This window comes from Pezoporus occidentalis, unplaced genomic scaffold (assembly GCF_034315485.1).
Source record: "Pezoporus occidentalis ecotype Australia unplaced genomic scaffold, CSIRO_AGI_Poc_V1 ctg44, whole genome shotgun sequence".
In the NCBI taxonomy this organism is placed as follows: Eukaryota; Metazoa; Chordata; class Aves; order Psittaciformes; family Psittacidae; genus Pezoporus; species Pezoporus occidentalis.
In genome coordinates, this window is record NW_026915769.1 from 4,128,944 (window position 1) to 5,079,322 (window position 950,379).

The 950,379-nt window shown below is 41.3% G+C and overlaps 11 protein-coding genes and 5 long non-coding RNA genes across 35 annotated transcripts; 8 read left to right on the plus strand and 8 right to left on the minus strand.

Annotated features, from left to right (window-relative positions):
* Window positions 1-119,555: 119,555 nt before the first annotated feature.
* On the minus strand, window positions 119,556-121,253 carry LOC134172125 (uncharacterized). The gene is made up of 3 exons (XR_009967842.1): window positions 120,546-121,253; window positions 120,118-120,455; window positions 119,556-119,697 (listed from the first exon to the last, which is right to left on the minus strand). It is a non-coding gene; the product is annotated as an uncharacterized LOC134172125 (long non-coding RNA).
* Window positions 121,254-261,425: 140,172 nt separating this feature from the next.
* On the plus strand, window positions 261,426-295,504 carry PPARA (peroxisome proliferator activated receptor alpha). 2 transcript variants are annotated; one of them, XM_062634943.1, is made up of 8 exons: window positions 261,426-261,643; window positions 263,929-264,051; window positions 280,173-280,417; window positions 283,273-283,433; window positions 284,811-284,949; window positions 287,285-287,487; window positions 290,377-290,824; window positions 293,081-295,504. In XM_062634943.1, exons 3-8 carry the CDS (start codon window positions 280,210-280,212, stop codon window positions 293,326-293,328), a joined length of 1,407 nt encoding a protein of 468 aa, XP_062490927.1. In that variant the 5' UTR covers window positions 261,426-261,643; window positions 263,929-264,051; window positions 280,173-280,209; the 3' UTR covers window positions 293,329-295,504. The 2 variants fall into 2 exon arrangements, with proteins under 2 accessions (XP_062490927.1, XP_062490928.1); XM_062634944.1 differs by lacking the exons at window positions 261,426-261,643; window positions 263,929-264,051 and adding an exon at window positions 277,182-277,396.
* Window positions 295,505-303,657: 8,153 nt separating this feature from the next.
* CDPF1 (cysteine rich DPF motif domain containing 1) lies at window positions 303,658-323,520 on the minus strand. Of its 3 annotated transcripts, none has more exons than XM_062634946.1 (4): window positions 323,498-323,520; window positions 312,563-312,686; window positions 310,225-310,336; window positions 303,658-304,570 (listed from the first exon to the last, which is right to left on the minus strand). In XM_062634946.1, the coding sequence occupies exons 2-4, from the start codon at window positions 312,673-312,675 to the stop codon at window positions 304,424-304,426; spliced, it is 372 nt and encodes a 123-aa protein (XP_062490930.1). In that variant the 5' UTR covers window positions 312,676-312,686; window positions 323,498-323,520; the 3' UTR covers window positions 303,658-304,423. The 3 variants fall into 3 exon arrangements, with proteins under 3 accessions (XP_062490930.1, XP_062490931.1, XP_062490929.1); XM_062634947.1 differs by lacking the exon at window positions 323,498-323,520 and adding an exon at window positions 323,052-323,168; XM_062634945.1 differs by lacking the exon at window positions 323,498-323,520 and adding an exon at window positions 316,427-316,984.
* Window positions 323,521-324,806: 1,286 nt separating this feature from the next.
* On the minus strand, window positions 324,807-332,986 carry PKDREJ (polycystin family receptor for egg jelly). The gene has a single exon (XM_062634949.1). The coding sequence runs from the start codon at window positions 332,834-332,836 to the stop codon at window positions 324,899-324,901; it is 7,938 nt and encodes a 2,645-aa protein (XP_062490933.1). The 5' UTR covers window positions 332,837-332,986; the 3' UTR covers window positions 324,807-324,898.
* TTC38 (tetratricopeptide repeat domain 38) lies at window positions 332,943-366,558 on the plus strand. 3 transcript variants are annotated; one of them, XM_062634950.1, is made up of 15 exons: window positions 332,943-332,992; window positions 347,432-347,459; window positions 351,297-351,374; window positions 351,844-351,925; window positions 352,252-352,423; window positions 353,405-353,578; window positions 354,826-354,901; window positions 356,027-356,146; window positions 357,695-357,754; window positions 358,832-358,870; window positions 359,680-359,761; window positions 361,198-361,363; window positions 363,512-363,671; window positions 363,945-364,018; window positions 364,961-366,558. In XM_062634950.1, the coding sequence occupies exons 2-15, from the start codon at window positions 347,436-347,438 to the stop codon at window positions 365,052-365,054; spliced, it is 1,401 nt and encodes a 466-aa protein (XP_062490934.1). In that variant the 5' UTR covers window positions 332,943-332,992; window positions 347,432-347,435; the 3' UTR covers window positions 365,055-366,558. The 3 variants fall into 3 exon arrangements, with proteins under 3 accessions (XP_062490934.1, XP_062490936.1, XP_062490935.1); XM_062634952.1 differs by lacking the exon at window positions 358,832-358,870; XM_062634951.1 differs by lacking the exon at window positions 347,432-347,459 and having other exon boundaries at window positions 332,955-333,020.
* A 2,274-nt stretch (window positions 366,559-368,832) lies between these two features.
* On the minus strand, window positions 368,833-390,859 carry LOC134172117 (zinc finger CCCH-type antiviral protein 1-like). The gene is made up of 14 exons (XM_062634953.1): window positions 390,447-390,859; window positions 387,686-387,818; window positions 385,268-385,520; window positions 385,098-385,166; window positions 384,435-384,596; window positions 383,226-383,324; window positions 380,838-380,961; window positions 379,471-379,636; window positions 378,847-378,967; window positions 378,195-378,291; window positions 377,665-377,743; window positions 372,622-372,752; window positions 370,039-370,190; window positions 368,833-369,185 (listed from the first exon to the last, which is right to left on the minus strand). The coding sequence occupies exons 1-14, from the start codon at window positions 390,731-390,733 to the stop codon at window positions 368,902-368,904; spliced, it is 2,157 nt and encodes a 718-aa protein (XP_062490937.1). The 5' UTR covers window positions 390,734-390,859; the 3' UTR covers window positions 368,833-368,901.
* Window positions 390,860-395,773: 4,914 nt separating this feature from the next.
* LOC134172039 (uncharacterized) lies at window positions 395,774-400,958 on the plus strand. Its single transcript, XR_009967809.1, has 2 exons — window positions 395,774-397,491; window positions 400,803-400,958. It is a non-coding gene; the product is annotated as an uncharacterized LOC134172039 (long non-coding RNA).
* Window positions 400,959-422,220: 21,262 nt separating this feature from the next.
* LOC134172126 (uncharacterized) lies at window positions 422,221-869,507 on the plus strand. Its single transcript, XR_009967843.1, has 3 exons — window positions 422,221-422,231; window positions 859,987-865,750; window positions 869,234-869,507. It is a non-coding gene; the product is annotated as an uncharacterized LOC134172126 (long non-coding RNA).
* Window positions 422,599-431,637, minus strand: LOC134172119 (uncharacterized). 4 transcript variants are annotated; one of them, XR_009967839.1, is made up of 3 exons: window positions 431,500-431,637; window positions 424,588-424,722; window positions 422,599-422,924 (listed from the first exon to the last, which is right to left on the minus strand). It is a non-coding gene; the product is annotated as an uncharacterized LOC134172119 (long non-coding RNA). The 4 variants fall into 4 exon arrangements; XR_009967837.1 differs by having other exon boundaries at window positions 424,588-424,727; XR_009967838.1 differs by lacking the exon at window positions 431,500-431,637 and adding an exon at window positions 425,714-426,770.
* On the plus strand, window positions 431,790-565,116 carry ETV6 (ETS variant transcription factor 6). Of its 3 annotated transcripts, none has more exons than XM_062634954.1 (8): window positions 431,791-432,307; window positions 475,257-475,386; window positions 531,822-531,986; window positions 535,578-535,712; window positions 540,474-541,016; window positions 558,547-558,689; window positions 560,590-560,690; window positions 564,283-565,116. In XM_062634954.1, the coding sequence occupies exons 1-8, from the start codon at window positions 432,275-432,277 to the stop codon at window positions 564,386-564,388; spliced, it is 1,356 nt and encodes a 451-aa protein (XP_062490938.1). In that variant the 5' UTR covers window positions 431,791-432,274; the 3' UTR covers window positions 564,389-565,116. The 3 variants fall into 3 exon arrangements, with proteins under 3 accessions (XP_062490940.1, XP_062490938.1, XP_062490939.1); XM_062634955.1 differs by having other exon boundaries at window positions 475,260-475,386; XM_062634956.1 differs by lacking the exon at window positions 475,257-475,386 and having other exon boundaries at window positions 431,790-432,307.
* On the plus strand, window positions 616,899-630,154 carry BCL2L14 (BCL2 like 14). The gene is made up of 6 exons (XM_062634958.1): window positions 616,899-617,162; window positions 622,794-623,228; window positions 625,747-625,878; window positions 626,764-626,831; window positions 627,836-628,108; window positions 628,854-630,154. The coding sequence occupies exons 2-6, from the start codon at window positions 622,802-622,804 to the stop codon at window positions 628,893-628,895; spliced, it is 942 nt and encodes a 313-aa protein (XP_062490942.1). The 5' UTR covers window positions 616,899-617,162; window positions 622,794-622,801; the 3' UTR covers window positions 628,896-630,154.
* LRP6 (LDL receptor related protein 6) lies at window positions 642,523-770,541 on the minus strand. Of its 2 annotated transcripts, XM_062634960.1 has the most exons (23): window positions 770,094-770,541; window positions 755,120-755,513; window positions 717,795-717,992; window positions 706,252-706,448; window positions 705,386-705,517; window positions 696,338-696,734; window positions 695,299-695,470; window positions 680,885-681,101; window positions 678,403-678,692; window positions 675,418-675,644; window positions 672,746-672,930; window positions 670,663-670,989; window positions 666,913-667,115; window positions 664,894-665,105; window positions 664,517-664,707; window positions 659,936-660,145; window positions 658,491-658,616; window positions 656,948-657,184; window positions 655,146-655,256; window positions 653,081-653,311; window positions 651,388-651,524; window positions 650,131-650,228; window positions 642,523-648,367 (listed from the first exon to the last, which is right to left on the minus strand). In XM_062634960.1, exons 1-23 carry the CDS (start codon window positions 770,146-770,148, stop codon window positions 648,076-648,078), a joined length of 4,839 nt encoding a protein of 1,612 aa, XP_062490944.1. In that variant the 5' UTR covers window positions 770,149-770,541; the 3' UTR covers window positions 642,523-648,075. The 2 variants fall into 2 exon arrangements, with proteins under 2 accessions (XP_062490944.1, XP_062490945.1); XM_062634961.1 differs by lacking the exon at window positions 655,146-655,256.
* Window positions 783,919-790,064, minus strand: MANSC1 (MANSC domain containing 1). The gene is made up of 3 exons (XM_062634959.1): window positions 789,732-790,064; window positions 788,739-788,879; window positions 783,919-785,259 (listed from the first exon to the last, which is right to left on the minus strand). The coding sequence occupies exons 1-3, from the start codon at window positions 789,949-789,951 to the stop codon at window positions 784,259-784,261; spliced, it is 1,362 nt and encodes a 453-aa protein (XP_062490943.1). The 5' UTR covers window positions 789,952-790,064; the 3' UTR covers window positions 783,919-784,258.
* On the plus strand, window positions 794,679-861,915 carry BORCS5 (BLOC-1 related complex subunit 5). 2 transcript variants are annotated; one of them, XR_009967841.1, is made up of 5 exons: window positions 794,679-794,836; window positions 795,429-795,572; window positions 840,179-840,336; window positions 855,545-855,726; window positions 857,779-857,916. XR_009967841.1 is itself a non-coding variant. In XM_062634971.1 (4 exons), the coding sequence occupies exons 1-4, from the start codon at window positions 794,779-794,781 to the stop codon at window positions 858,007-858,009; spliced, it is 591 nt and encodes a 196-aa protein (XP_062490955.1). In that variant the 5' UTR covers window positions 794,683-794,778; the 3' UTR covers window positions 858,010-861,915. The 2 variants fall into 2 exon arrangements, 1 of the variants encoding a protein (XP_062490955.1); XM_062634971.1 differs by lacking the exon at window positions 855,545-855,726 and having other exon boundaries at window positions 794,683-794,836; window positions 857,779-861,915.
* On the minus strand, window positions 864,221-931,727 carry DUSP16 (dual specificity phosphatase 16). 8 transcript variants are annotated; one of them, XM_062634962.1, is made up of 10 exons: window positions 931,280-931,387; window positions 917,659-917,780; window positions 916,612-916,666; window positions 901,183-901,260; window positions 894,217-894,817; window positions 892,928-893,066; window positions 879,704-879,867; window positions 872,864-873,023; window positions 872,046-872,169; window positions 864,221-868,303 (listed from the first exon to the last, which is right to left on the minus strand). In XM_062634962.1, exons 5-10 carry the CDS (start codon window positions 894,445-894,447, stop codon window positions 867,136-867,138), a joined length of 1,986 nt encoding a protein of 661 aa, XP_062490946.1. In that variant the 5' UTR covers window positions 894,448-894,817; window positions 901,183-901,260; window positions 916,612-916,666; window positions 917,659-917,780; window positions 931,280-931,387; the 3' UTR covers window positions 864,221-867,135. The 8 variants fall into 8 exon arrangements, with proteins under 8 accessions (XP_062490946.1, XP_062490950.1, XP_062490949.1 ...); XM_062634966.1 differs by lacking the exon at window positions 901,183-901,260; XM_062634965.1 differs by lacking the exon at window positions 917,659-917,780 and having other exon boundaries at window positions 931,280-931,371.
* A 658-nt stretch (window positions 931,728-932,385) lies between these two features.
* LOC134172127 (uncharacterized) lies at window positions 932,386-935,108 on the plus strand. The gene is made up of 2 exons (XR_009967844.1): window positions 932,386-932,488; window positions 933,966-935,108. It is a non-coding gene; the product is annotated as an uncharacterized LOC134172127 (long non-coding RNA).
* Window positions 935,109-950,379: the final 15,271 nt, after the last annotated feature.

Here is a 950,379-nt window from a genome sequence, read left to right on the forward strand (position 1 = left end):
TTGTCAGGCCACACCAGGAATACTGTGCTCAGTTTTGCTCCTCACTATACAAAAATCTGTGGACAGGCTGGAGGGGGTCCACAGAAGGGCCACAAAGATGAGCAAAGGACTGGGAAGCCTGCCTATGAGGAAAGGCTGGGAGAGCTGGGTTTGTTCAGCTGGGAGAAAAGAAGGTTCAGGGGAGACCTTACCACCATGTTTCAATATTTAAGGGCTGGCTACAAAGGTGGAGTCTCTCTTTCCACAAGGAGCTGCATGGAAACGATGAGGGGTGATGGGCACAAGTTTCTCCTGGGGAGATTCCAACTGGACTCAAGGAAAATTTTTCACAATGAGAACAGCCAGCCCCTGGAATAATATCCCCAGGGAAGCAGTGGATTCCCCAGCACTGGACGTTTTTTAAGATTCAGCTGGACAGGGTGCTGGGACATCTAGTCTAGGTCATGCTTTGCCTAGAAGGGTTGGACCACGTGACCCTCAAAGTCCCTTCTAACCTGGTAGTTTATGATTCTGTGACAAATCTTTTGCTTCATTCTTCTTGTCCACCCAGAAAATTTCAGTGGCTTTTTGGGTTGCAATGATTTGACACTGACCACTCTAGGTCCTCAGGGAAAAGTCAGACTTTTTCTCAAGTCTGAGACTTTGGCATCTTTTTCTTTCTTTTTTATGCTACAGGCTATCGCGTGCTGCATTTCCCATACTCCCTCCTGTTTCACCTGCACTCTGCAGCCATTCTTCAGTTGAACAGTCTGTGCAACTCTCAGAAAATGAGAGGCACCTACCTTGCTGTTATTATGCCTGCTGCACAATTTGTGATTCTGTAAGTCATGAAACAGAAAGAAGAAAGATGACAGCTCTATGAGATATTGTGTAGATTTAGCCTGGCTTTTGTTTTTTCCTTTAGAGATGGTTCTCTGCCACGTTCTGGTTGCCTTTGTTAAAGACAATTTTTATTTATTTTTTTGGCAGTGTCAGCACTGTCAGTTCAAAAACTGACCTACCAGTAAATCAAGATGCTTTATATTTGAATGCTCTGCTGTCTTAAAAAAAAAACAAAACAGGAAGACTTCTTTCTCTTGAAAGAAGTCTCTTCTTTCTCTAATCTTACAAAGAACATTGGTGATCTTACTGAAGTAGCTCCAGTAAAAGGAAGTAGCACCACCTTTGTGCAGACAGACTTTGGTCAAGACGATTGCCTGTTCAAAAAGCAGAGGTGCCAATCATGCTGAGCTCTGCTGATTTACAGTCTGACAGAAGGGGCATGCCAAGCAGATAACTAGTAGTGCTGGTTTTTGCTCCTGCTAGAAACAAAATATTGTCAGATAAAGGCATATAAAGCTGGCTTGTACAGCACATGGACCTGCTTTTTTTTTTTTTCTGAATTCAGGTATAGGTTGGATGCAAGAAGATCTATGTTGTGTGATAGTAATGGATTCAGTGTTTACCCAGCAGTTTTGAGGCAAGAAGGCCAAAGTAGATATTTCCTTAGGGAAAAGGAGATTCTGTGTGTGTGTATGTACACATGAGAGAGAGTGCATCTGCAGTAACTATGTACTTTGATAAGCCCTCTTCTAACAGAAAGCATAAGACAGTTTCACTTGTTGCATTTGCCCTATTTCTTTCCCTGGTATCTTATGGGATATCTCTGTTACACACGATATTTTCTTCTGGTAGCATAAGTGGTCCAATAAATAAGAGGGCTGGGTATCTTGTCTGTGCTGTGATGTTCTTCAAGAGATGTATATGTTATGGGTTGCTGAGATGTGGCTTGAAGGATGTGATGATATGGGTTGTGGGATATGGATTTTTATGAGAATTCCAGGAATGGATATAGGAAACTCTACAAAGATGTTCCTGGTTTTTAGGTCACCGGAAAGGTCTTGGCAATTAGGTTAATCCTGTAACATCTTTTAAAGCCCAGTCCAAGAACTGGCGCTGATGGGATTGCAGGGGGTAGCTATTACTCTATTTGTAAGGCTGAACTAGTATGTAAGTTGCAGAGAGAAGAGCTGAATGAGTTTGGGGAAGTTGGTTCAGAGTCCTCAGGCTACAGAGCTCTGAAAATGTAAGGAGACAATGGATCTTATGGCAAAAAGTAATTAAAATTTTCCCAGGACAACAGTAGCTTTATGGCTTGTCTTAGAGGAGAATCTTTTTTACTAGGGCTTATCTACAATAGACATTGAGCTTAACATTTGGATAATATAATAGTTCTGAAACTAGATGCTAAACATCTGCTCTACACATCCATATGACTTAAAAGGTGAAGGATTATTTTAATTGATTAGGTGGGATTGTGAATTTCGTAAGAAGATATCTGCTTTTTTTTTGTTGTTTGTTTTTTTGTTTTGTTTTATTTGTTTGTCATGGCTGTTGACATTGATTAACCAACAGCTGGTCAATCTAAAGCTGCATTTAAAAATCCTTATTCATTATTAATAGATATTGTTAAATACTCACATTCAGTATTAAATTCAGTATTAGCTTTTATTTGACACTAAAACCCAACATCACATTTTCTTGCATATTTCAATGACTGATTTATCATGAATGAAATACAGTGTGGTTCTACATACATGCCACCAGTGGCAGCAGCTAGAGATCTTCTGAGCTGTGAGGTTATCTTGCAGAAGACAGAATGGTGACAACTCTGGCAAATATGTGGCACTAAGGAGAACTGCAAACTGAAGCCACTTTATTTCCTGTCATGTCACCTGATACAGCAGAATTATAAGTAGTTAATACTTCTGTCACAAAAGAGACACAATAGTCATTCAGTCAAAGTGAAACTAGTTTAGTTACATTAAACAATTAAAAACTTTATATATCCATTTTTTTATTTTTGGAGTGATACAAATATAGTTCTGATACAATTTATGAGCTGTGATACAGAAGAATAAATGTCAGTTTTGTAATGTTTCATTTTTATTTAGAAAGTTTAAAATATTAATGTTTCTAGGTTCATTTAAGGTTCCTAACTTCGTATAAAGACACAGTATATGAAGATCAAACAGCTAAGCCCTAAAGCTGAGAGCAAAACAAATGTAGCAGTTTACTTGTCCTAGAATGCAGCACAATGAATTAGAATTTCAAATGAAAGGAGAAACTGTAATGGGACAGAAAGAGTATATGGTTAATACATCTAAGGCCACGCAACTGAACTAACTAAATTAGGGTATTTAACATCTTGTCTTGGCATAATTCTAATGCCTGTTATGTGTTTTTGTGCAAATTGTTCATGTATATTAACTTTAAGTCTATTCTCCACTGTTGGAATATTCTGTAACTCTTCTGTTTAACCAAAGTTACATGTAAACACTAAACACAAAACTTGGAAAGACAGTTGTAATGGTATTTCTGGTGATTTAATAGACAGCACAACTATCAAATACTGATGCCCAAGGCTAGAATTTGCAACTAAATCTGCTAATTAGTTTAAGAGCTAAAATACCAGTAGGTGTCTATCTGCATCTTTAGGCACGTAAGTACTTTTAAAATATAGCCCCTTAGTCTCTCTTTCATTTGTAGAATGGCAATTATAATAATTCCTCACTTTGCAATTATAGTATGAAGTCAAAGATTGTGAGGTGCCTAAATACTGCTATAAAAAGGGGCCAACAAACAAGAGGATCCTTCCTAAGTCTCAATCTCTTTTATTCTTCATTAAGCCAGCCTGTCTTGCTGACATGATGGTGTTTGTACTAACAGCTCCATTACCAGTAAAAGACCACTTTTATCTTTTTTAAAGTATAATCCTTAAAGCAAGAAGTGTTGAAATTCAAACAAGGTGTACAGGGGAGTACACTGTATTCTGTGTTGCTTGTTCTTAAAACAGGATTTCTTACTGTCTCATAAGGCAACATTTTTAAATGAGGGGGAAAAATTTGCTCTTAAAACAGCTGTTGCTAGAAGTGGTTTTGGACTGTGCTGGTTGTCTAAGCAGATTTGGTATGGACATTCATTGGGATTTCATTGTGCTCTTAGTAATTCCACGATATCAGTGCTGGCTAGCATTGTGTTTTTTCTGCCGCATTACTTTTCACTGTCAAGAGATATAGGTTACATACATATAATAACTATTTGCATAAAGAAAGCTGTAAGGAATATCTCCTTTACATTTAACTCTTCTTTCGGAATGGCAGGATCTTTTCCACAGCAACTCATAAGCCTGTATGAAAGAAGTAAATAAACTAAGTGGATAAGTTCATGTAAATGTAGTAATAAGCAAAAAATGAGAGTAATCTCAAACGATGTCCTGAAGGATTTGTGTTTTCCAGTCTGTGGCTGATACTGGAGGATTGTTTTTATAAAAGAAATAAACTGCAGATTTTTATAATGACTGTATGAAATGAATGGGTTTTTTAAGGGGAAGTTAAATCAAATTCTCCTTGTTACACTGTTATAGATCTAGAATGATTAATGTAGAAGTATTGTTTCAAAGGTAGTATTTACCTCAGATTAATTCTAACATAATTAATCTATATCTGGAAACAAAATGTGGACAGTTGTTTCCACTATAGTAAATAATTCCATCACACACATGACGTGCCTACCCCTACCCCCCCAGTCATGGGGCATTTTCTCAAAGAAAGAAGTTATTTTCAGGATGCTACATTGTATCCTACATTTAATCAAACCATTTGAAGGTAGTCATTAGGTCCTGGCCATTTTATATACTGAAGGAACCAGTACAGACTCAGATAACTTTATGGAAGAACTAGTACTTATTTTAATTACAGCAGCTGCATTATAAGTTACAGTAAAGAGTTAGTGCACATTCCCTCACAGATTTACGTGCCCACATCTGCATTTTAGAACATATTTCTGCAAATGAATAGTTTGGCTATTAAAGGAATAAAAAAACAGACTCAAGATTTTAAAAGCTGATTTTAAGCTTCAGAGCAGAAGTTCTATGGTTGAAAGAAATACAAAGATTTTTAGTTTTGCAAAGTCCAAATGAAACTCTTAAATAAAAGAATTCTCCTATGTGGAAAAGTCACCATGATGACTTTTGTCTCCTTACATGCCCAGATAGAAAACTATTTCCCAAAGTTTTGCAGGTTTGGAAACTATTTGTGTTTGACATCTTCGTTGTACACGATGAACATGAAAAGTAGGATGGATTCCTGCATGATAGGCTCTACCTTTGAAATATGAAACAAGAAATCATTAAACTGATTAGCTGGTACAGCCTGGGAAGTGAATTAAAAAGTGCAAGTAAAGAAAAAAATGCAGTCTAGAAGTTATCCAAATAGGTTCTGAACTCAAGAGGTTTGATAGAGGGGGCAGTAGGCTAAGTAGAATTTAAACAATGAGATTATTCCCAAACACTGAAAAAGGAGGCAGATATGGAGAGTTGGGGCTGAGGCAGAAATAAGAAAAAACATAATTTTTTTTCATCAGGATTTTAAAGAAACATTCTAATATTGTTCTGTATGTTATTTCATTCATCTGATATGTGGTACTCTGTTATAGTACTTACTTTGTCAGAAAAGCTGCCTAGAAAAAGAAAATATTCATTTTGCAAACATAAAAATTAATTGGAAGTGCAGAGAAACTCATAAGTGAAGATATATAGGAAGGAAAGATAAAGGCTACATGAGAGAGGACATAACTGAGGAGATCCATAAGAATATAGAAAGTAGTGGTGTACAGATGATGGACTGGGAGTTTTTTTTCACCTGTCTTTGGTATACGAAGCAACATTCATACCACAATAAAATGTTATAGACAAACTATTGGGTTTTTCCTTTTTTCCGTTTAAACATAGTCTGCAGTTAAACTGATGATATTTTTGAATTTGGTGTGCAGACAGTATTGTTGAAACACAATGCAATTACAAAAATGTTGGTGGTTCACTGGGGTGCAATGTTATTTCTCTGTTTTCTGCAGCTTAAGGTCTGTCTCAGTGCTTAAACATGGAATTACTTAAGAAAACAAAGGCAACTGTATAGGATGCAGGCAGTATAAAAGTTCTGTACTGTAGGATTAAATCAGATTTAAAATCTCAAAGAAAAAAAAAATCTACTAATGGTAACAGATTATACCCTGTTTGGATATTGCTCTTTGCTCCAAAACAGTGTGTGACCAGTGTTGGAGATGACATTGGAATAGTAAGACAGTGCTACCCTTCCGTAACACAGTGCTGAGGCTGGTGACAGTTGCCTACACAGGGCTACGAAGTGTCAGGCTGTGGCCATGTCACAGGGGTGATGTGGCTGTGTAACATGCCTGCACCAGCCTGCCATGCCCCGTGGGACAATGGAGAGCAGTAGGTCACATCTGCTGCTCTGTTTGCAGCCCGCACCTTGCAGAAATAGCAGCTGCAGCTGAACGGAAGCCAGTTCCTACAGGGCAGGGTGAGCCTTTTGAATACATTTGTCTAATCATGCAGTCCATTTACTCGGGCTGTGAGCTTCTTCCCAGGATTGGATTCTGAGAGAAGTTTTGCCCTTTTGTTTTCACATGCAGTGTTTCACAGCCAATTCAGCTTTGGCTACTTCAAGGCCTCTAAAAAATCACTTGAATCTAACAATGGCCCTGGCAGAAAACCTCTCTCAGTCCACTTTTCCCCTCTGGTTCATGCAGTGTGAGGCTGCATGAGCCCCGCCTCTCAGTCTGTATTTGAGTTGTTCTTTGAGTTTTTTTGTTCTCACTAAAACGGAGGGAAGCAGGGCTTAAAATAAAAATTTCAAGGAGTATATGTCAGAATCAAGATCACAGTCAGCCTTCATGGAAATTACTATAACTCCATCGATTTCAGTGAGCAAGAGGCTCTCCTGGCTTGATCCTCTCTCTTCTTTGCTATGATGTGAAGCATATTTGCTATAATCTGTCTCTTTCTCCCCAGAGAGGATTTTCCCATACATACACACATGTGCCTGTACATAAATAAAATTAGTACTGATATCTTAAGTATCAAGTGACAGTATATATCTACCCGGTTCAAGATGTAACTACTTACAGCAGTGATTAAAGGTCAGTGTTTATAAAAAGTATTACCTGACTGTAACAAAATTGTTCTGGGAGATTTGCAGGGTGATGTCTGGTGGGTGACAGATCAGTGCAGGCTTGCTACATATTCTGAAATATGTGCTTGTTTCTGTGTGTGAATATCCTTAGAGAGAATAAAGGAACTTCCTTTGCAGGTAAAATGAAAAATAAAATAATTAAAAAAAAAATCAGTTAAAAAAATTGTAGCTTCCAGAGAATTCAGGGTGGGAAGAAATTTAAATCTGTCAGCACTGGTTGTGTTTGAAGATTTAACAAGCAATCCATAAAATAATGTTCATTAAGCTAGGGAGCAGCAATATCTGGTAAAGAACTTCCAGCTTGAGCTTTTAGAACTTTCACTGCCCTGCTTTTCTTTTCAAAGCATGCTTCTTAACACTGTGGCAAAACTTGAATATTATTCTAAAAGTATTTTTCCATTCTCCCTTTGCAGAGTATAGCAAAGTAGGAATATACAGAAAGTAGGAATGAAAGAGAGACCCCCAGATGTTATGTTGGCCACTCCTTTGCCCGGAGAGAGGATAAACTGTACTTACTTCATTCTCAACAGATGCCTGTCTAACCTGTTCATAAAAACTTCTAATGAGTGAGATCCTACAATCTCCCTGGAAAATCTATGACAATGCTTCACTCTGTTAATCCTTAATTTTACTTTTTTTCCTCCCCCTGAAGTAGCCTAAATCTCCATACATCATTCGTTTTATGTGATGATCTGGAAGGCAGTGCTATTTGCTTTTAGAAAACTGTATGAGCAACTTGGCTGCTAGATAATTGTTCAGTTACTTTGGCAGTCTCATACTTCAATTCTGCAATAGGAAAATCTTGCCAGTTCTTTGTGATTTTCATGTCTGTCTCATGATTCTTGGTGTTTTTCCTGAAGCTACAGTTACTGAGTCACGGATCTTCACTTTAATTTTGGAAAAAAAAAGTTCACGTTCCTCCCACCCTCTCCCCAAATCATGGCGAAGTCTTAAAAGAAAAAAATAAAAGGGGGGAGGGGGGAAAAGGGGAAGAGGATGCAAGCAAAGGAGTTGGCGTCCAATTTTTTCAAGTTTGCTGTATAAATTTTTAGGCTTCTTTAATGCATGGGCTGCTCATTATTAGGGGTTTTGATCCCACACTTACGTGAAGTTCTCCTAACTTGCTTAGGTTCTGTGCAAGAGCAGAAATAAGCTCACAGAAGTGAATCCTAAACCTTTGTAATTTATAAATGCAAAAATATCTTTGTGCTGCATGCAGAACCAGCATCGAGTTGAGCACTACACTGAATACTGCACTGTCCTATACAGCCTAAGATTAACAGTGAATAAACTGCATTTTATAAAAGTACGGGAAATGGTGTTTGCAATCAGTACCATAACAATATCAAATCATGATAGAGAGTGTAGTGTTTACTTTAAAAGGATTGAAGGTTGAAGTGGTTCAGAAAGTTTGGTAAACAGGGAAGGAAAAGAAAACAACTGAGATAAAGTGTTCAGGTGTGGCAGATCAATATGTCATTGTGTATTCACAATGTCATTGTGTATTCATTGTGTATTCATCAATATGTCAGTTTGTGTATTATTAACATATACCAGGTATCTCTTTTATAGGATAGGTTATGAGTTGCAACCAAATTAATTACAATAAAAAACTGGAACTTTTCAAGTTAAGTGAAATATTAAATGGTCTATGTATTTTGTCTGTATATCACTTGTGGGTTGCTATGATGCTCAAAATAGGTTTGGGTTGTTTTCTTCCTTTCTCTTTTACCCTTCTCCTGCCCCAAACTAAAATACATCTGGTGTTTGTTGGCTTTCTGCAGATGATGGCGGGGCTTAGTGGCTTTGACCCTATTTCATTGTGATTAAGCTTGTTCAGATTTTATGGTTTTAGTATCTGTTTTACGACATTTTCATTACTGTGTATTTTATTAAGGTTCAAGTGGTTTGTATTTTTATGGTTGCATCTGGTCTATATAAACCCTGCTTCAGTTTAAAAAGCTACTTGTCTCAATATGGACATGAGGGAATTTTGAAGTATAGTGGGATGTGTATGTGTCAATCGTATGTTAATTCCAAGAAAACCTTCTCATGGACTAGCTCGTAATAGTCTTACTACCTAAAGTATGGAAAAGGGGCTGTATCTGTGTTGTCTTTGTGTTTGTTCATGCTTGTGTGTCTAGGTCTTATGTTTCCACTTTTATATATTTTGCAATGTTTGCCTTGAAAGCAAGAATTGTTATTCTTGAAAGGTGGTTCAGAATGCCATTGGGTAAGTTATATAATACAAATATGCTGTTGGATTAATATATGCATTTTTAACAAGTATTTAACAAGAAATCCTGTCTATATCAAAGTCAAGGACTCTAAAGTTTAGTTTCCCATGGAGATAATACAGTGTTTTCCTCTTGGTAATCATATAAGTTACTGATTTGCTTTGGTATTCAACTGGCCACATGTTGTATAAGCTTCTCTTACGTACACTGATTTGATTTATGTTTAAAGGGGGGCGGGGGGGGCGGGGGGGAAGGGGGAGGTAGGGGAAGAAGATGCTCTCTTTAGTTCCACAGGTTATATTTCCAAAAAGTAAAATAGGAGAACTACAAATGTAAATTTATATAATACTGTATTAAATAACTAGTCTCTGAGACTGTAAATGCACTTTTCCCAAGCCTGTTTTGTTTTTATTATCATATCCTTTTTCAAGTGTTCATTCTAGAGCCCTGGGAATTTGACAGCAGTCTTTATCTTAACCAAGACCTGACTTTCTTCAGAGGTATTTGCTCTGTTAAGTGTTTGCTGAAGTACTGAAATACTTCTGATGCACCAGGATGGCAGTTTGCAGAAGTACACGCACGTTGAACAATATGAAACATTCGGCATACCTTCTTTAAACTCTTTTCTCTAAAATCTTGTAGCATACCTGAGGATGCAATCAAGACTTTGCTATGAGTTCTGATGTAGGCTCCTCATTAACTGCTGTTAACCTGAATTCTGCATCCTTAGTTGGCTCTACCCTGGCTGTTATCCATCAAAAATAGCCATTCTGCATTAGCTTTTCAAAAAGCAGACTGTTGAGATCTTGTTGCTGTTAAGTACTATTGAAAATTATAACTCTTGCTTTTAGCATACCTCACATCTCCGCCACAGTTTTTAGTTTAGTATATCATTGCCTTTTCGTTTTGCTTTTCTAGCACTAACTACCTGTCCATACAATTAGTCCTTCTCACTTTCTCCTACAAGACAAATTTTGTTAATGACTCCAGAGTAATCCAGGATGTCTTACATGTATAAACACATATGCAGGAACATATATTTTTTTGTGCATGCAGATGATCACACAAAGTTTTCACAAACTGTAAGATGGGAGCAAAATGTGTTCACTGGTGCTGGTGAAATTAGACTGACAAGGATCTGGTGTTTTTTTCTTTTTATTTTATTTTTGTAGGTCAGTCAATGCAGTCAAGGTTTGGAGGTAGCCTTTGTCACCAAAGTCTCTATCAGCCTCACAACTCAAAAAAGGCCCTTTGCCTTTTCTTTGTGTTTCTAGTGTTGAGGTGGCACAAACAATTCCATGAAGTCATATTGGTGTAGTTCAGCATGTATTAGGGGAAGAACTGATAGAATGGATAAATTTGAAAAAGTCACAGAATGTGTGTCTTGCTTTGGATATAGAGCTGTACAGATGCTCCATTTGTGTTAAGCTATTTTTGCATTGTTTCAGTTCTTTTGCATGAGAAGGTAAAACATAAGTAACAAAAGCTTTTGTGGATTTTAGACAGACAAAATTATACCTTAAGTACTGATGTGGTCCTTGGATTATGAGAGAGCTCAGTTTCTCATGTGCTTAGCCAAGTCACACTTAAAAAAGAGTAGTCCGGTGCCTTGAAACTGTGAGATTATTTTCACAGTACAAAGCATGGCTGTTCATTTATGTGCACTGCCATTTGTAAAGAGCAAGTTTATGTCTGCAAAGTTTAGAACTTGTTGTTGCAGGACACACCTAACAATAAAAAACCTAAATGAAAGCTAAATGAACACATGCAGGCTCCTGGAAGAACTCTGTCAGTGACAGATGTGCATACATTGAACTTAAGTTAGTGGTTATTGAAAAGGATATGGAAAAAGGGAACTACAACCCCTGTTTTCAAGAAGGGGAAAAATGGGAGACCCAAGAAACTCCAGACCAGTCAGTCTCACCTCTGTGCCTGGCAGGACCATGGAACAGATTCTCCTGGAAACCACAAGAAAAACAACGAAGTGGTTGTGACAGCCAATATGGCTTTACTAAGGGCAAATCATGCCTGACCATCTTGGTGGCCTCCTATGGTGGGGCTACAGAAACTGATGGACAGGGACAAAGCAGTTGATGTCATCTGCCTGGACTTGTGCAAAGTGTTCGACACTGTCCTGCACAACATCCTTGTCTCTAAATAGGAGAGACATCAATTTGATGGATGGACCACTCGGTGGATAAGGAATTGGCTGGATGGCGGCACACAAAGAGTTGTGGTCAACAGCTCAATGTCCCACCAGAGACATGTAATAAATGGTATCCCTCAGTGGTCGGTGTTGGGACTGATCCTGTTCAACATCTTTGTCGGTGACATGGACAGTGGGATTGAGTGCGCCCTCAGCAAGTTTGCCGATGACACCAAGCTGTGTGGTTCGGTTGATACCCTGGAGGGAAGGAATGCCATCCAGAGGGACCTTGACACACTTGTGAGGTGGGCTGATGCCAACCTCATGAAGTCCAGCAAAGTGAAGTGCAAGGTCCTACACCTGGACTGGGGCAATTCCAAGCACAGCTACAGGCTGGGCAGAGAAGAGATTCAGAGCAGCCCTGTGGAGAAGGGCTTGCGGGCATTGGCTGATGAGAAGATGAACATGAGCTGGCTTCAGTGTGTGCTTGCAGCCCAGAAAGCCAACCGTATCCTGGGCTGTATCAAAAGGAGTGTGACCAGCAGGTTGAAGGAGGTGATCCTGCCCCTCTACTCTGCTCTCGTAAGACTCCACATGCAGTACTCTGTGCAGTTATGGTATCCCCAACATAAGAAGGACATGGAACTGTTGGAACAAGTCCAGAGGAGGGCCATGAGGATGATCAGGGGGCTGGAGCACCTCCCGTATGAAGACAGGCTGAGAAAGTTGGGGCTGTTCAGCCTGGAGAAGAGGAGCTGTGAAGAGACCTCATAGCAGCCTTCCAATATCTGAAGGAAGCCTACAAGGGTGCCAGAAAGGGTCTCTTCATCAGAGACTGTAGCAATGGCAAAAGGCGTAATGGGTTTAAACGTAAACAGGAGAGATTCAGGTTAGGTATAAGGAAGAAGTTCTTTATGGTGAGGATGGTGAGGCACTGGAGCAGGTTGCCCAAAGAAATGGTGAATGCTCCATCCCTGGCAGTGTTCAAGGCCAGGTTGGACAGAGCCTTGGGTGACATGGTCTAGGGTGAGGTGGCCCTGCCCATGGCAGGGTGGTTGGAACTAGATGATCTTAAGGTCCTTTTCCAACCCAAACCATTCTATGATTCTATGAATATCTTGCTTTTATAGAAAAATTTAATATGTACGTCTGCAGGCAAGGGGACAAAACAAAGGCTGCCTGCATAAAACTTGAAGATATTCTTTATAATTTGTTTTGGTTTGTGATTATGAATGGAACTTGGGGAAAACCAGTCATGTCATGCCTTAGACTAGTGAGCTACATACAGCTGTAACCCAGAGGCTAGCCAGCATAACTTTTTGGTTTAAGATCAGTTAATTTTTCTTCTTAGAAAGTGCTTCTCTTAGTTTTAGAATGCAATTACTGTTTCAAAGAATTTGCCTACATACAACCATTTTCCTTTTTTTGCATTGCTTTATGCCTTACTTATTATATAAGTGTGGTATTTTATACTTCAGTGGACTGTAATGAGGCACTCATATTGCTTTCTTAAAGTAGAATGTTAATGAAAAACTAGTAAGCATAAAAGTACTGCACTTTGTGAACTTAACTTACTTTTTAAAAAAAAATTACATTATGCTGACTTTTATTTATTATGCTCTTAGGTCATGGGATAACATTTTACTGCTCTAGTGAATTTTATCAGAAAATGCACAAAAACCTCAAGAGGAAGTGGTTGCACATAAACTTCATGATACAGCATTGTACTTTGACAAGAAAGAATAAGAGATTCAGAAAGTTTTACTAGTGCTTGAAATGTTTTTATAGTTTCAATGATCTGGAAGAAATTGTACTTTTTAAAAGGATAGAGATATTCAATGCTGTATTGTTATGGACAGAATTTTAGAGGCACAATTTTTCCGGGCCGGCAAAAATCATGTTGATCAGTAACTACAGGCCGTTGATGCTGAAAATTTTTGACTTGGAAGTGTAACACTACCTGATTGGCTGGCCAAGATACATGGAAAATAAGGTTCATATTGTAACAGTGGTAAATGATGCAACAGTCAAATGCAGAATAAATTCGCTGCCAGCAGATGGCAGCAGAATGGAAAAAAAAAAAAAAAAAAAGGCACATAAATATGAGGTAGTGGACAAAAGAACTTAGATTTCTAACAGCTTACTTTCACTAGCTGATTTTGACTATGCAAGGTAAGTTAAGGTTTAATTAGAAAGGGGAAATGTCCAAGGCATGCCTACTTTTGAGATATAACCTTGGACTGCAAAGTATTGTACTGTACTTCTATAAACACTAATTTCTGGTAGAAGTTTTAAGGAAAGGTTATATCTGAATATATTTGCAGTAGTGTTTTTTTCTAAAACTTCTGATGTTTTGCTAGTCATATAATGTGAAGAATTAATTCTGATGTCCTGTTGAAAAAAAAACCTCATAGCAAAGTGGAGCGGTATTAGTTTTAACTGGGACTGTCAACTTACGTCCAGTTGAGAAAAGAAAGCCTTTAAACTGGTTCTCTCTGCACATATCTTAGTTAACATTTGATCACCCAGTGTGAGATATTACAAATAATTTGCAAGCTGTGAATATGTTGGTATTTCTTTTTCTTTGGTGATGTGTGTAGGGGGTTGTGTGTTCCCAGAAGAAGAACAAGGAGGAGTAAATGAGGTTTAATTTTCATTTTTATCTTAAAATCTGCTTTGGTACCATCTGCACTTTAGGGAGAATATGCAGCACTGTCCTTGTTCTGAGTGCTTTATGGTGTTCGCTACTACAAACTTTTATGCTTATTGAAGAAGACACAGGATTGAAACCATAAGTATGTGGCTTCTCATGGTGTGTGTATACAGTTATTTCTACTATATTTGTGATGTAAAGTGTTGCCAAGCATACCATTCTGAACTTACATTTAAGAAATGGTTTGTAAATAGGATTTGAGGCATAGACAAAAAATTAGCAGTGACCCATCAAAGGTGGAAAAGGTAAGGGGGAATGTTATTGCTTCTATTTTCTTTCTGAATTTGTTTTTTTTTTTGAATTTGTTCTGGGCTTGTTTGGGGTTTTGGTTTGGACTTTTTTTTTTTTAAAAAAACAAGAAGTATGCATTTAAAATTAAAAGAACTTTGTCAAAGGTAAACTGAAGATTCAGGAATTATTTTAAACCTCAACGTCTGCATTGTGTAGTTAGCTGGTGATTTATGTGTATTGCTTTGTGCAAAGAAACAGAGTAGGAAATTTTATATAGCTATTTATCTGTGTATATCTATAGCTCTGTGCAAGTTGTTTATGGATATCATGATTAATATGGCACAAGTTTATACCCTCTTGAATTTTTGCTAACTGAGAGTTCAGTTTTATGGCATTTTAGAAGCTTAGCGTAATATATTTGTGGGGTAAATAGTTTGAGGTAGATACCAAACCCACTCTGTTTTGCTCATCTTTTGCATGTGTTATATTAGCACTTGCATTGATTGTTCCACTGTTATTCTAATTATTTTAAAATGCGAGATTTTCTTTTTGACCGGTCAATTTCTATAGGACATATTTTTTCACAACTTCAGTTCTAAAGGTGTGCAATGAAGTTGCTTCATTTTGACTGACCCCAGAATCATTTTAAACAAGTTATTATCCTGTGTTTCAGACAGATTTTATTGTTTAAAGCACTTTTTAAAGGGAATAGCACTTGGTAATTAAAGACATTACTTGCAATCGTGCATCTGTCTTACTGATGTGGTGAAGCAGTAATGGCCTACCCTTACCATAATACAGTAAGCAAGGCACAAAGGGTATCGCACTGCAGTTTACCAGCCGTGGTGTAGATGAGCAGCACAAATCTGTGTTGCCTACAGTTTTTGTAGTGTTAATTTGAAATACTATCTATTAGTGTATTATCTATATGGAACTGGCACACTTTAAATCTAGAAGCAAAGACGCAAGTAATGGAAGTTGAGAAATTCCATCGACACAGTTAAATATAATTACAAGGTTAGAACTGGGGCCAGAATATTTGAGTCCTGCATGTAACATTTCACTGCTCAGCCCCTTTTGAATGGCATTACCTCATCTTGCATCCATTCAGGAAAAGAGTTGCAAATCCCACAAGAACAGATCTAAGTTATCCAAGGTCATTGTATGAACAGAATGTGGAGAATTCTTTTCATGTTTTCACTTATAAGGGGATGCTTGAAAATACATATGATGCACCATTTTACCTATTAATATTACTTTGGTTTAGGAAAAATGTATCTGTCAGATTTAATCCTTTTGCATTGTCTTTTCCACTTGTTTCATGTGTCAGGTGTGAGTCTGATCAGACTGTTAGGAGGAAGGAAAGTATAAATATACTAAGGTGCTTTGTAAAATAATGGCTTTATGTGAGCAAATGACATCAGTTGGAACAAATTACATACTGCTTCCAATGATGTAATCCAGAAAGTCTGAATTGCTTTTAATGCTCTCAGTCTGAATAAATTCCTTTTCTTTTGAGTTCTTCACAGTAATCAGCTTTTATATCGCAAGCAGCAGGCTCATTCTCTGTTTATTCCTTCAGTTTGAAAATTTTGTGATAGAAAAGGCAGGTAGAACACCCCCCCTATTCCACTGTATAGAAGTATTAGAAATCCAAAGTATTTGAAGGTTTAGATGTTTTTTTAGAACATTGCTGACTGAGGTGAAGCGGTGCTTGTAAATAGTCTGATAGTAAGCAAAATATACAATTGAGAAATTCAAGCCAGGAGAATATTTTGTTTTTTTTTTTAAATATGTTTTCATTTTTTTTCTGTATATAGATGTAAATATCAATGTAATGAAATGAGGTGCTGAAATAACATATTATGTAAAAATACAAATGAATGTACAAACACAGATTTTTAGTGTATGTAACAGGTGACAGCGTGATAAGAAATACAAAACAGAATTTTAAAGTGCTTGCTAAATATTAAACGGAAGCTTTGATCTTTCGTGGATATTTTTTAATGCTTGGAACAGTATTCATTGTCATTAACAAAATTTCATAACTGTGAGATCAGCATTTGGAAGACTCTGTTTCATTTAAGGCTTTTCTGAAAACCGTTACATTCTCCTGTTTATAAGTTTATTCCTGTAAAAGTCAACTACATCTGAGGCATTGTATCAATTTCTGGCACAACAGCTCTGTCTTTTGAACTGTTTTTATCTAGTAAGGGGGTTGAATGTAAGTGTTGATGAACTTTGTAATTTCTTGACATACACAGTAGAAAAGTATTGTTAAATTGCATCTAATTATTTAGATTGAAATAAAGTAAAATTCCCTATAAAGGCTGCTATTAACATTCCAAGGGCTTTTCCCTCACATCCAGAGAATCAGATAATTTACACATACTCATCTTGAGCAACATCTCACCTTAGAAGGCATTCCATTGACTCCACTAGAATATTTTGTGAAGAAGCTGGCGGAGTATTTACTACTTCAGAGATAGTATGTACTTTTAGAATTCAAAAGGAGAAGCTGTCACAACTTTCTTGTTATTTAATCTTAATTAATAAATATCTATATTTTAAACTAATTGAACCCTGTAATTTTTAAGGACTCAGTCAACTATTTTATTATTATTTTTTGTGTGTAATAGTCTCTGATGGCTTTTCCTAAAACTTGCTAATATTTTCATGGGTGTAACTGCTTGCTGAAATATAAAAGGTCTGTGAAATGTTTTCATTATACTTCTCATACCAAATATATATCCACTGAACATTCTCAATAGCTTCATTTTTCCTTGAGTGAGCTGAAGATGCATTTTCATTATTTTTATTGAGATAGAATGAGAAATTAAGTTGTTTATTCCTTTGTGTTTATCTTGAAGGCAATAAATAATAAAAAAACCATAAGCAATAAAAAAATACCTGTGTTTCTGCAGGTAGGTGTTATGAAGCGTATTTCTGAAATTACTTAAGCAGATAATGCTTTCCAGAGTATGTTCTATTCATATGGCTTATGAAGAAATTTATCTCGAACTTTTTTTCTGCAGACTATAGAAAAGCCTTCCAGTTTTTATTTTTTCAATATTTAGACAACTAGACTACTGGAAAAAGACAGGACTGATTGATGATACATACTGTTTAATGCCATTTAGATTTCCAATACAAGACCTTTTGTGGTAAAAGAGATAAAATGATTTGCTAGAAGACACTGGAAGACTCTTACATTTTTATCAGAGAGAAAGAGTGTTCCCTTGTACCCTAAAGAATGAAGTTGAGATTGAAAAGAGAGAACATTATCTTTAAAAGAAAATCAGCCTAAGGGTTGAATCCTGAAATTGAATTCCTGCTGACAGACCCTTTTTCCTGAATGGATACTTTTACAGGACTCTAATTTCTCAGTGTAATTGTGGCACTCAGGTGCTTAAGCTGGAGATGTCCCAGGGAAAGCAGACACTAAAAAGGTACTGCTTGATGTGGTGGTAGGACAGTAGTTTTGCAGAATTCTGTGTCTGTCAGTGAAGGCATGCACACATACATATGCATAGATAAAATCAAGCTGAATAAAGTTGTATTTCACCTTCTCGTTTTCTGTGAATTACAATTCATCACCCTAATATTTACTTTAAGATTTCAACTGTGAGTTTCAAACAGCTGCCACTGCAGAAGGGGTGGAAAGGGAAAAAACAATACTGAAATGTTTTATCCTCAGTGTAATGTGGAATTTCCTGCATTGTTCTTTGTGTGTCCATGGTCTGGGACAGGCAAAACTTGCATGTAGTTCAGTAACACCTTTTGCATAACTATTTATGTCAGAGTGTTAAAACCTTTTTCCCCTCCTCCTATTTCATTGATAGAAACAAATAAGAGCTTTGTATCACTGAAAAAAAACTACCATTGCTCAGTTCTCTTTGGTTAAAAAACCCACTTAGTATATTTTTATGTTATGTTTCAGCATAAAACATGACATTGTGTATCTCTATAACTTGTTTTTACATGTTACTAATTTTAATGTTTCTCCCTTCTGATCTGTGTTTGATCAAATCAGTTGTCCAAATTGCTCTGCTGTTGTCAGCAGAAACATTGGTATCTGCTATAATACACGTGGCTAGATAGGTGAAATGGCAAGTTCAAGTGAGCTACAGGGCTCGTTGCTTTAAATGTTGTAAGAATAGGCACACTTAAAAATCTAGTTATGCCATTTTAACTGCTTGTATTTGGCTACCAGTTCTGTAAACCAGCCTTTATCTGATTGGTAGTAGAAGTGGAGGTGTGGTAATGAACCGGTTTTCTGTGTCAGTAACATGCTCTTGTTAGTGTGCTGTTCCAGGTGGCAGGTATTATAATTATCATTTGATTTTCTGCACTGATTTGAATATGTCTCTCTCAGATAGAAAGTCTATAAGGATTGATTGTTTCCATTGTTCTGGTTTTCTGTGCTACTTCTGCTTTGTTTTGACTTTCCCCTTCTAGAAAGTTGTGGGGGAAACACTAAATGAAGGAAGTTGGTTATAGTTGTTTGGTAACTTCTTGCTGCCTAAATCTCAGTGACTTAGGCAATTGTTAATTACTGTTATCTATTAAAAAGGGGGGGTTTAAACTATATGGGCAAGACAATTTTGCAGAAAGAAGCTGAGCATACTTGGATTGAATTTAGGCCATGTTGTTATTCTAAGTTTTATGTTTCGGACCTAAACAAAACCAGATTAAAAAAATCTGAACATTTTTCAGGCTATTTCTGCCCCTTATTGCTCCCTGAGCAGTGTTTTCCTCTTTCTTCAAGTCTGTACTACATCTCAAGTAATATTGATCTCCTATCTATCTTTTCCTTCTACTTTGTTTCAGGCTGGCTCAGATACTTTGGCAATACTTTTCAAAGCTAGTAGCCAGTTACCATGTGTATGAATTTTCATTCAAATATAGTATTTGGGATTTGGTGTTACCTGATTCTTAGGCAGGATTCTTTTCCTCTCCATCAGTCTCCTAAGAGGTGCTACGGAAGGATACCTTATTCCTCAGCAATACACACACACAAATGCAATTGGAAATGTAGGCATAAAAGAATTTTCTTTGACTTACAGGTTTGTGCTCTTCCTAAGTCTCCAATTAGCTGTTCTTATTTGTAGTGTAGTCTTTATTTCTGATCCTTTCAATTTCCACATCTGGCAGTGAGGCCTGGTCAGCAAAGTAGATGACCTGGTTCTGATTCTGGCATTGTTGCTACCTCATTGAGTCACTTCTGTCTGCTTCCTTTTCCTCTTCCTTGTAATGGCATAATGATAATAACTTCCCATACTGAGTCTATGAATGAAATACCTGTCTATTAAGGATTTCTTTATTAAAAATTCGTAGTTTTGAAAACAAAATTTTTCAAAACACAAGAAGTCAAAACACAGAAAAAAATACTCTTTGTAAAACCTCACTTAATAGGACATGCCTCTGGTCACCTGGCAGCCTGTTTTATTTACCTACCAGATATGATTCTGGGTGATGGCCCACAGTTTCAGACGTAGAAATTTTTTTGCCTGGAGCTTTTCAGTCTACAGATGTTTACACTGCACTTCTGCCTCAGTGTCTCTAGTCTGGATGTAATCAGTGATCTCATTTGCACTTGAAGTCTCCAGAGAGGGGATAAACCATACTTTATGTCCTCATCCATCTGTGTCCTCAATGATGTAATCAAATTATTGGTTGAGTGCAGTCAAGTTCCACTGGTTGACTTGCATGGCATCAATATCAGTGCTAAATATGCTTCATTGCCACTGGTACGTTGGCATACCCCTATGGAAAGGTTTTGCAATGTATCCTGCGTTTTGTCAAGGGACCTGTGGATTGCACTTATGTCAGTTGTCAAGCTTACAGACATAGCCTCTGTGTTTTCCTCTACTTTCTGAAGATTATGGTTCTGTTTCGTAAACCATCTAATCTCTCTGTTACTGGCAATATGGTTTTTGATGTGCTGAAGTGTAGCTCTTAGTGGACAGTGTCTTGAGTAACTAGAAACTTCAATAAGTAGTGACTCAAATAACTAGTAAATACAGTTTCTGACAGGCAGATCTGTGTCCCCAAATCAGTCTTCCATAGCTGAATAGTCAGTATTGATGTCTGTCAACAGGCTTACACAATTTTTTGATGCAAAACTTCTCAATATAAACTGTGCATTCTGCTTCATAGTCTAGTCATATGAAGGTAATTTTTCATAACCATTCACTTTTACTATGTGGGAGAATTAAATGCTATAGAAGATCCATAACAGTGCATCATAGTACAATACACTGTTTTTAAAGTTCAGGAGTGGGAGATCATTTGGACAGAGAACTGTTCAGAATGCACCTGTGCCCTGATTGCCCTATTCAGGATTTACCTGAAGATCATAGATATTTCAAGGTAAAGTATCTGATCTTGTTGTGAGACAGCTAATAGTTATTAAAGACAAGCGATGGTCCATAGTCACACTGTCTTTTGTTCTCCTCTATTCAGGTAATGATTTCTGAGCTGGAACTTGCTGGTTTAGAAACACTTTTGAACTTCAGAGCAGGTATATTGTAGTTACTGCAGACAGCATGGCCAGGAAGGAAGGCATGCTGGCAAGTGTTCTTTTTCTCTTGACTCTTTGCTCAACCCCTGAAATGGCCATGTCAGTCTGGTACAAAGCAAGTAGGAAATACTGAAACAGTTTGAGTATATTAGAAAATGATAGACTATTAGTGGAACAGTATCTATTGAGTATGTATGTCAAAGTAATGTCAGCATAAAAGAACACCAAAAGGAACATTAAGGGAGAGATTAGCATTCAGTATCTCTCTAGATCTTGGGAGAACTTAGAAAGGTGGTCATGGGCTGGGGCCTCAGAATTAGGAGGTAAAAGCATAAATACTAATCTCGCGCTTATACTGCTTAAGTGGCTGTCATGTGGACGTGACTCCTAAACACAAATTGGAAATTTTGCCAAAACTTGGGAGGTGCCTCAATGCAATATTCACTCAGTCCTTTTATGCTTTAATAGCAACATTGCAAAATCTGCTCAGCTTTCTCATGGATTCATCAAGGTTGCAAACATCAGCCAGGTGTGGGACACCACAAAATTGTGTTACATTCTGTACTTTCATAAAGCAGACACAGTAAAATTCTCAGTTACATTAACTGTTTCAAGGTAGCAGCAGTTTGAAGACCTCTGTCCTAGTCTCTTATCATACTGTCAAGACTTTATCATAGTCGTATATAGGGAGATAATTTTCAGTTCGCTCAGCCAATTCATGTTACCATGTAAGATCTGTAGTGCTCAAATGAAAAAAGAAGTATGAAACTGGCAAGTTACGATCTTTGGTCAAAAGAAACATGTAATACAGAGAAAGGTTCCATGCAAAAAATGCAATAAATTATCTACTTTATGGGAGTATTGAGGACAAGATACTGAGATTGATATCTTCTACCCCCTCTCTAGAGAATTTTTATTAAAAAAACTCCCCAAAACCAAAAAATACCCACAGAGAAGAATTATTAACTGATTTAAAAGTACCTCTAAAAATATTAAACAGTTGAGTTTTGTGTGTTGTGGGGCAGGAGGCACAAAGTGGATGTGGGTTGTTCGGGGAGGGGGAAGTTGGTGAAACTTTGCCTTCACAAAGACTAAGGTAAATGCTGCCTTCTCCATATGGGAGAAGAACAGAAATTAGAGTTCTGCTCAGAATGCACCTGTGTAAATTCAGACACCAAATGAAGGGACTACCAGAGGCAAGAGTAGTAATTCTGAGATAGGGATTTTCCCATGATAGAATGTACCTTCTGTTTTATGGCATAGTCCTGGTTCAGAAAGACATGATGATATGTCAAGATTTTATCAACAGTGGTTTGAAATAACCTGTATGACTGCCTATGATTTTATCATTTGTGGGTAATATGAAAAGCCTGTTCTCATGCCAGGAAAACTTGTGTGGCACCACACAATGTCTTTTCTTCCTAATGCCTTGTTTCTAGAAAAGTAGTATTTAGTGATGTGCTGTGACTCAGCTTGATGACCTGAGATGGTGAGTGTCTGATGATAATGCTCTGTTTTCCTCCAAATACTGTGAAAACCCAAAGAAGCCAAAAGTTCCTAAAATCTCCAGGAAAAGAACAGCTTCCTTAAGAATTAGAAAAGATTTGTTAGAGCTTTTTTTCCTCCTTTTTATTCTCACCTTCTGTGTGTTACAACCACATGAGCACATTAGAAGTGTAGTTGGGGAAAGGAAGGAATGTGTTCCTATGGAGTATGTATCCATGGGGATATGCCAGTCAGCACATTTTCAAATTCTAGTGTAGATGAGGCATGTTGTCATTTAAACATCTTTTGTCATATGTCATTTAAACTATAGTTGGTGAAGATGAGGTAGAACGTAGCATACTTCCTACCTAGGTAATACTTCCTACCTAGGTAGAGGCACTTAAGCTAGAACTTGCTTGTATCATCAATGACAAGGAGTAAGCCCTATTAGGAGTTTACTCAGCTATTAAAAAGTGTGTCTTTGACTGTAGGGAATCATAGGGAGCCCACTGGGAATTATGCTCTTAGTTCAGAGGCCTTCTTTAGGTGGGATGATTGTGGGGTCCAAGGTTTGCTTTCTTCCTATTAATGCTTCTTAGACGCAAACTGTCTTGTTTGTGTTGAATTCTGATGCACCAGTTAACATGTTACTAAAAAGCATCCCTTTTTTTTTGGTATAGATGTGTTATTAAAAGTGCACCGGTTTATTTCTGCCGGCTATCCTCCACTCTTACTTGAACACAGAAAAGAAACTAACAATAGTTTGTAATACGTCCTCATGGAAACAGGAATTAGGTTTTTTTCTTGTTTTAATTTTCTGCTGATCCATAAATACAGTATATAATAGTTTAGCAGACAAAACATCAGCAATTTTAGGACTGCGTTTTCTTTTAAGTGAGTTAATCCAATCCATGTCTGTCTCAGACAGTAAACTACTTTCTTCTCTATTAGTATGGATTAAATGCAAACTAATGTCATTAAATTCATCAGAGTGGAGCAGAGGAGAAAAATTAACTGCGACATATTCTGTTTTTTTTCTCAGTCTTCCTAACTTACATAAATTTTAATATTTTCTGAACATCTAAATATGTGATTATACCATAAAATACTGATGGGTCATAATTTGGCAGCTGTGAGTTTGAAAATTTGCAAAGCAAGTTTTGGTTTGGGGAGTTTTTCCTAATATCTAGCAGGTTTACAGTGTGTTTGAGACACACTGTTTACTTGTGCAAGCTCCACATCCAGGAAGCAAATCAATCTTCTCTAACAGGCTTTAATAATTCAGCTCAGCAAAGTTGAGCAGAACTAGAGTGTTTAATAGAAGAAGTGTTTCTTGATTTTCTTCTTTAAATTGTACACTGTCTACAAACCATTGACACTGGGAATCCCATAGTATAGTGTGATACTCTGCCTTTTCAAAAATTTTACGGTCGCTATGTGACTTTGCACAGTATTCCTATGCTTATTTCAAACTCGTGGCAAGGGTATTGTAAGGATACAGAACATGCAAAATTAATAATTACATTTACAGTACCTTTTTCCTATTTGCTCAGAAGGTTCTTAGAATACTTTAAAAACCTCTCATTAGTGTCTTTAGAAAACTATAGTATATCACTTGTACATACAATTAGATTGAAGTGCACAATTCCTTTCACCTGCCGCTGAAACACAATGAATCTACAGTGATGTGGATCAGCTGTTTAAAATCACACAGCCTGTCTGCACAAACGGCACTCTCTGGGACAGAAGCCGAGCAGTGCAATATCCAGCTGAAATTGGATGGGAAGGGTTGGGGGATTTTACACTGGTACTTGGCCACAGCGCCACAGTGACTCATATACTCACTGGATCAAAGAGGATTGGAGGACTCCGCATTATCCAGCATATGAGTTTTCTAGATAGAAGAGCTATTGCCTAATGCCACCTTTTGGAGCCTCTCCAAGAATGAAAACAATTGATCCAGTGTTATATCCTTAATAGTCTGTAGCCATGACAGCTGCAGCACCTTGTGATTACCTGAGGCCAAGCACTGTGTTTTAAGAAGTAACTTCCCCTGAAGTGATTTGTTTAACAGTTTTCTAAAGTGCTGGCGTATATTCTTGGCAAAATCTGCATTAAAAGAGAATTAAAGTTGAGAATAGGTATCAATGCCTCCAGGCCACAAAATACTACAAAACTATTTTAAGTACAGAGCAGGATTTACACAACTGAGGGATTTTAGAATTGCAATGAAACTCCTGGGAAATCTGAGCAAAACAAAAAATAGATTAGTCGGTGAGATAGCCTCCTCTATCTCATATTGTTCTGTACATGTTCTTCTGAACACTGCACACAAGTTTCACAGCACAAGTACTTCAAAACCTTTATCCTTCCACTTTTCTTGACATATGTCGAGAAATGTTCTTTCCTCTGCACCATGGATTACTTTTCCACCTGTTGGCCGTATCCTCTTTTATTCTTTCTCTGTACTAGCGCTCCTATGTTTGAAGAATTGGTTTTCTTATTAAAGAACTTGGAATTGGAGTTATTTTGTCTTGATGATTTTTTTTTTTGTTTTGCTGGGGTTTGCCTTTGCTTAGAATGAAGCGCTTGAAATAATCCCTGAAATTCTTTGTACAAACAGTGATCTAAAATGCTGTCCATGTCATTTGACTGACTGGTGAGGTGGAGAGGGACACGGGGGACAAGTGATTGTTTATGGTCAGTTTGCCCCCCATTTCTGTTGTGACTAGGGAACTTAGCTTTAAAAAAATAATTTAATTGAAGGTAATTTCTTGATATCCTGGAAGTCCATAGAAGTAGCAGCTATTTCAATGGCTAGACAGTTTTAAAGGAAAGTCTCTAGGGAAGAAGAGTTCAGTTAAATGAGAAAAAAGACAGTTATTTTTAAAGAATAGTGTCAAAACTCACAAAGCCTGCGCATATAATTAGAGTAAAGCTTGTATATAAAATTTCAATGAGTTTTTACTTCAAAATAAGTCTAAAGAGTCTGCTTTGTTCTGCCAAGGGTCTTAGGACCAAGCATTGGATTTCTTCAAGTACCAATTTTATATTTACTTTAGTTTGTAGACAAATTAATTTACTTCTGAGAGGAAAAAATAAATGGCCTGGGGACATCAGTATTGCTTTCCTGTTCTAAGAGGGAAACTTAATTTAGTCATGGTTGGTGTTTTTAAATTCCTGAACTCTACAAAAAAAAAGCCCAAACAACGAGGTGCACCAGGGAAAAGGAAAAAACAGCCCTCTGAAGGAAATAATATCTAGAAATATCATCTTGACTCCTCCCACCTTCTGCTTTCACTGGGCATTAAGTATACATATACCTTACTCCTTGGAGATGTTATTAATCCTGTTTTATAAAAAAATCAATAATGTGAAAAATAATTATAAGCATAATATAGAAACATAATAATAGAATCATAGAATAGTTAGGGTTGGAAAGGACCTTAAGATCATCTAGTTCCAACCCCCCTGCCATGGGCAGGGACACCTCACACTAAACCATCTCACCCAAGGCTCTGTCCAACCTGGCCTTGAACACTGCCAGGGATGGAGCATTCACAACTTCTCTGGCCAACGCATTCCAGTGCCTCACCACTCTCACAGCAAAGAACTTCTTCCTTATATCCAATCTAAACTTCCCCTGTTTAACTTTTAATCTGTTACCTCTTGTCCTGTCACTACAGTCCCTAATGAATAGTCCAACCCAGCATCCCTATAAGGCCCCCTTCAGATACTGAAAGGCTGCTATGAGGTCTCCATGCAGCCTTCTCTTCTGCAGGCTGGACATCCCCAATAATTCCAAAATTCCACCACTTTATTAGGTAACTTGTTTTAGTGCATACCTTTTGTTATACTGAGCAAGTTTTCATACGAACTAACCAACCAAACATTCCTTTCCTGTAAATTAATACCATTAACCCCATAGTGTACAACCCTGTCATGTCCTGCCATACAGACGTGATAAAGTTGGACAACCACCATCTTAATACCCATTTTCAAATGTGTATGCGGTTGTGATAATGTCTGCTCAATCTTTTTTTCATAGAATTAAGATGCCCAGGTCACGGAATTTCACTTATTAAATCCTGTTTTGTCAAGTGCTTCTCATTCGTGTAATCTTTTGGATTCTCTTATTTGTCTCAATCTGTCACTGTATGCATTACCAGGCACAGCATTTCAGCTGAACTTTGCCAGCTTGGTTGAAGGAACCCTCCCAGTTTGATGAAGACAAAGTCTACTCAAGTTAAATTTGTTGTTTAAGAAACAGAACAGCAGCTCTCAATGTGGTTACTTAATTGCATCCATGCTCTACGTGATGAATAACATTTCCCATGTACAGAGCAAAATTAGTAGACAAATGCCCTTCTTCCTCCCAGTGTGGGGGTGGGGGAGAATGTAAAGATGTTATATCTGTAAAAACAGATGTGTTATTTATTTAAATGGTGCAAGCTAAACAAGGAACAGTTAAGGTTAGCTTGCTGCCATTTGACTTCTTAAAACCACATAAGAGAGCAAATGTCTTAGGCAGAAGGAACTGATTTAAGTTGTTACTTGCTAAGCTTGCCTGACTTAATGGAAAATAATTTGGTTGGTAGTTCCTTAAGGTGGTAGGTTTAAATAGATACCATGTCTTTTTTTATGCCATCTGTTGCTGTTTCTGTTTTCAGTGCAGCTCTTTTAAAATACAGATTCTTATTTGTATAAATACTGAAACAATCTACTAGAATCGCAAATGATCAAATCCTCTGAAAACTAGGCGCCATAAATAATGCCTTTTCTAGAAGAATCTCATCCAGTTGCAAGTCTTAATCCTGTTTACTTCCTGTAAGCTACAGGGTCTTCATTATCAAAGGGGGTTCTAGGATATGAACTCTTCCTGAATGTAGTATACCTGTAAATGTTAAAGCTTGAGTTTCAGAAGTTGTTCTTCCATTGGGGCAAAAATGACTGACAAGTATAACAAACAGTCTGCAAATTTATACTGATCTGCAAATCTTGTTCTTGAGGCATCCCCTCTGATTTTAAAGAAGTTAATAAGCTGGATGTCTTAGTGAAAATGCTTTTCATGTAAGTTATTGTCCACTAAATTCATGTGCCTCAGATGAATTACATTGGAGTTGAATGAGAAATGAGACATAAACTAACTTACCTTACTGGGCACTTCATATGGCAAAGAGTAGAAATTATTTTTGTTGCTACATTGTGCAAGGCTCTTCTGATGATGTGAATGTCTCTTTCCCTTCCATACCTCTGCTAAACTAATCAGCAAGAGACGTGTGGATGTAGAAGTTTGTTTTATGCAGAAAGGTGGTTTGCTGTGTTTGGGTTTGTTTTTTTTCTTCTGTGTATGGGAGATCCATTTCATATGTATGCACAGATGTGAAGATAACAAGTAATACGAACAAAGCTACTTGTTTACTTAAATGCTTACAAAATACCTTATCTGGTATATTGCTGTACATTTATGTATGTAGAAATGTTGTACTATCTTATAGAAGTAGTCCACATTCCAAGTTTCATGCTGCAAAGGCAAAATTGAGATGTGGAATTGAAACAACTGTGAAGCAAGGTCATTCAGTATGACAGCAGCATATAGGAACAGACCTAAAGTTATCCTGTCCATTGCTGTTCACTAAGAATAGCTACTTGTTCACCTTTAGCTTATGATACAGGGATTTAGCCTTGAAACAAATTTCCTAATAGTGCAATAAACTGCATGTAAAGTATTTATCTGTTTTTCTCCTTCAAGACTGGAACTTTACCTAGCAAAATTCTTTCCTTTATTTGTAGCAAAATACTATTTCACTATATGAATTTTACATTTCCCCCTTCTATTTAGCATATGAGAGATTTAAATGCATAATAAATACTTTGGTTGTTTTTTTTTTGTTTCAGTTCAACTCCAGTTTTCATGGAATACAGATAATAGATGTTTTTATTACAATACAGTAGCACGGGAAAAACGGTGGGGAAATCAACCACCAGAGAGAGCTTATTAAGTGTTCTGGAAAATATGGGAAATGTTTATAAATAAAGCTACAATTTAAAGCTAGAACTGTGAGTACATGTGTTAGTTGGTTTGTGAATAATGTTTGACAAACAGCTTTAGTTATACACAATTCCACAGAAGTAAAAAAGAGAAGAAGACAGAAGCTGCTAGGAAAAAGAAAAAACAAAAAAAAAACAATCCCAAAACCTGTTGATATTTTTATTTCATTCTGTATTTGACTCCCGGATTGCGAGGACCCTTAGATACCTGAGTTTTCAATTCATTTCCCAGGCAAAATTCTTGTCTATTTTACACTGACTTTTTATGATATAGTTAAGTGCCAAATTTTGAACATTGATAATACAGATGCACACTTGTATAGCCAGCATCTAGATTCATTCAATGAATATACAGTTCTCTCTTTTCCTTAGAAATACCTGTATATATTGGTATTCATTTTCTGTTTGAAAGATAAGCTTGAATACATAAACCAGCTAAAAATATTTTTCAAAAATTTCAAAAATGTTTTCAAAAATTTCAAAAATTAGTAAATTCCCTCTTACCTGCTGACAGCCCTGAAGCAGAAATTCTGAGAGTCATGAACCTAAATTTGTATCAAAATTGAGTTTAAAACCATGGGGCAAGTATTAAAAGCAAAATGTCTTAGCCCACCTAGCCATCATCTGACAGACAAAAGGAACCCAAAGATCTTTCTTAGTTTTCCTTTTCATGGATGAGGAAAAAGCTAGGAAATTGGTGAATTTCTGGCCTCAACCTTGAGGAGATATAAGAGGGAATTGATCTACTAGGTGGAAGGAGAAAGAAAAACTTATGTCCCTGTTGTTCCAGGTGGGTTTCTAGAGCTGTGGAGATTTGTTAGACCAAATGCGTGATGTGCCAAAGATTTGAGATTCCTTAATCTTGTGTGTTCTGCCTTGAATTAGGTCTCTGAAAGTGAGATTGCATGAGGCTTTGCTGTTCCAAAGTGGTGGTGCTGTGCAGTGTTTTGTGTGGCACCAGAGTGCAGAGGAGACTTCTATCCAAATTAAGCTTCAAGTTTTGGCATTTGAATTGTCTGAATACCTGTGTGTAAGAAGAAATTTCTGACAAAAATCTGAAGGAAGAGAAAATGTGGGATCTATCCATAAAGAGCTTGTTGGCCAAAGCATTCTGGCAGGTAAAGCCACATCTCTCACAGTGCAGATGAGTATACTAATGGCTGCCTTAGTTTTTGGTCTTGGGAATTACTCACTCTAGCTAGAAATTTTACCTGGTACATGAAAACCCTTCAGAGTGGCCTAGTATTTCCAACTGAGATAACATCACCAGAAAATTCCCGATCTTGTAGACTTCTGAATTGCATGAATGCACATGCCCTGAGACCCTTCATAATAAAATAGGTGGTATGCATTGTAAGATACTGTATTATCATATTAAGTTAAATCCTTAAAGTCCTTGTTCATGCTGAGTTCTCCTCAAGTCACTTCAACTTTACCTTAGAAATGACAAAGCTTTATGAGAGCACAAACTTCAGGTTATGGTCCATTATGTAGTCTGATTATAGTTTTATATTAAGTGTTTTGCACATACCAGAACTCAGTTTAATGCAATTTAACATTTTCTTTAGATTTATGGGAATCATGGCAAAGGAGTGGAACACTGAGTTCCTTGGCAAGTCTGCCAGCTTGTGCACTGAGGGAGAGAGCAGGGAAAAAGTTATATTTACTCCAGTGAGTATCATCCCTTGCCTTTTGTGATCTGGAAGAGAGGAGTGAAAATTCTTTTCCATGCAGTAGATTCTGCCTGAAGCAGCTTTAGTGACTTCAGCAATAGTTGGTTGTTTCGTTCAAATAACGCATCACATCAAATATTTCGGAGGGACTTTCCCTACCTGCTATTTTATTTGTATTCAGGAATCAGGGTTTCCTGACTGAGAAGTAGTCTCTTTCCTTCTCACTCCCTCTCACTTTCTTTCTCTTCCTCCCTTCTCCTCCCTGCAAAACTTTTCTGATTTTTCCCATCATGTACTTTGAAATAACTTCTGCCATAAAAGTTAGGTGATTTTGTGTGACAACTTTTAGTGTTTGACTATGATAATGCATGTTGTGCACGATGTCCCCTTTGAAGGGAGGAAGCCTTTAGTAAAATCATTGATGAGACCTTTGATAAAGAAAAGGCACTAGCAAGAAAGTATTCATTAAGGTCACTTATCTCTTAATCAATACTAATTGCATAATTGAAATCGGGGTTATGTTGTCAATGATTTGTCTTCCTGACTCTGAGTGTACATGAACCCTGAAAGACTGGTAAAATGAAGATGGACTGGACTTCATTCAGTATGCAGAAATATATTTTTCATCTTTACTTTCCTGTATATCGATGTAGTGTTGCATTTTGTCAGTGTGTGTTCTGTGAACTCAAAAGGTTTTCTTAGGAGGTAATCTCTCAATATGAGGAAAAGGCAGTAAGTCCTAGAATCATAGAATGGTTAGGGTTGGAAAGGACCTTAAGATCATCTAGTTCCAACCCCCCTGCCATGGGCAGGGACACCTCACATTAAACAAGGCCTCGTCCAACCTGGCCTTCAACACTGCCAGGGATGGAGCATTCACAACCTCCCTTGGCAACCCATTCCAGTGCCTCACCACCTTTACTGTAAAGAATTTCCTCCTTATATCCAATCTAAACTTCCTCTGTTTAAATTTTAACCCATCACCCCTTATCCTGTCACTACAGTCCCTAATGACAAGTCCCTCCCCAGCATCCCTATAGGCCCCCTTCAGATACTGGAAGGCTGCTATGAGGTCTCCACACAGCCTTCTCTTCTCCAGGCTGAACAGCCCCAACTTTCTCAGCCTGTCTTCATACGGGAGGTGCTCCAGTCCCCTGATCATCCTCGTGGCACTTCTCTGGCCTTGTTCCAAAAGTTCCATGTCCTTTTTATGCTGAGGACACCAGAACTGCACACAACACTCCAGGGGAGGTCTCACAAGAGCAGAGTAGAGGGGCAGGATCACCTCCTTCGACCTGCTGGTCACGCTCCTTTTGATGCAGCCCAGGATACGGTTGGCTTTCTGGGCTGCAAGCGCACACTGCCGCCTGCTCATGCTCATTTTCTCATCCACCAGCACCCCCAAGTCCTTCTCCGCAGGGCTGCTCTGAATCTCTTCTCTGCCCAACCTGTAGCTGTGCCTTGGATTGCTCCGACCCAGGTGTAGGACCTTGCACTTGGCATGGTTAAACTTCATGAGGTTGGCATCAGCCCACCTCACAAGTGTGTCAAGGTCCCTCTGGATGGCATTCCTTCCCTCCACGGTATCAACCGAACCACACAGCTTGGTGTCATCGGCAAACTTGCTGAGGGCGCACTCGATCCCACTGTCCATGTCAGCAATGAAGATGTTGAACAAGACCGGTCCCAACACGGATCCCTGAGGGACACCACTCATTACTGGTCTCCAGGTGGACATTAAGCCATTGACCACAACTCTTTGTGTACGGCCATCCAGCCAGTTCTTTATCCACCGAGTGGTCCATCCATCAAATTGATGTCTCTCCAATTTAGAGACAAGGATGTCATGTGGGACAGTGTCGAGCGCTTTACACAAGTCCAGGTAGATGACATCAACTGCTCTACCCCTGTCCATCAGTTCTGTAGCCCCATCATAGAAGGCCACCAAACCAGTCAGTCAGGAACTTCACCTGAATGCCATGATTTTTCAAATATGATGGCTAGATAATACTACTTTGTGTGGAATTCATGCAAAATGGCATCAGTCTTTCAGAGGCAGGGAAGATTATAAGTTTAAAAACTTGATGTGATAAATCTTGGACCACCAACACTAGGTTTATGGAATGCTTTAGAAAGAAGTTTGAAATGAGTCATTAGGTTAGCTTGCAGGTGAAACGAGCTTCAGCTTGTTTCACCCTCTTTCTTAATTTTCTTAAAGGAAATCTAAGGTGACTCATATTTGTCAGACTAAGCAAGAGATTGACGCAGTATACAATATCACTGTACTATCTGGAGGTCACAATCGTCGCAATCCTGCTGGCCAGTACAAGGGCAGGAGGTCAGAACTTTTTACAAGCTGGAAGTCAAAACACAGCACTGCACCAGTTAACACAAAGGAAAAACATGACTGCTACTGCTGAACCCAGGACAAGCCTCCTACATATAAACATGTTGATTATTGTGAAATGTTACTAGGCATAATTTGAAATATACTAAAAAGGATCAAGTAGAAGTGATCTAGCAAGTCCTTCTAATCAAATGAGATTATTTCCTACTTCATGTTCTAGATTTGTTCTTGGAAGAGATTTGATGTTTCTAACATGTATATATAGGAGAAAAGGAATCTGCATGTAGACTTAGATCATCCCAGTAGAGTAAGGCAAAAGTTGTTCAAAGAATACAGGGAAGGGAATTGCAAAATCACTTTTATTGCTTTGTCAGAGTGCTGAAATTTCTTGGCCTTTTGGGTGCTGTGAAAATTAGAAACAATTAGTTTCTACCTACTTATGGCAGTGGGTATGCAAGGAACCATATGGGTGTGAATGGACAGATTTCTGAGATATTTTGAGTACATAGGACTTGTGACAGGTGACATTTTGCACAGTTTTGTGTGGAGCCAGGCTTAATAATTTCATTTAATATGTATGAAGTCACTTAACTTCTTGGATAACTGAACTGAGCTAGAACAGGAAGAACAATATTGACTTGAAGTCAGACTCTGAATGGATCATTCTCATTAGTGCTGGAGTATTCTAGCTGATGGGTTGAATTTACAAAATGCTGGGAAAGCTGAAAGAAACTGGTAGCAACTCTGGCAACTCTCCACAAGTCATGTGCAGTTTTCAGTAAAAGGAAATTGTGTGATTTGTGTTTTAAAATAGTTGGCAATGTACCCCAAGAATACTCATGTCCTATACTACTTAAGGTATCTCACAGAAAATAGAGGTGAAGCAGATAGGAATGGTGAAGGGAAAGAGAAGAAGGACAAAGAATTAGGGGTATTTAAGGCTGGAGAAGTGCATGATAATAGCACGTAAAATGGCTATCTCCATGTAGCTTGTCACACTCGTATCTTGAAAATCCTGGTTTTCCTTTCCCCTGCTTTAAGAAAGAGGCATTATAAGTCTGAATGTGTATTATCTGATTAAACATTCATCAAAGGTTTTGTCAGTACTAATTTACTTATGTGTTCCCCCCTCAAAAACAAAAAACAAAAACCAACAAAAACCCCAAACACACAACAGGTAATTCCAAGACTTCTGTAACTGAACTCCTTAAAAACATTCCACATGAAATTTTCATTATATATATATATATAAATAAATATAACAAATGCTTTGCTAGAATCATTTTATGTCAGCTTATCTTATGTGAAAACAAAAGCTGTTATTACTGTGAGGTCATTGTGAAAGAGAGATTATGAGTGCAGCAAACTAGACATCAGCATCACATGGTATATCTAATGCTACTTGGTAGACAGAAGGCCTATTTATATGACAAGCAAAAGATAGGACAAAATGAAGGCATTCACTGAGTCTGATGGCAAAATAGATCACCAGACCACTAAATAGCTAAACTGTCTGATTCCTGAACAATTACGGTAATTCAGTAAGTTTGTGAGTTTTTGCATTTGCTTTGTAGAAAGCCGAAGTCGGGAGAGGACAAACAGATTTGTTTGTCTGACTCAAGAGGAGGAAGTTGAGCATCTGCCCAGGAATTTTTTGTTCTTATTCCTGAAAATGCTTTGGGGGGTTTCTTTACTGATAACTAATACCAAAACTATCTGCTTACAAATCTGTAAGTAGTAAGTAGCATTAGAAGAGAAATAGCAGTAGAACACTGAGTGCCATAATCCAGTGCCTATTTCAGATTTTTTATTTGGGTTTAAAATTTCATTTCAGTGGACTTGCCCCTTGTACTGTTACAATGCAGGTAAGGGACAGCAGAAAGCTAAACAATATTTGAAAGGATACCCACAGTTTGAGGAAAAATTTTCAAAGCATTTAGGCTCTTAAACCTTGATTTTAGCTCACTCCATGTGACAGCTTTTCAAGAGTATTGATCCTGATTTTCAAGAGTGCAGAGTGAAGTCCTTGTTCTTGATTAAATATGTATGTGTATTTACAGGATAGTAAAAGCCACAAAACAGTAAAGCATTTCTGCACAAAGATGATTTTTTTTTCCCTTTTTGAATATTAAACTTGAGAAGTCAGATAAGCTTTGTAAATAAATTGTTGGCTTCTGTTCCTTTTGCACCTTGGGTTTTCTTTCAGGGGCACTACTGCAGTGACACAGACAATTCAAGATACTGGCTAGGAAGTCACATATATGTGTTTACTTATAGACCAGCAGCATTTCTTCTGAAATGTAATTGTTCTATTATACTATACTCTGTTCCATAAGAAGATTCTTTTCTTGCCCGAAGCCAGGGAAGGTCTCAAGGCACTTTCTTCCTTTTCCATTCTTATTCCTCAGATGGAACTTGGGTGAAAATCAAATCCTTTGTACTAGGAATAATAAACTGCTGTGCTAGTGTCAGCAAATATTGTTGTGCTCTTCATTTTCGAACAACCTCTGGTTTGTTGAGTCATTATGGCTTTCTATTATGGCTTTTTTGTCAGTAACAGTTGGCATATTTAGCTGGTTTAGTCAAACTTCATATGGTGTTCGGGGGTGAAACTACTCTTTCAATTTTAGACTAACCTCTTTCATTCTGGCCTAAATATGATTCTGAGGTCTTATCCACAAAAGTGTGCTTGCCAGAATTGCTATACCAGTATAATTATATGACAATACAAAACAAATAGTTTAATGCTCTGTGTGTTCAATCTTAGATTAAAGGGCACCTTTTTGATACAGCTGAGTTCACTTACTTGATATAATCTAATCATAATAAGCGCAATTTTAACTATAACAAGACTATCCAGACAGATATTTGCAGGAATTTTACTACCAATGTTCAGAACAAACCTGAAGGAGTTAGTAGAATTGGAAGCATTGACAAACCTGCTTCCCTTTCCTTCTAGTCCCCGTGAATGGAAAGGCAAATCATCTGCTAACTTCAACAGGAGCTGGATTGAGTTTTGCATTGTATTTACTGACAGTAAGTGGGCATCCCACTTTGGTTATATTTCTGTCATTTTAATTTAACATTGAAGTAAGTGAATTTAAAGGACCAATCACAGCTAATTGTTTCAAGCTCTCTGATCTTTCTGTATGTTAATACTGATTTTCTGTGAATTTACTAAATACGGACTGTAAGGTAACAGTGAAAAATAGACACTGGTAAAGAAGGTGTATGTATTTGGGACACACTATCACCTAGACTTAAGACTTAGATCTCATGTTTCTGTTAGATTTTGTTTTCCTGTGCTTCTATTTACTATCTTTACAGCCTTGAATTGCAAAGAAGACTTGGTTTCATATTGAAAAATGAAGTACATTCTTAGGAGAACCACTTATATCTTTCCTTAACAAGAAGCAGAAATGTGCTGGATTAGAGACTGTGAAAAACACGAAAGCGCTTGCATCATATAATGTAGCTGAATAATTTTATGGCAACACATCATCAAACAGTTTAATTATAGGTCAAATGATAGTCATCTGTGGTAAGCTACCAAAAAGAGAAAAAAGGGAAGTGGGTAAGGAGAACTGTCAGCATTTTCTAAAACATTCAGCTAAGAAAACAGGCAAACTGGAAAAGAGAGTGAGTATTTTTTATTATGCTGGCCTGAATGTAATGTATACACATGTTCTTTTGGTTTATCCTTGTCTTTGTATCTCATGCAATGATGCTTTCATAATTCAGTACCAATAAATGAATTACTTGTTTAGATAGGAGAGACTCCACCTATTGGATGAAAAGGAAAGGCTGGGAGCAGGTAGTATGGCTGTGAGTTTTCATTTTAGATGTCACTGCTATTCTGACTTTTTTTAAATAGCTTTTGAAGGGGGTCAAAATAACTACTTTTTTCATATAAAAGTTTTAGTGAATGTGTTGTATACTTCCTGTTTCTTCTGTGCAAGCATTTGGACTGCAAAAATCCTCACAAAATCAGTATGACTCTGTCTATTTGTTGGCAGCCTAACAGCAGCTGAGCAGATACAGAGATTATATAAACCTATATAAACAACTTTGTGGTATTAAGCAACGAGTTCCATACTTCTGGATGAGTTGAGAGATGCTTCCCGATGGTCAGGTTTAAGAGATATAAATCAAAATATATTAATAGAATGGCTCTAGTATTACTCATATTTGAAATGGTTTAAGACTAGAACAGTTCTACTCACAAAATTCAGTACTAAATCCTGTTAGGGTTTTCTTTTTAAAAGAGAGGGAGGGAAAACTCCCTGTTTATATCTGTTTGAAAAGGTCCAAAAGGGAAAAAAATGTCTCAACTAGTATGGATACTTCTGTTTTCCACAGGCAAAATCTCTCTATTCAGGAGAGAGCAGTAAGAACAATGGCAAAGCCCCTCTCTCCACTGAGTTTAGAAAGTCTGGTGACTCTCAAGACTGTAGTTACTGTAGTAAACCGTGATGACAAGTACTGTCGTACCCAAGGCTGCATGGCTGTGATCTCTTGTTATGGCAACTAAGTACTACTGCCAGATAAATTGTAAACCACAACATTCCCCCACAGTCTCATTGTTTTTGCGCGTGTGGGTAAAACTTCCATTCTGGTTATTCCTTGGTTTTAGAATTTCCCATTCTAAAGTCAACATGAATATGCAAGAATTTTACTTTAGCCTTTGTCTTATGTGCAACTTTTGTACATCTTGATAGACCTAGTAAGATTCAGCAATGCAGTGGTTCAGTTCCTACTACAGTGCAGCCCCTGTAATACTTCACAGTTTATCTTCGTAATTATTTTTTCTTCTAGTAAAGCAACAGCTTAAGATCTGACATGTACTTCCTTTTCTCTGAGACTTCAGTGAGCTGCTATTCTCCAGAAAGGCAGTAACTATAAGGCTATTTCCCTGCCATGCGTATGAGTACTAATTCTTTCCAAAGTGTGTTAATAGTTGAAAGAATGACTAAACATGGCATCCTGGGAATTTTGTGTTTAATTCATTCCTTTCCCTGTGTCTTTGTTTCTTTCTCTCAATGACTTACAGATTCACTTTCTTGCAGGTCAGAGAAGGGTTCAATTTGAAAACCACTCTATGTGCTTTCAGTGCTGCATTCACTAACCCTAAGATTCCCCAGTTGGAATTTAGCTGACTGCGTGTGGGGAATGCACACATCAGAATACACTTCAAGTGCTTTCACAGTCTTACTGTTGATACTGTGTTAATGAATGAAATTTCAGGATTTATTAATTTTTTTTTTTTAGTTTTAAAATAAGCAGCTGTGCCTCAGAAATGCTTTAGGATTGTAAAGGCTAATTAGAAATATACCAATTTTATATACTCAGTCATCACATCTGAACAGGCATAGGTAGATCCTTCATAGGAAAATAGAGGCTCTTCTTTACTGCCCAGCTAACCAGGAGTATCCTTGAGACTTTTCTTGGAGGTGACAAGTCCCAAGTTCTTATGAAGCACCTATTCAAATAACCTTGTAATACAGATAGGAGGACATAAGTTTACACCTTTAGGTGGCATTGGGCTGTCTCAGTTTTTAGGAGATTGCAGAAGTGACTTCTCAAAAGCTCTGTTTTTACTTCAATAACCTCCCTTACTTACCCTCCTTCCATCTTCATGGCTCTGAGAGAGAGAGATGGTATTTGCTCTGTGTGAGGCACTTGTACATCCCCTGTAAGCCCTTCACTTTCTGCACAACAACCTCTGTTTTCACCTGAGAAAACCTGTTGGGTGTCTTGTGCATCTCAGAATATATAACTCAGGCAAGAACAGGGTAGCAGCCATACCCAAGTCATTTTCTCTTGAAAATGGGTCTACAGAGAGGTATTGTCCCTTGAACTGCGTTGGGTTTCCCTAAAGAAATACTTTTATTTTTTTTACCATTTCCCCTCTGAGACTTCATGGACCCTGTGAACCTCAGGATCTTAGTACGGATGACTCTGCACAATTCCCTGAGGGGCCTGTTTAGTATTCTGCTGGGCTGCTGTCACTGAACTCCCCACACTGCTGGTTCTCCAACACCAGCTTCCTCTCCTGTGCTGAGAAGCCAGGCACCGATATCCAATTGCATATGGAAAACAATGCTTACAGCTATCCTTGCAACCTAAATGGGGTCAAGATGTGGGTGACTCAGACACTGGATATTTATCCCATGCTTTTAGATTTTTTGTGTGCTCCCTGGCACAATTTTAGTCCATGCAATCTCTCTCCTAAACAATACTTGAGAACATTTATCCTTCTAAAGTTCAATCTGCTAGCTTTAAAACCATCTTGACTTTATGTAGGAGCTCACTGGAGCTCTTCTGCTGGCTGTTTTACAGAGTTCAGATCTGAAGGGCAACCTCATTTTCCCCATCCAGCAGGCCTTGTTGCTGCAGTTCTGAGTCTGTTTTTCTCTGAATTACAAAGCCTGTGGAAGATGGTGTTGGGGAAGGTACTGTTCCTCCCACCACTGGTATATCATGTCAGTCTTATTGCTGTCCACTTTACTTATTGCAAGCCTTCTGTTTAAGAAAAAAATTAATATTGTCAAGTATTTTGCATATAGTACTAGTACACAAAAGAAAGGGGAGAATTGCTGCCTATTTGCTTTTCATTCAGCTCTGCTTGGCCAATATGAATTATTGGGTTTAACTTCGGGGTTTTTTGTTCTTGTTGACTTTTGAGACCTTGGAAAATATTTGGGGCATACTAAAATTGCTTGAGATATGCTGAATTTGTCCTTAAGAACTAGCCCTCAAGAACCAGCATTATGCTCTAGTGTTATCTCTGAGTTTAGAAAACTCCGTCTTTGATACATGCTTGGTAAGTCTCCTAGTAGAGGTCAATCAGCAAGTGGCAATGACACCTATCACTAAGAAGTCCATTGAAGATGTTATCTGGGAAAACTAAGGGACTTTGCTGTTCCTTGCCTCTTTTGTTTTAAAGTATTATAAAATTTATAGGGAAGAAAATGAGTATGTCTTGTGGGACTGTTGCTTTATTAAATTTGGTGGTGTTTTTTCATTGTCTTTACAGGCAAAGTATTTAGGTTCACTCAGATCAGTTACGGTGCATTGGCTTAACCCCTAAAATAAGAATAGGAATGGTCAGCTGTCACACTTCATTTTTTGTGAGTTAATTCTCAAACTCAGAGAAATTCTTTCTTTGTCAAAGGCATTTAAATTTTTCTATATGCTTTTCCTTAGCTTGCATTTAGTCTTGGTCACTGCAGGAAAGTAAATTGCTTTCTGTATTTGTAGAAACTTTGGGGGAAAGAAGAGTTTTTAGCAAGGCAGCTCACAGTTTCTGTATGACTGCCTTCACAACTTAGCAGCAATAAAGCTTCAGTTTGTGTTTTCCAGTGATACAATTGGATTTAAAATGTATTCATGTAAATGGCAGCACAGCAAGTTTTAACAGGTGTTTTTCAGATGTCCTAGTCTTTATCCTCCTCTTCCTTTTACTTATATGCTACACTGGGAATAGTAAAAACAAACCTGGAAAGAATTGTCCACAGGTTGGATTTGAGGAATCCACTCAATGTTGAACATGTTGAAATCAGGTTAAATCTGATGAAGGACATCAGAGGGCCAATAAATTTCAGCAGTATATATAAGTATAATAAAAATACAAGACACACATCCCTATAGATACATGTGTAAAATAGAGCTTCCTGCAGGGCTTTGCAATATTAGTTTCACATCTCTGGGAACTGGTTTCAAATTCCTGTCCAAACTAGAATATATGCTTTTAACGAACCAAAACATAGTATTCCAGGCAGTGTGTGGAATAGTTGTAAAAGCTCGACTAGATACACAGGTGGAATTGAAATTCAGATCTAGTCATGGCCCAGCTCTTAGTTGAGAAAAATGCAAGAACCCATGACCACTTGCTACTAATGAAGTAATTTAAGAGAGCCCCTATTGATATTTTGAAAGCAAAGGTGTTATTTTTTTCCAGTATTCACATATATATAGCATCTTTGTATTGTGAACCCATTAGATAGCACGATATGGGCATATTATGATTGGGACAATAATTGAATGAAGGAGTTCTACATATATCAGCAGAGGATCATAGAATTAACTAGGTTGGAAAAGACCTTTAAGATCACCAAGTCCAACCATTACCCCAGGACTGCCAAGACCACCACTAAACCATGTCACAAAGGGCTTCATCTACACAGGTTTTGAACACTTTCAGGAACGGTGATTCCCTCACTTCCCTGGGCAGCCTGTTCCAATGCCTGAGCACCCTTTCAGTGAAGAAATGTTTCCTAACAGCCAATCTAAGCCTCCCGTTGAGCTTGAGGCCGTTACCTCTTGTCCTATTGCTTGTTACTTGGGAGAAAAGACAAACCCTCACCTCACTACAACCTCCTTTCAGGTAGCTGTAGAGAGTGATAAGGTCCCCCCTGAGCCTTGTCTTCTCCAGATTTGGCTGCTTGGCACAAGCTGGCTCATGTTCAGTGGCTGTCAGTCAGCACCCCCAGGTCCTTTTACACTGAGCAGCTTTCCTGTCACTCTTCTCCAAGCCTGGAGCATTGCGTGGGGTTGTTGTGGCCCAGGTGCAGGACCTGGCACTTTGCCTTGTTGAACCTTATGTCACTGTTCACAGCCCATTGACCCAGCCTGTGCAGATTCCTCTGCAGATCACTTCCTATCCTCCAATCCTCCAGCAGATCAACACTACCAGCCAACTTGGTGTTATCTGTGAATTTATGGAGGGTGCACTTAATCCTCTGACCCAAATCATCAATGAAGATATTAAACAACACTGTCCCTAACACAGCCCTGAGGGACACCACTAGTAACTGGTTGCCAACTGGATGTGATGCCATTTACCATCACTCTTTGGGCTCGACTATCCAGCCAGTTTCCCACCAGACAAAGAATCCTTCTATCCAGCATGTTTTTCATTATGTTGATGAGCATCTTACCATTATTTTAACCATATCAGTGGTGCTTTATCACATAAGCATGGTGATGGGGCATCTCATGACATGTGGAGCTCCTTGATATTTCTGTAGTTTAATAGCATGTGGATAAGTAAAGCTACAAAAGCAAGACTATTGCTACTGCAATAACCATCATCTTCTTTCTGCTTCTTGTTGCAGTCAAACTTGAATGGTTTCTGTGACATAAACTGTCTAACACCAAAGCAAATGTTACATATCACTTAGAATTTAACAGCATGAAGTGTGAGTTCAGAGACACCAAACTCACACCTACTAAAAACACAAATTATGTTAAGAACATAGATATTCATTCATCTGGTGTGACTGTATGAGCATATCTCACATGTATGTGTACTAATTTTTGAAAATTAGCATTTGTTATGTCAGATCTCAGTTTTTCTTTGATCTTAGTTGGACATTTGCTACTTGTTTTCAATGTGTCAGTACAGATGTTTGAGCGAAACAAATTTGTAACAGGAACTCTAATCGTGAATGCTGCTTCAGTATAGCTAAGACTGCTTGTCCATAGTTTCCACATCTGTCAAACCAGACGTAGGCCCTATCAAATTGTCTGTTTGGGCTCTGCTGTATATACATGAAGATGTGTTGAGAAAGAAGACCTCTGTGACTGCTTTCCAGTAGAGGCTGTATGGGTGATTCTTATATGTACAAGATTTCTGAAAGTTTAAATTCTTGGCTAACACTGGTAACGACTGCATGCTAATTCAGACAGAGGAGAGTGCTGGAAAAATGGAGAAACAATGATACCCTGGGGTTGCAGAGAGATGAGATCACTCATGGATATGTTGAATGCTAATATTATGTGACTGCCGATGACCACACCTTCCCAGGGGCAGAATCACTCACTCAGCTAAAGGGAAAAGTTTCTGGATACAACTTCTAAAGTTGCAAGAATAATTTGTCCAGGGACGGGTTCTTTCTTGTTTGACAGATTTTGTCAGTGCTCGGCTTGAAGAACAGGAGAATCAAGGAGGTTCAGTATTTAATAAAACAAAAGAATAAAAGTACATAAAAATGGAAAAAAAAACCAAACCCATCAAAACCAACAACAAAACAAAAACCAACCAAACCATGAAACTAAAGAAGACTGAGAACAGAACACAACTTAGTAGGCTTGTGAAACAGATGCTCCCCATACTTCACCTTTTTGCATTACGAGATACTTGCCTATACAGCGCTTCTTTTCTCCCCCTCCAAGACTGTAAGTTTATATACTGTTTTGTGACTTAGAGGCTATTTGAGATTTGCTTTTCCCAAATCACTGCAGGTGAAGTACAGAAATGGAGACTTCGGAAATCCTGTGGAACACTTCCCTGGTCATCAGTGGTAGAATGTCTGAACAAAAAGTGTTAGCTCCATGGGTGCTCCTAAAATCTCTTTTCTGTCATTTGCTGTAACATGTATTTTCTTCTTTGAGGATCCTCACTGTGCACAGAGAGATACACAATTGTTCCAGTTTAGTCTTCCTGGACAGCATTTCCCTCTTTTGTTTCCAGCATTAACTGTGTAGCTAGTAGCTCAGCACTTTGGATAGCTTAAAAGACTAAAAGAATTCTTAGTCTACAGCTTTCTTCTATGGATGACTTCTAGTCTCTTTTCTCTCTTAGATACAATATGATTGATTTGATTGAAAATGATGCTAAAATGCTAATAAATAAAGAGTGGATGACTGCTTATCAGTCTGGGCAGAGATTATGCTGTATTTGCTTTTAGTTTTAAAAGGATATTTCTTTCTAGATAAACCTTAATGGTCTTGTAGAGATGCAAATTGCAATGTATTATAGTTGCAAGTAGAAATGTCAGTAAAAAAATACCTTATATATAAATATCGCAAAAGGGATATTTGTAGGGAAAAGGATACATAATTTTGTCTTCCATTTACATGAGTAGCATAATAAAACACAAGCAAAAATTCCAATGTAGTTTTAAGAATTGAGACTTTGATTAAAGAGATGCCCTTATTTGACCCTCTGCTGAAGTTACTCAATGACTTGAACTCAAAACTAAATGTACATTGGGTCAGAAGATTGTGTAGAAAGCACTGAAATCTGAGTTGAGTGAAGGAAAAAAACCCTTTCACTGCTGTGTGCAAAGGGACTGCAATGCAGAAGCTGAGACACTATGTCATGATTTCCTAAAGGGCAATTTGATAAAACAGAAGCATGCATTGTTTAGCTTGTATTGATGCAGGTGAACTCACCACACTGAGTCATCCTTTACTGTATAGCAGTTACATGAGCATCCAGGGCGATATGGTGGAAAGACATTAAGTAATACACTATATCAGTAATATAGAAGGGAATGAAGACTGTAGGGGGAAGGTACGGAAAGCTACTGAAACAGAAAAATAAATATTAACAGGAATTGGGGCAGGAGATGTGAGTAGCTGAGGTATAAAGAAGGAAGAATGAAGTTAAGCATGTTGCTTAAATTTCATCATTATCAGAAGAGAAAGTTCAATGCAGAAATACAGGGAGAAAAATCTTTTTAGACATTCAAACAAAAAAATCTTTCAGATACCAAATAAGCGATTTTTAAATTATAAGAACAAATTGCTATTTGCTTTACTCTATTTAAAACCAAACTGCAGTAGCAGTTACATAAAGAGTGTAGGATATATTTCCTATAGATGCTAGTTCATCAAATTACCCTTATCTTTCAGCTGATGTGCAGAGACTCTTTGTTCCAACTAGTTTAGTTTTTAGTCATTTCTGAGGCATAAGCAGTAAAGGTTTTTCCCAAATGAATACATTCCTGCTTTGTACCAGTCCTTTAATATTTATTTAAAGAGCTATAGGCAGTACTTTTCTTGCATTAAATACAATTTATTGACTAGCTTGAAGAAAAAGTCCAACTTAGTCCCATGAAATGCGTTATTTGCCAGTTTCTGTCTCATTAAATACTCTGGCTTGTTTCATGGTAGCTTTAGCTGCTGAACTTTTGAAAGATAACATGAAAAATAACAGGAAGAAAGACTTTGCCCTTTCCCCCCCCCCCTTTTTTTTTCTTTTTTCTCAGAAGTGGAGTTTGTACTTCTCTTGCTCTGGTAAAGCGGTGTTTGCATGCGGAAATATAGGATTTAATGAACACAAAAGTCTATCCAGCTTCTTGTCCTCATGCAGTCTATGGGACTTGAATAACCACTCAGTTAAATACCATACTTAAGGAAAAGACAAGTGGGTATGTTTTTAAAAACAGAATATCTTTCATTTATTCCATGATTTTTTTTGCCAGATAATATAACATGTTTAGGGTAAGAAATGAAAAGATAACCTTATGGTTCATGTTTCACAAGAGTTTAGAACTCATTCTTATTCTGTACATTCTGCAATCCCAAACACATTTCCTATTTCATTTTCATTTTCTTAAGTTCTTGAATGATGGAATTAAACACCTACGTATGCAGAGAAGAGGTAAAGGTAGGAATGAGGACAAGAACTGCTAGGAGAATATCCGGTTGGAGTGCTTCTTATTCACTGTGCAGCAATCTCATGTTTTCATAGTAATCTCTTTACGTTTTTTTTTCCATGGATCTCGCTTCTCTCTCTGTATAGCAGGATGACCTCAATAACCTTCTCTTGGTATCATCCTGGTTAAAGCTTCTGTACTGGTAGGTACAATGTAGCCCAGTTAAAGCTGGGGAAGAGGACAGAAACTGCTTTGCAACTTTGTGTGCACATAGTTGCTAACAGAAAGATGCGTGGCACCACAGACCGTATTTGCTAGTGGTAATAAATACTCTACTCCTAGGTCTGAACCTCTAAATAATACCAAAAAGGAACTTTACACCCTGAGTGCTCTTTGTGGAATTGATATAAGTTATTCATAAAGATGTGAAGAAAACATCATACCAAAGGGTGAGAGAAAAAAATTGATCAATTCTACTCTCACATTATTGTAGGTATAGGTAATTCTGTAATACTTGCAGAAAATTAGTATGAATTTCTGAGACAGAAAATTGCTTCCGATATGGGATAACGTTCAAAATACATACTTTAACTGAGGTTTTAGAACTAATGCTATGGCTGAAGTTCCTTACATTGGCTGCCTGAAAACGTTTGAATATAGCAACGTAGAATAAAAACACTTCTGAAAAGACAAATGTAAAGCTCTTCACTTTTTACTTTTTGAAACAGTCCCTCTTGTTACTGAGGAAGTGACACTAAGAGGACCTAAGTGTGCAGAATTCTGGCGTGGAGTTAAAAAGCACTATTACTTTCAGCTGAACACATACTTTGCTGAAATACATAGTCCCTTCCTCCTAGATAATTGCATCCTGGCAGAATAGAATATTATATCTTTTGGAAATACACGAGTTGCTGGATAGGTATTACCAAAACTTGCTAGTGAAAACTTTCTGTGCAGGGCACTTAAAGTTTCCCTGCTCACTTGTGACAAATCTATGTGATTAGTAGTTCTGGTTCAAAGAGATGCAGAAGACTGCCAGTGGGGGAAGATACATGTTAAAGTATCTATCTGTACAGCATATATGGCATGTTGGAAACCAGCAATGGACTTAAACTCAGTTTATGTCAAACTCAGTGCTGTGATATTTTCAAATATTCTGTACTTTAAAATACTGAGATTGTAAATATGTATATTAGAATGTTCTTCAGTTTCACATTCAGACTTCATGCTGCATGTCATTAATTGTACATGATTACACTCAGAGCAGGCCTGAATTCTGATCAGTGAGAAGTTAGTTGAACTGCAGTCTCTTCTTTGTATACTGACACACTTTTTCTCCCATATTCAAAATTTTAGAGTTCCAGTTTTCAAAAATATTCAATCTATTCTTTATGCTGGCCGTTTCCACGTGAGAGACACAAGGGAAGCCACTATTTGAGCTGTCTCAAAAGGGGGAAGATTGTTTAATAACTAGTTTATATCCACTTGAACCTTGTGGCTGGATGTTCCTGGACAGTTTAGGATGAAGTTGCAGTATTAGATGGTGGTGCTATGTCTCTCCATGTCTCATTTGAATTCTCCATGAACAAAAAGGACTTTCACTGGACTTGCACTCTCTTCAACATTTACTCTACTGTTTCTAGGTATACGCAGGCAGTTTTCAGGATTTTATAATTAATTTACCTTCTGTTTTTTAAACTGTTAAATCCTACATGTAATTTTAATCTGGAATGTGTGTCCACATCTTTTGTGCTAAAACATATATTAGCATTTAAGGGGAAACGAAGTATTTGTTGTGTTAGAAAATATGAATTCACTTTAGGATATGATATAGTTGGAAGAGTAGGAGATGGACTATGACGTGTTAGAAGGTTTTAAAGCAGCGCTGGTAATTAATAAAGGCATGAAGCAAATTACTGCTTGTGAAAAATGTGAAATTTGGAATTTCATTTGGAATTGTAAGAATACTGACTATATTCAGTTGACGTAAATGTGGCCTGTGCATGATCCTTTCTTTATGGTAGATGGCTAAGAAGAATAGGCCTTCTAGTTGAGGGTGACTGAAGCCTACCTTAGGTTTCAAGCCTCTCACAATTAAATGTAATGGTATCTTAAGGCTAATATAAATTGTGCTTTGTCAACCTCATTAACCTCTTGTATGAGGCTAAAGCCAATTCTTAATCCAAAATCACTGCTGATCTCAAAACAGAATCCATTCAATAGCTTCATACTGTTTTCTTCAAAAAATGTGGTCTTGTCAAGACAAGCAGGGGGTTCTGCAAGGTCCCAGGAGTTGAACAGTATCTTGGCTTTCCCGGTGTGTGAGATTCCCATATAGCCATGGTTAAAAGGTTTGAAAACTCACTTAAGTGTGTTTCCTTCTCAGTGATCCTCTTATGACTCTGGTCAGTAAGCATACAGAGTCACTGAAATTGAGTTTCACAGGGATAAGGCATGATTTGAGCTATAAATAGATAAGCTCTCTTTAACCGAAGAATTCTACTGCATGCCAGTAAGTAAAAGTGAAGATCAGTACATCAGAAAGAGAAATTACAGTTCTAAGAGAGTGACAACATATTTCTTAATCTTGCACTATGTAATTGTAGTTACTTAATGGATACAGGTTTGGGTACTGTTGTAGCTGTCTGTAGTATTGTTCTCAGTCTTTCTGTTCTTCCTATGCATTGTTTTTCTTCACTGTTGCTCTTCTGTTGCTAATCCTTCTTTCTATCTCTTTATTCTATCACAGTGAAGTTTGTATTGTGCCTTTCACATACCTGTTTTATAGACTTATCTCTTCTGGCCAGATTACTTAAGACTTAAGAAAAGAGTAAAAATACCAGTTACTCAAAAACTCTGCTGGAAATAAGAAGTGTGCCTAAAAGCAGGGTTTCATTTTTTAAGAGATGTTTGACTTCAGAAAAGAAATATTTTTATGTAATAAGGCCTTGGCCATACTGCATGCTTTTAAAATTGAGAGCTGTGAGAATAGGCAACTAACTTTAGTGTGATACATTGCTCTGGAAGATGGCCAGGGAAGGGGGGTTAGAACTAGGTGATCTTAAGATCCCTTCCAACCCTAACTGTTCTATGATTCTATGGTCTTTTATAGCCATTTTAGACCTTCTCCTTTATTCTCAGCAAAGGGTGGGAGATGTTACTACAGGTTTCTGAAATTTTAATCAGGAAGGCTATCTGTGGAGACACTTGAGCAATTTGGGATCTCACAGACTGCCTCCACATTGGAATGCATGGCTTTTTTTTTTTTTTGGGGGGGGGGGGGGGGGGGGTTGGGGAGGTACGTAAGAAACTAATAAAAAATACTGATTGTTGAAATCGCATTATTTCATGAAAATAGAAGGATTCCAATTGAATCAGTTTTGAGCTTGTGTCATTTGAACTGTATTTTTAAAAAGAACCTAAATCCCATTTTCTTTCCCATTTTGAAGTTTCTCAAACATGACAAATGTTTTTAAAGCTTACAAACTGAAATACTTGATGTCATTTTTGAAGTAAAACTTTTTACTAGGGTCTGTTAACAATCAAGCTTCTCAAAGGCATTCTTGTCAAATCACAGTATTAAAAGTTTTCCTTAAAGTTATAGACAGAAAATACTGCTCCGTGATTTTTTTTTTCCTTCCAGATCTTCCTATCACAATTTTCTATGAAGTTAATGTCAACAGTAAAGGAGGGCTTCTGATAACAGAGTATGTTTAAATTGTACCCATTTTTCTAAATGCAGCTTTGTCTGGAGATAAGTTCTGAGTGATATAAGTGGAATTTAATAACATTTTATATATGAAAAAAAACGCAGCTGGAGAAACTGAGCAAATAACTGTTTATACTGCTATGTCTTATTCAGGTTCTGCATTAACTCTTTCAACCACTTCATATAAATTCCTTTATATCAACAGTGAACTATTTATTCTTTTAAGTGCAAAGGCAAACTAAAATTCGAAAATCAAACCACAGCCATTCATTAGGATGTAGCCAATGTCACCAGTGTATTTTAAATAAGGTAATACATGGTAGAAAAGGTAAAGTAGAAAGGTACAGTAAATTTCAGATCAGTCTTTTATAGGTTTGCAGCATCAAAAGTAATTAACATTTGTCTGTTTATCAATAGCTGCATTACTATAACTTGAGACAATTCGATCTCAGATATATTTTCCTTCAAGTCAGTAGAGCAGAAACTGTGGTCAAAGTCTCACGGAAATGCTTCTAATTTCCCCAGTATTTAAAGGTGCAAAATTTTGGATTTTCACAATTGTGATACAGTTATGAGAACGAATCATGTCAGTTATTTTTTCATCAATGCTACAGTGATTTTATAAAAAGGCAACCCAAACCCTACTGATAATATCAGACATTTGGAAGAACTTTGTGTGCCTAGTAAGGTGTTTTTCTCTTGCTTCATACTACATTTCTCATAGTATGGTCAGTTTATCACTTTTGGCAGCAGTTCTTATATCCTACTCAGATGTGGAATAGGGTCCTGCAGAGTTTTATGCTTCTGCCTAAGATTTCCATTATGTTTATGCTACTTCTAGATACTTCTCTGTACTTGTAAGCATGGTTTTCAATTACCATCTTTATGCTGTGACATCCAGGTGCTGGAAATTTATTTCTGCTCATGTGAAAGTAGCAGTCTTGGAAAACGCTTATCAGATGGTCTGTATTACAAATTTATGTAACACCTACCAGCGGAAACAAGAATGTAGTCTCAAAAGCATGCAGGTATGAGACTTGCTAAAAGAAAGTTGAACGTGTTATTTTTCATCTCAGGCAATATTCCTCTGTGGAAAAGGGCTGTAGAAATTCATTGTTATATTGAATAAATATGTGCTTTTCTACAGAAATTATTCTAAAAGCATATAACTTTCATTGCCATGCTTTTTTATTTCTGAGAGATCTAATTAATCTGTAATTCTGCAGCAGGACCACCACATCTAACTGCTGGTTGTTAACATCATATTAAATGCTGTAGAATATTTATGTGTTGCAATATGCAATTTTTTGAGTTGCAGTATGTATTGTAGTACATAGTATGCTACATGTTAGACTCAGTTATTAGTTTTTATTATTTTGGAAGCAATAAGAAATGGTTTATTTGCCTTACTTTTTTTTCAGTTAGGTTTCATAATGCAGGATTATTTTTAAGATACCTCAGCTAATCAGAGTTGACCAGCAGTATAAAAGGGACAAGAATCAATACTGAATCATGACAACTGAGGCTGAAAAATTACTGCTTTATCTTTATATACATCTCTATAAATACATGCATATACATATGTACATATGCATGCAAACGCATGCACACTCTTAGTTATGACTGAAGTTGAATGCTGTAGCAAACGGTGTGCAGCAAAGCTTTGTATGGTTCAAATGAACAGGCTTTGTTCACAATGTGTACAGGAGTAATAACATTTCTTGAAGAAACGTCTCTGCTGCTAGTTCCAGTGACAAAGCATGTGGGCTGGTAGCTTCTACATACCTATAGCTTATAGACAGTACTTTGGGGCACTGAGTAGATAATAAACATCAATGCATCATTTGGAGGGAAATGATAATGACTGGAAACAATCAGCATGGATTTACCAAGGTTTTACGGATTGCCTTCTATGATAAAACAGCTGGATGAGGCTGTGGATGAGGGAGAGCAGTAGATGTAATTTATCTTAACTTCAGCAAGATTTTTTGGATCATGCCTCCAAATATTCTTATGTACAATTTAGAATGTTATGATCTAGATGGGTGGACAAATAAGTGAATAAAAATGGTTGGATGATTGGGTTCAGAGGGTAGTGATTAATGGGTTGTACTCTAGTAGGAGATAGTGACAAGGAAAGCACCACAGGATTTCTGCTGGGACTTGTGCCATTGAACACTTTCAGTGATTGCATAAACATGCAGTCAGTCACTGAAGGAAGTGATTGATTGAATGTTTACAAAGTTTGCAGATGACATCAAACTGTGGGGATCAGTCTTGAGGGAGAAATATCATCCAGAATGACCTAGACAGGCTGGAGGAATGGGCCAACAGGAACCCTACGAAATTCAACAGCAATAAATGCAAAGTTGTGTACTTTGGAAGGAAGAATCCCCCTGCAGTGATACAGGCTGGGGGAGCAGCTCTGCTCAGGGGGTCTTGGCAGGCAGCAATGAGCATGAGCCAGTCCCTGTGCCCTGGTGGTGATGATGGCTAATGGCATCCTTGGCTATAGTAGCAGAAACACAGACCCAACAGTAGGTTGGGGGAAGAGATTGTTCCCTTTACATAATATTCTTTAGACCTCACTTAGAAAATTCCATCCAGTTTAGGGCCCTTCTCTGCGAGGAAGGCACTGAGGCACTGAGTCACTGTAGAGAGGTCAGTGAAGGGCCACCAGGATAGTCAGGGGCTACAGCTTTGTCTTTGAAGGGGAGGCTGAGGAAGCAGAGTCTGTTAAGTTCAGACAAGAGAAAGCTTCAAGAGGCAGAGGGCTCTAATAACAATCTTGCGGTATCCGCAGGGGAGATTATTGAGATGATGGAGTCCCAGCAATGATGAAGAGAGGACACAGATACAACAAATATAAATTGAAAAGAGAGGTTCAAGCTGGATGTAAGGAAAAAATTTTTCACTATGAGGTCATTCAAGGAATGGAACAGGTTGCTCAGACTAGTTGTGGAGTCCTCACATTTGGAGGAGTTCAAGACCCAGCTGAATGAAGCCCTGAGTAACTGGGTGCCTACATAGAGCAGGAGGTGGGACTTGAGACCTCCTGAGGTCGCTTGCAAACTTCTTAATTCTGTAATAACTGGTTGAAATATGCACAGCTGTGCACAGCTGGAGAGGAATTCTACTTTAACATTTCTTCTATGTGCTGGGGAGATGTTGCTTCTGAAGCCTTCTGAGTTGCTGCTTAATATGTGACCTTACTAAGAATGCCTTAACAATGAGGTTAAATATGGTAGAGAGTTAAAACCTGGAGCCTAGTTCTACACTGCCTTGCAAATTCAGTACAAATCCATGTCTCATCTTGGCGGCACACTTCAGCTTCTTTCTGATGGGGAAGGAAAATTGAGCCCATCTTACCATGAGGCAAAAGTGTAACCTTCCTTCCAGTAAGGGGATTGTGATCCAGTCTATCCTCAGCTATTCCATCTGTCCTCAGAACACTGTAAAATGCCTGAAACTGGGTTGAAGAGATAGGTTTTTTGAAGAGAGCTGACACTGTAAAAAGCACCAGCTAAGGCTGCATTTTCATGCTACCATGTTGTGATACAATCATAAGGAGCTGGGTCAAAGAGCATGTCAGCTTTTAAGTCATATCCTGTCAGGTTTTGATACCCGTATTGCTCTTCTGATTTGTATATTTTGACTCATGCTTCTTTTTCTAAATAAGCCTCTTCTAATAATGTTAAATTTTTCTAAATTTAGAAATTTGTATATATATATTTTGATGGCTAGAAAAATGTAGCAAGAAAGTGCCCTTTTGCCACAAAGAATGGAAAATGGCAGCATGTTTGGCATGTGAAATTGCTGTATCGATTCCAAAATCTAGTAATGTGTATAGAATTTGTTTTAGTTCAGATGTAGTTTCCTTAATTTTAAGTATATTTTTCCTGTATCTCTTTAAAATTGAAGGTACGCAGCTCTTCTGGGGTTCAGCTTCCACCTTTTTATTTGTTCAAGTGCATTGTTAAAGTGGCTTTCTGTAATGAAAAGTTTTTAGTGTGTTATTTAACACAGCTTCTCTTCTTTACAAGAAAAATACACCTCATATGTTTCTGGTTTGAAATGCCACTTTGGAAGGTTTCTAGCTCCTGATCCAAGGCTCACTGAAACCTCTGGAATTTATTTTTTTTTTATTGGCTTCAGTGACTATAAGCTCAGCAACCCAAGAATGAAGCACCTTCAATTTTTCTTCTGTGGGAAGAAACACAAAGTATTTTGTAGACATAAATCAGGATAGTTTTCATTTTTGTTACCTCAGAAAATGAAAGCAGCAGAAAGCAATCTGGTTGGGTTACTCAGGACAGTGTTGCCAAATGCTTAGCAGTCTTATGCTAGAGAATGGAAGTGGAACCGTGTCCAGGTGACTCATCACAGGCTCATCGCAAGCTGTAGGTGGCTGTCCAGGAAAGCATCTGATTGACTCTTTGGCAACACTGAGAGACTATTAAGCCCCATTTAGCATTTCTCCAGGTATCTGTATTATGGTTAGAAGAAGCCATGATCCCACCACAGTATCCATGTCATCTTTTCATCTGTGTGAGTCAGCCATTTAGAAGGGAATGGAAAGTGTGTGGAAATTTGTGGCAGTAAAAAAAGGAGATCTTTATTTTTTCCATATGTACAGCACTAGAGTACCTAAACATATGGCATAGGGTCATGAGAGAATATGTGATATATTGTAACTTCCTAGGTAGCAGACATGAAGCTGTTAATATTATGATTTGACCAATGGATTTTTTTTTCATTGCTTTTACTGAATTTACAGTAAAGCTCATACAATGCCAATTGCTTGTAATTTGGTTTCGGTCTGATTTCCTTTGCTTAAGAGCTTTTCCGAATGAGTCAATACAGTAGCACATATGTGAAGTTGTAAAGAAGGAGCAATTTTCACATTTTTATTGAACCTCTTTTTCTGTGTTGAACAGCAACTGTGATTTTCTGTCATAGGATTACTGGTTCTGTGCAAGCTTCTAGGTGACAGTGTTTGCTGATTCGAAAACATAATATTACATGTTCCTGCCTACTATTTTATTCTTTGTGCCAGGAATATTCAGGGTGAATTTCTAACATCTTAAGCATTAAAAGTTTGCCTTTTACAGTAGAAAGAGTCTTAAAAGTTCTTTTTACGCCATGTCTGTGAGCTACAACAGCAGAAATGCACCAAATCATACCCGAGGGTGCATTTTGAAGGAGTTACACACATTTAGGTAAACCCTAACACTGGTCTTTGAGAGACTTTGATGACTGAAGGACCAAAGTTTAAGGCAGTAAGACAAGGTAATTGCTTTCCCAGCTTTGTCACAGACCTCTGTGAGCATAACACTGATGAAATTACTTATCTGTTGATCACTTTCCTCATCTGTAAAACATGTATGAAGCCCTTGGTAACACATATAAGTATTTCGATGCAGAACTAAATCCTGTTCTGGAATCTGGGGGGCAGGGGTGTGGGGAGATGGGGAAGCCCTGTGAACTGCCATAGACTGATGAGGAGCTCTGGAGATTGGTACAGTCTCCATCACTACTCCCCAGTGTGGTTCATGCAGTCCCATACCTGCTGTCTCATACTCAGAGTGGGGCTAATCTACTTTTTGAAAGTGTATTACTTGCTTTGGTAAATACTTCCTCCAAATGAACACTGTTGAACATAAGCAGGACTTGGATGGTACCTGGCAAGGAAGAAGTAAGAATGGACAGAAATACTGTTAATGCTAATGCCAGTCTGCATTTGACCAGCATTTTCATAATGGTGATTTGTGAGATTTATAAGTCTTTGGCAACTAAAATACTTGTCAGGCAGAAGTAATTGTTGTTTTTTTTTTTGTGGGACTTCACATCTTGAATTAGGTTGTGACAGTCTCTTCTGGCTGCACTTAGTAAAAACAGTTGTGTCACAACATGTTTATGGACTTGAGATCAGTACCTATATCTAAGAAGAAAACCATATTCATATTTTAAAAGAGACTGGGTAGTATTTTGGTTGGAAACCTGTTTCTGATGTGTCTTTTCTAGTAATTTGAAGTAGAAATGAATGTAGTGTGATTCTTTAACACATGAAACATTTAAAGAAAATAAAAAGATGTGTTTAATTTGGAAGTATTTTGATACTTCAAGATAATGACAACAAACACATCCCTCTTGCAATGGAGTACAATGGTGAGATTTCAACACGGGAAAATCAAAACACCTATCTCAGCAGAGGGTGCTCAGGTTGTCTAGGAAATTGGGTGATAGAAAGAGTGAGGAAAAAGGAACCGGAAAGGAATTCTTCATTCTGTCCAGCCAACCTCCTCCCCTTACTCTCCCAGCAGTCCAGCTCCGTGAGTCTGCAACGGGGGAAAGCTGAGGTCTGTTGGAAGAACGCTTGACTTCTGCAGGCACTCAATCAGCTTGTTACGATTTTCCTGTTTCACCTGGCCAGCAGATTTCCCCAGGAAAGCCTGGCAGCACAGACTTCCATGTAACAGGCAGTGGAGGAAAAATCTGCTCTGGGCCTGTAGCAGTCCCTGGAAAGAGACTCTCTCTTGGAATGTGGGATCACCCTTACGCAAGGATTTAGAATCAAAATGTTAACATCCTGCATTAATGGAAGGTAGCAGGTTGCCAGGAAGAACTCTTAAAATGTCCTGATACTTTGCCTGCCTGTGTGACTTGGCTTGTGAGCATTTCTAAGCAGTAAACTGAACTGAAGAATCTCAAAAATGGGTGGGTCACACTTGTGAAAAATTTAAAATACTTCATATAATCAATTGCACTGAAGATATTTAAGAGAGACTGCTCTAATTTTTAGGATTTAGGGTTTTTTCCACCATTCTGTATGAAAAATGTTTCAGTGAAATAAAGACAAAAGAATAAAATGCCAAAATTTCTGAATTTTTAAAAGAAGAATTTTGTAGTTCACCTTCTGAAGTTTTCATTGCTAAAAGCATAGAGAGGTCTTATTTGCAAGATCCACAAATCAGTTTTACCTTTTGCTGGTAACTTCGTAACTTCGAAAATTAGTCCAAGAACCCCCTTCTGTGTATGCTTCCTTACACAGCAATGCCCTGTACTTAATCTGAGATTACAAATAACACGTGCTGAGTGTATGCAAAGGCTGGCTCAGGGACTGTTGCAGAAATGGGGTTTCTCTGAAGCCCATAAGGCTCACACTGAAATCAGCAGGAGCTCTGTATCTTTGGCCTCTTTTATGGTAATGAAATTGCTTCTTTTGTAGCTTTATGAATTTAGGAATTTATGCTTTTAATCCTCCCCACTTAATAGTTTAGAAGCAGGATGTGTTGTAGCTGCAAAACTAAATAGATGAAGTCATGAAACTGAACCTGTCAAGAAGCAGAGCTTTTGCAGTTTGATTCAGTTTCTTGAAAGAAAAATGTGCTTGTTATGAGTGTTAGGCTAGGTTTAAAAAGTATGTTTCAATATGTACCTCTTGTAAAAAGCTGTTCATCAGAAGGAAGAGGACAAGTGTGCTCCTTCCATTTTAATGCTTCCTTTGGGATTCAAAATGGGAAAAGAATCCTGTGTAAATCTTTCCAATAGACCTGTTTATTGTGAAACACAGGTTTAGCTCAAAATTTAAATTTGGATCAGATTTTTCTATATTTTATGCCTTTTTAAGCATTTGTGGTGATTTATTCTGTGCTCCAATTTGCATCTGCTTTCAGATGGCAAAGGAGGAACTTACTACAGCATCTGGAGGTCCATTTGAAAAAGGAATGTCCTTACCAGTCTAATTACTAGTGTACTATGTGGGACTAATTCATTTTCCTTTACTGTTTGGTCCAAGTACTAATAACGCCTTTGTCATTGAACAGCTAAAGAGTTCAAAGTTACTCAAGCAGTACGAGACAGCAGGTTCAGGCTCTGCTGACAGTTTTAGTCCTGATAAGTGTGTCATACCATGTTATTTTAACTTTCAAGTTGCTGTTGTAGGACTTGCAGGGAGTTCCAATATGGAACTTTTGTGCAGGGTGAAATGGAAGCTCTGGTAAATTATCTTTTTTCTTCCAGGGTTAGCTGGCTCTTTCAGTGCTTATGTTGGCACTGTCTGGTTAGGAAAGCTTCCAGTCAGAAAATTTTGTCTTTTTGCCTGCAAAAGTGAAGTTCATTTCAAGGTTAATTGAATCCTGTGTATGGATTGCTAAGGAAGGTATTTCACCTATTGTTACATAGAACTATGTTCCAGTTTGTGCTTTGTCTGTGTACTGCACATGACAGTAGCTATAGTACGTTCTCATGACATACATTTTTAATACGAAGAAACTAATAGAATGAAAGCTATTAAATATGGTAAAAACTCCAGTATGTATGCTAATGTTATAGAAGACTCTGAAACGTTTTATTTTTAAGGAGTCTAACATTATGTAATTGCACTTTCTTGAAAAAAGTCTTTAATCTTGCTCTCATCTTTTAAATGGACACCTTTTGTTGCTATAATAGTTAATACAGTTAATGCCAATTTTTGTAATGTCTGAGTTTTATCACTCATTGTAATAAAGATTATATCACAGTCTTAAAGAAGAGGGTGGGTTTTGTTTCGGTGCTAAAATACTCCTGGTAAATAAGAACACTGTGGTTCGAAGAATTTTTTTGTAAATGTGGATATAAAATTTTGTTTCCCCTACTTTTCAAATTGGAAACAAAAAATATCTACTAAGTAAGTATCTGGGGTGTTTCCTTGTCCCAGTATTAAACTCACTATTTCACTTTAGGGACACAATTTTTTTATTTTATGTCAGAGAATTTTCTGAAGCCTTTCAAGATTTTAAGAGGTATTTTTGTACTATCTGGCTTTCCAGAAAGTCATAATTTTCAACTTTAAACTTTGGATTCTATGCCTCCCCCCTCTTCATCACCCTCCTGATGTACCTTTTAATACTCCAATCTGTGGTAAATTCGTCAGAGCCTGTTTTGCGGAGATTGAAATCCTGACAAGCCTGGTGACACTGGATGTGCAATTGTCCCTGGGAGCTTACATCCAAGTTTGTTGTACTGAGCAGAGAATAGAACGTGGGAGAAGTTATTCTGAGTGTGTGTGCATGTGATTGCAGTTTCCAAGGAGACCACCTTCTTTGTCTGAACATGTCCAAAATGATTGCCTAATTGATCTCATCATGTGGGACACTCTGTCTGTCTTTCTGTCTGCTTCTCTTGTGCATTCTTTCCTCCACATTGTTAATCAAAAAGTAAAAAATGAAAAGTTAACGTTCTCAAAAAGAGCCAAACAAAGCCATTAGCCTGCCCAAACAACGAGTTCGGACTGTCCTTTAGTGAAACGCAATTGCTAGTGTGTCACCAGTATGGATGTGAAACATGTTGTTGCTAGTATTTCTCCCCAGTCTGTGCTATAACTCGTGCATAGATGATGCTAAGCGCTTCTTTGAAAGAGACAGCTGTTAATGCCACTACTGAATTTCCACTAATTATAAAATGAAAGGACTGGCTCTCTTTTCCTTCTCAAAGCTCAATAGTCTAGTTTCACTGATTAAAGAACCAACAACAAAAAATCCCCCAAAACACAAAAAGCTCAGGGAAGGAGAAGATGTCAGTTAGCGACAGTGCTGAAAAGCATGCTGATGTGCTTTTTTTGTTGCTTGTGGTTTTGTTGGTACTGATGATTTGCTAATGAAAGCTGAAGCTCTTTCAAATTTAGTCCCTCAACACTGGAACTGGAAATGAAGAGCTCAAGTTTAAAAACATTCTTGCTAAAGGGAGGAGAAGATTGCAGAAGGCAGTAAGAATAAGGTACTGAGGCAAAACTGGAGGTCACTGAATACTGCTGTTCATATCGCTCAGGAGTACAGGGGCTTAGGCCAATCCTCACTTTCTCGATAAGAATCCTACTAGCCTCAAGAAATTTAACCAGAACTATGGACACAGAACATTATTGAGACAGAAAGCAAAATTACATCACAATTCAGTATTTAAAAAGGCATATTAAAAAATCATTGAATAAATTTAGTAACTACTGAAAGAAATAATTTTTTAAAAATATTTTGTATCAGTCCTTTTCCCTGCAAATGTAGTCCCTAAAAAAGATGAACATCAGTTGCATAGCATGGTTCTGTTTGTTTATTTGTAATAAGTGTCTGTAATCAGTGTAAAACTGGGGAGAGGCCATAGTCTGTGTCAGTTTATCTATGATGTGTCACACTGGGGGTAAATACCAGCTGGTACATGAAAAAGGTCCAGGCAAATGTAAGCCAACAGAATTAAGCATGGACAGCTTGAGGAGCAGAGTCTGAGAAAATAAATGGATTTTGTGGCAGCCACAGCTCTCAACTTTGCTGGTGGCATTTGCTGGGTAGAATATGATTAATCTGCCTCTTCAAGAAAAGATCTCAATGAAAGTTAGAAGCCAGTCCCTCTATCCCTTTACTATAAACTAGAAAGAAGAGAATAGTTTCACAGGCCTTTGATCTTGCCAACTCTTACTCCTGCCTCACTTTACTCATATGAGTAGTCCTCTAGGGCTGCTGTGCACAGTTAAACAGGAATGAGCATCATCTGAGTCTTGGCAATTATACATGACCTTAGCATATGAGGATTTCAAAGTAGTAATTTGCAGGGTTTATAAATGGTTTTGATAGAGAATGTTTTCTCTGTGTTTCATAAAGATGAAAATTTGGGCAGTAAGCAGTTTGAGGACAACTAAAAGTACTAGGAAGTCCAGGGCAGTTATGGTCAGCACATGGCTTAATTTAAAGTAGCCTGTTTACAGAATATTGTGCTGATAGGAAGATACAGACTGTGGCTACAAGTCCTAAATGTCTCTTACAAGCTCTGTGGTCCTCCTCCCTCTACAACTCTGGGGAAATTCCTGAGCTGTATTTAATTAAAGCATGATAAATGGTGCATTTGAACAAATAAGTCCCTTTTCCCTCCTTCTGTCTCTCTCCTCAAGTTCTGGCCAAAGCCTGAGGCCACTTTGTATCTCTTGTGTTCTGGAAAAATTATATGAAGAGCTAGGAGAACTCACAACCTTTTAAATTTAATGTCTTATGTTTTAGCTAAGAGGGAAAACAAATTTGTAGCTACATTGGATTTTATTTTTTTTAACAATTCTTGTTTAACCTACTGTGTTTCGTGTAAACATGGTACTGCTGAACATGGTTCATCTGATAAAGGCTGAGCTGTGAGGCAGCACTTTAAGAAGTTTTTCAGGAAGAGCTGTTCCTTCTGTGAATCTGACAGCATGCAGCACAGCAGCTAAAAGGAGAGAACTTGCAGAGGAGCAGAGGTACTGCTCCCTCCTGAGAATGAAGCAAAGAAATAGCTCTCACATCCAGTGCATGCACCTGCACCTGCCTGACCTGAATGAACAAGCCTCCCAAATGACGCGTGCCTTTATTTGGAACATGGCACATTTGGAGAGCTGCACAAACAGAGCTGCTTTTATTTGACGTGATGGCAATTAAAGAAACATGCAAAATAAACTTTTCTGACTCGCTTGATATAATACATCTTTCTGAGTAAAAGGTTGAGAACCAACAATTGTCTTTTTAGTGCACTTTTGAAGAAACCTGGTTTAGTCTGTATGAGATTCACTTGGTTTTGAAACATGAAGGTAGTGTGTCACTGTATTATACAGACAACTGAGAAGTCACAGCAGCACATTGGCACAGCTACCCTGTTGCACAAAAATACTGAGCTCTCCAAACGTACCTGCCTGTCTTCTGCTCTTGTTTAGTAGCTACCAGAACAGACAGGCTTAAATTTTTCTTTTCTCCCATGCCCTCACCTTCCAGTCATTATCATCCTTTTCTTAGCTCCTTATGCAGCAAACTACAAAAAGATGTTGCACAAGGTCAAGCTCTGCAAGGGAGGTTCTGACTCATAGAAAATGTATTTATTCAACCAGAGTTCCCAATGAAATATCTTTACTTAATCTACCTCCTGGTGTTTCTATGCTTTCTGTCTTCCAGGTTCTTCAGCACAATATTCTATGCCAAACTTAGTCAGATCCAGTCTGGTAAAGCCTTTCCTGTGTGAGTGGTTATTAAACTGATGTTACTGAGAATAATCATCTAAATAAGAACTTTCACTGAAGGCAAATTATTTTTTATTGATACTTTTTAAGTTAACTATATTCTATAGGACTTTGACAAGCAAAAACATTTTAGGAATCTATTTAAAGTAAATAAAAGATTACAAAAGCTCCTTTTTTAACTTATGTAGAGCTTCTATATATATTTTGTATTTGGCACATATTTAACCTTTGCAGAGCATGATTTCTGTTGTGATGATAATCAAAAAGAGTCAATATATTTATTTTTCTTTCAGTATTAGGAAATGTTCTTTAATTTGATTATGACAGAAGAACAATTTATCACGGTATCAGGCAAGTCAGGAAATAAAAGCATTCACTTTTTCCATGATCTGATGCCTTCTAGAAGTAAAGCAAGCTGTGCACAAGCATATAATAAACACAAGACAGGAAGGCACAGAGGATTGTCACTTTTCCTTGTATACTTGTAACAGCGAATGCAGTGAATTCAGTTTAAATATGTAGTCCTAAGAGTATGTGGAGCTGAGAGAACATAGCAAATGCATTAGTTATTTTACTCTGTTTAAGTATTTTATCCACTTTTTGTCTCGTGTGTACCACCTTGTGTAGAATGTTGCTATTTTATTATATTTGACTATTAAAGGACTGCATTTTCAGACTCAGACAATATCACATATGTGCATTTAGACCTTTTTGGCCCTTCTTAAAGCTGTCTTCCACTGTTCTGAGTGTGTAAGTCCTAGGGCTAGGATGTTTTAAGCCACACTACTCAGGCACAGACAAGAATCAGTACATTAAGGCAGCTTTTTCTCACTCTGTTCTTAGTATATAAACTTTTCCAATCTCAAAATGGAGTCAAAGGGTATAACTTTTGCAAAACCAGAACTGTGTAAACTCTTTATAACAATAGAAGAATTCGGTTAGCCTTGTAGAGTATTAGGAGCCAGGGATGGGTTTTCTGAGACCTACTTGGAAAAAGAATTAGCACTGTATGATCTGTTCGTCTAACAAAAACCTACCATCCCTGACAGTGTTGATGAAAATTAATTTAACATCACCTACGGCATCATTTGTTAGACTGCCTTTGAAAATTAGGTGACAGTCATGCTATTTCATCGACATTTAAAAGTTAAAGTAAAAAATTATCAAAATTATTCCTTCTCCATTTCCCTCATGTTTTTCTACTTTAAAGATTTCTAAAAAAAAAACATAGGAAACAAAACCATTCATGCTGTTACCTGCATTCTCGATTTGCTACTCTGGTGATACTGCAGCCAAAGGTTCAGAAACAGGACTTTCTGTCTTAGTCCAATAGATGTTTCAGAGCTATTTCTATATTTGTCATACTGATAACTAGTCTTTATTTTATTGTGTTAGGCAGTGTACAAACTGAAAAATAGGTGATCACTGCTTTAAAACGTTTACATCTTTTTTTTCCTCTGATACTTGTCTAAATTTTGCAACAGATATGATGCTTATGGCAAATTCACATGGTATTCTGTGGCGATCATGATTTTGTCTCAATCTTCTTCTCATGTGTATAGGAGAAGAAACAAATTAGGTTGGTCTGACTAGCTCATTCAATCCTATGTGGAAGCAGTAGGTATGGGCATGGAGATGGTAAGAGTTAAGAAGTAAGTTGGAGATGTCTAGCACCACTGCAAACCGAGTCTGTTGTCAGATGCTGCCAACAGATCTCTGCAGGTTGTCTATTTAAGGGCAGATGTCCTTTGCCTTCTATCCCAGATTCTTAGTTCCCAGATGTATATTTTGCAAGCGTATTGATTGCTATAACCATAATACTGGCAGACACTGCCTTCCTTCTGGCATATAAAACCCTGGGCATGTAAGTGGAGAGGAAGCTGCACAGCACATCAGCAGTGTCCCTCAGGCTTGGATGATCAGAAAACTGGGGTTGTCCCTCACTATGGACTGAGTTTATGAAACTGACCAACTACATCTAGGAGTATTGCTCATGCTTTTAAATCTCAGCACTGCTGCTTTTTGGCAGCTAAAGCTCTTGGAGGATAACTCTCTTACTGAGTATCATCAGGCTTGCTTTGCCTCATAGTTAAGGCTTTCACTGTCAGGATAAGGAAGCACTTATTTCCTGAGCCATAGTGAAGGGATCGTCTATTTTTATTCAGTAGTTCTGGAATAATGGTGTATTCTCATGTGTGGGCATGTAATGTTCTCATGTACGTATGTACACATCTTTGGACAATACCCATAAATAAATCGTAATTTGTCATGGACCTTAGACTTTGTACCTGGTTCATCAATACATAATCTCCGGGAAGAGCTTTCATAATCTCTTCTAGTAACTCAAAGCTACTCTTAGCAAGACATGCACACACATATACCTTTACCAGGGAGCTATTTCATTTTTTCCCCCTTTGCATATGTGGAATTTCTCCCCAGAATTATTTTGGCCTTGTGCCCAGGAGTCCGCAACAGTCAATGGCTCAGTGGCATGTTTAAAATCTCCATGAAAAAAGTCTTTATGCTGTTGGAAAGGAGCAAGTCACAGTTTTTGGGACACATGGCACTTGTTATTAGTAATCTCTGGAGAAAAGGTCTTAAAATAATGAGTTTTGCACATTAAAAAAAAGCTATACTGGGTTATATTTAGTGATTTTTTAATATATTATTTCCATTTTTCCTTACACCTCTGAGGGTTTTAGAGGCAGACACATCATAATGTAGGAAACCAGAAAAAATAACAACTCTCTTGGTATTTTCATTGTACATGCACAAGATACAGTGATGTTGTGTGTGGTGTTAATGTTATATCAGCATTCATTTCTGATGATCTTTATTGCTCTTGGCTTTACAGTTTAGGGGTCTTGTGGTTAGGAGGATAATAGAGATAAAGCTGCTATACCGCAGCATTTCCATTCTGTGTAACTTCTGCAGTATATTTACAGTGTGTGGATAAAACTTCCTGTATAAATTATCTCTCTTCCATCTTTAAGCACAAAGAGCAATGAAAAAGATTTATTTATAAACTGGATTATAAATATGCACAACATTTTTCATGAAGGCAGCTTTTTTACCCACTTACTTGGAAGTAAGAGGATAAAAATTAATAACTGAAATATGGATGACAATTAACTGCAGATGGCAATTGTTTTCCTAAAAGCCCTAAGAAGTCAATTGTATGTGGAGTTTTGTACTAAGAAGGCAGGATTGAGAAAGCTTTTCTTGTAAGCATCTGTGTCTTGTAGCAGTTTTTCTTTGTGCTACACAGCAGAGGATTTTGACCCATGGAACTCTTTTTAGAAATGCTCTGGAAACTATTCCAAAGTTTTAATGGACAGTAAAGCACTCTGAAGTCTCTACCTTGAAAGGACAATTGTACAGTGCAAGGACTGCACAAATGTTACCTATATGAACAGAACTGCCACTAGAAAAGTAACAAACTTGGCATTTTATATTCAGCGAACTCTGTAGTGAAATAATCCTGTATTAAACTAGGAAGACTGTGAAACTAACTTTTCATTAAAGATAATGTGAAACAATGTTTTCCCCCATCCTCAGATGTCTGCATTTTAGAACTAGTGAGGGCAGCCTAAGAAGTGTGAGTGAAGGGACACTCATGAGGTGATACCTAAGAAGTGGCTGCTCAAGTGAAGGATCAGTATACAAATGTTGTTATATAAACACCAGAGTACATATACTGTGCCAGATAAGCTTGATACTTTTTGTTTTGTATATGAATTAGTTTAGAAGAGGCAATTTCAGAGGAATAAATATAAGGATTTTATCTTTTCTCATAAGAGTAAGTCATCTTCTTCTGAGATCCCACAAGTACTTGTACTACCTGAATTTTGTTATGCTTCTGTAAGGAAAGTAATGGACAGTAATGAACAGAAAGCCTGAATAGAAATTTCATATTAATACTCAATAACCCACCATGCACCAAATGTTTTTGGCATTTGATGGTGTCTTTTGCAAAACATTTTAAATGTTAAAAGTGTTTCAGTCATGAGATTTCTTTTCCAAGACAGAACAAATTTCAGTACATTCCAGTGACGTTAAATATGTTAATGATTGTTTCTTAAATATAGTGCAGGTATTTCTTGTGGTATCTCACAATAACTGGAACAGAAGTCACAGATTAATATAAATCCTTGAAACCTGCTTTATGACTTATGAAAAAAATAGTCTTTGTGTTAGAGTAATAAATCAAAAGAAGGATGCTGCTATATTTAATACAGTGCTCCCCTTTTCATCAGGCAAGGCAGAAGTTGCTCTTGGAGGATTTCACAGAAGCTGTAAATAATTTGTGCCACAACTATAGCTCATGGAGCATGTTAGTCTCTGTCTTTCAATGTGATATACCTGTATTCTTTAAACAAATGTGGGATGTATGCTCATCTGATAGTAATAGCTATACTCTTGACACTTTAGCTCACCATAGGGCTCAGTTCCTCAGGCTTTTTTCCACTAACGTGTATAGTCTCACATGATTGGTGCTCATCTACATTACGGCTTTCTGAACTTTGATGGCATTTGTATGCTAAAGCCAGAAATCTAGAGCTAAGTACCTAGTTTTCAGAACTGGGAGCTGGAGCAAGATTTGCAAAGCAGATCAGCACCCAGAAGCTCAGTGCTTTTAAAAACGTGGCCACTCTTCTTTGTATGTGCAAGAGCTGGCTGCTTCTGCAAAGCAGGCCTTGAGTAAGAAAGATGATCTCTTTCAAAAAATGTGACCCTAAAGGGCTTGGCAATATCTATTCCACTCATAGTGTAGAGCTACAAATTCTTGAGTTGTCTGTTCTTATGTTGGGAAACAGCCCCTCCTACCCAAGGGAGTGTGGCCTGACAGAAAGAGCATTCAGATAATAAAAATAGTGCATTCCATGATACAAAAAAGGGCAGATAGAAATATTTCTAGCATAAAGTAATGCTGTTCTTTGCTGGAAAAAATCATGCTGTAGAAGGATGTTAGACATCTACCTTGTTTGTGTTGCTTTTTCTCATCTGATTTAGAGCAAAGAATGAAGTTTACAAGTAGCATGATGTATATATATATATGTATGGAATATAGGGCTGTTACAATGCCTCCAGATAGAACCTGTAATTCACTAACAGAATATAATGAAACCATATTTGCCCTGTGACACACTTACTGTAATATTCTTATATGAGGTAAAGCTATCCATCCTCTTTCTCTCAGATCAATACCATGTGCATTTCAACACAAAGGATACTGCTGTGCATGAATGAAGGTAGAATATCGTGGCAGCTTATTATAAACACTCACACTTTCACAGTGAACAGAATTAGTTTTCCTTTCTGTAGGTTTTCGCTATTAAAATATTCTTATCAGTCTGTCTGATATGCACTCTAGATAAGTGAGAGAGACTACATCTGGAAAAATCTTACCAGTATGCATGGATCCAATATCTAGATGCAGTGATTTCAGATATATAAATAAAGAATCTGGTCCAAGGCCCATTTTGATGTTCCTGAAGCACAACTTTGAATAATCTCATATATCCTTGTGGTTTTTTATTTGTGCTACAAATGAAAACACGAGAAAACATAGAAGTAGTTGTATGAAATCAACACACAAAAAGCAGAATGGATAGTTAAAATAATCAGACCTCAGAGACATGCAATGCTGTGTTGCTATTATGTTACACAAAAATTAAGCAAGAAAGGATGAATAAACTTTCAAGAATAGAAAGTTGTTGGAGAGGATATGTTCACGTCAATGTAGAATGATTTTTGAGACTACTGCAGTTTTTGAGAGTATTTAACATAGAAGATCTCTGATATGAAGATAGGCTGAAAAAGTTGGAGATGTTCAGCCTGCAGAAGAGAAGGCTGTGTGGAGAACTCATAGCAACCTTCCAGTATCTGAAGAGGGCCTACAAGGATGCTGGAGAGGGACTCTTCATCAGGGACTGTAATGATAGGACAAGGAGTAATGGGTTCAAAATTAAACAGGGGAAGTTCAGGTTAGATATAAGGAAGAAGTTCTTTACTGTGAGGATGGTGAGGCACTAGAGCAGGTTGCCCAAAGAAGTGTTAAATGCTCCATTCCTGGCAGTGTTCAAGGCCAGGTTGGACACAGTCTCATACAACATGGTCTAGGGTGATGTGTCCCTGCCCATGGCAGTGCGGTTGGAGCTAGATGACGTTCAGGTCCTCTCCAACCCAAACCATTCTATGATTCTATGATCATTCCTGTGGTTCCCAGTTTAGATTTTTGGTTTTTTTTTAATGGTCTTAGTGCAGTATAGAGAAATAACAATTTAAAAGGCAGGCAGAAGTCATCAGTTAAAACTATGCAGAAGATTGTCTACAGCATGACCATATTAATTTCCCAAATAAAGGAAATAGATAGTAGGTAGATTCATTATTTGAATAACTAAGGGTATGAATGTCTGCAAGTCTGAATGTAAAACAATCAGGAAGTTTGTCTGGAGCATGAGCACATTATTGTGTTAGCTTCTTCCAGTGAAGGCAATAACTAAATAAATTAATTCTTGGAATAATTAAGGGTGTAACTCCATGTATTTACACAGGGATTCATTTTGAGACAGTATGTGAATTCTTTTTCTTTTCTACTGATTCAGTTGTTTATAGTGTGGTCTGCCATAGCCTCAGAGAAAGTGACTTAATTTATTCTGTATCACCACCTGCGAGTGAACAGCCTAAAAATGAAAATGCTTCTCTTAAATGTGAGATTAATTTACAGTATTTTGTTAAGGGACATCTCTGTCAGGGAAATGAGGCATATCCAGTGCACGTTCTCTGCCCCCTCTCCAGTAATGACATCTACAGTACACTGGGACAAACTGTAAGCTCAGAAGGATGGGGGACAACCTGGGTGATTTACCGCGGCCTAAAGCAGGCGTGGGAAATGCCTCCCACTTCACAGGCCTGCTGCAGACTGCCTCAGTGCAGAACAATTGATGTAATTGTATTGCTTGGCGGTTCAATTCAGCATTTGGAGACTTCCTAATGGCCCATTCCAAATGTTTTGGCCAGGCAACCCTTTTGTATAACTAGGTATATAACCTTGTGTGGCATCCTATTTTGTGGTGTTACAGATAGTATTCTTGTTTCACTGGTTTTAAATGTTGTTTCTATAATTAAGAGGGAGCAGTATTTTACTTCAATCATGAACTTACTTATGGGAATATTAGAGAAAGTGTCTGAACAGAAGAAAGCATCTTAAATTAAGAAAATGAATAATCAGAAAGACTTGTCTCCCTAGTCACACATATGCGAGTCTCATGCTAATTGCACAAACCTCTTAACATTTACCCATCAGTTCCTAAAGCTCTGTTCTATAATTCATAGCAAGCTGATTTACAGCAAAGACCAGAAATTAAGAGGATGGATCCTACTTTCATTGAAAGCAACAGCAAAACTTGAACCAGCTTGATTGTGGTAGGACAACAGCCTTTTTATTCCTCAAGATCCATCAGTATTTTCAGCATAAGCCATTTTTCACAAGTAGTGAACTGTAGTACTGGTTAACACCAGTGTAATATTGACAGTTAAATTCATTTTGGTAAGTTATTGTAGTAGGTCTGGGGCCTGCATGGATCTAGGTCCATCACTCACCAGTCTACACTGTAACATCATACAAATTGACCTTTGGGTTGACTAATCAAAGGTGCTTATGTTATATTTAGAGCAGAAGAAAGTATAGTCAAGAGGAAGATTCTGTAAAACTTTGGTGATCTGATTGAAGTGACATAGGATTTCTGTGCTGCTGCCCATGCTGCTGTGTTGAAAAGAAGAAAATGAGCTATAAAGTTGTTCTGGGGAGATGCAGCAATTTGGTTTTCTGAAGAATTGCATTGTCCCCTTTGCCCTGCAGAATGAGGACAAACAGCCTGAGAGAAACACGGTGTGTAATACTATGAAGAATAGACATAATCATAGAAAAAAATTAGCAAATGTAACTGGGTCAAGCATTTCTTGGAAATTTCCTAAACTAAAAACTGACCAATTTAATTTTTGACTCAGCAAAAGCCACAGAAGTTGCATCAAATGTAAAACAAAAAGAAGTCAAAATCTGACTTTTTACTAAAGTAGTGTTAGAGCTATCAAAGGATTAAGTTTTGATGATACAATCAGGACTGTCACCATCATTCCCCCTGCCCCTCCCCGAGTTTTATTGTTTAAATTAATTGGAAATTACTGCTTTTTAGTGAGGTGCACCTGATAAACATCTGTTTTTTATATCTAGATCCATGTTTTTATGTCTATAACCATGTGTGAATTTATCTGACAGAACTTCATGGACATTGCTTGTTCAAGGATGCCTTCACATCCCAAATCCTGTATCAAAAGGCTTCTGTGGCACTCATCCTGAAAGAATACCTTCTCTCGCTATCCTTTTAAAATTAATCGGTCACCTCTTCTATCAGCTGTTTGTTTACAACATCCTGAAAACCATAGTGTCGATACGAATTGTCCCTTTCATGCAAAAGATTTACTAAATGTATACAATTTTGCATAGGGAGGTAACCACTCTCCAGGATGAAACCAAACCAACTCAGTGCTAACAACCCAATCAAAAGCATCCTCTGCAAATTCTGGTTGATTTCTGGGGCTGAGTTTGGATGAAATTCTCTCTGCAGTCCTTGTTTATTTGTTTTACTTGTTCTTTATACCTTGTCTCAACAAGCTTGTCTGCATAGACTTAGATGCAGGATTCAAATCTTGCTTGAATTTATCTTACTATTTGAACATTTAATCTTGGAGCAAAATATTGCGTTAAGAGCAAGATTTGCTCTTTCTTTCCCGATGTGGGATAATGCTCCTCTGTTCAAACAAGGATGAGTTAAACTGAAACTGATCAGTGTATGAGAAAATTTGCAGCTCACAGGAATACAAGTACAGGGATATTTTCTCGTGTTATCTAATCAGGCATACTAAAGTTGTCTAGCAGTGATAACTTTCTTTATAAAGAAAGGATGCTTCCAAACCTACAGCACAGAAAATTCTAAAAGGAAATATCAGCACATACCTACCACGTATCAGGTATTACTTTAATGATGTAAGAAAGGCTAGATAAAAAAATACAAAGTAAGGGATGAGGAGGTGGGCTGTTTAAAACAAGTTTGTGTTTTATCTGTCTTAATCCTGGTTATACTAAGGCACAAAACCTAGTGCTCAATAAAATGCATAATAAGGGCTAAATTCTGCAGGTATTTTATGGAGATTACAGTGAAACATTTTGCCATCATCTTGCTTATGTGTAATCTGCCTTGGCAACAGAGATCACACAGCATTCTTCAGCCTTACTGGTACAGACTGTGATTGCCTAGGAGAGGTTAAAGGCTATGGAGCCACAGAGATGTAAGTAGCCCCTGAAGTTATTCAGCTGTGCATGTGCTCCTCTTGCTTCAGAGTATCTGAAGAACCTCTCCCACTTAGCAGTACAGTTTGGAGGTCTAGCCCTCCAACTCTTTACTTTGAGCCTCTGACAAGTGGGTGTTTAACTGGTATATCTGGATCCACAGGAACATCATTGCACCTCTAATTGCATAACGGCAGAGCCAGCTCTAGTCAGGACGCATTTTAGGTGGTACAACTGTCTATGCACTGAGAGACCATTATATACTGGAGTCAGTGTCAATGAACAAGCTTGGAAAATGGAAGCAGCAACACCCTCATTTCAGATTTTAGGAAGAGTTAACCTGGTTTTCAATGATCATGCACTTGATCTGAATCAAGGCTGTGAACTGAATGAAGGTCTTAGAGTCTGTTCTATTGTCTTTAACCAATAAATTGTAGTATCGCTGTAGCTGTGAAGCCAGGAAAAGAGCTTACATGCAAGAAAGCTTGTGGTTTTGTTTTTTTCCCTGTTAATTGTTTGGTATATTAGTCCCAATCAATCTTGCCCTGCCTTGCCAAGAACAAACTTCATTCTCCAGAGATTTTCTTATTCAAGCCTTTGTCCTTTAGCATTTATAACATGAAGTGCTTACCAGGAAAGCGGCAACTGGTGCTACTGTAATGATTCTGACCCGTTTCAGGGTTGGAGAACATTGCACTAGGGAGCTGGCTGAAGCAAACCCTGTGCCATTTTCATATACCTATGGGTGTAAAATCAGTGCTGCTTTTGTGATTGAAGAGGCAACAGCCTGCTACAAATAGAAGATCACTGACCAAAAATGTCAGGACATAAAAGGCAGGCTTTCTGAATTCATTCTTAAGCTTATAGGGTATGTAAGCTCACCTTTTACATGAGTATCCTTCTGCAAGTGCTCTATTTTTTTCTTTTGTCTCATCTGTGGGCTTCTCTGATTGCTAAGGTTTTAATAGCATTCAAAGTATCCCAATTAATACCTTTTGATATTATATCTAATCTCTGCTGTTGCTGATTTTTCCATCTGATATGAAGAAGTTTCTTTCAATAACTCCTGGGCTGAAAAGGCCATTTAGTCTGAATTCAAAGATGAGACATCTACTCAACTATTCTTCTTGCAGAAGGGCAAATGGGATCACTGAAAAAATCTGCTGTTTCCAAAACTGCTATGAAACTCTTTTTTTTCCCCTCTCTTAAGTTTCATGTAAGATGTGATGTATGTATGAACTGTCATGTAAGTTGTACTCCTCTGGCTGGAGGTTCTTAGTTCCACTGTGGGCTCACCAGTCATGAAAGCCCATATGGATGTGTCATATATTTCTTTACCAGCCGTAGGAATATACAGTGCTCTTTAAAAAGAACAAGCAAAAGAAAAATAGAGTGAAGAGAATTGTGTTGTTTACAACTACAAAATTAGCAGGTTTAGTTGTAATTAGCTGGGTGATGGAGCTCTTAAATGTAGCAGACCTTTTTGAAAATACATTGTATGCAACAGCCTATAGTAAACTATAAAATGAATAAACAGCTGGAGTTTATGTGAACCTAAAAGTAAGGCTGCATGTTACATTAACTGAGCAGTACCCTGAACTAAGGAAAACCAACACGGGCTTTTCTGTATCCGATTCGATTGTTTTAGCTAGAGAGTGTCTATGTATTTACAATAGGCATTTAACAAATGTGCGAGACATCATACAGCTCTTTGTACCAGGGCAATATCACAGGTAGAGACCAGAGTTGGAGCTCAGCTCTCAGTTATGTACATGATTTCCATCCTTTAACATTCTTAGAGTTTAACAGGATGAGATGGAGGTTTTAGAGAAGATTCAAAAACCCATCTGACCCTTTATATTCTTGAAGTTTAGCAGGAAAGGATTAAAAAAAACCCAAACCACTGTTGTTTTTCACATTGAAACAAGTCCATAATATTTGTCTCTGTGTGTCTTAATGTACACTTTAAAGGTAAACTTCTTTTACTCCATAGAACATATTTACTGCATTATACTAACTTTAAAAGAGACCTTTTATAGACCTTTATGATACTGCAGAACTGTCTGTTAGAAGTTTCTAAGCTAGAATATTGGTAATTTGGCTTCATTCTTCATTCTTGATTCTATCACAAGGCAGAATATTGCCGACCCTCTGCACCGCTAACACCTTTAGCAAACATTGATCTAAAAAAGCCGAAGGAAGATAGTCAGTGTCTTTCCAGTTCTCATGTTTGGGCTTCTACATGCTTTAGCCCCACAGTGACTATACACATGGCAAAGCCAGACACATTAAAATCACTACTAATGCCACTGGAAAAAAAGTGTTTAAAACAAAAATAAAATTAGAAGATACAAAATTTATGCAGAAGTGCAATGAAGAAGTGAATATCAGTGAGTTTTAATGAAATACCTTTTTGTATTAATGAAATACATGCTTTATTTAACCATTTTCAATTTCAGCATAGTGAAATTTAATTTACTTTTGGAATGCATTGTTGCTTTATAACAGAAGACTAAGGATAGAAAACTTCAGTCCCTAAATCTTAAATGTCTTGTCTCTTGAACTCATCAAGGATCCTCTTGTAGTAACTGTAGAGGTAGAGAATGCCCCTGTCACCTCAGAAGACAACTCCTGTCATCTTGCCTTGCTCTGCTGGCTGTACATGCAGCCCAAAAGGCAAATCACACTTGGTACTAACACAGGCAGCTGCAATATGTGGGATTAATTCCCTCCTAAATACCCTGTAGGCTGGTGCAGACCCAAATCTCCCAAATCTCCAAGAGAGTTGAGGGTATATTATCTCTTTTCTTAAAGAACATGGCATAATGGCAGATTTTTAGTTCATCACTGGGAATTCCTCACAGATATGTTGCTTTTTGGGGGCATTTTTTTTCCATCTGTCACTGCATATGAATCAGTTATTCTGAAGTGGTTCTACAGGTAGCTAAACCGCATTTTAAACCTCCTAGTATATGCTTACACAGCAATCTGGTCCAGAAGGGACTTGCCCCTTCCAGTTGAAATTCAGTAGCCTCTTACAAGGGTTATGCCTTACCTTTTGCTATTGGGTGGTAGAAATGCAGACTTGTCTTTTGCGCTCTCTTTTAAACTATTCCTGGTGCTGGTTGTCTCTGCATTTTTTATGAACATGGGGGAATGTTTATGAAATGGTTGTATATCATACACGCTTTAATGGAAACTTGAGACAAATCTTCTCAGCTTTCCTTGACACTGTTCTTAAAGGCCAGATGTTGAAAAGGTTTCAAAAATGTGTCTTTCTGCCATGCTTAGAATCTAAGAATTTACACACAATCCATTCTATACACACAAGAAGTTTGCTGAATGAAACAAGACTAATAGCAGCTGCTTGTAGGACTGGTGCTCTGGCCTGGATTCTTTCTGCTTTAGGGAGATTAGATCTGGGGACTAAATTAAAGTACCAGATTAGAAGTTTGCTCAGACTGGGCTTCCAACAGAGTCAGTAATCTGAATGCTCATCAGAAAGTGCCCCTTTTTCTTCACTGCTTACACACACAGCTTCAGAAAATTAGATGTCTGGCTACCTAAATTTAGGTGTGATAAATCAGATACCTGCATTTATCTGACAGTGTTAAAATGAAAATGATTTGGCTTACCTAATGAATGTTCAAGCATTGCAAGCACAGGATGAAGTGTAGGGTCAGACAATCACTAATGACTCTGCCTAGCAAACAGCAGGAGCACTGAGACAGCACCACAGTTTTCCCTATGTTGCTTTGCTCTTGTTCATCCCTTTCTTTCTGCACAGGGAGTGGGGCTGCTTTAATTGGTGTTTGATGGAAGGAGACCAAGGGATGGCTACCTGGGCCCATTCAGTCACAGGCCTATGCAGAGTCAAATAAAAGGATAGTGAGGGCATGCTCATACTCAAGAAAAGAGCCATCCACTTCACTATTTTAATTCCCTCACAAAAAACAAATACGTTTCACTGAATAAATGCTGTACAGCGGTGCCTTACTTTCTGTCTCTAATGGAAAAGGATTTTGCTGAATTACTATACGAGTTTGACCTTCCTCATCTGTAGCTATCTTTCAGGCCATATGAAAGCTGGAGAGGTCAGTACCTTCGGATACCTCCCTTTCCCAAGTAAAAATGCAAGAGTAGTGATCATTCAAAGAGAAATGTAATCCAGGGATTTCTGTAGTTGAGCATACCTTTTACTCTTAAACACTCTTTGAGAAAGCATTACTTAGGTCAGTGCTAGTGATCTGTTAGCACACAGCCATTTTTAAGATAGTGTTATTTACTGTAGGTTTGCTTTCATGGCATGAAATTTGATGGCTGAAACCCAATCTGACATGAGATGATGCAGTCCTCGAGTTTTTCAGTTGTTAATTCCTTGCCTGTTTTGAAAATGGTGCATTCTTCATTTTAATAGATGATTTTACTCCCAATTACTTGTTTATTATTGCTTTTTAGAGGAAGAAGTAGGAAGCAAGATGGCTTTTTTTTTTTTTTCTGGCGTGGTCTGCGTTTTATGTCTCCGTCAAGTGCTTTTCTAAAGCTGTTTTTCCCAGACTTTGTGTTTTGCATGGGTGGGACAGTGGGTTATTGTTAGCCTGTTAGACACAACTCGGTTTGAATACCCTTCAGTAGTTTGTGAGGCAAGTCAGCTCTATTTGCATTTGTTCCAGTCACAAAGGTTTATAGGTCAGCAAAGGCTGGCTGGAAAAATTCAACATGCCAATGCACTATTCTTCTATGGTTGTCAGGAATTCAAACGTGCTGGTTTTTATATTTCTTCTTGGTCATGAATATATGATAGCACAGTCTGAAGTCGCTTTGTTTCTTTGGAGCTTGGTACCAGCTGGGACTAAGATGGAGGACGTGACTTGATGCCAGGTTTTCCCACCCCCCCTCTTCTTCTGCCCATACTAATCAGCAGCAAATCAAATGTCAGTACATCTGGAGGCAGTGAGAGGGCAGTGCTCACCAGTGCACTGTATTGCTGCTATTTTTTTCTCTTCTATGAAAAAAGAGCCCAGCTGAATAAAAGATGGCATTTGTCCTTTCATAGAAAACATTGTGTTAGCTTAATCTCCCTTCTGGTTTGGGTTTGGGTTTTCTTTTTTTCCTGTTTTTATTTGGATATATTTGAGTTACACCCTGAAATGCTTCCTCCTTAGCTACATGCAAAGCTGTGTGGGTATCTTCCTTTATGCATGGACTGACAAAGAATAGGCATCTTTTAGAATTTAAGACTTCAGAAGCCATTCATATAGCTTTAACGGTCACACATAAAAATGTATCTAATAAAACCCATCTTGGGATATCCCCAATAACTTGATCTTTTGACAACTTGCATGTAAAGCTTAAAATATAAGAAAGAATGCCTTCCCCAAAGAAAGAACTTCCTTAGCTTTGTTTTACACCTTCCAGTTTGAGAAGCGGTTTGGCCTTTTGCAGTTCTTAAAATGAAATATAGATTTATCTGCTGTAATTTGATTCCTTGCAAATTGCATTTTGAATTTTAAATGGTGTGTCTGAATATATCGTGAGGGATCCTATTGCAGGTTTGTTAGGAGCTGACATCTCCATTCCAGGCTGGTTTACTGTACCCCATTACTCTGAAACCAGTAAGCCCTGCTTGAGTTTGATTTATTTAAAACTCAGTTAAAAAACTGTTTGTCCTTATAGTTGTACCTTGAGATCTGAGATTTTTTTGTATAAAAGTAATAAAATATGCCAGATCTCCTTTTAACATGCTCATTGAAATGCAAACTGTGACCTTTCTTGGTCTGTTTTAAAGAGACTTTCTGCAAAATATGGACGGTTTTGAGTAAAACGTGACATAGGCAAGGAAGGTTGCATCTGTAAACTAGAGAGGCAGCAGCTAAACCTCATATTGATGCCTCCATTTGAAGCAGCCAGGGAGACCCGTTTACTTTTGAATGCACGATTCGCTGCCAAGTTGGCACCATTTTTCATGTTTATAGATTTAAATTCAGCACATGGCTTTAACTCTTCAGCTGCACTAGCTGCAAACAATTACCCCAAAACAAATGCTTAGGTATAATCAGTTCATTGTCTTACCCATGCCAAGTTGCATCTGACCCTTAGAAATACAGTTGAGAATGTTATTTTAAAATGCCATATTGGGTAAGACACATGTAAATAGCAAAAGCATGTTTTAAATGGAAATGTTTACAAATATTAAACCTTACCGTGAAAAAGCACCTCATAAAATAAACATTTAAAGAATCACGTAATGTATTAATGGGAAGATACAGTGTTTAACAGATGAATCATTGAAAAAGGTTCCACAGTTAGAATACTAATAAGCACCAAAAAAGAAAGTTGTGTATGAACCTCCTTTCTTAGTCTATACAACTACTGATATGGTGCAAACAGCCTGAAATTTTCAGATGTTGGAAATGCATCTGAGAATAGCATTTCAGAATTTGATTTTTATTTTTAGCTCTTGAAAAATTCAGTTCTGTCACAAGATTGCTTTTTTAAATAAGTATTTCAGTCAGTTTGGATTATTTTAATGGGCAAAATCTTTTACCACACATAGAAATTATTTTTTAAAACACAATCATGATTGACTTATTAAGAATGTTTTCAGCAATTAGATATGTATTTCTTTGTGGTTTTAATATTTAGGAAAGGAGCAATAATAAACTAGCCACAAATGTAGTCATGCGCTGAAATCAGATTTGAATCTTGGCTTCAAAATGAACAAATAAACATTTAATACAGTTATGTGGGTGACTACCATCCACACAGTGAAAGCATAGGCTGAATCCCACCAACTCCAATCACTGCTAAAGTCTGGGTATGGACAAAGAATCAAGTGACTGCAGTTCGGAAGTTTTTATCTGCAGCTCCTTATCCTGGTCAAACATTTTTTCTAACTTGCTTGTATGCTTCATACTTACAAGAACCCAGTAATGCCTCTGTTGGATGCATAGATAGTATGTTTGTTGGTAGCTGTATTAAATCATATTGTAATTATAACAGTAATATTTTTTTTGTTAGTACACTTATCTCTTTTTTCCCAACAATCTGCAAGGCATAAAGCATTTTGCATGTGACAAAACAGTTCTTTCATTCACTAATTGTTTCATTTAGCATTAACTTCTGAACGCATGCAAGTAGTGACCTATCTGTAAAGCATTCAGTGTAATCAGAAGGCAATTTGAAAGTCAGAAAGCATGTCTGCACAGTCATATATCCTTTCTGTGGTTTTAAATATTTTCATAATCATGGATGCAGTTGAGCATGTGGTAAGCTCTTTGCAGCTACCTCTGAAAACAGAGGGAGATCAACAAAGCATCTAGACTACATTATGAACGTAAGAATATATTCTCCTTTTAGGTTAAGAAAAATGTACCTTCTATTTTTCTCTCAAATCCTGTTGAGTTGTACCAGTACAGAATACGCTTTCAGAGTCACTTTCTTTTCGGCAGTTATTTTACTCTCCAAACTCAGTAATTCTTTCATAGTGCATCAGGTTTACCAAACCAATTATTTCTTGGCATTATTTTTTTAATACACATGTGTGTGAGTGCACGTGTGTACACATACATATGTGCTCTTTCATTGTTTCTGGAATTTTAAGGAGGTGAGAAGCACACAGACTGAATAGTTTTATATTCCGCAATGGTTCACTCACTGTGGAATTGAGACTTGTTTTATGACAATTCGCACTGCTTTCTGACCTAATGTGAAAGGTACTTTATTTGTACAAACACTCATGTAGAAAAAGCAGCTGTTATGTTAGTTCATGCTTTTATTCAGGTCAGTTCCATCAGCTCCTATACTCCCTGGATTACTTGCAAGTGAAAGCAAAAGCTGCAGGCACATTTTGGATCCCATTGGGCAGCCTGGACTGAAGTGGATTCTTTGAGGGTTGCAGCCTTGACCAGTAAAGGGATATTTGTTTGTTTGTTTTTATGGACTTGGTTTTGAACAGGGAGGGAAAAGGCAGAAGGTGGTTATTGAGCTCTCTGTGCCGTGGAGAAAGGGCGACAAGAATACTGACATATCACAGTAATGTTGGATGAAAACAAAAACTTTAATTAAGGTGTGTGCAGTGTGAGGACATTTGTAGAGATCCCATAGCTAAAGCTGCTGTGAGCTTTCAGTTTTCCAGAGAGAAAAAAATAAATCTTAATAAGTCAACTTTTTAGAGTTGCTTTATACTGGGAGGGGGGCAGGGGGAAAGAAGAGATGATGGGATTTTCTAATCTGGTTCTTTGTTTTCTTCTACTTGCTCTCTTTCTTTTCCTTTTTTTTTTTTTTTCCTAATACTTATTTTATCTCTGAGAATCTCTCACCTTGTGGTTTGTTTGGTTTTTTCCTCCTGCTAGCTCTACAGTGAGATTGATGGCTGTGTTCAGACTCCGGAAATACACATACCCTTGCTTTGAAGAGGTAGGATGCTTTTAATATTTTACCATTAGAACAAATGGCTGTTTTCCTCATTGTGTCATAATGCAATTCATAGACATTAAGAAAAGCTCGTGAACATGACAAGTATTTACATGCCATGATACTGCCAACAGCCTACTGAGCTTCATTTTCTCCAGGCATGTTTCCCCTGTCTCAGGAGAGTTCCCCCATCACCAGCATAGCCTGCCCTGCTTCCTCAGCTGTTGTGCGACCCCTCCCCAGTTTCCCTATAGAGCTGTGACAGCCTGTCATTGTCTGCCTCTCTGGATATTACAGTGGCAATTTGCTCACACAGATGCTGACTGATCCCAAGATCTCTTTTTTACTCTGTTTTCTCTGCATTTCTTCCCCAGCACAAGCCCAAAACTGAACAGTATGGTATGGACCAGGAACTAGAGTTTGCAAAGGCTGGTCATGCTAGGATGTTTCTGTGGTGGATGGTAGAGGACCTAATGGCAGATTTTAGTGCTCAGTTCTTAGAGGAACTGTCAGGAAATCCCATCTTCTCTGTTCACTTCTCACTATGACTAAGGCACAGTGGGAAACTTAAAGGACAAATTCAGTTGACAAACAGAACTGTTATCCCTGCAAAGGAGACATATTCTCCTCCTGTCAAACCCTTGAAAGATCAGAAAAAACTCTTGCTCTGCTTAATTTTAGTGAACCTTCTTGCACCTCCTGCTTTGGGATACACTGAAAGTAATCCTTTTTAATCATACTAGGAAAATGATGTTGAGTAAGCAAGGAAGTTAAAGAAGATTCTAGGTTTGAAGGTGACCATTTTTCATGATGAAAAGTTGTGGTTATGCTTTCTGTGTATGTGGGCCTCAGCACAAAAAATGCACAGTACAGTTAAGCATAGTTTTACTCTTCATCCATACACTATTATTTTATCTCAGTATTTTTTTCCTTGAGCTATTAAAATAGGAAATACTCCTGAACACTTGCTCTCATTGAATTCAAATTCTCAAGGAAGTGGATATTAATTATATTTTTTTGCAATTAAAAGTTTTTAAGAAAATAATTATGTTAAAAATGGAACTATTTTTACAAAGCATTAATCTAAATATTTAGCAATCTAAGCCCTAAATTTTTGTAGAATTCTTTATAGTACTTTACATTTGGAGCATGTCTATGTGGCCCTCTTGCAGAATGAAATGCAGCCTCTAAGTAGATACAGTATTCTGCACAACTCAATGCTACTTTAAACATATTTAGTTACTTTAAAGCAGTAATCATGGCACTGCTTGATCACCCTTTTTTATTTCGCTACATACAGTAGAAGTTTAACAATATTTCTTGTGTATATACAAGTAATTAAATGCAAAGGTTCTTTGAGGAACTGTTGTGGAGAAGAGTCTCCTTTTGATTGCTCGTATGTGAAACCTCCATTTGTTTGTCCATTTTTATGAAGTTCAAGTCTAAAGCCATATATAATAACAGTTAAAAATCTGGAAAAGGGTATTTTGAATTACCTGGCTATAAAAGAGGTAATGAAACGCAGGAATTCTGAGCCTGTCCCATATAAGAAATTCTTCCCTTTATGGTATTACTTCACACCAAATTTCCTCCTGTAACAAGGAGATGTGTTACATAGTTAACATACAAAAAAGTTAAATATATTGCGTTTTAATCGTGAAGATGGTCCTCCTGTTCCAATGCACTGCTGGTAGCACTCAGATCTGAATGGGGGCAGGATTGTGTGCAAGAGCTGGAAGCCACTGCGGAGTGGATGGGCTCGCTTAGTCAATGCTAAGGCATGGAGAGGAACCCATGGTAGAAAATGGGTGAGGCAGAGTTAAAAATTGCTGCTTTCCTTGTATCAATGTCTGTATCAGCCTGATCCCTCCTTGTCCTTCCTGTTGTCACCATGTTAATACCAACTTCGATACTTTTAACTTGCCTGAGAGAAGGTGCAACCACAGACTAAGTAAATAAAAATGTGGTACAGAAGTAGGCTGAGAAGTCAGCGACGGCATTGTCAGCCATACACATTTAATTTCTTTTTCTTACAAAAAGAGGGATTTGCACTTGTTGCATTTATCACAGGCTTGTGTTTGCCAGACACAAAACTAAGTATTGTATATAGTACCTCTGGGATTTTGTTCGACATAACCAAAGGATTTTCACTTTACAGGGAATGTTGGCTTGGAATGTGGCCAGTTCTGACCGCTTTGTGTAAATTTTGGGTGTCTGTGAAAGGGAAGATGCAGTTCTTGGTTGGGGCTCCTTCTGGCAGGCCTTGCAAGGAGCGCTTTTCTTCCCTTGGTGGGGTAAGAGTGCTGTTGCTGGAAGGGAAGATCTAGCTATCCGCTTTTTATAATTTGGAGGGGCTATTAAGACAATAATTACCACTAAAGACTGAGTTTTCATTAATGATGGTGAGTTTAATTCTGCAGCCATTTTCTTTCTGTGTATGCATTAATTGCTAGAAAATCATAAATAGCACAAGAGATATAGGCAACCTTTTTATCCTCAAAGGCATTTTATAATATTTCACCTAAAATAGTGTACTTCTAAGCAGTGAGAAAATGAACAAAAAGACCCAGAAACAAATGCAGTTGGCTCCTTTCTGCTGAATGTGATATTTTATGTATAAAGTAGATAAGCTTCCAGGTATGTGTATTGGTGCTATATGCATGCCATGGATTCACTGTTACTGTCCTATCTAGCAATATGGTGACACTGAGCAGATAAACTGCTTTTCATGCATTTTTATCATTAATCTAGGTCTTTTGTGACTTTCCCTAACATGTAAAATTTTCTGTAACCTCAGTAAGGCAGAAATCTAACAGAAAAAAATCATTATCTATCACAGATATGTTATTTATTCCCTAAATAAAAAAGGTACCTCAAGAAAGAATTACAGTAGTTGCAGTATTCAGTCTCAGGTCAGCGGCACACTTTTAGGATACAGTTGTTTGGAAGAATAGAAACAGGGAGTTTTATTCCTCAAGTGGCATTTATTTGAGTGCAAATTAAGACTTCAAGCCCACAAAAGTCTCAAGATATCAGACTTTGGACAATTGTAGCATCCCACTGTATAAGAAACATTTAAAATATTCTTAGAGAGTTTAACACCAGCATTTTGGTCATTGCACAGCAAAACTTCTGGTAACTAAAGTAACTGGTTTTAAAATGCAGAGACTAACATAGTACCCAGTAAAAATGGTGGACGCCCTAATGGATTCTTAAAATAAGTTTCTTTCTGCATATAGGAAGATAGGGGTTTATGTTGGTTTGTATCTGCATGCCCATCAGCCTTCCACGACTTTCTTAAGGAAACTCATATCCATAAATTTGGTTATGCCACAAATGTCTTGTAGTTAAATATCCTGTGCTTTTAAGTATCTGAAAGATTATTTCACAGGTATAACTCCCACTGACAGTCATGAAGGGCAAGTTGCCTGGTGCTTCCTGGTTACACACCTGAAATTCCTCTGTTTAATTTGCATTCCTGGTATCAAGAAGGGAAAACTGTGAGGACTGTGCAATTCTACTTCTGCAAGGAAGTTCTTTGCCTGCCTCTACAGCCCAGCATTTCAATCTGATGCAGTTCCTGATTGCAGGGAAATACTGTCTAATCGTGCAGCATCGTCTGGTGATAGATGCTATCACACTTCACTTGAGCATGTCATATGTCCAAACATTTGTCTGAGTAATATTGTTAAAGATTCCATTGTTATTGTAGTTTTTTTCATTTCTTGAAAGGATTTTAAAACAGAAAAATGAATTTACTTGCTAACTGCTAACACATTCTCTGAGCACTTCTGAATAGCTGCTGGCTACTCTCTTTGTATATAATAATATATTGGAGTTCAGGCAAACTCACCAATGACTGTATTGGAAATGTCTGTACTATAAATCTTTATGGATTTATAAAGATCATCTTTATAGAAGGACTGGACTCTGCTTATGGTGTGTACTGGCCTTCGCAGCTTTCTAAAGGAAGAAGATACTCCAGTATGTCATTTCCCAGAAAATGCACACAATAAAACATCCTTTGGCACTTCAGAATTGGCAAATCACTCCGCTGTATGAAAAGTTATAAATAAGTGGTATGCTTTTAGCCTTCTGATGGGCCTTAAAACTCCTGTATCTTGGCTAATTTCTGCCTTCCAACTGGTAGCTGGCAGGGAGGACTCAGAGCCTAAGTCTCTTCAGATGGAATGCTTCACTAGCAGGATGCTCTGCAAAAACTTTCTGGCCATCCTTCAGTATGATTGAGTTCTGCTTAGTAAATGACAAGTGGAAAATCAGTTTAAAATGGCTCATCTATAGAGGCATCCCACCTTGTTCAGCCTCCAAATACAACAAAGAAACCTGCAGAACTCTGTTTTGTGGAGTTTAGGGCCATCTCAGCAGGGGCTCTTCTGTGGCAAAATTATGCAGATAAACACTGTAGGTAGGTTATAACCTAGATAAGACATAACACATGTTAGGCTAATGAGTGACAGTATTTGAACAGAAGGACCAGCATAAAATTTGACTTTAGTTCCATAGTTTTGAGTGCATCTGAGAGCAAAGAGAATGAGTCTCAACTGACCAAAAAGTGAAATGCGAGCAAAGCTTAACTAGTAGTCAGGTGGTGCAGGTGGAAATCAGACTTTTCCAGAGAGACATCATATAACATTATTATCAGGGTAAAGCATTTTATGCCAACAGCCTAGTTCTTCTGGCTGAAGATAGTCTTTGGCAAGGTCGCCTGAGCTGACATGGTCCTGAGGAAGTGGGGAAAGAGTCAGGATAGATCTTCTACATAACATATTTATAGGCAGAAGATGGAGATGTTTGCAGGTTCAACATCATCACTTTCTTGTGTGGAATACAACTTGTTTATTTACTGTCTTGTATTTTGGAGAGGGGATGCTTGAGGCACAATGCATTTCTTTCAGAGGCATTCTGTCACTTGGAAAATACTGTAATATCTTTCAAAAGCTATTTTTGTCCACTTATAAATTGTTATATTCAGCCCTTAAACATAACGAAATAGTCTGCCGGATGAAGGAAAACACTGTGCTGTATTTTCCTTTGTAAATAACAGATGAACATTCATAGATAAATAGCCCCTCTCATTAGTTAAATAATAAATAAAGAGTTGCATGAGTTTTCTTTCAAATGAAACATTTTTAGTTGCTCCTGATCATCCCAGACAAACTCAGTTGCTGTGGTGATGGTTGCGGATCTCAATATACATCCCTTGACCTCACACAATCAATATGAAAGGGCATTACTTGCCCAACTGATGTGGGCAAGCTGAAAGTGCCATATGTCATGGTCTCATGTTCTGAATTAAATTTCAATCAGAAGAGGCACCACTTGTTGGAGGAATACTCTTTTGATTAGCTGCATGTTTTTATAGCTCTGTTCTCCCTCCTCCCCCTTTTTTATTTATATTTATCAATATTTGGCTACCTCAAGGTTGATATAACAACAGATGACACTAAATCATTATGTGGAGACCTCATAGCAGCCTTCCAGTATCGGAAGGGAGCCTACAAGGATGCCAGAGAAGGGACTCTTCATCAGGGACTGTAGTGATAGGACAAGGGGAAAAGGGTTTAAACTTAAACACGGGAAGTTCAAGTTAGATATAAGGAAGAAGTTCTTTACTGTGAGGGTGGTGAGGCACTGGAGCAGGTTGCCCAAAGAGGTGTTAAATGCTCCATCCCTGTCAGTGCTCAAGGCCAGGCTGCACAGAGCCTTGGGTGACATGGTCTAGTGTGAGGTGTCCCTGCCCATGGCAAGGGGGTTGGAACTAGATGATCTTAAGGTCCTTTCCAACCCAAACCATTCTATGATTCTACGACTACATATGGGTCTGGAATTAAAGGGACCTCTGAAGCCAAAGATACTACTTCATTTCCATAATAAAGCATAAATAAAGCTGCTGAACTACTGAATTTAATTTTAAAAACAGCATTTTAATTTGTTTACTTCTTAGTCTCTCCTTTTTCCCCGTTTTGCTTGTGAAAGATGATTGAATCTGTATGATCACGCAGCCCTTAGTCACATCCCTAATTCAGTCTTGTCATCATTAATCAGGCTGTCATCCCTGGTATTAACTAGTGAGTGCATGAAAAAATATGGATGCAAAACTGCAGAAGTAACCCAGATGAAGAAATACAATAAATTGGATCTACGTGTAAACATCAACCCAACTGGACAGGTATCGCTCCATCACAGCAAAAGCAGTTGTACCCCTCTGCCCTATTATGTTCATTGGCACTTAATGTGCTCTGAGAAAAAAAGAGGTAAGATTACTAGCTGTCTGCAAAGCTTTACTGAACACATACACAGATGGGTAGCACTGGATGAACATGTTCTTGATCTCACAAACAGAACTACTGACAACAGTAGTGGGCAAGTAGATGGGTAAGTTTTCCAGTTTGACCTCCGCATACAGCTCCCCCACCTTCCCATCAGCTCCTACACAGAGGTGGTAAAGTCACAGCAAATTGTGACTGTGCTTTTTGGTATCTCTGCGAACACCTTTCATATGGGTCCTGCTTTGAGAATTAATGGATTACATTATTTGACCTAATGCACAATGACAATTCAGTTTTCCTCTCCTCTTTTCACTCCCACTCTGTACCCCTCAGGGACAGGGTTACAATCCCACATGCTGCTGTTAGTGCATCCTGGACCATGGACTGCGACACATCTCCAAAGCACTGTTCTTGCTCCCAGTCTTACCCTGCATTATATTCTCCTCATTACTATCTATATTAATCCCATCAGCTTTCCAAAGCATACGCTACCACAGCAGTGCCCTAAAATTAAGAAGGGATCTGAAATACTACCGTAGTGCTAATAAATATCAATAGTAAATTCTGGAGAGCAGGTAACAAATAATGCCAAGTAAACCCCAGTTTTTTAATGTGACTGAAAAGCTCTATAATGTACTGTACTTTACAGTCCTGTCATTCATACCTTGACCATACCTTGTTTTTTGTTTATAAACAGGTATACAATCTGAAAACATTTAACTTACAATTAATGCCCACAGATTTTTTTCATTAAATAGTTCCCCTTCTTTTGTGAAAGTCTGTGTAAGTGCACAGATACTCATCACAGAACTTAAATATAGGTATTAGCCAGAGATGATTTAGAAACAAGTATGATCTTGCATTCCTGAACCACATGCTCTGCTCTTCCATACCAGATGACTAAACTGAATGATATCTTGAGCCCAGATACCATCTTTCTCCAGCAAGGTAACTGAACCACATCAGAGCTGCCCTCACAGTGATATTTGCCTTCAGCCTTGTCCGTGCCTAGCCCAGGTCCCAGGCTGATGCGAACTGATCTTGTTCTGGTTTAGTTGCAGGTTTTTACACCAGCCAAGCAAAGGGTCTCCTCTGAAGTCTGGAAAGAAAAGAGTGGGAATGTTGTTTTCATAGAATCACAGAATATTTGGGTTGGAAGGGACCTTACAGCTCATCTAGGTCCACATCCCTGCCATGGGCAGGGGCACCTTCCACTGGACCAGGTTGCTCCAAACCCCATCCCCGACCTTGAACACTGCCAGGCATGGGACAGCCGCAGCCTCTCTGGGCAACCTGTGGCAGTGCCTCACCACCCTCACAGTAAAGAATTTCTTCATAATGTCTAATCTCAATCTCCCCTGTTTAATCTTAAAGCCATTCCCCTTTTCCTATCACTACATGGCCTTGTAAGAAGTCCCGCTCCAGTACCCCTTTAGGTACTGAAACACTGTTATAAGGTCTCTCTGGAGCCTTCTCTTCTCCAGTCTGAAGAAGCTCAATTCTCTCCACCTGACTCCATAGGAGAGGTGCTCCAGCCTTCTGATCATCTCTGTGGTCTCCTCTGGACCTGCTCCAACAGGTCCACATCCCTCTGGTGTTGTTGCCCCCCCAGAAATGGATGCAGAACTGCAAGTAGGGTTTCATGAGAGCAGAGGGGCAGGATCACCTCCTTCGACCTGCTGGTCACACTCCTGTTGATGCAGCCCAGGATACGGTTGGTTTCTGGGCTGCAAGCACACACTGAAGCCAGCTCATGTTCATCTTCTCATCAATCAACACCCCTAAATCCTCCTCCGCAGGGCTGCTCTGAATCTCTTCTCTGGCCAGCCTCTAGGTGTGCCTGGGATTACCCCGACCCAGGTGCAGGTCCTTGCACTTAGCTTGGTTGAATTTCATGAGGTTGGCACTGACCCACCTCTCCTCTCAAGCACGTCAAGGGCCCTCTGGATGGTACCTGCATTGGGGAACACCACTTGTCACTCATCTCCACTTGGACATTGAGCTGTTTTCGGTAGTTTGCTTCATATGGGTTCTGCTTTGTTGTCTTAGTTATCTTTCCCTTTACACTTGAACGAGTGTTTGAATGTGTGAAAACCTGTCATGGTTTAATATCAGCCAGCAACTAAGCACCACAAAGCTGCTTGCTCATTTCCCTCCAGTGAGATGGGGAGAGAATCAGAAGACTAAAAGTGAGAAAATTCATTGGTTTAGATAAAGGCAGTTTATTAGGTAAAGTGAAAGCCGCATGCCACAAGCAAATCAAAACAAGGAATTTGTAGAATTATAGAATGGTTTGGGTTGGAAAAGGACCTTAAGATCATCTACTTATAACCCCTCTGCCATGGGCAGGGAGGCCTCACACCAGATCATGTCACCCAAGACCTCATCCAACCTGGCCTTGAACACTGCCAAGGATGGAGCATTCACCACTTCTTTGGGCAACCTGTTCCAGTGCCTCAGCACCCTCACAATAAAGAACTTCCTTATATCTAACCTGAACTTCCCCTGTTTTAGTGTAAACCCATTGCCCCTTGTGCTGTCACACTTCCCATCACATGCAGCTGTTCAGCCATCCCCAGGACAGCAGGGCTCCATCATGTGTAACGGTTACTTGGGATGACAAATGCCATCACTATGAGCGTTCCTCTCTTGTGTTCTTCCCCCAGCTTTGTATGCTGAGCATGATGTGATATGGTGTGGGATATCCCTTGGGTCAGTTGGGGTCCAGCTGTCCCAGCTGTGTCCCCTTCCAGCTTCTTGTGCGCCCCCAGCCCATTAGCTGGTGGGGTGAGGTGAGGAAAGGCCTTGGCTCTGTGCAAGCACTGCTCAGCAGTAACTGAAACATCCCTGTGCTGTCAATACTGTTTCCAGTGCAAACCGAAAGCATGGCCTCATACAAGCTACTATGAAGAAAATTAATTCTATCCCAGTCCAAATCAGCACAAATGGTGAGTCCTTTCAAGTCCTGAGGTGTAAGGCCACTGACTGGAGAGGAGAATTGTACCTGTAATCCTGTGACAGTTACATAGTGATATACATTTGTTTGTATCCCATTTGCAACCTTCAGTATTCTCCTAAGCCTCAGCAGATAAATGGTCTGTGCTGTGTCCTCTAAGGTTAGCTACTTCTGGCTGAGTGTTTTGGCTGTTTTGGCAGGAGGCCTCCTCATGGAGAGCTCAGTGCCAGCACCTCTCTCCTCTGCTAGAAGACTGAGCTTTCACACCCCCACTCCCTGGTGCTGGCGTGGTGTGGCAGAGGGAGCAATTTCTCAAGGGCTGCTTAAGCCATTTAACTCACTTCAGGTGAAAGAAAATATTTTAAACGACATACATACACCATGCAGTAGCTAGTGCTGGTGAGAGAGAGAATCCCAGTGAGGCTTACAGTAGAAAAGGAAGCTATATGAAACTCCCATGTGGGTCATGCACTCATCATCTACATACGGTTTTCCCATGCATTTTACTGGGGAGGGTACTGGAGGAGAATGGAAAATGTTTTAGAGACATTTTTCATTTTGAATTTCTTTAAGGCTGTTTTTTTCCCATGTATAACTTTCCACCTTTTTGTAATAAAGCGTACATGAACAGCAGATCAGATGAAAAAGTGATTACGCTCTGTTGTAATGTTGAAAATATGCTTATTCAGCTAAACATGTTTTGAAATACTGGCAAAAAAGCAGCCTGCTAAGTTCAGGCTGGAAGCAGTTTACATAGTTTCTGAGACTATTTCCTCTACTGTTCAATACATCAAGAGCTTATAGTGCTGCAGCAGCTAATACTTTTTTCCTCTAAAATATATATCAAGAACAAAAGCTATTGTTTTAAAGTAACATGAACTTGTTCCCCATCTACACATACAAAGAATAACTTTGCAATAACTGGCTTGTATTCTTGTAAACAAACCTCTCACAAGGATTTTAATCTTGAACTTTTTCTGTTTAACGAATGCGAAACTAAATATGGTGTGAAAACACAAAATACGAGAACCAAACTGCAGTATCTTGTTCTTTTTAATTTTCTGCAGTTACTACGGTAAGAAAACATATTTTTAAATAATTTTAACTTTTAACATTTTTGTTGCAGAAAAAGCATATTTTTCATTAAAAAAGAGTCATGTCCTAACTCAGAATCTGGGGACTTTTTTCAGAGCAAACTACTATATATATATTAAAAATTGAAGATATTTAATTTAGCGAATAAGCAGTCAACACAGTCAGGCCAAAAGTTATAGTCCCTGTATAGTACTGCAACCTAAATATTCAGTATTTCTGATACCTTCAAAATGTACAATAGACTCCAGCTTCCTTAAATAACAACCAGAATAACTTCTTAAGAGTTTTTAAATGGGGAGTGGTGTTGTATATTAAGTGAACAGAAAGTACTGGATATAAAAGCTTCAACCGACTTTTTTGAAATAATTGCCCTGGTCTTTCCCAAATAATTACAATTTTCTGTTCATTTTCTGTTAATTGCATGTGCAGACAGATTCAGGCAAAACATCTGTGGTGGCTCTAAATAAGAGAATTTCCTACAAAGCAGTCAAGCTCTAGATGAGTTTTGTCCTGTTTTAAGCTCCCTTCCACTCTGAGATTTGAATCCCTGCTAGCACCTTTCTACAGAAACAATGCAGCATTTTGTAAGTTCTTCCCATAGTACAAGAATACATGAATGTAAGAAAGCTCTGAGGCTTTCTGCTGTGAAGTACAAGCTGAACATATATCAGTGTGTCTTCTATTATTTTTGCTCAGTGAAGAAAAAAAATCCCTCATATTTTGTAGCTTTAAATCTTGATCTGATAAAATTTAAAGGTGGGTAAGACATTTTTGTGTTATGCTGTGCTGTGGTTGGTTCATTCCCTCTGACTGCACCGTGAAAGATCCATAATTCTCACTAATCTTCACTCAATGAGATTTCACCATAGAAATTCTAAGTAGGTTTAGGTAGGATGGCAGATTTTGGATTAAAGATAATACATCTTAAAATAGCAAAGCGGAAATACAAAAGCAAATCTACAAAAGCCAATAAGGTGCAAAGCATTCAATGAAATAAGATCTAATGGCAGAAGTGTACTATGATAGAGTTAAAGTAATCTTTGATGTATTTTTTTTTCATCACCTGTTAGGTTTTGTGTATAAATTCAAGAAGTTACAGCTCCTGGAAACAGATTTTGATTTGCTAGATTTCTATCTGCATGTGAGAGCTTTAGTCACAAATATATTTAGATTGGGAGCAGACCAATCCAGATTTATTTTACAACACACACAATACTAGGAGTCCCATACAAGCTTGTGTGTGAATTTCTGACAGATGTATCTGTATAAAAACAAGCAGGCAGAATGTTTTTGGCCATTTTTTCAAATGTCAGAATATGCTTAAAAATGCAATTGAATTCACATTGATTGCATTACTCCACCCCATTTTTCATTATCTATTTTATTTTAAAAGAATTCCAAAATTAATCTATTTAGACTAAAAAAGTGGAAGTATCTTTTTGTGTCAGCACGCATAGTTAATGTGAAAGAAACTAATGACATATGACAAAATGCATAAACATTGCTTGTCAAGCAGTTCTATGCTAGAAGTAAATTCATAAACAAAAAGCAGTGTTTCAATAACACTGAACTCTGTGAGAAAAAGAAACACAAGCTAGGAAATAGCACTTAACTAGATTGCCTTAAATTCCTGGTTGGTTGATTTTGACTTTTTCATTTCATTGAACAGAGGACTGTTTGGGTTTGTTGTTTTTTTTTTTTCCATTTCTTCCACTGTTTTTCTACTTAGGTATCAGCCTTACTTCCCAGGAGTGTATGTCTTGCTCCAGAATATGTTGCACTTGTACTCTGAGTACAAACCACAGTTGAGTGTTGCGGAACCACATTAAGAAGGAAGCCCCAGTACTTTCTCATCTCTTACGCACTTTTTTTTCACTTGCCTTTTTACCTTTCCAAATTAATAGTGAGTATGGTAAGCATAGCAACTTTAACTCTTAGTTTTCCTATTTTTTCTTCATTAGACCAGATTAATTTTCCCCAGTTATGAGAGTGCAGTGAGGTAAGTTGTACCTTTTCCAAAGAAACATTTTTAAAAATGAAAAGTAACCTTTCTGTAAGAAATGCTCTGTAACATTCCACAAGTAAATGGAAGAGCTGCTCTCACATGCAAGCGGTTTGAGGATTTTTTCATTTAAAATGTTCACAGACTAGCCAACAATTCAAGTTAGTTTGGGACATTTCTTCCATGTAGATCATCTAGGATTCCAGAATGTGAGTGGATTTTTTGAGAAGTTGTAGAGAAGTCCTAGCATACAACAAGAATGAGCAAACTAATTTGTAAGGAAGAACATGAATTTTCATTTATCCAGATCATAGATCAGAAGAGTGCCTTCAAAATTATGCTTCAGTTCTTTAAAAATTCTGTTTGGACTATTTGAATTGTTTCTAGGAGTAATTTCTTCAGCCTTGGTCAAGCTTGCCCTGAGCAAGGTTGTTTTCACACTATAGCACCGTACTAAGAACATTTCACCCCAAATGGTCATTACTATTCCATTGAGAAGATGCTGCTCCTTCTACCGGAAATCATGTTACCAACATTTTGCCTATTGTCATCATGCTTGGAGAGTAATTTGAATCTAGCATATCCTTAGGCAACTGTTTGCTGCTTCCCTAAAGCATACCATGTCTCCTATTGGAAACTGTCATCTGACCACACTTCAGTTCAAAGATCTTTGCTGTCTGCATCTTTATGCTATGGATGATTATTATTATGATGTAGAAGCTTATTCTTCCAAAGACCCAGCCTGTCTTTTGGTGCTCAAGGTTTCCTGTTGCTACCAAGACGGTTAGATCTCTTTGCAATGAGTTCTTACAAAATCACTCACCTTGAAAACACATTTTTCTTTTCAAATGCTCTCACATTTAACTTCACAACTCATGTTTTCCATGATTTTTGGATTTGTCCCATTTTGAGTTTTGCTTCCATAGCTAGGTTAAAGCAGTACTGCAAGCAGAGTGTTTCAAAGATGCCTGTAAAAGTTAACGTTGGCATTCATGTTCATACAGGTTTCTTTGAGTAACGATTTTCAGCTCTAGGCACTCTTCAAAATGCTTAAAATATTCAAGAAAAAAGGATGAAAACTGAGAAGATGCAGAACAAATTGAGCAAAGTGCTGCTGGAATAATAGTCATCAAAAATAACCACAAACTCCGATATCAGCAGACTTTCCAGTAAGAGCACTATGGTCTTCCCCTGGCTGCTCTGACCATGCATCCTCCCACTTCTATTAATGGAAAAGAAATGTGCATTCTCTGTACTCTTCCAATCTTCTTTTTGTGAAAAATAAGGAGGGAAGTTGATGTCTTTTTGGCCTGGCAAATATTATTTGTGGGCACTTGGTGCTGTGAGTATTTGCCCTTGGTTCAGAACACCTGAGTCAGTCCATGTGGACCACTGAGCAGTCATCAGTTACAGCAACCATGAATCATAACCCATGTGTACTGCAATTCACTTGAACACAAAAAAGGAAAGGCTCAGCAACCCATTACACCTCCCCCTAAGGCATTACTTGTATTGCCAACTCCTCAACTTATGAGTCACTCCTCCCCCAAATCTCAATATTTGCCTAAAAAAAAGATATTAAAGGATAGAAAATAGTTTTTAAAACTTATTTTATATTGTGTTCCAACACCGTAATGCTGAGAAAACAAGTTTTATTGAACTGGGGTAATGGGAAATGTTACATAACCCCCTAACGCATGGTAGTACTTGCTTTAAAACTTTGCCTTGTAAAGGAGGTGTGTGGATTTGGCAGAAACACATTAGATCAAGTATTCTACTTTTGTTTTTTAACACTCTCAAATTATAAGTCTGTTAATTTTGGTTCCTTGTATTCTTATTTGGTTGTGAACTATGGCAAGCATTTGACACTGCCAGTGAAATCTAGGGGAAAGGTGCTTTCAACAAGCAGTGCCAATGTATGTATGTGGTACTTTATAAAAGCCAAATAACTTGAAAAGCCAAGTTCTTCATCTCTCAGTTTGGGCTTCCAGAATAGAGGGGCTACTTGTGCCAGATTCTTACTGTGAGGTGTGGGTAGTATCTCTCCTTAGTTCACAGAATCTCCATGAAGATCAATTAGTGGATCTCTGAGAAGCATTCAAGGACTACAGTGGTAAGAACTGCCACAGGAAAACCTTGTAATTCAGGTGCCAGTGGGTAGTTTGAGACGCATCCAGTAAGTAAAACATGGGGCTGCACCTTGTTCATAGGGGAGAATACAAAATAGAGTAGCTGGTAATATTGGCATTGTTTTGTTCCATTCACTTACTGAAGCTGTGACCCAGCACGAAACACGGCATCCAGGCTTGTGAGGGAGAACTGTATCATGCAAGGGCCGTATAGTAGAAATGCTGCTGCACAGTAGATTTTACTCCTCTTTTTTTTTTCATGATTCTATACTCCTTAATCCTGTGTGAACAAGATTAACAGTTGTTTTAAAACACGTATGCATATCTGTGTGTGTGTGTGAGGGCACGTGCTTGTGTATGTCATTACTCTTTTTTTTTTTCTTGATTCTATACTCCTTAATCCTGTGTGAACAAGATTAACAGTTGTTTTAAAACACGTATGCATATCTGTGTGTGTGTGTGAGGGCACGTGCTTGTGTATGTCATTTTTTTGCAGGATGGGGGAGTTTAAAAGCAAATTGTATCTACAGAGATATTATCTTGTAGCAGTCTACTAACATCCAAATGAGTCATTAGAAGGATTGGAATATTCTGAGCTGCCCCACAGTGCCCAGCTACTTGGGCCAACTGATGGCAATAAGCAGATAATTGCCTATTTAAAGCACATCTATAGAGAAACAACACAGAGTTGTTGGTGATTCCCTCTTTTCTCTTGACAACATCCTGGCTTCTAAGCACTGCCTTTTATTCTGCCTGCTCCCATTTGCTTCCCCAGCCAAGAAGTCCAATTTCTTTTGGAAAATAGTTTTAGCTTGCCTGCTCAGACTGAGAGCCTGCTCCCATCTTCTGCACCCAACCTGCTTCCTTCACCCTTCTTTTTATTCTATTTTGGTCTGATATCATTAATTCTTCCATACTGAAACCAAACAACTTCCACTAGACTGTCTGGATGCAAGCAGGAGAAATAAGAAAAGCCAAAAATGCTTGCTTTGTGGTACCTGCATTGGTTCTTCTGATTGAGCCTAGTTCAGCCATTACAGGGTTGAATTACACAGTTCCAGTGCAGAACACGTGGTAGGCTTATGTACCGTCTCATCAACCTGGACAGCTCTGAGGAAACAGCACGTTTAGTGAAAGTGGTGGGATCTTTGGGAATTTTTCCTATTGAACTTCAGCAAGGCCCTAGCAAATATACACAAAGCTTTCAAATGCTTAAAGCCTGGCTGGAGTGAGGCAGCAAAACTTACTTCCTTAACAGGTTACCTTCCATCCTAATCTCTACCCAAACACGACGGTGCAGGAGCTTCTCAAAGAAAAGGTTTCTGTAATTTGCCAGCATGGACCCAACAATCGATGCTTGGGTAGGCTTGTTCTTGGAAAGGTCTAAGCTGTTTGGCTGCAGATTTTCAAATAAGTTATCCCTGAGGCATACACCTGGTGAGGGAAATTTTCAGCCAAACAGTTTAGGTTTAGCAAAGTCTTTAAGCAACTGAAAATGCAGTCTTATAACAGGAGGTATGTGGCAATCATAACGGTTGGCAGTTGTGCTAGCTAGCCCCACCTATCATATTTTTGGATCATTTAATAATGTAGTGAAGATTTTTTAAGGGAGTATTTTTTCCATTAGAATTTAATAAGAGAAGGCTGTGCAGCTTCCCTATACTCCTTTCAACTACAAAGCACAGAGATCATTTTAAGCCAGCATGTTCGGTTTGGAATCACTAGCCAGTTCCCATATAAGCTTCATAATACTGGGAAGTCTGTAATTGAACATATATGTATGAAATGAGAAAAAAACTTACTAAAATTGTTACTGACTTTTCCAGTTTTAACACCCTCATTATACCTTTAATTCTTTTAAAAACACATTTTTACATGGTCTGAAAATTACTTTAAAAATAAGAAATCAAAGTCTTACTGATGTTTTATCCATGCATCTTTAACTATTTAGTTAATATTAGCTGCAACAGTATCATGCTACTTTAAACAGGAGAAAACTAGTAAATACACATGGACACTGAGAGCAGAGAACATTTTGGTATATGCAGCGTTTCACTTGCTGTAACAAAATATTTGGTATTTACTCTTGTGACTACATTTAGCAAACTTCCTAAGAAAGAATTGCAAGCTTTTTGTTCATTTCAGACCAAGTATTTATCAGCATTTTTATAGCTAAAAGATTATGTCCTCCAAAGAATTCTGTAGCCTCTAAAACCAAATACCTATCTCAATAGTTTGGCCCTGCCTTCCTAAGTCTAAATCTAAAGGCTAGGATTTTCTCAGCATGCATTGTGTTTGATTGTTTACTTTTGGATGCCAACTCAAATGCAAAACATTTGGGTATAGCAAGTTGCTCTTCATATTGCACAGCAGAATATACTTTATTCTGATCTGCAAACGGGAAGAAAATGTTCTTGGTAGTGGTAGTTACAGGTTTTGGTAAGCTGCTCAGTGTGGCTTCAGGTATTACAAAGATAAACAGATTACACCCAGTAACAACTTTCATAGAATGCTGTTAGCAGGAAGAAAACATAAAAATTTGCCATCCCTGATCAGACCACTGGTATCTCACCTCTCTCCTATTGTTGGAGCAGTTACCAAATGCATTAGAAGTAGTTCAGGTCTTCACTAGGCATGCATTTATGAATATGTAGAAGGGGAAAATTTCTTTCTAATACCAAGCATCTGTGGATTAGGGTCCTAAACTGGGGCCCTATAGGTGCATTTGTTTCACTTTGTAGCCTCTCCCTTTCATCTTTGTTAGAATGTTAATTTATATGCTGAATAATATCAATGGAATTACAGCTTCTCAGGACAAACTTGGTACTGAGCTGCAAACTGACCATACGAAGAAGATGAAGCGTAACTAGCTCCATCCAATACTTCATCCCATCCAATCATGCCTGGATAAACTCAGGTTGTTTGAAGCATAGAATCGTACACTATCAGGTTGGAAGGGACCTCAAGGATCATCTGGTCCAACCCTTCTAAGCAAAGCATGACCTAGACTAGATGCCCCAGCACCCTGTCCATCCAAAGCCTAGAAATGTACAGTGCTGGGGAATCCATCACTTCCCTGGAGAGATTATTCCAGTGGAATAATTGGAGCCACCTGGCAAGTAATAGCCACGATTTATATTCTGCAAAGGCTCTTAGTAAGTCATATAAATACGTCCTTGGCTTAACAAAAGAAGATGGCTTCAGTTTGGCGCACAGTTCATCTATTTTGCAAACCCTCCAGCCAAATTAAGTACTTGTCTGCTGTGCAGGACTAAACATTAACCAAGGAAATTAAAGGTTAAATGGGGATAAACCACTAAACAGTTACAGGTGAGATTCTGGAATAACTGGACATCAGAGTATGGAGAGATTGCAAAAATCAAACAGTTAAGATGCCAAGCATGGGGCAGTGAATAAGAGGCAAGGGCAGGTGCAGGGGTGGCAGCAGGAAGGTCAGAAATACAGCCTGCCTCTCCGAGGAATAAAAATAATAAAAAATAATAAAAAATAATAAAAATCTGGCATCTGTTACACTTAGATCTGAAAACCAAGTGCTTGGGGAAACAGAATAATCTGAAGTTTAAGCTCGCTGATAAATTATCATTAAATATTTTGATTACTGTATACAGCATCCTTATTACTCATCCTCATTTATGTCTGAGGAGCTGGGATCCTGCATACAAGCTAATCACAGCGTTTCGCCGTGAAGTATTTCCTTAGTTCGGAGCGCTCCAATGAGTTTAAATTACACATTTTACTGGATTTTAATTGCAGCATTTCTTTGTAGAAGTAACTTTGTAAATATTCCTTTAACCTCACTGAAAGAAAATACGCCCATTTACAACCGTGCTAAAATTCATAAACCATTTTTTTATTGTATTTCTCCCCCTTTTCTCCCCGATGAAAAGCCTAATGACAAGTGGATCTGCGGCGAATTCTCCTCATTAGTTCAAGGCTATTCAGAGCCTCACGTGGTCGCTCACCCACACAAAAATAGCGGAATTAATATTCCCCGCGAGTTCCCAGGCCGCGGCCGCGGCCGAGGCGGGGGTAGGGTATTGAGGGCGGCCTGCGCGCCCCTCACCGTGCCGCCCGGGCGGGAAGGAGTTAACGCGGGCGGGCCTTGCCTCCTGCGCCTTGTGGGGTTATTTTTCCTCTCTCCCCCCCCCCCTCCTCCCCCCCCTTAATTAATCATCCGCCGCTTCGCGATTTAAATATGGAGATGGCGAGCCGTTTGCAATTATTAATGAGCCCCGCGGCCGTCCCGCGGCGTTCACAGACGGGCCGCGTCCAGCCCGCGGAACGCAGCGCGGCGCCTCCCTTCTGATGTGCGTGAAGCCAGCGCGCACAAAGGCTCCTCCTCGGCCGTGCGCGGGCTCAAATACATAAATAAAGGCTTTTGTTCGCCCGGCTCCGCGCACATGCCTGTTTTGGCTAAAGCTCGCCGCGTTATTTGTACTTCACGGTGCCTAGAGAGAATGAAGCTGGGGGGGAGAGGAGGAGGAAAAAGGAGAGAAGGCTGCGGGGTGAGGGGCGAAGCCGGTGCTACCTGCTGCCGCGCGGGCGCTCCTCAGCCGTCGGACCCGGTCGCTGACAGGCTGAGATGGGGGGGGGGGGGGGGGCACCTCATAACAAGGGAAAATAAATAAGAAATAACAGGGCACCACCACCTCACGAGATACAAACGCCACCGCTGAACAATAAACTTTGCCCTCGCCTGACACCGGCCTGGCGACCGGCGGCTTGGCAAGCCGCCAGTTCCTTCTTCACCCGATAAGACTGGGCAGGAGGAGGCGGCGTGGACACAACATGGCCGATGTTTAGTCTCCGCTCCCCGGCCCGTGGCGGGATGGAGCGGAGAGGAGCGGCTCCCCTCGCCTCTCCTCTCCTCCGTAGTACCGGCTCTTAGCCGGAGGGGATGGCTCGGAGGATTCAAGCGGCAGCATCCCCCTCTATTTGTTGTTTTTTTTTTCATAACCCCCTCTTTTCATCTTTTTCTGCCGGTATGTCAACTGTCCATGCAATGCAGTGTACGGCTAGGTAACAACCAGTAACGGGCAACTAGTTTAATTAGCCTGGGTTTGTTTGGCTTTATATATTATTTTAGAGCCTTTATAAATGAGGAGCAGACCAAGGTGGGAGGAGGAAGCGAGGAGCGGAAGGGACAGGGAATGGGGATGGATGGTGAGGGATAACAAAGAGTCAGGTGCAGTGCTGTGCGTGCCTCCTTACGGCTGCTTGTCGATCCGATTTATCGTCTTAAACGCTCCCGTAGCAATTAAAATAAGAAATTGGGAAAGCTGTGGAAGCCGAAGGCAGCTCTGTGACGGGAGCGACAGGCTCTGAGAGAAGCGTGTGCATGGTGTCAAGAGGAGACCGTGCCTGTAGTGATGGAGAAGAGCGTACCCTCCAGTGCTGTGGGACAGCAGCACCTAAAGATACGCCTGACTTTGGTTTTTCCCGCTCCAAAATAGTCCGCAGCTTCACTGGGTGAAGGTAAAATCCCTGTAACGCGTTTTTGTAAGTTTGCCTTGTTAGATAAGAGTGTGACTTTGATGTCTTGATGGAGTTGCAAAGTGAAACCGGGGCAAAGGCAGGGATTTCAGCTACGGCGAGGGGGGAATGAAGGGGGGGTGGGGGAATAAAGAAGATCGGGTTATGATAGACACCACCGAAAAATGGCAGGAGAATGTTTACTTTTGAATATATGGCGTGCTGCCAGGTTGGCGCTGGTTTTTAGGTTAGCAGAGGTTGGAGGAAGGGCCAGACTGAGGCGTGGCTAGCTGCTGTCAAGGAAAAAAAAAGAGCTGCAAATTGCTGTTCTCAGCTTTTTTTCCTCTCCTCCACACCCCCCCTCCCCCGAAAAAAAGGCAGTGCTTTCTCTTAAGGCTATTAAAAATGATGCAGAATTTTAACCATCTGCTGAACTGGGTACTCTTCGCTGGTGCTGCAAAGCTTTATGTTTGCAAAGGGAGGAAGGAGGAAATTGCCAAACCTTCCAAATAGAAAACTAATGTATTTTTTTAGCATTTAAATATTTCAGGAAACAGGGTCTTTTAAAGAAAGATTCCTTTTATTTGCGAATTGAGAAATGGGTATTAACAGAATCAAAGGTTTTTAGCCTATTGTAATGGGTTGCTAGAAGAGACACAGGTGTACCGCTACAGCACAGTGCGCTACTGCTTTACAAATGCAGTGTGAGCAATATAATGCTCAAGAAATAGACGGTGATATTTTTTGTAGCATTGTGATTTTTCTTTTCTAAAGCTTGCAGTGGAAGTGTGTGAGATGTACCTGAAAGCAGCAGTTTCTTTATACTTGATGTGTATGTACATATTGGAGTAAAATTATTTAATAAGGAGCATGGGGACTGGCAAAGGAATCGTGTCGCTGATACACAGTCTCCTGAACTACAGTAGTATGTCCAGTGCACAGAGGAAGACTGTTTCTAAATAATAATAGATAGGAAAAATGCTTTTGAAGTGGTGAAGCTTAAAGGAGGAAATAGAAGGTATCTTTAATGTGGGATTCTTACTCCTCAGAAATTAGATTAACTGTTGAAGTGCCACGAACAGCAAATTAAATATTTCAGATATTCATAAATCAGAGTATAATGTCTGTCTCGAGTAAGAGGTAGGAAAATTGGAGGTTGTTGCCTCATAATTCACCTACGTATTTAAGATCAATTAGCAAATTATAGGAAAAAGAGATTATAGTGGAGTATCTAAGGCAGGCAGTTTCTTTGAAAATGCAGTTTGGCTTTTCTGTTTTAAGGTCTGTCAATACTACATTGTTACCTAAAGCCACTGGTTATTATTTGTAACTGGGAGGGCTGTATCTTCTTTTAATGAAACATTTACAAATTAATGTTAAGAAAGGCATTTACTTTCTGAAGCCAATTGTAGAGGCCCGGTTAGACCTCTTCATTCAATTTTAATTAAGTGCACACACACACACACACACACACAAACACACACACCCCGGTATATTATCTGTGTCTTGCAGATTAGGTGTATTTTCTCATTGTTAAAGTTGAAGATTGAGGGCTGTATTTTGTCACCTGTTGCTTACCACAGACAGCAAAGGGCGGGAGGGGGAGCATATAGGGATCATGCAAGGTTTTGCTCAGAACTTGCTGTTTGCCATTTCATTACCGTTTGGTACAAAAAATAGCTGGTTTTTTTCCCTCCGCTTTCAGGTGCCACATAAAATTATACAATATGGTTGCTTCAGGCAGTGCCAGAGAAGCATAATGAGGTGTTTAGTCACAGTTTGGATTTGGTATTGGTAGAAAACAGTGCAGGAACTGTGGGCTAGATTTTCAAGTAATCCAAGGCTGCCTAAATCCCAAACTGGTATCCAGGCAATACAGAGACACTAAATTCTCTGTTTGATTTTGTTAGGCTGTTATGTGATGAACATTTTCCTTTTCTTGCAAGGTCTCAGTATGGCTGGGGATATTGGTGGTGTGGTTTGTTGTTTTGTTTTGTTTTTCTCCTTCTGTTAACCCTTGGATTTCTGTTTGCTCCTTTTCTTGCAGAGCACCTTCGTAAATATGAATGCAGTCCTGAGTAAGTGTGCTTTTCTTATCTGGAATAGGTGGATGGGAGGATTTTGCAGGGTGAATCTTTATAGACCAGTAAAATACTAATGTGCTAACATTATTCCCTACTTTGGAGATCTGGATTTAAAAGTCAGTGCTGCTGTGTTTGGGAGCACTCGAGTATGATGAGAGGTGCACGTATCACCTAATATTCTGCAGTTCAGAGAAAAAAGATTTCTGCTTGAATAAACATGTCTACAAATACTGTAGTACTAATATAATTCTGTAAGTTAATTAGTTTTTACTGTTGTGCAAAATGCAGCATTATGCAGGCCTTGAGATTTCAATACTGTATATTGGAAGCCTGTTGGGACTATACGAACTATACGTAGGACTATATGAAACTGAACAATCTTTAGTCATAGAAAAGTGTATCATTTGTTTATAAAAATGTTCTTCTGTGGGTATGGAATTGTACACTAATAAATATGTCGTAGGTGCTGGGATTACAAATTTTGGACTTGCGTTATTTAATATGCTACCTGTAAGATGTGCTATCCCCTAACACACATTTCTATAACATTAACATTTTTATTTTAATACTGGTTTGCTCTTTCAGCAGACACAATAGCATGGAGCTGTGGATTCAGGTTACATATTTAGTTTTACATTTACATAAACAAGCAGCTTATTTTAATACTAATTTCACAGCCCTACTGATAGCTGAACAATAATTGTGCAGTTGTTTGTAAAAAAAAAAAAAAAAAAGCTTAAGCTGCTGAACCCTAAATACTGTATTTTTTCTTTGTTGTTGAATGCTGGAGCTGCTTATTTGAAAATAAGTGGGTGTTTTTTGAGATTCTGGAAAAACTTGCTTTTATCACTTTGTATTCATATTAAATATTCTCTGGTTAAATAGAATATGAAATGTAGTGCAATTACAGTGTCAATTAACTAATGGATTAAAGCCAGCAGATGATACAATATGCAAAACTGTTTATAGCAACAATCAATTTCCAAGTAGTTCTGTGCACTGCTGAATTACTGATAAAATAAATTGCATGAGATATAATAAGAGTAAGGACATGTTGGGTGATACTTGCTATGCAGTATCATTGTTAACTATGGTAAAGATACTATGATTCAAATAATATGATAACCTGGGTGAGTTTATAAGTGACGCATAACACAGGAAAGTTTTACTCAAATACTATTTAAAAAAAAATGTATTATTTTTTAAATAAAGTCAGAATTAACAGATTTGCCTGAGTTTCAAATCCATTGAATATAGTTTCAAATCCACAGAACAGGCTGAAGAGTCAACCTCTGGAAGGTCTTTCTAAGCTTGTCTGTTGCTATTACAAAATACATAGGCTTGCCTGGAGATACTCTGAAAAGCCTCTGATTTGAGAATATTTCCGTTACCAATAGAAAACATGTTATATTAAATTCTGAAAAGAGATAGAGGGCTTGATTCTGCTGTCAGCATAGAACACTAATTCTGTTTCCTGTGATAGGAACAGAGAGACAAATCGGGCCTACCAAATTTGTTTCAAATGAAACAGAAAATGCAAATGTATGTGCACAGATATATTGATTTGTTTCTAATCTGCCTAATTAAATCATCAATGTGGTATCTGGTGTCCATTAAAAATGTGTTGGGTTTGTGTTTTGTTTTTTTTTTCTTTCCAGGGCCTGGCTTAGAAAGTTATTCCATGGTCAGTGGAAAAAAATGAGGAAGAGGAGGGTGTGGCTGCTGCTCAGAGTATCTGGCCCTGCAAACGGGCACTAACTTGTGAAGACGCGGTCCTTCATCGTGACAAAGTGAGGCTTCTTCCAGGTAAAACAGAATTTATTTACACATTTTTTTAAATCAGAAATCAAGAAAGCACACAATCGTTTTATTTCTTAATGCATATTTCTGAAGGAATGTCAGCTGTCATCACCTGAGTTTGGTAGCTTTATTCGCATCTTGTTTTGCCCCGGATTTTTCAATTCTTTCACTAGTCATGACAAAACCCAACAAAAACTAGTTTGAACTTTTATAGAGTAATGAGGAAGGTGGTTTGATATGTTGTTTATTCTGGATATCCAACAAGGGACCGATCTGGTAGACTCTAGAATATATCTGTACCCATTTTAATTTTTATTTCCATGCAGCAGTATGCTGCACCATTAGCCCCTGAGCTGGCACATATACATACAGATAATTTTGTCTATAGTTCTTTATATTATGATGGCAATTACAGGATCACAAAAGTTTGGAATGAGACTTTGAGATTATTTTCAGGTAACAATTCCTGTGCAATGGGACTTTGACAGTGTTTCCAGTTTATTATATTTCTAAAGACATACTCCACACTTGTTACAAGGGCTATTTGTTAATAATTCTTATTTACCATTTGTGTTCTGTGTAATTGATGTAAAAGCAATTTTTTTGCAGTGGCATGGTTTTTTCACTCATTTTTTGTCTCTGCTGCTGCAAATGTTGTGCAGCAAATGTATTTTGAAAATGTGTGACTCTTAATGATGCCATGAAGATGGAGCTGAAGAAACTTCTTCAATAGCATAACCACTCACAGGTGTGGTTGCAGAATCTGCTCCCACATCTCTTGTCTTGAATTTGAGCTCATCATCTCATAATTACGTATCCTTGTTTTCCTTTGAAGAGCAGCAGTGTGTGGCTTGTGGTGAGGCTTTTTCACAGTTTGGGTGAATTGTTACCCACAAGACTGAAGGCTAAGTGTAGCAAACCACCATGCGAGTGGCAGTATCCCAGGATCTGACACACATCTTGGAATGTCTTGTAATTATTAAATGTTTTTTGCAAATAATTATGTGTGGATGGGGAAAAAGATAATAAAACAAACAAGGAAACATGTATAGTAAAACAATATCTTATAATTTAGGCTCTTACTGATTATTTGTGGTGAGGGGAGCAGCAGGTGGCAAAGTAAACGTACGTGTGTTGAAGTATTTTTGTGAAGTTTGAGCAATGCATTGATGGCATTGTTACCAGGCACACAGTAGCTAGCTCAGAGGATGAATAATCTCTCTTTAACAGTGAACTTGTCTATTTTTTTTTTTTGCCATTGCTTTTGGCCATAGGAAACAAAAGTAGAAATTACTGCTTTGGATCAGATCCACAGTCTAATTAATGCTAAGTCTACCCTGACAGTTCCTACAATAGGGTGATTGGTAAGAGAATGGAGAGTGAAGACAACCAACATTTGATCCTTTTGGAATACCCTCTCCTTGTCAGAAAGTGGGCCAGCTAGATCCCTTGGCCCATGGCTTTATCGTGGCGTTGCACAAAGGTCTTTATGGTCTTTCCAGCAAACAATCCCATTTAACACTATATTTTTCTAGGCCATGAATAGAACTGTATTTTTTCAGAGTCCCACTGATGTCCCTTAACGACTGATTGTGGTGCTGATTTTCACATTCTCAGCCTGCACTTTGTAAAATAATTTATTTCCATAGTTTGAATTTACTGCTTATTTAATTTAACTGAATAATCTCCCATTCTGGAAGACTGGAAGTAGGTGAGAAAGTCAGGCTACAATTCCTGACTTTCAAAGTGTGTATCTGTTGTTTATGCTGTTGCTCATGTGCTCACTAACATGAAGAGTTTAATAGCTTTATGTCTTCATATATGGCAGTCTTTTTGTAAATCAAATCATTTTAGTCATCTGCCATTGCACTTCTGTTACTTCTGTAGCTTTAATGAGGTAAGGTAAAAAGAACTGTAGATGGCATTCTCCATGAAGTTATTTCCCTGGCAGGCATATATTAGAAGGGTAATATTTTCAATACAGTATTCCATGCTTTTTTGTGTGCATCGTGAAACTTGGCTTATTTGACACTGTTTCATGTACATAAAAGCTTTTGTCAACCTGGTATGATGGCACCTGGTTCTTTTCTCTTTGTCAAGAATGTTGCAGTATGATTTCCTTAGCAATTATGAAAAACATATTTTCCGTGTTTCACATCCACTCAACTTTACTAAACCCTTCAGCAACCCAAAACCACTCCTGTCAGTTGTCAGTTTTGCCATTCTGTTTTACAGCTGATCTTCCCAGAGTGCTAACTAAAGTTAAAAGCTGGTACCAGTGTGGCCTCTTCATGCAACGACTATTAACCTTTCTTCTTCTTAAAATGTCTTTTTATTCCTACATTTTACCTTTGGCTTCTTAGCTCATTTTTAATCATGACTCCAACTTTCAGTCATGATTGCTTTGTTTTCTTTATGGTCTTTATGAGAAACATTATCAAAGCCCTTTTGAAAGGCCAAATACATAATAATTTCTTGTGCGGAAGCACTCCTAGGAAAGACATATTTTTCATTATGTTAGCAATGTTGTTTTTTCTCTCACTATGTAATCTTTGCTTAGGCATGAAAGTTATAATCTTTCAAATGTAGCCTTGCAGACAGTTTACCAAATGCTAAAACTCATTGGCATGTAATCTAGATCATCATTTGTGGCTTTTTTTTAAGGAATGCTACCCTTTCATTCCTGATAGGAGAGTGCATATTTTTGTTGGAAACCCTGCCTCCAACTTTGAGCTGCTTCAGACTCTAGTGTATATATCTAGTCCTGAGAATGGCTTGCCTTTTAATTTATCCAGTTATTTAGCACTTTCTGTTCTGGTATCTGCTGCTCCTTTACCCTTTACTTGCAAAAGAATTGATTAATGGGCTTTGCTGTCTGGAGGGAAAAGAGAAGAGAATTTGATCACTTGAACATCATAGGTTTTTCCACCTATATTAATACAAATAACTTCTTTCTAAGCTGAAAAATACCTTTGGGTCAGTCTGTATTTCTGGGCATCAGGAGAAGAAGAGCTGTATCCAGGAAGTTGAGGTAAGTTCAGTATTGCTCCACCTGCTCGAAAAATGGACTACGCAAGAATTTTGTGTTACAAAGTCATGTTTTTTCTGGTTTTCTGATCAAGAAAGGGGCACCTTATTTCTGTAACTTGTTAGAGTGTGGGTTTTACCATCTTGGAGGGACGGTGCTCTTGGCTGGTATGAAGGTTAAAGAGAACTGGAAAATGAAAGACTAGGAGGTATAATGTTGAGTTTGAACTGGAAGAAGTAGTGGGTGTACAGCTTTGGTTTTGCCCTTTTGTTTTTTTAAATACCTCAGATCAAGAACACAGCTAACAAGAAATGCTAGTATGGCCATACAGGGTGAGAAAGGGTGAGTTTACTTTTTTTGCATCACTAAATATCTCAAAGTCATAATCAGCTGTTATCTTTTCTGCAGTGTTTTGCCTCCTCTTTATTCACTCCCTTTGTTTCCCAGTACTATTTCAAACTTGCCAGACAACTGTTGTGCAGTAAATGTATGTCAGTAAATTGTCCTTATGTCTTTGGTTCAGTCCTTATGCTCCTAATCTCCATTTTTAAGTATTACTTTCTAAGTAAATTCTTTGTTCTAGTTCTTTCAGTTCAGTGCTTTTGTTTTTTGAAAAGCAGACCTCTCTGCCTCAACCTATTACAAAGCTTTGCTCACTACTCACATTGCCCTTGTCCACCTACTTCTTCTGCGGCTAGAGATTTTGTTACCCTTTGTTTTATTTTGGGTTGTTTTTTTTTTTTTTTTGTGGTGGTTATGCTATGCCTGCATAATCTTTCATGCATAAAAGCCAAGTGTTCCCATTGAAGTCAATGGCAAGATCTGGCAAACATTAAACATACGATGTGGCAATATGGTACTGTATTTCCAGGTAGTTTACTTTAAATACCTGCTATACATCTTTCTTTTTCACTATGTACTTGTTTTCTTCTGGCCACAAGCTTTTCCAACTTTGTTTTCTGTCAAGGCTTTCTGACTCTACCGTTATTTTTTCAACTCCTGGTATATAATAAAAAGCTCAAGACTTTTATATTAGATTTCAGGGAACAGCAATCACTGGAAACAGTATTATGTGGTTTCTCCAGGCACAGAAGTGGACAGGTCAGAAAACATAGAAGGGAGTCTTGAGTGCCAGTCTTTCACCTACCTGCAGTGGGAATACTGCCCATCATGGTTCAAACACATGGCTTGGAAGTTTCTTCTTTATGCTTGGCCATGTTGGAATCTGTTGTGAGCCATCTGGGCTAAACCCTGTGCTTCCCAGTGGGATGTGTATGCTAAGAAGGCTTTCTCCTTTTGGTTTTCCTCATGACAGTAAGTTACCCTCTCTTCCTGCTGGGGTGAGAAAAGATCTGAAACTATAAGAGCAAGGAACAGCAGTGGTGGGTGAAGAACGAAGTGATATTTTCACGAACAGAACATTATAAGGCAAACGTTATGTTACTTTTATTAGTTTCTTGATTTCCTTTATCTGTTCATATCCATTTAAAAACATTTTAAATGCACAGGTTCCTGCTATAAAGAAGCCTGCAAACAGGGAAAGTGACTAAATGTCTTGGAGAGGAGTGCAAAGAATCTTCCTTCCTCATCCTGTCTTGTGGTTGAGGATGCAGGGCTAAACAGAAAAGATGGGAAGGGGCAGAACATACCAGTGTGAATGCAGGCTGGGTATAATGAGACCCCAGCTTGCCACTCTTCATGCATTAATTCATGTTATGAGAGACTAGAAAGCTGCATGTATTATTGTGGGTTCAAAACCAGCTATTTTGCACAGAGTATCTGAGAACTGAAGGACATGCTCTCACCCCTTCCCCCATACAATCCAAGCAGCAGTACTGTGCTGCTCTTAGTTTTTGGAGGACCTTAGTTTTTGGAGTCTGGCACTCCTTGTTCTCCTTTTGAAGTTGCTGGCATAATGGGTGATCCAGTACTGATTTCAGCTGCATTTAGCCCCTGTGGGGTCTGTCTGTGGTGCTGAGCTCCCAGTGCCAAAGACTTTGATCAGCCTGGACCCCCTGCCAGGCCTTATTCCTATTATTTTCTTCTGGAACCTCTAGCAATGTTCAGCTTCATCAGAAGTGCTTCTGCCTGAGGGTAGAGAAGGGAAATATCTGATTCTAGACCACTCCTTTCCACATGCTCTTTTTCTCCCATTCTGGCGGAGTAACTGATAGTAACATCTGCAATCCCAGTGAGTGATACTGCCGCAGATGAGGGAACCAAAGCACAAAGCAAAGGTTGAGATCATCCAGCAGGCCAGTGGATTAGAGGGGAGAATGGAAAAGAGACAATGCAGCATGCTATCTAATTGGCCATGTTGCCTCCCATATGTTACCAATGCAGCGTTCATTTTGCTGTTTCAAGAGATGCTTCTGTTAATATATTTCGGATTAATAATAGTGTTCTAAGATACTATAAAAAAGTTGATAACAGAAAGCTTAACAGCCAAAAGAAGTGCTTCTTTAGCCTGATGAAGCCTAGCTATCGACATATGTGAATTCTCATAAGCAGCATATTTTCTATTTTCCTTGGTTTCTTCTTTTCAAGTGAACCACCCTGGAGTTTGCAATTGCCAACAGCTACAGGCAACTTTTCTGCCTATCCACATACTACGGGATGTTTTAAGATTCTCATTGATAATAGCTACAAAAGATTACACTTTTAAACAACCATTTTAAGACCCAAATAATTTTATAAATCAACTCAGAACTTTTTGAAAGGAAATATAAAAGACAAAAATAATTGCATTGAGGCGATGATAGTTTTCACTTAAAATGCTTCAGTAACTTTAAAAATAACTTAAACCAGCTGGCTAGCTGTGCAGAAATTAACCTGGTTTTGGAAGGAAGGCCACATGAAGTTTGTACAGACTTTTGCTCTGGAAATAATTGTCCCATTGAGCCTTGGCAGCTTAAGGTGTCTCTATTTTGAAGGGGGGGTTAAGGGGGAAGTCAAATGATTTAGTGACTGAAGAGAGTTGCCACTTGCCTGAGCTCCATCCCTAGGGATATGACCTTTTTAATCCTCTTTAGTTAATGTATTGGTGATCTTTACTTAGGCAGAGTAAACAGTGCTGTTCTGAACAAAGGGGAGGTCATGCTTCCTACATTACACTCTGACCCTGGGGTCACGGCCTTTGTTCCCTTCTCAATGGGAATTGCTCTCAGAGGGCCACCACAAAATGGAGAACTAATTTAGGCACGTGCTGGCAGAGAATGGCAGAGTATCAGGTTTGCCTCACCCGAACCTCCGAGTGTGCAGCAGCCACCGCGGGAGGAAAAAGTCAAACTATTTCAAAGAGGACGTATTAGCTCTTTAATTATCAATGGCCATGGCACTTAATCCCTCGTTGAGCTAAATATATTGCTTAGGTCTTCCCCCCTGTGCCAATGCAGTTTCACTGTTTTCAGCCTCTAAACTTCTCTTTTTTTTCTCCCCACTGGACTCTTCCAAATGAAGCAGCATAGACTAGTGAAAATTAGACTTTGTTTCTCTTAAAAGAAAGAGAGAAACTTCATGGTAGTTACAGCAATAAACTTGGGCCTCTGAGGTCTCAAAATCAGCGTTATTTCTCGTCCCTAAAAGAAATGTGATGCTGTGTCCCAGAAGATTGTATTCATCACCTTTTTCATAACGTTTTCTTTGTATTGCACCAAGTAAATACACACACATGTAATGCAGAGCTCTCTGAAGCTGACCATTGTAAGCATGGGGTACTAAGCCAAAGCGAGCTAGGACTTTGTCATATTTATCACTAATTTTATTCAAAATGCTGATTTTACTTTTTTCTTCTTTCAGAAGCAACTGGTGGCAGAATGCGATGCAGCTCATTTTTAGTTGTCGTGGCCAGGGAACATATATAAACATGGAAGCAGAGATAAATTATCTGGAAGGGTTGTATAGAGAAAACCATCACCTTTCACTGAAAGATGTTTATTATTTTTTATCTATATGCCGTTCTTTGCTCAACAATAAAATCTGTGAAATACAATGATAGATCATAAAATAATTAAACTGTAAACACATACAGTCAGTTAAAACTGCTTTTTCATACTTCTTCCTTCTAAGAAAGAAAAAAAGCTCATAATTTTCAATGACGGCTAAATTGTGTAAAACACAGCAGGGTTAGAACTGAGCACAAGAGATAAGTTTGTGTTGGGGGAGCTTATAATGTTACCATCACAAAAAAGTAAGTATTGCTACGATAGTATGTTTCAAGGCTTCTGTGGCTGTCAACATGAATAAAGTCAAGGTAAAAATGTGCATGACCAAATTTTAGTGCTCAGACTTGGATATTTCTGGGCTAACTTCATTTTTTTATTCTTTTTTTCCTTCTCTCCCTCATGTTTTATATTGCTGTAAATCCCTGGAAGACTACCATGTTGGCATAATGGAGTACAGGGTGGGTTCACCCAATGTTCCTAATGGTTTAAGGTACAATCCTGGAAATGCTAGTTTGCAGTTGTGTTTCTCTTTCTTGACTCCTTTTAGACTGTTCTAGTAGTAAGCAGTAAGCCATCCTATAGATACTTCTTGATCTGTCTTATGTTCAGTTGTGGGCACCTCTCGTGTTCAGTCCACCCTTGTGGAGCAGGAGGCTTAAACATGCTGGAAGTGGCTCAGTCCTGCTCAAAAGGCTGGGAGGAATTCACAGGCAGGAGGTCTACAGCACCTCTGCCTTGCCCACAGCATCCATTTCCCGAGGCTTTTCCCAGGCACAGGGCAGGGCTGGACAGAGAGCCTGAGGTGGTGCTGCTGCATTTGCTACACAGATTTGCCTTCCGTACGAGACTCTCCTTTCTAGAGAAGAGAGCATGCAACTTTTTCAGACTGTTGCAGACTTCCAAGTCTTCTTTTTCCTCCTTCAGATTATGTGCCATAACATGGATTTGCCCGATATACTGTAACTCTCTTTCATGCAAGATACCAAAATTTTATCTCAATTCTTTCTCTTCCCCTTTTAATTTGTTTTCTTTGCATTCAAGACATTTCAAATAGAACGTTTTGTCTTTCCTTTTGGTTTTCTTGAAGTTGTTTTATTTAAACAAACACTTCTCATAATCTACTCTTAGATTTAAAATTGAATTCTGTAATACAGCAAAATAAGCTCTTTAAACAAAAGAAGTGGCCAAGCACCTGAATCATGTTGCCCTTTTAATGGAAAGCTGCATTCAAAGAGAAGCCAAACGTGAACTGCAGAGTTATTACATGAGCAGCAAGTGACTCTGACTACAGCGCTACTGAAACTAAACATTCTGTATCCTTTATTCTTACTTGAAATTCCCAAAGTCCACTAGCTTTAGCTGTAACGGAAAGCAGAGGGGAAAGGAGGGAGAACTACCATATCCGTTATCCAAGAAAAATACTATTATCAGGTTAGCATGCATATATTCCTCACTTGTGTTACCTAGTTATAGTTAGTGTGTTTCCTAACGATAATACAAAGTCCATCCCCTTTCACCATGTATTTTTCAGTACTAATACTGCTTTTCTGTTATGTCCAGGATTTAAACACTAAAGAGAGTGTCAAGGCAATGTCAGTTGCATTTATTTTGGTTTTGTTTTTTTTTTCCTCTTAAAGTATTGATACGGTTGTGCTTTGTTTGGAGGTAATGAGCTGTAGAATTTTAAAATGTGGGTAGCTGCTTAGAGTAGAAAAAAAAAGAAAGATCAAATTTAAAAATACTTACTTTTCCTCAAAAAGATATTGCAACCTTACAATAACTATATAAAGTGCCCGGTTCGATGGAATACTGATTTTTCTCAGTGTGTATAACTATTTTGACATGCAATATGATAATCTGTCATAGTAAAAACGCTTTTTCCAAAAGCTTCTTACGGAGTGGAGCCTTTTGGAAATCTTTTGCTTTGAATGTTTTTGACCAAAACCTCTCAGGAGTTGAGGTTATTTTCCTAACTGTTTAAAAAAGAGCTTTATCCCTGGCAAAGTTTGGTTAATAGAATGGGCAGTGAATAGAACTTGATTCCTCAGCATTGTTCTTTCTGACAGTTGTTTCTCCAGCTAGTGTACCTCGTAAAGCTTAATGGTGGAGAAGACTTTTCTCATTTCCTAGACAAAGGTGTTACTGAAACTAGAAATACAAACTTTAAAATTATTTTTCTGAATATGCTTATCAAAGTTGTTTCCAAATCTGACCCCTGTAGTGAAAATTAAGTAAGAACCATTCACATGCAAAAGCTTCCTCTGTTAAGCACCTGTTGTACACTTGTCTATTCCACTTTTAATATTAAGCCATTTCTATTACTCCATTGATTTCCTTCATCCTTTGGACAATGATTTGCAATACATTAGTTCATGTGAGGAGAGAAAAAATAAAAAAAATGAAAGAAGGTCCTCTAGACCATGGGTTTGGTCAGGCTTCAATTGTACTATGGAAAATATTGAGTGTTACTTTTTGAAGATAAATGTTTTTCTGAACACTGGTCTGCCAGATATATATTTAGGCTCGCTATAACTCAGCAAAATTTATTTGCAGTAAATGCTTATTTGCCTGATTTGTGTTCCAGTGGAATCTCTTCTTCTGCATCTTTCCTTTGAATACTTGATTAAAAAGAAATGTGTGAAAGTTTCAAAATGCTACGTGGGTACAGATAGCTGCACATCTTACACTTGGGTGTGTGGTTTTTAGATCAGGAAGAGCAGAAAATCCAAGACAGACTTCAGCTGCACCTGTAAAAATAAAAATGTTACTTCCCTATGAAACTGCACTGCTGTATTTTTCTGTGGTAAGAGGATCCCATCCTCTTATGCTTTCCGCTGGCATTATCCACTCTGGAGAGAAAAATGCATGACAGCCTCAAAATGGCGTTCTCTGTGAGGGAAAGGCAAAGACGAAAGCCAGAACAACATAGCAGTTCCAGCACAAAATGGCCTTTTCCTATAAATTTCTTAGACTGATCAAGGTTTTGGCCATTAGCTGGCCAGTAAAAGCTGAACAGTAATACAGTAAATCTGATATTCCTATAAAATCTTTCCCTGTATGTATGGGATACCCATTTGACATATGAGCATGTGTATAAGTACAGTATTAAAGCAAAATTGTGTTTTGCAAGTCCCCACAATGCTTTCCGCTCTGTGCTGAAAACTCATAGCACTGCCAGCTGAATGCTGGAACAATGTTTTGGTCTGTGTGTGAAGTGCTTCATTAGAGGAAATCCCTAATCTTCATGTGAGTCTCCATACTTGTTTCAGGTCTAGTACAGAAACAAGCTCTTACACTCAGGTAGTCACAGAGCAGTTAGTTGTAGGTGTCCTCCGAATGTTACCGATGAGTTGTTACGATGCTGTTGAAGGGATAAATTACTGCTGATGTAGTGTTGTTATGATCAACTTCTTTCATTTAGTTTATGCTGTATTTTAGATATATTAATATTTTTAAAAGACATGTTTATTTGCATAGCTAGGGAAAAAAAAAGTCAGTCCTGAACCATGTCTTCAGTGATTTTCCTGTTAGGATTCAAATGTAACCCTTTGTTAGTAATCTTTAGGCTGCATTATTGTGATTTCTATTGAACAGTATTAATATAAAATTAAAATTAATTTACAGTCTTATAGTATTCATACTTAGCTGGCTGTTCTAACATGAGGCCATAAATGCATACATACACATACATATCTATCTTGAGTATAGGTCTAGCATATTGCACACAGCACACATGCAGAAGAGATGAAGTACGAGATTTTGTTAAAATGGTTGTTGAGGGAAGGGGGAATCGTTTTAATTTTATTACAAATAAATGGAGGAAGGCCTTGGATGACAACTCTGATTTTGGTATTTGGCTTCAAAAGTCAGGGAGGGTTCCCTATTTCAGCCCAAGTCTCACTGTCCTGTTGCCACGAGGAAAAAAAAATCTCTGTCTTTTTTCCCCTGCGCAGTTTTCTGATTAAGTTACTTGTTTGCACTAGAAAAAAACACTGTGCAGTTCTCTTGAAATTTTTGGTGAACCAATGAAAATTTATTGCATTACATTTCTGTTGATAACATTTTCTGGAATTACAAATTTAAGCGTTGACCTTTTAACATTTCAGTGTTTTGATCATCCATCTAACGTCTCCAGAAAAACACATTTATGCCCTAGGAAAAAATGGTTAAATTTGAAACTTGAAATTTCCATGGCTTAGTCACTGATATCCCCTGGGAATTTTTAGTATTCTGAAAAGGAAATGTTTTTAAACAACTGAAAACCATAGTTCACTGAATAAATCTTGAAGCAGTTTTTCATGACTCCCCCCCCCCCCCCGCCTTTTTTTTTGTGATGCCAGTGTTACCATTCACATTGTACTTTAATAAGTGTAGACAGCATAGTAAAAGCTCCTTTGAATGTTTTCTTTATAACAGTATTTGTATTGGTTTTGTCAGGTTGTAATAAATGTCATTAAAATAACCTTTATTAAATTACAGCATGCATTTTATCTGCATAGATGCTGATTCGTCTTTTGAAAAGCTGAACGGGAAATTATAAAAACAAGATTTTTGCAGTAGACTTATGATTTGCTAGCAACACTGAAATGACTCTGTCTTTAAAAACATTTTACATGCCATGTAATGTAAAGGCAATAAGACTCAAAGGTCTCTCCTTTCAGAAACGATTCCTTTCAGAGCACAATGCTCTGAGTTTCGGCCTTGCTGGTGCTGCTGCTTCTACTTCGGAATCCCAAAGCTTATCCCCACCACTGCAGCTGCTGGTATTGGAGTGAGTTTAAACTTCTGATGCATGCTACTTAATGCCGTGCCTAGTTTGCAGCCTGTATTTGGAAATGGGGCAGTTGTCCCTTCAAATTTGCTAGCATCCTTTCTGCGTATTCTGTCATTTCTGTCAAATGTGAAATGTGTATGTATAGAACATGGAATGCTTAAATATATCTCTCTGTAGGAATACATCTTTTTGGACAAAGGAAATGCGGAATCATGTGTGTGTGACATTTTGTTTACTAAAACTGAAAAGTAGCAGAATACTGTTAAAGCTGAATATGTAAATTTAGACATCCCTTCAAAATGTAAGAAATTTAATAATGCAAGTCTGACAACTTTAGTAAGTATGACAGACAGAAAGAAAAAACTCAAATGATTCCCTGGAAGACAGTTCATGGAACACAGATTCTTTGAAGTACTAAACTGAAGATGGTGTTCTTTTTTTCACAACTGCAACTGATACAAAGAATGTAGAAGCCTGTATTATCTGTCCAGATAAATAAATGTATACTTTCAGTAGGTTCGTTATTCTCTTGACATTATACTTTAGGATAATAAAAACGGTGTGTCAATATTGTTCATGTTAGGTTGGTTGGTTGTTTTGGGGATTTTTTTTTTCAGGAAGAGAGAGTTGAATTTGCCAATATACTCTGTGACAGGCTGAGATTCCAGTGATATTTTAGATAGCCAAGTTAGATTGACCAATCTAAGATGCACCTTATAAACTACGTATTTTAGCTTTAATGGGATAAAAATAAATACTAACTTGAACTGTAAAATGGAAGTTGGCAACATAAAATAGATATGATACTAATATTCAGCTCATAAACAGATTGTGTGTCTGTGAATTCTGTATCTATAACCATTTTGGGTTAAGTCTGAGTGTGTAATTGCAACTATGCTGCGACAGTTACTGTGATGGAGATCCCTTTTTGTTTTCTTAGAATTTATCCAAACTTTTTTTTTTGCCTTTACTAACATTTCACTACCAAAAAAAATCACTAAGGAATTTCTGTCGTATTCCCCCCCACACACACACCCCTTGAAATTAACTTTGTTCAGGATCATAGTGCTCTGCTGTAGTTAAAAAAATAGATGCTTTTAATACCAGAGAACTTGGCCACTGAACAACTCTTGACCAGTTTAAAAGCCTTTAAGTAATTCACAATATAAAGGTATTTTAGTCCCCTTTTAGACCTAAGAAATGTTAAGTTTTCATTACAGGTTTCATCGTGTATATTTGCTTGATTTTTGCAGCTTAGCATTCTCTAAAAATGCATTTTTTTTTTCCCAGTGTAGTATTTACCTTTTTAGATTATTTTTTTTTTACATCTTCCTCTTCTATAATTTTTCCCTTCCAGTAGCTATTTCTGCGAGGCATCCCATTTTAACTAGACGTGCACACTGAAATAAGGGGAGGGCTGTGTTTTAAAATCCAGTGGCTTGTTTTAACTCAGTGCTCTAGTGATACCCGGAGAAAAGTACTGCCAGAGGAGAGTATTTACAGCAGGAGAACTAGAAATGCCAGTCACTGCTGAAGGTACAGAAATACGGGATGGTAAAAATGTCTCTGATGTTTTAGCTTTAGTGAGCCTTGCCGGTAACTACCCAGCGTCTCCCCCGCTCCTAGGCAGGGGTGGACGTGCTGCTGAGGGGAAAGGCAGCAGCTTCTCCTCTTCTCTGGTCGTTATGAAACTGTTGCTGCCACTTTCCTGACTGTTCGGCGAGCTGGTGGCTGCCGCAGCCAAGAGCTGGCTCCAGCAGGGAGGACTGAGGCTGGTGGGGCCGCCGCTCACCTGCAGCTGGTAGGAGCGGGGCCGGGGCGAGGCCGAGACCGAGGCCGAGGCCGGGGCGGTGGCACCTGTGGCGGGCAGGGCCTGGCCGGTCCGGGCGGTGAAGGGGTAAGCGGCTTGTCGTGGGCTAGCAGGGAAGAACGAGAGACAGTGCTCCAGTGTGGAGCTGCATTGTCTGTTCTCAGCGTGAGAAATAAATTACAGTCTGTCAGAGCATGACTTAACAGTGCCAGGGGAAACTGGCTGCATGGTAAAGTTTAGTTGCGTTTTCACTAAAATGAAACGGTGGTGTTTTAGCAGCGGAGGAAAGATTGATTTTCATCTGGCCGTAAAACCAGACGTGAGTATTGCTTAGTTTCCAGCTTGCACCTCCTTCACAAATACGTATTTGCAGTTCAGTTATTCTCCAGGAACTTTGCAGTGTATTTGTGATAAATAAGTAAAGCCAGTAAATAAGATCCTGTCTTGGGCTTTGATTTGCTGCTGGTACTGATGCAAATTTTAATCAGTAAGCGTGGTACAGAAGCAAAATATTAATACCATCAGTTTGAAATGTACAGCTCTGTACAGTGAAAAAAGGGAAGAAAAACAGTTGCAAGATAAATAAAACAGTATCAGTGCACCCTTAAAAAGCCTGCTAATGCAGTGCACTGTTTAATCCTACTTTCTTAATAAAAAAAATAATTGTAAAACAAAACACTTATGCTACTGCAGTTTCATTTGTTGATGCCAGTTCAATGCCAAGTTTGCTATAAAGCATTACAGTTAAAATACAGTGTACTGAAGGAATTGGTTTTGAAAAATGCTTCATTATGTTTTCAGAGGAAGAATGTGGAAATATATCCTTGGTCAGCTTGCCTTTACAGTTCAAATCACTTCAAAATTGTCTTTATTTGATATTTAAATCTTCCCCCCCCCCCCCCCCCCCAATTTAATATGACACTGATCCATCAGAATTAATGTTATTCAACAGAATAGGACTTTTCCGAGTAAGCTGTGCAATGCGCAGTTACTATCCTTCCTATGAAATATACACCAGCTATAATCCCACAGAGCACCTTTGGTCCCTTTAGGGAACGACAGATGAGACTGCTTTGCTTTTTATATATATATATTATATATATATATATATATATATATATGTTTAATTATTACTATTTTTAATCCCTGGAGAGTGGCTTTAAAAAGAAATGCTCTCTATGTTAAGTAAAGCTATTCTTGGTGATCTTTCTTATAGCATATACTGGAATTATTTTAATGATACAATTAAAAAAAAAAATCCCAAAATATGATTTAAAACTTTTCTGGATACCTTAAACCCAAAAAAAAGAAATATAAATTATTGGATTATTTTTTAATTTTTTAAATCTGTACCAAATCTTTTTTCATTAAACATTTCTGGCTGATGTTAGATTAGAAACCATCCCTTATTGAAAACTTGTATTATTTAGACAGAAAAAAATTGCTATCTGTTTAGAGCTGACCTCAGTGTTGATGTCAGTACCGCACAAAACTGAGAGGAAAGAACAAGAGATACCACTTTGAGTTAAAATACAAGCAAATAAATTAGTGTATAGTAGGAGTATCTGTAATGAGTTTCCAATAGACAGAACTTGTGATAAGGGGAAAGAGAGAGGTTGTAAAATTATGTAATAGTGTAAACTGTGGTGTGAAAATATTGGCTTACTACTATGTACATGATTTGACTTATTCAGGCATGATGAATCTTAAAATAATTCCTCCACTTCCCTTTTTGGAATTCTATTTCTATTACATGAAGCTTACAAGTTGGGCTTCATGTAATTGTATTCCTCTTTCCTGAATCCGTATTTTTTAGTACTGTGGTAACCTAAAGTTAGATGACTTTAAATCTTATTTTACGAGTATGGTGACAGATATAATGCATTTATATATCTCTCCAAAGAAAGATAATTTTCATTGCATGAATCTAAGCCATTATTCTGTAAAGGCAATGCACTTTTAACCCTCCAAATGCACCAGAATTAGCCCACTTATGAAACAGGCAAAAGCAGAGTTGAGAGTCAGCTGCTTCCACATCTACACAAAAAGTGAGAAAGGAAAGGATAAGTATGGAGAGTAAAGAACAAGAAGGTCTGTATTTTTATATAGAAAGTACAAAAATAAATAAGGAGCTAAAAATAGTGGCTGAAAAAAAGGAGGGAAAGTCATTCAGAAAACAGATTAAATGCAAGTAAAACACTATCAACTAAACTATTCATATACTTGAATCTGATCCTTTCCTAAAAAAAACAGGTCTTTTATATTATATGGGCATTAAAGTTGTTGAATGCGTTACTGCATATAATCTTTTTTTTTTTTTTTTTTTTAATCTCCAGTGTAGGGTAAACATTCTCATCTGTGCATGTTCTGTTAAAATAAATACTATCGGGAATGTCATGCCATTATTTTTAAACAAAAATGGTGAGAGTTTTAACTGGACATTATGGCTGTCTGCTGCAAAGTATGTTATCCAGAAACTGCAAAATTGCTTTTACTTTTTAACCACCCACAATTTATGCACACACATCCTCTGCATCCAACAGTCTGTATGCAAGAGATACCAGAGTTATTAGAAGAGGTCAGAATTACTTGCTGTCATTTTACCGAAATAAAAATTTGTGGGAAAGATACAGTTTAAATATCTTGTCAGCTATGTCCTGGTAATCTCTAATGTGCTTTTACTACAACTCCCTAAAAATAAATATTAAAAACATTTTGTGGTTTCACACCATTAAAAAAAAAAAAAAAAGTTGGTAGGGGTAAACCATAAAACATATATTTGGCTTACACAAGAAATGTTTATTCTCCTCAGAATGCCAGTGGTTGAGCATTTTCTTGCGATTTGAGGCTGGGTAAAATGTGTAACAGAGGTTCCTTAAATATGCCACTGCAGCAGTCATTCACGATGTGGCACAGCCAGCCAGTTCTGAGAAACCCACATGTGCCGCCCTGTACTTTCTAGACTTGGCTAATATTGTGCATTTTAATAGAGCAAATGTGATTAAAGTCAGGCCTGAAAACGGAGATGGGTTTTCATATACTCGGTAGAAAGTATGTTCCATCCAGTACAGTATATACTATTCTTGATAGTGCTTGCTTTTGCCAGTCTTACCAGTTAGGCAGAGTACATACAGCTCCTGGAACAGCTGTACTACAAGCTATAATGTAAATAGTATGAAGTCTTTGTCACAATCATAACCACAGCAGATTGTTTAAATACTGCCTTCAAAAAATCGTGTGAGTTTGTGAGAGAAGGAAATACATCTTGGAAAAAAATCTGTGACTCTGAAGACCCCTGCTCCATTTTGCAGGATAGTGTATTTTTAAGCTGAAGGTTGGAGAGCAGCCTCTTTGGATGGGATCTGAGAGTTGCAAGGGATAGAAACTCACAAATACCAGTTTTCTTTTTCCATTGCAATTTTTTTCCTATCAGCCCATGATCAATATTTAGAGGAATAAGATATCAATTTGTATCCTTTTTTCTTTTATTTTTTTGTCCTGAAGAGTATTTTACAAAGTCTTAGAAACACACAGTGTTGACTTTTCCAGTTAGTTGAAACTGCCTAGCTGCTTTAAAAATACATCAGGAAAGCAGTGATAGCATAAGCAAAATAAATATTAAATGAGAGAGACAACTATCACTTTCCTTAAGTATCCACGTAATCCTTTTTTTCTTATGGTAACATATTTTCCACAAAGAAGACTCTTCAAGGTTGGATCCTGTACAGTCTCCTTCCCCCCCCCCCCCCCCCCTTCTCTTTCCCTTCCCTCCCCATGTAGGGCAAATCAAATGCTTGACAACGTTTTTTGTTAGGAAAGCACATTAAAAAAAAATTTTTGAATATACCAATAACAGAAAAAGTATATATATTTTTATTGCAAGAAGGAGATTTCATTGGTTGAATGAAATGGCGAGATGTGACGCAAAAGGACACTTGGACGGGTAGAAATGCTGATGTATGCCAAAGCAGGCGTACCAAGAAATGCTGTTGCTATGAGAGAAACAGAGGGAGAGAGAGGGAGAGGGAGAGAGAGATCGTGAGAGAGCAAGTTGTGGAGGCCTTATTTTTTTCCTCTTTAGCTTCTAGCAGTGAGACTGCAACATCTTCCCTTTCTAGCAGGGAGGGTTTAGAGCCTTTCAGTGGGTATTTTCATTAGACCAAGCATGTAGAAGAGGGGAGGAAGGCGAGAGAGATGCAGGTCACCTTAGAGTACAAAAGCAATTGGAAAGTAGGAGGCTGCATATACTAAGCCAATGATCTGTGCTATGATAGATATACAAATTAGTACGACAGATGAAGCGGCTTAGCTCATTATCCACCTGATGGTATTACGACTTACAGTTCAAAATTACAAAATTAAAATGCACATGCACACAGACACAGACAGACATATATTTATAATGACCCCACCTTTTCAGCTTATGAATTATCCAGCTGGGATACCGACGTCTCTTGTGTAACATTCTTAAAGAGCTGCAATAAATTCACCTTGTGAGTCCATTAGCCAGAGAATGGAGGGGGAAATAATTTGCAGGGATTTTTTTTTTTTTTGTCTCTCTTCTTCGGCAAGGGGGAAAAAAGTTTGTGCTATGAACTTAGCCTAGCAGCTTCTGGAACGTGAGCCAAAAGGGGCAGGAAGTTGTTTTACAATAGCGTTACAGTGATCTGCCACAAATGGAAAAAGCCAAATGTTAGAGTCGGCAAAGAGAAAAAACATCCTTCTCCCCCTCATTTCCCTCCTTTTGCCCCTGAAGAGAGAAAAAGAGAAAGGAGCATCGAGCTAGAAGTTCTTTTTCTTTTTTAATTACTTCTTGTAAGTAATGGAAAGATTATCTTACTTGCATATTCCATGGCAAGCATGAGAGAAAGAAGTATCAAAGGGACGTTTGAAAAAATGCACTTGGTAACTAGCAACGGGACTTTTGGCACAATTCCTTGAGTTTGCTTGAGGTTATGGAGGGGGATGGGAAGAAGAAAAGCAAGTCTACACAGTACGTTTTCTTTAAAAGAGGGGAGGGGGAACAGAGGAGAAACTATATAAAAACTTTTTTTTTTTTAAAAAAAAAGGAAATGTGTGTTGATCCTCTGAAGCTGAATCCTCAGGCATTTGTGGCCCGTCTTTGCAGCCCGATATGTTTTTTTGTGAGTGTGTGTAAGCGCTCTCAATCAAACAGCAATCATGGCAGCTGTTTTTCTTCCAGCACAGCAGTTGAGCTGTCTCGCCCAAATGCTTATCAGCTTTTGACTCGGTGCCAAGATAGTTATAAGGGCCAAGCAGCCTGAGCTTGGCTGTGCAGCTGGTTTAGAAGTAAGGGCATGAGAAAACAAAATCACCGAGGTTTTTTGTCACATGCAGTATTTACTTTTTCAAAGATCCATTTGCTGCTCTGTGGGTTTGGGGTTGTGTGGTTGGTTTGGGGTTTTGTGTGTGTGTGCACTGCAGTTCCGTGGTCCTTGTGGACTGCTTCACTACAGAGAGGGGTCTAGGTGCGTATACATATAAAGGGGAGCTCTTCTGTCTGTTTTAATCCCGGAAGATATTTCCGTTGGACGTGTCCGTCCCGTGTCCGTCCCCCCCCCCAGTTAAAAGTTCCATTAGCCGCACTGCGCTGTCAACCGTGCTGCCATTGCGTGGGTGCATTGACATTCCAGCGCAGCCCCTTTCCTCCCAGTTGCTCTTTTCCTCCCTGGGTCTCATCCTAAACTCCGGGGGAGGGAAGGGAGGTGGTGCCCCTGCATGGGCGCTCGGTTCCCTCCGCTGTGCTTGCCTCCCTCTGTGCCTGCTGCGTATGATGGAAACGAGCCTGCTCACGCAGGGCCGTGCCTCTCTTTCATCATCAGCTCTAGCCCTCTGCGTTTAGCTAGCTCACGTCCTCCTCCTCCTCTTCCTTAGCCAGATTGCTCCAGTCGCTCACAAGGGGGAGGCTGGGCTCTGGAAAGGGGAAAAAAAAAAAAGAAGGTTGCTGCTGCTGCTCGCATTCCTGCTGCAAGGGCCTCCCCTTCAGACGGCCTTTGCCAGAGCACAACTTTTGAAAACACTGCGAATAGGAGCGCCTTTTTTTTTTTTTTTTTATTTCCCCTCTTCTTTATTTAACCCTCCTCTTCCACCGTTTTAGAATGGAGCTCGTTTTCCGTCTCTCCTGCGCTGTGCTCGGCTCCACTGTATATCGCAATGCTGAGGTTAAAGCGCCAAGTATTTTCCCCTCCGCTGATCCTTTTTTCTGTTTCCCCTCTCTCTCTCTTCCCTCCGTTAAAGGAATTGATTTCTTTGACCGAGCAATGAATCGGGCTTTGCTAGTTTGTATGCTGCGAGAATGAAGGCTTTTATTTGTGATTTTCCTCCCCCGAGTATCAGTGCACAGTGCTGCTTATGGTACAAGCCTCTCACTGTGGCTGGCTTTCTCTTTAATACAAATATTTTTAATGGCTTTAGGTATCTGCGCCATGTGAAATAGTGTGGATGATATCCCTCCAAACCCCTTGTAATCTGACCATGTCTGAAATGGAAATGGGGGGGGGGGGGGGATAGGGTTGTTTCGTCCTTGCAAACCTCTCCCCCCTCTTTCTCTGCTGAGGAGGGAAAAGGGGATGTGCAGTAAAATGCCGTCTCTGGGACAGGTGCCAGCTCCTAGACAAAAGAAGTAAAATAGGCGGTAAAGGGGGAGTCGGGGGGGGGGGGGGGGGGGGGGGGGAATTAATAGCCAACGAAAATAGGAATTGAAAGTCTCCGAGAGGCTGCGCTGGCGAAAGTGATGGTGCCTGACTGGCCTTTTTGCTGAATATTTGCTTAGCGATGGGTGGAAAGGAGAAAGTTGCGGCATACTTTTTATTCTCGTCTTCTCTGCAGGCGTTCGGCAGCGTGAAGGAAGGGTGGAGGGTGCCTTCTTTCTTTCTTTCTTTTTTTTTTTTTCCTCCTCTCTTCTTCTTTTCCCTCCTTTCTACTGAATTATTCATAGTGTCAGTGGTGAAGCCAGGACTATTAGCATGCATCAGACATGCTGTTTGTCTGTTTGCTAACATTCTTCATTCAAGACTTGTTAACTACCAGACAAGCTTAACACGCTTCTTTTTTCCCCCTCCCCTCCTCTCCTCTCTTCCTCCGTCTCTCTCTCTTCGCCTTCCCTCCCTCCTTCCCTCCCTCCCCTCGCCCCTTCCCTTCCTTTCCTTTCCCTTCCCTTCCCTCGCAGCCGCCCATTGTTGCCGCCGGGCGCTGGCAGCCGGGGGCAGTTGCGGCCGGAGCGGGCGGAGGAGCGGCCGCCGGTTGCTAGGTAAGGACCGCCTTCCCCTCCTCTCCTAGGCCTGCGTGCACTTGCAAGGGCGAGAAATGCCACAGAGCTCGCTCAGTGCCTTCTGCCTGCTTTTCCAGGAGACTGCAGAGCTGCAAGGTGAACACCAGCACATCGGCGGCTCCCCGGGCTGGCTCCCCACCCTGCACAGGGTAAGCTGCTTTCCCACCGCTTCCCCGTTCCCCCCTTGACGGGTACCCACCAGCATTTCGTGGTTGTGTACCGCTACGATGGCATGAGCTGCCAGTACTTATCAAGTAGGGAAATTAAGTTTCAGAAACTACGTGGGTATCGGCAAATTGGCTCGTGAATGCCTATTAATTTCTGATTAACCAGTAGTACGTTACCAGCCCGGCAAGGTTTAGGCGCATGCAGGGTGATCGCTTGCTGGCTATTAGGGATGTGATATACTAATATTTGCTATTGTTGCTGTTTTTAAGGTTCTCTTCTCCCTCTCTATCAAGTCTGCCCCTCCCTTCGCTAGTCTGTTTAAAAGCAGCAAGCTTCATTTTCTTAGCAGACAAAGGTCGATCACAGCTTTTATTTCTGAATGCAAATGTTCTAGGACTTGTGCCAGTCTTGCCTTCATTGATTACAATATAGCTTCTTTCTTCAGTGGCATTTTCCCCTTCCTTCCCCCCCCCCCTTTTTCCCCCCTGTATTTTATTTTAAATAGAAGGAAGCTCAGGAAAAGAAAGTTGGGTGGTGCAAGTTTTTGTATTTATTTAATATTTCACTATGTTTGAAACATCCATGTGCAGAGCAGCTCTAATGCAGCTGGTATCAAGTACATAGGGATTTATGCAATTTGTGTGTGTATACGCAAGGGTATGTGTTCTCATTGCTCAACTAATATTTTTTAAGGTAACTATGTGATGATCTTTAGTAATTGTATCGCATTACACTTTCCTGATTGTATTAGCAATGTGAATTCGGGCATAAATATTTTCAGGGATCATATAGAAGAATTATAATACCTATCATTGCTCAGGATTACTTTATAATTAACATTTTTTTGTCATGTATTTTTAGAATACTATTTTTCATGGCCTTTAAAGGTCTTTAAGTGCCAAAAGCGCGTTTTCTTCTTTATCTTTTACGTGCGCGCACGGGCACATGCTCACACACACTCCCACTCTCTTTCTCTTGCTCTTTGGGTGTTAAGGAAGGAATTTATTTTAAGTATAATACTTAAATATTAGAATAATGCCATTTATAGATCAAAGTAGCATGTGGATGTAGATGTACTGAGTTAGGCACAATTTGGCAGTTAGTTGTACACTTAAGATTTATTACTACTATGAAATTGCCAGACCTATTACAATACTTACTTTGTATTCTTTATATAGACAAGTGCATGTGCAAATTAAAGTATCTGGAAATAAATAATTTTTGAAGACACTTTATGAGGAAGCTAGACTTTTCATATGTATTTGTAAAACAAAATGCTTTCCTCTACACTGAAAAAAGGGAATGTTTTTGTAAAATATTCTTTTCCCTTGAATTTTATTTATATCCAGGAATTAAATTAAATATCAAAACAAATCCAGATTAAGTTTGGTTGTTTGTGGTTGGTTTTTTGTTTTTTGTTTTTTGGGTTTTTTTTGGTTTGGTTGTTTGGGGTTTTTGTTTTTTTTTCTCCATTAAAAAAAAAAAACAACACAAAACCAAACCTTCAAAAATAATTAGGAAATACCTAGTGACTGGTACCAAAATAGTTTTTAAACTCGGGCCATTGACAGCATTGTATCAAACCCATCTCCGTATTGGCAATGCATTTGAACTGTTTTATGGCAACATAAACTGAAAAACAACTCATAACTTTAAGTAGTAAAGCAGTATTTATTGGCTGATCAAGCTCAAAGTAAGTAAAGAATGTTTTAGTGAACTCTGTAGATTAAGAAGGGACTTCAGGATCGTATGGCTTGGTGATAGCTGAAATTATTTTCTTCAAAGTGATTTTTGGAGGCCTTTAGTAGCTGCACAGTACAAGGCAAATAAACTATTAGTTGAGGATTCTAACTTGTAGTTACTGGTATAAAATCATAAACTGAGATTTCAGAGTATATTTTTTATTGGTATAAAATCACAGAGATTTTGGAGTACTCAGTGATACTGCTTCCCTAATGATGCTGTTTAGATAAAGAGGAGATATTCTTTTTTCTTAAGTTGCAGTGCTTGTTGGAGTTGTTTTGTTGCTGAGGACTAGCACTTAAAGGAATATAAAATTGCTTCAGGTGTATTAGTTCATTATCTTGTGGTGGCTTGCTGGAAATGGTCGCTGTGAAAGTAAAAGAAGCAGAATTACCTTATTATTGGTTTATTTCACAGTGAGGATTTCTGTAAGCATGTTGAAAATGAACATAGTGCATAAAGATCACGTGTGTGTTAATTGAGGAAGGAAGGATTAAAATCTGTTCATTAGATTGGTGAATTCCAGGTTTTAAATTTAGAATTAGTTTTAGTCTGTAACTTGAAATATAGCTGCTGATAGAAACATTCAGATGAATGCCTTCAGGAATTATGCACGTGAGCTCGAGCATTTACATTTTGAAAGTGTTTGGTGTGGGACTGCCAAGATTCTCATACAAAATGTTTGGTGCATGGAATGAAAAATTAAAAGCATAATCTTTCTCCCTCACCCACATCTTCCAAATGGATTTTTGTCCTCCAAAAGGATATTTAAGGTGTTGCTGAGAAATGAACAGTAGATTCTTAACCTCCCACCTATCTTGACTAAAAATATGGATTTTACCAAAAAATACTAACTCAGAGAAAGAGGGAAGCATGAGGGAAAGGTGCATATGTTCTAGGCCTGTGAGTAATACACAGTGCTCAACAGAGAGCAGCATCTTACACAAATAGGTGGGTTACGATGTGATAGTTACTTTCAGAAATAATAAATGGGATGCATGGCCTCCTTATTCAGGTTAAACTTTTTGAAAGTAATAGGAATTTTGCCTGGATGATGCATGGGTCAGGTTAAGGGAGATTTTATTGTGGGTAAAGGAGAGGGGAAAAAAAGAGGAGGTGAAGAGAAGAAAGGGAAAGGGGATGGAGCAGGAGTTACCACTTTCAGATGTGGGTGCAGTCTGGAGTTCTCATCTTCACTGAATATAGAAGGTAATTTAAGACTGTGAGGCTGGATTATATTTTGTATGTCTGTATTAGTACAGCGCTGCCTTCTTGTATGTGCAAAGTATTCATAAACATTTTGTAACAGGTAAAGAGAAAGGAGGAGTGGAAGGAATGCCTTGTTTCATCCAGTTTACTTTGGGGATTTTATTTTTTTTTACCTTTGGGAGGGGGGTGCTGGTGTAATTCAGTGTTTCAGCAGCTCTCTTGAAGGCAGAATGGTTTCACTGTAATCAGCCTTCACCCATGTGCCACATGGCATTACAAACCTCTGCAGGGCCTTGCACCTTGTACGGCAGCATTCAAAGTCTTCTATGCACATGGGTGCTCAGGGTATGGGCAGGCCTGTGATTGTGATACCTTCCCTCAAGCAAATGGAAATAGGCTTGAATTAGGAATTCCTCCTCAAACAGCATCAGTTGCACTCAGCTTGAAACTGGTGCAGGTAATCAGCCCTCCCACCCTCTCCCCCTGCAGTGGCAGGTATTGTGGAGGGCTAATACGTATATATAAATAACAAAGCAACACTGCCATGCAGTTTTGATTTTGATTTATGGCAGAATGTGTCTGAGAAGAAAAAAAAACTAATTTAGAAATATGACTGTGCGTCTTTGTTTCTCAGATAAGATATACTGTAGAACATGTTTCTTCATAGCTACATACGTGTTCATATAGCATGTTTGCTTTTACAATGCATTTGATTTTTGCAAAGATTGGTATTAATTTATTCAGTGTGTTTGCAGCTAGTTAGACTTCTGATTGCAGCCAGAAGACGGGAAGTTGAAATCCCTGTGGCCAGCACAATAGACGTTCATAAGTAGAGTGATCCCAGTAGATATAAAATGGCGGGGTAGATGTTTTCAGTGCACCTATACTTCTGCAGGTCCTGAGTTAATACTGCTGTAAATGGTGTTGTGTAAATCCGTACTTGTTTATTCATTTGACTCCATGCCTCATCCACAATAGGAAAAATTCTGTTGAGTTTGATGGACTTTGGAGCAATCCTCCCCTACTCGCATAGTCACTAACGTAGTGTGTATGCATATTTGTGGAACTGCTAATAAATGTGCCCTGTAACTTCTTGCTAGAGAGCAAACCAATCTGTGATTTTCCTAGGAATGATGCAGAAATATGTCCACAGGTATTCCAGCCCTCACGTAGAATGTGTTAAATCTGCTAGTAAGCCCAATAATAGTAGGATTTCATTAAAATTTTACTTATGATCTCCAAAATAGCACATAATTCTGTTTAAGATACCTTGATTTATAGGTAGGTATGAAGGAATAAAATGCCTGGAATCAGGCCCTTTGTAGCCTGTCTTTGTCAAATGTGAGGTCTCATCATTTTGAGTTGCCCTTTGTAAAAAGGTCTTTTTTCACAGAAGATTAGTGTTACCACTTATTTAGTAGTTGTGCACTCTTCCTTCTTGCATACATTTGAAATTTCCTATGCCATACCTCTGGAAACAAAGGATCTGATCCAAAGGCCTCTGAAGGCAATGGGGATTTTTCCATTGACTTCAAATGGGATTTGGATTAAGCTTATATACATGATAGTTTGCAATAATGATCTGACTGCTCTAGTGGTTTTCAGGGCCTGCCATTAAAACTTCATAAAACTCGCAGAAATTGTGCAGGCATAATACTCCAAAATACATGTCTAAGCATTGATCATGTTCTGCTGGTTTTTCTTTTTCTTCTGAATTTTTTTTTTTTTTAAAAAGGTGTATGGGGGAGGGCTCTAAAGAGCTTCATCTCACTGGTGCTCCAAATCAGTTTTATGAATAAAAAAAGAGTGAATGTGGCTTCCATATTTGATATGTAATTGACGCATTACCTTATACATTCTTTATTTAAATTAGGGCAGTCTTTTTAGAAGAAGTCTATAGATTTAGAATGGCAATGTACCACTTATTTATTTTTACGCACATAAGTTTAAATTAACCTCAATTGTCTTATCCTGTTATCTGCCAAGGAAAATATTTAACTCTCTCTGAAGTTTTGAAGTGATTTGCTCTTTTCAAACTTGTTAAAACACAAATAGAAAAGTAAATTGCTTTGGATACTGATTGAAGACTTTGAGAAAGGGAAGGAAGAGGAGCTAAAGAAAACTGAATGTATTATTATAATAGCCAATATACCTTTATTAAATATTAATTAACTAATCATTTTCTGTAGCTTTGATTGATTGTGTTTGAATTGCTGACTGATATTTTGCAACAATTTAAATCTGAGGTATACTTAGTATGTTGCCCATGTATTCAAATACCTGCATATAGATTTATTTCCTGTGGTGTTCATTCAGCTCCTGAAATTCTTTTGTCAGTGTAAGGAGACATTTTCAGTAGGAGAAGGCAGCTTCAATATTAAAAATAAAAGTGCTCACATGGTTTTATAACTACAGACACAAATATTTTTAGAGTGTCAAATTAGGAAAAAATAGCATTTTTTGAAACTGGTCTGGATGCCTTTTTTTTTTTTTTTAGGTAATTTAAAAAATAGGAAAGTGAACTGGAAACGGTTGCTCTCAGGAGCTAGAAAACAAGAATCAGCAGCAGCAAGTCTGTTTATTTTAAAGTTGTGGGGGCAGATGGTGGCACTGAGTAGCTTGGAGAAATACGTGACAGCATTTTTGTGTTTTACAACCATGGTAGGCCAAGATGCTTCACCCTGAAGTTGATTCATCAGAGAGATGTCAGTTTAGCGTTCCTGTAAAGGATATAGACATACAAGGGGTAATGGGTTAAAACTTAAACAGGGGAAGTTTAGGTTGGATATAAGAAGGAAATTCTTTCCTGTTAGGGTGGTGAGGCACTGGAATAGGTTGCCCAGGGAGGTTGTGAATGCTCCATCCCCCGCAGTGTTCAAGACCAGGTTGGACGAGGCCTTGGGTGATATGGTTTAGCGTAAGGGGTCCCTGCCCATGGCAGGGGGGTTGGAACTAGATGATTTTAAGGTCCTTTCCAACCCTAACGATTCTATGATTAATACTTATTTTTCAACACAAGTTACGTTATTCTTTCTAGTACATTGTTCATGGTAACTGGTCTTGCAGAGTCACAATAGAATAGGTGATAGAAAATACTTTGTTCAGCCAGAAGATAAAGCTGTAGAAGAAATTTGTATTTTCATCTGCAAGATGTATTAACCATAAAGAAGTTACAAATATCTGTAATGGTTTAGATGGGCTGTTGTTTCAGTTCAGGAAATACTGTGTGTTGGTGAACACAAAACTTTGACATGACTTTTAAATCATTTGCAGTTTTTCAGAATTAGTCTTGCTGTTTATTGTAATTCAGTGTGCAGAAGCATAGGAAAGCTATTTAATTGCATCTGAGAGATTTTGATCACTGTATTTATTTTGCTGCCCATACACAAAGAGCTCTGGTATATTTACTTCTACTTTTGTGTATATAGCAAGTATTATTTTCAAAAGATTTTGCTCTTTGATAAATATTTGTTTTTCTTTTTTCTGTTTTGATATTTATTCTTCTCTCTGGTTGCAGATTTTTATTATTTTTTTTCCCCCTTTCTTTTAAGAAAAAAGAATTCTTACAATATTTTTGTTACCTTTGGCAGATGAGATGCATTGTCTTATTTGCCTATAGGAAAGAAAACAGTACATCCAGACCTGAGTTAGAGGAAAATCTTCCACAGGTATCAGAGTTTTGTATTATACTCTCAACCAAAGTAACACTAATTTAAAAACCTGACACAGGAAGCCTGAACTCAAACGACTCTTAAAGTGCATTTAAAGAACACTGAATTCTGCATGACCTTATGTACTTACGAAGTTAGCTTTTTCATTCTTACTTTGTCTGATTTAATCCAAGGAGAGTCAGTCTTGCTTTCTTGTTTTAAGAAACACAACATTAGTATGATTCCTACTCCAGTATGCATATATGAATGATGGGGTGCATGGGAAGGAATTGATCACATTATCCCCAAATGAATGGAAACTTACAGGCCCAAAGGGCATGCACATATAAATTTTGCTGCAGGAGCTCATTGTGGGGTTTGGGTTTGTTTTTAATGCAGTGTGAAATACAGGGAGTTTTTGGTTGCTTAGTTATTATGTGAATAATCATTTACATTTTAAAATCTATTAGTAACTGCTTTTAAAAAATAGTTTTTCAACTCAGTCTGTTATGAAGGTAGTTACCAGTTTTTAATTGAAGGTTATACATTTCCCATTCTATAATTAATATAGGAGGAATTAACATGATCACATGGAAATTTTGTTTCTTAAATGGAGATTTACATTGATGGATTGAAGGTTTAAGGTGCAGATTTACATTTAAATTACATATTACATGACATTTACATTTTAAATGATACTAAAACAATTATTTCTACTGTCTCCTCTGTGCCTTCTGAATCTCTGTATAACATTATTTTATTTAAAGTATAACACACTCTATGTATATTTCACATGTGATCAGAGTATTTTTTTCTATGGATGCACTCCTATTTGACATAAATAAAAATGAAGCTGAACATGTAATATTCACGTTTAAGATGCTATTTAGTATTTTATTTAGAGTGGCAGTTACTTACTCCTCTGTAACACAAAATGCTCTCACAGGGTGCTGTTTAACAGGGTAAAAGTGGTATCTATCAGATACTTGTTTTTTTTTTTGCCCTAAAATGCTTTCAGGAGTCAGAACTCAGAGTGTTACTTAAGGCAAACAGCTAAGGAATAGCACTTGGCTGCATATTCAGCCAGCTGGCAACAAGGTGGTCTAGAGTTTGTAGAAGTGGAGAACTGATCTGAGAGAGAAAAGCAAACTGAAGAGTATTTGTACCTGTTGTACAGAGAAGGCCAGTTTGGAAGTCAGGAGCGACAGCAAAGTAATTGTAACTTGATGATGATACTTTCATGCTTATGGAAAGTACTGTATATACATACATGTATTATTTGCTGCTGAATATTTCTTCAGTCCACATCTTGCAATCAGTTTTAGCAAGTTCGAAGGAACTTTAAAGTATGAGCATAATTCTCTTCCCAAAATAGATTTCTTTACACTGTCAGTTGGATGTGGCTGATTTGTGCCCATATAAGGTTCTGGGTTGGACGCTAAAGCACTAAAATTCCATTATTATTAAAATAATTGCTTTAAGCCTTTTAACATCCGATGCCTGCCCAGCTGAATACATGAAAGGGTAAACACCTGCTTGGTGGTGGATTGAACTTGACATGGAAAACCGGGGGGGGGGGGGGTGTGGGGTGGGGTGCGTGACTGAGCCACTATCAAATCCCTGCATTTTGTAACTTTTCTTGTCATCTGTGTGTTCCTCCTGAGATACATTCTAACCTAAAATGAAGATTAGTTCAAGTTTCATCAGGAAGAGCTAATAAGCTTTCCCAAAGATCAGCCTGTGAAAAAAAACAGGCCTTAACTGTGTATCTTGGTTTTAAAGTAGCAAATAGTGGAAGAACAAATGGAAAAGTCTTACAACTCTATCAACATCAAGCGATCAAGCTGAAAAATTACTTTGCCAGCTCACTGTACTCATACAGGCTTTGTTACAGCTCTGTATGAGTATTTTTGAAAAATGCTTATAATGAAAAGGTTTATCTGGGCAATCAGTGCCTGTGTTTCACTTTGCTGTCTAGTGGGTATTACTTCTAATAACAGTTAAAGAAAGTAAACCATTCTTTACAAAAATTTCACCTCTGCAGAAGACTAGTTCAAGGCCTACACAGAGTTTAAGAACCATTCAGACCACTTCAGATAGCACTCAGCTTTTTTCTGTCCATTATGTACTTTTATGTACAGCTACTGCTGTAGAGACCACTGGGAGAAATATTGGGTACAAAGAATAGTTTTTATTGTGACATCTGCAGTCTCAAGAGTTTATTTAGTCACTCTTCTATCTTTTAATACAATATCCTTTAATTTGTAAAATATGCAACTTAGACACGCTATTGTCCAGAAATTGGGCCTTGATGAAGTATACATATGTGGGAGTCAGGGTGCCCATGTCTGGAAAAGTGAGAAGTTGAGGGATTCTTTTATGCTGAGCCGCAGGTGTAACAGTAAGAGCCTCTTCAAGTTTCCTCCCTTTTGAGTTTTGAGTTTTCCTCAACACCTCCCTGTGTAACCTGGTGATAACTCTTGATGTTGCCTGTGAGATTTCTTCCGTAAGAAACTGTTGATGTTTGAATAACCCATGCACATCGTATGTGTGGAGAACACTGAGCTGAGAAGGGAGAAGTCACAAACTGTTTTGAAATGCAGTGCCTGCAGAATTTGAGGGATTAAATACTGTTTTGCACAAGGCAGCATCTCATAGTCTAGGTCTGTGATGTACCTGCCATTCTAGTCTTTGACTTTCTTTGAATGGAGACTTTCATTCTTACCTCAAGGAGGTGATTCTCCTGCCTTCCCAAATTCAGTAGTATTCTCTACCAAAGTGGAAGGTGATGTGCTCCCTGCTTACTTGCCACGAGGTATCTTTCATCACCACCCTCTTGTAAATGTATTAGTCTGTTTTATGCCCCAATAGGAATATGCTGTGAAATTGCCTGGTCTTCCAGTTTGGGATTCTGCTGTCCAAATAATTAAAATCCAGTTTATTGACAGCATTTTAAGATTGTATGGGGAAGTTAATTAGATCATTGACTAAAAAAAAAAAAAAAAACAACAAAAAACAAAACAACCACAAACCCAAAACCAAACCAAAAGCCCCAAACATTTACAGGATACTAAACAACTAAAACTTTAGAAATCTTAACCTTTTATGTGCTCCCTGCAGAACAGAAAATTGGGAGAGAACTTCTGAAAATAAAGGCATTGACATATTTTGAATCTTTTGTTTGCTGTTGTTTTTGTTTTGTTTTATTGTTTTTTTTCTCTCTCTGGCAATTCTTTCTATACTACTGCTGGCCTGAATGAAATTGAGTTTAGGATTGATTTCTTTTTAGAGCAGCCTGTCCTCTGTACTGAGTTTAGTTTCTAGAAGACAGGCAAGTGTGCCTGGTTCATGCAGCACTTGCATTGTGTAGCAAATCACAGTCAGATCAAGCGAGCAGGCTTTCTCAGTCACCCTGTCTATAATTTTCACTCTCATCAAGGGCACAGCTACACTGGAGAGTGCCCCAGACACACACGTGATGCTCAGAGCTGGGAAGCAGACAAGGGTTTTACTGAGCTCAGAGAGCCACGCTGGTTCCACCATGTGGACAGCTTCAAGCCAGCTAAAGTTGTGCTGCTTCAGTTGCTGAGAAGGCCAACTGCGTTTTAATGAATACTGTAAAAACTGTGGGTTTTTTTTTTTTTTTTTTTGTTATTTTCATCGTCCACCCCCATGCCCCCCACCGCCCCATTTTTAGTAAGTGTGCCTGTGACAATCACATTCTGCAGATGCTTATGCATAGGACTTTTGTACCCACTGGTAGTCCCAGACTGTTGCTTCCATATCCTCCCTCCTCTCCTCTCATCTCCAGCTGGTAAAGGCTGTGTGAAAAACAGTGCTTTGAACCAAAAGTGAAAATACAGAAGACCTAAAGTGAGAGTTTTCTGAAATGTTTCCTAGTAATACTCTGCCTAATTTGAGAGCCTTATAGCCTGATTATTAATGGTGCTGAAAATCTTCACATGAGTGCTGCTGGGCCCCAAGTATGTTCTAGTGCTTGCATTTAGGTGTCAATTGGCTTGTGAGTGCTTCTGATAACCAGTCTTCTTATATTCTCATTACCTGCAGTGTGAGAAGAGTTCCAGTCCAAGCTGTGTGTAGGTGTCCTGAACACCAAGGTGTGTAAGCTAGCCAGCTAGACAGTTTCCATCTTCAGTTTAGAGTATCAGTTGAAGTCAAATGGGAGAAGTTTGTGCAATAAACCTGAAAAGAAAAAGGGACAAATGTTCTAGCTTGGATGGTGAATTTGGGCAGGGTTTGTAACTAGTACCTGTCTTTGGCTGATGCTCTGCTGAGAGAGGAAGATAAAACGAGGCATTCCCCTTTACTTCTGCTCAGTAAATGGTATGCTCAAAAAGATCAGCAAGTTTCAGCAAACTGAAGCAAAGACCTGGTATCATATTACGTCTTAGATGAACTGATGTGTTTTGAATGTACTTTTTGAGAAACAGAGGAGTTGATTGCTCTGGGAGTTCATTGTTGGAAAGAATGAGATCTGCAAGTACATTAGAAATCTTCATTAGAAAGAAAATCAATAGCAAAACAATGTTTCAACCTATAATCTCAGTAATTTGCATCTAAAAATCTAATTCTTCTCAGAGGTGAAGACTTTTCTGTTGGTTTTTTTATTGAAAGATAGGATTTGAATAGTAAGTCAGTGTTGGGAAGACTTTTGGTTTGTTTCTTTAAGAAGTCCTTCCAGTAACTCCCAAAACTCTTTACAGCTATTTCCTTTTTGTCTTTTTTTTTTTTTTTAAAAAAAAAAGGGGAGTAGGAGATTTTTGCAAGATACATTTTAATTTTACTTTGTATTCAGTAAAAGTTTCCTCTTTAATATGGAAAGTACACATTACTGACTGCCTTTAACTGGAAGCCAATTTTTATGTTAAACATATGTATTATGAATAAATTGCTATTATTGCATATTCTTACTGTGGATGCACTGCTGCAAATAATGTGGTGACTTGAACCTCTGTAGGAGTTTTGCTGAGAGTAATACTGTGAGGCATTAAACCTTGCTCTAAAAATATCTGGGGCACTGTAAACTAGTAATGACATAAGATTTATCTTTTTTTGAGAGACAGAGGGGAAAAAAAATAAAGACAGCTGGGTGAAACATGTCTTTCTGGTGATATAAGAGTTCAAATTTTATTTTGTCTAGCAATCAAGACGCATTTTTTTCTTTTTAGGAAATAAAAATGCATCATTTTGACTTCTATCTTGAAAAAGGAGAAGCCCTAAGTTGACATATTCCACACAATTCCATTTTTCATGAGAATTTTAATTTTGTATTTGCATGTCATAATTTACATTTAAATTCTGATGTTGAAATCAATTGTCTCTGTAAATTATCCATTAAAAATGAGAAAAAGACCCCTTTCTGTTCATACACGTAAAGTAGGGAATGTGACTTCATAGCTGCTTCTGGTGAGAGAAAAAGCATGATAGCTTCTGTAACTGCAGCATCAAACCCTGAGTAGCTGTCTCTGTAATAGTATTGCGATGGTGCAAACATTGCAATCGCTGTACTTTTTAGCAGGCTTCTGTTGTGTCAAAAGGTGAGAGAGGTTGCTATAAATAACTGTGATGGATTGTGTTGTAGCCAGTGATTCTTTTGGTGTTGCTACAGGAGTCTGTATGCTTTGGTTGCCTTTTTTTTCCCCCTCTTAAATAGCATGCAATGCTACACCATTTAGTATACCTTTATTTAATTTGTCTCATCTGTGACACAGTCTCTTTAAAGAGCTCAGGCTTTAGATTAAAATACAGTTCTCAGGCAGAAAGAAACTGCAGTAAAAGTAGTTGTACTACTAGTTCATCCCATGATTAATAGCAAGACTTGCTTAGAAGTTAGTCTTTGATTTCCTCTGTTTAATTGTAGCCGTAAGTGAAATGGGGTTTTGATTTATAGAAAATGCAAAATTGGGTACAGAAAGTTTTAAATTACAGCAACAGTAAAAAATTTCCCACAATAATCATCCCATATTGTTTCAATTCAAAAGAGCCAAGCCTTGATTTGTGTGGGAAAGAACTCATAGCAGCCAAGTTCCACATTTGAAACTGGGGAGAGGGGAGGATCAATTACCATCTTTTGAGGGTATAAAAATATGCCTGAACTTCACTGTGTAACACTTTCATCATACAGTCCCTCTCTGGAAGGGTGCTTGCTAATTAATTAATTTAGAATAGCTATTTTCTGACATGAATACTGTGTAAAAGTAGAAAAATTGTGTTAGGACATACAACAACATTGGCAAAAAAAGAAAAAAAAAGAATAGCAGACGCTTTAGGAAAAGCAATGGCTTGTAATCATGAGTGAAAATGAATCTTCTGTTTTAATATAATATTTTCATTGTACAGAACGGTTCAGTGTGCTGTTAAGTTTTAATAACTGCACTTTAATAGTAACTTTACTGACAGTAATTTAATTCTTAAACTACTCTTTGGAAATTCTGCATGGCTGATCTTGCTTTTGCTTCACCATGTTTATGTTGACTATTTCTTTCATGAGACCACAATCACTACGTGTGTTTACAGCCCCAATCCTAGAAGTTGATATTCTAGGTAGTTAAAATATGTTCTGTATCACTGAAGCTGTTCTGAGGAAATAACTTTGCTTTAACAGGGCAAGACCAAATTCTGCTCTATTTACAGGGGTAAATTCTGAAAACCACTATTCTGACCCATGGAGGTTTACATCTGTGTTCCTGAGAATATGAGTTCTGGAGCTTCATAGTTCATATTTGCTTTTTTTTGTGTACCAAAATGCAGTCAAAAATTATTTTGAAAATAATAATGCAGTTGTTACTCTCTTGGCCAACTTGCAGATTTTTAAAATCCTGCTTCACAGTCTCTCCTCACATAAAGTTTTTATTTCGAGCATACTGAGCTTACAGTTTGAATATAAAATGCTGCTTCTATTCCATTTGATTTGGCATGGCCAAAATTTAAAATCTAAACATGAAGTGTAGCATTGATCCACTTATAAGCACTTACAAATTGTACTGCACTTCTTGGATAATTTATTGTAGTAGCATTTTAAAGTCAGGTAAGCTCTGCTTTTGTGCTGTCAGTTGTGCTGTCAGTCTGACAGTTTAATCAAGATACAAATTTAGAAACAAATCGGCACTGTCTTTTATATAGTGCCTCTAAGTCCATGGTAATTGGTACCAGACTTTGGTAAAAGGAAAGGATTGCCGTTTCATGCTACGAATACCAGTGAGTGTTGCTCCACAGCTGCATCATGAGAAGATGCAAGAAAAATTAAAGGATCCCCACATACATTTTTCTGTAGTATACCTTTTCCAGAGTACGAGGTGGATGGAAAATTCCCTCAAATACAGTGTGTTAGCTTACTGTAAATAGTGTCATGTGTTCTGCATGCTTTAACTCTTACCTTTAGATTGCAGTAGTTTTTAAGCCCACTTTCTTTAACTTTGTAGTTTGGAAATATTTTTAAAAACCTAAAAGCCTGTAGTTAATAAAATCAGAGCAGGGATGGTGGAATACAAGTGCTTCTGGTGCGATTGGATCATACTGATGTAAACTGGCTCCCTTTGGATTCTCTACAAAGGCCTGTTTTGGGTAGTTTTGTCCTGTCAGAATTTACCTTACAATGTGAGCTGCAGTGCAGGTTCCATTCCTGCTCTCTCCACGTTTCAAGGATTCATGCTCAGCTAGAGCATATATGAGCTATAGACTGAGACTGTATGCTCTGGCAGCACAGATGGAGTATTCTGTCATTAGGACTGTTTGTTGCCTGTTGGAACACACAGCATATTTCTACCGTGGCATCAACAGTTTCTAAGAACTGAGGTCAAAATAAACAGGTTGCAGTTGGATTCAGGAACGGTCTGGGAAACAATTTAAAATTCCCTGCTTAGGCATAAGCATATTCCTAGATACGTGGATAAAAAGGCATTTTTATAGCAAGGGCTCGTGTTAATTTATGCTAGCATATACAGATTAGCATACATTTGCAGGGGAACAGTCAGTAAATTTTCCATGCATATTGGCACATGTATGCGAAATGGACCTTGTTTTAAATAAATAAGCAAATTTAAGCACAGTAATCTTGCACTGCTTCTCCCAGTGTTTGTAATACTTTAGCAAAGCAAAAGTGATGCACGTTAAAAAAACCCACATATTTTAATTAGGCTTCGGTCTTCTCTGCAAGTGTGGATGTCACTAATTGCACTGGTGCACGTGGTCCCTTTGAAGTCGACAGGACTCTTTGCAGGAGTAAAGCTCCAGTGCTGACAGACAAGCTCTGGCAAACCTCCTTGAAGTGGTTTAAGTTGCTACTGCCCCAGACTCCCTGCTCCGCCCTTTTACTGGGGATTAGTGCTTCCTCAGCGGAATTTGCAGAAGGGAACGTGCTCACACCTTAGCTGCTTTGTTGCAAAACCCACAGGTTCAGCTCAAACCCTTCAAAATGTATCGCTTTCTGCTAAGCTGCTGGAGGGTGCTTCAGGTCTGTGTTTGCGGATTCAGTATGGAGAGCTGTAATCTCCAGCAGCTAGGTGGAGCAGACCGCTGGGAAAAGGGACTTCTGTGTGTGACAGCAAGATTCACCAAAGCTCAAGTATCAGTGCCCCTTCCGTAATGGTAAGTATTTACAGAGTCAGCCCCTATATAGACTCAAATTCCGTGTGAAATCCTGGCCCCAAAGAGGTGAGCAGAGTTTTAGCCAGGCATATCAGTGAAACTGGGGGTTAATTTGTAGTGTTTAAAAAGCCATCAATTTTTACATAATAGGACAAGTACTTGTGGTGATTTTGGCTTGAATAGAGATGTAAATATGTTTGCTTCCTGGCAGAATCAGCAACAGTCACTTTGAAAGGTTTACTCATATCTACCTAGTCACAGTTCATTTATAGCTAATGTAACTATCTCCTGTTTACTGAACTGCAAACATGTAAGTGCACAGCAAACTGCTAGAAGTTAGAAAATGTTCTTATGGTTTTGTTTCTTTTTGGTGGGCAAGTTAAATGTAACTCAAGTTTCAGCGGTTAAAATAAAAAAATAGGTCATTTTTTCCTTTTCAGAAATGAAACATTACTGAGCTGTATGGCATGCATAATGGTAAATAGCTAATATGGGTATGTGTAGTGTCAGTAGTGAAAAGAGGTGTCATGAGAACTAAGAGATTTTTTTTAAGACTAATACGGAAAGATGTGTTTAGTTCTTTAAAAGAAAGAGTAAAAAAGAACGCCTCCCCAAACTCTTTGTGGCTGCCACTTTACAGCCATTGCTGTTCTTACCTTTCCATGTCACGAGGAGTTCAGTGGTCCATATTGCAACCAGGGTAATAATATTATCATCCCTTTTTACCTTCTGTATGCTCCTGCTACCACAGTGACAGGGAGAGATCTCTCCTAGAAACCTTTTTGATGGTCTGAATTTTCTGTCTTCACCAAGTTTGTTATGTTCTTGTTGCTCTTCCCTGTATACCCCAAAGACAGTATGTATGTTACAGCATTTTTTTCCATTCTTTACAATGACAAATCTTGTACATCCTTCATCCTAATCTACCATCTCTTTCCCACTCACAGCTTCTGAGTCTCAGGCTCTTCACTGCCTGTGAATGCAGCTGGGAACACTCCTCCCACCCCCCCTTCTTTTCAGTTGGCTCTTGGAGCCCACTGCAGATGGTCTGTACCTCATGCATAATAACGATTGCTTTTTTTCTTCTCAGGCAGGTTTCTGTGCCTGTAAGAGGCAGACACTCTGGCAAGCTTAGACCTGTGTTTTTATATTTTTTTCTAAGTGAGCCTTGGGGGACTTGTTTGCCATAGTTTAGAACCCCTTAATAGCTTATGTAGCTCAGTAATATCTTGGTGCCAGACATAGGAACCGGATTTGTCCACTTAATCTTTTGCTCAGGGAAAATTGTATATGTTAGGAAAATGAAGTTAGAGCACAGCTGGACAAGAAAAAGGAATTAAGTGAAAGCACTCCAGGAACTGATGAAAATCAGTTGCTTTAGGAAGGTGGTCTTCTAGTAAAAGTATAGCAGGTTTGTGCTAAATTCATTTTAGAAGTGCTCTGGGGTGGCCTCATGAAACTTGTATATTCCTTACTACTCCTAGTAAGTTGGTTTTGGTTGTTGTTTTCTTTTTTTTTTAATGAGTTCACTCTGCACCATTTTTAGACTTGCATAATAAAATCTGTGTACCAAAATGTGCCCAGGACCTCATGTAAGAGCCAAATGAGCATTTTCAATGTCAGATGGTTGAAGTTCTAGGTTGCTCAACATTGTTGCTTCCCAGTTCCTTCATATATTACTGTATTTCTGTTGTTACACTGTGTTATAGTAGTCTTAAAAACAGGTACATATGTGAAGATACATTTCAGGGGTCTTGCTGTGCATGTGCTTTGATTTCTCTGTTTTGTGTGGAAGCTGCCTGCCTGCACAGGGCTGTTCTTGATCTCAGCAGTATGCTTTGGGAGCTGAAAATGTAGAACATATGCAGGAGGAAAAAAAAATTAAATACATTTATACCAGCAGTTTTAGCATCTGATTTGACCCCCATAAGAAAGGAAATATCAAGGTCAGTTATAGGGCTGTATTTTTTAAAAGATCAGGGAAAAATGTCCTGAGCTAAGTTGGGTTTTGTTCATGATGAGGACTTTTGTTCCTTCTCTGTTCTGAATGTTGATAATATAGGAGAGTTGCTCATTAGTAACAATTACAGTTCAGAATCAACTCATGGATTTCAGAGTATTTGCTAAAATACTTTGGGGTTCAAGTGCCTGAAACTGTTGGCTCTTAGAGGAAAAAAAGGTACCCTTTTCTGAAGGGCATGAAGGGTGTCAGAGTAAGGGCTCTTAGGAATGAACAGAGCAAATAAAACCTTGTGAGAAGAGAGTAACTCCAGAAAACAAGCCAGTTAGGTAGCAAAGATCAACAGCAAAGAACGATCATGGAATCATTCTTCAGGTTGGAAGAGACCTCAGGAGGTCTCTACTCCAAGCGCCTGCTCAAAGCACGGTCAGCTCTGAGGTCGGACCAGGTTGCTCAGGGTTTCATCTGGTTGGGTCATGAAAGCCTCCAGGACTCACCACAGTCTTCTCCAGGCTGAGCAAGCTCAGTTCCCTCATTCTCTTCTCTGAGGGCTAATGCTCCTCCCCCCTGACCATCTTAGGGGTTCTCCTCCTTAACCTATCTACATTGCAATAGTGCTGAGCAACCTGATGTGTGACACAGGAGGCTTATCTGGATGTTTCTGGGCCTGTCACAGGCAAGTCCACTTGATGGTTGCAGCCAAGACCAGCTTGGTGGCTGGTTGTGAGACGTACTGCTCCCTCCAAGCTGATCTAAGGTATATGGATATTTTTGCTGACTACCAGCTAGAAGCAGTGCCAGGAGCTGATACTGTTGGTTAGCCTAGCCTTGGCCTTCACAGCAGATTCCTGGGTTAATAGTGTGGCATTACTAATTTCAGGTATTAATTTAGAAAAATATTAGCTTGGATTCAAGCTAATAGTTGAAATGCTATAAGATGTTAAAACAACGCAGAATTTCTTTTATTTTGCTGAGTATTCTTTTCAGCTGCTGAGATACACATTTTAAGCATGGAGCACGAAGGTTAGAGATATACTTAGTCTTAAAAAATTTTAAGTGTCATGTAATTGCATAATTGCAGGAGCCAAGGCTTTAAGAACAATGCTGAGTATCATGAAGTTTGTGATTTGATTTTAAAATCAAACAACATTGATAAGATCAAGAGTCTGTTGCTTTTGTAAAGGGAATGTTCATGTAACAGAGGTTTTTTCAAATAGTGAACCGTGTCTATAACGTTCTAAAATGATAGCTGCTATTATGTGCTCATCTGCTTGGCACAGTAATTAAAGTATATATTAATGCTTCAAGACATGTATTTAGACGTATGGATTGAAATTAGATATGCTTGCGGAGTACAGCAGCATATATGTTGCTATAGGAAATGCTGTGTTTGTGCATTCTTCATAGGTGCAGCTAAATTTAATGTAATATACTTAATCTTATTACATATAAGATTGCACTCAATTTTATTAAATATATGTGGGGTTTTATTCACGTATTTAACCTGTCTGGAACAAGCATTTTTAAAGGTAAACCTTGCACTGTAATAATCACTAAAGAGTAAATTGTTAAGATACTCAAATAGTGCTCAGGGGTCTTCGAGCTGTCCAGAAGCATCAGTGTGAGCAGGGCAACAAGAATTCCTGTCTCTGGAAGATTTGAATCATCTGAGATGCCTAGTTTCCATGTATACCCTGCAGATAGGGATGAGGCTTTCGCAGCACACCAGACTTCGCCCTTCTCTTGCAGAACGGATTTTTACTGAGAGGTGATGAGCTTTGGGGGGGAGGCCTTCTATAGTTAAAACCATGCTAATTCTTCAGCCATTAATTAGTTTTAACTTGGATGTAAGTTTGCGATGTTGATTCCACCTCTAGCTTCCTGAATGTTGCAGCGTGCCGTTAGGAAACCTCCAGTGTAAATTTACAGGCTATGCAGTTGCAAAGTGAGGTGCTGCCACTGTCTATGAAATTTTGTACTAGAAAACCTTTCTAATAAATAATCTGCCAGATGTTTGAGACACCATTAATGTTGCTCCTATACTGGACAATTCATCAGATCAGGTTTACTCTGTTATTTTACAGACTACGTGACTTGTAAGTCAAAAAGCAGGTGTCTGTCCTTTTCATGTCGCTGAAACGCATGCAGCGTACAGTTCAAAACAATGCTGCTCTCCTGCTTTACAATGCAGATAACTTCTTTTATTTTACAGTTTGTCTCACTGTATAGAAAGCAGTTGGCTATATATGTGCACACTGCTCGATCTGTTGCTTTTTCCTTGTGGTACAGTGCAGTCTCCTGACAAGGAATGTTGTTCTGTGCACTGCAATCATGAATCTAATGGATTAAAGATAGAGAAGTATCTAGTGGTGTGTTGATGAAAAGGACACAGAAAGAGTAAAATCATTGTATTGGGAATTGTTTGAGAATTGCTGCCCTTTTGAAGTCAAAATGTACACACTAAAAATCTCTTGTTCTTCCCTGCCTACACTTTGACATAGGACCTGATTTTTAGAAATGGATGTTTCTGTAAAACTTCAATTTTTTTTTTTTTTTTTTTTTGACTTGTACTTCAGTACATACCTCTTTGTATGTTTGAGATCTAAATGCAGTTGTTTAGGCATCCTTTCTTTTACAGCTAGTATTGATGATCCTGTCCAAGAGTTACAAAAGCAGAAAAAAGAAAGCCCTCACAGACATTTGCTGCTTCAGTTGATACATATTTGCATGTTTCTGCATGCTGAAAGTTTTTTTTTCTTTTTTTTTTAATTTTTTTTTCAGTGTATCAATCAGCCTGGATGTAGTCTCCCTGTTAAGGAGTGTGAAAGTTACAAGAGAAGAATTAGAGTCTGACACTGAAAAAGCTCTTCCTCATCTGAACCATCATTCAAAGCACAGAATGAAAGGAGACGAACAGGTTTTCTATCATGCTGTCTGCAGGACTCCTAGAAGATTCTTCTGAAACTTGGGGTAAGATTAAAAACAGGAACAAACAGCTTAGTTGTAAAGTAGGAGTTGACATGAAGCTTAAAGGTATAAAAGATACTGTTTGTGCATTTAGCTCTATGCTGTAATGTCTATAAGAGCAATACCATATAAGAAAATCTCTATGCAACATTTGTTCAAATAATGAAAACAGAAACAACAATAAATATATATATACAGACAAAGCAATTTTTCAAAATTCAAAAATGGAAGCATATGTTATGTTTTCTTTATTCTTTTGATAATATATGTCAACGTACAGAAATGTTTAATTATGAAAAATAAGTTGAAAGTATAAATTGCTGACTAGTACAATCACTTTTGTCTTACTTATCTCCTGAGAAATAGCTGAAATATTTGTGCTATGCATAGTTAATGTCATTGCCTTGTTCTTAGTTGTTTTGTTTTGTATTCAGTAGTGGTATCTGTTATCTTCCGTTTAGTGAATTAATTTTTTCCATTTTATTTTCTGATTGCTGTATCAATTTAGTACAGGTGGCTGGGGTGTCATCAGGGTACCTTCTCTGTGTCTGTAGTCATAGCATTGCATATAAACAGCATTTTCTGAGGGATATTGGTACTTTCTCATATACATGAAATATTTCTCTCCTGTTTCTTTTCAGGTTTTATATACAGCTAATATTCATGCCAAAGACCTTGTTGCCTAAATGTGTATTTGGTACAGTTCTTAGTATTACAGGCATTTACATTCATGGCAATACAAAATGCTTCTTAAATAATGGAGTGCTCACTTTATAGCCTTAGGAATTTGTCCAGGGCATACAAACAATCTATTTTTCATTTGTTTATAGTCAGACAAGTTTATAATTAAGACAGTAATGGGCATAAGAATTCTTGCAGCCTTTGCAGCTCATCTTTCTTTTTAACATCAAAGAGAATATTTGTGGTAGAAGACATAGCAGTCGGTTATAAGTGTGGGAGAATCAATAGCATGCAGATTTTTTTTGTCTTTTTTTTTAAAACCTGGTTATCCCCTATCCTCCTGTTGTCTGTGTATCTGCCGTAACAGAAAAACATGCATGCATACTTCTTTTTGTTATCATCCCAAATGCTGTAGATAAAAATGATAGTTATACACTGGTACCACTTTCTGTACACACCCCAACCGCCAGAGAGATTAATGAAAATGTGCAAGCACTTATACAACCATTATATCAGTGCCTTATTTCTACAAATGGCTAGTGTAAATTATCCTTTTGCTGATGAATCCATTGCATCTATAGCCTGCATGGTCCAACTATAGGTTAAATCAAGATCATGTTAAAGTTAAACAGGAATCCTTGAATAGACATTATTACTCTGGTTTGCACTGGAAGTATATATGTGGACACATATGTTTGCTCATGCAGACAAGTGTATAAATGGGTAAAGTGGGATTTATTGTGTTGGAGGACAAAGTACTATGTGTGATGGACCTTTTAACTTAAAGGGTTATGCCTCTTCTGTGTCAATTCTGAGTTGTGATCAGCTGAAATAGCAGTCGTGGAGGGTCACTGGTGTGTAAAAGCAACACAATTTCTCTAGGGGTCCTTTGAGTCTGTGATTTCATTCCTCTCACAGCTTGGTCCAAACCAGCATGTTTGTTGGCTGTGAAGCCCATTTATCTCTGTAACAACTAGGGACATTTGTTTGGGGCTGTGTGTATCTGCTGGAAATTTGTGCATTTCAAGGCCTTAAAATAATTACATAGAGTAATGACTTCCACTGATAAAATGTTACTGGCTTTCTGATTCTTGTCTTGGTTTATGTCTTTAATTATGTGCCAGTGGTGTTATAAAGCTGAGATTTGGGTGTGCCTATATTTTACACTGAATTTAAAATATAAATATCTCACCATAAGAATCTTTATTAAAAAAATGAAGATGCAGAAAAAATCAGTCTGGTTAAAAGACTGTTGTTCTTATTAAGAAAATAGTTGTTATTGCTACCTCTCATAGCATCATAGAATGGTTTGGGTTGGAAGGGACCTTAAAATCATCTAGTTCCAGCCCCCCTGACATGGGCTGGGACACCTCACCATAGACCGTATTGCCCAAGGCTCTGTCCAGCCTGGCCTTGAACACATCCAGGGATGGATCATTCACAACTTCCTTGGGCAACCTGTTCCAGTGCCTCACCTTCCTCACACTAAAGAACTTCTTCCTTGTAAGTAACCTGAACTTCTCCTATTTAAATTTAAGCCCATTTCCCCTTGTACTATCACTGCAGTCCCTGTTGAAGAGTCCCTCTTCCGTCCTTATAGGCCCCCTTTAGGTAGTGGAAGGCTGCTATGAGGTAGGTCTCCACGCAGCTTCTCTTCTGCAGGCTGAACAGCCCCAGCGTTCTCAGCCTGTCTCGTATACATAAGTTTAGTAATAAATCTACCTCTTTAGGGCTAGGCCACAGAATAAATTGCTAAGACTAAATAAAAATCTTCTAAAACTTGATCCTTATGAATTTTTAAACAAGTATTCTATTCCAAGAACTCTAATGTATTAAGGTTTAAGTTTTTGCAGGTTGAAGTTTATTTTTTGGGGGAAGAAACCTAGGTAACAGTAAAATCAGGTAATGCCCAATGATATTGTCGCAAATAGTTAGTTAAAGTACTTTTTTAGTAAAAACATCTTCAATTAATACAATAAGTGCTAGTCTTTCTTTTTGTTGCTATATTGTTCCACGATTTTCCCAGCAATAATGTAGTTCATCTTGGAAAAACTAACCTTTGTGTCTTGCACTAATATTCAATATTCTTCTTACTATTCTCTCATTCTGTTGGTTCTCACTTATGTATTCATAGAAGCATTTTTTAGAACGTAGCCTTGCATCAAGAATTACTCTAATAAAAAGAAGTTTTTTCTTTTCACTATCAGAAAAATGGCCTAGTTATTAGAAAGTGTTAAATACATAAAAGCAGAAAATCAAAATTAAACCTTATCAGTGAGGTTTTGCTGAAAATGTTGACATTGTAGGAAATAGTCATCATATACTCCAGATACATTTTCAGCGCTGAATTTTGAGGATTCTTGGTGTTGAAGCTTTGTATTTTTATTTACACCAGCAGCCTAATCACTACAGTGCAGAAGAGCATTAGCAACGTGTGGCTATTCTTGGCAGATACCACAATGGAAATCAAATCGCTTGGTTGCTTAATAGTGTTTTGTACCTGTATATGCGATGGATGGCAAAGCATCCTTAAGGATGCTTCCAACTAGTGGAAGCAGAGCTGTATAACTCAGAAACATAGAATCATTGTTGTATTTTGGGACCTAAAGTTCTTTCACCATGGACACATATATTATTTCTAAATTAGACACATTAGTGTTTCAGCTTATTCCTGTTGAAGCAGGTCTTGAAATAGCAGAGTGGCAGATTGCCTGTTACTGCTACTTTTTTTTAATTGTCTTTCTAAAAAAAGCTGATTGAAAACTGGAAGCCAGTTGTCTCTTTTTAGAAAGGATCATAATTTGTTAACCTCATTGTTTTTCTTTTCATGTGTTTGTGTATTTGTTTCTTTACAGAGAGTGTTCAAAATCAGGGTAGAAAGGGCATGTGAAAAAGGTGCCAGTATTCTCATTTGAAATGTTAGTATGAGATTACAGTTCATCAGCGATAGATGAACCTATTAATACAGTTCTGTCTTTTTATTGTATCAGACATTATGTTACTCAGGCTTTGGACTTCTGTGTGGTTTTGATACTTGCAGGGAAATGGATTTGAGAAGCATGCCTTTTTTTTTTAGTAAATGAAACACAACTCAGCGAATCAAGAAGTGGATCTTAAAGTCACCTGCTGTCTTCTTCCCTAAGAAGTAGGCCCAATTTTAAATAGCAGTCGTTCTGGACCTAGCTTTATGATGAGGAATACCTCTGTTTGGTATTTGATACAATGTGGGGATATGCTATCTTGTATCTCAACTTCTGTGCCTTGGTGTACTTGAGACATAGTATCGCGTTAGTGCTAAACTGACCTCAGGTACATCCCCTTGAACAGACTACACAACTTTAGCAGTTTAGCCTCTCAGCAAATTATTCTTATGGCTCCCTACATTTTTCCACCAATGCCCCAGTAGTTTATACGCATGTTCAGTGATATGGCTGGGTGATACTGTAAGTTTTCTTTTATGTGAACAAGTATCAGGTATGAAACCAGATCCCAACATTGGTGTTACTGCTGCAGAACACATATCAGGTGAACTATTAAAGCTGATATAAAACTCACCTTTGAATTTCACTGCTTCCTGGAGGTCTAAAATAATGCTCTTGGACAGTCCCTAAGTACTTAGAGCACCCACAGTCTAGTTGGAGTGTGGCTGTAACATCCAGACAGCCTGTAATAGTCACAGAGATTTTTGATTGGGAACTTTAACATTGCTCTCATTTACCAGCCAGTGCCTAGCACTGACACTTGCTTTAGACAGTCTGGCCCATTAGCAGTCCTTAGAGGCCAGTCTTTAACTTTACATTGGACCTTGAATGAAGGTCCTTTCTTCAGGTGGCCTGAGAGGAAGGACATTTTGGGCATGTGTTTTTAAGAAACCAGGTTTAGATGGTGGCTAAAACCCTATGCGTTTTGAGGCTGTTATCTCTCATCTCATGTTTTTTAAGACTTTAGGCAGTTCCAGCCTGATGCGTACTTGACTATAGCAATTTTTGAGATGGGTAGGTAGCACAATAGGAAAAGGTGGCATGTTAAAGATATTAAAGCCTGTTCACAGGTATATCTGGTATTCTTTGATTAAATCTAAGCATGTGATATTCAAGATATAATTCTTATATTGGGGGGGGTTAAATAAATTCTTTCTCTCCCCCCCCCCCCTTTTTTTCTTTTCATGGGAGACAACTGCTGCTGCTATATGAAAATTCCTAAGTGCACACTGTCGTTGAAAAGTAAATTTAAGGATGTTATCTCTAACGTAAATGTGGAACTGCTGGTCACAGGCCCACAGACTGCTCTGAATTCATAAGTTCATGCGGCACTGCTGCTCTGACTGCAAACACTGATTACAGGATAAGAGTATAAAAAAAGTGCAGTGTGCCATTTTCCCATTTTTAGATACGTTTTAACAGTTAGACATGAAACTAATCAATGCCATTTGACCGCTCAGCTCTCTGTGGAAGAGCTCCACAAATCACCAGTGAGTCTAGGGCTACCAAGATGGTTGACATAATCAGAAGGTGCATCTATAAAAGTGGCTTTATAAAACCTGGGCTCAAGCAATTATCTGGCCTCTCTGCTCAGTTTCAGTTCTCTTGAATATTATCAGAAAATAAAATTGTGTGTCCATAAAATTGAAATTTAGTAAACTGGCCACAATAAAAAAAAAAAAAAATTATATTAAAAAAAAAGAACAACAAAACCAAAAAACCCCCAAAAACCATGAAAGACTAAATATTTTTAAGTGTATATTAGATTTAATTGTAACAACTGTGCAATTCTCAGACTCTGGAATGAAGCACTGGGACTGACATAAGTTGCTTTGAGTATTCCCTGGATTAAAAATTCTTGCTGTCTGGATTCTGTCATGAAACGTTTGGCATCCCAACAATCGTGACAAGTGTATATGTTGGCAGGAAATTAAAAATGGTGGTGCCTCTGGTTTGCTGCATGGGCATGGTAGAGAGTTGTAGCTGTTACTAATGCCATTCTGTTGTCTGTGATTCAGCTAATTTTTAAAACAAAGCAAGATTGGTCACACACAAATGCATGTGTAGGAACTCCCATGTCTGGTTTTCTTTGAGCATTTTCTGATTTTGGGGTTTTCATGTACCTACAATTTTTTGTGGTTGTTGTTATTTTGCTAATAAATTAAATCCGAATACAAGCTCACTCTGCCTTTAAACCACAGTAAAGTCTGCTTGAAAAAGCATGATGTTCCTAAATTTTTTTCTAGAGGAAATACCTGATTTTTTCTTCATCTTTGATCTGGTGTCATCAATGCAATTTTACTACTTCAAACAATTGAGCCTGCAGTTCATTATATTGCAAGACTAGAAACCTTTTGATACCTTATTTTTAGCAACAATTACATTGAGCCTTAAAATCGCATTTGCAAAAAGAAAGGCCTGCAGCAATGCCAGGTCTTGGCCCTTAAAATTTGCTGTCACTTAAGCTTCCAAGAGGGGCACCAAAAGACTGAATTCAAGCACCTTTGTTCTCCTTGAGAGAAGACCAGTTGGTGTGGTGTGGCATGACAATATTTTGCAAAACTATTTCAATTCTCACATCTTTGTTTGCAGTATTTTCACTTCCTCTACTAAAGTACATTAAATGTTTTTTTTTTACTTCTTTGAAGTGTAGCATTGTTTGGCTCATGTACTTGGCCTGAGGATGCTCTGTCTGTTTTATTGTGCAAGTGCCTCTGTGTAAGTTTTGAAGTGTGACCTACTTTGAAACACTGGCTGTCATGCGGATGTTGATGGCGACCTCCATCTACTAATTGGGAGTCCATGGTCAGAGGGCACTTTGATGCTGTGCAGGTGCACCCTTGATGGTGACTCCACATCACCATCCGCATTCTCAGTCCAAGGCAGTGAGGTGCTTTGCACCTGCAGAGCAACTCAGTCCAGCAGGAAAGCCTGAAGAGGAGCTGGTTTTAGCATTTTCCCAGAGCATAGCCTCTGACTGTTTTTCAGAGCTTATGTATTTGACTAGAACATACCTTTCCTTCAGCTTATGGACCTGAGAAGCTCTTAGAGACATGAATTAATGGGTGACAGGTTGTGTCTGCTGCAGAGTCAAGGAGCTGTTCTGTAGAAGAGAAAAATCATTCTGGTAGATGATTTGTTAGGTTCGAGCAATGCCTCCACAAATCTTTAAGCAAAAATGTCTAGCTGCAGTTGGGACTGACTGACACTGTCACTTCTTAGGAAACTTTTCATTAGAGAATGTTGTATTTTTCTTAAGCACGGCCATTAGAAGCCTACGGAGAGAAATGTAATACTTAGGCAGGAGGGAGGTGAGGAAGAATACTTCAGAAGATTTGGAGGTGTCTGTCAAGCTTGTCAGAACAACCTCCTGTCAGACTGGCTGTGGCAGCCCAGCTGGAACTTGGAAAGAGGAGCATAGTTTGCCAGTTTGAAACACTGTATATTTTATTCTCATTGTACCTGACTGAAATACCCACATATTATATGTAGTAAAGCTCTCTGAATACCCATATTAAAATTGGCTGCAAAAATATTGAGCCTTCGTGTTATTTACCTAGGATACTGTGCACGGAAACATGGTTAACGTCAGGCGGATTGAGGGAGAGCCACATAGAGAAAAAGATCTGATTAACAGCACCTAGAAAGAGGCGATTAATCCCCTGCAAGTAAGCAGACTACTAGGAATTCAAAACTTCCATGCCAAGAAGATTTCACTGAGTATATGAAAGAATTGTGTCTGTATATGAACCCGATAAATATAAATTAAAAATATAAATGAATATAAATTAAAAAAAATGAAGGTACAGCTTTTTTACATTTTCATAGGACAAAATTAAAGAGTGAAATAAAATTGCTAGGAATGAATATGCAAACTCTGGCACAGCTGAGGAAAACATTTGAGGAAAATATACATGAGGTAGGAGAGGGATACTTTTTTTCTAAGTCCCGAAAGCAAGAAGCAGAGAAGGGGATAGATGCTTGTACTGTGTTGCTGAGAATTCTGGCATGCATATGTACATTAGAGACATAAAAGATCTCCTAATTAGAGACAGGATGATTTGTGGGACATGTGATTCCAGTTTATAGGAGGAATTGCTGAGAAAAAGACATCTAACCCTACATGAATGAATCAAAGAGCAAGAGCAGCTGAACTGTCCATGGAAAGAAGCAAAATGGTGGCCACTGTTACAATGCATTGGCTATGCTTAAAATGAATCCAGGAAACAGAGCAGAGACAGGCTTATGAAGGATGCTGCTGTGGTAGTGTGCTGGTATGCTCCTCTGAACTCGTGCTGGCAAGGGTGTGAAAATCCTCCTTATTAACTTTTTGGTGCTGCATGTAGCTTCTTTTGTGAAAAAGCAGCTATGCTTAGAGTTGTGGAGAAATTTCCAAGGTATGGGAGGAAATTACCAGCAAGACTTAAGCAAATTCAGCATTTTGTAGCACGTGTCCACTGCAGACAATGGCTGCCACGTATGTTTTCAGCTACTGATTGCTACAACTGCATTTGTGCTACACTCATGGATCAGCAGCCAGTTAAATGGCAGTGGGGATGGGGAGGCAGCCAGCAAGGCACTGCTGGGAAGCAGAGGGCAGGCAGGGCAAGTGCAATCAGACTGTGGGAGGCAGCCATGGAGGAGCAGAGGCGAAACAAAGACCAAGAGCAATACATGAAAGCAAAGCAATGTTAGGGCTGGTAGAAACAGAGTCACAAGTGTATAATTCAGTGGTGAGCAGCAGGACTGTGCAGTCCTGCTGTGTGTTGTCTGGTTGATGCCTCATAGGCTCTCCCATCCTCAACCACAGATAAAGGAGGCAGAAGGAAACCAGCAGGCAGTGTGACAGGGATTTGGCAAGGTGAAAGCAAGTTCTTTTTCAGCAGAACAGGAAACAAGAGGGTGTACTGGAGCTCAGCTATGAAGGAACATGATATAAAACTGGTCCAAGTGGGTTGGCGGTGAAGGCTAGCCTTTAGGTATCTTTGCATTAGTAACCTCTCCTTAGTTACCAAATGTTTGCATGAAAAGCACAACAGCTGTCAAAAGGAAAGTTGTGGTGACCCATCTGTGGTTCAGAGAGAGGAGAAGTAGGAAGATAATGTTTGAAAGAGACACCAGGAACTTCATCTATCTGAGCATGACCTGAATGTTACCCCCATTTTTTGTGTTTCTGTACATGGTTCTCCAAAGAAAAGCCAATTATATTTCAGAAGAATAGAGGCCTCTCGTGTTGTTATTCATCATGTGGTACCTGAAACACTAACACTAACTCAGAAATTGTAAGTTAACCTTGTCCTTTCATCACATGTGATCATCTCATCACTAGACTGGTGACTGCTCAAAGCTGCCTGAAAGTAGTTGGGCCCCAGACAACTAAACTTTGATACATCAATGCAAAAGCAGCAAAGAGGATGAGAAGGAAAACTGATTGTCCCAAGGGAGACAACACAGTGGTTTGGGTAGTTCTGCTTAGAAAGTCACTTGTGGCTTTTATAATGAGGAACTTACTGTTTGAATTTTCAGACTTATTAGCTGTATATTTGTTTGGGTTTTTATTAATACACTATGTGCCACATTTTCTTTGGGCTATTGAGTCAAGTGATGGATTCATCCAGTTTAGATCTAAATGCATAGGCTTTCTTTTTCATGAAACCTTGAAGAGATTTGAGTCTCAAAATTCCTGAATTATTTTATTTTATGCCTGTAGGTTTTTGGTACAGCAACTAATGGTTTCTGAGAATATGCATTTCTGGCTAGTGTAGAAAGGTAACATAGTGTTTGTTCTTATTCTTGACCTTTGAGAATTACAGTTGTCCTCTTATATGAGCAGACACAGCTGAACCACTTCAGTGTATGAAAGAATTGCTGGAAGTTTCCAATTCCTGGGTTCACTGGTCCAATAGAAAAGTAAAACAGGTTTTAAAAAGTCTGAAAAAGATATGGCTATTAAGCTAATACAGTATACTTCATCTAGCTGCTAAAAGTCTTGACTGTTAAAGTGATTAAGTATAATTGCATCAGTGAAGGTGGTGTGAAAAGCCCAAACCCCTGACTTTCATTAGAAGCTATCTTTAGGAAACCCTGATTCTTTAAGTTAAAAATTACATGTAATTTGCTTTTTATTTTGGGAGTACTTTTGAAGATTTCTTAAGCCCAGGAATATGCAGAAAGAATAAATAAACCATAGCAGAACAAATACACAGTTCTGAAGTATTCTGTTAGGTTTCATTATATATATCTGCAGTACATGTGGTTTATTCAAAAAGAAAATTGGGCATAAAATCGAAAAGTTAATGGAAACATTTGATTATCTTAAAGATCTAACCAAATAATAAAGATATTTGCAAGAAAAGAAAACAAAACAAAACAACGAAATAAAACAAAGAAATCAACAAAGCATCAGCTATGTGCCAGGTAAAATTTTCATTGAATGGAATGGAAGGACTCCCAGGAGTTTCAGCTAAAGCTATCAAATTAATTCCTTTTTTTCCTAATATTCAGTTTGGAAGGGAATTTATTCATTCTTTTAAGAGCTGAAAAACAAAGTTGCTGAACTTTTTACCTATTTTCATGTATTTTAAACCTGAGCTATGTAGTGTCCTTAACAGTACACAATCTTTATAAAGGCTTTAAAATTTCACCAAGCTATGTTACCTGAAAAGTTCTTCCTAGACAGTAAGGCGTTAATAAATTAAGCGTTCTTGGTATAATGCAGAGTACCACATGCTGTTCTGTATCCTTGGAGCTTAACTGGATAGTCAGATTTGGTTTTATTCTGTAGATTATGAGAAATGATGTAAACTTGAAAGAGGACTATAAAGCCTCCTTCAATGAAGCACTAAAAGTTACTAAATAATCTAATTCTTGCATAGATTTGTCACTGCCAATATTACAATTAAATATTACTGCAAGTATTTATTTCAAGAGCCTCAGTTACTACTAGAACAAAAGTGAGACCATTTTGTTTAAAGAAATCTTACATTCCAAATGTGTTCCAGAGGAATCATCATATATTTTTTTTCTGAGTACTTAAGAGAAGTGATAATTTTGAAGCAGAGCATGCTATTGATAATGTTTCCACAGGGAAATGCAGTAAAAACATATTTAGCTGTTCCTCTACACAAAATCTGAGAAAAGTTTAAATCCAGAACTTGAGATGGCTTGTGGTGAGATGCTGAACTAAAGTTAACGGAGTCTTCTCCACATATAGGCACTTTTTGCTATTAAGTTATTGAAGTTACTAAACCTGTGAAAATGTACTGATATTTGGGTGTTTAATGAAACACTCAAAGAATGTAAATTCATAGATACAAGGTAGATATGTATTATGCAAAAAAAAGTCTGTTGTGAATTATTTTTTTCTATTCTGCTAACTATTTGCCTTTTATTTTGAGAATTCCAATGCAGAAAAATATTTTTATAATCTGTGTTTGGCATTTTTGGCCCTCATGCAATTTTGATTCATGAGTTGAAATCATGTTTCCATGGAAATCATCTGAATTGTTGATCAGCTTTGAATTTCTCCCACAAATGAAGGCAGCTGGGGGACATCATCTAGACTGATTCTGTTGATAGTGTTGCCCATAGTATTTTACCTTTTATCCCACATGAATGGGAGCTGTAGTCTGGTGATGATTTAAGTCAAGATTCCCAAATGTTACTTTAAAAAATTCTTTTGTATTGAGAGAAACACAAATTCAAAAAAGAATCACTATGACATGTACGCATGTGCTTGACACTTTGGCAGCATACATGCTCAAAAAAACTTTAGGGACATCTGTAGTCATCATCATGATGACCTTTTTAAGCTTCTGCAATCAGCTCACCTCATTTATAGTGAGGCTGAGTTTCAGCTGTATAGCCTTCATTCATAGCCTGTTTCTCTTCCAGTTACTGCTGTGGTATTTGACAGACATGTTTGAGTTGAAATGGACTGAGTGTCATCCACATAAATACCAACTGGACATTTACCTCCCTCACTGCCTTCCTGACATACTGAGCAGGAGGAAAACCAACATGTGGTCAAGACTTACCAAAGAGAATAGCAGAGGGTTTTTTTCCAGATTTCTAGAAGAGGAAAAGCAGGTCAGCAATTCTTAAGATTTGTAGAGGACAGAACAGTGTCTGCAGTGTCTCCTGGTGACCATTGTCTAAAGGTCGTAGATGTGTTGCAATCACTTAATATGTGACCATCGCAAATGCTCAGGAGGGTACCAGAGTAATAATGGAGTGCTGTGATCTCTCCATGCAGGGGTCTAGAGCATGTGTCTTAGGAGGAGCTGGGCCTGTTTAGTCTAGAAAAGAGAAAACTGAGAGGGGATCTCATTAATGCATATAAATATCTCAAAGGCTAGTGCCAGACTCTTCAGTGGTGCCCAGCAACAGGATGAGGAGCAATGGCCATAAACTAAAACACCAGAATTTCCACCTTAACATGAGAAAGAACTTCATTACATTGAGGATGACAGAGCACTGGAACAGGCAGCCCAGGGAGCCTGTGGAGTCTCCCTCTCTGGAGCCATTCCAAACCTGCCTGGTTATGCTCCTGTGTAACCTGCCCTAGGTGACCATGCCTTGGCAGGGGATTTGGACTAGATGATCTCCAAAGGTCCCTTCCGACCCTAATGATTCTGTGAAATAGAGCTGCTCTGTTGGTATGCTTGAACCTGACAGCAATCCTCAACAATTTTGTCCAAAAGTAGAAGTTCAGCCTGTGGGCAGTTATTGTCCCTTGTCAGCATCAAGTGACTTCTTGCATGACAGCTGTCAACAACTTCCTCAGCAGGAGCCAGCAGATCTGCCCTTGCGCCATACTATCATGACTAGTAATGGGTGTAGTTTTTCTCTGATGACTCTGATGACTTTCAGCTGAAATAAAAAGAAACTTTACTTCTTAGAAAGTCCAAAGAAAAAGAAAAGGAAAACCAGTGCTTTATATGTAGCTTGGGAAGAGGGGCTTGAGCTAAACTTATTTTAATTAGAATAGCAAGGAGGGGGGAAGCTCACAATGTTTGCTCTGTTGTTTCCTTAGCTCTAACTCATAAGTCAAAGAAATGGATGCAGTAGGAATTAGCTACTGCGGGGAGGGTGGGACAAGAATATGATTGTTTGCTGCTTTGAAAGTGTTTGTTTGTCAGGCATTCGGGTGGGAGGGTGGTGGTGAAAACAGACCCTTCCCCGCACTGGAAATGCCAGGTGGTATACTTGAGCAATATGCAGATTCTGAGTGTATTTCTGGCTTTCCTAGACTTTGATCCTGCCATTGAATCCGCGGGGGTGCAAAAATCCACCCACACAGATCCGATTTCGAAATTCTGGCCTTAATTATTTATGGTTGGGTTTGGACAAATTACTGTTCTCTGTGCAATAACCGCAGTTATTACCAGAAATATGGGGTTATCTAAACCATACATAGATGTGTTATGTATGCATGTACATATATTTTAAGATGCTGCCTTTATTAATGTGTTTCGAGGCTTAACTGAAATTCTCGTTACTCAGTCTTGCCCTGTGCTGCTTTTGCCACACTGGCCCAGATCTATAGCAATTAATTTTCAGAAAAAAAACAGCTCACAATGTTTATAACCTGAAAGCAGTCGTAGAACTAAAAGGAAAACATCTAGCTTTATTCGCCTTGCAAAAAGATCCTAGGATTTTGTTAAACTGCAAATGGACTGAAGGTTTCTCTACACAAACCAGATCCCCCTTTTTTTAAGTTTCTGGGCCCTGTTTGTAAGATTAATCCATCTCAAGGTAGATAATTTTTATCTGCATATAGATAGAAGGTGAATCTCTTAGTAAAAAAAAACAAAACACTTTTAACCAAGGGTAATAAATTTCAGGAAACAAGAAGAAAATCAGAACTTTACAGCAAAATCAGACATGCCAGTGCCATTGCAGAGCCTGGAAATAGCAGCCAGGACCATTCTTTCATTAGAATAAGGTAAACTTGGTGACTTTCACGTTTCCCCAAGTTTTTGGTGTTTTTTTTTTCTCTATTTCACCTTACTTTTTCCTGAGGTTTTAGTCATTAATGCTGATGTATTTGCTGTCATAATGCTTACAAACAGATTCCTAGCACTTGAGTGTTTCTTTAAATTTGCATTCTTGTCTTCATTTTTGTCCTTTAATAGACCCAGGTCAAATTAGCATACTGTCTTCAAATGTTCATAGGTAGGATATGGCAAGTTACATCATTTCAGTTAACGTATGTTCTCAGTTGGAAGTCAACTGAAAAATTCTAGAAGCTTTCAGGTAATTACTGTGCCAGCTTGGACTTGTGTAAAACTGAATTTTACTTGAGGTTACCCCAGCTTTCAGTGAGGTGCCATCCAAGTCCTCTAAAACGTATTCCTGATTCTCAACCAGCTTGTCAAGTTTGAGATTAGCAGCCAAACCTGGTAAGAGCTGAATATGGTTTTCATGAGATTTCAAACAGCTGTTCTCCTAAAAGTGGGGTAGAAGACTTTTCTGTCACACCTCCCACATGCTTCTCCAACCAGGGAGATGGACTTTGTGCTTAAAGCAGAGGGCTTGGTCTGGGGCAGCGATGGCTTGGCTCTCCGCTGTGCCACAGCCTTCCTGCACAGCCTCTCTAGGTTTCTCTCCCGGTACCTTCCTTTCACCACCACGTAATATACTGTTATCTTTTGAAAGGTCTCTTCATTAGTGTTTGTTGAGCATGCAGACATTTCAGGTGGAAGATAAGAGAAATATAAAATACCGTTCCTAAGTGTTCTTTGCTGCCTGAAAAAAAAAGAAATCATGTTTGTATGAGTGACCTGTTTGAAAATTAGAGAAACTTGCAAAGCACTGGATATTTCTCTCATAGGAAATATTACACTTGCCTTTCAATAAATAGTATTTAGAATTAAAAAAAAAAACAAACAGAAAAAAACAGACCAAAAAACCAAAACCCAAACAAAACCCCCAGCATTAATATTTTGCCAGGTTAGTAGGCTATTAAGTAATGCAAAAGACTTTTTATAGTTTGGTACAGTTAGTTTGGATTTCTAAGTCATGGTTGTGTTTAGTGCCTCTTTAAAAAAAGGATCTCAAGCTTTCAGAATTGCATGTTCCAGAGCTTTGGTACTCTGCTACAGCCTGTGTTGGAACTGTTTTCTAAGCCTAAAATAAACCTCTTGAAGGGATCCTCAGTCTTCTCCTGGTGGAAAGTAATAGTAAGCTGAAGCAGAGGGTCTCTTTAAGGCCTTTAGTTAAGAGAAGCCAGTTATACAATGGAAAAGAATTTTGCTTTCAATATACGTGTACAATATTTTTTCCCTGCAGAATTACATTCTATCATGGAATGTATGGATATTACAAAGCCTTTTTTTAAACATAAGTTTTTTTTAAAGAGCCAAGGATTGGAAACTGCGAGTAATTCTGGAAATGTCGATGTTGGAGAACTAAACTGGATATGTTGCTAATACCCCTTATGAAGGTTTCAAAACATTCAGCCCTACGCAGGGATGCAAAAGTCCAAACTTGTCACCTTTCAGCCTTTGACCTTCTTTCATTTTTATAAGAAAATGCTATAGATATATACTTGCCCATTAATACAATGTGATGTCTTATGTATTTAATAGGTTCCCACAGTAAAAAATTGTCTGCACATATTTCTGCATGGGAAACGTGGTGAATGTTACACAAACAAGAAATGTGTTTCATCTTTGACACTACAAGTAGATTGCAGCTTTTCAAAATTTGCAGATTTTTTTCTGTAAATTAATATTCCACTATCTTTTGTTGGTGTCTTTCAAGTTCTATTGGCTTTCAGATAGAAACCTAATGATAACACATCAGAATGGCACCCTTTTAAAAGAACAAAAGCAGGGTACACATCTGTAATAATAGTCTAATGACATCAGATCTGTGCATATATGGTTTAGTATTATTTACCTAAATGCTCCTTCATTGGCATGTAGACAGTTTCTTCGATGCTTTCTCTTCATATTATGTTTTGCAACACCAGCCTGGCATTATTAGACATCCACCCGCAAGCATTTTAAAGATTTTTCCACACAGCCATAAAATTGCACCTTTCTCGTTGAATCTAAAATCAAGTACACCTGTAATAACAAAGCAGTGGAATAGTATGCATCTCTTCCTGGATGTTTTAACTGCATTGCAGTAGAGCTGTGCTGGTTTGCCTTCACAGACTCAGTGAAATTAAAGGTCGTGTCCTAATGTTATGTCTTCCTGTTTAAAATGAATAGCTTGTAAATGTTTATCTCAACTAGAAGTGAGAACATGGTCTACGTTTGTGCTCTCCAGTTCCCATTTTGAGAAACTGTTCAGCAAAACAGCTGCATATCCTTTCAAGTCCTCCTTTGCTGTTAAACGTTTACATCTTTGATTTCAGTTCTTTGCCAGGTTTCCCCCTCCTTGCATTTGGATTTCTGGTTGAAACTTGCAGTAGTGCCATCTAGATTTATAGTGGGTTACATTGTTTTCTGTGGAAAAGAGCAAGAGAAAGAAATAAATCCAGCAGCAGAAGTACTGAGAATTCATGTACAATGTCATACAGTATATAGTTTCTTTTTGTTCTGCCAATACGTATTTCAGTTTGAAATGTCTTGAGGCTGGTTGGGACTATTTCTATAGAGAGAAGACCAAAGTATACAGTATATTGGCTTCCATTTTGCTGTTTTTGGACAGTTGGGGCTGCTTTCCATTTCCTACAATGTTCCAATATAACTAAATCACATATATTCTGTAATGGAGGCTTCTGAGACCTGGGGCTTCTGTAAAATGTAAAACAGCAAAGTAGTATTTATACAGTATAATATTTTGATTCACTAATGAGCTGTGAGGTGGGTGTTATCATGAACTACTGTGCAGCAAGAAAGTTTCCTAAAACATGAATCGACTTACTCCATCTCCAAACCATTGCAGATAACACAGTGTTTAGTTTCTAATTAGACTTGTGTTGTGCTAATTCTCATGAGTAGTGTAAGTGATTGACATTCTGCATTTTAGTGGCAAGTACCAGAGCAGCTGACTTCAGTGCCGTGATGAAGCCAGCATACAGCTGCTGAGAAAACCAAGCCCTTCGGAGAAACTGATTTGCAAGATCAACACACAGTGATTGGTATGGCCTTGTTCTGAGGAGGAAGGAGGAAATAAAGCACATAGTCTTTAATTAGACTAATGATACTCAGTTCTAAAAGGATTAGGAAAGAAATATTTAACTGAAAAAAAAAATCCTATGCATAATAGTTCACAAATTTCTTATATAATTTGGATAGTCTTTTGCACTGTTTCTCAGGAGCAGAGAGCCATTATTATTCTCCCATGTCTCAGTCCCCTGTGTTTAAAATACTGAACATTCATCCTAAGTCCTGTTTTCTGTACATGTGAGCAATAAGTGTAACCTTCAAGGCAGAATCTTGTGAATTATTTCTTGATGGAACATGGCAGGGCAGCATAGGCATTTTGGGGGCTAAATTTATTTCTGAATAATTTTTTCTAGGATATTTTATTTGTGAGCATCTCATCAGTATATTTGGTAGTGCAGTTCACTGTGGAAATAGAAATAGCAATAAGGATTTGATATAGGCAGTCTCATTGAACTCAGTTGGGTCATTGAAAGGTACATCTTCTAACATAAACTCTCCAGTCAGGTCGTAAATCCCTTCAGTCAGATTGTAAATACTAAGTTTGGCTTTTTCAAATCATCATCATAATTGCATTCAGCATTAATAAGACTGTCCGTATGGCTCTTGGGTGTTATTCATGTAGCATTTGAGTTTTTCATAGCCTTTAAAGCCTTACTCATTTCAACCATTGCTCTACCCTGTGAGCTAAGACAGGACTGTTATTCTGTGTAATGCATTGGAAACAAATGGCAATAGCTGGTTCCTTGTATGTGTGATATTACAGGCAAGGGGCTGGATAAGGAGTGGTGTTTTCTCAGGATGATCAAGCTGTGGATTGCTGCAAATCCCATCTGCCCTCTCCCCATGCAGTGCTAGAGGCCCTTCCTGGAACAAGCTCCTCAGGTGATTTGTCTGCGTGAGGTTGCTGATACAGGATCACTGGAAAGGCAGATGGGACACATGATGGCAGACTTGGACCAGTTGGTTTTGGCAGAGAACAGATCTATGGTGTGTGATGGTCACTTCATGGGTCAGAATTTCCATCTAAATAGTATTTCTTGTGGATTTCATTACCCAGTCTAGTATAAATATCTGTGTTGGGTTTTCAGAGTGCACATAAGTGTGGACTAGAGGCTGCAAAGGTTTTGTACAAATCATGAAACAAATAAAGGTATTTGCTTTTGTCTCTGTGCTTCAGCCTTCCAGTCATACTTTTTTGCAAGCTATCTAAATAGATGCCTGATTTTGCTTTGTGAGTTGATCTTGGGGTGAACTGTTAGACATGAAAGCCTCAACAACTTCCCAGGTAATAAGTTGATCATGATTCTAAGTGAGAATAATGGTATTTGTCATCTGCTTGAGAAAGGAAGATGCAGAGTAACCCAAACCTCCCATTTATTTCCCCTCTGTCCTTGTTTCTTTTTTGTCTCTCTCAGAAAACACAAAACAAAGGCTCTGGACCTTGTGAGAGCTTTAGGAAACTTGGGAAAAGAGAAAAAAATCACGTGGCATAACCATTCACTTGACCATGGTCAATATGTTTTAACCATACAAAATTGCAAACTGCTTAAGCTTTATTATACTGAGTAAAGATCTGCTGCTGTTTTCTTTGCAGATGAAACTTGTTTTGGACTTCACTGGCAGTGGAATCAGGCTTGCTGCAGATCCATGTTGTAGATTAGGTCATTTGCTTATATTTCAGTTACAGTGTTTTTTCCAGTTTCTCTTCCACTGCTGTTCTATTAAAATAGTGCAGCTGACTGGAGGGCTGTGGGCACTGAACCGGCTGGGGCATTAAAAACAGAAGCTTTGGGTCCTTTTTCACAGTCAAACTTGGATTTTTATATCCCAAGTCCAGTATTTTATGCTGCCCAAGGAAAAAAGATACTGTTTGCTGCATTTCAAAATAACTTGAAAGCTGCTCCAGCTCTACTTGAAGCCAGTGACAAAATTCTACTTGCTTTCAATGGGAATTTGCAAAAGACCCGTGATGCAGTTTCTCACAGAGTAGAAAAAGCTGTGAGTCAGTAGCATACATTCCCTTTTGGTTTTAGTGTAAGTAATTCTTTGATCATTTTCTTCAGAGAATATAAAGTGGTTGGTCATTGCAAATAGCTGTAATAAGGATTGGATTGCTGAAACACCCCTAATTCCTCCAAAGAGTCAAAGGGATGGCCCATCAAACAAGAATTTGCTGTCTGTAGAAAACTGACCTGGTGGCTGCGCAAGACAATACAGTCAAGATTCATTGTTGAAGCATTTGCCCTACTTATTCAGCAAAACAGTGATGGAAAAGAGGAGCAACTGTGAACACTAGGAAGAAGCAATCTTATGTCTGTTCTGGTTACCACTACATTTTAAGATAGAAGGATAAAGAAACTCAGATTTTACAGATAGACATACATGATTCCTAGCAATCTGGTGCCATATAATTTGCACATTTCAGAGAGAAACCACCCCGGTTTTGGAAGAGGAGTCCTGTAAAGCTGTTACTTGGGCACTCACATGTCATCCTGAGAAACCAGATGAGCATGAAGTGTGTGACTGCATTCCTACCTGCTGGTATTTTGTGTGAGTTTGTATTAGAGCACAGGGAAGGAGACACACCACTTTTTTTTCCTGGGTGTTTCCAAACTTCAGTTTGGAAAGTGAAGTGTCAGCTCTAGTTTGAACATGCAATAATCACTGATAAATCTCAAAATCTAAATATTTGCGTTAGTGAGCTAAAGCACACTGAGTAAGTCTTGTGCAAGGCAAAAATGTAAGAACTTCAAGGAAGACATATTTGCCTTTGCAGTGAGTTTTCCCTTGGGCTTTCCCACCACAAAACAGCAGGAGTTTGACTGCCCCAGAGGCTGTTCTCTGTGCACCTACTGCTTGCTGTGCCTCAACAGCCATGTAAAGGGGAACCCAACAGTGAACCTTCAGCACTGTTGTGGCTTGTATGAAGGGAAAAGTCTGTGGGGAAATGTACCTTCCAGACACCCGCATCAGCAGCGTGGCAGGAAAAAGAAATTTCTCATGTTCTCCCCACATGTTCTCTCCTTAAAATCCTCCAGAACAATGAGGCTTCTCTGCAGCTGTGAGGGGCCATAGGGCCTTGTCAGGTATTCGTGCACTTCTCAGCTTATTCTGTTGCACCTTGATAGAGATATGACTAATTATTAGATCCTCAGCTTTAGACTCCCTGCAGTTATCCAGTGCACAGAGTTTTCTTTATCTTTTTCCACTCTAGCCTTACAGTTTACTTTAGTAAAATCATATTCTTGCTGCTAATGGCAGAATTTGGCTACCAGGAAAGGACATAGTTTTGAACTCTATGGGATCTTACTGATGTGGAAATCATCTGATCTCTTCCAAATACTTGCTACTTTATCATTTTTCACAGTATATCTTGCCTCAAGATTGGAAAATAATGAGTGATTTTGGGTGGTTAGTTTCAGCCATCTTCAAAGGGACCTAACATCTTCAGAAATTGCTGTTAGGGAAGACTGCATCTTCTAAAATCACATTGCCCCAAGTTTTGAAAATTTCAGGCTTGCATCAATATTCATGAGAGATCCAAGGTCAGCAGTATTTAATGAAAGAATACCTTTATGGGAAGTACTTTACATGCAGAGTAGATGCATGTTAGAACTCATTTGAAATGAACGTGTAGATTCTGACGTTACCAGGAAGGCAAAACTCAGCAAACAGAAGCATTTGAAACTGGGAACTAGCGTGTCAGTCTTCTGCTACTGGAACTGGATTTGAAGTAGACCTATATGCTGCTGTGTGACCTTTGACCACGTAACACATTAGTCTACCATGTGCTGTAATCATTATCTAACAATAAGGAGAAATAGAGACCTGAAGAAACAGAGGGTAGTTGAGGCTTGGACTTGTGCCTGTTACAGGCCTGTGACAGTGTCTAGTTGGTAGGCTGCTGTTGTTGATGACCACTGAAATTCATCGGGACGTTTTTGAAGGTAGAAGAAACTAAGTCTTGTGCACACTACTAATTGCAATTCAGAATATGTATCCTTTTTAACGATGTAATCACTTCCAGTAGATGGGAGAGTAAGGTGTGTTAAAACTCAGATCATACCGATTGTTACTTTTTAAGGCAAATGTGAACCTTAAATTGAGACAGTACCTCAGCAGTAACTACTGATTAGGTAAATTGACACAACCAGATTAGAAGCAGTTATGATACATGTGTGCTAACTGGGCTAGCCGGATGACCCCCAGTGACAGAGTTTCAGTCCTGCACCAGGTATGTCCACTGTGTACTCCGTACCATAGGCTAGCAGGATTTGGAAGAAGCAGTGAGGAGGAGAATGTGTCTTTTTTGGTGTTCAAAATTTTCTTTTACTTCAGCCAAAGAAAAGCTCACAGTGGCCTGAGGTCTAAGGATGCTAGAGGGGAAAGCAGCTTTTGGTTTGGGTTTTTGAAAGATGAGCAGAATGAAGGGAAATACTGAACTGAGTTGTACTTTGGACATTCTGTAACATTTTCATTCTCATCCAGATCCATGTGAAGCTGCAATATTTGTGTGTGTGTGTTGAGTTACCTTAATGACAGTGAACTGAGTCTCTCACAGAAATAGAGCAAACATTTTCTTACTGGCCTGGAGAGAAAAGGGTTCTCTGGTGTTTAGTCTGATGAATTTAGACATACTTCAGAGAGATTTTTTGCATACACAGTGACCAAATTTCTCTGCTTGTGTGAACTGGCCCAGCATCACTCTACTCAGTCAATGCAAGCTGTGCCAGTTTATGTGTCAGATAATCTGGCCTCGGTTTGTAACAAATGGTTTGCTTCTCATTCTCCCAATTCCTGAGCAACCAACAGAGGGAAAGTTTTCATTAGGTTTTGAGCGTAGTTTTGCTATAAAATGCATACTCTGGGTGAGTAGTCCCAAGCCAGTGAGGTGTCTATATTGTGATGGAGATATTGTACTCAAGCTAATAGTGTTTCTGGTTCAGCTGAAGAAGGCAAGAAAGAAGAGGTTGGCAAAGAAGCCACTAAATGCAGCAAAGCTTTGAGCACTGTCAATAGTCTAGAGTGTGGCTCAGTTCAGAAAGTTCAAAACCACTGCTTACAGGAATTTGCACCACACTGTAAATATTTTGCATCCTTTTGTGTGAAATGACTTGATTTGTTTACTGTTTCTTGTTTATCTGCTCTGCATGACATGTCACATTTATCAGTATAACAGACTGTGGGGGGTAGCAGTACTTAAATGTTTATTTTATGATGTTTGGGCATTTTCTAGCTAAATTCATGCTCAGATAGCCTTTTCTTCTGCTGTTGCAGTGTATCTGTCTCAGGCTGCCCCTAAAGAGATGAAGCATTAAACTCCAAAAGGAACTCAGAATACAAAGAGAAGACACTTGAGAGTAATCTGCAAGATGTTCAGGTATTTGTGCTTTTGTTATCTATACCAGTAATTGGTGCTCAGTGGGGGGTGCTCTCCAGTTAATTCGATTGAAGGAAAATGTTCTTGTTACCTCACACAAAGAGGTGAGAAAATGACATAAATGAAAAAGTCACAAGAAGGGTTAAAGCTGTTTTGTCAGAATGCCACCATGAAAATTAAAGATGAACTTAGGGTTAAAAAGGTAGTGTGTCAGAGTTGCACCTCAGAATTCAACACAATTGATGCTTCTGGATGTTCTATCACATGTTAGCTAAGTCAGATTTTACTGCCTGTTACTGCCCAGACTGTTGACAGCCATCTGAGGAACAGTGGAGAAAGTGAATTCTTCTTGATACAGAGCAAAGTGAATGGCCCTCCTCTACTGGAGGAGGCACTGTAAAGTTCCCAGTGGCCTCAGGAATTAGATCTGGGGAACTGTGTAAGCCCTCGGTTAGGCCTACAGTGAGGGTATAATTTTGGTTTCAAAACATGACAGAGGATCCTGTATACCTTTGCCAGGCCTCAGATTTTAGTGAGATTTAAATAATGTATATGTCCTGTATACAGATGAAAGAAAATAGGGCATTTGCAATTCTTCCCAGTGCAGAAATGGGACTTTCTAGTCTTATAGCAAGGCTAATCTAAAGAAAGGTTGTACATTTCTAAATTATAGGAAAATAGATTTTTGTTTTCTGAGTACATACAGGGAAAACTAATACAGGTCTCTTTAGTCTGTTATGTGTCTCTAAAGAGAGGAGAACAATTGTGTGGTTACTTTTCAAACCTCCTTGTGAGCAGATAGTGACAGACAGGCTATAGATGTGCAAACTGATAACTTAATACATTTTTGTATTTTGATAATAATGTAGAGATATTGACTATACACAAGTAAGACCCTTTATAGCTGATTAATTCAGTGAAGCAAATGGGATTACTAACAGGTGTAAAGAGTTTTGTTTGCAGAATGCATCAATACAAAGTGCATTCAGAGAAAACGTTTTACTTGTATAGTCATTGCAATCTTATGTTAATGTCGTTACAATGATTAAATTGTTATAATTAACATTGCAAACTATTGTTCATAACTAGGTATTTTGAACAAAAGCACAAAAGCAGAGGTACCTCCTCAGGGTATATATTTAACAGTTATGTCACTAATATGTGAAATATCACTCTTCTTGGATGTTATACCGTATGTGACTGAAAAGCTAGTATGAGTAAACAGCAAAGTCACTCAGAATGTTATTTTACTTCCACTGTATCAGCTTCCAGATATTTATTCAAGTTCATATTTTATTATGTGTGCATTGCCGTGATTTTGGCAGTGTGTTCATAGACAGTATTGATGTTTTGGGTTTTGCTTTTTTGGGGGTGGGTTGACTTTTGGGTTTTGCTACCAAACTGCTGCTTTGACTTCATGCAGTTTGCTTCATCTGAATGAACCTCAGATAACTCATATGCAAAATCGATATTAAATCCCACAGTACCACGTTTTACTACACATAATACAGATGTAACATCTGGGATCAGTGAATGATAGTGGAGCATTATTAGTACTTTTCAGTATTTTGTCTTCATTATCTGTTTTTTTTGGTAACATTAGTCCTTTAATGCATGTAGTTGTTAGAAGGAGCATCTCAAAGTGTAAAGTCAATGGTGAAAACACTTGGGGTTTTTTGAACCTTGAGTCAGATCATTTGTCTTCAAAACGGCTTCAGGCTCTCTTTGGAGTTTTCTCTGTAAGAACAGGAAACTGCTATCAGAATCTCCTAATGTAGATTTAGAAAAGGTTTCTCTTCAACTTTGAAGAATGATGCTGTTTTTTCCTGAAAAAGATTAATTATATCTAATGCATTTTAACTTTTAAGCCTTTTTGAAAATAAGTACACTCAAGATTAAAAGTGTTTAACTACTCCGTTATGCGGTTCCTTCAGAAGAATTAACTAAGATAGGAGAAATGAACCTTACACAAATTTTATTGACAGTAGATAGGAAGAATAGTGTCTGAGCACATTTTGTAACCTGAAATTAAGCACTAATTCTGTACTCCAAGGTGGTGGTCAAATGAAGCATCTAGTATTTTGGATATGAATTACTGACCTTACTTAATGTTCTAAAAACTCATAGTTATGGGAAAATAGGCTTAACTATGAATTTCAGGTTGTGATCATTCCAATACTTCTAATTCTCTCAAAATAAGAAAAATCTAGAAGTCAGATTTTCCTTAGAAATTTGAAACTATATGTGATTTGAATAATGATGAGTAACAAGCTACTTTAGAAAAGAAGATTTCTTTTCCTCTTTGCAGAAAAAATTACATTTAATACTCATTGCAAACCTTTCATGTTTCTAACACTAAACCCAATACACTATTTTGAAAATAAATTACAGTTATAATACCACAAAGCTACTTACAAGAGGTGCTGCATTTGAGAGATGCAGATATTAATCCACTTTGATTTTCAAAGGAGGAGAAAGAGTACTTCTATTTGACAAATTTTGTGCAATTTGAGGAATTGAAAAACTTCAAATCAGTATATTACCACAGTCTTTCTAGAATATGATGATATTTTAAGAGGAACTTTATCTAATGGGAAAACTTTGTGAAACCCTCAAACCCCTAGTCCTTCTCATTCTAAACCACTCTGCATTGAGTATAGGAAAAATTAGAATCAAAATACTACTAGAGAATGTGATAGAGGATTATTCCAGTTAATTGTGTTAACCAGTTAATTCCTGTTTGCTGTATTTTGTAACCAAGGCAATGGTTTCAGAATGTGCAGAAGTATCAGTTACTTTTTTTGGACATCGATTCAGGGTTGAGTGATGACAGTGATGTCTGGGTGCTGTTAAGGTAAGGGTGATGTTCGGATGCCTTTGTTTCAAAATTACGGCTTTGCAGCTGTTACACAGCCCAGGCATGAGCAGCTTCTACTGCAAAATACATACTAGGTAGCAGTGGTTAGTTGAATGACAGCTGTAATGTGTAAATGTAGTGAGACACTGAGGAGGAAGAAAATAGGACGTAAGACATGATGATGATTTAATTGACAGCCTTCATGTTGGAAGTTCCTGAACTTGTGGTCTAAAATTCCTTGATAATGTTTAAAAACATGAATAGATTCCCCTCCCCCCCCCCCTTTTTTTTTTCTGGAGACAGGGCATTGATTGGGTCTAAGTTGCATGTACTGAACAGTAATGTGGGGGGAGGGAAGAGGATTTCAGTAGTCAGTTAGGCCTGAGTTATAATGACTCATAACTGACAACAAAACACCCAAGAAGAGACACGAGACAGGATGAGATTAAATGAGACAAGCCATGAAAGAAGGGGCAGATTTATGAGTTATCAGTCTACAGATGGAATGTGAAGATATATGAGTGGAGAATGAGATCATCATGAAGAATTATGCTAGGGGAAAAGGAGGGGGTTCACTGGACAGATCCCAGTAGCCTCTTGTGGATAGTGGGAGGATTGATTTATGCCGCAGGAAAATTAGTATTCAAAATGATATAAAGATGGGTTATATCCCAGACCTCCAACGGGCTTGATTTTTCTCTCACTACACTTCAAAACTCCCCCCAAAGAAACTACATTTAGGATAACCCTGAGCCTCCAAAAGTGTGTGGAGATCACACACCTTGATGGTAATCGCACCTAGCTAAAATTGTGTGAACATGGTTTCAAGTTTGGTAATGCGAGGCAATTTTCAACATTTTAAGGAAACTGCTGCATTGCTTAGAATAAAGACAAGGAGGCAAAATTCTCACCTTCAATCTAAACAATGCAGTAGTTTTCTTAAAATATTAAAATCTGCCTTCCATTCCCAAAACTGAAAGCATGTGTCCAAGTAACTACGTCCTTTGTGCTACATTGCAGCCAACGCATTTCTTATGGATTGTAAGTAGTGGAATCGATTGCCACATCTATTTCAATGAAATTTCAGTTGGCACAATTATAATTGATTTCAAGATTCATCATCTTAATATTTCCACCTAAAAGATGAAAATAAATACTTGGCTGCTCACAAAGCATTAAATCGCAGATACATAACTGTGAAGTTTCTGCGTTACTTTAGTCGTGTCCCCCGCCCCTTTTTCTAATTCTATTCTCATATCCTGTAAAGAGTGAAAAGGAAGATCTGTTCAGAGAAGTGCACGGAAGTCTGTGATTTAGCTGAGTCCACAGAATCAGTTGGCAGTGAGATGAGAAAAACTTCTGGTAGAATTTCTTCTTACATCTGATTCCAATAGGAATAGATAGGAATCGGGTAAAGTCAAAAGGGTGTTTCTCACAGATTCAATCATTTTTGCTCCGTGTTGTAGCTAAGAATACCAGAGGATATCTATACCGCTGGTCAGGTTGAATTTGAAGTCATTAAAATTGGTAACTGGTGGGTAAAACTTGAGGTAATCCATAAAGCGGTTTTAGTTTTGTTGAATGTCATTAACTTTTTGTTTGAAATGTAATTTTGACTATAAAAGTGAATTGCCTTGAAAGCTCATGAAACCTCTATTATTCTAAAACTGTATCTGGAGCTATTCAGTTTTGGGTAGAACTCAAAAAAAAAAGATAGTTTTTTTTTCCATAAAACAGCAAAATTCAAAAATGCTGGAATATTTTTGCTCAATTTGAGCCAGTAGGCTGAAACAGGCTTTGCTTAAGCCTCAGTTTGTAATATTTAACATTTTGTTTAACTATTTCTGATCATTCATTTAAACATCAATGTGCAAGGAGTAGGAGTTCCCTTTAGGAAGAGCTGGAACATCTGAGCTTAAGGATGAGCACATGAGCTTAGACCCAGGACTTGTCTAGCAGCGGGTGGATTGTCCAGCTGCTTAGACTGTCACCTGTCTTCAGCACTGGCCAAAACTGAATGCCTAAGGAAGTGTGTAAGAACAAGGAAATTGTATATCATATTTCAGCTAAGTAATCTCTTGGTGTTCAGCTATCCCAGAGATGTATTCAGCCAGACATTGTCTCTTCCTATTTAATAACCACAGTGGGTTCCTATCCTGTAAACTTGCATGATCTCCCTCTGAGCCCGGCAAACTCCAAGCGTCACATTACTCTTTAGCAAGGAGTCCCAGGGTTTGACATGCATATTATGAAGAGCCACTTCCTTTTTGTCTGTTTTGAAACTACCTCCTGCTAGTTTGAGATGGAAGGATGCTTTATGGAATCTGACAGCAAAGCTGGTTAAGGAGTATTTTTGAAATGTGGTTCATTTTTAGAAGTTAGATTAGTGTGGTAGATAGAACACAGATAAGTAGTCCAGGACAGTATAGCCTCGTAAATGAAATAACTGCTAACCTAAAAGGTCTGTACTTCAAGAGAAATAATGTCAGTTATAAGCATGAGCATATCTGGTAACAGCAGAAAAACAATAGGTTCCAGTTAAAGGAAGCATTTAAGTATACGTTTAACACCACTGCCATGTTTCAGACTAAGTATATTCTGGGGTACTTGAATGCTGCTGGAACACAATTTTTCTTTTTCTTCTTCTTCTTTTTTTTTTTTTTAATATTTGCTGGATAAACACCATGTGCTTTTGACTTGCTGTCATTAGGTATGTGTTAGATATCATTTTGTGTAGAGCACTGATCCTAATTGGGAGCTCATTAATGTGTTCAGTGATTTTCAGCTTTACAGTGACAAGAGAGACGAATGGTAGAGAGAAGGGGGAAGAGGGGAGTAAAAGTGCATGAGGAACCCTGATATTTAAAAAAGACAGGAAGAACAGAAATTATTAGATTGTTACATATTGTGACATAAGATCTCCTTAGAATGGGCTAATAAGCGCTTAAATAATACTTAGAGAAAGGAGATCAGAAAGACTCTAAGAGTAAAATTGTGCAACTTTCCACCTTCCAAGAGTTTGATGGTACCTTTTCTTTCCTGGTAGAACCAGTGTTTTACAAACATACCTGTGATTAATGACAGGACATTGTCAGGAGTCACAAGGTGTGCTTAAGATTAGGCTGCTCTTAAACTCTTTTGAGCATAACAGTAGAACACATGTAGGTCCCATGTAGCCTCTGCCCGTCACCAAAACCTCAGGTTATGGGATGACAAGAGTGAGCAGATTTATCTATCCTTAAGAATAAGCATAGTGCAGAGCTGGAAATAAGCTAGTTGCAACTACCTGAGCTGCTCTTTGTCCTCAGACACATCTGTGGTCACCCCTTTGTAGTATCTTCTGTTAAATAAAAAGAAAAGCTCTTTGCTGTGTTTGTAAAACACATTAAAAGCTTCAAATGGAAAGCAATGGAAAGAGCAAAGTATTAAAATTACTGTTTACTCACCACGTTTTGCAGACTGCTAGGATTACTTCTGCAAAACCAAACGACCAGCTGAACAAACACACAAAATCATGATATTGAGAGACTGATTTTAACTAAATCACCATGAAGTCTTGCTGCCTGTGGGAGTTTTTCCTCACTAGGTTTCAATTGGAGAAGGTTACTTAATACAAACAGACTTTGCACGTTTTAGTCCTGAAACTGAGCTGTCTTAAATGTCAAACCTTCTTATGGACAAAATATTATAGGAAATAGAATGTATGACATTACATTACATAATAGTAGTATTCTGAAATGAGTCATATAGTAGAGTTCCAGGTTAAAATTAAAGACAAGCTGTGTGTAGTACAATATTTGATCATGTATATCCTAAATTCCTTTTATACAAAGATAAAGGTTGGGAGAAGACAAATACCTTTTTTCATTTCATATGACATACTGGGGCACTGAAAGATTAGGTCCAGAATGTCAAAAATTGTGAAGTCCTCTTTAGACAGTAGAACAGAAGGCTGGACTTCAAAAATGCTCAGTTTTACTGGCCCTGAGCGATTCAGAATAGAATAAGAATTGAAGCTCATAAGAATTGAAGCAGAAACTAGATGCTGCTGAGCTCACCTGAAAATCTGACATCAGTGATGGGCTTTTAAGCACTGGGAAATAGAGAAGCTGTTTTGAAAATCAGTTTCAGTGCAGGAAATAAACCTGGATGCCCATGTTTTTAAACAGAACAAGTTTCTGGGTTTTGGTAGGTCTTTTTAAGTGGCAGAACAGTAAAGAGGAAGGAAAACAAAAGGAATAAAAAGCCAGGCATAAAGACAACAGGAGAGAAGGTGTAGGTACAAAGATGCCATGGAGAGTACACTGCTGTCGGTGAAAGATGGAACCCATCAAAAGGGATGTCAAAAGTAGCTTGAAATGCCAGAAGAGGTAAAAAATAGGAATTATTTTTTGCACAATGTGTTCCTGTCAAGCAGAAATAGGAAGGAAACTCTGAGGATTGATAAATTCAGAAAATCATACTGCCCATCAAGGTAACATAAAAGGACACCATAAATCCCACCATTAGGGGATTGGTGTGGGCCGGCAGTGTACCAGCCTCCTTGTATTAGGAAGATCACTAAGAGGGTTTTTTTTTCAGATAAGGTAGGAATTCAGTTTATTTCTAAATTGAATTGTCAGAATGCTGTTTATAATCAAAATAAATGCAGTCTAAACAAGAAAAAAAATCAAATTCAGGCTTCTAAAATCAGTGACTTTATATCTCTTCCAGAGGGCAGATATGTCTTGTGTATACTCAAGGTTCGTACAGGTACAGTAGAAGTATCTTAACACAGAAGTAGTTCTGTCTGTTCGTTTTCTTCCTTGAAGCTGTTTGCTGCATTTCAGACAGGTTAGAATGGAGTATTTTTCTGACTCTTGGGACTGACATTCAGCTTCCCTATTATGTCTTATTAAAGGCTCTGTCAAGTTTGAAAATCCATAATGCTAAAATAAAAACCATGTCTAGAGAGAGGCACAGTATGTTTTATGCCTGTTAATAAGTGAAGAGTGGGAGGGAAAGCAGAGTTCACAACAGGGCTGAAAGCTACTTTAGTCCCTTCTTCAACTGAAAAGGGGGAAAAGGTGTTTGTTTTTCAGAGAGTATCCTGTATTTGTATGTACTCAAAATACTGATTGATTTGCTCATACTATTGACAGACATGGCATGCATTTCAAGTCCTTGAAGAACAATTTGCAGTAATTTTATTTTGCTTTGTGGACATAATTAAGCCACACAACAGCTGTCTGGCAAACCTAAGTGCTCTACTACCTGGTCTCAGGAGAGCAGAAACAAGGCAGAAGTGATTTGACCAAGTGACTGCAGATACTGGATGGCAGAACTGGGTGGGAATCAAATATTAACCAACCACTTTATTGATAAAGTGATGTATGTTATGGCTGAGGAGGACGGACTCATAGCAGTTATACTTAGATTATCTCATACCATGTGCTAAGCAAACACAGAAAAGGAAGTCATTTTATGTATAGAGAAAAAAGATACAGCTGTGCTAAATGCACTTCATAATAAGAGGAATCCTTATCTTGGCACTGCTCAGTCTAACAGAACTCTCCAGTAAATTTCTATTAAACCATAAAAAAAGGTGAGCCCTATCCCAACTGAACAAGATTTAAGCATGCATCTTGATTTTCTTCTTGAATGAAAATCATCTGATAGTTAAAGAGGACACCTCTCAGTTATAGGCATATTTTAATGCCATTTCTCAAAATCTGATGTACACTGCATTATTTCACAGAATCATTTAGGTTACAAGTACAAGCTCCCTAAAACCTCCTAGAGTTTGTGCAGTATCCTCCTTCTCTCCTTCTCTATAAATAAATAATATACGACCTTTGTGTTATAGAAGCCTAGTAAAGACCCTGGCAGGACATCACACAACCTCTTAATATAACTTCCCAGCTATTCGTGGAACTCTGCCTCCGTGTCACTGAGAAACAGAGTTGGAGGTGACAGTTCAGATTTTGCATCCTCCTTCCGGAAGCCGTTTCAATCACACAGCCAGTTACGCATCTTACTGTGCATTTATAGCATAAGGAGTCATTTGCAGTTGAAAATAGTCCTGGGCACAGTCAAGATGGACATTGAGTGCAGGCAAAGGTACAGCTCTGTTACTGCTTTCAGGTACTGAAATTAAATGTATGTTTAATAGGTTTCTGTTTCAGTGAAAATTATAATAATAAATGTGATTATGTACAGTTCAGTAAAGATGCAATTTAGAGCGTTAAAATATTTATGTGAACTCTCAAATGACATCCTAAGGAGGTGTTACATTAAAATTGCATGTTAAAACAAAATACAAATTTCCCTTCCCTACTTAATGTCAGTTACTTCATTTCAATTCTGAAAATATTTTTCAGTTATTTTTGTGTGATGATTTTTCTCGCTTAGATAAATAAACTTCCAAGTCAATGAATTTAAACTTAGAACCTTCACTACTTAAACCTCCTTGTGCTTTGATAATTAAAGTTTAAAAAACAAAATGTGTAAAATGCACATAGTCATACTGATTTCAGATGTTCATGCATGTTGCACTGTTCTGGAGTAATGTATAAATACTGGAAGAAAATATGCTTCCCACTGTAAGACAGCTTTCTTAAGGTTTTTTTTTGGGTGTCAGGGCTCAAGTAAGCTGTTTAACCTGGGAGTATGAACAAACCTGAGCATCCTGGCACATGCCAGTGGGTTAGCTTGTGTGTAAAGGAACGGTTTTCAGACTTTATAGGTTTGTGGCTGCTGAGCAAATTCCAAAAGAAGAGTAGATATTTAGATCTGCTTAGGTCTTTAGAAAGACTGTGTTTCTGTCCAGTGTGTATGAACATGCTGCTGCAGAGTTCATTTCTGTGTCGTCCTTGGGCCACACAGCGCAGCTCATGAGCTGCAGATCTCACACCACCCAGCTTTTTCAGCAGAGTGCTGATAATCTACAGCCTTTCAGAGAAACAGAGGCAAAGAGGATGCACTTTTCTAAGCTCTTAAATACAAACCAGTATATAGGCTAACACAGGTAGCTCTTCTTGTTGATGCAAGTGGAAACTGGATTTGAGCAGTAGATACACTCATTGCAAGGATGTTTGTTTTACTCTTAACTAGGCTTTGGTGGTTTTTTGGTAACTGGTCGGCATAGGCTTCTCTGAGATGTGGAGACCCACTCACATGCATCACATGCCTAAATTTCTCAAGCAATTCCCAAATTGTGTTGTTGGTGAAAAGTACAAAGTACATTGAATTTGTCACATGCATTCCACTTTTTCAGGGCAGGAGGACAGTTTAGAAGTAGAAATGAGAATACAAATTCTATTTGCATTGCAGTACTCCAGTGACACTTGATGAAATAAACTCGTTAGAGTGCATGTGGTAAAGGTGCCATCTAATTTAATGTAGGATTCTTGAAAGTGCATCAGTATTTCAGGTGAAAGGGGCGTATGCCACTAGCTAGCAAAAAGCAGAAATAATGATCTTCTGTGAATCTCCTGGATTTTAGACAGAATTAATGTTTTTTAAGGTTATACCTGCATTAGTGGTACATATTAGTTGGCACATCATTTAGTTTACATATTTCATCTACATCCTTGGAGCTAGGTACCAGGCTGTTGCTGTGTAGTGTCTACTCTGAGGACACTTTCATCAATGACTAGACAAAGAAAATTCAAATTAAAGATTACTTCCTAGGCCTAGTGGTTCATCCACTATTTTGCAGTTGAATTAATGAATGCTCAGTGCAAAACTGCAATTGAAAAAATAGATGACATTGAAAGGAAAACTCAAATATGTTTTATGGATAATTTATTTTTCTTGCTTGTACCTGTACTAGCACTGTACTTTTGGAAGAGTGAGAGAATGTTCTAAGGGCAAGTGTCTGAACCAGGACAGAGACTTGGTTTAGTCACCAGTCTTTGTGCACATTGGCTTCTCTTGACCTTCCTCCTTCCCTGCTGCTGGAACTAAAAATTAGTTTGCAGCATTTTGGATTCCCAGAGCTTGTGGCCTCAGTTGTGTGGGTATATTCTGTGATAATTAATTCTGCTGGTGGACTTGGGAGTTGATAAATGCTACTATTATTTTACAATTATATATTAAATGTTACCTGTATTACCCTCTCAGGATAACACAGTGCACTTCCAGGGAAGAAACACATAACATGACATGAAGAAAATGAGAACATATTTAAACGGAATGTGTCCATGATAGTCTAGGGAGAGATGAAACTGGAATTCAGCTGAAGTCTTTTGCAGGAACAAGCACTAGTGAAGAATGAGCAAAATGGGAAAGCTACAGGGCTCTGCTTAGCTTGTCATTTTTCCCCCAGCTGGTAAAATCTCATATATAATTTCTAATATAATATTGTTTGAATATTTTTCCCTGCTTTAGTTTGTTTTTTAGTTTCTTTGAGAAAGTAATTCCGAGCCTTCCTTTCTTTTCCTGTGGTTCTTCTACAAGGTTTCTTTCAGCACTATCTAATTGGTTGACTTATGATAGGAAAAAGTGCTGTGAAATGCAGTGTATAAATAAAACAAAACCAGAAAGGCTTTTTATGTGTTTGTTCCCTGCTAACTTCTTTCTGTCATGATAATCTCAGTGATTATTTATAACTGTATGAAAACAGTGTCTATCTGCACGAACATGGAGAAGGCACTCCTGATTTAGTTGTGTAGATGAAGAAATGGAGCTACATAAAATAGTTTTCATTCCTCTTGTTAATTCTTGATTGAAACCCATTGAGCACTGTTACTCTTTTGCTGGTAATGGACAAACAAAAGAACAAAGACAAATATCACCAAAGACAAATCCTTAATTTTTATTTCAGAGGAGAAAAACATAGAACATATTATTTTATGGATCTGTATGTGCATAGTTTAATGTACATTAATTATAATGGATAGCAATATAGTAAAGCAGAATGAAATCCCTAGTGGCATTGCAACGCATAGATTGTGGTTGCAATTAGAGAAAACCTGTTTAATCTGTGAAATTAGGACTTGCTGTGTGTAAGCATGAAAAATACGGGTAGCATCACTTTTTCTCAGAGAGGAATGAAGCTGTGGTACTTTGTGTGTTGTGGGACACATATGGCATGCAAAGGAGATAATCGAATGTAGCTGGCTTTGAGAGTCTGGAGCAAAGGCAAGGCATTTTATGTGCAAATGATCAGTCTTATATTGGATTCTCAGTACTGGTGGCATAAAACTTTAATTTCCTAATAGAAGCAGAGCAGTTTGAAGTGATAAGTGATAACGGTTGAGGCTGAGTATTGTTTTTCTTTTTAATTCATTATTTATAATTTAAGAAGTTGCTATTATTTATTTTATTTGACATTGTCTTTTTAAAATAGCTTTTATTATTTAAAAAATAAAGTAATGCTTGGAATATAGACTTACATAAATACGTATATCTACTGTAGGAAAAATCCACAAAGGAAATAAAATAGATTAGATTTTGATCAGTTCAATTTGCCAATGTATGTGTAAGAAAACAGTCTACTCTTGGGAGCCAAATTTGTACTGATGATCATAAAAATAATTTTAGGGTGGGAAAGCGTGTATCTGAAGCAGTTTCTGGAAAATGTCATTAGCAAGACTAAATACTACTCCTCCCTTTAAAATAAAATAACAGTAAAGTACCCTGCAGAGAGGTTTGCTCTTTGCAGCCAAACCATAACTGTTCATAGGCAACTGTCAGAGAACAGGCAAGGAATACACTAATCTCTCTCTGCATGGGGGCAAGCCTAGTTAGGCACACACACAATTTTATATGATTCTTTAATTCATATGTACATTTTCAGCACAGTGCTTTGAGGAATAACTAATGTGCCTATTCAGTACCTGGGGCAGCAGGTGTTTAATGAAAACAGTATATTGTATTATACCTTAGAATCATAGAATAGTTAGGGTTGGAAAGGATCTTAAGATCATCTAGTTCCAACCCCCCTGCTGTGGGCAGGGACACCTTACACTAAATCATATCACCCAAGGCCTCGTCCAACCTGGTCTTGAACACTGCTTCCTGCTTATTCTCTTTGCCTTGAAGGACACAACCAGTTGCGGATGGTTTTAATACATTTCAAGCTGTACCAGTTCTTTTTTTCCTTGGTGTTCTGGTGAATAATTACAGCAGCTACTGTTGAGAATAGTTCACAAATGCTACTCTATGTCTTTAGAAATGCAGAAGTATGAGAGAAGTTTTATTTTGTCACTGTAGTGCTATTTATAGAATTGTAGAATCATTTAGGTTGGAAAAAACCTTTAAGGTCATCAAGTCTAACCATTAACCCAGCACTGCCAAGTCCCCCACTAGATCATGTCCCGAAGTGCCACATCTACATATCTTTTAAACACCTGGAAGGATGGGGACTCAACTACTTCCCTGAGCAGTCTGTTCACCCTTTTGGTGAAGAAATGTTTCCTAATATCCAATCCAAACCTCCTCTGGCCCAACTTGAGTCCATTTCTTCTTGTTCTATTGCTTGGGAAACCACACAGACACCCATCTCACTACTACCAAGACCCCCGCCAACTTCTACTTAATGAGCTATATCTTGGGAAAGGTGAAAGAGTATGTAAATAACACAGCAACTGCCACTGGCTGATGATACATTAAAAAGCTGGTTCTTCCTTACCAAAATAGTAGCACATCACTACTTGGAATTAGTAAGTTGTGAAGTTTTAAAAGCAGTAAAACGCAAATCAGGTTCAATCATGGGTGTGCTTTGGTTCTTAATTAAAAGATATTTTGCCAATGACATTTACAGTCTTTTTCACTGTTGGATATGCTGCTGTTTGTGTCAGCAGCAGATTTTTGCACAGCTGTCACGCAGGAAGAATGAGGAAATGTATTTCTGTATGATGTTCAGAAAAGGTATAAAGTGAGAGTTCAGCTGCTGAAAAAGTAAGGCATTTTGTCCTGAATATAACTTAATCTGTACAGAAGATGGTTAGATGCTTACAGTGTAGATTTTGGCACCGAGTCTTCCTTAAAGCAAGGTTTGTGAAGGTTTTTTTTCCTAGCAAGTTACAGACATAAGAATGGCAGAAAAGGCCATGATTGCAGCATGTCCTACTTCACCAGAGTGGTCATAGTTTCCTAAAACTACTTCCCAACAACTTTCTAACAGAGGACAATGGTGTATTCTTGCTTTTGCTTACCAGGAAGCTTGCAGTAATTAAAACCAGCAGACATAATTATCTCCATGATTGGAATTTGCAGCTCAGTGATGTAATGTTTGCTGCACTGAAGAGCTCTGGTACAACCTTTGAAAAGTCCTGAGGGATCATTCCTAGGTAACAAAACATAGAGTAAAAGGTAGATGATTTTTTTTCCACCGGTTAGCTCCTCACGTTTGATGCAACAGGATTTCTGTGCTTCACATACTTTTCCTGGATCTTATGGTAACTGAGAAAACAGTTGATGATGAAAACCAGGTGGTGTAAGATAATTGTTGCAGAGATCATCAGAATACTGTACTCTTTCTATACAGTCTGAAGTTGCTGTGTAGCAACAGTGATTCCATTATTAACTCATATGGACTCTTTATTGATTTTAATAAAAATAGGGATGGGATTATTGATTATAAAATCAAGGCCATGGAGCTTAATTAGATCAATACTTTGGGATGCAGCATTGCATACTCACAAGATTCAGCGACAAGAAGTTAGAGCTTTTTGTTCTTATCAAAGTATTCCAATCAGTATGAAAGCGCATGAGCCATGCTGCTAAATACAAATGTGTCATTCTTCATAAGCAAGAGTTTTTGAAATGGAGGAGTGAAAATCTGAGACTCAGAAATAGTAAATTCTCCATTTTTTTTAAGCAATGGTCATATTTTGAACAGCACTAGCACTGGAAACAAATCCCCCCCCAAAAAATTAAGTGAGCTTCAGACTTATTCTTGAACATCAGCTAAACAAGAAGTGTTATGGGAAAGAAGCTTTTGTGGATGAGACCTTATTTTAAAATTGCCTTCGCTTAGATTCGTCTTGTATAGAATCATTTGGTACTGGCTTCTGATGAGTTGGGATGTTGTTGTCTTTGACAGCTCAGTGGAATTCTCAGAGCTGTCAGTACTAAAGTTTGACAGTGTTTGTGTTCCTTGAGGTATGGAGAAGAAAAGTAATTCTGAACAAAATTCTTTTCTTTATTTCAGATTCACTCGCAACTTGCAAACTGGAGTCTGCTTACTGTTCTCTGTTTCAGATAAGATGTCAAAGCAAACAAGGGAGACTTAGAAGTAATGTGACTCAGGAAAAAAGCATTTGGTAAGTCACCTAATGTGCATTAAGAAGTTGAGAAAGTGATAATTCATTTGCATGTATTTTTTTCTGCTCCTTTGTAGTTAAATTATGCTTTTTATCCTAAAAACACATTTTGCAAAGTGTTTATTCTGTCAGAAGGTTAACAAATCAAACCGGTACCTTCCTGCAAGGTGTGCCACAGCTTAAGCTTCTGCAATACTTTGCAGTCCCTCAGCACTGCATTCTGGTTTTGTTGAACTGTAACACAGTGCTCTTCTATCTGTGCAGCTTCCACATTTTTTTAAGGTTAATTATTCACATGTTTCAGTTAGAACATCTTTCTTGGTAATTCTACATTCCCTCAGCATGTCAGAAGGAATATTCTCATATTCAAACTCCATTGAATAACATCATCTGCTTGAGGAGTTTCTCATTCCCTTCCAAAATACATATTGATTTCAGTGGAATTTAAGTAAAACAATTCTTGTGTATTCACTGTCTAATTTTGCTTTACAGGCTTTTAAATCTCCTTCCTGAACTCTTAAAAGCTTGGGGTTTAATGTGGTGACCATATGGCTTTAATACTATTAGTTCTTGAGTTTACTGATACTTTCATTCTAGCATGCACAGTTCTTTTATACTGTGCGATGACTGTTTGGTTGTGCTAATATAGCTACAATATTGTTTAATTTTATGAAAGCCTACTAATGTGTTTAAATGGGATTGAGAGGTCATACAGTTTCACTTTGAACTAGTAGCACTCAGTTCTGATCTGTATTTTTACACCTACTTTTGTGTATATGATAGAATATCTGTGCAGGTGAATAAAAGAAAAAGCTGTGTAGCTCTTTTGTGTCACTGGAAAATATTGTACAGGTATGTACCCTATTCAGGTCAGGCTGCATATAAACACATAGGTATCTCCTAAAGATAAATTGCACATACATCTACAAGACGATTTCTGAAGAGAGGATTATTTTATATTGTCTTTGGCTCCTGTCCCATTTTTATTGATATCCCAAGTTTGAGAATCCTCACTGAAACAAAAGATAGTTTCTTACTATAATGTCTGGGTGTGACATGTGCATCCAAATGGATTTCTCTTATGCAAATGCAGAGCCTGGGACAGAATTAGAAACAGCTGTAACTCCTGACTCAGCAAGGTACAATACCACTCTATTTCTATAGGGATGCTATCCCAGCAAAATAAATCGAGCAACTCCTGATCAAAGGTATTAGTAATTTATTATCATGATGCTCTTCTGACACCCACACAAAAGCATTTACATTACAGTGCATAAAAAAAGGTCATAGTTGCTTAAATAAATAACATTGGTATTTTGCAATTAAGTTATGAAGGAAGTCTCTTTTCATATAGCTGCTGGCTTTGATCTTTCTTTACATTATTTAACACCTAAGACTCTAGAGTGAATTCCTTTTGTCAGATATGCAGTGTAGTTTTGCTGTGGTGACATCTTGCATGACCTCCTCGAGCAGGGTCAGAGCAGACTGCAAGTGGGTAGCAGTAGATTCTGCTCTTTTCCTATGGTGGAATTGCCTTGGTTGTCTTCCCAGCCCCTCTGGTTGCTTGCTCCTGCCCTTTCCTGTACCATTGCTTTAGTTCTGGTTTCCTCTGGATCCTAGCACAGAAGTCTGTGGTCTCAGTGCAGTACATATCCTCTGCAATACCTGATTTCTGCTTCAGTTGGCTTTTCCAAGGCTCTCAGCCTTACCCACACGTCCACATTTGTTTCTCCAAGTCAGAATACTGGCTGGATAAAACACTTGGCTTGACATAGATGCCCTTATATGTCACCAGAGAGAAGGGTGGTAAGCCTAACCTCTGAAGCTGTAAAAGCCAATCAACAAGATGTCCCTTTATATCACGGGGATTCCAGGAGGGAAAAAGTTAAAAAAAAATTGCTGTGAAATTCAGAATTACATTGGTTTGGGTTTGTTGGGGTTTTGCTGGTTTGTTTTGTTTTTTTTCTTTAATGAATTGTTTACTGTAAAGTTCTTTTTTGACTACAGACTGAACAAGGAAGGAAACAAAACATTTGAGTTCTCTCTGTAAGGCAGTTACTTTCTCTGTGCCTTTTTCTTTCCTCTGTTTAATTCCCAATACCCTAGAGAGGCAGTTTCCTCCCTTAGCAGGGCCTTTGACCTTAAAAATAGCCAACTCCAAAATAAACACAGAAAAAAAACCACTACAGTTGTTTCAGATACACGATAAGTAACCAAACCGAGTGCACGCTAAGGCTGAAATTCATAGTCTTTCAGAACTGCAACTGGGACTTTCATTTCTTTGTGAATTAGCATTCATTGTTTTGTGTTCATGCTGTATGCCTGCCTCTCTCTCCAGAGAAATTTGTCAAAACTTAGGATGCCATTTGTAAGTAATGTGCCACTACTTTTACCACTCTTGCAACATTTTTAGAGGGGACTCTTTCACTTTGGACAAGGGCCAGGCAGGGCACCAAACACCTAAGGAAGAGGTGATCCCAGAGTGTTTTCATGACGTTCTCGTGTTGTGCTCTTTTGGTTCTGGTAGACATCACAGCTGCATGGGGCCAGCTGGAAGAGTTGATGATTTATCAAACATAAGACTCGTTCTGCCTCTTTTGCTTCTAGTTTTGAGACTCTGTTCTTTGATTCAGCTGCACGAAGGAGGAGGTGGTCCAGCCTGGACCTCCCCTCTGCATTGAGTCATTCGTGTAATGCCATTCATAGGTTGTCTCATTATCACCATTGCTGCCTTCTTGTCTGTCTACAGACCAGAATTTTCAGTTTCTACAAAAGCTTTTTCCAGGAAAAGGACTTAGCATGAAACAGATTTAATGGGGGTGGGGAACTAAGCCTAGCCTAATGCATTAACGGAATGTGTCCATATGTTAAAGCAGTTGTTAACAGCTGTACTCTATATTTCACTGAGGAGCCCTTGGCCATATGTAACCGGTAAGGACAGAAGGACACAAGAAAGGACATTCAAGTCCACACATTAAATCCCTGCTGACAAGCAAGTATTGCAGTGGAATATTTTCAGAGTCTGGCCAGTGCCCTTGCATGGAAAAGTCAGTTAGGGCTCACAAATACCTCTCACTGGGCAGAATTGTATTCTGACCTTGTTTAAGAAGATTTAAAACTGGTACAGTTTCAGGAACAACAGTCCTTTGGGTCTTCAAACACATTTCAAACCCTTCTGCCACAAACAGACACCAAGTAGTGCTGACACAGACTGTCACAAAACAGAGGTATTCCCCCTGATTTACAAGGGCTGAGTTCATGTTGCAGAGGACAGTTTTCTACCTCTTCCTATATGAATATGCCAGCTATATCTGTGTGCTGTTGCAAACATTTAGACACTTGAGTGTCTTCCTCTGGATATAGCTAAAATCTTTTATTTATTTAGAAAAATATGTGCTACAGTGTTATGAAGTCTAAGAATAGGACTGAAACTTTTCTGATTAACACAAACAGTTTGGTCTTAGGTGTAGGGGAAAGAGGAACAGTTAGAAAATGAGCAAGGGGAAATAGCAAAAGAACATTTTGTGTACTTTTCCATTGAAGATATAGCAGGGTTTGGAAGGTTTTTTTTAATCTGTTGTGTTAGCTTAATCCACAGGGAACTCATTTTGAAATTAAATATACCAAAGCATTTATGATTTACAAAGAGGGAAAAAATAAAAGCCTCAAAAAATATCTTGTGTTTGATCTATTTGTTGCTATGAAAATATTGACAAAAGGCTGAAGAATGGCCTTCATTTAGCTTATTATTGTTGGCTTGCTTTAATGCTTTCTTATTAAGGGCAAACTCCCATAAGATGTGAGATTAACTCTTTCACAGTTGCGCAGGAGTAAAAGATGGGGACTTCAAACATAAAACTCCTCTAAACAATGATTCTAAACTAGGTAATCTGTGATTCCTACTCAGAAAAACGTAATGTGGCAGAGGGAAGCTTTTAGAAGTAAAAAAAAACTTATATGGAACGGTTTGTGCAGAATTTATATTTCAAAATAGCTTTAAAAAGCAGCCTCCAATACAAAAACAGAAACATGGTGTTAATTAAGCAGTTCTGAAAGTGTTTCAGAAAACAAATACTTTATGGGAAGGAAAAAAAAGAACATAAAAGTCTTACTCTTCAGTGTGCATGTGTAAAATAAGCATCTGTCTTCACTGAAGTGTGAACTACAGACCCAACTCAAGTGTTACTGGGCCCTTAACTTCATTCACCCACAAAAACCTCTAGTTTTGTGGAGTGGTTAGTGCTTTTCACTTGAGTCAGCTAGTCCTTCAGGAGCCTGTTTCGAAGAGCAAGTGCTACTGATGTTTAAATTGGTAATGCAATAGAGAAGTGGCAAGCGACTTCAAACTTGAGTTAACGCAGTGCATCAGCTGCTAATCCAGTCATGCTGTGCTGCTAATCAAATCATCCTGGTAGTCCAAGGGCTGATTTTCAGTGTAGTCACTGTCACACAAGAACTAGGCTGAAGCCCATGCTAGAACTGCACCTTAGCAGAACATACCCAAACCAGCTTCTGGCTGGTTGATCTGCACCCCAGGCACTGTCTGGATGTGGTAGTACAAGAGGTCAGCCTCTAAGGCAGATAAACCAGTCCCTTGTGAACCCCATGCTGCAGTGGCTACGCTGCTGCTGATGCTACCTGTGCTCATTAGCTTGAAGCCTGCTTAGGTAGCTGAAAACTCATTGAAATTGTCAGGAGAATCATTACCTAGCTCTGGGTTAGTATCATGATGCCTGGTGTTGCAGGGAAGGCAAACCTGAAGTTTAAGCTATCTGTTGTCGCTTGACAAAGAAACAGATGTTACTGTTGCCACCCCAGAATTCCTAAAAGAAATTGCTAATTTGAACTACTTATTCCATTCTATTCACATTGAATTAGCATTAATAATGAAGCTAATTGTACTGTTATCACTGTAGAATCTGAGGGAGCCTGTTGGGCAGAATGTCGCAGGAACAGGAATGTCTGTTGGGATATTTAATTTCATCTCCCTTGGCAGTGTTTGATTGTTCTCTTTTGTACATTTACTGTTAACCGTTAGTGGTCTGGATAACTTTGTGGAATAGGTAGAATTTGGTCCAGGCCAGCACAAAACATGCAGATGTCACTACCTTAAGAATGACAACATGCAGGGGAGAGAATCCAGGGAGTTAGCATTTCACTCCAGTGACCTAAGATATTCACCTTTTCCTTCCCAGAATTTCCCACCAGGCTATGGTTATTTATACTGACCAATACACTTCCATGTCTCTGTAATTAGAAGTAAATTTCAGGATTGCTACTTAGACTGCAAGGACCTGATCCTGCAAAGACATATCTCCTTTGGGCCATCTGTGTAGTCTTGTTTGAAGACTGTTTGCGCAGATGAGCAGGACCTGCTCTTCCTTGGCACGTCACGAGCCTTTCATCACCATCTCACATCAGATTTTGACTGATGCCTTGGTCTCAGTAGGTACAGAGCTCTTAGCATTAAAGACTGTACTCTTGCAATACTTGCACTGTGCATTGTGTTATGCTTATTTTATCAGAGTCAAATTAAGAGGCATGGGTTTTGATTGGCTTGCTATAGGGACACAAAAGGAAGTTATGGTATCGGTAATAAAGCTCCTAATAAGCAGTAAACTTGTGCTTGGAGTTGTGGACAAGAAATACCACTTCCATGCAAAACTCATTTGGTGTGAGGGTTCTTTTTTTTTTTCCTCAGTTTCTTTTTATGTTGTATTATTTTTTAGCTTTGGGGTTGTGGGGTGGATTTCTTTGTCTCAGGAACCTGTAGTTTTTAAAATCTAGGGCGACATTTGTTTATTAAAACAATTATTTGTCACTGCAATTGGTCTTACATAAATGATGAAGAGAAATGTATATAAAGAGTCATATTATACCATATACTGGTAAATCCAGTACTTTTAAACTAACAAGAAAGCACTCTGGGGGTTGTTATTGTTCTAGTTCATTTTATTCCAGATAATCTTTACAACTTTAGCTTTATCCAGGTTCACAATCAAAAATCACAGTGCTTATATGCTCACAATTGTATCAATTTGACTGTCTTGCTCATATAAAGCTCCTCCATTAGGAAATAGATTTGTAAAAAATAGACACAGAGCTATATATTAAAACCCCAGGTGTAGTATTTGTGATTCTCCGCAAAGTATTTTTCTGCTCTTCTTTTCCCAAACTTCACTCCAACAGGCAGAAACTGCAACTAGAGAAAATGTTGCAGTGACCCTGAGGTGACGTGATTAACCATTTAATGGAAATGTTGGGTTTTTTTTACAGTTTTGCTGTGTTAGAGTTTGAGGTGGGGCAGGGGATATTATTCTAGGATCAGCATATATAATTTCCAGAATTTACCAGTGGTTGAGGAATACTTCACCGAAGAAGGAAGCCCAATGACAGAAACTGTGCTGACAAAACTTAGGATTTTTTCTCTTTCTCTACCAATTTAATAGTAGAATCACAATTAAACTAAACTAATATTTCTTTACTGATTAAAAAGTTCTAAACTTTAGAAAAAAAAGTGTCAAAAAAAATGTGCCATAATTAACATGCTTAGTGTTTTTTATTCCTGTTACTTGATTTTCAGTATGATTTCTAAATGTTTCTGCCAATTTTGCTGGGATTTTTTTGACCTTTATTCTCATCTGTCTGTAATCATCTTGCTTTTACTTTCCTATTTTACCTTTCTTCTTTTGCTGCTTACTGTCCTTGCTTCCTGCATTCCTAAATTAATTGTCACTTTTTACCTTACAGTTTTATGCACAGCGTGTAGACTCTCCTGTTTTTAGCGCTATTAAGGAAAGCTCCTCAAAACATAAAATACTGTAGATTTCTTACAGAATACAATTATTCCAATTCTAACATACAACAAAACAAAGCTGCTAAGTTATATGGCTGTAGACCACTCGTGCCTATGCAGATGGTATTATTCCACATTGGTTTCCCTCTCTTACAAGCCGTTTGTGACCAGAAGACGGGGGATGCTTGAAGTATTCTGCATCAGCTTGCTAACAGGTGCCAAACAGCACAGAGATTCACACTGTCATGAACTAATATAATACCCCTCATGGAAGGGAGTCCAAGCCATTTGTTTCATCAGCTTTGAAAGCTGCAGTGTAGAGGAGATGACTGGAAAGTATTATTTGAAGGAAAATAACTGCTTCAAACCCTAAACCCAGATTGTGGGTTTTGTCTTTTTGTCACCAGTTTTGTCTTTTTAATTCCAGTTCTTCAAATTTAAGGGCTAGAACCAGCTTCTCTTTCAGTCCCTCCTGACTGTTGAAAGTAAGCCACGGTAGCTTTGGTTGCTCTAGAAAAGTAGTTGTGATGGAGCCAGTGGGGATGGCACTGCAAAACTTCTAGAGGTCAATGTGATTAGCTGCAAGAACAGCAATGGGCAGCAGTCTTAACAGGAACCCTGCAGTCCACCCACAGGTGCCTCACTTAGGTAATGTAACTGTGCCTCTGCCATACCTCCATAATATTTTTATTTAAATTGAAAAGTAGGATGTGTAGACCCTGATTCTTCAAATGTCGGCAGGTGAAACGCAGTGTATTCTTCCCAGGAGCTCATGCAAACATTTTTTTCCTTCATCTTTGTCTTGCCGCGTTTAAGTTTGCAGCTGCTGGATTCTGCTTTGAGTTTCAAGTTCAAAGGCACTCAGGCACTCTTTGTGAAATATCACAGAAACCACGGAACTTCACCTGGCTTTGCAAGGAAATCTTGTCAAACCACAAGTTTCCCACACTTCCAGTTTTAGCTCAGAGCGTTTTTTCTCCCAGCTCAGATTCAACTTAGCTTTAGTCTGAAGGATCACGACCCTTAGCGAACTTCTTCATGAACTTTGGCCTGCTTCCAAATTTGTGACAAAGCTCAGAATTCTTTCCACAATTTGGGGGTTTTGTAACGAAAGCAGAGGACAACTGTAATCAGCATTGCTTTTAACTCAGTGGGTTTGGAGATGGGTCGTAACCTTTGAATACAGCATCTGTGTAGTAGTAAGCTTGGCAGGCATTCGGGTTTTGACAGGTCTGTTCAAGTTCTGAAAGAGGAGTCCCACCTGTTGTCACAGCAGTGCGGCAGATTGCTAGCCCCGCCACAAAGACATGGGACGCTGCAAAACATGTCTCGGAGAAATAACATCTCCTGTGGAACACAGAGGGCTATATTGTGTTGTAAGAGACAGCCTTCATGCAAGCAGTGGAGGGGGTCATTTAGCAGCTGGACTCTTCAGACCTGTCTCTCTCAGGCCTTGCTGTAGCACAGTCTGGAGCGGGACCCCCACCATATGTTAACAGCATCGCACATGTGCCTGTCCTGGGCAGCTCTGGCTCCGCCAAGGGTACAGACTGTTCTAATAATTCTCCTCCTGTCCTTTTATATGTACACTAGAGGTCTAAATGGCTCAAACAAATCACCTTTCACTTGCTGTATCTCTTACTTGCTTGTAAGAGAATGGTCAGTATGTAGCTTGGAAATTTCTCACATGTAGAAAAGCACAGAGAGGTACAGTCTTACCAGCAAATGTGTCACAGTCATATGTAAACTATAGGCTAAATTCTTCCCTTTCCTGAGAACATTTTACCCTGCTCTGTCTGGGGAGCTCAGAGTAGTTTTCTTTCAGCATGGTAAGGCACACTGGCTTTCTCCCTTTTCCCACCAAGGGGTAAAGTTTCAAAAGAAACTTCTCCAGGCTGTTTTTCCAGGAAGCTGCTTCACTCTCCCACCTGTACTCTTGTACTCTGGGAAGGGTTACCTAACTTTGGCTTTTGAGGGCCAGTCATTTCTTCCATTCAGTTGCCTGTTTTGTGACCTGGTTCATTACATATCAAGTCGCAGCATCACACTGCATGCAAGTCTTTGTAAGAAAAGAGGAACAGAGATGCATTGCTTTAGCCCAATCTCTTCTAAGGTCAATGTAGCTGTATGCCTGTGTTTTCAGCATGCCTATCTATGTAATTAGTCCTTACCTGTTTTGTTGGTTTAAGCTCTATATTAAAAGACACTCAAATAGAAAGTTTCATTGAAATTAATAATTTTTTTATTATATAATTCAAGTGTTTCTTTAAAACCTATATTCCCCTTTTCAAATTTAACATTAGCCCAGCTGCTTTGCTTGTTTTGTATCATTAAAAATGTAAGCAAAAAATCCCCTCAGCCATTTTTTATTTATAGGAGGGTGACAAAAACATAGGTTTTCTGTATTAAAAGTTGGTGTAGGTTGGTTTGTGTAGGTTTTGTTTTGTTTTTTTTACAGTCAGGGAACAGTGCAGAAATGTCTGAATCTCTAAACCTGAAATTCAGCAGGTACTTAAATCTTTAATGAGTAGCATGTGCTTTGCAGTTTTTCCTGAAGATTTGCTCATTTGCTTCTTAGGATACATCAGTTGCTAATACTTCTATGAGCAGTCAGGTGGGCACACACACAAAAAAAAGGAAACAGGCTTATTCTTGGGGCTTTTTGCTTTCATCAGCTATGGTATTACTTTGTTCTGCATTTGCTGTCCCTAGCTTATTACACATTAGGTAGTTAAATTTGAATGAATTTTGAATTTGAATCTGCAGAGATGGAGGTAGGCTCCATTCTTTAAATGTTCATTTGCTGATTTTTGTTGCAAGTGCTTTAAAAGCTGTGCTGAAGACTGTGAAGTTGCTGGAGCTCTAATAGAAAACATTAATGTCTGGACTTTCAGGGGAAGAATGTGGTTAAGATTATAGAGACTGAGTCACTGTCAATGGGTGGTCTTTGAGTCCATATGGCACACAGTAGACAGGGGCACAGCAGAATCTGTGCTCAGATAGGTGACGAGCTGTGCTCTCCAAAGTGAAAATGTTTGAAAAGGGCTGCCCTACGCTATATTTTGCCTGCACAGGGGTAAAATACTGTCAGGTTGCTTCTTAGTGCAGCTTTGTTTTAACTTTGCTACAAAATAAGATAAAGGGTTTGCTTAGAAGCTCGGTCGTCATCGTGCTACATGCTCCTTTTGGCTCCTCGGATTGCTTCTTTTCATTCGGCACATTTTCATTGTTCTGTTAGGCTTTTAATGAGACAGTTACAAAATGTCTGCCTCACTCTGACCGCCATTTTGTAGCCTGATTTTTGGATAATGAAGACTGTGAGAAATAGAAAATAAACAGCGTGGCATGGAGGAGATTTCAAAAGGAGTAAAAAATCTGCATGTTTTATTTAGACGCTTAATTGTTGCTGACTGGCTGCGTTTAAACAAGCAACTTTACAGTGTCTGGAAGAAAACCAGCTCCCGAATTTGAGGAGCTGACCTTGGGTAGATGCCATTAACTGTTCTTTTCTATTGGCACGAACGTGCTGCTGGCAGGGTCTCCCTGTAGCTGCAGTCGCTCACCCAGCTCTGAATCAGAACCTGTTTACACTGTATTGGGCCACCAAATTACACCATTGTCATCATTTAACCCCAGCTGGCGAATAAACACCACACAGCCACTCACTCACACTTCCCTGGTGGGATGGGGGAGAGAAACTAAAAGTGAGAAAACTCCTGGGTTGAGATAAAGGCAGTTTAACAGGTAAAGCAAAAGCTGCATGCCACAAGCAAATCAAAACATTTGCCACTTCCCATCACAGGCAGGTGTTCAGCCATCCCCAGGACAGTGGGGTTTCATCATGTGGTTATTTGGGAAGGCAAACGCCATCATTCTGAGCGTTCCTCCTCTTTCTTCCCTCAGCTTTATATGCTGAGCATGGCGTGATATGGTGTGGGATATCCCTTGGGTCAGTTGGGGTCCAGCTGTCCCAGCTGTGTCCCCTTCCAGCTTCTTGTGCACCCCCAGTCCATTTGCTGGTGGGGTGAAGTGAGGAAATGCCTTGGCTCTGTGCAAGCACTGCTCAGCAGTAACTGAAACATCCCTGTGTTGTCAACACTGTTTCCAGCACAAATCCAAAGCACGGTCCCATACAAACTACTATGAAGAAAATTAACTCTATCTCACTCAAACCAGCAGAGCCTTTTATTCTTAATATTATTTGTAGCCCCTTCACTAACCACCATTTAATCTAGAATATGTAGGTTATTTAAAAAATAAGAATTTTCAAAATACCTATGCTTAAGCTTCTCCCATAGAGCAACACATAATGTTGTTCAGAAAAAAAAAGGAGGGGAGGCTATGAATTTCATGAAATCAAGCTAAAAATGCACAATGGGAGTCGAAAGGACACTATGGAGTTGTTACTGTGGTCCTATGGATACAGTACTCACTGTGTGAGGAATTAATTTAGTGGCATTTACTTGGTTCCTTTATGAAAACCTCTGGCTTTTGCATATAACATAGGCAAAGGGGGAATAAGGAAGGGCGCTTTACATTCACAGTAGGGTGCAGCTTCGGAGCTGTTTAAAATTCTGCCATATATTAGTGATAATAGTTAAACCCAGTATCAGAACAGTTCTTCTATTTTTAAAATGCAGTCAATCATTTTAATACATTGCACCCTTAGTGCCAAACACCTCAGAAAGTGGTGTGTACGGCAGTAAAGTTAAAGCATCTAAAACTCCTGTGGAGTCATTCTTCCTCTCTCACCCATACACATACAGTAAAATCTTAAAGCTGCAAAAGAAGTCTGAAATTACATGACAGAGAGTAAATCTTCCAAACAAGACCTATTTCTAGGTAGTTTGCTGTCATAGACTGAGCTAGGAAGGACAGAGATATTGCCTTACCTGACTCAAGTCTGTCTAGAAATACAGAATCTGCTTGTTCTTGGGTTTTGTTGGATACAACAGAAGTGTCTTGTACATTTGTTCTTCACCTACAAACTAAGGATTAATGCTTCCTTATCGTTAGCGCTTGTAAATTACTTGGATGTTCCTCCAATATGCTGCAGGTACACCTATCACTGTTATTAGTGATAAAATATGAATTACGTGACTCAGTAATGTTAATGGTGTATTAACTGGGAGAATTTTTAACACAATTTAAATAGAAAAGTAGCAGCACCGTATTTCAGCAAATAACCAACTACAGTGGTTATTTTTAACCAAATAACGGTAGCAGCACCGTATTTCAGCAAATAACCAACTACAGTGGTGTATGTTACCTATATTTACAGTTCCATGTGGACTTTCTCATGGGTGAGGTTTTTCTTGTGTCAGTCATATTTTGAGAGTCACTTTCAGCCATTGTATTGATGAAAGGCTTTTTTTAAAGGGTCAGCAAGAAACATTGATGTTTTCAGCCATCAAACTGGTAGGACCATCAATTTGGACCAAACATGCCCAAAATAATCTCACTTGAATTACTAGTTAATTTCAAACAATCTCGTTGTCCCAACAATAAATGAAGGGGGACATTCTGAAAGAGATTTTCAGTTTCAGTTGAACAGTAACCTCCACAAATGTAGTTTTTATTCCATTTGTGTAACAAAAAAATAACTCAATGCAAAACAAGTATAGCTGAGGTGAAATTGGAAACAAAGGAGCAAATTATCTGGGCTCAGATCATAGGTTACATAGATAAGGCATCTGGATTTCCAGTCAATTCTCTGAAGGTGTAACTAGGAGTTAATAAGGTTTGCTTTCCTCTTACATAAGAGAATTTTTTACTCAGCGTCTGAGATCTAGGTTCCTTGGGGGATTAATAAGTGTTTTTCCATGAATTCAAAATAAGCACCTTGGAACTACCAGGCAGCTGATGACAGTACTTCCTAGCCTTATGCATTCATAACTGTAGTCGTGTATTTTTGCAATTTTTACATCTAAATACATCCTTACTAGGGAAAGCTGCCTCAGCAAGCAGAATATAAACATTCACTCCGAGACTTCTTTAAAATGTTTACTGCTTTGATAAGCCATATATTAGGCAATATCTCAAAGGATTTCTTTTAAAGTAGCAATAACAAGGGCTTATATTTTGTGTTTGTCTACTCTGCTAGGTCCCTTTCCATTACCTGCTTCATTTTAACAGGCAGCAAGCATGTTCTGCTGCTTCCTTGAGATGCATTTGCAGTGCTGACATCTGGAAAGCAGCCATATGGGGTTCCACGCATAGTTTTTGGAAGCACCATTTGCTGGTGGTGCGATCCTGAGCAGACAGCTCCTTTGGCAGAACTTTATTGCCATCTATTTTTAGTTGAACTCTTGTACATCAGATTACTGTGTGTGAGCTGCAAGAGTGTAGCTTGTAGACAGACGCTCCAAGAAGAAAGGAAGACTTCTCTGTGTGGTCGTTAAAGCGCTTGGGAGTGAATTATCTGCATGTACTTTCTGTGACCTGCCTCTGTCTCATTAGTATAACATTCAGAGTTGACAAAGAAACTGAAAGGAAAGTGGGTCTTGCACTTTCCTTTCTGTTATCCTCATGGCACATGGCAGCATATAATGAACTTTGGAGGACAGTGCTGGCCAGAATACTCCAGTTCTAAAATAGCAGAAATGAGGTACTCCACCAGCAGTGCACATATGATCAATGCGTCCTACAACAGAATTAATAACTCTTTTATGGGATCTCTTAGCTGAAGTCTGCAGCTTTCCAGTAGTTCTAAGAAGAGGTCTTGACTGTTGTTTTGCTCAAAGCCAGGGAAAGGCCTAGTGTTTCCCTAACTCCTAGGCAGTGGAGAGAATGAAAAACTAGATTCCTTGCAAAATTTTCCAGTCTCTGTGTAAAAAACTGCCTTTTGCAGAGGCTTGCAGAAGCAGCTTGGTTTTAGTGGTGTTGGTACTCATGCTTTTGTAACTTATTGCACATTTCTATGTCAAATAAGTAAGTATATGTGTTTATAGTTCATCATACTTAAACACACAGGGTAAAAATGAAAGACTTAGGCCTCTTAGTAGGATATGTTAGTGTATGTTTTGGAATTTATCCTGCAGTTCCATGCATTGCTTGTTGAATGGTAGAGGACAGACTGTCATGGTGGAGTGTATCAAGTGCCTGATTCTTTTCTGAGCCTTTTCTGAAAAGGAGATTTTGGATATAGGAACAGCAGAGCCCTCAAAACCTAAAGTTGTATTTGAATTGCCATTTGTGAAAAATATGTTATATCTTTACTAAACAATTGTTTTAAGCTCATGGAGAATCTCCATGAAAAATGTAGTTTTCTTTTATGAAGATGCTTGGGCATATTTTTAATTGATTTTTTTTTAATTATTATTGCTATTTTTAAGTAAGACGTTTCTCTTCTAAATGCAGATTGCAAGTCTTTACAAGCAGGTTGCAAGCAATTAGTTTACACAGTGTTTGGACTCTGAAAAGGACTTTACAGATCAGCAGTGGTTAGGAATGTAAGCTAGTGCCAGGTGAATGGGCAGCTTTCATTCCTTTCCCATAGCTAAAGTGAAAGGGTCAGAAATGATCACATCGGGTTTTTAAACGAAATTGTAAAAATTGCAGTGTCCATGTTTCCAGAAGCAAAAAAGCTTGCTAACATTCAGCGTCAGCTGTGTTAGCCTTCTTGTCTTGATGACTGCTTACGTCAGTACTTTTTGTCTGATCATTGCTTCTTGACATTACTTTACCAAAGACATTCCGTTAAAAGATCTCAGGGAGAGGACCTCAGACAAATGCCAGTATTTAAAAGTCATTGCCATTGTTTCCCTTTGATGTTAGATACCTGTTTTCATGTAGCAAGGAGCTTTTCTTATGCCTACTTTATCAGGTCCCAGTTATGATAATGTGTAGCTTGTGTAGATACACTTAAGTATAGTCTGGTATATAGTATATATAGTCGAGTATCCGGACACAGCTATAAATCTTTAAAAATTACATTTCATACTATACCAGTCTTCCTATCTATATGTTGATTGTTTTTGAGTAACAGACCATTCTGAGAGACCTTCTGTTATTAAAGGAGATATAAATGAAGTATTTGTGTGTTCTCACATGCCTTATTAAACAGTCCTGTGTCTTGTGTTCACATCTTACTCTAGATATTGCAAAACACTTCGTTTACTTACTTCATCATTTATCATGCAGTGTGGATAGTTGAAGTCATGGCAATCCTATTCATCCTTTCTACTTTAATAATTGGTAGTAGGTTATGTTTATGTCAAAACGATCATAGTTTATCTTACATGAATTACCATGTAGGTGAGTGTTATATTGTTACGCAAAGCTTAGATGTTTCATTATTGATAGAAAGTGATGTTCCTTTCTTAATGGGCTGTTTATTTGGAACATTCAGCGTTACAGTTGTCTTTCCAAATACAATTATTTGGGGCTTGGTTTCTTTTTTAGAAACTAAAGATCAAACTAGCAAAACATATTGGCAATCCACCACCAAACTTGGATTACCAAATATATTGGTAATCCACCACCAAACTTTGCAGGTTCCTGGTTTTCTACCAGCCCAACACTTTGCATAGACAGTATCAGCTGTCTTTGGAGGAAGTAGACTAGCATGCCGCAAAAGACTGTAAGGCCATTAAGGAATTCAGCAAGTCTGAGAGACTTTTGTGCTGAGCCTTTGCATTTGCAAGTTCTCTTTCATGTGACAGTTTTCCGTGAAAGTTTGTTTACAATTATTGTTAAAGTATTGTGCATTCAAAATGTCTCCTACCGGACAGGCTCAGTCTGCCTTCACTGAAATCAGCCACACAGTCCAGCTGACAATGGAGCACTTTCAGTTTCCAGCATTGAGATTAGAGTGTGTTCTGGGATGATAGACCCAGTGCATATGTCCCAGTTTATCATCCTCATTTTATTTAAGATTGTTTGATTTTTTGGCTTGTTTCTGTAAAAGTTCTTTCTATGCACTGTCAATACTGCAAGACAAAGAAAGTAGGAAACTTGTATATTAACATTTACACAGCACCATAAAAGAGTGTGAAAAATGTGCATTTGACAACATAATTAGTATCCAAATTAAAATTATCAGAACTATGGATATGTACAATATATGGACAAGGAAATATTTATGTTAGTAGGGAACCAAGCTTTTAGATTTCTTAGGTGTTTTGTGTTTAAATATTCAACTCTGATGATTTATAAATTATGGATTTTTTTTTTGTTTTGCTTTTTTTTTTTTTTTTCCTTCCTTGCTTATGTATTTTACAGGGTCTGATTTTCTGGCCACAATAAAGCAGGCAGAATTACTTGATGTTGAGAACCTTGTTAATTTTATGGCCCATTTTCACATGGAGATCAGCTTTTATTTCCCTCTCACTCTTTATTCTTGATTCAGTTGTTAGTAAGGTTTACCAAGCAAAAACACTGGATGTATTATGGGAAGAAATCTAATCAATGCAGCACCAAGGGACAGTCCTTCAGAGTTTTCCCTAGTGGCTGTGAGCCAGACTAGAGGTTACTATGAGGTTACTCTGTCTGACTTTAACCAAAATACCCATCTACTTCTGAAAAGGCTGCCAGCAGCCTTGTGCATGTGTAACAGAAGCCTCATTAATACAAGCTTCCAATATATATACACCTGTTATACTAGCCCCCAGCACAGAGCCTATGTTTCCTATTTTAAACACCTCGCATGTTTGTCTGCATTCCCTTCTGTCTGCAGTTGCTCTAGTGTGGTACTGCAAGAACAACTCATATTCAGTACCTCCAGGGAATGTAGAAAGCTAAATAAAGTTGTGGCAGATGTCAGTGGACTTCGCCAAACACTGTTTTTCAAGTTAGATAGTTTGAGAGATTCATTAGTTAATCCAGACTTTGTGATACACAAGTAACCTCATTAGTAGTGTCTTCAATGGATTTCTTTAGTGCCTGCTCCTTCTTCAGTTGTTGTTGCAGAGAACTGCACTGACGTATGTGTGGAAAACACAAAACTCTGCTCCTCACCTTCCTCCCAGACCCTAATCTTCCTGTTCATGTACAGAGTTTAATAGAGTTGAATTATTTGAAAGATATAGCACTTCCTCAGGGCTTTTACCTGTTTTGACTCTCTGTTCTAATAAATCATTTGACAGCAACATGACCCTAAGATAAACTTTTCCCCTTGCATGAAATATTTGTTCAGCACATTCCAGAATACGGGTTTACCTGAAAAGTTACGTATCTTTTTTGCTAAAGACAAAAAAAGAAACTATCAAAAGCGGTATCAGATGCAACTGCTGATTCAGCACAGGAGCAAAACCTTAGCATATCCACTGAGCCGTGCACTTTCTGGCTACCTAGCTTTGTTTTCCAGACCAATGCACTGAAAATCATGTATGTCAGTACTTCTTGTAGACCCTTGCCGTATGTTGTGTGAGAGCAGTAAGTTTGCTTCATGTAGCTCTCAAGCAAAGTATACTGTTCCCCAGAGTAGGTTCAAAGATGATGCAGAGCTGGGATTTTCTCACCCAGAAGCTGGCAACATGTTCTTAGCTGCACACAGGTGGGTCCAGGGGACACCCTTCTGGTAATTGTGTGGCTCCTGCTACATCATGAAGTGGAGAGAAATTTCTGTAAGCAGGCACATCTGCTGTTGCTTTCACAGTTTTCATAATTGTTTTCACAATGCACAGTTAATAATGTCTGTGTGTAATCTTTGTTTCCAAAGCTTTTTCTGTGGAAATTTTCAGTAAGGAATGAATCCGAACACTAGATATTAGTGGCTAACAGTAGTCACTGTTAGCTACTAAATGTGAAATGTACTGCTCTGAATCAGAGAGATGCTGAAGAAACTGAATTAGCTGTACTTCTGTTTCAGCACCTCTCATCTGCGATGTTCTCCTTGTTCATACTGTGTGGCAGCATTTGGTTGTGAATTACAGCCTGAGAGGTGTAGGGCAATTTCAGTATACATGTGTATTAAAAAAAAAGCTTGAGAAACAGTCTCCTCAGTTAAAAATCTGAAGAACTTGAGAATTGACACTCTGGAGCAGACCAAGGGTCTGTCTGGCTTACTGTCTTGTTTCCAGCAGTGATTAGTAGACTGTTAATGTTATGGAAGAAATACAAGTGGTGATATGCATAAGGAATAAATAGGCAAAAGTGCTGTGGATATTCAGGTTAGTCACACTGCATGTGGAAAATCACCCTAGGCTATAGTTGCCATAGGCCAGAACATTCACACTAAAACCTGCAATTTGTATGATTGGGTTCACAGTAACATATTTTAGCATGCAGGCCTGCACAGTGTATCTTGTCAAACACCAGACATGTCTGGAGTTAAGTACATGTATTCCAGCCATTTGCTAATGATCTAATTGTGTGAACATTCATCTTCAGTGACAGTAAATGCAAGATTGTTCAAATACAATCAATAACTAACTTAGTCTTAATGCTTCTTTACATAACGGTTTTGATTTGACTTGATTGTTTCCATATTATTTCAGCATAAACCCCATTCTTTTAGTCTTTGCAGGTGTTTTAAGGACTTTGTTGTTGGTTGAAGTAGTATCATGTCACATAAATTTGCATTTTGCATAGAAGTGTTTTAATAAAGGTGCACAGTCAAGCTATAGAGCTTACAGATACATGAAACAGTGGTAGTTACCACACCTGGGATGTCTTATGGCAGTTACGAAATTATTCCAAAAAAATATTCATAGCAAACACTTTCCTAAAATAGGATTAGTGGTGCAACCTCATCGAGATCCTACTTCAACCCTATCCCTTGCATTTTAGTAAGTTTCACCTGTGAAACGGCAGCCCTGTAACTGCATTTGACCACAAATACTATTCTATGCTTTTCATACGTTCTACTTTCACCAAGATTATCTGAACAGGTGAAGCAGAAATGAGTTACAATTTTCCAAGGTCTATTTAGGAGATACTTCTTTTCTTTAAAGTTGAATAAAGTTCCTTGAAGTTAAAAAATAAAAGCATCAGACCCAGCAAGCTAGCACTGAAGACACTAGATTGTTCAATGACCATTTAGAGCTCAAATCAGGTTTTGTTAAATACAATTCCTGTTTCAAGAGAGCAAGTATTAACCATTTTAAAGGAATAAAACTAGCCTGGTCTTGATGCTAGAGGTTATAATTCTGTAATGGGCAGCATAGGCCTGTACTTCCAGTTGGTGTTAGGTTGCCTTTTAGCAGTCTATCTCTCTGAACAAATGCTTTAGTCCATGTGAAACAGAAATGAGCCTGTCAGCAGTGCTATTAGTTGGGTAAGTTCAGTAGGTTTTTTTAGCAGTAGTAGTAGAAACTCGGAGCAAGGCTTTTCCTGTGGGAAGACAAGAAAGTCACTTTTTGAAAGTTTCATGTGATACATTATTAAAACCTAGTTGCTATAAGCTGTGTTACTATTGTGACTATGTTTCTGAAAGGAAACATTTCACTAAAGAGAGCCGCTCAGCGAGTGCTTTTTACTCTTCATAGGAATTTGCTGCTAGTTTCAGTTCTCGGATTTTCCAATAGAAAAGCAAGTATTTTCAGTCCATGACTCAGGTGTCATACACAGGGATCTTTGGATATTGGAGAGGAAAAATGTTAAAACAACTCAAAAAAAGATTGGTCAGCAGCCTGACCAGTACAGGGAAGAGGAGGAGGAATGGAGAACCTGTAAGGCCTGTGAGAATTTGCACAATAGTCTAGTTAAGGCTAACTGTAAATTACAGCTTACTGCATGGAGGAAATAATTCTTGTAGAAATGGAGCAATGGGCTTCCACTTTCTGGAAGTCAGCTAAGAGGTAATGTAGGTTCAAACCTACTCCTCTTGATGGCAAGTCTTCAAGAAAATACTTGCATGCTATTGTTCAAGTGGTCAAAAACACCCCAGCAGCAGAATTCTGGTCAGTCATGTTGTTTTGGGAGTTTTAATTAATTAGACGGGTAATTTCTCCTTTCTTGCCATTAAGTAAACATCTTGCATTGCTTTACAGTGAACTGTGGCTTTTCCATTTTAGTGACCATTATGTGTCAGTTGTACTTTTGGTGTTTTGCATTGCACTACTGTCATTGTGTGTAAGAACTACTTTTAGGTAATCATGAGTTAAAACATCAATTCTGTTGTATTGAAACCTGCTATTTTAAAAGGGTGGCTTATCCTACTGGCCTTCAAAAATATATACTCAAGTTAAGCTAAAACAGGTAAATTGATTTGCTTATTAATCCTTGATGTTATCACTAGCACCTTTTTTGGTGCGTTGTATAGTGAGGAATGACTAGCTCTGTGACTTAGGCTAAAACTAGATGTACACTTGCTTAACTGTCTCAGTGTGTAGATACTGAGTGCAAAGGACAATTTTACTCTCTGTTCTAAATATGCATTATCATTAGTTCACTGACTCTCAGGCTGTAACACTTTGCTGTCTCAAATACTGTAGTTAACACACTCCTGCTGCTTGCCTTCTCTTTTTGCTTTTACTCACAATGTTAAAATACAGTTCTTGCTAAGAAAGGTCATATTTGTTGCTTGGGAAACAATATATCTGATGTTCAGTAATACCCAATTTCAGAATTATACATAACATCTTTAATTTGAATTCTGTATTCAAGTCCTTGAAACATGGGCATAGTGCATTTCAGAAAACAGGAACAAGTTTAATATGGTGCTTCTTGTACGTTCTCATGTTTCAGCATAAGTCATATCTGGGGAACTGCTGCTCTTCTGTGATAAATCTAAAAGTGAGGGTTTTCTTATTAACTCTCTGGAGGAGGAATTTAAGATCCAATCATGAAAACACTGACATGACTGAGTAAAGTTTTTCACATCTAAACACCTGCAGGGTTGTAGTCTACTGTAATAATGAAATAGTCTGAAAACCATGTCTATAAAGTCTCAGTGTAGCACTGTGTCAACACATATTCTTTATACAGCTTTAAAGTAGTCATGTTTGAACAGTTTCTTTATCTGTAGCTTTTCTGTCCCATCTTGTGTCTGGACTTTTTTCTGCCTGTGGGTTCCCATTGGCCGCATGTCTGACTGAAGCTGAAGATTATTTTTGTGTACAGTACCTATATTCTATTTTAAGGAAAAATACACATGTATATTTCTTCTTTATTAATAAACTGAGTGACAATTTAAAATAAATTATTTCAGCTGTTCAGAATGGTACACAGACGTACTAACACTTTCAGAGTAGGCTGAATTGTGAGCAAAGTATTTTGTCACCAAAGGAGCAGAAGAAGAGGAACTGGTCTCTGATCAATAAGGCAAAATAAAGCAGTACTGAGATGGTGGCTTTGAGAAAAATAAGCCAGACTATTCTGGTACTTGGGTGAATTATGGAAGCAGCCACAAAAGAGAGGGAAAAATCTTACCAAAGGAAAAATGTGGGGAAAGCATAAAGGTATACTGTGGAGTGCAAGAGCAATACTGAAATAGGTAGGGAAAAAAAAAATAGAAAATCAGTCTGGGACATAAATTAAAAAAAAAAGGGGGGGTGGGGCTTCTAAAAGCCATAACATAATTGATATCTTCACAGCTTCATAGAAAGAGAGGATAGGAATAAGAAGTGAATAGGCATTGGTATGAATTGGGAAATGCCAAAAGGGAGGTGTCTTTTTGTTGGAGGAAAGCAATATTCCAAGAATATTTGATGGGGTGTTGAATATATGCAAGTTTTGAGGTCATTATGGAGAAAAGTAACCTTTCTTCAAAAACCATCAGCAGAATTAGCTGTAAAAAACTAGAAGCATTAAGACGTGAATAGATTAAGTATTCAGTCTGCTGAATAGGCAGAGAACTGTCATAGCATCACTTCTGTGAGATTACCCAGAACAATTTATCAAGTGTTGTTTCACATTCCTCATAGTTCTATGACTATCACAATACAAGAAAACAGAAGTTATTTCACCAGATTATAAATACTTTTACATGTAATTAGTTGCTCCTGTATTTCACTGTAATCACAAAGGGCAGGCGGAGGTATTACTGACACAAACACATTATCAAAAAACATTAGTATCACTGGCTACTGAGACTAAACAGCTGAATACTACTATTTTATGATTAGTATGTATATATTGATACCTAATGTATTGATGTCCATGCTTTGTTGATTAGTGTGAGCACAGCTAATCTTTCTGCTGCCAATCGGTATAGCAGTTTTAAAGGACTGAAAACAAGGCTGATATGCAGGAGTAAAGGCTGAAATATTTTTATCTGGTAACTTTTCTTTAAAATTGCTTGGCTGTAAAAGTAGAGGAGACCTTTTTAACTCAAAGCTTTCAAGGTCTGCGGCAGCTAAATTGAGTAGTCTCCAAAATCTGAAGTCATAGTGCTTCCCTGAGGGTAAAGTCATCCCTCTACAAAGTGCCATTCATGCCCCATTTACCATCGATTAAGGCTTTCAAAGTAAGTTTGAAGTGGGACACTGGCCTTCTATTGAAGCATATTCCTCACCTGCAGAAAAGAATTTGGAAGGCCTGCATTTAATGTCTGTGTGTCTGTTTCTCACTTTTCTCCCCTCATAATGCTAACATATACATTTTATTATTTTTTCTCCTTTACTTTTTGAAACAGAAAGAATAACATAGTGGGGAACCAAGTTGGAAGATTAAATAAGTGAAGACTGGTCATCTATGCGGAGGAAATGACAAGGTATGCATAGCAATCACACTGGAGATTCATTTCTTGCTGGTGCTTAGGTCTTCATGGTAGATTACTTCTGGCAATAAAATTTAAAAATAGCCCTCAGAAACCTTGAAAAAAATGTTTTTAAAAGAGCTTTTTTCTTCTGTTTGATTGCCAGAGTAAGCAAAGTGAGTATTTATGTCTTTATAAATATCTTTAAGATACATCTTTAAACTCATTACTATGCTGAATTGGAGTTGTATTTCTACAAGTAAATGACAGTCACATTCATGAATTAAGGGCTTTTTTGGCAGAGGCCAATAAAAACAACCCTTCTCCCAACACCAAGCTGAAATCCCTCCAGATACTATCAATGGTCGTTCTTGAGACTTTAAAATGATCATTTCATGGATTCATTTAAATCACGGTACACTCAGTGCAGGAGTTGTACCATTTTCTCTTTCTTTGCCATTTATAACCATTACAAGAAGATGTGCTAGTACGCGTTTTGCACTGCAGTTAAAGAATATGTCTTTTACATTTGTCATCCTGTAGATTTGTAACTCAAAGAAAGCAAAATCAGCACTACTAACAACTCATGCCTCTCAAATATTTTCAGTAATGTGGATGTATAATATTTACACAGTGACTGCTAAGAGACTGGCACAAGCTATATGCCACTTGAGTTCTGAGGTTAAATGTTACTTCAGTGATGCATAAAATCTGTATTGACCATCTGCCTAGCATTGAATTGAACCCATTAATGAATGTGAGATAGGCAATTATGATCTCCATTTAAAAAGTGATAAAATTGAGCCCCAAAGGCCTCGTGTAATCATTTCAAGTCATATAGGTAGTGTGTAATAGAGCCAGCAATGAAAGCCAACTCACCCGACCTGCCATCCTTCCTATTTGGACATCCCTGCATTTGGTGTCCTTTTCACTATGTTCTGTCATGTCTGGAATGTGTACATCAAGAGCTATACATTCTTTATGCACTGTTTTAACCATCAAATTCTCTTGCAGAGTAACTTAAGGCATGCAGTTAATGTGGATCATGCTGGTCCATAAAGAACAACATGAGACGCAGTGCAAAAAGGCCAGCATAAATAGCACCAGATGGCCTTTATAAACTGAGCAAAGGCACAAAATGCCAAAAGGGAGAGTTGTTATTGTGACCTCTCTTTCTATTTTTTTGCATTTTGTTGAGAGGAAGACTACGCAGATCTTTCTGTAGTACAGAGCGGAACTGCTGGTATAGGACGATTTTCCTTTTGTAATCTTGCTGAACATCTCTTTGATTTTCTTTAGTAAATGTCAGGTCACATGTTGGCTGCTTGCATTCTAAAACTCAAGTATAAATCATTTTCTCAAGTGACAGAAACTGTCATTTTACCTTGCAAAATATTTTTCTAACTGTATCTTATGTAACTGTTACAGTTGTTGACATTTTCCTTAAAAGCCCTGTTCATTTGACACACAAGATTCAGTATAAATCTATAAACTGGAACACAGAATTCTTTTGCCTTTTCTTCTGTTTCCTTTACCATGAGTTGAAGAAAGCAATATTATGCATTTCTGAGTCACGCTGTAGAAAGGTATTTTATTTTTAATATCATTAGAATTTTAAAAGAAGGGGAAGGCTAAACCTTAGCATAGGTGAAACCAAGAGTTAATAGGCTTCAATTATAGAAAGTGGCTATTAAATTTTGATGGGATGCTATCACTGATACTTCAAATAAAATGTTGATATGGTGATGTGGGGAGTGTGGATAATGAGTTGAATGCTAGAGAAAGGTTGTTGATTTTTATGGAAAATGTGTATAAAAAATGCATGATCCTCCACCAGAGATGTTCATGTCAGTGCATAGACTCTCTCTTGGGTTGTGTTTACAAGAATACAGCCCTATATAGCTGTGTCTTAGCATAGAAAAAGACTGAAAGTATTTGTTCAAACCTTATGTTGTGTTGTGCTTGATTCCTGCCCAGTTTAAGGGTGATGATACTCTGCCATTAGTAATCTGCTTTCTGTCTACTCTTACATGTCTGCAGAAAACTATAGATACGTCCTCCTATGGGTCTTTTAAATCGATTTTACAAAAAATAATAATTTCTTAGAAAAATGGCTGCAGAATGTGGAGTCAATTGGTATGAAATTCCTGGTGGCAAGGCCTTTGACTTGCAGCTTCTGCTGGACCCAGCTGAGGGATGGTAGAGAAAATTTTTGCAGCTATTTCAGGTCATTACTTGTGCCAATCTCGCCCTAATGAGCAGTGAATTAAAGTGTTTCCCCATCGTTCTGCAAAAATAAATTCAAGAAACACTGTGTTCCTCATGAGGGAATGCTCCAAGGGTGGTCTGGGTGGCAGGAGTTTGGCCTTGAGCACGGGTGTATTAATCCCAATGCATCCAAATGTTTTAGTTAAATTTTAAGCAAGCTGGAGACCCTTATGGTAGAGGCAGAGTATTTTAAGACACCTTTAGGAGTTTGAAGACATATTAAGATGATGTGAACTGGAATCTGAATTGCTGGGTTAAGTATTCTGTTGCTGTTAAAGAATTGTGAAGTTTAGGAAAGGAAGTCAGATCTTGGTCTAAATATGTCTGCTTTATAATGAGGTGCTGTATACCCACATAGCAAATAGTTGAACTCAGACACATGTTAGAGGGGAGCTTTGTCTCAGTTAAAGAAAGAGTGAAAAGTGCCCTACTCAGTCCCATGACTGCCCTGAAGGCCAAGTTTCTCACAGAGCTTAGAGCAACCTACTCTGGCATCTGTGGCGTCTCATGATCATGAGTTTGGGCTTTGTAGAATCTCACTTCCTTTCTTCTCAAAATCGGAAGTAGGAGATGGGTGCCTAGGAAACAGATACCCTGTATCAGTCTACATGCTTACATGATCTGTACGTTGCCAAAGCTGGTTCATGGACATTACAAATCGTTCTCCTCAGCTCACAGAGTCAGGAACATAATACTTTACAGTTGTGGAAGTGAAGCACAGTTGTCAATACTTTAGGATGTATAGCCTCAAAGGTTGAGGACAGATATTTAAAAGCATTCAGCATGGGTCAGCTCATCTTGTAACATTTTCAGGGAGACCAACAACAAGGTTGTGGTTTGCCTTTGAAAGTCTGGATGGTTATTTCATCTAAAGAAGCCAGGAGAGCTGACTTTATTTTTCTGAAAACCTGACACAAGTATCTGCCCACGATCATGAAGGAAATTTGTGATACAGTTGTGAAATGAATCCTTCTCTCTCAAAGGACCTTCTTCCCTCCCTCCTTATGCTCTTTTTTTGTTTCAAAGACTTTTTTTGCTGAGTTTTTTGGAAGACAATATAGCTGTTCTGTGAAGCGCTCTCATTAAATCTCTCTTTCTCTTGCTGCAAGCTGTAATAGAGGGGGACTCCCAACAGTACTCTCAGGAAGACCTATAGTGCACATTAGAAAATACTGGGTCCTGAACCTAGAAGTCTCCAAAGGCTTACTGGATGATCTCCTTTTAAGATCTCTGTTGGTACCAGTTATCTCAAATTACAAACAACTGGCAGGTCTCAGAAATCTGCAAGAGTAGGTCTCCCCAGTTGTTATATGTCCCAGGAGATGTACAAAGAAAGGGAGGATGATTAAAGTTTATGATGTGAGCAAAAAGAAGTCAGAGGGACCATTTCTTAGTGTTCTTTTTATGAGTTTTTTAAAGGAAAAATACCATTCACTGACAGGCCTTTCTAGTGATTGAATGCACTGTGAGTTTTGCATTTGCAAGAAGGCCTAGAGGAACACGCTTTTTTCTACTGGAAGACTTCAGTCTTTAGCATTCTCAACATTAAGATCATTGGAGCCAGGGTTCCCTGCTGATGTTACTAAAATGAACTTTAATCAATCTTGAAAAAAAGACTTTAATAACCTGAATTATGGTCCCCAATGTTAGACCCTTGTTAGGTGAGGCAGCCTAGCAGTATTGATTTTCTAATGCTTAGCATTTCTTCTGAATAGTTTTGCCACTTGTTAGCAGCGTATATTTTAATAAAACCTCCATTTATAAAGGGCCTTTTCTCAGCAATCTTTCTGTGTTTAAGTGGAATGTTTTTACATCCTTCACATATATATTTCCTCATTTTGAAGAAAACCCACTTTTTGAAGAAGATTCTGGATTCCAAAAATAATCTAAAAATGAAAACTTCCTTCCCTTTCTAATTATGACACAGCTCTTGTCAGTGTCACCAGATGGGGAAGATAAGCAGAAAGTAGCATGGATACCCAACCAGTTTTATCCTTTCATTTTCACTTTTTCTTTGAAGAGGCAAATGCTTTTCTTTGACTCAGTACAGCATTTTAACTCCTGGCCTGTATGTATAGAAGAACTGAAGAGCTGGTTTTAATAAAAAAGCCTGGAGAGGTTTAGGAAATTCAGAGCCTCTCTGAGAGAACTGCAAATATCTGAAAGGGGCTGCCTTCATTTTTGGCCAGGAAGTCCAATGGGAATCCATAGGAGCAGTTTGCTGATCATATATAAAGAAAGAAGTGTGTGTGTGTGTGGGGGGGGAGCTGAAACTAATAATGCTGCTAATATTTCTCTAGGTTTGTGTTCTGTCAAAGTAAATTACAGCAAAGTCCACAGGTAGCATCTTGTATGTGGCCTGCAGCCTTCTGACCTCCTTCTGAAAGGTGACCTTGTGGTTTGATAGGTTGGCTCTCTGTGAGTAGGTTGTTACTGAACAGACCACTATGCTTCTGCACAGCACTACTGCTGTATCTTTATAGGGACTGCTAAATGATGTGGTATGTACCACAGAGACCACTGTCCAGAGAAAAGTGTTGACAAAGAGTGAGAGGGGGTTAACCACAAAATATTTACCATTTTATGTGCACTGAAAAAAAAAAACCAAAACAAAACCGTAGCTGAAAACAGGATTTTCCTTTAGTGCTCTTTGTGCATTGTGGTTTTACATTGGCTACAGAAAAGGCTCTGTACAGTGTTGATTCTCCAACTCAGATGGCAAACAATGATTAACCAGTTCCTTCCAAGTGCTCACTAATGAGCAGAAACCAAGTTGAATCACTTATTCATATTGAATTAAGCTTAAAAAGAAAGTCATGTAGTTATGAGCATTAACATTCTCATCTAAATCGAAACTTTCCCAGAATAGTGCACTTGGGGCTGGATGTCTTTCTTCAAGCTTATTTCTAGTGGCAGAGGATATGAAGAAGTAAATGATAGTAGAATATGATTATAGTTCTTAATGTAGTTTAAAATTACTCCATTTTAAGTGAAATTGATGCACAAGGGCAGGACCTCTTAACCACATACATTTAAAAGCCTGTCCTACACAAAAGTGTCTTGTGTGCTGCTCTTGAGACTTACTATCTTGTCTAAAGCTTCTTTAGGATATGAGTGGAAGCTCTGCTATAACAGCAGTATCAAGGATTTTGGATTTATGGCATTAAGAGCTAATGGGAAGCACATTTGCTGTACATTCACGTTCTTAAGCTGTTTTACTCATGGCACTTCAAGGCCAGATGAGGCCCAGGTTAGATAAGCTTTCAAATAAAAATTAAAACAAAAAAAAGAGGAAGGTTTTAATATTGATGATTTGAGAAATAGTGTATATACGTATATATTGCCATCAGTGAGATTATAATGAAGCAGGCTGGGGACCAACTGTCTAGGAAGCAGCTCTGTAGAAAAGGATCTAGGAGTCCTGGTGCACAAGTTGACTGTACCCTTTGGACAAAGAGCCAACTGCATCCACTGTGTTAGCAAAACTACAGCCAGCAGCTCTAGAGAAGTGATGCTCCTCAATTTATCACTTGTGAGACTATTTCTAAAGTATTACGTCCAGTTTTGGGCACCCTAGTGCAAGAAAGATACCACCGTACTTACATGAGCCCATGGAGGGTCACCAGTCTAGTCAGGGCTGGAGCATGTGGTAAGCAAGAAGCTGAGAGAGCTGGGTCTGTCCAGGCTGTAAAGAGAAAGGCAAAAGGGAGACTTTATTGCTGTCTGCAACTACCTGATCGCAGGCTAAGGAGAAGATGGAGCCCGACTCTTCTTGGAAACACACAACAATAGAACAAGGGCCAACAGCCGCAAGTTGGAACATGAGAAATTCCAGTCAGATACAAAGAAAAGATTTTTACCAAAGAACGGTCAAACACTGGGACAGGTGCCCAGGGAGACTGTGGATTCCCCATCCTTGGAGGTGTTCAAGATTCAGTTGGATATGTGCCTGAGCAACCTGACCTAATAAGACCTGGTTTGAGCAAGAGGTTGGGCCAGATGCTTCCAGAGGTCCCTTACAGCCTGAATTATTCTGTGATTCTTTGCTACCTTCATAACAAGAACTAAAACAAGAGCAATATTGCAGACTTGGACCACTGAAAGATTATAGTGAAAAGGAACAACCTGTTAAAAATCAGAATGGAATTAATAATACTGTGCATCTGATCAATTCACCTTCTGGCATCAAGTCAGGGCTTTATGCAATGAACAGTTACCTCAGCATTTCTTCTGTATGGTTCTGCCTGAAGTGAAATCACAGCTTCACTGAAGTCAGATAACAAAATTCTCATTGACTTCATGATGCTCTGAATTCTGTCAGCTTAAATTGACATCATAGGAGGGTTCTGTAAAGTCAGATAATGGTTTTGATATGGGGAGAACTTCAGAGAATAGTTTTCATTTTTTTCTGAAAGTATATTTCACAACCACCAGACTCCTTTATTATATACAGATAAAGTTATCCTAGTATTTGAAGCAAAAAACCCAGTGTTTCTCTTTCAGCTTTGTACTTGTGTTCCTGTAATCACAAATATTGAATTGAGTTGTTCATAAAAGGAGGGAAAATTGCAGGGAACAAAAGCGTCCTTCCTATGATCCCCAAATTAGACAGTATTTATTTCAAAGCTTTGGAAACTGTTGGCCAGCTCTGACATTTAGAAAAAACATCTTAGAAAAAAAGGACTATGTAAAAAGTCCAAACCTTATCATTTGAGCTTAATTATCCCCTGAAAATGCTTGCCTTTTACAATGGTGATAAAACATAGAAAATGCAGTATAAACAGACAGTGCAGTATTAAGGCTTATGTTCCTTACCTGCATTTCTGAAAAGGGGGAAGGGTTTTTTAACATTGCTTAGGCTGGCTTTATGAAATAGCACTTGTCAGCAGAGTTTATATAGCCTTGTTACTATTATGTTTATATAACAAAAAAAATATCCAGGGTCTGTTTCTTCCTCTTATCTAACCAGCTTATTTTATGTTACATATACTATTGATTACATTTTTTTTTTATTCTATAGATTACGTTGTCTATAAGGTCCCTTCCAACCCTAACCATTCGATGATTCTGTGTGTGAGTACAGATAATGATAAACTCACACTGGAGTGTACTTGGCTTGTAAAATTCTTATGCAACTCTGTGGAGTTACTGTTACTAAAAAACCATTCTGGAAACCAAAGGGCCTGTTTCAGCAGCCCAGTCTTGATCCTTTATTGCGGCCAGTGTCTTGGATGAGTGCAGGTGTACATGTGATTATGAACTTAGAATGGTCCAGGAATATTTAAGATCAAAAATACCTCCAATGTAGAGGTTAATTTCTCATGAATAATGGCTACGAAATAATTTGGTATTTTTCCACCCTAACCTTCATAATATACCCTTCTGTAAGAGCAGGCTGGATAATAAGAAGTGTCAGTCAGCATCTTGTTGTAAACTCCACTGTTTGGCATTTGTTGTGATTTTATAATAATATTAATAATTTTTTTTTTTGCTTCTTTTCATCATATATTTTAGCCTTCAGAACTTATTTTCTTTACAGCATTTTCCCTGTAGTTGTGAGGGATTTCCGTGTATTTGTAGAGAATCTAACATAATGCATTAGTTCTGTAGCTGGAGTATTAAAAAGCAAGAAGCATAAGACTTGTGATTCTGAGAACTGGTAATACTGCTTTTAGGATTTAAGAAGATTTTTTTATTTTTTTTTAATGGAACATTTATACGCTTGTATGTGAATTCGTTACATGACATACACCATGGTTAGCAACAGCTTTTGTGTATCATGGCTCAGGTTCCCATACACTCCTGACAGTATGTATATTCATGAGATTCATGACATTTTCCTGCATCTGCTCTTATAACAGATTTCGTTTCAAAGCAGCACTTCATTGATGTAGTACACTGACACATTTTAGGTATAATTGCTTTTCATCTGGTTGTGTGATTATTTTGTGACACCTAGTGGATAAATTGATAGTAGTGCTGATTTTAATTTCCTTGGGTTTGTTAGATTCTCTTGACAGACATTCTGGCCTGGAAACTCAATTCACATTACAAACACGTAGACTCTCTTCCTTTTTTACTTTCTCCCACCAGCTAACTTTGCTCATGGAATAACTTGCTTATAGCCAGGTGAACAAATACCCAACACCAGTCTTGAGGAGTCCCTAAATAATACAAGGTAGTAAACATTTGAAAATGTCGTTATATCATTTAGTCAGGATCCCTCCATCTGCAGAGTGTGATCTTCACACTCAACTTTTCCTACTGTATCAGCTTTTTTGTGATGTGCTTCAAACATGCAATTCCCTTAGGTATATGCTATATAAAGTTATAAAAGGTTACAAAGGAGTACTTATTAACCTATGAGGAGTCTTAGAAATAGCCATTCCTTTACTGTCCTTAGAAAATGAAATCTGATAAAAAAATTAAAATATTATTCTATACGCACAAGAATGTTTTCAGAATATTTACGTCCAGAAACAGTCTGGAAATGCCTTAAATGCATGACCTACTTTCACAACTATGATATATCTTGTGAAGTATATATTAATTTACACGTCATGGACTCTGTGCCTGAAGCTTAAAGTCATTTCTCCTGCAGGAGAATGTTGAAATACTGTCCAGTGTGTTTGGTATAAATATGTGTTTGCTATGTATACATGTTTGCTATAAATGCTGTGAGATAGAAAAGTAAGTATTTTTATATGCCTCTATTTTTTATGTTGATAAGGGAAGGGGAATTAATTATTTCAGTTGCACCGAATCTGCTTGCTGTATGGCTGGGTTGGTACTATTAGTGTGCATGTTACTATCATCAGAGAAGGTATAATATGCTACTTGCCAGACAATTTGTAAAGGCTGAAATCTTCCAGCATCCCACGGCAGGCATGGAACAATAGCTTACATGATAGCTAAGATAAGATTTTAGTAGTTTTTAAAAAGGAGCTAAAAGGAAAAGGAACTATAAGGCATATAAATTTGGAGATAAGAGGTTATGTATTTTTCATAGGTGGGGAATTGGAATGGAATTGTGCAGAGGACATGAAAAAATTGATTTTAAAGACCATTTTCAAGATTTTAGGTTTCAACTTGTCACTCTTCAGAGAAAATGTGTTGCATATTTCCACTCCCAAGAGGCTTTCAAAATCAGAAAATGTAATACTAAACTGTGCCTTTAATACTTAATACCGACTGACGAGGCGCTCTTTTCCTGTGCTCTTCCTAGCTGCTCGTCCTAACAGTTCTCTTGTGACTTTCATTTATGTAAAATTAGGGCCTGTAGCAACAGCATCATGAATAATGGACACAAAGTATCTAACACACTGTGGAGCTCTGGCAAAGATCGGCTCACTTTCTACCACCTGAAGCCTGCTTTAAGACCGTTAATGAATGTTTAACCAGTGAAAGCTTTAGTCTCAGGTAAAAAGACTTACACCACTGTAATTCTATGGAGAGCCCTGGTCACCTGAGAAAACATCAGGTTGTCTAGGGAGCCAAAACAGGCAGTGCTGTGTGTCTGGCCACCCGAGCTCCTCCCCTGTAATTCATGAGGAGCGCTTCCTGTGCCAGCACCGTACTGGGGTCACTGGCCCAGTACCCTGGGCACTCCAGAAAGTCTTCAACCCCCTTGGGGGTCAAATTGTACCATTGCAGTGAAAATGGCAATTTTTAGTGTATGTCATCATCCTCCCCCCCCCCCCCTTGCTTTTTTAAGGCTTGTGTTTAAGCTTGGTCTGAATCTTAGACTAGGCTCTGCGTTGGCTAATAAGGCTGTTAATCTCACAAGCTCATGCAGCAGGTGTGTGTGTAAGCCTTCTTTTAGGTGCCTTTGTTGCCACCTGCGGCATGGAGTACTCTGAATGGAAAATAACTGATCGGAGCAGAGGCAAAGCAATTGTGGCAAAAGCACATGTGTATATTTTTTTAATCATAACACAACTTCAGACAATATCAAAGGGTGGTAACAAAGCTGTTACTGTGCACAGAGATCATCTGCTGGTAACCAAAGAAAAAGAGTAACTAAAAGGAAAAGGGGATCTCGGTAATTAGCAGTGTTGTTAGCAGCAAATTCTTGGAGGTCCCTGGAAGTTAGAAGCATGCAAGAGGCAGGGCCCGGCTCAGACTCCAGAGGGACAGCAGAGGAAGAGGACACAGGGCAGGATGTGAATCAGAGAGCCACTGCACCTTCAAGAGGCAGGCACTGCAGGCTGTCCCTTGGCTGGAAGAAGCTTCTCACTGTCACCTGGTGTGCCATAGCCAGGGGCATGAAAATGTCTAACGGGGTCAATGAAAATACTTGCTCTTACAAATGGGCTTCTTTGATCAGCTCTATAGCCTCCCCTTCCCTGAAAAAAGTAACCAGAAATAAACAGCCTGCTTCAGGTTTTGGTTTGCTAAGCCTCTAGCAAACTTGTTAATGTATGTGAACTTCCAGGCTTCTGCTTCTTCACTGTCAGGTTTAACCAAGCCCAGTGGCTTGAGCCAAAATGCAGTCCAGACCTCAGAACATTGTTCTGAAATGGAAATGAATTTTAAGCTTTTAACAGTATTTTAAAACAAACATACCACATAGATTGGTGATTTCATGCCAGCTTTTCATATAATGCTATCCAGGATTTCAAATGCTATGGGTATAAAGTGATCATGACAAATGGAACAGTTTGTAAAGGATGGATTTTGCTTGCCTGCTGTAATACAAAGCTTATTGTTCATTAGCACTCAAGTAACTTTATCCTGGTTTTGGTGCTGGCAAATGTGAGTATGCATTGATGTAAATGCAAAATTTTAGACTAAAACCTTGTAATGCTGGGTTATTCACAACTTTGGTCTAATCCTGGTTCCCAGACTACTAATTTCCTCACTCCTACTTGTCAGCTGCTTGATCTCACTAAAGTCTAAAATTTAAAATGAAAGCTTTATGGGGCAAAGGGCAGAAGATGTTTTTTACCAACTAGAATTATTGGCAAAGCTACATTTCTGCAAAATGGATTTCAGTTTCTGGTTGAGGCTTAGAACATATCCTGACAGGCATTCCCTCTTGGTGGTTAATTAAGTTAGGACTTGCACATACTGGTTTATTGCATGTCTTTTAAAAAGAAAAAGAGTTTCCAGGGATTTAGATCCATTTCAGATTGAAAACTCAGTTTTCCCAAAAGGGAATTTGTGGTTTGAGATTGGGAATAGTAAGGAGGATGTCAGATGAATATTGTTTTCACAATCATCTTGTGAGTCTGTTTAATGTTATTTTCCTAGCTTACATAAGGAACTGAAATAAATAACACTTCCTGTCAGTGGTATCATATAGGTTAGATGTGATATGGTATGAATTGCATGTATTAAAAAAGAAAATCTGCTTGACTTAAAAGTCACATGGCTTACTTAAGATTCTTTATGTAGTAAATGTTTTTTCCATCCCAAAATGCTTATAAACATTTCTCAATTGCTTGTGGGATGGCTGAGTTGGAGAGACCAGCAGACTGTGATTCTGACTGTTCTCTACATCTGTGATTGTGCCCAGTTTTTACTTTCAAGGAGCTCAAGGAGAGGTGGGAAATGTGAAATTTTTAAGGAATGGACATCACATGAAATCAAAGATATGGGTGTTTGACTTAGATGTCCTATTTTGTGTTCAGAGATGTTAAGCAAATCCAGGTGATGTCAGCTGGGTTATGTGACTTCAGCTCTTCCAAAAATAGGGTCCAATATTCAACATCCTAAAATTTGTGAATATTTGTGAGGGAGGGAGGATGAAGGGAGGATGTGGTGTCATTAATATTTCATTTTTGTGTCATCTGCATGAATACAATCTGCGTTAGAGCATGGAGATAAATTATGAATGTTTAGGGAGTGCTTACTATAAGAAAGGTGTTCTATGCCCCTTTCATTCTTGCTATCTCTGACAAGAGAAGATAAAACTGACATTTTCTTAGCTGTTTCCTTAACAAGAAACAATCCCTAATTTGCCATAGCTTCATCTGCTCTTACTGCAGACACCTATCTCCCAGATAATCCATCCCTTGCGTTTTTACTTTTATGTATGGCAAGATAGCAAGGGTACTTCCCATGACGGGGGGGGGTAGAACTAGATGATCTTAAGGTCCTTTTCAACCCTAACCATTCTGTGATTCTATGATTTGTGTTTCATAAGACATACCTCACCCTCAGTGGATTTGCTATTTCCACACAGGTTTCATCTCCCCTGGACACTGGCCTCACCTGATTTCTGAGCATTAGGATCCAGTAATCATTTCTGCCCTGGAGAGCTCAGGAACACAGCCCTGCAGGGGTCCCTTGTGCCACCACCGCTGCTGCTCTTGCAGCCACCCATGTCACACCTCGCAGCCACCTTAGACCTGGACAGAAAGCCCAGTGGGGTGAACAAAACTCGACTGGGAAGTAAGTAGATGGAAAGATTATGCCTGGCTATACTAGCGCCTAGTTAAAAGATACTAAAAAGTCAGTGTACACAGGCTAATGTTCTTCTGCAGCCAACTGAGAAGGACAGACACTTGTACAGAGAGCTGTCTGAGCAGGACTCTGAATTGAATTCTAGAAAAACCTGTGCACCTCCATCAAATGTAGGAGGAGGCTGTGGAAGCTCAGTCCTGTGAGCATTTCCCATTGTGCCTGCCTAAAGTTCTGACAGAATCTGCCCTGTATTATTAAGTTACAGTAAATTTTCACAACTGGTGAAGGAGCTGTCCCTTGCCATTTTAGAAGCAGCTGTATTTAAGTAATGGGCAAGATCATGATATACATCATACTTTACAGGAGTCACAAAATCTGTATTTGTAGAATACTTTTTACTTCTTGAAGGATGAAGGCAGAGTATCATTTTTGTTATATTTAGTTAAAAATATATTTTAAAATATTGTATGTGAAGTTTGTCATACATAGATCCCAGGAAACTGAATCCTTCCCTCCACCAAATATTTTCTATCTGAAATCTCTAGGAAAGTTGCCTGCCATGGCGCTGCTCTGTCACAACTCTGCCTTGAAAGAATGATGTGGCAGTTCAGTTTCCTGCCCCATCCAGATCCTGTTGAATTCAGTCAGAAAGCTTCCCATAGCTGCAACATCCACCATAGCAGATCCTCAGCCATTTATCCCACAACCAGTCTTGCCAGCAAAGGTTTGTGACGTTTTTAATAATGAAGAGACTGTAAGAGCAGAACAGTGACTTTACATCACTTTGGAAGCCACAAGATAATTGTTTTATGGAGAGGTGTTAGAAACTGCTGGTTTGACCTGTATCCAGACCCTCAGCCTTCCTAGGGAACATCCCTAACTTGCTGCGGGCCTCCAAGCCATCTTTTTCCCTGGTGTACTCAGGGTGCACTACCTAGGACATACACCAGGTGCACTTATCGTCCTCCAGGGAGCCCAGTGAGGTTTTGTGTTTTCAGTCATCCTGAGGCTTTGGATGGAAGGTGCTCTGAAATTGCAAAATGCTTAATAAGTAAGGTTTTTAATTATATAACAATCCTACTTTAAAACTGTCTTCTTTCTATTGCATCATAGAAATAGCAGACTTGGACCTCTGCCTTTTTAAAAGTGACTGCTGAGGTATTTATTAACATTTTTCGGTGAGCAATGGAAGTTGGAATATGGAAATGTCATATTTTTCCTAATATTAAACAGTAATTAAACTAGAAACATGAGTCTTGCCAGATAGTTATTTTGTATGCATGTCTTCTTCATAGAAAGAAAATGAACATGCATTTTTCTTCCATTAAGTATTTTAAAGTTCATCCTTGTTTGGTGATCTAGTAAATTAAAATAAGTTTATAACAGCTTGTGAGAGCAGAAGACTAATTAATTTTGGGTGTTGGATATTCTCTTCCAATTTTGTCTGCTAAGGAGTACTACTAATGCCCATAATTCAGATCTTACAGAAAATAGTATTACACAAAGGTTATGGTACTTTACAAATAATTATTTTGATATCTTTCTGAATTAACAAATGACTCCTATTTTTGTGGGAAAATGCACACCAAGGCAACATTATGTCAGAACTGCACATAAAGAAAAAAATCTTGAGCATCATTATCATTGTAGAAAATAAGAGAATCCTTTCGAAATGGTTAATAAGAGCTCAAAAGTTTTTCAGCAATGTTGAACACTTTCCAATATCCCACCTAGCAGAGTACTTAAAAGTGAAAGTGAAGTCAAGCTATATTAAAGATAGGCAAGAAGTGTAAATCCCTAGAACTTATTCAGGCTTTCCAAAATGTTACCATTGTTTGGATCTGCATTTTTGCTTCTGTCTCTTAGGGTCACTGAAATCAACTGTAAGTGTAGGATTGTAATCCAAAATTTCCAGTTACTTGAGGTGTTTGAGTCTGTGGGGTTGTTTGGGCTTTTTACTACTGTGAATGCATCCTTTTAATGCCAGATTGGTCCTTCAAACTGTTTTCCACTGGACTGTTCAGCATAAAGAGTTGCTACACTGAAATATTTCATTGTTTTTATTCTTCCACTATAAAGCAAATGCTTGTACAAAACTCTCACTTTGAAGTAAATCACACAATGCACAGATTTCCTTCAGTTATGTTATGTAACACTGATATATTTATATAAGCATAGGGTTTATTTTATGCTGAAAGAACTTTCTGTGAGGGGACTGCACAATACACAGGTACCCGCCCTGCGTTGCTAAGATACCCTGATGGCATAGAATTTTAGCTGAAGCTCCAATACAAATTCTTGACTCTTAGGGAAAACACTGAGATCTCTGACCAAATGCATAAAGAATCGTAGAGTCACAAAATGGTTTGGTTTGGGAGGGACCTTAAAGCTCATCCAGTTCCAACCCCCTGCCACAGGCAGGGACACCTTCCACTAGACCAGGCTGCTCAAAGCCCAGTTCAACCTGGCCCTGAACGCTGCCAGGGATGGGGCAGCCACAGTTTCTCTGGGAAACCTGGGCCAGTGCCTCACCACCCTCATAGTGAAGAATTTCTTCCTAATGTCTAATCTAAATCTCCCCTCTGCCAGTTTAAATCCTTTACCCCTTGTCCTGTCACCACATGCCATTGTAAAAAGTCCAGATTTCTTGTAGGTCCCCTTTAGGTACTGGAAGCTGCTGTAAAGTGTCCCCGGCACCTTCTCTTCTCCAGGCTCAATAAGCCCAACTCTCAGCCTGTCTCTGTAACAGATGTGCTCCAGCCCTCTGATCATCTCCGTGGCTTCCTCTGGACTCGCTCCAACAGGTCCACATCCCTCTTCTGTTGTTGCCCCCCGAGCTGAATGCAGGACTGCAGATGGAGTCTCACAAGAGCTGAGCAGAGGGGCAGGATCCCCTCCCTCAACCTGCTGGTCACGCTCATTTTGATGCAGCTCAGTATACAGTTGGCTTTCTGGGTTGCGAGTGCACACTGAAGTCAACTCGTTCTCATCAACCAACACTCCCAAGTCCTTCTCCTCAGGGCTGCTCTCAGTCCATCCTCTGCCCAGCCTGTAGTTCTGTTTGGGATTGCCCCAGCACAGGTGCAGGACCTTGCAGAAGATGTTGGGGTTTAAATGTTTTACCTTAAAAAAAAGGGTTACAGGGTAGGATGTTTTTCAGAGGATTATTCAGAGATAATTGACCTTGCAAAAAACCTGACACTAAGAAAATTTAGGTATTTAAAACTCTTCAGTACACAGAGAAGATTAGCATGCTTTCTGCTACAGAGCTTTCCAAATTACTTTCTTTGGTAATGGTCACAAAGTGGCTTCTACTACCAGTTTTTACCAATTTACACTAATGAGACGTTGAAATCGCTCATGCTAGTCCTTCTGTGTAGTGCAAAAAGAATATTTTAATGTATATTCTTTTTGGCCTACAAAGGCATTGATGTCACAGGATGTGAAATCCAGGGTTGTGTGCTATCTCTTCCATTACAGTAGTCTCAGAATGGATGGAGTTGCACTGTTCTTGTTTAGTGCAACAAATAAGCACCGTGTACAGCTCGCAGCAGCCAGTAACGACTTTCTACATGTGGTCTTAGTTCACAGCTGAAGTGATCTTTGAAGCTTATGGTATAATATTGCCTTTTGTAGATTAACACAGATATCTAATTGGGTCAGACATCTGCATTCTCGTTCCTTATCTGTTTCTTTTAAAAGGGTGTTTGTTCCTTGAAGGTGAAGTAGCCAATACATCTGTCTGCCTGTCTCTGCAATGCTCTTAGCATTTAAGTAAATCTAAAAAAACACCTTTTCTATTTCTTCACTATGCTTTTTCTCTTGCCTATCTCTTTTGAACTGGGGGTCCCCATGAGCCATGGTGTAATTGTGGTAGTAACAACTGAATGGAAAAGCTGGTCCTAGGCATGGTTCTCCCAGAGAAAATGCACAGAGACGCTGCTCTGTTTTTGCATATGTTCTCACTCACCTTATAACTGTTTCAGTATGCAGTGAAATGAAACTGATATGTATGTGGTTTCTCTTACTCCTCTCTTTTTAGGTCCCCATATCAGTTATGCTGAAAGCAGTGGCAGATTACTTCAGTTACCCTGAAATGTGACCTACAACCTTTGGGGTGAGATCTGCTTTATAGTGAAACATCACTTTAATTTATCTGTGGATGATGTATGTATCATTTAGCAATTTCTTTAGCTAACTGCTAACAAAAAGTAAGTTAGCTTAATAAGTCAGGGTATTTGCTTTCAAAGTTCACTTATTTATTAAAGCAATATTTATATGACAGTGTGGACTGGTATGTCAGTTATTTTCACTTCTTTAGATCTGCCTCAAATGAGAAGTGCTGTGGACCATCAAACCAGCTGATGGGGAATAACAGCCCCCTCAAATTCTAGCATATGTGTGATGTTATACTATAGTGGCAATTTTACTAGTCATATTAACCAAAGTCTTTGTAGTACCATAGGGTACTACAGAGCTCAGTTACTGTTCATTGAGGAGTGGCATATTGTTTATTAGGCCATAACATTTCCACACAATCTTAACAAATTTTTTGTTGTCTTACGGGTTTGACCATGCAGAACTCGGGAAATTCAGTTAGAGAAGCACAGCCCTTCCATGTTAAGATAATAGAGAAATATCTGGAAGCATGTTAAACCATCCCTCTAAGTCAGCATCTGCGCTCTTAACTAATAGCAATGCCTTTCATGAAGTGACAAAACTGGCTTGATAAGATGCAGTCAAGTCAGAGCTGGAAGTACAAAAGTACATTTATTAAAAATGAATGCTGTATCCTCTTTTGCCTTGTGTGTCTTGTCACTGACATGACTTCACAAGTTGCAAATCTATTAAACATTTCAAACATGAAACTAGAGCTCATTAAGCAAAATGTTGACTGGTATATAACTGTTTCAGACTCAAGACTGTTAATATTTGTCTCCAGAGTTTTTTGTCTTCTAGGTTGTCACCAAGCAATCCAGCTGTCTGGGAGTACAGCTTTTGTTTCATCTGATCAGAGTCTGACTGTCCTTTGGGGTGAGGTAGTAGGTTGTATAGTTTTAGGGTTATGCCCTGCCTGTCAGATAACTATACAATCTACTGTCTTTCCTGAAGTGGCTGTGATATCATCGCTGGATATAAATTCAAAAGACAAAGCAAATATTTTTCAACTGTAACTTTCTCTGGCTTTGTCTACATGTTACATTTGGTTCTCATAGCAGGGTTATGAAAGTACACAAATTCCCTTATAGTGTTTAGATTCCTGTATTTCCCATTCAGGTTCAAAAACAATTTACTTTCTGTCATTTTCTCAGAGAAGGTGGGGTGTGACAGGGCACAGAGCTAAACCCAACCTGCGATGTACTCACTATGCTCAGCTTTCATGGACTGCCATGAGAGTGGTCATTTAGAAATAGCTGATGTATTTTCCTTACTTTGTGACATATGTGTTCATTTTCAACAGAAAATGCCACTCTTCATTCAGCAGCTATTTAAATCCACTTTGCATAGGATGTTTGAGGAAATATGAAGTGATGAGTTGGACAAAAAACAATGATGATGTCTTCCAGTTGCTTGCATCCTGCCATGGAACTGGTAAATACTTGAGCCCTAAGTGAAGAGTTTTCCTTTAATCAGTCTTTTGTACACTGATTTAACTTGCTTTTTTATTACACAATGCTAATTTGGAGGGACAGTGCTTGCCACTGCGGTTGTTATGTCTTTGTGGTCACCCTACCAATTCTGACTGACTTCCAGGTAGAACTGTGAGGAAGTTCCAACAGGGTATAATTATGATCTTTTTAAGGCTAAAATATGTGTGGGCTAAAAAGTGTATTACTTGCAAATGGTGAAATGTTACTTCCCTTCAGAAGACACACTTGATGCTCTAACAGGATGAGGTAGTAGGTTGTGTGGTTTCAGGGTAGTGATTTTGCCCCAATCAGGAGATAACTATACAACCTACTGCCTTCCCTGATAAGCAGCATAACAACATCACTGTCTTAAGTCACAGAAAAACAAGAGCTAAAATACACTTCTGAGGCCAGCAAAGTAAGTCTACGTATAATTGTTATTATCCTGTCCTTACTAGTTCTACATTTAGTGTCTCGTATTATTTTTAATAACTTCCAGCAAAATAATTATCTTTTTAAATTCTTTATTGTGCAAAATTGAATTAAAGACTTTTTGCTTATTTCAAAGTTTGTCTGCTCTTGATCTGTTCTGTTTCTGGTTCATATGAGTGGAATGAAGTTATCATGGGAAATGATTCCAAAACCACTGTGAACTTGCATTCAAGATGTTCATATTTCCTCGACATCTAAATTTGAATTAAACAACTTTTACTAGCAATGCACTGTTCTTGTTCAACCTTACCTCCCCCTCAGGAATCTTCCAGTGTTTTACAAATAATACCAGATTAAGTCACACTACATTCTTCAGCAGGTCAGCCTTATATTACAAATAGAAAGTAACAATGAAAATCAAGGACCAGATTTAAAAAAACAAAACCAGACATGGCTTTGGTCCCTCAGTTTCCCATAAGCAGGCTCATTTCATTTAAATGCCCGCAGAAGAGAATTCTCTGCTATCTAAGGTACAAATTGCATCTGGAGAACCATGGATAGAAAATATTAGGTCCATTATAGACATATGTTACATAAAATAAAGCCTTGCTCATGTAAAAAGCATTACCCTCCTATCTGTAGCTAGGCAAGCTGTGACATCCACTGTGAGAGCAAATGAAAAGAAAAAGATGTTATATTTGACAGGAAAACTGGGTATTTATTGCTCCTCTGGTCCAAGAATACCACATGTATCTGGACTCAAATGATATTTGGGGTCATTCAACACCTCGAAACAGGGCCTTTTGTTAATCCCTTTAATGAAAGGTTAGGAATGTTATTTGACTCGTGCTCATAGAGAGGGATAAAGGCCGTTGGTACGAGAGGGAAAATTGCTGCATGTCTGAAAAACAGGAGAATAGGCGATACTGCGGCTGGTTTTAATCTTCTCTATTCTTCTTGCTGTTTAAAGAGGATCTCTTAATTTAAAACTGCTGTAAGGATACTTACCACGCTGGCCTTGCTCAGGGGCTGCGGAACACACATTGCAGATTCTGAACTCTTTCTTCTGCTGAAAGTGCAGACTCACAGCTGCAGTGGAAACATCTTAGATGAGTATGAGTAGTGATCGTGTTGTGGGTAGCTTAAAACATCCTGCACCTCTCCAGGGTACAAAATTGTCTAGAAATTTCTAGCTTAGTCTTATATCCAGTAAATAGATAGCAAATGTTCTGTATGGGAGAAAGGGGTGAAAGGGGGGAAAACTCCTTCCGTGTTCTACAACAGCCTGTTAGATCTTGCCTCTGAAGTCATTTTGAAATCTTCCGGCTCTGCCTGGGTCAGCATTTTGTTATTGGTAATGAGCTGTGAGTTTTCAGATTCTAGTCATTCTGGCAATCCCATTAAAACAAAGGGCCAAAAAAATCCATAGTGTTCTCTTCTCTAGGGTCTACAATAAATGCCAAAACATGTGCCTATATTTAGCAGTGTGCAAGCCTGCAGTTAATCATGTCTGTCCTTAGCAGTAGGTGTCATTATAGCTAATGGGAACTCCAAAAGAAACTTTAAAGCACAACTCCATGGAACAAAGTATTTTCCAGAACTATATCCTGAAAATGTTTGTATCAAAACATAACTAGTAGCTTGGGCTGCTGGAATCATGACGAAAAACAAGCTGGTTTTTAAAATTCAAGTCAACATCACTTCTTGAAGTCACGCGCCACTGTGTTGCCCACACATAATTATGAGTACATATAACCTGATAAATATAACATACACTTCTATAATCTGTGCCATCTTAATCTTTTTATCTTTTTTTATCAGTGTAACAGCAGCAGTAATTGATGAACAGAAGTTTAATGCATCTTGCTGGAACGAAGCCTTTACATGTTGTTTATAACAGGCCAGGTGAAAAGTAGTGAGCACAAAGTCTTCTGTGAGGCCAGGATTACAGTTGTTAAGTTTCCCTTCTGTGCCTTGGAGAAAGTATGTGGTGTTTTGAGACAAGGTACAAAAAAGACATCAAGCAGATCCCTGTCATTAAAGCCTCTGTTGTGGAATTTTACATCTCTGCTGTGTGGATGCATGAAGCATTATACCTCTTCTTCTGTGATCCTGTTCAAGCTGTTAGGATTTTGCTGATTCTATTTTTAATGTGAGTAAACCTCCATATTCTCTAAACCCAGATGCCCAGCATGAAAATTTTGACTTTCTTTTGCAAAACACTAATGCAAAGGTAAATGTTTTTAGGCAGTTTTAGCAACAGGCTGTGCTGCCAGCCCCACTTGTGAAAATCCAGCATTGCAACTGTGCATAGGTACCGTGAAATGCCAGCTGCTGGGGCTGTTCCTCCATGGTTGCTTTTGAGAGCGCAAAGACCTTGAACACAGAAGTAGTTCCCAGGCACTCCACTGAAAGCACGAATTACAAAGCGGGATTTGTACTGGGAGAGAATCCAAAAATGCACTGAGACCGTAGCTGGCATGCCAGTTTGTGCTGGTACAGATTCAATATGATACACCACGTACTGCTAAACAGGGGTGGCACTTGTGGTTGCAGAGAGAGAGCTGGTGCTCCTCTGGAAGTAAAAAATGCCTGCTTTCCCTTGTGCTAAGAAAGGTTCCACACATCAGACCACGTCCCATACTGGAACACAAATACTAAATGAGAACAAAACAAAATGTGAGCAAAAGTCATCTGTGGTGAAACAACATGCGCCATTCAGAGAATCGGAGGTCTCAGCATATTGGTAATTACCATGAATGCGGTTGTGCACAACAGTTACCTAGAGATGGTGTAGCTAAAATGTCGTTGGGTTTGGAGGGGATTGTGTAACTAACACTGAGCAGTTCTCACAATATGAATGCATACCAATTCTGGGAATAATGGTTGATTACTGATGAAATACAGTCATTTCTGTCGTGAAATGCAACAGCAAATTGGAGGTGGGAAGGTAGGCTGGAGGATTTGATTAAAACTGGAAAAAGGACTGGTAAAAGCAAGGTGGTGCTCATACAAGCAGGAATTTGACCAGGACTCCATGGTGAAACTATAAATGCTTGGGGAAAAAAAACAAAACAAAACCCAGGAATACCATTAAGCAGGAAGGTGCTGCCTCTTGCACTGAATTGACTTTTCCACCAGGCAGGCAGATGGAAAGAAGCAGCTCCATGCACATGCTCCATCACTGCAGGCAAAGTCGAGTGACATCAAAATGCTACAAGAGTTACAGACACCAAGAAGTGGTGTAAATCTTCACATCTCTGTATGAGAGGTGTTGGCTCTTCTGGGCTGCTTCCCTGTAGCTGTCTGCATTGGTCTGAATTACTACACTAATTAATACATGTAATGGAAGTGCAAGAGCTGAAGTCCACCTACAGGGGCCAGTCAGTAGCAGGATGCACCAAATTGTGCCCCACTTGCTGGTTTTTGAAGCAAAAAGAATGGCCCTTACAAAAATTTACTACCCAGGATATGCTCCAGGGCCTTCAAGCGCAGCCTGTAGCTCTGATTAAATACAACCTCAGCTATCTTCCATAGTGCTTGAACTCAAAGTTGTATTCAGGTTTGGGCTGTAGCGCAGCCTCCTTTATTCTAGGTTGCAGATATACTTGCCTGTGGCAACGCTGAAGCACATAGCCATGTCTGCCTGGTTTATTCTCCTTGTGCATTGCAGGAGTTTCACCAAGACAACATCAAGGAAGCAAATCTGGGCTTCTGCTAAAAAGCCTCCAGGACCGTGGGCTTTGCAGAACAGGCAGAGCTGTGAGCAGCTGAGCTGCAGACATCTTTGTTGCTGCAATGCAGATGCAAGAAGTGGAATTGGTGGGAAGAAGTAGAACTTGGCCCAGTCCTAAGAGCAGCACACTGAACTTGAATGAGAGGAGTATTTACAAAACATTTTTCACGCTATATTTGCATTTGTGCACCATCCGTGAAGGTACCCAGGTACTAACTTCCATTACAAAAACTATGGGAGATGGGAGCCTGTGAAGATGTCTGCAAGGATCTGGGATTCAGTGACTTAGATGTCCAGATCTCACAAAAAAAATCAACGCCAGCGATGCTTAACAGAGCAAGACAAAGACATCAAAAAAAAAAACCAAGGCCTAAATACACACTGATTTTCAAATAGGTCTATGTTCCTAAGTCACTTTGGCACTTCTAATTATTTTACAATTAACAGTAATGATTACCAGTCATGCTAAGCATTTGGTGGTATAAAGGCTTTTGTCTGGCTGTGGAATACAGTTCATGTCTAGTCTCCAACACAAATCAAAACCACATGAGTAACCAGGTTAAGAGACAACCAAACTGTAACTAAGTTCCCTGATGTGGCATATGTTTGTATTCCAGCCAGGGCCTGAGGCTCTTACTTGAGATTTTCCCTGTCCAGCTTGCATATGCAAACGTAAACAATAATACTTCCATCCTCAAGGAGCCCAAGTGAGATTTTACAATGCAGACAAACGCATTAGTGTGTTAAAAAGGTCTCTCAATCAGCTGAAAGTGTGCAGTGGTTTACATATTAGTGTACGGTTTTAATTAACACTTGGAAGAGTGCAAGAAACCCTTGATGCCCTTAGAACTTACACAAATAAAAGTACCTTTCTTACGTGTTTCTCAATGTCAACATCTAAACTGCAAATAAAGGAATTCCTGATAAGGTAAATTGGCATATACCTGTCGTGAAAAATGGCAGCTTCATCCTTCCTTCTCACAGCAAGCCAGGTCTCAAACATCTCACTTGTGGTGATGAAAACATCTCGTTGTTTGTGAAACTGTTAAGAGTAAAACACAGTTTGCAGCACTTGAGGGCCTGGGAGGTTTCAACCTAATCTCAGTCTTTACAGGCCTTCCTGAGCAGGTTGCTCCCCTGTTGACACACACACGCTCTTCTCTCTGGATTTAACCTGAATCTGGTACCATCTGTCTTATGTCTGTTAAAAGCTACCCTGCAAGCTTCACAAATGGTGCTGGAGCAGTGACTGTTTGGAAATCAGGTGGGAAATCACACAGGTTCTATTTTATTTAAGGTTGGCTTGCTGGCTTGTTCTAGTGACTTCCACTGAGGTGTAGCATGTGATACGTACCCATGGTTACAGCATAAACCCTTTTTTCCCTCTGAAGTTTCAACATGTCCAAACCTCTGTTTTATATTTTCTTTTTTTCACCCCTTTTTTGCTATTTACTGTGGATGAAATAAAATTATTGATGGCCCGTGATTTCATGGTTTACCTTCTATTTCCCCATCTTATCAAAACAGAGAGGGAGTTTGGAAGTTTGATTGGACAAATTAGTTTCTGTTTTATGCCCCTCTGTGCTTCAGCAGCTTCTCCAAAGCTTAAGTTTTAACTGTAGCAAAAGGAATTCCCATAAACACATGGCATTTCAGACATTCATCATATTGTACTAGCTGACAGAAAATAAGAAATTTTCATTCCCAAATTTTATTAAAATTTGTGCAAAATGAGAAGTAGGAAAATCTCCCTCAGAAAGTTTCCATGCTTGGAAGATTTTTCACACTAGAGGCAAGGAAAAGAGATTGGATTATCGAGGTAGTGTATCCATAGCTCAAGCTGTTCCCAAATTTCTAACAGAGGAGCTACATCTACATGAGTTTGGTTAAGAATGTGAACACACAATAGGAAGTGGTCATTGCTCATGTAAAGCTTAAGGAGCTACAAAAGGAAACTGCTCTCAGCTGACGGTGATGTAATCCTGCCTCCTGCTACTTGAACCATACTCAGCATCTGCAGCTGGAAGACAAGAAGAGGTTTGACTATATAGAAACATGTGGTGACTTTGTTTTTCAGATGATGCCAAGTGGAGGCAAACACCTCGATACACGACATAGAATCATAGAATAGCTAGGGTTGGAAAGGATCTTAAGATCATCAAGTTCCAACCCCCCTGCCATGGGCAGTGCCAGGGCTTTGCTCCAACTTGCCAATACACAAACCTGCAGCTGTGCATCACATTCAGCAGGGTATTCCCCCAAAGGCAGCAATGTGAGCTTTTGCCCAAAACCAGCATTCTTATCACTGTCCAAGCCTGGAGAACCCTAGGAACATCTTTTGTGTGCTCTGGGCTAATTGCAGACCAAGCTTTTAATCATCAGGAGCACAGAGGATACATTACTCATTAGATGCTTACAATTTCTACCTTCATTTAGCTAGCCTGATGGCTGAGGGAGAGAGAGCACCAGGAGCCCAGGAGGAGCTGGAGCAGTCTGTGGGGATACATGCTGGCAGAGGGTGCAGGGTGCTGGGCACAGCTCTCTGCTAACAGGGAAGAGGGAAGGGGTGAGCCCCTCTTCTGCAGCATGGGAGGGAAAGGCTGTATCCCCCCAGCCCCAGTAAGGAAGCAAGCCCTAGTAAGGCAAGTGGGCTCACCTCAGCCTGAGCAAGGCTGGGGTCTGCTGGCTACCATGCTCAGGCAGAGGCCAGGCTGCTGCCGCCTTCCCAGCCTCGGCCCCTGCTTCTCCTGGCTAAAGCTTCACTGCGCTGATTTACGACTCTCTCCAAGCGCCTGGGATGGAGTTATAGCCCCTTGTATTACACGGTGCCTTCTCTGTTATTCTTAATGCACGCCACAGATTTATGACGACTTTTAAGCAAGGCAGCACATAAAGAAATATGATCTTAACTAAATAGAGAAGGGACCAAAGGAGGTCAAAGTGTGGGAGCTGAACACTACATGGTGATCCAGGATTTCCTTTTATTTACTGCTCACACCTTTTCAATCTCAAGTGGATTTTGGCTGTCTCGGGCAGCCCTATCCAATGGCCAGGGAGCAGCCTGTAATCCACTGAGCTGAGATGTTTCGCCATCAGCGGATGTCTTTTATTATGATTTAGCACGTGCAGGAAATCCCAAAATACCACAGGTGAATTAAATGAATTTTAGACACAAAGCCCCAGAAACACAGATTTCATCAGGGCAGGTAGGAATCCCACATTATCTGAACAGGCTTTCTATCTTGTGCCATCTCTTACTGTGGCACTGATCTGTGCTTTCCTAGGTTAACAATGTCCTGCAGAGCAACTCTGCTTTTGGTGCTGAAGGGGAATGATTTGTGATGGTCTTTCATAGAAAAGTGGAGCAAAAGCTAAGCCTGATCCCATTGATAGGATAGTGTGAGGAGGAAAGTAATGCTGTAAATAATTGCACTCCATAGCATTATTTACATATGTTCATCAATTATTCCAGACCTGTAGCACACAGCAAAAACACAGGCACTGCCCTTACTCTACAGATGGATAATGTGGGACCTTGCAGCACAAACAGGATGACACAAGCACAAGGGCAAATCTGCATAGAGTCACCTGCAGGACCATGGCCTTCATTAAATGCTCTGCATCAAGATGCAAAGCAAAGCAGCTGGCAAGAGGGAGGAAAGCTGTAATTACAGTCAACAAGTGATTCCTGTGCCAGCACCTACTGCTGAGGCTCTGGTCTTGAAACTGAAGCCAGGAAGAGGAGCTTTTACCCTCCTAGGTGAGTGCCATAATCTTCTCCAGCTACAGTATCATTCCCTTCATTAATAAGACAGGCTCTGGCATGCTCCCTTTTGCTCAGATTTATTGTCATTATTTTTCTATCTGAGGAAAGAAATTTGCTTTCCTTCTGGTTACAGCCCAGCGCTATAGCAAGGCTCCCACGGCATGTGGTTTTGGGTGGGTTTTCTGTTTGTTTGTTTGTTTTATTGAAAGGCACCCAGCAGTCCAAATAACAGCCTACCTGCTCTTCAGAGCTGCCAGAGCCACATACTCTCCAGCTGCTCGATGCTGGTCACACTGTAAGCCCTTTCCAAAGTAAAGAAGGTTAAAAAAGGCTGGACCATAGATGCTCTGAAGCACCATTTCTGAAAGTCTGAAGCACCTTTTCTTTGGAAGTCTGGACTCTCACAAGATGTAAAATAGACATCAGAACTGATGGTCAGCAGAAAACTGCCTCGCCGGGGTCTTCTGCAGGCAGGTCGGTTTACCCAAGTCCAGAGGTGTTTATAAAGTTAGCAGCACCTGTTTAGTTTTCAGCACAGAAGATCTTTCAAGGAAAATAATTGTTGGAAATAGTCTGCAGAAGGCTTGTCACACAGCTCCGCTGCTGCCATTCCTTCCCCAGGTGTTGGTCCTCAAAGCCTGGGGCTTTGCCCTAGGAGATCACAGCTGTGGGTCTTCTCCTGAGATATGTGGTCTACTCCAAAATGGCATCCAAATAAGAGTGGGTGATGTAACTTTGCTGTAAGGGGAGATGTGTGTTTTCCCGTTAGCCCTGGGATCCCTGTGCTCCCCAGCTCATTCTCTGGTTTTCAGCTGATTACTGAGTATGTGCTGTTTATCTTGATATCAAAACTGGTATCTTTTGGAAACATTAACATTATAGCACGTTTTAAGTCTAATATCTAAATTGGTCAGTTCTTGTGTGTTTTGAATATGTTATACATGCCATATGGCAAGACCTCGCGCAATATGAACATGCTACCTCCTTTTTTTTTTACCAGTGCTGTTTTGCTGTTTTAACTCATCAGAAGATCCTATGTATTTACTATGTGGTTATCCTCAGCTTAGTCTTTGATTATTGATATGGATAAAGGTGAGCAGGTGAGCAACAACTGCATCCTGTCATGCAGTAAGAGACCTAGCAATGGCAGATTCAAAATGATCAAACAGAGAGGCTTTATCTGTTATGATTAAAAAGTGGAAATATTTTCTGCTGAGTGTACCACAGTGCCCTTGGTAGCTCAAAGAGCAGTAAGAGTGAGAGGCGTATGCAGACGACCATAGCAGATGTGGCACTTCTGTCTCAGATAAGGATGGATCCTTGGGAGGACATAGTCTAATTTTATGAAGGGACTTTTTCACTTCGAAGTTGTAAAAGGCTTTTCTTATGGTAAGGAGCACTGGCTCAAGAAAATTACAGCAAGAAGCTGCCATAGTACTAAACTTGCTTTCATGTAGATGGCTTTGTCTTTGATATGCTTGCTATGCAGTAAGTGACGTAGCTTAAAGTGAACGTTGTGGAGAGAAACATGGTTAAGGCAAATCTCAAAGCTGCTGTGTTTTTGCGGGTCCCCCACTTTGGCTAAAGGTAGACTTCCAGCTGAAAGCAGTCTTGCTAGGGGTAATTAATTTACTTGCTAGTTAGTAATTTTTGCATTAGGTTTCACTACCTTTATAATATAATGCATTTGGCTTATGCGAGAATCCTAAGGATGTTCCTCGGGTTCTGTTCTTCCTGCCAGGATCCTCTTGCCTATGCACTTGATTTGTGTGCTCAATTATAACCATTCCAGTGGGATACATAACTCAGATTTTACTATAAAATGAAAAGATAAAGTCATAGCTTAAACTGTTTGGCACTTCTTGCTGGGCTGTGTTGTGCATATTTAAATAAAGGTCAAAATACTGCACCACTGCAGAAAATGGCACATGACTGTAGAACAGGGGTAATACTGTATGCTTATGTACCAAGCCTTACTACAAGTTGAAGGGCACAAAATCTGACGGTTTTATGACTTCCTGTAAGTTTACTGGCATAAACATAAAGTTTTATTTAGCATGACTGGGATATTTTGTCACAACTGTCAGATACTGCTTAACTCTCAAATGGTAGCCAAGGGGGCTGAACCTTTTACTCTTGCTGTTGCTTTAGATTTAACAGTTTCGGGTGAACACAGCCTCTTGATTCCTACACAGTCAAAGACTCAAATACAGACCACACTGCTCATAAGAGAGGCTGCTCATCAGCTCAAATGAACATCAGAAGAATGTTCATTCTTCTTTTGGTGGCAAATCTAGATCCACCTTATGTGGAAAACCGCAAAAACTCCTAAATATAGCTTTAGTTTTCTACTTCTTAGCTACAAGCAGAAAATACCCATGAATCAGTAACGAAGGCCTGTAAACATTCTTCTGGCTCTATAGAGTACTTAATCTCAACCAGGGGCTGTAGTAAGCCACAATTACCTAGCTGCAATAAATGCTGCCGACTCCAGAGCCAAGCAAAAAGTTTAATTAAAAGCAAACTGATATTTATAAATCTGCTGATGCAGTCTCTCACTCTTGCATCTGAAATATATATACGCCTCTTCCTAGAGACACTCCATGATTTAGACTTCAATTTCACTTAAGAAGCCTTTCAACTAATACTATCCAGCAAGTGTCTGTGCACACTCCACATAAAAAGTTTCTGTTAACTAAATGCACTGATCTCCCATTGCTTTACATGCCTAGTATATCAGCTTTTGAGTTATTTGCCTAATTGAAGAGACATTTCCCTGTGCTCTAAATAGCCAGGCATCACTGAACTTTTAGCAGGAACTACATTTGACAGTTAATGGATATGACAGCACTAATGCAATAGATTATATTTTGGCTTTAAGTAGCTTGGCAGCATCGAGGAAATGTCTCACTGATGCTTTAGAACCAGATGAGCTCTGCTCATGTTAGCAATGTTTGACACGCCGGTCTATAAACATTTAATGAAATGCAGTTTCCTGTTGATTTCTGTCCTGAGTCTATCCTAGCACTCCAGCCTGAGCTGGCCTCTTCCCCCTCTGCACCCCTGTGCACTGTAGCTGTTTGCTGGATGTGATGTTGTAAGCCCCCTGTCTAATTCACAGGAAAGTCTGGGTTAGAGGGTACCTCTGGAGATCATGTGGTCCAAACTGCTGTAGAAAACAGCTTCTGAAATGAAATAAACAGTTCTAGCTAGCTCTCGAAAGTTGGAGGTCGTGTATATTGGGGACCAAATCACCACACCTTATATCTTTGATCAAAAATTAATCTATTAATCTCATTTATTTACAGTGGTCTTTGATTTACATCCGTATGGTGCTTTGTCTCTCACGCACTCTACTGATGCATTGCTAAATGATGGTGTCTTCATAGCCAAAACTTTTCTTACATTCTTGTGTATGTTGCTGATGTATACCCAGCTAGATCAATAGAGAGAACTCTTGCATCCATAGCTGTATTAGGAGACCTCCAGAAGATTACTGAATTAGGAATATCCTAATCAGCTACTGTTAAACCAGAACAGACACCTGCATTTTGTACTGAGGGGAGGCTTTTAAAACAAACAAAAAAACAAACAAAAAGCCCCATCACAAAACAAAACCACCAGTATACCTGTTCATTAACTGAAGCTCTATTTACTGTAATAGTGATCACACAAATCAAAGTAAATGAAGAGACAGCCTACAGATAAAAGACATCTTTACTGCTACTTCAAGTTTGTTTTCATATGGGATAGTAAAATTCAAAATGTGTGAATTAAAAAAATAAAAGACTTCATCTTAAAACATCTGAAACTCAGCTTGGAAATACAGAATGAATTTTTTTTCTGTACCAGAACAAGTTCAGAACCATAGACTGACTCATCCCTCTTTCAAAATACTAGTCCAAAGATGAGACCTCAAAACAACCGAATCAAACCAAACCAAATGACAACAACAAAACTGATTGTTTCACCAAAATGTAGGCATTAAAACAAATTCTGTCTTTTTCATCTTACTTATTTTGCCCATTTCATCTTTTTCGTGGCGGTTGTCCTTCCATGAGCAGTGTGGCATGAAGACTAAAGCATGGTGAAATGACTCAAAACCATATAATATAAGAAATCCACAGCAATATGCTGTAACATACAAAATCTAATGGATTTTTTTAAAAAATAGAAATTAAAAAATAGAAAAATCTACCTGTCTCTTCCTGCATTCCTGCTGTGATTGAACAGCACAGTTAAAGTATTGAAGCCCTTTAGTTAGTTATTTTTAAGTTCATATTATCTAACATAACCTAACTAAATAACGAGCTCCTGAAGAGCAGAATAAGGTCTGGATATGCACCAATGGATTAATAATCCATTAATCCAATAATTAATGCTCTGAAATGTCAAGCTTGATCCTAAATCAAATGTTAAGTGGGCTAAAAGTACTGCAAGCCAAGATAAGCTTGAAAGCCAATATCATGATACTTGTCCTAGAGGAGGAGGGAATATAGAAAACGGAAAATTAGAAGCGTGAGGAAGGGAGGATGCAGGGAGTTACTCAAGCAGTGACGAAAATGCAACTGAGATTGCGTATGTGCAACATGATCAGGATGGAAAAATGGTTGGTTGAGCTGGGAAGATGCCAAAAGGAACCTGTAGTGGAAGAAGTTGGCTTCGTCAGGAGACAGAAATCTGATGCTACAGACAGTCTGAAGTTGAGCCTGATCAATCCAATTTGAGTTCTTCAAAATGCAGGCTCCTCCTGCTCAACAGAGCACCATCAGTGAAGGGGTATATGGTAACTTAAAACGTCTCCACTTGAGTTGGTCTTCAAACTGAGAGTTTGTCTCAAACAATATCTGAACTCTTGAGGGTGTGAGATTCTGCAAGCCAAGCAAGAGCCAGATGGATCTCCTGCAATTCAATCTTCAGCAGCTGTTGAAGCTTTTAAGTTCCTAATGTGCAAAGGGAGTCATGGAAAAAAGAGTCAGGGGAAAAGAGATTTTAGAAGCACTGTTACTCGCTTGCAGGTGTAAAAGTCCACTGAAGATTGAATCATGGGGGAACCAGTAGAGAGGACTTGGAGACACACAGGGGAGCTGCTGAGAAAGGTGATGTTTCAACACTGTCAAAATTGGCAGTATGAGTTTTGAAGGTGGCAAGGATGAAAAATGAAATACTGGATTAATATAGCACATCAAGTTGAAATAAACCAGATCTGAAGAGAGGCTGGAGAAAGATCAGACTGGGGCATCAGTGATCAGCAGGGATGTGGAAGCATTATACTGACGGATCAGAAATACAAAATAAGGTCTCTTCAACTTCCAGACACTGGGAGTCTGGGTTGGAGTTTCAGCTGCTAGGCTCATCTGGGATTCTGAGAAATGTACGTGGAGCTCCCTGGCAAAAGACAGAAACTGAACCACCTAAATCTTATTTAAGAAAATAGTTTAAAAGTTGTGAAATACTGGGATGAAAAGCATTGAAACTTCAGTTATGGCTCACAGCCCCCGGATACAAATCTGTCTTAACATCTTCTTTCTTCCCTTGGTATTTATTTAACATGTTTTCCATGTACAATATTGCCTTTATACAAAGTTTCAACCCTTTTGCAGCAAGTGTTACAGGCTTAATATAAAGCTGCTTTTTGAAGGAAGAGTTACTTTCCCTTTTGGCACTTCTAAATATTTCTGTTTCAACTTTGTGCTCCTCTCCCACCAAAATCTGAGTTGCAGAGCTGCTTTCTTCGCTCCCCGGTGGAGGCCTGTTTGTATTGGCTTTGATGTGAGCAGGAAGCTGCTTGGTTTAATTTTAACTTTTCAGGCGAAGAGTTTATTCACAAATGAATTACACAGCATGAAACCTTGAAAGCTGCAGTTAGATGCTCATGGAAAAATGAATAACGAGTTTGGCCAGGAAAAAAGTCACAGAACTGATGTTCTCATCTAAAAAGACAACGCACTTTCATGAAGAGAGGGAGGGCAAAATGGAAAAGACAGGCTTCGACAATGAGAAGGAAGGGGCTGCAGAGAGACACGTGGTGTGCTTGTTAGGTGGGTGACAGAAATGCTGCGCAGGGAGAACAAAAGTTCCTGATTTCCAAATAGCACATCCAGCATGCAGTCTGCTGAGCTGGGCACCTTGCTTCTGGGATGATGAGCAATGCGCAGTAAACTTCACAGTTAATTTTTGTCCTGTCTTTTAACTCTCTGGTTGTTTGCACACCAACAGCATGCATCGTATTTTAGAGCAGTAATGAATTGTTGTGCTTGAGGCTGGGCCGTTTCTACAAGTAGTGTGTCTTTGATCCTTAGGAAGCCCCCAGCCTCACTGAAACTTGTAGACACCACAGCTACTTTCATCCATTTTGCTTATGGAAAGCTGAAGTAGTAGATGCCACCATGTCCACTGCAAATCAGCGCGGCAGTACTGGGGTGGGTTGTGAGCTGAAGCCTCATTAATAGACCTCCTGCCTCAGAGAGCAGCTGTGGGAGCCAGGTCCTTATTTTGGTGAGGTTGAGTGTGTCCAAGGTAAAAGCCACAAGCAGAGAGGTGTTTTGGGGGAAACAGCACTTTGTGTATGTTCTTTGAAAATAAGCAGGTTTCTATTAAATAAATAAATAAGTGCAGGTTGTTTCTTTATCAGTCTTCCCAGTAGAAATAACATGAAAGGTTTGAAAGCTGATAAAGTGCTGGGGCTAAAGAGAACAAACTCTGACAGCTTCAGAAAACAAAACAATGCCAAAATAATCTTAAATGAGAGCTGGATGTTTCCTAAAAATACTTAAAGCCACAGCAGGTAGTTTCCCAAGATGAGCTTACAGGTGGCATAGGAGTGAGGAGATAAAACCTTTCAGGCAGCTACACAGTGTCTGGGCAAATCAGGAAGCCCAGCTGCAGTGCTGCCAGTTCAGAAAGACAAGATGGATGGGTAAAGCCACCAGACAGATTCCTGTCAGTGATCAGAAAATGTCCTAAGAATTATAGAAGAACAAAAAACTTCGACGGCTTTGGCTCATACTGGCAGAGAGAATCTGCAGCAGCAAGGAACTTGCAAAAGGAAATGAAAAGATTGGCAAGCAATTAAAAGCTGTCAAGATTCCATGACATAGAGGCATGGGTCCTTCCAGTATTCCAAATTATCTTTTACTTTGGAAATAGATGCTAGCATTTATAGACAAAAAAAAGAGTGCCATAAGAGAGAGTGAAGGTTATTACTGTAAAAGTCTAAATTTCCTACGGACACAGCATCAGTCAAAACTCTGTAGAATGATTCTGCTACTCCTGGTTTTGGGAACAATAAACTAGAATAGACTTAAAAGATAAGGAGTTGGAGAGGGGTTAGCAAGGATGGCAGCAATTGGTTTACCTTAAAATAACTAGAAAAGGGAAATATTAGCTGTAGAGGAAAGTGCCTTATTTCAGCACATAAGTAAAAACCTTCCCTGAAGCTATAATCCCTGTCTCACTATCTGCCAGATCTCCATAAAGGCAAACTCAGCAGCTGTTTGAGTATCACAGGTGTATGAAAAATGTCACCAATTTTATACTGGGTGATTATTTAAAAATCATTCCATAAAGTGACTGTAATTAAACTCATCAATGCTCTAAATGCCTGGGATGAGTAGGAGTACCGATGTCAGACAAAATCCAAGAAGGATGGCGACATTGCCTTTCTGTGCCTGCAAAGCCCAGCTGCAACTCACCAGGTGGTGGCAGGAGAAGCTTCTGTGGCTGGTCACTACATCGGATTTTACTCTCTCTTACGGTGTTTAGAGCAACAAGCAATGACGAATTAGTTTTAATTAGAAGCATTTATGAAGAAGAATTGCATTAGATCTGAATCTTACAATGAAAAAATCTCCATTGGTCACAAGAAAACATGGAAGAAAGTGCAACCTATGGAAGCAGCAATAATGCGTCAGCTTTTTCTGGAAGGGCTGCAAAGACTTGTATAATACAGTAATGCAAACAAGAAGGACAGTATAATTAATTTGCTTCCTAGACACCACAAAGCAACCCAAGATAAGCAAATAAGAGAGCTCAATGTGATGCAAGGACAGAGATTTGGCAGCCTGTGTAGTAAGACGAGTCTCTCAGATTGTGGTGGGTTTTTTGTGAGTTGCTGTGCTTGGAGGAGCTTCTCAGAAGTGCTTACATCAAAACATTAGACAATAAGTATGATTTAAAAATGAACTTGATTTGTGATCATAGAGCAGGGTTAATAATCTACTGCAGTTAGCTACAGCAGGGGAGGCAATGTATGTGCCCAGGCATTGGCCTTCAGACAAGCACATGAACTGTGGGGAGGGGTGGGCTTCTGCTAGAGGAGCTGTAGCCATGGTCTTAGCAAAGCACAAGGGGCTGGCTGTTTTGTCAGACTGCACAAGAGAAACCTGTGGTGTGGGCACCTAGCAAAAGGACTGCTTACCTCTTGGTCCCATCTGAGATTCTGAAGACTTCACTGAGACATAGGTACAATTCCAGCCACAGGCTGCCCAAGCACACATGTATGTGTTTTACCCACCACACAGATGTTTGGGTCTGCCAGTGATACAAGAGCTTAAAACTTTCTGGACTCATGGCCCTCATCTGATGCTGTCACCTCCACATGCTGTATCGCCTCTCTTTCTACATCCCTGAAAAAAACAGAACCAAATACATCTAAAGCTGCAAGGATTTCTCAATGTCACCCTGCCAATCACACACAAGGAGCATCCTCATCTGCCACAAACCGTGCTTGACCTAACCTAAATATTTGTCAATCTAGGGCCCTTTTAAGGCTGTGTTACAGCTTTACCTGTCGTTTTCATTGGTCAACGCTGCAGATTTTATCTGCAGTCACATCTAAACCAGTTGTTTTTCTGGAACATCTGTGTTCAGTTGGAGGAGGAGGGAGGGAGGGAGGTAAACAGTCTTACTGAGACAGCCATGCGGCTAAAGAATATTTCTGCCTCTGAAAGTTAGAGAAATTACAGTCCTCTGCCAGCCCATGACCTCTGGATTGGTGGGTATGGACTTCATCCTGTGGAACAGTTAGCTACAAATGAATAGGGAAGACATTAATTTTTGTCCTGTGAACTACAATAGGTGCAGAATTACACCATTATTTCTTTCTTCAGCTACTTTTCTGGTTCAATTCCAGTTCAGCTCTGCTGTGACATCATCCCAGACAGGCTGAATACAAATTGCACCTGAACCAAATCTCTACTGGTTCAATGCCTCTTTTTTTGTTGTGATACACATATTGTCTAGGAACCAGAACACAATTAAGATTGATGAGTATGAAGTTTATTTTCTGACTTCTTGTGACTCTCATAATTGCCTCTGTTCCAAATTCTGCACGGCTATTGGAAGCAAGAATGAGGGATGATTAGAATATGTATTCTACATCAGTATGATGCAACATCAGAAAAACACTAAACAACCCCTGCAGGCACTGCTTACAAACATGGAAGACGTATATTACCAACATCAGAAGCCTATACAGAGGCAAGAGCAGACACTGTCATCTTTGAGAGTTTAGAAGCCAAAACTGGACTGAAATTCTGTGTCTTGATCCTCCCCCTACCGAAGTCAGAACTCATTTTGAAATTCCAAGATAAGATGAACCCCAATTTCACCTTACAGAAACCAAATTTAATCTTTCAACCACCTTCTTGACATGTCAACAACACTGGGAACAAATAATCAAGCATGTAATGAAGTGTCTTTTCAACTGAAAGAGGCCAACTTGTGTTTGCTCAAGGACCATTATACAACTTTGCAGCACTAGGCTATATATAATATGAGCACTGTGTTTCTAAATGAAATCATTTTGAAGCACTTGTTTTTCATATGCATGTTTTGTGCAAGATAAAATGAACTGTAATGTTGATTTCCTCTTAGCTGTCTGTCAGTATCCCATATCTATATATATATATATATATATATACACACACATATGTAATGTTGATTTCCTCTTAACTGTCTGTCAGTATTCCATATCTATATATATATATATACACACATACACATATGTACACAGAGACATAGTGGGGCATAAATTCTTGGTATATTAATGAAATGCTTAAGTTGTAACAGGTTATAGATGTAAATTTGACTACCAAGTCTACAGCAGAAAGTCTCTTCCCATAACATTTCTTGGCATTTAACAGTACTTGCAAAGTTTTATCACAAAAATACTGTAGTGAAAAGGTAGGTGTTATTACTAATGTTGTTAACATGTTATACAGTGCAACAAGGCAGAAACAATTCAGTTCAACTGGCCTGTATTATAGGTGTCACAATGTAGAGAGAGATGACCCAAAATTCTTTCTCTCTCCCCCATTCTTTTGACCTTGGAGCCTTTCTGCATACAGTAATATTTAGCAAAGACTATGATTCTGTACTATCATCTGCTTCCTGGGTCTCCTATACTATCAACACGGGAAGCATCTAGCTGGACTGAGAAAAAAAACAGCCAGCAGTGCCAGGATATTTTTGGCGTAAATTGTTAGGAGGAGCATCGCCGTTGCTTTGGGTGGACTGCAGAGTATTTTGGACTTAGGTAAATTACAACCGTGAACCTTTCGTGTGCCAACTAAAACAGCACAAAAATGTATTCCCTCTGCGCCTCACAGTTGCAAGGCTTTCAGAGGGGAAAACGCAGCCATCTAACTATAAATAGAAACTTAACTAAAATTAGATAGAACTGGCAGGCTCTCGTCTATGAATGGGAGCACTGTTAATATGCTCATCAGGTACTGGAAGGGCTCCAAATCTGACAAGGCGTGCTATGGCGCAAACGGTCTGTGCCTGGAAAAATGAGCAGAAATGGCTGAATGAACAGGGCCGTGGATGTTTTCATAACTGGATAATAATGTCAGAGACTGCCTGATGATGCTGATTCAATTTAAAGGGAGTACTGCAAGTAGGGATAGTTCTCCATGTTCCTTATTGCATCGCTTTGTTTATGCTAACCGAAAATGCTGTTCGATGTAATAAATAATGAAATGTGGGAAAGCATTTAGGGGAAAATTAATACCAAGATACTCATTGGAGTTAAACCAAGCCAGGTTGAGAGTGTAAATTTAAAGTATGTAACTGGTTTTGGATGTTTTTGTTCAGAAACGGTTAAGGCTTCTCTACACTCATACGTGGTGGAGTAACTGAACAGTGAATAAAAATATGAATTGACAATACACAAGTTACCTGGCATGAATCTGCTGCCTGTTCCCCTCCCATAGAAACACCAAAAATGCTGTTTGGCTTGCTCCAGTTCAAAATGGACCCTGCAGCACAGCGAGTGCCATTATGGTCACAAAATAGTAGAAAAGCTTCAAGTGCTCAAATGATGCACGCTGACCTTCTTTCCACAAGTAGCACCATTGAAATATAATCATTCTGCACCCGCTATCAATCAGCCCACACTTCCATACATAGGACTTTATTCCCCTAAAAAAATTAAGTTACCTCATAGAATGGCACCTGGAGGGCACGCTGTATTTCCATAAGGGAAGTCAGAGCAAAGTAGCTGATGAATTGTGAATTTACACCGAGCTTATTGAACAGTGTCTCTTCCATGTTGATAAGCCATTAATTCTGTTCAGTTTAATTCACTTTGAGAATGAATTAAGTTAAGGTAATTATGGCCAGCTGACTCCTAAATGAGTGTCCATAGAGAAATTATATATGCTTGAGTTATATTCACTTTAAATTCACATCTTTTTTGGTGTTAATTCACTTTGACATCTAGTGTAGGACAAGACATTGGGTATCCTGTGTGTGTGCCAAAGCACCTTGAAGCTTGGGAAAGAGATTTGGAATTAGCCTCTACAGACAGAAGAAAAATCTGAAGAGAAGAGAATCTCAGAGGGTTCTGATGAAAAATATTAGAGAAATTTTTCTATTAAATAGAAAACATATGAGTGGCTCAAACACTGAGCAACCTGGTCTAGTAGAGGGTGACCCTGGCCATGGCAGGGAGGTTGGAACTATATAAGCTTTAAGGTCCCTTCCAACCCAAACCGTTCTGTGATTCTATGATTCTATATTCTATGATAACAGGATGTCTAAATTTAACCATGATAATTTGACTTTTTAATGAGAAACATTAGAATTAAACAATATAGTACTTGGTTATGCCCTTCTCAAATCACTGCTTGTCAGCCATAAGGAAAACACAAATTTATACCTATTATGTCCCAGTTATTCTGGTCACATAAACGGGCTAAAATATTTGCTATCACAGCTGTTTTTACAGAAACCCTATCTTCACATGGCTCTGTCGACTTGTTTTAATGTACAAAATTATTTAAGTTGTACCTAATTTCATTTTTATTCTGGTTTCAGGAAATAAGTGTATGTTATTGTAACTCCAGCTCAACTTTGAAGGTGCTATTGCTCCAGTCCTCCTGCAGATTTGCCACCATCATGTTAAAAAGACTAACAGTGGACTGAAGGCTTCAGAAGGCTGTAGCGAAAAGTGAGTTTAACCTCAGCTTGCAGATAATGTGTTTGGCTTAGGAGAAAGTTCGTGTAAATCAGCACTTTGAAATTTAATCCGGGGGGGGATAAAAACAAGACTGTTGTTTCTCATGGAGGGGATTTAATATTTGGATTAACCACTTGATTAGAAAGGTTATGACCTGTGTTTATGGAATAGATTCTGTATTTTTAGCCCAATAGGAATGAAAGCTTTGATGTACAGAGTGCTGATAGTGAAGTATATATTTTCATTGGAGAAATGTTATGTGTCAGTTGAGGAGAAGGAATGAAGTCTGAGGGACTAAATGTGCTTATTGAATACTATGTGGGCATGGCAGGGAGAACAACAAAAGCAACTTACCAAAACCTTCCTAAACGAAGATATAAAACCTGTTAGAATATTGCTGTATTGCTTTTTGGAAAACCTCCTTTTGGAAGGCCATTTACACACTTCTTATACATAGTAGTAAACTCTGACGATTCAAGAATGAAAGTTTCAGAAACAAAAAAAATATCCTGGCTTCTGAACCGGGACCTTGATACAAAAGATAATTAAAACCTAAAAAGGAACTAATGAAAGTTAAGGCTCCAATTCACAATTCCATCTTCTTCTATAACCACTTTTTTCCCCCTTTCCAAGCCCCTCGCTTCTTCCACGTCAGGTATGCTCTCCAGTCATTTGTGAGATAGCTGCCGCTAGAGGTCAGATGTTTATCATTCTCTTTAGGGTCATTAATAACCATTAAGTGCTGTACAGTTTGAAAATAACGTCGCTGCAAAGCGCCTTATGTATCTACAAGTAAACATAAATACAAATTAGAATTGAGAGCAAAGATGAATTGTGACTTTACACCAAGCTTATGTGCTCTTTAGGAATCAGAAGACTTAAAATGAGAATTTTGTGTAGGAAATTTGTAGATTTTAGTGTGCTATGTACAAAGACGAACTGTCCCAACATGCAATGAAATGCTCATTGATTTGAGTTATTGTATCAAAAATAATAGAGAAGCTATACTTTGCACATTAGTGATGGTGAAAACAATAGTTAGATGCAGTGCTTGCAATTTTTGAACCTTATACAGTCTTTTTTTACAACAATTTGTGCCAGCCCTAACTAGAAGAATATGCTTCTCATTTGGTGACGGATGTTCCTGTTTCTTGCATTTAGACTGGGTTCTGGCAGGTGAACAGTGACATGATGTAGCCTTAGCAACGTAGACCCCAATGTCTGACTTGACTTAAACCAAAGTTGCCAGAGGGATATTAGATTCAAACAAATCAAGTCATCACAAATTATGTAAAAATTGGCAACTGAATAGTCAAAACCAGCAGAGATCAGTGTTTGCCTAGTGATATGGTCTCTTACCATTGCAAAACGGAGTAGTCAGCTGGGCAGGCAGCATGAGCATAGGAACAGATCAGCTATTTTACCCAAAAATGATGGATGCTGGAAAAGTACTGTTCAGTATATGCCTGAAAACAAGGATATGGAGCTAAAGAAACTAGGGGAGAGGAGATGGCCAGCTGATGTTCCCATCACACAAAATGCATGGGAAATCAGTCTTTGTCTTCTGGCATGCACACAACGTGTATATGTATAGAAACAGTCCTACTAAAGTAAGTCCTTAATTTTCCCAGCTTGTTCCCAAGCTTTTCGTTAGCTACACAATCAGTAAACACTAGCTTGTATAAAAATACGAAGAATGTAGAAGTTTATTGGGTTTGGTCTTTCCCAGTGAATGCAGTGAATATTCATACAGACTAACACAAGTAAAACAACCATTCCAGGTCCAAATATGTCATCTTTTCACAGACCATGACCACTTATTTTTATACAGGATATATATTATACAATGATTTGCTGGGCAAGGCTCAAAACTGCCTAAGAAAAATCAAGAGCTTAACTTGTTAAAATAAGCTGTATTTAAATCAATTAACTAAACCAGCATGAGCCAGTGACACCACTGCAATACTATCTAGCTCTGCAGAACCCCACCTATGCTGTTGCACTCACAACACTTTGTCTCCATAGGAATACTCATTAAATGATCCTATGGTGATGCCTTCTATAGGCCAATGGCATGCGATAGCCTATGCAACAGGTATTTAGTAAGCAGCCTGACAAGTCACTTGAAAACACCACGAGATGATATCCAAATGATTAATAGTGGTTCTTAAAGGACCAAAACAGCTCAGGAGAAGGAAAGAAACTCCCCACTTAGCCTTCTCTTTCATGAGACTGTTCTCATGACATGCCTCTGTTCCATAGATCTAAGCAAGGATCTGTCATCCTTCCTTTGGTGAATGAAACAGCTGGGTTCAATATTTTGTCAGAAACCATTCAGTAGCAAAAAGAGAGCTCTCTGGATGCAGCCTTTGGATGCGTGCTAACCAGCCCCAAGCATTGCTGCCATTCCAGAAGTTTAAACTTCTGGTTTTGCTAGCTTTGCACTGGAGACACTTCTCCCCAGAAAAAAATCTGGAGAGAATCCAGCTTCTCTTTAAAATGTATTCCATCAAATATGCGGAATATGTTGTGTTAAATGCACAGAGACTCTCTACAAAGCTTACTCTTTCCTTCACTACCTCTTTCAGGAGGCAGTAAATTCTCTTACAAAGATTTCTGTGATGGAAACAGCAATCATGACACATGTCCCTGAGCACTCTTTTCTTCACTGTCATCACTGTGTTTTAAATATAGGAACTATTTTTTACGAAAAACTTTGAATTTGTGATTTAATCTGTAACTCAATGCAAAATTGCAGGGGACCTTCGGTGCAATGTTTTAGAACCCTGACAGGCTGAGGGCTGGCATAAATTTCATCATTGAAAAACTCCGTGGCAGCTCCAAGTTCCAGAGAGATTCAATTTATTATCAAACAGATAAACACAATAATTGATTGAACAGCCAGCTTTTAAAGGGCCTTACTCTCTTCTTGGGGCAGTTGCCCTCTTCTCTTCCCCAAACTTCCCTAGAATCTGTGCTCATTTTAATTAATAGAGAATCAAACTCCAGAACAGTAGAAGACATTGAAACTACTATGGAAAGCCATAGGCCACACATTAAACCAAACCTTTAGCATTTTCAAGACTGTAATTCCAAAAATTGCACTTTTCTTCTCAGAAATGCAGGCCACTGCCAAATCGGTCTGTAAACCCACTTTATATATATATGTGTGTGTGTGTGTGTGTATATATATGTATATATATATATTTATAAACTTCATCACCTCAGGGCTGGGTGATAAAGGGCAGCACCAGGAAGCTCTGCAATACCCTGTTTTGGTTACCAGTAGTTGAAAGTTAAACCTGTAATCATGCTGTTAGCTGCCATGACACAAAGGAACATACAGAAGCAGAATTCCATTTCTTTTGATGGCTCGAGTATCTTCTAAGTTAACCTGATTATATTTCAAAACTTGCCTTTCACTCAGTAAAAGGATTTCTGTAACTTCGCTAGTGTTTTAGAGAGAAGACAAAAGCATTCTAAGAGCAAAAAGACAAGGTCCACCACAAATATTTGGCTCACTACTGCATCTATAAGCAAGTCTGGCTTTTCTTTTTGAACTTTACATGGAGCTGCGCTCTTAGAAGAAGCAATACACTAAATACTCAGAGCACCTTGATATTCACCAGATCTCTGCAATCAGTGAGCTTTAGAGACAGCTGTAAAATCAACTGTATTCACAGGCAAATTGTGAATTTTGTTAGAGATTTTAAGCCTTTTTTGTTGGAAAAAAAAAAAGGCCACCTGGAGATGGTGATGTCCTGGAGTTACACTTCCAAAAAGGAATGTGAGAGTGGCTTTTAAATTGCAGAAATTGAATCAAGACATCAAACTCACATGGCTCCAACTTCAGGGTCTAAACATGGGGTGACTATACCCTACATTTCTTTGTGTTGGAGCGTGTTAGCCTCCCTTCTCATCCACAGACAGATATGCTCTATTTTTCTTCTAAGGGTTATGATTAAGGAAAGTGCATTGTAAGTTCAGGACATCTGCCAGGATCTGGTCTAATATGGAAAACTCCGTAATCCATCAGAGATATATTCTTGCTTTTTTTTTTATTTCTATAAAAAAAGATGATTTCAGAAGAACGAATAAAAATCACAAAGCTTGAAGAATGAGTCAGATGGATCAGGAATAGGAAAGAATGTGTTTATTTGGGATGGGGGGGTGGATTTTGGTTTTGTTTTTTTTTTTGTAGTAGAAATGTCTTTTTGTCTTTGTTCAAAGGACAAATGGGTATTCTTATTAGCAGTGGGGATGGGGAAAAGGCTGCAAGTCGGTTTATGTCTGGGGTGTTTCTAGTCTCTCCACCTTGTTTTCAACATGGCTTGATGCAATGTAATCACTGGTACAAAAGTCCACACTTACTCAATGTCCGTTTACTTCATGCAAATATTTTTGTTATGATAGAATCTTTATTTTAGAGGATGGCACAATTGTCCTGTTACTATTTTAAACCAGCTACTGGTAATACAGAACTATTCACAGAGCACTGTAGAACACTACTTTATAGTTTTTCTAAAACTGGATTTAGGGTTTACTTTAGTGACTTTGATGACTAAGTTGCTCAGATTCTGTTCCCTGTGCCATAAAGCTTTGTGTGCTTTTGAGAAAGTTCCCAGAAGAGGGTCCTGCAACATTTTGTTCCAACCAGGGAGTAAGTTCAGCAGAAAATATTTCATTTTTAGGTTAAAATTGTTTCCAGAAGGGTATTTTTTGTTACTGGTAGAGACAAAATCTTACATACTGCTTATTACTATTATGTTATGGGAAGTCACCTATTTGTGTTCTTGTAATGTTGTAAGACAAATGCAAGGAGAAATGTTTGTAAATGAGCGAAAACTGGTTCTATTAAATCTGAAAGTCAGGTGTGCTTTCCAGCAAATCTGAATATAATTTTGGTAGGTGGACACTCATCTTCATTTCATGTAGATGGTGCTTGCAGAAAAGTCATGCAAATATGTTGAATGTTAGAAAGTCATTCTAAAATATGATCTGTTATATCAAACTCCTGCCTTGTCATCATGCCTGAAGTCTCTACAATACTTACTGTGCATTAGTTTTAATGTTTGGGGGTTTTTTAATAGTAATTTTTTGTAGCTTCAGAAGCACCTTGGTGTGTCCTGAACTGCTAAAGCAAGACAACAACATCATGGACAACTTTTCCATTTGTTTCTTTTTAGTACCAACATCTTCTCTATCCCCTACAGATCTGTTTGGGCTTCAGTGTGCACCATCTCATGTGGGGTCAGAGGATGTGTTTTGCCTTGAGGTAAACGCAAAACATGTTTTATTTCCATACATACAGTCCTTGTAAACCCTGCAATAGCTAAGCTCACTTTGGCTAATACTTAGAGGAATGGCTTGAACAGCTCATGAGTACATCCTGTCAGCATTCTCGATGAGCTCTGCTGTCTTCTGCAGGACTGAATTCTTACAAGCAATTTTAAGATGATGACTAGACACTGACTATACATTTCTGAGTGTGAGCAGTGCAAGGTTTCTGTGCTTGCTGGCAAGTAGCTAACTTTGTTAATACTGAATGATTGCACTTCGTAAAGCTAAGGTAATAATTAGTTATTATTCCTTTGTTTCTGAAAAACAATACTTTTTAAATCCATTGAATGCTAGAAAGATTAGTATAAGGCAATGTGTTCTCTGCTTCTGCCTTTACCTCTCTATAAGTTCTGGCACAGCTTTTTAGAGGCATGTCAGTAAAAGGTGAATATATACAAGAAATACATGCATCCATGTATGTTACCTCTGAGACAGTGATTATAACTTTGTCTTTGTTATGCATGAGAACTGACCTCCCATCAACTGTCCCATAGGCTGTAGTTTTGCTGTGTTGACCACTAATGCTTTTTGGTAATGACATAAGAGGAAGACAAGAATGTAATTTTGATGTTTGTTGGGGATTTTTAAAAATAACTTTCTGTGGTTTTTCACTCTTCTTCACTAGTGAATGAGGAAAGGCAAAAATAATCCCAACAGTTTTATCTTAAAGAGCACCCCCACAAAAGAGATAAAACCTGCTCACAGGTTATGGATGGGCCAGTTGCTTAGTACTAATAGAGACAAAATGGCAGAAGTGTCGATAGCTGTCCTGCCTGCAATCTCCCTCAAAGTTCTTCACTGTCAACAAAGTACAAATGGAAGGTCTCAATTTCTTCCCTCCACGATGTCTCTGCATCTGGTACATCTTGGCAGTCCATTATTTTTCTTTTTAATGTACCAGATTCCAGTTCTTGAGCCTTCCAATTCTTAAGCCACAAAAATCGATGAAGCATGCCAAGTCCAAAGTGGTGTTAACAGAACATATGCGCCACATCAAGCTTTCATCATGACCTTTATAGTGACCTTTTTGTTCCCCAACTCTTCCTGGGTGTTATTTCCTACTGTATCACAAGCTTCTCTGTGAGGATCTGTCCCTTTATTTGCTGTAAAGCACCCTGCTCTCCCGTGACGAATAAAAAATAACAACAGTGGGTTACAGTATGCACGGCATGAAGGACGTGACTGCCAAGAGACAAGGCTTGATCCTCATGTTCCACAAAAAGAACAGCTCAGTGTATTTAGCACATTGCTCCAAGTGATTAATTCAGTGAACAAAGTTTGTTTTTTTTTTTATTTTTTTGCTAAATACTTTTTTAAAGAAAGTTTTAATTCTGCTGGAGCGACAAAGCCTTAGAATTAAATTACCTAATTCTCAGTAGTCCTAGGATGACTTGAGATCAGAAATGGAAAAACTATATAAGTTAGTAGACTGTTGTATCAAACGTATTTGCTCAATAATCTTTTTGGTACCCAGGAGCTTATCAGAAACCTTCTGTCAGGTACTAGTGCTCTAGGTACAGCCTGGAATGGTATCCAGTTCAGCTATCCAAATTCAGAAACCTGAAAGAGATGTGTACTGCAAGAAACATTCAGTATAGATTTTCATATGTTCATATTACCAAACATCTTTTTTAGCGTAGGCTTTGTCCCTTCACTAAGGAGTAACTCTACCTGGAAGCTGTTTAGTGATCAGCCTTGCTGGACTAGGGCCCGTTGGTCACTATTTAACTTATTTACGGAAGGCAAAAGCAGGGCCATGAGATTAGCAGCCAAAGCTAAAACTGATTTCAAAGTACATTCTCCTGTAGTACAATACACATCTTTCAAATTTATGGACATGAGTGGACATCTGAGAAAAGCGTGAAATCAGCCGTAATTTATCAAAAGGCAGCCTGACTTTCATGAACCACCAGGACAAATAAAATGTGAATACATTCCACAAGAAAACCCGTTAGCTAGGTCTCAAAGGTAGCTGAAATCTGACTAGATTAATTTAACATCTACAGATACATCTCTAAATCAGACATCATTAGTGTAAGATATATACCAGCTGTAAAGTTGCTGTTTATGGAGTGAAAAATAACCCACCAATGTAAGAGCTAGCTAGAAACAGAAAAAATAATGAAAACGGGTTAGTTGTTCCAGTGGGGCTCTTCTAGGAATTACAGATATTTTTAAAATGAGCATTGTTTTAGTATTCTATTTTTAATCAGAGATTAATTGAGTTTGGATTAAATACACTTTGACTCCAGCACTTCACTCTGATTTTTTACTATATAGTTCACCTTTATTTACTTAATAATACATACTTTCCTCTATATAGTTTATGGGATTGATAGTGGGATACTGATTCGAGTCTTTGTCTTCTCTCTAAAAGCACATGAAAATTGTTAAATTGTCTTCTCTCTAAAAGCATATGAAAGTTGTTAAACTGTTCAGCAAGGCTACGATCACTCTACAAAATTAAATGAATGCTAAGATTTTGCCCCAAATACTCAGGTAAACAGGAGCAAGAATTCCAGTATAATTATGTTGATGGCTGTCAACAGAGAGTTGACTAATTAAAAAATGTTTGCAAAATAAATAGGTTAACAGGCTTTAAGGACTTGTATAAAGATGATGGGAAAGGATAATGGGTGGATGTTAAGAGGGACACTGCCCCAGTCAAGGGGGTTGTAGATAGGGAGGAAGAAAAGTGGAATAATACTAATATTGATGCTGTGGGAAACCAAATATCCTGGTAGTCATTTCAACAGCTCCTTGGTCTACTTCTGAATATCCAAAGCAAGTGGCCTTTACCACCTCCTTCCAAAGTGTAGTTTAACAAACAACTGAACTGATGTAATACCTTGCAGCTGCAAGGGGGAAGCTCTTGCTTCCTCCTGCCCTCTTCTGAGGTCGTCTCCTCACCCTTGTGCGTGTTCTGGTGTTCAGTCGCTCCCATTTGAGTCAACTCAACTCACTAACCTACAGAAGTCTTCTTGGCAGGTTAGTGAGCCAGATTTTGACTCACTAAAGGGTTTGACAGATACCAAAGCCCAAAGAAGGTAAATTGTGGAGCCTGTGCCTCAAGGAAGGGGTAGGAAAAGAGAATGGGATTTTGTGTTTTCAGCAATGCTGAGCAGCTACATCAACATTACCCCAAAGGACTGCTCTGCTGCCATAATACCACAAAAAAACAGTTCTGTAGCCTGTGACACTTCCGTTTGAGGATTCCTTCCTGACTCAGTTTCCAGTCCTAAAACTACCCTATGACATTATCCTTAGCAAGAAAAAAGACACATTTTCACTTTGTGTTGTAATTAGACCTTTGCCCAGTCAGAAAAAAGGGCTTGTGTTTGTTTTTACTGACACCAAAACGCCTGTCTTAGAGCACAGCAATATGTAATAGTTAATCTAACTGTAAAATCTGAAGTGGAGAGACAGCACTTGTAATTCTACCACCAAGTAATTAGGTGATGTCAGCACACTCACACCCTTGGTTAATCCAGCCTCATTTACCCTATAATAACATAACAGTGCCTTGCCTTCACCCATTTTTCAGTGGCACAGGTAGCTTGTGCTATGTATGTTGCGTTAAAGGCCTTTTGAGTGTCTGTGTGTGTAATGACAAGCCTGCTGACATGCAGGAGAGTGACAGGGCACTTTATCTTTTACATAGGTTCAACAAGTAAACTCCAAGAATGTAAACATTTCAAGATGAGACATAGAGGGTAGGTATACAGACAAGCTTTTTTTTGTCTCCAGGTTTAATAGAAATAAATTGAGGGTATACTGAGCTATTGGGTGCATTTGAAAATCCCAGCCTGGAGATTAAACAAACGTTTGGAATGCTAAAACCTAGGATAAACAACAAATATTTTGTGTTCTTTAGCAAATATTTGCAGAGTTACACATGGATGAATTAGGTAACCAAAGCAACTGGAATCGGGTAACATGACTCAAAATGGATGCAAAACTTTGATACACCTCTAATTAAACACTCTTGTACAATGCTGTCGGAGAAGGTCCAGAGAAGGTCCACAAAAATGACCAAAGGGCTCGAGCACCTCTCCTATGACAAAAGGCTGAGAGAGTTGAGCTTCCTCAGCGTGGGGAAGAGAAGACTCTGGGGAAACTTTATTGTGGCCTTCCAGGTCTTAAAAGGGGCCTACGAGAAATATGGGGAGAAACTTTTTAGCAGAAGCTGTTGCAATAGGATGCGGGGTGATGGTTTTAAACTAAAAGGGGAGGTTTGGCTGGATTTGAGGAAGAAATTCTTTACAGTGAAGGCGGTAAAATACTGCTGCAGGTTGCCCAGAGAGAGGGTGGATGAGCCGCCCCGGAGACATTTAAGCCCAAGCTGGATGTGATTCTGGGTAGCCTGCTGTAATTGCAGATATCGCTACCCATTGCAGGGGGGCTGGACTAGATGAGCTTTGAAGGTCCCTTCCAACCCAAACTATTCTATGGTTCTTGTAATTAGCCTCTTCTTGAACAGCGTTGGTGACCCACCTGGTGCATTTGCTTGTGCTGTCATTGGCATTTCCCAGAGGCTTGGGAACATTTGAGGTCTCCAGCTTTGGCTGTCAAAACAGGGAACTCAGACAAGTGTATGTGAACCCTGAGTGGCTGGCAGCTGGCAGGAGACCAACTTTTGAGTATTTGCTGCTTTACGTTCAAACTTTATGAATTTTCCCTTTCAGTTTTCATAGCCAAGACCTACTGCTTAGAGAAGTCCTCACTGTTGCCTTTTTTAAACCATGTGTATCCAGATTTTTATTCTGACTCTTGTTGCATTTGGAGCAAGTGAAATGATCTGAGAAAAGAAGGTTTCTATGTGTACTTTTTTTTTTACCTAGCAAGACATAAGTTCAGGATTATTATGAGGAAAAAAAAGTTTGGAAAATACACCAAATATTGCGAATATTATAGGAAAGCTTTGGAAAACATGCCGGATTTGCATCCAGCTCTGTCTGAATAAAGTGTTTTTATATCTTGCAGGTTCAGTATCAAATTATTTCCATGAGGTTTCCAGAATTGAATGGAGCATTTCAGGCACAGTTTCACTGAAGATGGACAGGTCTAGCTACACAGGGATCTGTTCATGTGCAATTTTGTTTACTGCTGCCTGTTTGCTAACCTCCAACTTCAGTGAGTCACAGCATTTTTGCTACCATGCTATCCATTCCGTAGGCTTAAACATACTCCTCCACTTAATTATTAACGAAGTCCAAAGGTATCCACCCCTCTCCCACACAGATCTTCCAGCTAAACACAGCTCTGAAACCTCTTCTTATTTAAAATTGTTCTTTACGGTTTGGATAAGTATAGTGTTAGTGGCTGGTGTTTTCATGTTGCTGAAATGATATCCTTCCCCAGTTCTCCAAGCTCAGAAGCCCTAAGAAAGCCCATTCTATGGCTTCTGCTGCTGCTTGCATTCCTCATGTCCAAACAACTGGGACTTGTACACTTTCCAGTCCTACAGGCATATTCTGGCTTTGCTCCTCACAATACAGTTGAAAAATCACCACTTTTTCCAGGATTCCTTGTAGTTGCCTTGTAACGAAAATAAGCCCTTTACTCTCTTTTCTTATCCGATCACCCACTACAGTCATCTTCTCTGTTTCTTTGGTCAGGCTTGACTGTGGTTTGATGCCAGGCTGATTTCAGAGGCAGTGCAGATGGAAGGAATTCAGCCAGCATTCCTTCATCACAGCATGCCACCTCTCCAGGATGTGGAGACTGTGCCATGAAATAGATCAGGAAATCATTTTTATTTCCTGCTGTTCCTTTTTATTATTTTCAGTGGAACCTGATCTAGCTCACAACACAGCTCTGCAAAGAGCTGGGTTTGGGATAATTGAGGAGTGGTGCAGTACTGCATGAAGACAAAAAGTGTGGAACTGGGTGCTGGGGTGTTTCTGAGGCCAAAGGATCAGAAAACAGTGGCCTTTCTGCTAATGGCCTGAGATGAGCCTTGAGTCAATTTCTAGCAAGTAGTGAGCTTGTTAATATGTTAGTATGTCTTGCAGCACAGTAAATCTGCACGTTTTCAAACCTCATCTCACCTCACCTCTGTCTTATATGTTATTTAATGTCTTGTTTGAAAATTATTTTGTCAAAAACTTCAAACAAGTTTAGAAGTACAGTCTTGTTTTAAACAAATCTATATAGGACTTAGCTGTGAGCAGTTCCTATTCACACAGTAAAGCTGGCCAGTGTAAATAGTGAGAAATTCTTGAATGAGAACATGGATAGACAAAGTGTGAGGGAAAAACTGGTACCTCAAAATCGTCACTGCAACTATATGTGTATTACTTTTGCTAAAACATCTGACTTGTAACTATGCAATGATTGAGCAGAGTCCAGAAATGAAATCTATGATTGATCTCAATGAAAGGCAGTTCTAGCTTAGTGTATCAGTTGTGAATGCTGGAAAAGACTGGGTGTAGCGCAGTGTTAGTCATGGCCTGGAAACCCGGTAGGAAAACAATTTAAGGTGAATAGTTACTCAGCTAATTGCTTTAAGTCTCAGATTTACACACCCTAGAACACAAACTCAAATTTTTTACTTGACAGTAGGGGACATATACTTGTCCTTTTTCCAGGGCGGGGGGTTGGGGGGAATCTTGGGGCTTTCTAAACCTGCATTTGCAGTAGAACAAGCAGCAGGAAAAGAAACTGCTTGCATTAAGGATCTTGGAGGGCAGCAAAACTGTGATTAGATGAGCTGTAGAAAATGCACTGGAGCGGATACAAAGTACCAGTGCCACCTGGTGCGTATGCTACCTGCTTGCCACGTGCTACCACTCTTAAAGCATCATGCAACCTCTACTTTCCCTTTAATTGCCTTGGTTAAAAAGAAAACAAACTAAAAAAGAAAAAAAAAACAACAACCTAAACAGCTTAGCCTTAAACTCACCTTCAAAAGCCACAGGACTTTGCACCTGAACAAATATACGTGCACGTGATTCACACTGACTCCCCTTAGATGCTCTGGCAAAAATACAGCTCTTAAAAATCACTGCATCTGCTTGCTAAATAAACATGCTTATGCATTTGGTGCATAAAGAACTTGGTCTGAAGTGTACATGCACAGTATGGAGGCAAACATAAGTTCCATCTTCAGCTTTAATTTCTGCACTTGGACTGAATTATTTACAAAGAGATGAGAACATGGCAAGCTGACATTTACATGGCAATTCCTCCTGGAAATCTGCATAAAACACAAGCCAGAAACTACTGAAGCTTAGATTAAGGCTACAACTAAAGCCAGACAGGAATAAATAAGTATCTACTGAAGTATGCTGGGAGAATTTATCAGTTACACTGTAAGCTAGTCCAGGCATGCAAGAGAATACGCATGTACTGCAGAGGTTTATAGGAGGACACACTTAAAAGAAAACCAAGCAGAAGGTGCTAATAATTGTATTAAGAAACACGATCCACCACACATTCTTTCTTGCTTCTGTGTTCTGATATGTAGTGCTAACATGCAGGCTCTTCGGGGAAAGTGTAGATTTTCTGCATGACTGTTAAAGAATAGTAGAGAAAGCACAGGTTGTTACAGGAAGCAAGGGTTGGGAATTGGAAGCAGAGGTCAGAAAGGGGTACAGGGTTGTAAAGAGACTTGAGAGGGACAGTAAAAGATAGCTTTAGCTGGAGAGGAGGACGAATGAAGGCCAAAAGAGATGTTGCAATAGTCAGCTAATAAGATCTGAATCACAGTTACGGTGGTGATGGCAGGGAGAGATTTTAAAGATGTCATCCAAGAACAGAATCTCAGTGAGTCAGATCAAACACTGAATGTGAAACTGAGACTGGAGAAAAAAAAAGGGCAACAAAGGCTTCATTGAGTCAACAGAGCAAAAAGCAGAAGTGAGAACCTGGATAAGAAAAAACTCTTTATTTGAAATGGGAAACATTCAAATAGTATTCAGTTCAAAGGAGTGGAAAAACAGGGATCAATAAATTAAAATTCATTAAGCAATTAAATTAAGAATTAATTAAACTAAGATTACACCTATTTCCAAGAATAATAGGAAAAAATCTGTCATATAGGAGGTTACTGTTATCCCTTCAGCCACACATCATGTGCATCAAAGGAAGGCAGGAGCGAAAAACCCAGTAACAGAATAACAACTCCCTCTAGTTCAAGATATGGAGCAGTGATTTGTTTTCTAAAATGGTGTAATTTTATACTAAGTCTGACCTATTCTGACTTAGTCTTATAATTTTATTATACTAAGTCGGGGGGTTTAGCAGTTCTCAGAGACAAAAAAATCAGAGACAAAAAAAAAAAAGACACCAAACCCAAACCATAAATAAATCTGCTAAATCTTGCTGAATCTGGTAATTCACTGTCCCATACAAAAAGAAATGTATGGCAAAGGAATCTTACACTGGAGGAAGAAATGATTCAGGTGAGAAGGAAGGGAGATTTGGGAAAGAAAAGCACAGTTGGGTTTTAAGAGTAATTAGTTATTCCCACAAACTGTTTTCAAGTTGGTATCCTCCTCTATGGCTCCTCCACATCCTGCAGAAGGCTCAAGTATGGGCTGTCCTTTAGAAAAAAGCTTTGGGCTTTACTGTTTTCCTCCTCTCTTCCTGTTCATATTGTGTATGCTGCACGATTGGAAAACATAATGCTCACTGCTAACAGTTCCTCTTTAAAAAACTTTATTATTAAAATGGAGATATGAAACAGACTGACCATAATAATGACAGAGGAAGAAAGAACTGTCATGTTAAAAAAAAAATGTTAATTCAATAATTCTCAACATTGCTGCCAATCATATAGCTGCCCATAGCAATGATGACAGCACCACCATAAAAAGCACTGGTTATTAGAGAAAGTCTAAATGTTTTGGGTTAAGAAGGGTTAATTGATAAGTTTAAAGCACCATTATTTTCATGCAACTTGCTTAGCCTTTTTGACGTAGGAGACATACCTCTAGAATGTTTGTTCTTGACATTCTGACAAATGATGAATGAGTTCACTAGTAAGTAAAGAGTAATGAGCAAAGTAACTTTCAGATATGGATAGAAATTATCTAAATGGCAATCCATACCTTACATTGATGGGATAGCATGGTAAATGTGTCTGATGAAAATTAATATAAGTAACAACTTTAATTGCTTGTTTTGTTGGGAAATAAAAAGTCATATTTAAATGTATAGATATATATACAATGTCTAAATTGTTTTGTGGAACATAAAACTTGTGTAAACCTGTAATGTTCCATCCAGAACCTGTCACACTAAAATGAGACAGATGAGCATCATATGATTTATCTTAAAACATTTTCATTTATCACCTTCAGTCTTAGAGCTTTGTTCTAATTGAGGAGAGATGTGTATTTAAAAACAAGCAACCCTCAAAACCAACCTGCCCTAATACCAACAACAAAGCAAAGCAGCGCAGACATTTCCATAACAAGACTGATGTGCTGGGACAGAGCTTCATAATGAAAGGTCAGAATGGATAAACCTCACAGGTCTCCTCTGTTTCACCAGTTTTCTTGGTTGTTGTTTTTATTTTAAGGGGGTTCATTTGGTGAGCTCTTTTAACAATAATTTGCATACTGTATATGCATGTAACCCACATATTAACTTATATAATGAGATGTAATAATCTCCTTTTCATTATCACACGGGACTTTTGGCTTCAACTTACTTTGACCACAAATGAGCAGGATTCAGCATGCATAAAATTGCATTCAAAGAAGTCTTCAATTACTCTCCAATAGTTTTCTACCTCTGTTTATAAAACTTGTCGTCTTGTGATGATCCAGCCACTTCTGTTCTTTCAAGAAACGTAGCTCAATAATCTTAGAATAATTGTGTCATTTACTGCATGTTAGTTCAGTAAAACTTCAGTAGTCACACAAAGAGAAACAGAACCATACTTACGCTGTTTCAGCTTACAAAATGCTGGCTACAATGCTTAGTCTCTTCAGTTCCCAAATGGGAAAGCTCTATTTTGCTTATTATATTGACTTTGTCAAGAAAGTCTTTCATGATGACCCAGCAAAAAGGAGGCATGTTGTCTGCTAAGATCTCTATCATCAGATCAGCAAGAGAAACCACAGTAAATATTTGAGCATGGGGGTCAGCCCACTTCCTGCATTTTACCTGTGGTTGAAGAGGTGGCAAAGGCACTGCCAACTTTTGCTGGTATAATTCATTTCCCAGAGTTCTGAATGAGCCTGTGCTGACTTGGATCTGCTCTGCTTCCACAGAATTGTTACGAGAGACTCCGTATCTGGCCTTTATATAAACGGAAAGGAGTTCTTACTTTGCAAATGAAAACATTTTGCTATGGAAATGCTGTGCATGACCATGGAGACCTCTGACAAAGCCAGCTGGCTACTGGAAAGATGGAAAATCAACGACTGCACAAGTCTGGCTCCTTGTTTAACTGTTGAGCTGTAATATGGTTATTGCATATGGAAGGAATATAACACCAGTTACAGCTTGTTACAGCTTATTCCAGCTAAAAGCCTAGTAAACAATCTAATTTCTGATTTCTAAAAGCTTGCACATTTAAATAGCTAATGGAGCTTAGAATATTTAGTATGTTATTAAGATTTGAACTGTGATACAAATTTACACAATTCAGCCAGTAATCTACATTTAAAAAGCACTTTCGGTACAAAAGGAATCAGTATGGTCTCCTGGGTGAATTTTGTAAATGCGGAATACATTCTCCTCCTTCACTGCAGATGCATTCTGTGACACCAGCCATTTTTATGGGAAAAAATGTATGCAACTTCTTTAGAAGAAAACACTTCCAAAACAGGGATTAAACCAGAGGTCTTCTCCATGTCTGGATAACATGGTCCTCTGCTGACCATACTGTAGGCGGAGGTTGCTATGAGTTTGGTTATCAGGGAGTGTGGGATGGGAGCCCACAGCTCATAAACAGGAAACAGCATACAACTCATTTTAAATTCCAATAAATATTTTGCTATTTCACTGCCTTTGGGACAGCATCAGCGTCTGAGCTAGGACAAGATGTATGAAGCATTTGCCCTCAGAAAAGCTAGCTGCACTCAACAGCTAGAATAAAGTCTAGACAGCCTGGCATGCCTCTCACTAGCAACAGCAAAGTCCTGATGTGGTGAATCTTTCAAAATATGCATATTCCAAGGTAAAAAATCTCATAACCATACCATGATCTTAGAGAACTGTACTGCAGCGCTTGTACAATGTCACCTCAGGGACCAGCAACATGAGTATGCACGAAACAGACCTCCTAAATCCAGTCTGAAAGTTCAATATGGAAACTCAAACAGAACCTCACTCTCCGTAACTTCCTTGCCAAAAGGGGAGGGGAAACAGTTTTAAGATATGATTATACACCCAAAGAAAACCAATACATATTCATATATATATTTGGGGGGGTTGGTGGGAGGAAAGTGAGGAAGGAGGGAGGGAGGGAGGAAAGTGAGGAAGGGAGGGAGGAGAGTGAGGAAGGAAGGAGGGAGGGAGGAAGGAGGGAAGGGAGGAAGAGAGGAGGGAAGGAAGGAGGGAAGGAGGGAAGGAAGGAGGGAAGGAAGGAGGGAAGGAAGGAGGGAAGGAAGGAGGGAAGGAAGGAGGGAAGGGAGGAGGGAGGGAAGGAGGGAAGGGAGGAAGGGAGGGATGGAGGAAGGAGGGAAGGAAGGAGGGAGGGAAGGGAGGGAGGGAAGGGAGGGAGGGAAGGGAGGAAGGGAAGGGAGGAAGGAAGGGAGGGAAGGGAGGAAGGAAGGGAGGGAAGGGAGGAAGGAAGGAGGGAAGGAAGGAGGGAGGGAGGGGAGGGAGGGAAGGAGGGAAGGGAGAGAGGGAAGGAAGGGAGGGAGGAAGGAAAGAAGGAAGGAAGCTCAGATAACATCCTTTATGCATATAGTCCCTGATCCTTATCAGCTGAGCTCTGTTACGCTCTGTAGGGAAATACATAGGTGTTAAAATTGAGACTTAACTTACTAGATCAACTGATACTTGCAGCATTGGGTGTTGGCCCAGCTTGGGACAGACCTTGGAGCATCAGTAGTGGTTGAGAAGTTGGGGTGTAACCAGAACCATATTGAAATAGTCTGAAAATAGTCTTTAAATAAATGTGAGGGCTTTTGTAGCTTCCGTTTCACATGGTGAACACTGCCTTTTATTGTTTGTTATTGAGGCTTGTTTTCTGGTGTTTTTTCAGCCTGTTGCTGTTGTTCCACTAGTGAGTGCTCTGGTGTCCGGGTCCATGTGCTTAAACCAGATTTATGAGAAAGTTATGGAATAAAATATGGTGCTCACTGCAGCAGGGGCTAAGCCTCCAGGACAGTGCTCTCCTTCCTTCCCTTCTGGGCATGCATTTCTATTTTTTGAACTGCCACAAACTATATTTCTATCAAGTAAAAAAAAGAAGTAGAAGCTGCATGTGTCCTTGGTACCTCTGAAACAACTTCCCATTAGAAACAGGTGAACTGAGTCATGTTTTCTCCTCCTGGCACCCATCATATTGACTGCTCAGGTCAGTAATAAAGTGCTGAAGTGCCACCTTTTTTTTTTTTTTTTTTTTCCTTTAAATGGAGTGAGAACATGAAAGTGAAAATGCAATTATTGGATAGCTGCTCAGCTGAAAAGGACCAGGGGGTGCTGACTGACGGCTACTGAACATAAGCCAGCTTGTGCCCAGGCAGCCAAGAAGGCCAATGGCATCCTGGTTTGTATCAGCAGCAGCGTGGCCAGCAGGGCCAGGGCAGTGAGCATCCCCCTGTACTGCGCGCTGGTGAGGCCACACCTTGAATCCTGTGTTCAGTTCTGGGCTCCTCACTACAAGAGAGACATTGAGGTGCTGGAATGGGTCCAGAGAAGGGCAACAAAGCTGGTGAAGGGTCTGGAGCACAGGTGTGATGAGGAACAGCTGAGGGAACTGAGGGGGTCTATTCTGGAGAAGGTTCAGAGGGGACCTTATCACTCTCCACAACTGCCTGAAAGGAGGTTGCAGTGAGGTGGGGGCTGGTCTCTCATGTAACAAGTGATAGGAAAGACGAAATGGCCTCAAGCTGCATAAGGGGAGGTTTAGATTTGGTATTAGGAAAACACTTCTTCACAGAAAGGGTGCTCAGGCATTGGAACAGGCTGCCCAGGGCAGTGGTGGAGTCACTGTCCCTGGAAGTGTTCAAAAAACTGTGTAGATGAGGCCCTCAGGTGACATTGTTTGGTGGTGGGCTTGGCAGTGCTGGGTTGATGGCTGGACTCCATGATTTTTAAGGTCTTTTCCAGCCCAACTGATTCTATGATTCTACTAAATGGAATAGGAAAATGAAAGTGAAAATGCAATTATGTGATTAAAAACAGCTAGTGGTATTTTTTGTGATGACACAATCATGAGGGTCATCATGAGGTGTAATATAGATGAAACAGCCAAAAAGCAGGAGCTGGGGGAAGCTGACCCTCTTGTAAAACCGCTGTATTCATGCTTCTGGTTGTCCTCCCAACACTTAAGAACTTCAGGAAGGCGCAGTCCATTACAAAGCCTTGCTCAGGAGATTGCTGAATTTCATCCAGGATTTCAGGTTTGATTTCGGCGCGTCCCGCGGCCAATTTACAGACACGATAAAGCTGTTGCCAGCCAGCGGCACTCGAGGAGCCATCGGCACCTCCACACCCCGTTCCCTCAGGCCCTGGGCACCCCCCTCAGCCCGTTCGGAGGCCGGCGGCCGGGTCAGGGGAGGCGAGGGCAGGCTTTGCCCGCTCCTCCTCCTCCTCCCAGCGAGGCTTTATTCGCCCTTGACAACCAGTCTGCCCGCCTCATCCTCACCCTCCCATCGCTCCCTTCCCCTCCTCTCCCTCCGCCGGGCCCCGCTCCCCTCGCAGGCCCCGGTGACAGGAGCGGAGGGGCCGGGATCAGCAGGGGGCCGTTAGACTGAGGCGGATAGCGGCGGGAGGGGGGCGGATGAGGGCGAAGAGAGCGCGTGCCCCCGCTGCCTCCCCGCCCAGCCAATCGCGCGCGGCCATGGCGGGAGGTGTGTGCCACGACCTCACTTCCGGTACCTGTCACCCCGCCGCCGCCAGTCAGTCAGTCAGTCAGCCAGCCGCCAGCCAGCCGCCGGACCCGGGTACTTCTGCAACCCGCCCTCACCTCTTCCCCCGTTACCGACCCCCGCCCGCCGCGCTGACAGCGCCAGGGCCTGAGGCTGGCGGCGAGGAGGTGCTGGCGCGGTTGGACAGGCGTTGGGCGCGCGTGTGCTGTAACGCACGGTACTGCCTTAGCGGTATCCCCTTGTCAGCCGCCCCCTGCGGTGCAGGGGCTGCCCGTGCCCCGGCTGGGGCTCCGGCGGCCTAGTGGGGCTCGGGGAGGCGGTGGGAGAGCGGCTGGGTGACCTCCCGCTTCGGTAACACGGTGGCGGGTTTGGTGATGACCTCTCCTTTATTCTCCTCCCCCTCCCTTCTTTTGGTTTTATTTTATCGTGTATTTAGGTAGCTCGCCGCCGCGTTTTGAAAGCTCTGCGGAAGCCCGCCGGTGGCAAAGGCCAGGAGCAGGAGTTAGCTTGGGCTGGGGAGATGCTTTAGCTGCTGCCGCGCTCGGGCTCCGCGCCAGCTGCCTGCCGTGCGGGGACCGCGGTGGGCGGTAGCCCGTGCTCACCGCGGCCAAAGGCCGGGTGGGAGCCGGCCCTGGTGCAGGCTGGCGTTTGTAGGTAAAGAGCGATCTCGGGAACTTGGTGGGGAGACTTCAGTGTACCGAGGGGTGGAGAAAACAACGTCCTGTCATATAAGGTGCTGTTTTGGAACTGTCGTGTCTCTTAAGTGCAGGACGTTTGAATTGTCCTTAGCTGGTTTGAGAAAGGAACTTGGGCACGAGGCAAGAATACGTGCTTGCAGGTTGTATCTATTGGCTTGGCTTGATCAGGCAAGTTGTGCTTTCGCCAGTTGGTTGGTCAGAGGGGAGTCCTGTATCCTTGGAGGGAGGAGTGGGTCTTTGGGAGTTCCCCCTGTATTTGCTTTTGTAGTTCAATGAGAAAAACCTGTTCTTGATTATCCCTACGGGGCTGTCCACTTGCTTTCTGAAAAGCAAGTGACAAAAGGTAGCATTCAAAAAGTAATGGAAAAGAGTGCTAAAAGGAATTGCCTTATATTTAAGATTAGCACAGCCTCATTGACACGAGTAGCTGTTCCTAAGTTCTCTGATGGAAAAAGCATGAGTGTAGGATTCGTCAGACAGGATTATCCAGAATAATGATGTTTGGCAGTTTGGCATTGGATGTTATTACTACTGCACAAATAAAAACATTGCATAAGTTTTGTTGGGAATGAAAGTTTCAATCAAACTGTACTTGTATTATGGAACACACAGAGATTTTCTTAATCGTCATCTAACAGTGGTTACTGGGTTGCATGGTCTTTGCAGGTAGCAAAACTGATAGGCTATAAAAAGTGTTTATGAATTCTAAATCACTGACTTAAGACTGAGGCTACCTGGTCTCGTGCTGAAACTGACAGCAGTTGTGGTTCATGTGATGTGGTCACAAGTCTACCCAAAGCTAAACCAGTATCATAACCTTTGTTATTTGGCATGAACTATCAAGCAGCCATTGGCTCTTAGTTAGTTTTAGTGGCAACTTTCTTGATTTTAAGTAGTGTGATGTAGTGCTTCAGGATGAGAGTATGCGCAGTCCTTATCAGAGGTTTGTAGAACTGCACAGCCAGCACGCTCCCTTTCCTTTCCCATGTTTGGAAGGAACACTTGGCATAGTCAAAAAAAAAAAAGAGTTCTTATCAATCTGCTGATGCCTTATATTGACTGTCATCCTACAATCAGGTGACATGGGAGTTTTGTCTGCCTATTACAAACCTGTACATCCTGAAAACCTTGTGGTTATCTCATCTGCTTTTCAGTAGTTCTTTAATATCTTCATTTTCTATTCATGCCCCTCAATACTATAGTCTTCTTAAAGTGCATTATGATTTTTAAACCCTTAGAAAGGGTTGCATTTCAGTTGTGATTTTTGTATCCTTATACTTTTAATATTTTATGTGTGTTATAAAAATATTAAAGAAGATAATGGAGAGTAGGATACATGGCCTAGGATGTTCATCTTGTTCTAGAAAATAGATTATGATGCTCACTGTTGATCCAAAGTGGTCAAAGAGGGCGATGTAAATTTTCCTAGTGTTTTTTTAGAAGCAGCTCTTACTTCAGTTAGCACTTGTTTTCTCTACCTTGCTTTAGCTTGCCTACTGAGATTGGAGTTCTGAGTTCTGTTTCTCTTGCATATGGCATATTTTTTTGCAAGGGGAAAGAAGAGAACATTATACTTGGCTTGGAAAATAGTTGAATTTATATTTATTATAATTACAAACATTTTCTTACAGGATTTTGGAATTTTAACAATTAAATCTGACTGCTTCATCAATCTCTAAATCTTATTTGTTTTTAGTGGAGTAGACAGGGGAGTCAGTTTAAACAAATCATTATTTTTATAGCAATGTATGCTTTTTTTATTTAACAAATCTTATAAGGTATATGAAAATAAAATCTCTACTTTGCGGTGTAAATGGTACTTAAAAGGCCAATTGCAAAAGAAATCTTGTGGGACATGTATGTGTGCACTTTGAAAACTGTAACTACTCTAACAGTTTATCTATGAAAAGACTTTGACTCTTGTGAGAATAGTCCTTATAATGTGGTGGTTTTAGTTGAGTGGTTTTGAATTTTTCTAGTATGAAAAAAATAGATCAGAATGATACTGGGATATACCAGTCATATACCATAGTTAGCTAGATGTCAGTGTAGTCCTGCTGTAAAACTAATGTATTGAAAGCGTCAGTCATTTAAAAATAATTTTAGCTCAGGTGAAATGACAGTGACTTTTTTCTGAAAAAGCATAAATATAAAAAAAAGCATATTACATGTTATCAATATAAAATTAGAATAGTAAGCTTTGGGAAATTTTGTTAATTCTTTTTTTTTTTTTTTTTAAAGAATGTCAGCAGCTTCTTCTTAACGAAGAGCCACTAGTCATCACCAATGTGCACATGAAATGGAAAAGGAACAGATTCTGGAAAATAACTTCGATTTCAACCATGCAAGATGTTGCATGACTTGGTGAGTACATACACGGACTGGGAGCTATCTTGGAATTGTTTTTTAACAACTGAAGAAGGAAAAACATTGGAGGTAGAATCTGTAAAGAATGATTAATATATAGTCAACTGATAAGGAAAGAAGTACTGAGCAAGAACCGCCAACAGATAGTTGATAAATGGAAAGTAGTAGCACAATTGGAAGAACAGAGTAAATAAAATTTCCTTATGTTCTGATATCTATTGCTGTGTTAGACTGCTATGTGAAAGTTGTATAAATGTGTTATTCATCAGAATCCTGAATATTTCAGGAGTGCTCAGCATTTCAGAGGGACAGGTCTGTAAAATTAAATGTTGAAGGACTTTTTATGAAGTAGAATGCTGAGTATTCACTGAATGAAAAAGTACTTAACCAGTAAAGTTAGGCTCAAAGTCACTGATATCCTCAAAATTAAACTAAAATCTCTCAATTTTAAAAAGTGTGATATTTGGCATGTTTTAAAAACATTAAATTGGTACGAGGAGATTGTTATGTGACCAGATTGCATGTGGAATTGAAGTGTTGCCAAATCTGATTCCACTTCCTCATACCAGTTCTCATAGTTTCTGCTTATGAAACAATATTTATTTATAAGTGCATTGCATGTGCCTTTTAGTATCTAGGATGTCTTTTTAAGTACCTAGGAAATACAATTTCTGTGTCCAGTGGAGGGCTTCTTGTGCACAGGTTAATACAAATTACAGTTCATTGGTGTGCTAGTCCTGACTGGGGCCTGAATTGTTAACATGACTGGTTTGTGTGATTGTTTGCTGTGTTTTAAAATGCTGTAAGCATAAGCAGTAGATTTTCGTTTTACTTTGGAGATTGATAGATGAGAATTAACTAAACAGTGCCATAGAACAAAAATTGTCTATATTAATCTAAATTTATTGGTTTATGTTTGAGTTTTCTCATGCCTGTGGAAACACTAACAGTATAAGATAGAATTGCAGGCATTTGGTGAATTACCTCTCCCTTTCTAGAAATGCTGACATACTGTCATGGTTTTTTAAAAAAAATGTCAACTTATTAATGTTTCCAAATAGTAAAATGAACTTGTTAAAAAATGTCTCTTCCTTGAGGAACTCAGAGTAGCCACTGAAGTTGTAAGGTTCTTTGGCATTTGTTTCCAGGCAGCTGAAATACATGTGAAAGCAACTTAGTCCAGTGCTTTCATATCTTGTACTTTTTATCTTTTCAGTTTGTTGCTAAGTATATAAAAGGAAACCAGAACTGCTGTTCAATGTGCAAATTAACTGCTGGTTGAGTAACTTCTTACTCAGTTAAGTGTATAATATCCTAGAGCTGAGAACAATTGTTGTGAACAGTTTGTGAAGAGTTTGATTTATTTTGCATGGAAAAATGATACCACAATCTATCCTACTTTTATTTAGATTTAACAAAAATGGGGTCATTTGAAACTGTTCTACAGCCTATGATTAAGTATTGGGGGCAGGGCTTACTGCCTTGTTTTATGAACCTATGCATCCAGCAGACTTACTCTGAGTAAGTTCTCTTATCTGCATATAGGCCTGTATTGCCACTATATTTTTTTGTTACAGAAATAAAAGGGCAAGATGCCTGTTTTGTTTTGGCTTAAATAATTATTTACTGGAAATGCTTGGTGTAACAATTCACAGAAGAAAACACTGAATTTAAACCAGAATGTGAATATTCAGATGCAAAGAACAACTATTTTCTATTTTCAAAATCTGTTTGAAAGTGAAGACGTGAATTCCTGATGGTATTTCCTGGCCTCCCGTTAGTGTTACTGCTTCATCAGGAATGTCATGAAGTACATGGCATTGGAGTCATGGTGCTGGCTCATATTAAACAAAACAAATCCTTCCTGCATCTTTATTAAATATGGATGGTAAATGTTTCCTGGAGCAGTAAAGCTGAGAAATACAATATGGAACCATTTGGGTTTGAGGAGGAGGAAGAGGGAGAAGGTGGGTGTTGTGTCAGAAGACTACTTTGGTGACTCCTTGATTCATTAGCAGGCAGTGCTTAGCAGTACTCTACAATAGGGCTGATGAATGCTCCGTTACAATGGTTGAGGAATTCACCCGCTCTTATATTAAAATAAAATTAATTGCAGCCTTCAGGTTGTAATGAATATTGGTGGCTTGTTGGCAATTTTCAGGGGAAGATTACAAGAACTATTCGTAAAAATTATGTTTCTAATGGAGGATTCTTGATGGTTAGGAATTCTAATTCTAAAAACTAGCCAATGCAGGTATGCACAGAATATTGGTCACTGAAGTTTACTCAGCAGGGTTGGGAATGCTTAAGTGTGGTTTTCAAAACCTTTTTCTTACTCTAGGTTAATATTCAGTTTGCAGTAAGTATGCTGCATTGTGAGGGGGGGTTGAGTGGGGTTTTTATCAGTGGAAGATGCTGGATGGATACAGTTTTGTTGTAAGAGAGAGCTGTAAGGAGGAGAATGTTCTGGCTGTGGTTGTTTCTGACCAGCTGGTTGTTGGAAATTTTATTCTGTGAGCATAAGGAAGACTTATGTTGTTATACTGTATATATGGTATAATGTGTTTATTCATCTTGCACATAGTTGCCGACAGAGAAGAGCACATAAGAAATTAGAACTGCTTTTTTTACCTCTGAAATGAACTTGTATATATATATTTACAAACATACATAACTGTAATTTCTTTCTTCTTACCCACCTCAGGACACAAGACTGCTATGTGCACTTAAGCAGGCCACTCTGATTAGAAGCAAGTCAGGTAAAAGCTTAACTATACATGTAACTAAGAGACAATCAGCATGGGATAGTGGTTTTGAAAAATGGAGCAGCTGTACATTTTTGTGTACTGTGCTTCTCTTTGTGTACTGTACATCTCTTCTACAGAGATGTAACTATACATAAATAGGCCAGTGTTTTCAAACAGCTGTCAAATGTTCAACTTGCATATATGTTTTGGACACCTGATTTTTCTGCCTACTTAGCTGCCATAATTCTAACCAAATTTACATGGAGTTGCATTTTCTAAGGATTATAAATCCTGTGGAAATGTAATAGTGATTATCCTTTAAGAATGTAGAATTGTTCAGCTTGCAGCTATCATTCTTTTTCTCTTCTATATGACACACAGGTGTATTTGAATGAACACATAAATAGAAAAAAAAAATCCCAACGATTATTCCCCTCTCTGTGTTGTTCCTGACAGACCTGCATATCTGAGGCTTACAGCCAGAGGTGTGGTTATACAGCGTGGCCTGATCTGATCTAGCAACTGTTGTTAAAGATCAGCCAGGCTCCTTTATGTTTCTTTCCTTTGCTACCATTCATGTTTCTGTCCTTCCTCTTTGCTGCCCCTTAGTGAGTCTGTTCAGCTATTTCTAACTATTAATGTTATTTATCTCTGTTACACTTCTACCAGCTAAATGAGCTGAATTGTTTCACTAAGGCTGTTTCTACACTAGGGAATAAAATATGCCAGGGACTGTTCTCTGGACCTAGAACAAAGTAGCAAAATTGGATGCACCTAACAGTCTTCATTCTGAAAAGGAGTATGGTTGCATCCAGATACCAGTGGAGAGCAGTTTGCTGCTCTTCATTTGCTGTCCCCTTAACTGTGCCTGGGCATTTGTCTGGGAGAGTGCCAAGCTGCTATGGGCCAAAATGGTGTCAGAGAGGATGCCAACAGCATGGCTTGAGCCTGTGCTCTGGCCCTGTTTTATTTACTGTTACAGATGTGATCAGAGAGGTCAGGCAATGGAGAGAGCCAGCACAGGCAGGATGGAGCTGTGTGGCTGGAAATAAAGAAGGGAGAGGGAAGATGCAGGGCTGACAATGTCAGGGAGTTATAGAAGGGATATCCTTTTGATGTCAGGGAACTATTCCATTACTTAAGCTGGTTTGTCTAACTGTAGCTTAACATTATTTTGCAACCAGCTTTAGCTCAGCAGAAGGCTTCAGGTGCTGTGTGCCTATAACTACTTTATCTCAGTCAGCTGAAATGCATTACAAAGTGAATTAATACTGGTGTATGAAAGTGCATACATGACTTTTTAAACAGCTTATCTTATTCTGTCTGTTTTATTGGACTGCTGTTTTTCTTCCACTTTTCTGCAATTCAGGTGCTTCCTTAGTAAAAGCAAGTGGGAAGGAGAAGTGAAGTGGTAGGCAGACAGCAGTGGTGATGCTTTTAATATGGGGCTGTTAAAACCAGTAAGTAGACGCCCTTCATGTCATTTGAAGGGTGAGTAGAGAGGTTAGATGTCAGGAAAGTAATTGGTTATATTTTGACATTTTTTAATTGTGCAGGAGTGTGAGGCTTGTGATCTCTATACTGTAGTGAGTGACCTGATTTAGAAATGTGAAGTCATGTGTCCCAAGTATATCCTCTATCTGACATGTCAGTAGCTTGGAAGTACAAGTACTTGATGTCCATTTGCCAAATAATTGCATTCATACCTGTTGCCAAGACTCCTGTCAGCAGTGCTAATTCAGTGTGAATGTTGCTTTTGTGTGATAAATTTATCACAAAGAAAAACTTTTTAAGGTGGGAATTTCTAAATTACCAGAACAAAACTGAAGGTCTTTTTCGTAACAAAAAAAAAAGCCCCACCCCAAACCACCAGCAACAAAAAGGAAGAGAATTTTGTTTCACGTTCCAATCTGGGTGCTCTGAGTTGTGGCATGCCATTAAATCAAAGTTAGTTTATTTTTAGAAAGCTTTATTTATTTATTTATTTAAATGTACTAGCTGAGCAACAAGAGCCTGTAAAAATACTTTGAACGAATGAGTAAAATTGTACTACACCAAAAAATGAGTAAACTACACAACTCCAGGTGCTGTTTATAGGAGACATTAGACTTTGTCTACTAGTAGAAGACTGTGAAAGCTAGCCCACTGGGATTACTCAATTTTCAAAAAGACAGTTGCAAGTGGAAGGGGCCTAAGCCTGTAATATCTTACCTGAGGGTCATTCTCTTCACTAGGATATATATCCTCTGTTAAGCTGAATTTAGTTTATTTGAATACGACTTGTTATTATGTGCGGGCAAGGAAATAAAGTTCATCAGTGAAATAAAACCACTGCAAATACACAGTGGTGGTGTTCTCTACTAAGAAGGCTAATTCAGGGTTCTTGAATATCTTCCAGAAACAGATGTAAATTCCACTGTAGCTTTTCAGATAGTGAATAATCACGGTCTGTTGTGTTTGGTGATGAATCATGCAAGGGGGTGCAGATGGTGAGAAGAGTGCAGCTGTGCAGATACTAGAGGGCAGAGATAGAAGACTAGAAGACCCGAGGGGATGAAGGAGGTGATTTGAGGATGGGTTGACATGACTTATGAAAGAGAAGGGTAAGACAGCTGAAAGAGTATCGACGCTAAGTGTGCCAGGGTAAAGGCAAAACTGAACCGAGATTTGGGGATCTGGAGACTGAAAAGGAGGTATACTTGAGGCAGAAAAATATTTGTTGTTGTTGATCTTTGAAGCAGAAGTTGCAACGTCAGATGCCAAAGTAACTGGACTTTTGCCCCAAGCCAGGCAGCGATTAGATGTGGAAGTTTAAGCTGTAAATGAAAAGGGAAAACTATGAGACTTCATGTTCCTTTTAAAGGAATGCTTTTCCTAAGTAGGAAAGCTATTGTAGTAACAGATACAGATGCAGTGTTGTGGGGGGGTTATTTTGATTATTCTGAGCAGGACCTGTGCAGGACCTGTGCAGGGTGGCAAAATCTGGGCTTGGTCAGGTGGAAAGTTGTGCCTATGTGTTTTTAAAAAGGGGGCTTAGGTTATGATTGAAGGGCAGGTAAGATTCTAGTGAAACTTTTCTTAAATCAGCCTGCTAAAAAGTCCAGGTCATCTTTCAACTTTTTACATTAAGTAATTTTAACGTAAGATACCTTTTTTTCTCCCCCTCCCCCCCTTTTCAGATTAAAAGTATTGTTCCAAAACAATAGCTCTTCATTCAGAAAGAATGTTGCCATCAAGATGTCTGTAAGAACTTGCCCACAGGTCAGAAATCCTCAGCCAAAGTGAATATTTAACCAGTATTTCAAGGACAGCCAGTTACCTTTTTCTAAATAAAATATGTGATTAGGAGAAAAAGTGAGTGACCCTGGAAAACTGTAGAATACCCTGAGTACTGACATAATTTCAGGCACCCATTGTACTGTTTGTGTGTTCTACAAACCTTAGTAAATATAAAACAAATACTTAAAGTGAACTGAAAAAAGAAAAAGAAGGCGGGGGGAGGGGGAAGGAACTGGGGAAGGAAATGTCCAAATCTGTCTTGGAGGAAATTTATGCTCCAAAACTGCTATTCTGAAAACTGTTCTCAAGATTTTCTCATCTCTCTTAGTCTAGTTTCCTAAGAACGTCAGGTATATGCAGTATATCTGCTGTCCTCTCCTCCCACCAATAACTTTGAACCTGCAGGTCTTGTTGAATTTGACAGAAGAGTAGTGGTGGCAAAGGCATTAAAGCTCTTTAATTTTTATGGAAGTTGGTAACTGGGAAGAAGAAAGGAAAACACATTATTGACTCTCCTGAGGAAATGATGCAATATGAATTCAACAATTATATGTTCTGTTTGGCCTGTCAATTGCCAATCAGCATAGGAGCAGTAGGGAGCCAGTTGCAACATGCGGCTCTGAACCAGCTACAGCATGTTTGCTGTTTGCATAGTAAGTAGTTCAGGGACATTGTGTGGGGAGGGGGAACTGTATAGTGAGAAGGGGAAGGAACAGGGGGACGTGACACAACAATGTGGGGTGACAGTGCTATGAAAATTTTATGTTCATGGGAGCAAATGAATAGAAATTAAAGGTTTTTTTTTAATTTCTTCTCACCAAAGTTGCTCTTTTCCTGGTATTTTAATATCAGTAATAGTAAATACTGAATGAATTCTGCCTTTCAAATGTGTGTACTGTCACAATTTAATGCTCTCAAGCTTTTATCATGTTGTTTAAGATCACAAAATTATGTACAACTTAAAATAATGCTAGTTGGTTTCTGCATAATGTTAAATTATGTGGCTGAAAAATAATATTAATATTATATATAATATAATTTGAATTAGGTTGTATTCAGTTGAAGTACTGATGTCATAGGACTATTCCTCTTCAAGCAAGGTTGAAATCATACAGGAAGGATAAATATGCTCTCAGAACAAAAAATTAATTAGTTATATCTTATCCTTCATTTTACTATAAATTTAAACTCAAGACAGGTACTTTTATTTATAACACAGCAAGGATTCTAAATTGTAAAGAGTGTGTTACTACCAGTCCTGCCAATAATTATGCCAAGGGATTATTGGTAATATATAGCAATTGCTATATCACACATAAAATCTGTGGATATAAAACAAAAGGGATTTTTATATCGTAGTTTATAAGAACACATTTTAAATTATCTGTACATGTACATGAACCCTAAAGATTGTTGAAATATCAGTTTTAGAAAGTGCATCAGTCCTTAATTGACTGTTGGTGGCAATTGTTTTTTATTTCTTTTCATAAATGTAGTATGACTAAAATTTCACTTTTGTTAGTATGAGTTACTAAACAGCTTTGCTTATAGAAGGTATGATGTCTTTCTGGATAGAACAGTTGTTAGTCTTGATGGGTTTTTGTTTTGTTTCATTTTTATCAAGCATGTGAGCAAGTAAAGCTTTTGGCTTATAGAAGTTTATGTAACAGCACAGCCAGGATGTTTAATGGAAAATGGCCAATTTTGCCTGGCACTGCCTCTGTATGTATTAGATTATAATTTTAATTGACAATTTTAGTTGCACAGATGTCTTTAATTTGATACCCTCTGAAGTTTATTTTTACCATATGTAACAAAAATGGACTCTGCAGGAGACTTAGCAAGAGGCTGATGTTTTATTTACTTCAAAAATTGATTATATTGGAGATAATCGCTTAGTCACCACACTCAAATGCAATTTCTGCTTGCATTTTACCCTCAGGTATCTTTATCCTTCAACAAATGAAGTCTCTGTAGAGTATCAGGGTATAGTTAGAAAATTGCTGAGAAGCTGCTTTGCATAATCTGAGATGCCGTAATCACGTGTGTAAGGAAACAATTGCAGCATTCCAATTTAGTTTTAAGGATCTGGTTTCCAGTCAGTGGCATGTCAGGACAGATGCGTAGGCTGTTTGTAAATGCCGTACATGTCAGAATCAACTTGGAATTCACCACCCGAAGTTACTTTTACGTATTGTTTTTAGGAAAAATTTGGTAATGGTTTCAAACATGTACTAGTGCTTGGAGTTCACAAGACATAGTTTTTGTGGTGGTTTTGGTTTGTTCCTTTTAAAAAAAGAAAAAAAAAAGTCTTAATTTCAGGGATGCCAAGCAACTAGATTTAGCCTCAGCCTGAGCACTGGTTCCTGAAGTTGCAGTATCCCTAACTGTATCGCTAAATGTTAATCAGTTCAAAATCTTGGCATATATAATAAGCCTGTTAGACATTTCTACAGTATTGCAAACCTTAGGAAAACCAAATTACTTCCATATAAATAGGTAAGGAGTTTTGGGACACACAGGGAAACTGGGAGAGCTTTGAGTTCATTAGCTGGGTAATGAAAATACAGCAAATCTCAGTTGATACATCTGTGTGAACGTGATCTTGGATAAAATAGCAAATACATAAGTGCCATGTTTGTCCGAACATGACTTTGCATTGGTTCAAATATCAGTCATAAATCAAATCATAGCTTTTAATGTGCATATAAAAACCCTGGCCTCTTAAATGATGCATCAAATCTTCATTTCACAGTAGCTGTGGTCTTCACTATTCAGCAAACACACAGAGCATCAGTGTCTAAATGGTGTATTCTTTTAGCATCATTGCCTAGCTTTATCATGACAAGATATTGTCATGAAGGGTTTAGAATCTGTGAAAGATTGAAGCACAAATTGCTATGGCTGCTATGCTTAGCATGTAAACATTTGAATCTTGCTCAAGTATGAAATAATTTGAGTAAACAGAACAGTGACTTGAAGAGATATTGACATCAAAATGCATTGGATAAAACACAAAACCTGGAGATTCTTTGGAGAGAGAGGAAAAGGGAGAGTGTGTTGCAAGCATAAAGGTATACAAAACAGTGAAGTGGAGGTTTTATTAGAAACTGGTGAGCTGTAAGTAGTACTTGTGGAACTGTATTTCAACTTGAAAGAGAGCACATGTCAGAGAACAGAGTACTCTGTAACATAGTGGTTACTAAGATGTTGCCATGGCTTAGTTTCTTGCAGAAGGAAAAAATTACTGTTGTTCTTTTGAATCTCTTGCTGCAATGATCATGTCTCAAAAATACAGAATATAATTAACTTCAATCTGAATATTGTGCTTTATGTGCATTAATAACTAATGTAATAAATAGAAAAAACTCCCCTCATACTGTTATCCAGGCTGATTTTTCTTTTTTAATGTCATATTAATAATAGAATCTCTATTCTATAGATTAAGCTTGTAATCAATTCTCAACCATGTGTCAGAGCACATTATTTACTATAAAAGTGGAAACAGAGACAAGATAAATAGAAAAAAGTTACAAATAGCCAGTTTTTCACGATTTTTAGGCATCTCAACAATAAAAGTTGAAGCGACAATAAAGAATTTAACATGAAGTTTTCCACTTAAGTGTTTTTTGACAGTGCTTGCTTGGTTTAGAGTCAGGAATCATCTAAACATCAAACTGGAATATAATTTAGTTTAAAAGATATTATTTGATACGAAATATATTAATTGATACAGATTTGAGTAATATCACTTTTAATGCTTCTGATTCCATTCCATTCCTGTGGCAGAAAGCAAGCATAACTTCAGATAGATGTAACTCTGAGGTGATAGACTTGTAAGTCTTGTCTCTAGAGCCTGAAGGCAGAGGTCACAAAACCTTTATGTCGGTTGCTGATGAAGTCAAACCTCCTGTGTTAAAGGGGTTAGCAGGCTTAAAGGGAGACTCCTGATCTCATTGTACTGATAACCTAGAGCTGCGGTATTTCTTTACATCTTAAGTTGAGCTCTGTCTGCTAGAGGTTGACCAGTCTAATGTTTTGGATTATGTATGATAAAATATATTTTCTGGTCTAATATAAAGTCAGTGTAAAAGTAGTGTATTTAAATGTAAAGTGTTCTCAACTGGGTTCCTAGTTACCAAGTTCTTTAGGGGCTTGTTGAGTTTAAAATTTCCCATTAGAAACCCATTTGATGCCAAGATGTTGTTTTATTCTTTACAAGCAGCTGAAATCTGTCTTTAAGCTAGATTCTACTCTCAGCTTCAGCTTCCAGCATTGGAATTATTTATTTATTGGAGTATGTTGTTTCAACTCAGAGTAAATGTCTGCATCTTCCATTTACTGGATTTCTGTGGGAGTTCTACTGCTGGAAGGAAGGATGATGAATTAAGTGTAGGATGTGCATTATCTCTCCACCTATATGACAGTTCCATGGCCCTGTCAAAAGACGTTGCTGCTTGATGTAATAGAGATGCTGTCTGATCTGTAGAGCAGTTTTCAGCCCTCATCAGAGACTTAAGAGGCATGATTGCATTACTTCAGGCAATGCAAGTGGCTGGTTTACAGGGCCAGCCTGTTTATACAATTATTGGAATCTTCAGAGGGGATTAAGGCTGCACATACACATTTATTTGTTGGCCATGCAGCACATGTATCCCTCTCCCCAGCTGCTTATTTCTGCTCCCTCCATTGAGCCAGCACAAATATTTGTAAAGCTTTGAAGTGAACTGGATCAGGAAAGCAATCTTATCGGAAAGTACCACTTCTTAGTTTGTAATCGTGGCCTCAGAGATCAGTTGTGGCTCTGGAAAGCCCATTGAGTTCTACTCAACCCAAACGTGAGGTGCTTGACATGAGATGAATTACTGCTTTTATTTCTGTTTGCTGAAAACTAATTTCTGCTTTGTAATATTTTTTCTCCATTGTTAATTGTATCTGTTATCTGAAAGTGAGAGGGTATGATATTTGAGATAGATAGTGTAATCACTTCCTGAATAATTTTGTTCTGTCTTGCTATTAGCTATTTCTTAGACAGTAATCTTGGCAAACTGAACAATTTTTAGAACTCTTTGGAGTATAATGAACGTGTTACATGATTGAAAGAAAACGCTGGAGGAAATAGTGATTTTATAATCAGAGTGGTTTGTCTTGGGAGGGACCTTAAAGCTCATCCATTTCCAACGCCCCTGCCACAGGCAGGGACACCTTCCACTAGATGAGGTTGCTCAAAGCCAAGTCCAACCTGGCCTTGAACACTTCCAGGCATGGGGCAGCCACAGCTTCTCTGGGCAACCAATTCCATAATCATAATCATAGAATCATAGAACAGTTAGGGTTGGAAAGGAACTTAAGATCATCTAGTTCCAACCCCCCTGCCATGGGCAGGGCCACCTCACGCTAAATCATGTTACCCAAGGCCTCATCCAACCTGGTCTTGAACACTGCCAGGGGTGATCACAAAGGTATAGAAAGAAGCTGAACAGTTGTAAAGCAGAATTGTTGCATTTAAGAATGGAATGAGTGGTCCTGCTCAGAGACTTTTATCTTTAATATATTCTAGGCAATGAGTCTCCCACTTCCTGGAGTTGGAACCCATGATGTAGCTTTTACCCTGTGCCACTAAATCTTGGAAAGAAGCTACAGGGAGATGCCAACGGGGATTGAAGCTGGCTCAGGAGCTGCAAAGTAGTTGCGTAGTGATGTTAGTGATTATGGCATCATTCCCTAGTTTTTCAGTCCACCTTTCCACACCATCCTTGGCTGATTAGTTGCTTTCTTCCGGTCTTTTTCTGTCTGTTTCTGTGTAGGGTCTGCCCAAAGTTTTGAATTGTGCAGTGTTATGAAATCATTTCAGTAAGTATTTTGGGCTTTTTGGTCACAACCTAAAAAGGTTGTGATATTGGTGAAAGTGCTATTTTGTTGTTTTTTTTTCCTAACTGTATGTTTGTATGTACAGCAATCATAAGCAATTCAAAATTCTATTTCATGAGGAAATACAGTAGCATTTTGTCTAGTGATCCAAGATGACTTTGTATACCTTGCCTTTAACTGAGTTTTTTTTGTAGTAATATAGACTGAGGTTTTAGATTGTTACTTGGAAGGGACATAAATGTTAGACAGATGTTCCTAGACCCTTAAACTTTCATTAATGCAGATCCTGCATCATGGCTACTTTGCATGTAATATGTAAGGAGTCTTTCATGTTTAGTATGGCAACCCCATCTTTCACAACCCTTGTTTGTTTTCTCTACAGAATTTGTATCCTGATCTTACATTTTACTGTCCATAATACTCTTCTTGCCACATGACAGGTGTTGCTTATGTTAGTATTTCCTTACATATGTTTTTACTTTTTAAGAGAGGTTTGCACCAGGAAACTTGTGGATTTGTAGCACTGAGCAGTAAATTATATTTTGTAATTTTATTAAGTATTTTCCTTCGATTTTTTTCAAAGTAAAAATAACTGCCTAACAAAACAGTGACATTCTAAGAATTGAGATTTTTGTTAAATTTCATAGTTTTAAGAGTTTGCAATTTGAATATCATTTTTCAAAATCGGGGTATAGGAATTTTTATTTGTTTTAAGTGCAAGGATGCTTATAAGTTGCATAGGATATCTTGGAGTACAACTCTGTACTGGGGAGGGGTGCATCTGGCAGTCCTGAAGAGGTGGCTCATGAAGGTTTTTAATTCCATGTGTAGTAAATTCTCTTTGCCTTAACTTCTTAATACTTGGTGATATATAAAATGTTACTAGTCTGTAAGGTTACAAAGCATGAAAACTGAATCAGTTTAGGATAGAGGAGAAAACATGCATCCTTTCCCAGGTAGGAGACTGTACTTCGTATTTTAGGTGCCAGATTTTATTTTCAGTTGTTTTTTATGTATTGAATCAGGATACTGGAAATATCCTGTAGCTTACAAATTCACCTCTTCCTATTTACCTAAGTTTTCTAAGCCTGTCTACTGCAGCCACTAGTTTTAAATGTGCTGTGTTCAGCTACAGAATTCTCAAAGTGACCGAGAGGTAATGATTATTTCAACTTTAACCTTGATGTTTGCATGCAAGCCCTTTAAACGATCAATTTGTTTATGCAGTAAATCCAGACTTTGTTGCTGCTTCTCAGAGACCTTTGCATCTGGGCAACCCAAGGGATTATCCCTAGCGTGGCAAGTACTGAATGTGGAAGGGCCAGTGGTTCAGTCTCCCACTATCCCTTTCCAAAAATGAAGCAATTAACCGAATGCTGCATGATTAGGTATTTTTCTTTGATAGGCTGACCATGATTTCTTTAAGATCTGTTTCAAGATTATAGGTAAGTTACTCATTGGGTATCTGCAGTGTAGTGGTGGGAAAAGAAGACTTCTGAAAATAGACTTACTTCAGAGATAAAAGGCTGTGAGAGAGGGCTGTTTATTCTTAAAATCATAATTACATGAAATTGTGTTCTTATTTCTCAATGTCATGCTCTCTTGTTTTCAGTTTACTTTGTGCGTGTTTGTATGTGGGTATAGGAAAGGGGGTATGAAGACTAAAATATCACATGGGGAATGGAGAAAATCCTCTGTGAATGTCTGGCACAGGATTTTTCTAGAGTCTTAAGAGTTAGAAGTTACATAGATGCTTCAGTGGAATTATCGTGCTGCAGCTACCACATCTACTGTTGTAACATGTACAGCTTTTTTTGCAAAGCAGAATACGCTCTGGGAATATTACCTACATGAATTTCATACTCATTACCCTTTTTACTTTAGAAGTTTTACTTTCATAGAAGCAAGGATCAATGCATATTAAGTGAAACCTGCCAATAAAAGCATATGCATGTATAAACATGTACAGAATACAGAGAAGACAGAAGGCAAATGGTTTACTACATGAACTCATGACATTTCACCTAAAGGTTTTCTGTGCTTATGGAAAAAAATAAGTATAACCTTTTCAGTAAAGAAAAGATAAGTATAATTTGACAGTCTCCAGAAATGGTGAGTCTCAGAAATGGCTATGCTTCCTAAGGTAGCTAGTTAATCTTTGACAAGAACCATAATGATTAAGCAGCTGTAATTCACTAGTAGTGTTTGAAAGTACAAAAGGGTATGTAATTTAATAGTTAAAACAATAAGAACTCCATTTATGTTTCACTAGCTGTTAGGTTGTTCTTACATCAATTCAGCTAAGATGACTGCTGAATTTTAAATATTTACTGTAAACGTGGAAAAGTGTAATGCAAATTGGGGAATACCAGGCGTGCTGCTGGAAGAGCTGTTGCCATGTTATGTTCAGCTAGCTTTGCTTTCATGTCAAATAATGTCCATGTTGTTTCAAGGTAGACTTCAGCATTCACTTAATCTTTTAAAAATGCTCTTGCTAGATGAAGAAGTGATACTTGGAGAGATGTATGTCATTCAGTAGGGTACTTGAAGTAATTTGAGTACAAGGAGAGTAGTGTGTCCTGGAACCTCCCCAGCTATCCTGAGGCATACTACTCATGGAATCATAGAATGGTTTGGGTTGGAAAGGACCTTAAGAGCATTAAGTTCTAATCCCCTTGCATGGGCCGGGATGCCTCACACTAGACCTACATCACAGAGATAGCAATTTAACTTCATTTTCACAAATAAAATATAGAAGTGATTTCTCATTTCTCAGCTCAAGTATATTCCAATTATATCAGGGATATCAGGTGAATAATGTAATGTTTTGGACTCAGATCTAACAAACAGCAAACAGCACGTTAATTCCAGCTGTTACTGGGCTGGTTCATGCTGCCTCAACAGAGAAATTGTGCAAAGATATTCAATACTGAAAGTACTGGCAGAGAATAATAAATGGTGTCAACCAGAAATGTTTGCAGTTGATTCTTTTTCTCGTAAAAGTAATGTTTTGTAAAGGCACTCTTCATCTGCTAAGTTACTCAGTATGTTAGGGTTTCTTTTTCCAGAATAAATGACTGATTTTCCTAGGATGAATCCATCACAGATTATCAGAGAAAAGGATTGATTTCTTAATCTAAAATGTTCAGTGTCATATGAATCAAACTAGTTGGTATTTAAAACTTTAATAGCAAGGAAGTTTTGTTTGTTTTTTTAATCAGAACATCGCACTTTTATTTTAAAATCAGCATTTATATGTGTCCATATAGCCACTTATTGGTAGTTTCAAGCTTCACAATAAACTGCAGTGAACATGTGTTCTTTGGAAAGGCCAGCATTGAGTGGTAACCACAGTAACAGTCAGAGCTTCTCTAAATGCTCGTGCATATTCATTGCATGGACAAGACTTGCAGCACTATGTGTATGCACAAGTGTTAGTTACTCAGTGTGACAGTTTCTTTTAGCAGAAGTATATCTATGCAGCAGTAGTTAACATTCTGCAGTACATTTATTAATTCCTTATCTGAGAAGTCAACAAAAGAATAATTACAATTTGTGATGTTTTCTAAGGGATTTGTGCTGTTACTCAAAGTTGATGACAGTGGTGGCTAGCTTTGCAGGCAACTTTGAAAGCTTACTTCACTGTAGGAAATAGAACTAACTCTAGGAATTACTGATGTATTAGATTGCTGAAGATGTTATCTGACCAAAGTAGGTAAAAAAAGGTATTAGTTTTGGCCACTTCTACAAAGATTTTAGTGTAAGACAGTATTTTGTTCCCTACAGTGTCATAAGACCTGTTGAACAAATTTGAGAGATGAGAACAAAGGATAAAATCAACATATCTAAACCTGTTGGATGAAGTGAGAAAAGACTTGCCAAATGTATGTGTATTGATGTTTGTAATTTTTTTATATCAGTTTTCATGGGAGGTGTATAATGCACAATATGTAATTTTTATCAGCAAAGGAGAGAAAACAATGATCCACAGATTAATCTTGTCGTAACTCTCAGAATGAAATATTTTGGGCATGTTTTGGGTTTTTTTTCCCCTGTCCTGTTGACAATTCATGGTGCATAAAGCTTCTGGAGGAACAGAATGCTGTACAGTATTTCACTATTGGATTAAAAGTCATGTATTGTGTGCTGTGATTCAAATATGTATGAAAAAAATAAAATATTATGGTATTGTAAGTACAGGGTTTTTTATTCTTTCACCAGCATAAAGAAGTTTAAGTGACCGCTCTATTTGATCAACATGGTGGACACTGAAAACCAGCTCTATCCCCTTACTCCTTTGGAGGAGGATGATATAGGCAGCCCTTTATCTGGAGAGTTCCTACAAGATATGGAGAACATTCAAGACCTCTCTCAGTCTTTAGGTGATGATAGCTCTGGAGCTTTAAGTTTAACAGAGTTCCAGTCACTGGGAAATGGTCCAGGATCTGATGGATCAGTCATAACAGGTAAGAGAGTTTTGGTTTACCATAAAACTTTGTTTTATAAATACATGTAGTATTGCACAGTGACAGAAATTGAAAAACCTCTTAAATATAATAACCGTTGTTTATGACTAGGTGACACTGGAAATATATAAGCTGATTTTAGCGCAGTCATAAAATATTTAAGGCTGAAGTTAACTTAGACAAATGCCGTTGAAAAATGACTGTAAAGTCACTGTTTTAAATTATCGTTAGTATCAATGCCTTTTTCAACACAACTTGTAAAAATCACTGTGAAAGAAGTTACTATATATTGTAGTCATATAGGAATCCACAACATTGAACTGAAGGAATTCCTAATTTTTTTAAGTTTCTTCAAATCACATATATTCAAAAGGTGTTGTGAAATGTTTGCCAAAAACCTGACCCCTAAAAGCTCCCCTAGAATTCCCATGTATTTTGGTGTAGTGGTGTTCTGAACATGCTGTTTTCTCCCACTTCCAAAGAGGAATATTATTTAGTCAATGACTTCCTGGTTCAAGTAATACTCTGACTGCTAATACATTACATAGTCTTTAGTCAAAAGATCCTAGTGAGAGGCTTTGAGAGATCAAAATAGAATTCATTGAAGTGGTATGGGGCACTGCAATAATGTCAGTAAGGTATTCCTTTTGAAACTATGGGTTTACAAATCTTTTAGCAGTAGAGCCAGTTTATGATTAGCTTTCTGGTTGGTTTACATTATGTTTTGGTTTTTTTGGGGTTTCTTACTTTAAATCAATTTACTGGCTGCAATTGCTATTTTACCTTACAAAAACAGATCTGAGGTGTGCCTCTGTGCTGAAGTGGTTGAAAGGAATAGCGTGAGTTTTAAAGGCAGCAGGGAGAGCTGCCTCTTGGCACTACTGCCCAAAGAAATGTTTGTAGAACAACCATTTGTGTCCCTTTTGGTTGTAGACCTTTACATTAGAGAGATGCCTTCTGGAAAAAAAGTTTATATGGGTTTATAGCATCGTCCTGAAACATGAGGCTTTTAAATTAATTGTGTGTATGGGTGTACAAGTTTCTGGTGTCACCTTCTAATTTGACTATTCAGTGTTCATTGCAAAACGTTCTAGTTTTGCTGTTAGAGAAGATGGAAAGTGTAAACTTTCAAGGCTCAAATTCCATAAGGCAAGTAAAAAGAAATTAAAATCACACCTTAAAAAACCTCTTGGGTTTTAGGCTGTTCTTGATGACTCTAATGCCTGTGGGCTTGGCAGTGCTGGCAGTGCAGACTGAGTTCTATGCCAAGGTTTTTTTCCAACATAATACTTGCTGACCTACATTCATGAGTGTTTCTTAATCTTTCTTTTAAAATAACACACCCATTAATTTGCTTAAGTCATGTGGTGCAAGATGGAAGATAAAAGAAATTCTGGCCTCAGAAAATATTTTCCTTGAAGAAGGTGGAAAAATTAATTGAAATAATTAAAGTTGGAATGCGTTAGGTCTTTAGCATATTCATCTAGTAGTAAAATGTGTGGAGAGGTTTTTTTCATTGTACAACAATTCAGAAATGCTTTTCCCATTATAATCAAAACATAAAATACCTGAGCAAGACTTCTATTGCTAAATTATCTTGGAAGCAGACGTTTGCGTTACCTTCCATTTAATACGTGTTCAGCCTTTCTACTGATGTGCAGGATCAGGCTTTCAATTTGAGAAAATCTCTTTAGAAAAAGAAGTTGTGTAACTGTTTTTTAGACTTCAGTTTCGATTAGCATATAAAACTATGGGTACCTCTTCAAAAGTCAGGGGGACCTTAAGTGTATCTTAAGGATAACTTGCCATGAGCTAGGAATGTGTTTCTTGTCATAGCATAGCAATAGATCTTATGCTCCACACTAAGGCACAAGAGATGGAATATGTAATGGCAAGTTGAGATAATGGCAAGTTATAATGTTAATAACCTTTCTGGAAAGCGTGAATGACAGGTTAAATGGACATTATAATACAAACTTGAAGTCATGGGGGGTTTTAGTTCCTTGTGGGGTTTTTTGATAGGCTGGTTGGTTTTGGTTTTGCTTTGGGTTGGGGTGTTTCTTGTTTTGGGTTTGGTGGGTTTTTTAAATATATTTTGTATCTACTGCTCAAGACAAACAGTACATGGAATCACAGAATGGTTTGGATTGAAAGGGACCTTAAAGCTCATCTAGTTCCAACCGCTATGCCATGGGTAGGGATACCTTTCACTAGACCAGGTTGCTCCAAGCCCTGTCCAGCCTGGCCTGAACACTGCCCCAGGGATGGGGCAGCCACAAATTCTCTGGACATGTTGAATGCTGCTTTTTGGTTTCAAATTCATGTTATTTGTGAAAATGGTACATGTACATTCTTATGGTTAAGAAAATTTCCTTGATTTAAATGAAATAATAATTCGGGGCAGGGGGGCGGGGGAGTGTTACTTATTTTACATTGTGGGATAAAAAAAATCATGTTCACATCAAATTGAGAAACATTTGAAATATTCCAAATAAAAAATGGAATGTAGAAAAATCCAGAATAGCTTGGTTTTCTCATATTTTGTGTGCTGTGTGTTGAATCCTCAAGGACCATTATCAGCCTTCTAGCTCTTGTCAGAGTTACTTCAGCAAGGCTTTTTGTTTGTTGACATTGTATGTCTCATCAAAATTAGCAAGGCACACCCTGTGTTTTGTGTTTGTTTGCACTGTTAATATAAATATGAATTATTTTCAAACACGGCCAAATTATAGTATCACTTAATGACTATAAACTCATCATTTTTTAGCATAAGCTTTTTTTTCCTGTGGTTTTAGTATAGCAATGGTATCAGGTTTGATAGTATAGTGTTTATGAAGTGTTCCTTTTTCTTTTAGACACCCTTTCACCAGCATCCAGTCCTTCATCCATTAATTTTGCCACAGCTCCAGGTAGCATAGATGAATCACCCAGTGGAGCATTAAACATTGAATGTAGAATTTGTGGGGATAAAGCCTCAGGCTACCATTACGGAGTACATGCTTGTGAAGGTTGTAAGGTACAGTCATAATTTTCTTTTTAAGAACCTAAATCATGTTGCTTTATTTACAGGGTTATATGAAGATAAACATTTGTTACATAATTTTTTAATTAATATAATTCTAGCCATTAAAAATATTTAAATAGTAAACATATTGGTGATCTTTTCTCTGAAATAAATTGTTCAGATACATACCTGGATACCACAACTCAATATCAGACCTTCATCAAGCAGGGGCAATTCACAATGATATTTTTAATGCTGATTTTTCTGCATATAGATAGTTAATCACTAAAACAACTTAAAACACTAAACTGTGACCAAAAATCAAAGCCTACTTGCTCCACTAGTGTTTTATTTGTGTTGGGAGTATGGCTATGAGAAGCATGCCAGTTTGCTAGGTTTCCATTATAACAGTAACAAATGCTGAATTTCTCATCTTCACCACATTCTGCCTGAATCACTTAATATTGTACCTCTTTTAGTTCTGGGGCCAGTGCATGTCTCTGCAGCAAACTAATGTTATCAGTGTTATCGTCAGCTATTTTATCACAGATTGTTGGCCAATGAATTAGAAGATTCTTTTTCCTTCCAGTGTTTTAGTTTTCCATTTTTTTCTAAATTGTAATGTAAACTTAGATAAGTAATTATATACATGTACATTTTTCTTTCATGCACAATGTCAGAATATGATAATTCCAATATAAATCTTCCAGAATAATGCTACAATACCTATGAGAGGTGTGGGGCCAGTTCATAGTCAGTTGTGTCCCACAGTCTAAATGACTTCTTGTTATGCCATGTAATACAAAATGGTGCAGTGTCTCTAAATTTGCTAACCTTATGATTTTGTAGTATGAGACTAACCTTACATTGCAGTACCAAGACATCATGGTAAGAAGTTGACTTATAGGCTCTTCTGTAATGCTTTTTTTTGTGTCCTTGGCTTTTTCCATACACTGTGCTGTGCTGTCATACCCCTCACATTTGCTGGATGAAGAAAAGATGTGCTAAATCTGTGTGTTTGTGTGTCTTATACATATGAAAGATGAAGGTTATTTCTGACAGAGGATGCTTAGAGAATGTGTACAAACGCAGTATGTCACTGTTTTGCTTAATCCTTAAAGACAAATCTAGCCAGGTACTCTGGGCTCTCGGTCCTCTCCCAAGAAAGAGGGCTGGGAGTTACTCCTTCCTTTTGTGTTTTCTATTCTGTACATGCCTTCATACTTACCACTTCACTGCATAGATTCTTACCTTTGGAGAGGTTATACCTTGTGTATTTTTTTGCTAGTGACATCAATAAACAATGAAAGAAAAAAATCACCTGTATGACTGAAGCTTAGTAGTCAACTTTCTTTAACATTGCATGTTGTTTTCTCAAACTTTTTATAGGGTTTTTTTAGAAGAACAATTCGTTTAAAACTCATCTATGATAAATGTGATCGCAACTGCAAAATTCAGAAAAAAAATCGTAATAAGTGCCAATACTGTCGTTTTCAAAAGTGCCTTTCAGTTGGAATGTCACATAATGGTAGGTAAGAGTGCCCTTAATAATTTGTTTGGTCCTACCCAGAGTCTGCTTCTGGAAGCAGGCACTTGGATAGTGTTTTTACTTGTATATATGAGTTGAACCTCAGATTTTTACAGTCATGGGGGGGACACCATTTTCCCTAATGAGTAGTTAATGTAATTGATACATAGCTGCCAAATGTACTGTTATGAGCTTTACACTCAATTGTGCTGGATGTCTATTTGTCCATATGAGTGTTCATTTAGTTGCTTTCTTCACCCAGAACTTTGCACCATTACTCCCATTGAAACAAGTTTCAATACTGGAAGAATTCTGATCAAGAGCATTTTAGATGAGTAGGAGAACAACTAGCTCATTGTGAGAGGGAATGACGTAGGATAGAAATCTGTAGGAAACCAGACTTATGATTTTTCAGGTTACAGTGCAACAGCTCTTGGGCAGATGGTTCAGGGAGTGGTGAGGGAGGGCAAAGATCTGTGCTGACTGTAGAACAAAAATCTGGTAGGTTGATTGTTAAATGGAATGGTAAAAAATCAGAGTGATTAGATATTCAGTTTAAAAATTATGTTATTGTGTTAATGATTTAAGATAAGGCTGGTAAGCCTGTGGTTTACAGGCCAATTTCAACCCACAAGGCAGTTTTATGCACAGTAGGTAGCTTGCTAAGCAACTCTGGTAAACAGGGAGAGGCCCAGCCATGAGAAAGCACATTTTGTTCAGGCAGATGACAGTAGTTTGCTTTTCCTACCTAGGTCCAATAGTGTCAAGGCTGACCCTGAGAGCAGGTGCAATTTGGGAATGGGTGAAAAGTAGGTGAAAATGCTGAGCTGTGGGTTAGGAGACTTCCTAAGGAAAATATGCAGTCAAGATAGCTGGGTGGGAATGTGGTTGGGGAAGCTGCCTATGACATGGTAGTCTAGAGTCCTAGAATGACATTGGGAGAGTTGACTTTCTGGTTCTGGGGAAGTCTTGACTTCCTTGTGGTGAGCCTTGACTAAGTTCCACTGGGAGAGAGCTAATAGTCTTTACAAGACTGGTGGTAAGCTTCCTGAAGCAGCAGGCTTAGGGAGAATGCACCAGCCAACAAAGTAACAGCCCAGGGGCAGGAGTTGAACAGGGAGCTGTGCTGGTTGGCAGGAATTAACATTCAGTTGAAGCTTTAAGTTTCAGTTTAGAGCAGATATTCTTCCACTTTTCCAATAGATCCATGGCCAGATTCCAAACAGGCCTTCCATGTTGGGCTTCCATTGAAATCCAAAACCGTATTTCAGATCATGCCTAGAGATACCTCCTCAAGTCAGGAGAAGGTTGCTTGGGTATGTTGAAGGGCTAATTCTGCCTATGCTCTGAATTGCTCAGTCTAAGCAGTGAGGTTCTGTCCTCTCACTGGTGAGATGCTGAAACGTGGTAGAGTAACCATCTCTATTAGCCATTCTAAAACCTTGCACACCATCAGAGGGTAAGGCCCCTTTTAAAATAGAGCTGGGTTAGTTTTTGACTGAAACTAAAGAAGGATATTGATATGCCTGTTTTATTGTTAAATGGCAAGACCACTTGCCCAAGAACTAGGAGACCTCCATCCCAGTGGAGTTGCAAACTTACGTCTCCTTCTCAAAAGTATATCCTGATGACTAGATTGGATACTCAAACTCTGTTCTCATCCTCTCCAGTCATGAAGGACTAATTTATTGAAGAAAAAGAAGCATCAAATGCTGAGGCTAGGAAGAGGTTTTGTTGACAATAGCCTTTAAGCATAAATCAGTCTCTGGTCTGTTTTGTTCTCACTAGACAATACAGATATGTTGAACTGAAAATAGAGTGCATAAAGAACTTAATGCCCCAGCAGGTTCAAGATCAGCAGTGGGATTTGGGCCCAACCCTGCTGCAGTGTTCCCTGTGGAGTAACCTTCCAGGCAGGTCTCCAGCTGGCATGTGCACCCTCTGCCAAACTCCTGACAGGAGTTTACTCAGTTTTTAGAATTCCCAAGGCATACTTTGAATTTCTTACTGGGAGCTGTAGAACACAATAAGGAGAGAAAAAAAAAATAAATACAACTACTTAGGTAATGTAGAAGGAAAAAAAGCATGCGTTCTAGCTCATTGTAGATACCAGGTTGTGTGTTGAAACATCTGATTACCTTCAGATTTTGCATAAATACTTAATCACTGTGTTAGAAAGGATGAGATTTTTTCACTTGTGAATTTCTCATAATAAAGATGCTGCCTCTATCTCAGTTTTTCTAGTCACAAAGTCTTACTGCTCTAACCAGCAATGTTAAAAGGTACAGGTTTCTGTGTAACTAACATTTGTTTTATAACTGTGTCTTCCCATCAGCAATACGTTTTGGACGAATGCCAAGGTCTGAGAAGGCCAAGTTGAAGGCAGAAATTCTAACAGGTGAAAATTATGTAGAAGATTCAGAAATGGCAGATCTTAAATCACTTGCCAAAAGAATTCATGATGCTTACCTGAAAAACTTCAATATGAACAAGGTTAAAGCCAGAATCATCCTTGCAGGGAAAACTAGTAACAATCCTGTAAGTACTTTTGCAGTAGCTTTAAAATAAAGCTGTCAGGTATATAAGATAATTTGTTGAACTCCTAATCAGATCTACTAGAAAATAAGTATCATGTTAATATAGACAATAAATATGTAAAAAGAATGCCTGTAGTAAATACAGTTGCTTTTAGCCACCATCAGAAAAATAGGAAACTTAAGGAAAATCAGGTGATTAACTTGTAAATGGAAGCTTAAAATCTCAAATTATAGTAGACACACAAGGGAAAGATAATTAGTTCTTAATTAAAAGCAAAAAAAAAGACATCTAAATGTGAATACCTCTTGGTATGGGTGGGGGAAATGGTTCCAAAATAATTTCCTATTTGACAGCAGAAAAATAAATATTTTTTTTTCTGCCACAAATGCCAGGATAAATACTGTTATCTTTTAAGGCGTACAGGAGCTCTGCATGACTTCTGTTTTAATCACAACAATATTAATGGCAGGAGGGAAAAGAAAACTTGAGTTTGTAATTCTTTATTTACAGTTCTGGTCACTTCCTCACCTGGCCTTCCTGGTCTTTACTGTATGGTTACCTTGAAAGGGAGAAGCAAGCAAGGTTGTAAAGACACGTACGCTGTAGAGATTATTTTTCTCTCAGGATAATTTAGTCAAGGTCTACCTAATGCTATCACTTGCTTTTTGTTGTGTAGCACATGAGATTGTATAACCCTTGTAAGGACTGACTTCTTTCATTTATGCATATGTTTTTAAATTCTGTTGGGATTTATGTTAATTATATGGAGAAGATCAGTCTCTTATTTTACCAACAATTTTTAATTTCAGGAAAAATTTGCAGGGAAGAGGCTTTACATATGCCACAATAAAAAATCCCATGTAACTGTGGGGATGAGTGTTATAAAAATTGCAAGCAAGCTGTCTTCTAAATTATGGAACTTGGCATATTATAGTCTAGTCTAGCCAAGAATACAGGATTCTACATTAAAAGAGACATACGAGTAAACCCAGTCTTTTTCATTGGATTAAAGAGATGTCTAAAATTAAGCCCAGGCTTAAACTTTTTGGGGTGCAAGCTGACATAAGCCTACAGTAAATACTGTGCTTTAACACCTTACCAAGTAGGTATCTGCATAAAGTTCTTTTCACGCTTGTTGCCACATGTCAGAATCACCAGTTAAAATATGTATCATACATGTAGGGATCCCAGATCACTTCATCCTAATTGTTGAGTTTCTATTTATGCAATCAAGGCTCTTGGATTATAGTCATCTGATTGACTAGCTAATAGTGGCTGGCGTGTGTCTTGGTAAATTTACAAGTAAAAATTAATGAGGAATAAGGCCTAGTATGTTATCAACAGACTGGTTTCTCATTCTTCAATATGCAGGGAAGAGAAGAGGGTTTTTAAGCTATTTCATCATCTCTGGGGAAAACAAACATTTTAATTCTCTTGTGACTTTTTAACATAAAATTAAAGAAAAAAAGGGGGGATTTGTTGTTAGTAATCCACCTGCTTCTGAACAGTGCATTAACAGCTGATTTACTGAATCCTAATTCCTGTCACCACTATAATTCATTTGAGAATTAACTACTGTTTTTAACAATGGCAAGGTATCATTTTTAAATTTAGCTTCTAAGTCATTGGCCATACATATTTTCTGCATAGTGAAATGATGATAAATCCCCAAAAAGATATATGAGATAGTCTGCATCTTCAAAGGGTTTAGAAATGTGTTTACTGCTTTGCCACTTTCCATTCATATCCAGATGCACACAGAAATTTCCGTTCTGTGTGACACTAAGTATAGAAGTGAGCTGGAAAGTGCAGCTGCCATAAGCATTTGAAAGTGGACAGTTGTGGGAAACTATCATGCTTGGCAGCTTTCTAAGTGAAATAAGTGAATTCTGTAGGTTTTTAACAGAACACCAGGTGTTCCTCATGATATTTAATCTGAGATAACCAAAACAGCACAGGGAAGGTGCTTTGCTTAGCATGTATGGAACTAGATATATTTTCAATCGCCATGACTTTGGTAGGCCAGCGAGCACTGGGTTTCATTGTTTTCCTTTAGTGGATTGCCCTCTTCAGACATGTATCAAAATATTTTTGAATTCTAATTGTTCTTAAGAAAGTCTGAATACTTTTTCTTATATGATGTTTTAAGAGACTGGCTCATCAGTTTGTAATGCACATACCTCTTTAAGCTAAGGGGATTATTGAAAAGGCCATGATCAAGACTGGAATTTTGTGTTGTCTGATATTCTAGTGGGATTTTGGGTTTAGAGATGACTTAGCACTAATTGTAGCTAGAAAGATGAATTGAATTTCTGTGGAAGATCAGCTGGGACATGGTCTATGAAAATCTGATAATAAAACACAGGAGTAGTAGAAGATTCATGTTTGTGTACAAATATGCTGTCCTGTATTTAAATGACTGTCTGTATTCCCCCTAGGATACTTCAGGAAAGCATCATGATGTGCATCAAGTGTAGTTAGTTTAGGAATCGATAGGAGTGTAGGCAGAATAACCTGGACTTCTGGAGAAGGTAATACAAGTCTTTTGTGAACCTTCTGGGACTTGCTCTAAGATGGATATATGCATACTAAGCACAGTACTTCTGGATCTTCACTAAAACTGCTACACAGAAGTAGATTAAAGATATGTCATACATATTTATATTTTACTATTTGCATTGTTATTTGCAGAGCAGACTTAGATATTGCAGTTTGTAGTTCTATAATACTTGGTTTCTCTATGCAGAAATATGAAAGAACTCATGGTTTACTGATAGTTGAAGACTGATCAGCATGAAAGTTAGATTATCAAAATTCCTATTCCTTAGGAAAGCAGTGATTAATAACCATTATTTTGAAACTGAATTAGTTTTGGTTTTTCCTCTGTAGCCATTTGTAATACATGATATGGATACCTTGTGTATGGCAGAGAAGACCTTGGTGGCAAAATTGGTGGCCAATGGAATTCAGAACAAGGAAGCAGAGGTTCGAATCTTCCACTGCTGCCAGTGTACATCTGTAGAGACAGTCACTGAACTTACTGAATTTGCCAAATCTATACCTGGCTTCTCCAATCTCGACTTGAATGATCAAGTGACACTGTTAAAATACGGAGTTTATGAAGCCATATTTGCCATGTTAGCATCTGTGATGAACAAGGATGGGATGCTAGTCGCCTATGGAAATGGTTTTATAACCCGGGAGTTCCTGAAAAGCCTGAGAAAGCCATTCTGTGATATAATGGAGCCAAAATTTGATTTTGCAATGAAATTCAATGCACTGGAATTGGATGATAGTGATATATCCCTTTTTGTTGCTGCCATCATTTGCTGTGGAGGTAAGCATTGCATCTTTGGTCTTTAAGGTGGTAAATTTTAATATTCCTGTGAATCAATAATTTTAATGGAAAAGCTTATATATTTCTTGAAGATTCAGTTCTACCTCTAACAATGTCATTTTGCCTTTTAGCATGTTTCATGGAAGATACTGTGTAACCATTAGCAGTCTTGATGCTGTATTTGACTGTAGGCAGATAGGTACACTACAGCTTTTAAGCAGATAGGTACACTTACAGTTTTTTGGTGTGCCTAACATGAAAATGAAATTTCCAATTTTATATAAATGAAATTGTAGATGTGTTTGGAGTTACTGTTAAGCCTCATTAGAGAGGGGTCTAGTTACTCTCTGTTGTTAAAAGTGGGATGTGAAGAGTGTTGGTGGGTTTTTGTTTGGGGTTTGAAAGATTATTTTTCAATCATAGAATGTTTGCGTTGGGAGAGACCTCACAGCTCATCCCACTCCAATCCGCTGCCATTGGCAGGGACACCTTACACTAGACCAGGTTCCTCAAAGCCCTGTCCAAGCTGGCCTTGAACACTGCCAGGGATGGGGCAGCCACGAGTCCTCTGGGCAACCTGTGCCAGTGCCTCACTACCCTCTCTGCCAAAAAAACCCTCTTTCTAATGTCTAATCTAAATCTCCCTTCTGTCACTTTAAAGCCATTCCTCCTTGTCACTACATGCCCTTGTAAGAAGTCCCTCTCCAGATTTCTTGTAAGCCCCATTTAGGCACTGAGGGGCTGCTCTAAGATCTCCCCTAAGCCTTCTCTTCTCCAGGCTGAAAAAGCCCGGCTTTCTCAGACTGTCTCCATAGCAGAGGTGCTCCAGTCCCCTTTATCATCCTCATGGCCTCCTCTGGACTCGTTCCAACAGGTCCACGTCCCTCTTATGTTCAGGTCCCCAGAGCTGAACGCAGTACTCCAGGTGAGGTCTCACGAGAGCAGAGCAGAGGGGCAGGATCACCTCCTTCAACCTGCTGGTCACGCTCCTTTTGATGCAGCCCAGGTTACGGTTGACCTTCTGGGCTGCGAGCACACACTGAACCCCTCTCATGTTCAGTTTCTCATCAACCAAAACCCCCAACTCCTTCTCCACAGGGCTGCTCTCAATGCAGTTTCTGCCCAGCCTGTATTTGTGTTTAGAATTACCCTGACCCAGGTGTAGGACCTTGTACTTTGCTTTGTTGAACTTCATGAGGTTGGCACTGGCCACCTCTCAAGTGTGTCAAGGTCCATCTGCATGGCATCCCTTCCCTCCAGCTTGTTGACTGAACCACACAGTTTGGTGTCATCAGCAAACTTACTGAGGGTGCACTGAATCCCACTGTCATTGTTGCCAACAAAGATATTAAACAGAGAAAAAGAAAATAAGAAAGTTCTAACAACTGTTCCTGCCTGCCTTTTTTGCATTCTGCCAGACTCACAGGGTGTTTCACTGCTCTGGTTGCATCCTTAGCAATTACAAGGAGACATACAACCTGTGGACTTTCAGAAGCTTTATATGCTAGTTTAGATAGCAAATCAAGATTAAATCTTGAATTATTTTTGCATAATAAATTGGTATTTTCACATTTTCAGAAATGAAGAGAGTGAAGGCAAAATGTTTTGTTTTGCTTTACCCCTCTATCCTCCTCCTAGGAACTAGCTTAAGTTTTCAAGAAGCATATGTAGTCTGTTGTCCCAGACTTCTTACAGAGAAGTTTAATCTGGAGAGTGAAGGTATTACAGGACTAAGTGGCTGAAAAGAGATCATGTAATAGAAAGAGTGAAACACCCTTAATAGGGGTTCTCTACATCCTGTCAATAACTTGTGCTATGACAGTATACATACAGGAACCAAGAGTGAAAGCCTGCTACTTACGTCTTGCTACATTGCTACCAAACTTCAAGAACTCTCTAGAAATAGCCACATGCTTTTTCCATCTTTACTGTTTGAATTCTGTTATCATGCAGAATATAAAACTGGATACTTCTGGTTTTGGGGGTGAGAGAATGGGTGGGGTTTTGTACTTTTGTGACATGAGTTGTATTTAGTGGTATGAAATCTCTCCTCAAATAACTGTTGGCATTGATGAAAGTTAGGCAAAAGGGATGACTACTTTTTTTCTTGTCTTTCTTTTTCAGATTCATTTTAAGCCTCATTGCCCTCAGTGTATAATGTAACTGTAGCCTACAACATAAAACCTATAAAGTAGCTTACTTTAAGGAATAATTATAAAATTATGACATGCATTCTTTTGCTTGTGTTGAGAACAGATCGCCCTGGTCTTGTGAATGTAGGACACATTGAAAAAATGCAGGAGAGCATCGTGCATGTACTGAAACTTCACTTGCAAACCAACCATCCTGATGACGCCTTCCTCTTCCCGAAACTCCTCCAAAAAATGGCTGACCTCCGACAACTAGTCACAGAGCATGCTCAGCTTGTTCAGATAATTAAGAAGACTGAATCTGATGCACATTTACACCCTTTACTACAGGAAATCTACAGGGATATGTACTAAGGATTTTTAGTAATTTTTTCCACAATATTTGAAGACGAGCAATACTAATAACGGATGGGAGCAAAACTACTTGCACAGTTATCTGCTGTTCACTCAGCCCAGAAAAATCTAATGCTGGGTAGCTGGAGTGTTACACTTCTTTTGGTTTGGGATCTTCTGTCTTTTTTTGAAAGATTTCTGCAGAAAAGTACTGATCATAGTGCTCGTGAAGTGTCTTACAATGGTTCTTTTACTTGGAAATTTTAAGATTGGTAAGGAATACATATTTGTATAATAAATCAGAATGTTAAGTAACAGAAATGAACAAAATTGTATTTCCTCTTGGCTTAGTCATTTTAGAATTACTATAACAAATCCCACAAATTCTCTGCAGGTATATGCATAATCATAAAGGTTATGCACTTCTGGCTAATGGTAATTACTGAGAACCAGCTAACACTTTTCCTTACAGCAGTCAGTCTAGGTATATGAAATGCTTGGATATTACTGTACATACACATCTAAAAAATTTGAAAGACCTTTGATCCACTGCTGCTTTAATTCCATGAAATGCAGTACAGCTTCATATAGTATTACATTGGTATAATTTAGGATTAGCCTAGGTGTATCCTGGTAAGGTTAGACCTTAGGACTAGCATGTTTAAAAGATGGTTCTTTTATGAAATGGATTAAAGTCCAAACAGTTATCTAAAATACAGTAGAGATGTTCCATTCAGGTGTTTCTTGGAGAGTAAATGTGATAAAGCGATGGAACCCTTTTTTCAAGTGTTTTAAGGAAATATGAAAGTGTCCCTGAGTAAAAATGGTGTCATACCATGTGTATTTTTGAGAACTTGTAATAGCTCAAGCAATTTTGGCTTAAAAATGCTATCTTGTCTTAGCAAGAGTTTTGGAGAGACTGAAAACTCTGATCCTAGCCCAGAGAAAAGAATTTCAACTGCACAGCATTCTAGTGCCGTGATAGCTGACTCTGAAGATTTGATTGTATAGGAAAGGCACCTTCTTTCTTGACAAGTATCTTGGCAGTACAGAATTGTTTGGATCTGTTTACTTTTGTGATGAATATGGTGTTTCATTCTTTCCAATTGTCCACTCACCTGTATTTCTTTCTGTTCTGTCTTAGGCCTTGTCAATAGAAGTATTAGCTAGATTACTTCACCAAATTTTGTCCTTGTCCATACAGCCGCAGTGGATAAGGGGACAATATTATCAAGAACAGCATTTGTAGGTATTGTTTGTGCAATATTGTGAAAGAGAGCACAGTTGAGAGTAAGTTTATCACTGAGAGCAAACTCTGATTTTACAATAGTACATACTGCTAGTGCAAAATAAGCCGTAAGGAATGTGCTTGACTTTGCCATTTTACAGGATCTTTTATCAGAGAGTACTGCACAAAAGTGCTAACTGCATGCAAGACACTGTGCTATTTCTTTTTCTATTTTAATATGGTGACTTCACATTTTTTCCTTATTTTAGTGTTTGTTTCATAACACAAAGATCTCAGGAGCCAATCTTAGCATTTTCACAATAGTTAAGCTTTCAGTGGCAGTGGCACAGGAGAACACTTTGTACTTGTTTTATTGTAGCACATTTGAAGAGTTCAGAATCATACACCTTTACTAGACGAATTAAGTAAGATCATTGAAGTGCAGACATCACACTATGATTCTCATTTTAGTCACTTGTTTCTTTACAGGCCTGCTGGCATGGCTAGACACTGGATAAATTACAGGTTTAAAAGCAACTTGTCATTTATCCAGGCAGTGGTCATTAGCAGAGGTTTTGGTGTCAGATATATTTAGTATAAAATACTGAAGCATAGGAATCAAATTTGGTGACCATTGAGGTCAGGATAGAAGCAATGAAACACATGCACGAAAGTTTCTCCCCTTTCCTGCTGCCAGTGGGCAACAGGAAGAAATAGGCCTTACATTACAGCTACTTCTAACACTTCATTAAGAGAAGATTGTTGGTCTTACTAGGAAACAGCAGATGAGAAATGGGTTGTCTTTTGTGGTTTACAGCAGTACAAGGTACGCCCTCCGAAATAACATGAGTATTTTAGCAGTGATGCTGCTTTGTTCTTCCAGTCAGCTGTGTTTCACTAGAGGACTGCGGGGTTTAAGTGCAAGACATTCAACATTGCAATAATTGATCTGCAACATTGCTTACTCAATGCCATTCTGTGATGGCTCTAATACCCAAATGTTTTATCTTCTAAAAAAAAAAGTATAAGCTGAATTTTCTTCCCCCAGAGCTTAGATATTTGCAAAGAGGAGATCCCAAAGTCACGTTCCATAGTTTGGGAGTACAGAAGTTTCTCAAGAAACCCAGACACAGTCAGTGTGGACAAAACCTGGTTTTCCTGCTCTTGTTCTCAAAAGTGTCTAAACCAGTTTTCTGAAATTTTAAAAAAACCTGGAAAATTTAATAACAAATATATAAATTCTCAGCTAAACTATAAAGAATTGAAAACAGCAAAATGCAGTGGAAGGCATAATGTTTAGCTGTATTAGCAGCTGCTTGTAACAGGTTCCTATTACTGGCATTAGTAAAGGGTGTAATTTGCACTTCTCCTGTTCCAGATCCATTTTGTTTTGTTAGTTGAAAACCAGCAAGCATTTTTTGACTAGTTCCTTGGACACTGAAGTTTTATTTCTGTTTTAAAGTAAATTGCAGACCTTTAATGAAAAAAAAAAAGAAAAAATTACAGAATTACTGAATTACAGAAATATGAACAAGATGTTATTATAGCCTAAAATTCTGGATGGATTCCACTGCCCACACTGCTGCACTGTGCGCTTACCCACAGCCTCTTTAAAGAGTGGCACAGGGCAGATGATTCACTTCCCCAGCGTTAATGGCCAAAACAAGTTCTGAATTTCTACTTTCCACTTTTAATGAAGTACATTCACTACTTCAGTAGGTGACTGCAACAGGCTTTTGCCATTTCAAACTGACCCCATTTGTGTTCCTTTCTTGGAAGTTTGGAATCTGAACTAGTTTGAAATCTATTACAGGAGCCTTCAGCATCTCCATCTTATACAGGTCATCTAATACTTTGAAATGCCCCTTCTGTGGACGGAAATAAAGGGTTCAGATTTTAGAATTAAAAAAATATCAAAGATTTACTGACTTGTTAGGGATAGTTTTAGTCTGATTCTTACCAGTGTAACTGCTATCATAGCACCGAAGTGCTCTGTTTAGCAACCAGGTACCCACAACAGCTTGAGACAAGAGACAGGAGATGGATAGAGAAAAATCCTAGGAAACAATGGTACAACTTCAGTTCTCAACAAACGTACAGCTTGTTCATTTTTGACGGTTGTTTTGGGGGGGCTTATTTATTTATTGGGATGGCCTAGGTACTATGACAAGGGGAAAAAAAACAAAGTTTTCATGTCCAGTGTTAGGGAAATCTGATGTTCATTTGTATCTCCCTCTTAGATATTTTCTTTAAAGGTGTACTGTCTTCAGTGTAACAGCACACAACTGCTGCTTAAAAGCAAAAGTCAGTTGCTTTGTACCTTTTTAAATTTCAGAATCCCTCTTCTGTTTTAAACACTAACTGACAGACAATAGGTAAAAACGTCGAGAAATTGAATCTTTCTCTGCATTTATGGAAACTTTTTTATTTAATTGTCATTTCTATGTGCCTTTGTGCTTTGGTTCTAGCCAGCTGCTAGGAAGCTGAACTGTTGCCAAAGAGTGTATTTTTGCCTCATTTCTGGCCCGCACAGATTTAGGAAATACCAGCAGTTGCACTAAGTCTGTTCTCATGAGAGAGCTAGCACAAGTTTGCATATCAAAGAGCTTATAATAAGCATCTAAACATTTGTTTGTTTATTCAAACTGCTAAAACTTGGGGAGATTTATGCATCACGGGAGCTGGGTCACATACTATTGAATTGAATTTCCGCCTTAATTTCTAATGGAAAGCCTGGAAGACTTATGCACCATCTCAGACAAAGCAGTTGGAGATTACCCTGTAGCTGCCTGTACTGTGTTTGAAGAGGAACAATTTCAGCCCTGTCTCTCCTTAACAGCATCCCTCTTACTTGGTTGAAAACCTGCAACTACACTGAACAAATACATTTGCAGCTACTCTGATACTGCTTAGGCATGAGGTCTTTCTTACAAATAATGGTCCATCCCTGGAAGCCCTAATCCTTTAGTAAGTGTTGAAATGTAAGGTGTAGCACGGCATCTGGTGCTTGCTTGTATCTCAAGTGCTTTCTTGATAGTCCATTGCATATGTTGTTTTTTTTTTTAAATCTAGGTTTAATCAGCTTTATTATCCTCCTTTTACTAGAGATTTAAATTATATGTGGGTTTGATCTAAGGTTATTGATATTGTTATGTGTTGTGGGATTTATTGTTTAAATTAATGTAATACCATTTCTTCATGTTTCAATTTGTAAAATACAAGAAGATAATTGCAGGGTATAAACTTTCACTAAATTATATTACAGAGGTGCTTTAAGAAAAATATATAAATTATTTAATTTAAATATATGTTTCATACTTTATCTTGTGAACCCTTTTGTACAGTGAGGAAAGATGTACTTTATGAGGCAAAGATAATGGGCCTGAAGTCAAGGACACTGCTATTTATCCCTGTCTTTATTAATGTACCGTTTGTGAAGAAGTATGACAAATTCTGCAACCTATCAGTGTTTGGTATAATTGTAACAACATTTTAGAATATATTTTCACAGTTTTAATAAAAGTAAGCCTAGGTGAGGAAGAGCTGCAATCCCAAAATCAAGTTGGTATTCTTAATGATTTAAATCAAGTTGACTGATGGGAAAGAGAGTTTCTAGCACAAGTTGCTGAAATGCCATTACTGGCTTTTCTATACAGGAGCATTCCCTTGATGATTTTTAGTAGAGATGAAGTCAGAATCTGTTTGTAGGGATTCTGTGTCCTGTGATTCAAGTGTGACAGTCTGTGCCTACAGCTTTCCTGCTAACAAATCTTGGTACTGAAACACTTTTTAAGTTACCTTTTAAAGGTATGCCTCTTATTTTGCTGTCCTCGAAACATAGCATCTAGTACAAGCACAGTTTATTATGAATGTTCCAGCTGCGATTTATACTTAGTGCATTTTATTTGTAATAGATAGTATTTTATTTCCCCAAATCACTGCAACTTGCAATTTTCACTTGCTCGGTGTCACCATACAGGCATATTGCCTACTAAGATGTTTGTGTCATATTTGTGAAAGCTCTGCTGGACTTTCTTGTGGTAACCTACAGATACTTCTTTTCTGAATTTCATAGGCAGCAATGATAAAAACCCCTGTAAAAGGTACTAACAGATGTCACATTACACTGTAAATACCTGATACAAATTCATTGTTAACTAAACCCATCCTAGGGCAAGGGTGTTGCCTCTTTTGTTTTCTGTAATGTGCTTACAGGGGTTTTTAATCTTTTTCCTGCTTCTGAAGCCGTTCTGTTTTGTTTTTCTTAAACACCTTTATTGTCCTTGTCGATCTCGTCAGATTCCATTGCCAGGGTGTTTCAAAAGAGAATTTCTATTGCAAGGACCTCAATTTCAGATGAGTTGCCTCTGCCCAGGGGATAGGCTGCATACACAAAAGAGATTAATCTGATTACTGGTTGCGCCTTAAATAAGGACTGCAAGATCAAGCATGAGGTACTTAAAATTGGTTTTGAGTATTTTGGTATGTTTTCTTAGGCTGGATATGCAGGTACAATAATCCCCATTGTGGAAGAGACACCAGCCAGCCTTATGATTAATGCAAGACTTTTCCTGGCATTCTTTACACTTGAAAGGAAAAAAACCTGGTGGCATGGGAAAACACAAACCATCCGCACGGTTGGCAACGTGCGAATACTGCACCCTACACCTACTGCGTAGGAATGCAGTGTAATCATTCAAAACGTGTTTGTGCCGTGCAGCATCAGAAGGTTACCAAACCTTCTGGTGGCTGATTCATATGCAAATAACCATGCAGAGCGCTGTTCAAATCCACGCTTCGTTACCTCTGGCACATTGGGATACTCAAGGTGCAATTTGCCACGCGGTAGCGTAGGGTTGCCTTTGTGGAGGCAAGGTGCCTTTGCCATCCTGTTAGTAAGAGCTGTTTGTGGTGCCGTGCGTGTATTCAGGTATCTGCAGGTACTTGCCAGCAGCGCTGCTCGGCACAGGGTCACTGAGGAGCCTGCTGAGGCAGTTCTGCTGCTGGCGCTTCCGCAGACAGCGGCAGGGAGCTGCTTCTGATCAAATCACTCCCCTGGGAAATGAATCCTGGGGGTTAGGTGGGTATGTGAAACCATGGCTCCGGCTCAGTAGCCACAAGTACTTTCCTCTGGTTTCAGAAGTGGAGGAACACTTACGGCTTTAGTTGTTGCTTTAGTCTCAACAAATCTAATCAACGTTTTGATATTAGGGATTTGAACAAGAACACCCCTCGTGACTGTTCGACAAAGTGTGGTTTATCAGCTCCGAAGGTGAGCTGTTTCATGTTGCTATTTCACAGCTTTTGCAAACAATAGCTCTGAATTTTCTTTAGGAATGTAACACAGCAGTTTAATTACATCATGATGTTAACACCCTTTATCAGGTCTTAAATGGTCTGATATCTGATGTGACACAAAAAAGCACATTTTTGTTAAGGTTGCCAAACCCTAATTACTGCAGCTAACAAGTGTTTAATTAAAGCAAGAGATCAATATTAAAGACTAAAAAAAAACACAAAAAAAATAGATCACTGTTTCCAGTCACCTCTAGTTTTAGGCTTTGGGTACGTTTTATGACAATAAATATGGAACCTACAAAGAGCAGCCATTTCTTGCAGGGAGTAGTCAAACCTAATTCTCATGGAATGCTTGTTTCCCAGTAAAATACCACTAATTCAAGCCAAGTTAACAAGTTTCTTTCTGTCGGAACAATGCAAATGACATTTTCAAGAAAGAGTGGAAGCCCTGGTCTTGCAGGGATTTGTGGGAAAGACTTGCACTTGTGAATGTAAAAATGACACATGGTTAAATATGATGATGTGTTCTCAAATGTTACCAGCCTTCTGATCTAGGATGACACAAACTTGAACTAAACGTTCTTCTTCTTTTTTTACATTGATTTTTTTTCTGTCTCCTTTAAAAACAAGAGGTTGAATTCATAGTGTTGGCATAGAGACTGGTAGGAACCTATGTGCTTTAAAAAAGAGTAACCCTTTAAGACTGCAAACACAGTTAATTTGAAATACGGATTTGCCTTAATGGTTCAAGAAAAAAATAAAGTATTTTTAAAAGTGAATTTAATGACTTGTGCTGATCTTTTATTTCTAGGAAGGTAATTCACTGTAATGTCATGGGTTTGAGACAAACACGCTCGTTACCCTCTGATGGATACCTCTTGCACGTTATCCAGAGCAGCTGCCAAGTCTTAACTGAGTCCTTCATTCAGTGACCATGCCTGCATGAGTAACTTTTATGTACACAAATCTTTACCCTCGTATAACCACTTGTGATCTCGCCTGATAGCTTGTGTAAATGTTTGCAGTTGAGACCTGAGGACGGTGACACCCGTCACTCCTTCCACAACAGTACCAGTGGCAGGAATGTGTCTTTTGTGCTGCTCTGCTGCAGTTACAAACTTGAATGGTTTTGCCTTAACTTCATTTGCCTTCATTTGGTACACAAAGCCCTGCTTCAGAAAACTCTCAGCTGCTTAACTTTATACCAAGGAGTAATCAATCGTGCTCATTTTTGTACTTAACAAGAGTAGATAAGCAACCTTTGTTGGGATTGGTGCCAGCATTGTTTTGGGTTAGCATCAAGTATCTGTTAACAAATTGTATTAATTCTGTTTGCTACATAATGTGTGTATTGCAAGGACATTTTGAAGGCATCTTTAAAGTGCTGATGCTTACAGATTTACTGTTAGACACACCTTTTAAATTAGGAATGTGTGTGCAACATACATATATACATTGCATCCATAATATATTTATTATAATATATATATATTTCATCAGTTTTTCTGCTGACCCACAGTCCTGCTGTGTGCTTCCATTCTCGTTGACTGTATGACCGGTTTAAGGCATCTGGTCGAGTTTTTGCCCAGAGAAGCTGTGGCTGCCCCATCCCTGGCAGTGTTAAAGGCCAGGTTGAATGGAGCTTTGAGCAACCTGGTCTAATGGAAAGTGTCCCTGCCCATGGCAGGGGGTTGGAACTGGGTGAACTTTAAGGTCCTTTCCAACCCAAACCATTCTATGGTTCTGTAACTTCACAAACACTGAATCCACTTTTACATGTAGTGTAGCATGCTGACTAATTTGATGAGCATGGCTTCAATGTGTCGCAGATTATTGTTTTCCATCAAGAATCTGGGGATTTATTAAGGTGATAAAACAGTGATGAAGCAAAAACTGCAGCAAAGGATAAAGAATCACATTTCTTCCTCAGCTGTGCTCAGCACTGAAGTCCTTATTTTTGAGCAGTAGAAAGTACGCGGAGAACCTGATGAAACCAAACTGCAAAGGTCGGTCTCATCTTGAAGAGTAGGCCTTGTGGTAAGTTGGGCATGATGGCATTTGGCCCATGAAATCCCATATATACCAGAATTATGATACCGAGACCATAATGCTCATGTTCAGTGGGAATATGAGAACACGGAATACCTAAGTTTTAAAAGCTGGGCACAGATGATAGCCCTTTGTCATTCCAGGAAACAGTAAGTTGCATATGGGTCAGCCTTCTTTCCTGAAAACATGGACCAGAGGTAACAGAACGTATCTGATGGCCCTGGGCTACAAACTACTTTGTGGTACTTGCTGGAAGTGTGCTTTTCTTCACCTAAAAGGTATGCAGAACCACGCACTGTGAAGCAGAGGTATCCTTAACTTGGCTTTTTGTACTGTACTTGAGATAGATAATGAGTTGTACTGGGCCAAAGTAAAAATCCTGTAGTTACAGATTCTGTTACCTTTCAATACATGAGTCTACTCCCTCTCCACCATTAAGCTGTGGTTCAACTTAACAAGTACTTAAAGGCAGGGTCATTTCTGAGGGCTTAAAGTGACTCTTATATCTTAGCATGATGGTAAATATAATGATTAAGTTAACTGCATTTTTCTTAAAGGGCACAGATGAGGTTGAAGGAGAATAGCTCAGATACATGAAATACTTCCCAGCACATTAGTGGGTGCATTTCCCAGTGCCAAAACAGATTGGGCGTCATACAACCAAAAGGCACGTTCTCATTTAGATGGGAACTGTGCAAGCCAGGCTTTTAAAGCCTATTTTCAAGCTAAGAGTTAAGATGCAACCTGCTGCAAACATTGTGAAATACAGGAAATAAAATGTTTTAGAAAAACATTTGCTGGTATAAACATGTGATCTCATGTAACTGTTGCTTTCTGTCAGCTTGATTATAACACTAGAATTTTAAGATGGAAAAGTGCTGTGATTCTTTTTTGAGCATCTCTCATTCTCTTTACAGTTGATGTTTTAGCATGGGATGTCCTTCTGTTACTCATACAGGGCTGATAGGTACACTACAGCTTTTAAGCAGATGATAGGTACACTTACAGTTTTTTGGTGTGCCTAACATGAAAATGAAATTTCCAATTTCATATAAACTTAATATCACTTTCTTTAAAAGAATAGGCTCTTGTTGCTGCAAAAAAAAAACCCTGAAATACTGATTTTTTACATGTATCTTTTTCCCCACAATTAAAGATATATATATATTTTTTAGGTCTTAAGGCATCTACGAGCTTGAAAAGGGTATGAATAAGTCCATTATTGCTTCTCTAGTAACTGCAAGAAAATCCAGTCCTCGACAGAGGACACCAATATACTAGGTTCAGAAATTAAGACAATTTTAGGATGCCAAAATAGCTTAAAGATCTAAAAAAATCTCACTGAAATAATGTTGATTTCTTTTAACAGACACACAGTTCATTCTACTAAAATGATCAAGTTTAGATGCTGACATAACGATAGATGATGGGGATGGAAGAGTTGAGCAAAGAGATGTTAACCAAAACATTAACGGGTTCTGAACCACTGGCCAACAAAAGCTTGAGTAAACACATGATTTCATGGTTAGGGAGCATTCTAGACATATCCTTAAGGTGTGGGACTAAGTGGTTTTTACATAAATGCCACTTAATCTTCCCTGTAATTAAGACAAAGTCAGCATACATAATTGTGAACCTTATTTTTGAGCTAAACAAACTACTGCTTTCCCAACAGACTGAAACCCCTATTCTCACTGCAGTTTAATTGCCCAGTTCAGGAAAGAATTAAACTTATTAGCTGAACTTTTCTATTTCCAGATTAACTGATGTGACAGTGAAAAGGAAGTCATCTTCACTTGTAAAGTATAAACCAGGTATATTACGGATCCTCTCCTGTTGCTGTATTTATGTGGGCTTAGAAGATTGAGGGGAAAATTACTGCAGCTGCAAGCAACTTGTATCTTTCTTTTCTTTTATTATTATACTGGTATTCTATTACAAGAGCACCTACTTTCAGAAATCTAATGCTGTGATAGTATTGATGTTCTAATCTTGAAGAGTCTACATATTGCTATTGGTATCTGTGACATTTTCTTGTAACTATTTTATTTTAGACTTAAAAATAAAGCTTTGAATTCCATGCTTATTGTAATCTTATCAGGACAGCTCTGTCATGTTAACAATTGGTGTACACTGACATTCTTGGATGTGTACTGAATTAAGCCAGATAAATCTGTCCCAGATTTTCATAACACTGTAAGAGTGTCAAGAACAATACAAAACATTAAACTAACAAATACGAAAACTGGGACATGGTTCCTATCCTATGCACTGTTCAGTTTTTTACTACATGCGCTTTGCATGATGACAACAGGCTTGTCTGCCTTTCTTTCTGGCTCTTCAACACCTCCAGGCCATACTGCTGGCACTGCAATCGCTGCATGACAATGTTTGAAGCCAAGCCAATTGTAAGGAAATGTGTAACTGTGTTCTGTAGTAGTGAGATGATGAAGGTCACTTCTTTAAAAGGAGTAACATGATAGTCTCCAAAGGGAGAAAGGAGAACTGGCCAAAGAACTGTCTCTCTTGGTCGTTCAGTATTTACGTTCTTGTATCCGTTTTTTTGCAGGAGGATTTTTCCTGGGGCTTCCTTTTATCCATATCTTCTTGTATTTCCAAAGGAAATGCTTTTAGATTTTCATTCACACAAGGGAGGCAGAACCTCTTCGAGTAGAACAGACTACATTCCTGCAAAGAAAGTAACATTATTAGCAGGATAAACAAAATGGAACTGCTTCCGTTCCAGTCTCATTAAACCACATTTATATTTAGAATTATTCTAAATTAAATTCTTCTTCTAGGTTGAAATATCCCAGCAATTTTGCTTCTTCCTATTCAATGACTAACATCTGGTTAGAGGTAACTGATTGAAAAACAAAAATGTTGGGTCTGTAACACTGCTAACCAAACCAGTTGTGAATGAAACCTGTCAGATCACAGCGTTATTCCACTTCAAGAGCAGGGAAAATACCTTCTTTGTGTACAACGGCTTTTATACTTTGCCATCAAAAGTTCAGAGAAGAGACATCAGCTCAAGCTTTAGCACCATGTATGTTTTTAGTTTCTAATCAGTGAGTACCTTTACTTATTCAAGGTAAAGGTGGGTAATGGATGAAATCTCAGTTTAATTTTCTCAGCCAATTTACAGCACAGAGTTTGGGCAACTGGAAGAGAAGCTTATTAATGTATTATTCCTTTGCCCTGCAGCAAGACTGAATGAAGTCCATGGTTCTCCCGGCATGCTGATCACTAAATTCCAAATAGGATTTAATGGGTAAGCTGGTTCTGGTATTGCTGATGGATTATTCTTGGGGATTTAAGCATGAATAACGATATCAATTTAGATGGCTGAGGACATCTTTTGGGGAGTAATGGATTCCACTGCATTTTTCCTAAATAGCAAAGTTTTCTCTTGCCATGGTCATTTGTGGCTGGCCTTTCTCTGGGGGCTCGGCTTGGGTATTTCTTCTTTCCTTCCTTTTGTATCCCTTGTCACTAGTGAGACTTTAGCAGTAGATGATTTTATCACAATCTCTATCAGCCTGCTTCTGTGCAGCTTCCAAGCCCAAGGAACAACTCTTCTTCATCCATTGTCCGTTTCTGCGCTGACTGCCAGGCACCTTCGTATTGAGAGCTAGCATGAGGACTTGGGTCTCTGAAAAGCCCTGAAACTGGATTTCAGTTGCACAACCTCCAGAGCCTATTGTTTTTTGTCTCTTGGTGTCCCTAATACTTTAAGCTGCCAATTAAAAGTGAAGATTAGAGTTTAAGTTGGCTGTGCTATTTTTGTTTGTGTTGCAAAATGACACACAGCTCCCCCTGCCTCCAGGTTAAGTTCACGGCTCCACAGTGATGGCCGCTGTGCCACCACGCAATAGCAAAGCAGGGGAGAGGCTTTTCTTCTGTTCTGCAGATGTGGAACTCCGATGTCAAGGCACAGCTCCTCACAGATATACAGGTGCTCAACTTACATTCTTTTAGCTGAAATAAGCTGCCAACTTTGGCCAGTGGGACTTAGACAAATGATGAATATGAACCACTGCGTATCTGAGCGCTGGGCCCATCACTGTAGAGCCATGAACTCAACCTGGGGGCAGGCTGTGGAATCAGCGTGGTGAGGCACTGGAACAGGTTGCCCAAGGAAGTTGTGAATGCTCCATCCCTGGCAGTGTTCAAGGTCAGGTTGGACAGAGCCTTGGGCAACATGGTCTAGAGTGAGGTGTCCCTGCCCATGGCAGGTGGACTGAACTAGATGAGCTTTAAGGTCCTTTCCAATCCAAACCATTCTGTGATTCTATGATTATTCAGCCTAGCTGTTGTTTTAAAGCCTTACAAATTACCCTTACTATGTATAGACAAGACCTTCTTTGACCATTATCCTGATAGGCTTCAGTGCTTAACTGGAAAATTCTTTAATAGGTTTCACCTCTTCCATGACCAAGGCAGGATGAGGCCATTTCAATTTCAAATCTAACAATCTGGTTCAGGCAAAACTGTGCTGACAAAGCATACTGCCAGAGTTTATTTCTGTTGTGACATGGATCATGTCTGGAAGTAACATATACAGGGATAGTATCTTTATCACACTTGTCAAGGAAGTTGTATGTAAAGGAAAGGTTCTGCCTAACCGTGTCCAGGATTGACCCTGCATGACTGGAAGTCGAGTGGAAAGTAGCTGTAGTGTTACATTTATCACTTAATACCTACAGTCATGTCCAAGGTCAGTATCTAGTCACTGTCTGCTGAGGTGAGCAATAAGAGATGAAACTTGCTCCCTGTCCTCCTTTCTTCTCCAAAAGACACCTCTTTCTTTTCCTATGTTTAATGAGTGTTGCAATAAAAAAGAAGTAACTGTTTTAAATTACTAATATGGTGAGATGGTATCACTTCCTCTTCCATTTTCTGAAAGGGAAACAGGAAGAAGGGCACTCAAGCTTCCTAAGGACTTTTAAAAGCATTTTTGTTGTCTTCCTTTCTGTGGGGTTTTGACACGTTTTAAGACATTACAGATAATAATTAGAATTATTTCCAGTTGGACCACAAATAACAACACTTACCAATACACTGTGATAATGATTGGTTCTGTAGGGTGATGGACACTGCAAGCTGACTGGAGTAAATTAACTGAGTGGGGCTTAAGAGAACATTTGCAGAAGTGAGTTTATGAGCATTAAACAGAGCAGTTGTTAAGTCCTGACTTTCACTGGCAGAGCAGCTGTAAGGGAAGCCACTTCAGCTAACACAGGTTGTCTCATGAAAAGCCTAAAATCTGATCTGTATCTAAGCCTCCTTAGATACAAAAGCTACAGGTTAGTCCAGTACAATTTTGAGTCAACACAAAAATGAAAGCAACCTGCCACTGAAAACTTTCCATCACTTTGGTCCAGCTTCTTTGCCAAAGAGACCCAGGAAAGCACCATCTTCTTTAGTTTCAATTGTTATGTTACAACATGACGGACAGATTCGGAACAGGACTGAGTTGATCTACTTGGGTCAAGCACAAGCAGGAACCAAAACCAATCCACAGAGATATTATCCTAATTTCATCTCTCTCTACTGCCTTGGATGAGTCTTTGCTTCTCTGGACTTTTAATTTTCCTTACATGAAAGAGGAATAGTATGTGTTTACCTACTTTGTGGTGTGGGTGTTTAAAGCACTAATCTTCATTTCTGCAGGTCTCTTTCAATGTTACCTAAGCAGTATTGCTAAATACATTTTGAAACCATAGTCATAGATGTGATTCACTATCTGGTCTGGCCAGTTTGGTAAGAAATTTATTCTCAATTATTTGCAATCAAGGTTTTGCTTTGAGTGATACCATCAGGGGAATCTTGAAGACTCAGATAACAAGAAGTAAATGATTGATATATTTCCACAATGGGTGAAATAGGCAGGAATGTCAAAAAGATTAGAAGGGGCTTCTATTAGCTCATTGCTAACATCCTCTTTACATTACTATGCTCTAGAAGATTAACAGAAATAATTAATAAATCTTTTTAAAAGAAAAAGCCCCACCTTCATTCAGAAATGCACAGTGAGGAAAGATACTGAGAGGCTAAAAGGCTGTATTTCTGACAGATTCAACTGCCATACTTGGAAATACCAGTTGAATCCTTCCTAAATTCAAGAAATTCATTTGGGAATGAAGACAGCTAAATGTGCTCAAGTTTGCCCAAAATGTGCCAGAACTGCCAATCTTCTGCTGTAAAAAAAGAGGGCTAAACCTGACATGTCAGGGCAGGAATCAAGCTCAAAAGCCCAAACTATCTGACTAGTTGCATCTGCCTCTACAACTGGCTCTGTGGGGGAGTGAGTCAACTTCCAGCCAAGACAGTGACATTGTCACTAGGAGGATCTTGCTCACATGTGTGCTCTGCCTCCACGCAACTGCCTTAAGCTACTTGGCACTGGAAATTTGAGCCCAGCTATCAAAGACGTAACCAGAGAGCAGTGGTACTTCATCTGACTCCCACACAGTCCTCAGGTAGCTCCAGAATGGAAAAAAAATCATCTCAGTTGCAATCCCTAGTCTGACGTTCTGGTGATTCTCATTCATTTAAATGACAGAAGAGACTTCAGAAATAGGAAACAAATTTAATCAGGAGCAAGGTGCTATTCCACACTCCTCTTAGGACAGGGGGTCAAATCCATCCTTGGTGCTAACTCCCTGCAAATCAGAATAGCAGCTAAACTTGTCCAAGTGTGCCAATTTACTTTTGGCTGTGTTTGTCCAACCCTCTAAATTTTGCCCTGTAATCCGACCCTTTGTTTTGCTCAAGAGAATTTCCTCAAGTCCCCACACAGAAACTGTCTGGCATTGGCCTATGAGCTGTCTCAGTTGCCCAGATTACCTCACCTCGTGCTTTGAGGAGGCCAGCAGTGTTACTTTGTGAAGATGTAGATTTATTTACGTATTTATTTTTCATGTTTGGTGCCCAGTTATAGCTCTGGTGGGACAAAGTTTTTAGCAGGTCTGCTTGTTTTAAAACTCCCACTACTAGTTACCTGCAGTAAGGATCATACCGCTGGACCTGGCACCTAACCACTGCAATTACAGAGCAGGCTGAAAAGGTTGAATCTGAAAACTGCAAAAGCTGACACTGGAGACCCAGGTGTGCTCTTGCTAACAGCTCCTGCTACTAGCTGCACTCAGATTTAAGCATGTTACTCTAGGATAGCAAACAACCACTTTGAAAGAGGAAGCCGGGATCTGGCTGGCATTAGGGCAATGGTGTTTGGCATAACAGATACATGCCATTGTCCATGTAAACAAGGCAATGATGTCTCCTTGTGGGTTGAATCATACATGAATCCTGACTACTGCAGTCCCGACTCTCTTTCAACCACAGAACTGGCTTGTTGAGGGAAAGGAGTGGAGCCTAAGTTTTCTCAATTCATTTTACTGCCTCCAAGACGCACAGTACAGCCTCCAGACACTGATAACTGTGTAATAACTTGTCTTCATTTTTGCTTTGAACTCTCAGCAAACAAAGGGGCAAGTTCTGCACTGAGGAGAAGGAATTAAGACAACTGTAATTTTACACCACCCTTCTGGATCGCACTCAGATTTCATAGTTTTAAGGTTGCCTACCAGCTGCTACTCAAATGCATTCTTCTTCAGAGAGCTATCATGCCACTTCACAGCTCTCCTCCCTGCTCACTTTCTACATTAACTTTTGCAAATAGGATGGTAGCCCTGTGATCTGGACAAACCTAATAATCCATGGATAGAATCATAGACTGGTTTGGTTTGGAAAGGACGTTAAAGCCCATCTGGTTCCAAACCCCTTGCCATGCGCAGGGACACCTCACACTAGACCATGTTGCCCAAGGCTCTGTCCGACCTGACCTTGAACACTGCCAGGGATGGCGCATTTACCACTTCTTTGTACAACCTGTTCCAGTGCCTCACAGTAAAGAACTTCTTCCTTATATCCAACCTGAACTTCCTGTTTAAGTTTAAACCCATTGCCCCTTGTCCTGTCGCTACAGTCATTAGAGGCAAAAAAGAAAAATCTATTGTTGGGTGTAGTATGATCTACTGAAACTTTAAGGTCTTAAAGTGACATACAATCTGCCTTGCATTTCCTTGTGCTAGGAAAAGAAGTGGAAAAGAATACTCATTGTGAGGTTGGACTGTGCTCATCTGTATATAGGACACTCGAATTGCTGATCATTTTCCTTTAGTACAAAAAGCTTTATCTGTGGGAATCCACAAGAGCATACAATTAGCTTGCCTTACAAATAGGCTGTTTGTTTTTTATCTGTTTGGTCTTTCTCCAACAAGTCACCAGGACTGAAACAAAAAGAAGCGCAGCAGCTTGTTTTACTTGTTACTTACTGTACCAACACACACTGATCTGCCACACAAACTGCAATGAGACCCAAGGATGAGGAATTTGTCCTTGTCAGGGGTGAAAGGATCCTTCATGACGTAGCTTTCTTCCAAAAGCCTATAAAAAAAAAAGAAAAGAGTAATTTCAGGCTTTTAAGGGTACATTTCACAGTAGGGGAGAGTTGAAAGGCTGGGGCAATTGTGGAGGCTGAAAAGGTATCAGCCCTTTCTACCTGACTTCCTTGGCCTGGTGTTGCACATGAGGCAATGTAGCTCATATGCAGCTCCTTTCCTCTTCAAATACCAACATTGTGGCTGCCTTAAGTCCTATACTGCACTTCCTATGTGTCTTCTAAAACTAGGGGAATTGGTGATCATTTTAACATTGTCTTACCATGTTTTTCTCAGTGCTCTACCTTGAAGTATTTTCTTATCTTCCATATTTCTGACAGGCACACCTTAGCATGGCCAACTTCAGTACCTCGTCAAGTTAGCATTTCGATTTCACAGCTTTTTATTAGAAGTTCTATTCCAAAGCTGTGTGCATGACAGTATAGAAAGTTTTTACTGTTCTTAGTTATGTCACTGCTGTAAAGCTACAGTTCCCACCTCTTGAAAGCTGGAGCTACTGGCACAGAGCTTTGCAATGGCCTGGAATATGCTTACTTTATGTCACAGACTCCACTGTTTGCTTCAGGGTATTAAGGGAGTGTATTTATTAATAATTTGGCAATCTGCTTGAGAAAGACTAAGGCCTTATTCTTCCTGTGAGCTCCAGGCAAAGTATTACAGAAGTCACTTGGGTGCCTGTCTGCACACGGCATCCTGCAAGGCTGGCTTATTGTTGGACTTAAATCAAACTCGGATTCTGTAGTAACATGGAGTACAATATATATTTTAAAAGGTATTCTTTTAATTCATATTGCCTTCTCCTTGTCTACATACATACACACTTATGTGTGCATCTGTGAGTGCAGTCCTTTTTCTTTTTCATCTCCACCCAAACAAAAAATGGTATAGCTCAAGCCTTCCATAGGAAAGATCAGGCATTTTATCATTGGAAATCACCTTGTCAACAAGTCTCTCAATATACAAAGACTGGATTGCCGTTGCAAAGTTTCCCTTGCAAGATTCACAGTTAATGTTAGTCATCATCTGTGCAGAGACCTGGCCATTATACAAGCTTTTATGTCTGGCATATGTTTCCCACATCAATTGCATTTAGGACATATGAGTAGGCCAGAAAGAAAGCCAATCAAGGTAGTGTGTAAAGCTATTTCTTATATGCATGTATAGAATTATTATGCTTCAGCATTATTATTTTGCTTTTTGAATCTCAGTCACCTAAATAAAGCTGAGATGATAACAGAGAGCTTGGATAACCTAAAGTTAAGATTATGTTCAGCTTTGATTTAGACTCTTCAGGAATGGACCTGATCAAAGGTAGGCCATTGCTCTGCTGAGTAGAAGAGAGAAAACCAGTAGCAGTGTAGGGTTTGGAATGATAAAAATACAGCTGCCCAATAAGAACGGCCCAAGCATGTAGTGATCAACAGCTGTGTCCATTTTGTAAGAAATTAGCAGTCTTACTAGGGTGAAACACTGAGTACATGCCTGACTTCCAGTTCCAGTGAGTTCCTGGCCATGCTTGCCTGACGGGTTCGTTGACCAGGATGGACACAACAGAGCAATTCATACATTTAAAGCTAACTGCTTTGTGCAGTTTAATGCCTGCAGACAATATTGTAATGGCATAGTTTCTGGTCAAACTATCCTTACTTTGCAGAGATGGAAAAGGCTTTGGTCTCCTAAAATATAAATTTGCACTACATTTCCACACACTTAAATACCACACAATGGGCCAAAGAATTGTCTAATTCATGCAAAAAAAGCATGGCTGTTCAGAACTCCAAGTCACACAGCTCTTAAAAAGTGTTTTTACCATATGTATTTAATTGATTCTGTGTTTACATGTTCCCCCGCTGACACAGCTGAAAGGAGAGGGCTATTCCCAAAACTGATAGGCTGACAATCAACAGCATTCTAGTTAGAAAATAATGATATAGTTGTATTCTAGGGTGGTCAGTGGGGTTAGGAAGTAAGTTAAATGAAAATCTTAGCACGGTGTTGACGCAGATTTGGAAAGTTGATTTTTGTCTTTGCTATGAATGCTAACAATTTTTAATATTTCTTCCCGTTGGAAATAGGTCACTTTAAGTACCAAGCCCCATACTAAGGGGCAGTATGATATGTTACTGCATTCATGCACTCTATGTCATTCCATGGTACAAGGCTTCTAATGTTCATAACATAAATAACATCTGTAATATCAAAGACTACTTACACAATAAAGCGTGTGTGTGGTGGCTTCTGCCCATAGTATGTGTATGGAGCTGTTAAGTTACATAGCTGACATGTGAACTCTCCTGTAGGCTGAACTTCTTTGGGAGCATCCATCTTTAAGGTACCTACAAGCAACACAAACACCTTTTAGTGCCAAAATGCAATACTGGGAACATTCCTGCCTGCAAGAAGATTAAACTGATGTGGCACATCTGGCTATGCAGATTAAAATCCAATGGAAAATTGACTACTGCAAACCTTGATGAGTAAATCTCTTCTCCTAAATCAAGTTGGTTTCTCTGTCCCAGTTACACTTACAAATCCCTTAGATAGGTTTAGGCTTGACTATAAAGTTCACCTGTTAATTTGGAACTTCATCCATAAAAGAATTTAGGTAACAAAGCACATGGCTGTGATCTGGAAAACCCTTTGCTCAACCAAGGCCTACACTCACTCCCAGTTCTGCAGTGCCTGTCTCCTCCTCCCTGCAAATGGAGCCATGAAAGAGTTTGGGACCCTGCTCAGGAGGCAGGCACCAGAAAGGTGGCACTGTAATGATTTACTACATGTTTTTCTTTGCTTCTGGTTCACCTTTGAATGGTTTTGGAAGCTTAAACCTGGCTCCTTCTTCTTATCTGGCTTCCTATGGAAATGAGGCTGATGTAATCACCCTGTGCCTAGGGTGATTACTGTGATTACTGAGTGCTGGCCCATACAAGTCACAGAGGACAGAGGAGGAGGTGGTACCTTTACAAAAGTTTAGGTTCTATAACTTTCATGAAAATAGGCAGAAGAGTGATACTCTGCTTTCCCCTCATGGAGGATACCTATGTATTTCTATGAATCAGAGAATCTACACATAGGAAAGCTACTGTATCTATCTGAAATACTTCAGACACTAATTACAAAGTATAGCTATCTGTCAATGAGATATAAAACCTAGAAAGCCATGTTTCATCAGCTTTGATGCTTACAAGATGACTTATTTAACATCTTGGCCATTGGTTTACAGCTGGGAGCTCACCCTTCACTAGTACCACTTTAGTTGGGTGTCATACACCAAGCTTTTCAGAACGTGGTGTGGCAAGTATGCTTTTGGGGCTGATTTTGGTGTGCATGTATGATCAGATCAAACACAGCTAACCATGTTATTTGTCCCCAGATTTGCACTGTTCACACTTTTCATGGCATGCAGTTTGCTACTGCAAATCTGCCAGCTTTTTTAAGTGAAGCAGAGGTCGCATCAAGCTGTTAGGAAGGTGAGCAGTAGGAACTCGGATTTGAGCAGTATCTCAGCAGTGAGGTTGTGTGTGCTCGCAGCTGAGCAGACACACAGCCTGCCAGAGGACTGCAGCTGATTCCCACTCACCTAGCTTTGCAGTCATACCCTTCCCTTACAGAGCTGATTCAGTTCACTATGTGAACATCATGAAGCAGTCTTAAAGCACACAAACTGGACAGCTTCAGATGAAACTAAACTGAAAAATGTGCTCCAGAAGCACACCTAATACACTTCAACCTGAAGACCTAACTAATGGCCATACAGTCTACAGGCTAGCACTAGAGGTAATCTGAAACATCCTAAAATATAGAGTGAGCAGCTGGTATCCACCATCAAGCACCTTGGTTTACGGTTTCATTCTTACTGCATCTCACCAGTTATTATTGTAGTAACGAGTAAAAGAACTACCTCTTTTTTTTTTTTTTTCCTCCAATGTCTTTTTCACTCTTATTTTAGGGAACTAAACTGGCTTGCAGAGGAATCCAACAACTGTTAACAGCAGTTCAAGGTAGGTGGCAAAACTACACAGCCAGGAGAAAGGGAGGTCTGAGACGAGAGACCTGTATTTCCCTCTTTCAATGACAGTAAGCTGCTATTTCTGCTCACCCTATGTGGTGAAACTGAATCCTTAGGGACATATGCTGCTAAGGTGAATTAGGGGCAAGGTGAAGCAGAGTTGTGACTACTTGTCACCTAATGTTCCAGAAGAACAGGGAGCCCCAAGCTATTCAGAGGTTACAGAGGCTTCATAACAGACATCCAGTTCAGAAAGCCCTAGCCTTTTAAATTTTGGGAATAATCTCCCTAACCCCATAATTCTTTCACCATCGTCCTTTCTACTTCCATTCCTGTCATTTCAGTGGTACAGGAAATTCTTCAAATGTAACACAAATGGAGGTGGATACTGGTTTAATAAATAAATATGACATGAATACTTTTGGCAACTACATTTTTTCAAAAGTAATGTAACCCGCGGATATTGTGTATTTTCTCTACCTCATAGGGCTGCTTGAGAGAATTTAGTTAACTAAAGTGCTTTCAGACTTTTCAGTTAGATATAAGTCATGGACATCCTACCCATTTCTCCCTGTATATTAAAACTGGGATTCTTCAAACTATTCACAAACTTGACTAAGAATACGCTTTTTGAACCCTGCCTCTGCATTTTAGGATTACTAGGCAAGTCCCCTGAAATATATCTAAATTTACCTTTTCTGTAGGTAGTCAGTAGCATTATCAAAGACACCAACCTGTCTGAATGAGATTCAGTCCAGTACATTCTTTATAATTTTTTGTAATCAATCTTTTTTTTTAAATGGGAAATAATTAACCCCACAGAGATAGAGTATGGAAAGTCACTTGAATCAAACAGAAAAGAATATCATGGTGATATTTTCTTTAAAATAATGCAAAGACTCAGAACAACAACAACAAAAAGAAGTATTTATGGCAGTGAGGGTCATAGACCTTGGAATGAATGTGTGCTGATTCCAAGTCAAAATAACAGCCATGGGTTCAGAGCTGAAGTACGTTAGATATAGAAACACCTGCTCTCTTATAGTCCATTGGCATGTAGAACAGAATCTGTTCAGTGACTACCACTGGGAAGGAATGATATCTATGTACAAACAGATTTTTGGCTATGCCAGTTGAAAAGCATATGATCCTGCCTGCAAGGCACAGATGAATTTATGACGCTTTCCATTTTACTCCCAGCTTACAAGTCACTGGTATCAGCTGTATCACTTGGTATAAAATTGGTATCAGTTTTACTTCCCTGGGAACATCATTTGTCTACACAGCAGCACTTGGGAATGTTAGTTACCAACTCAAGGTGTAAAGTGAATGTATAGATTTCAGAGCGAATGCTTCAATTCAGAAGTTATATTTATTAGTTACATATATTGCTATTAACCAAGTAAAGCCATTTCCCTTCTTAAGAAAGATTCAATGGCAAATGTAACAAGCTTTTAGTCTATGCATGTGCTTCACACCTTTAGTCTAAACAACCAAGCAAACAAGTCCTAAGATGCACTCTCTCACACAAGGCTTCCAAAAACCTCGCATGCAATTAAAAGAACTGTATGTCAGATAGCAAACACACAGAAGCAAATCTGGGATAAAACCACAGTCGAGACAGACACTGGTTTATCACAGAGTAAGTTTGTTGGTTTGGCTCCATACACCATTTTAGTAAGATGCCTGATATGACAACTATGACAGGGTGTCTGCCTCCCCTCCACGCAGACATATGAAGCGTGAGTGAGAACTTCTTTCTTTCTAGTATGCCAACAACAGGATGAAGGATCTCTTGAGCAGATAAAAGTCTAGGGCACTAATCCCTTCATGACAATGACAGGCAAATTTCTGACCTCAAGTTACTCAAATCATCACCTGTGCTACCACTGGCTTTTTGTCCTTTCCCTGAAAATTTCTGAAGCAGCAACATGTCCCAGTAACATGTCGAATATCTGCCTGGCTGGTACTGAAGAAGTCTTTCAGAACAGCTTGTTTAGAACTAAACTCTGCCCAAGCATTTGCCATTTTGGCTGGAAGCTGCAAGGTACTTAAACGCATACTTACTTTAAGCACATGCAGAGCTCTCCTGAAAAGAACTCGGCTACCCACACATGCTTGATTACAAAGCAAACGCGGAACTAGCATGCTCAGCAGAAACTTGCCAAGTCAAGCCCAGAATGCTGTAGGACATGTGTGAGGTTGGCCCATGTGTCATGGCGAAAGGTAAAGAACACAGATTTGAATGCCGTACTATGGAAATAATCGCAATGAAAGAAAGGCGCAGGTTAGACAGTGATACAGGAGTGTTTCTCCATGCTGTCTGTGACTGATACATGATATGGATGTGGGGTAATGGCTCTCAGTGCTGTTCTCTAGGGACTCCTAAAAACTTCAGGGCAGTTCTGCTTAGAGTGTTCTGCTAACAGGCCTGGAAGGCATGCCAGAAATAATAAATCACCATTAAATTGTCAGGGTCAGTGGCAAAGTAGCAGCACAGATAAGTAACCTGATTTTCTTTGCTTCAAACCTCATTAGCACAAGTCTTTACAATGCATAGGTTAAGCCCTTCTTAATACTCCACAGGAGACTCATGTATTTCTAAGTCACTGATAAACTAGAGAAACTATACAAGAAACAAACTGCCTATAGACGCAGGCTTTGATTTGAAAGGGTGTCAGATAAAACCAACATTGACACACCTTTAATCCTCTCCAATTAAACCCTTGTTTCTTTTACTTGCCAAGATTTTCCTGCAGTATCCACTGTTGATGACAATGACCTACTATAATATTCACAGCTTGATTCTCTATGGGAAAGAGTGTTCTCTAATAGAAGGGCAGGAGCCAGTAAGTTCATAGCCTGGTAAATGCTAACTTATTTTGCAGTGTGTGGTGTGACATAAATTTAGAGACACTTTGGCACCAAGAATGCACTCGCCTCCTTCAGAAAATTGCCTAATTGCTTAGATAGTAAATGAAACAGCAGAACCTTCTTACTTGCTGGTTAATCCCCAAGTGAACAACTCTCTCTCTCCAGTTCCTCCATGTTACTGGCCTGAAGGCATGTTTAGGTCACCTGTTGGCTGCCTCCCTGCTCTTCCTTTGAGGTGGTTTACCTTGGGTTCAGCATAACAAATTAGCCCAGGAATGCAATTTCACCAAGCATGGCCACTTTTTACATCTTTTACCCTTATTACCTCTTACAAAGATCACTTGTTGAATTAAACATTGACTTGTTGAAGCAACTTCTCCCTTCAGGCTGCAGGGACTGTGCTGGTATTGCTATGCTTTCTCTGCTCTGAAGGAACTGAGATTGCTGCAGCACACAGGCTTCTCTCTAGGTATCACAGGGTCATATCACAGGCCCCAAGCCCTGCTTTTCAACAACAGCTTGTGCAGATTCCCTGTGGATATCCCCTAGGACAAATAACCTAGGTAGTCACAGATGTGAGCATGTTTTCTGAACAGTTGTAGGGACTGTAGGGTGTGTCAGATGAGCAATACGGACAAGCAAATCAAAACACAACCTTAGGTAAAAAGGCTTTATGAACACAAGATGAATCTCTAAAAGGTATCTATTGAGAAGACATACGATTTAACAAAGCTAAGAAAACAAAACTTAAAAAAAATCTAGACCAGGTACTCCTTACTTGGATATGGCAGGCAGCCAGCTCGTAATTAGCATTTAATAATCAAGGATCTCAAATTAGGCGAGAATGTAACAGCTTCACACAGGAACGCTGCTAACCAGCAGGTACCACTGTCCTCTAGTGGACACATAGGACCTGCACTGCCCTGGTGACTAGCGGTATCCCCGTTAGTAGCTGCAGGGAATACTCGCCTCAGCACCTCAGCTGTTGAGAGTAACTTAGTTGCAAAAGCCCAGCTAAGCGGATCACACAGTAGGAGTGAATGACAGAATAAAATAAAAGCAAGCTGCCTAAGCATGCCTGCTGGAGGCCATCTCCACGTTTGTTTGGAGAGGCACAGTGTGTGGTGGATCTCTTTTCCGTGTAACAGAACAATCAGTCCTGACAGAGGAGGGAGAACTATACTGCCATTAGTTCTTCCTTCTCCCAAGAATTAACCTCTCATCATACCAGGTTTTCTGCTTAATACCCCTCCTTCCTCTTCTCCTTCTCTTCCAACATGCCTTCCTAAGCAGAGTATAAAGCTTATCACGTCATCATCCATGATGCCATTCTAACATTCTATCAGTAAAATGGCCTAGAAATTAAAGAAAGGCAATGCAAGATTATTGCTCTTCTCACAGCACAGTTACAGGGACTTAGAAGAGAGGAGGTTAACTGCAGCTCCCTATTATAGCTTTGTTAGATTAATGTCCATAGTGGGGAAGAATAAGTCAGTAAGGCTCTATTAATATAAGTGATGATGATTCCTTTTAAGTTGTCCTTAAAGAATAATTAAGGACACTGTTCAACAGAGTCTAAAAATAGGAACTCCAAGAATTTGTGGAAATACATGAGGAGAGGCTAACATGCTGTTTCAGGAAATAAGACACTGCAACATGACATAATCCTGAAAGAAATAAATATAGCTTCACTGATTTATCTCCCTACAGAAAGCAAAGTTGGTACTGTAAGGAAACACTCAGCTCCCACTATGTGGGGTTGCAAGTTACAGTGTCCTCGCTGGGACAGCCACTGCCCACTTTCCCTTGTGTTCAGCATTAATACACCTGTGGAGATTTCTTTCCAGTAAAATGTGAATGAAGCTGTCAGTTTGTTAGGACTGGGCTCAAGCAGAAGACTTCATAATGAAGTAAAACAAAATCTTCAAAAAGAAAAGACAACACAAAACTATTGGTGGGGCAGGGGGCATGGGGTAGTGTCAGCTTCAAGAAAGCCTGAGAATAAAGAAAGATCTGTACCTACTACACTTAACAACTTTCTCATGCCCATAGTCACACACACACACCTTCATACAGGCATGCCCATTTCCTCCAAACAACATGTTCATCAAGTTTTGTTACCCTAGCTGTTGAGAAGAGCGAGCACAAGAAAACACCAGAATATTTCCAGTGTGTCTGACAAAGCAAAAGTCCATTGTCACTCAACCCTTAGAAAGTTTTCTTTTCCAGGGTACTTGCTGGGAGTTCTATTACAAGAACTTACAAACAGGTGCCTTGTTTCACACCTTCACACAGTGGTCATTTTGGTTTTGCCCCTTTGGTTACATTTTACATTGGAAATTAATCCTTCGTTCAGGGGCTAACAGCTTCAAGACTTCCTAACTTTCATCTGGTAAATTCATTTTTTTCTAGCCATGTAGCAACATGAAATAAAGTGAAACCAGACGGGTACAGACACTGAGTTTTTTGCATTTTTTCAGGTTAGTCTGTTTGCTCCTCTCAGACTTTGCTTCCCAACCAGTACTTGGATTACTGTGCCTAAAAAACAGGCAGGTACTAAGGCTGCACTTACTTCTTCCAACACCTGATACTCTCATCAAACAGGTATTGAGGCACATATACAAGAACCACTTCCACAATTTTCTGCAGGACACAGAGAAATTATGCTTATCGTTAGGCAAGTATGTGGAGACATTCTGCAATAGACAGCCAAGCCATTTTTGTGCATGCTCTGCAGTCTGCACAGCCTGTTCTCCAGAACACATGTGTTTATGTTCTTCCCTTCAAGAAGTTCTTCTGGACAAATTCGCTGCTCTGTTCATCACAGGTAAAAGAGGACAAAGGTGGGGTTTTGCCATGTGACAAATTTAATCATGGATAGAGAAGTGTGGACCCTGGAATTCTCTATAAGCAGAGTAAACTGCCCCTACTGGGTCATATGCTAGGAGGGCAGACGTTCAAAATCTTTGCAATTGTGTCTTTTTGCCCAAACAGCTCAAAATCCAGTGAGAATTAGCAGCATCCTCAATGTGTCACAGATACTTAAGGAACTTTCCTTTGTTTTAAGATCTTTGTCTGTTCAGCAAGCATAGATGTGTCTGACTAAGATTTCACTGAGTTCCAAGAGGAAAGTCTGGGCTGCAGAGTAGAGCTAATTAAGCAGGAGAGTTGATGGGGTCTTGACAGACATTTTATATGCTTACATCAAGAGTTTTTAAAAGTACTGGCCATAGCTAGATAGATAAGGCTTAAGAACGCTGTGATGTCTGTTACAGAATTAAACATGTTTTCTTTTTGCACATATGCACAACTCTAAGTGTGGTTAACTAGTAGTAACTTTACTCAGTGTTAGACAGAATAAATGAAAATGCGGGGAAGAAAGCTTAGTGGAAAATTGTTATGGCATGTAGTTATAAGGAGACTTTACAGGAGGCAGCACAGTTCATGTTAGCTGGCCAGTAAAAACAATAAAACATAAAGCAGGTGAAAAATGCTTTCATTTTTTACCTGCTCAATACCCAAGGTATTGAGAAAAGGAACATAACAAAACACTCTCTCTTGCTTTATCCTGGCCTAGAGCAAAAGCGAAACCTCAAACTGTCGCAACCACAGAGATAACTTATTAATCCAAATCTCAAGTTTTACTTATCTATTTTGAGTTTTGGGACTCTTTGCAGTTTTTTGGTTGACTGACTTTTGTGCCAGTAAAAGCACTGCTTTAGGAAATAGGCCAGTGCAAAGGTAATGCACAGGCTAGGAAGTTTAGCATCTCAACAAACCTAGGGAGTAGATCTCAATTCCAATTCAGGTTAACAGCAGAATCCAATCCACTGTTATTTATCACTAAATAAAAACCTTCTTTGGTCAGAATACCTCCAGGCAACCCCAGATTGCTGTATTTGTGCAGAGTAAAACTTGCAGGGGATCCTCCACTGTCTTGATGTAACCTTATCATATTTGTAGAGATCACAGATGTACATCTTGACTCTACTGGAGGCAAGACAAAGTGAGACAAGGTATAAAGTAACACCCTTGTAACAGCTACTTTGCCTGGCAAACTTCTCTGTTTACATGGAAATTAAGGCATAAGGAAAACCTTATTTTTTTTTTTTTTTGGCATGGAAGCATGAAGGTCTTACATTTTACATTTTGTTTTGTATAAAACATACAATTTCAATTATAAGCATATAGTTAAGGCAGTGTTATAATTAGTTACACTGACATAAAAGGGTTTGTATCAATACAACCTGTAAACTACACCAATTAAGGGAAATTAATCAGCACATGGTGTCTTTGCACCACTAACGTCCATCCAAGCTGATACACTGGTAACATCGCCAATCTGATCTCGTTGAAGATGTCCCTGCTCATTGCTGGGGGTTGGACTAGATGACCTTTGAAGAGCCCTTCCACCCAAAAATGTTCTATGATTCCGTGATTCTGTGACTACAGCAGGGGAAAAACCCTAACAGAAAAAGAAAATAAAAGCAAATGTAACCAGTGCACAAACCTGTGAGTACTAGTATAACTAGCCGCTAGACATAAATCCAATTCTTTGACTCATAGATGTGTAGAGATGGAAGACAGCTCAAGAGATTACTTAGGCCATCATGCCTAAGGCACGACTGGCTTTATTTTGATGGCATTTTGCAGTGTCTGTAGAGACTTCAACCAACCCAAGTGCCTTAGAGACAAGTAACAGGTCAGCAATCAAGCCTGGATTAAGTATGAAGGAAAGCCATGTGATTAACACCTCTCCTTAAGCAGAGACCATTTCTAGCATCACTGAGATACGGATATATTTATTACTATATAGGCTCTCAGAGCAGAGTCAGAGAGAAATTGTGGCACCCCATCTCTCATACATCTTGCAACCTCCCCTCATGTTGCAAGAGGAGTTGAGCACCCAATTGTTTACATAGCTCTACAGCCCTCTAAGCCTAAGATTGTAGTCCCAATACCACCTAACCTAAGTGCAACCTCAAACTGGAAATGCCTACATATGACAGGAAACAAGGGTTTCCCCTAAGATCTCTGGAGTCCTTCAAGCTCCACCTTTGTGTATATCCGAGAGCAGTACCCTCAGACAGCTCAGAATTTCCCTGGAATACTCTCCCCAGTCTCCTCTGAGGCTGCATCCTGTAGCTCCAACCTCAGCTCATGCAGTTCCTCAGAAAAAGCAATCTATGGCCACTACATTCTATTACACAAAGAATATACTTTATGCTAAAAGCCCTGTGTTGAAGAAAAGTCAGAATCAAGCTTTGGCTGTAGATCCAGAATCATGAGTGTCTCCCAGTAAGCAGTCAACCTGCTCAGCAGGCTACTCTCAAGAGGCTCATGCTCTCTCTTGACCTCAACGCTTTCCTCACTTGCTTCAGAAATCTGAAGGGAAGAGGCAGTTTAATTCATGCTCTAGCAAGTCAAGCACCCTGGAGGTGGGAGGTGCAGACTTTAAACCTTCCCCACTCCAAGCAAATCATAGAATGGTTTGGGTTGTAAAGGACTTTAAGATCACCTAGTTCCAACCCCCTGTCATGGGCAGGGGCATCTTCCACTAGATCATGTTGCCAAAGGCTCTGTCCAGCCTGGCCTTGAACACTGCCAGGGATGGAGCATTCACCACTTCTCTGGGCAACCCATTGCAGGGCCTCACCACCCTTACAGTAAAGAACTTCTTCCTTGTATCCAACCTGAACTTCCTCTGTTTTAAGTTTAAACCCATTACCCTTTGTCCTATTGCTACAGACCCTGATGAAGAGGCCCTCTCCAGCATCAAAGGGGAAAAAAATCCACGGTTTGAACTCTGCTCTCCCACCTCTGCAGGGATGCTTTGGCACTGCCGTTCGCTCCGATGGAGAAGCCTCCACAGCAACCGCTGAGCCAGCCCGGGTCCTGTCCGAAGGAGGGAGGTCGTCAGTAAGGGACCACGGCTGATAAGGAGCACAGAAAAACCTTTCTCAGATCCCAGCTGACGTGAGAATAAAAACTCGCTCCTTTCAATAATTCAGAATCATAGAATCACAGAACGGTTTGGGCTGGAAAGGACCTTAAGATCATCTACTTCCACCCCCCATGCCATGGGCAGGGACACCTCCTACTAAACCATGTCACCCAAGGCTCCGTCCAACCTGGCCTGTTGCCGGGGAGCTCAGGCTTCCCACGCGGCCAGTACATTGGGGCCCCTTTTCCCGGGGAGCCCCGGTTCTGTTCCGCTCCCTTCGGTGCACCCCCAGGCCAATCCCCGGGCACCGCGACACGCACCATACCCACCCGACCGCTACCAGCGCCCCCGCGCAAAGCCCCCACGTCAGCTCCCTGCGCCGCTCCTTCTTAAAGAGCCAGTGCCGCAGGGCGCGCGCGGTTGGGGTGCGCCTGCGCGGGTGTCGCCCGTCTTTCGTTCAGCACCGCGGCTGATGGCAGCCGGTGCCGGCGCCTTTCCTGGTAACCGATCCGCCGGGCCCACGCCGCGGTGCTTGAAGTTCCTGTAGCCTAAGGGAGAAAAGGGCTTTGGTTTTGGTCTCGGTCGTCCCTGCACCGCGAGGAGCAAGTGGCTGCGGGCCTATGGGCGACACCATCCCATCGCCTGGAGTGCTGCCTGTAAACTCGCTGCGCCGCGAGGAGCATGTAAGACTTAACTAAACAGTAATAATAAAAAAATCAGCGGGCTCTGTGCATTCGGAGGGAATTGCCTGGAGGACGCCCCCTGCTTTATAAATAAGGGTTTTCACCAAATTGCCCTGTCTTCCCAGTTGACTTGGTCAGTCCGTCCTTACTTACGGGGGGTTTCAGGGTGACCCGTGTGCAGGTACAGTTTTACAAGACAAAAAGTCTACTTCCCCCCAGGCCCTGGAACAGGATTTTACGGTCCACCGTTGATGCCTTCCAAAGGGACATCCTAACAAAGTCATCTGCATATAAATGCAATGCAGTATTGTGAAGCTCTATTTTTAATTGCCGGCTGGCACCCTGCTAACTCGTCCGGTCTTTTCCTATTCCTTATGCTCTGAGTGGGAGGGATTTATCACCATTTTCAGATGTCAGGCCACTTCTGCTCTTCTGGTAGCCTGTGCTCAGCCAGAGGGGAGGGTTCTGCGCACACTCCTGAGCCAACTCCTTATGCACCACCTCTGCGATACGGGCATCCCTTCCTGTGCAAACCGGGCCTGGCTGGCACGGAGTTAGTAAAACCATGAGATACAAGGTCACACTTCGCAAGAAAACTGGAGTTACTTTTTGAAAGTAACTTTGACTCAGAGGCTGGCAAGGCATCTGCCTGTCCGTGATGAGTGACTGCTTTTCATCGCTTGTGGGTTTGGGGTTTTTCTCCTCTTTGCTTCTTAAGCTGTCAGTACCTCAACACACAGTGTTTTTTTCCCCCCACGTTTTCCCTTCACTTCTCTCCCCATTGTGCTGCGAGGGGAGTGTGTGAGCAGCTGGGGGGGAAGGGGGGGGGGGGGTTACCTGCCAGCCAGTGGCACCATGACAGACAAGTGCCACTGAAATTGATGCAGAACAGTGTGGGGAGCATCTAAGCCCAAGCACTAGTAAGGGGATGAATGATAAAAAAGTCTTAAAAGTAAATAATTTATTCATGAACAATTATTTGAAATATGAATATTACAGAATAAAGTGGTCTTGAATACAAAACTAGTATCTCCTTTCTCATATGACCAGGTAAACCATTTTCTTTCCATGTATTTTTCTGCTCTTGAGTCCTAAATGTCGCCGACATCTTCTCTCAGACTGCCCATAGACTGCCCTGTGAAAAAGGTCGGTCTCACTGGTTTGGGATTTTTTACAGATCAGAAGATAAAACATCCTTCTGAGCCTTTGCAATACAAAAGTAACCATTTGTGTTTCATCAGATGGTTCTTCATATACAGGTTGTTTCATATCTAAATAGGCAGACATAATGACACCTTGGAACAGATTGATCAAGACACAAACCATCACCACCACAAAAGAGGCTAGGAAAAGGCCCCCCAGCAGCCTGTTGGATGAAAATTCGGTATCTCTGAAAGCTGAGACGCAGTAAGAGACTATGGTCTGAGCTGAGTGAATCATGTTATTGTAACTCTTTTCATGCTGACCAAACACAAGGTAGCCGAAAGCCAAAAATATAAAGAAGTACAACACTACTATGATGGCCATTGAGGAGATTCCAGGAAGGGCTGCCAAGAGTGATCTTTGTGCCAGGTGCATGTCATAAAAGAACTGAGAATATTTTAGAGTTTTCAAAATTACAAGAAATGCTAAAAAGCCCGTCGTACCCATTAATAACTGATCTAAAAGAGAAACTGCATGAAAATAAATGAAATCATTTGGGTGAAGTAAGTAAAAGTTCACTATATCTGCTCCCATCTTAAACTTTATGCCCTTTAAAAGAAAAAGAAGGAGGAATGCTAATTTTAAGGCAAAGTTGATTAGATTGGAAATTTTTTTCACATAGTCTTTTTTTTCTCGGCCTATGACATATAGCTCATCTGCAATGTAAATGATCAGAAAGGCAAAACCAATTGCAGACACAAACATCTGAGCTTTGGTTTGCTGATTAAAAATTGGGAGCGCAAAGGAGTGGACTGACAAACTTGGTTTGATGATCCCCAAATGAGACATTTCAAATATGACTGAGATGGTACAAAAGAGAGCTGCATCTGAGTTAAATGTAGTTAGTTCAACGATCACAGCCCATGTCTTTTCATCAAGCCAGTTGTTCTGCTGTAGAGCATCCAACCTTGTTGTTGAATTAGATCTTCCTTCTTCAGGGAAGAAGTAAAACGTGTATCCTGCAGGTCCATACGTGTACAAATCTCCATACGAATAATACATCCATGGAGTCTTGTTTGGCTCATATGTGAAACCACTGTAACTGCTGGCATATCTGGAAACAGACTGGTTGGCAACTCTTGTCCAGGTGCCGGCGTAGTCGCCTTTCTCTGGGATGTCGCTGCCGTACTTGTGAAGACAGTGGCTTTTCCTGATCACAGAGCTATTTAGAAAGCTCTGAGGGTGGAAACATTTTTTCTCAGTCCCTTTAGCCCGCACCTGCCTCATTCGGGGCAAGCCGATGATTTTGGACCAGCTCTCGGGAAGAAAGGTTGGCTGAATGTCATTGTGGATCAAAGGCAAGAACACATCTTTCACCCACATGTAGATATCTTCTAGCTTATCTGCACTGGAAAGTTGTGGAGAGAATTGGTGATGTATGAACTTGTTGTAGTGGAAACTGCTGGCTTTCTCAGCAGAATAGGCAAAATTTAATAGCAGTGTTAAAAAGACAAGGTGACTGATGAAACCTGTGGTGAAAATAAATGCCTTGACTTTAATTTTTGCTCTTTTACGCATTTTTGCTACATCATCAGCTTCTAAAGGCCTGTAGCGCTTGCTGCCTCTGACTTCAGCCAGTTTCAAGTGCGCCTCTCTCATCTCATCAACAGTCATTGTTTCCCCAGCCAACGTAAACTCACAACACTTGTCCTGAGTTAACCATGGGATGTCTTCGCAGTGTTTTGGGCGAATCGTCCTCGCTGCTGAGAAAAAAATGATTTTTAGAATTGAAAGGAAAAACACGCTCTCAATAAAGGAGGCTGCAGATGCTATAAGCCACTCCAGTGAAGTCTGATAGCCATAAGACAGACCATATAACACAATGAAAAATGATGATAGCCCAGTTACAGCTATAACTAGTGCCCACGAGACATAGACACACCAGCAAGGGAAAGCAATGGGTGTTGTCTTGCACAGGAGTGTAGAGTCAGTTCCTGGTGGTTTTCTTTCTTCCTGAGACTTGCTGCCTGCTTCTGCATAGTTCTTACTAAAACTGGAATGTGATGGTGGCCTTCTCTGGCAGGCTTCAGCCGCTGGAGGGGAACTTGCAGTTATCACCTGCTCTTCTGTTCCAATGATATTTGCATCTCTTTCAGGAACAGTGCAACTCCTCCAGTTTCGTGGAACTCCCTTGCTTCCTGTCCTCTTGGAATGTAGTGGGCTCTGTGAGTTGTTGGGACCAGGAAGGGTCTCTGAGGGACTGATACTCCTTGATTGTTCTGAGAGGTATGATTTTTGCAAGTGTTCCTTCGAATTCTTACAATTTCCAGATAGGAGGTGTGAGCTTCCCTTTGGGACTCTCTGAACCACACCATGAGGAGGAAGAGGTTCCTTCTGGGAATACTTAAAGAAGGCAGTTATCATCATTTCCACAGGTATGGTAAGCAAAGCACATTCAATTCCTAGTGTTACTGATCTCAAATACCTCAGGTGTACTGATGATTCTTCATTCTTCATAGCATTAAAGAACATGATGTTAACAAGCAGGTTAAATAACAGTATTGCTAAACATGAAGACAACCTTTGGAACCTGCTGTAAGTGCCAGTGAGATAATTAACAAAAATGGAGAGCCACAGATGCCCCTCTATTAGACTGTTGGCAAGTTTAATAAAAAAATAGTCAGTCCTGGGCAGCAGTGTTTTGTGGCTTGTGACAGAAAATGTCCTTTCTATTAAACCATCGCCCCTGTTGAGTGCAAGCCATTTCCTGCACATAAAGAACCAGGTCTTCCTAGTGGACATGTTCTCAACTTTGGCTCTGCTTAAGAACCAGCCTGGAGATGGGCCCTTGTTATTGTGCCAGACCCTGAGGGAACAAACATCTCCCAAGTCTTCCTTAGCAGTTAACAGAAAGCAGTCCATGCTTCCTGTTCGGAACGATGGAAAATGTGGGTGCCATAAACAATGGACATCGCTCATGCCATTTTGGCCGATGAGCTGAAGAAAGACATTGGCTGTGGTTCCAGCTCCCCAGCGACTGCCTGTGTATAAAGTGACCAAAAAGCTCACTTTGTCAAAGGGGTCATTGTCTGGCAGAACTACAATCTTGTTTTTGCTTACCCTGTCACCTTTATCCTTTCTTATGGCCCAGAGAGACAAAAGAAAGTAGATGGCAAAAATAAACAACACTGTTAAGAGAGTCACTGGGTTTTTATAGATGTCTGCTATCAGGATTTTCCCCAGATCTACTGTGTTGGGGGTAACTATTACTTTGGCTGCCAGGAACCTGATGTCGAATGTGGATGCATTTAATGCAGTGTGTACTGACAGGCTTCTGTGACGCCGCTTCATATTGCAGACACAGTGTATCGTCTGCCAGTTGGTCATGGAGCCAAGCCTACACGTGTCTTCTCTCCACAGACTTCGAACCCCCTCCAGAAACAAGCATTGATCACTAAAAACGTATATGCTCACCAGTCTCTGGCTTTGATACCTTACAAAATAGGGTGTCATCAAGACAACAGAGATGTTCTGAGTGTTGGTTCCGCTTTCTTGAGCTGTGGCTATCAGCAGTGACTCTGGGAGACAGATAATATAGGGAGCCTTGATGTTACAGTCAGCGCTGGCTGTCTTGGTTATGCTTGCAACCACTGGCATGTTATGAGAAACAGCAAACGAAGCTATGGGATGAGCATCAGTGATGTTGGAGCCTGTAAATACTAGCACCTTGAAAGTAACTTCTAATTTTGTCAGGATCTGGATGTATAAGCTCTTGGTGTTTCCATTGACTTCTAAAGTAAATCCTCCAGTTGTGTAAGTTTCTGTTTTATCAGGTCCCATTGTTAACTGAAAAGTTGAAGATTCCTTATCCTTTCTAGCAATTGTAATTTCTGCTCCTTCAGGCACTATCCCTAGCTGATCCCCATTAGCTTTTGTCTCTGCCATTTTGAACCCGAAGACCGTTGTTACAATTTCTGTTGTGTAACCTAACCAGGGGAAGGGATTCTCATCAAACTCAAAAAGGGCAGTGGAAATAACAGCATTATGGGGCAATTCAGAATAATTTCCCTTTTTCAGTGATGGGTAAAAGCAATTCCTGCAGGTGTTTGTTGTAGAAGAAGCATTTACACTGTTCAGGTTTTCATCTTTCTTCAGAGTGATGTTCCAGTGTTTTGTTTCCATTAGAGTAGTTGTTTCTCCAGGGACTTTGCCTTGGAGAACTATGTCCGTTAAATTTTCCATGATGGAGAAGACTTGTTTAACTGCACCTACATTGACATTTCTATGATGCAGAAGAGCAGCTCTCAGGATGTTGGACAAGCATGTTAGTATTCCACTACTCTGAATTTCTGCTTCTTCAGACCAGTGCTTCTTGTTCCTCTGTATCTTCAGCAATCCCGTAACTTCTGTCAGTTTCCTAACAGCAAGGTCTTGTGATCTAAAGTTCAATTCACCAGGGTTGTCTGTGACTTGAGAAAGAGAAGCAACTACTTGATTGATTTCCATTATGCTTTCAACCGAAATATTCACAGCTATTTTAATCAGGCTTTCCCGAAACTGAGTGTTAGGGAGCTTGATGGTTGGTGTGGCTTTAATATAGTTTAAGACTGAGGCTGTCAGATAAGCCAAATATCCTGCACTAAAATAATCTCCAGTCTGGAGATAAGATGTCATTGGTGCACTAAAACCGCTTACTGAGGCCAGCAGTTCATGAAACACAGCAGCTACTGGTCGACTGTCAATTGGATTTTGCACGCGGGCATATAAGTTCACTTGGGTAAATGCTCCAAGGGAATCATGGATTTGAACGTAAAGTGTCAAGATGTACTTCTGAGATGGCACTCCAATGGGGAGAAAAGATGGAGGAGTTTTAGGCTGATAACCAAAGTACATAATTATGCCAAATGTATTTTCCTTCACAGAACTTATTTTGGTAGTTTTGTCAGAAGCTACTATCACTTTATATGTCAGAGGTAAATTGCTGTCAGAAAATCCACTGCATTGAACAACAAATTTTGTTAGAAAGGCAGTACCCCAGCGTGGGTTGATGGTACACTTGCCAGACCTAGGAGGAATATTTATCTTAAAAGCGTACTTGTAGATGGAGGACCTGCCATCCCAGGTAGTTACTTTTAGCAGAAGTATGTAGGATTGATGTGCAGTCTTTGTAAAAGTCAGAGCATGTATAGATAGGTAAGTCCCGTATCTCCCTGTTGAGGTTCTGGAAGACCAGTCAAAGCTAATTTCTGTAGAGTTTTCTGACAAAAGGGACCAGTAGTAGACTGGCTGGTTGTGTGTTCTACAGTTCAGGCATTTTCCAGACAAGGTAAATCTCTCTGTTGGAATGAGACTGCTCCCACAGTTTTCAAGACATGTCACGTCCAGAAGGAGCTGGGAGCCGGGCTGCACATTTACAGTTTGGTCTGCGTAACTCATCCTTGTATCCTTCTGAATCACTAGACGGAAGTAGTACATGGTGTTTCCTGGGAGGGATTCTGGTGGCATTGCTTGAACTGGACCTGAAGATCTTAACCATTTCAGATCACTCTGGGCTGGATGGCATTTTCTTCCTGGGCTGATTTTCATGTTTTTGTAGTCTGATGCCTCTTTAGTACAGTACCAAGTAAATGTGATTCCCACTAGTCCTTCCTTTGTGTATGAATCAGGATCATAGGATGCAGAGCCATTGAGAACCCAGCTGTCATAAAAACCCACTGTGTGGAATCTGCCCCCTGCAATATTTGCCACTAGACTGCTTCTCTCAATCAGAACGTAAATCCCATCTGAATCCTTGACGACTTCTTTGGTAGCAGCAACGATTATCTCAAAAGTGAAATTAAACAAATACAACCCATAATCTAAAGCAAATCCGGGAACTGTTAAGAGTATCTTTTCTATACCATCTAATGAAGAAATGTTCATTGGGTTTGTCCAGTCTGGAATAGTGGTTATGTCCTGAAGAGGATAGACTCGCCAGAAGGGTTTAATAATTCTGACAACTCTGCAATCTGCTATCACTTTGGCAGAGAGGATGAAAGTTGATGACCTTTTCTGATGCAAGATAGAGGTATGAAGAGTAGGTCTCTGTATATACACGCTGTGTATTTGACAGGTTTTTTCCTGGCAAGACACAGGTGCTTCTATGGTTTTTTCAGCATAGTTGTTGACTCTGGCTCTTAAAAGAGCCGGTGTAAGTGCATTTCTGGTACAGTTCACTTTTGCCACAAACCCTGTATATTTCTCTGCATCAAACGGTAAAGCAGAGCGACGGACAAAACGTGTGGCATTTCTTACATGATCATTGTATGTGTAGGTGCTATTCTGGAGAAGGTGGTCTTTTTGTGTTCCAAAAATCTGCAGGTGGAAGGTCCACTCACACTGTAGCATTGGATGTTGTGCAGGGATAAACCACACTAAATAAGTAAAGCTCTGCAGAAAAGGATGGCTGCTGCTGAAAACATGGACTTCAAGGTCTCTTTCTGGCAGGGACCTAAACAAAGCCCTCTTCTGATTTACATAAAGGTACATATTGAACTTGTAAAAATAGAAAGCCACAAACTCTATGGAGAGTAAGTACGAGAGGCCCTTGTGTTGGTAGAACACGGTGTGTGTGTTAGGGCTGTCTGCGTAAATAGGGCTGTGGTTATCTTTGGTTGTGTAAAATGTTCTATGGTTGTACCTGAAAATGTATGTGCTACTGTTGGTCTTCCCTGGCTGAAGGTTGACATGGGTGGGTGTTTCTTTGCCTGCAGTTAGACTGAGAGTACCATTGAGTAGATGTATTTCTCCTGTCAATTCTTCAAACCTCTTTCCATCAACAGGAAGGTAAATACTGGCCACCACCACCTCATCCCGGCTCTGAGGTGTGGGAATAGCACAGAAGTTGCGCTGCAAAGTAAAGGCACTGTAGGAACGGACCCAACCTCCTATAGCCTGTGTGTCCACCAATCTGTAGGCCAGTGCCTGCAGGGTAAGAGGCTGAAACCTCCAGGAGAGGCTGAGTGGCTGTTGAGAAACACTAAGGAGTTTGGAGCTGATGCTGAGGACATGCAATAAGTCAGGCTCTACCTTGAGAGAGATGTTGATACTTATCTGAGGCATCTGCTCAATGCTGACTGAAGCAACATGGAGCCCAGGGTGCCTGTAGCGCACAGTCAAGCGGTAGCTGTAGTAGGTGGCACAGGTCTGCTGCAACTCAGCTGTTGGGTAGATATCAAGTGGTAGCGTCTCTTGGTGCTCACTGCTGGGAAGGAGAAGGGTAGAGGGGCTGCCCCCCTGGCTGCTGAAGCGGTACTGCCAGTTGACACTCTTGAGACGTGCACACCAGCTGAGCTCTACTGGCTGCCACACAAGGATCAGGTGTGTCTGTGGCCAAAGCACAAAGAGCCGCATATCCTGGGCAGCCATCTGGATGCTCACGTTGTGATGGAAGCACTCGGGTGCAGCGCATGAAGCAGATGAGCACTGCACAGTGAGAAGGCTGAAGCCCACAGGTGGAGAATCACTTCCTGGTAGGAGGCCTGTTTGCAGCGTAACCTGGCCCAACCAGCGTGAGGTGTTCTTCACCCAGGTTGAGTTCAGGTACCAGGAGCAGTGGGGTGGGGACTGTGGCCACCCCGCTTTTCTCTCTACCTTGGGCCTTGCTCCCAGGGCGGGCTTGTAACGCAGGTTCATGGTGCTGCTCCACAGGCATGAGACCTGGCGCTCGTTGTCCTGCCGTTGAAAGACTTGCCCGTGACTGCCCCAGCAGCTGACCAGCAGGGGCGGTGGCTGGAAGCAGGGAGCGGAGACCCCCGAGCAGAGCAGCAGCAGGAGCAGGGGGAGCGCTGCCATTGAGCGTGAGGCGCAGGACACCGAGCGAGGCACACGGTCACTGGAAAACGTTGTGGGCGCTGACGGTTAGGTGCCCGGTCCCGCGCCTGGCCCGGCCCCGCCTCCTCTTCCTGCTCGGAGGCGCGAGGCGCGGAGCTGCCGGGCTCTGGCTGCGGGGTTCATGGCGCTGCTGAGGGACTGCAAGGTGAAGGCAGGCCTGAGGGGAGCGGGACGGAAGCCGCCCGCCCGACAGGGCCCTGCTGTCAGCGGACTGTGGCCCCTGCTCCTGCCAGGCGGCCAGGGTGCGCCCTTGTGGCGGGCGGTGTCCTTACGGGTGGGCCTTGGAGGGGTCCCGGCCCGCCCGAGAGCTGGGCGGAGAGGGGAGGGAATGGCGGGAGAGCCGCTGGGTCTGGGACGGGAGAGCAGCGAAGGCGGCCTGGCCTGGCAGGAAGGCGCGGAGAGACCCCCTTGCGTGGAGAGGCCTCTGCTGGAGAGAGCCCGTCAGCTTCAACCCGCGGAGCATGGCGCTCGGGTGGATTTGTGGAATCAGCTGGGTTTGAAAAGACCTTTAACATCATCAGGTCCAACCATTACCCCAGCACTGCCAAGGCCACCAGTAAACCATGTCAGTGAGGGCCTCATCTACATGGTTTGTGAACACTTCAGGGATGGTGATTCCACCACTGCCTTGGGCAGCCTCTTCCAGTGCCTGAGCGCCCTTTTGGTGAAGAAATGTTTCCTAATAGCGAGTCTAAACCTCACCTTGTTCTGCTTGAGGCCTTTTGTTCTGTCACTGAGGAGAAGAGAGGAACCCCCTCCTCACCACAGCCTCCTTTCAGGCAGTTGCAGAGAGCGATAAGGTCCCCTCTGAACCTTCTCCAGACTAAACATCCCCAGTTCCCTCAGCCGCTCCCCATCAGGCTCGTGCTCCAGACCCTTCACCATCTTTGTGGTCCTTCCCTGGACCCGCTCCAGCACCTCAATGTCTCTCCTGTAGTGCGGGTCCCAGTACTCAGTGTGCAACCTCACCAGTGCTGAGTACAGGGGGATGCTCACTGCCCTGGCCCTGCTGGCCACACCAGTGCTGATATAGGCCAGTATGCCATTGGGCTTCTTGGCTGCCTGGGCACAAGCTGGGTCATGTTCAGCTCCATCAATCAGCACCCCCAGGTCCTCTTCCACTGAGCAGCTTTCCAGCCACTCTTCCCAAGCCTGTAGCATTGCATATGGTTGTTGTGGCCCAAGTGCAGGACCCGGCTTTTAGATCATCCCTCTGTGCTTGGAACTAGTGAGGCACTGGTGATACAAAGAGAGTAAATGGCCTCAAGCTGCACCAGGGGAGGTTTAGACTGGACATTAGGAAAAATTTCTTCACCAAAAGGGTTGTCAAACATTGTAACAGTCTACTCAGGGAAGTGATTGAGTCCCTCCAGGTATTTAAAAGATGTGTAGATGTGGTAGTCAGTGACATGGTTTATTGGTGGATCTGAGTTAAAGGTTGGACTTGATGCTCTTACAGACATTTTCCAACTTAAACAATTCTATGATTCTGTGATTTTAAATCATCTGCTGTTTTTCACCAATTCAGTGTCATCACTTAATACTGAATAACCAGCAGTGACATAGCATAGAACTTCAAAGAATTAATGAAATGCCTCATGTTTTCAGGTCAAGTTATGCCTAAATAAAGAATGCTCTGCTTGTCTAAGTACCTTACATCACAGAATGTCAAGCCACTTTGCATGGAGTGATTGATGCCAACCGGAAATTGGTTCCTTGTCACATGGGCCTTAACCCAGCATTTTTAACCATAGACCTTACAATGTTTGCACTGTAATCTTTCAGCTTTTTAATAGGAATCCAAAGGTGGAATTGTTTTTTTTCTGATCATCTGATCTGTAGGCCTCCAGGTGACAGACACGTAAATAGTTTTGTACTGTAACATATTTTTTATTACTTCGCCAAATTATTTTCATCTTTAGACCAAGCAGTATGATCTGGAAATCAGATTGATACTGCACAGAAATACAAGTTGACAACACCCCAATATTTCTAGTGTTTCAGAAATGAAACTGAGCTTCAGGAATCTTACAGAAGCCAAGATAAAAGCAGTTCTGGGGTATGCACTTATAAGGCTTTTTCATTTTATTGGGTTTTCCCATTCCTGAATACAATCAAGATACCTATTACAGGAGTAAAGTTACTGTGAGAGGACACCTAGTGGTATTTTGCAGAAAGGCACAGACATACATTGGATTTTCTGAAGGCACTCAATTCTTTATATCATGTTATTCATTATTCCCTTCTTATGTCTAGGTTATGATATGGAGTACTAGATATTCCTTGAGCACACTAAAGAAAGTATCAGATACCTCATCAATTAAGCAAAAGAAAGCACAATCCCAGTTTATTTGTATAATCCTACAGAATATTGTATAATTCTATCCATGGCTTTAGGGATGAAGCATTATTCCATGACAAAAGGGCTTAGTGTGTGAGGCCACTGGGCACTGCCAAGCAAGACTGAGCCCAGCCATGAGAAAGCCACACAGAGCAAAGGCAAGGCAGTATAACCCTCTGTGAACTACTGTGTGCACTTTGTAGCTCCAGATTTGGAAGAGCAACAGCAATGAAGCTGAAGGCAAGTGTGAGCAGTGCCATATTTAGAAAAGGAGGTCTTTGTCCATGATGGAGCCATCATCTACTTCTTGTATCTAGGTAAGGTAGATGAACATCCCAGAGTATCAAATAAAGAAAGCCAACAGCAAGGTGCAATAGCACAAGCAAATAGATGATAGTCCAGTAAGCATACTGTCATCAAATCCATGAGGCCTAGCAGGCCATGCAAGGTTGCAAGCCTCTTCCCAGCTATTTGTAATATTTTTTTATGCCATTACAAAACCAGATACAAACAAAAGCAGATACTAGCACAAAGGACAGTTAAAATGAATTGCAGAAAGATAAGATATAGCAGATATCTTGCTTGAAGCTTGCCAAGAAAGAAAAATCTGGTGGAACTACCAGGGAGCAAGTGAGTAGGAACAGTACCCAGGGGCAAACTGCTCTTGCATGTTTGAAGTGTGCCTTGCACCTTGCTCTTGCACTTTGGAAGGCAGATGCAGGGATTGTGAGAATGAAGACCCTAGGCCCACTGTAGGAGAGGATCTGGTTAGAGACCATCTTAAGAACCTGAACATACAGAAGTCCATGGGACCTGATGAAATCCATCCACGGGTCCTGAAGGAGCTGGCAAATGAAGTTGCTCAGCCACTGTCCATTATATTTGAAAAATCATGGCAGTCAGGTGAAGTTCCCGACAACTGGAAAAAGGGAAATATAACCCCCATTTTCAAGAAGGGGAAAATGGATGACCCAGGGAATTATAGCCCAGTCAGTCTCACCTCTGTGCCTGGCAAAATCTTGGAACAGATTCCCCTGGAAAGCACGCTAAGGCACATGAAAAACGACAAGGTGCTTGGTGACAGCCAGCATGGCTTCACTAAGGGGAAATCCTGCCTGACCAGTTTGGTGGCTGCCTATGATGGGGATATGGAACTGATGGACTGGGGTAGAGCAGTTGATATCATCTACCTGGACTTGTGCAAAGCATTTGATGCTGTCCTGCATGACATCCTTGTCTCTAAATTGGAGAGACATCAATTTGATAGGTGAACCACTTGGTGGATAGAGAACTGGCTGGATGGCCGCACGCAGAGTTGTGGTCAATGGCTCAATGTCCGGCTGGAGACCAGTAACGAGTGGTGTCCCTCAGGGATCGGTGTTGGGACTGGACCAGTCTTGTTCAACATCTTTGTCGGTGATGTGGACAGTGGGATTGAGTGCGCCCTCAGCAAGTTTGCCGATGACACCAAGCTGTGTGGTTCGGTTGATACCCTGGAGGGAAGGAATGCCATCCAGAAGGACCTTGACACACTTGTGAGGTGGGCCGATGCCAGCCTTATGAAGTTTAACCATGCCAAGTGCAAGGTCCTACACCTGGGTGGGAGCAATCCCAGGCACAGCTACAGGTTGGGCAGAGAAGAGATTCAGAGCAGCCCTGTGGAGAAGGATTTGGGGGTGTTGGTTGATGAGAAAATGAACTTGAGCCATCAGCGTGCACTTGCAGCCCAGAAAGCCAACTGTATCCTGGGCTGCATCAAAAGGAGCGTGACCAGCAGGTAGAAGGAAGTGATCCTGCCCCTCTACTCTGCTCTCATGAGACCTCACTTGGAGTATTGTGTACAGTTCTGGTGTCCTGAACATAAAAAGGACATGGAACTGTTGGAGCAAGTCCAGAGGAGGGCCACAAGGATGATCCGGGGGCTCGAGCACCTCTTGTATGAAGACAGGCTGAGAAAGTTGGGGCTGTTCAGCCTGGAGAAGAGAAGGCTGCATGGAGACCTCATAGCAGCCATCCAGTATCTGAAGGGGTCCTATAGGGATGCTGGGGAGGGACTCTTCATTAGGGACTGCAGTGACAGGACAAGGGGTAATGGGTTAAACCTTAAACAGGGGAAGTTTAGATTAGATATAAGGAAGAAGTTCTTTACTGTGAGGGTGGTGAGGCACTGGCATGGATTGCCCAAGGAAGCTGTGAATGCTCCATCCCTGTCAGTGTTAAAGGCCAGGTTGGACAGAGCCTTGGGTGGCATGGTTTAATGTGAGGTGTCCCTGCTCATGGCATGGGGGTTGGAACTTGATGATCTTAAGGTCCTTTCCAACCGTAACTATTCTATGATTCTAACTATTTCTACTAGCAAACATACAAATAAGCATTAAAGAAACCAAGATCCATATCAGAAATACAGACTTCTACTATAATTTCTTATACAAAAGTGTACAAGTATTTAACATGTTCTTTACTCTGGTTTCCTGGTTCTCATTTCTGTCTCTCATTTGGTAATATTAATTTCTTACATGTGCAAATGTTTTGTCTTCTTGCAGTTTGATAGCAGTCTCCTCTTTCAGGTACTTTCTGTTCCAGTCATTTTTTCCATAAAGTGTCTTGGCATAAGTAGGGAGTTTCAGCTTTTCAGTAAAAGTTTTCAAGGTATGACAAACCCTTAGTAAAAACCACTAGAAGCAAGTTTAAACACCAAGTATCTGGTAAATATTAGCAATTGCTTGGCTCTATACCTCAATAAAGTTCCAGAACAAATGATTTTTCCATTATCTACAATACAGGGGTTCACCTATTCCTAACCATTAGCCCCTTTTTTAGAAGCACAGGCTCTATAATCTTGGCAAGCTTAGAAAAAAAGAGTTTTTTTCTCAAGCCATAGAAGAGCATCCCATGCAAGATAAGAAAAATAAAGAACAAAGTGGAATTAAGACAGTGGTAATGACTCGAGAAAAAAATACCAACATGTAAAGTGCCATATCTCAAGATAAAATATCATAAAGCCAGAAGACCACTTGAGAAGAATAAGGGCGATCCTGTTTAAATAGCACAGGCCAACAGGTTCCCACTGGATTGTCGGCTGCCTGGCCAGCAGGCTCAAGAAATGCCTGAATGGGAGTGCTAGGCATACAAGTGCTTAGCCTATTATCACATTAGTTCTAGCAATCTGCTATGAATATTAGCCAGAAATGATTGATGTGTACCTCAAAGTATAATCCTGCTTGCAGGGACTCTGAACATACTGAAAGATGATCAAATAAAAGCAAGCAGAGAAGGTTACAGCAGGGTTGTGCTACAGGGAAAACAATATTTTTGTTTCTTCTGTGGTTAAAAGTGGTAATAAACTTGATGAATAAAGGATTGAGAAAATGAAAGCTTTTATCCTTGTTTAATAGCTTCCAGTTTGGTGGCTTTGATTATGAAGTAGCTTTCTCCAGAAGATTTATGCGATTCCTTTGGCTCTGAAGGTGTTTATTCCCAGCATTTGCCCAATTTAATTTTTCAGTAAGAAGAAACAGGGAAAGGAACATGTTCAAGTAGATCACCATCCTTTTGTTATTGGGGGGGGGGGGGGAAGAAGTCTAAATTGGTGAAAAGGTGTGTGTGATTTAAGGGACACCTTAAAGCAGCACTGTTCATCATTTACTTTTCTTTAATGGAACAATGGCATTGCTAGCTTAAATCACATTCTACATATCCCAATAGTCAAATCCTTGGGCTGCTTGAAGAACTTAACTAAATAAAACCCTTCAATAGTAAATGATTGTATCTAAGCAGTCAAATTTTCAAGCAGCTTAAGTTGCTCTGATGAGCTTCTTCCATTCATTGTTTTCACTGGGGTAAAATATCCAGTCCTCTTGCAGACCACAGTGAAGACAGCTGAACCAAGATTGCCACAGTTTAACAAAAATAAACCTGAAGTTACTAATTATGCAGGACTGCGGAAATAATTTGTAAGGAACAAACATTGAGATGGAAGGTTTTTCAGTCTTGCATTTTTCAGAATTCACTATGCCTCCCAGCTGTTTTGGCTATTCTTTTTCAAAATGCTCTGGTTTTGAGTTGGCAAAAATAAAAATAAGGTGACCAGAACAAGAGGAAGAAACTGTATCCAACCAACTGTGCAACTAAGAAAAGGTCAGAAGGCGCAAGCACGAGTCGTAACTTGGACAGCTGGACTAAGAAATTGAAGAGATGACTGGTTGGTTTTGTTTTGCCTTTTTAATTACCACTCAGCAGCAACACAGTGAAAGTATATATATGTAAACACATTACAATCCTACACATTGCATCACAGACACAACAGTCTGAGTTCAATGGGGTTATAGCTACCCTTACCAATATTTCTTTCCAACATGCTACCCAGTTTGTTGTTTTTCTTACTCTGGTAGCAGTGCTTTGAATCACATCAACAAATCATTATTTTTCCTTCAGAAAACATTGGTAACGTACAATGATAGCTCTTTCCAAACCAGCTACTGCACTTCCTTTTTTCTATACTGCTCTATTTAGTTACTACAGCATGGTTGAGTATTATGAATTACTGAAAGATGTAGTTTTTGGTATTAAAAATTAATTTGTATTTGCACTAGTTCAATGATGAAATGTACCTGCAGAAAGGGGTGTTGTTCCTCAACAAATATCTCCCTATCTTTTATTTATTTACACTTGATGGCAATTTTTCTAGTGCTGCACAGAGTCTTGTTAAGCTCATGCCTTGCAAAGCCAAACATGTTTTTTAGGGGGGCGGGTGGGATGAGGAAAGAAAAGGGGATAGATTCTGGGGATAGTCAATACTTGTCCTGGGTTCAGCAGTAGCAGTCATTTTTCTCCTTCTTGGTAGCTGGTGCAGTGCAGTGTTTTGACTTTCAGCTCGGGAACAGAGCTGATAACAATGATGTTTTAGTTTGGCTAAGGACTTTGTGAGCCTCATGCTCTACCAGGGAGGAGGGGAAGCCAGGAGGAAGCAGGGACAGGACACCTGACCCAAGCTAGCCAAAGAGGTATTCCATACCACAGCACGTCATGCCCAGGATGTAACTGGGAGTTAGCCGGAAGGGCTGGTAGACTGCGGGGTTGGAGGAGGTATGGGTCGATGCTTGGTCGGGCTGGGGGGGGCAAGTTATCAGTTGGCTGGTGGTGAGGTGATGTATTCTCTTCCCTTGTTATTTCCTTTACCATTGTTATTATTGGTAGTAGCAGTAGTGATTTGTGTTATACCTTAGTTACTAAACTGTTCTTATCTCAACCCATGGGAGTTGCATTCTTTTTGACTCTCCTCTCTGTCCCTCCGGGAGTAGGGGGAGGGCAAGGGGGGGGGGGGGGGGAAAGTGAGTGAACAAGTTGCCTGACTGGGTTTAAACCATGACAATACTCCATTAGGAATAAAGAGTAACTATTATTAAGTGTGAAGGTCAGCGGCTTTAAAACTAGTTTTGAGACATAAAGCAAGCAAACACGGTGATGTTACTCATTTTCCACCTCAGGCCACCATGTGCACACATGAAACAGGCTCAGAGCACTGAGCCCAAACCAGCTCAGAAAGTCACGTGTGTGTGGACTTTCAGCAATTCCATTGTCTATTAAATCCTACTATCTTTTCAGCTTCCAGTGATGCTGATCAGATTTGTGCTGAGCTTTGGTATTCAAGACCTCATTTTGACTACACTGTGTTAAAATGTTCTGCTGTAACAGAAGTTGGTAGGGTGGCGCATCGAGTCAAGATGCGTCAAACCTTGACTAACATAACACAAGTCAGCTGTTATAGGGCAGCATAGCAAGGCACTAAGTAGCCATTCTCATATGGCAAGGAGAGAGAAATGTACCAGCCTCTTCTGTACATAAAAAGGGTGCTGTTCAGGCTGTCAGGATGCATGGCTCTTGCAGAACATTTACAGGATTGGTAACACATTTACTATTAACTGTGGTGCTTGTCAGGTTCTACCATTTAAACAGTACAGGCATGGCCACAGGAAGTTTCTGAGTGTGTAAATCTGCATTGAGTTTTAGCACTTAGAAATGTAAAAAAATCAAAGCAAAATTAAATGAAACCAACTCCAAACTGCATGTGTGATTCTGTCATTGGTTACTGAGAGTGCCCACCCCATTCTTCTTACATAGAAAGGAGTTGTTTATGCATGTGAAAAAGAAAGCTTGAGAGGATGGTGAACTTGCTTGTCTATCGTCACGCAAAAAGACAGAGAGAGAACATTGACTTTCAGAAATTGCAGGTAAGTATAGAACACAAAGAAACAAAGCAATAAGCTTGCACTTATTTCACTATTAACAAGGTTAAAATTAAAGACAAGGAAAAAGTATATTTGAAAGTTTAAAGAAGATGTCATTGTTTGCAGCCCTTATGAGTTTAGAAGTCCTTATATAATGAATTCTGGACATCAGAGGCAATTTCAGCAATACAAGCTTTTTGCAAGATTACTTTTCTACTTCTGAATCAAGTCTGGGAAGAAGACCAGATTTCATAGCAGAGATAAATGTATATACAAATTTTGGGAGGAGAGGCAGTATTTGAGCTGAATTATTCCATCATATCCAAGAGAATGCTTTGGGGGGGGGGGGGGGGGGCAGGGAGGACACCAAAATACCCAGGTAACTGTGTGGGAAGTAGGATGTAAAAGCTTAAGATCTTCAGTAAAACAAGGTGTGTTACTGATTTTTGCTGCAATAATAGCCAAAGACCTCAACAATGGGTCAAGGCTTTACTCTGTGAGGCGCTGGACAAAGCAAAGTCTTTGCCCACAGAGCTCACAGTACCCTAGGAGACAGACTCTCTGCAGTAGTAAAATGTTGAAGTGGATTGCGAGCATGGGGCATGGTAATATTCAGAGTTTATAGCATTAGAGCTAGATGACATTTTACTGGGTGTACGTGGCAAGGTTGTTTTTTTTTTTTTGGGGGGGGGGGTGCTGCAAGAATGGCTTCTGTTAGATAGTTTTTTATAGCATTATAACATGTTAAAAGTTGCCAGAATTCAGGCAACATTCTCTACTACCTTCAAAAATGTTAAAGTTTTTTTTTGCCTAATCTTGTGCTTCTAAAACATTTTTAGCTTGCTTCTGAGTTTAGCACTGAACATCCAACAGCTGCCAATGGCAGCAAGTGTGTTTCAGCTGTGAGAGTAAAATAGTTGCTATTTTGAAAGGCTGCATCCAAAGTTCTGCATAATGGCCAAGGGGAAGATTTTCAAAGATCAGTATGTAAATGAAATTTAGCAGAAATCAAGACATCAATACAGGCTTCGTTTGGGAGGAAAGGCTGAGGAGAGCCATAAAAACTGTTAGAATCCACCTGGGATGGCAGGTGGACTTTTGCATTATCTGACATGGACAGAGCACCCCACCTGTATCCACTCCTTGTTCAGATCAGAGCTAGAACTAGCTTTGCAAAATCTGGCTTAGAAATTACCCTGCTTAAAATCTGTGATGCACATCCATTCCTGTGCAAATGGGGCCTGAGTGGCATGGAGTTACTAAAGCCATGAGATAGAAGGTCACGCTTCACAAGAAAACTGGAGAGAGGGAAGCTTTTTGAAAGTAACTGACTCAGAGACTGGCAGGGCATCCGCCTGCCCATGGTGAGTGACTGCTTTTCATCACTTGTGGGTTTGGGGTTTTTCCCCTTTTTGCTTCTTAATCTGTCAGTACCTCAACCAGCAGTGTTTTTTTCCCTCCACTTTTGCCCTTCACTTCTTTCCCCATTCTCCTGAGAGGAGAGTGTGCGAGCAGCTAGTGGGGGGCTTACCTGCCAGCCAGGGTCAACTCCCACACCGTGACAGACAAGTGCCACTGAAATTGATGCAGAACAGTCTGGAGAACATCTGAGCCAAAGCACTAGCAAGGGGATGAATGATAAAAAAGTCTTAAAAGTAATTTCTTCATGAACATTTATTTGAAACATAAGTACTACAGTCCTTAAAAAATGAGAAACTTGAAGAGTTTTCAAAATGAAATAAGAAATGTTCTGTTGTAGAGTGTCCAGCCTTGTTGTTGAATTAGATCTTTCTTCTTCAGGAAAGATGCAAAACGTGTATCCTGCTGGTCCGTACATGTGCAGATCTCTGTGTGAATAATACATCCACAGGGTCTTGTTTTGCTCATACGTGAAACCACTGTAACTGCTGGCATATCTGGAAACAGACTGGTTGGCAACTCTTGTCCAGGTGCCAGCGTAGTCGCCTTTCTCTGGGTTATCGCTGCCATACTTGTGAAGACAGTGGCTTTTCCTGATCACAGAGTTATTTAGAAGGCTCTGAGGATGGAAACATTTTTTCTCAGTCCCTTTAGCCCGCACCAGCCTCATTCGGGGCAAGCCGATGATTTTGGACCAGCTCTCGGGAAGAAAGGCTGGCTGAATGTCATTGTTGATGGGAGGCAAGAACACGTCTTTCACCCACACGTAGATATCTTCTTGCTTGTCTCTACCCGAGAGTTGCAGAGAGAATTGGTGATGGGTGAGCTGGTCATAGCTGAAACTGCTGTCTTTCTCAGCAGAATAGGCAAAATTTAATAGCAGTGTTAAAAAGACAAGGTGACTGATGAAGCTGTTGGTGAAAATAAATGCCTTGACTTGATTTTTCACCCTTTTCAGCATGTTTGCAATCTCACCAGCTTCCAAAGCCTTGTACTGCTTGTACAAGGCTTTGACTGACTTCAGCGATTTCATATGCACCTCTCTCGTCTCATCTGTACTCATTGTTTCGCCAGCCAACGTAAACTCACAACACTTGTCCTGAGTTAACCATGGGATGTCTTCACAGTGTTTTGGGCAAATCGTCCTCAGTGCTGAGAAAAAAATGATTTTTAGGATTGGAAGGAGAAACACGCTCTCAATAAAGGAGGCTGCAGATGCTCTAAGCCACTCCAGTGAAGTCTGACGGCCGTAAGACAGACCATATAGCACAATGAAAAATGATGATAGCCCAGTTACAGCTGTAACGAGTGCCCATGAGATGTAGACAAACCACCAAGGGAAAGCAATGGGCGTTGTCTTGCAGAGGAGCGTAGAGTCAGTTCCTGGTGGTTTCCTTTCTTCCTGAGAGTTGCTACCTGCTTTTGTATAGTTCTCACTAAAATTGTAATGTAATGGTGGCCTTCTCTGGCAGGCTTCAGCTGCTGGAGGGGAATTTGCAGTTATCACCTGCTCTTCCGTTCCAATTACATTTGCATCTCTTTCAGGAACAGTGCAATTCTTCCAGTTTTGGGGAGTTTCCTTGCTTCCTGTCCTCTTGGAACGTGGTGGGCTCTGTGCGTTGCTGGCACCAGGAAGGTTCTCCAAGGGACCGATGTTCCTCAATTGTGCTGAGTGGAACAATTTTTGCAAGCACTCCTTCCAGTTCTTAAGATTTCCAGACAGGAAGAGCGAGTTTCTCTTTGGGTCCTGCTGAACCACGCCTTGAAGAGGAGGTTCCTTCTTGGAATATGTAAAAAAGGCAGTTATCATCATTTCCACAGGTATGGTAAGCAAAGCAAATTCGATTTGTAGTGTTACTGCTCTCAAATACCTCAAGTAGACTTGAGGTTCTTCAGTCTTTGTAGTGTTAGAGAGCATGATGTCAACAAGCAGGTACAAGAACAGCATTGCAAAACACAAAGACGACCTTTGGAACCTGCTGAACGTGCCAGTGAGAACGGGAGCAAAAATGGAGAGCCACAGATGTTCCTCTGTCAGGCTGTTGGCAAGCTTCATCAAAAAGTAGTCGATTCTGGGCAGCGGTGTCTTGGGGTTTGTCACGGAAAATGTCCTTTCTGTTAAGGAACCACCCTTGTCGAGTGCAAGCCATTTCCTGCACATAAAGAACCAGGTCTTCCTAGTGGACATATTCTCAACTTTGGCTCTGCTTAAGAACCAGCTTGGAGATGGGCCCTTGTTATTGTGCCAGACCCTGAGGGAACAAACATCTCCCAAGTCTTCCTTAGCGGTTAACAGAAAGCAGTCCATGCTCCCTTTTTGGAACGATGGAAAACGTGGCTGCCGCAAACAGTGGACGTCACTCATGCCATTCTGGCCGATGAGCTGAAGAAAGACATCGGCTGTGGTTCCAGCTCCCCAGCGGCTGCCTGTGTATAAAGTGACCAAATAGCTCGCTTTGTCAAAGGGGTTGTTGTCCGCCAGAACTAGAATCTTGTTTTTGCTGTGGCTTTCAGCCTTGTCCTTTCTCATGGCCCAGAGGGACAAAAGAAAGTAGATGGCAAAAATAAAGAGCACTGCTAAGAGCATCACTGGGTTTTCAGGGACGTCTGCCATCAGGGCTTTTCCCCAGTCTACTGAGTTGGGGATAACAACTGCTTTGGCTGCCAGGAACCTGATGTCAAACGTGGATGCGTTTGATTCAGCGTGGACTGACAGGCTTCTGAGATTCCGCTTCATGCTGCAGACACCGTGTATCTTCTGCCAGTTGGCCATGGAGCCAAGCCTGCACGTGTCTTCTCTCCACAGACTTCGAATCCCTTCCAGAAATGAGTACTGGTCACTAGAAACGTATATGGTCACCAGTGGCTGGCTTCGATACCTTGTGACAGCGGGTGTTGGCAAGACAACAGAGGTGTTCTGAGTGCTGGTTCCTATTCCTTGAGCTGCGGCTGTCAGCAGTGACTCTGGGAGACACATAATATAGAACACCTTGATGTTAAAGTCGGCGCTGGCTGTCTCAGTTTTGCTTGCAACCATCGACATATTGTGAGAAGCAGCAAACGACGCTATGGGATGAGCATCAGTCAGGAGGTGGATGTATATGCTCTTGATGTTTCTGTCGACTTCAAAAGTAGATCCTCCACTCGTGCAAGCTTGTGTCACACTGCTTTCACAAAATGCACTGGCCGGATGACATGTCTCTCCCAAGCTGACTTTGGTGTTCCCGTAGTCTCACACGTCTTCAGTGCAGAACCAAGGAAACGTGATTCCCTTTGGTCCTTCCCATGAATCCAAACTGCAGGATGCAGAGCCACTGCGAATGCAATTATTAAGGCGGAGGCAGAGAGAGGAAGGCCCTGAGCCTTGAGCCCTGCAGCAGAGCAGCAGCAGGAGAATGTGGAGAGCTGCCATTGTAGTGTGCATGCAGGACAACTGAGCTGAGGGATCACAGGGGCTGAGATTACAAGGGCTCATACATAGCAACCCACCCCCCCGAGTGCATTATGATGTCGACAGTTGGGTAGTTACCGTTTGGAACCAGGACCTGCGCTTCACCCTCCTCCCTGGCACAACTGGTAAGAAAGGTTCTTCATGGTAGGAACAGCAGATCGCCTGGGGGTATACACAATGCCACAAGAAACAAGTATCTGGGGGCTGGTAACCTCCATGAAGCACATCTGTTGGCAGCACCAAGGCCCACCTCGGTGACGTGGGGGCTCAGGATGGTTAGAGACCCTTGCCCACAACTCACGGAACATGCGTGGTGAAATAAATCTACACTGTGTCTTTAACAGATGAGAGAATGTAGGAGTCCATGAATGTCGATTGCTGACCAATCGCTGCAAAAATGGGGGTTTACTGCCTTGCAACCTGTGTGTATAAACATAAGGAAGAAGCCCACATTGCATCGGGTGTACTTGCTTTGTGGAAATGCACCACTGAGCACCCTGCACAGAATAAAGCGTCTCCTCTCTAAATAGACTTGGAGTGTGCCTCAAGAGCTCCCTTCCAAACAGTCAACATTCCCAGTTGACTTGGACAGTCTGCCCTTACTTACAGGGGGTTTCAGGGTGACCCGTGTGCAGGTGCAGTTTTACAAGACAGAAGTCTTGTAAAGACCCCCAGGCCCTGGAACAGGATTTTACGGTCCACAGTTGATGCCTTCCAAAGGGACATCCTAACAAAGTCATCTGCATATAAATGCAATGCAGTATTGTGAAGCTCTATTTTTAATTGCCGGCTGGCACCCTGCTAACTCGTCCCGTCTTTTCCTATCCCTTATGCTCTGAGTGGGAGGGATTTATCACCATTTTCAGATGTCAGGCCACTTCTGCTCTTCTGGTAGCCTGTGCTCAGCCAGAGGGGAGGTCTGTTTCGGCGGCTATAACCTACACGAAACACATCCGTCAGCAGCACCCCGGCCAGGCCCCCCAGGACACGGGTGCTCGGGATAAGCCGCTGCCAGCGGGCCGAGTGGCGTCCTGCCCTCCCCTCTGCCGCTCCAGGCCCAGCCCCGCCTCCACCTCCTTCCGTGTAAGAGGCGCGGAGCTACCGGGACCTGACTGCAGGTTCATGGCGCCGCTGAGGGACTGCAAGGTGAGGGCACTTCTGAGGGGAGCGGCACGGAAGCCGCTCGGCCGCCCGACAGGGCCTTGCCACCGAGGCCGCTCTGCCCGTGGCCCCTGCCGGGGTGCGCCCTTGTGGCGGGCGGTGTCCTTACGGGTGGGCCTTGGAGGGGTCCCGGCCCGCCCGAGAGCCGGGCGGAGAGGGGACGGAATGGCGGGAGAGCCGCTGGGTCTGGGACGGGAGGGCAGCGAAGGCGGCCTGGGCTGGCAGGAAGGCGCGGAGAGACCCCCTTGCGTGGAGAGGCCTCTGCTGGAGAGAGCCCGTCAGCTTCAACCCGCGGAGCATGGCGCTCGGGTGGATTCAGGTGGCGTGAGGCTGCTGTTGGGATCTGAAAATGGGGACGAGGCACTGCAGCCTCATCTGCCACCGGGGAAGCAAACCCGTGGCTGAGCATCTCTGGGCCTTGTTCGTAGTGCACACCAGTCACACCTGCCCTTTCTGTGGGTCTCAAAAGTGAATCAGGCCACTCTAAATCGTCTTTGAGTCCAAGGGTTCAAAATCTGTCTGCAGGGGCTAGTTACTGATTAGTTATTTGAGTGCTTGCTTCCCGATGAAGTTCATGTTGTCTCTCCTTTTTTTGTTATTTTTTGTTTAATTAGGCAAGGGGAAGTAAACAGAAATCTTGAAGATCTTCTGACAGTCATAGGTTCATTAGCAGCAGAGCCCTGGAGAACTGCCACTCTGTAGAGGATGTGCTAACAGCAGCATGCAGAGAGCGTATTTCTCAGATGCAGCTGGGATTCTAGCAGAACAAAATACAAATAAACAGCAGATCTCATGACTAAACTCTTACAGTAAAGCAGGAGAAAGGGCAGGGCTTTGGTCTTGCCAAGAAGAAGTAAGGAGAGCCAAGGCCATGGCACTCTCCTGCAACAGGCATCACAGAGTCTTTTCTGGAATTAGAGAGAAAGGTTGTGGGAAATTTGTGTAATACAACTTAAAGGCAGCTTCTGTGGGAAGAGGAGCTGATAATGTTTTACAGTGTCTTCTGGCTGAGTTTTACCTACTTCCTTTCCCTCTGTTGTGGATTTCTTCAGTCACAGTCTGATATATGAGTACAGACAAGTCACAAGGCATGAGTGTACCAGGTAGTCTGGGCAGGACCACTTGTGTATGATGGAGAGGACAAGGGTTGCCAGCTGTTCTGTGCTCTTTGGTTCTTGGTGACAACAACTGATTAGGTTTGGAGCAGATACTTTCTTTTTCTGAGGAGTCAGCAGCTGTTACAGGGTGGTTCTTCCCTGCAGCTAATTGTCCTGGTATGCCGACAGGAAGAGCCTTGCTGCCATCCTCCTGTTGGCAGAGTGTGAGTCTTCCACTGAGGAATGAGTTATGTGGGCTGGAGGCTTGGCAGAGCAGAGGCTTGCTAGAGTGGGTAGAAGTAGCGTGTATGAGAGAAATGGTGTTGTTTTCACGTGCTGGGGATGGGGCTTTGCAATATTAAGGCTTTGTAATATTGGGGCTGGGGTTACGTTACTAAGGGAATGAAGGAAAGGGTTTGAAATACCATGACTTAAACCAGACACACTGTAGTTAAAGACAGCGTCATCTTTGGGCAACAGACACACTGTGGTTAAAAAGAATACTATCTTTGTACAACCTATGAACCTAAGCTGGTGTAAACTGGTTCTGTAGTTAAACAGTAAGTTGGGGGTATCGCATGTATGCCAGAGAGTTATAAAATCGAACCATAAAAGGAGATAAATAAGAGGAAGGTGTGTACGAAATTGAGTAAGGGGAGATGTAAACAGAGGTGGGACAGTTAGCACGTAAATGGATAGGCTGTAAACCTTGGAGTACCCAAGCAATGGGGAAACAAGGGAACTTGTGGACGGGATAGGAAATATAAAAGTTCTGCCTTTGCTGTGTGTGCCTACTTGCTAGGACACCCATTTTTGCAAAAATGCTAATAAATAGCTGCTTTACAGCTGTGTCTTCCCATAGCATGTACCTCAGCTAGATCAGCAGTGCCCTTAATCATGGGTGCAGGCCTTTTTTTTGCTAACCCTTTTTCTGCTGTTTTTTCTGATGATACAGAAACGTTTTCATTCCTAATAATTGTAACATTAAGAAATCTCAAAACCAGATGACATTTTCTACTTGGCAAGTACCTTAAGCTGTTGTGCAAAATGGGCTGTGGCAAAGAGCTGCTTCAAATGAAGCATCTTCAAATGGAGCATGACTGGTGATGAAAGTGGCTCCTGGCCTATCTTTTAGGGCACTGTGAAAGATAGCCTGTAAGTAGCAGGCCTGACTTTGCTATCCTCTTGATTTTTCTCTCTACACTGTTTCTGGATACAGCATGAATTGTAAAGAAAATCTGTAATTTTATTTCAGGTCTAATCTTTCAGGCTTGTAATTGGAACACTCAAGTGCTTGAGCTGCTGGAATGTGAGCCTTTAATCCAGTCACAGTGGGAAAGCTTTAGAATATATTAACAAAGATCTCATTGCCTAGGTACTTAAAATTTGTGAAAGTTGGGTCATTAGAACCAGGAATTATGTTAAAGTGTAAAATGAGATGAGCTGAATTTTTGCAGCATCTGCAAGGACTAATCTCCTGTTAGGAGGACTCTAAAATTGGTTTGCCTCGGGTCTTTTTTAATGTCTATCCTGTATGTTCTCTGTTCTGGAAAAAAAGTGATGCTGAAGTGATTGGGGCAGCTTCTCAAATGTGTGTATGCTTACACAGGAATGGATATGGTGTGCTGAATATAAATTTGTGCTTGAGAAACAGTTGTAGAGGTAATGATGGTTGCAGTATCAGAATACTGAATGATGAGTGATTACTGGAAATAAACCCAAACATATTAAAAATATCTGATAATAGATTGCTAAGGGAAGCACCTCAGCTTGTGAAATGACAGGCTTTGTGGCTGTGTGGCCATCCTGTGTAGGGGAGAAGGCCTGCAAACAACTGGAGTTTACATGCCTGTTTGCCTGAGTTACTTAATAGAGCAGTCATGGAGACAGTCATGAAACAGGGTGCTGCCAGCTCAGTTCCACCATTCTGGCTAATGAGCTGTTTTCGTTTTTCAGCAGCTAACCAGGAGATGTAGCACCTCAGTCAGTGTTGCATAGCTTATGAAGAAACTCTGCCCGATTTCTGTGGTTGGTGAAGCGCTGGCACAGGTTGCCTGGAGAAGCTGTGGCTGCCCTGTCCCTGGCAATGTTCAAGGCCAGGTTGGATGGGGCTTGGAGCAGCCTGGTCTAGTGGAAAGTGTCCCCGCCCATGGCAGGGTGTTGGAACTGGATGAGTTTTAAGGTCCCTTCCAACCCAAACCATTTTGTGCGACCCCTTTTTGTAAGGCTTCTGTACAAATCTGTGGCCCAAATTCTTTGTTCTTTACTCCAGCGACTTGGTGGATTTGCTCTGCCAAGCTGTTCGGCCTGCAAGATACCTGAAGTATTGATTTCAGTTCTAAAAGAACAGGGTTTTATTTTACCATGTCTCTACTTCACATTAGGTGTGTCTGCAGCAGGGGGACTAGCCAAAACTTGAGTTGTAATGAATTAAGAATGAGTCTCTCATAATGAGATGCGTAACCCATCAAGATCTATTATATGTTACAACTTTTTGTTGCTTTATTTCCACTGCTAACCCCACCTAATTGAATCCTTATATGTGACTACAACAAAATAAAAGTTTGTGTGTCTGCTCATGCTGTCCTTCCAGCTTTTATTTTTTTTTTTTTTAAAAAAGCATAGTTGACAAAAATACCGGTACATGATCGATTTGAAAACCTGTTGGAGTAGTTTGGAAAACAAGTATGCAAAATGAGTGTGTTTGTATCCGTTTGTTTTGCAGGCCTGGCAAGATGCTGGACTTGTCCTGTCCACTACTAGCAATGAAGCCTGTAAGCTATTTGATGCTGTGTTGGCACAGGTATGACCAAAAAGTTTAAGAAAATGTGTTTTGAAGGAATTTGTGCATGAAATAGTCTTCGCTGTAGTTCACCTTCAAATTTCTTATCAACTGTGAGAGCCTCAAAATCAGGCTGCCAGAGGATTTCAGCCATTAGCAGGCAGCAGAAAACCCTCCTGGCGCAGGTCTATGCCAGGTGCTGCCACTGTGGGGAAGGTCACAGCCAGCATGCTTGTGCTGCTTGATATTGGAGAATCAACCCATTAACATAAACCACATAGAAATCCAGGGTATTAGTTCTGCAGGTGGCCAAACTGTCTTGAAGAAAACTGGTTTTCTGGTTTGCTACTATGCTAACCCTATCGGAATGCAATGTTTGTCTTTTAGTCATTTGCATTGCTTGCTTTTGAATTTTAAGTGCCCAGGAGAAAGAAATGAAGAGCAATATCATTGGGCATTCCTTGACTGCCTCTCTCTGTGTCTCTTCCAGTATGCAACCTGGACCAATAATGAGAGCCTTGGAGGTATTGAGGGATGTCTCTCCAAGTTAAAAGCAGCAGATCCAAATTTTAGTGAGTATAACCTTTAATTCATAGCATACAAAGTGTTGGATAATACCTGGTGTCTTGGTGTGATGGCTTAGAGAATTCTGTAAGGTGTCTTCAGAATCTAGAGCAGGCTGGAATGGTTTTGTGTGTTTGGGCTTGTTTTCTTTTGCTTTCAATTTCAAGTCCTTTAAATGGCTTTCATGAAAAGCCTCTGAGAACTTTAGGCTTATAAGACTTTCTAGACCCCTGTGAGTACAAGTCAATCTTTTTCAAAATAAACAACTCTTATGTTTATGTAGGGATGAATGTAGTGCTGTACAGTTCAATTTGTAGTGTGTTGTTTTCCATAGCAATGGGACATGTGATTGCTAATGGTTTGGAGCTGATTGGTACTGGAAGTTCAGTGCGGCTCAACAAAGAGCTGGACAGTGCAATGAGAACGATGATGATGCTTTCAAAATCAAAGCCACTGACTGAGCGAGAGAAGCTTCATGTATCAGCATTGGACATGTTTGCAAGTGGGTAAGTTTGCTGTCATCTCATTTAAAGGACTCTGAAGAGTTTTAGCTACCACATGTGGAAGTGACAGTTGGCAGTAGTGTTGCCTCATATGCACTGACATCTAGCAAAGGGTGAGATGTCAGTGGTTGTCCTTCACTTTATCTCTCCATACTGTAAGCACCATGACTAGTTAGTGAGCAGCAGTGTAGAAGGGGAAGTGCTCTTTTGCCATTGCTTCATATCATTAAGCACTCCATGTTTTAAATGTCATAGATCCATCAGTGGAATAGTGGTTTAAGACTAGGATGCTAAATGTTTGACTACAGTAGGGTCCAATATAATAGAACACAGACTTGTATGCACAAAAGCAAAGCTACAGACTTTTCTTCCTCTGTTGTCTCCCTGTGTCAAAAACTATTTCCCCTGTAAAACAAGAAGACAGCAGAGGGTCAGAAGTGCTGTAAAGGCTCATTGTTATGTTCAGTATAATGAATTTACATGCACTTCAGAAAGTATGGGCTAACGCTTCGCTTTCATTATTTGTCAAGCAAACAGGTGAGCATGGATGTACCTCACATACTTCTTAACAAAGGTAAAGAGGAAGCTACTGAAACCCTGTTACTATGGATTTGTTTCTCAGTAGAAGGGAAGGTGTCTGTGAATGTGAAGTTAGGCTAATTGTGGTAGATCTCTCTCTGTAAAAGCTATTCAACCCTGTAGGAAAATTGTTAGATTTATGGTTTAAAGTTGTTTAATTTTCCTTGGGTGTTACAGTGACTTGTAACCCAAGGACACATCTTTCAGAAGAATTCCCAGAAGGTGCTCAGTGTAGATAGTGCCATTATTACTTTAAAAAGACTAAGAAATTCCATCAAAGAAAAAAATCCAAGCATAATTTGATGTTGAATTTTGTATTTTTCAGAATAGCATGAGTTCAGAACTAACAGTAGAGACATGTGTATGTGCCTTCTTGCAGCAATTAAAATACTTTTTTATTTCTAGACAGCTTCCAAAAGCTTGTGATTTATGGGAGCAGATTCTGCAGAGCCACCCAACTGACCTGCTAGCCCTCAAGTTTTCCCAGGACACTTACTTCTACCTGGGATATCAGATACAGATGCGAGATTCTGTTGCCCGGGTTTATCCTTTCTGGACACCTGATATTCCACTAAGTAGGTGGGTCATGCTTCATTTTGAAAACTGCTCTTTATCTGGTGTGCACATACTTTGTGCTTTCTAAGTTCAGACACATCTAAATAACAGGATCCGTTGGCAAACAGACATGTAGATAAAATCAAGGGCATATAAGTGAATTAGACCTGGCCACAGCTAGAACATCTTTCCTGTATCCCTGTTGACACTGTTGTTGCTGAGGCTCAATTAGTAAATTTTGCTGTCAAATACAGCACATGACATGTATCCCACAGGATAAAATCACATCCTCACTGAGGGCAGTGGCAGAACTCTTTTGAGCTTTTATGGGTACAATGTTTCACTTGGGGATCACATTGTGAGTGATGGAGCACAACAGTGGAAGGAAGAAAGGAATTGTAACTTGGAATACCCAAGTGTAGTTCTGAAATAAAACTTTTGTATATACTTTAACAGCTGGTGCAGCAAAGACAGAGGAAGGCAGAACTTTTTAAAATGTCTTTTAGTTCAGACCTGAACTTTTCAGTTTCCCAGAGTTAGTTGAAGATAATCCAAATCTATTGACAAGTGAATCATTAATAAAAAGTAATTTGGGATGATTTTTTTAGATTATTTTCTTAAAGTATAAAACCCTGGCAAGTACCCCTTATCCTGAAGCTTACAGGTATGTAGAGTTAGCGCATTAATTGATACATGGGCAAAAAATAAATCAACTTTTACTCATCTCGATCCATGGAATAAATGTTTTGCAACATACCCCACGTTTTAATAGTTCCTGTGTTGTAGGAGTTTGAAACCAAAATCCCAACAGATATTTTGAGAAGCACAAACATATCCTGTGGTATTTTGCAAGCTATGAATTTGCAAAAAAAGCATTTCAATATTTCTTAAAATGACTGCATCAGGTATGTGTGTAACAGCTTTTGAGATGCTCAGATAGCTCTGGTGACAGCACTGTCTCGCTTCCAGCCTCTTAATTGTGCATCTTGCAGCTGTTATGGAGATCAGCAGATTGTTTTGTGTGACTCTTAATTCCAGTTTATCCAGCTGTCAGAACACTGGTGATGTACATCTTGTTACTGTTTCCTGTGCTGGTGTCTCTGGGCCTTTCATTTCCCCTGAGAGCTGGCTAGTTGTTCTGTATTCTGCAAACTTAAACCCTCATTGTAACTTGCATGTTTTGAGTTAAATGCTATTTGAATATGGTTTTCAGTCCTAGATGAAATCTAGTTCTAAATGGATGGTGTGCTTTTTTTCCCCTTTTTACTTAGCTATGTGAAGGGCTTCTACTCTTTTGGACTCATGGAAACAAACTTCTTTGATCGTGCTGAAGAGCTTGCCCATGAGGTAAGCTGCCTGCTACTGGTGCTAAAAGGTTTCAGAATTCTTAAACATGGTCCCTGTCTCTAGGTGGTGGTTTGCACAAATGCACGACCTGACTCTCTCCGTCATCCCAGTTGTTAGTAGAAGTAGCAAAGAGATAAAGCTTAACATGGAAATGCTTACAGTTTCATGAGAGACTATTAGTAACTGTTCCTTAGAAAGGTTTGCACACCTTTGCTATACAATGGCAGTTTCATCTTGACTGTATTTCCTTCATTTGCTTATGAACATAGCTTGTCAGATGGTGTCAGAACACCACTTTAAAATCCATTTATTATCCTATCTGCTGTTTCCCCCCCAGTATAATTGACTGTATACTCCCGCTAAAGAATGTTGGATTGTTTTGATGTAATCTGCTTTTGACAGTCCATCCTCTTTGGGTTCCCCCTCCTTTATTCCCAGATAGTTGTTTCTGGATTATAGCACAGTTAACTTTACAGTGTTCCTGGGGATCACTATTGGCTGGTCTATTTCATTTTTATGAAGATAGTAATTATGCTTGACTTTCTCCAGTCCTCAGGATTATCCCTGTCCTCCAGGAATCTCAGTTATAATTAATTTCTCATGGGTGTTTTTGCAAAATGTCTGTTACATCAAGTTGCTGAAAGTGACAAAGACTAAATATTAACATTTAACATTTACCAGGTTAATAGTTAACCTTGCAAAATGCCTAAAACCTAGTGGGAGTTGTTAGAGCCAGAAAGAGGAGTTTTCTGAATGTTCAGAGCTGGCTGTGTTCTTGAAAAAGACACGGTTACCTGCAAGGCACTATGTAATGGAATATATTGTGCCTGTACACGCAGTTCTTTCACAGCTGGTATTGATGCATGTCTGTGAAATAAAATATCATTTGATAGTCTTCATCAAAGCCTGCATTTTAAAGTGTTCTGCAGGTGTTAATCTCTATGCCGTAGAAGCTGGGAAGTGAAGTCAACCAATAAACATTGTCTTCTGTCCAAACTAAATTTCCAGGCTGTGGTTAGTTGCAATGGTACCTGCAGCAAGTAAAAAGTAGTCCCTTATTTCTATATCAGCAGTGTTAAATACTGTTAAATAAAGTTCATAAGCTTTCCCTTTTTTCACTTGCAGGCTTTGGCTATAAATAAGACTGATGCATGGTCTGTTCATACTATAGCTCATGTAAATGAGATGAAAGCAGAGGTGAGGAAAGGGTTAGAATTCATGAAGGAAACGGAAACCAACTGGAAGGTAAATATTCTTGTAGCATCTCTGAAAAACCTCCTTTTAGGTCTCCTTTATCTCCTTCAGCCAAGTTCTCGATTCCTCTGCATGCAGTTCCTTCCTATCTGCAGACATGTTACAAGCAATGCAAAGTTTGCATATTAGAAGAAACCATCACTTGAGGAGCTGTTATTTATCTGTGCTACTTTTGAAGCAAGAGGCAGGAAAAAATGGCATACTGTGAGGGACACATAGCTTGGACCACTTTTAAGTCATCATTCCTACAACTACCAAGATTAGAAAAATGGTTTATTTTGCTTGCTTCTCCACCCCCTAAAAAAATCAGGTACCATTTAGTTTAATGTATCTTTCAACCCAAAATCAAAAGGGGCAAATTATCTTACCAGAGAGGACTTCTCTGCCAGTGAGGTTTACTATTAAATGGCAGTGGGTCTTCTCCCGAGCTGTTGTGGTAAGTTCTTATAGCCTGCTTGTATTTCTTTTAGTTATCTAGAAGCCTATTCTCCTGTAGCAGTTTAATCTCATTCAGAACTCAGAATCAGCAGCAGTAAAAAGGTTTTGATGTGTTTATGAGGTAATCACATGTTCTTGTTTGTATGACATTTGGAATGATAGTATGATATTAAACTTGATATTTTCAGGTTTCTGCCAAACACTTCACTACTTCAGTTGCTCAGGTTTGGTTTCTGATTTAATATTAAACAAGTAAAGATTAGCAGAATGTTTATCTTAGCCCCATAAAGCTCTGACATGTGCTGGGAATATTACAGATGTTACCATGAACATGAAGATGCTTTTTCCACTTGTAAGAACATTAAGTTTAGCTACAGCACTGGGAGAGAGAATGGGAGGAGGGCCATGAACATTTCTGGTATTTTAATTTTCACCAGAGGATTGTGAAATTATATGCCTGTTTGTCTATTCTCAATGCGCTCACAAAAATGAACCGCAATGACATTGTCTTGAAGTGCAGGCTGGGGAAGAGTATTGGAAGTTTTGGTGCCAGCTGAAAAGGACAGTGAAGAGTTGGTACAGTCCAGCAAATATTCACCTCATCTGATGAACTGCCAATGTGTTTGCTATCTAGTACAGCTTCTGTATTCTTTAGTAGAACACGGTTACAAAGTGATTCTCTATGTCTGAGATAGGTGTCTAGATGGGCAGGATGAATGGCCCTCTTAAGGTGGGTTTCTTTTTCCACTATTTAGGTTACTTTACACAAGACACCTAGGTTTTAGATGGGATTTTTTTTTTGCCTAAGGAAAAAAAAAAGTTGCAAAAGAGTGAATTCTGGGGCATCCAAGTTAAATTGTTCTCTGGAAAATGATGTGGGGGAAACCTTGCTTTTGAGGTGTCTGCCTGAATAGCTGCAAGAGCAAACATACCAAATGAGATGGTGTCTTGGCCAGCCGATTTAAAGTTCTTGTCTCTTCTGTCTTTTCCATCTGGTGAAATACTCATTTTTATTGAAGAAGGAAACAGAAATCCGACTAGATATGTTTAAATGGAAAGTTACTTTGTAAATAATGTTTTCTTTCTTTTCTTTTTCCCCAGAACAGCGATATGCTTGCTTGCCATAATTACTGGCACTGGGCTTTATACTTCATTGAAAAGGTATGAGATATTTTCATATAGGTGTTCCATGCTTCAGATAGGTCATTCATCTAATGCTTCCTTTTAAAAATGAAGGCCTAACATTTATAGTTTTTTTTTTCAGCTGTTTAAAGGGGTGTTTTTCTAAAATTAGCACAATGCCGTGTTTACAAGCTAGTTGTTATTACAGTTATTTTGAGAACTTTTAATTACATTGGTCAAAGTTCCAGGATCTTTGTTAGAATGTTGAAAAATTGCTGTGAGATTATTGCATGTTTGAAGATGAAATAGTCTCATTAATTACACTTGGCACAGTTATTTGATAGAAGGATTAACTTGGATCTCTGATTTTAAGCAAAAATCTCTTCAAATTCAGTATGAATTTGTTGGTCCCAAAATCTGACTAAAAGAAAGAGGCGGTAACTCTAAGTTTGGTCACGAATGTCATTATTTTTTAATGTTAGTAATTCTTATTGTTCAAACCCTTTAAAAAATGGTTGCAGTTTTACCCAACCTGTCAGGTTGCAATACAGAATTCCCTTGGATTTAATAATACTTAGCACTTGTGGGGTTCAGTTCATTAGGGAGACAAATGTGACAAGAGAAGGCAGTGTACTTTGGGTCAGAAAACAGTAACTTCCTTGTGGTCAGTATTATTAACATAGAAGGAGCATTATTCTTGATAGTAGTCTAGTACCCTGTTTATATTGCCACCTTCTATGTGTACAACATTTTTGTAGCCTTCTTAAAATTTATTTTTCTTCCTACCTTCTTGCATACACCATGGGATGCACTAACTTTTTGCAAAAATCCCTGAAAGGAACATTAAAATGAGAGGTAATACCTTGTCTTTTTCCTTCATGTGTACCTAGTGTTAAATGAAACCTAATTGTACTGAATATTTTGCCTAGTAAATCCTGGTTTATCTCAGACTTCAGTCTTTCTTTTAATACCTTGGTTTGTTTTGATGAAGTCATGAGGTGGTTATGAGGTAGTATTATGACATTATTAATTGTATGTATGTCTTTTGGTTGCTACCAGTCACTTCTAGTTACTGTATCTGACTGTTAATCATGCAGTGCTTCTTTGCTTTCACAGGGTGAATATGAGGCTGCTTTGACAATTTATGACAATCATGTGAGTAGGGCCTTTTTCTTCTTTACCGAGAACTAGCTTAAAACTGTGATATGTGCTTTCTTCCTTCTGTATGAGACTGAAACCTATTACAGAGTGTCGTATATGTTTGTATATTGTTTACATCTGTTGTTACAGATTTTAAGGGAAAGTATTTCTGAGTGGTTTTGGGTAAAATGCCCAAAAGACTCTCATGTAGTTCAAGTGTTTCTTACACTTGTGCTTGAAAGAGCTACAATGGCAATGTTGGTACTGTTTGTTTTCCTATAAGGTCTCAATGTGCCTTTACAAAGAACTGAATTTTGCATGTATGGCACTAAGTCAGCAGAAGCATATCTTTTCTTTCCTGGCTAATTTATTATAGTTCTTCACTGTCTAGATTTCAAGGCAATCTTTGTAAATAAGCAATATCAAACTCTAGGATAACGTGTCTTTGTAAGGGTTATAAAAATAGGGAAGCTATAGAATAGAAATACATAGAATAGAAAGCTGCTGGGCTGTCCTGTCTACTAACCTTGCCAAAGTGAAGTAATACTTACGGCATTTTTTTTTTTTAAAAATGGGATGCCTTGGTGACTCTCCATACTTACTGAGTTTGACTTCATAACAGGAAAAAAAAACAGCACAAATGAAGCAGCATGTTTGTCACTGCAAATTGCTGTATTCAGGAAGGATGCAATTAGGGCTATTGCAAAACAGGTATTTTTCAATGCATAAAAAGATAATACTGTACTGTGAAAACAAGTTTGATTATCTGACTAAGTTCCCACTAGCACATCAGTTGGGCAGCTTATGAATATCTGTGATTACAGATTGCTCCTCGGTGTCTGTCAAGTGGAAGTATGCTGGATATAGTAGATAACTGTTCAATGCTGTACAGGCTTCATCTGGAAGGTAGGATATCCACCTGCCATTTTTTTTTTTTTAGAGCTGTAATTTCTCCCCTTCGCCTGCCTTGCATTTTTAAGAAGTATTGAAATACACTTAATAGAGTGAGCTTGGTCAGTGTTACAGAGGAATTCTGTTACAGAAGAAAATTCTGCTCTTGCAAAAAGCCTGAATGTGAAATTCATAATGTCTGTAACCTTTGTTCTTCCCAAGAGCTTCTTTTTTTTCCGCCATGCCACTATGGTGTATCATTCAGCTCAAGCTAGCATAGGTCACATAGTTTTTCCTTGAAAAATTCACTTCAATTGTCCCTGGAGATTGGAGGCTGAATGATCAAGTACATAATCATCTAAAAATCTCTAGAGCTTCCTTGAAGTAAATGTCATGCTAGATGCTTAACCTCCTATTTTGATACTGATTGAAATTGCTAGTATGTATGAATTATCCTCTGGCTTTTGTGTACCCTGCTAACTCAGTGGCATTTCTCCTTTACTTTTTTTAAGCTAGTGTTTATACACTAGAGTTCATGAAGGGGAGGGGATGACAGGCAGATGGACATTTACAGTATTCTGCTAAAGCATTAACGATACATTGGCTTTGCTTATGAAATCCATCTTGTCACTCTGTTCTTTTGATTGCTACAGATGCTTCACTGGAACCTCATCTCCAAGAAGACATAGAATTGTAGAGTCATACAATAGTTAGGGTTGGAAAGAACCTTAAGATCATCAAGTTCCAACCCCCCTGCCATGGGCAGGGATGCCTTGCACTAAACCATGTCGCCCAAGGCTCTGTCCAACCTGGTCTTGAGCACTGCCAGGGATGGAGCATTCACAACTTCCTTAGGCAGCCTGCTCCAGTGCCTCACCACTCTCACAGTAAAAAACTTCTTCCTTATATCTAATCTAAACTTCCCCTGTTTAAGTTTGAACCCATTACCCCTTGTCCTACCACTGCAGTCCCTAATGAAGAGACCCACCCCAGCATCCTTACAGGCCCCCTTCAGATACTGGAAGGCTGCTATGAGGTCTCCATGCAGCCTTCTCTTCTCCAGGCTGAACAGCTCCAACTTTCTTAGCGTGTCTTCCTACAGGAGGTGCTCCAGTCCCCTGATCATCCTCGTGGCCCTCCTCTGGACTTGTCCCAACAGTTCCATGTCCTTTTTATGTTGAGGACACCAGAAATGTACACAAGAGCAGTGCCATAATAAAGCCAGAACCTCACATAATGCAGTCTAGAATATTTGTGATAAATTACTGATAGTCGGTAAACTCTGCCCAAATACTGCATGCTGCAGCTGAGCATTACTGTATACACTTTGCCATTTTACCATTTCTTGAGTTTAGTAGAAATGCTGTTTATGCTGAGTGGCTGAAAGTATATTGCAAAGTCATGCTTTTGTGTGTAGTATTTTTACTGAGACAAACACTTTTTACTCTTAGGTGTAAAGCTTGGAGACAGGTGGAGCAATGTTCTCCAGCTGACAAAGAAGCACAGCAGAGATCACGTTCTTCTGTTCAATGATGTACATTTCTTGATGTCCTCACTTGGAGCCAAAGACCACAAAACTACTGATGAGCTTTTAACAACTCTTCAGGAGCTTGCCAAGTAAGCAAGTGAATGGAAGTATTGTATTTAATTATTTTATCCTCTATTTAACTGTTTTATCCTCTGATAATGTCTCTGGCTTTGCTTTGTAAAGCAAAGCACTACAGCATGCTCTTTGCTCTAGCATGTCACTGGAACATGTCTGGTTCAAGCAGGTCAGTCTCCAGTTGGGAGATCCCTGTAATTATTCATTTTTTGAGTTAATGTCTAGAGGGGTTTCTTACCTTGCTAAGCAGAGATCTCTTATACTTGAAGTCATGGACACCAACTGAACAGTTGCTATCTGTTCCCTTTCAGTGGGTTCACATTAAGCTATGTTACGTACAATGAACAAAGTATTTCACCTCTATATTAGTAAGGGTATTCAACAATGTACTTCAGCTGTCTATGGTGGTTCTTTTTTATGGCTCTGGTTTGAAAGGTTCTTTTATAATAGAACATTGGTAGTGATATTCTGGTACGTAGTGTTTGATGTGTGAGAAGTACCTCTGCAGGAAACTGAATTTCAAGTACTGCTAAAGTAAAAATAGAGAAGATTTTGCTTGCAAATTAAATTATTGGAAACATTTGAATATTTAAGTATTTCATCTAAACAATGTTATGTTTTTTTGTGTTCCCTTATGTATTAAATAACTGTAAATTGCCTAAAGTTTTTGAAGGGGTTGATATATATAGATGCTTTAAATGCAATTCCCTCTCCCCCATTTTACCTCTGTTTCATCATCTATTGCTTCACTTGCCTTCAAAAAGGAGGGAGAACTGAAATTGTCACTATTTGTTCCTGTAATACCCATCAATCAAAAGTAATAAAAAGTAAACATAATTTTAAAGAATAGTTACAAAACCAAGTAACTGTCAAATCAATCTTAAGCATGTCTGACTAAAGTAGAAAATGGTAAATATCTTTTATATAAGTACATAAATAGATGTAAGAATATATAAAGTATTAAAACTGCACATGCACACCGCTTCAGGGAAGCTTTAATAAACATATGCTACTTATCCTTACGCCCAGTGCTTCCTTTTGCTTGTATGTTGAGCCTTTCGTAGTAATTCAGCTGTACATTTTTAGCTGTAGGTGGAAGTACTATAAAGTTTAGTTTTATTATTTGAGGAAACAGACTGTGAGATGAAGGGATCATATAAAGATTAGGTTAGTGGAATAATTTATGTGTATCACAAGATGTAATAACTAAATTATAGCTAAGATGGGTTTTGTATGTGTTTCAAAAAGCAGTCATGAAACTTTGGCGCAAACAACAGTCATCCTTGGCTTTTCATTAATATTTTTCCCCAGCCTTTGCAATTTGAAGTTGACAAGAATTTTTTTGGTGAGGTATTTCCTGGCGCTCTCTGGTGGTTGCTGTCACGTGCTTACTTTTGGGGATAGAAATGTTACAGTTGATGCAGGGGATATGTTGTTCTTCATGAACCAACGCGTCAGATCACTTGAAAGAGGAAAAAGAAAGAATCTTCTATCTCTGTGCATTTTATCAGAGAGCTGGAACCTATGTTTAAGTGAAGAATTGTTTCATCATTTTCTTCATTAGCCATCTCAAACTAAAACAGGAAAGAAAAGCCAGTATCTTCAGAGCTAGCTAAAATCTATTGCTGTTCATGGGTGTAGAAGCAGTCTGTCATGGTTAGAATGAAAGAAACGTTGAGAGCTGTCAGGGGGAGTATAGTTCATATTAGAAAGATGGGGAGGCAGGCACTGTGCTGTGTGGCAAGCTCTTTGCAAGGACTGATGGCCACTTTTGGCGAGGTGAGGACAGTCAAAGAACTAGCAGCAGGATGTTCTGATCAGATCATTAGACGAGAAACTGTGTAGTTCTCACTTTTCTGACCAAAGCTGTTCATTGCAAAGGCAGGAGGGGTTGGGCTTGGGCCTGGGCCTGGGCCTTTTGCAGCTCTGTTCAGAAGAATGAAAACTGATTTCCTGGTGACTAACAAAAGGATGAAAGTAACATAGCCACAGCGAAAGATACAGAATCGTAGACTGTTTCACTTTAATGCAGGTTGTCTAAATGAAGTACCTGAAACATCAGGCTTTGTACAGTAAAATAAATCGTGTTTATGATGGAGTGACACTGAAATATGTGTATTCATAATTGACTTACAGGAGTTAAACACTTTCTCATTCTACAGAGCACCTTGTGAAGACCACGAGCTTTCCCTGGCACCTCATTTGGGGTTGCCACTGTGCCAGGCATTTGTAGAGTTTGAAAATGGAAATTGTGACAAAGCTGTAGACCTGCTGTACCCAATCCGTTATCAGCTGATCGAAGTAGGAGGCAGTAATGCTCAGGTAAAGAAGATCAGTAAGAGTTTCTGATGCTACTTAATTCTCTTTCAGTAGCCTCCGTTAGGCACTTGCATTATTAACAACCCTTCATTCTTAGAAAGTGAAAAGCTAAACTGTGCTTGTGACTAAATTCTGTTTGCAAACACTATCAGCAGTGTTGGCTGTTTATATTTTCTTGTTGATACCTTTCCTTCCTCAGTGGTTTTAATAATTTGGAAAACAAGACACTGTAACCAGCAGTACTTCGTAAGTTACTTACTACTCTGTATTTTTCAGAGAGATGTTTTCAGCCAGTTACTGATTCATGCAGCTCTAAATTCTAAATCACAAGCCAAACAAAACCTTGCAAGGTGAGTATTTTTCCTGCTAGATATTTGGGGAAGTAGCATTACTAAAAGTATGAAGCAGCAGGTATTCTTAAGCCAATAAATTAAGGTAAAATTGTGTCATGGAATGGTTTGGGTTGGAGGACCCTAAGATTATCTAGTTCCAACCCCCTGCCATGGCAGGGACACCTCCCACTAGGCCAGGTTGTTCAAAGCCCCTTCCAGCCTCTCCTTGAATGCTGCCAGATTTGGGACAGCCACAGCTTCTCTTGGCACAGGAGCATTTTTGTTAACTGCAGCAACATTTAACTAGGATAGCCAGTAACATAGCTTCCAATTCCAAAAGTACACTTGTGCAGTCTGGAGGAATGGTCTGTATTTGTTCAAGGGCAGTTGATTTTCAAATGGTTCTGTCTTAAAACGTGGCCTCCTGCCTGTTTGTCAGTGTACCTAATGGACTGCTAAACTTCTCTGTGAAGTGCTGAAAATCAGATCTGTCCTAATGATGACAGCTGCTGTATTGGGAAATAAGGTTTGCAGAGTCTGATGTGTGAGCTTGCCTTAGTATAAATCACAAGAGTCTCATTTGGTAGAAATCATAGGTGTTGCTGCTTCATCCACATGGAGTTCTGTTGTGTTGTCTTGATTGGGACTTCTTAAAATAATGGATCCTTGGGACAACGTGAAGCCTTCCCTGTTCTCCTCCTGAGGTCTCTTTGAAACTTAAAATTACATACAATAACGAAGTGATTCCTCTGTGCACTCTGATCTTTGGGTGTTCATTTTCAATCTCTCCCAGTGCTGAAAACAATGCCGAGAATTCTGCCTAAACTTACTGCCAAGGCCAACTATTTCCAACAGGGGAAACCTTCACCTCAAGAGCAGGTCTTTACATACTGTTTTCCTCCTCTTAACAAAGATACTGATGATGATCTCCCTGTTTCTCTCCTACCTCTTCTTTCTCAGGTGCCTCCTGAGAGAACGTGATGTGATGAGACCAAATTCACCGATGACAGAGCGACTTATTAGGAAGGCAGCAGCTGTTCACTCGATGGCATAGTCTTTCCTCTGTGCTTCAGCTAAATTGCAATACGCTTACCAATCAAAGTGTGGGTGAAGGGAGCGGCGGGGTGCTCTGCTATAAACCGTGGTAGACATTGATGGTAGGTAAGAGTACCTGAGGAGTCAGAGATCTGATGATGATTTCCTTCCAAAAAATACAGAGAGCTGTTTCAGGAAGTTGTATCTTACCTGATTCTACAAGGAAAGAGAAAGCTATCATGCTGATAATGCGTAGTTTTTGGAAGCATTCTAGGACACTGCTTTTCTGATATATTTTCCTGAAAGTTCCCTCTGACCTTGATTACATACAGTGCAGTAACAGGGCCTGGATTTGAGTCCTTCATTTGCCCAATTTGTTATGTCTTCTAAACATAGCTAATAGGAAAGTGTGGGGTCAGGGCCAATACAGGGATAAACCAAGTTCCATATCAGGCCTCCTCTCCATTCAGGCACAAGTTGCAGACTCTGTCCTAAAGATCTGTCTGCATTCAGGCTCTTCCCAGGTGTGTTTTGTTGAACTCCCTCTCATAAAATGTTTAACTTTCTCCTTTCAGTGTAACACCTCAGAGCTTTCTGATATTACTGTGTGAGTGAAACCAGACAAGAGGGATAGTAGCTGCCTGCAACTATTCCAACACAGGTACTCTCTTGGCACTTTTAAATCTTTCAGGGAAAAAAGAAAAAAGCTTGGATTTTAGCTCAACCACCATCTCTGGATGGCAGGTTGGACTTTTGGGAAGTCAGGCTTTACTACCCTCTCAAAAGCACAAGTCTCTACATGTTAGCAAAGCAGAGTTTAAAAACAGTGTTTATAGAGGTGTATCAGAGCAGGTGAAGACTGGAAGGGAGCTTCTGCCATAGAAAGAGAGCTAATGGGAGCCGACACAAAGCTTTGTGTGGCACAAGCAATGTGATAAGCTTTGGTGCTGCGAATGAGGCACGATGGGAGCCATGTACTTCTGTGACATTCTTGAGCCTCTGGATTCCTGCAGCATAGCAGAGCTAAGAGATTGTCCTGCAACAGTAACTCAGTACTCCCTCATGAAGGAAAAGATGATGTTTCAAACCAAAACTGAGCCTAATGCCTCCTCTTCTTCTTTCTCCTGAATAGACTCTTCAGCTGCCTGAGCTCTGGCTTTGATATTGCATCTACAAGCTCTCCTTCACACAAACATGCTTGTCCAGCTCAGGCTCTTCCCCATGCCCCACATACAGTTCCCTTTTGACCTAAAAAAACACTTCTATAGTTGGCCCTGCTCTGCCTCTGGAGGTCCTGCATAGAGAAACAAGATATGGATAGACAGATAACTTTTCCCTCAGGGAATATAAAGTCATTTTAGGGAAGACAAGTCTGAGAACTCTGCTAGCTCTTTGTGAAGTGTGTAATTGATGTGATGATCCATTGCTACACAAATTGAAGAATAACATTTGTAGTACTTTTGATATGTGATTGAGAATTTTGCCTGCTTTACATCAATAAATTCAAAGATGTGCTCAGCTGAGCAGCAAGTATATGACTTCTTTGCATGTATGGATGAAGCTTTAAATGGGTTATTCAGGTTCATTTCATAAACCTGTAACAGTTTGTAACTTCTCTGGACAACCTGTTCCAGTCTCTCACTGCCCTCACAGTAAAGAACTTTTTCCCAACATCTAATCTAAATCTGTCAGTTTAAAGCCATTCCCTCTTGTCCTTTCACTACAGGCCCTTGTAGAAAGCCCCTTTCCAGATTTCTTAGAGCAGCTTCAAGTGCCTAAAGGAGCCACAAGGTCTCCCCGGAGCCTTTTCCATGCTGAACAAGCCCAGCTCTCTCAGCCTGTCTTCATAGCCCAGATGCTCCAGCTCTCAGATAATCTCTGTGGCCTCCTCCAGATCTGGCTCCTACAGTTCCACAGCTCTCTTGTGTCGGGGGCCCCAGAGCTGGATGCAGGATTATAGGGATATAGATACATTTATTTACAAGGAATCCAACTAAACTACCACAGCACTTAGAATTTTAAAGTATCTTAAAAAAGTTCCTTTACAGAAACATCTTCCATGAATCAGACTGTACTCTATCCTTCCTGCTTAGCTAAGAATCTACACTAAAATGCTAACCTGCATCCTTGCAGTTCCCTGGTTTAGAAACATAGGGAAGACATAAGTTCACGTATGGAGAGAAACTGCACACTAATAAGCAAAAAGTGAGTGAAAACACATTTTATTTGCAAAGGCGGCAAAACTCAAATGATTCAAGAACTCTACAGAAAAACAAATGTGAAAGAGCTCTTCAAAAGTGGTAAAATCTTTTTAATACAATCCTGATGCATGTTTTCATTTAGTTCCAAGACAGCAGTCTTGGTTAGATTTCCTAGTTTTATACATTTCCCTGTCCTCTGGGTAATTTGCAAACTTTGAGTAGTACATGTAGTTGACAGATTAGTATTGAAGACATAAGTAAGTGGGAGGCTATTCATGTTACTGTAAAGCTTACTAAAAGCAAAAGTTACTGGTCTTCGATCTTCGGCAATGGTTCCCTCTTGACAGCTAGACTACCTGAAGCAGACATCTTTGTACAGAAGGTCTTCAGTTCTGTTAACTTACAAACTTCTTACTAAGATTCAGTAGAGACTCCACAAGTTTACATATTTTCTTTTGGGGACAATACAATGCATGTAACTTTGTAAGAAAAGGCATAACCACCATTGGTAGGGTTGTACATCGCTGATGGAGGCGAGGCATATTTATCACGTCAGACCCAGGGAAGCAATATCCAGGAGCACAACAGCTACAAAGAGGAGCTACGCTTGTCAGCAATGTGCCCCATGCAATGTGGGTAACAAAACACATCTTAGAACAGCAGCTCTACCACTGGCCTCCAGAGGACATAACTGGGTTCTTCCAGTCAGGTTGTATTTCTGGAAAAATGAAAATTAACACCTACAAGTAGGGCAGGAAATATCTCTGCTTCTTGAGATGTTTCTCCTGTCCCGTAGCATTTGCTAAGCAAACATTCACACTAAAAAAATAGGTGGCCACATTGACATGAGAGCCTGGCTCATTGAGACACAGCCTTTATATACTTAAGACCATTAGTTGCAGCCAAACCATCACATTTTAGTACCTACTTATTCATAGACTGGGATTTTCATAGTTTCACTTGAGCTCTATTTTTATACAGGTCATACAGCAAGTTACTGCAGATCTGCAAAGAGAATCTGAGCCAACCATTTTCTGATCCAAACAGTAGCTGCCATTGTACAGATGAAACTTGAGAATTTATGATACAGATTTAAAATAAGCTTTTGATGTTTTTGTCTTGCCATTTTAAACTTGAAACTTGTATCCGCATTAACAAGTGGTACTTTGAAAACTAAATCAAGTCATTCTAAGGTAGATTGACTTGTTTAGAATTGCAATAGACGAGAGGACCAAGAACAATTGTATTCTGCAATTGAAAGAATCTTTGATTACTAGAAACCTGGCATCTTGCTTACAAAGAGCTGTACCGTTAATTCTCTGAACTGAATTATTGGCAAAGAGAAATACTCTATATTTCTAAGAAAATACATTTACAATTATTTGCCCACAGAAGTGAAAACAATTTCCTGTCCCACAATTCTGATTCTTCTCCTACAGTTACCCAAATGTCTACACTTGATACAAGAGAGGAAAAGGAGAAGACAAGGCAATGTCTCAACTGTAACATCTGCTTTGCTAGTCCTCCTCAATACAGAAATTTCTTGGATTAGCATTCCAAAGATTCTAGTAAAAAGAAGTATACCAAGAAAAAGAAGTATTGCCAAGTATAGGAACACTTGCAGTACAGAAAATACGACAAGGGATACAAATAGCTCTGATCCCCTTAAGACACAATACATTTTTTTTCTTCCTCTGTGTACTCTATTGTAAACTCTGGATAAATCTGGTATTTTTCAAAGACAACAAAAATGGAGGGATTTGTCTGGTTGTCCACACAACTGTCATAAAACCGGAGCCCATCAACAGACTTTGTCGGGGGGCGCACATAGGCTGAATTGCCGTTAACGTAATCTCCAACCAACACACGAGCCACGAACATGATTTTGTTTTTCACCGTGAGCTCACAGTATGAGTGGGAATAGGAAGCGTCTCTAGCAAAGTAACTTCCTAGAAAATAATATGAAAATGTGGTTATAAGAAAAACGTATAAAGGCACAATAAAAACTGAGCATCCCCTTGTTTTTCAGGAGGTATTCAACCCAACCTTCAGGTCTCTTCTTACTCAGTTCACATAATCCCATAGAAATTTTTACAAGAGAAGAGATTTCCGCGCATGATTTTCACTTGGAATTTGCTATTACAGGAATTCGTGTTTTAAAAACGAAACCACTACAGGTGTGTGTTACAATGAGGAATAGATAAGAAAACACGATGACCTTCACAATCCTACTGAGGGAATGCATGCCCTTATTGCTCCCTGCTGTGAAGACTAGCAGCCTTCATGGCACTTCATGTGCTCAATAGCACAAAGCATCCACAAATTCCTGTCTGAGTTAACAGGAACTACCTAATGCTCTGTTAGAAGCGGGCACGCTGAGGCACACACGTGGCAGGCACACCAGCCAGAGCTGCGTACATAGCAAGTTAACTGAAGACCTTGTGGCTATTCATTTCTTCTAACCACACACATCTTCCTTTACTTGTGTCACAAAGTGTTACAAGTGTCATGGCACTTGTGTCACTTTGAACTCTTGCAAGTTCAAATTATGAACTTGAGCCTTCAGAAGATCCCACCTTACAGCAGCAGAGGCTTTTCCAAATCCCTAGACTCTTTCTCTTAACACCTTATGAAAAGCCTTAACCCTGCTCAAAGCAAATCCTTGTCCTCCCCAGAGGGAAGGAAGATCATAAAAATCACCTACTCCTTTTTTTTCCACCCTCTATAGCTCAAAACTTTGATTGCTGTAGTATCAGGGGAGTGTAAGCAGACATCTAACACACAGAATCATTTCCTACGTACCCTTCCCATAGACAGTTCCATTGCTTCCGCAGATTCTCCAGTCAAAATTGTGACTACAGATGGATTCCACAAAGGAGGTCTTGGTTCCATGGAAAAGGAGCTTTTCTTTTACTTCCTTCCCTCCGTTTTCCCTTTTCATCTGTTCCTTTTGCCTAACAGAAAAATACAGAGGAGAGCAAGTGAGCCATAGAATAAAAGGGAGAAAGTAATTTTTAAAAACAAGTGTATAATGTACATGTCGGTGTCAGCTAAATGAGATATATTGGGCTGAATCAAAAGAAGCGTGACCAGCAGGTTGAAGGAGGTGATTCTGCACCCTCTATCCTGCTCTTGCGAGACCTCACTTGGAGTATTGTGTACAGTTCTGGTGTCCTGAACATAAAAAGGACATGGAACTGTTGGAACAAGTCCAGAGGAGGCCATGAGGATGATCAGGGGACTGGAGCACCTCCCGTATGAAGACAGGCTGTGAAATCTGGGGCTGTTCAGCCTGGAGCAGAGAAGGCTGCGTGGAGACTTCATAGAAGGCTGCGTGGAGACTTCATAGCAGCCTTCCAGTATCTGAAGGGGGCCTGTAGGGATGCTGGGGAGGGACCCTTCATTAGGGACTGTAGTGACAGGACAAGGGGTAACAGGTTAAAACTTAAACAGGGGATATATCAGGTTAGATGAAAGGAAGAAGTTCTTTACTGAGAGTGCTGAGGAACTGGAGCAGGTTGCCCATGGAAGTGGTAAATGCTGCATCCCTGGCAGTGTTCAAGGTCAGGTTGGACAGAGCCTTGGGCAACATAGAATCATCATAGAATAGTTCGGGTGGAAAAGACCTTAAGATCACCCAGTTCCAAGCCCCCTGCCATGGGCAGGGACACCTCACACTAAACCATGACACGCAAAGCTCTGTCCAACCTGGCCTTGAACACCGCCAGGGATGCATGGTCTAGTGTAAGGTGTCCCTGCCCATGGCAAGGCAGTTGGAATTAGATGATCTTGAGGTCCTTTCCAATCCAAACCATTCTATGATTTTCTGTTTTCTCCTCTCTCAGTTTGGAAGATGAGACAGACGAGCAGCATGATGAACAAATACAAGATGAGCAATATAGTGGTACCACTGCCCAGCAGTTCTAGATAATCCTGGCTTCCTTTAGTGAATTTAAGGAAGTACTGACACTACTACTGTCCCCTGCACTGCTGTACCAACCTTTTGCTCCTCTGTAGGGTCCTACTAGTTCTGCTTTATTGTCTCATCCCATCCCACCCAGAACACTCTGCAGAGCAGAGGTACCCACAGACCCTCCATGCCCCAGCAGTAACTAGGAGCTAGAGGCAGCTTATTCTTTACTCCATACACCCTGAGCTCTTGCCCCTCTGTGAGATCAGTGTGGCTGAGGAGACAAAGCCAGGAGAGAAACTGAGCCTCCTTCCACCACTTGAGATTTTACTCATTTAGGCCAGAGTCAGACTGAGCTATGACACATATCAAAAGAGGAATCACAATGGAAGGCAAAAATATTTCACAGCACCCGGACATCCTACAGGTCTTCAGAAGCTGTGGAAGGACAAGACAACAATAATCTTCAGGAAGTGATCAGCTACACAATAAACAGAGCTAGGGAGAGGGGAGAATCCTTCTAACTGGTAAACTGCATAAATGAAAAGAGCAATGGATTGGAATTTGTTCATTGAGAACTTGTTAAACTCTGTCTGGTTAGTTTAAGTATCTCATAGAAGGATAAACAGTATGCGCTACTACATGTTTTGAAGTGCCTTAAGTTTCACTACACGAAAAGGTTTTATGAAATTATTCAGTCATGTTGCAGGTGAAAGTACTTACTTGAGCAGTATTTTCCTTCTCCATTGCCATTCCATACAGTCCTTGAATACTTGTGTTAAGTATCTGTGCCTTTGTTTTAAACTACACATTGTTTCTATGCAGCAGCTTAATCTGCTACCAAATTAACCTGAACATGGTCATGTATTGTCACCAGCATCAGCTGAAATGTATTATCATCTGTCTTGGTATTCAGTAGTATTGATGCAAGTGCTGCAAATCAGAAAGGAGCTCTGATCTCAGGGATCATTAAGTTAAAGAACAAGGATTCTTTCTCAACAAATACTGACTTCATTCAGCAAAGGTACTCTTGAGAAGGCCTTTGCTACATATGACTGGAACAAAAGCCCCAAGCACCTTGTAGCCTTGCTCACTTTCTCTAATGCAAGAATATTTGTAACGGACAGAACATGTGTGCGGCAGGCAGTCACTGTTCAATCTCTGAGACAATGCACTGTGCTGCATTACTGTGGGCATCTTCATCCCAAATTCTTCATCATTCATGTCTTTGTGTCTGTATCTGTCCCCCCACCTTCAAAAGAGACATGCAAAGAGAACCTTCTCCCAGAAGCATGGTGTTCTCTGGAAGGCCATTGACAGAAAATTTTACTCCTGAACTGCTCCGAAGATGGAAATATCAGTCACATTAAAGTACAGGTGGTAATGTCTTTTCTGTCCTAGGAAGCAGATACAGGACATCAGGACACCCCCCCCCCCCCCCCAGCCTCAATAAGGATGAGGAAAGAAATACTCACCACTGAAACACTTTCCAGAGGGATGGATTCTGAATCCTCTTTATTTTAAGGATGCTGTATTTCTTCATAGTCTGATGAAACAGCTGCTTTATTTGGTTGTATTCAGCAGTTGTGTCACTGATCTCCACTGCCTATAAAACATAAACCAAAGCAAAAGAAGACATGAGGCTTCAATTAGCTCATAACATGCAGAAGCCTAATTACAGAAGGTACACTTTCAGAAGAGGGTCCCCAACTATGCTTATGAAGGTTAACATAATGCTTTAGATCATGACTTTGTGCTAATTAGAAAAGGTACTTAATGTGTAAATCAGTGTGTCACTCCTGCATTGCAAGGACACTTCGCCTCTCTTCAAGAAGGATGCTAAAAGGGTCAGTTAAATGTTTATCACCTCCAAGTAAGGGTTGACACAACTTTAGATCTCAGTGAAGCAGAAATTTCAGAAAGAAAACTTGACTGATTATGGCAGATAATCTTAGTTTTATATACAAAGCTGTTTAAGAACAGAAGGTATTAGATAACAGTGTCATTTGTAACCAGATATTTAATGAAGCTTCAGCTATTAAAGGTGAAACAAATACATACAACCTCCCAGGATCACAGCTCCTTAACTTGCCAAAGTTAAAACTTGGAAAGTTGCATTTAAATACAGACTTAAGAAAAAAAGCACCATTTCTAAACATAAGAGAACAATCAGGATTCTAATAAGGTTCCACTAAACACCTGTTTAAGCAAATAGATCTCCTTTCCTAAAGGAAACAAAGTCTATTTATCCATATTTCTTGTGTTTAAAAATCCACCAGGAAATGCACATTTTTCCCAAACAAGAGCTAATGCAAAACATAATTAAAATATGATTGGATCTCTTCTGCTTTCTTGTGTCACACATAAAATTTCCACTTTTTCTATGAAGTAATCTGTATCTTTAATCTTGTAGAATAAACACTTCTCTTCCATAAGCTTGACTGAAAATGCATAATGCTGGTAGACTGATGTCACCTGGCAGTACTTTCCACTTCACCGCTGCCTAAGCAAGCGGGGACTCAAGGTGGCATCCCATACATCAAGGTTGTGTTTAAAGCACAAAAACTGCTTTAATGGAACCAACATCTTAACCAACATCAGGCAAAACCTTCATGTTTTAAAAAGCTGAGTTTAAACAGGAGATAAAATCAGACTTATATTTCACAACTGCATATAAATAAAGAGGTGTTTTTCTGGACACCATGTACAGATTGTGCACTGAGGACTTACTGATGAAAAGGCCTTACAGAAAAGTCTTCTAAGGATTAAAAATAAAGTCAGCTACACAAGGAAGAATAATTTCTTTGAATTTATTAAAAAGTTTTTACAAGGTTGAATGGAATTTCTCATATCTTAATACAAGAGTATTTTCCAAAGCTTTTTTAAAACATAACATATAGAACAATCTGGATGGATATGTATTTATTATCTGCAAGCTCGTTACACCACAGCTCAAGTTGCTCACCGTCACCTAAGAAGATGAAAATTATGTCACTATATTTCAGTACTAAATCTTTCATTCCTACATAAACAATTCTTCTTTAAACTACAATTACACTTTTGCTATGCTGCATCTTTTACTGAGGAACTGTAACCTTTCTGGGTAAAACAGAGTCAGCTACATGATACAAAGCCTAATCCTGTAAGAAAAGTACTTAAATTATTTTATCATATGATGGCCTTCAAGGAACCAAGCCAGTTATCTTTCACATGAAAACTCTGTGGGATTGTCCATATTTCCCCAAGGATGCTTCTCCTGCTAATAAAGGGTAACAACACATTACTCTTGCAGGTTGATACCTATCATAGAATAACAGAATGGTTTGGGTTGGAAAGGACCTTAAGATCATCTAGTTCCAACCCCCCTTCCATGGGCAGGGACACCTCACACTAGACCATTTTGTCCAAGGCTCTGTCCAGCCTGGCCTTGAACACTGCCAGGGATGGAGCATTCACAACTTCCCTGGGCAACCCATTCCAGTGCCTCACCACCCTCACAGTAAAGAGCTTCTTCCTTTTACCTAACCTGAATTTCCCTTGTTTCAGTTTGAGCTCATTACCCATTGTCCTAGAGCTCCAGTAGCTGATGAAGTGTCCCTCTCCAGCATCCTTGTAGGACCCCTTCAGATACTGAGTACTTCTTAACAACATTAACTTTTTTAGCTCTTTTCATCTTCATAACTAAAATGGAAAAACCTAGAGAGAATAAGCATTTGCTAACCCTCTGTTAAGGAGTGGCGTTTCTGAGGCAGTGGATGAATCCCTGCCCTGACAGTAATTTCTGTTAGGGTGTGACTACAAAAACAGTAATCTCTGATATCAAACCTTGATCTCTGGTTAACTTGGGTTTTGGAAGCAGCACAGGTTGTACTAGCAACAACAACCCAACTAGAACTGCTATCTGTGAAGTACACAGACAGACTCTTCACATTGCATCAGCTCTCATTCCTGTTACAGTACAGCAATCTTTGGGACACGTGTCAGGATTCCTCAATATAGCAGCCAAAGACTGGTCCTCTGATACAAACCCACACATTCATCGCACGTATTTCTCTGCTGTACATTAAAGATACATTTTAATACCCATCATGAAGTTCCAAGACAATATCAAATCTTTCAGAGACAAATAAAGAAAAGAATTATCAACTACTAATCCCACTTTTGTGTAACAAAGAAGAAATTCACACCAACTTGCTACTTAGTGTTCCCAAGTTCCATTGGGCATTTCATACATTACTTTCTACAGAACTATGATTCTAAAGGACTTACAGATTAAGACACTGCAACACTCAAAAAATAAGCAACGTTACCAAAACACAACTGCTTTTGTTAAGCAAAGATGACTTTCTCCCTGTCTCATAGCTGTTCCTTTTTAAAATGCATCACTTCCAGTGCAGCAAATTTTGCCAGGATTATTTGTCAACGTCTGAAGAATGCATCAGTTAGTAATTGTCAGGTCATACGATAGTCATCACATGCAAGTAGAATCCCAGCCAGTCCCAATATTACCTACTGCAAAAAAAAAAAAACAACAAAAAAACAAGCATAGGGTCCCACAGAAAGATTTAATCTAGCCCAGGCTTTCACCTGAAGTGCCAACAGGTACTGTGGGCTTTGTCACTTTTTAGGTACAGAATTAATGTTTCCTTTCCTGTGAAAGGTACTCAGTTTACGTGTTAAGAGATGTTTTCTTAAGCACCAACTCAGCAAGCAAACGGAGCTCGGGGGAGCAAGATGAACTCTCCACCACACACATCCCTACAAGTACCTCTAGTGATACCATGGACCTGTACATCGCATTCCAAAGTGTCTCACACTCACCTCAGTGACTCCAGAAACACCCCAACAAAAGGGCTCAATTAAAATTCAGACTGAAGTTTGCGGAGTAGATAAGGGAAGCAGCCAAGCACATAACAACTCAGGGACCTATAAGGAACTGAGCTACCTGTCTTCCTGGCATTCTTCGGAAAAATTTAAGCTTATGTCAATCAGTGAAGCTGCTGCTAAGCCAAAGGGTTTGCTGCTTAGCTAATATCCTTTATTACTGTGACAGAGCTCAAAATATCACAGGCCCAAGTCTTCAAAAGGCCTGGCTACCATATTTCCACACAAACTCCTTCTTAGTTCATTTGGTGGGTGCCGGGCACTGACACTTTTACAATTCTGAATTTTTTGTGAAATTTCACAGTTTTGCTGATTGTGAAAACCAGCTATTTGAAGTGAGCAGATGTACACAGCAGCCAACTTCAATTTTACCTGCCGATGTTGCATCGGGACTGGGTTTAGATGAATTTGCTGCATTCACATGGCCAGATACAGGTGTTACACTAAGGCATAATCCAACACAAAAGAGGGTACTCAGAGTAAAATGAAATATTCAGCACAAAGCAGAGTAACAGAAATGAGGCCAGAGAAGCCAAGAGACAAGATATTTCTGGTTCTCATGCCACTGTCAATGTAACTACATTAGGGAAAATAAAACGCAAAGAGTGACAATAGCAATGGAGGTCTCCATCAACTGAACCTAGACAGAAAGATCTCCCAGTTCAGAAATACTGTTATTACTTCTGTCCTGTCCCTCGCCATCACAGTATTTGTGCCAATACAACTTGGTCACCATCATAAAAGGCTCTGACACAGTCAACAAGGAAAACCTTATGCTCCACATTATGTGCTGTCCTCTAACCTGGGGCAAAAGCACTATAAAGAAGGCCAAGTGTAACACTGAAAATACTTTTTTTTCCCTAGCATTCTAGTACTTCCACAGTCTGTGTTGCTCTTCCAGGACTGCTTCTTAATGCATTAGACCTAGCAATTTAAAAAAAAATTGCTAAAACAAAGAATTACTAACTTTTAAAAACACCTGAACATTTTTGTTCCTGGTAGATCAAATAGGAACCTAGACCTTGGGCTGACAGGGGTTTGGTTTGTTGAAGAGATCACTGCAAACAGTTTTTTTACTCTTGACTGTAACTCTGCTGCTGCCGTTCCTTGAGGCCATGGCCTGTGCTCAGATCTGTGATGTACACAACAGTACTGGGCGACTTGAAAGAGCACACAGAGATTTCCTTTCCTATATCTCCAATCCAAACTTTATCCGTCAACAGCCATGATGGTATTATTATTGGATGGGTTTTTAATGTCCTACACAGGAAGAGTTTGGTCTCAGCCCAGCTTCTAGTGAAGGAACACACTTCATAGAAGCCCCTTCTTTAACTGGCCCACTAAGTCATCATTTTTTCCTTTCTAACAGGAAATCTTTTTGTACTGAATTTGATGAGTTTTGGTTTTATGTGTAAGTAAATGCCTAAATTCTGAAGTTCATGGCAATTTGGCACCTTTTTTCATGCTCTTGGGAGATCACCTAGTTCTTTGGCACACCCACCCAAGAAATCACTCCTGTCCCTTTTTAGCATCTGCCCAGTTACAATTGCTTCAGTTAAGCATCCTCCTCCGTGCCTTTCAATCAGAATTACAAAAGGGAAAGAATAAGGAGGGAAGTGGGGGGAAGAAGATACCTTGTATCCAAAGTCAGGCAGTGCAGACTGATCCCAGTGGACAGGACAGGACTGACTGGGAATAGAAGAATCCTTCTGGCTGGTGGCAAACAGACAGAAAATGAGGTGTTAGTAATTTCAGTAATGCTCCAAGCATCTGAAATGGCAGCATCCCCTTTGGCCAATTCCTACATTTACAAATACACAAAATAAGTCGCAAAACCCCTGGGAAACAGCCTCAGTCTGTGAGCCGGGCTTTGCATGCTGCCATTCAATTGTCACAGTCCTCTTTCATTTGCTTTTTTTTTTTTAATGAAAAACTGTCCATCACCAGTTCTGCAGACATGGTACCTGGAGTAACATGTACCCCAAAAAACAGGTGATGCACCAAGCTGGCAATTTGTGATACAGCTTCTGCTAAGCCAAATGGATATGTTTCCTTCCACCAACAGCTCTGCTCTTTGCACAATTACTGCCAACACTGGAAGCCATTTTGCCTTATAATTACTTCTGAAATATGAAGACCCAACAACTTAAAGTGCAACACTTACCCTTTCTTTATCTTCTGCACATCTTCAGAAGACACAAACTTTGGTCGCCTGCAGACCCATCTTCGAGTTTTATAAGAGGTGTTTGTCTGGGTCATTTCTTGAGGAGAAAAGGCAAGGAAAAAGTCACAAATAAGCCTACAAGATGGGGTCATTAATTAATGACAATTATTCATTAATGAAAAGTGTATATTCATTGTCAATTCTATCTGCTGAAGAATGGTGGCATAAACACTGTGTAAGCTTCCTGTTCTTCCTGTAACTCTTATTTAAGATGCGTCTGTCTTGCTTGCTCCCTTAAGTCATTCATGCTCTTTAAATGTTTTGCCAGTGGCAGGGAAAGATGCTTATTTTTCATTTTTACCATCCACAAGATTAACTTAATTTACTTAAGGTTTACTATGCCTTTATGTGAAGACTAAGAATCTTTTTTATTTCTGGTCCAGTGTGAGTCTGGAGTGTGTCAAGGAATAAGGGGGAAGGTTACTTTTATAAGGAATTTCCTCTGGGCCATCACTAGCTCACTTCCAATTTCAGTGAGTAAATCTGGTAGTGTTAGTAAAACAAATAATGGCTTCTAAAAGCTGGGATAGTTTGCAAGTTGACCTTTGTAAAGCACTTCATAGTTGTAAACAAGAATCTTTAAAATGAGTACCTTTAAAATTGAGCTCGTACTTGTACAAGCCAGCCTGGAAAAACACGGTGCCATCTGGATCTCCTAGATACAAATTCTCAATAACAGCAGAAGATGGTGAGCTCGCACTATCCCCTTCTCCCTTTGTGGGGAAAAAAATGAGAAAAAAAGAGAAAGAAGAGTAATGAGCAAACATAGTCAGGACTAAGCCCTGGATGACTAGTTTGGGTAGAGGGAGAAAAGACACAAAGAGTAGGATGAAAAGGAATCTACATTAAGCCTAAAATCTCCCCCGCAACAAACTGGCATAGTCAGCAGATCCTAAATCTGCTCCATGACACCAGGGTTAAACCACAATGCAAGTATAATTCTCTAAAGTACAAAACAATGTACAACATGCAAAAAGTTCATACGGAACCTCACTGTAAAGAGATAAGGCACGTTCCCTCCCCACAGCCTATCATCATTTCATCACATCTGTTACGAATATCTGTAGCTTTACTGCCTTGACACTGTAACATTCAAGCATAAGTATTTACTTAACTAATCCTGCTGAGTAAAAGGGAAGAGGGGAAAGAGGCTCCACACACTTCTTCAGAAGCGATTCATAGAATCATAGATTCCTTGCACAGGATGTGGAGTCACCTGTTCTCCATATTCAATCCACTGGCCTTTGTCATTCTTCCAATACCAAAGCCACTGCGTGGTCAATACAAATGTGGGTTTTGTAACTGATGATGGTGTAGAGAGGCGTCGAAGTGGAGAAGAGCAGCAGGTCATTGTCTGGAAATCAATGTTCTTACCCGCTATACTGTAAGGACAAGATCAGGTGTTTTGTAGTTAACAGTATATATATTATCCTTTAATCCCCAATTTAACATGGTGGAATTTTCTTTAATATAACGTGACTGCCTGAACTTAATAGGCCTGAAATACGAATATTTCTCACAAGCTGTGTGGCACCTCTGGAAACTGTTTCCAAGCTTCAGAAGTGAACTATGGCCTGTGAGACACCGAATGCCAACTCAACCACTAGCCACATGCTGCACTGCCAGCTTTACAGACAGTCTGGGGCTACACATACAATGTGGCAAACAGTACTTCTGAAATAAGTATCACGTTTAGTTTTTCTCAGTGCAAAAATGGAAGCTGGTAAGTACCTGCCTGAGTCTGCCAGCAAACACCTGCAGCGTACCAGCTTTGTTCTTAATGTGGCTACAGAGGATGCAGTCCCAGCTGCGAGGCATTCATCACTGGAGCCACCTGGGCTCTTACTCCTGGGAGGCTTGAAAAATTAACTCTCGGGCAAGACGACTTTGAAAGCAGCCTCCTGTTGGGAATCTTGCTTGTGATTTGTACCATCCACAGCCTAATTGAGATGCAAATCTAAATCATCTGCTGTCAGAAGAGGCACAGGCCAAAATGTCTATACCATTTTACTGAGGCCAAACTCGGGGTCCCCTACAAATCCATGTGGCTCACACGGGGGCTTTCAGCAAGGAGTTAAAGGAAAAATGCACTCTCTTAAAAAAAAAAAAAACAAAAACAAGATTGGCTGCTTACACAAGGGGCCATTTAATAAATTCCTCTAGGCATATTATAGATACTATTAAATTATTATGGATACTGGCTGTATTGGGAAAGGAATAGCCATAGAGAAGGACCATCTCTGAACTGCTGTTAAAAGGCACAACTTAAATTATTATAAAGTATGATTCATTATCTGAAACACTAATATTTTAAGCACTGAATTCCATCTGCTTCTTTTTACCTTCGAGTTTTAAATGCAAGAGTTTTGTTACGTTTAGAAGACAAAAATGGGGTGATAGTTCCATGCAATCACTTTTACTTTTCTTTTTAAGAAGAAGAATGCTCATTTGTACATCTTGCAGATTCTGAGCATCTCAGTAAACAAAAGTTATGGATGTCAAACACCTTTAGGAAGAAAACAAAATGGTCATCCTCCAGGGCTCAACTACAGTACTCTAGCAATCAGTGCAGCATCACTATACCTGCTAGTCTGTGGGTCACAATAGGCCTTTTCAATTTCCTCCATCATGGCGAGGTCATTCCAGGTCACCCCATTATATACCTGCCATCGATAGGGCAAGTGGTAATGAACAAATTTGCATTTATCTGTAATGAGATCAGACACAGTCAAGAGTTCTGCAATCGTAACAGAAAGCGAGACAAGGCAGGGTGGGGAGGGAAGGAACAAGCTTTTTTTTCTTTTTTACACTCTTGGCTTTATCTCCTGGACTTTGGTATGAGCAATAAAGACAGAATGCTGAAAATAGAATTTGAACGATAGGAAAAAAAAAGAAAAAGCAACATAAGCTCTCATACTGCTAAATATATTCCAAAGAAACCACAACCTTCCCTTTGCTGAGACTCAACAATGGCAGCTGGGAGAGCAGTGCCACAGATAGGAAATGTGTGTCCATGGGTCACACCACCACATTTCTCAGCTGTAAAAACTCTAGTCTACACATCACATAAGCATTCAATATATTTGGTTCTCTCTTTCCTTTAGAGCATATGGGGTGGTTATCAAAACCTGCATACTTTTTTTTTCAGGCCAAACCCAACGAATGAGGCAGCATAAAGGACTGCAATGCTCCACAGAACATCCCCCAGAAGACACCCTACACTCACCCCTGAACAGGTAGCATGCTCCCCCACTAACGAGACTGCCAGGCACTCTTGGAGTTGTAGGAAGCAGCAATTCTTAACTGTCTTGCATGCAAGACAGTTGCATGCAGCTGTGCTATACACCATTCACACAGGAAGAGGAAGACTTCTGGGACTTTTTAAATCATCTGTTTTCAATGCATGTATGTCTGCATGTTTGAGTTCAGATCTGCTTAACACCCCTGTGCATGTGGCTGGATACAGGCAGAGGCTGCCCTGCAAGCCTCCATGCTGGGAAAAGCTGATGTGCTCCACATCCAGTTATGGACCAAACCTCTTATTTACCACTTTTGAGACAAATGTGGCACAGCGAAGCACCATAACCCTCCAACTGTTACTTGAGTTTAGCTATTTGGTGGTCACAATATAGCTGCTTTGAGCCTGACCTCCACAGCCAGCACACAGGTACACCATTATGCAGGTCCAAAGGTTGATAAACTTCAGCCTCAAGCCTCATCCTAAACACGCAGAGTCTGAGAAATCTGACACAAGGCTGGAGTAGCAGCTGCACAGACAGAGCCAAAAGGATTTTCAGTATTCATGACCCCTGATGTATCTGACCACAGAACATATGGAAATTAACCCTAATTATGAAGACAAGAGTGTCATTCACTTCTTTCTTCCTTCGTTTTTGTTAACGGAGCTGGAGTGCACCCTGTGTGCTTTAATTAAATTGGCATACTGTAGACAAAAACCACACTTGGTCTCTCGGCCAGATTTCATTTCTATTATCCACAAAATACCCATAAAATAACTTATTTTTTTAAAGTTCTGTCTCTCTTCAAAGTAATGATTAAGAAAAGGTATTGTCAAGCCCTAAAGTAACTTATTCATCTGCATCTCAGAAAAGGAGCTTCTGACAGGAGAGTGGCACCTTTACCAGAACACACACACACTATGGAAATGCTAAATGCACAGAGACATCTCAGACCCATTATCAGCCAACTTACTGTGCATATCCTAAGTGAAAGCAAACACAGTCTGATCTATTTAAGCACCTCTTTTACCAAGATCAGGTGGTCAGAAGGAGTAGTCCTTTAGAAAGAGACTGGACAAGCTCAGTTAAAGAAAATCTCATGGTACCTCCTCATAACCAAGGAAGAGCCTAACCTGGGGGTTAAGCAACTGTTCAGGGACAGCCCCCAAATACTTGCAATTTTCCCCAGACCTCTGATATTGGCTACTGCCAGACAGACAATGGACTAGATTTACTTTTAGCTTAGCTGGTAGAACTACTGTTTTCTTAAAACATTTTAACACCTCAGATCACTTTAAAAAGGACTTAAAAGGGAAGAGTATCATTATTATCTGATGTACATAAGATACTGCAGGAGTACAGGATGACCTATTACCTGCTGTCAACAATGACAACGTAAGAAGAGCTCTTAAGTTGATTTAATAGTTACAGAAAGTGTAATATTTAACATCTGAAGAGTGTTTGACACAGAAACACACACAAAGCCTGCCCCCATCAAGAGGGCTGAAATAGGCCATAGATGGATTGCCTAGAGGAGAAAAGGTTTAGCGTACCCACCTGACTTCCCTCTGATTATGTCTGTAATTCTAACAATGCTTATTATTGACTTGGAAACAAAGTAAATGCGAAGGCAAAAGTGCCAGTCCATATGGCACCGTTATAGCCATATGAGTGGGGAGTGCCTCTGTAGACCCTGCTCTCCAAAGATAACATTACTTTTTACAAAGCTTACCTTTATGCTTGCAGTACTTCCAGACATAGAACACACATATCTGATCACAGTTATCTTCTTTGTTGCCCTTTGAAGCTTTAGCAGAGGAATCACCTTTATCTACAGAAAAGAACACATCAATCCTTATTTGCCCTATCAAACTATAGACCAAGATGCCTAAGACAAAGACACTGCATTTGGTATTTCATCCCAGAAATAACAAGGAGTTGACTGCAATAGCCAGGTCAAGTGCTTTCAGGATCCAACTATCCCACATACATGAAGCCCCACCACCTGAGTTAGGGCTTTGTGACTCACCAGTAAACCCCTACAGTGGAAGAAGCCTCAGCAGAAATGGGCAAGGGAAACGTCATGAAGTTCAGAGTTAGGCAGGGTATGACTGACCATGGCTACTGCAAAGAAGCTGACTTTTTCTCAACACAAAGGGGACCAAAGGGTGGCCTTTACTGTAGATAAAGGGCTACAACAGCTGAGTGAATCAGCTGCCAATATAAATGTTTCTCCCTTAATTAGCCAGACCAGCATGGGGGGAATGAACACAGAGCTGAGCCCAACACGTGGAGCTAAGCAACTAATAAAAGAACTTCAAAGAGAGCAACAGCCTTGAGCTGGCTTCAGCTTACATATTTGTTCCTAGGGACTGGGAACACTCAGCATCATGACAGTGAGCATATTATACAGACCAGCATGGGAATCACATTGGTATTGACTAAAATGTGTATTGCAATTGCTACGTTTTGGCAAGTGTAACTTCACATTTGTATCTTGTTTTCAGTGTATTTTGCATTACTCTGCTGCATTAGAAATCTCATTGTACTGGGCCATGCTAGGATATAGTTAATCTTTCTCATAGCAGCTCATATGATGCTGTGCTTTAGATTTTCAACCACAACAATGCTGATAACACACAGATGCTCTAGCTTCTGTTGAGCAGATTTTGCACAGCATCAAGGCTTTCTCCGTTTCTCACAGTGAATAGACTGTGGGGTGCACAGTAGGTTAGAAGGGCACACACCTGGGAAGACCTAAACTAAACAAAGAAATATTCCATATAACACTACGCTCAGCAATCAAAGGGAAAAAAAGGGTGTTTCAGAAGGGTTAGCTATCTTTTGCTTGGGAACTGGCTGGGTATCAGCCTATTTGTGGGAGGTGGCAATTGCCTTTGCAGCACTTGTTTCCCTTTGTTTTCTTACTTCTTCCACTTACCCTTCACTTTCCCCTCTTCTTGACGCTCAGGTTTTCTTGTTGTTGCTTCCTTTTTTTCCTCTTCCCCTGATCCACCAGTGGTGAAGGGGAAGTGAGCATGTGGCTGTGTGGTGCCCAGCTGCCCGCTGGGGTAGTTCACAACACCTGTGTAATGGCACCTATCTTCAAGTACGTAAATTTGATATTAGTCATCACACCCTCCATGCACAGAACATCAAAAAAAAATTATTCAGAGTACTGGACTCTGACAGGTTTTAGGACAAGGCCCTTCTGCTCAGGAGGACAGGAGACATAGGAGTTCTTGTTCCCTCACTGGAAGGTAGATCAAGACTACTGCTCAACTGGCAAAGCTATATCCATTCCCTGGGGACAGAAGGCAAGGAAAGATCTCTCTCACACAGTCACAACTCTGTCTCCTTCCCAGGAAACAGAGTGTTAAGAGTACAGAGATCAATCCCAGACTACTCCACATTGTGCTGCACAGTGCTTGGGCAGGTATCTCAACACTCCTGCACAGGCTGTCCAGTACCATGGCTTTCAGCATCTGGTAGAGTAAGCACAGAAGCTGTACTCCAACTACCACAGGGAGCTGTGGAGCTGTATGAGAGCAGATCCCAAAGAGACCCACTGATCCCAGGACTGAAGGTTAGAAGCAATCCATACCTTCATCTTTACCTCCAGTTCCTGTTGCAGACTGGTGTTGTCTCTGACCAGGTACATGGCTTCTGGGACCTGCATGAAAAGACTGAATGAACAGCACTGCTGGACCAGAAACTGAGCTAGCTGGTAACATCCCAATTTGTGTGTCGAGGATGATGTTTCTTAAAACTTACTTTTCCCCTTCTTCAGTTCCTTGTTGAATTCCATATGCTTGTGATTACATATAGTCTGCATGTTTGAAGCTATCTTCACATCAATGCCTCCAGTTTCCAACACTTCCAATGAATTGGTATCCAAGAGATTATGGGACCTCTTGCACCAAAAAAATCTACATTCCCCTTTGAGAAAGTGTCGACAAATATGAAGCCTGTTGCAGTTATTTTGCTGGCTGCAGTTACTATCCTTTCTGTTGTAAAGTTGGCAGATCTAGAAGCGGGGAGGACAGACGAAGTATGAAATGGAATCAGTAATTCCACTAGAATCACATTAGAATCAGTAAGTTTTTTCTTTCTTCTGTAGACATGCAGTTTTAACAGCAGAAATACAGTAACAGGCATGTTTTCATTGTGACTTTTTTAATCTAGGCAGATTTCTTGTATGGAAGAGCAGGCATTTTCAGCTGACTCATGCATTTCCACTTTTGAAGTTGTGCATAAGTGGGGTTTGGTTTTTGGTTTTGTTTTTTTCTTTCCCCCCACCAAGAAAAGCCAATCCAACAAGCATGCATTCTCGGCACTCCTAAACAAGACAATCACGTAACAACTGACTGGTTTACAGCTATTCTATTAAAAAACAAACCAACCCCTGCAGACACCAAGGTGAGAAGAAAGAACAAGGGGAGGTGCTCAAGGTGCCTGAGCAGAGATGCTGCTGCAGGGCCCAGGACTGTGTCCAGATGGATTTTGAGTATCTCCCAGTGGGGAAACCCCACAACCTCTCTGGGAAACCTGTGTCAGTGCTCAGTCACCCTCAGAGTAAAAAAAAGCATTCTGGGATGTTCAGAGGGAACCTCCTGTGTTTCAGTCTGTGCCCATCACCTCTGGTTCTGGGCACCACTGAGGAAAAAAAATCAGTTCTGTGCTTTTTACACACTCCCCTTCAGGTGTTTGTAAACACTAATGAGATGAGATTCCCCTGAGCCTTCACTTCTCCAAGCTAAACAGACCCAGCTCCCACAAACACAGCACACACACAGAGACAGTCAGCACTTCAAAACAACCAAATGGGCTTTCACACCCCTTTCCCCAGCTCTCAGGTTTATGAATGGCCTGCATGATCACTGTCTTCTGCTGTTTTACTTCATAATAGTTTAGGTGCCCAATTAGAGGTAATCAACAATGCCTGACAGCAGTGAAGTCTGAACAGAGCTATAGAAAAGAGCTTAAAATAATACCAGTCAGTGATGGTTGCCACTCTCTGGGCATTACCAGGACTAATTAAACAAGTAACACAAGTTTTAGATGCAGCTGAGCGGAGAGAGATTTTGTTAATCTTCCTTGCTCATCACCACCATGCTCCTTGAACCTGCCAGCACAACATATTTTAAAACACTACCAAAAAGCAAGAAAGGATCTATTTCATCAAAGCCCCACACTGTCACAGCAGGGAATAAGAAAGCAGTAGAAGTATTAGGCCAACAGGTCTGTTGAGATTATAACCTCCAAGAAACAAAGGTAACAGGAAGTACTCTGGTAATTTCTTAACCAGGAACAGCTGTAGCCAGAACAGGATATTCTTGGCTCTGAAACACGTACCTTGAAGATAGCATTGCCCTTATGCACGCATGCAGAACCACAATGGATTGTTAGGCAAATTTATCAAAACCAGTTACTTGCATACAAAGAAAGAAAAAAAAAGTGCCTTATAAAAAATCAGTGTACAAAAATTCAGTGCACTTTAGAAGGAGGAGATTTCAGACAAAACTGACTGCACTCATTTGGTTGTTTTCTCACAGATTTTTCTCACTCCCCTATACCCTCGAGCACCAAAATGTGCAGGCCTATATAGGCTGGAAAAGGGAAGGGGCCCTTGCTTCCTGGTCTCCATCACATAGGCCTTTTGTCCTGTAAGCACAAACAATTATTGTGATCTTTCACCTCCATCTTGTTTACCTCACTGTAAATCTCTGGTGAAGCTGCTGATGTTTTTTGCTTGCTTGTTTGGAGTACCCTTATAGCTATCCTGTTGGGATAACAGGAGTAGCACACAAAACAGGCCATAGCCTTGTTGTCCAATTCCTACTGTCAGACAGCAGGTCATCTGCTGACAAGTCACAGATGACACAGCTTTATCCAGGTGTGACCTTTCTGGTATTTACATAAGCAACACATTCCTCAGCATTTAGCATTTTTATTGCTGTTATTTTTTTCATTATAAGTATTTGGCACTTTCACAACCCCGGCTCTATGTTGTTTCTTCCAGTGCTTTCACACCGAGCCAGCCATTCCCATTCCTACTTCATTCACACTAATCTTGGCATTACTGTTACATAGCATAATAGCTTGAAATTGAGATCAGAACTCCACATTCTCTCTGCCCCTCTCCCATTCCAAATGGACAAAAGCTTCTCTTAAGAAATCAGTACAACTCACATCAGGGAGGAAGAAAGGGTCATTTTGGAGAAGCAGGACTCGCAGCTCATTCTCATCAAGGCTAGACAACTCATGGGACTTTAGAACTTTTTTGTTCTCATCATTGATGATGTCGTGCGGGTACTTACAAGATCTGCAGGAAAACACACAGAAATATCAGTGGTTACTTCTTCAGTCAAGCTGATGTAAAGAACCACCTCGGATAATATGCAACCTGGGAAAAGCCATGGAGAGAAAGGTAGTTTGGCAAAAGCCGCTGTGAACATTCAGATGGTGTCTGTAATTATGTAGAGAATGGATCAAACAGCATAACAACTGTGAAATACAGTAGTGTTACTATCCCCATTTTAAACACTGATGTGGCCAGACCACTTTTAAGGAAGCTAGCAGCAGAGTCTGCCTACTCCACGCTTTCTTTCCCTTCTGTAAGAGGCAAGTCAAGTCACACGACACAAACAGCTAGAAAGCAAGCTAATTTTAGAGGAACACATCAACAGAGGAAGTTGAAACACCCTTGTGTTTGTGAAGTAAAAAGGTTGTCTCAGGGTTGGCATGTAAAGAAAGATGCAAGAGTTGGAGAGTGCAAAACAAAGAGACAGTGAAACTGAAAACAACACACTTTGTTATGTCTGCTGGGTGGGAATTTAAACAAACAAACCCCCCAAAACACAAACAACAAACCCAAAGGAAGTTCATTAACTCCAAAGTTTCGGATAAAGAAGCAATTAAACAACAGTAACAAAGATGCTGGTAGCATTTACTAACCCAAGAGAAATGTCTGAAGTGAGTATGAATTAGAGATTGCAGGGCTTTTTGCATCTATTTGAAAAGATAATGCAATCAATAAGAGGAGAAAGAGCCAACCTATGCATTAATTCAGTGCAGTAAAATACAGCTTCCTAATGTCTTGCTCTTCAAAAGCATTCGATACAGCCTTTAGGCTAGACACACTCAACTACTAAAAGTACCTGTGAATGTATCAGACACAAGCCTCTCTTCCCTTTATCATTTTAACCTCCTAGTTAACTTCTGAAACTCTTCTCACAAAAGCTTTTTTACGTCATGTTGTGCCTGATCCAACCCTTCTGTACAGACCCTTGGGTAGCCATTTCGCCCCTGATCACCACTACCTGTTGGACTCATTGCATTGTAAGTTAATAAATAAAAATATATACATATAATATATAATAATAATATAATATTATAGTATAATATAATAAATAATAATAAATGCAAAGCCTGAAGGGCAGAAGTGTGCCGTCTTTGGTCCTAAGAATATTAGATTCTGTAGGCACTTGATTAATGGCTATGAATTTAAGTGAGCTATCTGTAGCTCAGGTGAGAGCCATCACCAGCATTCCTCCACAGAGAACTTCAGATTCCACTAGTTACACAGTGAGCTGCATCACTTGAGCACACAGTTGTAAGTCAAAGGTTGAAACAGTCCACAAAGACAGTGATAACTAATCAGCTGAGTTTAATAATACATTTAGAAAAAGCAGTGAAAAGTTACTTGCCAGGCACAAGTTAAGAACAGGTTTAATGGGATTAAAATCCTAATCCCACCAAGTAAGAGGACCCCCGTATTTGCACTGACATTTTTATTTCAAGAGATTCAAAAACAAAAAGGGTGCAAGATCTGGAAGCAGGGGCAGATTTTACCTTACCAGTTAAAAATACTCTCTGTCTTGATCCATGTTGTCCTTCTAGCAGTACTTCTGCATTTCATTTTAATCAACCTCCCCCCCCATGAAGGCCATACTCTTTGTTTAATAATCATTAATGCATACAAAAGTGACTTTAAATACTTGGTGCTATTTGAGAGGACAGAATCGTTTATCATTATGAAGGGTGTCACCTCACTACACATTTTAGTTCACATCAACTCACCCAGCACAAGTGCCTACATGCACTTGAAAGCATTTCTACCAGCGGGTCACGTAGAAGGTTATTGTACTGCCAGTGACGTGAGAAACGGTAAGAAAGTTTCAGCGCCCTAACCCTTTGCTAGTACCACTCTGAGACATACATAGCCTTTCCCCTCCGTGCTCAGATCCCAGTGCACTCTGAGCTGGTTTGCTGGGACAAAAGAGGAAAAATCTGGTGGTTATCAACACAATACTGCAACAGCACAAGGCCTGGGGGGCTTAAACTCTTCTAACCAGAGCTCACTGTTGCCATTGACTGTCACTGAAAAGCTTCTGGGTCGCACTTCTGCCCTGTTTTATTTGTTTCATTTATCTTTTTTTTCAACCCTTGGCCCGCCAGGCCTACCCTTCTTCCTGTGGGTCCTCCATATATACAGGATCAACGTGCAAGGGAACTCAAATGATGACTCGCACAGACAAGGATGTAAGCAGAGCAGCAACTTACGTTGGTAACTTTATAGCTTAAAACCAGCTAGCACTTCAAGGGTTTGAGCGGTGGGTGTGACAGGCAGGAGGCTTTAACAAACAAAAAGTCATAATACTGGAAATACCAGTATTTTCCAATAGGAAAACCACAACCCACCGCAGTCACTTTGAAAGTGACCAAATGTAAAAATATATAGAGTATATAAACGGGTTTAACAGCGAGGCACAACAAGAAGCAGCGAGAAACGCGCGGTACGAGGCTGTACCCGAGGCGGGGACCGGAAAAGACCCTGGGCCAGTCCCGACGGCGGCCGGTTCCGTGAGAAGCCCACCGGGGTCGGATGCATATGAGGAGGGTCCCCCGTGCCCCGCCCTTAGCGAGGGCTGCCTGCCCCGGGGGCTCTCACCTGGGCCCCAGGTTGCACTTGCCCATGAGATGCAGCTTGCAGAGATGCAGCCGGTCGCAGCCCCCGCACTCCTTGCGGACGCAGACCCGCACGGCCGACACGGCCAGCACCCACACGCCGTCGCCGTCCCGCTGCACCAGGAACCGCTGGGGACCCACTGCCGACAGCGTCTCCTCCAGCTGCTGCGCCGAGAGACCGACGTGCTGCTGCAGGTCTCTCAGCGCCAGCCGCCCACCGTGCGCGCACAGGGTCTTGGTGAGGAAGCTGCACACCGACGGGTCACTCATCGTTCCCCTTTCGCTCTAACTCGACGGGTCCAGAGGAGAAAAAACTAAGAAGCTAAGCGGGACGGGGCGGATCTGCGCGGCTGCCGCCCGGCCGGCAGCACCGGGAATCGAAACTGAAGGTTTGGGGCGGAGCCCGCCGCTGGAGGCAGAGCCGAGGGGAAAAGCGGGAAGCACGCACTGACCACCACCCAGGAGAGGGACGAGAGCTCGTTGGAAGGGATGTGTGGCTTCCGGCTTAGGGCAGCCTGGTCTAGTTTAAGGTGTCCCTGCCAATGGCAGGGGGTTGGAGCTGGATGAGCTTTAAGGTCCCGTCCAACCCAAACCATTCCACGATATCAAGTATGGATCCCAGCTAGTCTCTCTCAGGGTGTGTACCTAGAGGAGAGCACCAGCGTCCACTGAAGGATTTCCTTGTCTCCCTCCTAACTTCCCTCTCTACCTATACATGACAGTAACACAAATGTACAGAGCATTAAGCCTATAATGTAGGAACAAAACTTGGGACCCCCAAACAATTCTAGTACTTATGTAGCAATGCCATTACTTCTCTTTCTTCCAGATGGGCAGTCAGCTGCTGATCAATGCTGGTTGCAGCAGTGGGTGTCCTGGCAGGGGGTGTGAAGCAGAGAAGTGACTGACTGGTTCCCATTAATGCTGAAGGAGGGTCTGTGAGTGCGTGAGGAAGCATGGCAAATGCTGAATCAGAAAGATGGGGGTAGGGCTGAGTACTAAATCCATCTGAGATGAGCTTCAATACTTAAACTCTTCAGCAGTGCAAGTTTAAGGAACAGTAAGTATCAACTGCTCCCTCTGAATCAGGAAGTTAGCCTTGAAAATAAAATCAATGATGGCCTGTGTTGCCTGGTGCAAATGCCTGATTTGAAAGGCATGTGAAACTACATAGACGCAGTCATGATCACTGTTTAGGTCATAGAAAGAGAACCACCTCAAGGAATGGGACCGATCTGGCACAGTCTGTGGGTTTGTTGAAGGAAAGGCTATGGAAGGATCTTTTCATTGGTCATAGTTCCCCATATTTGCCCTGTTGCTATGAAACTTGAACAAATAATTTTTTTTAAAGCAATAGAAAAGGAGAGGTAAAAGAAGAATTTTGCCTCATCAGTTCTAGCTTTAAAAAACTAAATAGATAGTTCTAGGCTGGTTTATGTTCTAGGCATGCATATGTGCGCTCTTGGTTGTCAACAGGTCGAGGATGATAAAACATCAGATCTGTGCTTGATGTAGTTTCAGGACTGACTGATAAGGTAGAAAATGATTCGAACAGTGAATCAGCACAGTACTGCCAACTCCAGGCAGCAGAAGAAAATCATTAATCAGGCAAACCTTTCAGTCATTTGCTTATATTTATGTCTTCTGCTTTTTCAGCCAGTTCCGGTGAGAACATGCGTTTGTGCCTTAACCCACTCTGAAAACGGAACTATGTGGTGGGCGGAGCTTTACTTTTAGAGCAGGAAAGGAAAGTGAAGTAGTGCAAGCAGAAAGAAGATGCAAACACAGCCTCGGCAAGCATGTTCTATTCTACACTTAAATGCACTTAAGAAGGGCTTCGGATCAGTTCAGAGTGAAAGCAAACTAAGAAACATCACTGGATTTATTCTGGGTTTTGGTATAATGTTTTGCAAATACAAATGTCCCAAATACTGGACTTCCTTACCAACTTCAAACAGAACCTACTTATGTGAAACACAACTAGGTGAGACAGAAGGGACCGCTCTATCAAGGAGTCACAAATTGGTATTATTTTCACAGTGCAGTGAGTGATCCTGGTCTTAAATATCAAGCAATTTGCTTAAAAAGTTGGAAAACATGGAAAAAGTGGCTGGGTTGATGCAACCTCTTGTTCCTGCTAAAAATGTCCCTGTACATCTTTCTCTCTGGTGTCCTCTACTTCCAGCTGTAATGTTTGCTTGTTTGCCCTGGCTCTGGTATTCACCTGACTTCTTAGTAAGCCAAATCAGCTTTCAGAGAATTGAAACTGAAGTATTGATTGGTATGAGCAAAGTCTGAATGGAAATGGGAATGGGTGTGTGTAAGCACCAGCAGAAATAGCAGAACAAAGGTTAAAAGAATGGCCTGTATTGGTAACTAAAGACACAGTTTAAGGCAGTAAAATTGGGAAAGACATGATTTCTCTCAAACCAGGAAGACCTACACTCTAGAATAGACAACTTGTCTGCAGAAAACCCTGCCATCTGGCAGCTGGACATGGCGGGAAGATACAGAACATCACAAAGGACATTTCTTTTCCTGTTGGTCCGACTGGAAGCAGACCACAGCCTCAGAAACTCAAAATGAAGAAACACAGATAACAGGTAAATGAGTTGCCTGAAGTGTGTGAAAGCAGAAGTAGCCAGACTGTAAAGCACAAGGATGCCACGATAGTAAATGTTGGATCCCAGGTAGCTTTCCTACCCTCTGTTAGGCATAAAAGACCTGTCCAAGGCAGTTTGCCACTGCCAATGAAGAAAAACCCAAGAGATGCCATTAGGGTGTGATAGTTGGTGCCTATCTTCCTTTACACTGTATGTCACATAGATCCTGGCCAGACATGTTGGGCACATGCACCTCAGTGCTTGTGAGTATGGGGTTTGACGGCGTGAATGAAGTTGAGTAAATTGAATGAATGTGCATGAAGTGGGGGAATTGAGTAAAATGAATGCACACCTAAACACAACTGTATTGCCAGTGAAGACCAGTGTTCCCAGGACACAGCTCTGTGACTGTCCTGGGATGGACAATGCTGTCCAGTTTAACTCCACAGAGTATGGGCTCCTATAGCAAGCCTCTGTTCTTCATTTTCTTCATTAGCAAAAGGGTCTTTCCTGAAACCCAAAACCTCTTTCCCACTCTGTTCTGCAGCTCCCCAGCTGTCTTCCCTTATCACTCTTTCTCTACAGCCAAGGAGGTTGTAGTGAGGTGAGTGCTGTGCTCTTCTCCCAATCAGCAAGTGATAGGACAAGAGGAAATAGCCTCAAGCTGCTCCAGGGGAAGTTTAGATTGGAAATTAGGAAAAAATTCTTCACCAAAAGGGGTGCCAAGCACTGGAACAGGCTTCCCAGGGAAATGGTTGAGTCACCATCTCAGGAGGTATTGTAGATGTGTAGATGTGGGATATGGTTCAGTGGTGGACTTGGCAGTGTTAGGCTTGTTGGTGGACTTGGTGATCTTAAAGGTCCTTTTTCCAGCCTAAATAATTCTATGATCCCATGTGAAAATGGTGCTTAAACTTCTTATTGAAAACCTTGATGACAGAACAGAGCATACTCTCAGCACAACTTCAGATGGCACCAAGTTGGAAGTAGTTTCAGTAAGCTGAAGGGCATGGCTGCTATTCAGAGGGGACCTAGACAAGCTGGAGAAGTGGGTTGACAGGAACCTCATCAAGTTCAATAAAAGTAAATGCAAGTCCTGCACCTGGAGTGGAATAATGCCATGCAATAATGCAGGCTGTGGCAGTGTCTAGGAGGATCTACAGAAAAAGACCTGGAAGTCCTGGTGAACAATTGGTGACCAGGAGCTAGCAATGTACTCTTGTGGTAAAGAAGCCCACCAGTGCCCTGGCATGGGAATAACATGAGACCACCAAGCTGGCTGAGTCTCTGGCACATGATGGATGAGGAGAGGCTGAGAGGGCCGGGTCTCTCCAGCTTGGAGAAGGCAAAGGGGAGACCTTATTGCTCTTTACAACTACGTGATTGCAGGATGAAGAAGACAGAGCTAGACTTTCCTCTAAGGTGCACAGGGAAAGGATGAGCGGCAAAAAGCACAAGTTGCAATATGACAAATTCAATTTAGATATTAGGCTTCTTATTTTCATGTTTGGTGGTTGTTTGTTTTGTTTTGGTTGGTTAGTTGGTTGTTTTTTTTTAAACCCGAATGTCAGATTTGGCAAAGGTATGCGATAGGATGTATGTTGGATCTTTCTCCTGAGGAAAGGAGGGTCTCTCTTTAAGCATGTTTTACACATGTGCATTTGTAAACCAAATCCAGCAGCTAATTCCTTCACAGTACACTTGTAAATATATTTTCTGTGGGAATGCAGTAACATAGGAGCATTGCACTTCAGTTATTGTATCACTATGAGGCATGGTGCTGTCAAAGAGCAAACCTTTAGAGATCTTCGAAAACGCACCCCATTGTGCTACTGCCTTTGAAGAGCAACTGATGTTAAACATCTCCAGAAACTTGTACAAGCTCTACAAGGTTGACTGCTCTTGCAGCTTCATTTGCTCTCAGTTCAGCACCCAAATGTACAACTTTAACAAGATAACTTGTCAGCTGTTGACCTCTGCAGATCCTTCAGCTCAACGTTTCTCAAACAAAACTGGTTTCTGTCTGTCTAGCCATCAGTAAGTGATATAAGCAAGAGTATCTTAACTCATTCCTTTGACTAGGTGATCTATCCATTCCCTCTGTTATGCAGTACTCTTCCTGCAGCTGTGACTGCACGGTTAAATGTGCCAGTCAGGGCGCTGGCAGCATTCACTCGCCACCCTGGGAAGCCGGGATGCCTGCACTCTTGGCCTACACTTAATAAGCAGCTGTGTGGCCTTGAGCGGAGTTCTGTGAGACAAAGCTGGCAGGCGTTTCTGTGGGAGCTGCCCCTGCTTCTCATGGGAACTGTGCTTAAGCTGAGAGTCCTGTCCCTCATCCCACCCGCTCTGGGCTGCAGCTGCCTCGCAGCCGTGCTTGTGCCTGGCCGCTGGCAAGTGGTGGGAATGGTTGGTGGCTGCTCGCAGGGCTACTGCTTCCCTTGCTCTCCTGCTGCTGCACTGCACTGCACTGCAGGCATCAGGGAGCAGCAGGAATGGATGGGGCTGACGGCATGGCACAGTAGTGAGGTGAGCCAGTCATGAGTGACGCTACCAACAGGGACCCAGAATAGCAAGCCCAGGTTGGGATCAGGGCTGGAGACATCAGTCAAGGTCAAACAAAGCTCAGGGCAGGTGACGGGGCAGGTTCAAGTTCACGCTGGGAAGCAGTCACTCAGTGCAGGTCAGGGCTAGACTGGCAAAAGTCTAAGGCTGAGCGTGGGTGTGTCTGTTGCCCAGCTGCAGCCCAGCAGTGGCAGGGACCGGCAGTAAAGCTTCAGCTTCTGAGCAGCTCCCAAGGGAAAGGAGGGGCAGGCCCTCATGTCTTGCTTTCTCCACAACAGCTCTGAGCGACAAAGGAGCTGGCTTTGGACTCTGCCAGGTAAACTTTCCTGTGACCAACCAAATGCCTGCAATACCAGGATGCTGTGGCTAGTAACTTTGTGCATAGCAGTTCTGTGCCAGAAATCTGTGCCGTTGTCATGGCCTCACACTATAACATAACGTGAGAATCTCTGTTGCTGCCACTCGTTGCTTACTCCAAAGCTACTTTCGCTCCTTTGGCATTGCTCAAGGCTTATGTTTGCCTTGAGGTCTTGATTAACATTGCTTGTATTTTCTTGAATAGCTTTCCAGAAAGCCCAGATCCACCTTCCTTCTGCAGCCAGCGACATGACCAAGCTTTGAGCCTGAAGCAACCCAGCCGTCCCCCTTCTTGCATGTATTGGAGGAGCAAGAACATGACCCATCTGGCTACTGCTGATGCCTCAGAACAACACAGGAGGGTGGTGGTCTTAGTAACTGCAGCTTTTATGGGTTTGTACCAACAGTCAGCATTGAAAATAAACCAGATTTAGGACAGGTGGACCACCACTAAGCTATTCAGGGACATTCTTCCATTGTGAAGACTGAACCTGTTCTGCTGAGGGCTCCCAGGCTGGATTTGGTCCATGGGTGCTTCCATCAAATCCACTACTTTTTGTTCTTGAAAGGTTTCCTACTCCCTCTCTCCCATGCTTTGGAACATCTCCTGTGCCTGATGGAGCCTTGTCACTGTGCCTGTGCTAGGCTTTGATAACTAAGAGCCATAATGTCCACCACGGCTATTCAGTGCATCTGCAGCAAGGAAAAAAGGAAGGTGTACCCCATACAAAATAAAGTCCTGATGAAAAACCAAGCAAAAGAGGAAAATTTAACCGTCTGGCCCCAACGCACGAGGCTCATCAGGTGCTGTGGCAGTCACACTTGTTCTTTACTTTTCAGTTTTGTTTTTTTTTTTTTTAATAGAAGAGGGTCTTCTTTTCAGTAATCTCAACTTTCCACAAAAGTCAGCCTGCTGTCAAGCAAAACTTACACTTTCTGAGATGGTTAGTAGGGTCAGCAACCACCAAACCCAGTTCTGACGTAGTTTTCAGCCACCCCCCTGGTTGTACTAGCAGGAAGTCCCAGATTGAAAGCTTCTTTTGCAGACCAGCCAAGTCTGGCACTAAATCACTCCAGCCTTACCTAGTGGGGGGGGAGATTACGGCTACCCAGAGTTAGTAACAAAGTCCTATCCCTTTGCTAGGGTGACCATTCCTACAAGCACTGCAGAATTTGGAGTCACTGTAGCTAAAACTCTGCTTTGTCAGCAAAGTCTGTGCAAATTTAAGCCTATGATTCACAGGGAAATCTGTTCAGAAATCTCTGGCTTGCTTTTGAACTACTTTGAGTCTCTGCTTTTGTTGGGTTCATGGTGGAAGAGAATTTTAATAGCTGTCTTTAGAGACCTTGATTTGTTCACTGCATACCAACCAGTCTTTACATTCACCTGTTCATTTCTCTCTGGAGAGCTTCTTTCTTGTCAGCTGTGTGTTAGTCCAATCTTTGCTATAGGCGAGCCAGTTAAGGCCAGGGCCATCGAACATCAATTAGTCAAACAAACATGTGAGGATGGAGGCACGGACCCAGAGGTAGAGTGCAAGCTGGATCGTTTATTGCAAAGATTACACGATATTTATATGCTTCAAAGCAATTAGCCAAGCACATCTGTGTTTGCCTTGCGGTTACATCAGGTGAAAGGTCTATCTGATTTTCCTATCGACATCCTCTTTCCAGTTCCGACGTCCTTGTTCCTTGCCAGTTCCAACATCTTCCAAGTACCAGTCAGGGACAGGTCACTCTTAATTGCCTGCTGTAGTTCCTCCTTCCCATGGCTACTCTTAATTGCCAGCTGTAGTTTCTCCTTCCCATTGTCTCTGACAGCTTTGATACATTCCAACCCCCACAGTTCCCCCTTCTTGTTTTTGCAATGCAGTATACACATGTCTTTCAAAAGCTTGGGATAACATTCGCTGCATACATTGTAATAAGCAAAGTACAACGCATATGATGGCAAAGAGGGCAAGCAAAAAGATCATTCCTCCCTTAACCAAAGTCAATAGCCACCCAGTTATACCCCAATCAGAGAAAAGGGATGATAACCAATCTTTATCATCCTCCCTTAACTTCATTACACTGTCTTGTAATTTACGGATACTTTCATGTATGGATTCTGAATGGTCTGACAAATTCATACAACACATTCCTTCCAAAATTTCACACCCATGTCCATGTGCTAAGAGGAGAAAATCGATTGCTGCTCTATTTGCAAAGTCGTATGTCTTATAGAGTCAACATCAGTGAGCAACGCAGAGAGAGCGGATGCTGTAACATTTGTTTGTTTAGCAAGCCAACATCCTAACTTATTCAATGTTGCCAAAGCTTGAGCGCTAGCTACTCTGGGACCTAAAAATGAGGCAGCTATTATTTCACCTGGGTTCCAAAAATTTACTTTGTCATTGCAGCTCGGTTGAAAAGTGTGCTTTGACCTTCGAGAACGCAATCTTCGTTTATTTATTATCATAGTGTTATTAGAGATAAACATGCCTAAGGTCCCTACTGCACACGAGCCATCCTTTATATGGGATAGCACCCTTTGCCAGGCCTGATCTTGTGGCAACTGAGGCATGGACTCTGTTTCTGGCTACAGACGAAATCTGTTATTGAGTGAGCTTACAGGTTTTTATAGTATTCTGCTTAGAGGTTAGTAGTGGTTAGTTCTTTTGGTACTTTTCCATCACAAAACAATCTTATTGATCACGCGCTCTTTCAGCCAACCACATTACTGTCCACTTGCCTTTGCTTGAGTAATTATTTCTTAACATAGTTCTCTGCTATCACTATTCATTACAATCTCACTTCCACTTCCCCTTGACTACACATTCTTTATCTTGTCTTAAGCATCCTCCTGTTTCCAAATTTACAGTCCTCAGAAATCATCTTTATGCTCTTTCTTTGGTTCCACCCCATGTTCTTTCTCCAGCTCTTCCTAACTTGTCCCGTTCAGTTCTTCCAAGGTTTGTGGCTGATACGAGTCCAGATGTCCGGGCTCCCATCCAGGTCTACTGGTGCAGCTTCTTGTGCAGCATTCCCCTCATCTCTCCCTTCTTTATAAACTAACAAAACATTGTTAATAAACTTAGCAAACAAACGAGTTATACAAGCAATTAAACAAGGAACTGTGATTAAAATATATAAAAAGATTTTTACACAGGCTACTGCGATTTTAATATCTTTCAACCATGCACTGATGCCCTATTCTGACAGCAAACTTTCTAGCCAATTCCAGCTACTCTCCACTTGCAACATCTGAAGTCTGTCCTTTAGTTTTTGAATTACATCATGGACAGACTCAGAATGATTAGACAGGTTCATGTAACACATTCTATCAAAGTCTTTACAACCATGTCCTTGAGCTAATAGCAAAAAATCTATGGCAGCTCTATTTTGAAGGGTAGCGTGTTTGACTGAATCGTTATCTGATGTTAACAGGCCATTACTGTGGGTGAAAGACCTGCGGGGCAGAGGCTGGGTTTCTTACGCCTCTCACCGGGAGGAGTGGACCCCGCGCTGCCCCGCAGCGCGCATCTTGGCTGGCGCAGCGCGTCCCCACGCCTGCCGGAGCACAGAAAGGCGGGGGGCGGGCGAGTATCAGAGCCCTCTGCCCGCGGGCAGGCAATGGGGGGAGCCCGCCGGAGCCTGCTGCTGCTGCCGCCGCCGGGCGAGTGAGTGAGGTCGCGGCAGCGGGGAGGTGGAGGCGGCGCGCCCGCGCTCCGCAGCTCCTTGTCCCGCCGCTGCCACCAGGCGCAGCCCCTCTGCCGGAGGGGAGCCCCCGCCGCAGCCTCCGCTCGGCTCCCGCGGGAGCGCCGTTTTCCTCCCCGCCGTCCAGCCCGCGGTTCGCCTCGTGACGGACGGGATGTGGAGCCCTCAGGTTGTGGGGCAGGTTCACAGCACCTTGATTTTCCGCTTCTGTTTTAATGTTTTTCCACACATCATGCGGGTCAGGGCGGTAGAGGTGGGGTTCTCTGTCAGGGTCGATTGGTCCGGGATCAAAAGGGTCATCTTTGCCTGGCTCATTTGCTGTTGCAGCCTGGCGGCGGACATCTTCCCACAGATCGATAAGCGCGGGAGGGTGTGTGAGCACCGGCAAAGCTTGTGTCTCATGACAGCCAATGCCAGGATCAGGCGGGAATAGATCTGGCTCAGTTTCTGACCTCAATCTTGTCCCATACTCCCTTCTGCTAAATATTAGTTGATGTCGCCTCTGGGGCATGGGCCGAGGCCCATATTAATAAGTCTGTCAGTTTATCTTCATTTACAGTAACCCCCTTCTTCGCTAGGAATTTTACTAGTACTCTGTACACCGATTTGTGCTCGGGGGATACTGAGTTTCCCATGTTCCCGTTCCCAGCCGCTTACCTCAGTCAGAGGTATTGGTTAATTGTTGCAGCCTTTCGGAGTTCGGCTGGGCGTCCTCACTGGTCACCGAGTCACGGCTCTCTGTCTTGTCCCTGTTCGGGCACCATTTGTGAGGATGGAGGCACAGACCCAGAGGTAGAGTGCAAGCTGGATCGTTTATTGCAAAGATTACATGATATTTATATGCTTCAAAGCAATTAGCCAAGCACATCTGTGTTTGCCTTGCGGTTACATCAGGTGAAAGGTCTATCTGATTTTCCTATCGACATCCTCTTTCCAGTTCCGACGTCCTTGTTCCTTTGCAGTTCCAACATCTTCCAAGTACCAATCAGGGACAGGTCACTCTTAATTGCCTGCTGTAGTTCCTCCTTCCCATGGTTACTCTTAATTGCCAGCTGTAGTTTCTCCTTCCCATGGTCTCTGACAGCTTTGATACATTCCAACCCCCACACAAGCAGACATTTAAGGAGATGTTCACACCACCTAAGGTAAAGCACCTTTCTTGAACACTGTTTCAGCTGGACACCCTGGGGACTACACAGGGAGCCTGGGAGAGGTGACTGAAGCACCCTGTTCTGTGTAGTTATGCAGATAAAGCAGTTTGGTTAATATTCCCCTGAAATGAGTTGTTTGGTGAAATTCCTTCCTCATCTGTGCAGCCTCTGCCATCACTGTTTCACTAAATTTGGATTCTAGTGTTACTGTTTTGGGGATTTCAGTTCTCTCTTTCAGGCAAAAATAAAGCCTCAGAGGCACACAAGCAGCCTACATCACCACATTAACTAACTGCATACTGACATCCATGGCCTGAATGCTGCTCAGGACACCTTTTATCACAGAAGGTGGAGGTTATTGTTAGAAGGTCAATGCAACTGGGGTAATCCTTGCTGTGAGGATTGCTCATGGAAGAAATGGTCAGTTCAAATAATTTAAATAAAAAAGGGGATCAAAGGAGTTTATAAATTAATTAAGGGCACATATTTAACTGGCAATCACTGATCTGTACAGTAAAGATCAATACTGGTGAATCAACAGATACGTTGATAGGTTCTTATGAAATCTCAGTAATTTAGAAACACATTTCTAAAGATCCTCCTGTTACTCATTTCAAGAAATTATAATTGCACCCATGCACACACAGAGTTACAGGGGTATATGCACAAACCTCTCATGTCATAGGACAAGCAACCCCCTACCCCACCCTTCCGGAAGTAAGGGTTTGTTCTGGAACAGTTAGGCACTTCACTCAGAAGAGAGAAGCAACAATTACTTTATTCAGTGAAAAATGTGACAGTAATTTAATATAATTGAGTGGGAAAATTCACTTGATTATAGAGGACAGGGTTAGATAGAACTGTCCTCCTGTTGGGCCATGAGGGAGACCCTCCCATTGAGTCATGAGGTTCAGAGATAACCCCCTTGCTTTCTAAACTAAAAGAGGTGTTTAGGTACAGCTGGATCCATTCCTAGTCCCAGACTTGGTCTAAGGTTTATGTCTAAAGATATATATATATATTTATATGCACTATCAATCCTTTAATCCCTTGGTCAAGATTTCAAAGTTTAGCATGCTATTAGTCACTGTTGCAGAGGCCCACAGAATTGACTTAGGTAGTTTACAAGCCCCAAAAGAAATTTATTCTAATAAAAAACAATTTAATACTCCAGCATCATTAGTAAATTACAGGTTCTGGATGCCAAGTGAAACCAAATACTACACAACTGACTTAAGTTTTAAAGGGAATTAACCCAAAATGTGTTTCAGTTACCAGTCAAGATGAGGGCTCTCAACCTCAAGGAGCTACCTCAGGCAGTGTCCCAGCTAAGGAGAGAGTCCTCAGCTGCAGACCCACGGCTCTGAGGAGTAGCAACTCAATCCCTGCCTGCCGGCAGGATCTCATTCATACCGTAGTAGAATCTGATCTGGGCTCAAAAATATGGTTTGAGGGTTCTTGGCTTTCGACCAAAGTGTGGGTCTAGCAGTAGCCAGCTGTGCAATCCTGCTGTGATCAAAATCAGCAGACTTCGTGGCTACATGAGCCAGACTAAAGCTGGCAGATACTTGTTAGAACTGGCAGATACAGTTTTATATTTCAGCAGAGACCAGAGCCAGTAGATACATTTATAAGCAAGTATTCAGGCTCAGTGGTTCTTCCACCACGGTGGGTGGAGATGCCATTGGGTTTCCCTACTTGCATTTATGTTTCTCCAGCCTTTTGGGTGCCCATGCCACCCCATACCACCCTATATCCTCACATGTGCAGTCCCAAGTGCGGGTTCCAACTGGCTGCACTGTGCTGTGACTTTGCTGGCTGGGTGCAGGGTCTTCACAGCATCCAACAGGGAGACTGCTCTGTCTGGCCTAAGCAGGAGTCAGGATGCCAGCAGCGTGACTTTGGGCAGTGCCAGACCAGATTTTGGCTCCTGCTGTTTCCAGTCTAAGGTCTCTCTCCTCTTACGACAATTCTTCATGCTTCTCTCCAACTTCTTTTCATGCTGCTGCTTTGTTTCAAAAAAGTCCTCGAAATTCCCTGTTTGATCTGGGTGATGACCATATTCCCCTATAACATAATAAATTTTTGGGCACCTGCCTTCCAGATAATTTAGATATTTGATCCATAGGCTCCCTCATATTTTTGTTCTAATAGGCGAGCTTCTTCAGGTCATTTGCCAAGTCTTGGACATGAGCACCCAAAAAGGCTCTTGCTGTTGTAATTACGACTGCAAATCCTCTAGGTATGCTTATGTCAGCCAAAGGAGACTTTGTACCCATAGAGTTAAACCAAAAAGTAATTTTTCCAATACAAGTGGCATTCTCATGGTTCGTGGCAGTAAGAAAAGAGGGAGAAATTTTCCGCTAGGGATCAAATTTTTCTCAACCCTTCTGAGCAAAGAGGTACTAAGAAAACTCAGTAATGCAAACCTTTAAATGAAGCAATGTTGAAAGAGCCTGCATGTGGGAATAACCTCAGTTCTAGTCTCTTAGAAGATTATGGAACAAACCCTCCTGGATATTCATATGACATCATGTTTAACATCTTGTTATCAACACACTTTATCAAGCTCACAGATCATGTGAAACTGGGAGAAGCAGTTGCTACACTGAGAAGCAGGGCTGCCACTCAGAGGGATCTTGACATGCTGGAGAAATGGGCTGACAGGAAACTTGCTAAGTCTGAAAAGAGCAAATGCAAAGTGCTGCACCTGGAGGGAGTAACCCCATGGAACCATACAGCAGAGGCTGTTGGATCTCCACTCTTAGAGTTATTCAAAGCTTGACTAAGCAAGATCCTGACAAAAATACATTGATGGGTCCGGATGGAATACATTCGTGGGTGCTGAGAGAGCTGGCGGAGGTCATTGCTGGGCCACTCTCCATCATCTTTGGTAAGTAGTGAGAAACAGGTGAGGTGCCTGAGGACTGGAGGATGGCAAATGTCACACCAGTCTATAAGAAGAACAAGAAGGAGGACCCAGGTAATTATAGCCCGGTCAGCCTTACCTCCATCCCTGGAAAGGTGATGGAACAACTTATTCTTGACACCATCCCGAGACATATCAAGGATGAGGGGGTCATTAACAGCAGCCAACATGGCTTTACCAAGGGGAAGTCATGTTTGACCAACCTTATAGCCTTCTATGAGCAAGTAAGTAGGTGGCTGGATGATGGTAGAGCGGTAGATGTGGTTTTTCTTGATTTCAGTAAGGCATTTGATACTGTCTCCCACAGCATCCTCATAGATAAGATAAGGAAGTGTGGGCTTGATGATCAGGTAGTGAGGTGGACTGTGAACTGGTTGAAAGGAAGAAGGCAGAGAGTTGCGGTTAATGGGGCAGAATCTAGCTGGAGGTCTGTGACTAATGGAGTCCCTCAGGGGTCGGTGCTGGGACCAGTGCTGTTTAATATTTTCATCAACGACCTGGATGAGGGAACTGAGTGTACCCTCAGCAAGTTTGCTGATGATACTGAACTGGGAGGAGTGGCTGACACACCAGAGGGCTGTGTTGCCATTCAGCGAGACCTGGACAGGCTGGAGAGTTGGGCGGGGAGAAACTTGATGAAATTCAACAAGGGCAAGTGTAGAGTCTTGCATATGGGGAAGAACAACCCCATGTACCAGTACAGGTTGGGGGCTGACCTGCTGGACAGTAGTGAAGGGGAAAGGGACCTGGGGGTCCTGGTGGATAGGAGGATGACCATGAGCCAGCAATGTGCCCTTGTGGCCAAGAGGGCCAACGGCATCCTAAGGTGCATTAGAAAGAGTGTGGTTAGTAGGTCAAGAGAGGTTCTCCTACCCCTCTACTCTGCCTTGGTGAGGCCGCATCTGGAATATTGTGTCCAGTTCTGGGCCCTTCAGTTCAAGAAGGACAGGGACCTGCTGGAGAGAGTCCAGCGCAGGGCAACTAAGATGATTAAGAGAATGGAACATCTCTCCTATGAGGAGAGGCTGAGGGAGCTGGGACTCTTTAGCTTGGAGGAGACTGAGGGGTGACCTCATCAATGTTTACAAATATGTAAAGGGTGAGTGTCAGGATGATGGAGCTAGGTTTTTTTCAGTGATGTCCAGTGGTAGGACAAGGGGCAATGGGTGTAAACTGGAGCACAGGAGGTTCCATGTGAACAGCAGGAAAAAGTTCTTTACTGTGAGAGTGACAGATCACTGGAACAGGTTGCCCAGGGGGGTTGTGGAGTCTCCTACATTGGAGATATTCAAGGCCCGCCTGGACAAGTTCCTGTGTGATGTACTCTAGGTTACCCTGCTCTTGCAGGAGGGTTGGACTAGATGATCTTTTGAGGTCCCTTCTAACCCTTGGGATTCTGTGATTCTGTGACCTTGGAGATGGCTCTATTGTGAACAGGAGGCTGGATGAGCAGACCTCTGGAGGACCCCTCCAACCCAAATTATTCTGTGATTCTATAAAGGAAGGGATGAAGAGTGATATTAACTTCCAACCTCCATTAAAGATTTCAGCTTGAAACCTCAGTCTGCAATGCTGCTGTCATATGAACACAGGCACATAGAGAACAGGACAGTGCACAAAGGACATGTTCTTATCAGCCCCATCTGATCTAGCATGTTCTGTGTTTTGTTACAGGGACTAATCCTTCTAGCACTGCCTATTGCCTCCTCCAGCACCCCATCCACGACTGGGTTCTGCTGTGCTGTGTTGCCTCAGGCCTCCTTACACCTTTTTATACCTGCTAGTTGTAGATACCCGTTTTTGAGCTTTTGGGCTCTTTTGCTTGCTTGAAAAAGGCCCTTTTTCAGGGCCAGCTCACCTTGTCTCCTGCTCTATTTATCATTGAACTTCTGAAGGACATACAGACTGTCTTTTATATTCCAGTATTCTCATTGTGTTGATCCTTTTTGCCTTCAATGTCCAAGATTACAATTTCCTACAAGCACCCTTAGTTCTGTGCTGGCCAAAACCTTCCAGACATCAGCTAAAAGTGCTTATTAAAGTGCCCAGCGTGCTCTGATACAGCCATTTCAACCAGTCATCCATTTGCTCTATTAGTAGTCTTTACAGACATTACCTAATATTTGCCAGTTTTTAGCATAAGCCTGAAGTCACAAGAGTTAATACTACAGTGAAGACTGCACAGCAAGTCTCTCAAGCACCTCAATCTCTCTTCAGTAATCTCCCCTGCTGTGAGATAGTGGGATGCTGAAAATCTTCAGGAGCTGCTTGCAGCTCTTTGGGCTAGATGAAAGATTAGTGTGATTTAGAGCCTGTGGAGTAAGCTAATAGCAGAGGAAAATAAGAGTTGAAAGAGAAGGGAAAAGGAAGCTAATGAAAAAGCAGCTAAACTTCAATCCTAACGAAATATTTAGACTGCTAAAAAAGAAAATAATCCACAAAATTTCCAGCCATAAAGGATAGAAACTGAATGAAGAAAAAAGCCATCCCAAACAATAGGGCTATTTGCAGGCCAGATTGTTCTCTGCTTAATGTCAGACCCACCAAATCTCATGCTGTCAGTGCAAAGCACAAGAATTTGTCACTTGGGTTTGCCTTATCTCCCTTCTCACCTGCAGGACCAGCATCTCACACAGCTGTGGAGCTTCCTCCTCCCACGATGCTTCCTGACCCAGGAGCCCAGAGAATAAGAGCAAAACTAAAAGAGCAGGTGGTAGGCAGAAGAGCAGTGGGTATCAGTGACTCAGACAGATAAAAGACTAGTCGGAAATCAAGTAAAGGACCAACCTGTAGTGGTGACATGGTAAAAAATGTATTGCCATGGCTGCCCCCATGCTCCTAGGTCGTAGGAGAGAAGGTTGCCATAAAAGTAGCCCATGTGAGAGACGTGGCTGCTGGTGAGTCTGTAACCACTAGATGGAACCCAAACACTTTGCGTGAATTCGCTCAGTAGCTCTCGGGAGCTTACCCCGATTTTAGGTAAGGCTGTCGCTCTGGTAGCTGAGTGTCAGCACCTGTGCATAGTAGCATAAGGCTTGTATGGAACTACATCAAAAGCTCCCAAAATGCGGGTGAATAATTTATTCACTCTAGTGAGCAGGGGCACTGAATATTTTATGTCCAAACCATGGAAATGTTACTGGTTCCTACTACACGGCACAAAACCCCTCTGATGACTTGATGAAGAGCACTGGGATACATCCTCTATTAGACAGACCACCAACATGTGATTTTAGGTAAGTTGTTTAAATTGACTGCTGCTTGGTTCCCCCATCACTAAAGTGGGGTTTGAAGCTGGCAGCATTGAAGTGTGCTGAATGTCTAATATGTTCTTTTTGAAATGATTTAATACCCTTAGGTGGGATACATTGTGCCAGTACACAGTGGCAGACAAAAACGTGGTCATCTAGACACTGCTGCTCTACTACAAATCCTGCACTCTGCTGTCCCCTAGGTTTCTAAGCAGCAGGACTTGTGTTCTTAGAGCCCACTAAGTAAAACAAGCTAAAGCAGAGCTACCTCTCTTTTCTGAAAAGCTTAGAATTGTAATTATTTTTAAAGAATAACCAGTATTACAAAGCTGAGGGGCATGTGCTGTACCAGGCATGTGTTGTACCATGGCTTGTAGAAACAGAATAAGAGGAATTCCTTCCCTTAAGCAGGTTACAGTCTTCACAGAAAAAAAACCAAACACCATACCTGGGGACAAAGCAAGCAAGCAATGCCCTAGTAAATGCAAACAAGACATCACTTTATGTGAGGGAATCCAGAGGGAAAAGAGTAACTCAGTAGCTGGTGTAAAGCTGACATAGCACCAGTGATGCTGTGAGCTTACATCAATTTATACCAGCTGAGGATATGCCTAAGGTAGGTGAAGTGTCTTTCTTAATGTCATATTCAAAGCCTAGCCTGGAGTTGCATCAGATCTTCAGAATCACAAGGTTTTCCTTTTCATGCACTTGCTTTCCCACCAGCCAGCTCCTGGAAGAGCTGCTTGCATGTCAGACTGAGCTCCTCCAGGACTCAGCTGAAACATCACACCACATAACTTACAGGATCGTAGCTGGGATTTTAGATGGGCACACGGAAACACAGAGGAAGACTCCTTCAGATCTGAAAAAGAAAAGAGTGAAAAATTGTAATTTATGGTTTTAAAGGAGTGTTCAGTGGAAGAAAAGTAGAACTCTCACTATTATCAAGCAAATTTTAAAAGTAATTCATATACTAAATGATGCTTGATGATTGAATGATGTATTTTCTCACTGAATGCAGTGCGATATATTGCTGTCTAACCTTTTATCAGGTAATTGAGTTGCATATGAATTGAATATATTGCTCCAGATGCATTAGCAGCCTGCAAAAGTCATTAAAGATTATTTTTCCTTACCTACATTGGGATGATATTGTGACTATATTAATAGCAGCCATACAGTACAGAACGATATGGAGATAGTTGATTTATCAAGACATATGGGAAGCAGATGGCTCCAAAATATTGCTCAACCTTCACCTTTTAAATAAAAAAATCAACCCCCCCCGGAATAACTGGTAACTATTCTGGGAAATGCTTAGAAGGTATCCAGCTGAAGATAAAAAAATAAGCCATTTTAATCAATTTGTATATATAAATGAAAGGCACACTGAGAAACCAGTAGAAGTCACCAGAATATTGAAAATGGAGTGGGAAGATCTGCTCTCTTAGTACGAGTCTAGTGGTCCCTCTGGTACTGCAGGGAAAGAAAAGCCAGACCTCTTACAAGGACATTTTGCCAGCTGCCAAAAGCATGCAGGGAAGTTAGTTCCTACTCTGATTTGTCAATTAATTGATAGCTTATGTGAAATAAATGAATTGATAGAGGAATAGTCCAAAACTGTAACTTAAAAGTTTGTAGAGTATTTAAACTTTTAGACTTCTAAATTCAGGTTGTGGGTTTACAGAACCTAATTCAAAGCCAGGGAAGTTCCCTTTGGAGGAGTCCAACTGGGAGAGTAAAACTCCAGAGGTAACATTACCAAGCAGAGTTAGTACCAGTCACAAGAAAGGTATGGGAAAAGAAAGAGGAAGAGTGTTCTGCATGTGGAAAGCCGGTCTTCTGATACGCAGACTGAGCTAAGAACACTGCATTTCCCACTTTTGGCATTTCTTCCTGTCTGTGCAGTAGTATTAAAGCAAGACACAAAACTCATGGAATGCTAGTGCCTAAAGGAAGATCAGTCAAATGAGGTAGTGGTATTGAAAATTGGTTGAATAAGGTTGGGGGTTTTTATTGAAAGCTTGCTGTGCACATGGATTCTGAATTTCCTGGCTTTGATCAGTGCTCTTCTCCTCCTGTTTCACAAACACTAACAACTGACCAAGTCTATCCTCCAGCTCTTGGAAAAAAGCAGTTTGCCTCAGAGACTTTCTGCAGTAGTCTTGGAAATAAGGACATAAATTAAATGAAGAAAGCAAATGACTTGTGAAAAGAAGGGTTGTTGTATCAGTTTCTGTGTATAAGAGACTGTTCTTCTAATGATAAATATTATTCATCTGATATAAAGTGGCAAAACTTTAAGAGAGTAACTAACATTTTAATGAGTCATTGCTGATCCTCCTAAGAGAGTAAATAATAAATGCCCGTTCAGCTGTTTCTTCACTTTCATAAAACTGTTTTACACTGACCACACAGAAATATCATCTTCCAAACTGAGTCTACTGACATGTATTCACAACTTGTGCTTAATTATAAAATCCCTGTGGTCTTGGCTGGAGACAGTTTTCCTAGACTTTGGGCTTGATTATCTTCTGTGATATGCAGGCATCTGTTTATTGGAGGGCACAACTCCGTATTAAGAAAGCCTGTTATTGATGTGCAACATTCACAAGTGATTAAAGCTCTACATTTAGTTTAATTCTGTTCCATCTATTCTGGGACAGTTCTGCCTCCAGGAAAGGGCAGCTAACTGATTCTGGTTTTCCAAGTAGTAGTTTAACAAACCACATACAGGATCATGTGTTTATCCAAGCAGACTGTACTCTCATGCTTCAGAAGAAATTGGAAATTACATAGGGGTTACATACTGCTATACTGTGACCTTACCAGCTCCAGGATGTTTTCAGTTCAGCTCTGAATACCTGCAGAGACAAAGGGCAAAGATAGTGATTGCTGGGGTCAGAAAGAGAAAGGGGAGCAAGATGAGTTGGTTTTGGTGATTCCAACAATGAAATAAATGGTGTGGATTTTACCAAGCTTTGTCCTATTTAACCATCCATTGTGATTGTAAGCCAGAATTCACACCACTAGTTGACGCAGACCTTGTACGCATTGTGCAGCTCCATGTGACTGGAGTAGGACAGTGACAAGGCTCTGTAGGTGGGACTGAGTTCAAGGAGGTGTGTATGATGGCTGTGCTCCCCTGGTCTCCATAGTCAGTATAGTTCTAGATGATACAACTGAAAGATCCCAGAGGGTGACTCAACTGATCAACCATGAAGGGACTTCTTTAGGGTGAGATGAAGTGTTCTTTAGGCTCTCTTGACTGCACTGACTAGGAATGCAATTCAGTTTCTCAATCCCAGGCACCTAGGGCCATCTGAGATGTGCCATATCCTGCAGCTTTCCAGCCAATGATACAGAAGTTCACTGAGCCTCCCACAGACCTTGTGCCGCATCCAACAACCAGTCCCAGGCCTATGTCTTCAATACCCTGTTATTTCAGTCTAGGTAAATCACACATACAGACTGACAGGTGCTTAGACATGGTTCTCATTTTCTGAAGGCAAATTTACACCTCCTTTCATATTGATGTTATGAAGCCAACAACATCTTAAAAGTCCAACCTTTGCATGTACGGCAGTAATGCTTTGAGTCAAAAGTACTGCATGCCTATGCTAGCAATTTATGTGGTGTCAGGGAACATCCTCAGCTACGGGAGCACAGTCACCTGCCGCGTTCAGTCCTTACAGCTGTCCTTGGTGACACCTTTTGGTTTGTATCAACCAGTGTGCTCAAGAGCAAAGCCTGGGCATGGTTCAGGTGTTGATACGGGCCAGGGACCATTCCTCAGAGAGATTTGGGTGCAATCAGGCTGATTTGGAGGGGTGAGCTTAATAGCGAGGTTGTTGGCTGTCCCATGCCAGTTGGCAGAATGGAGAAAGAACTGTCTTGGGGACACTATGTTTACTCGTATACACATTACCTGAGAGTCGCAGATATGGTCTGTATGCACTGACTAACTAACCTTGCTGGGAAAAGGAAGATATTACCCCAGTTAAATCACTACACTAAAAAGCTTGCAGGACCTCCATTACCTGCAGAGCCCTGGGCATCTCTAGATGTCCCATTATGACAGGCACTGCTCAGACACAGATTGTTTCTACCTGCCATTGGGCAGGAAAGCTTTGCATCCAGCAGTTTCCCTTATGACTGGTGCCTTGTGCTGAGGTAGCATATTTTTTAGCATTCTATCCATGGATAAACATAAACTTTTGCAGCACTCAATGTGTATGATGTGATCAGTGGGAGCTCTTTGTGAACATCTGCATGAATGAAGGAAACAACCCTTTCTTCTGTCCCATAAACTGTATCACCCTTAAGCTCCTAGTGACACTCGCCAGCTTACTCTGCTCTCAGAGAGAGAGCACCAAGCTTTCTCCAGGGCTTAGACTTTCTCCTATGCTGTAGACAGAACAGCAAATTAGCCCCTAGACGTCTCTCTTGGCTTTCAGCCCTTTCTAGCTTAGGAGAAACTAACAGATGTGCCCTTTTGCTGTTCTGCTCTGAGCTCATTATAGGTTTCCTGGCAGGGGAAATTAGCAAAGTCTCCTTAGCATCTGCCTTTTTCAGCAAAGGAGGAATCACATGCAGTCTCCTCAGCCCTGGCTCTCTGATCTTACTTGGGCACAGATCCCTGTAAATTCACTGCCCAAACTGTCCTTCTCCTTTGCTTTGCTACTTTGCCTGCCCCAGCTGGTCCTCCTGGGTGTATGTACCTATTCTGCTACTTGGGAAATGAACTTGCTGTGCTTCAAGAGGTCAGTGCCTTTGTGGCACTACTCCAGAGAGTTTGCAATTGGTTTAGATGAGGAGTCAGGAAACTGGAAAAAAACCCAAAACAGCCCTCTAAGGCTTTAGTTATATTTCTTTTATGATGGTAAAAAGAAGCCATGGATCTGTTGTCAATCAGTTGCCATGGTTATTTATTTTTCTTAAAGCCTTAGTCCTACAGCCCAGTTACTACCTGAGCACCGTGGTTCTTGCTTTAGAAGGAATTATAATAGCAGTTGTGGAGAAAGGCATGAAAGTCTAAGAGGGAAAAGTTTTTTAAACCAAAACCAAACCAACCAAGCAACCAAACCCAGCAAACCCATGGGCAGATGCATGGATGTGAAGGGGAGGAGGATAATGGCTGACTGGGCCACATCTCTGGTGGCACATTTCCATGCCACCAGAGATGGTGGCACGTTCCTATGACATCTGATGAGGACCAATCTCAGTTTTAATGTTTGGGGGATTGGGCTAGATGACCTTTAAAGTTCTCTTCCAACCCAAACTATTTTATGATTCTAATTCATGTGATGAGGCCTGCACCAGACCCATTCATAAGATGAGGAAGGGAAACCTCGTCTCTTCTGCCAGGCCCTGTGCCCTATGGCCAGGCCATCTAGTTATGCAAAGAGGAATGTCTCCCTGAGGCTGAGGAAGGTCTCTCTTGAGGCCCTTCGTGACATGGTTTAGTGGTGGACCTGGCAGTCTTGGGGTAATGGTTGGACTTGATCATCTTAAAGGTCTTTTCCAACCTAGTTGATTCTTTGATTCTTTTCCTCCTCCCTGGCTGTGTTGCCTCAGTTGGCTCTGGCTCAGACAGACGAAGGCTGTCACATTGGGCTTTGAACCGAAGAGTTATGAGCACTTTAGAGAGGCAGGGAAGGGCAGGTTAATCACAAATCCCTCATTTGGCAAAGCAACATCACAAAGTAAATTTTGCTCAGTGGTGTTTTAGAGCTTGATGGTTTTAAGTAAGTGTCTACACGGGGAGCAAACCCTTCATTTATTGATTAACCATTATCATGACTGATAATCACAGGGACTGCAATATGAGAAAATGGCTTTGCAGTACTTCTTTCCTTGTAGTAACTTCAATATTAACAATGAAAGCTAGAAAAAAATCTTTATACCTGTTTCTTTCACCAGCAGATTATTACTGGGAATCAAGATGATCCTATTATAGTGTCTAATAGTGAGACATATATATAATATAAATTATAGGAGACTCCTATCCAGGATGTGAAAGAGTTAACTCACACTGGGGGGCTTAGAACAAAGAGAGAATATTAATTTTCTGAAGTTAGTCTTATTGAGCCTCAAAGTGTTGTGAACTTGATGCAGGAGTTATCGAGGGGAATCTATACATCGTGTGAAATGCATTGGTGTGGACAAGATAATCACAACAAAGGTAGGGGTTGATGAAATTATTGGAGTTTACTGCAGTTTTGTACTAATATAAATCCTCCTATGCTAAGCCACTGGCCATGATCATGTAACTGCACCTCAGAGGGAGCCAGGCAGCTCTGCTTCTTCTGCTGGATATATTTTTAGCCTTGGAGCTGTGATAGACCTGCCACAGTAACACAAAGCCAAGGCAAATTCATCACAAGCACAAATGGGACAGCCTGGAATATATGTTTGTGTGACACTGGCTAATCGCCTAAACTCCTGCTATAGTCAATAGAGACAAAGAGATAATTCCCTTGTTCCTCTGACCCATTTCAGACACCTGTGGTAGGACTAGATGAACTAAAGTTACTGAAGTAGGATCTTTCTCTCTCAATGCACAAAGTGATAGGGGAACAACTGATTTAGACCACCAGCTCTGTTGATTGCAATGTATGTTTTTTTGTTAGTGTCCACCAGTAAAGGTGGCAGCAGAATTAAACCCCATTTGGGGAAGGAAGGGGCATCTGAAGTTGGTATGGCTTTTTTCTACTTTTGATACTGCTTGGCCATATTAAGAACTGACCAGTACTGAATGAGTCAGTAGAGCTAGGAAACTTGGGAAATATCCAGATGTCAGAACAAACAGATAATATTAATATGGAAATTAACCATTCAGATTGTGTGAATGGGAAATCATATAAATTGAAATCTGGAAATACAAGATTAATGAGATAAATCTGACAGTGATCTCTATGCTCGGTCACTGCCTGCGCTGTGCACTGTGCCAATGGCTACTCCATATAGGGTGCTTTTGAAATATTAAATGAAAGACCAAATGAAAGTCTTTTTGCAGTAAGCAGAAAAAAATATCCAACAAATTGTAATTAACCACGTTACATGATGGTCAAAATGAAGAAAAGATGAAACTCTCCTATTTAAAATCAAATCAAATGCCTTGCAATAAGACACAGATAAATGCTTTACAATTATGGGATGCAGCACCAGTGCCTGTAGGGAAATACAGAACAATATATTCTAATGCCAGACACTTGAGAGACTATTTATTTAAATCACATGAAGATTTGCACTCCGGTAATCTCATTATGAACCATGCATAGGAAACATGGGTTGAAGCACATTATATGATAAAATCGGACCTTAAAAGATTATCACATTCATAAGGATCTCTTCCTAAATAAAAGTAGCAAGGCACTTTATATTTTGTAACACCTAGCTCCAGAAAGTAATGCTGCTAGAAAACATCAATGCTGTTAGACTGGTTTAATGAGCAACTTCTCTTCCAGGATTTCTTTTTCAATTGAAAGTCATCATTAACACCTGTCAGATCCCTATAAACACCTTCACCTTTCAAATCATATGACCTGCTTGTATTGTAGCTTATATGCGTTCTGAATTCGTGTCTCTGAGGGTGGTAAATGGAGTGACAAAATAAACCTTTTCTCCTACGCAATGATAATATCTAGCTCCCGTGCTGTCTTTTTCCTCCATAAGTGCTCATCTGCTTTACCACTGTTCTCATTTGTGCTTTGTGAGAAAGCTGTAATGCACAGCTGAACTTACACGTGCAAATTCACCAAGCCCCAAGCTTTTCTGTTCTCTGGGGCCCTGGAGGTATGGATGGCACTGTAGTACGATACTGCTGATGACACTGTGACAGTCGTATGGGCAAGTACTCTGGTGTTGACCAATGCCTCCAGGCACATTAGACAAATGTATGATCAGCAGTGGGCAAAGTGGCAGTTCTGATTGAAAATCATGCGCCTATTTGAAAAGACCAAGGAGCTGTTCCCGTCTCTTTTATCAGCCGTCCATCACCATTTGGAAGACAATTGCCTGGCTGGGCACTTCACCCACTGTGGCTCATTGCATCCAGGTAATAACGATATTTTTGTATGGAATTGCCAGGCCTTAGATCTGTCTATCTTCATCACGCCGCATCAGCACACACTCTGCACGGGTATCTCAAACTGCTTCAGCTCCTGGAGCTCAGATCAAAGATTTGTGCTTTCCACAGGGTACAAAGAGGCCAAGGAGGTCCTCCCACAGATAGGCATGTTTCGGCATAAACTCTGATAGAACATGAAACATGCACATGCCTGATCTATCTCCTAATTATCTTATCCATAGAATCAGGGTATGCATACATCCATCATGTTGCAATCCAGTTAGGGCCTCGGCAAATACCAACGTTGTTGTGGGAAGAGCCATAAGCAATTAATTAATAAGGCTCTGGTCTGCTTCAAGGAGAGAGACCTACCAAATCTAACCAGGTGAGTGTAGAATTCATGCTCCTGTTTTATCAGCCCCTCTGGCAGCTGCTGCTGCTGCTTCTCTGCTTGTTGCCCAGGAGCCACCTCATGGTGTGACGAGGGACCTACTGATCCACTGTGTATGGCCTGTGGGCTTGGAAGCTATGCAGGGCAGTGGCAGACCCACATGGAGGACAGGATGATGAGAAACCTCCCTCAGGTCCAAAGTGGCCCACTGTGGAGGGACTCAGCTCCTGTCCTGTCACATGGCCAGGAACATGACTTTGCTGACTGTAGGCTCAAGATGTATCGGTAGATATGGTTACTGAAGGACATCACCTGCAGGAGCATTACGCCTGTGGCTCTTGCCTGCACATTTATTCCCATTTTTTCCCTGTTCCTTTGCCTCAGGAAAGATAATATCACATCCATGGGGGAGGGAGGGAGGGAAAAGAGCAGAGTGTAAACAGGCAAGGAGCATGATTTAAATGACTGAATAACAATATTAAATTTATTAAAGGAGGCCATCGAATTAGAGTCACTTATATGCAAAATAGATTAAAATGCCATGACAAGATTATCTGTTTCAATTTTCCTTTGCCAGAAAATGACTTCAGAATACAGAATTTTCTTTCATAAGCTATCTCTGGTTCCCGAAGACAAATGTAATTCATAATAGTGCACAGAGAAATGGCCTCTTTTTTACAGGGCATGACGTGCTGTGGTATGGAATACCTCTTTGGTCAGTTTGGGTCAGGTGTCCTGTCTCTGCTTCCTCCCGGCTTCCCCTCCTCCCTGGCAGAGCATGAGGCTCACAAAGTCCTTGGTCAGACTAAACATTTGAGCAATAACTAAAAACATCGGTGTTGTCAGCGTTGTTCCCAGGCCGAAAGTCAAAAACAAGGCACTGCACCAGCTACCAAGGAGAAAAATGACTGCTACTGCTGAACCCAGGAGAAACCTTAACAGAGTCTTCACAGACCCATGTAACTTACTTTTTTACAAACAGCTTGAGATAACTTCTTTTCCATTTGCTGTCACTGAACCATCTATAAACTGAGGATTTACAGACAATATGTATTTTAAAATGCCAAATTATGAGACAAGGTGGTTCTATACTGCCATAGAGATCCACTCATTGCAGCAGCCTGTATGTACAGTTAAATGTTATTTCTCCCCGAGAGTCCAATAGAACTCTGCTGGCCTTAGTGCCAGCCATTTAGCCTCTGGAAGAAGCTGAAGTGTTATTTCATAAAAGAGAAACTAAATTTTATTCTGACATTTGTATTCTTTTGAAAATACCAGCAAATTTTTCACAACTAATTTAGACTACTTGATGGTTTTAGCTGAATTAAATCAATAAATATTTTTAAGTTTGGGCTTTTCTCACCCACTTTTTTCATCTTTTTTGATTGGAAAAAGAGGTAAAAAAATCTCACAAAAGTCAGCTTCTGAATTTTATTTTCATTTGGAATGAAACTTCTTGCTTGAGCACACACACATCCATAAAAATAAATGTTCTTAAGCAAACTGCAGAAGGTCTTGTCACTCATCAAGCATTCATGGCACTGACCTCTAGACTTTTAGATAGTTTGAGTTCTGTCTCACACAAACTAGGAAGCAACCGTTCAATCAATATGTATAATAATATGGCACTTGACATCAAACAAGGCATTTTAAATAGAGCCAGCTGGTAGAAAACATTTCAGGGAGGAAGCCCGGACTTGTGATTTTCCTCGCTTTCCTCATTACAGATTTAGTATCTTTAAACTGTAACACTTATCCACTTACCTATTTTCTCCATCCTTTCCTCTCTGCTATATTAGTCAGACATGCTGGCTGATAGGCAGCTAGAAGGATTTGGGGCTCGATCAGTATAGGAAGCAGCCTGTTGACTTGGGATCTCTGGAGACAAAAGTATTGTAGAAACTACACAAGCTACTGGAGAAACAAACCAACCATTGTGTTATTTCTGTTGCAAAGATATTCTGAAGTTTTCCAGCTTGTAAGGAAGTTTAAGGAAGGACAGTCTGTGTCTTGGGAGATCGATCTGTGGGAAGGTGTATCAAAGAGGGACATCTAGGACATGCCCTCTTTACCTCTGGTACTTGGCGAGGTTTTGATGGAAGACATATATACTTGTGAAGCACAGGGATGGGTCATTCAGCCTCATGCATGTCTTTGCCCACTCAGCTAGTGAGAAATTTAGAGCCATAGAGCAAGAGAATACAATCGCTTATCTTGGTTACAAATAGGTGTTGTAACTTCCATCAAATATAATAAATGCAGTAGGGTATCTGTCTCCCAAAAGGAACACACATCATCTGAGAAAATAAGCTGTAGCAAAGGAAATCTTTTACTGATTAACTTCTTCACTGGATCATTAAGTTGTGGATTTATTTTGGTTTTTATTATTAAAGGCATCATGTCATTAATGTTAGAAAATAGCTTAAGCAGCAGTCAAACCTTGGCATAGAGAGCCAATAGATTTACTTGCCACAAATATCATCACCTGAAGACACACAATGGTTGTTGGTCCCCAGAGAGGAACCAAAGGTAAAGTACAGTCTTTGTGGGAAGTTCATTCAACTTTGAAATTTGTTCCTTTTCACAGCCTGTGTCATGCCAGTGTCGGCCATTGAAAAGCATGATGCAAGATACCTCAGTGTGCCATGGCTCCCTCTGCACCTGGGCAGGCAGCCAGGATCTCTGTTGTGGGTGGAGGTGAGAAAGGGAAAGGCAAGTTCTGATGTGTCAAGAGCTGCTGTTTTGAAGGTTGTTTGGTTTTAATTTTGTGAAGCACATTTCCATTGCAAAATGGTGGGCACAGAAGATGTGGTTTCTTTTGTCTGTTTTTCTTCTTTAAATAAATGAGCTCTTGGGTATGGGCAGGAGGGTAGATGAGAGGAAAAGAGGAACAGTTTATTTTTGAGAAGTGTTAGAATGATACTGGGCTTGTCTTTTTTTCAAAGGGGAAAAATTTGTGAGCAACATGGTTAGCATTCAGATATGCACTGAGATTCCTTTAAACACATTTGTGTACAGCAATTTTTAACAGCAGCCTAGCATACAAAATTTACACATCTATACAAGGGCCCTCTTCTAAAATGAATTTTAAAGAAATAATTATGTTCTGCAGTATATGCACATCCACCTGTTGGAAATGATGGACCTTCTCAGATATACACTCTTACATATGAGATAACACATATATAGTACAGTGGCCTTAGTACAGTGAATAGCAACTGTGCACAAAAGTATCATTGCATTTGAATAAGTTTGCTTCCCACAGTGCAAGTGGCTGCCCAGTGTGCAAGTGACAATGCATGATGAGCTGGTGTTTCTGCTTATGTCTCTTCAGCTCAGCAAGGTTTGGTAATGAGACCTGCTCCTAGCACACTGGGTTACTGAAGTACCCCTGGTGTCCCTGGAGAGGACAGAGGGGTTTAACAGAGGAGTACACTAACCATGAATGACATTGACAAAGTTAATAACGCTACTCTTCATTACCTTTACTGTTACAAGAGCCAGGGGCCATCAGATGATGCTTCTAGGGGCCAGGCTGGGAACAAACAAATGGCGATCATGCAGCTGTTGGTAAACCTGTGGCACTCCATGCAAAAGTATGTAGTGCATACAAAAGCTTTACAGGAGCTCAAGAAGCAGTTAGCCAGATACTTGGAAGAAAAGTCTATTGAGGGTTACTGACAAATGGCATGAGATTCAAAGGATGCTCTGAGCTAAAAACAATGAAAGCCTGGGAAATAATGGGTGAATCGCATCTGCTTCACTTGTTACTACTTTTCCCTCCATGCCTGCTCATGAACCCTCATGGAAATAAGATCCTGCACTAGATGGATCCTTGGTCTGAGCCAGTATGGTCGTTCCTATGTTTTTATATTCCTCCTGAGGAACATTTGGAGTGCCACACCACCTGCAACTGTGGTGTCTGAATGTGACCACATGAAAACTGGCTGCTTTTGGAGACATTCCCAGGCCTAGAAGGGGAATGTAATAGACCAGCCTCCACTTCCATTGCTTTCTTTAGTCAGCTGCTTGGACTAGACCCATTCCACAGAATCACAGACTATGAGACCTAGACTAGATGTCCCAGCAACCTGCCCAGCCAAACCTTAAAAGTGTCCAGTGTTGGGGAATCCACCACTTCCTTGGGGAGATTATTCTGAGAGAGATTTGTTCTCACTGTGAGAAATTTTTGTGTCCAACCAGAATCTCCACAGGAGTAACTTGTACCCCTTACTCCTCATCTTTTCCATGTGACTCTGTGTAAAAGGGAGTTCTTTGTAGCCACCCTTTAAATTGGTGACTTTAATTTCCCCCCATTCCTGGTGTGGAAAACAGAACAATTCCTTTTCCCAAGGCCATCTCAACTGCCACAAAATGAGACGCTGATCACAAGATACAGTGGCACTCTAAACAGTCCTCCCACTTTGAACCTGATAAATGAAGTAGCATTGCTGGCACTTGGGGGTTGCCTATACATGGAAATTGTAGGACTTTAACTACCCCACTGCTGGGACAGTAGTTTAGCCTTCTAATATTACAAACACCTGTATAAAAATACTAATGCAAATATAGCTGTTATCAGGCAAAAAACAGACCATAAAGTATTGAGACGCTTACATTGGAACATTACTGTCCACACAAAAAATTGTACTGTAATGTGATTGCACCAAGGGGAAAAACCCCAAAACCCACTTCCAGGATGAACTGCTCTACCAGCAGAAAAATCTACACATAGGCTTAAATGACTTACCAGGGAAGCTAAATCCTGCCTGAAATGACCATTTCTGGCATTTTACTTCACCAGGTTCTTTACAAGGTCACCAGGGCCTAATATCGCAAACCTAACAGCACCTTTCAAGAGATTTTGGAGAGCAGGTGAGGAGTTTGAGTGAAGTCCCAGTGAACTAAGTCCCAGTGAATCTAAGCCCTCCTTGTTGCCTTACCCACAGCACTGTAGAAAAGGGTATGGTAACCTGTCACCTATAGGGAGAGGGTGTAACCAGGAAATGATAAAGAACAACAGACACTTTCACTGCTCCTTCAAACAGGACAGGGCCAGGGTGATCCTCCATCACTCCCAAAGAGCTATAAAGCTGGTACAGTTCTGCAGGAAAGCACTTTGTCACTTATGCTCCTAAGTTTCTTGTCCTATAATGGTTGAAAAGAACTCATGGTTTGGTTGCCATAGAAAAAAAAAATCATGCTGGAACATGCCCTTTGAATTTTGAAGCCACTATTTCCTTATGAGACAGTTTTTCTCTCTATGCCTTTTTTCATTGGATATTTTCATGAATAAAATATGAAAAGTTTTTTTTCATATTTTATGAAAATTATTGCTTATTTTCATCAAAATCAGTTCAGTCTGTTGACACAGAACCATGCAAAATAGTTCTTGCATTCCAAGTACTTTGGGCTTTGGTCACAAATTCTTTTTACTCTTCCAGTCCTTTCCACTCTCTGACTTCTTGCTGCTCCTTGGGAAATGAGCTAGAGGTCTCAGTGCAAGTTCTGATGGGCAGAAGGTGCCCCTACTAATGAACAGCTCTGCAGGAGTCTCAATGTTGGTAATGCCAGTACAGAAAGTCATGGGTGGACTGCTATGAAACTTGGCATTTTTATATCCCTGTGCTCATGCAACCAAAACCATTCATGAATTCATCACAGCATCATCCATGTGCAAGAGCTAAGGTGTGCAATCTGCATTTTACAGCTGTGCAGCTGGGATGCTGAAAGATAAAGTGTCCTGCTCAAGGTGCCATGGGAAATGCCATTCTAACACTTTGATCCCCAAATGACCCAGGAATGTCTTGTCTCACAAAAGACATCTTCAAGTAGGAATCAGCCACCATTCTAAGACGCTGGTCATCCTTACAAGGAGTCACAAGGAGATGAACCCACTGGCAACATGTGCTGGACCAGTGGAGGACCAACACATTTGGAAGTGATAACCTTTGCATCCTTCACCCATACAAAGTCTCTTTACAAAACCAAGAGGCCAAAACAAGCGTCACACAGAGCTGCATCAGAAGGTGTAAATCACTGTATCTCTTTACTGGGTACACTGAAAGGCAGCGTTTGGGGGCGTGGAGCTAGATGATCTTTAACGTTTCTTCTAACCCTAACCATTATATTATTCTATGATTCCATGATTTACCCCGCAGAGAAGATGTACGAGGCAGATGGCTTGAGTTCAGGACACTCCTGCCGACGGAGGACTGTGGTGTCGACGGTGGCCAGAGGGTGGTAGCACTGCACAGCTCAAGTGCCACAGCCCTCCGCATCAGGAGGAGGGAGAGGTGAGGCGAGGGAGCCTCTGCTGCTCCCGAGTAGCTGAGGAAGAAGAGGTGAAGTTGGAATAAATGGTGGAAGCTTTAACACTAAAATGGTATTACTAAAAATAGGCGCTATCTTTTAGACTGCTCTTTCCTTATTCCTTCAGCAGATGTGTTACACTGGTCTTCTCCTCTCACTTTATACTGCAGGAGGCTTCTCTGCCCTCCTCAAACTAAGGTAAAAATAGCTACAGGTTTTTCATTGCTTGTCAGGAAAAGGAAGAAGAAGAGGTGAGGAGAGGTGTTTTTTTTTAAATTAAGAGGAACATTTACAAAAGCATCTCACTTTCTAGGCCCTAAGAACACTATGCTACCTCAAACAGTGAAATCCACCAGTAACACTGGCGGTCATTTTCTGGTCTTCTGATTTTTAGATGCTGCTGCTTCTGGTGTGGCAGCCACAGGCTGACAGACGTATGGTTTCTGCACTGTGGCACATAATGACTGCAAATAACCCCTCCAGGATAGTGGTCATGTGCATTTCCAGACAACTGTAGGTCCTTTCCAACTGTAATATTCTAGTCTAGCCTAGTCTAGTCTATATCTCATCCTATCTCAAAGCATTTGGGAACCTAAGAATACCTGGCATTGTGGAAGTCTTCTGGAGCATGGATATGTCTCCATTTTGTAGTTGTGGGTACAAATTTTTACCTTTATTTTGCTGAAAGGAAGGAAACTGAGGAAATAACCTAAGAGCACAGACCACACTAGTGCTATCATCAGGGCTATTGTGTGCACAGATATTTATGTGCGTGTGCATACAGTGGTGTGTCATTAGACTTTAAGGCACAGAGGATCCAAAGCTCATAGCCTCAACCTGTCAGTCTATTTGATGCTATGTTTTCTAGAGCTACAAAAAATAGTTGGGCTGCTGACATCAGTCATCTCCTCTCTTCTTCTCTCCTATGCCACTGACAACTGTATGTCCCTGTATGTCCTACTCCTACTTCAAGCTGCATTTATCTTAATAGTTTAAACCAGAACAATGTGCTGTCCTTACTGCATTACCATAAGCAAGAGGGTTTGCTGCTCAGAGCCTCAGTTCTCCTGTAGGTGAAACAAAGCTAATGATGCTTATCCCGTTCTGCAGACTGCTCCAGGATCTCCAGCTGCTGTGCAAGAGACACAATAGCATGATTATAATTGCCCAGGCACTGTAAGACCCCATACTTGGCGGCACTTGTCTGCCTCCTAACGCAACAGCTTTCAAACACCATCATGCACCCTTGCTGGATGTTTTTTCTCCTTCCCCATGCCCTTATCACCGTTCTTCCCTCTCTTGCTGCCTCCTCTCCTCTCCCCTACACCTCTCAAGAAAATCTATCCTCTTTATTGACCATTTTCCTCTGTCATTGGGTTCTGGTTTGTCAGCTCCCTTCCCTTCGTAGCTGCTCGTACCAAGTTACTTCCCTACCATTCCCTTTCCTGCTGCCCTCCTCTGAAACTCTCCCTCAGCCCTGACACTTTCTCTAGAAACAGCCGCAGGCTATTTCTAACCTTCCTTCTCTCATCAAAGCTCTTGAGAAATCAGCTCACTTTCATCTCTCAGCAGAGAGGCTGTCACGCCGCTGCCACGGCCGCGGTTTGCGGGCCGGGCTGGGAACCGGGAGCTCCTGGTTGGCGATGGCAACACCACCACTGAGTCACTGCCTGGCCTTTGGAAAGCCGCTCACCCTCTCTTCTCTCCTGGCTTTAAAATAGGAGCCGTAATTGCACACTTACCTCACATGGGTGTTGTAAAAATTTAATTACCACTTGTAAGATGCTATCTAAGAGTGAAATGTGTCTTTATCTCTTGCAGTGGTAGCTATGACCACTGCAATCTGTGCTTAGTTCAGGCCCTGACATATAAAACTGGTTTTCCCCAGCAGCCAAAACATCCCCTTCTGCTGGTCACAAAGGTCCCTGTGCCGTAGTCCTCTGACACAGTGGAGACCCCCTAGCTGCGGGCAGTTCCTTCTGGGTAACAGGCAGGGAGGCTGAATTCCCCTCCAGTCAAAGTCACCCATCCAGCCACTCCTCTGATCACTCTCTCTTCCCCTGAAATTGCTAGTGAGCCCTCTCCTGAACCTAAATCCTCGTCCTTCTCTCTTCTTAACTGCCTTTTCCACCATCCTCACCCACTGGCTCGCTCTTCCCTTTCCCTCTGCTATGGCTGACAGGACTTGTCCAAGCCACCCTCCCTCCTCCTTCCCGGCTGCCCTCTCAACCTGTCTCAACTGGTACAATCAAAGACTTGACCTCTGCTTTCCTCAGGCAGTGGCCACAAAGACAGGTCTGTCTAGTGAGATGCTGTCTGCCCGTGAGGATGGGAAGGGGTGGTGGATGAGATATTGGGTGGGCAGCAGTGGTGATGCTGCCATCTGACCACTGTCCAAGTGATGAACCACAGGTTGCAGAAAGCAAGTAAGCAATTCGTCCAGAGCCCATCGTCTCTGTCCTCCCATGCATGCCCATGAGGGCTCCATGGTCTGGTCCTCCAGCACCACCCATACTCATACCCAACCGCCCCTTTATTAACATATTGCCCCTGCATGCTGCCCCACAGAAGGACACAAAACTCACTGGATTTATGTTGCCAAGAGCAGTCCTCAAGGTGAAATCCAGAGTAAGGGTCTGGAGGCCCTCTGTAGCCACCAGAGACCCGTGCAGCGTTAAGCCCAATAAGGTCAGGCCTTCGCACCCAGGTCCATCCACCTCTGTGCCTACTCTCAATTCATCTCCCAAGCTAACATTGGGGTCAGCTCAAATTTCCAGTCTTAATTATGCCTACACGCCCCCAAAAAGCTCATCAGTGACTTGGGCTGATTACCACCTCTTTCCTGTGAGAGGGTGATCTGTTTGCTCTCATGGAGACTGCAGAACATGCAGTGCCTGAAGAGGCTGCAGTTAACCCTTCTGGATGTGGACCTGCTCTTGGAAATGGAAGACAACAAAAGAAATGAAGACCATTTTAGATCAGAGCAATCAGAATGACCTCAATGGGAACAGAAACATTCATTTTTTTGTATTCTTGGCCAAAATCTTTGTCTTTGGGGTGTATTTGGCAGTTTCTGAGCTAAAGTTGTAAGAGGGTGTGAGGACGGAGTAAGACCTGCAAGTGGAAACTGCTGCTCAGCCACGGGAAGGCTACTTCCTATCCATAATGCATGCATTCTAAACTATATCCATAAACGTCAGGCATGATTTAATAGGCTATAAAATCCTACATCATGATGCCACTGGAACTACTGAAAATAAAAGCAGATAAATCACAATTCTGTACAACTAGCTGTACTCACACCATTGTTTTTTTCCCATTTGCAAGGGTTTCATTCTGCCATTTGCTGAGCACGCACTACTCTCATTCAGCCTTGAGCTGAGCTCCAAGCTTCCACATCAGCTCACTGACTTGGCAGCTGCATGGTCATGCTGCTGTAAGCCCCTGCCCCAGCGGATGCAGAGCTGAGCAGAAAGGTGCTGAGCTTCCACACTGTTGGAGCAGCAGCATCCCATTTTTTTCCCCCAGCAATACCGGGTAATCATTGTAAGCAGATTGACTGCTGTTGCTCATATAATGTTATTCCTCACATTAGATTACGGGCATTAAATGTACTAGACAATGTTTATCTGGCAGGAAAACAATTTGTGTCACTCTTTTACAGCCAGCAAGATACAGAGTTACAATGACATGGATGACAGAGTGTGCACCACAGCTCCGAATGGAGCTGTAATCCTGTCACCCCATGGAGAAAATGATGCTGAAAAAGGAGGGAGGAGGTGGGGGACCTGTGAAAATATTACGAATAGAGAGGACTGGGGGTTGAGAAAAGTTTGGCTCACCTCTGCAGCTGAGGAGAGCGATCTGGGGAAGTAAAACCCAGTCATTGTACACGCAGAATGTAAATCCATTGGGACTTACCTGACACAGAATCTGAACTCTGTCCCTCCAGCTTCGACTTCTGGGTTTTATTTAAAATGCTTTCCAGTAACAGAATGTAAGTGGGGAGGTTTCACCAGGTGCATGCAAGGCTCTTACCCCAGCTCATCCACAGTTCCCTGCTCTTTCCCCAGCAAACTTCCCTCTGTGACTCTCAGTCCTCCCAGGCTCAGGACATGTTCTCCCTCCTTCAAAAAGCCTCCAAAACAGCCTGCCTGGCCTTGCCCATCTCCAGTCAAAAGCAGAGGTCCCCTGCTATTTGTTCCTTGGCCTTCGCATGCATGGCAGCCCTTCCACATTCTGTCGGGGCAAGATTTTACAGTGTCAGGGCAAGAAGCAGCGCCTGGCCAAGCCTCTCATTGCTTTTGTAGCGAGCAAGACGGCTACAAGGATGAGATGAGGGGAGAAGGTACATCTATTGCTTTGAAGGACCATAAGATTCCAGTTTAAGCCATCCCTGCCAGTCTCCACCTGTTTGCACCACAGCAAGGGGAATCGAGCTGGCTTTAAACATAGGGATGCACACACAGAGATATTCCTTGTGGCTTTTCAGAGTTCTAAAGGCAGCTGCTGGCATGGCCAAAGGAGGGTATGGTATCACCTGCACAGCATAGTAATGTGGGATGGGGCACTTTTGCAGGGTGCTAGCCCTAGAAACTTTGCTTTGTGGCACCATATTGTAACCAGAACACTAGAAGAGGTAGAAAAGGACTTGACTGTAACAACCTCGTGGTATGAGAGGGGCCTATGGTCCCACACCATTTAGCCCTACCTGATTTAGCTATTGCAAGGTTGCTGACATTGGAGTTAGTGCTCTCAGAAGCTCTGTCAGGGCCACTTACTGCCTCATTTTCATGTGCTGCAACTTAAAAGTACATACCAGGAGTAGCACTGCCAACACATGTCTAAGCAGTGACTTGTGCAATGAAGTCTGCTTTTCAAACGAGACTATAAACTTGTCTCTCAGAAGACACTGCAGTGCTTTGAACAACAAAGAGGAGTTAAATCAGTACAGTTCCCCTTTCCCCTAAAAGAACAGTCACACAGTGGCAGAAAAATGTTTCTCTTACTTACAGAAGCAATACACTAGATGATTCAAAATAATACACTATATGATGATGTGTGAGGATGACATAGCTTAGAGCATCAAGCATGTTCAGGGTTATTTTCTTTGTTGCTGTATGAATAGGTGTCATACCAAGATTTTGGCATTTCCATTGTGACTATTGTGGGTTTCTGAAATGGAAAAGCTATGTGAGTGCCTATGTAAATTGTGTAAGTATCTTTATATCAAATGCCTGCAGCTTTAGAGTATGCACTAATATTGCTATTTTGATTTAAACAAATAAACACCAACCCAACAAAACCAAACCTTTTCCCAAAATTGTTATACTGGTGCAAATCCTATTCCTAGAGCCAACCCTGAGCATTTAGAGGACAACTGAATGTCAAAGATTAGGCTCGTAGGTGAACAAATGAGAATGCAAATAATATGGATACAGCGTTTCTCAGTCTAACACCTCAGACTGAATTTCATGCCTATTCCTAAAAAGCTAAGGAAACATTAACCTGGCTGAATCTTGGAAAAAAGGACTTGCCTAAGGATATGAAGTGAAGGCTAATCTTCTGGCTAATGATAGGAAGCAGCATGACTGATATATACTATGACCATAAAATGCAATTTGGGTTCAGAAACAAATTTGATAAGGGAAAAAGAATCGTAGTGCTAAATGTGCAATGGGGCTCATTTCCACTGCACCTCTGTGCACCAGCGCTCATGGATCTCCTGGTGTGTCCTCAGGACAAAACCTCTGTTGCCTGCTAACATCAATGTACCCTTGCATGTTCTTGGCATTTACTACTGTTTCCTACTGCGTTTTGTTCTTTAAGAGCTTGATCCTGTCCTTCAAGCTGGAAAAGCATCTCTGCTGAAGCTCAGTAATGTCAGCAAACCCATCAAGTCACATCAAGGGACTATAGGTATCTGCTCAAACACTTGAAGACAAAATAAAAACTATTAATACAAACTAAGCAAAGAATCAAGCACTAAAGAAGAGAGACAAGCTGTGCTGGGGAAAGATAAAGGGAATGAAAAGATAACAGGAGAGAAACAGGACGAGTTAATGATATCTGAGCATTGGGAACTAATGAGTGCTTTCGCAAATACAAAGTGGAAAAAAACCACTACCATGATCAAAGTCTCCTTAATAAAAGCAAGGTGAAGTCAACAATTATTGCAAATGTCTGAGGTACTGCTCTACACTGCTGAAACTAGAAAACCAGTACACAGAAGAAGAAATTAAAACTTTGGCTTTTGGCTGGATGTAGGTTCCCAAGTGTCTAACTCCTTTGGGAAGAAGGCTCCAACATCCTTCAGGGCACAGGAAAAAAGCTAAACTAGCTGTTGAGAAAGTGCATCTAGGAAAACATTAGGAGTCTCATGGCTGTAAAAGCAGCCCAGGTAACACAGAATCAGTGGAAGGCAGTATGCAGATGCACCACTGTGGACAGGAAATGAAAAAGTCCAGAGGAAAAGTTGGTTTGCCTCCTTTTCTTCAGGGCTTGCTCTAGGGACAAATTCTAGACCAGAAAACATAAGCATCCAAAACCAGATTTTCAGGCCTCTATAAGGAGGAAGAACACACTTTTGTCTGTGTTTTTTCTCATCCTGCTGCTGTCCCCGACCATGCCACCCATCTTCCTTTCCTGGGAGAGCCCTAAGCAAGGCAGGGACTTGGCCTCACTTCACAGGCCAGAGTACCATTACCTTTTGCCTGAATTAGCATTGCCACCATCTATCTGAGCAGAAAGTTAGGGGATTACTGACTAGGCTGTTGATGACAGGTGTCTCTGTGGGATTGTAAATCCTGTTTTAACTAAAAGCTCCTCCCTAGAGATAAACTAAGCAGTAGCCTCTAGGTGAGAGGGAAGGAAGTTAACTGAGAGCCTGCTCAAGGTTTAATACAAGCTAATGGTCTTCCTTTTCGTTCAAGGTTTAATACAAGCTAATGGTCTTCCTTTCCGTTCTGTGCAATCTCCATGCAGTGTGGATTTAAAGGGAGAAGCTGGAGAAGCTTTCTCCTCAAATTTCCATAGCAACTGTCCTGCAGCCACAGACCATCCTGCTCACCAGGAGATTTGGTAGCAGTTTTCTTCTCCTGTAAGGTGCAGAAGCCAGGACCATGATATCTCAAGAGACAGAACTAATGAGAGGAACCGTGAGAAACCAGGTCAGAGAAACAAGGGCAGAACCAAGCTAACACATTACAAGGACTTTGGCCCTCCTTGTTCAAAGGGTTCAAAGATGTTCTCCAGTCACTGTGGCTAGCACCTGGTTAGCATGGTTGAGGCATATCTGCTTCTGTTGGCAAGGTCGTGTGGTATGTTTTGTCCAGTCATGTTTTCTTACAGCAACTTCAACGGGATTGACTTCTGGCTGGAAAGGTACTGCACTCATGACTGTGTCCTTCCCTACGCATTCACTGTTTATCTCCCTACCTTTTCTAGTTACCATCCATTGCCCTCACATTTAGTGGAGTAGTGGAAAAAAGAGAGGAAGAGCTGGAAGAGAACAGCTCTAAACCAGGCTGTGAACTTGGACAGGTACTTGCAACCATTCACACTGGTCGAGAGATGGATCAAGGCCCATGTTTGTAAGGGCCATTAATCAAAGTGTGAGGAACAGCAGCTATCAGTGACCCGGAAGGAACAGATGTTGAAACTCCAGGCAGACAAATAACCACTCGGGACGTGTAGCTTCACCAGTTTCCATGGAGAAAAAGAGATTGCAGTTGTACTGCAAGAGAGAACACTGAGGAGTAACAGGACCAGCTCTCATTCAGGACAATGGCAGGTGGCAAGTTTTGTATAAGCTTCTGAGGCAGGCTGGGGACACAAACTAAACCATGATGGGGTTTTGGCTGCATTCACAAAGGATCAGGCAGATACTTGTCCCTAAGTGTGGTCATCTGTGGGCTGAGATGACCAATTGAATGGGAATTAGAGAAGACCAATGACAATAATAAAGTGGCCACAGGGACTGATGAATCAAAGGAGATAAAAAGAAGGAATGGCAACAGCTAGGGGAAAAAAGTGATACCTGGGTGCAACGTATAAAGAGCCAGAGAGAGGAAAATTTGTTTAGGGCAGTACAATACTCCTGGTTATAACCAGGCGTAATAGGGTGAAACCGGACAAATGAAAATATAGGACAAACATCTTCCTGACCATGGGACTTGCTGGAGTGTGAAATAGTCTTGAAAAGGAAGAGTCTTGAAAAGAAATGCCCCATTACCTGAGGCATTTAAAACTAAAGCAGACAGAGCAATCTAGCACGTGCTGCAAATCCTTTACCTGCAGGGGAGTGAAGCAGATGACCTAGCAGGTCTTTTCCATCTCTGATTTCTGCATTTAATATAAAGAATCACAAAAGACCCCAACTTGCCATGAGATACAGAATAATGACTCAGCACTTCAGAAACGCAGTGGTAATCGTGCAGGTAGAAAAGGAAAACATCATAGTGATGAAGCAGAGAGAATAATAGGGGAGAGCGGCATTGTAGAAGTGATAGAGATGCAGCGACTCTATTCCAGAAGTTCAGCCATGCAGAGGGAAGACAGGTAAATATGAATCCTTTATTATTGAGTTGGCCCTGTGTTAAAAAAGGGTCACTGGTTGCTAGGCTGAGAGGTAATAGTACCTTCCCTCCATCTTCCTCGATTCATGTCAGGGACTAGCCACTGTGAAGCTGTAACAGGCTGTGAGGAGTCAGCCCTGTCTGGAAAATGGCCTGCAGTAGCCCACCAAGAGGGGACTACCATGAGACCCCAGCAGCCCGGCCTTCGGGCCACGCAGATGAAGCAGCTCTGCATTTGATGCAAGCGTGCCACAGCTAAGCAAATGCCACATATGTGCTGAGGCTTGCTTTAAAACACCATAGTAGGATTGCCTCTCATCTGCTATTTTCAGTAGCACTGAATCACTGAATAGGAGCCTGTTGTATTCCAAGGCACAGCATCCTTCCAGCACACTCCAGAGGTTGCTCTGCCTTTCAGTGACACGGCTACAAGCAGGGCTGTTGTGCTCCCACGCACGTTCCCAACTTGCAATGAAGTGGGTGCATCCAAAAACCAGCCAGGACGCCAAAAACTCTCTCTAAACCTCACAAAGAGAGATTTAGATGAAGAGAGGGGCAAGTTATTTTTCCTTCCCAACCCCTCTTCCCACTCCTGTCAAGAGGGCTCGGGCTGTACCCACTCCTGCACCCGCAGGAGCCACAGAGTGCAGAAGAACAGCCCTGTTCCACTGCATCTGAAAACACACGTTATACCATGTACCCCATAAGGTACGGGTGACACAACCCCGACCTGAACCTCGGTGCTGGTGCCATCCGGCCCGGGCTCTAAACATGGGCAAAGCCCCAGGCTCCAGAACGTTTCTCCGAGGGGTCGGCCGTCTTCCGCCGGGTAGGAGCTCACCGACGGGGAGGGGGGATCTGTGGGGCAGCGGCCCACGAGTGGGACTACAGGACCACAGCGACCGGCAGTGCTTCCGCCCCGGACTTCCCGTGCCCCGCCGTAACCCGAGCCTCATTTCCTGGTCGGGGCTCTTAAAGGGGCCGCTCCGGCGGTGGAACAAATGGAACAAAGGCCATTGTGCTGCCCGCGGGCCAGCCGCTCCGCCCGCTGCCATCCCATCCCTCCCCTCCCCTCCCCGCCAGCCACGTTCGCTCATCCCGCTGCCCATCTCCGCCGCTGAACGCCAGGACCGGCGCGCGGCATTTAAAGGGCCCGCGGCGTCAAACGACACCGAATTGAGCCGACGCGACGCGGCTGCGCCCTTCCATCTTTCCCTCTGCTTTGCCCACCCCGCACGGGCACCCGAGGGCGCCCACGGCGACGGGGAAACCGGCACCACCGCCCTCCCCTTCGCCCCTCCCCGCCGGTGGTGGCTGTTCGGGGCGACGCGAGCCCTTTAAGGGGCGGCGCGGGGTGCCGGGAACCCACGTCAGTTTCGGCCCCGAAACTCCGGATCAATGAGCAGCGGTGGGGCGGGGCGCAGCGCCCGGCCCTTCCCCCGCCGCCTTTCGGTTTCTCTCTTCCAGGAAGGAAAACACCGGGAGGGGAGCGGGGCCGTGACGGCAGCGCCGCCCCTTCTTCCCCCTTCCCCCCCCCCCCTTTTCCCACTTCCATTTCCCCCCGCGCCGCACGCGGGCAGAGCGCGCGCGGTCACGCACACACACACACACACACACACACACACACACACACGCACAGTCGCGCTCAGCGGGGAGGGAGCGATCGCGCTCACTCGGAGGAGGCGGCTGGCGGCGGCACCGGCACCGCTGAGGAGGGGACCCCAGGCGGCAGGGGGGGGGACTCCGCCTCTCCCCCGGGCAGCTCCGCGGGCCGCGCCATGGTGGCGGCGGAAACTTCCCCTTGAGGGGACGGGCCGGGAGGGGAGCGGAAAGTGGGGAAAGCCCGAGAACTTCCCGTCCGTCCGTCCGCCCGCCCCGCCGGGCTTCGCCGCTTCCCTGCTGAGAGATGTCTGAGGCTCCTGCTCAGTGTTGCATCAAGGTAAAGCTCCATCCCTGTGTCCGTCCGGCCCCTGTCAGCGGGGACCCCCCGGCCGAGGCATCGCGGAGCTCTCGGTGGAGGCGGGCGGGGAACACACAGGGACGCGGCTCCCGTCGGTTGTCACCGTGGTGCACCTCCCCTTCCCCAAGCCCCCGTCGGGGACACGCAGGGCACAGCCTCAGCGGCCGAGATTTCGTGGCGTGGTTCCTCACGGCAGGAGCTGGCGGCGGGACGGGAGGTTGAAACGGAGCCGGGGCGCCCTTCCCGTCCTCCTCTCCTCTCCCGCGGGGCTGGTGGCCCGACGGCCCCCGACGGCAACTTCGCAGAAAGTTTCCTGCCGTAGGGGACATGCAGCCGCTGATGCTTCCACCAGCATGGGGATGTGGGGGTTTCCTTCCCTTTCCCTTTCCTCTTACTCACTGCATTTACTAGCATCTTTTGCCCGTCAGCAGGTAGAGGAGCCGGGGCTGCACAGCCTGGCCCCATGCTGCCAGGGCCTGGGGGATCTGTTTCTCCGTGGCTTGGCCTGTTGAAGGAGGGATTGCCCCGTGAAGTTTCTGGTTTTAAGTGGAAGCGGTGTAAAGCTGAGACAATGGAAACAAAATTGAGTTTCCTTTCTTGTCCAGACCCTTCCTATCTGCTAGAAATAGTGCTCTCCTCTCCTTCCCTCACCCCTCGGTCTCATTCCAGTCGTGTGATTTCTGGAGGAGTTGCTTTGCTTTGCTGCCAGCCAGGAATCTTCCTCCTGCTCACGACTAGCTGCCTGAGTTAAGAGAGCTTTAACAGTTGCCTCTCCCTGACTGGCAGGAAAAGGTGACTTCCAGGCTCTAAGGGAGAGAGCCTAGAATGAACACGTATTTACTCACCATGATGCTTTTTTGTTTGCTTGTCCCAATTTGTGTACGTTTATGATGGGAGTCTTATGTTCTGTATGCTGTGACCTCAGTTTGAAAAGTTGGGGGTGTATTTTCTCTCGCTGAGTTAAATGGGATCAGGCCCGTGTCCCATGAAGTCTCGTGGCTCAGAGAGTCTAGTTGGACTTTTCATAACGCAGATGAACAAATTGGATAATGGGGTATTGTATGCGCATTGCAGGGTGGTAAAATGCTAGTGCAGGCAAAACGTGTACAATTAACTAAGCAGAACCCTATATATATGTGTATACGTATGTAAAATGAAATATAACTGCTGTTTTTATTAGTAAATCCTGTGGAAAGGTAGGATGTGTTCTCTGGACAGAAGAATGCAAATGCATGCCATGAAAAAGTAGTGTCATATGAGTTGTGTTTCCTTGTTTTCGATGTGTGTTGTTTTGAGAATACGAGGTTTACTTCTGCTCTTACTGAAGTGGGTGATAGCACTGCTGTTGATTTTGGGAACAGTGAAGCTGGTCCTTAGCTAGCCTCACTAAGGTATGTTACAGAATCATCTGTAATGTATTTGCTCCATAGCAGGAGGAGATACAAACAAACTTCTGTTTGAGTCTTGAAGTGATTAAATGCCAAATTTTTATTATGTTTAGGCAGATACTGGGAATCTGATGTGTTTTTGAAGCGACTGATTCTAAAGATCATGGTCTGAACTTATTTTCATTTTGCAGTGTGTAGTTTGTTTACATGCTGACTTGTGCAGTTAATCTTTGTCAGAGAACAGAAACTTCTGCTACCAGCTTTTTGGGGAATTGTTTTATTAGTTTCAAACATAGAAAGTACATATTTTCAGACCAAAGTGTGAATTTCCAATGATAACATTTCTTCACCAGTCAAACCATTCAGGGTAATTTTCTCTTCGGTTTTTCTAACAACCATTGCTTTCTGGATGCTTGTTTCATCCAGGAGGAGTTAGAGGTGGCTGCAATCAGCAGCTGGATTTAAGAGGTGTTGTGTAAATGGTAGTGTGATTATACAGGTACGAGTGATGATTTCTGTAGCGTGTCAGCCCGACTTGCAGAGCATGAGGTCAGGGCAGAGGAGCAAGCTCCTCACCATACTCCAACTTTGGTGCTAAGCTGCTGTGTTGTTCTGAAAAGTAGCCAAGTGTTGTGCTGTGAGGGTGCTGCGGAGCTTCATTAGGAGCCTGTGAACTGGAAGCAGTGGTGCTAGAGGATGCATTTTCTATATATTTGTTTGTTTCCCTTCCTCCTGCAATATGGATCAAGGTTGCGTGCAGTAAACGCCACAGCAACTGAGGTGATGAACCACAGACAGCTTCAGCAGAGGGAGTGAAGGCTGCTGCTTTGTTTATGCTCAAGCTGCTCAGTGCACGGTCTCGCCATCTCACCTTACTAGAGAAGTGCTTCAATAAGATGTAGGAAAGCTCAAAGGAGGTGAAGTTTTTGGTATATATTTAACTACTGGTAATCAACATGAACTTGCAGTAATATCTCGGTTTGTGTCAGGTACTTATCAGTATGTATGTGTGATTGTATATTGATATGTGCTCGCTTTGCGGCAAGTATGTGTGCTTGCTTACATTCTCTTCCTCCGAGAGAGGAGAAACCCAATGCTAAATACCCTGATCTTGCCAACGCTTGGGTGTGTGCTTGCCTGACTGATGGCAAGCAGACCCAGTAACTCCAACCGTGCTGTTGTGGCAAAGAAGTTAAGCGTCTGCAGAAAGTCTAAAGCTGCAGAGAAGTCATTGCTGGAGTTAGAGACAGATCTTGGGTGTCAGAGGTGAGTGTGAAGGTTGGGCCCTCAGTGTTTGTTACAGCTTAGGGTGTCAGCGTACTCCCTGCGTGAACCAACAGCCTTCGGGCTTGTGGCATACTCCAGTCTGAAAGCACCTGAGGGCTTTGGCTCCGAGATGGGTTGGGAAGGGACATGTGGTGTGGTCGTCGTATTTGGACAGCCTTTTTCATCCCAGGTGCTGGGATGTCTATGTTGGTAGTAAACCTGTTCGTCTGATCCTGAGCCATAGTAGTTAGCTGATTATAGTATTGTATATACTGACATGACATTGGCACTTGTTATAGTATTGGCAAGTGATCCTTACAGCCTCACCTCTCCTCCCCCAGGTGGGAGAACTGAGGCACAGGGAGAGTGTAAACATCTTGGCAAAAACTTACAGGAGGGCAAAAGCTCAAAGGGAGACAGGGCAAGGAGCTTAGACAAAGGTGATGATTTTTGTGATTAACTAAGGTCCATGTGGTAATGAGTTCTGTTTAAAACCTTCACTTGGAACTTTCTGATTATGAGGATCTCCCTGTTTTTCCCTTGAATTCTTAATAGCTCAAGAATATCACCATGGTGTCACATGGAGGCTCAAAATTCATCAGGCAAATAGAAGGGTACCAAAGGGTGCAGTGTGATTTATTTTCCTTTTTATAAATCTGGCAATTTCAGTTGCTCAATTCTATTTGCCACGCTACCACAAACAGTTGTGCTGGCAAAAGTATAGAGTTGTGGGGGAACTGAAACTGGGAATATGGGGGGGACCAGCTGCTTAAAATCTCCCAGTCCAGGGCTGATCCTAGCCTAGGCTCCCCTGTGTGTGCCTGGCTGATGCTTGAGCTGAGAGTACTTTTGGTGGGCAGCACTGAAGGCACAGAGCCTTCCTGTGAATTGGGTTTCACAACTGACTCCGGTGGAGATTTTAATGCAGCTGTATGCTGGTGGATGGGAGAGCTTTCTCTTGCAGTAAGCTGTATGTGGTGGTCCTTGCGATCGCATGGGCCCTGCAGGAGTCAGCACAGAATTCTGTAGCTCGAGGTCTTGCCTCACTGGTGCTTATTTTGGATTCAAGGATGTACTTTGTAATCATTTAAAAAAGGAAGAAGGGGGAAAAAGAGTGATGGTGTAAGCCAAAGGGCAAAGAATCAGTGGAGTATTTGAGCTTTCAATCTTAACTGGCTTCCCCAGATTAAGTTAATTTTTAAGTAGTGCTTTATGTCTCCTAATACTTCATTGATGCAGTTTTTGCAAAGAGCGCTCTCCCACCAAACGCTTTCCTTGCTGAGGGACTGTTCAGCATCACATGGTCAGAATTCTGTTACCCTTAACCAAGGCCGAGTATCTGCTAGTACAGAGCATGTTCCTTAGTGTTTATTAGGGAATTTATGTACTAGGAGGAGGATCCTTCTTCTGTTAGTGTCAATGCCAAAACTCTCATTAAGTTCAGTGGGTGTAAGTTTGAATGGGAGAAGTACGTACTATTTAACACCTGATTAATCACTTAACTCCTTGGCACCAGCTAAATTGAATCCCTCTGAAGCAAAATTTTACTAACACTGCCCCAATTAAACACTGGTCATTAGCATTCACCATGTCATTACAGGTGAAGTCAGTTTCCTGGGAGGCAACCCATTAAAACAGCAGCCCCAATCTGAAAATGCCCTGGTGAAACAGAGGATGCTTTAATGATAATTTACATGCATATTGCACCTTGCATCTCAAAGTGCCTTTCAGATGGAGGTGGCTAAGCAGCGCTGTGCTGATAGAAATGCTGATAAGCACGAGATGAAGTCTTGTACAGTTACACAGAAGTGATGTTCCTGCCTTTTCCAAAAGTTACCTGGCTCCTTGTGTGCGTGCCTTCTGAAGTCTCCTGATAGAAGCTTTCCTAATAACCTGCTTACTGTGAGAAGGGAGAGCTAAGGCAACCCGTGGTTTTGGCCAGTAATGTGGTTCTGACCTACAATCCAGAAACTGGCTAATTTGGGTTTGGTTTTGCTCTATTTCTTTACATGTGTTCGTTTTGGAGTATTTGTGGTTCAGTGCCTTCAGCTGGGCATCCCCAGAGTGACAGCAAGTTAAAAGCCAGTGCTTCTGAAAATGTTCTTGTTGGTCTTTGCTTTCCCTGTCTGTGAAACGGGCATGAAATAATAATGAACGTACCTCTGTCGTGCAATAGTGAGGCTTGGTATTTGTAATGCAGCATGAGAACAAGTTGTGTTTATTATAGGAACCAGCGACAGGGTGATCTGATTTGTTCCTGGCTTTTTAGTTCACAGGGTGCTTGGGGGCAGCGGGGATGGTTGTCATTTGTTTGTTGGCTCTTCTGTTAGGGGCCGCCTACCTCTGCTGAGCAGTCGGAGAGAGCGTGATACTACTGTTTCACCGCGTCCTAGCGGCTGGATCGGGCAGGGTGGTGTTCCTCTGCCCACAGCCCACACTGGATGTGGCTTTGGGAGAGGCGGGCACAAGGTGCAGGCGTAGTTGTTCTGCCACAATCCTGCCTCTGGCTGAGGGCAAGAGTGCCTGGGTGGGACGGCTGCCAGATGTGGCTGCCAGAGCACTCCCTGCTACCTTCCCTCCCCTGACCACCACCCTTCCCAGGGCTCCCTGAAGCTGAACACGGAGCAGGCTGCATACTCGGTTCTCCCAGGTGTTGTTTTCACCTGGGGTAGGAGGACATCCCTCTCTGTCAGGTCAGGTACACCTTCATTATCTGACAAGGGAGGACCTACTGGCAGAGGCAGTGGCTGGTGATCAGCTGCCAGTGTTGCCACAACAATTAGTGTTTAGGTTGCAATATGTCCTTGTGCTTCCTGCGGGAAGGAGGCCACCCAGGACAGCCTGTGGGTGGGATGTTCCTCTAGGCAACTGTGAAGAAGCCAAACCGAGCCCAGGTATGTGCATCAGTTCATCCTGAGCAAAGAGACCAGGCAGGCCACCAAAGCCTCTGTGCCTTTAACAGCAGAGTCATGGCAGCCGATTCCTGCTATTGTGGGTTATATTTTTTAGGTCTACAACCTAAGCCAAATTTAGACCATATTGGTTCTGGTGTTGCTGAGTTGTCTTCAGGCAGTGTTTTGTTGGAGCAGAAAGGACAGCTACTCTATCTATGAAACATATGGAACTTGAGGCTCGATTATACTGGTTTACTTTTTTTCTTTTTTCTTCCAAAAATGCTACTTCTGGCAGGAAAATAAATGCAGAAAACTCCAGCCGAAGTTGAACTTGTTTATGGAATGTCTGGAGCAGCGGTAAATAAAGGATTTTGAAAGGAGATAAGCTTTTCACTGATAGATGGTATTACTTCTCTTCTGTAATGCTGCTGAGCTCCAAAGTGAGCTGGCTATAGCAATTAAGAAAAGCTGTAAATGATTCTTCATCTAAATGCTTTTTCCAAAGGTTATTCGTTGTTAAGCCACGTGCAGTTTCTTTGCTTCAGTGGTGTTCTCGTACAGTTTGCAAATGCTGTCCTGGTTAAGACAGTCCGGAGGGGAAATGGGCATGAAAGAGCGCGAGCTTCTCCCTGTGGTATTTATGTTGGTGTTCTGTGGAATGTTTGCACACGGAAACAAATAGCATTGTAAATCATTTTAAAGATGTGTATAATGCCAGGAGTAGCATTGGGTGTGACTGCAAGAGTTAAGTGTTACTACAGCTCCACAAAAATACTTTCAATGTGACAACCAAGCTTTACATGGTAAACTATTAACAGCTGCCTAATATTAAATCCAGAGTTTGGATGTTTAATTTCAAAATAAAATGAAGTGTGGTTATAAATAGGAACAACGAGTGATTTCTCAGTGGGTTGTGTTGGTGAGTTGTTGGTTTGGGGTTCTTTTGTGTGTGTCTGCTTTTGTTGAGGGTTTCTTTGGGTTTTTCCTAGCTCGCTCAGGTGGCATATGATCAAGCTTGGAAATTATTTGTTTTGAAAAGTCTTCAGAGTTTAATCTGGAGGAAACCAACTGGCATCCAGTAAGGAGAATCCTTCAAACGGATGGAATACAGCGGAGAGAGATATTCTTTATATAGTTTGAATTTCAACAGAATATGGCTGAAGTGATTTTCCATTATGTCTTTAGTGGGATCCTCAAAAACATCTAGTAACAGAAACTAGGAATGCTTTCTAAATGGGATAGGATTCTGTAGAAATCCAGGAGCTTGGAGTTCTACCAGATAAATGAAATGTTTAGTAAAAGTGCCAGAGATAGCAGTACTAGAATTCAGAGACAGATTTATCCAGTTAGTAGGGCCACAACAAGGCATTCAATATCTGCAAAACACATTTCTCTGTTCCCTTTCTCTTTTTTTTTCCTAAAAAGGACTTCACATGAAAGTGGTTTCTATCACTGATGGAGCACTATGAAGCTCTGCTCATGTGCTTTAAGATTAAAGGGAGCAAACCCAGCATTACAGCAAGACTGGGGAGCTCCTTCCCACTTTCAAGGAACTCATCTGAGGTCTCTGTTGGGATTCCCCCCCTAACAGAAATAATCCCTATTTCCTTCTCATGGATTAGAAGTGGTTATTTCACCGTGTTACCTCTTGAAAGGCCGTTCTTATCTATCTACCTGCCCGGTGCTTTAAAACCTGGGAAAAGCCAATCCTTCTCGGAGCTGTCCAGGAGTTGAGGTTAGAGGTGGTAGACTGCAAGGAACCACCGGTTCTGGGATGAGGGTGTTGGTCCCAGTTATCCCTGGAGGCTACTGGGAAAAAAAAATTCCCTGGCAGATGGATCCTCCCTGCCACATCCATAAGAAGCTGCTTGAGTGTTTCCAGCAGGCAACGACTGTGTGAGAATGGCTGTAACTTGAAGCCTGCAAAGCAATGGGGTTAGCGCTCATGAGCCATTGTCAGCTGTGCCATTGCCTTTCAATTGTGGTGGCTCTGGCCCTGGCAGCCTCACCCCAGCTCCAGAGGACCAGCTCCCTCCAGTTTAAAGCATCACTGTGCTGGGTCTGGCAGCCTAGTGTAGGTACATAGAGGTCCCAGTTACCAGGCTGGGGTGGTGCTGTCACTGTGGAGTGATGGACCCGCCATCTCCATAGGGGTGAGGAAAAGAAGGGCTGAGCTGTTTTCACAGAGGGGTGAGGATGCACTTGTTCCTGCTAAGTCCTAGGGTGCCAGGAAGGGCACCAGGTTGCAGGAACAGGAGTGCTGATGGGTGTAAAAGATATTTCTCAGTTGGCAGTCTGAGTGGTTGTGTCTCTGTCAAATGTCTTGAGCAAATGGGTTTTCTGGAAGAGGGCTCAGGGAAGAGCGTGGGAGCAGCTTCCAGGGGAAGAAGGTTATGGGCTGTAAAATATTTCATGGCATGTGGCCTGAGATATATATCGCACACTGGATGGTAAACACTGGGCTCAAACACACTGGAGATGGTGTCTTAGCAAGCTACCTACCTCACACCAGCTGAGTCATCAGAGCCATCCGTGACTGACTGTGCGCTGGCTTTATTACCTCCCAACTGGGACAAATTACAACTTCTCTTAAACCTCAGAGTAAGAAGAGAGTGAATTAATAGCGTATGCACAGCCAATTAGCACAGCCAAGTGAACCACACTGATGGGCAGTGGCTGAGTTTTGCAGGCTTGGAGGAGTGGGCAGAAAGTGCAGTATATGTATATGGGTTTTTTTCCTTCACCTGGGTAGTTTAGAGTGGGGCTCTCTGACGGCTCTTCTGTTTAACAGAAGCGGTGAGGTCTCCTTGAGCTGTTTGGTCCTGTTTGCAGACAGACCTCCCAGAACTGGTCTGTCAGCTGAGACTGGATTTTAGGAAATTATTTGGTTGGTGAATAAAAGAAAACAGAGCTCAGTTTTCAATTTGGGGTCAAGTAGGCAAACAAAACTGTAGTGGGAAAGGAGCAGGCAGTCAAATAGGAATTATCTGTATGTTGTAGTTTGAATCTGTGTCGTGTATCAGTTCAGATTAGAGCGTGTTTTCCTGACTGCTAGGAGGGCTTTTAGAGCACCAAAAGAGAGAAATGAGCAGTGGAGCTGCCTTGGGAAACTTCCATAGGAAGAGAAGCTAATTGCCTACAACGCTCTGGCTTGGAGGCTGCGGAGGGAGGTACAATAGAAATCTGTAAGATCACACAGGAGTGTAGTATAGGGAGCAATTATTTCTGATAGTACAAAACTAATTACTAGTCTTCATGTGTGTTAAATTATGGAACTCGCTGCTGCAGGATGCTGTGGAGACTGTAAGTTCAAATGGGTTTTTAAGAGTGGAGGAATAGGTGATGATATTAAGTCTCACAGCCTGTATGAGGGGATGCAACAGGGCCGACAACACAGGCACAAGGGAAACATTGCTTTTTCCGCCTGTTAAACCTTTCCTGAAACAGAGATTTCCTGTCTTCTGGGGACAAGATCCCAGGCAAGATAGACTTGTTCTGATGATGTGTAGGCATTCAGATGCTTCAATGTAAAATTTTACACCCTGGAAGGCTGGTCTCAAGTGCTTACTAGTCTCCTCTGGCTTGTTTCCTAAATCTTGGTCCCAGCAGTCTTGATTTCAAGAGCACTGGAGAACTGTAAGTGGGAAGAGAGCTAAGGAAGAATTTGTGGCTGTGACTGGGAGAGATTTGTGAAGTCTGGGTTGCTAGGACTAGCAAGAGGCTGGCTTTGTTGCATTAATTACTGAGATTCAAATGAAAGAGGGGAAAACCTTCAGGGACTACATGGAAGAGGAATTACAGATCAGCATTTAAAAAAGGGGAAGTTTTTTGGTTATGGGGAAGAGACATTGCTTCCAGGAGCCAAATGTGAGTTGACCTGTGCTTTCCCAAAGGCCTCCCAGTTCCCGTTATCACCCATGTGAAATGTGCTCCTGAAACATTAACTCTTTTTCACATATGTGACAAATGGTGTCCCAACCGGAGCTTGCAGCCATGGGCAGGAGAGTTGCTGGCTTTCATTGCCTGGGCAAATGTTGCAGGCGGTCACTGAGCTGCCTCTCTCGCTAGGAAGTGGTGTCATTTGTGCAGACTTTGCATCACGCTTTTGGTTGTGACTTGCCTTTTTTTAATGGCAAACGGAAGAATGGATGTACAGAATCAATTCTTACATTGTTTTGCATGTGTACTTTGTAGTTGTTCCTGAAGAGTGAGTGATTCATGGTGTTGGACAGCCATTAAAGCATATCGATGTGCAGCTAAATATGGTCTTCAACCTAAATATAGTTCTTTCTGCTAATCTATACAATGTCTACAAGTATCTGTTTAAGTAATTGGATAGCCTTATGCAGATTTAGTTAGGGTTTTATATTGGGAAATAACAAATCGTTTGCTGGGTGATTGGTTTTATTTTTGTTTTATTTCACATGCTGTTTATGATACACAGCACTTGGACTTACAGTGAAATGTAGTTACAAGTGCAGTGTCCCCTGTCAAAACCCTGAGCATAAAGTAGTTCTGCAAAAAACAGCAGTTTTGATAATTGCACATGAGAAGGAACATGGTACATTTTAAGGTGATATTACTTAATAAATGACAAGCATTTTTTATTAAGCAAATGAAATATTTCTTTTTCAGTTGTACTGATTTTATTTTTTTTTTCTTGTGGATTAAAATAATGACATAGACTTGAAAAATAGGCTTTTTCTTTTTTTTTGTTGTTGTTGTTCAGAATTTGTCCCTTTGGCTTTTCTGAGAAAAATTGGTATCACAGTCTTGAAACCAACAAACTGCAGGTTTTTCTAGACACACACTGGTGGTGGCAGGAGTCCAGGTGAGCAGTCCTGCAGCCCAGGGCTGGAGCTTCTGCCCTGATTTCCAACAGAGCTCCCAGAATGTGCTGCTCTCAGCCCAGCCACCTTCATAGCCACACACCCTGAAATTTAGAGCTGTTCAGCACTGCTGCAAGATGGGAGCTTTGACGTGGGGTGGTTCTCCGTGCCCATGTGCACAGGGAACTGCTTGAACCCAACAGAGATCTATTATCTGTATTTCTACAAACCTACTCTAAGCAATGGGAATGGGGGTTAGTGGTGGAAGGCAAACAGGAGCCAGGGAAGTAGGGTGGGTGGTACTGAGAGTGAAGGAATTAAGATGTGAAGGGGAGGAGTTTGTTGTGGCAGCAACTGCAACCAGCTGGGCCCACTGAGACTCCTGTGGAAAGGGTAAAAATCTGCTTTAGAAGGTCACAAGAGGCAGAGTGAAGCTGAATTGGGAAGGGTTATTCTCATCCTATGGGAACAGGGAGGATCAGATGGAAGCATCTGGCAGTTCTAAAGAGGGGGAGGTATGTTTTCCCACAACATACAGCGAGGTCGCTGAATTTACTGCCAAGAGTTGTAATGCAGGGCCAAAGAGGCAATTGGTTTTAAAAGAGAGTTCATACTAGATGGATCTGTTTGGGACCATTAGTTGTAAAGATACAGCTGCAGTCCTTGGCTCAGAAGGCCACTAACCTGTGGGGTGCTGTGAAAGGGAGAGTTTATTCCTTGTGCTTTTTGCCCTGAGGATTTCCTGCTGGGTGTTTCTGGAGATGTGGTACTAACTTAGCTGTTTGGGCTGACCAGAACTACTGCGTTTTTCCATTTTCATTTAGGGCTTTCATGCTTTGGTGCTGGACGCTGTACAGATGCCTCTGACAAGTGGAAAAATAGCAGTTGAGAAAACCTCTCATGTGCATCAGACATTCTGCTCTGTTTCTTGATCTTGTGATGTTTCCTCAAGCAGAGGTAGCCTGGCCATCTGAAATGCATGAGGCCAATGTTCTCCAGGTTATGAAGGACTTTGTTCGGGAAAATTCCTAGGGATTTTCCTGTCCTTGACTCTCCTCTTGGGCTGTGATGCCATTTATTGGCATAAAGTGCCCTGACCTATTTTATTTCTCTAGGTTTTTCCCAAGATTTGGCTGACGGAGGGTGGAAAAAATAATTAGATTCTTGGATAATTCAAGTGCTACATGCTGTGTCAGCCGCACCTCTTCTGATGGCTGATAAGAGACAAGTGAACACAGTTCCTTGCAAGACAGGGATGCATTTGTTTGGATGGCCCAAACACGTAACTGCATGACTGTATGGCTGATGAACAGGTGTTATACAATACAGGGACAATTCCAGTACTTCCATTAATGTACTTCATCAGCAGGCCTGAAACCTGCTTTGGAGTGACTATCTTTATTTGATAGTTCAATCTCTTTGCCTTTCAGTCCACGACTCTTCTTTTCAAGTTCCTAATTGCAGAAAAAATTAAGGAGGAAGTGTTGTTTGCTGGATGCCTGGGCTTCATTTTTCCACACATAACGATTAAGAAGTGAGTAAGCTGGCAGGCAGGACCTTCTTGTTGAGACCCTGTGTACACCAAATGCTTTCCCTCAGTACAAGTTGAGCTGTTTCTCAAATCATGTTTGTCCTGCACCAATGCAGTTAGCGGGCAATTAGAACTTGAAAAGTGCGATGGCTAAAAGGGAGAAAATCAAACCTGCGAATGCTTGTGTGTCCTTTACCAAGCCCTATATCTGCCTCCTACAGCAGGCAGACACCACAGCAGCTTGCTCTCACGTGGTACATACTTACCTGTCTTCAGGCTGAACTTGTGATGTCTGTGCTGCACAACCTGCTCACCTTTAACTGGCTCCTGAGGTCCTGTCCCACTGCACCAGCTTGAATGATCCCTCTGGGAATAGGCTCTTTTGCTGTTCCTAAGTGCTGCCTGAATGTCTGAAGACATAATACCCATTACCAACAGAGTAAAACAGAAGCGTGAATTCCTAAAAGATGTGGATAGCTGAAGATACTCAGTTTTCCCAGTGTTGAACACAGTTTTATCATTCCATACAAAAGTGAGTTGAAGTATGTCTGTGTCCCACATGCAGAGTCTGGATGTGCACTTTTATAACGCAGCGTGCAAGCAAACCAGTAACATGATCCTGTGACTGAGGGCTCTATTATTTGCCCGAGTTTTTTAGATCATCTCTAGTTTCCTGCTGATACCCTAGCTGTTTGTACCAGGTTGCTTATCTCCTCAGTTTCCCACCCAGGCTTTGAGTATCTGTGTGGTTCATGGTGCTACAGGAGTGGGTGCTGGAATGCCATCTGTGGACAAATGAACAGCTAATAATGCACTCTTGAATGTGGCCTTCGTTTTTAGGCTGGTGAGGCAAGGCTAAATTTTCTCATGCCTGCCTTTCCCAGCGCTCAGCCTGCAGCCCTTTCTCACATTCCCAAATGGATAGCTGATTTGTTCACGCACAGTTACCATACTCCATTTTCCTTCAGGTTTGTACCTTCATGTTTGAAGCCACAGTCCTTAAAAGTGGTGATGACAAGGCTACTGGGAAAACACAGCCCTTGGAGATTGCAAAGTCTGTTTGTTCTTCAAGTCACTTGAAATAAGAGCTAAATGATATGCTTAGTTTTAGAAAGCAGCAGTATTCTATCTGATCTTGTCCTTCTAGTGGAAAAAAAAAGGTGGGGGTTTGATAATCTATATGGCAGTACAGGGGTAAACTTAGTGATTTAGCCCATTAGTGGAAGGTACTTTAACTTTGATTTCTTAACAGTGTGTCAGATGAAAGAAGAATTACAGCCTGTCTGATTTCCCATTGCTGCTGGCATGCACAGCTTCTGCCTAAAATGAAAAGGCAGCTCACAGATCCCAGTGTGTAAAAGTAGCAGGCTGCTCGCATGGCCGTGTTGTTAACTTCCTGCCCTCTCTTTCTCCATCCTGCGTCTCAGTTTTGCCCATTGTTAATTATTCTGGCTAGGGGCTTGCTAAGAAGCTCTGAACAGCAAGCGTTTTTCCAGGCACAAGGAATTTGTGCTGAGGTGTTTGTTTTTCCCATGGCTAAATAGTGTCTAGTCTCCTCCTGGTTTCCCTCTTCTATGTCTTGTCATTTCTGTTTTCACAGGGTGAGGGTATTCTCCTTATATGCTGCCCTATTTGTTGCTGTAACATGGATGTAGGAGGGCCTGGATTGTATTGTCAGGCTATTCTATAACATGTTTTCTTTTGAGGTATGGTAGGATTTGGCATCGTGAGAGTTGAGGCTCTTTAAGCATGATACAAAGAAGAGTCCTGCTCAAGATGTGGTGAGGCAAGTGAAAACTGTGACTTGAGCAGGGGTCCTGGGTCTTCATCCTAGGTTGAGCCTGCTAGTTGAATTCTCCTATGGTGTGGCTGTATTGTACTGTCATACCAGCCTTCCCTGCCTCCAGCAGTGCCTCTGTGAAGCAGTATCTGCCCATATCAAACTTGGGGCTGACGTGAAGCTGCTTTAACTATTCTTTAAAGGCACTGCAAGAGTGTGTCTTTGTTATTTTGCTGAAGAAGTAGTTTGATGAGACTCTTAATTCAAGATAAGGTGGTAGCACCCTGCAAGATCTTGTCCCACCCTTCCCCTTCCTCCTCCCATGGGCTGGCACAAACGTTTGGGTGGCACTGTGCTTGACAGGGCAGCAGATCTAGGTGAAAATGGACAGCTTGTGCTAGCGCAAGGCAGAGCATGGTGTGGAGGTGGTGGGGATGAGCAGCTGGGAACAGGAGGAGGGCAGGGCACGTTTTTCAAGTGGCGGTGCCAGTTGATCTGGGATTAAGGTGTTGATGAAACTCAGTAAAGCCTTGGCCAGATCTGTGTTACCTGACATCAGAACCAAAGCTTTTAAAGGTGCACGCCTACTTTCTTTACAAGAATCATCCCTTTAGGCTAGGTGGAGTAGCTACAGGAAAAGTGGTCACTGGATCAGGAAAACATGGTGGTGGTTGTACTGAGAAGTGATCTCTCCTTTTCTTATGCCAGCACACACCAAGGGTCTGAAGCAGGATGGTTTGCTCTTCTAGTGTGAAGGGTAGAGCTGTTGCCTGGAGCTGTGAATGAGCCTTCTGGTATTAGCGCGAGGCCCCACTGCTGTCATCCACAGACTTCCAACCGTGGTATGGCTTGCTTTGTATTTCTGAACACACCTTGGCTGTGCCGTTTTGGTTTAATTGTAGGAGAATGCTGCTTTAATAAAAGGAGGCACTTGCACTTTTTTGAGTCTTCTGAGAGAGGCTGAGAACACTGACTGCCAGGCCCCCTGCTTTCATTGCAAATTTATGCTGCTCTGTACCGCTGATGCTGACAGACGCTCTGGAGCTGTTTAACCATGCAGCAAAGCATGAAGCCTCTCTGGGTCAGGGGAGGAAGTTAGTCCCACATGCTTAATCTAGAGGTCATTTCATAGTTTCAATTATCTGTTAAAATTGAGTCCTCCAAACACGCAAACACGGAAATATTTTCAGTCCATACACGATAGCTCTGTGAGCCATGCTTGCCGCAGTTTTCCTTGTGAAGTTGGTATATAAGCCGTGCATTGGATGTGGGGTGAAGGGTATTTGGGGCGGCCTTTCTGTAGAAAACCAGGCCAGCTCATAGATCGTGTTTTGTTTTTCTTATATCTTCCACGTTGGCCTTGCAACGTGGTTATACAAATGTACCAGCCTGGCCTGGTATATGTACTCATTGTCCTGGACAGGGAGGATAGGCTTGGGTTAAAGGTACTGTATGGCGATACAGGAGGTTTTAGTTCAGTCTTTGCTCTGCCAGTGCATTCCCTGTGACCTTGAAGTCATTTAATGTGATTGCCCCTTCATAAAGTGATATTACCTATCAAAATGGAGTCTGATCATGGGTGGAAACTGCTTGTGCCTCTAATACAAATAGTTACTAATGATCTTGGCCCAACAGCTTGCTGGGGTGATGAGTACTACAGGATTATTGGCAGCAGGACCCAGGGTTTAACAGTACTGGGGATGATTTTGGATAGTTTGGCTTTTTTCTTAAACTTCTGCTTCAAACTCTATCTGAATTACTCCTAAAGATACCACTGTGTTTTTTGGTGCATAAAAGGAGGCCTGAAGCATGGCTAGGATAATGAACTTAAAATGTAATGAAAATTAGTATTAAAACCTGCACAGTGTAGAACTGCTGAGCTATCAGTTTGGTGTTACTCCATTATCGATTGGGGTAGATTCTAGTGAAATGGTTTCTTTTGGCTAATAACAGCTTAGATGATTGTTGTGGTAAAGACTTGGGAAATTCTTCTCCCTCCTCCAAAGTTATTTGGAAACCTAAAGAAACATTTGCAGCTGAAGGAGGAAAGAAGTTGCTCTTCAAGACCCAAGCATTTACTGGAGAGAAGACGCTTGTGTTTGATTGGACCTGGTCTCTGTACTCCACTGATTTCAAGAGGATTTGGCTGGAGCCTATAGTGATAACCGAGCAAGAGATAATTGATAAAGGAAAACTCATTATTAGTCAGTGGCACTGGCCATAATGAAAGCTAGTCAAGGCACAAATTTTGTCACACAGGTAAAATCACTACTTTTAATTCATTTTCTGAAGGGCTTGAACAGGAGCGGAAAAAGTGTATTTGGTTTTAAAGAAATGCTGCAAACTCTTAGAAGTCTGGTCAGATGCCTAGAGATTTGTTAACAGCAAAGCCAGTTTTCTCTTTTAATTCCTATTATTTTTTATTTTGAGGTATTCTCGTACAAAGCAGATGATTCAGCATTTCAGAACTTCATTCTTCATTTGATTTCCCCCTGACTCAGCCTGGGGAAGTTGACTGAAACAACACCTTTCCCTCAGAATACAGATGTGTTTTCTAATAGTGATAACTTCTGATTAGCAGGTGATGGCACCAACAGCAACAAAAATAGGAAATGATGGTACAAAGTAGCATTTGTTTTTCCTCTTTACTCTTGAGCCTGCACTATGTCCCTGTCTTGACAGGCAGCCTGGTTGCGGAGGAGGCGACTCACTGACCATTCTTGTTCCCGAACAGTAGGTAGCACTGATGCTGTTGCTTCTCTGCAGCTGCAAGAGGTGACTTGCTGTCTGATTACCTGTTTCCTCCTACACCAGCTCAAGACTTTGCAACTTGAGGCTCAACAGGGCTGACCTTGCTGAGATGAGTCACCTGTCATTGATGTGTGTGCACCATTGATGGCAGAGAAAGAAGGCAGAGATGCTTACAGGCTGTGATACAAGTCTGCTTTCCATGGCTCTCAGTGCATCAGATGGAGGCATCTTTTCCTCCTGAGCCTGCAAGCTGGAAAACATAGCTGGGCTTACATACTGAGGGAGGGTTTGTGTTGCCTCCAGCCACTTCAAAACGTAAACTACTGAGACCATCTCTGAGAAGTATGAAATTGATGCAGGAGCTACTTCAGTAGTTTGGTCAACTGCGGTCTTCAGGTGTTTGGTCTGCTTTGTTTGCTCCAAATGTTTGGTCCACCTGTCTTCCATTCATCTGGCTGTTATTTTATTTTCAGTTCCTTGTGTGTACTGTGATTGGAAGAAATCTTCATTTGTTGTTAATCTGCTTTCAGATTTATTTAAAGTGCTTGTCTACCTTGGCTGCGTCTCCTGTCCTATCTCAGAGATTTGATTTTCTTCTGCCACCCCTAGCTGAGCACTTTGCATCATACACGGGTACCTAGGTGCCAAGGTAGTAGTACTGTAGAACTTGTTCAGCATGGACTGGATAGTTATCAAACAGTGAAGAGGTCCAATGCTGAATGTTTTTGTTCTGTTAAATTTAAAAAGGAAAGAAGACTTAACTGGAACACTCCCTTAGAAAATAAGTCCTGCCAGTGCTGCTGCGTCACTGGTGGTGTGGACTCTTAAGTACTGTTAAGGGACAGTGGCTCTGACCTGATAGTCGGCTCCCAGGGGTTACTCCCTTCCTTTTCCTTTTCCAGGCTGAAATGGTCAATGTTTGCCACCTTGTTTGGGAGCAGGCACAGAATCTATGTCCTTTTTAAGTTGAGTAGCTGGACAGGGGGTTTTGGAGCTGCTCCTGCTGGGCTTACTTCCGTTTCAGAGACGCATTTTTGTTGGATCCATCCATGAATTAGCTCAGCTCAAGCAATGTTAATTGTGCAAGTTTTACCTGGGACCAGTACAGCAGACAAGGGAAGGTGTGTGTATGTGTGTGGGAGGATGTTTTCAGCCCTGTAAATAATAATCTCCGAGTCTCCGCAGGTCATTTCTTTCTTTCCTCTCCCATTACTCCCAAAGATTGTTCCTGCATGTTTTACGGGTGAGATAAGGTTTCCTTTGTAAGTTAGGTGCCAATTTGAGCTTCAGTCAGAAGCTTTACGAAAAGGTGGTTGAAGTGCTGGGGGAAGGAGCTCCCTTTGAGCATCTTCCCTTGCCTGCTGGGTATCCGTGTGAACTGTGGGTTCCTAAATGCCTTGAGAAAGGACAGGGGGATAGGTTCCTGGAAGAGTTTATTTCCCTGGAGGACCCCTGAGGAATTTTGCTTGCACTTGCAGCCACTTTGCGGTGAGTACAAATGCACCTCGCTGTGCACTTCTTGGAACTGGGGCTCGCTCTCTGCTTACATCTCAAGCGGTGGTGCTGCATGTGTTTGTATACCCCTCCTCACTCCCACAGTCCTGAGGTTGTGGTGGATTTTTGGCCACCTGTGGTTGGAAGTAAAGCGGCTGAGGACTCTGCGTGTGTGTGTGTGTGTGTGTGTGTATAGAGGGATAGCAAATTAGAAAATGAGAGGTTGAGAGGCTCAAACAGCTTCCTGAGAGTGTGGGAGTACAGGGCAGAGAAAGGAAGAGAAATCTTTTTGAAGCTATATCAGTGCTTTACACGGACGAGAATAGCAGGCAGTGTATTGACAGAGTGGTCTGAGGATAAATGTGGCCACGTAGCAAAGCCTTAGTAGCTGTAAAAATCCCTGCTGTCCACCAGTGAAACAAATTCTTCCAGCATGAATGCAGTTTCACTGGTATGGTTGAGTCCACAGTACACGCTTCTGTTGGCGTAGCTGTGTTAGAGCTGGTGGGCATTGGTCTGCACGTGTCTGTGGTGTGTGTGCAGCCCTTCTGAACACTACAGAGGAGGTGTGAGGAGCACCACAGGTCACATCTTGTGACATGCGCTGCGCCTGGGAGCAGAGATGAGGTAGCTCGGTATTCTCCTATTGCAGATCTGTAATATATAGTGTTCATGCTAGGTACTGGTCCCTGGGAGATTGAATCCTTCCTCTAGCTTGTGTAAGGTCCACCTTGAGAAGGATTAAACTTCCTGCCTGAAAGCCTGTAGTGAGTGGTAGCTGCATCTTGGTTAGATGGTGGAGCAAGGCCCAGCTTTTGTTTCATGTTTTGGCCACTGTTTCCCAAGGCTTAACAAAGTAAATCAGTGTAATTTCCTTTGATTTTCTAACGGGTAAACTGAGGCAGAGAGGAGCGGTGGTGAAAAGGGAACAGCTTATTTAGCATCTGCCACTCTACGATAGGAGTAGCAACCTGTTCTAGCCTGGTTCTGTGAGCACTTGTTCAACAGCACATTTAAGCACATGCTTAATGATAAGCATGGCAATAGCTCCTGTGCCATGTCCTCTTTTCAGAGCATTGTGAATAGTATTGCTCACTGAACTCAAATTGCAGGGCTGATTCCACTTGTACCAACCCATGAGCATCACCCAGGCTGACAGCGAGGAGAAAACTGGTGTAAAGGATGTCAACATCTGGTCTGTAGAACCTGTCTTATTAAGGATGCAGGAGATGGAGCAAACAGTCATCTTTGCAGTGGAGAAATGTTACCAGGTGGGTTGCAGGAGATGGAGGCAAACAAACTTGCCTTGACAGTCACAGAGAGGGAGCACAAGGTCTCCAAGCAAACAGTTTCATACAGCAGTGTAATGACCCCTCTTAGTCATCCCTTGAGCATTTAAGCAATATAGTTAGTCTGTTTAAAAGAACCAACCATCTAAACCAACAACAAACCTCAGACCAGATGAATGATGACTGTTCCAATATACCCATTTTTCTGTCTTCAGAGAGAGCTTCAGTCTTTGCAGTTGGCGTAAGGTGTTTTACGATTATGCAAAGAGGTAGACTTAGGTCAGCATTGGAAGCTGCTTTAAAGAAGCCGAAGGTTTGACAGCCAGCCTAGCTTTTGTAAGAGCAGCAGTTACTGTTGTCAAGAAAATGAACTTTTCCCAGGTCTTGACTCGGGAGCTGTTTGCAGGGTGGTGGGATTACAGCGCCTAGAAAGTGTTACAACTGCAATTGCTGCTTGAGTCCTTCTCATACATCATGTGAGGCACCGTTCATTTTTCCTTCCTCCGTAAGCCAACCTCAGTTCAGTATATGCCTCTGAGCATTTTGATCATCTTGCTGCTGATTTTTGGAAGGGTATGATTCAGAACTTTCACCTGGGTTAGGTTTTTCTCAATGAGATTGCTTAAGAGAGAATGAGTTTCAGGATTGTATCTCAGGAACTTGTGTACTTGAGCTTCTTTCTATCTATATATGCAGGATTTTGGGGAGTGTGCTGATCTTAGCATCAGAACTTAACCCATTCTGATTGGAACCAGTGGGAGTTTCCATAACTAATTGCTGCTGATATCCTGGAAGTGCTCAAAAACTGTGTAGATGACGTGCTCAGTGATGGTCATGCTCAGTGACATGGTTTACTGTTGGACTTGGTGGTCCTGGGGTAATGGTTGGACTTGATGATTTTAAAGGTCTTTTCCAACTTAGTTGGTTCTGTCATTCTATGATTCTGTATGTGTACATATACACAGATATCAAAGAGCAGTGAGAGTGAGCCACTCTATTAAAGTCAGACACCAAGGGTGACACCACTAGCTCATAATTTTGTGATCAAAATTCCAGCTCATAAATTTGGGATTAAAATGTATGTTATTGTTATATGCTACATTAAGTGCAATGTATTATATATAATACCATAATGTTATGTGCATTATATCGTTTTGCCTGTTACTTTTGTTGTTGTCTAAAATTAGACTATTGTATGCTCCCTAAAGAGTCTGAAGTGGGTTTTTAGTCCACTTTCTTATGGATAACTTGTTAGGCTCCCTGTGTGCTCCTGTGCCTCAGTATTCCTTGCATGTAAAAAAAACAAAACGCAAGATAAATGCCGCTGTATTGCCTTATAGTGCTGGGAGGCACTTTAACTGTGCTGCTGCCTGTACAACATGCAGCGATCCTGCAGCACCTTGTTCCACAGAATGTAAGCACAAGCTAGTAACAAGGACGGGCTGATGTTAGTCTGTGATGTTTGATACGTGTAGATAACTTAGCTTCCATAGAGGAGAAGTAAATTCTGTGAAGGATTGAAGGGGGTGAATAGGTGTCTGAAGATAAGTGAAAGGTGAAATGGAAGACTGGTAAATGGAAGGAGGAGAGAATGTGGTTACTGCCATAAAGGTATTACCAAATTGGGAAGCATTGGGTTAACATCCAGTTCCATAGCCAGAAGGATTAAGAATTATTTAAATAACATCTACATAGCAATTTAATAAATGGTTAAATGATTTAATAAAAGATTAAATAAAATTTATTAAATGGTTGGTAGAAAGCTAGGGGCATAACAGAGGGAATATTTTCTCTTTTGTTTTGGAAGGTGCATGGGGTAGATAGAACTGGTGGTTCAGAAAGGGATTACTCATTTCTGCAACATCTCAGAAGGTCAGGATTAGCAACTAATCGAACCTGGCTGAAGAAAGAGAAAGGAACATACTCCCCCCCTTATAGAAACTTGCAATTTGTGATGCAGATCGAGGGGAAACACATATACCAGTTTTGAAGCTTGTCCTTAGCTCACCCAGGTAGTTGCCATACATGAGAGATGTATCACAAATTTTGCTAAACTTTCATAGCCAAATTAGCAGAATCGTGCAAAACTTGTGTGATCTCAGGTTTGTGACTCAGACCTGGGGACTGGAAACAGTGGGGATTTTCTGGACCTGCACTTGATTTTGGCCAAATATAGGTTGAGCATCTTGATGGTTTGAGGGTGAAATAATTGAAAACTTTTATGTTTACAGTGATGATCATGGTTAAAAGACTAAAACAACGGCCCTTGATCTGAACATTCCCAAATTTGGAAGTCTGAAATACACATCTGGTTAGAATTTTTAGATGGAAAGATTTTACCCTTAAAAAAAAAAAAAAATCACTCATGCTTAAACAACCACAAAATAAATCCTACAGAAAAGACAAAACATTGTGTGGAGTGAATTTTTTGGGGAAGGAATTGATTGCAGTGCTTGTCACCTTGATGTCCTCAATTTCCACTACTAATTTCATGTTGCTCAAGTTAAAAGAAATAGGCTTGTGGATTAGAGCAAGGTGTATATTGTCATTGAACGTGCTTTGAGACGTTCTCTTGAACTGCCTCTTGCTAAGGAAGTTAAGGGTTAATAATTTGCTCTGTCTGCTCTTGATGTATAGATGTAGTCTTTGCACACCAAGAACACGCTTCCACAAATGCACAGGGGTCCCGCTGGGTTTGGTGGGATTATTCACGTGGCTGAATGCCTGCAGGCTTGCAGCTCGGTTTTATATGATTCTTTTTTAGAATCCTTTTTAAAAATACACAGGAATTAAGCAATTTCCTTTACACAGTACCTCAGCCAAAGCCCACTGAAGTCATTGGGAAGTCTCCCACTGTTTTTCAGCTGGCATTCGGATCTATCCTGTATTGCTTATGGCCTAGTCTACTGGGGGTGTGTATGGGGGTGTATAACCATCTTAGTTCTTCTAGAATGGCTATCCTGCTGTAATATAGTTTCCATGGAATAGGTTGCCCACGTTACTAGCGGCATAATTATTCTAAGACAAAAATACTTTGATTCCAGAATTGTCTCTGTACGGGAAGCCACTCCAGAATAAAAATTGCACAATGGCTTCATGTGCAATAGCTGTGCTGCTTGGTTGCTTTCTGTAGGCAAGGTGCTTTAAACAGAGATGAAAGGCAGTAATGTGCATCCTCTTTTCCATCAGCACAGCCTGTCTGCTGTGAATTTTTGCTGAGTTATAGTTCTCCTAGGTTACAACACAAAATATCTAATTCCCCCCCCCCCCCCCCCAAACCCAAGGAGAGACAAGCCCTTACTATGGACTCCAGCCAAACTCCTGATCCTGATCCCGTTATCAGATCTGCATAGGTGGACCTCTGTATCGGTGAGGCCACTGGGACTCCATATGTGCAAATACCCACCTACACAGGTCTGATGGCAGGATCGTGATCGTACACTAGTAAGAGAACACAAGTGTGGGCCTTTGGGATGAGTACACAGGGAATGTGGCGAATGACCCAGGCGGTTGAAAGTCTTGGAAGTGTGCTATCTTTGAGGTCCCTGATCAAACATACCCACTCTCACATTTTAATGGGAGCCCTATTCATGGAGATGTTGATAAGCAATCTGGAGGGAAAGCTTTATCTGTCATTGCCTTTTTGCACTGGTACAGATGAAGCAAAACAATAAATTAACTCTTTGCAATGTGTGTATGGATCCTATGAATGGACTTAGAGCAGACTCCAGGACAGAGATTTTATAGTTTGCATGTTTGGTTCTGACAAGACCAGTAGGGCTAAGCTTTTTAGGCTAATTTTCAAGTCTGCTACATTACTTTTGTCTGTTTAGCTGTTCCTTTAACACCCTAACTCTTCTGTTAACATGAGCACTGGCTAATACACTACACATACGTGCATACACAATATTAATTCCAGACACTTAACAAGGCAGATTTTAGAAATTTGGCCCCATGATGATGTGTTAACTTTGAAGTATGCACTTCAGAAATAAAGTAGGAGTTTAAAGAGAAAAAAAGGGGTTAAAGTGAGACTTACTCTGTCTCTTTCTTTGTAGTACATAAATTCATGCACATATATGGAATTTGCAGGAGGAGATGAGTTAGTGTTTGTCTGCCTTTTTTAAAATTAATCAAATACATCGGATGTGGTGCGAGTTCTTACATCTGTGTAGTGTGTTTATTACATAGAAATAGAACTGGTGTAAGTGGCATTTCCCATGAAAAATGTCAAAAGAAATTATTTTTAATAGATTTTTCCTTTGTAATAAAAAAGTGTTTATATCCATTTTCAGAGGAAACACATTTTTCCATAAGTACGAGGATTTATTTTGAAAATCAGAAACTTCTCTATATTAATTCCCATCTTGAGACCTCTACTGTAAATGTCTGTCCTAAAAACTGCTGAGTGTCCTCCACTCTATTTAATTAAAGTAGATATGGAAGCTTATCAGCTTGTCACTGTGTTGGACTTGGAGAAATCTGGTTGAAGACCTGGTCAGACATGATGTTCCGGCTGTAATTAAACCAGATTGAAGAGGTGCTGCCTCAAGTATTTATCACTGTATTATTTGTCCCTTCCATCTCTACTCCACCTGCCTACAGCTGTTGTTTTCTGTTAATGGTGAAATTGGGAAGCTGAGATACCCATCTCAGTGGGATTTACCTCCCACTGTCTTGGGGCCTGTTGTGGTCTCCTGAGCTGGGTTTTCCTGCTATCTGAAGCCTATTTTCTTAGTGCCATCTACGTATTGAGATAAAGGTGAGATGTTTATTAAAAAGCAAAAAAAGCTAAGACTGCAAACTAATTCGATTTTAAAAATAGCAGAGAATCTATTTTTCCATTATAGGGAAATATGGAAAGCAGATGGTAGGGATTTTTGGCAGTGGGAGTTACTTTCTTTGTTGGTGGAGAAGGGCTTCTAGAGAGAGTGTCTGGTGGGGGACATGACTTGATTCACATGCTCCAGTGCTGCAGAGCCATGCCAGATGTATCTTGGCCCATGCTGCAGTCAAAGCTCAAGTCGTTCAGGGAGACTGCTTAGATGAGGTGTGCTGACAGCATCCTGCCTTCTTGAGTTGGGCTTGTCTAAGCAAAAGCCAGCCCAGACCTTGCTCTCTGTGGAGCCTCCATTTCTTTGTATTTGCTTCAGAACCCCCCTCGCTGTGTGGCTCTTTGGGCACCTTGGAGCAGCAACCACCCTGCCACAGGCTGGGTGTGTTTCCCCTCTTCCCAAGCACACTCACCATGCTGTGGTGTCCCTGCATGCAGTACGGGAGCTGGGCCACTTGGCTCTGCCGCTGGCTGGGGAGGCAGCCTTGGAAACTGGGTGTGAGATATGGGCTTCCTTTGAAGGGTGCTACATGGAGAAGGAAGGTGGCAATGTTGTTGACATGATGCATTGTGTGTGTGCCTGAAATCTGCTGAGGACTGGCCAAACGTGGTTGGTGTAAAAGGGATGTTTTGCGGGGAGCCCCCACTTGCTGTAAAGGAAAGGAAGGCATGCAGGCTGAAGCCAGTGTAACAAGCATGACTGCCGGTTGTCCTTCTGTCAGCCAGGCAAGCAGGGCAGTTCCATGGGCCTGGCCTCATCCCAGGCCTTGCCAGTGCAGTCTCAGCATTTCTGATACAGGGTTTGCCTTACAGCAGAGTCCCCTTGTTCTCTGGGTAGGTGAGGATGGAGAGACTCCTCTTCCTCATAGCCTAAACCATGCTACAAACTTACACTGGCACGTGGCTTGCTTTGGGAGCTGTGCAGCTGACATGCTGTTCCTGTCTGCCTGCCTGTAGGCTGGGTTTCAGGCTCAGGTAGCAGCTTTAATCAGCTGGCAGTTCGCTACCATGATGTATTTTGTGATCCCAGCATTGCTCGGTCTGACCTGCTGCCACCCATCTGCTGGCTTCATTGGGCAGTTACTGCCTGGGGTCAGGAGGTCTTCCTTTCAGACCTGCCTCTCTGGCTATTATGCATGTATTCTGTATGTTAATGTTCGTCACCCTCTATCAAGCCTTGCAACATCTGCTCAGCTCAATTTTCATCCCCCTGCTAGCTAGCGAGGAAGTGACTGTGCTTTCCAAAAGGGCAGGGGAAGGAAGGGAGGAAAAAAGCTAAAGCAGACGGTCTTGTGAGCCCGGTGGTGCAAAGCGTCCCTTCTTCTAGGCCCGCTCTTTTGTACTAAATTTAACTGCTGTTGCGAATGAGCAGGCTTGTGCCCAGCAGCAGCATGTAGTCCGTAAAACATCTCTGTTCCCTGCTGATTTCATGTTTTGCTAGGAAGGATGCAATGCAGGACTTGAGATAGGATTAAGCAATGAGCATGGGCGTTAGTGGAATGACCGTAGTGAGAGACAGGCTTGTTCCCTCTCTCAGCTGTGTCCAAAGGGAGGTAGCTGTGACCTCCTGAGTTACAACAGGCTTTTCCTTCAGTGCTGAAGCCATTCTCTTGTGCCACGGTGTAGTTGTCTCCCAGAATTACCTGGTGCTGAACATTAATTAAGGGCTCTGTGATCAGATGTTTGTGGTTTGACAGAAAGAGCTGACACTGGTTTAAAAGGGAATAGGTTGTAATATTTCCCTCATTTGGACCAGAGTTGTACTTGACAGAATTCTGCTTTGACATAGTTGGGAGAGGTGGGAGATTTCTTCTGTGGCTTTTCATCACAAACAACATCATCACGAGAGCAGCATCTTTTGCATCTGTCTGCCCCTGCTGCCAGTTCCGCACCTGAAATCTTAACTGTGGGTGACATTAGAGACACTTTGACAAAGGCAAGCTGTGAAGAGGAGTGTGAACAGCCATCCCCATGGTAAGGAGATTAAGAAGAGTCAAAGTTCATTTAATCTATGGTTCAAGTATTTTTAAAGGGAGAAAACCATGTCCAAGTTGTCTGGAAGCCTGTTTTCTGCATGAAACTTGAAGGAAATGAGTCCGCAGTTCAGGTAGACTTCAGGGGTTTAAAATGGTGAAGGAGATCTGTTGCACTGGTGTAAGTAAAATTTAACTGAATAGATAATTTCTGTTTTTTTTTCTGCAAGATTTCCCCTGACCCCATTGGCTTCAGAGGTCTTTGAAAGAAAATTTGTATTTTTAAATTCTAGCTGAATAACAGCAGCAAAAGAGCGTATGGCATCTACAGCTCGTACAATCATCCTTAAAGTGCTTGTATATCATATGGAATAATCAGGTATGGATTTATTTAAATAGAACTGAAGTTTTCTGAGGTCTGAGATGGCATTTTGGCCAGAGCTTGTATAGATGCAGTAGAGAATCATAGCCTCAAGTGAAGCACAAGAGCAGAGAGGCGCTGTGTGCCCTTACCCCTTCTGCTCTCAAAGCTCAATTAGGTCCTGTGTGGCAAATGACGGTTAGCACAGACAACTACATCCTTATGTGTATGTTTAGGAATTAGGCCTCGTGCTCTGTGTGCTGATAATTTGCCTACTCTTGGCTTAGATCTGATATTGGTGTGTGTAAGCCAACAAAGCCCTTGTTTTTTTCCCTTGTTCTTTGAAAACTAGAGTGTCTGGAATTAATATGTAGAAAAAGATAGGTGGGCAAATAATCATGTGGATACTAATGTTCTTTAATGATACAAGCTGCCTGTGTAAATCTGTGTCAGGGATCAAAGCACTTGCCCCTGGGATTACCCTCATTGCTGTACAAGTTAGCCAGGAGTTCAGGGATGATCTGTGCATATGGGGAAGGGAGAGGTAGATGTTTTAAAGGTATAGGTAATGTGTGAAAACTCAGATTTTATAATGTGCTAGATTTTTTGGAGTTGGGGAATGTGGTGTGGGGGTTTTGTTGTTTTTGAATAGTGATGTAGGTTGCATGCCTTAAATAGCACCCTTTAGTAGAAAAAAGAACATCTTGAGAGATTGGCCGCTAAAGCTGTGTCCTCACTGCTCTTGCAGTGTACCTCGTAACTCCAGTTTCCCCACTACTCTCTCCTGTTTATACGTACATCCTTACCTCCACTAGAGTGTTGCTTTCTCCTTGAGCTTAAGTGATTGAAACTCCTTGTTGCCAAAGCTCAAGTTACGAAAATGATAGTGAACCATCCTACTTACATTAACTCTGCAGCTGCTGATGCAGTCACTGTATGTAGCTTATCAACTGCCTCTGATTAATCTGAGGGTCACTTTTGCTTGGGTTTGAGCCCTCAGTGGCTTCCGGTAAGCCCCTGTACTTTGCTCTCGAGTAGATAAAGATCACTCATGCATTCCTTATGCCTAGTCTGCTTCGGATTGTTACTTCTGGTGGCAGGGTGGTAAGGGACAGCAATTAAATCCCTGCAATTGTTTACTAAACCCTGAGCTTTGACTACACAGGAATTTGTGGTCAATCCACTATAAATTGAAATGAAGAGATTACAATTGATCCCATTAACTAACATAGTTGTAAAATTTACTAGCCAACATTCGCTTCGTGTCAACTGCTTTGGGTGGTTTTCTTAGGCTGATACACCCCTTTTGAGACTGTTGGCATGCTGTATGCTTGGTGCATCACCTTTAATAAAAAGACATTCATGTTTTTTCTGACTTACATAGCTTTTGTAGTTGAATCTTGGTGGTAAGAGTCTTTGCATCTACAGACCAAGGAGGTTATGTTGTTTCCTTCCACTTGCTCTCATGAGTGTTCCTTTCCATCCTCATCAGTGAGATGTGGTCCTTTTCTGTGTTCTGTGCTCTACCTGGGGCTGTCAGTGTTTCCATTTTTCTTTTCTCCCATGCACTAGAGAATTTGTGCCCCTAAATTTTCACCTGTCTCTTAGTAACAGGCTTTCTCATTCTTTCCCCAGACTAGGAGCTCTCTCTCTATCTAATAATAATTTCTGTTGTGCCAGGGGTGCTATATGCATCTCCCAGCAGGGCTGATGCATTCTTTTTTTTCAGCTGTTTTGTAATTACAGGCTTAGCTATGGCAAGGGATATTGTCATGCTGCAATATGTCACGATGTCACCAGCCAGTTAGGCAAGTAATAGGAGCGGGTAGTTCTGCTCACTAACATAGATACCAGTATCTTCGTATTCTACTATTCTATTCCCAGTATTCAGCAAAACCTGTAGTTCCCTGTGTCAGTAGGATAGTGCATGCTTGCTCACAGTCTTTTTAAGATTAGCTCATGCAACACCAAAGGCCAAGATCTTAAATTTGTTTTTACACGCTTGCAGGTTGAGATGAGTTTCAGCACAGCTGCCCGATTATTGTTATGAATATTGACATTAGCCTAAAAGTGTCAATAGCAGTATGTAATAGTATGCATATATAATGTAAGCATACGTGCACACATATGTGCATGTGTTGAAAGATAGCAGAGCTTTGCCTGGAGCCTTCCACTCTTCCACCTACATCAACTAATCCAACAAAAAATCTTAGGTTTCCATACAAACCAGGCTACTCTGCTTTTAAATGTGTTGGTAGCTTTACCACTTCCCGTTTGGGGCCTTGGATCTCTGTATTTTTATTGCTAGGATTCCAGTCCAGATGGGGATAGGAAGAGGAGAAGCTTTTGGTGTAAACAGAGAAATACAGTTTTCTGTGACAAATTATGTAATTTTAGGACTGGTTTAGCAGGCAGGAGGCAAGTAGAGTGGTTGCTAGTCTCATGATGAATGCAGCTTGTTGCGTTGATATCATCCCGTCACGCATACAGCATGTGCTGTGCTGTGCTGTGCTGTGCTGTTTAACTCAGAGTGGATTCTCCTGGTGCAGAGACCCACACTTTCCATCAGTGGGATGCCTCTGTGTCTGAGCCTAAAAGCAGCTCAAGGGTGCAGGCTGTAGAGAAGCAGTCTGCGTAGGATGGCTGCACCATGCCTGTGAAGTCTGATCCACACAAGTTATAAGTATCTGGGCTGTTAGGAGGTATCCTTTCTCTCACATTGCTATGTGGTTATGTATGTAGGTATTACTATTGAACCCTTCCATGGTGGCCATGAAGAGAGCTGGATCAGCTCAGAGAGCTTACAACTGTAGGGGATGGTGTTTCTGTAGGGCTTGCAGGGTCAGGAGGAATGGCTGTTCTCGTGCAAGCTGGTTCTAAGGGCTCCCACACAGCTGCCTTTATGGCACAACTGGAACCTGGTGAATGATTTTGTTTTTGCTGTCAGGTGGCCACCCTTTCACTTGTTGGGCAGCGAGCTTTTAAATCCTTCCGAAACCACTTTGGGACCCTTCTGGCTGACAGGCAGATCCTGTATGAGCACATCACCCAGCCCTGCAAAGCCCAGGCCTTTGGGAGCAAAACCAGTTGCCAGAGAAGCAGGTGTGTCAGTTCAAAGTGGCCCATGAGGAGCAGCTGTACACTTGAACTTTGCCCATTTATTTGCTCAAGGTTTTATCTCATCCTTTATTATATACAGAAAATGAATATTTACCGTGTCAGTTAAAGCAGGGCCATCTGAGTGGCGGGCTCCTTGTGTGCAAGGTGGCCTCATGGATGAGAGTGTTGAAGGGGAAGGCTGTGCTTTCTGTGCCATCAGAGAAGATAGGAACACCTGAGTAAACAGTGGGCACTGAGGCTGAGTGGGTAGGGTGACTGGTTTGGTACACGAGATTGATTTCCTTCCCCCCCCCTGCTTTTTTTCTCATGCCCATAGCATTTTTGTTCAGTGGGCAGACTGATACTAGAGCAAGACAAGAGTGCTCAGAATAGAAAGCTAAACTTGCCTGTTATTTTTCATTTTGCTTCAGGAATTTGAATGTGGATTGCAAATTTAATATTGAAACAGAAATTTCTTCTGAATTGAAGGCCAAATGTTCCACTTGGAAGTTGTAGTAGCACAGTCTGCTGCTGCGCTCAAGATAAGTTGTACTGGAAGAAAACCAACCCCAAACCAACAAACCTCAACATTAAAAGAAACCCTCTGTAGTAATTGAAAGGGCTGGTTTTTGTGCAATGTTGTGATTTTTAGCAAGATTGCATGCATTGAAGGAAATGTTTACTAAGAGATTTGTTACCCCTTCTGGTCTTTAGATCCTCAGTGGTGGAATTGTAGTCAGGCAGTTGCAATTGATGAATGATTTTTTGTCTAGTGCATAGTAGAAGGACAAAGCAGCATAATTGTGTGGGATTAGAAACTGGTGTTGGAGGTAAAGCATCCGTATCCATATACAGTAGCCCAGTCTTGGTTGGGAATTAGGCATGTGTTCATAGGGGAAATGGCATGTCCTAATATGCAGCGAAGCCTGGTGGGTGCTGAGAGACCTGCTCTGTCCCTGGGTCTGTCCAGCTTGGGCAGTTCATTTGGCTGCTCTGTGCCTCTTTCTCATTTTATCCGCCCCATAACATCTATTTAGATGTTAAACAATTTGGAATGGGACTGCCCCTTGTTATGGAAAACAACTGCTCTACTTCAGTGCAGTCTTAATATTAAACATAAATAACCATGGTCTTTGGATATTCAAAATAAATTCAGCAAGATTCTGGTTAATTTTTGATTATTTTCAACTGCATTTGATCTTTGGACCTATATAACCAAACTTTTTCCTCAGTAGCTTTCTGTTATTCTGCCTTTCGAAGGACTTTGTGGAAAAGAAGGCAGCATAAAAATCACACAACCGGTTTGGCAGGTCCTGTATAAACAGGAGAAATGCCAGGAAAAGTCTCATGTCTTTGTTGCCAGCTTTGGGAAAAAAAATCTGGTTAATTTTCCTCTAATAAAAATCTCGCCATTGCTATGTGTGAGCAGGACTGTGGGGAAGGACATGTGGTGGAAGGGGCCAGGGGATGCTTGCTAGAAGGAACATGTGTGTCCTCATATACTGGGCATGTTCCTACTCTTGGGCAGTTGTCCTAGTCACCTTCTTGGCTGTAGGAACAGAAGTGTTTTGTCATGCTTCTTGTAAGCAGGTTTGGGGTGTTTTTTCCCTCCCCATCTCCTCAGACAATTTCGCAGCTCAGCACAAGTGTTAAGCACACCCTGCTTGATTAGATAGGGGTGATTGATGCCCCCCTGTTTTGCTTTGTGCCAGCAGTAAGGTGTGCTGGGTTTTAAGGCCATTTAGTTGAGTTGGGTTGGGTAAGGAGACCTGCCTTCCAAACTGGATCTGCACCATTGCGTAACTGTGGGAAGGGCTGGAGTGCCTATGTCCTGATTCTTGTGGCAGAGGAGGGACGTGTTTCTGGAACGGGTGCACAGCTCTCTTCTGATCCAGGCCATCTCTGCTACCACTTGTGAGTGGAAAGATTTCAGTCAATGCTTTGACAAGGAGGAGCATTAGACATCAGAAGAGCTCATGAGGAAGGTGTTTAACATCAATACTAGAAGAGATAGTGAAGTGTTGCCTTCTCAGAGCATTTGTGCGATATCCATGTCATTTTCCTTACAGTCTTACAGTTTGCCTTTCTGTTTCCAGAGTGGCAGTGTAACCCCAGAAACATGGCCATGCTGGTCGAGGGTCAAAATGGGATTTAGGCAACTTCCTGGTTCTTCCTATACCTCTCTTCCTAATTGTAAAATAGGATTCAAAACGATCCTTCCTCTGATGCTTCTGTTTTGCCTTTGAGCTCTTCAAGACTCTCCTAGGCTGGTGATTCTGTGGTGCCTTTGACAATGGCTCTGTGGTTTAGATTGCCTCTGAGTGCTATCACTGTATAAATGTCAAGTTCTAACAGCTGGGTTCAGATGCCAATAGAGTTCTTAGAAAAGAATGTTAGTGTCTAAGGTATTGAAGTAGGTTTTTGCCCAGCCTCTGCGTTCCTGATGCACTGACCACTTCATCCACCTATGTTTTGGTCCCTCCACTTGTAAAGGTGAATGTAGTATGCTTCTCTTCGTTGCTGGAAAGTGATAAAGGTATTACAGGACATACTTAAATAGTGTAACAAGGACCATGGACAAGCCTTCAGATTGAGTTAAAACGGGCCCGGGACTAGCACTTCATGCTTTTTTCTGAAAGATGTCTGCAATTTACTCCATTTCAGCTGGCTCAGTTCCCAAGCTTGTCACTTATGTAGTGAGGAAACATTTGCAGCTCGTAAGCAGTAAGGGTGGAGTGGCACAAGTGAAGTGTCCATTCACTTGTGAATAGCAGTGCTTAGCTGTGAAAACAAGCCAAAGATAACCAGAGTGAAACTTCAGCACTTCTGCCAGGAGCAACATCACAACCAATGCTTCAGGGTTATGAGCTAAAACAAAATAATAATTTGAGGAAGAACATAAAGCGATGCAAAGGTTGAAAGGAACAATTAAAACAATTGGGGAACTTAACGAACAGGAAAAGCTGCGACAGAAGGAGGGCAGCTAACATGAGATTTTTAGGCTTAGCCATCCCAGGGCTTGACAGACCTGTGGGCTCAGCATTATCCCATTGCCCTGTTGGCACAACCAAGGCAATGAGGGCTGCAATAATGCCACAACTTGTTTAGGAGAATCAGTAGCAGGTCTGGGAACAGACTCTTGTCCTTCTCACCATTTCTCTTCAAAAATCTTCTGTAGGGCTTGTTTTTTTTTAACCTGTGCTCTGTGTGTGGCATCTGCTGCCCAGCCATATACAGTAGCATTATGCAGGGGGTGATCCACTTCTTGCTCCCATTCTGAGTGCTGGGAGTGCCGCTGGAATTTCCAGAGTGGAAGAATGAGGGCTGTGTGGGATGCACCCTGTCACATGGACAGGTCATACCTGGAAGGCATCTCTTGTTTTCAGAGCAGTTGGGAAAGGATTGCTAATAGTCCTCCTTACGCAACAGAATATTCACCCGCTTAGTTCATTACTTATTAGCTCCAGGCAGGGACATTGCAGATTGGTTAATGGTAATGGCCAAATCATTAGACTGTGCAGTATTAATGGAGGAGAAAGCATTTAATAAAGAGCCATCTCTCGACCCTGTCATTGTCTGTGGAATCCAGACCATATTGCCCATGGCAGGGGGTTGAAACTAGATGATTTTAAGGTCCTTTCCAACCCAAACCATTCTATGACTATGTGATTCTATGTTGTCAAATCCAGGCTCTACTTTCCTTCTGTCACCTATCCCTTCTTAAACGGATGGCTTGCTTGGGAGCTTCAGCTTCTTTTCAGACACATGTGAAAGTTCATCTTTTCTGCCTTTAAATCAGATATGCTGTACCATGACCAGCTGTTGCTGTACAAACATATTCTAAAAGTCTCCTTAAACTTCTGCCAATCCCAATGGTTCTGTGCTGGAAGGACTGTGGTTTAGAACAAATGAAAGATTTCTGTTGTGCCTCAAGCTGTCCCCCAGGTGGTTTGTTTACTTTTTCTAAGTAATATTTTGTATCTGATGCATCCATCAGGAAACAGTTCAGTTTCTGCTTGTTTGCATTCTCAACCCCATGGTGTGCTGACTGGAGAGACCTGCCAAAAGCTGCTAAATAGCTTGTTAAATAAATTGTAAAAGGAATAACCTGATTCAGGTACAGGTTGACCTGCCTGCAGATTTTATGACTTTTGATATAACTCTGCTTCCTTCAGTTGTCTCCTATTGCATCTTAATGTTTTAATCACAGCTTCTTATTAGCTCATCCTTCTGCAATATATCTTCCAGATTATCTTCTCTTTCCTCTGTTCTTATTTCCTTTTGGCTGTTGGGCTGTATCTCTCATATCTCTGTGTGTTTCTGTAGTTCCTTTATTCCTTCCTTATAAGCAAGACCTTCTGACTCTTGTAAAACTTGTCTGTCTTGCATATATAGATGTGTGTGTGTATATGTATGATGCAGAATGAAGAGCCTGCAAATGTTCAGGATGCAATATTTGAAGTGAAATCCTACCAGCTGTTTTTTATATACTCTCTTTTGCTAGAGTTTTTAAGTCACACTGATGTCATGCTGTCCATGTTGAAGTAAGTGGCTGGAGTAGGTGAAAGACAGTGGGAGAAGATGGTCGTAATGTGATGTTTCTCCCATATCCAGTTTCTGTACAGTAGACAAGGTCAGTGCAAGTATGGTCCATTTTAGGTACTCCTTCTGCATTTAATATGCTGGGAGTCAAATAATCTGAATCCTGATACAGTGACAAACATCCATTGTTTCTGGACTAGCTTATTAAGACAGTCTTTGAGAATGGGTATTTTATTTGGCTGTCTTTCTCTCTTTGTGGATTCTGCTCAGTTTTCCTGAGTACCCAAGTGAATCTGCCCATTTTTTTTCACCAACAGCCCTTATTATAGCTGTCCCTTTCCTGGGCTGGCCTAGATTCCCTCTGGAAAGTTGCCTGTACCTACTTAGAGGTGTTGCTGAACAAGGGGGGGTACAGCACACTCCCTGCCATGCTGTGTGTTGCTGGGTTAATTTTGCACCACTTGAACCTTTAGGAGCAGCAACTGTAAGCTGTGAGGTTAGACTTTGTCATGATACCCCTAGGTTTCTTGTGTATTTGGTATGTCCTTTTTAATCGAAAGTCTGCCAGAAGTCGGAAGTGTGATGAAATGCTGTCATGAAGCGCTGTGTGCGCCGATAGTGCTTTGCTCTGCCAGCGAGGAAAGTTGTAAAGATGTCAGCCTTGCAGGGGTAAACTGTTGTTTCTTAGGACAATAAGTAAGTACACCAGTGCTCTGCTCTGGAGTGGTCTTCCAGCGCCAGAACCCAAGCCTGTGATCAAGGTTGCCTCCAGCAGCAAGTAACTTCTCTTCATAGGGATGTTCTCATGCTTACAAGGGCAGGCACCTACATGATCACACATACACAACTTTTTTTCCCAGTTTGTAGTAGCTGATTTTTGGGTGTGCCTGTGTTTTCATATGGTAGCAGATATAAAATAATTATGGTGTATCATGCTGCAGGTGTTTCCAAACAGGCATATATACACACTGTTCACTGTGAGGTTCAAACTGATCTCATGTAGATAAGGAGACAGAGTAAACTTAAGTGACTGAACTGGAGAAGATCAAGATTGAGGCCTGTATGTGGGCTTTACTTCCACTAATGTAAACTAGGACCAGAGTCATTGTTTTAAAAATTGCTGGATAATTCTGCACCTATAGTATGTAATAGTGTATATAGTACGTAATAGTGTATTTCCAGGTATAGCTGGGAGCAGAGTCCAGCCACGAAGGGTTTAAATTGTAACTTTTAAAATGTGTATTTCAGAGTGTTGTAGCTTCTCAGGAAATTGTTTCTATTGGTGATTGGGGATTAAAAGAAGCTATGACTTTTATGTGAATACTCTCCCATGATTTTTCCACTACTTAACTGATGGGCATGTAGATAGTACATGGCAGTGAATGAGTTGACCTCATGCATGTAACAGTTTGGACCTGTGGTTTGTGTTATAGAAATATCTGATGTCCCCTGTTGTGAAGGATCCTATTCACAATGTTCAGAAAGCAACACTCAGCCCAGAAATGATGGGTGTCCTTAGAGATGTGTTTGAATACATAACATTGCAGCCTGCCAGTGCCTTGGCAGCTCCGTAATGCAACCAACTAAAACCACTTGTGCTGCCATGCCAGCCCTGAAATGCTGAACAGGAGCTTCAGGGCTCCCACTTTCCATAACATGTGAGAGGGCAGCTGCCTGTACACCATGTTTCCCCTTAGATGTCCCATCTCAGTTTAATTTCCTCCAGTAAATTTGCACTGAAATGAGCGCATGACTCCAGTAATGGGTGCTCAGTGTGTGAGTTCCCACGCGTACCAGCAGGGTTGTACAACCGCCATATGCTACAGATGAAGCTCCCAGCACTCCCTGTTGTAGAAAAGAGGGCACACAAAAGATGCAGTGGAACATCTGACATGCAGCTATCTAAGCCTAGAAAGACTTTCTCTATTGACCTCCCTGCTTTCTTGCTGCTTATTCATTGGCCACGCTACTTCAAAGACTCACATGGGTTGTGTTTTTTTTAGCTGTGCAATGTCCCTCTTGAGCCTTCTGTGGTGCTTTGTGCTAAGCAAGCGTGCTAACAAAGTCACCATGTAGGCACAGAAGGGGTTGCCATGTGGATCAGTGCAGTGGCCACCTTCCTCCATGCCCTGCTTGAGCAGAGATCAGCAGCAAGTTCTTTGGAGTGACAACCCCATAATGCAAATTCTGCAGTCACAAGTGCAAAAGAGCCAGGGGGAGATAGTTTCTTAACATCAGGCAGTTGAATCTGTGGTTGACTTCTACCTTTAAGTAGTAAGTCAGGTGGGCCAAAGTCCCAGTTTTACTGCCTCTTCTTGGAGCTTTGCTGCAGAAGGGCAGGTGGAAGGGTCTCCCACTTCATGTAGATAAGGCTTTACTCCCATTTTGGAGCACAGTGATTCCACTTCCAAATTCTGAACCAGGATTTGCTTCCCAGATATATATTTTGTGCTACCTAGCTGGAATATCTATAGATAACATTCTTTATTATTTATATAAATGACTAATCCTTTCATAAATCTTATTAAGCTTTTTGCTTTAGTTTTATCTTCTCACAGCCTGTTTCTGCTCTCTCTTCCCCCATATTAGCAGTGACCTCAGTGAAGGAATGCTTTTTGAGCATGTCATTCAGCTAGTTTTTTTGCTTCATTTATATTTGCTAATTTGAGGTATTTTGCAGTGCTTAGACAATAATGCAACCATATCATGGCATTTTCAACAACAGCATTGACCTCCTCAGGCTGCATTTTCACAACACTTGAGTGCATCAATACGGCTGTCTGCACGATTTTAATGTAATTAGAACAGTGGCTGCGATCATTTGGGGATAAGAATGAACTTCCCCACTGTCTCCTGTCCCCTTCCCTTTCATGATGAACTGTTGCACCTCTGTTTGGTTTTTGCTGGCTGGAGTTAAGGATGGAGATGTGAGAGGGTAGACGTCTCCTGCTCCTGTGCCTGGAGTTTCATCAGAGGCAGGCTGAGAGGAGGAGGCAGGGAGGAACTGAGCTTCACAAAATCACTAAGGTCACCGAGACAATCTCTGCTCTCTGGGCACAGGAAATGAGATGTTAATCTTTTCCCAATGCTACTTTGCATAAGGTCCATTCCAGAGTGCTGTGTTTGTTTTAATTTCACTAATTACTGATAGTGTACTGATTATGCTGCTATAGATTTGACGTGAATTGCTATATTAATGGGATTAAAAATGAGGAGAAGTCTGCTATGGAAATTAAGAAGATGACAGAAGCTGGGGGAAGGGAGGGAAGTGGAGAGTTTAATTCATACCCTGGTATTGCAGAGCTCTACTTTGCTTTTTCCTTTGTGCCTGGCAGAAGTTGAAGTATGCATGTTATAACACTGACCAAATCCCCAAAATGTTTTAATTGTGTACCAGTGCCATACGGTCTCTTAGGGATCTGATCTCCCCTCTCCTCCCTGTGTTAGACCCTGTAACTCACTTTGTAGTGGTCTCTTGGGCTTTGTTTCTAGCTATAGTATTTTATGTAGAGCACTGGTGAGCACTGCATATGTCTTCCTTCCATTTCCTCTTCCCCTCACTTGCTTGCCTAATGATAAACTTACTTGAATCTCCTGCTGTTATCCTCATGCTGCTTTGTGGCTGGTTTGCTGCCATTGCCCTACTGAGTGCCTAGATGTGCAGGGCTTTCTGAGTCTTTCCTGCAAGCTCCTCATTCTCCCCTGGTAGCCCTTTTCTCTAAGGCCATTTTCTTCCCCCCTACTGTACCCAAGGCACCTACTCCAAGAAGGATCCATAGTAGCAAAACCAGACTCACCCAGGCTCCCCCCAGCTCCTGTCCCTTGGCTTGTCTTTCCGTTTTCCTTGCCTCTGTGTGCTTGTTGAAAGAGAGCTGTTCTGGTCCTGTGTCCTTGCAGAGCTAACATCCTCTGTGATTTGGGGCACACTGTTCTGTCCAGAACACCAGCTTTCACAGCCCTGAGAGCTACAACCTTATGTTTCAAATCTGGATTTACACAAGCCAAGGGCTTGTTACTCTGGGTTTTTTAAGCCTTAGAGCTTCCCCAGAAATCCAGGAGGCACCAGAACACCTGCAAACATGCTAGTGCTGCCCTCTCTGAGTGTGCGTCCCACAGGTGAGCAGTTGGAGCAGAGTGATGACATGATCCCCAGGGAGCTGGAAGCTTCCCTTAAAGCAGTGTCCTGCTACCACTGTCCTGTGAGTAAGCAGGGATTGCCTGTGACAATGTGACAGGTAACTTTCTTCTCTTTCACTCACGACAGTTGGCTTCCTGATAGTTACCGCAGCACAACTCACTGTATCTCTGCCTTGTGGTAATGCCTGCTTCTCTGGGAGCAGGGGGAGCCTGGGCTGTTTGGAGAAGCGAAGATGAACAGCAAATGCAACAAGACAGGCATGGAGTGGCACACGTACGCCAGCAGCCTGAGGGGCAAATGTGTGTCAGCTTTCACTCTCAGTTAATTTTGCTCTGTGTAGTAGTATTATTACATGCAGTGTAGGAGTAGATTTTTATGCAGTGGTAAGAGTCAGCTGCCTTTTTTGTCCAGTGCAGGGTGTTTGCAAACCACGTTGGTTGTTTTAGTTTCCTGGAAATTGCTGAACAGGTAAACCATTTCTTTGCTTTAGCAATTAAAAAAAGTCCTTTCAGTATCCCACCTGTCCAGCTACTGAAGTAGTTGTGTCACTGGGACAACATGAGGGCTTGCTCGGCATGCTTTCTTACCTGTTGTATTTCCATTTCTGCAAAAATATGGATGGCCTTTGTGTCTGCCATCTGAGTGAAGCTGGTAAAGGGACAAAAGGACTGCAAGCCGGAGGGCGTTCACAATGAAGGCAGCTGCTGTGGAGTTTAGAAGGGTGTAATTTTAGCAAAGGCGTGAAGCTGTTGTTACTTGCAGCCTTATCTTCAACTGTTAAGACTTTTTAAAAACCATGTTTTGCCATTTTGAATTGTTACTGTTATAGTTGTTATTGCTATTGTTCTATGAATTATTTGTGTTCTGGACAGAATTTTCTAACTGTTCAGGTACATTTTTGTCTGTAAAGGATCTTCCCAGTTCTCCAGACTGGAATCAGGGTGTGCTTTGATAGCTTTGGGAGTCTAGTCAGCTGTTACATACACTTCTACTAGCCATGATCAATACAGTTTTTGAGTTACCTTCCTTTTTTAGTCAGGATGGCTTGATCCAAGGTTTTTTCAGCACCTGGATATTAGTATTTTGTATTTTTGTAGTACAAAGAGAACAGAACCGTAGCTTGTCTTGTTTCTAACCATCTGTTTCTGTCTCTGCTATGTCAGGCAGCTAAAAGCATGCTGCGCTCTCAGCAGACCTGGCAGGTTGTCTGGGTGGCACTGTTGGATCCCTAGCCACCAGACCCCACCCCAAGGAGGGTCTCCATAAATGCTGACTTAATGCATGTCTTCAGTAAGAGTAGCCAAGGTGAAATTTCATGGTGAAACTTTCCTGACTCACTGTGAGCTGAAGAAGCCTTTCAAAAATGATGACAGCAAGCAATATGCCAACTGTTTCGTCCACCTCATTGTGGCTACTGGCAAAATAGTAGAGAGCTGCTATTTTGAAGTTGCTTGCAGACGGCAGTTGTTTGGGGCTGAGCATTTGTCACTTGTGGGGTTGAATGTTTATAGAGTCCCCTGGCAGGCGGCAAATCTGTAATGTGGTAATGCCAAGCTTTTTCCTAGCACTCGTCAGCAATAAACTCAAAAGGCTGCATGAAATATGTATTGGTTTAGACTCTTAACAGTAGACCTAAGTTACAGCAAAGCTTTTTGCTCAAGTACACACAGGGTTCAGGCTGGTTCTGCTACCAGCGCTACCTACCCCTCCTCCCAAGCCGTTGCTTGAACAACCTTACCATTGAACCATCTATTCTTGGCCTAAATGCAAAGGTGAATATTAAACTGATAGGTCAGGGAACTCTTTCAGGAGGATTCCCAGTAGCGGAGTAGCTGGGTGCCTAACCTTAGCAGCATGAGATAACCAGGCATGTTCTTGTTTGATGGACTCCACAGAAAGAAGCACTGGGGAGTTCTGGAGTTGTGAAGGTTGAAGCAAATCTGTTCACAGTGGTGTGAGCACAACAGGTACCTCCTGGAAGTGTGACTCTAAAAAGTCTCAAAAAGCCTGGAGGAGCAAATGTGACCTTGTGTGTTCATGGGGATGTGTAGGCTGGCAGTTATGTGTGGCTGAAGCACAGAGCTGCAGTAGGTTGCAGAACTGGACTGATGTTTGCAGTTCTGCATCCAGCCGTGTTACTGACTCATGCTGCAAAGAGGGACGAAGCTCACTTTTTCACAAGCCCAGTGCCTTGTGCCATTACCATTCCACACCTTCTGGAAGTCTGGCCAGGACAGTTACAAGGGCTACTCTTTCAGGATGCACTTGCTACATCTATTGCCCTTGAGAGGCACATGCTGTCCTTTTCCAAGACAGCTTAACTCTGAAATTACTCAGCTCACTTGAGCTTTACTCTTTCTGTAACTCAGGTTGCCTGTGTGTCTAATAAAAAGAAAAAGACTTACCTCATGCCTGTAAATTGCTTTGATATTTGGGTTAAAGGTGCTGGAAAAAAAAATGCAGGATTAGAAAGAGAGGGCATTTCAAAGGCACTAACAGCTAACTCCCGTTTGTGCCCTGTTAAATGTGTTCTGCAAATACTACCAATTCACGCATTATTGTGGATATCAAAAGTGTGTGGAAAAATTATTTCCACAACTTCTTTTTGATTTTTAGTGTCCTGTTCTCATGAGTACTAGGAAACAATGACTCTGATGTATATATTTATAACACCAAAATCTCAATGAATCTGTCTGGTATAAATAAGGTTACCATATGGCTTTAGGAGGTGGAACAGTTTGGAGAAAAAGGCAGGAGGTACTGGAAGCATGTCTCAGTTTGCTACAACACCTCCTGGGTGCTGAGGGAAGTGCACAGGGTTCTGGATTTAATTTCATCTCCTGTGTCCTGGGTTCAGTCTCATCCAGTACACAAAACAAGCAGCTGCAGTGTGGTTCGATTATCTGAGCTGTGCATCGCAGCAGGAAATGCTAAAAAGTGGCTGGTCTTGTTGGGAATTGCTGGGTATGTACCAGGGGTGAGAAGGTGCAAATGGTCAGCAAGACCTCAGAATGGGCACAGGGAGCTGCACCTTGTGGGAACATGAGGCACAGAGTCAGCCGTTTCGGGTCAGGGAAGGAGTTGCATCAGTTGAAAGCAGAGTAATGTTTTGTAGTTCCACTGGTACGTCTTTCGCCACATCTCAATGAATGTCCCTGTTTGTTAACTATGAAAAACTAAATTGATAGGAGCCAATGGATTGCTGTTGCCTGGACAATGATGAATAGAAAGAAACTGAGGGGACACAGTAAGATGTTCATGTTCTACCAGCCACCAGGCTTCTCTGCCATGACTGTCGTCAGTGGTGGCTGTAGTATAGTGGTAGGACGTTGAGGCAAAACTTCTGGTTCTTTGTGAGCCGCTGAGCAGCAAGATGATAGCAGCACCTTGCACAAGAATGAACTGGGCTCACTTTGAATTGGTGGCTGAGAGATGAAGGACGTCCTCAGTATTCCATGCCCCATTTCTTTCTGGATATGTCACCTAGTTTGCCTAAAGAGTTTTCTGCTTTGGTGCGTATAGTTGTTATTTACTCATGTTGTACAAACCTCCCGTCCGCTTTGGTGGGGAGGGTGCTAATGTCATGTTCTGCAGGTACCTCCATCAGCTTCAGTCTAGTTCCCTGCTGCACTGCTGTGATAATGTTGTGGTTCATAATGGAAGTAATTGCCTTCTCATGCTCCAGCACCAACGTTGTCTTTCCACTTGCCAGAGATGGGGTAGGGGGCTGCACACACACTTTCCTGCAAATACTCAGAAAGGAAGGTAGCTCCTTCTGCCTCTGTATGTCCGTGGATGTAAATCCACACTGTTTGCACTGCCATTGTTAAATGTCAGCAGCAGGGTTTTGGGGAATAACGCACACTGCCTTCCAGGAAGCACACGATAATGATTTTTTTATGCTCCTGTAAAATCGTGGCTATGTTTATTTACAAAGGGTATAATGCGTGCTGTGATTGGAGTAAGGATTAGAATATGGAACAATTTTCCCATCAGATCAGATGAAATTTCAGTCTTAAATTTCTTGGCAGGCGTTTTCAGTGACTATTATGAAACTAATGTAACATTCACAAATTGCCCTTTGAGTCTGTTTCTCTGTCCTTGTGTAGCTGTTTTCTGTATGCTGACTTACTTGGTTGGTTGCAAGTTAAACTACTTCAAAGAAAGTGCTAGTAGCTACTTTAGGCAAGAAAAAAAGTACTCAATGGTTACTCAAAATTACTCAATGGTAAATAGAACAGATTTTAGTGATAGAGTGGTTTTCTGCCGCAAAGAGAAAACTAATTGCTTAGTGTCTTTAAAATGCTCTGAAAGGATAAAGTGTTAAACACTTTATATATTGTGCTCAGATCATAACTGACTTGTTAGCATAAGACAAAGTGGTTTTGGCACTTTCTGTAACAGTACTCACGAGTGTATGGTGAGGTTGCTGTCAGACATAAAACCCTCAGAGTCCCCCAACTTGTGTGTCACTTCCCTTTCCTCCCTCAGCAGATTTCTGAGACAACCCTTGGAAACTTGGTGGGCCTTTTGAAAAGTAGCCCCATCACCCTGAAAGCTGCAGCAGTGTGTCTCCTGCGCAGCGCTTGTGTGCTCCCTGGGCAGCTGGCTGCATCGCTATTGCTGCTCGCCCCCTCCGTGTGCGCACACTTCCTTCCTTCCACCCACTTCCCCCTGCCCTGCCTTGGTTTCACACCTCTGTTCCAAAGTTCACGTTGTCCTCCCTGTCTTTCCCCCCTCCCCGCTTTCTTTTTAACAGCAGGAAAGAATTTCGTACACACCTCCAGTGAGCCCGGTACCAAATTACACTTCCTCGACACCACTACATGTCCCAGTGCCGCGAACGATCAGGATGGAGGAAGACGCGATCAGACTGCCAGCACACCTGCGTGAGTGTCAGCGCGGAGGCTTCTTACCCTCTTGGATTGAGGAGGGTGCAGGGTGGCGTGAGGAGGTGTCTCTGTGTTTATGGAAATGCGGAAGCTCTCTGGCTTTAGACTTGTTTTCCTTTTTTATAAAGCTCTAGCTGGTTTGATCTTTTCAACCAAGGGAAATTACTCTTAAATACATTATATTATATTCCCACCTCACCTGCTTCCCCTGCACTCCTTGTCAAGCATTTGGCTAATTTCTCGTGACAGGCACAAATGTGGAGGTTTTATTTTGACGGGAAGTACTATGTTTCCTTGCACAGTATAGGAATTGCTCAGCGATGTGCTGTGACACAAGGTCAGAGTTTCATAAACCTGTGGCAAGTGGAGTGTGTTTGTGCTGTGAGTATTTTTCAAGTTGCTATGAGTCTCAATATTAAATACTCGTGGTGCCCAGGCTGTCTGCTACAGAATGTGTGTGCTGACAAAGGCAGTGGGGAAGGAGGAAGGATGATCTTAGCTGTGCGCAAAAGGATGCTGCAAAGGCGGAAGGGCATTTCACTGACATTGGAACAAAAACTGGAGCTGGGGACAGGGCGAGAGCCAGGCACTTTCTTGCTGAGATAATTTAATGTTTGAGGAATAGGAAACACCAAGGACTGTTGGCCAGCGAGAGGCGAATTAGTGAAATAGGATGGGAACATGGAAAAGAGTTTTCCTTTTTGGAGGGGAAGCACTTCTGATGCAAATTGAGAAGTTTGCTTGAAACTTTCCTTGGGTGTTAACACTCTTGGGGTACTTGAGCGACAACAAGCAACAGGGCCAGGAGCAAGTGTGACTTTGTGTGTTGCCATCTGACAAATGGGTTTGGGATTTCAGGGGTGGGTTGGAAAGTGTGTGTTTATCACAAGACATTCTCATTCTTGTCCTCAGCTGTCTCCCAGGAACACTCCTTTTCTGGATGCAAACTGTGCCCCCAGCACTTCTGTGATTCCATGCTCGCTCTGTTGCTGGCCACCAAGGTGGTTGCTCTGCCCCAGGGTCTCTCATTGCCCATGCTGCGTTCTGCCTTATCCTGGTTTTCCCAACTGCTGCCTTTTACTCTGCTAAGACTTGCACTTCTGTGTGTGCTGCAGCAGAACCTGGGTTGTCCCTTTTCTTGCTTTCCAATGGGAATGGGAGCTGGCACTGCAGCATTTCTGACCATGTCTGGTCAGAACATCTGTTCAGACCATGTCTTGCTGCCTCTGAGCATCTGTGAGCTTCCAGATGCTGCTTCCCCATCTTTGTGGCTGCTGGGCTGTTTCCCTGGCCTGGGGAGGACTTGCTGCCACACTTAGAAGGCATTTCTTTGCTTTACCCAAAACTTGGACACAAAAACCCAACACAGAAACAGTTCTCCAGCAGTTCTTTTCCCACTGGTGCTTTTAATCTCCAGGATCTCAGGTTCTTTTCCTTTTTTTCTTTTCCCATTGCCTTAGTTGGTACTGTTTACTTCTGCTGTGGGAGCCACTGTCTGCCGTCTCCACAGCTAGGATCAGGGCTGGCTTTCCAATCACTTCCTGCCTTCCCTGCTGGGTCTGGCAGATGCAGAAGGCAGGAAGGCAGAGACCCTTGATACTGAAAGGGGTGGGGCATTGTTTTTACTACCTGCTTCCTTCCTATCATCTGCCCAGCTTCCTAGGCACTATGAAGCTTATAAGGCTTCCTCCCAGTGAAGACTTTCCACCCAGAATTTTTAGGTGTCATCCAGCCTTTCGTCTTCATTTTTGTCCCAGTTTGTCTTCTGATTGGCACATTTTTTAACTTGCAAGGAGGCTTCTTTCCTATTTGTATTTTCACACCAGTCTGTATAAAACCAGACGATTAAATCATTAAATACCTGTGGGACAGTCTTCCACAAAGTTAGTATCTCAGGTCATAAACAACATGGAGCACGTTTACACAGCTTTACTAGTTGTGGTTCCTGTTAGTATAGTATAGCTCAGTATGCAGTCAGTATTGACCCAAATGCTGTTACCGTCCAACTCACTCAAACACTGTGAAAACCACTGCTTAAAGTATGTAGGTTCATAGTTAGACCAGAAGGGAACATTATGAATTCCTGAAATATCTCTGGTACAACTTGAGTTACGGAACTTGACTCAGTAACTCCTATGTTTGGGTCCAGTAATTGAACTACAGCATGTTATGCAGAAAGATTCCTGCTCTTCATGTAAAGACTTCAGTGATGGGGAGGGTATAAGGTCTCTAGATGTTCTTTCAATGGTTAATTATCCTCCTTATTTGCCTTTTTTTTTTTTAAGTGCCCTATTTATAGTTTGAATTAGTCAAGCTTCAGTTTCCAACTATTAAATCTCATTATCTCCTTTCCTGCTAAATATTGTCAAAAGACTACTCCTGATATAGGTGCTTTTAGATAAAGTAACTTCTTAACCTTTTCTTAGCTAAACTGGATAGGAAGAGAGGTTCTTAAGGCTGTCAATCTTCCTGTAAAGCTTCCAGATTTCAAACTGTTTATATCATCTTGGTGAACTGTTTCCTACTTCAGACATCCTTCTTAAGGTGAGGACAACAGAATAGAAGATCATATTCCAGGATTAGTCTTCCTATACCAGGTATGGAAATAACGAGGTGGATCTCAGGTCGTGAGACTTAGGAGGTATTAAATGGGATTTTGCAACTCCTGCATGGACTCCTCTCATTTGATTTGGTAAGAATTTTTTATTTAGAGAAGTGCCTGAGAGGTGGCTTTGGTCCTAAATCCAAACCGCCTCAGAAATCAGGAAAATTAGCTAATTTCTTGTTCAGACTTTGGTACTGTGTGTAAAGCTTTGGTTTAGGTCTGCTAAGTCTGAGAGTTTTTTGGTTCCAGCCTTATTGCTGTTTATTGCTGTTTTTGTTGATTAGGTGAAGTGTAATAACTTCTTTCAACCCTTACTCATTCCAGTGCAGCAGGGACATAGGGTAAGTTTCTGCAGTCATACACAGAGCTGATAGCTTGTCAGGCCTCCACTCATTCTCTGTTTCCATGACATTCTGATGGCATTTACCAAAATAAAGGCAAGATTCAGTCCTAACCTGTGCATCTTCATCTCTGCCAGCTTGGAAGTTCAAGAGCTATGCTACAAGTGCAGCTGGAAACAGCATTTGACCCAAGCGAAGGTAGAACTAGAGACAAATGTTTCAGAACAGGAAGTGCACTTTGTGGATTCAGACAGTGTTTTATGCCTTCCTTTTAGAAATTTCACTGTTCCTAATGTTGAAGAGCACTGTGAAGGTGCTAACACTCAATTGTATCAGGACAATTAGTAGAACAATTTCCTTTGGTGCAATAAATTATTTCTTGCTGTTTGCTGAGCAAATGGGTCTCAGCTATGCTGAGCTAATTTCATACAGAGACTGGAAAAGGGAGAAGTGCAAAGTTTAGAAGGGTGGAATGAGATTCCACTCCTTACCGAATAACTGAGTATTGGGAGCATTGTAAACAAACTATCAGTGGAGAGCTGGAGAATATGCTTTCCTCTATTCTAGATACATAGTCAGAATCACTGCAGTGATCTCCAGTTTACTCTTTGTCCCTGGTGAGCATGTTGCAGTAGCTTTGCAGCATATCTGATCTCCACTAGACTGTAATGATGTCAGATAGGAGTGTGTGAAAAACGGAGGTGTTTCCTAAGGATTCAGGAGAAGCAAGTTCAGCTCTCACACAAGGCTCTGCCCTTGATGCCTTCTGTGACCTTGGGCATCTTGTTTTAGTTTCCCCACTGTAAAACATAAAAACCATGAGTGCAAAGGCTTTTAAAAGATTTGAAAATTAGTGCAGTGGCTGCCCAGGTATAGTGATAGTGAAGAATGTTGAGATAGGTAAAAGTCCTCTGAAACTATTTGCATACCCCTTGTCTCTGAGGAAGCTTACTCTGTATTACCATGGAGTTAGTTCTGTGTTTTTTTCTTTCTTTCTTTCTTTTTAGTTTTATCAAAACAATCATTTTGTCTTGTCTGACACGATGTCATTAGTTACTCATGTTGAGCTATGGCTAATACCTTGTGGTAAAAAGTTCTTGGAACTGGGCAGTTCTTGGAACTTTGAACTTAGAGGTGGATGCAAGAACACTTCCCCATGTCTATTCATATGCTCTGAATCAGAGAGAAAATAGATTTTTCCTTTTTTTTTGTAATAAGTAAGATGGAAATTAGGTGGTTTGCCTTCTACAATGGGGTTTCATGGATTTCTTTGTCTCCTTCAACATAAAATGGCCTCAGCAAGAGACACACAGATATCAGTGCTGAAAAAGGACTTGCTGCATACTGTAATCCCATGCAGCAGCATTCCCTCTTGCATGTTTCTGTTGATTTGTACAGTCTGATTTTTATCTCTGAAGGGCATCTTCCCTTGGGAACGCCCGTGTGTTTGTTTAGGGAGACGGACCTCAAGAGTTTTCTATTGATACAAGCATGGACAAGAGTTCATTTCTTCCTCTGAACAAATTAATCCTTTTTTCTCCTTTAGTGTTGGCATCCTTCATAAGCCTGTAGCCCATAGCCATAGCAAGGCACACTGCACATACTTCTCTGTAATTTTCTGTACACAGAGAATCATTGAATCACAGAATGGTTTGGGTTGGAAAGGACCTTAAGATCATCTAGTTCCAACACCCCTGCCATGGGCAGGGACACCTCACACTAAACCGTGTTGCCCAAGGGGCTGTCCAACCTGTCCTTGAACACTGCTGGGGATGAAGCAATTATTCTTGGCAGTAACTAATTTTTCTTGCTGTTACATTTTTCTGAACCCCCAATAGCCTGCACTGGTATTCAGAGTAAGATGACACACTCTAGATGTAATGGTACATGCATCACCTCATAGGGAAGAACTTTTACATTGGGACTGCAGTGTTGTTGTTGTCTTGACTGTGCTCACTTTTTGGGAGGTTGTGGTGGTGGCGAAAGCTAAAGACCTACTTGTAAAACTGTTGAGTACTTCTTGTTTCAGATATAGGCTTGGGTTCTAGTCCTTGGTTTTCCAGTGTGCGAGATGTTCCAGGCCACAGCTGGTTTTGATGAACTTCAGAGTATTCTGACCTGGTCCCATACAGCCAGTGAGATGACGTTTTTCATCTCAGTATCTCTGCGTCCCTTGCAATTACTGTCTGCTCTAGTGCCCTCATTAAGGAGGACAGAAGGGAAATTTGTTTAGTTTTCTGCAGTGATTATATTAAAGGCTTGAAGTTTTTAGTGAACCTGTGACAGGAATCTTTCTGTATGCCTATTTATTTATATTAGTATTTGATACTCTGATTTCACTGGGGGTCAGTCCAGTAGCTCAGTCGACATCTTTGTGATCCTGGCTGTACTACATTGTGCAGAAAAGCCCTCTTTATAACCCTCAAGTCTGGACATGAGTAATAGAGTAGCCCAGGCAGCTGGGCTCTCAGTTGGGCAGATTCTTTAAACTAAGGCATTTATCAGACCTGAGAGCATTTTATCATGAGTTTCTTTTGTCTGATCACACATTGTTGCTTATATGCATAATATGCATAATTTGTGGTTTAAGGGCACCAATTTTCTTTCTCTTTTTTATTTTTGTTCCTTCTAAGGAATGCAGGAAACAATTAAGAGGAGGAGGAGGAAGCAACAACACTGTCAGGGTTGCCAAGGATCCATTTTTTCTGCGTAGTGTCTATTAATTATGTTGCTCCTTTTATTAATCCTTTGGCACCTGTTAATTATTCTACAATTTTGGCTAGCAGCTGGAAAGCCACTTTGAAGCATTAAGTGTATTGTTATTTAGTTACTAGAATATTCAATGCATTGAACTGAAAGTATGTTGTGAGACAGGGGAAAAAAAGCCCTTTACCCTAAGCCACATTTAGAGCAACAAGCAATAAAAATATTTGCTTTGGAAGGATCTTTGTGGAACAAAACTGACTGACGCACATACAGGGAAAATAAAATAAAAGCTGCCTAAAACAAAGGGGCTGTGAGAGACGGCCAGAATGTCAAATGAATGACTCTGAGACTAATCCTGGTCCCACTGAAATGAGTGCTTAAATTCCCACTGACTTTAGTGGGATCTGGACTGGCCTTTTTCTCAGATGATTGGCTTCTTCCAGCCCCCTCTCTGCTCTTCTCTGACATTATGGCCACTTAAGCCTTGTTCCTCCCTCTTACAGTCCTTTATATACTTGACTTTCCTCCTAATCTGTTTTTTACCTTATACTTCATTCTGTCCCTGGGTAGCTATTCCTTTCCTAGGCCATCCAACCTACTACAACAGCAAAAAATTAAGCTGGGACAATGGCTCTTCTTGTTACCACCTGACTGCCTACAGTAGTTAATCTTCTTGATGTTGCATCTTTGTCTTCCATGATGGGCTTTTCTTACATGTATACATTGTGAGCTATGCAAGGCAGGGCCCATCTGCTTCCTATGTTCAGCAGTACCTCCTGGTCATTCAGTTAATAACTCATAATGAACTATTGACAGGAGGACTGCACTGTGGAAATTCCAGCCAGCCGTCCTGTCAGTGACACTACTTTGGTCAGCCCTAGCAAAGGGACTGGGTCTGGCTCCTTCAAGATTGTGAGTTACATACAGTTGTGAGGCAAACAGAATGAAAATCTTAAGCCAGGGAGACATGGGTTATGCCTGTTACCTAAGGTGGCCTCTCCCACAGACAGCCTCAGGTGTACATCTAATTTTAACTCGCCTACTCCAGCCTGCCTCCTGGGTGTTTCTTACAGTGAATCTCAGGCCAGCCCTGGAGTGATCCTACAGACAGGCAGTTTGTATGGGTGTCAAGCTCAGTCTCAGATTCACTTCTGCACCATTACTGGTCCAGCTGGGAAAGCCGTGGCCTTTGGGTCAGGAAAATTCTGATTTTCATTTATCTGTCATGGTCTGTTTTTTTTTTTTTTTTTTTTAATCATCTGTGGGAGGCTGACCCCCTCATCACTGGGTTTGCATTGGGGCAGCTCCGGGCCACTTCAGTTGTCACCCTTGATGTAAACAGCCGTCGAGTTGAACCTTAAATCTGTTAGCACCTTATTGCTAGCGACTGTGGCAGAGGCATGCAGGTTAAGTGAGAAAAAACATGTAAAGGGGCAGTGCTGTGAGCTGGTTCTGCTTCTTGAGAGAGTATTTTATAGGCAAGTACCTTTTTATTTTTAATTTTTTAATGTACCTGGTTGTTACGTAGAGTTAAGACAGTGGTTTTCTGCACCAGCAGTCACCAGTGGAAGTGTGTGGAGGGACGAGATCCTTCCTGTGCTGGTGGGAACTTGCAAAGCAGTCCTGAGGTAGGAGTGTGAGAGACCTTGTGCTTCAGGGTACAGAGAAGTGGCAGTGTGGGAGTCCCACTGGTGCTAAGCCAGCCTTTTACCCTCCTGGAAAGCTTCACTTCAGGGTTTTAAATCTTCAAAACAGACTCACCTCTATTCAGAAGGGAAAGGGAGCCATTGTCGCTTTAATCTGGGATTCAAGCCGATCCTTTGTGGAATTCCCCTGGAAAGTGTGGAAAGGAATAAGAAGCAAAAGCAGCAGGACATTTATGGTATTGCTGGGTTTGAAGCATTTTTAGCTTTGTCTTAAAGGGACGCTGTCAAGATCAGTGAACCTAAAATTAGCTTGTTTTCTCTTTCCATCCCGAATCATAGAATGTGTCTAATTTTTCATTTGTGTTATAAGTACTTTTTTTTTGTTGGTTTGTTGTTTTGTTTGATTTTTTTGTTAAGAAATAAAATTAATGTAGAGAGCCTGGTGTTCATAAATAGCCCTACAATTAAAGAAAACTGAGAAGAGAAACTGCGTGTAAGCCGTGACTAACACCACCACAATGACAAACCATGGTGTGGTGAGCGCCTCGCTACAAAACACAAGTGTGGTAGAAAACCCTGTGGAAGCAACATAGCATGCATGCAATGTCCACTCCCCTAATAAAAAACAGAGCTGAGCCTCTGAACATTGGAAGAGAGCACCACTGTTCAACACTGAGAGGGCGCAGAGTGTGTGGGCTACAGCTTCAGGGTACCAGGGATTAATGTAATAGGCTGTGTGTATACAGAGAGAAAACAATTGTTTGATGCCCTTATGAGAGGGTGGATTTCCTTCTGCTGTATTTGTATGTCTTCTCTCCTGTGCTGGCACTCCTTCTGGTGCTAAACCAATGCAGCCTGACAAAATCACAATTAAACAGGATTTTACACCCATTTTACAACTCCTTTTTTTTTTACTGCTGGAGCTGGATGACTGAATGATTTATAAGTTCACTGAAGAAATTTCTGGTAAAACAATTCCATCCATAGTTGGAGGCCCAGTTCAACAGCTCGGCCAAGAGCCTCTTCCCAAGATTGTTTTCCAAAGATAACTTGGGAGGGGGAAGCATGTGTGCATCAGCCACTGCTGTGGGTGCTTGTGTGTTGCTGTCTTTTATGGGATGAATACGTTTGAACGTGCTCACTCCTCATGTAAACTGTTCCGTGCAGGACTAGCATGCTACTGTTAATATAGCAGTGAGCTTTGTTCAAGAAGTTATGAGTTATTTATATGTTAAATAGGCATATATGTTAGTTAAAAAGCAGTCACCACTGATTGGCTTTCTAGAGTAAAAGCATTAGGTTCCTTGCTCAGCTCCAAATCTTTGCTTATGAGCATATGCATGAAAGTCATACCTTAGGAGTAGCCCTAAGCAACCTGCTTTATTTACTGCATACGCCTGTCTGGTTTTGATCTCCATATGCTTTTGTATGCCACTGAAAAAAAACGTCCATTCTGCACTGGCATCAGGGTCAAGGAGCTCTATGGCAATTACGCAAAGCAGAAAATGAAAATGTTACATTACGGCGTGACAAGATAAAATGAAATTAATGTCTCTAATGATTAACCCATGTCTCCTTCCTGCTTTAGAGTCTACAGGCATAGTACGGGGTGTTCTGCAGTCAGTGGAGATGTAGGGTGAGGGACAAAATTCTCCGTTATGGGTATTGATTTGGACACAGTGCAAGTCTTCCTTTTTGAGAGTTTACTGAGTGCATCCTTGTAGCTTGAAAGTCACTATTCAAGTCCCAGAGTTGCTTGTAGCACCAGATCCCAAGTACCATGCAAAACTGGACCTCTCCTGCAGGCAAGCAATATTCCACCCATGTGCTGTGACACGCAGAAGGGGATAGTACCCTAATACAGGCTTTTGGCATTACATACTCCCTTCTCAAAGAAACAGTGGTAGTTTCATTGACTTTTGGGCTATGCACCACTGGGCATGCCCTGGGGGTGAAGGAGGAAGCAGTCGGATGACAGGAGCTCAGTGGGGAGGGTCTGACAACTATAGTGACCACAGTGAAGAGCTGGTCTGAACAAACCAATTGTGGTCAGCACTGTGAGCATCAGCTCTTTGCCAGAGTGGTGGATTTCGCAAATGCTTTCTGGTGAGGATAAGCTCTAAGAATGTACTTATTTCAGAGGCAAATACTGTAATGCTGGTAGTGCAATTGCACTATCTCAGCATCCTGCTAAAAAGGTTTATTTTCTTAAGTTATTCATGTGTTCTCAGCATTCTCCCTCTTTCAGAAGCACTTTTTTATGCTTCCTTCAGGTGTCCTAAAGCTTCTTGTTTTGCAGAACAAACCTCCCGAAGGGGCTGTGACCTGGGAGCACTGACATTTTATTTTAAGCCCACCAGCAGCAAAAAAACGGAATATTTTTGAAGGGAAATTTCCTTTTTGGGTTTTTGTATCCCTGAAAGAATTTCCGATGTAGGCAGACAGTAATTCCCAGCTACATACTTCCTGATAAGGAAACAGCTCCAATAAATGCAGCTATAAATAGCTACCTTTTCAGTTTTTAAAAATCCAAGGAGATCTGTTTACCCTTTCTTTCAAACTGTTGAAAGAAGGGGACCGTGTAGGATAAGAGCCTTAACATTTGGCACCCCTTGGCTCTCCAGATCAACAAATTAAGACTGTAGTCTGCATCTGTACATCTGATGATGTGAAGCCAAGATGTCTGTTTGTTTCTGCTCATCCTTCTCACACCACCACAAAAGAAAAAACAGCTTTTTTTTTTATGTCTATGGTAAACATAAATTGCATTTTGCCTTTCTCATGAGGGAAATGTATTACGTCCCTTCAGCAGAAGTCTCATGCTTTTGCTATATGCCTATGTTTTAGTGCTTCTCTAGATAGAGTTTGTTAAGGTGCTCTGTTATCTCAGAATAAGTAGTGTGATCTTCAGTTACATTTTTTCACATTTACTGTGGATATGCTGGAGCAAATTCATAGTTACACATAAATCCCCTTTTTTCTAAAAGCAAGTTGCTGCTTCAGTTTTGTGCAGTTAGTTTATAAACCTCCTGAATTGTCTGTATTATCTTCCGCCTTTTTATGGTTCTCTTTTGTGTATTTTTAATTTGATGCCTTTCACTTTGGGCTTTTGCTGAAATTTTTATAGAATCATAGAATGGCTTGGGTTGGAAGGGAGCTTAAAGATCATCTTGTTACAACCCCCCCTGCCACAGTGGGGTTCCTTTTCCATCCTGCTTTTCTTTGTTCTTTCAACAGCGTCAAATGCACAGTATCTTCAGAAAAACAAATCACTGTTTGCCTACACAAAAATTTATAGATGAATGATTTTGATGCAAGAGTTTATGTGAAAATGTCTTTGCAGGTTAGATTTCAGGTCAGCTGTACTTGCCATTCAGATTACAATGAACAACATATATATATACGTCCCCTAGCTTGATCGTTTTATAGAGGATGAGTCTGCTTCATAAGTCACCTTGATGAGCACTTAGACCTGAGTTAGACTTAAGTTTCTGTCCCATGGTGGTGGGGAAGGGTCTGCTTACAGGCTGGTATGTCCTGCATGGCTGCTGAGAGGCCGGTATCTCCAGCCAAATCCCAGCACATGTTTGGGGACAGGCTTCTTCATGGGGCGTGTTAGTGGCTGGGGCACCCTGTGTTCTCATTTGTTCCTGTCCTGGGCACTCCCCCTGTATTTTGGGGGTTGTGCGTGTGATGTGCCACTGCACATTGGCACTAGCTGCACCATGGCCAAAGCCCCTCAAAGGGTGAGAGTTCCTCAGTGCAGGGAGTCACTGGAGAGTTGATGCCCACCACAGCAGAGAGGAGGTATAATAATCTCCTTTTTCCTCCTCCTCCCTGTTTCTCCTTCCAGTGATTTCACAGGATCTTATGACTTGTGGCCAAATCCTACCCATGAGGGCACTCAGCTGCTGTGGGCCCCTCCTCTTGGCCCGCTGACTGTGCTCCCGGCTGGCCCAGAGCCGAACAGATTGCACAAGGGTGCAGCTGGTGAATTATCCCCCCTTGCCCTTATCGTCCGTTGTTCACTGAAGTGCCATGGCAGGGCTCAGCACACTCCTCTAGCTTCAGTTGTGTTTGAGCCCCTAAGCACATCACTTGTACTCAGTTTCCTTTTGTGGGTACCTGAAGGGGTTTTACCTTCTCCCTCCTGTGCTCCCCTCTTGGCTGCACCAGGAAGGTTGATCTGTGTGTGCAGGCCTGGCCACACCTCCTCAACAGGCCCGTGGAACATGCACAATTAATACGGTATTAATTAATTATGGGGAGAAGTCGCTGCTGGCACAAGAACCAAGGCTTGCAGCTTATAAAGTGAATGCTTTGATGCTGAGCTTTAAAGAACGTTTCCATCAACTCAAGCCAGCAGAGAGATTCTGTGATATTTAAACCCTCCCTCCGCACAGACACCAGTGCTCATGGTTCTGCCACTCAGGGCACTAACAACAGAAATAGTGGTGGCAAAGGAGTGTTCAGAAAGCACAACCGGCGATCCACTCTCATGTCATGAGTAGGATTGCAGAAGTCCCAGGTGGAAAAATTGGGGCTGAACCAGAAATTGTTTGTCATGCCAGCTTAATAGATGTTTGCAGTGTGCAAAAAGAATGACTTTCTGGACCTGCTGAAATGAATAGGAGTTGTCTGACTTCAGCAGCTCCCATGGTTTTATCCAGAACATGTGTGTGTGTGCGTGAATGTGTAGGTTTGTGATGTGCTTCTACTTGTTTGGCCAACTTCTGGGGGAAGAGAGATGAAGGAACAACTATACCTCTTTGGTTTTATGCAATACTGAGAATTTCTCCCTTTCTACTTCCTCCTTCTCGGCAGCACAGAAGGAAGTAGCCCCGGTCCTTGCCAGTCCGCAAACCAGTTACTCATTTCAGTTCTGCCACTTGAGTGGGTCTTCATGTATTTCCTAGTGGGGGAAATCTCCCTTTATGTATCTAAGTTCCTCCTTCCTATTCTCTCTTTTGTTCTGATTTCTTCCAAGCAATCTGCCTCCTTCAGTTTTTAACCTCGTTGCTGGCTTTCGCTTCCTCTCTGTGCTTCAGTGAAGGCGTTCTGTCAGAAAAACCCCTCTGTACACAGATACTTCTTTGTTCCCTTTTTTTTTCTTTTCTGTTACACTTCTTTGTATCTTGCTTCCTTGGAAACTTCCTCAGTAGTCTTACTACCTCTGGGGTTTTCGCTGCTTTACCCGGCTACTTGTTACTATGTTGCTGGGTGTGTTTAAGGCACCTTGATCTTCTTATTAGAGGTATTTTTCTTTTACTGCTCTTTAAATCCTAACAGGCAGTGGTGACAAATATTGTTATTAAATACACGGGGCTTGTTTCATCACTGCTCTACAGCTTGCTTGGTGGTTTTCACTTGTTGAAGGCGAGCACGACCAAATCACAGGAGTCATTCTTTATTTCCAGTTTGTGTTGTTCTCAGGGATGCAATGCACAGCGTGGGGTAGTGGTGAAAGAGTCACATGCAGTAGAAGTAGTTCAAGGCTTGGTGCAGGATTTGAAGCCTTGAAGCTCAGCAGTAGGAACAGGTAATAGCACTCAATGTCTGTAAGAGCTAGAGCATTTACAGACCTGCAATTTTTACACCCTCTCTGTTTTAAAATCATGAAGAATAAAAAGCAAGTGGAGGGACTGGGAGTGACAGTAGAGGTAACAGTGACAGCGAGATGGGTCGTGTTTGTAATGGGGAGACCTGAAGCAGCTGGGCTATTAAAGGAGTCAGTATTTGCTGTTGGCCTCCTGCCACACCATTGTCAGTGTGTGCAATACCGATGGCTGAATCTCAGAAAGTTTGGTAACTGATTCAGTTCAACCGAACACCCAGGAATAAATCCAGATATCTTTCAAATTGGTTGGATATGCAGTGTTGTACTGAGTTCTCCATAATTATGATTTTCTTGTGAGAGTTCTGGGAGAATCCAGATAGCCCAGAATAACCCTGAGAATACAGCTTCTCACTCGTGGCCTTTCTGGTGCCCCATCATTTGCAGTGAGAACATGTGGGCACAAAAAGCCCACTTAAACTAAAAAAAGAGTTAACAATCAAAATTCATTTCAAAGCTGAGATGTTTTGGATTTTTTATTTTTAATCTGGCACATGTCTCTCTGTGTACACACACATATTTAGATTCTGCAAAAAGGATGCCTGCTCAAATGCTTGGGTTTTATGCACAAGGACTGTTACTCTTCCTTTTTCTCCTGAAGCTAATTAACAATTACAACATGTTACAACCATTTCTTTCAGGCAAAGTTGTAAAATTACTGCCTGTAATCAAGAAAAATGGATGCAGAAGGTGGCGGAAGACATCTTTTATGCCACATATGCTGTCCATTAGGTATGCAGTGCTGTCCTCCACATCTCTGTTGCGTCAAGCAGGGACCACAGAGTTAGCCTGTGTTTGAGACTAAAGGCCTTGGTTTGAACTGGTCCTTCAATCTGTTTTTACCGGATCTAGTGTAGAGAGTCAGCGGTATGGTGCATCACTTGAAATCTCAGTTGGCTTAAAATTGTGGGTGGGGCTCAATCAGCTGCATTTAATGCTTTCTTAATGAGTGTACTCCATGGACCACTTCCTGATGACTACTAATGTGAAGGTTAATCCACAAGTCTTGGCATCACTTTGGAAACTGAAATAATCAGAGGGGTACAACCTATTGTGAATAAAGGTAGCTCACGCGGATACATTTATCCTGAAATGACTGGGCCCCCACTCTGGAGCATTTCTACAGTACAATTTTAGAAGTCGATATAATATCAACAATGTAAAGGCTTTAAAAATACAGTTAGTGGTCCAAAACCTGTCTCTTAACCAGCTCTATATTACACATATGCTATGTATAATTTGAGCCTCAGGACAGCCGCACTTTAGTAGAACATGACAACTGGAAGAGGAGGGACATCATCTTTCTCTGCATGAATAAAATGCTCAGCGTGTCTTTACCACTTGAAGTCATGGTCGTCTACTAAATTAACTGCTCCCAGCATCACTCAGAATTGGGATGAAAGTAAATTATTAGAATTGGGATGAAAGTAAATTATTCTTATGTTCTAAACTCTTCTTGACAGACAGCAATATATTCATATGGGACCACAGTACAGGGAAATCTCCTCCAGAAGGATGTTGTGGTTGCTCAGCAGAAAACAATTACTGATGTGAGTAGCTCGTGACTTTTTCATGTGGTTTTACAGTAAAACCTGTGAGTGTCCCTTGGCTGTAGAGTTAAGCAAAGATGTTTTTCAAAGACCAGTTCACCAGTCTCAAATTTGTTTAGCAGCTCTGTGTTAATTTCATGATCCTGCACCAAAACTGTTAGAAAATTGAAGTTCTAACACAGTTTTGTTGAAGCTCCTGAACTTCTAGAGTGGTTTCTTAACACCTTGAGTTTGTTCAGACTAAGTCCCATTCAGGGTGTGGTGGTCTCATCTACACTGTTATTTTTTAATGATAGGTGACCTAGCTAGAGCAGACTACTTGGCCAGTTTTCCTGTTCCCAGGAGACTAGGGGTGGGATAGTGTGCTGCAGTTTGAGGAAAAGATAGTTTTGCGAGTGAATGGGTTGCAGGGAGAATGTTACCATGTGGCTATGAAATCGTACCTGATATGGAGAAGGTGAACAGCGAATGATTATTCACAGTTCTTTACAACACAGCAAATCCAGACATCTGAGATAAATCATTGGCCAACATGTTTGAAAGATACAAGAATGAGGATTCATCACTATGTGAAAGAAGTAATTTCAGGAAGATATTTTAAGGGCTGAAAGAGTAAATAGGTCTCTAAAAGGACCCAGATAAACCTGTGGAGAGAGGGCCATTTGGTCAGTATGGAAACAGTGGTCTGGATGCAACTGTGGCTAATGATGTCCTTAAACCACAGATTACCAGAGACTGAGATAAGTAATATATATATTACGTATATATTAAGCAATAGCTTTCTGCTTATGACCCACTGCTGAAGACATTTGGCTAGATGGGTAGGTGATCTCTTCTAGTATGGCAGTTTTTCTGTTTTACCCCGTCTCATAACCATCTCCAGTGATTTGACAGTAGTGTGGACGCCATCCAAGCAGATAGATATTCAGTATGCATATGCTATGCCAGAGGGCTCTTTTAGGTGATAACTAGCTCATCAGCTAGAGGCCACGGATAAAAGTTAAGTGGGGGGATTTGCCTTGAAGCAATTCTGACAAAAGTCTCTTTACACAGCAGCTGACTGAATCACTGAATGTAATGCCAGGGGCAGCAGAAGAAAAAAATCTCATGTAAATTAGCTGGCGAGAGAACAGGGCAAAGCTATCTGGTGAAGGAAGGAATGGGAGAGGAGGGCAGGCAGCCACCTGCTGGAGCTTCGGCTTCCAGGACCAGAGCTCCCCCATCAAGTGTTGGAAAACAGACTTGAAGTTGGGACTGAGGGGAAGCGTGGAGAGTCTCTCTCCCTGGCATACAGGCCTCCAGTGGATTGCCATCACCCCCATATGTGATTCTGTTATCTCTCTCATTTGTTTCTCCCGCATGACCTCAAAGGGTCACTCTCATTGTCCTGCTGCCACCCAGTCCAAGGTCCAGTTTGGCCTGTGGTCCTTCTATGGCCCTGTCTCATCAGTGGAACTTGTAACATAGATTTCAATTCTGCTTTCTCTCTTGCCCCAAACAACAGTTTGGGTTTCTGGGTGCAGTCATTTAAAAAGAAGTTATTATTCGGTATGACTTGCGATTTGAAATGGTAAATTAAAAACCCACTGGGAATCTGGCAGTGCTTGCGATCTGAGCCACTTTCCTAAGGTGCTTCATAAAATACCGTATGTTGTTATTCACTCTGGCCTGGATGTTCTTGGCTCTCTCCTACTTAATGATTCACAAGATGTCTGTGAGATTAATTTTTGTAAATGCGGTTCCCCCCCGCTTCCCTCTGTATATTCTCTCCTCTCTTCTTTCCTTGTGAGTTTTCACTGCAAAGGTTCATTAAATAAAACCCACAGTCTGTATAAAGGACAGAGTGCAGTCTCAGGCGTGCTAGTGGGAGAGATCTGAGATATGGTGCACATTTGTCCTCTGGTTTCCAAGTAGGGTATTGCAGTAGTTTGGGAAGCTTTTCCACAGCTTCCCCGCCTTTTCCCCTGCTCTTTCTCAGCTCTCTGTGTCCTGTGCCTCTCTCCTGCATAGATGGAGTTCTTGTTAGTAAAAGCTCAGCAGCTCATCTACTCTGAATGCTCCTGTCTGTCTTTGGGGAGGAGGGAGAAGGAGAAAAGCTGTGTGTGGGGGGTTCTCCGCACGCCTGTGCGAGGGCAGAGCCACTGATCCCAGCATGCCGGCTGCAGTAAGCAGGCAGAGGTGTTTGTGGGGCTTACATGCCAGAGTCTCTTCAAACAGCTCTGCTGAAAGGCATGAGCTGGGCTCACTTCTGAGGGAAATTTCCTTTTTGGGGAAGTTGCTGCAAAGGAATTTCCTGTGTGGGCAGACAGAGCTTCCTGACTTGAAGGCTTCTTGGAAGGGAAACCGTTTCATAATGAAATGATAAATTAAAGACATACCAGCCTGGTTCGCTTCAAAACAGCTATTGAGAGAGCTCAGGCAGTGCACCATTATACTCCCTCGCAGAATGAAAATAAATTCCATCCTGACAGGATTCTCTGTAGTGGAGCATATCCTTCCCCCCAGCCTTCCTCCCTGTATGTCTCGCTTTCCTACCCTGCCTCCTCCTTTCCCCCTCCTCTGCTATTTGCTGCCCTCTCATCTATCTTTTGCAGCCCCCGCTAACCAGCAGGCAAAGGAGCGTGATGCTGGAGACGGTTTGCTAAATGTGCTTCTTTCCTTATAGAGCCTGCAGCTCTGGTTTAAGCCCTGCTATGCTGGCTGGCACAGTAAGGACCCTGGATGGAAGGCATAGAAATGGCATGTGGCTGTCATGAGAGCTGGGTGCCGTGTGTTAGTGGCTGCTAATGCAGTTGTGGCAAGGAGAAATCAGGGGTATCCACAGAGTTTAAGTCAGTGCCCATAATAAGGAATGTCTTGGTGTGGTCATGAAAATAGCTGGGAGGAAGGGTTGCAGATATCTATTTCCTGTTAAATAAGAGGAAGAAAGGACCTTTGCTCTATCCCAGCCAGGACACAATGGAGGGAGGGCATCCCCAGGAGAGCTCAGGCTCTTCCAGCCAAGTTTTCAATAGGCACAAACCAGTGCATGTTATTTCTCTGCTCTGTACCATCCCAATCTGTTGAAAAGTGAGGGTGAGTGCTCATGGGTGTGTGTGCCCTAAGGGATTGTCTGTAGCTGTGAGCTCAGGTGAACTGTGTGAAGAGTTTGGGTTAGGCTGCTTGAGTTGCTGAATGCGTTGTGCATTCAGATGGAGGATATGATTTGGGATGGCATGGGGGTAGAGGAAACAAACAAGCAAGAGTTTCACATCACCTTCCTCTGTCTCAACTATGTCATCTGTAAACTTGGTGGGCGATTCTGCTCAGATACCTAATTCCACAAGGTGATCTGATGTGCACTGCTACAAGTGTGGCATCAGCATTTTCTTTTCTCCCTTGAGAGAAGGTCTTTATTCCCTCCCTCCTGTTCAGCTAGCAATTAAAGCTGCTTTAATTCTTTGCAAAAGTGCCCTGAATTGGTCTTCAGTACAGGTCTTGTTCTGCCTAGGAAGCCTTATCCCTCTCCATTGCTTAGGGAATTTCTTAGAAGTTTTGAATTACTGAATTTGCCAGCAGAACATTGCACGGTATTATAGGGAGTGTTGCAGTTTTGGGAAGTTTTTCTTAAAAATGCATCTGCTGAAGCCACATGACGATAAAAGAATTGGAGGTGTTTTTTTTTAAAAAAGCAGGTTTTTGGCCTGTATAAAGAAAAGCTAGAAAAAATGATTCACAAGGCTCAGAAATCGGCTACGAAGGACCACAAAGAAAAGCATGTATGTGTGTAATCATATGTATATGTGTTTTATAGCTTTGGTGATTTTTATCTTCTCTTTGTTGCCTCATTTTCAGATTCTTGGAATTAGTAGTCCCAGAGGTATTCAAGAAAGACGATTCCAGTGTTAATTTGTGAAGTTATGTCATCAATAACACTGTGTAACCATTCCTCATATCATATGGATATGCAAAGTGTAAAGTCTGAAACACAGAACTTTGCTTGTTGTGACTGGCTTATCACACCATGGCACATGCCCATGATGCATGTCAGCACCAAGAAGCAAATCTGGTTGTGCTGTGGCCAGGGCTGTCTTACAACTGCCTGAAGAGACGATGCTGCTGCTTAAAGTTACAAAGGGTCTGTCTTAAGAAGCCTGTACTAGGGACATGCCAGCCTTGGGAGCTGTGGCATACAGGTCCTTGGGGAAACAGGCTTCTGCTCTTTGGTACCAGACTCTCGTCTTCATTCAGTGTATGATTTGGCCAGACTGAGTTGAAAGCTAAACAGTTCATAGCACAAAGAGCCCCAACATGGATTGCATTTTGAGGTGTTCTCTTTCCTAAACCACACAAGATGAAAGTTGCATGGAAGTATGTCAATGGCAACACTCAATATTGTGTAAGTATGAACTGGTTTTAAGTAGCACTGTAGAATTTAAGTTTCTGTAGTCAAGGTATAGCTCAGCAGAGAACAGTATGGGAATACCTACTTTGTTTTAAATCTATTTGTTAAGACACCTGGCAATTTTTACTTAAAGTCTTATTGCTTGTAGAGTTGGAATTGAACATGGTCTCTCAGAAACTGTTTCTGTGCAAGGTACAGTGCCTGTTCAATGTGGATGGTCTTAGAGGCCAAATTGTTACTATTTGCCTGATGTGGATGACATACCTTGGATGAAGCCTTGTGTGGGACATTTGACAGGCTTACTGCTTACCCTGTTTGTTTTTGAGTTGTGAGGCACCCAGAAGTGTAGTAGGCAATCTGACTACAAAGGGTGGATAAACATTGGGCTCAGGACTTTTGTGCTGTGACCACCTTTTGATAGCATTAATGACTAAAATTAACATACCATGTATTGCTTGCATAAGTTGCTTCTCTTTCTGCCCTTGCTAATGTATTTTTTTCAGCTAACCTCCACCTAAAATAACACCATTGCGTTTTCTGTATTGCCTGCCTCTTTCTATGTGCCTCTCAGCTTCAACCAGTGCTGGGATCCCTCCCAAACTGTGAAGTCCCATTATCGCATTTTTCCCCCAAAGAACACAGAACTGGTTTCTGTTCCCTTTTTTATTTGCTTTTGACAAAAAACTAAACAGAATTACTTCTACTCTCTCAGAACTAAAACCTAGGTAACATCCTGCAATGGCGGCAGCCATAGCCACACCAGGAGGAAATCTGAGTAGGAACACAATTGCTGGACGGAACAGTTCTGCCAGTGTTATTTTTTTGTAGCAGGGGTTTGCAGTGTTAATCAGGTGACATTCTAAGCTCACTCTTCAGCTGAATGATAGTGAGTTCCAGTAAAATGCAGGTGGGAAGACGCTTAATTTGTGCTGGTTTTTCATTGCTTTAAACGCATACACTGTTTGTTCTTGGCACGATATCAAAAGAGCGCTGGAAGGAAATGAGGTAGAAAAAGGACATGAAAATCACAACCATATGAGTGATCTCTAAGGGTATTGTTCCTACTTCCATGTGGAAAGCCCAGAGATTCCTCGTAGAGGTTCTTACTGGGCTGGCAGAAGATGGCTATCTTTTATTTCATTTCTGGCGATAGTGGGTCAATAGGGATTTCACTAATCAGCTAAAAACTAACAGTGATAGAGTTTAAATAAACTGTAGGCAATTGTTTGTATCGTAGGAATAGCTTCTAAAATGCAAGGTCTTTGAGGACAAGGGAAAGATTGGAGAGGTGACGTAGAATGCATCTTACTCCCCTTGCTTTTGCAGGTGATGTTCTATAGCCTTATCTTGAGCTCTGATATACTCTGAAATAGTGTTAACGTGTATTTCTGCTTGAAATGAGAAAGCTGGAGATGGTGAGGTGCATAGTACATGTCCCCACTCCAGAACAGTCCATTTTGTTACATGCCTGTCTGCTTTGGTGGAATTTCTGTGACTTGTGAGACAATTAAGTCTTGCCCATAGGAGGCTGGCATTCAGCCTCTGTTTCCCTTTGATCAAGCTGAGTTTCTGTCTTCTGAATTACACTGACTTGAACCACTCTAAATCTCTGCTCATGGGGTGCTTATACCAAATACTTGCAGGCATTTCTCTGACTACACTGCCTGCTTCTCCTACAGTGCTGCAAGAAATATGTGCAGGGTTTCTGAAAACTCACCAGATTGGTGTCGGAAAAGTTGAGGAAAGAATATGCAAGCCAAAGATCATTTCAAGGTAGCCATTCTTTGGTTTCTTCTAGAACTTTGACTGGCAGGCTGCCGGGAAAGTAACTGGTGTTTTATCAAGCTGGATCTCACCCTGGTCATTTGAAATGCTTCCTTTTTTCACCTCAGTGTAATTTACAATCAGATGTATTGCGGCAAGAAATGTTAACAGGAAAGAAATGTAAACACTTGGGCTGTGTTTGACTTCCTCTAAATATCTATATGTTTGTGTTGAGGGAGTTATTCAATTAAGAATTAAATAAAGCTTTCTAGTCAACCTTAGGAGAACCTAACTCTGAGACAGGTTCATCTGTTGGGGATCCAGAGGAAGGGAGAATTACATGTGCAGCAGTGCTAGTTGGTATGTTGCCCAAGCTGTCGCTATGACAGCATTTCAGCATGGTATCATACACAGCTCTGCACCAGCTGCATTTGCTTCCCATGAGAAAGAGGACTGGCATGGAGAATCCTGAGGTTGAAAGTGAAAATTATGGACACGAGTTTCTTCTCTTGCACAATCCCTGCTTAGGGGCTTTCAATTCCTGTGCCTGGTTGTATGTGAAAATGCTTAACTCCTTAACTGCTGAAGGATGTGATGATTTTTTCCAGGAAATCTGTCTCTTGGTATTTGAACAAATGTTACTTGAAGGGAAAGGGTGAAAAAACATACCTCCCCACATACCTCTTTTTACTAAAGTATGGATAACAGTGAATTAGTGCACTACTTTTTTTTAGTAGTGAAGACCTGAACCAAAATAGCATAAGATAGATAGGCAAAGTCAGACTCTTCATAGTCTTTAGTAATTTGTGGGGTTTTTTGAGGGCAGGTGGCAACCGGTATATAGCTAAGCAATGTGTATTGTGAGTAGGTTTACTTTTTCAGTTATCTTTCAAAGCATTCTTGGAAACGGTTCAAAAAACTCCCTGAAATCCACAGACTAGAATCTGAAAAGGAAGTATTTGTCCTTTTCACTGAATGTCTTCTCAGTTCAGCAGCCTTGGGACTGTAGCAGGATGGCAGGAGTTGTGGCAGGCTTACAGTGAAGAGTAGTCTCAAAACACTTACAGACCAACAGCTGGAATACCTGAAACCATAATCACCTGAATATCCCTTGTCTCTTTTACACATGTCAGAGATTCAACTCTGCCTATCTAGACTAATGTGACCATAACTGTCTGTTTTAAATGTGTTTGGGCATGCACAGTTTCTGAAGCAGGTGAAGAGAGGTGATCTCTCTCTTCATGCTGATACTAATTGCTTATACCTGTGAAAAAACTGTGAGGGACTCAAAGTGCTATTTTTCTTAGGGAAATTTCCTTTCTAAGGAAGTTAGTCATATTAAATAATAATTATTATTTTTAAATCCAGTATGAGTCGAGGGAGTGCCCTGATTACACATTTCCTGGAAAAGGCCGTTGGTGACGTACCATTGACTAACGAAAACTCGCTGGTTAGAAGGAGCTCTTTTCTGTTAACTATTTGAAAGGGCATGAGTATTTGAAAAGTAAAGGTCTTCAACACTTCCTTGTTTTTTCTTTCTCAACCCACCATCAGTGAGCCTCTTTACATCTTAACAGCTACAGATTCATGGCCCTCATTGGAAAATACTGGATTATTCTGAGATAGCAAAGTAAGTAAAATAAAAGCCTACTTGCCGTCATGTTGCCAGCTATGTGGCTGTGCAGTTTAATGCCACAACCTAAACTGCAGGGAGGAAAGAAGGAAAGAAGCACAAAGGAGGCACAACAAGCATGACAGCAGATTGGGCAGGTTTCCCATGAAAATCACTATGATGCTTTAGCTACTGGTGAGCGACAGCCCTCAAAGAGCTCTCTAGAACCTGCCTAGGGGTTAAGGATGGAGTGTTGTGCCTGTATGAGAAATTCTGGGCAGGAAAGAGAAGAGTGGTGGAACTGAAATTCTGTATTCCATCACCACTAATTCTGTTTTTTCTAGCATGTGTTAAAGCAGTGTTCAGGAAATCTGGGAGCGGATGAACCAAGACTTCTAAATGCCATTTTAGCTGTTATGTCTAAGACTCTGGGAATTTTGTTGCTATTGCTCAGGAGAGCATGACTTGTGACTGCAATTTGTTCAACTCAGAATGACCTCCAAGCCTTACTGGAAGTCAACTTAAAAAAAAAGAATCTCTCCTCCTCTTTTACCAAAAGAGATTTTTCAGGTTTAAAATCATCATCGTGTAACATTTTGTTTTGAGCATGATCCCAATAATATCAACATGACAGAATTATGCAAACAAGGAAATTTCCATGGGCGGAATTGCACAATTTTGAGAAACAATCTGAGTTATTAAATAAACATGAGCACTGATGCCTTAGCATGGAAGGGCTGTGATCTGTAGCTGTTGGAGCAGAGAGAATAAATATACCTTTCTTCTTCCCTGTTCATTGACTGAACATGCAAGTGGGCATGAACAGTACCTGGCTAAGTGTTTGTGCGCGGTGCCAAACCACAGGGGTTGGTTGAAGGGCTTGTCCATGAGATTTACTGTTCAAAAAAGTAGCATGAAGAGGGAGATAAAAGCAGTGTTGCTATAGGTGTTAAAGCTAAGCAGTGAGAGTATGAAGTGTTGCCAAGTGCATTACAGATTATCGTTTGTACTTCCATAGGATTCTGTGGTGACAGCAAGCTCTAGAACGTAATAAGACTTTCCAACTCCACCACAAAGATTTCTGTGAAAGATGCAACACAGGCACCAACCTGGCAATGATCTGCATTTCAGCTTTCAGCAACATGCTGGACTTCAGTAACCCTATATGCCCTCCTAGGAAGCTTAAGCTTGCCCACCAGGCTATACCTAGGTATGCTTGCATAAATGAGCTATTAAGCTGTATTGTTTTACTGGTGTTTCCATTGTATAAGTTCACATCAGGCCCTGTCATGGATGTTATGCCTGTAAGGGCAGAATACCATTTTCATCTTTCAGTACTACAGCTTTCATTATTACAAGGGTGCTTAGCTATGGCAGGGATGAGTCGCACAGAAATTAAGATAATTAAGTGATTAAGGTAAGTAAAAACTCAGTACCAACCTCTGACTTTGCATGAATGAAAACCAAAACCAGTAATGGTCATGAACAGTGTGATCGGGGATATGTAAGGTGTATAGCTGTTGGAGGAGTGAGATTCTAGAAGAGCCATCCAGCAGGATTAATGGCTCAAGCAGTCTAAGCAGCTGATGGAGCTGGTACTATTTTAAACAGGATTACTGTAGAGAGGATTCAGTTTGGGGATACTTTCTGAAGGGTGATCCACTTAGAGATCCCTTGTGGCTTCAGAGCTCTGTGTGCTGCTTGCACAAATCTGGAGTTCTTGGGGAAGTCTTCCAAGTCAAGATTTACAGGGGTGCTTGAGATGCATGCAAAACCCGAGATTTATTGACTTTTGTATGGTTATCACATGCCTCAAGCCTTTGTCCCGTGCACACTATAGGTGTGTATAATCATGGAAGGGATTAGAGTTGAGACCTAGAGGATGAGAGGGAGGTGAGATGAGCGAAAGGATTACATGTGGAGTTAGGGAATTATAGAGTAGGTGTTTTCCGGAAACCCAAGAGGGGAGGGTAGACAAGATGGCACAAGCCTGCTTTGTGAAAAAAGAACAGTGATCCAGGCATAAGCTACCTGCACTGGGACAGAAAAGTGGCATATTTGGAATCACGTGACTTGCAAATGTGTGCAAAGCACATTATTCCAGCAGAAGAACTTGATTTTCTGAAGGCTTAGTCAATGAATGTGAATGAATCAATATACACTTACATTTTATTGGATGATAATCAAGTGGTGAGGCTCATCAGCGGAATGACGGATGTAGTTTCTTTATCTGACTGTCAAATGGAGAGTTTATGTGTCATTCTTCACTTACATGAGTTTGCCCAAGGCTTGCATTATTGGTAAAAACTGTCCCATTTGCTGTATTTAATGATCTACAGGTTATCAAACCTTCTGCAATCCTTTACAGGCTGTGACACTTTATTGCATGATGCTGCTTACTTTCCCTACCTAGGAGAAGGTCCTTTACAAGGATAAACACATTCATTCTTAGACAATATTTTGAAATCTGCTGATGGAAGGTGCTTCTTTCCACTGTCTCCAGAGTGTTAGCAATAATTCTGTCCGAAGAGGATTAAAGAATAGGGAATATGGGTCAAAAGGTATTGATAATTAGAAGTTTATTTAATAGGCCTGCTTTTAGTGTAAAAGAGCTGCCACAATCTGAGTAACTGAAGGCAACTGAAAGCAGGAGCATGCCTTTGTACTGAGCAATGGTGAGAGAAGCCGGGGCCCTATAATATCTAATCTCACCCCATCTGTGTTTTCAAAGTCTGCCCTAGATGAATGGCAAGTCTGTAGCATACAATAGGAACTCAGGAGAACACAGAGAGCAATCAAAACATGATCCAGGGAGATCTTTCCTCATTTGTAGTTACCAGCACTTTGACTAGGGCTACATCGTTGTTGACAGTTTAATTCTGCTCTGTGGTCCATGCTGCACAAGGTCACAAGGGTCTGAGTACACTGAGAAAGATGATGGCTGCATTTTGGAAAACGTTCTGGAGCAATTACTGTAAGCAGGACTAGTTGGCTTGTTTTTGTCAGTTGTAGTGGTGAGTACACACACTGGGAATTTCAGAAAGAGGAGCTCTGACGCTGTTTCCTGTGTGGGATTTTGTTGCAAATTTCTCTTCAAGCACGTAAAAACAAATGCAGATTTTGTATTTTCCTCAGGGTTTCTGTGGTATGAAAAGCAATATAATCTTAGTTCATATTAAGAGGCACTGATTTGACTGTGTTTGATGTAAAGGTGGTTTCAATCTTACTGATGTCATTTCAGAAGGACAGCAATTGAACAGATATGCAGCAGCGCAAAACTTGTGTGAAAGGAAAAGGAGAATTAAGCTGGGGCATTTGAAGCCAGTACCAGTATTTATCTTCTGTTTTAAAGGCCTGGACATGTATTCTATTTAATTACTTCCCTTTTATTACCTCACATTATTGGTAGTTTACTGACCTGGTGGTTTCTAGCAAGCAGAGACTTCCGACTATTTATTTTCCAGGTAAATACAAAGATGATTCCTAAACATAAAAGTATAAAGAGATGGCTATTCTAAGAAAGTAGATGTCTTTGAAAAGCAACATTCCTTGGCAGTACCACAGAAGTGTCTTCAGCTTTAGAAGACTGACTGAGTTAGAAAGGACACAGTTTTTGCTAGCTGAGGGTTGTCTGGTTGTTTTAAGTGAGACTCAACAGAATCAGTCCAGTAATGCACAAAAATTTTCAGCTTACGTAAGCCATTGTAAGAGGAGGACAGAAGTTTTTCATAGTCCAGGTATCTTCAGGAGCTTTAGAAAATGATGAGTCAGTGTTGCTGGTGTTGGTTCAGAGCAAGTATTTCCAGTCTGCTCTCTGGTGTTCTTAAGGTTACAGGAAATTAGGAAGGTCAGTCTGAGTCTACTACTCCTGTGGCCTTGGTTGTCCTGGACCGGATCCTGCTTCATCATATTCTATGCTTGTTGTGAGAGAAACAAGATACTGAAACTGGAATCCCCTTTGCAGAGACAAGATGGTACATGAGGGAATCTCAGGCTGCACTGGAGGAATTGTTCCAGTGGGATGATCCATGTCCTCTGACTAAGCCTTAAATGTGGCCATAGGCAGGGAGACTGAGCAATTTCAGCTGTATAAACTCTGGCTGCAAGACCTGAAGCTGCTTCTTCAAGAACATTTTGTGACCAGCACTCTCCTACCTCTCCTTCCAGTCCCCCCAAACACACTGGAATTCGAATGTGTTTCAAAGGTGGGGTATCTTATGCCTTAGACCTCTTATTGGTTTGGTTTGGCTTTTTAAACTTTGCTATTCTGTCCATCTTATTGGTGTAGGCTTGATCATTCAGCACCACACAAACTCCCCCAAAACTTAGAAGATGGCCTAGCAGATGGGGGATAAACCCCATGTAACATACATCACAGACCCACTAAATGTCAATTTTTATTCCAGTCATGGATCAGTCTAGGGGGAAAATTAGGGGGGAGGGGGCAGTGAGAAGAGAGAACAAGCTGACTTAGGGGAAGGCTAATAGATTTGGTTTGAGTCCAAATCATGCTAGCAGTGATTGTAAACAGACACTTAGTGGTAATTCAGTGGCTTCTGTTAAATAAGTGGATGGTCTCTGTCCTGTCCTTAGTAAAGAACTATCCATGTGCATCCATCCCACATCATTAAATTTACTATAGGTGTAGCTGTAAGCTCAGGGCTAATCTGCCTGCCTGTGGGATTGGAGATCGAAGCAGATTCTCACAGCTCAAGATGGTCTCTCCATGTAAGGGTTAGGCCATGGCTGAAGCAATGCCACGTAAACTAGCTCTCCTCTAGTCTGCATTGTAGAGGCTTTGTTGATCATTCCACTCTTCAGAGCTGGTGCTTCAAGCTTTCTTACAGCACTGACTTCCCTACTGGTATGAAAGTGTAATGAAAAGAGGTTGAGGAAATTTAACTGAATGGTGCAGCATCAGGAGGGGGAGGGAAGCCAAGAAAAACCAACTTGTCGGCTGAACAAATTAAAAAATGAGAAAAGTCAGCATTTTGTCAGTCACTCCACCCCCTGGCATTTCCTTCACGCTTAGGACTTTAATCATCAGTAAAACAATAATAACAAAACATGCACAAGGAGTCCAACTATCATAATTCTCTTCAACACAGCAAGATACTCTTCAACAAATAACCATTAAGAGATTAAGCCTCTTTTATTAATAAATTGTTTGGTATGCCAAAGGCAATTTGTTTGACATTACTTTTGCAGGATTAAGGAGTTGAAGACCTTAACAACATGCTAATTGTCTATACCTGGCAGAGGGTAATATACTCCATGCCATTGACAAAAGGAGATCATTTGCTAATGTAGTCCTCGGTTTGGCTGCGAATAAAAGCATGGGAATGTATATTATGATGATGCTTTTCATCCCAAAATCCCCGAGTACCATTTTTGATGAGGGTCTTCCAAAATGCATACAGTCTCTCTGAGGAACGCAGTGTTAGTGTTATTGCTATTGTCCATGTCAGAGAAGAAGAAAACAGCAGTTTCCCCAAATACTGTAAACCAGGGTAATGTAAGGCCACTGCCGAGAAATGCCAGTCTTGCCCTCCCATTGCTCAGGCTGTTCTTCCCGCCTGCATGCTGGCCACTGGCAAAATTTCTTTTTCCACCATGCAAATGTTCAGACTGAGAAATTCCTCTGGGTTAAAACTAGTATTGGGAGAAAATAGTTTTTTTTCTGTGGTTCACCGTGATCATTTCCTTCATCTAACTGCTCTTAACAGCTACTTGGAACACTAAGAAGGTTTCTAGAGAGCTGTTTGAAAACTGGAACACGAGATGGGAGTAGGTAGGACTGATCTATTGTGGCAGTGCCACTTTAAACCAACCTAAAGCGCTCATAAAATTGTGGCCTGAGATACAGTTAACCTGTGTAAGGGCTTGCTCACACCACTCTCTTGGGCTTCCCAAAGTAACCTTTAGTCTAGTGAGCTGTCATGCACAGGGTCCTGGTCAAACTGAGTCTTGCGCTGCTGCATCTGAACTGTAGCCAGCCTGGCCAGCCCAGCTGGCTTGCCACTAAACAGTGAGTGCAGAGCAAAGGTGTCACCAGTAGTGCAAGATGCAGAATCCAGTAACCCTCATCCGTGTTCTCCAAAGCAGTGGAAAACATACTCCCCGTAGCCTGATAATAGCACTTAATTGCTTAGTTTTGTCCCTTCTTTTAAAGCAACTGATTTACAGGCACAAAGCCTGTATCAGATCTTGTAAAAAAAACCCAGGTCTTCATTGTTTTCTGCTTTCTGAAATACTTTTATCTAAAAGTCATGGAAGCTGAGATCATCCCAAGGAAAGTTAGCATAAACATGAGGAGGAAAAGGCCCCTCAGGAAGACATCTCCATCTCCTGCTGCTATGTGGCTGTAAAAACCTTCTGTCTGGTCTCCACTGCTGAATATCAATAAAGTACAGCTCTGAAGAGTGAGACAGCTTCACTTTCTTAGAAGCATGAGGGGGGATTGAAAGAAGTCAAGTGGCAATAAACTCTGTGTCAGCGATTTGCTTTACTATGCATCTGTCCAGCATCCGCTTTTTTTTTTTGTGGTGTACTGCAGGAAAAAACCTGCTATGTTGCTTTATTCAGGAAGGGTCCTTGTTTCACTGCATTATAAAAGCATTGGTTAGTGGGTTAGTGCCTGTAGAAATGGTCTGTGTACGGGTGTGTGATGGGCTTGTTTAGCATGGAACATTGGGTCTCACCATTGGGTCTCAATATTCTGACTTTTACTGATGACACTAAGTGAATAATGGCACATCCCTTTGAGCTGGATGTAGAGGCAGACACCACACACCTAAGCCAGCACAGGAGATGTCATCTGCAGCCAACTTGTCAAAGGAAGGTCGTCCAAAATGCAGGAGTTTGTATCCCTGGTGCTGGTCATCACTTTACAGTCAGCCTCATTCAAGCTTCTGCTGTGTAAATGAGAGGCATTATTGTTTTTAATTGCAGAGCTGACCCCTGTGCTTTGGATACTGAAAGTTCTGGCTTTTACCCTTTGCGTACTATGAGTGAGGCTGCGCACCTCACTGGAACAGGTTGCCCAAGGAAGTTGTGAATGCTCCATCCCTGGAAGTGTTCAAGGCCAGGCTGGATGGTGCATGGAGCAGCCTGGTCTAGTGGAAGGTGTCCCTGTCCTTGGCAGGGGGCTTGGAACTAGATGTTCTTAGGTCCCTTCCCACACAAACCATTCTGTTATTCTATGATTCTGTGATTTATGGTGACATTTTAGTTTATGTAGGAGTAGCAGCTTTTAGGAATCAGAGAATAGACTCTGAGATTACAGCAAAGATCTTATTTACAAGTGATGTCCATCAGTGTTACTCATCTGTTGGGAGAGTCAGGCCGAGAGAGGCTGGAGGATGCAGATATTTCCCCTAACCACATGTAAGACGGTTCAGAGGTAGCTGGGTATTGCTGTGGGTGGGAGGTGTTGGGGAATAGAAGAGTAGGGAAAGCAGTTCTGGTGGCACTGGTCTTCTGCAGCTGCCTGCTCTCCATCTGGAGTTTATAGTTAGTGAATGAAGGCTCCTGTTTGTCACTGTCTGGAGGACAGATCAGGAGCTGTCTCGTCTCATCTGCCTGTCCTCTCCTACTCCTTCACTCTAAACCACATGTAAGTCCTTAGCAAAATGCTGGTTAGGTGCAGAGAAGAAAAAGCTGTAATATTTTCCTCCTACCATGGCTGCTTCCCGGTGGTTTTCTTGGGAGGGCACATTTTGGTGGTTACAGGCTGTAATCTACATTAGTGTGCCCAACTCTGAGAGAGCTTCTTCCAACACAACCCCTGCTCACAGCTTTAAGCACATTTAATTATGTCTCAGCTTTTGTGCTGTCATTCAATTCAAGGGACTGCTCTTAGGAATGGCTATGGTTGTTAATAGTAAGCTTTGACCATTAGAACTTAATTCTAAACACCAGGAGGTTTGTTGTGCTGAAACAGGAATGAGGTGCTGAATGAGGTCACCCTACCAATAACTCCTCTCGCTTATTGATTGTCTGATATGTGCATTTATCAGCAGATGATAAATGAGTGAGAAGGATTTTGTTGTGATGTAGATCACAGCAGGTCTCAAAGTCAGTCAGCAATTTTTGTCAGTGGGAAGGAGCAAAGAGGTTATCAGTATGTGGACCTAATATGCCCATGTTCTTGGTTTATAGCTGGGTGTACTGATTGAGTTCTTTAGGTCATTCAGTGTGTGTGTGTATACATCTGCTTTGTCAACTTGGTGATTTCCGGAAATGTGTTGCAGCCTACTGTGGATTTTAAAAGATGGATCTTGATCAAATAGCCCATCATTGTCCTGGCTACCTGATGCATTTCATCTGTATTTGTACTATGCCTACATTGGAAACTGCAGTGATCCACACACTGCTTTGCACTTTATTTCTCTTTCTCTGTATTTACTTGCAGATGGGTGTGTTTAAGTATACATTCAAAATTCAGTGCCTTTATGTCTCACTGTCTGAGAATGGGTGAGGAAGATAGGGAGCTGCCAATGAGGAAATAGTGTCTGAAAGCTAGAAGAACGGAAATAGTGAGAAGCCAGGCACATATTTAGAGAGATGTAATGGGGAGAACAAAATCCTATTACAAATCTGAATGTCTCTAAAAGTCTCTAAAAGTCTTGGATCCGTGTGTGGAAACTAACCTCAGGTACTTGCATGTGTACAAATGATTCGTGTATCGGATTCCAAGTCCTCTGTGGATTGTACAATGCCCATGGCAGGTTTTTCAAAATGCGTAAGGGTAGTGACTTTTACTGGATAGGGTGTAACACTGGCACTTTCAACATAACAAATTGTCTGCTCCAGAGAGCAAAATATTCCAGGAAATGGTGCAATTGTATATTCAAAGTATAATAAAGTGATCACTAGAGCTTTCATGGCACTATTAGTTGTTCAGGACAATAAGTAAGCACTGAACTCCCTGAAATTGTCCAGCTGGCAGTCATAGGTGCCATGGGCTGAAGCTGTCTTGTAGGGCAGTTCTCTTGTCACACTGCCTGCCTTGGAAATGGGAAACATCTCATGTAGTGTCTGATGTTTTAACTGTCTGATGCTTCTTCTTACTGCCTTGAATGGCTGCATATTTGCAGAGCTGTCACCCTGGTGGGGGAGAGTAGCTGAAGTCTGGGTGTTGCACCGATACCTGTGTTGTCCATCAGGGCTTGGTGACTCCCCAGAGAGACTTTGTCTTGCAGCAAGGTTAGCTCTAAAGTCTCCTCATTGCCTTCAGGATTTTCTGGTTTGTCTTTTTTTTTTTTTTTTTTTTTTCTTGTTTTATTTATTTATTTTTTCTTCTTTGTCTTTTTGCAAAGACCTTCTCCAAAGCAAATCATCTCTAAAAAAAACAAGATTACTTATTCTTTATTCTCAGTGATCTGTTTTCCTTAGAGACTAAAGAAAAAGCTTTGGCTCTGAACCTGCATGATTGGCCTGATCTAATGTTTGATACTAGTATGTAACATTTCTATTAGTAGCATGGGAACATATAATTTGTTGCCTTAGTCTCCCAGATAGGCCAACGGCGTCTGGACTGCATTAGGCAGAGCCTTGCCAGCAGGTAAGAGGAGGGGGTCGTTCCCTTCTGCTTAGCCCTGGTGAGAACATCTGAGTGCTGTGTCCAGCCCTGGGCTCCCCAGTATGAGAGAGACACAGAGAAGCTGAAGGAAGTCCGGTGAACTGCCATGAAGTTGATTTAGGGACCGTAGCATCTAATATGTGAGGAGAAGTTGAGAATGCTGCAGCTATTTAGCCTCAAGAAGAGAAGGCTTGGCAGCATCTTGTCAGTGTATAAATATTTGATGGAAAAAGAGTAAAGAAGACAGAGTCAGACTCTTCTCAGTGGTAAACAGTGGGCACAAACTGCGATACAAAATATTCCATTTACACATCAGAAAAACTTCTCTACTGGGAGGATGCTCAAACATTGCAAAGTTTCTGAAGTTCAGGATACTCAAAACACAACTGGCTGTGATCTTGAGCAACCTGCTCTGGCCAACCCATTTTTGATCAGGGTCTGGACTCAGAGGGCACCGCTGCAGATGCCTTCAGTCTTAACTATTGTGTGATTCTGTGATACGTGCAGACTGATGAACCCTGATAAAAGCTTACAGTAAGGAACTCATGCTGCCGTTGATTGTTATCCTTAGTCTGCTGGGAGGTTAAAATATGCCAAGCAAAAGGAGTTGATGAAACAGGGAGAAGAGGATTTAATGGGACTGTAGTTGCTAATGGAGTTCCAGACAGTCTGGAATCACAAGCATTCACTAAATTATTTGAAAACCTAGTTTACAGGATATAATCTATTCCCTTTATTTTCCTACTTCACTGACATTCATTAAAAAGTTGTGTCTTTTAAATGGGATAGTAAGCTCTAACTTTCCTTTTGCCACTTAAGAAAAGTTACAGGCTGAAGTAGCTGTCAAGTTAGAACTTTAAAAGACAGTGTGTCACATTTACAGAGATACCACTGAATAATTAAACTTAGAAGGGACCTCAGGAGGTCTCCTCTCCAACCTTCTGCTAAAAGCAGGGTCAGCTACAGAGCCAGACAAGGTAGGTCTTTTAATCCTCCAAGGATGGACATTGCACTACCTCTCTGGGCAGCCTGGCCCAGTGCTTGAGTGTCCTCATGGTGAAAAAGATTTTCCAGTCCAAATCTTTTGCTCCTTTATTTTTTTTTTCCCTTAGGCAATGAAGGTAACAAATAGGTGCCGTTGGGGGGTTTCACGAATGCATAAACAGTCTAGATCTCTTACTCTCTTGGGCACTTCCAGAGGTTCCCCATGGCCCTTATCTTTATTTTGAAGCATGAAAGTGCATCTGGAAATCTTACCCAGTATCTCCTGGGCTTCATAACTTTAAGAATTTGAAAACTTTAAACTGAAATCTCTTCCCTTTCCAGAATGGTTAACTTTCTTGTGTTTATGAGCAATGATTTAGGATTTGGAGAGGCTTTGATTACAGGAGGTTGTGTCTCCTGAAATGTGACCAAAGCATTTCTTTTTAAGCACTTCTGTTAACTTTGCTAATGTTAATAATGACAAGGTAAGATCAGATCTAGGGCCATAATTACATGAAATTTGCAACAGAGAGGAAAGAGTCAGAATTCCTTTCACACCGCCTAGCACATTTCTAGGAAACTGCATCAGTGAAGTGTTTTAAGAAGGCAAAGAAAACATGTGTGTGGAATGTTAAAAACATTGCATCTGTGTGTATCAAATAGGCTTTACTTTTGAGTAACAGTAGAAAACCTCACAAGTCAGCTCCAGTAGCATGTATTTTCGTGTCTGACAGAGGCTATTTCGGTCATGCTCCTTACCCTAACCATAACTGCCTTTTTGTGTGTGTGTGTGTGTGTGTGTGTATGTCAGTGTTTGCTTTTGCTCTGTCCGTTTCTTGCTGTTCTTAAGAACAGATATTTGCCAAAACAAATGCATGTGAGTGATAAAAGCTAAGAGGAATGTCTGTTGGACCACAGGAAATTTCCTGTGCAGGAAGAGATCTTGGGAACTTCCTGTGGAGCAGAGCATTGTGGGTCTGTTGGCAGAAGTCCCTTTACCACAGCTGCAATTAACTAGAAGAGGGTGGAAAATAGTCAGCACTGCCTTTTGCCTTCATATAATTCAAGAGAAGAGCCTGAACTAGACACTTAAAACCCCCACTGCTGCATGAGCAAATGTTAAATCAGAGTTGTGGGTTTGCAGATGATTACTCTCATAACCAAAACCCAAGCAAACAAGAATGGTGCAGAACTACAGGTCACTTTTGCTCATAATCCCATACTTTGTGCCCACCTTACAGACGAACTTGGTTCACAAGGGGGTATCCCAAGGTTTGAGATTGCCAGAAAGAGACCTTTTCAAGCTTGGTCCCATATACCTGAGAATGAAATGTGTCCTTAGTCTCTGCATTTTGTACAACACTATAACCTGGTGCCTTGCAGGATTTATGGGATATTGACAGTCAGCCTGTATCCTCCAGCAGAGTTTTCCTGTGTCAGTACTGTCCCTGCACCTCCTGTGAGGCTTCCTAGCAGATACTTCTCAGGGAAGTTCAAATCTTCATAGAATCATAGAATAGTTAGGGTTGGAAAGGACCTTAAGATCACCTAGCTCCAACCCCCCTGCCATGGGCAGGGACACCTCACTCGAAACCATGTCACTCAAGGCTTTGTCCAACCTTGGCCTTGCTGAAGAAGGCGCCATAGAAAAGGCCACTGAAATGGTGCTTGAGGTCTGTGCTCCCTGCAGCCCTGTGTTAAATGTGGCATTAAGACTATTGTCCCTCTTCAGAGAGGTCAAACAGCAGCTTACTGTAAAATCTGAACTTCGGTGTAATGGTCTCACCTGGTGATTTCTAAGCCTCTCAGGTAGCATAGTTCCTCTCACAGAATTTGGGTCCTGTGGCCCAGCACCCTTGCCCATGCTGCTTCAGCATTTGGGGTTCTTTCCTTACAGCTGTGTGCTTGTGCACTCTTCTTTTGTACCAAGGAACTCTTTGTTTGCTTACCGAGTGCTTCCCCACAGGAAATTTCCTGTGATGGAAAGCTCTGAGGAAGCTTCCTGCCAGCTGAGATGCTGTGGGGAGCAGATAAGGGAGGCACTGGAGCTGCAAACCGCAGCAGCTGAGGAGGGGTTGTCACCCGGCGCTGCCTGCTGGAGGAGGCTGGGTGGCAGGAACAGTCAGACGCTTTCTTAAATGATGTGGAAAACCCACCACTGCTGCTGGCTGAAGTCTTTGCTAAACCGGGCACTGCAGCTTGGTGGTGTTGAGCCTGCATCCCACATAGCTGCATCCTCGTGGGTCACCAGCCTATGGCTGTCCCTGGCAGTATGGAGAAACACTTTGTATCACTTACTGGGATTTGCTTTTGCATTTTTACAGAAAGAGTGGTCTGGCTGTCAAGTAACTGTTACTACGAATGGCACCCCAGGCTCTGGCAGAGACCTCTTGTCATTTTGGGCAGGGGTTATGGTTTGGCAAGACTGGAGCTTGGTCATCTCCTAGGAACTGTGGCCTAGGAACTGAACTGAACCACTGTTGGAGCTGCAGCAGTGGTTCAGTGAGTCTGAGGCTAACAGTACAAAACTTACTTGGGGAAAGCACCCTGATACAAGAGAGACTTTCAGGCAAAGGCATGTGATCTTGGTGGTCATCTTATCACTTACGCAGTTAGGTGGTGGAACCTTGGGGAGCACTGAGGCTGATAAGATATCTGAAAATGACCTGCATCCTTCCACAACTCTTGCATTTAGGCTCACAGTGCCTCTGTTTCCTCACATCTAATGTCAGGATGCGAGTGCTTCTTTCTACCCGCTTTGACATCTCTGCCAAGATCGGTGGTGGCTGCATGAGGAGGTAGGACTTAAGAGTTGTCAGTCTGTCAGCACAGAGGTGCGCCTGCCCCATAAACAATACTTGGAGCTTCCCTCTCACCAAACTACCCTTTGCTCTCCACAGTGTCCCGTTCAGCTCTTCAAAACATTTCCTCTGCCCCTACAGTGCCTCAGCATTCCATACTGTCTGATGCATTATCTGTACCGTACGATGATTTTTTACAATCCACCACCCAAAGTTAATGGTTCCTGGTAACATGCCTTAAATTTCCTTTTTGTTAGTGTTCTTCTCCATCTGTGATCAGTTGCCTAAATATTGCCTACGCAATAGGGTTTGTTGTTTGCATGTAATTCTTCTGTGTGTCGATTTATGCCAGGAACCTATGGCACTTTTTTAATCAAAAGATGGAAAAGAGAATAATTTTCTGGACATTTTAACCTGAATGTTCCTGGTTTTCTTCAGAGCTCAGACTCTTGAATCTGGCAAAGACACTTCATTAGCTTCACCACTTTTCTGTTTGTCATACTTCAGAAATTCAAGCTGAGATCAAATTAAATTGAATGACGAAGTCCTGAACTAACATCTTTAGGTCCACTCCCTCTAGACTAGGAAAGGCAGATGTTTTAAGCTTTTAGTTTTCAATATGGCATCATTTCAATACAACCTTTATTCCACCAGCATAACTGTTCCAGTTTAATTAATGGACCTGACTCATAAATGTGTGCAGGCTGGCCAGCTGGCCCAGCCAGTCAGTGATTGGGTTGGTGAGATTGGCCAGCTGGCTGTTACTTCTTGGCTACTAGGGGACCCCAAATTGCAAGTGCTGCTTCTAAGCTATGGGGTGAACAGGAATAAGCGCTGCTTTTGGTCTCCTGGTAGGGCAGAGAAACATCTTCAGGGTTATATGTAGCCGTCCAGACTCATCTTGTGTAACCTGCCACGGATCGAAGGCATCCATGAAAAATAGTGAGCTTGTCATGGGGTGAGTGGTTGCACCACTTGGTTTTCAGGTTTCCAGACACTTCCCATCATAAGAACTTGGTTCTGATAGTTTTGCAGCTCTTGTACTTTTTAACTTCTGTGACTGATACCTTCTTTGTCAGAATAATATGTTGGTGTTGACTGCTCAAAATGTCTAGTGCCCTAAGATACGGAACAGGCTTTGAGGAAAAGAAGTTGTCTCTCCTGTGCTCTCAATACCCTTCTGCCAAGCCATGAGGATGGGAGACGAGTCAGCCTGTTCACAACCAAAAATGAGAATTCAAACTTGGGGTCTGGGAGGGAGATTCTGTAGCAGGGAGGCTGGTCAAGGATACTGGCATTGTGCACTGGCACAATTAGAAGTGGAGGGAGAAGAACGTGAAGTTGAGCTAGCAGGGTGGATTTCTTAATCGTGCCCTTCCTCTATTGTCACATACATCTGCTGCACAACTTGCTGGCAAAATCAGTCACGGTTTTGGCAAGGTGTCTCATGCCCTCCTGCCAGTGTTGGTTCCTGTAACAAATGGCAGTATATTCCTGCTGCTCCCAGTTGCTCCTTTAGCAAAAAGTGGCAAAGGTCTGTAGGTTGGATCTAAAAGTGCTGGCCCTGCTGCTGACCAATGCAGGTTTCATTATGATGCCATGGGGGAATTTCTTAGGGTTTTTTTCACCACTACTGATACTTCAAAAACAAGGGGAAAAATTACACTTAATATATACATTCTGCCTTAGAGCTACTAAGGCTGTAAAAGTGAGGAAATGTCAGAATTAACGTTGCCTGTGCGTGCATTGATCCTTCAGTTGCATTAGTTTTGCATATGCATCAACATATGCAGTGTCTAGTGAAGTCCCGGGACTGCATGAATAACTTTAGGAAATATTCATAAAGAGGAAAGGGGCTAAACCTTAGTCAGGAGAGAGGATAATTGCAGGAGAAAGCTATTAAGTCTGCAGGGACTCTTGGTCTGCTCGCTGGTATCTCAGCATGAATGGTGTTTCTGCAACTCACAGGTTGTCTGTAACCACGTCAGCTTTGGTCATGACAGCTTTGCTGGAATGGTTGTCTTGAAGCATGTGAGTTTCTTCCTGGCTACATTCATTATACATGTGGGTTTGCTAGGTCAGAAGTGGTTTGTAGTAAATCACATAGGAGGCCTGTGGCTGAACTTGGGTTTTCCTGGTCCCTTGACTAGTGTCTTCCTTTGCTACAAGCTTTTTCCTTTTGCAGCAGTACACAGACCTACCTTTGCTTCAATTCACATTCAGTATCCCTGTGGAAATAACTCAGCTGCTTACATGGGATAGCAGGAAAGTATTTATTATATTTTTAGCAGTCTGTGATGTAATTTAGCAGATGGAAAAAATAAGGAGGAGAGCCAGCTTTCTGCAGACCATCAGTATGTGCTCTGCAGGCTTGAGCTGGAGAACTGGTAAGCTAAACTGAGGTAGTTCAAAGGTTGCTGAACAGATACACACACTACCAAGCTGGAAATACACTCATGAGAAGACCAGTTAAAGTGACTCAGATCAAGAATAAGCTCTTCCACTGACTGTAGTAGGTTTTGGGTTAAACCCCACTAGGTCCTAAGATGTTTGGTTTGGAGATCTGCATAGTGTGCGATGTGTTTGTAAAGTGTGTTTGTCATGCTGGGGAGGTAATACATAAACCTTAACATGTACTTGTACAATCTAAGTGCGCTACTGAAAGTCCAGGAGAAAGCACGGTCTTGATCATTCAAGCCATGTAATTGGTTTTAATAATTTATAGTTCTAATAATACACTAAGAGATCTTCTGTGATATCTTGTGTAAACATAAAGTATTGGGAAATACTGCATTATGCTACAGATTGGCTATTAAATATTTTTAGTGAAGTGAAACAGCTCAAGGCTGCAAAAAATGATCCAACTGGCAACTTAGTAAACTGAGAATTTGCACTGTTTGTAAATATAGATAGTGAAGTACAGAAGTGAAGTCATTAATAGACTTTATCAGTCAGTAAACTTTCTTGGCATTAATTTTTAATATTATAAAAGCAGCTGTCTTTGAAAGAAAATTCTTCTTAGAAGATGTCAGCACTGCAAATTTTTTACTGTTACTCCAAACTATTCTAAGTTGAAAAAAAAAAAAAAGAGCTTTTAGCAGTGGTTATCAGACTGATTCTCCTAACAGGTATGGAAAATTTGGCTTACCCCAGAACCTGGCTTACCCCAAAACTCAAAGTAGACATTACAAGAAGTACTGTGAAACCACAGCACCAAAAAGTGGTTGCACCTTAAATGCAGTAGATTAATGCCAACCTTGAAATATTACACTTTTTTCCCTTTTTATTTTTTCAATGGTTCTGACACTGTACAGTCAAATTAACTTTGCTAAGGACTCACCAGTCTCCTGAGTGCCATAACTATTTCTTTCCCCCCAAATTTACCACCTGTGGAGAGCAAGATGCTGCCTCCTGTAGCAAAAGTTATGATGTTACCCCACCATTTCTGTTTTATTTAGCTTTCATGAGCTGGGATTTGGTAAAATACCAGGAAATTACATCCTTGTAATAGCTCTGCATAGAGATTACAGTCTAAGGAAACTCTCTGGACAAAAATACCGTATCTCTCCTGTTTGTGTGCATTACCAAATACACTGGGGTCCTGGTTTATGATTGCACCTGAGACACTATAATTATACAGAATAATAATGCCAGGCCTATTGAATTAAATGATGAAGATCATTTGATTTCAATTAGGACAGCACCTCCTGGCCCTTCACATGAACCAGGTCCTCATTGTGTGAGCTGCTGTCATTTTGAAATAACCTGTGTTCTGGCTTTCTGTACAGGCCCACTGGTTTTTAGATACTAGGTATTTTTAAGCTGCTATGAAAAACAAGGCAAGGGCTTGTATGGTTACTGAGAACTTCAAAATGTGTCAAAATCTCAGCATAATCTTTTCCAGAAGAAAAAGCTTGGGATTAGACAGACACCCCCACCCCCAAGTTAAAAATATATATTTAAAAAAATCTGAACTAAGAAAAGGGCAGATTTTTACCCCTTTCTTCCCCTGGATGGCAGTTGCCCAAGTGAGAAATCCCACTAAAATCACTGGAACTGCTTGTGTAAGTTAATGCTCACAAGAATATGGGTTAAGCAATGCAACCCTCTGTGTCTTGTTTGTTATGTCGATGTCATATGTATTTAAATTGATGCACTTTGGTATTCATCTTCCTTTCCACTGTTTATGAGGGTTGCTTTGCAATTTTACATTTATCTCAATTTTGACACTAAAAGTATGAATATCACTTATACTTTGGTTCAGAATTGCTTTTAGCTTGAAGAAATCTCAATTGTTTCTTCTGAACAAATATAATTAGGAGGCTTTCATTGAAAAGCAGAAAGAAAATCCACAGCTATTTTGACTGAATGTAAAAGAAACCTACACAGAAAAAAACAGAATCCTTTTTTGCACTAACAGCAAATATTTCTTTATTTAATGTTGTGCAAATAAGAACACTTACCAAAATGTACAAGAAATAAATCAATAAGTGTATAATAAAATGAATATTAGGATTAACTACAGATAAGGTTTTCCTGAGGCTTCTCTGGCACATGGAGAAATGCCTGAGACCTGATGAAGTGGGGAGAGAAGGAAAAAGAAGAGAAAAAATATATGCAAAGCCACTTGGGTAGAGTTATGCAAATGACCTTATCAGGGCAAGCAAAAGGCTTCTCCATTGTGTCTGCCAATTAGGAAATAGCTGCTATGGACATATTCAACTCCCTCTTCTTGAGGAGATGCAGCTTTAGCCTGTCATGTTGGCAGTCACACCATGACAGGAGATTAAAAATTATCTTCTCTTTTATGTCTTTTTAAGGGGTTGGCAGAGATGCCAAATGAATCCTGGATGGGGCAAGCACCCTGATGGTATCCCAGTACCATTTTTTCAGTTTCATATGGATTCTAGCAAACCAAGAGAGCAAAGAAACCACTGGGCTTTGACGGGGATACAGAAATATTCCCAGATTTCTTTGGGAACACTGGTGTCTCTCCATTCTGACTCCCATTCTGAGAAGAGAAAGAAAGAAGTAACACTTCCTGCTGTTCAGCCCAGCTCAGCCTGCCTGGTCCAGGTGTGCTGTTCTCTCTTTCTCTTACCTCTGATGATTAAATCCAATGTCACAGTTGATCAAGCTGAAGGGAAACACAAGAAAGCAGCATCTGATCTTATGCAGTGTTTTCCAAACACCAAAATGTGTAAGGATTCATGAAGTGTTTTGGTAATTAACACGAAAGGAAGACGTTATGTTCAAAATGAGTAACCCAAACCTGATATTGTGGGAAACATTTCTCTCCCTTTTGGTGCCTTGCATACTACTCAGCGCTGCAGCTAAATTGTCAACATCACCACTGATTTCCACAGGAGGTGCAGACATACTTTTCAGGATTCAAAGTCACTGTTTTCAAAAGTTTGAGCAGGCATTAACTGGTCACTCATTTAACATTCACCTTGGTGGAATAAGTCCATGGGCAGTATGATATGTTCATAAGGATTTTTCATAGCTAGGGTTTGAGTGTGCCTGAATTGTCTGGAGGCAGCTGGAGGGTACGGTGAGACGAATGGGTTGGCTGAAGTGTTACACTCTGGATTGGGTGCACACCCTGAGGGTGCATCCAGTTTGTTAATGTTGCTTTATTCAAGTCGCTGCTTCCCAGGCTTAAAAGATAACCGTGTGAGTAGCATTACTTAAGCAAGAGGGCAAAGACTGAAAAAACAGTGGGATATTCCTGCATGTTAAAGCAGAGCAGGATGCAAAAATAAGAACCCAAACAATTTGTCTTTCTCTCCTCATCCTTATAGTGAGAGAGAGAACATCCCACGTAGAAGTACAGGATTTAGTGGAGGCTGGGAAGAGTTGGCAGAAATGTGTGCACTGGAAATGCCAGGGTGCAGAACTGTGGGACCAGCCAACCCAGCAGGATGCTGCAGATTGAGGTGTTCCTCAGTACCCAACAAAACCCCTGAGCTTTGAATGTCCTTCTTGTTGTATGGAGATGCAGGCTGTGCAAAAAAATCAACTTGGGCGTTCAGAACAGTGACCTGAACTAGAGAGAGATAGGAATTTTGATGCAGGGGAGCTGTGCTTCCTCTGTCCCAGTGAGGGTTGGCACTGCATCAGCCTGTGTGAACAATACAGTGTGGAGAGCTGAGTTCATGTATGTGTCTTTGGCAAAAACAGGAGAAAAAGAACCGTGTCTCAGGAAATGCTGGTACTTCATGTGCAGCTTTGGGCTAAGTGCTCTGCTGATGTACCCTCTGCCATGAAAATCCCTTCTCTGAACACAAAACTGAAGAGGCAGCAAGATGCTGAGATACACAGAAAGATCTAAGTGGGCATTGTCTTGGACTCTTTGGCTTTATTAATGCTTCAATCCACTCTTGGATCCCTTCTTTGTTGTTGGGTTTTCAAAATACTTTTTTCTTCAAAGCTACTTCCTATATGGAGTTTTTAATGCCTCTTACTGAGAACAACCTGTTTCCCAATATCATTTCTTTAGGTTAGCAATTGTTATAATTGCTGCAAGGATGGCATTTAGCAAGGAAGGGGAGGCAGTGAAGCGACACTTGTTCTGCATGCCAGCCCTTCTCTTACACATAGAGACTCACTTCTGGGAGAGACGGGGGAAAACCAGAATAACAGTGCTGTGATGGAGTTTTGTTCAGCACACGCTGCTCACTCCTTGTTTTCTTTCTGATAACACCAAGGTATTTACATGCAAACAAAAGACTCCTCTTGCCAAATAAGCCTCCTCCTCCTACCTGATTCCGTCAGCAGAGCTGCAAAAGCATGACTGTGACAGCACTAAATGAATAAGGGTGAGGTTGGGCAGACAAAAGAGATCTCCTCCTCATGCGATGTGCACACCTCGGGTACTGGGGAAAATGGAAATCTAGACAAAATTCAAAGCAAGACATCAGCAAAACATCTTGTTGAACATTAATCATGGTGGTTTCTTCTGAGAATGAATCTTCAAGTGAAGTAATGTTTCAGGACCTACATTAACAAATTTGATTGGAGCAGGGAAGAGACAATATTGAACAGGACCAACCCAACAGTTGCCCATTCCTGCTGCTTCAGAGGAGGGTGTAAGAAAGAAATGCAACAATTTATTTAAGAGTAAACCAGCCCACAAAGAAGCCTTTACCTGAATTTCCACTGTTTGCATATCCAGACACCTGAATAACAGGGGTGTAAATCTTTTCTGAAACGGCATCCATGCCCTCAGAAACTCTGCATGGTGTCAAACTGTGTTTTCATGAACATGCAGTATTTGAGTCCATATGCTCTATGTTTATTATCTGTCAGAGTGGTGTGAGACATCTAGAGTCTGCAGATTTTTTCAGGGCTTCATGGGAAAATTTTTGGCACTTTGCATTCCCTAATGTCATTTTGTGTGAAATTGCTGAAGAAGACTTCTCCCCCCACCCCTCAAATTGACAGTGTGCCCATGTCTGCATTTCTGTACCATGCTGTCAGTGCTAAGCCAGTTGACCCCAGTCATGTGAAAAAATCAAAACCATGTTAATAAGCAAAGCGTTTTACAGAAGTAGTTTTCCACTAGTAGCTTGTTAAGAAGAAAGGAAAGACCTGGAATGTCAACTTGCTTTGCACTAACAGCGTGTATCTATTAACTTAGTAATTTCTGTAGTGTAAGAATTAGAAAAACAGGCATGAAACAAAAAGTTAGAGCGACTTGAAAAATTAGGTTACAAGGGATCCTTTCTTCAAGACATAGTTCACTATCCTGTCCTTATGTGCATGTCTGCTTCCTACCTTCTTACTTCTCAAATTTGTCTTTCTACTTGCCCCGCTCGTACAGGTGCACACTTTGATCCACAGTCTGGAAGGTTTATAATCTGTGCATTCCTGTTGCAGTCTGGATTTGGCTTGTGTGCTGTAGTTACAAAGAAACTTCCCTTCCTCTAACCTAATATCAAACAGAATTTCCACTATTTGCTATTGCTGGTACGGTTGTCAAAATCAGCTTTCATGCGGACTTTATTTGTGACACGGTTGGCTTAACCAAAGAGAGGATATCCAGTCAAGTAGGGCAGCAGATAACCACAGCAGGTAGCTAAATTCAGACAAGTCCAGGCGCATGACCAGTAGGTCCATATTGTGGATTTTTAAGGAGATGTTCCGTCTTGTGCAAGTTGGTTGTGAATCAGTCTTCCCAGGAGAGCAGAAACTTGAGATGACTTGGAGGTTATGATACAAAAGAATGAAGCTAAACTGGTTTGGACATTGTAAACCAAGCAAGTCTTGAAGCACTGGAAAAATAGAAGAGAAATTGCTACTTGATAGAGGCACCTCTGTTGCTTTCCTAACTTCAACGTGATTGTGTGAGATTTTGTGGACAGAAGTGGTGTGTGAACAGATAACACCTATGAATCTGTATTTCTGCAAAGATATGTAATTTGACAAGTGTCCCTCACAGAGCTGGTTGAACTTTGCCAAAATATGGGGGATTTTAATTAGACAAGTTGATGAAAAAGTGTTCTAACTACATTTTCACAATATCCACTTAGTAAAAAGTATACGAGGATTCCAGTAGTTTCACTTGGTTCCTAGGGAGACCAGCATTGTATGCACATCATCATGCTGTTCCCTATGATTCGATTCTATGATTCCCTCTCCTGTGTATATTGCTGTGTCCTCCAGGCAGGGACTCCTCTTTATTCACTGTTTTATACTACCTGGCACAACTGCCAGCCATGCCCAAAAGCCATTAGATGTTACTAAATGTTTCTGACAGGGGATATAATTTGATTCTCTTTCACAGTACTTAAAATAAGAAAAATAAGGTTGCTACCCCTCAGCCCTTCAAAGGAGGGGGCACTGTTAGTGGGACTGAGAGGGGTAACTTTCTCACCCTTTCCTGTCGTCACAGCTCCTCAGCTGATCCCATCTCAGCTCTGGGGCTCCCAGCTGCAGCGTACAATGCCCCTCTCAAGAGACAGAAATTCCCTTTCCATCAGTCCGTCTGCAGTAGTTTGTTGGTGATAGCAAGCACCGCGATGGCTGTCTTTCCTGTAGGAAAGGAAGGGTGGAAAGAAGGACAGCACAAGATAGCTTCACTGACATTGAGGTTACTAGGTGTCTATACTAGCACAATAGGTTTAGAGGATATTAAGAATTGTTAATCTGCGATAGTATCAGTTACCCATTGTTACCAGTATGCAGTTTCTCTCACAGCACCTTTACCTTTGCAAGAAACCTGTAAAGCAGGATGAGACACATCCTCCTTGTGAATTATCTCATCCATTTGTTTTCCTTTTCATGAAGCTTGATCCTCTACTGGAAATGCGTAGGTAAATTATTTGCCTGTATTGACATTGCAATAATTTTTCCAGCCCTGGAAGCAAGCCTTTCTCTGTGACATCATCAAGAGTAAACTTAGGCAATACAGCAAGCCTATGCATTTTTCAGTGACATTAGATGTTCTATAACAATACTAGCTGAAGCATTTCCTCCCCTCTCTGTCATCACATCCAGCTGTTATTCCTTTTGCAATTTGCTACCTTTCTGCCAGTTGTGTTGACCTAACTGTTAGTGCAGCTCTTAATCAGCTCACAAAGATGATCTGGCAGAAACCAATGCGCGTATATACATAAGTACAGATTATCTCTCTCATCAAGATCACAGAATAGCTCCTCCACCAATTGCACTGGCACATTGAAGGAGCAGGCAGAAGACAATACGAAGTCAGCATTGCCACTGAACAGCATACTGTCTGAGCTGTGGACTGGTTTGAAGGACAGTACAGTGACTGCAGACATGCCAGCACTGAGACAGAAATCATTTTCCCTTTTATTCTAATATACCCAGTTCAGGAGGGGGCATATTTCCCTCAAGCTCAGGACTCCAGCAAGACACTTGTGAAGCTGCAGAAAAGAAACTAAATGTGTGTGTTTCTGAGATCCAGGGCTGTCACAGAGAGAGAGCCATAGCTCACACAACTGTGTATCTGCCCTGCAGGCAGAGGTGAGTCGGTGTCACAGCTGCCCAGAATTTGCTGACGCCATAGTACCCCAGTCTTCAGCATGAATTAGTCACCATGGTGTCAGGCAGGCTATGCTGAACATGCAGCGTATGTTCCTTGTCCTTGCTGTAGTTGGCACCTCAGGGAGCTAGTTCAGAGAAGCACCCCAGGGATGCCTGCAAGTGCTGCGGCCATGGCTTTGTGCAGCCTGCATAAGGCTTTGAGACACACAGCATTCTATCTCCCATGGATCTTGCCTGTTGTCCCAATTAAGAAACTTGATTTCTGATTCTTTGGGAAATATTTTCATATGGCCCCAAACAGAAGTAATGCTTCAACTTCATAAGACTTATTATTGCAAAGAAATAATAAGTGGAAGCCAGCTGGGTTTGGGGGCCTGATATGAGAAGTTAGTGGGTGCGCTGACTAGCTTCTGAGCAAGCAGGAGTTAAACCCTGGAGGGGAAGCAATTCTCAAGCTGCAGCAAGGATAATCATGATAATTTATCATCTGATAATCAAAGAGCACACACTTAATTTGTTCTCATTATCAATGTATTTCAAGCACAAGTACTTAAGTACAAGAAGCCTTTCTGTGCACAAGTTGCACTGGAAGTGTAGAGATAAAGGTGCCCATGCAAATGCAATGCAGTTATACTTCTTCTCAACGGGTAATGTGTTTTTGTGGAGTTTGGAGTCCACCTTAGTGGCCTCCTTGTCCCCCTGGATGTGGAAAAGGACCCCCAGCATCAAGTTGTTGTAAACACTTGACCTTTCTCTAGGACATCAGTGTCTTCTTGGAGAAATGACTGACAGTTTTTAAGAGCTGCAGGGATTTAGTTCATTAAGGAGCCATCAAGAAATGAAGCTAAATCAGGAGTTTTTAATCATGTCAGAACTCTGGTTTGCAGCATCTTGGGAGTGGGAAATGTCTGCAGCATGCTAAGAGCAGGTTTTTACCTCCTCTTCTGAAGCCCAAGATGTGTTTTGGAACTGAGTACAGTGTGCAGCCTCCTGAGCTGTAATTTGCACCATTTCCCCCAGTTATTTAATATTTAATGTCACCTGAAGGCAGGTTTTCGCATAAAGCATAGAACTCATATACTGGTGGATTGAAAAAGACTTTTATAGCTCTTCTGGATGGAGTCTGAAGGAGAATGCCGGCATAAGCAAGAGTCAGAGGTCCAGAAGTGAAATCAGTTACAGTAGATGTATGACATGCTTTTACCACATGCTGGTGGTAAAATTTTCGCTACACTGATTTGCTTAATGGTTACAGGCAAAGTAAGCCATGGCTCCAAAATCTGTGCTGCCAAAATCTGCTGCTTTTACAGTAGCAGCACAAATGCAGCTGTAGCGTGCAAGGCTTGGAGCCCCAGCACAGAGGAAGCCAACAGATGACATCTTGCTGTCACAGCATAGGCCGTTCTGTAGCGGAGCTGGCCTCACGTTCCCTGGAAACAGCCTGGAAAACATGCTCTTTGTGTACGCGCTCTCCCCTCCCCAACTCTCACAATCACAGTTGAGGTAGGAAACAAAGTTCCAGCCAAAATTCCTCAAGGGAAAGGGACCCAACTTCTTCAGGATGTGAGCCTCTGAGAACAAAATCTCCTTGTGAGAAGAAAGCAGCTTCTTAATACAGGAGGATTACAGTGTCTTGTTTTGTTGGTGGTGGTATTTTGTTGGCATGTGAAATGGAGGTTTCAAAACTTTCCACTTGATACAGCTATACAAAAAGTACTCCCTAACCTCTCTTTTCCAGAATGGTAGAATCACCTCTAAGTTTGCAGCCACTGTAAGATGGAGGTGACCTAGCTGGTGACAGGCTAGAGTAATAAACTGCTGAAAGGAACCATTTGATTTTTTTTCAACAGCTGTATTCATTGCTGCTAGCAACTGTTTCTTTGGGTTTTCACATCTTTCTGAAGTGTTGGTTAGGCACATAAAGCTGGAGCTTTGAGTTCCGTCACCAGCATTGCTGCCGCATACTGTAAGCACGGTAATAATCCAAACACCCGTCTTCACTGTACGGCAATTAGACAGCCGGCAAGAGACTTAAGTAAAACCATATGTAGGTCAAGACTACCAAGATCAATTTATTTTTAATTGCTTACAAATTTTCAACACCCCAGCCAGGGATCAAGGTTATTTTGTATCAAAGAAACAGCATGTATTGACAGTTCATTCTAATACAGGGTTTTACTTTAAAATTACTGTTGCCAGGATGCAGTAAGTAAGTGGCACAAAAAGCAGGAAGAAAAGTAGGTGTTAAGGACGTAAAGATGCTCTGCGTTTGTCCAGTTGTAAAGAGGAGCAGGGTATAGTTCCTGGATTTGATCCCTCCTGTAATAGATTCAGTGTATGAGCAGATGTCCAATGACTTTGTGCCTTACATCTATAAAACAGATATAACAGTCTAATCTCTCTGCAGTTGAAAGGCACTGTACAGTGTAGATGAGTATTTCTAATATCAGCAGTGGCTGTATCCAGTTCAGGAAGACTGAAAAGAATGTTTGTTAGACCTGAAGTTTGACCTGGATTAAGATAAATTGGGTTGAAACAATAAAGAGTTGCTGAGAAGAAAATGAAAGTTCTTAACAATCGCCTTGACTTCTGCTTGCAAAACTGCTTGCTTCTCACAGCATTGTCTTCTGAGCTAGCTAACCCATGCCACTGTTGGTGCTCAGCTGGCTTTTGTATAGGATGCAGTTTTTGCACATACAAGGGAAAAAGCAACAGAAGATGTTTCTTTCAGCTCCTTTTGGAAAGCAGTGTCTGCTTCATGGAAAACAGCCAACAATTGGTGGAGAAGGAGTCAGGAGTGGATTAAGACTATAACTGGGAGCAGATCCAAGCCAACATTTCCCCATCCCCCTGCCAGCTGCTTGTTTTGCACAGGCCTCTGGTAGGAATCCTGTGGTCACCTGCCCTCTCTGCCTGTGGGCACAACATGAGCAAATAGAGGGGTCTGGGACCCAAGCAAGTTCTTCGCTGAGTGCAGCCACCGCAGTAGTAGCTGACGCTTGCAGTGAGCTGTACAGCAGCACTGTGCTGTCCACAGCTCACTGACTCACGGTTACGCTCTGGTCTTCTCTGAATGTGGTGCCCAGATGCAAAAACCCAGCCTTCACCCTGCCCTGGAAGCAGAGCTCTTTTCAGGCTTTTAGGGAAGGTTTTGCAGACAACATGAAAGGAAGCTGGAGCTGTTCTGTGCAGGTCTTGAAAGCTGTTGGACATGGCTCATGGAACGAGTGCCTGGAAAGCAGGCTGGTCTTTTCATCACCTCTGTGGTTGCTCACTTGTTCAGCTGGTAGCTTTCCCCTTCCAGAACTTCAAACACTGGCCACTTCAGCATGCCTACCAACACCATTTATGTAGACTGGTTTGCCCCGTTCTGGGTGAATTCTCTTTTCAGGCCTCCAACTGCCTGTCAGCAGCAGGTAGACTGCTCCAGCATTGTAACATTTTCTGTGACTGATCCCAAAATGAGTCAGTTCACAGGATTACATCCTAAGGTCCACTTTTTCTGTAAGTTAACTCTAGAGGATGCAGGGGGAAGCACAGAGGCAGTTTTGGTTGATTTTGGTTACAAGAAATGAAGCACAACTGGCCACATTAAATGACTGGGTTGCTTGAGTTTTTATTCTGACATCAAGTCAGAATAGAAACTGAGGACTTCAGGAATTGGTCTGCAGTGTTGAGACTTCCCTGACTGTTTCTGGGGTTGGGGTCTTAGACATAGCTAAGTAATTTTGTGTAAGAGAGTTGACTTCATTTACTGACCTGTATCTGCAAAGAAAAGGGTTTGGCTATAGAGTGAGAAAGGATACATTCTTCATGTTGAATTCTGTAGAGTGTGGCCTTTCCTCCCTCCTTCACGCTTACAGAGTCTTCACATTTTGTGGGGGTTTTGTAGTGGTGACTTCATCTGCCATCATTTATCAGCAAGCTATCAGCCCAGAGAGCTAATTTAGAGTCCTGCTTGTGCATTTGATCAGCAAATGCAAACCATGTGTAATGTCAGCAGGTCAGGGGAGGTGATGGAACATGGGATTTTCACCTCAGTTCCAGAAAGGGCCATAGTTGCTTCCAGGAAGCAGAGCTTGGCACTGGGTGTGGGGAGTCGAAAAGATTTATTTCCCTGTATGAGAGCACAGAGCTTGATCATTCTAATCGAGCATTTTCCAATCAATATGTTTCTTACGGGCTTTCCAAAGGCTGCATTAGAAAAGCAATTTTATTTATTTTATGGCCCTGAAGCCCTAAGGGATTCGGGTGTGTCAACTTTCCATGGTCTCTGTACAGACAGTGAGAAGGGCTGGGTCACAGGACACTGTGCTAGCGAAGTCAGCATGAAACCCAGCCCAGTGCTGCACTAGGTTTGTCTCTGTAGACATCTACATATGCAGAGGCCCCAGAGCCAACACAGTGCATGGAGCATTACCTGCTCTTGTGCTGTACCTCTAATACCCTGCTCAACAGAGCAGCAGGAGACATGAGCCTGTGCCTTTTATTTCAGATACTACTGAAAAAGCTGTTTCGCCCTCTGTTCCCAGCAGTGTAGGAAGCTTCCCAAAGCCTTGTCATTCTGATTACAGGCAGTTTCAGACCTTTTTAAAGAACACGCAAGTCTCAGTGGCATCTCTCTTCCTGCATATCACGTGACTCCTCTGTTCCCTATCCACTCATTTTTTTCCTTAACAAGACCTGTAAAGGTGCATTTTCATCTGCTGCCATCCATTTCTCTTGTACTAGGTTGTACTCGCTTCCCAAATAATTTGCTCTGAGGATTAGCCAGGATTAACCTTTTCCATCTTTTCCACCTTTGCTTATCTCTGAACCTTGAAACTATAGAGTTAGGTCTGTGCTGTAGGCTGCGGCAATCCCTGCAGCCCAGCAGCAATGAATGGCCACTGCTTCACTACTTGGGTCAAGTAGCATTCACTGGAAAGAGCAAGTGCTCAGGAACATCACTGCTCACCAGACTTCTGTCCCCTACTCGTAACAGCAAGTGCATGGACCACCAGCGATACAGAGTTTTTCCTGTGGAAGGGATGTATCTTCCACATGTATCATTCCGCTAACCCGAGAAGTATCCCAGAAGTTAGTTATTTAGGCTGTCCATCTGCATGGGAAAAGCTAAATACACTACAGCTCTCTGTCACACATTCCCCTCCTCTGAGGAATTAGAAGGGCCTTCTGATAAAGCAGGGTCTTTAAATCTGCTTGTCTACCTTCAATTACAGAGGTAGTCTTGAGGAGCTACTGACTACCCTGTGGGTGGGAGCCTGCCAGTGCTGGTAGCCATGGGGAATGCACTTGCGGAAAGAGATTGCTGCAGCAACTGCAGCAGAGACAGAGTAGAATTCCTGCCTCAGGAGGACCTAAGCACCCACCTTAGGCTTTAATTTGAACCCCCTTCAGTGTGAATGGCACACTGCTGTTGAGCTCAGCGCAGCCCTTCTTGGCGAGCAGCGCGTCCTGGTTTGTGCTGTAAGGTTTGAGTGTGGTGTCAGAAAAGGGCCCTTGGTCTGCAGCAGCAATCAATACCTCTGAACAGGGAACCAGAGAGCAGCAGAGATGGCACCGTGGGAGTATTGAACTGCAGTCATTTGAAGAAGCTGTGCAGCGTTCTTGCACTTTTGAAGCATTACAGTTGTTAACTGGCCAAGCCCCATGACACCTCTTTGCATTTGGGTAGCCTGGCTTTCCAAACGAAGAAGTGAGAGAAGGAGGAGGACTCTTAAAGTTGTCCTGGCAGAGCTTGGGAGGTTGATTTGAATCTGATCCAATTTTTCCTTCAGACCATGTTGCCTTTATACAGAGCTGAAGAGAAAAAAACAACCTCATGTCCCTGTCCAGCTTGACATTCACCATGATTTGCAGAACCGTATATTGTGCTTTATGGGTAACATGGAAGAATTTTCTTAATAACAGAAAAGAGAGCTTCAGTTGCTAAAGAGCTGGTTGGTAGCAGACATTCTTCTCAACTCGTGCAGCATCATTTTCCCACTGAAGGCTACTGTCCTGTAGTCAGCTGGCCTGCCTGATGCTGCCGGTGGTGATGCATCTGTCCCTGGGTGTTTGGAACCAGCTGCTGATTTGCATGTGCTGGCCCCTTTGCTGTTTGCCCAACTGTAGTAAGTAGTTTTTGGCGTGGGAATGAGAACAATTCTGTCTGCTCTGCAGAAAGCAGGGATAAATAAGAGGTCTGTCTGTAACCCCTTCTCGCCTCATCATCCTGCCTGCCAGGCAGCCAGGTGTAAGCATAGAGTGCCTGGCCAAAGTGGAAGAAAAAGTTAGATAAAACTTACTGTGAACGCTGTTTCCACCATGCATGCTGTCCTGTGGTTGAGTCCTCATACTGAAACTGAAACAGAACAGCAGCTCTCGGTGGGTACTGTACATTTAGCATTGGATTTGTGTCTTCAGATTGTTCCAAAATGAGTCAAGATGAAAAAAGCCTACGGTACATTATACTTCATGTTTTAGATGTATCTGTTACATACATTGAACGTAGCAACTCATACTGTAAAACAAATATTCTGTCTTCCAAAGCAGCGATGCTGAGTATGAGTGCTTCGCAAGATTCAAGGTTGGCTACATCTCTTCAAAAATCAAAGTTGTAACCCCCCAGAAGTTTGTGGTCAGATGCAAATACCACTGGCTGTGTAGTTTTACGTGCAGAAGATTATACTAGGTGAGCAAAACACTCAGTATTTCCAACCTCAAGTTTCCTGAGGGGTTCACTGTCAAAAAGAGTGAACTCTTCAGAGACCATCAGCTTATCACCTCTTCAACAGAACAATACATTATACTGCATGCATGTGTGCATGTCTACCAGTGTAAGTGCTTAAACAAACCTAAACAAGTTGACTGGCTACTTCAAGGTGTAAATTACCCCATCAGCCCCTCTTCATTGTACTTCTTTTTGCTGGCCACAAATAGGAACAGAGTGGATTGCCTCTGCAATACAGATGGTTATCAGCTTGTGCCCTGCAGCATGAGAATTGATAGCTCTCATCATTTACAAGGTAGATAGCTCAAGAGGTGTTAGAAACAGGATTTCAGTGAGGAAAAAAGCAGCAGACATAGATAATCTATTAAAGACACTAGTGCAGGAGCCTGTGGCATTAGAAAGGTGACCACTAATTTTGCTCTCTGTTTAATGTATATGAAGCTGTCAGATCATAAACATGTCTATAAATCATTGTATTTTACTCTGCTGAAAGTGGTGCTTGGAAGCTCTCAGAAGACAGGCTAGAGAATGGACCTCTCAGAGACAGATAATGGTTTACATGGCTTTGGCTAACCTGCTTTCAGCTGTTAAGTTCAAGAAGTTTTTGCTGGTTATTTTTTGCTAGGCAGGTAGGGAGACCAAGGTTGAGAATGCTTGCCAGATTTCATCCAGCAGAGCAGCAGCAGAGATGAGAGCAGAGCCAAGTCTGACTCCCAGGTCACTATTTACCCTATGAAGTCTGTGGTGAGGGCAGACTGGGAGAAAGGCATCATCCCCCATATCTGATCCACACCTACCAAAGGCAGCAAAGCCTTCACACTGATTCCAGCAGTGAGTTCAGCAGGCAAAACTATGTTTTGTAGCACAGCACTAATTTTCCTCACTTTATTCTGCTTGGTAAGTACCTTTGTTAGCTGAAGACAATGCTGTTAGCTTTCACAGAGAATAAAACTGGAGAGATAAAAAGAACCTATTTTCTTCTGCTATGGGCATGACAATAAAAAAGAAGATGGAGAGGGGAAAATAAGAAACAGCATCTAAAAGGAAAAATGTAAGTGGGATTAGTTTTTCTTTCATGGAGAGTACAGGAAAACATTTTCAGGACCTACTGATAGCTATGTGTGCTGTACTATAAAGTCCCTTCAGCTGCAAAGCCAACCCTCTCATGCCCTTGTTTTCACAAGCCCAACTGCTTCTTTTTAAGAAAGGGCAAAGGAGGTGGAGTATCAGTTTAGTAAATGCTGTACTGCACACGAAAGAATTACTTTTTGAATGGTAGTTTCCGAAGCACTTTCAACAACACCGGCCTCCACCCCCAGAATAGCCTCCGCCAGTGACCGAATTGGTTAGGCCTCACAAAGCAAGTGGGCATGGAGTGAAGGCAGGCAGCTAAACAGAGGCTTTGGAAGAAATTTAACTTCCCAGGAAAACAGCAGAGCCAGGAGGGAGGGAAATGGGAGGAGAGGTGATCAGGCTAGGGAAAAGCTGTGAACTTACTTTATGGCACTTTGTGTCTTCCAAACACAATGTGTTTGTAAGTAAGGCTCTTGTTAGTGACAGCCAAGCTGAACTAGGCGGCCTGCTTGCTGATCCCCAGTAACTAGAAGCCAAATGGTTCTAGGTCATACTACGCTGGGGCTTTTCTCATGAGCTTCAGATGTGCTGCTGAAACCCAGCAGAGACCTGATTCGCAGTGTGAACTTTTGGGTCTGTTCCAGAGTTGCCACGTGGTAGTCCCAGTCACTGCAGCTTATTTGGCTCTTCTGGGTCTAGCGATGATCAATCCAAACCTCTCTTTGGACATATTTTTGTATTAGTTGAACGGAAGGGGAAAATACGCTGTTACCAGCACATGGGAAACATTGATCTGTGTTTGTACAGCAAATGATTGATTACGTTGTTATCAATAAGGGAATATGCACCTCACGTGAAGTTATCATACAGCTCTGTCCGTGTTGGCCTGATTTTCCCAATGATGTTTCGTTTTGGTCCTCATCTTGTGGAGTACATGTCAGAAATCAAGTTAGATTTCCATGTGCTAGTTTTAGGCAGTTTGTCACTTGCATGACATGGCAAGGTGGAAAGAAACTGTGCATGAGCATTTCAAGCACTCCTCAGATAGGCTTGTAAAATCTTTCATGTATTGTGGTCTGGCTGTATCACGTCTGACTTCTTTCTCTTTTAACTGCAGTCAGTATACATGCTGCCCAGCAGTGGCATGGGGTCTGGAGTGTGTTCTCTGCAGGAATAGCCCTGTAGTCGGTGAAAGATGGACCTCATTCTCGCATTTTAGATGGTGGTTTCCATGTATCTGAGCAGGTCTACACCTCACCCCACTCCTTATAAAAAGAAAGGTCCTGCAGAAAACTCTGACCTCAATAATCAGACCCTAATTCAGTGGGAGGAGAATTTAAGTCCTTCATGAGTAAATAAATAAATGCTACTTCTTGTTCCTGTGTGGTACATAATACAGTGCTTAAGGGGCAGTTGAAAGCCAATGGGAATTCTTGCTGCTGCCATGCAGACGTCTCTTCCTTAGGTCAGCTCTGACCTGTTCTCAGGCTTGATCTCAATTCCTTTTCCGACTGAGATTCAGTTCTGTATACAGCTGTGGCTCTGGGACTTTCCAAAGCTGCCGTCTGGGAATCTGGTATAGCAGCAGAATGCAATTCACTGCCTGTGACCTCTTGCTGAAACAGAAAATAGGGTTGCCTGTCTATTAAAGAGGTAAAAACCAAAACAAAACAGTGGTACAACTCTCCCAGGTTTCTTTTAGTGCTTGGTAGGAGGAGGGTAATCAGATCTCAGAGAACGGTGTGCCAGGAAGGAAATTTCTTCCCATGTGCAGCATACAATCAGCCAGGTGCTGCAATATGAGGAAGGAAAGTTCGTCTTCCTCTGAAGTGTAAGGTATTAGCCCCTGCCAGAGGCTGTGTACCAGAGATCTGATCAGATACAGCAAATTTTGTGTTCCTATGCACAGTTTGAAGCTTTGTAGCAAGTCAAACAATGAGTCATCTCATGAGGGGGAAAGGAAAAGAAAGCTTTTTTTCTCCCAATGGATTGGAGATAATCTCTCTACCTGGGTATAAACAGCTCTTCACCCTGCTGCCTTCTGTCTCCAGGGATGAAGCTATTTTAGATTTGTCTGGAAAACAGATATTGAATTGTCACACCTCACAGGCTGATCTGCCTGAGCCTAGTAAAGGTAGCAGGCAAAAGGTGTTTGACTTTCATGGTACCTTGGTTGGGCCCCTGTGAGTAAACACAGTAGACTAGACTGTATATGCTGTAAGAGCTGGCTGGGAGAAATGGAGTGCCAGATTTTCTTTCTTCTCTCTGTGCCCAAACTGAACATACCTGCTGTTTTACTATAAAATGGAACACCACTCTTCTATGGACAGAGTTACATTGTAGTATTTTATACCTATGCAGGAAACACAAGCTAAAGCAGTGCTGAAGATGCCACAGCCTCAGCACTTCTGTTCCTCTCCAGTGTTGGGAATAACACCTGCTAGCACAATAGCGTCTGTAGGAGTGGTGGGCCAGTCTGAATACACCTTTCTCAACCATACCCATACTGATAACCACTTGCATAAGCAGCCCTTCTTTACAGACCCCAGACACCTAAAAGGTCATACAGGCATAGCTCTCTGGCATCTGCTGTGTGAGCTATTGTTCTTCATCAATGACTTTACAAGGGGCATGAGGAGAGAGCATACCTCTGTTCTAGGAAAGGATACACACCGAGGATGGATGGGGTCAAGGACTTTGCCTCCTGACTGCTCTGCACCTCAGAAGAAGCAGTGGGAAGAAAGTTCCATTTCACAGTGGAAACCTGGAATGGAATAATGTCCTAGAAGCTTGTTTCAGGATGTTGAGGTAGTTCTTGTTTCTCGGTATGTCACAGATAAACCAAGGTGCCTAAACTAATGAAATATTTCACAGTCCAGTGCTTAGAGTATTTCTGCGTGAACATGACATGCCTTTCCTGTACCTTCCCCTGAGACTTTGCAAGTTATGGTGTGGGGAGAAGGGAGGATTCATTGATGTTTGTCTGTATTCCCATGCCTTGTCTCAATTTGGTAACAAAATTGTGATCTCTTCCTGCCATAGGTTTGCAGCCTGTTTACTGGAGCAGGGATGATGTGGCACAGTGGCTCAAGTGGGCAGAGAAGGAGTTTTCCTTGAGGCCAATTGAGAGCAGCACTTTTGAGATGAACGGCAAGGCTCTGCTGCTTCTGACCAAAGAGGACTTTCGCTACCGGTCTCCTCATTCAGGTAAGGATTATTTACAGAAGCTGTGATTGAAAAGAGGGAGGAAGCTGCCAAGAAATCTGGAGAGGATCAGAGCAGGAAATGGTCACATTTGTTGGTGTGGACTGGGTGAGGGGAGGGAGGACAGAAACACATTGTATGGGGCAAGGAGGGAATGAAACCCTGATACACCTGAGTTGTAAGCAAATTTTAATGCAAATTCAAACCTAAATATCGAATCCATTTCTAGTTAAACCTCCCTGTAAAAGTCCCAGAAAGCAACCTTCTCTGGCAGCACTTTTTGACATTTGCTTTTCCCTGTAAAGGCTTATCTTTTCACAGACCCAACTACAGCAGGAAGTTAACCAAATGCTCCAGCCTCTTAAAGAAGCCCATATTAGCATTTTGCCTCACAGTTGGCTTGGCTGATGTGTTGCTAAAAGTGACTGCAAAACTCTTCCCTGGGGAACCTTTCCTCTGTTTCACAGCCCCTGTGGGCTTTACTTTACCTTATTCTCTCATCTTGTGCTGGAGTCCAGCCCAAGGCACAGCACAAACAGGTGTGTGAATCAGTCTGCTTATTGCTCAAATTATGTCTTCATTTATTCACAAAGAAGATGTAGAAATGTGTATATTGCCTGCCTGTATTTATATCCCCTGGGGTCTGTCTGCTCCAGTTTCACAGGCAGAGTAAGCTTCTGCCCTCCTTTGTCAGGGATGTTTAGCTAAATGTGATTTGTGAGCTTTTGTTTTGTGACCCTACAGGGTACTCCTCTTAAACATAAAGGCTCATAAGTCTGTCACCATAGGTGATCAGAGTTTGGACCAAGCAGTGACAGAATTGCCGTGAGGAGGTTCACTAGGTGCTGAAGTACAGCTGGTGCTGCTTGGATCCAGCTGATAAACAAGCCATGGCACTAATTCTGCACCAAGCTGCTTGGCAACTCACTGGAATGCATCCCCCCAACCATCGTCCTGCAGAATCTGCCTCACAAACTGTGGCCTATGTTTAGTGTATATAAAGTTTTATATGCATGTACTTTGAATCCAGGACTAATTTTGTATGGAAGGAAAGGCCAAACATTAATGTTTATTGACAGTGTAATGCAGTAGTGAAAACTGATGACTAGAAGCTTTGAATTGTTTCATTAGAAAATTAGCCCTGCTAAAGGCAAAAGAAGCATTGGAAGTAGGGATGTGGACAAGGATTGTAGGGGACACTTTTATGTATCTTGTCTGCAGCTCCCCTTATCATCCCAGTGCCTTGCTGCCTGCAAGTTATGCCCCTGCTCTTCCCCTTGTATGCTGTGAGGGCACTTGAAATTAGTAGGATCAAAATGTTTGTAGGCTGGAAATAGAGTGTTCCCAAAGAAGAACCTTTGGCTTGCAAAGCCTCCCTTTATGCAGAAGGTTAAACTCTTAGTTTTCTACATTTGGAATGAAATAACCAAACTAAAGACTTCCTCCTTTGCTTTGTCTCTCCTTCTTCTCTCCAGGTATTTCCCACTGATAATAAACCTTTTTGAGGACATCTGAGTCAGTCTTTAAAAATCTAGATGACTGTAGATAAAGGGACATTACCTCTGTATCTCCCAGATTATTAACTCTATGTGAAATTTAAGAACTATGAAGTAATGTTTGCCATAGAGGCATTAAGTTGTTCAAGATTGTAGCTGCATAAAAACTGTACCCTTGTCCCTCATGGCTAAACCAGGAGAACCGCATCTGCTCCCCAGAGCGGTCCTAGCAATAAAGTGGGCTCACAGCCCCACAGCTATTATCCTGTTTAGGGCTGGCCAGGGAAAGGAGGCAGCAGAGGAAGGAGAGTGAGAAATGCTTTTCACCTTCTTAACTAGCATTACTACATCTGGCTGGTGCAGAGACATAACTGTTTTGTTAGGTAAAAAAAATAAAGATAGCCAGGTTTATGGATGTTTTCACAGGTCTGTCAGGCCGAATCAAAAGAGGTACAAATTTGCTACCTTGTTGCTTGGAGTGTTACAGCACTAGTTATGATTTTATGGCACTGTTGCATTCAAGGATGCAAATTATGTGGCAAAATCACTTTTTAGCCTTTCATGAACCAAACATGGAAAAGGTAGCTGGGTTCTCGAGGCTTTGTTTTTAAGTAGATTTTCAGGTATTGCAATCACCTTTTAAAAATGCCCTAAAGTCACTGCTGAGACAGTAAAAGCAGCCAAGATGCTAAAAATAAAGGAAGCTGAATCATGGAAAGCAGGATGGATTTAACTGTTTAACGCTATTCACTGAACTTTCCCACAGATAGAGCACTGGGAGTTCATAGAGACAAGGGGCGAACGGCACACAGCTTTACAATTTCACAGAAACAGCTACTGAAAAAAAGAACCCTACACTTGAGAAAACCCTCCCAGAGAATCCAAGGTTTCCCAAGCAAAACTTCACAAAGTTCTTGTTCAAGTTGTATGCTACTGCTGCAACCTGTTCCTGTGTAACGTGAGCAGGGACAAAGAGAGCAAGCAGAATTAAAAGCTGAGACTTCTAGCCCTTTGTTGTACATTTTCACTTTGAAATGTGCAACCAGTTACATCAGACAAAACGTAGAAGTACCTAGGGTGTTACGCAGATGATGTTGGAAGGACATCAGTACAAGATGTGATACTTAAAAAGCAGAAAACAAGCAGTTCGTCAGTTCACACAAGGCGCAGTTCCATTCACTGCAGGCATTTCCATGGAAGAGTGATACAGTAGCAACTCACAGACTGTATTCGCCTATGCAGAGCAGCAAGTCCACTGCCTTTTGTTCCTTAGTCTGCCTTATATCCTTGGTCTAATAGTGCCTCTTGAAGTGAGCTCCATACAGATTCTAGAAGCTAGAAGTAACTACCTTTGGGATCATCTGGGCTTTTCAGAAGTCCAAACCATGACACCAGGAGTGACATAGAGAAGTTCCTGAGACAGCTGTGGCACTCAAGTATCTCCAGGAGTTGTCACCACAGCAAAGGTGCTCAGGATAAGTAAATCTCACCATTCTCTTAAGTCTTTGAGTCCATCCCAAAGTAACTTCTCCAAGTGAGAGTTCTTCCTGTGGATTTCCTAGAATGGAATATCTTAGTAGCACACTGCCTGTGGCCTTGAGGCTTTACAACATCTTCTGTATCCTGCCCCCATAAAGTGTAAATTGCTCAGTAATTAACTAAAAGGACCGTCTTTGCTCCCAGAAACTCCCTGCATAAGTCATGGGCTCTAAGAATTCTGTGTCCTAAGGTGTCTGTCTAAAAAACTGAGGCTGTGAGGAGGTGGGACACTGAACTAACCACTGCTTGTAAAGGTTTGGAGCTCTGGGGTGGGCAGTCATGTAGCCTGAAAAAGAGTCTGCTTTGGGGTAATAAAAGCTGTGTCTTGTCATTCTCCCATTTTTCCACAGTCACACACAGAGGCATGATGTGCAGCTTTGCTTTTTTTTCCTTTCAGGGAAGAACCTTGCAAATCAGTGAAATGTAGGATTTTACTGCAAGCGTTTTGGGGTCTGAAAATAGCACCCAGGAGCCATGAATTCATGCATCAGATGGCTAAAAGAGTCTTCTCAGCAGTATGCAGGTTTTCATTTCCTTTTTCCTGCTGTTTGTCTTTCAGGTGACGTTTTGTATGAGCTCCTTCAGCATATCCTGAAGCAACGGAAAGCTCGTATGCTCTTCACACCTTTCTTCCACCCTGGGAACTCAATCCATGCTCAGCCAGAGGTCATATTACACCAGAATCATGATGAAGGTAGTTCTGTTTCATTCTTATGGGACCTGCCATTATAGAGGCGAGTAGGGTAAAGCTGTGCGGAATTATGTCATTTTCTTGTGCCAAAGTTACTTAAATAAGGTTACTGTCCTCCCTTTGTCTCCATAGCTTTAGAACAATCAACTGGTCTAGGAAGTCAGCCATCCATTCTCCATTTATGTTCTGTTGTTTTGTCTTGTTTCCAAAGCCTGCTTAAAAGCTATGCCAGATGCAGATTAAAAAAATCTGGCATAGAAAAGAAAGTTTTATTGACCCCATTGACTCATTTTTCCTCATTACCAATTAGGTAGACAAAGATGCTGGGACTTCTGGTACCCAGGAGATGCAACTAGATGTAATTGTTTGCAGAGCAAGGGAGAAAGAAGGTAGCCTCAGAAAGGAATGTGTAAATCAAAGTCACTTCAACTGACAATCTGTCATCACATCGTGCCAGAGTTCCTAGCACTGAGCTTGTCATGTTGCGCAGCTTTCGAGCCGATTGAGCAATTCATGTTTAGAGAAGGTTTTTTTTTCTGTAGGTTTTCTCTCATTTTTACTATCAGAATTACTTGCTTAGGTTATTAGTTAACCTTCTAGTAATGTCCACACATACAATGGCTGTCAGAGGTGCTGAAGAAAAAACAGGTATGTTTGTGGAACTGCAGATTTAGGCTTCCTCTACTCATTATTAGTGCAGATCAAAATGCAAGTCTGCTTCCTTGAATGGAAACATTAAGGTTTTATTTTCTTTTAAAACATACATGCTAAAATAATTCTTAGTTTTCTCCAATAACAGAAAAAATAGTAAGCCGAAGCCTTTTAAAAGGTCCTTTCCATGAAAGCATGAGGGAGAATTCACTTTTTCAATTAAAAAACCCCAAACAAACCTCTAGAAAAAAAGTAGTGTTATTCCTTTTTCAAGTAAACAGAAGAATAGAAGTGAGTTAGGATATTGCCCTAGTCTCTGCTAACTGGAAGAAAGATGCACAGATCATTTGAAGATTCAACATAAGATTGCAAGAGAAGATTCAGAGATACTGTCAGACCTGGACAAGTTGCCCATGGCCAGCCTGACCAAACCAGAATCAAATGACACCAGCAAACCTTTGAGACTAAGCCAAGAGCAGAACAGCAGCAAGTGGGATAAGGATGCTCCAAAGTGTTTCCACACAGCTGTGTAAATATTTCAGATTAGAAGAGGGTGCTACAGTTCAGGATGAAGTTGAGTTGGCAGAGTTGTTCAAGAGATGGTTGCCTGGTGTATTAAGATAGGCACTTCCAGAGACCTTTACTAAAATCTCCATTTTTTGCTAAAGCTTGGCATTCACCCACAAATGCTTCCTCTTTAAATTTCAAACAGAAATGCTAGCTGCCCTCTCAGACACCCCTACATTAAAGATACAGAGCAACTTTCACTCTAGAGAGGATTTCACAGGGCATGTTGAGTTGGCCTTTATGTGTGTCACATAAAACCTAAGTCCTTTGCAGTTTAGTCCAACTTAAGTCAGAACACAGGATAATTAAGAAATTACTTTGATTTCTCCTGCACAGTGCTCTGGCTGTTGATAGTACCACTGATTTTGTTTAAAAAACTCTGTCCTATTACTTAAAACTTTTCTTTATAATGACAAAAATCAGTTCTTGTTTTGCTGTGAGAGGAACTTCAAAACAAGCAGAAGAAACTACAGCTTCAATCAGAACATATCTATGCCAAGAATTTATAGGCAGGTGAATTTAGTTATTTTTGCATTTTGACACTCCTTCTTTCTTCTTGTTTCACAGAGTCACTTGGGAGAAACTAGCACAATTAAGTTTACCATTTTCCATCAGCAGAATGCAGCTTAGTAAAAAAAGGAGAATGAATGTGAGAAGCAGAGCTTAACCCTGCTTAACTCACAAGTTGTAACACAGGTATCAATTGGCACAATTTCAAGTGGTTAAACTTCATAGGTGATGGATCTTTTTTAGAATCCCTCCTTACTCCAGTGATCTTTTCCATTTTCTTCTACTGGCTCTTTTACCCATTTTCTAATAGACTTCAGATCCAGCTTCAAAATGCTTTCGCTACAACCTAGTTAATCCAGAATCAGGTGAGACCAGCATTTGCATCTAGTAGCTTTTTACTAGCTTAAGCAAAGTGGGTTTGACTGTGAAATCAGTTAACAATGGTGCGGGGTATCTCCGAGATCCATTGGCATTGGCTTGAAATCTGTGCTGTGGGCATCAGCCTCTGTCCCTGTTAGAGGGATGAGCAATCGAGAGTGAATTACCTAATTCTCCAGTGGTCCTTCTGACACAGCACTGAGTCATTTGATGGGATGCCATACAGGAAGCTTGCACTGTCATTCCCTGCACTTCTTTTGTGGGTAAGGGAAGAGTGCTAATCTTTGCAATTGTCATGCCAGCAACTGCTCACTCTCAGAGTGAATGCAGCCCTACCCATCCCTATATGGATCAGATAGGTCAGCAGTTTTCCTGGGAGCTGAATTCCTTTTCTCAGCTTTCTCTTCAAGCAAAGAGTGTTGGTCACTCAGAATGAAGAGTCAGACTAATGGGTGAATCTGTTCCTGTTGTGCTCAAATTGCAGTCATCAGATGTGCCAAGGAATGAATGTGATGAAGTTTTCATCCTGTTCAGGGTCATCTGCAGCAGTGGAACTGCTTGGAGCTGGGTTTTAATTGTTTTATGGTAAAAAGCAGTTTTGACCATAAGGAGATTCTTTAGTTAAGTATTTAAAGAGAAGGACCTTGGAGGAAAGTGAACACTAGTGTGTATCCATTTGTGGTTATTCCTCTTGCTGCTTTTAAAGAGTTCTTGGTCCCTACCTTCTCTCCTGTCTTGGTTCAGAATCACCGTGGTTTGGAAGCAGACAGATAGGCCTGCTTCCATGTGGAGCTTCTCAGAGCCAGCTAATATTTACAGAGAGCTTGGTGGAAAGCACATCAGGGCATTCCTTTCTGTTTCCAGGATAGCTGCTCCCACCAGCCAAGGCACTTTAAGTAAGTAGGACAGCCAATACAATATTCTGGTCTATATTTACAGGCCAAGAATGATCACCGTGCATTTGAATGTACAGTGATGAGTGTGGATGGTCTGTAGAAGATAGGATACTGAGTAAGATTGTGGGGTTGGTTTTCTTTCTACTGTGGCAAAGAAAGGAGTCTTTAAGAAAAGACAGCCACAGAGGTATGTACAGTTGTGAATTAATTCCTCTTTGGAAACATTTGGGCTATCCCACATTAGGTGGCCACATTGTATTTAAAGCTGGTTGGGTTAAACCAAGAATAATATATAACTCTGGAGTCTCATGTCCTCCACCTGTTTCACTGTGAGTACCTTAAATAGCTGTACAAATGCGTTTTTCTTGTCTGGGACCACAAGTGTGTGAGATGAGTATTCTGGAGCCATGTAGCTTCTGCCTAAAATCTCAGGGTTTTCTGTAAACTTTAGTACACTTGTATAGATGAACAGCCAGTTGAGTAGGCAAAAGGATTGGTGCCATGTCACTGCCTGGCTCTACATTTTCTCAGATCTAGAGTTTCTGGTCAGGCCTCTCCCTGGGTAAGTGCTGATCCTTCTGATGCCTGCCTGGGTTCTAGGGCAGCGGGAGCCCCCAGGTCTTCATCTCAACAGGGTCTTCAATGAGTATCACTGCTTTGACAAGAGAACGAGAGAATCTTTAAAGAGGATCAGAGCAAAAGGAGTGAACAAACAGGAGGCACAAATAGGCAGCTACCTGTTTGACATGTATGCAGCAGTTTCCTTCTCTTACCATCCAAGGCTTTCAATAAACAGCAGTGAAATTTGATCTTTGTTTTTCAGGTAAAAACCTGTTAGTCACTGCGCTCTGGTGGTGTTTTCCTCTTTGTCAGTAATTTCTCTAGTCAAAAGTGATGGCCTTAGCTAACTGAAAGTTTGCACTGTTTATGTCAGTTTGTGAGAGGATTGTTAGTATGTAAACATGCTGACCTAGAACCGTGACTTATCTCCCCTGTACTGTTAAGGATCACAGATGGGGAAGTACAGTCATGCAGAAGTGATTCTAGAAGTGACTCCTGGGACAATCCATCAGTAGACAGCACATACTAAGTAAAACAAGGTGAAAATATCCTTATTTGATGGTACATGCTCTTAATATCAAGACGGATAAAATTTAGCTAGTGTTTCACAAAGAGCTTCCTGTCAGTGGGCTTTTTGTAGATAACCCACTCCGTATTTCAGACTAAGATATTCTCCACCTTGACGAAAGCTTCTAACATCTCAAACTTAGTACCCAATGTTTTCCTGGAGACATTTTCCTTTTTTATCTCTGCCATCTACCTTACAGTGCTCATCATGGTACAATAACAGGAGCCACATGTAGAGACATGAATGGCAGGAGGTAAGTTTCAAAGCATTTGCACAGAAACACAGTACAGCTGAATCAGATCTTACTTTCTTTACGTATGTTCCAGTCAGTTACTCAAAATGGGATTTCTCTTAACACATTTCCCCAGGAACTACCTTTATGTGGTGGTGGAAGAAGATTGTTTTCATGGTACTGATCTCATTCTGTGTAGTAATAACTATATCTGCATTTATATGGTGTTTTTCTGGACCTCTGTAGGTCACACAAATAAAAACATTTCCAAGCTGACAAGCAGTAAGTCAACAAGCAAACATTTCCAAGCAGTACCCAGTAAGTCCAGCTGGCAGTGTGACATTTAGATCCTACACCTTGACCACAATATAGCTGATCTGTAATTTTTTTTTTCTCCACAGATAGCTTTGTCCAGAGGCCCTCAAGACCATCCACAGAAACGGTCCACCACAACCCCCCAACCATTGAACTGTTGCATCGTTCTAGATCACCCATCACCAACAACCACCGTCCATCACCAGATCCCGATCAGCGGCCACTGAAGTCCCCTATGGACAGCACTATCCGTCGCCTTTCCCCAGCTGACAGGGTGCCGGGGATAAGGCATCAGCACGAGAACAGCCAGCAGGAGCCCTATCCTCTCTCAGTGTCCCCAATAGAAAACAACCACTGCCCGCCTCATTCCGAGGTGCTCCAGAAGCCCTCCAGCCCTCGCCAGGAGAACACCAGGGTCATCCAGCTGATGCCCAGCCCTATTATGCATCCTTTGATACTGAACCCCAGGCACTCCGATTTCAAACCACCAAGGTTGTCTGAGGATGGGCTTCACAGGGAGGTAAAGCCAATCAACTTGTCCCACCGAGAAGAGTTAGCTTATATGAACCACATCATGGTGTCTGTATCCCCTCCTGAGGACCATGCGATGCCAATTGGAAGAATAGCGGGTGAGTGACATTCTGTAGGCTACACCAAAGCTGACGCTTTTCATTCATACCTAACCATGCTGGGTATTAAGAGTTTGCCACTCTGTGACCTCAGGAGTTTACTGGCATTCTACAAGTTTCACCACATCTGTGGTTTAGACGGTTAAATATGATTAAGCCAGTTTTGTGGCAGGTAAGCAGAGGTGCAGAGTGACTTGCTTGTGACCACAGAACACGTAATTGGTATTGAAACATTTGTGTCCTGACACTGACTGTCTCTCTACCCACTAGCAAACCATTTCTTTCCCAAGATACCTATCTCCAAAACTTTGCCCTGCAAAGAGGTAGTTTTCCAAGAGTTGCATTCACATTGATGTCCAGTCTTACGGAAAGGAAAAAGTCCTCTGTTTGTGGCCTTTGAGATAATGCACTGTCAAGCCCACTGTTATGGAGATGGTGAGGCTCATACTGCCTCGGAGTCCTACTATGTGTCTTTCCTGTGCTTGTCACACTAGGATTGTCCCCGTTTTAGAGAAACAAGGTTGCCTTTGTCCCCCACAAACCACAGGCATTGCCTCACTTTTGTTATCGTAAATAACTGACATCACAACAGCTGAATCAGGAAGCTGAGGTTACAGAAAGTGTTTTTTGTACTTGGAACTGTAAATAGGTAGGGAAAGGGGGGAATGGGAATCCAGCCACTTGAGAAATAATGCTGAATGCTCCAGTAACCAGTGTCTTTGGAGAGATGTGAGTATGCACCACACCCCAAAACATTCCATGCGTTTATGTCAGCAGCGAGCCAGTGTGATACCTAGCTGCTTTGGGGTATTACACATGTCCAGAGAGGTACTTTTTAAAACACCTTGTTCTTTTTTGTCCTTACATGCCTTAAATTTGTTACAGATGTGGTGCTGCCTTAGCTTTAATGAGGAAGACTTTTTATTTTCTTAAGACTTACCACTTTAAATCCAAAAGGTACATATCTCACCATCTAGTCGAACATCAAACACAGCAAGAGCTATGATCATTTCATATAATAGAGATAGGTAACAGAAATTAATCTTTTGATATTTTTGCCTGGCTGACATTTGTCTCTCTCCATTTGATTGTTATGCCCACACTATTCTCAGCAAGCTAAGAAATGTACTTAATGCTATGGCAGAGAAGATACACTACTGGTTGCATCACTGCAGATTTCCTTTCCATAAAGTACTACTGGAAGAGCAGTGGGTTGTTAATTTTTATTTTTCAGAAGGAAATGTTCTCTAAGAATGAACCCCTGGCTGAAAAGAATATAAGAAAAAATATGAGGAGTTGTTGGTGGTGTAGTTTTCAATTTAAAGTCAGGAATTTTTTATATAATTGGGAATCTCTTGGTTTCTACATGCTGTGCACTGGGTCCAGTGACACAAGCCCTGTAACTAGTACTCCCATGTCCTTTCCATCCCTGTGTTGCTTGCAGGGCAGCAGAACCAAAGACCTTGGATAGTCAGGCCTAACACGGTTGCTTGGCAAATATGTGTAGCAGTTTAAAGTGTTATACACAGGCTGTATTTGCATGCTTAGCTGCTTTCATTTGCAGTCTTGTGGGTTAGCTTAAACCCACCAGCATGGGTGGCATGTCTTAAAGAGCTGGTTAAGTATTTCATGCTAAAAAGACCTGAGGTGTATTCAAGCATTCAGTTCAGATGAGGCCAAGGGTTGGGTGATTACATAGCTGGTGGTTGCTAACATCTTAGATTTCTGCTGATAAATTTGCCAGTGCCTCATGTCCTTTAATTGCAAATGCCAGCAAACCTCACTTGCTGTATAGGCACAAGGTAGTGCTATTCAGGTTGGGTTGTAATGGCTCCTGAACTGTAGCTAGACTGTATGAGGAGCTCACAGCCAATTTAAAGGTGACAAAACCCAGATTACAGTGTAGACAGCCCGTGTTTCTTGCCTTCAATTTAGAGCTCTTGCCATTACATAATTTCTTTTTAAGGGCATTTGTGGTTTATGTTAGCATAATCTATTTTCCACCCGAGTGTCCTTACCTTCGCTGACACTGCTGTAGTTAACGTGGAGGCTTTTGACCAACCTGGCTTGCCACTTTGATTTGAGAGAGATGAGACCATGAACACTGTAACACTTGGATTCTATAAGATGTATTGTTATAAAGAGCCTTTTAAAAAGTCACTGGCATTATTTCCATTTTATGGATGAGGAAGACTAATGGGTTGGGTAAAGAAAAGGTTTACCAGTAGTCCAGTGCCAGAGCCAAGTACTTGTATGTTTATATGTAAGTATATATATATATTGGTGAGAGGAGAGCCTTTAATTTCTACTGGCTTAGCTATTTGAATGCAGGTGGTTTTCATGGGTAATAGTGATGAGGGAAGCCCCATGGGCTGCTGGCTAAAACATTGGGCTGAGCTCCAAAATACATTCTGTTCCCAGCTCAGATATTTTAAATTGTAAAAGGAATTCTTCCTAGACTTAGGATACCTCACAGCCTCATAAACCTGTTTACTTGTAGACAGAGTCTGTTTTTAAATGCAGCATGCAATTACTTGGTGCTGAGAAAGAAAACAATGTTTTCACTTCCTACTATCCACAAAGACAGTGTTTTCAGGTCAATCAATAAAGCTCTGGGCTTCCTGTCAGACAAAATAATGGCCTCTGCTCACCGTTGACAAATCTTTCCTACCTTTTTATGTAATATAGTTTCTCAAAATATTAATTTTACTGGTAAAGCACTTTCCCTTTTACAGCATAGAATTTGAAGTTGAAGGTCTTATTCTCTTTTCATCTAAGGCCATTTTACACTTTTCTAGCAAGCAGAGGCATAAAGTATGTTACTCATTAAGGTCCGATATATTATTTATCAGTGACTAGAGTAGATTTTTAAAATTACATTTAGCTATCTTCTCAACACAATATGCACGAGTCTTTTCTATAACATTGTCAGAACCAGAGGTCATTGTGTTGGAATGACCCAAAGGCAGACTGTAAGTATGCTGGGCAAGGGTTAAGCTAACTAACTCAGGCATCAATAGTCATCTAGCTATGCCACCTCTTCAAAATATTAACAGTGTGTCAGAAGGGGAGTTTAGCAGGGCAGTGTAATGGACAGTTTTCCCCACTGAAACTGGTAATTCAAAGCAGCAACAGTGTTGGTAGTGAGCTCCTAACTTGAACTCTAGCAAGCAGGCAGCCTGTCTGGCTTACTTTTAGCTCTCTAGTCCATCTTGGTTCCCCCCAACGAGTCTCCAAGGATTTCACCCTGTGGGAAAATGAAAACTATTTTTTTTTCCCTTTTTTTTTTTTTTTTTTTTAACGCGGTTGCAGTTTCGGTCAAAACAGGGGCCTGAAATCAGCTCTTCTGCAGAATGGCAATTGAGCTGCTAATGCACCTCTGACTGGGAGGGTTTTGTTATCAAACATGTTAGGACTTTGATATCTCATAAAAGGTACTTCCCCAGGGTACAAGGACAGGCAGGGGTTGTTGTGTTGGCAGGTGTTCCTAGCGTGTCATGACTGAGGCATGAACTGCAACACTGGTGGAACCGCAACCACCAGAAACCCTCACTGCGGCCATCCTGAAGTTCTGCTCCCATAGCTTTCCTTGGGAGCGCTGCTGTTGACTTCAACCAGGACAGTTTTTCACAACCAAATTTTATTTAGGTGTCAAAAATGTCCTTTTTCTTTCAAATATCTATGTTCACCTCCACCTCCCAGGACAAGCGTGCGGGAAATCATCCAAATTAATATAATGGCATGCTAGTATTTACCTCACTTTCGATTCAGTCGCTTAAAACTCACACAATTCTGGATGTTTCTTGTGAGGGGAAATGCATCACTGAGCAGGTTCCTGGGATTTCCGGCTTGCTTAGTCATTTTCTGTGCTAGCTCTCTGGGACTGAAAGACTTGTTCACCAATCCACAGCAAATGCTGGTACTGTAACTTTGGGATACAGAGACAACTACCTCTTTCCTCAAGCATTGCCCAGTGCAGATACTAACCAAATGATTTTATGAGTGTGAAAGGCAGAATGCCCTAGAGCAGTGGTAGGTGCAGGTGGACTCCCCTCAAGGGCTCCCTGTCCTGTTGGAATTGAGAACCAATAAAACCCGCTAAGTTGCAGGTTCACCGTGTGTGTCTGAGGCAGACCTATGCCATTCGTACAAGCAGCTTAGGAGGATGAGCACTGCTATTCCTCTGCAGAGCCCCACCCTGCCTGCTGCTTTTGGTTCTGCTCTGCATTTGTGGAGAGGGTAGTGTAAAGTAGTGTAAAGGCAGGCCTGTTGTTGTCTCTTGGTGTGCTGTTCTTATCAACTGGGTTACCTTAGCAACTGGGCTGTATCTGACTTTATGAGCTACTAGATTTGTTTCTTCCCCTTCAGGAGTCAAAGGAAAAGCTAGGTAGTGTTTAAACTAGTCAGAGGCACACTGTCTACCACTGTATTGGTTTGGCCCATAAAACTATTGACTGCTGTTGGAATGAGGACAAGCAAGATTCTTACCCTGCCAAAGTCATGAAAGAGATCTACATCCAGCTTTGCTTCTGACTTGCCTCAGCCTTCCTGTGCCACACATCCAGAGAGTACAGGGGCGTAGCATGAACACCACATATTTGTAGTAAGACATGTATAAGCAACTTCTCAATAAAAACAGTCTGATGGCCGAAACTGAAAATGCAGGTCCCCTGGTAAGAGTGCATCAGCTATGAATGACTCACATTCTACTAAAATCTACAAACCAGCACTTACGATGGGCGTAGGCAATGTGCTAGCTCTGAGCATGGGGAAATCTTCCACCCCAGAGCTCTGTTAAGGATGGTAGTTTGGTTGCTTTGTGTGCGGAGGGAGGCTGGAGGGGAAGCAGAATCAAGGATTCTCCTCCCTCTTGAACTTAATCACTTCTCATAAGCTTGTGTGGGAAGGGAAAAGACAGAAGGGGTTATTTGAGTGAATATTTCCACCAAAAAAAGCGCAAATCAACTGATGTGGCTTTTTTTTTTCACTTTGGACTTGAGCTGGAAAGCTTCTTTTAGAGGAGGTTAAGAAAAACGAACTCAGCTGATTGAGGAGTTAGATTTGTAACAGTAGACATTTAGAGCTTAAACATCACAAGGCACCAAACCCACGGCACCTTGGTCAGCAGTTTCTCCTCAACTTACCCACTAGGACCAGAGCCCCAGTGCCCACATTTGCTCCAGATATGTTGATGTGACATTTATGGCTATGTCAAGTTGTAGGATGGTTATTTTTTGTTAACTGACATACCAGAAAAATCCTTCATGCAGATGCAGTTACACCACAGTAGTTTGTTTTCCTTTCTGTACAAAATAGCTGTACAGGCACAGTTACAATGCAATTACATATGTTGGGAGGTAGAGAAGGTGAGTGGGAAAAAAGACAAAATCCAGTTATACTGTATTGTAAAGGGGGTTAAAACCAACAGCTAAGCACAACTCAAAAGTTTTGCAGCAGCTGTTAGCTGTTAACCCTCACAGAAGGGCTGGGGGAGAAAACATGGGAAAGATTGTACCAGGTACTACTGAATGGCATTTAAAGAATAATATAACCATCAGGCACAGTCATATTGACTATTCACAACTGATACCTTATGATAAGGTCACACATCTAGTGGATGAAGGGAAGGTGGTGCCTGAGTTATTCCAGATTTTAGTTAGGCTTTTGATACTGTCCCTCACAACATCCTTCTGGACAAGTTGTCTGTCTGGTCAGCAGCAGTATTCCTCAGGCCTCTTCAGGGGCCAGTCATGTTCAATATATTTATCAATGACTGGATGCAGGTGTAGAATGCACCATTAGCAGGTTTGCTGATAACACAAAACTGGGAGGTGCTATTGACTCTCTTGAGGGACAGGAGGCTTTACAGAGGAATCTTGATAGATCGAAGCATTAGACTGTGATTACTGGGATGAAATTCAACAGATTGAAATTGTCAGATCCTGGGCCTAGAATGGAGTAATGATGAACACAAGTATACACTGGGAGAGGAGTGGCTGGGGAGCAGCCCTGCAGAAAGAGGTCTGGGAGTGCTGGTCAACAGTAGGCTCAATAGGAATCAGCAGGGTGCCCTGACAGCAAAGAGGGCAAATCACATCCTGGGGTACATCAAACACAGCATCACCAGCTGGTCAAAAAGAGGTGATTATCCTGCTGTATTCAACATTGGTGTGGCCTCACCTTGAGTGCTGGGTGGAGTTCCGGGCCCCTGAAGGTCCTTGAACTTGTCTAGAGGAGGGCAACAAAGCTGGTGAAAAGCTGGAAGGAATGTCCTACTAGGAGTGGCTAAGGATTTTGGGTTTGTCTAGTTTGGAGAAAAAGAGATGCCTTGAGCGCTCATGGCTCTGTATAGCTGCCTGTGGAGGGAATGTGAAGAGAGAGGTGCAGAGCTCTTCCCCCTGGTAGCCAGTGGCACAATGTGCAGGAATGGTTCAAAGCTGTGCAAGAGGAAGTTTAGACTGGATGTTAGGAAGCATGTCTTTACAGAGAGGGTTGTCAGAGGCTTTGTAGCTAGACAGTTGATGCACCATGCCTGTCAGCATTTAAGAGGAATTGGAACACTGCCCTTAATAACATGCTTTAATGTGATCAGCCCTGAATCACTCAGGCAGTTGTACTATATGTACTGTATGATCATTGTAGATCCTTTCCAATTGAAATAGTCTATCTAATTCTGTTCTATTCTAGGGGATGCAGCTTCTTGTTCTACTTAATATTTAGCGTTAAAAATACAGTATTATCTATTGGCTCTATTGTGCTGCATTCCCCACCACAAAGAGTTTACTGTCCAACAGACAAGGTAAATATAAAGAAAGGAACAGCATGCAAAGGTGAAAGGTGTTGCTGGTGAGAGGTGCTGGGAAGAGAGAGTTATACTGCGCAGAAAAAGAAGTCATGCCATACATTGTATCAGTAGCTGCCATCTGACCAGTCCCTCACTCAGAATCATAGGTTATATTTACTTCTAGATACTAGTGACTAGTAATGCCCTGTGTTATGCTATAATGCCTCACACTTGCAGGTTCCAATTTGCAAAAAAAAAATGTATTAGCCAATTTAAAATTGGAACAACCAATACCCTGCACTACTGGTCAGTCTGGTATCTCCCTGTTTTTTTCCTTCACTAAACGCCTCATCATGACAGCAACCCAAGCTAGCTGTAAACTTAATGAGGCTGGGTACATAATGTATACTGAGCTATCTGCTGCTGGTTTTGTCTGTTGCAGTATTTAAAGCTTGTTGTAATGTCTCTGTGATACAGACACTTCTGTTTTGACCCGCATTTTTCAGGTCAAAATTTTTCGTGGTGGTGGTTGTGAGTTGTCTATGTGTGTAAGGCAGTAAGCACTAAAGGTTTTAGTGGTAAAGGCTTGAATCTAATTCCCTCATATAGTCATTTAGTGGTTGGTAAGTGACTTTATTCCAGGATGACAAGACTGCTTTGTAAGTAGAAGCCATCTTCTACCAGTCACTTAGGTGGACAGGAATGTCCACACAGACCTGCTGTGGCACTTGATACTTGGAAAAGCCTACGCCAGTCAGGTTCCCTGTGTGCATCAGCCCTCAAGCTTACTATCCATCCCATAGTGTGCATCACTGTTTCATTCCTTACTTTTCCCCCTTCCAAAGTGGCATCATGAGTTTCACTGCAGTGAATTCTTACCTAAACTGAAAATGTGTATCCTCTTTTGCAGAGGACCAGTGCTGACAAACCAAGCTATAGCAACTTAGCTTTTGCCATATGCTTCCTTAGAGGTATTCACGGTGTTTTAGGACAGCATTGCTAGTACCATAGGAGCCTACCTCTATATATTCCTGAGACTGCTACGGCCTTCTTCACCACTGTCATAAGGCACATTCCCAGCAGGGTTTGACAACATTGTAGTGACTGGTGGGCTTCTGAGAAGCACAGACTTTGGGGTCAAATGTGACCAGACAATCTCAGTAGCTGAACAGTTACAAGTTACAGCCGGGCAAACTACAGGCTACAGAAACCAGAACAGTGGTTCACTTTAGCCTCACAACTTTAGTAAATTGTAATTGGTGGGGGCTCAGCGCCTGCTTTCCAGGCTGCTTGCCCTCCTTCCCATAGCTCATACAGACAGATTGGAGCCTTGAAAGGGCCTGAGAATCTCAGTGTAAGCATGGCCTGTCGTTTCCATTTGGATATGACAACGATAATGTCACCGGGCTTGTTTAATTGCTTGCCCTTGCAGTCATGTGCACTTTTACCTTTGCACTATATGTCACTTCTATTTCAAGCCCCTTGTGGAAAGCCAGACTACTATAAAGAGACTGAAGTATAGATGAGAGTCAAACTCAGAGTTCATAGGAGAAGTTTTCATTATAACCTTGAGAGTCATCTTAACATGGCATTAACAATTAATTTCAGCATGAAAGTGCTCTTTCCCTGCCAATTTAACTAATGACACTCAAGCACTAGCTGAATAGCAATAGCTTGGAGATGTGGTTGTAGATTTTCTGTGAAGTGTCTTGCTTTACAGGTGCCTTCATTCTTATTGCACAGTTACAGGAGCAGAAATTGCAGTCAGGGCTTGTTCAGGTCCACTCAGAAGCCTGGACTAACCACAGGAAAGCTCACTCATTTAGATTTCATCCTTATTACTGCAGCATCTATATGCCATGACCAGACAGATGGGTAAGTGGGCTCAGAGTACCTCAGTCTCCGTTGGGGTTAAACACTTGGGGGATGTTAAGCACTTTTTCAAGAAGCTTGACTTCTAATGAAACCATGTCACTCATTTTCCCTGTATATTGCACACTTTCTTCAGGCTAGAGTTGTGCAGGTAATGAGATTTTCTTCTACAAAGCAAACTTGCATCACTTTGAACCCTCTTAGTTAGACCAGGAAAATACACCGTAGTGTTGACACTGCACTCTTCAGAGACAGGCCAATTTAATACTTTAATACTAACCAGTTAGAAGTAGCATACAAAAGTTTGCATCTGTTTATGTTAATTCAAATGCACACCTTTAAAGTGGTAAGACTACAGTTTTCCATCTGTGTTGTGTCAGAAGATACTGGAGATTCTTACATTGTGAGGTCAAAAATTATTACTCCTGTTGGGAATGCCTTTGGTGTATTTAAGTCAGTTCTGCTTTTTGCACTTCTCTGAAGTACAATTCAAAAGATAAAGCTTCATCTTTAATTCTTAAATTCCCATCATTGAAGTGTTTGGCCAGTGTAACAATGTTAGAGTGGTTGTGGGGTGTTTGTAGGATGTGCGTGGGAACAGGCAGAGGTTGAATTACTTTCCCTTTTCCTAGTCATTGTCCTTCATGGGCAGTAAAGGTGAGGAAAAGCCACAGGAGGATCAGATGCAGGTATTAGCAAAATAAATGGAAGAGTGCTTTCTAGCACTGTAGTGGAGCAGCAAAAGAACACCACTTGAAACTAATGCTGGAAATTCCTGTCTCTTTGGTGGGGATGAAGGGATGGTGCAGGAAAATGGGACAGGATGGGGGGGAAGGAAAGGACATTTTAAGACAACAGACTTCAGCTTTCATCTATCAGACTGTCCCTGACCTGTCCATTACGTATTCTTTGTGATTTGAGTGCTCTTCTCTACAAGCACATGAGGGATACGAACCTTTTGGATCATTCTTCCCCATACAAGCTTTTTTTATTGCAAAAGACAGAGCTTGGCCTCATCTTGCTGTGTTACTTTTCCAGCCTCTCAGCACAACTGTTCGCAGCACAACAGTCTTGGGTTTCTGCTGTCCTTCTGCCTGATCTCCCACTCGGCACTTGGGTACAAGACAGAAGCAACATGCAACTGTTGTAGTGTGTGATCTGGCAACCTCTTTCCTCAGCCCCAGCTTGAATTTACAGAGCTGAGCAAACAGTTGTCTGTCAAGAGATTTTCCCACAAGAAACATTGGCTTTACTGCACCAGTTTACCATCCTGCTTCCAACTGCAGCCAACATTCACAGAAAGAAAACTTTTTCCTCAGTAATCTGGACTTGGATTACCATATAGGGATGAGCAAGACTGTTCCATCTCAGCATCAATGCTCCCCCAGTCCTCAGAGCCTTTTAACCCCTTAATCATGAGACTTGGTTACTTTTTTCCTGTAGTTTTGTCTGCTAAAATAAGTATGTCACAGAAGTAGATAGATACTGAGGTTGGATTTGTGTCTCAACACAGCAGTAATCCTACTGTAGCACATCTTTCTCAGTGTGCTGTCTGTTGGTTTCCCAATGTGTTCATTTTTTGCCATGGAAAAGGTTTTCAGCAAGAATACAGGAGCTGATTTGCTAAGGTCCAGCCATATGTCTTTCCTCTCCTTTGCACCAGTTTTATTTTTCCTCCCTCTCCATTGGTGTGATGGGAGCAAGTTAACTGAATAGTCCTCACTGTACTGCTGAACACATTATAGCCAGTCTGCTGAACTTCGTGCATCAGTTGGAAAGCCCAAAGGTCCATCTGGCTTTCCAGAAGGCTCTGCCTGTTGCACAGCTAGGATATGGTTAAAATGCAGTTAGAGCTCATCTCCACAGCAAGCCTAAACCAAGTCAGGAGTTCTCTCCCAGTCTTTTATATTTTCTATACAGCAGCCTTTGTGATTTCTTGGTTCTGGCTACAGTGTAAACAAATCCAGGTAAGTAGTGTGTCTTCTCAGAGACTTACTGACCTTCTCCAGCAAGAGGGATGATCACAGGCAGTAGGCTGAGCAGGACCTTCTGTGTCTCTTTTCCCTCTTTTCCTCCCGTCCTCACCTGGTTTGCTGGAGGAGTCTGCCACCTTCTTTTTGCTGGCTTTACCATTGACTAGGTCTTTCTGCGTGCACATTCAGCTCTCAAACAGCAGAAAGACAGCTGGTATTTTTTGCAGGGTTTATTTTCTTCTGCTGAGTGATTTAAGTCAGCTCATGGAGAAATCTTAACAGCAAAGCCACCACAAGGTAAGCAGCAGGAGGAAAGGAAGGTAAGATGAAAGGGAGATCAGGACCTTCTTCTCACAGCAGCTATGGCCAGCTCAATTTCAGCAGTTCATCATTTTAATACCATGAGCATCACCACGTTAGCTATCTTAACCACACTTACGGTGTGCTTACAAATCCAGAGTACCAGAGAACTTCTAGAGAAGTAGTGTTCATTAGTCTCTGTTGTAACAGCCATTGTTCTTCACTGTGAACAAATGCAACTGAAGCACAAATCACCTTGTAAAATAAATGGGCTCGAGTTTGGCAGAACTCTTCAGCTGGTAGAAATCATAGAACCATTGAAGTCAGATGATATCACAGTAGAGAAATTTTAGGTTAACCTACTCAGCAAGGGGTGAGGCCTCAGCTGGTGTCAGAGGGAGTATGACAACATTGCTTCGGCATGATCTTTTCCTCTGTGAAGCCGTATTAGTTCCCAAGTCAGTCCTCAACGAGACCAAACCTATTTCATATAATGATCTTCAGTGCAAGATGCGGGTGGGTCTCGCGAAACGTTTCTGTGGTTAAGAGAGGATTTTGGTAGCTGATACATGAGCAGGGCCAGCTCTGATTCTGCCCCATGGGCCTCTCCTAAACAACAGGGGTCTCAGGTGCAGTGTGTGTTTCAGGAAATGGTGGTGTGCATGGGGATGTTATACTCTGAACAAAAGAGGTTTTTACATGTGTATGCCTATGCATGTGTAAACATTATTTAGTCTAAGGGAGCACACATGTAAGACCTCTCACTACTGCAGCATCAAAACAGTCTTAAGCAAATGACATTAGAGAAGTCATTCGTAATGGCTGGACAAGTGTCAAAATACTAGGAACCTAAAATCTATACTGTTTATAGATCATTCTGAGATGGTATTTCAGTTCTAAGGGAGATATGCATTACTATCATATAGCCATTAGGAAGTGTTTATATGCCAGTCTTCTTTAGATGTATATTCAGAAGACTATGTCTATAAAGGATATATGAAATCAAGAGTCTATAATACATTCTTCTGCTCCCACAGTGTCTATTTGACTATCACAAGGGGGTTTTAATGACAACATTACAGTTTCCCCTTTTTTTTGTAACATTATTGAAGCAGTGCTGTAAGTGTGGGCAGAAAACAGAGCTTTTCAGCCAGAGAAGAGAAACTGAGTTTTACTATGCCAAGGAGAAGTGGCTGAGACTTGGGTGATTCTGCCTTGTGAAGGGACAGCTTAAATCTAGAGTGAGGAGGCAAGCTTGCTGCTGTTAGGGAGGAGAGATTTCTTCCTACTCCTCAAACCCCAGCCACTCTGTCTCCTCTCCCTCATCCTCTCCAGAGACGTGCAGCTGCCTGTTTTTCTTGTGCCTGGTGTCAACCCTAGCAGCTAAGCAGCAGCCAGGGGACTGAGTGAGGAGGCAGCTCCCAAGGCTTTACTTTAGGTCTGACAACATCAAGACTGTACAATACATGGCTGTTATTAGCAGGAGTGTGCAACTGCTGCCTCATGCACATGTAGGGCAGTGTTTATGGGGGACATCTTGAAAGCCATCTGAGTACTCTATACTTTATCACTACCTTGTGCATAACTACAAAAATCTCCCTAGGAGCAGTAGTTGCAGCCAGAAGGTTGTAGGCATGCCTCTCCATTTGAAGGGACAGTTTGCTCTAATTCCCAGCTAATGATGTAGTTTAGTCTTGCCCAGTAGTACAGTTGTGAAAATGGTGGCACATGGAAATGCCAGCTTTTAGGACTCCTGCCCCATTCCTGGGTGCTGTTCAGGGCGCTGTTCACTACCCTCCCAGTTTGGCTAGGTTGTTTGATACCACATCATCTGAAACCCTCTCAGTCCCAGCTCTGCACAGCTAAATCCCTTTACCATCAGATTGTACAAAGTTCAATCATCTAAGTTCACTTTCCTGTAAAAAAGTACATGTGTGTGTTAGGGGGAAGTGATGCCTCCGTGTGTTAGAGGCAGACTTGCTTTCTAAGTAAGCTTATTTTAGCCAAAAGGCAGGAAATTGCTGCACACCCAAACAATTTAGGTACCAGCCCTGACTCAGCTCCCCTATTGAATCTCACACTTCTAAACTTACTTGGCCTTAGCAATATCCACGTGCTTTCTTGCCATTGCTCACTAGCAGACACACTCCCTGTGGAGTGTTTCCCCATGTGACTGTTCCTTTGGAGGCCGCCTGACAGCCAAGGAAGTGATTGAGTTTTCATGGAGTCGTTCACACCACCCGGACTTTCCTCAGAAAAGTGATTTGCACCTAGAAAACAACCATCCACATACAAGTCTGTGCTCCATTTCTCCATCATTCCTGAAAATGTATGCAACACTTTTGACCTTCCTGGAGGATGCAACTTTCTGTATTGTCTTCACCAACCTTCTGTAGAATTGCCTCTTTCCCCAGTGGAGAAGCTCCTTTTAATAGCATTTTCTAGCATTGCCTCTTCTTGGGTTTTCATCAACTTCATTGTCTTGCAGTCTGCTCCAAATGGGCTCTACGCCACATTCATTACAGTTGCAAAGAGTTACCAGCAGTCTTTGACCTGTAGTCTCTATTGTCCTATTAAAGATGGTCTCTACTAGGCTAATAACAATGGATTATTTGGTTGCTCCCACTCTTTAAGCCATCAAGACCCCTCCAGAACCTTATGGGTCTATACCTTGCAATCTCTGGAGAAAGATACCCAGGATGTAAATCATTTGTTGTTAAAAAAACAAACCAAACCAAAACCAAACACCTGAGTGCCTATACTCAAATTCCTAAAAGTCTCCCATGCAAAACTTGAAAGAAGTCAAACTGATTTAGGTACTCTGCAAACAGAGCTCATATATTTAACTAAATTGTGCTGCCAAGCATCAGCTGGTCCATGATGACTGACAGTGTGCACCCTCATAGCTCCCAGCAGAGATGAGAAGAAAGTCAGTGAGCCTGAATCTTTTCCACTGGTGTTTAAAGCTGATGCTTTTTATTTCCTATTTGCAGTGGCTTGAGACATGTTACCACTATTGCATTGAAGCATTCCAGCTCTTTAAATTATTGCAACTCAGTCGTGTATCTAAATTTGCTGCTAGAGAGCTGTAGCTTTTGAAGACAGGTTTGTAAGTGGTTGTAGAGCCAAGCAGAATTTTCCAGAATTTTCAGTTTTGTTGCTGAAGCAAACAGAGTTGTGAGATACTTGGTGGTTGGGTATTTTTGCAAATACCACCAGCCTACTAAATACCTCTGCAAGTCTGAGCAGCTCAGTCAGTTTAGAATATGGGATGGAGCCCTTGATCACTTAGGACTTTTCTTGTGAAGATCTCAAGATGCAGATCTGAGTTCTTCTCCTTTGAGGAATATTTATATTCAAGCTTAGCCTGAATCCATTCTAAAAATTAAGTGAACAACAGAAAACAAATCTGCACTTGAATCCTACCTGTTCTTAGAGTCTGAAGCTCTGTTGTTAGTCCAGTAATTTGCCACCCAGATATCTTGGGGTGAATCTTTTGTGCTTTCTTGTTTTTGTGAAGGAGAAGGGTGCAGTGTGTGTGAGTGTATGTGTGTGTGTGTAGTAATGATAGGTAATGGAACGTAACGAAAGCCATTAGGTTCAACTAGAAGTTACTTGCTGGCCACACTGAGGTGAACATGCAGCCCTAGCACAATGCAGTGCACATTGTGTGTGCAATTCCAGTCAGCTGTCAAGAAGCCATCAGCTCCTTGAAACTTTTCCAGGGGCCATGGTAGAGAGGATATTAGGGGTCTGCCATCCCCATCAGTAAGACTTATATTTATAGCACTGGAAATTTTCTAGAGCATAGTTACAGTAGTACGCTACTGATTAAAAATAGCATAGCGTTGCAAATAATGAGGTGAAAGTAAAGTTTAGGGTAAATCATATCTCTGTGTAAATATTAGCTATAAGTTGCTATAATTGGAGAGTGTCTGTCCTGGGCTTCACATTCAGGACTGTGCCAGAGCTTGACATTGACTTGCCTCTGCAGGAGCTCCATTCCCCCAGCCGAACCCAGGGAGAGCCACTCCTGCCAGGACTAACAGCAATGGCAGAAGTAAAACCAAATGACTGATAACTGGGATGCCAGATTCCTGCAGCACTCTCCCAATGGGGCCATACACCAGCCAACCACCTCAGCAAACTTTCATCACAATCCAAAAGTGCTGTTTCAACAACAGACCCACAAGTCCTTCCTCTCTTCCCTCAGATTTCTAATAAATTCCTGCCTTGGCCAAAAATATGTCTCATTTTTCCTTCACAAATATCAGCTAAGTAAATGTTTTCTGATTTGAACCTGCTCCCATCAAGACAGACCTCTCTTGCAGATGAGGTGGGGCCAGCTTTAGACCCACCACCAGTGTTTAGGCCAGTACTGCCCAGTGATTGCCATGGTGATGATTCACTGCTGATCTCGGGAATTGCATCACCTTTACGGTTGATTTTAATGAAGGACTGCATAGAAAGAAAGCATGGAGATCTTTGGGAAAAGCTGGTTGAGAACAGTGAATTCAGCATGAACCATTGACCTAGTCTGTACAGGTTTTGTTGCTAATTATCACAGATTACATGGGATGATGGGAAAAAAAGGTAGTTTTGGAATGCAGGAATATTACCGACTCTGATCGGCTGATAAAATATGCCCTTGGGAGTCAGAGAAGGAAACTAAAGAAAAAGGAAAAAGATAGATAGATAGATAGATAGATAGATAGATAGATAGATAGATAGATAGGACCCAAAACATAATTCTTTTGTTGTTTGGGTTTTTTTTTTTGGTTTTGGTTTGAATTAAGGTTGTTGCATTAAAAAATCAGTCTATGTACAGCCTTTCATTGTGCGTTGTGGAATGAATTGTACATGTGTCAAGGAACCACTTACATGGCCCCTTACTACCCTATTATCTGAGCACTTCCCCACATTATTAAAAGGCGCAAAGCAGTAGAGCAATATAATCTCCCTTCCCTTGTTCCGTATAAATTAAATTTAGAAAAGAAGGTTTTTTTTCTAGTACATGCATGTCTAAGAGACTAAGTGTATGTGTTTGTGAAAGATTATTGATGGAAAGGTGATGGAAGAACTGTGTTTTGTGAATTTGTGAGGGGAAAGATGACAGAAATTGAGACTTCCTATTTCATGCTCTTCTACAGGCCTCCTGCATGGTCCAGGGAAAGTCACTTGTACCACACCGCACAAGGGGTTAGCTGCAGCAGTGTTCGGCATTGCAGCCAGCTACCTACTTGATATCTGCAGCCACAGAATAGGTGACTGGCCCACATATGTGCCTTCTGATGGGGGAACAGGGAAAGGAAGGCTTCTCTGCATTGTTCTCTGTAAGGACCGATAGGGAGAGTCTATAGTAAGGGCACTGGCAAAGTAAGCTCTGTTTTAGAGACAGTACAGGTTTCAGAGATACTCTGTACAGTTTGAAAATGGAAAAAAAACATCCATAATGTTAATATCTCTAAGCATTTCAGGTATGCTCATTAAATGTGTTACTCATATCCCTTTTCAAAAAGCATTTTATATTCTCATATGGAACATGTCATCATCCCTATTGTAACACATTCCTAACCCCAGACAGACAGACTTGAAAAGGAAAGACGGGCTAACAAGAATCCAGCTTTATCACCTAGAAGCTGGATGTCTTTGGTTGCCTGCCTTTTACTTACCTACTCTTAACAAGTCATCTCTCAGAGACTGGTATTGCTTTCAAAGTAAAATGCAACTGTAAGTCCATCTTAGGGATCTGGACAGTTGAGCTATAAAACCCCTGTTGTTTCTGAAAACAGCAGAACCCCCAGCTCTGTGCAATTCACTTTACATATTTCATAGTTGCCAGTTATTATGCTGTGCTGTGCACGCATACACTGCAAGCAGGAAGTAGGAGCAGCTCAGCTCTTGGCTTCCTCGATCTCAAGAGACTGCCATGAAAGTGAAAAACACTAAACTAAAACCTAAGTATCTGTTAGACCTTTAATTAGCAACCTAAGGAGTGTTTGCCAAGAGGAAATTTGAATTCAATTATCCAAATAGAAAGTATATAACCTCTCAATAGCACTCAAGTAATTACAATACTTGGGTTTTTTTCTCAGAAACCTTAAAAAATAAAACAAAAAGCAAATTAAAAAATGGTAGATTTTATATCGTGTGGAGTATACAAAGGAAAGCTGTAACACTGCCCATGTTTTAGACATATTAGGACAGAAAGGGACAGCCTCAAGCAAGGAAGAGCAGGCTGCAGGATTCTTGATTTCCTCAGTGAAAGAGCCAGCAACATCATCAGGGCCAATAGTGGTAGTTTTATGTGCATCAGTACAACAATAAACACACAACTAAGATCAGCAGGTCATCTTATACAGCTTTTAATGTGATAAAGATGCTCAGTTAGTGCCAGAAGGATTGGGATGCATGAGAAGAGGCTGTATATTCCACTGCCTTTTGCAAACATTAGTCTATACCAACCAAGCCATTTCAGACTGCAGCAGCTGTTTCAGCCCTGATCCCAACTGTCCTTTCACTGAACATCCACCCAAAAGTTTCCAGAATTAGTCCCAAGGAAAAAAAAAAAATCACTATTTGCTTGTTCCTCTCTTCACAGACTGTAGATTGCTTTGGGATTATGTTTATCAGCTGCTTTCTGACAGCCGGTACGAAAATTTCATCCGATGGGAAGATAAGGAATCCAAAATATTTCGGATAGTGGATCCCAACGGGCTGGCCCGGCTGTGGGGAAACCACAAGGTAAGGAAGCAATGAAGTTTTCCTCCTGCAGCACTCCACTTCTCGTAACATCATAGGATTCACTTATAAGCAAGGGGAATAGGAAGAAAGCATGTGCATATAAACTACTGCTGTAAAGTTATAATCTTTCATTCTATGCACATTAGAAATGTAAAGCATCCAGCCTCGAGCACTAAAACCTACCTTTCATATACAGAACCTGGTGGTTTGGTTTAAAGGCATTTACCTATAAATGCATTTAATTATAAAATTACAAGGAGTGCAAGAATTAACGGTCCTTCTCTCTCGAGGCACCTCATTTCTTCCCAAAACCTGACGCTAAGGGTGTTCTGCTCAGATGTAGTCTGTATATTATGTCTCAGTAGGAGCTTTCTCTCTGTGTTCCTGTCTACACCAACATCCAGATTTCACACACTGTCCTGTGACAGACACTAAATGCTGCAGTATTACGTATTTTCTTTTGAGAGTGTAATTCTGCTCTGTCCTCTGGAAAACAGTTACTGATTTTTGCAGTTTGGGGCTGAGTATGTATGGATTACATATATACGTATATATATTAGTATACATAGCCTAAAATCTTGATAAGGTCAAGATTTTCTCCTGTGACTCAGTGCTTACAAGAACATCTGTTTTAGAGGTCTTGAGCTGCAATACTGGGAACGGAGAGTTCAGATTTTACCCAACCTCAATGCTAATAATTGGGCCTTGCCATCATGTCTCATGTTGTGTGTCTAAAACTGAAGCTGCATGAGCCACTTGGGAAACACAGTGGCTTTTTAGTATGTAAGAAATGGAAAAAGCACACACGGTATTTCAGGGGGCTTCCCAATGAGCAGAACCTAGATTTTGCCGGACAAACAGCTTTTTATGTGGCCTCCCTTAGCAGAGTTGATGGCCAAGGCAAGCAGAGGAGGTCTGCTCTTAGGTGACATTTTAGACATGGCAAATCAGTCTCATTTAATAAATCCAGTTCAACATTACAGTCTTCTGCCTGATCTTGGACTGTGCCAAGCCAAACTCCTAACATGGAGGCTCACAGAGCAAAAGCATGTTTCTACTAGTTTGGCATGTTTTGCCCATGGCAAGGCGGCTGCTTAATACTTGTGCAATCATGGCTTTGCCAGTATAGTTGTCTCTCTGATGGAAGTTTTTTTGCCAGTATAGTAACCAGTGCTTGTTGTACCAGAAAAATGCTCTTCATCTAGACATAGCCTAAGGGACTGATCCTGCTATTCCAAGTCAGTACTATGGGGGCTGCCCACACTGCCAGTGCCTTGTGACACTCAGTGCTCTGACTATGACATTCGGGTCAGCAGTTCCCAAAATGAAGGGGAGGCTCTGTATAGAAGCAGATGTACAACCTAATGGGCTTCTTAATTTACACCCATATAACATGAGAAGTAGTCTCTCTATCTCCACAGTGCTCTGTAAGCATTAACTAGTTAATGGAGGGGAATCCCAGAGGAACAGAGCTCTTGGCAGGGATTGCTGACAGATTCAGTCTATTAGCCACTGTTCTTATGCTTTTACAAAAGGTGGTTTTCATTAAGAACAAGCCTGTCACGTCCCACTTGGCATCAGCATCTCCCTCCATCTAATGGCTCCTCTTGTGGTTGATGAAGCCTTTTGTTATCTGTGATCCAAGAAACTAGAAAAAAAATCACTTGGAATTTTTGTTTTTTCCTTGGTTAAATTGCCCTCAATGAAAAGAGACCCATAAAAATCTGGTGATGAGGGCTGGAGGGGCAGGATGGGCCTGCAAAGGAGTGGAACATGTAATTTCTTGAACTCACTTGGTTACTTTAGCTAGCTGTGATAGTTCTGCAAGTCCTTTTGGGGCTTAGGAAGATTTCAGTGAATCATCTCACCACATTTTTCCTTTTTCTCTTGAAAAAAACAGAACAGAACAAATATGACTTACGAGAAAATGTCCAGAGCCCTGCGCCACTACTACAAACTAAATATTATCCGGAAGGAGCCAGGACAAAGGCTTTTGTTCAGGTAATCTTTTCTTTGCCTTGTCTTTCTACAGGCGATTAGTTTTTGAAGATGGAGAATGGAATTGTGTGTGGGATACTTCATCGCCACAGCTATAACACAGGTGACAATGGGCATACATTTGTAAAAGCTGTCTAAACCAGTGCTTCCCAGCTTTCAAGGCAACTGCACCAATTTACAGAAATACGAGCCTCTTTCAATGATCAGTGGAGTCAATAGAAGTCTTTTCACTTGCTTCAAGCAGGCTGTGCCATTGTTTAAGACCTTAGCTAAATGATTAATGATCTCAGCCAAACTGCTGGAAAAGCCACTCCAAACTGACTTCTCAGACACAGCTGGTGGTGAAAGCTAAGCAGCCATCAGGCATTTCCTCAAGTGCTTTGGCATCACAGAAGAGAAGTGCTGATGACCATGTCTTCAGCAGTGCTGCCTACAAGGAAGAGAGGGACCTGTAGGAGCTGTTGATAAAACCTAACACATTGGATGGGATGATACAACCAAGAATTTAGGATGTAGTGTCTGAAACAGCAATAAAGCAGGAAGTTACTTGTACGAACTTGAGTGTGGCTGGCAGAGAGTGAGAGCACTCCAGTTCTCCTCATACAAGACCAACGAGTCCTGATGCGTATGTCTGACCCAAGGAGCACTGAACTCAGACCAAAGACTTAGATGCCATCAAAGTCACTGCTTTGATGTCAGTGGTCTGAAGCTAGTAATGTGCTTAGAAATGGTATTGATAGGAAGACAGTCTGTTTTCTTAAATAGCTAACAGGACTGCATGAGCACTCAAACTATCTACAGCTGAAAAGGTTTCTGTGGAATGTCTTGTTTATGATGTCAGCTCTTAGAAGGAGATTTAGATGGGGGAAGGAGAGTGAAGGGAAGAACGAATCACAGGCAAAATCAACTGCATGATATTCTTCTGGAAAGTTAAAACAAGGTTGCTCCATCAGCAGCAGTACCAAGGGAACCTGTATTGCTATGGCCTTATGTGAAGACTCTGCTGCCCTGGGGGAATTCTGTGATGCTGAACAGCAAATGTGCTTATCTTGTAGCCTGTCCTCCAGTAAGGGCACAAACAAAACAGGAGTCTTCTCAACCAGGCTGCCTATTTTCTGAAAACTGTAGAAACTTAATACCCTTGGAGACCTCAGTTCCTCTGTCAGGCTTGCCCAAAATCGACCAACAAATTCAAAGGTCACCAGGGAGCATAAAACATGAGCATATAAACCTCATTTCCTTCAGAAACTGGAAAAAAAAACAACAAAGCATTTTTTGCACAATTCCCAATAAAAACGTTTTGATGTTGTTTTCTTAGACCTATTTATATCTGAAGAGAAAAAGAAGAACAGCTGCAAAAAATCAAGCCATTAATATGTCTTCCTTGGCTATTTCTCACAAGCATAGAAATAATAGGAAATATGTCTACAAGTAACATGAAGACAGTTCTCTTATGCAGATATCTGTACAGAGCTGTAAGTAAAATGGAGTTAGAGAAGGATTTCTAGTAGGTTGCCTGAGTGTCATCTTCAACAGAAGAGGTCACAGGTACTGTTTCTGCATTAGCTTGTTGTTCGGGGTTGAGTTTTTAAATTTTAATCAAATGCTATTACAAATACTTTGAGTTCCTTGACATGATTTAAAACACGGACCAGAAAGAATACCTGAAGCACTGCGGTACAATTCACACCAGCCCATTTCCCACATGGTTTAGGAAGCAGAGCAGACAGAAGGTAGGGAGGGCAGTGGAATCACTCTCTGTTTCAATTTCCTCCTCCTGCAGGATCAACAAGACAAGCCCAGGGTTTAAATCAGGGCACAGTCTGGCCCGTAGGCTTTGGTGCATTTTCACTGTGTAGCCAGGGACTGATTCACCACTTGTGTATGCTCGCTTTTGACCACGGTAACACCATTTATATCAGCAGCGTTCTTCCAGCATACAAATGGGAGTGACACAGCAGTGAGTCACAGCCCTCTTTTCTTTTTTTTTTTCCCCTAAATGCATATGTGCACATGGTTTCCAAAATTAGAAGGGGTGGCAAAAGGTTAGTTCCAGGCTGTGCTATGCATTTGCTGGGAGACTTCAGATTCTTCAGTCAGAGAGCCTTCAGCTTTATAAGCTCAGAGGCAGAAGAGGAGGCAAGTCTTGCCCACAAGCTTCAGCAGTGATTTTTCTGGGTCAATGATAGTAACAAAGCTCCTGTCAGTTCGTTTTGTTTTCACTGGGGCAAGGGTACCGAGCATATCATCAACCTGAAATAAAATCAGCTCCTCTGATTAACACATTTTGTACTGCTGGATGTTAGCCAGTGCATCGTTAATGGAAGACTGTGAAATTTTGTAACACGTCCAGCATAAACATCTTTCATCCTAATTTCTCCAGAAGTACTTATGAGTTAGGAAAGTGATTTGTGTTTAAACTAGGATTTCATCCTTCCTGTGCCACACTCTCTTCCTATGCTATTAAATTCAGAAAGAAAAAGCAGAGCTTTTCCGTGCTATCTCTGTGCAGTAGTACACAAAAGCATCCTGGCAAAGATCAGGACTGCAGACTTGATCTGCAGGCTGGTGGATGTCCTTTCCCATTTCCTACTGCTGTCATGCCTCCCCAGAGGCAGTTTCTGTTTCTAGCCCCATGCAGGCTCACTGCATCAAGACATTAGTGCTAGGAGCCATGGCATTCATTTACAGAGGATGCTGCTTCATTATAATTAGGCTTGCTACAATCACACAGGAAGAGACTATCTTTGCTCACAGTTCCCTAGCCCAAACGGTTTTTCTTTCAGGGCTTTTTCCATTTCCCAGAACTTGTTCTGACTTGGTCCTTGGCTTTTTCCACCCCCAGTCCTTTGGTGTTTCATATTCTCTTCAGTCACCTACACAGAAGATAGCACAAACCAGTAGCCCTCTGCTTCTCCACACCTTGCAAGTGCTTTTGCTGTGAAATATGCTGGCCATAAAGGTCTTGAATGGTCTGTCTCCAGACACTGTAAATGAGTGTAGGTGTGGCATGCTAGCATCTTGAACAACAACAGCAGACAATACAAGGGAGAAAAAGGAAATACCATTTTTTTTTAAAGGACTGTGGGGTTTGGTTCAAATTTTCAAGGAGCAGGGGTAAATGCATGTGAAGTTTTTGGTTTCCTTTCAAGGTGCAAAGGAGGGAAGACACCAGTGGGCTGGGGAGACGCTGGGAAATACTCAGGACTATTCATCAGAGACTGTATTGGTAGGAGGAGGGGCAATGAGTTCTAACTTAAACAGGGGAGAATTAGGTTAGGCATAAGGAAGAAGTCCTTCCCTGTGAGGGTGGTGAGGCACTGGCCCAGGTTGCCCAAAGAAGCTGTGGCTGCCCCATCCCTGGCAGTGTTCAAGGCCAAGTTGGACGGGGCTTTGAGCAACCTGGTCTAGTGTGAGGTGTTCCTGCCCGTGGCAGGGGGGTGGAACTGGATGAGCTTTAATGTTCTTTCCAATACAAACCATTCTGTGATTCTGAGATGATTCTGGGAGCTGTAGAGATGTAGATGTTCATCAACATCTTGATGAACATAAAAACTGAGACCACTGGGAAATCACATATTTCTGTGTTTTGCAGGTTCATGAAGACCCCAGATGAGATTATGAGTGGCCGAACAGACCGCCTTGAGCACCTTGAATCCCAGGAACTGGATGAACAAATATACCAAGAAGATGAGTGCTGAAGGGAACTGGTGCACCGCCTCTGTGGGTCTGTGGGAGAAACATCTGTCCGGATGGCTGGCACTGTTTGGGAGGCAAAGCAACAACACGGAAGCAGTACTCGGGGTCGCCGCTTAGCTTGAAGATCATGCAGGACCTGAAGCACCTTAACAAAACAAACTAGCAGGCTGAAGTGGTGCTGGCAGAAAAGTAAAGGGGAGAAAGCCTGGACTTACGCACTACTTCACTGTTCCTACAACGTCTCCCTTGAGTTCTTTCTTTCTTTTTGGTTTGTTTCAGTTTTGGTTTTTTTTTTGTTGTTTTTTTCCCTAATAAACATGCAGTTTGACTTTCCTTATCTCACATAGGACAAGACGTCAGATTATGCTTTTTGTTTTTTAGAAGGCTTTCCTATGGAAATAGAGTGCTCTTATTTTCTGTGCAAGTCCCATGGCATAACACCGCATAAAACAACAGCAACGCAAGAAGGGATTTGCTCAAGGGTTCCAGTTTGCTTGGATCAATTTACATGTGCTGCCACTGGGAAATGTGTTGAAGCTACCAAAAGAATTTACCATACGTACCTGTCCAATGAAGAGGAGTCACCCTTCATGTGTAGGCTGGGATATCATCCCAGCATAGCTTGGGCTCATGAGCTTTGCGAGTGGCTATTAACTGCTGGAATATGGACCAAAACCAATCACCTAAGTGCTCCGGGGAGGAGAGAAATAAATGTGACAAACCTCTGCAACAGACTGATGTTGACATTTTCCTTCCCTCTAGCAAGGAAGTGATAGAATGGAGCGGGGGGAGGGAGAGCAGGGACAAATACATATATATATATGTATATATATAAGCATTTCATATATATATATGTATATATATGTAACCCCTACAATATTGACAATATATCCACAATGCAGAAGTTCAGCTCAATGCTTTCTATAAAAAAGAAAAGGCTGGAGCATCTGTAGTTACAAAAGGGAGGGGTGTTTCTTATATCTGCTAGCAATTTTGGGGTGAAAGGTGAAGGACTGTTCCTTACATGGTAGGGAGAAGGCAAAGGGACCCATAACATGGTTTGTGTTACTCAGAAACCTCTTCAGGGTCATTTTGCGCCACTGGAGAGGTACGTGATACACCAATCTGAAAACTGATGGTAGACAACTAGAGACCAAATAGCTGTACTTCTATCTAGTGATTGATTTTGGCTTTGTTTTGGGATTTGTTTTCTTTCATGCATCCCACTACCTTCCCTCACCCCACAGCGCTGCCGTCGAGGGAGTTTGTCTCAGCTTGCCCATTTCTGACATGATTTAAAAGCCAAGGCAAAAAGAAACCCTACAGCCATGTTCCTTTCTTGGGTTTTGGTTTTGTTCAGGTTGCAAGGTGCCCCAGTTTTTACACCCCTGATTTGGTTTGCTGCACTGAGGGTGATTTGCATGAGGCAAGGAGCTGTGCCTAGTTTGGTCACAGGAAGCTCAGCAGTCCTTGATGCCCAATACTAGAGAAACTACTGGGTTTTCTCATTTCACATTGCTTGAATCACTGTGACAGGAAAGTCTGTGTTGTCCGGCGATCTGTCGTCAGTGGTCATTTTAATGGAAGGAAGATGTAGCAGCAGAAGTGATGCTTGCAAAGAGAGAAGATGTGTAGAGAAACTGTAGGAATCACATGGTGTCTGGAAAAAAGCACATCCATACCAGGTCATTAAAACCAGAAGGCTTCTTTTATGGCAATGCACATACTAGACATGGAAAAAAAAAAAATCAATGGGCTAATCTAATCCATTCTAAACCAAAAAGCAATGTACGTTCCCATAACAGAGCCTTTATCAGTTATTAAACCAACACGACATTTGATCTCACCATGTGTTTAACAAGAGGGTTTATCCAGGAAAAAATGGCACTGAGCAATGAGTAGTGTCCCCAGTGTTTAAATACAGATAGTCCAGTCTCACAGGAGGCTTAATACTGAGTCACAGGTCATATAAGGAACAGCTTTGTTAAGGATGTAGATAGGCATCATATGAGGAGAGATTTCTCCGAGTGAGTATCTGATGAGGAAGGATAGGGTGTACATCTCTCCATCAGCCTTTCCCAGCCACTTCTTTTCTCTTAAATCGCAGTCCGTATGTTCCAAGTCACGGTACACCATGTACTTGACTTTTTCTGCCTCAAGAAAAGATGTGGGAATGTGTATCAGAAACATGGGTGGACCTGTCTCTGTTGTGACTGAAGTCCTTGGAGCTCGTGAACTGGAGATTGGGAAGCACTGAGGGACTTCAGCAGTCACAGATCAGAAGCTAAAGGTCCCTTGAAACCAAGGAGTTACTCTGCCACAGGCTTAAGGGCACCCAAGTTGTGGCCATGTCCTGGGAGCTGTGGTGGAGAAGGTGTGGTGAAGAGGTGAATATGAATGACAGATGAAGTGTGATTGGGTGTCAGTGCAAGGAAATATCCTTTACTGCTGTGGTCTTGACAGCTCCGTGACTGCATTAATTTATTGTGGCTGCTGCATCTACTGCTGAGATGGTGAGAACTAAAAAAGGTGACAAGACCTGTATAAAGTGCTCTCATGAGCCACAGGTTTTTGTCACTGCTGCAGTGACACTGCAAAATACAAGGAGGGGCAATCCACCAGTATAAGCCCATCTGCTCACTGTGTATGCTATCAAAGTTCATCCTCAGCACTGGATAAGATAGGAAAAAAAGCAAGGAATCCTGAAATTACATATGTTATACCATAGGGAAATTTTCTAGGAGGAATTTTGTAGAAGAAATATTCACCTTTACCAAAAATGCAGTCACTGCCGCCTGCAGAGTCTAAGGGGAGAAAAAAGTGGTGGTGGTTGAAACTCTGAGTTCACATATAAAGGACATCTTAAGACAACTTCTTCTCCATCACAACCAGAGAGTTCTCTCAAGGCTGACGCTTATTGGAATGAGAATAGCCTTTGAACCTGGAGCAGGCAGATCCCACAGAGGATCTTCTGGCTGGTGCTGTCTCCTGCCTCCTGCCAGGCCTGCACCGAGTGCCCAGAACTGCAGGGGCCTGGGACCTGTTGTGGGAGCTTCAGGAGTTCAATTGCTCTGGGGTGTTGGAAGCAAGGTTATCAGATATGACTAAAACAAGACAATAACACCAGGCTAGAGCAGCTGTAGTAGACAGATTCCCATCTACCTCACATCCCAGTGGGAGATATGTGGAGTGCAAACACAGAATTGATGTACTAAGCTAAAGGAACACATGGCTATCTGGACTAGCAATGGTAACGCTGTCTTACCACCAACCCTGACACCCCTCTTCCCTCCCCAGTGTCTGATATCTCAGTGTAGAATTTGCCAGCAGCAAAGCAACCAAATTTTCTGCCTTTGCCACCAAAACAGGTGTCTCGTACTTGGAGATATGCAAAAGCCCTCCAGCAATGGTCCTGGGCAACTGGCCCTGCTTGAGCAGGGGGGTGGACCAGATGACCTCCAGAAGTCCCTGCCAACCTCAACACCCAGCTAAGGATCTTCGCAGTGTGCAGTTAAGTGGGACCTTCATTGCCATCATCTTGCTGCAAGTCTGAACAAGCCACAAGGCCAGTCAGGCAGGACATGCTGCAGTTCCCCACACAGCAGGACATGCTCTTGATGGCAGGGCAATTGGAACTAGTTGATCTTAAGGTCCTTTCCAACCCTAAGTATTCTATGGTTCTATGATTGTATGACTCCATGACTCTATGACTTTAGTTTGAAACCTGTTGCCTCTGTATCCAAAGAACACTACTGGAGCCCTGCCTGTGAACACTAAGTTGCTGCCACCATCCTCAGGTTTCAGACTCCACGCATGCATCCTTTACATCTCCTTGTCAGGCTGCACCCATGTGCAAATCCAGAACGCAGCAGTTTGAGGTCTTCTTTTTTTAATAAACTCCTAGTCTGTTTTCATTGATGATGGCTTTTTTGGTTTTCTTAAGGTGTGGGGCTGAGGGACTGAATCAAATGAATGTAACAAAACAAAAAAAAAAACAACAAAAAAAGCCTATTCTCAGGGCCAGTGAGTTGCAAATAATTTTTAAAATGCCTGTAATTACATCATCTCAATAAAAAAAATTTAATATAAAAGTGGGAATGCCAAATTTTGTTGGTGCAGTCATTGCTATAAGGTCGTTCTTTTTAAAAACTAAGGTACCCAAGCATCGACAGCACAACGGCAGCAGTTTTCTGTCAGGAAAAGAAACCTGCAGGCTTCCCATGCCCAAACAGCTATGAGCAGTGCATGGGTCTTTACTGGGATACGTTGTTTAGAGAAGGTAAGGCTGGAGTATTTATTTTGCTGCCTGCCCTGCAAGATGAGCAGAGCCCCCAGAAGGGCCTAGATGGGTGTACCTGGTTCTCCTTTCTCTTGGAGAGGACACAGAGGAAAAAACAAACAAAAATGAGGTGGTGTGATGACTGTTGCATCATCTTTATCCTGCTAAGGAGGCCAGGTCAAGGAGTTTGATGTATTCATAGTACTCTGCAAACCAGTGCAGAAAACCTGCCATTAATGCTTTGCCTTTCCAGCACAGGGGAGGGCTTTATTTTCCTGTCTTCCCCCCTAACAGGCAAGGCACGGAGACGTGGTAGGTGCCACCAGGTGCTGGGTGCTAGGGTACAGCAAGGTGAGGCAGCACAAACTGCTTGCTGCTGTCCATCACTCCGTACAGCAGCCCTTGTCTGCTGCACATTGGGATTATTTGTGTTTATAGTATGGTAGTATGGTGCTGCTCTAGAGAGGTGCCACCAAACGCTATGTCAAACACACCTGGTCAGCACCACACTAATGCTCTCTGGTAGGAACAGTTTGTGGCAGGTTAAATTGTTTGGATCCCAGCTATGGCTCAGGGTGACCCCATGATAACCTGTAGGTTATCTGTGATCTGTGGGTTATCCACTCAGCTGCTCCTTACTCGGTATTTGTTCTTGGTTTTCTTTCACTGTTGTTTTTAAACCACAAGGCAAAGGTGTAAGCACAAACCAAACCCCTCTCTGAACCAAGACATCAAGCAAGAAGGAAACAAAGTGTGTTGCTCCATAATTCAGTACCTCCAGGCCATTTCCCTTCATTTTAGAAGAGGAAGTAGATGTATTCCACACCCTCTCCCAGCTTTCTGTGCACTCTGAACAATAGCAAACGCTGCAGGTTGAAGGCATATGGAGGCAGTTCTTGGTGATTTTGGCTATTGCTCAGGTGAGGTCTTGAGTCCAGAGAGACATTGGAGAACACCCTTTGGAGTCTGCAGGCCCGGCAGTGCATGCCCAATACATCTTCCCCGCCCATTTCCAAGTTTAACTCAGCTGTAAAGCAAAGCTACCACAGGCCAACATCAGCGTGGGGATCATGGGTGATGCAAACATTGGCAGGCTGCGGCTGACACAGGCATGACGGTGCACGCTCCCCAGTGCTGACCAGGAAAGACTGCACTGGTGTCAAGGAGGACCTCAATACCCATGCACCCGCGGGACACAGAGAGGTTGCGGGTGAGGTGCTGACAGCAGCAGGTTTTAACTATGTAGAAAAACATTTAAAGTAATACTTAGGAGAAAGGTTTTCACTTGTCCCAGGTGAGGCTCCACCTGTGAAGCATGAGCAAACAGGCACGTGCTTTATTCCCCTCAAAGACTTCCACTGATTCAGACAATTTTGGACTTCAGTTTGAAACCCAAGCAGCTTCCAAGCAATGCAGAAAGATCCACCAATGAAAGGTGTGAGGGCACAAGATGAGAGAGGACGCACTACCACAGCACAAAGCCAAAACCCAAGCCTGCTTCATTAATCACCTGAAAGAAAGGATGGTGTGTCCATGCAAATATTCTAATAGCATAGAATTATGGTGGATCTACCACAGGTCAGCTCTCTCCATATTGGATTCCCGTGCATCCAGGATCTACCAGCTACCCTGGATTCATCATGGGCAGCCCCTGCCCAGTTTTGCTGCAGAGAACAGCATCCCTTCTCAGCCCATGCAAAACTGCAAGTCATGCCAAATTATACCCAGGCAATGCTGCAGAATGAGCTTCCCAGCACCTACTTCCAAAAGAGGCAAGGAAGTGAGGTGCCAAGAAATCAACACCAGAGCAGCTGCCAGTCCAGCGCAAAAACATAAGACAGGACTGTGCCCAGTGGTGAACAAAATCACACCAGTTTCTTCATTCGATGTGTTCTTACCTGTTTTTCTCAACCAACTCAAAAGTCACATGTCCTTTTGCAGCCAAGGCGGAAAAAGAGGGGCAAGAGCCTGTCTTGCCACCTTCATATTCCCAGTCCGCTCACCTTGCTGCCTTAAGAAAAGGGGAGTGGGATGTGGATGCTCAGCAGTGGATATACGTCAGTGTCCCATGCACAGCCGTGTGTGGGGACCTGCCTTATGCCAGCCCCCTGGTGCAGCCCAAGCTAGTTCCAGTGGTGTCAATGTCACCAGTGAATGAAACAGCCTTTTTCCTCTGCCCCTATGGCAGTGATGTTGTATTCCTGCTGCAACAGCCTTCATTTGCTTAAAAGGACAGCATTAATGGTGCTTAATGACTGTCTTTCATGGCGGATCATCACAAGCCAGGCAACTTGTTTGCTTATTGACCAGCTCTTCTACCCATTGTGTGCCCTGGTTAGATTGCCCATGGAAGAGTAAGGCTTATGTTGTGTGTAACGGCTCACTCTGCAGGACCCAAATTTCTTCTTGTGATTCTTGACAGGCTGAGGCCAGCTAAACATAGAAATGGGAGGAAAAATAACCTGGCAACTGCTGTAGAGAATTGGAGCAGCGCACACATCTGCTTCAATGCTCTCCATTTGTCAGCAAAAGTAAGTGGGTGCATCACTGCCAGCCTCAGTAGAACATCAGTATGTTCCAGCACAGGAACCAGTTTAATGGTCCGCAGCCCCTCTTTCTGTTTCTGCACTGGGATGGCTCCCACAAGCTACAACCAACATTTCGGGGCAACAATGAAAACGCAGTGCCCTCCCATAAGACAATAGTGGTCGTTATGACCGATATGATCAGTTGTAAAACCTGCAGGGACACATCAATCTTTCTGTCTCCTGTGAACACCTGTGCATAAAGTTTCTCAGCATCTCAAAGCGCTGGAGAACAGCCACAACAGGAAGAATGTAACTGTTCAGGAATTAGAATTGATCTCCTGCCTCCTGATAAACACTGTTAGCCTGGGGTTGTTGACTGCAAGCCAAGCTCTGCTAAATGGACAGAGTTTTCCAGTCAGCCCTTCCTGGTGTTTGACAAGGTAAAGGGAAGGAACTGGAGTGAAGACAGCTCGAACAAAACGGGTATTGTTTCCTGTGGGCTTGATAAAGATGTGAGCACATGACTCATCAGAAGAAAGTGAGGAAAAGAAGCAGGGATGGCATGAAAGCTGAGGGAAATAAAGAGTTGGTTCTGATGATCATGGAGATGAAAGCTGGGAGTGTTCACCACATGCCTTCCCAAGGGCAGGGCCAAGGTCAGTAACTTTCACTTGGCTGATGCATGCTTGCAGTACACGAGCCAGCTTCTATTCAAAGACCTGCAGAATGAGGTCTCCACCTCCTCTGTACCAAAGGTCAATCACCCCTTCCGTTAAATCTGTTCCTTCCTTTCCATTTCACTGTAGCATAATTCTACTTCCAGTCACTAGCTCTCCTTACGCTTTTCCACCCTGAATTCTGCACACTGTAGTGTCCCACCCATACGCAAGACCCTTACTGACTTCAATCAGTGCAACTCATACTCCGTTTTATTCCAACTAAACAAGCAGGATGCAAGGGAGGAACTGAAGCTCCGCTGTACAACAGCTTCCTGGAGTGGCTACTCCTGGCTCAGGAGCTACAGGATGGAGCCACACTTGTTTCTTGGGGTGCTGTCTGGGCTGCTTCTGCAGGAAAGGCTCCAGAGAACCCATCAATCTTTTGTGAATGGCTGATGCGAAACAGAAAGGGGAAAGGGAGAAACGCACATTCATGTGCCATTTTGGTCCCATGAGACCCCAAGTAACCCAACAATCATGTTTCTTCCAACACTCTAGCTAGGGTGAGAGGTTTTCTCCCCACCTGAGAACAACCCTGGGGAAATTGCCTGCAAATAGAGTAACAAATACATCAGGAAGAGAGCTGAATGTTCCTAGTGTTGGTGAATGCTCCTGGGAACACACTGTCTCACAGACGAAGGTTTCTTTCTCTTCACATGCCTCCCTGGCTCACATCCCAGCTGTTTCCTAAAAATTCAGTGGAATCAGCAAGCAAGAATAATTAACAGACAACCAAATTTCACATGGCCCATTCAATGCACGTGGTCCAACCCACTGCTGAAATTTCCTTAACATTACACAGAACAGCAGCAAAATGGGCCAGACAGATCTGCAGATCCACCATCACAATTCCATGCACGAAGTGACAGCTTTGCTCTGCTAAAGCCAATGGAAATCAGGGCTGTACAAAATCTGTGCAACACAGAGATCTGAGCAGTGTCCACCAGGAGAAATTAAGGGTTTGCTAGAGAAATAAAACTTAACCCCCACAGCAACCTCCTCAACCAAGCCAATTCCCATCCGGGAGTGAAAGCCGTGACAATTTGTTTTCATGGCACTTTGCAGAGACCTGGATTCAGTGCTGGTATCCATCAGCTCCCAACACAGTCAAACTGACAGCACAAAATCAGCTTCAGACCAAGGACTTAGGTGTCCAGGGCTGTCAAGTTCTGTGTTTTCCAGTAAGAAGAGTTTCTTTAGAAATGTTTTCACACCAGGAGATAAGTCTGGTGTACAGAAAAAAAACATAAGATTAAGCCAAGTCCATCTCAAGACATAAGAACACATGGCCCAGTTTCCAAAAAGACTGATTAACCCACAGTTTTCACTGGAATCAACAGAAAACTGCTTGTTTTGCATTTGGAAGTCGGACTGCTCCTTTAGGCTCCTACATCCATTGATTATTTATGCACATCATGAAGACTACCTTGCATTACTCTTTCTCAGCAGCTCAGATCTAGCAGCATTGCAGAGTTTTCCTTGCCAAATGTCAAGGCTTCACCATGTCCACATGGTCAGGCAGCCTCTTTGCTGCCCTTCATCCCGTCTTTGCAGGAGCCTGGCTAAGGGAGTAGTGCTCAGCAGTGGACAAGGGATTGGGATAACAACACCCCTTGGAAAACTTCGGTGCAAGGGCTGGTCTCCATGGAGCAAAGGCAGGAGCAAAACATAAGTGCCATTTGAGATACCCAAGACATCTGCATAGGCCTGGTGGGACATGATGGAAACATGCATCTGGTTTCCCAAGTGCTTCTGGTTAGAGAAATGCAGATGACAAAGACACACTAGCAAGGGAGGATAAAGACCTTTTCAATTGACGTTTGAGAGAAGAAATAGTGAACTGCCTTGGAATAAACTTAGCTGTCATGCTCCAGACCATCAGCAAAAGGTTTGAGGGGTCCCCTACGTACAGCATCCATAGCTGAAATAGAGATACACTGTATGGGAAGGCATGGAGGGAGAGATGCCTGGTCCCTGCTGAAAAGCAAACAACAGAGCACAGCTACAAGTGTGAAAGGCCAATTGCAAAAGGGTAAATATTTATCTGAGAGAATTTCAGAAAGAAGGAAACATTTTTCATCTGGTTGCTAAATTCTTCAGGAAATTATTCATTTTTCCAAGGAAAACATTTTCTTTAAATTCAAAACAACTGTTTTTCTCCCAGCTTTTATTTACAGAAGAAGGGAGAGTTTCAGCTCTGCCCTTTTTCATCCATGCTCCGCAAAATGTCAACCACGGTTCACGCCTTGGGTCGGGAAGTACTCTTCAGAAGGAAAACAAAGAAAAGTAGGTGTTGTGAGGCTCTGCTGAGCAGTGGTGCCTGCTGCTGGGGAGAGGTGGGCAGAGTGGTCCTGTCTGCTTCTCCCCACCTGTGGGTTATTTGTGATGAGCTCATTAGAGCCAAAGGCTGACTGCCAGAAAAGCAAAGGGGAAAACCAATTGAGGGACCTCTTCAAGAGCTGGCTCAGCAGTCCTGGGCAGAAAATGAGCATCTGCTGTCTCTAGTTCACTCCTACTTTTTCCACCTTGATACTCCTTATGTATGACAGATGCCTCTTGTGGGTCCCCGTCACATGTGGTCTCTGTGCAGTAAGAGGGCAGTTTCCAGTCCACAGAGTAATTGTCCTGTCATCTTTTGCTCTTTCCTCTCTCATTTCATAGCAGCATTGCCAGCAGCCCTAGGAAGCCACAAAACAACCTCACAGCCCTTGTGCTGTGACTGCGGGCTGGTAACCTGGTCTATTGGTAACTATTAACCAAGGATTTCTTTTCTGTCCCTGCAACGAAGGTGGTAAAACACTGGCACAGGTTGCCCAGAGAGGTGGTGGATGTGTCATCCCTGGAGACATTCAAGGCCAGGCTGGATGTGGTTCTGAACAACCTGATGTAGTTTAGGATGACCCTGATCATTGCAGGGAGGTTGGCCTAGATGACCTTTGAAGGTCCCTTAAACCCAAACCATTCTACGATTCTATGACCTTATCCTCCACCATCACTGGTGCTCCACCAAGAGGTGCTACCTCCATCTTCATAGATTATCTTAGCTGCTGCTGTAATAACATGACCCATCAAGCAAACTATTTGGTTGCAATCAAAATCTTATGAACGCTAAAAAAAAAACAAAGTTGAATAAAAATCACAGGCCATGGACACAGGCAGGGCTGTTCCTGAGAGCTTAGGCCACCTTTCTCGTGTGTGTAAACTAACAGTGTCTTAATGTGCAACCAAATTGAGAACATACCACAGTAAATCCATCTGAATACAGGCATGGATGTTCCAATGGGGGGAAAAAAGAGGTGTCAGACCACCAGCAAGCCTGAGTTGTTACAAAGCAGCAGGAGACAACGCGCTGCTTGCAGGAGCAGCTGCAGAAACAAGCAGCACACGCAGCTGTGACTGAGGCTAACAAGGGGAAAGAAAGGACAACATGACAGAGAACCAGCTTTCCAGCTCTAACCCAGCCTCTAGAGCAGCCAGAACAACCTGGCTTACCCTAATTGACAGCAAGGATCCTCCTTCCCACATCATCAGCCACAAATGCTGGTCTGGTAAACCCAGCTCTTCCCACCACCCTCCCAGTGCCAGCACCAGCCATGATGTACACTGACCTAGGCAAAAATAACCTGCAGAGAAAGGAGAGGCTGTTTTTCAGCTGTTTCGTCTCCACGATCAGGCTCACCACCCAACTGCACAAGCAGCATTGCTGCTGCAAGATGGACAGTGGGAACATGCAACCTGTCCTGGGTTCAGCAGTAGCAGTCATTTTTCTCCTTCTTAGTAGCTGGTGCAGTGCTGTGTTTTTGACTTTCAGGCTGTGAACAGCGCTGATAACACCGATGTTTTTAGTTGCTGCTCAGTTATGTTTACTCTGACCAAGGACTTTCTGAGTCTCATGCTCTGCCAGGGAGGAGGGGAAGCCGGGAGGAAGTAGAGACAGGACACCTGACCCAAACTACACAAAGAGGTATTCCATACCACAGCACATCATGCCCAGTATATAAACTGGGGGCAGTTACCCGGAAGGGCGAGATCATTGCTCGGTCGGGCTGGGTATCGGTTGGCAGGTGGTGAGCGGTTGTATTCTCTTCCCTTATTATTTCGCTTATCATTCTTATTATTGGTGGTAGCAGCAGTGGTTTGTGTTATACCTTAGTTACTGGGCTGTTCTTATTTCAACCCGTGGGAGTTACATTCTTCTGATTCTTTTCCCCATCCCTCCAGGAACGGGGAGGGGGAGGAAGGGGGGGGAATGAGCGAGGGCTGCGTGGCTGAATCAACAGGCTGGGCTTAAACCACAACACAACCTAAAATGGGGAGAGGAGAAGACTTCAGTCTGCTTAAAGCAATCAGGAAACCACAGCTCAGCCAGATCCCCGCTTGGGCCAGCTCTCTGTATCCATATGCTTCCCCTGGAGCTCCATGCTGCCATTTTCTTTCCAGTTTCTGACATATAAACACCCATCGCTCCCCAGCACAGCTCCATAGCAATTCACTTCTGAGCAAACCAGGCTGGAAAGTTGAATTTCTGGGGAATGGCACCATCTTTGCACACTGTAGAACAGCAAAGCTAGTGGCTGTCCTGCTACCTGGGCAGACACAGGCAGCTGGTTGGTGTGCTTCAGAAGAGCCTCATGCACTGGTCTCTGAAAGTTTCAGCTGCAACCCTCACCATTTACTTTCTTGCTTTCAGTTACATCTCCCACAAGTTGTTCTTTGCAGCCATGTGGGAGCAGCCAACAAACCCAATAGGTCTGCTTCAAAAGAGCCTATAGCTCCTCTGTCTGGGCATTAATGCCTTTTGTTGCTGGGCAGAGGAATGAGCGTAGAGCAGAGGAACACCAAAGCCACAAGCAGCAACACAAGGCATTCGCATGGTTCCTGTGGGAAACCCCATCTCCTGTGGCAGGACCTTGCCAGCTTTCACAGGTGGAGCTGCCCCTTCACTCTTCAGGGAACATCCCACCTTGCCAAGTAATGCTGATGCCCTACACTGGTGGTCTCCTGTGGCAAGACCACCCTATATAGGTTGTCTCCCTTGGCAAGACCACACTACGTGTAGGCTTTAGAAAGAAGCCCTATCCTTTTCAAGATAACAATCCACCAGAAAGAGAGTTCACTTCAGTGCAAGTTACATCTGATTATCCAAAACACATCACAGTCTCCCAGCTGCTTCCTTGGCACTGTGACACGCACTTCCAGCACCCTTCGAAAACCAGCCCTTTTGTCTTGGATAAGGAGTTAGCCACAGAAGTAACCACCTCCACACAAGATTGCTGCAATTCCCAGGCTCTGAAATCCCCAGGATATTCACTTGCCAGCTGCCACCACTATTTTGATCTTCACAGCCTCAGTGAAGATGAGCTGGGGAAGATGATGGGTGTTGCAGTGGGTACTTTCCTAATGTCCCCAGTTGCCCCTGAGCAATTCTGCCTCCTCTTGAACACTTCTGGTCCCTTGCTGCATGGTGAAGTCGAAGAAAAACACCAAGGGGATTTTGGGGGGGGTTCAGTTTTGCAGTTTATCATCATGTGAGGAGCTCCCATTGCCACAGCCTCATCCCTCTGCCTCCAGAAATCCCCTAAGTGTAAACAACCAAGTAGTCCTGGCTCCTGCTTCCTCCACTCTGTTTCTTCCCTTCTATGTATCACGTTCATTAGTTTAATTTAACCCTGCAGGGTTTGTAGGTTTTTTTTTCACCTTTGCACAGATATTACACAAGGTGTGCAGACCTCTGCTTGCATTTAGAGTTGACAGCTTCAGTCTCCTCTTCTGAGCCCTACAGAAAAGCACAAGTGCTTGCCAAAGACAAATTGTTTTCACTCCCTGCCCTCCCTCTGCGTGGAGGTGTGAAGGATATTGCAATAGGTGCTGTACTCCCCACCCACATTTTTTTCTCACTGCCAAACACCAAACACATCAGGAACCATTAAAAGTTTGTTCTTTGTGTGTTGTGTATAGGCTATATATACAGTCTATATATAAAATGCAGAAATGTTTTTCTTCTTAAAAACCAAACCAACCAAAACCCACCTGCTGTGTGATCTCTGGACTAACACTCAGGGGACTGGTTCAGCTGATAAGGTGGGGAGCCCTGTTACTGGTATAGCTATAGCCTTAGATGCAGAGCTGATCTCCCAGCCGTAGGAAAGGAAAAAAAGATGCTCAGGGGCTGCTTATTACATCAAGGAGACAAAGATACCCGGAGAAAGAGGGGTTTGAAAGTTAGAGCTGCACACACTCACTGCAGAAGTGGATTGAGAAAACACAGTCTAGGTCTGCAACTTCTGCTTCTGCCAGAGCTGGCCTGTTGTTCCCCAAAGCACCTTCCCAGGAAGCAGTGCCCTATAACTCAGTGTGATAAACTGGTACAGCAAGCATGGAACCAGATTCACATTAATCAGACACCTGACCCAAGGGGGAACAGCAACATCCATTACCAGCATTGCATGCAGAAGCACAAACTCAGCAGACAGCAGCAGGAGATCCCAGCTAAGATCAGTGTGTGGCACTTATCAGTCAGGTTGAAAGCAGTAAGTGACAGTTCATACCCAGACATTCAGGCAGGTGCAGGCAGTGCAATTCCAAAGCAACATCGCCAACTAGAAGAGGTGCTTCATCTGCGATCTGAGCTGTGTTTTGGGATGTACAGTCCAGACAAAGAAGAGCGCGTGCACAATCCTCCATAAGGAGTTGCAGCAAATATTTCAGTGTTGTAGCTTAATTTTGTTTTATGCAGTCACTGTTTAATGCTGGTTAGTACTCAGGCCTGTCCTGCACACATATACAGAGCATATGCTAGCTCTCACTGCCACCTTGTCCATATACAGCAGGGCTTCAGTAGAAGTTTCAGCTACTGGTAGCTGCAGAGCTGGAAGTTCATACTGTTGGGGTATAACTGGAGGTAGTAACTCCAGTGGCATAGGACTATGGGCTGGGTGTGGACTGCCAGGGACTGCAAAGGCAGTGGGATGCACTGGCAAGGTCCAGATGGTGCAGTCAGAGAGGCAGTGTTTAGCCCCAGCTCAGCATCCAGGACCCCAGGAGATTTGCATTTGGTGTCCTGACCAAAGCCAGGTTTTGTTCAGGATCAAACATGTACGTGATATCTGTTCTAGAGCCACGGCTGTGATGAGGTGGAGCTGAGCAAGGAAGAAGCTCTCACGGCTGCTCCTGTGCCTCCAGCTTCAGCTTCCAGCCAAAGGCTGAGCCCAGCAGCCTTCACCCCTGAGCTGCTGTGTCTGTGCCAGACCATCCCCTCCTTGCCAAGGGGCCTCCAGGGTCCCGTGCTTCTCCATCACCAGTGCACACCCACCCAGCAGCGGCGATGGCTCAAGCAAGCAGCAGACACACATCTATCACAGTGGGTTATCACTTTCTCTCCTCTGACACAATATAAAATGCTGCCCACCTTGCTGCCAGCAACCCTAACCACATCACAAAGGGGGAGGAATCTACAGAAGTATTCAAAACATCTGGATGTTGTGCCACTGCGGCAATTAAATCCATGCTCACTTTCTCACACACTGCCTGGGGGGAAACCGACTGCACAGCAGGGCAGAGGAGGACATGCCATGGTAATCTCAGCTTCCTCAAAGCCCAGCTCCATATTGCAACCTCTGAAACCATCCTTAGGGCCAAGCCTTGCTCTGCAGCCATCCTCTGGGATGGGCTCCCTCTTTGGATGACAAGTCATTCCAGAAACTCCTCTGTGCCCATGGGGAACTGCAGTGCCAGGGCTGCCTCTCCTCACACCCACATTTAGCTGCTTTTCTTGGAGCCGAGGTGGACCAGGGCTGGGGAAAGTGACCACCCTCCTGGGCATGGCAAATAGGTTTTTGCTTTGAGAGGGCTGTGCCATGACAGGGTCCTCTGTGCTGCTTGGCTGAGCCCCCTACTCCAGCACTATGGCTGCTGTCTCAAGCTGGCACAGGCAGGCAGTGCACCCTGGGTGAGCAAGGACAGCAGAGCAGCTGAGGTGCTTCAAGCAGCCTGCCAGAACAGGTCTGTCAGCTCCTTTCTTCCTTGTGTGCACAGCAGAGCGGTGTTCTCCCAGCCATCCTGCCTGGGGCCAGGGGGTACCTGTGTGCCAGTGGCACCCCTAATGGGAGGTTTCTCATGGATCTGCCTTCCATCAGAAAAAGGGAGTTGGCCACAGCATGACCACGTTGCAGCAATGCCTCAGCTTCGGTGGCATCTTCAAGGATGGAAGGTGGGTTACCACCAGCCTTCTGGGCAGCCCAGGTCCTTGGTCCCTGCTGCTTGCCCTGGCCCAAGGGCCCAGACAGGCTGTCCAATGTCCAGACTTTCCAACCTGCATGCTGCAGGGTTCTGCCTTGAACTGGCCAAAAACACCCACTTGGAAACTCCCTGTCACCAGCACCAATACCCACTTGCATTGCAGAAACACAACGGGAAAGAAACCGCAAATGGGGCGTTTCATTAATTGTATTTCAGTGTCCAATCTTTTCTATCACAGGCACCAAATTTCCAGTGAGGGAGTCAGGGAGAACAGCAACAATGCTCTGAAGCCAGGAAGATATTCCTGCTGAAGGAGCTCCCCAGCACTCTTGCTGCCTGTTACCTGTGAACAAATTGCTAAGCCAGCATCTGAACATAGCTTGCATTACCTCCCAGTCTCTCACTCTTAGGCTCCCATTGTTTTCAATGCCTTTGGTCAAGACACATCATAACTCTCTTGATTATCATTTCAGCTGAAGCTCCTAGTTTATTCACAGCCCACCTTTTTGTTCCAGCTGATTTCATTATTTGCTAGAAATGCTCTCTTTGCAGCACGGGTAAGCTTGGCTTCAGATGGATGTGTGGTGCCTAATAAAACAGGGCCCTGCTTACTCACTGGAGTTCCTAGAAGTTCATTCAATAGAAATAAAGAACAATTTGGCAACTTGGCTACCAGGCTACAGGCTGTCAGCCAGTTTACAAACCAGTAACCAACTAGATGAGACTGAAATCCTCTGCCTGGGTTCAGCTGGATGAACTATTTTTGTGATGACTGTATTCTCTGGGAAAATGGCATTTCAGATGCACTGACAAGAACTGCAAGTTCAGGCTGAGTGAAGCAAACAGTTCCAGCTGAAAAAAAAAAGCAGGAAAAAGAATTATAGCATTGAAAAAGTTGAGTCTGGCATACTCCAAAATTATTTCTTCCAGAAACGTCAAATGGAAACTTTTGGACTTGTTCAGGATGGAAATTTTCATTTAAAGGTTGACCTAAATCTCTGAAAGGAAGGTATTAAATAGCAGAGTAAGGAGACTGTGCCACTCTGCATCGTGTGTAGAGTTTCAAGATAATAAGAAATATTTGGGTTACTTTTTTCTAAGAGGGCAAACAGTCTTGCTCTTCTTTGCCTTGAACCAGCACTTCTCCCAAACACATTTACCTCAGCCACTGAGCAAAACCATGATCACCTCTCCGCTGGGTTTTGCAAACACTGAGAACATCTTCAGGATAAATACTTTTGGTGTGGACAAGCAGGACCGCAGAGAATTGACCCGATATGTTCCAAGACGTAGGATGGGCAAGGAGTCAGAAGTAAACGCTAGGTCTTTTGATACGCATTCTCCTGTCAATAATACTTAAGTGTGGTATCACTGACTGGGATGCTTTTTATTCCTGCTAAATGATCACTTTACTCTCTTCCCGGCGTCCATTTGTGGAATGTTTTAGGATTGCAGCATTATCAACATGGGAAAACTAAATGTGGAGAGATTTTGAGCTGTGTTTACATATTAAGCAGCCTGTAAATTTGGGGCGCCTGTGTTTTTGGCTGCCCGACTGCAGATACCCGCAGCCTGATTTGCATGAGTATTATGCATCCAGAACTCCTACTGAGATCAAAACCCCAGCTCAGTGCCTCTGCACAAACAGGTTGCTGGCATCCAAAAAACAGAGGCACGCAAACTCAGAGCATTTTCCCTAAATCTGGGTCCGCACCCTTCACTGGGACAGCCAGTGAGGCAAATGCAGAGTTCAGCCCCGGCAGCTCCTGGGAGAATCCAACCCAACTTCTGCCTCTGCAAGAATTCAGCAAAACCCCTCTTACACTTCCAGAGGCTGCCTGCTGCCCAATGCTGTCTGCTTGGTTTTAATCACCCTGATTGAAGGCGCTTCTTCTAAATCCTAGAAGTACCAAATTTGCTCCACACTCACCATGGGCCACCTATAGGTGCACACACATCCAGAAGCACAAAAGCAGTTGGTTGAGAGGAGAACAGTGAGGTTCTCTATGAGTTGAACACACTGAAGTTGAACAAGGAACCTATTTACACATGGGCTTTCACCGTGCTGCAAGGTGGCTGCTGACTGTGCTCAGAGGCCTTGGGGTTATCATAGTCTATGTGCTCACCACCCCTCTGTCAGAAAGCCGTAGAAAATGGAGGTAAATGTAGACAATGTGCCATCAGCGGGTGGCCAAAAGAAACAAGGAAGAAGATTCAGCAACATTTTTGCTTTTCTGGGAGCAAGTGGACTCCAGAACATTCTGCACAAACTGCAACAGCTACCTGTGGGGTTTGCTTGTTGGGTGTATTAATTCAGGTGAATGAAGGCATCTGTATTTCGCTTGGAGAAGCAGAGTTTAGAAAGGGCCATGTCATGCCCAGGTAGTTAACCTAACAATGACTGGCCAACTGTGGCAGGACTGCTGGGTGGTTGCTTTCATGTGCTTTTCATTTCATGTTCATCACCCTGACATCTGAGCAGTTTGCATCTTGGTTTAGCAGAGGTTTAACCACAAGAGCTCTCTCTTTGTGAGGAGGGGGAAGGGCAAGAGGCTGAGTGCTTTACAGAGGGTGGGGAACAGAAATGAGCCAAGCAGATTTCATCTACCCTTCTTTTTGACTCTGATCTTCATCAAACACTGCTTGATAGGCAGGCAAATGTGCCACAGCCCATGGAAATGCAGTGGTGGGGGTCACCGCACCAGGACAGGGGTGCCCAGGGGAGATGCTCCAGGCTGGGCTCCAGCTGCAGGCACTGACAGTGCCACACAGGGATCATTTCTGATGACACTCAGCAGCTCTTCACCCTTTGCCTTTGTTGCAGTCAGCGTTGAAAGCCACGCTTCCCTGTGGAAGAGGTATGACAGACAGAGAGCCAGGAGAAGGTGTTGAGAAAAGAATCTAATCCTTTATAAAAAGCAGCTTAACCCAGGTGGCCAAAGGTACTCTGACAATCTGTTCTGGGCAAGAATTGTATTTCCTGCGAGTTCTTTCACTTATGTCAGTCTGTGTTTCAAATCAGCTTTGACACAACCTCGGTGACAAAGGCTTTGAAGTCTGAACTAAATGTGCTAGAGAGATCATTATTCATAACCACTCAGACGGAGAGGGAATATTTTCCTTTTGAAAGGTCCTGCCAAACCTGTCCTGTGCTTTGTTTGCTTTCAGAGGCACCGTGGTCATTCTTTGGGAGGAAAGAGGATGGAGGAAAGAAAGGGCGATAACAGTCTGGCAGGGAACAGCCTTCAAAAATCACTGATCAAAAATTCCCTGATTAAGAAAGCACAGGGACCATCCCGGCTGGAAATACTGCTTCACGTGGACTCCATTTAAAGGCCTTTTGAGCAGCACCTTCCCCAGGGAGCAGTCTTGGGCCCAACTCTGTGACACCTTCATCTGAACATGTTTTACTGAGAGTTAAGGAGCTGTATTTTGTAGGTCAGCGGTTTGCTTTGCAGTGGCCAGGTGTAACTCAAACAGCGAGTGTGTGCATACTTGGAGAGCACAAATCCAAGTCATTCTCCAGGGACAGCAGTAATCATCTAGGGTTCTACAGCACAGGGATTGGCAGGGTTGGGGCTGCATACATACATCTCCAGAACGGCTTTGAAGATACACAGTTTTTACATAGGAGTTATGTGAATGAGTTTTGGCTAAAGTTCTGTTTAACAGTCATTTCAAATGCCCCAAGGCCCAACCTGCTCTCGCTGAAGTCCCTGGAAAGACTCCAAGGCAGCAAGCCAAGACCCTTGCTCACTGTGCCTTCTTTTCTTTTAGTGCCTTTCCTCTGTTCATTTGTCCTCCCGTTATTGCTGAGTTGTTTTGTTTTGTTGGGGCTTTTTCCCCTTTCTGAACATTTCTGCTGCTGGGTTCAACCAAACTTTCCACTGGCACAGTGTCATTCCTTAAAATGTTGCCAGCATGTACTCCCTGGATCCATCCTCTTCTCTTCTCTGGATTTGTCTCTCTTTACAGTCTTCTCCTCAAGTATTTTAGTATTACCGCTGGCTCTTTGCACCCAGACTCCCATTTGGCATCACTTCAGACGCATCTTTCCTTCATGGTGGCTTCCACCTGCCTGCCCACTTACAAACACTTCTCTGATAAACATCGCATTGCCTCCTGCTGTTCTCTTTTCCTTGAACATCTCTTCTGTATTTATCTTTCCTCCACTTCCATCTCTCAAGTTCATTTCTTAAGAGAAATGCACCCTTCCCACTACCTCATCTCATCTTCTGTTTTTCCTTTCCTGTCACCTCACCTCAGTCTCCTCATCTCCCATCAGTTTCTCTTCTCCTTGCTCCCTTCATAGCAGCGCCTGCCTTTCTTTCTCTGCTACACACGTAATTCCCCGATACTTCCTCTCTCAGAGGAGGAGCCTGGACATACAGAAAAGGGGGAAGGAGCCTCAGGGGAATACTTTTATTACTTAAGTTATATGACAAAGCTCCCTATGCAGCCAGTAGAGAAGTGGAGGACAACTATAGGAAGTTTATTAGATGTCGTCTTTCTTTATTGACTCTGTAGGCAGCCTAACTAGCTTCCCCTAATTTAGTAGCCTGAAATTAATGAAGCTGAGTAAATATCCCCTGCACAGTCTCACCTTTGTTTAGGCCCATGTGAAGGAGAGAGGGAAGGACAAGATATCAGAAACACGAGGAATTTATTTGCCCATGACCAGGCAGCCTCAGCTCCTTGTGTACCCTGTAGGCATCAGTAGGGTGCGGGGAATGGTGGCTTTTCAGAGATCCAAAGGGAAGGAAAATGGTTTTGCAGGTATCTGGGGGAAGTTTCTCCCAGCCAGAATGGGGCTTTGGGTTGTGAGAGCCATGTCACCTTTCAAAAAGGGCCATGGGGATAGATCTATTAGACAAGGAGGGCAGGGTCAGCCAATTCTTGAGGAACCTAAAAAGCAAAAGTGGGGAGGAGTCGTCCAGCAGAAGGAAGCAAAGTGATGAGCAATGTGGTGGTTGAAGCTGTGAGTGAAAGAAGAAGGTTTTAGCACCATGTTGTTTAAGAGGCTTGAGAGAATCAGTGTCACAGGCACCCAGGCTACTGCAATAGCAGAGAAGGAAGGGTGGTGATACCAGGGGCCCATGTCTAGGCTTTCATTGTGTTGGCTGACAGACAAGGAGATACTGAATTTGAGAGATGATGCAGGCAGAAGCCCAGGAATGGAAAACAACCTGGATGCTGGAGTCCAGTGAGACAGCTGAATCAAAGATGAACAGCTTGCTACTTCAGTTCCCCACTCTGGGGACCTCCCCAGACCATCTGTGAACCTTGGTATACTTCTAATACTTCCTCTGCTTCATTTCCTATGTCCCCAGCAGGTCCTGGGCTACAGCTGCTCTTGTAACACTTACTATGTGTTCACCAAAGACAGAGCTGAATGGAGTAAGACGCTGCATCTGCTTCAGGGTCATAAGATACTGCTCCAAACAGGATACTGGTTTGGAACCTATTCTCTAGCTTCCCATATTTTTCACGTTGCTTGCCTTGACAAGCCCACTGAAAACCCCCAAGCATTTGGGCTAGTGAAAAGGAATATTAATCTGTGACAACACAAAGGCTGGAGGACAGAGGGGTAGGAAGCTCAAAGGCTGTGCACCCTTTTGCAGCTGATGTCTGTATTCTTACTGCAATTCCTTTAGATGGCTTCCAAGGCTATTAGATAATATTCTCATGCCAAACCCAAATAATCTGTTTTGTACTGAGTAAACCCACTCCAATCTTTTACTGAGAACCACTTGCAGCTCTTTTCATTTCACCCATGTAGAAGTGTAAGCATCAGATTTTCCTTTTTCTTTTAAAGAAGGAGAACACCCCAAGTCCAGCTTTTCCCCAAGGTCTGACAATACACACAGCAAGAAGGGTGGTGGGAGGGCTCTCAATACTCCACTAGAGAATAAACATGGGAATTTTCCAAACCAATTAAGAGCTAAGAAGTGCAAGAAGACAAATACCATGGAAACTGTGGACATTTCAAAAGACGATCAGTCTTTGCTCTGAGGAAAAAAAAAAGCACACCACAAACCCCCAAAAACACAAACCAAGATTCTTTAAGGTTTCCTAGGGTAAGCTTTTTTCCTCCTGCCCTGCTATTTTCCCTCCCCCTCAGCAATGGTACACAAGCACCTTACTTTGTCGAAAGTACCAAGGTTTGGGAGAGGACAATGCATCCAAGGTGACTCTACAATATAACAAAAAAAAATCCTTTCATCACAAGGGCTTGTGGAGGTGGGGGTAGAACAAAAAGCACGAACACCCTGTGAGAGACTGGAGGAGAAGCTGCTTTGAATGTGCTGAGAGAAGGAGCCCTCACCCTTTCTGAGGCTTTCTCAATGTGGCCGCAAAGCTGCTCTCTGACTTCCAGCCCTGTGAATTTCCACTCCAGCCTTGCTGTTTATAACCAGTACACAGAGCCCTTATCTTCCAAGCACACATTTAGATTATAGAGAGGTCATGCTGTCAAGAGAAGCTGTCAAGGCTAATGAGCACAGGGTTAAACCAGTGCTGCAGCAATGGGACACTGCTCGAGGCTGGCTTTTTAGCATATCCAGACACACATTTATATATATCTGGTTTTCCCCTTTCCCTGGTTAGCTCCTGTTGCTCTGAAGCTACAGCTTGACCACCTGATCTCTGAATATCTAGACAACAATGAAAGTCTTTGAAGCCCACAGAAACGCAGTGTTTGCTCTACCCCCATAGCCATGAGTGCCCAGTGGGATGGGAAAGCACTTGCACTAGTTTTTGATGTGTGTATATCTTTGTGTTTGCCTTTTTGTATGGATACCAGGACTTTTAAGCATTCCAGTTAAACAACCAGGGCAATTCACACTCTGGCAGCCAATTCTGATGGCAAATGTAAGAGGCTCATGTAACCCAAGTGGGAGTTTATAAAACCATGTGCCTCCACAGAGGACACCGAGCTTCATCCCAGTGCAGTAAAGAAGGAACACCCCCTTGAGCTGACACCCACAGATCCAGTATGACAATCTTCTGCCCTATGTTTTGGCATTATCCAGTCAGAAAGTGAGAATGCCCACCAAAACTATTGCTTGCTATGTGAAAAAGCTTCCCATTCCTCTGTGCTCTAAGGTTACTGCTTCACAGCACAAACTAGGAAAGGTGAGGTTGGTAGAGTGGAAAAAAGAGCAACCTGGGAATAAATTAGTCTATCATCACTATAAATGGAAGGCAGCTTAAGACTGTTGAATGTGGAAATTGCAAACATCCTGGTGCATATTTTTCTGTTCATATCATACACTCAGATATATTGAAAGTGATCTTTTGTATAGTACTTCCCCCGCCTATCCAATGCAGTCATTTCCTCTAATAAACTTCCTAGTGCTTTGTGTGGTCAAGTGTTATGTGTCCCCAAGGGATGAAGTTTCCAACACTTCCTTGCAAGGAATTGCACATCTCTCCATCGAGGAGATTCTTGATATTCACTTAAATGTTCCTTTTCTTTGAGCACTCCCATTACTCCTGATTACCCCCCTGCATACAGCCTTAAGTAAATCTGTTTAGCATTTACTGTTTTCTGATGCTGGCGACAGTTACCGCATTCCCTCCTTCTCCTCTTTTGACTACTTTATGGAGAAAAATTATGAGATAGTGTATTCACAGTCAACTTCTCCCCCCTTTTCTTATTGGTTGCTGGTCTTGAATCCCCTCCAGCATGCCTCTGCCTGCCTAGAAGCACAGTCCGCAGGACTCAAGGCAATATTCCACATGCTCTACCTTCCCACATGTAAGAGGGTGCCTTCCCACGCATTGCCCGCTTCTGCAGCTTGAAAAATATCACTTCCAATCAGCTATCTGCTATCATTCCTAGATCTCCTCAACACGATTTATTCCTGCTGCATATATGAGTTTCACGCTGTTTTTCTCCAGTTTGCATTTTTCCAAGTTGGAACTTGTTTTGTTGTTTTCCAACCATGCTTTAACCTCTCTTGAATTGCTTCATATCACTTGCCTGTCTATAAGGGTGTTCACAGCCTTTCCCAGTGCAGCACTGAAGTCTTTTCACTTCTTGTAAAAAAAAAATAAAAATCAAAGTATATACATACACAAACCATTAGAACACCTAGATACCTGCAATGAAAGACCACATTTATGGAACACAGAATGTCTAGCTTTATTTCTTGTCTACTGCTCTGTTTTCTAAAACTCAAACACCACTAAAAGGCTCACAAACTAGTTAAGAGAATGCATCCCAACTGCAGGTCACAGCAGTCATGACCCACAGATTTCACCAAAGTGCTGCTTACTCTCTTTGGCACAGGGAACCCACCACCATCCCCACTAAGGCAGCTGTTATAACAGCATAAGGACACTTCAGTTGATAAAGCTCATTTCCATAAATTTACGATACAAAGTTCAGAAATAAAACCTGGGTGTTCCCCACAGAGCATGTTATGTCAGCCTGAACTTATCACCGAACCCTGTGTTATGTGATTACACACCCACTCCACACCAGCCTGCTGCCAGACCACTACGTTACCCAAGTTCAGTCCTGGTGTTGCAGGCTGGCATTGTCCTCACAGCCAAGATGACCAACTTGGGCTAATTTCAAGGGGGTAATGTGAATTTCACCCTTGAAGACACGAGTTGAAACCCCCCAAAGGAGATGTAACTCATGTGGCTGCATAGAGCCTGCACATGAACTTCAACAACTTCTGTGTGTATGTGTGTGGGGCTTGTTGCAGCGTCAGTCATGCAGAGCACTTGAAGTGAAATCAGACAGGCTTACTTTCCACCACTCTCCTAAAAAAGTTTTCATCTCTTAAAACAAATAGGCAATCTCAGTGACATCACATTCCTTTTGAGATTAGTATTTTGAGGCCTTCTGAGCACCTCTGCCAACAAATGACACCAATTACTAAACCATTCAGTGAAGCAGATTGCACATCTATTTCTGCCTTTCTGGAACACCAGTTTACCAATAAGAGGACTTTTTGTCACGTGTAAGCAGAGGACTTGGCCAGGCTGGCATGAGTTTGTGCTCAGCACCTTAACTGTAGAGACCATGACCTGAATAATTACAACGCTAGATCTCTGGCATGAAAACCATTCATGTATTACTTCACGTAAACAAGTGGTACCTTTAAGGTGAGATTATGCACAGGCACAGAGCAAAGTATGTAAGATTATGGTGCAGTTTGTCAGCTGTATGCATACTCAAACTAATTCTTGCTAGCCATGTTGAAGAGGAAATGCAGTGCTGAGGTGCTAGTGGCAGGGAAATCCACTGGCCACACACCAGCAGATTTGCAGCGCTGTCTCTTCAGAGCCACCCCCAAAATTGCTCCAATCTCCAGTCCCAGCAGTGCAAGGCAGACAATACCCTCCCTTGGCGGTACCATCCAGCTGATGCTGGGGAAGATCCATGGGCAGCTTCAGAGTACTCCAGGGGAGGCAGCTCGATTTCAATGTTCACAGCAATACACTTCCATTGGAAAATATCTGGATACTCACTCATTTAAGTTGAAACCACTGCATGCAATAGATCTGTACTTGTGTCATAGATTACATAGAAACCCCGGGTAGAAGAACAAAGAGTTTTCTGAGTACACAGTTTCAGAGGTAGCTGTTTCCCCAGCTGGCAGGCACAGAGGGATTTCTGCTGCTTTGCCTTGCAGTGGCCTATTCGATGAGCGCTGTTACCTGTAGCCTGTCATCAGCCTTGCCTTTATCAACTGCCAGGGTCTTGTGAACATCACCTTGGCAATTATTCTACAGAAGGAAACACAGAGTAGTGGGGTTTATTTATTTTTTTTCTTTTTCTTTTTTATTGTTTTATTTTTGGTGGGAAGAGAGGTCCATGTGCAAAAGAAAGCATCTGAATAAAACACATGCACTCCCTTCTCTTCATCATTAGTAGCGCAAGCCTCAGAGCCCAGAGGAGGCTGGCCTTGCATGAGGCTCTCACAGTGTGCTTCCTCATGGACAGCCAAAGAGGGTTTTGCAGTGAGATGGCCGCTGCCAGCAGCAACCTCAGAAATGACAACTCTCTCAGTTCAATTTCATAGGCACACTGAGAAAAAGGATCTTAAGGACGTGAGATTTACAGGCAAGCAAAATTGGAGCCAGTTTTCTTCTTCCTCCTTCCATTTCGCCAGGGGCCACCAGGTCTCTCCTTAGGCTGCTGTCCTTGTTCCTGCTTTCACAACACATTTCCCCTAAGTGATCTCTGCAATACCCCTGCTGGCTGAGGCATTGATGGAGCAGCTTCAGTGCTTTTCTCCCTAGGAGATGAGTGTGCCAACCCACAGGGCCTGGGAAAACAATCCTTGCTGACTGTGAAGCAGTCACTAGTTTCTGGGGGGCTGGTGGTGGGGTTGTTTGCTCATTTACTTATTTCCTATCTTTTCCTCATCTTTTTCTGTTTCTTATTTATCTTTCCTTCCAGAACCCTTAAGAAGTCTGTGCAGCTCTGTACCAGTGGAAGCCTCCAGCTCTGGACTAGGGCATACCAGCAAAAAAGCAATGTTACCAGACAGTTTGGAGCCAGGGTTGAGAAATTTGTTGTCCAGCGGGAAGAAGTCTATACAGAAGCAAATCAAATACAGACACCCAGCCTGGGACTCTGCTGGGACTTTGGACTCACAGCCCTATGATCTTCTCTTTTCATCCCCCCTCACACACTCCTTCACCCACCCCACCCCCCAATAAAATTGCCAGGAAATGTTTTGTTACCACATGTGGACAAAGCAACAAGAGCTTGCACCCAGGCAGGTAAACGTTCGGCAGCTCAGCATCTCCTCAGCACCGCACGTGGCAACACTGGCAGAGTGCACAGTACCACCTACTGCATAATGGGATCACTGCCTGAAATGGCTTCGGCAGCCTGTCCTTGGAGGCCTCCTGTCCACACTCTGATCCAGCCCAACACGGCTTAACTTCTGACAGGATCACAGCACAGGGACACACATGCCCGCAGGCAAATAATCACACCAGAGGCTGCAAGATGACAGTGTCGAGAATTAACCTAACCACCAAGCCTACTTTGGGTGCAGCTCTCTGTCATCCCAGAATTAATGAACCTAGTAGTGCAACACGATGGGCACGTAAGCGGGATCATTCATACCCACCTCACATCCGCAACGAGACAGATCAAAGCAACACACTGTGCGGAGGTGCTTGTGCCCATCTGCCAGCCTACCTGCAACAGGCAGCGATGAGACCAGCAGCACAACAACGTAAAGGGACCGAGTGTTGAACCAGGAGATCGAGGCTATAGTAAAATGGAAGACAGCACATTAACAATGCTGCACTGATCTTCCCTAGCAGCCTTTGGCGCTGATTTATAAAGTCAGCACGATTCATTTACCCAGGCTACCTTCATTTTATTGTTATTAATTGTTATGAGATTTTTTGGCAGGGATGGAGAAGCTTGTCTGATTAAAAATAGCTTTGGGGACGGCAGCTGGCAGAGTCACAATGAGAGAAGGATCCAGCTCCAGATCTTTTTTCAAAGAACATGTTCTTAGCAAGTAATTGGGTGCAATCAAATGCAGAGATAAATAGTAGCACTTCCCAAGGTAGCTCAAGGCTCTGATCTTGCCCGTCGCTGTTTGCTAGCAAGCATTCAGAAAGGCCAAATAGCTTCTGAAGTCTCTGCAGACTTTCTGAGAGGACCAGTGTCCAAATGCTTTGCAAGGTTGGAGAGAAGAGAATTTTCTATACAGACCAGGATGCCTTAGCAGGGCGGGCCTTCAGATGTATAAAAAACATCACAATAGTATCAAAACCATGCAGCATTAAGGGCTAAGAATCTGGCTCCATGAAAGCATGACCTTCACTCTTCATGGCTGATGCACGTGTGTGTCTGCAGGGCCCTCATCCACAGGCTCCAGGTAGCTTCCACAGCTTTCTCACTTTGCATTCTGCATTCAAGCAGTTTTCCAAAACTGAAAAAGAACATGAGCAGCAGGCTGAAGAACTGACACTCTAACTGAATATGAGTCTGCTGAGAGCTAGAATGTCCACTGACCATTCTACTGTAGATCCTTAACTTCCCACTTCCAGTTCATGCCAGTACACATTGGAAGTATACCTGAACACAAAGCTGAGCTTGTCTCTAGGTCACAGACATTTTGATTTCCTCTGCCTGATCAGTGGGATGTTGCAAGGATGGCTATTGAGGAGTTTTTGAGTGAGTTGATGCTTAAACTACAGGAGGGCTATGCAAGTAGGTTTTGGCTAGTGGGATCCAAGATCCTTGCTGTGGGACTAAGCTAGCCAGCTTTCCAGCATCCAAGTGCTCACGCCATCATCCAGCTTTATTTCCAGCCAAGGCAGACAGCAGCAGGACTTCTGGAGAGCTGCCCTCATCAGTAGCCTTTGAACTTCTTATGGAGGTCTCTGCAGCTGCCACCACCCACTTGCTCTCTAAAGCTTTTGCTTCTTGTGGCTCTTGGGCGCATGAAAATCATGCTACACAGCCCTGCAGATCAGAAAGGCTGTCCTACCTTTAATATGTTGCTTTCTAATGCATTTCTGTGCTCACTTCCAGGAAAGTTTTGGCAATCTCTGAAGCTCTTTCTCTGAAAAACATCATACACTGTGTCATTAGGTGAAAATGGCCTCTAGAACAGCCAAAAAACCCAAAGCATTTGCCCACATGCCCTATTTGCAGGAGGAAAGTGCCTCACTGCATCTTTTGGGGGCTTGTTTTGTTCTGTTTTGTTTTCAGCCTGGTATATATGATGAAAACATCCAAAGCTGTTAGAATTTATATAGGCATATTTGGCAGCCTTTTGAGATTTAGTTGGACTTTGCTTGTTCGCTTCCTGAATACGCACTGCAATCAGACGAAGTTTTAGCATCTCAGACAGAAAGCACAACCGCTGCGGTTAGCCTGTGCTGACAGCAGGCAGGTGCTCCTTGCTGTAAACCAATGCAGCTACACTGAAATCAATAAACCACAATAATTTATACTTGCTGAAGTTCCGGCCCCGTATTTTGATGATTTTTTTTTTTTTTTTTTTTTTTTTTACTGTTTTCTTTTCTTCCTTTGCTGCTTTAGCACGTTTGCTCACGATTGCCTCAACCAAACACAGCACATCATGCCAAGGACAGGCAGAGCCTGGAGTCAGAGTAGAGAGTGCCACCTACTGAAACCTGAATTTTCCATGACCGGTTCCTCCGACCGGTTCCTCCACCCGGTTCCACATCACCCCCCAGCTTCCTCCAGGGCCTGGAATACACTTCCAAAAGACACAAAAGAGCAGGAAAGAGGGTTTAAGTTGTTTATAAGGCCATCACCCCTACTTTAACAGGCAAAACCTCGGGGAGGGGGGAAGAAGGGGATTTGTTTTCCAGGTCTTTGGTCTGCCTTAAGCGGAAAGGTACACAAAGAGAGAAAAAAGTCCCAGCTCGAAAAACACTTCCTTTTAAATGGCATGATATGCCTTTAAGGGGAAGGTAGCAGGCAGTGATCCATCTTCCCCACATACAGACTTGCCTTGTTCTTCCATTTCTGGCTGAGTGATAAAACGTTAAATGTCATTTCCTGTATCAGTGGTTAACCACTAGATGCTGGATCAGAGATTTACCAGAAGTGCAATATTCAAAAGTGGACCTGCTGCTTTCAATAACCCTTTCTTGCACCCTGTGGGAACCATTTAACCTTTGAGAGAGAAGAGGGGAAATAAAGAAAATAAACAATTCAACAAACAAAAACACCCTGGATTGGGGTAGGGAGATAAGTCTTGAGCTTTGTGCCAGTGGCTCAATGGGCAGTCATTGGGAGAAATCCTTTCCTGGCCCCAGCCTGGCACAACACTGAGGCTTGTGAGAAAGTGAAGCAATTACGTGAGTTGTTTCTGAGCCCTCTGTTCTATTGTCAGTGACTGGAGATCAAGCACTGGGGGACACAGCTATTTGTCTTGCACTGATTTTCTTCTACTAAAAGCCAGCATATCTAACAAACAGACCGACACTGGAATCCAAATCATGTACTCCCTACCACCCCTTACTTTCCATTTATTTTACATTGCAAAGGCAAGCAGTTAACCTGCCCAGGCTGTATTCATTTTATTACAATCATCACAGTCAGTTAGGGGGTCAAGAGGACTAGAGATCACTTTGGGAAGAGCAGCTGGGAGAGTTAAGAGTAGTGATGATTTCAGTTGAGGCTACATTTCCAAAGGCTGAATTTTGAACATGTGGTTGTGCAATTGCCTGTGCAAATAGAGAGTTATTTTCCTAATTACATAATATTTGTAAAGCACTCAGAACATAAAATGGCTAAACACACATCAAGAAATACTAGTTAGAGAAAATTGTGGCCAAACAGTGGTGACGAGCATCTAGAAATAACAGAAGCAGGTCCTTTGGGCATGCACCTGATGTCTGAACTGCCTATGCATGGCTTTCAGTTGCAGCAACACTTCTTGCTTCGCCCTCCAGCCCCTGTGTCATCACAGCATTCCCATTCTCAAAGAGCTTGAACAACTCAGCTCAGTTGGAGGAAGCCCTTTTTCAGGGTGGGGAATGGCTCTGCCTTTGCTGCCTGCAAGTGCCTCTCGCAACAGAGCCCTTGTACCTGAAGGCAGTCTGCAGGCGGTATTGCAAGTCAAATAACAAATAGCAGTAACCTCAGAGTTGAGGTACCTCACTCCTTTCTTCCTCAGCCAACAGGAAACCCCCACATCTCTTCTGTCATTACTCTTTACTCATTTGCACTGAAGCATCACCCAGCTGACTCAGTGGTGAATCTGAACCCAGCCATGCTAGGTGCTGGGCAAAATAATCTGTGTCCACATAGTCCCTCCCTCACAGAGCTGATGCTCTCAGACATGAAAGGGAATCATTCCCAGCATCCCCAGCAGGGACACCTGGAACGCAGGTGTCTGTGCCCTACAGTTAGGTTCCTGAGGCGCACACACAAGGAGGCAATAGGAAATACACGGTTTGGATGCTGGGCTTTCCAGACAAACAAGGGCAGAGAACAGTATTTGCACTGTACAGCTCATATTGCTCCTCAGCAGTATCCACTGTCTGCTGAGCAGTGATAATCAACGCAGCCCTGAGTGCAGAGGAGAGGCTTTTTGTGCCACTCAGAAAAAACTGGGATGGTGGAAGATCCAAGAAGATTCCTCAAAAAGGCAATAGTTTTCTTTTCCTTCACTCCAAAAGTCACAGGAAATCTCCAGATTACTCATCCTTTCCCAGGAACCCTGGCTGGAAAAAAATCAAGGGGCCTCACTATTTTCCTACAAACACACACACACACGGACACACACAAAGGAGCCCTGCAAAGACCTTAACACCAGCTGTGCTTGCCCTTGCCAGAACTTCCTGAATCCACCCCCGTTTACCCTAGCTTGCCAAGCAATGCAAATATTTGAGAGGCCACCTCGTTTCCGCAGCATCTGATGTAAAAAACCGCATCGAATCCAAGTGGTAAAGGCTGTGAATCACAGCTACTCAGCAGCCAGAAGTCCTGTCAGGCAGGCCAAGCTTTTATATAGCAGGAGGTCACTGGAACGCACTCTGGCTCACCTCTCTCATCGATCAAAAGACTGCAACCACTTAGAAACATCTCCTGCTTGCCTTCTCTTTTCAAAGTCAAATGCTGAGAAGCTGCTTCCTAGTAGGCAGAGAACAGGATGACACAGATACGGTATCTCGGGGAGAGAAATTGAAGTTTTGTCTCAACAACTGCTGAAACTTACAGCACAAATGAGCTTTGCCATGTAACCCGGAGGCTGTAGCCAAGAGAAACTTGAGTCAGAAGGACTGATTTCAGTTCCTGCCTCAGCTACTGCCCTGCTGTTTGATCTTGGATTAGTCACTTAACCACCCCTGCAAATAAAGTCTTTCTCTGATGACTACTGCTTGGGAACAGCCTGGACATTGGCAAGAACGTGGAAGAGCCAGGTGACATCTCCCAGAGAGGGGAGAAAATAACAGCATGTTGCTGCAAGGTCAACATGGAAAATAGTTGGTTAGGAAGGAGTAAAGTACAAACTAGCGCTTTGATAGCTATCAGGGTGTTAAAAGAATTAACAAAATGGGGACACGTCTCCCCACACACAAATATACATTGGGAACATATAGCTTCTGGGCTTCCAAAATGCTGCACAAGCAAGGCACGCCTCATGACAGAGTCCCCCAGGAGATGACTTGCCTTTCATGCTTTAAGGGTCAAATCTTAGACCACATCAGCAATCCCACACATTCAGGAGCCATGAATCAGGGCTTCAGAATTTGCAAGTCTGACTTCAGCTTCCCAAAGTTTCCAAAGCACTCCCTTGCATACTTTTTCTTTTTTCATATAAACAACCAGACTATTTTCCATATTTAATTGACTTCAAAAGCTGGAACTAATGATCCGTTTGTTGGGCATCTAATACTCAGGACAGTATGGCCCCCCTTCAGTCTTCATATTTGAAAAGCTTTTACTGCAGCTCTGTACTTCTGCGATGGACCACACCTACTGCACAGAGGAAATAATTCCTGACTAACTAAAGACAAAGAAAAGACTACTGAGATTTCTTTTTTTCCTTCTTTTAGGTTTTGTTTATTCTTCAGGTCTGTACTGGTTTTACATCAGTTCATGGCAGACTGAGGACACAAAAATTCATTAAACCATGTCAAATTAGCCACCTGAATTTTAAGAACACCTTAAAATGCATTTACCCTTGACCAGGAGTGGCAAATTTAGCCCTGAACACCTACAGTTTCCCACGTAACCTTTCAAGGTGGCTTCTCCACCCTTCAAAACACACCTTTCTTACTTGCACACAGCTCCAAGCTTAAGCTTCAAGCTTGACTTCCCTCTCCATACATCTAAATTAACTATACAGATTCACTGGGTGAGTGCGCTGAAACTGATTCAAAGTGATGTTGCAGCAGCCTGGCTGAATTCTGCACCAGCTACCCTTTTCCATGCCTTCACATCTGTCTTTCCACATCTCCCCTCACATCTACAGGAAGAGGCTGTGTTGCCATTAGAAGGTGTACAGAGGCTGAAGCCAAGGAACCTAAGAGAAACACAAGGAGAGGCTGCCACACCCCTGTGGCTATCACAAGTAAATATCCCTTTGAGTTGGCTTTAAGTAGTGAATAAAGGAAAGCAAATCCTCCTCTCCAGAGGCTGTTTCCACAGGTATAGGCATAACAACCCCCTGAGGAAGAGAGGGGAAGATCTGACAACATTGTGGTTATTCATGAAAACTTACCTTTGTGATGATGTTCTTCTGCAAGGCCCCAAGCTGAGCTATGGTGTTTTTCTTTCCAGCAAAGAGGAGTAGTAGTAAGCAGCCTGGTGCACGCCTCCTCCCTTATACACTTCTATAGTTTGATATGCTGCTACAGTGTGTAAACTTTAAATCAATACTGTTTGGATGATAAAGGCTTCAACATCCGACAAAAAACTTGAAGGCAAAACATGGACTTAGAAGACCCATCTTCAAGGGTTGGCAGGAAGTTTGAAGTGTAGCTATGGTCATCCCTGGAACTGAAATCAGTTTCTTGATCAACGGTTTCAGATGTAAATAGCTTTTAGCATTAATGGACAAAAGGTTTGTCTGTCTTGAAGTTATTAAAGTACAGGAGTGAAATGATCGGTATCTCTCTGAATGAGCAAGAGTTGAGTTGTGCTTGACAAGCACATTAAGAAACTTCTGTACTCGGTGAAAGAAGGTAAAGACAGCATTATGGGGGAAACTCAGAGCTAGATATTTCATAAGAAAAATGTCTTGCAGAAGAGACACAAAATGAAGAGCTTATACTTTGAGATTCTGAGCATTTTCATTTCCCATGATACTCTCTATAAAGGGCAACATCAGTAGCACTTTTTCTTTTAAATCCAGATTCTTCTTCATTGCTGCAGACCATGCCTTGCAGCAGATCTGTTCTTACCAGTGTGGGTATGTATCTATTCAACTAGTAGTTTGTAGAGCACTGTAGGCTGTGATCTAATCAAACAAAAATGTGCTGAAATGTAAACTAACATATTTGGTAGGGTTGTAACACAAAAGAGTTACAGAGGTTATTATAGTTTTGCAGATATGGACACACAGAGAAGCAGCTCCTTCCATGGTATTGCAAACCCTTAGGGCTTACACATTATGAACTGGCTCCAAAAGCTAGGAGACAAAAATAATTCCATAATATTTCTTTTTTTATTTGCCTTCTACAGTTTACATTTTGAAGGTTTTGTTTTTCAGCACAAGGGTTATGAGTTTACATTAAAAATACAGTGGAAGTGTAATTTTTTTTTTCCCAGTATGTAGCTCGTACAAGATAACCACTGATGCTTTAAAAGTAGCGTTGCTTGCAAGCCAATCCTGGGATAACCTAGAGAGACAAGCCAGCAGTGCATTGCAGGAGGTGGGCAGGTTGTTGAGAAGAGACAAAAAAAGGAGGTATATTGGGCAAAACTGGCAGGGTTTGGGAAAAAGAGGCATACTGGGCAAAACTGGCAGGGTTTCAGTGGCAGGGGCTGTGGGGGATGATGTGTGTGAAAGAAGGCCATGAACTGCCTTGGGCCAGTCATAGCTGCCTCCTGTGGCTTTGAAATAGATGGGACCATCCCACAGTGAGCCAAAACTCCAACCAAAGGAACACGTGGCACCTTCGCTCAAACATATTTAAGCATGATTAGAAGCCACTGGGAGAGGATTGAGGAGATGTGTTTGGAGACAAGTGAAGAGGCACAGGAGAAACATGAAGAAGACATATGAAGAGGAGCATTAACAGAACTTGGAGGGAGACAATGATGGGGGCATGGCTCTTTGAGAAGGCAAGCCACACTGGGACAGGGACACTCTAGAGGGATTGCAGTCTGTGAAGGTCCCACATCAGGGCAGCAACACTGGGAAGCCTGGAGAAACATTCACCAGAAAGCAAAGAACAGCAGACAAAAAACATGAAACACACAACCCCAATGTCCTGTGCCACCCATCACCTCACTGAAAGGACTGGGAGGGACTGCATGCAACCTTTGGTAAAAACAAAGGGAGATGGCAGAAGATGAGCCAGGGAAAAGGCGAGGACAGGTGAATGCTGCCATCCTGTTGGTGAATGGCAACAGGGGGAACTTCTTTCTTCCATTCCTTAAAAAACAAATAGCACATGGTTTATCCATCTCATAGCTTATTACAAGAGCCACAGAACTGTTTCATTCTGCTTTCTGCCTAAAATTGATGGAAAACACAATCATCTAGTATGCCTTTCTAAGCCTAGTCCTCTAAATTTGGTGAGGCCAAGCAGCAATTCCCTTATAAGGTTCATTTTGCAACTACCCACTTCTTGTGATGCCTCCCTGCCTTCCAGCTGTTTTATTTTCCCCAAACTTTCCTTACTTCTTTCCAGCAAATAGGGTAAAGTCTCCCAAGTAGCTTTGTTTCTTTAAATTTGTCACTCATTCCCTCACAGACCTGAAATTATAAACAGCTGTCTACAAAAACATAATTGCTTCTAGAGTAACCGACGTTAAGGACGCCCAGAGAGGGTTATAACTTCAGCCTGTGCAGAGGGAGACAGGGGTGCTGGAAACAAAGATCTTGTTTCAGTGCAGGTTATCCCAGCACGAACAATAGAGGGACATACGGGATGTACAGCCAATTCCTTATAAAGACAACGCCTCTTGGTTTATTCAGGAAGCCCCAGAAAACCAACAGAAAGAAAGAAAACCAGCAAAGCAGGTCCCCTGCTACGCCCCCAGGTACCTGGCCATGTGACAGAAAGAAAAGCTCTGCAGAGCCACCTATGCAGATGCCCGCGGAGCTTGCCAAGGAGCAGATGCCTTGGGCAGTGAATTAGCTTCCATGGCTTGGCCTTTGGGGCCATATCACTGCCATCCAAAACTGCTGAGTTGAGGGGAGAGTGTCACTGACATCCAGTATTAGTCAAAGTAGCACCTGGACACTATCAGCTGTTTCAGTAAGAAACATTATTGCATTAACCCATCTGGTGCTCAGGAGTCAAGATTTTCCAGACTTAATGCATAAAGCAAGAGCAAAACATAAAAGTTATTTTTGTTAGCAAAAATTAGCCCTAAATAAAAGCCAAAGATATTTCCCTGCAAAATTTCAGGAATGTCCTGTGAAGAAATGCAACTGCTAGATGAGAAACATGATTGACTGTTGGTATGAATGCTTTCAAGGTTTTAAGTCTGTGTAACTGTTTAAATGAGCATATTAATTTGGACTTGAATTTTTCCTACCAGTGCACTGATGAGTCTGGTCAAGCAATACTCGAAAGTTTTCCATCTGCCAATATTCATGTATCCTTAGCATTCCTGTTCACAAAACCAGCGCCCACTTTGGTACTCCTGTCTCCCCAAGGAGAGCTCTTTCCTATGTGAGGCAGTCACAGCTGCTACATTATAAACTTGAAAAAAGAAGATCCCAACTTACAAATGATTATAATAAGATCTCAGCAACAAACATTACCTGGATTAAAAAGCAAAGTCTATTGTCTGCTTTCACTCTTTAAAAACTCTTTATATTTCCCCTCATGAGATGATAAAGCACTTAATCTGCTGCAAAAGCTATTCCCTAAACATGAATCACTGGCTGGTAGGTAGATCTCTGAAACAAATGGGCATGCAATTGTTTTACATGTAGGAAAGACAGGCAAGGCAGATGAACGCATATGTCTCCCACCCACTTTTTCATTCATTCATTTAATAACTTTATAGAATCTTGGAAATTTCACATTTACAATGGAAACAGAAGCCAACTAAATCCTGAACTGTGATGTTGCAGGACATTGGATGAAGATTTCATCAAAGTATCTACCACAAGCAACTGCCTCATGATAAAGATAACTCCAGCCTTGGATGAAACTTTGCATTGCCTGCAGAAGTGCTGTATTCCTTATGTTTAGACAGACTATACAGTGTGCTGGAAAGAGAAGAAACATCTGGTTTCATCATATAATCTAGTAGCAAAGGAAGAACAAAAGCAACATCTTCACAAGAATCAACAGGTCACCTTTCCCCTCTCTCTAAGATCCATCTGTATATTGCTGCAGGAAGGGGAGAGGGGAAAGGGAAGTGGAAAAGACTTCTCCATTTAATGGTGCAGCACTAGAAAAACAACCCAGGAATAGAATGGTCATATTTTAAAAACTGACATGTCTGGGGGTTTTGGTTTGGAGTGTTTTTTTCTTTCTTCCTTTCTTTCTTTATGTAAAAGAGTTGTAAATACGCATTTTAAGGAAAAAAAACACTTTGTGAACGTGTGTTGCTACCACCACTACCAGCTCCTCCAGGTGTAGCTCACTGGGTAACTCCAGAAATGTCTAGGTGTGGGAGATTATGTCTCAACTTTCATGTCAAGAGGCCTCAGGGTATCTTTTGGCACACAAGTTTCCAGCAGCAGTTTTAGCTGATGCGGACACTGTGTTCCCTCCTTGCCCACGCTGTTTGTTCCTGTGCCCAGGCCAAGTCCTCTGTTTTGGTTATTTGAGTGTTTGGAGCAAGGAATTGCTGTCACTGAAAACTAACATTTCCCCCCTCCATTTTATTTTCCTGGCTTTCATCTGGACCCGATCGCTAGTATGCAATTGCATGAAGCGTAGTGCCAGCAAATGGGGTGTGGGAGACAAGGAACGGGCTGCATCTCATGTTGGCAGTGACACCAGTTAGACTGATGATGAAACTAGAGCACAGGCAGACATGAACCACCACTCAGAGTAAGAGCAAAACCAGTGCTCATCTCATGCTGCTGGACATCCCACTCCAGACAAGCACCCATTGGGTCCTGTACGGCAAAGGAAACTGCATCAATAAACACTTCAGAGCAAGACCAAACTGTTTTGAAATGGACTGACGTAGGACACTTCACATGCCTGTGGCACCACTCCACAAGCCTCCAGCTAAGATGAGGGAAGACTATCCACAGCGATGGGCAGTGATAGAATTGTGCAATCCCTCCCCAGGCTTTCCCTTCCACACGTCTTCTCCACTCCACCACCCTATGAGGAAAGTCCTTTATATTTCAGTGACTGATTAGCTGCTGTTCCAGCTTGGTAGAAACCAGCTGGGGCATGTGTGTGAGGAAAGCAGAATTCGATCCTTGGAAATCTGTGGAGGTTGGGATTTCAACTACAATTGGAAACAACCCAACAAAACACAAGGCCTGAGTGGGCATCGGGTTATGGCAGCCACAACCATGGAGTGTGAGAGCAGCAGGAGAGGGGCTGGGAAAGCAGACGGTAGGTAGACATGTAAAACAAGGTGATATTTTCTTTCCGAAGAAGGGAAATAAAAATTAAAAAATAAATAAATAAAATAAATAAGCACCTGTTCTCCCCTTTCTCTCCTGTCTCCCAATAGCAAATGTCATCAAAAGCAAAGTCTGTCTTCCTAAAACAGACCCACCATACAGATAGTTTCTCCCAAACTGTTTTCTCTCTGCTGGTTTGCATCCCAGTTTGAGAGCGAAAGGCTGTGGGTTTCAGTGGTCCCCGGGGAGGGTGTTGGGGGGTGTGTTGGGGTGTAGGACCTGTGTGAGGAGTCGTGAGCAGAAGTACACTCTGTCTGTACAGAAAAGCACCAGCCAACACTCACAAGTGACCAGCACCCCCACATCCTGCCTGCTGCTCAAAGAGACCCTGCGGCCTCAAGTGACACTTACGGGCACCTCAGCTTCTCCGAGCCAGCACCGGGCTCCGGAGCCGTAGCACACACAGGAGAACCCGTGATCGGCTCCTCCGTGCCAGGTGAAGGACTCCTGTCCGTACCCCGGCCTGCGGCGGGTCCCGGCGGTGTCTCGGGCGACGGCTCCCTCAGGGACCCAGCAGCGGCCCCGCGTCCGCCGCGGCGGACCACGCCGCCATGGCGCCACCTGGCGCTGCAGGCCGCCATTGCCTGGGGACTGCAGGTCCGGCGAGGGGGCTCTGACGAGGAAATTGAAGTAAAAATTACAAAATAAAGGTAAAATAAAAATTAAAAAAAATAAATAAAAATTATGCGAATCATTGGATCCTAGGTCCTGCTTTTACCGAGTCCCCCCGACATTCAGTAAGCCATCAAAATATGGGTCTGGAGCACACTACTTACAAGGGAACTGGGGTTGTTTAGTCCAGAGAGCAGAAGGCTCAGGGGGGACCTTATCGCTCGGTACAACTGCCTGAAAGGAGGATGGAGTGAGGTGGGAGTTGGTCTCTTCTCCCAAGTAACCAGTGATAGGACAAGAGGTAACGGCCTCACATTATGCCAGGGAAGGTTTAGACAGCACATTAGGAACAATTTCTTCACAGAGAGGGTGCTCAGGCACTGGGACAGGCTGCCCAGGGCAGTGGTGGAATCACTGTCCCTGGAAGTGCTCACAAACCGTATAGGTGCCCTCAGTGACGTGGGTTAGTGGTGGACTTGGCAGTGCTGGGGTGACGGCTGGAGTTGATGAAGTTAAAGGTCTTTTGAAACCTAGTCAATTCTATGATTCTGTGATTCTAAAAGCATCTGTGTCACCTTAGTAAACAGAAAATTAAAGCACTTAGAAGTGATGTTGGTCTGTCTCAGAAATTGACTAATCACATGCCACATTAAGAAACATATTGCTGTGTGATGAGGCCTCCTGGCTGGATAAAAGCCTCAATTCACAGTGGAAAACCCCAAAGAAAGGGTCTTCCCCTACATCAAAACTGAGAAGCCTCCCCACCATGCTTCTCAGCCAGCATGCTTCTCATCACAACATCATGGATGCTGTGATGGAGCCTGGCACAGAGAGCTGGAGTGGCCAGCCAGGACATGGACCCTGCGAAGCAGCACAGCACTACTGCCCTGCTGTGCTTGTGTGAGGAAAAGGGACATACGGGTGTCACTCTGTTGCTGAAAGTAAAGATCTGAATGATTTACATCTTAAAATGCACTTTTTTGGATGTGACTATATTACAGTACAGTTATTTCCACCTTTCTGCTTTTCCTGCTTTTCCATAGCAGTAATAGTCCTACCTCCCATCTTTAAACATTAAGCTTTGCAGTAATAACTCTACTGTTATCTTCCATTTCAGGTCACCTCTTCCTCAGGAATCTCTACCTAGCTTTTATGTATAAGATGTGTTTGAAACAGTGAGACATTGTCCACATAATAATTCAGTTAAGAATTTTGTTTCTCTAAAGCATGATTGTAAAACCGTGGTGCCTAAAGCTTGATATGTCTTTGGATACACCTGTACCCAGCTATGGAATTTCCTAAACTGAGCCCTAGGCTGTAAATGAGACTTCAGCAGAAGAAAGACCACATTTAAGTGCCATGGTGGCACTGAAATAAACACTTTAGGCCTGAGAATGACAAGGGCACTTGCAACTCCCATCTAAATAAGACAGGGAGTTGCTGCAGGCCTGAGAGAGCGACAGCAAAGGCTTTGGGTGCAATTTGGATTCCAAAGGTGGTTGTTTTATAGAAGACATCAATCTATTGCCCTGCTGTCTGCACAAGGCTGGAGTCTAGCACACCATGCTGCAAGCCACTGTGAAAAACAATGGAAATGGAACTTATAAAGTAAGACTTTATGAAGAGAGAAAGACATTGGGTTGCTGACCTTGGGTCTGTCTGTGAATGAAATCAGTTTTGAAGGTACTCATAAGAAGGCATAGGTAGGGAGATTGAAAGACAAAAGTGTTTTCTCATTTTCTAGAGGAATGCTTTTTTTCTTCATTTTTCTCTGTGCCTCTCTCTTCTGGCTTTCTGGGACACATAAGAAGGGAAGGAGAAGTAACTGAATTTCCTCAGGCATCAGTTCTTTGTGACATCAAAATGAGAATTCACTCAGAGAAGACCGATTCTGCTTTAGAAATTTGCAAATTCCCTCATCTTCCAAACATCTGTCATCAGTAGCCAAATGGCTAATTTGCATTGAAGCAATTGGTGGGCATCCAGATTCATTCTCATCAAGGAGTAAGGACCATTCACAATGCTCCCTGCTCAACTGCTGCAACAGCTACTGAGTAAGATTTTGTGTTTTTTTAATTACAAGATAAGCTATAGCATGAAGCTGCAAGGTTTAAAGCAAGCAGAAATTGTCCTGTAATAAATACAATTTAAAGTACAAAATATTTTGTAAAATAGCCATACATTCAGTAAAATTCTTTAAAGTTACACATAGAAGTCCAACATCATTTGAGCACCACCCATGATTTAGCCAGAGGAAATACCTGAAGCAAAGAAATCCCCAGAAGCATGTGCTTTCCTGGTAAATTCATTCAGTCAAAGGCTATTAGTGTCAAAGGTTCAACCAGGCAAAGGTTTATTTTTTCTGATGAAGGGAAGATCTGAGTATATAATATAATTAGTTGATTCTGGCCTTAAAAGCAGAGGTCCATGAAATATCTAGGACTAACAGGGGAAGAAACTACTCCCTGAGCAAGGACAAAGCAGGAGCTGAGGGCCACCACAGAACAATCAGTGCCATCACCCATCCACCACTCTGGCACAGTCCCACAGGACCTGAGCAGTGTCCATTAACAGCCCCTGACCAGGTGCTATGATGAACCAGATTCAGGGTCCACACAGAAAGCCTGGTGAGGAGATAAGACCAGAGACTAGGCTGTAAAATAGGACCAAGGTCTATCCAGGAGTCAGGATGGAAGATAGCTGCAGCTTAGCGCAGGCAGACATTCGCTATTCAGTTCAATCACTATTGAAGAGAGAGGCTCTGCCTTTCAAGGGCTTTTTGGATACCTGTTAGGTAACAACCTAGCCTCTTCCTTGCTGCAGTAAACATGCTCATCTCTCTCAATCTTTCTTCAGAGGACATGAGCTTTATGCTCCTTACTATCTGGTAGCCTTCTTCTGGACCTTCTTGGTTTCTCCACATCCTTCTTTGGACTTAAGTGTTCTGGGTGTGGGCTCAGCTGCACTGAGCAGAGGAGATAGGAACTTAGCATGGTCTGCCCACCACGTTTCTCTTAATGTGATCTACTGTTCAGTTTGCCTTGCTTGCAGTGAGAGCGCCCTGACAGCTCATATTCAATCAGGCATCCACCATAACCCCTAGGTCCTTTTCAGCAGAATAGCTGCTCAGCCAATTGCGGCCCTGGTGTGGAACTTTACATGAGTCCTTACCGAGGTCCCACAACAGGTCTTTGTCAGTCCCTTTCTTAAGGTTATTGAGGTCTCTCTGGATTGAGGCTCTGCCATTTGTCTCTTCCACTTTCCTTACTATGGTGTTCCCTGCAGAGGTGCTGAGGGTGTACTCTGTGTTCTCCTCTTGATCACTACTAAAGGTGTTGAACAGTATCAGCCCCTGTATTGACTCTTGGGCTGCCCGTTTCCAGCCACAATGGAATGAGGTGATGAGCCACTGATCACTATACTCAGAGTCTGGTAATTAAGCCAGTTCCCAGCAGTCCTTTTTTTATCCTATATTCCTTACCTTCCAAATGAGAATGCTGTAGGAAACACCATAGGGAAACCTCCAAAAGTCAAGGTATTTCCACTACCCCCTCCTCACCCACATAACCATCCATTTCCTTAATGCTCTTTGCTGACTTTTTCTCAAGCTGAGTTTTGGCTTTCTGTGTTTAGTGTCCAAGTACCTAAACAATGCTTTTAAAAGTTCTCTTATGTCAGAGCATAAACCACAGTTTGTAAAATTCCCATCTTCCTTCACAATGGGATGATGCATCCTCTACAACTTCTCCTTATAAATCAGCCAGATTTCTTGAGTGTCTTTCTGCTTCATGGCTGATTCCCAGAGATTCTACCTGGCAATTCGCTGAGTGAGGCAAAACCTACTCTCCAGGTAGAGCATCCCAACTACTGCTCACCTTCCCAGCCTCCTTCCAGACTCCTACTTGAGTCACAACAGCACATTTCCTCAGGGGGTAACAGCACTGGCTTTAGAACAAAATAAAGACAAAGAAAATAAATCATTGTGTTACATGCCATTTAGTATTTGACTGCCTTGTTCTGATGAGCAGTGGTACAGAGATCTTTTAAGTTGCAGATGGCTAGTTGCTAGAGCTGATTTGTCAGTGGGGGAAGAAGGGGAAATTTCCAGTGAATTAGCCAGTGAGAAAGGGATGAGAAATGGTCCATTGATGTCCAGGTTGCTCATGTGGCATTTGTAAGAGGAAAATCAATTTTTACTTGTCAAATTATTGCCCACTGCGTCAAATAAAGTGGTAGAAGATGCTATTTGTCATGTTGCCCTTGGGCTATGATTAAGACTAGCAGTCCAGCAGCATTCCTCATTCACACAGTAATCAAGCCTGCTCTGCTGTGGGGAGCTGCAGCAGGGATAACAGGAAATATTCTAGACTTGGAGATGGTACCATTTCTGTCTTTGATACACTCTGTGACCTCTGTGAATGCATCCCACACCTCTCTTTTGTCTTGTCTGCTGAGGTTTTATGTTAAGGATTGCTGGTCTCTAAGAAGATGGTGCAGGTGGACTTCAGGGCTGTTAAGCACTCATTGACACTGCATCGTTGCAATAGTGGCAAGATAGCTGCATGATCAAAACCACCATGCTGAGCTTAAATAAACCAGTGCTGTCTGGTGCATGCTTTTTGTCCAGCTATTAAACAGGCATCAGTCTGGGTTCTTGCTTTCTTCTTCCTGCCTAGTTCCCCCTTTCGATCCTCCCTTCTGCCACAAATGGGCTGAATCCATCTCAGTATTATTCCAAAAGGTTTACAGGCAGAACATATAAGGCACTAGGGGAAATGCTGTCACTAGAAAACCGTTGCTACCAGTCCTACTGGCACAGAAACATCTATTGACAGAACAGGAAAGCAGCAGCTGGGGCTGCACTTAGGTATGTGGAACCAGATGTTCCTCCTCCTCCTGAGAGGAAAAAATGCAGTCGAAGATCTTAGTCAGGCTGCAGGGACTGCAGTCCAAATAAGAGCTCTTAGCAAGCTGCTCTTTTTTCTCTGCTGTGATGCAAGTACAAAAATAAGTCTGTTGTTGGCTCCGGTGTGAAGAGATTGATCTTTAAAAGCAAAGGTCTCAGTGACTGTGGGGAAGGGGCCCTGTGCCTTTAAAGCCAGGTATGGAGGAAGCTACAGCTCATTGCTTTATTTTTATAGCCATTATTATTTTCTGTGTTGTTTAACAGCATGCAGATGTTTGAAGGGCCTATTCAGGCTTCAGCAAATAAAATGCTTTTTTTTCATCAGTGACTCCAAGACCTTCAGGAAAACACAAGCATCCTCTCATGCATGTGGACAGCATCCAGCACACGACATGTATTACTTGAATATTAATGATTGGTATGAAAACTGGTAGCAGCCTGATGTGGTTAATAGCATTGTTCTTACTGACAAATTCTAGCTGCTCCTGATCTGAAGAAGTGAATTTTAAATATTTAACAGTGAATCTTTGAACTTTATTTTTTTAATACTCAAAGCTGGATTGAGCCATGCTTCTATAAGACAAGATAATAAATTTCTTTAACTATAGAAGCAATGCTTATTTAAAACTTAGATTTATTTTTGTTATCTAAAGAATCCATTATAAAGTTAATCTCAGGCAGCTTTCAGAAAATCTCTTTAACAGTATCTCTTTTCAGAGAGTAGAACTTGTTGCATATCTCTTTTTTTTTTTTACCACCTCTTAAGAAAACAAAACAAAACCCCACCAAAATCACACAGCCCACTGAGAAACACTGACACCTGGAAATTCTAGGAGCCTCAGTTCTGAAAAAATTAAAATATAATGTTGACCTTACATATAGATACACAAACTTCTGTTTAAAATAACTTGAAAGTCACTTTGAAATTCAAATTGATCGTATCTGTGAAGAGGCTTGAGACTTCAGCACAGAATTGACTTAGAGCTGATATCCTTTTAATGAAGTCACTTAAAACGTCTTCCAATAACTAAGGACCCCAATTTCTGTTTCAGTTTGTAGGCTATTGCAGACTGTAAGTTACTTCTGAAAGTAAGACTTTGTATCTTGAACACTTACAAATGTAAACAACCAGCATAATTTCTCAAAACAACCCTCTTAATCTCCAGAATATATACCTCTCTTCACCCTGAAGAGGAAATATAATTAATGTTGTACCAAGAACAGAAGCAGTAACAAGGCACAGCACCTTTGAGCATAGAATGGGAATTGGGACAAATGAAAAATGGAGCTTCTGTGTTGTGGGGTTGCCCAAAGAAGTGGTAAGTGCTTCATCCCTGGCAGTGTTCAAGGGCAGGTTAGACAGAGCCTTGGGCAACATGGTCTAGTATGAAGTATCCTTGCAGCGGGATTGGAACTAGATGATCTTAAGGTCCTTTCGTTTCTGTGATTCTATGACTGTTTTCTCCCAGCTTGGGGTGGAAAGCTGCAGACAATTTTTTATTGAATAAAATATTTTGGAAACCATAAGTGTTTTACTGAACTGTATTTCTGCATTGCTATGCGTGGCTCCATATAACCTCCATATACCTCCCAGCCACCACAGCCAGAGGGGAGAAGCTGTTCTCTGAGGAACTAAAACCAGAGCACAAAATGGGATCTAAACTACAACTCCCGTGAAGCAAAGAAACAGCAGGCAAGGCAGTTATACATCAATGTAATTGAAAACATGTCTGAATATACGTTAATCCAAAGATATAAAATACAACAATTTGGTTTGGGGGGAAAAGGACATTTTGTTTCAGTACCATATTCCTCTTCAGGGACCTTTTCAGGTATTCAGCAAAGCTGTAATAGTTTATTGGGAAATCCCTTACCAAGTTTTATGGGGAATGAGGTGCCATCAGTGTTCTGTGTCTGTATTTGTGTAAATAGTGTCATTAAATAACCATCACAAAGAGCCTTAGATGTGGCTTTTAAAGGACAGCAAAGAAAGTTACAATGCTCAGCAAGGGCTTCTTTTTCTCCTTTTAGACAGCTAGAGGTTTCAAATGTCACAGATGTAGATGGCTGTTCCTTACCATCATCTACATCTTATAGTTTCCAGCTGTAAAACGTGTAGAGGACAACACTATTATCAGGAGGGACTGCATCTCAGACTTCAGACCTGCTTACATTTTCAGGAAGCCCTGCTGTTTTCCAGTGATTGACCTAGTTAAATTCATTTACAGAATGAAGGCCCTCATGATAGCAGGGAGTTTTGGAGATTTAGCACTACAGGAATGCTAAGTCTTATGATTAATGAACTAAAAAATGCCAGAGAAGTAGGAAGATTGGAAACCCAGCATCTCTGTCTCGAAGGAAAAGACCCTTATGCAGAAAGATGGTTGGTTTTAACTTAAATGGAAAGAGCAGCTTTTATTGTTAATGTCAAAAAAAGGTAGGAAGCCCCAAAGGATTGCACAAAATGGATATCCCAAAATTCAGAAACCATACTTCTTCCTTAGGAAGTCAAGGATCTTATTCCACATATTCCTTTGGGAATGCTTATCTTAATTTGAAACAAAAGTATAAATTCTTAATCTTTTAATTATTGAAGCTTACAGATACGCCATCTGTGTTATCCACCAGGGCTTTTTCCACCCACTAGTAGCTGTGCAAAACACAGCAGCTCAGGTGTACTTTAGGGTGCTTTTTATTGTGACACAGTGTATTTCTCTGTCTGGAAGTCTTGCTAAAGTACTGTTCTTTTGAAGAAATCCTGAGAAATCCTGGAGAAATCAAGGAATTTATTCCATTTGACCTGTGAGGATAACTATCCAAGACAGACTGTAACTGTAACTACATCAGCCTCTGAGCCTCTTGATTCATATGGTTTTCATTCAGCTTGTGGTTTCCAGTCCCATGCTTCCTACTCAAAAACATTTTTGCCTTCACAACTATTAGATACAGTGACTGAAGTGTACAAGAACACTGTCCATAATTCCTACCTGAAGCTCATGAAAATTTTCCATTCTCCAAAGTTAAAAACACCCTGTATGTACTTATACTAGGATGGGTTCATACAGCTTCAAATGTCAGTAGTAAATAGGAAGAATTAAGACTTTCCCTTGGGCTGAAGTACATGACAGCAAGTGAGTTCACCCCTGCCAGCTGGGCTGTGGTAACTGTGCATCCATCTCAGCTGCACATCTAAGCAAGTATTTTTTATCTACATGTGTGAAGAACATACACAGGAAGTTGCTGAAACTCCTTCACTGTGTATGAAGTCATTAGCCATTATGTGGAATCGTAGTATAGTCTGGGTTGAAAGAGACCTTTAAAGATCATCTAGTCCAACCGCCTGCCATGGGTAGGGGCCCTTTCCGTTAGACCAGGTTGCTCAAAGCCCCATCCAACCTGTCCTTGAACACCTTCAGGGATGGGGTAGCCACAGCTCTTCTGGGCAACCTATGCCATTGTATCAGCACCCTCACAGTAAAAAACTTCTTCTTAACGTCTGATCTAAATATGCCTTCTTTCAGTTTAAAACCATTGTCCCTTGTGCTTTCACTACAGGTCTTGGTAAAAAGTCTCTCTCAAGCCCCCTCTATATCCTGAAAGGTCTCAGTAACGTCTCCCTGGAACCTTTTCTTCTCCAGGACAAACAACCCCCACTCACTCAGCCTGTCTTCACAGCAGTGATGCTGCAGCCATCTGACCATTTCTGTGGCCCTCCTCTGGACCTGCTCCAACAGGTCTTTGTCTTTCCTGTGCTGTGGGCCCAGAGCTGGACACATGACTGCAGGTAGGGTCTCATGAGAATGGTGTAGAGGGGGAGAATCACCTCCCTTGACCTGCTGTCCACAGCAGTGCAATGTAAGTATGCAGAAGTATACTCAAAAGAAATATACAGTTGCAGATAACTCAAGCACCTGAAACATCTCAGTGACAGCAGGAAAATACTCTTTTGTGGGTAGGCGATTTGTGGCATCACTAGTGCTGCACAATATGCACATCCCCAGATGTGTACAGTGACGGTCTGGTTTGCCAGAACCACAGAACTGCTGAGGGAATGAATTCACCACCCATCTGGTGAAGGATCTGCATGCCACTTGTTTTCCAAGCAGGCCTATAGGCTTTGCACTGGCCCTTTCCATGCTGAGTATCACCTCAGCCTGAGGCTTTGCTCTTACTTGGAATGAGCCCTGAGGGTGTAGCTGCTCCACCACAGGCTCCTACAGTTGTCAGGGAATGGTCAGTTTTATCAAGGTGTTGTGCTGAAGGAGGTACACCAGTGGCTGGTTTGTACTAATTCAATGCTTTAATATGGTCTTTGGTTTTATTAGATATTGGGCTTCATTCTGCACATTTAGTGCCAATGGCTACCAGTCCAATGATAATTCAAATATGAAAATACTTTCCAGAGACAGCTGTTTATGATTTTTAGTCTACGCTTACCTCATATTTCACTATCAATCCAGAAACTTAAAACATGTTGTGGTTTGAGTTTTTTGCCTTACAAAAAATAAAGGATTAAATAAAACTTACTTAGAGGGATTTGGGGCTCAGTGGCAAACTATATTTACTGTTATTACTGAAAAGGCTGGGAGAAAAGAGGATGATATTCAAACCCTTCCGTGTTATGCTGACTCCCAGGTTCTGGAAAACATACATAGCACTCAGGGCAGATCACAGCCTACAGCATCCTAACCCAAACTGGTTTAAACAAGGTAGTGGCACACTGGAAAGGGTGTCTTTACCTTATACCACCTGAGTTATGCTGAGCTGCCAGTCAGGAATTGGACTAGAAATGACTGTAAATAACAACAAAAATAAAAGGATATGGATTTTTCCCACTAAATGTACCAAAAGAAATACAGCCTAGAATTATTTTTCTACTGACAGACTCATGGCACAATTTGAAGATCTAGAGAGCGCCTGGGAGCTGTCAGAGAGGGAGAAATAGGAGCTGGAAGCTGAGGGTGAGAGCAAGCAGCCCAGAGCAGCATCCTCATGGGCACAGAACAGCTGCACAATACCTGTGCAAGACGAGCAAACAGGGTTCAGTGATCCTAACTGAGTACAGCCAGGAGTCCTGTGATTCCCAGACATGTCTGCAGTGAAGAGGCAGCTGTGAGGCAAAGACCTCAGGGTCTGGAATGACAACCACATGGCCAGGCACAGGCAGAGCTGTAGGACCAAGGATGAGAGCCTGGGCTCAGATGAAACCCCTGGGTAAAGTGGGAGGCTCCTGGCAAGGCACCCACAGTGGCTCTTTCCTTGGTGTCTGGTCCAATGTCACCCACCTGGACCACGTCAGAGCTGGCCTGGAGCATCAGTACTGAGGGGGGAAGCCAGAGGTTTAAAAGAAGAAGACAACAAAAGCTTTGACCATAAAGCTCACCCTGACACCCACCACTCGCTCCATTGCAATACACAGTAAGAAGAGAGAAAACTCTTTTGCAAAAAGCTGCATCATTTGCTAACTTCAAATAAAACCCATTTCCCATCTAAGCCAAATGAGCAAGGGCAGCAGCACTGCTCAGAAACAAAGCTTAACACTAATGTAGCTTTATGCCATCTCCCTTTCCACATTTCATATCTGTTTTTTTCACAGTTGTGTGTGCCTGGAATGAAACAGAGCTGTCTTTCAGTTCCTTAATCTTCACTAGAGCTTAGACTCTGTTTTATGCACACAAGCATCGGTACGGTAACTGAGGCAGAGAGCCACAGACCTTTACGCCTTGCCGGCCGCATTGTTTTCTAGCTGTGCCATCATCAGACTCACGTCTCATCCCGCACTGGCCGGGACGCAGGAGGCTGAATTTCGCTGTTAATTCGTTTAAGGGCAGTTGTCCCAAGCCGTGGAAGCCGCCGCCGGGTGTCGCTGCCCGACGCTTTTTCCTTGCCCTCTGTGGGTTGAGGGACCTCCTACTGCAATCACCCCATCCCTCTGACGGACATGAGCAGCCGGGAAGCCAGTACTCTGCCTGGCAGCCGCCTTTCACATCAGAATAGATAACTCCTTTATGCTTTGGCAGATGATGTGTGGAGGCACCGCTGACCCACCTGGAGTTGATCCCTGCCATGTCCAGGATGTGCAGGCACCTGAGGGACCCCAGCATTGCCGAAACCTCCTTTTTGGCTAGTCAAACTCTTTTCTGACGTTTGGCTGATGGCTGGGGCAGATTTGTCTGCCTGGTTTGATAGGTCTCTGGTTTTTATCTCCTCTCGTTCTTTGGAGGAAAGAGCCAGAAAGAGCCAGATTTCAGCCAGAAAAAAACCTCCTTTATGTAGAACAACCTGGTCACGCTGTCCTCTGCTGTTTGGAACTTGCAAGGCAAGAACTAAATGCTGAAATTGCTTTACACCTTTTCAACTAAGAACGGAAAAATGCTTAAGTTATGTCTTGTAGGAGAAAACCAAACCTCAAGCCTTTCCATCTCTCAAACCAGGTTTTTTCTTCTTTGATTTATTTTTCCCTCCTGGAAACACCTAGTTTCTCTCAGCAGATATTACAAGCTCTTCCCAGTTTTGGAGAGGAATCTTCTTATACTTTTGGCTCAGTACATATCGTAAAAATCAATCCTCACAGGCATTCTGAAAGTCAGTGGAAACAGTGGTTGTATTTTTAAGTGTCCTTTTACAGACTGTGCAAATCAAATGTTGGGATATCAAGGATTTTAGGCTGGAAAGTGAATAGAAGTAAAACTGAAACTGGCCTAAATTTGCCCAAGGTGGGAAATGAAAAGAAATAACCCTTAAAGCAGCTTATCCCCTTTCCTGAAATGCATGAGTCAACATCAAGTGTTTGGCTGGGTTAGCTAAAGGTAAATGAGAGTTAAAAAGAGCTGGAGGATTTAGATAAGATAGATGGCAACAGAAAAAGAAGAGAATACAAAAGTTTTCCAGGAAATTAAAATCCATAATGCAAAATCCATAATACAAGCAAGATAGAAAACCTAGTTTGGGTCTTAATGTAAAGGGTCTGAGAATCGAAAGAGAAACCAAATGTGAACCTCCTGTAAAGCAGGGAATTATACTGCCATTATTCAGAATGTTTGCTCTTCTATCTACTTTCAGGAAAGGCCATTAAAATAAATCTTCCTTAGCAGACAAAGTGGCAGGAGGAAAATGGAAAAGTACAATGAAGCAAAAATAATTAAAGCACATTAAAAGTATATTGTATTGTACCATATCTATAAGAGTTTCCTTTTACTTCCCTCTTGCCTCCTCTGGGAGTGTTCCCAGTTCTATTTGTTTGAAAGAGCTAATGCCAAAATGGAAAAAGGAGTCCTGGTCAGAATAAGACTTCTCTTACATCTGCCCAGGCTAGATGTAACATGCTTGGAAATATCCCTGTTCCTAATACTGCTTCATAATGGACAAAATCAGGTCACTCCATCCAGAGACTTTAAGAACCCGGAGCTCCAGCCAAGGCAGGAAACTGGCTATGGCTTTTCCTGTGTGCAGCCAGGGCTTGCAATTTTCAAATATAGACTGCCACACTCTTTCTGAAATACCACCAGGGATTTGAAAGAATCTATGTATTTTGGTTTCTCAGCAGTTGACACTGATGAGCAGAATGGCTAGTCTCCAGTGCAGAGGGATATTCTGAGGTGGGAAATGGCAAAAACTGATGGAATTAATGGAGCGGGTGAGTAGCTGTATGTCAGAGGAGGTCATAGCTCCATAGGTAGTGATGCTGCTTGTACATCCAGCTCTGATTATAAGGTCAGCACAAGTGCTGAGTGGAAAATGGCCAATATTTGCCTGATTTGTCATGATATAACAGAGAAAAACAATGCAGTAATTTGGAATAGAATAGAAAAAAATGGAGCACAGTTGACATTAGCTTGTTTTTTCTCAGTCCTCTCACTTTCTGACAGGTGCTATAAAATACAATATCACACTTTTAAAAGGATGGTTGTTTAGGTCTTTTTTCATGCTTCCAGCAGGCTACCCTACCCTTTTCTGGGCCTCCAATGCCACTTCCTTCCCCCCTGCCCCCTGCCTATATTGGAGAAAACATATTCTGCATTGGGTTACAGCATACATTTGAAAAGAAAATGAAGTTTTTGCAGTCCAGAGAGTGACAGATCGTTAATAAACCATAATACACAGGCTTTCAATCTGCTGTTATTGCTCTCAGGTCAGTTTGCCTTAGGAAAGCAGGAAGGAAATAGAAAGCTTCAGTGAACACAAACAAAAAAGCTTCTATAAGCCTGCAATGTATACGTGAACTCCAAGCTGCTATTCCCTGGAAATGCTAAAGTTGGCTCTGCTTATATTTCTGGTTTTACTAGTAAATTCCTCACTTTGCAGGAAAGGCATCAGACAGACCTTTTTCCCACAACAGCCTCAGATGAAGGCACAGACTCAAGTGCTTTTGAAGGATCTCCTCCCAGTCAGAAACCCCTCTGTACCTCCAAAAACTATTTCTCTGCTGCAGATAAATGCAAGCGTTCTCCCTTTTCAGCTGTTTCATGTGCATCAGTCCCCTCCTTGCTTGCAATTTTGTCTGCAAGCTTATTTTGAAAATGGAAGCTCTCTGGCACTGTGAAAATCCCTCTCAAAATGAATGTGTGCTTGGGGTTAGTTATACAGGTAACAAAATCACAAGGTTGGGCTATGAGTTACAAAAGCAATTCCATGACACTGTTGCAAGTATTCTACCAATCTTATCTAATTAATGTTTAACATGATTGGGAAAAAAGACGTAAGGATGTATGATAAAAATGTAGACTGGTTTATGGTTGCTGATTGAAGAAGAGGTGTAACTGCTTTCGAAACACTTTTAAAAAAAACCCTCCTGTATCAAAACGATGATTAGATTCAACTTGTACCGTGGAATAAAAAGAAAAAGAGACAGACAAATTTGACATTTGGCAAGAAGCCCTAAAGAGCTGTAGATTTTTATCCCCTTGCTAGTGTGCTGCTGAGAAGTCACGTGCAGGAGGGGCCGGCCCTCCCCTTTCTGCTTTTTATAAGACATGTTTGAACGTTGTTCTCATAAGGAAGTACACGGGGCACTTCTTTATTGGAAGTGCAGTGCCCTTCTTAGTGTAAGCTTAGGAACACATGTTTTCATGAAAGATTGAAAATATTAAATAAAAGAAGGGAACGTGAGTGTTCTGAAGGGAAGTGCTGTGCTTGCAAGGCTGGCTCTAGCAAGACAAGTCTAGCCTCTGGAAGAGGAGGAGAAAGAATTGAGATCAGCAGGCACAAAGGGTTGCTGGTGCAATAGACCTGTAAGGTAATAAAACCCCCTTTCTTCTTTGAACTTGGTTTCTCTTGTATAATGTTTGGTTGTCTATAATGCAGTACAAGACTCAGAATCTTCGTTGTATATGGATTAAATGGCTATATCTGTCACTGTAAATTAGGTACCAATGTATTTTCAGGTTTAGCTTTAGTATGAAAACCAAAAGGAACTGCCCAGGATCTTTTAGAGCTGCCATACAAGCTCTGCTGCTGTTGGCTGGATGGTTTTGAAAGAAGAGTTTGACATATCTAGCCAAGGAGAGCAAAGGTTTTTTTCTGCTAACCAGACTGCAGTTAGTTGTGGAAGGTTGAATTTAAAATGTGGTACCACCCCAATGTATTCATGCAGACTTAAATCCTCGCCTCCTTGTTCTTACATTGGTTTGGCCCAGTTCTAGCTAGGTCACTTCTTGCTGGTAAAATGCCTTCATTTGCAACTGAAGGAAACTCTAATCCAAACAAGAAAATGGTGGAGATGATTCAGCAGGTAATATACACCCCTGAAATCATCAGTAAGCAGATGTCTTGTTCCCTTTTTGCTCCCAGATCTTTGCTGCACTGTGATTCCTGATGTCTACTGGAGGTCATAACTACATGCCTCACCATTCCTGCTGGTGCTGAAAGCCAAGTAGTTCATCACTTGCCTTCTAGAGGCTGAGTCTTTGGGAGCCTTTCAGCTTTGAATACAGGAAATACTTCTGGACAGATGCAGCCTAGCAACTTCTCTTCTGAAAGACATGTATAAGTGTAGACCTTCTCATATAGCGTGTGTTGTACCTATTGCACAACAGGGTTCACGAAAAATCTGTTGCCACTAGGGATGTTTTCCTTGGCCTCATAGTGCAGCTCTGCCTTCATGACTTGTGTTGTGTCCTGTTTTGTTAAGATTAAATAAGGAGCACATAATCCTTCAGTTTGCAAGTTGCTGCTGTCCATCCTAGAGGCAACTGTGGCACCATGTGGAGAGGTCCTTTCTGGTGGGCTTGTATGTAAAACCAGCTTTCCACGGCATCTGTACAGTTTTAAACTGTTCAGCCTGTCTTGCACAGACAATATCTCTTTGACACTTTTTTTGTGAGAACAATTGACTCAGTATGTACAGGATATTTCTTCAGCACAGTGTGTTGCTTACATACTAACAAACTCTGGAGACTTGTGGTTGTTCTGCTTTTCTCCCCAAGGACTACCAGTAGGTTAGGGTCATGAACCCAGAGGGAAGTATCTAGCTTGAAGAGCTGTGAGAGGAATTGGCCTTTGCTTCACTTTGCGTAGGAATCTCCACTGACATATACCTCAATCTGCTCCTCTGTATGTGAGAGCAGAGCTGAAGGGAAAGACTCACACCTGGGATGAGTCAGTAAGGTAAACAGTGGTGCTTTTATTAGTGCCTTTCTCCAGAGTGTCTCAAAAATAAAGAGTTTTATTTAGAACTTGTGTCCTAGGTAAGAAACCACATTTCTGTCTCTGCTGGTTGAGAGGGAAGCATCAGATCTGACCTGAATAGCTTGGACTAACAAACCAAGGATTGTTAGTTAGGCTGAGAAGAAACATCCTCAAGTTTCACCAAGGGAGGTTTAGATTGGATATTAGCAACAATTTCTTCACCTAAAGGGTTATCAAGCACTGGAAGAGGCTGCCTAGAGAAGCAGCTGAGCCACCATCCCTGCCAGTAATTAAAAGACTTATAGATGTGTTGCTTAGGGACATGGCTTAGTGAGGGACTTGGCAGCACTGGGTTAATGGTTGGACTCAATGATCTTGAAGATCTATTCCAACTTAAATCATTCTATGATTTTATGATGATTCTATGATCATTTCCGAGGCACCTCTTTCACTTCTTTTTTCTGCCTCTTCTATTCAGCCTGACATTTCCTCTGCTTGGACAAGGCCCTAAGCCTTTTGGAAGTAAATGTCCATGAGGCAGGAGAATGAACCTGTGGAAGAAATAGTAGTAGAGCTTGTCTGTGCTCTGTAGTCACCTGAGGAGGAAGGACGGGAGGCGTGCCGGCAGGGTTAGAAGGAGAAGATGGGCTGAATGCAGCACCCAAGCTTGGGCTCAGGCAGAGTCTGTGGTGAGCACGGTCCAAGAGGACTTGTAGGGCTAGCCACAATGGTGGCTTGCATCTATACATGCAACTATACATTAATAAATAACACCAATACAACAACTGTCAAGAAATGGCACAGCCAGGTTACCACTTGGTCCAGTTTTGCCAAACACGGGCCTATAGCTGGACGCCATCCAAATCAAGTTATTTCATCTATACTTGAACCTCCAGGCCACGCCTCACAGTAACAAAGATTAAACAGTGATGTTCCTAGTTTAGCTCTTTTTTATGGTTTTCTTTCTGTATCCTGCCCACTCAGGCTCATATAAATACACTTCTCAAGCTTTTAGTTGGCTATCATTACAATTGGCCCAGGGTGCTCTTACAGTGGAGGGGTATTTTTGTGGAATTTACTTTAGTCAGCATTGGCTCTCAGAGAGTCCACAAGAAGGCAGGTTTTGTTGGTCATGCTGCCCACAGAAGTCCATTTGTGTTTTTGCCAAATTTCTCTGTTCTGGCAGATAATTCTTGAAGTGAATGGAGGGCTGCAGCTAAATGTACCACCATGAACACCGGCAGTTCAGTTTCCATTTTCTGGGAAATGGTATATGAATGTGACATTTGACAATGGGAGGAAAAGGTCTGGAGGAGACTAAAGAGGAAGGGTGTAACATTGGTCCCTCAGAGCCTGAAAGCTCCAGAAGATAAATAATTTAGACCAGAGCTTCTAAGTAGACAGAATGAGATCGTGTTGCTATTCTCCGTAATCTGGTCCTCCAAGTTTCTTTTAATCATCCTAGAAATAGTACGCAGATTTGGGTTTTAGCAGGACTTCCAAGTACTGTCAAACTGAATCAATGCTTGCATTAAAAATCCTTCTTTATAGAGACTCATTCCTGAGAGTTTGTGCAGAGCAAGTGCTGTTTCTGCAAAAGTCCTGACTCCTCTCTGGCCCATACCAGACAGGATATTGGAAAAATAATATGGTTATAGTTTGAAGAAGTAAGTCTAAAGAGAGTCGTAAGTCACCAACTAAGATTTCAAACTTTAAAATGAACTGAAAAACAAGTTAGCTACTGGAAGTTTCCTTTATAAATGCTCACCAGCATGTGGTGATACCTCCTTTTCTTGCTGTCTGTAAGTAATGGTATAAATCAGCTATAAGCTGTGACCCTTTGTTCTCTTTTTATGCTTCTCCAGCCTTGTTGTATACACAGGGGTGAGATTCCTTACTGAGACGTCAGTGCTCGAGAAAGTCTGGATAAGGAAGCTCCTATTCCACATTTTTACCAACATAATTTGTTTCATTTCTCAGAGGTTCCCCTCCAGAGCGAGGTGCAGGCTTTGCTGTACAGCTGCATCTGAAGTGCCAGTGCTTATTTGATGTTACATACTAGCATGCTGTAATAATACCCTACCTCCTGCTATCGGTCTGCACTTAGCCTCATTTAGGAGACCAACCTTTGAACCCTTGTTTGATTTCTGTCTGTACAGCCACGTTTGGTAGGGCTGTTTTTAACACATAAGTAATAGCCCAGTGTACAGGGCTGTAAGTGAGTTTTCAATGCTACTACTCTAAGTCCTCTCACTGGAATAAATTTTTATATTATTTTATATAATTGCTTTATAATTTTTATGTATAGTTATGGTACATATAGCTTATCATATATTGCTATACATTTTTAAATTAGAAAAAAATTAGAATACATGAATGTTAGAACGTTTTAGATCTATAAAGAAGACCCATGGTGGGGAAGACTATGCTGTTTTAAGTAGCATTGGTTTCTGATGTGAAGGACAAGCTTAGATCTTTTCAATAAGGAACTTAAGTTTGAATAAAGTATTAAATAATGAAAAAGAATGGCACAGCCTTTAAAATTTTCCCTCTATTTCTGGACAAACTTCAAACTGAAATAAATGCCTGGTCTGGTTCCCAGGGCAAAGGGAAGTGCCTGTTCCAGGGCTCATTGACTAGCTGAAGGGATTTGCAGTAGCCTTGTTTTCTGTGTAGTGGAGACACTGAGAAACGCAGTTCATCTTTAAATGCCCTTTAAGCTGCTCTGGTTTACACTGGAAGATGGCCTCAAACAATCATGGGGCAAGGAAAGGGTCTTATCTTTGCTCCCCTGCATCCTGAGGGTGGTACGCACATCAGCACTCCCTTCCTAGGCACAGCAAGGAAGAAGAAGCAACCCGGTGCCTGTCTTGCATCATTTTGTTTCTCCTTTGTTTTCTCTGTATTTTTAGCTCCCACTTCTTTTTCTTGGTTTGTTTCTTGTAACAGTCTCTTGGTCACTTTTTCCTGCTGGGCTTTTAGTTTCCCTTGCAGGTTCATTAGAGCTGCCTGCCTGAATGCTGTGAGAAGACACAAAGCTCCTGCTGACCCTTTGATTATCTCAAGGCAGCAACTAGCAAGAGAAAGGAAACTTGTACCCACACCTTCAGCCTTCAAATTGCTCTGCCATGTCCAGCAAACAGGGATGCACCCTTTGGGCAAGAGGTCTCAGTGCGGTACTGCGCCCTTCACAGGACATGGCTTGTGCAAGCTGTTAGAAGACAACATAGTTGCTTGGATGTCACTGGGACAAATTCTCATCCAAGTATAGTGAGATATTTTGCCACACGACGTTAAGTATAAGTGTCTAAGCAGTAAATTGCAGCACACTCCCAGCAGAAAACTGAGCAAGCTGGTCCCAGGCTTGCACTGGGAAGAAAATTTCAGAGAGCCTGTTGCCATGTGTTTGAGACAGGCTATTGGAGGCTTGGGATGGTGGTGTGTCAATAGCTTAACATGAGCACTGTGGCTTGATGGGCTACAATGTGTAGGGAAATAGGAAGATGATAAAATGCATGTAGGTGCTGTGGGATTGTGTGTTTGTTTGGATAGGAACAAGTCACCTGAGAGAAGTTCCACCACACCCTCCACTGCACACAATCACACATGCAAAACTGTTGGCTCAGGTGCCTTAAAGGAAAAGGACAGTTGAGAACATTATAATAGGTAAATAGCATAATTTCCCGTAATATTTGGGCTAGTTGTTATTTGCTTTCCTACCAGGAGCCCTCAGGGCTCAAATTTGTCAAAGTTTCCCCTGAAAGCACAATTCTCATATATTTAGATGCTTGCTCATTTGAAAGCACAGTTCTCATGTATTTAGATGCTTGCTCATTTGAGACATGGTATAGGCTTTTCCTTTGCAGTGCTTTGATGAATCTTTTCTCTTTCCATCACAATAATCAGTTAGCATTGTTACAGGTTTTCCTCTTTTCATGTACTGCACCCCAACCACTAAATACTCCTCATCTTCCCTGTTTAAGCAACCAAATACAGTTAGATACGTAATGTAGCAGATCTCTTGCTCCCGTTCTTTGATGGCCTTTGATACCTACCTGAGGTATTTCTCAGTAATCAAATTCTTTTTCTAGAGAAGACTGCTTCTCTGGCTCCTGGGTACTGCAATACTCTTCACATCACTGAGGTTTATAAGGTGGAAGGTTCTGTAGAAATGTCAAGTACTGGTTGGATTCATGAAAAGCAGGCTGTTCCCTAAGCCATTAAAATTATGTTCCTGCAGGAACCAAGATGTCTTCGCCAAATGTTGTCAGTATGGAAGAAATACTGCTGGAAGATGATGAACGAGACAGCATAGAATACAAGATCCTACTGGCCTATGCCCAACAGCGGTTGTCTGTCAGTAAATATGGGAAACTTCTGGAAAACGAGGCTAACGTGCAGAAACCATCATCCTCAATCAGGAGACAAGGAAAGACTGACCATCGAAGAGATACAGACAGATCAAGCCTGATAGCATTTTTTCAGGGTCCTGTAATACAACTAGAAGGTAAAACTCAACAGAAAACCAAATATTTGCGAGGACATCGTCTACGTTTTCCCTGCAGCAGTGCAGAGCTCCCAGCGCTGTCACTGCAGGGAGGTCACATAGCACGTTTCTCCCATTCTGAGAATCAATCCGAGATCCTTCCACAAGGGGATTCCCAGCATCAGACAAGTATGTCTTAGTTCTTTCCTTGTGCTGTTTGTCTTTCAATCTCTCTCTCAATAGCTTTAAAGGCTGATGGCCTGCGGGAAGACACATTTTTGTCACCTCTTATGCTAGCTCTATCGATTTCCAGTTAGGAAGGTAGATTGCCAGATCTTTAGTTGTGCTTGCGAACACAAGATTCATGCTCGTGAATGGCTTTTCTGTTTTCCATTGTATAGTGGTAACTATCATATAAATTGCACAGGTTGGGACTCCTCCCCAGCCCGCCCCAAGCATCAGCTTTTTCTTTCCATACCTGCTAAGAAAGAAGAAACACTTCCACACTAAAATCAAGGAAGAAAAGTTGTTTGAAGGCCTGTTTAAGGAGCTTTATCATGTAGTAAATGTTCCACATTGGAGACAGAAGTTCTAGATTCTGCTAGAAACTCTGGTGCCAAGCAGTTGGCAGTGACTAGCCTCAAGCACAGAGCAGCCCGAGTCTCTGGGCCTCCTCTTATAACCCCACCGTGTATCTTAAATGGAGAAAGTCTTCCAAAGTTGTCTAAGTCTCCTTTGCACTTTGCTGTTACATTCTCTGACCCTGCCCTCCCGTGTGTTGGAAGACATGGTAGGAGACTGTAATCCAGCCGATATCCAGGGATCCCATCCATGTAAACATCTTGTACCCCAGCTCCCAAAGCCAGCTCCACATCAAGTACTGCACTACAGGCAACGGGATTTTACCTTTTCTGCTCTGGATAATAATTTATACCTTAACTTGTCATACAAGACTGAGAGAGGAGGTTGAGGTATCCCCATGAAGTTGCCATATACAGTATATGATAGGTTGCCATACTGTTTTTATATACATAAGGTTTAATTTGTCCCATCTTGATACTATTGGTGTCACAGTGATTGCTCTCTCCTTTCAGTGCATTTAAATCGAGTTCTAAAAATCATCACTGACTTCTCTAGCCTAATGCCCCATCCCTGACTAGTTTAACTGTCCTGGGCCAGCTTCTGCCTACCAAACCTGTAACTCTCCCTGCTACCAAATCCAGCCCTGTGTCTCAAGAAAGGGTCCCTTCCTCAGACCAGTGCCTTTTTCTAGGGTGAAATAACTATAACTTCACATTGTTTGGTTTGGACATATGTCTACATCCAGATATCTGGTTCTATGTCCATTTTATTTTCACATTGCCAAGGAAAGCGCTTTTGAGTTTGAGTGCAATCACTTGATGGCTCTGCAATACATCACCATGTTCCCTGCAGCATGGGTGGTAGCATGGCCTTGAGGTAAAAGCTCCCCATGCTGGGTGTGAACCTCCCTGGGGATCCTGCTTGGCTCCAAATCAGGACTTTACCAGCCCTTCAGCAGGTTGCAGGACCAATTACTAAAGAATTATTATTATTATTTAACACTTATACTGCTAGCAATTGCACTTGAAGCTTGGGCAGGCCACACTGGAGCAAATGGGGGTGTTTGGGCAACCAGCTGGCTAAATTGAAGGCCTGTTCAATCTAAAAGCAATTGCCTGATCTTAGGTTTCCAAAGTCATGAGCAGCCCGATCCCCTTCCTAGAAGTCTAGCAGTTCCCAGACAAGCTCTGCAGGCAGACACAGGGTTGGAAGCGTCTTGGGTTGATTCACCGGCCTTGAAATGTAGTTTTTATTGGCTGCATTAACCTGTGCTGCCCTCACAATAAACCCTGCTCATTAATCCTACATGTGTTATGGGTCAAGCCACCGCTGAACTTTGTCTTGACGGCTTTTCTGGTTGTGCAGGAGCTGCCATTTGGCAGTGGTGGTGGAGAGATTGCGCTCTGCATGCCGGTGAGGTGAACTGGGAGGAGGAGCACCTTTTAGGTGAAACAAACTTTGCAACAGCTCCTCCTGCTCTCTTTGCTGTAGCAGGATCCCTGCTGGAGTGCTCTCACAGAGTGATGCCTTCAGCTGGTGAGGGTCCTGAACAGGATCACTACGCAAGGTGGATAAAGCCAGTCTGGTTGCTGACTTCTCCCAGTATTCATGCCTGCTTAATACAACAATGTCAAGGGCACAAAAAGCTTTTGTGCCAGAGGTGCCTCTGAAGTGAAGTCAGTTTCTCTTTTGCTCAGGGTTAGCCTGTGAGAACAAGGGAAGAGCTTTGAAATACAGTGTCTTTTCTGAAACTGGACCTATAGATGAACTAATCATGGCAAATACAACTGAAGCTTAAGATTCACAGTCCTGTGGAGCAGTACTCTAACATTTCTTAATACATAGTGTGCTTCTGGCTTGCAAGGAGGCATGCTAGTGAGCAACACACACTTGCTTCTGTATGGCCTCTGTATAGCTAGCTGCTGCTCAGATACTAGAGAGGGATTGTACTGCATCTCTTGAAATTATTACCAGCTCATCTCAAGCAATAGCAAAGCCCCAGGAAATTTATCTCTTGGTATCCTGGGCACTTCCACCTCAGAAGGCATGTAAACAAGTAAATCACTGAATTAGTTCTTGGAAACATTAATTGCATTCTCTATTTTCCAACCTCCTTCCCAATCAGGTGAAACAGCAGATGTAAACCACATTGCAGACAAACTCTCCAAGCTTGTTACTTCCAGATCCCAGGAACCTCCTTCAGATGTATCATCCAAGATAAGTGATCTTACTGATGGAAGTGAGAGCGAGGAACGTGGTAAGGGTGAAGAGTTTTGAGCTCACACACAGTACATCAGGTTGGGACTGCACACTGGGGCATTTTTCTAGACATGGTGAAGCACTGGGCACTTCTGTGGCAAGAGGCTTTGAAGAAGAAAGTTTGCTCTGCGGCCCACATTTCTGCTCTTGCAATTAAAGAGAGCATCCTTAAAAATGAGAAAAAGAAGAGGAAGGCAGTAACCTAAGGTGACAGAGCAGTGGTAGGATTGGCAGGGCTGGGGACAGAGTAATACCCCAGGGCTCTAAGGCCAAAGACCGGTAATTGGAGCAATAATATCTTGATCAATCCCTCTTTGGTGACAGGACAGCCCCGCTCTAAAATCTCTGTTAAAACTCTGCACTGCTTGTCTTCCATGATGTCTGCAGAGATTTAATTTTAATGCAAGCTTCCTAGGGATTTCTGGTTACAAGAGGGATCCTGCCATACTTGCATTTTCTTTAATCTGGCAAACCCAGAGTTTGTCCTAATGAGTTGCAGAAGGTGTAATTGGAATAATGAAGGGTTTTTTTTTTCCCCTGATTTTAAGTCAATTTTCATGGGTTTCTGCTAGCTACTCTTTTGTTCTGCCTTATTATCAGACATACCTCAAAGCCCAAAGGGCTGCCAGTGGGATATTAAAGCCCCTGCTCTTTCCCAGATTCTTAACTGGAACAAAACATCAGGCAGATGGAGAAATAGTATTGCTTACTCCACGCAGACTAGAATAGTGAGCTTTAGCTTAAAGCCTGGTTACACAGCTGTGGATTTGCCACAGAGTAGGAGCTGTTTTCATGATTAAGTGACACAAAGGCTTTTGCCATAGTTTGCTATCTGGATCCTGCTAGAAAGCTATGATATTTATGTTACTCTTTTCTTTAACAGATGAAGAACAGATAATACAAACAATAGTTTCACTGTTAAAACAATCAGGGGACCAACTAGAAGAACAGGTAACTCCTCCTGTTTTCAGGAGCTACACAGGCTGGAGTGTGAGATTACTTCTCTTGGGAGTGAATGTTTTATAACCTAGTGCTTTCTGTCTGTATGCTGAACTTCTCTTTCCACATTTGGGGTTTTCTGAAACCTTCACCATTCATCCTGAAATCTTTCTGAAGACTAGAGGATTAGCAGTGATTTCTACTAGGGTATGGGAGGAAGGCAACAGAAATGTCATGCATTTCAGAAAGGAGTCACTTGCCTTATTCCTGTTGAGTTTCATGGGATGCTGAGCACTTGCCTGACTCCAAGAAACTCTTCTGCTTGCATTATATTTGGCATACAAGTTGTTCCCCGTGAAGGGAGAGAAACTCTACAGCTTTGAAAGTTGCTGTATGGAAATAAATCTTAGGAGTACATTTTGAAAGTCCTCCCAAGAGCTATAGAAGAGACCCCGCATGAGTCCATTAGTGGGAGGGGATGTTTTCTTTATTAAAAATGCAGGCACTTCTTCCTTTTACTCCCTTCTTTAGCTGCCCCTTCTGCTCTGTAAAGGTATACACCACCATAGAGAATGTGCTCAGCTCCTGCAGAAGAGGGACTCCCAGATACAGTAAGAAGCATCACAAAGACTATGGTGGAGCAAAAGGAGCTCAGTATGGCAGCTGTTGCCAGCGCTTCTCATAACTTGCCTTTACTGTCATCTTTCCACTGCTCCTCTATTCCCATGTCTTGTCACCCGCAGGTCTCAGTATTAGTGTCACAATTGTTTGGCTTTCTCTCTCTCTACTTCTCTCATTCAAATGCAAAAAAAAGCCTGAAGATTTTTTTTCAAGGAACAAACGTAGAGCCGCCTCCAGAGCCTCAAGAAGCAGCTTTGCAATGAGGTGTGCATTCGCCATCACGATTAGACTGTACTGCATGTGATACCTAGAGACGCTCTTCTTTCCCAGTGAGATAGGGAAAGCAATTCAAACAAAAGTGGTTCAGTTTAACTCATGCTTATTTTAATTTTCAGGTCAAAAAGGACAGTGGCTTATATCAGCATTTTAAAAACATGTTGTCCTACACTTTCTTCGAGAGGATCACTGATTTGTTCCTGGAGGATGTCTCAGCAGATTCAACAAGTGAGCCAGAAGGCCAAGTACAGTGCAAAAAAGTTGCCTATACAATGGAAGTTGCCACAAGACTTACTGCTGTGGACAACCATCCTATGAACCTGGTCTTGGGCTTTGGTGCAAAGTACCTCAGAGAACACTTCAGGCCATGGATTCAGGACCAGGGTGGTTGGGTATGTGGTTTTCCTCCTTTGACACATGCATAGCCTAGGGCACTTCAAAGCAGCCCACTTTCACACAACATCAGCCAGATGCAAACCAAACCAAACCAAACTGCATATTCTTTAACACAGCGTGTATTCCAGCTGTGGAATTACTTGCTACAAGACATCTTATATGCTGCAAGTTTTTATTTACATAGGCCCAAAAATCGATCGGAGGCATTCATGGTGGGTTGTTAAGTATAAAACACCATTCCTGGCACACAGTCCTTCAACCACAAATAGCTGATGGCTGGGAGAAACACCAGGAAACTTCACGCTCGCCCTTAATACTGTACTGTCCCTACAAGTGTGCTGCTGGCAGGTTCCTGGGACAGCACAGCAGTTCAGCAGTTCATACAGCCTGCCCTCATGGTTTGGTAGACTTCTACTTTCCCTGTACACAAAGGCATCTGTTTATCTTCGTATCCCTCTTTCAAAGTCAGTTGTGCAAGGCACTCTGTCTTCTGCCAGCAGTAGTGCTGAGCTGCTGTCCTCCATGGATTTTCACCTGGATTTGCTGGGGAGGCAAAATCCTAATCCTTTTGAGCTGTATGAAACGGATGGAAACATTTTCAGCAACTCCATAGCCTGGGATAGGTGGCATGTGAGGTCAGGCAATCCTACTGGCAAACCTACTGCTGACCTCAGCAAAATTGAAATAAGGATGAAGGTCCTAATTTCTTTTATAACTGCAAGTTTTCTTTGTATATTACAGGAGAAGGCTTTGACTTCACTGGATCAGGAAGAAGTAGAGTAATCATGGCTGCATTCATTCTCCAGGGAGCAGGAGCCTTCAATTAAGGAACACGTAGGATCTTACCACAGTCCAATGCCAGAATGATTACTGGTTATGTATTTTTACATTTTTCATGCAAGGCTGGAATGTTGCATAGCTGATGGGTACAACTGCCCTTTCATAAAGTTGGTATTGATGTGGAAGTGTTCTTCCTATGGATATGAAGTCACCTTTAACTCCCCTGGAGTATTGAGACCCATAAGTAGTGATTTTAGATACCTTTCCCAGTAGAGATTCTCACTACTCTCCTACGGGTGGATGTTAAAGCGTAAACTGGAGAAAAATATCAAAGTATGCAATCAAGAACCATTGGACTGTGATCAAACATCAATCAAGTGGGACAAGTGCTGCCAGGTTTGAGTGGTTCATAGTGGTACCATCTGTTATCAGTTCTACGGTATTGATGCCATTTTATACTTCTGAAAGCAATTGAGTAAGGTTAATAAGGGCTTTTTATTCTAGTGCCCTCCCCAATCTCCCAAGAAAAGATACTTGATTACCTACTACAGGTGCTTTTAATTTGAACTGTTCTGCTTTAAACCCCTTCAAAGTATAGCACAATAGATACTGGCTTTTACAACGTTATTTTGTACATTAATGTGCAAGACACAAACATTGTGAGACCTTTGTAGTCCAAGAAATTTAAAGCTTATCCTACTGTGTCAGTTTTCCTCCTTGTTCAAAAGGAGCTTGTTGCTATGTGTGATCTCAGGGATTTTCCATACACTGACCTGGTCCTTCAGCCATTGAAAACAAGTGATGTGGCTGGAGTTCATGAACCTGTATGTGTGGCAGTGGAAGGAATAACAGTGCATCACTGAGAGGAGAGGCAGATGCCAGACAAACTATTCAAGACTTTGAGCCTTGGTTTGCGGCCTACTGAGTTGATGACTTGGATTTCTGTCCCTGGCAAATTGCCAGTAGAAACAGAGGGAACTCTGGGCATCTGCTGAAGTTGTAAAGCCTTGGTGTTGCTTCTGTGACTTTTCAGTACCAAGAGGTAATATTTCCTCAACTGTCTCTCAGTAAGATAGCCTTGCATTATGGGTACTCATTCTGCATGTACAAGAATGTTAACTGCAAAGACTGCATGAAGAAGTTATTAACAAATGATGAATTTCAATGAAAGTGGTAAAAAGCATTTCAACCAGATGTGTAAAATATGCACTGCTATCAAAGATCAGGTATTTTTCTAATAAACCTGAAACTTTCAACTCCTGCATAGCAAACTCTGCCTCTGTTTGGACACGTATGTGTGAAACAAAAGACGGAGAAGGTGGAAGTGAGTTACCTTTGCTTCCCTTCTTCAAAAGAGTTGGGAAACATTTGATATATCTCTAGACTGTAGATCTAAGATTTTAAGAACATCCACTCTTTCTGATATCAGATGTCCCCAAAGGGGGATGATTTGTGGGGGAGAGGCAAGAACTTACTCAAAAGTTCAAAATGTTGTTGTCCTTCCGTCTCTTGTCTATTGAAAAGAGATTGTGAGGTGTTGTACCCTCCCACACACTGGGGGCTGCTGTTTTATTACAAACTTGGGTTCTAAAGCTGGCCTGTTAGCTATATCTTAGCTCTGAAGAACTATATCTGATTCCATTCCAATTACACTAAGACTGCATTCAGTCTGTTCACGTACACCAGTGGCCACGAGTTGGGCATTAGCTTATGGAAGTCACTTCAGCAATTTTTACTGCTTGAATAACTGACTGCTATTTAGAGAGGTGTAAGCTCTGTGCTGTGAGTGCGGTTTTCCAGCTGAAGGCTTAGCAGCCCCAAAACCACACTCATCCCTAGTCTCCATTTTGGTACCTCAAGAGTTAGTTTCATGCCAACAGCAGAGCCAACAGTGAAATAGACCATCTCAAATGGGAATGCAAAAACTGGCCATCTAAGTAAAGATATTCAGCTGGTTTTTATTTTTCCCTGGGTTGTTTAAGAGGCATTTTTTTCAGTAGCAGTAGGGGCCAGCATAGGAAACCAGCCAAGTGAGCTGTTTCTTATTTAGTCACTCTTACATTTGTCATCTGCACCAGTTAGGTTTTAAGAGCAACCTACTCCTTTTATGGCAGGGATCTGGGGTAACCTCCTTGCTGGAACGATGGATTTGGTTTATTCTAAGAGCAGTCAGCAAGGCTGAGCACCGAGCTGTTGCCACTGCTGCTGCCTGGCATGAATTAACAAAGTTCTACTGCTGGCTCAACCAGTCTTCATCTTGCTGTCTTTTTTAATCTGTGATGACTAAAGCAGCAGCAGATATAGCATGAGTTCTGGGTGTGTATGGAAGGAGGAAGGGATGTCGTGAGGGAGGGTGCCTGGCCATGCTTTCATTTCATGTTAATCGATGCAAGACATCTTTGTGTTTAGCTCTAGTACCCTCTGATGCCGATTTGGGGGTGATACTGTGAAAGATAGAGAGGTTTACTGTTAAAACAAGAAGTGTCACTTGGGATTTTTCTTATCGTGTATCTATGCAGGTCAGCATCACACTATTTGTTATATCAGCAAGTTTAATTTAAAATGAGCTGCTTTCACTGTGTGCTAAGTTTTCAGCACCAGAGTTTACCCTGTGCAGGTGATGCTGGGGTTCATTTTTAAAGGATGCCAGAAGTGTCCTGCAGCTGCCTTCTGCACTATGTTAAAGGGAGCCAGCCCACTGGGGCTGCCTGTGTGAGCACCTGGGAGCTGCCATCCCACCCTAACATCCCCCTCTGAGAGCCAGGGCTCCAAGCAGTGAGTGGCCTTGCCCTGGCTGCTGTTTCCTGGAGCACCCAAAGCATCAGATCAGAAGATCCCACTATCCCATGCACACCAGTTGCAGAGAGGAGCTCTGCCCCGGCTCATTGCAGCAGTGTCCCTTGCTCCAGTGAGCGATCAGGGGCAGAAACAGTAGAAAAAGTCTGGAGCCTTCACCCAAACCCAAACATTTTAGTTTTCTGTTACTTACTTTTGCTTCAGCTTTCAGGAAATGCTGGCAAATCCATTATTTCTCTACAATAGGCTATTGAAGCATATGGAGGTACCCTTGGGTCTTCTCACAGCATCACATGATCTCCCTCTTTTTAAGCTGCTTCTCCTTTCTCTTCTCACAGGTGAGTAACTACTACTACTGATAGACACGTTTGAGTAGGTAGAAAAGCAGCAGGTGGACACAAACAGAATCGCAGGGAAGCACCAAGGGGAATAGCTCAATAGACACCATTGTCTGAAAAGTGGATTTACTGCCTATGACTTGTGTGCTGTAAAGGCTCACAGTCTGGAACAAGTTCAGGGTTAAAAGTTCACAGCTGGGGTGTTGTAGTGTGAGTGGAGGGTGAGAACCAAGCAGAAGACATTAAAGCTGATTGCCTTGCTTGTTTGTTGTCTGCAGCTGTGGTGTTCCTGCCAGGGATGGTGTAAACCCCAGCAGTGAGACAGGAACTGTGGCTCTGTTGCATGATACCTACACCACAGCAGGTTGTGCGGTGGGGTTAGGTGATGTCCTGGGATCCAAGCTGCTGCGATCCATCCTGCTTAACCCACAGAGAGTGTTCCTCTCATGTCCCATGACTGGCTCCTCTGCTTATCTGCTGCAGCCAAAGCAAAAAGATGCAGAAATGATGCATTTTCCTGCCTGAGGTAATAGAAATGATGGGTTACAAAAAGATTTCTCACTGGAGTCAGCATCTTTGCTGACTGATACGATCTCAGTGCTGACTTTCACAGTCATCTACTCATCTTTCTACTCCAGGGTCACTTTTGGCAGAGGCCAAACAGGGCTCTTACCTCTTCACTAAGGGGATGCTCAGCTGTTTCCCAGCCAATGCTGTCATACTAAAAGGGAAACCAGCTGAGCTCTTTTCTGGATGCTGGAGGGAGATGGGACTTAAGTTTTTAGAGGTTAAACACTCAAAGTGTAACTTTTTTTCTGCCACTGCAGTGGTTCTGCTTTAAATATTCATTACACACAGCACTGCAATGGAAAATTTGGGTTATGCTTATGTTATCTTCCCTAGAGATCTGGATTTTCTTGTGTGCTGTTCTAACCTCTGCCAATGCGGATAACACTACCACTTGGATAATGCCAGCTGTATTATCCTCTCTGCTCCCCTTCCTCCCAGTCTGAAATGATATAGCCAGGGAGGAAGCATCTGCCAGATTGGTCCTGCTTGCTGACAGCTGCACCAGGAGACTCATCACTTCTCAGACTGAGAAAAGCAGGCAAGTATGGGACTACTTCTGTTAAGCAGGGCCTGAAAGAAGTCTTTGGTGAAGCCAGCAAGGCCTAAATATTCAGTGTAGGTGCCTGTAGTGACATTAAAATCTTTCAGTGGGTGAAGGCTCTAGGACCAGCCAGGGGCAGGTGCATGAACCGAACCAGCATGCAGGAAAGCCACACACACGCTCTGTATTTAAAGTAGCTGTGTGTGCCTGGCTTCAGCTGGCTTTGGGTTTTTTATTCATACATCAAACCTTTTGTCTTTGTGTCTTGGGAAAGGTGCTTTCCTCTGAACACCTGGGTTACAAAGGTTTCCTGTAGGGTGGGGGATACAGGAATTGCTTCAGGCATTATCATCATGATAAGCATCAGAGGAAAGGTGAGGGTGACCTTGGGACTGACCTTCTCTGGCAAAGCTGTGGAGGGCTGCTAATAGCAGCCGAGTCCTGGGGTTTGCCTTGCCAAACCTCAACATCGCAAACCCTGAGTGAGCACCTCAGCCTCTCCAGAAAGACCCTGAAAGAGGAGCGCACACACATCACACACAGAGGTGGTGTGCTGGGGGTTTCGGACTGTTGTGAAGGCTGGGCAGCATATTTGCCTTCTGTATTTTATGCTCTCAGGTGAACGCAGAGCACTTGGCTACTTTCTCTGCAGCAGCAGAAGAGAGAAGGCTTTTAACAGGAAGCTGAGCTCTTGGATCCCACCCTCTCCAGGAGCTGGAGACGAAGCAAAACATTGCTCTGCAGAAGTAATGACAAAAGCACAAATGTGCTGTACGGACAGACGGTTGCCACGTGGTTTTCCCCAAGCCAGTGCTCACACAAGAAGGCTCAGTGCTTTCCCCAGGAGTGGGGAGCATTCACACACCCACCCCTACATAGCCTGTCCCACTTCCTTTACCTATTTTGCAAAGTGCCCCTTCAGCCACTCACTGCCTCCTGGTTTGCATCCATCCTTACAAAGGCATCCACTTTGGGGTACTCAGGTGAGTGGGACATAATTTGTTCCACTTAATTCAGACTTAAACAGGGGAAGTTCTGGTTAGATATAAGGAAGACGTTCTTTACTTGAGGGTGGTGAGGCAATGGAATGGGTTGCCCAAGGGAGCTGTGAATGCTCCATCCCTTCCAGTGCTCAAGGCCAGGTTGGACAGAGCCTTGGGCAGCCTGGTCTAGTGCGAGGTGTCCCTGTCCATGGCAGGAGGGCTGGAGCTGGATGAGCTTTAAGGTCCTTTCCAACCCAGACCATTCTGTGATGCCATTTCACTGTGGCCAGTCTGGGGTAGCTACTGCTGTACCCTACCAGCTCACAAAGAAGCCTTTGTAAGCTGCTGACCAGGAGAGGTCTTGTGCAGGTTCAAGTGATGGGAATGTAAGCACCCACAGTGGAGTCCTAGATTTAGCTGTGAGAGGACATAAGTTAAAAAGTCTGAAACCTTAAAGGTTTAAGCACATGACTCCAAGCCTGAAATCCAGACTGGGTGTCTAATAGACCTAGAATAGCTATTAGGCCCTGGGTCCATTTCCAGAAATCCTCCTGGATATGGGTTTCTGTCCATGTGGAGGGCAGAGTTCACAAGCCCAAGGAGCCCATGCAGGAGGTGGTGTGGCTATGAAATGCATGGTCTGGGTGAATGTTTCCACGGGCCCAAATCTGCTCCTGTTTGCAGTGGCTGTGGCCCAGTGGCACCACCCCAGGCACCTGCCCCTCTTCCCTCGCCCCATCCCTGCAGGTGAAGAGGCCTGCAGGACAGCAACCCAGCCCTATAGGGCATGGAGGAACCTCCCGCCGACCCCAGAACTCGCCCTTAAAACAATAACAAACAAACAGGGGATGCTGGCAAGCCAGGAGCTCACATGTGCCTGTGGAGCCTTAGTGTGAAGTGATGTGTAAAAGTATTAGCAAGGAATAGGGCAGAGTTCAGCGCTGAGGTCAGCCCTCTGCTTTTAATTACGGCAAGTAGGAGTCAGGAAAGACAATATCCCATTATTGAGTGGGTAGTGCCTGTCATGTTAGATGCAGTGTCTGCATTCAATTAAAGGAGGCAAATTAGCCTCTAGTGCCAGACGAAAAACCAAACTGAGAGCCAGTTTGATGGACCAAAATTAAATGTGAGACAGAAAGAATTTATCATCCCCACAAAAATGCTTGGAATACGCACTGGAAAGAAACTTCAAGAAATCCATGGAAATGCTTTGAAGGGGGTGACTCACAGTCACTTTGAAGGCAAAGTTTTCTTTTTACTTTAAGCTTTTGAAAGAGGTTTTAGGATTCATAAACTGTATTTTGCTCCAAGTGGCAGGGCCTGGGATAACTTTCTTCTCCCTGCTCCCTCAAATGCTACTGAGCAGACTGCTTATCCTCTGCATCCAGCGCTGAGCCCTGGAAGGGTGATGCTCAGCATCCCAACCTGGGCACTGTTTTGTAACCCCAGCAGTGTGAAAAGCAAGCAGAGGGTTACGGGTTGAGACTGCCATCTCTTCTCCTGCTTGAGCTCCACAGGACAAAGCGCAGGAAAATATGCAGATACATCTGCATGAACATGGAGACCAGGGTCTCTCACGCAGGGAAGAAGAAACGGGCTAACCACTGTCATCACCAGCATCACACGACCTGCTTGCCCCACCACTACAGATGTATTTCAAAAGAAAGGGTTGGAAAGAATATTTTATATCTACAGATAGTGACTTGAGCAAAGCAAGCTGGAAACCACTATGGGAACAGATTTGCTATTAATACTATGCATGTGGATTTGCAGTTCATTCACGAGGATTCGGCATGGACATTATCAAGCATCTCAGCTCTGAAGTCAGCCAGCTAATTACCTTCTGGCCTCAGGGTCCCTCTTGCCAGCAGCCCAAGGATGGGTGAAGATTGGCGGTCTCACAGCTGTGAGAGTTGAGCATTTTGCTGTAGCTGTTCCCAGGAAGGATGGGCTGTCAGCACATCCCAAAATAAAAACACACAAAAAGCCAAAAATCCAGCATTTGTGGGGTTTCCTGAAAAAATGTAATGAAAACAGATGAGGCAGCTGTAATAGAATAGTTATATATATACATATATATAAATAGTTACATAGAAAAGGTATATATTATATAAAACATATTAAAAGCCCCCAGAGATGTCAAAGACACATTAGATCACTGAACCTATTCTGTCTGGAAGGAACTGATGTAGAAATCATCAAATATAAAGCTAACATCAGAGTTGCAATGCAGCAGCACCAGATAGAGAGAGGGGAGCAGATTCTCACTCTCAATGCTGTATGTGAAATTCAATTCCTTCTAAGGGCGTTTAGACTTACAAGTAGCCAAGCACCTTTGTGCAGAAGGGAGGGAGCTTCATATTTAATATGATCTTTGCTTGCAGTACTTTTTGATCCCCTCCCCGTCTCTTCCATGTCACAAAACAGCACAGGAATAGAGCTGGCCAAGGATCACTTCAAATATCAAGTGGTCTTATGCAGCAATGCAATAAAGAAGAACATCTTGCCAAAACCAGAACAAAACAACCAACCCAAATCATCCTTCTCTCAGAAACAATCTTTTCCATGACTTACAGCTGGCTCCCAGCAGCATGCTGGACTCAGGAGACCAAATCCACCAAGTACCTGCTTACAGCAACAGCAGCTCATTGTGCACGAGGGCAAGACAAATGCTGGGTAAATTGGAATCAGATGTTGGAGAAATCCTGCAGTAATGATGGAACTGAATTGCCAGCCCCCTTTAGCCCTACAGGTGCTTTGCCTGTTGTATTTTACAGTTACGGTAAGACATAGGTTTTATTACCAACATAAAATTAACTTGAAGAAATGAACAATTGGGACACAAGGATTGTCTCCTGTTTGTCTTTTTGGTCCTCTCATTTTCAAACCATGTAAACCTGAAGGGTGGCTCAAGCGGTAAATGAGAAGAGAAAAATACTCATATGCTAAAAGGAGCCAAGTATCCTGAAGCAGCAGAAACCTCAGCTCTCCCTTTCCCAGTCATTCCCATTGCCCCTGTGCTGACAGACCTCTGTGCTCTACAAAGACCTGGAAAAAACAAGAGCGACTCTTCCTTACCTGGTGCCACTCACCAAGTAACTTCCACTTTGATGCTGGCTTTATGACAAGCCCATACTTCTGTCTAACAATTGACTTCTAAGCACCTTTTGTCTCTTTTTGGGAGACAGAGGGATACCAATGGAGGAGCCAATCGACATTCCTCCCCCTCCTTTCTCAAAGTCTGAAGGAACATGCCTTTCCCACTCGATGGCTCCAGCTGAACTGATGGCAACAATCCTCCCCAGCTGTCCAGGAAGCCTGGGTTTGCGGGATGTGGGAGCGCCAGCAGAGAAGTGGTTCTGGGCTTCCCGCTCAGCCGGGAAACCACTGAGCATCCCCTTGCATGTGTGCTCGCTTCCCATGCTCCTCACTGCTGGGGGGAGCATTTGTTGCCCTTCCCTGTCACCAGCGTATGGACCTGCATCCCATCTTGGCTGTCGGGGGTACCACCTCCTTCCCACACCACTCCTTGCATGTGCAAACACCAAAGCCCACTCACAGCAACAGGAACATGGTGACATTGGTCCTCACCCACTGCATGAGGCTGAGCAGCCAGCACCAGCCACCCTGCACAGCCCAGTGCTGGATGTGTTGCCTTCTGCACAGCCAAACCCCATGGGGATCAGGCATGGGTCTGTGGGTTTTGGAGAAATGGATGCAGTATGGAGAAGACCTATGGGCATCACAAAGGAAGGATGGGCAAGAGAAGTGTGTTCTCTAAAATGATCTGCCTTCATTATTAGCGCTGCTGGTGGAGCAACTTTTTATAAGGAGCATCTGAAAGCAGTTTCCCTCCATCAAGTAAGTAATCTCTAGCAGCTGTGCTTCAGAAGAACAGCCCACATTAAGCCATCTGCACAGCAATGCTGCAGCCACAGAGTTTCTCAAAACACTTGCAGGATGGAGAGAAGAAAGTGGTGTCGAGGGAGGAATCACACACAGAGCATGCCTGAAAAACATAACGTTAGGGAAAATACACCAATGGATTCAATGGACCGGGTTTTTAAAGCACCTCTTGCCTCATGGGCCATTTCAATAAAAGAACCAGTTATGAACTCCTGTCCACATTAGGGGTCACTTGCTGATCTCTTCCTTGGCTTTTCAGCACAGGGCACCAGGATCTTTATCTGCAGGATTCACCTGCTGCTCACTCCCCACCTGAAGTTGAACCAGCCTGTAAGCGACACCACACACATCTCCACAGCTGGCAGGTGTGATTGCACAGGGAGGACAGTGGCAGACTCCATACAAAAGCACATGGAATGCCCTCGGTGGCCAAGGTCTGGTTTCCATTAGGCACTCCATGGAACAAGAGCCAAGGGAGGTGCAAGACAGGAAAGAGGCTGTTCACAGGCACAGCTCACAGGAGGTTGTTAGTACATTTTCCACGAGCACCAGTGAGTTTAGAGGAGGATGAAGGGCTCAGGGCACACCAGGGGGTCTCAGCTGATTCCTGATGCGTTGCCCCCATCAGCATCTCCTCCTGCTGCCCTCCTGCTGGCCCCAAACCTGGACACTGGTAACTCTTAGTGGCATGATAGTGTCCCATTGCTGAAAACCACAGTGAGGGCAGTGCAGGAGAGGGGCTGCCCCACCAGGAACCACTTCTGGTCTCACCGGGTGCCCGGTGCAGCCACGTTTTCTGTCCCATCAAGCCACAATGATGGCTTCCGCAGCGCTGGTCCACTCTTGGGGCCAGAAGAGGTGTGTCTGCTTTCTTGTGAGCCACATCAAGGGAGGCCTGAGCAGAACACAGCCCGTCTCACTACGTCACTGTCACTGGCTTTCTCAGCTGTGAGGCACTGCCTGTCCCTGTTCCTCTGCCTGCCAGTCCCTTTGCCAGGCAAGACAAGGGAACCAGCAGCACGGGGGTTTCTCCAGCTTCATTTCAGAACAACCCTGTTGTTTCAGGGGTGGTGCCTTTTCACATTTGAAAGATCCAATAGAGGCAGGAGAGACTGAGCTTGTCTCCAAGATCACATCAGCAAACAGCCACAGCCTCTGCAAGGCCTTGTCCAGTGCCAGACCTGGTTAGCCCTGGCATCTTCATCTGCCACCCTCTGCCATGCAGCCGCTGACTCCCCCTTCACTTCTTTATTACCACCTTTTTTCTATGGGTATAAATGCAAGGGAATGCTCTCAGCTACTTCAGCATGCCCCTTCATCCCCACTCTCATCCCATACTTTGGGATGGGGCATGGGGGAGTGTTTACGTATCCTGTTCTCCCACATTCATTCTCTCCTCCCTGTCAGAGTATTGGGGGTGTAGTGGAATGGTAGGAAAGGGCTCTCTTACACTTGTGTCCTCTGCTCCCTCCTGAACTGATCTTGTCTGCCCCTACAAGAGTCGGGCCCCTCAATGATTATTTCATTCCTAACACAGACAGGGTGCAGGAACACAGGAATCCCTGCTTTTCTGACTCCTTTGTCTCTCTGTCCTGAATTGCCCAGCCTATTCCTCTTCTCTGCCCTTGCCAGGTTATTCCTCCTGGGGTCCCTGCCACGCCAGTCACACACGTTGTTCTTAGGGCAATGCTGAGGAGCAATTGCTGTGCTCCTGAGCAATTTCAGAGAGACACCTGTAACATCCTTTCTTCTTGCCACACACTTCCAGGACCCTTCCTACCACATGCCTGCATCCTTTATGCATCTTTTTTTATGCTCTACTTTCCTAATTCTCCTCCATAAACAACTTTGGAGAGGAATGAGGAGCCCAAAGCACAAACACTACACTCTCATCACACCTCCTGTCTTCCCACACAGTTCTTGCAGCCCCATCAGTGCTCTCAGCCCATCTCTGATGCACAGCATTTTCCTGCTACTCTTTCTCTGCACAGGCAACTGGCCAGGGGAAAAGGGAGCAGCTCTCACAGCACCCGATCTGCTTGTGGAGGCTCCTGGGCTGTCCTCCCGGAGCTGGATGCTTCACCAGAGGCTTCCAGCACCCCAATAGCCATCAGAGCTGCCTGCAGGACTTTCTTCAGCAGACCACTGGCAGGGATGACCAGTGGTTTGAAACACGTTGCTCACAGTGATGCAAGGGAGCTCGGTGGTGGGTCACTCAGCCATTCCTAATGAGCCAAGTGCTCTGCAGGTTAAAGTGTCTATTGGTTCCCTGGCAAGCAGAAAGGCCTAAGAATTCTGGCAACGCCAAATAGAAAGCTCTTGCCACATGAAATCCTCCATCTCCTCAGAACCAGGCAATACTCTTTATGTGACCTCAGAGAAGCAAACTTCATTGTTTCTGCAGAGCATTTCTCCTAAACTCATGGAAAAGGTATAGTGCTGTGAATGCAGGGCTGCAGTAAGATCACTGCTGTGCCACACCAAGCCAGGTAATGCATGCATCAGACCTGTCCTACTAAGCAGTTCCTTTATGCAACAGATGGTGCAAACAGGAAAGGGCCATCAGCTCTCCATCTTTCTTATACACAGAACTGCATTTGGCTGCAACCATAGGCCTTGTCATGACCAAGAGCAAGGTAAAGCTTATTTACCCAGACGTGCAGTTTCTACAGGACAAATGACTTCATTGCTGTTAATGTTTTACTGTTTAAAAAGTCACTAAGCCCAGCAACATACATCTTGTGTTCCCAACCTGATACACTGGAAAAAGGGATGCAGGAATAGGTGCTGCACGCAGCAGGTTTGATACAAGGCAAAACTCCATCGTCAGGTGCCTGCTTTTCCATAGGCAGTTCTGCCAAACATGCCTTGATTCCCATGGAGAGGCTTCTCAGCTAGCTACAAGATCTTTGCCATGAAAACAGGTTAAACATGTTCAGCAGCTCCCATCCAGGAACAAGCCTGTGCTTTCACATTCTCACCTTCTAAGGGAAGTGCTGCCAATACTGGTGGATTAAAAAAACCCCACAGAAATCTCAGTTTTTTTCTCTTAATGAAGAGTTCTTCCCATCACCAAAACAAAGCTGCAGTGTTATCCCTCCTCTAGTATAAAACTGTGGCAGGACTCCAGCACCGGCAGTCACCTCTGCTTGTGTGCATGGCTGCAAGGAAAAACACAGAATCGTGCAGAGGAAATCAGTTCTTTTCAGGCTTCCAAGTGGTCTTTTCTCAGACAGGCAGGGAGTGTTTAAATGATGGAAAATACCCCAGTGTTCCTTACAACCATTTCAGCAGCTCTGCCATTTTGGAGATGGAGTCATCATCTATGGTAACAGGCACAGATACAACACACAGAATCATGCAATCAGCTGGGCTGGAAAAGACCTTTAAGATCAAGTCCAGCTGTCACCCCAACACTGCCAAGCCCACCACTAACCCATGTCAGTGAGGGCCTCATCTACACTGTTTGTGAACACTTCAGGGATGGTGATTCCACCACTGCCCTGGGCAGCCTGTTCCAGTGGCTAAGCACCCTCTCGGTGAAGAAATGTTTCCTATCTAAACCCTGCTTTGTGCAGCTTGAGGCCATTTCCTCTTGTCCTTCCACTGGTTACTTGGGAGATCAGAAATGATCCACGTGGTGGAGCTGCAGCTGATACGTTTTCCTGAGGTATGCTCTCCCTCTGAAGAGTATTGTTTTTTCCACGATTTAACTCAAGTGGCTCACTGATAGGGTGATGCTGCTCTTTGTGGTGTTGGGCCAAATGGCCTCTCTGGTTCGTGCTTTGAAGAATTGCATTTTGAGATGCACCCTGATGCTTAACAGCTCTACCTGGAAAAAAAACAAGATTCAGGGAATCCAAAATCACATGAATGCTATACACAAACTTCTTATAAAACTTATAGGAACTTCTTATACAAACGTACATACAAACTTACCTTATATAACTGCACAGACACTCTGTAGAAAGGTTTTTTCCCCACAGCCATTGGATGCAGGTGGAGTGGGAATTCCTGTGCTGAGCTTCTCTCGGAACTGCTTCCTATCCAATTTCTTGTGACAGCAACAGAATGAGGGCAGGTGGGAGGTGGGGGAATTTTACTTTTAAAGTTAAAAATGTCTCTCTTTCCAAACATTTTTATACAGATTGGAAGATCAGCCGTCTCCAAAACAACCATCAGGCATCCCAGTCTGATCAGGTTTTATTTGGTAAAACTGTCTGGTTTGTTTTAACCTGTAAACCAATCTAACTGCACAATCATGGAGACTTTCAGCTTTAAAGTGTATCCAGTTGCACTGCAGAACAACAGAAATCAACAGCACTGCTGGATGTCGATAATGTGTTTCAGGCAAATGCATCAGTGTTTGCAGAGCCTGCCTACAGCATCAGAAAACTGTGCTCTCCATAGAAGCCAGAATGTGCTAAGACAGACATGGACTTTTACCTTTAATTACCTGCCCTCCAGATGCTGAAACAAAATGAAGAGTACCTCTCCTTTTTCACTCTTAGTTTTATTATAAAAATCAACATTTCATTTGTTACAACTCAGTTTATAGCAATAATTGGAAAGGATTTTTGTACAAGGTTTATATACACCTTACAAGTAAAGCACTTTATTTTACAAAAAAAAAAAAAAGTTAGTGAATGAGTGAACAGGGCTGACCAAATGTTGGTCATTATAATATAAATACATCCTTGCAAAGCACCATCGTACCAAAGTTGATGAACAAGAGACACCAGCTGGCTTTAAGACAACGACAAACAGTGATTAAAGCTTACAAAAAAGAACAAACAAAACAAAACACAAGATTAAAAATCTGAAAGCAGCACCAGATCCTTCACTTGCAAACAAGGCTAGTTCAGCTTAAGCCTGGTGGTATCCTCCTCTCAAAAAGACACTTTCATTTCCCCTGGCTGACTGTTAACTGCCTGGCTTAAGGCTACAGCCATTTTAATCAGGACTTCAAAGCTGCTTGTTCATTTAAAAGAGGGGAACAAAACTGCTCTCCAACAGCTTCATGGTAACAATCATGCTGCCTGCTACTAAGACAATCTCTGGCCTGAATGGACTATGGACAGTTCACTTACCCACCCACCCTGCACAGTTCTGCAATGGATCACCCCATCCCTCTATGTGCTACACTGGCATCATTCACCGAGCTGCCCTTTTTAAAGATGGAAAGGAAAGCCACTGCCCAATTTGGATCACTATTGCGTTTTATTTGACCTCCTTTAGAAAGAAATGGAATTTGTGGCCATTTTCAAGCTATTCGATCATTCCTAACTTATTTTCAAGATGCTTCTGTCACCCTATTTTAAAAGTTAATTTCCAAGCAAACCCTAATTGCTAAGAAAGCAATTTCTGAATAACAATGTTCAAACTGGTTTTGCACCCAGTAAGCTAGCTATTTTTTTGTTGTAGAAATAATAAGTTACCTGTTACACGCACAGTACATGTTCAAACTGTCCATAACAATACTGTGCAACAAACATGCTCACGACAAAAATGGCAGGAACAAGAAGCGACTGGTTACTTCTAAAGAGATAACTTGAAGAAGTCAATTGGATACAACAGCATATATGATCAGAGAGTTCTGTAGTTCAAGCAGCTTCCCCCAGAATGGTGCTAATCAATTAATTGAAGGAGATTTGCCAAGCAATAAGGAATGGAAATACTTGAGATTCAAGACAGTGTCCTTTTCTTCATCTTAGCACAGACATAACTACTTTAAAGTAAAACAAATGAATTTGTGTTTCAGACTCACCTATCAAGCCATTTTTAGAGAAGGGGCTGTAACACAGAATGCACAGCTGAACACCACCAAAGTCCATTAGTGCAATAAAGAGGGATTTTCTGCACGCACCACCCACTTGCAGTGGATTGCAGAACCTGTCATGTCAAGCAGTTTGGGTGCAGAGAGGCCCAACCTGACAGTGGTGGGGTGTGAATGTGTATGCTTGAGAGAGAAAAATATTAGCTTTGGGTAAATTCACATTATCAAAGATAAGAATACGTGCATACATGCACTTTTACATGCACATGGTGGGGAAAAATGTTATGGCAGTAATCTGGAATTTACAATACTGAAAGTTACAACTCACAGCAAAATGAATCCTTTGATATCAACTGGCTCATTTGCATTACTGTAAATATTTCATTTAATGTACATGCACAGGTTGCATGAATTTATATTCATGGTAACAGTTACTCAAATGCAAGTTCTACGTGCATGTTCCATTTATCGTATTGATGTTCTTTTCCAATAAATATCTTGGTATCCAAAAGCAGCAGAGAAATGAGGAAGGTATGAAATGTATGCAGTTTAACATGGCAGGTATGATTTTAAAACAGAAGACTAGGTCTCACTAATGTTGCCATTTAAAAGGCTAGGCTTCTGTTGAACCTGAAAAGGTCAGTTCTCAAAAAATTATGCTGCAATGTCCCTTCTGTTTTCTTTCTTGAGAAAAATACAAAGGAGTGTTCCGTTTCTGATTGAGCATGCCAGCTATTTCCATAACTAGACAGACAGCTAGGAACACTCTTCAGATGTCTACGTAGAGGAAAACGTGCACAGCGAGTACTTGCGCTAATGCCTTACTGTGTATGCACCTGATGCTGTAAGACAAAGACATTTGTGCTTAGCTTAAAAGACAAAGAGCAGTTTCACTGACATCAGTGAGACCACTTCCACGCTAATGCTACAAAGCTACTTTAGCCATCTCCTTGAACTGAATATGTGCATTATCCAAAGGCCTAACACCTTGGTCAGTTTGAGAAGCAAGATCCCCACTGAGGGAAGGAGAAAGCATGAATCACAACTGGCTCAGTGGTGGAGCGGAACAGAAAGAAATTGCTTAGTCCCATGTTCAATTACCCTGTAGCTTATCCACTGGGAGCATGTTAGGTATGCACACTAGTTGCATCAACGCTTTTGTAATCTGGAGATCCACCCAAGAGGAACTTCACAGATCATCAACTTTAAAAACATTTTACTCTTGATTTACTGGGAAAACACATGTACTTGCAAAGGCAGATCGCTGCTTCACACTAAATAAATTCTTTGGTTAGTCCAGATGAGAAACAGCCTGCTCTCTATGCTGGTCATCTTCAGTGGAAAAACACAGCCTGCCCACCTTCCCTCTCTTCACGTGAACCTCCCAGAGGCAAATCACTCAAGATACCCGATGCACAAACCAAAACGTATGTATCAAAAAGACTTGATCAAATCCTACATTGAATTATATGTCCACCCCATTTGACTTCAGCTATGTATGGCTGTAAACTAGCAGCACAGAAGGCAGGCAGCACGATCCATATGCTGAGAACTTTTATCTTCTAAAGATCCCTCACTGTAAATAACACAAATCTACCTGCAAGAAGTCCCCTCCAAGACAAAGCCTCAGTGAGGCAGCTCACCCTTACCAGAAAGAGGATACCACTTCCTTAAGCTCAACCACCTCAGAGTTTTTCAAACAGAAATTGGCACACTGAAAATAAGTATTTTGCAAGAAGAGACCATTGCCATCGCAGTACAAGCACTTGGACTGAGATACAACAATGCAATATTCTTCTGAGTTCATTAGTGCAAGTTTCCACATGTGAACCCCACACGGAATGCTGCACATGAAAAAATGTAAACAACAGAGAAGTTTCTAATTCTCATCGGCATGCCAGCCTCGACATCCCCCGCCCCAGCACTCCCGCCCTCCCCCCTTCATATAAATGGTTTCAAGTTCCCTTATGGTTCACAATACCCTCCTCAACATCCACCCTGCTGGAGAACACAAACAAGCTTCTTCACCAGCAAGGAAGAGCCAGAAGAACAGCTACCACGTTTCCTAGATACCTAGAATGAAGCTGGGCAAAAAAAACACTTAGTATACCAGATCCAGAGATCAACTGTGATAGCCTGGAGACCACCAAAGCTTTTTAAAGTTTCCTCAGGTATCCTGAACTACTAGGAAGATCCTTTACTACAGCTGTAATCCCAATACCGTGGTTTTCCTTGGAGCTGAAACCAAGTGAGACTCCAGTAGTCCACATGAGTGGCAGCGAGAATCACTTGTCACTAATTCTGTCCACAGCATGAATTAAAACCCATGCCACAAATTCAGATTATTTCTCTTTTAGCTGAAACTGGCTGGGAAACAAGCAACAGAGAACAATAAAGCCCAAATGGCACCTCTGAGGAGTTGTTAAACTCTTGCAGCCCAAAGGCTAGGAGGCAGAAGCTCCTCAGTACCTTTGTCTTGAAAGAGAAGACTCAAGAGGGCTAGTCTTTGAAGGCACCGAGCACCTTCAATGGATTTGATGTCAACAGAAGGTGCAAATGCAAAATGCCATCTAAGATCAGGTATACTGTGAGCTCCACTACAGTCAAAGCAAATTGAAAACACTGCACTGGAGTCAAAGAGGAGTTAATAATATCCTAGGTTGCCCCCTCAACCTACACAAATAATGTTTTCACTTGATTATATACTCTCCCTGTCAAAATTACCACGGTGAGGCTGACGGGAGAAGGGGCTAAATATGATAATATACAAAAATAGAGATGCGAATATAAAATGGTTTGGTTAAGAGTATCTTAAAATTTGACATTCACAGCGGTTAATACTAAAGTATTAAACTCACACCATGCAAAACCAGAGGTATGTCAAAATCATACTGAGAAAAACTGGCTTTACCTAACACAAAGAAATTATGAGCAGTTAATACAGCACGGGAACCCCTTCCAATGATCAAAACATCTATTTTTTTTTTATGGACAGTTGCTCCACTGAAAGTTAAATGCTTCCTTACTAGGAAAAAATAATATATATTTCTATTTATATATATGATTTGTATACTGTGATATCAATATACACTGAAAGTACTGCAAGGATATATTATTCATTTACAGTAACACTAACAATCCATGGTTAAATTTATAGTTTATAAATATGCTGTCTATATTATATGTGGTATAAAAATATTTGACATTTCGTGGGCACTAGGTCAAAATAAGGTTTTCTTTTTTTAAGGGACTAAAAATCATTCAGGTATATTCATATTACCCTTGTCAATTACGTGAAAATCGTACTGACCTGGTACAAAACAGAATACCACCGTGTTGGCAAAGTGAAGAAGATCATGTATAGCGTGATACTCTCTGCATGACAAGGCTAATCAGGATAAAAACCAGAATTTACAGCAGCCCAGTTCTAGCAGTACTTTAAATAAGGATATCATGATTTAAAGTGACACAGGCAGAAGGAAAGGATGCAGAAAAGATGGGAAAAGCTCAACAGGAGAAAAAAAAAGCAAACTTTAAAATACACCCAACAAAAAAATCATTGAAATTCCAGAAGCAAGGAGAGAGCTCTAAATGCTCTAGTTTGGTAAACGCATTACGGAAAAACAGAGGTGTATTCATTTAAAAAAGCACGTGACTCTTTTTCTGGATTCACTGCTACGACTGCTGTATTCCTGTAGAAAACAAAGCCCTTTGTGTAAGGTTAATATCTGTCCTGACTGCGTTTTCAAGTTTAACTTTAGTTGCTGGCCCTCCGCAGTTAACATAGAGGTTATTTGGCTACTTCCAAGTATCTATGGTATGCTGCTCTGAGACGGACATTTTTATTCTTAATTAATTTAAACATTTTTGGTATTGACAAACCCCACATATCACCTCGCTGGACAAGAAACACATCCCAGTCCTTCCATTTCCTTATGTGCTCAGTCACTTCACTGGATTAAGGCATGTTTTTGTGTTCCACTTGCAAAAATAAAACCTTTTTGTACAAATGTCTGGGTTCTTTTATACAAAAATTTTTCTTCTTATGGCACAAGCAGCAGTTGCTGTTTAAGAAAATATATAAATATCCTTTTTTTTTTCCTTATTCTTCTGTACAAATATCTTCAGTATTCCTCCACCCCATTTAATAACATTTAACTGTACACTGTCCTACCTCATCCTTCGCCGAGAGCTCCCTCCCCCCTCCCCAGTAGAACACTTTGTATTTACACTTTCACAGCGGAGGCAGATGATGGGGTGGGGGGGCTCCCCCTCATGAGGAGTCCGTGCACGGGGACGGCGGTGGCGGGTAGAGGTGGTGGGAGTAGCTCCTCTCCGTGTACGGGGAAGGTGGGCAGCTCTCGTAGTTCTCCTCCGCCGACAGGTACTGGCTGCGTGGGGTGGGTGGTGGGGGGACAGGCTCCGAGTCATAGTTCAAGTCACTGGTATAGCCCTTGGCCGTCGCTGCTGTGACCCTTCGGCTGGGGGCATAGTCACTGTCACAGACATCCGTGCTGCAGGGCGTGGTGGGAGGTGCAAAGTGACGGTAGCTGTAAGGCCTGTAGCTGCAGTGGGGAGATGCATGAGAGAAGAGTCAGCATACAGAAAGACTGGGCATTTCCGGCAATGCACTCCTGAGCGAGTGAGCGTGGATAAGGCAAGGTGGGAACAGAGTGGGTCAACCTCTGCAGCAGATACACAGCATCACGTTCTTCTCTCCCTCTTACACTTAACTCCCCTGCAGAAGGCCCACCTTTGCACTACAGCGTCAGTCTAACTACAGGAACTAGTGAAAGGGATGAAAATTATCAATTATCTGTGGACAACAGGTTCCCTAAGGACACACTTTAAGTAGAAGAAGTTGCTCCTAAGACAGTGGGCCAGGAACAGGAAGGGCACAGAGGTGTGTATGTGAAATAACTGCGTTGCAATTATAGGGACGAGATAGCCTGTTTCCATTATGCAATTTATGATACTTCCAAACCCAGACAGGGACACTTAAAATTGCCTGGCACATTCACAGCAGTCAGGAGAATCACTCGCCTAGGATGGAATTCCCAAAGGCTGCTACCACAAAATATTCTTTAAAATAAGCCCACGATAGTTTAAATAAAACAAACTAAAAAAAGAGGTGCTTGGCAGCTACAACTACCAACACTGCAGTCAGTTGTCAGGGGTGGGTGGGCATGCAGCTCCTTTATATTCAAGTCAGGATGTCAGGAAAGATGGGAAGAGCAGAAGCAGAAAGGCCAGAGTTTATTTTTGGGTAGGGAAGCATTCAGAAAATATTCAACCCTATTCTACATCCCAAATTCCATTTATAATACAAAAAGTCCTATTAGCTAACCAGCAATGAGTGTGATTTCATGCTGGTGCCAAAATTTGGGTTTCTTTCATTAGAAAATTACTCATCATTTTAAAAGATTTTTCATATGGCTGCAAGGGATCATTATAAACATCTGGTCTGACCTTCTGCACAACAGAGGCTATATTTTCTGCTAATGGAGAAGAGATGTCTTATCAGCCCCAGAGACCTCATTATCCAAAAGCCCCCAAAGGCTCTGTGTTAGGGAGGCATTTCTTTCAATAGACAAATGGAGTGCTCTCTTACTGACGAGATCTTCTAGTGGTTTGGGAGGGGAACCTTTACACCCTTGAGTAGTAGGTGTCTCTTTCTTTATTTCTGGTAATTAGTTACAAAATGATAATGCATTCTAGCATCTTACAGGGAGGGTAAGAAAGATACATTCAAGTCAACAGAGATAAAGCTTGCATGCCTATACATATATGTCACGTAAAATAAGCAAAAGGTTAGCAACCTTTTTCAGACAGTAACCCTTACGTGTCAAAGTAGAACTTCTGTGCTTTACCTAGACCATAATATTGTTACTTCTGACTTACTAGCCTATATATTGCCACCTTTCCTCCGCGTGGTGTTTGTCTATCATTTCCGGTAATTCTGTGAGAAATTACTTATAACAGAAGGCTAAAAAAAAGGCAGGGCTAACTCCAAGGTAAGTATTTCTGGCTCAAAGTTATCACGGTACCAGGTTTCTTTTGGCTTTTAGCTAATTTTGTGATGAGTGTTGTCATTCTCCTTAAGCAATACACCCGAGAGGTGTACCACTAACCCACCACCTGCACGATTTACCTCTGCACTTGCATGCTTCAGTGAGGCAATATGTGTGAACCCATTTGAGCACCTGTTTTAGTGCTTGCAGAATTAGGGCTTTTGATTGCAGTTCTTCTGGAGCAGAGGCTGCCTTTCTTCTGCATTTTCTCTATTAACTGCTTTTATCCTGAAGGATGTTATTGTACTAGTGATTACCTGTAGGACCTGTGAGTGGATGGGCTGTTTGAAGAATACCCGAATTCCATGGTATAATGTGAACGTTCGGTAGCTGGTGATGGTGGTGGGTTCAAAATCTAAGGGGGAAGAAAAGAAAAAAAAAGCCACAGTTAAAAAAATAAATAGGAAGGAGACAAGAAAACAACAGTTTATAAATTTTCTTTTTAGTGCTGTTTAGTAGGAACCTAAAGTTAAGAAGTGCATGCATAGGCCCTCCCAACAAACAGGTTTTTTCTTCTGTTTAATTCCCAGTTCTTTAACAGACACTGGAGATGCTGCTTCTTATCATTCCCACAGAAGCTATTATTAAGCTCTTCTCAAAAAACGCTGAGTTCTGTTGCTATTTTGACATACCTAGTGCTAAAAAGTAAACCTGAATCTAGCTGTTCAATACTATATTGTTACTAGGGATACCACTGCCCTAGGCAAACTGGCAGATGTCTGCTCCCGCTAGCTGTAGTCCCCAAGTATTAACGCTATTACCTGCAGTGTGCTGTCCGAGACAAGTATTTATTCCCTATACAGACATGCTCTTACTGCACAAACAGTATTGTGATTAATATAAAGATTTAACATGATGGGTTGATTCTCGGAACTGAAACAGTTTTCAGCTTGCACTGACCAAGCATGTAACCCTAACACTCGACAATGGCTTGGGAACTTCATATAAAAATATCTAAAACAACAACCACAGATTCTAGAAGTAAAGAGATGGGAGCCCTTTAGGGCTGGTACCAATTTCTATATAGCATCTAGTGCAGCACACTATCCATTTGTGACTGAAGGAATCTATGGAGTTGCAAGACACTTGTTCATTTAGCTGTCACTTGCAAGACATGTGACACAAAAATTCATTTTAATTCCTTGAAAGGTCTATACAGAATCAGCCAGTTTCACCTCCAGAGGCACATGGCAGAGTATAATGAAAGGAGATCACTCTGCCAGAGATGCTCAACTTTTATAGGGATTTTTTAATCTCCTTTGACATTCAGTCTAATATCTTATTCAGGCACTGATCTCTCAACTTTTTAAAATTAAAAGAAAATTCCTATACTGTTTTGGAAAAAGACAATTCCCCCCTCCCTTTCCTTTGAAAATCACTCACTCCATATTCCAAAGAGTTTATTAAGATAGAAATTTTAAACAAAACATTCATCTGTCAATTAATTATTCTCAGAAACACTCTGTCACTTCCTTGAAAGTTATGAAAGATCTGTGAATAACAGAATGACTTACTGGAGGAAAGTAAGTGCCTTTGGTACTTGAAGAACTACTGGAAGAGGCTCCAGTGACATGGGCCCTGTCATAGGGTGGCCCACTGCTCCCTCCCATAATGCTGAGGGAGCTGATCACAGATTTACCTCGAGACATCCCTGAAGAACAAAGATGGATGTCAACATGGATGTCAATATTCAGGTCTTCGAAGCAAACAGAAAAGAAAGCTTAAAAACGATTTAGAGGATAACAGCAGGATAAGCACAACTCCTAAAACCAAAATGAATCATCTCAGTATTAAGAGTAAATTCAGCGCTCCTTGACGGACAACTGGAATGAAGACTGTCAGGGAATAAGCACAGAATCATAGAATACTTAGTGTTGGAAAGGACCTTAAGATTACCTAGTTCCAAACCCCTGCATGTTGGGTTTGTGTTTCAGCTACTCAACTGCAGAACTTGGCACTGGGCTAACCTAGAGAAACAGATTTCTTTTACTTGAATGGCTGGAAAAGACTTCAGAGAATGGGCATTCAGGCACTATTTCTGTGCCTCAGAATAAAACATGAAACTGACTCTGACCACCTCAACTGAGCAACTGAAATATGAGTTAGAAGAGAGGGTTTGTGTTCTTTCATTTTGACACTGTTAAGTGAGCTTTTGCTACTGGACTGAAGCACGCTGACAGAGTGTCCAAGCGGGAAATGGAGAGGTATGCCACTGTGCTTGAAGTAATGGTGAGGATTCTGCCCAAGGATACTTTATGAAAGCAGGTTATCACAGAAAGTAAAGAAATTTGGTGTATTACTTTAACCCTGTAACAGCCTCACAGAACCTCTGTGTTCTGACTGGAACCTGCTAGATCCAAAGCCACAAATACATATTAAATCAACATATACAGAAGCAATGCATATAAATGACGTGCAACACTGCAGTTAAGTCTTACTTTTAAAACATTAGTATCCTCATGTGCTTGGATTGGTGTTGGAAACATCATCAAAAGAAATAAGCTGAGACCACAGTTAGCGCTGGTCATTACAGACTTTACAAGAATTTTCACAAGCATACAAACCCAGTCTACAAATCTAATGAGAATAATTACGTGATGTTTGGAGTCCTATAAATATAACTCTGTGTAGCTTCACCCTGCACTGTCATTATACTTTGCTGATGCTGTAATACTCCAAAAATAGGCTGCTTTAGTGGCAAAAGAACTCCCATGGTATGTGTACCTGTTTGATCATAGAATCATAGAATCGCCTAGGTTGGAAAAGACCCTGAAGATCACCAAGTCCAACTGTTATCCCAGGACTGCCAAGACCACCACTAAACCATGTCACTGAGGGCCTCATCTACACGGTTTTTGAACACTTCCAGGGATGGTGATTCCACCACTCCCCTGGGCAACCTGCTCCTGGGGCAGCGTTTGCAGCCTTATAGGCCTCAGCATTGCTAAGCATATTTGGATATAGGACTACATTGTTAAACAGTCTTGTAGTTCTGCTAAGTATCTGAAGGCTCGTGATCAGCACAGATAGAATAGCAGTTCATTTTTATAAGGAAGGATGGTGACAAGCCTTGACAGTCCTGGCTTCCAACAGCTTCGAAGAGTTATACATCTGGAATGGATGTTTTCCTGTGCTTTCATGCATAGTATCCTCAGCTACAACTATGTGGTGCCAAAGAGCAGGACAAGGATCACACCATTTACTCACCAGGAAGAGACCCTGACAAAGAGCTTGGGTGAGGCACATAACCAAGTGGTACAGAAGCTGGTCCATGCACCACATAATCATTGGTCATCGTTTCTCCATCTCCCTTCATGCGTGGGCACAGCACCCTCTGGCAGATGAAGTACATTGCTCCAACCACAAAAACCGTAAGGATCACACCAATGATGGAGCCTATAGTGTTGTTGGGCTGTGGCGCAGGCTCCTCCGTTGTGTCTAAAAGCAAAAACAAAAATCAGGCCATGTAAATTAATGCAACAGCTTCATGTACCAACATCAGTTTTACTGACATCTTTCAACACAGGAAAAATAAAAGCCTCCTCTTTCTGCAGGCGCACAACAGCTTTCAGATTAATAGATGGGAGGAACGAACAGGCACTGGGGCAGATCCGTTTAAAGACTGAGTGTCCATAAGAGCTACCTATGCTCATGGATGACCTCCACACATGCAGAGAGGTTTTTCAATCACAAACGATAGGAAATATACAATACACGCATGTGCAGGGGATAATAAACCAGGTTGCTACCTTGCTTCCTGCTGACAGGCAGGGCTACCCTTTGAACTTGATGAACAAGACCTGTAACCATGACTCCAGGTGGCACTGTGCTGGGGACTCCAGTTACGCTTTTTCTTGTCATTAAAGACAATGACAACTATTTTTCATGTTGCACCTCATGACATAAGCACCTAGTTTATCACTCAGTGCAACAGAGTGGCACTCCCTTTTCTCAACTGTGTAACATTCACTTATGCTGAACAGCAGAGGTGATGCATCAATGATAAATTTTGTGTTTGCTGCTATTTATTAAACTACCTAACATACTCCACATCTGACCCACACTGATGGTTACAGATATAGCTGAGCATCAGCATTATACACCCCATCCTTATGAGGAATCTGTGTCTGAAATGATTATTCAATAGTCAAAATGAGCGGCTTTCCCTACAATACCAATTCTAAGCAGTGATGTTTCTGGGAATAAATGACAACCCCCTGCCTGTGCTTCACGAATTTGACAAGAAAAGCAGACTTTAAAGTATTTTCCTGTTCCAGTCAGTGTTTTACATCTTATCCATTACTGAAAGTCTTTTCCTCAACACATTTTCTTCTCCCTGAACACCAAACCCACATTTTAACCAGCTTGTCACAGTCTAAAGAGATAAGTAAACAGACTTCTGATCATACTGGAAGGCGGACAGTGACAACTGCAATCTTACTCTGGGTGGGCTAGTTTTTCATCATCTGCTAAAAAGCCAGCCGATATATGAACTGTAATAAAGATAACTACATATATCTGTGATAATGTCACTAATGACTTGATAGCATAACAGAACATCTCCTATTACTCCTTCTTAAGTTTAAGGGCCCAAGTCTGGCTTTGCATTTTCAAGTTATGTGTGTGTCAACCATGATACACAGATCTGTAGCACAAGAAGAGATGTCCCTATTTACAATTTCTTTTAAAGCACCAACCGTGAAAATGAATTTTCAAGTTGCAATTCTAAAGGCAGTGGTATTCTTGAAGAGCCCTGGAGATTTCAAGGTAGGGGACATGACATGTTACAAATCATAAATCAAGATGAGAATTACATCTTTTCAAGATATAAAGGAAATTTTAGAAGGCTTACTCTATAAACAGAGTGCTCCTCTGATTCTAAAACCACCTGCTATTAATTCTCTGGATGAGCAAAACATGAAGCAGAGCAGTTATGTATGAAAGCCTCATGCTGCTAGATTTTTTTATTAACACTATTCCAATTCAGCATACTAACAGCTTATAGGAAAATAAACCTGTTGTTTCTTTTAAAAGTATAAAAAGGTAAGTGGGAAAATTACCAGGCTGCCCTGCCTCAGAATACTAGTTCTTTTTGTTATTTCTATTCCAGCATGTTATGCATTAATTGCATGACAGCAGTTATAAACAGGAGCATTCATTATGGAGTAACTAATTCAGTCTGGTTGGCAGAATAAAACCTAACTCAGAGAGTAGGTAAGAAACAAATTTTGGATGCTGCAATCAAGTCTCTAGTCTCAGGCTTTACACTTACAGCATCCTTGCTCATCTGAGCTGTCACTGCAGTCCAGGTTGTGATCACATTTCTTGCTTTTCCCGATGCACTGCCCACTGGCACAGCGGAACTGATCAGTTAAACAAAGCACTGGAAAGAGAACCTCACAAGTCAGTATCAAAGACTTCTACTCCTTAAAAAGATTAAGGAAACAAGATACCAAAGCATGCAATCAGTATCTTAGGTGAGCTTAGCCTGCTGCTAGCTTTGTTTCTTAAAGTAGCCAGTGGCACAAAAAGTTCCTCATGCCAACCATGCACAAAAAGTGATTCAGTGTTCTGTTGGGGATATTGCACAGTGGGTACCTGGGTCCTCGCTGCCTGTATACAGTAAGGACACTACAAGGTAAAGCTACCTTAACTAAAATAACTCAGAAGCAGAAGGCTACTGAGAACACAGGTGTTTATGCCAGGACATGGCTGTTGCAAAATTACTATAACAATCTCCAACTCTAAGCATTTACTGTAATATAAGGGAGAAAAATTAAGTTATTAAAAACAAATCTGCCAAACCACGATGATAAAATTGTTGAAGAAATACAAATGTGGTTTCTTAAAGTCCTTGTATTCTTCCTGTAAACCAGAAAACTCCTTGATCAGGAGACAATATATTTCACTTGACATTATGTTTTGAAAATGCAATGAAAGACAGGAGATAAAACTGGAGCTTTGCCAGTATGCTCAAAAATAAACCACCACTCTGGGAAAAAGGGTGCTGCAGGCAAGGTGGTGGCTGCTGTTGTTTACACATCTTTTTGCCTCCTGTTTCTCATAAAATGCAGAAATTCCTTCTGATTTCAGTTGAATTAAGCAGTTAAAGCAAAGGCTTTTCTGTAATCAACTTGAATACTCTGAATAACAGGGCCACTTTGAAGGTGATAAACAGCCTCTCGTCTGGCAACTCCAATCACTAGATGGTAACTGGGAAGCTAACTTGCACAATGTATTTTGAAATGTCAGCATCTCATCTGGCTAACAATCACTTTTCATCACACAGGAAGTGCATTAGTTGGTATGCTTTTGTTTGAGCTGGAGCCCATGTTTTGGAAAGAAAATCAGCCTTGATTCAAAGACTCTTAGTTTCTTTAAAGAAGCAAAATGTACTGAAAGTATATAGAGAAGAGGCATCTTTTCCAGCTTGCAAGTTGTCCCTACAACTCTTCACTATTTTGCAGTAGGGACAGGGCGAGTTTGCTCATGTTTCACATTGTAGAGTGGTGGGGTGGTTCAGATTCCACCAGATTCCTGTCCTTCTCAAAACTAAGAGAACCTAATTCTCATTGTGCTGGAAACAGCACTTCCCTCAGTAATGATGGTGTAAATGCTCTCTTTTGCTGTGCTCTATAGGAAGAAGAGATCTCCAGAAATCTCACGTGTCTCTCACTCCCATTTACTCAGAAAAGCTTAACTTCACTTTCTTCATGTACTATAAAATAAACAACCCCAAGACCTTTACAAGGTACACAAAAAACTACGACAAGGATTTGCTTCACTTTGTAATTCACTCCCAGTTACTGGGTTTTTGGAACTCAAAACCATACCACTTTAAATATCACTTTTCATAGAGTTTAAATCACTGTGCAGGAGGTCATTGTTATTTCCATTTCACAGGTGGAGAAACAGAAGTATGGAGTTGTGAAATAATGGCCCATTTAACAGACCAGTTTGAAAAATAGCAGAACCTCAGGTCCTTCCCAATTCTACCCAGCAATAACTTTGGTATTTATCATAGTGTTCTCATAACAGCTCTATTGTCACCAGACTTTGAAAGATCCTTTGTACCTTCGCAGTTCTTCTCATCCGAGTTGTCCTGGCAATTTGCTTCTCCATTGCACCGAAGGGCACTGTCTATGCACTGTCCACTTTGACACTGGAACTGGGTGTCTGAACACACCGGGCAGTTCTTTTCGTCACTGTGGTCTTCGCATTCAGTGAAACCATCACAGCGCCAGGCCACCGGGATGCAGTCAATCTCACCTGTGAAACAGGTGAACTGCTGAGGGGAGCATGTTGGTGGCTCTTTAAAAATCAAGCAAACAAAGAAGAATTAAAAATCCAGGTGAACAAACAGCAGATCAGGACAGGTAAGAACAAGAAGAGCTCAGATGCTTTCACATATCAAGCAGCTGATAAACGTGCCACGTCATAAGGTAACTTCCACCCCCACTGTAATTTGTGCATATCCTGAACTCCATGTGACTGATGCAGGCTCACCTCGATGGAGGGTCATTAGGCAAAGAAGAGAAACAGAAATATGTACACTCAAAACAATTGTCTTCCCTTCCCACTTCAGCCTCTTACACTCTTAGCAACTCAAAAGTCTTATCATTTAAAGTCAACGCGCTTTTCTACTCCATCTTTCCTGCAACACCACTGTATACACAACTGATGGCTCACTTTCTTGTCATGGTACAGAAAACATTAAAAGGATGTAATGCACTGCAGATGGATGCACTGTGACTCAGTGTCTAGTTATGGGCCCTCGACAGCTCTGTTCGGTCAAAATTCTTTTAAAACAACAAAAATCTGCTCCACCTAATCAAGTCCCACTGTCTCAATACAGTTGTTATCTGTTAATCTCATACAGTAAGTAAGTGCTTTTTTTCCCCCCTTTTTTTAATCCTCTTTTTTCCCCCTCCTTCCCTCCCTTCCCCTTCCCTTTTTGGCCTGGTCTTAAACTTGTTCTGAGAAAATATCTGGATTATGTTAGCTCTTGCTCCATCGTGAGACCACGTATCGCCTTGATAGTGAGAAGATTGCATAATAAGTCCATTCAGTATGGTGGCACAAAACCCCCCAAGCATTAAGTGCCTTTCCTTTCCCCTACCCCACTTCAACCCCACCCTTGGAGACACCAGGGCATAGGCTACTGTGGCCGTATCGCCATGGAGGAGGCAATTTGCCCTTCTGGGACTGCAGTTCAGAAAGACACACACGGGACGAGTGAGGAGGACAGCAGGGAAGAGTAAAATGGCACAGACATGGTGCAATATGCCAGAATGTGAGAACCTACCACTATTTGGAAAACGAGAACACACAGAGTGACAGAGAAGAACTAGTGAAAATCATACAACTGAAAAATCCAGTTGAAATAATTCAGCGGTCTTAAATAGGAAGGGTGAACAGAAACCCTTATTCAACAGTGAACTAGTAAACCTCTCTTACTCCTCAATACTTGCAGATTTAGCTGGTAAGCATGTCGAAGTGTGTAACAGCACCTGGTGCACTGTCACATTCTTTCTGCTCAGAAGCCACCCCTAAAGATGAAACCCCCCCCCACACCCAGAAGCTGAGAGCTTAGTGACAGAGCATGGGAAGGACCTACCTCCGCAGGACAGCTCATCCTGCAGCAGAACAAGGTGGACTGGACAAGAGCAGCGCGTGGTGCCATCGCCCTTCACGATGCAAATGTGCGAGCAGCCACCATTATCTTGAGAACAAGGATGTTGTCCTGTGGTTTTAAAAATAAAGACAGGTACTCACAAGAAATCCCCACCTCTTTTATGACTTTCAGTAATTTCTTTGGGCTCACAGGACTCCCTTCATTACTTCCTTACCCCTGGGGAGAGCACTACTAAAAGCGGCTCTGAAAAAAATGTATTTTGTTGCGTGTGTTTCTTCCCTTTAGAGCCATCATTAATTACAACGCACATCAGTAACTGCCCATGATCTGAAACACTAAAAATCATGCCATGGGGTCTACTGAAATGACACTAAACTTTTTGTTTCTTGTGTGAGGTAGAATTAGTTCTCTGCAGCAAAAATAGTAGCATTAGTAACAGAAAAACATGCCTTGGGTTCCGTACTTCCTTTTCTCTATCAAAGACCATTAAAAAAGTAAACTTTTCTAATTTATGAATTCTGTCACTTCCATACTGTCTCTGAAACTCAAATTAACATGCTCTAGATAAATATGTCTCTTCATTTTAATGTTTAATAAGGACAACACACTTCTCTTGGAACTTCTGACAAATTTACTGAGATTAATAGCACACACAACTAGTAGTAGTCTGCAGTGAAGCTTTAATTAAACATCCCCAGACATTTTTCTACATATTTCTCCAAGGCATGCACCACAGCCTATTAACCAGGCCTACTTCCTCCAGGATGACAGCAGCTCCACTGATTTAACCATCCAGCTCCCATCGTTACAAGCGTGTGTGTGGAGAAATGCTATACCCTGATAAACAGAAAACTTTTTAAAGTGCAGCCATGTTTAACACAAATTGTTATTTAAGGCATGCTTCCTTTCTGCAACACACCATTGATCTTCTGGCATTTACTTTCAATACGAATTGCCACCAACAAAAATTGTTCACTTTTTCTTCAAGCAGGCAGTCCACTGAAACATCCGACTGCTACTAAAAGGCCCTGAGAGTTGTGCTTGTCTAAATGGAAATAAACACCTGATAATGACTCACTAGCATGATCCAGAAAATCTTCTACTAGGGATAACAGGATGTTTCCAGTGTGTCTACAGACACTCATATGCCAGGTGCCGGCATGGGACTTCCAGTAAAGTTGTCATCAGCAACAAAAGATGATGCTGGATTTGTGATAGATTTCCAGTCCATTGCCAACTGCCTGAAGGAAACAAACTTAATTGCACCTTGGCAATGTACAGACACAGAACGATACCAACTTCTGGCCCCTCCGATCTGTACTGATGTCGCCCAATGACAAGGCCAAACAGGCTCATCTTTCTGCAGCCACTCCTTGGCTCAAGCCCCACAGGCACTGTTTGCACTTGCAAACAGAGACTGCACTTACTGTATTCCTGAATGTTGAGCTCTTTTACAGCATGGATGTCACTGAGTTGTGCAATACGAGCTTGGACCTTCGTACGTCCTTCTCGACCAGTCATATCAATCTTTTCAATCATCTGCTGTTGCCTGTCAATCCAATACAGCCAGTTTTCAAATACAGTTAGTCCCACAGGCTGCAAGATATTAGAGTCTTCCAAAACAATCCGGTTAGCACCTGCGGAAGGGAAAGAGTGGTTTAGCTCAACTGGAATGAACAGGAATACAGTCACAGATATTTTCTACACTACTCACACCACTATTTTCTACTACTTTTACACTACCAGGTAAGCCAACTATAAAAGCAATCCTGGTTCCCCTTATGCAAGACTGATACATTTTGCAGACAGTTTCTGCACTTCAAATACAATTACTGTCTGGAGTTTGGTGCTCAGCTCCATGCCCTACCCCGGCTTTTGACTGATACGATGGGAATCGGTAATACTTTTCATTCTATCCTTTTTTTGAGAGATTAACTGCTTTGTCTTGGCACACAACAGGGAATAAGAAGATGAATTATTAGCTTGAGTTGACTAATACAAGATAAAATCCAAGTGAAGACAAAGTAGTTAGCACTTCTCACATGAATGATGAGATTAAGGTAAACACTTGACTTCTGACTTCCTCATATTCTTTCTTTTCAACTACATCATCTTCATAAGGTTTTCAGGCTATACTGGGAATGCTAATTTCTTCCTAGTGAAGAGTTACTTTCCTCAGTTTGTTTAGCAATCACCAGTAGCAGGCCTTATACCTCCGAAGAGTATTTGCTGACTTTTACACTAGATTACTCTGCATTAGAACTAATCAAGAGGGACTGTCATGGTTAAGACTCAGTCCACAGCTATTTCAAAGGTATCATTAAAGACTGTCCGAAATCAGTGAAGACTTAGTAGCTCATACACAAAAGGAAAGTATGTTATTCAAAGCCTGAGAGCTCAGGAGTGAGGTTTAATCCATGCTTCCTTTATTTTACATGTTATGACAAGGTCATTAACACTAAAATATTCTGTGAGGTTTATCAGATTCTGAGCAGAAAATGACTCACAGGCATATGGATTTGCTTCAGTTTTGAGATGTGTAGCATCACATAGTGTAAACTCAGGCCACAGCTTGAAAATTTACATATAAATCCTAGTGTTTCAGATATTGGGGCTCACAGCTATGCTTAGTTTTCATTTTTACTACAGGAGACAATAGCTTCACATATGTTCATCCACAAAATTTCTAGTAAGTTTTTATATTTTGTCCTGTAAAAATACGCTAGCACAACTGAACACCAGAAAAATTCTATCCCGTCTCTACCATATCCACACAACTAATGTTATGGGACAAAACCCACATATTTAATAATTTTATAATTTGAGCAAGTTCTATATCCCTCTGCTTTGTTTAGTAGCAAGAATGTTTTTTTTGGCTTGTTGAGAATTTCATCAACAATATGTCAGTGATGATGTCCTACAACTTCAGCTATGAAAAGTACTTTTATCTCCATCTCCCTAAAAGCATACAGAGCTCAGAAGTTAAGTAATCTTTCAAATATTTAGTAAGTGGTAACATCTAAAGCTGAACAGGGAAATTCAAATATTAATCCTAAGACAGACTGGGCTCTCACCCACCACTCTGGAACAACACCAGCAATGATCTGATTAAGAAAAGATGTTGACGGATTCTGAAGGAGGTTATACCCAGACTGATGGAGAAATTAATAGACTGAGTGATGTAAGTTAAACTAAATAACTGCAACCATCTATTAACACCCAAGAACATGACTCATTGCATAGGGAAAAGGTAAGAAACAGCAGCCTGCATCTTGAGGAGAAGAAAAAGTAAGCTGGGAATAGGCAAAAATGTAAAGATGACAGGAAGGAATACAGTTGAGACTAAGACCTTGACCTACCCAAATGGAGTCTGTACATGCCCTGCTCTGTCATGCTTATGTCAATCAGAATGACATTTTGCTGTATCCTCCTAAAGCTCTGAAGCTTAAAATAGTCACTCCCTTAATGTCTTACTCTTTCTTTTTAACATTTGTGACCAAGTGTAACTGACTATTTCTCACTAAACAGAGACACTGAAATCCCTCCTTCTATAAACCAACAATAAAATCCAAAGCTGGCCCATCAGGGTGCTAGTCCCCTTTATTGGTAATGTCAGATGAAAGGGAGATCTGATTAAGAGGAGCTTTGTCTCCTGGCATCACCATTCACTTTCCAGCAATACCTTTCAAGACTTAAAAACCAACCAAATAAATACAAAGATCAGGGCACACCCACAGCTCATTCTATTTCCACATAAAAAATTACTTAATTCCAGAATCATTAGACATTTCCAAATCACACTAATTATTCTGGAATAGAAGAACTAATTTCCAAATAGTTTCCATGGTAGGGAGCTAATTCCAGTCATCTTTTCATAAACAACCCCTTAATCATGTGAAGAATCTGGTTAGCTTCAATAGGATCTCGCATTTGGGCAGCATAACCAAGTCCTAACTGCATGCCTGAAGGAAGGAGGAAGAGAAGGACTTCTTCACATAAAAGGCATTCTAGCTCTCCTTTCTGGGTACTGGCATCTACAGAGTTGACAGAGAAAGAGACTGTACATGTTTTTAAGAAATTAATATGCAGAAAATTCACTCTGCCAGTCAAAAAAAGCCTTTTAATCAGCATTCCTAAGCACAAGAATGCATCTCAGAAGTTAGCAATTTATGGTGGCGATTACAGCAATCTATTTGTGGTGAAAATGCTAAAAAGCAAGAGAGGTTTTGGAATGGTTTTTCAAGTTCTTCGAAAATATGGTGAGCTTTTACCACACAACATTGGTGATCCAAGAGCCACATCTTTAGGAAAAAAAGAAAACAACCCACAAAACACACAAAAAAACCAACCCCAAAATCAAAATCAAAACAACAAAACCACCACAAACAAAACCCAAAGCAGATTCATTAAAACCAGACAGAATTAGAATTTTTGTCCCATCTCCTCCTCTGGTGTCCTAATTTGTGGCAGATAACACAAACTGAGAAAATAAGCATGTGTGTGGTTCTGCTGCCCACTACTCATACAGACCCTAGATCTGGGATAGCCTAGAACATACCAAGATACACCCTACAGCATCTTTTTCAGAATTATTCACTAAGGTTATGTCCTGTGTTTTAAACTAGTGAACAATCAGGATACCGCAGTTCATTAGTGACCCTTAACTTTTCAGTGACACACCACAAGAATCACTGAGAAAAAAATACTATCTTTCTCAGTCTCAATTCCAATCATCTAGAGAAACAGAAATGTTTTCCTAAATAAAAGCTTACTGTAGCAATTAAATAAAAGGCTGAAAATCACAGAGGTGTTAACAGGATTACATGCTGCTACTCTGAATGAAGGTATTGTGTCATCAGTGTAAGATATTAGTACAAACTACCATACTCTTGTTCAGTTTTCAAACTCATGCACAGACTGCAAAGTGAGTACTTATTTCCTTACACGGGTATTTATGCTTCTGATAGTAGAAAAACACTCAGCTGAAGTACAAGGACATGCACTATTCAAACTGGGGATGGACTTGCTGCAGAGGAAGAAACTCTGCACTGCCCTCCACAAGCAGCAGTGGGAGGGGGGCATATACCCCATCACCTAACAGAGGAGGGTAAGTTCGTGCTCAGAACATCCTGTCACTCCCAGCAGCAACATCCAGCCCAATTCATATCACAACAAATTAATTCTGAAGCCACATGAAACAATTAAGCTGTGAATAAGAGACATCTCAGTTTCACCCAACCTGACTGCATGGTTTTCTCTCTTCTCTTGCTCCAGTTCTGGTTGCTTTCTGGACTCTTTCCCGAACCAATTCAGCTTTCCAAAAGAACCGAACACTGTCCTCTATTCTCTTTTTTCTGCATATTATTTTTTTTTAAATTAAGTTATTGTTTTGCTTATGTGGTTAAGGGTTAAGTGAGCTGAATCAACTCACAGAGGAGGTCAGATGAGCAGCATAACCAACTTTAGGGAACAGGCAAAGAATTCCATAGCTGCAAGAGGGAGTTTTTTGCCTTTTGAGAACAGAGAGCTGTTAGATCTGCTCTATCCTTCACACATCATTTCACCCTAAATGACAGGCACAGAAGTGACCTGCACACTTGCTGCTTTAACTCTGGAGGAGAGATTTTTCCACTAACAGGAAACTTTCCTCTGATTGACAGACTACTGCACCAAAACCAATGCCTTTAAAAACAACCCTCTCCCTCCCTTTTCCAAAACTGCTGCAATTTATTTGTGAACTGACTTTGGGAAACCACACAAAGGTCTTGCAGTGAGAACCTGAAGTAAATAGCATGTGTAGCAATTAATAATGCAAATCATAGATAGAGGCATGAGACTGTAAAGGCACGCTGCGTGAATCATGCACATTCCCTGGCTGGGAATTTAGGGAGTGATTAGAATCACAGTACAGACTGTTTATAGTAGGAAGGAAAAGAAGACACCTTTCCCTGCATTCCCCCACACCCACACCACACAAATGAATCACTGAATTAAAAGTGCTACTCTACCTGAAAGGTCACTGCTTTCAATTCTCCGCAGGTCTGAATCAGCCCAGAACAACTTGCCTAGCTGGCTGTCAATAGCTAAGGCTATGGGCTTGCTCAAACCACTGAAGAAAAGGACCTCTCGTTCTGTTCCATCCAATGCTGCTCGCTCTATTTTAGGAGACCTTTCCTGTAGGTTGGTGAAATACATGTACCTGGAATAGGGATAATTGGAGGAAAAAAAGTTTATTGGATCTTTCCACAGTTTTACTATATGACCAAGACACATTAACAAATGACATTTTTATTCCAACAAAGAGAAACCAACGTGCAGCAAGAAAACAATTTGATTCTCAAGACCTTCAGCCTGATTTTTCCCACATTGTATTTCAGCTACATACCCTTTCTCTGGGTTCACCACAATGGCCCTGGGCCTATCTTGATCTCCTTTGAGCACTACCCCCATGGGTCTCCCATCCAGGCGTGTCACATTGATCACATTAGTAGCTTCACAGGTCCAGTAGATATAGCGACTGTAGATGTCAACGCTCAGGTCATAAGGCTGCATATCTAGGTTCTGATTGGGAACTGGACTTGTCACAACAGTGAGGCTCTACAAAGGAAAGAAAAACAACCCACAGAAGAGCATTTAATCTGATCTAAAGTGAGCAATTTTATTTTGCTATGGATGCACCACATCAAACTGCTTCTCAAGAAAAAGGAGGTGGCCAAAATACTATCTTAAAGTAAGGAGACACCCAGCTTCAGTTGCCCCACCAACACGTTTGATCAGATATAGACACTTAGTCCTGACGGTCTGTTGTAATTGCAAGCATGTAAATTGGTTGCAGGTCATAAGACTTCGCAATTTTAATCAGTAAGTCCAAACTGCATTTCTTCTTGCCTTCCTGATGACTCTTTAAGTTTGGTTTGGATAGACCCAAACCCAGCACACATTTAGCGCTCTATAGCTGAAATACATAACCACTATTTCCCAAAGCTACAGCTGAACAAATGAAAACACAGGCAAAGTGAGGCCAGACAGCACTTGAAATTCTTGCCTTGTTCTTCTCCACCATCACTGTCATCATACTAAGGGGACATAAGGATGAATAATAAATGGGAAGGTAACTCTGCCAACAGACAGAAAGGACATCAGTCACCACAGTGACTGTAGAGCATTTCCAGCTGACACCTTTCTGCTTCAAAGTTCTTGCCTTCTATTGGTGCAGGCCTCTGGAGTTCATGTGCCTTTCTTTCCTTTTTTTTTAATTTATTATTTTTAAAGAAAGAACTTGCTTGTCTCCTGTAGGGAAAGCTGAACTGAACTGGCATCTTCCATGGGCACTTCAAAAAAATCTGAAGAGGAGAGATAACTCACAGAACACAGCCTCACATCATCTTTTTTGGAGAACTTTGTGCTTTTGAGGTGAGCAGCCTCCACCCTCTCAACCCCAAATTAAACTTCACCAGAAAATTTGCCTAACTTTATTTAGCTTGTCACTTCTTTGAAAGGGTTTGCCTACATGTCTTACATTTGTTTATTCTGCTGAAGCTGGCAAAAGCCTTGTGACTTTGACTAGTTTGGGGTGTTAAATTATGTAAATATTCCAAAATTAAAATGATTGCTAAATTAAGAGTTAACGTTGAAAGGCCTTCAGCAGGATCCAACTGCCACCACACCTACCACCAAAAACCATATTCTCTTGCAAATTAAACTGAATATAGCACCTATGTGTTGTTCACCTTAATCTTCTGCTCCTCCCCATTCAAAAACTCAGAGAGAAAAAAATCTATTTTAAAATGTGAAAACGTGTAATCCGTCATTGCTCACAATTAACCTCACTAAACCTGCCCCACCTTTTGCCCTACTCCACCTTTTCTGTATTCCCCATCGAATGCATTTTCCCAAGCCTGCTACTATATCTCTTACAGGTCACTAGTCTCCATCTCCTTGCTCAGGTTAACAACAACTCTCCTCCTACTTCCGCCAGAACCTGGGAGGCTTCAGGCACAGCCATGTGCCAGTCCCACCCTCTTCATTTTAGTCAATGTCCCTGCACCCTGCTCATTTGCAACTCTTCCTTCTCTCTCACACACACTCCATTTCTCCCAAGAACCTTCCCTTCCATGTTCTATTTCTCTTAGACAGGGGCTTCCAACAGCCCCCAGCCAAAAGAGAAAACTGAACAAATAATGCAAAAATATCCTTAAGTTGCCCTTATTTTTCCACGTTTTATTTCTTGCGGTACCTCCCAAACTACTGGCTGAGGACTCCAAAAACTCCAGACGTCACTTGTTTTGCCGAGTGACAGCTAGTAACCTGCAGGAAGTCCGTGTATCTAAATTATTCATGTACAATTGTTGTGTGTAAAGCATGCTTTCCTCATCTTTTAGTAATTCCATCACCCACAGGATACCTGGCTGCCATCTTCCTGTGCCTTCCGGATGATGTTCTGCCGAGAATCAATCCAGTACAGATGCTTATCCAGGGGGTCGTAATCAATGGCTCGAACATTCCTGAGACTATGGATAGGGAGTATGATATCTGGACTCTGCTGCTCATCTATCACCATGCGATTAATTGCATTCTTCTGGCTGAACAGCAGGAAGGTTGTAGGAGCTTGATGGGATTAAAAAAAAGAGGAGCGTGAAAGGGTTACATAGCAGTAATGTTGGGTATTTGCATGTTCAAAAAAGACAACTATGTATAACCAGACAGTATCTATTGTTTCATTCCCCTTCTTCTTTGCCAATAAAGAAAAAAATCAAGACAAAACATTAAAATCCTAACCTCTGATCAGTTTGGAAAGCCTTCCAAATGACCTCTTTTTACTATAAACGTCTGAATGTGTATGAGACAGGCAAAGATAATTTTGTGCGTCACAGGACTAACGAATGTGAAGACTTCTGTCAAAATCACCTCAAAGAAGAATGGTCAACCACGTCTCCCAAAGAACTGTCAATTTTCTTTCTAAAGGGGGTTCGGTGAAATGCAGTTCCACTATTTGAACCTTTTTCTAGGTACATTTCTACTTGCAGAGAAAACTGAGCGAAAGCCGGCACTGGTTCCTTATTTTGAGGTCCCAGGGAAGACAGACTGCCATTAGAGTAGTTCAGTTCTGTTCCCACAAACCCTTTTCCTGCCTGCACTGGAATGGAACAACAACTAGTTCACACAAAAATCTGTTAGGTCTGTTCAAGCCTGCATTTTGGAAGAAAAATCTATTCACTCTTCTCAAATTTATATATCTTATTTCCAGGTGCTCATCTGGGAATGCTAACCTGCAGTTGGAAAAAAAACCAAACCCTGATGCTCCACTCCAGCTGTCTAGGTACCCAGCAAAAACTTCCTGGACAAATGATTGAGTTTTTTTCTTAGAAGTATCATCAAACATCAGAAAATAAGACTTCTCTACCCCATATGGCTGTAGTTTACCAGCTGTATCTTACATAATCAGTTCACAAGGCATTTAATACGTCGTTAGAAAGAAATTATCCCTGTATTACATTACTGGGTCAGGAATCAGAGTAGGTTGTTAAACCATTTTCCCTTTTCACAGCATTCTTTTCAATAATGGTCTGCCTGGAGCCACTGCTGTGCAAGACGGCACAAGAGCCAGCAGCCAGAAATGCAGTTTGCAGCCTCCCTGAAGTTTATACAATCAATTCTCTATAGCATAAGTCTGGAGAGATTAGCAGTGGGACACTGCACTCATTCAATCCAGCCTGTAAAACAGGTAAGGCAGCACCTGGGAAAGGGGAGTAGGCTAAAAATCTTCCAAAGAATATCATCACCTTGCTTTGTTATTTTATGCATACGCTTTGAACATTTATTCAGGCTGCTGGAAAAAAGTAAAGTAAAGGGAGGGGGGGGAAGTCTCCTTGGTAACTAACACTCAGTCCTAACATCCTGTAACAATCAGGCCTAATTTGCTTTCTGGAAAACCTGTGTTTCCCCTCCAAGCATTTCTCCACTAATTTAAGCCTCCTTCTACTTAGCTCTAAACTGCAGAAGAAAGCACAAAAAAGGCAAAGCAAAGTTTATATGAACGTGTACAGCAAAATATTAGATTTGGAAAACATCAGCATTCTTACCAAGCAGTTAAGTGAGTACTGGAGGGGGGAAAAAAGCTTAAGATAAAACAGTGCAGGTAAACATATCATCTTAAGCATCTAAAATTCTTTCCACTTTTCCCCAGAGGCACCCTCTCACTGTCTGAGATTGCCTGGCTTCCAACTTTGAATTGATGGCTCATTATAAAAAGCAACAGCAGAATTTCCTCCCTTGAGTCCCCACATCTCTGAAACAGCATCAATTTCAGAAATCCCGTCTCAGTTTTCATCATGCTCCCTCCCAATGTTCACATATTTAAACTATATTTTTGGCAGGCAAATGGAGTACAATGAGCCCATCTCCCCTGTAACACTGCCTTCAAACTTTGTGACACATGGTAGGTCTGATGAAATCTGTTACCCTTCCCACACTTCTGAGCAGTGTGTCCTTCCCGTAATTAAAAGAATCTATGCCCACATGAGCACAGCAATCTAGAAGGGAGGAATTGGCCTCTAGACAGGGCTTAAGCTATTAACATGTTTAGGAGTACACAGGCAAGTAAAATAGGCGAGAGAAAGTTAAAACAATCCATGCTCCAATTATAGTGGCCAGGAAAAAAAAATTAAATTCTACGCAGAGAAGCTCAAGTCTCCAACAACCTACAAATGAGAAGCTGGAAAGTTCCCAGGTTTGACCATGGCAGAAGGAAAACTCCTAACACCTCATGAACGGCCCTGAACTGTACCGTGAGGACTTGGCTCTATTTGCTTACAACACATTTGCTGTATTTTTCTCCTTCCTTTGTTTCCAAGAGCATTTCCACAAGAAAATACGACCTTTGATCATTTTGATACTTATTCTCTGCTGGAAGTCAAATTTCTCCACCTACAAAATCACAGTCATCACCAGAGAGGTGCCAGCATGTCTTGTAACTTGCAGGAAGGTGTGAACATGTCAGAGTACAATAATCCAGTTGTCATGCAAGCGCCCCTTCTAATAACAGAAGGAGGCATACAGGAAATACTGGGGAGTGGAAAAGCAGAGTTTTCTGAAGACCAAGATTTAAAAAGAAAATTCCATGAGGTGGCATTCATGGAACAAGCTGCCATGCTTTTGGCTTTAAAACAGCTGGATGTCTCTACTCATGCATGATGTGGATGAGATACAATCTGTCTCTCTGCACCATGAATCTCTTCACCCACTGACGAATCTGAATGACACCAGTGGAAATCAGCCATCCAATATGCCTGCCAAAATTATGAGCTTCACTGGCAGCCAGTTATTGAGAGATGGATAAATTATTTGGTTAGAAACTAATTACACACAGCCTAAGGGGACTTGCGGTTCATTTTCTGCACAACAATAAAGAAAAATAGGGCTAGGCTGCGCTAAGATCAGAAATCTGAAATCTGAAGTGCTGGGGAGGCCATGAAGCCATCCTCTGCTCACTAAGGAAGAAACACTTTTAGGGGTATGAGAGTGGCCCACCTCAGAATCTCATCAGCCAGCAAACATACAGAATTAAATCTTCACCAGTCAAAGACTACACAAAGTCCAGAGTATAGACCAAAGCATCACATACCCTTTATGTCAGGCAAAATTAGAAATAAATAAGCAGATAAAACAAGCAAGCAAGCACTTGAGGAGGGTTTGACAGATACAAAACCAAAAGAACTTTGAGCTTTCCCGTTTACACAGATTTAGCTGAGTCACTGTAAAGGTTTGCTTACAGCAACTCTTATTTTACGGTGATACTGGTGGGTTGCAAGACTAATTTTTTTTTGTGTGCTTTCAATGCCCTATCTTCTCTTAAAAGTCAGTAGGATTTTAGTGTTGCAAAATTACATTTTAAAAGGCATGTTTTTATTGAGATCTTTATCTAGCCATATATCCTGCTTCCTATGGAGAAAGGGAAGGTAAGGAACCAAAAATATTTCAAGTACATGTACATGTTTAACGTTACAGATCGAAACTAGCTTTAACTTGGCCTATTAGCAAACAAGCCTCACTATTTCACATAAAACCAAAACTCTTCTTTCCTCCAAGTACAATGCTTGCATCTGTTATCAAACATATCTGCCTTTCTGTTTTATTTTCATTCATTATGGCTTACCACTACAAGTCCTGTTGTCGGAGTTCAAGGAATAGTGAGCTGGGCAGCCACAGACAAAACCACTGACAGGGACTGCCAAGCACAAGTGAGAGCAGTGACCGTTGCTAGAGGCACATTCATTCCAGCCTGCCTGCCTGGAGGAATGGAACACCAAGATATCCATAACATAATCCAAATGCCCTTGGATGATAGTCCGGTTCTGGCCACTGGTCTTGTTGGCTCGTTCAATGCTACGCCGGCTCCAGTCTGTCCAGTAAATGTAATCCTGATACTGAGTCAAGCCAAATGGGTGAGGCAAGTCATCAGCTATAATCTCACGGTCAAGTCCTGTTTCCAAAAGGAATGGAGAGAAAAAGCAGAATTAAATGGGGACAAACACTATGCTATTTAATGTTGCTGGACATGTCCCCTGAACAGAAAGGTTAACACATACATAGTTTAAAGTTACTATTTCATTATTACAAAAGTAAATTATAAAGTAATGTACAATATTCAAAAGACCATTCTGAAGCATCAGATCCTTTCACAGGAACGTGCTAATCATGCTCCTGATTCACAGAAGAGAATGTACTTTTCCTGGAGAAAAAAAAAATGTCTGTTTTGAAAATGATCAGGGCTCTTAAAGACTCTGTCTTTTTCTTCTTCCCTGAAGCAAACAGAATGTCCCTGAAGGAGATGCAGGATCCTGACACTACAGTCCCTGTTCAGCATCTCTCACACCACATTTGGGTCCCTGCCTGCGGCTTACAGAGAGAATTGTTATGAGCTTAATAAAATTCTACATTGTATTATGAGAAAACTTAAATGCACAACATTAAACTAACCTGTCTCTGGAATGCAGTAACAGGAAGGAGCAGTCAGAAACTCAAGGTAGGAAACCGTCAATTGTGTATGCCATGGAAATGCTAACAGACCTTAAGGAGCAGGGCATGGCAGGGGGTGAGGGGGAATGATTTCAACCCTGTTATTTCAAACCACTTCATTACCACAGAATGTCCTGCTGTCTAGTCACAGAAATTAAGCAGGAGATTACGAAGCAAGAAGCCATTCCCTCTTTGCACTGAGAAGACAAGGATGCACAGCCCCACACTCTGCTGTCGCAGGCCACAGGCACAGGAAAGATGAAATTCCAGTGCCATCTCCAGTTCTACAGTGCACAAGGGAATGCTGGGCCAGCCTCAATAGCACACCAAAATACAGGATAAACTGAAGAAAAGCTATTATATTACATATAATTCTTATAATGCATTTTCCTGGTTTTAGGTTTTTCTAGCTTTGTTCCAGTCTTGCAAATGTACTGCTTATAAGTAACTCCTTTAGCCTTAAATATTGACTAGTGATGACACTAATCCAAATAAACTGGCACACAACAAGGCACTCTACTCTTGCAGGTGCCAAGAAGTTAAGATACTGTGCAAGCCTGAGAGGGCTTGGGTCCTCAGTATACTACCCTAGGACAATGAAAGAGTAAAATATTCCATATCCATCTAGCTGTAATGCCCAGTTTATAAAACCATCACACAGACCCCAGCATGAATGAACCTCCCTCCTCCCCAATGACTAGTAGAAGCCAGAAAAAGTTCCTTAGTGTGCAGGATTCTTGGGGGGTGGAAACATGCCTGAAACCTGAGGATACCAATAAAGACTAAAACCCAAACTGTATTAAATTACATTGTGAAATATATCCAATAAACTGCTGTTATCTTGGCTTTCTCTCTACCTTTCTACAGATGATGAAGTGTTTGTTATGTATTTGCCAGTGCTCTTCAGAGCAGCAAAACAAGGCCCTCCAAAACACTTAAAGTTGACAGCTTTGTCCTACATATAACTGAAAACACATACAGCTTGTAGAATTTTAATTTTGTGAGGAACTGTATCACCTACAAGAAAATCGAGGTCTCGCTAAATGCTCTGTTGCATAAACATCAATTATAGAAGCAAATGTTAAAGGCATGTGAGTCTGGAAAAAACTATTTTTGTCTTAAGACTTGTACCTCTGCATTATTTAAGCAATAATTTGCCACAGGGAACTGCAAAAAGGCAGCAGCATCCCCATTATGCAGCCCAGAGCTCTGGGGCTTACCTAACATGTTGGAGGATTCTATCAGGTTGGTATCGAGGTCAGTCCAGTACAGTCGTCGTTTAGCATAATCAATAGTTAGGCCATTAGCACGTCCCACATTGGGCACCAAAGTAGTCCGCTCACTGCCATCCATAGCAGCTCGATCAATCTTTGGCTTACCACCCCATTCAGTCCAGTACATGAACCTGATTAAAAGGGAAAAAGGGGAAAAAAAAAAACAAAACAACAAACCCAAATTTATTCCAAAGGAGAACTCAAGGGGAGAAACACAACAAAAATCCTTAGAAAGACAAGGAGAAAACCAAGAGCTGTAAATTCAAGCATTTATTAAGCCCATTACACTAAATATTTTTTCCAAATACTAGCAAGGAAATGAGTCAAGTTTCCTCAAAATGCTTCCAACATTATTTTTTCCACTTGGAGCTGGATTTTCACTAGCAAGTTCCGTATGAAAGCACTTCAATCTTAACTAATCCATGCACATCAGTTAAGAGGTAAAAGGTTGGCAGTTGGGGACATTCATTTATACCTGGTTATTCACCAAAATATTTTTTATGATGCTTGGCTTCTGTTCATATTCAGTTGTCCATCAAATGAAGGAACATAGAAAGGTAGGTATGCAAGATACTTTTGTTAATAGGTGCCACCGCTCATCTCCATACAACTAAGTCAATCAGCCATGTAACACTGTGCTATGTTTCAGTCAAGGCCACAATAACACAAAACTGTATTGCATTTCCACTGGAGCAAAAGTACAAACTAGCACATACTCATGGGCCATCTTATGCCTCATTTGGCAGAAGCACGGACTTGTACACGTTTACATTTTCTTTAGGCACTGCAGAGTGGGCTGTATATTTGACATTTGGTGGCTAGTCAGTACCTTCTTCCAAAATGTAAAGCCAACACCATTTTAAAAACAAGTGAGATATAGCTAGCCAAAGCTCACACCTTTTTGCTTTAATACCTCTACTAACAAACACCTATAAAATGCTTTTAATTTCAACCAACCACACATGGGGAAGGATGCTTCAGAAACTGTCGATCAAGAGGGAGCTATTCTTTAGACACCAGGAATATCTGTACATTTTTCTCCAAAATTTTGCAAGAATTTTGTGCATAAATTCTGCAAATTGTACACACAGCATGGACCTGTTCAAACTGCCCCCATGGTAGTAACGCCATGAGAACATCCATATAAAGTACAACAACATAGCTCAGCTGTACAACAAAAATAGGCGTTTGGACTCAAAACTGAAATCTCTTTTTTCTTAGTCTGTGGTGAAGAGACAAAGCACTGAATTATAATAATCCTTGGAAACATCACAGAATCATAGAATGGTTTGGGATGGAAGGGACCTTAGAGCATAGACAGTTCCAATCCCTCTGCTATGGGCAGGGACACCTTCCACTAGAGCAAGTTGCTCAAAGCCCCATCCAACTTGGCCTTGAACACTGCCAGGGATGGGGCATTCACAACTTCCCTGGGCAACCTGTTCCAGTGCCTCACTACTCTCAGAGCTCACACTAAAGAATTTCTTCCTCGTATCTAACCTGAACTTCCCCTGTTTAAGTTTTAGCCCATTACCCCTTGTCCTATCACTACAGTCCCTGACGAAGAATATAACCCTAATCCCTGATAAAAGAAAGCATTATTCCCAGTGTAAAATTAGAATAACTGGATCTAACAATCTGATGGTCTCAGATAACTTCTGACATACTTGTCCAGACAACCCTTGGCATGTCAGGGCTGAAGCCCACATCTGTGTCCCAGCAGGGGAGAACTCAATTACACTAATCACTGCAACAGTTGCCACCACCTTGTTGAGATGAAGCAGGAGGAATGTGTTCACAGTTCTCTGCACTGCTGTAACTCCTGCAGTGTCACTGGAAACTGTGATAATTTCATAACACTCAAAAATGAAGTTCCCTCATTTGTAAAATAATACAATGTTGGTAAAACCTCAAAAAGGTTTTGCAGTAATTAATGTCAAATGAGCATTTCATGGTAGGAGAGCTATTTCGGAAGCTAAATAAATAGTTTTGCCTTGCCAAGCCTCGCTCCTTCCTCCCTCCCCCTGCTCAGTGCCCTACTTTGCTATTACATTTGAATCCAACTGAGAAGTTTCTCAGGAAATCCTTCATTTTGGGGATAGGTGGGTATAATTGTTTCCACCTGTTCTTTGTCCTTGCTTCTCTTGTCCATACCGACTAAAAAGGCCCTCTTATCTGAAGAAACAAACACCTTCCTTATTCTCAGACAATAAGCTTCACTCCCCCACACTCAATCATTTAATACCTTTATTGGACCCTAACTTGTGATAAAAAGGATCCTCATTTTTAAAAGGATAAATATTTTCCTTTTCAATGCTATAGTCCTTTTCTAATTAATGAATTCCATAAACCTAAAGCTACTTTGATTCTGTGGTTAATTAAAAAACTAAATATAAATCCCTTTTTAATGAGCTCCTCTGATTTTTTTTAGCTTTCTTAATGATTATTCAGGACATTAGGAGCATATTCCTCCAGCCTTCATACTTTAAATTACCAGGTTGTATTCCCCAGCTCAGTTCTCTCAGGATTTACATGCAGTGCCTAACTAACATGCCCTAGAGGAAGTATTACGATGCTGTTTTTCACCATTCATAAACAAAATTAAATCAGCAAGTTACCCCTCAGCAGGGTCCAATGCCAATGCCCGAGGACTGTCGAGATCTTTCCACACCAGCACTTGGCGATGCTGTCCATCCAGCTTTGACACTTCTATACGATTTGTTCCAGTATCAGCCCAATACAAGTTCTTCCCCAGCCAATCTACAGCCATCCCTTCCGGGTAATCCAAGCCAAACTCCACAACATGTTCCAGTGCGCTGCCATTCATAAATGCTCTGCTGATGGTCTGAAGGGATACAAAGATACAGGCAAATTAGAAATTTTACCAGTCTGTCATTGGGCTGGTTGCTTTCTTTGCTGCATTTTAAACACTTTCAGATTTAGGCATCTCATAGGAAAGACGATCTTATAATATGCTACTTATTTGCTAGGCGAACAATGCTGCTATTCAGAGGTAACGATTTACTGTACTCTATGAATGTATTCTGTGTCAATTACAATAGCATTTCACTGGGGAAATAAATGGATAACTAGTCTGGTTCAATTAAGCAGTCTACATGCTAAAGTGACCTTAATAACTCAGTGCCAGCTTCGAGGGGGAAATATTCTGGCTCTCCCAGGACTATACAAAAGCATCAATGTTACAGCATTGAGTGTTATTTAAAGCAGCCTAATGAAAAACTTCAGGACAGAACAGCAAATAGAATAAAACAATCTAACAACTGATTAGCTCATTAGCACAAGTCCTTCAATACTGATGGTTTAATTTAATTTCACTAAGTATAATTTCTTCTTGGTCTTTATTCAAAAGAATTCTTTTAACTCTTGCCATCATGGATCAGCCTGTGGCAACAAATACAGCCAGAAATACATCTTAATAATACATCAGAATTTAGACATTCCCTGATTTACTATGACCACTTATAAGCCTGAAAGTAAAAAAATAACATCAGAATGGTATAAAAGTCTTTTTGGCAAACATGGGCTTCCTTTCTGTGCCCTTAATATTCCCCTCCACACAGGCTCCTCATACCCATAATCCATCAGAAGTTAACACAAAGACCAATAGTTTGTTTACTTCACAGCTTGGATGCTACCTGCAAATTTATGTCAGTTTGGGAGAGTACACAGCAGGGGAGTTTGTATCTCAGTCTTCATCTGTATCACCCTTAAAAATTGATCAGATCATTGCTTTATTTGTATTTCAAACACAGCTCAAATTAATACCATACCTAAAGAGTTCAGCCAAGTCACCTCGCTCAAGCTTACTAAAACCGTGATTTAAATTTTTATGATTCTTCAGTTACAAAAGCCCATGAGTTATTGGCACAGATCTCAATCCAAATGCAGAAAACTTTCATTAAAAACTGATTTTTGTTGCTCACAATTCAGAATCCATCTATAACCCATGAAAAACAAAGGGAATAACTACTCACTGGTAACAGAGATAACAGACAATAGACAGATTTCTGTCACTGCATTAACCACCACATTTAAACACCTACTTCAACGTTTTCTGATTTGTTAGTCGAGACCCTAGACATGTTTTACAAAGGCTGTGATTCACAATATATCTCATGTGCAGTAACTACACAAGTTAATGGATAAGCAAGACCCATTTTCACTTCCTGACCCAAGACAAGGCTTCCCCTACTAACCATATCTGGCGAAACATCTGTGATTCCTCCTGCCATATGGCATTCTTCTCAGCTTTCTGCCATAAAAACTTAATTTTTGCAAACTAATCCTTTATGTGAAAATGTACAGATTACATTTAAATGATGTGGTGGGTTGAACCTGGCTGGATGCCAGGTACCTGCCAAAGCTGCTCCATCACACTCCCCCCTCCTCAGCTGGACAGGGGAGAGAAAATATAATTAAAGGCTCTTGGGTTGAGATAAGGACAGGGAGAGATCATTACTCAGCAATTACCATCACGGGCAAAACAGACTGGACTTGGAGAAAACTGATTTATTACCGATCAGATCAGAGCAGCATAATGAGAAATAAAACAATCTTAAAACACTTTCCCCCTACCCCTCCTTTCTTCCTAGACTTCACTTCCTACTTTCTCTACCTCTTCCCCCACAGTGGCAGGGAGGGTGGGAAATGGGGCTGTGGTCAGTTCATACACATTATCTCTGCTGCTCTGTCCTCCTCACAGGAAGGACTATTCATGCTCTTCCTCTGCTCCAGCATGGGGTCCCTCCCATTGGAGACAGTCCTCCACAAACTTCTCTAATGTGAGTCCTTCCCACAGGCTGCAGTTCTTCACTAACTGCTCCAGTGTGGGTCCCTTCCTTCAGGAAAACACTGTTCCAGCATGGATCCACAATGGAGCCACAAGTCCTGCCAGCAAACCTGCTCCAATGTGGACTCCTCTTCCCATGGGGCCAAAGGTCCTGACAGAAGCCTCCTCCAATGCAGGCTTCCCTGGGGGTCACATCATCCCCCTGCTCATGCATGGGGTTCTGCAGGTGGAATGTGCTCCACTGTGGACTTGTGTGGGCTGCAGGGGCACAGCTGCCTCACCATGGTCTGTACCACAGGCTGCAAGAGAATCTCTGCTCCACCACCTGGAGTACCTCCTCCCCTCCTTCTTCACTGACCTTTGTGTCTGAAGAGCTGTTTTGCTCACATTCTGATTCCCCTCTCCTCTGGCTGACATTTATTGTGCTGCAGTTCCCTTTCCCCTTCTTAAATATTATCCCAGAGGCACTATCACCATTGCTGATGGGCTCAGCCTTGACCAGTAGCCGGTCTGTCTCGGAGCTGCTGGTACTGGCTCTATCAGACATAGGGAAAGCTTCTAAAAGGTCTCACAAAGCCACTCCCATAGCTCCCTGCTACCAAAACCTTGCCATGCAAACCCAATACAAAAGATACATAGGAGAGAATGCCGTTAGTATTGCAACAATGCATGCCATTCTTGGAACATGCTCTTTTACCTATCCCTTGAATCTTGCAAATCACCCTGTCAATCCATTCTTAAGTATCTCAAGAACCTTGCAACAACTTAACAGCCAATACAGAAAAGTCCCTACCTTCAGTGAAATGTCAGTCCAGTAAATCCGATTGTCTGTCACGTCAAAATCCAGAGCAGAAGCTTCCTTGACCCCAGTGAGTGGAATAGCAACGTTGTTGTTGTTCGTTTCTAAAGAGATTCGTCTGATATCTGCTCTCCGAGAGAACAGCAGGAAAGCTTCTGGGACGATGCAGGTCTTCATATCATTGATGAGCTCTAAGCCTATGGGGCAAGCGCAGCGAAGGCCTTGTGGTCTGTACAGACACAGATGGCTGCAGCCGCCGTTGTCCTCTGCACAAGGGTTTGTACCTAAGCATGCAACGAAAGCAAAAACAATCATTACAAACTGACTTCAGCTGGAAGATGAAGCCAGTTTTCATACGCATCAATGATACTATGAGTCCTTAGGGAAATACATATTGTTTTTTATCTTTTATTCTCTGAATGAAGCAATTTTTATTCATTTCCTGTAATCCTATGGACAGATGTTACTCAGCTGGAAAGACAGTGCTTGTTTTCCTGATCCCATGAAATAAACCCATCATGAGGGAAAGGGATCTGGACTCCAACAGCTACTGGTGTTCCTGATTCACAGCACAGGCTCTGAATGGACATTAAACACCCAGAGGTCCCATCCAGAGGGACCTTGACATGCTTGTAAGGTGGGCTGATGCCAACCTCATGAAGTTTAACCATGCCAAGTGCAAGGTCCTACACCTGGGTCAGAGCAACCCCAGGCACAGCTACAGGTTGGGCAGAGAAGAGATTCAAAGCAGCCCTGTGGAGAAGGACTTAGGGGTGCTGGTCGATGAGAAAATGAACATGAGCTGGCTTCAGTGTGTGCTTGCAGCCCAGAAAGCCAACCGTATCTTGGGCTGCATCAAAAGGAGTGCGACCAGCAGGTCGAAGGAGGTGATCCTGCCCCTCTACTCTGCCCTCGTGACACCTCACCTGCAGTATTGTGTGCAGTTCTGGTGTCCTCAACATAAAAAGGACATGGAACTGTTGGAACAAGTCCAGAGAAGGGCCACGAGGATGATCAGAGGACTGGAGCACCTCCTGTATGGAGACAGGCTGAGTAAGTTGGGGCTGTTGAGCCTGGAGAAGAGAAGGCTGCGTGGAGACCTCATAGCAGCCTTCCAGTATCTGAAGGGGGCCTATGGGGATGCTGGGGAGGGACTCTTCATTAGGGACTGTAGTGACAGGACAAGGGGTACCGGGTAAAAACTTAAACAGGGGAAGTTTAGATTGGATATAAGGAGGAAATTCTTTCCTGTTAGGGTGGTGAGGCAGTGGAATGGGTTGCCCAGAGAGGTTGTGAATGCTCCATCCCTGGCAGTGTTCAAGACCAGGCTGGACGAGGCCTTGGGTGATATGGTTTAGTGTGAGGTGTCCCTGCCCAAGGCAAGCGGGTTGGAACTTGATGATCTTAAGGTCCTTTCCAACCCTAACTATTCTATGATTCTATAACTATTCTAAGTAAACAAGTACATGTTTCACTGCCTTTTGCAGTACACTGTCCAGTTACATACCCCAATTGTGTTCTTAGAGATGAAAAATTTGCAGATCTTTTTTCACATCCATTCAACAGTCTCTTCTCCCCAGGATGCTAGAAAAGCAGCTATTTGCTATACTAACTTGTGTACCTGCCCATGCTGGAAATCTACCTACTAAGAGAGGCCTAGCATTACCAAATTCGATTACCCACACAGTTGGAAAGGGACCTGCTTTTAAAGCTCATGTACCTTAGGGCACCTTGTTAACATAGCAGGAAGGATATACCTCAATTATGTTTGACTGATTTCCTGGGGTACAATCCAGACACAGCAACAAGAAGCTGCAAGCCTTATTCACGTACCCATATATTCAAGGAATGTGATGAGTTCTGTGATGCTGCAGTTACACCGCTACCAGTATTTGGGTAACCAACAATAGCCAGTTTAAAGCTAGATCCTCCTTTTTCACGCCACAGACACTCCAGGGCAGAAAGTACATCTACTTATTTTTAAAGATGATTTTGCAGTATTAATGTGAAAAGTACTGAACAGAGCAAAACTGGCTCATTCTTAGCTTTCTCATGCTAGGAGCACATGTCCAGAATGCAAGATGAAAAGCTGCTACAGCTGCAGCTTCATAAACAGCTGGGCTAATCGAATAGCTGGCTGTTACAAAGTTCTCATTTTCCATGATCCTTCTCCCCATACTGGATCCAGGGTTCTTCAGACCTATGAGCTGCTCCAATTCCCTAAGCAGCAGAAAATTACCCATTCTGGGGGGTGCCTGGTTGTTTTCCAGCTTGATATTCTTCCAGATTAGAGAACTGAAGCACCTCACAAAAGGCCTACCCCTACCCCATCAAACTGCAGCCTACACTTATCCTGCAATAGATCTGAATTCTGCCCATTCCTGAAAACGTAACTTGGTAGAAAGCAATACCTGCAGAAGAGCACTGCTGAAATTTTCTATTTCATTTTACTTGCCTGATTAGCAGCCTTACTCACCGATTATCTGGTGGACGTTTGTAGCTTTCAGGCCCATCAGATCAGGCAGCTGATCTATGATGATCTCTCTCTCTGCTGTGCGCTTATGCACACGTTCAATACTGCGTCTTTGCCAGTCTGTCCAATAAACATAGTCTCCCAACAGTGTGAATCCAAAGATATGAGGCAGTTTGTCCTCCACCAGAATTCGTCTCCCAGTTCCATCAGCATTCATGACCTATGGATATACACAAACTTATTACACATAGAGAATAAATCTGTCACAGTTTAGCAGAGATTGATTAACTAGCCACTCCACACTTAAGACTTCAAATTAAAAAACAACCTCCTGGTCATTAAAATGCTATCAATGTTACACAGAGGTCTAGTAAAAAAACAAAACTATTTCAACAGGTACTTATTCTAAAAACCACGGAGGTTCCCTCATGTACAAGGTTAGTTTTGTAAGCAGAGCATGATGTGAAATTATGACACAACATTCCTTATATTTGCTGTAGGAACTAATGTTACATGTGCCTGTTAAGATGTTGTCTCTCTTGTTTCTGACTTGTCTCTTGGTTTAGTTTTAAATGGGAGACATTGTTTTACACAAATAAAGACAGGCTTACTATGTCAAGGAGTCCTGGTTTAGCATCTTGTAGTCCACAGCCCCACCCAAGTGAGCTTTCCCAAATTACAGACAGCAGTAAGAGGAGGCATCCCATAAATTCTGAGCCAAACAGTCAAGAGGATCTACAGATTTTGTTTGTATTCTCAAATCTGAACAAAGAACCAGTTCTACATTCTTCTAAATTAAGATCAGTATTTTCTGTACTAGAAGGAACAGTAATAGTCTGTAAATAATTGCATGCCTTTGATCAAAACACTGGAATTTACTGTGTCATTTTTCTCTACTGCTAAAAAGAAGTAATACCTAAGTTCCTCAAAAAGGCACTGAAAGGATTAATTAAGCATAAGTACGCATGTTCAAGCGATCAAGTACCTTATGAATGCCAAGTATTATTATTAAAAGTACCATACTGACAGGAGTGAAGAGAGTCCTATGTTTTAAGCATAGGAATGATTCAGTGCTGCAATTTTATAGAAAAGTTCCTTGTAAGGTATTTCTGCTTGTTTCAAGTTTACAGCATGTAAAAAAAAAAACCCCAAAACAACCCACCCCACAACCTTAATATAAAAACTTCCCTAAGCGGTGGGATTCACAAAATTCAAGGCAGCATACCAATCCCTGAAACATTACAACATCCTTCCCACTACCCAAGAATGTTCCAAGTTAAAGTCTGGAAAAAAAAAGTGACTTATTAAATCCCTGTTTTCAAATCTCACTCATTTGCCTTGTGGAATTAAGATAGCATAGACAAGTCTGTATCATTTCCCATTCTTCTCACGGCTGAAACCCAAAGACTTGTGCAACAACAACCTTGAGGATCGATTGGTTTAGTAACTCTGGCTAGAGGGATGATGTCTTGTGGTCAGAAGAATTTCCTACCTCATGAGAAACGAGAAGGCTAATTTGGAGCAACTCCTACCTTTTGTCTACCCAAGCACAGATGGGGAGGGAGGAAGGAAAGGTACAGAGAAACAGAACTGAAACCCGTAGCTTTCTTAGCATACAGTATAATGTGCATGTTAGTAAAATGTATTAAGTTCAGTAAAAAAGTGGGAGAAAATGCTATAATCTTCACAATAATTCAAGATCTCCTTAAAACTATTCCCTGTCATAAACTTCCTGACATTACTATATTTAATCTCAGGATGTTAGAAAGGGAACCAAATCTTTATGTGCACATGAAAGGGGGTCTGCATACTTGCTGGTTTGCAGCAATAACCTTTACATTTACTTATTTTACGAAATCTCATGATTACTCTGTGGAATTGGCTCACCAAAAAAAATCTTCAGTCTAGCATACACAGCACATTTCCACAAGTGCACTAATGCACACGCATCACAAAAGTAAGATGAGCATTACTTGCTGAAACATTTTTGGTTTTTCTCCCTGCATTCTCACTGAGGTCCTTTAGAAAGTCAAGCATGGTACTTGCAGCTTCACTTTGTATTATGGTGCATTTACCATCCTAAAGCTGTAACTTATGTCCTTTACACTGATAACTAAATCTAAACATAGCTTTTCCTATCACAGATTGTTTAGCTGGGCTCAGAGCCCAGCATAATTGCCTAATTCCTGGACTTCCTTTTGAAAACAGCCCTGCTATTGCGTTTATTCTACTTCAGAAAATTCAGCATCTGCTGGCTCTCTCAATTACTAGCAGCATGATTCCTACACTCTGTTTTGATAAATGATGTTGCTAAACAACAGACTAATGTCTAACTTTAGCACCAGGGACACAAATTTAACATCTGTAAAATAAACCGTGAGTTACAGTCCTTAAGTCCACCATTCCTTCAAGGAACTGTCACCAGGCAAAACCGGACATCCCCTTTTGTCTACCACCCCTTTTCTAACCATTACACAGTAATTTTACATTTCTGTGATGATTTCTTTCCCCCTCCCCCTTAAGCTACAGAGATAAGCCATTTGCTTGCAGCTAATTAATACATGGCAATTAGTGCCTGCTAAGCAGACCAAAAAGATACACAGAATGGATGGATGTTGCAAAGTGAGTGAACTAAAACCACACAGTCATAAACGGTAAAACATCACTATCACAAAGCAGTATCTTTAGACACTATGCTTTTTGCCTTGTACTTATAAAAGGAAGAAAATTCTACATTTAAGGGAGTGTTTAACTACTGGCAAAGAGATTTAGCTGGAAAGTGTATGATGCAGGATGAACTTTCTTTGGCAAACTTTTGGGGAGCTGTTCAAAAAAATTTCTCTTATACTGGAAGAAAGTCAGGAAAAGAGAAGGTAGGACTTAAGGATTAAGTATCTGGTTTTAATTAATTTTTGCTTTGCCACATATAGGTTATTTTGAAAGACAGTTTAATGTCACCTAGACAAAACAGGTGCCTACCTGAAAGTACTTACACATACCTGACATCCTACTCCCACTAGTCTTACATGGGCACATGTGTGCAATATTACTTAGCACAAACATCTGCTCACTGGCAGCCAGGTACCACAATACGAAGAGTTCCACAGTACCACATTGTCTACACTCACTTTGGCTGTATTTTAGAAGACCTGAATAGAATTTCATGAATACTACAGAACCAAACAGTCTGGTGTAATGCAGAAGGAAAGTGGCAAGGGTTAGGGTCATCACAGGGAAGCCTGACCCACAGAATCTCCCCCTAAAAAAACCCTACCTTCTGCTGCTATGAAGCAGGGTCTCCCTTTATGCTGCTTTTAACCACAATGTGGTGTGGGTTTCACATTTTGAGGCCATTCTGAATACTGCAAACCACAGTGAGAATATAGACTACAACAGGAAACAGATGTGGTGCAACCACAAACACTACCTTTAGTGAAATAGTGAGTAGTTCTATGGAAAAAAAAAAAAAGAAGAAAGTAGTACAAAAATTAAATGGCCTCAGAAAAAATACGAGATATATGCTGCCTGTAGGAGAAGGGCTTTGCTTATCCCAGAACAATAATGAATGCAAACCTATGGTCTCACGAAATTACAGCTTACTCAAAATAAATGAATTAATCCTGAAAATGTGGTTGCAGTTTAAGATGCTGCACTTAATGGTCAGCAGGAACAATAAAATAACAACTTTGAAGCATTACTTCTATTTTAAAAGTTACAGACTGGATTGCACAGTGAAATATTCTAAGGGTCTTCCTTGCTGTCAGATACCCTGGATTCAATTGACTCTTGAATACCAGTAATAACTGTGATAAATAGGCTAATGCAGTGAATTTCCCTTTTTGATAATCTGGGATTTGAATGGACAGTAGTTTACACTTGTCATTTGATCGGTTTAAGTCTAGAGTCCAATCATTATACCTATCCCACTCGTGGGAATCATTATACCTAACCCACATGTGGAAAAACTCACTCTCTCTCTGGTGAGAGCTTGTGCTAGAACCCTGGCAAAGCTATGCAGACTAGTAGTCAACTCAGGTCTAGTGGACCAAAGCCAGTGCAGGCTAGACAGATGTACACTACTAAGTCATATCCACAGCACTGAGAAGATGCTAATAATATAAACCTTCTGACCCTATTAGGCCATACTTAGATCAATATCAAACATAAAGGCCAGTTCTACAAGGTACCAGAGAGCCTCAGGACTGAAGACTCCCAGAGCAGAAGACAGCACGCAGCCCTGGAAAAAACACACTTGCCAGTGTAAACCTGGGAGGCTGCCAGACAAACCTGGTATGACTTACTTGTAATTAAACCTAGTGCCATAATCAGGGTGACAGTGGGCAATCCATAACCTTCCGTTTTAAGTCATGAGCACTAGCCCACTCTTCCAGCTTGTCCACGTCTCTCTGGAAGACAGCTTTCCCTTCTGACACGCTCACCTCACCACTTAGTTTAGTGTCATCAAGAAACTTGATGAGAGTGTTTTCAAGCCAAAACCTGGATCATTTATGAAGACAGGACAAAGGGGAATGGCTTTAAACTGAATGAGGGTAGATTTCTGGTCAAGTGGAAGGTGTCCCTGCCTGTGGCAGGAGGGTTGGAACTAGATGATCTTTAAGGTCACCTGAATCCAAACCATTCTATGATTCTATATTGAACAGCATGGGACCCAGTATCCATCCCTGGAGGACTCCATTTGTGACACCTGCAAGCTTGAGTAAAAAGCACCAGTCACCACCCTTCGAGTGCAGCCTGTAAACCAGTTCTCTACCAATCTCACAGAGTATCCAATGAGTCTGTATCTTGATAGTTTGTCTAGGACAAGGCTGTGGGAAAATGTCAAATGCTTTGCTGAAGGCCAGGTAAATAACATCCACTGCTCTCATATTGATAGGAAACATTTTGTTGTAGGAGGTGATCAGGTTGGTCTGGCATTATATGCCCTTGGTAAGTCTGTGCTGGCTTTTCCCAATCACCTGCTTCATTTCGCTTGCAAGTTTCTAGAAGAACTCTTTCCAGGGGCTGAAGTAAGACTAATGGGCCGGTAGTTTCCTTGGTCCTCTTTTGGATGTAGTTACAAATAATCAGGGAGCAGGCTAAATATCATGGATGCTAAGCTCTCTCTCGGAATGACTGCAACAGAGAAAGTCAATACACAATAAAAATTTACAAACAATGGCTTGTAACTCTGTACCTTCAGAGAATTGACACTTACTTACAAGAATGGAATAGGCTTCTGTGATGGTCTGAAAGCCCCCAGCTACACAAGATGCTGCCAGAACTTTATTAATTTCACAGAAAGGCACATTAATAAAACAAAACCCCAAAACCAAACACAAGCAACTTCCTCCTGTAAAATACATAAACATTTACAAACATCTTACAACAAGATAACTTGATCCTAAGCCCTGATTTTTAAATTTGACAGCCAATTTTTGGACAAACAACAGGGACTCATCCATCTACTGGTTCCTGAACTTCAGCCTCTTTACCAGTAACCACTTACTGATCCTCGGAGAGGCCAGGAGATCCCACTTAATATACAGAACCTCAATTGCCCTCCTCAAGTACTACTGCTATCAATGCACCAGCTCTACAAAACTTCTAGCAGGGACCACAGCTGGAAATCATCTCTCCCCCCCGACTCACAGTAAGGATACAATTGCAGCAGTTATCTTCCTTCTGAAAGGATAAAGAATAAGAGAGTGCTCTGACTTGGTGGCAGTGCTCTGCATGTCATGTGTCCCACAGATGCAGAACACACTAGCCTGTGTCTTTGGTACATGTTGAAATATACTGTCAGATATACAGTTTATCTTAAAGCCTGGGAAAAAAATCCCAGCCATTTGGCATGGACTTAAATGAAAGAAATGTCACAGAAAAAGAAAAGGTAAATTCCTGAGCAGTCCTTAAACTCTTAAGTTATTCCAATGACAAGTTGGTTTTCTTGCAGTAGCTTGAAAGACAGTAGAAAAGCATCAGAAAGCATTACCACCTTCACATTTTCAACATGGTCACACACATGCACTCTAAGAATAGATACAACTAAAAATAAAATGGTGATTTTCTTATGAGTTTGATCATTATCACTGATCTGTGTAAGATCAATTCAAAGCAGTATTACTGTAAGAGAGCTGTGAAATACTGAATTCAACACATATATCCTGGATATTTCAACATACCATGGAAAAAAAAATCTTGAATGAGGCCTACATTATACCTGAAATAGTTTAGGAACCGTCGAGGTTTAGGCTTAGTTAGTTCAGTCCTGATTATCCTGTGATAAATACTTACATGTGGTGTTTGTTTGATACAACACATACTGACTCAGTTCACAAAACTACTAATCAAGAATACTACTGTTCATCTTCCACCTAAATGTACATGAATCTTACTATATCAGAAAAGTGAAAAACACTCATTAAACTTCTTTAGTTAAGGGAAAAAAGAAAACTGGAGCAGCATGTCTCTTAAGAACTCTAAAAGAGAGCTAGAATGCCTTCCAAAGATTACATTAGCATTTTTTTCAGGCAATGTTTGATAATTATGTATTATCAATTTTCTTCTTTAAGCAACATGAATGGAATGGACCAGAATGATTTTACTGTTATGGCTATATCAAACAACTAACACATGTACCTTCCATAAAACAGCAGTGCTGAAGAGAAGAAAAAAGGAACACCTTGTCTAAATTTCCAGTTTTATCAGTCTTCCCCTCTAAAAGAGAAGTCCTGATCAAGTATACTCTCTCTGAATAACAATCAAAACTTTCAACTCATCTTGAGGAAATTATTCTGTCAGTGTAATTAACTTAGTGTTAACAGCATTTCCCCTCAATTCCAAAATATTAAGGAATGTCAGATAGGAAACAAGAAGCCATCTCTTCACGGCAGTGAAATCCTGATAAATCAGCAAAAGGGATACCTGGAATTATGTATCTGCTTCAGAAACCAACTGCCTCCAGCCAACTCCAAAATTTCTTACCGTTGATTGTTTTCTAATCGCCATTACCAATTTCTAATTTAACAGTTCCCCAGCACCCTCCTTTTCAGCTCTAATCATTTTCCCAAAGTATTCAAAATATAGTTTTCCTGAGCATGGATAATATTCCTAATAGGACTGCAGTGATGATAAATACATAAAAACAGATTAGAGATCAATTTCATAAATACCCTTTCTACCATGCTACAGACACTGTTATAAGCTCATTTCTTTCACAATAGGGCAACTTTCTCAGCTCCCAGATCAATCAATTCCAACAGCAGAAATGTTTTCTCAGTGATGGAATTTAATTTTAGAAACAATTGTTTGGGTTTTCAATGAAACAGCTCAAGTCAGGTACAGTGACAAGAAGGCAAGGAAAGGAGTTTAACACCATTGTGACAATCAGATGTGACATCTCCTAGGCAGTCTCATGCAACACAAAGAACCCCTGCATATGTAAAGAACAGTCTAAGACAAAAAAATCGAGCTGAAATGATGAAGAGAATGAGAAGAGAGGTTTTCACAGGAGAGAAAAAAAAAAAAAGAGGCTTCTCTGAGAAGATTGAGTGCTACAACAGGTGAATAAAGATGCTTGGCTATGAAAATTAATTTTGGTACATTAATACACAGGGTGGAGTGGCAGAAGTCAAGAGTGTGTTCTGTTACATGGGCACAGGCTATAGGAGTACAGAGGAAGCTAATTACATTGATCTTGCAACTTTCCATTTGTCAACTAAGTCCTATGAGTAGCTGTACACATACTTTGCAGGAAGCAAAGGAGACTAGCTAAAACCAACCTGAACCCTCACAGTGTTTTGGGGGACAGTTTTACAAGATTTAGTTCAGCAATACAGCCTCTAATGCCCTTGCACACGGGCAAAAGCCTCTGTTCTTTTGGTGGCAGTAAGCTACTAGATTGATTCTACTGCTCCCTTTGCTAAATCACTTTAATTCCAAGTGCCTCTGCATGTCCAGAAGATTGGTCTTCCACCATATGTATTTACCTGCCTACTAAAAATTATTCAGTTTATTATAATCCTCTTCTCACAGACCTTTGTGAAGTTGTATCATCATGAATAGTACCAGATGAAAAGTTTATGTTAGGACTAAAAAAACCTGAGAGTGAAATAAAAAGCCTTTGTGAGGAAAGCTGAATAATTATGGAGAGGGATCACAAGGTCACATGAATGCTTCTGAAGAACCCCAGCTCCAAGATCAGTACAATCTTTTGTGCTTTGGAGAAGGCAAAAAAATCCCAGGCATAATATTGGAGGGTTAAGGGATAATAACAGACTGACAAACAGTACTCAGTTGAATCAGAAATGCAGAAGATGGCTCAGTATCTCTTCCCATCATTCTCCAACTTGCCATCAAATGTTATTTTCAGTATGTTGGACTCAGTGAAGTCAGATGATCTAGTTGGTTTAGTTTGAGGGATTTTTGTGTTTTCCCTTGGGTATCTGGTACTGACTGCTCATTACTTTCCAGATGGGAAAACAGCATAAACTAAAATACCATTTCCTAACTCCAATGGGAAAAATCTAGGAAACATCTATGACACATTAGTGAGATCCAAACGTACTCCAATCAGCTCCATGCTGAGCCACTGGGAGCCAGGAGGGTTACAGAGCTATCATTAGCAAAATGGGACTGCTCATCCATTAGCTAAGCTTCTAAGAAACATCACTGAATTTCCAATGTGGAAAGCCTCAGCTAAGCTGCAGGGATGTAAGCAACAACCACGTCTGAGAGAGCTTAACTTCTACCATTAACAATAACATTCAAAAAGGTTACAGAAGCCAGCATGACCTTCTGCTCAAACGCATCCTGAGTGTGAGCATCTGCCTCTCAGTACTCCAGGCTCTCCTTAGAGTTCAGAGAAATGAATAGGTACTTTTAGAGTACGACTCATCCAATCTATTCTAAACATTTATTTTAGGGTAAAGCAAGGCATACTGCAGAAGTTCCTAACATTTTCTATAAAGACAACTTACTGAGCTGGAGGTATCTACATCTCATTAGATAAAAACCACCCACAGATTTCAGGGCGAAACATACATCTATGACACAAGAACCATTTTAAAACTGAATGCTGAAGTCTTCTGTAATAGCACATCTTTTTTAGGGCAGTAATTTCACTTCTTGGAAAAATACCATGCTTGGTATGCAGATACAGAGTTATGTTACTCTTGGACAAGAATTCTGGCTGTATCTACCCAAAACCTTCCCTCAGTATCCTCCTTCTGTTGTTAGGTGCCAGGAATCTCTCCCTGTTCCAGTAAGTATGACAGCAGATCCCACAGGACTTCTCTGAGAACTCATCAGCACAAATAGTTTATAATGAGTGTCACAATAATAAAACTTTTTGTATCTCAGTTTTATTTATATATTCTGTTTATCAAAAGGAATGAAAACTTGAATTTTTAATGTTCCTAAATTGAAACCAACATAGATGTTAAGTATATTTCTTCTTTTTTACTTTTACATTAAAACACTTTGAACAGCTGCAAAAGGTACATGCCTAAGTGAAAATTCTGTAGCACCATGCGCAAAAGCCAAAGCAAGAAAGGAATTCAATTTTTTCTATTTTTTCTTTTTCTTGTTTTTTAAATAAGAACAAACTTCGAATGCTTATCTGGCTTTTTGACAGTAAGGAGACTGCACTAGTATGTCATCTGTGGCGGTCATTCATTTGCTTTGTAATATAGCTTTCCTATCATGGTCTGTATAATGAAATTTAATTCCTCCTTAAGTTCATTCAGAAGTTCAAAAGAAACCTCACAAATGGGAATTACAGAAAGTATAAACTAACCTATGCTTTTGTTGTTGTTTGAGGGCTTTTTTTGTCATTTTTTTGGTTTTGGTTTATTTTCTAAAGCAGTCCTTACTCTACTACTAAGTTTAAAGTGTATATATACATACATATATATGTTTTCTCTTAATGTAGGCCTAGCCGGAGTTAAGAAACAGTTGCAAAATCCCTGAAAAAGTAAGCTTTACTGTTCTGAAACTGGGATGGAGTATAGGGATCTGCCCTTACCTTCCACAGCACATACTTGCTGTTCTTTGCTGAATGAAGTTCCCAAGTGCCACAACTATCCCAAACAGATGGACGAAGAAATGTGGCCAACATTAAACAGCAAAGCAACTTCAACTACCTTGTTTCAACTACATTACCTCTCACACCTGCAAAACCTTAATGCAAAGCACACAAAAGAAGCAGTGTTGAACAGCTAGGAATTCAATGGTTTCTGCTTCTCAACTTTCAAACCTCTGCTTCAAAGTAGGGTGGATGGGGTAGGATCAGTAATCAGGCTTGGTAAGTCATCAGCATTTCACAATACAAAGACTAATGCTGCGACACAGAATTTTTCAGTCAGAAAATAAATGGTGAATGCTTAGAAAACAAAAATTCCTTATTAGGGTGGCAGCAAAATTGAGCTAGTTGTCATCAGAGGAAAATGTAGCCCTGCAATTTCAGGATTAGAATATGAATTAGAGCATTCTCTAGATGCCAAGCTATTACCTCCTAGGTCAAAGACAAAAAGGTCCTCTCTGTTCAAGATTTTTGTGCTCAAAAAAGTCTTAGCAGCATCTGCTTTCTGTTGTTTGACAAGGCTGGGTTCCGAAGACTTATGTGTACTTATTCTGAAAAACAGCAGGATATAAGACTTTCCATATTAATCATGAGGATTAGAGACAGTAATGCCAGGCACAGCTAATAGATTTGGGAACGCAGAAACACTTCAAGTTAGAGCTGCACTCAAAAATCACTAGATAATGGTGGTTCTGTATAGGAGGCAGAGAGTCCTTTCTTTAAACTCACCACTAGTAGGTGTAAGTGGGTGTCATCTCTGGCTCCGAGAATGGAGAATAGGAAAGAAGATGAATAAAGAAAAATGAAGGAAATACTGAAAAATGGTGAGAAATCAGCCATATCACTGTTATTTCCTCCTAATGCACACAGCCACACAGCACACAGCCATTTATAATTGCTTTATCAATATGAGCTTTGCTGACCATTTTAAATCCAACCTGTGCCTTAAAACAGGTAGTGTACGTGCTCAGAAGACAAATAGTCACTTGAGCAGGAAAACATAAGACCAATTCAACAGAGCAGATCATACATTTTTAACCTCATAGCACGGCAGGAAAATGCTTTAAACCTGTAGCAAGTCAATGAGAAATCTTCCCTACTGGTAAGCACAATAGCAGCCATCCATTTCAATAGAAGTTTATCAGCAGTGAAACCTGACCGAGATAAATGACGAAGCTGTTGAGCCACAGCCTGCTTCTGCCTGCTGCAGGCTGCCAGATAAAATGGGAACAAAAGCTTCCCGCTGTACCCCCTACCCATCTCCATTAACCCCTGCTGATGCTTTATTATCGTCTGGGGGCTCCAGAGCAGCATAGCATGAATCAGTGTGTAAAAAATAAATAATAAAAACTCATATGTGGCACAAATAAACCAGAAACATAGCCCTGCAAGAAGCATTCCTTTTGGTAGCACTGTAATTAAATATTGGTTATGAGGAATTCCATCTACTAAGGGGTGGGGGAAAAAAGCAGTATGTATGTATAATCATGTATGAAAAACTGCTTAAAAGGCAACAGAATGCAAGTACACAAAGGTGTTTCTCCTGCTTTTACCCTCCCCTCCCAATATATACTGACGCATAACAAACAAGGTAGGGACAGGGCACTTAGTCTGATGTCTTCATGTCCAATTCCAAGTTTCATCTTTTGATCCTGTCACAAATATCCTCTTCGTCGCACCTCCCCCGTGTCCTTTGTCCAAATGTAAGTTTAAGACATTTACTGAAGGTCAAATTATCTTCCACTAAACTGATAAACAAGATGGATGGGAAGAGCAGGGAAAGGGTAACAAATCTCCTCAGGATTCATGGTTGTCGTAAGAGAGAAAGGCAGTGGGAGGAAAAGGGAAGACTTGAAATGCTAGTAGTATTTTAGCTATCATAGATTTAGAAAGTAGGGAGATTTCTGTACCTACCATAACAAAGCCAGTCTCTCATAAAAGGTTACAAAGAGGTCACATGAGATCCTGGGGAAAATTCACAAAGATTCCTCAGTAAAGAAACTCACCACTACATTTGCATTACTTAGCACATGAGAGGGAAAAGAAAAAAAATCTACTTGAAACTGAACCATTCCCTCAGATGAACACTCCCTTCTTCATCCTACAGAGCCGTTCAATGCTTTATTAATTACAGAAGCCACACTGAGCTCACGCTCCAATCTACCGCTATCAGAGGTCATAGATTTTCAACCTATTTCTGTCCCTCTGAAGCACAGTTAGCAAGTTAAGCAAGCAGCAACAGTACCTCTAAGGAAGAACACAAAGTTCCCCCTAAAGCTAATGCAACAAGCTAACAGAATAAAGACTCCCCAAACCATCAAGGAATAGAATGGCCTCAACACAAGAGAGGCTGTATGGGTTCAATAAATAGGTCCCACCCAAGTATCCATTCTCAGAGAAAAATTAAAACTTACAGAACAGCATACTAAAGCAAACACACTGAAAGTTTTCAAGAAGACTCATTCATTCCACAACAATTTACAGTTCAGTGATTTGTGGTTCAGAAGGCAATTTTCTAGTAAAATGCAGTGGAATTCCCTTCCACAGACTTACTCAGTCTTCCTAGTAGCACATGTAAGCTTTTAACATCCACCACCACTTCCACAACTCACCACACACTGTTTGAAGAATCATCTGCTTTTGTCTGTTCTGCACCCATCACCTGCCAGTATTATGAATGGCCAATTTCTTCTATCAAAAAAAGTGTGTGTGGGAAGGTCCTAGTCACCTTATACATAATTTTCTTGATTTTACAGATCTCTGTCACGTACCCCTAAATTAACTAATAAAAAAGTAAAAATCAAATCCGCAAATAAAATCCAAAAACACCAAAGAAAAACTGTGGGAGAATTTCTTCTCGGTTGTGTTTAGCCAGGCTTTTTCAAGTTTTTCTATGCATTACTAAGAGTTAACAAATGTTAACTTTTTATAAAAAGCAGCAGCAGTAAATTCATAACTCTAACACTTGGAGCTTCACAGGAAAAAAAAAAGTAACTAGTAATTCTGAAACCTTAAGATGATAAATCTTCTCTGATGCCCTGCACAGATCTTACATGACAACCTGGAACAAACTCATTCTGCTGGCTCACATTGGTTTAAAAACAGTGAAATGGAAACTGTCCCTGCAGACTTTGTGCCAGATCAGATATCTTCTGTCCTGCCACAGACACTGTAATGTTGGCAGAAACATTCTATCACACGTTCTACCCAGTTTGACAGAACTGCAGCAGTGAGCTCATGCTTGATCGAGACGAAAATTTCTACCACAACCTGATCCAGCACTGAACAGAATTGTTATTAATGAATATGGAACCACGGTTTGAGTAAGACTGAAATGCATGAAAAATTCTCAGTGTTTTGGCAAGCATGAGAGTGGAGAACGCTCAACTTTTCTTTTGCAAAATACATTCTAAGTCCAAGACAGTATCAGGGCTGAAGTGCCCAATCTGTTATAAATACATTTCTAAGCACAGCTAAGATACTCACCCCCCTGCTCTTTTCCCAGGGCTGGTATAATGTTAGGTGAATTATAGACTAAAAATCTGGCTTTCAGGACAAAGAAAACTGTGCTCCCTAAGGCTCTCCTGAGGAGTGCTTCAAAGCAACTCACCTTGCAGGACTGGAGTTCCTTTGACTCTGAAGGAGAACAAGCAGTTACGTGACCTTCCAGTGCAAGACTATGACTTCACATTGACTTATTTGAAGTTATAAATAAAGAACAATTTCATAAGGCTAGAGAAGATAAGTGCTGAAAATTATTTGCAATGGTAAAGAGTACCTAAGGAAAGCTGTAATTCATCAAAAGAAAGGTAAATCTACTAATTAAAAGTTTCAGCAGAACATACCAGAAAGAGAGGAAAACCCTTCCCCTCGCTGGAGCCCCAACAAAACAAGGGAGATGAAAATTACAGAGGATTTGTAGGTGTACAAACATGTGAAATGGGATTTATTTCTTTACAATATGTTCTACTGGCATCTAAGCTGAGCAGCGCAAAGAATGAGATTTCTTTTTTAACCTACAAACATTGCTCTCAGTAAAAATCACTTTTTCCTTGACGATCTAAGAACCGAGTTATTTAACAGATTCTAATCACACATTCTTAAAAAGAGAGATCTTCTACATGGATATAATTTCAGTTTTTAACACAGAAAACCAAGGCAAGAACAGCGAGCAACTTGCCCAAAGACACACAAGAAAATGAACTGTTTCTCAAAGCACAAATCAACCATTAACCCATTGCACTCTGGGGTTATATCTGAATTTGAACACCTAGAAAAGTAGAATAACTACATTCTATAGCGCCATGGAATTAAAAATGCAGATGCAATTACAAACCTCTATTTTGTCTGTTTTGGCGTCTCCCCAGTATATTTTGCTTTCTGCATAATCCAGTGCCAGTCCATTTGGCCAGCCGAGGGAGGTATTCACCAGCACAATTCTGTCTGAGCCGTCTAGTGCTGCCCTCTCAATCTTTGGCATTTCTCCCCAGTCAGTCCAGTACATGTACCTGCAAAGGAAACAAAATCCTAAGAACTCTTATTGATCCAAAGTTTCAATATTCATAGAATCATAGAATGGTTTGGTTTGGAAGGGGCCTTAAAGCTCATCTAGTTCCAGCCTCCTGCCATGGGCACAAACACCTTCCACTAGACCAGGTTGCTCAAGGCCCTATCCAACCTGGCCTTGAACACTGCCAGGGATGGGGCAGCCACAGCTTCTCTGGGAAACCTGTGCCAGGGCCTCACCACCCTCTTAGTGAACAATTTTTTCATACTATCCAATCTAAATCTCCCCTCTTTCAGTTTAAAGCCATTCCCCCTTGTCCTATCTGTACACACCCTTTTAAAAAACCCCTCTCCAGGATTCCTATAGGCCCCTTTAGGTGTAGGAAGGCTGCTCTAAGGTCTCCCCAGATCCTATTCACACAGCTTCTTCTGAACTGCTGTTTCCTGAAACCACACTGCACATGGAAAAGTACATTTCAACCCAAATATATTTTTTTACCTAAGTAAGGATGCCCTAACCATTCAAAAAGCACAAACATATAAACACGCTGTTCCTTTACACCAAACTCCCATATCAGCCTGCTCAGGGAGACAGCATAAACAGTGTTATTAGCTAGAATAAACAGATCCACCTAAGCCACAAACATTTTTTTAAACAGGAGAATAAAACACAAAGATGACTACACAGGTGGTCAAAATAGAGCTGCAGTTCCTGTGCCTCAGAGACTTAACTTGAAAGAATACCAGTAATTTTCATTTTGAAGGCCCAGAAATTCATCACTGCGTTCCATTATCTGCATATACAGATAGACAGAGGTATCTTCTTTACATGACTAATATATAAAAAATGCTCACGAAAAGCTCCTCACCCAACCATAGGATCCAGCACAATAGCTCGGGGTTCTTCCAAGTCTTCTGATATCAAGATTTTTCTCATGGTCCCATTAAGCCTTGTAACTTCTATACGGTCTGTGCCAGTATCAGTCCAATACAGATTTCGGGCAACCCAGTCCACTGCAATGCCATCAGGATGTGCAATCTGTGCTGTGACAATAAACTGACTACCTGACCCGTCAATGAATGAGCGGCGGATGGCCCTAACTTCATCATCAGTCCAATAGATGTAACCTTCTAGAGGATCGAAGTCAATGGCGATAGCATGGCGGATATCCTCCAGTGGCAAAACAATGTCTGTAAAATCTGGGGTGTCTAAGGAAATTCGCCTCAAATCTGTCCGGCGTGCTAGAAGCAGCAGTTCAGTAGCACCTACATGAATAAGACAAAAACACAATCATCTTACACACACTGTGCAGTAAGCCTGCAAATAGCGAACCTGATTGTAGTACAAGCTAGTCTAGCTGCCTTGATTTCACAGAACCCAATCAAACTGACGGGCACTAGAAAAGAATTCCACTAAAAGGCTCCAAATGTGAGGCTGTTCTTTTGCAGAACAAGTCAGATGTGTTTACAGAGAAAATTCAGTGGTCATTTCCATGACCAAAATGTATTATGCTGGACATGTTTTCTATCCCTGTCATTCCCTCTAAAGGTACTGAAATGGATACACAGTGACTCTGCTGCTATTTTATGCAAATAAACAGATGGCCTGCAGCCTCTTGCATAAAAAATTAATTATATAAATAATTTACTGACTGTTTGCTGTTGTTGATATAGGGGACAATCATGACAAACAAGGTGCATGTTTCAACAACATGCTTAGAAGCGGGGAAAAATGTAATACACAATGCCAGAAGTAAATCTCCTTTGAGAAAGGAGTCATCAGATTTGGGAACTGAAAACTGCCCAGTAACCATGCAAAGCAGGAGAGCTGTCAGCTTCTCCCATATTTGTTGTGAACAAGCTTATTGAAGACATGAAGATAAATGACAGTTTGTCTTTTAAACTCATACTGAGCTGGAGCATACAAAAGCCTTGCTGGCTTCTAGATCAAAGGTCAGAATCATAATAAATAACTAAGATCAGCCTGCACTGCAGAAGATGTTTTCACATAGGGCAACACAAGCTGTTTAATGGTACACGTGCTGGTCATCTGATCAACAACAGATGTACTTATTGTCTGTTCTAATTCATTCTCATTTCAATTTCTATTCTATGTCACTGGATTTCTATGTAATGAAGGATGAACAACCACCACACCCCATTCCAATTAAACTGGCTTATCAGTTTGGAGTCTCAGGGAGATAAGAGCAGCTCAAGCCTCAGGGAAGCCTGAGCTAAGGTAAAAAATGTGTGCATCCTAAATGCAGGGAAAGTGTGTTGCAATGGCTGCCCTCAAACAGTGAGGGCAAAGGGTTTGGCAGGGACTGATGTAGGTGTGAGGACAAAAGTGGGGGGAGGCAAGGGTGGGGAAGGTTTAGGAAAATAAATACATCAACATTGCAGTGAAAAAAAGAGCAATTGCCAAGCCACCTGCTGTCCATGTCTTGATTTTACAGAGATAGAAATAAGGGCTAGAAGGCTGAATGAGCAAGAACTAAAGCAAACAGGCTGCCGATGAAGAAAGAATTTTGGCGTCTGATGCCAAATTTCTTTTTAAAACAGTCAGTAATTGCTGTTGGTGCTAGATGAAACCTCACTGCATGCCAAACTCTGGAGAGATTCCAAAGCAGCCATTGCTTCATTTACAGCAAGTTTAACACATTAAAAACATCTAAGACACTTTCACACTGCTGCAAGAAACAGCACCTTTCAGCAACTGAAGTTGAAAATATTATTACAACTGTTCCTGATTGGTAGTCCACAAGGGATTAAAATCAGCTTTGGGATCCTTTTTCCTACAACACCTTGTGTTTAGAAACACATGTACACACTACCCAATTGTTCTTCTACTGAATAACCCTTATGCATTAATTAATATCAGGAAGGGGGAACCTGTAATTACATGTCTATGCATCCTTCAAAATAATGTAAAGCATGTGACATAGTAAATGGAAAACAGGCACGTTAGTAAGATTGTTTTTATAATTATAGAAGCAATTAATCTTGTCACAGTCTATATATACATCTGTACTTATTACTACTAAGTATATCAAACAATTCAGCATCAAGATACAACCATTCAGCTGCATTATGGTCATATACAGCATTAGCACATAACTAATCCCAGCAATTTAGGTTCAAGTAAGAAAGAAAACCCTATTACTTTCTTTCTTACCAACTTCATGACCATTTTATCCAACTTACCTTTTAAACAAAACTATGAAAATCATATAAAAAACCCAAACAGTAATACCTTTTTAGCATTCTCTAGTAAAAGTAAGGTTGAACAAGTGCACTAACTTCAGATTTTAAATAGTTAAAAAGCTGTATGTAGTCTACCACATACAGAAAAAGTGCAAGGCATAATTCAGAAGTTATTTGTGTGCTCCAGCTGAAGCTGACAGTCATTTTGAAGAATCAGTGCCAGGTCCTCAGAAAGACCTGGCTGAGTATAACCATGCCTTTGCTGAAACTCACCCTTGAAATTGACCAATTGACCTTCCAATTCTTCTCAAAGATGACTCATTTCCACAGCTTCAGTATCCTGCTTTCGGGTTGCAACAATGTTCTTCAGTCAAATAATTCACTGAGTCTAAGCTTTAATTGAGCTTTGGGAAATGGCTGGCTTTCAGCTAACCCATGTTGTGCTCTGGATCCCTGAGCTAAGAATTTCATGGTCTTTTATCTCAGGGCTTGACTAACATTCCAGCCCCAAATCAAACACCCTCCCACACCCCTCCAATCAAGCAGTAAAAAGTTGAAAGCTTACTTTAGAGTTATTACCCACCCATCTGCAAACCCACACCCCAGCTGCTTAGTTAGATCACCAGTCATTCTGGTCAGGAAAAAGAAACCGAGTAGTAGAGAAGCATCTCACTCAAGGTAGGTTGAGGGAAAGATTACTCTGAATGCCTTCAGGCTTATCCTGACAATAGCAAAAACAGTAAATGCAAGAACTGGGCACGTTTATGGATTGATCTCATTACCGCCTTGATAACAGTCAAGGAAAAATGGTGGTCTCAGAACTAAAACAATTTATTCTTGTGGCAAATACCAACTATACAAAGTTTACGTGGCTAGGCACTGACCACTACTCAGACTGCTCAAGGTATTCAGGATTGCCAGGATGTAACAGAGGCAATCAATTTTTTCACTTGTACTCCAACGGCCAGTTACGATGCAAAAGGTAAAATGTGACAGCGAGGTCTCCAGACTTCCTCACTCTGTCTCTCCAGAAAAACCCTGCCTCTAATGATGAGCATGATGGAGAACATCCTGGGCATGGAATCATACTTGAAAAAACGGAATGAAGAGGCAGGAAAAGACAATGCAAATTGTGTGCCAGCATAACTTCAGTATACCAGCACTTACTGGGAGACTGGAATGAGCCATGAACATAAAAAACACCTCGATTTCAAAAGGTACACAGAAGCTGAAACCAAAGCTCTGACCTCACCAGGCATATGCAGATATGAGGCAATTTTTCCTCTAGACATCTCAAACTGCACATATGAGGATGAAGTGGCCTATACAAACACACAAGAGACCTGGAGCAGAGTTTACAGCCCATGCTGCACCCTTCTCTCTCACTACTGCTGAGCTCTACTGCACTCAACATGAGCATGCCTGTAGTCACACATGCATCTCAAATACAGTGCTGGGTTTGAGGGCACAGACCACTAGGTATGATGGGGTGTGGGCTCACAGCCTTCAAACCATGGTGTACAAAGCTTCCATGCAAATACTTGCAGGCAGAGTAAGCATACCGCTGTCGCATATTTAAAGTCAGGTCCTTCCACCTCCCCTTTGTGCTGGTCTCCCAAACAATCCTAAGCGATTTTAGGAATCCATAATTTGTTTTAAAAGCCAACCCTCCCAAACTATTCGAATTGGGAACCAAGCTCAAGATTCTTTTTAGCAGCGCCTCAAGCCATGGGATATTCAGGCTAGTTAGCAATTTTTCTAAAATCAAGTCCTTTACTTAAGACGTCTAAATATGGACATAAAAGCTTTACTCCAGACTCTTCTTCTTGAGAGCTTTAGCCTACTTTTATTAAGCACTTTGAAAGCTGGGATTACAAGCTCACGGCTGGTGCATTACATTAGTGCTGGAACTAATACTTTGCTCAAGAAGTCACTATTACAAAATCAAAATAATTTAAATCTATGTGCCACTGGAAGTCAAGGGAAGGGGGAGAAAAGGAGAAACAGAGCAAGCATGCAAATACATGCAACAGCATAGCTTTAAAGTCCAGCATCTAATGCCCTGCTAACCTTCACATTAATTACATCTTCTCAATGATATACAGGCCTCAGTCATTTGTAAGTTATTGAACTTTAAAACCATCAGTGGTTGCTCAGGCTACTACAGCTACATACACACACACACAGGAATTCATACATAAGAAATGCTAGACCTAGGACGTGTATAATGCATTCTCTGTATCTGAGAGATCAAGATTATTTATACATCCTCAATAGATTTACCACACATTTGACTAAACTATTTCTTTCCTAAATGCCTTTCCTCAATTGTAAAGTCATGATTGGCAGAGAACCCCTGATACTATAACAGAAACAAGGTATTTTTCATCTAGGCAAGTTCAACCTTAAAATTTGCCTTAGAAGACAAAAAAGCATCTGAAATCATGTATGTTTTTCTTCCCTTCAAAATAAATGAAAGAATTTGGATGTTAAATTAGCATCTTGATCTGTGCAGTCAAATCAGGATTCTGGCTATTCCTGACAAAGCAAATTACCCATTGGGCAGCCCTAAATTGCAAAAGGAAGTGCAAATTTCTGATTACTGCCTCCAGGCCTAGCAGGGAAATAGGATGTGAGCATCCACAGGCGAAACAGAATGCTTTCCTGGAAGAGAATGGCATGGCCAAATAAAGGCTGAAATCAAAGTCTTAAGGAGTGCTTTTTCTGTATGAGGTTGCTCTCCTCTCCTTGCTCAGCTGAAGTCACCATCAATTTTCTCAGTAGAAACCACACACCTGTACTGGTAGTAGCAAATGCAGGAAATAGGTAAAATTCACTACAGGCAAAGACAGACGCTGAGCACATGGACAGAGATCTTCAAGCATTAGTAAGAATGTAACTCCAATGATGAACTTGTAAGATGAATTTTCTTGTAAAATGAACTATCAAACAGGTCATTTAAATGTAGCTCTGCCAAACTTAGAAGAACAGTCCTATAATACCGAAAAGGAGAAATCCCAGTATGTTCTGTAGAGAGGATGATAAATTACCAATAATACGACAACAGCAGGTAAAAGCTGCTTGGTCGAAATGCCTGGGTGGTCAGACAGGACTCTTCTCTTGGTACATTCTTAACTAAGGAATAGCTGGCCACGAAAACTGCTTATTCTGCCTCTCTCTTCTGAGGAACAGGAATTTACAAACTTTCACCTAGGCAGTGGGGGAGCCTAAGAGCTTTGCTACAAGCCCATGTCTCAGTTATCAGCTGTTTTGTTTTGTAAGAGGAATAGAGATTAAGACACGAACAACCAGCCAGCATTATCTGTTATGAGCAAAATAGCTAATTGTATTCCAAGTTATTACTCTTTCCTGAAATACTATGGAGAAGTGTTTCTAAATGGAGGGTATTATATTCATAGCTCTCACAAGAAATGGTAACACTCCTCTAAGGTGCAATGAAAAAAAACCCACAAAAACGAAGAAACTAACACTGGGAGAAAGGGGAGGGAGGAAAAGATTTCCTATAAACCAAGATAATCCAAAAATGCTAGGTTGTCATGGAAACTGCTCAGGGAGGGTCAGCCAGCCTCACCTTTGGCTGCAAGGATCATCTGTCAATGCCAAGCACTGCAAACACCACAAACATGCACTCAAAATTCACCCGTCAAAATCTTTTCAGTCCAGGCCAGTGCTCTCAAAAGCGCAGCACGAAATGAAGTTCCCTCCTCAAAGAGGCTCCTTTCAGCATGAAACAATGCAGTTTAGGAACCAGTCTGATTTTAATGCGCCTATGATTTTAGTGCATTGAACATTTTCACCTTTCTTCACCTGTACGTCACCCCTCCCCTCCTTCCTTCCTTCCCCACAGTCATGTACATGTCCTAATAGCAAATGGAGATTTAATCGCTCAGTGCTTCAGGGTTTTGGCATAATAGATATATACTGAGAAGATCCAAGGTGAAAATGTTCAGTTCTCAGGGTTCAGCTCTACTTTCACAGCAGAGATAGTAAAAGGGAAGTACAAAGGGAAAAAAACAGCCTAGAGAATCCAGAACAAACCCCTCCACCCCGCACACCTGAAAAAGAGAAAATAAAACTTACTTCCCCAGGGTCACTGAGCAGCCTAAGAAAGGAAGGCAACACACAAACACATACAGATTTACATCTCAAAATCTGGTCTGTAGCTAGTCTGACTCTGTTTGACTGCTATGCTCTCCTTGCTTCCCCAGATCAGTAATTGAAGCCTTCAGAGAAGAAAGTCCACTGAATTTCTGCCTTGAAGAGCTCTGGAAGGTTGTACGTCACTTACAAAAGCCCTAAACCTAGCACAGGCACCTCTCTTCAGTGAGAGATGTGAAAAAACAGCCAGAAATAGTTCATTATTTTGGGGTAAGCTCAGCTCTCTATGCTGAGCATAAAGCTCCCTCACGCTCCCCCCAGAAGTCAGCTCTGCACAGCACCAAAGTAGGAGCAATGGATCTGATGCATAGTTTGAGCAGGTTGTTTCAGTCGGGTTATGTGCTAACTCACTTCTTAGTCCAAGAAGCAGTGGTATGCAATGCTCACTGAGCTAAATAAACACAGACTCCATTTCCCCCCACCCCCTTCCCACCCATCTGTCTTTTCAAAAGGGAAGGTCAGAGTGTTTTGGAAAGGCACAATAGCAGAATGGTGGTTAAAATCACAATGTCATATTGACAAGCATAAGATAAATGTTGTATAAAGTCTTTTGCACACAGATGGACAACATGCTGTAACCAATTTGCATTGGTTAACAAAATTTCTCATAAAATGGCAACTACATTTTGTGAACCAAATATACTTTATGGCTGACTGGGAACATACAATGTGACTTCTTGTGTTCAGGGACTTCTTGTGTTCAGGGAGTGGGAGAAAAGAGCAATAGTTATGAATTCTGAGACATAAGGAATGGCTGAAAAGGTGAACTGATTTGGAGTATCTCTGCATGGTAAGTTAAAGTCCTTTTCGTAAGAGAGGTTTTTGTTTGTTGTTTTTTGTCAGGTTTTTTTAATACCATTCCTCTACTTGCCCTTGGTAATTTACTTTGATACTCTGAAAGCTGCCATTCGGCACTTCAGCACAGGGCTGTTAAACTGCTTGGTAGCTGGCTTCTGATATGGGGCTGAACTTGAGCAGTGAAGCAGGCACTTCTGTGATACAATGACCTGTTCTTTAGAACACAGCATGTGGGGAGCAAAATGATACAGTCCTTGGATTAAAAAAAAAAAGAAAAAAAAAAAGTCCTTGGCCCTTTTCCTATCAGCAATAAGTCAAAGGGAAGCAATTTCCCGCTCCAGATCTCTCCAGGGCTTGCTCCAACTGTTGTTCTTAGTCCTTCAGCCTCTGCTGCCTTACTGTTCTACCTTTGCTTGGCAAGTGACCAAACCTTCACCACTCCCCGTCCCCCACGTGGACTTTTTGTGCAACTCTGCTTTTGGAAATATGCCTGTATTGGGTAACAACTGCTTTAGGTATCTACTGCCACAAAGAACTTATCTGTGAGTGCCAAGTATTTTTTAAAAAGCATGTGAATTTGTGTCACATTCTGACTAAATATGACCAATCCACAGCAGTATTGTTAAATTTTGTTCCTTGTACTGGCAGAAAAACACCTTGCGCATGTATTGGTAAATTCTTAAAAACGATCCTGCAAGGCTAAATTGGGAGCTGCTTTTGAGTTTGTCACATAAAAGCAGCAATCTATTTTAACAAGGTTCACAGAGACACAAATAACCACACAAAAATAATCAGCAGAGAGCATGAAACAGCATGAAATTGAAGAAATCACTGAACAGCAGCTGACAAGCCTATAAGAATTTTTAAAATATAAAAAAACCCACAATTTAACAAAAATTTCTATATAATTTTATTTAGCCTATTTACAGTAAGTTCTACTGCATCCTTCTGTTTCTTTCTCCATTTACCCTTGTCACAGAGAGACAATCTGCACAAAAGATGGTTATTTATGAGCAAGCTGATTATCTCCCAGTGTTAATTTTGATCCTGTTGATGTACTACAGCAACCACAGCATCACTAGACCAATACTTACAGAATATAACACTTTAAAATCATATACCTTATCCCACAGTGAGACACTAAAATCAGTTTTGGGTGACTGCTTGCTGCCCTGACATCTTGAGTTTTAAGGCTGAACAAATTTCAACACTTCTAAAAACATGCCATTCTTTTCAGTCTTCTATACAGATGCAGGTGCCTAACTTTATGCATGTGAACTGGAAGAGATTCCAGGTGTCTATGTGTATAATAAACAGACAACAGACCTTAAACAAAAAAAAAAAAACAAACAAACAAAACCTAACAATTGTGTTTATTGTACAATCCTATTAACCAAATACTAATTCATAAAAAATAATATTAGATTCATATGAGAGACAACAGAAGGAGGTATGTATCATTTTCTCTAAGAGAACAACAAAGCCCTCCCAAAAACTGGCAGGGAATTAATGACAAACAGAACTGCAACCAACATTTTGTAACTGAAGGTAGCTATGAAGCTCTTTTTTAAAAAGGAGAGGGCATTTTTAAATCACTTTTATCTGTACCACAAAAACACACGATTTCACAAGTTGCCACCCCTAATGTGCACTATATAGTGAAGCTGGAAGAAACCCTTTCCCTCCAGAAACTACTTTGTGCTTAATCTAAAAGGATTTTTAAAAACAAAGCCTACCATCTTTGCAGGTCTTTCCATTCTCAAGAAGTTTCACACCAGTGGGACATGCACACTGATAAGAGGGCTTGGTAGGAGACATCAAACACAAGTGGGAGCAGCCACCATTATTAATTCCACATGGGTTTGTAGCTGTTAAACATAAATCACACAGATTAATGCTTCTGATAACGAATGACCTCATCTCATGTGTTAAGACACATACGGCATTTGAGTGGTAGAATCAGTGGCAGCAACAGAGATTAAAGAAGGAAATGATAAACACAGAACAAGTTAAAATTAATTCCAAGTGCTGAGTAGTGGGGTATTTATGGTACCAAAATGCACGGATGTTGAACGTTTCCTTTCTTGGGGAAATAGCACTTAGCTCTAAACATGAGCCTGACTTTAGCTCTGTGCTTCTCATCTTCACTAACTATTCAGCATATCTGTGCTGAATGTACAGCATTGTATATATAACACCAAAATGCAAATACAGTAAATTAACACAATGGTTAAGACAGTGGTTATTACACAGAGCTAGTCTTGCTTAATGTCATCTGCCAAATTAACACTAGTTTCCATTCGGGAACTACTACTTGTTAAAATAAAAATACCACGTTGCCTAAAGTTATGGCACATGAAACAGAAAAAGGAATACGACAACAGGATAGCAGGCAGAAAAAGAGCAAGAGATGGGGTTCTGCACTTAAAAACAACAATGTAGAGAATATTTGGTTTCTCTGTGGGTCTTTTCCCAATCTCTGCATCGGAAAAATCGCATCATGACGAGGGTGAAGCCACCCACTGCCATACAGAAAGACTAATTAAGATTTTTGCAAGTCAGTTCCAACTTGCAGTTAAAAAAAGAAAGCAAGACAGCTTACCATTTGGCTGCCTCTTTTGGCTGAAAGCATGGATATCCATGGGAGAGAAGATGTTGGAATGTATTTCACGCAGGTCCTCCCCAGAGTACTTGCTGCAGGCCAAGATTGAATGTGTGTTCCAGTCAGTCCAGTACAACGTGTCCCCAAACAGCGTCAAAGCAAAAGGATGTGGAAGGGAGCCTTTAACCACTGCTTGCCTAAGAGAGTACAGGGAAGAAAAAGAACGATTAAACATAGTTCATGCTACAGGTTTGCTTGAACACAGATTTGTGAAAAGAAGCTTTACAGTGTAAGTACTGTTGATCAAAACTGTCCATGTATTTATGGGGAGCAAAACAGTGTACCTACTTAGGGGAATGACATGGAGCACAATACAGGAGTGCTATTTCCACGCTGCCTATTGATGCTGCTGTGGTCAAGAGGTACCGGCTGAAACCCATGCTGAAGTCTATTTTTAGCACCCCTTTAACACTCAACACCTGTGGGACTCTGTGTCACCATGTGCAAGCAGGGAGAATGCCAGATGATTTTATGCAAGCCTGACTGCTGCCTGATGATACACAATGTCCATTATATTCAGCCTCAGCAGATTTCAAACAGGGGCAGCATTTGGACAATTAACAGTCCATCCATCCATCTCTTCCAGTTTCACTCTTTTGAACCACCAGAAAAACACTCTTAATGGCAAACAGTTTCACCATAAAGAAAACCTTACTTTTCAAGGTTCATTATTATGATAATTATTAAGCTATTGTTTTTATTATAAGCAGTGACATTAAACAGAGTTCTACTGATCTTCTGCCATGGTATCATTTCTGAGCAAACTGGGTCACTGCCTGTCTCCAGGTTCATAAACAAAATTAAAGAGTATACCCATATATTTTATGTATATATACAAACACATGCTCATTAGCCATCACAAAACTGCAGCACAAACATTACTGAAGACAGTTTTTCCACGTTCTTGTGATGTAGAAACTAATTATCTGTACCCAGGTTCCCCAGAACTAGAATTAAGTAGCTCACTACTTATGGTTATTTTATTCACAATCACAGAAAAACTTCAGATGGAGAGGACCATGGAGGTCCTCTGGACCAACACCCTTTTCAAAGCAGGGCCACACAAGTACCATTTACACAAGCACTTCTTCCCACATCCTTTCTTCTTAACTGCATGAGTGCATGTGCGTTCCCATGTACACAAGCTCCCATGGAATAGTGGAGATCACCATCCTTCCCCCAGATTGAAAGCATGAAGGACTGGCAGACAGCTCTACTACTCCTTCAATATAGGGTACACCATGAACACCAGCCTCATATTTTTGCAGGGAAGAGAGTCATTATCTGTGTATTTACTGAGAAAACACCCCCACACCGTATGCATCACTTCTGGAAAGAAGTTGGCAACCCAAGCGGTTTAGTAGAGGACAAAAATACTCTTTATTTTCCAAATATTTTCTGTTAAAATATAACAGAAGTGCATATTAAAGCAAGAAACTTGAAGGTGCCTTCTGCCAATGATTCCAAGTACAAAGAGACTGCAGTCATTACTGCTCTTTCACCTTAGCTTCTGGAAAAAGATGTATTATCTTTAAAGTTTCTATTTTTTTCTCCTCCTAAGAAACACACATATACATTCCCTTACTTGTCATTCTAGTGTTCCGATTCTGCACCAAACAATTTTTTATTTCTTGGTATTTTGCACTCAAAAGTAGGACACACTATCTTTTCTTTCTTATCTCTGTCTGGAGTCAGGTATATATTTGCTTTTAATTAAATGCACCAACTAAGCATCTTACAAAAGACTATTGTAATATAATTTACAGCTTAAACCTACCAGCCAAAAAGAGAACCCAGAATGACACAACACACTCCCCTACTAAGAATAAAGACATTCTAATTCTGTAAACCATTTTTCTACCAGCCCCACCCCCAAACCCTAAATGCCTTCAGATTTGAATAATTTTAGTTTAGAGCAGGCTTGGAGACTATCTAAACTCTTTATGACAAATTGATGACATTTGTCACATGGGACAGAAGCAAAGTAAGTCCAAAGCTCTCACTCTAACTGAACCTGCACCAAAGACAGCATTCCCATGCACAAGAAAAGTCATGTTTTTTATGAAGCATTCTGACTTATCTTGCTATTTACTTTTTAAAAAGAAATCCAGCAAAACAGAGGAATTTTAAATGTGATTAGTACCCACCATTCCTAGTGGGAATAAATCTTTGAGTACAATAGATGCTGCTACACATGCCGAACTTTCAGACAACCATCTATTCATGTGACAATGCATAAAGTGAACTATGACCCTTATTTAAACCAGCCCTTATCTGGAAAGATTCAGGAGCACTGCAGTCGAATGCAGCATCAGCCACAGTCCTGAAGCAATTACTCTTAAACTCGTATCATTTCTCTCAGCAGATGTAAGGTGCCATCACATGAAAACGGCTCTGGGCTCAAATACAACAGCATGTACTCATTAAGATGAGTATTACCAGTAACACATACTTCATATCCCTTGTTTCCAAACAAGAAGATAGCTCACTTCCAATCAGCAAAACCCAAAAGGGCTCTTCTCCCTCCAAACATCCTCCACAGGCTGCACTTGTAGCCTTGCTGAATGGCAGCCAGCAGCTAAATGTGTGTCAGCATGGAAGCAGGGGCTGAATTGGGCTAAACAAGCCTTCACAGCCTAATAGTGAATGGGGTGAAAGGGCTAGAAAGCAGAGGTGCTAAAAAACAGGGAAAGGGAGAGTGTGCAAGAAATCACCTGTTAGTTGGTCTGAAGAAGTTACCCATTAGTACAACCCGCATTAGGAACTGCAGAGCTCTGGTTTTGGCTGGTAAGAAGAGGAGCCCTGACTTCTGCCTCGAGCAGTAATTTATTAAATACACCCAGTTGAATGAAGAGGACCAGAACACCACGCATAGTACTCAACTACTGCCCAGAGCTGATAGAAGCAGGCGCTTCCCACCTCCAGGGTGCTATACAGGCACCCATGCAGAGTCAGGGATCAGCCAGGTCCCCATGTTTCTGGCTTCACCAACAGTCACCAACCTGGGTACCAGGTATAGCACTGCAGCTGTAACTAACGTGACCTGACAGCCCTTTGGTGGCAACTACCTTCAGCCCAGGCTTGATTAGAATAAGTGGTACAACAACAAAAGGCACTACATCATATTAACCCTTCACTAAGCTCTTCAGTTCCTTCAAACTTGTATCATTAGTCTTGTTAAAAAATGACACCAAAACTGAGGAAAAGGAGTAATGTTATTCATTCAGGAGACATCTATAGGGCTTCAGCAACATGCAAATTGGCTACATATTAGATGGCACTAAGCACACACTAACTCTAATAATCTTCCCTGAGGCAAGCATATGATCACTCAAATTTGCCTTAAAAATCTTGATGGCAATTCACCTTTAAAGCGTTACCATCTCTACACTGTTTAGTTGGCTGGGAAGGAAATGCAGAAGAGGACAGCAGAGAAAGGTGGTGAAAACAGAAAAAGAGAAGACAATCTGTTTCCACAGATATTAAATTCCATCTGTATTGTGTATCACAATTTCCTGAATACAACTATTTATAGTATCATCATAGTAATCAGAGATGCTATTACAATAAAAACTTGTTACAGTCAAGCATTTTTTACTGCCTGAAGAAAATGTAGATCCAATTTAAATACATTCACCTTTGCTCTATTCTTACACTGTTATAGAGGCCTGTGAAATACTTTGTGAAGATAAAGGTAATAAGTAATAAACAAGTTAAAGCAGGCATTACAAAAGGGGCTACTGAACTCTGAAATGGAATACATGAAAATTCATGGACAATCTATCCAGTTTTATACTAACAATGACAAAAAAGTTCCTGCTTCAGGATAATATGCATTTCAGACAAAGACTAAACGCACTTGAAATAAAAATTAACAGTAAAATGACTAAAAGATTAACTTTAAATTCATATCCTTCAACTAGAATTTTCTCAGTTTGCCTTTATTTCTTTTTTTTTCAGCAATACTAACATTCAAATCCAAAGCTAGAGGATAGTTATGAAATTAAATTTTTCACACCAAAAGACACCAAAAATCAAGATAATGTAGAATATCATCAAAATAATTTTTCCACTAGAATTTAACAGATGTTCTATATAGAAACATAATAGCATTTCTCCAGAAAGATAAACAAGCACACACTTTCCATTAACCAAATGTCTTCTATTCTGGCTGCCTTAGTTCTCTGATGTCAAACGCTGATGAGAACACCTGCAGAAAACCTACTGTAACTCAGCCAGCCTGGCCTGTACTTCTCTCAGTCATTAACATTCCAGCTTCACAGTAGCACAACTCCTTTCAGGTGACCTCTGAGGTTGCCTGCACTCAGTTTCCAAGGCAGGTAAATTTATGTTCCAGTTCATTTCTCCAGTGTCTCTCTGGAGGATCCCGTATCTGTTACAATCTCCTACATTATCAGAAAGGGAAAAAAAAAAAAAGCCTCCTCTTGTATCAGTCTTTGTAATCCCATTTCAAATACAACTGAAGACTGGAGGGGAAAAAATGAAGGTAATTCATCTTAATATTTCATACTTAATACTGTAGCAAAATTTACCATATTGGTATCCAATGACAATACAGTCTTAAAGAGCTAGAAAATTCATACCAACCAGATGTAACTAGCTGATTATCTATATATTGTTGAAAAAGTCTTTAAGGGATGTTCGTATCTGCATTTACTGAATTTTAGTTTATTTTTCTTCTTATGCTACACCAGATCAATTTCCAGTTAAAGACACCTGAGGTCTACATTCTTATCAGACCTAGTTTTTCTTTTCCTCTTGGTGCAAGAAAAACAAAACAGAAAGTTGTTATGTGGCGATTATCATCACATCTTCCTTCATGAGGGATTAAAAAAATGTAAAGACCCATCTTCTAAACCTTGCTTTTAGTGCTCATCATGTTAAAGAAAGCATGTAACAGGCTTGCATGAAGCAAATTATAATACTTTACACAAAATGTTTCTCTCCATCTACCTATAGATTACTTAATCTTATATTCCTGAGCATTCAGGAAGTTGCAACAATTACCGAGCTTCAACTTGTGACAATACAAAATATTACCAAGTGGCCAAAGCACTTATCACACACCATCACATGAAGCAGGATGGAAGACCAATGGACAACTATGTAACACCACATCAAGGATGCCCACGGAGGGCAGGGAGCTTCAGTTCCCTAAGAAGCTTACGAAGTCCTCTCTCCTGACAACCTAACAAAAATACTTGCAAACAAAGTTGGAAAACTAAGCTGGATTTTCATCATGAATGCTTGTTCAAATATTCCTATCAGAATACAAGCCTGGTTCTAATTCCCTGAGAAAGCAAACAGGAAACACGACTTGTGGGGTATCATGCTGCCCTTTAAAAATCTCTTTTGCCACTTCTTGAAGCCACAATTATCACGTGTTTCCAGAAAGTATATGGAACAAGTACCAGGTCTAACAATGACATTTCAAATCCCACCTTCAATGGAAGTCTGAAAAAGTCAATTGGAAGTAAAACGGTGGTTGCAAAATGAAGTCATTCTGCAGGTCATTTTTCAGGCAAAAACCATCAGGCCTGGCAGTGCAGATGATGGGCCTCTGGCAAGAGGGGAGGAGACGGGGAAGCCAGCAGGAGGAGATATGTTTAGGAAGACATGCACCAGTATATCCCCTGACTACAGACTGGTCTACATACATCCTAACCAAAGTTGCTCTTCCTTTGGTTTCACCAGGGCTGTGATCCTGATCTAATTCTGTGTTTGCTATCTCAGGTCTGGGAAACAGTATGGATGAGCCGCTCCATTGATCCACCTGGGCTAATCACCCCATACTACGTGTTTTTAAGCCTAGAAATATGCACAGATCTGACTCTAGCTATAGTCACTGAGTATGTGTATCCCATGCAGTCAACTACAAATGTTTTGAAGCTCCATCTTCCCAGCATTTTATTTCAGAAGCACCTTGGGGAAGAACGAAAAAATTCACCCTGGCTCTGTGTCCAAGTAATCTAATTAATTCTGCTTACGCAGGATTCTCTAGCAGTTTTAATTAGGGCACTATTTGTCTACTGCACCAGCCTGTAATGTGTTGGTGATGTACTGAAGCAGGCTTTTCACCACAGACTGGTTCCTCTTCACTGCTTGAGGGTGTTAGGCATGCTTATCTCATAGAAGTACACACAAAGATACACACAGAATGCAGTATTTTATACCTAATAAAAATACCTACATAATGTCATACATTGTACACATGACACGCAAATAATGAAAAAGAAACTCTTCTAAATGCAGGGACACAGTACTTTTAGTGTTTCATCAAATCTGCAACTAATCATCTGGCAGACAGACATGAGCTGATGCTTGAAAACAGAAACTAGAAAAATCAATGCTCAAGTGCAAACTCAAGACATTCACCTCCTCGCAAGAGCTTCCCAGCTTTCTGACAGTTGCTGAAAGTATGTTTTCTTACAGTGGCCTCAAAACCCATCTCATTAGCACAAACACTTCCTGGGGGACCTTGTAAGTGCATTTCCCTTCAGCCAGTAACGTGTTAACTTATTAATTAGAACTGCTGCTGCAGGGTAAAGGAAAAGAAAATTAATTCAAGAGCTGCCTTAGCAGGCCAACCTATCTCGGGTACTCTACTCACAGGAGAGCTGTCTGCAATTCAGTTTTGTTTAATTAGTCCCACAAAAAGCAACTGTTCACTCTGATAAGAGCAGAGCGAGAGCTGTAAAAAACCAAAACCATCTCTTCTGTGCATCAATTTGGTTTTTTAATTATTACATTGTGACATGAAAAAACTGTTCGTTCCTTTCTCTTGCTGGCAAACCAAGGGCATTAGTCATCAACTTCTTGCTCTTCCTCTTTATTCTAACGAGCCCATCACTGGAGTAGCTAGGGCTAATAAGTCCCAAGGCTAGCAGGTAAGGAATGATCCATCATCCCTGTAAAATCTGCTGTAGAGGTTCTCTCATGAATTTACAACTCTAGCACATATTTACTGAGTGCTACTGCCAGTGTTGCCATGCTGCTTGCTAGTTTTGATGCAGAGGCTCATCAAGTCCAAAGGGAGCTTATCTAGGTCCTGTCCAAAGAGGTGACAAAGAAATAAATAATAATAGTAATAATAATAATAATAATAACAAAAAACCCAAAGCTTCATTTCTCCCCCTGCATATTCCTCCCACCTGCCTACTGTACTCTTCCACTCTCCAGACCCCTTCAAGCGAGAAGCAAAGCATCCATGCATATCAATGTCCTTCTCTGACATATAAATCTTTAAATTTTAATTCTTGTGTAGTTAGTGCCAGGTGTAGAGATGTGATAGTGAGGCTGCAGGAATAAAAAGACAAAAAACTTATGCATTGCTCACAGATTTAGAAATATGCCAAGAATATTTCCCTTTCACGCCTTCCAAATTTTAGAACACTGAGGTCTGAACCTCAAAACTTTAATATCGGCAGTGACACTAATTAAAATATTTCCCTATTTGCACCGTATTCTCTCTCACCATCCAAGTCACAAAAACATTTTCTTTGAACTCCATGAAATTCTTTTTGATATAAAGATGTTAGTTCCTGTTAACTATTTTTCACTTCCCCCAAAGCAATTAAAACGCATGTCATCCTGCTTTACACGAAGCTTTTACAGTCATTTATCCGCTACAGACTCTTTCCCACCTTATGTTATGCAACACTAAACAACTTGACAAATCAAATCTTTACTTACCTGCTTCCTCTGCTAAAAGGTACCAAAATCATTTAGTTCTAGAACATAGTATATTTATGAAGCTGTATGTCTTTATGTAACTCCATTTCTTTTTAATTTCTTCAATAGCTCCAGTTCCAGAAGCATAAATATTTTCCAGTACATGTTGACAGTTGGTAAAGCACCAGAAAAACTAGTAACATGTCACAACAATATCTGTTTTAATCAAGAGATATTTAGATAGCAACAACAACAAAAAATTAGACTTATTTTCTAAATATAAAACAGCATTAGAAGAATGACCTAAATATCAAGAACAATTCACTAAAATTAGCAGTTTCTAAATAAGCAAAAAAGTCCTTTTTAAGTTAGATTATGCACTCAATGACAATGATCTTGTCTCTCCCCCTTTCTTAACTCTTTAGGGAAAATTACTCTTGAAAAGGGATTTTAAAAGGTGGTGGTGGTGGAAAAAAGTTGGCCTAACCACAGAGTGTCATCTTCCACACGGAAACAAAGCTATCTGATCATACTGGGTCTGTGTGTTCAGCACCCATCTCCTCCAACTCCATACCCAATGCATATTGCACTTCTTGGCCAACCATCCAGGAAAGCAAGGATCACAAAAAGATTATTTTTACTTTTCACAAGTTTTCCTTAACAAATGGATGGATGTGATGACATGAATGACCCTAAACTTGGTGTATTTGACCCACCTGACAAGAGGAGCAGCTGAAATAAGCTGCCCAGGAACAATTTCTTGAGTTGCCAGACCCAGAAGGGAATGTGCAGGGGGCACAGGCAGGGTAACACTGGGTGAAGGAATATGAGAAGCTGTGGATGCATTTGAGGTATGCCAAGGAGGAGGGAGGGAAAAAAACAGGGTGAGGGTTTGTGTCCATCGGGCATAGGAATATACAGGAAAGCCAGATGGACTGCTGCTGAGGAGGAGAAGTAAGCAGAAAGACTTCTAACCCCAGATGTTATTAGCTTTACCATTACAGAAAAATACGGTGATTTTCAGTTTTTTTTTGGAGTGGGGATAACTAGGAGAAAAGACTGAAGGCTATGGAAGCTTGGGTTTGTTGGTTTTTTTTTCCACTTAAAAGGAAGATAAGGGGTTTTGTTTTTTTTTCCTGCAGAATTAGAAACTGCCTTTGCTTATTTTTACTCTTAGAAAATCAGTTAATTGAAAAAGATTATTAAAATGATCAAGGGAATACAGAATTACAGCTGTAAAGTATCACATTGAGAAAGGTGAATTCGCTGAATAACTGAAAGACAGTATTTAACAAAAAAAGAATGCCATTAGATGGCCCCAGATCTTTTTCTTAAGACAGGCAGAGGCTAAGAGGTCACAGCAGAGAAAAAAAATTACATAAAACCCCACTGTAGAACAGCTTAACTTCTGCAATTATTTTTTTTTCCTCTCCCAGTGATGCAATTGCAAAGGATAAAAAAAAAAAAAAACAAAAATGCCTGGATACAGATGTTGACTATTTTCTGAATCTTCAGAACTTTCTCACACGCCTAGGGAAAAACAGGTGCTGTTAGAAGTGGTGTGTGCTTCTGAGTGCTTAAGGGAAGGCATATGTGCTTTCCCATCTAAACACAATTTCTCCCCTCAAATGGTCACATATTAGGACACTGCCATAAATATTTCTGATACATTTTAGTATCAGTTTAAAAAATAAACCCAACAACTTTAAAGTATTAGACTAACTGCTTTGTTTTTAATGACAGTGTAAGAAAAAATTAGTAGATCTGAAAAATAAAATACAAAAAAATAAAAATTCCAAATTGTGTACATAGGTCTTTATTACAGGTTTCACCAATTCCAGAGAACTTACTCTAGAATGAGGTACCTGCTAGGACCCAGGTGACTTGACTTCTGTGTCACAAGACAGCTGTTAGATGCAGCTTTACGTAGACAGAAAAGTTTGATCAGCTTCTCACACCAAGAAATATCAGCACCTTCACAGCCTCATCTTTAGAACAAATCATTTGCATGTTAACCAAAGGCAGACCAGCAGCTAAACACCATTAAAATAAAAACAAAATACAAGCTCAAGCATATTTACACTACTGTGCAACAGACCACCACTAAGGGAAAACCACTAAGAAGTCTGTAGAAAAAGAAGACTGAAAATGCAGTGGTGCCAGCAGGAAACACCAAAGTAGCTCTGGAGCCAGAAAGACTGGAGACATGAGATAAGACAGGCAGGTTGTGCTCCATGGGAAAAGCAGGAAAACATAGATTTGGGTGGTGGGGGTGTCAATTTTTAGTCATTGGACACTTTTCAAGCTATTAACATCAGAAAAAAAACCCAACCCATCTCTACATTCTGCATCATTTTACAGAGGGGCTACTGCACCATTTAACCCAGCACCCAACATGCGCTCTCTTCCTAGAAGAGCATCAGCCAGACTCCAGTAGTTTGTTGTCATACTAAGGTGGGCCTTTCCCTCTCATATAAGTAGTAGAGCACGAAAAGGGTTGACTCAAGAATAAAACAAGCTACCAAATTATCCTGTGGGACAAAGCCACTGTAGTACATTTTAGGTTTGATGATATCAGTAGTCATTTTTAAAGAAAGCATCACTTCAAAATATTCCTCTCTTTTTTTTGGTACTATTAAGTTTTCTTTCTTATGAAAGAAACAGCAAATGAAGGATTAGTTCAAAACAGATATCCATATCTCCGTGCTTTGAATTAACAAAGCTACTTTTAGTATTTATATCCAAAGACACAAATTTAAAACTGCATTCAACTTCTGTTACTTTCTATGATCAAACACTATTACAAAAATACTGCATGAACTTTTGGTCTTTTAACAAGCAGAATTTAAGAGAAAATTACATAACCTTTCAAACCAGTGTTACAAGAAAGTGTAGCATTCAAAATAAATACCATGATAAGACAGAGGACAGTTGTATGCATGCTGCCTATGTTCCAACTCATGAGTCTACAGAAAACACCCATCTTATCAAAATGACTGATTTTTAATTCCAAATTGACATTTGTGGTGAAAGAAGGGACGGGGCCCCAAAAGATCAGAATGAAGAACATAAGAAAAGGTACTTCATGCCCAGACAAAACCTCCTGAAACATCACAAAAATTTGCAAAGAGACACCTCAAAAAATTGTATATATACCTTGGGCACAAGCTAACTGTGATTCATTTGTGTGTGCAAACAGCACTTGTCAAAGCTCTCTCATTCAGTGAAGAGGGTCATCATCCAAATTAGGGATAAATGCATACATACAAAGTGCCAGTTATTCCCTTAATCAAGAAGTAGCCATGATTGGATCAAAAATAATTACATCATCACTAAAAAACTGTTAAATAGTCATTTTAGCATAGCTCACTGTAAAGACTGTTTTTCACTAATTTCCCAACCTTAGGATTAATGAAATTGAAATACTATTATATGACAATCCATTTTTTTCCAGATTGTTTTCTACATTTATGAATACCACAACAACAAAATACCTATTGAAAAGGGACAATTCTGCTATATAATCTTACACAATTAAGAACAGGATTCTAGGATTTTTTTTTTTATGGGACTAATCCTGAGAAAAGACTTTGTGAGTCACAGGATACCCCAAAGAGGAGCACACATTCAGCTTCACAGTGTTTGAAAGGGGAGGATGGCGAAGGGTAAAAGTTTCTGATAGCACTAGTCTGCTTAAAATTTTGCAAGCACTAACATGACAATTGCCTGCAACACAACTTCACCTTCTAAGAAAAGCACCACTTTACGTACATTAAACAAAAACTTCTTACCTATGACTTCCATCCAGATTTGATCTGTGGATGAAATTTAGTTTAGCATCTGCCCAATAAAGTTTCTGTTCTTCATAATCCAGCGTCAGTCCATTTGGCCAATATATGTCTGTGTTAACTATAATGGAGCGACTTGAACCATCCATCCCAGCACGTTCTATCTTTGGCACTTCTCCCCAGTCTGTCCAATACATGAACCTATAATAATTTTAAAAAGAGAAAAGACAAAAAAAGACAGCAATCATATATAAGCCTACAACTAGAACACTGACTATAGCTTTCAGTAAAGGCAAAGGAGCTCTCTGTTCTGCAGTTCGTGGAGCTATGTTCTACGGAGTAAGGTATACACGTATAAGTGGCCTGTGAAACACAACAGAACGAAGTTACTTTAAAAAAAGCTGCAGAAAACCAGCTTAGGGCAAACCCACAGTGCTATGTCATGTTACACTTCTATATGTGTCTTTCTTTCCTTGGGTCAAGTGAGGATGTTGGGGATATCCACATGATATTGACAATAATCTCAGAATTCAACATTAAACACTGAAGATAGATATTACAGACTACCACAGAGGTACAACAGCCTCTTTAACATGGGTCAGGCCACTGGGGGAAACCAACAAGGTGTGTGGACTTATAGCAGTGTCCTGGGTTCAGCAGTAGCAGTCATTTTTCTCCTTCTTGGTAGCTGGTGCGGTGCAGTGCAGTGCAGTGCAGTGTTTTGACTTTCAGCCTGGTAACAGAGCTGATAACAATGATGTTTTTGTTTGGCCAAGGACTTTGTGAGCCTCATGCTCTGCCAGGGAGGAGGGGAAGCCAGGAGGAAGCAGGGACAGGACACCTGACCCAAGCTAGCCAAAGAGGTATTCCATACCACAGCACGTCATGCCCAGGATGTAACTGGGAGTTAGCCAGAAGGGCTGGTAGACTGCAGGGTTGGAGGAGGTTTGAGTCGGTGCTTGGTTGGGCTGGGGGGGCCGAGTTATCGGTTGGCTGGTGGTGAGGTGTTGTATTCTCTTCCCTTGTTATTTCCTTTACCATTATTATTAGTGGTAGTAGCAGTAGTGATTTGTGTTATACCTTAGTTACTAAACTGTTCTTATCTCAACCCGTGGGAGTTGCATTCTTTTCGATTCTCCTCTCCATCGCTCCGGGAGTAGGGGGAGGGAAAGAAGGGGGGGAGTGAGTGAATGAGTTACCTGACTGGGTTTAAACCACAAGAAGCAGACAGAGCAGTTCCATGCAAGGTAGTAAAGTGGATTTTATGGAAGACCAATTCATGTCCTTTTTTTCCCCCAAGAGAAATTTAGAGACAGGCAGCTATATCAACATGTTTAGAAGCACAGTTTGCACTCAGTAAGCAGGCAAAACACTCTGCAATGCCTTTTAAGACTGAGGAAGCAAGTTTTAAATAATGTTAGCATATTCATTTGCCTTAAACAACATGGTCTAGTGTGAGGTGTCCCTGCCCATGGCAGGGGGCTTGGAACTAAATTATCTTAAGGTCTTTTCCAACCCAAACCATTCTGTGATTCTATGATACCGGCACATGTTTAAACACTACTGAGCAAGTGCTGGGGGGAAGAAAGTTACCTAGTTTCATTTAAGACTGAGGCAAAGAAAGGGAAACCACTTTATTATGGCTGGAGACTAGTAGGGAGCAAGAATATTTGTCTTTCTTCAGCAGGTGGTAGAAAATGGATTTACTTTTGTGGGTTGTTAACAGAATGCATAACTAAACAGAAGTAACAGATAAACAGATCAGACAAAGTGTATCCATGGTGCTTGCTCTGTTTTGTTGCTGCAGCTGGGACAGACAAGAAGACTACTGTTCTAAATTGCTTCTCATAACCTTATGACATCTGCCAGCATACCTGCTTGTTTCGTTGCTCCCTAACCTAGCTCAGTCAAAACAATCCAGATTAGGAAAGATCTGAAGCCTTTAAACTAACCCAGATCCCCACACAATTACAAAATGTCACTATATGGTGCCCACATGTGAAGAGGCCTGGCCACCCATCCTTTAAAGAAAAACAAATGTGCAACACATTTAAGAAACATTTGCACATGAAGTTATTCTTGGCAAAGATTTTTTTATTATTATTATTTTTAAAAGTCAGGAAATTCCATGTCATATTTCCCCCCTTAATTCATGTCTACAGCATGTTTGTTTTAACGCACAGCTCTATCTGCGGACAGAAATGCAGCTGATTAACACAAATATTGCCCTATTCAATCCCAAGTGAGTCATTCTCCACAGAAGAATGTGCCTGCCTTAAACAGAGAGCACAAGTATCTGAAGAAAACATTTGGGATTTCTGTAGACATAAACAACTGCTACAGAGAAACTTGGTTTCCATCAGGAAGATAAAAAAGCCAAGGAATTTGCAGATGAGTAGCACAGCAGCAAGTCACCTGGTCAAGCTATGCAGTAAGAAAATGGAAAAGTTAAAAAAGTCAGGCAGCATTCTACCAGCAAACATGTGTGAGAGAAAAGAGAGAAAGATTGTTTGGGTTTTTTAAGAAGACCCTTCCTGCCCCAGCTGTCAGGTCCTACATTTTCAAATACTTCATCAAGGTTAATAGGTTCCAAGGCTCTGGCCACCCTCATAGACCGATTTTTCAGGCTGAAACAGCTCATTAGTTGCTGTACAGCCCCATCTTCTTCCCTGTCTCCCTCTCACCTCTTATGTACACTGCAATTACTCAAGCAAAAACAGGTAAGGGTAGCTTGGTAACAAAGAAAAGCCTTCCCAGACTTCACAAAAACATCCCCATTTCATTTGTCAGGGGAGCACACATGCACACAGAACGGGCTTTAAGATTCAGTAACACTTCCAATCAGGTCCAGTGACCTCTGCTCGGTTGCTCCAATAGTTTTTTTTCCACTATCACCTGTTTGTTTTCCTTCACCTTGCTTGAAAGTCTTTATGGAGACAGGTTTTAATGCCTCCATTAAAAATCTTTGGAACCAGCCATGCTTCAGCCAATGGCATCAAGGGTTGTGCTTCACTTAGGAGGATGGGCTTTTCATTGCTGCAAAAGGTTATAACTTAAAGACCATTTCTTTTGGCAACAGTTGCTTTTAAGCAACTTCTTGCAGATCATCTTTGCTTCCAGTACAGGGCCTATACGGCTATGAGGGAAACTGGATTCCAGGAACAGATCTGAGCTAAAAATCCATCATCAGACCAAGTGGATTCCAGGACACAGCTCCATGAACACTGCCACTTGCACACCGGGTGTGGGCTTCTACAGCTGTCTCAACCAGCATAATGCCAACAGGTACCTTCTAACTAAGTGCGCTTAGGCCTTTTCCCGCAACAGTTGAGCAAGTACAAGGCATAGGAGCAGGAGGAGATGGGAAGTTAACTGCAACTACTAAGACGGAGACCTGTCTAACATCCGAGGGAGCTGAGGGGCCAGACAAACACCACTCCCACTACTACAGAGGTCTTTCTATAGATTTTTCTGCAGAGAGCTCAGATCCCTCTTCCAGGAAGTACCAAACTGCTCACATATGTCTGCTGGTTCCTCCTTTCTGGAAGGCTTACAGATTCTTGTTTTATTATATAATGGTTGGTAACTCATCCATCCGGAGACCATACAGAAAGGAAGATGTTACAACACGCAGACATACTGCGCAGTGGTAAGCCAGCCATACAGTCAAGGTAAGGGTCATTCTCCCACCTCCCCATTCTCTTAAAACACATTTAATTATTTCTGTTAGAAACAGAAACAAAGGGCACCACCAAAGCCCACAGGACAGAGCAAAATACTAAGCAAAAAGTAATGCCTTGTGCTAAATTATATTCAGATGCCACCAGAAAATTACTGTTCCATTTTTCCTCTGTTCTCATGTAGTTACACCTTGCTATAAAATTTAAATCCAGGAATTAAGATTTTAACTTCAGCCCAGAAGAAAAAAAAAATAAAACAAAAAAAATAAAAAATTTTACATTACCTGTTGGATTTTAAGAGGGAAAAAAAAAAAGTATGTAGCATGTTTACTGTACAGCAGTACAAGCACAGAACTGAGCTCCATGCTAGGCAATCCCAAATCTGCGAAATCCATCAGACAACACACAGACATGTTGGAGAATAGAAGCTTTGTGGCAGACTGGAAGTGGATGATCTCAAGGTCCTTTCCAACCCAAACCATTCTGCGATTCTATGCTGTAACTGACCTCAGCAACCCTGCCTGGGTCCAGAAACAGGAATGCCTTCTCATGCTTCTTAACTTGGCTCTTACTCCTCCAGGCAGTCACAGCCAGGACAGGCTGGTGCTAGAGCTCTGGACCTGCCCAGCTGCCTGTTACTGGCTCCTGCCAAAGGTCATCCCCACTGGGGTCAGCAATGGGGACCACAAGGCCAGACCTCACTGCTGTACTTTACATACCAACTACTTCATCCAAGCAAATTTTTGCTTAAAACTAGTATGGACAAGCCGTACTGCAGCAGCACAAACATCAAACCTGCAAACCCCATAGGCCTAGGGATTTTTAAACTCACACAGAATCAAAAAGACCTTTAAGATCATCAAGTCCAATCATTATACCAGCACTGCCAAGTCCATGACACACTTTCATACCTAGCGGGTGTACCTGAATTAGCAGGAAGACCTTTAATTTAGTATCAAATCAACCCATAGAGCCAAATCTCTCTTTAACCTAATAATAAATAATACCACAGCTGATGAAAACTTACTGTGTTAATCCAGTCTTCCTTTTTATTTTAAATATTTTATTTTAAATAAATTAAATTTATTTTAACCACTTTATTTTAAAGCACTCAGGTTTTAATCAAATAACCTTAATATTTTGAACTGTTTCATTCATTTTCACCTGTTGTATTTTCTCCATGCTGTTAAATGCCACACGTGTCAGACTTTACTAGCAGACTCTGGAAGTGGTTGTGAGCCGTTTCAAAAATCTAACAGAAAAACAACAAAGTGTATTTCTATCTCTCCATGCTTGTAATTTTAACATTAGGGATTCATGTCAGGAAATGATACAGGCTTCTTTGCACTGTACAGCAGTAGCTTCACAGTTTTGATTTGCCCCATATCAAAGGTTTTGCCACAGCAAAATAAAAAAAAGAAACAGCATTTCTTGGTTCCATTCTATGTGATGAACAAATATAATAAATAAGAGCTTCTTTTCTAAAAAGCTCATAAAGTTTAGGCATGCTAACAGCAGAATATCCCACATACCTAGAAAAAAGCTTGCCGAGTACAAATGCCAAGATTAAATGCTATAATTTAGCAATGACTTCCGACAGTTATGCACAGAGGGAGAGAAATTCATCGCCAGCACCCATCAGCTTTGCAACTTTCTGATCTGTGCTGGTCCCCAGCACTGATGCAGATTCTTTCAGCCCTGCTATCCTGCACGAAACCAGGCTCCTGCTAGGAGCGTCATTAAAGCACCAGCCCCCATCGAGATGCTTCTCTCACTGAACAGAGATACCCCACGCGACACTTAGCTGATTTTAAGGCAGTTAATTGGGACACCTTACGGGGCAGGCAAACGTTTACCTTCCTTAATGTTATTCAGTGGGAAGAGCAGCTGCTTAATTGGGACAGCCAATTATTTGGTGAGGCCCTTCACAGTGAATGCTCCAACTTTGTAATTATGTTCGTTTCAGCCCCTAAGAACCACTGAGCTCTACAGGGACGCAAACAGCTGCCAACTTCAGAGCCTGCAAAGGTTTCAGAAGTGCAGCAACCCCTGTGGAGCTCATCAGCTCTGCAGTGGTCCTTGTGAAATGCAGCTTGCTCCAACTCCAGCACTAGCAGCACTGGCACTCATCTAACCAAGAAATACAAAGCTAAATGATAAGCACGGGAGTAGTTCAGGAAAACTATGCACAACAAATGTGTTTGGTGACCAAAAATAGCTCTTGAGGAGAAGAAACATTCATGGCTCTTCAGGAGTTTAAGAAAAGACATTCAAACCAAGAGACCCTTCACATATCCTTAACAGAAACTTCCTGAGGCAAGTTCAGAGTGAGATGAAAACCGCAACCCAGGAGGACATAAGATTCGAATGACATAGAGAACTGATTTTCAAATAAGGGGACTAAAAGTACCATGGAAGGGTTTTAGTACAAAGCTTCTCAACTGATTGCGACATTCAGGAAATATTTTCAGTCCTCCAAGAGAAGCAAAAATGCACATAGCAAATTAAATATGGAGATAATTCTTCATAAAAGTGAGGAAGAAATATCCCTTTAGGATGCAATCAAGATAAACATGATAAAAAAGATGCTTATAACTAGCTGAGAACAGTACTCTTTTACAATAGCTTATCTCTGCCAGTAAGCACAGACATTAGCTGAATGTCATTTTCAGAGCTGCTCGCTAAGTTCTTACATTAACATTCAGTGCATTCAATGCACATTTTTAGTGAGAATTAGCTTACCCTATGCAGCTTTTCAGCTGCCTTTACAAAATTACTCTTGGACATACTAATAGCTATATGGTGAACGGGTGCGAATGACGTAGTGAGCTATTAACATCCTAACACACTGAATCTACTTGCTTAAACTTCCTGGTTTTAGGAGCCCACAGATGGCAAACAAAGCTGCAGTTTCTCATTTCAACTAGGCACAGCTGGCTCAGAACCATTGTGACATACACTGGACAACAACAAAACAAGGCTCCTTCCACTGAAAACCAAACATTTTCTGTTTTACTCTCTTCAAAAGCATCAGTGTGCCTAGCAAATGACTGACAACCCAGATGTCTTCATAATGCTTGACAAGCAAGCAACAGTGGACCAAGCTGTACCTTCTTAATTCCCCCCAGGTCATCCCATCCTGCGCAACCCCATCCCCTGCATCCTGGTAAAACAGATGCTTGAACCTCAGCTATTCCATTTCACAGCCCACATTATTAGTGCCATTTTTACTAAGACCATCAAAACTAGATACAAGTGTCCAGTGACTCTCATACAATGGCCTGTGACAGAGGCATCTCATTCTGCCACTGCTGCTAACAAAGCAGTAAACTTGTGCAGAAGCAAAGGTCTGTAACGATAAACAACTGCAGCCTCCATAGCTGATCTGTCAAGGATGCCAGAGGACTCGACTGATAAGAGGTAGAAATCACCGTGCAAAATTCCACATCTGTGTATGCCTACAATACACTAGAAAAGGTCTACCGGAACACAATTTATAAGGCACACAGGTATTTTTCCCAGTATACTCTATACTGGTTACCTCAAGAGGAAGAAGCTATCCTTGTGAAGGTACTTCTATGCAAATGACTACATTTACCGTAAGACATCAGGCAATGCACCTGTAACCAGTATGGCAATACAAGGAATTCCACTTGGGTTTACTCTCCTGTTCGAACCTTATCCAGCAGGAGAAAGAATATTACCACCAGACTTTCCATTTTCTTGGAATTCATTTCTAAAATAAGGGATAAATGAAAAGACTCCGGTTTTGGAAAACAAAACCACTCTGTGTGATTAAATGATCAGAAGCTGATGCTTGCTTTCTAGCTCAGTACCAACACCACAGTATGAAACTAGATTTTGAAGGTGGTTTTCACAAGCTCTGAAAAGAATACCTTAGCAAAACCACTGAAAGTCATTCATAAGAAATCAACATGGAAGCACAAACTTCATGATATTCTCATTTCATAAACAGAAAGAAACCACTCAGTAGGCAAAAGCATTTCTCAGCCACCATGCTGTCTGTTTTCAGGTATTCTAGCCTAAAGAATATGCTGGGCAATCTGACAAGAAAAATGCAGCTGAGAGACTGCTTCTCATTTTCACCCAGACATTGCTGAGTCCATGGGAAGTAAGGTTTGAGTTAACTGTCAAACATGTGCTGATGCACTGCAGTCACATGCATATGGTTGTCCTTTCAGTCACAGATCCCAAGGAAAAAGAGAAAGTGGCTCATTAAAAAACAAGAAGTGGCTATTTTTGCTGAATGCTCACTAAGGCAGAATTTCAATTGTTTGAGCAGGTGGAAAGGTCTCTTGCTCCCTGAACTTTGAAATTAACCTTTCCTATCTCCAGACACAAAAGGTCTAACAACATGCCTTCCACAGTTACGAAAAAGAAGCCATTTTCTGGTTTCTCCTAGAGCAAATAGGAAATAAAGCTTGTCAGTTTAGCAGCACTTAAGAAATCAGTATTTGAAGCAACAATTTTCCTAGTTTAAGCCAAAAAAATATAGAAAGAAACAATTTCACCTCTCTGTTATGTATTTACCACATCCCTAGATCTTAGTTGACTGCAAGATGGAAGCAAGATACAGATGTGCTTTAGAAGGCCTCAGGCAGCCCTTTGCACAAGAATCATTCCAGATGTAATACACCAGACCCTGTGAAGTTCAGACAGACTTCTAGCAGCAGCTAAGCCAACAGAAAACTAAAGCGCCAATTAACCTATGGAGGAGATGGACAAATTAACAGCAGGAAAATTCCTTCCTTCCAACCCACCTTGGCTCTTCAACTATAACAAGAAATTAGCAGAGGAAAGTAAACCAGCTGGCAGTTTTGACAGACTTTCAATAAACACACAAGAAACACAAACCAAACCAACTACTGTGCCACAGCCTCTCAAGAAGCTGGGAAAGAAGCTGAGCCAAGACTGAGCACTGCCCCTGGGTAGCTCTTCAGGGCTGAGGAGCATCAGAGAGTTCTGCCCAGGCAGTGCCTTAAGCTGTACTTGCTCAGTATCACCCTGAGGAGCCCGTGTACACAGAACCACCCATTTCAAACAGCTTTTTGAGATCCTTCTAAAAGGTGCAGATCTACACACCTGTGAACCAAACAAAATGCTGAAAGCAAGTATAAAAGAATATTTAGCTACATTAAAACTACAGGCGGAAGCAAGCAGTGAGAAAACAGTAGGATCACTGTTCACCATCTTTCCCAGATAAAACTTCTTTGTACAATGGAAAATAATCTGTTTCTTTACAGGGGCTTACAATAAAAACACAAACATTTGCACTGTAAATATTTAGTTTTTAAATGGAAAATTGGAATTCAGGAATCTTTTCAATTCAAACCATAACCAAATTTGCTTATCTTTCAATAAAAACCTGGGAGAACTCCTAACTCCTTATACATCCCAAATAAAGGAAGTTAAGAAAGGTTTTTCCCTATGCTTGTATCTTAAATTGAAACCACACGAACACACCTGCTTCTCCATGGCAAGAGAGCACAGTGACACATCCCAATCTCTTTGTCTAGTGACTGAGGGAAAGAGAGAGAAATCTGCCATTTGGCATTCTAGGCCGTTTCTTACGAGCACAAATCCAGGCATCCTACCTGTACACGGCTGTGCAAGACTTTGACTTACGAACCGTGCGCAGGGTACTACACAGATACATCGACTATACTTACATAAAACACAACATGCTGGTGTAACCATCCTAACGCAGATGCATCTTACAACAGTAACAGTTTCTACCCAAGACCTGTTCTCTGTTTCACTGGATTAAGTTGGAGCTCAATCAATCCCTTGAAGCAGCTCACCATTCCACCAAATGGGTACCCATACTAAAACATGAGAAGACAGGATGGGCAGACAGGATCAGGAGAAGAGATTAGCTGAAATTAGCAAACCCTCCCCCCCCCCAAAAAAAATACAAAGTATCAGGGAGATGTCCTGTCTCCCCATTAACTGAAATCAGGGAACAGCATGTTCAGAATCAGGAGATCCTTCAGCAATTTTTCCCTCATGATATTTTCCTGTCATTCCAAATCTTTCATCAGTAAAGTATCCCCTTATTATTCAGCCTCTGCCCCACTACACTACTACCAACTAGATCATTTTTGTGTTCCTGACCACAGCTGCTCCAAGAAACCCTAATAAACTTTAATGCTCTACCAAATCAAGCTGGCTCCTACCCTTCATATCACATTTTCAGCACTCTGCTAATTCCTTTCTTCATTGTTTTCCATCCTATTGGTTGGTATATAACTCAGGCTTACTCATAAGTAACCATCAATCCTTAGCCTCTTTTTATTATTATTAAATGAATTCATAATGCCATTTAGGAGTTCAGTACATTTTCAGCGCAGTTCCTGTCCTTTGTGATTTGTTTATTGATTTGTTAATACAGAAACCAATCTGATGCCCTCGGCAAGAAACACACAGGCAAGGAATTCATTCATTTCAGCTTTTCTGGAATGGCTTTATTTGCCTTGACTACTTCTGGGTTTTTTTCTTCTATACTCTGATCATCCAACAGACTCACTAAATCGCTTACTCTCCTGTAAGAAAGCAACATGCACCGATTATTCTTTCCATATCACAAAATTACAAAAAAAAAAAGGTCTTATTTTTAACCCATCAAAAGCTACATGATGTTCACTAAAAATATACAAAAAAAGGGGGGGGGGGGAGGGGGTGAGGAGAAGGGAGATTGCTCTATAGAGGATAAAAAGAGTAGAAGTAAAGGGACATGTGTAATCAATATGTAAGGAGATGGGCCACATTATAATAGAAATTTGGTTAGAGACCTAATTCTGGACACACAAACCGAGGCGGGCTTGGCTTTTATTGAGAAGGAGGAATACTTTCACAGAGCATTCAGAAAGGATCCCTAAATGCGACCTGAATACCGGCCAAAGGCTTCACAGTCTGATGAAACAAACACCCTTCATTTTTACATCAAAAACATTATTGTCAAATAACTGAAACATCCGAGACTTCACTCTATCTTTTTTCTGGGTTAGAATTTGCAATAAAAGTAGTGACACTGCTTTTACTTTTCCATTCCTAGCTTAAGCAGCTCAATATCAAGTACCCAGTTTCAATTTTTATGGGAAAAGTGGCCATGCATTCTACAGCAACTACACTTCTACTATTTGCACACCTGAAATTCTGAAGTTAAAAAACAATTAAAACAGCTTTAAATCCAAGTCACTAACATCTGTCCCTACAAACTTCTTTTGCAAGTCATTTACCTGCTGTTCTGGTAAAAGCCATCATTAACCAAGCACACTATGTACAAATCACTTCTGGCAAAGATGCAACAAAAGTAAGGAAAAAAAACCCCAAATCGTCTCCCAAGGCCAGACCTCACTAAAAAGACAATTTCTAACAAAGTACAAAGAAAATGCCTACCAAACTATTGCGCTAGGAGGAGGAAAAACGAGTGCATTTCCAGTCACTCAAAAGTGTAAATTTAAAACTTTCAGCTCTACCCTGAATTGTTAAGAAAAAAAATAAATAAATAGCTGATCATTTGCCATCAGCTCACAATTTTAAATAATTATACTAAATGCCGTTTAAAACACAATTAAAAGTACACGCTGTTTACAAACAAGCAGGGCGGAGCCATTCCCTGTTTTCACTATGGCAGCTGGAGAAAGAAAACAAAGGAACATATTTTGAACAGTTCAATTGGATAAAGTTTTGAAACTCAGCTGGTGGTTGGGAGGCGGAGTGGGAAATGAGTACTACAGAAATGATAAAAGGATATACTGATAAACATTTTGGGAAAGGGAAAGCTACATTTATTTAAGAACAATGTGGGGAACAATTGCTTACAAAGAAGCAGCCTTTAGAAATTGCACATCTTATTTAAAAAGACAGGCTTTCAAAATCAGCAAAAAAAAAAAAAGTTTTCTTAGTGAAAAGCTCTGAAGTTTACAAATGCAGATAACAGGATTCCAGCAGTATTTTGCTTATTTAAATGATGTTGCTTTCTTGCCGAATAAATAAGATACTGATTAAACTGATATTTATGTTTGCAGTTCCTTTTGCCAGAGGCCCGGCACCTGAGGGCTGTCACTGTTGCACCTCCCTCCTGCATCAGTGCAGAAGGCAGAGAGTTGAGTCTCTAATGCAGCAGGGACCAGCAACTCCTCTCCTTTCACCTACCTTCCTCTGCACTAATGAATGTACTTCAAGCCCTGTCTGAAGAATAAGTCCCTTTTTCTTCCCTTATATCTCACACACACAGAATCTTCAAGTGTCTCAAGCCAGCCAGCTCTTGTCAGCCCAGACAAAAAGATTAGCACCCCTCAGTCCAGAAGACATCATCTGGCCCAGGCTCTGTGAAGCCTGGAGGATCTTCTTGTGCTGTGCTAGTCCAAGGGGATGAAGGCAGTGTGAAGGCCTGCTTGCTCTTATTCAACTCAGAAACCCTCCAAGGAGGTGAAAAAGAAGCGTTGGTGACAAGGCAACAGGAGAAAAATGCAGAAACCTAGTGCTGGCACCCAAGGAGCGCACCTAAGCCAACCCTGTTAGCTTGTTTTCAAAATCAGATGTTTTACTCAAGTTTTACTTCTCATTCAACAAAATCCAGCCAAACCCAACATTACGTGGCACAATTCAGAAGAATGAAATGCTAGAGGGTATTAAGCGGGGAGAAACCATGCAAACATAACAACATCTGTCCAGCTCAAATCTTTTCTTGCAGAAGATAATAATTTGAGTGGTTTCACAGAAAAACTCACAACTATTTTGAAGCATTTTAAGAAAACAATGGAATTGTTCTTTGTATTTTACTTGCAAAACCAGCTGTCATGGTAAACAAAACACTAACTGCATATAAATTAAATTATATGTTAATACATGTAAAACAAGCATAAGAAGAAACCTCAAAAACAAACAGACATCTACATCGAAATATATTGTGAATTTACAGTCCAGTACTTTAAAGACTCACTGTTAGGTGTGAGAGACTCTTCTAGTATACAGCTGTGCTATATTAGGAAGCTGGCAGTCTCTCTTACCCAGCTATAAAATACCTTCAAATCTTCCATATAGGAGTAGAAAATGGCCACTTTAAAAAATGTGATTTAAGCATACATAATATTTGTTGCTGTGTTTTCACTCACTACAGTTCATCTATTAAAAATCTGAAGAAAAAAAGGCACAGTGTAAATAAAGAGTTGTGAAACATTAAACTTCAGCATGGCAAAGGCCAAGATGCACCAGTGGGAAGAACTGCTTACTGCTCTGAGCCAGTGAGAGAAATCTGGTTATGGAAACCAAGGAGCACAGAAGGAGGCATTTGCAGAGGTTGCAGGAGGGAAAAGAGAAGTTTTAGAAGTGCCTCTTTCGCTGCACTACTCAGCTATCCTATACTTGAAGACTTTTAAAGAAAAAAAAAGAAATAAGAAAATACAGCAAGTTACAGCTTGTTGAAAAAAAAATAATCGTGCTTGTAGATTTGTGTTTTTAGTAATTTTCTGGGTACTCAACACAGTGATGGCTAGTTCATTTATAAGCATAATATATATGCACTGTAATGTACCCTTCAAAACAACTTGTTGGAAATGCCACCAGCTACTGGTCACAGCAGAACACATGGAAAAGGCATTTCTGCTTGTACATATCATCGCTGTAAATTGATTTTCAGTTTTAATTTTGCCCTAGGGCCAAACTTACTGTGTCATTTAACAGGAACCTAACATTTCCAGCTAACTCAAGAATAATATTTGGAGAAAATAATCTAAAACATGAGAAAGGTCAGAGGGAAAACTGAGACGTTCAGGCCTAGAATGCTTAAAACCTGTGATGCACACCACCACCAAAGAGCAAGCAATGCTTGCGTGAAGGAACTCCACTTCTACCGCATCTGGAAGCTGCTGGCAGTTTTTTGTCTTTTAAACTCGCTGTTGTGATGTTCCCTTACCTGTATGTTTCTTTCATAATACTTTGTTACCAGATTTGTTTTAACAGGGAGAAAGCCATAGCCCTCTGTGCCACTTCGCAGGCGCCTTCAGAGATCCCCCCACAAACTGCAGGACAGGGCAGCTCAATTTACGAGAACATAGCACACTGAACACTGAGCAAGGTAAGTGGACAGAGCATGCTCTCTTTTGAAATAAAAACATGCCACCAAAAGCCTGACACACATTTTAAACATTACAAAACAAAACTGGACAGCAGACTGAGGTTTTACAAAAATTGCTTCAAACAAGTAAATTCACTGTACTAGAGGACACACAAGTGACACGGTATGGATAAAGGACCTGACCCCCCCATGAGGTAGTCCAAATTCTTGCTCATGGCCAACAGGTGAACAAAAGCAGAAGCTGAGGACAGAGGGAAAAAAAAAACAAACAAACTGAGGTAACAAGGGAAGGGAGCAATCCCCAAGACAGGGGTACACAAAAAGTTTAGATCACGGTGATGCCAGCCTTAGGTAAGCTTCACCCAGAAGTGCACACAACTATGACAGCAGTTACTGACACTTTAGAAGTGTGTACTAGATGCAAGAGCTTCAAGGGAGCAAAACACACGAGAGCTCATGGGAACATGAAAACATTGTGTGCAGCAAAGCACACATGAAGAAAAGCTAGTGGCTGATGATAACTTTTCTGAGACCTAAGACCAACACACTGAAGAAGCAATACCAGCTGGCAATCCAGGCAGGGAGAAGGTTGAGTCTTGAACATATAGTGCAGAATAACACTCCAGTCTTGGCAAAATTGCCTAAATAATTTATATGAAAACTCAGGAACAACAGATTCCTGTAGATTTGTCAGGAAATTCAAGAAGTATCATGACAGAATCCATCAGCACAACTGTACTTCAACAGCAAGCTACAGCTAAGCAGTAGTTCGTGTGCATCAGGGGTGTACTCTGATATCAAGTGCAACAATTTCTGAAAACTCTCCAACTGTGTCCAGTTCCAAAAAGATCATATTCTGCTCTAAATTTAATTTATTCCTTTCATATCAGGTCCAATTTAGACTGTCCACTCTGTGGTCTGCTTCAGATAACAATACTTTCTTTTGTTGTAAGTCACAAACAGTAATCCCTTCATGCTTGTTATCCGATTTTACCAAAGGCTTTTATCTGCTTTATTGACAATTACTGTTTAACTACTTTTCTCTGAACTGAATTGTAGTAATATGGATCTCCAGTTCTGGAAATTACAAAAAAACAAACACAAAAAAACAAACAAACAAACAAAAAAAAACCACACCAAAACAAACAAACAAAGAAAAAAAGAAAACAACAAAACCCAAACCCCCAACAAAACAATCATTTGGGATACCACTGAGGTTTGTAAAAGGACTATACTAAGAAATCAAAGTAAGACAACAGTTTTATTCTACTAAAACACAAAAGCAGTGGCAACAGTAAGAATTTCCTCCAAGTGCATTAAGAAATATACACACTGAATTTATCCAAGGGAGTCTTACCTCTTCACAACCTTTCTCCTATGGGTTTTTTTGTGGACTGCACTGTGAGCTGCCCGAAGATGAGGTTTTGCACACTGGTAATAGTATGAAGGCAGAGGACACAGAACAGGGAAGACTGTGATTCAATGGCACCTGACACCGAGTTTGACAGAACTAGGCCAATCACACAAAAGGAATATATACCCCAGAAGGGTTGTACTCTGTTACTTGAGAATGGAAACAAATGTGTATTTACATTGACTAATTAAAAATCCAAGAAAACAGGCACTGCAGCTTTTTCACAGCATGGGAAATCAAAACGAACTTTTTGACATCAGTAGGGCCAGCCCTAGCTGCTGAAAGCTGCTTCTAGCCAACTCCCTTCCTACGTCAAGAATAATGCTGATCAGAAATCATACATTTGAAGAAAGGGGGTGGGAGCCTTGAGAATTTTTTGCCACCTCAAGTCTAATTCTCTGATGTCTTCAGGGTCTACTCAATGAGCTGACATAACTACTTGAGAAAGGGCTTTTCAAAGGCAGCAAGAATTCACTCTGTAAACACTCTGTATCCTTTTTCTAGGATAGGAACTTGGGCCATATTCAAGGCTGTGCTCTGTACTCAGGAAAGCAAAGAAGTTGAAGGTCCAAGTAGTACATAAAATTACAGGGTTGTACAGATCGATGAGATTATTATCTTAAGATTTTCAGCACAAAGATCTCTACTCAGAGCCTTTCAGTGTTCCTCTGTGTTGGGCTGCAATGCCTAATATAGAAGATTTTCTGAATTTGTTTTGGAAATGAATGCAGTAACAACCATGAGGAGTTCTATTAAAAGGCAAAAAAGAAAGGGGGAAAACTAGTGTAAGGCTTCAATTTGCTTCATAGATAAAACAATTATTTTCAATGGAGATGAAATACAAAGACGCTTCTTTCATCATGGTTTTATCAGGAACAGTGCTTTTAATGACCAGGTCTAAAACTATATGCAAGTCAGTCTCATCTCACTGAACCAAGGCTGATGTCCACTAGGGAGCCTCCAAGGTGGGTATGAAGGTCTTACTTCTTGAACTGGAATAAGAGAGAGATGACCTTTGTGCTCAAGTCCTTCACACCACATAAAAACCCAATACAATAAATTCACATTTATGCTGTTTATTTTAGGAGGCATTTTTGGTTTTAAACTTGATTGTTGAACTATATTCATTCTTCAAAACAAGAACATACATTTTTGCTTGCTTCCTTCCTTTTTACAGTCCATAGCAGCAATTGTGCTCACCAAGTTCAGCATTGAAACAATTATTATTTCTAAATAACTAAGGAGTCCTCTGAGAGGAAACAGCATTAATCACAAGGTCCAATTTCAGAACCCAATTCTAAAGGGTGAGCTTGCCAGCCAGGCTCCTCAAACAAGAAATGGAGAGAAGTAGTCTCCTGCAGAGGCTACAGTACTTCTCTGACTCAGCCTGAAGATAAAGCCACCCTCTTTCAGTGACCATAAAGGGAGTTGAGCTGGCTTAGGTCAACTTGGGCATACCTAAGTATGGCATGGGAATATCTCCCCTCAAAGATCATTTATGGCTAAATTTCAAACAGCAAGGCACAAACTCCCTTTCTTTTTTTTGGGTACAGGGTAACAGTGAAAGAAAGAATGCTTGCTCATCTTGGCAAGAACTCAGCTTTCACTTAAATGCTAACAAGAGGTTACTATGTGGGGGTTTTGTTCTTTTCAGAGGCAAAGAGTCACCGATCCAAACTGATGTCAATGAAGCAGTTACATTCAGGACTAAGTGAAAACACCAACTCCTGCTATTTAAGTAGGAACATCATCTCCTCCTCTGTAGGTAGCTTCTCCTAAAGAGATATGAATCTTCTGTCAAAGACTGTTTTTTTTTCAGCACAAAGAACAAGCATGCTTTTTCTAGATCATTTAAATGAACTTTACACACATTGACTATCTGTTACCAAAACAAAAGTACCAGAGATCTATGTGCTGCTTTTTTCTCTTGTGCATTCCCTGCAATGAACTGGCATCTGCCTGGGCCCCCTTCATTAGCCATACTTCTAGGACAAGACACAACCACTCTCATGTTGAATAATGGCTATGGAAAAAAAAAACCAACATAACAATGCAAGTTTCTCTGTGAACATCGAAATTATAGAAACTTGGTCTCCAGAGATATGCATCTCATGGCTAGCATGTCCAGCAGCTACAGTGTTTGGAGCAGGTCTGTCTGCTGTTGGTGCCCTGTTACAGACCTCAACAGTGCCACCTGAACACACCTGAATTCTGAGAGGTGAAGCTGGGTTCAACTTGACGGAAATTGAGCAACAAATTGCAAAGATCAGATTGGGACTTACTTTCTGACTCAGGGTCAGATACCTGCAGTATTCACATTCACCTTATATATTAGTTACAAATGGTGCTTGTCCCTATTTTTAAGTTATTGTCAGCTCCTAGATCTATTCTTTTGTGTGCAGACTCATTGCCACCTTAACATAAACCAATCTCCTATGCTCAGCGTGAAGAGCTGTGAATATTGCTTATCTCAGCTACACAACCTTCAGATGTATAAAACCTGTAACCTCAGAGGAGATAATTAAAAGTACAGCAAAATCCTGCACCAACCCTTTTCCTTAGCACTTGTACATGCGACCCAAGGTCAGGAGTGGAAATCAGCACCCATCACCAACTCTCCCACACTTGCAACACGGTTTGGCTTTAAATCACATTAGCAGAGGTATCAAGAAACACCAAGCATCCATGCACGAAATATGTGAAAAGCTAGACAGTTAACAGAGCTGTTGGTAAAGCTTCTTGTACAGAGAAACATTAGCCCTTGTAGTACCACTGAAAGGAATGGTTTGCCACTCATTTTGGTTAAACCCTCCACTGGAAGCCAGGACTGGAAAAGCACTAATGTGTGCCAGCACTGTTGTAGAGCTGTGGGTATTTAAGCCAAAATTATCAGAGAAAATATGTATTAGTTTGCAGCACAACCTGTCACTAATTATTCTGCTCTATCAAAATAGTACCCAATCCCCACACCATTAAGCAGGTCAAACACTTGGTTAACAGCTGCCTTGACAAGACTGGAGCAGTAGATGAGACCTATGAATTATTTATTTTGGCAGTATAATACTGTTACTTCTTTTCTATCCTCCCAATCTCCACTGTAGAAACAGGAATGCATCCTGTGCTGGAAGGTGATGGAGCGAGAGTATCTACCAAATGATAACAAGGGTCTGTTAAACAACTGTGTGCATTTCCTCTTTTGCATCTGCTCATATATTTAAAGACAATACAACTTTCAGAAAGCTGCTTAATATTCAGACAAAAGATAAATCTCAGGATGAATTAGAAGGCTGCTGGTTGCACTTTAGTGACACTGTTTATGACAAGTAATAAAGAATGCTTCTGCATTTCATAGTGTGGTCTTCAATATGTCACTGTGAAAATCAGAGCTTTCACAGGGGTGACACAGAACTTGAAAAGCGTCTTAAAATTTGTAATAATCTTAGAGAGCAAACACCAGTGAGCAAAAATTAGAAAGCTGATAAAATGGCTTAGTAACTCTGAACACCCCCGCCTTCCCCACTTGCCACTGGAAACAGTTAACAGATAATGAGCATGCCTGTATGATATAACCTGAATCTACACCCATTGCTATATAGGCCAACCAACACATGAGAAGCAAAAACTTCTCATAAGGGGAAGAGACCTCATCTCTCCTCAGATGCTGTGTTCCTGTCTCCTAGAAGGGGAGGGAAGGGGGTGGTGAAGTAGAAATCCAGTTTTTCCCCTCCTCTATATTCGTATCACCCTCTTGCCTTCGCCTGCAAGATGGGTATTAAAATTCTGGTAAACCAGACAAGCATTACTCCCACCTTCCACGTATGCAATATATCCAGCGTAGCACAAACCATACCAGGATGAAGAAAAGCTGACAGAAGAAGGAGAACTGAGGATGTGGAAAGGGCAGTATTTTTCTTTTAGCAAGGAAGTGTTTTGCTCTCATCTAAGTCTTGCTGTAATCAACGAAAGTTTACAAGTTTACAAGTCATCACTAAAATGGAGTAATGCTTGGCAGTAGTGTTTGAAACAGAGATCTGCTTGGATAGAAACACCTAAGAACAGTGGAAAGGTCACAACACTGCCACAGCTGAAAATCCTCAACCATTTTACCAGTTACACAGCTAGCTACTGTGGGGTGACTGCAACAGAGCGGGAAGCTCAAGACTCCAACCATGCGAACTAGGATGACAGCCTGATGAAAAGCTGTCAAAACAAATGTTTCCACAGAACATTTCCATTTTGATGAATCGGCATTTTCTGCAAAAATAAACTGTCAGATAATTCCACACCAACTTCAGCTAACTGAAAATCCTTTAATGAAAGCGTTAGCTCTTACTTCACCATTTAATGTAGCTTGTATCATTCATCTCCTTAAATTAAGGCAGCAGGTCAGCACCTCTGTTTCTTTATAAACAGTTCAGCAGCACATTAGCACCATATTTTTTGTATCTGGGGATGCAGCAATGGAAAGGAGTGCTTTCATCACAAGCACTCCTTGAGTCTGCCCCAGCATCCCCCAAAGTGTTCCCAAAAGTGTTTATACTTATTCTAGGTTTTGAAACACATTATTGCTTTTCCACTTCTAATTCATCTAAATTATTTGACAAGCAGTGCTGTTACAATGAATCTGCAACAGCACAGCTGCTGCTTCATATGGTTTAAAACACAATCACAAAAGGCTGGCATAGCACTGGCCCAGGCCTACACCATTCGGACAGACAGAATTCCAGTACCTCTTCCAGCAGGCATATGCAGGAGCGGGAGGAAAGAAAAGGAAAAACAGACAAACACATTGTGCTCACAAACCAGCTAAGTAACATCAATGTCTTGAAAAAGTAAGGGCAGGACTAGTGACTGACCCAAGATCAAACAAAACTTAAAACTATAACACACCACACAAAGAAGATTCAAAAGCAAAATCCTCAGTCATTCACCCCTTGAAAAATACTGCAGTAAGCAGTGTATCTGGACAGTAACACATCAGTAATTCATTCCACCCAACTATAGTGATATGGCAGACAACACCGCTACCAAAAATCTTGCCTTTCTAGACACATTATACCACTGAATGCATGATGCTTTTGTAAAGTTACATGCTTGTAACTATTGCCATTTCATGGCATAAAGTCTTCAACTAAATGCGTACATAAGCAGTCCTTACCTGAAGAAGGAAGCTGTGCAAGAGATGCAACCCAACCATAGTGTTATTTTCTAACCACTCACCTTGTGTTAAGTACCTGCTGGCATTTTAAGAATGACCATGCTGTCTGGATCTCTGTATCATAGCCCGATCTGCTTCTAAACACAGGAGTGGAGCCTTCATTATACCAAGTGTTACACACAGAAACCTTCCCTTTGAGAGATCTCCTGTTCATCTGTACAAATGGTTTGACAGCTTTTAAACTTAAATTGAACAGCATCTGACCCTCAGCTGAAATACCCAGTTTCCAGGCTTCCTGACTCCACAATACCACCATTCGCCAGGCTACATTTAGGCCTTTACAACACTGGAAACTTGCAGCTCATGCCCTTACAGATGACAAACCACCAACTAAGTGCTCCCCATAGCAATTGCCTATTTCAGGCTTTGTGCATGTTGTGATTTTTAAACTATCACCTCTACACGTAAAGACAGAGGAAAAATATTTCTCTTACAAACAAGGCCAAACATATCCCACAACAACCAATTTTACGTTCTACAACATTAATCACCTTCTGCAGAATAAAGTATCATCTCACCACATGGCTCTCACTGTGGTCTGCCTTGGAATACATCCACAGCTATATAACACAACCCAGCCACATGACTTGCACCGCTATCACACCACCACAGACCCAGTGCAACCTGCCACTGCTTGCTCAACTGCAGTGCCTCGGGAGTTTTCTTAGCACTATGAGGTGACAAGACCAAAACATCAGCTGCTTGGCTGAAGTAGTTTCTGCCATCTCCAAGAATAAAAACACACAAGATGCAGATGAAGGGGGAGACACTATGCAGTTCTTAAAATCACCATCTTTCAAAAGCCCTGCCTTTAACCTGAGCCTGTGGAAATCAGCATTTTGAACAGGCTCCATATAGCCTATGCAAACCTAGATCTGTCCATCTCACATATGTGAAGCTGTTCAGTCAGTTCTGTGCAGCTAGAAAGAGTCAGTTGAACAGTTCTGTACCATGGACGCACACACAACCTCTACCCACCAACTGACCAAGTAAGTGCACAAGGTAACAGCTTCCTCTAAGTAGACTTTGGCTCCAGCCTAATACCTACCTTTTCCATGTGTTGGTGTACATGCTATTCACAAAAATCAGTCCACAAATCACACAGTATTCTACTTAAATGTTTCCATGAAAAAAGAAGCTAATTATATATATTTAAAAAAGCACCTACTTCCATCTCTGTGAACAAATATCTCGGTACATTTACCCTACTCAAAGTCGCCTTGGAAATTGTCAGACTGGGAAGATAATTTTGTAACTGAGTACACACAGTTACCATTAAAATGCCAAATCAACTGAACAGTATTTTTCTTCTGGCAGCAACAAGAGTTTGTCTTTGGGATCATTCAACTTACTTCTGCTGACACATTTTGCCTGCTCTTGTGCTCCAGGAAACACAAAGGCAAATCGCTTCTCTACACGAATTCATCCAATGAACACTGAAACACATAAACAGTGACACAGAGACGCAACCCTACAATGCAGATTAAAGGCTGGAAAAGCAGAGGAACTCTTTAAAAATGTGACCGGCAAAACAAAAAGTTTGCTTCCTTTTATGATATGTGAAACCAACTCTGCTTCTGCTAAGAGAAATAGTAGCAAAACATTCGGTTGCAAAGGAGTGGCAGAAGGCAGAAAAACAGCCCGGAGTTCATGTGTTTTTGAGGAAGACACTTCATCAAACCACACTGTCCTCAGTACTATTTGTTTTTATATAAGTTATAACCTCCTATCTTTCCACTTTACTTTTTCACCTTCCCACACACAGCATAGCGCTGGACACAAAATTCAGTCAAACCTGTGAAAAAGAGACCAAGACTAAACTAAAATTGAATTCTTAAAGAACCCACAGACCTCTGCCACTATTAAACTGCAGTAGCTCTTGCTGGAGAGCAGCTCTATGCCCCAAACCAGAATGCTGCCATACCCACTACTGTCTCTTAATTCACTGGCTGACCACAGAGAATTTATGGTTTTGAGAACTCCAAGCACCTCGACTCCTGAAGAGGGTAACAAATCCATCCATGAAAGAAAGGTCCTGGAAAAATAAGACACTAAAGCTCTGAAATAAAACTGGGCATGGCCATTCTTGTCAACAGTTCCTATTGCTCAAACACTGAATAAATTGGTGTAATCAGATTAACTACGTAACAGGGCATGCAAATTGCATAACTCAGCCTACAAATGTCTAGGTGGTGATTGCACCAGGACATAAATCACCACTTCGTTAACTTACATGATTTCTTGTGCATTGAAACACAGCTACCTTAAAACGGTGTTGTCTTCAGTTGCGCAAAACAGGGTAATTCTAGGTGAAATAAAATTATTTAAGGTCAAAGGGTTTGCTCTGTACACAGTCTGCCTACAACTTTTTTGTCAACTCACCAGATACAGCAATTGTCCATATTATTCTATGATTTTGGAGCATTAAGATTATTTAAGACTAACAACTCTACAGTTAGCCATGCAAGAAAACACTGAACTATCTTTGTGAAGATTAATACACAGCTCTTGACAGTACTGAGAAAATAAAAGCCAGAGCATTGCGACTTTGTAATTCCAGAGGGACAGGCTGAAATGAAGAAACAAGTCATGTAATGTCTTCAAAGTCAGTCATAAAAAAGGCTAACTGTTCCCATAGATTTTTCTTATTGTTTCTAAAAAAAGGAGCCAGAACTTTTCCATCAGAAAAACATTAGCGAAGCACTTACAGAACATATGTTTGACAAGCTGTGTCTTATGTTCATGCGAATTTCTTGACCATGGTCACTCAAGAGAAACTTACCTGGAAGCAACAGGCAACAATGAAAATGGCAAGCACAGAAATAACCTGGCACTTGCTCTCACTACCTAGCTTGTGCATTTTTCAGATTCTCAACAAAACTCCATTTTATAAACCAGATCTGGCATACCCTTACATAAGGGAGAACAGCCGTCCCTTACACTATTTTAAGCGTGATTTTGGTCTTTCCTTACTTAACAGAAAAAATACTTAGATTAAGCTTTAGGACCTTAAGGGGGGAGGGAGAGGGAAGAGGGAACTGAAGTTAATATTCAGCAGTTCCTGAAAAGAAATTTTATGTAGCATCTAGGTCCTGGACTAAGAAAAATCATTTAAGTCTGGACACTAGAATGCCACAAACTCCCTTTGCACAAAATCACAGTTCTCCACCTAAGCAGCATACTCAACACTGCCATGACAAAGTAACTATTAATGCTGTGATTTTTATCTGCCCAAGCTTCACAGTCAACCACAACAAGCCAGCCTGAAAAACCAGGCGGTTCGCAAGACAGATTCTAAGAACCTTCTTTAAGATACTTTGGAAAATAGAACCTCAGAAAGAAAAATACTTAAAAGCCACAGCCCCAGAGGATATGCTTAATGTTTACACTATATACATTCCCGCCAAAGTTGAATGTAAAGCATACTTTGAAAATTTAAAGTTGGAAAAGTGGATGGTGTATGTGGTGGGGGCAAATACTGTGGAGAGGGGGAGAGAAAGAGAAGAAAGGCACAGCTAGATAATCTTGATAAACCAACTAGCCTTTTTAATGCAGAAACTTCACTGAGTACAACTGTTTTCAGGTTACTACTGACTTTTCCGTTAGTACAAAATGATTTTTTAAAATTTTTAAAATATAGCCATTTCATAAATATACTTTGTAGCTAACTGTCTCTGCAGATTTTTTCATTGGCACAAAACAATTTTTTTCTTACTTAAGCAGACAATTGTCAATTCAGGAATTAAATCCCCAAACAAACTGTCTTGCAAGTCAACAATAGAAGAGTCTTATGCCAGATCATTCCTGAGCAGGAGCCTATGACTTCTTAACTGTAATATGACAGGCAGCGTCAAGTCAAGGTTTAGTTATCACATAACTACCATTAGTTACCATGACCTTCCACTTGATTTCAGGAGTGTTCTCTTTCAGCCTATTTAATTTTTCAGGGTCACCTTCTTTCCTTTCATTTAGTTTTAAATATAGGACTTCTGTTAGTCTATAAAAGAGCTGTCAGGCAGCTTTCCCCAACCTGTCAAATTTTACTTCTCCTTTTCATAAAGTTACTTTTAGAGTAACTTAAGAAGTTTCTCTCTCCTCCATCTTTTCATCCTTTCAAAAATACTGATAGCTGCTCCAATCTATTAGCTCTAGGACCACAAACTCCTAAGTATTGAGCCTGCATCCTGCAGAACATTTAAGTACATTTTTAATCTTGACTAAGCAGTCCTGTCAAGATCAACACAGCAATCACAAGTAGCGTATGCCTATGAGGGTCCCCAGACAAAAGTTTGAAGGCTTGAACCTCTGGAAGACCTACACTCAAACCCAGTTTTTTCTGTAAGTCCATTCAATTTTTAATGGGTTGACTTCTGCAACAGATTTCAGGCACTTCTTGTTTGTTGATCCTTTGGTGCACATACTGTTAATAATTTACACCAGTGAACTCTGCAGATAAAATATGCATATACACTTGCACATGTCAACAGCCACATGCGTGCACATGCGAGCAAATATAATGTAGTCCACCCTCTTTATAAAGGCACATCTCTTTATTCAAAGTTTTGGCTGAGGTTATGTATTTCTAGGGTGCCACATGTCAAATTCTGTAAGGGAGCTTTTCACATGTCTGAAGGAGGATTAAAGGAACACGCAAGATGCTCTGGGAGATTTTACAAACCATGCAGGTGGGTGCGGGGAAGAGTCAGTCCCAAACTACCCAAACCCATAGTCTGCCTCATGCTGCATGTTTTGAAGAAGCACAGAAGACAACTAATATAACTAATACTGATGTAACTCATCCATCGCAGCCACACATGAGAAATTCAGCTCAGAAGATTTCAACTTTAGATTACTAGCAGTTGTTTGCAGAGGGCCAGGCTTCAAAAGGAGAGAGTGACAAAGAACTTAAATAGGAACCAGAGCTCAAAAATCTTAATCTTCCCACCCTGTTGCACGGGTGGCCCTTCGGCTCTGTAATTCCATTCTCACTAGAGAAAATGGGAAGACTTCTCTGCAGCCATACAGCCCCCCCCAATGACCATAAAGCCTATCAAAACTCAAAAATCACTGAACCTTTCTCCCAGTTGTTGCTTGGCTCCATTTCAGGTATGTCCTGCCAGACATCCAAAAGCTGATGCACAGAAATCCTCTATATTCTGGATTTTCCCTTTTTTTTTTTTTTTAACCTTTGTTAGCTGATTGTCTGTGTAAAAGCAGTTGACAGCATCCACTTTATACAAAGGGGAATACACAGAAAAGAGAATATGCAACAATAGGGCCATGGGCTACAGTTCAGAGGGAATCTGGTCTAGGCAAGGCAACTTGGGACTGTAAGCAAAGAGCCTCTCTATGTTTTGCAGTTATCAACAAGACTGCCCTTTGACTACCTACGGAACAGTGGGCAAAATACTCTGGTTATATAAGCTGAGGAGATTTCACCAATTCTAATGAGGCTAAACCACATATATTAAGATCAAGAACCAAGTTTAGGAACTCACAGTTTTCCCAGTCTCATTTCTGCATTTAACTAGAAAGACATTTTTATGCAAGGAGACAATTCTTCTCAAGTAACAAATTTCTGTCAAACCTCAAGAACACATTGTACTTTTATGCTTTCATAGCATCCATCTCTTTAAATCCAAATTTGGTTTGTAGCTATAAAATGTTGATTAGGACTATATAATTTATCTAATGCTAAAGCTTTTAGTGGTTCTGAGCAGCAATCAGACCTTCACTAAAACAAATCTCTGGTTTCACTACTGACTACTTTGCCAAGCCGTTCTGCGCCTGCCAGCTCCATGATGAGCGCTGGCTTGAACACCACATCCAACAGTCCTTGTCAGTCAAGCATCTACTTTTATGCATGTCTTGGGGCCAACAGAAATTCACAGTCCGAACCCCCAGCCATCACTTCTGGCCACAATATGCACTATATTAAATGCTGTTTAAAATAGTGTGTCAGGTTATCACAATAAAACAGCAAAATCAAAATTGCATCTTTCATTACAGCTTACTCAGAAGTCTTCTAGAGCTTAACCTAAAAGTTAGATGATGATATAAGATACAGCTTTATTCTGTGACAAATAAATGCATTTTCAGTAAAAGAGCCTTCTACCTGAGAACTGAAGATGTCTGTATGCATTACTACAATACACAGCAAAAGAATCATGCAAGCTTAATTTGCAAGGCAGTTTTGCTTATAGGTAATTTTTAACAACCTGCTAGAGCAGAGATCATACTTATCCTTTAAATAAGAAAAATAAATTTCACACTTACATAGATTTATTTGGAAAAAAAGCTCTCTGACTTAACAGTGCTTTTAGCTGCATAATCTCCTATCTTTACCACTTCTTACTTGAAGTGACAGAGAAAACTTAATACAATACTGAAACATGGAATTAAGATGTAAAAGTGAGAAACGACAAGGCTCCCATGAGAAATGAAAGAGTAAAGTATGTGTTAAACAACCCTGGGGAAAGAAGGGGGGGGAAGAGGCCCAGAATAGATACCACTCTCTTAAGGAAAAGAAGTGAGTATTTGAAGGATTCTAATTAAAAAACTACAGTGTTAATGTGTTATTATTCTTTATATTTCTGTTCATCAGTCCAACAACAACAACAAAAGGTTTCCACATTTATGGGGTTTTAGGGTTTGTTGGTTGGTTTCGGGGTTGTTTTGTTTGGTTTTTTGGGGGAAGGGGGAGTGGGGGAGAAAGGGAAAAGAGGGAGGAGATGTTTAGGAGAGTTTGCTTGTCTGTTTTAGGTTTTAAGGTACAACACAATTAAAATGTTCCAAGTATACAATACAATTAACTAGACACAGACACCACATATTACATATACATTCTCACCCACACATATGCATTCACATATGCATTTAAAGCACACTATTTAACATCTAGAGCATTAGTGTGGAACAGCATCACTGGTCCATCTGAAGAGACTCTGCTCCCACAGACAAGGTTCAGGTTTTTCTATTGTTTCTCTTATGAGGGAATGCCCACAACTGGGCCAGATGTTTTAAAAAAAGCCTGTAAGGGGGCAACCCCTACCAAGGAAACAAACACACCAGAAACTCACCACATGAGCCACACTGATACAACAAAGAGTTAGAAGTAGTAAGTCTTTCTCCAAGTGTCAAACAGAAATCCAAAGCACTAACTTTTTCTTTGCTCAGCTCATTTTCAGGTCTTCTGTACATAGATCCTGAAACATTAGTATTGTACTGGTTCAGATACAGGCAAAACAAAGAACCCTCGCACACTGACCATAACATTAACCATCTTCTCCTGTCCTGGGGTCACCACACAAGTTCTAGAAACACTTTTTTAGGTATTTTATTACGTTACCTCACAATTTACGTCCCTAGTATGTCCTCCTTCCGTAACAGCTGCACTGTAAAAGTGTATTTGATTTTTAGCAAATGGAAATGCTGTAAAAGCTGCATTTGCTTAAAGTCCTCTGTACAATGCATTATCCTGTGATGTTTCACCTGACCACTCTACAGAGAAGACAGTACTGAAATACAGTCATTCTCCACAGGGATAGCCTTATTTTTTTCCAGCCAAATAAAAATGGTTCTTCTACGGACTTTGTTAATCATGCTGAACTTTCAAACAGCTGAGTGCTATGATTTTCATTTTTTAAACAAACTTAATCCACAGTTTAATTAAAAAATATTATCAGTCTGTTTCAAATCATGCCAGCAAGTGGATTTATAAGTTTTTTTTTCAAGAAATGAGCCTGCCATAAATCAATCTTTTTCTTGTCAGCAACATAAATCCAACGATCAACTTCTTGCAGAGAAACAAAGGTGACTTTCTGCTCCATCTTCTACAGTGCAGATCAAAACCTTTGGTCTAAAGTTTGGACCGAACTTTAAGCTCTAAAATGGACATATTTCAGTCACTACCCAAAATGCTGAGGGGCAAAGGGAGATAACCTAACCCTCAACCAACCAACCCTTTCTTGATTTTAAATGAAAAAAAATAAGGATTTTTTTTCCTCCAGTATTCCTTCTTCCATCCATCTGCACATTCCACAAGCCCATGAACAAGCAGACTCCTTAATGATAAAGCCAGACACTACCACACTCCCCTTTTTCCACTGTGGCCCAGTGATTATACATTTCTGCTGCAAATGCACTGGTCAAGTGTACAATATGCTGGCTGATGTATCACAGCAAGAATTGTGTATCTCAGTATAAATCTCAGTTTATGGCAGAAAACATGGTTTTGGCAGTGAAGCTTATTTAGAAAGGGAAGATGATGGTCACAGGAGAGACAAAAAAAAGCTTAAACGACGCTGAAGTGAGCTGTACTTGCTGAAGGCTAATTTTGCCAATACATTTCTTCTGCTGCAGATCTGCTTTTTACATGTTGTCAGTAAGACTCACTGTCATTTCCAAAAAAAATCCCCTCCAAAATACCCTGCCTTGAAATACTAGAGCATACAAACAAAACTCATCCTTCAGATGAAGTATAAAAAATAATTTCTTGCAGCAATTTTCAGTTATTAAGCTGAGACAGCTGTAACGGTTTTAGTGAGCAACTGAAAGCTCTCTCCTACAAGTCTTAGTAGATGTCATGGATTCAGAAGTAATGATTTCCTGACAAACATGGCCAAGTTATGCAAGTTATATTGGGGGGAGAGGAAGATATTTATTTACTTAATTTTTTTACTCTGGCCCCTTCCCCAGAAATAGCTTGAATGTTCCTTTAAAGCCTATTTCCTCAACAGCAATGCTACTTCGAATTTCTTCGGCAAGAACGCAGAATGAACAATGTATCAGATTATGACTCTGCTGGAAATTAATATACGGTCCTTTTGACTTCCTGTTAACAGTTACTAGAAGCTGTCTCAGGATTATTTTAATTTTTTTTTAAAGTGTGTGAACAAACATTTTTTAATGAACGTCTGGCTAGTGATACTTACCAGGAGTCTAAAATCATGACTTTACAAATCATTTTCCTTGTGTTCACCCAGCACAAAGTTTCATTCAAAACTTTGTTAGTGAAAACTTGTTTGTTCACAATTCATTTATTTATTTTTTTTTTAATACAACAGGTCTTCATAGTCTAGACTTAGATGCTAAATTATAATTGCAGGGACTGAAAATGCAGATAAACAGAAGCATGCCCAAAGACTCATCATCACCAGAGGTTATTCATGCAGACCAGAAATTACTACCTCAGTTTAAATACTTAGCTCTAACCTATTAAACAAATACTGCATGCAAATATCTGAAGTTCAGATTGATACTTTACAGCAAGTTGCATAAAATTTACTAATTCTTATCACTGCAGCATGGATGTTCACATTAAGGGACAGCCAAATCATCCTCTTGAATTATCAAGAGACAATCATTTAACATACCATATTCATATGCCTCCCTGGAATTAGTCTGAAACTGAAGACACAAAGTGAAGAAAAGCCAGTGAACTTAGTGCTTTGACAAGACATTACTAGCTTATTCACAGGAAAGCTGGCAGAAAGGAAAGCACAGCCCTCAACGTAGCCAGTCCACAGTCTTGTTTTCTAGCCCAAGCACTAAACAAAGACAGGGAAGAAAGGCTATTTTCATACCTGCATACAGCTAAAAAGCATCTACAACTTTTAAGACATCTAAGTCTATAAGAAAAATGTTTGTCCTGCACAAACCAATTCCATGAACACTAGTTTGATTTCTAACAAGCAAAATCTCTCCCACCTCCTTGCACAAAGGGAAAACTAGGTACACCACCTGAACATTAAATGTATTAGTGAATGTGCTCCTCTGAGTTCCTGGCAACCTCTGGCACTAGGGTGAGGACAGGCAGTCGATGGCAGTAACATCTAAAACCAGCACAGCAAGATTTACAAGAGAGGTCACTGCTGCAAGCCTTCACTCTGTTTTAAATATGTGGGTTTCTGGTTACCTTCGTTCACCTCCTCCTTTAAGTGAGGTGAAAGAGAGGAGGAGAAAGAAATTAACATTCTGAGCTGGCAATAAAAGGACACCTTTACAATTTTAGCATCCAGCCCCATGGAAATAACCTAGCACAGGACAGGAAACCAGTATCACGTGAGCCATACATGACAACTCTCAAACAAACCTTGCACAGTTTTGTGAAAGAACCTGTCAAAATGAACAGACTGTCAATGAGACTAAAACAAAAGGCATAAAAAAACCAAACAAACCAAAACCTAGAATTAATGTTCAGTGTTATTACATAAGTGAATAGTGTCTGATCCTGTTTCCAGAAGCCACAAGGATCTTCACAGGACCAAGAGCTAAACCCCAAACTCATGCTTCTGAAGCAGAGGCAGTTGCAGTAGTTCTGGGGCAGAAGATGGAAAGGACATTTCACATGTCATGCTAGCCTCTTGCAGGATGAAGCACTGCTTTGCATACTGTTAGGTTTTGAAGCATGAAGCATAATTCTGGCCTAGGCAATCTTCTCTGACTTACAGTCTCCCATGCCTAAAGATTCAGGTCACCCAGCAGTCCCTGTGCTAGGATCATCCAGCTGCTAGCAACACTGGTGCTGCATTTCAGAACTTCCGAGAGTTACATGGAGGGCGAGAGGCAAAGCAAGCCACTCCTGACACAGTGTCATCAGAACAGCCTCTGCAAGACTACTGCTATCTTTGTGTTATCTTCATTATCTTTAAGTCACAAAAAAATACCTTTTGGTTTAATATCCTAGCTGTTAACAGAATTTAGTTATGTATTTGCAACCAACAACATCTGATTAATAGAACCTCCTTAGGTGAAGAAAGATTAAATACGCCTTATAAATCTCTGTGCCAACACCACAGGAGTCTGCAGATTTCATATCAGCTTAATACTTAATACATATAAGTCATCTACAAAACCTCAAAATTAACTCCTTACTGCACAGGCCAGGCTACACAGCAAACAATTAGCTGACTGCACTAAATCTGCTGCCTCTGAAAGATGTTAGTATCAGCAGAGGAGCAGCAGAAGGATTTTCAGCCAGAAGCAATATTCTGAAGGGAGAGGTGGCATCAAGCAAGAGAATCTAGAAGGCAAACCTTCAGTTATTTGCATTATTTTTGGAATTTACATTTAAGGTGCCATTTTATATAATACTAACTTGCATGCAAACAAAACACCCTTCGCCGAACTGGTTGCTTTTTCTATTTTCAGCATGTTTTTCCACCAAAAATCAAAGGTTCTGTAATTGTTATTAGAACTGTCCATGTTCCTTTCCTTACATTGTTGTATAACATGTACCACTCAGCAACAAACACTACCAGTTTCCATTAATCTTTTGTTATGATGTGCAGATGTAAGGCCTGTACTACAATTGTTTTTGTGTTTGACATGCTCAGATGTCAAGTTCCCAACTTGCAAAGAAACAAAAGAAGTAATTCCAGAAAGAAAGCCAGCTAAGTATTACATGTACTCCCTGCAAAGTCTTCACATGAAAATAAAAAATAAGAGAGAAGTCTGATGGGGGAGAGGCACATGTTAAAACCAAAGATCTTCCCCAACATGCAGAAAGTACTTCATCCAGAAATCAACTTCAGCTGTCATAAAAACTGTTGTAGCTCTTTGTACTCTAATTCCATTCATTAACTGAAAACCTTTACAACCCAAAAGCTTTACAAGAGCTTAACAATTAAGATAACTCTATAGATTCACTTGATTTAAAACATGTCCTGAAAAGTAAGCAATCAGTCAGCACTTCTTCGAAGCACTTAAAATTCCCTTTGCAGTGAACAACACATCTAGGAGTGAGAAAAGCTAGTTCATTTTGATGGTGCTTCTTGTGAAGAAAGCTGATCAAGTTGTCTGAAAGGCAATTTCTGAGGAACTGTAACGATGATAATGAAGTCTTTTCCCTGAGGACAAAAGGGCTGTGCAGATTTTAAAAAAATAACAAGAAAACAGGAGCACAAATATACAATACTGCATTTTCAAACAGTACTTGCGCAAGAATCTGAACAGGTATGCCTTTTTTTACTGTTTTTCATCTTGAGTGCTGAAGCAGACAAACCTCTTTTCCACTTGCTCAGCTTTCATGTGAGCAGTTCCTAAACCTGGCGCTCTCCTGCACTTGGTGGTCTAACACCTGGTCTTCCCCTGGCAAAAAGTCAACATTGAAAGTGCCAGAGTATGTGTTATTCCCAGTTGCTGATTCCACTGAGAGGATTTCATGTTTAATACAGGTCAGGACTAAAAGGTTTCAGAAACGATGACTAGGACCAAGGATCCTTCCTGAAACAGTTCTGAACCCCCTAACTCATTTCAAAAGGCTGAGCAAGTACCCCATTCCCTTCCTCTTTATCTGATGTCCCTTCTCCTCTTTACTGGTACACACACAATATTTTATTGAGTATCAAAACAACTAAAATAGAAAAAAGTGAAGTAAGTTACAGTGCATGAAAATAAGAAATGAGAAGCTCAAACCTCAAAATGTACACAGGAGATGGTACATTCTTCTCACAGTAAGAGAAGTCTAGACATTTTAGGTCCCGATTGCTTCCTAGACAAAATACCAGAGTAAAAATGAGACTTGGCTGTTGTGCCTCAGTTACCAAATGAGAAATAGCTTCTACTAGTAAATGTACTGCATTTGTTATTATTGATAACAGACATGGGAACCAAGACTAACTTCTACTCCAGTGTTTTGTTTACACATATATCCTCACACACAATTAACAGTTGGTTTTGGTAGCATTAACAAAGGCTACCCAAACAAGTTAATTCTTTGATTGCCCCCACTGTGGCTGTAACATGGTCTGAGAGAGTCCAATCATATTCTTCCAAACTAAGAGCACTGAGTAGTGAGTGACCTTCAGAGAACAACCACTGAGTATCTCAGAGCAGACAGGTTGCTAAAAACATGAGTGTTAGGGAAACAATTTTGTCTATGTGGGACACAGCCAAGAAAACACATTATTTGTGTCTACATATTGGTGCTAGCTTATACTGTTCTTCACATTTCATTTCAAAATAATGGTTTTAAACTGAAAGAGGGCAGAAATTCTTCACTGTGAGAGTGGTGAGGCACTGGTTCAGATTGCCCAGTCGTGGATGCCCCACCCCTGGCAGCATTCAAGTCCAGGCTGGACAGGGCCTTGAGCAACCCGATCTAGTGGAAGTTTCCCTGCCCATGGCAGGGTGGTTGAACTAATTGATCTTCAGGTCCTTTCCAATCCAAATCATTCTATTATTCTATGAAGTTTTTAAGTATACAGTTGCCTTTCTGGGCTACGAGTGCACACTGAAGGTGGCTCATGTTAAGTTTCTCATCAACCAACACCCCCAAGTCCTTTTCTGCAAGGCTGCTCTGAATCTCTTCTCTGCCCAACCTGTAGCTGTGCCTCGGATTGCCCTGACCCAGGTGTAGGACCTTGCACTTGGCTTGGTTGAACTTCATGAGGCTGGCACTGGCCCACCTCACAAGCATGTTGAGGTCCCTCTGGATGGCATTCCTTTCCTCCAGTGTATCAACCGAACCACACAGCTTGGTGTGATCAGCAAACTTGCTCTGGGCGCACTCAATCCCACTATCCATGTCGCCGACAAAGGTGTTGAACATGACCAGTCCCAACACTGAGCCCTAAGGGACACCTCTGTTTACCCATCTTCAGTTGGGCATTCTGCCATTGACCACAAATCCCCATGTGTGGCCATCCAGCTAGTTCTTTATCCCCTGAGTAGTCCATCCATCAAATTCATGTCTCTCCAGTTTAAAGACAAGGATGTCATGTGGGACAATTGCAAAAGCTTTGCACAAGTCCAGGTAGATGACGTCAGCTGCCTTGCCCCTGTCCATAAGTTCCATAGCCCCATCAGAGAAAGCCAACAAATTGGTCAGGCAGGATTTCCCCTTAGTGAAGCCATGTTGGCTTTCACGACCCACCTCGCTGTTTTTCATGTGCCCCAGCATGGTTTCCAGGAGAATCTGCTCCATGATCCTGCCAGGCACAGAGGTGAGACTGACTGGTCTATATATCCCCTTCTTGAACACAGGGGTTATATTCCCCTTTTTACAGTTATCAAGAATTTCACCTGACTGCCATGATTTTTCAAATACGATGGACAGTGGCTGAGCAACTTCATTTGCCAGCTCCTTCAGGACCTGCGGATGGATTTCACCAGGTCCCATGGTCTTGTGCATGTCCAGGTTCCTAAGATGGTCTCGAACCAGATCCTCTCCTACAGTGGGCCTAAGGTCTTCTTTCTCCCAGTCCCTGCATTTGTCTTCCAAAACTTGGGTGGTGTGGCCAGAGCACTTGCCAATGAACACTGAGGCAAAGAATTCACTGAGAACCTCAGCCTTCTCCAAATCCAGGGTAGCCAGTTCTCCCATTTCCTTCCGGAGAGGGCCCACATTATCCCTAGTCTGTCTTGTTTGCAACATGCCTATAGAAGCCCTTCCTACTGTATTTCACATCCCTGGACAGACTCAATTCCAACTGGGTCTTAGCTTTCCTGACCTAATCCCAAACTTTTTGGACAATATCCCTGTATTCCTCCCAGGCTGAACTGATGCTTGATACTGTAGCACATTTGAAAAATTCTTTACATCAACTACACTTGACAAATACACTTTAATGAAAAATTGAACTTGTGGGTAATGATGACATTAGTGTAAATTTGGCTGCTAAATCACTTTTTTCCTGAATTGCAAGAGTTTCTAAAATTGTATCTGGAATAATCAACTGAACATAATAGGAGATGGATTAGACTGCAGGAAAATGAGAAGAGTTTTGCTTTTCCAACTTTCAGATTTTATTAACTGTTCTTAGATCCTTTTATGTTTTATTCCTACCACTGTCTGCCAGGCAGTGTGAAACCAAAACACATTTACAGGGCTATAAAAATGTACATATTAGTGAAAGAAGCATGCATGCAAAACCAGTTTGGGATTTAGTTTTTATTTATTTACATCCCTGTGCTGATGCCACCTTTCCACTTATGTTTCAAGTTTTGGAGGCCGTTCTGAAATGTAATCAGATTTACTAAAACCTGAAAAGTTTTTTGTCATAAAACTGTATACAAGAATTGCAATTTTTTGCAACTGGAGTGTGGCAAGACACAAAGTGGTTTATTACTGTATTATCTTCCTAATATACCCTTTATACAAAAGCTCGGTAGTACTTGACTTCTACAAAGATTTAGGAAAAAAAAAAAAAAAAAAGGACTTTGCTTTCATTTACAGTTGTTGAAGGGTTGTTTTTTTTCCATGGTTGGGATTTTTCTGTTTGTTTTGGAGAACAGGGAGTTAGAGCTGGGGGGGAGGGGCGGTGTTTAAATTGTTTTGCTTTAAATCTAGACACATTGTTTACTTATACTGCTTTAACAAATCATCAGTATGGAAAAATTTACAAATTCACTTTACTTTTGATCTATTTCATTTTTCTTCTTGTAGTTCCCTCTTTGTTTAAAGTATTATTAAAGAGTGCAAGAGTATGCATCTAGTTTTGATCTGTATTACTGTACATACTTGGAAAATACAAGTACTCTTCAAAAAAAGACAGGAGTACATTATTCCTAACTAACAAGAACCATGGTCTCTCTGGTTACAAGCCAAATCAGAAACACTCTGTGGTTTTCCTCAGTTCTCCCAGTTTTCAGATGGTGGGTGGAAGGAACACAAGTGTTACATCTTTTCTTGCATTCTTAAACGGTTTTAGAATCCAATAAAATAAAACTAATGCTATAATTGGCTGAAATTTATAAGTTGTAAAGAGATAGCAAAAAGATGCTTTTCCCACTTCCAGAGCTGGAAATATAAGTAATGCAAAAGAAACAACTTCCCTATTCATATATTGTCAAAGGCCTATTGAAACTGTGAAAGAAAATATCCAAGATAGGATATTTCTATGAAGTTTGGGAAAGAAGCCATGTTTTACAAAAAGACTTCATTCTTTTGGAGGAAAAGACTCAAACACACAATTATGTAAAAGAGCTGCAAGCAGCTAAAACAGCCCTTCCCTCTCCAAAGAAATAATGCAGTAATTTCTCCCCCAGAAAAAGTTGACTAAAAAAATGGGAAATGGCAGTACAATAGTCATTTTCCTGCTTGTTCATGAAAAAAGATATTATAAGTAAGATCTATACTGCAGATTAATAAAAATATCAAAAGATTACACAGCATCAGGAACATTCCATTAGACTGCCACTTTGGGAAAAGCCAGTCACTTTTTCAAAGGTGACTAGCTATGGGATAACCTCAAGCCAGCCATTTACAGAACATCACCAAAACCACTACTGAATTTAGTTTTTCTGGCAACGACAGCTTTGCCCCAAGAACAGAATAAAAAGATTACCGTGTAAAGTCATATCCAGGGACTGAAATGAGAGCTGGGAAGAATTTGACCTGTTCTAGAATGGGCTAAGCCAAAGCACAGGGCTTCTTAAAACAAAAGTTCCCTCAAGTGTCAGGACAGGAACCCTTAAGTGCTAAAATGTGTCTCAAATTGTTATTAATACAGTATGTGGATTTCTTTCATTTCTTTGGCCGTTTCAATAAAGCATGAATATTAACAATGAACAAAACTCAAAAAATCCTGTTACTTGACACTGCAGAGAAGTACAAGCCTATTCACAGGCAGCTGATGGCCTTTCAAGCAGATCGTATCAGGTTCTACATTAAAACTATTCCATTCCTGTTCAATTTCTGCCCTATTGCCAAAATGAATTTCTAGTACTTTTTCTTTAAATCCGATGATTCCTAGCTGTTCACAAACCAATATGAATTTCAGACATGCAGACTGTTTTCAGATCACACTAATAGAGAGCCGCAAATAATGCCTTTGGCCTTGCATAACTTCCAAAAAAATGGCCTTGGATAACTTCCAAAACAGTACTGTCACTTCATTCACATTCATTTAACAAACAAAAACCATCAGAAGTTTTAATATTTGTAATTATTATATTTTAACAAAGACTTACCCTCTGGCAGGATCCAAGGCAATTGCTCTGGGTTGATCCAATTCTTGCCAAAACAAAACTTTTCTGAGTGATCCATCTAAATTAGACACTTCAATCCGATTTGTTTCAGAATCTGTCCAGTATAATTTCTCTCCCAGCCAGTCACATGCCAGCCCATCAGGTGACAGAAGTCCAGAAATGACCACATTTTGTACACTCCCAGATTTATTGAATTCTGTTCGTTTAATGGCTTCTTCACTGACATCACTCCAGTATATCAACCCCTTCACAAACACAAAGTCCACTGCTGCTGCGTCCTCTAGGCCACCCACAATCACTGTGGCATTCTCCTTTCCATTCGCAGCATCCACCAGTCGCAGATCACGTCGGTTTGCGTACAGCAACAGCGGGGCAGCTATACAGAGAGAAATCAGGGTGGGGGTATAGACAGATGCATTAACACTCATATTAAGTATAGTTTGCACCATGATGGTGCCTCAGGATACAACTAATTTAAGAAATTTAAAAATATTAAGAGGTGGGGGGACATTTTGTAGTCCGACTAAATAGCACAGACCTTCAGCCTTTCAACAGTGCTTCAGCTGAAGATGTTACCTCATAATGGGCAGCTCATTATTCTGGGCTGTGCATTATTAAACTAAGATTAAAGAAGAAGGGAGAGAACAAAGCAAACAGGGGTCTGAAATGTCCAAATGACACTGTTCTGTAGAGCAGGATGCTTAAATAAGAATCTGAAAGACAAGGGTAATGCAGTTTTCTAAGCGCTCAGTGCTGGCCCACTTGACCAGAGATTGTGTCGTCGTCCCCGTCCCCCCCCCCATAATTTAGTAATATACACTCCACTTCCATCAAAGCTTAATTCATGTCAAGCTATCAAAGCCACCTGTATGTTGATACTCTCTGAAATATACCTTGGACATGTTACATATAATCAAATACAAAATGAATTGCATAGCATGAGACAGATGTTGCTTTAAAGTGCTGCAATTGGTATGAGGAGTTAGGGAGAAAAAAATCTATAGGAATGGACAACATAAATTCTTTTAAACTCAGCTCTACCACTCCTGTTTACTTCTCTAATACAAAGCCTCTATTCTACATGCTTTATTTGTTTACTCCATCAGCTTCAACCATCTGTATATTCTTCACACACAACACCCAAGATAACTAATGAAAAGAAGTAACCATGAAAACAGTTTCTGAAGTGTAATATGGCTTTTTAATTGTCCTTAACCACAAGCTACATATAACATTATGGAAATTCCAGCCTCATACCTACTTCAGCAAAAGGCTAAGAAAAACACTACATTTGTGTAAAGCAGACAATCACATCCTTTTGCATCCACTATCAGAAAGCATTTCTACCTTTTCCTGTGTCTACTCAGCCACTCTACATCAGGGCTGTACAAGCAGCATTGAGATACATACTCTGATTGGCATACTAAATGCTCCTCTACCTGTAATCACCCAGCTTCAACAAAAATCTTGCAGATTCATTTGTCAGCATAGGTGAGCACTTCAAACTTCAAGCAGTATGTATATTCTAACGAAAGGGTTTACATTTATAGAGCCAAAGATGTGCATGGTTGGATAATAATGTCAAGGGCTACACTGCGAGAAAGGATTCAGTTCATTGTATGAGAAACACTGAAATCAGAAATACTAACACAGGTATCAGAAAATTCAAAAGCTAATTTCCAAGACCTCATTACCACAAAACTATCAAAGGCATTGCCCACATGTGCACTGGGAGAAGCTGACGGACCTAAGAAGTTCTACCTCCAAATAAACAAGTTCTGCTATATATGTTAGAAGCTCTTTCTTTTTTGTTTTATTGGGTTTGTTTGATTTTTTTTTGAAGGGGTTGTTAGGGTTTTTTGTGTGTTTTTTTGTTTGTGTTTTGTGAATTGTTTAGGCTGTCATCCTAATTTTAGAAACACTGAATACTAATTTACTTATGGAAGTCTTTAAATGGGAAGTTACCAAAATGAAGGAGGTGGGGAAGGGAGTTTTCTTGGTTTTAATACTGCTAAATTCATATTCACCCCTCCCAGATTTTTTTTTTATTGTGCAGCAAAATATTTAAAGATGATATTTTCATGGAGAAGGGGTAAACTCTTTTAAATCAGAAAGCAGAATAAGTAGGTTTATTACCTTACTCTCTACCTCCTTTCCTTCCTTGCATAATTTCCCATCCCCTGAAGATTTCAAATTAATTACAGCAGTTTCTTGAAGAGCAGGTTGCTAATGGTGACTGCATTTTCAGAAAAGAAGTATTAAATAAACTGCAAGTGGTAGAAAATAGATACACAATAAAACCCTCTACTTTTTAAAGCCTGCATACAATTGCAACATAAAAAAATCTAGTTAATAGCCAGCTCAATGTCATCTAGGAAAGCGTGCAGCCAACTGGCAGAGCTCTCTCTAATAAGACAGCATGCCCAGCATTTGAAAAAAGGTAAATCCATGCACAAATAAGTACAGAATCCATTATTATGTGCAACACGGAGCAAGAGTACCCATGCACACAGCATGCACTGAATTGGAACACCAGGCATGTCAAGTGTAATCACCGAGGCCTGAAGGCACTGCTGAGCCTAACACAACTGCATTGCATAGGTTATTCATTCCTTGCTGGAGCTCAGAGCTGGCTGAGGAAGAACTGGAGGAAACCTTTTCATGAATGATACAAGCTAGTTGAACGATGGCTAGGAAGAAACACAGCTACACTTAGGATGTGTAGCTTCACACAGATTGATTCAAAGCCGCAACTAGTAACACATCCTGCAGGGCCGGCAGATGAGGATATAAAGCTTTCCAATTTGTTGCGACATTCAGGAATGAAGCATGTATCACCAAAATAATAAGAACCAGGTTTGTTCCCTCCCCCCGACCCCCACCCCCAGCCCAACCCTTCCCAAAAAACACGAAGGCTTCAATACCCTATAAAACACAATTACTGAAGTTGGCAGCATTAGTACCTAGCGTCACTTTTGCCATTTTTTTTGACTCGAACAGCAATGCCAAAAAGAAAATTGTGGCAGAAAATCCCATTCTGCCCTATACAACTCACTTTAAAAGAAGCACAGATCACTGTAAAGATGGCTTTTTTAAATAACTCAGTTATGAGCTACACTAATAACCAAGGGCAAGAACTGCAAGAGAAGCTCAAAGCTAGGCAACTATTTTGCAGCTTGGGTTAAAATGAGACAAAGAGATACAACTCATACCTATTTTGTTTTAAGCTGAACACTTTACCTATAGTTTCTATTCCCCTTTCTACAGACATCATAAAAACACATTAACTGCAACAAACTGTAATACATTGAGAGAAGCACACGTTTTTGAAAGTAAAATAAAACCCACTCATCTTTGAAATCAAGAACTCAAACAGCAATGAATATCACTGTGTCCTCTATCACCTGAGAGCTCTAAGGGTAGTTTATCCTTCTAATTAAAGTACCTAATAAAAGCTATGCTTAGTTATAAAATAAGCTCTTTTGGTATCCACGAGCAGGAACAAACATTTGCTTAAAGCACACAAAATTCAAAACTTGAGGTCTAACACATTTGAACTGCAATTTAAAAAAAAAAAAAATAATGATAAGAAACTCTTGCCAATACTGGGTCACTACTGAGCCTAATAGCTTGTTAACACCAATATTCATGTAACACCCTCCATAAGCTTACCACATTCAATATTAAAACCCAGGCACTGCCTTTGTTGCCTTACCTTTACAACTAGAATTCTGCATCAGCATCCTTCTCCTTACCACCCAACTCTAGTTCTTGTACCAAACAGCTCTTGGTTACAACTCTTGTCTCTCTCCCGAGCATACTGAAAGTTGCTAATCCCCAAGATACCCCAAGTCTGTTTTCCCTAACACTTGTTTAGTTAAGTCTTGCTTTGTTCATTTGATTTGTGAGCCTTTGATACTGGCTTAAGAATGCTGCAGCCCACAGAACACAAAGCCATGAACCAACATAAAAGAGCTGTTAAAATGTTTTCCAATTTTTTTGTGTTGAAGTGGCAACTGCAAGCTGTCAGAATTTGTCATGCTTTCCTTTAACTAGTCCAGAGGCCTTTTCCACAAGCTCCTGCTTGCTCCCTTTCCACTTTCAATGATCCATGACACCTCTGGGTGCCATGAGGTCAGTGTTACCTTCAGCATGCTCATTCTCTTTCACTGACATGGAATTTAGTCTGGTTAAAGCAATTAACACAGCCTCATTTTCCCAAACCCCAACAATGTTGTTCTACCCCTTCACTTAGTTAAGGGCCCCTCCCTGAGCTGATTCAAATCATTACTTCAGTGAAAGGTCTGACTGGGTTAGCGAGTTGAATTAACACAAGAAGTGGTCCAGCAAACTCCAAAACTAACATAAGGCAAGCAGCAGGGAGCTGGAAGGGGGAGCAGCTCTCCCCCCACCCCTGTCACTGGCAGCCTCCTGGATCTGCTCAAGATGCAGCCACATCCTTTCTCCCCAGCTCCACTTTCAGCTGTTGGTTCCCAACATCTCTTTTGCATTGGCACCTGCACTTGTCCCACAGCGAGACAATGCAGGGAACTAAACCAGCAAACGGCTATCATGCTTTTGCCCCCACCTACCAAAAAGTAGTTTTTAGGCAGCCATAATACAGAACCAGTTCAGAACAAAGTCATAAGTACTAGCACACATGGCAAAGGGAGGACCGAATCAGCTTTGACAAATTAGTTGAACCGGTTTCTTGTGAACCTCCAGCTTAGTAACAGGACCTGCCAGACTACAGGTGCCCACTTTAAGTTGTGGCAAGCTTCCCCAGAATCCCAGTGTGACCCAGCCAGGAATACTAGGAAACCAGACACACTGTAGAAAGAAACATCTATGCAGGAGTCCACTGGTAAGAAACCCAAGGATTGTTACATTCAAAGATGTCATTGAGCAGAGAAAAGAAAATTCACCACCCTTTAAAAATCTTGCTGGAGAACTCTGAGCATCTAAAAGTGAATTGATATTGCCAAGCACACTGCCACAAGGATGGCAAACATGAGGACTGGAAAAGAGCAGACACACTGATAACATGTGCCAAACAAATACACACTGCCCTGGATGAGGCACAATGAGCAAAGTTTGCCAGATGCCTCGATGGAATGATATGCACCCACATTCAGCCCACAGGGAAGGAAAAGCACTTAAGTGGGCACAGATAACCAGCAAACTGCGTTAATTGCAACCTCCTCAAAACTAAAAACTCCTTATATGTAATAACAAGGCTTCCCATTCCCAAGATGTCGCACAGAGAACCAATACACGAACGTAAGTCTCTGGACTGACACAAGGATTGTGGCACTGCCAGTTGTGAGGACTCTTCCTTCACTACCCATGTTTCAAGTTTCTTCATCACTGATTATGCTAGTAAGGAATTCTGTCTACTTGTTATCCATGAATGTTTGAGTTTGGCTGCTCAGTTTGGTGGAGCAAGAAGGAAAAAGTTGAGGTAGCAGTGGGAATAAAAGCCTGGGAAACTTGTATCAAATCAGAAGAGAGGCAAGTTGCAAATGAAAACAACTTCCCCCAAAAGCAGGGACCCAGCCTCAGGAAACCTCATACAAAGATTATGATTTTCAAACAAACAAAAAAAAAATCACCAGGAAATACAGGAGTTTCAGCAGCAAGCAGCAGGCCAGGATTTTGCACCAAGTTCTCCACCACAGCAGCTTTCCTGATTTATTCCACACAAATCACAATTTCACACAATATTTTACAAAAATTAATGAACTGACTTGGCTTACCAGTAGCCTTCATTCCATTTTCACTGGATGAGCTCTCTTCTCTCTGAATCTCCTTGTTCTCACAAATATACTTGCAGGACACAACAGGCAAACAGGACTTTAGTAAACAAGCATGAGGCAACCCAAGCTTGTTAGAAAGGACCTTTTTTCCTCCTTACAGCTAACATAAAGTGTACTCCACATGCTACAGCCACCCAAGGGCTGTTCAGATGGTAACTCAAAAGGTCATAGGAACAGTCAGGCTCACTAGTGAATAAGATGAGTAAACCACACTAGTGCAAAAACAAAGACACCAAGCAACAACAACAGTGCCTGGATTCTGCACCAAGCTCCTACCATTAGTTGGAAAACAATTCTCTTATTAAAGAGCTAGAAGGACAGAGGCAAAAGAATGAGAGGATGAATAATAATTAAAAAAAAAACTGAGTACAGGGAATGATAAAAATACCAGGCCCAGGCATAAAAAGCCAACAGACCTGAAAGAGTATAGTAAAAGCACACACGACTGAAGTACACCAAGAACTATAGCATATGACAGGCAACTAACTTTCTGAATGGCAGGCATCACCCACCAACTCATCCTGTCAGCAAGAGAGCCACAGAGCCAGTATTTATTGCTTCCAAATTATCACAGCATGTCTCTTCTTAGTATTAGGTAGCACACCCACACTGACCCTCTGTCCATCTTTCCATAACATTGACTCTCCTACTCTGAAGTTGTTCCCACTGTGCTTTCATGGGGATAAAATGCACTGCTTCAGTAGCAGACATCTTCATAACTTTAAATGCTGAATCTGTGTTACTGACAACAACTTAGGATAAGGAAAGAGCTATGCTTTCTGGTCAGACACCTTCTTGCAGCTGCTTTGTGTAGAATACTATCACCTTCTTCCATCACCCTGCTGCTTCGAAGAAGGAGAGACAAAGTTGCAAGAAAATAGGAATATATTGTTTGTTCAGTGCCATACACTTCCCTGGACCAGAAGCAGACTCTGGAAAGGAGGAAGGCTCTAGGGATGTGTGACCAAGTACTACCATAAGCCACACTCATGCCTGCAGAACCTCAACATAACACTTCCTGTTTCCTCAGGTGTTCTCATAGCCTTCCATGAGTACTATCCCAGGTGCTCAAAATGTTGTGAAAATAACACAGCACTGCAGATTAAATACCAGCTCCATGCACACTGGCAATACTTCCGTAGTTTTACCAGGAACACCCATGTTTAAATCGACACAATCTGTTTAATGAGAAAGTTAGTAGGCATGTAGACTGCCACAAAGCTGCTCCTGTCTGCAAGGTATGTTTCTGACAGCTCTCCCTAGCACACACCTTTGCTCATGCAGAAAAAGAAGCTTTGTTTGGCTATACTATACCAATGAGAGTCCCACATCTGAATGGGGATGATATTCTGCAATTCCAACTTGAAGCTGTACTATGATGGATGATACTACCTGATCCCACTGAAACAAAATACTGCCCTTTACACCTTCTAGCATCATCATTTCCTACAATGTTTTTAACAAACCAAAAACCTCTATCATACCCCTCATGAAGCTGTTGAAAGACTGCATCGAGTCCCTCCACTGAAATAGAGCACTAAGACACAACACTGTGATGCTGTGACAGAGGTAGCCCTTTTCCTAAAGCCTAGAGAGTTTAAAGGCCACAATAAACACCTTGTTCACCTTGGCAAGATGAGACAGGAATGCCCCAAAGTTTGTTGCTGTTCTGGAATGTTTGCAGTTCATTACATATATGTTCCAGCCTGGACAGCACATGTGTTCAGGGGTACACATCCAGTCAAGAATGCCCTGGGAGTCCTGCCAGCTCACTTGCCTCCCATAGCTGGAGGACCCTAGCTATATCAGCAGGCACAATGTGGGAAAAGGTCCAGCCAAGGGCTCTCACCCAGATTGCTAACAGTTTCAAAACAGTACTTTCAAAAGTACACGCACTGAGCAGCAACACACTGGTTTACGTTCAAACTAACAAAGTCTTTCTCCACATCCACAAGAAGTTCATAGGCACTCCCTTAAATGACTTTTTACAAGCTGTATGGAAAAAACTGTTATAGTGGGAGATAAAAGTTCACAGATTTTGTTTCTCAAGCAGGTAAAATACTTTAAGATAAGACGGCTTCAACGATTTTGCAAAAATATGAAGGCTTCACACTGAACTAGAAAATAGTTTTGTAAGAAAACTGAAAGAAAATACACTGCAAGTGAAAAGAAGTTCTTAAAATAACACTTTGAACAGACAAATTCTTAGGACTATAAAGTTTACTACAGCTTAATATAATAAATAACAATCCCAGTTCAAAGGAACAGTTTGGGACTGTTTTGAAAGGGTAAGGAAAGATGTGCACATACTTCAAGAACTAAAAAAAAAAAAAAAATAAAATGTGCAATAACTTTGAGACAGTTGAAACTATGTGATTTATTTTAACTTTACAACTCTCAAAGCCACTCACATCCCAGCATTATTAATGTAAACTCAACAGGCTTACACTAGATGCAGTGACACAAGGGGAAAAAAAAAAAAACAAACAACAAACAAACAACAAACACCAAAAAACAAACCAAAACACACACACAGAGGCAGGATCCCCTGAAAAAAGTTAAACAACCCAGGCTTTTTCATACTGAATAGGACTCATTTCTGAGAAACCAAAAGAAAAATAAATAAACACAAAACCACCCAACTTGGATTTTTGAATTTTACTATAATCTACAGTGTAAAGGCTACTGAGCCTCACTTAAGTTTCTGAGTCACTAGAGCACCAGTGCCTTTTCCAAACGGACATAGCAAGAGTCATTACAAGGTTTACAAATGCCTACTCTTCTATTATTCTTTATAATCCTACTCTATTAATCTGTATGTAGTCAAGAGGATTCTTGGATTTCCACAGTGTTAACATTTTAATTAACACTAACACTATGAGTAACAAGCAAGAGTTTATTTTCTAGTTTGACAGAATAACAAAGGAAAAAACTGAAATTCTACAGCCCCTTCCATTTCTGTTACCTTCCACATTCAAGCAAACACATCAGTCACCTTCTAGAAGCCTCAACTCTGACAACAGAGGAGAATGCTTATTACTGAGAACTTCTGGAGGCATAAACAGTTAAATAAAACCAAAAACATATAAACTTACAAACCATATTTTTCCTCTGGGAACAGATGGTGAGGGGGGAGAAAGAGAAAAAATATAAAGGAGAAAATTACATTTCAGTATCATAGAAAAGGAAAACAAATGATTTTTGATTAAGCAAAATTATATAGCTAGTTAAGATTTTCTGTCTCAAATATGATTACTTTTCAAATCTGACATCAAGAGCTCACACATGGCCCTTATAAACAGAATTAAAACTATAATACCATTTCTTCCACATTGATTATATCACAAGGGAGTAATTCTATTTAGGTAATCTGATCCTGTAACAAGATACTAAAAAAATCTTTACAAATGTTGCCATTTTCCATGTCTGTTTATATTAAAAACATTTCCTTATTGTTCTGTCTGTATAAATAATGAAGCTCGAGATGCATTCCACCTTTTAAACTGATATGCTGCTTTCCCCAAATAGTTAATAACATTTTGCAAAGGAAACAAAGTATTACTAACTAAACCATTGCTTCTTTTAACCTGCGTTTTGAATGGTATGTTCTTAAAAGCGTATTATAAATCAAAGGGAAAAAAGTATTGCAGTATTTCTATTCGTAGACTGGTAAGTTTGACTCCATTTCAAAATTGGTAGAGGACTGTGTCAATTACATCGAAATAGAAATATTTGTACCGAGATAATCACAAGGAGACAAAAAACCCACCCTATTTTCATAACCATTTCATAGGAGACCATATTGGAAAGAAGAAATGACAACAAACTCGTATTTACTTGCAAACACTGCATACAGACCAAGTTCTACTGATGTGGAGCAAATATTGAGCCTGTTCACATTATAAGTCTCTTTCCATAAATATTTATGAACTACAGGAGTATCTAGAGAGCTTAATGAAGGCTATGTCAGCTTGCCTGCCAAATATATATATCTGTAGAAGTTACTTAATATTTAGGGTGTCAATACCCGGTATTTATGTACAGTCCATTAGAAATGCAATGCTTTCTCCTTCCAATCTTCAGACAATTACCACAAAAGAATGACACAGCTTCTTTGTTTAGAGCACTGCTCATTCTGTAACTTTGCAAGTGGCATACACCCTGAAACTACACAAATGAGGTATAAGTTGAAAAAATATAAGTTATTATTAGAGAATACTTCTTTCACCAAACAACAACTACCCTCTAGAAGAGCCAGCACAACAAAGCACTCAGCATAGAAGTGGATGTACTCACTGCACACTCATCCTAAACCTCATGTCTGCACATCAACAGTCACCCTTGGCGAGCCATAGTGTGTAGGTTCAAGGGCTCAACTTTTAAGCAAACAATGCCAACTCCTTTGTATGAAGGTGAATGGACCATCCCTGAAGTCTGCAAGGAAGTTGCATCCCCCCACGTCTTTCCAAGCAACTTACACCACTTATCAGTAAAGTCCATCTGTGGGAAATTCCTTTACCAATGTAAATTCTGCTTCACTGCCACAACTGCCTTGGAAGCACAGCCTCCGTGTGCCATCAAAGTGGGTGGCAGCAAAAAATTTCACCAGCTAGTTACAATTTACTAACCAAATCTCTCTCAGGTAAGTGGGCTGAAGCACGAGGGCTCCCCAGCAGTAAACCTGGAGGAATAGCTGAGCACGCTTCCAGCCACCAGCTCAGCCAAAACCATGCAACAAAGCTTTAGTAACTGTGTTTCTGGTGCCACTCAACAGTAACATATACCCCTCCCTGTAGTACAAGGAAGTGGACTCTTCTGAAGAAGCCACCAGCAAAGCAACCCAAGTACTTAGCATTTCTCATAGCAAATTAATGAAGTTAATACGCTGAGGACAAAGAATACAGTGTTTAAGTCTGCAGACTGGCTGCAGAGATGAATGGTGACAGATCAGAAACTGAGACCTGTTTCTCCCTGTTTTCCTCCCCTACCCCACTCGCTCAGAAGGAAAAAAATTAAATCATCTTTGCTCTACTTGACTTGAACTAAAAAGTAAATCCCATATTACATGCACTGCAGCAGATTATTTGTAAAGCTGGCATTTTTAAGATGTGACATCATCATAAAGGTGGATTACAGATGTCCAAAGGAATCATATTTCTCCAGCTCCCAAAGACAGAGTTTAAAATGTTCCTATGCTCCAGATCCTGACCTATCTTCCTCAGAAAAAGAAAACCCACAAACAAACAAAAACCACTCCTCTATGCATTCTACAGCTTCTAACCAAATTTCTTACCTAGAATTCAGGGAATGAAGATTTAATCAATTCACCAGGGGAAAAGGAAGAAGCATCAATATGGTTAATGCCCCTCCAAGCAGCATTGGTGTGAAACATGAAGCCTTTTCACCTGAATATGTCACTGAAAGGTACAAAAAGCCCATCATCTGCACACATCTCTGACCAGATATACAGTTTCAACCATATACCATAACTTCCCTCCATGCACAATGCACCCTACCAAAAATGCTATTCACCTTACCTCCAAGACACAGCAAAATCTTCAATCAAACTTTTTAAGTCCTTATTTTTCAGCTTTAAAGAACAGCTACAGCAATCTGATGATAAATGAACTATATCACAGAAACACAATTTCAAAAACTATTAAAATAATGGTGGATTTTGTAACACCTTAGATCACACTAACTTCAGACTCTTCTATGGAGAGATGAAAGAGGAAAATGCATTGGAAATCACGGCAGACAAAGGCACAGTGATTTCTGAGGAATCATGCAATGAAAAAACATGACTAGAATACAGTTGACTCAAGCTTGGGTGAAGAAACAAACCATGATGAGTACAAATATATATTTTTCCAAGTCTCGCTGTCAAACCTAAGGATTGTACAGTCCTAGGTAAAGAGACCCTTTGCCTGAAGGCAAATGCATAGCTTCAGCTGGAAATGCCACACTTCATCACCAGCCTGAGAGCTTCAGAAGTAAAAAGCCTAACCCTTGTCCCCCTCTCCGACTTCTAGCAGAAAAATATGTGCAAACACCTCCAGTCACAACTTAGCAAGTCTTGAACACTAAGCCCTCCTAAACTACCCGCAAATCTCTCTAAAAGTTACAAAAAAGCAAAGATTATCTGTTTATCAAATGCAAGCAACAAATTAAAATGAATTAAAACAATAACAATATTAAAACAACAAGAGATTAAAACAAACCCTCCTCTGAATGCATAAGAGGGAAGCTTCAATTTTAAAATGTGCATTACCAAAGAGGCATTTTTATCTCTTGGCTAACTGACCTTAAGTGCAGAGGTCTGCAATATTCAGTTTGTCTGCACAAACATCATTTGTAAGATTCCTACTCAAACAAGAGCTTTGTGCACTGTCTGTATGATCATGGTTTAAAACCAAAACAAAACAGCAACTGCATGATGACTGGAGAGTTATTTCTGGAAGTAAGCTGTGAATAAGTGCAGAGGAAGAACTCTCTATCACTTATTAAAAAGTTGAAACTTCAGTTTCACACTTATCTGCAGCTCCCTGACTGATGTGATGGCACTGCTATTGCCCCTTTCAAACTGACAATTATCAAACAAGATCCTCATTGGTTTCACAGCTATCATGGAGAATCCAGCAAAGCTTCCATAAAGGTCTAACTCACTCCTACACATGTACCCTCTCTGGGAGCAGCTTCAAGAAGTACTGCAGATGGCCAGAGAAGAGGAAGCCCAATCCCCAAAATCAAACCAGGGGCCAAGAAAACAGCGACCAGACTCTGAGGAGGGGTCAAGAGATTCCAGGAAAGTGAACCCTTTCTTCCATCAGCCAGAATATGGAAAAAGAAAAAAAAAAACAAACCACAGCAAGCTTTCATGACAGTTAACCTCCTGCCTCTTAGAAATCCAAACACCTGCCCTGAAAATGTCAGTAGGATCTGGATTATGGCAGTCCTTGGACAACTTTGAAAGACAGATGCCTTGCCCTGTGCATCCATTTCTGACTAGTAATGGCCTGGTACTTCAAGTCCTTATTAGTTTATGGGGCACTGAGCTTCCAGGTTACCAGTTTTATTCCTTTCCACATTGGTAAATGAATCCACCATAGTTTCCTCAGACTAATGATCACAGTTCAGCTGTTGGAAAAAAAGAATAAAAATCAAATGGACAGAGGTTTACAAGTCCATGAGAACAGGGAGGCTAGTTCTATAAGCAGAGAGGCTGCTGCAATCCACAAACACACACTCTTGACATTTTCTGAGTTTCAGACTCCAGCACCATTGGCTTGGCATCCTTCTCAGCGCTAAATTCACAAAACCAAATGGTGAACTGCATAACTTCACCTCTACTTTCATGTATAAACTTATTCATACCCATGCTGGCACTGCCTCTGTCTCATTAAGGAACCGCTGACACCTCTTCTGAACTCAACACATCATATTCAAACCAATTCTACTTGCATAGATGTTGTTTATTAGGGAGGATGCATGCATTAAAATCTGATTTTTTGTTTCTTCAGAAGTCAGCTGTTCCTGCTGTTTATCTCTACCTAAGGTAACAATTAGCCAGTAGGAAAATTACTATCATGTCACAAACAGAAGATTACAAATTCAGGTAGGTGATCAAACAGCAAGAGACCTTGAACACAGAAGAAACAAAAAACACTGTTTGGATACAAATGTCCTTGGCAATAGACAAAAACAAGAGATGAGAAATGACAGTCCAGATGGTTTATACACTGAAAGTTTCTTCAAAGTGTCTTATTAAGCATATACAAAGATTTGCAAAAGCACAAGTCACTACTGCAAAACTAATTTGAAGAAATTACAGCGACAATATTACATGACATTACATATGACAGCAATTTCTGTGCTGTCATTTGAACTAGGCTGAACAGCAAGTGAGAGCCAAACAAATGGTTTATTAAGAACAGGTACAATTAGTACTTAATAAAATGAACTTGTCAGGAAACGGTTCCCCTCCCTGCTCCAGACTTCAGTTAAAAGTTGAGACACCTTAACTTTTGAAAATTGGGGTTTAACCACCACAACAGGAGTTTGAAATAACACACAGCCCATTTATAAGGATACTTGCATCTTTGCAAACAGGATACAATATGGCAAACAGATGCACAGGAGGGAGGGGGGGGAAAAAAGGGCATGGAGAAGAGGAAAAATTTTGTTTTCCAGAGTACTGAGCAACTGGAGACAGAGCAATTACTTCAACATAAGCCACCTTTAGTCTAGCTTTCATGTGAACACACTAGTGTTGATGAATTTTCTAAGCCAAAGTGTGTTTGAGTATTAGCAATTAACCTCTTCCCCCATCTAATATGAAAAAAATCGAGTAAATGGCAAAGCGATGGATGTAAACACTACAGGTGATTTCTTCCCAGAAAGACTGAACGCAGAGAACTAGTTACTGTAATTATGTTTATAGCATTAAGAAACCAAAACCCAGCCCCAGAAATCGGCTTTCATACCAACTGTGCCTTACACGACAAAAAAATATTGGTGGAGAAGAGAAGCGGAATACAAATCCTCAGCTACTTTAAGTGACATCCCCCCGTAAGGCACTCGACTGCCGATTTAAAGCTGTATGAACACCCGTGGCAGTTCACCAGTGAAACACAAACTTCTCTCAAGTCCCAGCGCAGAGCCAGCACAGCTGAGAGGATGCAGCATTCATGCCCTTCTCGACAACTCCGCACGCTCACTCCGCTGCGAGGAGGGGCTCACTGAAACGCCAGATCCCGGCCACTTTCCAACACCCAACACGCTGGATACCTGGAGAGCTCCGCGCTCCCCTCCGCACCCGGCAGCGTGAAGCGCCACTCACGGGGAAGAAAAGGAGAGGAGCCTGGCGATACTAACAGAGGTATCAGCCTGACACCGGCGTGGCCGAGCTGCTGCCTCCCAGGGCCGAGTGCGGAGAGCGACGGGAGGAGCGGCGCTGGTTCGGGGGCTCGGTGCGGTGCGGGCCGGTAGGGAAGTTGGCGTAGAGGCACGACGGCTGGGAGAACGCTGCCCCCGCGCCGGGCCCCGCGCCCCGCCAGCAGCCAGGCCTCTCCCCTCCCGCACGCCCAAACATGGCCCCTCGCCGCCACCCCGGCAACTTTTCCCCCCCTCTCCCCGCTCACCTCTCATCAGCGAACAAAAACTGCAAGCAAGTAGGCTGCGCAGGACGGCCCCCATCTTCCTTCCCTCCTCGCTCTCACCGGCGGGGAGGCGGCGGCGAGGAGCAGCACCTCCGCTGCCAGTTCATGCTTCCAGGCGGGCGGGGGGGGTGGCGGGGAAGACGAGAGGTGGGGGGGTAAAAGGAGGGAAGCTGAGGAACGGCGGCCGCGGAGATTCCTCCCTCGCCGGTTCCTAGCAGGCCACTTGCCCGGTCGCGCCGCCGCGGGAGCGGGCGCTGCCCTCCATGCCGGCCGCCGCCGCCTCACCGCAACTGCTGCGGTCGCTCCCCCATCCACCCCTACCACTCAGCTCGCCCGGCCTCCGCCTCCGCCGGGCGCGCACAGGCGCAGGGATACAGCCCTCCTCCTCCTCCCCCGGCCTGGCCTCCGCCTCCCCGCGCCGCGCCCGGACGGCTCCTGGAGCAGTGCCCGCCCCCCGCCAGCACCTCTCCCCCGTCAGGAGGGAGCGGGAGGGCGGAGGGGCGGGGGCAGACGCACGCAACCGTCTCTCGCACGGGCGGTCACACACATACACACACGTTCCCGCCCGCCCCGCGGCTGACAAAAGCCCGGCGGGGTCCGCTGCACGGCGGGATCGGGCCTGGCTGGGCTGGGAGAGGGCGGGGACCACGGTACCCTCCTCGGTGCCCGCCCGCGGGCAGAGTGAGGAGAGGCGGCGGGGGGTGGTCGCCGCTGTCGCATTCCAGCGGGACTACTTGCTATTCTTCACCCCCTCCGCCGCGTAGCGATGCTGCCCGCGGAGCAACACCGGACCGGGAGCGACGGCACTACTTTCTGCCACAGAGCAGCAGCAGCAGCAGCAGCAGCGGCGGCGGCGGCAGCGGCCGAGGCAGCAGCAGCAGCACAAAGGCAGAGCTGGTCCTCTGCCGGGTGAGGGTTAGGTACCGCGGGGCAGCGCAGGGCCGTCCCTTCCTTCCTTCCTTCCCGGCTGGTGCCGGCTTCCCGCTCTCTGAGGGGGCGCGCTCGCGGCGGGTCCTCCCCCAGGACTCGGCGCTTGGGCCAGCTGCGAGGTCACGCTGGCCTTTAAATATCGGATTGGAAACAAACGTGGGGAGGCGGGCTGTGATAGTGAAGTATCGCTCGGGGAGCGGAGGTTGGGGAGATAGGCAAGATGCTAAAACTAAGTTACAATTAATGCAACCAGTGTAGAGATGACAGAGCGGTAATCTTGATCTGTCCCAGAGCAGCAGTACCAGGTGTTACTTCTCAGTGGGATTTGCTGCTTGGTTGATGTAGTGTTGCATAATTTATTTCCCAGCACTTTTGGGGGTGTTTTGGGATTTTGCCCCTCTTGCTAGACTAAATGTAGTATGCTGGGTTTGTGCTGCTTGGCACAGTAGTACAAAGCCGCCTTATCAGTGACCTATGTGGTATGTTGAAATATAACTTACTCTTTTCTGCTACTGTATCCATGTAAACACACACTTTTACTTCTGAAGAGGCTAAAAGTTAAGATTTTGTAATATACCCTCACTTAAAGCTTCTCTCTGTACCTGCCTTGTTCATTCCTAATAAGCAGTACAAAATACAACTTTCTTGCATTTCCTTAGATGAAGAAATCTACTTCAGGATTTCTACAAGAAACTTCAAGTCTAAATCATGTTCTCCCTCCTCACAGAGTATGGTAGCTGGTTGGTAGGATAATGACAGATTAGCAGGACATCTTACAGCAAAATTGGAGATCATTACATTCAGAAGTCTATACTATTTTCAGGGTTGTTAGAAACTTAAGTGTATAACTTTTAATCTCGTATCTATTGGACATACATTTGGCCAGATTAAAGGCCTGGGTGTTGTAGACTGACTCTAACATCAGGCTCCTGAAGTCATGTGATAAATGACAGAATCTCAGCTTTTACTGGGGAAAAACAAAAACACCCACCCAGAGTGTTCTGTGCAAAGAAGTATATTTCTAACCTTCAAGTAGTACCTGCCTGACGCCAGGTCTCGGTTACAAAGTGTTGTCCTTGACTCTACTGGATGAAATTGCCTCCTCCAGAACTGTGCTGTCAGCTGGGAGAATGGGCAAACTCAAACAAGATCCATGTGGGTAGCGGAGGCAAAGGGCTTCCCATGCAAAAGTGTACCTAGATGGTAGATAATCCACATCTAACCCTTGTCACTCGTAGGTTTTGCAAGAGCAGGCAGAAGGAGCGCACCTTTATATTTATTTTCACTGTTTAATTTGAATTGGAGGAGAAAAAGAGCTTTTGGGGAGTTTTCTTGTATTGTATGCTCACAATGTTGCACAATCCATGATTAACCTCTTGCAAGGTATGGCAGATCTGTCATGAATTTGTATCTTAATCATACAATGCACAGCTGAGGAAAACCTCAAGCCTGAGCCCTTGCATCGCAGAACACATTTCTCTATATGCCATTTCCTCTCACATCTCATCTGTTTCTGCTGGAATCACTCTGGTGTCTTGACTATCTGTCTACCTTGGGAGCCTCATCCCTGCATTGTTGCTCGTACCCTTACGGGCATCTTCCCTGCTGTCCGTGCTGGCTGGTCTTATTTTTAGCTTTCACACATTACATGCTGTCCCCCCTCAGACTGGTGTAGTTCACTGGTTTTCTGTAATTTGAATCCTCTCCTGCTTAGTTTTATTCTGAGCCATTTATGATAACTGGGTTCATCTCCCTCAGCTTGGCCTTTTTCCCCCATGGCCCGCATAGACACAATCCTCCTGTCGCTATTCCAGCCCAGATAGCCTCTTTTGAACCCTTTTCCCGATAAATGCTTAAGATTCAAGACAAGCCTATCTCCTAACTGCTTCTAACTCATATGTGAATTTACTTTTAATTCATATATGTAGAATTAACTCCATGCCTGAGTTTTTACAAAGTAAAATGAGAGGCAAGATTACTGCAGACAGAAAATCCTGAGATGATTATGTTCCTTTAGTTGAGCTTAAAGTCAAAATAAATGGGGAATGGAGAGGGAATGTCTCTTTTGTCTCCCCTTGTTGATTGCAGTTATTTCCATTAACCTTAGAATGAGAAAAACCTTGGTTTGCTGGCTCAAATCCAGTCCAAAGCTCCAACTGCTAAGAAGCCTACACAGCCTTACCCCTACCTTCAGACTTAAACAGTGGCTCAGTAATACAAGAACTTTCACAGGACATTTTGTTTATACTCAGGTTAGTTCCCTGGTTTGGTTGGTGGCCCAGCCTCATAGGCACTTTTATCAGCCCACAGAACAGCAAGGGATGGCAGCTGGAGCTCCTGAAACCAGCAGTGACTGCCAAAGTCACTCTATTTTTGGTCTGTGCCCCGAGTTCCAGTGGGGTCAATGGGCTCTCTTGGAGGACTGAGGCTGAAGTCCCTAATGAGCAAAAGCTGTTAGGAGAAGATGGCTGCTCAGAAAATGAATTTGTGGCTGCCCACATCACAGAAGCCAATATCATAATTAGCTGTCTTGCTGAATGTCTCACCAAGAACTAATGGGCACAGGGTGGTGAAATCCTGGTCCCTCTGGAGGCAATGGCAGAATTCTCACTGACTTCAAAAGGGACAAGGTTTCATACTGAAACTCGGGCTCAAGTCTTCTCTTGCCCCCAGCAGGAAAGTCTGCAGCACAGTAGCTTGGGGAACTGGACATGACATAGTGATGACTTCACCAATGATACCTGATATAACCACTTCACAGATAAAATAGAACACCCTGACTTGTGGTATCATCTCCTTGGCACTTTGCCTAGGTCATACGGTTTATAAAGAAAAATGCTTTGTCAAAAAATGCTTCATCTTCCCCAACATAAGGTCAGCTCATGTGAGAGGTGTACCTGATGAACTTTATCCTTTTCCAAGAGTGCAGTGGGTTTACCATGGTGTTCCTCCTTCAGTGATAGAGTACCAGATCATCTCTTCCTTCCTAAAGTTCAATAACAACCAGACATACTTTTCCCCTTCCTTTTATCATAGACTCATACAATTACAGAATGGTTTGGTTTGGAAGGGACTTTAAAGCTCATCCAGTTCCACCCGCCTGCCACGGGCAGGGACACCTACCACTAGACCAGGTTGCTGACCATCCAACCTGACCTTGAACACTGCCAGGGATGGGGCAGCCACAGCTTCTCTGGGCAACCTGTGCCAGTGCCTCACCACGTTCACATGGAAGAATTTCTTCCTAGTATCAGATCTAAATCTCCCCTCTTTCAGTTAAAAACCACTTCCCCTTGTCCTGTCACTACATGCCCTTGTACAAAGGCCCATTGGCCCCCTTTAGGTACTGAGAGGCTGCTATGAGGTCTCCCCGGGCCCTTTTACTTCCATACTGTATGAGCTGCACCTTTTCACTGGGACATAGGCAGCTTCCAAGCAGATTTTCCTGGACTGATAGTGATGTCTCTAGCCCAGAAATTTTCTCCAGGCCATGAGGCTTTACTTGTTTTTGCAGTCATTCTGCAGGTTCCCCACAGTCTGTCAAACCACAACAATATCTAGCACTCCTGGTACTGTTGTGGCAAACACCCCATCAAATCCCCTATTTTTTTTTTTTTTATCAGATACAGAGTTGTTTCTTATTCTTACATTTCAGTACTACCTTATTCCCCCCTCCCCATTTACTATAATACCCATCCTTTCTTTTCCATCTCCTCTACCAGAAGAGGTTGCCTGGTGCCCAGGATGAGAACTGCATTTCTTTGTGGCTAAAAAAGAATCCTTACAACAAAATCTTCACAGAGGAGAAGGTGATTGGGTTCAGCAGCCCATACAGGCGAGCTAGTCCAACAGGAATTCATTGATATCCCCAAGGGAAAATATGAAATAAGATGACCTGGAAGGCTTGGGCATTTTCTTTACGCCTTTGGAGAAGTGTTTGGACTCCTGCTGATGGTGCATTCAGGGTCAGGCTGTCTACCTACTACCTCTTTTCTCCTTTTCCATCTCCCAGGGAGTTGAAAACAGCACTGCCTAAGGATACACTTCTTCAGCAGTTGTGTTTTCAGTGTGAAGCATGCAGGATTCTGATTTTAATTTGGCACTGCCCACCAGGCCACAGGGCAAGTCCAGGACTTTTCTTAGGAATATTCAGCCATGGCTACATTTCAAAGCCAAATTACAGAAATGTCAAATTTGAGAAAGTTACAGCTCTAAAATTTGTAAAGTACTTTAATGCTAGGTTGATACAGAGGAAACATCCTTTTAAAAGAGCTCACATTTCAGGCTGACAGACAGGAAAACACTATTTTGTTTTAGTTTGCTCAAATTTTCAAACCCAGTCAGCATCTGGGCTCTATTAACCATAATGTGCGTGCCTTTTAAGCAACAACAATTTAAGAATATTTTCTTTTCAAATCCCTTTCATGGAGTTCAGTGTTTTGCAATATGCATCCATAATATTTAACAGTTCTGCTTTTCACTGCAGTCTTTGAAGTCTAAAAATTATTTACTGGTAAAGCATTGTACATTTGCTTGCACTCTTTAGTCACAGGGATTAATGACTAGAATTTATGCCTCTGGTCAAGCAAGGTAAGTCACTGTGTCACACTAATTAGCAATCTTTCCTGCAACACTTTTCAATCTTTATGTAGTGCACACAGTGTGACACACCAACTGTGCATAGGAAAGAGCTCATCTGCAACTTGAAATAGCCACTTCTGGGCTAAAGTGCTGTACCATGGAAGTGCAGTTTATGGCAAGTAAAGAGACTCATCCCTCTCTAGTTCAAAGTCTGGGAGGAAGATTCAGATTTGTATGTCCACGCCCATATTTATACTTTATATTCATATACATATTAGTCTGCAATTCAGCCAAAACACTAAGCACCTCAAAGAATATGGCTATAGACCATCAACCGTGATACCTCTACAGGGGTGGGGTTTTTATTAGGTAAATTCTCAAAATAAGCTGAATAAGCACGAGGAGTTCCTCAGAGCAGAAAAGAGTGCCCTCTGATGGTTAATTTTTAGGTTTAATATCTGCAATGTTTCATGAAGCACTTCTAGTTTTTAAGAGATTTGTAAGATAAAGCCACACAAATGCAAGATGTTGGGACAGGTCTTTATTTTAAGGAAAACCCAAATATATATATTTTTTTTTACCCTCTTAATTGCTTTTTAGGTAGTCATTAAAAATAAGGATGGAGGCAAATTATTGGTAACATTTTTATTAAATTATCATTTCTCAGAGACAAGCAGTGCCTCTGACAGTTTGGAACTATTACACTCCATTCGGTGTGTTTTATGTTTCACTGTGGCCAGTGTGTTTCAAGGCCTGGAAAGGTAGCATGCAGGACATATATAAATTCCCAGCTTATTTCAGAATCATAAAATCAATTTATCATTAAATCAGCTAATTACAGTGCAGGCAATAGTTTGAGTTAGTCCTTGTTCACTTCTTAACCAGTAAAATCCCAAGATAATCAACAGTGGCTGATTATAGTCTGTCCTGGCTTTAACAGGCCTTGCCAGTAATTCAGTTAACAAATTCCTGTTTTATTAAAAACATGGTGATCTTTGCACCAAAGCTATAGGACTTGGAGGGAATGGCTGTAGTGGAAACTGAGGGCCAGATTCTCCCTCCCACTCCACTATCAACTGGCAGGAGCACTAAGCACTATGTAAGTTAAGTTACACACAGGGAATGCTGTAACCACCTGTGTTTCCACAAAAGATGTTTCAAATACAGACACAGGACAGCAAAAAGCTCAGTGCATATTCACCCCAGCCATGAGCTAAAGTGTCTCCCATTGATTTAATTCCCTGTTAGAGCGGGAATGAATGTGGGTCCTTAAGCTTGCACTAACTCCATATATAAAGGTTTCCGTGGCTTATGGCCTGTGACTCATTCTTCATGCAATGAGGGGATAGAAGAGGCCATTATATATATTTGAAGTCTCATTTGCTGCTTTTTCATCTGCATTGGTTCCTTGAATAATTTCCTTACAGTATGGACTTTGATAAAGACTCTTCCAGTACAGCTGGCAACTAAATGTAGATTAAGTGACAAAGGAAAACACAGAGAAAGACAGACCCACTCCTCAAATATATTTGTTAAAACAGTTATGCCCACTATAAAGATATTGTTGAGGGATGGTCATATTCCATTTTGGAATAATTAAATTATATTTTCTCCTCTTAAGAAAAAAGTGATTAGAGTGAGGCTATCCAATCCATTCCTCATCCTGCCTTCTTCCACCCCCTCCGCAGTCAAAGCCACAAAAACAGTATGTGGTCACATGGATCTTCAAATAAAAGGGAATTGTGTCTGAATAGCCCTGACTCATAAAGCTCCTTCCAATGCCTTTTTCAGTGTCGAAGCTTTGCCGTTAATGCAACTTCTACTAATTTTTTTCCTTATTACAATTGTGAAAAATCTAATACCTTTAGAATGATCTGAAAGAGCTTACATAGAACAAAGTCCCCGTCTGATCTTGGCATATTAAGAAATCTTTTCTTTGAACAATACATCTAAAATGCTATTTTCCCCAAACTGGGGTGTTTTTGTTTTTTTTCTTTCCTTTAAGATAAATAAAGCTATAAGTGTTGAAAGAAATTATGATTTAGAGTCCTATATTCAGTTGTGGTTTAGGAATCCTGGCACTTTAACTGAACAAAATATTATTGAGGATATGTGCATCCAATGGTACACTATGGCAGGAAATCATTAATTCAGTATATCAAAAGGTGTTACAGTCACTATATTAAAAATAAAAAAATGGGAGCGATAAACCCAAACCACTTAAAGATAGGAGAAAAAAAAAATGTTTGCAGAGCATTGTATATACCAGTTGTTTAGTTGTTGCTCCCACTGTGTGTACTACCCCTCAGTTAAGAGCCTAAAACCATAGAATCACAGTACGGTTTGGGTTGGAAAGGACCTTAAAGATCATCCAGATCCAACCCCCTGGGCAGGGACACCTTCCACTAGACCAGGTTGCTCAAAGCCCTGTCCAGCCTGGCCTTGAACACTGCCAGGGATGGGGCAGCCACAGCTTCTCTGGGCAACCCATGCCAGGGCCTCACCAACCTCATAGTGAAAAATTTCTTCCCAATGTCTAATCTAAATCTCCCCTCTGTCAGTTTAAAGCCATTCCCCCTTGTCCTGTCACTACACACCCCTATAAAAAGTCCCTCACCAGATTTCTTGTAGACCCCTTTAGATGCTGGAATCTTGAGCAGTTCCACGTTCCTCTTGTGTTGTGCCCCAGAGCTGGATGCAGGACTGCAGACAGGGTCTCATGAAAGCAGAGTAGGGAGGGAGAATCCTCTCCATCAGCCTTCTGGTCATGCTCCTTTTGATGCAGCCCAGGATACAGTTGGCTTTCTGGGCTGCAAGGGGAGATTACTGTATCATGTCTTAATTTTTCATCTACCAGTATTCTCAGATCCTTCTCTGCAGGGCTGCTCTCTATCCATGTGTTACTTAGTCTGTATTGATATGGGAGACATATGGATCACCGAGTAATTATTTTGCTATATAGATATCATTTCAAAAGAAAGTTCAGAACATCAAAATTCAAGTTTAAAGTAGTGTTTCAGTTTTAAACAGGAGTATCTGAAAAATAAAGCAAAACACAGCCTAGCAAATGCAAGTTCCCATTTTTTTTCCCTCTGCAAATCTTCCACTTTTGAACAACATTGGATAGACAATGAAACAGTTCTGTGGAAAAAGAAGGTGGAGGAAAGGTACTGAGTTGTCACAGCTGATGGTAATAGGGAAAAATAAATACAAGTTGAGCTGAGTTAAAGATTGAAATAAAATTTGTTAAATTTTAGGTGAAAAGCCAAATGAGAAATATGCAAAGTCTTTCCTGGAATGACCTATCTTGCTCTACCAGGTCCATTAAGAGACCTGCAACCAAGATCATTCTAATTAGGGCTTAATGAACATTGTCAGGTGAAAAGTAACTAAAGAAAAAAAAATCGGGGTTAAAAAGTTAAAGTTACAAACTTTACTGCAGATCCAAGAGTCATCTTTTGAATTCACCTTTCAAGCCTACTTCTATGTTCCCAGCTGGAACGCAGCTGGCAGCTGGCAGCTGAGCAGGTACAAGAACCAGTGTGTCACTTGCCAGCACGGTGACTTACTGCTGTGCAAGGCCATGGACCCCAGCTGTAACAGAACAGAAGTTAATGCACAACCTGTTGCTTTTTCCTCATGAAGTAAGCTAACGTATGGGAAACAGTGATCAAGCATAGTTGTACTGAAACTTAAAAATACATTTATTAATTTTTTTATAATATCTAACAAACACACAGAGAACAAAGAGCATCAGTTTTGTGCTTTGCACTTTGATATCCTCAAGAAGTATAGAGACCTAGAGGAAAAATATTAAGTGTACGCTTCCTGAAGATGAAACAAACTTTTCAGTATATCCCAGTCCTTCAGGAGACCTACCCATCAAGAGGCTGGTAAAGCATCTGGGAATAGCATGTACCTTCCTCGCTACATGGGGGGAATGCAGCTATCCCATAACTATCACTGAATGGGGAGGCAGAGAAGTGTATTGCCTATGTAAGAAAAAGTAATGCATGGGAAGGGCCCAGTAGCCTAGGCCAGTTTCAGGAGTGTGACAGGGAGCTAAATATAGCTGCTCTAAATGAAAAGGTGGAAACTGTTGGCTGCAATAATAGCACTTTAAACTGTGTTTGTATCAGTATGGAGTGTGGGATGGGGAGATCAAAGCACTATCTAATGGTGTCATCACATTCAAATCCACTAAGATGATTTTGTAGGAGGAAAGAAAATAAGATTCAGTTTTGGAACTGACTTCTCATGTCATTCTCTTTTGTTTAGTTTGTTTTGGTTTTGTTTGGTTCTGTTAGTTGGTTTGTAATTTACTGGAAAGAATCCTGATACAAGCATTTCCTGCTCCTACAGGAATTACAATAATCTGAAGCGCTATTTGAGGAGAACACACTATACTGAGTTTGCAGCCCTTTGAGGTAGGGACTGTGTGCTCTTCTCATCCATCTCAAAGAGATCTGCAATTTACTACTTTATGATTGTTTGCAGTGGTTATAAATTTGGGCTTTCTGTACTACAGTTCCACAAAATAGTTTTGTTCACAACAGTCTGCATTCACACACCTTATGTTTCCTCAGCACTTTAAAGCAACAACATGAAAACAAGCATTTATTACGCTGTCCAGGTGATTAAAGTTAGACAGCTTTTGGCCTCATGCCATAATGTAGCTGTTACCTTCAGAAAGAACCACCCCAAGTGCACAGGTTGTCATCATATTGTGATGGCTAATGATCCACTTAAATGTGTGGTGCACAGTTCAGACCATAGGAGATGTCAATGGAAAAAGAGAAGAGTGCACATGTTTTAGATAAAGGATATTGAAAAGCAATAGCAAACTGAATGGATTTTTAACAGTTACTGTATCTCACTCCTTTCTGTTTCGTAATACAAGAGCATTATCCAGACCAAAAAAAAAAAAAAAAAAAGCTTCAAAAATAAATGCAATTAAGCATCACCATTGAAAGAATGATGATGGGAAATATCTGTCTCCTATCCATTAACTGGCAATGCCAGTACGGAACTAATAATGCAATCTGATTTCACATTATAAAGTAGATAATACGCTTAGTTTTGTTTCTACAACTGTTCACTACCACTATATGATCTAGTAACAAGTTTTAAAAGTGTGCATATATCATCCTCCACCCAGAAGCTTCCAGTAAACAAAACAGCTTTCCTATAAAACATTTTTGCAGTGAAACAGCCATTGATTGGGAAGTTTAAAGCCAAGCTAAATAAAACATTTTTAAATTGGCACCCTCCAAATTTGTCAATTCTATTTACTGTTGTTGCCCCCTAGTGTTCAAACACAGCTTGTAAACGCCCCTGCAGAAAGATCCAAACTGGCCACCTAATGATTCCCTGTTTGTTCTTAATCCAGCCAGACAAGTGGATGGCAAAACAAGAGATTAAGTGTTTCAATGCACCTGCCTAATGCTCAAGTATAAAAAAAAAAAGGATTTTTAATGTAAAAACATTTAAAATTGTTTGTTTCACGCGAAGATTATGAAAGGCCACTCAGCATCCTAACTAAATTGGTCATGGTTCTCATGCACCTCCCTATTTTACTTCTGCCATGCATTGTGCTTGATATACATTGCTGTTTGGGTTGGAGGACAATGTTTCTAATGGCATTAGCCAAATACATGTCTGGTGCTCTGAATGACCCTGAGAAATGTCTGCCTGTCTTCTCTTAAATGTATCTCTACTGTATCGTGCCCTATCAATTAATACAAACCATCTCTCCCACCAACAAATTAGTTGTTATAGCGGAAGCACACAGTGAGGGTTCAGGGGTTGTCCTCAGCACCTCTCCTGCAATAAGCTGCTGTGATGGCAGCAGCAACGTAGAAGACTTCTGACAAGGTTGTAGTTATTTTGAGAGAAAATTACAGTCAACCTCAGATCTGTGCCTGCATTTTTACAGCCCACAACTGGGCCTAGTACTTGTTTTATTAACTCATTTCCCAGAAATGTGGTTCCCCCTTGTCCTGTTCCTTGACCAGAAACCTTTGAAAATAGATACTAAAAAAAAAGAAAGAACCTGAGGTTAATCAAAGTGCAGTCAACAGGCAAGCTGACGGGCTGGAGATACTTTTCTTTTGTAATTCTATTAATTTGTACGAGGTTACACAGAATGTTTTCCATTCAAGCATTGCCAGACTTAGGCAATGTAGAAAACCAGCTGGTTTGGTATCTATAAAGCAATTTGCAGCCCCTGGATAGTAAGAATTCAACTTCTTGACATAAGTAACCTGACTTTTTCTTTGATCTTTTAATAATAGAATTTTCAGAGAATTTTCTGCATAAACTTGTTGTTATAGAATCATAGAATCATAGAATAGTTTGGGTTGGAAAGGACCTTAAGATCATCTAGTTCCAACCCACCTACCACGGGAAGGGACACCTCACACTAAACCATGTCACCCAAGGCTTCGTCCAACCTGGCCTTGAACACTGCCAGGGATGGAGCATTCACAACCTCCCTGGGCAACCCATTCCAGTGCCTCACCACCTTTACTGTAAAGAATTTCCTCCTTATATCCAATCTAAACTTCCCCTGTTTAAGTTTGAACCCATTACCCCTTGTCCTGTCACTACAGTCCCTAATGACGAGTCCTTCCCCAGCATCCCTATAGGCCCCCTTCAGATACTGGAAGGCTGCTATGAGGTCTCCACGCAGCCTTCTCTTCTCCAGGCAGAACAGCCCCAACTTTCCCAGCCTGTCTTCATACAAGAGGTGCTCGAGCCCCCTGATCATCCTCGTGGCCCTCCTTTGGACTTGTTCCAACAGTTCCATGTCCTTTTTATGTTGAGGACACCAGAACTGCACACAGTACTCCAGGTGAGGTGTCACAAGAGCAGAGTAGAGGGGCAGGATCACCTCCTTTGACCTGCTGGTCACACTCCTTTTGATGCAGCCAAGGATACAGTTGACTTCCTGGGCTGCGAGCACGCACTGAAGCCAGCTCATGTTCATTTTCTAATCAACCAACACCCCCAAGTCATTCTCCACAGGGCTGCTCTGAATCTCATCTTTGCCCAAAATCTCATCTTTGCCCAGATGAGATTATCATCTTTGCCCCAAATCTCATCTTTTTAGCTCTCAGAAAACTTGGCTTGAGGCCATTTTTGGATCATGCCTGTTTCCCACTGCACTAGGCTTGACAGATCTAAGAACCTCTTTGACATGAGTCATGTTTTATATTTTGTAATAGAATTATTTCCTTGTATTCATGAGGTACTCTTCCTTGTCTGTCCTGATGTTTGCTGTTGCTTATGCTGTCTGCCACAGAGATACTTTGAAATCTAGTCTTTCACTCTAAAACCAGGTTTAGACTGGGTGTATGTGAATGGAAATGTGAATAATACAAACTGAAAGTTGTTTAGCTCACATGTGCTCTCGCTCATCTCTTGTTGCAGAGTCAGGAAAAAAATAAGAAGCAGCTATGATTATTACCAGTCACATGGAGATGACTCTAGAAGGGAGGAGGGTGGGCTTCGAGAGCCAGTAAGAGCTCTGTGTGTTCAGGAGGTACAGTCCATCACTTTTGCAAGCAGCTCTTTTGAGAGCCACCAGCCTGGTGAGGGAATTGGAACACCAGACGCATGAAGATAATGCAGACTGCTTTTGGCAACTGTAGGAAACTTCTTTGAGGTAAGCACCCTCCTACAACATAGCCACCATTCTCCTCTAAAACTTTTTTACCTGCCTCTAGGCGTTCATCAGGTGGAGACCACCACTTTCTGTGTGTCTTCTGCCAGTAATACAGCTGTTGTCTTTGCTAAGCCCCCTCATAAGTTTCTGCCTGCTCTGCAGTCAGGTGTTGAGTGTCAACTGTTAGGGATCTAAATGTATTAGAACAGATTCTCTCTTGTGCATATGCCAAGTCACTTGATCATGCTGTTTGTCACAAGAGCTTGACTGCAGCTTGCTTTACTTTGATATGATAAAAACTCTCCAAAAAAACTAATATGGTACAGGGCATCAGGCTCCTTGGAAAAGGCAAAATCAGATCTCCTCCATTTGGTTTCAAGAATAGCTTGTGATATATGCAGAAAAAAACCCAAACATTAAGGATACACATATATCCACAAACTGTATGTAGCTAAGGAAAATTAAGCTATGTTATGTATACCAGAAGTTTTACTGTTTGTACCTAAAACCATTTGGATGCAAAGCTCTACTACTACGTACTGCTTTAAGGCTACAAATAGAGTAAATAGGATTGCCAGGCAATCATGTAGCACTATAGCATTTGGTGGAAAAGCACTGAAAATGCTCAAGCACTGCACAGGTACTCAGTTTATTAAGTGTACTTCTATGCCACTAATCTCGTCATAGTACAGATTAAGCTCTTAAAATGCTTTTTCTCCTTAAATATAAGACCTTCTTAGCTTAACTTGGATGTGAGTGTTTATTTTCAGGATTCAGTCATAAATCAAAAATGATACACATTCAGTGTAGAAAGAGCATTTCTCTACTCCACCAAAGCCATCTGCCACTTTCCCATTAGCGGCCAAAAAAGGAGTCCATCCTCTTCTGAGATTCCACTGTCTACAGTTCCATTTTAGAGTTGTCCTCTCAAAGATGAGAGATGCTCCTCACAATCTTACCCCTCTCCGTATCATACGTCAGCATACATTCCATTGATCAAGTAATCCAGCCTAGTATAATGCCTCTTCTGAAAAGATTCATGTATTTTCTTCCCAGTCAATGCAATAACTAGCAATAAGAATATCACCCCAAAAAGCAAAGCTGCTACAAGTCTGCTTTTTTCTCCCAGCTGAGTGATGCTCCTCCCTCTCAGATGGCTTTCCGGCAGATAGCTTTCTAAATCAGATGGGTCATAACCCTGAGCATTGTTTTGGGAAGACATGGGGGAATCACTAGCAAACAGAGTGAAACCTGAAAAAGAGAAGAGGGTTACATGGCTAGTAATGTTGGAAGAGACAACTGTTGGCTCAGGAGGGATAGCTGGTGTTCTTAGCCCTGATGAGGTAGCAGCAGATCTGGAAGTTGTGGTCACCCGCTTGGTTGTAGAAGCAGAAGCAGAAGTTGTGGAACTCGAAAGAGGAACCTGAGTCACAGCAGTGCTGGTAGCAGGGATACCAGGCTTAGCTCTGGCAGTAGCAGTAGGTGGAAAGGTAGCTCTGGTGGTGGTGGTGACAGTAGTAAGTTTAGCACCATCAGAATGCAGAGAGGTTGTATGAGATTCCAGTTGGGTGGTACTTGTAGGCAGAGGAGTGAGAGTACTACTGCTGGGTTCAGGAACATTAGACTGAGTGGCGGGGAACAAAGCAGAGGGCTTTCCATTTTGATCAGCAAAAGACATGTTTGGTGGCAGGTCAATTACTTTCTGCTTTGGGATGGGGTCTAAACTCTCAGGATGTTTTGCCCTTTGATATTCAGGAAAAACTGTATGAAATTCAGTGTTGTCTAAATGCTTGCCCATGTGGTTTGGGAGTTCAAATGCCTGATGAAAGACAGATTGTTGCAAAGCAGCAGTACGATTCTGATGGCTGGTCTGGCTGTGAGAAATAAAGGCTCCAGCATCTGAAGACAAAGAATACTCATTTGACGAAAAGTCCTCACTTCCGAAGGATGTATCCTCTGGGGCATGGGTATCTGGAAACAGAAAGGAAACACCAGTATTTCATTATTTTTTTATTACCACGGGCTTACTCTGTGTTTCTCAGTAAGATATAAGAGGGCTCCAAAAACACTAATGAAACTGAGGCATCACTATCTTCCTTTCTTTAAAATATGCAGAATGACTTCTAAGTCCTGTCTGTGTCATAAGACGTGTCGGCCTCAAGCCTGGACCCATCAGATCCTGACTGCAACTTCCGATAGAATTTACCTGTGAAGAGCCATCATCCCAATCTGACTGTTTTATACTCATATTGCATGCATGTAAGCATTTCTCTAGATTTGAAAAGCAGAGTAGGCTCATTGTCTTCAAACCATTCTTAGCCCTTGTCAGTTAAGAAGTCGGTATCACCAACTTCACTTTTATTTGTCAGATGTACACATTTCTACCTAGCCAAGATAATTATATCCTTCCTTTCTTGTAATACCCAAGCACCCTGTGATTGCTTGACACAAATCAATTTACACACAAAATTGTCTTACAATACAAGGTGGCAATAATATCCCCATTACATAGGCCATTTTATATACATACTGATTTGTAGGAAAGACCTGAGCTCCTACTGCCATTCTAGAAGAAAGACATTGCTCCAAGAGTCTCTGAGCTATTTGCAGTGAAGACCTCCACAAGAAGCAGATTACGCTTTACAATTTCTCCAGAAGTTGATACGTATTCCTTGCAAAACGTGGGTGAATGTCATTTAATAGAATTTGGAAGCAAGTCAAGAGTGTTATATGACAGAAATTCCACACAAGCAATAATCATAGCAGTTAACTGATTCTAAACAGGTATTATTTTCATTGCCACTTCGTCTAAGTAGGAACTCTTATCTAAAGGGATGGTATCTTTTCAGCTTTATTTACATGCAAAGAAGCCTACTTGGCTGCTGCTTCCATGTATATTTACAAGCCTTAAGACCCCACAAAAAATAAAGTCAATAAAAAACCCCAACCCAAAACAGCAAACCAAAAACCTCTCAGTGCTTTAAACAAGAGCACAGCAAATACATCTGCAATAATAGACACCAATTTTTATCCTCACCTTCCAGTCAAGCACCAGCGTGTTACCAAAGTAACATCTTAAACACAGATAATGGACCGACTTAGAGAAAAGCCATACTGTGTTTTTAGAGAGTGGCTTTAAATAACAAGATGTTCAGTTATTGCACTATATATATATATATATATATATATGCATATACAGTATATGCATAATCAGAAACTGTATGCTCAAAGACAGCCAGACTACTTCTGCAGCTCTGGACACATTTCCACACCAGCGAGGAAATGGGCTGTCACCACCATGGAGTCAGTCACCAATTCACTTTTTCCCTGTTCCCAACGTACTCCCATGGAGCTCTCCACTGTGTGCTTAAACAAACAGCGGATGTAGCGTGACAGCTACAAAGCACTTGCAGCATGCTATGTCATCTTCAGTTCCTTTGCCTGGGCAACAGCTAGAAAAGCATGGAGCAATCCCACAGCATTCAAAGGACGGAGGAGGGAATACAGGGAAGCTATGTATGAGTCCCATACAGGAGTTAAGTATCACTGCTACCCTGCAGCACTCAGATTAATTAATGTAACTGCCTGCATGAACTCTACTCCACATTTTCAGTATCAAACCTTGATTTCACAGGATTCTTTGTCTCCATTTGAGACTATCAGGTCCCAAATGCAGTGGCCCAAACCTGTCCTGTGAGAGGAACAGCTGGAGTACTAGGATAGGCTTGTTAGTAAGGAAGAACCGGGACACTACACAAGTCAAACTTTAGAAAGAGATGAAAACCCCAAAGTGGTCCTCCTGATATCTCAAAGCCAATAAGCTGCATTAGAAACCAAACTTCAGATTGTTTGCTAAAAACCAAATAGCACCTCCTGAACATACTTTGCTAGAACCCACCAGTCCTGCCTGGGTATCTTAGTGGGGTGGCAAAGGCAAGTGCCACAAAAGTACATGAGCAGCAGAAACCAGAGATGTTCTTTTTCAGCCATAGCTTTTTTGCAGCTGAGTCCATGCTGAGTCCATATTCTACTTCCCAAGCCATAGGTTGTTTCCATTAGTTAGCAGCCACAAGAGTAGTTAAAAAAGAAGAAAATTAAATAAATCACTGCTAACATAGCATCAGTATTTTATGTTGCTTTATTATCAGTAAAGTATCTTGCCTCCTTTTAGTTTGGTTTTCAGTGTAACCACATTCAGATTCTCATATGAAGGAATGAGGCTTGACAGGTTTGTCAGTGCCAGCACCACTCAGGTGCTACCTTTGAAAACTTACTAGGAACATAAAAAGAAGTTGGCACAATCTTTTCACAATTCAATGTTTACAGAAGCTAAAAAAATGCAAAATTAAAAGAGAAGGAATACGCAACCAAGTTGTTAACTAAGTATTACACTACATGCAGGATGAGATGAAAGCACATGCACGATTACATTTCCTGTTTGTTTGAAACAAGGGGAAAAAGAGCTGGAAAAAATAATAGTTCCAATGATAATTTTATAGGCATACAGTTCATTTGTTGTGCATTGCTTTTGACCAAATCTTGTGTGACTGTGCTTGCACAAAAGTATTTGGTAATGTACATGAATAATTTTTCTACATATCCTGCTGTTGCATAGTTCCTCTCAGAAAAGTTCTCTTCTTCAGCAAAGGATCAGTCTCTGGAAATAAGAACTATCTGCTCTCTCAAGCAGCCACGCTGAAAGCACCTTGTGAGCTCTTGGCAGGAAGATAGTCTATCAGTTTCTTATCTCAAGTGTTCATACAGGTTTAGTTTGAACTAGCAAGTCAACATCAGTCAACAAGTACAGGTTGCTATAAAAAATCCCACTGCACATGACAGATAGGGAGAAATTTCTGAGCATCCAGCCCACATGCCATAAAGCTGAGTTTAGTCAGTTTGCATCCATGCTTCAGGTTCCCTGACTGAAAGCAGAAAATAACCATTACTATTGCCATCACAACACCACCACAGTGATGCTTCAAGGCTTGCCCAGCATTTGCTCGATGTTTCTGACCGCATGTATATGGTGTTCATCAGTGTAGCATGGTTCCTTGGAATACAGAGAAGGCTACAAGGGCATCGTCCATTGCTTTCAGTGATACTCTTCAGCATTATGTACAGGAAATTTTCCTTCTTGAATACATTAACATGGAAGCAGCTTCTTTTTGGTTTAAGCAAGGGAAAATTATGAGGCGTTCTGAATCTAATGTGAAGGAATTTCATAAGGGTCAGGATGTCACTCCAATGAGGCAGAGTCCACACAGGAGTTCACCACACACCTGCCCATCCAACATGTATAAAGCAAAAGAGCAACATTTTCAAGCTACAGTGCGTGCCTTAGAGCATTTTACTAGAACAGCAACCCCCCAAACATTTTCTGGTCACTACTGAAAACTCACAGGTGCCAAACCCATCTAGCTTGGGAACTGGTGGCTCCTACTGTTATTTACCTCTAGTTATTTTGTAGCTCACAAGTCCTGTTGCGGGTTTCACTGGGCAAGCCTCCGTACTAGGGCAGTAAAACAGGTAGCAGTTTGGATGTGCGCTTGTCCTTCGAGCATCAAAAATCATCAGATTGCACTTCTTGTCTCCTGCAAAACATGATAAAGACATATTTCAGCAATAAGAACATTTATGGAGTCTTGATAATGATCTCTAGTTTGTTAAATTTTCTTCATGTGAGTAACAGGAAAAGTACTGACATAACATTCCTACAGGAAAACCAGCCCAGGACTGCAAAAGAATGGCCCAGGGCCAATACACAGAAGGTCACACCTTCCTCTTCCTGTACAGATGAATTTAGGAAAATAATGAGTTTAATCCCTCACCTTCCCCTTGCTCCCTCCACACTGGCACCACTTTATAATTTCTTGCTTGCAAATCCTGATAAATTGGAGAACCTCCTCAGTATGCCCATGGGGGAGGAAATTATTTATACACTTTTCCTTATCCATCCCAGGAATTGCTTGGCACATTCCTGCTTGTGGGGTCACCTTTACCACGTCATTTCTACTTGCCTCTCTAGGGCTCCAAAAGCTTAATGCAAACCAGTGGTCTCAGAGAACGGTAAGCACTCCTTTTTTTCCCCCTTAAACGTAGTAAAATGTCAGTTACTTTTACTAAATGTCAGTTACTCACTCAGTGCATCTGCTAACCGCAGCTTACACATCTGAGTCTGGTGATCTGAGGGGCTTTAACATTTAAAACTACCGCTGTTTCTTAGATGCATCTATTTTCCTGAGCATTGAGGGGTCCTGCAGCGAGATCTCTCCTCACGTTCGGCAAAGCAGGCTCAGCAGCCGCAAACTGTTACTAATCGCAGCGTGCACGGAGGGATAAATTAACGTTTCTACGCCGAATACAGAAGACAGCACTCGAATAGCACGCGAGCCCAACTCCCTAAGTCAATTCCCAACAGAGAGGGCCAGGGAGAAACGGGTTACCTGAGATCTTTACCCCCGAGCAGCAGGCGCGGACACAAGCCTCGGTGGCTGGGACGTACATGGGCTCCGCTCCTCGGACGCCTTTGGGCAAGGAGAGGTTGATATCTATGATGGTGTTTTCCATCCTCTCTGCGGAGCACTCCCGGCCCGGGGGTGGCCCCGCCATCACGCCGGTGACCACCAGCAGGCACACCGGCCACCGCCCGCTGCCGGGGGCCATGGTCTCTCGGAGCCGGGGCCCTGCGGGGCCCGCCTCTTCTCCGACACAACCCGGGCGTGAAAGCAGCAGCGAGGAAACGGCGGCTGCCCCGGGCCGCCGGTACGTCCGGGAGGAGGGACTGAGGGAGGCGGGCCCGGGCCGCATGCCTGTTCTCCTGCCCCCGCCTCCCGCCCGCTCACCTGCCCTCCTTCCCGCTGTCCCAGGCGTGGCTGCGCTGATGCCCCTGCTCTTTCAGCAGTTCGCAGGCTCAGGGGCTCGTCCCGACAGTCGAGGGCAGTGGGAAAGCCACCCGTAGAAACTCTTCAGGTGGAGGCGGTGGGGGCCGGGCTGGTGTGTTTCTACTCGCAGCCTGACCTGCCGCTCCTCCGAGAGGAGGCTGTATTAAAGCGATTAATATGCATATCCTGGTCTAAATGCACATATGTGTATTTTAATGTGTAAACGTCTCTTTACTACCTGAGTAATCCTGTTCAAATCATAGACAAGCACAGGGTGTTTACTGAAAGGGTGTTGTATGGATAAGCCTGTCTGCTGGAAGCATGGACTGGAGGCTTATCCCTCAACAGCCTTAGTGCTTGCTTAAGTAATGTTTTTGCTTGGGAATCTTTGTCTTTCATTTCCTCTTTGTTTTGTTGGGTTTTTTGGTTTGGTTTGGCTTTCTTTGGGGGAGGGAGAAACATAATGTTTCAGAATAAAACTGGCCCAGAGAATAAGGAGTGCAAGGAATAAAAAGATTTTAAGATATATTCCTCTTTTTTTCAGGCCTCTCATCTTTAAAAGGATGAGCATGCTATGAATAGTTAGAATAATACAGTTGTCTGTAAATAAAATACATTTTCTTTTTAACCATGGTCCATTACCTGAAGAGATACCAAAGGGCAGGTTATTTTACACAGGGTAATGGTTTGGGTAGTATAATGAAACTAGGGAGTCTGGTTGTGTCTGGCAATCATCTGCTGTCTATTTGAAAGAATCTCATAGAATCACAGACTACCAGGTTAGAAGGGACTTTGAGGATCACGTGGTCCAACCCTTCTAGGCAAAGCATGACCTAGACTAGATGTCCCAGCACCCTGTCCAGCTGAATCTTAAAAAACGTCCAGTGCTGGGGAATCCACTGCTTCCCTGGGGATATTATTCCAGGGGCTGGTTGTTCTCATTGTGAAAAATTTTCCTTGAGTCCAGTTGGAACCTCCCCAGGAGAAACTTGTGCCCATCACCCCTCATCGTTTCCATGCAGCTCCTTGTAGAAAGAGAGACTCCACCTTTGTAGCCAGCCTTTAAATATTGAAACATGGTGGTAAGGTCTCCCCTGAACCTTCTTCTCTCCCAGCTGAACAAACCCAGCTCTCCCAGCCTTTCCTCATAGGCAGGCTTCCCAGTCCTTTGCTCATCTTTGTGGCCCTTCTGTGGACCCTCTCCAGCCTGTTCACAGATTTTTGTATAGTGGAGAAAGAAACATAAATTGAGGTGAAACTTCTTCCTTCACTGAGATCCCTGGAAGGGGCGCAGTGCCAGCAGCAGCAGCGGGGGCACATCCTTCTCCATGCTGCCTGCCCTTCACCATGCCTAACACCATGGGCCCAGGCCAAGGGATGAGTGGCTGACTTGTTCTTCATGCTCAGTCAGTTCCTGTCTCCTTTGCTAATACAGCTTTATGTTGGCTTTTATTTGGACATCATGCTGTAAGAGGCTGAGCCCATCATCTCGTTGCACATCAAATAGCCTATCTGGGGCAATTCCTCATGTTTTATTGTGACTTTTGCATTCTTGGTACTTTTTCCTGATTTTTTCACCTGCATTTGTTTAAGAAAACGTGTATTTCTCAGTTTTGGAAATGTAGAGGAATGATTTTGGTAGCCAGGTTTCCCTTATTTCATAAGCTGGTACAATTATTTTCACTGTTAAAATGCTCTAAGAGAATGTGAACATTTTAAGTGTCACCTATGAACTGTGTCACACAGTGAATGACCTATGGGATGGAATACCAACAGCAAGCACAAATACTGCCTGTGCTATGCATTGGGCAGAGTCCCAGCTGCCACCTGCCTTTGCTTGCATAGTGATGGTGGAAGAAGCCAAGCTTGAAGAAGCTGGAAAGAAAAAAGGCTAAATGTCTGGCTGGAGTGGTTGTAACTGAAAGGTTCTTCACTGGGACTGCTGGGATAGTGGTAAGGGTTAGGGGTGGCAGGGTACCAGAATGATAGTGAATGTGAAGCCCTGTGCAGAGACTACTGTGTGAGACAGGCGTAAATGATTACGGGAATATGAGAAGGGCTGATGTGATATATAATATGATTACAGGGAAAAAGAGAGAGCATGGGATGACATGATTGTGTATTTTGAGTACTGAGTATATTGAATATACTGAGTAAGTCATAAAGGAAAAATTAAACAGATAAGAAATGGTATAAAATATTTGCCAAAGTCCTTAAGTTACTTGGGTTATGGTAATATAGGTAAAACATCAGATGTATATTCTAATGTAGATATAGCTGTGCACTGTTTCAGGTACATTCAGTTAGGCACTTGATACAGGACGCCACAGAGGACTTGCATTATATCCACATCAGAAACAAAATAAAGAATTCATTTATACATCTAACACACTAATATATACCTTTATTTTAAAAATGGTTTCCATGTGGTAAAATTCCATGTGATAGACATGCGTTGGTTGACAGATAAATTAAAACTCCTTGGGGTGGTGATGTACAGCAAATTCACACTTTCAAAATAATATATGGAAACACTTCAGAGAGGAGTGAGTTGTCCATTACACAGGAGCAAAAGGGATGTGAATTGAAGGTAAACTTGCTGATGCAAAGCAGTTAATTTAAACATTTGTCTGAGGTAGACAATGTCAAATTACCTTATGGCAGGCACTGGTTAGGCTGTAGCCCTACAGATGTCATGCACTTCAGCTGTAAAGGCTGCATTTATGTTTAAACACTGCCAGTCCTCCCATACAAGCCACTGAGACTACTCATGGGTGTGACTTTAATTATGTGTGTGCATGTTGCAGATTAGGAACTCGAGTTTGTAAACTGACTTGTGCCAACAGTAGTTGGTTCTTCCCCCCCAAAAAATTATATTGTTTTCATACTATTTACTTGTTATTTTGGCAGGAATCAAGCAGTTGTTCAGGTAGTTGAAAGAAAGGTCTATTATTATTAGGTTACAAAAGCAGAGTACTGTCTACAGCTAGCAAAAGGTGGTGTTGGACTGGGATTGCCTTCCCACAGCCTTGACCTCGGTAACAGTTGTGAGGCGCAGTTCCCAAGAAATAGTAGCATTATTTTTGTGTTTAATACAAGTGTGGTGGCAATCAGCAAAGGCAACCAAGAGAAATGACGCTGAGTTCAGTGCAGAGCTTTTGATGATGCTGAGCATCATGCATGAGCAGGGAACAGATTCAGTCAGCAGCTAGCACACACAAGCACTGTTCTGTATTTTATTTTGTATTCCATTCTGATGGATGCCCCACCCCTGGCAGTGTTCAAGGCCACATTGGACAGGGCTTGGAGGAACCTGGTGTCATGGGAGGTGTCACTGCCTCTGGCAGGGAGGTTGGGCTAGGTGAACTTTAAGGTCTCTTCCAACCCAAACCAGTCTGTGATTGTATGATGGTGCAATGATTTATAGGTAATTCTTCTGTCACAGACATTTGTGTGGCTTCTTTTCCAATGTGTCAGATATGAAAACAGTAAGTCTGAAATCTCAGCATATCTTTCCTTTACCTGCTTCCCAGCACAAGGATAAAGGCAGTTGGGATGGCTGTTTCCTGCATGGGACTCTGCTGGGGCCCTGCTGCAGGCAACGGGCTGCAGTTTGGGGGGGGGAATGTCTGTGAGCCCACCAAGCAACCCATGGAAGAACAGCATGGCCCACCTACCAGGGGTTGCTTTACAGAGTTACAGAATTGTTTAGGTTGGAAAAGACTTTTAGGATCATTTATCAGGCAGTATGAGCTGAAGACCCCGCATGCTGGGGTTTGCAGGGTTTGACTTAGGACAGGAAAATTAATACAGAATCAGAGGGCTGGAAAGGACCATCAAAGCTCATCTAGCCCAACCCCCCTGCAATGAGCATCTTCAACTAGATCAGGTTGCTCAGAACCTTGTGATTCATCCTTGAATGTCTCCCGGGATGGTGCATCTACCCTTTCTGAGCAACTTGTGACAGTGTTTTACCACCCTCGTTGTAAAGAATCTGTTCCTCACATCCAGCCTGAATCTCTCTCTCTAAAAGCATCGCCCCTCATCCTACTGCAACAGACCATGCTAGAAAGTATCTCCCTTCTTTCTTACAGGCACCTTTAAAGAACTGAAAGGCTGCTCTGAGGTCTCCCCGGAGGTTTCTCTTCTGCAGGCTGCACAACCCCCGCTCTCTCAGCCTTTCCCCATAGGAGAGGTGGTCCAGACCTTTGATGACTATACCCGTAATTAAAAATTAGATTAGCAATGTTTTGCTCCGAGCCGTGTTCGCTCCCCGCCACGTTCCCCGCGGCTCCGGCAGGGCAGCTTGCAGGAGGCCCGAGCCGAGAGCCGGGTCCCCCGCAGGCCCGGGGGGGTAGTGACAAGAATCCCCCACCCTCTGAAAGCCGCCCTCCGCCGCTTCTCCTTCGCTGCAGCCTCCGCCTCGTAGCGGAGCCCCGCCTGCCCGCCGCGTCGGGCGGAGCCTGCCCGTGACCCGGGCGCAGCCGCCGGCCGGCGCAGCCGGAAGACCCGTCGGCGAGCGGCGGTGGCGGGCGGCGGTGGCAGCCGGGCGGGCGCCGCTGCCCTCCGCGCTGCAGGAGGGCGGGGAGGAGGCGGCGGCGGCTCGGCAATGGGAGCGGAGCACAGCGCGGAGGCCGAGAGCCGCGCGGGCGAGCCCAGCACCTCAGGTGGTTGCTCGGGGCGAGGCGAGCGGGGAGCGGGGTTCGTGCTGTCTGCCGGCGGCCCGGAGGAAGGGGATGCGGCGGTGTGGCGGTGCGAAGCTCGGCTTCGCTGCAGGGGCCTGGCGGCGGGGAGGCGGTTGCTGTGGAGGAGGGAACGGCTTTGCTTCCCTTGCGAGGCTGCAGCTGGCGGCGGCCCGGCCCTTCCTCTGGGAGGGAGGGAGAGCGCCGGGCCTTTTTCGGGCGGCACCGCCTGGGTCGGGGGAGGCAGAGGCGGCGGGTTGAGGGCCCTGTGCCTGGTGGCGGGCGTGGAACACGGGGAGCGGCGTGCAGAGCTCGGGGGAGAGTACCAAGGAGTGTGTCAGTGGGGCAGGTGTGTCATGGCTTGCCCTTCACGGGTCTTGACAGACCTGTGCTGAACATCATGTGTTCTTAAAGGGGGTAAGGGAGCTTGTGGTACTTCGGTGCTCTCAGTAATGTGCTTATGCTATAAAAAATGTACCTGAGCTGTGTTAAATATAGTGACGGTTGCCTAGGGTTAAATTCTGATGGAATCTCCTTCTTGATTTGATTGTTCCCTTTACCTCACGTATCCTTCCAGCATCTCCATCACCAGCCAAGCAGCGAGCAAAAATGGATGACATTGTGGTGGTAGCCCCAGGGACACAGTCCTCCCGGAATGTCAGCAATGATCCCGATGTCATAAAACTGCAGGAAATTCCAACTTTCCAGCCCCTTTTGAAAGGTAAGCTATTGTTCTTCCACTGTTTGTAAAGGCCTTATTTTTTTTTGTTTTGTACCTAAAAGAGTGTGTGCTTTGTGTATCCCGAGGTTCCTGCTGATGTTCATGCTTCCATGTATATTGTTCACTACTTGTCTTGTTTCAAACCTTACTTTAATTATTCTCAGTCTTCTAAATAGCATGGGAACTGGTTTAGGGATGTACTACTAATGCTCACTGCAGTGGGCCCATCTACTGTGAAGATACTACAGCTCCAAGCATGCCAGCTTGCCCTGTACCACTTGTTGATGAGAGGTGCTGTGTTATGTTCAGATATATAATGGACTGCAGTCTCCAGTTTGGCTTTAGGCTTTTAACAACATCTGTGTGTTACTCTTTCAGAGGCATAGCTACCTGTGTATGGGTGCAGTTGCTTGAAATCAATTATCTTGTGGGAGTTTCTAACACAGAGCAGATTTTGTTCTTGTTTTGTGGGGCGGGTGGGCTGAGGCTAGTGTGGGTCCTTGAGCCCTGTGTTGACAACATCCCTTTGTATCAGTGGACTTTGTAAATTCCTTCCATGTCTTTTTGCTTTGTTTCTTTTTCTCCCAGTTTTCTTCTCTTTCTTCTCCTGCATTCTTTGTTCTTTCTATTCTGTTCAAAGGGAAATGAAGATTTAAATCAGAGTTGTCATGCCTACGTTTACCAAAAACTGTTTGTACATTTTGTAGTCAGGCTTCTAGCTAACTCTTTTTGTGGAGACCATGCAGTGTGCTTAGTATCTGAAAGCCCCTTGGGAAGGAAGTTGTCTGGAGCAGCCTGCTGCTGAGCTCCTCTCACTTGAAACAGTGTGGGTCAGCAAACTTGTGTGAGTGGACACTCGGTGAGGCAATGCTTTTTGAAAATGTGAGGCTTGCTGTGCATGCATACCTTGGCTGCAGCACTTGCTTGTGCCTGCGATGACAGAGAGGAAGGAGTTAGGATGTTTAGCCATCCGTGCTATTGGGAGAAATGATGTGGCTTCAAACAGCAGAGAGTTTAGGCACTACCTGGTCTGAGTGTCACTGGTTCACACATGGCCGCTGAGAAGATAAGGCAGCCACTTTGCCCCGCAGGCATCTCCAGAGGTGATGTAACATCACATCACTTTTTGGACAGAAACTCTTATTTGTTTGGTTGGTTTTCTTTTTTTCTTGTGTCTACTGGACCTTGGAACATGACTAGAACTTGGAACATGGATGCTACGATAGCCCATTGGGACAGATATTTATTACGTACTGCTTCATAGGGGTCTAGATGTGTGCAGCACTGACCGCTGTTTCCAGCAGAAGGGGCAGAAAGGCCACTAAACTGGAGAAAGCCAAACATGGATGTTCTGGGGGCTGATACTGCAGTCCCTCTCGACCAAGGAGAGAATGTGTGTGTTGGTTATACTGCTGGGATTTTTTTGAGCTTTACAGAGAGTGATATTGAAATCTGTATCTGATTTATTCCTGCCACTTTCACTGCCAGTTTAGAATGAACTGTTAAGGTCACTGGTGCTGGCACAGCGTTCATCTCAGCCCCAGGCTGGGTCATTGCGGGTGGGCAGAATATGCTTTGCTGGAGTCCTGCCTTGTATAAAAGGCAGAACCTGGATCTTGCCAGTGACAGTTTAGAATGTAAGTGATGGAACCCAAATCCAGAAAAGAAATAAGGAAGTTTTAATTTGAAAGACCAAATTAGAAGGTGCATTAACATCCGGTACTGAGTTGTTTGCGTATGCGAACGAACGCAGTGACGAAGAGTTTCAGTTCCCCCCAGCCTTAAATGTGGTGAGTGAATCTGGGTTGCACAAGAGCTGTGGAAGTACTGGGAACCAGGGTTCGTGATTGCTTCCAGAGGCGGTGTTCCTGTGTGGGTGTTTAAGGTGCAAGGATACAGGGCTTGAGGTGGGAAGTGAGACATAAGAGATAGTAGCCACATAGCTGAGAAAAGGATTGGAAAGCATTGCATAGATGGCCAGTGCAGGTCCTTTAACTCCTAATGCGTGCATTGTTTGGTGGGAAGTTGTCTCAGTCACCGAGATGCTTTTTCTAGTCTGTCTTTCGACCTGAAGCTGTGTATGTAGGCTACATACGTACCTTATCTCTTTGTATGCATTGGCCTGCTGAATTTCCTTGAGTCTCTGGAGATCTGGTGACATCTGGTGACTGCTTCAGAGTATTGCATGCTTAATCACTTCTGTGATTAAGATACGCACATAAAGATAAGGCTTTTTCAGCCTCAGATACTTCTTATTACTTGAAAGCAGCGTGGGCTATTGAGTGAGTTGATTTTTTAGAGACCCCAGATCTGCCACAGGCCTGCTTGAGAAGATTTCTGTTTTGGACTGTTTTTTTATATGTGTTCTTAACATGCAAGATAATGTTGGATGAAGAAGGATACTGTAGATCTTCTAGGAGCTAATACTAAAAACTTGGTTTTTTTTTTTTTGATCTACCAGCTTGGAAAGCTGAAGAGGTGAACTTGGAGCCCTTGTGGGCTTCATTATTCTTTTCACTTTCTCCTTGGCTAAGCAAAGCCAAGGGGTTTTATTTTGCTTTTAAGTCTCAAAAGAAACCAGATAGTTAATGAACTAGGGAAGCAGGTAGTCATGAAGAAACTGTTCTTGAGAGACAAAAGCATTAGTCTCTTTTAGCCATATTGAGTTGAGCTTGTGATCAATGAAGCTGGAGGTCTTTAGCGTTGTACACTCTCATTTGGAAGCAAATGCCAGTGTCATGTTTGTTACATCTTTCATACTAGGTTTTCCTTGACTTCTGCAGCAAATACTGCACCTCAGTTACAGCTATGACTCTGTAGGGTCATTCTGAGTAGTGTTTGCCGCCTTTGAAGTTGTGTTGTGGTTACCAAGCATGCGTAATAAGCAGCGTTTGAGAGGTCGGCATTTAAGATTCTGCTTATTCCAGTGTTTGAACCTGTTGGACACGGCTGGCTGGGGCAAGTACTACTGTCCTGAAGTAGCTGTGTCGCCCCTCCTACAGTGAGTCAAGGACTGGAGCGTGTCCTTTTTATAATGGTAGGGAATGCCTTCTCTGGGCTATATTCACATGGACAGAGAGGAGAGAGTTTCCCCTAACAGTGGGGTTAGGAAAAATCCCTGGGGATGACTGTTAAACTGCCATTTGCCAACATGAAATCCCAGTCGCGCTTTAACTGAGAGGAGAAGAAAACATACTCTAACTACTTGTAAGGAGTACACCTGGGAGTGAAGTGCCTGAAGCTGCTATATATTTGGAGTACAGAGAGGTCATGCATGCATATTTCTTTTCCTTGTATGAAAAAAAAATTCTGGTAGAAATGTTAGAAGGGGACTTCACTGTTTGATGAAACAAGAGGATGGTTTTTGGTTGCTTTTTGGTGAAAGGAAAATGTATAATCTACACTCCTGGGAGCAACAGAGGAAGTCTCCAACCTTCTCCTTGGTTGCAAGCATTCCCTGTAGAGACCTCTTTGTAAGGGATACAGAACACACGTGATGTGCTGTTTCTTTCCTTTGCATGGGTTCCTGAGGGTATTTGCATGAAAATTAAACTTCTGGCTGTTCATCCCTGGTTCTTATAGTCTGTTCATAGCATGAAGTCATCGCCAGCTGTGTATAAAATCAAAGTCATCTACTCTGAGTAATAATTTAAAAACAAGAATGGTGATTAATGACCACAGTTAAGTGAGGAAGCAGTGGATAGGGTTGAAAAGTGAATGATGAGTATTTTTTTCCATGCAGTTTTTCTTGGTAATTCAAGTAAGAGGGGTGGGGTAAGGAATTAAACATTGTTACAGGGCTTCCCAAAGCTTTTGAAAAGGTGTTTAGGTTTTAAGTTTGTGCTGTGAAAACAGAATGCTCACTGTGTTCTTCCAGAAGGCATCAGCATCTCAAGCCTCAAGAAAGGTGAGGTCTGTCTTTCTGGTAGCGGTGAAGTGTTACGGTAAACAAAAAAGGTGGATACATATGAAGGATCTATTGGTTTGTGTTATTAATATAGAAAAGACTGTTTAAGAACTAGTCATCCAAGTACAGGTACAATTCCTATTCTGAGCTAAGGTCAGCAAGACCTAAGGCAAACAAAAGCTTGATAGTAGGAACAAAAACTTTGACAGGTGTATTGTTAAGCACACATTAAGCCAAGACCTGTCAAGGCATGAATTAGAAGTAAATGAATAGGTTATGGCTAACCCAGTGAGATCTTTCCTTACCATGCTGCCCATTATCCATATTTACATTGCTTCTTTATCAATAAATGTATTTTACAAATTAAAAAATGAGGCCTTTACTCTGAAGAATCTAGGGTACAGTTTACCTAGCAGTAATGTAAGAAAGAAACTGAAGTTACATGCGAGAAAGAGTCTTGAAAGATAGGTCCAGCATAAGGAGTGTCCTTTTTGTCTCTCAGTATGGTTTAAAGTAAAAGTTGGCAGTGATATTTTTATTCTAGCTGATTCATGTCTTCAGCAGAGAAGCAAAAGGAGATGCTGAGATATTTTCTGTGAGAGAGAACAGTGGTAAAACTTGTGCTGCTGTACTGATGCTGTGCTGCTATTCTGTTGTCCTTCAGTCACAGGAAACATAAGCTTATGTTAGGCAGCTTGGAAGGATTGTTTATACCTTTATGATTTTTTTTATGAGGTCACTTTTTTCAAGCAAGAAAACTACTTGTCTGAAAAATATCAGTGTATTTGTCTTTCTGGCATAGCAAGTAGAGGAAGGATGGGTGTTTAGAGTTTATTGCCTTTAAAGCAGTGTATTTGGTCACATCTTGCTCTTCAGTATTTTATGCTGATTTACATCCTCTCTTTTTTCCTGTACTCCACTGTATGCTACTTCTTCCATTCTCTGCTGTCTAGGGAATTTAGCTAATAGGATATGGTAGTGAATTTTGTTCCTGTAATTCTTTACTCCTTCCAGTACTTCAATCGTTTTTAGTTCTGCACTTATACCTTACATGGAGGATCTGTTTATTGCACACTTGAAAGTAATGCTGAGGGCATAGGGCTCCAAGAGAATTTGCAACATCCAGGTTTGTTGGATGGACCTCTTGCTCATATTCGTATACCTTGTTACAAATACTAAGCAAGCTGGGCAGGAAGAAATAGCAAGAATGATAATGTGGATGTGCATCTGCTGGTGGGTTGTTTATTTGTTGGTTGGTTTTGTTTTGTTTTGGTGCTGGTTCATTTTTCATTTTTAATTAGTATTTTATTTATTTAGGCTTGTGGAGCTGTTTTCTTTATTATAGAGCTGTCTCTCTGTTATGGCTTCATGACTTGAAACTAGCTCCTGAAAACACAACCTAGAAGATGCTCCAGTTTTGAGGAGAGGAACTTTCCTTTCAAAAGGTAGCTGGAGGAGAGGAAGATGATGGTGATGTCCTATTTCCATGTGTTCCTCAATGGTTTGTGACTGTCTGCAGACCTGGACTAACTCAATTTTATGTGTGAGAGGATTTGAGTCTGTGGTTAAGTATTATCCAGGCAATATGCTCAGCACTGGTTGGAAGAGTACTAGGGACTGTGGATACTCGGTTGTCTACCATTTCCCCCCTGTCCCTTTGCAAGCTGTTCCACACTGTAGTATCATTTGTGCATTGGCAGATAAACAGAATGACTGTGAGCATATCTGCTTAGACAGTTAGCCTGTACTCCTCTTTCTGGGGTGGGTACCCTTGAGCTCCAAATAGCTGTGGCTCCTGTCTGGAGTTCCACAGGCATGTATGAATCCTCCTCACCATATTACTGCATGTGAATAAACTTTGCTGGTCATCTCAAGTCACCTGTAGATTGTCCTTCCTTTATCTTCACAGAGCTTCTGTGACAGAGCTCTCCAGCTGGCCTGTATGGCTCTTGTGGTGCAGCCACCCTTTGGATACATTAGAAGATGTGCTGAGGGAAAAATACCATGTGGTAAGGAGTTAACCATGTCCTGGCTTATAGATTTGCCGCACACTTTGAGGACGAGTACCTGCATGTTTGCCAGAGTACCTTGAAATCATTAATTGGTTCAAGTGAAATGAAAGTAATTATTTCTAACATCAAAAATATATAGTATGATTAGAAATGTTTACAGATGGTGTGGTTTCTTTATGTCAAGAGGAGATTGGAAATCAGATGCACGTGACTGATAATGTACAGCAGCTAATGTGCTCTGCTGGAGTGTTGCTGATGAATCTTTCTAGGTCCCTTCCAACCTCATGGTCTGTGATTCTCTTAGAAGAAAATGAGCTAGACATGCCAAAGGTCACTTTGCTGTTAACTTCAGGATAGATCTGCCGTTAGAAATCAGTAAAACTGTGTCCTGGTTTTGGCTGGGATACAGTTAATTTTATTCCTAGTAGCTGGTACAGTGCTGTGTTTTTTCTCAATGCTGATAACACACTGATGTTTTAGCTGTTGCTCAGTAGCACTTATTCTGGTCAAGGACTTTTCAGTCTCTCATGCTCTGCCAGTGAGGAGGGGCACAAGAAGCTGTGAGGGAGCAACTTCAGAGTTTTTGTGATGGCCTGTCTGTTTATATACTCTATATTCCATAACCACAAGCTAGAAGGATTTGTAGCTCAGAAGAAGGGATTGGAGAGCAAGATGTGCACTACTGCCTTCACTCTGGCTCTCCTCCTTTTATTTATCCACCTCCCTCTTGGCTATTCCTTGATCTTGCATACTATGCTAAGGGGCTCCAGATGCTGAGATGCTACTCAGCCTTCATAAAACTCATCCTTGGCATACTCTGTGGCAGTGTCTGTCTGTCTGTCTATCTGCTTATCTTTATTATGGTGGAAGCTATCCTCCAGCCATCTTCAGACACTTGAGAACTTCTGAAGATTGTGCTGCAGGGGTGTGAGTGCCTTAAGTGGGCTGATGTCTTAGGTGTGTGGAGTTTTTTTGTTGGAGGTTTTCTTCTTGTGTGAATGGAAGAGCTCCCTGGGTACTTTCACCTGTGTTGCACATGTTAAAGTTCTCTCATGTTCCAAAATGTTTACTAACTGTAGTTTTGGCACATGATTTCAGAGAAGACACATATGTCCTGATTGGCCTTGAAGTGTTCATTGAATGTAAAATGTCATGCAGTGCAGTATCTCCGTCCCGATTGAGTCTTGTATTAGAGATCCACTTTGAGCTGATTTGAGTCTCTGTATAGAGTATGTTTTTCATACTGTAAGGAGCATGAAATTTTCACATGTATTTCATGTGGTAAAGAGATAAAGAGTAAAAGTAAATGCATATGCTATTACAAGAGATATTTTATAGAGGTTAAGAGCAAACAGAATACTAGACTGCTGTTTGAATTCACTTGTGGTTGGTGTGTTTTTATTTTCCTTTCAGTAGGTGGTACATAGAGAAATTGTACTCTTGAAATTACAGGTGAGTCTGTTCTAATGCAGTGAAAACTGGGAATTCATGATGGCAGGCTAGAGTCAGCTAATTAATATGGTTTGGGTCTGCCTCAGAAGTCACTTGTGTAACTTGCGCAGGCAGAAATATCAGAGTTTGAAGTGCAGTTTGATGTTGCAGTAGAAGACATGAGAGGCTTGGGCAATAAAACTACATTCTTTCCAACATGTTATATCAGCCTGGCAGTGATGTACTGTGCCCAAGGGAGAGGTGTTGCAGGGAGTAGAGTACTGCCTCTCAATCTGCCTGCTAAACTGTGGCTTGAGGAGTCAAGGGGATGGCTTGTGATAGGTTGCTGGTTAAGTGGCTCTGCGGTGCAAGGGAAGCTTGTGCATTTCATGCGTCTTAAGTAATGAGGTGGAGCAGCAATCCTGCAACTCAGTGCCGCTATGTTCTTTCTCTGTTTTCTGATTTACTGTTCTTTACCCCTGTAGTCCTTTGTCAACATGAATATTGAGACTTGGAAAGACTGCAGTCTAGGTAACTGCCACAGGGTGTCACTGGAATACAAAAGGAGTAGTAGATGTGATTGAAAAGAAAAGCATGCTGAAACAGCACATTGGAAACTGCTTTGCTTTCAAGCTCTTCTCATGAACATTTGTGTTCTACTTGCGTTCATTGTACGAAGTGACCAAGGTCTTGGTGGCATTGCTGGCAAGCTGGGTTTGCAGTTGCCTCTCATGAGAGGTAACTACAGGGTCAAACAGTCCTGGGTCTGGGAGGAGGAGATGGTGCAGAGATCTTCAGATGAAAGTCTTTCAGAAGTCTTTATGATCTTGAAAAATAAAAATCTTGTGTGCTACTTAATTTTTGTTGTAAATAATAGGGGTTTTCTAAGTGTGTATGCTAAGAAAATGGAAGTACAGATCTGCAGTAATTCAGATGGAAGCACTTGAGGTTTGGCTCCTGTCCACTGCTGTTGATCCTTACCTCAGTACACCATCTGTAACATGGAATTTAATAGCATTTTCCTGGCAACTTGATCATAGGTGTGTTGAGGACTGTAGTATTCTCATCCCCAAGTTACTGGTGCTTAGTAGGTTTTTCTCTGGTCGGTCACTGTGCTGGGAAGAAATGCTTATCTAGCATAGGGAGTAGAACTGAGGAACTCATGTGTCTCAAACAGTTGCAACACTCTGTCCTCCCCAACCTCAGCCCAAAAATGTTCGGCTCAATCAGATCTTTTTTCCATTTCATCACCAGCCCTACAAAACAGTGTTGCTGCCAGGGTGCACAACACTGTATAGCCTGAGACCCTTTAGCTAGTGAGGGAGAGAGGTGAACCGAAAAAGAGAGAAAGGTAAAGAAATTATGCATCTATGAAGTGATCCAGACTTTTATGCTACCTTCCTAGTGTGTGGGGTACAGCTAAGATCATGCAAATGTAACACATGTGTTTGGGGAGGATCTCTGTATTCATCTCGTATGTCTATTCAGCTTAAAACCCAATGCTTTGCTAATTCCCAAGTTATTTTGTAGGAGAGGGAGCATGGAAAGGGAATGTCTTGAACCTTCATCTCTGTTGCTTTGGAAACGTTATTAAGATATCTTGTCTCCAGTCTATTATGCCAGTGAAAGTCCTTTGAATCTATGAGGGATTTATGTGGTTCTCTTTCCTTTAATGTGTTAGTGGGAGGTGTGTAGCAAAACATCTGGGTGTCAGCTGGAGAATCATGTCCTTCACTATATGCTCTCCAAACCTTTTGGTGCTTGGGAAGGTGTTGGCACTCACCAGAACTTCAGGCTATGACCTATTTGAATATAGCTGGGGTTTTAAAATCAAAATGCTAATAGAGGCAAGCTTAATGCTTTCCTAAACTTGTTTCCAGCAAGACACCATGCACAATTTCTTGGTATGTGTTCTCCTCCTCCTCATCTCACTGTTCACAGTGAGATTGGTGGTGAGACCCATCTCTTCAGCACTTGGACCTTGGTATAAAATTTATGGATTCTGAGTTTCCATGTTTAAAATTCTTGTTTCTGCAAACTCTTTCTAAACTCATGTGCCAGCTACAAGGGATGGGAAGTCATGTTTCAAATTAAACCAGAAGCAGAGTGCCAAGGAAGACCTATCTCCTGAAGAATCCCTTTTTCAAATATTACCTGGATCTCAGACAAGTGAACATCTCTTCCTATTAGGTTTTCACTGTTATATCCTGATCATGGTGGATTTTTTCTGTGTGTGTGGGGGCAATTCTTCAAGGACAGGGTGTTTCTGTGACTTACCCTGCCCCTAATGTACCTTGGCATATTGCACCCTCTCTATGCCCACTGTGTGCAATTGGAAGCTGACCTGGAGTCCACTGCACTGCAGATAATCATGGTTGTGGCAGTGTAAATAGGACATTTCCAAAGAGCTACCTGGAAAGTATGATCATCTTATGGATCAGGGCACTGTAAGTCACAGTGATCACGAGGCTTCTTGATAATTTTCACTGGGCCTTGTTTCAGTGAGTAACCCTTTGGTTTTACTTCATGGTGAGACCAAGAAGATGGTGTGATGTGCTCCAAAAAGCATGATGCTGCAGTACACATTATCCTAGCAATATGTTTCACAAGTTTTAAATAAAATTGCTTATGTTTTAAAACATTCCTTTCAACATGATACCAACCATGAATAAAACTACTGGAAAGGCACTGCTGATACTCTTGGTGCTGACTGATCTCTGTTTGCCAGGAATGGGTTGGGGATGTTCAGCTGTCTAAGGAGCAGGATGGGCAAAAGTTTGGTCAGGGTTTTATCAATTCTCATTCTTTGTAATAGCAGTCTTGGAAGATTTCTATTATCTAAACAAAGCCTGAAACTAAAGGGAAAGCTTGATTTTTATTTTTTTTTTCCTTTTCATCCTTAGGTCTTGACTTCATCTGAGTAAACTGGATTTTTATCTGTAATAGGAAGTGAAAGAGATACTGGAGATGGAAGTTGTGAAGTAACGTGTGCTGCTTTACCTCCTGTGAGATTAAATCTTGGTTTTCTGTGATATGAAAATAGAAAAAGGCAGATGATTGGAATGGAAGTACATGCTTGCATTTATGCGTTTGTACAAACAGAATGCAGTAGACTAAAATACTTTTGCTTTTGACTGCCTCCCATTGAGGGGGTCTTATCACCAGTTTAAGTATTAACTTAAATTTGGAGTCAATTTGGGTGGTGGTTGGGTTATTTTCATTGCAATATTTTGAAATTCTCCACTGTTCTTCATTTCCTTAGTTATCTGTCTGATTTATAGCATTCTGTGGTAGAGAAGGCAGTAAGGAACATATATTAATCACTGAGATGAGAGGCTTAATTTCTTTTCTGTTTGCATAGTTGTGTTTTGTTTTGTTTTTTTTTTTTAACCAAAATCATTCCCAAACTCTGACATGTGCTTGGATGTATGGGTGGCAGAAACAAAATTGCTGTTTGATCAGAGATTAATGTGAACTTCACACAGCTCTGTTGTATTTGGAGTCAAGAGCCCAATGGAGCTTTAAAAGGGAATTGACTGCACCTCTGCGTTTTGCTAACACAGGGTGGTCCAGAGACTTGAGGTGCTAGCATGGATTCTCTTTGGCCAACCTAGCACATTAAGTGCTGCAGGATCTTACATTGGAGAGGAGGGGGATTTGGCTGTGGCTTCATATTCTGTGAGAGATTTGGCCTCTTACCTGGCAGCACAGAAGTTACAAAAAGTGCAAACCCATGGAGATTTTGTCCATGTTGTCTTCAGCACCTTACCAGTAAGACGAAAAGCCTGGTGACAAGTGCAGTGTCCTGTAAGAAAATATCACTGCAGGCATTTGGCATTTGCTAGCTTCATTTCCTAATAAAGACAGCAAGAGACAAAAAGCAGACTTTGGTTCACATATTAAATTGATCTCAAGTAGTAACCATTTCAAGGGTCCAAATGGCTAATTTGTTGGATTCTAGATAGGTACTTGCCTGAAGCATGTTTCTCCAGAGGGCCTCTTAAACTTGCATGCCTGTGGTAACATCCAACAGGTGAAAATAGAGGTGGATCCAAAAGTTGGGTACCATTGCGTGGTTTTGTGGACTAATCACTCGAGTACATAAATTATTTCTCTCGTCTAATGATCTCTCTAGCACATCAACTGATGACTGAGCTGCAGTGGTGTTTTAGACTTCCTGTTCTTTAAATGCCAAATGCCTTTATTAGTATCTAAATCCAGTTACTGTTGTTGTCAGTGTTTGCATCTCTACTTGCATGAAGAATATGAAGACTCAACCTAGCTTTTAATGCCAGGCAATGGGACAGATGGGGGAAGAGTAGATTTATTTTTCATGTCATATCTCTTACTCGTGCAAAGAAAATTGTGGTGTTTAGTCTAACTTTGTACCACCTCAGCTTGCAGAAGAAAGCCATGTACAAAGGTGCAGGTTAAAGTTTTGATTGCATCAAGTATTTAAAATCTGAATTAAAATGAAGTAGTTTTCCTGTGCAGTGAAATGACATCAGGGCCTCAATATCTAACTCACTTTACTCCAGCGGTAGGGCTGATGTGAGCTCTCAATAAGGATAGAGAAAACTGGTTGAGTTGGCCGAAAATGGGCTGTGCTCATGTGTGCTATCATGTTCAGTGTGCAACAGGGAAAGATAAGGATAGTGCATACAGGACAAAAGAAAAGGGAGAAGTTATTAAATATTGATGGATGAGGTATACCTTTGAAAAAAGGGGAAAAACTGAAGATATTCTGACCTCCAGTCAGTTAATATTTAACCAGTGGTCATGGGCAACTCCTCTCTACTGGCTGTTCCTGGTAAATACAGTTTTAAGATGAAAGAAAAATAGGGTGATCAGCATAACCAAGGAATTATCTGGGAAATGAATAAGGGAAAACACTTCTGGCAGGCAAGGAACGTGAATTGGCTCATCATGGGATCCAGCAGGCTTTGGGGCTGGCGTGGAGAGAAATCCCATGGGTTGTGAAGTGAGGTCACATTGGAGCCAGCTGAGATCAGCTTTACCAGTTGTGGAGCTGCAACCTCATGTGGTTGAGTAACACTGGAGTGTACAGGCTTACAGCTGTGGTTGCTGCATCATTCTCCATAAATCCATCACAAATTTCAATCTGGAAACATCTGGCACAATGTGCTGGTTCAACTAGCTGTCCTAACTAGGTACTTCAGAACTAAGGAGATTCTTACCTTGGTGGTTTTAAGCTGAGCATGCTGCCAAATTAGGTTCTGGATTTGATGTGGAGAAGATAATGTGAGCAGAATTTATTGAGACACTCATGTTTTCTATCAAGTGTCCCAGCTGAATTTGCCTCTCAGCTTTGCTGACCAGCTTACCCCCTTGGGAGTGTGCAGCAGGGTGGAAGGGCAGCCGTGAAGCAGTTCAGGGTGGTGATGGGGTGGCAGGAGCAGAGGTCCGGCTGTCTTAGAGGGACTGGTGTTCCTTTCTGGACAAATTTTGTATTCTGCTCTTTGATTCCTGGTTTGGTTTAGTGATTTTTTCCAAAAGCAGGGGTGAACAGAACAGACTAAGCTAATGATTTCTGGCTTTTCTACCCTAAAAGCAGCAGAATTCATCTTTTTTTTGGAAAGCAGCCATCAGAGATAACTGATAAAAAGTGCTGAGACTATTCCCAAACCTTTTGTTTAGAAACTGTTTTGATGCCGACTATTTTGATGCTTTTGATTTTCCCCCTTCTTTCTTAACTCAAGAGGCTTAACAGGAAAACAAAATCTGTACGACTTCTAATTTTTGACCCTGCTGAAGATTTTCGAAGGACTTTTAAGCACAGACTATACTGTGCTAAAATGACTCTTTGTTATCCACATTGCTAGGCTTATTTTTCTCATTTATCAAAATATGGTACAGTGAAATTGAGATAGGAGCATATTATTGTGGTGTTCAAGCCCTGAATGTCAGATTAAAAAAAAAAAGAAATAATTCTTGCTATGCAGTTGAAAACCACACAAGTCTCTTTCCTCTTCCATTTCCCCAATTTGTAGTCTGTACTACATGCCTTAAATGAAACTTGCAGTTTGTGCGAGTTCCTGTCGCTTTGACTGAAATCTGTGTGCCTGCATGAACAAAATGAATTTGCCCTCTTCCTAAGTGCTTTCTCTTCCTGTGGCCCACCACACTGTCTACTTCCCTTTTGAAATATTTCCTTTGTAAAATGGAACTACAAATGCACCCTTGCATGACATAGAATGGATTTGGATTGATAGCATTCAAGACTTTCTAGTATGTGAATTCTTAGAAGCAGAGGCATTGCTCAAGCATGAGGTGGATGAGGGGGGCTAGACTATCAGGTAATGTGCTAAAACAAGTGCGTCATAGTACACTAGATGTATTTGTTCTGCAAGACTAGTTGTTGGGTAGTTTCTTGGAATTAAAGGCAGGTTGTATGTTTTACTATTACTCATTTTATATTAGGTATAGGTGGAGACAGTGTCTTGATAGGATGAGGGTGGGGTAGGGGAATGGGCTTTAGCTTAGTATTTACCAGCGCCCACAAGGGTGTTACTTAGTCTCTATATTCAGCTTAGTATGTCAGGCTACAAACCAGGTACATCCTTGGTACTTGTAGATAGCTTATAGTAAAAATGAGAATGATTTTGCTCCTCTTTCAAGTATATGGTAATAAATCTTTGGACCTCAGTATATTAGTCTTTATGTGAGAACATGTAATGCCTACATAACTTATTTTTCTCAGAACTTTCAATGAACTAGAAAAGCTTCTCCAAAGCATTTGAGTAGTTGTCATTTTCCATGGACAGATCTAGAGTGTACATTCATCAGTGTGCTTTGACTGCTTTCACTCAACAATAATATTTACTTTAAATGCCCTCCTATCCAAACTTGCTTCACACTCTGTATCTATAGGGCAGTTTCTGCTGAGCATCTGTGACAGGAGTAGCTCTTGCATGTGCACTGGGACTTGCTCCTTGATGGCTTCACAGGAACACATAGGTTGACGAGCATGTAAGTTGCTGTTTGTGATCCGCAGCTGCATGCTTTGTGCCATGCTGTGGTGGAGCAAGCACAGCAAAAAAGCAAAAGTAGGATGAGGTGGGATGCAGTGGAAAAAGGGGCTGGATCCACAGTTTGAGCACAAGGGAAGGAATCCATGACAAGATCCTAGCTGTATTATGCTTTAACATACTGGTGTTGGCTACTCCGTAAGTACATTTCCACTCCCTCTGCATAGTGGTAATATGATGAGAGGTCTCCTGTCACAAACTTGCCACACCATCTACTCCATGTAACTCTGTGTCAGTGTAACTCAGGGGAGGGACAGGAGTTCTCTTGGTGGGATCTTAAGTGCTATTTCATTAAATGTTGGTATTTTGCTCAGAGCTATTGCTATCCCACTTTACATTCTCAGCTGTGGGATATTTTCTCCTGAAATTAAGCCAGGATGTGCTCACGTGCATGAAGCTGTGTGCAAATGCCTTTTTTTTCCCTTGAGTCTCAGTTATCAAAGTTTGGACTCTGCTGTACCTCACTTATATGTAATTTTGTTCATTTAACATGCTAGACTTGTTCCAGCCAAAATGTTGATCATGAAATACAGGGATAAGAAAATTTTAATCTGAAAAGAAAAATGTTTCATTCTTCCACAGGAAATGTAATAAATGACCTTAAACTCGTGCCTTATCTCATGTTTATACTAAACTTCAACTCCATTTTTTTTTTTCTTACAGAAAGAATAAACAGTCTTTGACTGTAAGGACCAGAAAGCTGATAGACTCCTGTGTTCATGTGTGTTCTTTTCCTTTCTATTTTTTTCTTCTTGGTGACATTTTAGATTTTGCCTACCTGAAGAGCCTTATTCTTAAAATAATACTTCACATCAGGATATGTAGTGGTGGAAGAGCAGCTGCTTCCCATGGAGCTTCCTGTAGTTTCAGGGACACTCACAGCCAGGGCTGCTGCCTCTGGTATTGCTATTGTAAAACAGTTCAGGGAATGGAGATGTATGGTTTTAAAAGCACTGCTTTACACTGGCCTAAAGGCCACAGGTTTGCTGATATTTTGGGTCAAAACAGATAATTTCTTATCAGATTAGGCTAATTTTTGCCTTTGGTTTCAACTGTGCACCTTTGAAACAAGACGTGGGATTTCCGACCCGTGTCATTCTGCTTAATAAAAGTTAAGTAGCTGGTTTTTGTTTTAATGAATATTCAGCATTAAGTAGAAATGGGTCACCAGGATTTCTGCACATTAGAAAGCAGTAAGATAAATGACAATGCCAAAGCTGTTTTTTCCCCCTTATTCTTCTTTAACTATATGCCCTATGATACTTACGAAGTAAAAAACAGATTCACTTAATAGGCCTTAATGTTCAAAATTACCCCAAAGTGGCAGCTTTTGATTCAGAACTGAAGTAGGAAAGTCTCCACAGTATTCTTGTGCTTGGAAGCACACTGTTGTGTCTTCATTAGAAGGACCTCAGTAGGATGATTTCATCAAAAATTGTAAGGTTTTAAGATGTTTGTTGCCTGTATGTAAGTAGGGATTAATTAATTGTAGAATGTACAGTTTAGTTCAAGGGGATGCCTTACATTCCCATTCTCATGTGAAGTGGCAGTGTAAAGATACTGAAGTGATCTCTTTTGTGCAGGAAAGTATACTGTCCAAAACTAACGAGGCAGAAGGGATGGTTACATTGATTATTTGCTTCTCCAATATAGAAGGCAGTTAATTGCTGTAGGCCCAGAGAGCTTTGCTCTTCTGAGGTGTCACAGGGGAGTCTGGCATGGTATTAAATATGCTTGCCCTGAGATATGTTCTTGTTGTGCGAACTGTCTTCCTAGGTAGACATATATCTTCCTTGCAGAAGGAAATTTTAAAGACTTTTGTGTACAAGCTTACTGTAAAAGAAAACGTTAATATTTTCAAGAATAATCAGTGATAATGGGATCCTTTGGGTTTTGGATACTTGGTTTTAATAATGTCTTCAAACAGTCCTAAAATAAAGGACCCTTTCCACAAGCTGCAACTGTTTGTGGTACCCTAGTAGCGAAAGCATCTCCAATGCCTCAGGCTGCAGCTTTACGTGTGCTGTAGGAGCAGGTATGAAGCTTGAGGGGTGTTATTTCACTGGTGGCTGCTGCTCATCATACCAGTAGCATGGCTGGTAGGACTGGGCTGCCATAGAGGGCTGTTGCACAAGGCAGGTCTAGCTAACCTAGCCTTGCACTCCTGTTAGAGTAGGTCGTACCCTGTCCCTTCCATCCTTCTTTCCTCTCATTGCATCTGACCTGGTGGACCTGCAATGAACTAAAGCAATGAGAGCAGATGGGTTTGCTCTGGGGCTAGGGGGTTGGATTGTTTCATGGAGAGGTCTAATGAGTACCGATGGAGATGAGATGACGTAGTCAGGAGCACAGGGGAGGTGTGAGGAAAGAGGACACTTACTTTTGCTGGCTGTGGACTTTTGGGTTGGCTCAGCTGGTGGTTTTTACTGGCAGGTAAAAATTACTATTCTTAGAAGCAGAGACAGCAAAGCACATCAGAGGAGTCCCTTTTATGTGTTTCAGTGTACAGACCTCTAGTTAAGTCAAAAAAAGCTATTTAAGAACATCTTAAACCACTGCAACCTTTTTGTCAGTGACTTTGATTCGGGCCATTTTAAGTGAATGGTCACAAAGTTGACTTTTCACTGTTTCCTGCTTCAAATGCAAATAAGCAGTCATTGCATAGTGGCTCTCTGATGTCTTTGAAAGGAAGCTATTTCTGCAAATTGAATATGATCTGTCTGTTATTTGAGCAGCAGTCCAGTGCATGGCTGAACTGCTAATCAGTGGCTGCGTGGAGAGGAATGATGTAATATAGTTCAGAAATGTTCTAGATGCATCATTTCTTAGTAGAGGGATCAGACTGATGCATTAGTTCTGCTTTTTGGCTACATCTAGCAAGCTAGCACCTCATGGAGGATTTGGAAAAGTAAAATAGGGAAATATGCTGCTTTTTTTTCCTTCTTAAATGAACATTTGATTCCTATCAAAATGACATTTGTTGCCTTGAAATTTTATAATCCTTTTTGTGTTCGAGTGAGGCAATCACTGAAGAACTGCAGGTTTAAAGGGCATTTGTTCTGAAAGCTTACAGAAGGCAAAATTTCTCTAGCCTATGTGAGCAGAGTCCTTGGCTTGGGCTCTACCTGTAGGATGAGTACTATGGGGAATGTGTCGTGGTTTGAACCCAGTCAGGTAACTCATTCACTCACTTCCCCCCTCTTCTTGCCCTATCCCTACTCCTGGAGGGATGGAGAAGAGAGTCAAAAAGAATGCAACTCCCATGGGTTGAGATAAGAACAGTTTAGTAACTAAGGTATAACACAAATCACTACTGCTACTACCAATAATAACAATGGTAAAGGAAATAACAAGGGAAGAGAATACATCACCTCACCACCAGCCAACCGATAACTCTCCTCCCCCAGCCCGACCAAGCACCGACTCAAACCTCCTCCAACCCTGCAGTCTCCCAGCCCTTCCGGCTAACTCCCAGTTACATCCTGGGCATGACGTGCTGTGGTATGGAATACCTGACCCAAGCTAGCCAAAGAGGTATCCTGTCCCTGCTTCCTCCTGGCTTCACCTCCTCCCTGGCAGAGCATGAGGCTCACAAAGTCCTTGGTCAGGGTAAACATCATTTAGCAACAGCTGAAAACATCGGTATCACCAGCCCTGTTCCCAGGCTGGAAGTCAAAACACAGCACTGCACCAGCTACCACGAAGGAGAAACATGATTGCTACTGCTGAACCCAGGACAGGAATGTCATTCACGTCTTCCACGCAGGTTGTACCTAGGGTTTGTGTAGTTCATTTGCCTGTGCGGATTGATGGGAGGACATGAAAATGATGCTGTACACAACTGGAAAACTCAAAATGCAGAGGCTAATGGGGGGAGGTTGATGTCTTCTCCAAGGCACAGTGAGACAGTCTGGCTCCTCAGGGTCAAGTTATGCAATGTATGTAATCAGCTGGAGCTGATGTAATGGCTCCCTCCTGTCCAAAGAAAGAGAATACACCCCCTCGCATTCCTCCTCTGTGTGTTGTCCCCCCTCCATTCATCTCATTGAGCCTGACATTTATCTGACCCTACGTGAAGCAGATTTGTTTTCTTAACCTGGCAGAAAACTCTTTGTACCATGTTAATTTTTCATCATTAATAAGCTGGTTTGGTTTACTGCTCTATCAGACAAGTGCCAGGGTTGGTACAAGAAAGGAGGTAGATGCAGGACCACCCCTTTCTGATAATGATGAACCATTAGGAGTGAGCTGATAGAACTCCGTGCCATGGCTTTGCTTGTGTGGCACTTAGGTGAGTGTTGCTGCTTGATGACCCAGTCTCTTCCCACTTTTCCTTTGTGCTGGCTCCAGCACTGGCTTGGATGATGGGCTGAAGCACATCAGCATCTAAGCTGCCATGAAACTATGGTCTGCATGTGTGATAGAAGAACTTTCTTTGCCTGTTTTACTCTTGGTGAGCTTCTCCAGGTTTTGCAGAGGACTTCAACTCCTGCTGGCATTAGCCTGGTAGGGCCATATTGGTATCATGTGGCACATGTGTATCATGATGTCTGCCCCCACAACCTGCTCAGAACTCCAGGGTGCGTCGGTCCCTTTAGATGAGGTCACACCTTCCATGTCTGATTCCAGCATTTGCTGGGTAAAATCAGTCTAATAGATCCTACTTCTGCCATTTATATTGTCAGTTGCATGCATATTGACTGTTTCAGCTGAACTGTGTGATTTTTGTCTGCTCCAGCAAACTACAGTTTGGAGGCAACAATAAGTCTCTAGTGGAATAAAATCAGATTATTTCTTTTTCTTTTGGCTATGACTGTAATTGTTCTGAGTATCAAAGACTCTTAGTAATTCTTCTTTGTTTTTAAAGTCATTGAATAGCCTGTTCGTTTTTGGCCTTTTCTTTCTATTCCTTCTCCTCTCAAGTGGTTGCACAACTTGACATTAAAATCAATAATTCCTCATTGATAATTACTCTTAGGCTATGACATCAGGATTTTCTGGAAATATAAATTCATAGTGCTGATAGCAGACTATATGACTTCATTCTGGAAAATGGCCAATATGGTTGAGCTCCCTGATGTACAGGATGCAAGGGAGGAGGTGATACAGCATTAGTGAGCATATGTGCCTGACACATTTGGTCTGTGTTGTCTGTTTTGGTTTTTAGGGACTCCCATGTTACTAGAGCACATCTTTAATTCAGGTATGCTCTGATAAGACCAGAACATCTCCTTGACATTAGTTAAATATTCTGTTGTTCTGATTCAGCTTTCCTGTTTTCTGCCTTTGCAGAAAAATACTATTCCTTTTTGCCTGGCATAGTGAATTAATTGCTGCTTAAAAATACTGCTGCAGGGATTGGTCTGCCATTCTACAATTCCTGATGGTCTAATATGTGGGTTTCAGGGACTTGTGTTGCAGCAGCGCTCAGCTCTGAAGCAGATGTGTTCAAAAGGATTATCAGAAACATTCTTCATTTGCATGTGGGCGGAGTGGGCTCAGTGCTCAAGTGAGAAAGACCACAGCAGGCGGCTACAGAAGTTAGGAATTGCAATTAGATGCTGGAACAGTCGACCGCAGGATGCTGACAGGGCCAAGAATTCAACAAGGTTCAAAAAGGAGTTGGATGTTTGCTTAGGGGCTAGGAATAGAGGGAGTTGTCAGAATAAACGATTACCAAACGTTTTGGAGGTAGTCTCAAGCCTTATGTTTTTGAGTCTGTGCTGGTTTTTATGTATTGGGCTAGGTTACCTGTCTTCTGGATTTAGGGCTCCTAATATTGCAGGTGAGATGCAGGACTAGTCAGACCTCTAGTTAGTGATCCACTTTGGCAGTTCTAGGTTCAGGAAACTGTGGCCGAGGCTTCTGGGGACTGCAAACCTACCATCTGTAGGTTTGGCTTGCAGTGGGGTGTCCTCTTGATTTAAAACACTTTTGGAGTGGACTGCTGTCTTAAGGGAAGATACATGCACCTTCAGCAGTAGAACCATTCCTATGTGAACTCCCAAAGTGCTTTGGGGAGGAGTAATATATGTGGGGGGCTGACTTTTAGGCAGTGAAAGGCAGTATCACAAAGACTTAAACCAAACCAGTGAGGCAGAATCTTGGCTTATAAAGCTATTAAGCGTATCCACTCCCTCCAGACCTAAGACTGTCTTTTGCAGGAGACTGCATTGGGCTTTGTAGCTGTCCTTGCTTGTTTGATGTTGACTCATACTGCTTTTTGTTTTTAAGCATGTTTGCCTCACATGTGCATTGTACACACCTCAGGCACTGCAGTGGTCTTTGGGGAGTGGCATGAGCACAGCAGGTTTCATCTCCTGATGTTCCAGCTGGCTCACCAAGTTCAGTTTGAGCTTAAAGCTGGTTGAAGGCAGACTTGTTTTCCTTACTCCCTTGTGTTATCCCTGCTTCTCATACAGCCAGACAGGGGACTGAGCCAACTGAAAACTTAACCCTACCCTCTTTAAAGTAATGCTAGTTTTCCTCAGTCTCAGCTCCCTAAGCTAGCTTTCTACGCAGCTGTAGAAGTGCCAGTGACAATGTAAAAGGAGAGGTCAGTATAATGTGGGCAGTTATATATGGGGGTGTAGGACAGCACTTTGACTTAAATTGGCTTACCCTGTATGCTGAGATATACAGTATTTCTTCCTGCAATCCTAAAACAGATGTAAAGCAGAAAAAAAAATGAGGGGTTTGTCCCCTTTCTTTTAAGAAAAAAGAAACTTTCAGTCTTTGAGCTTAGGTTTCTATGAACTGTCCTCCTCTTCAAAGACGTTATTTATTCTCCTGCCAGTTTTAAGATTTAAGAAAATCTGTAAAAAAATCCTGTAAGTTAATTCTAGTGCTTTTGGATAAAAGTGAAAAGGAGAGAATTTTAATCCTTTCCTGTGTTTGCTGGAACAACCTGGTACAAACAAAAGCAGTGATATTGTCAAGTAATGCTTGTTAACATTCCTTAGCAATAATGTAATTTTTTGATAGTTGAATGGTAGGCTCTTATACTATAGATCTACCAGTTTAAAAAATTCTCTTTACGAAATAACAGTAGGATGGAAAGAAACTTCCAGGATTCCAGTGTATGCAGAACCAGGAATGAGTGAATGAAGCCTTACAGCATACAGTCTGGGACTGTGGAGAAGTTGGCATTTGTCTGTAGGGAAAGTCACCACATTTTTAATTGTTTGGGTGACGAGTCAAAGACAATGTTACCTTCAATAAGGCATGGTTAATGCCAGAGGTTACCTTCAATAAGGCATGGTTAATGCCAGAGGTTACCTTCAATAAGGCATGGTTAATGCCAGAGGTTACCTTCAATAAGGCATGGTTAATGCTGGAGAACCTTAGAGGTTTTTTACATTGTGATTTTTGTCCTGCAGCCATAGAGTCATCGTAGAACCACAGAATGGTTTGGGTTGAAAAGGCACCCAGTTCCAACCCCTCTGCCACAGGCAGGGACACCTTCCACTAGACCAGGTTTCTCAAAGCCCTGTCCAGCCTGGCCTTGAATACTGACAGGGGTGGGGCATAGCTGAGAAGTGTTTAGTTTATGTAGAGCAGTGGTTTTCTGCCCTGTGTTTTTCTGTGTTTTGAACCTGACAATCTGGCAGTGGTCAGGTGGAGGTTAAAGTCTGGGATGCAAACTGCTTGCCTTCTTCCAGACTCTCTACTGAGATCACTGCTGTCTCTAATGGGACTCTTGCAGTGAAACCTGGAGGATTCACCCTGCTGCAAGAGTAAGTCCTCAACCTGTATTTCACCTGGTTAAAGCAGGATGGATTGGTTAAAGCATGTAGAGAAATGGTGGAGCAGCTATTGCAAAATGTACAGAGACATTTTTTCTTCTCTTTAAATTGTACTGAGACATGATGGTATCCTGGTCTCAAACCTGGTGGAGCCTGTAAAACATGTTTTATGGTATTGGCCTTGTGTATTCTTAAAGACTGAAAGTGGGGAAGCTGGAGATAAGTAGCTGTGAAATTTGGCATGCTCTAGGAGGGTAGAGCTTGGGATAAATGAGGCAGAAGGGGTGGATTTCTGATCTAGAGCTTGGAATGCTCTTGGTAAGGAGGACCTGAGAGGGGCTTCGGGACCTTTGCTGGGAAGAGGGGAGGGCAAAGCTGCTTGTGTTAAAACAACAGTTTCTGTATGATTGAAGCTGGTGGTTGCAGGTGAAAGAAGTTGCATGAGTTGAGGGGTTTAGTGGCTGGTTCCTGAACGGCCTCAGGGGAGCCTTCCTGACTTCCCCCAGTTCGGGGTGGTAGTCGTTCAGGATTTTTAAGCACTTATGGGGGCATCACAGGAATTGTAAGTTGAAACACCTGTGTTTACCTTGGTTATCTCTAAGGAAAGGCTTGATGCGGATCCAAGTGTTCTGGTTGAATGACAGCTCGCTTTATTAGCCTCAGGCACTGAAGAGTTGCATGCTAACCACAGAAGTTGCCACTCAGGAATTTTGCTTTTTAGACAAGAAAAGCAAAAGGCAAATGAAGTATGGGAAGAGCATGTGTTTCCAAGCTCTCTGCAGCCAGCATGTCTAGAAGTACAGGGAATAGTCCTATAACCTTGCTAATGCCATAAGAAAAAATACTACATGTTATGAAACTTGCAATACAGTTATGGAAGTAGCACTGAGTCTAACCATGTGGGGTGGGTGCGTGCGTACATTCACACATACAACAGTAATTACAATAGCCTAAAATTCATGTCCCAACCACAGTGATGTTGCTCCATTTTTCAGTAACTAAGAAAGGAATTTGGCCCAGTGAATGAATCTGAAATGCTCTCAGTTGGCCTGAGTGATCCAGAAGCATTCCTTCATGTTATAAGAAACATGTGCATTTTATGTTTGCAGGCAGTGATTGCCATATACCAGAATACAGACGGAGTACTTCTTGCTGCTGCTGCTGCTTCTCTAACTCAGGCTGAACTTAACTAGTTTGCATTAACCAATTGGGGTGAAAAAGGCTTATGCAAGCACTGAGTTAGAGCTGGGTTGTAAGTTAAAAGACTTGTTCTGCTAGCAGTTCTTTGTAGCACTCAAAAGGATATGATACAAGCCTACTGCAAAGGGGTAATATACAGAGTAGTTTTATGATGTTCTTTAAGAGTAGTAGGGATTACATAAGCACTTCTAGAAGTCATCTGTCCCCTTATGAAGCTTAATTTATGTCTTTGTCTGTTGCTCAGAATTGCCAAGGGTGGCAGGTGTCTCTGGAGACAGCCTAGTCCAATTCTGTTGTTCAAAGCAGGGTCAGCAAGAGTGGGTTGCTAGGCGCCTGTCTGGTTGTGCTTTGAGTATCTCCAAGGATGGAGACTTTGCAGCCTCTCTGCGTAAACCTTTATTGCCTCCCATCAGATCAGATTCCTCACTGAGCCTTCTCTTTTTAAAGCTGAACAGTCCTAGCTCTCTCAGCCTTTCCCTTTGTGACAAATCTCTAGTGCCTTAATCATGTCTGTGGCCCTTCACTGGACTTGTGCCAGGGTTCAGTCACCTCCCATACAAAGACAGGCTGAGAAAATTGGGGCTGTTCAGCATGAAGAAGAGAAGCTCCATGGAGACCTCATAGCAGCCGTCCAGTATCTGAAGGGGGCCTACAAGGATGCTGGGGAGGGACTGCAGGAGATAGGAAAAGAGGGAATGGGTTCAGACTTAAACAGGGGAGATTTAGGTTGGATATAAGGAAGTTCTTAACTTTGAGGGTGGTGAGGCACTGGAGCAGGTTGCCCAAAGAAGTCGTGAATGCTCCATCCCTGGCAGTGCTCAAGGCCAGGTTGGACAGAGCCTTGGGCTACATGGTCTAGTGTGAAGTGCCCCTGCCCATGGCAGGGGGTTGGAAGATCTTAAGGTCCTTTCCAAACCAAACCATTTTATGATTCTATATCCATGTGTCTGTCATACTGGGAAGCCTAGCACTGTCCACAGTATTGCAGAGGAGGCTTCTCCAGTGCTGAGCAGAAGGGAAGGATTGCCTTGCTCAGTTTGCTTGCAAAGCTGCCCAGAGCAGCCCAGAATCTGTTTGCTGTCTCTGCTGCAGAGGCGTGCAGCTGGCTCACATTCATCTTGCTGTCTGCTGCAAGAAGGACCTGCAAATCCCTCTCTGCAAGCTGCTTTCCAACCAGTTGGCCTCCAGCATGTGCTGGTGCTTGGGGTGATTCCTCCCCAGGTGCAGGGCTCTGAATTTCTTGTTGCTGAACTTAATGAGGTTCGCATCAGCACATTTCTCCAGCCTGTCAAAGGTGCCTCTGGATGACAGCACAGTCCTTCTATGCATCAGCTGTTCCAGTTTTGTCTGAAAGTTTGCTGAGGGTGCTCTGTCCCATCATTAGGTCATAAATGAACGTGTTAAACACTGTTGTCCCCAGTACCACTTTGGAGTAACAACAGTATACTGGAGTAACTGTCCTCCTTCGTGTCACTTATCACACCCCTTTGAGCCTAGCAGGTCAGCCAGTTTTCAGCCCACCTCACTTTCTGCTCATCCAGCCCATTTAGAGATTGTATGAGGTTAAAATCCATTTCAATAAATAAGGACCCATCAAACCATTGTTAGTTCAAAAATCCAGATAAATATTGCTGGAAACAGGAGATGAAAAATAGTAATGGAAAAGCAGATGGGGAAGGCTGCAAAAGAACAGTAGAGGAAGGGAGGTGGGTAAGTACAGTTTTGGCTGGAAGGGGAATTCTGGTAATAAGCTGAGGCTTAGCTTTTCCTTTGTGAGAGACTTTGGAAGTGTGGACTGTTTTTATTTTTATTAAGAAAATAAGTCAAAATGATGGAAAGAAAAGTTCGCAATCTAATTTGGAGATCTCAAAAAGCTCCTTCAAAAACCCTGAGCCTTACTATGGCTCAGTTTCCCAAGGACAACTAGCTGAAATCAATGTACTGGATTGGATCCTTGTCATCCCCCTAGGAAAGCAACTTTCCTTTGATTACTGTTGATTTATACAAGCTTTTCCCTCTTGAATATGGGAAATGATCCAGTACTTAATTATTAGGCATTGTGAACCTCAAGGTTATGCAAGTTATGTACACGTTTATCTCTGTTCTGTTTAAATTGATACTAATTTGTTTTGTTGAAAGCAGAGTTTCTGATAAGATGTCTTGTTATCAGTGTTCCTGCTATGCTAATTAAACCCCTGAGACAGCACTGCTATATGGTTTTTCTTCCTGTCGTAGAAAAAAAAGTGCCTATTTACTTCATAGGCATATGAATTCCTGTATTGCAACTATCACCTCTTGCTACATAGGGGTTTATCTTACTGGGAGGGCAGCTCTGGCAAATTCTGCAGTCAATCTGTCTGTTGAGACAAAACAGCCAGGGGCTGCCAGAAAGGTGTTGGCTGGCCAAATGCCACTATAATTAGATGGTTAATTATAGTCAAGGTCATTTCGGAATTTGTGTTCCTGTCAGTATTTCTGTGACCAATTGTCCCATTTCCAGATACTGGAAATACTCAAGTACTTCAAATATCATATAAATTATGATACCCTGGTAAAGAACCCTAAAATGAACACAAGTATGAATATCACCCAGGTTTTCTGTGGAGCTATGTCCTTGTGTCAACCAGAAGTTGTTTCACCTTTAGGGCAGTAAAGTAACCACCAGTGCAGTAGCACCAAATGTGAGTGCTTGTGTGCCCTCAGAAATCTTTTCCACCTGAGCTGTGACCATTGAGTGAAGATACGTTTCAGTGCAAATGCTTGTAATGAATTTGGTGCTAAAACTGTGCTTTGTGTATTCTGGAAAATCACTCAGGTTTTTATGCATGCTTCCCTAGAATGGTATTATACCTTCAGTTATAGATTTGCAGTGTTGTTCCTATGTAAACTGTTGGTGCGTCTGACTGGCTGTTCAGTCATGCCCGACCTTGACTGTGGTGATTACTTGTACTCTGTCTACTTGCTAAAGGACACTGACATGGTCATGAGCTTTAATAGGAGCAGTCAAGGCTTTTAGAAAATGAGGCTGTGAGTGGAGGAACTGTCCTGTTTGTTAACATTTTCTGTTTGAAATAAAAGGCAGTGAGAATCTACACAATCTTGCTGTTGTGCAAGAGGATGTTGTTGCAGGTAGCACTGTGGCAGCAGATATCACTAACATCTGTGAATTCACGAGAGCGGCTGGATACAAGTGATATTAACTGCACCACTGAGTACTGGAGAGGTTGAAAAATCAAAGGACAACTTAACTGACCTGTCTGAACACTGGATGTATATGCTTTGTTTCAAGCCAGGTCACCACCTTAGCTTGCTTTCTTCTGGCAGACTCCTTTAAGTGATGGTGGCAGGGAGTAATTTTCTGTGTTGTTTTTTTCTCCATACTTCTAGTGCTCTAGTACTGTTGGTATGTGCTAATAGTAACATTCAAAGTAATTTTTATTCTTCACTTGCTTTCTGAAGGAAATTGATCTTCATTCTGTCATGTATAAGCTAAAAGGACATTGTTTTTATAAGCTGTTCAGAACAGCTGCAACCTTTTCATGAACACCAGAGGAGGTTTTAGAACCAGTTTCCTAGAAAAGCAGGAGTCTGTAGGTTGATGCTACTAGAACATTGTCTTCCAATTACACCAGACTGTTCCTTCTGGAAAACTGTACAAACGGTTTTTATTTACTCCCCAAGCAAGGATGCAATTGTAGATGCAATGTATCCATTGTCCTGTAAGTTGAATTTTCTGGAGAGTGCTTCCTCTTCAGAGGAGCTGTAGATAGGAATTATCCCAAGCTTGAAGGTGCTTGCCTTCATTCTTTATTCAGTGCTGGATATTTCAGGGCTCTTCACTGTTACTCAATCCTTTCGGTTTTGTCAGAATCTTCTCCTTGCTTTAATAGATTGTCCATGGATTCCATGTTGCTGGAACAAACAGTAATGCATTTCATTCATTAGTTGCCTGAAGGCACAGGTTGATGTACTTTAGATAGATGTCAGGTAAAACGTGCGAAGGAAAGGATCATCTACTTCCCTTTGCTACAGAAAGCTGGTGGCTTGTGAGGAGAAGACAACAAAAGGAGGGAGGGGAGAAGAGGAAAACATCTGAGGTAATTTATCAGATGGGGGTGAGCTGAGAAGCGTGAGACAGCATAGGTGCCAGTTTTGAGCAAATACTGCTGAGTCTTGGTGGAGAGTGCTGTTGTGCAAGACGAAGGTACATCAGCCTATTAATCAGCTATGCCTCTTCACTAACTTTAGAGCATTCTAGGGAAGGATATAAGAAAATCTGTACAAAAAAAGAGATCAAAAATCTGCACTTTTGAATTGTTTTTTGCATACACTTTGTTCCTATTTTTTTTTTCTTCTCCACAGTGTCAGCTTTTTATTGTTCATAGAGAGACAAACAGACTCTTGTTCCTGAGGGAACAGGGTGGTGGGAAGACCTGGGTAAGCGGGGAGGAATGTCCTGCTCACTGCCTGACTGGCTCCAGGTCGAAGACATGGGGAGTGGAGGGGGATATTTCAATATATAAGGAGCAGCAAAGTGTCAGAAAACAAGCGACAATGAAAACAAAATGCAGCCAGTAACCTTGGGGCTCTGACTCTAAGCAAATGTTTATCAGAGGAAGATTCTGCTGGACATCACCGGATAAGAATGAGTTGATGTCACTCTTGGCAAGGGTGGAAGTTCGGTTTTTTTCCACACAAACAGCACAACATGGCAAGGGGGAAGGAGAGGGAAGAGTGGGAAGGAGGGGAGGGGAAAGAGGAAGAAGAGGAGAACGCTGTTTGCTCTGAATTGGGTTAATAAGAATATATAAAAGCATGGCTTGTTTTGTTGGAAAGGGTCTCAGTGCTGGGACATAAATAGACAAAGGTTAAGGATGCTTCAGGGCTCCCCCTCCACTGTGGCTCTGGAGAGCTGTACACAGATTTCTGATGGCTGTTGCGTAATTTGCTTTGACTTGCTCCCAGTTGAGAGCATGCTATGGGCTCATTCCCGTGGCCCTTGTTCAACAAAACCTCATTTGGCTTTAATGGGAATTTTTGCTTGAATAAAGAAGTTCAGCTTTTGTGAACTCTGGTAGCATCAGTGCCTGGCCAGTGAATAGGAGGACCTCCCCTCACTCTCAGTCCCTGCACACCCTTCTTTTAAAGCTTCATCGTATTTTATACTTAAAATAATGCAGTGTTTTAATTACAGAAGTCTTACACCAGGCAGGCAGGCAGGCAACAGAACAGTGAAGGCAGTCTTCCAATGGGTACCACTGAAGCTAAGAAGTAACTACTGGTGTTTAGTGATCTTGATGGTGAGCAGTGTTGGCAAGTACCTCAGAAAAGGTGTAGATACAAGGAGTGAATGTTATGATACAACAGTCCTAGAAGAAAATGCTTCTAGAAACAAAAGAGTCTTCTCAAACCAAAAAGGCAGGGAAATCACTTACGGCATCTAATCTGTGAGGTCTCTATACAGGAACTTCTGCTGCTCATCCCCTGTATGAATGCTCTTAAGAGAGAATAGAAGTGACACAACTTTTTGTTATTACTTTTTTTTTAACATATGGCTTGATCTAATGACTTTTTTTTTCTCTAACAAAAATAGGAGTTATATGGTGTTTGCTCTGTTTGTGTCATGCATTCTAGTTCAGAGGAGACTGTTTCTAAAGTGGCACAAGTTAAACTAGGAAAGAGCTGTCCTAAGCTGAAATAATTGCTAGTACTGAGCCCCCTAGCAGTATAGACATGAGGTACTTTGTGTCCTGTATGCTTCTTTTTCCTCATCTCCACTATGTGTACAAGTTGCTACGAGCAGCCTACAGGTACCCAGTACCTTACAGTATCTGTAAGGTGCTTGTGGTGGTAACAAACAGCCTCTCAGGATATTAGTGCTTGTGGAAAACTGGGCTGTTCTTTTTCAGAATGTAACAGGATTTAAAAACTGGGTTGTTGGGGGCACAAACTTTGCCAATCAGTTTTACAGTGTAACTTGTATTCAACTGGCTCATATCACCAGGCTTTTAGAGCCACCTTGGTAGTGTAAGTAGTCAAAGCTTTACACTGACCTCTTCATATGTGAATCCCTCAGGTGGTACATTGCTCTCCGGAAGCTTTTCAATTTGATGACTTCCTGCTAGACCACGCTATCTCATTCAAAAAATTCAGCTAGCATGGTGTTGATTGAATAGATTTGAGTGCTCTCTGTTGAATGACCTTACTAGACATGTGCACACTTCAGACCTCTTTTACCACGACTCAGCTCTGGGTATGAGGAAAGAACAGCGTACCAGGATTGAAGGCAGACTGGGACAAGGAAAAGCTGTTGTGTTTGTGCTGGAGCTGTTTGGAAGTGCAGGCAGTGTAGCTGGGAAGGAGAAACAGTTAGGTTTGTTGTGTGTTCCACTCCTTCACCAAAAGTCATCAGAATCAAACAAGCCATTTAACTGCTGCTGCAAGTGCTGTCCTCTCTTAAATTAGGTCAGAAGAAGAGGAAAACAAGTAATCACATATTCGTTAACTAGAGTGTTGAATGAAAGCATTTAAGATAGCAATGCATTTCTAAGAGAGTCTTAAGAAATTAAGGCTCCAGCCTTTCAAGTTTTAACGTGTTCTAGATGTTTTGTACCTCAATTTTAAGGCATTTGAGGAGTTACTGTTGTATGTTGCTGTCACTTGTGTCTTCTGTTAGTTAGTTTTCCTGTTACCTTTCTCACCCAACCCAGGAAGAGATGCGTACGTGTCTGCACTACCATTGTTTGTTTTCCTATTGCTTTTAGACTTTTTTTTGTTAGAGTGGAGATGTTGATATGGTGAAAACAAGAAATGCTTCATGACTTCAGGATAAAGCATGGTAAGGCTCTTCTGTTGTCGTGTCTGTGGTTACAAATTCCCAGATGATCAAAATTCTTCCCCTACAACTGCTAAAAAAAATTATGGCTCATTGTGGCTCATCTCCTTCTGCCTCCTTTTTATGAAAGCACCTCTGAGCCTGTTTTTGTACAGCTTGAAAAAGCAGTGCTAATATAATTCAAAAAGTGGATATGTTTATGCTACCGAAACAGCATCTGGAACAGCTACTTTCTGTTAACAGCTGCAGGCCTTACAGCCATCCTGACGTTACTGGTGAGCCTAATGTGAGCAAAGTTTAAGTATGCAAGGTCATTCACCTTCGTAAGAAACCTAAGAAAGCATGGATTGCATCCTGCACATAGAGAACCAAATGTCAGGATCATATTCCAGTTACAGTGAATCAGTTGTACATGTAATAGTTGGTCACTTCGACCTGGATATACATTTCATAGGACTTTGCTATTTTATTTTGCTGGGTTCAGTTTTATATACTGGACCTGATGAAGGGTTTACTTAAAGTCAAACTGAAGCTACCAAGTCTGCAGACTGTGTACAGGAGCAAGCTGCTTCAGGTAAGGAGCACAGCCACCAGGTGCTTTGCTTGGCTGGGCTTATGGGAGGGAGAAGCCGTTCTGCTGAAAGGGGAAGGGTTTTTCTAGATCAGCCAGCTTGAAACCATTATGTACCACAGCATGTGAGTGCTGAGTCTGGGAAAGGGTGGCTGCCATCAGAGTGGCACACCTCCCTTTGGGAAGGAGTTGGCTGTCAGAGCAAGGACTGCTTATGGAGCTGGTTGGGCACCCTTTACCCTGCAAATGCCAGCACAAGAGCTGAGCCTGTGTCTGTTGAACTGCAGTTGCTCTGGATGACCAGCCCAGCTCTGGCTGATAGCAACACCAAGTAGCTACTTGTAGGCATTAGAGTGTCATCCTTTCTTCAGTCTTTAATAATCTGAAAATCTAAGTCTTAGATGCAGCCTCACAGGAACACTGAGACTCTACAATTTGCTATTAAGAGCTTTAAAAATGCAAGGTGTAGTGAAAAATAGCTCTTCCTCACCTTTTATAATGTTAACATAGCAGATGTAGGTAATGTGCCACCAAATGTTTAATTTTAAAAATGCTTTCATGTAAAATCTTGAAAACTTAATTTAGAAACGTTCTGCCTTTTCCTTTCTTTGTGGTTTGTTTTGTTTTTGTTTTGTTTTGTTTTTTTCCCCTCCATGTTTTTATAACAAAGAAGAGGATTTTCCTGGGAAAAAGGCTGTCTTTGGCTTTACAGCTCATCCCTTTTATTTCTTATCTGAAGTCAGAACCTTCTGCACAGATTGTAAGAATTAACTGCTGTCAGTGTCACAAACCAAGTTGTTGTTTCACAGAATCACAGAATGATTAGGGTTGGAAAGGACCTTAAGAGAAATTGAGCTTTATCGGCATAAATGCACATATTAATATAGAATAATGTGGTTTTCTTGAGGCTGATTCTCTCTGGCTCAGGGACTCCTCTTGGATACTGCAGGATCCTGGGGCCCTGGCTGCTACTGGCTGAGCAGTCCCATGGCAGCCAGGTGCTTGGGGGTGAAGAGGTGAGAGCTGCCCCTCTGCTGTGGCAGGAGGCCTGAGCTGGGGGAGCAAGCCTTGATTCTCAACATGTAAGCCACAGTGGCTGCGTGTGCTCTGAGTCAGGCCTTTTGCTAATTGTTAGAGAGATTACAGTTCTGGAGCCTCACTGAGAGTTGCAGCGGGCTTTGTGCACGAGCAGAACCTCATGGAGATGTGTTAATTGAAATGCCATTAAGTTTCTATTATAGTAAACCAAGTCAGAAAGTCTGGTTTGTTTGGTTTTTTTTTTTTAAAGCCATACCAGATAAAATACTCTACAGTTGAGTATTCAGTGTTTGCAGTTTTATTTGGCTAATGTGTATATTTTCTAGTGTTATGAGCAAAAAGAGTAGATGGATGTCTTCACCTGTAATTACTCTGGTGGTATTCTGATGCTATATGCGTTCCTACCATGATGTATGTTTCTTTCTCTCTTAGTCAGAGGATGTCAAGAGTGAGTCCTGTGCTTGCAGGGACTCTTACAATTTTCCATGCCAGACTGCCCCAGACCATGGAAGAATATCTGTCTTCAGATCATCCACAGAGTGGGAGAGCTGATCTAACAGCTGAGAGGAGGAAAGACATTCCTACAACTGCGTGTTTTGTGCTACTTCTGAGGCTTGTTGATGGGGAGCTAATAGTGATGAGTGGGTAGTTTTTGGGTAGGTTGATGAGCTAATCCATCTGTGGAGGAGCTCAGTGAGAACCAGAACTGGATCAAGGACAAGGCCTGGCAAAAAGGGTCCTAGGAGGGGTGGCAGAACAACAAGATTCATCCCCTTTTCAGAGGCATAGCACCCTAAGATCAGCTCAGGATATAGTTATGTGAAGGTACCTTCTTAAATAAGGGCAGGGGACTTTTCCTAACTGCTTTCCAGCTGTAAAGGCTCTACAGGTCTTGTAATGGACCTTAAAAGTACCTTGAGGGAGATGTGATTTAGGATGAGCAAAACTCCACCTACCACTTATTTAGACCCATTATGGTGAGGAAGTGAAGCTTAGCTCTAAAATGACTGATACTTTCCATGACAGAGTTAGGAAGTAGGTTCGTGCTCTGTGTGAGCACACCAGCAGCAGACTGTATATATTAAAAAAAAGGGGTGTGTGTTTTTACAGCTGCACTGTTTGGGGGGAGGGGTGTGTGGAGGGAAAAATGAACTGTAATGTTCTGGGTATCTCTAACCACAGAGGGAGTGATGCACGTGCTCAGCAGAGCTGGAATGTGGAAGTTGTCTGTGTTGGCTCTGAGATGTGTCTCCTGGGCTGATGGCCACGCTGGGACTCAAGTCATCATCTTTTAGCGTGGAGAGCTGGGGCTCAAGAAGCTCCCAGGCTTGCTAACCCTGTGCTGTTACTTGTTGTAACTGATAAAAGCAGTACTCCTAATTTACCCTTACCTACAGGTTACCTGTAAGGATGGGGTTGACAAATTTTGTCATTAGGTATTCAAAGCTTGCTTAAGTAGTACCTTATTTTAGTAGTAAGATGATGCTCTTTCATAATATTTTGCTAGTGAGTTCATTTACTGAAGTGCAAAAGGAATGTAAACTACTACAGAGGAGGTGCAATTTGCTTGATGTTGGGATTTTTTTTCCTCTTTCCCCTCTGGGGATATTAAAACACTTCGTGCTAGGGATTCCTTATTGTGCCTTGTCTTTCTTCAAGGCACTTTGCCACTTGACAGTATTTGACAGGAGATGATAAACATGGAGGTAATACAGAGCACAGCAGGCCACTTACTTCTGTGTAACTGTTGAATGTTTTAGGTGCCCTAATAAGCTCCACAAAGCTGAGTGATTAGTTTTTTAAACACACTGTCAAAAGTAAATAGTGTGTGCATTGCCTCCTCATTTTCTCAACCTTTGAGTAATTTCAGTATCCTAAATTTAGTTGTTATAATTTCACGTCAGCTTCATGTTTCATTCTGGCCAGGGAAAATACCCTTATGTTTCAATACAGTGCTGGGAACAGTAATAGCTACTTAGGTATTAATATTGGTTGGAAAATGTTATCTATTGAGTTACTTCTAAAATTGGTTCCAATGGATACAGGAAAAGAATCAAAGCTGACTGAGGAAGAAAAGCACATCATCACTTGAGTTTGGCTTACTTGAATTGGAAAGGTAGGAACAAACCCTGACATACAGATACATGTGGGAGAGGTAGGACAGGGACGAAACACTGGATGGTTCAGACTTTGGCAGGAGGCGTTCACAGAAGAAATGTCAGATGGTAGGATCATTTAAATAGAAAATGGATCTTCCTGAATAATTTTGTGCTGATTGGGTTGTGGGGTTGACAAAGAAAGAAGTTTGTGTGAGGGCATCCAGCTTCCCAAAATGATGCTTCCTCACTTCATGCTGAACAGGAGGAATGCAGTGAGTAGACCTCTCTCTCCTTTACTTGGTTGGACTTGCTAGTAGATAACCACTTACCTAATAAACAAAATAGTCCAGTAAAACTTGTTGTAAGAAAAAGTAAGCAAGAATTACTTAATTTCTGTGAAGTACATGCTGCATGGACTATGTATATATGAGCTGTTGTTCCAGAGTTTGAGGATTCAGGGTGAGAAAAACGAGACGCAAATAGAGAACTCAAACCTTGTTTATTAATGTAGGAAAATATAAAGATACTAACAGATACAGTAAAGGGTATTTTTGAAGAGTGGATATCTTGCCAACCCCAGGACCCTGTGAGGACGATCGGGAAGCCAGCTCCGAGAATCCTCATTGCAGTGCGAGGCAGCTGGCTCTGCTATAACACCTGGGTGCTATGAGGTTCTGCTTCCCCCCATCACATGAGGCTCAAGCTTTTATACTAACAAAAATGCCCACTCATTCTGATGCAGAGGGCCAGCCTACATCGGAAGAAGTGGCCAGCAATATCTAGAAAGGTCTCCAAGGGTCGGGGCTTTTCCAGGAAGTTCTAAAGCGGAACTTTCCAGGGAGCAGCCAAAGTGGGACTCTCTGGGAGGAGCCAAAGCTGGACCTTCCAGGGAGGAGCCAAAGGGGACAAACAGTACTTTTTACTTTTTCTATCTTTGAGTGTTTCACCGCAGACCACCATCTATTGTCACTGACACAGTTGTATAGTTTACAGAGTTTTATCAGCCCACTTGGACTTTGCTACTCCTAGTGCAGCCATTCCAAGTAATGCTGATAAAGCCTCAGAGAAGAAGTAAGTATCATCCAAATTTTAATTTGGATGTGAAATGGCAGCCCACATTGGTAGCAAAATGGCTGAGTGGTAAGTTGGGTAGCATTTAAGAAAAGAAGATAAAGTAGAAAATGTCAGCTGTGTTGCATTTACAAATTATGCTTGTTCTTCGCTATGTTTTCTTGAATGGACGCAGTGGAGAAAAATTACCATTCCTAGTACCTGTGGCCAGAAAATGTCAATAGTATATTTTGGACAGTACTTCTTTCATGTATATTTTAGGTAGTGCTCTTGGAAAAGTGGACAGAGGTGATGCTATATACGAAATAGAAACTGTGTATTTCATGTATATAAATGATGGTTATACCAGAATCAGCACTGTGCTTTGTTTACAATTATAAAGCACTAATAAAAAGTTTCATCCACAGATCCTACAATTTATTTAAAAGGAACTCTTTCAGTGAAGTTCTCTTTAAAGTTTTGGTGTTTTTTTTCTGGCAGTTTTAAAACAGTTTGTCTCTAGAAGAACAAACTGAAGTCTTGGACTTGCTGAATCTGTAAGGAAATGGTCTTGCTCTGTGCTACGCTGTGGCAATAAGTTGCAAACATAAAAATCTCAAGTTGACATCTGAACCGAAGAAAGTGCCCAAAAGTTTGGAGAAAACCAACACGCAGCAATATTGGTTAATCTAGTAAAAGATGTTACTTACTGAAGAAGCATACCTCATTTACAGGCATGTCATAGATGTAATCCATGAGCCTGAAGTGGTTGGCCATTTGCCTTAATTTCTTTCCTGTAATGTGGGCTCAGGCACAAGGCCTACGAGTGAATTACCATAGAGAAAACTAGGTAGTGATCTGGGGCTTGCAGCAGTTCAGACACGCTGTAGTAATTGCCTCTGTGTGTGCTTTTGCCTGTATGTAAGCGCAGCACAGTGTACTCTGCCACCACTGAATTTACTTGTTGTTAATGTGTGTACACAGGCTAGTTATTGTGGAATAGCAAATGTGCCCCAGCTTCACGTGGGTGCCCTTGTGTTCAGAGGTGACTTTAGATGTCACCTTTCCTCTAAACCAATGAACACCGGTTGTTGTTTTTTTTTTTTCTGCTAGTTTGTCCTGTGTCATGTGGATGAATATCCATGCACTTTGGCCTAAAATAAAATAAGGAGGCTAATCTTTATTACTAGTAATAGGATCATTTAAATAAGTTTTAGCTTGTAAATTTTTAGAAATTTTATTTAAAAGAAATGGAGTTTATTTGTTCCTGCTGTCCCTTTTCTCTTCCATGTACAGCCTAGAAAACTTTGCATCTGCTGGCAAGCTTCAACCAAATTTTGCACTGGGAGAGAGATACATAATGTAGTTATGGTCCTATTATTTCAAGGAAGATGGGTGAACAGGTAAAGTTAAGATTCTCAATGATTTGCATGTATAAAAAAATCGAAGTTTCAGCTTGATGTTGCTAAAATGGAGAATTCCCCTCTGTCCTTTCCTTCCATCTAACCCACCTCTCCCGAGACTAGCTCTATTTTTTGATCTCCCGGTGCTCTGATTCCTTTTGCTACCCTAGAGGAAAAGGGAAACCACTGGATTAGTTCTGTGGTTTTAGTAAAGTGAATAATGCTCTGTGCAGGAGCTGTGGTGAGGCACATGATGAGGAAGATGGGAGTTGGACCATCCGTTTTGTGGAGCATTTCCGTGGGGGTTGGAGGGAAGAAGCTGTTGATTTGGCTCTGGTTGTCTTACGAACCTCTATTAGATGTCTGAGGGACCTGTGTGGGAGAGACCATGTTGATACTCAATGGTCAATGCTGACAGTGCTATAGGAAAGCAGGCTCTGCTGCCACCTGCCCTGCTGGTGTTTGGCATTTGAGGGCAGGAGAAGGAAAGGGATGTTCTAGCGGTGAAGTCATTAGTTCAAGGGACAGCAGTTTCCATGTGGTCTCAGATAAATCATTTAATCTCTTGGTGCCTGAATTCTTCATTTTATGAAACGACGTTAGTCTTCTGGCCTTTGGGTTTACAGAGTACTTAGGATATCAGGGTCAGTTGTAGCCTGCGGGTATCACATACTTACAGGATCAGGACATGGTAGGTCTTGGGTCTCTCAATGTGTTTTTATAAAAAGAAGATGTTGCTGCAGAGTAAATACAGCTTATTGCATGACACAGGACCATCGTCTCTCATTCTCCTGGGAATTATCGCATCCATTTTTCCAGCCTTGTGCCTATTTTTACACTTTGGGGTTTGTTGCAGGAAGTTGGCCACACAGTAGTGCAACTGCATAGTTAAAACCACTTCTTTTCTGTATTACTTCTGTGCTCTAGAAGTGAAAAATCAGTGGGGACATGGACTGAGTAGGATCTTGGTTGCTTTTAGTTGACAAAGTGCAGCTGTGTGTTTTTCTTCGGAGTATATTGTGTACCTTTTTCCGTAACTGAAGCTTCAAAAAAAGGGTTATCAGTAGACACGCTTCCAGTTTTGTGGCAACTGTTTGCGACTTAGTAATAGCCGTCCCTAAGTGACAGGTGAAAGCTTTGGTGGTATATAGAAATTTTTGCACGGTCTGGTCCTGTGCAAAAATGAGGCTCAATAGAAGTGCAGAAATATCGTAAACAAATACTCATTTAACAATAATAATAATAATACAAAACTTCCTCTGAATCACAGTTTCATCTAGTGTAAATTATGTGACCTTAATAGGTGGAAATTTTTAAGAGTGTCGGGGTTTTGTCTTTGAGTGGTAGCAAGCTACATTTTTTTAGAAGCCTAAATATCTTGAATCCTCTTAATGTTTGGGAGTTTTAAGACAAATGGTAGGGGAATAGAAGAGGAGGCATTTTGAATATCTTGGAGAGTAAAGTCTTACAGGCAATAGCTTACACTGTGCTAGGAGACTGAGGCACAGTATTCATACTGAGAGCACATTTGAGCTCTGCGGTTAGAAAAGTTGCTTGTTAAACGATGTGACAAGATGAGTCTTCAGCCCATCTGTCACCCATGCAGAAGTAAACGGTCACATGGTACTGACTCCAAAGTAGAGGGAAAATCTGCTGTTACAGCCAACATTCCTTGCCACAATACAAATATGTTCTTTGCTCACATAATAGCTATTCAGTTTGCCTACAGTCATTGTGTTCCTCCATTAAAGTTCAAAGGAATTGAAAATAGCACAGTCAACAAAGCCAACTTTTGTCTTGGAGTGAATACATATTTTATTACAAGGTGTTTTATCAGTGAGATTTTTAGAAAATGAACTGGTCTGTGAAAAACATTGTGTGGTTATTCTACATTTGCGCTTTCTGGGTGAGTAGCAGTGATTTTTTTATTTTCTTTATCTTTTTTTTTTCAGTTTCTTTATGGTTGACATTTACTAATTCTGTGGTGTATGCCCTTTTCTTAAGGGCAACCTGGGTTTCCAAATTTGGGTGTACAAATTTTGATTAAAAAACCCCAACTAACCAAACACCAGAAAGCCCAAAAACAAAACAAAAAAGCTATTTTGACCCTTTAGGCTTTGCTGAAAATGTAGTATTTTCATAGACTTCAAGAATGAGAGAGGAAGTACGCAATTAAAACTCAAAGTATTTAGTCAGTATGAGCCTTGTAGATCCAATTAGCTTATTGGTTTGGAAGTATTGTGATGCCTTTTGTTCTCCTGCACATACATGTGTCATTACTTATTTTCAATAGGTCATATTAAAGTCCTCCTGCATGAAGAATATATTGAAATGAGCTCTCTATGTCAGCTAATAGCAAGTTGCTGCCTCCAAGCTTGTGTAAGCAGTAACAGTCAAGAAAGAAGACTTGGTCTTTAGGGATGTAATTTCATCTGTTTCTTGTGTGGATCTTTTTTTGATACTCGGGATGCCTGAAGGTACTGGCAAAACAATCTCCCCATGCAAACAGTAACAAGAAAGCGACTATAATAGTTAACGTGTGGCCACTGAGGCCAGACTTTATTTAAGAAGCTGGCCAGATGGGTAGTTTCTAGCCAAGAGCTTTAGAAATGCTTGATAAGGCAAGTTGTGGGGTTGATCATTTTTAGATACTCTTGGAACATAGGAAGATTCCTGGAGACTTGAAAAACACTAGTGTGTTTTAAGCTAAAACTAATGCTGTCTCAGTGAGGGTAAATGAAATGGCTTAGTGCTATTACATTAATAGTAACCATAGTCTATTCAAATTCAGTAAGAAGACTTGGAAAGGTTTTACTCTCTTGGATTAAATTTATGAAGAGGAGTTTAATTAAAAGTAAGGGTAGTAAGAGAAGAAGTTGGGAACAGCTGAAATAAGGTAAATTGCAGGCAGCACAGGTCATTTCTAAGGGTGGGAGAGAAAAAGTGTAGTTAAACTAGTGTGAAGTGAGCTGTAGGCAAAAGGATATTCACACAAAAAAAAAGGCAAAAAGAAACCTGTGTTAGGAGAGCAAAAGCTTACAAACTCTAGCAGGTTAAATAGGAAATCAGCAGGGGGCCAGAGCGGAAATTCCTTGAAAACAGCTTTCTACTATCATATACTTTATAGATTCTCTGGAACTTGCTGAAGAGTCTGTTGGATTGTCTTCAGAGGAGAGTTTCAAAAAAGCAAAATAAATGAATTGAATCGGCATTTACTGCAAAAGTAGCGCATTATTCTTTATAGGGATCAAGGAGAAGTGCTCACAGAAGAGGCTTTTAGGGAAAAAAATGGTAATGTACACAGCAACAAACCTCCATAAACAGGTACCAGAGCCGGGAACACCTTTGTAAAGTTGATGAGCAATTGCTAATCATGATGTGTAGTCTGTTGCTTCATTTAACCTTGCTCTCAGCAGAAGAGGTGGTGACATGCAGTACACTGTAATGCACGGTCTTAGAAAGACTATTGCTGATTAGTGGGTCCAGCAAAGGGGCAGCAATCATAGAAGTAACTGGATTGTTAGAGGTGTAACCATTATACATTGTAGAAAAATTGACTTGCCTTTTAAAGAGGAAAGTCAGGCCTCAGGTTAGAGGGATTTGAAGGTGTTACAGAGGTAACCAGAGAAATAAATCAGAGAATTAATAAATCCCTCCTTTTCTGTGGGAAAGGAGACTAATCAGTGGGGTTCTTGAGTTTGAAAAGGTGATGGGAGAAAGTACACACCACTCTATAGGTTTCTGTTGTGTCACAGCACTACAGTGTAGCCAAGTGTAAAGCCAGTGAAAAGAGTTTTCTTCATGCTGTGCATAAATAAGCATCTTGCTTATTACCACAGGATATTGTGGAGATAAATGTATACCTTTCACAAAGGTTCAGTGAAACTCAAGTACCATAGCTTCACTGAGCACACCCCTTTGTGCCTTAAATTTTTGTTGATAACTTTTAGAGGCAGAAAGGCTGTGGAAGAACAACTTATAAAGGTGTTTTCTAAATGTCCACTGTTACCAAATGTTGGAAGCAGTATTCCGGGCAAGACAGACTTCTGTTCTTATTAAAAAAGGAGTTACTTTTAAAGTCCTCCCTTATATTCCACAGAAAGATTGGTTAGCTGATGACAGCAACCCTTTCTGGCCTTAAAATTAGTAACAAGAGCACAGTATCATGTGCTTTGCTGTCTTTAATAATAAATTAACAACTGTGGGCCTGTTGGTTTTCTTTTTGTAATGTCTGCTTTTACTGGTTGAAAAAGAGGATTGACAAGTAGAAGTATGGAAGTCAAAAAGAAGTATGAATACTTTTCAGATTTGGGAAGTGCTCAAGTTGTTAGGATTGTCCATTAAAGCAGCAGAACAGAACTGTGGTGGGTTGCTGTGTTCTGTATGTATGTAGAATCAGTATAGCATGTAAAGCATTTTTTCAAGAACTTCACTTCTAGTCATAAAAGTGCTTTTTAAACTAACAGCTTTCTTCTGCTCAGTAGGATGTGATTTGTTGGAAGTGTATATTGACCTGGAACCAACAAGGAGATGACTAAGTAGGAGGAAAATGGTTTTAACATGCCTCTGCTTTGCCAAGGAATATGGAAACAATAACAGATTTGTCAAGTCTGTGGGTGAGCTAGCCTTGTAGTGATATATGATATTTCTCTATGCACAACATACTTGGTGTATTGGGTTGTGTTTTTTTGTTGTTTTTTTTTCTAAAGCACCATTTGGGAGCTGAAATGTGAATCTTTGTCCCAGTTGCTGTTTATCACCTTCATGGGCATGCTGTTTACTGATCAGATGTATCCCCAGGAGGTGGGAGATGTTGACTTCTCTTCATCGTGGCAGGCACATAATAGGGTCTGTCGTCTTATTTGGTTTATGGTGTAATTTGATAGCCAAGACTATGCATGCTTGGCAGTTGTCAAAGTGCGTTTGGTCCATGCACTAAAGCTCTGCAGTAGTCCTCTCATTTCCTTATTGTTTCTTCCCCACCCTGAGCCATGACATTCTCCATGCTGCCTTTCCATACAACGCTGGGGTATGTTGCATCATTCATGTGCCAAGCAGTCTCTTCTTGAGGTTTCAAACAATTCGAAGATGATTCCTGGTGGAATCATCTTCGGATTCCACCTTCCTTTTTTGGAAGTGAACCAACAGCTTGAAAAATGAGTATTCAGTTTAATAAATTAAATAGTAATAAATTTAGTTTAATAAATTAATAAATACTAATAAATTCAGTTTAATAAATTAAATTATGTACTGTTTTCTTGCTTTTAAGAGCAGAACCACGCTCTTGGGGTGCGGGGAATGACAATCACATGGATGAAACCAGGTATACTATTTCCTTAGTGAAGAAGAGGTAGTAGCTCAGCACTTAGCTGCTCTAACATGCACTGGTTACCAGGTCCAGGTTCTGACTGTTTCGGGAGTGTGGCTGAACCGCTCAGTGACCTGTGTCTCTCCTCATTTTGGCACTTGTAAGAGTGATCTAATATATATTTTGTTGCAACAGATATGATCTCATATCCTCTTACAAACCATGTGTAAACCAGTCACTGAGACATGGTCCTGTTCAGTTGGGAGTTCAAAGAGTGGGACAAGGCTTTAAGAAGGAAACAGTCATTTTAAAGGGAGTAGTTGTTTAGTAATACCTGCCAGTTCCCAGTGCTGGCTGTCTCTCTTAGCGTGAGCAAAAATGGTGGGTCAGCTTTTTGGCAATGGGAATTTCTGCCAGGTGGAGAGCTGGATGGCCTTTTCCATGCTGTTATTTACTGTGCTCTTTCCTTTCTTGCAAGCTGAAACTCTTAAGCTGTTTTTTTCCTCTGGCATTGTCAGCATGAGTCCAGAGGTCTTTGGAGAAGCTAATTCCTTTGGCTTCTCCCTACTTCATCACCCAAAACAATACCATAGTCTATCTTCAAGCAGCATATGCTGTTTGTTTTTTATCGCTACTCCAAACATTTGTACTGGATTGTATTTCTACTTCTGCTGTCTTAGGAAGGAATTCCAGCTGAACAGTTAATGTCTCCCTTCACTTGAATTAATGTTTTTCTGGATAGTGAATTAGAGGTTCCTTACAGTTTATTAATTTTGCTTTTAGCATTATGTAAGCTGTACAAGGTTGTAAGTACATAATATAAATTTGATTAGTGTTTTCCTTTATAGCTCATTTTACAGTCCTTGGCCTATTTCACTTCTAAATTCTTATAAGCAGCATAAGTTGGCCAAAATACACACTTCATGTTAATTAAATCTCTTAAATGGAGTCTAATTTTCTTCCTACTCTTGAAGCTGGTGAGAGATTAGTAATAAAAGGCAATTAGTTGGTTGATAGCATCATGTATTTGATCAGTGCAGAAAGTGCAAAACCGCCTCAGGTGCACGGTGAACTCTTCATTCCTACGTGAACATCCAACATGTTAAAAGTTGACATCGTTATTTGAACATTTATCCTGACAAGATAATTTCAGAACTAACAAGCAAAGGAAACACTAGAGCATGGAACATACACATTTTTAAATAGTCTAATTTCCTTCAGTGGGTTTGCCCCCATCAAAGTTTTGTACTTCAGCTGAAAGTAGGCTGGAAAGATCTGCAGCTAAAATTGCTGGGCTTAAGATTTTTGTTTGAGATGATTCTTTCTAAAACATAAAACCCGATTCACTAATATACAGGGGTTTGAGACTAAACAGTGAAGTGTCTCGTTTCCTCTCCTGACCTCTTGACTCAGGCAGTGCTGTCATAGTGGGCAACAAGTCATTAAAACAAAATTACCTTTTTTCTTCTTAAGATGAGGAAAGAGAAGGGTTTGTGCAAAGGGTAATTGAGAGCATCCTGAAAGAATAAAATGTTGAGTGTTGATGAAAAGTAAACAACTTCGTTGTATCTGATGAAGTTGCTGTGTCCTGGTTTTGTTTTGAAGTCTATCTGAGTGTATTTTCAAAGAGGTTTAACTTTCTCAAATTCATAAGATGCATCTGACTTACATCTCGGTTTCTATCACGTTCTTGCGTTTTGGCAAGAACTCTGTCACCAGTTGTAGCTTCCAATAGGCATGGGGGCTGTCCAAAATAGTTTCCATTTCCCACTGAGGTACGTTCTTAGAAGAACTTTTCCAACCCAAATAACTGGCATTTATTACTTTTTAATTGCTTAGTGTGATATTTGCTTACATTTGCTGGTTTAATGTCTTTTCCTGTCTGTAAACTGAGAGTCCCAAAGGGCACATGCGAGCAGTCACTAAATTCAGTTTACATAGCTTGACGGATGTTTTGGGAAAGGCAGATTGTGCGTATGTGCTGTTTGTCACAGATGGTGTCCCAACAAGAAAAAAGTTGTGCTAATGCTGAAGGAAAATGGAAAGGAAGTAAGTAAATGAAATAGCAAAAAAAAGGATGGCCTTAGAGTTTAGCATATTTTTTTTTCCAGCAGCCTTAGAGAATGCGGTCAGTATGGCACACGTATGCTTGAGCTCAGCAAAGGTTCTCAAGTTGCTCTATGAACCCAACAAACAATGGGCAGGAGAAACTTCTCTGGGCAGTTTTGCTGCTTTGGATATTACCTGTGTCCTAGTTTTAAGTCTAATTCCAAAATCTTAATTAAAAAAAAAAAAGCATGTTGCTAATCTTTGAGATAGTAATGAAAAATCTGTGAAGATGAAAGTGTTTTGAGTTTTAAAAAAGGCAGTGTAGGCAAAACACGGCTATTTCACCTCTACTAATTTAACTTAGGTGGATTGTTTTTTCATTCAGGCTTGTTTTGGGGCATCAGTGAATTTTTAGGGCTTTGGTTTTGACAGCATGATTCTAGTGAAAATAGTTTGAGTCCCTAGCCTATATGAGAATGCAGATCTCAACTCCTTCCCCTTCTGACATACATAAATGAGGAGCAGGTTCATTTTTCACAGTTTAGGATTGTTTGTGGAGGAGAAGAAACAGGACTTGGTTTACACACTGTATTGCTGAAAACCAAGCTGATGTGCATTATGGACCTGCATTTAGATTCTGTGTCTAAGTTCTTTCAAGGAGGGCTAAGCTGTATGGCAAACTGGTATTTGCGCTGTTGTAAATCCAAAACATCCATAAATCTTCAATCCTGCCCTTCTCACTTTAAGCTTTCACTGGACTATTACATTCCTGAAGTCTATTCAGCAGCCTAAGATCCTGAATTAACTTTATATGGAGTAATGAAAAACTGTCTTCGGGTTTGTTTGGCCTGCAGCTCAGCTGGTTACATGAACTGTCAGATTAACTCTGGTCCTTCCCTTGCCTTGTAGGACTTCTCAGTGGGCAGACCTCTCCGACCAACACCAAACTGGAAAAGCTGGACCCCCAGCAGGTGCTGCAGCTGTGTCTCCGGTACCAGGATCATCTTCACCAGTGTGCAGAAGCTGTCGCCTTTGATCAGAATGCACTTGTGAAGCGGATCAAAGAGGTACTGCCTGCAGTGTGCCTGCTTCTGGTGGGGAAGGGCTCAGGGCATCAGCTTGGCCATCTTGTGCTGTGAATGCAGGTGCTTGCTGTAGATTGGCCCTGGGTCACTTGCAGCAGTCCACGTCACAGTAAACCCTGTAGAGAAACTTTGTGGGTGCGTATATCAGGCAAAGTTTCCTGGCTTTCATTGTGGTTACTATTAGGTGGTGTGTTTGTTAGTGATGCTGTATGATTCCTGGCCATAAATAGGAGCAGTTCCTCTGGTATGGCAAGTATTCCAAGTAATTGGTGGAGAAGTAAAAGATGACTGGAATTATAAAGGTAACATTTCTTATCTAGGTCTTTATAGCATACATTTTATTATGTTTCATGGTTAGGCTTTAATTTAAGAAAAGAAGTGGTTATTTTAAATTCCAATACGGTTCTTTAATGTATATGTAGAGCTAGACTCGTTTTCAAAGCCCATAATATGGTGTATCTTCTCTGATCTGTATGGAAAAAAGATCTTTCTGTGCTGCTGTTTTTAGCACTAAACTATCGTCTGAAAATCACTGATCTGCTTAAATATTTAATAATACTGTTGGGAAGGAGATGAATTCCTGGAGTGAGCATCCTGCAATTGGATTGTCTTTCTCATGTGTAACTACTGATGTTGGAAGCAGTAAGATGGCTGGCAGTTTTGGTGGGGGGTTGGTGTTTTTTGGTGTTTTTTAGTTGCTTTTGTTGTTGGCGGTGTTGTTTTTTATTTAAGTCAAGACAGACTGGTATGAGAGGAGATGCTGCTCAAGAATGTTTTCTCACATGCTCCCAGTTGTACAAAAGTACAAATACCTTTCGGTATCAAAAGAAAAATTGTCGAGCAGGTGGTTAATTTTTATTCATGCAGTATAAGCGATGACCTTGATTCGTTGTTGCTCCATTGGCTTAGACTTGAGAAAATCCCACATGACAAACTGGATAATAAATTTGATTCATGGGCTGTTTTGAGAAGCTGCTGTCATCATGGAGTTTTAAGTCCAAACTAACGTGGGAGCCATTAAAAAGGCCTTTTTACTTTGGTGTATCAAGATCTGAGGCCAGCTATTACACAAGATATAAAGATATTTGCAGATGTTGGTGACTCAGATCACACAATCTCGGAAATGGGATTTAATTGCCAGCCTAATGACAGGTACTGCATTAATCCAAGAAGGTTGTAGTTCTTTTGGCTGTTAAAGTGTGAGAGGGGATATTGACATGATTTAAAGTCACAGTAGACGCCACCAGTGCAGTCTGCATTGGTTGGATTTGCCTTGTGTAGGTCAAGTGGCTATAGTGGTATCTTCTTCTAGGTCGTAACACTTATGTTTTTGGGGCTTTTTTCATGTAAAATAAATAAAATGAGGATACTGGTATTGTCATGGTAGTCTTTATAACAGACTCCTTTCTGACAAAGTGAAGGAGAAATAGGCAACTCTCTAACACAGGCAACTGAGAAGTCAGTTGGGACGTGGGTTTTTTTTTTTTTGGTCACAGTACTTAAGTAATTTCAGATGGTTCCAGTCCCTCTGCCAGATCTGGTGGGTTTTTACTGTTCATGTTCTTAACAATTTTTCAGTGTTTTTCTTGCATTGGCTGTTCTGCGTGTGTGTTCTGGAGGAGCTGGGTGGGATCATTCTTTCCAGATTGGTTGGGCTCTCCTTGGTGCACTAAATTGAACTGCTGTTGACAGTTGTTGACAACAAAGGGTACAGCTGAACTAGAGCAGGGTATGTCTCTCCTTACAAGTGTAGACAAAGGAAATTGCATTTGGCTGCACCAATTGTCAGCAGTGATTTAGCTTCGCCTTGTAGGCAAAGTTTTGACTGTTGGTAAAGGGTAAAAAAATGAAGGAGAAAATTAAGTGTTTTGTGAAAAGCATAATGTGTGCGTGAGCTGGACAGTAAATTCTTCTACCCTTGTTTTAGGATTTCCCTTTTTCTTTCTTTAACACTGTAAACATTTAAGTTTTTTTCTTTTGATAATGCTTACCAATTGACTGTGCTTTTAACTTTCCTGCAACATGTTGGTGAGCTTCAGTCCCTGATTTCCTACCACTTGTCTAAGGTATGTTCACTTTTCAGGATCACTGACTGTATTCGGTGCAGTTAATAGTCCTACTGTATAGTATGCTACAGTCATACTACTTGCAGCCAGGATTCTTTTTTTTAGTCTTTCCTTGTCTCAGAGCAAATATCTTCTGCTCATTGTCTGTGTGGCCAGAGAAGAAGTTTCCTGGCCAAAACTTAAAAGTACTGCTGTAAATTTACTAGTTCTCAATAACTCATAATTAACTGTGATGGTTTGTAAATCAGCACACAATCTGAATTAAAATGGTTCTTAATAGGAAGGAGAATAAGCTAAGGAAAACAACAACATTGCATGACAGCAGTTACTGCAGATCTAAATAGACCCATCTGTGCATTCTTTTACTTTGGGGACCAAAACAGTCTAGCTTTGCTCTCCATCCCATTTCCTACTTCAGCCAGAATTTCTTTGCAGTGTATTGGCTACATCCCTGTCTGCTCCTAAATGTAGAACCCATGTGGCTTCCAGGTTGCTGTGACTGCTCTCTCTCAGGAAGAAATACATTTACCCAAGCATTTCCTTGAAGGGGAAAGAACTGAAGGTATGATTGAAGGTAGTTCACTCAACTGCGTTTCTTCAGCAGTTACAACTACTTCACAGAATCATAGACTGGTTAGAGTTGGAAGCTCATCTAGTTCCAACCCCTCTGCCATGGGCAGGGACAACTTCCGCTAGACCAGGCTGCTAAAAGCCCCATCCAGCCTGGCCTTGAAAAATTCCAAGTTGAACTTGAACACTTGTACCTGAAGTATTGGTTTTGGAAGGGAATGACTTTTATGACAATAGGCTTTGTCTTCACTGCCAAAAAAAGAGATGTGTTTGCATCTTTTTAAGGAAAAATAGTCACTATATATTAAATATTATGTTTCATATTAATTTTTTGGCAGCTGACTCACTGTATGTTGCAATACTGCATTAATTCCAGGACCACTGAAATGTTTAGGATTCCTTTTAATTTTTTCTCCTTATCAGTTAAAAAACAACAGAACAGCAATTTGGTACTTACGTCTGTGTTAATCTAGGGTTATGGCATCTCACAAAATTTGACAGTTTTCAAGAAAAAAGCCTGTGTGCAGCATTTTCTGGGTAATTTGTCTATGCTTTGGTATTTTGTAGGATGAAGATTTCTAGCTTATTGGATGAATCACCACATTACTGGCTTCTGAGAGCATTCTGTTCAGATGGGTGTGGGAATGGGATCTAGTCTGTCTCCTGATGGTATGTTGGACCCCTGTGAGCTTGCGTATGCTAGGAAAAAGGTGCATTTTTAAAACTCAGTAGATGTGCTCTAAAATGCTAAGGTATAAAAGGCAACTTTAGCTGGTTAACAGGCTAAACTGATTTTACACTTACCTGTACCTTGAAGCTTTTACCACAGAGGGTTTCATGATGGGGACGGAGTTGGTGACACGCCTTATGGAGAATGTGATACTTTAGGCTAAAAATCACAGGCGTGAACCATGACTTGCTAAGCAGGGATAAAAGAGTCTCAGACTGCTTATTCTTGGGTGTTGTATGTAAAAAAAATAATAATAAATAATCTTCAGTGTCTGTCAGCATAAGCTCAACTCAACTGCAGTGTTTGTTTCTGTGGTGAGGTTAGGGTCCTATCTGTAGTTGGGTCTTTACTTGTGAAATCCCACGGTTGTCTCTGGCATGACAGTGCTGTAGGTCTGCATCAAAACTAGTTGGAAGTTTTGAGCAACTTCAGCTGCTGCTGGGTTTATGAGAGATGCATGTGCAGTCTTTGGCAGGAGTGTCTGCCTCAGTTTTGCAATGTGTAAAATGTAGGGCTTCTGTTGAGTAGTTTCAAGGCAAACATTGACCAGCACTAACTATAGTAGGGTATGACTTTGACGAAAGAAGGAAATAATGCAGGGAGAGAGAGCTACTTTACATGATGCCCTCATCAGTGGAGGGTATCTGTTTTGGGTAGCCGGGAGAGAATTTAGAGAGTCATCTCCTAGGGAATGATGAATAACAGGGAATGGGAAACATAGACAAGTTAAAGCCTGGGGAGCAGAGCTAAATTTTCAGAAAGAGCCTATGATTTTGTGTGCCTCAAATTGTCTAGTTTCAGTGTCTTAAAGAAAATTTTTCATGCACAAGGTGCTAAGCTTCTCAAAAATTGCATCTTGATCTGAAGCTGAGTATCCAAAAATTACTAGTCACACTTGAAAATTTAGGCCAAGCTTCTTTATAAGAAAGCCAAAGGGAAACTGCAGGCCATCTAAGTTCCTTTCAAATAAGCTTTGCATGAAAAGATCTTCAAATTTTCTTATTAGATTTCTAGTACTGGCAAAGGGGATGTGCTACTCTAAGTATCTCGCGTACCTTTAAAGGCAACTGTAGCTCCTAGATAAACTGTGCTTAAAATGTATTTGAAAGTGGATTACAGGGAGGGCTTTTATGCTTTGCCCTAAAAACAAATACTGATGCAGTGGTATCTGTAGCTTTTGTTGCCCTAGGAGTCTCAGACTGACAATTTTGAAAACAGAACCCATTTTACAATACAAAATGAAACTTAAACTGTCTCAGTCTAAGCTGACACACACCTACGGGGAACACTCCCCACACAAACACTCTTTCAAATAGAGTAAACATTACTTTTATATTCTTAACTATTCTTAATAGTTAAACAACTCTTTTCCAGGTAGGCATTAATATCAGTAATTGGTTTGCATATAGCAAATTACAGTGTATGGCTTGTTTCATACCTGTGAATTCCTGTATGGGAATAGCTCATTATTTTGAACAAGAATTCCAGGATGTGTATGGATTTTTATTTTTTATAAATATAAAACTCTTTATTTTTTTATTTGTTAGTTTTTTTCTTTTTTTTTTTCCTTTACCAGCTTACTGCAAAAAGTCATTGTAATAGGTATGGTAACTACATACTGCTAGTATATAGTTAAGACATCCAAAAATACATCCCTTAATATTTGGCAAGTAAATAACTTGTGAAGTCATAGCACATTCATGTTTCCCAATAGGTTTCAGCTGTTTATATTTATGGATAGGAGTTTAAATCCTTATTTTCTATAAGCAACAAGTCTAGTGCGTTTGACAGACTAACAAGAAAAGCATTTTTATGCACCAGCATTGTAAACAATCACATTGTAGCTTATCCCATGCATTTAAACTCATAAACTGTGATTCAGCCATTCATGTCACCACGTGTGTGAAATAAAACATGCCCAGCAATTTGGGGATTTAGGAATTTCAATTTATTTTATGTGACTGCCTTGTGGCTTTTTGACCTTTATTGCAACTGTGTTGTTTCTGTGACATGCAGCGTTTGTTTTATTGAAGAGACCTGTCACCTAGTGGCAAAGTGTGCTGGGGAATGTGGCCTGCAGAGGTCATGAAGATGGTTTTGTTACAGCTCAAGGGAAGGATGGGTTTGCTATGGGCAGGGCTTATGGCTTTGAACCCTTATTGTTAGAGGCTGGCAGTGGTAGGCATAGCTTCTAAAGATTTGCCATTCCCTGGTGAAAATTAAAGGACAAAGTACCTTGAAGGGGGTGATAAAGGGAAAAGGTGTTTAAGTGTGGGAAGCTGTTCCATCACCAGGAATAAATGAATCCTGGGCCAGAAACCTTAGGAGAACATCGCGTGACTGGGGAACTACGTTGATGCAGTGCGTGATCCCAGTAACCAAGGCAGCAGTTAACAGAGAATCAGTAGACTTGGGGTACTAATCTGCTGCAAGTACTCATACTTTCTACTGAGTGATATTTCACAGTCACTCTTAAGTCCATTGCTCTCTGAGCAGAAAGATTTGGAGTGTCTGGGGTTCATCCCGTGCTTCAGTCAGTTAACCAGTGTCTCTTCAGAGAATGGACTCGAAGAGGAAGCTTCTGTTTTGGAGGTGTTTTGCTGGTCTTTGGTTTTGTTTTTAGTACTCTGCTGAGTGAGATGTTTATTGCCATTACTGCTCATTATGGTTTCCCTGTAGGTAGTATCGGAGCTGAGTTTCCAAAACTATTTGTGAAACCTGTTTTCAGCAGACTTGCCCCGAGAACAACACACCTTCTGACTAAACTGACTTAGGCTAGTGAAATACAAATGGCCAGAGTGCTTCTTCAACTTCAGGTCTTCAAGATACATGTGCTCATATGGATCAGACTGCTAAGTTACCTTTCATCCTATTAAAGTGGAGGGCTCAGAGGATCCAAAGTAAGCCTGTTATATAAAGCCTGGCAAAAGCGAAAATGGAGTTGTTTTTAGTTTTGACACACATATAAAGACTTTCCAGATGACACCATATTAACTTGCAAGTGCAATTGAGCCTTTTGGTACACTGACTTAAATTAGCAATGCCCCAAATGCCAGGAAAGAGAATTCCTTGGAGTGTAGTATTTCTGAAATTGGGAACAGCCTGGCTTGAAGTGCAACTTGTGTTTTCACAGGATTTAATGCCATGCTGCCATGCCTTTTTAGAGAAGCTAAGGAACTTAGTGTTCTGTAAAGAAACTAGTACCAGTCTTTGGCATCTTGGAATTATGAGATTGATGAGGACTGGGGTCATTTATCAGGCTCTTTTTCTCCTTTCTTCTATGATGAAGTGCTGTTTGCAAAGACTGGAATCTTAACAGGCACCATCATGCATAAATAAATGTGCGTGGTTGTTAAGCTGGAAACTACATTCATGTCCTTGAGTTCATTTTGCTCATTTTTCTCCAGCCTTATGTGTAAGTAGCTTGAACCCTCAAGTGGTAGGGTGATGTCTTAACCAGCCAGGATCAAAATTGGAAAAGGCTTTTGAAAAAGCTTCACAGTTGTTACTTTAATGCATAGAATGAATGTCATGCTGTGTATGCCTGAGGCAGATGGGCAAGTGCCCTGTTGTAGATGAGCTTTATGAAGTGATCTAGCAGTTATCAAGAGGAAAGATTGTTTTTACTTCTGACAGCCTGAAATTGGTTACATTAACACATACTGCTTCATTTAGTGTCATAAAAAAGATCAGTCCCTCACTCCTAGAATGTGTGAAATCAGCTCCAGCATGTTCACTTCTCTCGTGCTTTGGCTTCTTATGGCCTTTTGAGAAAAGATCTAAACTGGAATCCTTTCCACCACTGAATTTCTAAGGAAGAGTAGAAAACTAAACATAAACAAGCATCTAGCAGTCAAAAAGGTTTGTATTATTATAGAGCTTCCGTGCTCAAGAGATGGGCACTAAAGATTGGAAGTCTGGTATGCTAAGGCTTATATTAATGTTTTCATCAGGATTAGTGCATAGAGTTTATGATTATCAGGCACCAGAAGGAATAGAATCCATTTTTTTTCTCACAGCTTGTTTAAACTAGGAAAGTTGTTTCTTATTCTAGCCTTGTTATCCCAGGGAAAAAATCCAAGCAACATCCAAATAACCACCCCCCCATCCCAACATCCTACCTTCAGATAGGAGTAAGAAGTATGGAGGACCATTCCAGAGTTAGCAGACTTGATACTGAATTTGGGCATGAAAAAGATTTGAAATACACCCCAAGCTGATGCTTGCTCTCTTCATATCACACAAGGTACTGCCACAAGGAATAGAACTGTATTGATTGTATTGCACAAGGATGAGAGTTGTTTTTATCTGACACGCTGTGTGCAGTTCCCGTTGTGTTCAAGGAAGGTGAGTTCATAGTACAACAGAAGGACTATAAGGATGCCTGGGGATTGGAGAATCTTGGGGAAGAAACTGGAGAAGCTTTTCTTGTTTGGCTTAATCAAAAGAAGACTGAAAATGGTGTGATTTTTCTTTCTCAGTAAGTCTGGGGTTAATGTAGATTGAAAATTGCCTTATCCTGCCTGGATTGTGTAGATATAGGAAAAGTCACTTTACAGACTTCCATTCTTAACAATTACCTCCTGTTTCACTGTAGAATTGAAGTTTTCAAGGTGTCAACCCTAAGTGAGAACTGAGGGGTTGGGGGAGTGTGAGGAATGTTAGCTAAAAGCTGTTCAATTTGATGTTCATTTTAGATTGGTTAGTCAGTATTATTTGCAAATATTTGGAGTTGCACTGATGGCTTAAAGATGCTAGGTGGTAGGCTGGGGGAGCGCAGTTGACCTTGTGTTAGCAGCCCTATAATTAGCATTCTGATAACAATCAGATGTGGTCTGCAGAAATGACTTCATGTTGAAAGTATTACAAAGCCTTAGTGCAAGTAATCTGTTCATCTTGCTTTTTGTGAAGGGTAGGGTTTCCTTAATGCTTCTGTGCCATTGGGGCATGAATGTTTCTATATGAGAACATTATTAGCCAGTATTTCAACACTTGCTCTAGAAGTATGAAACACATCATTTACTAGTAATCAATTTGTGTGGGCATTGTTCCTGACTGGATGTATCATTTATCTCTGGAAGACCTGGATAAAATGCTGAACTATAGTATAGTAGAATACCCTGTAATCAGGTATATGAACTGTGCTGAACTGTGGTGTAGTAGACAAGAAATAAGATTTAGGGTTTTTTTTTTTATTTTTTTCTTTTACCAGAACAGAAAGTGATGTATTTGAAGAGTAATTGAATTATCTAAAAGGTAAAATCTCACATAGATGAATTTAAGCTGAAGAAGGTGCTTAGGTAGTTCTTGTAAAACAAATCAATGTAACAGCAGTATATGGCAAGGAGTTTATAAGAGCTTTTAAGGTTAGAAAGGATTCTTGGATCATAGCCTTTCCTTTTGCTTAATCCAGTCCATAGCATTAATTCTTGCCTTGTGCCTGAACTAGGCTACATAGGAACTGAAGATGAACTACTTGCTTTTCAATTGTAAGTTCTCCTTCCAGGTCATACTGTAAATTTTTGAATGCCTTCTTGCTTTTGATCAATTTGTTTTAGAGATCCATTTGTAGACATAAATAAGAAGAAAGACTGACCCCTTTGTGAAACCTGAGACCACTGCGGCTCAATACAATAAAAGGTAATTATCAGAGCGAAATAGAGTTACCAGTGCCCACTCATTGAACTTTCATCTGAATTGTTGATCATTGGTGGTGGTATGTAACTCTTGTTATCATATTTTGAACAATAGTCTATAGCCTCAGAAGAGCTTGCTGTGGAAATGATCTACAGTGCTCAAGATTTCCTTGAGGCTTTCCTGAAGCCAGAAACTTACAATCGGGTATTGTGACCTCCAGACAACTGCTGCGACATTTGAGCCTTAGCACTATGGAAGTATGGCGGAGTCTTAAAAGCAGCTCTTTTGTGAATGAATCTTCCCCTTCTCATCATCACTGGGATGTACTTGGCTTATTTCATGTTCTGTTTGAAAATGAAAGAGCTGATGTAGAGCTTTAAAAAGATCTTTCAGGAATTTTTCAGATTATCAGTGGCTGACATTGTTAGAGCTGACATACCTTTGAGTTTTGCTGGCGCGAAGTTGATGTGGACTTTGATATGAGAAATGTGGCTGTCAAGGAAAGAGCAAAAGCTTCACCTGTGCTATCGGATGTCCAGAAGTCCTCGATTCCTGACTGCTGGGCTTGTGCCCCTGTGCATCTCATGCTTCAGCCTTCTTGCGTGTATACAGGACATCTGTACAGCACATGGGAAGCAGGTCTGATGTGACCAGATGTGTTGGACTGGCTATGTAAGTGTGGCAGGGTGCTTGAACCCATCTTTGTCTGCAATTCCCCAGCCAGACAGCAAAAAAGAGGGAATCCTAGGTAATCTTTTTACCACTTAACAAACTAGAAGATGGTTGAAACTTGGCTCCTTTGCATTCTTTGAGGCAGATTTAAGAGGTTTATCTTAAGTAGTTTTTTTTTCTTCTAGAAAACACTTTTTTCCAGTATGTCTAACCCTGACTAAATATGGCAAAGGTAGCATTAACTCCCTTTGAAAAATTTGGAAAGACCTTCTGTAGGACATCTGGAAAAGAAGACCTACAGCTATTAGGTCCAAAGTGTAAAGCTAAGAATAGTATCACTGGATCAGACAGCTTACAAGTGTAATGATGCTGGCTAGATAGGGCTTTTCACTCTGAAATGAGAAGTGTTTTTTTTGAGAAACACCTCACTATTGATAGTAGTCATGTCTTTTTCAAATCAAAGCTTATTTTTGATGGAAAACCAACTTGCTTAAAACTAGTCATTCTGACATGTTGAAAGTATGGAACTCAAATTTATGATAAATAAAAGCCTAAGGGTAAATAACATTTATGAGTGCTGTTGTCCTATAATATGCAAGCTCTGGCTGGATATAGGAGTCTTCTGGATGAGTAATACAACAGCAGTGTAAGATCAGGGAATGAGGAAAGTGGAGGCCATGTTTCATAGTGGAATTATTAGGTAGCCTGAAATAAAGAGTTGTGCAAGTTATCATTTAGGTAGCAGATCACTGTAACAGATACAGATTTTTCTTTTTCCAGGAACAGCTAATTGAATACAGAGTAGGAGTTTCTTACCAATTTCTGTGGAGCTCGACTCCGTGAAAGAGGTTTTGTGACGACATCACACACGTAGGTTCGTTAATGTTATGTACTGTCCGTGTGCTTTCTTGTGATAAAGTTTTTCTTAAACTTGCTTTGCCATTTAGGAGGGGTATGGAAGCATTTCTGATGCTTTGGATGTAACGTTGTATTTTTTAGTCGTGATTATTAGGGTTTAGGGATGACTTTTTAGAGGTATATAGGTTGTTCCATGAAAGCAGCAATGGAAAACTCTAAAAAGTGTTCTTACTAGTTAAAGTCAATAGGCTAGAAATTACTATAACCTTTTCTTGGTGACAGCTTAGAAAACTTAGTGATAAAATCAGGTAATTGTTTGCCCCCTAAGAATTCTGTTGTGCATTTTAAAGTCTGACGCAGCCACAGCAGAGGGATGCAGGTTAGGGTCTAGGAACATGTGCAGTGAGAGAGATGGTGCTTCTCTTCATGTGGTGGTCCTGCCACTTCTGTGGCTGTTAGGCTGACAGGTCAGTAAAGCAAGCTGATGGGGCAGTCCAAGCCACTGAAGGAGAGCCTGGGAAGACTGAACTTGTTTTGGAGTCCCCCCCAGCTTACGTGCAGAGCTGAGTCTGTGACTGTGAAGCTAATTTGAAGGAGGAGGGTGGGACTGCTGCTTTGCAGCCTGAGGTTGGGTTGGGTTGGGTTTTGTGTAATGTGAAACTGTGCCCTGAGTTTCACTTGCTTATGTTGTGGTTTAGCTGTTTTGAGAGGGAAAGATGATAAGTAGCTGTGGTGTTGAGGGAAATTAAGTAAAGAAAGTCCAGTAGAACAGGTCTGGTGATACGAGATGTATCCAAGCTGGAGAGCTGACTACAGTATCTATGGCACCAGATTCCAGATGGCTGCTGGTTGTCGGGCTTTGCTGTCCATTTTCAACCACCTCTGTGAAGTGAGGCCCTGCCTTTTCAAACGCTTGGAAGTTTACTAGTTCATTAGTGCTGGGTGAGAGGTAGGTGTTGTTTTAATCATAGCTTTAGGACTTTTTTTAGCAACAGTTAGTGATAGCAGTCATAACTTAAGCTTGGGGGACTGCCAGTTGGCAGAAGGATGCTGGTAGCTCTCAAGCAGGGAAGGCTTGAGTCGGAGCTGTGAGTGAGACGTGGGCTGTGGAGGTCAGACTGTGCGGTAGTGACAAACATATCCTGTCCAATAACACAATATGCAGGAAAAGATTTACATCAAGGTGGAAGAGCTAATTTCAAGAATGAACCTTCTAATTCTTCTGAATTCTGATTTTTCTTTTGTGCAACCCAGCGCCTCCCAAAATAGTTGAATCTTGGTGTTACAGTTGCAGCAGCCTGTCTTGTGCTAGCATGTATCTGCTATAGCTCTAAGGGACCAGGTATGGATTTAGCTGTAGAACTTTTAAAGTAGGGGCTCTGATGTACCTATTAATGTTACTAAATCTCAATGTTAGAGCTGGTTAAAATGGTTACTCCTCATTCTCTTAATATGACTGTGATCTATGCGGTGCTTAGACAGAATAATCCTTGTCACTTGTTTACAGCAATGACAAATTACAGAGGGAGCAAAAGGGTTCAGTCTTGGATGTGATAAGCAAAACTAACTGTTTACCTGGCAGTTGAGCAGAGGAAGGGTGCTCATGAGAGCTGTACTCGTGACCGATGCTGCAGAGGACATGGGATCCTTGGCTGGGCATCTCTGTTTTCTACATTGGCAAAGATACTACCCAGTGAGTTTATCACTTACCAGTGTGTGGGATGAGTTGGAGAAACAGAGGATGTTCCCATCATCAGGAAGTCATCACGACCTATTGTGCTGGCTTTGCGTGATGCTATCAAAGAGAGAGGGGAAGAGTGAAAAAAAAAAACAACAAACATTCACTGAGCACATTTGTTTTGAAGCAGTACAGAAAGAGGAGCTGTCTTCAGTTTTAAGTGCGTTGATTGAGAAGTATTTTCACAGCAGCACATTGTGACTAATATTCCATGCAGTCATGTTCCTGCCTGTCACGTTCTGATGTGGTTTTTTTGTGCAGCTGCAGGAAGGAGTCCATTTAACCCCAGCCAGGCACCTGACAACATGAAGGGAAAGGCTGCTTGTGCTCGGGGTGCTGTTCTAGCAAGTGAACTTTCTGGAGTAAGGTTTGTGCCTTAATTGCTGTGTTTTTTTGAGTGGCAGCCATAGGGGGTGGGAGTTGACAGCAGAGGGACACAGCACAAATGGATGTCTAGCTGAGCTCTTGGAGGCTGTTGCTGAGTTGGGGGGAAACAAAACATCATCTTGCCTGTTGGCATTTTAAGGAGAGAGTAGAGAAGCTGGGAATGACAGAGCTTCCTCTTATGTTTTGTTACGTATTTGTTTTGTTACGAATGTCAGCAGTGCCTCTCTAGCAATTTGATTCCAAGTTTAATGAACTTCTGATTGCATTTGTATGTTCTGCAACCAAGGAAGATATGTCTAGCTGCAGTTTTCAGTCTCAGTCATTGAACTAATGAGATGTTACCTCTGTTTCTGAGAGCTTAGGACACTGGGCATGCTGAGAGCATGCCCATGACGGAGGTGCTATAAAACCACACCAGGTAAGAGGTATATACAGGGCACTGACTGGTTTGTTTTCAGTGTGGTCTCTAGAAAGGAACTGGGCAGTGTCCGGTGCTGACCTCAGTCTTTTTGTGACTAAATTAATGTCTTTATTCTGCTTGGCAGTGTGGGCCAAGAAGAATTCAAAAATGAATGCAAGAATTTGTGGTGTGCAAGATGTCTGAAAGTACCCTCAGTTGTTTTTGTGTTTCATCAAATGGGCGTGTGTAATGCAGGGGAGAGTCTGCAAGCCCTTACTGGTTGACCATGGAATGGTGTAGCAGGAGAGGCTGTGCTGGGGCCCATTCAAGTGGGGGAATAGCCATCTTGCGCTATTGTAGGAAGTAATTGTGAATCTGTTTTCATTTGAAGAAAGGAAGGACCAGTAGATGTCGTTTAATGTTTAAAACATGAAGCTGAAGCATAAATTAGTGTCCTGCTGCTACTGATCTATGGAGGAGCTTTGAAACAGGAACAGACCCAAATACTGAATGTCACTGGCTGTACAAAAAAAGTGTGTCAGGCTGGAAGGTGAGTTTCAGCCTGTCTGTTTTTATGATACTATAGTAGAAGTAAAACTGAAAAAACTCTTCCATCCTTTTTGATGTCAGAAGGGAAAAATATCTTGTCATCTGCTCTGGGCATGTCCAGCCTTGGGTTTGCTGCTGAAAAGGAGGATCTGTTTTTGGAAAGAAAGAAAATGTGCAATGGGAGGTCTCACCCCATCACTGAGAACATGTCTTTTTTCTCCAAGATCAGGCTGGGCAGAACCTCTTGCTTTGATGAGAATTACGACCCTGACTTTGCTTCCTGGGCTCTGCCCTCTGCTTCTGTTCTTAACAGATTTCAGGTCATGTCTTTCAACTCTCTGAACTCCTCTGTAAGTTGGGGACAATGATAGATTTCTCAGTGGTGATGTTTGAAGGAGAAATTGGTGATGGTGAAGCCTCAGTGGTGAAGTCATTGAGGGCCTGGTGACAGCACAGCTCCTCATCTGTCACAGTTTATGGGTGCAGGGTGGTGACCTGCTGATGGGGGAGTTGTCTGCAGCTGTGGTGGCCTGGCATAGTAGCAAGCTGGAGGCAAGCAGAACAGAAACAGTGGCTCAGATAAACACTTGCAGATGGGTACAGGGCACTGAAAGATGGGTATAGGGCTTCCCAGAGAGCTTCTCAGGCAGGGGTGGGCAAGAAGGCTGAGACCTGAGTGTTTTCCAGAAGAGAACATGGCAGGGCCTCACGTCAGGGAGGAGTTGACACAAGCTGCTCAGAGAAGGCAAATTCACTCATCTGACTCTCAAGGGTGCCTTGAAAAGCATGGACTTCCTTGGCTGTAGGCAAGGGTGCAGACTCTGCCTAAGCTCCCTTTCTCTGGGTGCTTTTTACTGCTACTGCTTGGAATTAAATGGATGGGAATTAAGTGGATTCTTATGTGTGTTCCCTGTTCACTGCAGATTCCTAAAGGACAGTTTTAGTCTCTGTGGTGGACAAATAGCACTGACTCTCTGAGGCCTGCAACTGAAGGCCTTGTCTGAGTGCCAGAGGAATGAGTCTGCATGCCAGGAGAGGTAAAAGCACAAGGTCTGGCACTGGAGATCGCTTGGAGGGGAGGGGGCAGGAAGGATGTAAGTGTGTATTTAGGCCAGCTCCAAGGAAAGCTGCAAAGAGGCATTGGCATTTCTATACAGGCGTTAACATGCAGAGGGTTTTTTTAATTTGATAGTTAAAAACACCAGGTTCAGACTGAGTAAAAGTTGACTTTTCCTCACAGTTACTCAATTTCAGTCCTCTGTCATGGCTCTGGCTGTGCAGCTGCTGTGGCCTCCCACAGCTGGCAAACTTGAACACTAGGTGTAGGGAAACCATAGGAAGCACTCACTTCCACCCTTTCTCTTTTTTGTGAGGCAGCTTTTTTTACAACCATTGTGAATGTGTCCAGAAGTAGCTGAGAACTTGGAAGGCCACTCTGCCTTTCTTCCTCCTTTTGCAGGTCAGCTTCAGCTTCCACTTCAGTAAGTGGATGTTACTGGTATTTACATATGGAGCCAAAGAGTCAACAGATGGAATTTATTGGAATAGAGAGAAAAGGGGGCCTTTGTATCTTTTTGTTGCAGAGCTTGCTGGGTGTGAGCTTTGCCTATTGTGCTGAGGCCACGTGGAGAACCTGCCTGTGGAGGAGAACTTCAGCACCAGAGGAGGTTTCTGCTTGGGTGCCATGCTGCTCAGTTTAATGAGGCATGCTGGCTTTTGGCAGGTTTCCTACTGGCTGCCACTCCACACCACTGTCTCTCATTAGGTGGGATGTTTTTAGGCACTGGGTTGAATTTACTTCCATCCCATACAGACCTGGTGGTGGTCTGCTTTTACACACTCCAATTTACAGAGCTAGCACCAAGCTACTAAATTATTAAGCTGGGGTTTTAATAGAAACCCCTGTGTAGGCTTAAATTGTTTCTACTCTATTTGGAGTTTCCTGCTCTGCTGGTTTTTATTTTGTCCCGTGCATGAAAGCGTGGAGGGAGGAATTCACAGGAAAGCACAGAGGCAAAGAGGAAGAAATCTGCCTGAGAGCACTAGAAAGTACAGACGAAATAAGAGGTTGACTGGTGCTGTATCCAGCTCTGATGGAGGTGATAGGTGGAAAAAAATGCCTTCTAAATCCCCATGACAGTTGAGCGGAAACTTGTGTGTTTTTTTTCAATGCTGTTTGTAACTTAGGTTTCTCAATAAAATACTTTCTTGCCTGACTATTTTTTACTTGAACTCTTCCCCAGGGCTTGAAAGGGAGCAAACACAACTCCCTCAGCTTTTGCCCCAGTGCTATACCCTGCTGCTGCCAGTGGGATGGCAGTGCTCGGTTTGGTGGGGCTTCCCTGCTCAGTGGAGGATGCCCCTTCCAGCTTTGCATCTTTTCCACCCAATCCTTCCCTTGCTGCAGGCTCTCCTCTGCAGCTTGTCACCACTGCACACTGGGTCAGGATTACGCTTGCTGATTAAGTACAAAGTAAGTCAGATCTGGTCAGCACGGCTTGGTTTTTAGCACTGCACTGATAAAGTGGTGTTGTCCCTGATGACAGGTACAGTTGCTGTCCTCCACCAAATGGTTTGACTGCCAGTGAGGGATGTTATTTGGCCTGGGCTTCCTGGTAGACCAGGAGTTCTCAGCACAGATTCCCTGAGGCTGCTTCATCACAAGCCATGACCTCCTTCCTCTGGAGGTAATTGGATGGCAGAGGTTCAGAAAAACAGTGGTAAGAGGGAGGCAACTGCTCAGTGTGTGTCCACTCCTGCCGTTATCTCGGCAGCCACTATGGGCAAGCACCAAGTCCCAGGTGAGGGTACTGCTTTCCATGGGGACAGAGTATGTTTGCAGGATGCGTGCTCATTGTTCAATTTGAACAGCCAGCATACTGAAGTAACTGCACTCATTGAGTGGATCACTACAGTGATCCAGAGCACCCAAGCTTCGGGTGTGCACTTGAGGGCTTGGAGCGGTCCTGTTACCAAGCACTCTGTAAGACATAGCATGTCTTACAGAGTGTAAAACAGCTGAAACAGTCTGACCTGGCTCGTGTGCATACAGTGCTATCCTGCCTGAAGTTTGCAGATCTGTCTGAAGAGAAAGTTGGGCTGTGAATTATAAAGGCTGCCTTCGTCACTCAGTGGCAGGAATAGCACTGCAGTTCCTGTCATTGTCACCATGCTCCAGCCATGTTTGGGTACTTACTGTGTTTAATTGCATGGCTGATTCACTTTATGTCTCTCCTGGGGCCGCTCATAACACTTCTATTTTTAGGATTCGGGGAAATTAGGGATGCTAGTAATCCATTGTGGTTCTCTCTCAAGGCAGGAGTTTTCCAGGTGATAATGGTAATAACAGCTGTGGCTCAGTTGCAGAGCAACCTTGCTAAGCTGAAGAAATTAGGTCTGGCAAGTATGGTAGAGCTTAACACTTGCAAATGAACAGTCTCCACTGAAAATATACTACGGGTGTAGGCAGAGGCTATGAGCTCCCTGGGTTTGGATAACTTGGAGAACATGCAGATGGTTTATTTGGGATATCCCTGCCAGTGCCTGTTGGCTTTCAGCCCTGTGAATACAGAATTTTCTCAGTGTTTGGATGTAGAACTCAGGTGGTCATTTATCTTCCCTAGTATACAGCTGTGAATTATCCCATTTCATGACAAACTCGTTATGTAGCTACACAGGAACTCCTTTCTACCTGGCTGGTATCTCCAGTAGGGTATTTAAGGTGCTTCTCAGATGCTCTTAGGGAAGATGCTTTTCAGAAGGGCCTGTGCTAACAGTTGGCCTAATGCGCCTCGCTCTACTTATTGTTTTTAAACAGATGGACTGCTCCGTGGAAACCCTTTATGGCCTCATGCAGGAGCGCCAGAAGAAGTATGCCAAGTATGCAGAGCAGATCCAGAAGGTCAATGAAATGTCTGCCATCCTCCGCCGTATACAGATGGGCATCGACCAGACGATCCCGCTGATGGAGCGGCTGAACAGCATGCTACCGGAGAGTGAGAGGCTGGAGCCCTTCAGCATGAAACTGGAGCGGGAGCTGAAGTCTTAGCTGATCCGTCAGGCTCCCATTGTCCTCCTCACCTTCCAGGCTCCAGTGTTCAGCACAGACACACTTCAGCGGGCTGGATGGCAGATGTTTGGGGCACACGGCACTGCTGCCGGACTCTCTGCCAGGGCATTGGAGGAAGAGCAGCGCCAGCTGCCAGAACTGCGCAGCCAGGAATGCAGGAGCCCCCCCGGCCCTGTCGTCTGGAGGAGATGATTTACCATCCCTTCATCTCTCTCCTCTCGCCCTCCTGTCTCCTCCACTGCTGCCACCCGGTTCCACTGCTGTGATGAGATAGGGGTTTACAGATGAGGAGTTTTCTTTCACCTGATTTTTTGTTTTACTAGAAAAATTCAAAGGGACACGGGGTGTGACAAACACTCTGACATGGGTTTTGTCCACTGGGGTTTAGACCATTAGATGGCTGGCAGGTATTTTTGGTATCCCCTGGCCTAGGAAATGTGTGTGTGTGTGTGTGTTATAGGTGAAAGTACAGGAGCTAGGGACTGGCTTATTAAAATATGCCTATTATCATAATTAACATGGCTTGCACAGCAGGGGTTTAGCATGTCCTCCTCAAGGCTCCTGTTTTTTGGGCTCATTAATTTATGAGGCTGTAAAGGAACAACTGTTACAGATATGTATGTCTGTTAATGTTAAGCAAGCCTTAGTTTTCCTCTCCCCCTTGCCCTAGTAATGTCCCTGTGCCCCAGCTGCTGGCATTTTGTGTTCTTCACCTTGCACAGTGGTTCTGACAGGCACTGGCACTCACCAGATGAGCACATTTTGCATCCAAAGTTAGACACGAGGTGTCTCTCTTTATTGGGACACGAGAGTTGTCTTGGTGCTGTCTTTTCTACCAGAGGGATGCAGTTGTTTACCTTCAAGTGTATGGAGTTGGAAGGAGGAGACACAAAACAAGGCCTTTTGGCCCTTGCTTTGGCTTAGCTGCTGTTACACTGAGAGCTTGCCCAGGCATGGTGTTTAATGACTGAAACCACCTTGCTCCTTGGGACTGTGCGCAGCAAATTGCTGCAAAGGCAACAGGGTGTTCTTCCCTTCTCCAAGGATGAGGGCACTGAAGGAAGGCAGGCAGCGTGTCCATGCCCCCTGGGTGCTGGGCTGGCCTGTAGGAGACAGGATGGTTGCCAAGCTTGCCACTGGTGTACTGGCTGCAGGTGATTTGCAGCACCTCTCTGAGCTTTGGAGGGTAAAAATACTTGCTGTAAAAATACTTGCAGCTCTAGAACTGGGGTTTATCAGCCTGTTTCACCATTGCGTGGCAGCTCTTGTCTGCAGCAGAAAGAGCATGTAACCAGAAGGGTGGACCACTTGGTTTGCTGGGTCAGGGATAGGTTTGTGTGTGTTAGTGTTAGTCCTGGAATGCTGTGGCTGGTGAGAGGCAAAAGCATGCCCAAGAACCCCATGTATGGTTTGGGTGTATGTCAGGAGCACAGTTCCAATGGTGAGGGCAGCCCTATTTGGGAGTCAGTGACAGTCCATCTTCTAGTACAACACAAGACTAGGTGATTGCCAAAGGCGACTTGCTTCAGTACCTCTTAGTACTTAAGAGTACTTAGCAGCAAAAGATTGTCTCTAGGCAGTTTGGAGTAAGAGCATAGTAAGTTTTTGATGGTATTAATTATTACCTGGTGGCAGGAAGCAACAGGCTGTTCTTTAGTTGCATTCCCAAAGTCCATGTAGCCTGGAGTGGTTTTCTGGGATACAGATTGCAGGCAACTGAGGTACATATCTGAACCATAGCAGTAATTGAACCTCAGGACATGCTGCGCACTGTCTGAAAGCAGAGTCTTGTAGAAATGAATCCCTCTGGAATGATGCCCTGGGAAGAGTGACTGACTGTGTCAGAGAGAGTAAGGAACTTGGCTGGAGATTTTCTAGTAAAGGCAGCAGAGTGGGCCTTCTTGTCTGCTGCCTCCACCCTGGAGTTGTTACACAGGTGTGTATACATAGACATAGGCTGTATGTTGTACAGGATAGAACATGGGATCCTTGCTCAGGCGTCCTGCAGTATTTCACACTCGATTTGTTAAAGGCTCATGTGAGACTTAACAACCCAAGAAAACCTGCTCGTCGTGGCCATGCCCATACAGGTCCTCATTGTCCATCACGGAGCAGCCTCTGCCTCCCGCCATCAGACACACCAGAATATTCAGCAGCTTTAAATAGCAGCTGCAGGCGGTTTTGTCCTCCTCATCCAGATGATGCCGTCTGGAAGTTTAGAATGCACGACATTCACCCGTCTGCCAGACGGGATCATGGATATCCCACACCCTGGTGTGCTAGAAGCCTATACTGGTGGGAAGATCCCGATATTGGATCTCGAGGCAGGGGTTAGGCTGCAATGCTCTCTCCTGTAAAGCTTCTACACATTTGGCCTCATGCTATTAAGTATCAGATCAAAGCATTGTGGTGCTAATGAGGGCAAGTGAATTGTATTCCTGTCTGAAGACTGCAGGCATGAAGGCAGCAAGTCAGCTCCTTCCTCATTTGCTATAGAACACCCAGGCAGTGGGCTGATAATGGGAGAAAGCACTTCTGCCTATGAACACTGGCCTGCAAGCTTGTGGCTATGCTACTTGGCCGCCCAGCTAAAGCTTTCTGCACAGCAAGGGTAGGTTGTGAACAACATGATAGATTAACTAGAAAGAAATTAACTAGAGCTGAAATGTGAAGGCCAATCTCTTCCAAAGCACAGAGGTCATCACCTTCATTCCACAGGTGATAGTCTCTTGTATTGGGTACTGTAAGAGAGCGTGCACCCTCTAATTGTTCTCAAAACATGGTTTACAGTTTTATTTAAAACACTGTCTGTGGCTTCATTAACTGTAAGTCTTTGGCCCTCTCACTGAGGGGAAGACATTTCCTGCCATGTCCTTTTGAGCTGCTGTTTGTTGCTTGGCTGCTCCTTGTTTGTTTTGCTCTGCACGCTGCTTTCAGATTCATCTCAGAGGCAGGCAATGCTCAAGGTGAAGTTGTTGCTTTGCTACCTTTTTTGCTGTTTAGCAGATTTGAGCTGTGACTGGAATTACCTTTCTGCTTATGAATTTCCTTTTCTAAGCCAAATGCTCTTGGAGAAGGCCTCAGGTTATCTCTCTCAATGTACTAGCTGTTATTTCTCCCATGAAGTTAGTGCTATAAACAGAATAATCTGGTGTGCTCCACTGAAAACAAACATTCTCTGCCCGGTTCTACTTTTGGAGGTGGTGTGTGGTACAGGTACGGGCTAAGCTTCTTGGTATGCAACCTTCTGAGAAGCTGGAGAACAGGGCGAGTCTCTGGGTCTGTTGTTCCCTGCTGGCCTGATCTGCTTTGATTCCTCCCCTGACTCTGCTGTTGTGACCCCTGCTTTGTGCTGCCACTGGTGCTGCTTGTGTCCTACACTGGTCAGTGTGCTACAGGCGCAGGTTTGTTGTTTTTGTTCCATTGTTTTTGTAATTTAATGCATTGACAGGGTGCTAACGTGCCAACCACCTGCAGGGCAATTTCTGTGAAGATCTGCTGAAGGGGACAGAAAATAATGTTGTGGGTTTTTTTTTAATATATGTATTTAAAATTAAATATATTTAAATATATTTAAATAGTTAAAGTGTATTTTCACCTCCTCTAAGCTTTTACACAGAAAGAGTAGAAAGACGTATTTTCACAGGCCCAGTCACTGCATGAGCCACTCCTCTCTCAGACTGTGTGCCACTGGTTTCCTGAGGTACTATGGTGATATGTCTCCCATTCCCAAGCTGCCAGGATATATTTCGATCTCCAGCCTTCTGGCTGAGCAGTCCTTGGTTGATGGGTGGCTATCCTGTGTGCAGACTTGCTCTGCTTCCAGCTTCCTACGTGCTGCATGCTCTCCAGCTCCAGCATTAAAACGTTTGGGATTGCTCTTTTTTTGTGCTGTTTCTCCAATTGCCTCAGTTGTTCATTTACAGCCCACTTCTTGCTGTGATGTCTATGGGCACTACACACTGTTCAGCGTGGTAGGTCACAGCTTCAGTGCTTTGCACACAAGTCTGGTTCCGGCTGCCCTGGGCTGTAAGGAAACCTGTGTCCCAGAATGAAAGTAAATGTTGGGATTTATTTTGGTGCTGTTGGAATTCTGCTTGGCACTGATGTCCAGTTTAAATAAATGATGTGTGCAGCGTTGCTTGTACCTCACCAGCAGTGGGACAGTAGTTCAGCTGCCTGCCTACCTTTTCTGTTCTGGTAGCCTCGTGGAAGTAAAGAAGAGGATCTGGGACTGATGGATTCAGACACTTGGTAAGATTGCAGCTTTCCTGTGCAAAGCACTTGTGGTGTGAGGTACTCCCTGCCTATGTTGTTAGGGCACTTGGACCTTGCCTGCACCCAGCAGCTTTCCTAACATTCAGTAGGAAGGCTAAATGTATTCCTCAAAGCAAAGTATTCCTCATTTCTTACCCCTCCCCCTTATATTCCTGTCAGAAAGAGACCATGTCCTCACAGATGCTTGCCATCAGCATTTTTTGCAGAAGGACATGGAGCTGGGTGTCCTTGAGCAGGCCTCTGCCCTGCCAGCTCCTCATCTCCTACTGATTGTTCACCCATCACTGAATGGGTCAGTTTGCACTTTCAGCCTCTTTTCAGCTGGTCTGTGGTACTTCTCAGGGGGCTTTTGGTTTGCTTTCAACAGCTACTGTGAGGTTCTAACTTCTTCATAATGTGAGCCTGCACGGGACAGCCTGATGCCCAGCAAGGTGGCACAGAAGGGAGAACAGCTCTGATGATGCATTATGAACGCTGTTATTCTACCTGAATTTCCAGCTGTGCTCTTCTGTGTATACTATAGTAGTGATACTGTACTATAATGCTGTAATGTCTGAACGTGCTAGAAAAGCTCTACTTTTATCTCAGAAACTTTTAACAAGTGCAGGGTAGCTAGGGGTTCAGGCAGGGTTACAATGTAGGTGAGTTTGGCTGGATCTCAGTAATTTCAGATTTGAAAAGTGGCAGTAACAGCCTTATTAGGAGCCCACTGCCTTCCCCAGGAGAAGCGCCAGCCATGGCTCTGGCCTTTGCCACCACCATGTTCTGGTAGAAATCAATTTATACCTTCTGCTGTCAGCCAAAGCATAAAAAGCAGCTGGCTAATGAACACATTTAGCACAAACAGCAGTTCATGGAATTACCGCAGTCCTACTCTTGCATCTCTTAGCCCCTCAAAAGTAGGGCTGCCGTGATCCATGCTGGGGGAGGCTTGACCTGTTTTCAGTCCATTTCCCTCCAGGAATGTAACTGTGGATGGTTACATCAAGAGCCCAGTGACCTCAGAGGCCTCTTCCCAGTAATGCCAGTCAGTGAAATGAAAATGAGATACTGATGACATCTATGAGACACATTCCAGTTGCCTCTCAGGTTTTGACTGGAGATGGAGTTAGACTGTCTCTTCAGAGAGCTGTCTGCTGGCAGAGGCTAGGGCAGAGGGATGGAGGGAACAAGAGCAGAGCAAGTCATGCAAAGCAGGCAAAAGAAGGAGTGATGAAAGCTGAAGTGCATGCCTTAGAAGACAGAACTTGAGGGAACAAACACAGCTAGTCTGACCTACTTGGGATCAAAGCTGACTTTGGAATAGCGTGATGGAAGCTTGAGGAGGTAAATCTTAGAAGACTGTCAAGTCAGCCTGTTTTGTAGACTAACAGGCTGCCACTTAAGGTCTAGTATTGCACATGCAATAAGGGGCATACTCCTCCCCCAGCAACCAGAAGTCGCTCTGAATGCTTCAGGACTGGCAGAATCAGTCAAAACAAGTCTTTAAACAAGGAATTAATTTTTCTTCAAGTAAGGCAAGAAAAAACCATGGGATTCACTCTAGGTAACTTAATCAATTTTAAATACTTCAGAAAGACTAGCCCAGCTGCACTGGGAACAGTTCACTCACAGCAGGATGAGGCACTGTAGGGTGTTAATGCAGAGAAGTGCTATTGTTTGAGTGAGCAGAAGAGGTGGAGTAAGCAGGAACAGGTAAGAGGCCTGCACTGTTCTTGTAATCACTACTGCTTGCGACAAGTGGTCCAAAGCCACCCAACCTGTGTCATTCATTAACAGGCTCATAGCCACAGAGAGTACGTACAATAAGGTCAAAGCCCCCTGCGCGACCTGGGTGCCAGGGAGCAGGTTGTACTGCAGGCAGGTAACGCACGCTCCACAGCCAGAGGCACACAGGCTCCTTCCTCAGCCATTCTGTATAAACGGGTACCATTTCTGATTTTATTTCATCATAACATACAGGTAATGCTCATGACACAACAAGATGAGAAACTCACATTGCTCTGAACCATTTAAACAGCCTGCCATACACCGAAGAACATTATATTCATACTGAACATGTACACATTTCCCCCTTGCATCCTCCACTTCGCCTTCCAAACTTCTACAAACCATTTCCAGCATTGTTCAGGTACAGGACACGAGTTCAGACAGGAGACAGGGCACTACCCTGGGCAGGACATGGGGTTAAGGCTTCCTCCTACAGGACCCCCTCCCCTAGCAATACTGAGCCTACAGCTTTGATTCATTCGATGACTGTAGCCTATTGGAAATCACGAGGAGCCACACAACCAGATTTTGGTTCCTCAGGAGGTGATTAACCAAAAAAAACCAACCATATGTATCTGTACAGAGAGAAGGGGGCAGAACACACATGTGCAAAAGGAGCACAAAGGACAGGAAGGTTCTGCCTCTAGGGATTGATTTGTGTTAACCCCCCATTAACTGATTTAAATCAGTTAAATCAGACACAGGCTTTCACTGAAATCTGGCTGAGAGGAGCACTGCTAAACTGTTTACATATGTATGTATACACACACTGGAGTGTGTGTATATGCTGCAAATGGTTGTAATGTAATTGCTTTCACTTGATACATAAACAAAGACAAGTGTCAGTACGTTTAATGAATAACCACAACCTGACATGCTTTCCAGTGTGGTGTCAGCCTACACCTTGTCTGGACTACCTCTTCTTCCAGCATCTTGTACACCCGGCATGAACACAGCCACTGGGTTCAGTTACTCCTGGTGCTGCCTCTCTGTGCCTTTTGCACTTTTTAGGATCGAGTTAATTAAGGCTGTAGCTTTCAGTGCTATTTTCAACAGTCCGCTGTAGGAAATTAAAGTCACATCCTAGCCACAAAACAAAACAATGACAAAATCTTCTGCACTTTTCAATAGAGTAAAACCTGAGATTTGAGTCACAAACTAGCTAAACTTACAGTAAAAAAACCAAACATAACCCAAGCTGCTGACTTGAATTAGGGCTTCAGTTTGCTGCTGAGAATTTCTTTCTAAAGCTGTTGGCCAGGGGTAAGTATTTATTACATGTGAATTACAATTTTCAGCTGCCTGCACTGAAATGGGACAAAACAATATCATTCCCCCTGAATCACATGTTCTGAGGGGTGAGATAACTCATGCAGCTCCCATCAGAGCAGGAAGGATGAAGCGTTATGCTGTGCTTCTGGTATCACCCATTGCTGACTGTACATCAGCTTGAGCCATGGCACTGCATGAGGGGTGAGCAGGAGGGAGGCAGCTGGTTTGCTGTCAGAAGCAACACAAGAAGGGCTGTGCCTCATCTTGCATGAACCATGTATTTCCTTGGGAGGTGAGGGCATGATACCAGCCAGCATCAGTGCAGTGGGAAACCAAGACCCTGCACTGGGATGGAGGACAAGAGCCAGGACTGAATTCCTTGCAGCTGCTAGTGTGGGAGGTAAGCAGTCTGAAGCTGTCTCTTCCCAAACCCCCTCTCCTTCACCCCACACTGACAGATGGGATGCTGGAAGTCCCCTTCTGTTTCCCTTGGACAGGCAGCCAGGTTTCTCAGATGAAGTCAGCACAACTGAAGAGAAGCTTCTATCTCCAAGTCCTCATCCACGTTAGGATGGGAAAAACCAACCACCTGCGTTGCCCCCAACCCATGCGTAACTGGGACCATGTATGAAGAGCAGTTTCTCAATGGTACTGCTTGACTAAGGACAAAAGCCCACCTCAATGCAATTTCAGCTTTCAAAAAAAACCCAAAAAAACAGGAAAAAAGCCTTTAAGTGCCATCTATGGAATTGTCAGCGGGCAAGAAAAGGATGTTGCGATATTGTACCAGCTACTTCTCTCCTGCATAACCCTACGCATTAACCACTCCATTACAGCTGGAAAGCCAAAGCAGCTGCCCCTCTCCCAGAAGCCAGCTTAATATCAAAAATACAAATACTGTTTTATTTTATGTTTCAAAAGACTGGGGGAAACAGTCATAGGCAAGGATGGTTCAATCACTGATTTTAGGAATTGTGGTGAACCAACTGAAACACTTGTGCGTAGACAGCTTTTGGAGACAAAATAGAAAAGAAAATCAAATGTGGCCAGTCAGTACTTGTTCACATTGCTTATGAACTGACCACCAGCATCTGGCAGCCATAAAGCCCTAGTTTATATGAATGTTTGAGGTACTGGGTTTGTTTATCTCTGAAGCAGCTCTCTAGCAAATCACCTAAAGCCTATCCATTAGAACAATAGTTACACCAGTATTTACAATGGTCCGAACCGTGTGTCCAGACGAGCCGTGCTGTAACCAGTCCCTACGTCCTTTGGAATCGCTCCCATCCTCCTTTCTTACAGGAAAAAGGTCTCCCTCCAGAGGTTGGCTCAGTGTCAGGGCTAAGGTGCACTGGTTGAGGATATGGGGCGTGAGGAGGGGAGAACAAAACTAGCTTTGATGGGGAGGAGCATGTTTCAGTGGAACCAGAGAAAGGGTTTGATACTGAGAGCTTCCTTTTTAAAGGCCACTGAAAGGCTGTGCAATCCATTGCATATCATTGCTTTCTCTGTCAGGGACAGGTCTTTGAAATGTTCTGCCCTTCTCCAGGAAGGAGGAGGAGGAAAACCCAGCGGTACTCTTGGTCTCCTTGGGCAAACTTGTCAATTCTTTGCTGTACTCATCTAGTCCCTGTGTTCACGCTGGAGCATTCACTTGCGTTTCTTCCCTCCCCACCTGCTTTCTGCACTGTTTGTTCTTTTCAGATTTACAGGGACCACTCAAACGCTGGGGGAGCAGCCTGGAGGGGGAAGCAACTCCAACACAGTCACATGAGCCTGCTGCCCTCAAGACACTTCAATGATCTCCATGCTGCCCGAAAAGCTCGACTGACTGCCTACTTTGCCCAGTTCTTCTCTGGATCTGTTGTCTGACATGATGCCCTCCCCAAACTCCATCTGGCAGCTTCTGCGCTTAAACTGCTTCTCAAAAGAGCTTTCCTCGTGCCAGCTCCGCCTGGAGTCACCGCGGTCACCCTGCTTTGCCCTCCTGCGCACAGCACAGGCTTGGTCACAGCCCGTGGGCAGCTGACTACAGCTGTAGGTAGAGTAAGCAGCGCTGTTCCCATAGATGGCAGAGGCAGAGTAGAAATGTGAGGACTCCGCTGCAAAATACCAGCTGTTGGTAAGGGACGTAGCCGAAGTCTGAGGAGCCAGTATGTCCGAGTGCCAGCCTTTGAGGCCCAGCCCCACAGCAGACTTTGCCAAATGCTGCTGGCTGGTGGAGAGACCAAACAAGAAGTTCGTTCGGTAGTTGTCTTCCACGCTGCCGCTCCGGTGGAGGGGGTACAGGAGCGAGCGCTGGGTGGTGCCACTGCCACTGGCTCTCCCCAGGTGCTGCCGCTTGCTCTGGCTGTCCAGCTGCCAGGGGGCCTGGGGTTTCTTGGGAGGGTTTGCTTCCTCTTTGTCAGGGCTGGTTTCTGGGCTCTGCTCCGAGACCTCCTGGACAGGGGAGAACTGACACAACTTGCTGCCGCCCTCTAACGCAGTCGTGTGTTTGTAGTATTCCAGCGTGTCTTCAGAGGAGGCAAAGCCCTGAACCGATGCAGTCACACAGCTGCTACTTGCTGAGTAGGATACAGATTTGATATCCAAGGAAAAGGAGCGCTTCAGCCGGTTGTTATCTTCCACCTTATCCAGGGAGACGTGCAGTCCGTTTATGCCCTGGACCAGCGGGCTCTCTTCCAGAGGGGACAAGTGGTTGCTGCAGTCCATGGGCTTCTGTTCCACGATCTCAGAGGTAGCGGTAATGCAGAGCTGGCTGGCGGTGGAGAGGCTGCTCTGCCCCCCTTCTGGGACCAGCACATGCTCGCTGCTCTTTTCCAGGTGCAGAAGTTTCCTCTTACTGATATGGCCAGGCTGACTGCTCTGGTTCTTGATCTTCTTCTCAAAGTCCAAAAGCTGGCCCAGGAAGTTGAAGTTGGGAGAAATGGTCGGCCTTTTTTCTTTCACAAACCTGGAAAGAGGGGACAAACAAACTGAGAATTAACTTAAGGAGCTGCTGTTCAGACCTGAGACAATCCTACAGCAATTGCTGTGAATGTTAATAACCTCTTCTTAACTGATGGGGGTGCCTGGACTGAGGTTCAGTCAAGCAGAAGTAACCTGATAATGGAGTTTAAAAAAGGCAGCTTTTAAATAAGATAATGCTGAATGCTCTCAGTTGTCTCTATACATTACTTATGATGGTCACAGCAAGGTTTAAGTGAATCATTTTCCTTATTTTGCTTCACCAGTGGGATCTCTGCTCCCTCAGTTTCTGACCGAAGTTAAAAGCTCCTCCAGTTCTGCATTAACAGCTTTAGAGCTCAAGCCAAGGGCCCTTGGCCTCTCCTGCACTACAAAAAGCAGATCACCATCCCCACCATTCACAGGTATGAAATCTCATGTTCCTTTCACCTCTCTCATGCTGTTGTTAACTGCACTGAGTGCTTCCTACCCTGCTTCTCTTTGTCTTGCCTGACAAAGAGCTCTGATATGTGCTGACCTCATACAGCAAATGCCACCAGTTTCTACCACACGCTGGTATTGACCACTGATATGATAATCAAAAACAGAAAACCAGAAAGAACCAAATGCAGCATCAAAACAAAAACATGTTGGTGTTCAGCAGGGAAGGGCAACATCACTGCCAAATCACTGGCAAAGTTCATCTAGTTTTGAGCCCTGTAGGAAGCATCCTGACTCGCATACCTAAGCATGCACTTACATACTCAGTTGAATATGGAGAGGGTGCAATGCATACTTACAATGTTTTCCTGAACCAGAACTCTAGGTGTATGAAAGACTTAAGTAGTAGAAGTCATGTCATACATTCAAAGTTAAATACAAAAGCATACTTCCTACCTGTCTGATTTGCAGTACAGCTAAGTAAGTACTTTTACAGGCTGCAAAACAGAAAGCTGCCAAACTCCTTCCTCCTTTCGGAATTAACAGGGGAAGCAACCTTGAGGAGTTAAATCTAGCATTACACACATATAATTCATCACTGGTAAAATTAAATATATTAAAAACAAAGCCTCTCTGGGGATGTGTACAGAAGGTGAATGTGCAGCCATTAAAAGTGGCATGTGAAAAATTCAGAGGTGTACTTGTGTATGTGTGCATACACTAGCAAAGCTGCAGGTAAGCACATGAAAACTATCAAACAAAACTTGGGTTTGTTTCCCAAGTTGCCACACAGCAAACATGAGCAGGGAGAGTCGAGCTGACATGATGATCTGGAATACCAAAGTTGCACAAACTGATAGTGGAAGCTTCCACCATGAGGTGTAATACTGTCAGAGAAAACTAGTAAGTCTCCTCAGGAGAGATTCTCTAGGTTGAGCTCTTTACATTTAATTTGGGGGCTTTTATTCCAGTGTAACCAAATCACTCACAAGAATTCATACAGTCTTTGTTCACTTCTTTTCCAGTCAAAGCGAGTTGTGCTTGTTATTGGGTTATTTAAAGCAAGATTCTTCTGGTCAACACTGCAGTTTCTGGGCTGTGTTCTCACAGCCTCTCTATCTCTGTTCCTTCCACTTTCTCCTCATCTCAATCCAAATACTGGGCAGTCCTAAATGTAAAACTAGCTTTTTAAAAAATGAGAAGGGTACAAGAAAGGCTGCTGGATCCCCCTCCCAAGTTTTCAGGTACTGCAAACTTTGTCATTTCAAAATGCACTCTTTTCCAATTGGCAGGCATACATAACGTTTCATGTTGATGTTTATTTCCCTCTATAGGCCATTATACAAAAGAAAATATTTATTTCCTCAGCTCTCTCACATCAAGTAACACCATCACCTTTTTATTGTAGTAACAGCGTCAGACAAACATTTCTCTAATGACTTTCATTAACCCAGAGAAAAGTAATTTTCATTCAAGCTTTGCCAACACTCAATCCCTTACCAATGAGTGAAATGTGCCGCAGACGGTTCTCACTAAGCCATACCAAAGGAATATCACATAAATTTCACAGTAGTTGCTCAGTGTGTACAGTGCAAAGAGAAGGTGGCCTGGGATGATTAATCTTTCGCACACGATTCACACTTCTGGTTAAGAAGCAAACTGGAATTTCATACAGAGATTTCACGGAAGAGTTTAGAAGCAGCACGTCAGAAGCTCCCTGAAGCTGTGCATTTTACAAGTGTTCGGTATCCTACAGCTCTAACCTCCAGACCACTGCATCTGAGACCAGGCAGGCTTCTTCAGTGACTCAAGCTCATACCTTGCACAGTATCCATCCACATCCACTAATTCAATCCACATTATCTATACCTGTGTACAGTTTTCAGCTATGCCTCTTAATCAGACCTGTTTCACCATAGATGTTGAAATGACTGCACAACACCAACTGTCAGCAGGCTCCAGAAAGAAACTGGAAAACTTCTAAAGGCAATGGGAGTGGGTAATTCAGTTATCCTTTACATACACTCTTTTTACTGCATACATAATTCATCAGCTTTAAAGAAAATGCCCCATGAAAATCATGCTCCACAAGGGAGTTTTAAATGTTCTGTCCTCATCAGTGTTTTAAAGACAATAGCAACAAACACCGGTGATTTCGAAGGTACCCCCTCCACCTGCCTCAACACAGTTGTTCAAATTGCGTCTGCATAACACAGTGATGCAGCAGCTGTGCCTATACAGCCCATCATAAAGAAAACCATCATTTTCTGTACAACACAACAAAGCAGTTTGTTAAATGAAATACCAAAGTCCTGGTAAACTGCATCCAAGCCACCTGGAATGCTGTAAAGTGTTCACAATCCAAATACAGACAAAAATAGGATTTGAAAGGCTAAAAAAGGAGGGCGGGAAGAGGTTCTCCACAAAAAAAGAGCTGATACTTCAAAATACCTTCTCCCAGAGTTTTTTGCTGGCCCTGCTAGCAACAAAGAAGCTTTCTTAATACCTAGACATTTCACCTGCAGTCAGTTCTTTGAGAGCATTACCAAACTGCAGTCAATAGCCAGCCTAGCATTTGTTATAAGCATAAATATCCTCAGTTCTCTTTCTTTAACCCCATCCATTCCATTCTCTCTCTGACTTACAAGATACTGTTACACGTGTGCCATAGCTGTATGTGCATATGTATCTATACACATTTAATAAGCGGTGTATTTGCCTACTTGGAGCAAGGACCAAGATTAGCATTTGGCAGATGGGCAGTTAATACTAGTTGCATCATGTCTGCACACTATTCATTTGCTTTATGAAGGAAGCCTACATTTAAAACAACAGCATGCAGATGCCAGTGAACTACCAGATAAAGCAACATCTGCTTCTGCCTTTGGTCATATAAAATCCCAGACTCAGAATGTTTGGGTTGGATGGGACCTTAAAGCTCATCCAGTTGCAACCCCCTGCCATGGGCAGGGACACCTTCCACTAGGCCAGGTTGCTCCAAGCCCCGTCCAACCTGGCCTTGAACACTGCCAGGGAGGGAGCAGCCACAGCTCCTCTGGGCAACCTGTGCCAGTGCCTCACCACCCTCACAGTGAGGAACTTCTTCCTAATGTCTAATCTAAATCTACCCTCTGTCAGTTTAAAACCATTTCCCCTTGCGCCTTCACTACGTGCCCTTGTAAAAAGCCCCTCTCCACATATATAACCTTTATCATGTACATACACATATATATGTAACCTTTTATCATTCACCTAAAGAACAGGCAAACAGGTACAAAAATTAGTATGAAGGGAAATTTTCTCCTTACCTGTAAGCTTCATCTAAGGACATATCCATTCTCTTCATGATATATGCAATAGCGATTGTGGCAGAGCGAGAGATTCCAGCTAAACAGTGCACTAACACACGACCATTTGATGCTTTTGCTTTTTCTATATCGCAAAGAAATTGGCAAGTGTCAAAACTCAGCAGCATTTATACCATGATAAAAGTTTGCAAAGAAATCAATGTTATTTCAAATTGTGCAAAACTTCCAAATTAACTGCTAATTGCAATCTCATGGAAGCTTCAAACAAGAATCACCTATTTGCTCTAGCACTGTATGGCATTGAGTATAGAAAAAGCATGTGACTACACACAGGAAACATACTGCAGTTACAGCATACCACATTTCAGTGTGCACATAAACAGCCTTATTTAGATGTCTGGGAGAGGTGATTGTTTCTAATTTTACATGCAAGTAAAAAGCAAGCATTCATGATGGAACAATCTGTCCAGTTCAGATTTGGCTAGCTCACTGCTCAAAGGTAAAGACAGGATCTCTAAGTCTAATTTTCTAATTTGCTCTCTGCAGAAATGTATCAGGCATCTACCAGAAAGCAGAGTTGTGCTCTTAAAAAGTCTCTTTGTGCTGAACATGCACATCCATAATTGCTGGAACATGCAGTGGCAGAATCTCCCTACGTTACTTTGCCTCTGTGCTTGTAGAGTGATGGTAATCATGTATGGAGATCCTTAGTATTTTCATACCACCCAGATAGGATTCAGGTCTTCTCCAGCCCAAACAACAAGGCAGACATGAAGGAATCCAAAAACTGTTTTAGAGAATTTAAACTTTCTTCTCACCTATAAAGTCGACCGATTTATCCAACCAAGGCAAAATTTTCTCACAAAAGCTGTCATTCACAGGCACTCTCAGGAAATGGGATTCTGGAATAAAATCAGGCTTTGGACAAGTATTGCTGGCGTTCAGTACGTAGCAAATATCATTCTGCTGCATCAGCTCCTAGGAAAGAGAGAAAGATTAAGCCTAGAGAAGTCAAATGGTACCTTTGGCACATTACAAAGCTAAAAACCAAACTGAAATGCGTGTTGGAATTGCTCTAGCTGTATGAGGAACATTCTTCTGTGAGACAGACAACTCAGCTTTTAATTCTTCAAGTAACTTTTAATGGGACATTCAGTGTCCAAATAACATATGGAATGCAAAGCCTTTCAAAAAGAAGTTAACAGAAATAATGGTAGAATACTTTCTGCTGCTACAAAGTGTCACTTTCAAGAGACTATTTTGCTACTTTGGTTTAAATTCTGACTGTGCAAGCTGACAACAGAACACCAAACACTTCCCACGTGTAATTTGCCGACCCAGATAGATACGTGTTTTCTGGATCCCTTATCTAGTAAGACTGATGTTGCCCCATCACAGATACTGGTGAGAAATATGAAATGATACTGATGCCTCCTGCAGTGACCTCTTGAAAGCGTCTATGACTTCCTCGTTTCTAAGGCAACATGCACAACTCACTCAAAACCTTGAGAGAAAGCTGGGTAAGAACTGAAGGCCTTGAATTAGACCATTTCCACACAGCATTCACTGCAGTTTTACAGGAGTACCACTTTGTGGTTTATGACTTTAGTTGCTCAGATTTCACTTTTCAGTCTTTAGTCCTCTTGCACCTCACAGACTGGCACAGGAACAAGCAGGCACTCAATGTGTAAGAGTCAACTGGGCTTTTTAAGTCAATTTTCATGACTGCAAATAAAAGACCGATGACTGTTTTCTGCACCTTTCCATGCTCATTGTATTTAGAGTTGTGCAAAGTGGTATCTGATGCATTAGGTACCTTAATGCCAAACAAAGTGAAACAAGTATTAGGAAACCAGAGATGGCTTTACCAAAACCATCAAGTCTTCTGCAAGTCAGCATCTGGACACAGCAAGTCATTTAAGCAGGTTGGAGTAATACTGATTGAACTATCTCTCTGGTTCAGATACGATTTGGGCAGTAACTGACATGCAATACTATGCTTGGACAGTTACACTGAATGCAAACACTGTGGAGCTTTTGGCCAGATATCTATAAAAACTAAACTGAAACATTAAAAAAGCCAAAAAAATAAATAAATCTAGTTTTAATCCTCTTGCTTTTATAGCAATTAGATAAAAAAAGTTATGTCAATCCATGGCAGCATTAGCAAGATTTCAAATGGAGATCTACCAGTATGAAAACATAGTCAAGAAATGGTCTCTTCTTCCCCATATGTATTTTTCTGCAAGCATAAAGATACTTTGGTGAGGAGAAACAGGAATATGGCTAATGAGCTGAAAAGACAGAAATCCATCTTGTTCAAATCAGAGCAGCCTGAATAGTATGTGATGTTGAGTACACAACAGGTATGTTACGGTGTATGACATAGAAGTGATGTACCCACACACACACACACACGTGTATGCATGCATGAATTAAATGTTCAATGAGAACGAAGGGGAGAAGGGAATCTATATCAGTCATTTGCAGAGGAAAGAGCGTGAAGTCCAGCCAGTAATGGTCATAAGCAGAGAGTTTACATGAATTCCTGCTATGGAGCTGTACTTTGTTGCCTGGAGCAAAATCAGCAGTTCCTCCAAACTTTCAGCCCCTCACATCAGCACATTCAGGAGTACCTGAAGGTGTGGGCACTCTCAAAGCAAATCATCAGAAACAGAACTGTCAGCAGTGGTAAAATAAAATAAAATAAAAGGGCTGTGTTAAAGCAAGTTCTCAGCCTCATTGCTTCTTACCCTGCTGGTTTCCTAGGTCACACTCCCAGTAAAGCTCAGCTTCTCAATGATGACAGTTACTTCCAATATATCACAGGTTTCCCCCTTTCTTTCACATCTCACCAGTGCAATCACCAAGCTCCCTTCAGCCCTGACTGCCTTTCATAGCCAATGCTGTTGCCCCTTCCTCTACTACACTTAGCTCTCACGCAACAACAGACCTGCAAGTTTAAAAGCAGGAGCACTGTAAGGAAGTAGGGGAATATTTGGAATTATCCATAGAGGGAAGGTACTGGGAATGGGTTCTAGCCACAAGGGGCTAGCTACCACTAGGTCTGCAATATCTTAGGTGTGTGAGGGAGACCCCTGATCCCCAACATCTCTGCCTCATTGTCCTGGGCTACACAGGTTTCCCCTTCTAGGATCCCAAGCTCTTCAGCCTTAACTTCTGTAAAATAAATATCTGCTTTAGATGACTGTGGTGAAACACTTCCCCCAAACCAGCTCACCTGCTGCTGTTGCTGCTCGAAGGTGAGTGAGGAACAACCGGTACAGCAGGTACAAAAGTACATGCAGGGTCAGGTCATGAACATTACCATGTATAAAGGAGTGAGGTAATGAATGTACCACTAAGGGGAGGCTCATGAATTCAGACGAAGAATTGAAAATCTCATTATTTCTTTTACAGTATGAGCGCTGGTGGGCTGTGCAGGCCAACCATCACACTTCCACAGTTACGCAAGGTTTTTGATGTGGAATTGATCATTCAAATGGCAATAAGAAGGCTGCAGATGCCAAGTCTGAAATCTCTGAGCCAAACAAACACCCAAAAATGTGTTAGTGCTTGTCTTTGAGACTAAGGCTAAAGAAAGAAGTTATGCTTCCTTCTGTTCTAAAGGATCAATCATACCCTGTGCAACACGCTCCAATATAATAACCATAACAGTACCTTCATTGTAAGGCACCCAAGAGGAAGAAGTGAATTATGATGAGGGGAAGATCCAGAAATCCTAATACTAACAACTTTGTGAAAAGAAGGTAAATGCTCTTTTGTCAGTTTATTTACATTTTATGACTAGTTTAATCCGAAAATTAATGGCACCCTAAAATGTTATTTTGCTCCAGGAAATAAAATCCAGATCTGGAAGAAAAGAAATAGTTATGTAAGCAGCAAAGCAGAAAGTTTTAAAGTTTAAATGCTGGTACAAAACACTGAGATGTAAGTAGGAGGCTCATTCGTGCCCATAACCACAATGTAGAATTTTTCAATTACACTCCCTTTCAGCAAGGACACTGTCACTCCCATCCCATGTAGGTTAGAATTTAGCTTGCCCCTCTTTCACAAAGAGCAACAACGATCTGTAACAGTAAACACCCTCTTGAGATACCAGCAATACATCACACTGAAATAATCACCATATATCACACTGAGACCCAGAACCTGAAAGAAACTTCTCTGTTGGAATGTTTATGAAGACCTTTTATGAGGATTTTAGTATTTTGACACTGCAAATAAATATTAGGAATATTTTCAGAATTAATCAAGTAGACAGAAATCAGTAAAGCAAAAATACAAAAATCTCCAAAGGCTTTTCTGAAGTAAACACTGATTTTGCTAAAGGGGACAAACCAAGCATTTGTGTTTGCATATCCTTCATAAATAAAGCACTGTCTGCTTTATCAGAGGTATTAACGGCAATAAGGTCATGAATGCAGACTGTCCTGCAACACAAAAGCATTTCCCTGTGTGTGCACTCATAGATAAGCTTACAAAGATTCTGAACAGATAAGCTCATCCTGATAAACCATGCTAAAAGTTCACATCTTTAAGTCATCAGCTTTAACTGTGGTGCAGATTATGAGTTCTTTCTGTAGATATTTGTGAGACATTTTAATTTTAGAGAAATCGTATGTCTGGTCAATGGAAGAAATCATGGGAACTCACACACCATCTGAAGGCAAAAATAAGGTCAACGTATTCAACAACATCTCAATAGTTTTGGGAATCTTACTACAGTTCTTAAGGTTTTTTGGTTGGTTTGGTTTTTTTAATCCGGATGTGAATAAAACCCCCTCATATTCTAACTTTACCAGAAAGTTGTTCCCAATAGCCAACAAACCAGCAAGGCCATTAAACCAGAGCAAAGCCATTAAACCACTTATCACCTCTTGGACTGTCCTAACAGAAACAGAACTTGGCTACTTAACCCTGCCTCTTGCTTCTTGCTCTCCTCTTTTGAACGTTCTTCACTTCCCAGCTTTCTCAACATGTGTTGGTATTTCTGGGCACTTGGTGTAGTAAGAATCATCCTCTTTGCTTTCCCCAACACCTCTGCATAGGGTCCAGGCATCCCCAGGAGCAAGGCGTGCTGAAGGGAGAGCAGCAGAGATCTGCTGTTTGTGTTTCTAACGTGTCTAGCTACTGCTAAATTTTACTTGAACCAAGAAACTGATTAAACCTAGGAAACTGAAGGGTGCTGACAGCTGGGAAAACTCGAGTGGATTCTAAGAGGTAGAAATCATAACTTGTTCCCACAGCTTCTTTGAGTTAATAAAGTTACCACTATTGAAGATGGAAGCTATTTTGAATTTTCCAAGGGCAGTCACTGAAACTCAAGAGGCAAGATAAATCTACCAACACTAAGGTCTACTTCAGTGCAGCGAACAAGTGACTGCTCAGACTAAAGCACTGCCTGTGTTTGTTCAAAGAGAAAAAAAGTACAAACCCCAAGCAGATCTGAAACCAGAAGATCTGTGTTTGTCCTAAATTGGGTAGGAAATCTAAGAGGTGTTTTAGTTGTCAATGGAAGAACTTCCAAAGGACTGACTGTCAAGGATGATGCTAGACAGTAAGAACTTACTGTGGATTGTATGCTGTTGTTTTTGTGGTTTTCCATACAAAATGGGAAACAAAGTAATCCTGGATCATAACTGCCAAGGATATGTGAGGAAGTACAAACCGGACCAACTCCTGGGGGTTTTGTATTAATTCTAAAGTATCTGCAGCTCTATCCCTCGACACATGCTGAAATAATATGAAGATTGTAGATTAATAGGCAAAAGAGCCACCACCAGGTCTGAACTCTTCCCATAGATGACTCTGACACACTAAGGGCTCACCAGTAGCAGTTTTAGCCTCCTCCAGCCCTATAATGGAACTCCTGACTGCTGCTACCACTTGGATTCCTTTCCTGGTGAGGCACACATACTGTGCCTGTGCCCAACACCTATTCATCAGCACCAATTTAGTGCAAGGAAAGGGAACAGCTTCTTTCATCTCTCTAGGATTATTCACCACTTAAGAGTCACAGCAGTGGAGTTCCAGTCACATCCTAATTGAAGTAGGACACCCATGGCCCTAGAGGAGAACAAGTTCCCCCTTCACTCCCACTGTGACCTTGGGTAGCACTTGCCATTCACACATTGAAACAAACAGCATAAAAGCATCTTTCTAATACTCTACCATTGAAAGAAAGGATTTTGGTTTATTTTTTTGATTAATTAGTTCCTGCTGTCTTTTGTCTGGGGACCACAAATTACCTCTGTGGTTGGAAAAATAATAAGCTGCTTTGACATCCATCATAAGCGAATCAAGTTTGAATTGCTGACTTGCTAACCTGGCAGTCAGACGACCTTATAGGACAAAGTAAATACAAAGACTGCTGACTATCCTCCGTATAAAAGATTTTTCTGTACACTCTATTAAAGCACGATTACCTTCTACATAATTGCTTGTGTGTCAAAAATCCCCTTAAAACAATTGTGAAAACTCTAAAAATAGCCTATTAATGGCCAGACTTGGGATGGAGTGAAAGCAGAAAAAAACAGTGAAAAACATGATAATGGTCAAAGTATATTAATTTGATCCAATTACAGGACTACTAGGATAGTTCCTGTCTTAAGCGTTATACACGGATAAAAACCATACACATAAGCCTGCACATAATTAAGGCAATATGCTAGGATGAAGCACTTCTTCCCTCTCCCCCATCCATGCCAGCTTATAAAGGCTGTTGGAGATTCACCTAATGAATAGACTGGCAGAAAATATGGGAGACAAGAGGACACATGCAGCAGAAGTAGTAAAAATGCCCTTATGAAGGAACCCAAGATGCAGATTGTAAGCAGCATGAGTTGGTCTCCTCACGGAGGCAAACATCTGTGGATATACATAGGAATATAGACCTGTAGCAACTTGAGACAAGATCTTTCAGACATCTCATATTCCAGCACCCTACAAGTGCTATATTTAATGACTTTGCCAACTATTTTAAGTATACCAAAATATCCTGGGCTGTACTTCAGGAATAGAAATTATTAAATGCACGTGTATTTAGAAACAGTAAAAGTTTCTTAGTGCAGTGCTACCATAAAAATTCATTTTAAATGACCCCACTGATTGTCCAGGTCTGAACATTTTATTAGGTGCACAAAGATTTGTTTGCAGTAGTACCTCATTATACAATTCATGATATATAAGCGCTATTTTTTACAGCACTTGAAGGAAATACTAAAAACGAGACAATCATCCTTTGTCCTGCTGTAACCATTAATATAATTGTGTTAACATTCAAGACCTGCCAAAACAAACCCATCAGAGCTATACACATGAAGTACCTGACCTGCTGTAATGGCAGATTTGATAGATTGGCTGATAGGTAACTGAGGAAGAAGATACTACACAATCTTCTCCAAGATGAAGAAAGGAGACCAAGTTTCATGTTACATGACACGTGGATTAATTACATGGTCTGTTTATCCTTAGTTCTCACATAGCTTTCCATGGCTTATGCACAGACAGCTATTACATACAGCTATTTTAAATCTTTCACAGCTGTAATGATGCAGCATCACAGCAGCACGGACAAAGACACACGAAGATTATATACTCATCTAAGTAAACAACGTGAGAGCAAGAACACTCACCTTGTTGAGAACATCTCGCTGACACCCAAGATAGAGATGAGGCAGGATTCTGGTTGGGCCATTGTTGGACACAGGTAGGCAGGGTTGAGAAATGCAAGTAGGGATGAGCGTGGATTTTCCTTCACAGAGACCAGGAAAAGAGCTGGAGAACTCAGCAAATCCACCTGTGAGAGGAGCAGTGTGTATAATTTACACGCAGCATTGTAGGCATTGGTGCCCATACCCAGTTCTGGTAAAGCAGCTCCATTTCATTTTTGCTTGGGTAGTTCCCAGCTTCCTGCTCATCAAAAGGGCTGCATTATACATGTGCGCTACCAACTGTGGTCTAACTGGCCTTACCCACAGTTAGAAAACAAACCTGAAGAAACCTCTAGCAATGAACTTATACACTGACTAAATATGTTCTCACAAAAGCTAGCCAGCTTTTTCCAAGCAAGGCTGAACACCAAGCTCAGCTCATTCTCATACTTCATCTTGCAAAGAAGTCTGAAGAAGAACCAGAGGCAGCTGCTTAAATCCATATGTTACAGGCTTTTCTTGACTGTTTTCACCATTTAATAACCAAACAGTGAAGGTGAAAGTCGCAAACCACACTGAAAGTCCTCAGTTTTTCCTCATATCAAACCATAGAGACAAGTGGAATTTTAACTGAAGAAAGGATAATTATAACTCATTCAGAACAAGGCACCTTTTTCTCATCAAGGAATTGAGGTCTTAGCTTGCTAAATCTGCCAAATGCTATGTTCACTATTATTACAGTTTGAAGACATGAATTAAAATTTTTCAGGAATAAGATAACGTAATGTTTTGTCAAGGCTTGCATTACCATTGCCTGAATTATGCCTACTCTTTGGATTTTAAAATCTGCATCATTAGTAAATGTAGAAAAACCTCAAGGTAACAGCCATGTGTGTAACAGCCCGTTCTACCTGATAAACAAAAAAGCCAAGAAGAGGGCTTCAGAACAAGTTTTACGAACAATGATTCCTGTTCAGGCTCCTGACTTAATAAAAAATTATAACACCCCCCCCCCCCCCTTCCCTCCAAGAAAAAAATCCAAACAAAACCCAAACAAACAAAACCCGACCCAAAACTTGTTTATTTTGTCAGATAAACTATTTTAGCCAACCGTAACAATGCTCATCATGAGACTAGGAGGGTGAGGTTGGCATGTATGGGATGGGTGGGGGGACGCTCAGCTAGGCACTGCCCATCACAGAGCCATTCCCCAAAATGGAGGAACCCAGACAAGGGGCACAATAAAGGTTTGACTCCCATGTTTTCTATTTCTAGTAGCTGGGATTCCTCCTCCTTACTTTACAACCTCCCTGTTCAGGAGCACAGGTGTCACTTTTTCAACATATCAATCGAATGACAGGAGGAGTTTGCCAAGCAATTCTTTCACACTTTTTTCCATATAGCATAATGTTTCCCCCTTAGTTACAGGAAGAAATCCTTGAATTTATAGGCATTATATGCCTCTTGGATAAAATGTCATGTAAGACGGGGTGTCCAGCAGTTCCAAGAGAGTCTGGGGGAACAAATCAAATATTGTTCTTTGGTTTCATTTGATTATTCTTTATTTCTTGGGAAGATTGTTGATTGCTTTCTGTATCCTCTCTCTCTGATGGAGAGAAATGACCCTTCCTCTTTCCAAAGAAGTTGCACAAGCAAGGAGATTTTACATCTGTGCTTTCTTTGCAGAAGACTACATGGGCAAAGTTCTACCACAACCGAAACCAAGATTTTTGCCAACTGCCTATGGATTGGTCTCACTTTGGTATGAACATTGCAAGAAGAAACTAAGCAAGAAGCTAATACGCAAAACCCCTGAGATTCTGGGATGTAGACCTCATGCTCTGTCATCATCAGTGTAAGGAGCAATTCCTTAATTTTATTTTTATTCTAGGGCTCTGTCAAGGCAAATCTGAAGTGATTCAAGATTAGATGCTTCAACACTTGCTCTGGGACATTCATCCTTTCAAAGGTATTTATTTCACGTGTCTCTATTTCTAACACAAATTAGGCCTCCATGAGTCCCCAGAGCTGAAACCTATGCACAGCCTACTAGAGGAACCTCTCACGAGAAGTCTTTTAAGCATTCAGACTGCCTGTATATTGCTGTAAATGAAGCGGAACATCTTCAATAAGCGAAACTTTAAACATCTGGAAAATGAATTTAGTCTACAGGTGGGAATGCAGAACAGAAAATTGAGCCTCGAAAGAAAGATGGGACGGGTTTAGTTTCAAATTCCGTAATTTGAGAATGACCTTTACATCAAGGCTAATTTCTTCTTGTAACCTACCTCAGTTGGAATACAGCCACTGACAGCACTGTGCAGTTTGTTTTAGTAAGAGAAAATACACTTTTCTTCTGGAACTAGTTTCTAAATAACACCCTTTATCCCACCACTACTCCAGGCTCTGTAAATAATAAATCAATCACAAGAAAAGCTGAAACCAACGGGGGAAAAAATTCTACAGGTCATTAACAGAGCTACTGCGTTAATAAAGTTTCACTGAAGTCTTTGATAAACATAATTGTGCCCTGGAAATAGATGACTGACAAATAACTCCAAAATACTCTCTCCTAAATAGCTATGAGCCATTCAGGTTTTGTGCATTCTTGTTGAGGAAGCTGAGCTGAAACAGCTCTCTTCACATTCAACAGGGTGAAACCACTTCTTGTCTATTTGAATGTTATGGACAGAGGAAGGAGGAAACAAAGAAACATTTATGTATTATAACTATAAAATTTTGCTTTAAAATGTGTTTAAAAAGATCTCTCCTGCCTCCCTGGAGGCTTTTGAAGTTTTTCGCTCTACTTTTTCTGATATCAATGAATTAAATGGAAAACTCTTTCACCACTGCTCATGCAATAGTTCCATCACACCTGAAAACCTTGGTGGTCAAGCAGGATGAGCAACACAATGCATCTCTTCCTTCTTCAGTTTTAAATAGGTGGTTGCTTCTGTCATGACTCTCTATCCTCTGGCTGGTAGCAAGTAGCTACACCTGTCTTACAGGAGTAATAGCCCCTACCCAGGTTTGAAGAAAAATGTCTTTATGGATGATAACTTCCATCATTATGGGAGCAAATTAAAGCAATATGGGGCAGAAATGATTTCAGATTTTATCATGCAATATATTTTTCCAACATGAAAGCAAAAGATATCACAAGTAGCAGTGGTAAATTGTGACATTCAGCTCGTTGTCCTTTATCCTTCTGAGACAAAAATCAATTCATTAAATTCTGCTCTAATTTTAGATGCTGCACCAAAGTTCTGTGACTGTCCCAAGGTAACTCAGCTCTTGCTTATGTAACTTGTTAAACTGAACAAACCAGTGAAATTATTTCAGTTTTATGTTAAGCCTGAGTGGCTGCAGCACGTTTAATGAACAGCAGCACCATACCCCGTTCCAGCGCCAACTTGTTCTGTTCACTTCTTGCGGCTGCAACTCACACAGGAGTTTCTACAAAACCATGTTAAGGTGCCAAAAGCTGTCAGTGGTTTTGCAGCCTGAGCCCTTGTGCGTGTGGCAGACAACCCAACACCTCCTAGGTCTTCACAGCAAAGCCTGCATTTCTTACTTGGAAAGCTCCACATAGATTAGCAGAAATTTGGCAAGATCCAGTGAACTCTTCAATTACCCTGTTGCTATGGTTCTACGAAGTGGTGACTACAGACTTCCCTTTGATCAAGACACTAGTGTTTCCTAACTAGGATTGTAATTGTAAAGGTATGATCATTAAAAGTTTCAGCTCTGGTCTCAGCCAAATCAGGAAACAAAACAGGGCAAAACCCAGAAGGGATGAAAAAGTTTCAGCGAGATTCCACAGTAAAAGTTATTCCTTCTTATGGATTCACTGCATAAACCCTCATTTAAATAAAACTCCCAACTAACTTTGCCAGCAGCAGGAAGAGGAGAGAGAAGATGGGATCAGCTGGCAATAAAAGATAGCCAGACAAATTTTATTGATTTTATTGATTTGGGAAGAGCTACCTTTCATTGAGGGAATGGAACCCATCCAGATCCTTATGAATACTTAGTTTAACTACCATCAGAGACAGATCCTAAATTAATACAGAGGAATAACTATTGAGAACCACAAGCATTTACCTGTTATGTTTTATGGAAACAGAGCAGGAGCATTCCGCAGTGCTGCCAGCTGCTATGCTGTAGTTGCAGGGACAGTAGTCCTGTAAACCACTATGGAGTTTTGCAAGTAAGAGGCCAGTTAAACCCTACAGTCTTGATTTGAACACTTAATACAGAGTTGTAAAGTGCAGATAATGTTTTACTGCTTTTCCCAATACTTAATGAAATAATTCCAGTTAAATGACACCATAATAGGACAGAAAAGTGGGGGAGGAGGAAATGGTGGATGTTTCCTATATTCATTCCACATTAAGCTGTTTTCTCTTAGAATCATAGAATCAGTTGTGTTGGAAAAGACCTGTAAGATCATCAAGTCCAACCATTACCCCAGCACTGCCAAGGCCACCAGTAAACCATGTCAGTGAGGGCCTCATCTACATGGTTTGTGAACACTTCAGGGACGGGGACTCCACCACCACCCTGGGCAGCCTGTTCCAATGCCTGAGCACCCTGTCAGGGAAGAAATTGTTCCTAATAGCCAATCTAAACCTCCCCTGGTGCAGCTTGAAGCTGTTACCTCTTCCTCTTCCCTGTCTTTATTTTTTCATCAAATGGGTCAAACAACTCAGGGCTGTAACCAAAATTAGACAAGGCAAATTCACAGAACACATACTAATTCTGAATTTAAAACTAAAAGCATTTTTCTTTGCTTATAGTAAGCCAAGTACTTGTGACACTGATTTGGCATGGGGAAGAGCAAAGAAATTAAACAGAAAATCCCATCTACTAAAAAGTCAGTTTCAAAATGTAAGTGTTGTTCCTCACACACATCAACAGGAATCTCTTCTTCACACAAACAGAGGTTACCCAGCTTTGGCTTTAGGATATCATGGCTGGTCCAGTGAAACTTTATCTGTTACTGAGCAGATGGATACTTGCATCTACTCTGCACACTTCCCCATCCACCAGCCCAGTACCCCCTTTGCTCTGCTGCCCTCCACCTCCCCCAGGCATATTTCTTTTCTGCAGGGTGCTGGAATGAGAGGAAGATTCCATTTTCTCCTTCTAGAGCTTTTAAAGCTCATCTTGAGCAGCTCGGCAATGCTTACGTGCCATTGTACAGTAACCAGGCTGTTGGCTGGTTGTAATTACCAGTGGTTACGTTAGCCAAACAGGCCTGCTTCAGCAATATCCACACATAAGCCTTTCCTTTGCATGCGTCCCAAATGCAGCACAGCTGTTCCCTCATCCATTCATCCTATGCCTCAACTTGCATGTATTTCTAACATACAAAAAAATCAATCACAAAGCAATCCTAATATCTAACATTGCTTTGAAAATGACTGTTGAAGCAGACAATTCTGTAATTCCTTTCCATCCATCCTCAAGTGTTTGCAGAGATCTGTTTCATCCTTAATCATCTAGAGATAGCTGCTCCTGCTAATCAGGCAAGTGCATACTGACAAAGCACAGAAAGGAGCAGAGACCTGACTATACTTCAGAGGGAAAAGTGGAGTAAGGTTGCATATGAAACTGAAGTGCTGACATGCTCACAATTCTGCAATGAAAGGGAAATGTGAAAACAGGAGATCTTCCTGTTAAGTGTAACTTGCTTTTTCTATATAACTGTCCAAGTATGGAGACAACTTCAGCAAACATGTGAGCTCCATGCCCATACATATTCTAACTGTAAAGAACAGCCAACAAACTTACATTGCTTTTGTTCTGGGAGGATTTTTTACTACTTTTTTGTAAAGGCAGTCACAAAACGTGACTTGGAAGGAAAAAAATAGGTGTTCACATCACTTCATGGGTTTCCTATCAGCCTGTCAGCTAAAGCTTGAAGGAGAACCCAGCAATTCCTTTCCACCATCAGATGCTGTCAGCAAAGCCGAGGCAGAGGAAGAAGAGATTCAGCTAGAGAAGAGGTTGATAACTGAGATGAAGGTCACTGCCACCTTCTCCAACTAATGAAGACTGATTCTAAAGACCAGAAGAGCAGCTTTCCACTTTGGCCCTAAGCAAACATGTTTTTCACCCAAGCAATTTGAGGGGCTGCAGAACCAAAGAATCCCATCTGCCATTGGTGCCCATCTCATTGGGAGCTATTGCAGCCTGAGCTCCCAATGGCCCTTCCTGCATTGCTGGGGGCACACAGCATTGTTGCTTGGCCCCACTAGCAAATCCACAATCAGCTCAGCTCAACCCAAAACTGCTTTTCAGGAAGAAACACTGATCTGAGGTTCTGCACTGCACCAGTGCTCATTTCTATAGGGCTTACAAGAACCTCCATTATTTTTTTCATTTAATTGTTCCTTTTGTCAAACCTTATTGAAGTTGACCAACAAGCTTAAACATCATTTGTGGGTGATAGCAGAGACAGACAACATGGCAACTCCTACGAGCGTGGCTTCCCTAAAACTTCAGGCTAAGAAAATCCTGTGAAGTGTTTTATACAACATCTCTGCACATCCAACTGGCTGTGCAGCTCCTGTGTGCCTCACATGGATGCACAGAGAGATCCTGCCTTGTGCTCCTGATGGAAGACAGTGAATGTGTCTGTTTTTCACAGGTCAGGAAGTCTGCTGGAGAAGCCCAAGTACAATGCACACTGGTAAGAGAGCAAACTTTGGCATTTCTCTTTAGTGCCATTCAAAGCAGATACTGCTCCTTTTCCTCCCTGCTTTGGATTCTGACTGTTCAGAAAATGCTAAAGGGAGAAATTGGTTTTCTTCTGTAAGTTCTTGAAAACAGGCTTTAAGCAACTTCCTTCCTTTTCCCACAAGACCTAATTGTCTGCCAGTTCATCACTGTTAACTCAGCATCAAACACAATTATTTTAAAGCAGGGAGTGGAAAAGATCTAAGACCCAAGTGATGAGTCAAAAAGCAAAGACTACATGCATGTACTAGGAAAGCACTGCAAGGAGACTTTGAAGCTCGTGGATTTGACAGACTATTTCAGCACCTTTGTTAAATCCAGAATTTGCTTCTTCATTAAGGGCACTAATTATTCATAATTTTATTTAACCATATGCCAATAAATATTATATTGGTATCCCTTTTTAAAGGAAAAGAAGAATAAAAAAACATGAAAATTTTCAACTACCTTTACAACACAGTATTCGGACCCTATAATTTTAAGGAAGCCTTGCCACCCTTCTGTATTCATCAACAGCATGCAGTGGACTACATTCATGTTTAGCACTTATTTTTTTAACTCTTCTCCTAATAGCAATTTAGGATTTGTCACTGTAAATACCGATTAGTGCCAGGCACACAGTGTAACGTTACTGAAAGCTATGCTAAAGAAAAATAAATCAAACAGCACTACAGGGAAGACAGAATACACAAACCCCTAACTTTAACAATTACTTTGCCTCAAATCAGATCAGCGGCTCTTACTGCGGTGACTTAACAGCATTTTCACAGTCCCATTCCCATCGCACGTTAAACTGTTTATCTAAAAGCTGCAGTATAGATTTTTCCCTTGCCTTAAGGAAGGAAAGTTGTAAACTCTCTGACTCACAAGTTTTATGAATCTACAATGTTTCCACTCTGTTTAAACGAGCTGCAGACCTCCACAGGCCATTACAATTCACGCATTCCAGCTCAGCTCCGCAGGGATGCTTGCCATTTTCCATTACATAAGCTCAGGCTGGAGAGCCCCGTTAGGAGCACTGCCATGCCCGCGCCCGCCCTCCCCTTCCCATCCCCTCTCATCAGCCACGGGGAGCCCTTCCACAGGATTCCAGGTTTCAGGGTTTGGGAAAGTGAGGGCTGTTTTTATTACGGCAGCATTCAGAAAGTGGCCCCGTTATGCCAGGTGTTTTACAAGCACAGTAGCAAGGGAAGTTCTTTGCCCTGGAGGGTTTCTGCCTTTGGTAAGAGAAGGTTAATAGGCAGGTTAAACAAACAAGGTTTGGGGGGGCGAGAATGGGGTCATGCCCCCCCTCCCACCCAAGTGGAATATAGAGAAGTCCGACTAATGTTGAATAAAGAGAGCATACTGGACACTCACACTTGCCCTTTCTGCCTTTAAAGTAAAAAAAAACAACAAACCCTTCATTATAATTTCAGTCAATTAAGTTTCACAAGCATCCAGAGGTATCCAAAACAAAAGCAAACTTAACAAGTTATTCTTGGGTTTGAGAAATGTTATGAGAGCTCCACACTAGTCAAACTTTGTTCTCCCTGTCAAAAGACAGCAAGTGGATACACATATGAAAGTAATAAACCCTACTCCCATTCTTCAAGTGCTTAAAACAATCATGGCACTGAACGAACACTCAAAACTACATTTTAAGTACAAAGGGTGGGAGGATATTCGCAGAGGACTGGCTGTAGCCAAAGGTACTAGTTTCTCCTCACTCTCATTAAAAATTGATGGAAAGGGAGACTTTTGAAGAGGGTGATTCACAGCTAAGCTCCTCTCTCACTCTTGTCTCCTCCCCACTGATACTGGCTGAACTCCATGGGTTACAGGACCACTTGGGGAATACTGCACTCCCTCGGCAAAGTTTTTACCTCTTTCAATAGATTTGCTTCTAATAGCATCAGCCTGAGTACCATGAAAGCTGGCATCATTGTGCTACCATCCTTCCTTCTCTGAACACTGGCAGGGTATTTAAGAGCTCATTCTCGCTCTAATTAATTCAGTTTGCAGATGACTTGACTATTTTAACCTATGACCACCGTTTGAAGGTGTGCTCTTCTCCTTGCGGGACTCTGCAAAGACTTACATATTGGGAACACTCAGAACTTCAGTCAGCCACAACCAGAAATTACTAAGCTCCAAAACTTAACACTTTAACACTTAAATAGTGTTAAAGATTAACACTTAAACAGTGTTAAAGATGTCAGACAGGAGTTTATCAGATGGCACAAACCACAGCTACATCATGCCATCTTTCAGTCCACACTGGGTACCCTCCTGCTTGGCATATGGGGCTGCAGAAGTGGGGAAGAAAGCTCAGGTCTTGCAGCGCTGGTCACTTCAGGAGATAAAAATTACCAGCTCTACCTATAAGGGAATATTGTTAAGATTTCCTTCTCCTCTGCCACAAGGCATGTTTTCTCTAGTGACAAAGCAGGGAGAGAGCACTGGGCTTTTTTTCTGTCCAGCTTTGCTTTAGGCAAGTAGATACAACGCCATGATAAACGTACCCTAGAGATACTGGCATTTCTATACTAGGATTCCTTTAAATGGGCTTCCAATTTCAAATATTTTTAAGAAAAAAGCCAGCATAAACAAGACTGTAGAAGAGTTCCTAACTTGTTTCCTTCTTGCATCCTCCACGCAAGCCTTCCCTTCTGTACACACACTTGTCAGGTGAGGGACAGGTCAGAGGGAAAACAACGATTTGGGACTCCAGCAAAAACATACCTTTTGCAACAGTCCCTGGCTAATCACTACTTTGTTTCCAGGACCTTTGCCCAATCTCACTGAACTCATTCTGTTTGCCACTGACAGAAAAATATGTCCTTGGTTGGTTGCTCACAAAATACATTGTCACCGTGCAGCACTAAGAAATTCCTAGAGAGTTCAGTGAAACTGTTTCTATGACCCTGCATTACAATACTCTGAAGTTTAGCTAGTCCTTCTTGGACATTTAACACTGCTCCACATCCACCACCCACGTACAAGAATTCTCGCTTTTGGCTTCAGTTCAGAACCAGTACAATCTGTCTGTCTGGGGCTCCTTACAAGTTTTAACATCAGGCTGGAAATACAGAAAGGTAGGCATTTCTCTGGTCTCTGGCTTAGGGGGTTGTTGGGTGGTTGGCTAGTTGGGTTTCTTCCCTTTCAGAAATCCTTCCTCAACAAGACTGTTGAGTCTTCCATTAAAAAAAAAACAAAAAAAACATAAAAACCCAACACAAAATAAAAAGATGGGTTTCATTTTCTGTACAGGCAAAATTTGACAGGTAACCATCACATAGACATCTATACTTGCTCAAGCAGGAGTAAAACAGATTAACAGAAGTAGGGAAGGGTGTGTAGGAAAGTATGACACGAATGATTCTCATTGGCGTAGTGGAATAGAAGCAAGACTCTTGATGTTTATAGCTTTAATTGTAATTCAAGCAAGAATCAGTAGTCTCTCTTGTTTCTAAAGAGCAAGCAGGAACATCATAAAAACACTATAACTAGGAAAAGGACTCCATGAAAGTAAATAAAGTTCTCAAAGAGAACATCTCCATGTTTAAATCTTATTTAACTCACCAGAGTAGATGCAGTGATGGGACTGGGGTTAAGCCTTCAGTACCCGTATTTCAGTGTTTTGTGCACTGTTAAGAACTAAACCAAATTCCTGAAAACACTCTCCAGCAGATTATAGGTATATCTATGAGGTTAGATCAAGAGCTTAAACCAACTGGCAGGGGTTCCTCTGAGGTCTTTACATTTACAGCTACCGAAAAATAACCTCCAGGGTAGAACATACCTTTATGCACAACCTAAATAAAACCCCACCTCATCGACTGCTCAGTAATGGGGGGAGGCAGGAAGAACAGATGCAGGAATTTCAGATACTTGTTAATTGGTCCTTATTCTATCCCAATAAAAAAAAATAGTTTCCTACCCCCCAGTGTTTACTTAAGATCACTATTTTAAATAAACCTGATTGAGCGGCACAGAGAAAACTGAAGTCCAAAGGTTGCTCTTTTTACATGGTGCACTGACCCTTACTCTCATTATCAGCCATAAACATTTATGAGAGTTCGTCATCAGCTTGCTGAGACAACACATTTTATCTAGTTTTCTAGAGCCACATATCAATAATCACCAAGATGCTTTCCATAACACTGAATCTAGCATCTTCTTTTTCACCCCACATCCCTAAGGTTTCTTGGGTGGGTGTGTTTAGTAAGTAGCTAGTTTTTTAATAGATGCAAGAAAACAAGAAGACTGTGAAATGCTTTTTCTTGTGTAAGGATTAAAATCAGAACAAACGTATTATAAAAGAAGAAAATGGTAGAGAGCTGAAGTAATACAACTGACATTCATTACTGCCATCTTAGTTGGGTATATTTCCTGAAATAAGCACTAATCTGTAATAGATCAGGAGTAAACCCTTCCCCCTATATTCCCCTTTTTTTCTATACTCCTCTAACCACTGGTTTTAAAGCCATCAGTTGTTTTTGCACTCATAAATATCCTTATTGCTATTTAACCAAAAATAAGATTAAACTGTCAAATATAATGTTTTCTACGAAAAATGCATTGATATGCTAAAATAAAAATCCTCCTTTGTATAAACAGTGTTTTAATGCATTAGATCCCCTTTCCCTCTCTCTGACACCCAAAATAATCCTTACCAGCTGCACATAGCTAAGTTCACCTCACCTAGCTAATGCACACTAGTATCTTTACATGTGGTTTAAGTTACATTTTCAGCTTTAACAGACGACTACTGTGTGCTAGAAATAAAACCAAATCTATTTTTCATAGCATCATTATGATACATGCAACTGGTGTGCACTTGGAAACTGGGGAATGGTCCCTTCCTGGTACTGTCCATTCTTACAGGAGCCATGGGAAAGTCTGAGAATGGAGACACTCTAACCATCTCCTGCATGGGGTCCAGCAGAGGAAATACATGATCAAAGCCATGTTTCATCTATCTTGTCTGTAGCAGGACAGTAGAAGGAAGGGAAGTTTTGTGACACTCCCCTCTGCTTGCCCTTATTAAGGATTCCCCACAACTCCTCCCTGCCATGAAGTGTAACTCTCAGTTATTAGAGAGCTGTATCTTGTTCTGTCATGGAAATTAAGTTGTGAATAGTCTGTATTGCTGCATGGAGCTCTAATACACTTCTGGTTATTAAAGAAATCTCAGGACAGATGAGCAGAGTTGGGTATTTGAACAATAAAAGGATGTCTTAAGAGAAATGAACTGCTTCTATATTAGCTTATTTTTTAAATAAGTTTCAAATTTACAGGAGTATCAACCACATATTTCATTGCTTTTATATTAAACATTCACTGTGCCTAGACACCACCCATTTACTTGGAAGCTTGTATGGAAGAACTGTTACTTATTCCAATATTGTAGTTCACAACCCACAGGTATAATCTTTACCAAGACAGCAAAGAAAACGGAAGCACCAAACACAGCCAAAGCAAAACCCTACTTTGTTTAAGTACAGCTCATATGAGCACCAAACGCAGCTGCCCAAGTGCAAAAATTTACGCATTTTCTCTGTACTCACTTTCCAAATAGTTTGAGAAAGGTTCTTTCAGTAACCCAACCACCTCCCTATCACTTTCATCTGAAGTCAATACAAACCCCAGTGAAAGCTTCTTGCTAAGAGGAAGTATCTCTCTGGAGTTCTCTTTCCCATTTCCTCATCATTATTCAGTTTCTGACTGTAGTTTTACTATTTCTCAGCGACTATGTATACACTTCATTAGATCACCAACTGACTCACTGCAAATGGATTTCCTACTTGTATTCGCCATTCCTTCTTCTTTCGCCCTGGATCTCCTTCATGTCCCTCCTTATTCCTTTTTGTGAACAGTGGGTCTACTGTTCCATGACAGAAATGACACCACAAGCACACTTCCACACCAACAAATCCTGTATTATAAAGACTTTAATGTCTATGAATGCTTAGATCTAGAATTTAAATAAATAAATAAATAGATGGGGAGAGAGAAGACCTAACTAAATAGAGCGCTACCACATAAGGAGCTGAAGTTTAAGATGTCACACAAAATAATCTCCATAACTCAGGAAGAGCATTTCTCTTGTTCTCACTGTAATAATTACCAATACAGTGAGGATCAGATTTTCTTCCTAGCACATGCATTACTTAAAAGACCAAGGAAAAACATTTTGTTTGCTATTTTTGCCCCTAAAATAGAGACAACTGCATCTAAAAAAACCTGCATTGAGCAGTTTCCATGTACACAGTACTAATGGTGTAATATATCCCCTGTAAGATATCATTTCTAAGCGTTTATATGTGAGTGCCACTATATGCTTAAATAACCACAGGAAAAACTATGCTGCAACTGAAATTTGTACCAGCACTGTTACAAAACAGTGTACATGTCTACTTAATGATAGCATTTTATTTCTTCACTTATTCAAGAGGTTTTTTCCTTGGTACATCATACCTGAAAGCAGATACACAGAGCTGAAATTCTTCTCCAGTTTGCCCAGGAGCACAGTAAGAAAGCAGTCAGATGAGAGAGAGGACACATCTTTAGAGCTTTGGTCATACACCACCACTTCCTGCTTGCAATCAATTTCAATCTGAAACACAAGTAGTTCACAATAAGATGTCAAGGAAGATGATTAAAGCACCACATTATCACCCACCTCAGGGTTCCCACGTATTTGCTATACAGCAGCTCAGATACAGATTTCTTATACAGCTGTATACAAAACAGTTTAAAATAAAAACTTAACATGTCTGATCCAATTTAATCCCTTTGAGACTGCAAATTGATTATGTGCTCCAAGTTGAAGCACACTCTCTAAACTTCTGCTATTAGATAGTTTTATGTCACTTGTAAAATGCTTCACTTTCAGCTAGGTTGGTTGGTTAGCTTAAAAACTAAGCTTTTTAAATAGAAGGCCCTACCTCAGTTTCTGCTTTGGGGTTTTTGTGTATAAAGAGACCTTTAACTGCCTAAAGCTACACACATTTTAACCATCTACTGAACTTTATATATAAAATATGCTTTAGATAACATCATCGTATTCAGTTTTTAACATGTCAAAGCAAGAATGTAATAGATTTTTTTTTGTACTCAGTAAAACATTTGAAACAAGTACCAGTGGATTAAAAAAAGAAACCCAAACCTCACACACAGATACACATTAAGTTTAAACAGCTCAGCTGATTTCTTTTCACTGATAACACTATTTAAAGAAAAAAGAAACAAAACAAAACTAAAACCCCTGACCAAACCAAACAAACCCAACAATCAAACCCCATCAAACTCCTCCCACAAAAAGCATTTTTAACAGAAAGTAAAAGCCAGGATTGACAGAGCTATGGTTTCTTTGAAAACTGTATGACGACTTTCTAAGCAATCCCCACCACCACAGACCCTAAAGAATCCTTCAAAGTTTAGAAGGAGAATGTTTCCTGCCTTAATGACATACATTTTAGGGACTGGGCTTTGACAGACATACAAGAATGCTGAGAGCATTCTTTCTGAGTAATTTCTAAATCCCTTTCCATTACTCTGTCACTTAGGGAAAACTGGGCTACAAAGAATCCCAAAGATAAACTTAGTAGTATCCAAGAGTCTCTTACATCAGGTAAGAGCTCAGCAAACCTCAGTCTCTTAGTTTTGGACTCTTAAAATGAAATATCTAAAGAAAAACTACTACAAGTTGCCTTCCAGGCACTCTTTTAACCAAATACAAAGAATAAGCAGAAAATGACCCCTACCTTGTGTTTTGCTGAATGCTGAATGAGCTCAGTAATCAAAACTTTATCCTGCTGCAGCCTCCGCTTCATAAGCTTGGAGCAGTTGATGTTGATGGCATCCAAGATGTGGGACGTATTGTATTCCACAAAGGGGCGGCTATCAATCAGCAGCAGTTTTTCTGTACCACTCTCCAGCAAAGCCACCAACTTCTCGGCGACAATGAGTTGAGTCCTGATCATCTCATCGGCCATGACAACAATAAGGCCTCTTTCACCACCTCCCTCTCTAATTTGCTGCGATGATGTAATGGCTGTGTACTCAAAGGCTTAGCCACACCATTGTACTAGAAGTGTATGAGGTCATGCTGGTAGTGACTGGCAAAAGAAAAGTTAAACCCATTTTCAGAAAGAGCTCTTCAACTGAATGTCTCCTCCTGCTTCCAGTTGATGTGCCGTTACAAAGGGTGCATTCCACAAAGCAGCCCCTCACATCTGATTCATTGGGAGATGACTATGGAGTAGCCATTTTACAATTCAAACAAAAGATGCTTTCTGGTGGCTGCTGAATTACATCATTCTTTACCTTTGCGCCCACCCATCAGCTTTACACCGGACTAAGAGCCTGTAAGAAAGGGAAGATGAAAAAAAAATAAATAAACCACAAACCAGATGAGGCCATGCAAGTTTGCAGAACAAAACGTTCAACTCTGAGGCCAACTGCACAGTAGTCTGTACCATATAATAAATACGCTCCTGAGAAGTTCCCCTCTCTGCTATATAGGCCAAACACCTAGAGAGAGCAGTCGCAATTGCAGTCTCTGAAGCTATTCCAATGATCTTGCCTGGACAATTATCTTGATTTCAGGCAACATACCATGTCTTAATTGCGGACTCTTTTTACCACTAGCTCTGCCTCTTCACAAGACTTTGTTAGAATATAATTAAGATATACTACCCTAAATCATGCATTCCTTTCAATAGCAAAACTAATTAAATGTGTTTCAGTACTTCACCACTTAGTAAGAAGTTGTAAAATTAACTAAGATACATTTTTAAAGTTTAATGCCCTGGAAAGTATTTCACAAACCAGCACTGCGAACTGGGGAACTGAAACTGTGTAAAAGAAGAGACAAAACATACGTCCACCTCTTTTCTTTAAGAACATGGTTGAAGAGAAACCAGAATAAGATACTACAACAAAACACAAGCATTTTATTTGAATTAACCACCAGACGTGGAAATGAAGGCCTCATGAATACACTACTGGAATATATAGCAGTGAGTACTGTCTTCGGACCTTCTGAAGTAGATGGGACATTAGAGGCACAGAATAGAGTCATAGAACAGTTTGGGTTGGAAGGGACCTTCAAAGGTCATCTAGTCCAACCCCCCTACGATGAGCAGGAACATCTTCAACTCAATCAGGTTGCCCAGAACAATATCCAGCCTGGCCCTGAATGTCTCCAGGGACGGTGCATCCACCACCTCTCAGGGCAGCCTGTGCCAGTGTTTTACCACCCTCACTGTAAAAAAAGTATTCCTCATGTCCAGCTTGAATCTCCCCTCTTTTAGTTTAAAACCATCACCCCCCATCCTATCACAACAGGTGCTCATAAAAAGTCTCTCCCCATGTTTGTTATAGGCCCCTTTTAAGAACTGAAAGGCTGCAACAGTAAGACAAACCATATGTTGAGCTGCCTTGGTCACCAGCTCCAGCAAGAGGGGATAGCTGAGGGTGATGACTTCTTCAACTGAGGTAGCAGAGCCCACAGGTTAGAGCTTGTCCGTGAAAGAACAAGCCTGACAGCTCCTCACCTTGTTAGTGTGGCAGACTAATCTGCACTCAGATCAGTGCAGGGTAAAGCCAGCTCAGCAAAAAACCACGTCAGTTTGCATGTCTCGTACCATCGCACTCCCTTTCCCTGTCAGGGGAAGTGATTTTAGGTCAGCAGAACTATGCAACACCTCTTGTACAAGGCAGTGTGCCTTCAAGCAACTCTTATGTCAGTTCTGGCCCATGCCACACAACCTATGACCCAAAGAGCCTTTCTACCTCTGCTTTCTCCTGGCTGGAGCAAAGCAAAATAACACAAGTATCACAAAACTGAACTGGCCAGATGAAGAAAACCAAAATCTACTTAATTAACACCCTTGAGGCAGTAAAGCATTTGTGAACAGAAGCAAGTTATGAGGCTATGTCTTCCTGGAGTCTTACTGCATATAGAGGTATATATGAGAATGAAGACTTTAAATATTAATAAATATTTCAAGAGGTTCAGATGGAAAACTTAGATTTTACTTATTGCCTTGACTTGCTGCTCCAGTTTGAAATGTTTGCTATCTATATTAATTGCAACAGAAGTAATGAATTGAAACTAACCTATAGATAGTTATTGAAAGTCCTGTTACAGCAATAGGTCAGTTCTGTTTAGCAATGGGAAATCCCAGGTCAGCAGATGTTTTACTGATTAAATATATTATACAGATCAACATAGACAAAATCTTAAATAAATTCTGAGAAAAGCGCAACCTTCACCTGAACAACCCAAAAAGGAAACTGAAAGAAACTTGTTTGGTTAAGAGTTTCATGTAGCAACTCAAACCCACCACGTTTCACATAAACAGCCATTAGGTTAACAAGATGTGATTTTCTCTTTGCCCTGACTCTAGTGCTACAGAGCCGGTGCTTTTAAGTTTGTCCAGATCAATGGAAGTGTACAGCAGTGAAATGCATGTTGCTCTAAACCACAAATATTATTGGAAAAATTACTACCCCAAGCCTTAATTAAACCTATTTTTAAAAAAAAACCCTATCTTTACAACTTTATTTTCAGAGATATTCCTCCCTCAAAGAGCAGTCACTATATACTGGCCTGAGGAAGGTATTACAGGACCATGGCATTATGCAAGTGGGAGAAGTGAAACTTGATAGTTGTGTCCATTTTTTTCCAGAGAGAAAAAAATATTCTGCTTTTTTTTTTTTTTTAATTCTTCTTCTTTCTCTTAACATGTCCTGTCAGGAATTTTGATTCTCTTTTATTTGTATCAACGACTGCCAGATACCAAACCCACTGAACTCAATGAAAACTTTTCCACTGGCTCTAGTGGGAATTGGCTCAAGCTCCTTTGTGAGCTAGACAGTTTGTTCATGAACTAGACAGTTTGTTTTGATGGGTAAATTGCTGATTTAAAGTCCAAGTAATAACAGGAAAATAAAGCAGCTGAGAAACTACAGATCTCTAAACCGGAGGCTGTTAAAAAGATGTAATCTTTATTCTGCAACTTTCAGTTTGGTTAGATTTCTAATCTTCTAAATGCTTACTGCTCACTGTCTCAGCCTTCACTCTCATGTGATGGAAGTTTGTTTCAAAAAACCCTTAAAAAGAACTCAAACCAGTCATATATGGTGACTAGGAAAAAAGCATGTAAACAACATAACGCATGTGGGCCACCAGTCAACAATCCTTTTAGATAGCACCATTACCTTTACATATATCTATGTGTTAGGTTTCTGAAAGCATTCTGCCCACGGCCTGAAAGTAGAAAACTTGACAGAAATGTCACCTCAAGTTACTGTGATTGAAATCCTATTTTTACAGGAACAGCTCCATTGGGCAGGGGAAGAACAACATTTTCTTTCAGTTACAGAGTTTCATTTTGTTTAATTCTCTTTCTGGTCCTATCAGCCTTTGGGACTCTTCCTTGGGACCTATCTAAACAAGAGAAACTGGCAGCCTCTTACTTCAGCTAAACACTAGAGCTCTCCTCCCCTTCCTGGTGACTGCTCTTATCATTTAGCTACTATAAGGTGTTACACGTTTCATTCCTAATCATAGTTTGTAAAAACCTAAAATTCAGTTTCTTGAGTGTTCTCTTTCTGCAGCGCTATTTGTGACTTGGATCATAGTGGTATGTATTGACACCATAGTGTCTCATAAAATGATGCAGTATAATGAATGCTTTGCCCTAAACAGGCCATTATGTTGGTGATCTTCAAGCTAGGAAACCATCTTAGTCATAGGATGTTCTACACTGAAATCAGGATTACGGAAAAGTGATCCCGAATTGGGCTATGGGAATACTGCATGAAGTCACATATATACTGGTAACACTGCACGGCTTCTTTCTCCTTGTAGATGGACTGGAACATGGCACTGTTATATCTTTTAAAGAAAAAACCTGAACTTTTAACTCACTGTAAAGCTAGAAAGATCTGTTCCAAACTTGCCAAGTGTTTTCAGTTTTTCCCTACCAAAATAACAAAAACACTACAACCTTCCATACAACCAATAGTGGATCTCCAACATGTGTATGTAATGCTGCCGCAGAACTACAGGATCTCTCTTTGCCACCATCCCAAATGGCTCAGATGGAGCGAAGCAAGCAACCACTTAACTGTAAGCCTGGCACTAAAGTTGTGTGCTTGATTCTTCAGTCAAAATAACTCACGTTTTGTTTGCACTACTAATTTCACTTCTATGATTTTGAGTCCAAGCAATTCCCTTGCATCATGGCATGATGTCTTTTTTAATGATCTCAGTCTTTGACTCATATAATAGCAACTTTTTTTAAAGAGGCAGATGAAGAAGAATGTATTTTTAAAATTCTCAGAAGGATGCTCTAATTCTACCTTGGTTAAGGAACTAGCAAAGAGCTTCTAGAAGCCTTGCTACAATCTCTGAAAGACTGTCTACCTCACGTAAGAAGATAACCTTGAAGTTGGACTTTGGTGTCACAATCACTCAGCAACTGTGTTCCCAACGTCACCAATGCCTGCTTTGTCAGGTGCATACAGCAATGCTCCTGCATACATCAGTACTGCATGGCTAAATGCCAACCTAATAACTTTACAGCACCTGGACATCAGAAAGTCCTGAAGGGCAGCTCTTGCATAGTCAGCTTGAGACACCTGAAAGTTGATCTTTTTAAAACCGTGTGTTTTTCTGCTGTCTAGAAGCAAACACATGCACATATGAGAAAAACACTATCTGCTCCTACAGCCAAGCTTCCTTTCATGTTACTCAGGATGGGCACCAGCATAAAAAAGAAACGCAAAAGCTGAATCAAAACACAGAGTCAGGAGATCCTAAACTGCAGGAAACATGCCACTTGCGAGCACATCAGCTGTTTTCAAAGGAGTATTTGGCTTCAGTGTTACTTAGCTGGGAGCTGACAGTGGTTCAGTATCTGGTGCCAATATCATACCAGTCCCTATCACCACAGCCACAGGTGATACTCAACGAACAAGCCTGCACAAACTCCTGCATCAGAAAGGAACTCCTGATCTGAGTATCACAGGGTGAATTGCCACTCCTGCAAGATTTCCCCCCCACCCCTTCCCACCATCTATGACAGTCACAGCATTCCCTCGCCAGCCTCAGAAAGACAGAAATAAAAGTTGCTCTGGAGAGATGCTTGTAACCTATTCTGCTAGAGACTGAGTGACAACCAAGGAGGGCCAATCCCTCTCCAAGTTCCTACATAACCCAAAGTGTCTGTCTACGGAGCACAAGGGAAATAAGATTTTTAAGTGAAAGTGAGAAATGGCTATACTTCTTCTGAATTTAGCAAGCAAGCCAATAAATTCCAGATTGACAACTCTGTAATAAAGTGTAAAGTCTGGGTGAAAAAATGTAGCTGAAGTTACAATAAGCCTATGTCTTGCCTGCCATTGTGCAGACCACACAGGAATGAGATTACAAATGCTTGTGATTTAAAAGAGCCCTGTTAACAAGGGCTCGCGTTCTCAACTGAGGGGAATGAGGGTGTTTTGGCTTTTGAGGTGACTCAAGTAAGTGTCATCATCTCATAAGCCCAACATTTTCTCACATTGATTGAGGGGAGTTGAAGAACACAGACTTTCCCCCACTCTACCAAGCACACTCCACTTTAGTGCAAGAGAGAAGAGCAGTGAGGAAGTCACTCAAATAGAAACACATACATTTTTAATATTTTTTAAGTCTCTTATGTACCATGTTCATAAAAGAAAAGAAGTTTTAAGAATTTCTTGCTGCTTTCCTTTGCTTATCCCTATGATCAGAATGGCTGCTCCCTCCTCTCCTGCTTTCAGCACATCTGTACTTAGATCTATGTAAGCAGTCAGAATGGACAATACCATGTTTTTTCTCCTTCTCCAAACTAAGACTGATATATGGAGAGATAAAATCAGAAAAGTAATCAATTTCTCATACATAAGCTGCATAAAAGACCCCAGTCTAGAGTTTCAAGCTCGTTCAGTTTCTACGCCTACTACACCTACCTCTAAGATAGTTGGGCTAAGCAAAATGAATGGACCTTCTATTTAGATACCAGTAAGACACTGCTTTTCATATAAATAGTGATATTTGAAATAATATAATGTGCTCTACTACCAAAACCAAACCAAAACCAAAACCCACACCACCAAAACATTTTGCTGACCTACTACCAACATAGCCCTCAAATATGTTCAATGTTCTTGCAAGAATCATCCATGCACCATCACCAACTGTAAGCAATAAACCAGATTGCCATCACTTGCATTTACCAAGAAGCCAACCTCTTTGACATTTACTGTGGAACAACAGACATTTTTAAGTATTATAGCAGGGAAACTTGATAGAATGTGAGCTCATGGGAAGCGTTAGAACATGCTCTTGATCTGTTACGTCACTCTGCTCAACAGCTCAGGCTTTATCTAGGGACTCCCTTCTCCACCCATACAAGCAAGAAGCTCTTTTCATTTCAAAATACTTTTTCATTGCAAGTTCACAGCATATAGCTCTGTGACACCAAGAATGAAAGCTTACCTAATCCACTCCAAACAAATACTGTAATACATAACATTCTTAGTTTTATATTGCTTGTGACACTAGGCAACCAGGAGAAGTGTAAATGGATTTTTAGAAGATGATTCTAACTGTATGACTTCCAAGTCAAAGCAAATGAAATGAATTCATGTCAAAGTAGCCCAGAATTTATCATTTCATGTTAAAAGCAATTACTCACCTACGTATAAGTCAAAATCTAAATGGGCTGAACAGGACAAAGGGCGATCCACATACAGAGGTCAGCAGAATGAAATACCTAAACATAGTTGAGGGAAAAAAAAAAAGATCCTTATTACAAGACAAAAAACATCCCAGAAAACAGATTTCACACTTTCAGTGCAGTCATTTGCTGTAAAACTCCCCCAAACATGTGAAAACCTAAGTGAGAAGAGTTTTATAAATGCTAGCATTAGTTTACATGGAAAGGGTCTGAAATAGAGAGCGATGTTATACTGATTTTCTAAAAGGAAAGAAAAAACCCTAGAGCAAATCTCCCAACTATCTTTAAAAAGGCTGGAGATACTTAAATAAAAACCAAACCAACAAGCAAAAAAACCCCAAGCAATAGTAGCCTTCAAAAAAATTTGACACATTTTCTTGCTAGAAAACTAATCTGTAACTAGGACCTATGGGTGAAGCACTTGCCTGAATTCAAGGAAGTTCACACACACTATCACTCAGTGTCTGTTAATATAGGAGACTGCCATATGTAAGTCTGACTACAACTATATTTTTCACAAAGACTAACGAAAACAGAACGTCTCAGGTAATTAATCCCACCTCCCCACACACTAGAAAAGTCAACACTGGAAACTGGTAACGCTGGCGTCAGCAATCATTACGTATAGTCATACCCGTACAACTTCTATACAAAGTACTTGCTGTTCCTAGGTGAACAAATTAAATTACAACCTTTACACGAGGAAGTAAAAACAAACACATTAGTGTCAATTCCAAACCGTTTCCTGGGCAGCTAAAAACAAGATTCAAATCATCACAATCAAGAGATGACAGCTCCGCTTAATCACTGTAATATAAACCATGGTAATAAATTATTGCCGAGCACTGCCGTATTACGAAACCCAGGAGTGGCTCCCAACCAAGTAGTAAACTATACGACAACCACAAAGAGCCACTGTAGCAGAGGGCTGAGCACATTACAACAGTCATATCCCACGTCACCTCGCAAGAAAAGGAGCTACAAGAATCACCTCTCTGTCTTTACGCAACTGCTCTAAAAACCCTGCCAACACCAGCAGCAGAACATGGGGCTAGAGCCCTTCAGACACGTAATGAGAGTTTGTTACCCAGAACATGCTCTGCCCACTGGGACGGAGCCCCTGTTTGGGACCTGTGTGTTTGTCCCTAGGGTATCCCAGGCTGGAGATCCTCTCACTTGCCCACCATTAGCACACAGGTGTAAGTATGTGAGAGCAGCAGGGCAGAGAGGTGGATGAGAAGACCTGGTGGACTGTGGAAGACTGTGCCATGTCTTCCTCCCTCTGCCTGCCTGGGCTGGCAGACGCCCTTTTGAGCCCAAGAAAAGGCTCTGCAGATCTCCCTTGCTTCTTCCCCTAATCCAGTGACAGAAGCCTGGCAGAAGGCAAAGGAGAATGAAGAAAAAACTCATCCTACTCACTGTATCTGTCGCTATCCCCTTTTCTAATCTCATCAATGGAAATTAAAACTAACCTGGTGCTCAACACTGATTAGGCTAGAGACAAGACCCTATGATCAGAGACCACCTTGTGACAGCCCAAGGAAACAAAATACTGGGACAAAAAGCATCTCCCTCTTTGCTCCTTACTGCTTCACAAGCAGTTGCTGAAGTCTCTGAACACTGTGAGGTAGTCTTCACATTCACTGGTAGCTGCCACCCCATGCCTCTCCAAAGTCCTTACAAATAAACCAGCTACCCCTTCAGGAAACTATATACCATTTTCCACACTTCAATAAATAGAAGCAAAACAGGTTTTTAAAGCAGCCCCCAAGAGCCCTCATTTCACCATTGGGTGCAATTAACTCTGCTGAAGAGCAGATGAAAACCAAAGCATACACTCAATTTCAACACAGTTTACTGGAAGGAGGTATCACATTTTTAGAACAGGATCCACTCACGACTGAAGACCGAGCTGCTGCAAGTTCAGCCATAAGCATTAAGCGCATTTGGAAATTCCCTGGCAATGCTGTTAAAGGAACAGACATTTCCTGTAATTTTCAGAAACATTTTATATGTCCCCTCCTCCTTTTTAGCCTTGGTGGTAAGAAGGGGGAGGGAGAAAGAGAATACCATATTACCATTAAGTGAAATATGAATGAGCCACCCAAGTTTAAAGTGGAAACTTCAGCTCTTTGTGCTTAGGAGAAAGTTTTTAAAAAGCCTTTTTTCATTATGAGGCCAGGATTTTTCTGCTGACTTTAGGAAAAGAAATATACATCCTTTCAATTACAGTGCATTACAAAAGGATATAAACTTGCCTTTTTACATACTCCTGGCAAATAAGACGTCCTCCAGGCCTTATTTAAATACCTTTTTCTATTTTCCAGAATTAGAAATGGAAACCTTTTTTTCTCCTCTCTTGCTCAGGGCCTTCCCTACACTGCAGCTAAACAAACCTAACCAGTTGGGTCACATGGAGCTACAGAGTTGTGGTGCACCAAGCAAGCTAGAAACCTTGTGAGAAAATGAACAGAGAACCATGACAGCATCCTTGTAAGGACCTCAGTACCTACTTTTCCTTTCCTAAAAGTTTAATCCTGTCCTTCCCATAAAACCTGATCTTGTATGGATTAGCTGATATAAAACTTACAAGATTTACAGTAAGTAATAAAATTACTTTATTTATTTATATAATCCAAGTCTGCAGAGAACCAACCCACAGCACGTAATGTAAGAATAACCAAACCAAATTTTAACTGTAAGGCAGCTACCTATCCTTACAAAACACAAGGGTTATTTGGGTCCTGTATACTAAATGGTGAAGATGCATCATTTAATTCTGACAACTGGCAAAGTCCATACCTGCCATCTCTACCAGCAACTGCATTTTAGCTTTCAATTCAAAGACTCAAAGTCCAAAAAAGGGAAAACCTTAAATAGTTGAACAACTTCATAAAACCTGAAGCTGATGAAATTCCAGCATATCCTTACACTTTGTAGAACAAGACTGCTTCACGGCAGCCCCTTTCATAACACCAAGGTTTGCAACTACTACACAGTCAGCACATCCCCAATTGACTGTGTTCTGTAGCTTTGCAGAACAGCATGAAAGGTGACTTTTGCATTTTACATGGTCACCTTTTTGCTGAGAAACAGATTAAAAGGAAGAGTACTCTGAAGAGTAGCACTAAATAATCATCAAGCACAGCTGTTTTAATAGTCAGGGCTACTTCTTTAGAAGACTTCAGATAATGGCTAGCATTTAAGTTTGAGGCTTTGTGCCTACTGAGAGACTTTCAGAGGGAGACATTCAAATAATGTGGGCCTGCAAATAAGGAGCTAAAATTTATAAAGAAAAAAAAGAAAAGAACAAACCAACTCTGATCTGCTTTGTGGTCACTGTATGATGAAAACAGAAGGTGGATCTGAAGCCTTCGTACAAGAACCAGGACAGATTAAAGGCAGAGGATAATGACGGTAATTTTATTAGGGAAATAAATCAGAATAGCTTCTGGGCAAGGCAGGGGTAAATTTCTTGCAACACACTTTTTAATGACTCTTCTCCTAAATTAAATTGAATGACTAAAGATCACACTGACTCAATCTCCTTTAAGAACAGAGACTTGTAAACTTGCTTCCACATTATGGTACACTGGGAGTTAAAATGTTCTGGTGTTTCACCCATTTGAGGAAATGACACCAGTTCTCCCGGAAGGCAACAGGCACATTCAACCCCTTCACTTCAGGGCATGAGAAAGTTTGGAAGGAATTTCTTTTTTTTTTTATTTTTTTAAACTGTCAACATTAATACTTTGTTTCTTCCTGCTTGTGTCTGAAAATACAGTGCTGCACTGCACTGCATGCATGTCCTGTCAGCTGCACAGAGAAACATCTAGAAGTTTACAGAGAAAATACCTAACAAGTGATAATTAAATCTGTTGTCAAACTCATTTAAAAAGCCCTCTGCATGCTCAAAGCAAAATTAATATTGTGAGCAGTGTATGCTACACACTGAGAAAAGCACACAGAAGCACCTTCAGAAGGGATGCTGGGCCCAACAGAACACTGACATTACATGTTTGTAAGCCCAGTCCTACTCAGTAAAGCAGTTCAGTTTAACTGGGTTTCTTCTTAAAAAACATTTATACGTGAAGGAAACAGAATAAATGGTGGAAAACAGCAAATCCACAAACGAGGTACAGCCCAGCTGTCTCAAGGTGGGAGTAGGGAAGGAAACGTAGAGGTATATGGTATACAGCAATGTCTCCCAATTAACATGATGGAATAATTGAAGTTGTTCTGAGGTGTCCTCAGAAATTTGACAGTTGCAGTAATCCTGTTAAGAGCTCTCCCATTCTGGGCCGTGCAGAGCAAGAAGGGGTTTGGTTTATGACATGGAGTGACTGCTGAACTGCAGGTGAGGACCAGGGAGATCCAAACATTTGGGACCCAAATCTCTCACCATGATGAGATGATGAGCGATGAGTCTCAAGACTCCTGATAGCTCACACACTGGGAACAGAACATAATTTCATACCTAATTTGTACCCACAAAGGTAATTCTGATGGCCTGCTTATTACAACTGCTTTCAAACTTTAGTTTAACTGGCAAGAATATCAACAGGGCCTCCATTCAGGAACATAAGCAGAAGTCATGGTATCTCGCTCAGTTACGCTCCAGGTAACCTGCCATGCTACGTCCTTCCCAAAGGATCCCAAGTGTTTCTTTGAATTTGAATCATACTATACAAGACCTGCAGTGGTGCTAAAGACACATTTCTAGCATGGTAACTACACAGCTGAAAACAGAAGCCATATATATCTTTATAATAGAAGGAGAGAGCAAAGGGTGACTTACGTTCCCCAGCTGTGCCTCTTACATCACTATAAACATTACCATTTAAGTAGAGGAAGAAGAGTGACATAAACACAAAATAGACTAATCTTACTTAAGAACAGCTGACCAAATGTGACCACCATTACATCTAGTTTGCAAGAATTAAAAGGGACTGTTTTTTTTTTTTAAATTCTGAATACCAAACCAAAGGAGTAAACTCTGTTGTGATTATCTGATACGTCCCTTAGTCAAAGACCAGGCTTCACAACAAATACTTTGCAGCACTCTCACCAGGCTTCTAACAGGATTTTGAGTAGCAAAAAGAAACAAAATGTAATCCCTTCAATTACATCTGTATTATCCTGTTTGAAGCGTGCTTATGTGTATGCACAGTTCTGCACAAATGGACAAACAAGATTTTATATTTCTCAAAAAATTATAGATGTGCTCTGTTTTACAAAGTCCCTTTAAAAGCAACCAGAAAGCACTGACGGCTGTCAAAGTAATCCCAAACTAGGAGAGTTCAATGTACTTCTGCAATAAGTAATACATCAACAGAATGAATCAACTTCAGCGCATACGGAGCCAACTAAAATACTTGAAAAGAAGCATATCATCAGCAATCTGCAAGATCCTTGTGTTTCTTAAGTGTTCAGCAATGGAAGAAGTACCAGTTCTTTATCTATGATCATGGACAGATATGTAATAAATAATAATTCTCAATTTTATAATAATTTATTGATTATACATAAATTCTTGTTGACACCATGGCAAGCATTCTGATCATTTTCAGTCAGACTTCCAGTCTGCATATGAGCAGCCCATAGGAACAAGTTAGGTTTTGATATACAATCCGGAGGTTTTTACCTCCAGGAAGCTGATCCTGAAGGATAAAGGTATATGATGGGTGGTCCTTAATCACTTCCTTTATGTGAAAATTGAGGTCAGGGTGGAAAAAGAGCCAAGGAAGGAAGTCTGCAGCACCCCTCTCACACACACACACACACACACACACACACACACACACACACACACACACGCACACCTTCCTGAACAACTCCTTTGACAGTTTAGAGGGTTAACTTGTAGTTTAAATGAAGTAGTCAGAGGCTGCAATGGAAATAAACAGCTTGCACAAGCAACACACTGCGCTATTAAGTTTTTAGAAGTGACTTAAAAATTAGGTCAGTCTAATTTGTGGCTGATACTTTGTTCTTTCACTACTATGAACTCACAATGATGTCAGTCTCATGTTCAAACATGCCACATTTAGCAGCGTACAGGCTTCCTGAGAGACTCTCTCAGCCTTCCTTTGTGCAAAAGGCTTCTGCCAGATTCTTAGCTCATACTTCACTGACTCAGGCATGCCACTCCAGATTCAAGGGAGTTACACTGGCTTCCTGTCAAATACTGCAAAGTTTGGGGTGATTTTTTTTCTTACTGACTGTGAGTTTAAAAACATGTGCCATATTCAGGTTACCGTTTTGGGACTCACCTTCATTAGACAACATCCAGAAGAGAGCTGTCCATTAGAAGATGGGGGAAACAGGTGTTTTTAACAAATTCAACCCGCCTTTCAATACTTAAATGGGGCTTATAGGAAAGATGGAGAGGGACTTTCTGCAAGAGTAAGGGGGAACGGCTTTAAACTAATGGAGGGGAGATTTCAATTAGACATTAGGAAGAAACTCTTCCCTGTGAGGGTGGTGAGGCACTGGCACAGGTTGCCCAGAGAAGCTGTGGCTAGCACTCCCCTGGCAGTGCTTAAGGCCAGGTTGGACAGGGCTTGGAGGAACCTGGTCTAGTGGAAGGTGTCCCTGCCCATGGCACGGAGTTGGAGCTGGATGAGCCTTAAGGTCGCTTCCAATCCAAACCATTACATATTTCCACATCCTTACCTGATCTAAAGAAATCCTAGTTATCCCTGTATTCTACCCAAATTCAGCTACCTTGAGGATGTAAAGCATCCCACTCGATTAGGACAGAAATGATTCTTACGCAGCCATCCCAGAAAAACAAAGCACACTCACATACAGAAGCTAATTTCTCTGCATAAGTTTTGATGTTCAAGGAAGATACCATCTCTGACACAAAACTTGCTGCAGAGTTACTGACGTTAACAAAGACTACAGTTTGTGAAGCAGAAGGATAAGTTTGTCTAGCTAAAAAACTTCACATGAGCCTTGGACCCAGCAGTAAGCTTATACAAGCATCTTCAACTAGACCCAAGCAAAGCAGCTATTTGAACCACCATTGCTGCTTGTTTTGGCTGAATGGCAAAATTAAACTGAAAAAGATAAAGGAGGCATTATAAAATCAGTTTTAGAAGCCTTCCCCTTCTCACCTGTCAGCAGGAGACCCACTCTAGTTGCCATCCTGCATCTCCACCACAGTTTTCCCCCCACATCCTCTCATATAGGCCCAATCAGCCTTTTGCGTGGCTGCTGAACTTGAGGGCAAAATAACAATTTCAGGTAGGAGCAGAGGAAAGCCATCTAAAAATACACCAGTAAGTAAAAAAAGAAAGGCACTGTTTGAAAATGACCATCTGCAAACGTGTTCTTAGCAACCCTAATTCACACCATTTAACCTGTTACTAAATACTTAACATTATGTGCATCTTAACTGCAGTCAAATCTATGTTTCCCAGTGCAGCAGCCACCACAGAAACCATCTCACGCTCAGCTTGAGCAAAAGCAAAAGAGGAAAAAAGGATGACCATTTATATGCTGCTAAAGCATTTCTCTTGGGGCTACACTATGAGAAGTACAATAGCAGTCCGGACTCTCCCACTCTCATGTTCATGATGCTGTGTTTCCCAGCTGGTAGATATCTTTGTTGTTTGTTTGTTTTAAGCTATCAAGTCAGTATGTTTAAACCTATATTACACATCCATGAAACAATGCTACTGCATGAATTCTTAACATGGTTAGAAAAGCATCCCACTGTGTCAGGGAAGGATGCATTATCTCATGGTCACTTCCAGCACCACATTAAATTCCAGCTAGTTTATAAAAGAAAACATACAGATGTGGTTCACAAGAACTGCATATCAAACAGAGCTCCACTATAATAATATAGCATCCCAAGGACAGAGGAAAGGCCAGTCTTGCAGGGAGAGGTGACATCTTTTACGATACCAGTTAGTATAGAGCGGTAAGAAGAGGGAGGGCATGAACTCCAGAATGTACAAGCCCTTCCTCGCACACAGACCTGAAACAGAATCAAACCATGACACAGAAACAAAAGCCAAGGCTTCCAAAACATCTCCACATCCAGCCTGTCCCTCTTCCCAAACAGGAAAAGAAGTAGTCCAAAGCACATCCCGAAGTATGTCATAAATTACCCAATGAATCATATTCCTCATGGAAACTGTCTGGCTGAAGCCACACCACTGAAAATACATGATAAAAGAGAGGAAGAAACCTACAAGATACCGTTAAAGAAAGAACGCTTTCCCCTCCCCGAATTCTTGGAGTTAATACCAGAACAAGAAAATCTGGAGTCATCATAGAGTTACTAGATTTGTAGTATATTTTTCTCCATAAACAAACTCCTCTGGATTTTCATGTTGTTTCTTAACTCAAACTTGACCTAGATTTAGCTTTATATTCTCTGCTTTTGTTTCAAGTTTTAAGTGGGATTTGTGTTCCTGAAACCTTGCCTGTCTTTCCTACACTAATCAGTTTAAACAGAAAAAAACCAACAATCCCTCTCCTTACAAACCTTTCTTATAGCCTGTATGAAAAAAATTGTATTTTCTGAGAGGAAAAAAAACCCAAGCACAAGCAAGCAAAAAAAAAAAAAAACCAACAACAAAACACACAAAAACAGCATACAAAAAAAAAAGATCGTTTCCTCAGAAGTATTTTTCAAGTTACAACATAAAAATGTACTGCATTACTCAAAATCATAAAACTAATAGAACTAGAAGTTTCACTCTGCAATGGGATGAGGAGGCAATCTCTTAGCTCTTTCAAAGTAAACCCCATTTTCTTTTCCTTCAGTTCCAAGTTGACTTAATGGTATTGGTGACAAAGACAGTAAGTGAGATTAGATGCATTTTTCTTTACAAAGTTATGACAGTGACAGATGTAGCTGAAGTATTTGCTACCCGGGTTTTGTTTGTTGGGGTTTTGGTTTGGGTTTATTTTATATTAAAGGAGTGTTAAATAGTGTTTAAAGAAGTGTTAGCTAGCTGGTTTGCCACCTAGAGTGGTGTATGCAGTTCTCCATGGGATCTCCTGAGTGGCATGAAAAGATTGACCCTGGCAGTTTTAACAATATAGTATGCGCAGTCATGGCAAAGCACACACCTGAGAGCTGTCAGTTTCTACCAATGAATGCCAAAACCATTTCAGCTGTGCAGACTTACCCTTGACTGCAATCGCCCTCTCTGACAGGAATACGGCACGGGTCAAAATGTGCAGGAAAAGAGTTGAACGCAAGCAGAGAAGCAGAGGTCACCAGGAAAGAGGGGAAGGAGAAGCACTCCTCCCACCCCCCTTCAGGCTTCTTCCTCTGCAGCCTCACCATCAGTTCAAGCCGGAGCAGTAAATGCCTAGGGCATGTGCTTCTGAAATCAAATAATCTATAACCTGGGAGATAGGTAAAATCAAGCACAAATCCAAATAATTTTTAGAATATCTAAACTTTAATTTAGCTTAGATTGCTTTGGAACAGGCAAATTAATAATAAAAAAAAACCTATGACTCAGATCTAGAAGAAAATGTATCTAGTCTACCTGTAGCTACAATGCCTATCCAGGACAAATGTTCTTCCTAATCTTGCTCTCGCCATCAGTTTAAAGCATAGTTTTGCCAAGGTTCAGCTTTCTGGCACTCTAATGAAACCATAACCACATAAGATCCTCCTGAGAACCAGCTTTATTTTGGCAGGGAGACCATCTGGCATCAAAGGTATGCCTGCGGCCATATGCCTCAATTTTAGCCAAAGAGCAAGAAGCTGCAGGGATTTTATTTCTTTATTTTTAATGTGTTTGGCAGCTAAATTCTCCTGATATTACATGTGTGCTTCAGTGCAAGGACAGAGAGTGTGCAGAGGAGGCACTTAAATTTAAGACTCACAAGCTAGCTCTGAACCAAACCACCAACTTGGTGCCCAAACTAGCCTTGATAGAACTGAGAGTTTATTTAAAGGTGCCTGTAAGAAAGATGGGGAGATACTTTCTAGCATGGCCTGTTGCAATAGGACAAGGGGTGATGGTTTTAAACTAAACGAGGGGCGATTCAGGCTGGATGTGAAGAAAATTCTTTACAATGAGGGTGGTAAAACACTGGCACAGGTTGCCCAGAGAGGGTGGATGCACCATCCCTGGAGACATTCAAGGCCAGGCTGGATGTGGTTCTAGGCAACCTGGCCTAGTTGAAGATGCCCTTGCTCATAGCACGACATGAGCTTTGAAGGTCCCTTCCAACCCAAACTATTCTATGATTCTATGATTTGTGCAAGCTCATGCACATGGCATCGCTACAGAGCTTTCCATACCCGGGCTAAATACTTTCTCCATGGCATTCCACAGTGTAGGGCAAGATGGACTAGGCTGAGCACCTCAAGCTGCACTGTCCCCCTCGCTGCCACATCCAGAATGATTTGTTCTGCAATTGCTGCTGTGTGCCATTACAATACCAAGCACCAGGTAATGCAATGATCTCTTAAGGTTGCATTATCACTTCTGCTCGGACACACAGACAGCGTAAGTAATGGAAAATAATCATACCACCAGCACACAGAAGTTGCTGCAGACAGCAAGGGTGGCCTGTATACAAACTGAGTGAGAAGCATGCTGGATTAACTGAAGGAGAGTAAAATATACACTAGTCCCCACAAAAGATGAATCTGGCCACCAGGTATTAATCCCCAAAACCCACAGTCGTTCCCAGTTTATATGGCTTTGCCTTTAAACACTGCATGCACTGCTTGAATCAGAAAGGGGGACTTGTCCACAAAGAATTCCTGCTCTGCTGGTACAGACAGTGCCTGCTGCCTGTCTCTAAAGACCCAAAGCCCTGTGGCACAGTCTGAAGTGCACCACTGCCCTTTATACTGGACTGCCACTGTTTTTTGGTGTGTTTAAGGTACAACTGAAGTTAATAACTTCTTTCAGCACAAGTCTGTAGAATCAAGAATGAGAAAGCATCAGCGTGATGATTGCTCACACAGTCTCAGCACAGCACCCTTGTTCTTATGCAGTATGATAGGGATGTTCCTTACATAGACATCTTCCTCAGGGCAGTACTCGCTCAATCAAGGAGTAATTATTTAACCACAGTGTCATCTCCTTCACACTCCCATTAAAGAAAATCTTATGCAAAAAGGTAAGAGCTTGGCTACGAGTCCTTGGCCCAAATATCCTCTTACCCATGCTGAGCTGCTTGCCAGGTCATCACTGTTTGTACTTCAGAAGTCTGCAGCACACAGACCATGCCAAATCCGAAGAACCCTCATTAAAAGAAAACCCTTAAGCCTAAGTAGGAAGTGCTCTCCATGCTTTGCTAATCTTGTCAAACTATACTGTACAGACAATTACAATTAATAAAAGTACTCTTAGGAAGCTTATTGACAATTCTGGAGCCATTGGCTTCTCTGCTTCAGGTAGACTCACATGAGGAAAACAGCAGGAAGTAAAAATTTCTCTTGTTACACTTCAGTTCCTCACAAACACAAAAAGGACTTCCCCAAGGCAAAGTGCCCCACTCCAGGCAGCAATTTAAGTGGTACAGATGTACCCAGGAACACCAGCTTCAATTTCTGCCTACCCAAAGGAAATACCTTTACTACCAGCACCTAAGCTTTTAACCACAGAAAAACACAATCCTTTTCTGCATTACTTACTTAAAGGCTTTTGAGGTGTTTCTTCTGAACGAATGAACAGAAAAAGCTCACCAGATCCAAGAACATCTGACAAAATACTTGTGTTGCCAGCAGTCAATACAGAGATGTGGAACAAAGTGGCCCACTCCTTCACTGCATTGTGCACCTACTACTGTTTGTAACTCCTCTGACTTAAAGCAGTGGTTCCCAGATAGGCCACTGAATGACTATTCAGTCATAGGTAAGTATCTTTTAGCACATGCCTATTTTGACAAAACCATAGTCATATCCAAAATTCTTTTGGTGAACAACACTCATCAAGTAAAAGATTTACTGAATTAGAATTCATGTGTAAAGCGTTCAACACTGTCCCACACGACATCCTTGTCTCTAAATTGGAGAGACATCAATTTGATGGATGGACCACTCAGGGGATAAAGAACTGGCTGGATGGCCACACACAAAGAGTTGTCAATGGCTCAATGTCTGGCTGGAGACCAGTAACGAGTGGTGTCCCTCAGGGATCGGTGTTGGGACTGGTCTTGTTCAACATCTTTGTCACTGACATGGACAGTGGGATTGAGTGCGCCCTCAGCAAGTTTGCCGATGACACCAAGTTGTGTGGTTCGGTTGATACCCTGGAGGGAAAGAATGCCATTCAGAGGGACCTTGACATGCTTGTGAGGTGGGCTGATGCCAACCTCATGAAGTTTAACCATGCCAAGTGCAAGGTCCTACAGCTTGGTCGGAGCAATCCCAGGCACAGCTACAGGTTGGGCAGGGAAGAGATTCAGAGCAGCCCTGCGGAGAAGAACTTGGGGGTGCTGGTCAATGAGAAAATGAACATGAGCTGGCTTCAGTGTGCGCTTGCAGCCCAGAAAGCCAACCGTATCCTGGGCTGCATCAAAAGGAGCGTGACCAGAAGGTCGAAGGAGGTGATCCTGCCCCTCTACTCTGCTCTTGTGACACCTCACCTGGAGTATTATGTGCAGTTCTGGTGTCCGCAACATAAAAAGGACATGGAGCTGTTGGAACAGGTCCAGAGGAGGGCCACGAGGATGATCAGGGGACTGGAGGACCTCCCGTATGAAGACAGGCTGAGAAAGTTGGGGCTGTTCAGCCTGGAGAAGAGAAGGCTGCGTGGAGACCTCATAGCAGCCTTCCAGTATCTGAAGAGGGGCCTATGGGGATGCTGGAGAGGGACTCTTCATTAGAGACTGTAGTGACAGGACAAGGGGTAATGGGTTAAAACTTAAACAGGGGAAGTTTAGGTTGGATATAAGAAGGAAATTCTTTCCTGTTAGGGTGGTGAGGCACTGGAATAGGTTACCCAGGGAGGTTGTGAATGCTCCATCCCTGGCAGTGTTCAAGACCAGGGTGGACGAGGCCTTGGGTGATACGGTTTAGCGTAAGGTGTCCCTGCCCATGGCAGGGGGGTTGGAACTAGATGATCTTAAGGTCCTTTCCAACCCTAATGATTTTATGTTTCTTTTTAGGAATAAATGATGACAGAGGACAAGACTAATAATCTAAATATGCGTACCTTCTTTTAGTATTTTTAAGGCATGATCAAATCCTCCTGGGGCCTTTCACAGACTGTCTAACCATCCAGCAGAGCTAAAGGCAATTCCCATGGTGCTCCACCCAACCCTTGCTCTTTCAGACATTTAAATGCATTCAGGTTTATTCACAAGAAAGCTTTTCTGAAGAACAAGTTTCATGTCTGAACCCAGTAATTAAGATTACCAATAGTTTCAGACACACACAAACTTGCAAAATCCATTCGATGCCAGAAGCAGGTATGGTGTGTTGCACCCATCATGGCAGAAGAGTTCAGAACTTTACAGAGAGAGCAGCCAGTGTGCAAAGAGCCTGGAGGTAACACTGCCGTCAAGTTTAGAGAGACAGGAATCATCATTGTCTCATAACAATTAAAAAAAACCTTTAAATTAAACAGTTATGAAGGAGAACAACAACTCTGGGCCATGTATTATGCTTCACAGGTTTCAACTAAACCATAAAGAACATGAAATTAAGACTCCTGAAAGGCCTAGTAATTTTGTTGCTGTATTTATATTATTATCATGATCAATTCCATTTTGATTTTAATTTTTTAATCCAGAGGTAAGTTACTTAATCCGTTATAAAACTGTAAACAGAGCTGAACTGTTTGAGGTTGACAGCCACATTAAAAGATAAAAGAATTAGTGGCATCCTATACTAACAGTTTAGTGAAAACCCAGCGTTACATATTAGCACCTGAAAATTCAATCAGAAAAGCTGTCAATTTGCTGTAGCTTTGAGACTCAAAAAAAACCCCCAAACTCACCCTAAAACAAATCTCAATTTAACGCACATATGCACTACTTCACTAAATTCACAGAGAACACAGTAACAACAGTGGTCAAAGGGATGTGTCTTGCTGGAGCAGAGACAAGTTTACATGAACTGTGTTTTGCAAACTGTCAGGAACCACCACGTGTAAACCCATTACTTTGACACCTCATCTTGCCTTACGATTGCTCTCTCAAAATTTAGCTCTGTTAAAACCTCCACTGCAAACCTAATCATGTATTAAGTAAACTACCACTGCTTGCAACATGGTCTCAAGAGTACAAGTAGAAAGACAGGAATTAACACCAGAAGTTACAAGAGAAAGGTGTCTTTGTTTGTTTAAGACTTACTTTGAAGATGTCATCTTGTGCACGACACTTTTGGCAGTCACCAACAAAAACAAATCCTTGCCATTAACGGAAGTAACTTTAAAGACAAGCAACCTGAGATCACTACACCTTCTTCTAGATTTTAACCACCACCCACTGGAATAAAAACAGCTATAGAAAGAAACTATGATTAACTGATGGCCAATCTAGAAAAACACATCACTAGCTAATGGCTTCACCTATAAATCAAGTCAATGCATGTTTAGATAATTTCTAATACCCTCATGAAGGAACTCAAAAACCTGCTACCACCAAGATGCCCCCCTTTTTGCACTGCCTTTTCCCATCACCTTACTTTATTTCATGATGGATTTTTCCCTAGACTTCTGTATCAAAGCTAGGGTTGTATCCTGCCCATTTTCCCACTTGGTATTAAAACAATTTAAACAGCGTAAACGGATTAAAACCACTCTCCTATGCACACAATCTCTTCTTGCTAGTAGCACAGTAGCATTTCCTTTGGCCTTGACTATGCCACTCACACCTACAAGGAACACTGCAGTAAATGTAATTTTCCAGACCTGTTCCTTTGACCAGATGCATCTTTATTTTCTTCTTAAGTCATAGGAGATGAGATCCTCGCCTATTTCATACTCCTTCTGAACACTGTCTCAAAACTACTATTTTGTCACAATGTCTACAAGGACTTTTGTACCAGTACCAAGCCTATTCTGTTGACCAGAATTGCCTAGGTGAAAACTACTCCTCTCTGCCTCTGGGACCACCAAGCACAGCAGAATCTCTGGTCTGCGACTGGCCTCCTGGGCTCTGTAATAAATACCTGTATTACTGTATGGAAGGGATACTCTAAAAAAAGCGTGCATTAAGTAAAAATAAGCTGCAACTTTGGTTTTAGATGCCAAAGCAAACAAGATTAGTACTCCATAAAGAAAATAACCAAGTTATTTACCACTTTGGAGTTCTACCAAGTATTTGATATAACCAAGCTAAAGCTGAGGATTTTAGTATATTTTCATTACAACTTGGTTTTGAGTAACTGGGTCTCAAGACAGCACTGTTCTTAGAAGAAAAAAAAGATGCAATCTCCAATACCTTTTCTCTACTTCTGGAGTAACAGTTGTTGATCATTCCATTTCACAACAGTGACCTTAACAAAAAATACTGAAGAAACAAGTATTTTGATAACAATTTCTCTGTGCTTAAGTGTTTCATAACAAATTTTGTGCTTGCAGAGACGCCACGGCATTCCGGACAGATTGTATTTCAAAATGGAAACCTATCAGGAAGGAATGTAGAGAATCATGCTTCCCAAATGAAGGGAAGACAGCTGATGGAAAAGCAGAGAACACACTCTACTAACGGTCCAGCCTTCCTTACTCTTTTAGTTGGTAAAATTGCACTGGCATTACTTTTGAAGTCAACTGAAGCACGCTGTATATAAGGAACCGTAAGTTGCCATGAAGACTGATACAGAAAGTCTTTTCCTAGGGGAAAATAAAAACACACCAAACAAGCCCCAAAAGAGTCTGCATGGGGCTGTTGGAAGGAAGAAAGGAACAACAGAAAGGAGGAAGAAATTACTACAAATCGGCATCTTTAATACAGGAAAACATCAGAGCTGTCGCAATTCCTACAAACTAAACAAAGAATCATACAGTTACTGTGGAAAAGGGGGAAGAGTCAAGTCAATTCTGTTTAGAGAAGGAAGTAAAGGGAATACTATGTCAAAATCAAGAGGAATTTAATTTGATGAAGGAGAATCTACATTTCAATTTAGCCTTTGAACCACAGCAGGACATGCCAAGGGACATTTTTCATTCCATGCTTGTTCTTTACCTGGCAACAAAAATCTAAGCTTTTCCCCTGCTCTTCACTTAAGAGTGATCTTAGTACTATGTCAGAAAGCCAGTTTTACTGTTTGCATTAGTTCACGGCTAAATGATGGTGGCCACAATACAACAGAGCTCACCACACTCATGGAAGGAATCCTACCAAAACTAGCACCACACCGTTACACTTCAGAAACGGCCATTAAGACACCGGTGGTCCAAAAGATCCTCAATTCAAGAAGAGAGAGGAAATGAAAAGCTGCATGTTTAGCTCCCAGCTGAGTCTGAAAGTTGCGGAAGGTATACATACCACTTCACAAGGAAAGGGAACAGGAAGCCAGGGAAGAAAAGAGTCATTATGTTCAAATGGTAACATTTTCGTGGGGTTGCAAAGGCCAAATGAGCATACCTCTGAAAAATGTGAATCCAAGCCTGGGTAAAGAAACAGAAAGCAGAATAAGTGACAGCAGATCGGGGGAAAAAAGAACAACAAGAACTTCAGAAGAGCAGAGTTATCAAATCAGAGAATGTATCAAAATAAAGAGAAAAATCCTAAGAGCTGGTGCACAAAAATGGAAGAGTGCAATTAAATTTGATACCAGCCACTAGATAATAACAGCTGAGAAAGCAAGAATAGATTTCTTTGGAAAAGCCTCTCCCACACAGGATGCTGTCAAAAGATAAGTTCAAGATTAACTACTACTACTTCTACTGACTGACATGGTTACTAAAAGTTTTTTCTTCTCTTCTTTTGCTAACAGTAAGCCATCGTGTCCTCAAGATTTATGAAGAAATTGAAGAATGTAAGGGCTGAGCAGAAAACAGAAATATATAATGCTCATTAAAGCAAGCTACTCCAGCACAGGTAGAAAGTGTTTGTGAAACATGCTATAGGTGACAGGAAAAAAGACAAAGAAAGAAAAATAAATAAAAATCAGTGAACTTCAGTACTAGAAGAACTTTTTTAACATTAGCCACACAGAAGCTCTTGCAGACCTGATGCTAGGCAAAAAAAGGAGCATAAGATAAGAAACAAGGAAAGAGAACCACTCTTATCCATCAGACCCAAACTCACCATTAAATGTAAATGCCCATGCGTCTTGGAGCATATCAGCTTAACAGTTTAAAGGAAGTTTATGTAGACTCACTAGAAAGGTCATTTTGTAGTCTATAACAAAAAATTCCAAGGAATATAAATTTCATAATAAACCTATTTACAACTATATGCACACATCCATTCCCCACCACTGAGGAGGCGACGAAAAAACCTCAGAGGAGTAGCAGAGGAGTTAAAAAAGACAAACTGATGCCTGACAGAAACAATATTGGATTAAGTCACTGGAAATTAACCACTTTTTAGGTTAATTCTTTAGCTTTGCACCTGGCTGAATGAGAGAGCTGTGTCGACAGACAAGCTACTTCAGTTGCTGTGCAAGTCAGCAAAACTCAGGTCTGCATGGAAAAAAAGTCTCTTCCCTGGATGACAAAAGCTCTCAGCTGACAAAGTCCCATCAGTAACAAGGCTAGCACTAACATGCTGTGGGGACAACAGTTCCATCAGTAGGATGCTCTGGATTCCCACCTGCCCTATAAATGATCTCCTGCAACACCATCTCTTCCAGCGTGGATGCCACTGCATTTCATCAATGCAGACAGCCATACAGTGACAGGAGCTCTGCAGAGCTCCAGCTGAACCAGCAGAAGTCTTTTAAATTAGGCAGGACCCCAAGAAGATGATCCTTCCATCAGCATACTATTACTCACAGTAAATGTAAAGAACATTTAAAAAACCCAAATGATATTGAGATCAAAAGTATGCAAAAAATACAGTCTTCTAATTAAAAAGAAGTTAGAAATACTGCCTAAAGAGGAATGGGAGTACTAAACTGAGTTACAGCTTTAATCGACACCTCCCCCAGAGCAGTGGGCAGAGATGACAAGCAATTAAAAAGTGAGCAAAAGAAGAGTTCTGTACAACAACTCTGAAGACACCGGTACAATCTAAATTAATACAAGGACAAGGGGGAAGGCAGAAAAGAGATTTTTATATCATACTTATTTGGTAAAATGAAAAGAAATTATTCCAAGTTTTAAGAAGAAAGGGATGAGGTTTTCATTTCAATTTCCTTGAAAGACCAATTAATGATCACAACTATAAATCACAACCATATTCAAACCAGATACACTATAAGCTATGGATTGGACAAAAGTTTTCTACCTACTTGAGATAGCTATAACCACTAAAACCATGTACTAAGTGTTCTGTGAAGACCATGTATCCAGATCTTCCCAATTCATTATACCTAGATGTAGCTTAATCTGCAAGGTTGTTTTGCTTTGCTAGCTAATTAATTGCTTTTCTTACCATAGGAAACATAAATAAATCACTTTGAATGAAAGCTTTATAAGATAATAATCTGCTCTGGACAGAGTATGATGCATATATACATCTGGGCATGTTCATGTATGTATAGATACACAGTTTGTATGTGGATGTATTCATAGAAAAACAAGCACACGTATATGTCCTGCTCTAAAAAAAAAAAAAGAACCCTGACAGAACTCAAGTTCTGAACTTGTCAGGTGGCAGACAAATAAAAGTTTCCAATGAAGCACAAAGCAAAGCTCTTGGAGCTCCTGGAAGTCAAGCCAAGTCACCTTGAATGCAGAGTGCCAAACAAACAGCAATCAGTATTTTATCCTGGATTGACAGTTCCAGCTTTAGCTTCTAGCGTGTAGATCCATGTTATGAACATACCTCTTGCTGTCTCTTCAGAAGACAAGCTTGGAAAAGAATTCTTCCGAGTTTCAATTACTTTCAGGTTGCCATGGACTGCAACAGGCTTACCTGCACTGCAGAACATGGGTAACTTCAACACAAGACTTGGCTTGTTGGCCAAGCACAGGAAACCCCCAAACAAGAGCAAAAGGAAGTTCTCTGGAACAAGAGGAAATTCTTTTGCTGCAGCATGCCTGGCTACTAAACCACAAAACCCATTCCTACCCCCTCAACAGCCAGTCACACGAACAGGGGGCAGAGCCCATCATGCCTCTGGCTGCTCCAAGAACTGCTGTTTCAGAGCCTCACACACATATACGCATCAAACCAATAGGGCAGACTGAGGGGCTACACTCCATGGCAGCTTAAAATACGCTAACTCATGGCTACCAGAAAGCAATCGTGTCCCTTATGCCAGCTCATATGTTAATTCAGTGAGCTGATTCAAAGAGCTAAACCAGTCATAAACTAACTACAAAAGCAGAATAAACAAACACATAAACAAACCACATCCAAACAATTCTCAGCCATTTCTAGTTCCCTGATCTGGCTCACTGTGGGATCCTCGGAGCCATTAAAAGAGTGAGTTTGCAATGACAGTGGCTGGGAAGACAAGAATCACAGTAACTGTGAGCATTTTGTGTTACCTGCCACAGAAACGTACACTGTGTTGTACTAACCTGAGACAGATCCATCAGTTTCAGTGGATCCATGCTAATGATCTCCCATTTCACTTTTACTGCTACTGAACCTATTTCTTTTGGACAACAAGCGTAATAGCAAGTTGGGAGGAACACAGAAGAAAGGAGAGGATAGTCTACAGAGTATTCTACTTTTAAGGTTTGTCTGTATGTCAAAAAAGCAAGTAATTTAAGGTCTGGAATGGAGTGAACAACCACCTTGATCCTATGGAGCAAATAGCATGATGAATTTCTGGTCTGCTTCAAATAAAGCACAAACAGGTTAGCTCAAACAGCAGAATAATCTACTTGTGAGTTCATTCTCTGTCTTGGCCTCAAGTCAAGAACAGTCATAAAAGCTACCCTAAGAGCAGAGCCAGGGCAGCAGCCAGAGGTAGAGGGACTGTGTCAAGCAGCTGGACTCAGTAACCTTTTCTATGAGCACAGCTGGAAAAAAACACTTTGTCAATAGCCTTTAGACTACTGTTCTTCTGCTTTGTGTATTCAGGTTAAAGCTTCTTATGGCACTGATTAGTTGTACTTACAAAGCCCCCACACCAACAGCACCATATAATGTAACACAAAAATGTTAGAAGAGAAACAGCAGGGGAAGTTGGCACATCTGTACCTGCAATGTAGTTAGAGAACATGAGGCTCTCGAACTGACGTATTCTAGAAGCAAACACAAAATTTGCCAAGTTTGGGTTTGTTTTTTTTTTTTTAAGATAAAAGGTTCTCTTCCATTTAGAATAACTACAAACATGCCAGATTTTAAAAAAGCCAAAAATAAATTAGTAACAGCATGAAGAAAAATAGCAACTCACAACAGAAGTGTTTAGACAGATTATTTTCCTTGCTCCCTCCCACCTTCTCAGCTGCATTGAAAGATATATCAATGTGGACTCAGAAGTATGCCATTTGAAGCTTAACTGTCTGACCCTTATAGATGTCCAACATGAAGACATGGTCTATAGTGCAAGGTTTTGAAATCAACTCATTCTTAAATATTTACAAATGTCTAGCGATAAAGACCAAATACACAAACCCACGCAATATTATTCTCTCAACAGCTGCCACATATTCCAATCCATCATTTCTAGGTTTTAAGATCGAGTTTAAGACTCTAGTTTTTAAGATCTTCAGTTACACCAATTATAAACCAAAATACAGACTCAGAAGGACAAAACACTTAACTCATTAGTGTTTAACAATCTTCAGAAGATATTTTCTACATGCAGCATTTCCAGTGAACTCACTAGAAGCTACACCTTTCCCTGTACTTCCTGTAACTTGTCATTTGACTTCATTTAGACAGCCTGTTGAAAGGCTTTTCCTCAAACACATAGAAAAAACCTCTTTTGCTATCTACTACCTACAAAGTTTGTATTACTAGGAAAAGTGGAATGATCCTGCCCTCTTGTCACTTTAGATCTGTTTTCTGTGGTTTAAAAGGCTCGTTTTTATGTGCAACTAATGGAGAACTTCTTTCTTCCTTTCAAAAAATACTTCCCACTCCTGTTGACTCTATTCTCTTAGTCTTCCCTCCTTTATTTAGCCCATATGGGTATATTTTTCCAACATTTGATCAATACCTCTCCTTTTCTATTATTCCCCATTCTTTCTCTCTCTCCAGCTCTGTTCCTTACACACATCTCCCTTTACTAGTATTTTCACAATGACAGTTGCCCCTAATACCACACAGCATTTGAAACTGGAGATACCGTTTGAAACTTCAGCTCCAGAAAGTGATAAGCCTGAATATTTTTCCATTGTAGCACAATGTAACCCCGTTTTGAGTAAAAGCACAAGGATCACAGCTCTGTCCATGAACATCAAAAGCACAGCACTGCATTTCAAGTTAACCATTTAAACCCAAATCAGAACATATTCTGCAGAAATCTGAATTTAGGGAAGCCCATTTTACTGCCAGTGGAGAAGCTAAAAGACATGATTATATACTGGTGTTTAATTACTTCACCTTCATCATGTCCCAAAGCGGCTGATCAACTTGATGCCCATCCCACTCCACCTGTCCAACAAAGTAATGCTATTTTCTACCAATAGGTAGACTTCTCCAGCTATGTTTTGATGTATAACAATTGACTGTTAAAGGGAGGGACCTTTCAAGGAGGAAGTCACACTTGTAGATTCATTTTGCCAACATAAACAGAAAAAAACAGGTGATTATAGCTAAATAAGAATCATGTTTGACTGTACTGAAAAGCAGTAACACCAGTTGGGCCAAATATTAAGCACTTAGTAGAAATGCCATACTTTTGTGGCTATAGTAAGAAGAATTCTGTAAGCACACTCTGTTATTTAGTTAAGCAAAGATATTTAAAAGTATGCTACCACTGGATATCTACTCCAGTATCAGTCAGGTTCCAGGTCAGGGAAAGCACAATATTAAGTGATTTTCTTTTTTTTTTTCTTAGGACCTTTAACATCTGTCATATGCTTAAAGTTTTCCTTTTGTCTTTTTTTTTAAGTCAAAATTGAACTTAAGACCATGCACATCAATACCGAGGTAGGACTATTTGCTGAGCATGTATATACCAAAAACCCTAAATGCTCAACACCCCTCCCAAGACAATCTGCAAGATAAATTCTTGGCTTCAAAATGTTCAAAGATCTAAATAATCAACACTGCCTTATTTTCATTTTCAATTATACACCAAGCCATGAAAAACATTTTTCTACCAATGTAGATGGACTCACGCTTCAAGGAAAAGGGGAAAGGAAAGAAAAAAGAGGAAAAACCACCATCGAAGGACTTGGCAGCCTTTAAAAATTCCCAAAACAACAGCTTCTCTCTAAGCTAGCATTTGCTAACAGGGTCACTGTATTCAACATTTTTTGTGTGCCTGCCACTAAGCAGCACGTACGAAGAGATAGTCCCAAAGCTTCCTGAAAGGCCAAGACCTGAACCTTTAACCTGAATCAGTCCCTCCTTCCCCACCCACCCATCTCCCCTATTGCATTACCTCCTTATTGTTGGCTGAAACAGTAGACAAAGTCAATGACTAAGAAGAACTTTCTGCCTATTTTAATGCAAAATCTTGAAAATCCTCACCACAGCTCAATTAGAAAGATTAGATGATCATTGGCTGAACCCCCTCAAAATCCTGTAACTTAAAGAAAAAGACCTAGTGTTAAACAGCAGCTGTATTTTCACTTAGCTATGCAGACATTTCATAGCCACTTTGCCATACTGGCATACATCTAGGCATTTGAATAAAAATAGCTAATGTGCTTGCTTGTTACGCCATTAAATAAAGTGCACAAAGGAATTGCCAGTACTGTTTTTGCCCATGAAAGGCAATGGTCATTAATAGCTTGTAGTTGCAGAAGGCTGTCGGAGGAACAGCATGCCTGAGCTTCCTCCACAGCTTTCTATAGGTTTAACCACACATGAGGCAGAAGGGAAAAGACACTACACATTTCCTCGTTCCAGAACAGGTCACACCTGCAGGAGAGGTGGCAAGTCATGCAAGCCTCAGTTGGAGGAAAAGATTGGAGCCTTGTAAATTTAAGAGGGCAGAAAGATCATAGAATGGTTTGGGTTGGAAGGGACCTTAAAGATCATCCAGTTATAAACCTCCTGCCATGGGCAGGGAAGATGTGGCTCTCTTCATGGAAAGAGTATCTTGGGAAACTGCAATGACAGTACTAGTATTCTGATACTTTCTTTTGCTGTTCTGACTAGTATCTTGGAGATTTGGACTTATATTACTATTCTTTTTTCATACATTTTATGCTTGAAGGAGTTAACTTTCTTTCAGTAACATTTTGAGATTAAATAGGTGACAAACAGGCTACTCATACAATCGTGCCTGGGCTGGATAAATAGATTTTTTCAGGCATCTTCAAATAGGTCCACTTGGAAATCACAGCAGACAGGTGAAGTGAGCCACACTGAGGAAACAGGCTTTGTCAGCTGGATGGTATCCAAACATGGATCACCTAGCAATCAGAATGAATGACTGAGAAGCTGACAGCATGCGCACAACCTCTCAGCCATGAGAAGTTGGGTATTTTCAACAGCTGGACAAGAGACCTCACTCCACTGACCAGGAAAAACAGATCACATACATATTCAGATGGTAAGTTACACGCAAGAAAAAGCAAACCAAAATGAGAACGGGAGACAATAACAGGAAACAAACAAGGAAGCAAAGGAAAGTACAAGCAGCTTTATTATTTTGCCTAAATATGCCCTAAATAAATCTACTGCTAGCTAGGAGAACATGACGTTTACCGGCTCTCATCATTACGACAGTGCCTGTTTGCCTTCAGCTGCCATGTCTTCCCAAGATCATAGAATTGTAGAATAGTTTGGGCTAGAAAGGACCTCTGAAGGTCATTTGGTAAAACATCCCTGCAATGAGCTAGATCAGGACTATGAACCTATAGACCAGCCAGTGTGGATTACTTCTCTTCAGTAAGGCCTCAGAGCACTCACTGTAAAGCTTAAGAGCTTTTGGGAATTTGAAATAACAAATGGGAAGAGAGATTTTCACAGCCTATCCTCAATTTGGAGTACACCTGCCTTGCACACAGGGTCCTGGGGCAGGCAGATGGAGCCCTACTAAAGTGGTGACACAAATTGCCTCCTGCTAATCTGGATTCAATCTGGTCTATTCTTTCAGATTTACCTGGACCTAACAACATGTCAACCCAACACACTAAGACTACTGCTGTACCTTTTTTTTCTGGAATATTCTTTGTCCTTGCATAAGAACTGGCAAAGCTTTATGCATCTTTGTTGAAACCAAGTTAAAGTTTATTCTGTTTGCTGCCCAAGTGTTCCTATTAAGAGGCCTCCACCTAAATTCTTTTATTTTAGAAAGGCACCTCTGCGTATGACAGAGTTAGAAGATAGACATATAATACAAGGTTTCCTCCCATCCAGTTCTCTTCCCTCACAGTTTTCTAGAGTTCAAACAGACTCCATGTGAGGGACAGCAGAGCTGGAAAGTAAGAGAAAATGCTGCGAAGGTATGCAATCCCAACACGTAAGCAGGTTCCCACCTGTAACAAAATACTTGTGGGAACTGTATAGATGATATGCGCTGTACTTATTGCAGATAGCATTAATACAATGAGTTGAAAGTAATCTCATGCCTGTTCTTTAGGCAAACATTCTTGGTTCTTACAACCCACCTTTGAAATTAAGGCTTGTTTCAGCAGCAGGACAGCATGCTGGCAGAAGCCCTTTAAAAGAGCATGTATTTGGAAGTTGGTGTTTAGAAGACGAATAGCTTCCATGCTAAAGGGACTGTATAAACTTAACGAAATATGCACTGTCAAGAAAGTTACACCCCTGCAAGCGCCATCTTGCAGGTAGAAACCGAAGTCCTGACACTGGAGTTGAGAGTTCAAAGTCTGGGGTGAATGATTCTTACGCCTGGCAAGTGAGAAGCAAGAACAGCACTCAGGCTATTAGAAGTGCGGTGTGTATATCCCTGACATTACAAATTATGCAGCCTTTAAGCTTTACTAGGGGTGCAGCAGGAGCAAAAGAGTACCGAATCAATTTTATCCGTAATAGTGTGGGGGAAGGGAGAGCTGCTTTCCTATTTTGAGAGCAACATCTATGCTACACATGCAGAGCCAAAGCCTTCTAATCCAGCAGGCTGAATACATACTAGTTATTCAAACTCAAGAACGTGTGCATAAAAGGAATTTCATACAATTAGTCTCTGTTGTCCTCCTCGTTTTATACTCTCTGTAAAGTTCTCATTCCAATGCTTCTACATTATGCACTCAGACCCATCTTTTTGCCTCCCACAATGCCTTCAGTAATGTAGAAAACATTAGACAAGCAGGCAAGGATGTCTAAAAAGATAGCATTTGTACAAGCCATTAATCTACCATTTAGTCAATAAACACGCAGAATTTGTAGATTATTATAGTAAAGCAAAATCAAGTGTAGCTTAATGAAAATGGGCAACGCTGTTTCAGTCTTGATATTAGAAACTGTGTGTCAGAGTTTTCTGCCAAACTAATGCAATGGAACACAGTTATGATTTTATGAAGAAAAATATTTTAGCAGACTATCACCCTGAATAGCATGTAAAAAGGTCTTAGGGAGGAAAATAATTACATCTACCCTCAACTAATAAAAGCCTCTGCACACATCCATTTCTGCATCTTTATTTCTTAAACACCTGACAGAAGTCTGACACCAAACTAGACTGCAGATTCACCTGAGGAGGTCTGTCCAAGGAGCTGATCCTAGCTCATGAGAAACAGGATAAAAACTTGGAACTAATTTTGCTATGTGTAGCAAGAATACACTAAAGAGAAGCTGTAGTGACATATGGCTCGTATTGCGACCAAGAAAAAGCAGAGATAACTGACTTCCTCTCAAAGAAGAACCTTGTTTCAGCAGTTCCTTTCATATATTCACACAGCACAAATGTTACAGCTTCAGAAAGTGCAAGTACAGAAAAACAGCAGCACAGGAGCTTGGGAAGGCCTGTGGCAGAAGAGATCACTGCATCCCCACAGCCCCAGGAAACCTCCAGTCACTGAGGCAATACTCTCCTACCCTGCCCAATTATTAATTTTGGGGTCTTCTTCAGCTGCCAGAGCATCTCGTAGGGACACAACATGGAAAGCTGCCAGCCTTCCCAGAGCCAGCTCCGACTAGGTCAGTCTTGGCTCAGCAGCAGACCACATAGCGCAGCAAAAGGAAACACAAGGCCTTGAACTCATGACCATCTTCCCTCTCGCCCTCCATACATACACCCTACACACCAATTTTCTTTGATCGCTAAGAAATAGTAATTCGCTGGTGGCCAACATCATCTCCACTGGAGACTGTGACAGCTGCCAACAGGCCCTATCCATAAGCAAACAGAGAACTGCTCAGATTAAAACTATGGAAACCCAGAAGTTAAGATGCCAAATTTTACCATTAAATGTGTATTTTTGGCTTCCTTCAGGTGTTATGGGAAGTTACACAATAACTATAATGGAGATTTCCTATTTGGAGCTGTTAAGCTAATACCAATCTAAAGATCAGGTCTGGCAAAGCAGAGAAGTGGCAATATGAACTTCCCTGTTGCCATAGCTGTATGTAGCGACACTGCAGTAGTACAGGGCATCTCAGCCTCTAGCCACAGGCTCTACTGCAGAGCCAGTTTCATCTCAATTAGCTTTGGTATCAGGGTGGTACTACTATTAAACTAGTGATAAAGAAAACACCGAGGACAGGGTCTCCCAAATAATGACGAGGAAGTAGCCTGAAGTTACAGTGCTCACCTTCACGCAAATGACTCTTGGTCTTCAGTCAATTAATGACTTTAGTCCAGACAGCCTGATACACATCACCTGGCTATCCATCACCTATGGCTTTTGATTCATGCAGAAAGTAGAGGCCACATATGCAATCAACAGCCCTAAAGAATGACCCTTTGTTTATGAAGGGGGACACCAAGTAAGTCAGAGAAACCTTATCAATACTAATATCATAAATAGTTACTGACATTTGAAATATTCTACAGAAACCTTCCATATCATTACACAAAATCTGGAAGCAATCCTTAAGGAACTGTAGGCAAAGTGAACACACCATTCAACGCATCAAGGACACAGCTACATCTCTATCACCCAGAAAGACAGCTTCTTGACAATTCTTCTTAAATAATCATGGCTGTACCACTACACAACCATGCATAAAATATTACAAAACTGCAAGAAATGTTTAATCACTTGATCAACATAACAACACATCAGTAGGGACACAGTCACAGGATTCACAGGCCAAACCCATGTTTCTTCCTAGAAGTGAAACAAAAAGAAAGGGATGTGCCAATCCTTCCACACCTCATCCTTCAACAGTAACTACTCCAAGCCATATGGCTGTTAAGGATTTTCAGCACTTGAAGAATATCTATGATGCTTTCCTGACTGCTCTTACAGGAAAGGAAAATTCAACAGACGTACTATAAAGTGAAAACTATCACCCTGCCTACTTTTTCCTGAGTGAAAAAATGCTGTGTTTACTATATTTCTTAGAAAATCTCCATTTTGAAAACAGTGAATATTCCCGAACAGGTCTGGGATTAAGGCATCAAACTTTGAGAAGACAGGTGACTGAATAAGGCTCTTAACCCCACATGTAGCTCTTAATGCACAATGCCTTGGAGCAGACCACACTTGAAGACCAATGCTAACCTGTCTGTTTGGCATTTCTTACAGGGGTCTAGAAGAGAGCCTGAATTTGCCCTTCGAGGGCTTCTGAAGGCCTACAAGAATCTTACCTTAAAGGCACAAGAGTGGCTGACCTGTCCCATCATCCAGTCTCCAGTAACTCCATATGACTTCACTCACCCTGTCTCCAGCTGCTGGCTGTGAAAGCAAAGGAAGCACCGGGCTCCCAGGGTAGTCATTTTGCCAAGGAAGGTGCACATGGCAGATACAACCAGAACTCCTCCCACGGACTGAGGGCTGGCACGACCCCAGAGGAGCTGGGGCTGGCTTGGGAGATGGAGTTCCTAGCAAAATCCATTTAACACATTCCTGCACAGCTTCTGTCGATACCGTTCCTACGGACAGTTGAAGCTATTCTAGTTAAAAAGGAAACAGCCTTGCCAGGCTAGTTGCCTTCACTGAAATAAGAGCATGCGTTTTACAGAAACAAAGATGAATTGAGCTCACTTTCTTCTACAGCAGTATTCTGGTGTGATTTTGTTCCCTTGTATCTGCTTAGATAGCTAACCAGACCAGAGCTACTGGAACAGGAATGTATTTATGTATCTTTATCCAACATGCTGAGGTTTTTAATGCTTGGTTGGGCTTTCTGGACCTTTGCACATGTATTAAACCATACAAGCATTTTACAGCTAGCACCTCCAATTAGCACAGGAACTGACACCTTCTCTGCTGCTTTTCCTTATGTGTTCATTTAATAAAAAACTTTGAAATTGTGCATTAAGGTATACTGAAGCACTGTTGTATTAAACAAGCATAACGACCAGAATTTATCATACCTCAGGCATTTTTATAGATTCCTTCCTAAAAAATATTAATAAGCATACTCAGTAAATGCAGGATTTACCTTTGAGCATCAGTATTCTTTGTATCTTTTGTCATTAGAAATTAAAGCTAAAAATACATGTACACTCCCCCTGTTGCATACTTGCTCCACATTCAAATAGAAACCCCCAGACAACCAACATAAACAACTGTGATGAATGCTTCAATCTCCAACAGGCAGTGGGATGAACACCATAAAAAGAAATTAAGACTTACTATTTTTCCACCTCCCCTCAAAACACAAAAGTCTAAACCAACTCCTGTTTGGTCAGTAGTGACTTCGTAAACGCTGTATCTACCAAACCACATGCTGCCAGGAATAGCATAAATCTCAAAGCAAGGATTACAAAATCATTTGGGGGTTTTGGGTTTTTCTCTTTTAAGAACCCCAACACACATCCTTACAAGGATAAACAGTTCAATCTGCTTTTAGCTTTCAAAACTAACACAGATCTATTTATTCTGCTGGGTATACACCGAATGTTTGAACAAAAAAAGTTAGTCAGAGGTCAGACAATACAGGTCCCTATGACTACACCCTTCACTTGAAGGAAAACCAGAATATCGATTTTCTGTTTCAACCAGCTGAAATGACAATAAGAGAAAGCAAATTCTCCTGGCTTTTGTGTTCTAAAAGAACACCTTCCCAACTGACATCTAATCAAATTGGTTTTGGCCACTGAAAAATCCTACCATTGGTCAGGCTTTGCAATAGGCACATCCCATACACCTTGTTCAGGATGCACGGATGCACACTCAGCTCCTCATCCCTGCAGCTTCTATGGGGGGAAAAAAAACGAAGTCAGGAGCGGGTTATCTGTCAGGCCGCGTCCTGGCACCAGCCACCGAGTTATGAGTTTACGTGAGCGCAGCACCAGGTTAACAATTTGCAATTTGCTTCACTCCTGGACTCCCCGGCAGCCCTCCATTTTGTCAACTGCCTCAATTTAAACGTTTTCCAAGTTGAACGACACAACTTCCAACATTTCTTGGGGAGCCCTTCGGGGCTTTAAAGCATCCTCTCGCATTTTAAGCAGTGGAAAGCCTGTTCGGAGCCAGCGCTGTTTACTAAGTTTAGAAAGGCAGGCGCGCACCCACGGCTTATCAGGAGCCTCCCCAAACATCCCCCGCAGCCGGTTTCGGGGCGCGCTGGAGAAAGCTGCTGCTCATCCCTTCCCGCGGCGAGCTGCCTCCCTTCCACCCACAAAACGCGCCCAGCTTTCTCCCCCTTTCCCCTGCCTCTACGAGGAGAGGCAGGTGGCTATCGGGAGGTGACGAGGGAACGGACGAGGAGGCAGGAGCCCCCGCGGACAGCAGCAGGGTGCCGGCCGCCCCGCAGCAGGTAGGGGGAGCGTGGAGCGGGCGGCCCGCCGGTGCCGGCACCGTCCCCGTCCCGTACCCCACTCCCTGTCACCCCGGTGCCTTACCACCTGCGGAGGCGGCAGGAGCCCGCCCGGGCCGGGGCAGCGACCTGTCTGGTGCGGGCGCTCTCCTCCGGAGGTGAGGGGCTGGCAGGGAAGGGCATGCGGGAGGAGGGAGGGAGGGACACATGGAGGGAGGGCTGGCTCTTGCCGACCGCCTCTCCCTCACCTCCCACCTCCCTCCTCCTCCTCTCCGCCCGGTCCGGCCCGGCTCGGCTCGCACCACCCCCCGCGCCCCTCGCCCCCCTCCCGGGCTGCCTTCCACGGGGCGGCCCGGGGCGAGGGGTCCTTGCGCTCTTCCCGGCACTTACTGTTTCACCCCCTGTGTGCCTGTCCATCCCCTCGGCGGGGATAAAAGTTGTTGCCACCAGCCTCGCCGCTGCCGCCTGAAACAACTTTGTCTCCTTCCAGCCGCTGGGGAAGCTCCTTTTTCCTTCTTCTTCAATTATAATAATAATAATAAAAAAGAACAGCAATTAAAAAAAAAATAAAAAGAACACCAAAACTATATTCGTCTCTTTTTTTTTTTAAGAGGGGGAAGCGTGAAGGTGGGAGGGGAGAGCAGAAGAAAAAGGAAACATTTGGAGCTTCCCCCCCCTCCCTCTCCTTCTTCTTTCCCCCTCCCCCCCAAGATGGCTTGAGAAAATTAAAAGGGGACAGTGATGGGACACACACACACACACTGAAAAGATCGGGAGGGGGGAGAAAATCGTGGGGTTCGGGGTGTTTTTTTTGTGTTTGGTTTTGGGGCTTTTTTTAAGCCTTCTGTTTCCCCGGAGGGCTCAAACGTTTAGGAACAAACGGGCAGAGCAGGCAGGCACAAGGAGGGGAGCGAACGAGAGAAAAGAGTTTTGCTGGTCAGTAAACTTCAAGCTGCAGGGATGAGGTCATTGGTGTAAAAATAAAGCGATGGCGTCATTTGAAACCAATCCCAGTGAATGAACTCAGCCGGGGGGTGAAGGTGGGGGGAGAGGGTGAAGGAGAAAGAGGAGGAGCGAGGATCCCTGCGGGGACACCGAGGCAGCAGCAGCCGCCGCGCAGCCCCGGCGGCGGGAGGCGGTGGCTTGGGGGGGGGTCTCATGCCGCACCACGCTGTCACCGGGGGGGGGACGGGGACGACACACGGCCGCAGCCCCCGGTCCCCAGCTGCAGCCGCCGGGACGGCCCCTGGGAGGAGCCGGGGCCGCGGAGCGATTCAACCGGGCCGCCGCCGCGGTCCTTCTCCGTTGTTCGCCCGGCCGGGAGGCAGGCTCCGCCGGCCCTGCCCTCGCTGCCCGGCCGCGGGCCTCGCCTCTCCCGTGCTCTGTCCGCGGGGGCCGCCTCGTTTTAGCGGCCCGTTCCGCCGAGACGCGGCCTGCGCTCGTGCGCGGGCCCAGCCGGGTTGTTCTGGGTGCTACAGCGAGCGCTCCAGGTGGCTCCATAAATGCTGGTTCTGTCTTTTAAAGTAGCGCTGTGTTACCTGGTGCAGAGCCATTGCAGTTCTAGGGTGTCAGGTCCTCTTGTGGAGGTGGTGGTGTGGGCAGAGGCCTGTGGGCTACATTGCACACTGGGGGTCTTCATGCTTTTGTAAAATCACACACTGGTTGGGTTAGGAGGAACCTTAGAGACCATCTAGATCAAACCCCTGCCACGGGCAGGGACACCTTCCACTAGACCAGGTTGCTCCAAGCCCTGTCCAGCCTGGGCTTGAACACTGCCAGGGATGGGGCAGCCACAGATTCTCTGGGAAACCCTAATGTCTAATCTAAATCTCCCCTCTGGCAGTTTAAATCCATTCCCCCTTGTCCTGTCACCATATGCCAGATTTCTTGTAGGGTCCTTTTATGTGCTGGAAGGCTGCTATGCTATAAGGCCTTTAAATAACCTTGTTAAAGAAAATAATAAAAAAAAATCTGAAACTAATAGCTTGAGGAAAGTGCAAGTTTAGTCTAAACAGATAGGAAATTATTTTTATCTAACACCTATCTCTTCTGGCTAGTACCAATGATAACTAGCAAGGTGCATCCTTCAGGGGTTTGGTGGGTCCTGCCTTTCTTACACATTCCTCTTCCAGGTACACCAGAATATTCTGCAGCCTTCTTTCTCCCCCAGAGACATCACACTCACTACAGGGAGCCTGCCAGCGCTGCTGAGTATGCGGGATGTCTTACATGGCTGAATTCAAACTCCAGCCAGTCACCTCTGCTGGCTTTTGAATCCCTGTAACACAAACCCTTGGAAGACAGCATGCGAAAGAGGATTAATTGCATGGCTCCTTACACTCATGGTGGCTGTCTCTTAAAACTAAGTGCTTTGGGAAAGGCACGCAGCTATCACCCACATTAAAATGGTTTGTGTGGTTCGTATGTCAGAAAGCAGAGAGCTCGAACAAATTTTACAGTGCTGGGCTCTGTTCTGGCAAAATTGACCAAGAACAACCTTGATGAAGGGCCTGGTGCTAAGGAGTTGCGAGTTGTCTCCCATGAGGAAGCCTTGTTGGCACTTCAGAACAGTCACATCCTCTGCAAGGGAGTGCAGAATGTGCAGGGGAGAGAGAATTCCTAAGAGAAGCCCAGTCTCCCTAAGGCAATGATGAAGGAAAGACCAAAAGCAATGAAGAAACTGTGGTAATGCAACTTATGCTGGTATGTTCACTATTTTGCATATGTCAGTCTTGTAGAAGGTAAAAAGCAGTTTTAACTTTCTGTTTCAGTTAACCAGCTGCCCTGAAGAAACCTTCCGCAGATCCCCAAAGTGCCCAGAGTATTGAAAGTGTGCACAGTCAACTGCTGGTTAGCGGAACTACAACTGACCCATTTCGATGAAGGGGACCAGAGGAGAGTGTGCCAGAGAAACTCAAGGTGACAGCCAGTGCCCTAGCTTATTCAGACCAAAGAAGTGCAGGAACAAATAGTTCCAGCACGGTTATCCTCACAAAGGGAAGTGGGGAGCAGTGGAGAGGGTGCGTGGTGAGAAGGAAAGGCATTTGAGTTTCCCTTTTGTCACCTCAACTCACTAACACCTTATGTAACTTTTCTTATTTTATTTTTTTTTTTTTTAACTGGGACACTGAAAAAGTTTCCTCACTGTAGAGCTGTTGGAATAAAAAATAGTTGTGACCATTTTGGAATATTTTTGTTTTTAGCTGAAGAAATTTGTATACAAAAAAGTCTAGGAGAGCAAGTTAAAGCTTTTTTAACATAGAGTGTCCTGTAAGCTGGCTGGGCTTAAACCACAACACAGAGTCAGGCAATTTCTTTTTCCTGATGTAATAAAAGGTGCGACTAAACCCCTGTGATACCACAATTTACTCCTGCAGGCTGAAGTTATTACTAAGAATAACTTTATATATTCAGCTTGAGCTTGTGCTGGGAGTCTGATCTGGGAGACCATCGCAGGGTGAAACTGCACAAGTTTGTTGTTAACCTGAAGACACAAACAGAAGGAGCCTGGAGGACTCAAACACAGCAGCATCTGACCTCACTTCACTGAGATTAGTGTCTGTGTCCTTTACCTCCTGTTTGCAATGGGCAAGGCGTGCGTGTGTTGGCAGCTGACATGCCTCAGCTGGCAGGTGGTCACTCATCAAGGAGCAGTAACTCCTCTGCATGTCAGTCTAACTCCAGCTTAATTTTTTTCCTTGAAAGCTTTTTTCCTCCCTACCATTTGCACAGCAGGCTCCTGGAAATGATCTGAACTGCATGCATGGAACAGGGAGAGAGTCAGGCTTTAGCTTGGTGAACTCCTGAACCATCTGGGAGAGGGGCTGCCTGGCTTTGTGCGTGTCCCTGGCTGCTGACCTTTCCTCCCCAGGTTCCCAAAGGTCTGTCCATTCTATGAAATCTATCTTGCTACATTTCTGCCCAGTGATTCTTTTTTTTTTTTTTTTCCTCAGCGCTCACTGCCCCTTTTTGCCAAAACGGTACCGAAAGAGTTAATGTTAGCCTCCCTTTCTTGTGCCTCCTTATCAAGCTCATGAGATAAGACCTGAAGTGTCTATATGGGGTAAAACAAGGGCAAAAGACATTGTGGTGTCTATCCAGCAGGCTATGCAACAGCGCTCGAACTTTAACATGTTCCCATGTCCTCCTGCCAGTACACATACTGCTTCTGCCAGGAGCAGCTGTGTGTCACCCGTCACTGCTCCTATTGCTGGGGGGCTGGGGAGAAGGAATAGGTGATTACTTTCAAAAACTGGAGGTCATGCACCTTGTTTACAAAGGTTTCTCTGTCTCTATTCATAAAAGCTAGCAGAGCTTTCTGTTCCTTTTCCAACTAGTGGATTTGGTGGCACTTCACTTGGTTAATCAGTTAGCAGTGATTAAACAGGGGAAAGATGAATGGCAGCCTGAGTAACGTCATCATGTTTTCTGCACAGTGGAAAGGAGTGGTTTGCCAGAGGAACCTCTTGCGAAATCAGAGAGAACTGAACTTAAAGAACAGAATTTACCATGATTTAAAATCCCCTTGTGGGTGCTCACTTCCACCATGGGCTGAAGCGAGGTTGTTGACGAGGTTACCATTCCCAGACAGCTCTCAGTCACTGTCACACCTATCTTCTGCCAAAGGTTATCGCCTCTCCTACCTACCCGCAAGCTGCTCATGCAATCCCTCCCAAATTTGTTTTGGCCAAAGACGACTGGAGTAGCTTAAGAAGTTTAAATAGTAGATGTCAGCTGAACTGGTTTGTTTTGGATGGCTGAAATGGATTAGGGGAAACCCAAGTCAGCAGATGGGAAGTGAGGGGATGACCTTTTTTTCATGGACAGCTTCAGGGGCAGTGGGTAGTTTGGCCTAATCTGCTTTCAGAGCAGACTGCTGTACCAGACGTAACTGCTACTGACAACTCTTCAGGGTATTTAAAAATAGAAGTGTTGCCGAGGCACCCACATTGAAACATTCATAGCATTTTTAGATACTACTAGCTTTGTCGGCATAAAAAGCAGGGTACGGCAGGAGTAGCAGTGCAGGTTTGTGGGAGAGCAGCAATGGGAACATGAGGATTTGGAAACTGGTAGGAATAGAAGATGTAGGACTGAGCGTTGAGAAAGATCAGAAGAGAGAAAAGTTTGCAGATGGAGATCACAGAGTTCAGTGGGAGATCACAGAGTTCAGTCTGGAGAGGGGGAATTTGAGTGGTGAGAAGTGCAGGCATCAGAGACACAGGCTGCAGAGTAGCAATGCTCGAGGGAAAACAGTGAGTTGAGAACAATTACTGTCTCCCCATTCTTCTCTTCTTGTTTGTATCAGACCTTGGGAAGTTCTACTCCTTTAGAGAATGCTGAAATGAGAATAGCCTCACTAGTCTGTTGCTACAGGTAGTTTTCATACCACTACTTCCCTATAGCTTCTCCAGCACTGTCATATTCATTGCATGTCAAACAGGCCGGAGTTAGTATGCAAGCAGAGAAGTCTAGGTTCAATGCAGATATAGGTTCTTATGCCAGGAGAAATGTAAGACAAGATGGAGCAATATTCCTGCTCTCTGTAAGACAACAGTGGATGATTTGGAGCAGTGGAAAAGGAGAATTACAGGAACTAGAATAGTAGAAAGTACAGAAAAAAATAGAAGGAGATTGTCAGCTATCTGCTTTCCTTAAATCATAAATCCTCTATCCATTACTCAACACGAATTTACATGATCCCTGTCGCTATAGTTTCTGAGAACCCATTACTTTTGTAAGTCTTTCATGGGACAGAGGATACCATGTTTTATTGGTGTAAGACTGAGTTACTGAGATAAAGTAGCTTATTCAGGTTAGTATAGCAAGCCAGTTGCAGATCGGAGAACTCCCTTAAATCCTGAATCTAACTACTAAGTCATCCTTCTCCCTCTCCATCTCTTGAAAGAAATTGTAACTTTTTTTAGTTAACCTGAGCAGGGACATTTAATAAAATTAAGCACTTGTACAAAAGTTTGTTGGCTTAGTTTGCAATTAGACACACATACACACAAAAGTCTGTAAGTGAGATAGACAACAGAAGACAAGGATAAAATACAAAGGAAGAAGTAATAAAAATTTCTGGTTCCATAGATGGGCATATGAAGCTTAGGGGCTTTTGATCAATCAGAATCATCTTCAACAGAAAAAAAAAGTGACTATTTTGATAGTCAAACCACTTCAGTGTGAAGCAGCAAGATTAAGTTTTGAGAAAACATTTGAAATTGGAGATCATAATAAGTATTATTTACAGAAAAGGAGCATAATAACATGTTGTCATCAGGAAACAGAATAATGAAATACTGTTCTCAAGAAACAGCAAGTTCAGACAAATCTACAGCAACTGAGAAACTTAACTAGTAACTTTTCTCACTTTTCTCTGTATCTAAAGAAAAAATATTTAATTAACAACACCACCACCACCCCCCCAGTACATTAAAAAACAAAATCACAAACACTTTCCAGAAATTAAGTTCCTTCTTTCTTTAAGTACCTTCTTTCTTTTAGCTCTTACTCACCGCTAGTCATTTGTCTAGGCTGGTGTACTTGTATTGAAATCAACTTGTTAATGGGCTGTAAGCACAGATGGTGTAAATCATCATTGCTCAACTAACACTGAAGTTGCTATGCCAATTTATACTATCTGAAGAGTAGCTTTGTATTTTCATGTTTTGTTTGTGGCCCATGATGAATCAGAACTAAAATGTATTTGTGTTTATTATGAAGGCAACATAAAATGTATGAGGTCTTTCACTATTCATAACCTTCTTTTTAACTACTTGAGTACTTTAGATAATGTGAGTATAGTAATTACCAACCTTAAATACATTTTAGACTTTTTGTTCCTGGCAATGAAATATTTTCTTAAAAGTACCTAGGATACAATGAAAAAGGGCAGCATCCATAAAATGCTCTAAAGTTGTGATACATGAAATGTAATCTGGGCCAATATAAACTATTTAGTACAAAATTACTGTCTTGATAGCATGTTAAAGTTAGCTCACAATCAGGAAATTTGACAAAAAGATGAATGCAGAAACTGAATTGACAACCTGTGGTATTAAAGACCAGTTTATATTTTATTTATATTTATTTATAAAAATATTTTCAAGATGTACACAAGAGAGGAAATCTTCTGACAGTTTTAGAGTCTTCCCCATTTCTTCTAATGCATTTTGTTGTTTCTGCCTACCTTTAACAACTCCTGATACCTACAGATATCCTGAGCCTTGTGGATTTGATAAGTTAATGTTCATTGTATTTCTATTTCTAAAGTGCCGTTTGGGTGTTGCAGTAATACCCAAGTGAAACTATGTTGTTATACAAACAGATTGTGAAAGAGAAAGATTTCTCTTCAGTGGAATCATTAAAATGCGCTTAATATGTGGAAAGACCCTCGTATCAAAAAATGAAGGACAGAAAAAACTTTAATGGAAATGAAAAAAATCTTGAGTTCTAAAAGGGAAAAGAAACTGAGTTAATGACTGTTTATTTGTTGTTGCTGTGGGAAAGAAAGGCATGAGCACCACAATGACCTGCATTTATAAGCTTTCATTCATATAAATCTTTAAGTGGATACACTCAGAACATCAATATTTGGGCCTCACAGTAAAAACATTCATAGGAAAAAAAGCCCTGTTAACTTTGAAGAGTGTCTTGTTTTGTTGAATGCACTGGTCAGAATATTGTCAGTCTGGTACTAACCCAATTGTCAACAACAGACAGCAGAGTTTGTTGAGAAGGACAGGTGAAAATATCAGGTTACAGGGAAAAGAAGCATGTGAAAATTTCAGAGCGTGTCATTTGTAATTTTTTGTCAGGATGCAAGGTTAGAATATGTCTATTTTAGTAGCAATCTGAGTTCGAAACTCTAAGGTGGAGGTGAGGTGAAGGACTGCTTGTTTATTTTTATGTAGCCTTTTTGTGTACCCTTCCGATGTTCAGCAACAAACTGGTTTCTGTATACTGGGTATGGGTACAACTCTTTTAGCTCTAGGGTGGGGGATGGGGGTGTTGAAAATCTTGCAGGAATGTTTTTGCTTCAAAGCAGTTTGCCACTTGTTCTCCTTGTTGCTGGGGTGAAGAATCATTAACATATTAAAAATGTTTAAAACCCTGGTTTATGTTCAGCCTGCAGACAGAAGGGGAGAAGATCAGTGAGGATAAAACACAGGGCTCCAAATCCAATGTTTTATTTTCTATGTGAAGGCTTGCCTCAGACTTCTCATGACTTGCTTGAAGCTGCACCCTCTTACCTCAGATATAAATTTGGCTTGTTGACTTTAGTCATTAAAAAATTGTTTCAAGTCACTGATCAAATGATGATGAGTTCCAGATAAACTTATGCTGAAGAATGTGCATCTTCATGATCATTTAAAATCTAAATGAGATATGAAATCAAATGGGACAGAAGGTTTTTTAAGAGGGGGAATTTCAAGTAGAGGACATGACTTTCCAAGTCATTATTTCTTGGCAACTATGTAAGCTCAGAAGAACTTCCTAGACAGGAACATGAGTACAGATTATTTTGTGAGCCGGTCAGTGGAGACATTTATGGGAAAATGGGAGATGCAATTTGAGTTCCAGAATATAAAAGGAAAAAGAAGTCCTTGTTAGAAGGGCTTGTCTAATTACTAAGTTGCAGAAATTGTATGTTTATTCATCTGTTATTTTGTACTAGGACTTACAATTAAATGATGTCAGCTACAGTTTAAGAAAAATGGTTATTATAACTGATGATTCATTTAAAGTACCTTCTTACCATATAGTGTCAGCAGAAGATTAGGATGTAGTTGCACAAACACTGTAAGCTGGATGTTACTAAAAGAAGAGCTTGGTCTTCCATTTGGTGAATGAACAAAGGCTTGGACCACTACAGAGGACACACAGCTTAGGAACAGGGATGCATAGCAATCAGTAGGGAAAAAGTGAACCAGCGTGTGGCAGTGGCAGTCCTGACTCACAGTGGAAGAGAAAATGCAGGCAGATGACTTGGTTAAAATTATTTAACAGGCTGCCAATGATGAAAGAAGATGCTGTAGCTCACGGTTTCCTACCTTCTCCTAACTCTGAGCTCCTGCCACTTCCTTTGCTGTGGATCTGGCATTGTTATAATGTGATGTAAGTCAATTCAGCTTGCTAATCCAGCAGAAGTAGAGCGAGCTACTCCTTTAACAGTCATTAGGTTGACATTTGCCATCCAATGATACTAGTAAAGAGGGTGGTCAAACACTGGAACAGGTGCCTAGAGAGGTTGTGGATTGTCCATCCTTGGATATGCCCAATGCTCAAATGGACAAGGCCTCGAGCAACCTGATCTAACTTTGCATTTGGATTTAATGTTGAAGTTGGCTCTGTTGTGTACAGGGAGTTAGACTAGCTAGCCTCTAGTGGTCCCTTCCAACCTAAATTCTTATATGGCATAGAGAGGCAGTCATGATTCCTGTATCTTGTACCCTTATTTTACACTGAGAAATCTCAGTGCATCAGCACCCCTGGCTGAAAATCTATCCTCTCAAATACTAAGGTAGTCCTGTCACTCTTATGAAATTTCAGTGAATAAATTTCTAGGTACAAATGTCTATGAGCAAAGCAATTTGAGGAGGACATTTGTTTAGATGGTAAAAGTCACTGATCTCATTATTGCTAAACCAAATATCATAAAGCCAGGTTATTAAATATGAATGTATACTGTAAAAAATATCAAACTAACACGTACACAGTTAAAGTTTACAAACAAGCTTAAATTTATGTTGAAGAAAGACTTTACAATAATCTATGATAATACATAATGCATTTTAACCGATCCAGATTAATCTCAGTGGATGTTAAAAACACACTCAGGTTCTCCCTTCTTTGTCTCTGTGGCATGCCTGCAATGCAGCATGGCTTCCGGATTTTATTGGACCAATAAAAGTTGTTGTTGTGCTTAGCAATTGGACTTTTTTATGGTAGCAAATTACTTTTACATCCATATAGAGGCCCTTTCACATTGGTAGGGGTGTGAATAAAGGCTCTGGAATAAAATGAGTCAAGGCTATATGTAAGTAATTGAAGCAATGAAGGTATGAAGTCCTTCAATAGCAACAACAAAATCCCTAGTAACAAATGCATATGAAAATATGTCTTTTAAAAATCCCAGAGTCTTGTTCTCAATTACATACCTCTCTCTCTCCATAGCTGTTCATAAACTGGTAACGTAGCTGTACAGGGTATATTTACTTCCAGCTAGATGTTCCTCTGCACTTCTGGAGTGGTGCAGAAGGGCTGTATTGTACTATTCTCTTGTTTCTTCTCAGTTGTGCAGCCAGATTATGACCTTTATAAGCCAAAACCATACAAAGACAAAGCAACAAAGCCATCTAGATTGTTTATGAATTATTGTAATATCAAAGAGCTTTATAATTATTTTTTTAATGAATTTCCATTTATACAGGCTCTCAGCACTACAGATTCAGGGGCGCCTCTCTTTTCTGCATTTGAGGACAAGTCAGTACAACCTTCTCCTGATCACATCTTTTCAGTGGTTTATGCAGGTACACTCAAATGGTTTCAGATTCGAGCCTTTCAAGCAGACTTTTAAATATGTATGTACTTCCTATAGCATTTAGATGTATTTTGGTGGGAACACGGACATAGACTCCACATTGTGTCAAGAGAGGGGGGCAGGCTCAAATGCAACCACGCTGCAAATTATCTGGCACCAGGGGATTTGGACCTGCCGTGTGCTGAACAGATCATGCATGTATTGCCCTTCCGTGCCCACCAAATAAGTGTGTTGCAAATAAATTTGCCTCAGGGTGGTTGCCTGTGCAAGTTTCTATGCAGTAGGAATCTGTAGTACAGTCAGTGACTGCAACCTGTCCGGAACTGTATGTTCTTTTGCAGAGATTTTTTTCTATACCAGATGTTAAATCAGTTGCGCCAGGTACATACACAGCAGAACTTTTCTAGATTCCTGGATGCCCTGTGACACATCCATCAAAAGTAGTAGTCTCCTGCCAAAACTGATGCAAGAAAATAATGAATGGAGCCATGCGAAACCACCAGCATAACTCACAAATTCCAGTTTCATTCTTTGAATTGATGTGTAGGCCACCAGTCACCAGCTTAAGCAGTGAATCAACCATTCTTTCCTAAAACTAGGAGTTCAAAAATTATTCGTTTTGCTTGGACCTCATTTTCAAAATCCCAGTTGTCTCTAAAACATGCTGGGTCTGATTGCTGGTTTAGAGCAGCTAAAGATCTCATTCTTCAGGAGTGTGTCTGTGCTGCCTCATAGCTTCTATACTCAGTTGAAAATTATGTCTAAGTGGGAGTCAAATGCTGACACCAGAAAGTAGACAATTGCAGCCTGGTGGTATTCTGCATTTGTGAATCTCTCTGGCCAAAGCACATATGGAAGAGGCGTGAACTTGTAAGAGATTCTGCCCTTAAATCTCCACATGGAGCAAAGCCAATACGAATCAGGCTTGCTCTCTCTATACATCTATCTGCAAATAGCTACAGTATAGTATAAACAGACATAATAATCCAGTTTATTTTGGATGATTGATTAATGGGAACATTACTCATATGCTCAGTGCATGACATTTCCTATTACTTGTTCGTATCATTTGAGAGTTAAAGGATATAAATACTTAGGAATTTGCCACCAGTTGGGTCGCCACCTGTCTGCTGAACACATTAAAGGGGGAAAAGGGTGAGTTGTATTCCATTTAAGAATGCTGTAGCTATCTGAGGGACTCTGAATAACATTTCTGACACTGTCAGGGGAAAATTTTCCATAGCAGTCTCAACACAGACTCAGCAATAAGGTCTTTTCTCCCTGACATAGCTAGGCATTTAAAGGACTAAAAAGAAAGATGAAGGTAAAGGGAAGGGAATTATTTCACTGAAGCAAGTTTACAATGCCCTGGAGCTGACACTTCTTTCAATAAAACAAGTCAGTAGACAGCTAAGGACTATATATATATGCAATCAAAATGAACATTTAGCAAACAGCTGTCTATCTGTGTATGGATTCCCTGCTTCCTTGGTTAATGTTTATACCTGACATTGTAGCAGTTGGTTAATAAATAGCTCATTTGCGTGAAGAACTGGAGATGGTAAAAACAACAACAAAAAAATCTAGAACAAACACATGCAAATCCCCACCTGCATTTCTTTATGTAAAATACCTATCGAACTGATGGCAACCTATTCTGTAGCATGACATCACTTGGCCCTATGAAATAACCACTGACAGGTCTATTCATGGTATCCATAATTAGCTACTTACCTCTAAGTTTCAATGATTTCAAGCAGCAGACTGATGTAAAGGCTTTAAATCAGTTTCTAGAGATGCCTTTCAAACCAAGCAGACTAATGCCTAACATGGGCATCAACACTACATACGAATGTCAAGCTTTCTCCTGTAGCTTAACCTTGGTCTTAAAATCATGGAAATGCATTGAGAAAACTCATCTCTGTCCTGTTTGGAAACAGACAGCTGTGCATCTCCAGGGATGCTGAGGAAGATGAAAGCTCCTCTTGCTATAGGTTTACTGCTCTTAAATTACCTCATTTATCTTTTTTCTAGAGATATGTCCCAGTAGACAGAAACCATTAATGGTCCCTTGTAGAGCACTATAGAGGGAACCCATTCAAGAATTAATACAGCTTTAATGTACGCTGTTCCTGGGTCTGACAGCAAAACTGCCAGAGAGTGTGCAGGAAAGGGGCACAGTGCCACAGAGGGCTTCTGCTACATGTACAACTGAACATTCTGTGAATGGTTTGTAACACAAAACAGGAGAGATGTAAATAGAGTAAGCTATTTTATATAGTTTTCTGAAATTGTAGTGTCAGTCCCTAATTCTGAGGGGACAATATAGTTCCCAGTCCCAAATTCCTAAGGGAAATCCTGAGGTGGATGTTAAAATCAGACCACTTGCTTAAAAACCAGCTTGATTTCAGTGTGTACTAGTGTTTCACAGATCCTTCTTCCCTTGGATCAGTCTTGTCTGAAATTTGTTTAACATTCAAAAGAAAAAATAAAAATCAACAGTGTGTTTTTTGATTTAAAATATAGTCCTTTCAGACACAGGGACACCCCCCCCACCCCGCCATCCCCCAGTCTTGTACTTAAATGCTTTTTGCAAACTGGGCAGTATTTTTTAATTTTGATTTTATAATTGCAGTTAATACTCCAAATCTTCAAACAGTCACCATAACTCAATTATTCTTTCAAGTCAGACATAGTCTGGAGCTTACAATTACATTTTTATGTGTGAATGAGAAAATGACCAGGTATTTACATGCATTTTAGTCAACAATTTTCTTCATTGTTATATTTTTCGTATGATAATTTGAGAACTAGCAGTCTGACTGACAAACTTAAATGCCATTTCTTCCAGTGAAATCAAGACTGAAATGAGCAGAATCAGAGTCGCAAAAGGCTAAACATGCACTAAATCCTCTAACGTGTCGTGCTGTGTCTCTGGGGGTATGCCGATATCTACACTGAGCTGGTGTCACTTGGGCAAATCCTGGTCCAGCATCACGAAGCAGGGCACCTGAGTATGACACAGCTTCCATCAGGAGCATGCATTTAGGTTCCCCTTGAATAGAAACTGGAGAGGAGAGAAAGGAGCTGGCTCTTAACCTAGATCTCACCCAGATACTGGATGTTATGAATCTCAACAGCTTAACAGAGCTGCTGGATCTGTCATTTTAGTCATAACAAATTACTCTAAATACCTGAGAAGCCATTCTAATTTGCTGTGAATTACTAAGAGAGAAGCATGAGAGTATTTTCCAGGTTGCTCCAAGCCCCGTCCAGCCTGGCGCTGAACACTTCCAGGGTTGGGGCAGCCACAGCTTCTCTGGGCAACCTGTGTCAGTGTTGCACTACTCTCATAGTGAAGGATTTCTCTCTTCTATCTAATCTAAATCTACCCTCTTTCAGTTCAAAGCCATTTCCCCCTTGTCCTGTCCCTACATGCCCTTGTAATTCTTCTTGGCCCCCTTTAGGTACTAGAAGACTGCTCTAAGGTGTCTCTAGGGCTTTCTCTTCTCCAGGCTGAACAACCGCAACTCTCTAAGCTTGGCTTCATAGGAGAGGTGCTCCAGCCCTCTGAACATCTTCATGTAGATCTCTTTGCAAGGGAAGAGAAAGCTTGAGTTTTCAGATACTGGTGGTTTGGGAGATCTGGGACAAATGAGGAAGATTTTGAGAGCCAGAGAAAAGGGAACTGATTACAGGTTAAGAGTCTCTGTGCTTTGTTCTGTATCTTTCTGAAACACCGCATTTTTATTTCCCCTGTATGGATGGGCAAGGCAGGCAGCCTGCCAGCTCCCAGTAACATTCTGCTTATTTTGCCTGTTGCCTTGAAAATGAGTTTGTGTTATACAGGAGTGTGTACTTGATTTATATCCAGTTAATAGAACACTTTTCAAGGTGCAGCCTTTGATCCTGAAAGTAACTTTTGTTCACATGAGCAGCGTCATTAAATACAAATCCCATTAAATGCAAATACAAGGCTCATCAGCAGTTACAACAATACTTAGGAAATCTAATATGCTTAAACACAGTTGCAAATCATGAGTTAGCTGATAAAATGCTGCCTTAAGATGGAGTGAGCAGTGCAGATAGGGGGAAGCACTGTATGTGTTGACCTGACCCTTCACATGAAACACAGTGATATTTCTGAAAGTAGTCAATGTCATTATGTTCTCCAACCCAGTTACAGCACAGATCCAGCTTGCTGTATGAGTCCTTCGTTTTGCACTCGAGCTATACAGAAACCTTGTTTGTGCCCTTGAACAAGCAGTATTAGACTTAGATTAGTACATGTTTTGAGTGTGAGCACAGCGCATGCCATAGTACCAGTGTCTGGACAGAACTGTTTAAAATCATTTGAAGTGCTGAGGAAAGCAACCAGAAATGCTCTTACCAGAATGGTCAGCTACAGGGAGCAGTTTTGGGCTGGCCCTAATAGGTATTCATATGCAGGCATATTTGTTTGCGTAGGCCAGAGGGGAGAAGCACATTGCAAAATATCTTAAGAACAAGAAATGACACTGAGCTGAAGTATATTTTTAAAGCTGTTGAGAATGAACAATATGCTTTTTTACTAAACCAGTTGCACATAGCGATCAATGTACACCACTAAAAGAAAAAGACTAATCCTGCTGTAAGTTCACCTCAAGTATTTCATGAATTTCACATGATCCACCCACTTTTTTCTGTACCTCTGCAATTACCATATCAGCAGCAATAATTCTCTGTTGTTCAAGTGCCAGATACAACATGGCTTTCACATTCCTGAACGTGGCATATTGTGCTGCTCTGTTTGTTTGTTGTTTCAGAACAAGATTAAATTTTATTCACTTGCGCACCGCACTGAACTTTAACCCACTCTTCGTCATCTTCCTAATCAGTGATTTGTCTTGCTCTTTGGTTCTCAGGTTTTTATATTTACTTTAAATTATGCATGAAATCCATGTTATTCAAACGCCTTTTTGAACCATTCCTATTTTTCCTCTCGTATCTTATTTGGAACTATCAATCATATATATAAAGTGTAGGAGCATCTGATGTTTTTTTCTCTCCGTTCTACTAACTGGAAAACATGAAGTAGCCCCTTTCCAACTGTAGCATGAGCATTTTCATGCAGTATTTAAATTGAAAAATAGTCCATCCATTCAGCAATACAAATGCTTCATGAACACTTTCAAGATTTTGCTTACATGGGAAAGTTGGTTTGGCTCAATAAAGCTGTAACTTTTCTCTGTGTGTATATGCATAAGACAAGAGCTGATTATTCCAAATTAACTTATGTTGAATCCATTTTACTTGAGAAGTTAATTTACAATAGCTAAACAGAAAGAATTCCCCTTGTAGATGAGACTTCAAGGATTTGTAACTACAGAAGGTGCTCATCTTCTCACAAAGTGGAATATTTGGTAAATATGAGAGAAAACCCCTTATCAACATTTGCTTATACAGTGTACAGCAAGTAGTCACAGATCAGGCTCCCAGTGTGCTGTGCTTTGTTTAAACACTAATTATATTTTAAAAATTGGCTTTCAGGAAGTTTTCATTTGGAACAGAATTTTCTTTTACTCATACGAACAAGGTGATCAATCACTACTTGTTAGCATGTGCTGTTCATGCATTTACCAGGTTGTTCAGAGCTTTAGCATACACATCTTGTTTCTCTAATGCAAAAAAGCACCACTAGTATACTTTTATCATATTTATATAAGCAACAATAAGATACAGAATATTATGCAAGTAAACATCTTTGGCTATTTCCTTGTGATAAATAATTTAGCTGAGGGATACAAATGACAAGTTGAGGGTGTTCTCTGCCCCAGTATCAACAGTCTAAAAATTAAATGACAGAGTTTTTGCTTGTATTTCCAGAAATGTTTCTTGGGTATCAGATTAAAGGCTATAGGAAAATGCCATTTCTTTATTGTTAAAAAAAAAAAAATAAAAAAATGAAGGGATTGAAAGAGTGGCTGTAGTTGTACAAACCTTCCCTAAAGATGCTAAGAATAGAGTTAGCATCTCTATTAAAGCAATTGGTATCTCAGTGCATTTGGAAAACTCACAAGAAAATATCTTAACTGCATCCTTGTTTTCTCATCCATGAATGAACTGATTTCAAAGGCTCTGAGTCTGCAATTACTCCATGAATGGACAATGGAGCAATTTCATCAAAATTCTGAGTCATGATACCAACAGGTTGCAAGATTTATTCTTATTTCAAGCAGGCTCTCAGAGGAACAGATTTCCATTTGCCTGAATTATAACATTTACAGTTCCAGAGAGAATAAACACCTCTTTGGGATGTGTTGACATCACTGCAAATACAAGCACATAGTGCAAAATTACCTCATGAGTTCCATCTCTTTTTTAGTCACACTGACATAAACTACTGCCTGATTACTGAACCCAGTTTCTTTATATATGCAAAGTCTTTCTGGTTCTCAGAAGTACAACCCTTCTTTTAATAAATGTAATTCATTTGAGCAAGGAACTGCCAATAGTTATTGCGTAAGACACTTTGTGAAATTGGATAGTGTAAAAGGTAGTGTTTCTTTAGTGTGCATCACTATGGTTTAGCAATACGGCCATCAGGATGTCTCGGAGAATCACTTAGCGATCATCACATACTAGGAAAAACAGTAAACTGGCATTTTGCCTGGTAAGTAATTATGGCAATTAGTCAGGATAGCTGGTCTAGTACATAGATCATCTGCCTTTACTTTAACCAATGAAGTTTTACTTAAAAATCTTAATTCAATTGTATTTGGGGGTCAAAATGGTGACTTGTGAGACAACATGAAAGAAAGAAAGGCCTGGTCGGCCAGACCATGGTTCCATTTAGTTCATTATTGTCTCAGAATGACAGGAGGAGGTGCTTTTTAGGGAGGATATGTGAACTTGGCCTTTTTCCGTGCTTTGCTCCTCTCATACATCCCCATATCCTACACTGTTAGATTAGGGATGGTGGAGAATACATCCCTTTAGTAGCTCTCTACCCTTTATGAAACATAAATCTCTCTAATCCCTTTTTGAACTTTCTGCAGTCTCTGTCTTACAGTTTCCTGTGACAGTAAACTCCAAGAGTTCTCTGTTTGCTGTGTAAAGAAGTACTTTTCTTCTAGCTGGTAAATCAGTTTAAAGCATCATATTCTTATGTGCTATATATATGGCTTTATATATATTATTCAGTTCTATTCACAACTGTTCTTTGTGACAGACTTCCACTCAACACACATGTTCATATTCATCCAGGAGGACAGTACAGCCATAGTGGAAAAAGCAGACAGAAATGCATATTTTGAGTTGTTCTGTGCTAAAATAAGGAAGTTCTTAAGTGCTTAGGCAGGGAACTTGTGCTTATCCTGGTCACAAGCTGAGAACTCTGCTTCTTAAGTAGAATGGGTAGTGCGGGGTAATCTAGTGGAAGGAAAAGATGCAGCTATAACTTTAATTTGCTGGTTAAAAGGATTCTGGCCTTTCTGAATCAGCATCAGGGCTCTGTCTAATCTCCTTCCTCCACTCATGTTGCAACAGAGGGTTGCCTAAGTGAGCTATGTTGGCTCTTTGCCACTCAATATTTCCCTTCACCAGGGAAACCCCCAACTGGCTTTTAAAGCCAGCTTTATGGCCCCAGGATAGTGCCAAAGGCGGTATGAGGCACCTCACCACCTTCTTCAAGAATTTGGAGGCAAAGGTGGGGGAGGGTGTTACAGGAGACAACCTAAGCAAGCTCACAAAGAGCTATTCCTTACACTTTATTAGCTGATGCCACCAGTTTAAAATACTGATCATCCCTGCTTCTTTATTACTGTTACTTCAGGGCCAGAGTTACAAGAACTGATTCATTGGTTTTGGACAGGCAAATAGGAAGCAGCGTGCAAACTGCCTGGTCTTCAACAACTGGAAAGCGTACAAACGTATAGGAAAAAAAAAAACCCTTCTTAAAGTGCTTTGGCTCTGCCATCCAGAAAGCATACCCCTCCAAGAGGAAGGTCTGTGATTCAGGGGGAAAATCCCATGACAAAGCCTTTAGCCCTAACAATTGCATGTAAGAGAGATTAAGTCATGGGAAACTCTCGTGAATGGGGTTGCAGGAATAAAAAGGAACATGCAGCAACATGAAACATGCCTAGCTTCAGGTTTCACCGCAATCTCGAAATACAGGCTGAGTTTACAGAATTGTTCACTGGGGTACACACATCTTTTTGAGAAAGCAGGGGCCTCATTTCAAGGGACCTGGGGGGGGGGGGGGTGGGCAGCGAGGCGGACACTATGATGCTCAGCTTGGTTTCGCATCTTCAACATTAACCTTTTCTGCTGTGTGTCAACATGAAAAGGAGGGGAAACCCGATATTGCTCCAAGGATTGGAAGGACTGCTTCTTCAGGTATTCGGGTGGCTCTCGATCACAGGCTGAGTACACCACGCAGTGTCTAAGTGACCAGGCAGCCTCAATTCAGACTTCAGGAACTCAGGGGGCAAAGCAAGGCAAACAATATCCGAAAGCTTAGTTTGTTGAGTTGTTTTTTTTTTTGTTTTGTTATTTTAATGCTCAAGCCATTACACGGCTGCTCAGCTGAAATCCTAGTAGCTCTGTAGCAAGTCACCACAACAGTCAGGTACATCAGCGAGCTTGGACTCGAGGAG

What these genes read in the sequence shown, in the direction of transcription:
- LRP6 (XM_062634960.1), bottom strand. Translation starts at nt 770,148, where the DNA reads ATGGGGGCCGTCCTGCGCAGCCTACTTGCTTGCAGTTTTTGTTCGCTG. An exon ending in TTTTTGTTCGCTGATGAGAG is followed by an intron (nt 755,514 to 770,093) that starts GTGAGCGGGGAG and finishes CTCTCTGTATAG; the next exon opens with CTGCCCCGCTGTTGCTGTAC. An exon ending in CACAGGAAGATGGCAGCCAG is followed by an intron (nt 665,106 to 666,912) that starts GTATCCTGTGGG and finishes TTTCCTTTGTAG; the next exon opens with AGCCTCACTGTTGTGACAAG.
- PKDREJ (XM_062634949.1), bottom strand. Translation starts at nt 332,836, where the DNA reads ATGGCAGCGCTCCCCCTGCTCCTGCTGCTGCTCTGCTCGGGGGTCTCC.
- BORCS5 (XM_062634971.1), top strand. Translation starts at nt 794,779, where the DNA reads ATGGGAGCGGAGCACAGCGCGGAGGCCGAGAGCCGCGCGGGCGAGCCC. An exon ending in TTTCCAGCCCCTTTTGAAAG is followed by an intron (nt 795,573 to 840,178) that starts GTAAGCTATTGT and finishes CTTGCCTTGTAG; the next exon opens with GACTTCTCAGTGGGCAGACC. An exon ending in TTGTGAAGCGGATCAAAGAG is followed by an intron (nt 840,337 to 857,778) that starts GTACTGCCTGCA and finishes GTTTTTAAACAG; the next exon opens with ATGGACTGCTCCGTGGAAAC.
- PPARA (XM_062634943.1), top strand. Translation starts at nt 280,210, where the DNA reads ATGGTGGACACTGAAAACCAGCTCTATCCCCTTACTCCTTTGGAGGAG. An exon ending in ATGCTTGTGAAGGTTGTAAG is followed by an intron (nt 283,434 to 284,810) that starts GTACAGTCATAA and finishes AACTTTTTATAG; the next exon opens with GGTTTTTTTAGAAGAACAAT. An exon ending in GGAAAACTAGTAACAATCCT is followed by an intron (nt 287,488 to 290,376) that starts GTAAGTACTTTT and finishes TTTCCTCTGTAG; the next exon opens with CCATTTGTAATACATGATAT.
- MANSC1 (XM_062634959.1), bottom strand. Translation starts at nt 789,951, where the DNA reads ATGGCCCCCGGCAGCGGGCGGTGGCCGGTGTGCCTGCTGGTGGTCACC. An exon ending in CTCGGGGGTAAAGATCTCAG is followed by an intron (nt 788,880 to 789,731) that starts GTAACCCGTTTC and finishes CATGTTTTGCAG; the next exon opens with GAGACAAGAAGTGCAATCTG. An exon ending in GAGCTACAAAATAACTAGAG is followed by an intron (nt 785,260 to 788,738) that starts GTAAATAACAGT and finishes TTCTGTTTCCAG; the next exon opens with ATACCCATGCCCCAGAGGAT.
- CDPF1 (XM_062634946.1), bottom strand. Translation starts at nt 312,675, where the DNA reads ATGGATGCTCCCAAAGAAGTTCAGCCTACAGGAGAGTTCACATGTCAG. An exon ending in CCACACACACGCTTTATTGT is followed by an intron (nt 310,337 to 312,562) that starts GTAAGTAGTCTT and finishes TTTTTTTTATAG; the next exon opens with GCTTTTGGAAGAAAGCTACG. An exon ending in GATCAGTGTGTGTTGGTACA is followed by an intron (nt 304,571 to 310,224) that starts GTAAGTAACAAG and finishes CTTTCTTTGCAG; the next exon opens with GAATGTAGTCTGTTCTACTC.
- TTC38 (XM_062634950.1), top strand. Translation starts at nt 347,436, where the DNA reads ATGGCGCCGCTGAGGGACTGCAAG. An exon ending in AGCAGCAGATCCAAATTTTA is followed by an intron (nt 351,926 to 352,251) that starts GTGAGTATAACC and finishes TGTTTTCCATAG; the next exon opens with CAATGGGACATGTGATTGCT. An exon ending in TGACAATTTATGACAATCAT is followed by an intron (nt 358,871 to 359,679) that starts GTGAGTAGGGCC and finishes CTGTGATTACAG; the next exon opens with ATTGCTCCTCGGTGTCTGTC.
- LOC134172117 (XM_062634953.1), bottom strand. Translation starts at nt 390,733, where the DNA reads ATGAGTGACCCGTCGGTGTGCAGCTTCCTCACCAAGACCCTGTGCGCG. An exon ending in GTGCAGAAGATAAAGAAAGG is followed by an intron (nt 377,744 to 378,194) that starts GTAAGTGTTGCA and finishes GTTTGCCACCAG; the next exon opens with CCAGAAGGATTCTTCTATTC. An exon ending in TGGAACTGTCTATGGGAAGG is followed by an intron (nt 369,186 to 370,038) that starts GTACGTAGGAAA and finishes ATTATTTTCTAG; the next exon opens with GAAGTTACTTTGCTAGAGAC.
- DUSP16 (XM_062634967.1), bottom strand. Translation starts at nt 894,447, where the DNA reads ATGGCCGATGAGATGATCAGGACTCAACTCATTGTCGCCGAGAAGTTG. An exon ending in AGCATTCAGCAAAACACAAG is followed by an intron (nt 893,067 to 894,216) that starts GTAGGGGTCATT and finishes CTTGTGTTTCAG; the next exon opens with ATTGAAATTGATTGCAAGCA. An exon ending in TCCTTAGATGAAGCTTACAG is followed by an intron (nt 868,304 to 872,045) that starts GTAAGGAGAAAA and finishes CCCTCTTTCCAG; the next exon opens with GTTTGTGAAAGAAAAAAGGC.
- BCL2L14 (XM_062634958.1), top strand. Translation starts at nt 622,802, where the DNA reads ATGTCTTCGCCAAATGTTGTCAGTATGGAAGAAATACTGCTGGAAGAT. An exon ending in GGATTCCCAGCATCAGACAA is followed by an intron (nt 623,229 to 625,746) that starts GTATGTCTTAGT and finishes CTTCCCAATCAG; the next exon opens with GTGAAACAGCAGATGTAAAC. An exon ending in GGGACCAACTAGAAGAACAG is followed by an intron (nt 626,832 to 627,835) that starts GTAACTCCTCCT and finishes TTTAATTTTCAG; the next exon opens with GTCAAAAAGGACAGTGGCTT.
- ETV6 (XM_062634954.1), top strand. Translation starts at nt 432,275, where the DNA reads ATGTCTGAGGCTCCTGCTCAGTGTTGCATCAAG. An exon ending in CTGCTCAGTGTTGCATCAAG is followed by an intron (nt 432,308 to 475,256) that starts GTAAAGCTCCAT and finishes TCTTTTTAACAG; the next exon opens with CAGGAAAGAATTTCGTACAC. An exon ending in GGCTGTGGGGAAACCACAAG is followed by an intron (nt 558,690 to 560,589) that starts GTAAGGAAGCAA and finishes TGAAAAAAACAG; the next exon opens with AACAGAACAAATATGACTTA.